The 1,056,031-nt window shown below is 46.3% G+C and overlaps 8 protein-coding genes, 4 long non-coding RNA genes and 5 pseudogenes across 41 annotated transcripts in view, besides 1 other annotated feature; 8 read left to right on the top strand and 9 right to left on the bottom strand.

Moving 5' to 3' along the window:
- Dnah8 (dynein, axonemal, heavy chain 8) overlaps positions 1-38,208 on the bottom strand; it is a 248,828-nt gene extending 210,620 nt beyond the window's left edge. Inside the window, exons 1-13 of one of the 5 annotated variants that reach the window (XM_030249467.1) lie at positions 38,001-38,208; positions 29,310-29,822; positions 29,067-29,201; positions 21,803-21,887; positions 20,435-20,586; positions 16,538-16,727; positions 15,356-15,519; positions 11,734-11,910; positions 8,453-8,566; positions 8,150-8,257; positions 7,073-7,174; positions 3,011-3,157; positions 1,648-1,845 (exon numbers count right to left, since the gene is read on the bottom strand). In XM_030249467.1, coding sequence (XP_030105327.1) covers positions 1,648-1,845; positions 3,011-3,157; positions 7,073-7,174; positions 8,150-8,257; positions 8,453-8,566; positions 11,734-11,910; positions 15,356-15,519; positions 16,538-16,727; positions 20,435-20,586; positions 21,803-21,887; positions 29,067-29,201; positions 29,310-29,777 — 2,040 coding nt within the window. In that variant the 5' untranslated portion in view covers positions 29,778-29,822; positions 38,001-38,208. Of the gene's footprint in view, positions 1-603; positions 730-1,647; positions 1,846-3,010; positions 3,158-7,072; positions 7,175-8,149; positions 8,258-8,452; positions 8,567-11,733; positions 11,911-15,355; positions 15,520-16,537; positions 16,728-20,198; positions 20,218-20,434; positions 20,587-21,802; positions 21,888-29,066; positions 29,202-29,309; positions 29,823-37,917 lie in introns of those variants that run through there. The other 4 variants (NM_013811.3, XM_006523588.3, XM_006523591.2 and 1 more) reach the window with 4 other exon arrangements.
- Positions 38,209-38,237: 29 nt separating this feature from the next.
- On the top strand, positions 38,238-42,702 carry 1700097N02Rik (RIKEN cDNA 1700097N02 gene). The gene is made up of 4 exons (NR_045287.1): positions 38,238-38,361; positions 40,210-40,262; positions 40,530-40,943; positions 42,449-42,702. It is a non-coding gene; the product is annotated as an RIKEN cDNA 1700097N02 gene (long non-coding RNA).
- A 9,781-nt stretch (positions 42,703-52,483) lies between these two features.
- Positions 52,484-72,282, top strand: Glo1 (glyoxalase 1). Of its 2 annotated transcripts, NM_001113560.1 has the most exons (7): positions 52,484-52,675; positions 61,041-61,123; positions 64,964-65,104; positions 67,271-67,338; positions 68,680-68,769; positions 70,917-71,028; positions 72,069-72,282. In NM_001113560.1, the coding sequence occupies exons 1-6, from the start codon at positions 52,592-52,594 to the stop codon at positions 71,003-71,005; spliced, it is 555 nt and encodes a 184-aa protein (NP_001107032.1). In that variant the 5' UTR covers positions 52,484-52,591; the 3' UTR covers positions 71,006-71,028; positions 72,069-72,282. The 2 variants fall into 2 exon arrangements, with proteins under 2 accessions (NP_001107032.1, NP_079650.3); NM_025374.3 differs by having other exon boundaries at positions 70,917-72,282.
- On the bottom strand, positions 61,433-61,978 carry Gm8373 (annotated as a pseudogene).
- Positions 72,283-82,521: 10,239 nt separating the features above from the next.
- Btbd9 (BTB (POZ) domain containing 9) lies at positions 82,522-449,619 on the top strand. Of its 8 annotated transcripts, XM_006524094.4 has the most exons (13): positions 82,522-88,997; positions 134,778-134,989; positions 137,478-137,841; positions 140,166-140,430; positions 147,820-148,039; positions 151,468-151,587; positions 236,994-237,056; positions 330,811-330,920; positions 365,423-365,612; positions 390,182-390,289; positions 436,265-436,343; positions 444,573-444,798; positions 444,999-449,617. In XM_006524094.4, exons 2-12 carry the CDS (start codon positions 134,805-134,807, stop codon positions 444,768-444,770), a joined length of 1,902 nt encoding a protein of 633 aa, XP_006524157.1. In that variant the 5' UTR covers positions 82,522-88,997; positions 134,778-134,804; the 3' UTR covers positions 444,771-444,798; positions 444,999-449,617. The 8 variants fall into 8 exon arrangements, with proteins under 8 accessions (XP_006524157.1, XP_011244697.1, XP_030105555.1 ...); XM_011246395.3 differs by having other exon boundaries at positions 444,573-449,617; XM_030249695.1 differs by having other exon boundaries at positions 82,522-89,155; positions 444,573-449,617.
- Positions 112,593-116,603: an enhancer, noted in NCBI's record as "VISTA enhancer mm1326". NCBI's record gives its function as "enhancer in: heart[4/5]" and the evidence as "EXISTENCE:transgenic organism evidence [ECO:0001131][PMID:17130149]".
- On the top strand, positions 268,963-270,318 carry Gm6402 (predicted pseudogene 6402; annotated as a pseudogene). Its single transcript, NR_030688.1, has one exon. The product of NR_030688.1 is annotated as a predicted pseudogene 6402 (transcript).
- On the bottom strand, positions 353,992-354,115 carry Gm25049 (annotated as a pseudogene).
- A 4,700-nt stretch (positions 449,620-454,319) lies between the features above and the next one.
- On the bottom strand, positions 454,320-660,104 carry Zfand3 (zinc finger, AN1-type domain 3). 5 transcript variants are annotated; one of them, NM_001356265.1, is made up of 6 exons: positions 659,835-660,104; positions 604,293-604,333; positions 529,638-529,820; positions 511,775-511,840; positions 472,413-472,580; positions 454,320-457,125 (listed from the first exon to the last, which is right to left on the bottom strand). In NM_001356265.1, exons 1-6 carry the CDS (start codon positions 659,903-659,905, stop codon positions 456,971-456,973), a joined length of 684 nt encoding a protein of 227 aa, NP_001343194.1. In that variant the 5' UTR covers positions 659,906-660,104; the 3' UTR covers positions 454,320-456,970. The 5 variants fall into 5 exon arrangements, 3 of the variants coding, with proteins under 3 accessions (NP_001343194.1, NP_683728.1, XP_006524091.1); XM_006524028.2 differs by lacking the exon at positions 659,835-660,104 and adding an exon at positions 604,593-604,769 and having other exon boundaries at positions 455,123-457,125; NR_151443.1 differs by lacking the exon at positions 604,293-604,333.
- Positions 486,354-487,710, bottom strand: Tuba-rs1 (tubulin alpha, related sequence 1; annotated as a pseudogene).
- A 20,897-nt stretch (positions 660,105-681,001) lies between the features above and the next one.
- On the top strand, positions 681,002-681,109 carry Gm22327 (annotated as a pseudogene).
- Positions 681,110-768,071: 86,962 nt separating this feature from the next.
- Positions 768,072-775,242, bottom strand: Gm41559. 2 transcript variants are annotated; one of them, XR_003952341.1, is made up of 3 exons: positions 775,153-775,242; positions 773,278-774,166; positions 768,072-771,189 (listed from the first exon to the last, which is right to left on the bottom strand). It is a non-coding gene; the product is annotated as a predicted gene, 41559 (long non-coding RNA). The 2 variants fall into 2 exon arrangements; XR_003952342.1 differs by having other exon boundaries at positions 773,278-773,868; positions 775,153-775,239.
- Positions 775,243-776,559: 1,317 nt separating this feature from the next.
- Mdga1 (MAM domain containing glycosylphosphatidylinositol anchor 1) lies at positions 776,560-837,187 on the top strand. 10 transcript variants are annotated; one of them, XR_003952203.1, is made up of 17 exons: positions 776,560-777,696; positions 807,414-807,553; positions 812,527-812,701; positions 814,455-814,651; positions 815,371-815,503; positions 815,717-815,986; positions 818,493-818,822; positions 822,002-822,298; positions 822,737-823,024; positions 824,247-824,346; positions 825,161-825,338; positions 825,571-825,594; positions 826,554-826,706; positions 827,017-827,151; positions 831,791-831,921; positions 832,174-832,230; positions 832,744-833,088. XR_003952203.1 is itself a non-coding variant. In XM_006525041.4 (17 exons), exons 1-16 carry the CDS (start codon positions 777,630-777,632, stop codon positions 832,186-832,188), a joined length of 2,685 nt encoding a protein of 894 aa, XP_006525104.1. In that variant the 5' UTR covers positions 776,560-777,629; the 3' UTR covers positions 832,189-832,230; positions 832,744-833,088. The 10 variants fall into 10 exon arrangements, 3 of the variants coding, with proteins under 3 accessions (XP_006525104.1, NP_001355352.1, NP_001074629.1); XR_385376.4 differs by having other exon boundaries at positions 832,122-832,230; XR_003952202.1 differs by having other exon boundaries at positions 825,161-825,342; positions 832,122-832,230.
- A 110,914-nt stretch (positions 837,188-948,101) lies between these two features.
- Positions 948,102-969,166, top strand: Ccdc167 (coiled-coil domain containing 167). 3 transcript variants are annotated; one of them, XR_003952173.1, is made up of 5 exons: positions 948,102-948,209; positions 959,560-959,654; positions 959,820-959,872; positions 960,674-960,888; positions 964,891-965,294. XR_003952173.1 is itself a non-coding variant. In NM_001163741.2 (5 exons), the coding sequence occupies exons 1-5, from the start codon at positions 948,168-948,170 to the stop codon at positions 964,913-964,915; spliced, it is 315 nt and encodes a 104-aa protein (NP_001157213.1). In that variant the 5' UTR covers positions 948,126-948,167; the 3' UTR covers positions 964,916-969,166. The 3 variants fall into 3 exon arrangements, 2 of the variants coding, with proteins under 2 accessions (NP_001157213.1, NP_081058.1); NM_001163741.2 differs by having other exon boundaries at positions 948,126-948,209; positions 960,674-960,773; positions 964,891-969,166; NM_026782.2 differs by lacking the exon at positions 964,891-965,294 and having other exon boundaries at positions 948,126-948,209; positions 960,674-961,811.
- Positions 959,164-1,004,548, bottom strand: Cmtr1 (cap methyltransferase 1). Its single transcript, NM_028791.6, has 24 exons — positions 1,004,372-1,004,548; positions 1,001,837-1,001,971; positions 990,853-991,004; positions 988,854-989,012; positions 986,061-986,153; positions 984,483-984,554; positions 983,131-983,225; positions 982,949-983,021; positions 979,094-979,292; positions 977,989-978,107; positions 975,152-975,248; positions 974,703-974,835; positions 973,719-973,898; positions 970,839-970,895; positions 970,301-970,358; positions 969,649-969,717; positions 967,928-968,059; positions 967,072-967,194; positions 966,414-966,505; positions 965,855-965,923; positions 964,862-964,909; positions 964,060-964,172; positions 963,550-963,658; positions 959,164-962,989 (listed from the first exon to the last, which is right to left on the bottom strand). Exons 2-24 carry the CDS (start codon positions 1,001,964-1,001,966, stop codon positions 962,848-962,850), a joined length of 2,514 nt encoding a protein of 837 aa, NP_083067.1. The 5' UTR covers positions 1,001,967-1,001,971; positions 1,004,372-1,004,548; the 3' UTR covers positions 959,164-962,847.
- Gm28043 (predicted gene, 28043) lies at positions 959,164-1,050,354 on the bottom strand. Its single transcript, NR_132314.1, has 28 exons — positions 1,050,065-1,050,354; positions 1,043,506-1,043,634; positions 1,037,894-1,038,637; positions 1,036,121-1,036,183; positions 1,033,383-1,033,472; positions 1,030,375-1,030,482; positions 1,029,121-1,029,325; positions 990,853-991,004; positions 988,854-989,012; positions 986,061-986,153; positions 984,483-984,554; positions 983,131-983,225; positions 982,949-983,021; positions 979,094-979,234; positions 977,989-978,107; positions 975,152-975,248; positions 974,703-974,835; positions 973,719-973,898; positions 970,839-970,895; positions 970,301-970,358; positions 967,928-969,717; positions 967,072-967,194; positions 966,414-966,505; positions 965,855-965,923; positions 964,862-964,909; positions 964,060-964,172; positions 963,550-963,658; positions 959,164-962,989 (listed from the first exon to the last, which is right to left on the bottom strand). It is a non-coding gene; the product is annotated as a predicted gene, 28043 (long non-coding RNA).
- On the top strand, positions 1,006,814-1,012,912 carry Gm20161 (predicted gene, 20161). The gene is made up of 2 exons (NR_167666.2): positions 1,006,814-1,006,998; positions 1,010,604-1,012,912. It is a non-coding gene; the product is annotated as a predicted gene, 20161 (long non-coding RNA).
- On the bottom strand, positions 1,023,479-1,050,354 carry Rnf8 (ring finger protein 8). The gene is made up of 8 exons (NM_021419.2): positions 1,050,065-1,050,354; positions 1,043,506-1,043,634; positions 1,037,894-1,038,637; positions 1,036,121-1,036,183; positions 1,033,383-1,033,472; positions 1,030,375-1,030,482; positions 1,029,121-1,029,325; positions 1,023,479-1,023,927 (listed from the first exon to the last, which is right to left on the bottom strand). The coding sequence occupies exons 1-8, from the start codon at positions 1,050,173-1,050,175 to the stop codon at positions 1,023,911-1,023,913; spliced, it is 1,467 nt and encodes a 488-aa protein (NP_067394.1). The 5' UTR covers positions 1,050,176-1,050,354; the 3' UTR covers positions 1,023,479-1,023,910.
- Positions 1,050,355-1,056,031: the final 5,677 nt, after the last annotated feature.

Raw genomic sequence — 1,056,031 nt, 5'->3', positions numbered from 1 at the left:
CTCCATCTGGCTCTAATTGGTAAATAAAGTTGCCAGCGGCCAATGATAGGGCAAGGAGACAGAGGCGGGACTTTAGACTTTCTGGCAAGGGAACCCAGGGAAGAAGGAGAATCGCCATGCTGGGGAAGCAGGAGGATCAGGCTTGAGAGCTGCAGGAGAAAAAGCATACAGCCATGGAGGAGTCGGGGAAGAGAGGCCCAGGGACCCCTCCCCCGGCTGGTCTGGAGCAACAAAGGTAGAATATAGATGTCAGTAAGTACTAATTCAGGAGTATAGGAGGGGAGGCATTAGCAATGCGCATGTCTGGGAGTGACCCAGCTAGAGTACGTTGCCAGGTGGCCGTGGGGCAACATGAATATGAATAGCGTTAATATTTAATACAACAATGTATAAAACAGCTCTGGACGTGTGCTTATTCATGCATGCCTTTTACTGGATCTTTTTTTCATTAAAAAAAAAAAAAAAAAAAAAAAGATTAGAGGCCAGAAAAAAGGTCAATAAAGCACATAGGTTGCAAGCATGAAGACATGAGTTCAGATCCCATCGTTGGCATGAAAAGGGCCCCTACAGACTCATAGGGAATGATATGAGTGGAGAACTGACCTGGTTGTAGTAGGTGTGGTCTTGTTTGAGGGGTGTGGCCTTATTCAAGTAGATGTAGTCTTGTTTGAGTAGGTGTGGGCTTGTTGGAGTAGGCCTGGACTTGTTGGAGGAAGTATATCACTGAGGATGGACACTGAGGTTTTAGAAGCTCAAGCCAGGCCCAGTGTCAGGGTCTCTTCTTGCTGCCTGTGGATCTTGTCGAACTCTCAGCTCCTCTCCAGCACCATGCCTGCCTGGATACTGCCATGCTTCCCACCATGATGATAATGAACTAAACCTCTGAACCTGTAGCCTAGCCCCCAGTTAAATGTTTTCTTTTAAAGGAGTAGCTGTGGCCATGGTGTCTCTTCACAGCAATTGAACTAAAACAGGTCCCCAGAATCATCATAAAAAGAAAAAAAAAGGTAGTTTGTGGCTACAATTTCAGCAATGACACAAGATCGATCACTGGAAATTTGTGATTAAGTTCCAGGCCAATGACAGGCGTTAAATCAGATAAAAGGTAGAAGACACCTGAGATTGTCCCCTGGCCTTGCCACCTTGCACATAAATACCCCCCCCACACACAACTAAACACACATCCATGTGCACACGTGTGCACACACACACACACACAAAGGTAGAAAATGTTTTATAAGTTGCTTTAAAAAAGTATTAACCCTACAAATTTCTTAAAGCAACTTGGAACAGGAATAAAATAAATGGTATATACATGTGGCTGGAGAGATGGTTCAGCAGTTAAGAGCCCTGGCTTCTCCTGCAGAGGACCTACGTTCCATTCCCAGCACCCACGTGGTGGCTCACAACTGTAACTCTAGTTCCAGGACATCTGACACCCTCTTCTGGCTTCTGAGGAACCAGGTATACACACGTGGTACACACACATACATGCAGAGAAAAAAACGAACAAAATGAAATAAAAACTTATTTTAGAAAGATCAATATAGAAGCATCACTCTGCATGGATTTTTGCAATAGCAGCGCCAAGAAAAACTATCCGCGATGCTCCCATCTAGATGCATGCATGTTTGTGTAGCTACTGACCTCTAAAATATTGATTTTCCCCATAAACTCTGTGAAGTCTGTGTCAAATTCTGTTCTCCGTGGATCCAGGATGTCATATTGGTTCTTCTTAATGCCCTGGTAGATGTTTTTGAACTTTATCCCCAGGATATCGATTCCTTCGATTGTAGAGTTGCTCAAGGCTGAGTATGTCTGCACAATGGTTATCATCTCTGTAATCTTCCAAAAGAAACATTGCATGGTTAGAAATGAGTTCTCAGGCCCCTTCTCAAGACCGGGCTCCTCTGTTAAACGTTGCTGGCCAGGGGTGCTATTTTGGAATGCTGTTGATACATTAGAAGATAGGACTAGCTAGAGGAAGGAGGCCACTGAGGGTGTGCCTGGGAGGGTTACTGAAGTGGAAACTTCTAGCTTCTTTGGAAAGTCAGTTATGACAAATGAGGTTTTGCTGGGCCACACAGGTAAAAGGAGGTTTTGCTGGAGCAGACACAGGAAAAATCAAAGGGGGGACAGCCCATGGTGGGTGGTGCCATCCCTGGGCTGGTAGTCCTGGGTTCTATAATAAAGCAAGCTGAACAAGCCAGGGGAAGCAAGCCAGTAAGTAACATCCCTCCATGGCCTCTGCATCAGCTCCTGCCTCCAGGTCCTTACCCTGAGTGAGTTCTTGTCCTGACTTCCTTTGGTGATGAACAGCAGTGTGGAAGTGTAAGCTGAATAAACCCTTTCCTCCCCAACTGGCTTCTTGGTTGTGATGCTTTGTGCAGGAATAGAAACCCTGACTAAGACACTCTCCAAAGACTAATACCTAGGAACCTTTAGGGTGGCTTCCCTAAAGCCACAATACCATCCCTCCTCAGTCAGTCTTAATGACTGATGTCAGAGGTGCGGCTTTCTGCTCAGCAAAGGTTTCTCCTACACACTGTTCAGAAATACATAGAGAATGTTGGTCCTGAGAGAGAGAGAAAGAGAGAGAGAGAGAGAGAGAGAGAGAGAGAGAGAGAGAGAGAGAGGAGAGAGCGCAAATGGGCTTCAAACTTTGCCCGCTTACAGGGCTCACAAGCCGCACACGTTTTCTCAGGTTGATATTGTGGCTGAGAGCAGGAGCCTTCAAGTTCAAGATCTATCTGTGCAACAAGAATTGAGGTCTTGGGAGAGGTGAAATTCTGCAATAGCCTTGCGCCATCACAAGGCACTAGCCCTGAGAGAGAGAGGATGCCAGCTCAAACACACACAGTTGTGGTGTCTGAGTAACCTGACTGACTGAGTTGGATCAATACCGGGAGGAGGCCTGAGTTAATGATCCTCACCCACACGACCTGAACCCCCAAAATAACCAGCCCCGTGTGGTTAAGGGACAGGGGGGCTGTGGCTGCAGAACACTTACTTTCTCCAGTCTCTTACAGAAGGCTTCGAATTTTCCAAATATATACATTTCTGAAACTTCAAAAGACTTCTCCCCAGAGGATTCTAAAATCTGCTTCCTTGTTTTGTGAAAGGATGCCTGGTATTCCTTGAAGAGAAAGATGCAATCCTACAAGAGAATTAGAGAAAAAAAAAATCAGGCAGGGGGATGGGCGACAGGTTTATGATAGGCTGACCATGCCAGCCCCATCAAACAAAGGCTGGTACTGTTAGCAAATGTTCATGTCCTCTGTATATAAAGACCTATGAATGACAATATCTGTTTTTAAATGTTTATTTTAAACTTTATTATAAAAGCCACCACACAAACACTCACACACACACACACACACACACACACACACACACACACATCGTCCACTGAAATTATCCAGACTAAAAGACTATACAACTCAAGGAACTCAGATACAATGAGAGTAGTCATTCAGAAAGCATGGATTTTTGAATACACAATTCGGTTCTGTCTCACTTATCTATTTCCCTTAACTCTTCCTGAACGTATGACATCAGGTTCCATACTCCCATGGCTAACTAAACGAAACTGCTGTGCTGTTAAGTTACCTTCTAATTATTCGTGCTTGCACTCAACCTGGGTCAGAGGTGCGTTTACGGTGGGCAGCAGTCAATGGAGAGTCAGTGGGGTTTTGGTTTCTTTCAAATCCCAGTTATGTTATGGGAACATGCGCTTTAACCCAGGCATGGGGCAAGAGGCTGCTTCATAGCGGGTGATTATGATTTGCCTCAAGCACTGGCGGGGGGGGGGGGGGGGCTGATCTTTGCCAGCTGCAGAAAGTTTAATTCTGGGACTCTAGAGAAGGTGTAAATCCCAGAGCTCTAAGAGGGGCAGAAGGTGTGAAGAAGAAAGATGGAAGGAGGAGGAAGAGAGCGAGGAGGGGAAGAGGGGAGGAAGAAAGGGAGGAGAAGAAGAGGAGGGGGAGGAGGAGGAAAGGGAGGAGAAGAGCAAGGAGGAGGAGAGGGAGGAGGAGAGGGAGGAGGAGAGGGAGGAAGAGAAGGAGGAGGAGAGGGAGAAGGGAAGGGATGAGGGGAAGAGGAGAGGAAGAGGAAAAGGGGGTGGGAGGGAGGAGGGAAGAGAGGAGGAAGAAAGGGAGGAGGAGGGAATAGGAGAGGGAGGAGGGTGAGAGGGAGGAGGAAGGAGAGGAGGAGGAGGGAATAGGAGAGGGAGGAGGGTGAGAGGGAGGAGGAAGGAGAGGAGGAGGCTCTGCTCCCCTCCCCATGTTCCTGGTAGCTGTTGTCAAGTGTTCACAAGCAGAAGAAATTAGAGTTATCTTAATGACAAAGATTGTACTTGCCCCAAAGAACTCAATGACCTTAATCAGCAGGAAGTTGTCGAAGGAGGTCTAAGACCCTTTATCCTCTAACCTTCTTTCTCCCCTACCTAGTGTTGAGAAGTTGGAAGGGAGATAGAGATCTAAGAACCTCAGTAACATAGCCCCACTCCCCAAATAGTGCCTACAGATATTGGCTGGTGTACTGGCTAGGTTTGTGTGTCAACTTGACACAGGCTGGAGTTATCACAGAGAAAGGAGCTTCAGCTGGGGAAGTGCCTCCATGAGATCCAGCTGTGGGGCATTTTCTCAGATGGTAATCAAGGTGGGAGGGCCCATTGTGGGTGGTGCCATCCCTGGGCTGATAGTCTTGGGTTCTATAAGCAAGCAAACAAACCAGAAAGTAACATCCCTCCACGGCCTCTGCATCAGCTCCAGCTCCTTCGTCATGAACTGCTTGAGTTCCTGTCCTGACTTCCTTTGATGATGAACAGCAATGTAAAAGTGTAAGTTGAATAAACCCTTTCCTCCCCAACTTACTTCTTATTTATGATGTTTTGTCCAGGAATAGAAACCTTGACTAAAACAGCTGGCCAGAATGTTGAAAATGAGAGACTGGGTGCTCAGCACTCAAGGGGACAAGGGGACACCTAGCAACACCCCCTCCCCAACCAAGGATTGGGAATACTGAGGGAGGAGGAAGACGAAGAAGGATGTCAGAGCGGGAAGAGGGTTTGGAGGGCTGCGACATGTTGTTTTCTGGACATAACACAGCTGTTGTATTTATTAACTCTTGGCCGCTGCAGTTCCCTGAGTAGGACCTGCACGAGATCGAGCCAGCCAGACATCAGGCTTGGATGAGGAGGGTGAGCTCCAGGCCCCCCCTCTTATTGCTGACAGATTATGCTTGTAGGTGTGGAATGTCCTTCTTTCAGAAGGCTTTGGCTACAAGTGGGATTCTCAGCTCCTGGGGACAGTCCCATACCAGTGTATTAAATGGACTTAGTGGATCATTAAAAAAAAAAAAAAAAAACAAAAAAAAAACAAGAAGTTGGGAGAAGATACTGTTATGGTTTGTCTATGCTCAGCCCAGGGAGTGTCACTATTAGAAAGTATGGCCTTGTTGGAGTAGGTGTGTCACTGTGGATGTGGGCTTTAAGACCCTCATCCTAGCTGCCTGGAAGCCAGTCTTCCATTAGCAGCCTTCAGATGAAGCTGTAGAACTCTCAGCTCCTCCAGCATCATGCCTGCTTGGATGCTGCCATGTTCCTGCCTGGATAATGGACTGAACCTCTGAACCTGTAGGCCAGCCCCAGTTAAATGTCCTTTCCGAGACACGTGGTCACGGTGTCTCGAAGCCACAATGGAACCCTGACTAAGAGCCATTCCCTATTTCTTGGCTGTCCTTGCCCTTTGCACTGGTTCCGGGGCACTTCTAGGTTTGTTTTTTTCTGAGACTTTTTTCTTTGCTCACTCTGGCACTCTGAGCCTTCCCTGGCTCAGCTCATCTTCCCTTCGGATAAATGATCCTGTCCTGGCACGTGCAGTTTCTTTTATTTATTTATTTATTTTTATTTTATTTTTTATCTAGTTAGGTTTTTTTTGTTTTGTTTTGTTTTGTTTTTGTCTCCACTTGTTAGGTGTAGTCTCTGGACACATTTCAAAGCATCTTCCAAACGCTTGTGCTCTGCTGTCAAAGGGAGAAAGCTGTGTCCAGATGTTCATGTCTCCCTGAAGGTAGCTCCCTGTTGCTTGAGGCCCCTGAGCTCATTCCTTAAGTTACTGAGAGCTGTTTTGCTTCTCGGTGTTTGATGGTTCTTCTCTTTGTCTGTTAGTGCTCTTGATCCCAGGAAAAGAATCTGTGCTTCTCAGGACTGACAATCAAGTCCCACGTGAATGTATGCAGGAGAAGAGATAGCTACAACCTCAATGAATAACGGCAGATGAGTCCTCCTCACAACTATTTTTCCCTTTGCCCATCCATTTCTTCACCTTCTGTTGCTGTTGTTTGAGAACAGGAATCCCATGTAGCCCAGGGTGGCCTCAAGCTCCCTGTGTAGCCAAAGTTGACCTTGAATTCCCAATGTTCCCATCTCTACCAACCCCACACTAGGGCAACAGCGATGTGCCTCCAGGCCTCTTTTATGGGATGCCAGAGAGGAGGCCCAGAGGTTTATGCACGCTTAGTAAGCTTTCTACCAATCCAGCTACATCCTTAGCCCAGTTTCTCCACACTTCTAGAATAAGTGCCTCAGCTTCCTATTTTCCTTCTGTAATTTGAGCACAGGTACTTGTCTAAGGCTACTGGGGGCGGGGCAGGGGGAGGGGCATCTGCCCGGGTCTCTTCTGGGCTGGTTAGTGTTGCTGTCCAACACTGCACACCTGCCAGTCAGAGCCCACTTCAGTTAGTTTTTTCACTTCTCCTGCTACTTTAACTTGCTCTTCTCATTGTTGACTTATAAAATACTTTGTTACTTTGAGTCGTCCAGGGGAAGGGAGCATTGCGCATGCGTGCAGGCGCCTACAGAGCCAAAGGGTTCCGGATTCTCACGGCGCTCTCTACCACTGAGCCAGCTCTCTGACTCCACCAGAGTGAACTATGACAATCCTCTTTTATATTCCCACACTACTCCGTGACGGCTTCCGAGGGAGCACGGTTTCATGAATGAACAAAGGGAACAAGATTGAGCTGCCAGTTGAGAGCTTTGCTTTATGAAAAATGAAACGCTTTTACAAACCTGGATTTTTTTTAGTACAGCTGGCGTTTCCTGGTCCCACACATGGTTTGTTCCGCCGTCAGTAATGTATGCTTTGCAGGCTGTTACCATCTGATTTGTCACCTAAAATAAAGGTAGGTACAAAGTGGCTATAGGTGAATGGCGTTTAAAAGCATAATACATGCGATAAATAATTAATTTGTGGAGTACATAAGTCACAAAATTAAAAACAACAACAAACAAAACACAAATGAAATCAAAATAAAGAAAACCCAAAACATTTACCTACTGCAATTATGTCACTGTCCCTGGGGTCATGACTCCCAAAGTCAAACACATTTTCTATTTGTCTAGTACACTTCCATTTAAGTCCTGACCTAGTCCAAAGTAATGAATGACAGCCACTTAAAAAGGTTACAGGAGAGGGTTAGAGAGTTGGCTCAGCAGTTAAGAGCACTGACTGTTCTTCCAAAGGACCGGGGTTCAATTCCCAGCACCCATGTGGCAGCTCACAGCTGTCTGCAACTCCAGTTCCAGGACCCAACATCCTCACTAAGGCACGTACAAATGCAAAACACAGAATGCATATACAGGCAAAACACAGATGCACATAAAAAAATTTTTTTTTTTTTAAAAAGGGAAAAAGATGGTTGAGTGGAGGACTACAGATCAATGCTTGCCCTGCATGCTCAAAACCTTGGGTTCCATCACTTCAGACAGGTGAACCTCAGGAGATAGAGGCAGGGGCATCAGAGGTTCAAGGTCATCTGCCCTCCACAACATAAAAGAATTTGAGACCAGCCTGGGAAACATCCTGGGCAGAGGGGGAGAGGGAGCGGGAGGGAGAGAACTCGCCATGGTGGGCTGGTAAGATGGCTCAGCAAGTCAAGGCACTTGCCTCACAAGCCAGGCAACCTGGGTTCATTCCCAGGAACACAGGGAGAGGTAGAACAGAACAGACCCTACAAAGTATCCTCTGACCTCCCCGGGCTGCTGTGGCATGCCAACATCAAACACACACACCACCACACCACTGCCGCCGCAGCTGCCACTGCCGACTAAGACTAGGACTATGACTACGAAGACAAAGGCGCTCACCTTGATGAATAATGACGTCATCCTCTCTGATGTATTATAATACCTCGACACACTGTGAATCATTCTGATGGCATTGATCAGGTTCTGTATCCCGTGTGCCATGGAAACCTAAAGTCATCCAGATACAGGAAGTAAATTCTATCATACACGTGATCCCGGTTTGCTTCCAACGGCTGCGACCACACGCTGCGGCCAAATGCTTTAACAGTGCAAGTTAACTTTAGGAACCCTGATTCTTAGTCTTCTGGACTCTGAGCCACCCCTCCAGACCCTAGAAAACCCCACCATCAGGAGCGTGCTCACCAGGTCGTAGTTATAGAGGGGCTGACACACTTTCTCCAGGGTGTACAAATAGCGCACGTTATCCTTTGATTCATTAGCGGAGTCGGTGATTCGTGCGTCCAAATCCCGCCAGTTCTAAGGAATCAAAATTTGTATAAGAATCCAATTATCAACCTAAATATCTCACTGTGCTTCAATTTAGTCACGAAACTCAAGCTGTTTTCCCTGAGCAAACAGACCCTGTCCAAATCTGACTGGTATAACTTCTTTTTCTTCGTGAAAAGGATTCACTTGAGCTGGAGAGATGGCTCAGATGTTAAGAACACTGGCTGTTCTTCCAGAGGTCCTGAGTTCAATTCCCAGCAACCATGTGGCAGCTCACCACTGTCTAATTAAACTGTAGTTCCATGAAACCTGACATCCTTTTCTGGTGTGCAACTGAACATGCAGACAAGGCACCTATACACGGAAATACATCTTTTTAGAAAGAAAACAATGGGCTGCAGAGATGGCTCAGTGGTTAAGAGCACTGTCTGCTCTTCCAGAGGTCCTGAGTTCAGTTCCCAGCAACCACATGGTAGCTCACAACCATCTGTAATGGGATCAGATGCCCTCTTCTGGTGTGTATGAAGACAGCTACAGCGTACTCATAGACATAAATAAATCTTTAAAAATTAATAATAAAACGATTTACTTTGTATTTGTTTAATTGTGTGTTTGTGGGGTAGGAGAGAGGAAGTGTGTGAGTGCAGGTGCCCAAGGAGGCCAGAAAAAGGTGTCAGATCCCTGGAGCTGGAGTCAGGGGCGCTCGTGAGCTTCCTGACATGGGTTGTAAGAAGCAGACTAGGGACCTTTGGAAGAGCAGTGAAGTGCACTTAACTGCTGAGCCATTTCTCCAGCCCTGATATCTCCTTGTCTTGTAGAACTTAAGACTGGCTGTTATAAGCAGGTTAAATGCTTGACAAAAAAATAAAGTCATTCCTTTGTGATTGTTGTCCTTGTGTATAGACCTGCACTAGACCTGCTTCTGCCCAGAATGGTTTTTCCAAGATGGGTACTCGATGACATCATATAACAGTTCTGGGTCTTCCACAGTGAGTCCTGTCACTAGAACATGATTCAAAGGAAATATCCATATTGGCAAAGTGGACTCAGTTGGAAGTCAACTTTTTCAAGTTTTGTCCTTTGAATCTGAAATGTGGCCCAGAGGCTGGTGTTCCCTTGTGCTTGGTTCTCAGCTTGGACCATCATCTTGAAGGCTGGAGAGAAGCTTTGGGACGTGTGGCCTGGCAAGCAGAGGAGAGCCTCCGCAGATGCCAGCATCTTTTCCCTGTCTGCTGGCCTGCCCCATGTCAAAGGCATCTGCCACATGCCCCTGCTACCGTGAGCTCCACTGGACCCAACCACAACGATGGGTAATACCTTGGAAACCAGGAGCCAAACGGACCATTCCGCCTTTGGCCTTCCTCGTGTTTTTCTCACGGTGAGATAGATACAGAAAATTAGAACCAGAAGCAGGACATCAGTATGGCCGTCAACCTGACATTATGGTTCTTAGGCCTTCCAAACTGGCCTGTGGTAAGAAGGTAAGAAGGTGGGAGGGCTCAAAGCTGTGGGCTAGCTAAGCCTTCTCATGCTGTAAACAGAGATCAGCAGCAGGACCTTGTGGTGAGAATTTAGAAGATCAGAGGGTTGCAGTTATCTTTCAGAATCAAGAATGAAGAGCAGGATTAGGGCAGGGATATATGATTGACAGACATTTGTTTTATACCTACCGGGTAAATCTTTTACTAAAACAAAACAAAAAACATTGTTGCATGTCCATGCAAAGAAATGTAAACTTCAAGGGAAAGAAAAAGAGTAAGGAAAGGACCAAGTCAAACAGTGCCTCTAAGGAGAGGCTGGAGAGGTTGCCCAGTGGTTAGAGCACTTGCTGTTGCAAAAGACCCAGGTTCGATTCCCAGCACCCACACAGGGGGGCTCACAACCGCTTCTCACTGCAGTTCTAAGAGACCCAGTGCCTTCTCCCTTCTGTGGGCTCCAGACACTCCCAGACACTCGCATGGTGCATAGACATACATGTGCTCATGTGCATACATTAAACAAACAAATCCTTAAAAAAATAAAAACGATCCCCAGGAAGAAAGGTAAAGGAGGTGGGGGGAAGGCATACTGAGCAAAACTTTTGCCTTTTCGTCTTTCTGTGTCGCCTTTTAGTGTGATTACAATTTGTTCTTTTCTTACTTGACGTGATGCAGTGCTTGTCTGCATGTCTGTCTGTGCAGCCGCATGTGTCTGTGAAACACCCACGGAAGCGGAAGACGATGTCAGAGACCCTGGAACTAGAGTTACAGATGGTTGCTGGGTGCCCTGACCAGCCAGGCGAGCGCAGCGAGTGCTCCTGGCCACTGAGCCACCTCCCCAGCGTGGCTCCTCACCTCCACAAATCTGTATTGATTGGCAATTCCCAAAACACCTTCCAAATAAAAGTGCTCGTTTCTCTGGATGGCACACCACAGATGAACTGCCAAGACTGAGAGATGAACCTCTGTCTCGTCAGCTGGGAACTGTGGTCTCTGAGAAAGCCTGATTCAAAGCAAGTGACTGCTGTGTATCAAGAAACCATCCGACACCTTAGAACAAAATGGAAGAGTGGTCTCTGAAGACTGGGAAGGGCATCAAAATAAAGCTAGAGAGGGGGGTATTAGTTCTGGGTTCCCCCTGTAGCACAGTAGGGCTAACTATTGATTAAAACAACCTACGGTGTGTTTCATGACAACTAGGAAAGTCTGAAATTCCTAACATGCAAAAATGATGCATATTTTTGTGGGACTGGAAAGAGAGCTTAGTCAGAAAAGCTTGCTGTAAAACAAGACCTGATTGTGAGACCCAGAGCCCATGTCCAAGAAAGCTGGATACAGTGGAACACATGTCACCCCAGGACCCGAGGAGGCAGGGCCAAGCAAATATCTGGGGCTCACTGGGTAGCCAGCCTAGCCTACTTAGCGGGAGAGGCAAGGGCTGGAGAGAGAGCACAGCAGTTAATTGTGTTCACTGCTCTGAGTTTAGCTCCTGGCTCCCATGCTGTGTGGCTTACAGCTACCTCTAACTCCAGCCACTGGGGATCCAAGAGTCTGGCCTCCAGGGGGCATATAGATGTGGTATGTACTCAAAATACATCTCACATTTCTTTAAGAGGCAGTTTGATAAGGATAATTTTCTAGTAAATTGTTCTAAAGAAATCAAGTTTACAATAAAAGGCCCTTTTACAAGTTTATAATGTTAAAGAACACAGAGTTTACCTTTAACAGCTTGGAGTGTGCGACATTTAGCACATTTATGACGGCCTTACAGTTGGACCCTTTAATCTGCTCAATGATGAAGTTGAACTTGGCTGACATACGCTTCCAATGCTCCAATTCGGTGAGGGGACCGGAATCATCAGCTTCTTTTCTCATCTGCTCACTCTCAATGAGGACCTGAAATTGAGTATCATCACATCCACCAGTAGCTCCCTCTTCTGGCTGCTGTGGGTACTGCATGCATAGCCCCCTCATCTGACTATCCTGGGTACTGCAAGCATGTGATGCATATACATACGTGCAGGCAAAACAACAAAACAAAACAAAACAAAAAAACTACATAAAATGAAATAAAATGAAAGCTGTAAAAAAATTTCAGACTTTTCTATCACTAAAGGCACCCTGCCAAGTGAAAACAGGACCTAGCAGGTACAACAAAGAATTAAGATCTGGGAAACATTATGTGAAGTCCAGCAGTTCAAAGAGATAGCACCCCTCAATCGAAAAGAAAATTAAGTAAATGCTTTGAACAGGTGAGTCAGCAAAGAAGAAGCCTAAGCAACCACTAACTAGGCCTAACTTCAGTGGTAGTCAGCAGAGTGCAAAGTTGACTGCACTACCATTGTACAGTTGCTATGACAGCCACCTGATAATGCTAGTTGATAACGCTAGCTAGCTGTAACTAAGGGCTTAAAGAAATGAGAGGGTCCATACACTTCTGTAAAGTACATAAATTAATTTAACCACCATGTCGCTTGTCTTTGTCACTCGAGGCTCAACAGTGAACAGCCTAGATCATGGGGTGGCCTATAGAAATGTCTGTGAGTCATTGTCCTGAGTACCTTAACTGATGTGAGAAGACCCAGCCCAATGTGGTGGCACCATCCCCAAGGCAGGGGTCCTGGATTATATAAGGGCAGAGAGAAAGCTGAACACAAGTGAACATGCATATGTGTATGTGTACATGTGTGTGTGTGTATGTGTATATGTATGTGAGTATGTGTGTGTTATGTGTGTGTATGTGTGCATGTGTGTATGTGTGAGAGTGTGTATGTGTGAATGTGTATGTGTGATTGTGTATGTGTATATGTGTGTGAGTGTGTGTGCATTATGTGCGTGTATGTGTGCATGTGTGTATGTGTGTGTGAGTGTGTATATGTATGTGTGCATGTGTATATGTGTGCCTGTGTATATGTGTGTGAGTGTATGTGTGTATATGTGTATTGTGTGAGTGTGTGTATGTATGTGTGCATGTGTATGTGTGCATGTGTGTATGTATGTGTGTATGTGTGTGAGTGTGTGTATGTATGTATGTGTGCTTGTGTGTATGTATGTGTATATGTGTATGTGGGTGAGTATGTGTATGTATGTGTGCATGTGTATGTGTGTGTATATGTGTATGTGGGTGAGTATGTGTATGTGTGTGGGTGAGTATGTGGGGGATGAGTGTGTGTATGTGTATGTATATGTGTGTGTGTATATGTGTATGTGGGTAAGTGTGTGTATGTGTATGTGAGTGTGGGGGTGAGTGTGTGTGTATGTGTGTGTATATGTGTATGTGGGTGAGTGTGTGTATGTGTGTGTGAGTATATGTGGGGGGTGAGTGTGTGTATGTGTATATGTGTGTGAACGTGTGTGTATGTATATGTGTGTGTATATGTGTATGTGGGTGAGTGTGTGAGTGTGTGTGTGTGTGTGTGTGTGTATGATGCTGGAAACCAAGCTTAGGGTTTCATATGTATTAGGCAAGCACTCTACCACGAGATACCTTCCCAGCCCTGCTTTTTGTCAGGGTATTTTATTACAGCACTAAAAGCAAAAATACAACAATCACTGCATGGAGGCCATAAAGATATCCAACAAGAGGCCGACACTCTGAGGGATTCCACCAAGACTCCTGAGCACACGTAAAGGAAGCCCGAGAGAAGACAGCCATTGCATATGCATTACTGCCCTCTGAAATATCCAAAGGAGAAAGTCCTTGTGGAGGGAATGGAAGAACAAACCTCTCTGCTTCCTTAAATAAATGGGTATCTGATATAATCTCAATGCTGAAAAGTCTATCTAACAAAATACAATTTTTAAGGATCTTCCTGCCATCTGAGGTCACTTTTTCTTTTAAGATTCATTTTTATTTGATTTGATGTATACAAGTGTTTGCTTGCATGAATGTATATGTACCATGGAAGCCAGAGAAGGGCCTCAGGTCCCCTGGAACTGGAGTTACAGATGGTTGAACCTACTTTGTGGGTGCTGGGAACTAAACTTGTGTCCTCTGCTAGGACAGTGTGGTGGTTTGAAAGACAATGGTCACCACAGGCTGATAGGGAGTGGCTCTAGTAGGAGGTGTGGCCTTGCTGGAGTAGGCATGGCTTTGTTCGAGGAAGCTGCTGCTAGGGGGTGACCATGCTCACTGTGATAGTATTTGGAGATTAGGGCTTTGGAAGGTTATTAGATCACAAGGGTGCTGCCCTTATTACTAAGATCTGCATCTCTATTAGTTAGTGCGTACATACGTGTTACATGGGTGTTCCTGCCTTTGTATGCACATGTTATATGGGTGTTCCTGCCTTGTGCACACATGTTACATGGGTGTACCTGCCATTGTATACACATGTAACATAGGTATTCCTGCCTTTGTATGCATGTGTTACATGGGTATTCATGCCCTTGTGCACACATGTTGAAGGGAGGGCTAGATATCAACCTTAGCTGTCATTCCTCTGGCACCATCTACCCGGTTTTGAGACTGGACCTCTTACTGGGTCCTAGGGCTCACCAATTAGGCTAGACCAGCTGGCCAGTGTCAGGGATCTGGCCGTCTCTGTTCTCCCAATGCTGGCCAGTGTCAGGGATCTAGCCGTCTCTGTTCTCCCAATGCTGCCCAGTGTCAGGGATCTGGCCGTCTCTGATCTCCCAATGCTGGCCAGTGTCAGGGATCTGGCCATCTCTGTTCTCCCAATGCTGGCCAGTGTCAGGGGTCTAGCCGTCTCTGTTCTCCCAATGCTGGGGTTACAGGTGCACACCCCCACCCCTGGCTTTTAGTGTGAGTGCCGGGTATTGAAATCAAGAACTCACATGTGCATGGCAAGGACTTCAACAAATTAGCTCCCTCCACTGCCTGATGGGGTACACTGTGTAAAGTCCTGTCTCTGTCCTTCCTCACCTACCCAAGGCATTCTCTGATTGGCATTAATAAAAATCTGATGACCAGTTAGCTGGGCAGGAAGTAGAAGGCAGGACTTCCTGGGAGGGAGAAAGGAGCTCTGGGAAAAAGAAAGAGCAAGTGATTTTGCCAAGAGACGTGAGAGGAGACAGACATGACTACGGGCCTGGATGGTATAGCTAGCCACATGGCTGGATGAGCTAGGTAGACAGGTTAACTTAGATGAGCTGATGAGAGTCTGCCCAGCTAAGGCCTCAGCTCTGAAATACTAAAAAGGCCTCTCTGTGTGGTTAACTAGCTGGTTAAGGAATAATTTCCACCATATTAATTTCCAGCATTCATTAATATATACAGAATATTCATAATCGCTTTACAACTGCCCCCAACCATCAGGGACAAAATGTCATAGCTAGGACCCACAAGACTCCAGCCCAAGGGGAAAGGGAGGGGTCCCACCTGCTCGATCTGCTTGTACCACACCATCAGCACCTCCTCCAGCTGATGCACCATCTCCGAGCTGCTTGCTGCAGCTGTGACCTCTTCAAAGGTGTGCAGCTTGGAGAAGTCGATATTGTCCACCTTCTTCAACATCACTGTCCCCTCGATGCTTATGGTAGCATCTTAGAGAAGAAAATGAGACATTATGAAGAAGTGCCCAGTGTGTTCAGTGACAAGGTGTGTTTCTGGGCTGTAATGTCTACAGAAAAGAGAAAGATCCCGTGCTTTATAAAGGTATAATTCTACATGTAAATATGGAATGCAGTTGCTAGGGTGCTTGGTCCTCTAACATAAACCAGGCATAGAGGTTTCATCCTAGCACTTGTGAAGGTAGGGGCATGAAGATCAACAGTTGAAGGCTACGGGCAGTGGTGGCGCACACCCTTAATCCCAGCACTCGGGAGGCAGAGGCAGGCAGATTTCTGAGTTCGAGGCCAGCCTGGTCTACAAAGTAAGCTCCAGGACAGCCAGGGCTACACAGAGAAACCCTGTCTCTGGAAAAAAAAAAAAAAAGAGTTGAAGGCCATCCTGGGGTACAGAGGGCATTCAAAACTGACCTGGGCTACATGAGACCCTGTCTCAAAAGAAAAAAGAAAAAAAAAAGTTGTGAGTTGACTTTTGAATCAAACTGTATATTTATACTGCATTAAGTGATAAAAGCACATTTTAAAGAGTTCGTCATAAAGTACAGCTTAAAAATATTTATTTTATGTGTACGTGTATATGTGTGCCCAAGTATTGCACCACGTGTGTGCAATACCCATGGAGGCCACAAGGGGGCATTGGATCCTCTGGAACTGGAGGTTATGAGCTGCTGTATAGGAGCTGGAAACCAAGCCTGGGTCTTCTCCAAGAGCAGCAAAGCTCTTAACTGCTGAGCCATCTCTCCAACACAAGTCCAGATTTTCTTAGTGGCAAACACTGATTAAGAACAGGAAAAGATCTCTCCTGATAGAATGCCTTATACCTGCAAAGATCCCTGGTGAGAGAGGCTCTCCTGTTCTCCAGGTCTCCTGGTGACTTTCATTGCCATCTCCTTTTGGAGACCTTCCTCTATAAACCCTGTTTTCAGACACACACACCTTGCAGCTAAAGGCCTCATTTTGAGTGGTTCACTAAACTTTAAGGCTTAAAACTTACCATCTAAAGATGCAAGATATCTGTGGATGGTTTCTATGAAAATATGTTTCTCAGATTCACCCTGCTTGGACTGGTTTAAAGCTCCCCAGTTGCTAGTTGCAAGGATGGCTGGGAGAAATATGCTTTTCAACATGTGCTTGATTCCTTCTAGGAGTCCTTTTGATGCATCCAAGAAGCTAAACAGCACATCCTGAAAGGGCGGTATTCAATGGTTAGTATTAAGTCCATTAAGGAACTAGGAGGGGTGGGGGAGGAATCAAGCTATTTTTCATCTGCAGTGAACAGGTGATATGCTTTTTAAACTGTTGAGAAACACTGAATGCTTATGAACAGTAGAAGTCTAGAACCAACAGTCTTACATCTGGCCCTGTTCTGCCCATTCCTACCATCCTGGAGATGCTTTCCTCTGTACTTTGCTCTCTGCCAAGGGGGAGGAGCTATGTCCTACATCCTAGCCGAGGCACGGGAAAGGGGCAACTGAGCCGCTCACATCTGGACATTTCATGATACAGGTATAAGGTGCACTTGTGCCATGAAAACAGATTTGTTAAGGATGATGGGTAATCCTTGTTGTTGAGCTGAGAGAGTCCCAGGGGATTAGTGAAGTGTGCCTCTGGGTGTATGTCGGATGGTGTTTCCATAGAGGATTACCTCATGAAGACTCTGATCTAATACACAGACTAATTCCTTTGTAATGAGGCCATTATATAAAGAAGGGGTGTGGGGGGACAGACTGGGAAGGGGATAAAGACTGGAAGTGGTTCAAAGTAGGGGCTGGGGGCTGGTTGGAGGAAGCGGGTCATTGAGGACTTGTCTTTGGGCTGTGTCTTACCCTGGCCCCTTTTCTGTATGCCCCAAATGGAAACGCCCTTCTTCCTGCTTGCCATGGCTTTGAAAATCATTGGTATATGATCTTGCCTCCGCTAGGATTGCATGTGCATAGTTACAATATGAACCAACTGCTTATTCTAAGCAGTATGGAATATAATAATTACATCAGAAGAAGGGAGAGATAGGGGAAAGGACGAAGGGCCAGAGAGTTCTTTAAAAGATTTAAAATTTCCAGGTATGGTGGTACATGTCTTTAATGTCAGTATTTGGGAGGCAGAGGCAGAGGCAGGTGGATCTCTGAGTTTAAGGCCAGCTTGATCTACAGAATGAGTTCCAGGGCTACACTAGGTGAGACCCTGGTTTGGGGTTTTTGTTGTTGCTGTTGTTTGGTTTGGTTTGGTTTGGTTTTGAACATAATTCTTTTTTTTTTAAGATTTATTTATTTATCATATGTAAGTACACTGTAGCTGTCTTCAGACACTCCAGAAGAGGGAGTCAGATCTCATTACAGGTGGTTGTGAGCCACCATGTAGTTGCTGGGATTTGAACTCTGGACCTTCGGAAGAGCAGTCGGGTGCTCTTACCCACTGAGCCATCTCACCAGCCCCCATAATTCTTATCTATAGAGGAAAGCCTACATATGATGCATAAAAAGGTTAAAAGAAACTTATAGAGCTCAACTCAGCAATGTGGTGGTAAATTAAAGATTACTCTAACAGAGACCTTTAAATTTGTATCATGTTTTTAAACATATGCACATGTATGTAGGCCTGCCGTCACTAGGCAGCATCTGATCCCCTGAGTCTGGAGTTACAAGTGGTTATGGGCCAACCAAGGTGGGTGCTGAGAACTTAATTCAGGTCCTCTCTAAAGCCAAACCCCCATCCCCTTTTAACAGACTTAAGAACTGCTTCCGGAGAGTGGGGTAGAAAGAAGTCAGCCCTGCAGCCCAAGCCTCAAAGAACCTATTCTTTATACCATGTGCATAATTGTGATGCTTTTTAAAAAAAACCTAAAGTGTAAGCGTGGTATGGTTGCAGACAATTATAGTTGCTGGCCGCTACTCAAGAGGTTGAGGTGGGTTTACTGGAGCCCAGTGGTTCAAAGCCAGCCTGGGTAACATAAAGAGGCTCTCTCTCCAGAAACAAAGAAAAGAGAGCTGGAGATGTGGCCGAGGAGGAGAGTCCATGGCTAGCAGAGGCAAAGCCAGGGATTTGGTCCTCAGAAGGGAAGAGAAGTGGAAGGGGAGGAAGGGGGAGAGGAAGGAGAGGGGTAAGAAGAAAGGTGAAAGGGGACAGGAGGGGAGGGGAAGGGAGGGGAGGGGAGGGAGACAGAAGAGTCTAAATTATTAAACATAGCAGACTGACCCAAAGATTAACTGAAGAGAGCATTACTACAATTGATAACAGACCGAACATTTGTCCACATACAGAGATGGCCTGGTAAAGCGACAAGAGTTCGGAAAGAACAAGCCGAGCGAGGGAGGGGGAAGAGCAGATTCCTCATGAACAGAGGTCTCACCCAGCACCAGAGATGCAGGGAAGTACCCACAAGGGCCCATGGGGAACGACTCTCCACTTCTCTTCCCCGCCTCCCTTCAGGCCATCTTTCCTCACAAACAGGAAAGAAGCCAAACTACACAGGATTTGTTGCGAGTCCCACTCAAGTAAGAAGCAAGGCCCACTAAGAATGATAAAGAGAGTGGATGGATGCTTTGTGAGAATCTACGGTAAGCTGGGCGGTAGAGCAAGAATTGATCTTTCTGAGGTCTCACAGCTATCCCACAAAGAGGGTCAGGCATGCCCGTGTCTCAGAGAGGGAGAAGCCACTTGCCAAAGGGAGCAGCAATTGCCAGCAATGAGGCTTAGAGGTCAGTTCTGGTCTATGTCACACTGCCTGCTGCTTCTATTCTGCGGTCCGGCCTTTCCTGCATGAGGTTAGCAATGTCTAGACTCTAAGTCAGTTCTTTCTTCTCCTAAACTGTCTAAAACTTTAAAATACTAAACAAGAGTAGGTGTAGTAACTGTTATGAACAAAACTGAATGCATCCCTACAGACCATTCAGAAGAAATCAACGGTTTCATAAACTGTAGGGCTGGCGGCTGTTTTTGTCAAGGTGACAGAAGCCAGAGTCGCCCGAGGAGAGGGAAGCTCAGCTGAGGAACTTCATCGAGCAGATTGGCCTGTGGGCACGTGTGAGAGCCATTTTCTGGATTAATTGATGTGGGAGGGTCCAATCCACTGGGCCACCCCTAGGCAGATGGCCCTGCCTTACATGAGAGAGCAGCTGAACAAGCCTTGGGGGAGCAAGCCAGTAAGCAGCACTCACTCGCTCCGCATGGTCTCTGCTTCAAGTCCTAGCTTTACTTTGCTCAGGGCTGTACTGTGATCTGGAAGTGGGAGGGAAATAAACCCTTTCTTCCCCAGGTTGCTTTTGGGCAGTATTATATTACAGGAACAGAAAGCAGAGTGAAACAGTGATACACACCTGCTCTCCCTCTCTCCTCTCCCTCCCGCCCCTTCCCGTCTCTCTCTGTGCGTGCATGTGTATACATGTGTATGTGTGTACGTGTGTGTGTGTGTGTGTGTGTGTTGAGCTTGAGGCCAGCCTGGGCTATATGAGATCCTGTCTCCAAAACATAAACCTTCCAAATTTCCTTTCAAAACAAACTTTCAAAGTCAGTATCTCTAGGATGCTATAGTTAATACCTTAGTCTCTTTACGAATACAAATACATCATTTTCTTGGAACCCATGTCAGTCTGGTGTACAGGAAAGGTGAAAAAAGGGACTGGGGGAATGTGAAAAGCTACCTGTGTTTTAAAACGTACCTCATGGGGCTGGTGAGATGGCTCAGTGGGTTAGAGCACCCGACTGCTCTTCCGAAGGTCCAGAGTTCAAATCCCAGCAACCACATGGTGGCTAACAACCATCCGTAACAAGATCTGACTCCCTCTTCTGGAGTGTCTGAAGACAGCTACAGTGTACTTACATATAATAAATAAATAAATCTTTAAAAAAAAAAAAAAAAAAAAAAAAAAAAAAAAAAAAAAAAAAAAAAACGTACCTCATGAATGGTTTTGGAATTTATGGCAACATCATTACGACAACGGACGAAAAATAAGCACAGCCCTTTCAGCTTGTCCGGAGCTGCGTTGTCTACATAAATCCTCATCATTTTCCCCCCTTTGGGGACTCCCGTAATCGTTCGACCACATTCTGGAAACAAACATCAAGAACTGAGCATAAACTCACAGAACTGACCCAACCCAGTAAGTGACTGCTACATGACCAGCCAAACTAGCCTAATAGCAAGCTCGAAGCCAACGCAAGAACCCATTCCTAAGGAGGTGGGTAGCACTCCTTAAGATACCACCTAAGGTTGTCCCCCACCTCTATAACCCATATACATGTGTACAAATGTACCTGAATGCACACCAGCACACACACACACACACACACACACACACCAGTATTTTACAAGTAGTCTAAGACTAAATGGACAACCCAAGTATCTAGTTATTGAAACAAGGTATAGTAACCTGTTTGTGTGATAATTATCTTAGGCCTAATATAGGAAGGCCAGATGTTGCAACTAACAGCAGCAGATGCCACAAGACATTGAGCCAGGGCCACAAGGAGCAACTGCTGGGCTCCAGAGAGGCACCATGCCTACTTCTAGCCGTCTGAACACATAAAGACAAAATGGTCCACCTGTTCCAGAAAACAGCAATTAAAGTATAACAGAAAAGTATTTCCCAATAGAGACCGGTGTCTCGGCTATCTCTTCCTAAACATGACAGCAATGTCTGAAATTATTGAATCTCAAAACAGGCGGATTTTATTGCCATTTATTGAGTGTTTACCCACATAGGTGTCAAGCCATGCATCTGGAGGTCAGAAGACAACCTGCAAGGGCTGGTTCTCTCACCACGTGGGTCAACACCAGCAGGCTTAGCGGTTGGTGCCTTTGCCTGACTAAGCCATCCTGATGTCCCCGAGTGTTATTTTTTTAAAAGAATTATTTATTTATTTTATGTATATGAGTGCACTGTAGCTGTTTTCAGATACACCAGAAGAGGGCATCCAATCTCATTACAGATGGTTGTGAGCCACCATGTGGTTGCTGGGAATTGAACTCAGGACCTCCGGAAGAGCAGTCAGTGCTGTTAACAGCTGAGCCATCTCTCCAGCCCCCCCAGAGTGTTCTTAAGATAATGTTTTTAAGGATTTATTTTGTGTTAATGTCTACAAGTGTTGGAGCGGCATGTATGCCTGTTTAGGCATGCATACCATGCACAAGAAGGCTTCAACCCTCCAAAAAAAAAAATTGTTTTTAAACACAGATTTCTGGTCAAGTTTTCCTGTGAAAGTGGAAAGGAAAAAGAGGCGGCAGCTCACTTCAAGCAGAGGTCCCCTCATAAAACATCCTTACCAAAACCGGGCACTTCTCCTTCCTGGTACAAAAACTTCAGCGTCTTACAGCCACCTTTCTCAAAAAAGCTGGTGAACGGATCCAGCTGTTAAATGAACGAGAAGACAAGGATCAATAAATGAAATGAAGTGACTCCTGTGCTGCTGCTCCGTGTCACTCATCAATGTCCCCTTTCAAATAAAGTGAGACTTAAAGACCTTCCCGAAGGGTCTGAAGCATAGGTCTATAATCCTAGCTTCTCGAGAAGCCGAGGCAGGAGGATCACAGGCTCAAGGTCTGCCTGGAACACAGAGTGAATTCATGACCAGCCTAGGCAATTTTGAGAGATCCTCTCTCAAAACTAAAAAGTAAAAGCCGGGTGATGGTGGTGGCACATACCTTTAATCCCAGCACTCAGGAGGCAGAGGCGGGCAGATCTCTGAGTTTGAGGCCAGCCTGGGCTACAGAGCAAGTTCTAGGACAGCCAGGACTCCACGGAGAAACCTCTGTTTTGAAAAACAAAATCCAAAACAATGATGATGGAGAAGAGGAGGAGGAGGAGGAGGAGGAGGAAGAGGAAGAAACCTGGTGGGGCAGGCAATACTGGAAAGTAGGAACATATGAGAAAAGATTAGCAACTAAACTAACTTCATTATCCTAATGGACGGGAAATTTAAGTGAATTTCACTTCTTGGTGTCTATGATGGTTTGTATATGCTTGGCCCTAGGAGTGGCACTGTTCAGAGGTTGGGGCCTTGTTGAAGTAGGTGTGTCACTGTGAATGTGGGCTTAAGACCCTCATCCTAGTTGCCTGGAAGCAAGTATTCTGCCAGCAGCCCTTCAGATGAAGATGTAGAACTCTCAGCTCCTCCTGCACCATGCCTGCCTGGATGCTGCCATGTTCCCGCCTTGATGATAATGGACTGAACCTCTGAACCTGTAGGCCAGCCCCAATTGAATGTCATTTATAAGACTTGCCTTGGTCATAGTGTCTGTTCACAGCAGTAAAACCCTAACTATGATAGTGTCCTTGTGGGCTTTCTGTTGCCATGGTAAATACCATGATCAAAAGCAACTTGAAGTGTCCCTTCACAGGTTACAGCCCATCCCTGAGGACAGCAAGGCAGGAACTTGGAGGCCAGAATTGGAGCAGAGACCATGAAGTCATTAATACTGCTTACTGGCTTGCTTCCTGTTTGTTCAGCTACCTTTCTTGCACAGGCTGGGCCCTCCTCCATTAATCAGCCATCAAGAAAATGTCCCTCCCTCAGACATGCTCACAGGCCAACCGGATGGATGCTATTCCTCAATTGAGATTTCTTCTGTGTCTAGGTTTGGATAAAGTTGACGAAAACCATCCAGCACAGTGAGTTTGTTGGTTGACCGGTTGTTTGGGTGGGTGGTTTGGGAAGGTAGGGGTGTGTGTGTGTGTGTGTGTGTGTGTGTGTGTGTGTGTGCAGGTGCGTACACACTCAGGTGCATGCAAGTACCTAGGAGATCAAAGGTAAACCTAGGGTGTCATTTCTCTGGCATAGTCCACGTCGTTTTTGTTGAGGAGTCGTTCTTTTGGTTTGAGTCAGGCTAACCTGGATCTCATCACATAAGGCTCCAATGGCTGCCCAGCCAGCTACAGGCATCTGCCTGTTTCCACTCCACTATGCCTGGCTTTTATGTTTGTTTTTTGTTTTGGTTTTTCAAGACAGGGTTTCTCTGTACAGCCCTGGCTGTCTTGGAACTCACTCTGTAGACCAGGCTGGCCTTGAACTCAGAAATCTGCTGCCTCTGCCTACCGAGTACTGGGATTAAAGGGGTGCACCACCACTGCCCGGCCTATGCCTGGCTTTTTTTATGTGAACTCTGCAGAGTCAGCTCTGGCCTTTACACTGTAGAGAAAAAGTGTCATGGTCTCTCCAGCCACTGCCAGCTCATGAGAGAGGTAAGATTTCATGGTTAGCCATGGTGGTTCACGACCATGGCCATCCTAAGGAGGCTGAGGATAGCCATCAAGAGCTTGAGGCAAGGCTAGGCTATGTATGAAGCTCATGGCCAGTCTGGAATATGAAGGAAAACCTGTCAGGAGAGAGTGAAGAAGAAAAGGAAGGGAGAGAGGAAGGAAAGGAGGGAGAAGGCAGGGATGGAAGTCTCTCCATATTGCCCAGGCTGGAGCCTAACTCCAGGGCTTAAACGATCCTCCTGAGATGGGCTAGTGTGTCCTATTTCTGGTCTTCTATCAATGATTTACATGTACAGCTTTGCCTATTCACTTACTTGGCCCAGCACTAAATAATGCCATGTAAATAAGCATGGGGAACTGCTATTACGAAAGTTGAGTGAGCAAACAGAGAGCCGTCCGTACTAATGCCTTTGACTGACAAATTACTTAAGCGATGATATTTTCACCAGTTATAACCTGACACATAATCAAACTAATTTAAAAAAAAAAGACAAATTATCATCATGAGATTTCTTTCACACTTGTGAGCATGGAATTTGTATTCAACTGTTGAGGTGTTGGTATGATATCTTAGAAAGCAGAAAAGGAACCAGGCCTCAGAAGCAGAAGGGCTCCATCCTATGAGAGATGCCAAGTCACCCACACTCGTCCCTTAGTCCTGCTGGCTCTGTACGGAAGCCTCTCTTGGGGAAGAGTGCTTCTTTCCACTTACAACTTGGAAGATGGGGCACAAGAAAGCCAGTCCCCGTATGGGAGGAGATTCCAAACTTTGTATGTATCAGGCAATCCCGTAAAGAGGTTATGTGCGCGTGTGTGCCCAGGTGCAGGTGTTGGTGCACATGTGGATAGGTTTTTGGAGGCCAGCAGGTAAGCTCTGACGTTCCTCTGGTACTGTCCATCTATCTTATTTGAGACAAGGGCTCTCACGGGTCTGAAACTCACCAGGTGGGCTGGCAAGCTGGCGATAAGACGGACCCAAGAATCTGCTCCTTTCTGCTTCCCCAGCTGGGTTACAAAAATGTACTATTGACCGAGTTTTAGGGTTTGGTTTGGTTTGGTTTGGTTTGGTTTGGTTTAGTTTGGTTTTGTTGTTTTGTTTTGTTTTGTTTTGTTTTGTTTTAATTAACGTGGGTTCTGGGGATCAACCTCTAATTTGCAAGGCAAGTAAGTACTTTATTGAATGGCCATCTTCTCCACCTGGCTTTGGCTCCCAGGACTCCCATGTTGGTTCATGACAATCAGTATATAATAACTTCAGTCCCAAGGAAGCCCTCTTCTAACTTCCATACACATCAAACATATAGTGCACATATGTACACATAGGCAAAACACTCGTACATGTAAAAGAAATCATACACACAAATATACATGGTAGAGAGAGAGGAGGCCACCAGTATTAACCTCTGGTCTCCACATGCACACACACGTGCACACCTGCATACGTGCACGCATGGAACCCTTTGCAGGGATTCAAGGTGGGAGAGAATGTGGCCAAGCATGGGATAACCACTCAACTAGGCAGAAGCCAGAGAGCAAGGGCACCGGCATGTTCAGTGGCATAGATGCCAGCTTTTTAGGTCACAGTACAGGATAAGGCACAAGGAGAAAATTGATCTGGTATAAAAAGAGCCATCATAACAGGAACAAAACAGGAATGCCTTTAGAGAGCCCTCTAATAAGCTGACTTTCACCCTGGACTAATGTCAGGTCTCACATTAAAAGAATATTTCATATATGTGTGTGTGTGTGTATATATATACATACATATATATATATATATATATATATATATTATACCGTTTTCCCAAACTGTAGTGGTTTAAATGTACAGTGCCCCCCATGGCCTTGATCCATAACACTAGATCCCCAGTTGTTAGTGCTATCCCAGAAGGTTATGGAAACCCTCAGTAGATAGAAGATGTCAGTGGGGAGCAGGCCTTGGGGGGTGTGGGAGGGTTATAACCTGACCCCACTTTCTCTCTGTTCTGTGCTTCCAGACAGACTGCAGATGCAGTGTGACCTGCCTGCCACCTCAGGTTCCTGCCACCGTGCCTTGCCTGCAGTGGACAGACCCTTAAACTGGTGAGCACAGATGAATCCTCCCTCTCTCAATAGGAATCCAATCACAGCAGCAGTGAAGATCACTAACACACTAAATTGTAGTGGGTTGGTCTTGTGCTGCTTGCATTCTAATGCTAACGATTGGCCCCACCCACAGGAGCAGATCCTCACATACACCAAGTCCTGTTATATGAACCTTGCTTCCCAGGTTAACTGGCCAATAAAAGGCCAGAGCCTGTGATTGGGCTGTGGTGGGAAAAAGGAGGGACTTGAGGAGAGTGAGGGGGTTGTAGGTAGAGGAGGAGGAAGAAGAAGAAGAGGAGGAGGAAAGGAGAAAGATGGAGAAGGTGAAGGAGACTGCCAGGAGAGGAGATGGACCATCAACATGTGACCCGAAGAAGCAGCAAGGAACAAGGGACTTGGGGGAATATGTTTTTATAGCTCCAAGCCTGTCCATTCTAGGCTTTTGGCTTATAAATAAAATGCCTAGATTGTGTATCTTTTATACAGGCTAGCTAGGATTATTAATTCCTTCCACACCAAGTTTAGCATCTTATTCACCTGGATCTCAACTTGATGCCTGCAGGGACTCAGACTGGCTAAACACAGCTCTGGCAGGCCTTGCCCTTCTCCCCCATCCTCTAGGTCTAGCTAAAAACTACTAGATTACATTCCTAAAGCTAGCCACCAAGGTCTAGTCTCTTATTTGGCCACTTCCTCCTCCTGAGGCTGATTACCAAGGTCCAGCGAGCAAAATATTGAAGTCTAGCAATCAAAAGCTCCCTTTGTCTCATCTAATTAACATGCCCAATTAAAATTAAACACCTTGTCCTAACATGAGATTTCCCCTTTTACCTTAATAAGCTGGGTCTCTTCTCTATCTAGAGGTAGTCCTTGACCATCTGTCCCCCTACCCCAGCATAATTACCCCCCTCCCCCCTCTCCCTCCTCCTCTATCTCCTGTCTTTGTCTCATTCCCTGCCCTTTGCCCCTCTGGGGCAAACAAATCTATGAGCTGAGAACTTGCTCTCGGGGTGTCTTGAGCCAATAGCAGTCCCTTCAATGCCAGCTTTTCTCGTTGCTTTGTCCCTCCAGGCAAATGAGCACTAATCTAATCTCTTAGCCTTACTTCAGTTTCCCCAAGGTTACACTGTCTTCCCTCCACCAAGGCTTAACACAACTCGCAAGGAAGTGCCTGCTCTGGTTTGACGCTTCCGTTCATATCCACATTTCCTATTTCCTGTGCCCTAAGCAATGTCTGACTTCATTCACGGGGGTCTTAGAGGCTGCACCTAGCCATATGGACACAAATGGTGAGATACACTTCAGGAATAGCAAATAGAAGGTGACAGACTGTGATGGTTTGTATATGCTAGGCCCAGGATGTGGCACTCTTAGAAGGTTATCACCCTGTTGGAGTGGGTGTGGCCTTGTTGGAGTGGGTGTGGTCTTGTTGAAATATGTGTGGCTTTGTTGGGGTGGGTATGTCACTGTGGGCATGGGCTTTAAGGCCCTTATCCTATCTGCCTGGAATATTCTACTAGCAGCCTTCAGATGAAGATGTAAAACTCTCAGCTCCTCCTGCACCATGCCTGCCTGGATGCTGCCATGCTCCCACCTGGATGACAATGAACTGAACTTCTGAATCTGTAAGCCAGCCCCAATTAAATGTTGTCCTTATAAGAGTAGCCTCGGTCATGGTGTCTGTTCACAGCAATGAAACGCTAACTAAGACACAGGCTTTGAATGAGAACTGGCCGGAGCCTCACAACTTTGAACATTTGGTCCCCAGTTGATGATGCTATTTGGGGAGGTTAAATGAATGGAGTTTCCAGCCTGGCCATACTTCCTGTTCTGTTTGCTTCCAGTAGGTGGATAAAAATGAGACCAAGCACGTCCTGCTCCTGTCAGCATGCCTTCCCCACCAGTAACAGACTCTCTCCCTCTGGAGCTATAAACCAAGACAAAACCTTTATTCTCAACGTTGCTTTTGGTCTCATTATTTTATCCCAGCAACAGAAGAGCAGTAATACAAAAGGTCTGCGCCCACAAACGCCTGTTCTCGTGCTAGCACGACAAAGTCTCCAAACCGGGAACACAAGCTCAAAAATCCAACTGGCGATCCCTAAAGCTGGCTCTCCAACCCTGCAATCCCACCCCACGCAGCCACAGCTGTCCTTCTCCCCTGGAGGCAATGGGCAGGCCCCAATCTCTGTGGCTGCGCCTCCAGCAAAGGTACTGGGCTTCCAATCTGGAGGTTGCCAGCACAGCCTAGCAATTTCCAGGTGAAAGCAAGGTTACTCAACCCATGTGCTTTCCTCCTTCAGCAAGTACAGGGATGGTGGAGAGACCTACAGAGCAATCCCTTTTCTGAAACTGGCTTTCCTTTCATCTGATGGCCATAGGCCCCACTGGCCTCTATGTGGAGTGTAGGAAGGCATGTTACCAGAGATACCACAGGAGCCCAGCTAGGCATTAGAAAGGGAGGACATTATAACACAGCTTGAGAATGTCAAAAGAGAACTCGTTTAGTGTTAAGGTAACAATGTTGCTGATAGCCAAGACTGCCTGAAAAATCGGCATGGCTGGGGCAAAATGAACATGAAGGGCATGAGAACTTCAAGATGACTGGAGGGTGCTGGCTCAGGTATAAGGTAGTTGTCTAGCATGTGTATTTAGTCCTGGGGTAGATTCCCTCCTACCACAGGAGGAGAGAGGAGGAGGAGGAGGAGGAGGAGGAGGAAGCAAAAGACTGTCGAGGAGAAGGTATTTCTTGAAAAGGAGGAGGATGTATGAGAAGGAAGAGGAAGAGGAAGCAGAGGAGGGGGAGGAGGAGGAACTAAAAATCACAAGAGGAGGGAAAGAAGAAAAGGCACAGAGAGGAAGAAGAGAAAAAAGGAAAAGAAGAGTAGTGGGAAGAAGAATTCTATCAAGACACCTGCATTAGATCAATAAACCAAACCCAGGAGGCTGTGTGGCATCACAGCTCACCTTTATAAAGCCAGCCTTGACCACAAGGTATGTTATAGTGGGGAACTTTGGTGACCTGGTAAACCACAGTCTGTCTCCAGCTAATTGTGCACCATGGCGCCTCTGGTCTAATACACACATCTCCAGGGTGGAGGGTAGGAGAGAAAGGCACCATCAGTCCATGTGCATACATGCTCCTGTGCGCCCGCACGTGCACGCACACACACACACACACACACACACACTCGTACACACCCCAAAACAAAGGGGAAAACAAATACGGGCACGACTTCAGCTTACCGACGGGCAATCCAAAATTAGTTCTTCCACAGTTACTAAGTCCAACCCAAGCTTTTCTCCTAGAACTTCAAATATGTATTTATGCGAGGGGCCAATTTTCATTTTCCGGTTTTCCCTTGCTTCTCTAAATCTTGCCTAAAAGAAGTGAAAACATATTTTAAAAAATGGAAGTATGGAGAAATGTCTTTCCAAACAATGGAAAGTCTCGGGGGTTTCCCATGGCACGCCCTATCAGCTGCAAACCTGTTTCTCTTTGAGGGTCTCCTGGAGGTTTGGGATGCCAGTCATACTTCGGCGGAACTTAGAGGGCCGCCGGGAAGACTGCGAAATCCCGTCTGACAGCACCGACTGTGCAGGCCTAGGGGTGTGCCTCGCCCGGACCCTGGCCTGGCCAGACTCCTCATCCTCCGGCAGTGTTACCTCCTCATCTGAGGGAATCAGACTCCTATAGTCAGTCACGGAAGTAGCAGGACCCTGCTCAGACAGGAGCTTGGGATCCTCGGGGTGCGGAGCTTCTCCTTCCACAGTGAGTTGGAAGGCATCTCCTGTGGGGGGCGGGGCAGCATCCCCCTCAGGGGGCGGGGCCTGCTCCTCGGGAGGGGGAGGGGCAGTGTCTTCTGGAGGGAGAGGGGGCGGAGCTTCCTCTACAACTGGAGGAGGAGCCTCTTCACTCGGAGGGGGTGGCTCTGCGTTGCCTTCCTCAGACTCCATTTCTCAGTGTAGTTTTCTTCAGCAGAAGAGCTTCAACGTTGAAATCTAGAATTAGAAATTATTTTTCCTTAAGAAGTGTGCAAATAACTTGACCATTGGGTGTTTTTATTTCTCCCAGTGATGCCTTATCTTGGTCATTAGCTTGACACACTTTGGGTAGAGGGGATCTCAACTGAGGAGTTATCTATATCAGATTGGCCTGTGGGCATGTTTGTAGAACAGTTTCCTGGTTGTTAATTGATGGTAGAGGGCCCACTGTGGGTGCTACCATCCCTAGGCTGCTGGGCCAGGGCTGTATAGAAAAGGTGGTTCCTCCTAAGACTAGGAACAGGCAAGACTGCTGTCGGTAAGCAGCTTTCACTCATGGTCTCTACCAGCGCTGTTGTTTGAGATCCTGCCCTGACTTCCCTCAGTGGTGAACTGTGATCTGAAAATATGAAATAAACCCTTTGTTCCTCAAGTAGCTTTTGATCATGGGGTTTATCAAAGCAGCAGAGAGCACAATAGGACATTCCCCTTAAAGCTAGACAGTTAACAACAAAATCATCTACTTCTATTCCACAGGATCTGCACAAGTTAAGGTTTCAAGCCTAAAGAGGGGGATTTTTAAAGGTGACAACAGACGCATACATTTGTTTTGTTTTTCTCAAGGTGAAGGGCTCACTTGATTTTGCTTTGGTACTAGAAAACTATACCATTTTCAGAATTGGGTCATTAAAATGCTGTTGTGAGCTGGGCATGGTGGCCCACGCCTTTAATCCCAGCACTCAGGAGGCAGAGGCAGAGGCAGACGGATTTCTGAGTTCGAGGCCAGCCTGGTCTACAAAGTGAGTTCCAGGACAGCCAGGGCTATACAGAGAAACCCTGTCTCAAAAAACCAAAATAAATGAATGAATAAATAAAATGTTATGAATCCTGCTGCTTTGTATAGTGGTTTTAAAAATTAAGTGAGCCATAAGGCAGTGGTAGTGGCCTGTAATATCATTTGGGATGTAGATGAGGGTGGATTCAAAGGTCAAGGTAACCCTCAGATACATAATGAATATGAGACCAACCTGAACTATAATGAGACCCTGTTGCAGGATATTCTATCATACTTGAACCCCAAGATTGTGTCATTTGCCGAAAATACATGTCTCTAGTAGTGGTGTGGCTCCTTAGCATGCATCTTTAATCCCTCTGGCTGGAATACAGACATGCTCTTAGTACATACCTTTCATCCCAAACAATGAAGGTAAAGGTAGCTTGTAGAAGGAAGCAGCCATGGGTTGTTTGTTTGTTTTTTGAGACAGGGTTTCTCTGTATAGCCCTGGCTGTCCTGGAACTCACTTTGTAAACCAGGCTGGCCTCGAACTCAGAAATCTGCCTGCCTCTGCCTCCCGAGTGCTGGGATTAAAGGCGTGTGCCACCACGCCCGGCATGCAACCATGTTTGAAAGTGATGTCTAACTGAGTGGCAGACAAAGTGACGGATCAGAGGTAGATTTTGACAGAATAGGATAAGCCCAACTCTCATGAGAAGAGAGAGGAAAGGGCAGCTACTAGAGAGCAGTGCAGAAAGAGAAAGAGGGAGACAGTTTTCCTGGGACAGTTGTACGGAGGCAGGTTGCAGAGACAACAGGCTAGATACAGGTCAAGACAGAATGAACCTGAGAATGAGGAGCCAGAAGCTTAGAACACATTGCCAACGTTAGTTAGTATGAGGCCAAGCAGAGCAATTCAGGAGGGGCTGAGAGAAGCCAGATGGAGTCAGTCAGCAGCATGGAAAGGAGTTTGAGCCACAACAGCTGAGTTGACTACTCAACAAGAATTCATTCAGAAAGAGCTAGAAACGGTGAGCTTACTCAGCAGTAAATCTCAGAGGCTGAAAACCTTCTAGGCCTAGACAAGATTGTATGGAGGCTAGAAGCTTCCAGGACTAAGTCTAGGTTAGCCAACGGAGGCATTGAGCCTTGGAGACAACTACATCAGGTGAATGAAAGTTACTTTTACAAGACCCCCATCTCGAATATAAATAAATAGGGACTGGGGCATGGCTAAGCGGTTAGAACACTTTCTGAAAAAACCGTAGGGCTGGAGTTTGGATTCCCAGAAAGGTTCTGTCACAGGACTAGATCATGGGCTCAGTGGTTAGCAGCGTATTCAGCTCTTGCAGAGGATTTGATTCCCTTTTTATCATCCACATTGTGTGGTTTATAATGGCCTGCAATCCAGGGGAGTAACTGCTCCCTTCTGGGCTCCCTGAGCACCCACATTCGAATGCACATACACACAGATATGTCACTAAACTTAAACCAACCAGAGATGGCTCAGTGTTTCATAAGAGTGCTGGCTGCCCAGTTTCCAGCACTCGCATGGTGGCACACACTGCCGCTAGGCCCAGTCACAGCGAATCTAACGCCCTTTTCTAACCTAACCTCTACAGGTGTATGCACATGGTACACAGGCAACCATGCAGCCAAAACATTTCATACACAAACATAAAATCTTAAAATGAACCAAACAAAAGTGGCTACGACTGTTTAGGCATTTGGTCAAGTGTGATGGCACACGTTTATCATCCTAGCATTAAAGAGGTTAAGGCAACAAGATCAGAAGTTCAAAGCCAGCCTGGGTTTTATAGGGAGACTCTGTTTCAGAAGTCCCAAAAGAAAATAAAAATCACAAGCAAGAACTCTCAGACCCTGGGAACGGTGGCACATGCCTTTAATCTCAGTACTTTGAGGGAGGCAGATGGAGCTCCGTGAGTGTCAGGGCTAGCCTGATCTATATAATGAGTCCTAGGATACCCAGGGCTGTGTGGAGACCCTGTTTCAAAACAAAACAAAACAAAACAAAACAAATAAATGAAAAAGAACTCTCATACTAGGAATGTGGAGAGCTTGACTGACATGCATGAGGTCCCAGGTTAATCCCCAGTTCCACCAAAGAACAGGAGAAGCGAAAACCTACTATTCTCCAGGCCAGACACAGAGACACTCTCTCAAGCTCAGCACTCACAAGGCTGAGGACAACGACTGCTACAATTTGAGGCCAGCTTGCTCCACATAGCATATTTCAGGGCTATAAAGCAAGATTTGTGTGTGTGTGTGTGTGTGTGTGTGTGTGAGAGAGAGAGAGAGAGAGAGAGAGAGAGGAAGAAGAGAAAGAAGAGGAACAGGGAGAAAAGAACTATTATTCTCAAATGATTTGCAATTTCTTTTAATTAGCTGCTATTATTTACACTTCAAAGAAAAGCTAAAATTGAGTTGTCATACTACATGCTAAGAAATCAGTATGCAGTAAATCTCAATGAGTTTCCCATTTTCAAATGAACACTATTTTTTTAGGGGGAAGCACACATTCAATTTTTAAAATTATTGGGAAAGCATTATTGCCCAACACAGTTTATCCCCTGGTGGTTTTTGACCACTGAGACCTGTGTACATGTGCTTTCCAAGCTGGGCACGACAGGAGGCTTTCAAACATGCTGATTTCGACTGCACACTTTGGCAGTAATAAGCATTCAGAGCTGTCATGGGTCTTTCCCAGTGACTTGAGTAGAAAACAGTGATCTTTCTTTTCTAATTAATGACTTAATCTATTCTAGATTTATTTATTTTGTTATTTGTATGTGCACCCATGTTCTGGCTTACAGGTATGTTTGTTCATCACACGCATCTCTGGTGCCTGCAGACCTCAGAAGAGGACTACAGATCCCTGGGACTGGATCCCTGCCGGCAGCCATGAGCGTGAGTGCTGGAAATCAAACCTCAGTCCTCCTCAAGAGGATCCAGGGCTCTAACCACTGAGCCAACTCTCCAGTCCGTGTAGGGATCCTTCCAAACTTACATCAATCATTCCACTTTGCTACTTCAAATTCTTGTCTGGGTGTTGGAGAGATGGGTTCTTGGTTAAGAGCATTGACTGTGCTTACAGAGAATTGAGGTTAACTCTCAGCATGCACATGGTGGCTCACAACTACTTGTAACTCTGGTTGCAAGGGATCCAGAGTTGCCTTCTGGACTCCACAAGCACCTAAAGAGTCTCTCTCTTTCTCTCTCTCTCCCCCTGTCTCCCTCTTCCTCCCTCTCCCTCCCCTTCCCTCCCTCTCTCTCCCCCTCCCTCCCTCTCCCCTTCCCTCCCTTTCTCCCTCTCCCTCCCTCTCCCCCTCCCTCCCTTTCTCCCTCTCCCCCTCCCTCCCTCTCCCCCTCCCTCCCTCTCCCCCTCCCTCCCCCTCCCTCTCCCCCTCCCTCTCCTTCCCCCTCCCCCCTCTCCCCTCCCCCCTCCCCCCTCTCTCTCCCCCTCTCCTTCTTCCTCCCTCTCTCTCCCTCCCTCCCTTTCTCTCTCTCTCTCTCTCTCTCTCACACACACACACACAGACTCTCTCTCTCTCTCTCTCACACACACACACACACACACACACACACACACACATATATAAATCTTCCCAAAACTGTCCTGAAACTTTTAGTAATTAAAAGGGAAAGAAAAACCTCAGGCCGGGCGTGGTGGTGCACGCCTTTAATCCCAGCACTCAGGAGGCAGAGGCAGGTGGATCTCTGAGTTTGAGGCCAGCCTGGTCTACAAAGTGAGTTCCAGGAAAGCCAGGGCTATACAGAGAAACCCTGTCTCAAAAAACCAAAAAAAAAAAAAGAAAAAAGAAAAACCTCAGTAAATACAAATGAATTTACTATGTGCTTTATATATTTGTGTGTGAATGTATTAAATAAACAAACAAATAAGTAAAGAAATACATAAATAGGGCTGGCAAGATGGCTCAGAGTGTCAGAGCACTGACTGCTCTTCCGAAGGTCCTGAGTTTGAATCCCAGCAACCACATGGTGGGTCACAACCATCTGTAATGAGATCTGACATACTCTTCTGGAGTGTCTGAAGTCAGCTACAGGGTGCAGAACAGAGGTCGTAAATTCAATTCCCAACAACCACACGAAGGCTCACAACCATCTGTACAGCTACAGTGTACTCACATACATAAAATAAGTAAGTAAATCTTTAAAAAAAAGAAATACATAAATAAATAATGCTCTCATTAAGTTGGCCATGGTGGTAACCACCTTTAATCCCAGCACTAATGAGGCAAAGGCAGGGGGATCTCTGTACAGCCTTGTTCCAGTGCAGCCTTGTCTACAGAGTGAGTTTTAGGATAGTCAGAGCTATGTAGTGAAACCCTGTTTCAATAAATAAAAATTAAAAATTAAATTAAATTAAAAATAGATAAATGCGCCACTGGCATTTTTTTTTTCTTAGCAGCTTTTCACTGTGTGATGACACAAATGTATGTTGCATGTATAAAACTGCATAAAATTGCACTTCTGTGATGTTTGTTTAGTTTTAAAATGCAGTGATAAGCTGTTTAAAGAGGAAACAAAATTAATTACTAGCAATTGTCACTTTGAGTGAAAGAGACTATAGAGAGGCTTATTTTTCAGTATTATGACTTCCTGTGTACTTTTAAACAGTGTGTACATGCTAATACCTGTGTTATGTGTATGTTACACACAATAGAATGGAATGTGTGTTCTTATTGTTTCTCCACATCTCTTAGGACTTAAAATGTAAGGTCTAAGACTGGCAAGATAGCTCATCTGGAAAAGAAGATTTGCCAGGATGCCTGAGGACCTGAGTCTGATCTCTGGGATCTACATAGCAAAGCAAGAGAACTGAACCATGAGAGTTGTCCTCTGAGCCCTGTGCAGGTGCCGTGTCACTCACAGGCACACACCCGCGCATGCAAGCGCACACACACACACAGAGTGCAACAAAAAAATTAAAATTTATTAAAATGCTGGTGGTAATATACTTGTGATGAATTCTGTATGCAAGGCCAAAGGTTTAATGCCCTGCAGCAAATAAAATAATTAAAACTTAAATTAAAAATTTGGACCTAAGGCCTGGAGAGATTCCCAGTAACCACATGGTGGCTCACAACCACCTGTAATGGGGATCCCATGCCCTCTTCTGGTGTGTCTGAAGACAGCAACAGTGTACTCACATACAGGAAATAACTAAATAAATCGTGAAGAAAAAAAATTGGACCTAAAATTCTCTAAGAGTTTATCTCAAGCATTCACACTCTACTGACCTCAGGAATACAGCATAGCCTGGGGCAGAGGCAAGCCTTTCATCCCAGCACTCAGGAGGAAGAGGCAGGTGGATCTCTGTGAGTTCTAGGACAGCCTGGTCTATACACTGAGTCCAGGAAAAAGGTTAAGAGAGAGAGAGAAAGAGAGAGAGAGAGAGAGAGAGAGAGAGAAGAAAAAACATAACACAGCACAAATAGGGAATTGTTCACCTTTTACCACATATAATCCCATCCAATCCCCACTCTCAATTCAAATTTGGAAGTTCAGAGAACTCCTATAACATTACCTTCTGGTCATTTTCAGAAGTAATAGGAAATAGAAAGGCCCCATAATTTGGAGGAGCAGGCTGCACACAGAGTCAATAACATCCCACTGTTTTCTCTGGTACCCATTTCCGCATCCCCAACTGTGAATACATTAGTTCTTTCCCGGTGTTTGTGAGTCCTCTGCGTGTTTGGGTGCTGTGACTCTTGTTGGAGCATGACTGCTCCAAGATACAGTTGAAAATAAATTTTTTTTTAAGATTTATTTATTGGTTATATGTAAGTACACTGTAGCTGTCTTCAGACACTCCAGAAGAGGGAGTCAGATCTCGTTACAGATGGTTGTGAGCCACCATGTGGTTGCTGGGATTTGAACTCCGGACCTTCAGAAGAGCAGTCAGGTGCTCTTACCCACTGAGCCATCTCACCAGCCCGAAAATAAAATTTTTATTATAAATATGAAGGAGAGCCCTGCCAGAGGCATGTGGAAGAGTCCAGAGCTGGGGAAGAAAGTAGTAGACTAAAGATGGCCAGTAGACTGAATGGGATGGGGGGAGGGGAGGGGAGGGGGGAGGGGGGACAAGAGAGAAACAGGAAGACCTAGAGGAAGACAAAGGAGAGGGGCCCAAGAGGGGTCTGTGAGGAACATAGCTAAAATGGCAGTAAAGAGAAGCTGAGGGAAGGCAAGTCCCTTGGGGGGGAGAAGTTTAGGGTAGGGGGCGGGCATGGTGTGAAGAGCCAGTATACCAGCATGGACTCTGCAATGGGTATTTGTGATGTTGAAAGTGGGAAGTCAGGTTGAGAGTGGGAAGCTAACAGGCTACACAATTAGCCTATTTGGTATGCTAATAGGCACCTCAGTTAGCCATTAGTCCCCAGTTTCTCTTTGATCTCACAGCTACACCTCAAAGTAAGGAGCTCCTCTAAAGGAAAGCAGCTAAGATGCACTGTTAAATACAGCCAACGTGGGTTAATGTCAATAGACTGTTGGATCCAGGGGCTGGAGAGATGGCTCAGCTGTTAAGAGCACTGGTGGCTCCTCCAGAGGACCTAGATTGATTCCCAGCACCCACAGGGTGGCTCACAATCATTTATCACCCCAGTATGAAGGGATCTGATGCCCTCTTCTGGCATCTGTGGGTACCAGGCATGCAGGTAGTACACAGATATACGTGCAGACAAAGCACCCGGAGTCATAAAATAAATTAACAGAAGAAAAGGAAGGAAGAGGGGTGTGGTCTATGCAGAAGTGAAGAAGGTGGGTCCTGTTGGGGGACAAAGGCAGGGAAGCCAGAAAAGCCACAGCTAGCTCAGCAATTTAGGTGAATTCTGTGATGAGAAGTTTGAGCTGTGGGAGAATTGCCATTAAGCATAAGAATGGAAAACAAGTCTGAAAGGAAGGGTGTGTGTGTGTGTGTGTGTGTGTGTGTGTGTGTGTGTGTGTGTGTGTGTGTTCCTGCAAGCAAGGGCAAATACGTGCACGCGCCTGTGAAGGCCAGAAGAGCCTCAACGGTCTTCACATGCCTATGCTCTGAACATAGGCGCTGGGAACACCACTCTGGGCCTCAGCAAAACCAGCAAGTACTCTTAAATGGTAAGCCATGGTTTGGTTTGGTTTTGTCTTTGAATCCCTCCCTCCCTCCCTCCCTCCCTCCTTTCCTCCCTCTCTCCCAGCTTTTTTCCCTCCCTCCTGGTTTCTTTTCTTTCTCCTTCCCCATCCCTCCTTGTTTCTTTCCTTCAACTCCGTCCCCCACACCCCCACCATACATACATGTACTGCCAGGTGCCTCACCACTAACTTCTAACTTTCACTTTTTGAAAGGAGCTGGCGGGGTTGTGGAGTAAGATACTCAGACGTGGATTGACAGGTCTCACCAGCACCTGACAGGATCCCGGCACTTCCCAGGTGGTAGCTTCTACATCCGCCACTCCAAGCTTCGCATCCACCACTCACTCGCCTGCCTGTAAACTGGTGGGAGGCTGTCTTGAACCTTAGACCGCCAAAGCAGGTCCCAACAGTGGCTGCTCTGGTAGAGCTGCCCCCAGTCTCTGCTGCCACTCGGGGCGCAGCCGTTGAGAGTACAAAGGAAGTTGGGCGGTGGCTCAGCCGTTGAGAGTTCAAAGGAAGTTGGGCGAGGCGCCTCACGCGCTGGCTCCTGCAAGATGCTGCGCGCCCGCGGGTGCCTCGGGTGCCTCGGGTGCCTCGCTATGGGGGCCAGAGCTTGACCATCATCAGGTAACTCACCTATGCAGTTGATGAACTGAAACTTTGTTTAGGGTACTCTGGGCACAGCAGAGATGGGAATTGTGAGGGTGGGGCCCCTGTGAGAATTCAATCATGTTCCAGTATCTTGAGAGCATTCTAGAAATCTTTGAGGGGGAAAATGTCATAGAGCTGTGCAAACTGTTAACAATGTTTTCTGTGGACTTTGCATTTCCGGAAACTGCATAGTGTTATATTTGTATAATGGAATTACATAAATGTGTTAGTTTGCTATGAGTGACTGGGGATAGGCTGAGGAGCATGAAGGAAAAGGGATATGATAATTGGTGTTATAGACTTTGAGAGTCCTGGGATAAAAACCTCAGACTCGATCCAGTTTTAAATACAGGATCTATTGTTTGACACCCATAAAGCCAAGTCTCAGGTGTGTCCTGCTGGAAGGGTACAGAGATTTTTTTTTTAGATTTATTTATTTTGGGGAGCAGGGCGGGAGGAGGGTATAGGGGGCTTTGGGGATAGCATTTGAAATGTAAATAAAGAAAATAATAATTTAAAAAGAAAAAAGGATTTATTTATTTATTTATTTATTTATTTATTTATTTATTTATATGAGTGTTCTACCCACATGTATGCCCAAATGCCAGAAGAAGGCATAAGACCTCATTACAGATGGTTGTGAGCCACCATGTGGTTGCTGGGATTTGAACTCCGGACCTTCAGAAGAGCAGTCAGGTGCTCTTACCCACTGAGCCATCTCACCAGCCCGAAAATAAAATTTTTATTATAAATATGAAGGAGAGCCCTGCCAGAGGCATGTGGAAGAGTCCAGAGCTGGGGAAGAAAGTAGTAGACTAAAGATGGCCAGTAGACTGAATGGGATGGGGGGAGGGGAGGGGAGGGGGGAGGGGGGACAAGAGAGAAACAGGAAGACCTAGAGGAAGACAAAGGAGAGGGGCCCAAGAGGGGTCTGTGAGGAACATAGCTAAAATGGCAGTAAAGAGAAGCTGAGGGAAGGCAAGTCCCTTGGGGGGGAGAAGTTTAGGGTAGGGGGCGGGCATGGTGTGAAGAGCCAGTATACCAGCATGGACTCTGCAATGGGTATTTGTGATGTTGAAAGTGGGAAGTCAGGTTGAGAGTGGGAAGCTAACAGGCTACACAATTAGCCTATTTGGTATGCTAATAGGCACCTCAGTTAGCCATTAGTCCCCAGTTTCTCTTTGATCTCACAGCTACACCTCAAAGTAAGGAGCTCCTCTAAAGGAAAGCAGCTAAGATGCACTGTTAAATACAGCCAACGTGGGTTAATGTCAATAGACTGTTGGATCCAGGGGCTGGAGAGATGGCTCAGCTGTTAAGAGCACTGGTGGCTCCTCCAGAGGACCTAGATTGATTCCCAGCACCCACAGGGTGGCTCACAATCATTTATCACCCCAGTATGAAGGGATCTGATGCCCTCTTCTGGCATCTGTGGGTACCAGGCATGCAGGTAGTACACAGATATACGTGCAGACAAAGCACCCGGAGTCATAAAATAAATTAACAGAAGAAAAGGAAGGAAGAGGGGTGTGGTCTATGCAGAAGTGAAGAAGGTGGGTCCTGTTGGGGGACAAAGGCAGGGAAGCCAGAAAAGCCACAGCTAGCTCAGCAATTTAGGTGAATTCTGTGATGAGAAGTTTGAGCTGTGGGAGAATTGCCATTAAGCATAAGAATGGAAAACAAGTCTGAAAGGAAGGGTGTGTGTGTGTGTGTGTGTGTGTGTGTGTGTGTGTGTGTTCCTGCAAGCAAGGGCAAATACGTGCACGCGCCTGTGAAGGCCAGAAGAGCCTCAACGGTCTTCACATGCCTATGCTCTGAACATAGGCGCTGGGAACACCACTCTGGGCCTCAGCAAAACCAGCAAGTACTCTTAAATGGTAAGCCATGGTTTGGTTTGGTTTTGTCCTTTGAATCCCTCCCTCCCTCCCTCCCTTCCTCCCTTCCTTCCTCCCTCCCTCCCTCCCTCCCACCCTCCCTCCCTCCCTCCCTCTCCCAGCTTTTTTCCCTCCCTCCTGGTTTCTTTTCTTTCTCCTTCCCCATCCCTCCTTGTTTCTTTCCTTCAACTCCGTCCCCCACACCCCCACCATACATACATGTACTGCCAGGTGCCTCACCACTAACTTCTAACTTTCACTTTTTGAAAGGAGCTGGCGGGGTTGTGGAGTAAGATACTCAGACGTGGATTGACAGGTCTCACCAGCACCTGACAGGATCCCGGCACTTCCCAGGTGGTAGCTTCTACATCCGCCACTCCAAGCTTCGCATCCACCACTCACTCGCCTGCCTGTAAACTGGTGGGAGGCTGTCTTGAACCTTAGACCGCCAAAGCAGGTCCCAACAGTGGCTGCTCTGGTAGAGCTGCCCCCAGTCTCTGCTGCCACTCGGGGCGCAGCCGTTGAGAGTACAAAGGAAGTTGGGCGGTGGCTCAGCCGTTGAGAGTTCAAAGGAAGTTGGGCGAGGCGCCTCACGCGCTGGCTCCTGCAAGATGCTGCGCGCCCGCGGGTGCCTCGGGTGCCTCGGGTGCCTCGCTATGGGGGCCAGAGCTTGACCATCATCAGGTAACTCACCTATGCAGTTGATGAACTGAAACTTTGTTTAGGGTACTCTGGGCACAGCAGAGATGGGAATTGTGAGGGTGGGGCCCCTGTGAGAATTCAATCATGTTCCAGTATCTTGAGAGCATTCTAGAAATCTTTGAGGGGGAAAACGTCATAGAGCTGTGCAAACTGTTAACAATGTTTTCTGTGGACTTTGCATTTCCAGAAACTGCATAGTGTTATATTTGTATAATGGAATTACATAGATGTGTTAGTTTGCTATGAGTGACTGGGGATAGGCTGAGGAGCATGAAGGAAAAGGGATATGATAATTGATGTTATAGACTTTGAGAGTCCTGGGATAAAAACCTCAGACTCGATCCAGTTTTAAATACAGGATCTATTGTTTGACACCCATAAAGCCAAGTCTCAGGTGTGTCCTGCTGGAAGGGTACAGAGATTTTTTTTTTAGATTTATTTATTTTGGGGAGCAGGGCGGGAGGAGGGTATAGGGGGCTTTGGGGATAGCATTTGAAATGTAAATAAAGAAAATATCTAAGAATTTAAAAAGAGAAAAGGATTTATTTATTTATTTATATGAGTGTTCTACCCACATGTATGCCCAAATGCCAGAAGAAGGCATAAGACCTCATTACAGATGGTTGTGAGCCACCATGTGGTTGCTGGGAATTGAACTCAGGGCCTAAGGGAAGAGCAGCCATTGCTCTTAACCGCTGAGCCATCTCTCCATCCCCCCAGAGATGGGTTTTAAATGGGAAAACCACAAGAGGACCTTTGATATCCGTGCAAGCAAGCAGAAAATGAGTCTGATCTGCCAAGTTAAGTGGTCCAGGCAACCCAACAGAGTCCTTGGGTGTCTGTGTAAGCAAGTATCAGAAGCCAAGAAGTAAAAACAACCACAAAAACAAAACCAGGAGTTAGTCATATCCTCATGATAACAAAGCAGATGGTTATGGCTATACATTTCGTTGGGTGAGAGTCACTAAGTCAGGTTGTTTTCTGGGAACTCACCTTCCAGGGATTTGAGTCTAGGGCAAACAGTCGTTAAGTACTAAGATGGAGGCCTAGCACATAACAGAGTCAACCTGATGGGATTTAGCATCACTTAGCAGACAAGGCTCTGGGTAGTCAGCGAGGGACTGTCTAGGTAATGAGGTTTAATTGAAGTGGGAGACTCATCCACAAAAGGAGCCACCTTTCTGTGGACTGAGGTCCTGGACAAGGTGAGAAGAGACCGGAGCTGAGGATCGGCATCCATCTCTCTCTGCTTCCCAATGTCTGACATTAGCTGCTGCTTCAGCGCTCACAGACTGAAATGAACCCTGGGACTGTGAGCCAAAAGAAACCGTTCCTGCTTTACCTTGTTGGTTGGTTGGTTGTTTTTTTGTTTTTTGTTTTTGTTTTTTTTTTTTTCAGATACTTTGCATGGTGACCCGTCAACTGTCTGAGACAAGGAAACCTTATAGTAATTGACACCGTGGTTTTGGTCCATTTTTTCTTTATAGGTTTTGCTAGAGCATCCTGGGTAGAATCATCTTGGAGGATGGGTCCAGTCCTGTATGATTTGTAAAGGAAAGAGTCACCTTACCTGTGAATGTGCCATCCACCTCATAAATATCCATTTTTAAAACAAGCTACTTAAAATCCACAACAGAGGACTCCCTGTGCCGCTATCCCCCCTTGGGACAATCCACTTCAATCTGTTTGGCTGGCTTGCTTTGCTTTGCTAAATAAACTGCTTCCATGCTGTCTCTTGACCGAATTCTTTCCTCTGAGATGACAAGAGCCAAGGGAATCTTTGTAACAGATATCCATTTAAATATGCCCAGAGTGCTTGCCTGGGAAGGGCTGCCAGACAGCAATGGAGAGCATGAGATTTAGGGTGAGACTGTCTCTCCGTGGGACCCAGGACATGTCCAACTTCAGGGGGGACTGATCTTGGGAGCCCAAGGTGCTCCCTTAGCTACCGAAGCAGCAAAATAAGGCCCCAGCAAACACCACATCATGAAAACCCATGAAAGCCTGGGGGATGGAGACCAACTTGTTTTCTGTTTGCTATACAAGATGCTGAGCCCATCATCTAGATTGCTAAGCTGCCCCAAACTGCTACCTGCTTCTGGTCCATAGTGTCCACTGAGGCCGTTGGTAGCAGAGATGCTGGTGAACCCATGTGCCCATTCAGTCATTCATTAGGCTGTGAGTCATATATTCACCTCTCCTGTTGGTGGAGGGTTTGGTTGTTTTTTTTTTTTAATCCTCCTATGGCACAGATTGAGGTTTGGCTCCTCGCCATCTATCCATGCCATGTCTACATCTATATATCCTGACCTAGTTAAGAAACAAATTACTGAGTAACACTTATCCTATAGAGTTTTAAATACATTCATATATGTTAACTGATATCTAATTCCTTTGAAAGTACATAGTAAAGAAGCAGTACGAGGGGCTGGGAGGTAGGTAGTTGAGCTGTTAGGAGTTAGAGGGAGGAGGGTGGAGTTCAGATCCCAGCCTCAGATCAAGGATCATCAGTCACATAACTCCAGCTCTGGGGGATCCAACGCCCCCTTCTGGCCTCCACAGGGTCCTGCACATACCTACATTTAGCCAGACACGAATGTATCATTAATAAAAATAAATCTTTTAAAAAGAAATAATGCTAAGTAGAGGCAGAGCTTTCGTTTAGTGATACCTGTTGCTGTATTGTGTTAGTGGGCACTGTGACTCAGGCCATAGCTTCATTAGGTTTGGCAGGAAACTACATTCAATGCCAGGAGCCATCTAGGAGAGGCTAAAAAACTAGCAGGTAATCTTCCTGCGATGAGTCCGCAATGGATTTAAAAAAAAAAATCTACAACAGATTTGTTCCTTTAGACAAGGCTGAGGAGAATTTCATTTTAGGAAAGACTCCTGCTATTAATATGCTTTATCTGGTACTATTAAATATATGAGCAGCCAGGCATGGTGGTGCACACCTTTAAACCCAGCACTTGGGAGGCAGAGACAGGTGGATTTCTGAGTTCTAGGCCAGCCTGGACTACAAGTTGAGTTCTAGGACAGCCAGGGTTACATAAAGAAACCCTGTCTCGAAAAACCAATATATATATATGTGTGTGTGTGTGTGTGTGTACATATATATGTATATATGTGTGTGTAAATATATGTGTGTGTGTGTGTGTATATATATATATATCACTAGGTGTTAGCCTACCCTTCTGAGCAGATTTCTGCAGAACTATGAAGATATACTGTCTTGTAGTGATGCTATATAGACAAATGGATGATGATCCTATAAGAATTCCTAAAATTAGACTAGTAATTATTAAGTTCCTTTATACTAGGAGTGCTATTAAATCCTTTCTGACTTCAAAACTGCATTGAGAAGTCTGCCAGTCTTCAAGTGTCACGAGTTAATTGCTTCTGAGATAGCAAGCAGACATCTACAACTTAGCACACATTCCAAGAGGTTGTAAAACCATTAACCAAAGGTCATAGAAAGGAAACTATAACGATTTACTGTAGGTGCAAGGACAGAAGACAAAAAATTGACTGGGTTTATCTATACAAAATTTCACTAATAACTTAGTCACAAAAGTTATGTTTTTTATCTCTCCATGAACCTGTGGAAACTGGTGACAGATGATGGATGTTTAGTCAGATAATTATTTTCAATGGATATGCGTGTAAACATTCTCTGTTGTAAGCTTCTTATTCAATTTATGTTTGAACTTCTAGTAAAAAGGGGGGCTGGAAAACCATGTGATCTATTCTCCTAGAAAAAGTACAAAAGACTGGTAAAGATCACCTTGGAAGATATAATGTTGGAGAGAGAGCATTAGGAATATAGCATTGGAAGTGTGGCATTGGAAGTGTAGCATTGGGAGTGTGGCAGGGGGAGTGTGGCATTGGGAGCAAGGGCACTGCTACATCAGAGCAAGAGGAGAGAGCAAGACAAGAAGGAGAATGCAGAGTGGGATAACTCAGAAATTATAAGGCAATTAAAAATACTAAGAGGGCAATATGCAGAATGCAGAGCGAAAGAGGAAAAAAGAAGAAGCCACAGAGAACAGAAGGAGCAGGCAGGCCTCTCCTTACCATGGGACAGAACAGGTCTTTTCTTAATAGCAAGTCAGGTTTAGTCTTATTAAAGAGGACAATGCTTTCTTCTCTACAGACTTGGGTTTGATACATTTAGCAATAAGAGGATAAAACCTTTTTCTTTCTCTATGCAATAAAGATTGGAGCTCATTCTTTATCCAGAATGAGTGAGTTCTTTCTGCACTGGTGCTTGGTTTTTTGCTCCGTATGCATATGTAAGTATGGATGTGTGTGTGTAGTATGTAACCATGAGATAGAATGAAAGCTGGGCCCAACTGGTTTAAATGGAGATTTATGAATGTGTGTGTATGAATCTGTATATGAATTTATGTGAATTTGATCCATATTTGCTCATGTAAAAGTTTTTCCTTGTATGACTGTGATTCTCTTCTTCTGGTTCAAATAAAAGTTTATTGCTCCAAACTTCCCCCTAGCCTGACAAGCAAAAGGGGAAAGGCTCTAGCAATTAATCCTTTTCTTAATCTTTTGCTGTTTTATGATGAGGTGCGAAATGCCAGAGACTGCAGTTTCTGACCCAAAGGGAACTCAGGCAGGTCAGCCACCACAGTAAAGTGACTTAGACTCAAGATAGGAACACATTTTATTATTAAACATCCACCCTAAATATCTTGTCCCTGCAGAGGTTCTTCTCCACGGGCTTACCTTCAAGAGAGAGAGAGAACCAAGAAAGAAGAACAGCAGGGGTGTAGCCTCTAGCAGTTCATGGAACACTGCCAAATGAGAACACTCTTGAGTCCCAAGACACAGGAAAACTGCGTAAAACAGAGCTCTCTTGAGGCATAAGAAAAAGTAAACACCATGGTGTAACATGTGGAACTTTATCACACACACACACACACACACACACACACACACACACACTGAAGGGAAAGACTCTCTCTACATGTGGGAAACATCATTACATGGGCTGAGGACTAAGGGGCAAGAGAGCTGAGCGACAGCATTCCTCTCTCTCAGCTTCCCAACTTTATTCACAACGTGCCCAAGTGTGCCTCAGGCTTCTACCCCCGTGACATACGTGTATGTATAAGACCCTAGACCCTGAGATTTAAATGTCCCTTAAAATACAACAAGGGATGCATATAGAAAGCACTTAGCAGGCTAGAATGATGGCTCAGTGATTAAGAGCACTGGTTACTTTTCCAGAGGTCCTGAGTTCAATTCCCAGCAACTACATGATGGCTCACAACCATCTGTGATGTGATCCGGTGCCCTTCTGGTCTGTCTGAAGACAGCTGTTGTATACTAAAATAAATAAATCTTTAAAAAGAAAAAGGAAAACAGAAAGCTCTTAGCACACACAGTAGCACACAGCAATCACCTAACAGGCGTTAGCTATTAACAGAGGCTTAGCCTAGAATACTAATGCAGTGAACAAACTCAGAAAACCTGACATTCAGTACTGAAGTTGTCCTACTTAGCTAATAACTAACTAGTTGGCCAACCCTAATTATGAAATCACTCCTATGTGTCCTCATTAAAAACAAACAATCGAACAATAAAAGCCAAATGTTCTAAGTTCATTTGAGTTTCAAAACTCTAGAATTTCATAATGAGTTTGGTTTCAAGTCTCATCAGCAAAATCAGCAAAACAAAACACCAACAAAAAAACAGCACAAGATAAAAAGTCTAAACAAGTTACTCAAAATGCTTAGATGTCACAATGCCACACTGCAAAGGTTGTTTATATATATATATATGGATTTTCTGAGACAGGGTTTCTCTGTGTAGCCCCAGCTGTCCTGGAACTCACTCTGTAGACCAGGCTGGCCTCAAACTCAGAGATCTGCCTGCCTCTGCCTCCCAAATGCTGGGATTAAAGGCATGTGCCTGGCATGTAGTTATATTTTAAAGATTTATTTTAGTATGCATGTGTGTGGCTGTGAGTATAGGTCACATGAGTATAGGGACCCCCTAAAGCTAGAGAGAACAGGAGGTCTCCTGGAACTGGAGTTACAGGGGATTGTGAGCTGCCCAACGTGGTGCAGGTAACTGAGCTCTGGAGAAGAACAAATGTTCTTCACTGCTGAGCCATTTATATATGAAATAATCCATGTGGCTAATTCCTATTGCTGCAGTCACACACACACACACACACACACACACACACACTCTATGTTCGTTTGAATATGCTTGCCCAGGGAGTGGCACTATTAGGAGGTATGGCCTTATTGAAGGAAGTGTGTCACTTCGGGGGTTGGGCAATGAGCCCCTCCTCCTAGCTGCCTGGAAGTCAATATCCCCTGGTTGCCTTTGATTCAACGCGTAGAACTTCATCAATGGAAAGAGAGACCCTTGGTCCTGTGACGGTTCTATGCCCCAGTATAGGGGAGTGCCAGGGCCAGGAAGCTGGAGTGAGTGGGTTGGGGAGCAGGGGGAGGGGGGAAGGGATGGGAGGGATTTGGAGGGGGAACTGGAAAAGGGGATAGCATTTAAAGTATAAATGAAGAAAACATCTAAAAATAAAATAAAATAAAATAAAATATGTAGAACTGTCAGCTCCTCCTTCAGCTCCATGTCTGCCTGGATGCTGCTGTGCTTCCTGCTGTGATGATAATGGACTGAATCTCTGAACCTGTAAGCCAGCCCCAGTTAAATGTTTGCCCTATAAGAGTTGCTTTGGTTATGGTGTCTCTTCACATCAATAAAACCCTAACACACACACACACACACACACACACACACACACACACACACACACTGAACAAGAGAGACAGAGAGAGACAGAGACAGAGAGAGACAGAGACAGACAGAGAGAGAGAGAGAGAGAGAGAGAGAGAGAGAGAGAGAGAGAGAGAGAGAGAAAGAGAGAGAAGGCCAGCCTGATCTACAGAGTGAGTTCCAGGACAGACTGAGCTACACAGAGAAACCCTGTCTTAAAAAAAAAATGGTGGTAGTGAGCGTAATGCAATGTGACCAGTCACCTTGCTCATTAGCTTCCATGATTTCCCCACCATGACAGGCTGTATCACCTATTACTATACAGAGACCCTGTGGGTAAATAGCTTTATTCTTTTTATTTAGTCAGGAATCCCTGTCCCAAGATCGTGGTAGTAATGGGTCTTCTCTCATCAATTAAATCAATCAGGATAATCCCACTGGCACGCTTAGAGACCCATCTCTCTGGTAATTCTAGGTACTACAAAGCTGACAATGTTAACCATCTCAATTTTCTCTCTCCCCCCTGCCCCTCTCTCTCTCCCCTTTCTTCCTCTCTCTCGTACATGGGCGTGCATTCTCTCTCTCTCTCTTTCTCTCCTTCCTTCCTTCCTTCCTTCCTTCCTTCCTTCCTTCCTTCCTTCCTTCCTTTCTTCCTTCCTTCTTTCATCCTTTTTGGTTTTTCAAGTCAGGGTCTCTGTGTAGCCCTTGCTGTACCAGAACTCTCTCTGTAGCCCAGGCTGACCTCGAACTCACAGAGATCTTCCTGCCTCTGCCACCAGGCTGCCATCTCAATTTCTTACACTTGATTTTTCACCAATGAAAATAAAGTAACAGGTACACATCCCTGATAATGCGTTGAGTTGTGCCCCCTGAAAAATATGCCTGAGGCTTAATGAATCCCCAGTACCTGTGAGTGTGCTGTTATTTGGCAACAAAGTCTTGACAGATGCTGTTAAATTAAGGATCTCAAGGTCTTATCATGGTGGTTCAGGCTCTGAATTCTATGACTGAAGTCCTTATCAGAGAAAAGAAGTGCACTGCAGATGCAGAGGCACAGTAAAGATGTTCACCTTCAGACAGATCAGAGACTGATATTTGTGCGACTATAAATCTTCAAAGTCTGGGAGTCACCAAAACCCGGAAAAAAGAAAGGAAAGAAACATTTTTTCCTTTGAGTCTGAAAAGGAGAGCACGTGAAAGAACAGATCTGAGTTACGTTTTAAAATATTTACTTATTTTTATTTTATGTGTATAAATGTTTTGCCTGTCTGTGACTGTGTGTGTGTGTGTGTGTGTGTGTGTGTGTGTGTGTGTGTGTGCCATGTGCATGTAAATGCCAGAGGAGAGAAGAAGGCATTGGATCCCCTGGGACAGAGTTACAGACAGTTATGGGCTGCCACATGGGTACTGAGAACTTGTCTTAGTTAGGGTCTCCTTGCTGTGAAGAGACGCCATGACCACAGGAACTCTTATAAAGGACAGCATGTAACTGGGGCTGGTTGACAGGTTCAGAGGTTCAGTCCTTTATTGCTATGGTGGGAAGCAAGGCAGAATTGAGGCAGGCATGCTCTGATGGAGCTGAGAGTTCTACATCTTGTTCCAGAGGCAACCAGGAGAAGACTGACTTCCAGGCAGCTAGGATGAGGGTCTTAAAGCCCATGCCCACAGTGACACACACCTCCTCACAGTGCCACCCCCTGGGCCAAGCATGTTCAAACCCACCACAGAACTGAAGCCAGTCCTTCTGCAAGAGTAGCAAGTGCTTTTTAACCACAGAGGCATCTCTAACTCCATGGCCTAATCTTCGGGTTTGTGACGATTTATTACGTCACCCTAAGGAAAGTGGTACACCCCTTATGCCCCACATGAGAACTGTAGGGCTGGGATGTGGCTCAGCTGGTAGAGAGCTTGCACAAATCCCAGCATTTGGGAGGTGGAGGCAGGAGGATCAGATGTCTAAGGTCCTCCTTACCCATAACAAGTTCCAGATCAGTATACACAGCACCTTCTCTCAAAAAGAAGTGGGCTGGGGAATTCTGTAGAACTTACTGGAATTCATAGTTTCTTAAATGGAAACCAATTCTAAATTGCTCTTCCCCCACAATCCCTATATATTCTTCTGCTTGTATATATAGATTAACATTTTCAGTTTTAAAAAAAGGTAATAAGCCGGGCAGTGCTGGTGCACACCTTTAATCTCAGCACTTGGGATGCAGAGGCAGGTGGATTTCTGAGTTCTAGGCCACTCTGTAGAGTGCAGCCAGGACTACACAGAGAAACCCTGTCTTGAAAAACAAAAAACAAAAAACAAAAAAACCAAAAAAAACCAAAAAAAAAAAATAGTATAAAATATTTGTGCTATATATGAAGAAATAAAGAATAATACAGTGACCATGTGTTTGCCTAATGTGAGCCTTAAATTGAAGCATGGTGGACTCTTAAATTTCCTGCAGATCTCCCAGCTACCTTTTTCTTCGATGCTGCTCCTTAGAGGAAATCCTGTCCTTGAAGAACTTGTTTATTTCCAGGAGCTTCCAGACTCCACAACTAGATTGCGTTTGGCTAGATATAATCAACACCCTATATTGTTTTGCATATTTTAAGTCTTCTGGGAAAAAAGGTGTGCTGTGTGTGCTTGTTCTACCAATTAAACTAATATTGCTTCTTCTATATGTATACGATGTGTTGTGTGTGTGATACTTGTTAGTGTGGGTATCTGAACATTTGCCTGCAGATAGAAAGCACAGAGGTGCCAGGCATGGTGGCACATGCCTTTAATCCCAGCACTCGGGAGGCAGAGGCAGGTGGATTTCTGAGTTCGAGGCCAGCCTGGTCTACAGAGTGAGTTCCAGGACAGCCAGGGCTATACAGAGAAACTCTGTCTCGAAAAACCAAAAAAAAAAAAAAAAAAAAAAAAAAGAAAAAGAAAAAAAGAAAAAGAAAGCATAGAGGTGGATGTCTGGTGTCTCTCCTCAGTACTCCACCTTTTGTTGTTTTGGGAGGAATCTCTCATCATTATCCTGTTATTTCATGTTATTTCATAGGTGTGGCTAGGCTGCTTAACCAAGCTCCAGGCTTCTGCCTATCTCTCTGGGACTACAGGCATGCACCACCGAGTTTTTTCTATAGATTCTGGGGATTTGAACTCAGGACTTTATGTCTGTTCAGCAGGCCCTTTATTAATGGAGCCAGAGCCTCAGCTAACTCATTTTATTTCTATTTGTGGAATCTATCCACTTTAGAATATGAATTTCTGGCAGATTTTTTTCATTTATGTCTCATAATCCAGTCTATGAAAATAATCACCTACCTAGTTTCCTACTGTTTAACAAGTACCTTTTGCCACTCTCTGCCCTGTCCCCTCCACCCCCCCTATTCAGCTGTTTCTTTTGTTTGTCACGTGGACTATAAGTATAATAATCTTTGTCTAGCGTAAATACTTAGCAGTGAGTCCTAGGATGGGCTCCCCTCAGCTCCACCAACTGCTGTCAAATAGGTTCCCCACAGGTTTCTAGTAATTTAGATTTCTGCCAGCTGTGCCTGTTGATTCCAGTGTTCTGCCTTCCACACTAACCATGATGGTTTTTACTTTAAAAACTTAACCTGAAGGCCTCGGAAGGGACTTCCCTATGTACTAGAAAACTGAAGTCAATTTTCACACACGGTGTTCTCTGTTTTGCAATCTGCCTGTTCTCCTCTTTGCCACTTTTTATTGGTTTGTATTTTTCATTGATCTGTAATTTTTTTTTACATATTCTGCACACAGAACCTATTATATTGGCCTTACATGTATATGACCTATACCTCTTTCTCCTAAGACCAGGTTTGTCTTCTTTATGTTCTGTTACATTAGAGTTATCAGTTCCTGTCACATTTCTCTCCCTAGTGTTAATCATGTGGTCATAGATAAACAAGAAGGAGGGGAGGGGATGAGAGAGGGAGAGATTAAGGAAAGATTCACCAAGAACCAAAGCTTCTTTAATTATTTTTAAGACTGAGTCACATGAAGCCCATTGTTGGCCTTGAACTCACTATGTAGCCCACACTGGCTTTAAATTTCCTACTTCTACCTCCCAATGACTGGGATTACAGATGTGAGCCACCATACCTGTACCATTCACCACATTTTAAAAGCTAATTTTAGATAAGACATCCCATCAGTTTTGTCTACACACATACTCTGTGTGTAGAAGTGAGTCATTAGAATCCCATTCAAACTCAGGTGGTTTGTGTATACTGCATAGTCAAACCACAGTTATTCGGTTCTACACACATTTTCTACATACATTCTCTACACACATTCTCCAAGGAGGCTCTGGGAAGACCAGTAAGTACCCCATGCTCCCCGGGCAAAAATATAGTGGAAGAAATACTTAAACTTAGCTGCTTGAAAACAAAAACAAAATCCTAAATTCGAATGGTTTTCAATTATCCTGGCTTCAGGTTCTTATACAATTTTTAAAAAGATTAACACCCAGTTCAAGCTCTCATTATTCTAAAAAGCGTAATTTCCACCAGGCTGAAATTTTCTATGAGGTTGCCGCCCCGAGGAATGGGTAGTTTTCAAGTTTTGTAATTATAAGCAAAATCAGGTTCCTAACACTTTTTTTTTTTTTTTTTTTTAAGAGTTGCCACTATTGTGCACAATGGCATTCTGGAAAATGTAGTCTCGCCATGCTGAACCAGACTCACTGGAATCCAATCAGCAGACAGCCAACAGCCATGTGCACCGTGGTTGGCTGGGAGCCGCGTCCGCCCGCCCCTTGGCCTGTCACTCAGCCGACTGCAAAGGCGTCCCCCGGGCCTTGTGGAGCGTGTGGTCCGCTGGCCTGTTTGCTACTAGGGCAGGTTGGTGATTCTCCAGGGCAGCCATGGCAGAGCCACAGCCGGCGTCCAGTGGCCTCACTGATGAGACCGCTTTCAGCTGCTGCTCCGATCCAGACCCTAGCACCAAGGTGGGTGACAGGGCCTCCTTTTCGGCGGCTGGAGCGACCTGGGGCTCTGGCCCTGCCTGACGGAATCCTAACCCGGTCTGGCCGCTGCTTGCATGTCGGCCGGCTGACGGCGCAGTGGAGTGAGCTGGAAAGAGGGCGATGGGGGCAGGGGCGGGGGGACAGTGCAGAGGGATCCCCATCTTCAGAAAGTTATTTCAAAACTTGTAAACGCCCCCCAGAGTGCGTTAACTTGTTTATTTTGGGCACGGTGTCTTGAAGCCAGGGCGATTCAGGGTCAGATTCCGTGTCTGTGGGTGCAGTTATCCTGGCTTAGGCGCCATGTCCCTTTAGACGGGCAGGCACTTTCAGAACTTGTATAGCTCAAGGGGCCCCTCTGTAACTGGTCCCTCTCAGCCGTACTCTTTTTCGTAGTCGCCTTGCCGCCAGGGTTCACTCCTCCAAACTACTGCGGTTGCTCGAATTTAACTGCCTTTGCTTGCTTGGCTTTGCCATTGCTCAAGTCCACACTTCTGTCCACCAAGAGTCTCTGGAGAGATTACAGATAATAAATAGGACCTCGACTTGGAGGGAATCTTAGACACTTTTCTTCGGACCCTTTCGTTTTGTAGTTACAACCAGTAAGGAGCTTAACCGATGGCATTGAAAAACTTTCCCTTAAACACGGCTGTACTTACAGTAAAGTAGGCAAGACTCATTCAGGTGTGGTCCCTGCCTCTGCATGGCCAAAAGTTAGACGTGGTGGCTGACGGAGGAATTTATTCCTGTATAGTCATCCGTGCCAGTAAACACCTATATTCAATTAGGTGCTGCATCATTGTGAATTCCTGGATTGAATGTGGGCTTTATGCAGACCTCTAGGAGGGGCAGATAGATGGTGAAGACTTTGGTCCCTGCTTGTTCTTTGCCTTAAGGGCAAACAAGAGTCAGACATACTGTAATTGCCAAAGCTTTTGACTAGCACCAGGTGTGTACTTAGGGACACTCTTAGTCACTACAAAATTAAGGCAGGAAGGAAAGGCCGAATACAGGCACACTCACACACACTTCTCCCCATTCCTTCTATTTACCCATACATAACCTTAGTATGCATTTAATTTTTTAACATTGTGTGTGTGTGTGTGCATGCGTGTGTACGTCAGTGAACAACTTTCTCTCCATATTTGTGGGTATTGGGAAATTCAGGTCTTTGCCTTGGCAGCTGAACCATATCGTTGATCTCCTAGATATTTTATACACTATAAATTGGTTCATTCCATGTGAATTGGTTTCCTACATTACTGAAAATTTGTTCATCCATCCTTCCCTCCCCCCCACTCTCTCTCTCTCTCTCTCTCTCTCTCTCTCTCACACACACACACACACACACACACACACACACACACACATTTTCTTGTTTAGACAGGGTCTCACTATGTAGCTTTGCCTGTACTGGAACTTGCTGTATAGACCAGGCTGGCCTCAAACTTACAGAGATCCATCTGCCTGTTTCCCAAGTGCTGAGATTAAAAGATTAAAACTCTTGCTGGGCTATGTGCTATTTTCTACAAAGCACACCCGGATTCTGGGTATTGTTCTGTGTCAGTTGACTCCCTAGGTAACTGGGGATTTTAGGTAGCAGGCTGTTCAAACTGTAAGACTCTAGGGCCTGGGAATGTGGTGTGGTAGGGAGCATGCTTGACTTTGAATTCAGTGCTTAGCAGCAGCAACAACAACCAACAAACCCAATAAAACAAACAAACAAACAAACAAACAAACAAAAACTGAATGAATGAATGAATGAATGAACTAGAAATCTCAGGGAGATCCTTTTTTTTATAAAGATGAGAGTACACTGTTGCTGTCTTGCTGTCTTCAGACACACCAGAAGAGGGCATCAGATCTCATTACAGTAGTTGTGAGCCACCATGTGGTTGCTGGGACTTGAACTCAGGACCACTGGAAGAGCAGCCAGCCAGTGTTCTTAACCATTGAACCATCTCTCCAGCCTCAGGGAGATCTTTAAAAATATACGAAGTGCACTTTTATTGGATTTTGATTTATATTTCACAGTCTCCTAATTTCTCTTGATTTGGAATTCTCCTTTTGAGATTAGTCATTTTTGGCAAATGGGCACACCATTTGGAGATGTACAGCTAATTATATAATATATGGTGTGTGTTGAGTGTGCTAAGCCCTGGACGGATGTTTTAAGTTCATCTGTAGCAACTCTATGAGGAAAGGAGAATTGTCTCCATTTTACAAATAAGGAGACTTAGACCCAGGTACTTGAGTAACTTGCCCAGAGAAGAGCCCACATGCCCAGCCTCTTCCTTCTCCCCTTCTGAGATAACTCAAGCGTAATTGTACAACTTGTAGAGGGGCAGGGAAAAAGCCTGCAACCAATGAAATCTTAGCTTGATTATATGCTAACCGCAAAGAGCATGAAAGGCACTTTGGGGCGGGGCGAGGGGGGGGTTGACTTCATCCTATGCCAAACATATACCAGCTCCGATGGAATCGGAATTAAAGGCATTACAAAGCATTCTGGTGTACTGGTTGCTTTTGTGCCTGCTGAAAAGCAAGGAAAGCGTCATTTTGGCTCACAGTTTGAGGGTGCATTCCGTGGTGGTGGGAGGGCTCGGTGCAAGGGAGGCTCAGGAGCTTGAGGTAGCAGGTCACGTGTCTGCAGTCACGTATCCGTGACTGGCACATAGCTGGCTGGTTTCCTACTTTTACTCAGTCTGAAAGCCTAGCCCGTGGATGACGCCACCCACATTCAGGGTGGGTCTTCCCTCCTTAACCTACTCTAAAACTTTAGGTGATTCTAAATCTAGTTCCAAGTTGTCAGCAAAGATGATCTCTCCCGGTAGGAGCACAGAGAAGATGGGGGGTTTTCAAAGTTCACATCGGTGTTATGTTGTAGGCTTTGGAATCTGGAGTCCTGCCTTTGGATCCCCATCTGTGGGAGTGTCTGTGATCACTCCCATCTTGGCAGGGCTCCTGGGGCTCATAAAAGGAACATAAAGATGACTCAGCTGTTGTGAGGGTACAGTGAGACAAAATGCATTTCGCTGGTCTATGGAGATAGCACTCACGGTGGTATTTTAGCTGTTAGGGTCGAGGAATGCATTAGGAATGCATTGAGCAGAAGGTGGTGGTAGAACCATGTTTTCGTTGGATGGGATTTCCACACCCAGAGAGTTACGCAGGAGAGAGTTCAGGGGAAGGGGAGGAAATATCTTAGCAAAATGTAGTAGTGGGGTGGCAGAAGGTCATAGTATGGTGGAGTTCACATGAAGCAGGGGTAGAGAAAGCTAGCCTGGCAGATTGGGGACCAGTCATTGGGGACATTATCTTTATCATTGCTCCCTTAGACCGGTTACTCCAATCATTTCCTATGTCAAATGCTCATCACCGAGGAAAAAGAGTTGCCTTGGTCGTGGTGTCTATTCACAGCAGTAAAAGTCTAACTAGGACAGGGTGGGAGCATAAAACAACCTTTGGGGTACTCAAAATTTGACAACTCTTGTAATAATTATTTTTTTCTCATCCTATAAAGATTGGAGTGTGTGTGTGTGTGTGTGTGTGTGTGTGTGTGTGTGTGCGCTGAACCCAGAACTTTGGACTTGCTAAGCACATATGTGCTCTGAGACCGAGACACACCCCTAGGCTAGAGTTGTAGTAGAATATCATACATGTATGTAATGGCAATAAAGATACATTTGTTGGGAGAACATACCTCTTTTTCCTAAGTGATGAGCATTTGACATAGGAAATGATTGGAGTAACTGGTCTAAGGAAGCAATGATAAAGACAATGTTGAATAGGTAGGTGCACAGCGAACACATGTGCAGGGGGTTGGTTTGGTTTTATTAACCTAGGATTTTGATTTGAGAACGACCACTCCAGATTGTATTTGAATAAGCCTGCAAGAAGCAGAGAGCAGTCCAGGTGGAAGCGAGGAGGCCTTGAGCCCTGCAGTAGTTATTAGAAAGGTTTGAAGGAGAATTCCCAGGAAGGGTAAGCAGCCAAGGACTTGGTAGCATGCATGGCTGGGCTTGGATTAGAACCTCTTCAGTTCACTTTGGTTTGATATGATTTGAGTCGGGGGAGTCTGTTGAGGGCCAAAGCAGGAGCCTGTCTCACTTGGGCTAACAGTGATTGGCCGAGGCATGCTCCCTGGGGATTAAAGCTTGCTTGGGCTGGAGTGCTTCTGATATTCTGACTGTGAAGCCTAGGCTGGGGATGGGAGTCCAGGGCTGCGCTTACTGGGCTGGACAATTCAGATTTGGGAAGCAAAAGTAATAGTGGAATGCCTGCCACCTCTGGGTGTGTTTTATAACGGTAGCAGCAAGACAAAGGAAGCAGTTTGCTCTGGACCAGACATTCCTCTAAATTCTTTTATACATTACTGAGTGAATACTTCCGCTCAGCCGTATACTAATTGCCTTCATCCTGTGAGATGGAAACAACCGGAAAGAGAAGTTTTAGGAAAGTAATGGCTCCCTCAATTCCAAGGCTATAGAGCCGTGTCATTGCCATGCTTGAAGTAAAAAGATAGCAATTCCTCTTCCATATTTCACCCGTTTATATGCGAAGAGAAATGCCCTGTGACACCCACGAGAGGACACATGATGTTGGGTACAGCTGGGGAGATCTGAGTACAACTCCCTTGTTAAAAAACAAAACAAAACAAAAAAACAGGCTTGGTGGTGTGCATTTATGAGCTGAGAATTAAGGAGGCAGAGGTGGCTGGTTCCCTGGAGTTCTCTGGCCAGCCAGGCCTGCTCTGGAAGCCTCAGGCCAGAAGAGGGACTGTGCCTCCCAAAACAAAGTAGACAGCTTCTAACAGCGTCCGAGGTTGTCCTCTGATACAGAGGTATGTATGGACACACACGTATGTGTGCACCTGTGTATACCAGCACATGCTACACACACACAAAGAAGTGTATGACCTCAGAGCCACACCCCGGTCGGTCTCTTTGGTTTAAACAGGGTATTGGCAGAGCTTTGTTCTTCATTGGCTCTGGAGAAGCATCTGTGTTGCCTGATCGCATTTCCCTTCTGTGGCAGGGCCCACATTTGAGTTTCCCTGCTGGCTGTTGGTAGCTAAAATGGCGGCATTGATCTGTCTCTCAGCCAGCCCCCACAGCCTGCTCTGACATTGCAACCTCTCTCCTCACCGTCTCTGCCATGTCTGGTCTTCTTCTGTCTTCTGATGTTGTCTTGTGTGATTGAACTACCTCACAAACCAAGGCTGATCTAATGCAACCCCTCCTTTCTTCCCCCAAGATTGATTTTTAAATATGTTGTGAGGGTGTTGGGGGAGGGGGGGGGCTACGTGCACGTGAGCGTAGGCGCCTATGGATCCCCTAGAGCTGGGGTTATAGTTGTGAGCTAGCTACCCAGTGTTAGGTGCTGGAACTAAGAGTTTATGTTCTTCAACCCTGATCTCTGTCTTTAAGGCCATCTGGCCAGTTAATTTCAGCTTCAGAGCAGCTGATAGTAGAACCTAAGTTAATGTTTGATAAAATAATCTGCACCATGTTTAGAACTGACTCTATGTCCAATACCTACACACACACACACACACACACACACACACACACACACACACACACCCCTGTGTACTGCGTTGGCTAATAACCAAGCCCAGTGTGGGAAGCTGGCTTTCTCTGATGAGGCTTACAGGAAAGCCTTTGAAATTATCGGAAGAGCACGCATCAGCCCTGTTGTGGACTTGACCTCCCCACGCAAGCGCAGTAATTGATACGGAAGCAGCAGGCACTAGCTTTGGCCGGGAGAGGGAGATGCTTGCTATTTTCGTAGTTTTAGTATCTTGTTTTAATCTCTGCTTCGACCAGCATCTGGCATGAAAGTGGTCTCGCTGCTTCGTAAAAAGGTCTGAGACTTTTGCCTCATTTACCGTGGTCCTAGAGTGACTTTGTAAGGTGTTTTTAATACCTGTGTTCAGAGGAGAGAACCGGGCGGTCAGTGCCTCAGGGAGCCAGCCGCTTATCTCTTTCTTACCTGATTGTCAAAGGGGAGAGTATCAGCTCTGGATTTGAAAGGGCAACGTGGGTCCAGAAACATGGAACCCTGAGCCAGCTGCCTTCTGCCCGGGTGCCATACGGCTTAATGAGAGAACCAGACCACAAGAGCCGCACTGAGGCCCTGAGGCAAAGCTTTGTTCAGGGTATGAATTTCCTGGCTGCCCCTAGGAGAAGGGAACACAGCATCCCCCCAAAAGAAGTTATAGGGTGCTTTTAGTTGGGCGGAAGAGCATCTAATAGGCTAAAGGAACTGCAGTGAGCAGTGTTCTTTTCAGGGGGAGGTGTGGCCACTAGACCACTAGGTTAGCAGGAGGCTGTGGACAAGCTGTTCTGCTGTGACAAGGAGGCCAGCAGACTCCTGGGAAATCTAGAAAGGTCAGTTTCCATTTTCCTTAAGGGGCTGGGACCCACGCTGGTCATCCATCTTGATGTCTTTTTTTTTTTTTTTTAAAGATTTATCTATTACTATACATAAGTACACTGTAGCTATCTTCAGACACATGAGAAGAGGGCATCAGATCTCATTATGGGTGGTTGTGAGCCACCTTGTGGTTGCTGGGATTTGAACTCATGACCTTCAGAAGAGCAGTCAGTGCTCTTACCCGCTGAGCCATCTTACCAGCCCCATCTTGGTGTCTTAAGTGACTCCCATGTTGGGCCAAAGATCTAGCCAGTGCAGCAGTTGCCACCTCTGAACAATGAATTCAAATGCTCTTTAGATCCCTTCTTCATGACATGACAGGGTTTCTCTGTGTAGCCCTGGCTGTTCTGGAACTCATTCTGTAGACCAGGCTGGATTTGAACTCAGAGATCCTCCTGCCTGTACCTCCCAACTGCTAGGATTTAAGGCATGAACCATCACTGCCTGGCATGTGTTTGTCTGTATTTTATATGATGTGAGTTAGAGGAGGAGGAGGCTGTGTGGCCGCCGTATTACGTTCTCACAGCTGTGATAAATTACCCCGACTAAAGCTACTTGTGGGGCGGGGGGGGGGGGTGTTGGCGGCTTATTTGGGCTCTCAGTTCAAGTTATCCTCCGTTCATAGACAGGAATCACAGGGTGAGGAGTGTTTGTGTTTAGCTAGCTTGCTTCTTTCTGTGCAGTCTAGGACCTAATACCTGTGGAATGGTGCCGCCTACTTTTATCGTGGATGTCCGCTTTGATTAACCTAATCAAGATTCAGCTCTGGGTTTGGTCCTGGGGGGAGCAGGATGGGGGTGGGGACATGGGACACAGGGATGGGGTCTCAATTATGCCTTTAATCCAGGCACTCAGGAGGCAAAGGCAAGTAGATCTCTGTGAGTCCAAGGCGAGCCTGGTCTACAGAGTGAGTTCCAGGACAGAGAGAGAAACCCTGTCTTGGAAAACAGCAACAAAACAAAAAAAAGATAAAAAGGAAGAAAGAAAGTCCCTAAATCCCTCAGAGTGCCCAGAGGCTGGGCCTCATGCTGCCTCTGGACCCTGTAAAATCGGCAGTGTTAACCCTGAATTCTGTGAAGTGGGAGTGGAGGCGAGAGGGGTGGAGTGAAAGGGAGCTGAGGGGTCACCATGGTTGCTCACACCTTTAATCCCAGTACTTGGGAAGTATCGAGGTTAATCTCTGGGTTTAAGGCTAGCTCAGATTTGCTTAGTGAGTTCCAGGCTAGTTAGGCTGTATGAAGACCCTGTCAGGGGAACAGAAAATTACAGAGGTTGGATTCTTTGTTATGCCATATAAAGTTGTAGTTTACTTGAGAAGGGCTATACACTTGTTGGTAGTTCATTTAGAAGAGAGTCACCAGAAGCCCTGTGGGGTGGGGCCTCAGATAGATGATGTGGGAGTCACTTCAGAATTGTCACTGAAGCAGGTGCTGGTGGCTCATGCCCTTAACTTCAGCACTTGTGTGAAAGCTGGGCGGTCAGGGAGTTCAAGGACCAGTTGGTAATGCAGCAAGTTTGAGCCAAGCATGGGCCATATCAGATGCTGCCTTGGGAGCCCCGAACCAAACCAAACCAACCGCGAAGGCCCCGCTAAGCCTTAGTGACTAAGGAGCAGAAAGGCCAGGTTTCTCAAATGCTATTAGTTAAGGGCATTTCTGGAGCGTAACTCACTGGCTCTCAGCTGCCCCTCCACCCCAGAAGCCAGCCAGCACTGGGTGAGACCTTGGGAGTGTGAGCCATTGGTGTGGGAACCGTTTCCTGGAAGTACCATTGAGGCTGGAGATGGGCTTTCCTCTGCTTGTTTTCTGTTTGTATCGCTGCGCTGGGCTGTTCTGTTACAGAAGGCTTAGTGACGCAGCTAGGAAGTGTTGAAAGTTAAAGACACTCACCATGCGCTGCTGTTTCTCCGTAGGATTTTCTACTGCAGCAAACGATGCTAAGAATTAAGGATCCTAAGAAGTCCCTGGATTTTTATACGAGGGTTCTTGGACTGACGTAAGTAACAAGTGTTTCTTGGCGCCTTACAATTGAAAAGCACGGTGTTAGGGAAGATGGCTCAGGGGAGGAAGGAGAGACCCGACTACCTCAGCGTTGTCCCCTAAGTTCCATAGCAGCGCTGTGGCAATACTCCCTTCCTCTCAAAAATGATGTTAGGCCAGACCCTTTACTGCTCTGCTTCTGAAATCATGGCTGTCTGGACATGGCATTTAGAGAGTGCATGGATCTATTTAATTAAAATCGGCCCCTGAGATTAAAAGCATGCGCCACCACTGCCTGGCTTTCTTTTTTTTTTTTTTCCCCCATTCAAAGTGATTTTATTGCTTGTGCACACAACAGCATTTATGCCACTAGAGCAGAGGCTGTGGACGACTCACTCATATTTCCAACTGGGTGGGAGCACCCGCTTAGTCTTACAGTATCGAGCCAATCGGAGAATTCTGCTCTCTGTCAGAATCAGGTGGACTTTAGCATCCTTATCCTTTCTGTTCCTCTCAAGGTGCTTGCAGACAGCAACCGCTTTCTTAATCAAATGGGAGAGATCCCCAGGGAGGTCAGGGGCAAGGCCTTTGGACTTAAGGATTCTCAAGATTTTATTTCCAGTCACAAAACAGACCTGTGCCACACCATGTGAGTCCCTCAGGATCACCCTTAATTTGGGAGGGAGTCGGGCCTTTCTTGGCCAATTTGTAAATCTGTTCCTTTATGTCCTCAGATGTCAACTTCAGCCGACGCTAAGGTGGTAGGGCAGCGCCAACTGGGATAGGCCCTTCCCAGGAGGGTCCATGCGACCCATGATGGAGGAGGTCTGGCAACAAAGAGCACTTGGGAGGCAGAGACAGGCGGATTTCTGAGTTCCAGGACAGCCAGGGCTACACAGAGATACCGTCTCGAAAAAGAAAAAGAAAAAAGAAAAAAATTTAAAAAAAAAATCAGCCCCTGGTTCTGTCTTCACAGGCTGCATTGTCTCTTGCTAAGGAGTAGCGGTGGGGTTTGCGACCCTCTGAGCACGTGACCCTCTGAGCATGTGATGTGCTGCGTTTTCCTTCCACCAGCTTTAACTAAGGCACACTTGATAAGTTAGCTTTTCTTGGTTCGTTTCCTCAGATAGCGTGAGGCTTTTGGTAATACGCGCACATAAAAGTAATGAAGTGACCTTTAATTCTCCACCTTTCATTTACTTCCACGAACTTTAAGAGAGCAGCCCAAGTGTTATGTACGCTCAGAAAATGTGGCCAGTTCTGAAAAACACAAAGCGGAGGATGCAGAATGGCTTCCTTCTCCCCAGACGGCTTAGTTCTTGCTCTCCTCCCCGAAAAGGTGGCTTTCCATGCGTGTACAGCAGAGTGGCCGGACAGTGGTGGCACACGCTTTAATCCCAGCACTCAGGAGGCAGAGGCAGGAGGATTTCTGAGTTTGAGGCCAGCCTGGTCTACAAAGTTCCAGGACAGCCAGGGCTACCCAGAGAGACCTTGTCTCAAAAATAAACAAATAAAGAAACTAAGTTTCTGGTCTCCGGATCCCACAGTCACCCCACAGTCGGCCCTTGGCAGAGCTGAGTCCGTCTGCGCTTGACTGAACCGTCCGTTGACCTTGTGTTTGCAGAGATCCCCGCTAGAGTGCAGCTTGACCCTAACCTGGGTTCGCTACTCTACCGGAAGCGGAAGCGAGCTGCTCCCTTTCCTTCCGTTCCCATCTGATTGCTCGTTAAGGCTGGTGGTACAGTCATGTTAGTAAGGAAGAGAGTTTCCCCCGATGGTTCTGTTTAAGGTATTAGGTCTTTTATGGAGTAAATTTATTTGTGGCTAATTGATGCATAAATCAAGTAGTCCAGACATATTGATAACAGGAGTAAGTAAATAAGAGGTTGGACTGGACTCTGGAAACTCTGCCTTAGGTGCAGGGGGATGGCTCAGTTGATAAAGTGCTTGCCCCTGCATCCCTGTTGCTGGAGGGACAAAGACTTTTGCTTGTACTCAGTAGGCAGAGGCGGAAGGACCTCTGTGAGTTGAGCCCAGCTTGGCCTACTGGTCAGTCAATTCCAGGCCAGCTAGGGTTACACACTGACACTGTCTCTGAGGTCAGAGGTGAGTGAAAGACTGGGTAGCCACTAAGGGTACCCTGTTGCCAGCCTCTTACCTCTGCATGCATACTCCCTTGCCTGCACACACAACTCTACGTGCTTGGTCTTGAGTATGAACAGAGTCATCTTTGAGCATAATTAATCCTCAATGTCCTAAAAAAAGATGTTATATATATTGTTCTACTTGCGTGTGATCTTACAATCTCTAAGCTGACTGATAAGCTAACCTCACTAATTGTTTGGAAAACCTCGGGATTTTTCTTCACTTCCCGCCTGGCTTCTCTTGTCCAGGAGATTCTCTCTTGTCCTCTGACCCCTTGCTTGTGCAGAGTCACTTTCTCTGCATCAGATATGCACAGACCGTGCCGCTGAAGGTGGTTTTGCTTGCTCCCCTCCTCCCTCCTCCCTCCCCTGCTTCACCTGCTCGGCCATGTTGAAGCCGCCCCCAGAGGACCTTTCCGTGTCCCGTGACCTTTTCCGCGAGGTCTTAATCCTGTTTCACCTTTCTGTGGTGTTCTCGGCTTTAACTGCCTGTTGTTGACATTCACGTTTTTTGTGAGACCCACCTGGCCTTCTCTCCTGTCACCTACCCTGTTTGCTTTCCATGGGTTTAGTTGAAAGAATGACAGGGAGAGGCGCTGCAGTATTCACCGAGACAAAGCCTTACAATACCTTCCCTGTTTATAAACAAGCACTGAGATTCAGCTAAATTTCACTAAACTTGAATAATGAGAGCTGATTGTGCAGGGTCACCCCTGGAGTCCCAGCACTTGGAAGCCAAGGCCTGGGACAAGTTGGGAGTTCCAAGTGCTATCTAGGGAGTTTAGGCTCTCCTTGGCTACACAGTAGGATTACGTGTCACAAAACATTTAAAAACAATGAGTGACACAGACCCCTGTCCTGCACAGCTTGGTACTGGAACCCTGACCAGGTGCAGTGAGGGAGTGAGTTAAGAGCAGACTCTAGAGAACCAGATACCTGGGCACAGGAAAGCTGGGGTCGGTCAGCTGGTCTGTGAGCAGCGATGGAGTGCTAGCAGCCACAGCAGCAACCTGGAGCTTTGGTGTGTTTGTTATGTCGGTTCAGGGTGGACTAGCCTCCGGAGGAGGTGTTTGGAGGCTAGCAGTTCCAGGTGGGGAGGAAGCTGCAGTTGCTAGCTCTTGCACATATGCGCCTATAGTTTGTAAACACTCCTATGTGTAGACACTGTTAGCTTATCACTGTGGGGTGTGTCAGGGGCTCGCTCTTCCCGTGGCTCTGAGCGTTGGTCCTTCCATGACAGACACGGCCATGTCAGCAGTATACGTTCCCTCAAGACTTCATGCACTTGGCTGTCAAGGCTTCCTTGGCTCTCTACTTAGAACCTTTTATTTTATTTTAGTCAAGTGTGTGCACGCTTGGGAACTAAGCACTTCGGTTTTTGAGACAGGGTCCCTCACTGGTTTCCTTCTAAGTTTGATGGCCAGCAAACCCCAGGGCTGTGTCTGTCTCAGCCCCTCCCCAAGGCTGCTCTTGTGAGCGCACGCCATCATGTGTGGCTAGGTCATGGGTGCTAGGGCTCAGACTCAGGCCTTCACGTTTGCATGGTAAGCACTTAGAGATGGAGCCAGCCATAAAGGAGATCTTTTCCCCTGGTTTTTGCCCAGGCTATCACCTGTAGCCCTCGTTCCTAGTGGAGCTTACATGTTACTCCGAGCTCAGCCTGGGTCAGCCTGTGTTGTTGTCAATGACCCTGGCTTTTCTTCTGATTCCAGCCTCCTGCAGAAGCTTGACTTCCCTGCTATGAAGTTCTCGCTCTACTTCTTAGCTTATGAGGATAAGAACGATATCCCCAAGGACAAGTCCGAGAAGACAGCATGGACGTTTTCCAGAAAAGCCACCCTTGAGCTCACGCAGTGCGTACACGCTTTTTGTCTCTTTATGGAGCCTAGCTTTGTAAAGGTATTTTAAATAAATGTTTTTGTGCTCACCTGTCTAAATCAGTTATAATCAATTAATTTGTTTATTTAGGTTTTGGGAGACAGGGTTTCTCTGTGTAGCCCTGGCTGTCCTGGATGGAACTCACTCTGTAGACCAGGCTGGCCTCAAACTCAAAGAGATCTGCCTGCCTCTGCCTCCCGAGTGCTGGGGTTAAAGGCCTGTGCTACCACTGCCTGGTAATTTTCAATATTTTTAAGTGTGGACATTTGAGTCTTTGTGTTACTCTTATGGTATCCATAAGACAAAGAGAACATTTTTCTTTTAGAGAATAAGACTCCATGTGGCAAAATATTTGCCAGATTATAGCTTATTAATTTTATAATTTAAAGATTCTTCTAAAAACCTTCTGATATTCACATTTGTGTCCTCTTGTTATCTTGGTATCTTTCGGATACAAAAATGTTATAGAATATGTTCCTTTTAAAGAGCTAGCACATCATTTTATAATAACTAACATTCCAATTTTAAGTTATTTTTATACCCTCAGCATTCAAATGTACAGAATTAAGGATTGCCCGAATTTCTTTTGATTTCACTACATTGGCAGGTTTTGGGGTGTTTTGTTCTTGTATTTTTTTAGGGACTAACAAAAGAGCCTTTGTTGCAGTATGCCTGTGTTAGTATGTATCCCTAAGTGGACCTCTCAAATCTAAAATGGAAATACTTGATGACATATCTAGAATGTGTCAGCTGCTGTGATTTTTATTGGTGCTCTTCTTATCCAGGTGCCTGAGTTTGAGTATCTTTTTAACCTAGCTACAGTCGTCTTTGCCAGCTTGCCCTTTGTACAGGTGAAAACACATTTGAAGTAAAGTAGCGGACATACAGAATACAGCTCTGGGGATACTCCTCATAGGCTGTTCGCAGGTCAGAACTGTGAGTTACTGTCTTAAGGCAAGGATCTTTCTCTAAAAGAACAGAACCATTCAAATGTCCATATAGAATAGAAGGAGATCTATTAGATCGGCTTCCATGGAAGGGGCTCGGTAGTCCCAGCAGTGGCTGCCTGAACTCAGGAAGAAGCAGAGAGCCCAGCTCCATCCACAGAGGTGGCTGCGTAGGCAGTCCCAAGCCAGGGTCCACGGCCTGCAGTTCCCTGGAGAAGCACTGCTATTAAGTCCACCGCAGAAGGCCAGCAAGCTGGAGTCTCTTAGCAGCAATAGATGCAGTGTTGTAAGCCAGCCCGCGGCCTACATGAACCGGGTATTTCTGGAAGGCAGGCCGGGGCTGAAAGAGACTTAGACTGTAAGAAAAGATAATGAAGGAAGCCAAGACAAAAATTTCTCTGATCAAGGTTTACTAAGAGAGTGTGCTTATAAGGGGGAAGACCCATCCTCCCGCCCCCAGTCCATTCTTGATGTCTGGAGCCAGCCTGTAGGAGATATGTAGGATAGGACGTGCCTCCGGAATATCTCTGGGGCCTCTCAGCAGGTAGCAGTGTCTTGGAGGAGAGCAGAGGCAGGTGACAGAACAATAGAGCCATCTAGGTCGGAAGGCTCCACCCCAGGTAGTCTCACTCTCAGAGGCAGCAAGGTTTGCATCAGTCTGCTTCAGGCTGGGGGAGGCTACAATGCAGGACAGTTGGAAGGCATTACCCACTTTGACAGTGGGACTTCCTCTCTGGAAATTCACTCGAAAATTTAAATTAATTAATCAAATTATTATAATTCATCATTATTATTAACCAGTACAGATGGATCATTGTGGTTAATAACATATTAATCATTAGTAAAATTAATAAATTAATTAAAATTGATTTAGACTAGTGAGCACAAAAGGTTATTTAAAATACATTTAAAAAGCTGAGGTGTGTGTACTAGGTTGTCTCTAAGTCCCTCAAGCTGACCATGTCTGCCAGCCGTCACTCTAAGTCCCCCAAGCTGACTATGTCTGCCAGCCATCACCCTAAGTCCCCCAAGCTGACCATGTCGACCAGTCGTCATTCTTAATTCCCCCAAGCTAACCATGTCTGCCAGCCGTCACCCTAAGTCCTCCAAGCTGACATGTTGACCAGCCTTCACTCTAAATCCCCCAAGCTGACATGTTGACCAGCTGTCACAGTGTTCTCCTTTCCTCTGTAGCAACTGGGGCACTGAAGATGACGAGACTCAGAGTTACCACAACGGCAACTCGGACCCTCGTGGATTTGGTACGTCTGCCTCATTGTATTTGATGATTGTGTGTGCATGTGCGTGTGCGTGCGTGTGTGTGTGTGTGTGATTTTGCATGGTGTACATATTTATGGATACATAAAACTTTAGATATGAATGACCTAATTTTCTTTCTTTTTTTTTTTCCCCCTTCGAGACAGGGTTTCTCTGTGTAGTCCTGGAACTTACTCTGTAGACCAGTCTGGCCTCAAACTCAGAAACTCGCCTGCCTCTGCCTCCCAAGTGCTGGGATTAGAGGCGTGCACCACCGCCACCACCACCCGGCTGAATGATCTAATTTTCAAGTATAGCTTATTAGGGACGTGGATATTTTTATATCTTGCCAATCTTATTTAGCAGCTATGTTGGTATTAGTCTAAACATCGTGTTTACTTTCTTATAATATTATACAGTAAAACCACAGTATTATACTTCCAGTAAACCTTATTGTAGGGACAGGGTTAGAGCCCAAGGCCTTTAACATGCCGGGCAGGCTTTCTGCCACTAGACTGTACCTCCATCTCCCTCTCAGAGAGCATTTGGTTAAAAACAATGGGAACTGTGGTCAGTCATTTTTTGGTAGTGTCTTGTCAAGGGACAGAGAGACGGTGCAGTGGTTAAGAACGCTTGCTGTTCTTGTAGCAGACCCGTGCTTGGTTCCCAGCACCCACACTGTGGTTTGCAACCATCCAGGATTCTAGTTCCAGAGAATCTGATGGCCTCTTCTGACCCTGTCAGACATCAGCACACACATAGTGCATATATGTATACACAGGCAAAATACTCATTACACACAGAATACATCTAAAATATGCATCCTGTCAAGATGGCACAATAAAACTTCGATTGGGTAATGTAGTGAATGCTAACAGTTAACCCAAAACACGAATAAGTAACTTTTTTCTTATAGATTATTCTAAACAGGTTAAGCTATACATTATCCAGAACTGACTTTTTTTTTTTTTTTTTTTTTGGTTTTTCAAGACAGGGTTTCTCTGTATAGCCCTGGCTGTCCTGGAACTCACTTGTAGACCAGGCTGGCCTTGAACTCAGAAATCAGCCTGCCTCTGCCTCCCGAGTGCTGGGACTAAAGGTGTGCGCCACCACGCCCAGCCCCAGAACTGATTTATTTGAACTGACTTATTTAAAATAACAATGCAGAGCAACTATTTCACTGTAACCAGCTAGTCAGACTGTGGTTAAAGTACATAGATTTTGAACCAGTTAAATCTGTTTTCAAGGGCCTTGTGTTTTGAAGTAAGCTGTGGAAGCCATTTGAGACACTCTTGTAACATTTCTTCCCGTGCTCTGTTTCTTTTTTGGGAATGCCATCACCAAAGGTCACATTGGGATTGCCGTTCCTGATGTCTACAGTGCCTGTAAGAGATTTGAAGAACTAGGTGTCAAGTTTGTGAAGAAGCCTGATGACGGTGAGTATTTGCTAGTATTTTTATTGTGCACCACCGCACTCGGTTGAGACAGCTCAGTGTGAGACAACCCATGAGCTGGAACAGTTAAGTAGATCATTGGTAGAGCCCTTGCCTAGCATGTTCTGGGGTCTTGGGGACAGCCCCCAGCACCAAAAAAATAAACAAAAGGTCCCAGACCAACCAACCAACCACACAAAAACCCAGAGAGAAATAAATGAAACATTTTAATAAAATTGTTTCAAGTAAATCACTTGCTATGGGATCTTTTCAGTGAGGAAGCAGCTTGCCCTCCATTCAGATCAGCTGCTGGTACCTGACCTGGTTTCCTGGATTGTTGTCTTTTTCTTTGGTCTTCACATTTTTTTTCAAAGATAATATAGTGCGGTTCTTTGAGCCTCCTTTCCTCCATTTCTCCCTTGAAGCATCTTTCACATTTCCCCGTCTTAGCATCTCCACCGGGACCCTTTCCTAAAGTTTTGTGAGGATTGATTTCTGAGACTGATGAATGCAAACCAGGCACAGATAGATGCGTTCTGCTGAGGATACCAGGTTTGTTTCCCCTCACTCTTGAAAACACGGAATCCTTGATAAATCTGCCGTCAGGATGCTGATATTCCTTTGCACTTTATTTTTTTTTTTTTCTGGAGACTTTTGGCTTACCAGTTACTTACCAGTTACTTTCCCCCCTCAAATGTATCTATTCTGAGTTTTCTTTGTGTCTGTGTGTGATGCGCATGAGCAGGCCTCTTCCCTTGTATTCTCTACATTGACAGGGCGCTGTTTTCCCCTGATTTGTAGGGTCATTGCTACTGTTCTCATCCCTTGGCTCCCTAACATTTTCCTGGGCTTAGTTAACACTGTGATAGTTCATAGTGCTCATCACATCTATATATTCTAGTAGCCCTTTGCCCACTGTCCTAATATTTCATGGATAATTCAAATAATCCACTGTTTTGTTTTTGTCTTTAAATATGTGATTATGCTCAATTGTATATTTAATTATGTTCTTGGATTAGTTAGTTTTGCCTCTGAGCTATTTTTTCCAACAACTGTAAGCTGCTGTAATCCACCAGGCCACATGACTGGCAGAAGAGAATAGTCCCCAAGGATTCCCCTGATTTCAGGAAGACAGGCTGGATGAGCCCTGGGCTGGGTTTCCTGCCTACTGGAAATGACAACTCTTCTCAACAGAGGCTTTTCCCCCTCAGCGCAAAGCAGCCTTTGTAGGAGACAGGTCTGCTGTCTTCATCCCTGGCCTTGGATGTGTGGGTGGGGGAGGGGGTGGGGGTGGAGGGATACCGAAGTTAGCAGGTTTATTCCTTCTGGTTTCCTCATTAGACAAGCATTGTGTCCCCCTTGACTCTTGAGGGCGCCTGGCAGTCAGTAGCAGAGGTCCTTCCAGTGTGAGGGCTGGCTCTGATTACCTTGGGGGCGGGGCAGAAACAAACATCTTGTTTATTCTCGCTCAGCCACACGTTCAGAGCTCCTGTTCTGACTCTAAACTACCCTCTGTCTGGATCAGGTTAAATCAGCAGGCCATGCTCACCCGTTCCTCCTCAGCCGTCTTCCTGGAGATTGCTTCACTGTTTCTCTGTTTTGCCCTGATCTGTATTCCTTGACCTTGGGGTCAGGAGGCAGAAACAAGAGTCAAATGAGTTCAGCATCTTAGTCTCCAAATAAATCAATCTCTCAGGGCACATCCATACGTCTAAGTGAACAACTCCATCTTGGTTACAATCCCCAGGAGCCACAGTCTGATTGACAGGGCTTAGGTTACCCCAGGATATTGTCTAATAGGGTTTGCGTGACCCAAGCCGCCGTTGTCTCAGTTGTGCAGAGAGGCCACGTTGCCTGCTCCCTTGAGCATCTCTCTATCTTCTCTTCCTTCCTAAATCATTTCTGTGATTGGTGACATGGTGACCTCAAAGTGAGGCAAGGACTGGGTACTTAATAGAGCTGTTCCTAGGTTCTGGTAGGTCACATTCTAGGCATTGGGATAACCGTGCTACGGTGAAACAAACCTTTTAGAGTGAAAGCTATCAACAACGTATTTTATTCAAGTGCAAATTAAAATTGTAATGAAAACGTGTTTTGTTTTGTTTTGTTTTTAATGTGCCTTCTAGTAATGAAAAGTGTTCATTATACAGGGAAAATGAAAGGACTGGCGTTCATTCAAGACCCTGACGGCTACTGGATTGAGATTCTGAATCCTAACAAAATAGCAACGATTATTTAGTTTCGGGAGAATGTGCCTTTGAGGTATGGGGGACAGCGGGAACAAAGCGGCGTGGAAAAGAAACAGCGTGATTCAAGATGCTGCGGCGACCAGAAGCGTTGGGGACTGATGGGTCTCTCTGCTCCAGTTCAAATCCTCCTGAAACCCTTTTCATTGTCCTGATTCAGTGGGTTTTTAAAAATCTCCCCTCTGTTTTGCCAACCTAATTTTCAAGTAGCAATTTATCTTATGACCTTGACAAAGTTGTGTGACTTTACATTTAAGATAATAATTAGAACAGCTCCCTTTAGAGATCACAGTTGCTACTGCCTGTCTCTTAAAGACTGCTCAAGTCTGTTTCTGATTCATCATTTAGAATTTTGTTTCAAATGTTTCTTTTTGGGGTCTGTTACCTTCTGGGGTTTCAGTTCCTCAGAAATAACTTTCCATAATGGGAAGTACAGAGCAGTGAACAGAAATGAGATTTTTTTGTGTGTACTTCAAACAGCATAGTGTTTATCTTACAAAAGAGAAGGTACTCCTGAGAGCAATTCGGAATCATGCTGACAAGGACACAGATAGAAATACTAATTTTCTTTTTTTCTTTTTTCTTTTTTTTTGTATGTATAAAGTACTTTCAGAATTCAAGGACTAACTTTACTTTTCTGGGAATACGGAGGAGGAAGGGATTAGACAATGGGCCATGCTGTAGCATCCTTTATGTAAATAATGAGTACTGTGGTTACGACAGACAAAGCCACCTGATTGGTCTGAAGGCTTGGGCGGTCAGTGTTTCTAGTAGCTGGGTTATGCCTATGCCTCATGGTACCTCCTGCCCTACTGAGGAACCTGCCGGGAGTCTGGCCTATGCTCTCTGCTCACACTTGGGCTTGAATACCACAGAGAAAGAAGCACAGAGGTCAATAGTACAAGGCTGCTCTAGGGGACACCTGTGAGTGAGCCCCACATTGGAGGGAGTCTTCCCCACCCCATGGTCTTCATGATGCTTGTAATCACGTAGCATGTTATGTTCAGTGCTGAGTCAGATGTCGGGCATTAGCTCTGTGGTCTTCCCTGCTGACAGGATTAATGGATTCTCAGAGGTGATTTGAAGACTCAACAACTGGAGGACAAAACCCAATTTGAGGTCAGACTGCAGCGAAGTTTCCTGCCTGCTGCAGTGGAAGACGGGCGTGGGCAATGCCAAGCGCTACACAGCTATGGGCACTTGGTGATCTATGTGAGCAGTTTAAACACATCATAGGCTGAAATAAAGCTAACACTGTTTAGTACATAAAGGTCTGGGCAGCAAGTCCCTTTGTGTAAAAGGCTGGTCTTGAGGCCTGAAAGGATTCAAAAGAAGTTTGCGCTGAACCAGGGATACACATGAGTCTGTACAGACTAAGCCAGGTAGCTTCTATGGTTGAAAAAGCATGGGAAAGAAAATGTCAAATCAAAAGATTTGGGGGAATGAAGTACATTCAGGAGAAAGACCAGATATCAAAAGGTGGGTCACAGGAATCTAGGAGGGCCAGTTTCAAATGTCCAATGCTGGAATCACCAAATGGGATTCTAATACTGGACCTACCCAATTTAACAATGTGAACCATATTTCTAGGGGTGGGAAGTACTTGCTAGGTGAGTCTTGCCAGGACATAATCCTTATTCCTTAAGTGTGCTTCTGTATGCATTGAAAAGCATGTATGTGGCCAGGCCTTGGCAGGAGTTGGGACAGTGCACTTGCAAATACACTTACCTGGCAAGTAGCGGTGGGAAGAACAGGCTGGGGGTTGGGGACCTTGCTGCTGCTCAGGGGAGACAGTCCTCTACTGGTACAGTCGCCTGGAGGTTGCAGGAGGCTATAGACGTGTGAACATTTCCTTTTCACACTGCAGGAGGCTACGACTTCTTCTTCTTCTTTTTTTTTTTTTGGTTTTTCAAGACAGGGTTTCTCTGTATAGCCCTGGCTGTCCTGGAACTCACTTTGTAGACCAGGCTGGCCTCGAACTCAGAAATCAGCCTGCCTCTGCCTCTTGAGTGCTGGGATTAAAGGTGTGCGCCAATACCGCCCGGCAGGCTGCAACTTCTTATGAAGCAGCAGCCTTTGCAGTGTCTGGCAAGGGTCCTCTTGACTTGTGGACAGGCACTTTGCCTTGTGGACAGGTACTGTGCCTTCTCGGGGCAGAAGTTTACTGCAACATGCATCCCATTCCAGGAGGCTCCACCTAAGTAATTTGCCTTGTAGGAGCTCATTTCCAAGTACCATTTTGGGGAGTGGGCCTAGTCAGAGGAATTTCGAAGGACCCCAGAGTTGTCCCATAGCATAGTACACAGACCTTGACAACTTGGTTGTGGAGGGACCTTTGTTCTCAAGATGCTGTTAGAAGCATGGGAAGGCCCAAGGGCATGCACTGCAGAGTTGGCCTGCAAGAAGTCCTGATACCTACAGCTTGTTCATCCCGTCACTTGACACATATATGATCAAAGATGGCTAAGGCCAGTCAGTGCTGTGTGTCCACTAAAAACGGCCATTGAAAGGAAGTAACCTGGGATTCCTCACTTGTCTAAGGGCTGAAAGTGTTTTCCAAGGCTCTGCAGCCAAATTGATCTCCTTACGTTCTGGAAGACCAACAGTTTTATGTGATGTTACTTATTTACCATTTCCCAGTGGGGGGGGGGCTCTGACTTTGTGTGGTGACATGCTGAAATGAGGTTTTGTTTCTTTAAGTGGGAGTTGAAATGCAGGTGAAATGCTCTCATCCCGAGGCCACTGTATCCAGCAAGATCACTAACATAACTCATAGCCTACTGAGGTTATGCTTGTCAACTTCTCTCCTGTAAACTTAATCTCCGGCCACCTCCTTTTCTACACTGTTCTCTTCAGAGGAAAATAAACTATGTGAAACTCCAAACTGAGGAGTCATGAGGCTGGCCATGAGCACGTGGAGAGAGGGGGAAGGGGAATGAGAAGAGAGGGGAAGGGGAAGGGAGCAAGAGAGGAGGGGGTGTGAGTCAGGCACACCTGGCTGTTGCCAGGTAACTGTGGGCGGAGCCTAGACTAAATGCCAACTTGAATGACATCACACCAACCAACATCCTCCTCCACTAAATACCACTTGTCAAACCAACTGAAAACGGGCCCCCACACATTTCCAGAATGACCCCTAGGGGTCAGTACTGCTCCGCTGAAACCACTGGTCTTTCTTAAGATTTCTGATTCTAGTTTCTTCAAAGAGGAATGGGTCCTGATAGCGTTTCCAAGGGAATGAATGGGCAGAGTCTTCACTTCGATAGTTTCCGGCAACGGACAGCGGGGATTTTCCACCTCTGATCAGCAGCTACATACCTGAGCCATTTGTCTTCGGGAGCCCTTCTATACAGTGTTTTATGTAGTGTTTTGCTAAATTGCATACTTAGAATTTCGAGGCAACTAATGGAACACGTTAGTAACGGACAGTTGAGCAGTAACACCAAGGAAACAGTAACCCGGACGACACAGAATAGCCAGCTAGTGACAGTTAGCTGTGCTTAAGCAGGCTTCTCTTCAATGGTGATGACTCAGCTCAATCCAGTCAATAGTTAAGAGAAATTACAGCAAGTGCATAAATCTGAGGCCTACTGTCCAGGTGGTGGGGGTGCATGTCCTCCAATCCCGGTGCTCGGGGGTTGGGGACGGGGGACAGGGAGCAGGGAGAAGAGGCAGGCAGATGGAGGTCAGCATGGTCTACAGAGCAAGTTCCAGGACAGCCAAGGGCTACATAGATAAATCCTTTCTCAAACCGCACCCCCCAAATGAGACCTACTGATGTTAGCATATTACAGAATATTTTTTAAAAGGATTTATTTATTTACTATATGTAAGTACACTGTAGCTGTTTTCAGACATCCCAGAAGAGGGCATCAGATCTCATTATGGATGGTTGTGAGCCACCATGTGGTTGCTGGGATTTGAACTCATGACCTTTGGAAGAGCAGTCAGTGCTCTTACCCACTGAGCCATCTCTCCAGCCCCAGAATATTTTTAAAATGCTAATACCCAGGACTTTTAGAGCTGTAATAAAATAGGTACCTCATAAATGTCATCAAAATACACATTATGGCTGAAGACAGGGCTAAGAGCAGTGGCTGAGTTGAGTTTCCAGCACCCATGTTGGGTGGCTCACATCAACCTTTTTAGATTTGGCATCTTTTTCTGGGCTCTATACTCACAAACACACATACACACACAGGGTAAACATAATTCTAAAAAATATACATATATATATGTGTGTGTGTGTATTTTAAAGCACATTAGATTTACAATAGTCTTTAAGAGTTTAAAGGCTTTCAAATGCTTTATTTATTTGGCTAATGCTGTGGCTTTCTACATCCTAGAAAATATTCAGTGGTTTTAATTTCTAAATTAAATGTGGCTTGTTGCTTGCATTACTTTTTTACAGTAGGAAAAAAAAAAAGGGAAGCCGGGCGGTGGTGGCGAACGCCTTTAATCCCAGCAATTGGGAGGCAGAGGCAGGTGGATTTCTGAGTTTGAGGCCAGCCTGGTCTACAGAGTGAGTTCCAGGACAGCCAGGGCTACACAGAGAAACCCTGTCTAGACAAAACAAAACAAAACAAACAAACAAAGCTGAAACAGGTTAGGTAGAAAACAGTCATGAAAGTCAGCGCTTTCTCATCCACTGCCCACTGTTCACTCTGAAGCAGTGTTCTTTTTCTTTTCTTTTTTGGCTAATGTTCATTTTGTATTTTAAAACTATAGTCTCCTAGGCACACCCCTCCCAGCCCTAACTCCCCAAGTGTACTGCTAACTTCCTCAAGCTGTGTCCAGAAGCCAAAGACAAGCAAGCCTCTGCCCCTCCAGATCGACAGACGGCCTACATCTCAGGGCTGTGATTTCTCCCTTTTCTCGGTTAGCTACAGGAATAGAAAGTCTCTACCTAGGGACCCGTTGATCTTCAGGGCTGTCCTTCCTGACCCCCCTCCCAGGCCAAAGCTTCAAGGTTCCTGCCTGGCACTGCGGGGCCCATGGTCTAGCTGCTTGAATGGATATGGGCCGTGAGTTAACAAGACATGCAAGGAGGTGAGTTAATGTTTTCGGCATCGTGTCATGTAACAATATAAAGATTTAATGGAGTGTTCAGAGCATGATTGGGGGCACAAAATCATATTAAATGTCTGTGTAGAACAAGGCTGGGGATACAACACGGTCGCAGTGTTGAGAAAAATTATGATCTTCAGAAGAAGAACGGACAGGATGGTAGCGAGCAAAAATATCAATAGGAGTAAACTAGGTTTGAAATCAATACTAACCACCCTATGTGGGTCTATCAGTGGCAGTTTCTAGCATCAGATGGACATTTGTGGATCTGAAGAATTGGACATGTGTCAGAATCACTTGGGGTTTATTGAAACACCGGTGTCTAGACCCCATTGATGGAATAGGCCAGCAGAGGGTTCTAAAATGAATATTTGAATAAGTAGTTGCTGTGATGTGTGTGTGTGTGTATGTGTGTATGTGTGTGTGTGTGGCAGGGAGGGGGAGAAAAAAAAGAATGTGTGGAGGTCAGAGGCAGACATTGGGTTATCTTCTTCCATTGCTACACCTTCAGTTTTGTTTTGTTTTGTTTGGTTTGGTTTGGTTTTCAAGACAGGGTTTCTCTGTATAGCTCTGGATGTCCTGGAACTCACTTTGTAGACCAGGCTGACCTCAAACTCAGAAATCTGCCTGCCTCTGCCTCCCAAGTGCTGGGATTAAAGGCATGCACCACCACGCCCAGCTCATTTTTGTTTTGTTTTGTTTTTCAAAAACAGTCTATAGCTGAATCTGGACTTGACCATTTGAGCTAGACTGCTGGCCACGGAGCCCCTGGGATCCACCTCTCTCCAGCCATGCTCAGTATCAGGGTGACAGATGACATGTGCTAGCTACACACCAGGCTCTTCCACATGGGTTCCCAGCCATAGGTTCTCAAGCTTGTCCAACCCTGACCACCACAGCCTTATGATAAGCATGTCTATCAAGTTCCCAAGTGGTGGGGCTGGTGAGACGGCTCAGTGGGTCAGAGCACCTGACTGCTCTTCCGAAGGTCTGGAGTTCAAATCCCAGGAACCACATGGTGGTTCACAACCATCCGTAACGAGATCTGACGCCCTCTTATGGAGTGTCTGAAGACAGCTACAGTGACTTACATATAATAAATAAATATTTAAAAAAAAAAAACAACAAACATTCCCAGGTGATACTGATGCGGCTGCTCAGTCACTGCACTGCACTTGGAGGCTGGTAGCCCTAGTTGTCAATGTTCTCCACGAATCTGTGGGTTAGCAGCACCTAGAGTTGTTGGAACAGGAAGCACCAACTGCGGGTGGGTAGGAGCCAGAGCAGGACACTGAATGGGATCCCTGGTAAATGAGCACTGCCCCGGGAAGTCATACCAGGGGCAGTCTTTCTTCCTGGCAGACACTCAGCAGATTCTCAACCTGAAAACAAGTTCAAGGGTTGAAATCCGGTAAGCATCTCTTTTCTCTTTTTTAAAGATCTATTTATGTATATGAGTATGATGTCTTCATGCACATCAGAAAGGGCATCAGATCCCATTTACAGATGGTTGTGAGCCGCCATGTGGTTGCTGGGAATTGAACTCAGGACCTCTGGAAGAGCAGCCAGTGCTCTTAACTACTAAGCTATCTCTCCAGCCCATTGGGTAAGCATTTTTAAGTTTTGGATCAGTGGCCCTTGGTCCTTCCATCACCTATCTCTGATTTCTTTTGAGAGATTAGAGTGAGCGAGACATTGGGTGGCTGGCTATTGGCTTTCCCCTTATGGTCCATGTTCCCCCGGTTCTCTCGTGACTCTCTGTCCATCAGTGGCCCCTATGGCTTTGCAAATCATCTGTTACAGTGCGACTTTCCTTTCTACGGGGCTAAGCAGCTTAGTTATGTCATGGTGCACCCTACTTTCAGCTCCAGGGAATTCAGAGCCACTTACAGATGTCCTCATTATGAATGGATGTGTTTCATAGATTGCGCTATCGCAGTCAACGGACAGCTTTTCTGCCAGTACATAAGCTACCTCTCCCCCCATGCTAAGCTCTCTGAAGAACCAAAATTTCAAGTCAGGAGAAACAGTCATCATGGGGAAGAGGAAATGGCAGTAACTGAAAGCCAAGGGGCTTTGGGGGAGGGGTACTGCAAGGTTCCATTTTTTTCCTTTTTACTAGGGTACACTGTGAACGTCTCACATGTTGTATTTGTGTGCCTTACTGTTCTTGTTAGACTTCAATTAAAAATAACACTTTTCCCCACAAAGGAAACTACCCTAAGTGGAGGAAGAGTGAGAGGAGGAACTCTGTACTTAGAACCAAGGACAGGTGTCCTTGTGTCTGATCCCGACCTACGGTCCCTGTCACTCCTCCTCCCACCACTGCCGTCATTCATGCTGAAATCTCCTTACTACTGAGTATTGTTAGTGACTGGAGAACACACACCCTGCTCACTAGAAGAACATTGTTTTAGGAACTAGGGAGACAACTAAGGTGCTTAAAGCACTAACCATGCAAGCTGCAACCCATGTTTGAAAAAAAAAAAAAAAAAAGGAAAAATAAGGTGGATTGGCCGCACACATCCTGAATCCCAACACTCCGGTGGTGAGATGGGAGGTAGAGACAGGTGAATGGCCCGGAAGCTGGCAGGCCAGATAGCCTGGAGCACACAGTAGGGGAAGTTGCCCATTGAATGGCATTCATGCACCGGACACGTGCACATACATACTTGCCTTCCTTCACATGCCCTTCCCTTTGCATCCATGAAGGGACCTGTGATTGCTAGTTCTGACTTTCCTGGCTGTTCTGTCCCCAGGTTCTCTTCTTTTTTAATGCAGGGTGAGATTAAAAAGGAGCTGACTCCAGGTAGATCTTGACTCCATCACTGAAGGGTGGATCTGCGGCGATTCTTCCTCACAGGGGGTGGGGGCTCGGAAGCCGGGAGGGAATGTGAACTATTGTGCACCCTGCTCCTCGAATAGAAACTATTCCTTTAATACTCTGTCCTCAGCACTGCCCTTTCCACATGGGCTCTTCTTTCTTTGGCGATGTCTCCCACTTTCATGGCCTTACCCATCATCTCTTTGATACAGATCATTTAAGGAGATGAAAAGATTAAAGCCGTAACTTAGGCAGAGCAAACGAAGACGTATAATGAATGCATAGTACTATTTGGCCTCCGTGTGTCAGTCTTCCTAGACTTAGGGAACAAGACTGATAAGCTTATTTTCCCACATGGAGAACCGCCTTTCACTTTTGCCATTTGTATGCCCTTCTGGTCTCACGCCTCTTCTCTATCTCCTGATCTTCTTTTCATGTTCTCGGTCTGTCACACTCTGACTGCTCCCTTTCTATCTCTACCCCAAAGCAGCCCCTTTCAGATGCTGGCATATCATCGTAACCCTCAGAGGAAACGCTACATACACTGTATGAAAAAAAGCCAGTCACTAAGGACTGCTGGCTGTGTGATTCCATTCCTATAAAATGGCTAGAGCAGGCAATCTGCAGAGTCTGGAGGCACATTAGTTCTTGCCTGGGGCTGGAAATGAGGAGTTGGAGGGTTGGGGGGCTGACAATGGGAACAGGATTTCTTTTTGTTGCATTGAAAAGTTTTAAGTTGGACGAGATGCTTGTGAAGGTTTGTGAACACACTAAAATCCACTAAGCTGTATTCTTTAAACAGAGACTCATATCTCAGTAAAGCTATTAGAAACAACAAACAGAAAAACCATAGAGGTATAGGACTTGATCAGTATTCTGTCAGTATAAAATACACTACCAAAAAGAGATAATTTATGAGGAAGGGCTGGTTTCTGTTTATATATTGATATGTATATGTGCATGTGTGTAGGTGCCTGTGAAGGCCATAGTCAAGTGGTAGATAGCGTGTGAGCTGCCCAATGTGGGTCCTGGGAACTCAACTCTGGTTTTCTGCAAAAGCAGAAAGTGTTCTGTAACTGCTGGACCATCTCTCTAACCCCAGAGATGTTTCATAGTTTTCAGTATGTGGTCACTCAGCCTGGTTGTTCTGGGCCTGTGGTGAGGAATGCCTTGCTGGGCTATCTCTCTAACCTGTGGTCATTTGGCCTGGATGTTCTGGGCCTATGGTGAGGAAAGTGTTTTGCCTCTTGATAGCTAAGAAGCAAAGACAGACCTCAATTTTATAATAAAATCTATTCTCCAAACTCGGTAAGCTGTGTGTCTATAAATAGACCGATCCATTAGTAGGTCAGAGGTCTTCCGATCTGATCCCTTCCACGGCCTCCTCTTTACGTTGCTGCACAGGGGACGAAGCCTTTGATGCATGGGGTTTTGCAAGGCTTTCTAGATCTAAACCACAGCAGTTTGTTGAAAGAGACTTCTGGCCTTTGGCCTGAGCTGAGTAAGTAGGCTTTCTTCCATAGGTTTCGGAGGGTCTGATTTAGTTAAAACATGAATTAATAAAGAACTCCGTGTGCAGCTGCTCTTGGGCCACACACTGAGAAGCACTGTACTGAAGAAGCTGGTGCCCTGCAGCAGAGCTATGAGTCAAGCATGGTGAGCATACCTGTGAGCCCAGCGGCTCTGGAGACGGAAGGAGGGGCTCACCTTTCCCTCTGTGCTAATGTGCAAGTTGCACCTTTATGGTTTAGTCTATGTGCATGTCTCTTACTGAAGGCACTCCGTAGGATGTTTCAGACTCACTCAGCTTACTTTCCTACTGAGCAACACTTGAGAGGCTTCTACTTTTTCTTAAATGCATCTAATATCATAGTAAATATATCCTCATGTGTGTGTGTGTGCCTGCGTGTGCCGGCACACGCATGTGCATTTTACACTGGCGGTAAGCAAGTGCATTTCAACTGTAGTTAGATACTGGCAGATTATTTTCCAACGAAGCCATTGGAATTCACATTTGATTGAATATCCCTGAAGACAAGTGAGATAGAGTGCTTCTCTTCTTCATACTCTTTGGCAATCTATTTTATGCAAAGCACACTTGGTTCCATTGTTGATTTTCTTCTTTTGGAACATTTGCCTTAGCACTTTTTTTTTTCCCCTGTTAAAGGTTTTAGAAAAATCTCCTTTTCTTCAGCAAGTTCTTAATTTCACTCTATGAAATTTGGACATAACCTTTTGGACATTTTCCATTCACTTCTAAATACAACCCTACATTGATCTTCCTCAGGGTTGCAAATGTATGTCCTACATTAGGGCTATCTGTACATGTTTGTCAAACAACAAAAGGAGACTTTCTCAGAATGCTTCAAAGACAATGTCTGGTGATGGGCATCCATGAGTCCAAGCCTGTAGTGGGTTGGCCTAAAGCTGTTTGTATTCTAATGCTAATTTGAGGCCCCCAAGATTGGTTGCCCCAAAGATGAGTCAGCAAGTAAGACACCTAGAGACCCTGACCCCAGTTAATTGTGATTGTTAAATAAAAATGCTGACAGCTAATAGCTGGGCAGGAGAGACAGAGGTGGGGTTGAGGTTTCAAAGACTTAGGAAGCTGAGGAGGGAGAAGAACGTGCAGGAGAGGAGAAAGAAACCACCATGGGTTAGCTGAGCCATAAGAATGTGGCATGAGGGCTGCCTAATTGGAGTTTAGAGAAGTCCAGATGGAACATAGAAAATATTAATAACTTGGGGTTATTGATAGGAAAGTAGATTCTAACAGCATGGAGGGTAGGCAGCTGTCCAGCTATTGTGTTGCATAAAGCTTATTAAAAATATGAAGGCAGTGGGTGATTTTTATCCAGGAACTCAATAACCTCAGGGATTTTAATATTTTCTACTAAACAAGCCATTCATTTGTACATCAGCCACTCTGCCTTACCTGCCCGATTCTCATATGATTTCTAGACTGACACAATCCAACAGAACGTTCTGCAACAACCCAAACATTCCATGTGTGCACATTCTAATACAGTAGCTGGTGAGATCTTCAAATACAGCTAGAGACTGAGAATGTTTACACTCCAGACCCTGAAGCTGGAACCCTCATCTTTATCCCCGCACCTCCTATGTCTAGCTCAAAGTGACCTGCAAATGAAAAGTGGCAATAGGAAAGCTGAGCCAGTCGCTGATTTTGTAAGGTTCTTGCTATATACATAAAATTATGGTAGGCTACAATTTTTGCCTCTCATTTATAAGCTGCTTCAGTAACCTAATGATAATTTCAGGATTAAACCATTAAACCAGTGAGATAACTGCTCTCCGAGGACAGTGCCTAAGAATAGCCATCATGTCCAACCAGCCTTACCAAAGATTAAAGATATGTTAAGACAACAATGAAGCCAGGCAGCAGTGGTCACACCTTTGATCCCAGTGCTCAGGAGGCAGAGAAGAGGCAGGCAGATTTCTGAGTTTGAGGCCAACCTGGTCTACAGAATGAGTTCCAGGATAGCTAGGGTTACACAGAGAAACCCTGACTCAAAAAACCAAACTAAACCAAAAAAACACAAAAAAAAAGATTTAAAAATCTTTCATCTATTTTTTTTTGTTACAATACACAGGTGGAAACATTTACTACAGAACATAATCAGATTATATTTTAAAAAGATTTATTATTTGTAAGTACACTGTAGTTGTCTTCAGACACTCCAGAAGAGGGCGACAGATCTCATTGAGGATGGTTGTAAGCCACCATGTGGTTGCTGGGATTTGAACCCATGACCTTCGGAAGAGCAGTCAGTAATCTTAGCCGCTGAGCCATCTCTCCAGCCCCATAATCAGATTATTAATCTGTGAGGTAGAATGGAGTTATAAGACTATGGTATATAAATATTCTCTGAAATTCAAGATTACTGGAAGAGAGCATTGAGAGAGATGAGAGCAACTGAGTGGCTTGGGGAACTTGAGACTTTCCATCTCTTTCAGAAGGAAAGGCAAAAAACAGTGGCATCCTGTAGCTAAGCTACCATTGAAACTTCTCTGCAGGTAACTCAGGCCTCTTGCTCTTACTAGACCCTGGAGAAGTCATTAGACACACAGGGCCTTCCCAGCCTGAAGTGAGGGCATAGGCTACATTGTGTGTGCATTAGATAGCCATGAGGGCACAGGGCTACACTGTATGCATTAGATAGCCATCCTAAGTAAATTCACCATTGCTTTCCTCCATACAACTTGAGTGGACTGCTCCAAGTACAGAGACAAACTTTTATACATGAATCTGAACGAGCAAAACCCAAATGTTTTCCTCCCAATTTGGACCAGGGAGGAAACCAGAATGCAGATATACAGGCTCCCACTTCATCCCTGGGCACTCAATCTTAGTCTTTTTTTTTTTTTTTAATCTTTTTTTTTTTTTGTGTGTGTGTGGTCCTGGGGATTGAACCCAGGGTCTCTAATTAGCCAAAGCAAATCCTCTACCACAGAGCACCATTCTTGGCCAGACACACAGATCTGATTTAGAGTTTCAGGGCAGCTAAGATGAAAAGGGAACCACTGGGCCACACAGTTTCCTCATCCACGAAACAACGCCAGCTACTTAAGTCACTTCACGATGATGCTTAGCTTTGGAAGAGATTTGTCCTGTGGAAGATTTCATGTAGGGAATGCAAAGCCATCAAGTGCAGCATAAGTCATACAGGAAAGACACTCATAGGTTTCTGGGAAGCTGTTCCTTCTGCGGAGGCACGATGCTTGACACGTTGGTGCAACACTCGTGGAAGGTAGGTGGGGGAAGGTTGGCAAGTGTGGGCTCAGGGCAATATGGGCGAGCATGTTTTCCGTGGGACCAGCTAGCATTGTGTGCCTGGCTAGACAGGTACACACTGTTCAGAATTCAGTAATATTTTGGCAGACTGGTGGGGGTTGGCAGCTTTTTGTGAAGTGAGTCACCCCATGTGACCATTCCTGTCTCTATAGTGGTAGCTGTGGAGGGTGGCACACAGGCAATCTAGGAATTTTCATAAAACCAGCTTTCCAAAGATAAGAAAAAGTGTTCAAGATCATCAAGTTTGATCCAGCAGAGCAGAATGTCTGTAAAAGTACACATTATTTTTCCTTTTCTTTAAAGTTCACATTAGTTGTCAATACTTAGAGAATGATAGATTTTAAGCCTGATGATGCTGGGTGCTTCTATTATAGCACATGGCAGAAATCTGCTAAATGGGGTACAGAACATTATCCATCTGCCTGAGCTATTTAAGCACTGAAATGCTCTGTTGGAGAATGATGAAAGATTTGGATTACATTTTTTTCCAGAAAGTATTAGTGAACAAATTAGCACATTAGTATGTGTGTATGTGTGTGTGTGTGTCTCCATGTGGGTATGTGTGTAAAGAAGTTCTGTGTGCAGAAGAGGGCGTGGGATCCCCCAGAGCCAGTGTTTCAGGCAGTGAGTTGCTCCATGAGCATTGGGAAGCAAACTCAGATCCTCTGCAAAAGCTGATCCATCGCTCCTGCTGCCTTGCTCACTCCAGACTATAAGGAAATCTGAACAGGCTTTTATGGGATGTATGGCTATTTGCAAAGTGACTGATTATCTAGAAGTATTGCATGAAAAGTATATCCCTCAGTAAAGAAATGAGCCTTAGGCAGGGCATGATGGCACAATTCCTTTAATCTCAGAACCCAGAAGGCAGGCAGATCTCTGGGAGTTCAAGGACAGCCAGGGCTACATAGTGAGGCCCTGCCTCACAAACGAAACAAACAGGAGACTAGCCTGGTATTAGTTACTGGATTTAAGCCAATTAAACTTAAAAACATGTACTTGTAGTTTTGCAATTACATGTATTCTTACTGACAAGGCCAACTACAAATATTAAACTCCATCATAACAAAATATCAGCATATAGGAAAGCAGACTTTCTTTTTTCTAAGGCATGAGGAGTATGTGTCTAAAGAACCCATGTTATATATTTTACACACACACACACAAGACCACAACTTGGCTCTTTTATGTTAACTTGAAATGCTTTCTGGTCTATCTGGACTTCCCAAGTCATCAAACTTGGAACCAGTTCTTACCCAGAATCTGTGGGAAATAAAAGTTACAAATATTTAAAAAATTCTGTGTGTATATGTCCATGTTTGTGCCACAGCTCATGTTTGGAGGTCAGAAGAAAACTTAATTTTTTAAAGATTTATTATTTCATGTATAGGAGTACACTGTAGCTGTCTTCAGACACACCAGAAGAGGACATCAGATGCCATTGCAGATGGTTGTGAGCCACCATGTGGTTGCTGGGAATTGAATTGAACTCAGGACCTCTGGAAGAGCAGTCAGTGTTTGTTTGTTTGTTTTGTTTTTGAGTTTTTCGAGACAGGGTTTCTCTGTATAGCTCTGGCTGTCCTGGAACTCACTCTGTAGACCAGGCTGGCCTGGAACTCAGAGATCCGCCTGCCTCTGCCTCCCGAGTGCTGGGATCTAAGGCGTGCGCCACCATGCCCGGCCAGTCAGTGTTCTTAATCACTGAGCCATCTCTCCAGCCCCCCAGAGGACAACTTCTGAAACCCTATTTTTTGTGTGCTATATGCATGTTCTCAACACCATGTGGGTTCCCTGGGACAGAACTCAGCTCATCAGGCTAAAGAGCAAGTGCTTATATCTCCTGAGCCATATGGCTGGCCCCATGACATTCTTTTTAAAAATGAGGAGCATCATTCGGAGGTAGTGGAGCCTTCACGATGTGAGGCCTAGTGGGTGCACCTTAAGTCATTAAAAAGTGAGTCCTTGAAGGGGCTTGTAGGATCCTGCCTTTTTTGTTTTCATTTGGCTTCCTGGTCATGAGGTAAGTGATTTTGCTCCTACGTGCACTCTGTCACTTCACAGGCCTAAAACAAAGGAGCCAGCCGTTACCACACTGAAACCTCTAGTACCATGAGCTGGAACAAACATGGTTGTCTTAGATGTTTTTTGTTAAGATGTTGATGGGAGACTAGCAGACCAATGCAGAGAGACATGCACACCAATCCACTCAGTTCCAAACGCCAAGTGAAAACATTTCTTCAGGGCTTTAGGGTGGGGACATGAAGAGGGAAGGAAGCATGGTTATACAATTCAGTTATATAACTCACATCACAGACACAGTGGTTATCATGGGTGGTTAACAGACTTGTAACTTCCAATTCGGAAAGAATTCTCTGGTGTTCATGTAAAGAGTGGAGTGGGATCATACACAGAAGCCCTGTAACACAAACATTGCTGTGTTCTGTAAGCCATGTTTTCTAGCACCCCTCCCAGTGATCCGGGAGTACATGGTATGAATGGGTACAGTTCCAGGATTGTAGTATTGGGAACTTGGCTCTCTTACTAATTTTGTGATCTTGAGTAATTATGTAAGCTTTCTGTGATGTAGCTTTTTTATTTATATGCATTATAATTAGTACTTATAATGTAATATGTACCTGAAAGGCCATTACAAGACCTATATGAGCTAGTAATGCCTACACCATATTGAAACACAGGCAGCACAGGTATAGGAACCGTGTACCTGGCATGTGGTAATCAGCATTACTGAGTAAATGATGTAATGCATGGATAGTATATTAACAGTATGGAGAAAGAGCATTTACATCAATTCAGTACTTCTAAGTTCCTAGGAAGGTACTGCCTGTCCTGGCTCTAAACCTTGGTCTATTAGCTGTTTTACCCTTATACTGAGTGATAGTCATAATTGTCTGGACAGAGCTCGGCACATTTTATATTAGTTCTCAAGTGTTTGGTGAAATTAGTTGGATTTGTTAATGGTTGCTGTTATCAGCAGCTGAATCTAACCTAGAAGTGGAGGTTAGGTTTTTGGTTTTTTCTTCTTTGATTGATCTCATCCATGCCTAGGCTTAATGTCCTTCAAACCTCAGCTTCTCTCATCAGTCACGGACCTGGGTAATTTGATATTTTCCTCTAAACCTGGAGGACCCCTCCATCAGACCGTAGTCACAGTGCTCAGTCTGTGAGGCAGCTTGATCAATGGTCCTCTCTTTTCCTAGATAAACCGGGAAGCCAGGAATACACGGGGAAGCTGTTGTCTTTATTCTCAGCTGTACTAGTTTCTTACAGCTGTTGTGACAAGTTAGTAGAAACTGTGTGGCTTATACCAATTCTTGTTACACTTCTAGAGATCAAGCCCTAGATTCAAGAACCCAGTCGCTTGCCCTTTCTAGCTTCTATAGGCTGCCTGTAGTCCTTTGTTCCGTTTTTAAGGCTGACTGGCAGTAGCTTCAAAGCAGTCTCCCCTGCTTCTCTCATAAGCTTTTTTTCTGACTCTGTTGCTCTTGTCCCTAGCCCAGCGGGGCAGCATCAGAGCAATCTCTTCATAACTTTTACTGAACCAGGTCTGCAACTTCCTTCTGTCACTTTCCAGAACAGATCAGCAGATTATGGTGATGGGGGCATGGGTCTTGGTGGGAAACATTATTCTATAAAACACAACAAAGCTGGAATTGGGTATCACCTGTGGGCAGTTTCCTAATGTTAAACTCTAGGGTTTGCTCTGTTTCTTCAAAGATCTCCCACTTCAGTTTGCCCCCCCCCCCTTTTTATTTTTTTGGTTTTTCTGAGACAGGGTTTCTCTGTATAGCTCTGGCTGTCCTGGAACTCACTCTGTAGACCAGGCTGGCCTCAAACTCAGAAATCCACCTGCCTCTGCCTCCAGAGTGCTGGGATTAAAGGCATGCGCCACCACCGCCCGGCTCCCTTTGTTTTTTTAAATGTACCAATCCCGAAGTCAATTCTCCAAGGACAAATAAATTGGGGACACGTGTATCGGAAAGTAGATGTATTAAATTGATGGATATCGTTCCACATGGAAGATGAGAGCGGAGAATGTTTCCCCAACCAACGTATCCACATTCCATCGTTCTACCATGTCATCCGTAAGGAATGTCACTACCATTTAGTAACTGACACACAAAGGCAGCTTTCTTTCCGTCTTGCTAAATGTTACTCCCACCTGTCTCAGCAACCACGCTAGAAACCTGGCCTACCTATTCATTCCCCCGCTCAGAGCTGGCCTCCGCGTTTCCATCCCCACCGCCAGAGTCTAGGTTGTGGCTCTGATCCTTCACTGGCCCAGCCCTAACCCTTGCTGTGTCTGTTCATTTTCACTGCCCATTTAAGTCGTCTTTGCTTGGAATTAAGTCTTCCATCTTCAAACCCACACACCCAGGTAAGTAACTTTCAAGAGTGACGACTCTCCAGTTTCGGCCAGGAAAGACCTACAACCCAATTTCTACGGCTTCAAAGTTCACAGTGCCTGCTTCTTATGTGAAAGATGGAGTCTAATGGGCTTTATACGTTACACTTGGTAGTCCTGGAGTGTCGAGGACTTATGTCCGGGCTTTCTGTCAGGGTCTTGAAATAAGGAGTTCGAATGAGATCAGTTCGCCCGCAGCCTCGCATGCATTATTTCGTCCTAAGTTGACACCTTTCTAGCGCAGGCAAGTCGGGTATCCGTCTTCCCACTGACAGAAGGAGGAAACTGAGTCGTGGTATTTCAGGCCTGGCCTCGTAGCACCTTCATGCTGGTAATGCCTCTCTTGGCCCATTCTCCTCGTCCAACTTCTCGCACGTAGCTGACTGTCCATCAGGCAAGCGACTAAGTGCAGAAAGACGAGGCTTTCTCCAACCGGCGCTCCGGCTCGTCCCCTTACGCAGTGACGCGACCGATGACGCTATTCAGTGACGTGTGATGACGTGCCTCACCCTGAGCCAGGTGTCGGCAGGGCGGCCACACCCTCAGGGCCCAGTACTGGAGGGGCAGTGGCTCCGACCTGGGGAAACACGCCGCAAGACCCCCGCCTGAGGCGACCTGGGGCCCTGGCGTCCTGGGTTCTACTGGCCCACGGTTGAGCCGTTGCTAAGTGACGCCAGCGCGCAGAGCGCGTGCGCGGCCACGGCGGTGTGCGTGAAAGCGGGCGCGCGCCGCGACGGCGGCGGCGAGGAAGGCGGCGACGGCGGCGGTCGAGGGGGCGGTGGCCACGAGGCGGGGTCGCTGCTGGCGGAAGAGACGTGTGTGGCGGCTTCTAGGTCGCTGAGGGACATCGTCGGGGTGAGTCGCCCGGACCGCTCGTGAGAGTTGGGGCCTGGCCGCACCTGCTGCGCGGGCCCGGGGCGCGGGGACGCGCTCCCCCTCCCCGCCGGACCCGCGCGCGCCGCTCCACGCCCCTCGGCCGCTGGTTCCGGGGGCGGGGACGGGGGCTGAGGAGGGTCAGTTCCCGGGCCTGGCGCTCTGGGGTGGGGGTGGGGGGGGGTGAGAGGGGGGCGCTGGAGAGAGGGGTGCCGAGGGACAAGTGACTGGACTCCAGTGCGACGCTGCCGGTTTCCTTTTAGGAATTTGAAGCGGGAGAAGCCCGCGTTCCTCAGCAGCCGCGCGTCCACACTGAGACGCCGACTGTGCAAACCTGACAAACGCGGAAATGGGGACCCTCGGGGTTCGCAAAGTTTTGGGGTAAACCGCGAAGAGATCCGTCAGCTCTACCCTGGCGGGTCTGGGAGTAGGAGCGGGTTGTTAGAGAGATCGTTAGAATCTGTGCCTGCGTGAGCGTCGGGCACACCCACGACCCGGGGAAGGCGACTTGTCAGTGAAGATGCTGGTTGACTAACCTGTTGCCTGGACCTTCCAGCCTCACGTGCATGCCCACGTGCTTCTCTGAACATTATTATTATTATTATTATTATATCCTGTGTTGATCCACATTTTTGAAGCCAAGGGACCATATCCATCCAGTATTGTTACTTCCTCATAGACTCAAATCTGCCCTTGTATCTATTTCCCAGAACCGTGCTGTGCTTTGGCCATTTCAAGGGTCTTGCAGGTAGAGCAGCCCTGCCTTTTGTGTGTGTTCTTCCCAGAAGCAGTGCGGGCTGTTATTTATCTGGTGGAAATGTAGATTGTGTTTCACGCGTGGGCTGGCATGGTGAGACTGGAGTTAAATGATGCAACTGGCCATCAGCCAGTATACAGGATTCTGTTGGGTCCGTTGTATGTGGTGGTTTTTTAAGGAGGAATAATGGAGACAAATGGAAGAAATAATCTTTCCCGTTATGAGTTAAAGGCAGTGCCAAGTGAGAGTGACAAGATAGGGAGCACTGACATTTGATCATGCCTAAAAACTGAGGGACATAACTTTAGAGTTTCCACCCAGAGTCTAAAATCAGGAGATTCAGTTTTATAACGGAGTCTCTGTAAGGTATGGTCTCTGAAGTTCTCACGTCTTGGAATCAGTAAAGCTTGCTTTGAAAAACCACTCAGGAGCCACTGTTCTATTACGAGCTTTTGTGAGTGAGTTACTTATTTCCCCTTTTGCTTGTGCCTCCTAGAAAACTGCCCGCTCCCGGGTAGATAGCTATGCGGTTGATGCGGCCTCATACCCCGTGGACAGTACAAGGGGAACATTTAGTTTTATCCTTCACATAGTTAATGCAACTGCCTCCCTCTTTCCCGAGTTGTGCCTCTTAGTGAGAGGGTTATGGGGTCACAAGTGAGGTCCCTGACCAGCCTGTTTTCTTTTAAGAATGAGCTGTCTAGTCAGAAAAAGAAATCATGTATATGTCAAAGAATCCCAGAAGGAAGTGAGGTAGTAGGATTAGGTGGGGCTATAGTATAGGAGAAGTTTACACAGGAGGAGGTCAGATACAGGGCTGGCCTTTAAACAGAGAGTAAAATTGGAATTAGGAAAGAGATAAATCCTGTGGTGAAAAGTTAGTGCTAATTTGGTCATTGGATGGCGGAAGGATATTTTGAGGAGGCTTGTGTGACTGGAGCAGAGAAAGGTTCCTTGTACAGAAATAGTGGGGAGAGAGGCTTTACAGGGTGGCTGTAAAAGTGTTACAGACATCCCATTAATTTTAGTGTAGACTCCGTCCTGGTTAGTTTTTTGTCAACTTGACAAAAACTAGAATCACTGGGGAAAAGGACCGTCCGTCTGCTGAGGAAGTGCTTCCGTCAGGTTGGCCTGCACAGGATGGGTGTGTGGTGTGAGGGCATTTTCTTAATTGATAATTGATACAGGAGGTCCCACCCACTGCCCTGCAGATCTGGCTAGGCCTTGGCAGGCTGTCCTGGGTTGTAGGAGACAGGCAAGCCAGGAAACGGCATCTGGCTCCTGCCTCCAGGTTCCGGCCTTTGCTTTTCTTGATGATGGACAGTTGGCCTGTAATCAAAATAACCCCTCTCCTAAGCTGGTTTTGATCAGGGTTTTATCACAGCAACAGCAAATCAACTGGAACAGAGTATGTCTGTAGGGTGGGATCAAAATAAAATCTTAGACAAGAATAAGTTACAAGTGTTACTCTTTTAAAACATCTGTTTCTCCTCTTCCTCCCCCTCCTCTTCTTCCTTCTCCTGCTTCTTCTTCTTTTTGTTTTGTTTTTGTTTTTTTTTTTTTTGACAGGGTTTCTCTATGTCATGGTTTTTCTGGCTGTCCTGGAACTCAGAAATCTGCCTGTTTCTGCCTCCCAAGTGCTGGGATTAAAGGCGTGTGCCACCACTGCCTGACTCTTCTTTTTTTAAAAAAAATTGGTTATTTTAATCTATTTGATTTTTTTTTTTTTTGAGACAGGGTTTCTCTGTGTAGCCCTGGCTGTCCTGGAACTCACTTTGTAGACCAGGCTGGCCTCGAACTCAGAAATCCACCTGCCCATGCCTCCTGAGTGCTGGGACTAAAGGCGTGCGCCACCACGCCCGGCCAATCTATTTGATTCTTGAGATAGGGTTTTACATATATCCTTGGCTGGCCTAGAACTTATTTTGCAGAGTATTCTCCTTACTCTGCTTCTTGAGTACTGGAATTACAGGTGCTAGCTATCAAGCCCTGCCTAAAAATAAATGTTATTTTTACTTAAAGGATATCTGGCTGAGCTAGGATAAAATTTCTGTATCCTTTGATTTCATTTAGTAATTGGAATAAATGTTTCATTCCTGTGCAGTTATCCTGGGCTGTCAGTATTGCATGCCTTCAGCCACTAAAATCTACCTAATCGTCATCTGATGATATTCAGTGATATTCATGATACAGTTTCCATCATGATTATCTCTCACAATGCCCTGCCAAACAATAACTTCCGACCCTGTGACAAAGGTACAAATATGTTAGCTAGAAAGGGAGTCTATCTGAAGAAAGGTACTAATAGACACTGACAAAAGGATCTGACAGTAATTAGACTCTGCTGGAGAATATTAACTCATCTATAATGTTCTTCGTTATTAGAAAATTCTTGAGCTCTTTGTAGTGACACATTCTTGTAATCTCAGCTCTTGGAAGGGAAAAAAAGCGAGGCGCTCAGAGACTCAGCATCATCTTCTGCAGCAGTAAATTGAAGCTAGCCAGGACCATGTGAGATTCTGTCTCACCCTTGTCTCTACCCCCACCCCAAAAGACAAAATTCTGTGGAATGGTTTGCAAGCCAGAGGTTGAATTGCTGAGATGTGTAGAGTTACTTGGCAAGTGCTATATTATTTAACATCTCAGCAAATATTTATGAGGTGTTAGCTGTGACAAGATACTCATTCCATCAGGAGGACATAGATGAGTGGGTGCTGTAATACTTTTGACATGTAAGTGTCGATCAGAGGTGGGAAACCACCAGCTGTCATATGTTTTGATAAGTTAATTACTTTAAGAATTAATAAATTACTAGAGGAATTGATCACACTTGAAAAACATTGATGGCAAATGATTAGAAGAGAAGAGGATAGACCTTATTCCCACAGATTAAGTAGGTTTCTGTTGTATGTAAAGAGCAAGGCAACTTTCTAGGTAGACAGTCTTTGCTGAACATTAAAATTGAATGGTTCTTTTGGAAATGTCCTGAGTTGTTTCTTACCAGCTTAATGTGTGGCAGTAGAGATGGGATAGATATATTAGAGAGCCAAATTATGACCAGATCTAGGGGGTCTTCCATTCTATTCTTCTATTTATTTATTTTATTTTTAGACAGGGTCTCTATAGCCCTAGTTGTCCTGGGACTCATTATGTAGACCAGACTGGCCTTGAACTGACTGCCTCTGCGTAGAGCACTGGGATTAAAGGGGGTGCCACCACATCTTGCCCACTGTATTCTAAAATGTCTAGGTCCACTGTTCATTTACTTGGCAATGGAAAACCAAGGAAAGTAGGCTGAGCACATCATCAGGAAGCAACCAGGGAGACAGGGACTTGCTGGTGTCTCAGAGAGGAAAGTAGGATGGATAGAGGTCAGAAACATTGTAGTTGCTAAAAGTTGACAACTGTAAGTATGTAGAGGGAAGGGGGATACGTTAAAGATGATGACCTACTGTGAGTAGGTGAGTGATTATGATGCCATTGATTAGAAAATAGAGGAGGGTGGGCTACAGTGCACAGAGGCTGAGTGCTGGCAGTCTTATGGAGTATATGCGGAGTTTCAGTAGACAGATTTCTAGGTAAGTAGGTCGGAATTCTATAGATTTGGCGAGAAGACCAGGAACAATCTAGTGTAAATCACTAACTGCAGGACCCTTGGAGGTAAGAGGATACAAGTCCTTGTGGTACTGCTGTGCCATTTATTGGCCAAGTGCCCTTGTCTCAAATTAGTGTCTTTTATCCTTGGCTTTTTGTTGGAATTAAAGCACTCTTGTGAAGATGGAGTTAACGCACTGTGTACTTGGTGATAGCAGAATGTGCCTGGCACACAAACGTTGAACAGTAATAGCAATAGACATACATAGAAGTAGATGGTCTGACTATATAAAATCAGAGGCTGGGAGTTAGGACAAAGTGGGACTTGGGAAAGCAGGTGAGTGAATCATCGTTTGACTCAGACCGGCTCTCAATCTGCTTTCTGTTTCCCTGAAAAAATACTAGAAACTAAAGAGTTTATAAACAACAGAAATTTGTTTCCTCCGAGTTCTAGAAGTTGAGATGTCCAAGGTCAGATGTTGGCCTGTGGTAAGGGGTGGTGTCTGTCTATCCCTTTCTCCTTGTGTGGGAGCCCCAGCCCTGCAGTAGCAGCAGAGGCCTCCTGTTTTTATGACGTCACTAACACTCCATCTCAGCATAGTCACGCTGAGGATTAGGTCTCCAGTCCCTTCCAGCTGGAGAACAGTTTCCACACTTGAGCAAGCAGCTGCAGAGCATGGAGGCCTTGGTAAAACACAGAAAGCCAGGCTCTTGCCCTGTAAGTTTCCCATCAAGTACATGTAGATGGGGCTTCATGTTTTGCAGTTTGAACAAGTGTCCATGTGAGCCTATGCTGGGACCAACATTGAAAACAACTGAGGAAGGCTGTGTGTGTAGAGGAGGAGTGAGCATGGGCGGGAACGGCGATGTGAAGTGTTTGGAGGGGTCCAGAGAGAGTCAAGAATGGATCAGTTTTCAGACTGTAGGTTCATCACCTGCTTAGTTCCGTAGACTTGCATCTAGTGTTGTCTTCTCCAGAGTCTACTGAAAGCTGGGTATGTGACAGTGAGTGGATGAGTATTTTAAGCTGCTGATCACTGTGGGAGAGTGCATGGCCTTCACACTGATTTCATCTGTGCTCCTACATTGAGATGAGGATATTTCTAATCTCACACACATAAAATAACTGCAGATTTTTTTTTTTTTTTTTGCATTTGGCTTTCTGTTACATACCTCATTCCTTTTTTTTTAATTTTAGAAAAAAAAATGACAATTTGGGTTGTAAAATCTGCTGTGGTGGTTGTTTGTGTGTGTTTGTGTGAACTTGACACAAACTGGAGTCACTTGGGAAGTAATTGAGGAATTGTCTTCGTCGGGTTGGCCCGTGGCCGTGTCTGTGGGACATTGCTTTGATTAATGATTCACGTAGAGGGCCCAGCCTACTGTGCTTGTTGCCGTCATGGGCGGGGCTTCTGGGTAGTATGAGAAACTGAGAGAAGCTATGGAGTAAGCCAGTAGTATGAGGTTCCCTCATGGCCTCTGCTTCAGTGGCTGCTTGAGCTCCTGCCCTGACTTCCCTCAGAGATGGCCTATGAGCTGTAAACCGAAATAACCCTTTCCTCCCCAAGCTGGTTTTAGTCAGTATAATACCAGAGCAACAGAAAAGACACAGAGTCAGTGTGAATAGTGTGTGTCAGGATTCCAGTGTGGATTCATGCTCTAGGAAGCACATAATATGCTCCTTGTTTCTAGAGAGTTTACAGAAAGTTTGGTAAAGTGCGCAAGGCCACAGGATAGAAACAGTAAGTTTAACCATAGAAGCCCTAGATGTAATGGACTCAGGGCTCAGGGCTGTTTGAGGATAGACATTAGGTCCTCTGTGTCACCTCTACCGAGGACTTCTAACATATAACATAGATATTAGTATTTTTTTTTTCTAGTAGGAAGTTGGAAGGAGTTGTTTCTTTTCTTTGTCAAGATATTAAATGTTTGCTGGGCAATAGTGGTGAACTCTAATCCCAGCAGTTGGGAGGCAGAGGCAGGTAGACCTCTGAGTTTAAGGCCAGCCTGGTCTACAGAGATAGTTCCAGAACAGCCAGGGCTACAGAGAGACCCTGTCTTAAAGAAAAAAAAAAGATATTAGAAGTGTTAGGCAGGATTATTGTTCATTGAGCTTTGTTCTGGGCACCTAAGACTGGTTATAAATTGGCAGGATGAATGTATGCACATGTATGTTGTCAGGATGGGGGAGGATGCCTGATGTTTAAAATGTTCAGATTATACTGATAAGAAGAGTATATTGAGAACTTGAAGTTAAATTTATCAGCTTTTTGCATGCAAGGGCCATTGAAGAGTACAGACATGTTTAGCTTTTTTTCTTTGCAATCCAATTTGTAATTTGTTGGAGGAGAGAGTGCAATTAGAAAGAGAAAATAGACTGCACAGGAATATGTTAAAGCTGTATAAATATTGATTGCAGGCTAGGTAATTGTGCTTGTTGAGTGGGTAAGTGTGCAGTTTTGATTTCAATTCATAAGCCTTTGTAATCTTTCAGAATTATAACAAGTCTGGGACTGGAGTTGTAGCTTAGTTGGTAGAGAGAGGCCTTTGCAGGACATGTCAGATCGAATCTGTTGATAGTAGGGTCTAATGCTTGCCTAGAGATCAAACCCTGAGTTTGATCTCAGATACTAAATAAACTGGGCATGATGGCCACACAGACTGCCCACACCTGTAGTCCTAGCACTTGAAAGGTGAAGGTAGGAGGCTCAGAAGTTCATGGTCATTTTCAGCTACATAGTGAATGTGAAATCAACTTGGGATATGTGAGACCCTGTCAAAATTTAAAAAAAGAGCTATAAATCTGGTCATATTAACCTGGGCTACCTTTTGCATCTGAATATGAGACACAGAAATATTCCAGTGGTCTCTGTCCTTGTAGTTCATGATTTGGGAGGTCTACTTAGTATGTTAGTCAGCTTTCCTTTAGTGTATTTGAGACAATCAAACTTAGTAAGAGAAAAGGGTTATTTTGGCTTATAGTTTTGGAGCTTTATGTCCATGATTGGCAAACATATTACTTTTAGGCCTGTGATGTATATTTGTGTTGGAGAAGCACAGCATGGCTATAGAGTCCAAAGGTCCCACAGTCACCTTTGAGGGCATGGTCCCAATGACATAAACCTCCCACTAGGCTCCACCTCCTGAAGGTAGCACTTCTATCTCCTGCTAATCACAGACCAGGCACCAAGCCTTAATGCATGGACCTTGGGAGGATATTTCAAATCCAAGATGTAGCACCCATGTAAGGACAGGGCTAGTTAGAGTTGTACCCTTAAATGTCCTGTTAATGATAATGGTATTCCTGGAAGATGGAAGCACTTTTAGGAGTTGGACCTCCTAGAAGGAATTAGGCCATTGGGACATTTTAGGAGATATTTGGGATCCCGTTCCGATCCGGTTAGCCTCTCTGCTTCCTAGCCACTGCCTTCTGCAGTGATGCACTACTTCAGCCCAGGTTAGAAAAGCAGCTGGCCAGCCGCTGGTGGATGGAGACTTCTGTGAGCTCAAACCAATCTTTCCTCCTTTCAACTTCTCAGGCGTTTGTCAGTGATAGAAAGCTGACTAGTATAAGGGTCATTAACAATGAGGAGCCATGTAGTGAGTGGCAGTGTTGTGTGAGGCTCTTTCTGTGTGTTCTTTAACTCTAATGATCTTGAAAACCTGACAACTATCCCATTTGTACTAATGAGCCAAGTGAGTTCCAGGATGGGGAGCAATTTGTCTGTAGTCTGTAGCCAGTGAGGGATGGCATTGCACTTCAGCCCTAGGCTGGGACTCTTAATTCCAACTCTTTTTCTAGTTAATTTCAACTCCTGGTTTCAACATGGGGTCCTAGCATGGGAATGACCCTGATGGTCACACGCACATGCGAGCATATGAATGCATCTACACATACAGGTACTTCTGCAGATTATGCAAAAATTGCTAGAACAGGTCAGAATCTTAGAAAACACTTAAATACTTGAAGATAATTTGATAATATATTTAAGGTTAGAGAGGAAAGGAGACTGACAGTCAAAGGTCACATGCTGACTATCCTATGAGCAAGTGCTAGTTTTGTTGTTGTTGTTGCTTTTGTTTGTTTGGTTTTTTTTTTTTTTTTTTTGAGACAGGGTTTCTCTGTGTAGCCCTGGCTGTCCTGGAACTACTCTGTAGACCAGGCTGGCCTCAAACTCAGAAATCCACCTGCCCCTGCCTTCCAAGTGCTGGGATTAAAGGCATGTGCCAACGCTGCCTCGCAAGTGCTAGTATTTGAGTAATATATTTTACATAAGCATTTGGTTTTCTTTATATTCAGATACATGTTCTTGAGAAAGAACTATAATTTTTCAAGCTCATCGATAGCATTTTGAGCTCATCAATAGCATTTTCAAGCTCATCAATAGCAAGTAAATTCAGAACTTAAAACATTTTCTTTGTGGTTGTTTGAATGTGGATGGTCCCCTTAGGCTCATAGTTTAAAGGCTTGGTCCTCAGTTGGTGGAACTGTAAGGGAGTGTGTCTTTGTTGAAGGAAGTGTGCCACTGGGGCTTCTAAGTCCACACCATTACCATCTAGTACTCTGTCTGTGTCCTGCATGTGGACGTGAGATTCACTGCTGCTCTAGTACCTGCCTGCCTTCTACTATGCCCCCTGCCTGAATGGTTGTGGACTCACCTTCTGAGACTGTCACCCCAGGAAACTCTTTCTTTTATAAGTTGTCTCTTCACAGCAAGAGAACAGTGACCAAGACATCCATGAAGTCTTGTCCAAAGCAATGAAGTACTTGGGATTAAGTAGCTAATCTTCCTGCTGTCTCCATCCTTTATTCCTTCCATTGAATGTTTATTTTTAAGTCTTTTCACCAAACAAATTCATTCTAATTATGGTATAATTCAGTTATTTTGATTTGGTTCATTCCTGGCATTTTGACTGAGTCACTCTCCTTCATCCTATTTTCTACATTCCTGGAAATGCAGACTGTAATTATTTTTGTAAAAGTCATCTAACGTCACAATAAATATTTGTACAGAAATTATATTTCGCAAATGCACTAGTTACTAAATACCATACCAGTATCTAATGATGTCTAATAAAGCAAATTAAGTTGTTTCAAACAGCACACTTTTTTTCTCAGTTACTGTGGGTCAGGAACTCAAAAATAGCCTAGCTGGGTATTGTAGCACAGAGAGCCTGATGAGTTTCAGTTTGACTTTTGAAGTGCTGTGGCCTTTGTCCAAAGGCTCAGATAGGCTGGGAGATGACTGTTGGGATGAGGCCTTACACGCATGGAGGGTTGCTTGAGGCTCTGTTAGGGTCTCTTGGCTTCATCCAGAGCCACTGATGAAAGACTGAGGAAGGAGCCACACGTCTGCTCGCCCTGTTTGAATATCAGTGTAACCTCTGTTTTCTTTCAGTTACAACTGAACCACTGAGTCTAGCCCCTGCTTAAGATGGCAGTTAGGTTCCACCTAGTTTGGAAGGAGGAATTAAAGAGTTTTTGGTAGCTTTATAAAGTGGACAAATTTTATTCAATCATAGGACATTTCTCCAGAGGAAGCCATTTCATCAGCTGAAATTGTCTCTGTTAGACACATGCAGTCATTTTTCTGACTGGTGTGTTCACAGTATGAGAGAAATGACTACTGAAGCATTACAAAATTATTAAATGAATTTCTGTAACTGGAAGGTTTGTGGATTCCTTGAAGTTTTCTATCTGTCACATTAGTGTTAGGGCTAATGCGTCTAGAACACTTTCAATTAGGCATTCTTTTCATGGAAGGACAAGAAGCAAGAATGACAGGGTCTTGTTGCCCAGGGAAATGTCAAATGTATATAGCTATGTTTCTGTAAATTCACTCTGCCCGCCTCTGCCTCCTAACTGCTGTGATTAAAGGCATGCACCACCACCGTGGGCCTGGTACACTTAAAACTTTTAATCTTTAATACAGCCATATGTTTTGCTCCAGTTAGCTTTGCTGTCAACCTGACACATGTGGGAAGTGTAGACCTCGCTAGAACAACTGCCTCAATTGGATTGACTTGTGGGCATGTCTCTTGGGCTAATTCTTGCATGAGGATCCAGCCCACCATGGGCAGTGCCATTTCTTCCTGTCATGGCTTCCTTGATGATGGACTGTTAAGTGTAAGATGAAGTAAATCCTCCCCTCTACTATGTTGCTTTTGGTCAGAGTTTTATCACAGCAATGAAGAAGTAAACTAGAACATTCTAGGTAATGTCGGTGACCTTGACCTTATAAGTTTCCTGAAAAAAAAAAAAGTGCTCCCTTTGCCTCTCTGCAGACTTGCCTTACCTGTATGTCTTCAGAAATCTACTTGGCTCATCCATGGATACCACTTAAAAAAGCAAAACATACTCAGTTGATTTCTTTTGGACTGTTAGTCTGGGCCAGTTTCTCAGTCCATGCCTTCATAGCACCTCCAGGGTTCTTATTGTTTTGAATTAGCATATTTTAATTGTGCAAAACAGGGGCTCACGGTGGCATTTTTCCACGTGTAAATAAATATAGTTTGCCCTGGAGCAGTGTCTTCTAGGTTTGTCTGTTAGAGCTGTTGGCAGGAGCACCACAGTGTTCTTTCTTCATGTTTCCCTGTGACCTGTTCTTTGTCCTCTTGGGCATGCTGACTTCCGTCCCTCAGCTCCGATGGGCCTGCTGGCTCTCTGCAGTGAAGCTGTGCTGTTCTCCCACGGAACCAGTGTATTCTGCCGAGAGGCGTTGAGACTGTGCCTGTTGCTGCTCAAACTTTGTTTTGTTTTGTTTTTTGAGACAGGGTTTTTTTTTGTTTTTTGTTTTTTTTTTTGTTTTTGTTTTTGATTTTGTTTTCTTCTGTGCAGCTCTGGCTGTCCTGGAACTTACTCTGTAGACCAGGCTGGCCTCAAACTCAGAAATCCACCTGACTCTGCCTCCCAAGTGCTGGGATTAAAGGCGTGAGCCACCACTGCCCAGCACTGGTCAAACTTATACCTGCTCACTTAGCATCCTTCATAGCCTTTCCTGGGTCAGTTGTTGATGAGGTTGTTGCCAAATTAGGGTTTACTGTGTCACGTTCTTTTTATAATTTTGTTTTACCCATTATCTAATTTGTGAGTTCCTACTCTGTGCGTCTGTGGCTGGATTTGTAGATTTTTAAAAAATGAGTCATCATTTAAAATTACCCCAGATTTGGCTGATGGGAATCTTTTTAAGTTAGTGCTGTGCCTTTCTGGCTTGTTCCCATGATTCTCGGATGTCCTCTTTATTTTCTGGTTCAAGATAGGCCAGGTCTGTCTCATATTTTCCTTACTCTTGCCTTGGAATCAAAATTTTCTCAAAAGGACCCTAGCACATCCAGAAACAATATCAAGGTGTTAGGTATGGCCATAACTACCGGATGGCATTGTTTTTAGGCTCTCTTAACAAATAGCTACTAGGTTGCTGTGTGTGTGTGCGTGTGTGCTCGTGTGTGTGTGTGTGTGTGTGTGTGTGAGAGAGAGAGAGAGAGAGAGAGAGAGAGAGAGAGACAGACAGACACAGAGGGAGGGAGGGGTACTGTATACCTTTGGGTCCAACCCTATACTACTGGGTTTATTGTAGCAATTTGTTCTTCATAGATGTGACTCCTTCCTCCTTTTCCAAAGTGTTGGTCCCCTGTTCCATCATTGACAGTGTCTCACCCATTTGCCCACTGCTAAATGTACTGAGGGAAGTAGGTTTGAGATTGCTGACTTGTACCTCTGTGAAAAGAAGCTCATCTACTAGAGGGCAGCATTCTTTGTCAGCGTTAGCTTGAGGGTTGTGGTCCAGGCACCGTGTTCAAAGGTTCTGGGATTAACTCTCCTCTCACCCCTTCCTTCCGTGTGGCTGTGCTGTCCATTTGAAAGGCAGTTTGGTATTTTGGTTGCACTTCATGTTGGGCTCCACTCTTTACACCTTTGCTCATCTTAGTCTTTTTTTTTTTTTTTTTTTTTTTTTTTTGGCCTGTGCAAATCATTAACATGGTTCCACAAATCTCTGTATATAAAGAATTGTCACAGTCCTCTGACCTTTCCACGTGGTTCTTTGTCTTTGCTGGTAGATAACAAGTGATCTTGCATATGTCCCACAAACACTTTATTGTAGGGTGTGTACATTAGAACTTGCTGAGGCACGTGGTATTTGAATCTTGATTCTTAGTAGGTGGTAGCAAACTGTTTCCCATGGAAATACTTATGTTCTGAGCCTGGTACCAACAGTGTGAACTGCATTCCTGAAGCCCAGTGAGACTGATGCTGCAGTCTTTTGTACCTCGCTGACATGAGGTGAAAGGCAGTGTGGTGGAGAAATAAATCCCTTGGCAATATCTCACCTGCACCATTATTATTATTATTATTATTATTATTATTATTATTATTATTATTATTTGTTTTGAGACAGGGTTTTTCTGTGTAGCTCTAACTGTCCTGGAATTCCCTCTGCAGACCAGGCTGGCCTCGAACTCAGAGATCCGCCTGCCTCTGTTCGCTGAGTGCTGGGATTAAAGGCGTGCATCACCACCTCCCAGCTCTCATGAACTATTTTAAAATCACTTTTACAGCAGGTACTATGAGAATTTTGGTCAAGATCCAAAGGGTATACAAGTTGAGATTAAGTGTATAATTCTTACCCCATCCTACAGTCTCTATTTCTTGTAAATAGCCTGTGTTATCACTGGCTCATCAAGTCATTCAACAGAAACAAATCAAGTGCCTCTTTAATACCAGGCTCATCTCTGGTGTTTGGAGTCATAGACGTGAACAAAACAGACCAAGAGCTGTTCTGTGGAGCATCCATTCTGTCAGGGGAGAGTGTGGCTGGCAATGTGCCTCAGCAGGTAGAGGCGCTTGCTGCCAAGCTTCACAACCTGAATTTAATCTTGATACTCATATGGTGGAAGAGAATTGGCCCCCTAAAGAGATCTTCTGACATCCAAGTGCATCTCATGTCCCATTTCTAACTAAACAAAGAAAAGAGATGATAAGAGACAAAAATTAAATTTCACAGGGCTGTAGACATAGCTTAGTGGTAGAACACTTGCTTATCTATCTTTCTTTCTTTCTTTCTTTCTTTCTTTCTTTCTTTCTTTCTTTCTTTCTTGTTTTTTTGTTTTTGTTTTTTGGTTTTTCAAGACAGGGTTTCTCTGTGTAGCTCTGGCTGTCTTTGAACTCAATCTGTAGATCAGGCTGGCCTTGGACTCAGAAATTGGCCTGCCTCTGCCTCCCAAATGCCATGGATTAAAGGCGTGCGCCACCATTGCCCGACTTATTATTTCAAGACATAGGTTCCAGCCCTATCACTAAAGTAAAAAAAAAAAAAAAGACCTTATTTATCTTTAAAGAAATAGCCCATGTATTTACATGCAGTATGCTTCGATGTTTATTTAAGAAAACTCAAGATAAGAAAGGGTTCTATCGGGCTGGCGAGATGGCTCAGCGGTTAAGAGCACTGACTGTTCTCCCGAAGGTCCTGAGTTCAAATCCCAGCAACTACATGGTGGTTTACAACTACCCATAATGAGATCTGACACCCTCTTTTGGTGTCTGAAGACACCTACAGTGTACTTATGTATAATAATAAAGAAATCTTTAAAATAAAAATAAAAGGGTTCTATGGTGGGTCTCATATATGTCAGCATCGGTATTCTCTTTGCTTCCCTCTCCACTGCTCTCAGCGTGCCCCTCCCTCCTCCAGTTAGCTGCTACTTTCCCAGGTTACCCCACCTCTGTCTTCCTGTTGTGCTTTCCCCTGTGCCATTTCCCACCTCCCTTAAGAACTCTTCCTGTCCTCCCTCTACTCCATTTCCAGTTGTATGACGTATAAATGTTAGTGCACACACATATATGACATGTAATTTTACGTTTAGATTATGCATATAAGAGAAAAATGCAGTGTTTAAGAGTCTTGCTTATTTAGTTTAACATAAGGATTTCCAGTTGCATCCATTTTCCTACAAATGTCATGATTTCATTCTTGAGGGCTGCATACAATTGTATTGTGTGTATGTACCACATTTTCACCTGTTGGAGGACATGTAGACTGGCCCTGTTTCTGTGTGCTGGGAACTGCACAGCTGGGTTCATGGCTGTGCAAGTCTCTGCTGTGTGAAGACTGAGTCCTTTGAGTGCACATCTTGAGTTGCATGGCTGTTTTATTTAGCTTTAGTGGTTGAGAAGCTGCCGTACTGATTCTCATTGTGGCTCTACAAGTTGACACCAGCAGTGATGAATGGCTTCCTTCTTCCCACTCCAGATTCTCACCTGTAATTTCTGTTATTTGTTTTCTTGATGACTGGGGTAAGGTAGATGCTCAAGGTATTAACTTCCCTGATGACTAAAGATGAGGAGCACTTTAAAAAAAGTCTTCATTGATAGTATTTTTTCTCTTAAGACTGACCTGTCAGCTGGCAGTGGTGGTGCACACCTTTAATCCCAGCTCTTGGGAGGCAGAGGCAGGCGGATTTCTGAGTTCGAGGCCAGCCTGGTCTACAGAGTGAGTTTCAGGACAGCCAGGGCTACACAGAGAAACCCTGTCTCGAAAAACAAACAAACAAACAAACAAACAAACAAGACTGACCTGTTTGTTTAGTTTGTTAGCCCATTTATTGGTTGGTCAGATGATTTTTGTGTTTAAAGTTTGGAGTTCTTTCTACATCCTGAATATTAATCTTTTGTCTGATATATATTTGGCAAAGGCTTTTTTTCTCTCTTATTCTTCAGGCTTTCTCTTCATTCTGATGATTATGTCATTTGCTGTGCAGAAGCTTTTAATTTAAGGTTACCTCACTTGTCACCTGGGACCATTGCCGTGCTACTGGAGTCTCGTTTGGAAAAATCTTAGCTCACCTCTCACTGTGTGGTCCTCTACCGGCTTCAGGTCTTATATTAAGGTTTTTGATATATTTTAAATTGACTTTTGTGGCAGATGAAAGATGTATCTAGTTTCATTCTTCTACATGTGGAAATCTAGTTTTCCTTTAATAAAGAGGCCGAATGTGGTGGTTTGAATGAGGTTGGCCACCATAGGCTCATATATCTGCATGGTTAGTTCCTAGTTGGCGAGCTGTCAGGGAAGAATTAGAAGTGTGGCCTTGTTGGAGGAGGTGTGCTGGTTGGGAGGGGTTTGAGGTTTCAAAAGCTCACACCAGGTCCAGCCTGTCTGACTGTACCTGTCTGTCTCTCCGTCTGTGTCTCTCCTTGTCTGACTGCTGCAGTGTTCCCCACCGTGATGATAATGGATTAACCCTCTGAAACTGTAACCAAGCCCCCAATTAAATGCTTTCCTTTGTTAGAGTTGCTGTGACTATGGTGTCTCTTCATAGCAGTAAAACACTAAGACAGTGATCTTTCTCCAATATTTGTTTGTGAAAACTTTGACAAATTTATGTGCTGTGACTGTGTTGATTTATTTAGGTAAATGTAAAAGAAACAAAAACCAAAATGAGTAAAAGTACTTTTTAAAATGGCTGAGTGGTTAAGAGCACTGGCTGCTCTTCCAGAGGTCCTGAGTTCAATTCCCAGCAACCACATGGTGGCTCACAACCATCTTAATGGGATCTGATGCCCTCTTCTGGTGTGTCTGAAGACATTGGACAGTGTGCTCATAGACATAAAATAAATAAATAAATCTTAAAAAAAAAAAAGCCAGTACAGCAAATCAAAAAACTACTAAATGTGGAGAAAAGGGAAAGGGAAGAAACTTGGGGCAACACAGAAACTAATGAAAAGAACAGATATTGTCTAAAAATGAAAAAAGTAAACCAAGTTAGGAGAAGGGGAATAACAGAAAACTTAAAAAAAACACTTACCAAATACAATACAGTAAACATCCTGCTAAACATGAAAAAACAAAAAACAAAAAACAAATCCCACAGGGAAATGGGTGATAGAAAAGCTGCTTTCTGAGCCCTCGAAATGTGGAGGCTGTCAGTTGTTACATGCCTGTTACATGTTACAGAGTCAGCTGAACACCTGGACTCTTGGTCCTTGACTTCCTCTGCTGCTGTGTGTATTCTGTAGGTGTTGGGTGTCTCTGCGTCGTCTTCACAGTGGTTGCTTCCCTTCTTTGCACAACAGGGCCCTCTGCTGGCCACATCTAGCTTGCATCCTGTAGGCTAAGGAGCTTTCTGAGATGCCCAAGGACTGGTCCCTTGTTTGGCTACTTTAGCTGAAGGGTGTCTCCCAGGTTCATTGGGAGTAAGAAGGCAATTTCAGTACTAAGATCAGTAGGAACCCAGCAACCCCAACATGCTTCAAGGCCTCCTGGATATTAACCAGTCACCTTGTTAGAGGGATGCCACCATGGGTTTGGGATCTTCAGATTCTCAAGGCCACAGCAGCAAAAAGATAGGTGGCCACAGAATTTGATCCATCCTTTAGCCTTCGGCTCAGAGATATCAAGCTTCAGGGTAATTCTCATTTACTGAGATCCGTTCCAGGCCATCGGGGGTGGGTCCGTCTCGTCCTGTGCACTTCTTCCTTGTGCTAGAGTTTCCCACCACCTTCACTCTTTAGCTTGTCAGGGTTCAGCTCTCTGACTCTTTACAACTGCTTCTTTGGGGTCCTCAACCAGAGGCTAAGGCAAGGCAAATTGAGGCTCTGTAAGCTGGGATCTCTATTTTGGGTGTCTTGGGTAGTTCCGCGTCTCTCTCAAGTTAGTGCCTGGCTTCTGCCCTCTAAGAGAGAGGATGTAATTTCTCTTTGTTGTGGCTCACCCTTTTGGAAAAGGTTGTATAGCTCAACACCTTCTTATCCGAGTTGGTTTCCATCTTTTCCAGAATCCTTTCACTTCTGCATGGATCTAAAGCTCTGCCTCTGTTCTGTCTTTGGGAGAATTCTTTACTCTGACTCTCCTTTGCCAGCTCACACAGAGGCAGCCACCAGTCTGTCTTTCCCAGAAGTCCGAGCTTTAGTTTCTTTTCTTGTTTGTTTCTGAGCAGGATCTTAGGTGTCCCAGGCTGGCCTCAGATCCATTGTATAACGAAGGATGACTCAATCCTCCTGCTTTCTCCTCCTTCCTGGGTTTTAAGCATATACTCATTTCTCTGTTCTCCTGCATCCTGGAGGCTTTTGATAGCCACACATGAACTGTCTATAGGTTAGCATGCCAGGGTGTTGGGTTTTTCTTGTTTTAACTACAGATTCTTACAGGTTTTCTAAATAAGCTAATTTTGGTTATGAGAAAACATGTAATAGTATTATTTTAAACCCCTGATTTAGCTCACTAGCCCCTCAGTTTATCAGCCATCATTATTACTAGGTATCTCTCCATCTGCATCCAAACTACCTCCAGAAGGTGCTTTCCATTTCTGTGACTGTTGGTGTACTTGGTATTCTGGTGGAAGTACTTGTCAGAGCCCACTGAAAAAAGGCCTTGCCTGTGCAGAGGCTGAAGGAAGTGTGTGTATGAGCAGGGAGAGGGCAAGGTGAGTAACAGTATGTGACCGTAATTCTTGGTAATGGAATAGAAAGTGAGAGGAGGCTACGGGTGTGCAGCGTGTGACTGTCCTCCAAGGCAAGCAACCAAGATCTTGGGAAGTTCAGCTGTGCCTGTTTGTAAAAAGTGGCTTCTTGCCACATGACACAGGTGTAGAGGATCAAGCCTGTCCCAGGAATGGGCAGGTACCTCTGTAGACTAAGCAGGTTACCTTTCTCACCAGCAAAAGAGGATGCTGGAGGCAGAGATGCTGGAGCCACCCAGTAGCCCGGTGTGGTGGATGGAGAGGCCACAGCTAGCTATAGCCACAGTGCCCACCCAGAGAACCAGCAGGTGCAACAGGGGAGAATGGGGGAGTCCCATTCCTTCTTGACCCTGGTCGGGGCTCAGCAAAGTGACCCAGCCCCACCAAGTTCACCAGGGGTGGGAAACTCAGGGTAGGCTCTGAGGGAAGGTGTGGAAGTGGGAGGATTCAGAATGAGGGGAAAACTAAGTTAGGGCTTTGCATTCATGCTGCCGAACCAAACATGGGTCTGTGGAGGGGACAGTTGATGCTAATGGATAAAATCTTCTCATGTTGTGTTAGGCCTTACTGTATTTGAGTTTACTATTTCATGTGGACTTTTTCTTTTATCACCTGACACTTACTGGAAACATATGACAGTGAAACATATGACATATGAAAGCTCCTCACCATGGATATCTGCACAGTCTCACCAGTTCGGATCATTATTCTGACTCTCATCTGCATAAAGGGTTGTTACCTGTGGATAGCATAGCAGGGTCTTCTGAGTGTTTTGCAGATTTGGAGATCCATTAAAGAGTGCACCTGCAGAAGCAAGCATGGGAAATTAGTTTACAAAGGTTACAAAGGCCAGGTGTTGTGGTGGCATTCTTGGGAGATTTAGTTGGGTAAGGCACAAGCAACATTCATCGAGGTGATTTCGAAGAAAAATTTGCAATACCACAATAGCCTGTGACTGTGGTGGTTTGAATATGCTTGGCCTAGGGAGTGGTACTGTTAAGAGGAGTGGGTGTTGGAGTAGTTATGGCATTGCTGAAGTAGGTGTGGCCTTGTTGGAGGAAGTGTGTCACTGTAGGGGATGGGCTTGGAGACCCTCTTCCTAGCCATGTGGGAGCCAGTCTTCTCCTAGCTGCCTTTAGGACAAGAGATGGAACTCTCAGCTCCTCCAGCCCTATGCCTGCCTGTATGCTCCCTCCTTGATGATGATGGACTGAATCTCTGAACCTGTAAGCCAGCCCCAATTAAATGTTGTCCTTTATAAGAGTTGCCTTGGTCGTGGTGTCTGTTCACAGTAGTAAAACCTACCTAAGGCAAGCTCACAAAGGTAAAAGTTGCTGCTCTGAGAGGTGGGAGTCCCAGCACTGGAAGTGAAAGCTGGAACTTTCCTTAGGAGTTGAGGCCACAGAGGCCATGAAAAGCCCCTGAAACAATAAAGGCTATTGCCACTGTTGTTGGATACATTCCAGAACTGAGAGATAGACCCTATTGCTGAAGAGGTTATATGCTTTGGTTGCAGAGTTTGAAGAAACAGCTAAGTGTGGGCTACAAGTGTCTGCTCTCTGTGGGCTAGCTCCTCTAGTGAATATAGGGCTCAAAGTCCTCGTCAACTGTGGAGCCTGCATGCTTACGTGGGAAGTGCTAGGTGAGATGTGTCAGCCTATGCACCAGTGGAGTGTAGAGTTCTGGATAGAATTGGTTTTCTGTGTACTTACGTCCTGATCCATTGGGAAATTCACATTCAGTACTGGGATCTTAGAAAAACAAAAAGCACCTGTGACCAGAAAGCCATAGGCTGCAGTGGAGAGAAATGTCTATTGGCTAATGGACACACTCTCTAAGGGGCTTTTACACATGTGTTTACAATTACAGGTTGTTTCTAAAGGCCGGACCTAGTTAGATATTTATTCCTGTCCCCTTTTTAGTCCTTGCTTCACTTGGGTTTTGTAGTAGGAGATGTACCCTCTCAGTTTGCCATCATGCACTTTGTTGAGCCAGGAATGAGGAAAGGCATGAAGGTTTGGTATCTCACTGGAACTGGAGAGAATATGAGACATCTGTGTCACCCCTTCCCAGCCTCAGGAACTCTTGTAGAAGAGGGGGTGCAAAGAGGATATAAGCCAGAGGGAGGGGTAGGAGCGTTGGCTTGAGTACTGAGGAGTTGTGCCTGCTTGTAAAAGCATCATCTCAGCTGGGCTTGTTGACTCTGCATCTTCTCATGGAGGGTTAAGGTTATGACACCCTCACGCAAGCTGCTCCCTATCACCTGTCTTAATTGCTCATACCCTCTGGGAGGGGGCAAGGGTATATAGGCTGGGGACGGCTAGGGTGGGGGCTCCGTCCCAGCAGCTGTGTGGGATGCTTCATTCCTTGCTGCACAAACACGCTGTGACTTAGAGAAGAGTTTGTTGGGCTTACAGTTTCAGAGGGTGAGTCCATGATCACCATGGTGGGGAGCAGTAGTAGAGAAAGCTCAGGTCTGATCCACAGGTGAGAGTGGGGGATGGGAGAGAGGGATGAGAGAGTAGGAACATGCACAGATCTAAAAGCCAGTGACAACTTCTTCCAAGGTCACAACCCCTAATCCTCCCAAACAGTTTACCAGCATTTGGATCAAGCACTCAAATACATGCACTGTAGGGAGCCATTGGAATTCAGTACCGGGCACTGTTAGCTCTGCTTTAGTCCTGTGGGCTAATCATAGGGGAAGCAGCACAGGCTGCTCCACTCCAGAGCTTTTTAATTGGAGAATTGTTAGGGAAGTGTCAAGCAGAGGAATAACACAGTTAATCTTCATTTTACGTTGATTATTCTGCAAAGTAGAATCAGGCTTGAGAGTAAAATAGAATGCAAGAAGATAGTTGGGAAGCCATTGAAGCAGTCTCGATGAGAGATGTTTGAAATCTGACTAAATGTTATAAAGTAGATGTGTTGCTATGACTAATATTGAACAAAAAGCTATTTAAGGAGAGAAGTTGTTAATTTGGCTCATAGTTTGAGGGTGTAGTCTGGTATGGAGGCAGAGAATCCCATTTTTTATACATTCCCAGACCTTGACCATGGGATGGTACTGCCCCACATTTAGGGTTCTTCAGTCTTTGGCAATACACTTCCACAGCTAATGCAGTTAGCAATGCTCTCCACCACAGTGGCGGATGGGTGAGGACACACATATCTAGTGAGTAACTCAGAACTAATTAGGAGGTGCTGTGGGACCAGGGAGGCTAGTTATCAGAGGGTTCTTACAGGACTTACTTTGTGGTTGCACTGGGTGTTAGGAAGAAGGCCACTGCAGGCAAATGCCCTCTATTAAGAGATGAGTTTAGAGACTAGGCCGGGGCCTAGCAAACACAGAAGTTATGCTCACAGTCAGCTATTGGATGGATCACAGGGCCCCCAATGGAGGAGCTAGAGAAAGTACCCAAGGAGCTAAAGGGATCTGCAACCCTATAGGTAGAACAACATTATGAACTAACCAGTACCCGGAGCTCTTGACTCTAGCTGCATATGTATCAAAAGATGGCCTAGCCGGCCATCACTAGAAAGAGAGGCCCATTGGACTTGCAAACTTTATATGCCCCAGTACAGGGGAATGTCAGGGCCAAAAAGTGGGAGTGGGTGGGTAGGGGAGTGGGTGGGAGGGTATGGGGGACTTTTGGGATAGCATTGGAAATGTAAGTGAGGAAAATACCTAATAAAAAGTAAAAAAAAAAAAAAAGAGATGAGTTCAGTGTTGAGTAGTGATTGTGGTGCCAGGAGGGGTGTGTGCTGGGATTGTGCTGCAGCCATGTGAACGTGTACAGAGGAGTCAGATTCAGAAGGGAGGCCTGAGCTCGAGAGAGGTTGAAAGTTCTGGAGGACAGGCCACTCTGCAGAACAGAGCTCTAAGAGAGGAAATAGTGACAGGAGAGAAGAAACAAGAGGGGAGTGTCACAGAGGTCAGGAGGAGTAGAACATTTTAACAAGGTGTGATCTACAGAGTCAGTGCTGCAGAAAAATTCAGAAAAGTTGGGAAATGAGATTTCTAGAACTTCTTCCTTCCCATATTCCAGGTTTATCCTTTGAGGAGTTGTGGACTTGGACATCTCTCTCTCTATTTTTTTTTTTAAGTTGCTTAAAAATAAAAACATTTGGGCGTGGTGTCGCTTGCCTTTGATCCCAGCACTTGGGAGGCAGAGGCAGGCAGATTTCTGAGTTCGAGGCCAGCCTGGTCTACAAAGTGAGTTCCAGGACAGCCAGGGCTATACAAAGAAACCCTGTCTCGAAAAACCAAATAAAAAATAAATAGATAAATAAATAAAAACAAATACATAAATAAATAAAAACAACTGTGGGGTGTGTGTGTGTGTGTGTGTGTGTGCACGTGCACGTGAGCGCACGCACAGGCCTGCATGGAAGCCAAAGGGTGACTTCATATATTTTAGTCTATCACTCTCAGCAGTAGTTCTTGACCTTAACACTGTGTGACCCTTTAATACAGTTCCTCATGGTGTGGTGACCCCAACTATAACATTATTTTCATTGCTAGTTCAGAAGTGTAATTTTGTTACTGTTGTGAATAATAATGTAAATACTAGATATGCAACCCCAAAGGGATCACATGACCCACAGGCAGAGAGCTACTGTTTCGAACAGTCTTTGAACCTAGAGCTCACTGTTCAGTACTAAGCCAGCTCTCTAGTGAGTCTCAGGCGTCTATTCATCTGTGCGCCCCATCCCCAGTACTGGGTTTATAGGGGTGCACTGCCAAGCCTGGCTTTATGTGGGTGTAGTGAGGGATCCAGCATTTTCCAATAATCTTCTCCCTAGCACACTTTTCCCCCTAGAACCTTTGCTATGATTATTTCCCAGTTATCAGTGTGTTTTTATTTTGTTTGAATTAAATAAGAGAATTTTTCCCTTTTCAGTGAATTAATAACTTAATAGTAACATTGTCAGGTTGTGCAGACTCAATAATTTATTTTCCCATCACAGAGTGAATTTCCATTATGTATGCGGCCTTAGAAAACTAGTGTAAAATAAATCAAGTAAATAGATTTGATGACAGGTCTTTGATGAGTTGTTACTGGCCCTGTGCACATGGGCAGAGAGCCACCTGCAGGATTGTGTGTTATGTAACATTAGTGTGTTATAGGTTAAGTGCTTAGTCTTTTTATTGATTTAGGAAGTACTTTGGCATGTGGCCTTTAAAATTACATTATTATATTATCATAAATCTCAATTAGGGCAACAAAACATATTTATTGTGGCCAACTTCACAGCTGGGGTGAAATATTTTATAGCATGTGTAATGAGCCACCAGATGATGGTGACTCAGCCTCCATCTGAAGAATTTGAGCTGAAAATGAATTAGCAGCCAGTACAGGTCTATGTAATTGTGAAAATTAATTTCAAGGAATAATGCCATGTGTCCTGAGAGGACTTGCTTAATAACTGATAATTGAGGAGGATCATGAAAAAATGGAAGTTGTGAGGTTTTCCAGCCTCAAGTCCATTTTAAAAAAGGATATAGTAAAAATATAATGCTAATGTGAATCTTCAAAGATCCGCTTCCAACATGATAGAAAAAGAAATGAGATTGAGCTGGCAGGGTGGTGTGGTGTGGGGAAGCTTTGCTCATTGCCGTTGAACCCGATGAGCTTGATCCCCGAGGCCACAAGTGGAAGGAGAACCTGCTCTTGAAAATTGTCCCCGACTCCTCCCATTAATAAATATAATAATCTAAAAAGAAACGGGTAACAGATAGCAGGCATTCAACGATTATTCTCCTAAATTGGAGTCCACGAGTTCTCTGGCTGCTAATGCCTGCAGTGGTAACAGGAGACAGTGGATGGCATCTTAGAAACCCAGCAGTACCACATCCTGGCTTCCACTGTGGGTTGAACACGTGAGGAGGCTGGGCTAGGGCCAGCGAAATCAGTGCCTATGTAGGGGCATGATCGTTTCCATTCCTTGGCAGTATGCATGGTAGGAGCTGTGAACATTGATAGGTGGAATGGAGTTCAGAAGACTTCAAGTGTAGTCGCTAGGTTGCCCAGAGCCCTAGCTAATGCCCCTACACAACTGTGGACAGCAGTTGGTTCCTCTGCCCCTGTGTAGTCATGTTTTCTGAGTTATGTGGGAACACTGAGGATGGTGAATCGAAATCGAACACAGGACTTTTCCATAGAGCTTGTGTCTGTGGCTCTGATTTCAGTCTCTTTAGTTCTTTATATGCCAACATGGGCCTTTCCACTGTATCTCTTTGGCACTAATCAGAGCGTCAGCTCTGGAGTTGCCACGGTTGCTACCCTTCTTCCATCTTTCCAGCTCCTGTTAGCTCTGTCCTTTTTTTCATGTGTACTGGTGGTGGGTGGCGGTGGTCATAACTGTAGTAAATGGGTGAGGTTTCCTTGCATGCAGGACAGTAGTGTTTCTCTATTACTTACATTGTGTAGAAGACAAAAGGGAAGTTTAGGCCAGTGAGATGGTTCACAGCAGGTAAAGTGCTTGTCACCCAGGCTTGACAACCTCTGTTAGATCCCTGGAGCCCAAGGGACCCCAAAGAGTTATCTGACTTCCACTCCCATATGCTGTGACTCGTTTGCCCCTCCCCCATACACAGACATAATAATTCTTTATAAAGAATATTTAAAAAGTGTAGTTTGGGAGGATGTTAACTAATATGTCCAAAGCTACAGCCTATTAAATGGTGCTGCCAAGGCTTGAACCCAGGCAGTGTAAATTTTTTTCTTTCTTTCTTTCTTTCTTTCTTTCTTTCTTTCTTTCTGTTTGTTTTTTTCGCAGGCTGGCCTCGAACTCAGAAATCTGCCTGCCTCTGCCTCCCGAGTGCTGGGATTAAAGGCGTGCACCATCACTTTCGATATCCTCTGATGCCCTGTTCTAAAGCCCCGCTGCCTCCAGAGGTGTGATGGATGCTGCCCTGTGTGCACTTGCAAAAGCCCAGGAACCATGTGAAGGAGAAAGTACAGGGAGCCGGGGAAGTGACTGATGAGTCCTCAGATCTAGAATAGTGTTTTCCCATCTGCTGAGTGAAGTGCAGTGCTGAGTCTTTGCAATATGATGTGTATTTCCAGCTTTGACAGTGGTTTTCTTTGGACTAGCCACAGGACTAGCTCAGTAGCCATGTGTGTTGTTATAAGGCCACTGTCACTGCAGCTTCAGAGGACAGGAGTCAGACATTAGTCTGTAGAGGAGTCAGCCAGCAGAAGAGGCATTGAAAAAAAAAAGCCCCCCCCCCCAACTCCAGCTCCTCTTTTCTGACTGGGGTTTAGGTGGAGTTGGGGTACCAGTGGAGAAGTTTGCTCTCATATCATCCTGAAGTTGTGAGGTGCCTTTCCCGTTCCAAACAGGGAATTACTCAGTATGCTTTGTTTGCTCTGGCTGCATTCCATAGACACCTTCAGAGTAGAGAGGCACTTGTGGGCCACCCACCACTCCAGCAGTTTCTAGGGAAAAGACTTGACAACTCCAGGAACTGTGAATGCCTTATACTGAAATATACAGTGAAATATACAGTGGAGGGAGGTCATGGGGAAGGATAGTTACTTATCTTCTGATGTATGAGCTCTGGGTAACCTACACAGTGAAGAGAGAGGAATTCTTGGTATTCAGGAGTCACTGTCACCTCCTCTTTCAGAGTCTCCTGTGGCTGTGCTGTGCTTAGCTCAGAGTGTGGTGAGCCTTCACCAGTTCGTGAGTGCTAGTTGAGAAGCAGATATCCCTGGAACTGAGCCCTGTGAATGGCTTCCTTCTCAATTTTCATTCTTTCAGTTTCTCCCAGAGGCCTCAGCCCACTAGAAAGAAGCACACAGGCTCCTCCAAAGTAAATGGCACCGAAGGGTTAGGAAGAGGACCAGTGGTTTCTGTCCCCACGAACAGGAGAGCGGGAGTTTTGTTTGGTGGTGAGGTGCTGCAGTGCTGTGGCTGAGCTGTGTGGGCTCTGAGGGCTGCACTGCGCTCCCTGTACTGCAGTGTGTCTAGCCTGAGAACAGTGGGGAACTCTGCACAGCACAGTGCTTTGCTGTGCTTAACCCTATTTGAAAAGAAAGCTGGGAAGTAGCCACTAGTAATTGGGGCTGACTGAGACTAGAGGAAAGGAAACCATATTCCCCTTTCACTTAAAAAAATATTTGTGTGCGTGTGCCTTTGTGAATATATCTTGTGGATGTGCACAGATAAGCCACAGAGGTCAAAGGAGGGCATTGGGTTGCCTGGAGCTAGAGTTCCACGTGGTTGTGAGCTGCCCAATGAGGCCTTTGGTAGCCGGTCAGTCCTCTCCAAGAGCCAAAGTGCTCTTAACTTCCCTCCAGCCCCAAGGAAAACTTTGTAATTAAAGCATTTAGTTTAAATAATGGAGATATTTAAATTACTTATGTCTGTTTTATTCACATACACATAATCACCTACATCGTGACATACTCATATATGCATATCATATAGTTTGCATATGATATGCAACATACCCACCCCCACTTGCCCTTTCTAGTCCCGCTGCAACTCCCCAGGATCCGGCTCCCAGTATGCTTCTACCTCCTGTGGTTTTGTTTTGCAAACCAGTGAGTTTAATTAGGGTTGTTTATAGGAGTGTGGGTAACTTACCAGTGGGCCTAGCATTGAGGAAATGTCTCCTTTCCTAGGAGTCATTAGCTGCCTCTACTCATGGAGGACAGTGGCGCCTCCAGAGCCCTCCCCCTACTATTACATCCCTGCCTGTAAGTGCTTGGAAGGGTGGGCCTTCTGAGCCCTGCTCTTCTCGAGGGTGAATGTTGACAGGCTCCATCTTGTGCAGCTGAGTTGGGATTTTATATTCACGCCCTGAGACCCGACAAGGTGGGGCACCTGTTTTATACTTCATTAAATTTGCAGGAAGCAGGTTGTTCTTGCCTCCCAAGGATTGCAGTTTGGATACATGTAGCTAATTCTTAACTAAACACTGTCTTAACTAAACACTGTCAGCACCAGGGTTCTTCAAACCATGGACAGTTGGAAATATCTATTGCCAACATTCATACAGGGTGTGTGTGTGTGTGTGTGTATACATACATATAGATACGTATATGAATGCACATGCTTGAGTGCCACTGTGTGTGTGTAGATCAGGAACAACTCAGGGGAGTTGATTTTCTCCATGTGTAGGTCCCAGGATCCAACCTGAGTCATTAGGCTTAGTGACAAATGCCCTTATCTTTTGAGCCATCTCTCTGTCCCTCTGTATTCCCTTTGGGAAAACCAACCAACCCCTTTTGATAAACTTATCACCTCTTTTGTTGCCCCCCCCCCCCGTTTAAAAAGGTTTATTTATTTATTATATGTAAGTATACTGTACCTGTCTTCGGACACAGACTCGAGAAGAGGGCATCGGATCCCTTTACAGATGGTTGTGAGCCACCATGTGGTTGCTGGGAACTGAACTCAGGACCTCTGGAAGAGCATTCAGTGCTCTTAACTGCTGAGCCCCTCTCTAGTCCTTGTTGGCCCCCCACCCCCCTTTAAAAGCTCAGGCTATTATTTGAAAGAGAGACACTTCAGAACTACTTTGACTTTAAACACAGTTTCCCAGTTAAGTCACTTTCCTGTCTCTCTGAGGCCCTCCTGCCCTGATCAATGTGTTGTGTGTTGTTCAGGTCTTTCTCTTTTTTTATTTTTTATTTATTTTTTTTATTTTCCAGACAGGGTTTCTCTGTGTAGCCCTGGCTGTCCTGGAACTCACTCTGTAGACCAGGCTGGCTTCAATCTGCCCGCCTCTGCCTTGCCTCCCTAGTGCTAGGATTGAAGGTGTGCGCCTCTACTGCCTAACTATTCCGATCTCTTTTCAATGTCTAGTTAATTCACTAAGTCTGTATTTAGGTGTACATGCCAGGTATCAGAATATGGATTGGACTAATTAAGTAAACATACATAGATACATACATGGTGTCAGTGTCTTAATATGAATATATACATGCACATATATGTATGTAAAATAGATACTAATAAGCATGTCTGCTTACACAACGGGGCCTGCTCCTTACTGAGGCCTGCTCCTGTCATTTACCTGGGTGGTCAGGTCAGAATGTGCAGAGCTAGGGCTGAGTGTGGCTTGGTAGTAGAGAGCTTACCCAGCATGTCAAAGTACAAGGCCTTGGGTTTGAGCCCCAGCACTGCAAAAACAAAGTGAAAAACCTGTAGAGCTATTCTGTCCTTTTGTTTATTTTTTGACAAAGAGTCTAATTATGTAGCCATGGCTAACTTGGAACTCATTACTTAGACTAGGCTAGCCTTGAACTCCGAGAGAGATCTACCTCCCTCTGTTTCTGGAGTACTGCGATCAAAGGTGTGTGCCACCTTGTCTGGCTGGTTATTCCATTCTTGCTAGTGAGTGCGTCTCATTTTCTTCTTCTCTTACTATACTGCTGGTGTTTTAGTTTTTCCCTAGACTTTTTAAACTTAGAACTACATAGCCTTACAAATTCCTAGAAACAGTTGTCGGGCCCTAAAAATGTGTATATAAACTTTTGATAGTGTACAGAGCTCAGCTCCTAGAAGCAGTTTGTCCTTCCAGCGTTGTGCTGCTATATAATAATTTGGGTGCAGTTTTAGAACTCGAAGGATTACAGGAGCGGTATCCAGGTCTCTCCTCAAGGTAGAGACTTGGAGACTTGAGAATTTGAGAGCAGGAAAGGTGGGAGGAGGGGGAGGAGAAGGGAGAGTATATCGGGCAGGGTACAGGTGCCTACAGAGAGCCAGAGTTGTAAGTGGTGTAGGTGCTGAGAACCAGAGTCTATGCCTCGAAAGGCGCTCTAACCACTGGACCATCTCTCCTGCTCCCTGACAGATTCTGTACATGACGTTCCCTCAGTGTTGTCTGTCTGTCGTGGCTCAAATGTGTTCCCTTCCTGCCACCAGGCTCTTGACCTTGCCATGCTTTTTAAATAAAACATCTTTTACTTAATAGCCATGCAGCCCCCACCCCTATCCCCTAAGCCCTACGTTGGTCACAGCTGTGTGAGTTACTTTGGATTTACTCACCGGTATAGCCCAGGGTATTGTGTGGCTCTCATTTCTTCAGCAGCAGCCAAGAAAAACATTAGCTGCTTCATTTGTGAGCCCTGAGAAGGGAGCTGACTGCATTTCTGTGATTGTTTCATGGTTGTTACATGTGTGGTGACAGTGTGACAGCATGAGGACCAGGTTAACACAGTTAAAACATAATTACCGTTTTTCCTTAGAAATGACCTTCAGAAATACTCGGCTTGTACCCCGTGTAAGTCATTTCTGTGACAGTAGGCTTCTCTGGTGCCTGCAGTGTAGACTTCTCTTACAAAGGCACAGTCCTATTGGGATCTCCTTTGATGGACTCAGAATTAGTGTCAGGGCCAGTGAGGTGGCACGTGACCTGAGTTGGATCTCTGGGACCCACATGGTGGAAGGAGAGAACCAACTCCTGCCAGTTGCCTTGTGACTTCTGTGTGCCTCTTGTATACCCACTCTCCTCACATAAAATCAGTGTAATTAAAAATTTATGTTAGTGACATTCTGAGTTGCTACTGTAACTGAATTGGTCACATATGAAGATTATGACATTAGGTAAAAAATCAACTGGCAAAATTCTAAGAAACAGATCAACGTTGATAGAGATTTTGATCCTGACAAAAGAGAAAGAATTCAATATTAGATGTGAATTAAATTTGGTCTGTGAATGTTGTTCAGAACAAAAAATAGCAGCCTAATCATAAACTGATCAATTATTCAGTAGTGTCTTAGGGGTGTTGGTGCACAGAATACAAAATATCCTTCACTTTTTTGTTATTATTCTAAAACAGAAGACAAATACATTATTCTCATTTTTATGGTCTTTTTTTTTTAATTCTCCCACAGTGTAAGTGAAGGTTGCATGTACACAGAAGAGGATCAAAAGATAGGTTACACGCTTGTTTATTCATGGGGCCTGTGGGAATTTTGGGTAATGTACTGGCTAGTTTTGTGTCAACTTGACACAGCTGGAGTTATCACAGAGAAAGGAGCTTCAGTTGAGGAAATGCCTCCATGAGATCCAACTGTAAGGCATTTTCTCAATTAGTGATCAAGTGGGGAAAGCCCCCTTGTGGGTGGGACCATCTCTGGGCTGGTAGTCTTGGTTCTATAGGTTCTTTAAGAGATCAAGCTGAGCAAGCCAGGGGAAGCAAGCCAGTAAGGAACATCCCTCCATGGCCTCTGCATCAGCTTCTACTTCCTGACCTGCTTGAGTTCTAGTCCTGACTTCCTTGGTGATGAACAGCAGTATGGAAGTGTAAGCTGAATAAACCCTTTCCTCCCCAACTTGCTTCTTGGTCATGATGTTTGTGCAGGAATAGAAACCCTGACTAAGACAAATTGGTACCAGCAAAGTGGGGTAACCCACCATGTTTTGGGGAGGACTATGGAAGGACTTTGGAACTTTGGGCTAGAAGCTTGGTGTTAAGTGCTCTGTCAGAGGTTGTGTAGGAGCTTGGAAGATAATGTTGAGAACAGTGCAGAAGATGGAGGCCTAGCTTGTGAAATTTCAGAGGGAAGATTAAAGATTTTTCTCAGGGCCATTGTTAGTTTGATTGTGAAGATTCTGTGTTCTAGTTAGCTGGGGCTGAAGAATCCAGCTGTGATTAGCAAGATACCAGAACTACTAAAGCAAAAACTTTGCATTATTGGGACTATTGATGCTGGTTAGCTGGAGCTAAGAAATTAGTGGTGATTAAGAAGAGACCAGCATCATTGAGATGACATCTTCTGGGAAGTGTTTTTTGAGAGTACAGAGGCTGTGTTCCAGAGATAGCCAAGGTTGTACCTTGTGCTGTGGCTGGACTTGGTAATGTGTAAGAGTTACCCAGGTGGTACTGGTTTTGAAGGCATAAAGGGGTCACACAGAGCAGCTGAGGCTCGGCACTGTGAGAGGCCATGGAAGGCCATTGGTGAAGGTGCAGCCTCAGTTGCAATTGATGGCCCAGGACTGAAGGGGTCATGCAGTGTTTTAGAGATGCCAGTACCATGAGATGACCACCAAGAGCAGCAGCAGTGGAGTACAGGCATCTGGAGCCTAGAGGACGACGCGTGTGCTACAAAGGGCATGGCTGGAAAAGTGACCCAAGCCCTTGGAGGAGCCCAGAAGATCGTGAGTTGGATCCCAGACATTGGATGGTTGGAAATTGATTTTAGCTTTTGATTGTGACTGTGCCCTGATATTTTCCCCTCTTGAAGGAAGTTTTTTTAGTGAAGCCCACAGTTAAGAGACTTTTAATTGTAAAGACTTTGGATTTTAAGAGAGATTGAAACTTTAAAATTTGTAGACTGTGGGACTTTTAAAGTTATTTAGATCTTGGGGATGAATAAAAAACTAGGTTGAGGCTTACCAGTGATGTGTTTGTGTGTCAAGTTGACAAGGGGTCAATTGTACTGGCTAGTTTTGTGTCAGCTTGACACAGCTGGAGTTATCACAGAGAAAGGAACTTCAGTTGAGGAAATGCTTCCATGAGATCCAACTGTAAGGCATTTTCTCAATTAGTGATCAAGGGGGAAAGGCCTTTTGTGGGTGGGACCATCTCTGGGCTGGTAGTCTTGGGTTCTATAAGAAAGCAAGCTGAGCAAGCCAGGGGAAGCAAGCCAGTAAGGAACATCCCTCCATGGCCTCTGCATCAGCTCCTGCTTCCTGACCTGCTTGAGTTCCAGTCCTGACTTCTTTGGTGATGAACAGCAATGTGGAATTGTAAGCTGAATAAACCCTTTCCTCCCCAACTGCTTCTTGGTCATGATGTTTGTGCAGGAATAGAAACCCTGACTAAGACAGGTAAGATCAAGTTTAAAACATTAAAAGGTGACAATTTTATAGGAAAAAAAAATCCATTTTCCTAGTGGGCTATAGGAAGCTTTGGACTGAAACTTTCTTTGCCTAAGGGTTTTCTGTTTCTAGGATAAAAATTGTACCTTGAGTTAGGCCTGTCTGTTTCCATATTCTGAAGCACACACCCTTGCCTTGGGTTTGGGGAGAGTTTTGTGTTAGTTCCGTGACCCCTTTGCTGAGCCAGTGTTATCTGTGGTTTTGGTGGCATAGTTTAGACTACATTTATGGATTCTTTGCATTACAATGGAATTACAGGTTGGAGTTAGAATGAAGACAAGGTTTATAAAACTAACAAGATTAGTATGGAGGGAAAGAAGAACAGACAGACTATTGTATAGAGTCAACATTTCTTTTATTAAATTCTGTCAGAGAATAGAATACATAAACTTATAAATCAGGCTTTTAGATTAACTGAAATGTTAATCTGTTTTATAATTTTACAGAAAATAGTCATGATATTGGGGTATAACAAACTATAGCCAAATTCTGCACTGAAGGTCATTTTTCTAGTCTTGTGTAAATGAAAAGGCAATTTCCTTTCCACAGACAATCATGCGGATGTTCACAGAGACTTTGCTACAAAGCAATTAGGCTGCAGCAGTTGATGAGTCCACCGCTTTAATGGGAGTTCATGCTGTAATAACCTTTATTAATTAGAAAACCGTAGAATTCAAATATACGCAGTAATGTTATAGCCTCATAATTTGCCAGTGAAGAAATTAAATAGAAATGCCTTGTCCTGTGTTTGAAAATATTATTATAAGTGATAACCTCTATGTCACTCGTGATGGTCTCATTGTCTGTGGCTTTAGAGGCCTATCTGTGTTTCTGCTGTTTTACAGTGGTCAGTGGGCTCAGGACCAATAAGGCTAAAGTCCAGGAAAAGGTAATGATGTAAATTCCGAGACATATGAATGATAACCTCTTCTTAGAGTTTGTGACTTCACTCATCAAAGTCACCCATCTGGAGGGCAGGAGAGGAACTGTCCAATTAGAGGTCACAGGAGGAGCAAGCACAAGGGAGAGACTGAGGGAGGTTGGTGGCTGGGTGAGCAGGTATTGGGTAAATACTCAGAACTTAGGATAAAATATGATCCATTTTGTTCCTTCCCCCTTTCTACAGAGGCTGAAGAAGGTCCTTTGTAGGGAAGAGAGGAGGAGCAGGCTTTTCCACTGTGAGGGAGAGGGCACTTACAGCACGGTAGAGTGCAGCTCATCTGGCCCACTGGCGCTCACTTGGCTCAGACTGGCCTTGGTTGCTGTGTGGTTTTGGCCTTTGGATTGTTTTAATTAGAGGCTGGTGTTAAGTTATGAACTGCCCCCCCCCCTTTTTTCCCTTGAGTATCTTAGCTATCTTGTGCTGGGATAATAAAGCTGCAGCCTTGATCACTACCACAGAATTAGTTATCATTGCTAGGAGTCTGGAGCATTTGCTAGTTTAGAAGAACATTGTTCACAAGATGGGTCAAGGCCCCTCTTAGATCCTGACCAAAAAAAATATTGGCAACTCAGGAAGTGGTGCTTGCATGCCTTTAACCCCAACACTCAGGAGGCAGGTGAATGTCTGTGAGTTCAAGGCCAGCCTGGTCTGCAGAGTGAGTTCCAGGATTGCCAGAACTGTTAGAGAAATGCTGTCTTGAAAAACAAAAAATAATATAAAACAAAACAAACTCTCTCTCTCTCTCTTTCTCTCTCTCTCTCTCTCTCTCTCTCTATATATATATATATATATATATGCATATATATGTGTGTGTAAATGAAGTTGTGTGTGTGTGTGTGTGTGTATACACACACACACACACACGCATAACTAATGGGCATTGTTTAGTCCCTCGTGTGTGTGTGTCTGTGTGTTTGCAGCTTACTAGTAACAAGGCATTGAGGGGCTGTAAGTGTTGTATTCTTAAACCTATAATAGCATCCTGCTGCAGTGTGTAGAGCAGTCTGGCTACCTCTCTCGAGTCTGGCTGCTATACAGTGTTTAGCACTGTTGCCCAGCTGCTGCTCTTGAATGTGTGTGACTTGTCTACAAAGAATTCTCTAGAGGTGAAATTCTCTACAGATGTGGAAGGACATGCTCCTCAGTGGAAGCGGAGTTGACTTTCCTACTCTAATTTTTATTAGAATGTTCTCTGGGCTTAACTTTGCTATAGATGTTTTAGTTAACCCTATAGTATATGTTGGTGCAGACGTGTATTAACAGTATCTCTAGTCTAGGCTTTACATTGCAGTTCAAATATGAGTAGTCTTCTCCCATATTAGTAAGTCAGAGATATGTGTGACCCACCTAAAGATGCCATGAACATGGCTTTCTATTCTTTCTAACTAGGCAGATTTTACCTGGTCTGGATGGAGCATGTTTCTGTCACCCAGCACTGGCGCTGTGCTATAAAGAGAGCTCAGTGAGCCTTCTGTTGAGTGATGTACAGATTTAGAAACTCGTTTTTCCCTTGGGAGAGAGGTGGAGGGTCAGTGTGATAATTAGTAAGTGGAGATATGCACATGCTCAATAAATAACCTTGTCAGAGAGTTTTGTTAAGCAGTCCATTAAGGGTGACTTATGTCTGTGGGTATTCACAAACATACACAGTTGTGGAATACCATGGCTTTTGGAGGTAGCCTGGGTGTGGATTCAGTCTTTGCTCTTGTAAGGTGAGCCCCATATGCCTCATTTTGCTCTTCACTGTTCCTTGTAGACTCAGACTTCCAGACTATCAGGATGAAGGTTACACCTCTAGAGTGGCTGTCGTCTTCAGACTCAGTGACAAGAGGAGCATGTCTCAGAAGCCAGGTGCTCCTCCCGTGAGGAGGTAGAGCAGGGTCCTCGGTGAGAGTGTTTAAGATGCAGACAGGGCAGAGTTGACTTCCTGAGCGCTATTAATTTAAAGTTTAAGGGATGCTACTTCAAATTACACACCACATGGGTACCAAGAGCAGAAAGAAATTGCTAAGCCATATGCTTGTAAATGTCGTCTCCTTCCCCCAGAGAAAGATCATTTATATTTTGCAATTAGAGAGCAGAAGGTCTTTTTCCTCATAAAGTCCTTTGAGTCAGGAAATACGGAGGGCAGAGAGGGTGTCCCACGGGAGACCCACACAGGCTCAAGGACTCGGCGTCTCCACCTTGTGGAATGAAACACTTTGACTGTTTCTTCACGAAATACTGGAGAAATAGCCCTAACTATAAAAATCAGACTAGCCTTAACTTAAAGCTTGTAAACCATTGCTTGAAGTATGCTTTAAGTAAGGACATGGATATTTAGGTCAACTCCCTTTTCTTCTCTTTGAGGCATTTAGAACACTGTTGGAGCTGCATCTGGCACTCTCACTTTACTGATGGGGCTGTTTATTATTTTAGTGAGAAAAAAATGGGTGTGGGTTTCTTACTGCATATCAAACAGGCAGTAACCGTTGGTATTTAGTACTGCTGACTAACCATATTTTGATTCCTGATACTTTGGAAGCAATGAAAGTCAACACTAGGGTCCAGGACCTCATAGTATTTGAATAAGTTACCGTGGAAGGTACATTTCCCTAGTTGAGCCATTTCTGTCCGCCCACACACCAAGCCCTTGTTGTCCGGCCTTTCTACCACCCTGAGGGGAAGGAGGGAGGAAGGAGTGAATCCCTTCTTTCCAGCTCTAGGATGGTAACCAGGAGGAAGTCAGGTCCTATTGTGTCTGAGGAAGGCTGCCTTCAGCCTGGGAGCGTTTCCTGGGCTGGTCTGCAGTTGGGATATGTGAGATAGACAGTCCCCAGGGCGGAGCTGCTTCTCATCAGTGTTCCCTAGTTTCCATGTGGCTTGACCTCAGACTCTTTCTAGCTGATCTTGACCTTGGATTTCTGATCTTCTGCCTATACTAAGTGCTGGCATTAAGGGAGTGCCACCATGTATGGCTTAAATTTTATTTGTCACCAAATCAGATAGGGCTGGTTGTGGCAAATTTAATTTGCTCCATCATATATCAGCCAATTAGTTTTGTAATGTTAGCAACCAAATAATTAAAATATGTCTGCATACAAAGAAGCAGGATTGTTTTAGTTTATAAAATCCTTCTTGCATATATGTGTATGAGCATGGGGTGTGTGTCCTCAGACACTCCAGAAGAGGGCATCAGATCTCATTACAGATGGTTGTGAGCCACTGTGTGGTTGCTGGGAATTGAACTCAGAACCTCTAGAAGAGCAGTCAGTGCTCTTAACTGCTGAGCCAATCTCTCCATTCCCCAATTAAAACTTGATAATAAAAGTTTGTAACTATGGGGCTGTAGAGAAGGCTCAAGGACTAAATGTTCACTGCTCTTAAAGAGGACCTGAGTTGACTTTCCAGCACTCTCATTAGGCAGCTCATAACTTCCTATAACTCCAACTCTAGGGATCCAGAATCTCTAGCTTCCAAGGGACCCTGCAACAAGTGCACATGCGCTCAATATAAATAGAGTCAGAAATGTAAAAAGTCCGAACTGGGTGTTGTAAAACTTATTTTAGTGTTTATTATGTGAATATTTTCTGTTTTTATCTGTTGTTGTAATTCATCTACTTTGTTTTGAGTCCTTTTTCTTCATCGTTTCCAGTATCTTTTTTTTTTTTTTTTTGGGTGAGGATTTTTACATTAACCTTGATTGAATGTATAGATGCGGTAATGTCTTCGTGTCAAGGTTATATTGATTTCATAAGATAAAATTAGAAAAGGACTTTTTCTAAGGATCCTCCAGCATACCCTAAAGCGTGTGCTGCCACAACTGGCAGAAAACTGCTTTTCTCTCACACATGAGGATAGAATTCGATATCTTCAGAATGATCTGACTCTTGACATTGTGAAGAAACTTGTCCCTAATGTGTTTGGCCCTGTGTAGGGGGAGGCTGGAGGCTATACATTTGGATAGCCTTGGTGGCTGTTTTTAGTATCCATTTCTTTAACTCTAAGATTAAGTAGATTGCCTATCAGATAGTAGGTTGACTTTATTTTCAGTGACTTTGCTGAGATCATTAAGTCCTCCGTTATTTCCAAAGCTCTGCAAAGAGTGAGCAGAGCAGAACTGAACAGCTTGGGAGAATCTGCTTGCTCAGCTGGCCCTTGCCCAGCACCTGGCGGTTTAGATTGGAGTCAACTGTGTATAAACTGAACAACTGTTTCAGCTGCTCTCTTCTCAAACTCGGGAGTTTACATCGCTTCAGCCAGAGCTACCCGTGTGGATAGCTCCCACCAAGTGCTCTGGGCATCGAGTTTCTAACAAGCTTTCCTGGATGGAAACTTTTTATCTGTGTTGTCACAGCCCTGGGGGAGTTCAGCACAGTGCTCTAAAACTCCCCTGGAGCGGATCCAGGGGGCTCATGACTGCGTTTCTATAGGCTTTGCCCCATGAGACCTTTTCTCTCTGATAGTTTTTCTTTCTTTTAAAAAGGTTTATTTTTATGTGCACGAGTGTTTTGCTGGCATGTATGTGTGTACGCTGTGTGCATGCCTGATACCCATGGAGGCCAGAGGAGGCTCTCAGATCCCTTGGAACTGGAGTTATGGGTGGTGTGAGCTGCTATGTGGTGGTCCCTGGGACCACTGGAGGAGCAAGTGCTGTTTATTGAGGAGTCATCTCTCTAGCTCCTGCTGATTTTTCTTTGTGCGCTTTTACTGCAGTAGAACACAGCAGTGAATATTAACTATGGAATAAACCATGTGAGTCCTCCTAATAAATCATTGAGCCCAGGAGTGATGGTGGGGATCCCTGATACAATGCTTAAATAGTAGAATATTTACGAAAGATTTATTTAACTTTAGATCATTTGTGTATATATATATATATGTGTGTGTGTGTGTGTGTGTGTGTGTGTATGTATGTAGATATGTATATCTGTGTCTTGGGAGGGCATTGAAACACTTTTTTTTAATACTTTTTATTAGGTTTTTTTCCTCATTTACATTTCCAATGCTATCCCAAAAGTCCCCCATACCTTCCCACCCACTCCCCTACCCACCCACTCCCACTTTTTGGCCCTGGCGTTCCCCTGTACTGGGGCATATAAAGTTTGCAAGTCCAATGGGCCTCTCTTTCCAGTGATGGCCGACTAGGCCATCTTTTGATACATATGTAGCTAGAGTCAAGAGCTCCGGGTACTTGTTAGTTCATAATGTTGTTCCACCTATAGGGTTACAGATCCCTTTAGCTCCTTGGCTACTTTCTCTAGCTCCTTCATTAGGGGGCCTGTGATCCATCCCATAGCTGACTGTGACCATCCACTTCTGTGTTTGCTAGGCCCCGGGCATTGAAACTCTTGAAGCTAGAGTTCCGATTGGTTGTAAGCTGCCCAACTTGGGTTCTGGTCCTCTGCAAGAATGCTGCAATTTTTTTTTTTTGTTTTTTTGTTTTTTTAATGCTACAAGTTTTAACCATTAATCTATCTCTCCAATAGCGTTTCCAACTTGGGTAAGGTGGAGTCTCAGTATAGATTGAATTTGCATTGCCCTGATGCCTAAGATATTGAGCACTTCCAAATATTTATTGGCCATTTGTATTTCTTGTGAGAGTTGTCTGTTCATTTCATTAGCTTGTTTACTAATTGGCCGATGTGTGGTTTTTTTGTTTCTGAGTTTGGAATTATTGGTAATTTCTAGATATTTCCTCTGTTGACTATATACTGTATACTGTAAAGCTTTTCCACCATCCCATGGCTGCCTTTGTACTTTGCTCATTATTTTCTTTAATGTGCAGAAACTACATGCATTCTCATCTGTCACTTCTTGGGGTTATCGTCTTTGCTATTGGAGTCTTTTTCAAATGGTCTTTGTTTATGCTTACCCCTTGAAGTATTTCACCTCCTTCCTGCCAGCACTTTCACAGTTTCAAAGGAGGTTTAATTTGGGGAGATAGTTCATCAAGCAAGGGGGCTGTGGTGGCAGGAGAGGCAGCTAGTCACACTGTACCCATAGTCAGGCAGCAGAGAGTGAGGAATGCTGCCGCCTGCTGCCACTGGGCGCCGCGCCGCAGGGCTTTCTTCTTCCTTTTTATTCCGATTACTCCTAGTTAGTCCATTGGGACTACAGTCCAAGGAGTGGAACCACCTACATTTAGGATGTGCCTTGTCACCTCAAATAATCCAGTCTCAATAATCCTCCAAGGGCGTGCCATGGGAGCTTGCCTGCTTGTGACTTTAGATCCCGTCAGCTGACAGGGTCTCTCTCTCTCACTGTCACAGGCTCAGGCAACCATGAAAACCAAGGTTTTCTTTCCTCAGTCTAGCTTGACAATTTTATTATCAGCATATAACAAACCTATTGATTTTTATATGTTGATTTTTGTACTCTGCCGTTTTGCTTAGTGTTCATTAGAGCTAAGGAAAGACCAACTCTCATATATTGCTAGGCAACAGAGTTCTCTAAAAGGTAATGGGTTAAATAGATAGCCATTTATACATTTACTCTAATTCTGTGGGTAGGATTTAAACAGGGCTCAGCTTGTGTCTGGATCACTTGGTACCTGCTGGAGTTGGAGCATCCTTCTAATATCCAGCCTATGGATGACTGAGCAGGGAGAAACGACTCGACTGGGAATGTGTGCTTGGACCTTGACTTTCATCTCCCCTGGGTTCATTATTCATCTTGTAATCTCAGGGCCTCTTGCTTTTCATCTGGATCGTCCACACAGCCTGGGCAGCTCAGGCTCCAAAGCGCAAACGTAGATCTGTCAGACCTCCTAAAGGCTTAGGCCTAGAAGCCTGCTTTTGGTGGTTAAAGTGATTTTAACTCCAGACTTTATGGGAGGAGAAATGAATTCCATGTTCTTTTAAAGATTTGTTTAGTTTTATGTTCATTGATGTTTTGTTTCCATGTATTCCTGTGGAGATGTCAGATCCCCTGGAACTGGAGTTACAGTCGGGAAAGGCCTCGTGGGTGCTGGGAATTGAACCTGGGCCTTCTGGAAGACCAGCCAGTGCTTTCAACAGCTGAGCTGCCTCTCTAGCCCCCCACATTTCATGTTTTTAACATAAGGAAAATGATGTTTGTGTATAGGGACAGGAAAGGATCATAAGTCAGCCATCTGAAGGACTGTTCACCCTGATAATGGTGCATACTTGTACAAACGTTTCAAAACTTCCTATCTTCTCAGTCTTAATTTTCTCAGTTTGTTTTAGTTAGCATACAGTAAGAGGCTTCATTATGGCATCTTTATACTTTGCTGTGGTTGACATATGTTCTTTCTCCTGTTCCCCTGTATTGTCCTCTTTTCTTCCCAATGACTCCCTTCCATCTTTTCACAGTACACAATCTATTGTTTTATAGCTGAAGAGTCTGGACTTTATAGGGCAGGGCAAAATAAGCATTAACAGGCAGAGTGGCAGAGTTATAAAATGTTACTTGAGAAAATAATCATCTGTATGCCTGCATCTTGCACGTATACTGTCTACCCGCATCACGCGTGTGAAAATGATGTCCGATTATCAAGTTCTGAGGTTACTGCAGCTCAGTGTGGAAAGGTGAAATGTGTCAGCTCTCAGTCCCACGAGCTTTAGCTATTTCTTCTTCTAGATTTATTATTAAGTGAAAATGAGTGACTTAGAAATACTGATGTGTAATTTTTACAGTAGGCCTTTAAAAAGAAAATACATGTGGAGCACATACATGGAAATGAGTTAGCTTACTGATAACGCTTAGTGTTCTACATATACACATATGCAGTCTGATAACTTTGTTAGCATTGTTTGTCACTTTGCAATAATATCAAAGTAGAATTTGTCCTTGTTAGTTTTTTGTCAGCTTGACACAGGGGCTCCACAGGAGAGAAAATGCTCCCATTACCTGGGCCTGTAGACAAGTCTGTATGGAGGGCATTTTCTTGATTGATGATTGATATGGGATGGCCCAGTCCACTGAAGGTTGTGCTGCTCCTAGGCAGGGTCCGAGGTGGTATAATAAGAGGGAGGCCTGAGAAGCCAGTAAGCAGGGGTTCTCCAAGGCCTCTGTCTCCGCTTTGGCACTGACTTCCTTCTTATTCACTTGATGTCCATCGTACACTGTGAGGTGAGGTAAAACCGCTTCTCCTCCGCTTGCTTAGGCTCATGGTATTTTACCACGGCGATCTAAACCTAGGATGGAACCTGGTTTTCTTATGGATATAGTTTGCTTTTAAACTTGTGTGCCTAGAGAATGTGAAATGTATTAGCTTTGCATAACTATAATGAAATATCTGAAGTAAAGAGGTTTATTTAGCTTATAATATTGGAAGTTCAAGAGTAGGATCCTGCCGTTGGCTCAGGACCTCATGTGGCAAGATGCTCTTAAATGTTGGGAACACACAGAGGAGGAAGAAAAGAGATCTTGAAGCATGAAGCCTGAGAGCTTAGTGGACCCATGCTTGCTATGGCTTCCACTCTTGAGGACTGCCCAGTCTTCAGGGACCTCACGAACTTCCCATTGGGCTGACTCACCTCTTGAAGGTGACTTGCCATCTCCTGAGTCTATCATGTGTTGGTTCTGTGATCTGTTTGATCAAGCCTTCATCAGATGGACGTTTGGAAGACAAACCACATTCAAACCATAGCATGAACCCACAGCTACTCCACACTGCTCATTCGAATCACTTAATGTGGTGACTACAGTGCCTGGGCCCCATCACAGGCTAATTAAGTAAGACTCTGATGGGGGAGGGCTCAAGCATCTTATTTTCATTTTTCTGAGCTTCCTGTGTGGTTCCAGTGTATGGCAAGCTTGTTGAGAATCACTGGTCTAATTAAAATTATTTCTATATGCCAATAAAAATTGTGTTTATTCCACACTAAGTGGCTGTTTTCTGTATCTAGCACTATTCACTTTATGTTTCCACTTGGAAAAACATAATTAAAATGTAAATTTAGCAAAGTGAAATTATATGTATTGAGAAGTGAAGATCTGGAGAACCCATTAAGGCAGATATTTACATATCCAGAATTAATGCTCATGATTTGTCAGCTGATGAATTGTAAATATCCCACTGAGCTAGTTAACTGAAAATCAGTCATTGTTCAGCCAGAGTCATTTAGCAGGGGGTTGAGTCTTGGCCATGACTTAGATAAATATTAAGAGCTATTCCACCAGAGGATGTTCATGAGGCATATGCAGTGCATTCTGTCAGTGCAATAAGTCTGTTGGGTTTGGAGTAACAGAATGATGTGAACACTTCTTCTGGGAGGAGTAGGATTCGGAGTCACAAACTTTCAGGGAGTTTCTGGCCAACATAGGAAGTGACCAGGTTATTTTGGATATCAGTGGATAAACTAGGAAAAAAGAAAAGAGACCTCAAACCCTGTCTGATCCTTTGTCTAGAGTTCTTGATCATGTTAGATGTTAGTTAAGCACTTGGCACACTGGTTTATTGTTCAAAGCCATTTTTTAAAAAATGCAATGACACCATCTTATTAAAAACAAAAACAGGGGGCTGGTGAGATGGCTAAGTGGGTAAGAGCACCCGACTGCTCTTCCGAAGGTCCAGAGTTCAAATCCCAGCAACCACATGGTGGCTCACAACCATCCGTAATGAGATCTGACTCCCTCTTCTGGAGTGTCTGAAGACAGCTACAGTGTACTTACATATAATAAATAAATAAATCTTTAAAAAAACAAAAAAAAAACAAAAAACAAAAAAACAAAAACAGCTGTATTAAGCCACAGACACACTCATTTATTTACTTATTCCCTATGGCTGCTTTTCAGTTCCCACAGCAGACTTGAATATGTATGACAAAGCTGTTTAGTGCACAAAGCTGAAAGTATTTACTACGTGACCTTTATAGACAGTGCCCCAACTCCTGTGTTAAAGTGTCAGACCACATTTCCTATTGTTGCTCATGCTTCTAAGTTGGTTCTTTTAAGCTGAATTTGGTGTTTCTCATACAAATGACTGTAGATGGTTGAGTTTGACTCTTTGAAATGGAAGCTGCAGTTGAGGAAGGGGGGTTTGCCTTGTGTATTAGTAACTTATTCATTGCTGTGATAAAACTCGATGACCAAGGCAGTTTATAAAGGAAAACATGTAGTGTGACAGTGATTGCAACGGAGTAAGCCTATGGTGGTGGTGGGAAGGCACGCTGGAGGAACAGCTGAGAACTCACATCTCAAATTGTAACTTCAGGGACACCTCCTAATCCTTCCCAAACAGTTCTACCAACAGGGACAAGTATTCAAACACAGGAGCCTCTGGGGGTCATTCTCATGCAAACTACCACCCTTTGGCAATGGGGAGGTGCTCCTGCCTGCCTGCAACCCACCCTGTTCTCTTTCATCATGGCTCCTGCTGTTGGAGTGCTAATGTGATACCAAGCAACTGGCTCAGTGGTTAAGAGCACTGACTGCTCTTCCAAAGGTTGTGAGTTCAAATCCCAGCAACCACATGATGGCTCACAACCATCCGTAATGAGATCTGATGCCTCCTTCTAGGGTGTCTGATGACAGATACAGTGTATTTACATATAATAAATAAAATAAAAAAAAAAGAAGGTTTCCCCACAGGAGACAGGCTTTTGCACATCTTGCTGGTAATAGAGCTGGGTGTAGAAGTTTGAAGATGAGAGATCTTCAGCCTTTCAATTTGATTAAAGTACACTGTTGTAGACAGTGAGGTCCAGTGGAGAGGATATATCCGGCTCAAATTACTTGGGCTCAATACAGAGCCTACCTCTGAGCCACCAGCCACCTCCTACCCCAGAGGACCTGAATGCTGGCGAAAGCCCTCGTGAATTGGCTGAATTACATCTGAAAAAGGAATGCTTCCTGTGTTAGTCAGGGTTTCTATCCCTACACAAACATCATGACCAAGAAGCAGTTGGGGAGGAAAAGGTTTATTCAGCTTACACTTCCATACTGCTGTTCATAACCAAAGGAAGTCGGGACTGGAACTCAAGCAGGTCAAAAAGCAGGAGCTGATGCAGAGGCCATGAAGGGATATTACTTACTATTGGCTTGCCTCCCCTGGCTTGCTCAACCTGCTCTCTTATAGAACCCAAGGAGATGGTCCCACCCACAAGGGACCTTTCCCCCTTGATCACTAATTGAGAAAATGAATGCCCCCACAGCTGGATCTCATGGAGACATTTCCCCAACTGAAGTTCCTTTCTCTGTGATAACTCCAGCTGTGTCAAGTTGACACAAAACTAGCCAGTACAATTGACCCCTTGTCAACTTGACACACAAATATATCACTAGTAAGCCTCAACCCTTATTTTCTTATTCCTCCCCAAGATCTAAACAACTTTAAAAGTCCCACGGTCTTTACATATGAAAAGTTCAATCCTTTTAAAATACCCAATATCTTTTAAAATCGAAAGTCTTTTTACAATTAAAAGTCTCTTAACTGGGTTCCACTGAAATAGTTTCTTCTTTCAAGAGGGAAAAATATCAGGGCACAGTCACAATCAAAAGCAAAAATCAATCTTCAACCATCCAATGTCTGGGATCCAACTCATGAATTTCCTCCAAGGGCTTAGGTCACTTCTCCAGCCATGCCCTTTGTAGCACACACGTTGTCTTCTAGGCTCCAGATGCCTGTACTCCACTGTGCTGCTGTTCTTGGTGGTCATCTCATGGTGCCAGCATCTCCAAAATGCTGCTGTCTTCCACTGTAACTTGGCTTTAACAATAGCCTCTCATAGGCTCTCTTCATGGTGCTAAACCTCAACTCCTTTGCATGACCCCTTTAGTCCTGGGCCATCAATTGCTACTGAGGCTGCACCTTCACCAATGGCCTTCCATGGCCTCTCACAGTGCCGAGCCTCAGCTGCTCTGCGTGACCCCTTCATGCCTTCAAAACCAGTACCACCTGGATGACATTACCAAGTCCCTCTGCAGCACGAGGTACAACCTTGGCTATCTCTGAAACACAGCCTCTTTGTGCTCTCAAAAAACACTTCCCAGAAGATGTCATCTCAATGATGCTGGTCTCTTCTTAATCACCGCTAATTTCTTAGCTCCAGCTAACCAGCATCAATAGTCCCGGTAATGCAAAGTTTTCACTTTAGTAGTTCTGGTATCTTGTTAATCACAGCTGATTCTTAAGCCCCAGCTAACCAGAACCACAGAATCTTCAAAATCAAAATAGCAACGGCCCTGAAAAAGAATCTTTAATCTTCCCTCTGAAATTTCACAAGCTAGGCCTCCATCTTCTGCACTTGCAAATAAAAGATTATAAACAGTTCTAGCTTTCTAAGGCCTTAACTTACTTTTTGAACGTATTGAACCTTGACCTCTTGATTTTCAATTATTTTTATAGAAGTACCTCAAAATACGATATGCTAGCAATCACCATCAACCCGATCATTAGAGGCACAAGTATGAAAGAAAAGCCTTATCACATAGCTCAGGCTAGCCTCAAACTCATAATCCTGCCTTGGTCTCTTGAAAGTACTGGGATTAGAAATGTATAGCATCACCAGGCTGTGAAGTGGCAATCTAGAAACTATGCTAGATGGGCTCATTTTGGAAGACAGCTATGACATTCCTCTAAAATTTTATTAATAAAGTAAGTTACCTTTGTGACCACAGAAGATCGTTTTTGTAAATTATTTAAGGTAGCTTCAGATCAAAATCTCTTACATGAAAAGATATTAAATTTACTGTTCATAATTTATGCCTAGATCTGTACCAGAAAGATGCTGCCGGGGATGTGGGGTGGGGTATGCTGTATCCAGCTTTGCTAAACCAGTCTCTGCTGGATGCAGGTATTCTCTGCTCATTGGGTTTCGTTTCTGTGAGGTGCTGTTTGGCAAAGAGCCAATGTTTCTAAATGGTGATGGCTCCAAGCACTGCTAATTTGTGACTATCCTGGCAGTTTTTCCTTTCCTAGAGTGAGGAGGCGATGAAGGTCTTTGAGTGAGAACAGCTTAAGCTGCTGCTTAGAATGAGCAGGTTAATTAAAAATCAACCTTTGACACTTTGGGCTGAGGTGGGAGGGTCGTGAGTTCTAGGATAACCTGATATACACAGACTTTAAGGCCAGTCTAGACTACACATCAAAAACTGTTTCAAAAAGAAAATAACTGTAATCAGTACTGATGGCCTTTGGTGGAGAGTTTGGGTGGCTGATAGAATGTGTGGTTTTGTGCGCATGCTCCTCTTGCTCACTAACTCCCACTCCTTCTCTGACAGGCCAGTGACTATCATCTGTTCCACAGGATGAGTAACAGCCACCCTCTTCGCCCCTTTACTGCAGTGGGGGAAATCGATCATGTGCACATTTTGTCTGAGCATATTGGTGCCTTGTTGATTGGTGAAGAATATGGTGATGTCACGTTTGTTGTGGAAAAGAAGCACTTTCCTGCCCACAGGGTAATTTTAGCAGCGAGGTGCCAATATTTTCGGTAAGTGTATAATAATAATAATGGTTATTCTTATTATTACTTATATTTAAGTCATGTGGGAAGCAGTGGTGTTTCCTATGAAAAATATGGGACTCAAGTATACCAAGTGGAATCCAGTGTCTAGACTTGTCACTTCCTGAGAAATCCCCCTTTAGGGCTTAGAAGGCTGTCTGGGACAGACAGCACCAATTAACTCTTTGTGCGTGATGTCTGAAGGACCTTCCTCCAGCTGTGTGTGCTGCTTTTACCTTCTGCGCACAGTAGATGGAGGGAGTATGCAATGAGTTCCTGGCGGGTAGGCTTCTTGTTGTGGGTGGGCTGGCTTTCCAGACTGTAAATGAGCATGTGTGCTTCTCGGCTTTGGATTACCGCAGCCAGCACCTGTGGGTAGCCTGACAGAGCTCCCAGACATGCGGGAATCCCACTCAAGGAAACAAGGATTAACTGAGACTGTTTCAGAGTTACATTAGAACTAAAACTAACATATGTTATATAATATATATGTAATATTACACATATATAAATATACATATATATAAGTACATATATACACAAGTGCATATTTAATGAATGAAAAAAATCCCACTTACAGACAGCCATTTCTTAGATCCTTAATTTTCCAGGTTATAAAAATTAAACTGAACTCCTTTTATCTACACTTCATCTAGTGTTTGCTAAGTGGGAACCACCAGTGACTTATTACCTATATGATCATTTATCTTTGACTTGACATTACCAAGCCTTTGTCTGTTTACAATAAGAAAGTTGGTACATAGAGTCACAGTTTCACTTGGAGAAATTGGGATGCCTGTGGCTTAGGGAATGTTTCATATGTCCTCCAGGGAAAGCTGCATGTGGCCTTGAAAGGAGGGGGGACAGCAGAGCAGGCACACCTCGGTGTCACACTCCCCCTCAGTGTGTGCTCCGTAGCTAGAACTACCATAGTTCTATGAACATTTTTACAGCTTGCCTTCCTGTACAAATGAAATACTATTGGTGAAACCGGAAGCTCAGAAACCAGCCAGAGCCGGGAGCCCTCCTAAGGGCCAGTTTCTATGGCGCCTGGCCTTGGCCTGGCCATAGGTTCTGGCGCCTGTCCTCCCTCTGCCTTTCCTTTCCCTTTGCCTACTTTTTGTCCAGTTAGTACTATGAAAGTGCTTTTGAAGGTCCTTCTTTAATTAATAATAGAAATTCTCACTCACCTTTATGTTTATTGTTTCTAAGTACTGTATGTTCTCCTCTCCTTAACAAGCAATTGATAAAAGGCCTGCATGTGGATGTGATCAGTGTATTCTTTAAAAGAAACCCAGACATTTCCAGAAACATGAAGATGGTATTGAGCTACCAAAACCCATTCCCTCACTTACTGACCTTTTTGCTTCTGTGGATATTGATCCTTTAGGTATTTTCGGGCTCACTTGGCTAAACCCATTCCATCAGCAGTGCTCTTAGATTCTCATTTAGAACCCTGTTCTTGTGCAAAGGAAAGTTGACTGTCAGCAGTTGGGTTCTGACTGAGCCTTGTCCTAGAGCCTGTCCGTCCCCCGCAAGGCCATGTTAGCTGTATAGGAGGGGACCTCACAGAGCATCGAGCCCCTTTACTCATCACTGGGAAAGAGCCATGGCAGAGTTTTCCTAGAGAGCCCACTGATCTCCATTGATCTTCCCAATGATACATAGCCTACGCAGGACACAGTGTTCCAACCATGTCCATCGTGACGTTCTGATGTCCCCAAGGTTTCTGGACTCATTCCTTTATACCCCTAAGGAATTATGTTTTTCTCTAGTGGTGTCTTAAAAGAATGGTTACTGAGTCAAAGGGTTTGTGTGTTTCAGATTTGAATAGGTATATTACTCAGTTGCTTTCCAACGCAGAGGGGGCTCACTCCCGTAGTTCTTAGAGCACTGCAGGGCAGAATCCGCTTTCTCATTGTTGCGCACCTGTTAGAGCTTCCATTTGTCTGTCTCCTCATGGCCATGGTGGGGCTTACTTTGTAAACTGCTTATGCACTGGCAATAGCTTTATGTTGAGGACATTGTTCTCTCAGAAGATTCCTTCCAACTTTCTGCATGCTCTGGCATTCTCATACTGTCTCATTAGCTCAGTTGTTTGTGGTATTCATTCAAAATGGTTTTTAAAAACAACTTACCTATTTTATTTACATGAGTACACTGAAGCTGTCTTCAGACACGCTAGAAGAGAGTATCAGATCCCATTACAGATGGTTGTGAGCCACTGTGTGGTTGCTGGGAATTGAACTCAGGACCTCTAGAAGAGCAGAGCCATCTCTCCAAACCTCAAAATGGTTTTAAAATACTTTTCTTGTTTCCTTTAAAGAATCATTTAAAAGCACTTGCATATCTGGACCTGGATCTTTGTATCTTTTAGCAGATTTATATCTGTCAGTGTTGGTAACCGTTGTTTCATATATTTTGCAGCAAATCATGTTTGAGATTTTTCCAACTGTGTTTCTTGTTTGGTGTGCAGAGCATTACTGTATGGCGGGATGCGAGAGTCGCAGCCCGAAGCAGAGATCCCTCTCCAAGACACCACGGCCGAGGCTTTCACGATGCTCCTCAGATATATCTACACGGGGCGGGCGACGCTCACTGATGAGAAGGAGGAGGTGCTGCTGGACTTCCTGAGCCTGGCTCACAAATACGGATTTCCAGAGCTGGAGGACTCTACTTCTGAGTATCTCTGCACCATACTGAACATTCAGAATGTCTGTATGACCTTTGATGTTGCCAGTCTCTACTCGCTTCCCAAGTTAACTTGTATGTGCTGCATGTTCATGGACAGAAATGCTCAGGAGGTGCTGGCCAGCGACGGCTTCCTCTCCCTGTCCAAGGTGTGTTCTGCTCTACGCTCAGTTTCTCGGCATGCCTTCTTGTCCTTAAATGACCATACCACAGTGGTCCAAGAATCAAAACCCTCGCTCAAAGCAGTCATCTGGTCTAGCTTGTGTCCCTGGCTGCTGGAGCTTCAGATCTTACAGGGCTTTGGTTCCGTTTTTCTTTGTTTTCAAGGTTTCTCTGGGCTGGGCGTGGTGGTGTATACCTTTAATCCCAGCACTCGGGAGGCAGAGGCAGGCAGATTTCTGAGTTTGAGGCCAGCCTGGTCTACAAAGTGAGTTCCAGGACAGCCAGGGCTATACAGAGAGACCCTGTCTCAACCCCCCGCCCCCCCCCCCCCAAATTCTTTTTTCTCAAGGTTTCTCTGGTAAGTTTTATGTGCAGAAGAGACTGGTCTGCTCAGTTGGATTTAATATGACAGTCAAGTAAGTTTGTTGTTGTGTTGTGTACTGCCTTTTGGTTTTGTATTTATCTGGAAAATGTAACTGAGGATTCTTTTTTGGCCAAAGGAAAATTCTTTAGAGCTGGGATTATGGTCATTGTCACAGAGGGAAAACTGACAAAGGAGACCTGTTGTGCCAGTGGATGTCCTTAAGTCACTGCTGGCGCTGCTCCTGCCCCTGCTTTACCACTGTAAAAATGTGTCACTTAAATCCGCCTTGAGCCAGAGCAGCTCTCTCTCTCTCTCATTTGTGTGTGTATATTCCTTTAAAGAGATAAGCATCTTGACTTGAGTGAACTATACTTTTTAATATATATGTGTGTGTGTATAACATTACTCTGGAGGTCAGTCTGGAGATCTGAGGATTGAGACCATGACAGTGCAGTGCTACTGTAAAACAAAAGGCTTTTAATTCTAGGCTTATCTCACTGACTTACAAATGTACATGTTCCCAGAGAATACACACACGTATGCATGTGCTCACACATCTATGTACACATGTAGTTTGTCATCTTTGTTCTTGATGTTTTATAAGGGATGGCTACAAACAATACCCACTCCTGCATATATACCTAAAGGACTTTATTTAAGTCAACATAGGAGATATACTTGCACATACAGGCTTATTGCTGTGCTGTTTGCAGTAGCTAAAAAATGGAAGCAGTCTGAAGGTCTGTCAGCAGCCACATAATTGATGTGGTGCATAAACACAGTGGGGTTTGCTCAGCCAAAGAGAAGTGAAATAGTAACAGCCGCAGGAGGACAGACGAACTGGAAATCCTCACAGGAGGTGAAACAAGCCATCCTCCGAGACAAATGTCATTTGTTGCTCTTACAATGGCTATGTGCAGAAATATGCAAATGTAAGGGTGTGGCCATCTTAGTTTGTTTTCTATTGCTCTAATAAAACACCACGACAAAAAGCAACTTGGGGAGGAAAGGGTTTCTATCAGCTGACAGCTCTCAGGTTACCCTCCATCATCACTGGGGGAGTCTGGGAAGGAATGTGCAGGCAGGAATGAAGCCTAAGCCGAGGCCCTGGAGGAGTGCTGGCCCTAAGGCTTGCTCAGCTTGGCTTTTTTTGTTAAACCTAGGACCCATCTGCACAGGAGTGTGCTGCCCTCAGTGTGCTGGACCTCCTCTCACACCAGCCATTAATCAAGAAAATGCCCCCACAGAGTGTGTACAGGCCAATCTAATGGAGGTATTTCCTCAGTTGGGAGTTCCTCTTCCAGAAGACTGTATAGCTTGTGTTGACACAAGTTAACCAACACAGTAGGGGTAGGCCATGAGCTAGGAAGAGAGCTATATAAAGGGAAGAGGAGATCTTAAGAAAGGAGACCTCGAAAAAAGGTAGGTATGTATGAGTGAGTGTGTGTGTGTGTGTGTGTGTGTGTGTGTGTGTGTGTGTGTATGTATGGTAGTGGCATGTGAAGTGGAGCAAAGGAGTGTTACAAGTAAGAACAAAATGTTTGCAAACGTCACTTGCTCTGCATTGTAATTTTAAAAACTAACAAGATAAATCTGTTTAAAGCAAAAAAAAAGACAGGTATAGATGTGTGGGAAAGACCTCATTGCTTTATATAGTGGCACAGAATGCCTGAGTCTGATTGAAGGGTGCTGTTCTTTTTCTTTTTAAAATTGAATAGCCTGTGTTTCCTAGAACTCACTCTGTATGTAGCCCAGGCTGACCTCAGATCCACAGTAATTCCCCTGTTTCAGCTTTCCCAATGCTGTATTACACAGTGGAGAAGGGAAGAGCTAGGAAGACTGAAACCCAAGGAAAGGCTTGCTTTCTGTGGTCCGGTCAGGCTGACTGGCTGTGCATGTGGGCGTGCTCCACGCTGACTTTTTATGGTCCTTTTTTACCCTTTGCAGACAGCACTCCTGAATATCGTCTTAAGAGATTCGTTTGCTGCTCCTGAGAAAGATATTTTCTTAGCCTTGTTAAACTGGTGTAAGCACAATGCAAAAGAGAATCATGCTGAAATCATGCAGGCTGTGCGCTTACCTCTAATGAGCCTCACTGAGCTTCTGAACGTCGTGAGGCCATCAGGACTCTTGTCTCCGGATGCTATTCTTGATGCCATCAAAGTGCGGTCGGAGAGCCGGGATATGGACCTCAACTACAGAGGCATGCTCAGTAAGTACCTGCTCCCCTCCTCACCTAGGACTTTTGTTGGCATCATATGCTAGTTCTAGCTGCAGAGCTGTGGTGCAGGTCTGCAAAGCATATGTTGGGCCGAGAGCACAGAGCTCTGCTTCCTGTGGGTGTCTGTCTCTGCCATCTGTCCCAACAGGATGAGCTGCCACCAACCCAGCACAGCTATTTCCTGTCATTCTGGACACATTCTTTTATATGCTCCTCAGAATGTTGTAGACACTTTCCTGAAAGGTTGCTTGTCATTTCCTCCTTCCTTGACCAAGCCCTGTATCTAATTCTTTAGGTAGCACACATAGAGGTTCTAAGTAATGGGTGATGTTAATAACAGTATTTTGATTTTTCTTGCAAATGAAATAATAGTAATTGACAATTACAAAATGCTTTCTTTTTAAAAGATTTGTTTATTTTATGTACATGAGTGCTTAGTCTTCATACACCAGGAGGAGGGCATCGGATCCCATTACAGATGGACCTCTGAAAGAGCAGCCAGTGCTCTTAACCACTGAGCCATCTCTCCAGCCCTATAAAATGCTTTTTGTGTCATTGTGTTGGAAGGAGATTTGAATCACCATTCAAAGATTTCTATGATCTGGTTTAAACTGGCATGCAGACATTCTATTATGGGGCAGCATAAGCCTTCTGGGTGTACTCAGGGTCCCTCGGATACTCAGCTGTCTCTCTTAACCTCACCCATCTTCCAAACTGGTATTCACCCAATCACAGTGCCACTCCAGCTGACAGGGGTTTCTTGCCTTCTGCTCAATCATCCCATGGTGGTGCTCTCCTGGGTGATCTGGAAGAATTAAACTGGGTTCAGGAAGACGTGTGAGGAGGGAATTTAATCTGCACAACAGATACAGTGGAGTGATGGCTGAGCAGTGGGGAATAACAGAGGTATTGACTGGGTTCCAGGAAGGAAGATCTTGGTGCTAGCAGGATGTAAAACTGAGGATTACGTTTAGTGGATGTTACCACGGTTTTCTATATTAAGAAGCCAGAGATTCCAAGAGCCTATTATCTTAGGATAGTGAACAGTACCGGGTGAGCCCCAGCACCATCTACATTCTCAGAGTTAATGAGCAGAGTGCTCCTGAGAGAAGCTGAGCTTGCTTCTGTGCTGTTCTGTTGGAAGGTTTCTGATGTTTGTCAGTTCTGGTGAGGTTGACTGTTTCCTGGAGTGACTCCTCTGCTGACTGTTTCGGGACATTCCTGAAATGCTGGTGGGCCCTAAATAGATGTCCTCAGCCTGGTCTTATTTCCTGAGTTATCAGATCTAGATTTCTTTTCAAATGATAGTAGCTTTGTGGGTGCACATGCATATGTATGCACAACATGTTGGAGGCCAGAGGTGAACCTCGGTATTATTCCTTAGGAGTCATCCAACTTGATCTTGAGACAGGGTCTTTTACTGGGAGCTGGGACATGCTGAAAAGGCTGAGTGGCGACTGGACAGCAAACCCCAGGATTCGCCTGACCAGTGCTGGGATGTACAGTTGTGTGCCCTTAAAGTTGTGTGTAAACTGGGAGCAGGTTTGGGTCCTCAATGCTTGTATGGTAGCCACTTTGTAGACTGAGCTATCATCTCCCCAGTCCCTGGGCCAGGCAAGTTGGATTTTAAGGCCTGAATCAGTCAGTAGCTATGTGATCTGGCAATAAATGAATGAGTTCTAGTTTTCTATCTCAGTGTTGTTATGAGGATTAACTGAAATAGTTTATATACATATAAGCTCAGTAACAGACCATTGCTGTCAGTATTGATGTGGTTTCACCCATCTCTATGTGATTGCGTGACTCATCAGTCACCACATTCTTGTAAACAGTTGCTTCAAACTCTTGGGGTTTGAAGACAGTGTGTTTGTGGGTCATATGCATTGCTCTTCTAGCCCTGTGGGTGGACTCACTGAGCAGCATAGAGCAGTGAGTGAGTGCTGGATGGATTCTGTGGTAAAGCTCCTGGGATGTGGAAGCACATTGCTGGTATTCAGTCAAAGCTGGGCACAGGGAGGCTCAGAGCACATAGAAGGGAATATGATGTCAGGGTCCAAGCCTTGGAGACCCGGGGAAGAACTGGAGAAGCAGAGACAAAAGAACCGAGAGAGCCACGGACGCTAACCAGGAGGGAGGTGTTGGATGGAGAGGTAGTGGTGTTTCATGATGCCAACCAGGCTAGTGGGAGGAGAGCGAGAGACTTTGTGTAAACTGTGGTGAGCCTGTGAATAGTCTAGGGAGTCAAGTCATTGTGTTTGGAAGGGTAATACTCGCAGTGCATGAGCGACTCGGTTTGGGAAGTGAGGTAAAAAGGCCGTAGAGAAATGATGTAGCTCTCGAGAACACCCTGCAGGTCCAGGAAGCAATTAGAGCGCCTTGGCTAGAGTAGGAGGGAAAGGTGAGGGGACAGGATGAGTGTCCTCATTTGGCATCCTCCTATCTAAGTCCCTCCCCTTCTTTCCCATGATTGGCTGATAGGGCCCTAGAACTTGATTACTGAAGATGTAGTTGGGTCATAGATGTAGGTTATATTTGGTACTTCATACAGTTAAGGAAGGTTCTTTAGAACTGATTAGCTGGGCAGTCCATGTGTAAGCTGTGAATTCTAGTAATCTCTGAGGTTCCTTCTGAGTGGAGTGGTTGAGGCGCTCAGTTCTGGAATGATGTATTTACTGTGATCATTGCTCACAGTGTTCAATTCTTTGTTTGTTTAGGAGGAATTCAGGCAGGGATCAAGGAACAGATTATGAAAGTGTTTGGCAATCATTGAGGGATGGTTGACTAGGAGGGGGGGTCTTATGACTCTTACGGTATTTAAGTAGTAAAATTAATAATAAAAATGCTGAGGAAGCACGGTCCATTCCTAGCAGTTCCTTAAGAGACATCATCAAACATTCAGAGGATGATTTTAGTGCATGTCCCTAATTGGGAAACAGGGTCTAACACTGATGCAGAACTGTTGTTCCTAGGCTGATGGTTCTAAAGCTAGCTCTGCTTGGTTTGGATCTACTGGTAGAGTCTGTGTGATTGTTTTGTTCTTCCTGGATATATATATGTATGTGTGTGTGTGTGTGTGTGTGTGTGTGTGTGTGTGTGTGTATACATTGAGACTTACCAGGAAGCGCAAAGAGGCCTGCATTGACATGAGGGCTTCTTTGAGGTCACTAACATCAGCTTCTGGAAGACTCACCCCTCAGCTGCTTTTCCGGAAGCTTTACTAAATTGCAGATTTTTGGGGCAATCAAGATGTTTTTGCCCAGTGATTCTGGTTGGTCTCTTTGGAAGATAGATTCCATGAATTTTATGCATATACAATAAGGGGAAGCAAATTAACTTTTTAATGAAATTACTTTTTTCCTTAGAATATTTGAACTGCCTCTGTTCCATTCCTTTAACATTTAGTTTTTAATCTTACTTCTGGAGATGTTCTGTCTTGAAAGTCAGTGCTTTTCCTAATAAAGTCAAGTTATACCTTGTTTTGTTTATCTCATGTTTTAGACTTTGGGGAAGAGAACAGTAATTTCTTGTTTCTGTATGTTTATAGCAGGCCATATATCATAGATTCTAGCCTCAGAATTTTTTAGTAAAAGTCAGTATGTAAATTTGTGTGCCTGTGTGTGTTCTAATTATAGACTGGGTCTCTGCAACTGTGATGTAATTGTTGGTTACCTGTCTAGTGCTCATTGATTGAGCTCTTTAAAGATACAGTTGTGTCCTTTTTTGCCTGTGGTCTTCTAGCCTGAGTCAAGACTTAAAAAATACACATTGACTAAATGAATCTTTTTCTTGTTTCTAGACTAGAATTTTAAGTCTTTCTCATCTATCACATAAATTCAGTTATGATAATGAACATTTTAAAGCTCTGTGATTCCCTTTTATCGTTGTGTTGTCTCTGGTGTGTGTTCATTTGTGAAGGTGTTCAGTGTCTTTCCTATCGGATGCTGAACATCTGGGGCTGAGTCTAGTATAGTGAGTGGTTTTCACATAGCTTTGAACACTTGCCTCTAAAAACAAATTGGGTGGGGTCCTGTTTAGCCTCATGCTGTTTCTTGGTAACTTGCCTAAATTTGCCGAGTGAAAGAATTACCTCTGCTGGTCCCAAATTTCGGGACTTGTGCTTCATGAAGCAGGTGTTTGTCCATGATTTCTTGTGTCTCTGAGTGTGTGTTGTTGTGTCTCTGAGAATATGTATTGAGTACCAGCATTGAGAAATGTGGTGTTAGGCCTGCAAAGAGTGGGTTAACGGGGAGGTTAAAGCAAGACTAAAGCCTTGGGAAGTAGTCATAATGACAGTTAGCTGTAAGGGAGTGTTGTGTGAGCAGGAGGACAGTTAGTAAAAGGCGGAGAAGATGACATAGGTAGTAGAGCTGGGTGAAGAGATTCCAGTGGGCAGAGACCTGTATTATATCCAAATAACTCATTATAGATGGCTGAGTCAGGTCCGTGTCCCCAAATGATGGTTAGGAATATATCAGAAAACCACAGAGTAATTAGCCCCGTGCCTCAGATTGTGTCACTTTGTAACTTGGGTTTAAATTATGACTCCGTCTCTGAGCATGTTTACACAGCCTCTCCTCTTTCTTTGGAGAGTGTTGGTTCTAGGTGTCAGCACCTGTGACAAGCCTTCCTTACCTGTGAAGCCTCCTGTGTAGATGACTGTCTATGTCAGTTGTGAGATTAGTGAGGGGAGGGGTTTGAGATAACCTTCCCAACCCCGTTTCTCCCTTTCTAGTAATTGTTTTTTATCTTTGTCCTATAGGACTATAAAACTTAATTTTTTCTTAATGGCTATAAAATAGCATAAAGAAAATTATGATTGCTGTTCATGATCTTGCTCAGTCCCTGCTGCTGCTTTATAATTTTAAGAGTTTTCTTCATGCATAGAGAGATGCAGGTATTAAGAGTACTTATGAAAAAAATAACCCTTACAGTTATATTTGAACATTTTCGTAATTTAAATTTTTCCAGGAATACTTTTCCTTTTAAATTCATTATTGAACTATGGATTTTGAAGGGACAAAACCCCATGGAGCTGTATTTTATCTAGCAGAGCATCCATATTCCAGCTGCCGTGGGGGATCCTCCGCCTGTTTGGATGATCTCAGCCCGGAGTGAAGGATGCTCTCGGGGAATGAACCTGTTGAGAATGGCTGAAAGTGCTCGGGGGCTCTCAAGAGAAACTTCAAAAGAAAACCTCGACCTGTGATAAGCTTTCATGTCTATTTTAGATTTCAGCTATAATCATTTGAAACTCTTGTATCTGGTATATTATTCAGAGTCTGATAGATTTTAGTACCAAAGGAAGGTGGCTTTAGTTTCCAAGCATGGAGGCTTGTTACACGATCCCCTCTATGGTTCAGTCTTAACCTGTGGTGACAGAGCTGTGGTGACAGAGCTGTGGTGACAGAGCTGTGGTGACAGAGCTGTGGTGACAGAGCTGTGCTGTCAGAGCTGTGGTGACAGAGCTGTGGTGACAGCTGTGGTGACAGAGCTGTGCTGTCAGAGCTGTGGTGACAGAGCTGTGGTGACAGAGCTGTGGTGACAGAGCTGTGGTGACAGAGCTGTGGTGACAGAGCTTTGCTGTCAGAGCTGTGGTGACAGAGCTGTGGTGACAGAGCTGTGGTGACAGAGCTGTGGTGACAGAGCTGTGCTGTCAGAGCTGTGCTGTCAGAGCTGTGGTGACAGAGCTGAGGTGACAGAGCTGTGGTGACAGAGCTGTGGTGACAGAGCTGTGCTGTCAGAGCTGTGGTGACAGCTGTGGTGACAGAGCTGTGGTGACAGAGCTGTGGTGACAGAGCTGTGGTGACAGCCCTATCAGAATTTGCTGGTGAAGGAGAAGCGGAGCCTTACACCCTCTGGGGTCTGGCATCAGCTCTGCTGCTTGCTGGGCAGGGAGTCCATTGAGCTCTCGGGGCTTCCTCTTCTCGTCTGTGGTGGCTGCGGTATTATACTGTGCTCTGAGGACCAACTTGAAGGAATTAGAGTGCCTACACTCTAATTCCTTCAGCAGAGTCTATGCCGAGTCCTGAGAAGGTTAACAGTTGACACAGAACATGATGCTGTTCCCACCCCAGCTGCTGGGCACTACTGTGCTGGGCGGTTTGGCCGACTCACCTCACTCTGTCGCCTTTGCTCTTAGCTCCCAGTGTCCTCTTGTGGACCCACTGTCTTGTCTTCATTTGAAAACTCTGGCAAAACCTGTTCCCCACCATCTCTGCAATGCTGAATTGTTCCTGTCTGTTCCTTGTGCATCTGAAAAGTCTCATTTTCTTTTCATACTGTGTGGCCGAGTTGTATGTGCGCTGTGGGAGCTCGGGATTTAAGTACATGTTGTAAGCCAGAGTAGTTCTCTTACATGTGTGTAATATAGTAATGCCTGTTTCTTAAAGAATATACTATATGCTTTGCAAACATCACCTCAGTCTTTACATAGAACATCTAGGGGACAGGCATTGTCCTCTTAAGAAATTGAGTTGACATTAAGAAATTGACATACCCAGCGCAGAGTACAGCCTTGGTTTAACGTCAGTCTCTGAACATGTTTATGCAGCCTCCGTGGAGAGTGGCAGTTTTAGGATTCAGCACTGGAGACACCCTCCCGACCTGGGAAGCATTATGTGTAGAGTACCTCAGAGTCCCAGACATGAATCTCAATGGAGAGACGATTCTGATGGCAAACCAGCAAACACCCAAGGGATGTTTTCTTTTAAATAGAATTTTATTTTCTCAGCTTGAAAATGGATTAATCTTGTCTGCGTGTGACCAACAGTGCCTAACACTGGGGCTTCTCCTCTGTTTGAGCACCGACCTGCTTGCTCTGCCTTATGCTGCCCTCAGTTGGGATGGCAGGTATGGGCCATCCCATAGGCTAGTTTTGTTCAGCAGGTGTTAAGTTGAACCTGCTAGCAGGATGAGTTCAGCAGAGGGTACATTTGTCCCGCTGCTTGTGTTTCTAGTATTCTCTGAATTTTTTTTTTTTTTTTTTGGTTTTTCGAGACAGGGTTTCTCTGTATACCCCTGGCTGTCCTGGAACTCACTCTGTAGACCAGGCTGGCCTCGAACTCAGAAATCCGCCTGCCTCTGCCTCCCGAGTGCTGGGATTAAAGGCATGCACCACCACGCCCGGCTCTAGTATTAATTCTCAGTAATGTTTAGTGTTTGGCTCACTGTGGTAGTGACATTTAGCTGTGGTAGTGACATTCTGTTTCGAATGCTGAACGCTATCTTAATCTTAGTAGACAGTGTATATTTTCATTTCCATAGACTTGCCTATGCAGCTTAAAATCAGATACAGGTACTGGAATCAGCTAGAATGCTAGAAGCTCTCCTTTCCCTCGTTACCTAGTTACCAAACACTTGCTTTTTCTATTCCAACTGTAGTACCTGAAGAAAACATTGCAACTATGAAGTATGGGGCTCAGGTTGTGAAAGGAGAGCTGAAGTCGGCCTTGCTGGATGGTGACACTCAAAACTATGACTTGGATCATGGATTTTCCCGGCACCCCATTGATGATGACTGCCGCTCTGGCATTGAGATCAAGCTTGGCCAGCCGTCCATTATAAACCACATACGTCTACTCCTGTGGGACCGTGACAGCCGGTGAGTCCTTCCTGTCTTGGAGAAGCTCATGTTGTATTTGCTGGAGAGGACCTAACTTTTTCGTCATCTGCTTTGGTTCCTCTTCCTTTTTCTCTCTTCACTAGCAGAAGGAGGACGTTTATCAAGAGAGGTCCTCTGTCTTAGGGTTACTATTGCTATGATGAACACCATGCCAGAGCAACTTGGTGAGGAAAGGGTTCGTTTGGCTTACACTTCCACATGGCAGTTTGTAACCAGTGAATTACTAGATGGGAACTAAAGCAGGCCAGGAACCTGGAAGCAGGAGCTGGTGCAGAGGCCATGGGGGAGTGCTGCTTACTGGCTTGCTCAGCCTGCTTCTTACAGAACCCAAGACCACCAACCCAGGAATGGCCCTACCCACAGTAGACTGGGTGCTCCCCCATCAATCACTAAGAAAACACCCTACAACTGGATCTGAAGGAGACCTTTTTCTCAATTGAGGGTCCCTCTTTTCAGATGACTCTAGCTTGTGTCAAGTGATGCAAACTAGCCAGCACAAAGTTTTAGCAAGGAAATGGCCAGAGAACTGAAAAAAGCACCTTAGATGCTTAGTGATCACGTGCTTTCTTTTTTTTTAAAACAGGTTTATTTCTTTCTGTACATTCTGCTATTTTTCCTCAAAATTAGTTCTAGGGGAAGAGTTTAAAAGTTAGATTTTTTAAAAAAAAAACCAAACATTTTTGACCCTTTTAAATTAAAAAATTTTTTTTATATATTTTATTTTGTGTGTTGAGTGCCTGCATGAAGGTATATGCACCATGTACTCTCAGAGGCCAGAAGGCGGCAGTGGATTCCCTAGGACTGGCTTTTCAGACAGTTGTGGGTCACCATGTGTGTGCTGGGAATCAAACTCTGGAAGAGTAGCCTGTTCTCTTATCTCTCCAGCCCCCTTTTTTCCTCCTATACAAGCACTGAATACGTGTTCATTTTGAAAAATGCAGAAAAGCACATAGCAGAAAATATAAATGGCTAGTAAATTCATCACCACCCATGATTGAAATCTGTATGTCTCTAGCTTGTGTTTGCTGTCTATCTCATATATACAGACATAATACAGAATCTTCACATTGCCTCAAAACATATAGATTGGCTCTGCCAGAGACTTGACTTCCTGTTTACGTTGTTTTCTTTTGAGGCAGAGTCTCAATAATTTGTCTCGTCTAATCTCAAACTTGCAACCCTGCCCAAAGTTCCCAGATTCTGGAATTGCAGATATGTGTGCTCCACTGCACCTGGCTTTAATTTCATGTTTCAGTTACTACATTTCAAACATGGCACTAGTTTTGAAATGTTATCTGGCATCCTTGCATACAGGTGAACATTGTTTATTTGGTTCCTTAAAAGATATTATGGCTACCTTTAAAACGCACATCATCCTGTGGCCGAGGTCTACAGCTAAGCAGTCTCGGAATAGAGGCCCAGCTGTGAGAAGAGTGAGGTGGGCTCCAAGGCCGTGGTGCACCTTCAGCTTCCCACAGCTCCAAGAGCGAGACCTGGGCTTCCCCGGGCTTCCCCATTTGCAGTGGCAGGAGCACAGGGACAGTGATGAGTAGAACGAATATGGTCTCCAGTGTTGCTCATCCTTAGCCTAGGAGCCACCCAACCTGCTGTGCCTTTTTGGGTGTGGGCCTGTGGGTTCAGTTGTAATAGTGTTACAGCCCGTGCACATGGAGGGAAGAGAGTGTGCCTTGTTGGCACATTGGTGACCATCTTGGGTTTTTTGGCCATCTGAGCCCTGCTTGAAGGAATCTTTTTAAGGTGAACGTCAGCATTTGTCTGTGCGGTGTGTTTGAGATCCCTAGGTGATTGTTCTCTGCTCTGTTTTTATGATTTATGAAGAATATATTTCACAGGGCTGGAGGGATGCCTCAATAGTTAGATCACATACTCCCCTTGCAGAGGGCTGGAGTTTGGGTTCCAACACTTAGGTAGCTCACAATCACCTGTAACTCTGGTGCTAGCTAGGAGCTTGGATGCCCTCTTCTCACTTTTTCAGCAGATATGCATGCGCACACATGCCCGAACATACTCGCTCATACATACACTCTAAAATAAATCTTTTAAAAATGTATTTTCTGATATCTATCTTGGTGGATATTTGAAGCATAATTGACAGAGGTTGGAGTTAATTCACGTCTCATTTCCAAGAGTCCCCGGTTAACAATTTAATAATAGCATTTGTATTGTACTTTCATTGCTTGTGTATGGTAGGCATTCCAAAGGCTTTACATATTTCATTCATCTAATTAATAATGAAATTTGTATCAAAATGATAAACGGAGAGGTTAGTGTGCTTGATCCTGAAAGCGTTGCTTTTTGTTTCCGTGGTGTTAATATTTATGGCCACGCTGTTTTAGCATCTCTATTCCATTCTCAGAAGCCCCAGCATTGTCTTGTTCTTTTCTCACACACATTGCTAACATTTGAAGCAAAGGTGAGAAATTCAAAATCTTAAGCTGAAAAGATTCTGATGTGTGGTAAAATTATATCTCACATTACTGATAACCCAGAGAGGTTCAATAAAAGGTTATAACCAGTTTGAGACTGAGCGATAAAATGAATGGGAGTTGAGGGGACAGCAGAAAATGAGGGGATGACACAAAATAAGCTGACCTTTTCTGGTCACAACTGTGGGCTGCAGGCTGACATTTATGATCACCTAAATCTTCCAAGATTGTTCCTGTTGATATTACAGTACAAGTAATAACTGCATCTCAAATTTAAATTTGGCTCATGACAAGGAAATACAGATGTGTTCAGTGTGGGACCAGCATGTAATGGTCCCGGGCAGCTGACTCGGGGAGGATGATGGGCTGTTTTCATTACCAACGGTTATTAGCTGGCAAGTCTTAAGTTGCATCCAAAGGAATCAAGCCTTATCTTTTCATCCATGCTGTTGATTTTCCTGCAGCCTGCCTTTAAGAGTGCTCTGCTAGGTCACTGAGAGGTAGCTGGGGGGAAGCTGGCTTCTATGGGGAACCAGTCCGCATTCCACTTAGCTTTCCCCACTAAGAAGGGAGGGTCCTCACTCCCCTGCGTCTCTGTTCTCACCCCCACAACTCTCCTCCTGTTTTCTCGGTCTCTGCTTCCTTCTTCCTGGCTTTATCAAGCTGCTGATATGGTATGGCCATATCACCTGACAATGTAAAGAAAAGCAGTTTTGCATTTCATTTTGTTCTTAAGCAGTTCATTTTATGAGGTATACAGAGAAGCAGAGAGGAAATGTCAATACGCTGGGTAAATTCTGCAGTAGAGGCTTTGCTTTTACACAGCTTTGGTTATCACTGATTTTGATAATCATGCCTGTGAAACAGAACATATAATTAGTGAGTTGTACATGGCGGCTCCTTTTCATGGTCCCTTCCGGTTGTTGTGACTCTGGCGCGTGTTTCCTTGTTACTTCACAGGTCTTATTCCTACTTTATTGAAGTGTCCATGGACGAACTTGATTGGATCAGAGTGATCGATCACTCACATTACCTGTGTCGGTCTTGGCAAAAGTTGTATTTCCCAGCCCGTGTCTGCAGGTGAGTGCTCACCGTAACTCATTTTTGTCTTTATTTAAGGACATTTGGAGTCTGAGAAGGAGACTGCTCTCAAAACAAAACAAAACAAAAAACCCAAAATGACAATAAAAGACTAGAAAACAAGACCTAGAACAAAAACCAGTAGAGGGAGTCAGCTACTCAAGTGTGTGGCATGCACTGTGAAACTGTCCTGTTTTGTGCCATGTTTTCTTGTGGACATGTGAAGCCTGTGACGAAACAGGTAACGCTTGGGATGTAGAAGTGCCCTTTGCACTCACTGGTGTCTACACAGAGAAAGCAGTTCTGGCTGGAGAGAGGGAAGATTGCTCTGAAGGCTTCCTGGTGGTTCCCAGAGCCAGCAGGAGCCCTGGTTGCTCGGGTCCGTGTTGGCATACTTGGGCCTTTCCCGGGTAGGAGGGTGGTGATGCCTGGGCAGGGCTCGCTCGGCTGGCAGGCTTTTCGCTCACACCTTCCCAGCTCAGGACCAGCGGACCCTGCTGTTTGACAGCCTCCAGGTGAGGCTGTTTTAGAGAACATTGAAAGGTTACTCTGCTGATAGTTTATATTCTTCTTTAGGTCAAAGCATAATCTAAACATCCTCTAGTCCTGCGAGACAGGAGTGAGCCTGGGAGCTGGAAAAGGTGGCTGAGGTACCCCGAGGGTCACTCAGATTTACTTTCCCTCGGGAGAAGTGCCCTTGGGTAATTTCTAAGGCGAGAGACAGGCCAAAGGCAGAAAATGGGCTCCTTAGTGAGGTGTGGAGAGAAGAGAAATGGTGGGTGCAAACAGGGAGAATGCGGAGCTGGCCCCTGTTCATCAGCACCCACACAGCCCCCCATGCCAGATGGCATCCATCTTAACTTTTAGCTGTGACTGACATGGAGTGAGTGGGTGAGCATGTCCCCTGGTCAGGAGACACCTCTGAACTCATGGTTAACGTAGAACAAGAACTTCACAGAACCCTTTAGTCACTAGGATAGTAAAAAATATTGCCTACGTTTTTATTATGGGCGTTGACTGGACACAATATTGTTACCCAGGGATCCTCTTCTGTGAAAACGAAGAAAATCAATTTTATTTCCCCAAAGAGGAACTAAAGTGTCTCGTCTGGCAGTTGCTCTTTTACCCACAGGAGTTTTGAATGGATTAAAATAACAGGGACAAGAAATTGAGTGAAGATTCCATGTCTCAGGGCTGCTTGTGGAATGAGAGGGACCTGTTATGGGAAGAAAGAGGAGGAGGAGGAGGAGGAAGAGGAGATGATGATGGTGATAAAGTCATGACTGACTCAGGTTATAATGGTTGCAGCAGATTGAAAAATCAGCAGCGTATGAGTGTAAGCATTTGGCCTAGGTGGCAGCACAGCGCATTTGTGTGTCATTAGAGGCAATAGGAACGTGACTCCTGAGCAGATTCTCATGATTCCAGCTGTGCTTTCTCCCTCAAAACTCCAGGCAGAGGGAGAGACCTGCCTTCAGGTGGGTCTCCAGGCAGAGGGAGAGGCCTGCCTTCAGTCGGGGTCTCCAGGCAGAGGGAGAGGCCTGCCTTCAGTCGGGGTCTCCAGGCAGAGGGAGAGACCTGCCTTCAGTCGGGGTCTCCAGTTTTAGAACCAGGCTTTCCCTTGGGCACTCATCCCCTCTCCTCCCCTCCCCTTTTCCTTTTCTTTCCCCCTCCCTCCCTCCCTCCCTCCCTCCCTCCCTCCCTCCCTTTCTTCCTTTCTAAAAGTCTCCTCCGTGGACCTGACTTTGACAGGGTCATTTTGTGCTCTGCTTTTGTTTTAGTCCATGTCGTAGTTGCTGTTCAGTTGCTGTAGCAAACATTCGGCCAAATACCACTTAGAGAAGAAAGCTTCAGAGGGTAAGCCCATGAGAAGCTGCAGCCAGGCATGGTTCTAGAGGAGCAGGAGCTGAGAGCTCACCTCTTTTCCCACAAGCATGAGGCACATGCATGCATGCATGCACGAACTCAGTTCTGCATGGGAAAGCCCAAAGCCCAGCCTCGGTGTCAAGCTTCCTCCCACAAGGCCACACCCCCTAATCAAGAAGGTCTACCAACTGAGAACCAAACATTCAGATAACATGCACCCATGGAGGCCATTCTCAAGTCAGACCACCGCAGTACGTTGGCTCCAGACCAGAAAGCTGATGGAGCAAAGGTGCCCTAAGAGAGGGTGGGAATGAGAGGAGGGAGGGGCCTCAGGATCAGCATCAGTTAGAAAGCTTTAAAGACGACGAGCATTTTAGTTTTTTGAGACAGGGTTTCTCTGTATAGCCCTGGCTGTCCTGGAACTCACTTTGTAGACCAGGCTGGCCTCAAACTCAGAAATCCGCCTGCCTCTGCCTCCCAAGGGCTGGGATTAAAGGCGTGTGCCACCATGCCCGGCAATGAGGACAAGCATTTTAACATGTCTCCTGCATTGCTTCATAAATCGTTCGTCAGCTTAGGTGTTTGTTCTAACAGCAGTTTAAGATAAATCTAAGAATTAGACCTTACTTGACTATCCAAGGATGCTTTGATTCCCTTCAGAATCATTTATTGACTGCTTAAACAATGTTCTAAATGAACTTCCTGTGGGTACTTCACTCTGCAAATACTTCCTTAGTGTGTAAGGGTTTAATTTTTCTTGTGTTAGTTAATTTGTGTATTTGTACATATGTCACCTTTGTTGTTTAGTGTCTTTTGTGTTGCTTTGGTTTCCCTCAGAGTAAAATTACAAGCTTTTAGAGGCATAGAGTGTGGGTTCTAAGTCTTAGGATTGTCAGACAGCACTCAGACCGTGACACTGTGCTAGGCGGCCACTCTGTACCCAGTGCAGGTTCATGGTGTAAGGCGCTGACTGACGGTGAGAGATGAAGTCTGCATTGCCTTGAACATTCACTGTCCATCTGAGCAGAGCAGTCGTTAAGAGGGTCTGAGTGGTGGCAGACTCCCTGAGCTGGCAAACAGCTCTACTTTTTTAGGGCTTGTTTTCTGTAGGAAACTGAAATTTGAGGTTCATGTTGAAGGTTTTTAATGCTTTGTATGGATGGCAGATTTCATCTGTTAAATTGAAAAAAGTGGTATTTTATCAATCAAGGCATGGGAGATTTGACCTACACCTCTTTCTGAGACTTAGGTCAGTCAGTCGGCATTGTGGAACCTGTGCTGTGCTGCAGATGGCGCTCACCCCAACCCTGGCTTCAGTTCACACCCTTGCTGTGGTGAATCTGTGCCTCACTGAGCATGCTGCCCTCACCAAAAAGGAGCAGGAGCCGTACTCTGTGAGCTCGATAGTTACTGAACGGGAGAACCGCACCCTGTGAGCTTGATAGTTATTGAGCAGGAAGGCTGCTTGTTTTCTACAGAGCAGACTTTTTTTTTTTTAATCACCCTTTGAGAATCTGAGCTGTTGTTTGATCTTCAGAGAAGGTTGGCATCTTTGGCACATTGGCTTTTATTAAGATGCCACTGTGCCTTTTCCTAGCAGCCAAGCCTGTGAGTGCTTCCCTGTACTGTCCTGAGCCTGCCACAAACAGTATCTTAATAACTAATAACTAATGGCTTGCTCATTTTTGAATGTTTACAGCAGGTTTTGTATATTTTTGGTTCTGAGAAAACACATAACATAACACTAGGTCTGCCATGCCTCTGCCTGTGCGGGGTAACCCTGGCAGCGTCCGCCTGGCATGGTGGTGGTTGCGTCTCCTGGCAGTAAGGAAGCGCCAGCCTCACACCACAGTTATCACTTCAGTGATGATGAGTGGAAGGAAGTGACTGACCTTTCTGAACCCTTGCCAGGAGTGGTGTGTGTGTGGTGCTGTTCTATGTGCACCAAAGTTTTACTAACACCAGCTCCTCCTACCTTAACCCTCAGCTGGAGCTGAAGAAAAGCGACTTGCAGTTTATCTGTGTGCATCTTTATCCTCAGACCAAACCTCACTGTGTCACTTGTAAGAACTTTGCATTGATAACGACTTCTCTCTCTCTCTTTCTCTCTCTCTCTCTCCCCCCCGTGTGTGTTTGTGTGTGTTATGTGAATTGATACTGCAGTTAAGTGTTATATTGATGCTTTATGAAAATAAAATTTTAATTTTTAAATATCAGTCACCCCTGTCAGTGTTTTGAAATACTTTTTACTTTTATATCCTGCTCAGGAAAGTGGGCTAATGCTAAAGAATCCCAATGCTACAGAATGCTACATATGTTTCTAATCCTTTAGAAACTCTTTGAAATCAAATGTTGAATTTAGGCAGACTGTGGTGGGCTAGGTTGGGACAGTTGAATTAGTGATCGCACCCCTGATGAGACAGGTCTTGCTTCTTGTAGCAGGCACTTGATTCTCTACCAATGCTTCCCTTTGATGCCCGTTGCTTGTTTGAATAACTACTGTTTCCTTTCCCTCCTTATTCCCATTTTCTTAGAGCAAGAAATTATTATGTGTCAAGTATGTCGCAGAAAAAGGAAGGGGTGTTGCAGAACATTTGCCAGTCTGTCTTCTAGTCTCAGGGGTTACATTAGAGGCCTTCGGTGATGATAAATACCTCACTAGAGGGGCTCTGTTTTTACTCAGAACAGGGATTTAGGCATGCTTCACTAGCCCAGGAAAGAAAATTGTCTTCGTTCGTTCGTTCGATCGTTCGTTCGTTCGTTCACTGCTTACTCATTCAGCAAATTAGCACCTGCTTTGTGCTCTACACTGTACTCAGTCCCGAGCTTGTAACACTGATAGATGTCAGGGTTTCTGCACTCATCAGTTGAGAGTAGCATATACACAAATTTATAAGTACGGGTCACTGAGAGCAGGCATGTATTTTTGAGTAAGGTTGCCAGGGTGGTAGTGTTGTAAGCGGAGAGACAGGAGATGCTATGATCTCGTCTCTGCTCTGAGCATGTAGGCCTTCTTTGGTATATGGAGAATGTTGTTCATATTAGCTAGTCTTCTGTGGGAGCCTCATTAGATGTGTACTAAAACTGTAGCATTTGTTGGGGTAAAGCACTTGAATCTCTTTTATTGCCTCCATCTATTCCGTCTCCCCTCCTCCCTGCTGTCATTGGCTGTGACATCCCCCCACCCATTCTCATTAGATTATAGTACCTTCACAGGGCTGTAGATCTAGGGGACAGGTACAGCAAATGAGGAGAGAAGTGTTTCTATTTATGGGGCGTTCTCTCCTCGCCACACTAGCAGTGCATGGATGTGTGTGTCTGGTCAGCCTCCACTCCCTCTGCCCCATCTCATCCACTAACTGGGCAGACAGAACATTTGTTTGCTTTGAAAGGCAAACACTGGCATAATTGGGCAGTTCACCCCGAGGCTTTAGATCCCTAGTCAGTCACGCTGAGTCTTACTCTTCTCACAGGACCAGAAAGCTCAAACCTTTGCGAAATGCCCTATTTAGACATGGAAGAGTGGGAAGGGTCCCACTTTGAAGAAGTAGCCATTTTAGCAAACACAGTTTGAATTGTTCCTCTACTTGTAACTTTGATGTCATAATTGAACTAGCACTGAACAGCCTACTGGAGGGGAACATTTATTTTCTAAGAATGTAAAGCAAAACATAGCCACATGGTGTCACTAAATTATAACAATTTTACTTAGCGCAGAAGAGAATTTAAAATGATTTTAAAAATATAACTGTATTTAAATATAAACTATTCTGAAGTCTGTGGTTTGTGAAATAGCACGTGAAACTATTTGTACTGTTTAAGTCTCTTACTGATGGGAAGCATTAATTATGCCCAGTCTGTGGGTGCCCACTGTGTGCCAGCTAACTCAGGAGTCATGGGCTGCAGAGTAGAGGGCACGTGGGCTTCTGTAGTAGTTATTCTGGCTTCTTACAAATCAGGTTTTCAGGCATTCTTCTGGAACTTTGAAATAAGTAAAAGAGTAACAGATAGAGTCACTGAATATTTATGAGGAGTCAGAAAACCAGAAGAAAGGGGGACTGAGGATAGAGGGAGAAAGTCAGAGGGCTGGGGAGGCAGGAAAGGGAGCAGCTGAATGTATACTAAGTACTTCTTGTGGGCCAGGCATGCTTTATTCCCATGTGTGATCCTCACAGCAGCCTCATGGGAGGCTAGATTGTTGTATAGATGCAGAACTTGAGCATTGGAAAGCTGAGCTCTTAAGCAAAGGGTCTAACTCTGTGTCATACGCTGCCATTACTGGGCGGGAGATGCAGAAGCAGCTCTCGGCTGCACGTGCAGCATTGTGGGAACACCTCAGCATGCACAAGCCTTTGGGCTCAACCTCCAGAATAAAGTGAATGACTAGATGAATCCTGGCAAAGCAAAAGAACAGCTCTGCTCTGGAGCTGCAGGACACACGATCTAGAAGAAGCCCTTGCTGCCCCCTTTCGGGGCGCATTCCACCACTGAGCTAGGTCTCTTAACTCCCCGTGTGGGAAGGGCCCTTTATAGGAATACTGCAGGAGGCTCACTGTTAAAGACTGCTCTGCTCTAGTTGGTCACAGCCACCCAGTGTTAATGGTGATGAGCAATTGGGGGAAGTTTTCTTTTGAAAAATGCTCCAAAGAGCTGCTTAGCAATCCTTGTTCAAGGTATGCTTTGTGTCAGTATGTTAATAGAGCTTTCGGTTTTTCTACCCCTTGCTTCCTCTTAAGATCATTTTAGGCTTTGTTAGCATAGTGTGGGCTCTGTTTTCTTACTTCCTATTTGTTTTGCTCCAGTTCTATTTAGAAACAAACAACATATATTATGAAATCTCTCTTCTTAAGACCTCCTCTTGAGTTGCCTTTTTTAAGTTGAGAAATTATTTATTATTTTCACTTAGAATCTTATTAGGGTTAAAAAAAAAAAAAAGCCCAGAGCAAAACCAAACCAAAAAAAAAAAAAAAAAAAAAAAAAAAAACCCAAAGCACTGTGGTTTATTTTAAATAAGACCTTTGAGAAATGGCCATTTATGCATGAGTTATTCAATTGAATCTAGGCCTTTTTGTTTTATTTTGTTGGTTTAAAGGATAATAGCGTTTTGAGCTCCTTTTGTGTGTGCAGCAGCAGATCAGAACATGAGAGAATAGATTGGGCTTTTCCTTTCCCTTGCAGTTTGTTTTGTAGTTTTAGAGTGTGTCTTAATAAGCTCATTGCATGAAGATGATGCTAACGGCACTAATAACCCGTAATTACCACAAATACCAGTTGCCGATCCTCATCATGGAAGGGCAGGAGCTATACTTTATTCTGTTAGCAGTTGCTTCCCAAGCAGTTAGGTTCAAGCAGAGGTGCAGATGGCACCCCCTAGATCAGTCATCAAACCTCAATTCTCATGACTTACCTCTTTTCTTTTCTTTTTTTTTTTTTTTTAACAATGGAAGACACTTTATTTTTTTTTTAAATCTCTCAACATTTCAACTCCGTAGAAATCAAATGCAAAATATGTGCATTTTAAATTAACATATACTCAACTACCCGGATCACAGCGATCTCCTATAGTGAGACACACCTAGGAGGGGAGAGGCCTTGCCAGTCTGTACACTGTATTTCCTGGTGGAACACACTGGACTTCCTCAGGTGGCCTGTCCTCCATCTTAAGAGAGTCCCTGCAATGCTGGAGTGACTGGAATGCAGAGCTGGAGCTCTCAGGAAAGGGCCAGGCCTTGCCAGGTCTGAGGTGCTGACATCAAAGAGCTGCCCAGGAAGGCCAGTCTCAGGAATAAAACTGCCCAGAGTCTGCTGTATGTACACCTAACTACATGCGGTCTATCAGCTAGAGATAAAAAAAGAGTCATATAAGATTTGGAAAACCTAAAAATCACTCCAGTAAGTCGGAAGACCACCAGCAAATTCACAGTGGCTCAGGGTTTGGCCTGAGTCAAGCCTGCTCCAGAACTGAATGCCTGCTTTGGGAAAACTACTTGCCCATAGATCCCAAACACTGGACATCACAACTGCCTATGGCTAAACTGTATTCACACTTCACAAGGAAGTGACAGCTTCAAATTCCTGCCCTGCCCCTCTCCCCAAAAAGGAAAACCCAGAGGTGGGATTTATCCCAGGAAGTGTGGACACTGAATACTGGAGAGGCATCTAAGGAGCACATCCCACCTCTGCCCGCCCTAGTGCAAAAAGACTGAGAGCCGCGCTGACAGCCCCGGGAACCAGTGAGGAAGGCTAGATGAAGGTGGAGGCACCCACCGCCTGAACTTCCTTCTGAGATTCAAGGTTCAGGGTACAAGATTCATGCTCAGCAGGCACCAAGACCAGACAGAGCTATAGACGTGGGGGCTGAGGTCCCCATCTTGTCACTGGACTTACCTCTTTTCAATATGTATTGGTTTTATTGCTAAAGGATTGATCTGTTTAGATATTTACCTGCCATCCTCCATCAGATGTCAAGATACAGTTGTTCCTCTTGAGAGACTCATGATGTTATGGAGAGGACAGTCGACTAAAAACTGATGACGTGTGGTGAAGAGATGGCATAGAGGGTAAAGGTGATGCCTGAAGACCTGAGCTCGATCCCCAAGTCCCACATGGGAGAAGGAGAGAACCGAACTCCCACAAGTGTTCCTCTGACCTCCATACATGCACCATGATGCATGCGCATTTAGTGCCCCAAATAAGTTAATAACGATAAACATTTAAAAACTGAGAAAGTAAAATATGAAAGGCACATGACCGTTCATGTTTTATGTGACCTTTTTATGTTAGGGGATCTCCCACGGGGAGGATTTGAACTGAGTCTAAAAGACCAAGTGATCACACAAGGGAAGGATGTTGTCTGTGTGGAGGGGCTCACTGCACTCAGCCTTCTCAGCCTTGGTGTTTGAGTCTCTCTCTAGTGTGATCCCAGTGCCTACCCACATTCCTACCTTTATCTAAAGCTCAGAGGCCATGTGTGAGTGTACCAGCTTGCAATCCCACCAACAATGGAGGAGTGTTCCTCTTTCCTCACATCCTCCACAGCATCTGCTGTCACCTGAATTTTTGACCTTAGCCATTTTGGCTAGTGTGAGGTGGAATATCAGGGTTGTTTTGATTTGCATTTCCCTGATGATTAAGGATGCTGAACATTTTTTCAGGTGCTTCTCAGCCATTCCGTATTCCTCAGGTGAGAATTCTTTGTTTAGCTCGGAGCCCCATTTTTTAATGGAGTTATTTAATTTTCTGGAGTCCACCTTCTTGAGTTCTTTATATATATTGGATATTAGTCCCCTGTCTGATTTAGGATAGGTAAAGATCCTTTCCCAATCTGTTGGTGGCCTTTTTGTCTTATTGACGGTGTCTTTTGCCTTACAGAAGCTTTGCAATTTTATGAGGTCCCATTTGTCGATTCTCGATCTTACAGCACAAGCCATTGCTGTTCTATTCAGGAATTTTCCCCCTGTACCCATATCTTCGAGGCTTTTCCCCACTTTCTCCTCTATAAGTTTCAGTGTCTCTGGTTTTATGTGGAGTTCCTTGATCCACTTAGATTTGACCTTAGTACAAGGAGATAGGAATGGATCAATTTGCATTCTTCTACATGTTAACCGCCAGTTGTGCCAGCACCATTTGTTGAAAATGCTGTCTTTTTTTCCACTGGATGGTTTTAGCTCCCTTGTCAAAGATCAAGTGACCATAGGTGTGTGGGTTCATTTCTGGGTCTTCAGTTCTATTCCATTGGTCGACTTGTCTGTCGCTATACCAGCACCATGCAGTTTTTATCACTATTGCTCTGTAGTACAGCTTTAGGTCAGACATGGTGATTCCACCAGAGGTTCTTTTATCCTTGAGGAGACTTTTTGCTTTCCTAGGTTTTTTGTTATTCGAGATGAATTTGCAGATTGCCCTTTCTAATTCATTGAAGAATTGATTTGGAATTTTGATGGGGATTGCATTGAATCTGTAGATTGCTTTTGGCAAGATAGCCATTTTTACTATATTGATCCTGCCCATCCATGAGCATGGGAGATCTTTCCATCTTCTGAGATCTTCTTTAATTTCTTTCTTCAGAGACTTGAAGTTCTTATCAAACAGATCTTTCACTTCCTTAGTTAGAGTCATGCCAAGGTAATTTATATTATTTGTGACTATTGAGAAGGGTGTTGTTCTAATTTCTCTCTCAGTCTGTTTATCCTTTGTGTAGAGAAAGGCCATTGACTTGTTTGAGTTAATTTTATATCCAGCTACTTCAGTGAAGCTGTTTATCAGGTTTAGGAGTTCTCTAGTGGAATTTTTAGGGTCATTTATATATACTATCATATCATCTGCGAAAAGTGATATTTTGACTTCTTCCTTTCCAATCTGTATCCCCTTTATCTCCTTTTGTTGTCGAATTGCTCTGGCTAGGACTTCAAGTACAATGTTGAATAGGTAGGGAGAAAGTGGACAGCCTTGTCTAGTCTGTGATTTTAGTGGGATTGCTTCCAGCTTCTCATCATTTACTTTGATGTTGGCTACTGGTTTGCTGTAGATTGCTTTTATCATGTTTAGGTATGGGCCTTGAACTCCTGATCTTTCCAAGACTTTTATCATGAATGGGTGTTGGATTTTGTCAAATGCTTTCTCCTCATCTAATGAGATGATCATGTAGTTATTGTCTTTGAGTTTGTTTATATAATGGATTACGTTGATGGATTTCCGTTTATTAAACCATCCCTGCATCCCTGGAATGAAACCTACTTGGTCAGGATGGATGATTGTTTTGATGTGTTCTTGGATTTGGTTAGCAAGAATTTTATTGAGTATTTTTGCATCGATATTCATAAGGGAAATTGGTCTGAAGTTCTCTATCTTTGTTGGGTCTTTCTGTGGTTTAGGTATCAGAGTAATTGTGGCTTCATAGAATGAATTGGGTAGGGTACCTTCTGCTTCTATTTTGTGGAATAGTTTGTGAAGAACTGAAATTAGATCTTCTTTGAAGGTCTGATAGAACTCTGCACTAAACCCATCTTGCCCTGGGCTTTTTTTTTGGTTGGGAGACTATTAATGACTGCTTCTATTTTTTTAGGGGATATAGGACTGTTAAGATCACTAACCTGATCCTGATTTAACTTTGGTACCTGGTATCTGTCTAGACATTTGTCCATTTCATCCAGGTTTTCCAGTTTTGTTGAGTATAGCCTTTTGTAGAAGGATCTTATGGTATTTTGGATTTCTTCAGGATCTGTTGTTAAGTCTCTGTTTTCATTTCTGATTTTATTAATTAGGATGCTGTCCCTGTGTCCTCTAGTGAGTCTGGCTAAGGATTTAGCTATCTTGTTGATTTTCTCAAAGAGCCAGCTCCTCGTTTGGTTGATTCTTTAAATAGTTCTTGTTTCCACTTGTTTGATTTTGCCCCTGAGTTTGATTATTTCCTGCCGTCTACTCCTCTTGGGTGAATTTGCTTCCTTTTGTTCTAGAGCTTTTAGGTGTGTTGTCAAGCTGCTAGTGTGTTCTCCCTCTAGTTTCTTTTTGGAGGCACTCAGAGCTATGAGTTTTCCTCTTAGAAATGCTTTCATTGTGTCCCATAAGTTTGAGTATGTTGTGGCTTCATTTTCATTAAACTCTAAAAAGTCTTTAATTTCTTTCTTTATTCCTTCCTTGACCAGGGTATCATTGAGAAGAGTGTTCAGTTTCCACGTGAATGTTGACTTTCTATTATTTATGTTGTTATTGAAGATCAGCCTTAGTCCATGGTGATCTGATAGGATGCATGGGACAATTTCAATATTTTTGTATCTGTTGAGGCCTGTTTTGTAACCAATTATATGGTCAATTTTGGAGAAGGTACCGTGAGGTGGTGAGAAGGTATATCCTTTTGTTTTAGGATAAAATGTTTTGTAGATATCTGTTAAATCCAGTTGTTTCATAACTTCTGTTAGTTTCCCTGTGTTCCTGTTTAGTTTCTGTTTCCACAATCTGTCCATTGATGAAAGTGGTGTGTTGAAGTCTCCCGCTATTATTGTGTGAGGTGCAACGTGTGCTTTGAGCTTTACGAACGTGTCTTTAATGAATGTGGCTGCCCTTGCATTTGGAGCATAGATATTCAGAATTGAGAGTTCCTCTTGGAAGATTTTGCCTTTGATGAGTATAAAGTGCCCCTCCTTGTCTTTTTTGATAACTTTGGGTTGGAAGTCGATTTTATTCGATATTAGAATGGCTACTCCAGCTTGTTTCTTCAGACCATTTGCTTGGAAAATTGTTTTCCAGCCTTTCACTTTGAGGTAGTGTCTGTCTTTTTTCCTGAGATGGGTTTCCTGTAAGCAGCAAAATGTTGGGTCCTGTTTGTGTAGCCAGTCTGTTAGTCTATGTCTTTTCATTGGGGAATTGAGTCCATTGATATTAAGAGATATTAAGGGAAAGTAATTGTTGCTTCCTGTTATTTTTGTTGTTAGAGTTGGCATTCTGTTCTTGTGGCTGTCTTCTTTTAGGTTTGTTGAAGGATTGCTTTCTTGCTTTTTCTAGGACATGGTTTCCGTCCTTGTATTTTTTTTTTTTTTCTGTTATTATCCTTTGAAGGGCTGGATTGGTGGAAAGATAATGTGTGAATTTGGTTTTGTCGTGGAATACTTCGGTTTCTCCATCTATGGTAATTGAAAGTTTGGCTGGGTATAGTAGCCTGGGCTGGCATTTGTGTTCTCTTAGTGTCTGTATAACATCTGTCCAGGATCTTCTGACTTTCATAGCCTCTGGTGAAAAGTCTCGTGTAATTCTGATAGGCCTGCCTTTATATGTTACTTGAGCTTTTTCCCTTACTGCTTTTAATAGTCTATCTTTATTTAGTGCATTTGTTGTTCTGATTATTATGTGTTGGGAGGAATTTCTTTTCTGGTCCAGTCTATTTGGAGTTCTGTAGGCTTCTTGTATGTTCATGGTTTTCTCTTTCTTTAGGTTTGGGAAGTTTTCTTCTATAATTTTGTTAGAGATATTTGCTGGCCCTTTAAGTTGAAAATCTTCATTCTCATCTATTACTATTATCCTTAGGTTTGGTCTTCTCATCATGTCCTAGATTTCCTGGATGTTTTGAGTTAGGATCTTTTTGCATTTTCCATTTTCTTTGATTGTTGTGCCGATGTTCTCTATGAAATCTTCTACACCTGAAATTCTCTCTTCCATCTCTTGTATTCTCTTGCTGATGCTTGCATCTGTGGTTCCAGATTTCTTTCCTAGAGTTTCTATCTCCAGTGTTGCCTCACTTTGGGTTTTCTTTATTGTGTCTACTTCCCTTTTTAGGACTAGTATGCTTTTGTTCATTTCCATCACCTGTTTGGATGTGTTTTCCTGTTTTTCTTTAAGGACTTCTACCTCTTTGGTTGTGTTTTCCTGTTTTTCTTTAAGGACTTGTAACTCTTTAGCAGTGTTCTCCTGTATTTCTTTAAGTGAGTTATTAAAGTCCTTCTTGATGTCCTCCACCATCATCATGAGATATGCTTTTAAATCCGGGTCTAGCTTTTCGGGTATGTTGGGGTACCCAGGTCTGGCTGAGGTGGAAGTGCTGGGTTCTGATGATGGTGAGTCGTCTTGGTTTTTGTTAGTAAGATTCTTACATTTGCCTTTCGCCATCTGGTAATCTCTGGAGTTAGTTGTTATAGTTGTCTCTCGTTAGAGCTTGTTCCTCTCGTGATTCTGTTAGTCTCTATCAGCAGACCTTGAAGACTAGCTCTCTCCTGAGTTTCAGTGGTTAGAGCACTCTCTGCAGGCAAACTCTCCTCTTGCAGGGAAGGTGGACAAATAATCTGGCGTTTGGACCTGCCTCCTGGCAGAAGATGAAGGCCGGAAACAGGGCTTGTCCCAGAATCTGTGTAGCTTCTATAGTCCACACTCTCACCTGCGCAGAGTAGTCTTGGCGGGATCCGGGAACCAAGATGTTTCCCCCAGATGCTGTGGTAAAGCCCTCCCGGGTGGGGCGGACACCTCTCCTCTGGCAGGGAAGGTGCCCGGATGTCTGGAGCCTGAAACATGGTCTTCCCCAGAAGCTCTGTGGCTTCTGCCTGTCCCAGAAGCTGTTAGCCTCTGCAGTCCACACACTCACCTGAGCAGACCAGTCTCGGCGGAATCTGGGAACCCAACGGTATGTTATTTTTTAGAGGAAATATTATTACCTGTTGTAAACATGTTGCTGCTGTATGTACTCTGTGTGAGAACATGAACATTAATGTTCATATATGAGATGTTTTGTAATCTGCTGCCTAGAATTTATTAATGACACTCAGGAAATCTAGAACCAATAGGCAGATGCTGAGCTATTAGGCATAGGACAGTGTGTCTCTTGAGTGGACACAGGGAGTGAGAGCAAGGCTGCTCAGAGCCTGGGCTCCTGAATGGTTGCCAGAGACCTCTGACAGGCAGACAGAGATGGCAGAGATGGAGGAACTTGGAGGAGGAGCACACTGACTAGTGGAACCTCTGGGGCAGAGTCTAGTCTCCAAGCCTGTGAGCGTGTGGATGGATAAGAAAACAGCAGCAGTAAGGAACTCCACTGTGTAAGTGTGAGAGGACAAGACGCTGGAAGGACAGTGGAAGAAGCCAGAGTGGACACACCTTTGTTGTGCGTGGCAGTCACTTCCTGTCCTGCTTGCTTTGAGGACAGTATTCTGGGGGGATGTTGGTTGATGTTAGTTCAGAACTAGGCTTGTGTACCTTCAGACGTCACCCACACTGCCTGGCAGTGATTGCTTTGACCTTTAATATTTATAGCTGGAGTGGCCCAATGTACCCTATGCACTTGTCTAATTATTCCTGGGCCTGCCTTTACACTTCTGTAGGTAATACTTGTCACGTAGCAGAGTCCTCTTAACCCTCTCATCGTCCTTGAATGTAGCTGCCTGAATATTAGATTTTTCTGGAAAACTCTCTTAATATTGCTGCCCCCTCCCCCATTATTAAAGGGAGATAGGAGGAAACAAGGTTTTTAATTATTTCACCTTACAGGAATGTGTTTAAAGAGAATGATGCATACCAGTCTCATGGTTAATAAGATGATCAGTGCTTTCTTGGTGATGATTATAAATGGTACACGTCCCCAGCTCAGGGTGCTCTCTCTGGATGCAAGGTCAGCTCAGGGGAGAGTAGACCAGCAATAAAACCAGATTACTTGTCGGCTGCCAGACGTTCTGGGCAGAGTGCCAGACTTGGTTCACCTTCTGAACATTCATCTCCCAGTATGAAAATAGAGGGCTCGGTCCCTGCAAGGAATGGCAGCAATGGGACACTTGGGCTCCTTCAGTCCAGTGCTGCTGAGGACAGTGGGGAGCGGTCAGTGTGGGCTCGGTGTCTCTGACCTCATTCAAGAATGGCAGGGTTTTTCTTCATTATGCTTCAAATTATAATTTCATAAGTTAATAATTGTTCCAAATAACGTGGGTCACATGTACACATGACTACATTCTGCCTGGTGGGAAGCTATAGGTTTAATTTTGGGTAGTCATAGAAATTCTCTGCACATTATAAAGCTATTAGGACATAACAGCTGTTTTAGATCATTTCACCCTGCAAAAGAAATGCAATGCAGACTAAAATGATCAGTAATTATGTATTTTGAAAGCTAAACCTCCAGTTATAGAAAGAGCTCATTTACACATTAGATACTGATAAAAACTACAGAATTCTGTGAGTTTCAAAGTTAGTGTTATCTCCTGTCTAAGACTAGGAAAGCAAATCTGTGCCAAGGAACATCTTTCGTCCTTTGAAGTCTCCTTTGTGTTGCCCATTGTAACCGTGGAGTTGCAAATCAACAGTAGAGAAAAGCTGCTTGATATTTTTCTAAAGGAAAGCACTGAGGGACTGTTTGAGGAGTAGGACGTGGGGTTTATTTTGTGTCTGTTGATCAGCGCCTACCATCTGCCTTGCAGTTAATGTTGTAGACGCGTGCATGCGGCTCCTGGTTCTGAACAGATGACGCGCATGGCTTGTTGAGATGGCTGTGCTTTCTGTGTGTGTGTGTGTGTGTGTGTGTGTATACCTAGGGTGCTTAAAATCACACTGGAAGTGTGAAGCACATAATGAGGCTCCACTCTGGGCTCATTTGCATATTCAGCTCCCATACCCAAAACAAAGGATCAGTGGCTGGCGCTCATTTCTTTCTGCCCTCAGATCAGCTCTAACCAGCTGTCAGCAGATAGTTTGATTAAACACTTTTCTCTGTTAGAGAACTTTGGGGCACATTCTATGTGTAAACATAGATTGATTTCAAGGGACAAATTTTCAGTGCGATTCATGGATGTATCATGCCATAAGCTGCAAAACAAAAATATTTTTCTGTAAGTTTCCTTTTTACCATTGATTCTCTAGGGTGAGAGCAAGATTCCAATTCATGATTTTTGGCTGAAATCAAGGTGGTAGATGATGTATAAGCCTAGTTTAAAGAAACCAAGTAAATTTAAGGTATGGATTCATAAATTCGACTATTTCAGGAGATTTTTAAAATTTGTAATCACTTTAAAATATGACAATAGAAATTTTACTTATCTTTGACATGTTCACTAGAACATATAGTATAGTTATCTTTTTTCTAAATATAGTTATGCATAAATGTGTTATTTGTAAAAATGTTATTTAGTGGCCAAAAATATTTGGAAAGCTGTCCAAACATCAGAAATGTCAGCCATCAGAGAAATGGATCTTAAAACTGCTTTGAGATTCCATCTCACCTCAGTCAGAATTGCTTCATCAAGACATGACTGTAGGGCAGTCCTCATATACTGCTAGTGGGGGTATAAGCTGGCACAAACATGGAAGTCAGAGAAGTTTCCTTAGACAACAAAAACTAGCCCATGCTCCAGCTAAAATACTTCTAGATAGGCCCCGAAAGACTCACAGTGCACACACCACACACCTGATGTTCCTATTTGCTGCTGCATTCAAATGCAACAGCTAAGAATGGACCAACCAGCAGATGAATGGACAAGAAAATGTGGTACCTAATACAGTGGAGCTCCATTCTCTCATAAAGAGTGAAGTCATGACATCTGCAGAAAAGTGTGTGCAACCAGAAGTCATGTTAAACAAGCTAGAGTCAGACAAATATTGTCCTTCCTTATTCTCTCATACCTAATCTTACGTATGTGTGTAGGACATTGAAGTAGAGAGGGGCCATGAATGGAGGACAATCTCTTCAGGGAAAGGAGGAGGAGGAGGAGGAGGAGGAGGAGGAGGAGGAGGAGGAAGAAGAGGAAGAGATGGCTCTGGAGTACATGTAACATGAAAGCACATTTGTGGGGAAGAAGAGGACCAGCATGTAGGGACAGAGTGGACAGAGAGAAAAGGGGAGGGAATAATAGCCAAGTGTAATGTACAGGGCAGCAAAAGTACAAAGGAGATTCCATTATGAAACCCAATAGTGTGTAAGCTAATGTTGAAAATCATTTTTATAAAGAAAATAGCATTTAGTGTGTGCTATTTCACTATCTCGTCAGTGTGTTGTCAGTCTGTTAGTACATAACAATCGGATTTATCTCTTGTAACAGTACCAGAGTATATTACTGTTAGCAGTTGTCTTTAGGATGTTTCTGTGACAGGACAGAAGGCCTTCCACATTATCTAATCTGTAAGCAAGCCGTGTCAAAGGTTATGCTCTTATTAAAGACTCCACCCACAAGTATGTACTAATGGCTTCCTAGCATGGTGTAGTAGCATTTCTTCTTCCACATTCTTCTCAACAGTGGATATTATATTTAATTTTATCAAAATGATACACAAGTCATAGTCTCCTGTTGGGCATGGTGGCTGATGCCCTGCACTTAGGTGCCTGAAGCTGGAGTTGGTTCCTGGGCTGTGGAGTCAGTTCCAGGCTGGTCTGGGCTACAGAGCGAGGTCCTTGTTTGCACAGGTTACTTATACAATTAAGGCACTGTGACAGTTTGTTGATTGGTGTTATTATTAGGTTGTGGTGGCTCAATGTTTTGAAGGTTTTGTCTCCAGTGTAGCAGTATTAGAGTTGGGGCTGCCAGAAGGTGATTAATTCACGATTCATCCTGGGATGAGTTTATAGGAAGGTGCTGAAAACAGAAAGAACTGTTGGAGTGCAGGTGCCTGGGGCAGCCCTGGAAAGGTCTGTGTTGTGGTAGCTCTGCTTCTCTCTGCTTCTGACTACCATGCATTAAATAGCTTTGCTCTGCTCGCACTGGTTTATTCCTAGCAGTTCTGCTATGATGTATTGTTCCCACCACAGGCCTAGAAACAATGGATTCAGTCAGCTATGGACTGAAGTGACTGAAACCCACTAGTCAAAGGAAACTTTGCTTCCTTATGTCAACTATCCTGGTTATAGTGGAAACACTGACTAATATAACAGGGGCACATGGCACAGAGGAGGAAAATGCTGACTAATGATTTCCTCTTTTGGCTTAACTCCTTATATCATTTAAGTCTCCATGTATATACCTGCTCAGAGATCATGTTTATAACACCAGCATACACTTAGGTATACATGTACCTATAACATGGGCATACTGTCACAGAAAAAAAAAATGCTGACTATTATAACACGAACACACATTGTCATAGAGAAGAAGTCTGATTTGGCCTGGAAGGCTGTGTTGAGTTTTCCCGTGAAGAGCCCTCCTAGAACAGTAGTTCTCAACTAGGGCACCTTTGCCTCCCTGTGGGCAATTGGCTGTGTCTGGGGATTCTTCTGAAGGAGAAGGCTATTGCTAGAATTTGGTGACTAGAAAGATTGACAGATATCCTGGGGTGCCCTGCACAGATCCTCACAGCCCAATGGCCATCCCTGCCAAGGTCAAGAAATGCACTCAGGGGAACGCTGCACTAATCCTGTGTTGAGTTAGTGTCTTTGGTTAGAGTGGAGAAATCAAGGAGCCATGGAAACCGTTTCCAAGCAGAAGTCAGTGTCAGGTGATGATCAGCTGAATACAGAGAAGAATAAATCAAATAAAAGAAAGCATCACAGTTTAGGACCCAGGACACTAGAAAGGCGTTGGTGCCACTGCCAGAGCCCATTTAAGCTAGTTGTAGAATTAATAGGGAAATGGTAGTATTCTCTCTGTAGTTGGGTCTGCTTTACTTTTATGTAGTGAACTCCTTAATTCATTCTTGGTGCCAGAATTATATTGAATTTTTGGAATTAAAATCTCTAAACTAGTATCAAACACGTGGTCTGTTTCCTCTTTTTGAAACATTCATCTCTTGTCTCAATTCCTAAAATTCTGTCTGTTCGCGTAGCCGTTGTACTACTTCCTCAGAAAATGTTGGCATTTCTCAAGTAAAATCAAAGTATACTGTTCCTTATTAATACGTGTTAGGTCCTGGGCAAGATGCTAGAGCTCCAGGGAGTATTAGGTCCATAGCCCTAGCCCTAGTAGAGTGCACAGCTTAGTAGGGATGCTAGTAGACAGCTATTACAAGAGAAGAATATTTGTAAGCCATGATAAATGGAAGAAAGAAAGGACAATTGGCATAAAGTATAGCAGGAATACTATTTAAACTGGGGAGTCAGCAAGGATTTAAAGAAGAGATGTTTTCATGGAGACCTAAGTGACATCAGGAGTTAGGTCAAAAGAAGAAAGCACTTAAGCAGGCCCGGATGGAAAAGCCTTGAGGAGAACTGACTTGGCCTGTTCTGAGAGAATGAAGTTGTGTGGCAGGTCGTAGAAGGTAGAGGAACAAAGTGAGAAGCCTGTCAGGCCTGGAGTGACATCACAAACTGACTTACTGCAGTGCAGACATTGCTGAAGGTGTTACAGAAGCGCTTTGTAAAACCTTGTTGCCTCCATGGGAAGTAGATTGAGGCGGTGGCTGAGGAGGTTGGGAGAGCAGGGATAAGGTGCTTCTGGTAGCCAGGAGAGCGGTGTAAAGATGGTGGCAATGGCATTAGAAATGAGTGGCCTGGAGACACATACTGCTGTTTGTGAAGCTCCAAAGGAGCACCGTTAATGCGTAATTCAAAGCTGAAGAAAAATGCCCAGAGTGGAAACTAAAGAGTTGCTTCCAGAGGTCGGAAGCCGTGGAGCTGATTAGAACCGTAAGAGACAGAACATAGGAGAGCCAAAAAGAAGAGGAGAGGAGCTAGACCAGAGGATGAGGTGCCCAACAGGGCTGAGTCACAGGAGACCTTGTCAAAGGAAATGAGGGAAGGGTAGCCAGCCAGTGGAGAATGTGAAGGGAGGTGTGCTTCCAAGGAGGAGGGGCAGGATGCTGATGTTTGGCTTTCCTGAGAAGTCAGGTAGGAGAGGAGGGAGTCACAGGTGCTGCTAGCCATGTGTTGGTAATCAGGGCAATAGGGCACTGGGCATGGAAGCCAGGCACAATGGGTCAGTGATGTAAGGCACAACATTAAAGCGTTAAACATGTCTGAGGATGCTTTCTGCAGTAGTGTTTATAGCACTACTGAAATACACCCACTGGTAAGAAAGTCATGAAAATAATTCCATGGTATACAGCCACTTGTATGTGGTTCCAGCTTATAGGAGGCAGAGGCAATAGTTAGAGGCTAGCCTGGACTGTAGGTAAAGATCCCACCTTAAAAATGAATAATGTGGCAGGCGGTGGTGGCGCATGCCTTTAATCCTAGCACTTGGGAGGCAGAGGCAGGTGGATTTCTGAGTTCGAGGCCAGCCTGGTCTACAGAGTGAGTTCCAGGACAGCCAGGGCTATACAGAGAAACCCTGTCTCGAAAAATCAAAAAAAAAAAAAAAAAAAAAAAAAGAATAATACTTGTATCCCTATAAATTCCTGGAAAAGTTTACATAAAGATGGCTCCACAGAAGACATAGATAGTATTAATTCTGATACTTCTTTTGTAGGTAAACTTACATATGTATAAAAGTGTTTGTATGGAATTATGTGATGAAAGAATGAGAGGGATACATAGCAAACTTGAACAATGATGAGCTAAGAAAAGGGAGCATAGCAGCAGAACTCTGTCTTTTGTTATACTTGGTATATCATTTATTAGTGTGTGTGTGCGTGCGCGCATTCACGTATGTGCATTTGTACTTGCATATGCATGCTGTCTTAGTAAGTGTTCTGTTGCTGTGAAGAGACACCATGACCACACCAGCTCATACAATGGAACGCATTTAATTTAGGCTGGCTTGCAGTTGAGAGCTTTAGTCCATTATCATCATGGTGGGGAAGCGTGATGTCATGCAGGCAGACAAGGCCTTGGAGAGGAGCTGAGAGGTCTCCATCTGGATCTACAGGCAGCAGGAAGAGAAGAGACTGGGCCTGGCTTGAGTATTTTGAAACTTTTCACCCTCAGTTGACAAGACTTTCTCCAGCAAGGCCACACCTACTGTAACAAGGCCACACCCCTAATCCTTGTCACGTAGTGCCGCTCTTAATGACCAAGCGTTCAAATCTATGAGCTTATGGGGCTGTTGCTGTTGAAGCCCCACACATGCTGTTGTGGAGACTGAAGCCGGGTCCTGTGCACACTAATCTAGCACTCTACCACTGAGCTGCAACTCTAGTCCTCATTATTTTTCATTTAAAAGGGAGTTGAATTTTAAAATGTTTTGAGAGGTAAGGTGGTGGGAAAAGAAAAAAGTCAGTAACTTGAGAGTTACTGCACCGTGAAGGTGACTATGAGAAGACAGCCTGGAAGCTGGAGATGACTGTTCTTCATGGGATTGATGATCTCAGGCAAGGGAACGGATCCAAGGAGCTGAGGTTGAAACAGGGCAAAAGACAGCCAGTGGCTTGAGGCCTGCTTCCATTTTATGTAATGAGCACAGAGAAGAGGGCAAATACAGTTCTAGATGGTGCCGACCAGGAGCTGGTTTCTGGTTTCCTCTAGACTTGGAAACTGCCTTCCCTGGAAAGTACCAGAAGGTGGAGGCTCGAATGGTAAGGGAAAGGTGGGAATACTGGGCTGCAGCGAGGTTCCTGGGAGCCGTTGACTGTCAGGCTGGGTTGGCCACTGGGCTAAGGCCAGTGGGCAGATTTGTAGCACTTGACTGTTGTTGTAAGCAAGGGTGGTGTTCACAGGGTGAGTGTCCAGCACATAGATGGTGGCAAAGGGGACAAAATAGAGACCTCCGCAAAGGTTTGGAAAGCGAGTCTCGAGATGCTGCTGCTCACCGTGACAGTTGGTCCTTCCAGCCAGCTCTGCTGCTGCTGCTGACCTAGCTTATAGCTCCTGGGGCCTTAAGGAGACGCTCAGGGAAGCCTTTGTCCACTCAGCAGCTACAACGAAAGCAAAGTAACAACAGTAGGTTTAACTGAAGACCCACCCTGTGCCACGATCCTCATCCTGCACGCAAGGCTGGTAGGTTTGGAGGTTCTGAGAATTATTTTGAATATTGTTATAGGCAACTACTCATTACTAGTTTATGTTGTCATCTTAGAGAAGACACGTACATAGGACTAGTTTACTGCAGTCATGTGCTTTTAACTACACCTCCCTACAGAGTTGGGTCTGAAGCAGTGGGACTTGCACCTTGATCTTTGGAGGTTGGGGGCTTTTTTTATTTTTTCCCTGTGTTTGGAGACAGGGTCTCACAATGTAACCCAGGCTGGCCTTGAACTCATGAGCCTCATGCCTCTGTTGTGTCTGCATCGCTATCCTTGATGGTCTAAATCTGGTTTTGTTGATGGTGGTTGGTTGTATTTAAATGCGAAGCGCTGCCCTTTATGTGTGTCCTCTGTGATAATATGGTTTTTTTCTGAACTGGAAGACTGTGGAGCAGTAACTCTTCTGCAGGTAGAGTGGTGCCATTTAAGCCATTTGTGCTGTCAGAGCAAGATGCTTGTGAGGCATTGTCTGCCTCAGTCTGTGAGCACGACATGGCTGGCCGTGTAGACGGCAGAATGAACAGGGAATGCGCTTGGGTGCTGCTAGCCTCAGAAGCTGCTCCAGGTCATGGAGACGGGAGCATCTCTTTGCTGCCAGGGGCTCTCATGCATTATCTCACATACACTCCGAGGTCTCACAGGAGACGCAGTCATTGTAATGTAAGTGTTCACTAATGAACTGTCCACATGTAGAATTAATTCTCATTCAAACATTGATCCCTGAGGAGGAATGCCCTTGTCTGTCCCATCAGGCACAGTGCTTCACTGCTGGTTGGGAAGATGGAAAATCAGCACTCAATTGTAAAATTAAATGACAGGGTTTTTTTTTTTTTAATTTTTTTATAAACTTCAGGAAATAAGGATTCTGTGAAATTAAGAAAATTGAAGTTAAAGAACTATCAGGCTCACATGCAGAGCCATTGACAAAACAAACTCCAGCAGTGCTAGACCAAAAAACAGCTAAAAACGAGAAAAATTTACCAAAATATAAGGATTACGAGGATACTGATGATGTCCAGGTAGTTTTGTGAGACTACTCCTCATGTAAGCATGTAAGCATGCTGCTGGAGGACATGGCAGTAAGACTCTACAGCAGGGTCCAGCCCGGCCTCCTACTGCTGCCATTTTGGTTACATGCAGTTGGTGTTCTTAGTTTCTGTTAATGGAAGAGAAAATATACTTGAATCTTAGTTTTAACTTACCAAATCCTTTTTCACTTTCACAATTGAATTTGACCCCCGTTTGAGGAGAGGTCCCTTTTAGGGTTGTCTTCCTAGGCTGACAAGAGCTGCCCAGAAGTGGTTCCGTGCTCTCCCTCTGAGTCTGGGTCTTCTTTCTCCAGTGTTGCTGCTAACGAACAGCAGCTTAGAAGGGGGATTGACTTAACCTCAGTACAGTTGTCTTGTAATCACTGAGCCAACGGAAAAACACAGTGAGCACAGGCTCTTCCCGAAAAATGGCTAACGCTTGTCTCATGCTTTTATCTTGGAGGGAGAACTTAGGGTCACGTGTTAAATGAAAAGGCTTTGCGTGAATCAGATCCTAGTCTAGAGTGGAAGAACAGCAGCATTGTTTCTGAAGCCTTTGTTTCTCTGCCCAGAGACTCCAGGATGAATACATTTTGGAGCTTCCTAATCCATTCGAAAAGAAAAACGTGTCTGTAGCTACCCTAGCCTTCATTTGGCCACTGGTACATTGGCTGGCTCAGCCTCCATGGGGGGGGGGGGGCTGCTTGCTGATTTCAATCCAGCCAAGGCTCTGGAAGCCTGACAGGTCTTTTTAGATTTTTTCCCCCAAGTCTTAGAATTTTGGGAAATATCCTAAGATTATATTGTTGTCAGCTAATTTGGTGTTTTGGGACTTTTGAAATATGTATAAAAGAACATATATTGGTCGAAACTGTAATGCAGTTGATTATCTGGTAGCTTCCAATAATATGCAAGTTGTGTTGTAACAAAATCAGATTCTTAAAAAGATGTGAAAAGTGTGTGCCTTCAAGCTGTTCTCTAAATGGCTCTCATCATAATGACCCAGATTTACATTCATGCTTTCCTCGAACTTCGGGCAGAATATTTATCTGTGCAATTTAAGTGGCAACATGTTAGTTAAGTGCATAATTTATTTGTTTTTGTTGTTGTTGTTGTTTGTTTGTTTGTTTGTTTGTTTGAGACAGGGTTTCTCTGTATAGCCCTGGCTGTCCTGGAACTCACTTTGTAGACCAGGCTGGCCTCGAACTCAGAAATCCACCTGTCTCTGCCTCCCAAGTGCTGGGATTAAAGTCGTGCGCCACCACTGCCCGGCTAAGTGCATAATTTAAAGTTGCTGGCATTGCTGTTAATTTTTCTGTTATTGGAAAAGTCCGTCCCCCTGAGAAAGGTTGACTTAGTCATTGTGTAGTTTGGATCACTCCTTTGTGCCAACGACAAGACACTAGCAGGATTCGTAAAGCTGTCTCCAGCACCTGTGGGGTGGGCACATAATGATACTCCCCCCATCTGTGTGCTTGCTCTTCAGTGGGAGGTGTGACGAGCACCTCCATTTAATGGCACGTCATGGACTCAACTTGTCTATCAAGCTAGCTACAGGGTTTTATTTTTTGTTGTTTGTTTGTTTGTTTTTTGGTTTTTCGAGACAGGGTTTCTCTGTATAGCCCTGGCTGTCCTGGAACTTCACTTTGTAGACCAGGCTGGCCTTGAACTCAGAAATCCGCCTGCCTCTGCCTCCCAAGTGCTGGAATTAAAGGTGTGTGTTACCACCGCCTGGCAGGGTTTTTTGTTTGTTTGTTTGTTTTTTGTTTGTGTGTGTGTGTGTGTTTTGAGACAGGGTTTTTCTGTGTAGCCTTGGCTGCCCTGGAACTCACTCTGTAGATCAGGCTGGCCCAGAGCTCAGAAATCCGCCTGCCTTTGCCTCCTAAGTGCTGGGATTAAAAGCATGCATCATTCCCACTGTCTAGAAACTAACCATAGGTTTTCATTTATGTTGCTCTACGGATTTTATTCTGAAATTCACCTGCTTAGAAACAGAAGAAATTCAATACTATATAGTCTGTGTGTTTAAAAATGTATATTCATGAAAATAAACAATCTGTTTCTTGTTTTTCTTTTCCATATCAAAGAAAATCAATGTGTTGATATTTACCCCTTTTAACTTGTATCCAGTCATCTTAAAGGTATAAAGTTTTTAGACCATATTACTTAAAAAACTTTAAAATGTATAGAACGAAGCAAGAACTCAGGTATGTCACATATGTTGTAAAATTTTAGAAAATGTTGAATTGAAGTTATCTGTAATTTTGGTGTTTTATGTTAGATTGTAAAACTGCAGAACTATACTCTCAGGTTGGAACTGCATTTAGCTAATGCTATGAAAAAGAGAGTTTTGAGATCATTTCTTGGAGAGCTTTGACCTTGCTCCCAATGAAGGTAAAAGGAGATGAAGATAAAGAGGAATCATGTGACCAAGGAGGTGAGGGTAGGCGGGTGGGGGCTGAAGGAGGGAGCGGCAGAGGCATTTCCCATCTCTATTTCTGTCTCAGTGCCTGGTCTTGCTGGTCCAGTATTGCCCCCTGGGATGGCTAGATTTTCTCTTCATCAGAATGAGCAGTCCTAAACTCGTACAACATCTCCAAGTTGCTCTCAAAATTTTACCCCAGATCAAGGGGACTTTCGTAAAGTATACATCCGCAGAATTTATTATCCTCCCTCCCTCCCTCCCTCCCTTCTTCCCTCCTATCTTATCTTCCTTCCTACCTTCCTTCATTCAAAATCTGCTAAGACCTTGCTCTCTGATGCTTGCCTTCTATGGGTTAGGGATGCAACACATAAAGAATTTGTAGTCCACGGACATTTTTATGCTCAGACCTCAGAAGATAGCATAGTAAAGAACACAAACAACTTTAGAAGACAGTGTTGCTCATGAACCTAAAATCTTGTGTGACATGTGATGCGGTTACACATATGTAGTAGATATATCAGGGTCAGGTGTGCCCAAGGGTGGCATCAACCTCAACAGGCCATCGTCGTTTCTTCTGTTGTGCCTTTAAACCCTCATAGTTACATCTGTTTCAGTTTTTTTTCCATGTTGTCTGTTCACCCAGGTCATCGTTACACCCTGTGCCAGTGTCTTTTCCTTATACTTACTTCACAGTGGTCTTACCTGTTGCCTGATGGTGGCTGTGGTCCTGCATTTCTACTTAGCTCAGTCTTAAAGTCATTTCTGACATGAGGATGATTTCCTCATCCAACGTTTTCAAGTCTTTGTTTACCCTGAGTTTGTTGGTAACTTCGTTCAGAGTCAATTACATTTCTTTGTTACTACACATTTTCCTAGGGGTTCTAAAATATATTAACTATATCATTGGTGTGAAGTCCTGCCATTCTTTCTGATTATTTCTGATAGGGCTTATAGAGACCACATATTTTACATTAGCCTTTGAAGAGGCCATGTGTTTATTACCCCTCAGCTGACTTTGTGGAGGCTAATGTAAGATCTGCTAGATTTGTTGTTTCGGTGCTCAAATGTTAGACCTAAAGGCTCTAGGAGTCAAGGAACACTGGTCAAAGTTGGATCTGTTTCAGTGACCAAGTTGCCTCCTCCAAATCAAGTCAGCTTCGATAAAGAATGGTGCTTCTGCCACTGTCAGTTTCTCCTTCCATGGCGTGACCCTGCTTTTCTTCTGCCCATCATCCGTCTCATTCTTAGTGTCTGGTGGCTGTTCCTAACACATACATTGATGGCTGTTAAACAGTCATGCCGCCGTGGAATTCCTGCGTTTCTTATCCGGACTGCTGGATCTTGTTCTTCTTCCATTAGGAGGTTCTTTTATCTCATCCTCCTCCATCTGGACTTGAATGCTTCTGTAGTCCTCGGGAGTGGCTTCTACCAGAACACTTCACACAGCCCCAACATTCACCCATCATGCTGTGCGCCTTTTCTTTGCATCTGAGCCCAAGTGTGCTGGACACTGCTTTGGGCTCTGGTGTAGACACTGCTTTGGGCTCCTCTGAGATTGGCCTGGCGATGAGAAAATTGGAAAGTGAACTACATAAAAGCAAAGGTAAAGGTCCTTAATTCCATCTTCATGTAAGCCAGATGCTCGGCTTCTGACTAGAGGTCACTGCTCTGTGTTCTCTGGAGACTGACCTAGTTCATAGTACAGTGTTCCTTTGATTTGATTTGATTTGATTTGATTTGATTTGATTTGATTCAACTTTTGATATTTTAAATTCTTTTTATGTAAATACATGGAGAGAGAATAGTAAAAGGCAGAGTACACTATCAAGAATAATAATATCGCCAGGCGTGGTGGCGCACTTCTTTAATCCCAGCACTCGGGAGGCAGAGGCAGGCGGATTTCTGAGTTCAGGGCCAGCCTGGTCTACAGAGTGAGTTCCAGGACAGCCAGGGCTATACAGAGAAACCCCGTCTCGAAAAACCAAAATTAAAAAAAAAAATCTGCTTTTTGGATTTTCTCCTCAAATCTGCCCTCCCTTCTTCCGCTTGTCTTACATCTTGCTTTCAGTATGTCCAGCTTTGACCTTACTGATTTTTGCCTTTGTCTGTTTTCACATTGCTGCCCTAAATGCAAGCTTATACTGTCTCCCATAGGAAAACTTGTTAGTGGCCCTTCTTTATCTGTACCATGAAATACTAGATCCTTATCATCCAACAATATAGGATAGTGAGGAGGCCACAGTCCGTGTGAACTCACTGCTCCACCCTCGGTTTGCACAGCTTTGGAATGGAGCAGGCAGTGGTGACTTTGCTGGAGGATTAGAACAATTCCTGGCACAGAGTGATGGATGGCTTGGTAAGCATCAGATCCCTGTCTCATTGCTGTTCTAACCAGAGCAGAATGGTTAGAGAGTGCAAGATGACACTGTGAGCTCATCATTCTGTTTTAAGCATGATGAGCTTTGTTCAGAGGGAACTTCACCTTTTGGTGCTGGGCCTTGCCTTCCCGGTGAGGATTCTTCTGACTGCTCTGTCTGGACCACCTGAGTTTCATGGGAACAAAGGGTTCAGCCAAATACAGACAGCATAACAATTTTCATAGGAATTATGTTCTAGTGGAGGAAGACAGGCAGTAAAATAAAGAAGTGCACAGGGCAGAGGGCGTAGGCTATTTATGGGGGTGGAGTTGGCAGTTTCTAGTAGGTGTGGCTTCCTTTTAAAAGTGACATCCCAGTAAAGACTTAGGAAATAAGCTAGTGTGGCAGTGTTTGAGGATGACAGGATAGTGACAGTGTGAGGTGCCCCCTGACAGGACAGGTGTGCTCTTAGAGTAGAGGCCACTAGGGACAGAGCAGAGGGAGAGAGAAAAGAAATAGGTCCCAGTTTCCATAGGAGTGAGTGACTGGAGAATACTGAATGTAGCCTGTTCTTACAGGAGCACAGGATGTAATGGGCTGGGGTAGGGGTGAGTGGCACTCACAGTCCCATAACTTAGCTCTGTAGAAACAGTAATTTCCACAGAGGGATTTACCTTCTCCAGAGAGCTGTTTTCAGCTGCCTTCCTCTTTTACTGACTGTTCCAGTCAGGGCCCACTGACATCTTACCATGTTTCCTCATTTTCAGGTAAAACCCTGAGCTACTGTCAAGGACTAAGATGCTACTTCCCAGAGCAGGCTCTGGGTGTCAGTGTGCAGATGTGACCTTTCCTGAGACTTGGGAGTGTCATGTGGACCAGGCAGAACTAATACTTGTTAAGAGTGCCTCTGTGCCAGCCTATAACTGGCTGCTCCATGTCCATTATCCATCTCACCCAAGAGCCACTTGGGGACAGAGCTTTGTAAAGACATTAGAGTTGGCATCTGGGACTTGTGACAACTCTTCTAGCACCTGCTTTCTCTCACCAGCTTTGATAGCTCACTGGAATGTGCAGACATGTTTTATGATCATCCTTGTAGTGCCAGGCACATTTATGGAACTGGGCATTAAAAGAGTCCCATCGTAGCTTACTTTTTAAAGCATATCATGAACTCAGGTTAGGAATATAGCCTTCACTTTTTTAAATCACAAGACTAGAGTTTGGGGGAAAAATTCCAATTCAATGACAACCCTCTGGGGGATTTTAATCCTTAGGATTTACAGGTCCCTTTGCCTATAGGTTCTGTTGTCTTGGGCGGTTATTGATTTTCCTCATCGGTTTCTATAATATCTGCCTGGCTGTATGCACTTCCTTGGGAATTTATTGCTCATCTTTTGCCCTGCTCTCCTTAGAGGAATCCCGTGTCAAACTTTTCTGCTTTCTTTCAAGTTAGAGCAGTTTAAAGGCAGACTGTGCTCTTGGCCTGTGTTGGCAGTGACCCTTAACAGTGATGGAACACTAACATGTGTGGCACTCAGTCAGTGATGGAGCGCTAACATGCATGACACTCACTCAGTGATGGAGCGCTGACATGCATGGCGCTCATTGATGGAGCGCTGACATGCATGGCGCTCATTGATGGAGCGCTGACATGCATGGCACTCACTCAGTGATGGAGCGCTGACATGCATGGTGCTCGCTCAGTGATGGAGCGCTGACATGCATGGCGCTCGCTCAGTGATGGAGCGCTGACATGCATGGCGCTCGCTCAGTGATGGAGCGCTGACATGCATGGCGCTCATTGATGGAGCGCTGACATGCATGGCGCTCACTCAGTGATGGAGCGCTGACATGCATGGCGCTCACTCACTGATGGAGCGCTAACATGCATGGCGCTCACTCACTGATGGAGCGCTGACATGCATGGCGCTCACTCAGTGATGGAGCGCTGACATGCATGGCGCTCATTGATGGAGCGCTGACATGCATGGCGCTCACTCAGTGATGGAGCGCTAACATGCATGGCACTCGCTCAGTGATGGAGCGCTGACATGCATGGCGCTCAGTGATGGAGCGCTAACATGCATGGTGTTCAGTGATGGAGCGCTAACATGCATGGCACTCGCTCAGTGATGGAGCGCTAACATGCATGGCACTCAGGTGAATGTGTTGGTGTGTTGCTTGCCTTCTATGTGTGGACCTCATGTCTTATTTACATACCTCTAGGGAGAGACAAGAAATTCTGCTGTGAAATTGCTCTATTTTTTTTTAAGGTGACATCTAGAAATGTACTGTGTTGAAAATGTGAACTTTGTAGGCACATTTCCATTTTAAAAGAGGAAAAATGACTTTTAAAAATGTGAGGGGTAAAATTTGAAAAGAAAGCTTTTTTTTTTTTTTAAACGACTCTAACCTGACAAGAGAATAGGAAGAAATGATTACTGGTATCCAGTAAATTACAAAGCATACTTAATGGGCTTTGAAGATAGATGATTCCTACGGCACACTTCATGCTGCCTTCATAGATAAGTGTGTAAATGAGGGAAATGAATCGTTTCAGCCTGGAAAATCTATACCATTTTGGCGAGTGAAAGTGAGTGAAATTGAAATAATTCTATCACTCTTTACTGAAAATAAAACGTAAATGTTTTCGATGTGTTTCTAGAGGATAGTATACTTACAGGTTGGCTGCAGAGAAACATTTTTGAATCAGGGATAACTAAATGAATGCCAAAAATAAGAGGCTAGGCTGGAGAGATGGCTCAGTGGTTAGAGTATGGGCTGCGCTTGCTCAGGACCCAGGTTCAGTTCCCAGCACTCACAGGGCATATACAACTCTGGTTTCAGGGGATCCATTACTGCTTCTGGCTTCCATGTTCACCAGGTGCACCTTTGTGGACAGACACACATGGAAGCCAACACTTGTGAAATTAAGCAAAATCTCTCAGTGTTTCATAGAAATTATATTGCAAAATTTGAAATAGTAAAAATGGCTAAAAGTTGCCAGGCGGTGGTGGCACACACCTTTAATCCCAGCACTTGGGAGGCAGAGGCAGGCGGATTTCTGAGTTCAAGGCCAGCCTGGTCTACAGAGTAAGTTCCAGGACAGCCAGAGCTACACAGAAAAACCCTGTCTCGAAAAACCAAAAAAAAAAAAAAAAAAAAAAAAAAAAAAAGCTAAAAGTTTAAAAATACAGCCTGATTCACATATTCACTTAAAACAGATTTCTTTAAAACCTGATAGTGCTAGTGATGAGTTAAGGTCACTGAGTTATACACTTGAAGGGGCTAAATGACTAAAGCAAAAAATCTCCACGTATGGAGTTAGGAGTTAGTTTTACAGATCTGAGGGAATTTTGGGGTGGAAGTTTGGGATGCTTGCTGCTCCCAGGTTGGCGTTACGGAACTGAGCAGGCCTTTCAGAAACTGGTTGTTACACTGTCTACTCTCATAGTCATAGTGCATTGGCAGATTTCTTCTCTGCTTCAGCCATCCCCTTGTTGAAATTTTGGCAGGAAGAAGGAAGCCGAGTGGGTGGGAACAGCATCTGTATTCGGAATATCAAACTTATGGGGCCATGTCTTACATTCTCTTTTCCTTTGTACCATGTCTAACCCATTAGCAAATCTTGTGGGCCTCGCCTCCACCATGTTGGAGCACCTTGCTGGCACCCACTGCTGCTTCTCTGGTCCAGGCCACACGCTCAGATTCCTGCAGTGGTCTTGTACCTGTCTTCCTGCTTCGAATCTTGTTCCTCTGTCGTCTCCTTTTGACTTCTGAAATCTTCTGTGTGTGTGTTAAATAAAATTGTTTGATAGTTTATGTTGTTAAAATGTATAAACTTTTGTGCACCACCATCTAAGCCGGAAGGTGTTTCTTTTAAAACACAAGTCAGGGGCTGCTTAAAACCACCCTGCATGTTCCATTTCTTTCAACTGTGGAAGCCAGAGTTCTTGACTATAAGGCCCTGCAGGATCTGACCTCCTTGTCTCTCGGGCTTCATCACCTACAGCTGTGTCCCACCTCACCCTACCTAAGCCACACTGGCGGCTGTTCTGCACTAGATGGACTGCGCTGTCCAGCTCTGTCCGTCTGTCGTTCGCTGTCTCGTCACTTTTCCCAGGCCCTTCTCGGTATGCCCTGTCATGGCCACCTTGGTGATATGTATAGTAAACCCAATCACAGACGCACATTCATAATATATAGTCTTTAGTTTTTACCAAAAAAAAAAAAGTTTTTACCAGCTGATCTGTTACATAACTTATTTGTTTATTATTTGTCCTGCCTTATTAGAGTTGAAGTACTTTAAAAAAATTTTTTGGGAGGGGGCACTCTTTGAGCCTAGCACCTTGACCAAGGGCAGTATTGGAATTGTTGAATGAATAATGAACTATGTCATTCTGCATTTCAGTCTGCAGATGAGCTGGTCAGCCTCTGAGAAGTAATTGAACCTGGAGGAGATGAGTGAACTGGAGTGAGAGTGCAGGTGCCCACTCTAAGAGGTGTTAGCTTATCACTTTGCTGATTTGATATGCATTTACCATTTACTACTGAGGACTTAATCACTAGCAAATACACAAGTAAGTGGTGCCTGTTGTCATGGCGTTTACTCTGTAGAAGGTGATATACCACAGGGAAGCAGGAAAGACGAGTTGGAGAGTAATGATTACTTTGAAGAACATTAGCTAAGGTGATAGAAAGCAAAGGTAGGCATAGTCAGGAGAGGCCTGCCTGCGTTAGAGTCTGTGCTTAGGGAAGCCCTTTATGGAAGTTTCTGTTTAAGCTGACACCGGCATGACAGGGAAGAACCAGCCATTTGGATCTTGTCTTAGTTTCTTTTCCTGTCGCTGTGATAAAATAACCCTGACAAGAGCAGCCTAAGGGACAGTATTTATTCTAACTCCATCTAAGTGCAGTTTGCCATGGCAGGGAAGTCAGAGAGGCGCTTGAAGCACCTGGGCACATTTCGTTCTCAAGTCAGCGGAACCAGACGACGGTATGCACATGCTAGCCCTTACCTCCCTTTCTCTACTGAGGCCGTCCAGACTCCCCTGTCCAGAGAATGGTCCAACCCACAGTTAAGTCTTCCCACATCAATTAGCATAAAACAAGATAATCGCCCTTAGGCTTTCCAGGAGACCTGTCTTCCTGATTCTAGATTCTGTCAAGTTGGTATCTCTGCCCATCACAGATGGAAAAGCCTTCCAAACTTGGGAGGAGGGCTGAGAAAGGCCAGTGCAGAGGGAGCACAGAGTTAGGAAAGGCGGAAGAAAGAAAGCCTTTCTTCAGGCTGTAGTCAGGGTTTAGATTGGTGGAGCCTGGAAGGATGGCTCAGCCACTGAGAGTGCTTGCTGAGGGATCACGGGATCTCTCCTGAGAAATCCTACTACCCACAGAACAAGCCACGTGTTCCACAGATGCTCATAATCTCGGCTCTGAGGGGTGTCATGACATCATACACATGCATGTATGTGTTCTGTCTGTCTGTCTGACTCACTCTCTCTTTTTACAAAGAGTTTAGACATTGAAGTCATTGGGATGTCATTAGTGGGTAAACCAGGAATTCATGCAATCTGACCTGAATAAGACTTTGTAAAATAGAAACTTGCACTAGAAGGGAGCTCAGAAACTCGTGTGATTTCTGTGATTGGCTAGCATAAGGTTATGGGTCAGACTTATTTGAATAAAATACTGTTTGGATTGTGTTGATAAGTGACAACTTGATTTAGGCGAAATATTGAGGGATATTTAGGACAGTGGCAAACAAGACAGAGAACAGAACCCCTGAACTCTCTAGGTGGGTCACGTGTAATTTCATGCCCTTGTTGCCAACTCTTAATTGTCCAAGGGAAGTCAAGAATCCATTTTTTTGTTAAACTCAGTTTGAGTGTAAGCAACCGGTTGAAGCAGCATTTAAAGATGCTATGGACCAAGGAGGAATGCTCTGATGTGTGGTCAGGTCTGTAAGCAGGGGACACTGGGCAGTGTCTGGATAGGACAGCAACAGTAATGAAGCAGATGAGATTAGGATACACTGTAAAGGAGGGAACACAAACATGGTAACAGATGAATGTCAGAGAGAAATTGGGAAGAACATGCATGTCTTACCTTGATGCTGATTTCCTGGCATGAAGCCTAGCACTAGGTAACATTTACAGACACAGCAGTTTGGAGGAAAGACATGTATATGTTGGAGCCTGGAAAGTTTAAGATGCTTGGGACTGTGCAGATGGGGATTGCCAGAGACTGGGATACTAGCAAGGACTTGGGTGGGATACAGATTGGGGATCAGTGGCATGTAACGGTTGAAGCTACGGAGAAGATGAGATCCACCACTGAGGGAGAGGGTCATGTATGTATTCAGCCTCAGGGTCCAGCCTTAACTCTAGATAGTCATCTCTGCCTCTTTTCTCTTCCATTCTTTCTACATAAACTTCCACTTAAACATGAGAGTATAAGTATTTGATTTTTTTTTATTAGCAAGCATGACAATTCTAGAAACCCAGGGTTCCTACTTATATACAAGTAGAGGAAGCAGCTGGTTTTTTTAAAATGCATAGGGCTTTGGTTAGCACTCGATGGCTATTTTGGCGGGTAGTCAGTCCCAGCGTGGAGATTTTACTGTTGAGTTCTGTGTCCATGTTCCAGTTTCAGAATTTCCCTCCTGTTGTAATCCTTTCTTCTTTCTATTATTATTTTTACCTTTTCCCTCATCCCCTCAAATATTTACATATACTTTTTGTGGAGAAGGTCATTGGATAAAAATAGGTTACATAATTGTAAAGCCAGAGTAGTCCAAAAAGCTTCTGGTCTGTTTCAGTGGTAGTGCATGTTCACATATTCTGTTTGATACTCGTTCTTACAAGTTTTCATGCTTTTTCTTATGGTGGAGGGTGAGGGACCTAGACATAAAATTAGAATAAATATGAATAATAATGTGCATTTCACTGTATGAATCCTTGGTACAGTAACAGCAGGAACATTGCCATTAATTTCTGTTTACCATTCCCCTTTTGTCTGGTATTAGGCGAGCTTTGTGTTTTCTTGACTGGCAGTCCCACTGCTCTAGCTGTGAATGTATATGAAAGAGAGGGCCTTGCTCGGTGTAGTCCACAGGAAGGTGACACAGTGCTAGTGGCTGGCTGGACAGAGCTCTACAGGAGACACCGTAGCTCTGCTTTGCTTTTGAGTTAAATTCAGAGGAGCGCCTTTTTCCTTTGATTTGTACTTAAGCCTTTAGGGATCTTTAACACTCGCTTCCAGGGAGGCACCGCCACTGCTCCCCCGCCAGTTAGCTCAAGGCTTCTGTGTCCATACATAGCACGGTTTTCTGGAGATGGACTTTTCAGTTTCTAAGTCTTTACAAAGTTAGCCTTCGGGCTGACCTTCAGGTGTAAGGCACACTGCTTTTGTTTAGTGTTTTAAAAAGAACAAAAGAGAATCTAAGCAGAGCCAGGCTTTGCTTCTGCAGAGTTTTGTATGTGCTTTTATACCACGAGTGCCCAGAGGTGTCTTAAGATGACATGTTTCTGTAAGTCTTAAATAAAAAATACATGCTTTATAGGTTTGGGATTTGCGAGTTCGCCACACACTGTACATCAGTGAATCTGTTGTAACATAATAACGTTTATTGTAACATAAACCTATTTATAAAGAACACGGCTCGTGGATTACTAGCCTAATCCATAAAATGGGCCCTGCTGTGGAGCATTTCATAGCACCTTATTGAACCTCCCGCGTGGTATTACCATCTAACCCTTCCTAAGACATCAGTGGTTTACTGGAGACTGGGAAAAGTGAGAAGATGAGTCTTGGCCAGAAGGCTGTTTGTCCCAAGAATAGTCTGGATGCACTGCTGCCTCCTGTTTATCACCTGTCCCTCGGAGCATGTGCTGACTCCTGTCTCATGTCACAGTATCTATGCAAATGTTCAGGGCTCGTGTGTCCTCTTCGTTATTGGTTCTGGTGGAAAACCGTCTCTGTTTTGTTGTGCTTATCTGTGACAAGGACTGCCCTGTCTGCCTCAGACTTGCTGAAGTCTTCTCTGGAGCACGCTAGTTTCTAGGCTGCAGGTCTGCATGCCGCGCCCATCTGGAAGCCCTTAATTTCCAACCAGGAAAACCAGACTGCCAGCATCACTGCCCTTCATCTCTTGAGAAACCTGCAAGACTGATAAAGTACTCTCTTAGGGCTTTCTAGAAATATGTATTTCCCTGAGCTTGTGAACACAAAGAGAATAGAGCGTCCCTTTAGTGACCTGAGCCTGATCTCTGTAGAGTCCAACACAGGTTGTTTTCTACCTCAATTTTAGTACTTAGCGTCAGGTCTCACTACAGCTTGTTAATCCATATCCCATTATGTTTGTGGTGGGCATTAAGACACTACATGAACTGATTCTACTACTTGCCTTGATCCCTTGAATGCACATCATTTTCTTGGTTTCTCTGAGAAATCTCCATGACTATTTAAAAAGAAAACACTTTTTAAAGCCAACCAGAGGTAACCTATGAGTTGTTTAAAGCCAACCAGAGGTAATCCATGAGTTGTTTAAAGCCAACCAGAGGTAACCTATGAGTTGTTTAAAGAAACCTTGAGCCGGGTGTGGTGGTGCACGCCTTTAATCCCAGCACTTGTGCGGCAGAGGCAGGCGGATTTCTGAGTTCCAGGCCAGCCTGGTCTACAAAGTGAGTTCCAGGACAGTCAGGACTACACAGAGAAACCCTGTCTCGAAAAACCAAAAAAAAAAAAAGAAAACCAGAGGTAATCCATGAGTTGTTTAAAGCAACCAGAGGTAACCCATGAGTTGTTTAAAGCCAACCAGAGGTAACCCATGAGTTGTTTAAAGCCAACCAGAGGTAACCCATGAGTTGTTTAAAGCCAACCAGAGGTAACCCATGAGTTGTTTAAAGTCAGCCAGTGGTAATCCATGAGTTGTTTGGCTGTGGCAGTTTAATTCTTGAACAGACTCATGGTCATGTGGTTTTAAATACAACCTGTGCTAAAGAATTCAGATAGGAGAGATTCAGATTCTTTATATTCAGTCTCCCTGTCATGGTTATTAGAGTTGTCTCTGAGTTTGTTTGGTTAGAAGAATTCAGTACATACAGGTCTGAATAAATGTGGCAATAGGTTGAACCAAGTTATAAGAACGAATAATTGTTAAACTAGTTGTTGGCAGTTAAATGTAGAACAAGCAATTAAAAATAGTAAACAAAGGGCTGTCGACTTAGTAAATTTAGATTAAAAACTGCTCTAGATAACAATTTGAGGTCTCTCGAGTTAATAAGCAACATTAGAAGGAGGTTCTGTAGCTAATACCTGTCGATCCTAGATTATACTTGGATTTAGAGTTAAAATCATTTAGAGTCACAGTGAATAATTATATCATTTCTCCCACTCGCCTTTTTTCATTAATGTTGACAATGTACATGTTCCTCAGGAACCACTTAATTTCCCCAAAGTAATTTGTAGTTCTGTCTCTTGGGTTTGACACTTTGGATTCAAGCATTACTTTATTGTAGGATGCTGATGACTTTCTAGAAAGTCAGTGTGCAGGACTAAGTTCACACTCGATCAGAAGATTGTTCCTGTCCACTGGCTACCTCCACACTGTAACTTCTAACATGCACTTTGAGGTTTCATCTGCATCTGTATGGATATGGTCATGGAATAAGCAGTTATCCTGGACAGTGCAATGGCTTTGTTCACACTTGGTTGGTTCTTTCTTCCCGTCTGAGGCAGCCTTCAGGGCCCATGGCTTGGTTTTCCCTAGCTATGGCTCCCATGAGTTCTTAGCACATGCTCAGTGTATGAGACCAAGGCCTGGCAGTGGTAGCCATCACTACCACTCACACTGTAGTGGTGAGAACTTAGCTGATCAGTGTACACACTGGCCATGGAGGCTGGGAAATGTCTTAAGTTTGGTAGTTCCATAGCAGGTAAAGTCCACTAAAGGGAAAAGTGAAAACATGAAGATCTGTTTCTGTGTCATGTTATCCAGTGTTTATGTATGATAGAATTCAGTGTCGTGTTGCCAGTGTGTGAGAGCCAGTATACAAAGTGTTCTTCCTAACTCTACCCAATCCCTATCTCTCAAAAACAGAGGAAGGACTGGCTACCTTGGTATTTTATACCTTCTGAATCAGCAGAAGTAGACAGACTTGCCCTGGGCCCTGTGGATATTTACATATTCACTAGGATCCTGGCCAGGGCTCTTTGTAGAGGATGGTAAGAGGATTTCCACCTTAAGTGAGGGAGAGTACCAGGAGGCCTTTACAGGGGCTCATTTGCACTGTCAGAAGCATCACATCGGTTTCCATGAGTCACATGACCGTCTTTTAAGGAATAAAATTCATCTTGATTCTCGTACAATTCTCTATATACAGAAAATGCACCAATCATAAATCTGTAAATATTCTGATTTATGTGCAAGTTATTTCTTACAATGAAAAATAAGTGATTGGGAATTGTAGTGATCCCTAGGGGAATAATTCCTGATTGTGGTTTTGGTTTGTGTTACAATGGTTTAACTGTTGAGGATCCACTGTGCTGATGCTGTCGGCATGTGTACTGTTTTTATACCTTGTTATAAAACAACTGTAAACTAATAGATCCCTTCAGTGCCTGTGTCAGTATTAAGTGAGGACATCACCAAAGCTGTGTCACTTCTTACTGAGACTGAGCAGACACCCACATCTAGTCGCCTGACTTCCCTTTGTTTGACACTGCCAATCAGCTCAGAGATATTGAACCAGGGAGGGAGGGAAAAGACAGAAGTGATAAATGAACTGTTTTGATTCCAGTGGAGTCCTTCCCTTGGCATGAGTTTTGAAATGTTTAATTAGAGGGAAGAACTCAGCTAGTAAGGTCCCAAACACCGAGTGATTGGATCTGGCAACAGGAAGCTACAGTAATCTTGGCAGGCAGAATTTGACTAGAGTATGGGAAGCTGGTTGGAGGTCCTGGGTTTGTGAAGTGTAGATTTGTGTAGTGGTGTGTGAGTGGAAGAAAGAATCCAGGATGACTGTCTTAGAGCCAAACTTAGACTTGAAGAGGAGGCAGACAAGGCCTCAGCACGCACCACTGGGCCACGTGCTGGCACTGGCATAGTCTTCTAAACCTGATAGCAATGCATAGTTTAAAGACACTTATGTGTGTTTATTGCAGAAAACTTAGTATAAATTCCAACAAAATTCTAAGCTTGCCTTTAATCTCAGGACTTTCAAGGCAGTTGTAGGTGAACCTTTGTAAATTCCAGGCCAGCCAGGGATATATAGAGAGACCATGATTCAAACAACAACAAAACAAAAATAAAAGGCAAAGACAAAAAGAAAATAAGAAAAAAATTGATCTTGAATTCAGAGATAACCAAGCCTAAAAATTTTGTGTTTTTTCCTATAATTTTTTTCTTGGAGATAGGGTCTCATATGTACTGCAGTTGGTCCTCAAACTCACTGTGTACCTCAGGATGACCTTGAATTTATAATCCTCCTGCCTCCACTGCCCTTGTGCTAAAGTTGCAGGCCTGTGTCACTACACCTGATTTTATGTGCTGCTGGGCTCTGGACCAGCATGAATTTATGAATTGGCTTGGTAGATAAGCAGTCTTCTAACTGAGCTATATCTCCAGCCTCTTGTGTCATTTATTGTTTTTAAAAATTAGATCTACAAACAAATATGACACACACACACACACACACACACATACACACACACACACACACACACCAGTGGAGAGGTTGCATGAATTTTATTTAAGATTTTACCCAGAATATTTGCTATTTTAAGTCAGTTATATGGCAACATTTTTACGGGGTCTCTTATTGAACATATAGGCCATTTCTGTAATTTTTTGTTTGTTTTTTGAGACAGGGTTTCTCTGTGATGGAACTCACTCTGTAGATCAGGCTGGCCTTGAACTCAGAGATCCACCTGCCTCTGCCTCCCAAGTGCTGGGACTAAAGGTGTGTGCCACCACTGCCCAACTGTAATTTTTTTTAAAGAAGTGCTTGGAAATGCCAGTGGCATCTTTGTCTGCAGTTTTGATTGCCATCTTGGGTTGTGTACTAGTCTGCAGCCTGGATGTAGGCAACAGGAACGCACCCGGTGCTCACTTGGGTGAAGAAGCCGCACTTGGCTCTATAGTCGGTGAAATGGCTGAGATGCAGTATATATTTACTGAATTTCTGATGAATCTCATATTGTATAGCCCAGACTTGGAAGACTCACTTGTACTAATTTTGATAATATTTTTTGAGACCTGGGACCCACTAAGAGTAAAGGAAGCCAGGCGTGGTGGCGCACGCCTTAATCCCAGCACTTGGGAGGCAGAGGCAGGCAGATTTCTGAGTTCGAGGCCAGCCTGGTCTATAGAGTGAGTTCCAGGACAGCCAGGGCTATACAGAGAAACCCTGTCTCGAAAAACAAAAAACAAAAAACAAAAACAAAACAAAACAAAAGAGTAAAGGAAACGTCCTTTTTTCACGCTGGGATGCTGTGCTGGAAATACAGAGCTGTATTGGCTCCCAGAGAGCTTCTTTTTAGTTGAATTACGCTAATTGAATATAGTGCTCTTCAAAAAGCGTACACATTGGTCTTCATCTCCTTTGCAGCACTGCTCGAAAACGCCCCACGCTGGTTCTATTAGCCTCCTTTTCAATTGAGTGTCCTTCTTCTCAGTTTGTCTCACATGTCTTAAAAACTAGAATGTACGCTCTTATGGATAAAGAACGGTTATTTTCAAATCTAATCCCCTCCTTGCGTAATGACACATGATTATAGGTTTTCAAATGTTCCTTAACCAATTTGGTGCTTTTTGTAGTTATTGAAGATCCCTTTAGCTGCAAGTGAGAGAAAACTGACTCAAAGGTTAAAAATAACGAGGAAGTCCACGTAACAGGTATTTAGGTAAAGACCCAGAGATTGGCCTGCTTCCCAGCTGGTTCATTTGGTTACATTATAAAGGATATAGACTTCTTCGTGCTTAGATTCTGTCATCGTTATGATCTGAGCTTTGCCCCAAACAATCTTTTTGTGATCACAAGGTATCTGATACATGGGCCCAGGGATCATGAGAAGATCTTTCCCTTGATTTCTCTGAAGAGCTAAGGAGCCTTTCCCAGAAGCCCTTTGGAGATGGCTGTAGATCATTGGCTAGAACTAGTTGGAGTTACCAACCCTGTAACTAGTCCTCAGTGAACTACCATAGCAATCACTGTTCAGTTTTTATGCCTGGCCAGAGGGTGCATCCCCCAAGCCTTTTTATGGGGTGCATAAGAGTGCTATCAAGGTTTGTTAGGAAGAAAGACGGAGAACTCTATGGGCAACAGATAGCATCTCTTACATTTTGTTTGTGTTTTTAAGTTTGTGGTGCTGGGAATGAAACCCAGGGCTGTCTGCATGCTAAGCAGACGTTCCACTGTGGGCTTGAGTCCCAGCCTAGCATTATTCTGTAATGAAAATCTCTGATCTTGTTCTCTGAAGTTGTTGGTGGTGGCATGACTGCAGAGGCTCTGTATGTAATTGTCATGGCTTTCTGAGCACATTGTTGTTTGGTGACATTTTATGTGTTTATTTGCCCTGGTCCTTTTAGGTTTCTGGTACTCAGTATTCTTACTTTCTCTGAGGATTTATTATTTTGACTCTTAAATAGTTAGGCAGTGTACATTTTAATGATTTCTTATTAATTTCATCAGGGATGAATTTCGCTAAACCTAGGCTCTTATCCTGGGTTCTCTGGCAGACAGCCCGAGGCAGAGACTGAGAGCTGTTGATATTTTCCTTGAGAGGCCCAGGTCCAGGTGTATAGGAGTCACGGGCAAAAAGAAGCGAAGCTTGGAAGGCTGTGGAGAAACGAGATGAGGGTGCCGCTCTGAGCAAATTGCTAAGCAAGCGTGGGCCCTGGTCTTGCCAACTGGTCTGCTTGGAAAGGATTGTGGTGAGGAGGAGGAGAGGAGGGAGTGGAGGAAGAGGAGGGAGTGGAGGAGGAGAGGAGGGAGTGGAGGAAGAGGAGGGAGTGGAGGAGGAGAGGAGGGAGTGGAGGAAGAGGAGGGAGTGGAGGAAGAGGAGGAGGGAGTGGAGGAGGAGAGGAGGGAGTGGAGGAAGAGGAGGAGGTAAACTAGAGCTGTCCTTGGGAAAGAGAAGGAGATGAATTCATCTGCCTGATTTTTTTTTCTCCTCTTCCTAGTTGGAGAGTTGCAGGAAGCAGCCTCCTTTTACACTTCTAACCTGTCCATTTTAGGCTCTCTCTCTCAGGCTACTCAGGATGCTGGATCCTACACTTAGTGTGGGAAGCCACACAAATCCAAAGTAAGTGACCAGGCACTGAGGAAGAGGAGAGGAGAGCAGGAAGTAAGGCAGAGGGGAAGGAGGAGGAGCAGATCCAAGAGAGGACTGGGTTTGGCTTTGTCAGATTGTTTTGGTATTTAGTTAACAGGTCAGGGTTAGATTCACAGAGCAAGCTAGCCTAGTGCTTTGAGACTCAGAGCTTTATGGGTGGGAGTGCTTGCCACCCCACCTGATATGCAGGTTTACTTTGGTCTGGCCTGGGAATCTCCTGTTGGAAGGATTGGCAGCATTCCAGCGCTCACACATCAAACTGCTGGGGGATCTGGGTCAGCATCGACTCCTTGAAGTCATTCTGAAATATGACTGAGGTGGAGTACAGCGGCTCTGGCACGCTTAGGGCGTCCTCTCTCTTCAGCTTTATCACGATTGATGGCTTCTCTGGAATGCTAGACACTTGGAAGTCCCTTGAGTATCACCTTTGAATTCCGAGAGTTCTTACAAGGCCAACTTCGTTTCAAAGAGAGCAGTTTTTGCTTTTTATTCAGTGTGCAGTGAAAAAATTGTGCTGATTTGATGGCAGGTGGGGCACAGTCTGACAGGATGGAGGAGAGGGTGTCCTGGTGGCTCTGCTCTCTGCTGCTTCATATATGACTTCTGTCTTCTTTCCTTATATGTGTCTTTGTTTTCCCATTAATGTTCTTTATCCCGACCACTATGACTGCTTAATAGATTCGCAGAGTAATGGCAGCTGTTTCTGCGTGGGAGATTAGAGGATGAGCTTGTCACAGATGAATGTTAATTGGCAACATCGAGCAGGCCTGAGGAGACTTCCAGCTTCTCGGTCAGAATAGGACCTGACACAGAAGACTCGGACGATCCCAGCATGTCCCTAGCTGAATGCTTTGACTGGCCCTGAAGTGTGCACTGGACAGTACAGGTGGGGCTAGGTGGCTCCCGATCTGCTTAGGAGGTGTGGGAGTTCTTCCCTAGGCCCTGGTTTGAGCTACTCAGATTTTTTTTGTACATATTTTAAAAGGATCTGTGTTCTTCATATGACTTTGGTGACTCTGACATAGTCACCTTAAGTTTGTTGGCTTCTAAAGGCATGGCCTGGTTTTCTGAGGTTTTGTTTTGTTTTAATTTTGTGGAATGTCTGAGTGTTGTTTTATTAGAGTAACAATAACGCATGGAGATAAGGGTCCCCCTTTTTCCTTCTGTCTTCCTGGGGGTACCTTCCCCTTCCCTTGCCTCGGGCTCTTTAAGGTTTTACTTGCATGGCAGATTCAAGGGAATACTTTTTTCCTTCTTTTTGAAGCTCTGCTTATGAGCTAGAATCATAAAAATTCACAAATTGTGCCAAATTTTCTTTTGTTGATGACTGTGATTTAGCCTGTTATGTAACTGTAATGTATAATTTACACATCCTGAAGACCAGCCGTCCTTGTACTGAGCAACTATATTTAACCCTCACTTTCTTTGGGGGGAAGAGAACATTACCAATTATCTTTGAAACTGTATTGTGAGACCGTGCACACTGATCCACCCTCTGCTTCCATTTTTAATTTTTGGTACATCAAGTTGTACGTTCCGACTTATTCTGTGCTTTTCATACATCTGCACCCCAGAGGTGAGGGGCCTGGTGTCTGACGCCGGTGTTCCAGCCCTCTCTTGCCCTCCCTGTCCAAATCAGCAGTGAGATGAAATGTCTGCCACCCCAGGGTAGTGCAGGTCCAGAGAGGACGCAAGTACTGTCTTCCCATGCTTCCCCTATCGTTGTGAAGGAAAGTGAAGAAGGCGTTTCGGGAAACGTTTCTGGAAACGTTTCTAATGGTGCACAGTTCTGTGCTTAGCAGGGAAAGAGCAACTCTGCCCTTGTTTGCAACATGGCATTACTAGTTCCTCTGTGATGTGTAGACTTTCTGAAAGAAAATTGTTCATGTTAGTGTCCACATGTCTTGAACTTTAAAGTCTAGTCCAGGAATAAGTTCAAATCCCATAGTGGTGCCCTTTAAACAAATTTGTTAATTTCCTTCTCAGCATCCTGCTTCTTCCCCTGCTGCAGGCTCCGGGTGGTGCTGGGTGGTGCCTGGCAGCGAGGGGCCTTGACTGTTCCCCTTAGGAAGGGAAGGCTTGAATAAGAAAGAGTACCTTAAGGGTAGGTAGGAGGAGCTGCTGTAGAGCTATCTAATGGATGTAATAGTTCATATATAAAGTCTGAGGAATAGGAGTAATATTCTGCAGCTGAGTAACTGTAGATTAATCCATCTTCAACCAGTACTGGAAGCATCTGTAAATGGGGAAATTATCTTTTCCTTTTTTTTTCTTTTTGGCACAGCTGGACTAAATGTTTTTTCCCAAATACTTTAAAGTTAAATTACATCCACATACCAAAATCATAGGAAAGATGGAAATAAAGTGTAAAAGTGTTCTTTTCAGCTATGTTTACCATGGTGATGGTGGTCTGTTTGGGGGGATGCAGTGTGGCAGGGCACCCTGAGGTCACTATAGAAATTCTTCTTGTGTTAGAGGGGCCCGTAACAGCTTGTGGTGGTCCATTTTGGCTTGAGCTGGATGAAGTAACCCTTTTAAGGTGGGTGGTGCCGTCAGCCGGGGAAGCTTCTCCCCAGGCCCTCCCTTTGACCCTTTCAAAGCCCCTTTTAAGTCCTCCTCTGAAAGCACATCACCAGGCCTTCCTCTTCTGTCAGCAAAGGCCAGCCGGCTCTCTCCTCCCCTGCTCTGCCCTTTAATGAGTGCTTGCTTCTGTGGAGGGAGAGGGACTCCAGGACATGTAAGCATTTTAATAGGCCTGAGTGACATTCTACAGATATGTTTGGAAGACATGAAAGGGTGCAGGCTTTGCTCCTGTCTCATTCTCATCGAAATTAGAGATTCCATTCACATGCTGTGCCTACAAGGTGTTTAATTTTGGCAACATATTCTGTTTGAAGATTCTTGAGGAAATAAAAAAGTAAAAAATGCCAATTCACAATTCTGTTTATTGGAAGTGAATGAATACAGATGGAATTGGTACATTCTATAAAGACTAAACTAAAAGAGTAGAAGTAGCTTAGGAGTAGCCGCAGCATCAATGTGGCTGCAGACGTCGGCAGTTTACAGAGCACTTTGCTCACAGCCCATTGGCATTCAGCACAGCCTTCTGTGGCAGGAGCTGCTTTGGCCGAACTCCTCCGGCTTCTTTAGCTCTAAGATCTCTGAGCCTGAATCTCCACACTGGCTCTTTTAATTGGCATTCTTGCGACACCATGTTATTAGACGGGTTGACTAGTCAGAGCGTCTGCTATTGGTGGCAGCTGTTCTTCATGTTTAATCTTTCCTCCTCTGCACCTCTCATCGCTGTCACTTTCAGTCTGAAAACTGGAGCATATGTAGCCATCTTTATTTACTTTTGTTCTGTGCTAGCATTTGCCTTCCATTAAATGAGGTTGTCCTTTAGGAGACAGCTGGCGATTTGTTTCTAAAGTCAAGACTAGACTCATCTGTTGCATTCGGAACCTGGGCTATGTTAGGGAGGCTGCAAAAATAAAAATAACCATCGGTGTGAGCACTGTGCTGGAGCGGCAGACAACTGTCCCCACCAAAGAGCTGCCACTTCCGCTTGTAGTTGGTGGCTCTGATACTTTTCTCCTGGGAGTTTCCCAGCCAACAGTAGACAGTGCAAGCATCTGTGAAGGGGCTGCCTGGGCGCATGCCTGTGTGCCAATCTCCTCCTCTCCTCCAGAGGGGCCAGTCTTCAGGTTTACTCTTATGAGCAGCACTCCTAATTTGATTTTAATGTCAGCTCAAGGAAGTTTGCTTCTCTTCCTTTTGTATTGAAGTTATTGAAAGCATTGTGGTGATCTTTAACCAAGATGTGCTTTTGTGCTTTATTAAATGAACTTAAGGAAAAAAGTTTAAACACCAAGTCAGCCTAAGGGTTCTTTGAATTCTCATGATCAAGCATAGGTTAAGAGTTTTTTATATATATATATATAGTTTGTTTGTTTTTTGTTTTTTGTTTTTTTTTTTCGAGACAGGGTTTTTCTGTATAGCCCTGGCTGTCCTGGAACTCACTTTGTAGACCAGGCTGGCCTCGAACTCCGAAATCCGCCTGCCGCTGCCTCTCAAGTGCTGGGATTAAAGGCATGTGCCACCACTGCCTGGCAATTAATTAATTTTTTGAGAGCTTTTTTCACGCAGTGTATTCTGATGATGCTTTCCCCTCCCCAAGGCTTCCCAGATCCTCCCCACTGCCCAGCTCTGTGCCCTTTTTAACAAAACACATAAATAAAACCACAAATGTACAATCCCCACCCCCAAATCCCACAGAAATGGCAATATGCCACACAGACTCACACACACCACACAAAGCTTAAACAAAGTATTAGGAGGCAAAAAGCCTAGAAGAATGCCGTTGGGTTTGTCTGCATTGGCCACCTACTCCGGGGCACGGGCCTGCCCTTAAGTAGAGTTGATACCCAGTGAGACTCCACTGGAGAAAGGGAAATTTTCCTTTGCAAGCGGACATCAGTTGCAGGTAGCTTCTTGGTTAGGAGTGGGAGCCTTTGTCCACTCCACCTCTCAGTCTCCAGGGGCGTGGCATCTGACTTGAACCTGTGCAGGCCCTGTGCACGTTTCCACAGTCTGAGTTCTTATGAGCATCAGGCCTCTTGGATCCAGAGGACACTGTTTCCCTGGAGTCATCCATTATGTCAGCCTCAGTCTTCCTGCCTCCCCTTCTGCAGGGAGCCCTGAGTGGGAAGGGGTTGATGAAGAGCCCCAAAGGGTCTCACTCTGACATGTTTTACATAGAGCGGATGGCTCAACCCAGGGAAGAAGCTTTGCACCTGTTGAATTGCTTTTGACGTGGTTTTGTTCCATACATCGATGTGTATCTTTTGTAAAATTTTAGACCATAAAAATGTTAGCATCTTAGTTTGACGTTACATGTAACCTGTTAAACTTCAGCATTTAGGCTCCATGGAAGTGCTTAGCCAGCCCCAAAATTCAATCACTGTAGCAGTGAACTGAAGATACTAATATAAAGAATGGGTTATAGGAGTTTGGATTCATTTTTAAAGGCTTCCCTTTTAGAGTTAAAGAGTTAATTCTTAAACATGAAAATATTTTTGGAACTTTATTAAACTATTGATGATTGCCTGTAGCAGAATTTCTTGTGATTGAAAGTGTGCGTGCACGCCTGTGCCTGCAGACGAATGGTAGCTTGTGTGGCTAAGAGGTGGTGAAGAGTTTTCAGTGTGTTACTTTAAAGGGAGTCAGTACACCTCAGTAAACACCGACTTCTTGACATTGACAATACAGAAAGCATCCACTGCTCACTAGAACAAGTCCTATGTGGGTCATCTTGACAGTGACACCATATGGGGTCTAACATGCACATATTCACACTTAAACTCTGTAAGCGTACAGGAGATGCAAACCATTGGGATCCTCCCTTGGGAAACTTAGTTCTAGTTCCTGATTGCCCTTCTGACCAAGCTCCCAGTCCACACTCTGAGCTTTGATGAGGGTCCCGAAGTCTTTCAGTTGCCCTTGTTACTTCTGCATATCTGGAAGTAGTCCTGGGGTGTCACCTCAGGATGTTTGGAATGCTGTTCCTGCCCTCTGTCCAGTTAGATAGATTTCCACTGTGGTTTTCCACGTGCTGCTCTCATGTTCCTGAGACTAAAGCCCTGACTCTCTGATTCCCCTCTTATACTATGACTCATGTCTAATGGATATGCAGTTAGTCATGATAGCGGAAAGATTCAAGCAATGCTCAAGATACTTATAAAATACTATGGGAACCTAACACAGAGGAGGAAATGATTAATTGGTTTGGGAGGAATTCAGAAAATAGTTTATAAAGAAGTAAGCATTTATCTAAGGTCTTGAGGGATATGTAGGAGTTTTCCAGCTGGAAGTTTCCTCCTTTGGCAGAGGAGGCCTTCTGTGATGGATGATAGTGCATCAGCAGTGCAGACACCAGTCATGTGCAAAGAGTGGTGTGCATGGAATCCGGTGCCGGCCAGTAGTGGGGAAGGGTGAGGTCAGGAAGAACAAAGTGTGGAAGGAGGCGTGCTGCACTGGGGGCTGCACATACTGATTGGAGGCAGTACCACCAGCAGGATTTACACATCTCAGGAATGCGGTGATCCAGTTCCTGCATCTTGCCTAATGTATGGTAGAACAGCTAGTACCACACTAGGTGGGTTTAGTCATGTGACAGATGTTGTTGTGAGGGGACATGAAGCTCAGGGTAGCTGGCTCTTGGACTAGAGTGAGGCAGTGCAGCCGCGTTCCTAACCATCCTTCCTCATCCTGAGTCACTGCATGTGTGACAGACACCAGGAAAGGATGGCGATGTCCCCCAGGCAGCATTCCGTTTGCTCTTCTTTTCAGAAGTGTTACGTCTTTGCAGACTTAGTGCTAAAGTTCTGTGAATTCTTGCTCCCTCTCAATGGATGGTTCAGAAACACTTTAACCGTTATTTCGGGTGCTAGAATGACCGGCATAGTACTGTGGTGTTAGTGACAACATGAAGACATTCCATAGCCTCCATAGATAAGAAATGGAACTGTTACTTCAAAAGGAGCAGGGGTAGCTCATTGGTAGAGCATGTGCCTACTGTGTGCAGTCTCTGAATTCATGCCCAGGGAAAGAAGTGAGAGAAGAAACCAGAAGTGGTAGGTTACAACATGCCAAATAGACAAGGTGACATTGGAGTCAGACACTCGGAGTCCACAAGGGTGGGGCAGTTTAGAACACTGGAAGTAGACACTAGTTCCTCAAGCAGCGGCTCAGAGAGTGTCATAGGATTCCTGGGCAGTGTTGGCTTTGCAGTGAAGTCTAGTCATCTGGCTGCTCTCCAGCTGTATGCATTTGTGTGTGTGCTCAGAGATGTTCTGGTCTGACCTCAGACACTCGAGGGCATCCAGGGCTGCAGTTTGCCAGACAGGCATAATGGAGGAGGTGTGTCGGGGAGACAGGGAGTGAGAGTGCTCTACACGGGGATTATTGTGATGCACATCAGATCTGAGTTGAACAGATCAGGGAAGGGAGGCCAGAAAGGGGTGAATGGTGGGGTGAGTGGGATCCACTTAGGGAAAGAAGTTCCACAAAGGAAAGGGGTCACTGATGCTGACAGATGGGAAGAGGATGAAACGTGGCATATTGGAGGTCTGAATACTGGCATGTCTGTGATTTTTCCAGATCAAATCAAGGAAGTTGTCTGTGGATTTGGGCCACTAAAATATAATAGGAGAGGGTTCCTGGAAATGAAAATGTCAAGAATGTGAATGAGGGGCAAGATTTTATTTGCACATGCACAGTATAATTGGCACAATGGCAGGAGTTGAGAGCCAGGCATGCAGTTTTCAGTCCAGGAGAGCAAGTGCAGACTTGGGAGGTGATTGTGCCCTGAACAGGTGGGGCCTGACCTTTGAAAGGACAGGGAGGGTTGCAGGCACAAAGAGAAGAAAAATGGTTTTGAGAATAGTAAATGGGACAAAGATAATTTTCCTCCAACTTGTAGCCCCAGGTTTTATGGGGCACCGAGAAGAATATATTATCATCTCTTCAGGGCTGCTCGGGAATCGCATGTTTAAATACCAGCAATGAGAAAATCAGGAGGCTGGAGAGCAGAGGAGCCTGGGAAGGGAAAGGAGGTAGGTGGGGGTTGAGGGCTTTTGTGAAGAGGTTGATGAGCTTTGTCCTTCTGGAGGAAAGTCAGGTCAGCGAACGGTAGCCAGAGGCCAGCACCCACTCCCTGTGTTCTTTGTTGGAGGCAGTAAGAAGGTCTGCTTAGAGCAGAACTCTGGGACAGGTAAAGGTAAGACAGGAGTTAAGGAAATCAGAGTAGCAGCCCTGGAGTGTGGAAGAATGACTGTCACTCAGGTCGTTGGCAGGTGCTGAGTGTTGAACGGCAACGGCAAGTGAGGCTCACAGGTTGTTATGCACACACTTCTCCGTGTGTTGCTGTTTTCCTCGTCCCTCCAGACCCATGCCCCATTCCCTTGGGTTCCACAGAACTGAGCAGCTCTTTCACATCTACTTCACACCGAGCTGCAGAGGTGCACCTGATTTCTGAGGGCTCCCTGTTGGCATGAGCCCCTCTTGATCACCTAGACGCCTGGCTGGGACCTAATGGGCACTCAGTTAAGGTTCATTCAATTGAATCAAATCACAAGCATGCTCTATTTCTAATAGCTCTCATGGTCTGATGCTGTGTATTCCAAACAACCTTCAGGCATCTGTGGGTGCACAGTGTGCTCAGTAAGCCATCCTGTTCCCCTGCCGTGCAGGAGCAAGACCTGCAGAAGATGAAGCCATTTCAGCTCTACAAAGCTGCTGTCAGCCTATTTGCTTTGGGGATTTCTTCAGGGGGTGCTTGTTTGCCGTGCACTCACTTTGCCACCTAGCCCTGAAGGCATGCTTTGACAATGTGCTGAGGATTCCCTTCAGGCCCTCTCTCCTGCCCTTCTGTTCCATCTGGTAAATGATACTGGGCAGTTGGGAAATTTCAGAAGCCTGGTCATGAAGGAAAGGGCTTTTCTTTAAAGCAGCACTAAAAAAAGGTTAAATTAAAAATTCACCTTGCTTCCAAAATGCTAGACACAAAGACTATACAACCATGGACAAATCTTAATTTGCCCATTAATGTGCTCATATTGTTTTGTGGGTAGTAAAATGAAGGAACATTATTATTCATGGTTCATGTCAGAAGCCATGGCCCTGGAAGGAGGCATGGAAGGTTCCCTCTCTAGTGGAATTACAGAGTACCTTTTTAGGAGGAAACATGGAGACCTGCAGGTGCTGGTCCTGTTCTTGCATCCCCTCCGTCTGACCGTCCAGCTTGCTGTGTGTATCAGAGGTTCATCGTAGTTGTAGGAGACGCAGTGCGTTTCAGGCTGCAGCCTCTGACAGGCCTTCTCAAACTCTTGCTGCTTCACACTCTTACGAGCTACTTAGCATGCCAGAGAACTTGTGTGGAATCTATCTATCAAGATTTATTTATCAGTTAACTTCAAATACAGTCATGAGCCCACTGTGTGTGAAAAATGGTTGTGTTTTAAAATAAAAAAATATATTTCATCAGGAGAGTGGCCTTATAAATCTCACAGCTGCCCAGGAAGTAAAGACATCTGGATTCTTACATTGTTTCTTACCTGGCTTGCCAGCGGTCATACAGCCAGAGAAAGCTCAATCACTCATCAATTCTTCACAGTCAAGAACTCTTGATCCCATGGACCTCTTGAAGTGTTCTCTGGGACTCCCCAGATGATGCTTTGAGAACTTTGCTCTCTTTATATCAAGATGTGGGTGAACTGTAAGCTGGTGAGGACCACCATGAAAGAAGGAATAGATGCTAAGAGGCCAAGACTTCCATCCTGGCCTCTGTGGTAGCCAGTGTCTAACGCCTACTGTGCCTGCCTCTGGGCTAAGCCAGTGTCTGATGCCTCTCTGTGTACCCAAACACTAACATGTGTTAGTTGCTTTCTCAACATAAAACTCATATTGACAGCAAAAATATTTTTAGTAATATGAATTAGCTCTTTTACATACAGCATTTATTGATTGAGAAACTGCCCCAAAAGAGCTACTGTGTGTTAGTTCTGGTTTTTAATAAATTTATTAATCACAGCAGTCCCTTTGGATAGTATTGAGAGAACTCCACACCTGTTTTGTGCAGAGTGCCTTGGTCTGCAGGAAGGCTTGGTGCCAAGGCTTGCAGACCCCTTACGAGTCACAGTGCATGGTTTTGTTACTGGCTGCTTGGAGGACCTAGAGATTGGCAATTGAGATTGCTTGCCAGATTTTGATGCCAACATTAAAGGAGCTGAGGGGTGGGTTTACTTGGAAGTTACAACTTTTTGTTGCTCTTTATCAGGGTGGCTTTTTGTCATTAAGAAACTTAAGCAAAACCAAGCAAACTGGAACCCAGAGTTTTGAATGTGTGAGCTCCAAGGGCCTCTGTGGCTCTTGCCTGACCCTAATATTCTAGTGTTGGAGGATGGGACTTGCGGGTCCAGTACCAGTGTACCAGCATCGGGAGATGCTGCTGAGAGTTCAGGGAGGAGGATTGTGTTGAGGGAGTTAATACTGAGCCAGAACAAAGTAGAAGTGTGTGGATGGTGCAGGAGGAGGAGTGAGAAATTAAATGGTGTCTCTTTAGAAGGCTGCCTTATTGCAGTCTACATGGCTCCTTGGGGATTTCTCTACTGAGTACAAGAAAATCAGCAAGCACTTCTTGAAAAACCCAGATGAAATTACTGCCATAAATTTTTTTCATGGTATAAAACCCTTAATTTAGATGGGGAGGGTTTATTACCAGTGTTTTCTTGGCATGGCTAAGTTCAATTAATTTCAGATGACAAGCTTTCCCTACCCCCACCCCCAATATGTGGAAGGTACCATTTGTTACTTGTTTGCCTTTGGCTCTGGAGACCTCATTAAGGGCAGGAGAAAGGGATTCTATCTCCTGTCTTTTGACACCTTTCTCTTCTTTGGTGGATTCAGACCATTTGCATTGTCATATGGAAAGGATGGGGTTATGTGTGTGAGGAGATTTGCAGACAAAAATGATCTTGTTTATACCTTTTAAATATTGATTTCAAATGACTATTGCAAGTTTAAAAACTGTCAGCGCAGTGTTCAGCTCAGCTGTTTGGCAGACTAAAGATGAGGCCTCTGAAGATTGTGGCGACGTTTCACCAGGAAGCTTACATGGCTTCTCTGACACCTGATTGGGAACCTCCCTGGTTGTTTGATAGTAGGAACAAGATGTCAACAGAGTATCATGTTCCCTCGCACACTAAGACATAGCATGCTGCATCTTCAGGTTCTTGTTCCTATCGAAACTCTGTGAGCATATCTTGCAAACAAGAGATATAATCTATGGTGTTTTGTTTTGTTTTTCCTGCATATAATAAAGAATCTATTGTAGTGTGAATAAAAGCAGTCGCGAGCGATTCATTGCTGTGTGTGAAGTGCACTGTCCGCGTCTTTGTGCATGTGATGGTTTATTTTACTTACAGAAGCAGATAGAGAAATTAGAATTGAGCTGATAGAGAAGATATATTACATAAATAAGCAATTCCAACAAAAGTTTTGCCATAATAACAAATAAATACCCTGCTTCAGAGGTTGGAGATTAGAATTCTGTTACATTAAATGCTTGACAATTAATTAGCTATTGTCTGTAAAGGTTCCCAAGATGACAAGTTACTTAAACACTGTTATTAGGAATAGCTGGATTAGTAATAATAATGCTCAAGTGCCATTGGCAACAATGAGGAGATTTTAAAAATAAAGATAAATGCATATGATCACAGTCAAAGTGATTTGTGTGCTGAATGCAGAGCAGGCGGTCCCTGGGCACCGTGCTTCCGAGACTGCAAGACTGCCGTGACGAATGTGCTGGGCTTGGCACACTCCTCTGAAGAGCATGAGACAAGAGTACTTAATTTGTTAATAGTATTTTTTTTTCCTCTGCTCTGTTGTGTTACCTAAGTAGTGTTGGCTTAGTAAAGAGAAGAGTGCTGACAGAAGGCAGGCTTGGCAGAGGCCATCACCAAAGACCCCAGAGACTCTGCCACTTGTTACTGTGTGTGTGTCTTTAAAAATGCTATATGATTTGGTATGGTTAAAATTTAACTTCTGGCTGGTGAGATGCTCAGCGGTTAAGAGCACTGACTGCTCTTCTGAAGGTCCTGAGTTCAAATCCCAGCAACCACATGGTGGCTCACAACCATCTGTAATGAGATCTGATACCCTCTTCTGGAGTGTCTGAAGACAGCTACAGTGTACTTATATATAATAAATAAATCTTTAAAAAAATTTAACTTCATTCAGTGTACAGATTTTTGTTTTGTGGAATTTATACCCATGGACCCCATTTGTTTTGTGTGTAATTTTGCAAGAAAAATCACTGTGGAGCCTATAACTGGCCTGGTGTCAACAACAGACATGGCCAAGATCAAAGTGACACCCATGCACTTACTATGTAAAGTGAAGCTTAGGAGTGTTGCTGTTGTCTTCTTGGTCTGAGAAGAACTTTTTTATTAAATTGAATGTGTGCAGGGTCAGTAGTTGACACCCGCTCTCCCTCTGATGCCTGCTCTCTGTTACTGTTGGGTTCGGGCTGTGAGCGGAAGGGTTCAGGGTACTGCTTGGCAGAGGATTGTAAACAGAACGTTCTGTCCAGTGCTCATGGGCTGCTCCCTGCTCTGTATTTTTGTTGTTGGTTAGTACTATGGAGCAGATCAAGAGAACCATGCGGCTTTGAGAAGTATCTTTGCCTCTAAATAATGAAGCAACTTATTTATGTTCTGTTCAGCTCCTTGGTACAGTCTGCTGTTTGGAAGTATTTATAGTGTTCCTCTGCCCATGAATATGGAGTGTAGATGACAGACTGGTTCTGACGTTGTGGCTTGTCCTTGATAACCTTGTGCAAGTCTGGAGAAGACCGAGATGGCTGGGATCTGGCTATGGGTACCAAAGACAGGTGCTGCAGGCCGCCAGACTCTCACAGGAAGGTAGCTTCTGTTATAAATGATCAGACTTCTGGCCCAGGTCATTTGTTGGGAGTTACCTGATTCTTGGTCTCTCTAGAGATGTTTGTTCATAGAAAAGTGACTTGACAGTGTTCCTCTAGAGGCAACAAGTTGCAACAGGAGTGTGAGACTGAGGGCACCTTAGTCTTAAACCCATCTGTTCTCACGTGCCTGAAGCATGCCCTTACCCAACTCCTCCTCTGCAGAGCTGGCTTGCTGCACTGCCAGTTGCCTGTAGTTTACTCTAGCCAGGCTTGCCTAATTAGGTCTTGAATAATACTTCAGTGTTGCCTGGAATGGAGAAAAGAGCTGGGCCCCAGCTGTTACCCAGTAGCTAGAGTGTCTGGAATCCTCTGGCATGAGTGGCTGTGATGTGGTGCTGAGGGTTGGCCATCCTCATCGACTGTCCTTCTCTCCCTGAGTATTCTTTGCAGTTTTCTTCTCTCCGTATGGGCCCCTTTCCTGATCTTCTGCTCCTGTCTCTTAGTTTCTCTTTCCACATACTGAACGAGGGAACTTGAGGACAAGCTTTTCGTCCACACTGCTGCCCAGTGTCCCCTATGTAGGACCCAGTATGCCTGATCATTTTGATCTCAGAGTTAGCTAGCTCCAACAGCACACCTATGAGACATCTCCTGAAAGACTGGGGAGGTGGCTTAGTAGCTAAGGCCATCAGCTAGGCTTCATGAGGTACCCAGTTTGCTTTGCAGAGTCAGGGATGGCTATAGATGGCTCAAAACCCCTGCACTAATGACTTCCATGGCAACTGCACTCAGGTGCGCACACAGACACACTGCACACATAATTAATAAAAAAAAATTAAGTTAGAAAAGAAACATCTGTGGAGTATGCATCATCTTGTGTGCTGAGTGAAATGTTTCGAGAGGGAATCCATTTGAAGGGAGGGGAGAAATCCTTGAGCCCTGAGTTAGAGAGTATAAATCACAAGTCAATATGAACTTCAGATAATCCTTTATCCAGCAGCGATGTGTGACAGCACTTGGAGGTGGGAAAATTCCCTCCTTGTGTACTTTTGGAGAAATCCAGTGTTTTTATTTGGTACAGTTGCATATTCATTCCTAACAGACTGCGTTCTGAAAGAATTGGACTTTTATAGATTCTATGAATATTCAGAGAGTCACCAGAGCCGAGTCTGTCCTTTACCTTATGTGTCTAGACCCATCTGTCATTTCTTGCTAGATAGTTCTACTTCTCTTTCGCAGCGTTTGCCTTTTGGATAAAGCATTCCCCATTGTTGACCGGGGGTGGGTGGGGGTGGGGGGTTGGGGGTTGCTGGTGGCTTTGGTTCTCTGCTTGAAGGTAGGCAGTCCTCAGAGTGGATCTTTGGAGGGACACAAAGACAGATGGACACAGCCTTCTGTCTGTCAGTGTTCCCTCTGGGCTGTCTCCCATACCTTGGGTGGTGGTGTTCCCTCTGGAAAGCAGTTAGGACATTGTTTAGCATACTGGCTCAGCAAGGGGCACAGGATGGCTGTTGCCACTAACTCATCAGAGAACTTGGCAAGCAGCAGACCAGACTCTGGAAGCCTTATTCATTAGCATATTAATTGACATGACCATTAGCCTTAAGCCCAAATTTTAAAAGTTGTCCCATGAGTCCCTTCTCCTGGTACCCTCTTATTTCTCTCAAGCCTATTTACATCTTAAAAAACAAAAGCATGCTTTCAACATTTTAAAACTTAGGCTCCTTTTGATAAACTTGAAAGTCTTATAGTACCTTTACTATTATTTAAGATATTAATTAAAAGGAAAGAATCAAAGTAATGACAGTCGTGAAGGCCATTTTTCATCCTACAGTTGAGGTCATTGTGAGGTTGCTTGCCTGCCACAAGCTTGACAGAGTCCGGTGTAGGTCACTTTCACCTCATGGTGCTCATTTGCTTTATCATTGTCATACAGGGTGTGAGGCTCCTTTCCAGTGTCCTCCGTGTGCTGTGTCCTTTGAGGTTACACTCATGCCCAGCTCCCCCTGCTCAAAGGTTGGGAAGCTTGACTCCCCTACTGTCTTCTGTCATCCCGCTTTAAACCCGTAACTAGGAAGAAGCAGGTGAAGTAATTGAGATGGCTTAAGTGAGGCATTTTTATTCCTGAGCACATCCTGTTCCCTGTGAGCATCCCGTGGGGCTGCGCTACCGTTCCTCCTCTTCAGTGTCCTTACTTTCCAGATGTCCCTGCAAGGTCAGCGAGGCCCTGTCTGCCAGCCTCACTCAGACTCACTCCCATGCCAGCGGCCCTTCTGTGTACGGTGAGTGAAGTAAACAGACCGCAACCTCCCGGCTCTTCAGTGTGGGGCAGTAAAGGGCTGGACTTGTATAGAAAGCCGCTGTAAGGAGGTTCACTGGTTCCGCTGAGTGCTTCCCAGTCCACTAACTCCACCTCAAGTGCCCCTCCCTGTGCGATGGGTCTTTTGCAATTTTCAGTCGTCAGAGGGGCCAGAGAAGAGAACTGACATCTTTGAAGATGTTCTGTGCATGTTTGAGGTGGTAGGGCCAGATGTAGCTCTTATATTGTGAAATTGAACCCTCAGTGTTGGCATGAGATGGGAACCCATTGTTCCTTGTACATAGATGAAGACTTTCTGCTCGCCACAGAGCGGTCTGAGTTTGGACCTGAACTGTTGCTGTCATTGTAGCACTGCATCCTTGGTTCCTATGACAAGACTGACTATTTTCCAACATGTTCAAAGCTTTATATTTTTTGCATAAACAAAAGAGGAAAATCATTAATTTGTATTATTCTCTTGAAAACAGCCTAGTTCATTCTACTCAGTAACTGTTTGATTTATGATCTGGGGCAGTGTTTTCATGCCTTATGGCTTTTTATGAGTAGAAAACTGGGAATGTTATAACAACCTTACTCATTTTGGTTCTTATTGTGAATGAAAGTATGATCCTTTGACTATGAAAGATCAATGTTTGGGGGGCGGGATCAGAAGCATTTTGTATTAGCTTGAGGGAGCTGCTTCCTGCCACCTCAGGAAAACTATTTGGCTCTAGAAAACTGTTGACACACAGAAAGAGAGTACCGGATACTTTATGACCCTAACTTGCTGTTACAATGCTCACAGGTTGTGTAACAGAAGAGTGTCCCGTGATTTTTATGATCTTGTTTAAATTTGAACGTTTAGGAGTCAGTTGTCAGTTTCTACTGCAGAAGGCCAGCCACTGGCCTGGGACTGGAGGGATCCACTCGCTTCTCCTGAAGCCCTGAACCCGTGTGAGGCTCTGTCTGTCTCCTGTCCCTCAGAGCTTGTCTTAGAAGGAACAAATGAGATTTGAATAAAGAGGTTTAAATTTTGTGAGGGAAAAGTAACAGTGGGAAGATAGTATGACATGATAAATGTGACGAGATAAGCACTCGTGTTAAAAATAAATAAATAGGGCTGGTGAGATGGCTCAGTGGGTAAGAGCACCCGACTGCTCTTCCGAAGGTCCAGAGTTCAAATCCCAGCAACCACATGGTGGCTCACAACCATCCGTAACGAGATCTGACGCCCTCTTCTGGAGTGTCTGAAGACAGCTACAATGTACTTCCATATAATAAATAAATAAATCTTTAAAAAAAAAAAATTAAATAAATAAATGAATAAATAAATAAATAAATAAAGGCGCTCATGTTACTCCCTTTGTTCAGTGTGAAAAGAATGGAACAGTGGCCTCTGAGACTTGCATTTTGAACACTTGGCCACTGGAGGGCGCTATGCCACTGCAAACCACTTTTTTCAAGGGAGAAGTCATCAACTCTCATTTTTCTTCAAAGATAAAGGATTCATATTCTTGTAATACTGAATCCGTTCATACTTAACATTCAGCCTTTAGCTGTGGAAACTTGTTTGAATGACAGTAATGGCTTCATTTCAAGTTATTTAAATGTTTAATGCTGTGTAATTTACACAAATGTGTATAATCCTTTATTTAACTAGATGAAAATAATATACTGTTAACATTGTTTTTTAGCATTAATTAATGTGACTAATTATAACAAAAACCACTAAATCAGTTTCATTGCATGATCAGACTACAGAGAGGCTTCCGTCAAGCCCAGGCTGGCACAAGTCAATGCTGTCCTCAGCCCTGCCCCCTCCCCCCCATTCCACACTCTGTTTTTATTTTAAATTTGCATTCAGTGTAACTACGGCTACACTAGGTTAACTGGAGGTCCTTTTCTGCTAAAACTCATTCTTTCAATGAAGGAGGTTCATAGTACTGTTCTTCTTAAATGAAAATTACTCTCAGTATTTAAACAGAGAGAAGGAATGTCCCATGTGACAGCCCTTATCCTGGCACCTGCAAGACGAATGAGAACTCTCTTTTCTCAGGCATCCTGCCGGAGGACCCTGTGAGCCCAGCCCATGCCACCATTGACTCTCAGTAGTCAGCAAAGCAAATGCCCCGCTGTTCTCCAAGCTCTGACTGCTCTCAGAAATCAGATGAGTCCAAGTCAAAACCAGACGACAGGTTTGTGGCAGCTGGCTTGCACTGCTGTGATGTGTTCCACCAAAACTGCCCATTACAGCCCTCTGTCTGTAGACACAAGTCATTCTTTCTCAGTAAACACTGTTTCTGCAGGTGCTGGAGAAAGAAACTTTTGCTCTCTCAAAATAATTGTTAGCTCGAAACAAGCTATCTTACTTTCCTAAACTCTGGAGATTTTGTTCATAATTCGAAGAAATTTTAAGCGCTAAAGTACATAAATATCTCCTTATTTTTAGATAAAATTCTACATTTAAATTGTTTAGGTTTTCCAAAATCCTATAAACAAGGTTCATCAACTGTTTATCATACTTTTATATCATTGTAATTTTTATGTGCATGGCAATATTTTGGGAATGAAATTTTAAATGGAAAGCTTGAAAGGTGATTTTGTACGGAAAATGCAGTCTTTCAGCACACTGAGGGTTAACAGGTTTTTAATGAATTCATGTTTGTGTACATTGTAATTTTCCTTACCATACTATAAGTATTACGTTGTTTGTGTGCTGTGTGTTTGTGTACCTGTGCACACACAAGCTCTCCCACAAAGTATCATTGTCCGGTGTCACCGCTAATTGAACCACAGTGTGCTGGCTCTCGGGTAGAAGCTGAGGAGCTTCTGAAGGAGGCTGCTGGAGAGTGAGTGATGCAGGGTTTAGATTATGTTACCTCCCTCCTCTGCTCCTGGAGCTCTTCTCTGCATTTGATCCTTGCACACACTGTCTTAGTAGGTGGACGTGTCAGCCCCCTTTTACTGCTGGAAATGGAGGGTACAGCTCCAGTCTCCTGCTCCTGTAACTGTCAGCCCTCCCACCATCTTCCTCCTGTAAAAGGTGCCCGCCCACCGGCTGAATGGCAACAGATACTGGAGGCCTGGTGGGGTCTCTGGTGGGAAGTCTGGCCTTTGTTTCTCTCTGCCTTACACATTGCCTTAGGCTGTTCTGTGTGTGGGTTTTCCTCTAAATGAGATCTGGTTATTCTTTTCCCATGTTATCCATGACAAAGCAAGCAGTGAAGGAATTTTACTTTAGTGGGAATTTAACCCTGACCAAAAAGCTTCTTTCATGATAGTCTTACCCTCCCCATAGTTTGGAAAGTAGTCTCTCAACATGAAAGACAATAAACAGGATTGAAAATGGAACCGGACAGAGAAGAGATGAATGAGATATGTTGACTGTCATGGCGGCATGAGGGAGTGTTGGTTTGATTGTTATAGCGACAGCTGAAGAACTGAGGTTGGCATGGATTGCGTTGTCAGGCTGGGTGGAGGACCAAGGATGGCACGGATTGGGTTTCTTTTATTTTCTGTACTTTGGTTTCTTCTCACTTAAGAATGAGATTTTTTTTTTCTTGGTGTGTACAAACAGACAAGCTGATTTCCTTAAGAGATGTACTGTTGCCAGTATTTGACAGCTAAGATTGAATCATAAGGTAGGACATTTCCTAAAGACATTGTATGTTTTAATCAGTGCTAAGGTAGGGAAGATAGATAAGTACTAAGGTAGCAATGAAGTGAACACATGAACAGCTGTCACTACTAATTATGCAAGGAAAAATGATCGCTCGTTAAATACGTGTGTATACATACTCCTTACTTAGCAATGGCGGGGCAGGGCTTTGGCTGGCTGATGTGGTGTCTCAGGCCTGTGTAGCCAGGTTTAGGTCCGAGTTGGCACAGTGGCCAGAGTGTGCTGTTAGTCTGCCAACACATCACCTTTCTTGCCAGTGCAGCAGCCTCCAAAACATGTGGTGTCTGTCATGCAGCCTTGCCGTGTTTGTGGGAACTCGCTGTGAGTGAAGGGCATTACTTTTGTCTGTCCTGGAACTTTGTATCGTGTCCTTGAGATCATGTCTTCTCTGTGTTGGAGTTTGTTGTTTTGTTTTGTTTTGTTTTTTCGAGACAGGGTTTCTCTGTGTAGCCCTGGCTCTCCTGGCACTCACTTCGTAGACCAGGCTGGCCTCGAACTCAGAAATCCGCCTGCCTCTGCCTCCCAAGTGCTGGGATTAAAGGCGTGTGCCACCACCGCCCAGCTGGAGTTTGTCTTTTTGCCCCCTTTAGTGTCTCAGGCTAATTAGCACAGGAAATTACCCCCAGAGAGTCATTTCTCAATGTGAGGACCTAGAACAGCTTTTCTGTTTCACCTCAAGCTTGCACAGTCTCCCCATTGCAGTTTCAGTGTGCATCTCTTGATCTCTTATGTCCATATCTAGCCTCAGTAGTCTCCCAAGTGACTCAGGAAATCACATGATCACCTTGAGAAAGGGTTCACACTAGCTGTCTTAGTTAGGGTTTTACTGCTGTGAACAGACACCATGACCAAGGCAAGTCTTATAAAAAAACAACAGCACGCTGGCATCACTTCTCCAGCTCTGCCCTCTGTAGCACTCTAAGCTTAGGTTGATCCACTCCACTACGGCTGCTGTTCTTGGTGATCATCCCATGGTACTGACATCTCCAATACACAAGGGTGTTACACTCCAACTAGGCTTCAATGGCCTCTCATAGGTTCTCTTCATGGTGCCAAGCCTCAAATCCTTTGCATGACCCATTCAGTCCTGGGCCATCAACTACAACTGAGGCTGCACCTTCACCAATGGCCTTCCATGGTCTCTCACAGTGCCGAGCCTCAGCTGCTCTTCATAACCCCTTCATGCTTTCAAAACCAGTACCACCTTAGTGACTCTTACACATTACCAAGTCCAGCTGCAGCACGAGGTACAACCTTGGCTATCTCTGGAACACAGCTTCTTTGTGCTCCCAGAAAACAATTCCCAGAAGATTTCACCTCAGTGATGCTGGTCTCTTCTTAATCATTGCTAATGCCTTAGCTCCAGCTAACCAGCATCAATTTTCCCAGTAGTTCCTTCCATTCTTAACTCTAGAGCCAGAGCCACATGGCTGAAGCTGTGGAGTTCTGCTGCTTGCAGGAACTAGAACATGACCCCCTTGTACTATTACATTATCACTGGCTTTCTGTTTTCCAAATCCTTCACTGCCTAAGCTTGGCTATCCTGGTCTTTGCTTTGTAGATTGACCTTGAACGCAGAGATCAACATGCCTGTGTCCTGGGATTAAAGGTGTGTACCACCTTGCCTGGATCTAAATTTAGCTGGGTAGGATCTTGCCCCAAGGTCCCACTCCCTTAATCTGTTATCTCCTAGAACACAGGATTTTGCTCCATTTCACTTCGTGGTACCCGTTTAATACTCGAACCATATATTTTATATTTTTCCTTGCTAAGCTTGCTATGCTTGTTCAAACTAATCTTCATAAGACTTAACCAGAGAATAAAGTCTCTTCTGGGCTTTTTTGAAACTTTCTTTGTCAATGTAATTAATCTGAGTCTCTTTACCTTAGTCTCAGGCAGACTTTTCAGACAAGGGCAAAAAGTAGCCACATTCTTCACCAAAATACCACAAAAACAGTCTTTATGCCACATTCTGAAATTCTTCTCCTTTGAAATCTCTTGGGCCAGGTCAACACATTACTCCCAGCAACAAAGTCTTCCATATTCTTTCTAGGATGACCCATTAAGCCACATTTAAAGCATTCCACTGCATTCCAAATCCAAAGTCCCAAAATTCACATTCTTTCAAATAAAAGCATGGTCAGGCCTAACACAGCAATACCCCACTCCGGGTACCAACTTCTGTCTTAGTTATGGTTTTACTGCTGTGAACGGACACCATGGCAAGCCTTATAAAAACAAACAAACAAACAAAAAACATTTAATTGGGTCTGGCTTACAGTCTCAGAGGTTCAGTCCATTATCATCAAGGTAAGAGCATGGCAGTATCCAGGCAGGCATGGCACAGGCAGAGCTGAGAGTTCCATGTCTTCATCCAAAGGCTGCTAGTGGAAAACTGACTTCCAGGCACACAGAGTGAGAGTGAGAGCATTAAGCCCACACCCACAGTGACACACCTATTCCAACCAGGTCACACCTATTCCAACAAGGCCACACCTCCAAATGACTCCCTGGTACAAGAATATACAAACCATCACACTAGCCTTGAACTTTTTGCCAGCATTGGATCTGATTATTCTGACCTAGTCAGTGGTCTACAACTTTCCTAATGTTGTGACCCTTTAATACAGTTCCTCATGTTGTGGTAATCCTTACCCCTGAAATTATTTCACTGCTACTTTATAACTGTAGTTTTGCTAGTTAGGAAATGTAGTGTAAAATCTGATATGCAATCTCTGTGAAAGGGTTGTTCGACCCACAGAGGGGTCACGACCCACAGGCTGAGAACCGCTGTAGCAGATCAACACATCAGCTTACTTGAAGTGAATTCTGTAACTTAGGTATCAAAAGGACAAGAGACAGTCTCTCCTGTCAGATGTTCATCTCCTACCTCCATTGCTCCTTGTTGATTGTGGACTAAGTATCCTGAATGACTAGTCCTGAGTCCACTTTTGCATGTCAGGTATGAGTTAGCCTTAGAATGCATATGCCTTTGAGCAGCCACACCTTTCATTTGGTTGACAAGGTGTATGCTACTGGGGGCCTAACAGTATTCAACAAGCAAGCATGGAAGGAGGAGGCCCCTGTCTTTTGGTCTGTGTGAGAACATTTCTCCTGTACTTCTTTCCACGTGGCCTCCAAGGCTTAGCAGGCTGCAGGGACTCGGATTTGGTTTGATGGGCACTAGATCCATTAGCCAGCTCCAGTAGATCATCCCTTCTGTGGCTCTGCGTCATCACTGCCTGTTCCTGATCAGGTTATAGAGAACAAAGGGATTACAGAATATTTGACCCCACAGAAATGTTACATTTCTAAAATTAAAAGTAACAAATAAAAAAGGCTTATGGCAGAGTGGGGAAATACAACATTTACAATAGAAAATAATGAAAATCTTTGCTCTATGGGTTTTATAATAAAAAAGGAAGTAGACCTGTCAAAAGTAGGGAGAGGACTTGTAACAATGGGGCTGGGCCTGCATGAAGCAGCCTGTGAAGCACAGCCAGGCTCTGTGCCCGTAGATTCAGACAGCCATAGAGAGTAACATGTTTGAGGCTGAGCTGGGAGACGGCTCAGTGGTGAGTGCTTGTTCGGTGAGCATGGGGGCCCGTGTAAGCTAGACAAGTTCATGTGCACACCCATATTTCCAGTGCTGTGGAACAGATACCAGGATCGATGCGCTCCCTCACTGCTCACTGGCTGCCAACCTAGCCCAAGGTTGGTGAGATTACCCTGGAGAAGGGACAGGGGAGAGGGAAGAGGGGACAGGGGAGAGGGGAGAGGGGAGAAGAGGAAGAGGGAGTAGAGGAGAAGAGGGAGTAGAGAAGAGGGAGTAGAGGAGAAGAGAAGAGAAGAGAAGAGAGAAACTCATATGGTGCACACACTATATCCGTCCATAAACACACACCACAAACACTTGGATGTCTATTGAACATGTATGGTTTATTTTTCTTGTCATTATTCCCTAAACAGTACAACTGTTCACATAATGTTTATATTGTTCTGGACGTGAGAGTTGAAGTAGAGAGGCTGTGCAGTGTATGGGAAGATGTCCCCAGTTCTATGCGGATGTCATGCGGTTTTCTGTGAGGGACTGATGCAGCATTAGTTTTGTTTACTGGGGCCTTGCAGACTCAATGGCTCTGCAGAAGCCGAAGGATTGCAAATAGCTGTGTCAAGAAAGAGCCAAGCTCATTGGGAAGCACAGAAACCATTTTGTGCTCATCAAATAGAAAAACTATGTTGAATAATACAGTATTGTTTGTCAGGGCAGGGCAAAACCATCTTACTGTATGCTGGTCCTTAAAGGATTACTTAGTTATAAAAATTGCAATACAAGTATATTATAGAATTGTATGCCATTAAAAATGCTAGGAAATTTAAGTGACATAAAAATGCTGAGGTGTATGAAAGGAGTTACAGAGACAAAGTTTGGTGTTAAGACGAAAGGATGGACTATCCAGAGACTACCCCACCTCTGGATCCATCCCATAATCAGCCACCAAACTATTGCATATGCCAGCAAGATTTTGCTGAAGGGACCCTGGTATAGCTGTCTCGTATGAGGCTATGCCAGTGCCTAGCAAATACAGAAGTGGATGCTCACAGTCATCTATAGGATGGAACACAGGGCTCCCAATGGAGGAGATAGAGAAAGCACCCAAGGAGCTGAAGGGATCTGCAACCCTATAGGTGGAACAACAATATGAACTAACCAGTAACCCCAGAGTTCATATCTCTAGCTGCATGTGTAGCAGAAGATGGCTTAGTCGGCCATCATTGGGAAGAGAGGCCCCTTGGTATTGCAAACTTTACATGCCTCAGTACAGGGGAATGCCAGGGCCAAAAAGTGGGAGTGGGTGGGTAGGGGAGTCGGGGGGGGGGGGTGGTTATAGGGAACTTTTGGAATAGCATTTGAAATGTATATAAAGAAAATATCTAATTAATAAAAAAAGAAAAGTAAAAAAATGCTGAGGTGTTAGGTGAAAAAAAATACTAAAATGTGCAATATTACAGTTTTTAAAGCAACATATTTGTAAAATGCCATAAGGAAACAGGGCAGTTGTTAAAGCATTTTATCATTAAGTACAGACTGGTTAGTCTTTAAATATTTTACATTTCCTGAATTTTCTAAAATGAATATAGGCTACTTTTGAAATATAAGATGTTGTTAGAAAAGAGACTGTACTCTTTTGTCGGGAGGGAGGTGCTGGCTCTACATAGTCTTTGCAGCACTGAGGGTTTGTCTGACCTTTTAAAACTGTCTAGCAGCCTTCATTTGTCTGTCTGTCTGTCTTTCTAGCAGCCCTCTGTCTATATAACAGCCCTCTGACTGCAAAGTGTCTCTGTGATAGAGGCCACACAGCAGAGGAGTAGGCCTGGCCTAGCTGCAGAATTGTCCCGAGGCTGCTGCAGTCTCTTCAGATGTCCTGAGGAGCTGATTGGGGTGGTTCTGCCGCCCCTCCTCTTCTCTAGCTTCTGTTCTCTCCTGCCATCTGCCTTGTCCTAGGTGGGGAAGCCTGGTGGGTTTTCAGATCTCATTCTGGAAATGTTGTCTATATGTCACGATGACTGTCGACGACTGTGTGTCTTGTCTCCCTTGGATTTAGTAGAAACCCCTTTCGGAGTTACTTTCTCTAAACATGAATTTTATTCCCTGTTACAAGCTTTTCTTTTTCTTTTTCTTTTCTTTTTCTTTTCTCTTTCTTTCTTTCTTTCTTTCTTTCTTTCTTTCTTTCTTTCTTTCTTTCTTTCTTTCTTTCTTCCTTCCTTCCTTCCTTCCTTCCTCCCTCCCTCCCTCCCTCCCTCCCTCCCTCCCTCCCTCCCTCTCTCTCTCTCTCTCTTTCTTCCTTTCTTTCTTTCTTTCTTTCTTTTTTCCTTTCTTTCTTTTTTTTTTTTGAGTCAGGGTTTCTCTGTCTCTGTAGCCCCAGCTGTCCTGGAGCTCACTGTGTAGATCAGGCTGGCCTTGAATTCAGATCCACCTGGCTTGCATACATTTTTTTAAACATCTAAACTGGGGCTTAAGAAACTTGATTAAGGACCAGGCTCTAAATACTTCCAGCTTTGTGGGCTTTCTCTTCTTTCTGTTCTTTAGTTTACACGGCCTACTTATACATGCAGAAGTTGTTCTTGTACAGATCACTGATCTCAGTTCAGAAGCTTGGAGGGCAAGCATGTTGAAGCAGACCTGGGGAGACTTGGTGTTTCTTCAGACTGTCATGAGGGAGGACAGATCCAAACTTAGGTAAGGACACGTGAAAGCGTGTAGCTTTGTCCAGTCCCTCAAATGCCTTTGTTGCAAAAAGCTCAAAGGTGGGTCTGCCTCAGTTAGGATTGTGTGAAGCTGGTGTGTGTGCCCTTTGTTATTTCCAGACAGCCTTAGGTAGGCCACACCTACTAGCCTAGGTTTGGGTGAACACTCAGCATCTTCACCTTCAGGAAAGGACAGTGTCTAAGACTTTGGCACTTGCTTCTAAACACAGAGCAGAAGAACACAGACTTTTTAGACTGACATCAGACCTAACTTGGTCTCTTATCAGTGGTGTAGCCTTCATCTGCTGACTGTTTGAAACCTGAGCCTCTTTGTCTGAAGGGAGAACAGAAACTGGCTCTATCTTGCAGAGTTGGTGCAGATATTGCAGGAGATGAGGTTTGACCCAGGCAAGACCCTCCCTTGGAATTCCAAGTGATACTTGGAATGTTTTGCAGAATCTGTGGTGGGATCCGGAACCAGCAGGTGGCTCCGTTTTGTAGGGCAGGCAGGGAAGGCCTCTCTAAAGAAGTCAGCTGAGCCAAGATGTGAGTTGTTATCTCACTGTTGGCTCAGTTGTGAACCATACTCAAAGAGCATTCCAGCCATTTGGACAGCAGGCAAGGACTGGGCAGTGCGTATTTTTGGTAAAGAGGGCTCTGTGTGATGGGCACACTGTAGCCTGGGGAAATGTCTGGCTAGAAAAGAGGGCAGCAGATAAACAGGAACCCAGGGTTTCTAGGCCCTGATGGCACACAATTCCTTCTGAAGATGTAGTAGATGATGGTAGGTACAAGCGAAGACCTTAGGCAGAGATCATAGAGCTTGGTTCTTTTGAGAGGTCAATGTCTCACACCAAACGTTGATCTGATATGAGAATGGCTTAGAGAAAAGTCAGCCTTGGAAGAAAAGAGAACTGCGCCTGGGAGGGAGCCACCAAAGGTTGGAAGGAAAGGGTAGGATTTTTAGTGGCATCTGAGAAAGAGTTGCTTCATGGGACAGTAGGCTGTGGGCGGGCGCTGGAGAGCATTTGAGCATCTGGCTGGTAAAATGGGGCTTGTTGGTGATCACGATAAAAGCCATTGGAGGTGTTGTGGGAAGAGGGAGTGGACTGTGAGGAGGTAGGATGCACTAAATGTAGAGACAGGAGCATCACTGCAAAGGGAAGCAGAGGAGTGGCCATGAGGGTCAAGGAGGATGCTTGGGTGTATTTGTGTTCAGGTTGCAGTATGGCCTTGGGACAGATTTGATAATGCAGGAAATGGATCTTGGTCCCTTGATCTGGGGTGGGGACCTCCATCTTGAGCTCAGGAGGATCAGCTTTTGACAGTCGTGAGGTTACAGTCTTCTTCTGTGGCAGGAGACAAGGCCAACATGGACCTTAGGGATATGTACAGGTAGATTGAGGCAGAAATGGAAGCATCTCTCCCATGCTTATGGGCCTTGTGCTCTTGCTCCTTAGAGTGTATAATGGTCCTAGCCCTGCTGTTTCTACTTCACTGAGGTCTTTGTACACTGTAGTTTCTTTTCCCTATCCAGGAGAAGGTCTCAGGTTCTGATCTGTTTACAGATCTGTCTTTCCTACTGAACAGGTATCTCTTCAGCAAGAGCAGTCATCTTTTGTCTTAGAAGCAGCCAACACTGGTACAAAGGCCTCATGGGATAGCTACACACACGCAGTACAGGAGGAAAGGAGTTGAGAGCATGAATATATTCAAGTATTTGTTTTACTTAGCAAAATTAATATGATTTTTCATAAGTTGGATAAATTGTCACTGATCTATAGAGTTGAGGAGTAGCTAAAGGTACAAGCTGGGCCCTGTTGTGACCACTAGGGAAGAAGTGGGGATCTTGCATCCTGTCAGTAGGGTGGTCACTACCTGGCATGCTGTTATCGTGGGAGCTCATCCTGTGTGCAAGAGCAAGCAGGCCAAGCGTGTATGGAAAAGGAGACCTGTGCTCATGGAGACTGAGAATAGTAGGTGTGGTGGTTTGAATATGCTTGGCCCATGGGAAGTGGCACTGTTGGGAAGTCTGTCACTGCATAGGTTGGCTTTGCAGTCTCCTAGTGCTCAAGCTCTCCCCAGTGTGGAAGAGAGTTTCCCTCCTGGCTACCTGCAGAAGAGAGTCTTTTCCTGGCTGCCTTCGAATCAAGATAAAAAACTCTCAGCTCCTTCTCTACCACTTTGTCTACCTGGATGCTGCCGTGCTTTCCACCATGATGAAAATGGACTGAACCTCTGAAACTGTAAGCCAGCCCCAATGAAATGTTTTCCTTTATACGAGTTGCCTTGGTCATTGGTCATGGTGTCTCTTCACAGCAGTAGAACCCTATCTAAGGCAACAGGGCAGCAGAGTTTTCAAGCAAGGTAGACATTAGTGAGAGGTGGCCTGAGCAGGCTGGTGTCTGAGAGAGTGAGAACAGGTTTACATAAAGTTCCAGTTGAGATTGTACAGCGTTTTCCCAAATACTTTGTACTTAGATTGAGGAAATCACAACAAAACATTTCCTCTTCAGTATAATACAGCACATCCTAAATGAAACATGACTCTTTAGTTGCAACCTGCCCCTGGCAAAGAAGTGGGGTATAAGAGCGTAATTTGTACCCATGCTCTGAAGTTAATGTTCTGTGGGTGCTCCCGACTTGTGTGATGCACTGTAAGTTATAAGCAGCCTGCAGTAAGTATCAGGAGAGGCGTGCAGCAGCTTTTCCGCCTGTGTGACCTCAGGTTGTCACTGTTGTTATGGAAGCCTTCTTGCCCCCCCAAAACCTAGCTTTTAGTGCATGGGGGGAGGGGTGTCTCTAGACTACATGCTCCCTCTCTTGGCTGCCAGGTGCTGCAGATGGTGCCCCCACCCTCATTGGCGGGTAGAGGCAGCTATGGCCTCTCCATCACATCTCTCTCCTTCCCTGAGGTCTGTGGAGTATCAGTTGAAGAAGGTTGTAAGCCGTGCCGCCTACTCCAGAGTTCATTTTCTCCACACTCATTACAGTGATGCCTTCATTTCCCTAGGTTTTTGCTTCTCAAAACACTTTATGACATGTGGCCTCATTTTATTTTACATGAGGCTGACAACCTCACCAGGTCTCAGCTGGGAATATGTTTTTTCACGAATTGTGTTGTGTTATCTTGCCAAGTCCCATCTCTTACAGTGCTCATTCAGAAAAGAATTAATCTGAATTACATGACGCTCTGATTGTCTTTGTGAAGAGCACTGGGCTCCTGTATGGCTTGCAAATGTCTGTCTGTGCACTTGCGTCTTCCTGTTCCTGTGCCCTTCTTCACCCTCTTCACCTTCACATCACTGAGGTCTGTGCCCTCAGGTTGAAGGCAGATTTTTCTGTCTCTAGGATTTCAGGGGCCTTTTCCTCTGTCTTCTCCATTACCTGTGAGATGTTACTACAGATGGAAAGGCATTCGCATCTAAATATAGCGCTCCATGTGTAGGGAGCATTTGTACGAGAGGATTCATTGTTGAGGTGCCATTTGTTAGTGCACTTCCCAGGACACACATTCATGCCTTTACCTTGCTCTGCCGAGCCCAGCTGGTGCCATGGCTGCTTTGTATCTGACAACATAATGACCTCTTGAGAAAGGGCAGGGACTTGGGTGGGCATTGTGTCTAAAACTGTCACTGGACAGACAACTACCACACATCTGTTTGGATGGGTATCAGAGTACACTTCTCTTTCTCATAATGAGGGTGTGATGGGGTAGTGACCTGCTGTGGGCTGACTCTCTGTCCTGTCCTGTCCTGTCCTGTCCTGTCCTGTCCTGTCCTGTCCTGCCCAGAAAAGATATGGGGCCTCAGGTCTATTATTGATGGGTCTCTTAATGCAAAAACGTAAGTGATAGACTTAAGTAGAGCCTGCAAGTTGCTAGTGCCCAATGACAGGGCCTACCCACTTACCTAACTGTGCTATAGGTGAAACCTAAGACTTTGCATGGGCTAGACAAGGTGCTGTAGCAGTGAGCTGTAGCCCTGACCTTCAGCAGGACAGTGCCAGCTTCTTCCACGCCTTTGAGAGAGCTCCTAAACAGAGTGCTGTGAACACCTAAGGGCCTTATTCCATGGAGCTGCAAGAATGGTATGAACAGACCCTCCTTACTAAGCAGTGACAGAGGCAGGAGATGCCCACTGTCCCTCCCCATTCAAGTGCCCTATGAAGGAAAACTTTTCTACTTTGTTTATAAACAGGAAGATGAGTCAGCTGGTGAGGGGCTTCAGGAAGTCTGCAGTGTCACCTGCATTCTCCTTTTTCTATAGCAGTCCCCAAAAGAGAACGCTCATTTAAAGGTTTTCGTGTTCCTTATCTGAGTCTGGATTCTGAGATGAAAATGCTTGTTCTAGAATAAAATTGGACAGTAATGGCAATATCCACCAGTGTGGCTTAGTGGCTCTATCATGCAGATGTACTCCAGAATAGGAGTGTTAGTCTACACCTTTAAAATGTTGCAAAACATTGAGTTTCTCTTTAGAAAGGAAAACAAGGTGAATATCACTACCTCCTGTTGTTTGTCTAACAAAGTGATGTTTTTCCAACATCAAAACAGATTTTTGTAGTTTCTTCCTTTTCTTTGTATGCCCCCCTTTACCCTGTATGAATTATCAGATCGACTTAATAGCACGGGGGTGGTGCTCTACTAGCCAAGGTCTTAAAACTGGGTATGAATGGGAAGTCACTGGGGGCCAGAGGGTCATGTGTCTCAGCTCTTGTCACTGCTTTGCAGTGTGTCAGACCCTGTTGGCTTCCACCGACCATTCATTGTATGCCTGACAACAATCTCAGTCAGATAAGCCCAGGAAATCTACAGTCTTATGGCTTGGGTCCTGTTTATGTAGTTCCATTTGATAGCAGAATGGCTTACAGAGAAGTCTGGGAGCTTCTGAGAACCCCCGAGACACTTATTTTGTGCTCATCTGCAGCTGACGTGATTGACGGTTGTTACTGCTTCTCCAGTGTTGTTTCAAACAGAATGGCATGCTCAGATAGACTGAAGGGACATAGCGAGCTGCTCCTCCTGGAGCTGTGACTCTGTCTTGTTATGTGAGAATAGCTAGATGGAATTGTGGCTGATGGGCATACTGTGGCAACTTGGCACTTAAGTAGTAGTAGCCTGATACTTTCAAACGTCTTCCTGCATTCTCTGTCCAGTGATTTTTCAGTCCTCTATTTAAGGACAACAGAGTTCTAGGACTTTTGCTGTAGTTGATGAAATAGATTCACACCAAGTTCAAAAGAAAGGGAAATAGTCCAGAGTTCAGTCAGGCTAAGACCCCACCTTGCTCCCTACCCTTCAGTGTTAAGATGTCTGTTCCCAGCCCTTGTGAAGAGAGATGGCCTCTCAGGACAGTGTAAGAGTAGTGACTACAGGAACAGTCTAGCTCATGAAGGCAGAGGGGTAGTTGTAGAAGAATGAGTGACCACCATGAAATTCTCTAAGAGGTAGGAGACAGGCTGGAGGTGGTTAAGTGATGCTGAGAGACTGTTTCAACCTTGGGAATACCAACAGTCCTACGGCAGGTGACTCAGATGATGGAGACACTAAGCTTTATTAGTTACTTCCCTCTTTTAGTGTTTTTGTGATCTTCTAAGAATCAACTTGAGAAGAGTTTATTTGGCTCCTGGTATGAAGGAAGATACTGGCCGTGGCAAGGAAAAGCATTGCAGTGCCTCTCAGCTGTGGCAGCAGGAGTGTGAATCTACATGCTCAACCCTGGATAGACGAGAAAGCAGATACAGGGGAAGAGTGGGTGGGGCTAGCCTATAAACCTTCCTTCAGCATCCATGCCCTCTAACTAGGGTGCCATCTCCTAAAAGTTCCAGAACTCCCCAACCAGAGCCACCAGCCAGAAGACTGCATGTCTGAACAGGAGTCTGTAAGGGAACTTTTTCATCTAAATCATGATACTCTCCCCATTAACTCTGTAGGCACATAGCCATCTCATAATATAAAATGTATTCATTTTAATGTCAGAAGCCCCCCTAGTCTTACATTTCTAACCCTGATCAAAAGTCCAAAGTTCAAAATTTCTTCTAAATCTCAAGGTGTTCTGTAAACTGAGCACAATCTATAAAATAGTAAGCAAATTTCTCACTCTGTAGACCAGGCTGGCCTTGAACTCAGAAATTCGCCTACTTCTGCCTCCCAAGTGCTGGGACTAAAGGCGTGCACCACCACACCCGGCTACATTCTTTTTTAAATTAAAGATTTATTTATTTTATGTGTATGAGTACACTGTAGCTATCTTCAGACACATCAGAAGAGGGTGTCACATCTCGTTTTGTTTTGTTTTGTTTTTCGAGGCAGGGTTTCTTTGTATTGCCCTGGCTGTCCTGGAACTCACTTTGTAGACCAGGCTGGCCTGGAACTGAGAAATCTGCCTGCCTCTGCCTTCTGAGTGCTGGGATTAAAGGTGTGTGCCGCCATGCCCAGTGAGGGCGTCACATCTCATTACAGATGGTTGTAAGTCACCATGTGGTTCCTGGAATTTGAACTCATGACCTTCAGACGAGCATTCAGTGCTCTTAATCACTGAGTCATCTCTCCAGCCCCAGCAAATTACATTCTTCCAGAGTAAAATGGGATGGAAGGATTCCTAATGTAAACAGGGAGGAAAGCAAGAGTCCAGCCCAGTGGGGCCAACACTAAGTAAGGCCTTCAGTTCCATCTGGGCCATGTATTGCATCATCTGGGCTCCAGAAGACTTGAGGCTGCTTGTCCAACTCTGCTGTCTGCTTCAGTTGGGGCTTCTCTCAAGTACTGACTACATTTATGTCTGCATCTTAACGAATGCCCTAAATTCATGGCATCTCCAGTATCCTGAGGGTCCCCAGCACAACTTATGTCCTGCCTTCATAACTCTATGCATAGCCCACTCAGTAGGCCATGGAGACAGTCCAACCCTGCTACATCTTACGTAACCGCAATGTCTGTCTGGAGTTCTGGAAACTCCCATAACCCTGTAGCCCTTGGTTCCACATGTCTGTAAAACCAGCTCCATGTGGGTGATGCATGTCCTGCTGCCAAGGAAAAGCCTGGCTATGCCTATAGCAGCCTTTGGGGGTGAACTTGGAGAAATAGGTCTCCATTTTCTAGCAGGGTCTCCCAAATGCTGCCTTTTCAAGTATTCTCTTTATAATGAAAGTATGGTATAATATAATATAATATAATATAATATAATATAATATAATTAATGGCCCTTCCCCTGGGCGGGTTTTGTCCTCAGGCATACTTTGTATTTTCCCAGTTGAGAGCTTTAGATTGGCCCTTAATGGCACTGATCTCCTCAACAATCACCTCTGCTTTCTCCTCGTGTGCTTTCTGCAGAGTCATCCTTACTCACATTCCTTTCCTCACCAAACGGTGCGCTCTTCCTATCTTCCAGTGTCCGTGCTTCCGCCTTGACTTTAGCTCTTGCCTTCAGCCTTGCTGATATCCTGGACACAGGCAGAATGCAGCCACAGTCCTGGTCAGGATGTCATGGATGGCTTCTCACCCAGTTCCTGACAGAACCCCCATCCCCCTCCCAACCTCAGGAGCCACCCTTTCCTGTCTTTGCTCTGACAGCAGGCTGGCCTTCCATACTCCCCACAATGGCTGACTAATGCTTGTTGGCAGCTATCTATGATTTCTCTAGCCTGTGGTTTTAGACTCCATGTTTCTCCCACAGACCAGTCTGGAAGACCCAAGAACCATATGGTCAGGCTTATGGAAGTAGTGTTGTCAGTCTGTAGTACCAGTTCTCAGGCTACTTTTCTCGTGATTATGATCAAGTATCCATTAAGAGCAACTTAAAGAAAGGGATTTTTTCTTGACTGAATGTTGGGGAGCATGCCGCCATCGTGGTGAGGAAGGCTTGTGGAGGGCTCCATGGCAGTGGGAGCATGGTCCAGCTGCTGCCTCACGTCTCCATGCATCAGGAAGCAGAGAGGACCATCCAGGCTTTTCGTCTCAGACCTGTCTCTGCTTCCTTCAGCCAAGGTCACAGACTTGTATACAGCACACCACTGGCTAAGGACTATGGTTCAGACAAGCCAGGAATGCCATGTCACATCTAAACTATGACAACAGTAACACAGACTCCAAGTCAGTAATGTAAAGGTGGCAAAATTCATGAGAACACTGTTTTATACATATACATACATACATACATACATACATTCATACATTCATACATTCATACATTCATACATTCATACATTCATACATTCATATACATGTACTTTTTTTTTTTGGTTTTTTTGAGACAGAGTTTCTGTATAGCCCTGGCTGTCCTGGAACTCACTCTGTAGACCAGGCTGGCCTCGAACTCAGAAATCTGCCTGCCTCTGCCTCCCGAGTGCACCACCACGCCAGACCATGTCCTCTTTTTTAAAAAAAAGATATATTTATTTATTATGTTTACAGTGCCTGAATGCCAGAAGAGGCATCAGATCCCATTACAGATGGTTGTGATCCATCATGTAGTTGCTGGGAATTGAACTCAGGACCTCTGGAAGAGCAGCCAGTGCACTTAACCTCTGAGACATCTCTCCAGCCCCTATACATATCCTCTTTGCAATCTCTCCTCCAAATACTTGGTCAACTGGGTATTGGTAGCAAAACTTTCCATCCCTTCCCTCTAGTAGGTGTGTTCTCCATAGTCGGAATAGCCCAAATCGACCCTGTGCTAATAATGTCTTCTCAGAGGCTCATACGGCAGTTTCCCTGTGCAGCATTGGTATGCTGGGAAACCAGAGAGGCTGCATGGTCTACAAAGAGAGATGGCACTAGATTGAAGACATAGGGTTTTCAGGGTGCACCTGTAGTCACAGCTATGAGGAAGACTGAGGCAGTCGAAGTCCAAGGCCAGGATGGGTAAGACCTCATCTCCATGGAAATAACTGAACATAAAGCACTTTACTTTGCCCTGAAACCTTGACTTGGAGTTGCTGTCCACCACCCTAAGTGCTCCGGCCAAGAGCCATGGTTGTGTTTCCTTGACGTTCCTACCCTGAGTGTTAGGTCAGCAGCCATTAGCTAGCCAAGAAGACCTGTGGAGGCCTTCGGAGGAAGATGATCCCCATTTAGGACTGCTTTCATCCTCACGTTCTTAGCTGTCATCAGCACAGATTCCTCCTTATCCCCTGACAATGTGAGGGTGAGAGGAAATGCAGTCAGCAGATCAGATACTGGTCAGTAGATGGGGAGATGAGACAGTCGGCAGCGGTCAGTGTGTGTCTTATCTGAGGAGCGTGAGCACAAACATAAAGCAAGGCTCGGAGCACTTCAGAGAAGGAGAGCTTTGTTTGCTAAACACGCCTTTTCAGTAAAGCACAGAGCTCCCTCTGAGCAGCTCAAACGTGATCTCACAGACCTGATCTGCTCTTACAGAAAAGCAGGCGTGCTGCTTACATAGAAATTACATTTAGCACAAGGTAGGTAGTAAGCAAAAGTTAGTTGAGTTGGCCATTCTAGGCATCTGACACTTCCCCCACCCCACATACAGTTGAGAATTTCCTATAGCCCAGCCAGGCCTTAAATTTTACTGTGTACCAGGATGACCTTGAACTTTGAGTTCCTGGTCCTCCTGCTACCACTGGGATTTGAGGTGTCACAAGGCCCTCTGTCTGACAATAGGGGTGAAACCCCAGGCTTCATGCATGTTAGACAGTTCTCAGTTAGCCGAACCCTGTCCTCAGCCACGTCTTCTAAATGTAATGGTTCACTTCCTACTGTTCATATATGATATAAGCATGTTAAATGGATGTTTCCACGAAGTGATTCCCAAATTTAAATTTCATTATAGTTTATTAGTAGTATATTATTATAAGCATTTTGTTTAATAAATTTCATTTTCATTTTAAATTTTTAGTTAATTAATTTTAGAAACAAGCTCAAGTAGCGGTGGCTGTATGTCTGGTCTGAAGCTTCCTATGTGCTGTCCTGACCTGGAATTTGTGGAGCTCCTGTTCCAGTCTGTTAGTGTGCCTTCTGGATACACTAAGCTTTCCCACGGGTGCACATGAGCTGAGCTGTGTGCTGCCTAGGCTTTGGTTTACACACCTGGGGTTGCAGGTCCCGTGCTGTGTCCCCTCTTCTGTTCTCCTTTGACCTATTAGAGATAGACTGTGATGTCTGTCTCCCATGCCTCAGCGTTGGAGATAGGAAAGCTATCTGTTGTCTGCAGCCTCAGCCCTCAGCTCTTGTTAATCATCTCAGAGTCTGCACTGGTCAGGTGTCAGCCCCACCTAAGCTTGGGCGCCACCAGGGCCCCTCCTAGGGTCCTTGCTGTCCTTGTTCCCGTGCATTTGTCAATCAGTGAACAAAGCTGTCTATTTAGAAGCTCCACGGGAACATTAGGTGGAGTAATAACATTTTCATGTGATTATTTGCCATATTGGCATTGAGGCAGAGAAATCTGTTAGAGAAACTGTTTGCTCTTTTCCCATGTGTCCACAGTGAGTGTGTGTGTGAGCCGGCTCTGTTGTCTCTATTCCAAAGCTGTCATGTGTTAGAATAACTGCTTTGACACTTATTATCTTTTTAATGCAGAGGAAATTGCCAGAGTTCACAACAGTAAAATAGATCCTTTGCTATTTGTATTATTTTCATTTGAAAGACGCCTTGCCCTCCTTGTCTTGATAAGACTGAAGTTTATGTGGTAAGAGACTATGGTGTGCCGGAGACTGCAGGGATTTGGACGGAACCAGAGCAAGGCAGTATTCAAACGAATCACTAATTGTTGCTTCTTAGAAGCAGTGTTTCTAAGCAAAGCTGTCAGCCCAATCACAGCCTCGCCTCCCAGGGTCCCAGTGCTTTATCAGAACAATCATTTGCCAGTGACTTCAATACGTCTTCCTGGAGTTGTTCAAAGCATCCCTCCACCAACTGTAAGCATGTGGCGTATATCCTGCCTTCACTCAGGCCTGCATCCATTCTTCCAGAGGTGCTGGGAGGAAGGAGGTGGTATCCCGAGCACCCTGAATTATGCTTTTAATTTCCTGTTCCTTAGAGGGATTTGCAATGAGACAATTCTGCCTTTGTGCTGTGCTGGCTTGGGAACAGGTTTAAAGTGTTGACGTTAAAGACTGGAGCTGCCGCTCTGACCATCAGGCCCTGACCTTGATGGTCAACATTATACAGTGGGAAAACTGATAGAAACCTCAAATACATTTCCTCCAGCCTGCCAGATGGGCATCTAGGAAATCAGATGGATGTTTCCAGAATGGCGTGGAAGTTCACATTCTCTGAAGAGTTTGGGAGGGGTCTCTCACAGTCAGTTCTTTGATCCAGTGGTAAAGACTGTTGAGTGTAGAGTTAGACGTGTCCAGGCCTGGCCCAGCCAGTGCCGTAGCCTGTCTAAGGACCCCCAGAGAGCTGCCGGGTTAAGTTCCAGACCTCTTCTCTGCCAGGTCACCCATGCTTTGGAACAGAGAGTGATATGGAACTTGTGGCCATGGGACAGCAGCCACCCACAGAATCCCAGTTGAGCTGCCCTGGGAACTGTATTCCAGAGTGTAGCAGAATGGCTTCCTTCTACAGATAGCACATGCCACAGAGAGTGTCCTGTATTTAGTTGTGTGAGCAGGACAACGGAACAAATACTGAACTGACAGAGAAGATGCACGAGGCAGGGAAAAGGCTGTTCTGTCTGGGAAGTGCTTTGCTAGAGCTGAGGAGAACTGTTGGGTAGGGCGGCTCCAGCCTGCCACCCTGAGGGCTGGGCTAGCAGGTCTGTGGGGAACAGAGCCATGGAAGAAAGCTGAAAGTTTTGCTTTGCTTTGTGTTGCTTTTAAATGTAGTGAGTACTAGGGGCAGGAGAGATGGCTCAACAGTTAAGATCACTGGCTATTCTTCTAGAGGACCCAGGTTTGGTTCCCAGGACCCAACCATCTATAGCTCTACTTCTGGGAGTCCACCATACTCTCTGGCCTTTAGGCACTAATGTGTGTGGCATATAGACCCTGTGTACAGGCAGAAGGACTCATGCACATAGCATAAAAGTAAGGTAAAAATCCTTTAAAGGTATTAGGATAGAAATTTAGAAAATAGAAATGCATGCTGAAAAGTAAAATCAATATAATCTCATGGTTTATAGATTACTACTCCCATATTTCTGTTTTGCTTTGGTCATATATGTGTTTGTATACTTTAATTTTTTTAAATTAAACTTCAAATTGTATTATATGTATGTGATGTGTTCTTCTTTTTTCTATATTATTTCTTTTTAAAGATTTATTTATTATAAATAAGTACACTGTAGCTGTCTTCAGACACATCAGAAGAAGGTGTCAGATCTCATTACAGATGGTTGTGAGCCACCATGTGGTTACTGGGAATTGAACTCAGGACCTCCGGAAGAGCAATCAGTGCTCTTAAATGCTGAGCCATCTCTCCAGTCTCCATATTATTTCTTGAAAACACTTTTGAGGACTGTCTTGTATTTCGTTCTATTGAATGCTGCCATAATTTGATTTCTACACTGAAGCATATATAAATGTTTTCTGTTCTGCTTTTGTAAATACTGTTGTGATGAATATTCTTACAAGTTTTACCATTTTTGTTTAAAAGTTGCATTTCTGGTTTCAAATAGCACCCAAGCAAGCAGTCGAAGACTTTGCTGTAAGCATTATATATCGTGATTTTCTTTGGTCATAGTAATGCTGGCTAAGAGCTTGGGTCTTAGAAGGTCAGCGTCTTTACCTTTAAGGAAGAAACTAGAACACGCCTCTTCCTGGGACAGGCAGGACAGTCGAGTGGCTTGTGGTTTTATTCATTCGTGGAGATAGAACCTAGGAATAAGGACATCTTCTGTCACTTAGGTCTTTGCCAGGTATTTCTAGAACCATTACAACAATGCCAGTTTTATAGCTTATTTATTCCTCCTTTACTCATTTATGCACATGTGTGTGTTCATAAAATTCCATTAAGCGTGAGGCTCAGGCTAACTCTTAGGAATCTGTTCTGTCTCCCTTGGGGGTTCCAGAGATTGGCTTCAGGTTTTATAGGACTGGTGGCAAGAGCTTTTGCCTGTTGAGCTGTCTCACTGGCCTGATTGATTTATAGAATGGTTGATAGATTGGGACAGTCTCACTCTGTCTCCCCGGCCAGCTTTGCTCTTCATTCTGCTCCAAGTGCTGATGTTACAGGAGTGTGCCACCATAGCCAGGTTCTTTGCTCCACTTGCTGCACGTGATTAGGGTATTCAGTGTTTAATGTAAACTCAACCTTGTGTCTGAGTGTCCCTGGAATCGGGAGTATGAAATCAAAGCCTTGCCCTGAATAGAGCCGTTGTGACCGTGCTCGTATGTCCTGAACTGCACAGAGACCTTTCCTACTTGGGTTCTCTTACTTGCTATCACCTCACCTGGCAGCTTCATTCATACCCCTCAAACTCCGCTCAGCCCTGAGAAGAGATCAGCCATGATGACGGATAAGAACGTGAGACAGTTGGTGGATAATGATGTCACTGACAGAATCGGTCTAAGACAGTTGGGGAAGGAGCGAAATGAAGATATAGTCTCAGGACATGTGACATTTAAATTGAAAGTTGAATGACCCACTGGAAAATAGTCTAGAATGCAGTACCAGTCTTGTCTTAGCAAATGAACAATTTCTGTTGTTCATCTTATTTATAATGGAACATTGTTAATGAATCTGAGAATTTTTAAGTTTTAAGGTTCAACAAGCCATTAAAAAAGAACATTGCATTGGTCCTTCTGAATCTCAAACAAACAGAAAGGATGAAGCCACCATTTCCCTTTTGTTGAAGACATGGCATTCTGCCATCTTCATTCCTGAAGTCCTGATGTCTCCTTGTTATATTTGGAGGGGAAACACCAGGTGGAGTATTTCTTCCTCAGCCGCCCCAGCATCAAGCTTGCAGGTTTGGGTTGGGATGCAGGACTTGAAGTCTAGGCTCTTTACAGACTTGGAGAAATAAATGAATTGGAAACTGGTTTTCCCCAAGAAATAATAGGCATCTCCTCTTCTCTTTGAAGTGTGAGTAATGTAAGAATGGGCTCGATTGTGTCTGTGCAGGACTGTGATTGAGAAAACCGGGATGGTGCGGGCTCAGGCGCTCACACGGCAGCCCAGCAGGGTTAGGAAGATGACTGAAAGGCTGTGGGGAAGCCTCGGCTCTGTGGGCGGCTTTTGGCCTTATGCTAGTAGTAGTGAGAATACTTGACCTGTGGACTTGTGTGTTTCCTGATGGAGGCTACCTTTGGCTCATTAGTAAGGTGTAGTCTGAAGCTCACGCCCAGTTTCCCAGCATTCTATGGAAGCCACAGGCTTACCTCCTGCTGCCTGGGTGCCATTCTCGGACGGTGCCCTCATCTCCTTTCCGTACCAGCCAGCCCGACACAGTTGCACTCACTGCTTAACACTCTGTAAAATGTTATTTAAATATTTCTAACTTATTGTTTCATGCTGGGGTTTATGGTACATAAATTTCTATTTAGGCCACTAATTTACAGTAGAAGTTTGTTACTAATATCACTGCAGGCTCCATCCATCTAAAAATATTGCTCATAACCTATGCTAAAAATATGTTATATATTTGCACTGTATGTAAACAGCATTGTGTTTTATTGGTGTGCCGTGCTTTGTCTATGGAAATGTTGGTATTGCAGCATATATTTAGGGGGTAGGGAACACAAGTAAGGCAGAAAGACTGTAGAGAAATGAAATCCCTGCAGGATGGGATTTATGGAATGTTCAGGGCACTTTGCAGAAATCTACGTAGCATAAGTTTGCCACAAAGACGAAGTAGAGTCTTACAGAATGTTCAGGAAGCACTGTTGTTTGCCATGCTCCCCTGACTTCTAACTGCTTTGTAGAGGATTGAAACTGCAAATATATTCAGCTAAAAAAAGGCATCCTTATTGCTTTAATAACCATTGCTTCAAAACTATTTATTAAATAGGCAAGAGGTAACAAAAGTTGGATCTTCTTTTTAGTAATGTGGAAACATAATTTCAAGACATGACATTTTGGTTTCTTCCTCTGGGTGTCCATTGCTGGGGTGATAGTTTTGAGAGTGGGAGGTTCCATGTTGGGCTTGTTTTGATCAGCCTGATGGTTTAATTCACTGGCTGCCTGTGCTCACGTCTGGCTTCTGTCCCGTCTCTCAGTAGAAGTGAGTTGCTCTGGGTTCTCACAGGACAGGTTGTTCACAGCTCTCACAGCCCCGATTCTCTCAGTGAAGCAAACTCTGTGGACCTTATCTCTATGGAGAAGTACAACTGTCTACTTGTCAACCAACTGAAAAGATGATTGTACATAGGAAACAGGTCGAAGTTGCTGGCTTATCCGCCCAAGCTCTGCCATTACGCATTCATTACAAGGGTGTATTTCAATGTGCGGCCCTGGTCATGGATCGCACAGCTTGTTCAGGTCACTGAACATGAGGCATGAGGATACCAGTGTGTAATCCCCGCACTGGGAAAAATCAAGTAGGCGTGTCCAGGGCTTTCCTGGGCTACACAGTGAGTTAGACACTGTCTGAATAAGCAATGGAACATTATTTATAGGAAACTAAGGCCATCAGGTTTGCCTCTAAAACAGTGAAGTGATGGTACCTTTTGCCCTCCTGTATCCATGTGGTTCTCCAGTGCTAGAAAAGCCAGCATCTGTGAAGACTGAAAACAAAGTAGAAGCAAGAAAAACCTACCGAGAATGTTAGTGTAACACCGAGGAGTCTTGGGAGTCTGCTCGTTCTGATTTCCCACTTCCTGCAGAGCGCGCTGAGGAGGAAGAATTCTCAGTTAAGGGTGACTGGTCAGGGACTCTCCATTTGATACTCACTGGCATCTTGCTTGGCCTGAAACAGAGGCAGGAGGCTGCCAGCCTCACCTCTCAGAGGTCACAGGATTGCCATAGCTCATTCTGCTTACACTGCCCTCCCCACATACTCTTCCATCTGTTTCTTTGGTGATGGTGTCATTTAGAAACATCACACATGATCATGATAAAATGATGGAGCTCCAAGAGCTGACCTGCATGGACTGGGACAGAGGAATGGAATCTGAACACTAAGGGTCTCCAAGTGGGTGTCTCTCCTGTGTTGACAGTCAATCCGGAAGACCCTGCTCCACACTTGATACTCAGATTCAGCAGTGTATTCAGATGCAGGAACTATAACTCACCCCATCTTCAGCATGGCCTTTAATTTTCTCAGATGGGCTTCCTCTGGCCTGGATCATGGCTGTGTTCATTAGGCCTGGTCTGGTGTTACAACACTGTACTGGGCCACGATGGGTTTGAAATGGATTCTCATGCCTGGGCTACCTGCTTTATTTCCTTTCCTCATTGGTTATTTTTCCTTGTTCTTATAGAAAAGAGAACAAAGCCCATTTAATAACTGCAAAGCTTACTGTTTGCAGAGACCCTAAAGATTACTAGCAACAAAATGTATTTATGTCTTTAATAAGGATTGAAGTTTACTATTCACCAAATGTGTCTCCCGCTCTTCTTTCTGTGTTCTTTTCTGTGGGCATGTCTGGTCTTGGGCAGAAGAATGCCGGCTACAGGATAGTACCTGCCATTTGTAAAATTTTGAGGTAATTGCTAATTTTGATACACATGGGCAATTTTGTGTTAGAGAGTTTTGTGTGGCTTCCAACTATCAAGATGGGAAGAATAGATTATAATGAATGATGCCAGCTGTGAGACTTGGTTACATAGACAGAATAGGCTATGGAACAGAGGTGATATATGTGGAAATGAAAATTGACCATTTGTGCGGTCCAAATTAAAATGGTTCCATTGAAATGATAATATCGCCTGTTAGTGACCTTCCAGAAGAATCTCTCAAAGGATGATGAAGCTTTAAGGCCACAAGCCACGAAAGTCTTTTCAGAGCAGAATCCTTAAAACACACTGGCCTTCCTTCTGTGCCCTCCTCCGGATGCGTGAATAAGCAGATGCCAGAGACTCTCTGGAAACAGGAAATACCCTTGAGAGTCACTGGCAAAAATGATGGGCCATCGGCTGCTTTTGTCTCAGGACTGCTGGCCATTTGTGCATTTCTGAGTAGCCTCCACCCTCATTTCTCTTCAGCTTCTTATGAAGGAACAGCTCTGTCACCTCCCACAGTCCCCAAATCCATTCTGTTGGGATTGCTGTCCATACATGATTAGAAAAAGTTCCATGTTTTGGTTGGGAGGGCCAGCTGAAGGAAGCTTTGCTGAGAGAGAGTCAAGGGTCTCTGAGTAGTGTAGATACTGTCTTTTTACTTGTAGGTGCTCTACGTTGTATGTGTATGGGTTGTGGTTATCGCCTTGACTGACTGTTCTAGTGTCTGTGTGGAGTCAGGGGTCTACTCTCTTTTGAGTGGATAGTAAAGCACCCTGAGAGAAAGCCTGGGGCTGCAAAGGAGAACAGGACATGGTTCTTGCCTTCAGGGCGCCTCTGAAATCGACAGATGCAAAATCATCTAAGCAAAAGCTGGGTTGTGGGCACAAAAGTAGTGGATATTCCAGACTCGGAGAGGCAGGAAGCTCTTGTTTGCAGTGACGGTAAGAGGAAGCTTCCGAAAATGTATTTCCACCCTGTCTTGGAAGATGCGCTGCATACATTTAGGCAGAAGAGGCAAATAAACATGTTTTTGGCAAAAGTAATGGGTGGGAAGGAGCATCTTCAGGAAATGGGAAGCGCTTCTGTCGACTGTAACACGTTATGTATGATGTGGGCAGTAGGGAAGAAGGTTGATATCCAGATGGGCTTGGACTGTGCCATGCCAATGAGAGTAGAGCTAGCGTGACAGCTGATCGTGAGGCCTGAAAACTAGGAAATGGCCCAGGCAAGAGAGCTTCCAAAGATGTTCTGAAAGCTACGAGGAATGCAGTGTGGAGTGAGGGAGAGAATTGGAGAGCAGACTCCAGAAGTGTGTTTTAAATGATGGGTAGAAAACTAAGGTCTGCTTTACGCGTGTGCCTTAGCAAATGCCACCTGATGGTGCATCTGGGCAGTGGAAATGTAAAGGATCAGATTCCTGAGTCATCTTAGAGAAGAACCTGCCCACTGGGCAGGTATGGTCAGCCAGATGAGGGTAGAGAGGGAAAGTTAAGGGTGTCCAAGGGTAATATAGGAAAATTCTAGAGCCAGAATAAAAGTCACGATGAGAGAAAACACTTTTCTTTTTGATGAGTTGATATTTTGGGACATGCTAGGCCCAAATGCCAGCAAAAACTCCAAGTTGCCTTGTTTGGGTGGCAGTGGAGGTGACCGTAGGTGTGGTCTCCTGGACAGTAGGGTAGGCTTCTGGCTGACCACAGAAGGTGGTGCTGTAGATAAGTATGGAAACTGTGAAGAGATTTCTTGTATTGTATCTGTGGGTGGAGCGAGTTGTTGACCCAGCATATGTTCAGAAATAGATGACTAATGCTATGTTTGTTCACATGTAGGGACCTCTTGCCAGGATGCGTGTGGGAAAATCAAGGACAAGGACACAAAGCTAAAGAGATAAGGTTCTTTCTATAGCTGTCATTGTTGTCTTTCATAATGGACATAAGGGCCCTCTGTCTCCCCACCCACTCCTCCCCACGCCCTCCGTCTTCTGTTCACCCAGAGTGCCCGTTTTTCTTTGGGTATTAGCACTGTGCAACCTCTCTACTTGGTTTTACTTTGAGTTATGCTTTAAAATAGTAAGCTGGAATGTATCTTTAATCCTAGCACTCGGGAGACAGAGGCAGGCAGATCTCTATGAGTTTAAGGCCAGCCTGGTCTACATAGCAAGTTCTAAGATAGTAAAGAGACACTGTCTTTGTAAGCTATTAGTAGAGTACACTCTCGAGATATTTATCTATTTTTTTTTTGTAAATGTTTTGTACCTATAGCAATACATTTTGAAGCTCTAGTTCAAGACTATAAGTAAACAATAAGAAAAAACTTTTCTTTTTTTTTTTTTTTTTAAAGCCCATGGTTAAGGAGAAGAAGTGGAAAGCTCCAGGTACCTTTAGAGAGGTGGATATAAATAAATGTACATACATTGAAAGAAAAATAAAGCACTAAAAACAACTTCATGCCAGCCAATAATAATTGGATGGAATTTATTTCAAATTTATTGAAAGACAAAAAGTACTTAAGTCACCCAGGAAGAGATAAATAGTAGCTCTATTGGTTAGGGAAATTGAATATAAAACTAAAAGCATCCCAACATAGAAGCTCCAGGCTCTGACGGCCTCACTGCTGAGTTCTACGACTATTTCTTTCTACTAAGAAACAATGCCAACTCTATACCTGTACATACTCGTCTAGAAGAAAATGTAGAGCAGTATTTCCCTATTCTGTTTTAAAGTAGCATTACCCTCTATCGAAAGCAGAAAGTTACTATGTAGAAAGAAAAAGACAGATTGGTATCCTTCATGGGATAAAATTCAATCTGATACGTTATAAGGACAATTTATCAAGGTCACATGGGTTTCTTTCCTCCTAGGCTCCAAGAGTGATGTGACGTTAAAAATCGACACATGTATCTTAGCACATTAGCTAGCAGTATTTGTTTGTAGGGACTGCCATAACATGACATTACAGATAGATAGCTGAAGGCTAGGAGTTCCGAGTGGGCATGGACAAGTGATGTCTCCTAAGGCCTTTGTATGACTCTTCTCTGAGCAGCTGCCAGGGTCACTCACCTCCTCTTACTGAACAGGCAAATTTCTGAGTTCGAGGCCAGCCTGGTTTACAGAGTGAGTTCCAGGATAGCCAGGGCTACACAGAAAAACCCTGTCTCGAAAAAACAAAACAAAACAAAACAAAAAACAAAAACAAAAGAAAATACTTTTTAAAGATTTTAAAGGCACGTCCCAGGCTGAGGAGGTATTTACAAGCCATGTATTTGATGTTAAAAACCTTGCAGTTAGACAGCATGAGGAGTGTTCAGCAAACACTGTCTGGAAAAGCTTGGAACAGAACTTGGAACATAAAGGGATGAAAGATATATACTGTCATTAGTCAGTCAGGGAATGCAAATAAGAACAAAATTCGAATAGTAAGTTAATCTCTTGGGCTCATTCAAGTGACAAAAGGCCATAGCTTGTGAGGTCAAGAACATGCAGGACCCTGGCTCTCAGTACCATGCTGGCTGGTGAGAGGGAGAGGTGCCTCACATGCTGGGAATGTGTCCTTTAAAAATAAGCATGCATGAAGACAGAGCTGCCATACTCCTAGGGGTTTATCTGAGAGAACAAGCACACATCCTTATAAAGATTTGCACACACACTCTCAGCAGCTCCAGTGTTACTATCCCAGCTGGAAACCGATTCCTACCGCAGAGGGACACGCCATGATAGAAATCACATGCCAGGCAGGAGCACCTCCTACCTGAAAACCCACAGTCTGAAATCCAGAGCATTGTCAGCATAGGCATGACGTCTGAGAAGTGCAATTTGTATTATTTTAATTATGGATGCCTAATTGATATAGTTTCTGCACACACTCAAGAATTCCAGAACCTCTCACATCTGAAATCTTTCAGATGACAAAGACTCGACCTGTAATGTTTGCCAATAGGGAAAATGTACTATAGACATACAGCAACATGGCCAAGCCTCAAGTGAATTGTATTGGTTAAAATGCCTTGTGGTTCTTTTATCTGAAGTTTCAGAGACTCTAAAATAGGCACTGTCTAGAAAGCACTGTACATTTGAAGCAAAGGTGGGGAGTGAGAGGATGGTCAGGATTGTCCCCAGGTGACCAAGGAGATGGCTTAGCAGAGATGCTCACGATCTGGAGTGCAGCATCTTCAGCTTGTGCAGTGAAAAGCCAACAGAGCTGTAAAACCCCTGAGGACTTGGCTTTCCTTAGGGGAAAGAACTATGAAGCTCAGAGGTTAATCAGCCTAGAGGAGATTTTTTTGACGGCCTGAGGCTTTCGCCCTGGAGCCATAGAGGCTTGTGCCCGTCAAACTCTGCCATATTATTATTCCCCTCCTGTAAGGGGTGGGGATATGAGACTGAGGTCCTAATCAGCACAGGTAAGATGATTTCTGGAAGCAAAAAACTAATTATCTCGTAGTTAGGTGAAACAAATTAAAGACTGTCAATAACTAAGAAAACTAGATTTAAAAAAAATTTTTTTTAAATCTGATTGAAATGATATTTTAAAAAAATCTGGCTGAAACAAATCCTTCTGGTTGTCTGGATGTCCACGTGGTACCTGAGGATCATGTCCTTCTAGTTATTAGACACTCACTAGCTGTTTAGAATGCCCCATTGTTCTTATATTACACTAGTAAATCATTTCCTCTCCCCTCCCCTCGGAAAGGGGAAATAAATACACAACAGCAACATGCGTAGTGATGTTCAGACTAATGTTACCAACCAAAAACCAAATAGCAGTGTGCTGTCAGCCACCAGAGTAGCGGCAGAAGGGCACGCTGGCTTTATCATCTCTTGGATCCAGCTGTTTGTTGACTACTGTCATTTTTGAGAAGGAAGAACACCACAAAGCTTAAATGCATGTGGAAACTTGGGGGAAACAAGATCATTTGTGGTGTTTAATGCAGAGGGTTTAGAGGCTGGTCCATAGCAGGCTCGGGTTATGGTGGGAAGGCCGGTTAACGTGTGTGTTAGTGAATAGACAGACATGTTAACTCCTGAAAGGATTATCAGCACTGATCCCCCATTTTTTAGGCTCTTAGGATGCATCTTAAGCTTGCTTGGAATGACCAAAGATGAGCCAGTGGAACAACCACGTAACTGCACACCACTCTAGCCACAGCACATCCATTTAGCAAGTTACACTCATGTATGCAGCCCATGGCCACATGCTGACCTCTACCATAGAGAAGTTAGTCTTTGCTAATAGTCACCCTGGTAAACTAGGCACTGCTTTGTGCAGGGTCACATGGGTCCTTGAAGACAAATTAATCTTGGAATTAATTTCTTCTTTAGGCTGCTCATTCTTGTGGGCATGATTTTAAATGATAAAGACTTATGTAGAGGGTAGGCCTAAGGAATGGTTCATAACAATAAGAAAAACATCTTAGTAACATGGCATAAGAAAAGTTTATTTCCCATTGACATTAAACAGACATCTAAGATAGATCATGTACTCACTGGTCTCTATGAACCTAGGATGATGGAGTCTCCACTAGCTTAACAGCTGGCTGTACATGCAGAACATGATGGAGATACTGGATTTTGAGACTCATTTTGAAGTTTTTTTTTTTTTTTTTTTGCATAAAAGCGACATGGTTATTCACTTGCAGCCTACTGTAGAACCAGTAACATGGCTCCACCTAGTGCAGGTCAGCACCTGGGTGTGCAGTGATAGAGAGTATCTTGGCTATAAACAGAGAGCAAAGATACCTGGCATTTTGAAATAATACCTTTAATAGAAAAGTTAGTGCTATATACTTAAAATATTAAGCTCATAAGGATGCTTATAAACCAGTGTGTGTGTGTTTTCGTTTGTTAAAGAGGAACTAGAGTCAATTTATTCTTCAGTTTGCCATTATATATATAATGGTTGCTGGTTTTCATTTTCCAGATAACCAAGGTGACCTTGTTGTGACTTCCTGCAGAGTTTTATGTGTTCATATATACATATGTTGCTGTAGTTCCCAAACATGTTTTGGAAACTGCAGGGGTGATTTCAGAGGTCTTTGATAGGGACTTCTCCTCCTAGGAACATCCTAGTGCTCCTAGGCATTGCTTAGGTAGCGTCTGCTTTTCCTTTCAATAATGCTCAACGTTGAGAAAGACACTCTAGTATCCCGGTTAGATTATCTTGGGCACCTTTACATGTTCTGTTGCCAAGCCTGAGTGAATTTGTGTTGCCAAGATTTGTTAGGCATAGTTAGGAAAGAGGCATGGTGGGTGTGCTGGCAGGGTTGACAGTCCAGGGGCAGGAGGGGCGTGGGGAGACATGTGAAATGGCTCCTGGAGTGTGTCATGTTTTCCATTGTTGGTGTACAGGAACAAGCCCTTTCTTCAGCACAGACATGCTTCTAGCTCTCATGTTTATCTCTCTTTCCCAGGCTGTCCTTTGTGTTCCAACCATTGTCTAGAAATCTCTGTTGGGTGTTAGGCATTTCAAATTCAAGGTGTCCCAAGTGAGACTCTTCACTCCTCGCTCCAGTTCCTTTCCATCACAGTAAATGGCAGGATGGCTCATTCTAGTGCTTGACCTCCAATTCCAGAGGTCACTCTTAGCCCTCCCACTAAAATCAGTCCATTGTGAGTCTTTCTGATGTTAGTGACAAGACCCACCTTGGCTCCCTCTGCTTTAGTTGACAGTAACACCGTGTGTAGTTCTCTCCTGACTGGTTGGTTCATGTTTGGCTCCAGTGATTTTTTTTTTAGTCCCAGACACACTCTTCACCTTCAGACTGCTCTGGGGCAGAGCATAAGAGGCTCGGCGGGCTCTGCCTCTCTGCCTCTCTGCCTTGTTTTCTCACCGCTTTCCTGCCCCCCTCCCTGAGCCCCAGCCTGGATGTCCTGCCTGTCTTCTTGGTCTCACTTTGCTTCCCCAGCTTGGGGCTTTTGCTTACTTCCTTCTCTCTCCTTGATGCTCTTCTCTCAGGACACTTGCGGTTTGAATCTTAGTTGAAGCCTTACCCGGGCAGTCTGTCCTAAAAACCCTGTCTTTATCATAATGCCATTTTTTTTTTTTGTCTTACAGTGTGCTTATTATAATGCTATGCCTAACATTCCATAAAAAGTTATGGTAAAGCTGGGCGTGCTGGCTCACGCCTTTAATCCCAGCACTTGGGAGGCAGAGGCAGGCGAATTTCTAAGTTCGAGGCCAGTCTGGTCTACAAAGTGAGTTCCAGGACAGCCAGGGCTACACAGAGAAACCCTGCCTCGAAAACCAAAAAAAAAAAAAAAAAAAAAAAAAAAAAAAGTTATGGTAAAAGATTTGAGCCAGGGAAAAGCTCATACTTGAGAAGATATGTTAAGAAACACTATATGAAGAGAAAATATTTGCAAATCAAGTAAATGGCACAGGATTTATAGCCAGAATATACAAAGTCTCAAAACTTAACAGTGAGTAACCAGACCAGACTACCTGGCTTTGGAGAGGTGTGTGTGTGTGTGTGTGTGTGTGTGTGTGAGAGAGAGAGTGTGAGTCTGTGCCAGGGCCTCACACATATTAGGGAGGTGTTTATCCACAGAACCACACCCCTGTTCTCACGATGTTTAGTTTATAAGGCAAATATTTGAGCAGGTTCACTAGAGGCAGTATTCAGGTGGTAACTAAACACATTGGAAGATGTCCACCACTTTGTTATTGATGCAAATTGAAGTGAGACACTGAAGCTACCCAGATACTCCTATAACACAAAATAACTCTTTGAAAGCAACCCATAACTGCCCATCTGGAAGCATGGGGGAGGAAACACTAAAGTTCTCCCTATACTGTTGGTAGGAATACAAAAAGAAACAGCCACTTTGGAAAACAGTTTGACAGTTTCTTGTAAAATAAACATGCATTTCTGTCAGACCCTGTTATTTTGTGTTATAGACAAATGTAAACTTTGCTCACTCAGAAACCTCAGAAGGATGCTTAGAGGAATATAATTTAAAAGTTGACAAAAGAGGGCTGTAGTCCTTTACCACCGTCCATTTGCTGGCTCAGTTGTGGTCCATCAGCATCATGGAGTACCACTGTGCAGTGCTGCCCATCACTGCAGAGGACCAGAACTGCACGGGTCCTCAGAGGGGTCATATGAGCAAGGTGAAGGAAACAAACTTGGAAAGGCTACACTCAGAGTGGTGTCTTATGTATACATTTTTTGTGACAAAGAGGCTTCACCAATGGAAGATACATCATTGTTTGGCAGGGACAGAGGTGGGGGGAGACTTTCACTCCCAAAAGATAATTTAGGGGTGTGCTTGGGGTTATGAAATTATTTTGTGGTTGCTGGGGGGGGGGATTAATGTAGTCAGTCTTTGCTTCTTTAATCTCAAAATGATCCATCAAAGGACTAATCTTATTGCCCATATGTTAACACAGACTTAGACATGGGCAGCCCTGTGACTTAAATATAGACAGCACTCAGTGACTCAAACATGGGCAATCCTGGGAGTTAGACATGGGCTGCCCTGGGAGTTCTGGGTCAGCATTTATGTCATTGTTAAGTATTTCCATTCATGATTGTTGTTTTACTGAAAGGCTGAAAAAAATTAGTTTTTATTCCTCTTCTCAGAGCAGAGGTTTTTGGCTGCAGGCCGAGTTGGTCTCTCCTGGGCAGCTCAGATGGTGTGGCAGTCTTTAAACTAATAATACTGTACTGATTCTTTTTGTTTTTAAAATGAGTTTTTGCTAAATGAATGAGGCTTCATTGTGTTATGAATATGCAGCATTTTTCAATATTTAATTTCATAGTCATGATACTTTTATAAAGCCACTGTGGAAAAATTAGAATTTTCCAAAGACAGAGGTGATTTTCAGTACTTCGTGTCTAACATTCTGTACATGAGTTTAAGTTCTTTAGTCTCAAAAATCTTAGACTACTGCATATAGTCTTATAGTAAGAATGTAATAGTTCCCCATTTTTAATACTTGGTGCTCATTTTCAGTGAAATGGGTCTAGCAGTGTAGGCATTGTCTCCCACACTAACTAGTGCCTGGTGGGAGTGCTAGCTTAGTTACTCAGAACCCAAGCCTACTCATTTGAGGTTTCCATTTTGCAGTACGCCCAACTTTCTCTGCCCCTGCCTTTTAATTACCTTTCAAAACCAGCCCAAGCACTTACTTTGTTGTTATTTCCAACAACAGAGGAGCCATGCTAGCCCGACTGAGGCGTCCTGTCATTATCCCGGATAGAGGGTTGGATTGCAAATGTGTCAGCTTTGCCCCACCACTTGGCACTTACTATGTTCTGAGTGCCCTTTTACTAAAAGCAGCCTCATTGGTTTGCTCAGCAGTCATTGGGGCTGAGCGAGTAAATCTCCAGCCCTGTTTCTCTGCACTGAGGTGAAACAAAGTAGGGAGTAGGGAGGAGCCAAGTAGGGAGCCGCCCTCACCCAAGTCCTGGCCAGAGGTTGGTCAGGCTGTCCTGCAGCAGTGGGCCAGGACGAACTGAGCGATGTCCTCATCCACCTCATTGTCTTCTAGAAGGTCCCCTTAATTGTAAAACTGTCTAAGAGCATTCTTGGTATGTGCGTTGCCGAGGTGTAATGATTTTGTACTTCTATGGAATGTTGTAGTGGAGTCCGTTATTAATCCCGTCCTAATCCTATAAAATATGTAACAGGCTGCCGAACAGAATGATGGCTGCAGATAGAGGATGGGCCTTCATATGAATTCATGCAAATGTGGAGGTTTCCCAGAAAGCCATTTTCAAAGTATGAGCCACATTTTGAAAATAAAACAAAGAATAATGCCTTGGAGTAGAAATCTGTAATGAAACCCATAATAGCCGAAAGAGTACAATAAATTCTGCAGGGAGAGCTCTCCGTTTTTTGTTCCTTTTCAAATTCTAATACTAAACTCTATTAGTAGTCTGTATAAAATGATGAGACACGAAGCCCTGCTGGTGTAAAACTATCACTAATCTGTTACTTTGCATAAATTTTCACTCAGACAATTGTCTGTGGTCTTCTCATGAAGGACCTGCTACATGCTTTCCAACTAAACAGATGAGACCTCTTAACCATCTCCTTCAGACTGAATGGGGCTCTGGAAGAGAGAGAGGCTGCATGCATGCAGGAGCCACTGGGGCATTTACCTCGGGCGCGGGCTTGCCTTCTTGAGTGAGCTGACATCCTTTTCATCGATATTATTGTCACCTTCACGAGTAACACAGGCACGTTTTTTTATCCTTGTTTTGAAAACAGGTGAATTCAAAAGTAGTTCCCTCTCTTTATCTGGGTCACACTGTGGTTTTATTGCAGCAGTTGTGACAGATTTATCATTTCTTCCCCATCAACTTTGTCTTCTCTATTTTCAGCTCATGGCACCCTTTGCTTTGTGGTCACACAGACATATAATTTAAATCAGCTTGGATCCCTTTCACTTCCTGCAGATGTTTCAACCATTGCCAGGTTACTTCAATTCATCTTTCATAATGTCTGTTATCCTTGTCTCTCCCATCCCCTTTGCCCAAACCCGGTGCGGACCATTATGGCTGCATGCCTAAATTATTACATCTTTAATTGCCTTCCCAACCTCCAGTTAATTCCCTTTCAATACACCCAGAACACTAGTGGTGAATTTATTATGCTAAGCCATGGCGTAGGTATACTTTTCAGTTTGAAAGTTTGGAGCTGTGAGTGTTGTTCAGGGGCATCATAGTGTAGGGAGTGGTATGCTGGCATCAGAACCAAATAAACATGGGCTGTTCACTACATGAATCTCTTTATAATGCTCTGACCTTAGAAAATGAGCTACGTGGCCTTTTGGGCTTGGGGTCCTTGTTTGACCATAGGGGGGAACCCATAATCACAAGGCAGCCTGTGGAGTACATAGGTTGGTGGGCTGGGTTAATGGCCACTGTTAGAAGTGTTGTGGGGAGAGTGGGCAGAGGGTGACACGGTGCTGCCTCCAGCTCCACATTCTGGGCAGGAGCCTTTCCAGAGCCATGAGTGCTTCTAAAGGAGGGAAGATTGCAAGTCTTTGTGTTTCTAACTATGTTTACAATTTAAAGCACAGCAAGGTCTTTTCAAATATACAGTATTTAAAGACATATAAACTGAGACTTCTTTCAAGTATAATGACCAGAGACCACTGGCTTTTATTATTAGGGACACGGTGCTGACCTTCCAGATTATAGCTTCACACAGAGCAGTCAGTGTCTGCTGGAAATGGAAAAGAAAGGGTCAAGTGGGGATCAAGAGTGCTTGGTGACACATGCCACACACGGGTAGAGGAAATTGTGGTTGACGATGCTGAGGCTGAAGCTTTGACTGTGTTTTATCCAGTGAGCTTGGGTGAGTGGATTGATGAGATAGGATAGTGGTTATATGGGGTGACCCAGGGAAAGGGGGGGCCTTACCTCAGGCTAGAGGTGAGCAAAATGGAAGAGAGGACGGAGCTCCACAGGTCACTCAGCCTAGTCTCCTTCTCTGTCAAGTACATGAGAACTACCTCAAGAGCCCGGTAACTAAGTAGACCCTAGTCAGGGTATTGCTGTCCTTGGTTATTTTACACCATTCTGTGTATGTGTGCATGTATGTGTGCGTGTGTGTGGGGGGTATGTATGTATGTATGTTTGCTCATTTGATTTTCAAGACAGGATTTCTCTGTGTAGCCCTGGCTATCATGGAACTTAAAGACTGAGCTAGCCTGACAGGCACGGATATGCCTGCCTATGCCTTCCAAGAGCTGGGCTGCACCAGCATGCCCAGTCTGAACATTTATTTTTGTAATGAAAACTCAGGTAATTCTGCTTCAGTTTGTTTTGGGCCTCATTCTAAACATTTAGTCAGTGTTGAGTCTCATAAAGCATCTCTGCTACATTGCTGTCTACCATTTGCAAAAACTGGCACTGCTTTCTGAGATGGCCTGTTCTGTGCTTAATAGATCTGTTGGGTATAAACTCAGAAATTTCAGTCTATTTTATCTTCCCTCCTACTTCCGCACACAATAATAGGTCTTAACTATGTGAGCGCTCTTGAGGTATGAGTAGGCTTCTCTCCTCTATAAACTGAATGTATCTAGGCCCTTAACTTGTTTTGGTTTTGAGTTATTCCCCTATCCTCGACACATGCTTCTGAGTGTAAGCCAGCGTTTCTGTGACCTTTGAAAGCTGTGGCACCAAGAACCAACTCCTATTCCTGCATGGTCTGTGCATGTGAGTAAAGAGTACCCAGATGGGCCGTGTGGTTCTAGCAATTATTTTCTCCTATGGTCCTCATAAATATTGTAATAGAAACTTGGGAACAAAGAATTTATTAGAATGCCCTTTATTAATAGAGTATGTGCCAGCACAAAGAGAAGGGATGTGAGCTGGCTTGTCTGCTTGGTAATCGCCAGTCATTGATTTGGGATGGAATGAATTGGAATGTGTCCTTAATCTCTCACTTTTTTCCTTCTGCCATGGTTTAATTTATCTAGAGGCATACACAGGGTTTGACTTTAAGACTTTGCAATGTGTGTTGGAGCAGCTGATCTCCCTGCTTAGTCGCTTAGTATGGTGTGAGCATGGGCTATGGGGCCTGTTGGGCCAAAGTTCAACTGTACGTTCCTTTCTGATATACTTATCAAAGCCTCAGCTCTTTACCTCCAAGATATGGCCAGTGTTAGACCCAGTCCCTTGTGGCACATATTTAAAGGCATGTGATAACCCTCCGTGGACTTGGCACCCAGGGCATGGCAGATGCAGTTGGTAAACAAGACTGTTTCGTGGATATGGAGTCCAGCCACCTGTTGGGCTGCTGGTAGACAGACACTATACAAATCTGAGTGAAAACAGCTGTTGAATTAGGCACATGTGGGGCAGCTGCATTTCTAGGTCTCCTGTGATGGCTCACACAGAAAGAGCCCTGACTTCAGCTAGTACTTCTCTGTTGAAAAGGAGGAAGACCAGTTGTCTGAACCAGTGAGTTATTTTGGGTTCTGTTTGGCTCTGTTTTTTACCTTTTGGATCTGTTTGTTCTAGTTAGGATTTCTTTTTTTTTTTTTTTTTTCGAGACAGGGTTTCTCTGTATAGTCCTGGCTGTCCTGGAACTCACTTTGTAGACCTGGCTGGCCTCAAACTCAGAAATCCGCCTGTCTCTGCCTCCCGAGTGCTGGGATTAAAGGCATGTGCCACCACACCCAGCTAGTTAGGATTTCTGTTGCTGTGATGAAACATCAGGGCCAAAGCAACTCAGGGATGAAAGGGTTTATTTTAGCATACAGCTTATAGTCCATCATCCAGGGAAGTCAAGGCAGGAGCCTGGAGGCAGGAGCTGATGAAGGGCCGCGAAGGAGTGCTGCTTTACTGACTTGCTCATCATGGCTTACTCAGTTTTCTTTCTCATAGCATCAGACCCACATACATGTGCACAGTAGCACCTGCCTACAGTGAGCTGGGCCTCCCACGTCAGTCACTGATCAAGACCATGTACTACGCATGCCCACAGGCTAATATGGTGGGGGCATCTTCTCAATCAAGTTTTTTTCCTCCCAGGTAGCTTATATTACTAGCCACCACAGAGTCAGTGGAACCTTTCTTTAGGAGACCTGGCAAGTTCTCTGTGGTGGGGAACAGGAATTACAAATGCAGACCTTTGACCTAAACAGGTATCTGGACTATTTCTTTACAGCAGAGTACTCGTACCTCTTTACCATTGCTTGTCTCCTAGTGATTTAATGTTAACCACGAGATTGGCTTGAGATTTTTGTCCTCTGACTCACCCTGCCAGATTATATAGTGACAGATCGATGCAAATATCTTCTGGAATTACAGCAACCATGAATTCAGTCCAGGATGTACTTGATGGTACATTTTAATGTAGACTAATTTGAACATTTTTCTTGTTCTATTCATATGTCTGCATAATGAAAAAAATGTATGCTGAGATAGCCTTAAATTTCTATCTTGAGATTTTTTTTTTTCATAACTGAATAGACTCTCAGTATTCTTTGAATGTGTAGCAAGTCAGAATAATGAAACTGTAATGCCAAAGAGTGGCATGGATCAAGTCCTGTGGACTCTTTGCACTATCTGGCCACACACTTGCATTATGTTCACCCCTTCTGGTTGGTTGTTATCTTCACTGATAGACTTTGACCTCTGCTGGTCTCTCATTAGGCTCTGCAGCGTCGTACTGGTCAGATTGGATGGCTGTCAGCAGTTAGTACCAGAATCCCATGGGCTTCTCTCCCATGTTCCACAGAAGAATGAAATGGGCTGGAGATGTGGTGAGTTCAGAGTAGTTAGGGTTATAGCGTCCTCACAACTGGAGGATTTCAGTGGCTTGCTTCTCACTCACATGACAGAGTCAGTGAATTATCAGGGGGTTTTGCTCAGTGTTGTTGTTCAGGGCCCCTTGGATGCCAGAGACTTGTATTTCAACATGGGCTTCCAGGATCACAGAAACTGAGCGGAGAGTTCTAGAGGATCTTACTCTAGCAATTGTATTGTGGCTGAGACATGACTCTGGGCCACTTCTGTTCACTGTGCACACAGCCATTCCACCAAGTGAGCAGGAAAGTGAGCCTGGCTGCAGATATCAGTGAAAGTAATGGTTGTAATTAGATGGCCTGTATAAAACAGGAGATGGCCTAGGACGTGGATGTGTGGGCAGAACATGAAAGATTTTCTGCTTCCGGTTCCCTATGTGGAGCATGAGCATAAAATGCCATGGAGGGTGCTGTGGGTGCCCTCAGAGGTGAGAAGCAATTGTGGAAACGACAAGATATATGGGAGTGTGTGACGAGGACAGGTGCATGCTGTGAATGAGCTGAGCATGCCTGACAAGAGAAGTGAGCAGGTGAGGTGGTGACATCTCTCAGGATTGAGGTGCAGAGCGAGGGAGAAATGCATTCTGTCCCTCTCCCAGAGGCAGGATTGAACTAAACTAATCTAAAATGTGTTATGTATTTGCCTTTCTGTTCCTAGAGGACATTTGTCTATAATGTCAGGGGTGCGATCCCTGTTGATGTCCTTAGCAGCAGTCTGGACGCATTTCTCTTTGATTATGTTACTATCTTATATAGGAAATTGTTTCTGTGGCCCTTTGTGTCACAAGGTCAAGCTACCACAATCCATTTACTTGCTAAGTAAATGTTTGCTCGACAAGCAAACAGAAATCAAAATTATTCTGTCCAGAGTTCCTTATAGTTCTTAGAAACAAAGCCTTGATTTTGTTATATTCTACATCACAAAGGAGATGATGACATATGGCTTCCTCTAACTGTCTTCAAAGGACAAGCATCTACTACAGAGGGGAGTAGGTAGAGCCCAACTTTGACAGCCACTGTGAGGTCTTTGATATGTTCTGCCTCCCCGGGACATCAGGACTTTATTACTTGGAATGTAAATGTAGCTGGAGTCTGTGAGAATATGGGTGCTGACATGATGCTGATTTCCCACTCCCATCATGGTGAAAGCGAAGGAAAGCCAGCTCGCCAACATCAGCACCATCAGGGTACCACCATTGTCTCATGTATTTCCCTGCACTTTCTTATTCTATGTGGCTCTGCTCCCCAGCTTGGTTTCCCTGTTTCTCAAATTGGGACTGTAGTCTTTGTTTTTTTTTAACTCTATTTTTAATAATGGTTTTTAAACATTTTAACCTTCCCTCTAGACCACCACTTACCAGAGATAGTAGAAAATAAAGGTCACTAGGATTCAGGGATGTGGACCTGTTTAGAAGTAGGTTTTTGGAGTAAATATATAGTAGTAGTCTAGTTTAGTAGCGTCAGGATCTACTTGCAAACACCATCAGTCTAGTTTAGTAGTGTTAAAATAGTAAACATGAATTAGCAGTAGTGGCAAGACCCAACAGAAATAGCCAGCCCTCAGCAGGAGTGACCAAGTCCACCAGGGACACCAGGAATAGTTCTCGGCTGTGTCTCTGTCAGTGAAGTCATGGGACCACAAACATTATAAAGCTGAATAGGTAAGCTTGCCCCTTTCATAGTCCATTGACTAGAGGCTCCCGCTAAGCATCACACATTTTCCACGGGCCTTGCCTCATCATGTGTCTTGTTAGCACATGAGTCTTAGTAAAACTCTCTAAGTCTGTATCAGCTAACATCACGTAGTCAATTGGCCCATGTCCACAAAGTGACAAGAAGCCGCCAGAACCCCACTAGAAGTGTTTTTCTTTATAGAGTCCTGACAAATGGAGCTCAATAACATAAGGCAAACCAAATATATATATGTTGTTATTGAAGAATCCTTTATCACCAAGTAAAACATGTCTGCTTTATCGAAATTTCTTCTAGAATCTGTTTTAGCAAAATATACTTTGACCTGTGTCCACTTAAAAAACAAAACAAAACAAAAAAACTCCTTCCCGTGTTTGTCCCAACAAAACACCATTTGACACAACTGACTTTCCAAAACAACCAAAAGTTTCTACTTCATGGGACCTTCTGTCTGGTGAGAAGTTTCAGAGAGGGAAGGCTTTGTGCTTGCAAGAGTGTACTTGTGTGTGTGTGTGTGTGTTGCTCCCACCCTGATATTTAGTTATATGTGTGTGTGTGTATGGCTGTGACCTTTGTGCCATATGTAGCACTGGGCTGTTGTTCACATCTGTCTTTAGGGGAATAGTGAGGTAGTTCATGGAAAAGCATTTAGAATCCTATCTAGTACATAGTAAACACTCAGTAACTGTGAGCTACAGTTGCTCCTCTGTGTCTCCCAGGGTGCGGCCATAGGGGTTCTGCTTTGTAACTCTGTATTGCATCATCTAACCCTTATGATACAGACATGGAGAGAAGCCTTCTGTGACTGCCCCTACAGCTGTAGGCAAATTTTCAGGTAAACCGAGAAGACCAAAGGCCTGTCAGAGGAGCTACTTCCACTGTGAAAACCCAGCTCTATACTGCCCTTTTGAGTTATGCTGTGACCTGGCTGTGACCTCATGACCTCAGGCTATCTCTTCAGCTGTGAAGAAGTGTGGTATTTACCTTCCAGGGCATGGCTGTCAATGCCTTCATAGGTAGATCGATAGCATCCTCTTTATCCTGTGGGATGTTTCTGGGATGTGCATGGTAAAGTGGATCATATAAGTGTAAATTACTTTGTTAATTTAGAAACACAAGAATATTAGAGAACCCAGGCCTACTGGTCCCTTGGCTAGTGTTTGACCCAATTGTCATTGTTTCTTCTTTATCAGTTGAGTAAAATATGTATCAAGTTTTAATTAGTGTATGGTAGAAGATCTTAATATTCAGTCAACATGTTAAACTACTTCTCTTGTGCCATACTTTGACATACCTGAAAGTAATACGGCAGCTCTGATACACTGAGCAGGTCCTGTTGATTGTCCTATTCCATTTTGAAAGACGCTTCATGGAAGAATGCAGTAAGCTATTTGGGAATGCTTGGTGTTTTCTAGAAATCGTCTTCTTTCTTAAACCTATCCTGGCATATCCTCACTTAGCCTCACACTCCCCTTGTCAAGGTGACCAGCTCTTGCCATGGTGCTGGGTCCAGTGGTCTGTGCTGAATGCCTGTCCTGTTACAGCTGCTGTCCACTTATGATCTCCTTGATCCCTGCTTCTTGAAACAAGTCATCTTCATCTGTCGCCTCAGCACATCACCCTCCCAGCCTTTGCATCCCAGTTGGCTGCGACTGCTTGGAGAATGTTTCCAGTGTCTGCTTTCCTACCTGTAAACCAGAAGTGCTGTGCCTGTTCAAGGCCTCCCATCTCTATTTGGGTACAGTCTCTAGGGCTTTAGGTCATTTCTGTGATGAAGATTCTTCACTCTCTATGTCCTGCGTGGACCTCTTCCTTGGATTGCAGAGGGAAAATTACGGCTGCTTGATGCTCTGACTTCCATGTCTGGCCAGCATCTGAGCCTTGTAATACAGGTTTGCTCTGGAGCAGGCATCCCTGCCCCTCTCCTGGCTGCTGTAAAGTGATTGAGCAAAGAGCACCTTCATCTTCACAGCGAACAAACATCCTCCTGACACTTCCTGTCCCATCTATCAGGTCCTGCTAATTCTGCCTCCAAAATGTTCCCAGAGCAGGACCTTGTTCATTTTAACAGCCCTGTCCCTGGCCATCCCGTATGGTATCTCCTGCTCGGACCTGGACCATCACAACAGACTGGTGATCCAGCATGAGCTTCTGTCCCTCTCCCCTGGAGACTTAAAAAACAAACATCAGACCCTGACCACATGCCTAACATTTTGTATAGGGAGCTTCTACTCTGTGCAAATGAAGGCATGCTCTTTCCAGTAGCCCACAGGCCCTACCCAATGCCCCGTGCCTCCGGAACTTAATTTCTAAGTACTGTCTGTGTTGTTTTCTTTACTTCAGTACATACAGGGCATGCTCTTTGGGACCTTGATCGTGGTCTTCCCTCTTTTGAAGCGTCAGGTCCTCACTTGTCTGTCATTTTCTCTGTAAGACTGAATCATTTTAGTTTTTATCCAGTCTTGATTGTCATGCATCAGATACACTCAGCTGATTTATGTCATCTGACTTAATGTTTTTTCCTCTTTACCCTTTAAAATGAAACTCCACAGCATCTAGAATTATCAGTTTATAGCTGGTGCTCAGTAAGTGTGCTTCCATGATCCAAAGGAAAACTGTTGATCCAGGTAAGGTATCTTAGGCATGTTTGAGTTTGAGAACACGTCTCATTGGCAGAGTGCTGGCTTTTTAGATAGCCCTTTTCTTCTGCTCGGTACTCCTGTCTTCCCTCCTCTCTCAGTGGAGGAACTCAAGCACACCATCGTGTCTACGTATGGTCTTCCTCTGTGGATCCAGCTCACACACTCAGGATCAGGATGTGAAACCAGCTTTTATGTTCCATGCTACCACAAGCTATTGGGAAGGAGGAACATTCTTTACACTAGGTAATTTCTACACCTCTTTTCAAAAGGAGGACATGTCCTTCTCTTGTTGTCCACAGACAACACTGAGCATTGGAGCCATGTGGGCTTCTTTAAATGAGAGTGCCCATCCCAGCATCGACTCACAGTGAGACTCCAAGGATCCTTACAGTCAGATGCTGGGTCTGACTGGCCACACTTCAACACAAGCTCCCTTCTTTTCCCTATACCCCAACCAGAAATGAAGCGTGACCATGACATTCTCTAAACTGTCTTACAGAAACCCTGTTGAACACATAAACATTCTGAGTCAATCATGAACACTTCGGTGCCATTTCTTTTTTAATCGTTATTAGTGAGACAGTCTCTGTATGGACCCTAACACAGAGTAGAAGCCTAGACTCTTCACTGCACGAGCATTGCAAAGGAAGGTCTATCCTAGGTGTGAGATCACAGGGCTCCCATTAACACTGCGCTACCGTGTTCACAGGCCTTCTCTTGGTGTCCTTTTTCAAAATGATAATCAAGCAGTAAATGCAGAAACAACAGGTAACATTTTCATACTTTTCTTCAGTGAACAGAAGTATAAATGAAGGATAGTCCAGATAAACTATCTGCATCTTCCTGAAATGTCTTTTCCTTTCTCAGAATGTAAGATGACAGATCTGTAATTGATACAGCTCAGAGCTGGATAGGACAGGACAAGATAACTCTGTAGAATGCCTGTCCCAACATGGCCACCTCAGGTTGTGAGACATTTCTGTTCTTGGTGTCCTGGTCCTTCCTGTCTTGAATTTTCAACCCTAAACACACACATGCACATAATCCTATGGCTGCATGTACACATATCACACATATCCTATGGCTGCAGCTTATATTGTGCACACTTGCCATTTATAGCCCTTCCTGATCACAGATCCTGAGAGACACTTGCTTTGTGCCTGGAATAATGACAAAAGCAGCCAGCTCCTCAGCTAAAGATGCTGCCCCTCGGTCTCAGCTAGAGAGGCTGCCCCTCAGCCACAGAAGCCTCCAGACCTGCCCTCCCCTCCCCGTTTTACAGAGGACAGGAAGGGGAGGGGTTGGTAATGTTCACTTGTCCTGAAGGCAGAATTGGGGGTGAATGTTAGTGCTTTGTTTCCTTTCCAGAAGATTTGGTAGCTGTTGTTGATTTTTAGGAAATAAAGTATTTAAGGGGAAGTAGATGGAGATTTGGACTTATGTGAGGAAATTAGAGTGTCTCTTTTTGCCTTTTCTTCTTGTCACATTACCTGTGGTCAGGAATCTTTTCCTCTTAGTCTCATTTTTATACTCAATAAAATAACCCTTCCTGTTAATCTACTTAGCATATGTAGGCAATGATTCCATATAATTTTTAATTTCAGGATACTTAACATTTGTGAATTTAACGACTGTGCTCTCCATTGTTAACCTGACAGTAATAGTGTTAATACTGGAAATTGCCGTAGAACTGTGCTTTTTTTAGGGTTCTTTTGTCCTCAGTGTTTGAACAACAGTGTTAGAATGAGAGTTTTTAGGTTCTTGTATATAGGTCTTGGTTTTTTTTTTTTAGGGTATGTGCAGAGAAAGTTTAATCCTGCTTTTGTAGAGGTTAAGTGCAGTAGTCCTCAGTGTCAGAGGGAACAGAAGTGTGAGTCTGTGGAGGTGCTCTAGGCTGACAGGGAGCCAGAAGAACATAGCCCTTAGGCTGTGACAGAACAAGCCAAAGTGACAGTAGCTGTTTGTAAGCACAGTTCAGATAGAAGAAATAAAAGCATATTTTATGTTCTCTAAAAGTTTCCAGGTAGGGCAAATAGATCTAGAAGAATAACATTTCAGTTCACGTGGAAAAACTATGAATGCTATATGTATTACATACTTTCCAAATAGCCACCAACTCCATTACTGGGAGAATGTGTTGTAAGAGAAAGTAATTGGAATTTGAAATTCAGTTTTCCAAAAGTGCTAGTGAGGTAAGTGCCACTCACTGCCCCAGCGTAATCCTCCTTGTCATGGAATATGTTGTGTCGTGGAGGAAGGACATACAAAAGCAGCCAGGAGCGCATGGCAGTATGAGCAGTTCTCATGAGTGCCAGAGAAGTAAAGCACGGTGGGCAGATGAGACTCTTCGTAAGGGGAGGCTGGCAAGGGTGGAATTGAACTGACGCTTACGCATCAGGAAGGAATCAAGTAGGAATCCCAGGGATGCACCCCAGGCACAGGGATGCTCTACAGACTCGTGGAGCTTGGAAGGAGCTGGGGGTGCATTCCAGGACCTGAAGGAAGGTGTGCCAGCATGAGCTGGGGATGTCTCAAGGGGCTTGACTACAGAGAAAAAGGGCACCAGACACTAGGAACATTTTAAATACATGTGTATGCATGGCAACTTCAATACACACACACAAACGTACATGCACGCACACACATACATGGGGGCGGAGGGCTGTTGATGAGAGTAGAAGCAGAGAGGCCATGATAAGTTATATATTTCTTCAGTTATTTCTTATTGAGAGGGGCAAACTAGGCCTTGGGTTCCAGTAGAAGGAAGGACCTAAAGGCAGGCTCAAGATGTACTTAGATTGAGTGATGGAATAGATACAGCAAGAGAGAAGTGTTAGGTTTGAACACATGGATATAAAAGAACCAGTCCAAAGAATGGGAATCCAGATTTTGTGCCAAGCTCAGACAGGGGTGTTGCTCAGTTGTTAATGGCTTGCATTTGCACATGGGCGCTGAGCTCAATCCCAAAAGTTTTTTATTTCCTGTTGGTGGTGGTAGAGGGCAAGGTTAGTTTTGAATTTTATGGTTCTGTTATTTATTGCCGTGTAGACTATTAGATGTTTTCAATGACCTCATCTACAAAAGCTGTTTGGTTGATGTGAAAAGTGAATGAATTAGTAGTACTCCTGAAGCTAAAACATGATTAGCCACCTGTAATTTCTCAGGAAAGGTTAGCTGCAGCTACTGACACTATCATTGTTGTAATCTTAAGAGCTATAGTTTCGGATATATCTAAATGAAATGTTAAATAGGCACATTCACACAGTGCAGAGTATGTGAGTCTGGAGCTTAGCACTGAAGCCAGGGGTAGAGATGAACCTTGGTAGTTATTGGCTAGAGATGGGCATTTGGAAGCATGGTACTATGTAAGATTGCCTAAAATTCTAAAGATAGAATTTGACAGCATCCAATGATGCTGAGAAGTCAGAGTAAGAAGTGGACACGCCTGACCCCTTGTTTTGGCAGAGGACAAACTGATGTGTCCTTAGAAGAATCATCCCATGGAACGGTGGATATTAATGTTGTCTTAAGTGGCAGGAGAGAATGCAAGGCTAAAAAAAAGAAAGGAGCAGGAGCGGTAGCTGGGGAGGGTTGGAGCCTTGGGATGTCTTGGGAAGCTCATTTTAATGTGGATCTATAAAACAATTGTGTGCTAATTGGGATGATGAAGTAGGCAGGGAGAATTTTATGGTATGGGAAAGGAAATAATAAGAACTACTTGAGAGAGACATGGGGGACGTTTCCGAGGTTGTTCTTCCATGACCTCAGAGAGACACTGGGGGTCAGAGGTTGTTCTTCCATTGTGAAATAAGGCAGGGCACAGACTATCTGCGAGTCAGATGGGCAATTTGTTGCCAGAAGGATAATTTTTTGTTAATTCTCTACTTTTATCATCTCAACCAGGCAAGAGCGTCTGGGAGCGGATGTGAATGAGCATCTTTGCTTCGAGTTAGCACTCAACACACAATTTGCACCTGAGTTTCCAGGAGCTCAGAGAACCTTCCCATCTGAGTCTGGCTTTCCTGTCACTGTTGTTTTGAGAAGGAATGCTAATACTTCCTGTGGTTTGTTTTTTTTTTTTTTTTTCTCCCTAAGGGAGAAATTCTTTACACACACACACACACACACACACACACACACACACACACACACACACACAATAAGATTAGCTTTTATCCCTAGCAAACAAATCTAGAAGCAGTAACATGAGGGTTTAAGAGCATTAAGAGGTTCAGAGCACTAGTAACCCACTTGACATGCCTAAAGATAAGTTCTTCTCCCCAGCTTAAGGAGACTGTCCTCTAAGGGCTTTGTTGTTGGGAAATGGGAGTGTCCCAGTGGGCACAGGCTATGTTTGGTGCAGTGTTTAGTGAAGTTTTTCTCACTGTTTTGTAGATTAGAAGGGTGCATCTAAGTGCCTGTTCCTGGAAGGGATTATGAAATGATGTTTTTAGTGCTGGCACTTGAAGGGTGGTATCCATTCACTCTCCAGTAGGCTATCTCAGATGTTTGGGTTTGGCTCTTTCCTTCCAAGAATACCAGATAAAACCTTAATGGGTCAATGGGAAGATCGAACATAGGAGATAAGAGAAATGAGAGATAAGGTAGGGGTGTGTGTGTGTGTGTGTGTGTGTGTAAGGGGAAATACTCCCACCCATCAGAAATAGGCTTGTTCCGAGGAAGGTGGGAAGTCACTCAGGCCTCAGAAGCCTCCACCCCTAATCACCTCTTGAGGATTCCATTCCCAGACTTCATCTTGGTCTTGTGCTTCAGTGGAGCTCTAGGGGCCGGTCTGACCATAGTGGAGGATCCTGACTGAAGCACCTCATGATGTTCAGCTGCCAGACCTCTGAATCATGAATCTTTGCATCCTGTTCTGCCCATATCTCACCCTGTCCTTTGCAAGCAGCATTCAGGAGACCTCCAGCCTCCAGTAGCTGCTGTCTCTACCTCAGTGCCTTTGAAGGGATTTTCTTACCTCTATGCAAAGACATGATAGTACTCTCATTTATGCAAATATTGTTCATCGACGCTTCCGTAGTGTCCAGGAGAAATGTTCCCTCAAACCTTGCAGTGTTGGTGAGCAACAGACTCTGAAGGTTAAGCTGCAGGCCTGGCTTCATCCTATAATAACAAGATTCATCTGGCTAAGGCAGCACACATACCCTACCTCGCCTCCTTGTGGTGCAACTAGAGGATGCTGGCCTGAGAGGCTGCAATCAGTATTTCCTTTATGGAGTGAAGACAGGTCTTCGTTACCTGTAATTATCTTTACTGTTAAGTTTTTCGTGAGACCATTATAACTTAATCTCTCTACTATGGTCATGAACACACAAATTCTTTGCCACACAATCTAGAGAGTCGAAGCCTCAGCACATGAATCTGTGCTATCCCTTTGCTGGTGCTGGCGAGGTGGCTTTTCTGTGCTTTCTTTTCATGGCTGGATCTGTGGTATCCCTTTGCTGGTGCTGGCGAGGTGGCTTTTCTGTGCTTTCTTTTCATGGCTGGATCTGTGGTATCCCTTTGCTGGTGCTGGCGAGGTGGCTTTTCTGTGCTTTCTTTTCATGGCTGGTTTGCTTCCAGAGTGTGGACTTTTCTCCACTGCACCTGCACACTGGAATCATTTGGACCCAGTGCCTAGGACCTGCCTAAAAGTCTGAGTTATGTGTGCGCTTAAGCTTCTTTGAGGAACAGCTAAAGCTGAGCAGCATTGCCTTCAGGCAGAGACACAGGGGTTCTTGGTTCAGTTCATCGAACACCTTTACTGGTTCCTGAAACCTCCTCCGTATGATAGACTTGGAACAGCTCTTGATGGTGGCCCTCTGCCTCCTGGACGTCCGTTAGGATCCATTCTTCATAAAGATGTCACTAATGAACTGAAGTTTCTGGGGTGACAGAACATTAAATATATGAACCGACAAGGGTGACCTGGCATTCCCTCTTTATCCCCCCTTGGTATACCTTGCATATAGAATCTCAGAGCTGGAAGGATTCTGAAGTGTTGAGATACTGAAACTAGAGTTAAGTGTGCTTCTTAATGCCATATTGGTCAGGGTTTAGTTCTCTTGCCTTTTGTGCAGGGCTGGGGATGCTGGACCTCAGTGTTCATCCCCCTGAGCTGCACCCCAGCTCTGCAGTAATGCTGTAAGTATCAGAGCCACGAGGACTGCCCCCTCTACTCGCCTGTAAGGTCATTTCTTTTTCTGTCCTATAGTAGTGTCTTCTCGTATGGCTCCTGAATATTTGAAATAGAATAAAGATTTCACAGTTTGAAAAGACACTTGACTTTTGGAAGCTTCTGTAACTCATTCAGGTTCAAGCCTAGTAGGATGGGAGAGCCATCTAATATTTGTGGTCATAATTGACTGAGAATTCACATGATCTGGAGCATTGTCATCAAGCCAGTTGTGGACAATGTCACACTTTTTCAGCCTCACAGAATTTCTCAATTGCTTCAGAGTTTCTTATAAACTGAATGAACAGTGTGACCTTGCGAGATGAATTCTGAATGGACTATACCATCTGCTTGCTGAGGCTTGAAATTTCTTTAAGGGAAATAAAGCTTCTCATTCTGCAATTAGAAGAGAAAAGCCTTAAGATGCAAATGACTTGGAGACATAGCTCAATGGAACTTACTCACAAGTTGCACTAGATAAGTGAGTGTAAAAATGATCGGAATGACCATCTACCTAGTTAGTGCACTTAGACCTCCGTTCCCTGATGCTTTGATTGCTGACCATCTCTTTGCACTGGTAGAGAAAATAAAGCAGAGCTGGAGCCTGGTTACATCTAGACTGATCTAACAGAAGTGAGACTCGGGCAAAGTATAAAAATACAGCTGAGGAGACAGAAAAGGTGGTGTGCGCACAGTCCTAGTAACTGTGGACACTTGGTGTTCACACAGTCCTAGTAACTGTGGACACTTGGTGTGCACTCACAGTCCTAGTTACTGTAGATACTTGGTGTGCACCCACAGTCCTGGTTACTGTGGACACTTGGTGTGCACCCACAGTCCTGGTTACTGTAGACACTTGGTGTGCACCCACAGTCCTAGTTACTGTAGACACTTGGTGTGCACCCACAGTCCTGGTTACTGTAGACACTTGGTGTGCACCCACAGTCCTGGTTACTGTGGACACTGAAGCAGGACGATCATTTTGTGTGATCACTAATTACTCAAGAATAGGGTCTCATGTCCAAAACAAGCTAAACAAAAGCCATACACACACATGCAATACATACCCCACATATGTAATTATACACTTACATGTATACACACACACACATATACCCCAGATAGCCAGTATTACTTACACTTTGTAGATAAGGAAACCAAGCTTTTGAAAAGTCAAATAGCTTATTGAAGGATGTGCAGCCAGTAGGTAAAAGAGCTGTGCCTTGCATGGACCTTGTCATATGCTATTTAATAAAAATATAATAATTTATTCATCTAAGACCAATGAGCTTGAATTAAAATTTTAAGATTACAATGAGAGTCTTTTAATCCATTTTGTCTGTTACCATTTTTATTGTATTATTTAACAGGATCTTAATAACTTTTTTATCCTTTGACCTAGTACGTTTCAAGTATTTTTAACTGTTTGTTCTCCCGTGATCACATTGGCCCTCACATGTGTGTCCTCTGGTGGCTCTAAAAACAGTGAAGGTCTTAATGCAAAGCCCTGTGTGCACTGATTGAGTAGCCATGTTGTGGGATCTGAGAAAGGTTCCTGGCTGAAATGCTCTTAGTGGTCATCTTGAGGGAGGCTAGCTTTTCACAGAAGGTCCTCAAACATGAGGTCTATGTTCTTTGGTTGAATATTGCACATTTTTTAAAATGAGAATGGTGGTTTTTATTCTTATCTTGCTTTTTGAAAGAAATGTGCAGTGCCCCTTATTATCCTAAATAAGGTTCATAGAAAATATGGCCTTTTTCTAAATCTATCTAATGAAACTGGTTTTTGTTGTTTTGTTTTGTTTCTTTTTTAGTGGAATCTTATAGGCTAATTCTGAAATTTAAAAAGAGACATACAGGATCAAAAATAACCAAGTTGCTTAAGGAAGAGAACAGCATAGGAAGATTCAATTAATCGCCTATTGAGACTTACCAAGAAGGGGCGGGTGGACAGGAGCTTCTGGGTGCTGGTTAGAGTTCATCTCCTAGCCATTGCTAAGTTTACACAGTGTTTCACTGTTTTGTGTGCTGCTTATATCACAATAAAAGGGGATGCTGAGTAAATCAATATCGTGGTCTCGCTGTGCTGTGGATGAGAAGTGAAACAGATGAATCAGACTGCAAGACTGAAGCTACCCAGCAGCTGGCACTGTGCCTCTCAGGTGACAGCCACCTCCTTGGGATTCTCTGCTTTAGAAAACTGCTCACCATATAGACTTTAAACTGTTGAGGCCTTGTGTTTTGTTTAACTATTTGAGGAGTTATTTCTTTTTAATAATATTTAAATTTTTGTGATTTCTATGTAGTAGCAAAACTTGTTTATGGGTCTAGTAACATTTCAAGACAGTATAGTAGCCAGTAATCAGATGAGCTTGAGAACCCACTGTGGCCACAGCTACACAATCATGTCTCTGTGTGAGGACATTCAAAATCCTCCCTAGGGTTGTATTATGACCAGAGCTACCTTATTGTGCTGTAAAACCTGAAATGTGTCTCTCCATTCTATCTGCCCCCCACCCGCCTTTGCCCAACCAGCCTTTTTATACTGTGCTTTCTCATACCCTTCCCAGAATCTGATAAGCAATATTCTAGTCTGTCTCTTTGAGATCAACATTGATCTTCTACAAATGAATGAGACTATGTGACATTTGTGTCTCTGTGCCTGACTTATTTCTCTTGGTATCTTCCAGTTCCATCTGTACTGCTGCAAATGGAAGGATTCCATCTCTTTTGGGGCTGAATAACACAACATTGTGTTTATATACCACAAGAACTATTTCTTAATTAGTCATTCCGAGTCCCCTGTGCTGCAGCCTGAGCTCATTAACATGGTCCAGAGTGGAAACAGGACCGGCTGATCATTATTTCCAGCAGCAGACATTCATATTTTTGGCTAAGCCTTTGGCATTTTATATTTATAGGCGCCCTGTCCTTACTTCCTTTGCATTATTGATGTACCTTGTATTTGTCATTAATGAGCTTAATTACTTACTCCGATGACAATTTAACTTTGGTTTGAATTTCAGCCTCTGGCTAATGCCTTACTGTTTGATTTCATCGGAAAATTTAGCCAAATCGTTTGTTGGTTATAGGTAAACATGTTAAATGCACGGCATGTTCATGGCTTAATATCCTATTGCTCTGTGAACACAAGGACAGCATACAGATGTCTGGGAGAGAGGTTGTTTCCTTTATAGAACAGCCTAGGACGTGTTATGGTCATGGCTACTGTCCTAGCTCTCCATGATCACAAGGACAGTGCACAGCTGTCTTGATGGTAGATCGCTTCAGATGTTCTATATAAAGGAGGACTGAAATTAGGTTTAAACATTATAAACCTATTCGTAAATAAGAATAAAATTTAAAATTATACAACTCAGCTTAGAGTGTAGCTTAGTGATAGTTTCTGCCTAGCATGTGCAAGGCCCTAAATCTTATTTCCAGCAATGCAAAGCATAAAGAAAACAAAAATCCACATAAGGATATATTGAGATGTAAACAAATGTGTTTTCTACTCATTCTAGGATTTGTAAATTTGTATTAAGATATCCACAGTCCTAAACGCTTGCCCAGTCTTAGCCCTGTGACTTTGGGGTATGGGGAAGTAGGCCAGCTTTGATAGCTGCCGGTTAGTCCTTCCTTCTGAGGAAATGGGATGTGAGAAGCATTCATAGATGGTCACAGCACAGGGCAGCTCTCAGTTACTGCCCATGCATTGGGTACTTGGCTAGAACCAGCTCGAGTGAGGAAGAACATTTGGCTCACAGTTTGAGGGGATACTGTTCAGCACGGTTGGGGGGGAAATGTGGCAGACAGAAGGATCAGGAGGTGGCTTATCATGTGACTCTGCAATCAGGAAGCAGAAAGTGGACAGGAAGTCAGGTGGACTATAAAACCCCAAGACTCATCTCTAGTGACCTACTTCCTACAACTTTCCCAGCAGCTCTGCCATCTGGAGCCAGTGCTCAGATACATGAGTCTATAGGACCTGTTTCCCATCTCAGCACATCACTAAAGGGTTTCATAACCTGTGAGTGGCACTATCACTGGCCAGTACAAATGGTTCCGTCTACTTCATTCTCTGTTGGCTCTTGCATGCTGCTGCTTAGAAAGCATTAAAGACAAAAGCCCTAGAGAGAGCTGTGTGAGTTCTGGATGTCAATCATCATCGTCATGGCACAGAATTGAGTCCGTTTTAGTGCAAGTCTTGCTTTCTTATTTCTTAGTTTTACAGATTGTTGAAGTCTTCTACTTAAAGAAAAATTTAAAGCTTAAAAGGATTTTTTTCAGGGAAATGAGATATTGTCAGTGGCTTTCCAGAATTTATAGATGTATAGGTTACTTGGGATAAACCTGCTATAAATATCTCAGGTCTAGTGTAATTGATTCATATCCTCTCATTGTTTGGCATTTAGTTTGTTGAAAAGATTGCTCTGAGGACCATGGAAATGTTCAAATATTTTAAACCACTATTTTTAAGTATTTCAAAATTAGTAATTTTAGTCTTTCTGGACATAGGTCATACTCTATGATGTGTCTGTGCTGGTGTGAGGCCAGGCCTCACTGAATGCCCTGTGGGTGCTCTGCTCTTGAGCCAGCCCCAGCCCTCAGAGCCTTCCAGTCACAATGAGTTTGTTTCAAGAAGGTCAAAAAGACTGACAAGGTCTCATCAGTGGGATGTGCAAGCATTTTCAGGATTTTTGTTGTAGCTTCTTTTAGATATAATTTATATACCATATAATCTATCTGTTTAAACTACACAGTGCATTGGTTTTTAGTATTTTGACCCTTTGCTTGTCTTGTTTTGTGTGTGAGTGTGTGTGTGACCATGTGCTCAGTAGATGATAGTAAAGAGAAAGGGTCACACCTAAGGCGCTTATTGGACACCACATTAAGAGGTGTGTTGCCAGTACTCCTATACAAAGACAAATCCATATACAGCTATCCCCTGGAAATAGGTCCAGTGATCTGTGGCCCTCCAGGCTGAGAGCAATTATTACTCTCACGTGTTCTGGACCACATGCCCTCATTCGGGGCAGCACTGGGAAAGGCAAGGATTTTGTAGGCTGGAAGAACTTGCTCCTCCCTGTTTTCTTTAGCCCTGGGGTAGACTCCTGGGCCTTTCTGCTAAGTGCTCCCTCCCTCACTGAGCTGCTCTCCCTAGCTACGGCCTAGAACTCACTGTTTGTATTATATGAAGCACAGAAATACATATAAGCCTGAATGGAAAAGTAGCTTGAAAAATATCTGTAGGTTAGTTAATTCTCGTGTAATGGCTCGTGTAATTCTCAGGAGCAGAGGTGAGAGTGTTGCCTCTCACACTGTATCAAATCCTGTATGATATAGAACAAAGCAGCCTTCTTAGGGAGCCATAATGGAGAAGAGACTGGGAAGTCCTGCCAGAAGGAGGGCAGTCATTACTTTGAGGGACCTAAGAAATGTCCCCATTGGGGGATGTTCTGGGATCACTCTGTAGCAGGCAGGAGCTCAGGTGCTCTCACTCATCGCCATGCTCCTTTCTGCTCTGCATCTCACCACGCCCGTGCTAGCCCCTTCTTTCTCTTTGCTTGGTGGGAGGGAGAGAGTCAGGTGACAGTGGAAGAAGAGAGGAGAAATGGACCAGAATACATTTGAAAAGATGAGTCTGGACTGTCTGACTTGTAAATGGATGGCCTCATATACAATTAGGCCCATTTCTACGTCTGAGCCTCCACACATTTACATGGTAGCTGCGCACCTCTCCACATATTTCTGCCTATACTTAGAGTCAGAAAGAGTGATTCTGGGTAATTTATTTCCCTTGGAAGGCTCATCTCATACCAACACTTTTGTTTCATCAAGATCCTTTATATTTTCCCCTTAAATTTCCAATGCAGTTAAATCTGACTCTTTATGGGCCATAAGCAAAGACATAAATGATAATAGAAAAAAACATTCTTCAGTTATAGGAGGCAAGAGTGCCCGTGTGCATTGCTCAGCTGCCTGCCTTCCCCTGGTGAAAGCTGGTAAGGGATGGCTTAAAGGTTTGCGCTCTCCCCCCCCCCCCCCATCCTGTTTGTGCACATGGGTGTGGAGCATCCATTGACCTAGGGCTAACCAAGTCACTAGGCTAGTTGGCAAGTGAGCTCCAGGGATCTATTGTCTCCAACCCTCTGAGCACAGGCTACCATGTCAGCATTTTCACATGGGCTCTGGACTTAGGCTCTCGTGTGCCTGAGACAAGCACATTGCCAACTGAGCTGCCTCCCCAGCTTCCTGGTGATTTGGTTTTAACCTTTAGTGGAGCAAGCGAACTGGGATGATGAGTTACTGAGATGGTGCTTCGTGTTGTAAAAGTCAGCTAAGTGAGAAATGAGCAAAGCCCATCCTCCTGTGCTTATACACTCCATCGGTACCAGCCGCCGTCACTGTCTGCTGGAGCACAGAGATGAAGCCTCAAAGCCTCACCCGCTAGGCACTACAGTCTAGGCAAAGGAGATAAAGGCAAACAAGCAGACCCTTCGGTCAGATAGGTACAAGCAGGATGCCCAGACAGGTCTGTGGAATACAGATGAAAGGCCAGTGATACTCCTCAGTAGTACCTGAGTTTAAGGAACAGACTAAAGGAAGAGAATCCTATACAAAAAGAAAGACCCCGAGGAAGAGGCAGGGAAAAGGGAGAAGAGAATGTGAAGAGAAGGGGGCTGTAAGATGAGTAAGTCACAACAGTCAGCAGGTGTGAGCCGTGTGCTGCATATCCCGTGGGCTGGAGAGGGCTGGGAGAGGGGACCAGCAGCAGCTATAGAAAACACTGGAAGGACGGATGTGAAGGAAGGAAAAGAGAAAGTTCAGTGGCCAGAGAGAGGACATGGGTGTTTCTTTTTCTTTTCTTTCTTTCTTTCTCTCTTTTTTTTTTTTGCCCCCTCCCCTCTTTCTCTCTCTCTTTTTTTTTTTTTTTTTTTTTTTGTGCTTGCCTAGTGGAGGATACTGGACTCCCATCAGCAGGGCCCTATGACTAGCATCCTCCATTATTCAAAGAATTAGTAAAATTTATTGGTAGGGCCTCTGTTAGCTGTTATTTTTGAGATGTGAACAAAAGAGAGCTGTAAAAACTATAGAATAGCTGCAAGATGACCCCCTAATTATGGATGTCTTCCTGTTGGAGACAGCAGGGGAGGGTATTACAGCTTGCCATCAAACAATCCATGTTAAATCGGCACCTTGACAAGTGCTAGGCACCAAGCCGCTACGGCTGTGTTCTTGCAAACGGTAAATTTTATCAATTATCTTTCTCAGTGATAGACAGCCCATACCTATAGAGTAGTAGTCAACAGAACATCCAAACTTTATGAAATGTTTGTGGGTGCCCTGAGGAGTGCAGATGCCTATCTTGCCTGTAGCATGCTAGCAACAGACCACTCGTAGTCGAGTGATCTGGTAGGAGCTATATGCATTCCAGGTCGGTCACTCAGCCTGCAGATCAGTAGCAGCAGGCGTGTGTATTGTATGCTCTCCATTGTACAGATGGGAAAATTGCTGAAGGTTAGGTATGGGTCAGTGACTTAATGAACCCAGTGTCAAAACTTTGTTTAAAAACAAAACAAACAGAAAAGAATCAATGTGACTCTCAAGCTCCAGTATAGGGCAGTCTGCACTCCTTTAGGATGGAGAGGCAGTGGGTAACTGAGGGGAACCAGATAGATAGGCAGTGGGGTGAGTAGAAACTAGAATGATGTCGAACCATGCGGATGTGTGAAATGCCACAATAAGACCCATTACTTTGCTTATAACTTAAAAATACATTTAAAATATTTAAAAGCAATGGGATAATGTGAAAGTATGGAGTAAGATAAATTAAGTGATAAAAGAAAAAAAGAGAATGTAGTCTATGAATGCTTACAGTCAGAAATGACACATAAGGCTAAAATATCAGATTATCAGTCACAGCACATTTTCAGAAAGTTATTTCCATTTATCATCTCTGGATTTTCAAAGTTGGTCTCAAGCCAGTAGCCCATGCAATGTGTCGATTTAAAACTGGGTGCTCTGAGAAGAAACTTAAAACAAGCTTTACAAAGTAGAGATCTGAGCCAGGCAGTGGTGGCGCACGCCTTTAATCCCAGCACTCAGGAGGCAGAGGCAGGCGGATTTCTGAGTTCGAGGCTAGCCTGGTCTACAAAGTGAGTTCCAGGACAGCCAGGGCTACACAGAGAAACCCTGTCTCGAACCCCCCCCCCCAACACACACACAAAAACCAAACAAACAAACAATAACAAAAACAAAAAACAAAAAAAAAAAAACAAAGTAGAGATCTGAACAGTGCCATTTTTGTTTGTCCAGAAATATGATTTGGATGCCAGCTCTTTAAAGCTGGGAGATTTCCTTTACATATATCTAAATCACCAGGTGCTCTTGAAAAATTGGAGACTTTACCTTTATCACATCTCCATGACCTTCCTTCTTCCACCTTCCATGAGCACATGCTGTGCAGTGTCCCCTCTTACCCATGCTACCCATGTGGACATTGTGCCTCACTGGGACCTTTGTCCCAGCTGTGTGGCTAGGACAGAAGGAAAAAGGTGGAGAGGGAAGGAGGGAGGGAAAGGGAGAGAGGGAGTCAGCAAAGGGACACAGTGGCAAGCATGGCATGTAGTGCATGCCAAAAGCAGGTAGAGAGGGAAGAAACAAATAGTATGACATTGGTGGGGTTTCCTAAGGGTTGGGCAGGGTTGTACATATGTAAGAGTGGGTACCACCTTATAGGCTAGTGAAAGTCTCCCACGGAGTGAACCTGCACACCTGACCCTATAAGGTAGTTCTAGAGTGAAACTGAAAGTTTTAAAATAGCCAAATGGTGGCCAGCTGACCAGGCTCCCCACTCAGACCCTGGTCTTGGTTCTTGCAAGGTATAAGAGGGCTATTCTTCACGGCCCCGTCAACAAAACCTTGTTTTCAGGCTCTGAGAAAAACAGCTGTGGGGAAAGCTCTAGTCTCTGATCAGGAACAAGGTTGAGTGTTTGTATTTAGGGGATGCTCAAGAGTTCCTTTCTAAGTGGTGTGTGTGTTTCTGTCTGCATGCACATGTGTGTGTATGCACGTGGAGACCAGTAGACAGCATCTGGTGTTAAGCTCCTGTGTCATTTACTTTATATTGTTTTAAAAGACAAGCTCCCTCTTTTACCGAGACCCGCCAACATGGGCCGCGTTCGCACCAAGACCGTGAAGAAGGCTGCCCGGGTCATCATCGAGAAGTACTACACGCGTCTGGGTAATGACTTCCACACCAACAAGCGCGTGTGCAAGGAGATCGCCATTATCCCCAGCAAGAAGCTTCGGAACAAAATAGCCGGCTATGTCACGCATCTGATGAAGCGGATTCAGAGAGGTCCTGTGAGAGGCATCTCTATCAAGTTGCAGGAAGACGAGAGAGAGAGAGAGAGGAGAGATAATTACGTTCCTGAGGTCTCAGCCCTAGATCAGGAGATCATTGAGGTGGATCCTGACACCAAGGAGATGCTGAAGCTTCTGGACTTTGGCAGTCTCTCTAACCTTCAGGTCACTCAGCCTACAGTTGGCATGAATTTCACAACACCACGTGGAGCTGTTTAATCTGTTATGCCATATTTTCAATAAACCTGAAAACAAGAAAAGAAAAGAAAAGAAAAAAAAAAAAAAAAGACGAGCTCCTCCACTGCCTGAGCTTGCTGGCCTGCAGTTCAGGGCCAGGCCGCTCCTCCCCAGGACTAGGATTACACATACTCACCACCACGCCTGTCTTTTCTAAATGTAGGCTGTGGGATGGAACCCAAGTGTTCATGCTTGCAAGGCAGTTCCTTTGCCTCAGAGCTGACTACAGTCCTCAGGGGACTGTTTTCCTCTTCAGTGTCACAGGCTTTAGTCCTTTATATTCAGGAACTCATCATAGACTAGAAATGCTGACTTTGTTTGTTAAAAGTTGTAGATATGGTTGGAGGCGTAGCTCAGTGGGACAGCACCTGCTCAGCATGCATAGAGTCAGTCCCAATGACCACCAAAAAGCTTTTTCTTAATTAAATTCAAAAGCAGCCCAGCTGAGACTGAGCTAAGCCTAGCATGTAGAGTGTGTGTGTGTGTGTGTGTGTATGTGTGTGTGTGTGTTGAGCGTTTAGCTAGAAGGATTGTGAGCTCAGGGCAGCCTGATTTATATAGTGAATTCAAGACTAGGCTATATAACAGGATTCTGCCTCAAACAAGACAAAATGAAAATGAAAGGAGGAGGAGATGGAAGAGATAAAGGAAAAAAAAGAAGAAATTATAGATAAGTTTTTCTGTTTGCTGTTTGTACTTTTCCTTATTTATTTCAGGAGCTTCTGTTATTGTATGCTATATAGAAGTTTCTGTTTAGACAGGACCAGACTGTGTGGCCATACTGACCTGGTATTCCCTGTGTAAGATCAGGCTGGCCTCTGGCTCACAGATTCACTGCTGGGTTCTGTGATTAAAGTCTTCCCCTCAAATGCCCGCTTTGTTTTTTTATCTAGTTACATTGACTATATTTGTTTCTGTTGTTCTGTTGTTTTCTTCAGGATTTTGAATCAATTTTAGATTATTTTTCTATCCTAGTATAAAAGAGTTTACTCTATATATTAATTTAAATTTTTCTTATGTTATAATCTCTAATTCATTTAGAAATTTACCCTCATGTGTGTCCTTTGAAGCATAGATGTTTCTGTGGTTGCTTAGTTACCCAAACAGCACTTGCTAAGAAGTTCATTTCTGGTTGGAGATTGTCTTTCCACATAAGTCTGACTCTGTATCTTTTCTCTCCAGGGTCCATCTGCCATGTGTTAACACGCGGGTTCTAGGCTGTTGTATTTACAGCTTTACAGTGTGCTCCCACGTTTGCTCTTCTTACTCTATATCCTTGACTGTTGCTGCCTGATTGGTCAGAACTGGCCTCCTCGCATTGTGGGATTGTTGCTGCTGGGGAGTATGGCTTTTCTCCTTCTTATTGACCTTTTCTGTTAGAATGAGGGACTAGTCACATCCTTTAGTTTTGTAAGAACATAAGTCTTTGTTTGCTCAAGTCTACCATGTCTCAGGCATGTTTCCTCTCAGTTTGGGCCAACTTGAATTTGCTGAATAGGCTAGGGAATCCCAGTTAGAACAGCAGTTCTCAACCTGTGGGTCAAGACCCTTTGGAGATGGAGCAACACTGTCACCAGGGTCTCCTAAGTCTATCTGAAGATAGATGTTTATATTACAATTAATAAATAGCACAATTACAGTTATGAAGTAATAATGAAAATAATTTTATGATTGGGAGTCACCACAACAGGAGGAACTGTGTTAAAGGGTCTCAGCATGAGGAAGGTTAGAACTTCTTAGCCAGTATTGACAGTGTGAAGTTGAAGCTCAGGAGAACAAGGTCTGGCCAGAGGCAAACAGTGGAACCACACTCATTACTAAGGTAGAAGTCTGTGAGGTGGCATGTTGCTGTCATGCCTGCAGGTATGATTTGGTAGCAATCTCCCTGATAACCTCACCAAAGGCTTTTCATTCACAGGAGAATGTGGTCAGGCAACATTTTCATATTTTTACCAGAGCTAGACGTTTAAAGAATGTTACATGCCTTAATTACGGTTTCATAAATGAAAGAGTGTTCATTGTTTGAGATTCTTTTCCTGCATCTTTGTTTTGCATTACATCAGCTATGTAACATTTAAAGTATAATTTAAGTCATTGCTTTCTTAGGGTAAATAATGTACTGATGTGCTGTAGCCCCCAGATATAACATCTTAGCTTTAGAACATGACTGCAGAGGCAGATGTGCTGTGGAGGATGACTTGGACGAGGGACACCTTGCTTTTAGTTTTCTCTTTAGGAAATCACGTGCATATGAGGTTACCCATGAAGTTGTATGTTCTAGGGCAGGTTCCCAGGCTTCTTAATGCTGTAACCCTTTAATACAGTTCCTCATTTGTGGTGACCTCCGAACCATAATGTCCACTTTATAACTATAATTTTGCTACTGTTGTGAATTGTGACATAAATACCTAATATGCCATCCCCTGCCCAAAGGGTTACAGCCCATAGGGTGAGAACCACTGTTTGAAAGGTAGCCTGTGAGTGAGATTCTCAACCAGAAGTACAAATAGGAGTTTATGAGCATGGTTTTGCCTACATTTTAGAAGTATCTTATCCATTAGAATTAAGAGTTTTCAAATGGGTGCTGTCTGCTACCCTGTCCTTGTGCATTATCTTCCATATCAGACCAGGTCACATTGGTTAAAGCCTTGCAGACCGTCTCGGGGATGATGGGATGATGCTGTGCTGTGCCAGATGAAGGATGATGCTAAGGAGTACAGTATCTCAGTGATGTCACCACTGAATGGTTGCTTAGTTATCAGTTTTTTCCATAGCACTGATATTTCCAGTGGGCCCGAAGCAAGGCAGCCTTGTAGAACTTCCCCCTTGGCTACTATGTAGGGTCTGCTCGTACTGAGAGCACCCTGGATAGACACCCCTTACCACTGTGTAGTCTGTGCATGCAGAGAGCACTTGGGGATGACACTGGAAACACTGCCTTCAGCCTTGCTGGTTAGAAGCCTGTTTGACTGCAAGACATAGGGAGTAATAAAAATTGTTGCCTGTTGTTAGTGGACATCTCTCTTTTTTCTGTCTAGTCCATGAAGCAACTGTTTTCTCTGGAGTATTTATAGCTTGTGTTTTGGATGTTTTTTTCAGGGATTTATTAGGCCAATATGCAAACACAATGGCCCCCACAACTGTATCTCTTGATGCAGGGCCAAGGTGTCAGTGTTTGAATTGGACATGTTGTAACCTAGGTGAGAGGAAAACGGATTCCGGTGTGTTCTTTGCCCTGCCCACACAGCAGTGCTGTGGGGAAAGGAAACAACAGAATGTAAAAATATGTTTAGAAAGGAAAATGTAGGTCAACTGCAATGCCACTCCGTGTACATCTTCCAACTCAGCACGCAGTGGCACAGGCTGCCTTGGTAGAGGAAATCCTCAAGTGGCAGTGGCAGAAGCTGCCTGCAATAAGTGTTGCCTGGGGCCACCAGATTCATCCTTAGAGGCTGTGGCTTTAAGTTACCCTTGCATACTTGTTTTTAGGTTATATACATTAGTGAGTTGTTCTTCTTTTCTTTTACTCCATCTCTGGGAGAAAAAAATAATCAGGTAATCTCCAGAGAACAAACAGGGAACAGCTTTCTTTTCTTTTGATCATACATCTGATTCTCCGTCATCTGGGCCCCTGAATTCAGAGATTCTTAAATCAGCCAGGCCAGGCAAACAAGCACCGTGCACTTTCGCTGGTCTGCTGACCGAGTCCAGTTGCATAGTTCTTTCAGGGCTTCCTATTGATTTTCGTTGTGGACGCCAGCATAGGAAAGCACTGTTAAAATGAAACACTTTTGCTTTCTTCTGAAAACAGTCACTTAACTGATTCGTCCTGTGTGTTGCTTTGCATTTAGCCTTTACTTACCCAGCCTACCTTCCATTTTTTCCTTGGTTCAAACAGAGCAAATCTAGACTGTTGGGAAAATAACTTCAGGGACATACAAGAATTTTAAACCCTAGCCGGAATCTGCAAGAGGCTGCTGCAGGTCGCACCCAGGAGGAGCTGGCTAATACACTCATCAAAACAGTAAACATACCTCAAAATCCTTGGTCTTAGATATAAAAATTCAGTGAGCCAGAATTGAAAATGAACACACAACAAAAGATCCTCTTTTGTTGTTCCAAAAATGGCCCTCTAGGCTCATTCTGAAAGCTGCCATTTGAGTTAGATTGGGAACAAATGTTGGAACTTACCCAGAATGACTCATGCTTTAATCCCTGGTAATTTCTCTTTATTATGTTATCAGCAGATGTGTTGCAAGTTGATTCAAAAGGAATATAAAAGTTGAAACAGTAAACAGTGGGGTTATCAGATAGTTTCCCAGATTTGATGAAAAATAAAATTAAAATCTTTTGTGAAATGCTCACCTGCAGAGTTCCTTACTGAAGGGAGCAAGGACATTGCCAGTGTGAATGAGGACCAGACCACAACGTGCCTCTGCAGCACACGCATGTAAAGTGTGTGTGTGTGATGTGTACACACGAGTGCCTGTGAGCACTTGTGCCACTGTGAATGCCATAAGATGATATGAAGTGCCTTCTGCTATCACTGACTGCCTTACTGTCTTGAGACAGGCTCTCTCGGTGGACTGGAACCCTGTAATTTCAGCTGAGTTGGCTGGGCAGGAATGTCCTGAGATCTGTCTCTGACTTCCCTCCCAAGGCTAGGTTTCAGGTCATCAAGCGTACACAGCAAGTGTTTTCTTACCCACTGAGGGAATCACCCCAACACTTACCTTTCGTCAGTTTTCTCCCATGTGTTTCTGTTTGTGTCCTCTGCCTCTGTGGGTGTGTTCATTAACAAAAGTGCTCAGAAGAGGGATGCGCTTTCAATGAAAACTTCCATTTTGGACCTAACTCTACCTCTTATTAATGGTGTGACTACTTTGGGGATGAGTCACTTAATGAGGTGGTACACTGTCAGTCCTATCGGATATTGATAAGGCATCAGGGCAGACACTGGCTCTGGATGCTGTAATACACATAGAACTTCCTTAGAGCACTCTCTCATTTGACATTGAGCAGTCTGTCCATTCCTAACCCTATGTGAGGGTATCAGAGTGATGGCTCAGTCCTTCGCTGCCATGAACTCTCTGTGACTGGGAGTGCCAATTCCCTATCATGGTGAAAACAAAATCCACTAGTTAATAACTCTTCCTGAGCATCAATCCTGACAGGAAACACAAGAGGATGGTACTGTGTGTTCTGTATACTGTGGTTGTGTGCCTTGCTGAAACTTTGGTGATGGTGGTACAATTCAGAGATTTTTTTTTTTTTTTAAAGCTTGGCTGCTGCTCTTCATGGTTAACTGAGAGCATGTAGTCTCGCTTTTTGAGACAAGGTGCTAGGTACCCCTCCCTCACTGGCCCTGTCCTTCACAGGCGCCTGTGGACCAGCTTGCTTGGCTGAGGTTTCAGTTTGGAGGCCCACTTGGTGTGAGCAGCTTTCTAGCACATGCCTCTTGAGATCCTCTAACAGTGGGGCAGGGGTGGTGCATGCCTGGATCCTAACACCCAGGGCAATTGAATCTACAGTGACTTCCAGGACAGTCAGGGCTACACAGAGAAACTCTGTTGCAAACAAACAAAAATGATCCTCTTACAGAGACAGTCTACAGGCTTCTGTTGATTCCCAATTCCCTCCCACCTTCATAAAGCTTACTCTCTCAAAGTGTTCAGAGTGTAATGTCTCAGCTCACTGGGCATTTGGGGAACTGTCCTAGGTGCTGAATTGAACTTTGCTTTCTTGGCCTCTGCTTTCATAGTCTTGGGGTTAGAGGTGAGTGCTACCACACCCAATTTGTTTAGTTCTTTAATGTGGAAACATATGGGGGCTATGGCTACTTTCTGCCTGTATTGGCTTGGGTTTGTTTCTTTTGCTTTTCAACATTACAGAATAAACTTGGACAGAATAACTTGAGGTCTTTGCGTTGCCCTTGAAGCACGTGTTATCTATCCATGGTCTGCACCGCAAAGGCCATATGATAATTATTCTTTGCCAGGAACTTCGCATTGGTTTGTTGGTTTGTTTGCTTGCTTATTACTCTGAGAGGTGAACTTAGGGCCTCACACACTCTAGGCAACATTCTACCATCGAGCTCTGTTCCCAGCCTGGAACTCCTTTGCAGAAGCAAAAATTAAGTTCCTGAATTTGAATCTGATTTGCAGAGCCCCAGCTCCCTACAAGTTGCTATGTGCTGATGCAGGGTTACTGGGTTTTTTTTTTTTTTTTTTTCATCAAAACTTGGCTTTTCTAGAAGCTATTCTTTTCCTAGTGACTGGCAGGAATCATTACTCTCTGTGGCAAGGAACCAAAAGTTGGCAGGAGCCTTACAATAATTGTCCAATTGGATTTATTTTTTTTAAATTCTCATGCCAATTTCCAAATTATCTTCAGTTACAGAGCTTCTGTTTTCTGTAAAAGGTTGAAAGTGAGAGAGATGCATGCAGCTTCGGTCCTGCCCAGGTTAGCTGTGGAGGCACCAGAGGTCCTTCCTCAGCACACTCTGGACAGAAGCCAGCATCACAGTATATCCTAGAACTGAGCCAGGAGCAGAAGGCAGTTTCTGTCTGGTTTGGAGATGCGTACATTGTGACTGACTCCTTCAGTGTGTGGAAGAGCCAAGGATCCCTTTGTATCCCTGGGCAGGAAGCACTGAGGGTCCAAGCAGTCGCAGCTGAGCTTCTTGCCTCATTCTTGCAGCATGAATTGACAAACACTAGAAGGTCTGACCTCTATCCGTGAAGTAATTTCTGAATATCCCTGAAATAGAGGTGTGAGCTGAACCCCATCATTTCATGCCCCCCCCCCAGTGCTCTTCCTGTGTCCCTGCCTTCCAGCCTGTGCCAATTTGATAATAACAAGCCCAGAACAAAACACATCTGTTTATTTTCTCTCATCTGCATTAACAACTAGAAATGATTTTGCTTGTTTGAGCTTCCCTCTGTCTAGATTCCTGATATTTATTTTGAATTTGCGTTTGGCAGAGTAAGATCTCAATGCATGCCAGGCTGACAGGTCTGTGTATTTGGTAGCCTGGGATGGGTTTTTCCTCACTCGCTCTGCTCTGCGGCTTTCTGTCTTTACAGTCTGACTTTTATTGTCCTGGATCAGCTGTCAGCAGTGAATGCACCTTTATTTCAGACTGAGCTGGATAAGATCACATCCATGTGTTCTGTTCCTTCACCTGCTCAGTTTACACACTTTGGTGTAACGGTGTACTAAGATATTAAAGACCCAGGATTGAGGGGGCTGGGAGAAAATGGGTCAGTAATCTAAATGAATGGCTTTATTTTGTTACTAATTTTCTAGATACACTTTTAAAAATGAGATATGCTTTACACACCAAAGGTCTTTTCTTATTTTACTTTTTGAAATGTTCTCGAGCTTTGGCTGTGCTGTGATGAGTAGCAGCACTTCCCTCTCGCCTGTGACATAACGGTGTACCGCAGGGTCAGCAGTGGTAGGAGGAGGCCTGTCAGCCGGTTAGGTGGTTCTTGGAATGGAATCTTTGAGCTTTTCTGAAATAGCTGCAGGAACCACCCATGTCCAGTGTCTGTGTAGATGCATGTGTAGAGCTTTCTAGGTTACTGTCGTGGCTGTAGCTGTAGCAGCTCAGTGCTGACCTCTCTGAGGAGCGGCTATAATGTTTTTCATGGGGAGCCTCGGAGCCGCCTGCTGTAACACACTGTCAGTGGTTGTCCTCATGCTCATGGACACTCCGTGCTCTTGATTGGCTCCTCCTGGAGAGCAGTGCTGTGTGTGGCGTACCTCTTCCTGCTGATGTTGAAAGTGTACGTCATCTCTGGGAAGATGTCTTACTCAGCTCCTTTGTTTATTTTTAAATGGAGTCATTTTTGTTTACTTGGCCAACATATGATTATGCTGTTTTGTTTTTTTTTTTATTTTAGCCATTGGGTTTTAAACCTCTATATAATATGGGTTCTAGATCCTTATTTCTGTCATTTAAAAAGATTTTTCTCGCATTGTGTGGAGTGTCTCTTTATGTTCCTAACACACTTGCTCTGGTGTGTGTGGGGGAGGGGGCTTGTGTATGCTAAGCATCTACTTCACTGCAGTATCCATTCTCCCTCAAACATTCTCGTTTTGATGAAGCCTAGTTCATCCCCTTTTCATATCGGAGTAGCTCTTGCCTGAGCCAAGCTCATGAAAGCAGACACTTACGTTTTCTGAGAGGTTAGACCTTAGACCTAATATCTCCTCCATTTTGAGATAATTTTGCAAATGTGTGAAGCAGGAGTTTGAATGCATCCATTCTGTATGACCGTGGTTAGTTGTCCTTCCACCAGTGGTGGAGAAGTCTCTCCTAAGCCCCCCTCAGTGATCTCTGTTGCTGTCATGTCTCCTGCTTTTGTGGACTATATTCCTACGTGGTTTACCTTGTCTGTTGTGCTGGTGATGGAACTCAGAGCTGCACACAAGCTAGGCACGTGCTTTACACCAAACTGCATCCTCAGACCACTGTTCTTTCCTCTGTTATAAGTGGAATTGATTTCCTTAGCTTACTTGTCATATCACTTATTGCTTATTCATAGAAATTAAACTTTTTTGTTTACTGAGTATATTACCCACAAGAAAGAACATTGTCCTAGGCCTGGCACTAAGATTGAAGGAATGGAGATTGGAAGTTCAGGGTCATCCTTGGTTAAATAGCAATTTCAAGACCAGCCTGAGTTACAAGAGATGCTGGCTCAAAACAACCACAATCACAAGAAATAGCTCACACACACAAGCACACACACACACACAGCACCAACAACAACTACAAAAATTCTCATTACAATTTCCAATATATTGAGTCAATTTACAAAGCAGATCTTCCTTGGGATTCTCTTGAAGAGATTATATAAAGTTAATGTTTTGAACACTTCCTCTGTGCCATATACTGAGGTACTTATAGTCTATCAGTCACTTTTGATTTCACCATGAAACCCTGGAACAGTATTGTAGCTTCAACTGAGCCGTGGGGCTTCATGGTCTCTGCACTCTGTATTGGTCTATGCTCAGCCACACACTGGACACGTGGGCAGCAGCAGACTCCAGCCTCCTGTGCAGATTGCTCCCACTCATACTGCTCACACTCAGCGTTTACACTTGGAATCTCTTCTGTAAAGACCGTTCTTTGTCCATCCAGGGTGTTTCTGTGATCCCCTCCTACTTACCCTGTATTTACACAGCCCCAACGCCGATGTTCCTTAGGTTCCGAGGATGCCGCCTTTGGGGAGTGATCTCTAGCACTGCTCACCTGGAGCCCAGGCAGTAGATGAGGCAGCGTGAACTATGCTGTAGGCTTCTAACTCTTGCCTCTCTATCAGGGTTGATCCCTTCTCCTTATACAGTGATGATTCCCTTCCTCTTGCAGAGATGGCTCAGTAGCATGTGTGGTACATTGTAGAGTGGGAGTTAGGGAGGTTCTTACAGTAGGCAAGGGGTGATTAAAGGACAGTAGAAATGTGACATGGGGCATGGCTTTAGAATGTAGAAGCCTATTGTAGAGCTGGGCCTGGTGGCACATGCTGTGATCCCAGGCCCTAGGAGATAGAAGCAGGAAGATGAGGTGTTCAGAGTTACCCTTGACTGCGTGGGAAGCTCGAGGCCAAGCTGCCTTATATGAGGTGCTGTTTCATAAGAAAACAAGCCCAAAACCCAAACAAACAAGCCTCCCCCCCCCCCCTTTAAAAAACAGGGAATGAAAAAGAAATGAAAGTTGCCTGAGGATTGTAGCTGTAACCCTGACTACATGGTGGTGGCCCTGGCTGAGACATCCATGACATGGGAGAGGAAGATGGACCTCGGGACAGTAGTAGAGAGATGTTGGTGCTGTTAGGATTAAAACATTCTAGAAGAAAAAACTTCCTTTTTTTTTTTCTTTCAAATTACTTAATTTCTGTAAACATATTTCTGACATGTCATGATACCAGAATAAATGCCCCTGTCTTCATGAATGTCCACTGAAGGAGGCAGATATAGTGAAAGGCTGAGGTACATAAAAACCAGTTGAGATATATGTCATGGAAGGAAAGGGACTGAGGAGATTTTGTGAAAGGAGAGTATAACAGCCTGATCTGGGAAGGGACTGAGCAGATGCTGTGCTTGGAGCTGTGGCTGTACTGACGTCTGGTAGTCCTGTGTCATGGGGCATTGTAGGGCAAGTGAATTGGTGTTTATGTCATAGGGCTGCAGGGAGGCGTAAGTAGACAATCCATGTGTGGGGCTGGCCTGACTGGGCACAGAGCAGTCTTAAAGAATAATTTATTAGATGTTGTGTTTACATCACCACGAGCTGTAACAAATCTGAATCTACCTTTCTGTTGATGTTGGAGCTGAACCAGCCCTAATGGCCTTGCTGAGACAAGAGTGGACGTGGGATGAATGCTAGAGGATGACCACTGGGCAAATGAAGGAAGAGAAGGTCACAAAGGACCTGAGGTGGAGTGGGCAGCCAGACTGCAGAAGAACCTCCAAAGGCTGACAGCATGGCTCAGTGCAGACCCCCGTCTGACAGACATGCAGGAAGTGGCAGAGGAAAGGGCTGGTCTTGAGGATGGGTGGATAGTGAAGCTAGCTGCCTCCCAGGTCACCAGGTTGAATAAAGATGGAAGAGAGGCCAGGGAGCCTTCAGGGACACAGTAGTGTACTTTTTGGCTCAGTTTCAGAAGAGTGGAGGATAAAGGACATCCTGAGAAGCTGAGCCTTCAACGAGGAAATAGACATTGTATGAATGTTGAGTTTAAGAAGCTTGATGCTAAAGGGAAGGAAAGGAGAGAGTAGTTGCTGAGAAGGATCTTGGCTGAGGACCTAGCAGAGAGAGCCATTGCAGGTAGTGGAGGATGGCCTTGGGCATGTAGTTCACTGGTGGAATATAGACCTAGCATGTACAAGACTTTCACTTAAATCATTATCACTGCAAGAATAACGGAAAGAATAGATTGCAAAGGAGGAGTAACAAGGTGGGGGAAATCGTAAACCAAGCAGGTGTCAGTCAGAAGGCTACCTGCAAGGGAGTTTGGGAAGTAGAGTTTTTATTCTGGGTCAGCCTAGGCAACTTATGGTCTCTGCCATAGGTAATCTAACTCAGCTAGAGTGGATGGTGAGTATATACAGAGGTTAAATGGGTTACTGCTTTCTAGTAATCTTATCTCTCTGACAGGTAAACTGGTAACCAGAGGGTTAAGTAAAAAGGCCACAGGTGACAGGGGCTGGGTAGCCCAACAGAGAAGTGAGCGGTCACACTCGCAAACCAGACATCAATTCTGTTCCACTGGGGCCTTTTTTGTGATAGGTCTCATATTTTTAGTTCATCCAGTAGACAATGTGAAAGTTTGGTGCTTTACCTCCATTTAATCTTAGTATTCTAAATATAGGTAGTGTTAGCTACATTACATTAACGTCTAGAAAGATTAATATGCTAGTAGGATTTAGATGTGGCCCATTCAATAACACTTTACATTGGGTTTAATTTCATTTTTGTGCAGAAACTCATTTGGCTTTTGAGACCCAGTCGTTTCTCAGTATATTTCAAAATGTTTTTGTTATCTTTCCACCATAGAACCTGATAGGGGAACATTGGTGAAAGGGGTTCCTGACTGTTCTGTTCATTTAAAGGCAAATGCTCTGATTTGTAGAATAAGCAAGCGTTACTTTGTTCTAATGTTGGAGAACGCTTCTCATCTTAGAAGACCCATGAGAGCAGAACAGTAATGGAGTGGCTGAAGCCCCGAGCCAGTGAGCAGGGAGTGTGGGAGTCCTCCCAGCCCCTGCATGCTCTTTAAAAATAGACATGAGAACAAATTTTAAGAAAACCGTGTTTAGTTTTCTAAGGTTGAAAGGAGCCGAGTATATTGAGCTCTGTTTCACCAGAGCTTGTCTTCTTCGTTATTTTATTTGATGGTTTGGGAGTTTCTTTAAGTTGTAGACCTTTATGCCCAGAAGAGGGATGGTGAGTGGGCCTGAGAGTCACTGAGAGCTATAGAGCAAGTAGCTAGACCAGGAGGGGCTTGGGGGCCTGGCTGAATAATCAGGCTGTGGCTTTTGTTGTCTTTGTAGCTTGCTTAGTCCAGTAGAAGCCCTCCAAGGGGGTATTTCCTTTTTTTCTTCATAGTTACCTTGCCTCTGTGTCTGAGAAACAAAGTGAAGCAGTTGTTTATTGCTAGAGTGGCTTCCTGTTCAAGCTCTGAGCGTGGTGGGAGGTGGAGAAGCCAAGACGAGAAGCTGGTGTGCCTGTGTGCTCTAATCAACCCTCCATCCACTGGTTGCTTTGGCTTGAAGGGCTGGAGGAATGATGAGTCCATCAGCTCTGAGTGGTGTCCTCTGGCACACAGTGGTATGGAGGACCGAGTGGGTGGCTGTGCTTTGAGGTTAGGATAGACCACATGCTTCTAAGAAAGCTGGAAAGATCCAGTGATGTCACTTCTCACTGAAGACCTCCCAGGGCTCCTCACTGACTGAGACCTTTACCTTAAGATACATGGCCCACCCACCTTTCTGGTTGTCTTATCGTTTCCACCAGTATCACTATCCTACCTTGTTGGCGGCTCACCGTACAGAATTGAGCTTTCTCTGTTTGCCCAGCAGATTTCTTGCTCTGGCCTACGTTGCCATCTGACTTACATGGCTACCTACCTAACTTTCCTGTGCTTAACATCACACCTTAGAACCACATCTGTTGCAGATTTGGGTCCTCTGCTCTTCTCCTTTGTATAGTCTTCCTCACTCCCTGCCCACCCACCCCCATTCAATTTCACGGGCTCTGTGAGATTGGTTAATCACAGATATTCGTGTCCTGCCTGGATTCTTGCCCTGCACCACCAGCCACAGATACTGAAGTGTGGCATTGCAGAACTTTGTGCAGCTCCATGACAGCTCTTTAATGCTGTGTGCCATTTGGTCCAAGGCTATGAGTGGAAGAAAGGGTATAGTCTACAGAGAGGGAGGAGGCAATCCCGGAGACCTTTAGGTTGCTCCCAGTAAAATGGTGGCAAGATGGTCTGAGACCTGAGGGTCCCACCTTGCCCCTTGCCGTTGTTTGTACTGTAGCCAGGTGTCTTTGTTAAATGCATGTCTACTCTCATTTCTTATTTCAGAACATCCAAAGTACTTTCCCTTTCCCAGAGAAACTCCACCACCCTACTTTGTGTGCTCTTTGCTGATATCCTTACCTCTCTAGCTTGTTCAGAGACCTCCTGTGGTCTTCAGGTCTGTGCTTATTAGTTATCCGTTGTGTGTGGCAGCAGGCCCCAAGTGTGACAGTGTCAGGTACTTGTTACCCCTCATGTCGGTGGGTTTGCACTTCATACAGGAGCCTAACTGAATGGCTGTTACTTGAGGTGTCTGTTCAAGCTGCTAGAAAAACTATGGAAAACTAGACAGCATAGAGGCAGCAACTGCTTCTTCCACTTCTGGAAGCTGAGAACAAGGTCCCAGCTTCAAGCTGATCCATAGTTAGCACTGGTCTCAAATGATGGCCCCTAAGTCCCCATGCCATCAAAGGGGTGAGATTTTAACACAGGAATTGGGAGGCAGGGAATGAACTTTTAATCCGTAGCAGTCTGTTAGAGAATTGTAGTCGCGTGCTTGGCAAACAGACATGCTCTTGTCATGGGATGTAGTGCCTAGCTGTATTGTCCTTTAGGTTTTGCTGTTTTCTGAGAATAGGATCTTGTCGTGTATATCAGGATGGCTGTGAACTCAGTGCCTTCCAATCCCTTCCTACCTCAGAGTACTGTGCTTACAGGTATATGGCATCGTACCTAGCCGTTCTATAGACAAACAAAACTGCATTCATGTGTGGTTAAGGGCATTTGTTAGAATTACTTACAACTGATAGGGTTGAATAGTCTAGCGGAGGTGATCTCCATGCTACAGAGGTTGAAAACTTAGTAGCTGTTCAACCTGTAAAGCTGGATCTTGATTGGTTCTATTCTGTAAGTAAAGTCTGGAAGATTCCTGGAGTGTCACTGGTCTTCATTCACATTAGAAGGCCAGGAAGCTGTATATTCTGTCACCAGTAAAGGTGGCAGCAATGACAGCAGCAAGAGGATAAACAGATAAGCACATGTGAGCACACACGCACATGCACACACACACACACAGACACATACCCTATCCCTCCCCTGGACTCATCTCTTAGCTGATTGTTGATCTAATCAAGGTTAACTTCATTGTGCCCAGCCCCATGGTGCCTTCTCTAAAATGCTGATGTCATGTCCATACAGCATTGTGACTGTCCCCAGTAAAACATATTCCGAGAGAACAGGGCAGGACCCACATGCTTGTTAGTTTCTCCTTGCCTAGCCTCAGTCACATTGGGTCATTCACAGGATCAGGCTGAGGAGGAGGGTTCACACAACGTTGTGAATGACACAGACAAGCCGTGGGGCCGTGTTGGAGGCTGTGGGCTAGGATGAGGTGCAGCTATGGAATCTGTGTAAACTCTTAACTTGGGACACTCTTACTTTGTCCTTCAACATCCCTGTGTGTGACTTGTCTTGCTTCTCTTCTTGTCTTCCTCTGTGTTTACCACTGAGATTTGATGTGGGCATTTCCTGACACAAGCCTTCTTACCAGCAGCATCTCTCCCGTGACCACTGTCCCTTAGAGCACCACTACATTTCATTACACTTGCCTGTTGGATGCCGTGTCTTTCTGTTGCACTCCAGGCTCACGAGAGGAGGGACCACCTTCCTGGTTCAGTGCCCAGCATAACACTTGGCAGCACCTTACAGGGTATCAGTAAGCAGTTGGAAAGATGAAGGAAGGGATGGTGAAGAGGTGGATGATGGGCGAATCATTGGCCAGTTGTCAGTGCCCTGTTCTTTTCATTTCTGTATCCCCAGTGTTCCCTAGTGCCCTGCATGTAATTAAAGGCTTCTGAGATGACAGCTTCTCTTTCCTGTGCTTTCTAATGAGATAAAGACTTTGAGTCAGCTATTGGATGAGTCACAGGGCCCCCAATGGAGGAGCTAGAGAAAGTAACCAAGGAGCTAAAGAGATCTGCAACCCTGTAGATGCAACAACATTATGAACTAACCAGTACCCCGGAGCTCTTGACTCTAGCTGCATATGTATCAAAAGATGGCCTAGTCAGCCATCACTGGAAAGAGAGGCCCATTGGACTTGCAAACTTTATATGCCCTAGTACAGGGGAACGCCAGGGCCAAAAAGTGGGAATGGGTGGGTAGGGGAGTGGGGTGGAGGGTATGGGGGATTTTTGGGATAGCATTGGAAATGTAATTGAGGAAAATACGTAATAAAAAATATTTAAATAATAAAAAAAAAGATTAAAAAAAGACTGAGAGGTCCAATGTCGGTATGAATTGAGTGATAACTCTAGTGGTAGAAATTAAGGTCAGCAATTTGTTATGAAGTATTGTTGAAATTTTCATTTAAGTCAACATCGCAATAAGATTTTAAGTAATTTAGTTTTGTGTTATTATTTTTATCATCATTCAGGATTAAGCAAGTACCTTGAACATGGAAGGTATTTCATGAATATTGACAAGTGTTTTTTACAAGTTTCAGATACATAGGAAAAGAATAATATCTTTTTAATTTTGTTTTTTTGTTAAAAATAACAAAATGCCATATAAAAATACTTGATATGGTGTTTGCAAATGTTCAGCCGGGGCTGACTGATAGATAGTACCTTCCCTGTCTGTTAACCTGATTTAAACAGGAATTTTCTGTGCCTATGGCAGTGAGAAGTGTGCGGCCTGTCCATCCTGCCAGGGAAGTCATCCCAAGCCAAGCTCCTTAGCTGTGCTCCCCTGCTTCAGTTCTCAGTCAGCCACAGCACTAGTCCCACACATGCTGCTCTGCTGGGATCTGGTTTTTCTAGTCCTCATGGACTCATTTGTCCTAACTCTTTCCTTGATGATGTTGATATATCCCTTTAAAATTTTTATTGAAAAAATGTTATACAATATGTTTTGATCATGTTTTCCCTCCCTCGAGTCCTTAGATCCTTCCCCCATGCAGCTTTGAGTGTTTCTCTCTCTCTCTCTCTCTCTCTCTCTCTCTCTCTCTCTCTCTCTCATACACACACACAAAAATACAAACAGCAACAAAAATAATATACAGCACAATAAACCCTGAAACCAAAATATACAAACAAAAGACTAATAACGCCCCCCCCCCCCAAAAAGCCCAAATAAAGCAATTGGAGACAAAAAGTCTACAAAATACCATTGAGATCATTTTGTGTTGGCCAGTTGGAGTGTGGTTAAAATACTCAGTGAGACTCCACCAGCGAAAACCAATTTTCCCTTTGCCTACAGATGTCAGTTGCAGATAGTTTCTTAGTTAGGGTTGGGAGGCCATGTCCAGTTCACATTCTCATTGCTGGGATCCTATCTGGCATGAACCTGTGCATGCTCTGTGCCTGCTGCCACAGTCTGTAGTTCATATGTACATCAGTCCTGCTGTTTCTTGTAGACACTGTTTTCTTGGTGTCATCTATCACTTCTGGCTCAGAGTCTCTTCTTCGTCCTCTTGTGTATAGATCCCTCAGCCTTGGTTGAGGGGGAGGATTTGATGAAGACATCCCATTTAGGACTGAACGTTGTGAAGTCTCCATCACTTACTGCTCATTGTCCAGCTGTAGGTTTCTATGTTAGTTCCCATCTACTGCAAGAAGCAGCCTCTCTAATGAGGGCTGAGTGAGGCATTGATAGATTGCTGCTTGCTTCCTCAGCCTGGCTTCACTGAAGTTCTGTGCCCTAACCACACTTTTGCCTTGCCAGGGTTTTATATGCTGTGGAAATAGCTTGCTTCTAGGAAGGGTTGCTTTAAGAGCTCCTTTTAGGATTTGCCGTGCTGGGTTTTACTTGAAACCTTGCCAGAAGTGCTGGTTTAGATGATGTGTCCTCTTTTCTTTTCATATGATCTTCGGAGTGATCTGCCTGGGAAGAATGTGATGTGTCCCACAAATAGACTGTCTCAGGTATCCAAATCTTGAGTTGAGTGGCCTGTTAAACAGGCCTGTGTCAAAAGTGATGAATAGTTTTTGTGGATTTTGAGTGAGTTGCCAATCGATCGACTCCTGTTTAATGAGAGAGGCTCTGTAAGGAGCAGAAGCCCAGCTGCCTGTGTGGGAGCCACCTGCCTTTTCTCTTTACTTCATTTTCTTGCTAATGAAGGAACCAATTGGTTTAGAGCGATCAATGCTGACCTATTAGGATCAGACATTGTTTTGGTGTTGCCAAGGCAATTAAATTCAGCAGGGCAAGGATTAGTGAGAGAAAGGCTGTTGGGGGTGTGGGGGAGAAACAAGGGACTTTTTATTCTGAAACAACCTTTCTTGGTGTTAGAGGTATTAAAAGGATTAGTTAAAAGAGGACTAATCATTACAGCATTTTCCTTCTTGGTAAAATAATCAGAAGATTTGTTGACTCGGGTTTTTACCCGTGGGGAGATAGGAAGTACTGCCCAGATGAGCCAACTCAAGAAACATACTTTTGTTACTTCCCTCTCCCCTGTTTAAGGCTGTGACTTCTCTAAGGGGCCTTCTTTCAGATTCTGTGCATCTAGTGTTAGGTACTTTGACCCTGTGACCCACATATGCCTGATTGTCTGAAGCAGCAGTGATTTAATGTAGCATGGCCTGAGTCAGCCCATCAGCAGATGCTGGGATCCAGAAGCTGTTAACTATGCGGTACTGAAGACTTGATAGCAGAATTCATAAGCTAATCAGCTCTGCACACATTCTTCCTCTAATCTCTAGCACCCCCACCCCACCCCACTGATGCCTTCCACTGAGGTCTGCAGTTGACATTTATATAAATAAGCTGTCAGTCACCAAATCCATCCAGGGACTAGAGTTTATGTCTTCAAAAAGGATTAGGAGTTTAAGAATTGGCTTTTTAGGGTTAGGGAAAGAATAGAAACAAACGCAAAACAGAGACAATAAAGTAACTTAAGCCGGGTGTGGTGGCTCACTCCTTTAATCCCAGCACTTGGGAGGCAGAGGCAGGTGGATTTCTGAGTTTGAGGTCAGCCTGGTCTACAAAATGAGTTCCAGGACACCCAAGGTTACACAGAGAAACCCTGTCTCGAAGAACCAGAGAGAGAGAGAGAGATAGAGAGAGAGAGAGAAAGGAGAGAGAGAGAGACTACTTAAAACAGAGTGTCTTGGATTTCATAGAATTTAGAAGTAATTTTGTTACATAAAGATATTGGTAATCATTGCTATTCCGTAACCAGTGTAGAGTGGATATAATCTTGACAAAGGTTGACTTATATTTTGCAGTCCTGCAGTTCTTTCTGCTGTCCACAGGGACATAAGTACTCTCCACATGGCTTGTTCCATATAGGATGCCCCCACAGACTATGTCCATAAAGTTGCCTTTCCCTGATTGCCAACGAAGTGACATAGAAATCACGGCTGGTCTTGTCATAAGAGCAGAGAAGTGAGTCCATTTAAGCAGTGGCAACAGTTTAAACGATCCTGGGTGTGTCTCAGAATGGACGGACATCTTTGATTTGGAGGTCATATCTAGATATCTGTGTCTGATTGAATTTTGTTCCTACATCGGTTTCCTGTTCTTTATTTCTTGATTTGTATGTCACCCATGGCTGTTCTGTTTTTTTCCTCTCCATGAAATTTAAGTATCGATAACAGGGGCTATGGACTTTGTTCTTTCTGTATTAGTGGTCTTAACAGCTGTGTACCTAAAATGATAGTTGACCTCATCAGAGAAGGGCAGATAACAACAACCACTTAATGCTGAGTGGGATGCTCATAATAACCAATTCTGACCAAAGGTGTTCAAGAGACCCACAAAACAACGCAAATTGTTGATGTTGATCTTTGTTTCCTTCCAGAACTTGAGGGTAAGTCACTTGCTGAAGGCACCATACACTGTGATCATGGGGGCTTGGAGAAATCAAGCTGGAAACCTCCTTGGTAGAAGGCATTTATAGTGTTAGAAGGTGCTATGTAGGTTGCCAGGAGTGCCAAGTTTTTGGCAGTCCTACCTAGCTGCAAACTATTGCAGAATATTTAATCACACTGAGAACCCTGAGATTGTGTTTTTTACTGAAAAACAAAACAAAAAAACAATCCTGTGTCTAGTTGTGGTGTGGCTCAGCCCTAGCACACACCTTTAATTCCAAATAATGAAGGTAAACTTAGTTTGTGGAAGGAAGCACCCATGTTTGAAAGTAATGTCTAATTGAGTGGCAGACAAAATGGCAGACTAGGATATGCCCAACTCTCATGAGAACAGAGAAGGAAGGAAATCTACTTGAGGGGTAGTAGAGAGAGAGAGAGAGAGAGAGAGAGAGAGAGAGAGAGAGAGAGAGAGGAAGGAGGCAGTTTTACTAGGAGAGTTTTACAGAGACAAGTTGAAGAGAGAACAAGCTAGACCCCGGTGAAGACAGAAGAGCCAGAGAATGGAGAAGGAGACAGAAGATTAGAACAGATTGCCAAAGTTAGTATGAGGCCAAGCAGAGCAATTCAGGAGAAGCTGAGAGAGAGAAGCCAGATTGAATCAGTCAGCTTGGAGAGGAGTTTCAGCCAGAACATCTGAGTTGACAGCCATCCAGAGCTCAGGAAAAACTAGGAAGGGGAGAGCTTATTCAACAGCAAATCTTAGAGGCTGAAAACATTCTAAGTCTAGATTAGATTGCACAGAGGCTAGGAGCTTCCAGGACTGGGCCTGGGTTAGCAGGCGGAGGCAGTAAGCCTCAGAGATGACAAATGACTCTGGAGAATAAAAGTTACTTTTACAGAGAGCTTGGATACCAAGCAGATCAGCAAGGTCCACCCAATGGTACAGCATTGGCACAGATGTCTTGAGAGAGACCCCAGTTGTCTGGTTGGTTAAGGCTCACTGTTGGAAGAAACTCATGACTGGCACTATAGACTTGCCTTCGAACACAGTGGGAGAGGACAGAGACCCCAGGGGATGACCTACTGCCATTTTAAATTGATAGTGATTTTAACCACCTTCTTTTTTTTTTTTTCCTGTCAACTACCTTCTTAATACCCACGGATAAGTATAGCTATCACCTCTCATCAGAGAAACTATCTATACATATACATATACACATGCACATGCACATACACACACATGCTGTTTTTAAAATGCTGTATGTTGCTGTTTTTTAAAAAAGAATGTTAACAAGTTTTGGCAAGGATACTGAGAAATTGAAACCTTCAAAAGCTTCTGGTATGAATGAAAAAAGGTGTGTAACTACTTAACTGCTCTTCAGAAAGGTAAAACATATTTACCATTTGACCCAGAAATTCCACTTCTTAATGCTTCCAAGAAATGATGACTGGGCAAACATGATGTGCTCCATCCAGGCACTGAAATTGCTGAGTCATGAAAGGACTGGCTTGCTAAAGCTGCTTCAGTATGCTTAACCATCATTGTTTGAAGGGAGAGCAAGCAGTCACAAGTGTGACTGTCCATGAGAAACTGCAGAACAGGCAAGTCCATGGATGGGCACGTGGATTTGGGCAAGTTCTCACTGGTAGAACCGGTGGTTATTTAGAGGCCCGGGTTCCTTTTGAGGGAATGGCTATGTTAGAAGTGCAGTGAGTTTTGTGGGCCCACAAATACACCACCAACCCTGTGTTGTTCAAGTGTGTGAATGGCATGAACCCCCTGGGATATAGGCACTTCACTTTGAAAATCAGTTTCTGACTATGCTGTAAAGACGAACACCGGAGTCAGGCCTGCATAGGAAAGCTAGGTCTGCCTCATTCAAAGACTCTGGTGCACGACTGTCCTTTGTAGACTTCTGGAGCTGTCTGAGTTTCAAGAAGAAAAGCTGTTGGGAGCCAGTAGCTCCTCACACTGCTTAGGGGATGGCACCAGCAGAAGGCTCTTTCCAATTACTCCACTGTACCATCACAGAGAGGTTTGAGTGGCATATGATGACAATCACTGATGGCCCTCTAACCTCATATTTCATAATTACTACTGGAATCTATTCAATATGTATGCAGCACTCTCCAGAGAAAGGGAAAAAAATCCTATTCCCAGCTGCATGGCAGAAAGCTGTATTTTTATTAAGATCTTTGACTGACAATATAAATCATAAATCACCAGCATGATGCTTGAGGCACCAGAATATCCAGAGCAGAAATATAACCTGCAAAGTGTGCCGTGCTGGTGTACTTTAAAATGCATGGTGCCCAAGATTTGAAAGCAATTATATGCCAAATCACGGGATGCAATTTTTTAGGCAGTTCTTTGCCTTGTGAGTCTCCCTGATCTTGTGTTCCATCTTTATCATATCAGCTGATGGTAACCAGCTTGATATTTGTGTGTCTGAGTGATTAGCTCTTGTAAAAGGTGGTGAATAATTATCGCACATTCATAAGACATTCATGTCGCACAGAGAATGCTCGTGTGGTGCAACGCTGCTGTCTGCAGTGCAGGTACTCAGACGTGTGTTGGTATGATATTGCAGTTGTAGAGGAAAGGGGAGTCATCTGAAGTTCCTGGCTCTGTTTGAAATGCACGAAGAGTATTCCATTTGCTTGCTTTTGGGGTAGCACCTGTGTCCTTAACAATTTATTGTGGCATATTAAGCCATGAAACAGGCCACATCCTGAGAATAGTTCTTTGGCAGACAAAGGTGCAGATTTTATGTATTGAGTTAAAGGAAATGAAACTTTCCCTGCAAGGATAAGTAGAAAGGAATTTGGCTGTGGAGGTAATAAATATCTTTAAAATGTGATGAAAACACGTTTAAAAGGTTCTTTATTAAATTCTACTTCTATTAATTAATTTCTATACTATAAATTACCCAAGATGTCCTGCTAGTGAAAGACAGCTCAAAGATCATGTGGAGCCTTGGTACATTGCATAGCCCTAAAAGGAAATTATGTGGAGTCTCCTGACACCTCTTTCGCCTTTGTTTAAAGAGCTCGTTTGCTCATGTGAAGCCTGCGCTCTAACATACCTCAGAAAAGATAATATATTATGAGACAATTTATTAACCCTTTTAGAAATGTTGCTTTGATTGTAAGATTTTAGTATTTCAGAAGTTGTGAAGTTTTAACTTGAATTTAGTTGAAATGACCCACAGCTTTGGGCTGTTGATATTTATTAGGAACAGTCATTTTAAGGTTAAAGCTTTGAAGGGAGTATAGGTGCCTTATATACTGCTCACCTCCCAGCTGAAGGATTGATGGCCACTGCTCCTTTTAGAACACTGTATTAGAAAGGGACCATGTTGAATCCATATAAACACAGTAAATTTCATTTGATGTTTCCATTCAGCCAGTTTGAATTCTGCCTGTTCAGGGGGAGATAGGAAAAGCTATTACCTCCTGCGCTGAACATACACAGGTAACACAGTATCCAGAGCTATTACCCCCTGTGCTGGACATACACAGGTAACACAGTATCCAGAGCTATTACCCCCTGTGCTGGACATACACAGGTAACACAGTATCCAGAGCTATTACCCCCTGTGCTGGACATACACAGGTAACACAGTATCCAGAGCAAGGTGCAGAGCATCAAACAAAAATTATCGAGGAAATCTTAAGTCGTCTGCACTCCCAAAGTGTGCAGGGTCCCTCCCTGCCTCCCTCCTGCCTAGCTTCTTCCTTCCCTATCTTTTTCCCCCATAAAAACAAAAACCAAACATACCAGAAGAGCCTCTAATGTTGGGAAATCACCACCACTGTCACAGAAGTCAAATAGCAGAGAGGCCCTAACTGCATTGTGAGACTGCATTGGGTTAACCCAGGCACCTCAGATCAAGTTCACCACAGCAGACTTTCTGTCATGGACAATTTTATTGAAGTGTTCTCCTGGCTCGAAGTGCACATCTGAACATTTAAACCCAGATATGCTAACAGATGTCTCTTGAGCAACAGCATCATCAAACCAGACTTCACCTGAGTGAGGAAAATCCTTTTCCCATCATTTTTTATTTTCACTTGGAGATTACATTTCACCGTAGACGACAGGCCCAGGGACTGTGATGAGAACCTGAGGAGGTGGAAGTGTCTCGTCTGATCAGTGTGAGGGGAGCACATGCATCCCCAATGAGCGCTACCACCCAGTTCTAAGCCTGCAGAATGCTAATGAAAGGGTCGTTATTTTCCTGCCTTGGTCTTTGGGCCTCTTTTCTTACAGATGTCTTGACACGCTGTGAATTCGCTGTTCTCCATTCTGATTCTGTGTGTATGTGTTTGGCATCTGGGCAAGTCCTGTTCTCAAGAATTTGAGGGAACAGTTTATCTGTTGGCTGATTTCTCTTTTGGGCACAGATGGAACAAAAGGAGCGGTACAGTTTTAGATGGTTTCTTTCAGATCCATTCGTTGTATCTTAAGTTATTCTTCATAACCTCTGTCACACTGCCCAGATTCCAACCATTGGATGATGCGGGTGACATACTTGAGCCTGTCATATGGTGTTTTTCTTATTTCTAGATTAAATACGGCCTTCTGTTTTGAGTCAGCCTGTAAAGGTTCTCATTAAAGAAACATGATAGTAGTTGGGGCCAAAAAACAAGATGTGATTGTTTAATGGAACTTTTTTGTTTTTGTTTTTCAAGACAGGGTTTCTCTGTGTAGCCCTGGCTGTCCTGGAACTCACTTTGTAGACCAGGCTGGCCTTGAACTCAGAAATCCTCCTGCCTCTGTCTCCCGAGTGCTTGGATCAAAGGTGTGCGCCACCACGCCTGGCTTAATGGGAGCTTCTAAGGAAGGCGAATGTCCAGAAGGAAATTCTCAAATGTTTCTGTTCGTTGCATCTGAAGGATCCTGCCTTGCATCACACAAGGTCACTGTAAAAGGATCTCTCACACTTCTGTCTTCACATCTTTGAGGGGTTGGCTCAGGAACTCCATGTATACCCAAACCCAAAACACCAATATCGTGTTCTCTGGTGTCTAATGACATAGTGTCTGCATGTAACCCACACACCTTCTCCTGTATATGGTGTAGCACCTGCAGATAACCTTTAATACTTAATCAGGTACGGGTGTCAGGAACATAGTTGTCATCCTTAATGGTTAGCATGGGTGTTTAAAGAAAATCATTTGTTTCAGAATAGATGCAGCTGTTTTCTTCCAGTTTCGTTTTGAGGTTGATTGAATTCATGGTCATGGAACACATGGGTATGGGCAGCTTACTAAGCATATACTGACCACGTGAGAACTAAGGTCAGAAATAACCACCTACATAGGACAGACGTTTGGTGGGGACATGCATCTGAAGTTAAAGCGTCTTTATATCGGTCAGAATTTTGAAATTCGACTTCTAACGCGGGACCTATTGTACTCACCAAATAGAGCAGTGGTTCAGTCATGAATCGTTGGGGGTCAAATGACCTTTAACAGGGGTTGCCTATGATAACTGGAAAGCACACAGATATTAACATCATGATTCATAACAGTAGCAAAACTATAGTTATATAGGAACAATAAGAATAATTTGATGATTGGGGTCACCACAGTGTAAGGAACTATATGTTAAAGGGTCACAGCATTAGGAAGGTTGAGAACCAGGGCTTTCAAGCATCATACTGTACCCTTGAAATAGCAAACTTTCACTTGCTGCTAGTGTTGAGGGGAGTACTGCACTCTGCTAAGCAAGTGTTTGGACCCCTAACATAAAATTTTGAAGTGGCCCATTTGATATTCTATCTTAATTTATCCTCATATGAGATCAGTATTCCTCAAGTAGAGTTAGGTATTATAACTTGTAGGATAAATGAAGTAAAATAAATAAAAATAAATACTATAGTTTTATTGTTTACACAGATGAATAATAGTTTACAAAACAATACCACAGCCAGGCAATTGTGGTGGCACACGACTTTAACCCCAGCACTTGGGAGGCAGAGGCAAGTGGATCTCTGTATGTTCAAGACCAACCAGCTCTACAGAGTGAATTTCAGGACAGCCAAGGCTACACAGAGAAACTGTGTCTTGAAAACAAACAAACAAAAACAAGCAAACAGTGCCATGAAGATTAGAATTGTCTAATCTCAAATAAAATGCCTATATTTTCATTTTTAAGCACATACCAATTAAAAAAAATGTAACGTTCTTCATAAACACAGGAAATTTATTATTTAACTTGTCCTAGTAACCTGTTCATCTGTTCAACAGCTACAGTTTTTAATGATTAATTTTGTATGTGAAACTGACAATTTTCTGCAGGTATCATTAGTTTAACAATTTACTCTTACAATAATGCTCACCTTGAGTTTACTGTTAAGATTTCTCATAAAAAAAGAATATGGTAAAGGTTCTGTGAAGTCTGACAGCCTGAACTCCATCCCTAAGCCCACTGGAGAGGAGAGAACTGCCGCTGGCTTGTCATCTGCCTTCCCCACGCCTACTGTGTCACACACACCCTGCAGTGCACTCACATGCATACCCTCCAGGGCAGACACACGCACGCACGCACGCACGCACGCACGCACGCACGCACGCACCCTCCAGCTCACACACAGACACACAGACGGAACATTTACATGAGAAATGTAATGAATATTTTAAGGACTTGAAATTATCATACCCAGTTTCACCTGTGTTGCTCACCTCTGCTTGAAAGTGAATAATCAGATATTAACACTAAATACACATGTGTATACTGTTCTGATGGCTGGTTTTGCTAGTTAAAATGATAGAGCTTTTGTGATCGTGTCATTACAGATCATGAGTAGTGCATTCAGAGTGTGGAAGTTGACCTTAAGCTCTGCACACTTAACCAAAGACTGAGGCTAAAGCCTAATTTCAGATAGTTGAGATCAACGCAAACGTGATGCAGTTTCTATACTGATATAGAACATTAGTTTCCCGAAGGGCCTGGTCGCACAAACCTGTAATCCCAGTATTTGGGAGTTCAAGGTAGGAAGAATCAAGGCTACCTGGTCTACGTAGTTAGAGCTGTCCCCCAAAATAAAAAAATAAATAAAATATAAAAAAAAGAAAAAGGAAAGGAAAGAGCTTTGTGTTGCTGTTTATACATGCTTAGCTCTGATGGAGAGCAGGACGTTTCTGCCAGTATATTCCATGCAAGATAAGACAAATTCCCCGGTAGCCTCAAAGTTCTTTTATCCCAGGAATGTTTTCTGTTGAATTGGCTGCTTCAATCAGGTATTGTCATGTGAAGTTTCAGCTCATTCCAGAGTTACCATATATTAGTCTACTCAGACGGTTTCCTGGTCCTCTCCAGCCTGAACACTCTGATTTTCCTTCCCAGTTTGTGACTGTTTATGAAGACCTTCTACTTCATATCTTACAGAGATGGATTATGATAGTTTTAAATGCTAACTCATCTAGCTTCTGTATGAGCTAAGCAGGCTTTTGTTGGCAGGGTACATTTTGCATATTAAAAAAGAACCATTTGTGGAGGCCTGGACTCAGAGGAAAGATAAAAAGGGATTTATATCTGACAGCAATCTTTGTCTCTTTTAATTCCATTTTATTGAATTCTTCATAAGGCGAAAACTACTCAGAGAGTATAAAGATATACAAATTAGGCCGACAGAATCAAGCACATCTGATGGTACAGCAGAGATGCAGTAAAACTTTATATAATGCAGTATGCTTTATTTTTATATAGTCTAATTCACAGTATCACAAGGCATTTTATAGAAAGAATCAATTGCAAGCTTAAAAGAATAAGGAATACTTTTAAGGTGAGATTTAAGGACAGAATATGTGCTAATTGCACACTTATCTTGTAACTGAGTCAGAACCACCGTGCCTCACATACTCCCATTGCTAAGGGAAGGTTAGAGCTTCCCTGTGCTGCCAGCCTGCAGGAAGAGTGCTGTGTTCCTGTGTATGCTCAGCTCTTGTGAGGAAAAACAGCAAGGCGCCACCAAGAAATTAGAGCATCCCACACTAAACATCCAAGCTTGCCAGGCTGATAGGCCAACAAAGGCACTGCTTCTGCCCAGCCATTCATTCATCCTCAGACATGGGAGAATAAATCCCCTCCCCCACTTCCCACATTCCTAGTTATTTCCTTAGTTTGTCAGCACAGGCCTGCAGTAAGAGACTAAATTCTGTGCTATGGGCCTTCTCATCTCAGTCTCTATCTCTGGATCGTGTGTGTGTGTATGTGTGTGTGTGTGTGTGTGTGTATTCACAATGGGAGGAAATCTCATTATCTAATCACTTCTTAAAGGACCCACCTTTTACTTCAGTCCCATTGGCTATTTGGCTTTAAGCTCTGAATTTTGGAATGAACACATTTAAAACATAGGGTAAAATACCTGAAGTACTTTACATTTATATATTTTATGTATACATGTATGTATGGAGGTGCATGAAGAAGTCAGAGAACAGCTTGCAGAAATTGGCTCTCTCCAGCATGTGGGTTTCAAGGTTCAAATTCAGGTTCTCAGACATTGAGGGGAACACCTTTACTCACTGAACCATTTGCTAATTAAAAAAATTTAGAAGCCCTTTTAAGGATATTCTTTTATATTTTTCTTCAAAGCAGTATTACTTTAAAGAAGACAGTCTTATTTTTTATTTAAAATAATGAGCATATTAATTTATTCAGATTGTGTAAATACAACATCATAAATGAGTCTTTATAGACAAGACGAAGTTAGAACTGAAACATCCAAGATGCAGGCACCACATATTTGGCACATGGGGGCCTGCCATCTGGTTCTTGTCATTTTGTCTCTGGAGGAACGCTGGGACCCCATAGCAGAGTCTCTGAAAGTGCTAATTCCCCCCTTAAGGTCTCCTCCTTCATGACCCAGTAACCTTCAATGTCCCAGCTTCTAATAGCTGTCACTTTGGGGATTAGGATTTCAACATACAGATTTTAGGAAGACTAGAGCATGCAGTCAATTCCATGAGACATGGTAAAATGGAGATTCGTTTCCACTCAGTTTAAAAGGTCAACAGTCCAGCTTTTGGGGACAGAGAGAGTGGTGGTCATCTTTCCCACACCGGTCCTTCTAGCCAGTAACATGATGCACCTTTCCATTTATTTGGTCTTCTTTACTGCAGATCTTTCCATTACATCATATTTTATTAAGCCTACTCTTAGATGTATTATACTTTGACATTAGAGCACAGTGCCTTTTATTTCAGTGTACTCTGCTCAGTTCTTTCAGAATGCACAAAGGCCACCGAGCAGAAGGAGCCGTGATAGTCATCCTTCTGTTGGCTTCTTTACGTTTTTAAGTGAGTGCTTCTTTCCACTAAAGAACATTTGCTATAAGGTTTTGATAAATGCCACTCCACAGATTAAAGAATTTGCCGTAAATGCCTGGGCTGATAAGTGTTTCCTAATTTTTTAAAAAGTTGGAAGATTTAGTAACATTCCTTTTCTAGAAATAAAGAAGAAAATTGTGAGTGTGTGTGTGTGAGTGTGTGTGTGAGTGTGTGTGTGTGAGAGAGAGAGAGAGAGAGAAGAGAGAGAGAGAGAGTGTGTGTGTGTGTTTCTCCCTCAGTTAAAGTTAATGTAGTAAATTACATCAATGTAGGAGATGCTTGGCATTTGTGGGATTAACCTAATTTGGTCACAATTAATTATTCATTCATACATTATTGAATTCATTTTGTGTTTGCAGTTGTACTCATGAGTGAGTTCACCTAGAATGTTCCTGGACACCCTAGTCTGAGTTTCAGTTTGTATGATTTAATAGAATGTGTTTTTCCTTCCAAATGGAGGAATTTATATAGTGTTTTAAAATTGACTATTTGCTATTCCATGCCTGTAAAATTTTCTGAGCTATGTTAGAAAATTATTAGCTAATGGTTAAATAGCTAATGTTTGGGGGATGGAAAAGATGGCTCAGTTGTTGAAGAACGCGTGCTGCTCTTGTATGTAACCCAGGTTTCAGTCCTGAGCACTCGTATGACAGCTCACTGCCATTAGTTACAGTTCCAGGGACCTGACAACATCTTGGCCTCTCCAAGTACCTGCATACATGTAGTGTACTTAGATGGACTCAGGCCCACACATATACATAAAAGAAATTTTAAAATAATATTTAATGTTTATAGTATTCTCTGTTTTTATTGAATCAGTTTTGATATGTAATATTTTCTAGAAATATTCAACTTTGCTGATTATAGTTATGATTAAATGTGTGATATGTACAATTAGTGCTTTAAGTGGATTCAGTTATAAACAATCTTGATTTCAAGGTTTCCGTGGTAAATACCCTTCTTCTGTAAGTAAGAGGATGGTTTCATTCTTAGTTATTTCTGGTGCGCACCCTGGCCCCAGCTCCTGCATGGTTTCTTCTGAGGAAGTGTTCTCTGCAGCCATGTACAGTTGCTGCTGACATGCAGCTTCTCATGTGCAGGGTTTGCCTGTCATCTGCCCACATGTCCAAATTCACAGGTAACATGTTCAGCCAAGTAGATGGACGTTTTGGCAGAATAGGTAGGTTCTAAAAGAAATATGGTAGGTTTAAGGAAATGAGTCAGTTGAGGTGCTAGAGACTCTAGCCATCACCTCGAGAGTGGCTGTGATAAGCCTGATGCTTCCTTCAGGAACTTAGCTAGGCCTGAGAGCAGCCAGCATCCTGCAGGAAGGAGCCGTGTGTGTGTGTGTGTGTGTGTGTGTGTGTGTAAGGTAATGCACTTAAAGGAGATGATGACATGCAGTATATTCACATGGATGTCATTGTGACTCTAATTATCCAGTCCACTCAAGGTACTGCATAGCTTTTATGATTATATCCACTCCAAGAAGGGCAAATACAGGATAATAAGCACCAGAGCCGTTGGGTCCTCAGAGTGCCTGGCCGAGGCAAAATGAACAATGCCAGCATGCATCAGTTCAGCTCCAGTTTTCTTTGTACACAAGTGCAATAAAATTTGATATGTATTGCAGAATGTTAGGAGATTTTTCAGTGGCTAATGATTATGTAGTGATTCCCTTTTATCGTAGAGTTAACACAGCTCATTTCTGGGTTTACAATAACCTTGGTATAGCTTTCATTTTGTTTAACTGCACGTACACACACACACACACATCATTATTTGTGATGTGTGTGCTTTATTTGTGAACCCCCAAATACAGTATTTCTTTTACTCAGATTGTAAAAAATATTATCAACTTTAGGATATATTTTCTTCCCTTATTTTTTTTTTAATTTCCTGCTTTCTAGAACACTAATAAATATTTAAATGCAAATACCACTAAAACCTCTCTCCATCTTTGGTATACCCTTCAATATTATGTTTACAATGTAGCTTCGTGTTTAGCAGTCCTTAGCCAAATGATATATGGTTTCCTTTCTGCAATCTTTCTTCTTAAATCAAAGTGTGAGCCTTTCCCAAATGTTTTCCCTTCCTGAGCCCTTGTTCACTGTGTATAATGCGCACATTGAGGGGCAGGGATGAGCCACACAGGGATGCTTTCTTACATGGCCTCTGTTGCTCATTAAACAGCAGTTCATAATGTGAAATATGCTCCTTGCTTTACACCTAGGGCTGCAGGCACCAGTGCTTTTCTGGTCACAATTACCCTGTCTGTCTGTCTGTTTGCTTGCTTGTGCTGGCTCAGGGTTGATTGCTTTGGGAAAGTTTCAACAAATCAGTTCCATAATAAACTATGTCCACTTGAGACCTGGAGCTGCAGAGGCTGCCCTGTCTGTCTTCACCTTGCAAGCCAACCATGGTGGATTTGGTTTTCCGCCTGCCCTTTCCCACAGACCTTGTCTTCCTTGAGGAAGTCTGTTCAATAATTCAGATAGTTAACTTCCTTTGAGCAAGAATGGGTCTGAAATTGGTACCAGAGTTCAAATATCTGGTGACCTCTCCTGCTGTGGTTCTCAGGGAGGGACACTTGTCCAGAAGATGCTTTTCCAGCTGCAGCCACTTGGCTATGCTGCTGTGGACCTTGAATCCTGCAATGCTCCTTGGGTTTCCATTTGAACCTGCCCAGAAGATGGTAAGCACCCTGAGGGCACACACAAGCTTTGTAACTTAGCATGGAATCAGTCCTCTTCATGCCAAGGTCTGCCCCACATTGTGCCTCCTGTGATCCTCCAGGATGTAGCTGATACTAATGGACAGCAGGACATACAATTTACTTGTTTAATAAACAACTTCACAGTTTCCACTGAGCATAACTTTGACCAAATTTATGTTTCATTGTGGCATTGGCAACCATGCTTTACATAGGAAGAACCCCTGCAGACCACATCAGACCTCCACGGATGACGTGGCTTGCTTCTCCTTCAGTGCTGGTTTTGTCTGAGCACTCAGCATTTTGTCCCAGAGAGGAGTACTGATGATGGACTGAATCTGAACTCTTGCCCCTCATCTCTCTGGAGTGCTGGCTATCGTACTACAGCTGCAGCGAGAAGCTGCCTTGTGGTTTCCGACATTGTGTTCTAAAGATCGCTAAAATGTCTCTTGCCACTACAGGCAGACTAGAAAAGCTAGTGACAGTTTTCTGAGATGCAGTGGGTGCATCCCTGGATCCATCAGTGCTTTTGAGCCACATAAAAGGTATTGATCTCATGCCGACCTCTGTGCAGGCCTCCCCTTCTCCCTCAGGGCTCTATTGTGTGCGCACACCGTGGGGGAGGAAGATGGAACTTTCTTTTTCAAATAATTTGTTTTAAACTGAAAGCATTTTCATTAATTACTTCTTGATTCTGTTGATTATGCCAAAATGAGACATTTCAGGGAGATATAGATAATTCTTTTCTTAGGTTATCATAAGTTAAAATGCTGCTTGGTTTTAAACGGCACGATTATCCAGAAATTTCTGAGTATTCATAAGCCTGGCTCTGAAGTTACAGACTGTAACTTTCCTGTGTCTTCTACATTTATGCTGTTGGATGCTTAATAAGCTTTTTTTTTAAAAAAAAAAAAAAAAAAGAAAAGGTATGAAGTCACAGGTAGATTGAGAGGTAGGAGGAGTGGGTATGGATCTGGGAGTGAGGGGTGAGTATGAGCAGAATATCTTATTTATAAAAATGCCTAAAAGAGAAAGAAAAAGAAAGGCTGCAGCTAAGCCTGGGGGGGGGGGGGGGAGAGGAAGGGTGAGAACAATATGAGTGAGTACAGGTTCCTTCAGAAACGTGTGACCGCAAGACGGAAGACAAATACCGGGAGTGTTTACACCCTTGAACTTTGGCACATTTAGCCCTTCAAAGGTTTAAAAACAGTGCACATTATTTCAACAGTACATGAAAGATTAGGTTTAGCAGATAAAAACAATGTGTAAAACAGGAGTTCGAACAAAAACTAACAAGCTTATTTTTCAGATAGATTCTAGGCATGGAAGTGTTAAATGCTGCTTACTGTAACGTCTTTGCAGCATCCTTTTATCTTTGATTTTTAATGATATTAGCTGTAGCTCTGAATTTTAACCTAGTGTTACGCTTCTCCCTGTCTTCTAGCATTAAGAGTAGAAAGAATGCTTTTCTGAAGTCAGATTTCACACTTTTCATAAAAAGGCAGTGGTGGTGCACGCCTTTAATCCCAGCACTCGGGAGGCAGAGGCAGGCGGATTTCTGAGTTCGAGGCCAGCCTGGTCTACAAAGTGAGTTCCAGGACAGCCAAGGCTACACAAAGAAACCCTGTCTCGAACAAAAAGAAGAAGAAAGAAAGAAAGAAAATAGAAAAAAAGAAGATGAAAAGGAAACTGCTGTGTGTGTGGGTGCACCCCTTTAATCTCAGCACTCAGTAGGCAGAAGCAGGTGGATCTCTGTGAGTTTGAGTCTAGCCTGGTCTACAGTTCAGGATAACCAGGGCTACTTAGAGAAACCCTGTCTCAAATGCCCCTCCTAAAAAAGGAACTATCATAATACATCCCTGCCCACCCTATGTGTGGTGTGTGTGTGTGTTGTGTATTTAAGTAATGTACTAATAATGTGAAAATACAGGGATGACTGGTCATGATTTCTGTATTCAGTGAACGTAATATCTTATTAATTCTGGTCCAATTCAGAGAAATAAATCAGTGCACAAAATACTACTACCCCAGAGCAGAAAGACTGCAGGTCTGAGTAATTATGTGAGGTGGGATCTGTTTACTGATCACTCTGTGAGCTCCCTGAATCCTAGGTCACTCTCAGGGGTGTCCAGGGGATCTGGAAAGAACAAACCAGTGCATTTTACTTTTGACTTCATGAGGCTATGTAGCCTCCTGAAGAGAGGAGCGCTGTCCTCAGCAAGTGCTGCTTACTGTGTCTGGTGCTGGTGAGCACATAAACAGTCCTTAAGCTGCGGAAGAGCTGACTGAGCCTCCCTCTCCCTTCCCTGTGGAGGAAGGAAAGCAGACAGGTTCAGCAGGGAAGCCGGGGTGGGGTGGGATGGAGGAACCCAAGGCTCTGTGCATGCTAAACCCCCGGGCCTGATTAGCATTTCCATAAACTCTGGCAGCCGGTGTTATATTTGTGTCCTGGCAAGTATAAGAGTCTGCTGGCTGCAGAGGAGCTGTGAATGCATCAGTGGTAGTGAGACACACACCTGTGTCAGGTTGGGAGGTTCTTGGGAGGACGAGCACACATAGGGTGCTAAGTGCTTCAGTGGCTCAGCTTGAGGGTACTAAGCACTTAGCACCCCATGTGTGATTTTGGTGTCAGTGCTGAAGAAGTCAAGAACATACTCTCTTTCAAAAAGAAAATAAACACAAAGAATGATTTGTTGCTCTTGAAAATATGGATGGACATGGTCTTACAGTTTCATACTTTAAAGCATATGTGAGCCTTTTTTTTTTTTTTTTCTTGGAGGATCTGTAGATTGATGGAGCAAGATTTTCTTCCAACTGGATAGCAATACGTTTGACTTTTAGAAAATGAGTTATGTCAGTCCACGCCAAGCCAGTGAAACCCCACCTCACAGCTGCAGAAATAGCCCGGGGAAGTGACAAATTAGTGTTCCTCATCAGCCTGTGATTAGGCTTAGCATCTTTTAATAACGAATGTGACTCTGCATTGGAAGAGGATAAACTGGCAGTTTTTACAAAGATAGAGTCTCCCAGGAATTTTGGTGATATTTAAATTTTAATTACTTTAGATGTGGGGCTATGAGAATGCTGAAGGTATGGCTAAAAATCCTGTCACTCAGGGCTCCAGAGATGCTTTTTCCTTGATGGCATGTGTGACTGCTGATCTAGGAGAGAGCCATGTGTACACTGTGATGCCCGTGGGATTTGCAAGGTGGGGAGCAGCTCATTGAAACTACTTACTAACGTTGAGCCATTGCGACTTCTTTTTCTTTTTGTGTTATTACTCTGTGCATAAAACCATCCCTCTTGGTCTTATATTTGTTGTCTAAAACTTATATTAGTCTTTCCCTTCATTTTTATGAAAATTAAATTAGCCATTGAGACAAAAAGGGGCATAAGGAATAAGGACATTCAAATGTTTCTTATCACAGTTAGGTGCAGGGAAGAACGGTCTGGAGGCATTAAAGAATGGCCATGGCTGCTTACAGGAGTCACTGTGGTGCATTTCTGAGCTAGCCTTGTCTACATTATTTTGAGTATGCTGACATGCAGAGTACAGATAGTAGAGTCTATGGCTTCAGGAAGACACACAGGCGAGAGCAGCAGCCTGTCCTTCAGTAATGGATCATGGCTATCAAAGTGACCTTGAGAAGTGCCCATCTCATACACCCCATGTTCCTGCACATGACTGTGTATCACCCTGGGCAGAGCAGGCCTGTCTTGTCTGCTGCTGGATGAGCTCTGGGAGTCCTCCAGGTGTTCTGTGCCCACCACACCAGGCTGCTTCTCCTCACTGCTGCTTCACTGCTGGATACTTGCAGAGTGAATTTCTGTTCTTTAGGAAGAGAGCCAAAGTTCAACTCTTGCACAATAAAGGGTGTCATCTGTGCACAGTCCACAGAATGGTAAATTGTCCTGGGCTGTACAGATCCTCTTTCAGTAAACTAATACTGCTGAGATCCATTAGAGCCACGGGGGCTGCCAACTCCTTACATCCAGACTCATCAACTTGGTTTTTGCTGACCACACAGTCAGCAAGAGCAATGTGATAAGCCTTGGATGATAAACATGGTTCTGTTACAGAGACACAATGGATCACAGCCGAGAAGAGAAAATGTTTTAGATGAGGAAAATAAATGCCAGGAGCAAGGTCCTTCTGGATGAGAGCAAGGCCTTCTGGTTCTAAGAGTCCTGTTTCCTGTGTGAAATCTGGAAAGGAGGAGGAAACAAACAAACAAACAAACAATGGCAAAAGTGTCCTTAATGTTTCACATCAACCTTCAGCCTCAGGCTCCTGCAAGTTTGCAAACAATACCAGGGAAACCTTTGACTCCAAAGCATTAAAGGCAGACTTCAGTGCTTGCTTAATAGAGTAGAGGCATTTGTTGCAATGAAATGCAGATCTTCTGCTAGTGGGGATTTATTGTGCTGCTATAGCGTCTTTATTATTTCCTATAAAATACAATCTGATGTAAAAATAACTGGTCCTGTGACACTTACAAGGTTGAATCTGATGGGATGTCCATTGCAGATGAATGGCCCTGTGAATAATTTATGTGTATTGTCACTTCTGTGTGGATTCTCTTAGACCCACGGTAATTAGCAATAAGTTCTAAGGTAAACCAGGGAGTAGAAGTACCAGAAAGTCATGTAGGTTAGTGAGCTCTATTGATCCTTTAAAATAACTCCATAGTAGCGACCATGGGAAAAGAGCCAGTGTTTTTCCAAGTCTGATTAATAGCTGATTTAATTCATAAGCCTTAAGCCCAAAGCAAAGATTCATTTGTTTTCAATTCTGTTTTATGATTTTTGGAGCATTGGAGCTTGGGTAGTTTATTTAAATGAGGTACATTTATGACTTTTAATATGATTGTCCTCCCATTTACACAGAAAGTAATATATTATATTCAAGGAGGCAGGTCTAATGAGTAATAGTGGTCATGAAATAAAAGAAAGTGATATGGATTCCATACTGGATGTCACTTTGCCATCGCAGACACACTTAAGTCTTTTATATTACAAGGAGCTAAAAGTTACCCAGATGAAAGCAAAGTGGAATTTATAATCAGGGAGCAGGGAGGGCTGATGGAACCAAGGCAGGAAATGAGCACAAGCCTCATTAGAGAGCAGGCGAGGGCTGGCCCGCCCGCGCTCCTGGGCTGTTGTGACTGAACACCCATTTCTCAACACAGCTTTCACTCAGACTGGCTTTCCCTTTTCTAGTGATGATTTGTAGCCAGTTTTCCTCATTTCAGAGTAAGACTCCTTCTTAAAGAATCACCAAAAGCCTTGATTCCTGGTCAAGTGTCCAGAGTGCTGTCAGCAAGTGCGGGGGCCAACACCAAGACCACACTAGGGCTTCCAGCTCTGCCCAGGGCATCTCTCCTTCCTTCCTTCTCTTCTGTACCTTGCCTTCTGCATGGTTGTAGGCACTGCAAGTTGTTGCTTTACAGAGCACAGAAGAAAGGAGGTGCTGAAGATGTTTCAGGAGCTTGAACCTGTCAGTGTGCAGAGGGAACTGCAGTCTGATGGGCACCAAGGCAGCCTAGAAAGGAGACTGGAGGGCAGGTGTGGTTCTAGGTCTGTATGTGCAAGGCCAGCTTAGATGGTGTCTTAGTCAGGGTTTCTATTCCTGCACAAACATTATGACCAAGAAGCAAGTTGGAGAGGAAAGGGTTTATTCAGCTTACACTTCCATACTGCTGTTTATCACCAAGGAAGTCAGGACTGGAACTCAAACAGGTCAGGGAGCAGGAGCTGATGCAGAGGCCACGGAGGGATGTTCATTACTGGCTTGCTCAGCCTGCTCTCTTATAGAACCCAAGACTACCAGCCCAGAGATGGTCCCACCCAGAAGCGGCCTTTCCCCCTTGATCACTAATTGAGAAAATGCCTTACAGCTGGATCTCATGCAGGCATTTCCTCAACTGAAGCTCCTTTCTCTGTGATAACTCCAGCTGTGTCAAGTTGACACAAAACTAGCCTGTACAGATGGTTTGGTTGGTGGTTTTCCCAGCGAGTTGGTAACTGAACTGGCAGATTTATAGTTTCCAAAGTATGAAGGGTAAGGAGGAAGAGGGTGTGAGCAGAGCAGATGCACTGTTGGAGTGACTTAGGGGTTCTGAAATAGAAGGAAAAGGCTGTGAGGAGTGGGGAGGAGCTCAAGGGCTGTTATTACGTTGGGATTGTGAGAAGAGTTCATCCCAACTTTGTTTTTGAAGCCGGGGAGGCAACAGTGGTGGGCGCTATGGTAGAGGCCAGAGCAGCTTTGAGTGGAAGGTGAGTCCAGAGGTGGCAGCCGAGTAGAGGCATGTGTCTCGAAGCACACGTTTACCCTGCAGGGTTCACTAGGGCAGGGCATGCTCAGCCTCCAGTCCAGCAGGGGCTCGATAACACTGAGGAAGGTACTGTGTCTGAGTTGTGTATGCATGGTGTCTTGAGAGGATTGGCACAGAGTGCAGAACTTAACTCACATGGAGTCGGTGAGTCAAAGGTATAAAGAGATCTCTTTCCTACTGTGCAGTCTCCAAGGGTGGAAGTAGTGTCCATCAAGGGGATAAAGTGAAAGTGGGTCACAAAATCTCACTTTTGAGGGGCTGAGCATGCAATTTCACTGTAGCACCCAGGCTGGTTAATGAAACATGGCATAGACCCCAGGCTGACCTCAAAATCACAAACTTTCAGCCTGGACTTCCCAAGTACTTGGATACAGGCAGGAATCGTCACACCTGGCTTTGTTATCAGTCATGTGTGTAAGCCTCACAGCACCTAAGCAGACTCGTGGTGGATCTGACAGTAGAACATCAGGATGGGCCTCCTGAGCTGAGCAGAGCCAGAGTCAGAGCTCTGTTTTGCTTTGGGGGCTAGAATTCAGTTCAGTGTCTGAGATGTGAAGCTATGCTAGTGACCTATGTCCTGTGTTAAGCATACTCTCTTGAGATACACTGTTGATACTCTGCATATAGAAAGGCCGTGTGGTCCATATCTTTGGTAAGAACAGTGAAGGCTTCCATATGAAGCAAGGTAGCTTGACCAGTGGGCATTGTCTGCTTGCTACTGAGTAAGAGCCATGTCTGAACTCAGGGGAGCTAAAGAAAGACCATGTCCATCTGCTCAGAGTGGATTGTGGATGCTGGGCTGAGCATCCTGAGCTTGACTGTTGGTTAGAAGACTGAAGGTAAAAGCAAGACCGTATACCCTGTTTGTGGGCAGATACTTGGATACCACAGTGCCCTGTCACCTGGGACCTGGGGCACCCAAGAACTAGCAGAATCTAGAAGTCTGTCAGTCTCTGAAGAAGGTGGCATCTGCTACAGGAATGCCTTTAATGGAAGAAGGAAGTAATGCAGGAGTGCAGCTTTCAGGGTTCAGCACTCTTTCACTGCAGGGCCTGAAGCCCAGAGCAACAGGCTGGGAGCCTCAGGCTTCCAAGTACTCCTCTGGGCCGCTTGTCCCTCATCTTCTGAGACTTTCTACACTGAGCCCATATGTGTAAGACAGGAGATCTAAACGGAGAACAGCAGTGTAGCATTCAAAGAGGAGCTGGCCCTGCCCTTGAGCTTCCATTCACAGCAGTAACCGAGCTGCCATTGCAGAGGGAGCTGCTGCTGCAGACTCTGTCAAAGGACATGAGGCGGCCACCTCAGAAAGGCCAAAGAGGCCATCACCTCAGCCCAAGATGTGTTGTGTATATTCCTGATCTGAACTCCCTCGTGAGTCACTTACAAGAAATGATGGACAAACTAACCAAATTTTACTAATCTTTGCATTATTTTTTCATAATGTAAGTTATTGGCCATCTTTGGGGCCAGAGCTGAGAGCAGCAAGTTTTGGAGGGGAGCAAGATCAGCAGGTTTCTGGCCACCAGGCTTCATTAAATCAGGACCCATTTATCTGCATTAACTCTTGTTCTCAAGTGTTCATATTTTTAACATGTAGGTGAGACTTTCCATAGCGGGTAAGGGTCTACTTTGTGCACTTCTAAGGAAAACTAGTTGGCCCTTTGAACCTATATTCATCTCGAAGCCTTGTTACCTTGTTAAATGGGGGCTATTATCAGACCGCCATAGTCAGGACTCTGAGAGCGTGCTTCATGTGCTAACCTTAACTACCAAAGACCAAAGGCAGCAAAATTGCCATAGCAAAAAAATGCAGAAATGCTAGAGGAAACAGCATAGATCATTTCAAGGAAAGATCATTCTTTTACTTCTTGTCAGTGGCCATAAAGCTGAGACTTGCTGGGTTTTGGTCTTCTAAGAGGGCCCGTAAGACAGATCACCATTACACTTATTCTCTTCTGCTTCCCTTCATAGGCTCAATCACAGTTGCATGCTTAGCTTAAGAGCAGTTCATTGGTGTAAGAATTCCCAGAGTACTTGTGTGTGAGAATGCCTTTAGGTCTTACCCCATAACGCAGCGGTTCTCTCGTGAATGGGGGACCAAGATGGCTGGTGCTTTATGTGCTTCTCAGCTCAGTCCTGTAATCAAAGGAAAGGGCGTGTGTGTGTGTGTGTGTGTGTGTGTGTGTGTGTGTGTGCTGTCTGTGCCATGGTTGACAGCGGTTTTGTTCTTCAGACCTGCCTCTGGTGTCAGCCGACTTGTCCTGTTAGCCCCGGGAGATACAGTGATCCTTGTGGTTTGAACAGTGGTCAGAATTTATCTGCACACAGAAATGGGCCTTGGTTGAAAGGAAGCAGATGGGAGCTATGGAGAATGCCTGGTGTCCTTGTAAGAAGCTGGGACTAAGAGGGACGCAAGGAAGGGGATGCTTATTGCAAACAGTGACTGTTTTTATGCAAGCAAAAGTCAAATTCAGTAGGTTAAAGATATTTAACTTGTACATTCATTACATTTTGATGAAGCAGGTCACATCCCTGCTTTTAATTGTGAAAAAGGAAGCAAGTATTTTCTCACCCTAAAGCTCTAGGTACCCCAGTAACTTAGCAAGGCAAAGATGGGTGTGTGGGCCGAGTGTGTGCTCCTGTTGAGTGAAGTGTCTGGGCAGGGTGTAAATGAGGAGCTGATTTCTGTTGGGTTTTCTTGACCCTTGACTCTGAAAGTAAATTATTATCTAGTGTATGCACATTCTTTCCTTCCATGTGATTGATTGATTGAGATGCTGGAAATTAAACCCAAGATTTGGTCTGGAGACAGCTCAGCAATTGGGAATACTAGCTGCTCTCCCAGAGGCCATGGTCTCAGTTCCCAGCACATGGTGGCCCCTCTCCCAGAGGGTGTGGTCTCAGTTCTCAGCACTCATTTGGTGGCTCACTATCTTCTTTAAGTCTAGCCCCAGGTGATTCAATACCCCCTCTGGTCTCTGAGCATGGCAGGAATGTGGTGCATAGACATACATGCAGGTAAAACACCCATTCACATAAAATACAACAATAAAGTGCAAAAGAAAAAACAATAGCTTCAACATTGTGCCTGCTAGGCTAGTGGTCTGCTTCAGAACTCTACTCAGAGCCCCCCACACCCCATTTGTTTTGAAAATACAGAAGTTATATCTCCATTACCTAACTCAGTTATTCATAGTGGACCATACAGCTGGGTGCTCACTGGATATGGATGGCATAGCTGTATCAGATTTTCGCGTCGCTTCTCATAACTGCATATTAATATAGAGATTCATGGTCAGCAGTTTACAATCAGATTCAAGTTTAAGCTACAAAACAAAAACAAACAAAAAAACCAAACCAACCAACCAAACAAACAAAAAAACCCAGGATAGGCATGGTGGTCTGTGCTTGTAACCTGAGCTTTTCTACAGACCAAGACAGGAGTGTTACTTGAGCTCCTGGGGCTGCCTGCTTCAAGAGGAGGGCAAAACACTGTAGCTCACTAGCACTTGCTGTTACTGTGATGAGACAATTGCTGTTCTGCTGAGCATACAATGTAGCTTTCTACTCGCAAGCCTGTGACTGAGCTGAGACAAGTTAGACCTCATGGTTTGCCCATCTAAAACAGAGAATGGTGATAGGAACTGCCTGTGAGTTGAGAGGGTAAGGAAACATAAGGCTGGTATAGAATAATGTTCAGTAGATGTTAGCTATGCTTTTTAAACTCGCGGTGACTATCAAGTGTTTAAGAGCCATTCAGCATGAGCTTTGGCGTTGAACTCGTTACAGTTTAGCCAAGTCCTGGACACAGCTTGGGTTACCTGGTTATTAATAGTCTCCGGTAGTGCTTTGAAATTGCCTGTCCTCACATTCCTGAATTCTAGGCTGTGATTCATTTATGGAAATCAGTAATTGGCTGAAAGGTTTTAGCAGGATATTACTATATTCATCAATCTATTTGCTTTAGATTTTCTTTATCCATGCTATGTCAGCATCTTTTCATTTTATCCTATTGGACAGATTAAAAAAGAAATAAGGTTAAAGAAAGCATTTCCTGTACCATGCGTGACCACTAGTCCATAGGCGCATGAGGGCTCTGGGTAGGTACCAGCTTGACATCTTCATGTGCAGTGAGTTGTGTCGTCTTAACAGTAGGACCTTGCTGTCAGTGTGTGGACTAGTTCCATCCATTTACCTGCAAACTTCTTGAATGTATTTTTTTAACAGCTGAGTTATATTCCATTGTGTAAATACACCATGTTTTTTTCATTCATTGATGGACATCAGATTTGTTTGCAATTTTTGGCTTTTCCAGCTAGAGCAGCAGTGACCATGTTGAATAGTGCCTTTGTAGTAGATTGAAGCATCTTTTGGGTATATGCTCAAGAGTGATTTAGCTGAATCTAGGAGTAGATTGGTTCCTGTCTTTCTGAGGAACCACCACACTGATTTGCATAGTGGCTGTGCAAGTGTGCAGTCCCACCAGCAATGGAGGGGGAGTGTCCCTTACTCAGCATGAGCTGTCACTTGTGTTGTTGATTTTAGCCATTCTGACCCCTGTAAGATGAAATCTCAGAATTTTGATTTGCATTTCCTAATAACTAAGGATGTTGACCATTTAAGCACTTCTTGGTCATTTGATTTTACTCTTGAGAATTCTCTGTTTAGATCTGTACCTCATGTTCTTGATAACCCCCTTTTGAGTGTGTTATGTATTTTGGATATTACCCCTCTTGGACCCACTACCAAATGAGAAAGGTAAACAGCCACCCATCCACAAACCCCTTGATCTACATACGTGGTGACCTGCCTGTAAGATACGCTGGTGTGATAGTGGCACAAAATAACCAACCACTGTCTGACTTATGCCTTTGCCGTGAGATAGAACCCATATGAAGCACTGCTTGGGTGACCAGAAGCCTGAGCCTAGATAGGCAGTTACTAGGGGTACACTAGTTAACTACTATTCTGCAAAAAAAAAACAAAAACAAAAACAAACAAAAAAAAAACACCAGACAAAACAAAAACTCAACATTCTGCTCTGCTCATAGATCCATGCCTTGCTCAGCCATCATCAGAGAAGCCTCCTCCTGCAGCAGATGGGAACAAATAGAGACCAACAGCCAGACTGTATTCAGAGTGAGAGACCTTGGAACACTAAGCCCTAATGATGTGGCCATTAAATCCCTCCCCTCGGGGCTCAGGGAACTCTGTAGAAGAAAAGGCAGAAAGAGTGTAAGAGCCAGAGGGGATGGAAGAAACTAAGAAAACAAGGCCTTCTAGACACAGCAGGGCTGGTGACATGAACTCAGGGACTGTGCAGCACGCACAGATGGTCCTAGAACTGAAAGGAGGAGTGGACACATGCTCCCATCCCTAACTCAGATGCTATCCCTGGTTGATAGACGAAATGAAAAGTTAGTTTCCTCCAAGGGAATATCACTGGGGAAACAAACTACTAAGGGTAGGCTCCATGGCCAGCAGTAGACGGCCAACACAAAACAAGCTCAGCAGCCTCTTTGGAGGTTCTTTATCTCATAAGGGTAGCCAAGTAGTGTCTTGTTGTGTTTTATTATTACTCCTTAGAAGCCCATTTGTTTTTTTAAGGAGAGACAGAAAGAATGAGGACATGGGTTGGAAGGGAGGTGCAGAGCAACAGGGAGGTATACAGGTAGACGAAACCATAATCAACACGTTAGAAGACATTTGTTTTCAATAAAAGAAAGTATTTTCCCAGGATTAGCTAAGTTTGATAGCAGAACTAGGCAAAAATCCATTTGACTGTTATTTGGGGGTGTGATTTATCTTGTAGGTAACATGTGCCATAGAACATTAGTTGCCAAGGTCAGCACGGGAGTATGGCAGGTTTGTTTGGTTTTTTATCTTGTGGATTGAATTGCTTAAGTGTTAATTCTAAATACTTTTATCATAAATATTTAAAGCAAATAACCCATTTCCACTTAATCATAAACCATAACTCTTATTAGTCTGAGAGCACTGCATGGAAAATTACATATCACTTTAATGTATTTTCTGTCTGTTTTTATGTCCATATAAAATGACAGCCCACAGATGCATGATGACATCATCATCCGTGAGCTGAAGGGAGCCATTTGTGAGCTGACCATTTGAGCAGCCCCTGTCAGCTCGGTCAGCTGAAGATCCAGAACAGTTGACACTCAAAGGAGATCCAGATTTAAATACAATGTCCTCCAAATGTCCCTTGGCACCAATGAATGTGATTTTTTTAAATGCTACATTAGTTTCTCTAGTTCATCTCACTCGGGTCCATTGCCTTTCCCCTAATGTTGTGTCCAATTTTAAATGACTTGAATGATGGGCCTTCCATCTTTACCTGGCCCATGGAACCCCTGAGTGCCCACCACTTCTGGGCCTCATTTGCTGTGATCGCTGTACTGTGGCAGACCTGAGGAAGGGGTGGCAGAGCGCAGGAGACTTTAATTGCTGCCTAATAGGCTATAAGCAACCTGAACATTTTATTAAGAGGGCATTTAAAATTAGCATTATTATTCCAGAAGATGCTTCCATGCCGCAGTAAAAATCATGCTGAGAGAGTGTCTGATATGTAACCTAATTTCACCACTTTCTTAATTTCTTCCCATTACTCCTAGTAATATACCTCTCAAGCCATTTTATATTCTTTTCTTTGTACCTGTCTGTCTGCATGTGTGCAAACATGCAGAATCACACTTGTGTAGGTGTAAGTGTGCTTGTTATTCTTACTCCTGCTGGGGAGAGGTATGAAGGGGGGTTGCTTGTTTATTATATGTGTGGAGGCCAGACTTTGACTCTGGATACCTTCTTTTATTGCCCGCCCCCCTTTTGCATTGTATCTCTCACTGACACTGGAACTTGCCACCTCCACTAGACTGACTTAACTAGTGAGATCCCAGGAATCCTCCTGCTCCAGCACCCTGCACTAGGTTTATAGCAGTATGATACCATGTCTGGGTTTTATACGGATCCTAAGGATGTAAACCTCCTCATGCTGGCACAACAGACACTTTACCCATGAGGCCATCGTTCCAGCCCGTGACGTTAGTATCTTTTCAAAAGTTGATGCTGAAGGACCCAATGGGAATAGATGATACATTTCTTCTCGTCATAATAGTCAGGACAGTGGGGATTTAAAATTACTTCAAAATCTGAGTGTATAGGTCGGTGGTAAAGTATTTGCTTCGCCTACCACATGTAAAGCTCTGGGCCCGATCTCTAGCACCATAAAGCTGAACAAGAAATCCTTTATTTTCTTTTGTGGTCATTGAAATCTGTCATTTCTGGAACACTCTATTTCTAAGACCATCATGAAAGCCAGATTTCAATAATATCCTCTGAGGAAGGGACTTCTCTGTGTTTGGTGATGATATTTGAGAAGGCCTGCCATCATCATTCCATGGCTGCTTGATGCTATTGGATTTTAAGTAATCTCCAGCCTGCTGACAGTTGTCACTTAGAAACCTTGCTAGTGTCTTTTCTTCTGCTACATCATCAGATTCTTCAGCCTCCATCCTGCACCTCTGTATCATGATTGCTCTCCCACCATCAAACACACGGCTGCTTTACAGAAGCATTTGGGTTTGCTGTTATTTTGAGAAAGGTCTCACTGTGTAGCTTCGTCTAGCCTAGAACTCTCTATAGCGTAGACCAGGTTGGCCTTGAACTCATAGAAATTCACTTGCCTTGGCTGAGATTAAAGGCATCACTACCACACCCAGCCCACAAAAAGGACTTTTGACAAAGAAAACGCTGCTTAATTGTGATTGGTTTGAGCCAGATCTTAAATAGCAAGTTTCAAACTCTATACCAGTTGGACAGTTCCTGTCCTTGATTCTTTAGGGATAATCTATATTATTTTAAGAAAAAAGTTTCAAGTAAATATTGTTTGAATTTTAACAATTTTTAAATGTTTTTAAATTCCTTTGTACAGATCTTATAACAATCACCTTTTGTCTCCTCACAGTTTTTTCTTCAGTTTGCAAATACTTTCATACATTCAGGGCACCATCCTGGGCATTGTGCTGGGTGCTCTGAAAGGGACCCCGAGTTGCACACGGGCTCTGCCTTAGGAGACCTGAGTGTTGAGTAGAGGTGAACATGTAGCCCTTGCATGGCACGCTGCAGTAGATGGGAGACTTACATCGACAGGGGAGAAACTAAGCCTTCTTGGAACAAGTGGCCGTGGACATGGTGCATAAAGTAGATGCTTGTCTTTAATAAGTAGGCATAGATAGTAATAGTGCCAAAACTAAACAAAGACACTGAAAATGTGGTCCAGCAGTCCAGTATTCCAAAGGAATGTTAACCCCAAATACTTAGTCTTTGCTTCTGTAGTGTGTGCTTTTATGTGTGGCTGTGCTGTGCTCATTATAATTTAGGCCATTGGCTCTCAATCCTAAGGCTGCAGCCATGTGGTTATTTTGGTTGTCACTTCATACTTGTCAATTTGCTGCTGTTATAAATCATAACATAAACATCTGTGTTTTCCAATGCTCTTAGTTGACCCCTGTAAAAGGGTCGTTTGACCACCAAAGAGGTCGAAACCCATAGGTTGAGAACTACTGATTTAGACTAATGGTTTCCGAGCTGAGACATATATTAGACAATCTGCCTCACTTCAGTTAAATCACACTGTAAGAGTAGCATGCATGCATTTCTAAAATTCCTCAAACGAGTCTGACACTGATCTGATTAAGGAACCACTCATCTACACCCTGTACACTTAGGTAGGTTCATGGGGCATGCAAGGAGCCCTTCACTAAACCAAGAAAGGGGTGTGATTATGTCTGAGCCTGTTCCCACTACACAGCAGGAAGCAGCAACCTCCACCTCTCTGTCCCCACCCCTCCTCCCACAGCATTTACAGTTCCTAAAGTCACCTCTGTGTGCTAGTCACTGAAACATTCTCTTGTGTTCTCTGCCCTCGCCTGCCCTCCATCCTGCTGCCCTTGCAGTCACTGTTTGCACCGTGGCTGCTCCAGGCCAGACCAGTCCAGCCTCAGCTCTGTTGCTCTGCCCAGTCTTTCTGGCTCTCTCCTCCCTAGACATGCTGTTCTCCTGCCTTGACTTTTCCGTTCCCGGTTCCTTTCACCTCTTCCTTGTCATGTCCTGGTCCTGAGCAGTCACATCTAGGAAGCTTCTCTGCCGGTCATCCCTGTCTGGGTGAGGCAGCATGGCCACGAGCCACCATGCTGCTAGGGTAGAGTTCACACGCTCTTTATTAATTGGTATTGAAGTTTCGTCTACATTAAAATAGTAGCCCTTTTAGGAATTGACTTGTTCACATTTGTTTCCTTATCTCGTGTCTAAAAGGGTTCAGCATATGAGAGTTACCCAATAAAAATGCTAAGCAAACTGAGAAATGTGCCCACCCACATTTTTGAGTACTTACAATATGCCTCCCCTCTTAACTGAACATTTACTCTGTGCCTGGTTCCTGTAAATTCCCTTAAATTAGATACCATTACTCTCCCCTCTACAGATAAGGAAGCAGGCTTCCAAATAGCCAATGAAGAAGCAAAATCTGAGTTGTTCATTCAGGTGTCTTTATGAACGTGATAGTTCACACTCAGTCTGAATTAATGGTCTCTCTGATTGAGGCTATAAGAATATTAAAGAATCATATATAAACGTACAAGTTTTTGTTTATTGTTAATTGCTAATATTACCATTGCCTGTGATGGCTGTTAAAATAATTCTTTAAAAGCTGGGATCTTGTATAGTTTAGCCATTGGTTTTCTTGTCTGATGCTTACAGTTTTCCTAGTCTTCCAGTGCAAATGGACTCAGCAGTTTTCTCAGTTTGAGAGTTAGAAGGAGTCAAATTATTAACAGATTTTACCCCAGCTTCCACACCCATCCTCCCTTCCTACTTATGAGCCCAGAGCTTGAGCATTCTTCCTGAGAAATCTGCCTTCAAGTGGAGAAGTTGCCTTCCATCTACCTCCCTGATAGTAAGCAGTGAAGTGGCCTGATGCTGGCCAGAGCAGGGGAGGGCAAAGCAAGCCAGAGTGATGTTCACACAGAATTATCCAGCCCTGGGCCAGGGAGTGTTCTCTGGCTTTGTCCTTCTAAGCTTTAGCAGTGAAGTTATTCAGGGAGGCGCTGTTTCCCTGTACACTGAGACAAGCTTGATTTTCAGTCTCTGCCATGGTTGTTTTGATTCAGCTCTGTGGGCTCCATGCCTTGCACTTCTGACAGGGTCTCTAGAAAAGAAACTGGGTGAGCTGAGTCAACATAGCCTTGGCTTCTGGGGCAGGTCAGGCACAAGCAGGCCTTGACCGTTGCCACCCTTGTTTGTAACTGTGTGGTACAGGCCAAGGAGTGGCTGTGGGGTGGGAGTGAGTGGGCCCGAAAGATGGAGGTGCTGAGTGAGATGTATGTGAATCAACTCGGCTTCAGTGCCTCCAGAGTGGAAGTGGCTGCTGGTGGCCTGGATGAACTCGGTTTCCTGAGACTGAGCAGTGTCCTGAGATGTGAGACTTGTCCTGACATACAAGGATGGTGGCCGTTATGTTTAACTGGACTGTACTGAGATGGACAGAGGCAACAGAGATTGAAAACATTGTGTCTGGCCTTACTCCTGTGTGACTCACTCCAGCCCAGGAGAACAGCCCGTCTAATGCTTTCCTTGGGCTTCCTGATCAAGTAGTTAAGGCAGTGGGTCCTGATGTACTCTCCCTGGGTTTTGCTCTCCCAGTATCCCACTCGGCATCCCACTTGGCATCCCAGAAGGTATCCTTGGCAGGCCAGGAGCTATTAGATCTTTGCATCCCTGCCCCGGGCCTCTGCCTCCTGCTGCTACAGCTGCTGCAGTAGGTATAATGATTAAAGAGGGTGTGACTGTGCGCTTCCGCCTCCTTTCGTGCTTACTTCCCACGGCTCTGCTTTGATGCAGCTGGCTGAGCTGGGGTATTTGGGAGCATCCAGAGGACCCACAGCTGAGTCTATCAGGTACCCTGCAGCAGCTGTTATCTGAGGCGGCAGCAACAAAGGAAGGGTGCATGGCAGATATGCAGGAAGAACACCAGACAGGTCTCTGCTCCAGAGGGTTGCAATCAGCCGGTGTACATGTGGAGCTGGTGATTGTGCTGGAGAGAGGCAAGGGGAGGAGATGGTGTTTTCCACAGTTATCAAGATAAACAGAGCGGCCGGGGCCATCTGTGCAGCTGTGGCAGTGTGCCGATGAGCTGAATTACTTTATCTTTACCCAGTGGGAATTAACACATCCCCCTTTCTACCCAGGGGAGAAAGACTGCGGCTAACAAAACTAGTCAGTCGTTTGAATCTTCCCGCAGAATGGTGATAATTTATAGGACTGTCTGGATGTCTCCTTGTTCGGACATTTAATTAGTGAAAATAACAGCCTAGAAGATGAAATGGCTCTGTTGGCTAAGACAAATATTTGAGGACCTGGTAGGAGGACTGGGGCTAAGAGGCTGGAGAGGCAGTTGGAAGGGAATGGATAAGGAATAGAATTGTAGCCCGAAGGCTGAAGTGGAGATGGAAATGGTCCTGCCTACCAGTTTTCAAGTGGCCACAGAAACTTGAAGGCTACAGGTCTCAGACTGCAAAAGGCCCTACAGGTCCTTGCTGGAACTCTGAATATCCAAAGAGATGGGCATTCCCTTATGACAGGTAGTGAAGGCTTTAGTGGTGGTCACACCGTGAACATACCTCAGTTCTCACACCCTTCAGAACAGAACCCTAGCAAAACACAAGCAAGGCTGTGTAGACATAAACCCTGATCATATGGAAAAGAGCAAACTGTGAAGCCCATGAACAAGTGCACCCTCAGAAAGGCACGAGGCACCTGCACAGCACCAACAGTGCACCGGGCAGGAAAGGGCTGAAGGGAGGAGGACCAGTGCCCACTTCCCCACTGCATACAACCTGACCGTTCTCCCCAGCCAGAGTGCAAAACTGGGAACTTAACTGATGAGGGCAAAATAAGAGCATGCTAAGCCAGGGGTGCACAGTTAAGAAGGGCCATACTTCAGGGGTGAACTCATCACTTGTAGAGACAGAACCCTGCATTGTTAATACCCTAACACACTCGCGCGCACACACACACACACCCATATGCACAGAGATGGGCAGTTTTGGGTCCAGCTTTATGACTTGCTTCCAGAACACTAGCATCTCGGTCCTTATCCTTCTTCCTTGCAGCGAGTTAGAGATCTCTCCCTAGTTAATCTGGCCAGCCCATGAGAAGGTAAGCTGAAGGACCTAAAAGGGGGCTTTTGCCCACAGTTGCCTGTTTCTGTTGTTTGTTTGCTTGTATATAGGGAAATGAAAACTTCAAAAAGCCATTGCCATCTTTAGAGAGATTAACAAACAACAGCAGTTTTATACCAAGAATGCCATGAGAAGGAAGAGTTAGAGAATAGGAAGTATTGTTAGAGAGTTGCTGTATTAAAGCGGAATCAGAATATCAGTAAGCAGCCTAGACACTGAGGTTGAACTCTCCAAGAAAGGAGATGAAACCAATGAAAAGACTTATGCTGAAGGGAAGGCATAAAAGTGCAGGTCAGGGTTCACAGGGTCTCATAAGGTTCTGGTAATCCAAACGTCAAGTGTCATTGAGAAAAGGCCCTGGGGAAGAAGTCAAGACTAACAATTGAAATTTTGTGCAATGTGTGGGTTTCTAGATGGCAAAACCCACCCCAGGCTCATCTTCATGTAATTTCTGAGAATGGGGCATCTAGACGTAATCCATGCGCTTCTAGAGCAGGCTGTGGTCAGATAGTACAATGGTCTTTCAGTACCAAAGCAGTTGACTGACAAAATGATACTCTTCTCAGAGCTCCCGAGGAAAACAGTTGGTAGTTTAAAGGCCCATACCACATACAATGGCAGCCAAACAGGAAGGCGTACTAGAAGGTGGCTCAAAGTCTGTAACTATTCATCTTCCAGAAACCATTTCTCAGGAAGCTTTTGGTAAGCGTGTGCTCCACCAAAGTCACAGAACAAAACTGCAGAGAGGAGGAGAGACATAAAAACGGCTGTGGGGTGGGGTGGGAGCTAGAGGGGGCCAGGCTTGGCTGTGCCTGGCCAGGAGACCTAGGAAGATAGCTTGAAAAGAAAGCAATTACTACATCTCCTTGATGCCTCAGGATGTTGAGAGCAGCACATCAGCTGAGCGAGAGCTACTGGAAGAAAGGGTTTATGTGGAGTTCCTAGAAAATTAAGCAAAGCAAAAATCCCTTGAGCCATGGTCCTTTGGTGGCACATGCCTGTCACCCTAGCTTTTGGTGAGATCAGGCACACAGATTCCTTCACAGTTGAGGCCAGCCTGAGATATGTGAGACCCTGTTCCAAACAAAGAAAAACAAAACAACCTAATCTCATTGCTAACTAGGAAGACCCTGTGCAGGAATTAGATGTGAATAACATTTACATAATCATAATGTAAACAGTAAGTATTGATCCAGCTGAAGGTACAATCTACATTGGGGGATGGGAATGGTACAGTTGGAGAGGGAAAGCTAAATCCTTGTCTGCTGCAGTAACATTGGTCGATAAAGCCTAAAACCAGAAGATCAAGAAATAGCATCAGAAGCCCGTTGATTATAGATGCAAGATAAATCCTAAAATAATGAATTAAAGCAGATAACAGCGCTTCCTCTGGGAAGGGGAGGAAATGGAGCATGGGACATTTGTCATAGCAAGCCTTACAGGCAATTTGACTTTTAACTATGTGCACATAGAATGTTACTTTTAAAATTAAAGAGAAACTAACAGTAAAGGCAGCTTTGACTTGAGAGCAGAGGCCAAGCACTAGAGGGGCAGCAGTGGCTCCTGGAGACAGGAGAGAACCTTCCCCCTAGTGAGAGCAAGTGCCCCTTCCCATTGTGAAACAGTGTAGGGCTTGGTGCTCTCTCTGCCCACTGTCCTAGCACTAATGCTATACCAGGAGAGCCCAAGGCAGGAGTCTTCAGGCTTGGACTCTAAAGACATTTTGGGGAGGAAGAAAATCATTGCTAAACTGTCCCACCTCTCAAACAGTTTGTGAATCCACAGGAGATGTGGATGGTAGACAGACATCCGTTGAACTTCAGCACCATGGGTGTGGACCAGCAAAGAAAGGCCTCAGCTCCTGCTATAGGCAGCTCTACAGTGCCACATGGAGCATCTTCCCGTCCCTGCTTTACTTGTGCTCAAGATCTAAAGACCTGACTAAGTCTTTCATAGGAATCACATTGAAATTAGTGTAGAAATGTGCCTTGTTGTTGGGAAACTGGAGGACAAGCTTCTGTGGCAAAATCTGTCACCCACTAGACTTGGGCAGCCCTGAGGGTGCACCACTGTCTGTGTCCGTGCTCATTGTGGTTTGCCCTTGTGTGTGCTTCCTGTAATTGTTTGCATTTCCTGTCTGTGGGCGGTGAATGTTCTCATTTTCTCCAGTATTGTTTTTATTTACTTTCCTATTCTGCGGCTTGTTGAGAGCTGTGCATAATTAGAACGCTACTTGAATTGCGTGCCAACCAAATGGCTGGCTCGCTTCCCTGTTGCTCCTCCACCTTCCTTTTCCATTCTGAGTCCCGTATAGAATTTCTCAAGGGCAAAAGGAAGTTCCCTGGAGTATTCTGTGACCATTGATGACCCCAGGGATATTAGGTGGCATATGTGGGGCTTTGGGAGTCAAGCTTGTTTTCGAAATACATTTTGGTTACTGTTCTGAGGATCTGTTGCCCAAACACAGGTTTCTCTAGGTAAGTGTAGAGAACACAAAGCTGTGGGAGTTACAGGTTATCAAGTCTCCAGTCTGAAGATAAGACTGTTGGCATGATATTAAACTGTGTTTACATGTGAAATACACATATGATAACATGTTTGAACATGTTACAGGTAGCAGTATGTCTGTATGGACTGTGAATGGCTGTATGTGTGGTGTGTTTGGAGTTGTTAGCTTAAATTTAAATCCCAGTGCTGGCTTCTCAGCAGAGTGGAGTAGAGGCTGGTATCCTCGGTCCCTGCATTCTGTGGCACTCTAATTTCTGACACTCTGAGACTACCGTGGTCAATCACCATGGTGTTTCTTCAGGCAGCCAGTGTTTGCCTTCTTAGGAATCATAAATGTTTCTTTGGAGAGCCAGACCTTTCCCATTTAAACTTTTCACAGCTAGGATATATAGCCATACAAACTAATGATCCTGTGAAGTTTCTCTTGTTTCTGAGACATGGTGTCACTTGGCAGCCCAGGCTAGCCTTGAACTGTAGCAGACATGACCCCTCTGTCCCCAGGTGCTGGGATGACAGCCATGAGCCACTCTACCTAAGCATTGTGACTTACTCATGCATGCATGCATAGAACACATTTCAAGCAGACCATGACCAAATTCTTTCTCTTTCTGTAGACCCCTTTCCTTCCTTTTTTTAAATCCACCTGTTCTAAAAGAAGAAAGGGGGAAAGGCTTCTGTCTTTAGAGTGTTGCTGCAGTGAATGGCCCATGCCATCCTAGATACGGGAAAAAGAAATAGTTTGCCCACCATGATCCATGACCCCCAAAAAGCAGATGTTTTATAGGTCACAGTCACGAAATGAGTTTTTACGGATGCATAAGGAATCTAACAGATTTAATTTCCTTTTTCTTCTTCCTCCAGTGTAAGCTTCCATTAGAGCCATTTGTCTGCCTTGGAGGAAGGGCCTGTTGGGTGAACTTGGATACATAATGCAACTGTGGCCAAGATAAAGCTAGGCTGTTTCTTCCCCACCCCCAGCATCTTAGCAGCTAGGGGAAAAGTTAATGAAAAAATGCAAATGTTGAACTTGGGTAATTTCAACCTATTTGTTGAGATATACTTTGTGTTGGTTTCAAATGTTTTATTGAGTAATAAAATTGGTGATTTGTTCCCATTAGCAGCCCACTGAGAGCAAGGTTGGCTCACTCATGCTTGCTGCTGACCTCTCTGCACCTTGCTGTGTCCCTCCGAACCATACCTTCCTCTGTGTCCTTCTGCACTGCACCTTCCTCTCTGACCCTCCTCTTTTCCTTTTGTTTTTGTTTGTTTCTTAGACTTAATTTTCACTTTATATATCCCACTTCCTCCTCGTAATCCTTGAAATATTACAATCTGAAGAAAAGAAAACTTAACATGTTTATTCCAATAACATTCAAATTGGTTCCTCTGTGTGGCTGTAAGAAGCCTGTGTGATTGAGTTTCCTACTTTGTCCTGCTGAGGATCTGTAACACGTGTTCTAGACCCCTAGCTCACATGCCTTTGTGTGGGGCAGAGCTGACCATGCCCTCCCTTTTGACCCAGCTTGTAATCTAGCGGACAGTGGTTTTGTAACTGACTTTCTAGGTAAGCACGTTTGTCTGTAAGGTTCTATGGTGTGTACTTTATTTTCTAAACAATGGATAATTACTTGATTTTTTTTTTTATTTGTTATCTGTTTCTTCTCTTAAAATGTAAGTTCCATGGGGAGGGATTTATTTGTATTACCCAACCTAGGAGTAGCAGGCACGTGACAAGTGCTCAGTAATACCGTTTGCATAGGCTATTGATCTCTCTCTGGGGGTAGGGCCAAGAAGGGACTCATGTATACTTGGAAGTAAGTGTAGTGGGCTCTCAGTAGGACTTTGCAAGCCCAAGCTCTGAGCGTCCCTGTGTGAAAAGGAAGCATTCATATATGAAAACGCTGGTAGTGAGTGCTCTACCCTCTCTACCATGCTCCTCCACTGTGGAGCCCAAGACAACTGAAGACCTGACAGCTCCTCCCTGGGTCCATCCCCTCAGAGCTGCACAGTGCTTCCTTTCTTGCTGTGGCTTCGCGTAAATGTCTTCTGATCAAGGTTTAGGTCCTGCCTCTTTGCTCCTTCCTCACAGGGTTTAGTATAATTCCTTGTACCTGGTGGGTGGATCTTAATTAATGACAGATTTATTCAAGACACCTTTAAGAGCTTAAATGCAGAAGCAGAAATTTGAAATGAACTAAATAAACTTTACACCTTATATAATTTTATATGATTTATATAAACAGCACAATTAGTTCAGGGGGTAGTAATTCCAAGTACAATTTTATAAGTTGAAGGCACATGGCAGTGTTTGGCTCTGAATATTTGGGAGACAGGACATTCACTGTGACCTCTTTTGTAGAAACCATCAGATGCTTCCCTCTGTGTGGGGTGCCTTTCCGCTTAGGGAGCTCTGGGTTATGACGTAATTGTCTTTGCTCCTTGCTCTCGGTGGCATCAATTGTTCCAGGAACAAGATGGCTACTTGTTTTGTTTGCCCTTCAGGTTGAGTATCTGAGAATCGGGTGCATGATTGCTCCCTCTGCAGGGCCCACGGCCAGATAGCAAGGGGCCTGGTTGCTCTCAGAGCTGTAGCCTGTGCTTAGGCTAACTGCACACAGTGTTTAACCTTTCCATAATTCTCCCTCTTTGAGTGTGCAGCGCTGCAGGGGCTTCGCCAGTGTCTGCAGAGGAGAATCTATAGCCGCACAGAGCAGCCAGCGGGAAGGCTTTCTAACCCTTACAAATCTTCTCTGTGGCAACATGCTTTTTCTAGAAGCTTTTTGTCATTCTGGCAGCAAACTGTTTTCCACTAGCTGCCTTAGCAACAAGACCCAAAGTCAGTCCCCTTCTCACTTGCGGTCCGATGGTGTATCCCATAATAGACCTTATGCCCAGCATTGGAGGAAGAAACCGTAGGTGACCGCAGACTTGAGCTGTCCTTGAGCTTGGAGGACCATGTGCTTTGTCAGGCGGTAGAAGGGAAAGGTTGGGAGTGACCAAACACCAGGTCACCCCGGGGCCTCTAGTGAGAGTAGCAATTCGTTCTTGTCAGGGGTCTGTCCCTATTCACAGCAAAGAATAGGACTTCTCCTCAGAGTTCTCCAAGGCCACTTGGAAGAAAACAGAAACCATTACAGATTCCTTCTTTAAAGTGCACATGGCTTCAACCATAGTATCTGTTTATGCCAATAGTGTAAAGTCCAATTTGAAAATACTTTATCAAAGATTAAAATTCTATTGAACTCTAGATTCACTTGATTCCTTGAGAGCTTACTTAAATAGTCCTAACAGATAAAATTGTATCCCGTAATAGAACATGCTCAGTACAGAGCCCCATGTAACTGAGACAGTGGTAAGGGTTAGCTCTATTTCAGAGTCAGCTTGGAGTCCAATGGAACTAGAGACTAGGCAGTTAAGGGAGGAATGTACAGTCCACTGATTTTCTCTTTTCTTTGGTATATTAAGATGCTTGACTTTCAGTGTTAGCTGTGAGAAATTAGCTCTGGAAGCATTCTGACAGAAATGATGGACAGATGAAGGGTGAGAGTGTGCGTCCTTCCATAACAGCAGATAATGCCATGAAACCACCCAAGGCCTCTGTAAGGAAATGGCATGTTCCTAATGAGTTAATCTGAGCCTTCAGCTGCGCCCAGTGGTGTATCACACCACCATGATGAGTCTGCCCAGGTTCTGTTCTCTCTCTTTACCAGAGAGGGGAGCTTGGAAAGCAGGCGGAGGCTTGCAGCTCATAGCAGGCCAGTGACTACTCCTCTCTCACTTCCACAAGCACTGAGGCAGGCCCAGAAAAGGGTTGTTGTTAAAGTCTGGGTGATCAAGATAGGAAATGCCGTAGAGTCAGTCAGACATACTTTTTTTTTTTCTTTTTTTCTCGAGACAGGGTTTCCTCTGTGTAGCCCTGGCTGTCCTGGAACTCACTCTGTAGTGAGTTCGAGGCTGGCCTCGAACTCAGAAATCCACCTGCCTCTGCCTCCCAAGTGCTAGGATTAAAGGTATGCATGCCACCACCGCCCTGCTTAGACGTACATTCTTAATAGAGCCTGCTTCCTTTGCCCTATGGTGCCCTCTGCTGTGGTGCCTGAGGGGGTGGCCAAGACCCATCTGCATAAGCCTAGTCTGCCCTGTGGCCATCAGGAGTACTCTTCAAGGTAGCCCTCAGTATTCTACCCTCAGTATTCAAAGTCCAAACCACAAAATAATGTTCCCAGCAGTCTACTCTTAAGTTACCTACTCTGCCAAGCCTTGCCTTTGGTACTTTAAAATATTTAATTCATTTAAATACTCTGTAAAAGGTTTTTGTTGTTGTTGTTGTTGTTGTTGTTTTGGTTTTTCGAGACAGGGTTTCTCTGTGTAGCCCTGGCTGTCCTGGAACTCACTCTGTAGACCAGGCTGGCCTCGAACTCAGAAATTCACCTGCCTCTGCCTTCCAAGTGTTAGGATTAAAGGTGTGTGCCACCACACCTGGCCTCTGTAAAGGTTTTTTTTTTTTTTAATTACATATTTTCCTCAATTACATTTCCAATGCTATCCCAAAAGTCCCCCATACTCTCCCCCCCACTTCCCTACCCACTCATTCCCATTTTTTTTTCTTTTTTTTTGGCCCTGGCGTTCCCCTGTACTGGGGCATATACAGTTTGTGTGTCCAATGGGCCTCTCTTTCCAGTGATGGCCGACTAGGCCATCTTTTGATACATATGCAGCTAGAGTCAAGAGCTCCGGGGTACTGGTTAGTTCATAATGTTGTTCCACCTATAGGGTTGCAGATCCCTTTAGCTCCTTGGGTACTTTCTCTAGCTCCTCCATTGGGAGCCCTGTGATCCATCCAATAGCTGACTGTGAGCATCCACTTCTGTGTTTGCTAGGCCCCGGCATAGTCTCACAAGAGACAGCTACATCTGGGTCCTTACAGCAAAATCTTGCTAGTGTGTGCAATGGTGTCAGCGTTTGGAAGCTGATTATGGGGTGGATCCCTGGATATGGCAGTCTCTAGATGGTCCATCTTTTCGTCTCAGCTCCAAACTTTGTCTCTGTAACTCCTTCCATGGGTGTTTTGTTCCCAATTCTAAGGAGGGGCATAGTGTCCACACTTCAGTCTTCATTCTTCTTGAGTGTAAAGGTTTTATTGTTGACCTTTTGTGGCTAATTTTCACTGTTAATTATTTTTACAAGTTGACAACATTCTACTTTGTATACAGTGTACTGATACATGTGTTCACACCCGCACTCTCTTATCCTCCTCCCACCTCCCGCCTCCCAGATCTCTTCCCTCACTTCTTCCTGGGGGGTGGGACAGGGGCACACAGGCAGTCACAGCTTCTGCGTCTTCACAGTTGCAGCATCCACGTGCTGTTAAGTTAGTGCCCCAGTGCTTCTCCCTACCCTCTGCCTCCCACAGTCCTTTGACATCCATGACGTTCTGGGACTTGATGGAGGTGACATCGGTGTCCCGTTTAGAACCAAGCGCTCACCAGTCACTTACTGTCACCACTTTGGCCATCACCCCTCACCATGACAGGCTTTTCCATTCAAAGTGGAGTGCTGCACTGGTGGCAGTGTAAATGCTGGGATGGCAATTCTACTACATATCCTTTTGGTGACACGTAAGTGGGTGCACTCCTGTATGTTGTGGGTTCTTTTCCTGCCCTTTATCCCTCCCACCCGGGATTCACCCCTATCACTAGATAGGAGAGAAAGTAGAGGGGAGAGAGAAACCTGGGCAGTTCACTATTGTAGCACTAAGGGTCTACAGCCAGATGTGGTTGTTGAAGGCTTTTCTTGTCCAGTGGCCTGCATAGCACCTTCCATGACGTCAGATGCCAGCTGAGTTCTAGCTTTGTTTCTCTATGGTTTGTATCCAGAGCGTGTGATAGCTTCAGCAGTAACTAGTTCTGGTGGGCAGTCTAGAGCAAAGGTAATGACCTTCATTGCTTTGATAGCCTCTGGGGTTTGGTTACCTGGCAACAGGATTCGGCTTTGTAGACCTGTGACTTGGGGCTGTATTGTTGACATTTCTTAAAAGAGGAGGAAACAAAGGTTAAATTTTTTTTGTTTTTTTTTTTTTTTGTTTGTTTGTTTTTTGAGACAGGGTTTCTCTGTATAGCCCTGGCTGTCCTGGAACTCACTTTGTAGACCAGGCTGGCCTTGAACTCAGAAATCCACCTGCCTCTCCCTCCCGAGTGCTGGGATTAAAGGCGTGCACCACTACGCCCTGCAGGTTAAAATTTTTAATCGCTAGTTTTTCTCTCAAGCGACTCATCTAGTCCCATAGTGGGCCACATTGCTCTGAAGCCTACATTGTTCTGAAACTCTTCAGTGCTTTCTAGTTTTAGTAGGCTGTCCTGAACATTTTAACTTTATCTTATTAAAGAAGACAGGATTCCTTTCACCCACAGTCTCTCAGCACTGAAGAACTTCATTACTGAAACATCTTGTTCTGAACTGTGTTCAAGGCCCAGGTTTTGTCAGCCACTTGAAGACAGTGAACACAGAGAGAGCAGGGAAGTGTCAGAGAGAGACCAGTTCACTGGGACCCATGTGTGTGGCACTTATCTTCTTCAGAACCAGCCATTCTGCCGCCCTGTGCCTTCTACCGCACCGGTTAAGTTTTAATTACCTTCAGACAGAGCTGCTGCGTTGAGGACCTCTGAGAGAACAGAGTGGGGCTCTCCAGTTCCTGGTGCTGCTCCTCGATGCACACTGATGAAGCCCTTGTGGCCCCTGCCCTTGTTACTAGGTGACGTGAGTGACTGCACCACAGCAACAACGCTGAAGGGGAAAGAGCAAATCTGAAGCTCTGCCCGTGTGTTCTCCAGTGATCCTTGTGACAGAAGAGTGATGTCCACTTGCCTTTCTTAAACATTAGAATCATTTTGTTTCACTTTTCAAAGAAAGTTGAAAAACAAAACAAAACAAAACAAAAATGGACTCTGTCCCAACCCTTTCTCTTGGGTTTTCAGTCTGCTTCTTACCCGCCCTGGGGTCCTCCATTCTCAGTTCAGGAAGGAAATGAGCCTGTGATCAAAGAAGGGGCTTGCCTGCATCCTCAGGCATTGCTCAAGGGTCTCTAAGTAAGACAGGCTTCTGAATGTGAGTGTAGGGCTCCGGGCTACACTCGGACAGGGCTCAGGGGCATGCTGTGTGCTCAGCAAGTGATGTACAGTGATGGCTGGCTTGATCTCAGGACCGTGGGCAGAGATAATGCTGTCTTCATTTATGCAAGGCTTTGACCTGGAAACGTTTCTCTGTGTTCTTCTTATCTATTATTTTGTTTATTGTCACAAACCCTGTCATTAAAGTTGTAAAATGTATTCCACTACAACTCTTTGTCTTCAGTTGCTTCTAACTGTGGGGCAAGGGAAGGAAAACTTGTATAATTTTGTCTATTTCTGCCTGGTAAAATTTGGGAAATGGCTGTAATCTAAACTTGAAAGCTTGGTTTCCTGTTTAAAAAGGACAGGCAAGACTTGCCCAGCATCTGCTCAGGCACCAGCTAGGTGCCTGATCTCCACCCGGGCTTTTAGCCTGCACAGTGGGAGGGCTAGTGTTTCTCTGGGAACTTGACCTTAAGAGTGCGATCTGTTCACATTGCACCAAACTGCCTGCTCTAAGGTTGCAGACCGCAGCACTCGGGCCACCTAGGGTGTATGCGGTTGAATGTGCTATGCTGGTTGAGTTCCTGTGGTTACAGGAAATGACCGAAATTAGGTTCAGGCCAAGGCTCCAGGTTCAGTACACCCCTTCCCTTCCAGAAAGCACCCAGGAGACCGTCACTGACAACAGTAAAAGACAAACCCAAATCTACTACTCAGAACATTACGACCTTACTTTAAATGAACTCTCTGCTAAAACCAAAACCTAATCAACTCTGCCCTCTTTGTCTCCACTGAGGCTGGGGAAAGCCAGCAAACCTTCCTTGTGCCTGCGGGGTCCTGGTAGGAGGAGCTGCTGGGTCTCTGCAAGGGAAGGATGACATCTCTAGCACTCTGAGTAGCTAGCCCAGGAAGTGTCATTAGAATGGGTCCTGAAGATGAGTGACCGGTTCGTGTCAGGGAGCAGATGGAGCTACACAGGGAATGCCGTGAGGCACAGGCTGGAAGAATAATGCAAAACCCCTAAATATAGTCCCCTTAATTGAACGTTTCAAATAGTCTTCTACATTCTCCAGTTAATTCAGAGTTATGAGAACGAGATTACGGAATTAGTGAACAACGATTAACTCAGAAGTCAAATTATATCATCTAAATCGAAGGTTGTTCTACATGCAGAGAAGAGGGTATTACTAAAACCTTGCCTGGACTGTCATTTCCTAATTGAAATGTGTTCTCTCATATGCCCCTGTCCCTCAGAGTGCATAGTTCATAATTTGGAAGAGCATCCGTAGTTAATCTAGTTATTTTTCATGGTCTTCCCTCTTGAATTCTAGTAAGATAGTGTAGGGCACATTCCCTTTGGAAATTGTGCGACTCAGAAGCGTGAGTTTGTGTCTTCATTAACCTGTGAACTATCAGTCCTTTCAGAGCTAAGGGAGCAAGTCACTCCAAGGTTTAATGCTTGTTTGTGGCAGATGAAGTCTCTAGGGAAATGGACAGGGTGAACAGGCCAAAACACTCCAGACCTGCCTGGTGAAACTGCACACCGAGTGCAGATGGCAGAGCCGTGGGGCCCAGAAGGAGGCTGCAGAGTGGGCCTCTTCTTCTTCCTACAGGGATGGCTCCCCAAGAGTCAGGTCAGGCGGGTTTGGGGGGGGGGGCGACTAGTGTAAGTATGTAGGCTTAACTTTCTAGTTGGGACTAGGAATAATACTAAAAGAAAAGATACCCACAGTGCTTTTCATTCGTTTCTGTGCATGTTTCCTTTGGACAGGGAAGCAGTATTGATTGTGTGCATTTGTCTGCAATGGATGGAAGGTCTTAGAGCTGAGAGCATTTGATTTTGCCTGTAGTTTTGCACATGTACCCAGATAGATTCCTAGCCATGAGTCAAGGGGGAAGCTGGTTGTTAATCTCCAGGGTAAATGTCTCTGGGATTTACATTTGTTCTGACATCCAAGGGATGAACTGAATAGTCCCTAGAGTGATTCCTAGGTCCGTCACATCCGCGGTTTGCTTAATTCCTGAAACAGCATGGCCGTGAGCCGGCCTAGGAGGTTGACTTGAGAGTTTTGTAGGTCCAGTTTACTGTGTCTGGTCCATGTGCCTGCCTCCCCTGGCTGTGCCAGAGCTCCTTCCAACAGCTGTGCTCTCTTCTCACCCTCAGGTATATCCGAATAGTTGGGACTCACAACACAGTGAACAAGATTTTCCACATTGTGGCTTTTGAATGCATGTTTACAAACAAAGCCTTCACCCTGGAGAAGGGCCTGATAGGTAAGTATTACAATGACCTTTTTGCATATTTATTTAGATACTTTGCCTTCCAGTATTTTCACATTCTAATAGTTCCTATTAAGCAGCTCTGACTAAGGACTTTGGCTGAGTTTTGAACGCCCTATGGCTGAGTGACAGAATACTGGTTGTAGAAGATGTCAAAATAATAAGCTCAGTAAACTTAAGGAAACAAATGTGAATATTAGCTCTAGCTAAGCATTGGAATCATTTTGGGAATTGCTCCGATCTGCAGATAGGCAGATCTCTTGCTAGGCAGACGAAGGCTTTCACATCTGAGGCTTGTCTATATTTACCGGTAGGTAGGGCTGGGGAGGACATCTGTCTGATATTGATCAGATAGCCTTCTAAGGCTTTGATTTGATAGGAGTAAGATGTGTAGCTTCGGGAATGTTTTCATGGACCTGTCAGGCCAGAGTTCACTCTGCTTAGTCGAATTATCCTCCAGAAAGTTCCAGTCTACAGTCTGAGTGAGACTGGAAGGCTGAGCTGCCGTTTAGGAAGTGAAGTTCCTGAGAGGCAGCTACCTGCCTGTTTCCCCAAGGGTGCTTTCAGTTCTAGGTCCATTTGCTTGGTTCCTCTTGTGTTGGACTTTGGCTTTGTTTTAGGCACTGTGTAGTCAGTCCATTGTGTTCCATCCATCCCTGGTCTTGGCCTTGGCAATACCAAGAGTGACTTCTCCTTCCCAGGCAGTGAACTCCTCTGTCTTCCTCATGCCTTTGGTTTTCTCCTCCCCTCCTGTGTAGCTTGGCTCATGAGACCCTTGAAGCTGTTCTTTTGCTGTAGCTTTCCTTGAAAAATAACTCACTGTATGTGGGAGTGTGCTTTTGCCTAGCCTTAGCTAAAATAGAATTCTGTGTCTCTGAAGGAGGAGTTTATTCTCCTGTCTGTGTTGGGACACGTGTCCACATTGACACTGGTCTATACAGCGTGGTAGTGACTCACAATGTTGTGTGGACAGCAGGAGCCTGCAGGACCTGTGCTGCTGCATTTCCCTCGTCCCCTGCAGAGGCAGCCAGGCTGGAAAGCTTTCCACTGAGGAGAGCACTTTTAGGACTCAACCCGAAAAATTGTTGTAGTGTTTACTTTGGTGTTGATATAATTTTAAAAAATGAATACTATTGCTATTTTTGTGACTTTCAAGTAATTTGAAGATTAACAGATATGAAGTACTGTGTGGTACCATTGTCTAATTCTGTGTGTTGTGTAGATTTTTGGAGACTTGAGGCCTCACTGCATGCAGCGGGAGAGGCCTTGCTGAGAAGCAGCTGAAGAACCCAGAGCCTGCAGACTCACAACCTGTGTGGCATGATTTCAGCCCCGAGGACTGCATTGTTTTTACACTTGTTGCATCCATGTAAATGGTTCCCTTTCCAACTACAGAAAGAATACGTTTGTTGATGCTGTAATTAACTAAGAAACAGATCCATCTGGTAGAGAAGCCACTAGAAAAACAAAACTTGACGTCCATTGTGACAAGACACGCATTCTTGGTCTGCGTGTTAGTCAGCATTAGCCAGCGCTCTGCTAGACTCGGCATATCAGATGAAGGGCAAAGGTTACAAATGCAGGAAGGTGCCTTGGTGTCCGATCAGACACTCTGGGCCCTCTTCTATGAGGTTAACAGTGTTTACAAGTGTGACTGTAAGGAGCACTACAGTCCCCTGCCTCTCATTGTCCCTCAACCAAATAGCAGCAGCAGTGCAGGGCCACAGCTAGGGGTGTGCACTAACCAGTGCCACTCTGGACCTCCTGGGGATGTCTTTAGAGTTCAGAGCTGCCCTGACTGGGAGCTGGGAGGAAGGTATCTGTGTGAAGGAGCTCTGAGATCTCATTACCCTGAGTCTGACATTGCAGCTTTGCTTAGCTTACAGAGGTGTTAGAAGTAGCAATGGACACAATTCCATGTTGATTATGTCAGGTGTGTGCTAGCAGCATACAGGCCTTAGCCAGCCATCATACTGAGGATGCCCAAGAAAGGAGTGGACACTGCTGGGGCCCAGGTGGCGACTCAGATGTACCCAAAGGCAAATTCTTTTAGATGATACCTCCTTGAGAGCCACTCAGTCAACCTGAGATTGTTATGGCTGGAATGAATTAGGAGAGGAACCAAATAACTGTGAATAGCTAATAGAATGGCAATGTCTCCTATTGTAGATCCACAGACTCTTTCTCAGTCCTCTGTCTTTAACAGGTATGAGTCTTCTATTTTTTCTATAGACCTTCACAATGACTTTAAAATGTCTGTGTGTTTTAAGATCAGATCTTAATGTTAAAAGTTATGATGCCAAGAAGCAATGGAGCAAAGGGGATGCCGAGAACTCTGTGCATTTTATCTTTTCCCATCAAGAGTTTCTTTCCTTTCTGTGTTTTGTTTTGTTTGAGGGGTTGTTTAGGTTTTGTTTGGTTTTATAGACACCCCCCCCAAACTCATAATCCCCTTGTCTGTGCGTCTCATGCTGAGATTGTCCGTGTGTGGCATTGCAGCCTGACTTCTGATGGCAGGGTTCCTCCTCATGCTGCTTCACGTGCACAGCTTAGCAGGAAAGCTGTCAGCTTGGTCAGGTTCCCCTGGCCCTGGGTTGACCCTTGCTAGATCATACCAGCTTGCTGCTGCTGCTGCTGCTGCTGCTGCTCTGTCTTGGTGGCTGCTTGTGGGTCCTGCTCAGATTTCTTCTCTCCTGGCAGAATGGGTCTATGGTGACTGTCACCTCCATGTTAGGAAGAGTTGCAGGAAATCCTAACTTGGCTTACCAGCGAGGCCGAGAAGCAATAGTTAGAGCAGAAGCGACTACTGCTTCACAAGTCCCTGGCCTCCCTCCTGAGCATGGTGCTCTTAAGTGCTCCACTTTGTGTTTTTGAGCAAGTTTGCCAAGGGCTCATTTTCCCTAGTCAGATTCCACATTCACAATCACTCTGAACATCTCAGTAGTTACTCACTCAAAGACTGGAGTCTCTACCAGTTTTCAGTGAACGATTCACAGCCAGCTTTATTTATCTACAGCTTCCTCTCCTCCAGGTTGTTATTTGTATTGGATGCATACTTTGTCTGCATATATGTCTATGTACCATCTGTTTACCTGGTCCCATAAGAGGCCAGTAAAGGGAGTTATAGATGGTTGTGAGCCACCATGAGGGTGCTGGCAACTGCCAGTTCTTTTATCACTGAGCCCATCTCTCCAGTCCCATCACCAGCTTGTTTTGAAGTCAGTCCCATTTTTGTATCATTTCATCTGTAAATATTTTATTGTACTAAGTTAGTATTCATATTATAATGCCATTATAATTCCTTACATTTGAATAGTAATTTCTTAAGATATTAAGTGGTCGGCCAGTATTAAAATGTCTCCTAATAGTTTTGTTGTCTTTAATGAGGAAATCTGTATTTTATAAGTTACTCAAATCAGAATTCAAGGGGGAGAAAACAGGCCTGGGGTGTCATTTCATGCCACCATGCTTGCTCAGCTCAGCATGCATAAGGCCCTGAGTTCCATGCCCAGGACCCATCCCAGAATACTTGAGATAAAAGTTCCATGCCTCTCTCCCCTTAAGGACCACCTTCTTCTCTGGGAATGGTTCATTGAGGGAAGAGGCTTTTGTCAACAGAGTAACTGACAAGCCTGGATTTTGGTCACTGAACCCATGCTAATCCATTGCATTTCTTGTGATAAGGGAAGTTAGAAGCCTAGTCAGATTTTACTGTTAATTTTAGATAATTCTGCTCCACAGGTACCATTGTGTGTTCTCTGCCATTATGAAACACACAGAAGTTAAGGTTCTCTCTCTCTTGGATATTTCCATCCATTGATGTTTTTTTTTTTTTTAAATCTGTTACTTCATAATTTGGGAGGTCAGAATACTGTTCCAAGTCTTATCTTTTTTGGTAGCTAGAAAGTGATGGAGATCCAGCGTTTCTCTAGGGTTTGCTAATCCTGAGCTGTACTTTTCCTGGGAAAGTAGGGTCAATGTCACGTCATGTTTCCTTTCTGTGACAGTTTTCAAACTGACCAAGTAGCTCCCTAGCATCCTCCAAGTGTGACAGAGACATAGACTCCTGGGGTTTCTTAGGGGAAGTGCTACACAGCGTTGCACACAGGTAACTTTTTCATTGTTCTATCTGTGTTATGTGTGTGATTGTGGTATATAGGCCAGAGGTCAACTGCTCTGTGTCTTCCTCTATTCCTCGCCACCTTGGTTTTTTAGGTAGGTCTCTCACTTAAGCTGGGGCTCATTGACTGGCTTGGCTGGTTGTGCAGCAAGGGCTGGGGGCCCACTTGTGTCTGCTTCCGTAGGTGGATTACAGGAGTGCATTGTTCTGGCCAGTTTCTTACATAGGGATCTAATCTCAGCTCCTCATAATAGCCTACAGGTGCTTTAGCTGCAGAGCCATCTCCCTAGCCATGTAACTTTAGAAAACAAACCAACCAACCAAAAAACCACTTACCATTGGACTTCAGACACTCTCATCTTAGACTGGACCTTGGGACTTGCTGATGAAACTCAGCATTTCTGAATAGCTCTTAGATTTGCAGCTTGGCACACTACACCTGGGTCATCTTGTACCATTCATGCCCTGGGTCTGAAACCAGCCATTTCTTTAAGAAACCCTCACTTTGTTTAGATAGAAGTGAGATTTGAAAACGTAGTGTATACACAATAGATAGTGCTTGCTACTGTCTTTATTTCTGTTTGCAGAAGTAAGAAATGAATGCTCATAGCCTTGTTATATATCCTATCTATAACAGGTAAATGTATCAATATGCCCTGAAACTTCTAATTCAAATTCACTTTGCCCCTTTTTTCTATCTTCCACCTCCTTTTCTCCATATTCAGCCTTAGTTACCACTGATACAGCACAATAATTCACCCACTCTATTCCTTTTAATATAAAACAGTCTAAGAATAACAGTACCAGTGCTGTCATGGGCCATGTCATTACTGAAAATGGTGTGAGATTTTTTACAATCATTTATGGTGTTCTAGGGTATATATCAAACTGTATAAGAAAATGTATCTTGAAGCTAATTGACACTGCTCCATGCAGCTCGGCACTTCAGCTTACAGTTGGTCCATCTGTCATTCTGCTTTCAGTGCGGAGGCCTCTGCCAGTAAGGGCGGCTGCTGGGAGTTCACGATTGCAGTGGCATTTTGCAGCCCCTCTCCCTGTCTCCTGGTTCTTAGATTCTTTCTTCTCCCTCTTCTGTGATGTTCCCTGGACTTAACGTAGTATAAACATCTTGTTTAGAACTGAGCCCTCAGCATCCTTTATTCTCAGTGTCTTGCAGAGTCATGGGTTTTTGCATTCATCTCTTCTCTCTGCAGAGACTGGCTTCTCTGATTAAAGCTGATAAGTAACGCTTGTTTCCAGAGATGTATAAACACAGGTGTTCAGATGACAGTTCGATGTTATATCAGTTTAGCCAAACAGTGGTCGGAGGTTCCTCCCTGAAGCTTAAGATTACCTTAGTCATGGGCTTTTGACAGGGCTTATGGTTCTAGGGATGGATCTCCTCTCACTGAAGGAATGGGCCTCAGATCTGATCAGTGCTGGCGAGTGGCTAATGCCCGTAACGTCATGTTCCTATTGCACCAATGCATACCTGTCTCCATGCCAGGCTGGCCTTACAGATTCAGAGTTCCCCTCTACATGAGATCGCTGATGCCTTTGTTCCCCAGCAGCCCACATAGCACCATCAGGCACATGAAACCTACCCACCCTGCAAGGATGCTTCCAGCTCTCTGCATGTTCCTAGAAGGAACAGGTCACTAAATAGAAGCCCTAATGTCAGGTATCCATACTGCCAGAAGGGCCTAGAAGCCCCCCAAACAATACGGTCTCTTGTCGCTTCTTTTGGTTGTCCACCAGAACTACTAAGTACGATTGTGTTGCTGCCGATACCTTAACAGTGCTAGTGTCAGTGGCAGCAAAGCAATCCAGTCGGCTGTGCCCACTTAAGATGTTGTATTTGAGTTTAAGACAGATACCTCAAAAATGGAGCTATGGTGTAAGATTTAAAATCACCCAATCTAAAATCCCGCCCCCCACATTACACTTATACTGAGGGATTCTTTTTGAAGTTAGTGAAAAGTTTGAACTTTTAATATTATGTTTCAAAGTAAGAAGTCTTGGGGACATGCAAACAGTCATAACAAAAACTTGATTAATAAGAGGCCATAATATCATCTCATCCTCAGTTTCACAGAAAAATATCAGCACTGTTTTGTGTATTTAGGAAAACATACCCATAGAGATTCCAAATAACTCATACAATTGTTTAAAAATTCCTAAATATAAAAAGACTTAAGGAATGTGATGCAAAAGAGACAGGGTTCATTGAAATGCTGTCAAAGGGATTTCTGAGATGTATTTATATTAGTCTGTGTGAGTGTGTGCACACATGTTAGTGTCACAGAGGCAAGGAAAGGCTGTTAGCTCCCTCGAACCTGAAGTCACACAGGCTTTACATGTTATGCACGTACTAAGATCTGAACTCAGTCTCTGCAGTCACTCTGTGAGTGCTCTTAACTGCAAGCCACTACCACCTGCAGCCCTCCCAGAGGTGTGAGTTTAGTTACTTGAAGCTCTCAGCTGTAGATGTAGTGGAAGGTGAAATCCCTGTGGAAGGGTTCTCAGAAGTTGGCTTGTTGGTAAGAAACAATCCAGTTCTGTAGCATAGCAGGTGTCGCGCTTTGAATGAGAATTGGCCCATAGACTCATGTATTTGCATTCTTGATCCCCAATTTTTGAAGCTGTTTGGGAAAGATTAGGAAGTGTCACCTTTTTGGAGGGGGTATGCCAACCATTCCCAGTTAGCGCTCTCTACCTTGTGCTTGTGGATAAGAATGTAAGCTCTCAGCTGCTGCTGTAGAGCCTGCCTGCCTGCCTGCCTGCCTGCCTGCCTGCCTGCCTGCCTGCCTGCTTGCTGCCAATGCCCTGTCATGATGATCACATACTCTAACCCTTTGGAACCATGAACTCTACTCCATGCCCAATGCTTTCTGTGGTGGTTTGAATATGCTTGGCCTAGGGAGTGGCACTATTAGGAAGTGTGGCCTGGTTGGAGTAGGTGTGGCCGTGTTGGAGGAAGTGTGTCACTGTGGGCTAGATCCATGTGAGCTAGTCTTCTCCTAGTGGCCTTCAGATGAAGATATAGAACTCTGAGCTCTTCCTGTACCATGTCTGCCTTGATGATAATGGACTGAACCTCACAACCAGTGAGCCAGTCCCAATTAAATGTTGTCCTTTATAAGAGTTGCCTCAGAGGGGAGGGGGGATTTGTGGAGGGAAAACTGGGAAGGGGGGTAACATTTGAAATGTAAATAAATAAAATGAAATTTTATTTATCTCTTGGGAGCTCCCTATAGACTTTGTAATCAATTTTCTACCTTTTTGTATGTGTTTTTGCATATTTTATTTCACTTCATTTTTATTTTTTTGTTTGAGACACTGTGTAAGCTCTCTGAAGCTGACTTGAAATTCACTTTGTGGCTAAGAATGACCTTGAACTCCTGATTGCCCTGCCTCCAGCCCTCTAGGGCTTGAGTTACTGTGTGCACTGCCCTGCTGACTCAGTTACCATGTCTGAAAGTCCTTTGTAGTAGTGTGTTATGTCTCCCTTTAGCAGAGGGAGACTACATGGTGCTTTGTCTATTTTTGGAGGATGCTTAGTAATTATTTTATTAGGAGATAATTGGTGTTTTTCAAAAGAGAGATCTTAGATTTAGTGCAACTAATGGGAGTGTCTTTGCCTGAGACAGTCAACGCTTCAGTCAGTTTGACAGGCACTTTTTGTAGGGCCTTTGTTCATTACGCCAGCATGGCCAGAATTTACAAATGCACTTTAATATTTGTCTATTAGAGTAAGCAGCACAACCATGCTATGCTTTAGCAGGAATGCCCCAAGTAGGAATACTTTTTTTTAACAGAATTTTTCCTACTGCCTTTCTCATAAGAGGAGACTTCAAGCCCAATGTCAAAACATACAAGCTTGGTGTTGCCTTCTGTCTTGGTCAGGGTTTCTATTCCTGCACAAACATCATGACCAAGAAGCAGTTGGGGAAGAAAGGGTTTATTCAGCTTATACTTTCATACTGCTGTTGATCACCAAAGGAAGTCAGGACTGGAATTCAAGCAGGTCAGGAAGCAGGAGCTGATGCAGAGGCCATGGAGGGATGTTCCTTACTGGCTTGCTCAGCCTGCTCTCTTATAGAACCAAGATTACCAGCCCAGAGATGGCACCACCCAGAAGGGGACCTCTCCCCTTGATCACTAATTGAGAAAATGCCTTACAGCTGGATCTCATGGAGGCATTTCCCCAACTGAAGCTCCTTTCTCTGTGATAACTCCAAATGTGTCAAGTTGACACAAAACTAGCCAGTACACCTTCCCTATGCCCCAGCCCTGCAGGGGCAACGCAGAGTCCTTGTTCTCTATGCCTCTTCGTTGCTATTCTGCTGATGCGAAGGGTACGATTGTGAACAGAAAATCAGATCTTTCTTTTATATCACTTTATTTAACTTGGACCCTTCGGATTTTTAATAACTTTTAATAATTAATTCTGACTATGGAATTTAAAAAGAATTTTACTTAATAAAATTACTCTTTATAAGTGAAAACCAAGAAGCAGCATCAGAAAATGTGAAGAGCCCCAGTGAAACGTCTGCTTTTTTTTTTTTTTTTTTACCTTGATAAAGATTTAACAGGCACTTAGAACTGTCTCCTTTGGGTCACAAGGTAAAAGGAGGGTAAATGTCCGAAATCTCTGCCCTCATTCTGTGTGTGTGTCCTGCTCTGGGGTCAGATCCCACTGACTGTGTTTAAGCCTGTTAATCACTCAAAGTGGCTGTCCGTCTATCCATTTCATACCCTCTCACCCACACACAGAGGCAAGTGATTGTCCTAATCTTCAGTCACTCCAGATTCTAGAATAAAAAAGCCACCCAAGCCGGGCATGGTGGCACACGCCTTTTTAATCTCATCACTTGGGAGGCAGAGGCAGGTGGATTTCTGAGTCTACAAAGGGAGTTCCAGGACAGCCAGAGCTATACAGAGAAACCCTATATCGAAAAAACAAAACAAACAAACAAACAAACAAACAAAAAAGCCACCCAAGACAAATAGTCCTCCAGATGAGGGCAGCAGCAGCCGTCTCCCAAAGACCTTGTTCCCTCAAACAATAAAGGACTTAAGTCTATGAGGCCAGCTAGAGCTACACAGGAAGACCCTGCCTCTCAACCCATCCTCCATAAACCCCCAAAAGAATACTCCAAATCTCTGAGACAATTAGGTGGCTCAGCAGGTAAAGCCTGATGGCTGGAGTTCTGTCCCAGGAGCCACGTGGTGAAAGGAGAGAACTGACTCCCATGTCCTCTGATCTCCACAGGTGCTCTAGGGCTCACGTGCACATGCTCACATGTTCTCATGCATGGCACATATGTAAAATAAATGAACTTTTTAATAAAAATAAAAAGTTTAATCAGGATTGTTTATGTCTCTCAGACCCCTTGTCTGATGATTTTTGTTTTATTTTATTTACATTTTGTTTGTTTGTTTTCGTTTATTGAGATAGCATCTCACCATGCATCCCCAGCTATCCTAGAATTCACTTTGTAGACCAGGCTGGCCTGAAACTCAGAAATCCCTCTGCTTCTACGTCCCAGGTGCTGGGAATAAAGGCGTGCACCACCATGCCCAGCTTCTTTTTAAACTGAAAGATAATGTCAGTGGCCTAAGGATGGACTTGGGGTTGCTTGGTCCTTGCAGTCATTTCATCAGTGAGCACTGATGGTTCTCTCTGTCTCTGCCCTGCAGCATCATTTCTTAGTCATTAGTGTCTGGGACAACTGACCTAGGCTAGCATTTTAGCACTGCCTTAGCTGGGGGAGGGGCACACTTGAAATTCCTGTTAACTGTATGATCTGAAAGGCTTATGGAACATGTTTACATGAGTGCTTGCTTAACTACACTCTTTCTTGGCAGGAATTTTATCATGAAAATATATCCCACAACATCTATCTACAGATAGCCATTTGAAACATCATACTGATAGACCAAGGTGCTACACACATTATATTAAAGCAGAAGGTGATATAAACTTCATATTAACTGTCAAAACAAACTTAGCAATTTAAAAAGAAGAGATGATTCAAATAGTTAAAAGGGCAAAAAATTAAAGACCTATAAAATTTCTTTTAGTTGTAAGTCTTAAGACATTATGAATTATATTTTCCCACAACAATATCTAGTAGTAAACACAGGTTAACAGGTCAGCAGTTAACATTACACCCCAAAGCATTAGTAAACTCACCAGCCATCATGAGTACAATGTAGTCATCACACAGATACGTTAGCTCAGAGCCCAGTACATGCCTCATGAGAACAAGGAGGCAGCCTCAGTGTCTGCCTTTGAGTTGTCAGAGACCCAGAGGAAGGTCTGCAGAGTGAAGCCTGTCATGCAGACTTAGCCAGATGTTTTTCCATTTTAAGAGCTAATTGGTAGAGCAGGATATGCCCTTAAAATGGACATTTTTAGTAAAAGTCAGAAGAGGCTGCTTTATAGATCGGTGAGGTTATGGAAACTGGTTAGCAAGTCCTAGAGACTCCTGCCATGGCTCAGGCCACCATGTGCAGTGGTTTAGCCAGGCTCTGTCCAGGGTGCATCCTGACCTTGGCCAGAAGAGCCTTTCCCTCTGATACAGAATTTGTTACACTTGGGGATTCCTAGAGAAGGGAGTGGGGGGGAGGGTCACAGACAATAGGAGGCAAGGAACAACTGTGGATGAGCAGCGACCAGAAATATTATATTCTTGAAAATCCATCAGTTTTGACACAGCTTCTAAAAGTTTATTAACTTCTTGTTTTTAAACATCTTTTTCTTGTCTTAGTTTCCAAAATTCTCTTTCATATTTTGTAAATTAGCTGTTTCATCATTTCTCAAATGTTTTTAAATTCCTTAGTGTGCCCATTTATAATCTTTAGTTCTATTTCCTAGGACTTTTAGTCTCGTGTACACATTTGTTTTCATAGATACCAATTGTTCACTATTAAAAAATACATAGGTTAGTGTGATGGTTTATATATGATTGGTCCAGGGAGTGGAACTATTAGAAGCTGTGATCTTGTTGGAGTGGGTGTAGCTTTGTTGGAGTATGTCTGTCACTGTGGGTGTGGGCTTTGAGACCCTCACCTAGCTGCCTGGAAGCCTGTATTCTGCTAGCAGCCTTCAGATAAAGATGTAGAACTCTCAGCTCCTCCTGCACCATGTCTGCTTGGATGCTGTCATGCTCCCACCTTAATGATAATAGACTGAACCTCTGAACCTGTAAGCCAGCCCCAGTTAAATGTTGTCTTCAAGTGTTGGCTTGGTCATGGTGTCTATTCACAGCAGTAAAACCCTAAGACAGTTAGATTTCCAGAACTGTCAAACACAAGACTAACTTGACTACCAAACACTTTCTCCTTCTTGAATTTCAATTTCCCATTTTTAGTGTCTTTTTTTTCTTTCTCAAAAAAAAAAAAAAAAAAAAAGAACCTTCTATAATAGCTGGGGTAGGATATGTGTTTTGGATCAAACTTATGTTGCATTAATGGGAATAGTCTCACCCCAAGGTCGGCCCCTCTCAGCATGTCTCAAGTTTATCTTGTATATTCATAGGAATGTGCAGGGCTCACACAGTAGGAGGACACCCTTCATGTGAGTCTTCATGGGAAGCCTATGACAACATATTGCTCTTTGGAGTTGAAAGCAGTGGGATATGTTATAGATTTTCGGTGAAGCTGAGGTGTTTCCCCTGACTCCTCCACCCTATTGGAGTCTTTATGTTCAGGCAGCCATGGGATTTCTAAACTAAAAAAAAAGTGCCAGGTTGCGTAAGAAGCCATGGTCCTGGACACTTGTAGAAACCAGCAAAGGGACGATGCTAGTGATGGAATGTTCTGATCAAATGCTGTGAACACAGTAAGAGAATGGCCAGCAACCAGCTCAGACTCTACCAGCAGACCACGGCCTGGAAAAGGGGTCTGAGCCCAGGAAGAACTTATAGCACCCACTGAAGAAGGCACTATAGACAGGTGGGACAAGGGGCAAGGTGGCATTTTGAGTGAGACAGGATCTTCCTTTGGCCCATATTTCAGCTCTCAGCTAAAATGGAGGAGGGCAGTTTATTCTGGGCCTGATGTGAGTGGCTGTGCCCCTGGGGAAGTGTTCCAACATATGCATGCTTGCATGAACTTCTTACAACCACGGGACGAAAGGAAGTCATGGCGTGTTTGCCATCTGCATTGGGGAGAACAGTGGGAACAGCAGAGCCTAAGACCTCTGCAGTAGTTCTGGAATCTCCCTGATTTCGTGCTTAGCCTGTGTCGGTGAAAGCTGGTGAGTGCTAACATATTCAAAGGCTCACCTACCTGATAGTGGCTAGGATGCTACGTTAGACACAGAGACAGGCGATGGATGACTGGAAAGGGAGCAGAGATTGCCCAAGGTAAATTTTGCTCTGGACCTTCATTTCAACTCTCCATAATTAGGAAGTTCTGATCAGCCAGTCAGCCTTGTAGAATCTTTAATATGTGTGTAGGTTTTGATTCTGAGAACTTCAGTTCATGGCACTTAACACATACGCAAGAGCTAAGATGTAGAAGCATACTGTTCATTTCTTTTTATAGCTCCATCGCACTCTGTGTAGATGAATGGTGTTCGTAGCGGGTTCTCTGTGGATGACCCTTTGTATTGTTTTCAGTCTTGCTGCTGTACATGGTTTGAATTGACTTGCACAGTAATCTTTTCCCATTTTTGCCAATATACTTTTGGGACAGATTTGTACAAGAGGGCTTTCACAATCCAATACCATGGAGTTTTGCTAAATACATTGGCGTTCACCTTTATAGAGGAGATACTCTGCAGACTTTCACGGTTTACAGTGAACCACGCTCCCACGGCTGTGCCAATGGGGCGCGCTGTCACACTTGTGGGGTTTCATATTTTAGCGAAGAGATAGACCTCAGTGCAGTTTAGCTGTAGCTCTCTGAGGAGGGAAATCAAGCTTCTTTTTATATGCTTAAGGACCATTTGCATTTCTTTTTTAGTTTTTAAATAGCTTTCTCTTATGAGTCTTCTAGATGAATAGACTAGCTCTTAGAAGACCTGGGAGAGCAGTAAACGCTAGCTAGTGTTTGGGCGGTTTAAGAATCTAGTCTCTTTTCTTAAGGTCTTTAGGAGCTTTGAATGATGAATGCTGTCATAAGGCCACTTCCTTCCTCGACCTTCACGCTCTTCATGCTCCATGAGCGATGCTAACTAGAGCATGGAGCCAGGTTCGAAATACAGGCTTCTTTAAACTGTTTAAATCATGGAAGGACAGAAGATCTCATCATGAGACCAGGATGTTCCTCTGTGTCTGCCTGCACAGGGCCAGGGAGACCAATGGCTTTCTGTTGTGGTTCCTAGTAGCAGTTGCCCCAAGTAAGCCAAAAGCATAAGCCTCCCACAGAAGCCTGGGATGCTCGTGCCTACCCTGCTGCTGCCCTGGGCTGTTATCTCTAAACAGGGGCACTGACTCGGCTGCTCTCAGCATCACTGAGAAACAAACCTCCTCCCTCAGTCTATCACCAGCTTCTTCTGTTGGCAGAACAAGAAGCCAGGCTGGTAAAGGGCATTCAAGAGCTTCAAGGCTTCTACAAGAAACATGCCATCTGTGTCAGAGTTGGTAGGCACCTTGGCAAAGTGGAAATCCACAGCTTAGAGAACAGAGTGTGGGAAAGGGTGGGTGTTCAGTGGTAATGGGAGGGGCCCTCAACATATTGTCTTTGCTGAGTGCTTTGTGAAGAATGGTGTTTAGGTTAGATCTTGAACTGAATACATGTAACAAAGCATAACAAGCATGCTAATTTATCTAGTAACAAAAATAGGCTATATGTATTTCTTTCCAAGGGGCAGAATGCAGGAGGGAGAGTAGGTGGCTACGATTGTGATGCCCACCTAACGGTAGTTTGGGATTGTGATAGTATGTTTGAAATGCTTCAAGAAAGGCAGAAAGTTAGAAATCAGGCCACAAGGGGTCTTTGTGCCCATTAAACTATGATGTATCATAACTTGTATGCTTTGTAATTTTGCTTAGAAAAATAAGTCCCCTGCCACAGAAACATAGATTTGGGCTTAGGGGAGTTCATTAGCATATGAAGATGAGAGTGTAACTAGAAGGAACAGACTTGGCAAGGGGCCTTGAGGGCTTTAGTGCAGAGGGTTTCTTAGGATGGTGCCAGTGAGTTTCCACTGTGGTCCTTCTCAGACCCAGTTCATCAAACTAGATATGAAGGCTAGTTCTGTCAGTGAAACTTAACCAGTTGAGCTACTGTAAATTACTTGGCTTTAAGCAGACATTTGTTATGAGTCTGTCACCGTGTAGTTTCTCTCTGGAAGGATCACTTGTGCTCATCGAGGAGAATGACTAAAGCAGAGGAGAGCAACAACACTGAAGCAGTTGTGTATGGGGAGGGGTCAGCAGGTGAGTTGCACAGCCCAGCCTAGGCTTAGGGGATGGGGTAGAGGAGTTCCTGGTGCTGGGCATGACCAGGCTAGACCTTATGGAGTAGAAAGGAGGTAAAAAGCTCAGGTGACTCACCAGTCCTCAGCACATCATTCATTTCTCAGCAGAACTGCTCCCAGTGGGCCACTCTGTGCCCTAGTAATGTGTTTCTGTGTGGGAGTGGTTATGTGCCATAGAACAAAAGAAAGTCATAAATCAGAGTGTTGGCCAGATCTGCTGCCGAGAGCATGAGCGGGGTGGGTTACAGCAAAGGAGGGAAACTGCCGTAGATTGTAGGTGTAATCCTTAGCTTTGGGGATACTGACCACTCATGGCCCCCTAAGTAAACACATGCCAAAGGTTTTATATGAAGTTAAAAGGTTGTTAGATCTGACACTGGAGGAAGAAAAGAAAGTGAATGAATGAGGACTGTTAGCATCGTATATGAAAGTTAACACTGCGCACTAAAGGATATGTGCTGTTGATGCTGGAGCAGACTTGTAGATACATGAGGCAGTCAGGAAAGAAACATACTCACGTATAGAGAATAAAGGACCTGGAGAGGAACCCACGCATGTACAGACAGTTGGCACTTGACCTCTGTGCCAATCGTACTCTTCAGAGAAAACACACACACAGATCAACTTAAGAGGAATTAAGGTTTAAGCATAAGATCAGAGACTATAAAATCAATAACGAAAACATCTGGGGTAGCAGAGCATAGGAAGAGAAACTATGGATTGGTTTGGACAATGTTGGGATTGTTCTTTTTTTTTTTTTTTCCTTAACCCCTAAAACAAATATAAGAGAAGCAAAGGCGACAAATGAAGCTATCTGGAACTAAAGAGCTTCTGTCCACCAGAGTCAACAACTAACAAGTGTAGAGTTGATCTTTAGATGGAAAGAAAGTATTTATAGACCATACACCTGATAGGGCTTATGCCCAGAATGTATGAAGAGGAGATAAAGCAACTCAAAAGCAAGAAAAAAGAAAATCCAAGCAGTTAAAAAGTGTATGCCATGAACCCAAATGGACAGTTCATTGCAGAAATACAAAAGGCCAATAGAAGAAGGTGCTTTCAGTCCCTATTCACTGGGGAAATGCAGATTCAAAGCCAGTGAACTCTGTCTCACCCCTGTCACGATAGCTGCTATCAAATATAGAAGAATGACTATTGATAAGGATGTGGAGAGAGGGACCCCACACCTGTTACCAGTAGGAAGGTGAGTAAGCAGTACTGAAAACCACAGACATCCTACCAAAACCAAGTCACCATGAAAACCATAGACATCCTACCAAAACCAAGTCACCATGAAAACCATGGACATCCTACCAAAACCAGGTCACCATGAAAACCACAGACATCCTACCAAAACCAGGTCACCATGAAAACCACAGACATCCTACCAAAACCAAGTCACCATGAAAACCATGGACATCCTACCAAAACCAAGTCACCATGAAAACCATAGACATCCTACCAAAACCAGGTCACCATGAAAACCATGGACATCCTACCAAAACCAAGTCACCATGAAAACCACGGACATCCTACCAAAACCAAGTCACCATGAAAACCACAGACATCCTACCAAAACCAAGTCACCATGAAAACCATAGACATCCCACCAAAACCAGGTCACCATGAAAACCATAGACATCCTACCAAAACCAGGTCACCATGAAAACCATGGACATCCTACCAACACCAGGTCACCATGAAAACCACAGAGGTCTATCAAAACCAAGTCACCTTCCAATGCAACCTCCCTTCTGAGGATTTACTCAAAAGATTTTAAGTCAGTTTCAGAGACACCTGCAGTGCTGGATTAGAGTCAGATGTTGAGGGAAGCAAATCCTGTCATGTGGCAGCATGGATGGAACTGGAGGTCATGTTGGGCAGAGCAAGGTGTGCATAGAGAAGGCAGACATGTGTCACTCACCTGTGGATCCACAGAGGCAGAGTAGAACAGTGGACACAGAGGCTGGGTGGGAGAGCATGGACGTGATTGCCGAGTGGTAGAAAGTCTCAGACAGAAAGAGCAAGTTTCTCTATTGCCCAACATGGTAAGTATAGTTATTATAAACTCCAAATTGCAAAGAGGAAATTTCAAACTTGTTCACTACAAAAAAGTTAAAATATTTGAAATAAAAGAAACAATAACTGATTTAATTATTTTATTTGTATTGGTAAACCATAGCACTACTTGGTACTACTTAAACTCATATAATTATAAATTATTAATTTACAGTTTAAAAAGTACAGCAGTATGGGGGTACATTCAGTAAAATACAATATTTCTGTTTTAACTTTGGTTTATTCTAGTGATTGGACTGAATATCCTTTGTGCTTCCTATCCCCTTAAATATTTAAATTTTAATAGTTATATATAAATGTTGTGTGTGAATGTGGGTTTGTATACTTGAGTATATGGTGCCCATGGATATCAGAAGAGGGCATCAGATCACCTGGAACTTGAGTCACAGGTAGCTGTGATTTGCCAGATGTGGGTTCTCTGGCTCAAACCCACATCCTCTGCAAGAGCATCAAGTACTCTTAACCACTGCGCTATCTCTCCAGCCCCTATTTCTCTTTTTAAATGAATTTCCTTTTCATATGCTCTTTGACTGCTCAACTTTTCTAGTAATTTATGCATTATGGACACTTATTCTGTGCTTTTGAAATTTTTTACAAATATCTTCTAGACTTTGAATTAGCTCTTTATGCTATCTTTGTTGTACAGAAGGTTTGGATTTTGTATCAATCCTATCTGTCAGTCATTTGCTTTCTTGCTTCTAGATTTTGTAATTCACTTAATAACACACAGCCCTCCTCCACCCAACTCACAATATAAAAACACATGTCCTGCTAAAGTAGAGGCCAGAGGTCAACTGTAGTGCTGCCGTTCTTGGGTGTATGTGAATTTCGTATTTCCATCTTAATCCACTTAACGTTTCGTTACATTTGGTTTCAGGAAAAGATTTAACCTTAATTCTAAAACATATGACTAGTTATCTTGAAATTCTTTATAAATTATTTAGTCTTTCCTTTCATTGAAAGAAGAGCATATACCATGGCTTTACATATCTATTGTAGCTTTTCTGTATTATGAACTTTTTTTTATGTCATATTGAGCATCTACGCCCATGGTTACTCATTTCCCTAAAAAAAAAAAAAAAAAAAAAAAAAAAAAAAATCTTAGGCTATTCTTTCAAATTTTCATTTCCAATGAGCTTGAAAATCAGCTTGTCAAGGATGACTCCGAAATCTTGTCAGAGGCGTTCTAGGTGAAACACTTGGAAGACTCTGAGAGGAGTCTTTCCTCCAGGCTGGCTCATCCACAACGTCTCCTCCAGGGGCAGCTCTACTCTGCTGCTCAGGCAGCTTGCTTGCTTATTCCATCCAGGATCACCTGTCTCAAGATGGCACTGCCCACAGTGAGCTGAGTCTCTACACCAATCATTAGTCAAGAAAATGCCCTGCAGACTTGCCTACAGCCAATCCTATAGAGATATTTTCTAAATTAAGATACCTTCTTCTGGGCTGGAGAGATGGCTCAGTGGTTAAGAGCACTGACTGCTCTTCTAGAGGTCCTGAGTTCAAATTCCAGCAACCACCTGGTGACTCTCAACCATCTGTAATGAGATTGGATGCCGTCTTCTGGTGTATCTGAAGACAGCTACAGTGTACTCATATACATAAGATAAATAAATCTTTAAAAAAAAAAAATCCCTTCTTCTAAGATGGCACTGCCTTATGTTAGTTCGACATAAAAACTAACTAGCCACAATTAACCCCTTGTCAACTTGGCACACAAACACATCACTTACTAAGCCATAACCTTTCCTTTCTTATTATCCCCAAGATGTTATAGTAATATTACAATATAAAATGTTTTAACTTTTAAAAGCTCCATAGTCTTTCAAAATCCATACATTTTATAAAAGTTTAATATTTTTAAAATATCCAAAGTCTTTCTAAAATTTCAAAATCTCTATAAAATTCCAAAATCTCTTAGCTGTGACTTTTTTTAAAATCAAAACACAAGTTAAATATGTTCTTCTTCTTCAGGGAAGAACTAGGGCACAGTTATAATTAAATCAAAGCACAACCAAAGGTCAACAGTGTAAAAGGCTCAGTGCTTGACATCTGGGAGCCACTCACATCCTCTGGGCTCTAAGAAGCCATGAAGCAGCTCCATTTTCCCAACTCTTCACTCCCATGGCACCCACAGCTTGCCTATAGCTCAAGCTAGCTGCAGCCCACAGCTGTTGCTGTCCTTGTCCCAAGGTACTAAAATCTCCAAAATCTTGGCATCTTCTGCTGCAACTGGGCCATACCTTTGTTAAGAGCCTTTCCTGGGCTCTCTCCAGGGATTCTGACCCTGCTGCGAGGTGCCAAACCTAAGCCGCTCTCCATGACCCCGTCAATCCTGGGCTGTCTCCTATAAGATACTGGGGCCTAGCTATTTTCTCCATGACCCCTTCATGCCTTTAAAACCAGGACCTTCTGGGTGACTCTTACAAATTACCAAGTTTGGCTGCCAAGTGGCCTAAGCTCTCTCTGAACTACAGCTTCTATGTGCTGACTCTGAAGAGAAATTCTTTCAGATATGTGATCCTTAGTAGTGCTGCTCTCTTCTTTACCACTGCTAATTTCTCTGCTCTGGTCAAACATCACCAACTGTCCTAATAAAGCAAAGGGTTTACCTTAGTGGATCTGGATTCTTAATCACAGGCAGTTCTTCACCTCTAGCGGACCAGAACCATGGATTCTTAATTCAGAATCTCAAATGGCCCTGATGAAGTCTTTAAGGACTCTCAGATGTCTCTGAAGTCTCACAAGCCAGGCCTCCCTCAGCTGCACAGCTCTTAGCAGTATCTTCCCAAGATAGCTCAGTACGTTCTGAGCACTCAGTGGATTTCCCAGTCCAACACTGTAAACACCGCCTCAGCCCTCCCCTGAAACAGCATGGCTGGCTCTGTCACAGCAGTACTCCATGACCTAGTCGCCAATTTCTGCCTTGTTAGGGTTTCTCACTGGGATGAAACACTATGACCAAAAGCAACTTGGGGAGGTATGGATTAATTTTGGCTTATAGTTCTCTATCACAGGCTATCATTGAAGGAAGTCAGAGCAGGAACTCACACAGGGCAGGAATCTGGAGGCAGGAGCTGATGCAGAAGCCATGGAGGAATGCTGCTTACTGGCTTGCTTCTCATGGCTTGCTCTGCCTGTGCTCTTATAGATCCCAGGACCACCAGTCCCAGGATGGCACCACCACCAACAGGCTGGGCCCACTGTTACTAACAAAGAAAATGTACTGCAGAGTTGCCTATAGACCGATCTTATGCAGGCATTTTCTCAATTGAGAGTTTCTTTTCCCAAACGACTCTTGGTTGTGTCAAATTGACAGAAACTTAGCCAGTATAACCCTGACCTAATATTTCCACTTCTAGTAATTTATCCCAAGGAAGTACTTAGGAACATTTCCTCTGTAAAAATTTTCAGTGTCTGTTACTTATGGTAATACAGTAAGGGAAAGGGCTACATACTAGCCCACAGTAAGGACACAATGGAATGGATTATGACACACTCACATGTCAGAATTTCTGTAGAGTCACCTACAGTGTAAGAACATGCCCACAGTATAATATAAAATAGAGGGAAGATACACCCTTTATAGCCAGAATGATGCTGGTATTTTAAAATTAAAGGTAATAATATATTCCTCATTACATATGCACCTATTCATTTGTTAAGACAGCCATTAAAAACAAAAACAAAAAACATGGAGTGGGAGGGTGCTACAGGACCGGACCCACAGTTCCTCACAGTTCTGCAGGCTGGAAGCTCCTGTTGGAGTTTTGGCACACTCCCTTTCTCTGGACAGCTCTCTTCTTAGCGTGGAGTTGGCCATCTTTCCCTCTGTCCTTTCTTGGCCTTTCACCTGTCTGGTCACCTCTCTAGCATCTCTTCCTTTCTTATAAGGGCACTGGTCATGTGTGATAAGGCCCTTCAGTTTACCTTAGTTCTGTCGTTAACGGCCAGTGTGAGAGCTCCAGCATATGACTTCTAGGGCATGCAAGGTCACCAATTGAAGAGCTTGCAGATGTAAGCATGTTTCTAGATGGTGGGCTCCTCTGTAATTTTTTAAATTGTTTTTCTTCTTTGACGTGTTTTCAGTGACTATGTGAAACATTGTATATAAAAGGGTGGAGATGACTGGGTCTGTGTGTTTGTGTGTGGGCTTGAATTGGGGTGATATTGGGCAGCTGCATATGCAGTAGGCCATCTGCCAGTGTGGGTGTCTCAGATTGCTTCCTCACCTTATTGTGTGAGACAGGATCTCTCAATGAACCTTGAGCTCTTCAGTTTGGTCTGGTTGGCTACCCAGTAAGCTCCGGGGATCTACCTCTCTCCGCCCTAGCACATCAGTACACACGGCTTTTGTGCGGATGCTGGAGATCCTGCTGAGCTCCTCATAATTGCATCTGACTCTTTACCAAGTGAATCCTCTTCCCAGCCCTTAATGAAGTGATGTCCCTGTCACCTTCTGTAGAAGAGAGTCAAGGCTTGAGTGACTGACAGGGCTAGTTTCTCAGAACTCTTAGACTTGTCCTCTTTGTGAGTCACCTGCAGTGGGCGACTCACCCTATGGCCCTTAGAATGAACCGACTACTGAAGAACCTGGTTGAATCTGTGGGATACAGGAGAACAGCTACTGTGTGCTTGCATCTGTGCACAAGTCTAGACTGTGAGAGGCTGGGTGAGGAAAGACAGTGTGGGCATGGCCAGCAGGGAGCTTTCCTAGCTTGTTGGTGCTGATCTCAAGGGCTGCTTCAGCACATTCCAGAGCCCTTAAATTGTGTATTGTCAGTCCGGGCCATTTAGTGTTTGCTGGTGCTGTCTGTGTGTTAGGGAACATGCTGGAAATGGGAGAGGGGACTGGCAAGAAAATTCCTGGAGCCGTGGGCTTCACTGATCACATGTTCACTAACATGCGCGGCAGGCTGTGCTTTTGTGAGTCACAGGAAGCTTCAGGACTTGGCCACCTTGGAAGCAGATTGCTTGCTGCAGTAAGTTTTTGGGAGGGGTCTCCACATCAGTGGGCCCTTACTGCTGCACAGTCCTGCGCCACGGGGTGAGGTTGGGTCACTGGCTTGTGTAAAATGAAGCAGTGACATGAAAATGGGAACCTGTTAGGTGAGGCAGGCAGGGACGCAGCCATCTCTTTGAATTTATTGGCTCATTAATATTGTGGAGATGGGTATGTTTCTTTTATAGCTGCATTAGATACTTACCTTTCTAAGGACAGGAATCGGTACAGTGCTACAAGAGAGAATGTACTTAAAAATCACAACATTACCTGTGGTAAAATTATCATAAAAACTGCCTAGTGCTCATGCGGGCCGTGACTGCAGCCCTGCCCCGTAATGACAGGAGCTGGTCCGCAGTGAAGTTGTTTCCATGAAATTGTGATGAAATCAACTAAAATGGTAATAAAGCAGAGTAAAAGGGAGAGGACTCAGGCGAGATATAAAAATGCAGAGGGTGTTAGGATGTGCGCATCGGCATCTTCCAGAAATGGATCTGTGAAATAGCAAATACGAATTGATTGAGATTTTCATTCAGAAATGTTATCCTTGCAGAGGGGCCACATGCCTGTCCCCTAACCACAGCCCTGACAGGATAGCTATAGTGATAGGCTTTGGTGTCAAGCAATAGTTACAAAAGCTTGGTGCCCCTTCCCTCCCTTCTGACGAGAGTCACTTGCCCTGGGAGCCTCTTCAGACTTCCCCAGCTGCTGCTCCGATGAATTAATGTTCAGTAGATGCCTGTTATAAAGAACAGGAAGTGCCTCTCAGTGAATCCTCAGTGAGCTGTGGAGACACAATAAAATATCTGTGATCAGAGATGTCTTATATTATAGGAATAACTTTCATATTGATACTATATTCAAAATGACAGATCTGTACCCTTGTCACGTTGCTGCCCCCAAAAGGCAAGATGCCACCTCCTCTCCTCCACAGTGTCAAATGTGTTTGGCCTTCCCCGTGTCCTCTCTCTAGTTCGTCTCAGTGAGTTAGTCTATCAGGCATCTTGACTCAAGATCTAGCCTTTCATTGCCCATGGGATGCTTAGAATCCTCTCCAAGGTCTGCACTGACTGATGCCAGCTTATTTGCCTAGGCTGGTACAGCTCCTCTGCTGGCTGGCTGGCTCTGCCCATCCCAGCAGTTCTTCCCATGGAGAGACTATGGGGCCTTTGCTCTTGCCATCCTCCCAGGAACCTTCTTTATGCTCCCTCCTTCTTAGCCCCCTCATCCTGCCTGGCCCCTTCACTCAGGCAGTCTCTTATTAACTTGAATTTTCTATCTATATGTCCCTTCTCTAGAAAAGCCTTCCCTGCCTCTCTTCTCTTGGTCTGTATTCTGCTTCCTTGATTTCTTTCTTTTTTAAAAAATTAATCTTTTAGTTATATATAGTACTTAGTAAAAATTAAAACCAAATGTAACTTGGACAGAAAAAAATATGGGACCGTTGATGAATTTGCATGGCATCCTTGTGCAGTGGCCATGATGATCTCTGTATTGTGTGCAGTGGCCATGTATTGTTCCAATGTCGGTGTATGTGCTGCTGAGGTAAGCACTGGTCAGGTAGTTTCTTTGTTTGATGTTCAGAGATCCATAATGTTCCTTTTAGAATACTTATTTTTGTCTGTAACTATTTATTTCTTCATATTGTTTTTAATAGAAGGGAATGTGGGGGTGTGGGGTTGTGTGTGAGCATGTGCGCTCATGTGTATATGTGTACTACTCTAATAGTGCCTGGATTCTTGATAAATAGACAAAAGAAAGGGAGGGAGGGAGGAGGAGGGAGAGATGGGGGGACAGAATGATGTGTTTCCTTCTGAGGACGATGAACCAAATCCCATTCCACTCTGTTGTTGACTTTTTATATAATAGGCAAGGCATATCTTGAATTTAATGAATTTGTAACTAATGAGAACTGACTGCATCAATAAAGTCATCTCATAAAACAGATGCTCTCTGAGCCTTAAGCTTCTGATCTAGAACACAGTGGGAAAGCCGCACCTTGCCACTTTGGGGAGGGTTGTTCTGTTCCTGGTAAGAATTTTTAGGTCAGAGCTTCATTGACTACGGACCTCAGATCATGTGTATGCCCCTAGTCTGGGCAAGGCCTTCTCATTATTTTTTTTTAAAGATTTATTTATTATTATAGCTAAGTACACTGTAGCTGTCTTTAGACACACCAGAAGAGGGCGTCAGATCTCATTACGGATGGTTGTGAGTCACCATGCAGTTGCTGGGATTTGAACTCAGGACCTCTGGAAGAGCAGTCAGTGCTCTTAACCGCTGAGCCATCTCTCCAGCCCCAAGGCCTTCTTTTTTGACAGTTCCTCCCTGATCTCTACTCTTGGACCCTCCTCTTTATAACAATAGCTCTAGTGTGGTTAACTATACCCTTAATGTGGGCCTGTTTTTTTGTTTTTGTTTTTGTTTTTTTTTCACAATAATAAGGCTAACAGTTGTAGGGTATTTTTTTTTAAAGAGCTATTCTGGGCTGTGAATCATCTAGTTTGCATTTCTCTTATCCTGTATGTTAAGATCTGCCCATCACTGAGGCCCAGTATTCCTACGACTGGGATCTTGTATTAGTGACTTTGCATAGTCCCACTGAGAGCTAGACAGCTGATACCTTATGTAGCATCTTTTCACTGTCCTGACAGTCCTACAGGTCAGAGCACCGAGTTGATCCTGGTGGCAATTAAGTGACTATGGGCACAAAATGGTGTGATAGTGCATTTTCCTTCTGTGCCACAACAGCTGTACAGCAGCTGCATAGCGAGTCAGTGCCTGTTGTCTCCAGTCATCCTAGCCACAAAAGGTCTGATGGATACAGTGTGTCTAATGGGACAGTGAGGAGCCCTCCTGTCCCCTGGACAGGCCTCCATAGAAGTATGCTTCTGAGTTTGCTCCTCCCACATCCTTTCTCTCTAGATTCTTCCCTACTCCCGTATTTCTGATTTTTATAGCTCCTGAGGGAAACAGAGCCCTTTGTGCTTAAACATAACAAGATTGCCAGAGGGTGAGTTTGGCAAGATTGGAATAGTGGGCAGTCCAGGAAGCCAGTTTTGGGCTGTGTACATTTGCCAGGTACTCAGACTTAACTCCTGAAGGTAGGTGACTCTACCACTCAGAGGTCAGGGGTGATACATGACATTGCATCACCCAGAGCAGCCGAGAAAGCTGGACAGTGTAGTCACAGTCTGCTTAGCTTAGCCACTTCAGTCCTCATTGCATCATTAGTCTTTGGACTCAATCTTGGCCATAACATGATCAGAATTCATGACTTTGCTCTTCCAGCATCTCCCATTCTTCTGAGGACATATTACTTTAAACCATAATAGTAATTTTCATATCATGTTATTTTTATTTTTCAACTAGCTGAAGACACAGCGCATGCAGAGAATATTATTCTTTATACAGTAACTGCCTGGCACACACAGCCTACATAATGGCAATTAAACTGAGCTCCAGACTGACAAACAAGCTGTGGAGCTGAAAGGCAGGGTTTCTGTAGAAGATCAGTTCTAATAATTTTTGTATCGGAGTGTTTTACATATGTGACATTTTGTATAATAAACAATTAACTGCCTGCTTCTGACATTTCAAAGTTAATGTGGGAAAGTTATACAACAGTCACAGTGAGCGTCACCTCCCCAAGTGAAGTGGCAAATGGCTATCAGCCTCTAGTTCCGAGGCCCTGTTATTCCTCTCTGCACACCCTGAACCTCTTTGCTGGCAGCCGGCAGGCCATTGTCTTTGATAAACAAGATAATTGATATAAATGGAGGTGTTCTTCTCTGAAATGGTTCTGCAATTGCAGGTTTTTCAGGCTGGAGGTATAATTTTCCTTGTGTCCCATTACTGTTAATCTCTAAATAGATAGATTAGTTAATCTGCCTGCCTTCCATGGGAAGACACTGGGTGAGTCACCCCTCAGCAAAGCCCACAAAACATCAGGTGAAACTAGGGCACAGGAGAAATGATGAGCAGTCGCAGTGACGATCAGGAACATGTGCGTTTTGAGCAGGAGGCTTAGAGCTTCGAGCTAAGAAGAGGTGCATCCTCCTCAGGAAGAGGACGGCTGGCTCTGCCGTGTGGACACTGGGCGCACAGCGAGGAGAGCTGCAGCGCCGGCGTGTGCTTGCTTGCTGCTGCTTTGTTCGAATGGACTAGGCTTTGCAAAGCCTACTTCGTATCATAAGTTAATGCTCAGCCTTCTCAGCCCTCCATTGGGTGGCTTTCTTTATGAAATGTCAAGGATCTAGACTACAGAAGAGCGATGCAAGTTTGCACCCAGTTGTGAAGTCTGCTCTGAAAAACCGCATACATGCACACGTATGTCTGTGTGTGTTTGGTGTACACATACATACATATATGCACAAATGTGTGTATATGTGAAGTGTGACAAGGAAGAATGAATGGGAAGGCATGTGGGCATGAGTCTGGGGGAGAGGCATATGGTCTATCCATGACTCCCCAGAGGAATGCTGTGCATCTTATCACTTAGGGACATGACGGTTTGAAACCATAATAAGCAGCCTTTGGACTGCCTTGGACATTATAATATTTAGGTTAAAGACCAGTTTGCACTCTGAGTAAGGCAAGTCATAGTAAGATGAGCTGTCTCCCAGGCCAGTCCTCTGTGGCAGGGTTATCACACCACCTTTCCGATCCAGCACGCCAAGGGTGCTTTACTGGCCAGTTTAATGTCATCTCTTCGCTGAGCGGTGGGCTTCCCCCGCCTCCTTCCACTTTTGAAAGGTTAGCCTTTCTTCAGAACAGTGCAGGTTTCCTGCAACATCTGTCAGCTTGGCAACGAGCACACCCCAAGGAAATGATGAACATTTGAAGACCATCTAAATACTTGAGGGACCTTTCCTCTTCTCCCCTCTCTCTTTCTGATCCTCTCTTCTCCTGTTTCTCCTAAGAATAGTGGGACAGCCACCTGGCATTTGTCGCTCGCTCACAGTCGCTTACTGCTGATAAAGTGTAAGCCCACTTACAGCTGTGACTTGTTTTTTAAATGAGTTTTGATTTACTCCTTGCGTTGTGATAGCCCTTGGAACCTTGAAGCAGAACCAGCCCGGAAGGCAGCTATGGGCAGAAGCTTTTGTTTAAGGAAAAGAGACTGCTCGGCCCTGGACCGTGAGCACAAAGACGTCTCTGCTCTAATGACTCAGATGATCTTGATCTGATTCAGTAGGTCAGAAATTGCTGTCCCCAGCAAATATCGACCAGAGGGAACTGCTTTCTCGGTTATTCTGAAACTGCCGGCTGCATATTACACTAGCAGGTGCTAATAGTTTTTTGCAGGTCAGTAGAATTGTTATTGGCTCTTCCTTCCTTTCCCCAATCCTTTTACAATCGCAAGGTGGTGTCTCCTGAGCACACAGATCTCCTTGTATGACTCGGATTTGAAATCCCAGGCCTACCCACCATTCCTTAGGGAAGACCTGGCTCTTGGTTACTAGGGAAGGACGACATGAAGAGCTCATTTGAAACTGAAACTCAAACCTCACCGAACTGAGCAGCTAGTGTCACAGAAGGTGGAGAGAAAGAGGGGGCAGCTCTCCTTGTCACACAATAGAGAATTGAAGTCGAGGATGGTTAAATGGCTTCCTTAAGATTGCCTAGAAAGCTGGACTCACAGTCACAATTAGTTTGGGGGGGTCTCTGCTCTCTAGCCTTTGCCTGTTGTAGCAGAAGATAGGGCAGGTGGAGTGGGTGGGGAATTGCCATTTCTCCCTGAAGTATGGAGACCTGAGCTGGGGAGGGCTAGAATGCAGAACCAAGATCTTCCTAACAGATGTAAAAGGATTAGAATGTCATTTTAAAATGCTGTGTTTATTTTGTATACTCCCAAGCACTGACTATAGGCTACTAAAGAGCAGTGGAAGATAAGTTTTATTCTATTTCAGACAAACCTTTTTAAAACCACACTCTAAATTTACAAAAGCCATAGCATCATTTATTTCCTCCGTGTAGATTAACCTTGGCTCCAGAATGCCATGTGAACTGTGGGTTCGGCATGGCATTTTCTGGTACCTCCAACCCTTGTGCTGAGAGAGTGTTAGGCTAGCCTGGGAGCTGGGCAGCCATGTTCCCCACGTTCCCAGTAGTGCACACCCGCCCCCCCCCCCAACCCAGTGTACCATCACCTCAGCTCCATGGCTCTGATAGTGCCTGAGTTGAACACTGAGAGGCTTGAGAGACAAGCTGTTCCCTTGGCCATGCCCTGGGGCTTGGTGAAAGAGCCCTGTGGTCAGAAGCTGTCCTACCCTGACCCACTCCTCTCTCCTCGGGCCAGTTGTGTTCTCCCAAGATCCCTCTCTGCTAGGCCATCCAGGGCAACAGGGGGCCACAGCCTCTGAGAACCCACTGTTCCTGTGAGCCTTCTCTCTAGGCCTCAAGAGGCTATGCAGGAAGCAGATACAGAGTGGCTTCTCTGTAATGTCTGGAGCCCATGTGACATTTGAATTCTTCACTATTGCTTCAACTTTTAGTGAAAGCTTAAATATTATAGTCAGTGATGCATTCTCACATTTTAAGAAACATTCTCACAAGCCAGGCATGGTGGCGCTTACCTTTAATCCCAACACTCGTGAGGCAGAGGCAGGCTGATCTCTGAGTTGGAGGCCAGCCTGGTCTACAGAGTGAGTTCCAGGACAGCCAGGGCTACATAGAGAAACCCTGTCTCGTAAAACCACACACACACACACACACACACACACACACACACACAAAGAAAGAAAAAAGAGAAACATTCTCACATTTTAAGACTTGAGGGCTATTTGTAATCCTAGAACCAATCTAACTTAAACTTGTTGAATTCAGAACCAGATGCAGTCTCCAGCTTAGAGACAAGCTACCAGGTTATTAAAGGGTAGTTAGACATAATAATAACTTCCTAACAAGAGCATTAAACTTCTGCATCTGTGGGGCTTTTCTGAGGCTTTTGCACATTCTTGTTCCCTGAGCAGGGTAAAAAGCTACTCCCCAATAGGACATCTCTACTCTCTGGTCACAAGATTGTGATCTGACAAGCTACTTAATCCAGTAACGTGGAACAAGGACATTCGTTGGTTTCAGTATCTTCCAAGACATAAGGAAAAATAATCCCTGCAAATCTTACAGCACATGCACAGCACGACACCCTCCTGTGCAGTTCCAGTGACTGTTGTGTGCTGGGTATTTTTCCAGGCTAGCAGTACGGAAAACCTCTCGGAGCAGAGGTTGTCTCTCTCTGGCAGATTGTGTCACTGCATTGAAAAATTGCCTGAGTTCAGACACAGGGCTGGATGCCTGGCTGTCTCTTCTTACAGCTGGAAATACCTTTGCCCAGGCTTTCAAAGGCCAGTGTGAACACAGAGTGAATTTGATGGCCTCTGTCAGCGTGCATACGTGAGGTCCATTGTCCTTAGCCCCCCTCTCTGCAGCTCCTGAGGATACCTGTCTCTGAGTTATCTTCCAGAGCTGCAGTATTCAGAGCTAGGACTTCAGAGGTGACAGTTTGAGGCATGGAGCTGGGGCACATTCGAAGGCTGGAGAGCTCTTGGCTCTCTTGTGCTGGGCAGGATGGAGGCCAGCATGATTGAGAAAGCACAATGTGTGTGTATGGGGAGGTGTGGACAGATGTGGTGAGAAGTGGCAGTGTGAGGATGGGAGCTGGCACAGGAGATCAGATGTGGGATGGCACTCACCGAAAGAGAGGAAAACCAAGAAGAAAGTAGAACAGAGGGCTGGGTAGGGGCCAGGGCTCCTCTGCAGGGACTGAGCACTCAGTGCTACTCCCTGGATTTTTCTGGGCTGGGTTTGGGTTTGGGAAGGTGGGATCCTTCTCCCTGAGAAGCCTGGGAGAAGCTTTGGCAATTGATCACACACTGCTTATGATCAATGACTTTTTCCTCACATGTGATGTAACACATGGTTGGTAGTGACTTCTCTTCTCATAGATAAAACCAGGAGTCAGTGTAATTTGGCGCATACTTTGAGAAACACATTTGTGCTGTGTTTTGATAGCTTTCAAGAAAGATGGCCTTGTTCTCTAATTAGCTATTGTTCGTTTACAGCTGTTCCGCTGTTAAAGACAAAGCAGCTGTGGAGACTTTTTCCTTTGAAGAATGCAGCAGAAGGCCCTGTTGCAGTTGCCTTGGAAGCTTGTCTAGTCAGCAGCAAGTTCAGTGCAGGCCTGGGGATGGGCCCTGGTGTTATTAGCCTCCTTAAAATCAAACAGCAGTGAAGCTGGGAGATCTATAGGTAGGACCTTAAGCTGAAAATAACCTTCCTTGTGTTTTAAATCAGGAAATACTTTATGTCTAAATTTTGGCACTCTGCTTAGAAAACCTTCTAAGAAAAATCTATTGTTTGCTGAGTAAGTGGTAGGCCTGTTAGAAAGCAGTTGTGTGATCTAATAACCAGCAAAACAGCAAGGAAAGCCCACCACAAGCTCAGGGCCTGGGGATAACAGTCTGTTGGTAAGAGCCATGAGCTATTTCATTTGGAAAAAGAAAAATCAGCTTCAGGAAGGCCTTTTTTTTTTTTTTTTTTTTTTAAGGGCTGGAGAGATGTCTCATAGGTTAAGGGCACCAGCTGTTCTTCCACAGGTCCCGAGTTCAATTCCCAGAACCTACAGCCGTCTATAATGGGATCTGATATCCTCTTCTGGTGTGCATAAGTACATGCAGACAAAGCACCCATGTACATAAAATAAATAAATAAATAAATAAATAAATCTTTAAAAAATGAAAAAAAGGGGCTGGAGAGATGGCTCAGTAGTTAAGAGTGCCGACTGCTTTTCCGGAGGTCCTGAGTTCAAATCCCAGCAACCACATGGTGGCTCACAACCATCCGTAGTGAGATCTGACACTCTTCTGGTGTAGATGAAGACAGCTATAGTGTACTTACATACAGTAATAAATAAATGTTTTTTAAAAATGTATTTAAAAAAATGAGAAAAAAGTTTTCTTCCATATCTGGAGCCTATCTGGGGCAACAGCCATAACAGGTTGCCATTCTTACAGTTAAGTAAAGCTGGTGTAGGTGTCCCTCATGCCATGTCCTAGTGAGCTAACACTACCTTTTAAAAAATATATTGCTACTGAATTAACTTTACTGGCAAGCAGGGAGGTAGTGGAACACGCCTTTAATCCTAGCACTTAGAAGACAGAGGCAGGTGGATCTCTGAGTTCAAGACCAGCCTGGTTTACAGAGCATGTTTCAGAACAGCCAGGGCTACACAGAGAAACCCTGTCTTGAGAAGCCTAAATAAATATAAATAAATAGTGACTGGCAGGCTGTTGGTCACTCTGGTGCTGTGTGAGAGCTGGGAGCTGTGGATTGTGTTCAGATGGCTTTTCCTGCCACCCCCCCCCCCCAACAGCCCAGGAACTCTGTTCTTCATACACTGAGAGCGTGTACACCTTGTTAACATACACTGAGAGCATGTACACCTTGTTAACATACACTGAGTGCGTGTACACCTTGTTAATATACACTAAGAGCCTGTACACCTTGTTAACATACACTGAGAGCCTGTACACTTTGTTAATATACACTGAGATCCTGTACACTTTGTTAACATACACTGAGAGCCTTTACACCTTGTTAACATACACTGAGAGCCTTTATACCTTGTTAACATATACTGAGATCCTGTACAGTTTAACATACACTGAGAGCCTTTACACTTTGTTAACATACACTGAGAGCCTGTACACTTTGTTAACATACACTGAGAGCCTTTACACCTTGTTAACATACACTGAGAGCCTTTACACCTTGTTAACATATACTGAGAGCCTGTACACTTTGTTAACATACACTGAGAGCCTTTACACCTTGTTAACATATACTGAGAGCCTGTACACCTTGTTAACATACACTGAGAGCCTTTACACCTTGTTAACATACACTGAGAGCCTGTACACCTTGTTAACATATACTGAGAGCCTGTACACCTTGTTAACATATACTGAGAGCCTGTACACCTTGTTAACATACACTGAGAGCCTGTACACCTTGTTAACATACACTGAGAGCCTGTACACCTTGTTAACATATACTGAGAGCATGTACACCTTGTTAACATATACTGAGAGCCTGTACACCTTGTTAACATACACTGAGAGCGTGTACACCTTGTTAACATACACTGAGAGCCTGTACACCTTGTTAACATACACTGAGAGCGTGTACACCTTGTTAACATACACTGAGAGCCTGTACACTTTGTTAACATACACTGAGAGCCTGTACACTTTGTTAACATACACTGAGAGCCTGTACACTTTGTTAACATACACTGAGAGCCTTTACACTTTGTTAACATACACTGAGAGCCTGTACACTTTGTTAACATATACTGAGAGCCTTTACACTTTGTTAACATACACTGAGAGCCTGTACACTTTGTTAACATACACTGAGAGCCTTTACACTTTGTTAACATACACTGAGAGCCTGTACACTTTGTTAACATACACTGAGAGCCTTTACACTTTGTTAACATACACTGAGAGCCTGTACAGTTTGTTAACATATACAGAGAGCCTTTACACTTTGTTAACATACACTGAGAGCGTGTACACCTTGTTAACATACACTGAGAGCGTGTACACCTTGTTAACATACACTGAGAGTGTGTACACTTTGTTAACATACACTGAGAGCCTGTACACTTTGTTAACATACACTGAGAGCGTGTACACCTTGTTAACATACACTGAGAACGTGTACACCTTGTTAACATACACTGAGAGCGTGTACACCTTGTTAACATACACTGAGAGCGTGTACACTTTGTTAACATACACTGAGAGCCTGTACACTTTGTTAACATACACTGAGAGCCTGTACACTTTGTTAACATACAACTCTTGCATTCAGAAGCAGCAAATTAAATTTGTCTGAGCAGAATTGCTGTGTGCATGGAGGGGAAAAGTAATTTCTTCCCAAGCAGTTCCTCATGTCTCCTGCTCCTAGCACAGGCTGCTGTAATAGAAATGGAGCTGAGGATGGCAGTGGAGACCCAGGCAGAGACACAGGCAAGATGATGGCTTCTGGCAGCTTGGGTTTGTAAACAAAATGACGCAAATTGGGACAGAAATTCCAGTGGGATCAGGCAAGGGACTGGAAGACTGGATATGCAGCACAAAGCCGAATCCTGTCCAGATGGTGTTTTTAATAAATGTATCAGGCTCAAATGAAAGACAGTAATGAATGTTCTAAATGGGGAGTGGCCCATTCCCAGGGCGAGCAGTTGTGCACTGTCCATGTGTCGCAGCCAGGTAGGGGCGCTCGCCAGCTCTTCCCAGAAGGATGCATTTTGATCCTATGTGTTAGTCAGGCCAGGTAGACAAGCTGGGGCTTGCATTTCTAGGAGAATTAATAATCCAAGAACTTTCTACTGAAATGTAGGAAGTCACCTCTAAATGTTGATGTACTCAGTGGTGACATTCTGAACAAACCTTTCCTGTCACAGCCCTGTAATGTGATTAACTTGGGAGAAGAGAAAGAACACAACTAAAATATATTGTATGAAAAAATTTCAATATGGTTTTAAAACAATAAAAATAATCTGAAAAAATGAAAAACAGATAAAAGATCTTTTATGTCTATTGGAGCCTCATTGTAATCTGTCTGCCATGGGTGGCCAGACTTTCTGTACATGGGTCAGATTTCAAGACGTTCCGAGGACAGAAGATGGTGTTTACATAGCTCTCCTGCTAACCCCAAGGGTCCCCTTCTCTGTCTAGAACCAGGAAGTGGTGGTGCACGCCTTTAATCCCAGCACTTGGGAGGCAGAGGCAGGGGGATTTCTGAGTTTGATGCCAGCCTGGTCTACAGAGTAATTTCCAGGACAGCCAGGGCTACACAGAGAAACCCTGTCTGGAAAAAAAAAAAAAAAAAAAAAAGACCCAGAGACTGATTGTGCTTTGCTTTCTTAAAGAAATGACTTGAGATCTGTGTTCTGTGGATAAGGAACTAGGTTAACAAGGTAACGTTCTGCAGCATCACAGAGCAGCTGGAACAGGGCTACATACAACTTGGTATTCCTAGTTGTCTCCTGAGGATGTGACCATTTAAAGTAATCATGGGGAGGGGAGTGCCCAAGCCTCAGGGCCGGGCTTCCCATGCCCTTGTCTTTTATCAATGTATCTTACTGTTTCCGAGAGCCTCTATCCTATTGAACAGCCAGCATTTTGTGGGAGCTCTTGACTTTTATAAATGAGCAGGTTGATGCGGACTTGAAGTATAGAGAGAGACTTGGAGTCAGGCTGCTGGGTTTTTTCAAGATCTAGCAGCTCCTGAACAAAAGAAGGAGCCCCTGTATGGCTATGCACAGAGCAGCAAACAGTGGAGCCAATTATGTGTTTAGAAAAGGCACCTTCTGGACCCCTGTCCTGGCCCCTGTCCTGCTGGATGGCTGTGTTTTCCACTGCACATGTATGAAGCTGTAGCTCATTGGTCCTGGGCGCTGGCCAGGGCACAGCTCAGTGATAGAATACCTGCGTGGAATGTGCAAAGCCCCAGAAACACATAGGGAAATCCATCTGACCTGCTAGATAGTTTCTCACAGAAACTATTCGGCTTTACGGTGTATCTCTACATTCTGTTATCATGTTCTTCATAACGAAATACTTAAGAATGGATTGCTACATATGGCTCGGATATTTCAGCCTGAAGTTCAGTTTTTGTTTGTTTAATTATTTAGCATGGAAACTCTTATCTGAAGATAATAGATAGGTTATAGTTCCCCTTTATTGTTGACTTGAGATGCTAATTAATTAATTTTGTTCCAAGCACGCTATAGGGATGTGTTTGGCTCGTCTTATCCTAATGCCAGCTCTTGTGCTTTGGCTTCACAGTTCCCCTGGAGAATGTGGCAACGATCGCAGATTGTGCCAGTGTGATTGAAGGAGTCAGTCGGAGCCGGAATGCCTTGCTGAATGGGGACACTAAGAATTATGACTGGGACTCTGGCTACACGTGCCACCAGCTGGGCAGTGGTGCCATTGTGGTTCAGCTGGCACAGCCATACATAATTGGCTCAATACGGTAAGATTTCTGTGCATTTGTTAGTTAAAAAGTAAAAATTCACATAATCCCTGACAGCTTTGGGGAAGGAGGCAGGGCAATGGTACTCGCTGTCCACTTGGACTTTTAGTATGGAGATACACTAAAAGTAGACCTGAAATCAGCAGTCGGGGAGGACTGGATGAGGAGGGGAGGACTAGGTGAGGGGGAAGGACTGGGTGGGGGGACTGGATGAGATGGGGGAGGACTGGATGAGAGGCCTCCGATTATCTTACTCCTTCTGCAGTCTTAGTGTGCGTAGATGAGAGACTTACAGGGTGATGTTGAGAGGTGATATGGATAAAAAGCTATTTTCAGCTTCAGTAAACAACTGTGTATGTGAACCAAAGAGACCCAAGTATGAACCTGGTTCTAGACAGTCTTCTTAGTGTCCTTGGGCTTGAGTTCCCTCTTGATCCATTTTATTTTACAAAAGGAGCTTTACCTTTGCTTGATTTATGGGATTTTTATTAGTTTTAAGTCTGATACTGGCAGCATCCATCAGAGAGTCCCCTCTCTGCCCATCTTCTACCCCCCCCCCCCCGTCCTCCATCTTCTTGTCCTCTTCTCTCATGCTCTCTCCCTCCCATCCTGTCCCCTCCTCTCCCCTACCATCCTCTATCGTTCCCCCCCCCCCCATCCATGCTCACCCTTGTTTCTAAGGGCGCCTCTGAAGAACTCACATGGGAAACAGTACGTGCCTGTCTACCTCAGTCTGCCGAGGGTGGAGCACTGGCAGTCATGACTGCCCCTCGCCTGGTGCTTCTCTACGCTTGCTTTCTCTTCCCTGTTCTTGTCTTAGTCTGTAGGAAGAAGGAGCCAGCACAGGAGAGCAGTGTCAGGCAGTGCAGCAGAAGCAGGCCTCCTGCCGCTTGGGACAACCACCACAGCTAAATGCTGCACACGTGCTAAGGACCCGGGGTTGGATGTGTTGAATGGAGACCGTTAGATTTCTTCATGTCAGCTAACTCCATTTCATCAAGGGCCGCATCACAGGCTGAGTACCATAGGAAATGAAGTGGGGCAGGGGTGAGCTCTCGGGCTGGATGAGCGCACGGCCATCCTCTTGACGCTTCCTGAGCTGTGTGCACTCACTACTGTGGTCCTGCCGTCTACCTAGCATCTTTAGGACCTTAGTCATGGATGATGTAAGCTGTCTGCATCTCCCATTACAGTTTGTCCCTCCTCACAAATGTGCCAACAGTTAGTTGTCCCTCTTCTGTCTTCTGCCACTGTCTTCCCGACAGTTTCTTGAAGATTACCAATCGTGTCTCTGAGATTACATCTGCAATTTCTTGCAGCAGGCTTGGGGTGTAACTCGTCTGAGCCAGAAGACTTGAAATCATTTAAATTGACTAGACACTCTCTCTCACTTCACCTATTTGGGACTTCAATTTTCTCTTTATTATGTTTGTTCTGCCATTTCTAATTTGAGGGCCAGTCTCCTTACCAATGAAGATGGAAGCAAACAGGCAACTTAGTACCTCTGTCCACTCTCCTTTAATGGCTTCTGAATCTCATTTGCTCACCTAGTACCGGACACCCTTCCTCTGCACCCCAGTGTCTGTGTCCATGTGTCTTAGACCAAGGCAGCTAAAATGAAATTCCATTGTCCTTTCTTCCCGCCCCACTTACCTCGCCTCAGCTCTCTCCCAGGATTCGCAGTCAGGGCAGTGGCTCCACACAGCTTTGCAGCAAGCCAAAGCCACAAGGCCTTCCCTGGCTTTGCTGCCCTCTCTTATTGCCCCCACTGCCCTGAAGTTCCAGCAGTGCTGCCTCCTAAGAACTCCCAGAGCTCTCTGTCTCCTGTGTCCCATGGTGGTGTCCGAGTGAAACCTCTGCAGTGTCACTTCTCTACCCGCTTCGCCACGTGACCCTCTCTTCCCACCACACCACTCCTGACTCCACTTCCCTAAGCAGGGGTGGCAAGCCCCAGGGACTGCCCTGTTAGAGACTCTTACAGCCTGGCCTCTGGTGTCTCGTCCTCAGGCCGCCCGAGCTGCTATGGTCAGGCTGTGCCTTTGCTATCCCATCATGTTGATCTCATCACGTACAATCTTACTCCCTTTGTACTCCCTCTTGGCTATTCCAGAATCCATTGTGGGAATAGTGGTCCAGCCTCCCATCATCCTCTGCGCCTCACTTAGTGAGGTTTCTATTGATCTGATAAAATACCATGGCTGAGAGCAACTGGGGATTAAAGGATTAATATCAGCTTCCAACTCTTGGGTCACACTGCATCACCCAGGGAAGTCTGGGCAGGAACCTTGAGGCAGGAACTGGAGAAGAGTCCACAGAGAGATGCTGTCTATGACTTGCTCCTCATGGCTTGCTCAGCTGCTTTTTTATACAACTTAGATCACTGGCCCAAGGGTAGTACTGCCCACAATGGGATGGCCTTCCCACGTCATTTGGTTATTAAGAAAATGTCCCACTGGGCAGTGATGGCGCATGCCTTTGATCCCAGCACTTGGGAGGCAGAGGCAGGCAGATTTCTGAGTTCGAGGCCAGCCTGGTCTACAGAGTGAGTTCCAGGACAGCCAGGGTTACACAGAGAAACCCTGTCTCGGAGAAAACAAAAAACAAAAAAAGAAAAGAAAATGTCCCAAAGGCACATCCACAGGCACCCATGTCCCCATCAGGCACCCCCACCAGCTGCAGAGCTCCTGTGTTGATTGTTACCTTGTTGACTCCCCCAGCCTTGCCTGCTTGCTGCATGAGGCCTGAGACAGCTCAGAGTTAAGTTTTGCTCTTAACAGGGTGAGTGTGCCCTGAGGTAGTCTTCCAGACAGAAGGGGATTACAGCAGGTTTAGGAGGAACTTTACAATTTTAGATCCAGCAGATCCCTAGGAGGTGGTTGCCATGGTGATAGCTCAAAGGAACAAGGGCTTGTCCTGGGGCATGACCACCCTGGCCTCCAGTGCTACCAAAGACGTGAATTCTGACTTTCTCAAGAAAAGTGTGTTACTAGGGCTCTGGGCAGGCAGAATGGGCCCACCTGGTCTCATCTAAGTGTGGGATGAAAATGGTTCCTGCAAACAATTTCATTTTTCCTGACTCAGAGGAGAGATGATGAGCAGGCACACAACCAGAGGCAGAATTGTATATCTCAGCACAGTGTGGCGCCTCTAACTTCCTGAAGGCCAGCTATTGTTTCTCCAGTAAGAAAATCCATTCAACCGGAGTGCTGTCTAACTAGCCAAGCATTCAGAGAGACACGTCTCGGTGAAGCTAACATTATGTTGTCAGGGACTGCATTTGCCTCTTCTGTGACATTATTAAGAGGAAAGGGAGGAGGTTTCCTGGCCACCAATGCCCGTGGACAACACTGGGTATCTTGGCAGGCTGCAGTTACGGCGGATGATGTACCCAGATAGACGTTTATTGATGTGAAACTAGATCAGTGGCCCCTTTCCCTGGGGATGGGTAATGGACCAGCTGTGGGTTGATTAGTCAGTAGCACTTGACCCACAGCTTCCACTGCTCATGATAACAAACTGGCTTTCCTAGTCACTGTGTCTGTAGCCACCCACAGTGCAAGTGCTACCAAGCCCAGAGTCGTGCTCCACAGAGAGGAGATTGCAGAGCTGGGAGCCTAGAAACCCACCTCCCTCTATCACATAAGCTTTGAAAACACATCTCTTTTCAGTTGGGGACTTCTCAGGCAAAGGTCTTCATTGTTGATGTTCATAATTCTTCTTGTGGTATGTAGTGTGCTATGGATAAGATCGTTCATTCTTTCCTTGCCCTTTGGCTGGGCAGGCAGGCAGGCAGAGCCAGGTTTCCTGGCAGAGAGAGTGCTTGGTCCTGTTAGTGTGCCTGACATGGGTAAGTGCCTGTGACACATCGTGGGAGGGCAGCTGGAGAGATGATCTCCACTCCCCCGTCCCTTCATTTTCTTTCATTCATTCAACAAACATCTTTTTTTCTTTGGATCATATCCTGTGGTAGATGCTAAGGAGTACTGCATTGAGTGGAGAAGCCAAGCACTGCATGCTCTTGGAGCTGGCACTGAGGACAGACAGACACAAGCAGGAAACAAGCATGCTTACAGTATGCTAAGCTCTTGGAAGTCAGGAGGAGGGGAGGAAGAGGAGGAGACAGAAGGGAGAGACAGTTGCGTTTCAGACTGGGTGGTCAGAGAAGGTTCTCTGAGAAGGAATGTTCGCAGAGCTGAAGGATGGTAAAGGAAGCACCATGGAGACTCAAGGAAGGTACTGAAGACAAGGTGCCAGGGACTGGAGAGGGGAGAGAACAGGAGGCAAGGCCTGGGAGATTGGGGGTGACAGCCAAGAGGAGCTCTGTTGCAGTCTCTGCACTCAGCACCCGGACCCCCTCCTCCCCATCACAGACTCCCATCACAGGCCTGTCATGGGAGAAGAAGAGCTGGGAGCCTGGCAGCAGGGCCGGCCCTGAGGTGCCTTCTCTGCTCTGCCTCCTGCTTCAGCTTCCAGGGGTTACCTTTGGTAGGACACGCCCCCAAGGCTGTGTGACAGCAAATGAAGCATCTGGTCCTTGTTGCCTGGCTCTCAGGCAGCCAGAACTTACTCACTTTTAGGGGAAAGAGAAATTACCTGGAATGTGCCCTAGAAGTAGGTAATTGAGCAGTAATTATATCATTTCCATGCCATTTTAAAAACATTAAAATTTAAATAACAGGAAATCTTCAGAGGCCTGACCACATAAAAAGCCCAGGCTAGAGTCATAATAACTAACCAGATCTGTTGTGTCTTAGTTTATAGTCCCTCTTCACCTTAGTGTAAGACTGATCATCTGCCTGCTTGCTGATGGAGATACTGTGTAAAGAGTCCTCAGGTCTGGGAGGGAGACCAAGTACACTCTGCACCCAACTCACTGAACGCCCCCTGCCTCTCCAGCTAATGGATGGCAGGCTTCACTGAAACCTGAAATGTAAGATAATCAGCTAAATTAACAATGTTTATATTAGCTTGGAAAGAAAGGTTTTGTAATTGACGCATACATGGGGTAGTGTAAGTAAAGTGCACGCACGTTGTTCTAAATAACAAACTTAATTGTAAGTAAATAGGCTGCCCAAGGAGGCCCAGTGTCAATAGATGGACCTAAATAAACCCAGATTAAGGAGTAAATGACCCAAGAACACTGTCCTCAGTTGGAATATATACATGTATACAGCAAGGTTAAGACTGAAGGGGCTAGCCCAGAGGAGCTATAGCTGTCTTCAGCCACACCAGAAGAGAGCATCAGATTCCATTACAGATGGTTGTGAGCCGTCATGTGGCTGCTGGAAATTGAACTCAGGGCCTCCTAACTGCTGAGCCGTCTCTCCAGCCCCCCAGAGGATATTCTTGATGGGTCTATGATGAAGCTCTTTTTGTTTTTTAATAGCGAAAAAAACCCACAGACCTGCCCCCCGTACAAGATAATGCCGCACAGAATGACTGAAACACCGCTGTGCCCTGCGGTGATTACACACAGGTGAAAATACTAGCAAAGGAAAGGGAAGCGTGTAAAGAAAGGCTCACACGTGTGGTGTGGCCTTAGAGCCTGTTTGCCTTTTTCCCTGAACAGTTAGGTCCACACCGGGTTCAGCTGCCCTTCCGTTACAGAACAGTTCTGCGTACGTAGGTCGCCTATTTGGGCTATGGTTCCTAAGACCCCCTTTGCTGTTTCCCTTCTTTCTACTGCTTACCACTCTGCCATAGTAGCCTTCATCTTCTTGTCCTAAGGGAGAGGCACAGAAAAGAAAAAGAGAAATTGGAGGCCATTCCACTTTGTCTCCTATTTAATGCCTCTAGATGAAGGTTTTATTTGATAAGGGTGGGTAGAGAAATTGACGTTTATGGTTCAAATAGTCGTTTATAATATTTAAACATTTTCTCTGTGTGTGGGCCCATTGTTTCATAGAGGACCACAGAAAATCTCAAATTGAAGATAGGGATTTTTCTAATACACATTTTTTTCAATATCGTGATGGGCTTGGTCTCTAGAAGATTCCTAGTGCCTGGTACTTGGTAACTCTCATTGACGGCACTGACAACGCTCTTGTGATACTGCAACTAAAGGGAGTTCTATCTGTCACCTAAATTGGACATCATATTTGTTCAGTGTGGCTGATCTAAGTGTATGTGAGGAAACTGCTAAAGACCGGGTCCTGCAGATGACTGAGCTCAGGAGGCAGGCACCGGTACTGGCATCGGCACCAGGAAGGCCGCCTGCAGCCTCATCCTGCTTCCATTTCATCCTGTCTGAGCTCCGCTGGGGCAGCAGCACATCCATTTACATTAAGACAGCCTTCTTTGCAACCTCGAGAACTAGAAATTTCCTTTTTATAGTCTGAAGAATACAGCAAGCATCTAAATATATGACTCCTCTGCTTCAAATTAAGATTGCCTATAATTCTAGTTGAAATTGGAAAGATATTTTACAAAATTTGCTTCCTATCAGTCATGCTGAGTCGTCTGTCTCAGCCCCGAACTAAGGAATTCTTCCTTGTCATGCTGGTCTCTGATTTATTTCCTAAGTGTTGTTCCTCCCTGAGCCCATCTGCATCATGTCGACGTCTCCTCAACACCCTCAGACCTCGGCACTGTGATTTCCAGAAAAATCAGAGAGGAAAGAATTATATCTGGGGTTCCCAACAGATGCTGGAGTGTGAACTGTATGAACACACAAAGGCCAGGAATCCTGGAACCTCGCAGCAGAGTGAGTCAGGGCACAGTAAACAGACAGTAGCGGTCTTCCATGGCAGAGAAACTTCAAGATGAAAGTGAATTACTATGGCAACTAAGTTGCATGTGAAAAATACAACAATTCAGATGTTTTTTGGAAAGGCAAGAAAGGTTACATGCCAAAAAAAAAAAAAAAAAGTGTTTCTGTGTGTGATTTACCTCTCATGTCAGCCATTTATCTCTCTTGAGTCACTGGGGAACCTGACAACCAGTCATCACATCCACAGCTAGATAATATAGAGAGTCTTTTAGTTGTCAAAGATTAGCCCATCAAGAAGACATTTTTACAGAGGACTTAACCCCTTTCTAACCCTCCCCCAAATTTCATGTACAAACACATGCTTTGTTAATTATCTCGAATTGTCTGTCGGTTAAAACGCTTCTAAACGTCCGTTTGCTCAGTCGCGTGCTTGAGAAGACTGGGTGAGTATCACGCATTGGCTCTGGTTTCCAGGACCATGTCCTGGTCGGCTTGATGGCTACTGCTCTCACCACAGAGCCGGCCACTCAGTGTCCTAGCGATGCCGCTGCCCCTGCCAGGGCTGCCAGAAGAACTTTGAGGAAAAGGATAGACATTCCTGCAGCTTCAGTTGATGAGATTGCTTCAGTGTGACTTCTGAGTCCTGAGTGACTGCAGCTGCTCTGAAAGTCATGAAGAGCCATAGCTACTTCAACTCAGCCCTCGCGGCCCAGATCAGTTAGTCTGCCCTTGGAAGCCTTCACGTTTCTCAGGTACCTTTAGTCAGAAACGGTTTCCCTCTGGGAGCTCCAGTGTTTCACGTTTTTAATGTTTTGGTGTCTTGGCCGCTCTCAGCATCACTGTGTGGGCTCACAGGCCTCTCCCGCCCTTGCTGCCGTGTGTGTGTGTGTGTGTGTGTGTGTGTGTGTGTATGTGTGTGTGTGTGTGTTAAGCTTAGCCCCTGTAAAAGCATAGCTGCAGAGGCACCTGCTCAAAGCATTCTCATGACTAGGTAAGAAAGAGTTCCTGAGACCACGAAAGCCCTGGGCCTGCTCCTCTTGCCTGGCCTCTCTGCCTGCCTGCACACACCATTCAGGTGGATTAGCAGTGGCTAGGAGGGCTGCCTGGCGCCTCGGCATCTCCTTCCATCTGCCCCCCACCCCACCCAGAACACCTGGGGCTTCATTCCTGCTGAGGAGACTTTCTGCTTTGCTGCCTCTTTCATGATGGATCAGGTTCAGTGTGACAGGGATCAGTTACTAGATAAATGCACAATATGTGCTTACCTCTCCAGGACCTTCTTTCCTAGCTTGCCCTTGAATCCTCATGGGAAGGATTGTCTTTCTCCCTTCTGAACCCACGTCCCTCAGTGGTGACATTGACAGTCCTGTATCAGGACTCCTTTCCTGTGACCCAGCACCTCTCAGGATGGCCTGTTTCCTCCGTTTATTGTTCAGAAATGCCTGTTTCTTCTCTTCCTGTGCCTCCCAGTAGTTCTTTTTATTTCTATTTAATGTGTGGGTGTTTCACCTGCATACATGTCTGTATACCACATGTGTGCCTGGTACCTGCAGAGCCCAGAAGAAGGTGTTGGGTCTTCTGGAACTGGAGTGAGAGCTGCTGTGAGCCACCATGCAGGTGTTGGGAACAGAACCCAGATCCTCAGGGAGAATGCCGATGCTCTTAACTGCTGAGCCATCTTCCCTCTCCCCCCTCCAAGAAGTCTTGGTGCAAGCTGTGCTCACTGTCATTGGGAGGTGTTTATATTAATTGCCAGCACACTCATTTACTCCAAGAAGCTTATATTTGAGTTTTGTTTGGCTGAAAATAACAGAGAAAGATTTAATTTCTCTTTCAATTTACTTTTGTTTTGATTCTGTTTGCATCTTTTTTTTTCTTAATATGCAGGGATAAGGTCCTACAATTCAGTGACCTAAGCAACATCTTTTTTTCTTTTCCACTTGTATTTTTGTCCCAAAGAAACAAGGCAATTGTTTCATCTTTAATTACAAGTCTGTGTTTAGGCAGGAATAAGGAAAAGGGCAAAGAAATAAAAAGATCTGGTACCTCCCACGCAAGCCTGCCTCTTCTCATAAGGAAGAGCTTTAACCCTGCTCAGAGCCCTTATAGCCCCTGCCCTGGGATGTGTGCACAGGGTGATCAGCTTAACCCTAGCTATGCTGGCTAAGAAACTGAGGGCCATGATGATGGACTGGCTCACTCAGCCATAGCACTGCCTCAGAGCCCTGCCTTGTGCTGCGTTAAGCATACTGTGGGATTTCTACAACCCCCATGTTCCATGTACTCTGTTGCTATCTAATGTTTAAAAGGAGCTTTGAGATGTAGTTTGCCTGTTTAAAATACATAAAGTAGCACAGGGCTCTTTTTTGAAGCTGAGAATTGAACCAAGGACCTTGAACACCTTAAGTGAGCATCCTGCCACTGAGCTATGCTCCAGCCTTCCATCTGGTTTCATTTATTCACTTTTCAGTGGATAGCCCAGGCTGGCCCCCAACTCACCATCTTCTTGCCTCTACCTCCAAAGCACTAGATTATAGGCATAGGACACCATACCTAGCTACATACATTTTTAAAAGCTGTCCTTTGAGACCACAGCTTCTGGATGTATCTAAACCAGCAATACAATAATTGTGTTTTATATTAGTCTCAGTTTCAAAACTGTTCTATAAATTTAAAGAGCTGTCTGCTTACTGCACTATTCTGATCCAGAATGAGAGGCATTGCTGATTGTATATGTTTGATTTCTTATTCATGAAATTTACTTCTTAAGAAAAACTGTGTTTCTGTTTCAAATATTTAATCAGATTTTCTGTAACTGGTCCCTGTGTTTTGCCAGCATAGTGATAAATCATGCACATAATAAAGTTTGGGAGGCAGGCAGGATCCCTAATAACTTCCAGTTGATGAAAAGAGAATGGGAGCTGAGGGCACGGCTCGGTGGTAGAGTTTCTGTCCGTCATGCACAGGTTCCAGGTTCAAACCCAGAACCAAACAGAAAACAAGTGGTAAATAGATATCCTCTTCAGTGTTAAACCTGAGGCTTAACATCTATGCCCACATGGGTGTGGTAGTGCACACCTGCAATCCCAGCGCTAAGGAGGCAGAGGCAGGAGGATGGCTGGAAGGTCGAAGCCTGAGCTACATAGTAAGTTCCAGGCTAGTCAAAGTTACATCTTGTCTGAAAAATAAGGCATGGCCACTTACCCTGGAATGAAACAGAAAATAAGAGTAAGTAAATGAGTAATAAGACCTTCAAAGAAGGTCTGGACAGACCGTCATACTATCTCTAGCCTGTTTCTCTAGCTCCGTGGTGATGCATGCTGTGTGAGATTGTAGTGGCTGTTTCTGACTTTGGGAATTTGGAAGTAACCTGTACAGCCATCAGAAAGGTACTAGAGCTCAGCATTCAGATTCCCTCTGGTTCTCCTCCTGAAATGTCTTAGTGCTGATCCCACAACCGCATTCAGTCTATAGTGAAGGATGGTTATGGTCAGTTTGAGGTGAAGGACGGCTGTGGTCAGTCCACGGTGAAGGACAGCTATGGTCAGGCCCCTCGGTTCATGTCCAAGGATGAGGCTGACCAGACTGCAGATGGGGAGACTCAGAGTGGCTGCGGCTGAGTAGAACCACTTTTGGGATCTGACCTTCCACCTACATATGAAGGTTCTGCTTTCCTCTTTCTGCTACCTTCTCCTGCCTCTCTGTCCACACAAAATGGTAATGGCAGAGCCATATTACCATGTAGGTAACAAAGTATTTAAGGGTAAGACTGGGCTCAGGAACAGCTAGGCCATGGGGCAGCATCCTCTCACAGCCATCCTGCTTCTGTAGTTTGAGACTGTATTGGACTAAGAATCAATTTGGGGGCTGACAAAGGGTAACAGCCTGCCTCTCCCAGGAACAGAGACCATGCTGTGTTCTATGTCTTTTGCTTGAGGGTTTGCAGACAAACATTCTATTGGTAAACAGTATTACTTTGCTTCTCATTTTCTGGAATTTTCCTTGACATACACTTAGCTCAGGACCTTTGTATTAGTTATTCTCATGTTACTGTGATAGAACACCAGGACCAAGGCAACTTACCAAAGGCAGAGTTCCAGGACTAGAGAGATGGGCCAGCAGTTAAGAGCACTGGCTGCTCTTCCAGAGGTCCTGAGTTCAATTCCCTGCAACCACTTGGTGGCTTACAACCATCTATAATGAGTTCTGATGCCCTCTTCTGGCATGCAGGTATACATGGATATACAGAAATGTGTCTTTAATAATAATAATGTCTAAAAACAACACAAAAGGCAGAGTTTCTTTGACTTTCCGTCCCAGGGTCAAGTCAGTTATGTCAGGACACGGTGTGGCAGGAGGCAGGAATTTGGCAAGACTACTACCTTCAAAGCCCGTCTCCCTGAAGGACTTCCTCCAGCAAGGCAATACCTTCTAACCCTCCCCAAACAGCACTGCCAGCTAGGGACCAAGTGCTCAAACACCTGGGCCTGTAGGGGCATCGCTCATCCACACAGCACAGCCCTTGGGTGGTTGGGACCTAGGACCTTGTTCCCAAGTCCCTTAAGCGATACCGTTTGAGCCACTGAAATCTCCTGCAAACCCTTGTCAGTTTTCTTCCTGATACTGACCTTTCTGTGTTCATTTCTGTGTGGTTTAAAAAAAAAAAAAAAGACAAATGCAATCAAATACTGTTTATTGGAAAGTCCATTGCAACCTTGTTAAGAAACAGATAAGGCATTATCTATAGATAATTAGCAGTAGCCAGGTAAATAATATCTTACTGGTAATAACCTTCCTAGAAAGATAGGGAAATGGCTTTGCCATGATTAGGTTACTTTAATGACATTTTAGCTGTCCACGTGGGACTCAGAAGCAGGTAGAGTTCTGTTTAGAAACAACATGCCCAAGACTTGCCCGCATTTAGATTGTCTTCATTGCAGAGACGCCAGACTGAGAAGTTGAGTTAAAATGCCAAGCGCTATCAGTTCTTGTTGATCTCTGGCCCTGCACTACCCTGGCCAACTATTTTGCAAATTGTGTTTTATAATCAAGGAGGCAGCGCTGGAGAGATGGTGAGGGGAGATGTCTGCACACCCATTCTCTCCTGGACACCAACCCGCAGCTGCACGCTCCGCTTAGCTCGGAGGGGGTCTGCTCTGTGGGTCATCACAAAGCTGCTGGCACACTCATTGCCCTGTAAATCACTGTATAAGTGCTTGGGGCATGTTTATTCGGGAACTAAAGTTTCACTGTAACTTGCTCACCTGCCCGCCCACCCGCACTGGTTTCTTCTCCTTCTGTCTCTTTGGGACATGGAGGGTGGTGGCTGATGGCTGTTGTTTTTGTGTGTGTCCCACCTGAGGATGCTCATCGTGGCCACATACAGTCAGTTCAGGGAGTAAGTAGGACTTGGGAATGGTCTCTCTCCCTCCCTCTCCCTGTTCCTCCCTCTCCCTGTTCCTCTCTGCCTTTCTAACTCTGTAACATTGGGGTAAGAATAGTAGAAATTTGGTAAGAAAGGGAAGGCAAGGAATGTCACTGCAGCTGTCTCAGTAACAAAGATGGAATTGTGACTGAAGCAAAGCTTAACTCCGTGTGGATTTTGCCACATTAAAAAACATATTTTGAAACATTCAGTGAAAGAGGATTTAGACATTTTTAGGTTAGGCTCAACCTTTTTTTAAACCATTCCCGTATTCCTCTGCTCTGTGCTATTCAGTGAAACTGGTTTCAGTCCTCGGGCTTGGCCAGGTTGTCTGCAAAAAGATATGCAGTACACATGTCATACTTGCTTCCTCTTAGGGGCATTGCTATGCTCCAGGAAACCCGCCTTACCAGACATGTGCAGATTGCCCTCGAGGAATCTAGCCAGACACTGCTCACTGGCATCTGTGGCCCACATGGGGAAAGCCTGGTCAGGGGACTCATAGGCCTTTCACACTTCCAAAAGGTGAAGCTAATACTTGTAAGCCCACTATTAGAAGCAACACTGAACATCAGCGTCTAGTTTGGGAACCAAACATGTGCCATGGCTCAGAGGCTTTTGTGAGGAACAAGCTTTGGGGCTGCCACAAGGAGAGGAGCCTATGGAAGCGCTAGCGTACGAGGCTTTAGGTCTGGGGCATGAGGTGGAGCCCAGGGCTTTGCACATGCTCACATGCTTGCAGACTGCCTCTTTCCCTGAGCCCTGGTTTATTCTCCTTTAGAAACTGAGAATCTTCAACTTCTCAAGAATACTTTTTTTTTTTTTTTTTTTTTTTTTTTTTTTGGTTTTTCAAGACAGGGTTACTCTGTATAGCTCTGGCTGTCCTGGAACTCACTCTGTAGACCAGGGTGGCCTCGAACTCAGAAATCCACCTGCCTCTGCCTCCCAAGTGCTGGGATTAAACTCCAACCCCGCCCAGCTCAAGAATACTTCTTAAAACATTGGTTTCCTTTTGTTTTTTTTTGTTTTGTTTTGTTTTTGTTTTTTTTTAATTCTGACTAGATGTATCTTGTGGATATTTTAGAAGAATATCAAAAGATGTGTCATCATTTTGTATTAAAAGGAAAAAATAGATTAAAAATAAGACCACAAATTATTCTAAATTCTATCTACCCCATTCTTTCCTCCCTCCCCACAGCTACCACCTTCCATTTAACAGATTAAGTGAGGCTGTTGTAGAGAAAGACAGAGGTGGAATTGGGCCTGTTGCCTCCCATGGCAAGTCTAGACACCCTGTTGTCACATTGAGAAGTGCTGTGTTCCTCAGAGGCTTAAGCTGAGACGGGAGCCCGTTTTGGTCCATCTGGGCTGAGGAGATGACTCCTGCCCCCTCCCATCTCCTGAGTGTCGAAGCCCATTAGAATGGCTACTCTTTAGATGTTGACTCAAGATGATGTCCCCAGCGATGATCCTATGATCTCTCTGTGACTCACCCTGGGTCCTCTAGCCAGAGCCTCTTCTGCCCTCAGCATCAATTCAGTGTGGACTCTTGGGGCTCAGTGCTGAAGAGGGAGAACCCCAAGTAAGGTGAGATCTCACCTCTGGACCCACATCCTTTTTGGGTACCAAGTCTTTTCTTCTGTTTTCTGCAAGTGCAGACTGACAGGGTGGTGTTTCCAGCAAGTCCCTGTGGGCCCTATTGGCCCAGATAGGAACCTTAAAGGGACAGAGGGGACATAAATGTTTGCTCTTCTTGATGAGGAAGGGTGAAGCAAATGAATGGAAGAGACAACGTTTAATTCCCAGAGTGCAGTGTTCTAGTGGTGCCTCCTGCAGCTCTAGTCAGTGTGGCCGGGTCTTGCTGCCTGCAGAGCCTCCAGAGGGGTGATTTATTCATCTGCCTCCTTCCCTGTGATTTCCTTCATTCAGCCTTCCAATATCCATCACTGAAAAGCCTGCTTTCTATAAGGGAGTTTACCCTGGTGGCTTGCCTGGAATACATTTTGAAGGATTAGTGTACAGGGCTTGGAGACTGGCCCCTATGCCCAGCACACGCTAGTGAATATTCATGCCGACACCTGCAAGGGCTATTTCTAAAATGGTAGCTCCTGTAGAATACATTCCAAAGATGGGGGTTTCCTCTCGTCTTAGGATCCCTCCTCCAAGCAAATGTGGGAGGAATGATGGGGCAGGAGTCAGAGACCGTGAGAAGGACCAGACTCTCCCTTGCCAGCCCTCGCCTGCACTCCAGCTCTGCATAGATCAGTGTAGGCGACTTGAGAGGGGAAAGGCAACTGTTCATTTAGCCTTTGGTCCTGTAACTCATACCAGTATGGTTTAATTATGGCTGTTGAGTAGTTAGAAAAGGTAAAGTTGTAAGTGTTCATCTGAAAAGGTTTGTATTAAAACTTGTGATCCCAGCTGTGAAGATGTGGATCAAGAGAACTGTTCTGAGTGGCCAGTGATCAAAAGAATCCAATTGAAAAGCTTAATTAGCCATTTTTTCCTCTAGCCATTGCAAGAAAGAAATCACATAAAATGTTGCTTATTTTCTGGCTTCTTGCCATTCTTCAAAAGATTAATCACACAGCAACATATTAAATTGATTAATTATCTTTTGTTTATAAGAACTTACAGTTAGTTCGGATTTTCACCTTTGTGTGCTGTGGGGAAGATGTTGCTATTATTGTTCTCATTAATGTCTTCATTTTAATGGTAAGCCGGGTACCACACGGGGAGTGGTGATTTATCACATCTCAGCCTTGGAACAGAACAAGCTACCTTTTCTTTAAGACCTTACATTGTATATAAGTGCTCTTATGACTTACTGCTTTGGTCTTGTGTTTCTGAGGGTGGTTTTCTTGTGGACTTCACAAAAGAAATCCAGAAAACAGATATGTGGGGAGGAAATTTTTAAGACAAGTAGATATGAGAGCCAGCCAGACTTTGCATATACAGGGTCTAGGAGAATAGGCGAGGGCAGGAAGGTTCAGCCGGCACGGGTGGTAGTGAGAGATATTAAAGTCATCTCAGCGAGTGCCCAGGACTTTGTAGATGGTGCCTGTAGGGGAAAGAGGATGCTTCACAGCTGGGGCAGAGGTGGGAACTCAGATCTGACTCAGGTGAAGAGGTCAAGCTGGTAAGAAAGACAAAGAGACATGGGAAATAGTACTGACTGAGTTAAGAGACCAGAAACGACATTTGCTGAGGGCAAAAGTAGAGGAAGAACAGGATTGTGTAGGAAGAGTTTTGCCTTGTACTTCATCTCTGCTGGAGTGTGCTCTTGCCTGTGATGTTGAGTCAAGCCTTTGTTTGGCCCTTCCATTCTCCCTTGCACCAGGTTGAGAGAAGACTCAGATCTGCCTATAGCTAAATCGTGAGTTCTCCTGCCAGACACAGTTCTGTGAACGCTTGACCCAAGGGAGTGGAAAGGAGCTGTGGAGTTTATTAAATTCCTCTTTGGCTCTGTTTCTAGGTGTTTTGTGTAGGCTATGTGTGTGTGCTAGCATGTAGTGGCAGGAGGAACAGAAGGAAGAGAAGAAGCAGCAGCGAGTGGGCTTGGCTGCAGCTCAGATGGAGCACTTGCATAGTGAGTGGAAGGCAGTCCAGTTCAGCGTTGACAGAAAAGAGGGGAGGGATGGAGGGAGGAGGATGGACTAGTTAGTGAGGTTTTGTGAGAAATGCACTTCATCTGTAATCCATTCTCTCCCCCTACCCTCTGTAGTCTTAAGTATAAGCCAGTTGATGAGGTGGTGGGGACTCTTGACCCCTCCTTAGGGTGCATCCCTTGGCTGTTTTTATGTAGGAATGTGGAGCCAGGAGTCTGTTCCTCCCCACACCTGTTGGATGGAGGCCATGGTGGATCATTTTACCTTGTAGGACTCATGAAGACTGAAGAAGTCAAACACTTAGCTTATAAACTAAGTCCCTAACACTTAGCTTATAACCCAGTGAGTCCTGAGCTCTTTGTCAGATCTGTTGGTCTTACCCTCCCAATAATTTCATAGGCTCCAGGGGAGGGAGGCAGATAACACAAATGCATATTGCCTTTAGCTCTTAGAAGATAGTGACTCTGGCCTTTTAAAGTCACAGTGGCACCTGATGCTCTCCCCAACAAATGAATCTTTAAGTGAGCTGTCTGAAAGTCTAGGAAGCCCTTGGCCTCCTGCTGATCCTTGTCTGTGCCTGCCAGGAGCCCATGGCACTGAGTGTTTCTGTGTTCCTCCACATTGTGACAAAGCTACTGAGATCTGGCCAGATGGTCTTGCTGTAGGATGGGGACTTGATAATGCCAAATTTAAATATCAGGAAAGATCTGTAAAAGCTGCCTACCTGCATAATGTGCCTGTGCCCTAAAGGTCTTTAGCAGCATGACACTTGAACTTGTCAACCAGTCCCAATACCTTGATGCCACCTACTTGCTTAAGGAAGGGTCTGTATTGTAAAAGAGTCACCTTCAAAATAAGAAAAAGAGCTTTTCTTCTGAGGGTCGTTGGCCTAGACATAGTTTTATCATATTTACATGGAAGCTTAAAAATGAAAGAAATTTCTTCAAAAATGACTGTGTAGTATGAAATCTAGATCATAAGACTGGGCCAAAACTTACATGTGAAATAAAAAATAAAGGCTTACCAAGTGAATGAATAAAGGTAGCTGGGACAGTGTTTAGCCCATGCCAGAAAATTAACCAATGACTTAGACAAAAAGTTCTGTGTTGAGAAGTAGGAAGTGCTCTGGTTTTCCCTTTGTGTGATAATGTATGCACAGATAGCTTGAAGTGGGTGTAGTCACTCACTGCTATCCCACCATCCAAATGGGTAGATGCAGAGGTCCCAGGAGTAAACCGTCTGCTCCTCATTACCATCTGACCTTGAACTAAAGCTTACTATCTCCAAGCAGGAGAACCATGGTCCTGTCTTGACTCCCCCATAGGCCTGTTCTCCACTTGCAGTGCCCTGGATTATGCTATGACTCTCTTGATGGCAGTTGTCCTTATACAGTGGCCTCCACGAGTGTCTATTTGGACACCTCCCTTTATTTTTTTTTCCTCTTGGGGCACCAGTGCATACACACAGAAACTACAAGCAGCCGACCATCAAGATCCTGAGCAAGACTTAGCCCTGACTAAGACCACTGTGTCTAACTTTCTTAGAGAACCTGTGTTCTGTGTCTGCTGTTGTCTGAATAGGAAACACCCTTAAAGACTAGCCCAAAAAAGGCTTGGTGCCCGTGATGCCCAGGATGTTTTCAGTGATGGAGGAACCTTTTAGAAGTGAGGCCTAGTGGAAGAGTCAGGTCATCTGAGAATGCCTTAGAAGGAAGTCTGGACCCTGCCCTTCCCAGCTCTCCTGTCGGCATCCTGGCTGTAAGTAGTTTCATTCACTGCACTCTGTCTCACCAGAGACCCAGAAGTAATGGGCTGAACCATCAAAAACTGCTGTGGCCAGGTATAGTGGCTCACACCTTTAATCCTAACACTTGGGAGCAGAGGCACACAGATCTCTGTGAGTTAGAGGCCAGCCTGGTCTGCATGGAGAGATCAAGGTGAAAGCAAAAACGGCAAAAACCTGTGTGCCAAAAGAAAGCTGACCCTCTTTAAAGCTTATGACCTCAAGTATTTTGTCACAGAGATGTTTTCATCGATGGAGGAACCTTTTAGAAGTAAGGCCTAGTGGAAGAGTCAGGTCATCTGAGAATGCCTTAGAAGGAAGGCTGGACCCTGCCCTTCCCAGCTCTCCCTGTCAGCCGCCTGGCTGTAAGTGTAACAGAAGGTGCCCTAGCTTTGAGAGATTAAGCAGCGTCCCACAGTACGTGGAGGCCTTGATGGGTTCTGCCTAGTGTACTTGCCAAGAACACCTTCCTTCTGGTGAGCGGCTTGCAGTTCCCTCCTGATTCTAGAAGTCCAGTGTTCCTTCTGCCCTAGGAGGCTGTGTCCTTGGAGGCCTGGCCACTGTGGCCACAGCTCCTTCAGTCTTCTCATTTCTGGGATCTTCAGGGCAGCGTTTGTCCTCTTCAGACTCTGCTGAGGATCTCATTTTGGACTTGGGTCCTCCAGCAGCTCTGCTCAGTTGGACCCTGCTCCTAACCGGAGGAGAGGCACACTATCAGATGCCATGGCAGACAACAAGAAACCCTCTCATTTGTGGGAAACTCCATTTATCACTAGTCAGTCTGGAGCAACATCAGATAGCTGCACTGGCTGTCTGCCCCTGTTGACCATAGGAGTCAGAGAAGGGCTCTCACATTGTGTCTGTCTTCTTTGCACCAGAACAGTGAGAACTATATTCTTCAATGAGGCTCAAGTGCCTTAGATCCCCACTTGGTTGCAGCATCTGATCTGTTTCCAGATCTCTGTTCTGGCTTCAGTCTACCCCTCAGCCCAGTAGTACACAGTACTTCCCTGCCCCTTGGATCCTTGGACCTGCACTGTGGCCTCCTTTTCCCTCTGGTCAAGCTCCCCAACCCCCCTGCTTGGTGGTTTTGAAGTGTGCTTGGTAATTAGTCAGTGCACAGTCCAGTCCCTGCAGAGCTCCCTCACTGAGCCAGTCCTCACCCCTCGCCTTGTCATCCCACACCTCAGTCCAGCCTCTCTCAACCTCTACAGAAACCACCTCTCCTGCAGCAGGAAGACCTTGCTCAAGTGTGCTCTTAGCTTGATTGGTTCCAAGTGACAGAAGCCAAGTAAAGATGGTTTAAGCCATAAAGGGAGCTTCCTTGTGATTGGGTAATTTCTCATGAACCCTGGTGGCACATGGTGGGCCTGCCTGTGTCAGCAGCAGCCCCACTAGGTGTCCACGGCTCCTTCCCTCCTGGTGCCGCCCAGGAGTGTCTGCCTCCTCGCCTCCTCATTATCTCATGTAAGGGGCAGGGCCAATTGAGGCCACACCCTCTGGTTTTGAGGCAGGAAGTGTGATTAGCTCAGCAAGCGTCTGCTTCCTAGGCTGCAACCAGGATTGCAGGACACACTGGGCCCAGGAACTCCCACACCGTTTTGAAATGGGACTGCAGGCAGTTTTCAGAGAGAATGCCATGTGGCGCACAGTCATCCAAGCCCTCCAGTACATATGCAGAGGGCTATCAGCTTGAGACTGAAAGAACCCCAGGTACCCAGCCAAGGCACACATTGAAGGTCATGGGGTGAGCTTAAGTAGATTCGAAGATTTACCTAATGGTGCTTCGTGCCTGGTAAAGAATTTTTGGAAATGTTTAGTGAAAGACAATATTTCTGAGGAACTTAAAGGTTGGTTGTCTAAGAATGTTATTTATACTTTTTTGAGGTTATGAATGTCTTTGACTGACCATTTATAAGTGAATTCAATAATGTATAACGTCACTAATAGCCTGGTTGTTGATCTTGCTTTGGTTGGCTGTTTTCCCCGAATGAGGAAGTTCTTAGCAACAGCAACAGTGTGTTGTGTCTCCATGTCTTCCAGGGAGGCTACCACAGACACTAGGCAATTAGAAACAGGCCAGTAGGCCCTTGCTCCTGGTCTAAAGGCCCCAATTCAGTGGAGAAGCTGTTGATCTCTCCTGTTAGGCTTCAGCCATTGTTCACGGTCTGCTATGGAATTAATCCTTTAAGAAAGGGATAAAAAAAACTGCCATTCAGCACAACGCAGTTTGTCATCGCATGCATAATGCAGGCTTTCCAATTAGAATGCTACAATTTGGAAACTTTCTTCACAGACTGATGAGAGAGCAATTATTTTAAGAAGGGAAAACTGAGTCCACTGGGTTTGCCTCCAGTCACTTCTGACTCAGGCCACAAAGACAAGAGTTTTGAAATCATATTCAGTATCGAATTTTGTATCAAAACAGCAGCAAGGAGAGCAATTAGTTGCTGTAAACTGAGCCCCGGGTAATCAATGGTATGCAACCAGCCAGAGCATTTATGGAAGATGTAAGCAGAATCACATCTGTTAATCAATTTTATAAAAAGCCAGCACCTCGCTGTTTTTAGGGAGACTCCACTGTAAGAATAAGGGGAGATGGAGGAGCCAACCGGTAATGTCACCAGGCGTTTATTCGGTGCTCATTAGGTAATGAGGTCTGTGGCAGTCATTCACAGACCTGATCTGCGGCTGTGAATCTCTCTGGTAGGATAAAGTCTGCCTCTTTGAAAATGGCTTCTGATAGTGGGGTGGAGGGGGAGGGGTATGCTTAAGGAGCTCATCTTCTTTAAGGTCACAAGGAGTGTCTTTGCTGAGAGATCACACTCTGCAAACATTCCCGGCCAGGTTACAAGCCAGAAACGTCTCTATGCTGTCGGTGCAAATACCTAAGAACAGACTTTGCAGGCAGACAGACGCGCGGGTGGTGTGGGCGGTACACTGTGCCTAACAAGAGCCCAGTTCCAACCTGAAGAGGGGAGCCTGGTTCAGGTTTGCTTGTAGGGTTAAAACTGAACCTGCTTTTTCAGTAGAATCAACAAAAGGACTGATTCATGATGAAGCCTAAATCCCAAACAAGTATGCATCCTGGCACATGAATTTGGATCTTATAAAACTCCCCGGGTAGAAGTCAGAGCCCTGCACTTGATAACCCGATATCCATCAGTGTCCCTTTCCACTCGAGTCACCGTGACCCTGCATTCCCCAGGGACTCTTAATAGAAGAATAGAAAGGCGATGTCTCAACCAGTGTGTGCTCTTGGCTGCAATTCAGGACAGAAAAAATTTAGGCTAGGAAAAATTACTAAGGTAAAGATCGATGGACTAGGCTAATAAAAATTAATATCTTTAGCATGCCAACTGTGATAGGCAGTGAATTAATATCCTTCAGATGTAGAGGGCATTTTGTAAGTTATTAGCTATAGGATAAATATAGAAAATACACAAAATGTTCAAGTTCGATGATAAGTTTTTTTTAAAAAATGTGCAAATTAATGAAATGTGTTTTGTCCCTAACACCAGGGTGTTTCTAAGTGTGGGTGTCTGTAAGATCTACAGACAATGGTGCTGGCTAGAAGCCGCTGGCAGTTTAACCTATTACAGGTTTTTTTTTTTTTTTTTGGTTGAAGGTGAGAGGAGAGGTCTACAGCTATTCTATAATACACACCACAACCTCAAAAGGAGAATTTGTTTTTTACAAACTTTCAAGGGAAGTAGTGGATTTTAAAAGAAAAAGTAGATCCCAGAGATTTTCATATATAAATGTTTAAGAAAAGTAGTGGGTTTAGCTAATGTTTATTGAAGAATTTTCCTGACAGTGAAATATTACTAAGTACCTAATTGTTGAGCACTAAGAGACTGTTTAAATTGTTAGACATTGGTAGAATGAAATGCTATAAAGTCATTACCTATGATATAGAAGATTCGAGCCATGGAACTCGGTCTGTAGCCCAGGCTGTCCCCAAACTCAGATCCTCCTGCCTCTGCCTCCCTTTGTTGGAATTAAAGGTGCGTGCCACCACTAATTAGTTTCTGATTCTTCAGTCACTCCAAGAATCTCTGGGGACATTCACAGCACTTGTAATTGCTCGACACTCTGCATCTTCTCCTTATCGTGTATCCTCAAGGCGGTCTCTTATGAAACATCTGGTTAGGTGCTGTCCCACAGGGACCAAGTGTTTTCATTTGGGTTTCTGTAAGACATTTACTCATGTTTGTCTGGAAGGACAGGAGGTTGTGACACTCTGGTTCTCCACTGATAATCCAGAATCCCAACGAGAGAAGGAAGTGGTGGCGCACGCCTTTAGTCCCAGCACTCGGGAGGCAGAGGCAGGCGGATCTCTGAGTTCAAGCCCAGCCTGATCTACAGAGTGAGTTCCAGGACAGCCAGGGCTACACAGAGACTCTGTCTCCAAACAAACGGAAATAAAGCAATACAAACAGAAGAATAGCCTCCTACTGAGGATTGTCTTTAGAGAATCCTGTTACTAGAACTATTAATGAAGAATTAATTTGCTTGATATTTCTCATATCTGTATTAGCAAATGACTATTACTTGATAGCAAGCAGAACTTAGAACTGAAGCTGAGAATTGAAAGGAAAAGAGCTAGGCCATGGGCACAGTCCTGTCATCCAAGCTGCTCTGAGGCCTGAAAGGCAGGAGACCAAACAATTTAAGGTCTACCTAGGGTATGGAGTGGAAGTTCAAGGCCAGCTTTGGCAACATAGTCTCTGCCTCAGAAGGAAAACTATGAGGGCTGTGATCGTCCCTTAGTGGTGGGACGCTTGCCTACCCCAGGTGAAAGACTGAGAAACAACCACAACAGCATTAATTCTCCACATTAGTAGCCTTACACAAAAACAAGGAATTCCATTGACTACAATAGCAAGATTCAAAGAAGGCCCAGGATTGGCTGTTACAGAGTGATGGCTTACAGTAGAAATACAGTTCAGATGCATAAACTAGGAATAGCAGACAGGGGGATTACAGAACTGGGTTTAGATTGGGATACCCGGCTGCAATCTCGCATTACCCATACACTGACAATGAGCTTAGATAAGGTACTCACAGCTGCAAGGCTCGAGTCTACCGTTTATATAACTCGAGGAGAGCCGTTGTGCTTGCTGAGAGGGTAGTTAGGTGTATGACAGATCAGACAGTGCAGAGCACTTGATTGTGGACCACATGCACATTAAAGCCATGTTGGCTGTCATGATCATCACTGCTGCTGCTGTGTCTGCCCAGCTGACATCTCCAGAGCGCTGGCCTGAGTGAGATGCTGGGCTGAGCTCTGGGTAGAGAGAAACCACTGAGGCCAGGTGGTGCTGGTGCGCACCATTAGTCCCACACTCAGGAGGCAGAGGCAGGCAGTCTGGTCTGTATAGAGGAGGACAGTCAGAGCTACACAGAGAAACCTCATTTGGGGGGTAGGCAGGAAAGAAAGAAAACCCATTTAGACATGGGCACTGCCTTTCGTGTGCTCACTGTTGTGGCTGATTGGAAGCACATGCATGTGACTTCCTGTTAGACGGTGTGACGTTGCACATACTCTGTTTAGGCAAAGATGGCAGAGAGTGGAGAGGAGTGATCTGTTTTCTCTGAGGCATAGTCAGCTCAGATTCTGTTTTTAATTGGAGAGCCACACATGGAGCATACACACATCTTTTGTGCATGGATTGATGAATATGTCCAGGCTCCCATAGCCATGTGACTACCATTGAGATAAAACTCGCATGTCTCTGGCCTTCTAGAGGCTACCCTCATCCTGCTCCCCAATCATACCTATTCTGCTGCTATTCTGAAACTGGTAGGTGAGTGTATTCTGCTTTGAACTTGGAGTAAATGGACTCACATAGGCCATTAAAGTTCTCACCTGAGCAGAAAAAGGGCTCAGAACAAGACCAAGATAGTAAGTTCCCAGATAATGAGTGTGTTTTCCAGTACAGTTGGCCTTCACACACTTAGGGTTCACATAGTTGGACATTTACCTAAAAGGACACAGAATATTTTTCGTCAATTCCTTTAAAAATACAGAACAGCCGGGCGTGGTGGCGCACACCTTTCATCCCAGCACTTGGGAGGTAGAGGCAGGCGGATTTCTGAGTTCGAGGCCAGCCTGGTCTACAAAGTGAGTTCCAGGACAGCCAGAGCTATACAGAGAAATCCTGTCTCGAAAAACCAAAATAAATAAATAAATAAATAAATAAATAAATATAAAAATACAGAACAAAACTATTCGAATGACATTTACTTTTATTGGGTGTTATGAGGCATGTAAGGATAATTGAAATTTTTGTAGGCCAGGTGAGACATTTAACAATCCTGCAGCCACTCAAGTCAAGAGGCTCAAGCAGGAGGATTGTGGGCTCACTGACCTAGCCTTCACCACAAGACCTTGTCTGGAGAATGTGCATGCATACACATATGCACATCTCTGTGTATATGTGTATTTGTCTACACTTATGAGTTTGTACTCACATGTCAGGGATATATGAGCATATGGATATATATTCCTATATATATATGACTGTGCATAGATTTTGTAATATATAAAATATATATATATGAGGACTTGAGTAGCCACAGACTAGTCTCTTACAAATGCTAAGGGATAGCTGTATCTCCACGGCAGGTTATCTTACCAGAGTCATGTGGAAAAAACACGGTAAGTACACATTAGCATCCGTTGGCGGTACCGATCCCCTGAGCAGGTGTTTCTGGGATCTTATCCTCAGCTAGCTCAGATGCTACAATGAAAGCTGGAGAGCCTGAAAAGATGGCTCAGGACAAACATACTCCCTCCTAAGCCAGTCTGAACTTGGCTGCTAAGGGGACAGAGGCTCCCTGGGACTGGGTGGTTAGTGAAGCAGACTTCCAAAGATGGGACCCACAGCCTGGCCCAGCCCTTCCTTCTCTTCATGTCCTCATGGGGATTCTCTCTCCCTCTGCAGTCCTGGATGCAAGGTGGGGCACAGGGGGTAGGGGAGGAGTGACACAGGCCCCATGACAGGATATGAAGACAACGCCATGTTCTCTCTCTCCTCAGGTTATTACTCTGGGACTGCGATGATCGAAGCTACAGCTACTATGTTGAGGTTTCCACCAATCAGCAGCAGTGGACCATGGTGGCCGACAGAACGAAAGTGTCCTGCAAGTAAGTAGTGCCTTTCACTGTTAGGGCAGCCTCTGTGAGCTCAGGCCCTGGAGAAGATCCCTGCAGGGAGGTGAAGCGCATTCCCATGAGCCTTTGTTTCAGTTTGACTACCAAGCATTTAAATGAGCATTTCTGTGATGTGCACAAATAGGTTTTACCTGTGACCTGAACTTGAAAATGACTGACATACTCTTATGGAAGTAAGAGACTCCCTGTGCAGTCCTCCCTCTGAGCTCCAGTCCTCACTGCCTTCTTAGGAACTTGAACTTCCTCAGAGAGTTTTACAGGAGCAGTTACTGTGGGGCTCTGTCCTCTCATCTCATGCCTGTCCTCATAGCAGAAACCTTTCCTCATGCAGAACCTAACCCCAGGAAAGCCATGATGCGCTGTAGGCTCTCAGCTGCCTAAGCACTGGGTCTGTGTGGGCTCACCTGCATGTGGGGACACCCGGGAAGAAGAGTCCCGGGGTTCTGACCAGTCTTGAACCATGATGCCTGGGAAGAGCTCAGTGCCTGTCAGGGGAGTTTCTTCTGGGAGACAAAGCAGAGCAAAGCTGAGACTTGGTCTTTAAAATTCAAATTCGGATTCTGTTAGTCAGACTCCATCCCTGTGACACAGAACTGAGAAACAGCTTACACAGAAGAAGGCTTTAGGGCTCGTTTCCGAGGTTGCTGTCCATGATCATGATCTTTCCAAGTGACTCTGGGGAGCCAGAACAGAGGAGCTGCAGCAGCCCTAGTGTCGGCTTCCAGGTCATGCCTCTGATTCATGACGTCACTAGGTCCTGCCTCCACCTCCATCGCCAGCACAGGCTGGTGACCAGACAGGCCTTCACACATGGGCTTCGGAGGGCATTTACACCCAAACTCTAATATCTTCCTGTACTCTAAGTTCACCCTTAGGAAGTGTGCAATCGTGCATTTTAGTACATCCACAGAACTGGGCAGCCATCATTCTCTGATGTCCAGCAACATTTGTCTTAGCCCTCCTGAAAACAAACCCATTTCCCTTCATCCGCTCCAGCATCTAGTCATTTACTTTGTCTCTGTATCTGCAGATGATAAGAAGCCTATGTAAATGGAATCATAACACGCACGACCTTCTGTTCTCAGTGTCTTCTCCGTAGCATGTGCTCCAGTTCATTCTGGTTGTATCTGGCATACGTGAGGATTTTCTTTCTGTCTGGGTAAATAATATTCCGGTGTGTGACCTCATTTTCTTTCATTGTTCATCCTGACAGATATTTGAACTGTTTCTTCTCTTTAGCTTTAGTGATTAAGGCTGCTTTGTATGTTTCTGTGCAGGAGAGTGTGCGAACATACTGTTTAAGTGTTCTTGGGTGGATCTCTAGGGGTAAAATTGCCACATCATATTTCTTTTCTTTTTTTTTTTAAGGTTTATTCATTTTATTATTTGAGTACACTGTCACTCTTTTCAGGAAAACCAGAAGCGGTCACCAGTTCCTATTACAGATGGTTATGAGCCACCATGTGGTTTCTGGGATTTGAACTCAGGACCTCTGGAGAGCAGTCTATGCTCTTAACTGCTGAGCCATCTCTCCTGGCCCATGCATCATATTTCTTAATGGCATTGATGACTGTATGCTTGACTCTGTTCAACACCATCAACTACTAGAGTAACTGTGTTGAACTTGTTGAAGGCCAGCTGAGCTGCTCTGCATGGCCCTGAGCAGTTTGTGAGAGACCAGTTTCTTGTCCTTGCTGGCCTTGTTATCATTGTCCCTGGGCCATAGTCATCAAAGTGCATACCACTGAGGCTTTGATTGGCCTGTGGCTCGTACGCTAAGTATCTCCTAGTGTGCTTGCTCCACTGTAATTTCTATTCTAATGTCTGTTCTTTGGTTGGTTGGGTGCCAGGATTCCCCATCTGCTAGGGAGTTGCTCTCACTGAGCGATGCTCCCGGTCCTTGATTTCTTAATGGCATTGACAATGTGTTTGAGTCAGTGTTCAGTACCATCAGCCCTACTGTTGGTCATCACACAGCATGTTTATGGTGCTGTTCACACTCGGCTGTAACATAGAAGCTTTGGTGTTTAACTGGCTTCATGTAACAGTGTAACGGTCCACGTGGCTGCTCCTGCTTGTGAAGTGGACCCTTCTTATGGGTTCATCATGGTTTGGGGGCTCGTTGGCATCTACTGCATCTAGCAGATACAGGTCATAGAGGCAGAATGAGAAGTTATAGCTCATTCTAAGAAGCCCTGGCTTGTATAGTGTGGCTTCCTCCCACTCACATGCCACTGGGGACGAAACAGCCTGTCCACAGGAGTGTGACTAGAACACCACTAGTCAGGGAATATGAGTCCTGTGAGCACCTTGGCTATAAGGTAGGGAAACAAGCTATTATCAGCTAACTAGTACTCCAGAGCTTTCATACATTGTATCTCCTTGTCTGGAGACAAAGTGCCTTTTGGGATATTGCCCTTGTTCATTTGGTTTTAAGATTTATTTATTTTATGTATATGAGAACACCATTGCTCTCTTCAGACACACACTTCGTCCCCAGTGGCATGTGAGTGGGAGGAAGCCACACTATACAAGCCAGGGCTTCTTAGAATGAGCTATAACTTCTCATTCTGCCTCTATGACCTGTATCTGCTAGATGCAGTAGATGCCAACGAGCCCCCAAACCATGATGAACACCAGAAGAGGGCATCAGATGCCATTACAGATGGTTATGAGCCACCATGTGGTTGCTGGGAATTGAACTCAGGACCTCTGGAAGAGCAGTTGGTGCTCTTAACCACTGCCATCTCTCCAGCCCATCCCCTTGTTTTATAAAAGAGGAAGTAGTTTGAGAGAAGAGGCATCTTTCCCATGGAGCAGAGGCCAAGTTTTCATTCAGACTCTGAGACAGAGCACACGCTTTACAGATCACAGTATTACTGAAGAACACCAAACTCCCTGTGTGGAAAGTCATGGGAACAGGGTGGTTACTTTGTTCTAGTCTGCTGGGACCCTTTACAAACAATGGCATGCCTCTAGCCCAGTGAGCCACCTGCCCCAGTCCTCTCTCCAGAGCTAGACTGGATCCCCCACAGCTCACCGTCTTTGGCATTAAAAAAAAAAAGATTTATTTTTATTTACTTTATGTATATGAGTGTTTTATCTGCATATGTACCTGCATGCCAAAAGAGGGCATTAGACTCCATTACAGATGGTTGTGAGCCACCATGTGGCTGCTGGGATTTGAACTCAGGACCTTTGAAAGAGTAGCCAGTGCTCTTAACCACTGAGCCATCTCTCCGGCCCCATCCTTGGCATTCTTGAAGCCTTCGCTGTCATTTGTATGTTTCTTTATAAGCCTCCATCCAGGGAGCACCACAAGCCTTCACAAGAGCACGCTTGCCATACACAGAATCTCCTCTGTGCAGATTCTCTAAGTGCTTTTGCTTGGCCATCAGCATCTTATTGGTTTGTTTCCATTCATTGATGGACTTAAATAATTAACAAGCTCTCAACTTCGATTGTGACACACAGGCTCTCTGGTAGTGGTTTACATATTAATAAGCTGAGAACTTTTGATGTATCAGAACTAACAAGAAGGAAAAGGAAGGCAAGATTCTGTTGACTCCATTAGAATCAGTGGGAACCACAGTTAGGATTTTACATGTATAGATGTAATCAGCTCGCTGTACCTCTACCATCTGTGTGGTCCCTTGGGTCTTTCAGCAGATGTTAAGAGAAGATCCTTTTAGCATGGAGAACTGCAGTCTCCTGTTCCTGAGAGGTAGCACGCACGGTAAGAGTGGTTGGGTGCACAGAGCTCTGGTTGGCCTGCTCTGGTTTGCTTCCGAGGTGAAGATGCTCTTTCCTATTGGGAAAGTCTGGCTTTAGTATTGGCAGTTTTGTTTTTTTAAACTTTTTTGTAGCTCTTGTTCTTCTCATATTCTCTTACCCTGAACCTTCAGACCTTATAGTCAAGTTATTCTCCTCTCTCTTCTAAATTGTTGGAACCTAATCGTTTTTAACAGTTTGCAAACAGCACACGGAACATTAAACAATTCAGGGGACCTGGGCAGAGAGCACAACTGACCTTCCCATCTTCCTGTGCAGTCCTCAGAGGTGCTGCCTCTGACTGTATGTAGGCTTTCTGGTTTGTTTCCTGTTAACCTCTGTACTATCAACAGCATTTATTCTCTGTTTATTCACCAGCTTTATTCGTTCCCAGGTATAAAAGAGGAAGGAATTTTAAACCACTCATTTCTGGGTTACTTTTTTTTTTTTTCTTTTTAGTACTACTGCAGTTTGTCTTTTTAAAACAGTGTACCTGCCCTCTACTTTCTGGCCCATCCTTTAAGGACAGAAGCTCTTGCCTTTCCACTGTGTTGATAAGGAAGTGGATTCTGTGTGTTTTGCTCTGTCTCTCTGAACTTCTCACTTTTGTCTGTCTTTTCTTTCCCCTCCTTCTGTCAGCTGGCTATATTAATATTGTAAAGGTCTGTGATACTTAGTTATAACTCAGAGTTAAACTTTCTGTTGGCGCCGGGCGGTGGTGGCGCACGCCTTTAATCCCAGCACTTGGGAGGCAGAGACAGGTGGATTTCTGAGTTCGAGGCCAGCCTGGTCTACAAAGTGAGTTCCAGGACAGCCAGGGCTATACAGAGACCCTGTCTCAAAAAACCAAAAAAAAAAAAAAAAAAACCAGCAACTTTCTGTTGGCCATAAAGACCCTGAAAGGAAACCACTCAGAAGTCACTGTGATGTTCTGATTATATAAACATTGTCTAAAACATGTCTGGTAATTGGTCAGTGAGGGAGCCTCTGAGCACCCACCCTCCTGAGCAGAGCTTCGCGGCTCTGAGCAGGTGGGTGAGGCTTTCTGTGAGTGCTCAGAAGGAGCAGAGCCACCGCCAAGTAGCTGCCATTTAGCCAGCTTTCTCTTGCCCGAGCTTCCTTACTGCTTGGTTTCCTCCTCAGCAGAGCTCCAGGAACTTGCTGTTCGTCCACTGATTGGTTCTGGGCAGACTGCTTCCTACACCTCCTCTGCAGCTGTGATGGAAATGCCTTGTCTTTCCTACGTAGGCTGGCATGTCCTCCATTCCTTTTCTTGTACAGCATGGTGAAGGGTTAACAATACCCTTTCTCTGTGAGTGAGATACTGACCATGGAGCCAGTTCCCTTGCTTGGCCCATTAGACACCTCCCAGAGGTGTGCTGTTAGGGCAGTGCTTTATATAAAACTATCCCTGGTCCATAAATAGCCTCCTGCCTGGGAGGCTGCACAGGCGTGGTTAGAAGCTTGCAGCTGGGCCTCCCCCAGAGTGATGGCTTCATAACTGTCCCTGCTGTCCTGGGACAGAGCCCATGGGCTGCGGCAAGGGAAATTGCTTTGTGTTTGGAGTGTGAGGTTTACCCTTAAGGGTCTCCACCTGCCTGTTACTGAGTCACACTCACTACTTATCATGTGCAGGACACACACTTGTGTAAATTGCTACAAGGAAGAACCCCCTAGTGCTATCCTGGTGGTTGGTTCCTTTTCCATTCTCTCTCATGGGTTACCCTGAAGCTCAGTATAGATCGCTTGGTCCTTTGAGGCAGAACATTTAGTCAATCATTGATAGACACTATTGTAGGGTAGATCCGTAGATTTTTTTTCAGAAAAGGAATGTCAAAAGCAGATAATAGGAATTTTTACGTGTCTGAATCACAGTTTGACATGGATTGAGTTCCTCCAGGAGTTCATTCCTGTGTAAAATTCATCCTTGGAGAACCTCAGACTTCCTGCCATCTACTGTCTAACGTTGCTGAGGACAAGTCTGCTGCTGGCCCAATTCTTGTTTCTGTAGAGGCTTCTAGGCATGTCCCATCATCCTTGCAGGCCTGACGACTCTCAGTGCCATGGCTTAACACATGCTGCTGGCTAGCCGCCGTACACAGGTGGCTTCAGGTTGAAGATCCATCTAGTTGACAGTGTAGACAGCAGAGTGTTGCGCCTGTGCATTTTGTAAAATCTCATTAAGGCCTTCATTCGACCGAGTCTGTCGTCCGGTCAGCATCATCCGGTTATTGCACTGTCTGTTGCTCTTGCATCATTTACACTTTTTATCACGACTAATTTTGAGGTTGTGTATCCTGTGAAAGTCAGTGGACAGCTTGCAGAAGGGAGTCCGTGGGGCGTGGGGCCAGTCTCTTGCTCAGGTCCCTGAGCTTGCAGCTTGCAGGAGGGAGTCCGTGGGGCGTGGGGCCAGGCTCTGGCTCAAGTCCCTGAGCTTGCTGACAGGTGCCTGTGCCTGCTGAGGACACCTAACTGGCCTTGTTTACCATGGGTGGGCTTTGCTGCACAGCTCCAGCTAGATTGAAACTTATTGTGAAGACCAGGGTCTCCTCAAATTTGTGGAATCCTCCTGCCTCTTGAGTTGCTAGTATGACAGATGTGAACCACCATACCTGGCTTCCCTCTGTGTTTCTTTGAAGCCATATTCGAGGCTTCCAGAAATAGTGAAAAGTAAAAATGTCTGCACTGGGAGCCACCTTTGTCTAAAGCCCCCCAATGTTGCCTTGGGGTCCCCTGGGGCCAGCCATTGATAATCCAAGGCTTTGAATTGTTCTCTGTCTTTTTCTCTGCCTAACTCACCTCTGCCTGTCAAGCTACTGTCTTTCTTACTGTCTGAGTGTTTCTCAAGTACTCATTCCAGGACTGAGGACTTAAGGACAGAGTTCAGAATTGTGGACATATCATCAAAAGAAGAGAAAGATGATAGACGAAAACCCAAAGGATTCACACCACCCTGTTGATAGTGATCACCTTGGTGCAGTTGAGTTATAGAAAATATTTCTAATTTTCTACATTTTTGACCAATTTACACCTATTTCATAGAAAATGTTTTTAGAAAAACAGCTGCATTTGAGGAAACCTTTTTCTTGCTGCAGATATAAACACTTTGTAGCTGTGAGTCCTTGCCTGCATTTGCAAAGCCTGGGCAGGTAGAGCAGCCTGTTTTCTTCCCTGTCAGCACTAAATGAAGGAATTGTGTTGCATGGTGCTCTCTCCCAGCAGCTTCTAGGATACTGGACACCAGGGGTCCAAGCAGCACCTCCTCCCAGCCCTCCTGGAGGCTGGCCAGCCTCTCCGATCAAGCCAGGCTTGAGATGACAGCATTTCTACAGCATTCTCATGTGAAATCTTCTCTGTGATTTCCCCAGTGAGCGCCTCACAGTCCCTGTGTCTGTCCCCTGCTCCCCACATGATGGCAGGCACATCTGAGGAGTCCTGTGCCCCTGACTGCTTACGAGACACTCAGACCCCAGGAAGCACAGGTCTGTCCTGGCCTCTGTTTCTGCGACTGCTGTCTGATGACTGGGAATTGTAGGGAGGACAGGAAATTGTGTTCCTCTTCCAAGCACTTCCCTGGTTGGGAGGATGTCAGCACATTTTAGGGTGGGGAGTTACAGCCTCGGACCTCTGAAATTGTTCTGAGATTGGAAAACAGCACATTTAAACCTAGTGACTGACTTTGCCTTCATTTTTCTATATCATCTTTCCCATTGTTGGTGACAAAGTCTAGAAAGCAATTTTCCCACCTATTTTATTCCTTAGCCAGAAGTCAACATAACAAAGTCTTTGAGCAATTGCTAGGAAGTCATGGCTAGCAGTGCAATTTACCATTATATGTAACAAACATGTCAGCATGCCAAAAGGCAAGTAGGGTATTGTTTTATAGAATTTTATGTGTTTGAAAGTCTTGCCTATGTATTATATATGCCATGTATGCGCCCAGTATCCTCAGAGGTCAGAAAAGGGCATCAGATCCCCGAAACTGGAGTTAGGGTGGTTGTGAGCCACCATGTGGGTGCTAGGAACTCAACACAGGTCCTCTGCAAGAGCAAAACATGCTCTCTACCACTAGCCATTTTGTCAGCTCTAGCAAGCAGATTTTGAAGAGGGGAACATCATCTTCACCATTGCTGCCACTGGGAGAACTTCCCCATCAGCATCAGGGTTAGTGTCCTGGAAAGGGCTGTCCCAGAGACCTCACTGAGATCCCAGGCACCTCCCCTTCTCACTCCTGCAGGGCTCAGGCTCCTCCCCATCCTGGATCCCAGGCTCCTCCCTCTTCTCACTCCTGCAGGGCTCGAAGAGTATGTTTACTTGTTCCTTCTGGAAGTGTGAGCCAATTAATGAGTGCTGGTTGTGTAATTGTCACTTTCAAACAGCTGGATGAAGATTTTATTTTTCTCTCTTCATACTTAATTCCATTTTTTTTCACACTTTGACAATAATGAAAAAGCCAGCCATGTTCTTTCCTTTATTTTTTAAAGGGCAAACTCAGATGTTAATTCTTGTCAAGACTTTTAGAATTTGAACAATAAAGAAACACATCCTCATAAGAGGATACCCTCCCCCAGCAGAAGTCAGGTAAAATGCACAGATCCAGTTCTAAAGGGCATATTCCTGAGTACCAGAGCTTGTCTGTGGAGGGGTCTGTGTGCACCCATCATTTCTGAGCGATCAAAGTGGTGAATATTTAGAGAAGGAAACATCAACAGATGTCATTCGTTGGCCAGACCTATGCTTTTAAAGAGGACATTTTTATTTCACATAGTTTTGTGTAGAACTTTCTCCATCCAGTGGAAGACATGGGAGAGAGGGTGATCCAGGAGGCAGAGCATGTTGGCGCTGTCTGTAGGTTGTGGGTGAGAATCCTCCCTACCCAGAACCCTCACAGCTGAAGGAACTGGAAGGAAATGGTCTCCTGCAGTCGTCCCTCCAGCTCTTACTGCCATCTCCCTTGCTTAACCACAGAGCTATGCTGTTCTGTAAGGGTAACAGCTTTCCTATTTAGAAAACGATGTAGCATTTCTTAGTGAAAACTCCTTAGCCAGCTGTGTGAGCATAAAGTGTGCATGATCAGGCAGATTCTTCTTTGTCATCTCTCACTGCCCCTCAGTCTGTGACGTGGATCCCCAGGAACAGTGTGTCTGTCACTTGAGGTTGGTTATGGTCTGGGCGTCCATTTCCTTTCTCTACAGCTGCTGTTAGGCAAGGAAAGTTCTTTATGGAAGGCCGAGAGCTTTTAGATCCTGTGCCAGCTGTGCCCCTTTCACTTCAGAAATGGATTTGATTTAAAACCCTAACTCTGTCGGGTTAATAGGTTTCAGTGGCTTCTCTGAATTTTCAAAGTAAAGATAGTTAAAAAAAAAAGTTAAAATAATTTTTTAAAAGAATACTGCCCTTGGACTCTAGAGTGGACTCATGGAGCATTTGTGCCCCTCTCCCTGCTAGGAGAATCTGACTGCTGCAGAGGACCTGCTCTGGAGTCCTGGAGCTCAGGCCCCACTCCTGGCCTTGGGCAGCAGAGCATTAATGGGCTGGGTGGGCTCTATCACCTTGGCCTTCTGCTGTAGACTCTGCTAGGTGTAGGACCTGCCCCTTGACCCTAGAGCAAGCTGAGCACTGTGTGCTAAAGCAGCAATCATCGCAGTGTGCCTTCTAGAAACCCACAGCCAGGATGGTATCTCTGAAACACTGAGGGACTGTTCATGGCGAATGCACAGAAAGGGAGAGCTTGTCTTTTAGTGTGATCTGCCTCAGTTTCCAGACTCGATCCCAGAAGTCAGGAGCCAGCTTCTAAGTCCCGGGGAGGGTTTTTCCTAGTCCTCACCCATTAATACTGGCTCAGGCCCATCGCAGAGTGTCATGGATTCTTCCTGGATTTAAGAGAAAGTGTGTGTGTGTGTGTGTGACTTCAACAGTCCCAGTGTACAGAGTTAGCGCTTGTGGCTAAGGGGTTTGCTTTCTTAACTATCTTAGTCTCTTGGCTTTGCCTCTTCCCATCATCATTTCCATTGCTCGGTTTCTAACTCAGTCCATGCTCCTCATCTCCTTTGCCCTGCTCTGTAGCTCCTCCCCCTGTGCCCTTTCATGGGCATCTCACCTTTTGTCTTTCCTGTGCTCTCCACACTTAGCGTTTGATTTTTCCTTAGTGTCTGCCCTTCCTCTGACACTCTCTCCCTGTTGTCTCTCTCCCCATGGCTTCTGTTCAGTTTGTTGCAGTTCTAGAGTCTGTAACCCTGGGGCTGGGTTGTTGTTGTTGCTTGTAATCCCTTTGTCACCTGGAGAGCAGCTTCAGCCATCTGCTGAAGACAGCCAGACTGAACCTAAGCACATCCTTCGACGCCACATGAGCAGCTCTTGTCTGGTTTTCATATGTTCTGCTGATGCTAACGCACCGTGGTCAGACACCACATGTATCCCTTCCGTATTGCTCCGGTCCTCCCAGGCTTCCTAACCTTCCTGCTGCAGTGCTCTCTGCACAGGCGAGGTCCTGCCTGCCTTTCACTGCAGACCAGTGACGGAGCCTGTGACAGCTCAGTCACCTTTATCTCCTCCAGCTCACCCTCAAGTTCCAGTCCTCCTAAGATCCTACCAGGTGATCAGTTTTTTCTGACCTCATCCTTGGATCCCTTTTCATACCATTTGATAAGGGAACAAGGAGATCGGTTGGGAGGAAATGACACTTTAAAATAATTTTTCAAGCTGGGTGTGGTGGCACACGCCTTTAATCTCAGCACTCGGGAGGCAGAGGCAGGCAGATTTCTGAGTTCGAGGCCAACCTTATCTACAAAGTGAGTTCCAGGACAGCCAGGGCTACACAGAGAAACCCTGTCTCGAAAAACCAAAAAAGAAAAAAGAGCCTTAAGAGTCTCAGCTCAGGCATCCATTGCCTTGCGAATGTGAAGCTGAGGTGGAGGACACAGTACTTTCCCAAGACCATGTCTAATGGTGGGGCACAGATCAGAACCCTGGTTTCCTGGTCCTAAGTCCTGGTCTCAACACTTTGTATAGGTAGTCATACCATGGTTTTGTTGTTGTTTGGTTTATTTTTTGTTTTGGATTGTTTGTTTCAGAGATAGGATTTCCCTGTATAGACCAGGCTGGCCCTAAACTCAGAGATCCACCTGCCTTCCAAGTGCTGGGATTAAAGGCATGTGGCACCACCTCCCACCTAACACCAGGGTTTAAAAAAAAAAAAAAAAAAAAAAAGGCTGCAGTAGTGCTGTGAGAATATGGGCAGACCAGAGCAGAGCATGAGTTAGAATTTTCTTCTGGAAATATGCATTCGCAGTTTGACCCCTGCCCTGGTCCATATCACACCTGGGGGAGCCAGTGATTTCACAACCAATAGTCCTGAGAACTCGGATTTTACAACATAGGGAGGTATGAGTCAGAAAGAGACTTACTTCCAGAGTTGCCACAAAGACCAGAGACTGCAGAGAGACTCACCTGCATTTTTATAGGCTTTTCTATCTACAGTCACTATTGCTTCTTCCACAGAATGTTAATTTGTACAGCCTATTAGCCGTATCATAATTCATAGGTTTGAAATTGGTTTTTTAAAGTACAGTTCTTATGCCAGTACTCGAGCCAGGATCACCCAGGGGTTCATTATCCAGGCTGTACAGCGTATTAGCCTCTGTTCTGTTTTCCTGCCGTCTCCTTCCTGCTACCGACTTTTAAAACATCATTACACTGTTCATTAGGCCATTTATTAAACTATTTCCCTCCACTGAGAGGGACTCGCATGTGTGTTTTTCCTTTTGTTTTAAGCCAAGACCCATAAAGTGTATTTCCCCCACAGTTGACATTTTCTTTTCACGATCCCTTGAAATGGAGTGTAAGTGGATTTCAGCACAGTGTTGTAAATTATGCACTGAGTATCAGTGGTAAACATTTCTTACAGAGTTTTAGAGCGTGGTTCAGGGCGGTGGGCATCTGGCATTGCATGCATTTGCCAGCTGCTGGGGAGAAAGGGAGGGGGGAGGCTGTCTCTTCACAGACCTTGATTTTTCTTCTTTTATTCGAAGTCATACAATAATTCGGAGCCCAAGTTGCAATCACAAACAGCAAAAGAATGTCTGTGCCCTTAGTGACCTAGTTTGGCACTGTGGACCTGCTTGGTTTTCCTTCTCCTTCCCTGTAGCATTGCACATTAAATTTGTCCCAGAGAACCCATGATTTTGCCTTGCTACAGACGCCATCTTGATAGCCGTTGCTTGCTCGTCTCTGGTGCCCAGAGCCTCAGCCTGTATTTCTGCTTCAGGGCAGGGCCTCAGGCAGGCAGGGAGCAGAACTACACAGTTGTACCAGGCCTGAGTAGCTAGTTGTGTCTTCCAGGGAGCTGCTGAGCCTTCCAACTTTGTGGCCTCTCCTCTGGGTTACTCTGAGTGTTCTAAGGGAGTCTCCCAGAAGCCTGCTTATTTATATTTCAGTTCTAACTGAAGATCTAGTTCTGTGCCAACCTGCTGTCCAAGTCACAGATTTAAACCAAAGGACAAAGTTCATGTGCTCACAGCGCCATTAGCTCCTGGGACTGAAGCCTCTGCCTATTACCAGCAGCTGCTACTGGCGAACTAATTGGGAGCCCACTGACCAGGGAACCCCGTAACATCAAGTAGTACTCAGGTTTTTACTAAAACAAAGCAGCTACAATTACAGAGGCATTTGTGGACTTGTAATCTGATTTCAAATTTATAACTTCATATCACAGTGGAATGATCTTCCACCATTAATATTAATTAACTATAAATGTCTGAGGAGATGGGGAAGGAATGGAAGACACAGCCCTCCTAAGCCTTTCACATTTGGGATGAGAACTGCTGATGCTTTCAGGCTCTGTTGTCTCCTGTTGCCACTTCCTAATTAACATCATAATTCAACCGATACTGAATCATTTAACTGGGTAGGAATCCCAGTCTGTGAGGCCTGGGTCCAGGTTAGCTCAGAAATCTGACACGATTCACCAGCTTGGCAGACATGTTCTAAGCCACTGCTTTAGGCCAGGCAGTGAGCTGGGACGCTACCTTGTGGGCTCCCAGCTTAAGCCCATTCCAGGGGTTCAGGACCCTGCCAGAGTAAGATGCAGGTACAGTCGGAGGTGTCTGTGAATTCTGATGCCCTCAGGTGATCCACAGATTCCCCAGTTGAGTCTTAGGTTAAGCAGGATGCCTAACCAGGAAACATGCTACCTAGACAGCTGGCCTTGGCCTTGGTGGATAAACACAAGCCACAGAGTTTCCTGCAGCCTGCTAGAAGGAAGTTCAAGCATGCTTTCTAAGGTCCACTGTCCCGGTGATGGCAGGATTGCAGCCTGCATGTTGCTGTTTGGCTTTTTGTTTGGTTTTGTAATGAAACTGTGTTCAGCCATGGGGAGGCTCAGCAGTGGGCGGTGTTGGCTCCACTCCTGTCCACCGTTCTTCTGCCCTCTCTGATGATAAGTACGATAGTTCATCTGTAATGAGCACTTGTACTCTATATAAACTGCAATCCTGAATCGTGTAAGCGGTCATTTTCCACTCTGCTTGGAAACAGAGGCTTTCTGCTTGGCTTAGTTACAGCCAGAATTCGGGGGTTTCCCTTCTCAACAACATGATAGTTTCAGAGGCATATTTTTTCCACAAAATAGATAAGTTAGCTTTCCAAGCTTGTCCAAAATGTGTAATGGTTACTCTTGTCCTCAAGTGTCAAAGGCAAATAAACAGTTCTAAGATAGCCGTGTACAAGTAAATGATGCTGTGCGTTCTTGAGCTGCCTTCCACTGTGTCCTGGCTTTTTCTCAAGGGATTAGTGCATCTTGAAGCTAGCTCAATAGCTTGGATCATAAAACTGCCAAGTCTCAAGTTATTGTTTTAAATTTCCTACGGGAGATTGCATCTTAAGTATAAAGGGGACTTACCCCATGACTCGGTGCCCTTACTGATGGGGGGAGGGGCGTGTCTCGTCATGCTGTTTGCTTTTCTCACCCAAGTCACAGGCTTTCAAGATTTGATGGAGTGCTTGCATTGATTTTTAATTTTCTTAGTCACCAGAAAATACATTTAAAATATAAATAGGCAAAAGCTTTACACTGTAACCTCCCTTGCCTCTGTGTCAACATTTTTGCCTTTCCTTGCTGATCCCAGGTCCGTAAGACTGCACATCCTTCTCTAACAATCTAAGCTTGCTTGTCATGCTGCCCCTCCTCTTGTCTCCTGGAATCACTTAGTCATGCATTTCCTTCTGTAGGTCTCTCAATGGTTCTACCATGAACAAGACCAACAGCTATTGATTTGGGGATGTCACAGAGGCCTCGTGGATCCCTGTGACATGAGCCCTGGTGCTTCTGTGGTCACTAGGCACTGTTTTCTGACTGAATCCTCCTGAAGATGTCTGTCCTGACTCTTACCTTCTTTTGTGACTTGCTAAAGTCAGAGAAGAGGCAGAAGTTGTAAGATGACATCTCATTTAAAAGGTGACCTTGCCGGCCGGGTGTGGTGGTGCACGCTTTTAATCCCAGCCCTTGGGAGGCAGAGGCAGGCGGATTTCTGAGTTCGAGGCCAGCCTGGTCTACAGAGTGAGTTCCAGGACAGTCAGGGCTACACAGAGAAACCCTGTCTCGAAAAACAAAAAACAAACAAACAAAAAAGCAAAAGGTGACCTTGCCATCTTGCCTTTTTGGCACGGAAGATCATATTTGTTCAATGGAAAAGCAGGTTGATAAGCTCTGTGTGCTGGAGGAGTCAGGAGGGAAAGAGCAGACCACTCCCTGATGTGCTGCGTTCTCGTCGCTGTGATAATGCACAGAAACAACCTACAGAAGAAAGGGTTTATTTTGCTTTATGTTCCCAGAGGAATAGAATCCTTCATGGCCAGGACAGCATGGCCTGGCAGCAGAACAGAAAGCTGGCTGGCAACCTCTCAGCCGTATACAGGGAACTGAGAAACAGCAGGAAGCGGGGGAGGTATAAACCCTGAAAAGGCCTGCCCTGGTGACATACTTCTTCTAGCAATGCTGCACCTCCTAAAGGGTCCATGGCCTCCCCAAACAGCCCTACCAACTGAGGACTAAGCACTCAAGTGTGTGAGCCTATGGCGACTCCCACACTCTAGACAGTGTGTACATCACATACATACATACATACGTACGTACATACATACATACATACATACATACATACATACATACATCACAGAGGACTCCTGTCCACTGCCCCCTTCTCAAGTAAAAGCAACCTGGAGTTGAAGAGCTTGCTTCGAGTGTCCACTGAAGTTACAAGGAAGAGGAAGGAGGGAGGTAAAGCCAGGGTGGGGACCAAGAGAGACTAAGAGGGGACAAGAGAGGTTTCATGTTTCCTCTCATAATGGATTGAGAACATGAAGGCATAAAGGAAACAGGAGGAGGAAGAGGATTTGCATCATTGGGGGAGGGGAAGAGGGCTAGCAGAGGGTGGATATAAGCAAACTACAACAATCTGTGTATAAAAATGTCACAATGAATACGCTTCATTTTGTATGCTAACTAAAAATAATTAGAAATTTAAAACAATCAGTTAGAAAAAAGTGTTCAAATCCCAGGACAAATGGATAGATCACAAGGACTGTTATTAGAAATGAAAATAGTAAGCATCTTTCCAGGGCTCAGCTGCTGAGCAGAGAGGTGGGGCAGGTGCCCATGGAGCCCTTGATTGCACCCCACATTTGCAGGGCTGCTCAGGGCTGTGCTTGTCGTCCTCCTGGCCAGCCATCTCTGAAGCCCCTTGTTTCCCAGATCCGAGTCTGGACATCCCGTCTCCTTCCTCCTGCCGTGTCTCCAATTGAAATGGTCCCTCTGCATGTAAGGCTGAGTCTGTGCCTGAAGTGCACTGGCCCAGGTGGAAGCACAATTTTAATCAAACGTGCATAGAACAACTCAATTGCTACCAAAATCCCAAGAGTCCTAGTGCTATTGGTAGCCAGATTTTCACTTGTTTCCTGGGTTTTGGTTTCTAGCCCAGCCTGTTGTCATGGGGGTTTGTGTAGATCATTTGAATAGCATTAGGATTTCCAGTTCTCTTAAGAGTCATTTTTATTTTTTATTTGTATGTATGGAATGTTTTACTCGCACCATTTGAGCCTGGTGCCCATTGAGGCCAGAAGAGAGGGTCAAACCGAAGCTCACCTATGCAAAGCCTATGCTAAAGCAGCAAGCATTGGCTCTGGGTACCTGTGGCTATCGTTCCTTGCCTGATTTCTCCTGTGACGTTTTCCAGATATGTGGGTATCTGAGGCCTGGGTCTTTGCTGACAAGATGAGCATGCCAGTCTTTCTTCTGTCACTGGCCTTCTGAGGTGATCTCAGTGGTTAACTTTAGCAGTGCATGAGAACCATGGTGTCACAGGGAGGCAGCCTTCCCACATGTCTGTCTGGCTTCAGTCTGTTTGCAGCACAGTCCTCTGGCAGAGCAGGGCTGTGGTTACAGTAAGCCTGCTTTTGCTTTCAGCTGCTCTCCGACCCCCAGGCTACTGACCTTTTAGGATACTCTCTTTTTCTTTCTTTTTTTCAGTGCCTACCAGCAGACATAGCTTATACGGGCCTCTAACTATTCATCCAGTTCACTTAACAGGGAACTCACTGTGACATCAGCTGTGTCAGACAGAAATCCTGAGCACCAAACTAAAGAGCCTATGGAAGGGAGTTGAGGTTTGCAGCTGGCTTTTGACAATAATATGAAGTCCAGGCTTCCCTGAGGAACAGAGCTGTTCAGTCCCTGTGTTGTGGTGGAGTTTACTGAATGTCTCCTGGATGTTGGATACCTGCAAGAGCGCTTGGCGTCTGCCCAGGGGTGGCGCAGTCACTTGCTAAAGCACAGCACGTGAATGTGAAGTACATGTGAGTGTCACACTTGTGCTGACTGTACAACAAGCTTGTTACGCTGCTGACTATGCTCTTGGGATGGGATGGAGATGCATCACCAGCCACAAAGGATGAAGCCAGCCTTGCTGTGCCATGAACTGGCTCCGTGTCTCTGGACAGGTCACCCGCTATCCCCGTGAGTCTGTCTCCACATCTATAAAATGCCACTCCTAAAACAGAGCTTGATGCTGGGCTCTGGGGAGCTGTGCTTATTAAAAGAATGTATTGTTATGCTCACATAAACATGTACAATAGTCACATAGGGCAGAAGACAGGATAGATTTACCTCTGACATTTCTTTTAATGTTTGCATGCATGGCTGAAAAGCCCTGGCATACCATGGCTGCATAGATGTAGAGATACCCACAGACATGTGTGCTGCAAGTGTGTGTGTTTTATGTGTGTGTGTGTGTTAAGGAGGGGGAGAGACCTCTTGTCCCTTCCTCTCCTGAGCCCAAGCGGCAGAAGGGTCACAGCTCCACTCCCAGAGCAAAGCCACAACCTCAGAACAAAAGGACAGCCTGAGAAATACTAAACAGCTCTCCTCCTGGAAGTGATGGCTAAAACTGAGAGTCAGCTGGAACAGACACAGGTGCCAGAAGCACAAGGTCAGGAAAGCTGGCTCTGCAGAAGGGTCGTAGGCCCACCTTGTCCTTCTCTGCAGAAGGGTCGTAGGTCCACCTTGTCCTTCTCTGCAGAAGGGTCGTAGGCCCACCTTGTCCTTCTCTGCAGAAGGGTCGTAGGTCCACCTTGTTCTTCTCTGCAGAAGGGTCGTAGGTCCACCTTGTCCTTCTCTGCAGAAGGGTCGTAGGTCCACCTTGTCCTTCTCTGCAGAAGGGTCGTAGGTCCACCTTGTCCTTCTCTGCAGAAGGGTCGTAGGCCCACCTTGTCCTTCTCTGCAGAAAGGTCGTAGGTCCACCTTGTTCTTCTCTGCAGAAGGGTCGTAGGCCCACCTTGTCCTTCTCTGCAGAAGGGTCGTAGGCCCACCTTGTCCTTCTCTGCAGAAGGGTCGTAGGCCCACCTTGTCCTTCTCTGCAGAAGGGTCGTAGGCCCACCTTGTCCTTCTGAATCACAGGCACACCCTCAGGCCTGGCTGCTATCTCCTAATGAAATATTAACACCCAGTAGGTGTTGGATGTGCGTTAAAGACATCCTAGCATGTATATTTTTAGCCAGGACACAGTGGTATCAGTTAAAATAATTAGCCCGAGCCTGTAATCTCAAAGCCTTATCTCTCCACTCTTGCTTTTTTAGAAGGCAGATGTTTTAAAACTGATTTGAAAATCAAATTTGCCCTTCAGTGATTTCATTTGGAAGCAACAGAGAAGTAAACACTGTAAAGAAGGCTTCTGGGCACATTATGCATGCAAATGTGGCAGCCAGTCCTCCTGGAGAGGTGGGTGATGCTGGGGATGAATACAAAGGTCACCGACCCCTAGATTATGCTCCTCTGTCACTGGGTAGCAGCTCACACTTCATGCCTGCCAAAAGGAAGCAGAGAAAGGCTCCGGCCAGCGAAGATGATGCTGAGGCTGCTGAAAGTTCAGCCTTCCTTGAGCCCTGTCTTCACCCAGCCCTGTGTGCAGTACAGCAGGGACACTGTTCCTGTCAGGAAGTAAATACGTGCTAAGAAGTCTCTCTGATAGACTTGGAGGTCTGTCTGATCTCTCTTCAGGTTCAGCCCAGAAACACAGTGCTTCTCAACAGAGGCAGGCATGATTAGGAGCTGAAAGATACTATCATGAAAGTAAATGGACAGATACACTGAGGGTGTGTTGAGTAATTAGACTGCGGGTGCTGTGCTGTCTTTTTATGACATTGCAACATAGACTTTGTCACACTAATCGTAATTAGATACAGGTTATTGCTGTGGACGAGTACAAGGTGAGATTTACCCTGGCGCAAACTACATTCTTGCTCACTGTCCTCAAGAGTGAAAATCAGAGTCATCCTTCAGATCTGGAGAGATGAGATCTGTCACTAAGGAGACATTGACTACCCTGCCTAAAACTAGGATTACAAACTCAGTGGGCCAACCTCCTGGTTGGGCGGCTTCCAGAAGGTCATGAGCTTTCCCAGGCTGAGCCACAGTGGCCTCAGGGCAGGGTTGCTGAATAGGGCCAGCCAGCTGGGGCTTTGAGGGGAGGTCTGGCCTCTTTATGCGGTGTTAACCCATGTTCTAGAGAGGCTTGTTTCAGAAGGCCATGATAAATGAGCTGCACGTAGGAACCTCCAGGGAAGCCCTCTGTGTAGCTACAGTTCTCACCAGTGCTTTACCTCTTTCCTGGTTGAGAATCTTCATCACACACTTCTTGAGGAACGTGATAGGACCCTCTGTGGGCTCTTTCGGGTTCTCCCTTCCTTCCCAGCCTGAAGACACAGCTCTTCTGGGTGGAACATGTATCCGAGCCCATGTACACGAGCTAGCTCTCACTCCTGGTTAGAGCCATCGCTGAGGGCTCTGTCTAGGTGCCTGTAGTCATTCCCATTGACTGGAACACGGCCTTCTTCCCGAAAGCGGCTGAGCACCTGCCAGAAGTGAAGCAGTCGGATGCCACGGTCATGCTTGCTGCTGTGTTCAGGCTCAAGTTCTCAACTGGAATTCTGGAAAGTGGATTCTCTGTGCTGCTGGCCTCCCTAGGAAGTCTGTGGAAGTAACCTTCTCAGCAGCCATTCAAGGGGAAAATGGAATTTAACCAAAATCATATGTGATCTCTGGCTTTAAGAATCTAGCTGTTTAGCTTCACGGAAGACATGTTGGAAAGAATATAAAGACCTGGAGGCTGAGAGGGAGGGAGGCCTGGGCAGCACTGTCTTCAGGACTTGCACAGGAGCAGTGACTTCCCCCGCATAAGACCATCAGCACATACATGAGCCAGTGTGTGTGTGTGTGTGTGTGTGTGTGTGTGTGTGTGTGTGTGTGTGTTGGGGGGGCTTGTAAGGCAGCTGTGGTTGCACAGTCGTTACCTCAGTGGTGTAACCTCTGCTCGTGGGGGCAGCAGCCACTGTGCTCAGCAGACAACCTTAGTTAAATCCATTCGGCTAAGAGGGAAAGTCACGAAATAGCAAGGACCTTGTTGGGAAGGAGGACCCAGTGGCAGGGGATAAAGAGGTAATGACAGGCATATGTGCAAAGGACATTATATGTGGCATATAATGACAACTTTAAAAAAAAATACAACTCTTCAGGAAAGTAAGGCAGAGGGAGCTGAGGTTCACCGGCCTCCCATGTGGAAGACAGGTCTGCCTCCTCGTACATACTCATGGCCTTCGTCATCACGGCCTTACCCAGAGTGGAAACAGTTCAGAGATCCTGGATAAGTATGGCACACAAAGCATGCTATGCTGAGCACATATTACCTGCCAAGTAAATGGAATAAAGCACCCGTGTGTGCAGCACTACGGAGCTACAAAAGACCACCAGCTGCGTGACTTCCTGAACACAGAGCAAGCACCCAGAGTAAACCAGTAGAAGCACTGAGCTGAAACTCCAGTCCCACCCCCATCCCCCCCCACCCCACTCCCACCCCGTGTGGGCTTGTGAGGAACGCCCACCCGGTGACCGTCCTCAGGGTCCAGATTGCTTTCTGCAAGTATAAAGGTTAAGCTTCTGAAATTGATTGTGGGGATACTGACAACTAAGCCAAAACAAAGCCAGTATGTCTTTAAAGAGTGGGTGCCATTGTATGTGAGTCACATTGAAATGAGGTTCTTCCTCAGAGTGGAACGTGGCCCAGGGCTGTGGCTGCCCTGCAGACACCCTGTGCCAGGATGGCTCCATCAGTGGCAAGGCCAGCATCTCCTCCGTTCTGCTGTGAGGGCTGGATTGCAGCAGAGACCTGGGGCAGGAAGCATTGGCTCTTCCCTTCCTCCTGCTTTCTGCTCCTGCCTTTACTTCCTGTGATTTTCCCCTCCACGGTGTGGAGCAAAGGCTCCTCCTTAAACACCCCTCGCTGTCCACATTCAGATCCAGCACGCTCGCTGGGCTGCTTTAGAAAGGCAGGAAGGCAGAGCACCGGCCCCTGTGCCCTCCTGTCATGGAGCTGGCCCACTGCAGTCCCCTGGGAGAGTCTTCTCAGTGACACTTGGCACACGCACCACTGGGCTCCTGATGGGTATTCCAGCCCCCTTTTACAGCCCACTTTATGTGTTGGCCTGGAGGTCAGTGGTGTGAGCACCAACTGTAAAGAGACTCGTGGGCTGACAATGTAATGGTATTCTAAGTCAATAAAACTCAGATTTTAAAAGTCAGGGTGAGCCGCCCTTGATGTTACATTGGGCATAAATGTATATGAATGCAGGAGTTGAAGGCATTTGCATGACTTGGTTTGAGCAGCTGCTCTCTTAAGTGGTTCTTTTGATATGAAAGCTGCACCAGCAATGTCGGGGTCCCTCAAAGCGTGTGGTTATAAATAGCATGTCTGTGGAGCCCACATAATGCAGCTTTACTGCCAATTATTGTCTGACCTAACTCAGTGCAGGTTAATTCAATTTGATTCCTTGATGGCATCATAAAATATTGATAAAAAGTAGATAATAATGGTGTAATAGTGGATCCAAGAACCATTTTTATGAATACCATTGAAGTCACAGAAGATAGATTTGAATTTTCCCATTTCTCTATCTCTTATCCCCATGTGCTCATTCTCCAAATAATCAACACCTACTAAGTGTTAGGCAACAGAAGGACACACAGTAGTGCCACTTTCTTACATCGTAATGGCAGAAATGCCAGGTAATTATAAAATTATGACTGTTGATACATTCTGTGAAGCAAGAGAACCAGTAGATAGTGACTGGCCAGTCAGGGATGGGTGTTGAAAAGGCTTCACTGAGACCTTAGAGCCAAGATGAGTGTTGTAGTCAGGTTGCAATCATTGTGATAAAACACCATGACCCAAAGCAGCTTGGGGAGAAGAGGATTGATTTCACTCAGTTCCACATGACAGGTCATCTTCAAAGGAAGGCAGGACAGGGCCTCAGGCAGGCCTGCAACCTGAGGCAGAGGCCGTGCAGAGGCCGTGCAGGGTGCTGCTTACTGGCCCGCTTCGTATGGCCCTTTCTTTTTCTTTTGCTTTTTTTTTTTTTTTTTTTTTTTTGGTTTTTTCGAGACTGGGTTTCTCTGTGTAGCCCTGGCTGTCCTTAGACCAGGCTGTCCTCGAACTCAGAAATCCACCTGCCTCTGCCTCCCAAGTGCTGGGATTAAAGGCGTGCGTCACCATGCCCATCTTGCTTTCCTATAGCACTCTGGACTACCAGCCCAAGGATAGCCCCACCCACAATAACGCCCCTGCCCCCATCAGTCACTAAAAAAGAAATGCCTTACAGCCCAATCTTAATGGTGGCATTTTCTCAGTTGAGGCTCCTTCTTTCCTGATGCCTCCAGCTTGTATCAAGGTGACACAGTACTCTCCGTGACAGACACCAGCCTTGCAGGGCTGACGAAAGACCTTTAGGAAGGGTTAAAGTCCTGAAGCAAGAAAGTATACAGGGGCTGGAGAGATGGCTCAGCGGTTAAGAGCACTGACTGCTCTTTCAGAGGTCCTGAGTTCAAATCCTAGCAACTACATGGTGGCTCACAACCACCCATAATAAGATCTGATGCCCTCTTCTGGGGTGTCTGAAGACAGATATATAGTGTACTTACATAAAATAAATAAATTAATTTAGAAAAAGAAGAAGGAAAGAAAGCAGGCAAGAGTGCTGGATGCAGCTGAGGCTTGGTAAGGGAGCAGGAGTGACGGGGAGAAGGCAGGAGAATCTGATCCGAAGCAGCATGAGGTCATGGTGTGGACTGAATTGTGTTCTAAGAGCAATGGGGCATTAGTGGGGGTTATTCAAGAACAGGCTTGTTTGGTTTCAGCTTCCCTATGTGGCCCAGGCTGGTCTCTCTCAGCCTCCCCAGGCTCTTCCTCGGCCTCCCCTGTTGCCATGCCCAGCTCATTTCTGCTTTACACTTTTTGTGTTATCTGTGCTAGGGACAGAACCTAGGCCTCTGACACAGCTTAGCTCATGTGTTCTATCCCTAAGCTACATACTCCGCCCGTTTCTTCCTTTTAAAAGTTTGTTGAGGTTACATGTAGAGAACATTGGACAGGGGTAAATACAGAACTGACAGCCCACAGAGGAGTCTGCTGATAACAGGGAATGTGGGCAAGGCATCGATGGTGGAGATGGTAGCATGCACATGTGCAGTACACAGTGCAGGTAGAATGGATTGGCAGTCCAGGCAGGGGTCTAGCAAAGGCAGAAAGTTCTACATGGCTCCTGTCCCTGTCCCTGGTCCTGGACATTTTGTTTCTATGTGAGCTCAGAAAGCATGCTGCTCAGGTTTGTGCAAAGACAGAGCTTGGGGATGCGGGGAAGGCTTACTAATGTGGTAGATGACCGATGTGATTTTCAGAATGCAAGCCCTGAAGTGGGACCAAAACAACAGGATGGGACTTAATGGCATAAATGCGATGTTCTCCGTTTAGGTTCAGAAAATCAATCTCTAAGTACAGGATGGCACACTCGGGCCGGAGAGGAGGTTCATTGGAGAAGAGCTGTGGTTTTTACCCAGCCACAAATTCAATATGAACTAATGGTTGCCATGGACTGCCACAACCCTGGGTAGCATGGTGTCCACGTAACCATATGGCCTTCCTGTTGGCCCTGTGTGTTTGTTAGGACACCTGGGCACGTGTGTCCACACTTACAGAGCAACAGGGCCACAAAGGTGGCCAGGGGATGAGAGTTCAGAATAATGTAAGATCCAGGTAAATCCCCGAAAGTGCTGTGGCCATTACCTTAAGTATGCAGAAAGCCACCATGAGGGGCCAAGATCCTAATTCTGTGTGGTAATCCCGGAGGCGAGCACCAGCTTTATTCCTCACCCTGGGCTCGTTTCTGGAGCAGCACTCTTCTCTGCTGGTGATTGTCTTGTTACATGAGCTGAGCGGATGATAATAGCCCCTCCTATAATCCTACGCTTAGAAGGCAGAGACAAGAGGATCTCAACTTTCAGGTTAGCCTCAGCTACGTAGTGAGTCCAAGCCAGCCTGGACTACAGAGTAAAGCCTTGTCTTTTTAAAAAGCAAAGCAAGATCTAATGTGTTAATGCTTTTTAAAGAGACTTTTCAAAATGGTTTTAGGCTAACAGCAAAACCAAAGGTGCAGAGATTTCCTGTAGACTCTGCCCTGAAACAAAAAAAGTACCTTCAGAGCCAAGTCCCATACTCCCTCTGCAAATGCCCACTGCGAGCGAGCGAGCCCACTGTTCTGTTGTGTGTCTGCTGATAAAGAACACAAGGTGCCACAGCTCTCAGTGTGGAAAGGCTACACACCCCACATCCCACACTGCCTTCTCTGTTCACCCTCGCAGAGCTGTATCAGCAGTAGGAGTTGCAAACACAAAGGAAACTGATATCTAGTCTGTCCCTAGACCTGGAGCCTCGACCTTCAGCGGGTGTCACAGTCATAATGCTCTGTGCGGGCCACAGCCCCAGCTGGGTTTGAAAGACTCATGGTACAAGGCCTTCGAATCCCTTTAGGAGGAGCCTGAGGAACACGAAGCTAAGATGCAGCAGCAGAGGGTAAGCACGTACGTGTCCCTAAACAGCACCAAGTGGCAGTGCTGCTGCCTGCTGCTGCTAGGACTTTAAAGTGCAAAGCCCTGGAGTGGGCTCATTTGGAGAGAAATCCAAATCCCAGAATGCTCGGTAAACTTGAAAGGAGTTTCTCGCCATCTCCTTGTAGTGAAGCGCCTCTTCTCCCAGTTAAGGGGATTTTTTACCAGGGATACGTAGGCACAGGTTGGACAAGATCCACTCTGGGGCACACTTGTTAAGTGGGAACCCTCACCTTGGCCCAACCTCTGTCTGAGCTGTAAAATCCTGGGTCAAACTGTGGTTACCAAGTCGATTGCTTCCCAAGCCAGCCTGCTGTCTTTGGCTCTTTGTTTTAGTTGGGGCTGCTCTGTCAGCTGCAGGCTTGCCTTTGATAGGCCACAGCAGTGTGTTTCATGTCTTACTAGGTTTTTAATGTTTGTGAAGGACTGTGGTTAATTGGATCCCCATGGTACCACAAGTGGCTTTAGAAGCCTTTGGAACCAGCAGAGAGGATGCTGTGCTGTGCTGTTCTGTGTTTGTGTGTGTGTGTGTGTGTGTGTGTGTGTGTGTCCCTGTGTGTGTGTATACCCTATATCGGAGCAAGCAATACAAACAAGGTTTTAAGTCTTCTTCAACCCAGATTGAGATATGAGGGGAACTTGTTGTTTTAAGAGGGGCTCATAGCCGGACGTGGTGGCACACGCCTTTAATCCCAGCACTTGGGAGGCAGAGGCAGGCAGATTTCTGAGTTCGAGGCCAGCCTGGTCTACAGAGTGAGTTCCAGGACAGCCAGGGCTATACAGAGAAACCCTGTCTCGAAAAACCAAAAAAAAAAAAAAAAAAAGAGGGGCTCATTTTTGGCTCACAGTTTGAGAGATTTCAGTTTGTGGTCAGAAACGGCCACTGTTTTGGGGCCAAAGGTAAGAAAAAAAGAACATCATGACAGAATATACAATAGAGCCAAGCCGCTCACCTCCTGGTGGCCAGGAAGCACAGTGAGTTGTTTTTTAACGGTTATGATTGTGTGGTATTCCTAATGCAGATATGTTATAAAGTGATCAAATTTGGTTATTTAGCATGCTTATACCACATGCACTTATCATTTGATACTGGGAGTATGAAAAATGTTTTTTCTTCTAGTTACTTGGAGACAGTCAAAGCAATAGTATTAACTATAGTCACCCCACAGCACCCTAGAATCCAGAACATAGCCCCCATCAAGCCTGTCACTCAGTCCTCTCTCCTCCTCTCTGCCTCCGTGAGATCAGTCTCTTCTGGTCCCATACGGAAGTGACATCATGCAGCGTTTGTCTTTCTGTGCCTGAAGTGTCCACTTTCACAGTGCCCCATAGGTTCATCCATGTCCCTATGATTTTTGTCCCTTTGGTTGCTTACTCAAGTAGATTACGGTCTGCATACCACCCACATACTTGTTTTTCCAAGGTTAAGGCCTTGACATTGCCCTTGACCTTGTCTAGTTCACTCTGGGCCGGTAGAACTCAGCCATATTTTTTGGTCTGTGCATGCTTCACACAGCACATCTGTCAGGATCCTCTGTTGCCCTGATGACTGTGGTGTTGTGACTCCTCCCTCAGAGCATCAGTGCATACTTTCATCTGTGATGGGAAGGCCTGCACACACCCCTCACTCCCTGTCCCACCTTAAAGTGGTGCGGTAATTAGTTATTGTACCCATTTGCCATGCTTTAACTGTACGCACATTTGTGCCTTCTTGGAAATGAGTGACATCCTTTTCCTAGGAACTCAAAAGAGCCTATGGCTGGAGCAGAAATTCAGAGAAGGCAAAGTTGGACAGCTTCTTTTTAAGGAACGAGGTAGCATATGCTATGCGCTGGACCAGAACACACTGAGGGCATCTGAGGCTCTGGACCCTGTGAAAGAGAGATGCTGGGGTCCATGGTAGACCGCTCACTCAGCACAGACGTTGTTAGTCTTCTCTCTAGACTTGTGCCGGTCATAACAGGAAGGTGAAATGGTGAACGTGGTTCTGCATCTTAAATTCTCTGCCACACTTCAAGTCCAGTTTTGCCTCAGGTTCTCAACGGAAATCCCCAGCATCCCTGGGAGTGACTCTTTCCAGCCAAATAGCTGGTCTCTGTTGTTCTCATGCTGTGCTCTCGGCCTTCGCTGCAGCTCTCTGTATCCGTAAGGCTATAAACTGTTATAACTAACACACTTCTTTCCCACTAGGCTTGAAGTCCTATGAAAGTGGAGGTCACAGTTTGTTTATATTTACCTTCTTAGCTCCTCCATAATGTCTGGTCGATAGGAATATCATCCAGTTACTAAGGGAATGGCCCCCGAGAAGGACATCTGTAAAGTGTAAGGCCAGAGCATCTTATTCTCATGGCTTTTTACCAGGCGCCCAAGCCTTCACCCTTAGGTTCTGTGCCTGGCTTTCTTGCTGTCACCTGGCCATTCCATTCTGCCTCTTCAGGGGAACCTCAGAGACCCTAGGACATGGTATCCAGCAGGAGGTGGCAGCACCTGCCGATACCTCCCCCCTTCACTTACTCATGGTGTGGTAGAAGAAGGGACAGGTGGGGTCAGAGACCGGCATGTGACACAACAGATCACCTCTGCCATTAAAAATGCTGCTGTAAAGAGAAAGGCTGCCCCACCCGGGAAAGTCACTTCTGCTGGTGATAATGTTCTTCTCTCACAAGAGAGCATCATCCACTGTGAGCAGCGGCAGTTCCACTGGAGAGTGACTCCTTGACACTCCAGGTGCCTTTCCAACCTGCATCTGTGAGTTTGCCCAGTTAGATCGTAGAATTGCAGTTGTGTTCTGAGGATCAAGTCCTGTGAACAGTGCGGGGCGCACTGACACACTGACACTCGGACTTAAGCTTGCACTTTGCGGAGAGTAGTGTTTGGATAAACGATTGAGTGCATGAGCATGGAAAGCCAAAGTGGGGCCCTAGGTCTCTGCTTAAAACATCTCCCTGCTGCTCTTTGGTGCACTGTGGGCCTGGTCTGTCTCTTGAAGCTCTTGGGCTTAGGCTAGCTGTTCCCTTTACACTTCACCTTTCAAGTTCTGCATTACCTTGTCCTGAATGACTTTCCAGAAGACAGCATCTTCATTGCTCTGTTTACACATGGAGTGTGTGTGGCTGGTAATCTTTAGAAAGCCTTTGTGGGCAGCTTTAGAGCATCTTCATTCAAGGTTGGTTTTACCCCGAGAATCCTCTTCCCCCAGGCAGTGGTGTGGATTTGGAGGGTCCTGCTCTTTCTCTTCATAATGAGATCGCCCTCATCCAGAAGTGTGCCGTGCCCCAGCTGAGATCTGGCATGTTGCTCACGGGGCCGGGGGCTTATCAGCTGAGCCAGCAGACAGCTGATCCAAGAAGACATAACACCACAGAGAAGTAGAGTGCACAGGCCATGAGACTTCAGGCTCACCGTGGGCGGAACCAGGCCTGGGCCTTTAACAAAGCTCCCCTTACTTCAGTGCCGTGGGCAGCAGTAGCCTGGTCAGTATTTCCAAAGGCAGATGAGAACGGGGTAAGGCTTGGGGCAGTCGTTGGAGCCAAATGTGACCACGTTTTTCTTTAAAGGAGAAGGGAAAAAACAAAGGGAGTCCCAGAAGACATCTGGCAGAAGAGTTGAAACTGAGCATGTGGGGAATGAGGGGAGAGCACGGCTGACCTGTGCCGAGTTTCCAGCTCCTGTGGAGGGCTCATCCCTCACTGGGCTCAGGCTCATGATCCTCTTTTCTCTGCCTTCCAAGTGCTAGGACTCTAGACGTGTGTGCTCTCAGCTGGTCTGGTGTTTAAGGGAGGTCATTGGTGCTGTCCTGGGGTTGACCTGAGGGTGATGTTCAGTTGTTTGTGGTGCAGACCTTAAAGTCAAGACTAGAAGTTCATTTCTGTGAACTTGCCCAACTTTTGGTGATTTTTCAAAAGAAGAATTAGTTTAAACAATAGCAAGAGGGAGACTGGAGTCTTGTGCCAGAGAGAACCACTGTGCTCACAGCTGCCATGTAGAGGGAGGTTTGCCATAAATGCCTGTTTTCCAGGTCTGTCTGATTACCTTTGCAGCTGACTTGTGGGTGTTTCTGTTTCTTGCCTGTACTCCACAACCTATAGTCCAACTCCTGCTCTGTTATCTTTGTTGATGGGTGAGTGAGTTATCAGTGTGGTTGGTCTCTCCTGAGGCTTCAGTGTGCATCTGAAGCCTTTCTATTAGGATGCCTTATCTGAGTGGCTGAAAGGCCTGTTGTCTAAGGCACATGCTGCATTTCAGTGTCAGATGGATCTGATTCTTGCTAAGTGCTCAGGCCCGTCTGTTCCTTCTCTGACTTCATTTCTTCTGAGTGTCCTCCCCTCTCTGTAGGGACGTTTGGAAGGCATATGAGACTGCAGCTCTGCTGACAACATGGCTAGCTTGAGAAAAGCCATCATGTTCTGACAGGTTCATTGCTCTTGTCTGCCGTACACTGCACCCCACATAATGCCTGTGGCACCTCCAGCCTGGCCAGGCAAAAGGATTTGGATCCATGTCCATGTCCTGGCTGTGCTCAGGGCTCATTGCGATGTTGAGCAGGAAGGAAAGATGGTGGTGATGGCTTCCTGAGGGGAGACCTTTGGACGGAAGTGACTGAGTCACGGCAGGCAGACGGGTGCTGATTTACCTGTCTGCTAGTTTATTTTCTTTTGGGAGTCAGTGTTCCAATTTACTGCATTCCTTGGAGGTTTGACATATCAATTAGATATTATCGACAGTAATAGAGGGGCAGTTGCTGTAAATGTGAAGTTTTTACTGGTAGGCCATGAAATGACACCCCAAGGGACTGTAACAGAGAGGCATGATAAATATCATGTTACCTAAACACCGGCAGAAGGCCTGATTAATAGGGGAGAGTGACTCTGTCTCCAACCGTAAAGTGGTATTTATTCATGTGCTGTCAATCAGACCTTCTGTTCTAATTGGCTAAAAGGCTAAATCAACAAGATCTGTTCATAAACCAGGCTAAGGTAGGAAGAAAAGCAAAGGTAAATCATAATCAGAGGCTTGTTTACTGACTGCGCCCGCCCACCAGCCTGCAGATCTGGCTGACCTTGAGAGCCGCCTTCTACCCTCTGGACACAGCCTGGAGCACGGGTAGGGAGGGGCAGAGATGCTGCCATGCCCAGGGGCACAAGTGGAAGCCCTTGAGCTCAGTTTGGGGTGGCAAAGCTGAGTCTCGGTGTAATGAGACCTCCGTGGCTCTCGCTGCTGCGGTTTTAATGTATGGCTCTTGTTTTGCTCGACACTTGTAAAAGGAAGAATTACTTTCAGAAAGACAAATATATTTCCACACTAACAGTTTTATAAAGATGTCAGCGAATAAGTACGAGCACCATTAAATCACATTTTAAAGGCAGACACCTCATAATAAATCTGCATTATCAAGACTCCTTTCTGAATGAGTCATACACTGTAAAGCTTTATGAGGGGTGAGGGGAAGATCCCTGCTGGCCAGAACAGTGTATATTGTCAAACCCTACAGAAAGGATAGCTGCCAACCCCACGAGAACGTGAGCGGGGACACCATTCCTTAGCTAGCTCAGGAGGAAGCCAGTAAATCCCAGCACAAAAATTTTCTACCCTGCTTGTAATGGAGCTGGCAAGGATCAGACTCAGGAAAGCACAGTGAGGGAGGAGGCGTATCCTGGGAGGCCCACAGCCCCTCCAGAACGGCTGCTCACCTCACATCAGCTGCCAAACGCCGTGCAGTTGACCTGCCAGAGGCTCATCCTAGACTGTGAGGCGCTGTAGCTGTAGCTGTGTGTAGTTACCCTGATGGCCAGCGAGCTCATAGCCATAGATATCAGGCTATTTTAGGCACAGACCGCCATTTCAACTCATGCATCTGATATTCCACATTACCATGTTAAACAGCACAGGAAGCCATCATATATGTCGTACCGAAAATGCACTAGCAAAGAGGACCTGTCAGCCCCTGGAGAGGAACTCAGAAAAGAGGGGCAGGAGATGGTGGGGAGACACGCCCTTCTCCAAAGAGTGTGTGAAATTTGGGTCATTGGGGTGCAGAAAGGCAAAGTAAAAGTTTAGCTGGTGGTTTGGGTAGCAGGCCCCGCTGCTTTCGTCTGCCCTTTGTGTGAATGCTGAGCTCACAGAGGAGCAGAGCCCTCTCACCCCAGCTGCCTTTCCGTATTCCTGATGAAGTCTGAAGCGTGCTGTGGTGGGTTGTGCAGTAAGATGACAAGTGAGGGCTGGGATTGCGCAATGGAAGAATTGGGGATTGGAAGGATGGAGTTCAGAGGGCTAACTTGGTGGAGAGAGTGATTAGCCTAAGAAGACTAAGCGTCAAAGCAACAATAAAATACCATCTCCCCCACTCTGCCTGGGAAGCAGCCTCGCTGTTCTTGACAAACCAGACATCATCTCAGATGCCATACAAAGGGCCACTCAGCCTAGAGACTGATGTCAGTACAGAGCAAGAGCAGACAGCCTATCTACAGCCCTGCTCAGTGAGCGGGTGGCTTTCCCAAACCTGATAAACAATGCCCTTTACCATTAGAAACTATCACTAAGTTCTTGTGCTAAGAAGCACAGTTTATTGATCAATTGAGATTTCAAATTAAGGAACATTAGATGAAGACAACCAGTGCTGTGTTTCTGAAATTGCCCTAGAGTATCTTCTGTTTTTGCCAAAGTCTGGTCCCGCCACCCACTCTTCTGCTGAAGGCCCCTGGTAGCCAGCAGTCCAGACCAGGACCGTAGAGACATAATATGGGCCTCTCTACTGGGACGGTCTCTGTATCTCAGGGGCAAAAGTCAAGATAAGCTGTCTTTGGCAGGGAAGCCTGCCAAGGTCAGGGGGCTGTTCAGAGAGAGTTCTAGCACAGCCTAGAGGCTGGCGCTCAGAGAGAGTTCTGGCTGGCTCATGTGTTAGGAACACGAGCTTAAGTCAGAATGAAGTAACAGACTGCACGGTACATTCCTGTATCCCAGCACTCCATCATCTGAGACAGGAGCATCATGAATCTCAGGTCAGCTTGTATTACACAGCAAGACCCGGTCTCAGACACACACACCAAACAGAAACCCAGCTACAGCCCGGGAGAGGCTGGAAAAGTCACCTTCACTGCTGTATGGAGTTGGGTAGAGCCAGGGCCAAAGTTGCCACTGCCTCCTTTGTATAGTCCCCAGGCTAGGATGATTTTTATGTTCTTACAGAATTGTGTAAATAAATAAATAAATAAATGCCATGTGACACAGACCTTTGTGGCCTTCAGAACTTAAAATGCTGGCCTGTTGGTAAATAGTTTGTTGACCTGGCGTAGACTCAGTCGGCAGTACAGAAGGATTACTGCAGCTATAAGATGGTGATGCCAAGAACAAATGAGAGCCAGACACTCCAGGTCCCAGGACCCAGCCACCCACCAGAGCAGGACCCAGGCCCAGGTGGCTTCCTAACCATGTCCCTGCCTACACTCTATTCTCAGAAAAGAGAGACTGGAGGCAGAAGAGAGTAAGGCAGAATTGACAGGGAGTGGAGGGTCAGCTGGGGCCAGCAGAAGTAGGGTGTCCTTCAAGACCACACGTGGGTAGCAGCAGAGACATGCCTTATACCTGTAGTAGGAGCCACAGCCATTAGCTGTAGCACCTCCTGTCACTGGTGATGCTCTGCAGGAGTGGGCCCAGCTTTGACAGCAGAGTCTAGTGACAGCCTGTGCCGCAGGTGAGGGGCAGATCTGGGCCCAAACCCAGGAAGACTGAATCTGTCCTCTTTCCCTCCGCCGCTTCCCAGCCCATGCTCCCTGGGTAGGCTGACTGCCACCCTCAGCCAGTTCTGCCTCTGTGCCAACCACCCAGCTTCACTGCCACTGAAGTCATCTTCCTAAGGCCTTTGGTTCTCTGATGCCAACACCTCTGTGATTTCCTTAGCTTGCAGCCTGTGGACCTTCTTTCTGTTGTGAACTAGAACAATTACCTAAAGTGTGGTCATCATCTCCAGCTAAGGACATGCTGGAAATATGCCTGCGTGACCCCTTTGCTAGCCTCCAATCACCTCTGTTCTTTCCTGCTGAAGCACTTTTCTCCTTCACCTGTGAGAACCACGGGGATTTGGATAAGGGGGATCAAATGCAGCTAGACAGGAGGAAGTTAAAAGGAGAAAGTGTAGGATTCGAGGCTGTGTCCACACTTGTGTCTGAGGGTGGGGTCCATCCATGAACAGCGCAGCCTTCACATTGAACCCCTCAAGCTTGGCCCCGGGGCAGCGTCTGAACATACACGATGCACAGGTCGTCTCCCCCAGGGCAGTGGGAATCCCAGGCCGCAGCAGCACAGGGTCCCTCTGGAAGCATCCATTGTGAACCAGTGGCGATTTGACTGCCTCGGTCTGCTTGTGTGCTGATAGTGTAAAGACTCAGAGCTACAGCAGCCCACAGATGCTGCTGACTTGGGGGACGAGCAGAGCAGTTTGGCTGCAGAGCAGATGGCATCCGGCCCCGCACGACCCCACCAATCCTGATGGCACACAGCCATCACAGAGGGAGAGCCCCCAAAATAATCTGGCAGCTTCAGGAAAGTCGACTTTGTGCTTTCTCACACTTGGTTGAACTTTTCAGAAATATTGACTAAACAACTTGCCAGCTGTGATTACCAACAGCTCTATTTGACAGTCTTTGACAGAAAGCCAATGGGCACATTCGACGTCATCCCGTACTAACAGGGCCTTCATTAGCAGCTTTTGAGGAGACGTGTGCTCGCCTGGCCCCACAAGAGTGATTGCTGTTCCCCGATGCTGTTCACTCAAGCATTGGCAAGCGGTTTGCTTAGCGAGCCCAGAGGCAGACATGCTGCTTGCTGTATGTCTCCATCACTCTGAGGGTTTTTTATGTTCTGATCTCCAGGAACACAAATAATATTCTTTCTAAGCTGCTCCCAAATACAAGAGATAGAAAATATCATGGAAAAGGTGAGTTGCCAGACAGTAAGCCCTCATGACTGAGCGCTTATTCATAAACTGTTGACAAATTTATCGCACACACTCACTGCCAGCTTTCTGAGATTAATAGCTGATCTCAATCTGATTTTAGAGCCTGACAATAGAATCAGAAAGAGTTAGTGGTCAGTTTTTTCACCTACCCCTTCACCCAGCAACCTTCCTCTCCAAGAAATAATACGGAAAAATAAGCTGATTTAGCTCCAGCAACAGCCTTGCAGTGTTTTACTGCAGGAGATCTCCGTGTGCCAAGGCTGACTTTTAACTTTGTTTAATGCAAGTTGGCTTCTTGGCACCTGCCTTCAACTATGTAGACCCTCAGGGCAGGAGACTGGTGCCGTGCAGAACAGGGGCAGATTGGAGCACACCCGGAGAGGAAGCCATAGCTCTGTGTGTCTCGTGGCCATCTGTTTACTGTGAAGCATTAAAAGAACCCATTTTTTGATGTCTTGGTTGAGGGCATCAGTAGATTCAAAGCAGGTGTTGAGAAATACATCGCATCTTATCTTGGTACACACACACACAAATGCAGGCACACACACATGTATACATGAGTGAAGCCTTAGTTTGCAGATTCATGGGGAGGGAGTCTCTGAGGTTGACAGGCAGCCTGAGGGACAGGAACAGTGCGTCCTGTGTAACCTACCCTGACCTATTTAGTCAGTTTCTCGAAGTGCCTAGCTAAATCCATAACAGCATCGGCTTCTGGCCACAGGTTATTTCAATCATGTAACTTCACTCTCTAGCAGCATGCCATTGGCACCCATCCCCACTGTCTGTCCTCGGTGTCTAGATGTGTTGTGAACTCATAGGGAGCCAGCAGACTTCCCAGGTGCTTCTGCAAGCTGGCATTGAGATCAGCAAGCAGGTCAGGGTTGGGGAAGCCAGTTCTTGCCTGTGATCAGGCCAGTGCCAGTAGGAGCCAGGGAAGGAGTAGCAGACTGATTCTGAGCCAGATGCTGGCCAGCAGGGCACTCGGAGGCCAAACTTTGCACTCATCCACAAGAGATCTGGCAACAAAGGGAGGGTCCAGAAACCCAGCTGCACCAAGCAGAGAGGTGGACATGTTTTTCGTTTGTTTTCAATAAGGTGTTTGAAAAGAAGGAGACATTGAGGTGAGATCATAACTTAGTGGAGACTGGGGGTGTATCTTAGGGATAGAGGTCGCGATTGGCATAAGCTTGGACCTGCCTCCCGTTTCATGAAGCAAAGAAAGGAGAAAGTCTCTCTCAGAATCAGGCCAGGCTACCTCCCCCAGTTTGTAGATGAACCTCTGTGTGCCTGTTCACATTCCAGGCCCTTCCTTAACTGTGCAGAATCTCTGGCAGGGGCGCTAACGGGACCTGTATGGAAGACCTGTCACCTTTGCATTACAGGAGCCATATTCTGAGAGGCAGCCCCACTGAATGGCTCCAGGCAGATCCTGGGAGGTTTTGTGCTAAGACAGATAGTTTCCTCATCACAGAGAAATGTTCCTTGCGCTCTGTGAACTTTTTTTTTCTCTCCCTAGTGCCCCCAATTTCTTGTTAGTTTAACTGCAAACTCCTGGGCCCTTCATGGCTGAGAGGGGAGTCTATTTTTAAGTTTTTACTGACTATCTGTCATATTAGGTACTGAACACCACATGTCATCAGATCTGGAATACCCACAGGGCCTTTGTGTAATTTTTAGGTATAAAATTGATCCGTTTTGATTGTGAAAAGGCCTGGTAAAACTTTTTAAGAAGGCTTCTTACTTGCTTAGTGGGGTGTGTCGTGGGAGACTCCTGAGCTCCGGCAGGATTTTGTTTGGCATGGGCTGTAGAACATGTATTTCCATAAGAGCGGCTCTGTACTTTAAAACCTAAAACTCGAGGCACTTGGTCTTCCCTGTGCTCTAAATTTCTTTGGTATTTAAAACACTAGGAAGTGAAACAGTCACATTCGTAACATTTGAAAACTGGCTTCTGCCCAGGCTCTTACAGTGCCAGCCTGAGTCTGGGAGGGTGTGTGCTCTGGGACAGCCATGTGTGGTGCACAGGCCAAGGAGGGGGGGGGGGGCTTACAGTAGAGACAGCAGGCTCTTTAAAGGAGGCACAGCTTCACTTTAGACAATCAGTACCTGGGTTGAACATTGTTTGCCAAGGACAGCAACCTCGCTGGGCAGCAACACACTGAATTTTCTCTCTCCCTTTTCCAACCTCAGGAAAGGCCTGCTGGCAGAAGTGTGGACCACTGCCTGTTCTGCTGTTGCCAGTCAGTGGAGACCAAGACACTGGCTGCTACTAGATATCAGGCATAGTTCAGCTCTTTTCTGTTAGTTTTTCTTTTTTGTTTTTAAGACAGGGTTACTCAGACCTGCATATTCTTAAACTAGGCACAGAGGGAGCAAACCTGGGCCTTTCCCTATTGAGCAATGTGAAGCAAGAGAGAGGTATGTGGAGCCTGTGCAGAGCTAGGCCCAGAGATCCTGCCTCATCCCTCTCCAACCATGGATGCTGGGCGGGTGTGTGCTCTCAGTAGGGACTTGCACATAGGAAAGAAAGATAGCCCCACTAGGGCCCTTTGAGTGGACATAGGTCTTACTAGGTCCTGATCATCTTACCTATCTGTCATGGCTAAGGAAGGCATATGTTCACCTATGTGTTGGGGGAGAGCCTTGGTCTGAGGGCTCTTTCTGGACTCTGCTTTGCTTGGAGAGCCATACTAGAAACAAGTGGCCTCTCCTAGTCACCACCAAGAGTGGGTTCTCATTTCTCCAGGGGCAGAAGTTACCACTCATGCTGCACAGCACTGATTTGCCTTCTGCCTGTCAATCACCTGTAGGGTGGTCCTGTGAGAAAACTCAGGTCTGGTGGTCCACACCTATAATCCAAGGCCCCAAGCTAGATAGCCACACCTTGTCTTAGACCAAGCATTTGAGAGCCTCCTGGGTTAACTATGTCAACACACAGCAGCAGAAAGGCCAGACTAACATTGTTGGTGGCACCATGTTGTCTTCTATGTTGACTGATTCCTGGGGTTTACTCTGAGTATTTATTTCCAGGAACAAGTAGGATTTGGGGCTCCCAAAGGTCTCCTTAGTTTTTAATGTCACATACATGTCCTGTCCAGCTCCTAATGTCCCCACAGTGCAAGATCTACTTGATAATATTCTTTAGAGACAAAAGAAGGAATTTTAGCTTCTGTGGACATAGAACAGTGGTTCTCAACCTTGGGGTGGAATGACCCTTCCACAGGGGTCACCTAAAACCATGGGACAACATGGATACTTACATTATGATTTATAACAGTAGCAAATTACAGTTATGAAGTAGCAACAAAAATAATGTTATGATTGGGGGTCACCCCAACATGAGGAACTGCACTAAAGGGTCCCAGTGGGTGGGAACCAGCAAATGGTTAATCCTTCAATATCAGGCAAAGCTGAGCCAAAGAGAATTCTTTAAGTACAAGATCCCGATTTACTGGAGTCTTCTTGAACTTCAAAGAGATGACACAAGCTGGAGAGTGTGGGAGTATTAACTCGCCCTCCATCACTGTGCCTTGGAAACCATTCCTTGAGGTTTTTTTCCACCCTTGAACCCTGAAGAAGGCTAGTTTAGATGGTACCTTTTCCTTTGTATGGGTGTGTATGTATGGGAGGCACATGTGTGCTTGCGTGTAGAAGTCAGACACCTCAGGTATTGGTCCTGAAGTTCCCTCTACTGTTAGTTTGAAACAGTCTTTCACTGGTCTGAAATTTTGCCAAATAGGCCAGACTGACTGGCCAGAGAGTTCAAGACTTTACCTGTGTCGCCACACTAGTGCTGGAATTACAAGTGCAGGGCACACCTAGTGCTTTATGTGGGCTCTAACCCAAACTGAGGCCCTCAGACACGTGAGGCAAGTGCTTTGCCTCCAAGTCTCCCAGCCCCAGAGTAGCGATTTCTGAATTCTTTTCCCTCGTGTGCTCAGAGTCGTCTTAGCTGAACTTTACAACTTAAGAACCTGAGAGAACTTCGCTGTGACTTAGTTTTTCTAGAAGGCTGAGGACCGAGGCTCCTGCGATCTCCTTCTCAGCTCCTGGGTCTGGGAGTGAAAGAAAGGCCGGGCTTAGAGGGAACTTGGATGTCTTGTGATGTGATGGAGCCCTGGGACTTACGTGTGCACTGCTGTGTGGACGGCACAAGGGCCACGGGAGAATCCCTGGTCTCTGCCTCTTACCTGGTGGTCACTGGCAAGGACACAGAGCGATTGTCATGTGACCAACGTGTGACAGAAACCCTGTTCAGAACAATGCCTCTCTTCACAAGTCTTCCCAGACACTTAGGACTGTTTCAGCAGAACTGAAAGATGTAAGAAAGAAATACCAGACCAAGAAGGTGCTGTGCAGACACCCCATCTGTGTGTGTGTGTCACATAGAAGCTTCTGCCTAGGCATGTGCACACATACGTCCACACATGCACACTTACCAGTCTTGCACAGGCACGAGTGTGCAGACAGAAACAGGACTTTGCTCCCCACTGCGAGACCCTTCAGCTCACTGCACACTCACTTGGCTGTGGCTGCAGAGAGGAGAGCCCTTGGCCCGAGTCTGTTTGTGTGTTTGAGCCCAGAAAGTGATTTCTGTAGCAGAGAGCTCTAAGTGAGACAGAGTCAGAGAATAAGAGAGAGAGAGATAATTATCTAAATTATGTTCGTGCTATTATCGAAGACGAATATAGTTAAAATGTAATTAAATATGACGGGCTAGCAGGATGTAAGCCAAGCTTTGGAATGCTAATCATCTGTTAGCACATCCCCGTAGGGGAATCAATGGGTGCTCCATGGCAGAGTGAGAGTGGGGAGCTCAGTGAAGTGTACAGAGTGAAAACAGACACACACACACACACACACACACACACACACACACACACACACCCTGCATGCTCATTCAGACACTCCACCAATGTCCCTGGACACTGCCTTCCTGCAACTGCCACAGGCATTAGAAGCCTTCAGCGTTGTTGGTAGGATGAGCTGGCAGGAGGGTCCTGACCTTTCCTTTGAGAGGAAACTCCTCTAAAAGGGAAAATTATGATCTGAGCAGAGAAGGTAAAACCCCAGACCAGACTACATTAGGGTATTAAATGTGTGTGTGTCTGCCAGACAGAAGGCTTCGGGTAGCCACCCAAGGCTAGGACTCCCTGGAGGGATGTCATGAAGGAGGACCACATCGCCACAGATGCCCCTTGCCCTGGGCAAGGGTCCCTCCTGGAGCCCTACACCCTGTCCACACATTGAAATCCCCTGAGGAGGGAAAAAGATACAACACACACACACACACACACACAGCCCACACACCTGGGATTTCGTTGGCCTGGTGTAGGTGCAGGATTGGCTTTTGATATGTGAGAAGGATGACAACTGGCTGGCCTGGCAGAACCTGGCTTCAAAGCAGGCCTCAAGATTGAAGACCAGGCCAGTCGCAGGTTCTAACCAGTCTTACTGCATGTGAGCAGGGGTGGGGAGAACACGCATGTGTGGACTCACATGCACACACTCTCTCTCTCTCTCTCTCCCTCTCTCTCTCTCTCTCTACTAAGATGTGCTAAGTCTTGGTGCTTGCTGTCAGATGTTTCCATCTGAACCTACTGAGGTGACTGTGACCAGGAGAGAGAAGTAGCCAGGCTCCAAGGTGAAGGACGTCAGAAGCCAGGCCTGGGTCCATTGTACCATTCTCAGTTGCCATGCTGTGGATCTCCTGAATTTAAGAGAAACCAAAAACTGTATGTTAATGTGACGTCTCCTGATTTACAAATGGATGCTAACTCAACTTCTAAAGTACCCAGAAAATGAGCAAAATAGCTCTGTGCCTTCTCCAGTGGGCAGTGTAGGTCCTGGTGAGTGCAGTTTCCTGTTGCCTTGGGTTTGGAATTCCACAGATGCATCCCAGTTTTCCCAAGCCTGGCAGGTACAAGGCCCTTTACAAACAGCTGTTGAACATGCAAACAAGAACAGACAGAGGCCAGGATGGCTAGGTAGTCTGGACAGTGACATAGCTGTTACATTTGGTCAAGTGCCAAACGAAACAGAAGTACTTGTGGTTAGACCCAGACCTGTCCATGAGGCCTATGTTATATGGTGTCAGTCGTGCCGGGCCTGGAGCTCTCCAGATTGAGAGATGTGGGCTGCTCTTGCTGAGGAGGCTGGACTCGCAAGCATTACCTCTGGAGAGCCAGCAGGCACAGATCAGTGAAGAGCTATTGAGGCAAGCAGATTCCTGCTTCATCCAGTGTGTGCAAGTGCTCTCTCCCTCACATCGCTGGTCCATAGATCATCTTTAGATATGATTAAAGAGATGAATGTGGTCCTTGGCCCATCACACAGCCAGACGACAGTAAGAGCCTTGTGTGTAGAGGGCTGTCAGGAAGCGTGTGGGGTCAGCACAAGAGGCACACTCATAAAGAACTGTCACAGTCACCTCCCCATGAGTCCCCATGCTGCCTCTCAGCCTTAATACCCATCACATCTCAGTGCCATCCGACTTGGAGAGGGCACCACTGTCACTGTCTAAAGCTCAGTTGACAGGGGACAGACTTTATTATTTCCCCCCTTTTGAAGAATCTTTTCCAGAGGTTCATGTTCGCCTTCCACCCTGCCCTCCAAGGCTGTAAATAAATGTGCCAGCCCTTCCTGGTCCCTGACACTGCTGCCTGCGCTGCCGCTCTTGGCTCTGCCTACTGTGTTTTGTTTTTAAATTTTTCAAAGGTATTCATGTCCACATTATGGCATTCAGTTAGAACCCCAGAAAGACAGTCCTTACTTACCCCCTTCACCCCAGGCTCTCCCCAGGGCCAGTGTTTTTCTTCTCCTAGTCTTATTTTGAAAAGATGATGTATTTAAAGAGAGGGTGCATTTTAAAATAGCTTTAAAATAAAAAAAAACTTTGTCTTCCAGAGACTTAGAAATAAATGTGTACCCGCCCCGCCCCCCGCCTCCCTGGGTCCCGCTTCCAGCTGCCTCGTCTACCCTTATGGGGAACAAGGAGGGGGTGCCAGCACCTTAGCCAGGTGCTTCCAACAGCTCTCAGAGTGGCAGCCCAGCCTCCACCAAGCAAGGCAGAGCTGCTAGCTTGAGGCCCAGCATTAACTAGCTGGGCCTGCTCCAAGTCACACTTCTCCTCCCTGTCCCTAAAGCCTTGTCACCCTTGGTCAGTGACAATTAGTGAACACATGCATTCCTTCTAACCCTTACTTTTGGTCTGCACTTTCACATTTCTGAAGTATTGATTCAGACTAGAGACACGGTTCAGAAGTTAGGAGCAGTGGCTGCTCAGACAGAGGACCAGATTCTGTTCCGTCACCCTATAGTGGCTCAGACCATCTGAACTCCACTTCCAATGGCTCTGACACCCTCTTTTGGCTACTGCAGACACCAGGTACACATGCACACAGATAGTAAATGTAGCAAAAATCTCATGTGTAGAAATATTAACTATTATTTTTTTTAAAGTCCTGATAGTGTTCTGGTCTTTCTTAATTCCATTGTCAAGATGATCAACCGTCTTCCTGCTTTGGAACATGCAGACTTACTCTGTCGCCCTTCCTCCCTTCACCTTAGGCCATGGCTTCACTGTGTCTGGAGCCTGGGTTAATGTGTGGGGGGCACACTGGTCACCTTCCCTCCTGTCCTTTTCCCAGAGTAGTAGACGCTACCTACTTTCTTATGTCCGTTGTCCACGTATTTTCAACGTACTTTTGTAGGAACAGCACGAAATTGTCTTACTAGGCGTCCAGGGAACCTTTCCACTGCAGCCTGAGACACAGCACTCCTGGGCATCTCCTGCCCATCATTTCATCTTCCCTTCCTGCCATGCTGTGTGACCTGTGCTCTGGATCCCCTAACTCAGTGCTGTTGGAGCTGAGTCCTTTAGTAGAACATCCCAGGGAAGGGCGCTCTGCTAACGTCTTACTAATGCCATGGAGGTACCTTGTTTAAGATGTTAATGCAAGTGACTGTCTTCTGTCATACTCGCCGGGCAGTTTGGCTGGGAACTGGCTACTCCGTGAGCATGGGAAGGAAGGGCCCCCCATCTTATGACGCAGGATGTCTGATTCCATCTGCAGCTGACCTGCTGTCACCCTCTCTAGCGACACTGGCGAGCTTTGGTGTGAATGTTCCTTACTACGTGCCTACGGGGAACAACTCCATCCTGTGTGCCAGGGAGGGCCCTGCCTGCCTGCCTGCCTGCCTGCCTGCCTGCCTGCCTGCCGTGCCTCCCCAGCTGGACTCTCCTCTTCTCTCACAGGAGCGTCTGACTGTATTGTGGCTTTCCTGTTCTGCTTCCTTCTGCTCTTCCTTTGCCTCTGTTATTCCCGAGAAATTTCCTCCACTTAAGTCTTCTAACCTCTTCGTTTAATTATTTATTTCAGCTGGTGTTCTTAATTTGCAGAAATATTTTCTTGTTTCAAAACAGCTCTCTTCATATCATTTTATTATTTCAGGGGAATCATGCTTTATTTTCTGTGAGGATAGCGGTTTTGTTGTACGGATTAAGTCATATCTATACCCACTGAGTCATTTTCTTCTCTGTTTGCCTCCAGCCTTTATGTACAGTCTTTTCTTGCTGGTGCTTGACAGATTGTTCACCTTTAAACAGCTTACATTGAGAAAGCTAGCTGGAAGTGTTCTGTCTGCAGATGGTCCTGTGGACACGTTCACAGTTACCAGGCAGGGCCTACTGTGTCCCTGGGAGACCCCTGCCACGCAGCCCGGACAGCACATCACTGCCTCCTGGTGGCTTTTTACTGGGATGCTTTTTGACCTGGGTATGACCAACTCCATTACATATACAGGGTGGGAGCTCAGCTGCCTCTACAGGGAGTCCCTAGTCATCTGTATCATCTGGGCAGCACCCCTTGGTTTCTCACACTGCTGGATTTTGCCAATGGTTCGCCTTTAACTGGGATCAGCTGGTGTCTGTTGCACCATAAGAATACAAGCTCCTAGAGAATGGGGGACCAGGAAATCCCACAGCTTGCTTATCCTGTCCTGCCTCAGCTCTCTATGGGGTTCACAGCACTGCCTTACTCCCAGACAAGTGTGGGTCCCAGAGCCAGGTGACAGAGTGGCTGTGACCCACACTTGTCACTCCTGTTGATGGGCTCTCATTGGGCCCTATTTTAGATCTCCGACTTGATATCCGTGATGGTTTGTAATCCTCACTCCTCAGCAGGGGCTTTAGAAAGATTGTCTTAAGCTCTTGTTTTCTGACTTGTTTAATCAGTACTGTGGAAACATCGCTTTCCTTTCTGAAGCTTGTGTGTGTGTGTGTGTGTGTGTGTGTGTGTGTGTGTGTGTGCACGCACGCGAGCACCCGTGCATTCGTGTGCGTGCATATGCATGTGTTGCTTACACCCTTGTGCATGTAGAAATCAAAAGAGAGCTTATAGGAGTCCTTTCTCCCCTTCCTGAGTTGCAGACTTAGCGTCATTACCCACTGAACCATCACTGCTCCAATAGAGCAGCAGAGAATCGTTCTCTCTCTCTGGTTTTTTGTTTTTTTTTTTTTTTTTTTTTTTTTTTTTTTTGGTGTTTTGAGACAGAGTTTCTCTGTGTAGCCCTGGCTGTCCTGGAACTCACTTTGTAGACCAGGCTGGCTTCGAACTCAGAAATCCGCCTGCCTCTGCCTCCCAATTGCCGGGATTAAAGGCGTGCGCCACCACTGCCTGGCTGGGATTTTTGATAGGTCATAAATCTCAAGTGAAGACCACATCTGTTTTCTGGCCCATTGCTCCTGTTCAGATCCTTCATCCAAGCCTAGATAATGCAGTCACAAATGTGTCCTCACCCAGGACAGGGAACCACCAAAGCCAGCATGGTGAACCAATGAGTTTTATTGGGGTTACTGCAGGAGCAGAAATGACTCAAAGACAGCTGCATCACCAGCTCCAGAGTAGTTGCCAGCTCACAGAGCTGGGAACCTGGAGTTCACTGCACAGCCAGTGGGCAGCTCAACAGGCTGGAGAATGTCTTTTCCAGACAGCTGAGGCAATCTGAGCCTCTTCTAGGCAGCTGAGTCTTCCAGTCAGTGTCTCTGATCAGTCCTTTCTGATTTATACACTCAGAGAGGGAAGGACCCTTTGAATCTGGTCAGTTTCAGGGATTTCCTGAAGCCTTTGAGTCGGTTACTTCCTGAACTTGAGCTTCCCTGAGGATGGAACTTAGAACTTCCCTCCAAGATGGAGGTTTGAAAGAATCGCTGCCCATCAACCTAGTTCTGGTTAGGGGAGCCATCGTGTCCCTTCCTGAGATGTGCTGCCCAGGCAGTGTGTCATCATGGCCATGAAGCCTATGGGAATGGCCCAGCCTCGGCTGGTCTGGCATCACGGTGCTGGGGTTTTTGCTTCTATGAGATCTTACTCCAAGCAGTGTTCTCTGAGGTCACACCGCAGTTATAAACAAGGCTCGAGTAACATTCCAAACCCCCCGTTTCCTCTCGGGGATTCACTGGAAGTTATTTTGACAAAGTCTAGGGAACACTCTGGAAGCTGGTGCAGGGCGGGGGTGGGGTGCTCATCTCTGAGTGCCCTGAGTGGGCTTCTTCCCACTTTGCTCTCTGGATCGGTGTCTGGTTCTGGTGGCAATGAGATCATATATTCAACTCTCAGGCCGTGTTAGTGGAAATGAAGTCTAATGTGATTAGATACTAATGCAATGTAATGGAGGATTGGTATTAAATTGAGACCTTCTGATCTTATTACTCCACAAACTCTGGCTCCCTCCTGATCAGCCGTTGCCCTGCCCAGAGCCCCAGGCCAGGCAGAAGCTGAAATGAAGAGAAGAGGGCACCTGTCTGCCAAGGACACTTAACAGGCTTTCGCTCAGGAGCTCCAGCAGAGGCACAGGTCTGACACTGGGCCTGCCTACAAGCCTGGAATCCTGGGCTCTGTGGGGCCTGGGAGGGCTCACATGCAGTCTTTACTTTAAGTCCAAAGTCTCTGGAGCAATGAGGCGCAGGGCTAGAAATACCCCTCCCACCCTGTCCTCCAAATGAGACCCAATGAAGGCTACAGCTGTTGTGTGTCCCAATCCCGGCCAGCTGGAACGTGTACCCAACCAACCTCCTTTAGGGCTGAGGCCAGAGTTCTGATGCCTCACACAGTCCCTAAATGCTAGGCTCAGAGCCACACTTGTGGGACCCCACAGCCATGCAGACTTCTCCTCACATGCAGTGTCCCATAGGAAAGTGAGAACTCACACCCACACCCACACGTGCACACACTGGGAAGCAGGGCAGAGAGGCGTGGGGGGGGGGAGGGCAGGTGAGTTGTCTTTATGTGTGAGTAATAGTGTTTTTACAGAGAGAGTAATTTTTCTTACTCTGTTTTCAAAAACCTGCTTCCAGAGGCAGAGGCTCTGTGCACAGGATGGTAATGACTTTTTAATGACCTTAAGAGGACTGGTGTCCGGGCAGCAGTGAATCCGGCTCAGTGGGAGGCGCATGGGGAGAAGGAAGATGGAGCACCTGAAACCAAGTGGGGAAGACCAACTGCAGATACATATATTTCCTTTGCTAGTATTGCTTGGTAATTAGACAATTACAGGAAACAGCTTCACAGCAGCTGGCATTTCCACAGTGGGAGGAGGGACGGCAGCAACCGTGGGCTCCTCACATGGATGATAGAAGACAGGACGGGAGCTTGCAGGCACAGTACATCCCATGAGGGCAGGAGCAGGGCTCCACCTGCGTGCCTAGTGGCTTCTAGGGAGCTAGTTCAGCCCAGACAGAGGAGGAGGACTTGTCTTTAGACTGTCTGTCTGGGTTGCAGCTGGGATGATGGTGACAGTCAATGGGTGATGTGCTTGCTGTGTGACCCTGAGGAGCCAAGCTTGGATCCTAGCACCCACTTAAAAGCCAGGCATAGCAGTGCATGCCTGAACTCCATGCTGCTGTGCAGGGAGGCAGGCAAGAGTCTGGAGCTCACTAGCTAGCTGGTCTCACTGAAAGGCAAGTTCTAGGTTCAGCGAAAGACATCTCCAACAGTAGGGTGGACTGGACGGCAATAGAGGCCTTAGACCCCTGACCTCCCTGTGCACATGAGCACTACACACTCATGGGAAGAGAAAATAAACACTGGAGGCTGCCAGAGCTGGGCAGTTCTGAAGGACTGTGGGGCTGTATCTGCAAGCTGCAAAGGTTGGAGCCTTGCTGTGCACCTGCCTGCCTGGGGACCAGCTCTGGCGTGGAAGTGAGCCCTGCAGCTCCAAGCTCAAGCATAGAACCTGCCTCACCCTGTTCCACCCAGCCACTGCCCCCTACCCTGCTTCAAAACGTCCTCTCCAGCTACCAGGACAGACACTCTACCCCTGACTCAAGTTTGCTGTATGTACTGAATTACCTACCGATGCCAGCAGCAGCCCAGTGAGGCAGGCCCGCCCAGCCCTGCCCACACGTAGACGAGAACATCTCTTCTATAAACTCCTACCACCCTTGATTATGTACATTCAGACATCCTCTTGTCACCAGGCAAGCATGGTCTACAGTCTTGCTTTGTTTCCTGATAACTATGCACCCTCAGTCAGAGTCACAGACAGTAACAGTGCCTGTTCTGGGAGATGGCAGATGCCCAAATAGGACACTGTCTTTCCTGCTTCCTTCAGTGACATCGTAGGGGAAGCCCTGCCCCATCTCCAACCCCATCCCTCTGCAGATTGGGTCTCCTGGTACAGGAGCTGCCGTCAGCAGGGCCAGCTGTACCAGCTAACCAGGCAAACTGTTGCTTCCTCTCAGGTCCTGGCAGTCAGTCACTTTTGAAAGACAGCCTGCATCCTTCATCCGAATCGTCGGGACACACAACACAGCAAATGAGGTAAGGCTCTCCTGAGAACTACAGTGGCATTTCCTGACAACCAGGTAACCAGCGCATCCCAAGTGGGCTGTTGGCCCTGCCTGCCAGTGGCACTTAGTTACCACAGCTCCATATAAAGGAAGTGACTGAGCTATTGTCCCTGTGTGCTGTGTGGGTGGCTAAGCTGTGGCCCCTGTGGTCTGTGTGGGTGACTCTTGTCCTTATGCACTCTCTCTCTTGCTCTGTTGACGTTCCTCATTAGCTACACCTCTGAGAAGCCTAAAGTAATGGCCATGCTTGCACTGTGTCACTGTCATGTCTGCTTCGCCCAGAGCTACCAGAGCCCTCCGGGGCCTCTGTACTTGGTATGTAGCTAGTGTGTGCTTGGCGTGTAGCTAGCACGCGCTGGGATCTGGTCAGAAGTGCTGGTGTTCCCATGGGTGGGTGATACCATAGAAGGGAAGCCTGTGGCATAAGCACCCACACCAGGGACCCACTTGCTGGCCTCCTGCCCTGGCGTCTCGGAGGGTGGGGACTCCTGTTGAGTCCTGCAAGAGTACCCCAACCAGAGTACCCCAATGTGTGAAGGGAAAACATGTTAGCTATTGAACGGAAGGACAAGACAGACGAGAGGAATGCTGGGAGGGGCTCCTCCTGCCTTTGGGGAAGAGGGCTCCATATTGTCATTTGAACATCCTGACCCCACTAGAGCCAGCCCAGATGTGACAGTTGTTTTCATGATGTCCCTTCTTCCAGAAAGTATCTAGGTGTGTTGAGCGCTTCAAATAACACTTTCAAAAGTGGAAATATTGTTGCAATTTAGTTCTGTTTTTGCCTTTTTACTTATTTAGGATAGTAATGATCCACACCCACAATGATTTCTTACACAGAACAGCTTGTAAATAGAACCCCAAATGTTTTCTGCAAAACTAACCTGAAAATTTCAAAAGAGTGAGTCCACTGACACCTTTACAGATGTCTGAACCTTCTGTCCTAAGCAGGTATGGTAAGCAACTGGAAAACATCTTAAATCATAGAATATATGACAAACAGGACTTCAAGGGAGAATCCTTAAACTGTCATCCTGGAAGCCTGCATCTTCCTGGAGACATGAGGGTGTAGTTCACTCCCAGACAGAATGTTCCTGAGTTTGGGGTACCCTCTGGGGGTACCAGTGTCCCCTGTCAGGGCAGAGTGAAAGGAGAAGGGAGGAGGATGCTTGGAGCTGGAGAGCAGAACTCCTGGGGTCAGCCCAGAGGGACAGCTGACGATGGGGCACAGCCAGGGCATGGAACCTAGGGATGAATGTCCGGGAAGGCACCGTCTGTCAGCCCAGGGAGCCTGTTGCATGCCACCAGAACAGATAGATACATGTGTGCTTCACCTCAGGAAGTTAGCCTTTCAGGGCCAAGGTGCAGTGCACGCAGTCTTCCTGGTAGAGAAGATGGCTCATCTCTCTTCCCTTGAGTGGCCTTTTTTGGGACATATCCCTGGAAGTGGAATTACCATGAGCTCTGGTTCCCCCCTTTCTGTGAGGACACTAACCACAGGGCTCTAGCCCCATGATCCCTTCTAAACCTAGTGGCCCTCAAAGGCCCTGCCTTCTGGTGCTGTTCCTCAGGGGTGGAGTCAGTCACACTGTATGAATCTGGGGGGATATGGATGTGGAGTTCTTATAGGACTTGTTTCCTTCAGCTGAGTTCTTGTACCCCAGGCATGTACTGATGCTGCTGTTGTCATGGTACACAGGAGGACCTGGGTCTTGTTCTTTAATTGGCCATGAAATAGCCACTGTGTTCATAAAAGGAAGGAGACCATGAGCACCCTGATGCTTTGCCAGAGTGGGGTTGTGAGCAGCCAGGATGGGGACAGGGTGTCCTAGTCAGTATGGATGTGGCTGAGACGCTCCTTGTAGGGACTTCTCTGTAGTCTCTACAGCCTAGAGCCCATGAGATAACAAGGTCTCAGCCTCCATGGTAGATTCTGCCTTAACCCTCGAACATCCAGCTGGCTTAGAATAACAGAGGGCAGATACTGAGGAGGGGTCTGTGCCCATGACTGGACTGTGTCCAGCCAGGCCCTCTTCATCCAGAGGCTTAGCACCTGTCTGCTGTGGTAACTCCCCCTTTACCTTAAATCTAGGCAGCTCTGGGCAATGGCAGCTGCTCCATCTGTAGAGGTTCTGGTCTCTTAGTCACCCATTTGAGCATGCTTCCCTCCAGCCTTCTGCAGTCCTTTAGGAAGCCCTGCTTCTCCTCCCTGTTGGCCCAGTTCCCACCTATCCACAGAAGAACTGGCGGTCAACACAGTGGTCCCATCCATGTTGGATGCACGTCACAGTGGGCTAAAGGACACCAAGGATCTCAGATAGTAGGATCCCCTTTCCGTACGCCACAGACTAGGAGAGATTTCATGTAAGAACCCTGCTAAGGCAAAGGTCAGGAAGGGGACAGCCACTGTCTCTAACAGCCTGGAATTCCTGGGTAGGAAGGCTTAGGTCAGGCAGGAGAGCTCTTCTCACACCTCGGTGGTGGCTAAGTGTGTATAGTTCTCATTAACTGTGATATAGATAAGTACTCTGTACCGGGAGATCCTCCCTAGACATCCTCTTGGAACTTCTGTACCATGGTCTGCCTCTTGATGATGAACAGTCACTTTCCTAAGAGTTGGGACGGGGCCAGGGACAGTGTTACATCAAGTTAGGGTGGCCCCTAACATCTGATTGCTGTGTCTCCCTAAAAATCATGAGAGATAGTGAGATGCCAAAGTGGGCACTGCTCCACCCTGGCCTATACCTCGGGTAACTGCATCATATGCTCATGGGCTTGCGTTGTGCAACAAACATGCTAGCGGAGGGGTGTTGTGGGGCTGAGCTTGAGCATGTCTAGGAACTACAGCCTCTCTGTCTAGCAGAGTGTCCCTCTTGAAGAGCCCTGTACTCGAGTAACATTTATTTCTAAGTCATGTTTCAAATGGTGGACAGGGGGACAGGGTATCTGCTGTGGTCCTGATGCGGGCATGCCTAGGGATGGCCGAAGGGTAGGGTTTCTCTGAGCATCCTGAGAGCATCTAGATGAGGGCTTGCAGGTCATCCCACTCTGTGTCCATGCCAGGAATGGTAACCAGCTATGAGCTTGCTGCAAGAGGGTCTCACTGGCCAGCAGCAGCAGGGCAGGGTCTGCATTTGGCTGCTTGAGCTGCCTTCCAGGCTGAGGGGCCTGCGAGTGCTTCTGGGATCCTAGTACCGCCTCGTTCCCATAGCAACATGTGGCTTTAGTGGAAAAATAAAGCCAGGGAGACAGACTCTGGAAAAACTAAATAAATGTTCATTGCTGGCCTGAGATAATTATTTCCCAGACCTCCTCTGGCGTGTGCCCTGATCCCCTGCAGGACTGTCCTTCAGAGTTCTCCCCAGAGACATCTGGGCCCAGAAGGCCCTCTGTGCCCTGCAGTGGCAGACATGCAGCAAACAGCAGGTAGCTGCAGACTCAGAGCAAATAGAGAAGACAGCCCCACCCTGCACAAAATAGCCCTGCCCTGCACAAGATAGCCCTGCCCTGCAATGGACAGCTCCAGCCTGCAGCCCCTATTCCTCCAGAGAGACTGTACTCCTGGAGGGTACAGCATGAACCGACCCTGGCACACACAGGCTCATGTGCTACCATGGACAGGGTACTGTGTGCAGTGTGAGGGCAGCAGCAGCCTGGGTGCACAGACAGCTGGACTTGGGGAGTGGTCCCAGAGGAGTAGGCCTATGCCCTGCACTGCAGCTCCTGAGAGTGGAGACCATGGCATGGCACACACAGTCCTCCACAGGGTGAGTGGGGACAGAGTGTCTGTGCAGGAGTCCAAGAGTCAGCTCTCAGGGATCACTAGTGAGAAGAGGAGGGAGGAGGGAGAGCTGGAGTCTTGCTCAAGGTTGTGTCCTCTTGTCCTGGGAGGAGAGGGCAATGTGGCACTTGTGAGAAGATGGAGGGAGGAGGAGAAGTGCAGAGTGGGATCTGGGAAGGTAGCAGACCTCAGCAGCGAGGCACTCAGTGGGGGTTAAGTGCCTGTGGAAAGGCTGAGGGGACCACAGGAGAACCAGCTGGCATGTGGCAGGGAGGCAAGAAAAGACAGGCCACACTGTGCCACCTTCCCCCACCACTTCGTGACCCCAAGTCACTTTACTGTTGACCTTTGTAGGAGTAAGCCCTGGCCAGGTCACATCTGCCAGGACTGGGGACTCAGGCATCCCAGAAACCCTGGGGCCACGGATTCTCCCCACTCTTTTCTGTGCGTTTGCTTTGCTTTTAAATGACTTGGAAGTTTCCCCACAGACTAACAAGAGGCCCTTCCCTCACCTTGCTTAGGCTCTGTGTCCTCTGACCGGAGGGCTAAGAATGGCTCCCAGAAGGAACAGTTGAGCTGCAGTCGCTGGGCCACGTGCACTCAGGTGCGGTGCCAGGGTGGCGCTTACTGTCAGGGTGCAGCGTCACTCAGTCAGGCATTTCCTTCTGGAAATGCCTCCACAGGACACCCGTCTCCTAGGTGACTCTCAGCCCAGTCAGAAGGCGACTCAGAAACACATTAAACAGAAGGAGGAAGAAGAGGAGGAAAACGATTGTAGCTCTACCTAAGGAAAGGTTACTTTTTTTCCAGAACTTTCCAAACAGTAGGGTTGTAGCTCTCTGTGGTTAGGAGGGAGCGGTGCCAGGCCTAAGCATTGTCAGCAGAATCTTAATTCCATACCCAGGGATAAATTAATACTCATAGAAAATAATACGTGCGCCTTCATACCGAGGTGCACGCCTTTAACCCAGCACTTGGAAGGTAGAGGCAGAAAGATCAGGAGTTTTGGGCCACCCTCAGCTGTGTATAAATTTCAGGCCATTCTGGGCTTCATGAAACCCTGTCCCCACTCTTCTCCCCCAGATGTCTCCCTGTTAAGTCGTCCCTTGTTTGAAAATAGCATTGTGGTGACCTGAATAAGAATGGCCTCGAAAGACTTGTGTTTGAATGCTTAGTCACTGGAAAGCTATAGTATTTGAAAAGATTGGAAAGATTAGGAGGTGCGGCCTAGTTGGAGGAAGTATGTCACTGGAGGTGGGCTTTCGGGTCTCCGAGGTGAGCAGAAGAGGTCACTGGCTGCTATAATGGGGCTGGCTCATGGCTGACATGGTGATGGGTGCGGTCCTGGGATGGAGGGACAGTCCTTAAGCCTTCATCTACCTGTGGGCAGCTAGTGAGAGGAAGGCTGGGTTTTATAAAGACATGTACCTAGGACAGAAGTGTGGATCGGAAATGCTGTCTGTCCTGCTTGGCAGGAACGTGCTCTGTGCAAATCCCTCAGCTGAGAAACAAAGTCATTGATCAGTATTTATTCCCTTTTCTCAGTTTCTGCTGCAGTTCACAGTGGGCTCTCCTCCCCTCTCCTTCCCCTTCCACTCCTTCCTTCCCCTCCCCCTTCGCCTTCTCCTGTAAAAACATTGAAAAAGTTAGCGTGTGGTTTAACTGAAAGATGGAGGAATCCTCAGAATTTCAGAAGGTGCCAGGCCAGCCCACGTACAGGCTCCCAGAAGGGGCCTGCCAGAGCATTTCAGACACCAGGATTACAGCTCCCAGAGAGGCTGCCATTGTGCTAATAAACAGCCACAAGAAAGGACACCGGGTGTGAGGGAGGCTGGGTCCGATCCATATACATGACTACATTGCAAATTGGCGGCTCCTCTCTGGGGAGAGATCTGGGCCTCTGAAGATGGTTCAGCGAAGGTGCCCCTTCCTGAGCAGAGCAATCAAACAGGCTAATGGGATACACGATTGCCGAAAAGTTGAAGGGAAAATGACGCGGAGACCATGGTAATGGCTTTGCATAAATCACAAGCATGGCTCTGCCCGGTACGCCTCATTCACTTTTGGTCACATCCTTCCCGAGGAGTATTGTGGTCTGGGGAAGCTTCCGAGGAAAGAAATTGAATGGCACCAGCTCCAAAGCAAAGAGAAGGCAGGACTTACCCATTTCACCTTGTGCAAGGCCCACAAGTGCCTGGCGGGAGGGGGTGGGGGCGGAGGACGTGGGTCAGGAACATTTCCAAGGCCCTTTGTGGGGTCACACTTGCTCGAGCCAATAGCTCCCCCCACCATTTCCATATAAGTTGCAGAAACAGGAGGCCACCTCCCCAAAGTCAGGCCCAGCACGGCTGCCCTCAAATGTAAGGGCTGCAGCTTCATTTTGAGACCAGAGCCCTTCAACTACAGGCCCTCTAGAGGCCCTTGGACAAACTGGAAGGTGTTTGGCATCAAAGGGACGGCTGCCGGTGTGTGGTGAAGCCCGGGAGCTGCACACATGGGGACATTTCACACGCGTTCATAAGCATCCTGGGTATCCAGGGATGGCTGCATATGACTGCCCTGACCTGGGAACACCGCTGATCGAGCCAGGCACAGTGTTCACAGAGAGGTAACCGGAGCCCGTGGAAGGCAGGTGCCACAGTGAAATCCTAGGGCCAGACCCCGGCCTAGATGTCCTCCAGTGGTCCCCTCTGTCTGTCTGAAGGCCACACTCATCCTGTCTGCCTTGAGCTCTTTAGGGCCTGGTACGTGCAGCCTTCTCTGTAGTATGAGGACCAGTTCTCCGGAGCGTTCCCTAAGGCTCACTCTAGGCATCTGTGCTCCTGACCATGGATGCAGACACTGTTCCACTGTCAAAACCCCGTACATGGCAGGCGTCCCAGTAAGCGAGGCAGCTCTGCTCACTGTGGTGAGTGCTCTCCCCAGCCCTAAACTGCTGGGCTCTACCCTAGGACCAAATTGGTCAGAACTGGGGCTCAGCAGTTGCTGTACATTGAGAAAAACAGCATCTCCTAGAGGACCCATGAGCCTCTGTGGGCACCCGTGTGTGAGGGCCAGGCGACAGCTGCTTGGAGCCCACGACTTCCTCGGCCTGCCAGAGGTGGAGGGTCACTGCAGGACCGTGCTCTCCGCAGGACCGTGCTCTCCGCAGCACCTGTCACTGCGTCCATCCGCGGCTGCAGCTGCTTTTCTTCCGTTTTCTTTAAAACCGATTCCTTCCGACTGACTGTAAACTGCTGCTTCACCTTGTGGTGCCCAAAGGTTTAAAGGTTTGTCACCAGCTTTCTCTAAACAGCATTTGAGTTTGTCACACATACTTGTGTTTCTTCTTTTTCTAGCAGTTTGGTTTTCAGGAGTCGGCTGTGTCTGGAAGTCTCTGACCTCCTGTGCGTGCGTTTCTCTCTCTCTCTCTCTCTCTCTCTCTCTCTCTCTCTCTCTCTCTCTCTCTCTCTCTCTCCCTTTAGTTCCCAAAGCTAAGCAACAGCACGGCCTCCCTCCCAGCCCCACGCCAGCTTGCAGCTCCCAGCATGCTGGAGCCCAGCTGTGTGTCCCACCCACCGTGGGTTTCCCTGGGATCCAGGTGCACTGTGCCCCGCTGGTCCTGCACTGCCTGGAGCTCACTGCTGCCCTTAGCAGAAAGGCAGGCTTTGTCTGGAGGAGGCAATATTCCCTCAGCCAGGTGACTCGTGCTTCAGGCTGGCTCAGACCCGGGCTGAATAAGCTTAGTCCCTGGCTCAGATGCTAGTAGAGCCCTCTTGTCCGTGCAGGGTCTTGTTGGATATGGGTGTGGGGTGATGCCCTGTGGCTGTACCTCTACCTCCCTTTTCTTGGTATTTCGAGTCGGGGCTGGTGTAGACCTCAGTGATGCTCCTGCCTCTGCTTATCAGGTGCCAGGATTATAGGCAAGCACCATCCCTCTTGCCTTTACCTGGTATTTAGAATCCTTTGTTGAGCTGGACTTCCCACAGCATCCATTCGCCCCACTTCGTGTGACTGCTTTGGCCTGTGGAGGGTTGTATTTAGGTGATGGAGCCAGTACCTCTGCATTCCTCCTACCCAACTACCGTGTGCAAGAGTGGGCCAGGGGACTAGGGAGATGGCTCAGCAGGCCAGGGCTTTCACAGAGAACCCGTTAGGTTTCCAGTACCCTGTTTTTGCCAGAGGAGAATAGCCAGGCTGCATGTTCCAGCCAGAGCAGTGCTGATGCACCTGTGCTGGACACCAATAATTCTGGGACCATCCATCTCTTTTTATGTATCGGACCTGATACATCCTCCTTGCTGCTTTCTGGTGTCAGAAGCAGGCAAGGAGCAAGCTAGGCGGCTGGGAGTTACCCCGAGCTGACACCAGATAGGCCTGGCTCCCAGCTCTGGGCCCCAGGCCGAGCCACCTCTCACTGGCTTCTCCTTTCTCTCCCAGGTGTTCCACTGTGTCCACTTTGAGTGTCCGGAGCAGCAGAGCAACCAGAAGGAGGACAGCAGTGAGGAGCCAGGGACAGGGGACCCCAGCACCCCCAATCAGCAGCTCGACCCTCATGCACCACGGGCACCCAGCGCCAGCTCACTACCACCGAGTCCAGGCCCTAACTCACGCTCACCCAACCAACAGAACCAATAAAGCAGGCAGAGGATGTAGTGTTACTCAGGTGGGCCTGGATGGAGCTGTGTCCTCTCCCGCCCCTGGGAGGAACAGGTCTGGCTGCAGAACTCACCCCAACCAGGTTTTTTCCATCCGGGGACAGAAAGGTGCCTGTGTTCCCCCCACTCCTCAAGCAGTCTCCAGGGGGAGGAAGAGGGTCTTGATTCTTCAAGCCTACCATCAATCCCTACCTCTAATCTAACCCAGGTACCAGCGCTGAAGGAATCTACAAACAGGCCCAAGCTGGCATGATTTAAAAAAAAAAAAAAGAAGAAGAAGAAGAAGAAGAAGAAGAAAGTACCCCAGGCCTTGACAAAACCAGAAGAGAGCCCAGCCCCTCCAGCCTGGAGGCCCCAGCCCCGGGTGTCCCTGCTGCAGCTCGCTACTTAGGGTTTGTAGTTCTGCAGGTTTTCTACACCAGCTAAATCGGGGTGGTTGAAGGCTTGTGGATTGCACTGGCCCTCTACAAAGGTCTTCCTCAGTCTCCAGTGCTTGCCCGTGGGCAGAGCAAAAGCTTGCCCCTCCTAAAAGAGACCAGATGTAGCCCATCGTGGCACCGGCCTGCCAAGGAAAATCCTTGAGTTCAGCGAGACACACACTGTGCAGATCAATCTGTGGACACGGGAATTACTACCGACCAGAGTGCCGGCCACTCTGTTAGCCTCTTCCTGACGGTTACCTGGGAGGCAGCGTGTAAGCAGTTACCACGCCAGCTGCTGAGAACGACCCCAAAGCCCATGTCAACAGATACTTGCCCAGGCCAAGGCTGACGCTTCTGGGCCTCGTGGTTCAGCTGCCCTTGAACTTGGATCAGCCAACGGATGGTGTGTCAGGAGCACAGGCCTGGGACGAACTGCAAGTCTCCCACCTGGCATAGCTCAGAGCAGGTCTTGGGCACTTCCAGTTTTGACCACTGCAGCTCCACTCAGTTCCTCTGTCCCTCCTGTGGCTTCCATGAACAGCTCCAGCCTCTGCACCTCTAAGCACCATCCCAAGGCCCCATGTCCTGTTAGCATGCTCAGAGGAGGACAAGGCTAGTCGGTCAGCCAGCTTTCTGAGTTCTCATTGGAATGGCTGGTCCACATGGAAGAGGCCTCCGCTGCAGTGGAAGCCATCTTCCTGTGAGTTCAGGCTTAGGGTGGCAGAGCTGGTGCCCAGGGAGACTAGTCAGCAGTCTGAACCTCTGGCTTCATTTTGCTGTGTGGTGTGGCTGCCTTTGGTAGGGAGGTTTCCATGGATGTAGCCAGCGTGTAGCTATTGTGTGTGGGGCAGCATCCAGCCTGGAGTTGCCAGTGTCTCTAGCAAGCAATACTCCCTGCCAGCGCATTAGGAACCCCAGTCCTGTGGATGATGGAGTTTGTCGCTTTTGGAAGATAAGTGTGAGAGCTTGTTAGTTTTGTTGGTCATTTGCTTAAGGTAGATCCTCCTCCTATAGCCCAGGTTAGTCACACTCATGGCAGTCCTCCTATGTTACCACCCCGAGTTCTGAGCTTATGGGTATGAGATAGCACACGCTGCCACAAAACATTTTTGTAAAGACAGAAGACAAGATGCAGGCCCAGGTCTGGAGTCCAGCAGCTTCCTGGGGCAGTGGGTCTGAGTTGGCAAGAAGTCCCTGGTGTCTACCCCAAAACGTCACCACACACGTGTCATGCTAGGTGCTGGGCACTCAGTCCTCTCTGCAGTCTCATTTCCCATCTGGCTAGCCCAGACCATCATCAGAGACCCACACCTTGTGGCTTCCTTTCTGCCTTCAGACCCCCAGTGACTGTGCATTCAGGTTGTAAGACGTTAGAGCTGGTTACCTTCAATGTGCATGCTGCCATGGTGCCCTCAGATACTTGGGAGGGGAGATGTGACAGCAAAGTCACCGTGGCCGGAAGTGGGGAATGGGGGTCCATTCAGAGAAGCATGGCAAGCCCTTGGTCACCTGGGCTGATTCCAAGGCTATCCTTGGGACAAAGCCTTTCTTGGATTGACACCTGCTCAGGATGCAGGAGGACGCTTATCTCCCACTAGACACAGGAGTGTACCTTCCGTTGGCTGCTGGGCATGGGATGTGCCTAGATGTCACAGCCAAGGGTGTCCTTGCAACATCTAAGGTGAGGTCCATGTTTCCAGGGGACAGCGATGAGCTAGAGCCTGCCTTGTCCCCTGCAGGATTATCCTGAGCCAACAGACTGCAAGTGACTCTTGAGTGCTGAGCTGAGCAGAAGCGCTAACAGTCATGCAGGGTTGAACTGGGGGACCCCATGCACCATACAGGGTGATTTTGACTCTAAGGACCCTTTGGGTGCCAGGAAGGGCCACAGTCAAACTATGGGAGGCTGAAGCAGTGTGAACTGTTGTTCCCCCAGCCCTGCCCTTGCTCCTAAAGGCAACTGTGGATGTGACCATTGTGGGCTCAGCTTGGAGAGTGTGGCTCCCACCTGAAGCCTCATGCCACCTGTGGAATGGTACCTGCTTCTAGGTACAGAGCCTCCTGCCCTTTGATCATGTTCTCTAGGATGGCAGATGTCATCACTGGGGCTTTGAGAAGTGTTCGGTCTCACCCATAAGGACTCCCTGGGAACAACTGGGATGCTGGACAGGTTGGGCTGTGGGGTAGGTGGGTTGGAGGGTAGCTGCTCTCTGCACAGCAGCTTTAAGCAGCCACAGAGGTAGTCTTGCGCTTAGGCTCAGAGTTTCCTAAGCCCTTGGTACTACTTCTGATCTTGGAGGGGCTGCAAGCCCATGGTAGATGTGGGTCCTTCTCAATGGCTCTTCCAGCTGTCACTTTTCCAGTCTTATTAAATGAAGTGTTGATTCCTGACAAATACAAGTGTTTCATTCCTAGAAGCATTGGGAAAAGAAATTCTTTTCTGCAGGAGATGGACGTGTTTGTTAGACTGATTTCTTGCCTCCCCACCAATGAGTTTTGAATTGTGCAAGGAAAAAAATTGCTTAGTAGTTAAGCCGTCTCCAGCAATTGTCAGAGCTCTGAGCACACAGCTGACCAGTCAATCTCCTGCCCTAACTCAGAAGTAACAGAATCGCAATCACAGCCTCTGCAGACCACGGGGGGATGGGGTGAAATCTGTGTCAAAAGTGGGGCCTGGCGTGCAGAGGCTCCTTGGCAGTGACCTGGCTCTGTCCTGCCCAGGACTGCAGGCCTCCCCCTGCATAGAAACACGGGTCAGAGCAGGTCTGTGCCTCCTAGGAGGTCCCCCATTAAGCACCTTGCCTCCTGTGTGGCGCATGGTGTTTTGGAGCAGTGCTGAGGTGCTGGCACCGTGGGCACTGGGCAAGCTCTGGTTATTTTGCAGCATGGTCATTGGCTTCATCCTGACAACAGCCTCAGGAAGAGGTGGGTGCTCATTAGGCACTACAATACCCTATGCCACCAGGTGGGACGCCCCATACTCAGGGTTCTGGGGTCTCCAGAAGAGGAAAGTGGCTGAGGTAGCCATGGGCTGCTGGAGGGCACCCAACTCTCCCCCGGATGAGGGCCTGGGCATCCCTGGCACTGGGTGAGTGAGAGGCCTTTGAGTCTGTGTGGGCAGCACTTTGCTTCCGTAGGGCAGGGAAGGAGCCCATCCCCCAACCCCTCCAGTGTCTGTTCCTCTCTGTCCCATCTCTCATCCTTCACGTTGAAAGATGCACAGGACTACTTGTTCCAGAGTAAGCTTTCGGTCTAGCAGAGGCTGCGTGTCGCCTCTCTGGCACACCACTCCTGACCTGGGTCTGGGGCACTGGTCCTCTGTTGTCCCCACCCAAACCCTATTTCCAGTCTCTGGGGCTAGAAGCCAAACTGAGTGGGGCTTCTGGAAAGACAGGTCCACCCTCAGCCCCCAGCCAAGGCCACAATGTCCCCTGTAATTTACGATGAATGTCCTCTCAGGACTTGCCATGTGGAGTATTTACAGCCCTAGGCAGTTAGGTGGAGTGGTGGCCTAGGGCCACACAGCTTATCCCTGCCATTTATCTCCAGCCTCTCAGTCTTCCCAAGGGCTAAGGATGTCATCTCTGAAAGCCAGTGGCAGTGGAGGTGCAAAGCGGGGGGTCCCAGCCCATTGTGGGAAATCCCAGTGCAGGGCCTCTAAGTGGGTTCCATCTCTGAGCCCCAGGGGTCAGAGCTGCCCTGGAGATATATCTGAGGCTTCCCCTACAAGCTCCGAGGACTGCTTCAGGCCTATGTTCCACCCTCCTATTGTAGCTTGACATGGTGACAGTACTGGTGTTGACAGTCACAGAAATAATCCCTCTAAAAGCAGCTTCAGGCCATAGTTGTGCGAGAATGGAGGGACTCTCAGCCAGGATTACTGGGGATTGGGAACCCAGGCTCGGGCAGCTCTGGGTTTCAGGATGGCCTTCTAAAAGTGACCTTCTAGGACACCACGTGAGCCCGAGAGAGAGCCAGGAAGTTCCTTGTCAGACTGGCTTGGGGCTGATGTCCTCAAGTGGCATTTCCACACCCATCCCCAGCACCCAGAATGGTAACTGTCCTGGGGTGCCTTTGCAGTGAAAGCAGGTGATGGCTCCCCATGGGTGGTGATGCACAGTGCCTGTGAGCTGCTCTGACCAAACCTGTGTAGACTGGATCTTCCAGAGATAAGTAGTCAGTTCCCCTCCATTTGTGGGCCTCTGAAGATTGTGAGTGCCCTCCCCCATGGTGTGGGTCATGCTCACCCTGGATATGGCTCCCTAAGGAAGCGTCCAGGGCAGTGTTTGCAATGTGTTCCTGAGGTGGTGTGGCATCTTTGTTTAGCAAGCTGTGTTGTGACCCTTAGTTCATGTGTGTACAAGGTCATGACGGGCTCACCATAGAAATAAAGCAGTGTCTTCGATACCCGAGTTTGTGCCTTCTGTTCTCCAAGCCTAGCCCCTGCAGGTTCCCCCCAGGGTTCCCAACCCTGTTTGCCATGGGGACTCTGTGGGCTCGATCCCCCACCATCAGCACACCAGCTGCCTGTGCAGAACTCATTTCCTGTATCATGAGGTCGGGGTGGCACCGGGGCCACACAGCCTGGCCCAGCAGCCCTTCTCTAGCCATCCCGTGGCTTGATACCATGTTGCCTGTCACTCTGAACATAGTAGGTTCACTTCCTTGTCATTCTGAGTGGACTCTATATCTTTGTGACAAGCTAGGAGCTGGCAACTGTGTGTCTTGCCTCCTCTCTCTACACTGCCACCACTCCGGGCACTGCCCCTGGGTCTTTTCTCCAGTCTGTGTGCTGGTGCCAAGGGTCACCTAGAATGCTTGCTGAACTGTGGATGAACACGGTCACAGCGCACCTCAATGTGAGTCAGGTGGATGTGTCCCCAGTCAGTGCATCCCTCAGGAGCCTGTGCTCAGGTATCATACTTCCTGTTCACCTCTCGGAAGATTGGCCTACAGCGAGTGCTAGGTGCACTCAGGTCCAGGCAGACTCCCACAGCAAAGCTCTGATTCCCCAAAGTGGGAGCCAGGGTCAGATCTGAGAAGAGACCAGCTGCATGATCAGACCTCCAGATGTCACTCTAGGGGACAAGAAGGGACCACCAGAAGGCTCTGAGTTCAATGGGGGATGCACCCTGCATCAGGATTTGTTGCTTGTAGCTCAGAGCAAAGACTGCCCAGGGGCCCCTGGATGAGCCAGAGGAAGGCCCCAGCAGATGCTATCACAAAGTGGTCCAGTTCCCATGGAGGGAAGAGAAAACTTTCCCCGGTTACTCATGCTCAGATGAGGACACTGCCCGCCTCCATATCAGCAGATGGAGTGTTCCAGTGTGCAGGAAATGATCAGTGCGTCTTGACAAGTTTCCGCCCAGACCCAGTTATCTGTAGGAGTGCAAGCTGCAGCTGCAGTCAGGCAAGGCATCCGTTTTGTTTCTGAAAGGTCACATCAACCTGAAAGCTCATCTACAGCAGAGGCCAAGAGCAGGTGAGTTGGTGTCCCCATGTCCCCACAGATTATAACCTCACGACCTGAGGAGAGTCGACCCTAGGCAGGCCAGGTTTCAGATGCCCAGAAAGGATGAAGCAGCAAGAGAGCTAAGCCCTGCACCAGATCAGCTGGAGCCAGGGCATTATGCTTACCTTAAACATCACATGCTATGGGAACGTTCAAATGCAGGGTTTGAAATGGCACCCTTGGTTGATTACTGTCTACCACATGTTGGGACATAGAACTCACCTGTGGTTGAGTTGGCTCGCCCCACCCTCATAGGCTCATATTTGAGGGTTAGGAAATCTGGCCTTGTTGGTGTATCACTGGGGGTGCACTTTGAGATTCCAAAAGCCCTTCCCAGTCCCAGACTCTACCTCTGACCGATGGATCAGGATGTAAGCTCTCAGCTACTTCTCTAGCACCATGCCTGTCTGACACCATGGCTGGACCTCTGAAACTATAAACAAGCCCCCAATTAAATGCTCTCTTTTAATTGCCTTAATCATGGTGTCTCTTTGAGCACAACCATGAGAAGCTGGTGTCAGGTTCTAGAGTATTGCTGTGACAGACTTGACCATGCTGAGCAGTGTGGATGGTCGCATCCCGATGGAGAGGACAGTTAGCAGCAAATGTCCACAGGCCATTATGTTTTGGCAGAATGCGGTGCTTATCCTGAAAATCTGCTTGAGACTATGTTGAAGAATTTTGGACTAATGTCACTAGCCTAGTACTGTCTGTCATGGTTATCAGAACTTAGGAAGCCCTCCAATGGAGAGAGTAAGCGGGACAGCCTATCACCCACCCACAGCCTGTCCTCAGCTCTCCGTCATACTCCACTGCCAAATCCGTGAGAGGAAGTTATCCATCTCTTATAGCTTCATGAGGTCACGAGGTATTTATCTCTATGCCTGGCTCATCTCACTTGGCCTTATATCCCCCAAGTACATCGATGTTGCCACAGGGACATGACTTAAGCCTTTTAGTGATAGTTACCATGCCACTATGGAGACATAAACTCTGCACATTCACCTGTAGAGGGACACCAGTTGGTGTCTGGGCTGTTGGGAACAGATGTGCCACAAGTGTCTCTCGGATTCAGTTTCAGTTCTGGATTGCTGGTGGCAGGTCTGTCTTCAGGGTTTTCCTTCACAGTGGCTGCTGGTGCTCCCTCCGAGTGGTTGAGGTTTGGCTGTTAAACAGCGGTCTAACAGGTGAGCTAGGGCATCGCTGTGGCTTTGGTTTCTATTCCATATCATCTCACCTGCTGGCCCTTTTCCATCAGGGACATCTCAGCATCCTGCCCCACCCTAGCTCACCTTAGTGGCTGCCCTTTACCACACATGCCCACTTGTGGGCTCTGGTTTTTGTTAGCCACAGTCCTGAAAAGAGCCCTTTTCTTCCCATTTCAGTTCTTAAGCGAGGGGTTAAACGCAGTCTTGGTCTCTGTGTGGACAGCTGCTTTTCTGTCCACTGGAGACAGGCCTTTCTCTGGTGGCAGATTTATTTGAAAGCCTGAGCTGGGGCCCGCATTGTGGTCAGGCAGGACAGCTTGTCTCAGCTACACTCGCTGGTGCTGGGTTAACCTGGAGGTGGGCCAGAGCTCGCTCCCCGCCTGTCTGAGGCATGTTCTGAGACCTCTGAGCCACGGTGTCTCCAGCATGCTGGCTTCAAAGTGGCCAGATTTGAAATTCTCAGAACATGAATTTCAATGTTGAAAGAGGTAATCTGAAGGCTGGCTGTGCCTCACGCGGTGAGCGCGCCCTGGCTCTGCACGTAGGATGCCTGGACTCCATTCCCAATCCCTCATTTTCACACTTAGCCACTCTTCTTGTGTGGACACAGGACAGGAGTGGGGCTGGAGCTACTGGGCCACATGGGAAACATTGTTCTTCCTGCGTAAGTGCACTTTCCACCCTCACAGGATTCTAGCTGTACACGGGGAGCAGTTACCCTCACTGGTCCCTCTCCCTCCGTCTCTGCTGCTACCCCTCTGTTCTGTGTCACCCCAGCAAGCCACCTGCCTCAGTGCCCTCCTCCAGCAGCCAGTGGCCCACACCAACTATGAAGCATTGCTCCTGCCCCGGGCAAGCTGGCTCCAATCCACAGCCTGGGGCTCCATTCCCTGATGTGACCCAAGAAAGGGTGTAGAGGAGGGACGTGTTCTAAAAGTGGGCCATCCTCATACTGATTCCCAGACACCCACAACAGTGACATCCGTGTACCTGCTGGAGTCATCCCACTGGTTCCTGTGTGGGCTACAATGCTAAGGGAGTTATCTGCCCTTTACAGCAACCATCACCCTACCCCCACCTTGACAAGTACTGTCACCAAGACCACCTGGGTCCAGTAGCTCTCTTCCAGTTATCATGGCCCGAGGTTCATAAAACTAGGGCCCCTTCCAGAGAAGTTAAGGGGGCTCCAAGGCCCAGTGTGTACAGAGACCTGGGTTCAATCACCAGAATGAAATGAAAGGAGAAAGATAGGAGTATAAAACTAAGTGACTTCCAAACTAAGTGAATACAAGGAATGAAAATAATTCACGGGGGCTGGTGAGATGGCTCAGTTGGTAAGAGCACCCGACTGCTCTTCCGAAGGTCCGAAGTTCAAATCCCAGCAACCACATGGTGGCTCACAACCACCCGTAATGAGATCTGATGCCCTCTTCTGGTGTGTCTGAAGACAGCTACAGTGTACTTACATATAATAAATAAATAAATCTTTAAAAAAAAATCTTCAAAAAAAAGATTAGACTAATTTAAAAAAAAAATAATAATTCACAAGTTACAGTTTTTAAAACCTAACAAATACTTAGACAGAAAAAACCCTGCAGAAAGGTACACGGCATTTTCCAGACATGTGTAACGCTGCTGCATCCTCCCGTGACGCTAACTTGTGGCATGGCTGGCAGCCTGCTAGCCCCATGTGTTCAAACTGCTATCTGGAGTGGGCCCCATCCCCTTGTCCCTGACCCCTTTTCCAGTGGGACTGTGGTAAGGCTCTCCCTGGGCAGCAGCGTCCCGACCAGAGTGGACTTTATGCTGAGTACACTTCAGCCCAGCCCTTCCTGAGGGGCCCCAGGTCGTTCCTCTGGTTTTGGTCAGAGCCCTTTTGTGAGCATCACAACACACGCTACCATGTAAAAACTCCAGGGGCAGTGGCCACACCAATACCAAGTCTCTGCAAAGAGCCTGCTCACACTCAAATGTCCTACCATGGGTAGCAGCCACTCATCTGGAACTTTCTCTGTGCCCAAATAGGTGGAAAGGTAAGGGTTGGCCCCGGTGTGTGCCAGGAGGGACCTCTGGCTCTTGGCCACAGTGGCTCTGGCCAAGAAGGCAGGTAAGTGCTGGCAGACGGCAGAGAGCATGACAGCCTCCGCACTCCCATGAACCCTGGATCCATCTCTGGGGTTTCCGTGGGCTGCAAACACTTGGGTGTCTGGCTCAGATGGCATGCTGAGCCTCCCGCAGTTCTCTTCTGGGCATCTCCTGCCTTGCAGAGCACCAGTGCTTGCCCTCTACGTTGGGATGGGAGCTGCTGGCTCTGGGCAGAGGCCCCGATCTCAGCAGAGCTACTGCGTTAGCATCTGCCCACAGCAAAGTCACTGCAAGTGGTGGGAGAGGGTATAACACATTTATTTCCTGTTTTTCTTAATATTCTACATACACTTCAGGATCTGAGACGTTCTCCAGACCCCTGGATTAGAAGGTAAGTAAGGCGCCCCCCTTTCCAGTGCAAGGAAAGAACCTCAGACAGAGGTTCCTCCTCCCTCGCTCGCTTGGACAGGCGCTGTGATGGCTGCAGAGGACAGGGCCTTCCTGCGCTACATTCTGTGCTCATAGGGGGTGGAGGTGGCGGGGAGGGGTGCTTCTCAGAGTTCCCCAGGGCCTTTTCTCTCTGTGGCCATCAGAGAGCCTCTGACCTGGCTTGGCCACACTCCAGCCATCAGACTAGCCCGCTGGCTTTCTCCTGCCCTGTGCCAAGCACTCTGAACTTCCTGGCCATTCTCCATCACCCTCTGGCAACTGTGGGGTGGTGTAGGTGCCATTCCTCTGCCTGAGGTAGAACTTTCAAAAAAGAGTTGTCTCCTGACCGTCAAGTCACGTGCTCATCCCTGCAGCCACCCAAGAGAGAGCAGCATTCATCCCGCCTGCCCTCACCCGTGTTAGACTCAAGTCCCCAGACACCCAACCCACCCATACCTGGGGTCCTCAAGAGATGGTCCCAGAGACACGGCACCCCTGCCATGCCTGCACTAGGACCTTCTGGCATCCACACAGGGATGCGGCTGCTGGGCCTGGGCACGCACTGGGCAAGTCACCCCAGGTACTATGGAGCCCTGCTGCAAGCAGGGAGGCGCTGCCCTCCCTTCCTGGACATCCTGGGGCACTAGGTGAGCGGCCAACACAGACAATCCAAATGTCCATATGATTGGTTTAATTTGTTTCAGCAGGAGAAAAAAAAGAATAAAGTTACAAGATTCTTTTAATATTTTCACAATGTTAAACTAAAACTGAGCTCTAGGCTATGTGTGTAAGTCAATCTAGGACACAAAGGGTTAAATAAGATTTCCTCTTTAAAGATACAAGAACTTCAGCTTCCCTTACACGTAACAAACTTCACAGAACAGACACTGTAGGGAACAAGCCCTTCCCCCCAGCCAGCTCTCCCAGCAGAGTGAACCTGGCTGCAGTCCCTGGGCACATGGTCCCCAGCGCCCCCTCCCAGTGCTATGGGGACCTGAGGGCCTAAGAAGGGTTCATGGCGCCTCACTGAGGATGGCCATGTGGTGGCCAAGGGCTGTGGCTTAACAACAGTGGTAAACGCTAGGCAGACCTGGCACCTGCGCCCTGGGCTACCCTAGAGTGAGGCGCTGGTTTGGGTCCTGAAGCAAGAATTAAGGCTGGAGATTCTGCACTGGGTCCCTGTGGGGGTGCAGATGGGGTGCAGGGTGGGAAGAACATGATTTCCTATTTGCTGTTTTGGATCAAGACATTGTACTTGCAGATGTGTTCAATGCAGATGTGTTCCTCTGGAGAGCAGACCTTGCTCAGCTACACAGAGGGAAGTCACTGGGCTAAACCGTTCATCAGCAGCCAGACGTGGGCAGCTCCATGCCAAGCCACAATCTGGGACAGGTGGCACCTGTGTGGCACTTTGACCTGATCCAGGCTTTCAAGGGACTCCTAGAATCTCCCCCGCCCCGCCCAGCCCACCTGACTGTTAATGTTTTCTACCCAGCCCCACTCAGGCCCAGACTGAGAGCGATCTCTCACCCACAGCCCCACCACTCACACCACCACACACACCAGGTCCCGTACAGTCCACTGTCTTCCCTTCCTGAACTTGTCCTGAGGTGGGTGCCTGGCTGTCCTCAAACTATGGCTGCATAGAAACACATGGAGGCAAGGGATGGCAGCAGCGGCTCCCCTGTGCGCTCACCCCATGCGGCCAGGAGACAGCTTTTCAAACTCCAAAGAAAGAAATCTGGTTGCCAAGGCCCAGGTGCAGGCCTCAGCCCCAGGGCTGTCACAAGCAACGCCAGTGCCCTTGGCAAGCTACAGCCAGAGCCAGTGGGGTCACGACCACGGATCCTGTGCAGAAGAGGTGGGGATCATTCGTGGACTAATCTTGAGTGGATCTAATGTTCAAAGTGAAGTTGTCTCTTCTTGTGTGATGAGTTTCCCGTAACAGGCAAAAAACTTCTTCCACAGAACCTGCCCCACCCCGACTTCCAGCGCTGAGGGAGAGGGAGGGCACAGCCTAGCCCAGCCACATGGCCAGTCTCGGCAGCTTCCTGTGGCCAAGGCACGCGTGGCCATCAGGTCCTGCTGGGACCAAGCGAAAGTGAAGAGGTGAAAGGCCGACCACGGAAGAGTTTCTGTCAAAGCTGCCAGCGTGGGCGTCGAGGCCCGCGCCTCCTTTACTGACTCAGCCTGGTCTGGACACTTTCCGCTTAAGGCTTTTGTAAGTCTGACTCCAGCAGTGACAGGCATGTGTTGTTGTAAATCCACTAGCCATGCTCAAAACAAATATTCTTCATGTTTTAATTTTATACAATGGCTAGCAGGCACCTTAGTAACCAGCCAGAAATCAATTTCATCCACCATCAACCCCTAAGCTACAGTACCAGGACGGCTGGCTAAAGAAAGGAAACGGCCGGCTGTGGTCTGACGCGTGCCCAGTACAAGGTGTCTGGCTGACTTTGTCCTAAATAAGGCTAACATTAGTGAACTAAGAACAGCGTCGTGTGGTGGCCGTGCCTGGCCTTCAGGAGCACCCCTCCCCGATGCGCTGGCAGGAGCGCCCCACTTTCCGGTCCAGTTTCACCATTTTCATGATGGCTTCCTCGCGGCCACGGCCCATGTGGTCGAACGTACAGTCGTGCTGCTCTGGGAGGCGATGTAACATACAGAACACGTAGCCTGCAAGGAGCGAAGCAGAGGAGACAAACCGTTAGGGGCCTCACTGGCATCCACAACAAGAGGGCCCATGGAAGAGACACAGGATCAGTACAAGGTTTCATGTTGCACCCCACCCCCAGCTTCCTGGTATAGTGGGATCTGCAGTACGTCCGCTGGGAAATCTGTTGGCACTGGCCTTGCTCAATGCAGCAAATGAAGAGGGACTCAAGGATCACAGATGCGGCTCTGCACCCACGCCAGTTCAGGAACCCTGGCAAGCTCCAGCAGGGATCAAGTCCCACTTACAAGTGAATAGGCCTCCTATCAGAAAATGGGTGCGGGGAGAGGGTATGGGGGACTTTTGGGATAGCATTGGAAATGTAAATGAGGAAAATACCTAATAAAAAAAACAAAACAAAACAAAACAAAACAAAAACAAACAAAAAAGAAATGACTTAAGTAGGACAATAAGGTTCAAACAAAACAAGAAACAACAACAAAAAAGGAAATGGGTGCTTTGCAACCCTGGAAACTGTGACACACAGGAGGGCCGAGTGTGATGTCACCTGGTCTAACGCCCCAAGAGGGCAGAGGCCAGGGTCCTCTCAGGGCTCCCACCTGGGCTGCCCTCCAGGCTGCGGAGGCGGCTGTAGGTCTAAGGGGGGCACGGGTCTGGCACGTAAGAGAAGAAACAACAGAGGAGAGGTCTCAGAGCAAGATGTCCAGCCGGACAAGGGTGCACTGGGGAAAGGAGGAAGAGGCGAGGCCACGGGGCGCCAAGACCCCAGCTCATGGAATAAAGGAGAATTCAGCATATAGAGGTCGCCTGTCTCCTCCCAAGGAGACTCTCGCAAGAGGACCAACAGCCAGAGCCCATCACTGCCCGGTCCTCATCCCCACCTCTCAGACCTGAGGGCCTGGGCAGAGATGGCAGGCCTTGGTGGATGCAAATCCGCTCCTAACCTGCTTCCTATGTGCAGCAGCTCATGGCCTGAGCAGGCCATGCACTGCCTTCCTTTAAGCTCAGGTCCAGAAACCAACAAGGTGGCCGCCCTCAGCCTCTGCATCTGTACAGAACCTGGCTACCAACTGGCCGGAGAGGATGAGGCCCTGGAGGCGGAGGATTCACTCAAGACTCACTGGCCCTAGGTTTTCCGACTAACTTCACTCAGAAGATGCTGGAGGCAGACAGTGTGAAGGGGGCAGGCGGGGTCTTAGAAGACAGACCCGCCATTCACCCTGCGTGGCAGCTGCTTGCTTAGGCTGTGTTAAAGGGCACACGCGTGCAGCCGAGGGCTGGAGGGCTACAGCCTGAGCCATCCACTGTTGGAGAAACACATTATTAACCGCTTCCCAGGGAGAGCAGGGCAATGTTTGACTTTAAATTGGGACCGGGTCTGAGGAAAGGAATAGAGATGAAATTTTTGTCTCTTGAGAAGCTAAGCTCCCACTTGGTGGAGAAGCAAAGTTAAGATTAATGAGCTTGTGTGTTACACTTACTGATAAGTTCATTACTCCAGATATTGGATACCAGTTGTCTTCTCCTGAAGGGTTCCATGGCAGAGACCTGCGGTGCTCAGTACACGCCCCACCCAACAAGCTAAATCATCTTTCAGGAACAAAGCCCTCACCTGGGGGGCGGGGTGCTGCCAGGCTGGGGTGCCAAGCCCTGACATAGTCCTCCTTCCTTCAGAAGGGTGGGGGTGGTCTCGCCTGAGGTGCAAGCTGCTCAGTTTATCTCAGATCAGAGTCAAAGCAGATGCAGAAGGCAGCCCTGCCCACTAAGAATCTGGGAACCAAGGACATCCACTTGAGGCCCATTTTCCATGGCCATAGGATGCAGCCAGGGTCTGCTCTGGGCTCTGCAAGCTGGAAGCTTGCTAAGCAGCAGCTGTACTGCACGAGTGCAGGCTTCCATGGCCCCACGGCCACAGCCACAGCCACAGGGAGGCTGGGTATTAGCTGTAGATTACACTCCAGTCCTGGCGTGCTCACTCACCAGCTACCGGGCAGACCTCTGTTGCCGTGAGGGAGCCCTGCACTGTGGTAAGTGCTCACTGAGAGGTGAGTAGGATTTCATTTTTTTTTAAAGATTTATTATTATATGTAAGTACACTGTAGCTGTCTTTAGACACACCGGAGGAGTGCGTCAGATCTCATTATGGGTGGTTGTGAGCCACCATGTGGTTGCTGGGATTTGAACTCAGGACCTTCAGAAGAGCAGTCAGTGTTCCTACCCGCTGAGCCATCTCTCCAGCCCAGGATTTCATTTTTAAAACAAAAGAAAATGGGAAGTTTCTTACAAAAAAGAACTAGAGATGACACACAGGCTGAGCAGATGGAGTAGGCAATCTAAACTGTTTCCAGAAGCTACTGCAGGGATCCGGAACTTTCCATCACTCTGGAGATGGACGGTCTTGAGTCACAGACAAAAGGACTTGAGGTTACTGCCTGCTTTTGGCTGGGCTGGCCTTGGCATTTGAAACTACATGGCAAGGCCTTCAAGGCTTGCAAGGCCTGCGAGTTCTAGGAGTCTCAGAATCAGATGGGACAAAAACAGTCTTGGGTCCTTTCTTGAAAAGGCTAAAGAAAGTGGCCCCGGATGGGATGGAGACGCACGCGTCAGAGCTGTGATGCCATCACTATTACTCCCAGGGCCTCTCACAGTTCAGGTGAGCTCACTCCTGTGACACACCGAGTGCTCATTACACGGGCCCCGACCCCTTCTCAGCAGCATGCAGTTTTGAAAGCAACTCCAATGTACTGGCTCGGCCGGCCAGCCGCCCTCACTATGGTGTAAGTGCTTTACAGGGACTGGAATGGTTGGCCTGCCAAGTGCAATCGGACCCACACAACCCCAGCATGCAACACTGTCCCCGTATGCTCCACAGAGCCCAGGAAGGTGAGCTCCTTGGACAATAGCTTAAAGCTGGACCCCTCCGAGGTGTCTCAGCCATTTTCAGTAAAACTCTACAAAGTGCTCAGGAAGGAGGGCGATAGAGAACACACCCTCCATTAGAAAGGAGGACAAAGCAGCAGCCGGCTCCCCTCACCCGGGGCTGTGCCTGCCTTGCCCCTCTAGACTGAACCCTTTTCTCTATATGGACCAGCCACTGTCCCAATTCTGACAGACCACTCTGGACATGGATAGAAGAGTGAGAGAAGCCAAGCACATCTCTGTCGCTGAGCAGAGATGACCACTCCGAGGATCTGAGCAGGGGTCAGGGCTGCCTTTTTCTGTGAGCTATTGAGAGCAACAAGACGACAGCAGAATCCACACTCCTGGTGTTTGCACCTAACCCACACCCGGCAGAAGGCTGCTTCATCATGGAGTAGAGCACACCATTACAGCTGGCTGACCCAAGCAGCTCTGGACTCTCGGGGTTTTAATTAATTAGCACTTGCTTTCCTGCACATCTCCCACTTGAAAGCCCCAACATGCTGTTTTATTAAAGACAGGGGTGGGACAAAGCTCAGGGTTTCTACCTAACCTTTACACTCCCCCGGCTCATCTGAATCTCACACTGTTAAAGGTTCAAGTAGATCCTAAAAGTACTGACAAGCCTGAAGACCAGGACATGTGAAAGGCTCTGCTGGGGTGCAGTGTGAGACAGCAGCACGGGGCTGCCAGGAGAGTACATGGCACTAGCCCCAACCCTTCCAGGTCAGTCCTGAATTAAGTCAGCTTTACAAAGGCAAGCAGAACCTATCAAGACCTTGACACCTCATGAGGGCCATCTCCAAATCACAGCACTGCAGGGACCAAATACCATTATCTAAAGAGTCATTTTAAAGAGACAGAACAGGGTGTAGCAACCCCTCCCCCAATCACCCACAGCATAAAACCAAGCATGGTGGCATATGCCTGTAACTCCTGCAACCAAGAAGGTTCAAGATCACCCTTAGCTACAGAGAAAGTACAGAGCCAGCATTGGCCACACCCTGACTGTATCTAAATGACCAGATTGCTCCTTGGGAAAACAAATCCCGTTTTTTCCAGCAAGGAAGTTTCTTAAGCCTCAGGACAGCTCGCTCACACACACACACACACACACACACACCCCGCTCAGTTACAGGGCATGTTGGGATACTCGGTGGTGCACCTCGCTCTGGGAAAGCATTAGCCACTTACACTGCATCAGCAGAAACCCTCAGCTTATACCCCACCCACTGACTCAATGCCCAAGGCAGAATCTGAAGCTGAATGCATTAGATCTCAGTGCCTTCATTTCATCAGCCCCAGCACGTGGACGGACAGATGCACGGACAGACGGCGGCTGCAGTGTGCGGGAATGGAAGACCTGCTTTACATTCTCCTCCAGCCCTGGCTTCACATGGTAGAGGAAAGCCATTATCCAAGAACCAGAACCGGAGTCCAGCTCCACGAGCCCAGCCTGTGCTCCGCTGCAGAAGAAAAGCATCGGCCGGGTGGTCAGGTCACCTGCCAGGGCCACAGTGGATCACCAAGCAGGCCGCCTCGGTCTCTCTTCCGAGCGAGGAAAAGGAGGAGTTGCCCTTTGGAAAAGCCCACAGCTCCTTAGAAGTCACCCAGCACGCGGAGGTCCTAACGTAAAAGCACACACCTGCTGTTTCCCCAATCAAACCCTGAACACACAAATGTTACGTGGGCCAACGAGAAGCAGAGAACAAGGGCCTCCCCAGCAGATTCACCTCAGGTTTGAGAGCACCCAGCAGTGACAGTGAACTTGTCACATACCAGCTGGGTGAGCATGCATTTCAAAACAAGCAGCCCCACCCTGCTGGTGGCCTTCTCCTCTGCTTCTCCACGACCTCAGTCTGCAGTGCTTGAGACAAGTACCTTCCCCGCTCCTCACAGGCCGTCTCTAAGTCCCAGGATCCTCTTCCAATAGTGAGCGCACGTTTCCCAGAGCTATGCCATGGGGAGGCAGTTCCCAGAATCCTCTGTCATGCACTGTCTTCCTAGGTGGACAAAGCCTCCTCACAGAAGTCAAAGGTAGATGCTTCCAACCTAGCGCGATCTCTGGATCCTGCTGACTGCACTGCCCTCCAGGGCAGTCCCCAATGGCTGCCTCTCACACAGCCTTTGCTGCATCGAGAGGAGCCCCTCGACTCCCATGGCAGCTTAGATGTCTTCAGCTGCTTATTCCAGCTCTAAAGCTACTTGCACAGCTTTGCATTGGCTATTCCACTTCCTGAAGCCAAAAAACCACGCTTCTATAGTTTCCCATGCACTCCTGCTGCTGCAGGTAGAACCAGTTTCGTTCAAAGTAATGAGGAGAGGTCACAGCCACTGTGTTCTCTCAACCTAAGGGACAACCATGAGTGTGAGAGGATGGTTGGTCCTCACTCTCCTCTCAGCAGCTGCCACCAGCCCGACTTCTGGCATCTGTGCTTGCCCATGCTTGGTGATGTCACCTTTCTGCTTTCCTCCTCACTGGCTGCTACTTGAAAAGCAAGGACCCTGCATCAAGTCCCACAGGCACCCAATGCTGAGCCACGTTGCAGAAGAGCTCCAATCTCAAACTGCAGATCCCACAGACTCTGCAGTCCCGTGCTCAGAGCAGAACCTCAGTCCTCCTGAGCCTCCAGAGACTGACCCAATCTTTCCTGCCTCATAACTGGCAACTACCCACCCAGCTGTGATTCACGTAAGATCCTGGAGTCCTCTCCTCCTCTGCTTCTCACAGTGGTTTCTGCAGACAACCCTTAAATCAGGCCCAAGCTTGCCCTGTTCTCCACTGCATGCGAAGGCTGCACCGCAGGAACCAGGGCACTGTGCTGAAGGAACAGGCACAGGGGGCTGAAGGCCAGAGGCCCCTCTCGCACAGCATCCAGAAGGACTTTGGGACATATGGGACATATGGGTTACCATTTAGGATGCACTTATTTCATATGTGTTCATTCCTCTTTGAATACAATAATGGAATATATGAATATAATAAACTTCAAATTGTATAAATAGCAATCACCAAAAGTCTCTCATCTCACTTTCTGTTACACTTCCTGGAGACCAAGCCACCACGGCCACCAGCCTCTGAGGATTCTTGAGGGCCTCCACACCAGCATTTCTGCTTCTCTACCACAGGGGGATTTTTACAATGTGAATCAGATGATGTCACTCCAGTGCTTAAAAAACCCTTCAGTGCTAGAAATAATAAACTTACTAAGGCCAACAAGCCCCTGGCTTGGCGCTGCGGTCCCCACTCTCCTGCCACACCACGGGACCCCAGGCACTGGCTGTCCACACAGGCTCATACCACGGGACCCCATGACACTGGATGTTCATACAGGCCCACACCACAGGACCCCACGGCACTGGCTGTCCACACAGGCCCACACTGTCGTCTTGGTCCAGGACACCTCCTCCCAGGCAGCCTGCTGTGAGTTCTCTGCGCCTTGGTGATACTTCTATCTGAAGTGTCTGAGTGCTCTGTGTGCCCATGTGCTGCACACCTCCCCCAAAGAGAACAGCACGGAGGCAGAGATTCTCATTCCATTCTTATAGGATTCAATGAAGACAGACAATAAATAACTTTATCTAACAGACAACTCACTAAAAACAAGAGAATGACTTCTAGCATAAAGGGACACAATGCTAACAAAGCCCCCCCCCCCCAATCACTGACTGAAATGGACATGTGTGTGAGCCAACAGATTTATTTTTCTACTGCTGTGATCAATCCAAGCATCTGCTCACAGATTCCCACAGAGCCACATAAGGACAGCATGTGAGGCTGTGGGGTCACAGATGACCTGGGTGGATGGACAGTGGAGAAGTCACTTCAACACAGCCTCCACTCCTGCCCGCTTCCCATCACCACACTAGTATGTTGGTCAGTTACTCAAAATTCAACAGAAAATTAACCCTGGTACAACAGCTCGGCTCTAGGGAAGAACGATTTAATCGAAGCAAGAGCATTAACATAAATCTGGCCCCTTAACTTGTAAATCTAGATAGAGCCTCCCTCTCTTCCTGGATTAATCTGTAGCTTGGCAGGGCAAGTACAGAGAAGCATGTCGCCCCATGTATTAATGACAAGGACTCACAAGCCGTCCTGTGTTAACTCAGCTCCCCCTCTCGAGGGCCAGGACTGACCCAGACCAAGAGGACGCTGGCCTGAGTGGAGGGAGCACCCAGGAGGAAGAGGCTTGTTGGGCCTTGCAAAACTCCAAGGGCAGCTGTCAGAAGTCGGGGGTCAGTCCATATGACTTGTCTGCCACCCCCACACAGCCCAGATCCAGCCTGTCAGACAGTAGGGGAGTCTGAGAACCCAAGCTCCAAGGAAACCAAGACTGGGAGGAGAGGATGAGAAGAATGCCTCACTCACAGGTGTGGAGGGGGCTGTTGGGAGCCAGCGCCTGGGTCTTCTGAGTGCTCCAGTGACCCACTAACACAATCACCTTTTTTGTTTCTGTCTCTGAACTCTGCTGTGTGAAGTCCATCTCAGCAGAGCTGAGGTGTGCTAAGTCAGTCAGCAAGGGGTGCAGCTTCTCAGCTAACCCAGCCCAGCCCTCTCAAGGCCCTCCTGGTCCTGTCCCAGGGACTTGGCTCCCCCGCAGCCTGGCTCTGAGTCTCACAGACTGAAGAGCTGCAGTGCCAACAACACCCAGCACCGTGAGAGCCAACAACCCAAGACCATAGCAAACAGACAGGCTGAGGCTGGGAGGTGGTGCACACCTTTAATCCCAGCACTGGAGAGGCATCGGCAAGTGGATCTCTGAGTTTGAGGCTACACTGGTCAACAGAACTAGTTCCAAAGCTATGCGAGAGAAATCCTGTCTTGTGCCCCATCCCCAAAAGATGCTCAGAGAAACCAGTTTCCACTGCTGTTATCGCAGGGTGGTGTTCTGTCTCCTGCTGGCAAACAAGACGAGAAGCTGAAGTGGCTGCCTTGTTGGAATCTGTCTCCAGGACCTGTGTTGTGTGACCTCATCCAGACTTTGGCCTGCTTAAGTAACGGTACTTTCCAGAATTAGACACAAACTTCACTGATACTCATCTAGGAGAAAAGATGGCACTGAAATCTCAGCTAACAAGGAATTATGTTCCAGGGTTGGGCCATCGTCCAGCAAAAGCAGCGACAGGCTCAAGGGGTGAACAGTGTTTACTGCTCGTCTGCTTGGTATTTGTGGTCTAGAAATTCTGGGGCTGAGCAGAGGAGGAAAGAAACTACTACATCCTGTGGCTGAAGAGCACCAAGACGCATGGAGGGGAAAACAGCTTCAGGTCACAGGAAGCAAAGAAGAAACCTGCTGCACATAACTCAATACACTCAGGCCATGTGTCCTAAACCAGGGGCACCCAGGGCACCGAAACACACAAAGAATTCACGAAGACAGGCTGGGTCCTAGGTGGACAGCAGGGCAGGACAGGGTGGCAGGGAGGTGCACTGATGCTGAAGTCTCCAGCTGAGGGCAGGAAAGGACACTGCACAGGCAGTCAACAGACACAGTAAGCACTACAGTCCACAGGGAAATCCAGGCGGTGACGCTGTGGTATGGAAAACCTACCTACAAGCCACACACAGCTTCCCTGCTGAGCCCTGTGCACATCTCCCACACTCTCTTGGACACACTCCTTAAACACAAGCACTAGCTCTTGCCAGGGTGAAGGCAGCGGTGGGAAATTAACCCTTAAATTGTACTTAATGCTGAAAAGACAATTTCAGCCGAAGACTGAAGAAAAGCCTGGGTGCAGGAGGTGCAGTAGGTGGACCAAGGGCAAGTGTGTGCTCAGCATTTAACCTACGGCCCTCTCTGTGCATCTACCCGACAAGAGGAGAAAAGAATGGAAGGAAGGCCCACAGCCCCAGGAAGCGTGACTGTGTTCACAGGTGACATGCCACGCGTGTGCAGCATCTTAGGAAGGTGGCACTAACAGGAGCTAGAGAGGCTGCAAAAAAAAAACTACTGTGCTTCCCGAGGGAACAACAATCTAACAAGAGGTACTGGGGATTCTAAGCACAGTACCATCAGAAATTCAAAGTACTTTGGGACAGCTGCACAGAAGACACACTCTGAGAACTATAAAACAGGGCTGAGTAAGTGTAAGACCTAAGTGAACAGAGAGAGGCTTGTGCTTGACGTCTGGAAACGCTTAGGGCAGCAACTCCAAGCCTTCACTATCAGGCTCAAAAGCAGGAGCTGCTGCAGGGTGGGAGTGTGCAGCCTCAGGTCTGTGTGTGTGTGTCTGTGTGTGTGTGTACATGTGCGTGCGTAAAGTGAGTGATGTTTGAAAGGTGAAGCGACAGTTCACCAGGATATCTGCAGAGTGAAGGCCCATGGAGAAAATGCTCAGTGTGTGCAAGAAGAAGAGAGTTACCACTGGGTGGACAGGCACTCGCTAGGACAGCTGGAGAGGAGCAGCCCAGTGCTGAAGGTTGCCAAGAGCACGGAGAAGCAGTGCCGGCGACCTGTGACCTGGCACAGCCGGGAAAGCTGCTGGTGCTGGCTAGTGTCAGACGCTCACTTACCACTCAACACTCCACCTAAAGATTTCTAGGTAGCACTCACTGCAGCTGGTAAACACGGCCTACCCTCTCAATGTGGCATTCTCAGAGGAAGACTGACTGATAGCAACACAGACGACTCGCAGAGCCTGCCATGTGGCACAGACCTAAGACTACACACTATGAATCCACGAACTCTAAAATTCTAGAAAAATCAAAACTGCCAAAGAAAGCAGGTCCGTGGTTGGCTAGCCCTGGGCAGGGGGTGAATGTGCTGGAGGGGCTGAGTCCTTCTAGAAGGGCGGACTAAAAAGCCACCGGTAAAGACTACACAACCTCAATGAATTTACCTCAACTTTCTGAACTGCAAAACGGAGAATTTTATGGAATGGAAAATGTTATTGTATATTCATTTTTAAATTTTTTAAATTCTGGACAAAGAATTAACCAAAATTGTTTATTACTAGATCAAATCTATAAAATATCAGTAATGTATATGTCAGAATATCGCCATTTGTCTATAAACAGTCTGGGCTCTGGTAGGAGCTAAGGCGGCGGCAGCTACACACAGTCACTGAGGTGAGATCAGGTGTCTGGTATATGATGAATGCAGCCTCTGCCACGGGCTGTTTGGCTTGGGCAGGGCAGCACCCACACCTGTGCTGTGCCCACATGGCCCTGGCCAGGCACCCAGGCAGGCTGGACCTCTGGAGGGGAGCAGGTCTGACACTTCGTTAGCTGTGACAGACAAGCAGCACAGGGACTCGGCAGCTGTTTGGTTTTAGCCCAGAGCTCTTCTTGCACAGGAAGGGGAAGTGGCCATTTTGTATGAGCCGGCACAGTGAGGGGGGAGTGCGACTTCTCTCACCTAAGCTAATTCCCACCAGAGGATAGTTTTTCCCTTTTGGGAGTGTGGACAAGACTCACCTTCCTCTTGAGCCATGGGTAGCACACATCCTAGTGTTACCTCAGGAGTAGGGGAAACGTGGGCCTTCATTACCAGACTCAAAAGCAGGAGGCCTGCAGAGTGGGTCTCTCCATTGCCATCAGCCAGTTAGTTCCGGCTGTGTGCTTGACTTAAAAAAAGAAGTCAGATCATGTTGCCCACTGACGGTGCTTGCCCTGAGCTAACATCCGACCTCCTCAACCGAGAACGGGCAGCCTCTTCTTTCTACTAGACCTGATGCCAGTTCTACCCAGCTGCAACCCCCCCCCCACAACAAACACTGCCCAAGTGTTCACCTTTCCTCCATCTAAGCCATACCCATCCTTAAGGCCTGAAGGGCAGAAGCCAGTCCAGCCTTCCAGGTGGGATGAAGCCCTCCCGCCCATCCTCTCAAGGCATCTTGTAACTTGCTAACGACTCCAGTGCTGGCTTGTCTGGCGACAGGCTGTTCCGTGTGTGCGTGCCTTCCTGTCAGGCCCAGCATAGGACCCCTCCTACAACCCTTGCAGAAGTAGCTGGTTTTGGAGTGGGGGGAGGAAGGGAAACACAGGGACACATCCTGTTATGCTCCCACTCCTCCCTCAACTCCTCAATGGAGACAGGAGCGGGGCTGAAAGAACTTCAATTGGCCAAATGTGGAACAATGTGAGTAATGGAAAACATTATCTATAGCACTGACTCATGAGTCAGGGGAGGGAGGGAGGGAGGGAGGGAGGGAGGGAGGGAGGGAGGGAGGGATCCATGGCAACTACAGGTTTAAAAAAAAAAAAGGTGTCTCTACTCAAAGAATGCCAGTGCCAAACAGAAACTGTGGAATCAAATCATTCTGAACTGTCACATGAGACTGGTTCAGGCAAGAGTCATAACTAGATGCCAAACCTCAAGGACATCATTTGCTTTTTTGGGACAGGGTCTCCCTATGTAGCCTTGGCTGTCCTGGAATTCTCTGTATAGACCAGATTAGCAAACTCCAAGATCTCCTGCCTCTGTCTCCAAAGTGCAGGGATTAACAGCATAAGCCACGGTGCCCAGCCTCTCGGGAGGCTTTGATGAAAGCATGGACAATACTGCCAAAGTATGCCGCACGCACAACCGCGTGCACTAGCGGAGGTGGAGAGTCGAGTGTGCACACGAATCAAACCGCATCAACAGCGAGAGACTGGAGAGCACTGAGCCTTCCAGAGTGAAGCTCCAGGACAGCTCATAGCACAACGGACAGCAGCTGAGAGAGAGTGCACAAGTGAACAGATCCCAGATGAAGGGCGCTTGGACCTTAAAACCCATGACATTTGTGTGCGTATATGTGTGTGTGCATGTCCAACAGAGAGGGCCTTATTTTAAAATATTGAAATTGTAAAACAGAAAGTTGGTAAGAATGTTCTGGATTAAACCACACTGAAGATAATAAGCACAACACCTGATCAAGGACAAGAGCTTGCAGCGAAGGGGAGAGCAACTCTGGAAGTTTAGCATTGCTAAATCAGCGCGCGCGCACGCGCGCGCACACACACACACACACACACACACACACACACACACACACACACACACACACACACGAACCATGGGCGGAGGACCCAGGGCAGCAGCACTGGAGTGAGCTCCCTAAAGCTGGAGTGTGCTGCAGGGACTGGCTTTACACAACAGTGTCTGTCTGTGGCCCCAGGGAACACTTCAGAGGACGACAAAGCCGAGGTGAACACAAGCAGCTCTCAGATAATGGCCTGAGACAAAATGTTATTTCCAAATAGAGCTGAAAACAAGACCAGGCCTGCTGTTCAACTGCTTGCATGAAAAGTCCTAAAGGCTGAAGGGTGTGCAGAGTGGTAGTAACGGTCACGCGGGACTCGCTTCACTGAATCTCTGGGGGCAAGCGTGTCCCAACATACTGCCCAGGAACTTCTCACGGCACCACACTTAGCCTTTGGTCTGTGAGCTCGCACATCCCACATCTCTTGCTCCTCATAGAACTTAACAAAATCCTTGAAAGGTCATCTCAGAACAGCTGTTAGTGACAGTGAATGACAGACCCAGAGCGGCCACAGCAGCCCACGAAGACAACACACCACAGAGTCCCACGCACCCCATGCAGAGCCCAGCCCCAGCACCATGGGCCCTGACACGAACAGAAAACTTACTCTGAAAACAGTCAAGAACGTGAGATTACCATGAGGTCATAAAAGTGCCTCTGGTCCTGTGTGAAGCCCACTAAGTTGCCACACACTAAAAACATACAAACATGTACACAAGACCTTACACTAGTCCTTGACAGGCAATTCTGTGCTCTTGAGAAGCAATGCTATGCAGAGGGCACAGCATTAGGTGCTGTGCATGGCCCAGACTCAGAACATCCTCTAGATGGCCTTAGGAGACAAGACTTGCAATGACCAATTCTGCCACCCTGTCAAGCAGAAACTCAACAAGCAAGCCTGCTCTGTGTGGCTGTCTTCTGTCCCGAGACCTGGACTTTGGAAGACGCTCTAGGTCAGAGGACCAGCCTACCCACACCACATGTCCTACATGCCTTGTCTAACTGGTACCTGGGAAGACTGCGCAGGAGAAGGGGGTTCTTTTGGGACTGTTGACAAAAGGTTATCTCAGTCACCGTGAGACAAAAGAAATCATCTTCAAACCCACCTACTTATTGCAAAAGCCCAGGGAACGTCATCCTGGCAATTAACAATTCCTATCAGCACAGCTGTCCTGTGTGAGAAGGCTCGGAACTCGCCTTACAAATTGCTCTTCTGAAGATCAAAGGGAAGCTGAATGTCTGTGTGCTCTCGATGAGACTGTAATTTAATGGAATTTTTAGAGAAGGCTTTGCTGGCAGTGCTTGGATGACAGCCCCGGGGCGGAGGATTCTGGGGAGCTTGGCCACTCTTCCCTTTGGAACGTCTTCTCTGCCTTTAATTGGCACCTCATTAGAAATTAATGAAAATGACATCCTCTCTTCTTCCTGCTCTAGGCACTGAATGCTACAAAAAGGCCCATCACAATTCATAACACATTCAATTTATATAGCAATGGCTCTTAAGCATTATTTATGAGATGTGAATTTCTTGTCAGCAGTTAATAACCTGTACAGAATGGAAGGGGAATGGAAGAAAAGATCGGGAATATATACAGAGAATGATTATTCTGCAGTGGAGAAGTATTCTGTTTTAAGTTCAACTATGTTGAGTCCTCCCTTTCAGTAGTAAATATGTTTCCCTCTAACACCTTCCAGGGCAGTTCATATCTTCAAAACACTCCATGTATCCTCAAGGAAATCGCCACACAGCACAGCCCACCCTCTCCTAGAGGAATCCAAGCAGGCAGCCAGGAGAGCAGCACAAAGCAGTTAGTCAGAGCCGGCCCCAGAGCACATGTGCTCCTGAGGCCCTTCATCTTTAAACAGTGGCAGGTCACATAGTCGCCTTTCTGAGCTCATGGTCAAAGGCTCTCCTTGACCAGAGTGAACTCCAGCTCTCTAGGAAGGACCCACCTAAAGGGACTTTTATCTTAGAATTGGTCAAGGAACTACATGTTGTTACCTAACTGAGAAAGAACTCAGGTCTATAGTGAACTCTACATAGAGACCCAGCCTCCTGGTCAGGGGTGAGGATAACTGAGACACTTTGATGGTGCAGCTGACCACAGAGAGAGGCACAGGGCCATCTGATAACTACTACCTGACGTTTTTCAGCTGGGTGCTAAGACCTGTGGAAACTGAGTGGTTTGCATCAAAGCGTCAGGGTAAATGTGGAGACCTGGGTCTTCTAAACTACTCTGTAAACTCCCTTGCCTGCCTGAAGAGGAAATTCTGGGAGCATTAGCCACTGCCAGAGGCAAAGCAGCAAGCCAACTGCTTCATCTCCCTCAGCAAATCCTACAGGCTGCCACACACCTAGTCACTGCTGAGGAGGAAACAAGCATATTTCTACCTCTCTAGTCAAGAGACAAGCAGTCTGTATAATAAGGGCAAGGAGAGCTAACAGAATGCAGAGCTGAAGACCAGCACAGCTCATCTCAATACAGAGCAAGAACCTGCAACCTCAGGGACCATACGGACCTGTCAGTATGGAACAAAGCCACCAGACCCCAAAATGTCCTCAGCTTGCCACAGAACTACCCTGCCTCACTGGGCCACACCACGGGTTTTAGGGTAAGCCGAGTCTAAAACCCTGCAGTGTCTGCTCCCGCTACCCAACTCTCTTCTTTACTCACAATTCACAGCAGAAATGAATGCCACACCCCACCTTCCCTGTCCCCACAGGGAGGGACAGTGACAAACATAGACCGGTCATGCCAGGAACAGCATTTCGACAAGCCAGGCCACCCCATGCTCCCCTAGTTACACAGCTCAGACAGCTGAGGCACAGAGCAGAAAAGGTTCTCTCTTTAGAAGTCACTCAATGCCCCAAATTGAACTTGCCAGCTCCCAGTACCCTTAATGTAGGACAGCTACAGCTCAACAGAGCGCAGAGGTAAAGCCCACCTCTTAGAATGGAAGGTGGAGAATTCTCAGAGGCTGCCAGATGACAACTCTATTCCACAGACCATGGGACAGGAAAACTGTGAGCTATCATTTCATCTTTGTGCCATGATATAGGAAGAAAAGCAGAATTTGCCTGTTTTGTTTCACTGTGTGCAGGACAGAGTTTAGAAATCACATCTGCGTGCCGAGTCCTAAGAGGCAGGCGGCCCACGCTGAGCAACGGAGGCTCCACAAGGAAAGCATCTAATCAAGCCATAGCTGACAGGGGTGCGGGGAGGAGTATATTAAAAGCTCTTCCAAGTGAACGTATCTGCAGTCTCACGGCGCACCTCACAGACTCCTGTTTGTTTGTTTGTTCCTTTCTAGAGTCTTGACTGGAGAGCAGTCAAGCGCAAGTGTGTGTGAGACAGGACAGACCAGGATGGTGCCTTGGGGGTGTGGGTGGGGGGCTCACCACAGCGACAGGATCCCAGTTCCTGCTGCACCAGCTCCAGCTTGGTCTGGCACTGGAAGCAGCGGCGCCGGCTCTTCTGCTTCGACCGGCCGCTCTCCTCAGGCCGCTCGGGGTTCTCTACTAGTCGCGGTCGCTTCACGGGTGAGGCCTCGTTCTCGGACTGTGAATCTGACCAAAACAAGACATGCAGGAATCAGGATTGTTACCTGGCTGGGTAGACACAAGTCTCTCCAATTAGTTCCTCACACTGCAACCAAGTGACCCCCAAGTTGTCCTGCCTCCAACCACTGACATCCTCAAAGAAGCACCTATCGAGAGCCTGCACGACCACCTGCACCCTCTCTTCCCTCTGAGTCTTGCCCCATCCACATCTGTCTCCCGACTGCCTTGACCTCTACTCTCTGAACTGCCATGTTCTTTCCCCACAGCATTGCTCACCCAGGGCCACATGGAACCTTTCTAAGTCTTTGCTCCAGTCAAATGTTCAACTAAGTCTTATTCCCGGACTGACCCGTGTGGACGGAGCACCTGTCCCTGTCCTCTCTTCTGCCTTAGTCATCCCCCTGTGGGGAGGCATGCCCCATGAGGGCTAGTCCTGTACCCCGACTAGACAGCAGACACTAGGAAATTAGCACAGCACACGCTGGCTGTGTCTGTGAGGGAGCTGAGACTCTGTGAGCACTGCATCAGTGTAGTCAAGCTATAGAGACTGGGTGGGAAGTGGTCCAACTATGCAAGGCAGGGTCTGGCTAGGGAGAGAGGTCACTGGGGTGTGTCACTTGGAGGACTCTTGCCCTGGACTCTCCCCGTCTACCAGGATGTGGGCACGCTGAAGAGGGGGAGCCCTGCAGTATTCAATGGCCCCAAGAAGGCGATGTAAAGAAAACACCCTCCCTTCTGCAGAAACTGGAACTTCTGGAACCACACGCAAACCAACCCTAAGACCCTTGCCTGCTGGGTGTCTGTCACAGGAATGAAAACCAAATGTCCTTAGCTCTCCTGGTGGGGGGAGCTACGGGGGGTCTTCACCTGCTTAGTGATTACTGTGCCTCCTGGGCTACAAGCGGGCACTAGAAGGATGAGCGAACCCTCTACCAGTCCTTGCTCTCTACTTGAAGGGACTTTTGGGGAAGCTGGAGCATGCTGGGACACGTTGGCACAGGCTATCTCTGTACCTTCCCCAGCCTGTCCGGTGTGGAATAGACAGCGTGTCCACCGCTCTGGCCCCTGCCACCTGAGATGGACGCCCCGCACCATTCTTCAGAGGCACAGGTTCTGCTGCCAGCTCACGCTGCTCTCAGCCCTGTGTGACATTTCCCCAACACAAACCAACTGAGCAAGCCCTCCATGAGAGCAACTGAGAGAGCAAGTTGAGCCTATTCCCCAGCTCTGCTGAACCAAGCTGCCCAGACCGTTAGTGCAGTGACTAAGGCCACCACACAGGCCAGACACCCCCCCTCCTGCCTCGGCAAAAGCAAAAACAACAATCTAAATGTAAATCATTACAAAACAGCCCGACAAAAGGAATTCACCTCGAGTGAGCCACACTGCTCTCCTGGGGGTTCTTTTCAACAAAAATGGTGCTATTTGTGATAATAACCCTATTTAGATACCTAACAAAAACCCTCTACTGCATGTCCTAGTTGAAGAATATCTTTTTAAAGTAATGTCCCTTAACCTGAGATAAGAGGTGTGGTCCATACACAATGAAGACAAGTGGAAAACCTCTTTTAAATTATTTTGAGGAGGGTGCGGAGAGGAGAGGAGAGAAAAAGAGAGGAGAGGAGAGGAGAAAGGAAGAAGAGAGAGTGGCGAGGAAAGAGAGGAGAGGAGTGTGTGTTGCCCACACCACATGTATGTGGAAGGCCTCTGAGGCCAGGAGAGTTATAGTAGTTACAAACCAGCTGTGTAGGTTCTGGGAACTCAGCCCCAGTCCTCTGGAAGAGAAGGAAGAGCTCTTCTACCTCTGAGCCTTCTCTCCAGACTGAAAACTTTAACTTGGGAAGTAAAAGCAGCCAGATCTCTGGAAGCTCAAGGCCATCTGGGTCTACATAGCAACTTGCAGGTCAGCTGGGCTACAAAGTGAGACCCTGCCAATTGAATGAATGAACAAGCAAGCTAAACATAAGAGGCTACACATGGTGCTAATGTATTTATAATGTAAAAAGAGAAAAAAAGACCCTTCAGACCATGGGCCTCTCTCACCTCCACCCCTCTGTAAAATCACAGAGCTGGACTTCACAGCTTCTCTGAGGACTCTGGCCCAAATGGCCAAGTGTGCCTCCTACTGGGGAACACACACTTCTGGTTTCAGGCGTCAATAATGCTGGAGGGGAGCCCTGCAGCACTCAATGGCATCAAGAAGGTGCTGTGAAGAAAAGTATTCACATTGCATGTCGAAGTGGCTGCGACCAAAGTTCGTGTCTGCATGGTCTTATTACCAAGGTATCTATCTTCACCAAACCTGCTTTGGTGGAGCCCCTCCAAGTCAGGAGGGCCCAGGCTGGATCTCTTTTCTTACTTTCATCTAATCAGATCATGTGTCAAACAGTGCCAACAAGAATGCTAGGGAACAAATGTGCGTGGTCCAATGCTGAGATTCCCTTTAGCCGTTTAGACACCAAGATTGCATGTGTTCTTGTAGAAAACACAAAGGAGGTATTCTCAAACAGCAGCGCCTATGGAAGGCTTCTGATTCTACCAACAGTTTCTGCCTACAAAGGACTGGCCATCCTACACGACCATTGGGCCCTAGTCGTTTCTCCAAGAGCCGTGCCCTCACTTCTGTGTAAGTGGACAACCAAACCATTTATGCACAGCTGTGCTGTGAGCATCAGTCTTACAGGACTACAGCAGTAGTCCCAACCTTTCTCATGCTGTGACCCCCCAATAATAAAATTACCCTGTGGCCAACTCATAACTGTAATTTTGCTGCCATTGTGAATCATATTATAAATATCTAATATACAGAATATCTGACATGTGACCCTGAGGAAGGGTCATTTGACTTCCAAAGGGGTAGAAAGACCCACGGCTGAGAACCACTGCTCTCCACTAAGATGACCCACTCAGCAGACTGCACTCTTAGAACTAAGGCACTCTTCCCAGACACTAAGACCCTCAGCAGCAAGGCTCTGGGATACACTGACTTCCTCGGCCCTCACTGATGGCCTTACATTAAATGGGAAGAGACCCTAGCGCCCTCTAAGGCTCCCTGGTGTGAGGAGGTGAGGATTGAAACTTCCCACTGTCTGCTGCATTGCCGCCAAGGCTGATTGCACTGCATGTCACTTCTCCGTGAAGTAAGTCACTCTCCAACATTTTTCTCACAGGTCAACTTGGTGTTTTAATTAGAAGCTAATGAAATAAACAGAAGTCTACAGGCTCAGCATCATGGCTATGGAAGAATTTTATATCTCCTCTGCTAATTATTTAATGAAACCTTGTGCCGTGGGGTAAATTACCTAAATAAGAGAAACAGATGTCTATTGTACAGATTCTAATTACATAATAATGACCTAAATAATTCAACTATTCAATTATAAATTTTAAGTCAGTTTAAAAAAAAAAAGCTCTCAGAAAAGACCTAAAAATGAGTTAACAGTAAAAAGGAAAAAACAAAAAATCAAACCTTGATTATCTGCCTTCTGCTTCTGAGATTCAGCCCCTCTAACTTGTAGCATTCTCAGCTTGGGGATCAATGGCAGAGACCATCTAACTAATCTATTTGCATATGCTGAACTTGAGCAGTAAGGGTTAAATGCGGAGAGCAAGGTGAACAGAAATAACTCTCACACTCAGCTGTAACTGTCAGAAGAAAGCGCCTCAGAGGGGAGCACGCTCATTAGCAGCAGGAGGAGTGGCAGTGCCAAGGCTGATACAGTTCCCACCCCAGGAGTTCCGAGTGACTTCTAATTAAGGTCCTTCATAAAGAGCCAACAAAGCACATTTTCCCAGTGAGCTCCCCCCAGAGAACTACTCCAGGCTGGGTATGCCCACGCTGGCTGCACACCCCATGCCAGGCCCTCAACGCTGTAGACCCCTCTTCTCGGCCAGTGTTTAGCAATGACAAAGACACCACGTGAGACCTTATAGAAAACTTTCACCTATTTAACTGGTGTCCAATTGCTTGGTCTGAAGACAGCCACTGCTCATCATGTGACAGAGGAAACAAGTGCAGTGTTTTTAAAAAACAAATGTCTACAGAGAGAAATTCCTCTAATTGGACTCTGCTAGCCAAGAGCAGACAGTAACTAGCACTGAGTCTTTCAAGTAAGGCATACATTTACAACGGCAGCCTGACGGCAACAAACAGGGCTGCTCCTTTTCAAACTGTTTGTCTCTGACAGAGATCCACGTTTGCTCCATTCTGTCACTGTTCCTGTCTTTATTACTCATGTTCTCTCCTGAAGTTTTCCAAATGAATTCTGTCAGGCCTGTCAAAGCCCGCATCCCGTCTCTCTTACTCTCCTGGCGCTGTACGGCTGGCAGCCCACGCCCACTCCAGGCTGCTAACAGTGGCTGTGGCCTGCTGACAACTCAGGGGCCTCACACCCTCTGCTCCAGGCAGCCCACAGCACAGAACCCCAAAGCTAGAGACAACGAACGACAAAGAAGCAGCCCCCTTCATCCACACCTTGCACACAGGCGAGAAACAGAGGAGCCTGTCTGTCTGTCTCCGCTCCATGGCAGCTTTGAGGTACTCAATCAGTTTTTTCAGACCTATCACAGTCTCTTGACAGATTGACATTTATGATCCCAACAGCCTGTGCAGCCATCAGTAAGAGCAATAATTAATGAACCCTCACACATCACTGCTGTCTCTCCCTCCACCATTTACAGGAGCTTAAGCCGCTAAAAACCTCTGTCCGCGAAACCCACCAGCCTCTCCCTGGAAAAACTGATAAAAGAGACTTGAAAAGGGCCTGTTTCACAGGCTCCTTCCTACGCGTTGCTTTTGGAGCATGTGGAGGGATTAGATCTGGCATTTTATTCTGTGTACCCAAAAAAGAAAGACAGACAGAAGGGGGGGGGGACCAAAACCTTCAAGACAGTGAGCTCCCTCATTATCCACTAAAAACTTATTTTTGTACTTAATTCAAATGGGATTTTCCCTTTCTTATAAATGTATTATATTCTAGGGTCTAATGACCCTAGAATAGCAAACTTAAAAAACAAAACACTGCATGGACAGACCTAGATTCTAGAGGCATTCTAGACTAAGATTCTCCTGTGAAGAATGCTAGATGCCAATCCTAGATCCTAACCACCTAACACTCACCTGTTCGCAGCCCGCTGGGCAGCACAAGGCTAGCCACTAACCCCGCCCACCTTCCAAGCTATTTTCTGGGGTGGCTTCCCATGCTCTTAGGTACACGAGGGCGGGGTTCATCCTTCCACAGACCCTATAAACTCAACACAGACATCTGGCTCTTCTCTGTGCTGGTAAAGAAGATGGGGAAATTGGGTGGGGTAGCACCAAGCTTTTGAGGGGCTCTTGCCCTTGGGATACTCAAAAACCAAAACACAGCAGAATCTTCTAGAGGGTAAATGCTCTCATCTGACTGTGGTCACGGAAGCACTGGAGAAGGTGCCTTGTCCATCCCGCTGAACCCAGGGCCCAGGGCTCTCTCTAGGCTGACCCCAGCACGGTAAAGGCATCTCTTGACTAGAAGACATTATTACGAGTAGCAGCACATACGACTTTTTAGATATCTTTTTGAGTTTTCCTATGGAATGTGACACATTCCAATTCATTCTACTTATGAATATATATGTATACACACACAATCATGAACTTTTAAGAAAGGAGATTTTAAATTGCATACTACTTCTCTAATGCATATTCAAAACCAAAACCATAAAAATTTCTCTAGGCACCCAACAAACCCATATACAGCACAGAAAGGGTAGGTGTCCTGTGATCACCCCAGGTCCTCTGGAGTTTGGAGGGAAGAGTCCTCTACCTCCACAGTACCTACACACACTGGACATCTGGATAAGGTCGCCCAGACTGCAAGGTGACCTAACTAATACTACTTCCTCATCCTCTCCTTCAGCCTGACTGTGTTCCAGTGACTCATGTCCAACAGAGTCATGCAAATCAATGTATTCATTGAGTATTCATTGTTGACTAGGTCAAGTTGCTGTTTTTTTAAACTAAGGAAACTCTTATATTAATAACATAAATGAAAAGTAACAAAGTTCATTCTCATTATTAGATATTTATTTACATTTCAAATGTTATCCCCCTTTCCTGGTTTCCCCTCTAACCCCCCCCCCCCCCCAAATCCCTTCCTCCTTCCCCTGCTCACCAACCTACTCACTCCAACTTCCTGGCTCTGGCAGTCCCCTACACTGGGGTATAGAACTTCACAAGACCAAGGGCCTCTCCTCCCACTGATGACCGACAAGGCCATCCTCTGCTACATATGCAGCTGGAGCCATGGGTCACTCCATGTGTATGTACTCTTTGGTTGGTGGTTTAGTCCCTGGGAGGTCTGGGGGTGCTGGTTGGTTCCATATTGTTGTTCCTTCTATGGGACTGTACCCCTTCAGCTGCTTGGGTCCTTCCTTTACTTGCTCCATTGGGGACCCTGAGCTCAGTCCAATGGTTGGCTGAGAGCATCCACCTCTGTATTTGTCAGGCACTGGTAGAGCCCCTCAGGAGACAGCTATATCAGGCTCCTGTCAGCAAGCTCTTGATGGCATCCACAATAGTGTCTGGGTTTGCTGACTGTATATGGGATGGATCCCCAGGTGGGACAGCCTCCGGATGGCCTTTCCTTCAGTTTCTGCTCTATACTTTATCTCTGCATTTGCTCCCATGAGTATTTTGTTCCCCCTTTTAAGAAAGACCGAAGCACCCACACTTTGGTCTTCCTTCTTGAGCTTCATGTGGTCTATAAATTGTATCTTGGGTATTCCTAGCTTTTCGGCTAATACCCCCTTATCAGTGAGTGCATAACATGTGTGTTCTTTTGTGACTAGGTTACCTCTCTCAGGATATTTTCTAGTTCCATCCATTTGCCTAACAATTTCATTAATTCATTGTTTTCTCAGAATCACATCTCATTTAGTAACATCCCCAGTTTATTTGAATTGTATAACTAATGACCATCTGTGCAGGGCCATGACAAATGTCAACCAACATTAAGCATCTATCCTATGTACAATCTACAGCCTAGTAAATGGATGATGAGTAGAGTGTGAACAACACACAAAGGAGAAAACCCACCCTTAAGAGTGAACAGAATTGCCGGGCACACTCCTTTAAACCCAGCACTTGGGAGGCAGAGGCAGGCGGATTTCTGAGTTCGAGACCAGCCTGGTCTACAGAGTGAGTTCCAGGACAGCCAGGACTACACAGACAAACCCTGTCTCAAAAACAAAACAAAACAAAACCAAAAACAACAACAACAAGAGTGAAGGGAGTTGACTGGGGGAAAGATCAGGAAAAGGCATCTCCTGAGCTACCCTTCAATGTGATCAGGAGGCAGGTGGCTGTGGTCCCATGTGTCACCCACCCTGCTGTCTTCTGTTGTGCCCACTTCCTGCAAGGCACCAAGCGAGCAGTCACTCATCTATCTTCTCTTTACCCTAAGACCCTAGTGGACTGTTCTGCACCGTGAAGGTACGTAGAGAACACATCTCTGGTAGGTCGTGTCACCGCTGTTGCTATCCTGACTACCAAACTGGACTGCTGATGTATCTGTGAAGTGTTTGGAGCTGCTGCTGCTGACCTGTGAACTGAACTGCCGACTTCCAGACAACACAGATGGGAGTCACTCCAAAGAACCTTCCTAAACAGGTCCACTTTCCCCTCCACCTCCATATCCTTTCTTTCCTACTACCTCTTGTAGGTGGTAGGCTAAAAGGGAAGTTAAAGCACTTAAAAACCATTATTAAATATGTTTTGAAAAAATTAAAGTCTGGGCTGGAGAGATGGCTCAGCAGTTAAGAGCAGTGACTGCTTTTCTGGAGGTCCTGAGTTCAAATCCCAGCAACCACATGGTGGCTCACAACCATCTATAACAAGACCTGATTCCCTCTTCTGGTGTCTGAAGACAGCTACAGTGTACCTACATATAATAAATCAAAATAAATCTTTAAAAAAAGAAAAAAATTAAAGTCCTTTTTACACACAGTTATAAGAAATAGTATTTCATGTACTCTTCACCCACTGTCCCCACACCAGGCAACTTATGTCGGATGGGTATGTTTCAAGCCATGAAACACCTCCATCACCACAAGAATCCTTACACTGCATGTCTGTTGTTTTTCTTACAGAATTTCTCTGTCTAAAATGAGCACAGGCTCAGGTGCTGGAGCACAGGCATCATTACTCCAGCTGGCGTATCTGCTCTTTTAGGGCCATGCCGCCTTCCTCCAAGCCCTTGTTTCATCTGCCATAGTCACTCTCTGTCCTCAACGTCTACACCTCGGCTATCTCTAGAATACTTCCAGCAGATACACATGTACAGGGACATAGGAATAGAATCACACAACATGCAACCTTCTGCCAATGCAGTATTTTTGTTTTGTTTGGAGACAGGGTCTTACTGTGTAGTTCTAGCTGGCCTGAAACTTGCTATATAGGTCAGTCTGGCCCAAACTTACAGAGATTCTTCCATTCCTACCTCCTTAGTAATGTTGAAACTGAAGGTGTGCGTCACCACGCATGGCTTTTCCAACATAATTTTTAAAACCATTCATCAAAGTAGGCAGATATATGACTAGAGAGGCTTCCTTTGTATGTTTCTACAATAACAGCAACTGAATGATAACAAAGTACATACTATCAACATATACCTTCTAAACATTTCATGTATGTTAACTCAATTTCTGCAAGGCCACAACAGAGGGATTATTATTTCCTGAATCTCACAGATGGGAAAACCAACACAGAACTTCCCCTTCTCAGCTGGAACTCTGTAGTGCTGGGTTGTGAGCCAGGAAAACCTGCCTGCGATCCTAACGCTATCCCCATGGCGGCTGTCACGTGTGAAGACTATTGCTGCTCTTCCAAAGAGCACCTTATTACCAGGAGGACGCGTTTCTCCTGCTCTTCCAAATGCAGGCACAGTGGTCCTACAACAAGGGAGGGAAGCAGCTCTGGCTCACAAGCTGACATGAAGGCAAGGCTCCTCTCATTGCTGCAGACCCTGACCACAACCATCACCAGCGTCTCTGAGGAAGATGTCTGTCAAGCAACTTCATTCACTGCTCTTGGAATATGATTTATATGATGTTTGACTGTGTTCCTCTCATACCTGCTCACAATACTCTGGATTTCTGTAATCATAGCAATTTAATTCATATAAAATCATCTTTATTCTACCACATCTACATGATGTGGTAACTGGTGCTGTCATAGTTTGGGCTTAATACTGGATTTCGATCACTATCCTGTTACTGTGGGAATATCCATAATCAGTCTGTACTGATTCCTTGTACAATACAAACAGCTCAGGACAAGTTAGGTAACTCCATTTGAAATTCTATTTTAATAATCAAGAAAGGTAAAACAGGCCACCTAAGCTTTCCACGGACCTCACACATCTAGTCAAAGGTACTTCTCAACTCTCTGACAGCCTCTTCCAGCTTATATACCAAATGGCCTATAAAAGCAAACACAAAGGCCAGCAGCCTACACACCCAGGAACTTCTGGAAACCTACGCAACAGCATCCTGGTTTGTTAAGTGTCACTTCTACTTACAAAGAGGGCATCACCAAGAGCTACATCCCAAGAAAGGCAAGCTGGTCAGCAGTCTAACAGGTTAGCAATAAATATACCAGTTCTCTTCTGAGGCCTTACTCAGCCTAGTGTGACTTCCTGATTTTGGTGTCTTCATTAGCAAAACCTGTCCCTGTCAGCCTTGCTGATTGAGCTATATCCGCAGACTGCCCAGATTTCATTCAGACTGAATATATAATCTCCTCTTTTTATGACCTACTAAGGTACCTTAAGAGTTCAATGTTACAATGCACTGATTTTCACCCCCTTCCCTTCTTCCTCTTGCTCCAGCCCCCGCTCACTCCAGCCCTGCTTGCTCTGGCCCATAGGTTTTTATTTGTTTCTCATTACACATGGTTGTGAGCCACCATTTGGCTGCTGGGATTGGAACTCATGACCTCTGGAAGAGCAGTCAGTGCTCTTAACCGTTAAGTCATCTCACCAGCCCAATGCACTGATTTTTAACAACTATCAAAAAAGCAGAACACACCATAGACTAAGGGTACATTCCTGAGAAGACAAGAGAGGGAAAAGAAAAACTGAAACTCAAGAAGCTGGGGCAATTATTCAGTTGAATATTTGTCTAGCACAAACAAAGCTATGGGTTTGATCCCCAGTACTGCATAAACCAAATATGGTGAATATATCTGTAATCTTAACACTCAGTTCGGCCTCAGCTATGTAGTGAGCCTGAGACAAGCCTGGGTCACATGACATCCTGCTTATATGGGGGTGGGGGTGGCTGGAGAGATGGCTCAGCAGTTATGAGCACTGGGTGCTCTTGCAGAAAATCCAGTGTCAATTCCTGGCACCCAATGGTGGCTTACAACTGTCTGTAACTCCAGTTCCTGAAGCTCCCAACACCATTTTCCAGTTTCCTCAGGCACCAGGCATGCATGTGACACACAGACGTACATGCAAACAAGACACTCATAGATGTCAAATATTTTTTTCTTAAAAAAAAAATAAAGATACACTCAAGAAAGCTGGGCATGGTGGCCCAAGTTTAGAATCCCAGCACTCCGGAAGTAGAGGGAGAAGGGGAAAGAAGGAGGAGGAGGAGGAGGAGGAGGAGGAGGAGGAGGAGGAGGAGGAAGAAAACCCCAAGAGAAATGTCACTACTTATCAGCTGCATGCCCTCTAGTCCTCAACTACAAATCAACGATGAGGATGAAAACCACAAAGCTGGATTCACAAGAACAGACTCGCATGTCTCATCTGCTCTCTCCTTCAGTGCTACCAAAGAGGAAGACTTCAGTCTTCTTATCTTCAGGGGACACGTCCACATGTTCATTTTCATGTCACTGTATACAGGATGGATGACACTGTTTGCATTTAGTTTCATAAAACGCAAATTTAAGGGTTAAACTTCCTAAAAATGTGGAGTAAATGTATGCCCCAATTCTATTAAGTCTATAGGTTTTCCTAAGTTTTCTTCCTGTTTCAGACAGAGGGTAACACTGGTAACTACAGTGACTTTTCCTTATTGCTGTCTAATATTTGGAAAGAGTTAAGAGGAGAAAGACAGAAGTCTTAAAGGGTTATCCTCTAGTATCCTGGTCTCCAGAGCACCAATGACTTAGCCAGCAGAGAACCTAAGCTTTGTTTTTGTTTTTAAATCAAGAAGACTGACACACTGTCTTTTATGTAGAAATACAACTGTAGGAGTGGGGGAGGGAAATAGATGAAGATAAATGGAATATTATTTAGGTTTCCTAACTTATTTTAAAATCATAAATAACACTAAAGGTCAAGTACTTACTTACATTCACGCTCTCCTTTCTTGGAGTACTTTTTTAAAAAAAAGATTTATTTATTATTATTATTATTATTATTATTATTATTATACATAAGTACACTGTAGCTGACTTCAAACGCGCCAGAAGAGGGTGCCAGATCTCATTACGGATGGTTGTGAACCACCGTGGGATTGCTGGGATTTGAACTCAGGACCTATGGAAGAGCAGTCAGTGCTCTTACCCAGCCATCGCCCCAGCCCCCCCTTGGAGTACTTTTTCAATCTTCAATTGTTTTACCTATTTGACTGGCAATGCCAGCTTCCAGGCAAGGTACAACATTAGCTACATTGCTAGCTACACTGATGCTCAACAAGCAACAATGAAGGAAGAGAGGACAGGGAGGGAGGGACGGAGGGAAGCAGGCACTCACTTCCTCATGATGGCAATCTTGCCATGAGATGCTGGCATCCATGGGATGAGTGCTACAGGTTTAATGAAAAGGAAAATGTTTGAACATTTGTATTTTGCTGTTTAAAGAAAATCAGTTTGAATGCATGACTGAGTGGATGCTAAAATCAAACTGCTGATTTGTTTTTAAACTATTTTGGTTTCTAATTTAGCACTGAGCTTACTACAGTCCCTCTTCTGAACTATCACTTAGCTGCTTCTACCTCAAATCTCGTCTTCGGCTCATTACTGTCGGGGTAAATCCTCAAGCCTATAAGTAATACCCAAGGGGCCACAGAAAAAATAGCATCTGATGTGAGTCTCCAGTGACCCTAACTGCAAATTTCTCCCCTGTGCCCAGAAAGAACACGGTACCCGCATCCATCCTTGGGGTTGCAACCATGACGAACACTGCAAGGGTGCAGGGTTTAGGAGAGCTGGAGAAAGCCACCTCAGGACACAGCCAAAACACAGTTATAGGGAGCAAGAAGCAACCTGGGGATCTGTAAAGGAAGCTGCTGCACAGTGAAGGGGAGGAGCTAATGCATACCTGAAACATAAGCAGACCAAGGGCCTAACATTTTAACCTCAACTTTTGACAAATGATTCATCAAGATGTCCACACTTTAACCAACACACTAAAAATACTATGTACTACATTAAAGTTAAATTTTAAGTTCTGAAAATTGTACCCTAACCATATAACACTGAGTCTTGGCTTTAAGAATTAGACATTTAAGAGTCTGTATAAAAGACTACTGTCTGTAACGTACTCACATAGCAAGAGATATAAATATATATGAGGAGAGAAACGTGCAGAAGTAGAGTCCATGTGTTAAAACGTTAACTCTATAGAATTGTATGAGAGATACCTGGGAATTGTCTACAATCTCCTAACCTTTCTGGTAAGGCTGAAATTATGTTCAGGAAGAAAAATCTCACATGTAGTTATATTCCAGAGTAGCTGAGCTTGCCAATGACTGGCAGGAGAGCCTTCTGACTACTTCCCAGAAACACTGACCCCACTCAAGGTCTGATGGGAAAACTTGTGAGCGCCGGCTGGAACTGATACTCAGCAGGGAGGTTGGAGCTCACACCTTTCCAGGCTTGTGAAGCCAACTTGTACTTCTAAGTTTTCCTTATGATTTGTCTCAGACTTTGACGTGTCACTCCTAGTCAGTATCCCTCCAAACTCAGTAGGATCTGTTCTTAATTGTGTCAATTACTATAACTGCTATTCTAGGAATGAGGAAGGCCAAGATTTTAAATGTGATTTTATTCCTCTACAAATGCATTTATCTATTAGATACTGAAAAAGCTTTTGACACAATCCAATACCCCTTCATGTTAAAAGTCTTGGAGAGATCAGGGATACACGGTGCATAACTAAATACAGTAAAGGAAACATACAGCAAGCCAATGGCCAGCATCAAATTAAATGGAGAGAAACTTAAAGCAATTCCACTAAAATCAAAGACAAGACAAGGCTGCTCTCTGCAGCTATCCAATATAGTGTTGGAAGTTCTAGCCAGAGTACTAAGACAGGTAAAAGAGATCAAGGGTATACAATCTGGAAAGGAAGATGCCAAGGTATCTCTATTTGAAGATGATATGATAGCATACATAAATGATCCTAACAATTCTATCAAGGAACTCCTACTGCTGAAAAACACCTTCAGCAAAGTGGCTAGATAACAAAAGTAACGAAAGAGAGAGAGAGAGTGAGAAGAAAAGAACAGAACAGAACAGAAAAGAAAAGAAAAGAAAAGAAAAGAAAAGAAAAGAAAAGAAAAGAAAAGAAAAGAAAAGAAAAGAAAAGAGGGGGGGAGGGGAGAAAAAAAAAGAGAAAAAGAAAACCAAATTATAAATAGGGAGATTTTTTTCCCCCTTAAAGCTTTTACTTTGAGACATCATGGAAAAAAATCTTAGAGTACACATGCAGAAGTGATCACAGAACAAAATGACACACTAGCATGGATGCCTGTTACCAATGCTGGAACTGAACATGATGCAGCAACTAGTATCCCTGTCCTCCTCCTCACCCTCAGCTTCAACAGAACCCATACCAACCTCCTCATAACCCTTCTCTAGGGCAGCCATGTCCTCACCCACACACCAGTGCACAAAGGCACGCTTGGCATGCAACAGATCAAACTTGTGGTCTACAGGAGCCCAGGCCTCAGCAATGGCTGTGGTGTTGCTCAGCATGCACACAGCTCTCTGGACCTTGGCCAGGTTGCTCCAGGGACCACAGTGAGGCTGGTAATTAATGCCAACCTTGAAGCCAGTGGGGTACCAGTCCACAAGCTGGATGCTGCACCTGGTCTTGGTGGTGGCAATAGCAGCATGGATATCTTTGGGAATCATACCACTGTGGTACAATAGGCAGCAAGCCATGTATTTACCATGACAAGAATCACATTTCACCTTCTGGTTGGCTGGCTCAAAGCAGGCACTAGTAATCTTTTCTATAGAAAGCTGCTCCTGGTAGGCTTTCTCAGCAGAGATGACAGGAGCATAAGTGGCGAGAGGGAAGTGGATGTGAGGGTAGAGCACCAGGCTGGTCTGGAATTCTGTCAGATCAACATTCAGGGCTCCATCAAAGCTGAGGGAAGCAGTGTTGGAAGACACTAATCAGGCTAATAATGCGATAAAGGTTAGTCTAAGTCGGGCACTCAGTATTGAGGTTTCTAGACGTGTTATAGATGACTTCACTGTCTATCATGAAGGCACAATCAGAGAACTCCAAGGTGGTGTGGGTGATGAGCATGGAGGTGTAGAGCTCAATCATAGCAGTGGAAACCTAGGGGACAGGTTAATGGAGAGCTCCAGCTCGGATTTCTTTTGGTAATCAACAGAGACCCTCTCCATTCCAGAGCCAGTTCCCTTGCCAAAGCTGTAGGAAACCAAGAAGCCCCAAAGACCTATGCAATGATTAGCCAGTTTGCAAATTCTGTCCAAGACAAGGCCAATGAGCTCCTTGCAGTGGTGTAGTGGCCGCGGGCATATTTACTGGCAGCATCCTCTTGGCCTGTGATGAGCTGCTTAGGGTGGAAGAGCTGGTGGTAGAGACTAGTGTGAACTTCATCAATAACTGTGGCTTCCAGGGCAACAAAAACTGCCCAAGGCACATGCTTGCCAGTGCCCGTCTCACTGAGGAAGGTGATGAAGGAGTCCTCTCTTCGTCCAATGGTCTTGTCTTGTCACTTGGCCTCTGGCCATCAGGCTGGATGCCAACTTTCAGGCAGATCAGGCTGGATGCCAAGTTTCAGGCAGGGCATTGCCAATCTGGATACCAGCCTAGCCAACATGGATGGAGATGCACATATGCATGGTAGTTAGAAGTCAAAAGTGACAGAAGCAGACACCAAGTCTGGTTACTGTTTCTTACAGCTAAGAGTCGAGCTAAGTACCGCATTGAAATTGCAGATGCTTTAATTATGGTAAGCTAGGTCATTTGAAAAGGAATTATGGGCAAACCATTCCTAGAAACAATGGTTTTTCTAGAGATGATCAATCCAAAAAGATGGTCCCAGATTTCTGGATGGAGTATGCAGAAGAGGTGGCAAAGGCGGGTATTGGACAAATGAATGCAGGTTAACAAGGCACAGGCAAAATAACCCTATCAGGATCAGAGAAACTCATCCACAGACCAATTAAAAGATTTAATGCCTACTAATATAATCAAGGACAGAGCAGCTTCAATTGGTACAACAAAAAATTCAGAAGAGACCAGAAAACAAGTATTTTGGCAAAATGCTGTAAATGATCAGAGATCAAAGCTAAAAATACAAATAAATGGCATTGAAACTAAAGGTTTAGTAGACACAGAAGCAGATGTAACAATCATCTCACCAGAATGTTGGGATCCAGATTGGCCTCTTCAGGAGATAAATACTATAATTACATATTTACTAGTAGTTACGGCTATTATTAAGATACCTGTACAAATTAAAACTGACAATGCTCCAGGATATGTTTCTTGCATATTACAACATAAAGCATATTACAGACATACCACACAATTCTATAGGACAAGAAGTTATAGAAAGATCTAATCACACTTTAAAAGATATGCTTAATAAACAGACAGGGGTAATAAAGACCCCCAGAGACAGATTACATAGTCCTTTATTAACTTTAAATGTTTAAATGCTAATAAGAAAGAACCAGCAGCTATGGAGAGACACTGGATAACAGAAACCACTGCTGAATTAAATCATCCTGTATATTTTAAGGTATGTTGACCTCAGAATGGAACCCAGGATATGTGCTACACTGGGGAAGAGGTTTTGTCTTTGTTTCTACAGAAGAAGAAAGTTATGGGTACCATCAAGACTGATAAAGATTAGATTTAAGCAGGAGAGACCTCCTAAGGACAGCCAATAGTTCATCAGACAGCTTGGTCAATCAGTCCAAACTAACTTATAAAGACATAACAAATGCCTTTCATTTGATCAGGCATGAAAAAATAAAACCAAAAAATACTAATTATCTTCAAATGATAATTTACCAAAAGTACATTTGCCTTACTGGCATGAAATGAAAACTGGGTATTTTTAGACCATGTGTCTTAATTTCATGTTAGAATATTAGACCATAAATGGCCACATGGCCCACTCCATCTTTGACATTACCTTTTAAGTTTTCTTCTTAGATAAAAAGGACATTTAAGACCGTGGTCCCTGGCCCGGGGGAGTCTGCGGACACCCGCAAGGACCCACACAGGATCCGCCACGGGATCCTAAGACCTCTGGTGAGTGGAACACAGCGCCTGCTCCAATCCAATTGCGCAGGACCAGAGACTGCAGTAATTAAGGAAGCAGGTAACCCGGCCTGATACAGGGCTCAAGTCCCTTCCGGCTGGCCCACTGCAGCACCGTGGTCCCTGGCCTGGGGGAGTCTCCGGACACCCGCAAGGACCCACACAGGATCCTAAGTCCTCTGGTGAGTTGAACACAACTTCTGCCAGGAGGCAGGTTCAAACACCAGATATCTGGGCACCATCCCTGCAAGAGGAGAGCTTGCATGCAGAGAGTACTCTGACCACTGAAACTAAGGATAGAGCTAGTCTCCCAGGTCTGCTGATAGAGGCTAACATAATCACCTGAGGAACAAGCTCTAACCAGAGACAACTATAACAACTAGCTCCAGAGAATACAAGATGGCAAAAGGCAAATGTAAGAATCCTACTAACAGAAATCAAGACCGCTCACCATCATCAGAACGCAGCACTCCCACGCCACCTAGTCCTGGGCAGCCCAACACAACCGGAAAGCTAGACCTGGATTTAAAAGCATATCTCACGATGATGGTAGAGGACAACAAGAAGGACTTTAATAACTCACTTAAAGAAATACAGGAGAACACTGCTAAAGAGTTACAAGTCCTTAAAGAAAAACAGGAAAACACAACCAAACAGGCAGAAGTCCTTATAGAAAAACAGGAATACACATCCAAACAGGTGATGGAAATGAACAAAACCATACTAGACCTAAAAAGGGAAGTAGACACAATAAAGAAAACCCAAATCGAGGCAACGCTGGAGATAGAAACCCTAGGAAAGAAATCTGGAACCATAGACGCGAGTATCAGCAACAGAATACAAGAGATGGAAGAGAGAATCTCAGGTGCAGAAGATTCCATAGAGAACATCGGCACAACAATCAAAGATAATACAAAACGCAAAAAGATCCTAACTCAAAACATCCAGGAAATCCAGGACACAAGGAGAAGACCAAACCTACGGATAATAGGAGTTGATGAGAATGAAGATTCTCAACTTAAAGGGCCGGATAATATCTTCAACAAAATTATAGAAGAAAACTTCCCAAACCTAAAGAATGACATGTCCATGAACATACAAGAAGCCTACAGAACTCCAAATAGACTGAACCAGAAAAGAAATTCCTCCCGACACATAATAATCAGAACAACAAATGCACTAAATAAAGAGAGAATATTAAAAGCAGTAAGGGAGAAAGGTCAAGCAACATATAAAGGCAGACCTATCAGAATTACACCAGACTTTTCACCAGAGAATATGACAGCCAGAAGAGCCTGGACAGATGTTATACAGACACTAAGAGAACACAAATGCCAGCCCAGGCTACTATACCCGACCAAACTCTCAATTACCATAGATAGAGAAACCAAAGTATTCCACGACAAAACCAAATTCACACATTATCTTTCCACGAATCCAGCCCTTCAAAGGATAGTAATAGAAAAGAAGCAATACAAGGACGGAAATCACGCCCTAGAACAAGCAAGAAAGTAATCCCTCAACAAACCAAAAAGAAGACAGCCACAAGAACAGAATGCCAACTCTAACAACAAAAATAAAAGGAAGCAACAATTACTTTTCCTTAATATCTCTTAATATCAATGGACTCAATTCCCCAATAAAAAGACATATAGACTAACAAATAGGCTACACAAACAGGACCCAACATTCTGCTGCTTACAGGAAACCCATCTCAGGGAAAAAGACAGACACTACCTCAGAGTGAAAGGCTGGAAAACAATTTTCCAAGCAAATGGTCTGAAGAAACAAGCTGGAGTAGCCATTCTAATATTGGATAAAATCGACTTCCAACCAAAAGTTATCAAAAAAGACAAGGAGGGACATTTCATACTCATCAAAGGTAAAATCCTCCAAGAGGAACTCTCAATTCTGAATATCTACGCTCCAAATGCAAGGGCAGCCACATTCATTAAAGACACTTTAGTAAAGTTCAAAGCACACATTGCACCTCACACAATAATAGTGGGAGACTTCAACACACCACTTTCATCAATGGACAGATCATGGAAACAGAAACTAAACAGGGACACAGTGAAACTAACAGAAGTTATGAAACAAATGGATCTGACAAATATCTACAGAACATTTTATCCTAAAACAAAAGGATATACCTTCTTCTCAGCACCTCACGGGACCTTCTCCAAAATTTACCATATAATTGGTCACAAAACAGGCCTCAACAGATACAAAAATATTGAAATTGTCCCATGTATCCTATCAGACCACCATGGCCTAAGGCTGATCTTGAATAACAACATAAATAATGGAAAGCCAACATTCATGTGGAAACTGAACAACACTCTTCACAATGATACCTTGGTCAAGGAAGGAATAAAGAAAGAAATTAAAGACTTTTTAGAGTTTAATGAAAATGAAGCCACAACATACCCAAACCTATGGGACACAATGAAAGCATTTCTAAGAGGGAAACTCACAGCTCTGAGTGCCTCCAAGAAGAAACGCGAGAGAGCACATACTAGCCGCTTGACAACACATCTAAAAGCTCTAGAAAAAAAGGAAGCAAATTCACCCAAGAGGAGTAGACAGCAGGAAATAATCAAACTCAGGGGTGAAATCAACCAAGTGAAAACAAGAAGAACTATTCAAAGAATTAACCAAAGGAGGACTTGGTTACTTTGAGAAAATCAACAAGATAGGTAAACCCTTAGCTAGACTCACTAGAGGGCACAGGGACAACATCCTAATTAACAAAATCAGAAATGAAAAGGGAGACATAACAGATCCTGAAGAAATCCAAAACACTATCAGATCCTTCTACAAAATGCTATACTCAACAAAACTGGAAGACCTGGACGAAATGGACAAATTTCTAGACAGATACCAGGTACCAAAGTTAAATCAGGATCAAGTTGACGAACTAAACAGTCCCATATCCCCTAAAGAAATAGAAGCAGTCATTAATAGTCTCCCAGCCAAAAAAAGCCCAGGACCAGATGGGTTTAGTGCAGAGTTCTACCAGACCTTCAAAGAAGATCTAATCCTAGTTCTGCACAAACTATTCCACAAAATAGAAGTAGAGGGAACTCTACCCAACTCATTCTATGAAGGCACAATTACTCTGATACCTAAACCACAAAAAGATCCAACAAAGATAGAGAACTTCAGACCAATTTCCCTTATGAATATCGATGCAAAAATCCTCAATAAAATTTTCGCGAACCGAATCCAAGAACACATTAAAGCAATCATCCATCCTGACCAAGTAGGTTTTATTCCAGGGATGCAGGGATGGTTTAATATACGAAAATCCATCAATGTAATCCATTATATAAACAAACTCAAAGACAAAAACCACATGATCATCTCGTTAGATGCGGAAAAAGCATTCAACAAGATCCAACACCCATTCATGATAAAATTCTTGGAAAGATCAGGAATTCAAGGCCCATACCTAAACATGATAAAAGCAATCTACAGCAAACCAGTAGCCAACATCAAAGTAGATGGTGAGAAGCTTGAAGCAATCCCACTAAAATCAGGGATTTAATCTTCGACAAGGGAGCTAAAACCATCCAGTGGAAGAAAGACAGCATTTTCAACAAGGCTGCTCACTTTCTCCCTACCTCTTCAACATAGTACTTGAAGTCCTAGCCAGAGCAATTCGACAACAAAAGGAGATCAAGGGGATACAAATTGGAAAAGATGAAGTCAAAATATCACTTTTTGCAGATGATATGATAGTATATATAAGTGACCCTAAAAAATCCACCAGAGAAGTCCTAAACCTGATAAACAGCTTCGGTGAAGTAGCTGGATATAAAATTAACTCAAACAAGTCAATGGCCTTTCTCTACACAAAGAGTAAACAGGCTGAGAAAGAAATTAGGGAAACAACACCCTTCTCAATAGTCACAAACAATATAAAATATCTTGGCAAGACTCTAACTAAGGAAGTGAAAGATCTGTATGATAAAAACTTCAAGTCCCTGAAGAAAGAAATTAAAGAAGATCTCAGAAGATGGAAAGATCTCCCATGCTCATGGATTGGCAGGATCAACATTGTAAAAATGGCTATCTTGCCAAAAGCAATCTACAGATTCAATGCAATCCCCATCAAAATTCCAACTCAATTCTTCAACGAATTAGAAAGAGCAATCTGCAAATTCATCTGGAATAACAAAAAACCTAGGATAGCAAAAGCTCTTCTCAAGGATAAAAGTACCTCTGGTGGAATCACCATGCCTGACCTAAAGCTTTATTACAGAGCATTTGTTATAAAAACTGCATGGTACTGGTATAGTGACAGACAAGTAGACCAATGGAATAGAATTGAAGACCCAGAAATGAACCCACACACCTATGGTCACTTGATCTTCGAAAAGGGAGCTAAAACCATCCAGTGGAAGAAAGACAGCATTTTCAACAAATGGTGCTGGCATAACTGGTTGTTATCATGTAGAAGAATGCGAATCAACCCATTCCTCTCTCCTTGTACTAAGGTCAAATCTAAGTGGATCAAGGAACTTCACATAAAACCAGAGACACTGAAACTTATAGAGGAGAAAGTGGGGAAAAGTCTCGAAGATATGGGCATAGGGAAAAAATTCCTGAATAGAACAGCAATGGCTTATGCTGTAAGATCGAGGATTGACAAATGGGACCTCATGAAACTGCAAATCTTCTACAAGGCAAAAGACACCGTCAATAAGACAAAAAGACCACCAACAGATTGGGAAAGGATCTTTACCTATCTTAAATCAGATAGGGGACTAATATCCAATATATATAAAGAACTCAAGAGGGTGGACTCCAGAAAATCAAATAACCCCCTTAAAAGATGGGGCTCAGAGCTGAACAAAGAATTCTCACCCGAGGAATACCGAAAGGCTGAGAAACACCTGAAAAAATGTTCAACATCCTTAATCATCAGAGAAATGCAAATCAAAACAACCCTGAGATTCCATCTCACATCAGTCAGAATGGCTAAGATCAAAAATTCAGGTGACAGCAGATGCTGGCGAGGATGTGGAGAAAGAGGAACACTCCTCCATTGTTGGTGGGATTGCAAGCTTGTACAACCACTCTGGAAATCAGTCTGGCAGTTCCTCAGAAAATTGGACATAGTACTACCGGAGGATCCTGCATTACCTCTCCTGGGCATATATCCAGAAGATGTCCCAACCGGTAAGAAGGACACATGCTCCACTATGTTCATAGCAGCCTTATTTATAATAGCCAGAAGCTGGAAAGAACCCAGATGCCCCTCAACAGAGGAATGGATACAAAAAATGTAGTACAATTACACAATGGAGTACTATTCAGCTATTAAAAAAATGAATTTACGAAATTCCTAGGCAAATGGTTGGACCTGGAGGGCATCATCCTGAGTGAGGTAACCCAATCACAAAAGAACTCAAATGAAATGTACTCACTGATAAGTGGATATTAGCCCAGAAACTTAGTATAGTGAGATATAAGGTACAAGATGCAAAACACATGAAACTGAAGAAGAACGAAGACCAAAGTGTGGACACTTTGCTCCTTCTTAGAATTGGAAACAATCACCCATGGAAGGAATTACAGAGACAAAGTTTGGAGCTGAGACAAAAGGATGGACCATCTAGAGACTGCCATATCCAGGGATCCATCCCATAATTAGCCTCCAAACGATGACACCATTGCATACACTAGCAAGCCTTTGTTGCAAGGACCGTGATATAGCTGTCCCTTGTGAGACTAGGCCGGGGCCTAGCAAACACAGAAGTGGATGCTCACAGTCAACTATTGGATGGATCACAGGGCCCCCAATGGAGGAGCTAGAGAAAGTATCCAAGGAGCTAAAGAGATCTGCAACCCTATCGGTGGAACAACATTATGAACTAACCAGTACCCCAGAGCTCTTGACTCTAGCTGCATATGTATCAAAAGATGGCCTAGTCGGCCATCACTGGAAAGAGAGGCCCATTGGTCTGGCAAACTTTATATGCCCCAGTACAGGGGAACGTCAGGGCCAAAAAAAGGGAATGGGTGGGTAGGGGAGTGGGGGGAGGGTGTGGGGGACTTTTGGGATAGCATTGGAAATGTAATTGAGGAAAATACGTAATAAAAAAATTTTTTTTAAAAAAGGACATTTTAATTGTTTGGTATTAATTGATAGGTTTACATACTAGAAAAATTACAAAACATTTAGATTATTATACAAAAAAAAAAAAAAAAAAAACCCAAATCCACCTTCTACAGGGTTACTAGAAAGGCAACTAATGTCCAAAGGGAATCGCTTTGCAAATGCCAGTGAACTCATCTGTGCACGCAACCCTGACCAATTCTGAGCCAAACGATGCCCCTGTGGTGGGTTTGGCCTAATGCTGCTTGTACTGGATTACTTTCGGTCCCTAAAACTGTTTACACAAGAATCACGTGTGAGACACTGAGGGATCCTACCCACAGTTGGTTCTGATTGGTAAATGAAGCCGCTGGACGCCAGTGGCTGGGTAAGGCAGATGGAGATGGGACTTGGAGGATTCCTGTTCATGAGACAGGGAGGAAGGAGAGGAAGGAGGAGGTCCACCATGCCAGGAGGAGGAAGAGAGCCACTGTGCCTGAGAAGGTGTGGGGCAGAGAGCATAGCCGCCACATACTTAAGTAGATTTAATTGGGAACCGCTACATACCCTAGTTACGGATATCATATTTATTGGTGAACTTATGCTCATCTCATATCCTGGTAACTGGGGACTCGTCAGAAAGCAAGGAAGCTACCAGCATTGGCTTTGTGGCTTCTATCGCAAACGCACTTCATGTAGAGAATAAATACTGTCTCTTTGCAAAACAAATCTGGATATTTTACAAGGCACACAGAACTTTATACTTGGTCACTGCCAACCACCCTATGGTCAGAAGGGCACCCCTTACAATAATGGATTGGATCCATTCAAAGGCAGGCTTAGCCATGAAAGGAAAGGTATTACAGTAGAATTGGTTCCTATCTGAATTCTCTCATGACCAGGGTGTGGTAACAAAGGGGTCTGTGCCTTTTGCACTGAGGAAATATCTCAAACTGTCTAACTGCTCACCCGTCCCATAAAAGATGCACCTATTGAACTGTGGGGACCAATGGAATGGTCACAGAATTTGGCTAATGCATGGTTTTCACCCCAGCATGTGACTCATAAGCATGGTAAAACTGAATGATTAAGATTTAGTTAAAAAACAAAATTTGGCACCCAACATGGAGCATGACCACATGAACAAAGAAATCATACAAGCTGTGGACAAATTAATAAGTCATCAGATTTGGAAAAGTACTTGGGAAATCCTCAGAGTTAAATAATATTAAAAGGGAGAATCTTTCCCATGTGAAAATGGGAAATATAATATTGGGCATTAGGACTCCATTTAATGCTACTTTAGATGGCTTGAAAATAAAAGCACAAAATGAAAAGATAAATGACTTAATTGAGATTTGACATAGTACTGATTATAATTACTATCAGTCTGGTAGTTCATATTTTATCCTTAATAGCCATAGTGGTTTTTTTGTGCCAAATAAGAAAAGTGGACTGATAAGAGACAAGCCTCAGAAAGACTTATAGATGAAAACAAGAAAAATACTCAGACACAGGTGGAAGAATTTAGACCAAGAATAAGGAAACTGAAGAGGGGTGACCCACGGCTGTTAAAAAGTCCACCTCAGTTTACCCAGTTACTATGCAAGGTCTACCCGTACACAATAAGCACCCCCAAGGTTATGAAGATGTTAAATCCTATAGAAATATTAGATGTGAAGTGATTTAAGGAAACAGTCATTTCATATGGCATGCATTCACCCTATGTGAAACAGATATTAAATTCATAGGAAACTCAGAAGACTTTGCAACACCAGTATTAGAAGCTGATCCTCAGTTACAATGGCCATCATGGTGACATAGACTAATGAACTAGGGCTGGCGGTATTAATCCTGCCTAGGATCAGCAGCTCGGTGAAGGCCAACACACAATGTAATGGTCACACCTTGGCACTGTGTCGTTTAGTGGCTTTACATGCTTGGGACAGGGCTGGCGATCAAGACGAGGGCTGAAATCATTTACTAAGATTATACATGGCCGCAAAGGAGCCTTTGTGATGTTTTGTTTTGGGTTTTTATTTCCCTTCAAAGCAAGACTTGAGCTGTAAATAGAACAGTATCAGATTCAGAAGTCAGACAAATGTTAATCAAATCTTTAGCTTTTGAAAATGCTAATTCGAATGCAAAGGGATGCTAAGGCCTTTAAAGGCAAGATCTGCACCGATACATGAATAAATGAGAAATACAGCTAACACTGGATCTTATGTTTTTGAGGCTACTCTGATAGAAGTAATTTGTAAACGTTTTAAGAAAAATCAAAATGTCCAATTTTTATGTTGTTTTTTCTTGTCGATTCATTCATTCATTCATTCATTCATTCATTCATTCACTTTATATCCTGATCACAGCCCCTCTTCCCCCATCAAGAGGAAGTGAGGAGATCTTGTTAGTTACAGAACTACCAGTTTGTGCCAGGCTAGAAGCAAGTGCTAACACTTATCATTTAGCTGCCACTGCATACATCTCCCCCAACCATCCATCTTTTAAAAGCCACCCTGTATGTCAGACATGTAATTGAAACTACGATGTGATAGCATTATGTGTGGAGAAGAGTTCAACAGTTTTCTAGGATCAAAAAAAAAAAAAAAAAACCAACCAGCAGCCACCAGGACACTTTCTGTTAAGTGAACACACACCCACATTCAAAGTAAAAGCCATTAGTTGGGCAGTGGTGGTGCACACCTTTAATCAACACTCAGGAGGCAGAGGCAGGCAGATTTCTGAGTTCGAGGCCAGCCTGGTCTACAGAGTGAGTTCCAGGACAGCCAGGCGATACAGAGAAACCCTGTCTCAAAAAACAAACAAACAAACAAACAAACACCACCAATATCATGTTACAGCTCTGCCCTCACTGAAGTAACAGGAAGTGGACACCCTGAGCTCAATGTTCTCCTAGCTTATTATGCATGGATACATTTTTAATAAGTTCTGAAAGGGCAGATGAATGTGGGAAATGCATAACAGGTAACTAATTCCCTAGCCTGTAGAACTAATAGAGATGTGGTTTATTTAAAATTCTGAGTTGTGGTTCTGCTATTTGGGAATGGCTTTTTGAAACTCTGTGGGTGGATACTGGTAATGAAACAGAATTCAGAACGGCAGGGAGCATAAGGGCAAATAAGCTTTTTATATCAGATGTGCATGTATACCAAAAATAATTATACATATAGCGTGGGCGGCTGGTTAACGGAGTCCATAGAGGCACTCGGCTGTTCAGATAACTAAGCACAAGATGAGGTCCCCATGACAAAAATGCCTCCAAGGTTAAACAAAAACAAGTAACACTCTATGGGCCCTAGACTGTGATGAAATCCATAATAAGAGAAATATGCAATTATAAAATTAAAAAACAGAAGAATTTGAGAAATAAGGCATAATTTTAAAGGCAAACTTGTAAAATCTCTGAAAAGATTGCTTTATACACACACACATACACAGTAAAAATAACTTAAAACAAGAACTAGAACAAAAGCAGAATAGAACAAAGTCAAAAAAGAGTTAGGGATATGGGTCAGTGGGAGAGTCCTTGAGGGGTGGAATGACGTCCTAGGGTGTCCTAGGGATGACAATGAGACAGCCGAGCTATCTTTCTGGTTCCTTCTCAGATGGAACTTAAAAATGAATTTTAAAAAAACCCACGAAGAATGAACCTATTTCAATAAAACAACTGTATGTGTTTAACATATTTAAAAGGCAAGGGACCTGTAAAAATCTGTATGTGCAAGCTTGCTCCCTGTGTATCCATGCCCACAGAAACCAGAAAGAGGAGCAGTGGGCAGATGTGAGCTCCTGGAGATGGTCCTCTGTGAGAGAAGCAAGTTGCTCTTAACCACTGACCCATCTCCTCAGCCTCAGCAAAAAATGTTAAAGATGTTCTCAGTAGATTATAGAGGAAATTAAGCTGACCCTGGTGGCTACAAGCCACTGTGACCAAAGAAGATCCCAAAGCTGGACTCAGAAAAAGCAGGAACAGTAGAACCTGGGCAGACAGAATGCCAGGGACCCACATGAAGTACTGTGAAAGGTTGCAAGCTTTGTGCTGCAGCCAGCCCACTGCCTTATGAAAACACTGGCCAGGCCTTCTCTAAAGACATAAACAGGCTGAACAGACAATCATGTCCACAGTCTCTCAGCCTCAGTTTCTACCATAATGTGAACACCTGACAAACAGTTCTCAACTGGCTTAAAGGCCATTCTGCTAGTCAACATACCTATCCTACTCCGACCCATGGTCAGGCTCGACTAAAAGTCCTATTAAAAGAGGCATGGTAGAAGGAGGGGACCAATGCACTAAGAATGGAGTTGAGTGACATCTACATTATGAGTACCAGAATGAGAGGAGCAGGAGGACCATCAAAACCTTTCTAGTGTGGGCGGGTAACTCACACTGGGCTCAAGGTGCCTAGCAAGCTCTCAACGTCTTGAATGAAAAAACCAAGGACAGCCACTAGGCAGTTCATTATAAATCCTATGACACCAAAGATTGAAAACATGATTCTAAGGATTCGAAAGGTGACAGATTTCTAGAGACATTACTTATAAAAGTTAAAACCAGTGATATCTTACTTCTCAGTAATAACATAAAATGCCAGAAAAAAAGGAAGCAATGTGTTCATGGGGGAATTCTTACCAAACTCCCTGCAGTGGCCACAATAGTGAGGGTATCTGGTCTCTCTGCTGCTAACCCATGGGGGGTGTCCTCAGGCAAAGGAGGGGAGGGAAGAGGGCAAGAGCAAAGAAAGCAGCTCTGGGGCAACACGCTCCGCTCGGCTCAACAATAGCTCGACCAGATAAGAATTCCAAGACAGGGAGCCAAATCCAGGGCTTTGAGTGGGGCCACCCCAACATCTAGCCCATCTGTGAACTGTCGAGCAACAGGCTGGCCCTGCCAAAGCTCCGTGCCATAGAGTATCACAGGCTATCTGAGGAGTCCTGGAGAGGACTCAGTACCGATAGAGCAGCAGAAGTCAGAGGCCTGCACGCAGAGCAATGACTCACTGCAAAGGGCATTTGCAGGAAAACTGTGTGGACAAAAGGGTGCACAGTGGGACACACTGGGACACACCGCAGCTTCAATGATGACATGTTTATTTTTTATTTTATTTTTTTCTTTTTCTTTTTTTGGTTGTCCTTTTTTTATTTTACTTTTTGGGAAGGAGATTGCAAGGATGGATGGTACATATGGAATGATGGGAATTGGAGTGCACAATGTCAAATTCACAAAGAATCAATAAAAAGAGTTTAAGGAAGATAACCATTTAAGGTTTTGACAAAAGGTATGAGCAGGTTTGAGAGCAACTGAGGAACAGCCAATGCGGAGTTAGGGAAAACGTCCTCTTTCAAATGTACAGGCACTATGACATCAGACTACAGAAAATGAAACCTATTCCTAGTACATAAGCTGGTGGCTTGGCAGGGAGCATCAGAGTCACATGCATGCATGTTTTCTATTTATTGGATTCTTTTGTTTTATAGAGAACCCATGATAAGTAATATGGAAATCTTGCTTGTGGGTTTGTGGTCTGGAGCTGGACACACAATACACACATGCACACACACGAGAATAATAAACAGTTAATTACAGGGAACAGGGTTTCTCTAATCAGAAGTAGAAATAAATGGGCTAAAGAAGATGGTGCTGCACTTGACAGGTGACTGGGTTCCTCAACGGGGACGGAGAGGACAGGAGTGACACACTGCACTGAGGAGAGGAGAGGACAGGACTGCACTACAAGCACCAAGACAAGGAACTGCGAGCTGAGCACTCATTCAAGCAGGGATGGTCGAGGCTCTTCTCCCATGCTGTAAGGACCTCTACGTATAAAGTACTAAAACACATGTGTCCAGGAGAGGCTGGCTGTTCCTGTGGACTGCTGCTCACTCTCCTAAGTCACCTGAGGGCATGACATGCCACCTACTGTGTCCAACACTGTCAACATGAATGTTTCTGATTAGAGACCCCAGGCGTGCACCCACATTCCTCTCTCTGCTCTTTCCTCTGGGAAAGTACTGTGTGGTTTACACATACTCTCGCCACAGCATTAGTCTGGACTAGCTACTACTTGGAGATGATTTTTCCCCCGGTCCAACAGCATTTCCTGTAGCTACTTTGGGCTGATAGTCCTGCCTACGTCTTTAGTCAGAATAGAATGTCTTTGGACAAGCTTTGGCTTCCCACCACATCATGGACTTCTTTCTGTCAGTCCATCCAGCGGTCTGTGAGCCGTAACACCAGCTTCCCCTAGTTTCCCACCTCCTGACTGTTCTTGTGCACCTTTCGCAACCCTGAAGGGAGCCTGTTCCTCCCTCTGTCTTCCTTAACCCACTGACACCGTGTGCTTAGCTCCTTGTTCCTCTGTATTCATTCCCTTAATAATTAGAGTAGCTTTAACTGCGGTTCTAGACTGGCAATTTCTCAAACAGGCCGATATTTCTAATTTTCTTTAAGACTACCTACAACACTGGTTCTCTACTTTCCTAACGCTGGGCCCCTAATGAAGTTCCTCATATTGTGGTGACACCCAACCATAAAATTATTTTGCTGCCACTTAATAACTGTAATGTAGCTACTGTTATGACATTATAGTGTAAGTATCTGCTATGCGGGATATCTGATATGTAACTCTCATAGGGGTCACAGCCCACAGGATGAAAGCCGTGGACCGACAAGGGTGGAAATTGTAGTTCTCAGAAACTGGAACCCCACACCAGCCACTTGCTTCCCTCTGCACGCTGGCTGCCAGCAGCCCAGTCTCTCCTGGGTTCCTGCTTTACATTCTTTATTCAACCAATCCTTATCAACTCTGTCAACTACTCACTTAAACACCGCTCTCAGATCAAACTCTCTTTACTCTACTTGTTGATACTCACAAAATATCTAATAAATTAGTATCAACTGATGTGAGGGGTTTTGTATTGTTTTGAGAGACAGGGTTTCTCTGTGTAGCCCTGGCTGTCCTGGAACTTGCTCTGTAGACCAGGCTGGCCTTGAATTCACAGAAATCCACCTGCCTCTGTCTCCCAAGTGCTGGGATTAAAGGTGTGCACTACCACAACCAGCTTCAAATCTTACTTTGTATAGAAAAGATATCTACATTTGTCCAACGGCAAAGTATTTACAGACTAAAGGACCCACCTATAGTATTGCTTAGTTTGTCTGGCTTCTAACAATAGGATTATCATATATCAGGTTCTTTAAAATAAACTACCTACTCCATGGGTTATAGAATCAAAGAAAAATGATTAATGACAATGTCTCCCTTCAGCCTCCATTTTATTTAACAAGACTAGAAATTCGCCACCAGCAAGAAGATTCCTGATTATGACAAAGAGCTGAACAAGCAGAACACTTGTTCTCTGGATGAAACTGAAGAGTTGCTGTGAGCTCTGCTCTGTCCAGCTTCTGTCACTAGGATCTCATAGCTGTGGCTGGAGAGCGCTCAGAGCTGAGCAGTGCTACACTGTCTCAATTTCCCAAGCATTGGCTGCTCACAAGGCACTCAGAAGCCATGTAGTTCTCCTCAGGTTTTCTATTCACACAAAACACAATCCTGCTGCAGACGCCCGCCCGCCCGCCCGCCGACTCCACATCCCAGTATCCCTCTGTCGTGCCTAGTGAGTCCGAGGTTCTGAATTCTAGGAAGTTCCCAGGAAGGAGTCATCTCTTTAAAAGATCACCTTATGCTCTTGTGGCTGGCACAACCTCTATCCTCACTTAAAAACTATCTTATGTGTGTGTGTGCTTACACACGACACCTGAATATATGTAGTACACCACATTTGTGCAGGAGGCAAAAAAGGAGTTAAAGGATTGTAAACTACCCAAAGAGGGTGCTGGAAACCAAACCCAGGTCTTCTGCAAAACCAGCCAGAGCGCTTAATCACTGAGCCATCTCTCTAGCCTTGGCCTTTACTTTTTGAAATAAACCTAAATTACGTCTGCTGCTCTCTAAAGCTGGAATTGGTTGTATTTGTTTCTGAATTTAACCTGTTTCTTTGTGGTTGAATTCCTAGGGGCAAGCAATGTATTCACTTCTTTTGAAGGTTGTAGACTGAACTACAGGACTCCGTCATGGTGGTGGTTTAATACAGTGCTAGACTGGCTGACCCAGCTAGTCTATCTGATCCTACATTCCACAGAGACCCCCCCCCCCACTTCTGGTTTTTTTTTTCCTCTCCCCAAGACAGGGTTTCTCTGTATAGCTCTGGCTGTCCTGGAACTCACTTTGTAGACCAGGCTGGCCTCGAACTCAGAAATCTGCCTGCCTCTGCCTCCCGAGTGCTGGGATTAAAGGCGTGCGCCACCACGCCCAGCGAGACCCCCCACTTCTGAAGATGTCCTCTACAACCATCACAGTAAGCGATGCAGTAAGATTACAGTGTTACTCGCCCAGGATCACGAAGTGTTTCCAAAGGCATTTATCTCATGAAAGTGACGCTTTAGAAGCAAATGCAGGCATGAGGAGCATGAGCCAGCCCACCTGCTAGTAAGAGAGGCATCGGACGGTCTCTCTTCAGATAGATGAGCAAGCAGGAAAACAGATAACACAACTTGTCTTGAAAGCAAGCAGCAAGATGAGGCAGTAAAACCCCATCACCATCCATCATCCTCTCATGGGCCAGTGACATCCCAGCCTCTATTAGCCGCCGCAGCACCAGCGCAAGTCCCACACACTTTATCCTGTTTATAATTGCTGATGAGCAGTAATAAGGCCTCCATGCCTCCGCTCTGTCCGTTCCACTCCGGCACCCACCTATTAGGTAATAACTTTTATTTACAGCCTTGCTTGATATGCTGTTCTATTAGTATAGCCAGGAACCAAGTAGGGAAAAAAAAAGTCTCCTTAATGGGCAGTATCATTGCCAGGTGCTGGAGATTTATCCCCAGCGCTGTGCTGTGCTCTGCTGCTCGCTCTGGTGAGTCTGCTCTGGGCGCAAGGCTCCATTCCCACCCCAGTGACTTCTAGCTCAACTCACACCCTAAGGAGCAGCACTGCCTAGACGCTGCCACTGAGAAACACAAAAGCACCCAGGAGCAACACGGAGTAAATTTCTCTACACCATTCGGGAATACTGTAGGCTCAGACATACTGCCCCAGTGGAGCAATAGAACAGCTAAATTAATGGGTGTGTTTGGGCCTCTTTCTCCTTGGTAAGAGTGCAAGCTACGATAAATGACCATAAAAGTAAAAACTAAAATGTTCTACATGTATTCACGAACGTAAGCAAACTAAATTTGCTCAAAGCACACAGAAAGAAAAGGTTCAAATCCAAGGGCCACCCTGCACCCCACACTGTTCTAAAACAGCAACAAGCCAGTTCACACGCTCTGGCACAGCACAGACACAAGTGACTGGTGGCAAGGGGACACTGCTCTCATTTAGGGGCACTGTTACAAACCAGGAAGCATTCCCCTGCTTTTCCCAAAATCTATGCACCAGATGTGGTGTTTCAGACTGAAGCGCCCGGCACCCAGTCATCCACGTATCTAGTGCCTTAGTGAGTCCTTGTTTCATTATCTAACACAAACACGTGAGACACACTAATTACTAAAACCCAGTACCAGCCAACACAGAACAAAGCACGGGCCATCTCCCTTTACCTCCTCAACGGTCAAGCCCACATCCTCTAGGACACATCATAGACTACAGTGGGAAAGACTTTATTTAATTGGGCAAAACATGGGATGGTGGTACCTTTTCAATTAAAACATTTGCAGCTTTGTCAAATATTTTATATTCATTTTGCACCCCCCCCCCCAACTCCAGGATCAAATGAACCTCTTAAGACCTAAAATGATGAATGAACAAGGTAAAGGATTTTTAATACTTTTTCCTTGCCGTGGCAGATTTACTGTTTTGATCTTTCTTCAATGGTTACATTAAATGCAAATAAAAAAGAAAGGTTTATATCTTCCCTAATATTCTACTGATAGAAACTACATAAGTAGGTCAAATTTCTCATTTTCTGCCTCAAATGCTGAGACTGCAGACCTGAGGACGAACTCTGTCTGGAAGACCAACAAGGAAGAAACGTGAGTTACAGGTGCCCTCCCAGGAAGAAGAAGGGGAGGGGAAGAGAGGCGAGAAACGAGGGGAAGGGAAGAAGGAGAAGATACAGGAGAGATGACTCGTTTTTAGGAGAGCCACTCATGGTGAGTAACACTGACCACTACGGCTCGATCCACTTTAGAATGCAATGTTCAACATTTCAGATTAAAATGTTTTCATGAATACCAACAACCACACAACTGCAGGTGCAAGCTACATCTGACCTTTTAGGTTCTGAATCAGCTGGAAAGATTTTATAGAACCTCTTAGTTGCCCACAGGAAGGAAGCCTTCCTTTAACTGGTTCTGAATACTGCTGTGGAGGGCGGTTAGCATGTCAGCTGTCGTCTGTAGGGTATTCTCTTGACTAATGACTGATAGAGATAGATAGGTCCGCTCACCAGAGGACAAAGCCAGTCAACAGCGCTCCTTCCCAGCCTCTGCTCTAACTCCTGCCCTGACTTTCTTCAGAGGTGGAGTGTGACCAGAAAGTTTAAGATGAAATAAATCCCCTTTCCTCCCCAAGTAACTCTTACCACAGTGATAAAAAAAAAAAAAACAACAACAACAACAACAAAAAAAAAAAAAAACACCCACTACAACTGCAATTTTGAAATAACAAGCCCCAGGAAAAGCCTCAACAGCAAATAATCTTTAAGAAAGCCTAACAAAAAGCCAACCCCACTCCCACCCCTGCTTCCCACAAAATATTTTAAGCACAAAAATAAGAAACGATTTTTTCTATATAAGTAATACTGTGTAAGAATGCTGACCGAAGCCCCAACCACCATGCTTATGCATGTGGTATCATGTGGTGATCAGAAAAGATGAAGGACAAAAGCAATTCTTCTGGCGGCGTGTTGCCAAGGAAGCAGATTCTCCCTTGTAGCATATCTGATCTTGGCAGAAAGGTTCCAAGAATTAACAAGGGAACATGTGAAAAACACTGCAAGCCCTGAAGAACTTTGAGCTCTGCCGTCACCTGCAGGTGTGGCGCGCTTTAGCCAAGGCAGCCCGCAACACACACCCAGCGTTTTTTTTTTTCAGCCCTTCACTGACAGACATCTCAGCTTTCAACAAAGACTGAACGGGGGTGAAGAAGGGGGATACCCACCCAACTTTTCATTTGTTTTCCTGATTAAATACCCAAATTATTGTGATGATGCTTATTTTTACCAACAAAGAATGCAGTGAAGTTACCTCACAGGGGATCTGGGTGTGGTCCCAGCACTCACACAAAGGCTCACAACCCTCCCTGACCAGTTTCAGACGACAGGCTATCTTCTTCTGGGCTCCTTGGGCACTAGGCAAACATGTGGTGCATATGTATACAGGCAACAAACTCACACAGAAAATTATAAATCTTAAAAAAAAAAAATCCCCATGTCTAAAGCCCAGCATCAGAAAGCCTTTCAACCCAGCTCACCAGCAGAGCTAATCCTCCTTTTGCTCCTAGGGCTCCTATTTGCAATCTGTGTCTTAGAGCTACTACAGAGCACTACGTTATGGCTCCTTCTCTTCCTTGCTGCCCACCCCCACTTCTCATAGTAATGGCTGCAAGGCAAGCCACTTCGACACCACCACCACCACCACCACACCTACTAGCGACCCAAGTTATGACATTATCCTCTAGCAGATGCTAACAAGGACACCTGAAATACAAGCTGAGGTGTCAACCATTCACGTCTTTACTAAGACAAACAGCAACAGATCTAAAGCTGACCTCTAGATCCAAACAAAAAGAAACACACCTTTTCACAGTACGTTCTTATCTAAAAAATGTTCATACTCTTTAATATGTTATTTATGTGTATATAGATATATCTGGCTTATAAATTATATGTATGGATGTGTATGTGTGTAAGAGACAGAGAGAGAAGTCCTTTACTAGTTTCCCTCACATCTCACAGACTACATGTGTACCCTTATTCAGACACCACTGACTTACACAATTGTATTCCAGCTGAAGCATCCTTTTTAAAGGGTCTCAATTATAGCCCAGACTGACATCAAACTTCAAGAGAGCCGTGTGACCCACATGCTAAGTGTTTTACAGGGGTGAGCACCACACCCAGCAGAGGAGTCTTTTCTAAGGTCATTACAAATTCAACCCTGAGGCTAGCCTAGCTGTATCTGCTGGTTCTCAGGTCTCAAGCTACAGCTCTGAAGAAACAGCAGCACGTGTGCGTGCTTACTCCCCTCGTGTACAAGCATGATCTGTCTGGGAGATCCTCAGGAGACACAGCACAGAGTGTATGCTAGAAGCATGAACCCTTAAGAATACTTAAGGACCTAAATATAAAGATTAAAAGGATAGTCCAATCATGTAGCAATAACATGATTCAGAAGCAAAATTATCAGAACATGCTGATAATAAGAGAAAGAAAAAAGATGGCAGCATCAACTGCAGTTTTCAGAGCAAATCCTTAACTTACTTCTCAAAGTCCAGAAGCCTTGTCCTCCAGTGGCTCTGTGGGAGAGTCTGGCCACAGCTGCCCGTTCTCCAGTCGGGCTCCGTGGGAGAGTCTGGCCAGCCACAGCTGCCCGCTGCTGCACAGACCCCACTGACTTAAAGCCTTCCATGCCCACGCTGAGAAGCCTCAACTTCTACTTCAGCTTCTCAGGAGATGCTCGGAACAATGCACTAACCTCTCTTCTATCCTAGAAAGTTGCAATCATTTCCTAGCCAAGTCATCCATTCACCTACACAGAGGCATAGAAATGTCTGAGAACTCAACTGTCTTGTACCATTCACATACCTGAAAACAGAATATTCAGTTCCTAGTATGATAACTGCCATGAAGGAAAAAAAGGTGGCCAGCACATGCAGTTACTGAAGCTGAGCATGACACTGAGCACGGACAGTTCTCGTTAACTACAGCTTATTAAAATATAAAGACTGGGTGTCACAGTACACATAACAAATTATGTTACAGTTTCAATATGAAGACCCTCGGTGCTCATGCTCTGATGGTTTGTTCCCAGCTGGAAGCCATTCTGGAGTCTATGGAGTCTTCAGCATGTGGGGCCTGACTGATGCAGGCAGGTCACTCAGGTGAGCTCTGAAGGCTACACCTCCAGGCTCCTGATTCTGCCTTAAACTCTGCTTCCGGATCCAGCACATGGGAACAGCAGCCACGGTCCTCTCCCCCAGCCTCCCACCATGGGAGACTGACACTTATAAAAACAGTGCGACAAAATGAGCCTTCCCTCCCTTATCTTTTTCTCATGGGCATTTGGTCGGTGGTGAGAAAGTAATGCAGAGCAAGAGACTGTGGGCTGCTCTGAAAAGGAGTAGGGAGGAATTTAGAATGGGCCAACAGAGTTTTAGCGGCCATTCTGATGGAAGTCTAAGACCAATGGAGAGATGTAAAGACTGAGCTCTCAGGATTTCAGATGGGACTCTGCAGGGAACTGGACCACAAACATTATGTCAAACAATCTAACTACATCTTGCTTGAGTCCTGAATATTCGAAAGAAGCTGATTTTAAAAAGAGCAAACAAACCAACAGATTAATTTATCTGGCACAGGCAACTTTTCAAGAGAGTGTAACACACTGTGGTGTGGCCACTGCTCACTACATTCAGTGGGTTTAGAGTGAAAAATCAGAGACAGACAAAACAAAGCAAAAGGCAGGAGGATGTGATAAAGGCACAGCCTGGCAAAAAGAACATGACACTGTTTAGAACTGGGGACCAACTGAGCTATGGAGGTGATTAACACCATCACCTGGTGGTGCTGGTTCACGCCTTTAGTCCCAGCACTTAGAAGGCAGAGGTGGACAGTTCTCTGAGTTCAAGGCCAGCCTGGTCTACAGAGGTCCACAGCAGCCAAGACTAAAGAAACCTTGTCTCAACAAAACAAAACAAAAAAAGGGAGGAGGGGGAGGGGTTAAAATCATTAAAAAAAAAAAACCCTCACAACTTTAAATGAGACAATAGAAAGGATGCTTTGAGGGCAAGGCTCCATTCATCAAAGATTCCAAAGTGAAAAAGGCAAATTCACACTCTTTAGAGACTGACATTAAAATCTGAGTGCCTGAAGACTGAGCCAGGTAGGTAGGGTTCAGCCACCCAGCACAGACTACAGCCACCCAGCACAGACTCAGCTGTGGTAAGAGGGGGACCTGGCGACTTCCCAAGCTGGCAGAACCTGGCACCATCCACTGGTGTTGGTTTTTTATAGGCACACAGAACTCAAGAATTACAGAGCTATGGTTAAAGAAAAGTCACTCACAGCCCCTCTGAGCTCAGGTGATCAGCAGCAGGGGCAGCTGGCAAGCAGGGAACGCCGGGCAGTTACAGTAGGGATGCCAGGAGCAGGAGCCGGCAACAAAGCTGGAGCCACTGACCGGAGCTTGTCTGAGGAAAAGGCTACAAGGGATTGCAAACGGCAGAGCTGCCCATGTCTGCCGGGGCTCAGATGCTACCACAGCCCTGCATGGTGGCTACAAAGCCAACAGGGTGGAGGTTTCCCTGCTGATTTCTGGCCTTGCCATTCTTTCCTTACTATAGCCACTTACCTCCCTTTAGGAAGAAAAATATTTACTCTGCTTAACTTGATATCGGAAATGTGTACTTTTTTGAGGAACATCTTATTTTACAGGTGCCACAGTTACAAGTCTGCCTTCTGTCTCAGATAAGATTTGAGGGTTTTCAATTGTATTGAGGCTGCTAAGACTGGGGACTTTTAAAGTTGGACTGAATCCATGTTTGACTGTAGGTTGGTCATTTGTCTTTAGGGACTGGAAACAGAACACTCTGGCTTCCATCCCCCACAGGCTCATGTTCTCAGCCCTCTCCAGCATTTGTGTATCTGAGCTGAGGTGGCTGCTGAATTCAGAGCATGGAACCCTGTGTGCGTCTGGTGCTGCTGTGACTATGGCAGAAGGCTCTGCCCCACACCTTACAGCCTCCTTGCTGGACTGGACTTAAATCTTTCTTTCCTATCTTATTCTGGCAAGGTATTTTGATAACATTAAAAAAAAAAACTACTACAGTTATAAATAACAACAATGAACTATTCAATATCTACTGTGAGCTACAAATAATCCTCTTGTTACACTGACCTTGTGAGAAATTCTTATCATTCCACTTTATAGATGATAAACAAATTTAAAATGTCATCTTACTTTAAAACACACACACATACACATTTTGTAAGAAGCAAAATTAAAAAAAGAAACTGACCTAGTTTTAGAAATAGCATTTATAAAGTACATTACTAAACACTATTACCAAATCTGTGTTTTTGTTTTTTCCAAATTTTAATCAATGACAAGCTTTCTTACTGTAAGTTAGAAAGAAAGAAAAAAACAAAAAAGCATACAATGGAAACGTAAAGTGTAATGTAATACAACACAGACTTGAGCATCTGCAAGACTGACATTCAAGTCCTGCGGGACTGACTACTCATCAGTCATCTTACTCAGGAAAGCCACAGTGTCCTGAGCACCCACCATCCTTTTCATAATGAGAACCACCTGCAGAGCTGGTCTCCCAACACTCCAGGCAACTGTTCTGTGCCTCCATCAGGCAGAGAAACCCCTCTCCTGGCAGAGCTTGCTCACTGTGCACAGGAGTAATGACGGCATGCCAGGACAATCACACACACCTCTGCCTCAAAGATGGCCATTTGGAAGAAAACAGTAAATCACATTCTTTAAGCATCCACAGCTGTATGCTACTGAGTCAGTGTGCGGCAGTCAAGCACTCATCAACTGTATGCACAGGAGCTGAGGCTTGAAGCTGCACATGCAAACAGTTTATGCTGCTTCTGTTTGAGAGTTTAAAAGGACTGAATTAAGTTATGAAGAACATCTCAACTGTGACCTTTGGAAAACAATATAATATGAATACAAACCTTGAGATATTTTAAACAGCAGGTAGTGTTACAAGAAAGGCAAACCATTTAAAATAAATTAAGCTATAGGCTAAGGGAGCCATGGGCATTAGGTCCGCTTTTTAAAGGTCTACAAGATTCATGACTTCGTGTTTAATAAAAATGTCACATATGACTGAGCCGTGTAGGTAGGGTTCAGTTGTCCCTCCGAAAAGACTGCATTCGGGAGAGCCCAAGCTTTGGTGCCAACAACTTTTACAAGCTCCTGAGATACTGTAGCAAGTCGCTATCTTCTTCCTTATAAAGCTTCTTTACGCTTTCATCACCTAGCATTTAAACATTGTTTTTACGAAATCTAGAACTTAGACAAACTGAGCAATACTCTGTATTTCATACCTGTTTAACATCCTTGGGGTCTTAACAAGTTGGTAAATTTTGATACCCACTTTGTTGGACCTAGCTGACAGCACTATGCAGGAGGTATGTGTCTTAGCAACATCACTCTCACTTCTAGCCAAATTCTACCCAATCTCAAGTACAAAATACATCATTTTGCAATTGATGCAAAGAATTAGACAGTCTCCTGGGGTATACATGCCAAGCTAGAACCAGTGGCTAATTTCTAGGTAGAATTCAGGTAAGAATGGTGTACATACCTGCACCACAGGATCTTTTGGTTGGTGTAATTAATGAGACATGAGCTGTGTCTGTGCATGGCCCACCTAAAAACAAGAAAGTAGGCACATCAGTCAGGTACCCTCCACATGCCCATGGCTGCCACGATGAACAAGAGAAGCCTACAAAGGACAGGCTCCCCCTGCAGACATGCTGGCAGTCGTAGCAGAAAGGAGATGACTATGCATACAGTCTTCTAAAGTGCTGATATTGTAGCTTAGCAATCAGCTCTAGTCTTTCTACAGAGTGTAATGTGCCTTTCATAAAACATTCTTAAGTCTCGAATAATGCTGAAAAGTTAAAGAAAAATTTAACTAGAATTCAGATCTAGGAGAGAAGAAATTACCCAAATGTGGGGGAGCTGAGCTCTTCCACAAAGCAACCAGTGAGGCATATGGCCTTTTTAAATCTCAGTGGTTACTGTACTTGGAATCCACTGTAAAACTGGCCTCACAGAAGGGCACTTACTCCCTAAGGAATAGCAAAGACCTCAGAAGAAATAAGGAGTGTTTCAGTATATAAAGGAAACACTGCTGATCAGGGGAGAACACTTAGTTTTCTTCTAAGAAGTGTGACTGATGCATCTTCATGGGGTCTTGGTGGGCGCAGATCTGACACGGTGTAGACGAGAGCTTAGTCAGCAGAGGCAGCTTGCAAAGTGTTCTGTAGAAGGCCTAGCAACACAGCACCAAGCTGGGACTGATTACCCTCCAACACCTCTCAATGATGGCGTCCCAACTTGGAAGACAAGAAGCTGCTGTACAAATATGAAGGTCAGTAACTGTCAGCTTGCCCTGGGAAAGCAACACAGGTGACAGCAAACGAAGAGAATAGAAGAGGACAGACAGGCAGTGCTACCTGATATTCTGAAAAGGCTTGTCGGGTAACTGACACAGACAGCTTTATCACTCACTGAAGAGGAGGAAAGACGAAAGAGCTCCACAACCCGTTGCTGGAAGCAGTGTCCGCAAGGTCATGGGGAAAGGGATTTGAGGGTCCAAACTGGGAAGTGTGCCATCACCCTGCCTTTCTTTCCTTACCAAGGCCATAATGCCAACAGCCCTCACAAGGCGTAAGACAAGAAGGAATAACCTTCAAGGGAACAAAGAACCAAGAAAGTGTGCTGTTCACTTCCAAAAGCACTCACACCCCGACAGTGTAAGCACAGATTAGGTCAGCAGCTTACTCGGGAAGGCAGAACTCATGAACTCAGTAAGTGGCTGCATGGAAAAGAATCAAGTGCCAGAGCATAGAACAGGTAATGAAGGTCCCATGCAGTCAAGGGGAAGGGCATGCATTACTGACCAACATTACCTGGAAAATGCAAGAATTTGAAAATGAGGCAAGAAAAATTAGGAAAATTCCAAAGACCTCTCAGAGGGCAGGGGAGGGTATTTCAACTGAATGTTTATTCCTGCAAATGTCACCTTCACCGAAGAAATAATAGTGAAATATACTAAATAAAATACAGTAAACTCCGAGGTGCTCAGAAGGGCTCCTGGGTTTTGAAAGTGAGCCACCCACATGGGTCCATCTTCTCCAGACTGCTCTACACTCTGACTTAGGACCCCGAAACATTGTGGCCCATGCCTGTGGATTCTGCTGTATGTTGTCAATGGCAACATCCCAATTTCTCTCACAATAAAAAGGAACAAAAAAGTTGTCAAAAGCCAGGGAGCTCATGGCGAACTATCTCTGCAATAAGGCTTTCTGCTGGGTCTCATCACCGTGGACATTTAACAACACTCATGGAGTTAAAATATGAGCTGGTGGATTAAATTAAGGAAGCAAATAGATTTTTAAAACCTTTTAATGGAGGTATAATATAAAGGGACCTCAAAGAATGGAACAGGTTAAGAATCCTTTATACAAAATACTTAGGATAAAAAATGTTTTGTATTTGGGTTGTTTGTCTGTTTGTTTGTCTGGCTGGTTTGTTGGTTGTTTTAGTGGGTTTTGGAATATTACCTAAAGTTATCTTGAGGACAGGTGGTCCCAAGACTGAACATCATATTCCATTATGCTTCACCCAAACTCTGTACACACACCCTGAGCTAACTGAACACAGTGTTTTAGTGGCCCAGGCATGAGGTCAAATATAGATTTATCTCTTCTGTCTCCCAAGTCTGACTTTGGAACATTTTGGGTGTTTGGATGAGGGGCACTGTCTTATGTGGTTTTATGTCAACTTGACACAACTTAGAGTCATTAAGTAAGAAGAAACCTCAATTGAGAAAATGCCTCCACCATAACAGTCAGCAGGCAAGCTTGAGGTCCATTTTATTGATGACTGACTGATGTGGAAGGTCCCAAGCCCACTGTGTAGGTGGCACTAACCCTAGGCAGGTGGTTCTGGAGGGTGTAAGCAAGCGGGGTGAGCAACCCACGATGAGCAAGTCAGTAAACACCATTCCCTCACGGCCTCTGCAACCTGCCCTGACTTCCTGTCCTGACTTCCCTGGATAGCAAGGGCCTCAAGCTATAAGATGAAAGATAGATGTTCAAGCTGTATTAGAATGAATTATATAACAACTATCTGATTATAATATTAGAACATATTCTGAGACCCTGTAAAAACAGACTCCTGGGGCTGGGGATGGCTCAGGGTTTGACAATACCTGCTGCTTTTTCAGAAGATCCAGGTTTGATTCCCAACCAGGGAATCTAATCCCCTCTTTCTGGCCTCTGCAGGCACATGTACTGTGCTTATACATATACATATACATATACATATACATATACATATACATATACATATACGTATATGTACACTTGAAGGAAAAACATACAGACATAAAATAACATTTTGAGACACAGGCTCCTAAGCGCTAACTCTGGAGTAAGTCAGGTGAGCAGGAGACTTGTGTACACTTCTAGGTTGGATACATGGTGGAGACGTCAGTGAGAGTGTATCAGAACGCTTTCTTAAAGGACATCAAATAAGCCATCCAGGAAAACTAGGAGGAGGGACAAGTACTGGAACCAGAACAATAAAAAGTGTCTGGAACTCATGAATGAACAAACACCCAATGCCTGCAAATGCCCAGGTAATTATCACATGAAAGAAATTTTACCTCACCTGAAGGTTAAGAGTTTATCTCTTAAAAAATATTCCTAGTCAATAAATCTCAGTAGGTTCTGGCAAAAAATGCAAATCACCTTATAGCTCCAGAGCACAGCTCAGCATGCAGCGCCGCACAGTGCTCTCCAGGGAGCTTGTTAACCCCGCAGCCCAGTCCAATGCATTCATGCCATTAGAGTAAAGCACAAGCACACTAGCACAGCTGAGCCACCAGACACTGACAAGAGTGACTGGCGATGATAATATGGCCCAGCTTTGATAATTGGGCAACATTATAAATGGCGAACTTCTTCTGACAGACAGTAACCTATGAAACACTTTAAAACGCAGATCAAAAAGCCTGAGAGCATCCCATGTGTCCTATATGAACTATGTCACCTAAACCACATACACTGTTTGTTTGTTTGTTTGTTTGTTTGTTTGTTTGAGACGGGGTTTCTCTGTGTAGCCTTGAACCATCCTAGAGCTTGCTCTGTAGACCAAGCTGTCCTGGAACTCACAGGGATCTGCCTGCCTGCACCTCCCAAGTGGTGGGCTTAAAGGTATGTGCCACCACCCAGCCAAACCACACAGCCTTGAAGGGATAGGGAAGGACAACTAGCCAGTAAAGAGGATAATATTTGCTCTTATGCAATTAATTACAAACCAACTGTTAAATATACATAATTATGGGGAGAGTTTCTATCAACAAGAAAAATATTGTATGTGATCCCAGTAAACAAGATGGTACTGAGAGCTGATGGCAAGGGTCAAAATAAAGGTGTCCACTCCACCATAGCACCTGTGCCGACCCCACTGTCCACTCAGCTGACTCCAGCCATCTCTGTTCTACGCAGGATGAAATACTCAGTACAGAGTGAGGTGAGGGAGCACTGTGTGACTCTGGGGGACACCAGGGAAGACCAGAAACAAAGTAAATACATTCATAAGCAGGTCGATTAAAATCATGACCTCAGGACCCACAGAGGCTCATGGCAACTAGTGATGCCAAAAAGGCATTAATTTTAGTGCTCAGAATTCCAAGATGGGAGCCCAGACGCTGGCACAGACCAGAGTGTGTCCCACTGAAAAGCCCAGAGGATCCTCTTATAAAGGAGGAAGTTCCGCGCTGGACACAGAGCACCTCAGTTCTAAGAACATGCTGCTCTTTGGGAAACCAGGAGGCTCAGAAGTGATGGCCACAGCACAAACTACAATCACTGCCATTGGCTCTGTGTCACATCTGTAGACTGCACAGTAGCAGCTTCAGAAAGTTGACTTTTGAGTGTTTATATGTTAAAGTCACAAGGTCTCTTGTTTAATATGTTGGGCTCTGTGGTGGCTGGTCTTATTTCAACTTGACACACTAACTAGTTATCTGAAAAGAGGGGACTTCAAATGACAAAATGCCCCCATAAGATCCAGCTATAGGGCATTTTCTTAATTAGTGACTGATGGGGGAGGGCCCAGCCCATTTTGGGTGGTGCTTTCTCGGGGCTGGTGGCCCTGGGTTCTATAAAGAAGCAGGCAGAGCAAACCAGGTCAAGCCAGCCAGTGAGCAGCATCCTCCATGGCCTCTGCATCAGCTCCTGCCTCTAGGACCCTGCCCTGCGTGTGCTCCTGTCCTGGTTTTCTTCCGTGATGAACCCCGACACCGTGAGGCACACAAACCCTCTCCTCCCCAGCTTGCTTCTGGTCATGGCACTTCTCCCAGCAACAGAACCCTAAGTCAGGCTTTCAGGGACACAAATGATTCCCGAGCTTAACTGCTAGGCAGCACATGGCCACAATCTCTGCCCTTGGGAAGCTGACAAAGGAGTATTTCAAGTTGAAGATCAGCCTAGGCTACACAGCAAGGACCTGTCTCACAAAAGCAACCTCAACTGCCAGGCAAACCAACCGATATGTATGCTTTTTTATTTCCTTTGTTAAAGTGAATAACCAACTTTTCCAAGATTCTTCATTATCTAGAGGAGTTTACTAACAGACTAGTATATTGCATTTGATGTTATACTCAGAGGACTCCTTTCTAAAATGCCAACATTCTCCACTTTGTAATTTACAATTGAATAATGCTTGGGGCAGCCTGCCTGAGCTTTGTAATCAGGAAGTCTGCATATTTTTCCTTTTCTTCCAGGGCTATTTCTAGGCTGACATTGACATGTGACATGTCAAGAACACTATGAAATGGTAACTTCAGCTGTGTTCCCAACAAGCAGAGATATTTCACAGTATACCCAACACAGCAGTGGTTCTTCCGGGAAAACTACTGATTTCAGTTCTGTGGGGTTGAAGACATGGAGCTAATCCAGTCACTCACTGTGCCATGGAAGTTCCTAATACTGCAACTCTTTAATACAATTCCTCATGTGGTGGTGACCCCAAATTATTTTCGTTGCTAATCTGTAACTACAATTTTGCCACTGTTATGAATTGTAATATAAATATCTGTGTTTTCTGATGGTCTTAGGCAATTCCAGTGAAAGGGTCATTCGACCCTCAAAGGAGTCTTGACCCAGGTTGACAGCCACTGCTGTAACCTGTAAAAATCAGGACTACAAAAAAGGTATGCCATTAACTGTCAACACTCACATTCCAAAGTGAAGTAGCAAAATTCTGAAAACTTTCAGTCTCCTAGAGTTGTTGAGTGTGTAAAAAAGCCATGCTCAGGATACCTCATAGTGCAGTCAGCTGCACAGCCGACGCGGAGAGCAGAAAGCACGGGCGGAGTGGACAGCTACTCTTGATGAGCAACGCTCTTCAGCACTCAAAACCCAAGGCAAAACAAATATGAAAAAGAGCATTTCTCCTTTATCGCCAAGTAGAGACCAACAACGTACTCTAAATGGTTTTGTTAAAACAGCCACCACGGCTGGTTATTTCTGGCTCCTGGTTCCACCAGAGCTCATCGCCTGTAGTTAAACCATGTGCTAAAGCACATCAATTAGGAAAAATGGACTGTCAAGGAGTCAGTCAGCTAAAATTGCCAGAAGCCCAATAATCAAATGTTCCACTATCAGCCCTTCCAAGGTAACTGCAAAACATTAATACACAAAAATATCCACTCTTTGAGCAGATTTATAACACTTCAATTTTCTTGCTTAATTAACATGACATTTACATAACAGTGTCTAATTAATTCCCAACGAAAGGCACTGTGGGCTTATTAGAAACGTATCCTCCATTTCTAAGCAGCTGGTCAATCTCACTCCCTCATGATCCACACGCTGTCCATGGTCCAGCAGCCCACTTCTCCATTCTAAAGGTGACCTCAGACAGATCCAACAGCCACAACGTTCTCCCCTCTCTAGAGATTCCGAATTCAGTTTGCTGATGAAGCTTTTCAAAGGAGGAGGCTGAGCAATGCAAACATAAACTTCTACATCGCTATGGTCATGTTAAAAACAAAAACTTATAAAAATATTCAAATCTATTTCTCGAGTAATAAAGTAGTCCCTCTCTGAAAGCCTTCATTCAACACATATGCGGTGGTTCTGAAATAGCACAGCACTGACAGTGATAACAAGCAGGGGCAGACTAGGCTGCGGAAGAAACAACGCCCTTCAGAAAAGATGCCCCCACCCCACCCCCCAGTCACCATCACCCTACAGCTGCAATTCACAAGTCACTATAGTCTGCAGGAATGTGCCTGATCTATCTGCATAACTGGATCTGAACAGCGCTACTGACAAAAAAAAAACAAGTGACCATGAAGATGTAATGAGCGACTGGACATCTCCACAAACAAAGTGAATATGTGTGCAGTTACAACTGCTCACTAGAAATGACATTTTCCCACAACACCTTCCCATGAAGCAAACCTAAATCAGGAATGCTCTCCACACGAAGACCCCTGGATCCTTCCATGGAGCAGTGGAGGCAAATGCACTAGGATCAGAGGCCATGCTCTCTCCTGGCCGGAAGAGCACCAAAAGGGTCTAAACCGCCTCGCACACAAGTGTTCAAACACTTTTCTACTTGAGATGAAAACAATTCAAGCCAAAAACCATCAAATAGATACAACTGTCACAGTAGTTTAAACAGTTGTTGTTGTTGTTGTTGTTGTTTTTAAACCACACTTACATGTTGATCTAACATGAAAGTCCCTAAACCCTGTCTTCAAGTAACCTGTTTACAGTTAAAGTGATTGAACTTTTGTTTACACTTACTCTAATGACTGAGAACTTATCTAAAATTTAAACACACAAAGACATTAATGTTTTTCGCTTAAATAAAAAAGTTATATCTCAATACAAAACTACTTTTATGAAACACGAGTATTTTGATAACCTAGAGTGCTGGGCTTAAAGGGTAGCATCCAAGTTCTGCAGGACACTTGGTGGCACTCTGACACCACGCCACAGGTCCTCAGACCACAGATTACAACTTCTGGACGGAAGACAATAGTGAATTCAAGTTGCTAGACTTTCAAATCCTCCCTCCCTCCTTTCAAGGCAGCCCTCTCATGTTACTCTTGGCAGAGACTAATCAAGAATGCTAACACGCAAAGAGACCAAGCTGAGTGACAGGGATGCAGTCACCAATCTCAACCTAGTCACTCAGGCTCCGCCATTACCTAGAATGACCACAGTGCTTCACAGTGCCACTCATTGCAGGTAAGCAACGCAATGTGTGCAGCATCAGTTCTTCCGGATGAGAACGTGACAAAGCCTCCGAACAAGAAGCAATGAATGTCATCTTGGGGGTCAAAACCAAAGCCCCTTTGAGGAAAGTTTATTTTTTTTCTAATTTTAGACACTGCTTTTGTTGCCTCATAACAAAGTACATTTAATATGGATATGAAATCAGGGGCTGTCATCTGTCTAATTTAGGCTCTGATTCTGATTCTACAGGCTTAACTAAGGCCCAAATGGGATTTGATTATTTGCATTTCTACCATCAATACAAGCATGATTTTCGTAACACTGATGGAGACACTCAGCATTGAGCGGGTTTTTTTTTTTTAATTGTTTTGTTTCATTTTCTTTAAAAAAAATCTAACAGGCTGGAAGAATTTCACAGAGGTTAAGAGCACTTACTGCTCTTGCAAAGGACCTGGGTTTGGTTTTCAGCACCTACACAGTGGCAGCTCACAACCATTAACTGGAGTACTGGGGGTATCTGATGCCTGCTTTGGCCTCTAAGAACACTTCATGCATATGGTGCACATGCATACATGCAGGCAAAACACTTATAAACATAGAAAAACAAAACAAAAGTGCTAAGAGCATTCTCATAAATCTTATCTGCAATGGGAACTGCAAAGAGCTGCCCTCCTCGGAAAAGGAAGTGACCTGTGTTACTTGTGTTAATGAGAGGCTTCAGAAAGAATGAAAGGACATCTATCCAGACCACAGGTGCTGTCTTGGTGCAATTTAAAAAGGAACCAAGAACAGGGCCTTCTCTACCTCACTGCTCAGTCCCTCCACTGCACTAGTACTGGCAGTGTGTCCGAGTGTCTCTGTATGAAAGGCCCTGCTGCACACAGGCCACACCGCCAGGTCTTAGGGAATTCTCTTTGCCATTAGTGACTGGGAATGTCACAATTTGAATTATGTAGTCAAAGGGCTGCACTGATATTCTGAAATCTTAAAAGCCCTTCACTAAAGTGATGTCCATCACCCTAGTGATGAAAACATGGAGCAGCTTATGGAGCAATGGAGGAGATGACTGTAAAGCAGAAAACTATATGGTTGGTTGATTGGTTCGGTTTTGGTTTTGATCCTGGCAGCTGTTTTCAGAGAACTGAATAAACACAAAATATATTTCTGCCTAGTTAAAATGTGACTTCTAGCACATCAAGTAGATGCCTCTCTCATGACTTTTCAGCCAAACATTTTGTCATAAATAAAGCATGGGATTACCTTAAGGTCATCAGTGCCAGCCGTTTCCTGTACCTACACCAAACAAAAACACAGCAGCTGCAGAGGCTGTGTTGATGTGACATGACGTGCTTGCTCACTGTGGCCTTTACCTTCAGACAAGTACAGAGCGCTTGATAAGGCAACTCTGAACCCCTCTCTGTGTTTGCAAAGCACTACAGTGACAAGATCGCTTCGAACCCAAGCCAGATCAGCAGTGAGTGGACAGTCTTACAGCTGTCAGGGACGACTACAGAAACAAGGCCTTAGAGACCCTGGACAGTAAATATCAGAAGTTCTCTAGTCTTCTCTCTTGCAGAAAAGAAACTTAAAAGGAGAAATTCAGAAGATAAAATTAAGACCATGGATACAAACTTCCTTGACAAGAAGCAGATGGCTACCTACCCAGAGTGAGACAGGCACGGAGAGACAGATGTCACTTCAAAATGATGAATACACACAAAGACACACACAAACTTCAAAATTCTTATGCCTTGAGATTACTAAATTCTACCATTAAGCATTAAATGTATTACTATATATTTTTAATAAGTTAAATAGGAGCTATTGAGAATTCAAGCAATAGGTAGTTCTTTTTTTGCTTTTTGTTTTGTTTTGTTTGGGGTGGGGGGAACGGGCAAGGTTTCTCTGAGTAGCCTTAGATGTCCTGGAACTCTCCATAGACCAGGCTGGCCTCAAACTCAAGAGACCTGTCTGCCCTTGCTTCTGAATGCTGGGATTAAAGTTGTGTACCACCACTGCCCAAGCATATAAAGTAGTTCTAAAGAGTATAAAAATTGGCAATAAAGCAATATATATTTAAAGTAAAAACTGGCTGAAGCCTGCCCAGACAAGCACCATGCTAGGCGCTCTGAAGGTGAGGGGAACAGTATAAAACATAGCCTGGTCTCAAAGCTGCTAGAGAGAGATGAGAAGCCAAGTCTAAAGGTAACAATAAAAGACAATTTGAGAATAAGTGTCACAGGTAAGTAGTCCAGGAGTTCTGTAATGGAAACAGTCAGCATAAATGAAATGATTCTGAGCTGGCCACAGGGAGCATGAATGGAATGGCTCTGTGAGGCAAAGCAAAGCTGCGGTTTGGGTTCAGAAGCAGGCGGACTGCCACACTAGGGGCTGGCTTGGGAGAAAATCTGACACAAGGTTAAGGATCTGAGAGGACATAAAAGTAGGAGGGCGATGTGCTGGGAAGGAAGGGGGGAGGGGGAGAAATAGATACGGCACAATACACTGCATGTGTGCATGTCATTTTCAAAGAATAGAGTATTACTTAAAAAAAAACAACCTGGATGCCCGCACTGCAAGTGGTGAGTCAGCGAGAGAATCCCATCTCAGACCTCACTAGCACTGGCACTCATCTGGCAGGTTGTTTTGTACTGGGAGAATAGCAGAAGCGAGAAGAGGTTATGGATACAGTCCTATAAAAACAGAGTTGGCAACAGCATCTCCCCAGATTTAAATTTTTTCCAGTTAACTACATATAGGATCATAGAGGCAAATTAGGAACTATAAACACTACTACAGGTAACTTAAAATTAAAACTTGGGAGGAGTGGGAGGGAGGAACTCTTTGAGGGAGAGACTGGTAGGGGGAACAGCATTTGGGATGTCAATAAACAAACAAATGAAATGAATAAATAAAAAAATAAAGTGGTTAAAAAATTAAATTGATTGTTTAAAAACTTACGGGCAAACATGAGTTGAGATCCCCAGTGCCCAGTTCTAATTTGGGGTGCTGTTAAGCGCCTGCCTATAAGGCCCTCTCTGTGGGGAGCCGCCCTCACATTCACCTTTGCAAGATGGCGCTGACATCCTGTGTTCTAAGTGGTAAACAAATAATCTGCGCATGTGCCAAGGGTAGTTCTCCACCCCATGTGCTCTACCTTCCCCGTGACGACAACTCGGCCGATGGGCTGCAGCCAATCAGGGAGTAATACATCCTAGGCGGAGAATAATTCTCCTTAAAAAGGGACGGGGTTTCGCCATTCGCTCTCTTGCTCTTGCGCTCTTGCGCTCTGGCTCCTAAAGATGTAAGCAATAGAGCTCTTGCTCTCTTGCACTCTTGCTCCTGAAGATGTAAGCAATAAAGCTTTGCCGCAGAAGATTCCGGTTTGTTGCGTCTTTCCTGGCCGGTCGCGAACGCGTGTAAGACCTCTCTTTCACAGAAGGCAGAGACAGAAACCTGGATTAAGCTGCCTAGCTGGACTAGCTAACAGGTGAGCTCTGGACCCATGACTCTCAAGTAACAAAACTCTCCACAAACAAAGACAGAGAGCAACTGGAAAAGACACCCCATGTCCATCTGGGGCTTCCACATGCACCCCACCCCCCACCGTGTGCTCACATATACATGTTAGCCTCTAAGTCATGCAAACACACCACCCATGTGAACATACACACACACACACAGAGAGACACACACACACAAGTCAATTTTAGTTTATATGCTTGTAATAATATACTTTAAAATTTAAAATACCATTAGTGGAAGAAATTTTTTTTAACATTACCAATAATGTGCATTTTTTCCCTAAATAATTAAGAAACCTAGATAAAATGGACAGTGTTCTAATAGTCCTTCTAATTTTAAGGGGCTATCCTTTAAGGCTCCCCAAAAGATACCTGATACTGCAGGCAGTATCAAATTCTGTATCCTATCCATATTTACAATAAAGTTTAATTCATAAATTATGCCCAGTAAAAGAGTAACATAGGGCTGGAGAGATGGCTCAGTGACAGCTCTTCTGAAGGTCCTGAGTTCAAATGCCAGCAACCACATGGTAGCTCACAACCATCCATAATAGATCTGGTGCCCTATTCTGGTGTGTCTGAAGACAGCTACAGTGTATAGCAATAAATAAATCTTTGGGCCGGAGAGAGCGGGGTTGGAGAGAGCATGGCCCATGGCTGGAGCAAGCATATGTCCTGAGTTCAATTCCCAGCAACCACATGATGGCTCACAACCATCTGTACAGTTATAGTGTACTCATATATGTAAAATAAATAAGTAAATCTTTTTTTAAAAAAGAGTAACATAAATAATAGTGGCATAGAAAGTTAAAGCTGCCAGGCGGTGGTGGCACACACATTTAATCCTAGCACTTGGGAGGCAGAGGCAGGTGGATTTCTGAGTTCTGAGGTCAGCCTGGTCTACAGAGTGAGTTTCAGGACAGCCAGGGCTACACAGAGAAACCCTGTCTTGGGGGGGGGGGGGGGGAGAAAGAGAAGAGAAGAGAAGTCAAGTCTTAAAGCTGCAGTAGAACTGTCAATAGAACTGTTTTAGAGTTGCATGGCTGTTGATATAGACACTAATGTCTATTTTGGCATAAACACTGTAAACCGTAGCAGCCAACCTGATGATCAAGACTATGGTGTGAGCCCACAGGCAGCACACACAGAGACTATGATGTGAGCCCACAGGCAAAACACACAGAGACTATGATGTGAGCCCACAGGCAAAACACGCACAGAGACTATGGTATGAGCCCACAGGCAGCACACAGAGACTATGGTGTGAGCCCACAGGCAGCACACACAGAGACTATGGTGTGAGCCCACAGGCAGCACACAGAGACTATGGTGTGAGCCCACAGGCAGCACACACAGAGACTATGGTGTGAGCCCACAGGCAGCACACACAGAGACTATGGTGTGAGCTCACAGGCAAAACACGCACAGAGACTATGGTATGAGCCCACAGGCAGCACACAGAGACTATGGTGTGAGCCCACAGGCAGCACACACAGAGACTATGGTGTGAGCCCACAGGCAGCACACACAGAGACTATGGTGTGAGCCCACAGGCAGCACACAGAGACTATGGTGTGAGCCCACAGGCAGCACACACAGAGACTATGGTGTGAGCCCACAGGCAGCACACACAGAGACTATGGTGTGAGCCCACAGGCAGCACACACAGAGACTATGGTGTGAGCCCACAGGCAGCACACACAGAGACTATGGTGTGAGCCCACAGGCAGCACACACAGAGACTATGGTGTGAGCCCACAGGCAGCACACAGAGACTATGGTGTGAGCCCACAGGCAGCACACACAGAGACTATGGTGTGAGCCCACAGGCAGCACACACAGAGACTATGGTGTGAGCCCACAGGCAGCACACACAGAGACTATGGTGTGAGCCCACAGGCAGCACACACAGAGACTATGGTGTGAGCCCACAGGCAGCACACACAGAGACTATGGTGTGAGCCCACAGGCAGCACACAGAGACTATGGTGTGAGCAGGCAGGCAGCACAGTCAAGTGGAAAAGGAAGGACTCCCGGGCAGGAGAAAGTAGGACAACACAAAATATAAAATTTGAGAATTCCCTTCTACAATTTTCTATGTTTGTATTTAACAAAGACATTATCAGAGTGCTTGAGCCTAAAGGCTAAACAGGAAAAGAGCATCAACAGGCACATATGTCATTCTGTTAACCCAAAACTGAAACTGCAGTCATAGTCCCTGCGACTGCCTGAAGGCAGGATTTGGAGCTGAGGCAGCAGGTAAGGCTCTAGCAAATGGTGCTTGCGCTTTGATTGGCTCTTATTTTTGACAGGTTAAAGGTCAACTGACACTGCAGGAACTTCAACAAGGTAGAGCAGAAATAGTCTGTATACGCAAACACTCAAGTCCTGCATACAGACAAGAACTGACTTAAAGATGATCCACAATGACTCCTGAATGACAGCTATTTGATTCAATAAAGCACATTAACGGGCATCCCGACTGCACTGCAGAGTATCAATCTATGAGAACAAGGCCCTAGTGAAAGCAGCAAGCTCTGTAGAACCAGCCTTAGAACTAATAAATAAATGTACTAGAGGAAAAAAACCTTAAATTAAAATCAAGAGACATTTAAAGTTTGGGCATTCTTTATTACGGGAGAGAATCTTCCACTTTGAGACTATTATATATCAGAAAAGCTCCATCTGTTGTATAATTATCTCTGATAAACGGCTTGATGCCTCAAGCTTCATTAGAGAAAAGAGAAGAAAAAGGCACATACAGAGAGAGCTGTAAATAAATCGCCCTTCCATATTTCACTTAAAACCAGCCCAGCAGGAAACCATAAAATATTTTTAATAGGTAATATTTTCCAAACACTTTACTGGAAGCTGCTGGCCTGTTCTGTCCAATAACTGCCCTACGACAGAAGCCAATCTGAAAAGGGCCAAACTGGCTCCCCTTACAGATTACTAGAAATTTAATTGGAAAATCAAATAAAAAGCTTATCTACTTGGTAGCAGTGATATTCACTTTGCAGAGAGCAGCTCAGACTTTGCCAGAGCCAACAATAGGCCATAAAGGACATGTTGAGAGGCATTAGAACCTAGAAATTGTGACTTTCTTCTTCAGTTCTAACACTCAGGAGATAGAGACAGAAGACCACAAATATGAGATAAGTCCAGGCTCACTGTGAGATTTACCTTTAACACCCCACCCCAAACCTCCATTTTTTAATCTCTGGTGCAAAGGACATCTCAGCCAAAATTTAGGAACAACTCAACAATGTTCTCATAGCATCAAGTGGGGAATAATGTCATATATTAAAGGAAAAGTCAAGAGTTTGATGTCAGCTTGAGCAACTTGTCTCATTTAGGGTTACTACTGAAATAAACAAAACTCCACGATTAAAAGCAAATTGGATAGAAAGGGGTTTATTTGGCTCACACTTCCACATTGTAGTCCTTTATTAAAGGAAACCAGGAGAGGTACTCAAGCAGGGCAAGAACCTTCAGGCAGCAGCTGATGCAGGGGGTCATGGAGGAGTGCTGCTCTCCATGGCTTGCTCAGCCTGCTCAAGCCCAGGAGCTTGCTACACTATTAGGAAAATGCCCTGCAGCCAGATCTTCTCAGTTGAGGCTCCCTTCTTTCAGATGACTCAAGCATGTGTCAATTTGACACAAAACTAAGCAGGACAACAATAGAATGAGAGCTAAACCAAAACCCAGGTGAGAGAAGATCTGATTCTAACAAAAGACTTAAAAGGATAGTTTAAGGAGCTGGAAAAAAAAATCAAACAAACAAACAAAAAACCTATCAGGAAATTAAGGAAAGGAGGAACCAAAGCAGAAACAAACAAAATTAAGACCTGTAGGTTGGGGGTGGGAGAAGTACAAGAAAGTTTAAAAAAAAAAAAAATCAACAATAGTAAAAATAAGGAGTCAAATAAATAAAATCAGAAACAATAAAAAGATGGCACAGAAATACAAAGGATCACCGGGAACTATTACAAATAGTTCAAATAGTTACAAATATCTACTCACCCACAATCTGGAAACCCAAAGAAGATGATCAAATTCTACATTAAACCATGAAAAATAGAACATCTAAACTGACCTACTGTAAGCCAGCGAAACTTAGTAACAAAAAAAGAACTGGACGGAATCATCACATAGTCTATCAAACCTCTGAAAGAAGACAACAACAAACATTTGTAATCCACCTCAAAAACTTAAAGGGGAAGGATTCTCTCAAACTCATGTATAAGATCATATTACCTCAACACCAAAGCAGACAAGGACAGGTACACAAAAAGGAAAATTACTATCTCTGATAAAAAACAACCCATACATTTTCTTAATACAAGCGACCTCAACCCCACAGCACATGGAAATGGTTACAAACTATGAACAAGACCCAGCTCCTGGACACAGGATGGTTCACGATTGGCAAGTCAGTGAGTGAGTCTGTGTATCACACCAGCAGAAAAGGGACAGTAGACAAAGACAAGACAGTAACATTCAGCATCCTATCCAGGCACTGCGGCTCTCCCCGGGACCTCAGCTCTCGGGGGCGGCTCATACAGGAGCACTGTTATGAGCTTGAGACCAACTGGGTTAGTGAATGAGACTCCCAAAGTACAGGAGAAATAAACACTTTCCACAATAAGAGCTCTGATGAACGGGGCATATAGAAAAGATAATACAATAACACAATTAAGGCCATATGTGCCAAACACACAGCAAACAGCATAACCAATGAGGAAGTCGAATCCATTTCCCTAGGATCTGAAAGAAGACAAGAAGGCTCTCTACTCTACTCTACTCTACGCTACCTCTATACAGCACTCTACATAAGTCCTAGCGAAAGCAATTATGTAAGGGAAGGAAAGGCCATCCAAACTAGAAAGGAGGAAGCAAAATTATCTACTTCCTTGACACACTGTTAACATCCTTCTTCTCTTCTGAAATGATTTTCACACCCTTCCTAGTTCCATTAAACAAGTTATAATATTAAAATCTCCTTTTCTGGAATGCTATAATCTATCCCTGTTCACAATACTGTCAGATTGCTCCTTCAAAAGGACAGTGACACTATCACTGTCTCTTCATTAGAACCACAGCTATTGTTCAAAGTCCCAGTAGCTTGACTGGACATTCATTCAAGCTTGGTAATCATTAACTTTCCAACTTCATTCTCCATGAATGAAGTCACTACCCAAGAGAAACTCCAGGCAGCTTTCCTCCACAGCTCACACTACATGTGTGAAGTGTCTCTTCACAGCATTCTGTCTTCAATACCATTTCTGAGTAAGCCAGTGCCTTTCAATAACACTTACTACAAACGCTGACCTACTAACATTAAGTATACACAGAATGTGTCCGGCTTCTAACCCCAGCATCCGGACAGAACTGGGCTGGATCACTTCCAGTGTAGAGTTGTCCTGTGCAATATAAGATGTTAGCAGTCCTCTCGTCTCTCAGCATTGCGTTGCTTTGAGAGGAAAAAGGGGAATAATCACTCCTCTTTGCCATCTTCTGATTTAAATTGAATGTCCCTGCTAAACAATAAACTCTCTAAAGATCTTCTGTTTTATATTCTCAATATAACTGAATATAATAACATGTGAAAGTATTAAACAAATTATTTTTTTCCCTGCTAACCTTCCCCAAATTAGTAGACTTGATAACCTAAACTATTACATTTCTAAATACCCATTAAGCTTGAAACATAAATTCCAACCTTAAGGAAAGCATAAGAGGCAAATACTATGAGTTACATTGTGTCCCACAAGAAATCATTGTAGCATTATAACGACTATGTATCACATACAAGGGTAACAAGAGGACCAGTGGTATGGCTAGGCACTTATACACAGGATTGGCTAACTGGGTTCAATCCCCAGGCCCCTTAGCCTAACAGGAGAGAACGATACATACCTACTCGCTTACATCCTCATATTCAAAACACACACATTCGCAAATGCACGCAGTAAAATATTAAACAAGAATAAAAGTATCTCCTACTTTCTTCACACAGCCTGTGCTTTTATTACCTAAGTGTAAACTTAGTCAAGGCCAGTTAGCAGAGGCAAGAGTCCAATCTAAGTCTAGGTCAGGCTGACGTTCCCAAGACTGGTGATTCTAAATGCTTGCTGTACAGCAGAATTCTCCATAGACTTTAAAGGCTGAATCTTTGAGCTTCCTTCTCTTTGAAGAGTTAAATTAGGCTCAAGGATGATAATAAAAAACTAAAATTGTTTGTTAAATCCTCGGTGGAGAGCTGATGAAATATGTCCATGTTGTCATGCAGCCCTGATGACCCGAGTTCCAATCCTGGTGGAAGCAGAGAACTGACTCCAGCACACTGTCCTCTGCCCTCTATGATAACCATGCAAGTGCACTACATGCACAAGTCTTTCAAAAATGCAATAAAAAAGATTGCTTTAAATTTCCCCAGTGAGTTCTAATGTGAAGGCAGAGCTGATAACCGCTGGAAGGCTAGTCCTAAGAAGACCTCACCTTCTCTGGAGTGGCTGCACTTACTGACTTGCACAGCACAGCATTCCACACCCACACATTTGTCTTAAACAGAATCTGAGTTAAGCCTTCCTGAGCAAGGCTCTCACGCTGATGCTCCTGGGCTGCTCTAAGGCTCTCACAGATAGAGACTTACATTCCTCTGTACTCGGTGAAGTTACATTCAGTTCTGTCGGGAGCGACTGCTGGCTGGGACTAAGAGTTGGCGTGGTTACAGAGGTATTGTTGTTGTCACTGGTGGTCTCTTCGGAAAACAAATCTGATTGGCTGTTACTTGTACTTGGGGTGGAATCATCATCTGGTTGTTTCTTTTGAAAATCTACAGAAAAAAGGGTAAGAAAACTGGTTAATTACGGCCCTTACATCAGAGCAACCACTAGAAAACATTAATGTTAGGGTCAGAGTCACATGAAACATGGAGGAAGGCCACTGTGGTAACTAAAAGCAAAGTGCAGAAGTGAATGGCTGATGAAAAAGCAAACATAAAACCACGGGCATGATTTAAACTTTCAAGTTATATATTAACACCCTCTGTGGTTCAGATAAGGATAGACATTGATTTTAATACTGAACTTTGAATACACAAAGATGTTCTTAAGAGTAATCAGTAGAAAGGGGAGGGGGAGATTGAGACCTATCGGTGAGAGGTCAGAAGGAAAATAGCAGCACAAAAAAATAGCTCCCTAAACAAAAAACACATTAAAAATGGCAGAAATCAGTGGGTGCACATATATTATCAGTAATGAGGATAGATGTAAAAGAAATGACCACAACAGCGAAAAGAAATGGGCTGCATTTAGTTTACAACAGACATAAAAACACAAGGAGGTTGGTTTTCTAATTAGTGTTCAATTCAAGCTGACAACACAGCTCCTGCCCTCAGGCACAGAGCAGGCATGGATAGGAAGAGCCCCCACCCCAGGACTCAGGGAGGGGCCAGCAGGTCAAGCCCACCCAGTCCTGTGCTGTTTCTTTCCTGTATATATCTCCTAGACAATTTTTTTTCTTTTTTTTTCCCCCCACTTTTTGCAAACCCTTGTGTTGAGGGCTGACTTTTAATAGATCACAGTGAGGGAGCTGCTCTGCTATGTATGAAACCTCGACCCAGAAGAAGGTCCTCTACGAATGGTTTAGCACCAAGTTCTACACGAACGTGTGTTCAGTATGATGGAGACACTTTCTTATTCAGTGTTTTGACAAATTAAAAATGATTTATTTCAGTATTATTATTTGTCAATTATCAAGAAAATGCTATATAAATACGATAAAATAATGCCCTTTGCATGTTATAAGATAAAATATAAAACTTTGCCAGGCGTGGTGGTGCACGCCTTTAATCCCAGCACTCGGGAGGCAGAGGCAAGTGGATTTCTGAGTTCGAGGCCAACCTGGTCTACAGAGTGAGTTTCAGGACAGCCAGGGCCGTACAAAGAAACTCTGTCTTGAAAAACCCAATATATATAAAAACTTTTATACCATCTTATTAGTACACCTATATCAAAGGTTAGTGTCTTCCCACAACCATATTCCACACAAAAGGAAATGTTACGAGGCCAAAACGACATGAAATAGAATCTAGTACACATTGAAATGGAACCTAGTAGAGTCCTCAACTCCTTGAGACAGACAGATACCAACTTTACTCAGGCACAAGAAACTGGAAATGCTTGTGCCCCTGGGTCAGCGTACCTTCCCTGCTGCCCCCTGCCCGCCTGCTTCAGAGCATGGCTCGGCGCATTCATTTCACGAAGCACCTGCTTCCTGACCCACACCCAGAGAGGACTAAAGCAGGAAGACTCAAGAACTCCCCGCCCCCCAGAAGGTGACGGGGCGTCCTAGCGTTGCCCCGGAAGGCAGTGATAACCAAGGGTCCACAGACAGCTGCTGCTTCTTGCTTCTGGTCAGGGCCTAACGTTTGCAAAACTTGTTTTTCTATAATTCTAAAATAAACAGGAAAGCTAGACTCCGTTACCACACATGAGGAAATCAGGACCAGCACTCCTTGCTTTTTACCAGTGCTGTTAATGGTATACTCAAAAGTATAAATCTATCAGCTAATCCACTTCATTGTTGCTACTCACTTTCAGAAATTCTCACCATCTAAGCATGAGTTTCTGAAAGGAGATCAATCAATTGGGAAGAAAGGAAGCTTGTTTTTAAAGACATAACATACAATGTCAAGTTCTCACTGCAAAGCAGCCTGCGAGGTCCAGGCCCACCACACCAGTGAATAAGAACCCTGGTACTGTTTTTACCAGTTAGCAACAAGATGGAAACACTCTGCTGAGCCATCACTGAGAAAATCCAAAGTTCAAAATAAAATAAAATAAAATAAAATAAAATAAAATAAAATAAAATGCTAGACCTGTGCATAATGCATGTTCTCTATAGGCCAAGATAGGAGGATGGGGGAGGGAACCTGAACAACCCTGACACACGGATACGAGGGAAGTCTCAGCAAAACTGTACCCCTTCCTCCATTTTATGCCTAGACCAAAATATTATTAGAATTCTTTTTAAAAGAATCTCTTTAATTATTTTAAAAGTTTTTTATTAGATGAGTAACTAATAAACTCAGTTAAATAAAATAGCTATAAGGCACTGCCTCAGAAAAAGATAGCTGTGAGTTTATAACCATGCAAGTATAACAAAAAACAAAGTGAGAGTCACGGTTACACCCGTCTGTCTTTTACAGCTTACCAGTCCCAAAACAAAATGGGCCTCATGAAATGTCTGAGACTCCCTCCCTCCCTCCATCCCTTCCTCCTTCCTTACCACTACCCTCTACCTCTCTCTAAAACTAAAAAGCTAGGGCTGAAGAAGTGACTGAACAATTCCAAAGGAATAAGTTCAGTTCCTACACCTACACGGTGTAGGAATTGAGCTCACAGACATCTGTAACTCCGATCCCGTGGGATCAACCTCTTCTGGCCTCAGCAGGTACCCTAGGCACACATGTGGCATGCAGATAAACATGCAGGTCAAAGACCCATACACAATAAATAAATCTAAAGCAAAATGCTGCCATTCAATCACACATAAAATACCTACCAATTACTCTTCTGAACCGTTAACAATTCAGTGTCTTTATAAGGACTCTGAGTCCCTTATGGGTTAACATTTATATCCACGAGTGAGTAAAATCCATGCATTTCTATTCCATCATCACTAGAGATGAGAAACTCACGGCATTGCTCCAACTTACTCAGTAGTGACCTGTCTTGCTGTACAAGGCTTCTCCATCACCACTGCAGACATGAGAGATCAGTGAATGGCAGCAAGCATGGCTCCTCATCTCCACTCATCCCATACCGAGTGGGACATGGTGGGGTTAGGTAGCTGAAAGTTTGTACTGAAGCTGGGTCTTGGGCTGCAAGTTATTCTGAAACACAGCTGGGCTCACCCTCTGCAGCAGTGCCAAAGGACCCAGAAATGTCAAGCTTATATACAGGAGGGGTTCTCGACATTTCCACATCTCCTCTCCAGTCTTCAAACCCTAACTGCCCTTAGCACACATTTCAACTCTCCGTTGCCACAGGAAGCTTTTCTTTGGTATCCATACCAAAAAGTACTTCATGTTTCAAGCAGTCAGCTACAGGAAAAAACAATGTTGCCAAGAGTTTTATCTCAACCCACTTATAAATAAAAATTCATTTCCTGTACCTCAAAAGTTTGTTCATTCAAAGCACTGCATAAAGACTTCCTTTGACAGAAGCGAGTTCTCAGCTCCCTCCCTCCCCGTCTTCCCAGCTTACGGGTATCAGACACTAGAACCCTACCAACCCAGGGATCATACTTTAAAAAGCTGTAAAACAATGTGCAGTAGCAGGCCAAATCATAAACTAAACTTCAGCCTTCTGATTAAAATCTTAATAAAATTCTAGGTGTTGGATGTTACCTTGAGCAAATGGTCTAAGAAAGAACTGGCTTAAGCAAGAGTTAAGAGCCAACAGACTTAGTTACAAAACCCTGCAATATAGTCACCATGTACCCTGCTTAAAGGGAAAACACATTTCAATGCAGCTGGGTTTATTTAAACTCCTTTTATGAATAGTCTCTTCTGGCTTTGTTAACAGCTGAAATGGGAAATTCTGGACCGGATTATTATTTTCTCATGGTGATCAAGATAACTCTCACTCTCACACACTCTCTCTCTCTCTCTCACACACACAGAGAGAGAGAGAGAGAGAGAGAGAGAGAGAGAGAGACAGAGACAGAGACAGAGACAGAGACAGAGACAGACAGAGAGACAGAGACTAACTCTGATGTGGATAGATGACTCCTGTGGTACTGGGTGAATATGTATTGTTGACATGGGCGCAACAATGTCAAAAAAAAAAAAAAACATTGCCTCAGACCCATGGAAAAATAACAAAATCTTCCCCTGGATAGGTTCAGAGGCTTCCTTTGGTCCAAATAGGTTGGCAAATCAATATGTGCGAGAACTGCAACTGCAGAAGTGAGTGCCTAGGGTGTGTAGTAGGGACCCTCTACAGGAGGAGGCACAGCCCACTAAAGCCCAGCTACTGCCATTCTTCATTCCCACATTGCCCCAGTCAGGTTTCCAGGTCTAAGCCACATAGGACAGAGAAGGTTTCACATATGCACTTCCTAAGGAACTAAAACAAACCCCGTTTTCTGCCCTTCCACTGTCTCGTGGAACTGTCAACAGCATGCACCTAGAAGCTGAACACAGAAGCCTGGGGGTCATGTCTCCATATTCTCCTTCCCTTACCACTCCATGTCAAATCCATCAGCCTCATCGCTCACAGCAGCTGACCCTCTCTGGCCGACACACTTCTTTCTCTAGGACACACTTCTCTGTGCTAACGTCTTACCTGCAGATCATATCAGCTGCAACTTATCAGAAACCTTGTGTCCTTTCTCGGGTCACTGTAATCCACTCCCCACATAGCAATTAGAATCGTTGTGAGAAACAAAGAAATAAAACTCCCTTTAAAACCCAAATTTTGATGTCAGTTCTGTACCTAAACCCTCAAGGCTCCTCTGTTGCATCTACAAAACTTTACATGGCTAAAAAGCTGGAAGTCCCCCAAGAAAGACTTCTGAGGAAAGGGTGAGATGCTCAGCAGGGAACAGTGTTGCCATGGAAATTTGGTGATCAGATTCTGAGCTCCAGAATTCACAGCAAAAGGAGAGAACTAACTCCTAAAACTTGTCCTCCAACCTACATACACGTACCATGGCATACAATTTAGTGGCCCAGGCACGCTCCATTAACACACCTCACGCCACATGAACAGTATAAATTTTAAGGGAAGGGCTTCTGCTGCCTTTGCATCTTAAGCCACTAACCTTCCTCACTTGTACTGCCGGAAGCCATTCTCGGCCTTTGCTGCTTTTCCAAACACTGCTTTCTCCACTCAGAAAACTCTGACATCCCATGATGGAAACCTAAGCTGGCATCCACACTGGTACCCACCACTCACCTTTCAAGACTGCACACAAGCACCACTTCTTTAGGGAAGTCTTCCGGCCACCCGTGGAGGGTACAGGTCTTGTTTGGCCTTCCCAAGCCCTGGGTATAAAGGCTTACTTACCCTTATGCAGAAGGTACTTGCCAGATAAATGAAAATCTCAAGTACTGCAGACCCAGCCTAACACAATGTCTGCCATATAATAAACTACCTAGATTTGTTGAGTTTAACTTGCTGGATCCTGGTGAACATACAAAGTTTAAAGGTATTAATTTCTTTAGACACTAATGGAGTTTAAATTGTTATAAAATTTATTTATAAGAAGCAAGAATGCTTCTATCCACAGTATAAACATTAAGCATCCCTGTCAAAAAGCAAATGCCTGGTTTTTACAACTTATTCCTGTACTTAAAAGACAGACAGACAAACAGAAAACAGAAAAACCTGGGAGGGGGGGGGTCTTTTCAAACATTCAATATGGGTAAAACCAGTCCTGACAGGACTCAGAAAGTCTCTAAAGTTGCCTCCTGATGTGCATAGATTCCAACACAAAGCTGCCAACTTGTCCTGGAGAACAGAGACTGTCTTAGACTGGCTCTTAAGCCAAACACTGTTTTCGAAACACAGTCAACAATGCACGAAGCTGACAAGGTTTGTTATGATTAGCAATTAAATGTATTTTATAATCTGGTTTCTCACTGAAATTATACAGGACAGAAATTCTTCACACCCAGGCAGAAGACTGCTCAGAGTGTGAACCCGCACAGGTGTCTGCAGGGAAGCTGTCCCTATACGGCACTCATTGTGCAGACTACACCGTTTCTGATTTACAAGGCATAAATTAACATCTAACAGTCCGTTAGTATTATTGTAACATGCACCAGAGACACACTTGCCGCTTGGATTAAAGCACAATATGCACCAATTTCAAAAAATGGAAAATACAAATTTTGACTGTTAGGACCTTAATTTAGTCACAAAAATGTATACTTGATAATATATGAATACATATATACAGCTCAACAAGAGTCCTACACATGTACAGTGGAAAAATTAGTAAAGCAACACAGTCAAGTTAAAATCTTGTGCTATGTTTTAAGTCTTCTGTTTGTTACTAAGGGTGTGGCTCAGTGTCAGCTCAAGCCCAAGGCTTCAAATGCACCATAAAAGACATCCCATAAAGAACTAAGAAAGCATTTGGAAGTCAGTTAGAAAGGAAAGGTTATCCCTCTTTCTATAGCATAGTTTTATAGCTGTATCCAGTTCTTATGGCACTAACCATTTGTTCTGAACGCAGGCTGGCTCAAAACCCAACATGCAGGCTTGAACTCAAGAGCAATTTTCTTTCTTTGGCCTCCCAAATGCTGGATTCACAGACACATGCCACCACATTTAGCATAACCCTTCATTTGGCCATGTAGAAGTGACAGGAGAAATGACAAAGAAATTCCCAGGGGGGCTTCCCCCTCTAGGGAGAGGGAGGATGGTGGTAGCAGGCAACAGAGACAGCACCCGCCCACCAGCATCTCCTCTTTATTTGAGCTTCCATTTGTGACAGGTCTCAGCATCCTCACCCACATCCTCACTCATCGCCATCTCGTGGAGTGCCTGTCACTGACGAGGCGTGCACGTCACATCAAGTGGGATGGGTTAAGTGCACTTTCACTTAAACTTGTGAAATGTTCAGCACAAATTACTATTCATCTATTCAAACATGACCAAGCATGGTAAACTTAAGAAGAATAAGCTTTTTCCCAGAAATAAATAGGCCAACTAATGACTTAACCAAAAGAAATTGTTTTAAAGAATGAAATAATATGTTTGCTAACAGTTCTTTTTTAAAAAATGAGTGATGGGTTTTTTAATTAATTATTTTTTGCTGTATATATATAGATGTACTGGGTTTTGTTTAGAAAAGGCTACAATGATTTTCACAATATCAAGGCTGTTTGTGTGGCAGAATTTACAGTCTATGAAATTCATGATCTAATAAAGAGTTCCATGGTACTTACAAAGAGGCACAAGAAAAAGAAAAGCCCGTGTTTTCTCAGCTGAATAGTCTACACTTATAGTAGTGAAGAAAACTGTTACACAGCTATTCTGCATCCTGCCTTGAAATGGTCTTCAGGGGCATGCATGCTAAGTTCAAAGCCTGGCTCTTCCTCTCTCCTCTCGATAGTTATATGACCTCAGGCAAACCACTGAGCTCCTGTTTCAGTATCCTTTTTCTAGGAGAAAGACTATCTTATCTACTGAGCAAATCACTGTGAGGCTGAGTCGGGCCAGGCTGGAAGTCTGAAAAGCCTTCTGGTTAAAGTAGGAGTGTTTATGACAGCCAGTCAGTGCTTGTCAGCCTGTGATTGCTCTCTACAGAGACCTCCTACAGACATCAGCTCACCTCTCCCCCTGTGCTTGGACCTAATAAACCACATCACGTTCCAGAGATGGCAAGAGCAGGGACCCTTGGTTAGAGGTGGCACCCAGCTTTCCCGTGTTTCTCATTCCCTCAGCACTCATACTCAGTGTTCAGGACCCAAACTGCAGTATGGAATCATGAACACACTTTAATGACCAACTACAAATACATACATACATACATATCCTCTAGGTTTTGAGTATCTAAGAACTTCAAGGATCTTATTGCAGTCACTCTAAGCTAAACTAACAAATGACCCTAAAATATAGAGGTTTCATGGTCTGTCAGTTACGTTCATTTCATAGATCTACTGAGAGTAGACAGAGCTCTACAATCTGTAGTCCAGACCAGGTGAATGATTGGTCCTGATCAGAGTGCTCTGGTGTTAAGAGAATGGGAGAGACATAGGACCACACCTTGGCTCTTAATATTTCTGGCCTTAAATGGCATGAGCTCCTCATTCACATTTTATTGGTTAAAAAAGTCAGTGCTAGTGAAATCCTGATTATTGGAGGAGAATCTACAACCACTAATTTACTAAACCAGCATAATTCTAACTACAACAACAAATACCTGTCCTTGTATCCCCAGGTAATTCACCCCTCATCAAGGAAACTTCTCTTTGCAACAGACAAAGGCCACTACAGAGAACTACAGCTAACCAATGTGCAGAGTTGTGGAGGCCGGTCCCATGGCCATCGACAACACATTCTCATACCTAAGCCCCGTGAATGCTAGAGAAGAAAGAGAGGGCAGGAAGCCTGGAAGAGTCAAAGGATCAAGGAATTAGCTGTGAGACTGTGTCTCTTAGGAACAAAAGAAACTATACCCATAAAGTCTCACCAACATGACTGTTCAAATGGTTCCATCAAATGGTTCAAATGAGGACAACCATCAACTTGCCTAGTGAGGACAGTCCTCACCAGGGAGGAGCACACCAAACTGCCCTGTGCCAAATGGTCAGCCCTGAAAATATACATAGAAGTAGCATTACACTGACTAAACAGGTTATATTTGCGAATATAGATGTATATACAAATACATACATGCATATAGTGACAACCAGTGGAAAAAGAAGCAATGAATATACAGAAGAGTAGGGATGGGTTTAAGGGAATGTCTCAAAGGAGAAAAGGGAAGAGAGATGCTGTCATCAATGGCAATCTCAAAACTGAACCAACAGCAGCAGAAAGCCAGATGACTATGTCCTGGAAGCAGCACAGTGCTGAGAAGAGCAGCAGACACCCAGGAGCTCCAGCAGCACGGGGCCTGTGCACAGGAGCTCTGCACAGAATCTTAGGAACTCTTGTACACAGGACTGTTCATGAGTACAGGCACATTTTCATCTCAAAGAAAAGAATATAGCTGTTTTATTTTCAAGAGTATCATAGACAAAAGGAGCCTAAAGGAAATCAGATGGGGTTTAGAGTAAGCCAAGTCTCAAATCGGGCCGTTGCAAGTGATTCTGATCGTGACTTTGATGTGTGAAGAGGAAATAATCTAAAGTTTCTATCAGGATCATTACATTCTATTAGGACCTTACGCATCTGAGTGAGAGAATGAGTGAGTGAGTGTAGCAACCAACACTTGCTTACTGACAAGAAATCTCCTTTCTAACAACCATGGTTTCCAGGCAACAGAGAGCTTATAAATTCTACAACTGATTGTCTGAACTGGAATTGTAAACTTTGTGTTTTAGTTTTAGTCATACTATATTGACCTTACTTTGGTTATGTCTGTCTGCAACTCAAGCTACTAAATGAATGCATTAAAACATGTAAAGTTTACTATAAAGCGAAAACAAGATGTCTTTAGATACTAGTAAGTACCTTATACCTAATCCAATCTAGTTTATATAAATTTCACTTAAAACAAGTAAAACTGGTTAAACTAAAGTACTGGTGCTATACTTTATTTGCGAATGTGAATAAGGCATACTGAGTGGGAGAGGTAGACATTATCCACCTGAAATCATCTTTAAAGCAAATTCCGTTTGCTGTCAGTAGTATACAGAGTGAGTGTGTCCTATGAGGTTAAACTCTCAGGATTGCTCACGGCTACTCAATGCAGTCCAATAGCTTAACTCTTGCATCAGAGATAAGGGGCTTATGGTAATGTTGGCTAATGGAGAAGGTAAGAGACACTCAAGTCCTCGCCATCGGTCCTCAGCTTTCACAGATAAGGTCCTTGGTATAAGCAGCTACTGAAACACACCATTTGTTGGCTGTTTCTAAAGCAAAGCAAAGCAAAACAAAACAAAACAAACAAAAACCTATATGCTACTTATCCTCTTACATTAAGAGCCCATTTGATGGTCGCACTATTAAACTCTGATTCTGCTTTGAATCATGGGAAGTTCAGTAGACAGCCAACTAACCCTGAACTATAGACAGACATCAAGGCTATGCATTTCTGAGTAAGAATCTCTTAATCTTGTTAAGCCTGTGACTTTTCCCTCTGTGCAGATTTCTTTATTTCAAAAGAGAAAGTCAAACAGGGTGTGGTGGTGCACACCTTTAATCCCAGCACTTGGGAGGCAGAGGCAGGCAGATCTCTATTGAGTTCGAGGCCAGCCTGGTCTACAAATGGAGTCCAGGACAGCCAGCCCAGAGAAACCCTGTCTTGAAAATAAAAAGGAAAAAGCTATTGTTCTCACTAGAGCGCCTGTAAATCACATGCATAACAAGCTTAACATTGTTTACTTTTGCTTTAGAAACAGGTCATGAAAATCAAAAGGATCAAAAATCTCACTTTTTATTGTGGGTGATCTGTGAGAAAGGCATCTAAAATGGCCCCCATTAACACCGGGAACTGTACGTAAGTGGGGAATACAATGACCATGGGAATGGCCTGGCTCCACGAGGGGCCAGGGCTACACATCCCATTGTCTCTTTCAGAGCAGACAACAACACACAGAATTATCAGACAGGATATTAGAATTTCTAATGAGAGATCATAGTTATGGAGGACTACCCCCCAACACACACACACACACACACACACACACACACACACACACTTACTTTACATGTCCAGCCAGCCAAAGAACACAGGCAGAAGAAGCATCAGCTAAATAGAACTGAATAGGTTTTAAGTCAAGATGTGTCAGGTTTAAGTAATAGATCCAAAAATGTTCTGAAAGTACTAGACAGACACAATGACCAGAGGCAGCTGAGGAGTGTAATTCTCTGCATAGTCCATCCTTCAACTGTCTCAGTACAAATCATATATATCTAAAACAGTAAGCCCAGAAAACAAAGAGTAATTACCGTTGCATCTTCAAATGCCATCAAGGGGGGCGGGGGGGGGGGGAAGCTCCCAAATACAAGCAGCCCCAAGGCTCCCATCCAGGTTCACTTGGCTGTGTGTGTGTGTGTGTGTGTGTGTGTGTGTGTGTGTGTGTGATGCTGTGGTACAAACTCAGATGAAAGGCCGAGCACAGCAGGAAGGTGGAACACATCCCCAGCTTCCTCTCTAACCTGAATTTATCAACCTGACAAAGTCTACTCATCTTTCTTCTTGACAAGGAAAATCACACTCTTCAGCAAAGTCCTTGCTCGGTCGTTACAGTCAGGAGTGAACTGAGGCTGGAGCACTCTTGCGCTCAAGTTCTGCAGGACAGCCAGAGGCCAATGCCGCTCAGTTCCGACAGGAGGCATGCCACCCCAGAACACTAATGTAAAGTGTTCATCAGTCCTGTGTCACACGAATTAAAATTGCAGCAGAAATGCTTAATGTAAGCAATTACCCCCATCGAGACTCATGGAGTAACTATCACACACAGGAGTATAGTGTTCAGTGGGCCAGGTCGGTTTGGATAGAACAGTTCGTGGTGAGCTTACAACAGTGTCCTTAGCTAGCCTGTGAAGCCCTGCAGCCCACTGCCTGCACCACAGAAGAACTCAGGAAGAGGAGCAAATCTGGCTTATGAGTTGTAATGAGAAGGGCCAGTTAAAGACTTTGGAATGGGTTTTTACTGTACTAGCTTTTGTTAAGATGCCCATAACCAGGTACAAAGAAAAGCTATTCTGCCTAGCTGTTTGACAAGACTAAATAATTTCACAAAATATGTTTTTTTTATATTTGATTCCGGAGCAAATAACTTATAGAATTATCTACAGCAGAGTCTTAAGTCTTGGCTTGGGGTTTATTTTTAATCCTAAAAGCATTATCAAAGGCAGCATCCACCTTTAAAGAAGAAAGCAGAGGGAGGCTGGAGCGGTATCTCACTGGTTAAGGTACTGGTCCCTTCTGCAGAGGACTCAAGTCCACATGGTAGCCCACGACTATCTACAAGGCCAGGTCGGGGGCTGGGGGGGGGGGCACATGTGCAAGTGCACATACACACAGAATGATGAAACAGTAAAATAACTGCTCAGCCTACAGGAAGGAAATGTAGGAAGCACCTTGATAGGTTTTGCTCTTTTGTGTTGCATGGAAGCAACTAGAACATCTACTGAGATAAAATAAAGATTGCTACCTGAATACAATGGGATGTTGAACAGCAGCCCTAAAAAAGCTATATGACTGAACATATGGACATATGTTAAATGAAATAAGCATCCCCCTTTCTCTAACACACACACACACACACACAACGAATCGTGGTGAATGGTTCTGTTTACATGTGGTACTTAGAGTAGAGAAGCTCAGAGGCAGATGCAGGAATGGTAGCTGTCAGGATCTTGGAGAAGAGAGCGGGGAACTGTTTGATGGGATGGGATTTCAGAATTGCATGGTGAAGTGTTCTGAAGTCAAGTCATAACATCATCTGCTAAAATGATAAACTCATCTTAAAACTTTCCAGAATTAAAAATGTTAAAGCACATATAAGTTTCTGATTCTTTTTAAAGATGAGTCTGACAAGAACGGTCACATCAACACTCTCTGTAGCGCTCGCTGACAACCATGATTTTCTGTAGAAGAGGCCAAGGTGCATGTGTAGACATGGCAACAGCAGGAAAGGTGGGCTCACAAACCACTCTCTTTGGTGTACTACCTCTGCATAGAAATAAGTGATCTTAGGTTTTCCTTCTAGAATCTGCATGTTCATTTTCTCACATCTCAAAATGAAACGCAGACAGAACTGCTCGCATGCAAGCGAGCGGATGAAGAAGGATGGTGCTCTCTCTAAAGTCGCATCAGGGTTTTGTTGTTACTCTTGTTTTTACATATGCATGGTCTTCAATACTATTTAAAATAAAACAAAGAATATGACAAATGCCATCGGTCCATAACCCAGACCAGAGTCTGAGATCTGCATATCTGCTCTGCACACATGTGTTATCAGAAAGTTTGTTCTAACAGTCATCACCATGATGCTGGAGAGCATCCCTGAAGGCCACACATTTACATCTGCATTATCTGTGCACTCGAGGTCTGAGTTCACATTTTATAGAAGTGGTATTCTATTGCATGTTGTACACTAAAACTAGCTTTTCTTTGATGCTGGGTTTTACATATCTGTGCTAAAATATACATGTTTAATATACTCAAACTTCTGAGAATAATTCTACTTTATGAATATCATATTCTTCTTGCACCTTGTGAAGCAAATCATTAAGCTAAAAAAAAATCCTCAACAAAGGAATAATAAAAAATGGGTATGAAGACAGATGTGGTGGCACACACCTTTAATCCTTCACTCAGAAGGCAGAGGCAAGCGAATCTCTGTTAGTTGAGAACAGCCTGGTTTACACAGCAAGTTCCAGGATAGCCAGGGCAACACAGAAAAACCCTACCTTGGAAAACAAAACAAATGAAAAATGACAATCTGTAAAGAGTAAAGTCACTGAAGTCACTGCACGGCATGTGTATATTTTGAAGCTGGTTCTAGACTGCTTCAACCTTCAACATGCTGCGAACCACTATCAGACACAATTCTCCAAACTGTGGTATCATGGAATACTTTCCAAATAATCCCTATATGCTTCTAGACTGTCCTTTCATAAGGAAGTGAATTTCAAAGAAACCATATACTTATAAAGGCAGACCTCATATTCTCTTTTAAAAACGTATTGTTTAGTAATATACAAAGAAACAGAGGGGAATACGTGATTTGAAATTCTTTGTAAAATTCAGAGACCTAAGCATAGAGCCTGTTGATCCCAGACTAAGAAACCTGATACATGTCTGATCCCAGCCTACTCCAGACCTGCCCCTGTAAGTCTGTGGTTTTACTTTTACTGTTTCACTCTGGCTAACCCAGCCAGACCCCAATGGGCCTGAGCTTCAAACCTGAGTTTAACCCGGGGTGTGACCTGACAGCTTCAAGAGACAAAGACTGCATCCAGCCTGTCTGTGGTCAGCCTTGCTTTCAAGACTTCTGCATCTAGAATGACATCCAAAACATGAAAGACTAAGTTTATCTGGCACAGACAAATGGCTATGAAGGTCTACTGGTATCAGAGGAACCACTGACAGTTCTACATCACATAAATCATGCCAGAAATGATGAAAGCAAACCATCAAATAGAGAAACGACTTGCAATTGACCTCTCAGATGAATGTCCATCTGACATACTCAATGGTCCTCTCTCAGAAGACCGTCCATCCTAGGAGCCTCGGTTCAACTCGACCATTGGAAAATATCACAGCTGTTACCATTGCTGGGAGTATTCTCTCCAATCCTAATTAAAATGGTACATTTGCTTAAGTCTCCCTTGGAAAGGCTCTTTCAAGTGGCCCTGCTTCTCCACTTTGATTGCAATCAAATGACTGCAGTGTTATCACCTCAGCCTTTCTCTCTAACAAAAAGCAGAATGAGCCATCAACAGGGGAAGAGAGAAACAGAGTCTCCTCTGGGAGTCTTTACACATCTTTAAAATGGCAGTGGGAGAAAGGGACAGAATGGCGTGTAAAAGCCCAAAGCACTTGGAAGCAGGAACCCAGTGTTCTGCCACTGAGCTGCTCCAGAAATGCCACTCTCCTATGTGGACTCTGCCTTTATGCTCCACCCAACCTTTCTGCTATCCTGCACTTACAGTGTATCCTGCCCTCCCTAGTGGCTAGTACAATCTAGATCCTATGAAGAAAAAGCCACTCCCTGTCAGAAAGGATTAAAGTTATATATGTACCTTATTTCTGATTCACACGATGTTTGCAATAAACATTTAAAAACTGAGTTACAGGCTCTTGTCACTTACACACATATTGATTTGGTTGTGATTTGAGACATGATCTAGCCCTGGCTGACCTGAAACTCTATGTAAACCAGGCTGGCCCGAGAGTGCTGGAATTAAAGACAATATGCTACCACACCTTGTGCATTTGCACAGCATCTGGCTAGTCTCCAGAACAACTGGCACAAGCTGCACATCTACCCTAAGGAAACCTGACAAGGAAAGGGCTCACAGAGCCCTCTTTCTAGTTAACAAGTGTCGTCAGCAGTAGCGTGTGGGAACCCTATCTGGGTCCATCCTAATGACAGTCCCACAATAGTCTGGATATGGGTGTTTCCTTTGTCAATACTAAAATTAAATATCTTTTATCTGTCTACTCTGGTTTTTCAATTGTGTTATCAGTATCACCTAAGTTCATTATCATGGAGAAAACATATCAAAAGTTGCTTATTCCAAGGGGCTGGAGAGATGGCTAAGTGGTTAAGAGTGCTGGTCACTCTTCCAAAGGACCTGGGTTGGATTCCCAGCACCTGCCTGGCAGCTCACAGCTGTCTGTATCTTCAGTTCTAGGGTATCTGACACCTTACATAGCCTACATGCACATAGACACACATGCAGACTAAACATCTAAACACATAAAAAAGTTTAAAATGTTAAGAGCTTACCCAAGTACCCACCTTTAAAATAGTATTGGTGATGACTATGATGCTTGTTAAACAAGAACAACACACTTATCTTAAAACAAAAAAGATAAAATTATACAACTGTGTAGATGTAGCTATGTATGATATGCTCTACATGCCTCAGGTCAAATGAGTACCGCACCAGGTTAAAGAAGCGGGTCTGTTTGCTGTTGGTATTTTGAGGATGAATATGTTTAGTACAAATTGTACACCAGACAGTGGTGGGAGCTGGCCTTTTAGGTTATGTTCATGGTTTATTTCTGCACTGTGGGTATGTTTATCCTCTTTAATTGGCCAGAATATACCAACTGCACAAACCCTGCTCAGAATGATACATACTGCAGTTTGAAAAACCCAAGATGAGGGCATACGCCAGGAAGTTCATAAGTCCACGAGGCTTGGTTATCACTCAAACACTAAAAATACTTTCTCTTCACCTCTGATAGTTTGTATTTTCTTACGAATTAAACCTGATAAACCTGTAGGAAAGAAACAGTCATGGGCTACCTATGTTTTCTATTCACTAAAAGAGCAGCAAAGAGGGAGAGAGAGAGAGAGAGAGAGAGAGAGAGAGAGAGAGAGAGAGAGAGAGAGAGAGAGAGAGAGAGAGAGAGAGAAAGAAAGAGAAAGAGAAAGAGAAAGAGAAAGAAAGAGAAGGCATCGAGACAGCAGAACACACTATACTCCGAGTGTGGAGCCTTCTCCCAGGTTTAGAATATTCTCTTAGTCGGTCATACAATACATACAGCTAAATGAAATGTCTGTCCAAGACAGAAAAGGTTGTAATATATTACAAAGAAGATCAATACTGATCTTACATCTTCTTCCTTATGAGATGGCTTAAGTCCGTCCAGAATAGGGCATATATGGAGCAGAGTTAATGATAAGAAGTGCTTGTTATCTGTCCTCCTGGGGCCAGTGGTATTCCTAGACTCGGAGTTGACCAGAACAAACGGTCCAGTGAGCCCATGAACTCACCTGAACAGCTGGTAAAAGAAGGTGGCCATTCAAATGCCCAAACTCATGCTGTTCTCATCAAGATCAGTAGACCTTCCCGGTTCTCATCATTTTTTTTTAAGGTTTATTATTATTATACATAAGTACACTGTAGCTGACTTCAGACAAACCAGAAGAGGGTGTCAGATCTCATTACAGGTGGTTGTGAGCCACCATGTGGTTGCTGGGATTTGAACTCAGGACGTTTGGAAGAGCAGTCAGTGCTCTTAACCTCTGAGCCATCTCTCCAGCCCTCCTGGTTCTCATCTTAAGTAAGAATTTTTCCATTTACTGCCTAGCCTTAGGATAATTGGCAGAGACTTTGTCCGGTTTTTGGTAATTTTTAATGAATATTTTCGATAGGGAGAAGATCTACACACAGCAAATCAACATTTTCACACTGAATTCTCTACTTCAAGAAAAGTAAAGCATGGGTCTGTGATGATACAACCTGTGTCTTTTATAGACTTGTATTACCAGTTTATTTCCTTGAACCATTTACACTGCTAAAAACAAACAAACAACAACAACAAACCTGTATAATTCTACCACCTACTAGTTAGGAGCAACGTAAACTTAAAACGTATCTAAAACATTATCTAAGCACAGATATTGACAACAATGTGGACATCGCCCTGCCCTTTTATAAAGATGATTACTAGGGGTTTCAAAGCCAAGCTATGCAATCACTGAAATGCTATATATACACATGCCTAGCCATATATCATCTTGGTTGCTTAGAAACCAAGCCTGAATAAACAGAATTAGAACAGCAGAAGGAAGGAATCCTTGTTAAAGAGGTTCAAAAAAAAAAAGCAGAGATGGTGATTATCTGTTTTGAAAATGAGGCTGTAAACAAACGTAATGAAGATGTCATATTTGGAGATGCCCTTCAGAGCTGCAGCACTTTAGTTCTTACTGCCTTGCAGCTGCACGCTGTAATTCAAAGAAAAAGAATCTTAATGCATGCACATAATCCTACACATCAGTGTTCAAAAACAACCAAGAAATGCTGGCCTGTATTTATGACCCCCAGGGTTAATGTGAGACAAACAAATTCAATCTCCATGCTACTGTACTGATCAGATGGAAAGCAACCATCAAATGTGAATATTTAACAGAAATTTTAAACCTGAGTAAAAAATGTTTTTTGGGGGGGGCACAAATACTGTAACGCCGTTTGTCACACATAAAAGGATGCCTAGGACTGACTCTAATCTATATAATCCATGAATATACTGGATTACATCTAAGCAAAATGTGACCTTTAGCAATGACAAAAATTCAAATACCCATTTTTTGACCGTCTGAATCAAGACTCTCAGAACATACATGTACTCTTGGTCTAAGTGCTCAAATGGCTAAGAAAACCAAAATAAATTTTTAAAGTAGTAACCTGTAAGAATGAATACAGAAAGACAGAATTTCTCACTATTTCTGGCTTTATGCCCTTTTTAAAAGAGGGAGGTAAAGTGACTTTTTTTTTTTTTAAGGCTGACAATGGCTATAATTCCTGTAGGGAACATACTTTAGAAACCAATAAAAAGGTATCATGTAGAACTCACAATTTTCTAGCATGGTCTCCCTCTGAGACTCTTACGGTTCATCCGTTTGTGGGCCGTGCCCTCGTGAGACATGTACAGTTGTGAGCAGTCACCATTTCTCTAGGTGTCCACAGCAAGCACAGTGCTCCCCGAGGGCCGTGTGTCCGTGGGGCCTTTCTTGATGCTAGTGCTTTTACCACCCAAGTGCTTCATGTTCTCTCAAGCCACTGTGAACAGTTAAAAATCCCTAAGAAAATCAACTGCTTCCTTGAAAACAGCCTCTCTACTAAGACAATTCTAGAACAGGTAAAGTTTATTAGGGTCTCGTCTGACGTTCTGTCACTTCCCAGCAAGCTCACGTCTGGGAGCTGCTCTCCTCCTGTCCGCCCTGCACATGACCTCCCCGACACTGACATCATCGGATGCCTTCGCCTCATTTCTAATGACATTTATCCTTATTCCACTTCAGCTAACAATTCCGAAGGCAATAACCGATCCCTCAGAAAGCTCACTAACTCTGCTCTAGCAATACCCTACTTTCCTTCCGGAGATCAGAGTTCTTTCCTTTACTTATTCTCAGCCTTTCCTTCCCAGAATCCCCAGTGGTTTATTTTGCTGGTCTTACGATCTTTATGTACGTGAGCCCAAAAGTGTGGGCCACTATTTGGATCACTGTCATCAGTTTCCACTCTAAAAAATCCTCTCAAACCTAGATCAATTCTAACCGGTGATCTGCTACTCGTCTTGACCTGTAAAATCTGTTACAAACCCCTGAATGAGTGGAGCAGGGTCAACCCACGCCAAGCAGCTCCCCTTCCATCTCCCCATGCCGAGTCTTTACCCTCAGTACATGAGTACATAAGGTTTGCCCATGGTGCATGTGGGGCACTTCCTCGGCCCTGCCCCCAGCCATCACTCTCGTCTTTTCAGTCAAGGTTCTGAAGACAAGGCCTTGCTTGATTTAGGCTGAAAAAGAGGTACACTGTGTACTAACTGAGAAAGCAATTACACAGCCAGCATTAGCAACACAAAGTAGCCAGCAGCAGCTGGTCAAATAGAAACACCCCCAGTTTGTGGTCTGAATATGCTTGGCCCATGGGAAGTGGCACTATTAGAAGTGTGGTCTTAGTGGAGAAGTGCAGCCTTGTTAGAGAAAGTGTGTCACTGTGGAGGCGGGGTTTTGGGGTCTCAAATATCTACGCTCAAGTCTGGCCAGTGTGATCCAGAGCCTCCTCCTGGCTGCCTTCGGGTCAACATGTAGACGACCTCTCAGCTCCTCCAGCACCGAGTCTGCTGCATGCAGACATGCATCCCACCAGATGACAATGGCCTAAACTTCTGAAACTGTGAGCTAGCTTGATTTAATGTTGCCCTTTTATAAGGATTGCTATGGTCATGGTATCTCTTCACAACAACGAAAACCCTAAGACACCCAGAAAGCAAGCACTTCTGGGTTGAAATAAGCATTAATGGGGTTTTTTAACGCTTTTATAAGGTTAAAAGAGGGTTAAATTTCTCTATGCCAGAAACTCTTCCCCCGCTCTGGAGAAGACAGGTTAAGAAAGACTCAGTGGGGGTTAAGGGCAGATCTGCTTGAACAGTGTAACAAGCCCCACCACTGCACTTGGTTCCCTTTAACAGCACAAGATCCATGGGCATCACAAGCACAGGATGCTGAGTCCAATCCTAGAACCAGAAATCCACAGGGAACGGCAGCTGGGAGGCCACACCCTGTAACCCCAGCACTGGGAGACAGAGACAGTGAGGCCCAGGCCAGAGAGAGATCTTGTCTCAGGGGAAGTAGGTCAAAGCTCCTAAAATGACACCTGAGCCAACACACAACACATAAAGGGGAAAAAAAATTTAAAAAGAGAATAAGATTCAGAATTGTAACTTTGTTCCCTATACCGTTTGAACTTCAAATTCATAACATGAACTAAAGCACAGTCATTACTATAATTTAATTTAAAATGGTTAAAAGCAGTTACCCTTCTTTAATTAAATGTCATAAATATAAAATAAATACCACTTGAATAAGCCACAATTTTTGTTCAATTTCACTCTTTCTTTAAAAATGTCTAGATCACAGACCTGGAGTGGTAGTGCACATTTTTAATCTTAGCACTAGGGAGGCAGAGGCAGGTGGATATCTATGAGTTTGAAGTCAAGACTGGTTTACATAACAAATTCCAGGCTAGCCAGGGCTACCCAGTAAGATGCTTGTCTCTAAATTGATGTTCTCCAACTTAGGGAGAAAACCAACTGTCAGATTTGACAACAAATCCTTTAAAACATTTTTTCATCTGATTTTATTTCACAATGGTTTTTTTAAATCACAATTTAAAAAAAAAAAAAGAATGTTGAGGGAAGGGAGGAGCTTTGATGAAGAACCCTTAAAAATACACTCAGTCCTGTTTTCAAGTTGCTTCAAAAAAATTCACTCAGTCCTGTTTTCAAGTACAAGAGCATCAGATATGCGCCCTCTGCTGGCTTCACAAAAACTCCCTTGATGTTCCTCTGGGCCCAGGAAGAAATACAAAAATACAAAGGGCTACAAAAGGGCTGGGTGCACATTTCACAGTAAGATCCAACCTTCAGGAAAGCAATTTAGCAAAAATCTCTTAGGTCAGTCACACTGGATACCTCCCTCCCCTACGCGCTGGGTTATTCTTACCCTCAAACATCTCTAGCTTGCACAGAGAAAAGGTAACACTTCTCTACTGAATAAAAACACTGTAGAGTAATTGCAACATTTGTGTTCCATCAAAAGTAACAACATACAAAACTACACAGGTAAATGCAAGCCTGCCCAAAAACAAGAACTTAAGAGGAAATTCTTGTCATTTTCCCACAAGTTCAACTTTGTATTAATGGTCTTTCAGATCCAAGAGGACAAAAGGTCAGAAAACTGATCCACAAAGCAATGTATCAATATCCTTCCATTTGAAGCTATTCTTTTAAATTTTAAGTTATTTACCAAATAATATTCATTTTTAAATAATAGAGTTTCTTTCCAGACGACAGTTTTAACTCTGTAATAAAAAAAATATTGTTTCAATAGCCAAGCAATATATTTTAATTATTGTGCTAGGTACCACAAGTAAAATGTCACAAAAATTGTGCCCTGTGATTAACTAAACCTTCTCTGAAGGCTTCTAGAGAGAACAGAAAACAAAGACAGTCCACTCACAGCACAGTCTAAACGTGAGCAGAGTTTGATCCGCTATGAATACTGCCATAGAAAACAAAATGTGCCATAACTCATTGTACAAATACATATTTATAATTTTATTGAACTTTTCTCATCTAGGCTGACAGCACTCCCTCCAAAAGTTCAAGACCACCTACCAAAATTCCCAGGACCAACCATGAGAAGCCCTCTTTTGAGTTGTTGGCCAGAGCTGTCTAGCACACGGCCCCCTGCTATTGATTGCCCTAGGTTACCCTCAGCCAGGGGTGAAAGTTAAGTCCCTATTGCTGAAGATACCACGCAATTCAGAAATAAGGCCCAGAAGCCCCGAGCTAAAAGTGACACACACATACTTAGTCACGTATCCTACTTAGGGTTCAATTCTTTTGGGTACACATTCGCTTTAGCAGAACTACCAGGTTGAGCAATGAATTTTTGGAAAAGGCATATTATTATAACGATGTCTTCAACTGGTGAATATCATGAAAACTCTAAAAAGTTTTTCTTTTGCTGTATTGATGGAGACGCTTACTAGTGAGAACACATACTAGAGACCAAAGCCTGGGCAGAGAGCAAGTGCAGCTACCACTTACTTAAAACACTGAAGCTATATTTTGTCCTGACCTAATTCTTATTTTTCACAAGCAATGACATTTTTCCTATAAGTATATGAAACAGATCTTACTCTTTGGTTATTTTTTTTTCTTGCCAAAGTGCTTCCTTGTTGCCTAGTATACACTGTAAAACTTTTCAATTTTTTTCTGAATATTTTAAATTGAGAAAGTTACGTATTTTATCATACACAATGTTATTCTAAAATAGGTACTATGCTATGGCTAAATCAAGCTCATTAACATATGTGTCACTTCGTGTACCTCTGTTTTCATGACTTTTTAAAGTACTAAACTGTAACTGACAACAGTGACTGATGCGTCAATCAGATCCACTATTCCCAACAAAGAGAGGGATGTCTGCCTTAAAATACGCCTCACACACAAGCACAGGTCCCTCGCCAGTCAAGTTTTCTGAATAAAAACAATGAAGAATCCCCCAACCTCTGCTCAGCATCTGACTGTCTCATCTGTAAAGCCTCCTTGCTTTACAGACTCATGCTGAGTGTTTGGTGGTACAGATAACATGTCCTGCAAATCATACTCTGTGGAAGGAGACACACCTATCTGCAGGGCAACCAAGGGCAAGAGACACCAGACAGTCAGGGGCAGAGCTACACCAGAACGCTCATCTCCTATTATCAAAACATGCTTTGTCCAATAGGACCAAAGCACCAAGCGGTCCTAAAGTTGCTCAGTCCAAGTCAATGAAAAGTGTGCACTCTGTGCTTGCCAGTAGAAACAGGCTGAGGGAAAGAAATGCAAGCTACTTAGTCTTTACATTCAAACAAACCACTCTGCATTTCATTAAGATTTAGGAGCTAAGTGAACTAACAAAGTTCCTTTAAGTTCTCTGGGTCTACTTCCTCATTTTTAAAAAAAAAAGAGAGGGGGGGAAAGCTCAATTGAGGAAAAGCTCAATTGGTAAAGTGAAGACCTGAGTTCAATCCGCAGAAACCACATTAAAAAATGCTAGATGTGGTGGTACGTGTTTGTGATTGCCACACTTTTAAGGCCAATACTACAGAAGCAGAGAGGGGAGGGCCCTTGAAGTTTGCCCGAAATCCAGTGTAGCCTATTGGTAAACTCTAGGCCAAAGACAGATGATGTCTCCAATGAGGTAGGTGGTAGTCTTTACAGGAAAAGATGGACATCCATCACTATCATCACCATCAGGTAAGGTAAATTACTTTATAAATTTAGTATAGTGTCTGGAACACAATAAAACACTTAATAGATAGTAGCTGTTGTTTCTTAAATGCCTGCAAAGAGCTGGCCTGTGTGTGCTGTAGGCGTAGGGAGAAGTAACTGCATCTATAAGCAGCATCTCCATGAAGGAGGAGACGCAGTCCCGAGCAGCACAGAGCTGCACTGACACTAAACTCACAATCAGAAGCTTCTCCTTCTGTTTTCTTAACAGCCTTCTTGTTTGCTTTGGACAAAAAGAAAAATACATTGATGCTTATTTCAAAAAAGCAAGTGTGGCTCACCACAGAGCTTCTCAAACTCTGACCTGCAGTAATTCTATGGTCTCGGCTAAATGCTGGTTCTCCTTGACTTATGTCACAGGTCAGTGACCGGGTCTGACCTGCATTTCTCTAACAAGATCCTGGGGGGGGAGGGTGCTGCTGATACAGAAAACTTTGAATAAGAGCTTACAGGATGTCATACTTTAAGAAATCTAACATAAATTAATTAATTAATTAATTAATTTAGTGTTGTTAAGGAGATACTTAACTTCCAAATGCCAAGGTCAGGAAGGTGGGGACACTGTCCTAAGTCCACTATGCTGTACAGGTGCTGAGGGCTCACCAAATGCCAAAACCACCCTGCTCTGCCAGGGCACACTGCACTCAACAGTGTGGACGCTACTCTCCTTGCTTCAACAGATGGTCTCAGAGAACAGAGTGCTTGTAACTGGACGGAGGAATCAAGGGCCGCCCTTGGCAGCTCTGTGGAGTGAAATCTTAGGTGGTGCCGGCATCCCCATCACCTCCAATGTGGTGTGTGTCATGGGTGAGGAAGTGAGACGTTCCCTCTGCTGCTGCTCATGTTTACCCATGATCCTCAGGTGTCTGTTCCTGAGAGAGATCACAGACCACCACCTACCTGAGGAGAAGAAGGGAAGTATATCCGCGGACAGGACAGAAGCACAGCTTTTCAATTCCACTGACAGAGCCAGGTCCTACCAGGGTCTACCTTATCCTTGTGGGAATAACTGAAACTTAAAGCTGCCTTGGTGTTATCAAGGGGAAGGGGCTGTGGAATCACCATCCTCCTTTCTTCTGATTCCTCTCTCACCCCAACCTTTTCAAACAGGGCACTGAAGCAGCAGGCTCAATGCTCACTGGCTTCACAGACAAACCATTAATCTTTTCCACATTACTTATCACCACAGCTAGGATAATATTTGCTCTAATCTAACAGATTTTCATTTCAAAACCAATTGTAAAGCTCAGCAGGGTGCTATATACAACTTTAATGAGAGCTTCTAACCCGAGACTCCTCCAATATGTGCTGCTCAGAACTGTTAAATATTACTGGCTGCAAGTTCTGGAATGAAGCAAGGAAAGGTTCACCAAGGCCCAGCATTCGAACAATTCAATTCCTTCCCTATCTTTTCTAGTTATGTAACTATGAAGCTCTAATAAATCTGATCCACCAGATGACAGATTTGCATTTCCCTTCCGAGCACTGACGACAACCTGACCAACTCCTCCACAGGTCAGCTTACACTGTACCCTATGATTCCCTACAATTAATGCAGAGCAAGGGGGCAGATCTGCAAATCTGTGACAGCTGTTTAATGGGAGCGGTGGAAAGGAGTGGACATATCCTGGCAGTGTGCTTAATGGCTACGCAAACACCGGTCATCAGCCTCAAGTGATTCTGGCAGAAAATTAACTTAGAGATACAAAACTCATTTGGTGAGAAGACCTGCAGCAATCTGCACAGTACGAGACTGTGTAATGAGCAAAGAGGCGAAATGAGAAGAGATTCTAAGTTTCCCTTTAAGAACCCTGGACCCCCGCATGATCACTTTGGAAAGCGGGTGCTTCTACTCTACTGTAAACGCCATTCACGATGCTGTGCGGCTTTCCTTGCCATGACCAAAATGTCACATAAGCACCACACTTTATGAGATAACTGCCAACGTGCTTTTATCATCAAGCTGATCGGTGCTGGATCACAAATTATTATGCCCTAGCTCTAAGAAGGCAGCCAACACACACATCACCTTGCAGCTACCACAGTCCTGGAGGCAGTACAATTATCATCATTCTACAAGCAGGAAAACAAGAAGCCTACATACAGCCACATTTCAACCCCATGCAACAGTTCACTAGAAAACTACGACCTGACGATTATTTCTGGTTTTATCTAAGGCCTGAGCCACATGGGCCAGTCCACAGCTAAAAAGCACAGCTTAGGAAGCTTTGTGTTTCACTCTTAAATGTACAGAAGGTAGAAATATGAAAACCAGAGGAGAATGAAATTCAGGAGTCTGCTCAAAGATCTGACCTCTCTCATCCTGAAAGTCACATTTAACTTGCTAAGATTCATGTAGTATTAACAAAACAGCTTACTGGATGGTAAAAGTACAGTGTCTTAGTTCCCCCAACAAATATAGACCCCCAAAGTCTGCAAAGAAGAGAATCTACACACATCTTCCAGAAAAAAAAAATACACTTTAAGGGGAAAACAGGATTAAGTATTTGGGAAAAAAAAAAAAAGAAGAACAAAATTCAAAACTAAAGATCCAAAAATGTGCCAGGCAGTGGTGGTGCTTGCAAGGGACAGGCGGATTTCTGTGTTTGAGGCCAGCCTGGTCTACAGAGTGAGTTCTAGGACAGTGAGGGCTACACAGAGAAACCCTGTCTCAAATAAATAAATAAATAAATAAATAAATAAATAAATAAATAAATAAATAAATAAATGCTGGCATGGAAATTATTTTCTATAATTTGAAAAAATATAGTTAATAATATTTATATAAAACAAACAGGTCCATATCTTTGGCTGAAAGGTAAAACATAAGAAGATTATTAACCCCTAGAAAAGAAAAAAGAAAAAAAAAAGAAATGTCTGCCTAGAAAAGGACTGGGTTTCCCTGTTTAAATGAGTGCAGATCTCTCCCCAGCAGAACACAAACATCAGGTCTCCCACCAACCACTCAGACATCAAATACGGACATTCTGAAGACGTGTGTTCTCAGAGCACTGTTTACAGTCTACTACTCACACAACGAAAAGACAGCTTCAACTAAACTGCCACTAACTATATGTGAGTGGTAGTGAGCAGTAGTGAAGTGAAACTGAGCAAATCATGCTTTCAGACTTCATTTTAAAAACACTGAGCTGGCTCACTGGGCACACTAATAACTAGCCTCAAATACCAGCTGATGTCACTGTGGGACGGAAAGGTGATGTTTCTAGCTGAATGCCAAACACCCATGTAAAGACCTGCTTCATCTGGTTCTTCTTCTTATGTATAGAAAAATCCCCTCTATGCCTCTACCCACCCACCTAGCACTCACCCCTGCCTGCCCCTTAGTCTCAAGTTCCGAGTTACCTTAGGGACAGCTGTCTCAGTCAGCCCAGTGAAGGGGATTGATTGATGAGGACTCTGCTGCACACAGCAGAACTCAGAATCTTATTCACCCTCAGCTGTGGGCACCTGTCAAACACCTTAGCTTTAAAAGACCTACAATTCCGCCTCTGGGGAGAACTTTCCAATGCAAGTCCAGTGTGAGGGAGATGATGCTCAGGAGTTAAGAGCCTGTACTGCTCTTCTAGAGGACCGGACTCAGTTCCCAGCACCCACATCAGGAGGCTCACAGCCTCCTGTAACTTCAGATGCCCTCTTCTGGCCTCTGTGGCCCCATATTCACAAGGTAAAGGATGAGCAGGGTCGGAGAAGAGAAGCTCAAGACACTGAGAGGAGGAACAGCAGCAGGAACGCCTGCCCTCCTCACTCGTCGAGACTCAAGCTGACAAGGCTCAGGATCACTAAAATGCCATCTCGCAATTTACCCCCACCTCCACCAAACACCATTTCATTTCTTGCACCTACATCAGCTTTATTTCTTAATTCATAATCTTCATTGAAGTCGCACTTAGGATTTCTATTCCTGTGATAAAACACTGACCAAAATCAACTTGGAGAAAAAAGGAATTGTTTCCATTTACAACATGTAGTCCATTATGCAGAGTCAGGACAAAGCAGGGGCTGGAGAAATGGCTCAGAGGGTAAGAGCACTGATTGCTCTTCCAGAGGCCCCGAGTTCAATTCCCAGCAACCACATGGTGGCTCACAACCATTTATAATGGGGCCAGACGCCCTCTTCTGGTGTGTCTGAAGACATCGATAGTGTACTCACATACATGAAATAAATAAATCTTTAAAAAAAAAAAAGAAAAAAAAAAAAAAAAGAAGTCAAAGCAGGGACCTGGAAGAAGAAACTGACACAGAAGCCATAAAGGAACACTGCTTGCTGGCTGGCTCAGACTCCCTTCTTATAGCACCCAGGACCACCAGCTCAGGAGGAATACCACCCACACAAAGCTGAGCCTCCCACATCAATCATCAGTCAAGAAAATACAGCACAGGCCTTTCCCAAGTGACTCTAGCTTATGTCAAGTTGACATACACCCGCCTGCATACTGGACCAGCCCACTAAAGACAGAGACTTTAGCTGATGAGGACTGTAAGTAGGTGATTTATTTTGAAGGGAGTCTTTCCTTCGGGGGTTGGGGAGGATGCACAGGAACTTCAGTTAACTTCTATGCTGTCTTCTAAGATTTTAGCTGTAATGAAATCTGAGGCAGATCTGAGTTCCCAACACAACTGTAGTGTGTTCTCTAGCGGGCAGTTTCTGTATTTAGATTTTTGTTGTTGGTGCCTTTGTTTTTTGAAACACAGTTTCTCTGTTTATCCTTAAGTCATTATGTAGACCAGGCTGGCCTCAAACTCAAGAGATCCACCTGCCTCTGCCTCCTAGACCTGGGATTAAAGGTCTGCACCACCAACGGCCTGGCTAGAAATCTTATATGCTCAGACATAAAACAAATTGTGTGTGTGTGTGAACACACTACTATTAGCATAGCGATTAACACCATTATTTAGTGCTGTCAGCTACAGTGGTGGGTACCTTGAGTACTCACCACTTTTAGCATGCCTTTTTCCCTTCTCACATCTCCTGACACATCCCTAGGTTACTATTACTATTTCAAGGATAAGCTCACTAAGGCTCAAAGCCAGTAGCTAGGAAGTGCACAGCTAGGATTTGAGTGTAAAGCCTAAGTTTTAAAGCACTGCCTTTGGCTTTCCAGTTACCACTCTCTGTTCTGTACATTGCCAATGGCCACCTTTATGGCTAGCTTTGTCACAACACACACCCAGTCACTCCATTGGGTACTCTTTAAAAGGTGTACAGTGGATAGCACTGCATCTGCACCTACCACCCAGCTGTGTGTCAGTCTCAGTGCCTCACTCTATCTGCTTCTGAGTTTATATATAAGCAGTCAGCCTGCAGGTCAGCCTAAGGCTCTGTGTCCGCTCCTTCAGGCCAACCCCCTTCTTATCTCAGCATAACTACTATTCTGAAATCCTGCTTCAAGACCTGCATTTTAATGTCTGCTCATACCTATCTCTTATATTAAGCATCCATGGATGGGCAGCCACAAATAGCATGATTTTACATGTTTCTAAACTATGACACATTACATACCCATCATTCAGATACGTTTCAGCCATGTTTCTGAAATGGAGTTCATTTATTCCCAACTTTTTCATTAATAAAAGTCCTACTTCCATGAATACTCTTACACTGGTCTTATGTGTGTGAGCATTTCTGAGGTATGCAGTTAGAAACACTAGGCCAAACAAAACCAGTGTTCCCTTACCAAACCCTATCACACTGCTCATGGGAGGACTCATCAATTCTCACCCTAGCAGCAGAGCCCACTCAGTTCTGCTACTACCAGACAGTTTAACTTCTGTCAATATAACAGTGTGACATTATCAAAGTTCTGTTTCAGCTCACATTTCCGTGATTAGTAATGAGGCTAGGCACGTTTTCATAAGTGTTTAATTAATAGGTGCTTCGTTTAAAACAGAAACTATACAGCTAACTAAGCATCTAAGGTACCAAAGTAATATTAAATGGATTAGGATGGACTTCTCCACATTCCTACAGACATCAAAGTTAAGTTCATATTGTCAGTCTTGGTCTAGTCACTATATTGATAAAAAGAAGATTAAATCAAATAATGTATGGTACTTGCCAACTAAGCAATGCAATTTTAAAAATATCCAAGCTCTTCTACCGAAGTCATTCATGTTAATATATGAACAAGTCAAAGAAACAAAGAAATAACATCAGCCAGACGATAAACAACCGCCCCCGAGGCAGGCAGAGCTCCTAATACACTGTTTCAAGAAAGTGCTTAGATGCTTTCTGTAAACACTGAAACAGCAAAGGCAGGAAGGAGGCAACACTATATAGTAGAGAGCATTAAGTACTGTATTTAAGAAGGTTTGAAATAGAAACGCAGAATCCGTTTACACTAAGGCTCACTGGGCGATGAGCAGTCCACCAGAAGGTTATGTCTGAGACATTCATTAAAGGAGAAGAGCGTCAGTGAGCCAGACAGAGGAAAAGCGTGTTAATACATGGAAAATGGCAGGCCACAGAAATGTAGAGAATAACTACTACTCTCTGAAAACACCAGCGGGGTTGGATGAACGTAATGCACATAGGTCCATGCAATCCAAAGTATGTAATCCATACTTTAAGGATTATGTGTAATGTGTTTAACAGTGCCCAATACATACTGGCAAACACTATATGAGCTTGCTTGCACCTTATTTTTCTGTCTCAAGAAATACAAAGTTTAATTGAATAAAATTTTAAAATCTGCGAAAGTAGAAGTGAAATAACCATCAACCAAGGTAAGAGAAGCAGACATTCTAGGACTCTCACTCTGCCTCCATCCCTGCCACTCTAGGGTCTGGACTCTAGTACAGAGTAACTTCATCTCCCTCCCCAGTGACAGGTGACGTGGAATATGGCCCCATGGCCACTAGAGGGTGGCCAAGTCTCTTGCATCCATCACACCCCTTACTTTGTTTCAAGGGTCTTTAACTTTCAGGTTAAAGATTTTTGGATCCTAAAATTCATTATGTAAAGATTAAAAATCACTATTAAAACAAAATGAGAGATTTCTTCGGAGCAAAAAGCATATCAGAATATTAAATCTGGCTGTTTTAGTGTTTTACCAAATTCTTCCATCCAAGTCTTGAAAGATGAACTTTCGATAGGGATGGGCATGCTTGGGCTGCAAGCAGCAACACCAAGCCCTAAGCTCCACTGCCCAAATACAGTGCAGGTGGAAGTTAAGGCTGCTGGATGCGGACTACTACAGAATGTACCTCCAAGTGCTAGACACAAATGTCAAACTTTATGATCTTGTCTTCCACATTTTAAAATCTTATACTTTCACCAAAAATCGGAATGACTTATGATATACAACTATGTATTTTTTTAACTGAGAAAAATTGGTTAAATTTACTTTTGAACAAGAGTGACATGAAGGTCTATTCCACATAATCCCAAACCATTATTTACAGTACTGTGGTGCTTTGAATAGGTATGGCCCCCATAAGTGGATGTATTGAATTCTTGGCCCAATAGTAGCACTATTAGGAGGTGTGGCCTTGTTGGAGGAAGTGCGTCACTGAGGAGGCTTTGAGGTCTCCTATTCTCAAGCTGTGCCTAGTGTGGCGCACAGTCTCCTTCTGCTGCCTGTGGATTGAGACGTAGAACTCTCAGCTCCTCCTGCACCATGCCTGCCTGGATGCTGCCATGTTCCTGCCAAGAAGATAATGGACTGAACTTCTGAACCTATAAGGCAGCCCCAATTAAATGTTTTCCTGTTAGAGTTGCCTTGGTCATGGTGTCTCTTCACATCAATAAAACCCTAAAACAAGTATCTACTTACATTTTAATTACATATTTATGGACATGAAAAAGATTATTGATATAAAAATGATTGTTTTACTGACTGTGAAAAAGAAAATAATGTTCAGATTATTTTTAATTCATAAAACAAAATTGGAGAAAAGCAAAAATTTTCTACCAGTTTTTTATTTTTTTTTCTTTTTTCTTTTTTTTTTTTTCCTTGTTTCTTTTTTAGACAAGGTCTCTCACTGTCTAGACCAGGCTGACCATGAACTCAGAGATCTATCCGCTTCTGTCTCCAAGCTGCTGAAATTAAAGGCAAGGATCACCATGCCTGGCTCCTATTGTTACTCTAAACAAAAATGCCCTACTCACAAATCCACACCTGTTAAAAAACAAATACCTTAAAAATGTAGTCAAGGGGACAATCGTTGGCTTAGCAATTAAAAGTACTTTCTACTCTTGCAGAAAACCCACAGAAAATGTCTGTGTGTTCACACAGGAGGTGAGATAATCATGCAAAGCATTTTTAAAGGTCTTAGAAAAAAAAAAAAAAACAACTTACTGTTCACATATGAAGAAGTGTGAAACAAATTTTACTTTCTGTGTATTTGGGCTAGCAACCAAACCTCAGAAACAAGTTCAGGTAGTCCCCTCCCCACTGAGTCCTGATCACAAAAGGGGACACTCCAGTCAAACACACCCCACCCCCACAGCCCCACCCGCCTCGATCTGCCCTGGTTACTGAGTTGAGCAGCAAAGCTCGGGGAACACTGGCCACACTCCTCTATCCTCTTACTATGTATGGTGCTCACACTTCCGCCATCAGTTACTAATTACCTTGTGCAGACAAGTGGCTAGGGCTCCACACTGACTGTGACTTAACATACAATGTGTATCATCCATGGCCACCCACATGGATGTGGGAGTCTTCTGAGCTAAGATGCTGGTGATAGGGGTGAATTCATTTTAAGGAATGTGGATTCTCTCTCAACAAAGCTCTTAGTAAAACATCAACCTAATTTACCACAGTTGTTTAGCATTGAATGATGGAACAAGAAACGTGTTGGGGTAAAATGAAGGCACAAAAATGTGGTTAGGGCAGGGAAAAATAAGCTGTTGGGGTCAGAATGAACACAAAAGTAGCAATACCAAGGTCAGAGGTCAGAGTAGACAACATGCACTGCCTCACAGCTGGAAGGGCAAACCTCAGAAAGTAAGGTCTTACACATGCTTTAAGAAAGGGGTGGGTGCCAGCTCTGACAGTCATGACCATCTCTTATCCCAATTGTAAACCAATGTTAACATGATTGTGGTTTTCCTGATCCACTCTCTGACTTGCTGCTTTTCTTCAATTTTATTTTTTCAATTTCATTCTTTCAACTTCTACTAAAGTATCACAGTCTATCAGCTTCTTGATCTATGAAAGAACCATTCTATGACGATGACAGTCACACACTACTAAGATATCTCAGGCAGCAATGTGGGCGACTTCCCCTTTTTTTAATGCAGAGAACTGACCTGACCAAGGCTATAAGGTAAAAGCCACATAAAAATAAAAACAGGTTTCTGGTTGGGCAGTGGTGGCGCACGCCTTTAATCCCAGCACTTGGGAGGCAGAGGCAGGCAGACTTCTGCGTTGGAGGCCAGCCTGGTCTACAGAGTGAGTTCCAGGACAGTCAAAAACCAAAAAGGAAAAAAAAAAAAAAAAAGAACAGGTTTCTGATCTTATGCTGTTGTTACAGCCTCCATTGATCACTTAGAACTTCAAAGTGGAATTACCTCTTAAAAGTCACATAGCAATGTACCAATCCTTATGGTTCTTATATATAACGTATACATATACAGACAGCACACAGATAATGATATTTAAGTCTATCCCCCAAATAACCATAAAACAGCCAAATCTTATTGTAAGCAAGACAGCAGCGCTCTCACTCCCAATTCCAGTAGCAAAAGGTAACTAGCTGTTAAGTTGCAGATTTTATCTGAGGATAGCGTAACTTCTAGGTCCACACTCTTTTCAGGGGTCTGAGATAATAATCATAAGCTGTTGGGTGTAAAGTGGAGCTGGTCAGAACCTCTGTGGTAACATGTGACCTTGCAGTTATCTTTTACCTAATGAATACCAACTGTTTTAGACAAATGTATGCCGAAATTAACAGCCTAAAACAGAAAGTCGGAACTTTTTACCGTCTTTCTTTTATTCCTACAGCCCCACTGTAGCCCAACACAGGTATGAGAACCAACAGCCACAGACAGAAGCTAAAAGTGCACCAGCTCACAGGCTCAGCTGCATTCACAGGGCTTCCTCCTTGTGTTCGTCACCTGACAGAAATGGCAAGCTCACTCCTCAGCGGCCTTAATAGGCCTTAATTCAACAAGAATATCAAAGAAGTAAGAAAACATAAGCTTTGTGTCTCAGGAAAGGTCACACTCTCCTGCTTACATGCTGTCCTTTAAAGTCAGACCATCTGCTTTCCTACAATGTATCCAGACAGAAGCAAAGACAAGTCAAACACCTAATGTGGCACCAGAGTTTTCTGAGAAAGCCACAACAGAAACTAACCACATTCATTTCCAAAACTAAATGTGGATATTGGTAACACATGCAGGACTATGGCAGGTTCCAGCAAGAGTTCAGAATGCAGTTTTGGCAAGCTCTTGCAGTTTAACAGATGCATGAGAGGAATTCAGAAGATCATTTTGTCTCTCCTGATATAAGGATTTTCAAATATTTAACTGTGGGTGGAGGGTGGGAGGTAAACACTGGCTCTATTATAACCTGATATCCAGCAGTTTGGATGTTATTTGCTGCTGAGAGAGGGAAAGAAGAAATCAGATGTCAGTGGGAAATGGGGCCAAAAGCATTTATCCCCTTGTTAAGATGCCACCTAAACTTAGTATTTTTCTCCCCTTCCATACAACAGCACCAGGCAACAGAGACCACACACTCAGAGTGAAAGAAGTTAGGTTTCTTTCTTTTAAATTATCTGCTAGCTATTCATTAAACTTTTAATTTATAGGGCTCAAAATTCAAGTCTCTCTCAGTCTCTCTCTCTCTCTCACACACACACACACACACACACACACACACACACACACACACACACACACAAAGCAATGAGGGCTCCCTTCCCTTAGGTCCTTCCATAAGGCAGTGCAGAAAGATACAAATCTGGCCTATGAACACAATGCCTGTAGGCAAGTATCATCAGGATTCTTAATTAGTTACCAAGAGACCAAAACCTCTGAATCCTGGATACACACATCCAAGAATGACTATATATTTAAATTCCTATTAGCAGGAAGCCCACTGTGGTTTTGACAAACCATGTACTACATATACCTAACAAGGACAAATCCGGGTCCTTCTCACAGCCTTAAAATTGAGTTTTAAAACTGAACACTTAAAAGTACTGCCAAAGTCTGTAACAGCTTAGAACTGGGACCCCTGAGACACCTAGTTAGTGGTAAATGATGTGGGCTGCAGAGAGAGAGGGGAGAGGGAAGAGGGGAGGGGGGGAGGGGAGGGGGAAGAGGGAGAGAGAGAGAGAGAGAGAGAGAGAGAAGGGGGGAGCAGAATGAGGAAGACAAGATCTCAGCTCACAGCAGGGTTCTCATGCTCAGAAACCTCTCACAAACTATCTTAGTCATTTTGGACATGCACACCCCAGACATGACCAACTTTCCTGCTTTAAGAAATGTTCCTACATTTGAAATTTTACCTGGGGTTTATAAGTATAAAACCAAGTAAAAAAAAAAAAAAATACACTTTTTCCAAGCCTTAGGGAGTCACCAGTTTGTCTAGCAATAAAATATCAGTTCATGAATTGTATTCTCCATAATGAAGGTCGGACCTCCCTCGTACAGTATCCTTAGATCAGTGTAAATTGCCATTGTAAATACTCAGTTTCCTCCAATAATCCCAGTTTGGGGATTTTTTTTTTTTTTTAATTACATGTAATTGAAGACCCTGCTTTCCAAAAGGTCCCTAAGCCTCTCTATCTCAAACCTGAAAGGTACAAGAATTCTCTGCAGTGTGGCAGGCAAGCAGGTTTTGATTCAACTGGGTTGGAGCAGCATCTCCGTCTCTCCCTCTCCAACAGCCCACCTGATCCTGCTGCGGCTAGAATTCAAGACATCCATTCTACGACCTCAAAAAAAACTGCACTTATAAACAAATCAATGGATGGACACTAACCACCTCTTTGAGGAAAAACTCTCCATTCAAATGGGCAGAAATCATTTTCTGGGTCATGTTTTCTGCCTGTCCCTCTAGCTGTTGAGCCTAGTACTAATTTTAAATATATAATCTTACCATTGGCCAGAATTAACTTAAAGCTAACAAGGCTCACACTTTAAAACTTTTATTCAATGATCATTTCACTGTTGATTCCTAAATCCTGAGCCAAGGACTAGATGGCATTATGCAAATAGGTAAAATTAAATAAATGGCAAGAATACGACAGACGCCGTCATCTCTCTGTTAAGTCAGTTACACGGCTACACATACTACATTTATCATATTGTACTTGTAAGTCTGTCCTGGAGATTACCCTTCTGAACGTTCAACAGAAAACGGCCTTTGCTGACCTCTCCCGCCTCTCTTCAAAATTTTTAACCACTTATTGCTATGAAAATGCAACCTAGGCCCCAAATTCAAATTGTTTCATCCCTCTGCCTTGCCTGAGAAACGCAATGTAGGGCTCTCACTAGCACTGGTCTAGCTACAAAATCTGTGAAAAAAACCTTGGACTTTGAAATCCTGCCACTCCTCAGGAGTTATGCTGGTGCAATGTGTACAACAATGAGACACAGGGGCTACAACTTGCTACAGTGTGTAAGCAATGAGACACAGGGGCTACAACTTGCTACAGTGTATAAACAATAAGACATGCTGGCTACAACCTGCTTCAGCCTCACACTCTTTACCTTAGATTTCAAGGAATCCATAGCTTCTTCCTCCCCTCACTCTGAACGATCCTCCTGATCACAGATCATCAGTTAAAACCTCAGCAGGAATCAGCATTGTGCACTTTTATGTGCTGTGCAGAAACACGTAAGAGTTTAACACCTTATAATCACAGCACTAAGAAACTGTTTTAGCAGAGTGCAGGAATGACCCTCATCAAGGACAACAGCAGAGACCCAGAAGACAGCCAAGTTTATATTTTATTTAGAAAGGACAGCTTTTTAATCAGGCAAATTTCCCATGTTCTCTGTGTGTGTATATATATAATAAATTATTTAGTGTGAAATAAAGTTGGTGTGAAACTTCTCACCATCCCACATTGTATTACATCAGAACAGACACAACAGCTGGTCGGTTTAACTTACATCTTCTGTTATTAAGCATTACCTCAAGTCTACTAAACTCACTTTCTAACATGTGCAGTGTGTATGTACTGTGTGCGTACAGAAGATGATCACTTTTCTCTGGGGCATGAGGACAGATGTTGAAGCTGTCCCTACAGAAATATACATCTCAGGGTACACCATGGAGGACAGCTGCTGCAGCTAGCTGGTTGGCCCTTGTCTGAGTTCATGCAGCACGTGCCTGGAAGACTCCTCTGAATCAGTGACATCTGGTTACAGAACAACAGCATTGCAAAGGGATTTCAAAAAACCAAAATTTCAGGTTGAATAAACTGCCTAATACATGTACATTCAGTTTAATAGATTATCACAGCATTCAAATAATCTTCTTTCCCTCATATGTGCTGAAGAACTATTTGAATCCTACTTTTAGTGTTCTTGAAAGCTAATCAAATGTTAAAAAAAAAATTAAGCTTAGCTAATATGATATTCATCTTTCACACCAACTTCAAGTTTTTCCACTCCCAAATCACAAAAAGTGCTTACGATAGTCTTTAATGGTTAAAAATCTTATATTTCTTCAATTTTAATGTATAACTTTTTTTTATTTCACATAGGAGCCCTATGGTTCAGACATATTATTCCAAAAATAAACTTTCTCTGTCAAATACTTAAATGACTTAGCTGAGTTTTGAAAGCAGAGAGAAAGATGGAGCCTTGTGGCTGCATAAGAGCTGCTCCTCCTATATAACAGGATCTGATCTGAGACCGCCAAGTGCTCTCACAGTATATTTTTGACAGGCAATTGTTAGCTATTATTGTCAATGCAATAATGAATCCCCACAGTCATTTTTATATACTGCCACTATAAAGAAATTAAGATTTGATTACAAAGAATTACCCATAGAAACATGTCAATGTCTATCAAACTTTGATAGATATTAGAGCCAAACTTTGAGACTAAAGTTCCACCTTTCAAAACATGCTTAGATGGCCTATATAGTGAAAGTAAAAACGTGTGTGTGTGTGTGTGTGTGTGTGTGTGTGTGTGTGTGTGTGTGTGTGTGCTATGCATCCATAAAAAAAAAAAGATCAAACTAAACCACCCCACATGGAACTCCTGGGCTTTGAAACACACTAAAGAAATTCTGAGCCAATCTGCTGAGCAGACTCTCACTTCTCATCCTGCTCGTATTCAAGCGCCCAAGCCATGGCACTTTCAGAGACTGATGATCTCACTGGAAGCTGCCCATCATGTCTGGAACAGGGCAAGCAGTTCACTGTCCACACATTCCTACACAGATTTGTGACGACAAGAAAATCACCAGCTTAGAGATGGAAGAGTTCACATGTGTATTTTACAGGCTTTAAGTAAGCTGTGGATAACTTCTGAGAGAAGATCCTCAAAAGAAATGCCAATCTCCTCTTATCTTTACAAGACCACGATGTGCTACTCAGTAGGCTTAACAAAGAAGCAAGCATTTTATTTGTAAATGATTAAACACAGAGGTTGTGAATTATCTCTGAACTCACTTTTCATATCCTTCCCACTCTATAGCAACGTATTTTAGGCTAAAATTCAAGTCTGGCAGTTGGTAACTTCCATTTTATTCATTCAACCATTCCAGCTGATGGAGTCTAGGTTAGAAGTATGCATGACCGCAACTGTAGCTGCTACAGTATACTGTTTGGTTCCATCTGAATGAACATTTGTTCCTGTGCTGTGTCCCACTTCCTCACCACACCAACAGACCAAGATTCTGCATTCCCAGTGTGTTGCCATTAGAGCGGAGGCGGGGAACGAACCCCTCAGAGGAGGAACACTGTTCATTCTAAGGCAGTGACACGGAGCTGGGCTGAGGCCCGGGAGCTCCCTTTCACCTCTTATAGCTCCAGTTACCCAGCCAGTTATAGAGCAAGACTGCTTAACAGAAATTCTGTAACTGTGTCCTGTTCTAAGTAGTGTGATGCGCTCACACCATCCTGCCATCATAAAGCCACAGACTTCCTGTCTGGCATGTCCAGTACAGTGCGTACATTCCTTCCTTCGTGCCAATACACTCAGAGATTCAACCAATGCATAAAAATATGTTTTAAATTGTCATCTGGGGCTGCAAAGTTGGCTCAGTTAAAAACAAAAACTGTTCTTTCAGAGAACCTTTGGTTTCAGCACCTACATGGTGTGCCTCAAAACTACCTTGTAAATGCAGCTCCGGAAGATCCAACATCGTTTTATGGCTTCTGAGGCTGGACAGACAGACAGACAGACAGACACACACACACACACACACACACACACACACACACACACTTCTTTTAAATGTAGTATATGTACTGAGTATGTACACTTTTTTGGTACTTTTCCTTAGCAATAATGCAGTAACTATTTATATAGCACTAAAAGACAATAGGCATTATAAGTAATCAAGAGAAGCTTTAAAATATGTACAAGTGCCACACCCACTCCAGTGAAGAAGTCTGTGTGGCAAGCCCAAAAGCTTGGACGCAGTCCTGAGGCAAAAAGTTTCACGGAAACATAGCCTCCAGGAGCCTTGGCATCCTATGGCATGAATGCTCCAAACTTGTCCTGCATTAGTAGGTGGATGGATCTGTGTGCTTTTTTTCAGTGTTGTTTTATTATAGGTGCCTCCAAGGAATGTTTGTCAAATACCTAGATTAGGTTGAACTTTGCTTCCTGGCCTTAACCAATGTCCTAGGCAGCCCCTAAGCTGACCTTGGGCTTGGAATTTAATGAGAATGTTACTCATTCAGATGACTTGCCTCCAGTATTGAAAGAGAGTGTGAAAGAAATCAGGCATTACTATCTACTACATAGAGTTAGAAATTTTAGGGCAAGCTTAGCAAAGTAAGTTTAGAATTCTTATTACAGTTATGTATGGCAGACTATATTACTTTATAGAAGAAAGTCCCCCACAAAAATCACTTAGAATAACAGCCGAGTCACTCCCATATACAGGAATTTACAATGGTTTAGGAAGAAGATCAGGCTGTGGTTTAAGGAGGAACTAGAGTGTTGCATTATTCATGAGAAAGTTAGCTAGAGCAGAACTCCCTAGCACATACTTTCACTAGCCCAGAGGAATAGCATAGTTAGGTATTTACTACAAGCTGACTGGTGGTGCGCTAAACAATAAATCAGAATTAGAACTATGGCTTGGGCATGAAAGCCCTTGCCCTGGGAGCATAAGGACCTCACAACTGGCTTCTAAGAATATAGCTGGCCTTAGATAGAGCTGACTTTGTCTCAGTTGTTACACTGCCTAGTTCCTGCCAGTCTTTATGTATGCATTCTTCTGTTTTGTGTAAAGAGTCATTAAGCATGCCGTAACCGCAATGTACCTTAGCTGATGTGTCACCTAACTTATTTTCTTCTGTATTATAAGTCTGATGCTCACTTTGAGAAGTTACATTCAGATACAGCACTCTGTCACTTTTTGCAGACTCCTGCATACCGGGAACCTGATTCTCCCGTGAATTGAGGGGCCGACTGAGTCCAGTCCGAGGCATACAAGTATATAAACTATAAGCAAATACCATACTGTTCTAAATAGAACACTTGAACACACCCAGATCTGAGTACCCCATGTATATTGAGGAATGGATCTATACATCACTTGCCTATTAGACATTTCACAGACGACCTGGTTATCAGAGTGACTGTAGGGCATGGTGCTTGTCTAGGAGCTAATGGTGTTAAGAGTACTCACTGCTGCAGGCTTCTCAGAAAACTGTTCCCGTTGCCCCATCTCACTACTGCTGTCCCTGCACCGTGTATACTTGCAGAGCACTGTGTCACATAATTTCACTTTCAAAGATGTTATAATCCAGCCAGTCAAATATAACTACTTCCACTTGCATACATGGGCAACTCTCATCTCTGAAATATTCTTATGTTTACTTTATTATGTCGATGATTTCAAACACAGAAAAAATAAATAACAGGTCCTAATAAAATTAAAGTGACTTCAAACAAAACTTGTCTTGAGCCCAAAACTTCCAGTGAGTTTATAAGTTTTCAACATTTCAAATAATGAAGAGTTAAAACAAATACCACTCAGAAAGGCAAAGGGGAAGACAACACATGGTTATTAACTCAGAGCTCACCTGTTTATCAGTGTTTAGCCTAAAAGGCATGACAAGAACTCTTTTATATGCTGCTAGTTTTGAATTGACTTCACTTCATTAAGTGACCTTCCATAATAGCTTGCTGCAGCCATGGAAATACAAATGCATGTGTATAAGTCTACAGTTTCCAGCAAGCCAAACCTCTCACAACACTATCAGCATCATGCAAATTTAGGGATTTTACATGTGACCACAGAATGAATTAATGTCTGATAAAGAACTAATAATAACCCCATAGTTTCACAAAGTAAAAAGTAATTTTATTCACTAAAATCTAAAGGTCTGAACCACTAGCTATTAGCTTGCTAAAAGATAAAATTCTAATATCTTTTACAGTGCTCTGATCTACAGCAATATACTTAAAGCACAGACTCTATTAGGTAAATGAGAACACTAAGGTGCAACCGTGGGACCTGGGACAAGCTCTCTGCTCAGATGCATGTGCATTCACTCCAGGCTCTCACCACAGAGCTCAGAACTCCGTCTACACGATTATGCGTATTTCTTAACTTGGAAGCTGGTACTATCCTTTGAGGTGAAGATACAGCAATTAATTTCAGAGTGAATAAAAATGAATTCAAACACTTTTCATTCTACAGCTTTGATTTCCTTTGGGACACTTGCAGACCACTTTGCAAAGGGCATAAAAGTAGTGCTGTCTTTCTCAGGTGTCTGGGTGCTCCAAGTTCCTTTCAAGTGGACAGAGCCCACTGCACAAGAGAAAGAGAAGATGCTTATGTTTTCTGCTCCTACTGATACACAGTGCGTGCATTAAACAGAAAGCACAAGGCCCACAGTGAGCACCTATGCACTTTTCATTCCTTTAGAAGCCTGTATGAAGGACGAAGAAAATCATTCCTATTTCTTAATTTCAAAATTAGAAACCTCAAAGCCCACCCTCAGTGGCATACCTTCTTCAAGAAGGCCATACCTCCTAACCCTTCCCACAGTTCTACCAACTGCAAACCAGACATTCAAATATACGAGCCTACAGAAGGCATTCTCATTCAAACTACCACATATACTAACTAATTTGCTTTCCTTAAAAATTTTTTTCGCAGCCGGGCGTGGTGGCGCACGCCTTTAATCCCAGCACTCGGGAGGCAGAGGCAGGCGGATTTCTGAGTTCGAGGCCAGCCTGGTCTACAGCGTGAGTTCCAGGACAGCCAGGGCTACACAGAGAAACCCTGTCTCAAAAAAAAAAAAAAAAGAAAAAAAAAAATTTTTTTTTTCGCTGGGCGGTGGTGGCGCGCCTTTACTCCCAGCACTTGGGAGGCAGAGGCAGGCGGATTTCTGAGTTCGAAGCCAGCCTGGCCTACAAAGTGAGTTCCAGGACAGCCAGGGCTATACAGAGAAACCCTGTCTTGAAAAGCCAGATAGATAGATAGATAGATAGATAGATAGATAGATAGATAGATAGATAGATAGATAGATAGATAGATAGATAGATAGATAATTTTTTCAAACTTTCACCTATAAACATAAGCAATTAACAGCAGTATGACAGTCTTTAAAGAAATAAGCTTTTCTTTAAAAACTAGTTGTAGGTTTGTAGAAATACCAGACTATGTCAAAGAACCCCAGTCCCCAGGGTTCCACTGCCCTGCTACCTATGGCACATGTGTCACACGGAATGAACCAATACTGATAAGAGACTAAGTCCATACTTCACACCTTTTGTTTCCTCCTTGCCCTGCACAGCATATTACATCATCCCATTTCCTGATGGGACTGACAGCCTTTAGAGTCAATAAAAGTATTTAGCCCACCACCTTGGGTTTTCTTCCTGACCAGAATGTGTTTAATAGGTGTACAGCCTACTAGGAAGAAGAAATACTCAAAGTACCATCATCACACTGCACAGAAATGACCTATGGACGCTAGTCTTCAGTCACTGCTGAGGCAGCAGCATTGGGGGGTGTGGAGGGTTGACTAAGAACAGCTCCTGCCCTCATAGTTTGGTATTTGAATGATCAGTCACTAGAGAGCAGTGCTCCCTGAAAAGGATTTGGAGGTGTGGCTTTGCTGCACAAAGTGTGTTACTGGGGGGTGAGCTCTGAGGCTCCAAAAGCCCATGCCAGGCCCAGTATTGCTGCTTCCAGCTGCCTGCAGATCTGGACGTTCTAGGGTACTGCTCGAGCACCGTGTCAGTCTGCACAGCACCATGCTCTCTGCTCTCCACCATGATGATAATCAATACATCCCTGAACCTGTAGACCAACCCCAACTGAACACTTTCCTTTCCAAGAGCTACAGTGGTTGACTAAGACAGCAGGTTTTTCCATTCTAATGGACTTCCCCACCGCTTTCCTACCCCCACTTTAGAAGGGTGTCACCATACACAAGCCACAATCAGGAACAGAGACTTTCTCTACTTAAGGTAGAGTGTCCACATAAATCATTTATAATTCTACAGGGCTAATGTTTCTCTCAACCATTACATTTCTCTGTAGAGTTGTGAATGCACTGTACACTTTAAACAACAAACTTGTTAATTTTGTTGCTCAGTCTATGAAGGCTGGGTTACTAAACGTGCTTTCAGTGATGCTACCATTGTAGAGTTTTAAAAGGCATTCGTTTACTTGTTGGCAATGTAATGCGCTTCCATCTCACATTGGATATTTCTGCCTGAATCCTACCCAAGGACCTATTACTGGAGAATGGTATCTGAAAGCCAGATCTAGGTTTCACTATGATCTGCTGCTGTGGCATTACTTGAGCCTTCTTAGCTAGTGAGACAAGAAAACGTCTGGACATAATCATCTCTGAGAAATGCTACCTTTTTTTCCCTTTCATATCAAAGGCAGCTAACCTGCCAAGGGCCAATATTCCACAAAGTTCCTCCACCTTGTGAATCTTTTAAGCAAGGGAATTTAAGTCTTTTAATTTCCCTCACAGGTAAAACTTAGGTTTAAGCAAAGCCATCCCCATCCTATTTCTAAAACTTTTTCAACCCAGTATGCTTACTAGCCCAGTTTGGGTCATAAGTCATCCTTTTTACGGGAGGGGAGGAGAGGGGAGGGGAGGGGAGGGGAGGGGAGGAGGAGGGGAGGGGAGGGGAGGGGGAGGGGAGGAGGAGGGGGTACTTTTGCTTTATTCATACTTCACTGTGCGATGGTGAGGGTATCTGTCTGCAACATCTGAGTATATTATTAACAACTGTAAGCACCTGTACAGCTATCTGTATCCATATTAAACTATGATAAATACATTTTTACTGATGTATCCTGTCTAGTGTCTTACTACAAAGACCATACCAGGCTCTCCACCTTATTCGCCTATAAACTCCCACACCAACAAAAGGAAAGACAGCTTTCCGATCCCTCTCCACTCACTAGAATTTCCAGCTCCAGGGTACATGTACAGCAAAATCAGATTCTATCTCCATGGAAAACAATGTTACCAATTACAGCCCAGTCAGTGCCTCTGTGCTTTTAGTATTACAGGATGCTCTTAGTCCTAGAGTTAGAGTTACAGCTCTTTTGTTTTTTGCCCACCCCGCCCTTCTCAGTAAGGTGGTTACATAGAGTAACCTGAGTTGTCACATGCTGCATTTTATCCTAGCATATCACAACTTCCTAAATGATTTATTAAATTTATGGACGTTAAGGCTTACTCTCTGTACTGCATGGTTTACATATTGACAACTGTCATGTACCCACCAATCAATGTCATAGGTAACACCGATACCAACCTGCAAACTGCTGTACTATGTGAACTCAGAAGTCACTGACCTCTGCACTAAGGCTTTGGGTTTCCATTTTCCACGGCTTTATCAACGACACAGCAGGAATACAGCCTTTCCAGGTGAGCTTCTTTCACTGGGAAATCTGCACTTTAGAATCATCTATTTGTATCTATTTGTGGCTTGATAATTAATATTCTATTGTTTGAATATCCTGTAGTTTCTATTATTTTCCCACATTTTAAAGGACATTTTGGGTTTCTAGGACCTGCGAGATCACAATAAATTTGATGTAAATATTCAAATGTGAATTTTAAGTAAGGATCCTACTTTTCAAAAGGTGTTTCAATGAAGCAGTTAGCACAACCTCTTCTTCCTGAACTTCCTCAGCTCTGTGAGCCATCCCTGGCGCCATGGAAGTTTCTCCCCATCCATGTCATGTGGCAGCTCAAGAAGCCTCTAGCCAGTTAGTACAATTTTCAAGGCACATTTGTCAACTACCAATTTCACCTGTTAATTCAATACAATTAATAAGCATTTAAAAAAAGCCTACTATGTACCAGGCACTGCATCAAGATCAAAGGAACAAATCAAAGTGTTATGTTTATTTCAATGAGAGAAATAAAGTACTTCCAATGGGTTTACCTGGAACACAGAGCATCTGAAGAATGCGTCCCATAGGCCCAGCTTTGCCAGCAATAAACCCCTCCCCTCCCCTCCCCCTCCCCCTCTTCCTCCCCCTCTTCCTCCCAGTAGCTGCTGTAGGACTTAGGGTTCAGAGCTGCCTGTGTGTCTTCACTTGAGACTTTTGTCTCCTTCCCAACTATGCCTCTAAGCCTGGCTTTGGCGGTGTGATGATGCTAAGCCACTATCATTTCCCTCAGCAGAGTCAGCAGGCACCCTGAATGCTCTATCAGGACAACACATTCTTTCTTCCACCCCGACTTCCCTTATGAGGGATAGACTCTTTATCAGCTACCTCCCTAAAAATAAAAACTTGAGACTGTGCCAAAGGATAGGACTGAATGCTAAAGCATTCTATTAAAGCTATAATTCCTCCTTCTCACATTGCGAACAGAAAAAACTACAAAATGCAGCTCTTTATTACTATTTATATGCCAAAGGACTAAATGATACATTTTTTCTGCCCACTTTCTTCTCCTTACCTATGCTATAAAATAAAGGCAACAAATTCCCACGACAAGCCAGAGTTTGCAGACAAACTCACAGAGAAGCCCTAGAGTAAATGTGACCTTCTCCCAGGAATTTGCCCTACAAAAGAAACTCACCAGCTGAATGTGGAGCCCCAAGGTAGAAGCATGGGGCCCTGGGTCCAAGGTCAGCCTAGGCTACATAAGACCCTTTCTCCAAACACACCAATGCAGAGAATGTTCATTTGACATCATGTATAATAAAAATTTGAAAAAAACACCAATGTTGGAAGCAAGTATAACTAAAGAAGGTCAATGGAATGATGTGTAACAATTCTGAATAATTTTAAAACAAAATATGAAACGCTCCAAGTATCTGATAAGAGAAACCCAAGGTTCACAATCACATTCATATTCTACAAGAACTGGTATCTATAGAAACAGAATATAATGAAATCAAATTTTCCTTTAAGGGCAGTGGTGGCACACACCTTTAATCCCAGCACTTGGGAGGCAGAGGGAGGCAGATTTCTGAGTTCAAGGCCAGCCTGGTCTACAAAGTGAGTTCCAGGACAGCCAGGACTACACAGAGAAACCCTGTCTAGAAAAAAAACAAAAAACAGACAAACAAAACCAATAATAATAATAATTTAAAAAAAGAGCAGCAAAATTTCCTTTAAGCTTTTTAATAAAAGTGTGTGGATTGTGGGGGTCCTTTAGTCTGACAAACCACAGATCAAAAAGGAAAAAGTAATACAGAACCTAGCATGACGGGATTAGAGGTTGAGAGTCTAGTAAGCAGAGAGAAAAGATCCCATTGCCTAGCAGAATTTACACCCTGTAATTGAGATTCAATCACCTCTGTGCACACAGGGGTCTTTATGATGAAGACACAACACTTCCAGCAAGAAAGAAGCACATATAGAACAAGCACAATCAACACTGCATCATCACCAGATGACAGTGTTCAAAGAAAAACACCAGCCGAGTGTGGTGGTGCGCACCTTTAGTCCCAGCACTCGGGACGCAGAGGCAGGCGGATTTCTGAGTTTGAGGCCAGCCTGGTCTACAGAGTGAGTTCCAGGACAGCCAGGGCTACACAGAGGAACCTTGTCTCGAAAAACAAAGAGGAAGGAAGGAAGGAAGGAAGGAAGGAAGGAAGGAAGGAAGGAAGGAAGGAAGGAAGGAAGGAAGGAGACAGACAGAGAGAGAAGAGAAAGAGAGAGAAGAGAAAGAGAGAAAGAGAGAAAGAGAGAGAGAAGAGAAAGAGAGAGAAGAGAAAGAGAGAGAGAAGAGAAAGAGAGAAAGAAAGAAAGAAAGAAAGAAAGAAAGAAAGAAAGAAAGAAAGAAAGAAAGAAAGAAAGAAAGAGAGAGACACAGAGACAGAGACACCATGAAGATAGAATACCTTCAAGTAGTGAATACATTGTCTGATATTGGCAAAACCACGACTTCTGAAAATTGGGGAAAGGATTGAGGGACCAAAAGGAGAGACACCACAGAAAGACCAACAGAGTCAACTAATTTGGACCCTTGAGTGCTCCCAGAGACTGAATCACCAACTGAAGATGGAGCACAGGCAGGACCTACGTCCCCTGCACATATGTAGCAGATGAGCAACTTGGTCTTCATGTGGGTCCCCCAACAACTGTAGCAGGGGCTGTCCCTAAGCCTGTTGTCTACATGTTTGCCTGTGGATCCCATGCCCCTAAATAGAAGCCTTGTCTGGCCTCAGTGGGAGAAGATGTGACACAGCAACTTGTTGGGGGGAAGGAGGAGGGACAGGGAGTGCAGAAGTGACATCCAGAGCCCAGAGGGGGAGTTCCCCTTCTCAAAACACAAGGGGAACGTGGGATGGAGGGAGGACTTGCGTGAGGGATGCTGGGAGCAGTGGATTTTAAACTGAATAAAAACATTTTTTTAAAAAATGAAATTTGGGGGCTGGAGAGATGGCTCAGCAGTTAACATCACTGACAGTTCTTCCAGAGGTCCTGAGTTCAAATCCCAGCAACCACATGGTGGCTCACAACCATCTGTAATGAGATCTGATGGCCTCTTCTGGTGTGTCTGAAGAGAGCAATAGTGTACTCATATACATAAAATAAATATATCTTTTTAAAAAACTCAAAATTTATCTTTTCTGTGAGTGCTGCTATGTATAAACTAGGATAATTTTTGATACTCTAACTTTTTGACATTTTAATTAGCTTTTGTTTCTCATTTTACTACCAATTACTTTATGTTTTACTCACTAAGTTTTTTATAATCAAATTTCATTCAAAGAAGACTTGCTTTATTCTTCCTTGTGTTCCCTAGCACCAGGTCCAGGACATACTATACATTCAACAAATATATATCAACTGGATTCCTTAATCATTTAATTCCCTCGCTGTTACAGCATAGAAAAATGTGACTAACAATTATCGCTGAGCACTACTAAAGACATTTTCCAAAATATAATCTTATTTTTCTTTTTTTTTCTAAGATTTATTTATTATTATACATAAGTACACTGCAGCTGTCTTCAGATGTGCCAGAAAAGGGCATCAGATCTCATTATGGGTGGTTGTGAGCCACCATGTGGTTGCTGGGATTTGAACTCAGGACCTTTGGAAGAGCGGTCAAGTGCTCCTATCCGTTGAGCAATCTCACCAGCCCCATAATCTTATTTTTCTTCTAGAACCTTTCATTAATACAAACCCAATATGGTGTGCATAAGAAATCCAGGGCCTATACGGTCTGAACAGGAGACAGGCCTAAGCCAAGGAACTTGAGACAAGTGTAGCCAATAGAGATCTCTCTCTTTTCCTCAAAAGAAAGAAAGAGGGGAGAGTGAGAAGGGGAGGGGAAAAAGAAAAGGAAAATCAAATTACATAATTATAAAAAACAAACAGCATGGGCTGCTAAGGGCAGAGCAGGCTGAAGACTTACTGGCTGAAAACAGGATGCTCTCCTAAAATACCTGTCCCTACATTATTACAGTCAGAGAGAGACTGTCAAACAAGGTACAGTTCCCTCCATATACAACAGAGGTTACTGTATTTCTACTCAGGTCACCTCAAGAGGTTGGGGACTATTGATAAAATCTGACTAGAGGGGCTGCAGAGATGACTCTATGGTTTAAGAGTTTGGCCCCCACTACTCACACAGTAGCTTACAACCATTTCTAACTCTAGTTCCAGAAGATTCTGGCACCCTCTTCTGACTTTCATAGTCGCCAGGCATGGCGCATATACATACACGCAGGCAAAGCAGTCAGGGGGTGGGGGTGGGGAGACAGAGATGGAGAGACAGACAGACAGACACACACACGGGGGGGGGGGGGGGGGGCTGACTAGAGTCAACAGCTACATGCTGCACCCACAGAACTAACCGCCTCACAAGGCATCTCCATCCTTGTGAGGACATCATCTCCCACTGGCTCTCCACTGATCCGACAGCTGTCTATCACCACTGATAAGCGGAACCAGGGGACCAACTGGAGATCAATGACATCCTAGATCTCGGACCACCCCTTCGCTGCTGAGATAACAACATCTACCAGCCATCCGAAATTTGTGAACCCTGCTTCACATTTGGCTACTAAAGATAAATATTTACTAGCCACAGAACTGCACTTGCAAAAGTCTGGCATGGCACTATAGGCTCCTGGTAAATCTTCATTGTTGAAATTACTCTAGGGAGCCACAAGGTACAACAAACTGCTTAATCCATTCTGATTTGTACCTAAGCAGCTGTGCTTTATTGATGAAAATTGTAAGGTTAGAGTTACAAATCACATATTTACTATTATAAAGGCATCTACAATGTATTTGATAAATATAGACACCCTGAAAAAGTTAAAAAAAAAAAAAAAAAGCACTCCATCCTGCCAAGCACACAACGTCAAAACAGTGAAGAATGTTAACACTCCAACTCATAATTAGTCATTCTGTTGCTGGAGGTTAGTGACAGGCAATTTCTGGGGGAAAAGTAATGTCTGAGGATAGAATAAGCAGCCCCTCTCCATCACAGAAGTGGCTACTTAACTGCTTCTGCCTGCTCATAAATATTTTCATTCACACACAAACACAAGGTGGTCTACTAACATGGTTTGAGTAGAAGCTCCTGAAGGAAAGATAAAGGAAGTTCCTTGCTCAACCACGGGAGCAGACCTCCAAACACAAAGCAGGACTTTTCCAATATCGTAAAATTCCAATGTGGGACCATAACATCCCCAGCATCACTTTCTAGGATCACAACACTGTAAAGACCATGTGGCTTTTTATCTGACAGAATGAACAAATGAACGCACACCTACACACCATGAGCTGTCAACTGAGCCACAAGCACCCAATCCTAGGAAGTACAAATAAAAAGTCAAGAAGTCAAACTGTCTTTCTGACTCAAGGATATGACTACCCTATTTCAATGGAAGTTAATAATGAATTTATCTTTACTGGTGACATTCCATCTTTTAAAAAGTATTGTCAGTTTCTTAACAAGAATAAAAATATCACAGGTCAAAAGAACACAGTTATGTGATAAGTATATAGTTAAACTAGTCATTATTTTATAAAAATTTTGATTTTTCAAGTGTGAAAATGGTTTAAATCTTTTTTAAAACAAATGCAAATGTAATTAAATGTAATTAAAAGGAAGCTAGCTCTTCAAGACCTAGGTTCAAGTCCCAGTAACCATATGGTAGCTAACAACCATCTGTGACATCAGACACCCTTTCCTGGGTAGCACCAAGCACACAGGTATTACAGCAAAAATAATTTATAAAAACATGCAGAAAAGCACAAAGTCCCAAAGAAGACTGTTTATTTATGCTCAATATGCAGGACCCAAGAGTCAATAACACAGAGCAGATACTCAATAAGTGCAGGAATAGAGAGAAGGAAGAGCTACGCATCTAAACAGAGGCCGAATCCTAAATGAGCAAGAGGAAGAACGTGTCAGAACTACAGAAACAAATCAATATTTAATATTAAATATTTGTCTATCTCTGAATGAAGGCTGGTTTCAAAAGAGACAAGGAGCTGAGGGGAAAAAATACTTAGAAGGTAGTATATTTTTATTTATTTAAAAAATACTATAAACAAATACTTTATTGAGAGAAAAAGAACAGCCTAAATTACATGAAGAAAAACAATGCAGCATGTCAGAAACAGAGACACAATGAGCATGTTTCAGAGCAGTAGCATTTCTGCAGAGGGAGGAAGATGTCAGAACTTGCAACAGATGCAACGAGAAGCCACAGGAGGGACAAAGTTGGGCAGGAATAGAAGACAAAGAAGGTCAAACTGGAGATACGCACTGAGTATGCTTCCACAGCTTCCTAGGAGAGCAGCATTCGAGTTCACACTCAGTGACAGAGAAGCCTATGTGCTCTCACAGTTAAGAGGAAAAGCATCAATCACACGGACCAATGTGGCAATGCTGCAGCTGTGTGAGGGCAAAACAATGCTACCTTGAGAACTTGGACTCTAGAGTTTCTACATTTTAGCAATATGAGTATTTTCATCTAATATGACATTAACACTTGACAGAAAATTAACTCAGTCTATTTCTCCAACCAGTAGTTTTCAAACTAACACTGTAGACTGGATAGATACCTCTTATCTTTATATTCCCTGTACCCTGAGCATGTAGTAAACTCTACAAAACAATCTTTTCATTGACACAGCTATGAGTTAGGCTTCTTAATAACAGGGTAAATATGAAGGACCTTTGTTTTAACTAAACATTATACACTGAGAGAAGCCGACCACAGCTGGAGAATGCTCTCCTCAGGAAAGGGCAGACAGCTCAACAGTGCAGTATGTCTGCTTTCTTCAGCGATTTTTCCCATTTCTCTAATAATTAATTTTGACAGAGGGTAAGAAAATAAATGATTGGAAAAAACGGCCCCACCAGCACACTATCCAAAACTCTTGAGGAGACAGAGCTCTGGTCTATATGGTTTCGTTTTACTCAGTGAGAGACACTTACTTTTACCAACTAAAATCAGGCTAAGACGCCTCCATGTATCCAAAGACAGTATTACTAGTACATGGGAGACACTGGTGATGACTAACAACTTCCTGGTGCCTATAAAAACTGCCACCCTGAGAGCTCTTCATTTTTTTCTTAGGTAGCAACTGATGGGTTTTTCTGGGGTGGGTGCCAGGCATTTACTGCCATCAGGCATACATATGCAGCACTGGACGCTGCAGACACGTGGAGGAGCTGACTTAAAAGCTACTGAAGCTGCATCAGGGGCAGCAATGCCTTATTCCAAGTGGGAGGTCACACGACTTGTGAACCCTGCCAGAAAGTACAATGGCTACAGCCTAACCTCAAACCCCAGAGGAACTCACAGGAGCAAGGACTGCTCAGATTCCAGCTGCTCTCCTGTACATTCTGGTGCAGGAGCTAAAATGGCAAACGCCGAGCCTGCCTTCTTATCCTTATTTCTGCCTCTGGTAACACCTACAGACTGTTACCCTTAGACCCTTAGACTACAGACTGTTACCCTTAGACCCTTAGACTACAGACTGTTACCCTTAGACCCTTAGACTACAGACTGTTACCCTTAGACCCTTAGACTACAGACTGTTACCCTTAGACCCTTAGACTACAGACTGTTACCCTTAGACCCTTAGACTACAGACTGTTACCCTTAGACCCTTAGACTACAGACTGTTACCCTTAGACCCTTAGACTACAGGCTGTTACCCTTAGACCCTTAGACTACAGACTGTTACCCTTAGACCCTTAGACTACAGACTGTTACCCTTAGACCCTTAGACTACAGACTGTTACCCTTAGACCCTTAGACTACAGACTGTTACCCTTAGACCCTTAGACTACAGACTGTTACCCTTAGACCCTTAGACTACAGACTGTTACCCTTAGACCCTTAGACTACAGACTGTTACCCTTAGACCCTTAGACTACAGGCTGTTACCCTTAGACCCTTAGACTACAGACTGTTACCCTTAGACCCTTAGACTACAGACTGTTACCCTTAGACCCTTAGACTACAGGCTGTTACCCTTAGACCCTTAGACTACAGACTGTTACCCTTAGACCCTTAGACTACAGGCTGTTACCCTTAGACCCTTAGACTACAGACTGTTACCCTTAGACCCTTAGACTACAGGCTGTTACCCTTAGACCCTTAGACTACAGACTGTTACCCTTAGACCCTTAGACTACAGACTGTTACCCTTAGACCCTTAGACTACAGACTGTTACCCTTAGACCCTTAGACTACAGACTGTTACCCTTAGACCCTTAGACTACAGGCTGTTACCCTTAGACCCTTAGACTACAGACTGTTACCCTTAGACCCTTAGACCCTGCTCTGGTTTTGAGTTTCTTCTACAGCAGTTCTGTACAACTGTTTTAAAAATTAAAATTGATTTTCCTTCTTTGTTAGGAGTCATTTTAAGAAACATTGTACTTTACCTTATGTGGTTGCTTGAATGAGAATGGCCTCCATAGGCTCATATATTTGAATGCTTGGTCATGAAAGACTACTACTTCAAAGAGAAGGTGTAACCTTGTTGAACAAAGTGTGTCTGGGGGAGGGCTTTGAGGTTTCAAAAGCCCAAACCAAACCCAGTGTTGCTCTATCTGATGAACAACTAACTCTTAGTTACCTCTCCAGCACCACGTCTGCCTGCATACCACTGCCATGTTTCCTGCCATGACAATGGACTAAACCTCTCAACTTGTAAGCCAGCGTCAACTAGACACTTTCTTTGTAAGACCTGCCTTCGTCTTGGTTGTCTCTTCACAGCCAAAGAACACTGACTAAGACACCTTGAGATTATCATATCAGTCAGTACACTAGATCCACTTTAAACTTCCACGCACTATAACAGTTCAGTAATCCAGATTCTCCTGTATCTTTGAAGCAGGTCATCTTTTTGTCATGCTGGCAATTACTTTACCATCAATCAATGCTCCATCAATGCTGCTGTTTAGAAGATGAGCTAAGAGTGAGAAGAGACTGATAAAACTGCTGTGTCAGACCTGCGATGGAAGCGGACAGGCCCAGCGGCTTCTGAGGCAGCGCCCACAGCATGTACATCATCTTTCAGAGTGGGGTAAGCAGCCTGCTGACACTGCCTCTGCTGCCTGCTTTTAGTGTCCAAGGAACCTAACTAGGAATACAGAATCTTTCATTGTCTGCCTGTGATGACAATAGGGAAAAAATGAACAGAGGAAGATGGTGTGTAATGGTTAGACAAGCAAGGTGAGTGCCAACACAAAGGAGTGTTCTCGCCTGGAAGATGGACTGTGGTTTGCTTAGTCAACTTCAAGGACTCCATCACACAGCATTTCTCAATATGGGAAGAGATCACTGGATTCTGGTGAAACTACACAAAGAAGTATTCTTCCATCTTTTTCTGAGATGCTTATATACAAAAATTTACCCAAAGAAAGAAAAATTCTTAAAAAAAAAAAAAAAAGAAGAGAAGAAAAAAGAAAAAAAAGGAAAAATTCTAAGAAAAAATTCCTAAAAGTTTTCATGACTATTACTCATAATACATACTACTCATAAAAAATATACATATTATTCACTAAAAACAAGAAAATACACTGTACTCCTCTGATGGAGAGCCCACCAGAAGATCTATTTCTTCTTCTCAAGTCCGAACTTTTGCTCTCGAAGGCTGCTGTGGTCTTTATGACTAAATTTTTTACTATAAAAACTAAGCTTTCTATAAAGAAAAACTTTAAACATAAATATAGTTCCTCCACCCAACGTCAAAGACTATACATTTTGTTGTCTCGCATAAAATACATACACATTTATTCATCTTACAAGAACTGAAATACAATCATTTTTCAGTTTGCTGGAATATTTTAAAGTAAATTGTAATTGTTCACGTATTTAATCTCCTTGGGAATGGTATGATTCCCCCCTGAAATGTCAATCAGCATTTTTGAGGATACACTCATGCACCTAGAAAGTGCAAAGATACAGAGACTGATGCCTGATCCTACATGGGTAAAAACAATGGTACCAAAAGGAAAACAAACAAACAAACACTACTGAGTAGCTGGGGTGAAGCTGGAGGTACAACATTCACCCCATACACAGGAGACTCTAAACTCCACAGCTTGGCCCATTATGATACGGGCCTTTATAAAGGTTGATTTCTTTTCTGATTATTAAACATCCCAAATTTCTTGGAACACAAGTTACATCTATGAACAAAATAGAAGATCCCAAGCCAGCCCCAATTTTTCCTCCTATAAACCTATCACCCACCAGCACTCTGCCATCTCCCTGCCTCAGGTACCAATGACAGTTTGCTTCCTCCCTGGGCCACTCATTTTGCTGTCAGTTACAAGAATCATGTATTTGAAATTTAATTCCTATCCCTTGCTACAATCTCCTGGTTCCTTTAGATAGATGTACCAATTGCACATATACAAACATGCAAGCAAACACTCTGTGTGTGTGTGTGTGTGTGTGTGTGTGTGTGTGTGTGTGTGTGTGTGTGTGTGTAAGAAAAAGAAGAAAGTACAAAGATAATTCCTATTCTATTTTTGAGGAAAATTCTACTTTACTAAGCGTGGTACTGCTTACCTTACAATTAATTTTAATAATGCAGCAGGGAATTTTTTCCCTTTATGTTTTAATCTGGGGACAAGAACAAATCCAGTAATAGAACGTCAACACTAATTTGAAGGAAGATGAAAAATGACTTAATAATACTGCAGCAAGATTAATATTGTACAATAGATCATGGCACCATAAAACTTGACAAATTCATTTTTGTATCACTGTATATTCTTGCTAATAGAACAGGGCATATCTGAAACACTACTAATACTTTACTGCACAAATGCCGATCATATTGCACTGCAAGGAGATTGTGTTTTGCACAAGATGTAGGAAAATACCTGTCCTCACCCATCTTCAGTCTGCACTTCAGGGCAAGATGGAGAAGGATGGGAGCCAAGTGATCTCAAGCGAAAGCAACACTTGCTAGAAATCAAGTGGTCCAATTCAGAAAATGATTGTATTTCAGTTTTTGTAAGATGAATAAATGTGTATGTATTTTATGCGAGCTCATGGGTACCACAGAATCTGCTTCCACTTCAAGACCCTTTAGTCCAGGAATTAAAATTGGAAAACAGCAAATGATATGAGACATTTTACTTCAGAGAGATCTAAGCAAGTACCAAGACAACAGGCTCAATAGGAAAAGGCATCTATACTTGGGTCCTTAAACAGACACAGACGGGAAATAAGCTCTGCTTCTGCACAAGACACACTAATGCGAACAGAACTGAGCCTCCTGCTGGAGACAACCAAAGAACTCAAACAAGAAGCCTGAGGCAGGAAGGCACAATTTCCAGGACTTTTGACATCAAGCAAAAAGAAAACAGTGAGCCCTAACAGGTGACAGAACTCTCCAGCTGCTTCCGCTAACTTCTGTGACAACAGCTTCCAGGTCAAGCACAGAGGAGGGGCTGAGGTGGGGCCAGCACCAGGCCTTCTTCACGGACAAGTGAGCTGGCCAGGTACGTGTTCCCTATAACACTCTAATGTGGCTCTTTTAAATATACAACAATTTTTGAACAAAGAGTTCTCGTTTTCATTATATACTGGACCCTGCAAATTTATGGCTGGCTCTGCCCAGCAAATGCCCTCAGCTAGAGAAACAGGCTGAGAGTCTGGTAACAACAAAGCAGAACTCATTGGACAGAGGGACAGAGAAACAGCAGGGTTATATGAACAGACACACACATGTACTCACGGACATATATCCTGGGACTGCAGATCACCTGAGAGCACAGCATGGGCCCAGAAAAGAACCTGAGCATCTCAATATCTGTCTCAGTGCTGTGCTCCCAAACGTCAGACTAAATGACCGTTATGTGGCTGTGGCCACTCTGGGACCTGCCGCAGAACGAAGGAGAGACTGAAACCAGGCCTGCAGAGTGGAACTGTCTCCACTCCCCTGTGGTTAACCTGGAGCCGAAAGACTCAAAATCTCTCGGACTTTCCCACTCACATCCGTGCTACAGACTACTGTTAAAATCATCCTGTTATTTGTTACTGTTAATCTCTTGCTGTCTTGTTTACAAATTAAACTCCAAAAAAAAAAAAAAGTTTAAAAAGTCAATACCATGACCCTGAATATGTCTGCGGTGCATTAGCAGAAACACTGGCTCTGATGCTCTTGGGAACCAGTATGTTCTCTGTGCTAAGTCAGTCCTGCCTCCTTTACTGAGGCTTCTCAAAAACAAGAAACTTGTGCCCTTTGTTTAGCCCAAGACGCAAGTGTAGGAGACCAAATAACAGACAACAGTGTTCTAAGACACCAACGGTGAACTCACCACCAAAGCATCCAAACATGCTGTGCTACAAACGCTGGAGCAAAGGCAGACTTGAAACCTTGTCCCCTAGCCCTTGGAGGGAACCCGGGACCTTGCCCAAGCTAAGGAAATAATAGACAACTGAGCTACACCCCCACCTGTAGGCTAACCTTTCTCATAAGTGAGACAGGAGGAGTAAGCAGCTGAGGATCCAGTTCTCCCCGCAGCTTCAGAAACTCATGGAAGTCTTGGGAAATGTCACCCATGACAAGAGAAAACTGCTGTAACTTACCTGTCACCCGGAATAAACCAAAGAACTGTAGGTATATATGCTAAGAAGCACCCAAGGTAAGAATAAACATCTGCACCAAACACAGCTGGTCAATACACAGAGCAGGAAAGGAAGGTCCACGGGAGACAAGCAAGCCATCAATGGCAACCAACCTAACTGACCCAGATGAGAATCAGCAGAGACAGAGGTTAAAGCAGCAGCCTCAAATTTACCTTACCATTAAAACAGCTCTAAAATGAAAACATACAGCGTTCAACATGTGCATTATAAAGCAAAATAGCAAATCAATACACCAAGCATCTACTTTAAGAAACTAGAAAATGAAGAACAAATTAAACTCAGAGTAAGCATAAGAAAAAATATAAATCCTCAAGTGAAAATCTATGAAATAGGTAACAAAACAGTGGAGTCATAGCTGGTTCTGAGACAATCAATAGCTGATAAATGTAGACTGATGGGGGAGGGCACATAGACTGATGTGAGGGAAAGCACATACAAGTTGCCAACATCAGAAAGAAGACATATCTTCATAATAGTCTTGTGGAGAGTAAGAAAGAGTACAGCTGAGATATTATGAACAACTTCATGCCATTAAAAAAAAAAAATCACGTCAAATGGATAAATTCACTGAAAAACAAAGTCAAGAAGAAGCAGATAATCGGAACACTTCATTAAAGTAATTGCATTTATAGTTTTTAAATTAAAAAAAAAACCCTTCCACAAGTAAAATACTAAATGAGATGAATTTATTAGTGAATATTATCAAACAGGAAAGAAAAAGAATTCTAAACAAACTTTCATATAAAACTAAAGAGAAAAGATATTTCCCAATTCATTTTATGAGGTCAGACGCTTTTTCTTTATAATAAAACCAAAGGTAGGATATCAAATAAACCTCCAGGATCCATGACAATGTAAATGCAAAACTTCAAAACCTAATCTTAGCAAATATGTCCAACAATGTCTGACAGGATAAGGAGTCAGCCGCTTGCACTTGCTAGTAGCACCGAATCACTCAGACTGGTGGGGGCGGGGCACTGTGCAGAAGCTGGAACCCAAACTACTGCTAGGATCTTTAGAGTGCAGCCACTGCAGAAAAGCCTACAGTTAGAGAAGCTCACCATGAGCTGGAGAGATGGCTCAGCAGTTAAGAGCACTGACTGCTCTTCCAGAGGTCCTGAGTTCAAATCCCAGCAACTACATGGTGGCTCACAAACATCTGTAATAGGATCTGATGCCCTCGTCTGGTGTGTCATAATCATTTAAAAAAAAAAAAAAAAAACTATTAAAAAAAAGAAAGCCGGGCATGGTGGCACACGCCTTTAATCCCAGCACTCGGGAGGCAGAGGCAGGCGGATTTCTGAGTTCGAGGCCAGCCTGGTCTACAAAGTGAGCTCCAGGACAGCCAGGGCTATCCAGAGAAACCCTGTCTCGAAAAAACAAAAACAAAAAAAAACAAAAAAAAAAGAAAGAAAGTACAGTTCACGGAATACTCACAGCAAGATCAACATGTCTGCTCATGGACAGAGACATAATCTCAAAGATAAGGAGGTATGTGTCCACATTAATATGTAATGAATAAGCACCTGTGCGTGGCCTAGCCACACAACAGACACTACTAAATTAGGCCATTTTCTGTTACTTCTGGTTAGAATGCCTAATGTCAGTTTTGAAGGCTTGAAGTGCAAATTTAGACAGCCACCTGTCTGGCTACACACAACGTTACAGTCCATCGTGGTGGGAAGGAATGAGGAAGACAGTATGTGCAGACAAACTATGGGGCTTACATAACAACACTCATGGGATAATAACCCACACCTCAAAAGGCAGCCATCAATCTCTTCCCAGGATACAGCGCAGCACAGTGAGCTGACTACCCTCCCACTAAGCCTATTTCCTGAGGTACTACGAACATGAACCTTTTGGGGACACATTCAAACCATATCCGAACACAGCAAATACTTAGGGTAAGAAAAACTAAGTTTTGATACACATAAAAGTATGGACACATCTCAGAAAACTTCTGTTGAATGACAGACACATTCCAGAGAAAGACAAAAGACACTGCATGGTTCTACTTATGGAAACTTACAAACTATCAGTCAGTCTATTGTAAAAGAATGCAGATGCAGTTACCAGGGATGAAGGTAAGGTAGTGGTGGCAAGGATTAATAAAAAGTTGTAGATAAAAATGATCTGCCTTGGCTGTGATTGTCTCAAAGAATATACATGCCAAATAAACTCAACAAAGCTTTTTAAAATATGTACAATATATTTTAAATATAAACCACATAAGATGATTCACACCACTACTCTGACTGCAACAATAAAACTCCCTTTTTTTCAACATAGCAGTCAAGGCAGTTCCTGAATGAGAATAATAAATGTGCTTCAAACATTCCTCATTTCAACCATAAAACAAGAGTGCTTTTAATACTTAATGAACTGGTTTTGCTGAGTCCCTCCACCAAGAGGTTCTTCCTACAAGTCTACAGCACTCGGTTCTATATGGAGAAAGGTGAAGCCCTACTTAAGAAAGGCAGCTAAGCCTTTGCTTCCTATCACCAGCTAGGAGTCTCTTCTAACTCACAGAACTGACTGAATCAAAGTTAGCTCTCCTCATTCTGTTCTGTGTATTCAAACTGACCAAAACAGGCCTCCAGTTGTCATAGTTACTCTGCCAGTCGGTCGGCAAAGTGAAGCAGCTTCCAATTAAGTAGATGGAAATGTGAGAAAAAGCTCACCCGGGATAGCTACCCAGCCAGTTTCCTGAATCAATACACCTTACTTCACCCAATATGTGAGCAAACCTCGTGTTTTACAAGGACAACCATCTATTTTTACCTTGACTAAAAGAGCTTCATTTCTAATGAACCTTACTGACTCCATGGTTGTACTAGGGGGGCTGCAGTGGTTACCCGTCCAAAAGACTTGCAGGTAACATCTGCTCTTACCCACCTAACAAATTTTTTTAAAGCACACAATACTTGCGGGCTGAAACTTTTTCGGGAAAAAAAAAGTACTAGGGTAGAGGAAGTAGTCAAAGGGAGAACTATTTGCTGGAAAAAAAAAAAAAGGTCAAAGCTGTTATTTCTCCATCAAGTCCAATTCTGAACCCAGCAGAAGTTGATTATTTTCTTATAGATAAGAGGTTATCAACTCTCAGGTCACTCAAACTGTCTCCCAGACACAAAGAAAAAGTCTCACCTCCAACAATATCCTGGCCACTATATGCACATCTAAGCATACAGTAAACGTTTTCCAAGAGGTGAAAAAGAACATTTCAGACATAAAATGAGTGAAGAGTGGAAGCACCACTGGCAAACAGCACAGTTTGCTCCACCCAGCACAGAGTTCCAGAGGACTGCAGCCTTTCAGGGGCCACAGCTACAGGCAGCTAGCTAACAATTAAGATGAAATGAAATACAAAATCCAGTTCTTCAGGCACACTAGTCACGTTTGAATGAGTGTATATATGCCTCATAGCTACCTATGCTGGTTAGCTCGGCCTACTTAACACAACTAAAGTCCCTTGGGGGGGAAAAAAAACTTCAATTTAGGAATCCCCTTTATCAGACTGGCCTAAGGCCCTGTGTGTGGTTATCATTGTGACTATTGGCTGTTGTGGGAACAGGCAGGGCAAGTGGTCCTGGTAGTTATAAGGCAGGCAGGGTTGTAAGCTGAGCACAAGGCCAGAAACCAGCCAGTAAGCAGAATGGTTCCTGCCTTTGCTTCACTCCCCAGCATCGGGATGTGTAACACAAAGAAACCTTCCCCTCATCACTTCTTGTCACTGTTGTATCACAGCAACAGAAAGTGAGCCAGGAGGCTGCCAATTGACTAGCACAGATACAAACTGTTGTCACAGGTAATTCTGGAAGGGCTACTCAGCAGTGAGGTTTAGAATAACACATCCTGCCGGGAATCCAGAGTTTTATGAGGCACCAGTGCAAAGAAGTTTCAAACACCACTGACCTACAAGGTGTGCCTGTTACTTTCATCTTGTGGAATATTCATTACTTTAGGGTTATTTAAAATGTAGCATTTAAAGTTATTCTGTTCATGTTAGAACATTTACAGACTGACAGAGAAGAAAAATAGAGTTTTGCTAAAACAGATTATCAGGACTAAATAAAAGCACTTAAACTATAAAGCACATGGGGAACAAATGACCTATGACTATGTAAGCCCAGGGCAGGAAAATGCCAACGACACTGAGTGACGACAACATTTCCAACAAAATCAACTATTCCTTTATTAATGGATTCAACTTTGGCTAAACTACATGAATTATCAAGTCCATTTTCAGTTAAGTGGGAACTTCCCTGAAGTCACATTTTACTCACGTCTTGGCCCTTGTCTGTGTCTGCTACTAGCAAAGCTACTTGACTCCCAGGTCAGTCAACAGCGGAAGCATCACACTCACATGTATCTTTCACTACGTACTTTCCATCAACAGGCAACATGTGCCCTGATGTCACATGGTGCAAAGAAGTATTTATATTCTAGTCCAAACATTGTTCATTGTTATGTGTTAGTAACACAACCTCACTCAGAACTGCTGTTCCAACTACTCTTGAGAGCTATTCCTGGACATTTCATACTATGTTCTAACTCCTACACATTCTCAAGATAAATATTCTCAGTTTCACAGACCTGCAAGGGTCCCAACATGTTCAACAGCCAAGTCTGCTATTCTAACATCATACTTAATGTGCATCAGACATTGGGCAATGTGTTTCATTAACAGAAAAATCATCAATTACTTCTGAGGGTTTGCAGAGGCAAATGATGATGTTGAGTGGCCAATAAACTAGAAAGACTAGTTTGTCAAGTTTCTGTACTATAACCCAGTTTTATGTGACCCTTTGTGTGCAGCTGGACAGAAGCTTCAGTCAGACACTGTACCTAATGAGACATACAGCAGGGTCCCATCAGACTGCTAACAGGTATGGGGGTGGCAATGAGAGCTATGTCACAGAAAGTAGGAGCTAAACCCAGAAGTACATACGCACTAGTTTGTAGTTCAAGAGAAATACAGCTATTCTCATAATAGTTTTAGAACGTTCTAGCATTTCTTGACCACTTCTTGACAATTATGAGAGACACCTGAGGCCTCTTACCATACTTTCTTCTAGGAGAACATCTTCTTCCATTTTTCCTTAAGTTGTGTGTTTCTTCTCTCATTGTTCTTCAGGTAGAAGTAACAAGGCCCTCCTCACAGAAGGCCAGATACCTTGCGTTGTCGGGGGCAGCTGTACTCTCCTGTGTGCGAGTTGTACTGAATGCATCTGCCTGTGAGCTGAAATGCCGTTGCAGAATACAAATGAATCTGTATACAGAACCACAAACAGCAGGTAGATTCTAGTAATCCAGCTGTGGTTGACAGCTGGACTTCTACAAAATGTTCAGTGTGCTGAGGCTGGGTATTAGGTGTGGAGAAATTAAGCACTGTCATTAGAGACACCGTAACTTTTAGTTTAAGAACACCAAGTACTCGCTGGCTATTATCTAGGGATAGCTTACAAACAACTAATTCTTAACATAGATTGAATCACATTATTCTCCAAGCAAACAAAGCTTAGAGAGAATGAGCAGTTTGTCTGAGAACTTATTCATATCTGGTTTTGAACCTGGGTTTGCCAGATTCCTGAGAATTGTTGAGTTTGAGGCAGGCTGAGTCACAGAGCAAAACCTGTCTCAGGTTGCTAAGTATCTCCCAGGAAGACATCAGTAGAGCTCTGCTCTGCTTCTCTTCAGCCACAGTCTTCCTGCTTCCACCTACACTGAGCCAAAGATGACCTAACCCACCTAGCTCATTTAAATTTCCCTCCATCTCTCTTACTTGTGCACTAGGAACACTGCTCACCAAATGCCACAGAGGTTATCGGCAAGGTACCTTATGAGTGAGTCAGACATCCTCCTAGTCAAGTAGCAAAGAAGGAAGAGTCATCGGACTCAAGGACTGGATGGATCTGCTGGCAACAGCCACGGGTCAGGCAGGACTGAAAGGCCAGAACTCTACTGTGTGTCCTGCTCTCCTCTAAGAAGACAATGGTGGCCTATACAGTCTGAGGAAAGACTTGGACCCAGGGGGCTTGCTTTTCAGGAGAGGTTGGGGATGGGTAAACAATAGAATAGGAAAAGGAAGATTTTACTATATAAAACACTGGCCCCAAACCAAAAATATTTGACACTTCTTTCAGAAAATCAGGTTTAGGATTATGAACTGAGCACAGGGAAGCAAAGTTCCAGAGCTACCTTCTGTGCCCTGCAGTACTGACTTGTCTTGCTGCATATGGGTCAAAGTATAGCCAAAGCAAAATCTCATAGGTCTGACACCAAGATAGGACAAGGCTGCTCAACTTTACACTAAAAGGGGAAAAAAAAAATCTGAAAATCAAGAATAGGAAATGTCAGAAGCAGGAGTTCTGCCCCATGCAGAGCTTTTAGAACTGGAGACCCTAGAAAGCCACCAGGTCCTTCAGGTGTAAAGTTAGACTGGAGCTGGAGGAAGGCTCACGGGGCAGGTGACTATCAGCAAAGCCCTCTAAGTGCCTACACCTAGAGTGAATCAACCAGAGACTGTGGCCGACTTGTCTGTAATCTGGGTAACAGAAAGGCGTGCACAGCACTGTAGCTACGAGGGTCTGCGTGTAGATGAGCAGAGCCTGCACATCACAAGATACAGAGCGGGAAACAAGCCACTGTGCAAAGGAAGGAAGCTGCCAAGCCCAGAGAACCATCACTGGCCACATCCCTGACTCCATCTGCCACAAGGGCAGAAGGTACATGTGGACGTGTGCCTTCAGCAGTCACACTCAACTTCTGTCGTTTCAAGACCTAACATTCTGATGTTTCAAGGCTCCCCACAAACAATCAATGATTTTGCTGAACTGCACAGATGTAGAGCAGCTGTGTACACCTGAGTCACTAAGCTGACCAGTGACCATCAAAAACAGTTTAGAGAGCATTTATGGCCTTTATTTAACACAGATCTCAATTAACTCTAAGAATCCTTTGGAAGTAAGACACATCTCCAGCAAATTTCCAAGGCAGTGAGCAGCCGCTCTCCCCTCCCAGTCATCAAGGTTCCATGAGTGAAGACGACAGATTGCCTCTCCCCACGCTGCTTAATGAAAGGCAAGAAACACAGCAGACATTTTGGAAAATTAACTTTGACAAACTTGAGATTTTCTTATGATACTCATTCTAAAGCTTGGAGCTCAAGTTTAAGTGTTCTCAAGAAGAAAATCACTTAAGTTCAAATTGGAGGGTTAGTCTCAATTTAATTCTGGATCTGGAAGATTAAAGTTGTCCAAATTTAGTGAAAAAACAAAAATCTTTCAAAATATGAATACAAGAAGGACACAGCAGTAGAAAGTGTTTAGGAATGTTTTTAATATATGAAGCAAAGAAACAAATGTTAGTTCTCTGATTTAATACAGCCCATGAGTATTCACATTTACTAAGTGTATTTTATAATTATATATTTGACATTCTATGAAACCATGCTTCTATCCATAATATCCATCCAAACTGTTCAAGCTGATTCAGTAACACACAGAGAAAACTCCAGCCAACAGAAACTATATGAAGTGCTAATTTTTTTAACAGCATACATAACAGAACAAGATTCTTGAACTTGGGAGCATCTATACATTTCCCATGCTAACATCCACACTTAATGAACCGGTACTGAATGCATTTCCGGGAAGTCAGCACTCTGTGAGCATCACAGAACACAAGGAGGGCTGTGCTGCACTGGGCACTGGGTATCATGTTGGCTAAAACTGTTGCACAAAAAGAAAAGGCCCATGAACAGAATTCAGACTAAACTAGTGTCAGCAGACCATACATGTCATGATTCGGTTCTAGCTACCAGTTCATTACCACATCCTTCACATGAGCAAGGAGAACTGAAACACCCCCACAGACCTGTGCAGAGCACGAGGCCGAGTGTGAGGGTGTGGGCGGGAGCTCTGTCATCACCCAACCATCTTCGGGAGCAACTGCTCATTTCCCTGGCATTTTCCAGCCTCATCCTTTTTAAAAAAAAAAAAAAAATTGTTTTCATACCTGTCACTCTTAATAGCACCACCCTAAAGAGCTCATGACCAGAGTACAAATGCCTCCATGAAATTCATGAAACCCTCAAAAGTGAATATAAAACTACCAAGTTTCCTGAGAAAACTCAGGCTTTCATCAATTTTCAGAAGTTTGCCTACCTCCTACCCCAGAATACACCCTGTTTTCAAAGTTTACAATAAAAATAGTATTTATTAAATTTGACAACCATTCATTCTAATCTATTTCATTTGGTATATATAATCTTCCAAGTCTGAAAAAAAATGAAACAATTTTGTCAAGTCTGTGGCTGTTACCTAGCAAACGGTCACAACTCTGTGGCTTCATCCATCTCCCTTTCTTCTCTAAAACACCGGAACACATCTTTACACGTTCCATATTTCCATCTTAAACCAACGGTCATCAAACTCTGGTCCCCTAACTACCGCATCACCTGGGAATTTGTCAGCGAGCAAATGAGTCTGACCACCCCAGCAGGAACAAAACTGGAAGCTCTGGGGAGCAGAGGCCCAGCAATGTGAATGTGTCACTTAGTGTATATGGCTACTTTGCCTGCATGTATGTCTCTGTATCACATGCACACCTGATATCCACGGAAGCCAGAAGAGTGTCAGATTCCCTGGGACCAGAGTTACAGGTGGTTGGTTGTAAGCTGGGAATGAAAGTCCAGTCCTCTGGAAGAGCAGCCAGTGCTTGTAACAACAGAGATATTTTTCTAGCCCTCCAGCAGTATGTTGTAACAAACTTTTCAAGTACATTCAAGTTCTGGGTACTTCTAGCATGTGCACAAGCTTCAATTCGGTCTCAAAGATTTAATGAACACCAGCTATGCACAAGAATCTCAGTTGTTTAACGTGACAACATTTGAAACTGAGTTCAGATCTCTTAATAGCCCCCAGAAACTACATGCAGCCTTCATAACTGAGACCAAAGCTAAATTCATTCATACCCCTTATGCCCAAACCCTGCTCCCCATCACACACTACTAATCTTCTTTGTCTTTCCAGCAGCTAACAGCCATAGTTACACTTCCTTCTTTCTCTCTGCATCTGAATTCCAACAAAAACCCAAGGAATCTTATTCCAGGGTAATTTAGATCACCCTTGTTCCCAAGGCCTATTTATTTCACTGTGATTTAGAATTTTATACTGTCTATTACATTATCTAAATCTAACTGATAACTTGCCCAGAGACAAATGAGAGAGCCATGAAAGGGCTCAGGCTGTCTTCTCACCCAGTACAGTAATCCGTACTGTCCCCTTGGAGTTATCAAAGCAACAGCCTCACTCAACTCTCCACTGAAGATCCAAATGGCTTAAAAGAGCTAGTGGGACAAATAAAATTACTATTTTGGCACTTGCAGCCAAAATAACTATTCCACTGATATACCCAGAATGCTTTTCTCATTATCCAACACACTGAGCCACCTATGCACTCTGGTACAGTGTCTTAAAAGACCAAATGTATTAATCTCTGCCTGGTTCCGTGGAAACAAATGGCATATATATCATTAGCATAGTAGCTAGTGCAAACTCACGAGACAGAATAAAGTCCTTAAAATGAAAACAATCTTATTTCACTTGAGATTTTTCTATGACTCCGAACTAAATAGTTTAAGGATGATCTAAATAAGAGGCCCTCCATGTCTAGCTAATATGGACAGAGGAACTGAGTTATCTTCCCAGTGTAATCAACTGTCAGAATATATGAAGCTTTGGGGTTAAAGTGTTCAGCGAAGACTTTGGATGTCTTTATCCATTATCCTCATTTTTTTAAGACAGTATATCTCACTTAACCAGAACTGAGCAATGTAGCTAGGCAAGTATATCTTGGCAGTTAGCCCTTGGGATCTGCCTATCCCAGTATTAGTCATGCATGGTTTCCACTGAGATCTCTGCAGCCTCCATGAAGGTATTTTCAAGACATTACATACCAGACACAAAGGATGATGCCCAATGAGGCAGGAGACTGGTATGGTAGATAAGCTGCAAGGGGATGGGGTGGGGGACCAACAGCAAACTCAGAGTTAAAAGGGCAGAGCCCTAAAGAGTGGAAGCAGATTGAGTTTGCAGACCAGAGCCCTGGAGATGATAGACTACATGAGACCAGCATGGGCTCACTTTTGCTCTTAGCCAAGCACTGACAGGGCACCTGTGGAGAGCCGTGCAGCGAGCAATTGCGTGTGTGCCGTGAGCAATCGCCATTATAAGATGGCGCTGGCTTCCACTGCGCCTAACTAGTAAATAAGCCTTATGCTTAAGTGCAAGAGTGAACTCACGCCTAGTCACTGCCCATCTCGTGGCACAGTAATGGGGTGATGGGCGAGCAACGAATCAGGAGCTGTCACGCCACATCAGGTGCTGAAACGTCACGCTGCGGGCTACATAAGCAGCGCCATTTTCCCGGTTCGGGGTCTTCCCTCCTGATAAGTAAGCAATAAAAGCTTTGCCGCAGAAGATTCCGGTTGTCCTGAGTGTGTTCTTGCCGGCGGGGACAAAAGCTCGGGATAAGTACATGAGACCAGCATGGGCTCACTTTTGCTCTTAGCCAAGCACTGACAGGACACCTGTTAGGAAAGAGCCTGAAACTAAGAAATACTTTGAAAGAATGAGAGAGACCAATGACCAAGTGCTCACAATGGTCCCAGAAGGGGCTAATGGTTCTCACAACAGAGTTGAAACCTTAGAGGCCATAAATAAGATGAGAGTGACTCAAGGGCTGCCTAACAAATCTGAAAATCAACCAGAAAAGCAAAACAAACAAACAAATTCACAATTTTATTACATCCCAGAATAAGACATGGGAAGCTTTATAGGAATACAAAAGTATCTTACACCAAACAAACCAAAACACAGTATTGATATCAAATAAAAAGTTCAGGGTCTAAGGAGAAAATTCAGCCAGTAAAGCCATAACAAATTTCAGCCATGGACAGGAAAGGCAGCCAGGAAGCCCTAAGCCTGGCCGGGGAGCCAATGGCAACTGACCCCTTCAGGGAGAGGGAAGGTCAGCTACTTTAAGGGTTGTCTGTCACTGGGAGGCTGCCCAGCACTCAGTGAAGACCACACATTTATGATACATGGGCAGTGCAAACTGAACTAATGTGTTAAGGAAAATGGCCAAAACCCACTATAAAAAATTCTCAACCAATTTAAAACAATTTCTGCTTATCTTACTTTATAGCTACATGAGTGGGATTTCCTTTCATTTTTAACATGTTCATTATTAATATATAAAAGTGTCACCAATCAATATTACATTTTTCACTAAATATAAGGCTCAAGTAAATTCTAACAATATTCTGAGTCCTATCAACAATAAGAATAATGTTGTCCCTTCTATTACTATTTACACATCTTTTAATCCCTTCCCTTTACCAACTGCTCTTCGACTTGTAAGACTTTTGGGCAGAGGTGATAAAAGAGGACAGCCTGGTATTCAGGCTGATGCTGCAAGTAAGCACACTGTAAATACAAAGCCCAAACAACACATCTGAAGTACTAACATAAAGAGGCACATAACTCATTGGTAACACACACTAGACACGTGCAAAGTTACAGATGCTATGCAAAGACAAGCAAAGCTTGCCCATGGCCAATCTTGCAGCGACATTTTCTTAATTGAGGTTCCCTCTTCCAAAATGACTCTAGCTTGTGTCAAACTGACAGGAAACTGGCCAGCATAGAGGCTCACTATGTAACCTTTGTTGTCCTGGGACTCACTAGGCCAGGCTGATCCTGAACTCAAAGAAATCTCCATCTTCTGTGTATGCTTCTCTGTCTCCCTGCCTCCTCCTGGTCTCCTCCCTGCCTCTGCCCACCCCCAGCCCTCTCTCCCCATGGCCCCAGAGAAATTTCTAACCTGATAGAATCTAAAGATTTCTAGTATCTTAAGATTACTAACACAACATACTCACACAGGAGAAATTATATTTATATATATATATATATATATATATACACACACATACATACATATATATGTGTGTGTATGTATATATATGTGTGTGTATGTATGTATACATATATATAATTTATATATATTTATATTTATAACTAAAAATAAAGTGGCTCTAACCCACAACAGAAGCTGAAATGGTCATTTTCCAGCATGGCCGCCTCAGCTCATTTTCCACCCCTTTCACTCAGCACACACCTGGGATGAGCACCAGTCGCTGCTTTACACTCAGGCTGTGACTGGCCACTGTCTGCACAGAAGGTGGATGGGGTCATCCTCCAGACTCCCTCAAACAGAAGCGGTGCTGGGCACTCTGCATAAGCAGATGGGCTGAGCAGGCAAGAACAACACGAGTTCAGTGCAGTGTAACCTGGGACCAGGGTTCATGGATCCCTGATCACGTATGAGTCATGGAAACTAACAGTTGCTGCATCCTAGGCCAGGATCAAAGGCACACCACTGTCACTTCACATAAAGCTGGCAAGGCAGCAACTTCTACAGGTGTCAAATATTTTCAAACAAAATCAGCTCCCCTGGTCTATTAAACAATTTAGCAATAGCATAATACAATGTTAATCAAAAGGGAGCAGATTTAAGACGCCCTATACATTCAATCAGAAAACCACTGTGATCATTTGTCTACACTAGTGTTAATGCTCAGAAATGAGTATGCAGCACTTACTATCCTGCTACCGTGATTCTTCAAAACAGAGCAGGATGTGCAAGACTTTCAGAGAACTAAGCTAGAAATATGGGGTTTAAGTCTAACTAACTGCAGCTCATTTTTCTAGAACCTCTTTTTAATATAATCCTATGGACTTTTTAACTGAGCCATACCAGAGATGTACTTATCTTACTCTCTCCCTGTATGGGTTTAAAAATATTTTAAATGCTGAATAAATTCATCACTGACTCTCTACTCATCTAATTTTCCTCTTGACATTATTTCAAAGCAACTAATACAATCCAATTTTTTAAAATAATTGCAATGCAAATTTTTTTATAAGTGCAACATTACCATTTAACTGGACCAATACTGATTTCTAGAGTTTATTTGATAATATCATCAAAAAATAATTCTACTGTTTTTAAGAGTATATGCTCTATGGTCTTTCTTGAGGGTGGACTGGTAAATTGTTAGCTTATGATAGTCTATCCAAAGACATCTGAACTTTTAAATATTTGGTGAAATTTAAAACTAAACTTCTACTCTTTAGTCATTGATGCCTAATATTTGCCATTGTCAGCTAAAGATAAAATAGCATCCACCAAATTATAGGACTTTAAATTAATCATCATAGTTTGAAGTATCTCTAGAGGCAGTATCTCTATCTGAGAACATCGTGCTAAAAAGAATAAAATCTAAATAGCTTCACAGACCCTCACCCTCCTAAACAGCAACAGGTACAACTCAAAAACTGCAGCAGTCGTTGGTTAAATGCCCAGGGATTTAGAGAATTCTACCAATTCTTCGTGATCATGTCTCAAATGATCACAAAGACAACAAAAGGGCAGATCTGTAAGGGCGAAGCTTTAAAGTGATGCAGTGCACGAGGAAAGTTACAGAACCACTGTGGAGTAAGTCCCAGGCCTCCTTCCCCACAAAGTACTCATCTGTCCACAGATCTTTGTGAATCAGAGCTAAAACCAAACCTTATTATTCCCAAATGACTGTCAGTCCCACTCAGAGTGCCATGCTTTATTTAAAACATCTTCTTTCTCAGTAGCCACGTTGTCCTAATTGGCAAGGCAAAGCCAGGTCTCTAAAGCACACAGCTCGTTACATTCAGTCTGGATTACAAAAGCACACGATGAAACAAACTGCATTGGAATGTACAAATTAACAGGAGTATGGGACAGGGTAGTCAAATTACACTGTAATGTGGAACGAACTCCACAGGGAAGCTGGGGAAGAAATCACTAGTGTCCTTATAAACCATACAAGATTTCCAAATGAGCAAATATACAGGCAGAGGACAGGCTTCTCCATAATTCAACCAAGCTGCTAGCTATGGATATGAGGAAGTCAGTTTCTTTAACAATTATGCACATATGTATGAGAACAGGAATACCAACAAGGCAGTTTAACAATCAAAACCTACAGTTACACTGTCTAAATATGAAATTCATCCTCGCCTTCCCACTGACAATGCACCAACAAGCCCACAATTAAAGCACAGTTCCAAACTTTTTATAATCTTTTAAAAAGCTAAACACAGGAGACTAAATTAGAAATAAAGCTTTGTTATGCAGTACAGAGAGGAAGGTTAATGAGCTAAAAGGTATATGAAAAGGAACAAGAAAGATGTTAAGAAATGAAAATCTCACTACCAAAATAGAAAATGCTTTATATAAAAAACTCCCCCCACCGCTTCATTCCCCCACCCACCCCACCCCCACACACATGCTTCCCAAATCAGCTAACCTGTGACCCTTCCAACATGCCTCTCTGATTTTCCCTGGAAATCTAGAGACAAATGACAACTGACCTCAAAGAAAAGAGCCTGGAAACAGCAGAAGGTACACACTAATATACTGACACCGTGTGCTCTGCTTCTCAGTTCTCTGTCTGTTTCACTGGGGCTTTTCTGACGGATGCTCTAAGCTCCTCATCATGCCACAGCCACCATGGAGATGAGGAGGACTGGAGCTCAGCCTCACACCAACTCCTAGCCTTCATTCTGTCATTTATTTACTCTTGGGGCTGACAACCCACGTGAGCTGCAGTTTCCTTATCTGTAAAATGCTATACAATTAACATTCTAAGGGTCATAAAAGAGCTTCAGCAATCTTAGTCATCAAGGCAATTAATTCAGACTTTCAAAACTTCTGAGAGGCACTCACAGAACTGTCCACACCCTTCCTTTATCTTTTTTTCCCAGAAATAGTTAATTCTTGTTTGTGCCCAAATTCATTCGTTCGCACATGCTCGCTCGCTCTCTTTCTCTCTCTCTCTCTCTCTCTCTCTCTCTCTCTCTCTCGTTTTGTTTTGTTTTTTGAGACAGGGTTTCTCTGTGTAGCCCTGGCTGTCCTGGAACTCACTTTGTAGACCAGGCTGGCCTCGAACTCAGAAATCCGCCTGCCTCTGCCTCCCAAGTGCTGGGATTAAAGGTGTGTACGCCACCACTGCTCGGCTCCAAGTTTTCTTCTTTAACACTGTTTGATCATGTATGGTTTATTTTTCTCCAAACAATTCTCTATTTCTACTAAACCTTTGGTCGTAAGGCCTTTTTCTTCCTTGTATCTGATATTCAATGTAAGAGAACACGAACCTTTGATAAGGGTTCAGACTGTAAATAAATAGATCTATTTTAGAATCGTAAGAGACAACAAGCACTCTGGACTTCTGATATGAAAGTTTATAGTAGTAAAAATCAAATTTTACTTATGTATTAAACCTTAAGTTAAGGTTTCTTTTTCACTCATTAGCCACTCTGCCTGGCTTTTAACAAGCATTTAAATTAAGAGTAGCTATGGTCAAAGCAGTCCTCATGTTGTTTTGTACATATCTCACCTTAATAATTTATTTGCTATGATCTCCCATCTTCTTCATAACCAAACAATACACAAATGTATTTTTTAAAGTTAGTGATATTTTACTTTTTAAAGAATGCCACTGCTGCATGCACAAGCAGAATCCAGTCATCCCACATGCTTGCTGTCAGACAGAAGGAGAAGGGGGAGGGAGGAGGGGGAGGGAGGAGGGGGAGGAGCAGCAGCAGCAGCAGTCAAGGATGACTTTGAACTTCCAGTTCTCCTGCCTCCACATCCCAGGTGCTAGTATGCACCACCATGTCCAGTTTATCTGATTTATTGGGGGTTTAACCCAGTGCTTCATGCATACTAAACAAGGCTCTATCAGCTGAGCTACACCCCGGCCCTCTCCTAATAGTTTTTAAAAGGAAACTTACATAAAGAGGATGGACATAGAAGTACAGCAACAAAAAAACTATAATCAAAATAAAACTGTAACACATTCAAACAAACATGAAGTCCACAATTGACTGCTAATAACTTTTTTAAACATTATATTCATCCAGTAACTTGAGATAGTTCTTCATAAGTATTTTATGTGATCCACCTTATTCAAAGGTTATCTGGCCTTCCAAAGGGAAGATCACTACAAACTCTAATAGAGATCACCCTGCAGACATAGCTACAATCTACTGCAAACTGTGACTGCTATATCCATCTCACCTACTCAAGTCCTCACTCATGAGAAACATTTCTTTACATGTGTAATTACAGCTATCAACAGAATACAGTGCTCCACAGATCCTGGCATAATGTGTTTAAAACTGGACAAAGCTCAAATTTAACAATGATGCATTTCTTTAATAAACCTCAAATATTTGACAAATTGCTAACTTTGGATAGATGCAAACTGACAGTTTTCCTACCCCTACATATGTGCATACACAATTTCCACCTACCCTCTAGTTTAGGTGCAAATACCAAGGTTTAAAGCCTGCAGAATGATTGTCTCTTTATCCAAATACCATAAAGAGTCCAAGATAAAATTTAACAACAGAAAATCCCTTTGATTGGACTCCTCTAAGCCCCCTTTCTGACTGTAACAGACACACCCCAATATAAAAAGACTTAGACACGGCCTTCTAAATAAAAAGTTTGCATCCTTAGAATTACCCCATACACAACCCCCAACTCTTGACTTTGCCTCCTCAAATCTAACAACTACCAAAAGCTTCACTGTCGTAGTCAACACTCAAAGGCAAGTCCTAATCACTCTCAGAGCATTTACCAAAATGAACTGAGAATTATGAATTTTTCTATGTCCCTTAGGTATATACGAATATCTCCTCTTACAATTTCCAAGAGTCTTTCTCAATAACCTGAAAACCATGTTTTTTAAGTCTAATTACCAAGTCTATCGCCCAGACTCTGTAAGGAAGCCAGAACCCTAACTCTGTTCATCACTGGCTTATACACAGAGTTGGCATATCAACATATTTTAGTTTTGTTAATTTTTAACTTTGTAATCTACTTTATTTCTACATCTCTATCTACAGAACCTCTGCTTTGTCAGAGGCCCCCCACACTCTTGACCTCTTCCTTTAAAGGTCCAACCAGCACAGTGCAAGCCGTACTTGAGTTCAGTGTTATACATGCTGCCTATTCCAACAGTGCATCGCTAGGATCTCTCTGGAACACTCTATGTAACGTCCAGCTTTGCTTACCTTTGATAAATTAAATTAAAAAGAGAAACTAAACATATGTAATCAGTAAGGTGAACTGAGTTATAGAAGGTCGCTGGCTATAACCTTGTTTTTAAACAGATGGAGGATTTAAGTTCCGGAAGGAGTCAATCGGCATGTGGGATGGTGAAAATCCTGGGCAAGCACCATGTCAACCCTGTGCTTACAAATGATGGCTCTAAAGTCCAGAAAGATGAAGTGACTTACCCCAGATGGTTCATGAGGGATCTGATTAGAAGAGACTAACTCAGCATGACTCGTTTCCTGACTCCAACATGAAAACATTCTTCCTGTGACATTCTCATTGGTAAAGCAACATTTACCATTAATCATTATATCAAGATCAGAGATTAATAAACAGGACCCTACTAAACCAGACATGTTTTTTATAATTCCTCTGTACCCCAAGAGCTTAGCAAATTGGATTTGATGCAAGTACACATGAAACTTCATTTCCCTCAGAGATGAGTTTAGCAATCTTAAGCAAATATATGAAGCGCCCAGTGAAGAGAATCTGCTTTCACGCACAAACATAACAAAGCCCCATGCAAAATCCAAAGGAGAGCTAAATAATTTAATCTTAAAATAACCAAAAAGAAAAAATAAATAAATCGTTGGGGGGGGGGGGACACAGAAAACACCCACACCCTTTTCTGCACTTACCAGCAAAGCATTTGGAACAGAGATTCATAGTCTTGCTGGACCTGGGGCAAAAAAAAAAAAAAGAAAAGAAAAGAAAAGAAAAAAGAAAGAAAAAAGAAAAGAAAGAAAAGAAAGAAAGAAGAGCTAAAAAATTCTGTATCATTCTAATCAAAACAAAAAATTAAATACAAGCAAAGAATTTGCTGGCCAGACAACTGAACTAATAAGCTAAGAACAAGTCTGGCCAGCTGTCTGTCTATCCCACCCCCAACAAAACAAAAGCAAACAAAACTAAAGTAAGCTGCATGGGTTTTCTTTTACCTTTGCATGAGCCAATGTCTTGTTTTATTTGCTGCGGTTTACAACTGGGAACAGTAAGTTCAGGAGTGCTGCCGTGGCCCAGGAGGCACACACAGTCAGTCACTCCGTGAAGAGCAGAAATGCCTGCACAGGGGTCTCTCACTTTCCCCACTGCTAGAGCTTCCATCTCCTCCTCCTTCCTCTCATTCTAGCTGCTCATAGTATGGCCTTGTTATTTAAAATACTTCCTTCAGCTGCCCTCAATCAAATTATTTTTTCATTACTTTCATCTATTAATAACAGCTGTAATTCACTGACCTGGATGGGCATTTAACATACATTCTTACTAATCATTCCAGGCTCCCTAACATGGGCATTACCATATCCCCTATTTCAATTTTTAAAATATTCATATTTTGTATCTTTATAACTAGGAAACCCTCAACGGGGCTATCTAGGAGTAAGAAAATGTTGCCCCATCTCCTCCAAGGCATTCTTAAACTGAGGGGGCCCAGCATACCCTCTCATCCCCATTTGACCTGTGAACAGCTTTCCTAAGATCCACACCTAGACAACTGCAGGTGATTCCTATCTGAGCCATCTGAGCAAACTCTAACGCCTCCTCCCTCACAGTACAGCACCTGGCAGCACACACCCAGCCAGGGGCTACAAGCCCCACTATCAGCCATATATGTGACTCTGCTTCTCAACTTACCGCGTTCCAAGCCAACTTATCCTTAAAACTCCTTCCAAAGACCCCCAAGAATGCTCTCCATTGAGCAAGTTGGCCTATCTGCAGCTTCACTCCTAGATAACTTTCCTCCCAAGATCTAAGCCTTTGGCCAAAGTTGCCCAGACAAATAGGACAAACCAATTTTCTTCAGTCCTTTTTACTAAATTTTATAATTTAGGCCTTGGATCTGAGTGTGGTGATGCATACAATCACCGCACCACTTGGGAAAAGGAGGTTGATATAGGCGAATCACAATTTTGATGACAACCTGCTACATAGCATGAGTTTGTCATATAACAACAATCACAACTTAAAAAGAAGGAAAGGGGGGAGTCTCCCACAGGAAGTATTTGCTAATATCTATGCCAAAGATTATAAAACAGTAAACAAATGATTCTCATCTAACTCCAAAGACTCATCTTTTCAGCATGAAAAATAAGGGCTCCTGTTCTCCACAGACGCTGAAGGATACACACCAATGCCAGCCCAGCACATCGACAGTTCAAAAGAATGATCCTACAACGAGAGATCCGGTCTATGAAGGTCAAGTCTGCTGTCTGATAAAGCACAGCATACTCTGGCCTCTGCCTACACAAGACTAGACTACCAGTCATGCCTGTTAACTGAGACTGAGGCATCCTTCTGTTAACCTTAACTTCTCCCAGAAAAACAGGTCCCTGTCTGGTGTTTGCTATCACCTTCACGTAGGATCCAAAGAGCCCACTGTCCCAGGTCTATGGGAGACATAGGAAGCTTGCAGAGAGCTGGCAACAACACGGCTCCATGCACACCAGTTTTTTGTTTTGTTTTGTTTTGTTTTGTTTTGTTTCACAAAACTGATGAGGAAAAATACTGGGGGGAAAGAGGGAGCCGCCTTGGACAAAATAGCACTATCCCCCTCAGTCTCCTTGATCTCTCGTCAGATGTTTTATTCAATGTGCCAAATCAGAACTCTCACTAACCCCCAGAGTTGGCTGACTCTCTTGGCCACCCTTATTAATAGCCACACTTCTTCCCAGTTGCTCAAATCCAAATCTCAGATGGCGCTTTAACTCCCTCTTCCTGCTGCCTCCTGAATGATACTCAGCAGGACCACTGGCTCCACTTGTAACTGTACTTGTTTCAAAGCTCTGTCCCTCAACCACTCTGGCCACCACTAATTCTTGCTACTGTTAAGTGACTTTGTCATTGCCTCCTGCCTCCTTACAATGACTTTCCAGCCATCCTTTTAAAACAATTAGGTTATGTTAATTTTCTTAATGCCGCCCAACCCTCTGCCATTAGTTTAAAGGTGTTTTGACAGTCTGCTGTCCTTGTGGTCTGGCTCCGCCTACCTCCTTTCTTGCTATTTTCACTTCCACTCACCATACATACTATAACCACACTGGCCTTTCATATGGTCCCAGAATGTGTCTTTCCATGCTGTTCTCTGTGTCACAAGTCACTGTGAAGTGGTCAGTCACTCTGGTCCTATCTAGTTCAGACCTCTCAGTAGTTTTGCAGTAACTACTTCAATTTCACTTCTTTTCTCTCACAACATATCAAAGTAGATCTCAGCACTTGCCCTTTCGCATTTGTTTGTTTGTTTTGAGATGGGGAGCATGAAGCCCATGCTGGCCTCTAACTTGCTATGTAACTGAAAATGACCTTAAAATCCTGATCATCCTTCTAACTTCCCAAATCTTTTAATTACAGCCTTAATGTTGCCTCATCTGGCTTGTTACTCATCCTTTACCACTAGAAGCTAGTTATAAGAGTAGCAATCCTCTTCATCGCTTTGTTCTGTATTTTATTTCATGTGTATGTATGCCACACATGCACCATGGCATGAGTGTGGAGGTCAGAAGACAAATTATTCTTAAACTTGTAAGAGGACAGGGGTTTAAAGCCAACTTAGTTAACATTGATACTGTTTTACTGTTTTGATAAAATTGTTTAATGTTCTTCACTTGTTTTACAAACACAAAATTCTTTATACAAAATTGATGAAGGGGCAAATATGTAAGTAAAACTAAAGACAGCTTATAATTCTGCCTTATATGTCATTCTGCTAACATTGAAATCGCTTGCTTCTTTTGAGGGGGGAGACAGGTATAACTCAGAATTTAGTGCATTTAACACTAAGTCATGGGATAGGCTCATACCATGGGTCCACACTTTCAAATATAACAAATACTTCATTAAAAAGTCCATCAAAATTCCTATTTTCATTCTCCACATATACTTACTCTGTCTGGCTCCCTTCTCTTGCGCTCTGTAATGCTGTCCTAGGCTAGCAACGTTCCACACCCCCAATCCACTGCATTCCCACACTAGATTTATTTGTACTATTAGTGCATGCATTATCTTTCTCCCAGTTATTTTTCTATTATAAATACTGCCACAGAGGATATTTTAGACATAAATCTCTGATAATGAATCTGTGTCCAAATGGTTTTTCTTTAAAATTGTTTCTGAGAATATACTAGATAAAAAAGTGTGAATTTGGTCCATATTGTAAAGTTAACTTTTTGGATAAGGTTTACATAATTCTTTCAATACTGAGTATTCTTATTTTTATTTTTTTTTCCATTTTTTATTAGGTATTTAGCTCATTTACATTTCCAATGCTATACCAAAAGTCCCCCATATCCACCCACCCCCACTCCCCTACCCACCCACTCCCCCTTTTTGGCCCTGGCGTTCCCCTGTACTGGGGCATATAAAGTTTGCGTGTCCAATGGGCCTCTCTTTCCAGTGATGGCCGACTAGGCCATCTTTTTATTCTTATTTTTAAATCTTTGCTTTATGGAAAAATGATTATCTTTTTAATGATATGTTTTCCTCTGGTTAAAAACAAATACAATTTTAATAATATTAACTTGAAATGGATTTTTGAGGAGATTAATTTTTTGGATATTTTTCAACAATGAAAAAAAAAATCTCAAAATGAAGGTAAAGCTGCTCTCTGGTTCTCCCAAGCCCCCGCCCAACTCCAGCCATCACCTCCACCAATACCAGAGTGGGGGAAGTGCTGTGATTCACAGGAATGCAGGCAGGTGAAGAAGTTGATTACTGGTCGTGTAAAGTTTGAAATTAGAGAAGAGGGTGTTGTTTTTATATTCGTGATGTATGTATGGAAGCAGGGTTCCATGCATGTGCATTACGTGTGTTTCCATGAGCATCCAGCACTGTGTGGTATATGTCCATGCGGTGGGTCTATGTACATGTGTGTGCATGCACATGCCAGAGGATGATGATGCCTACCGCCCTCAATCACTTGCCTGTATTTACTGAGGAGGGTTAAACCTGCTCTCTGGTTCTCAGTCACTACTAGCACACTGAACCTGGTGCTTAATGACAGTTACTCTAGCTGCTCCTGCCCCAGGGTTTCTGTAGCTCTGCCTCTGGAGAGCTAGACTTTCAGGCAAGCTGCCCAGCTTCTCTATGGTCTCTGGGGACCTAGACTCCAGTCTACACGCTTGCATGAGCAGCACTTTACCCCCGAAGCCATCTTCCCAGCCCCAAGTGATAGCTTTAAGAGAAGAGCATCCATATAGAAACAAACGGGTGATGGTACACATCTCACACATCTCTAACTCCGGCACTGAGGTTGGAGGGGAGACAGATTCTAGAGGTTCTAGCTAAAGCAATGCGCTCCAAGTTCACTAGGAGACCCTGTCTCAAAAGTTAAGGTGGAGGATTTGGAGAATTGTAGCTCTCATAGAGAACCTGAGTCCAGTTCCCAGCACCCAGTTCTAGGTATCCAACACCCTCTTCTGACCACAGGCATCAAACACATACATGGTACAAATACAGTCAAAACACTCATACATATAAAAATAAATCCTAAATAAATAAATAAAGTAGAGAATGGCAGAAGACATCCAGTCCTGACGTTAGCCTTGATGACCTCAGCCTCTGAACGTCGTGCACAGGTGCAGTCACCCTAATAGACACCATCCAGGAGCTTTGGTCTTGGAGTTTGTAGGTGGACACACAATCTACACTCAATCACACCACTAGGTGCAGTGGAACCAAAGAGCACTGTTTCTAGAGAAGATTCTGTGACACTTGGTGGCCACCTAACAATGAGAGGCTACTTTGAGTAGTCTCTAACAAGACTGGAAAACAAAGTGAAAAAAGGAAGAAAATGAAAGGGTTCACTTTCACAATTTCTGATGATCACCTTCCGCTGAAAAGGTTTCATTTAGAAATAACACACTATTTTTGTAGTTGTTTATTCAAAACAGGATTTCTTATGTAGCCCTGGGTCTCCTGGAACTCCCTCTGTAGACCAGACTAAAAGATCCTCCCGCATCTGCCTCCCAAGTGCTGGGATCAAAGGCGTGGGCCACCACACACAACTTAGAAATACCGAAGTATTTGTTAGCAGGTCTAACTCGAGTGAGAAACCCTTCTCAACAAGATGTGCAGCCCACCAGACCACAAAGAGCCTACAGGACAGGTATGGCAACATTTGGAGCTATGACAGAAATTTAGAGGTTGAGGAAGTTTGGCCATGGCAGAAACTATGATAACAGGGGGATTGTCATGGAGGTGGTGGGCTAGAGGCAGTTAAGGAGAAGGTGGTGATGACACCTACAGCTGTAGTCCTGGTTAAAACAGGACTGGAGGCCAATGTGGAGACCATGGCATGAATAACAAGGTAGAGGACAGGATATGGAAGGCCAGGAGAAAATGTCTATAATGAAGCAGGAAATGGTGCTATTATGGTACTTACTAGTGGATATATGATTTTAGAAACCAAATGAGCAACAGCAACAAAACTATGAAGTAGGGGAGGGACAGTTTGGTTGAAACTGATGGCTCTTGTGGTGGGGACAGTAGGAAAGCACTCTGGTTCTCAGGACAGGACACGGAGAGCTGTCAGCAAAGCAGCAGCTACTTTAAGACACTATCTGTGGAGCCTTACAGAAATGATGACTAGGAGTGCAGCTCCTGCGGCTCCCAAAGGAACCCTCCTGGTTGAGTACTGCCGCACTCTGCAAACACACAGGTAGAGATTACTGCAGGGAAGTGTCCACTTGATGGACACTCTTCACAGTTTCTGTCTGTTGTAGCTTTGTCTTTTACTTTGTCCTTTAGCTACAATGATTATACATCCCTGTAAACTGTGGTGTTGATAGCAGTATTCAAACACTAATGCTTAAAGAAGACTTCAAAGGCCGGGTGGTGGCACACACCTTTAACCTCAGCCCTCGGAAGGCAGAAGCAGGTGGATCTCTGAGTTTAAGGCCAGCCTGATCTATAGAGAGTTCCAGGGTAGCCAGGGCTACAAGGCAAAAACAAAACAAACAAAAAAAGATAATTTATTGTTGGGAAGTTAAAATAACACCTTCTAATTAGTCTGAATTCTAGAAATCTCTAATTTATGTTTTTTATGAAGACCAAAATGCACACACATGTCAATGCTAAGCCCTCCCCAGCAATGTTAGTGTGATTACAGTGATCAGTAACACGCCCCCGTGCATCTCCTCAGCAGCTGCTCTGCATGGGCAACCCCAGGAAAATGGAAGAATCTACATGCCAAGCTCTTCCAGTATTCTAGTACTAACTTTTCCAGGCTAGAAATGGGTCTAAAACCAAAAATATCCAGGTTCTACTAAGAGACTTATTTCTGGTTTTGTTTTTGTTTGATCTGGTTCAGTTTCAGTTTGATTTCTTGAGACAAAACTTACTGTGTAGTGCAAGCTGACCTCAAATTTGTGGCATTCCTCCTGCCTCAGCCTCAGAAGTGCTGCCAACTGCCTGCTGGGGTTTCTTTGTTACAGGGCAGGGCAGGCACTGACTAATCACAGCTCTTGGTTCAATCCTTTAACACCCGGAGATGAAAACAGAGAGAAAAGGAGGAGGAAGGGAGAAGAGGAGGCGCAGTGGAATGGGCTCACTCTAAATATAATTTCAGTTACCTCAGACATAAGGTTATATGACTAAAGACTAAATTAAAAAAAAAAAATTAAGCTTGTTACTAACCTGCCTGCCACCTAGAACAGCAGTTACTGTCAGACTAAATTCCTACTACAACAGACAGGAAGCAGGGAACAAACAACTACTAACTCACCAGTCCAGCTCACTCAGGCAAACAAGAAAAAAACCAGTTAAAATACACAGCCTGCTAGCTAGGAGTGACAGAGGAGGCTCTCGACAGTTGGCCAGCGCTGGAACTGCTGCGCACCACGCTAAGTCATGCAGACCACGGTTGCTAAGTTTTTTTTTTAAAGGAACATCGCAAAGGAAATGACATTTTTTAACGCGGGGGATTAGTTCTAAAATGCAGCAATGCTAATCCTGCTCAGTTGAAAAACTAATTCAAATTAAGCATAGTAGAATGACTACGGGATAAATCATTAAAATTCTAGAAAGATAGCTGGGCGGTGGTGTCGAACGCCTTTAATCCCAGTACTTAAGAGGCAGAGGCAGGCGGATTTCTGAGTTCGAGACTAGCCTGGTCTACAAAGTGAGTTCCAGGACAACCAGGGCTACACAGAGAAACCCTGTCTTGAAAAACAAACAAAAAATTCTAGAAAGATTATGCACAGCAAAGTAAACGATCAAGAGTGACAGACAAAGAAATGGGTAGAAACATTTTCTAGTCCCATCTACTATGAAGCTGACATCCTAAACATTTAAAGAGCATAAACAGCAAAAGAAACATGACAGAAAACTGGAGAAAGGACTGGAAGAAATTTCTCAATATGGCCAGCCATCAGACAGCAAGGCATGGAGGCACACACCTCTAACCCCAGCACTTGGAAAGCAGGCCCAGAAGGCTCTCTAGCTTAGAGGCCAGCCGGGTCTATATAGCCTTGTCCCCAAAAAATAAAAATTTTAAAATGGCCAGCAGGTACATTTAAAGAAAAATTAAGTAGCAAGCTAACAGAAATCCATTTCCTCACACCTCATGATGGGAATGCCAATTAGTGTAGCCAACGGTAGAAACAACGGACACGTGTGAAGGAATACAACTGTTAATAATCTTGCTGTGGCCACACTACAATGTATTATCAAAACATCAAGTCATAAATTTGTCAAATTAATCCACTTTTAATCACTTAAAATTTTATTTTTAAAATCAAGAAAGACTATCTTCAGAATGCTTCACAAATTCTCTTTGGTCTCCTCTCCTAACAGGAGACAAAACTGAACGTAATCCACAAGCACGGGTGTGTGTCAACAGCGTGACTAAATGAGATGACTATTTTAAGCTAGAGTGTGTTTAAGGCATCCACAGTTACTGACTCTTATACTATAATCCTCATCTAAAGGGGCGAGGGTGCTCAAGGCTCTCAGAGGGTGAGTCATTTGTGGAGGTTTAACTGCAAGTAAAAGGGACAGTTAAGGTTTTGCTATGGGTTGAAGCCCAACCACAACAACCATGTTCCTTCTATGCTAACTACACAATAAGTGATGAGGTATGTACATGTCCTATGTAAAACTAAGTATGTGGCTCTAAAGTCGGGTGACAGACAGGTCCAAGAAAGGTCTGAAGCTTCACTGAAAGACACAAAGATCACATACATTCACATTTACCCTAAGGCAGCCAAGTGTACTTAGGATTCCATGTGTTAACACATTTTTTTCAATTACCTATCAGTCTTATCATGAATTCGAACAAGAGACTTCTGTCATGCCTTTCCCATACTGGCGCACACCAATCCACTATAAACCACAAGGGCAAAGTGAATAATTCCATGTTAATTACAAACATTATTGACATAACACATTCTCACTTTCTAGGCTTAGGTGTAACATTCCAAGATTCTATGCATAATTAATCAGCACTCGCTGTGCAGTTTCAGAGATGCAGAGAAAAAGGGCAACTTTATCACAGCATTCAAAAACAAACCACAAACCAAAAAGGGGAAGCCAATTTGGTTTGTCATTAATTGGTCATTAAATAAGAGATTATTTACTATCAAGAAATTTGGATTTTTTTTTCCCATTTTGCTGGATGTGATACTGTACTCAAAAGCAACCTATGAAACAAATCCCCTTCTACACTTACGTGGTGGCCACAGTAACTCCTCCCTGAACACAAGTGACAGAGAGCAAGTGTATGAGCTATCTGAGCAGGAGTCAGCACTGTGGCTGACATTCTTGCTTTCAGAACTATATCCCTGCCAGGTCTGTGTTCTCTCACAGTGACCTCAGCATTCCAGAGAGGAGACAAAGGGGAGAGGCCACTTGTCCAACCATCTTCCCTTTCTCCTACCCTCTTTTTCTCTATGACCTGAAGAGGCTTCTAATGGTGCAGAGAACTCCTTCTCTAATTTTTATTCCCGAGTCCCTAACAACTGGCCACATTCCCCACACCACCTATCTTCCTCTGAAACATAGCCTTTGTCAACTGACTTCTATTCCAAATATCTGCATATTTCTAAATTTCTGCGTGAGCTCTCAACTGCTTTATAAACGTCCAGCAGTTTATTTCCCAATATTTCCCTAACTGTCATGGCTCTGGCCCTAAGTTTCAAATTAGCTTCATACACAACTGCACTCATGGAGCATATTTATCAAGAAATCTAAGGGAGGGGGCTGAAAAGATGGCTCTGCGGGTAAGAGCACTGACTGTTCTTTCGAAGGTCCAGAGTTCAAATCCCAGCAACCACATGGTGGCTCACAACCATCTGTAATGAGATCTGACACCCTCTACTGGTGTCTGAAGACAGCTACAGTGTACTTACATATAAATAATAAATAAATCTTAAAAAAAAAAAAAAGAAAGAAATCTAAGGGAAAGAATTCAGTATCCTTTCAAGTATGCAGTTTAGGAAAGAAACTTGAGTTTACATTTATTTAGTAGTGAGGCCAACCTGCAGGCATGGCTTCTCTCCTTCCACTATGTGGGTTCCAGCGATCAGTCAGGTTGGCATGCTTTTCAGCTGAGCCACCTCACTGGTCCAGGAAGCTTCTTTAAGGTATTCTATACTGCCCCAGTGCAAAATTATTTTAAGCAATGGATACAATTAGGTAAGACATCACAGAAATAAGATACCAAATGGTCAGAAGTTTTATCATATACATTACGTACCAAACAAATACAAAGCAAAATTTATACCGTCTTAATGCAGCCTTGAACACTTTATTTGCTCAAACGCTGCTACACAAATAAGGAAATGGCCTGGCCCTCATTCAAACTACAAATGTACTAATGTACAAATGCACTAAAATAATATTTTTCAAAATACATTATTTTTATGTCATATTTCACTTGTTTTCATTCAACCAAAGCTTTTTTAAATTAAGTTTATTATTAAAAACTTGAGAATCACACAACAACCCCAAGTTTACACATCTCAATGAACTTTTAAACAGTTAGAATAGACATTCTGAAGCTGTGAATCTTCTCACCGGATTTTACATTTTTACTATGGAATGTAAGTGCATCTATCCACAATCAAGAACAAAAAAATCCAGGACAGTCAAAAATTAGAACTGACATTATATCCCCGTTCATGACTCGTGCTCATTACCTACATTCAGGCCCTCCTCATCCCCTAATATTTAGGGGTAATGCTTGCTTTCTTTTTAACATGTTACATTGTACCCACATGTACATTGCTTACATATATACTAGCTGGGTTCCAAATATGAAGGAAAATATGCAGTTTTCTTTTTCTGAGATTGTGTGACCTTGCTTATTATTATATATTCTAACCCATTTTCATGCATTTATCTTTCGAGCTGAATAGTATTTCATTAAATACGCACACAAGCACACAAATATTCACCTGCCTCAACTGTTCACTAGCCACTCATCTGTTGGCGAACATCTAGGTTGATCCTAGTTCTTTACTACAGAGAATAAAACAGTAAGCATGGCTTTAAATGAACTACTTTAAATAGTATGTATGCATAGCTTTAAATACTATATAACATCACCTTAATACTAAGTATCTTACAAGAAAAGAAGAAAGAAACTGCTTGAAGAGATCCAGAAAAAGCAAGGGAGCCAAGTCCAGAGTGAGTGCTAACTAGGCAGCCTCCCTACTGAGAACTCAGATTAAGGGAATGGCTACAAGGGAAGGACTGTGGTGCGGGAAGTTAGCACACCAAGTGTAAAGCCACCAGCTGACTTTAGGACCCTGACTTGCAGAGAGGTTAGGAAGGGGCTAGAAAAGGACTTTCCTGCAGGACAACTGGGCAATCTCAATACAGACTAACCAACAGTCAGCACTATGAAATCCCGACTCACTTCCCAAATGTGACAAGACTGTGGTTATGTGTCTTAGTGCTTAGGATATTCACACCAGTGGAAATTTATCTAGAGAGCTATAAAGAGGCAAATTTACTTTAATAGACAAGTGTGGATGGTAAATGTTAATCAGTGGGCCATGAAAAGTCAAAGTCCACAGAAGTTCCCCTGTGGTCCTTCAAAAAACTACAAAATAAAAAAGTCCATAACTCACATTATACAACAGCCTGTCCATCACTGGTAAGTGGACAGAGTATGTCACATTACCCAGAGAATAAAGCACTACTCACCAATAAGCAGCAGGGGGGGGGGGGCGGCTGTGAAGTGGATCAACCTCAAAACAAAATCATTCTGCTCAGGGCAGCCAGTCTATGCTATCCAGACTATGCTGTGTTACAACCCTATGTGGAACGTTCCTTAAAGGCAACCAACACACCAAATCAAGTAAGAGGCCATGGGGTGTGGGTCACAGAGACTCGGGAATTGTTAGTCAACAGGCCTGAAGGAATTTTCCAGAGTAATAGAAATGTCCTGCAATGTATCTAAAATCATGGGCATGAACTTTGTAAATTAGTAAAATTCACTCAACTGTACAGCAACAAGTAGCTTTTATGGCATGTATTTTACATTCAATAAAGCTGTTAAAATGGAACTAGAACAAATCTATGGTCTCAACAGAGAGGCCATGATCCAAAAAGTGAGTGCATTCAATTATCTTCTAGGACTGACTAGAAAGACAAGTCAGGGGGCTAACCTATAAAACTAAGGTGAGTTACACTTCTACAAAAATAGGTAAAAGTGAACATTTCAATATAATTATATTTGAAAAGCATAAACCACAATCACTTCCACATTTCAAAATCTAATTTTATATTCCTAAATAGGCCTTCAAAGAACATCTAATTTTCATTATTAAAAGACAAACAAAAAGGTAAACAACTCAGTTAAATACTGGACAAAGGACACTGACAAACATTTCTCAAAAAAAAGACATGTGCACAACCAAAAGGCAAAGAGCACATAAAAGATGCTAGATGTTGCTGGGCAGCGTGCAGCGGGACGGTACACCTTTAATACCAGCCCTGAGGAGGCAGAGGCAGGCAGATCTCTTGAGTTCATGACCAGCCTGGTCTAGAGTGTGAATTTCAGAGTAGTCTAGGCTACAAGGAGAAACCCTGTCCCAGAAAGGGGGGGGGGGGTGCAAGGGGGGGGGTGCCAGATGTCATTAGCAAGCCAGAAGCAAAATACAAACCCAAGCAACAATGAAACAAACTGCACACCCATAATAACAAGTAAAAAGCTGACACTCCAAACATAAAGTCAGTGTTGGCCGGCTGTGGAGACCCACTGAGAGCCCTGTACACTGTTAGTGAACTCAAACGTTGCGGCTACTGTGAGAAATATGATAGTTCCCTGAGAACTCAAAGTGGGGGTCACCACAAAGCCCAGCAACTGTTCTCCTATGTCTAATAAATGGAACTGCCCACATGTGTTCACATTAATGCTGGTATGCACATGTTACCAGCAGCCCTATGACATAGCCAAACAGCAAAAAGCCAAAATATCCAACCACTGAGAAATAAGCAAAAAGATCAGTATCTAGACAAAACCTGGAGAAATGACTCTCAGCTTAAGCCCATGGGATGCAAAGAGCCCAGGTTCAAACCCAGCATTCATATGGCAGCACACAACTCACTATCATCCCAGCTCCCGGGGATCTGAAGCCCTTTTTGAACCTCTGTGGGCACCAGGCACCCATGTGGTGCACTGACATACATGCAGGCAAACCACTCAGAAAACAGCTTAAAATCTATAGCCATATGGGTTTTATTTAAGATACACACAAGAAAATTATGTTATAGAGCAATGAAGCATATTAAAACATACTAAACCTTAAACATTGAGCGAAGTAAAAATCATGAGCTGGTTCATAGTTTGGAAAAAGAGCACTTGGCCTAACAGTGATCCAGCAATGCACAGACAGTAAGATTTCACCTCCTGTAACTGACTTCATACAACTCACACATATACACAGAAGGCAGACGGGTGGGCCTGAGAGAAAAAGGGAGGAGCCAAAGAGGGGAAGGTCCTTCTTTATAAAGTGATAAAAATGTAGAACATGGCAAGGGAAAAACCCTATGTCCTAAACAACACTGCATTGTTTTTAAATGGTTAGAAGGATGTATTTTACACTATTATACCACAAGTTTAAACCTCATCATTATTTCAATTTCCTTTTAAAAAATTATTTACATAATTTTTTGGAAGAATGCCATAGTATATATGTGGAAGGGTGAGGTCAGAAGATAACTTCAAAAAGTCAGCTGTCCCTTCTACCAAATGGGTTCCTGGGATCAAACTCAGGTTGCCAGGCTTGGTGGCAAGCACCTTTAATCTAGAGACCAGTTCTATGACTTTCATCTATGCCACAGAACACACTTAACGTTTACTGAGCGCTTGCGACTTTGTTACAAGGAAAGATGCTCTGCAAGTTCTGCTTAGTCTTCAAGTCTGCAGTGGGTAGGGACAAAGCCAGAGCCACAAACCAATGAAGTAATCAGAGGTAGAGCTGGGATTCAAATCCTAGTATTTTCAAGATTAACTCAAACATTAAAAAAGGAATAAAACCGCTTCTATTAATACCTTTACAGAAATACAACTCTATGAACAAGCTACCTAAAAAGAAAATACATCAGGAAATGACAGAGCATTACTTCCTTTCACAAAAGCACTAACTTACTGCTCTTGTTACCACTTCAGAGAACCAAAAGATCCAAAATAACTGGCACCACTCACTTTTAAGCCAATCAAGAAAGTGGGAGTAAGAGAGATCTACCGCACAGAAGCACCCTAAGAAAGGAGTCATCTGTTGTTTAAATTACAAACCATCGGTCCACAAGACACAATGAGAACTATGACTGGTATTCAAGAAATAAAAACAAGAGGCTGGCGAGATGGCTCAGTGAGTGGTTAAGAGCGCCAACTGTTCTTCCCAAGGCCCCGAGTTCAAATCCCAAGCAACCACATGGTGGCTCACAACCATCCGTAACAAAATCTGATGCCCTCTTCTGGAGTATTACATATAATAAATAAATAAATCTTTTAAAAAAAGAAGAAAGAAAAACAAAAGAACAAGTAAGCCCAATGCAATTAGCATCTGAAGCATAGACTGTGGTATCTACAATAGATAAGTCAAAGGATGGACCTTCCCGAGCACAACAGAAACCACAATGTGATTGAGTATTTGCACTAACTCATGATATCCAGTATCATACGGCACCTACTCTGCATTTCAACAGTTTTCTACGAATCAAGACCAGCTAGGCTATGTGTGTAACTAACACACACACACACACACACACACACACACACACACACACACACACACGTCATGAGCTCCACAAAACATGGATGATGATGCCTGACAAACCAGAATGAAATAGCTTCCAATCAACAAACCTAAGTAAACCCCAAAATTGCTAAGACTTGAACTATGTGGCGGGCTCTGTGAAGCCAGTGAGGAGACCCAAAGACCTTTAGCCACGACAGCAGCCACTCAGTGGGCTGCTACGGAAGGATTCAGCTCTTCAACCCTTATCTTATTTTACTTTTACATAGGAAGACTGCCTCATCCTTCCCTGGGGCATTATAGGACTCTTACTTTTTCATACCAATCCCTTTAAATTCCAGTTTCACTTCACATGGAGGAAAATGTACATCCAGGCAGCCTCTATTATTATTTCAAAGCAATTGGAAAATCCCAGAATCCCCATTTCCACTGGGCTGAGACTTTCCAATATGCCTAATAATGATACTTTATGACCTAGAAGTTCCAATGAATTGGTAGTAAGAAAACATTGATCTGCTTCAGTGGCACTGTAATTGGAATGGTGATTAAATGCATCATGTTAAATTTACCCTGGGCCCTTTCCAATGTGGCAAATATAAAATGAGCTCTCGATATCAGCAGAGCCTAAACTACTCTCTTCCTTTCTAAACTGATATTCCTCCTGCATGTCAAAGGTGATCTGTTTGAGTGTCCCCATTAATAATTAGGTGGCATACATAACATGACAAACTATACAGACCCACAGAGGCTTCCACAGAATGGACACTGCCCAACATACTGTGCTGTATTTAGCAACTTGGGACAGGCCTGTATGTGTCAGAGCAGCGCATTTGCACCACTATAGTTAATGGTCTGTCAGCATTTCCATTATAAAGCAATTTTCAAGGGTTTATTGCTCTGCTGAAGAATTTGCTCTGAGCTAAAATCTGGCATTCCAGAAAAGCAGAAACTGTAGCCTGTAGCTGTTTACTCCCTTCCAAGTAGGCCAAGTAGGTAGGTAGGTTTCGTGTTTTTTCTTTTCTTTCTTTAAAAGTTAATCTAGTTCTTTATTTTAGAATTTCCTCATAAAGCCCTATGGGAATATCTACAAAACAAAACTGCACACCTCACAAAGGGGCTATTGTTTGGTAATAGCTTAGAGCATAGATCCCAATTCATGTATAGAAAGCAAATTTTTAAAGTAAGTCTATTTCTGATGAGCTGCAAATTTTAAAAAGCTTTTATCCAGCCTATTTAGTTAGATTTAATCATTATTCATACTATGACAGTATCTGAACAGAGATTTTTAAAATCAACAAAAAGTCAACAGATGACTTAAATATCTCAATTATAAAGCTTCCTTTATCCTTCCCACTCAAGAACCACACTACACTTGGCGTAGGGTGTAAGACGCCATCTTGCTCAACTCCATCTTTGGCTACTAGTTAAAGGTATTAAAGGCTCTGGTAAAATTGAGAAAGCAAGAAAGAGTAGTAAAACAGAAAGGGGGGCTATTAAAAAAAAAAAAAAACTAGAATATTTGGAAACTAGATGATAAGCCCCTGGATGACAAAGTTCACAGAGAAAAACTGTGGTATCTAAAAATCTGATCTGTGTGATAAGCTACGAGTTTTATTCTTTGGAAAAGTCTGAAAGCTTGCCAAACTATATCTTATGATCAAAGGGGGAAAAAAATCACCTATTCCAGTACTTTAGTTTCCAGCTATGAACCTAACAGGAAAGCATAAATATTTATATATTTCAGATTATAGTGTTTCTCAGTTACACAGCCAGTCCTAATACCTCACTACCTACTGCATACAAGACTTGGTAAGCTAAGCAGTTTTCGACAGAGCTAGGGATTTGCCAGGTCTTAGTGCTTGTCCAGCGAGCTCAAGGCTCCAGATTTATTCTTCAGCATCTAAAAGAAAACTTTCTAAGCTTTATACACTTTCATATACAAATATCCTCTAAATTTAGGAATTGATGACCAAAGCAACCTTTCAAAAGCAAACACATTTATTGGGCATGGTGGCTCATGGCTATAATTCCAGCTCTCAGACCAGGACTGAGGCAGAAAAATCACTTGAGGTTCAAGACCAGTTTGGGTTACAAAGTGAGGTCCAGGATAGCCTGACCTACAATGTCTTTTTAAAAAGTTAAACACAGGCAAAATACAAACACAGAAAACAAACCCATTTTGTGGAGCCCAATAAAGATTTATCCTTGATGAAGCAAATATAGTTTGCTATGCTTTGCCAATTTCCCAACTTGTCACTAGCTGGAATTATTCAAACATGTCAAACTATTTTCAAAGTAACAAAAATAAATAAGAGGACTGGAGAAGTGGCTCAGCAGTTAAGAGCACTGACTGCTCTTCCAGAGATCCTGAGTTCGATTCCCAGAAATTACATGGTGGCTCACAGCCATCTGTAATGGGGAACCGATGCCCTCTTCTGAAACATTGGTGTTCAGAACATTGTGGTACTCTGAAGACAACCACATTGTATTCACATACAAAAAAATCTTAAAAAACAAACAAAAAGTAAATAATTCAGAACATGTCTATACAAATTAAAATATGAACTATTCCTGATTACATATACCAAAAAGACAGCCATGAACATACCAGACAGAGAAAAGGAGCTAATAACAAAACAGTCACTGGATAGGGCTGGAAATTGTGTGGGGTGGGGGAGAGTGTTTGGAAGGTTCTTGCCCAAGGTCCTGTGTTCAATCACCAAACAGCAACAAACATAAACAGACAAATGGAAACATTCTTTATAGTCTTTCTTCATATGTGTTTAGCTATCTTTTTTTCTAATAAATGCTTTAAATTGAATGCCAAATTAAGCCCATTTTTACCTTTGATAAGCGTTAACGACGCTCCAAACTTATAAATACAAATGCTCAAGTCAAAGCGTCTGTGCTCAGGCTGGAGAGTGGCTCAGCAGTGAGCACTGACTGCTCTTCCAGAGCAAGAGCAAGGAAGCCAAGTTTGATTTCCAGCACCCACACAAGCGGCTCACAACCAAAACTGTACCTTCAACCCCAGGGGTCCACTGTGGGCACCAAACACGCCTGCTGCATAGACATATATGGAAGCCACGCACCCATACACATGGAAAAACAGGTACTTTTTTTAAAGCTGTTAAAGAGAACAGCAAACAAACTAGAAAAATAACCAAGCGTAGCCCTCAACCACTGTAAGCACTTGTCGGCTGGTTTGATTCGTGGACTCAGGTGCAGGTAAAGCAGTAAGTTACTTTAAATTCTGTCAAAGGCCCCAGAGTCACAGGTCTCCCAGGACTAAGCGGACACCTGTGAATCCTTGTGGCCGACAGAAACCTTCAGTTAGGCTGAACTAGCTGTTCAGAAAGACTTGACTACTTCAACCAGCCTCACTACTTACATTCAAAAGGCTGAGTTTCTCTAAAAGGCTTAACTGAAACACACAGGAAGTTAGTTATTGATTGTTTCATCTCTATGTTCAAGAGACAAACAGCCTCATCAATGATTAAAATAACAGCAAAGGTTTTGGAACAGCCTTTCATGTCTCAGCCATTTGCCAATCAAATTTCCTTTACTTTCTCAGGAGCACTTTTCCAGTAAGTCACTGGTGAGACCCCATTTAATATCTGCTGCTAGTAAAGAAGGCCCTTGCCACAACGAAAGAAAACAGAATAAATCACAGAAAGTGGGGTGGCTCCCAGTTCTCAACTTCAACCTCTAGGGAAGACCACAGTAGAATATCTTGCAATAAAACGTATGCTTTAAAAGTGTATATAAAGGATATAAATAAAATTTATGACTCATCCCAATACTGGCTGCTACATACCCAGACTCTGTCTGATAAAAGAAACCATTTCTAGTAGCTCCTTCCATGGGACGCATTCTATTCTAAAATGAAGCTCTAGCTTGACAATGCTTACTGTAATGTTTATGACTGGACAACTATTCTATTCCTACTACAGCCTCTCCTGCAACCAAATTAAAAGCTTTACAAACAGTTTTAGAATACTACACTCGTAGAGCATGAAACACTGCCTGGAACGGAATCCACCTTTGACAAGCACTGGCCAGATGAGGTAACAATCTGGCTAGTACAAGTGCCAATAAGGCTGTGTGCAAATTACCTGTTCTTGACAAAACACTAGTACTTTTCCATAAATAGGAAGAGACTATAGAAACATCATATTCTGCTTACAGAGCTAAATAAATTTAAAAAGCAACTAAATTGAAACCATTCAATATTACCTATTATGTGAAATTATAAATTTTACATTTAATTTCAACATAAAAGGAAGTCTGCTCAACTATCAATTTTAACATTACATTCCCCCAGGCTTTCTTGAAAATGGAATTTCTTCTGCAACTTGACCCAAAACAATAGTTTATAAATGGTAATTTACAATCTCAGGAATAAAAGTAAAAAGGTAGTTTTCCAGATCAAGGTACAGACCACATAAATCAAAATATTAAATACAAGTATGGTAGCCAGGTATGGTGCACACTGTAACATCATCACTCAGGAAAGTAGATGAAGGAGCTATACAAATCCGAGGCCAGCATAGGCGAGGTACCCAAAACTCAGTCTCTTAGAAAGGGAAAGTACAGTAATAAATCCCCACACACACACACACAGATGCACTTTCTGTTTCAATGTTGTATGACTAACAATGAACTGCTAAGTGGTGAATTAGTGTCTCTTTTGGTAGAATTCTTGATTGCAAGAATGGGGTTCTGATGCCGAGACCTAAACAGAACAAAGCATGTGTAATCCCAGCCAGAAACTCAAGATCATCCTTAGCTATGCACTGAGTTTGAGGCCAGCCTGAGGTACATGAGACCCATCTCAAATATCAGTAATAAAAATAAATAGCCGTAAAAGAAGATCGGCAACCACATCAATATCCATGAAAAGACAAAAATGAATTGAATCCACAAAATATTAACGGAAACTATCTAATTCTACTTGCAATTATATAACTGCATATATGCTAGCATAGATTAGCTTTAAAATGTACCACAAGATGTTCAAGAATGCTTATAGCACATATCAAAGCACAGATCAGCTCATTTTATAATCATTCACTGCAGTGTGATACAGTATCACAGAACAGTGGTTGAGTCAATTTGGCACACTGCTTTTAAAAAGCAAACTTTAATCATCAGTCAATATCTAATATAAATATATACAGCAGATATAAATGGAAATAAGACAAAAAGAATAAAATTGTGTATTTTTAATTCTGAAAAAAGCAGCTCAAGTTAACACTAACCACATAAAACATTGGTAAATTATATTTTGTTTAAGTTAGAGACTAAATAAACCAAATTCAGGAAAAAGTTGCAGTGTGTATATGATGTGTGTGAAATATATTCTTTTTTGGGGGGGGGGGGGAGGGTTGAGACAGGGTTTCTCTGTGTAGCCCTGGCTGTCCTGGAACTCACTCTGTAGACCAGGCTGGCCTCGAACTCAGAAATCCACCTGCCTCTGCCTCCCAAGTGCTGGGATTAAAGGCGTGCACCACCATGCCCAGTGAAATATATTCTTACATTGCTATAAATCTGTAAGAAGACTTTAATCTCACTTTAAAGTACACAAAAAACATGACCAGGTTATTCACAATGGTGGTCGTGGAAACCAGGTCTACATCACCAGACATTAGAGAATGTCAGTTAAAAATCACTGTCAGATTGGGTGGGTAGCTTTACTGCAGAGCACTTGTCTAATATGAGCAAAGCCCTGTGTTCACTCCCTATCACTACGTAAAGCAAGAGTCACATCTTCATACTGGGACGGAAAACAAGTGTTGGCAAAGGAATACACCAGAGTATCAATATACCTGTTCTATGAGTGACATGATGCCACCACCATGAAGAAGCTAAATACACACCCTGTAGTAGCTCATTAACTCCTTCACAAAAACCAACGAACCAAGAGGCATACAGACCAACATCCACGGCAGCATTATCCCTAACAAAGGCTGAAAAGTCAATGCTCAGCCACAAGAGAACATATAAGCTGCCATAGTCACAACATGCAATTACTAGTACAACAAAGAACAATAAAGACAAACTTTACTGAGATAATGCTGAACAAAAGAAAGCAAACAGAAACAATGAGGACTCAGGCATGTGTTTGCAGTATGTAATCCTAAATATGTGGTGAAGATCAGAAGGGTGGTTACTTATGGAGAGGGTTTGAGTACAAAAGGGCAAAAGACTACCTGAGTGACAGAAATATTCTTTACACTGACTTTATAAATAGATGGCTGTACTGACACAGATACAAAACAAAGTCATGAAGTTGCAAATTTAACATAGTATACTTTAGAAATCATATATAAACTTAGGAGGATGATCTTATCAGCACTATGCAAACAAATATAAAATATAAGCTTATAAGATTATAAATAAAAGCTAAAATTAAGACTAGAAAATCTATCAATCTTATAATGAAAAAGGAAAAAACATAATTTAAAGCTTCCATGGAAATGAAGAAAAATTCAAATGACTTCAGGGGACTTTATTGGCAATTTCTAAATAATATAGTAATTCTATCACCTACAAAACAAAGAACAGGTAAACTCATTTGAGAAGACCAGAATAACCTTGATGCCAAAACCCCACCGGGTGGGGTGGCATTACAAGTATAAAAAGGAGATTTACAGACGAGTTTCACCCATGGACATGGATGAAAAAAAAACTGAAAAGTAAATGAAAAAGACAACAGCCAATGTTGCAGGGTTTATTCTGATAATCCAAAATTTGACTCACCTTCAAGCACTAATTTAACAGACCATATATTAACTTAGTAAAAGAATAAAAGTTGTAAGAAATCAGCTAAGCGTTACTATGCATCCATGATCTTCAAAACCACCAGGCACAAGAAATTCCATTATGCATTTAAAAAGGCAGACATCAAACTTATTAACAAAAAGCTGAGAACTACTTCCAAAAAAAAAAAAAAATGACCATTATTATGAGCCCTGTATAGTTTTCAACACTTCCAAGGCAGCAGAGTCAACGAAAAGAAAGAACGCAGTAGAAATCACAAGAAGGAAAGACAAACTGATTCAAAAATTATATGAATATGCAAACGGAAAACAAAACAAAAACTTGTATAAACAGCATGAACAGTGAACTGAGGGGCCTCGGGCTGACGGCTCGGCCGTCAAGAGCACTGCCTGCTCTCCCAGAGGACTCTGGTTCAAGTCCCAGCACCTATATATGGTAGCTCAGGCCCAGGGGATATGACACCTACTTTTGACCTCCAAGGGCACAGACTCACATCCAGGCAAAATATCCTTACTCATAAAATCATTGTTTTCTGAATTTTGAAGTAAACTGAGCAATGCTGTTAATGACAGCATGCAGAGCTGCACTGCACTACAACGTTAAAAGCCCTTGCTAACTTTAAAGCATCACTGGTAATCACTGTAAGTGTGATAACAATAATGAAACAGTGGGCTAGCAAAATCCGTCCGTTTAAAAAAAAAAAAGATGTGGCTAGGATTCACTGCAATGTAATTTGTTAGGTTCAAATGAAAGTGAATCTAAACAGCGGGAGCTCCATCTGGATAGAGGGGTAATCAAAGAGCTGTTTTAAATCTCTGTGCATGGTTCTATAACAAAGGGTTAAAATATCAATAGATAAGAAAATACTTAGAAAAATACTTGCAAGAGATGTTTCTCTGAAGAATTTATTGAAAATATACAAAACAACAAAATAAAAGCTGATTAAGAGATGAACAAAAGAACTAAACAAATATCAAAGAATCAAATAGCGCTGCCTAGTGTGTATAAGGCTCTGGGTTCAATCCCCAACACTGGATGGTTTCACACTGCACATAAGCATGTAAAAAGATGCTCAATGTCTTATTCTGTTAACTAAAACAATGAGACACCTCCACACTTTATTAACATGACTAAAATCCAAAGCTCTGAAACACAACAAGATGCAGGTAAGGATGTGGGGCAACAGTCTCACTCCTGTGCTCTGGGAAACTGCCCTGACATTGTCTCAAAACACTGAACACTACCATACACGCCAACAAACAGGCTCCTTGCTAAATAGCATGTTACCAAATGAACTGAAAAGATTATGCCAAAACCAGTATCTGGCACACCAATACTTAGAGCAGTTTTATTCCTAGCTGACAAGACATGGGCCAGAATAAAATGACCAGCAGCAACAACGGATGAACAGAACTATAGCAATGGACTACCAGCCACTGCTACAGATAGATACGGAGATGGATAGGCAGGCAGGCAGGCAAGCACATGACTAAAGTTATGAAAAGACATGGGAAAGCCTTAAATGTATGCTATGAGTAGAAGAAGCCATGTGAAGAGACTACACCGAGACCATTCCAACGAACCCTAAGGAGACAATACAAAGATCAGTCACTGCCAGGGCTTAAGTGAGAAGGAAGATGATTAGTCTACACGGGCCTTGTAGAGCAGTGAACTACTTTGTACAGTTTAAGACACATGTCACCGAACATCTGTTAAACCCAAAGATCATTCACACCAACGAGTGTGTAAACTCAGCGGCAATACTCTATGAATACACAACAATCTTACAGGCAGGCACCATGGCGGGTACTGGCAGGAGGGAGATGGGCTGTGAGGACAGAAGCTCTGAGCTTCTGCTGTTCATACTGTGTTTTGTTGTGAACATAAACAGCCTTAATAATGCTTTATGAAAACATAGTAAAAACTTATAAATATGTATCTCATTTATACAACACCCCATAAAATGCTACCTAGAAAATATCTGAAATACCAGGAAGATCTCTATTCTAAACAGCATGAAATTTAAGAGATAAAATTCAAGAAAACCTAAATATATGGAGTGAAATATAATTTAAAAATATGATGGGCCGGGTGTGGTGGTGCGCGCCTTTAATCCCAGCACTCGAGAGGCAGAGGCAGAGGCAGAGGCAGGTGGATTTCTGAGTTCGAGGCCAGCCTGGTCTACAAAGTGAGTTCCAGGACAGCCAGAGCTACACAGAGAAACCCTGTCTCGAAAAAAAAAGAAAAGAAAAGAAAAAAAAATATGATGGAAGACGTTCTATTAAAAAATTAGTGCCATCCCAGTCAAAAGGCTAATAGGTTTTTCTTAGAAAGCTGATAGGCAGCCGGGCAGTGGTGGCACAGGCCTTTAATCCCAGCACTTGGGAGGCAGAGGCAGGCAGATTTCTGAGTTCGAGGCCAGCCTGGTCTACAGAGTGAGTTCTAGGACAGCCAAGGCTACACAGAGAAACCCTGTCTCAAAAAGAAAGAAAAAAAAAAAGAAATCACACTCGACTTTATCAAGCTTGTCATCTTTAAATATTATCATATGACTGTTGTTTTTCATTCTGTTGATAAGATGCACTGTAGTAATTTACTTCTGGATGTAACCAACCTAATACTCCTGAAATCATCCCATTTGATCAAAGCATGTGACTATTTCTTTTCTATTTCACCTCCCAGCATTTTGTTAAGGCTTTCTGAATCCATATCCCTAAGAGACAATGGTATGACAGCACTGCCTAGCAACGCATGCTCTCTCCCTCCCTGCCTCTCTCCATTCCTCTGCCTCCTTCTCTGCCCCCTCCCTCCCTCCTTCTCCACTGACTTTCTCTCACTCAAGTTTGACCATGCTCTCTCTTTGTGTATCTAAAGAAGGAATATTACCAGGCCGCGTGATGCACACTTTTAATCACAGCAACTGGGAGGCAGAGGCAGGTGGATCTCTGAGTTCAAGGGCAACCTGGTCTACAGAGCAAGTTTTAGGACAGCCAGGGCTACACAGAGAAACCTTGTCACAAGAAAAAGAAAAAGAGAAAGAGGAAGAGGAAGAGGAAGAGGAAGAGGAAGAGGAAGAGGAAGAGAATCGGAAACAAAAGGGGGTATTAAAGGACTGGTAGAGTTCCTTAGGATTCCATCTAGCAGCGCTCTGTGGGTAGTTTTGATTAACCAGTTCACCTCTTCACTTGCTATAGGCCTACGAGTCCATATTAGCAGTCTAAGAATGCATATTCTCCCTTGTTACTTGTTACTGTGCAATTTGATTATAATAATTTTTCACTGTCCCTTTGAATTCTGTAAAGCTGGCACTAACATCCTCTCTTTCACTCTAAGCCTACTAATTCAAATCTTACTCTGTAGCTCATTCGACCCAGGAAGCATTTGCTAATTTGGTGATATCTTAAAAGAAAAAGCTTCTACATTCACTGATTTTGATTTTCCACTGCTATTTCCTTAATTCTTTTCTAATCTTTATTGTTCTCTTTGTTCACTCTTCTTTTTCTAATGCCTTAAGGGGAAGGGCAGAAGGTGGATCTAATATTCTCACTATTAACACACACACTTCCCCTCCTGGCATTACTTTAGACATACCCACACATTTTGATGCATTGTGCTATCTTCATTCTCCTCAAAGAGTTCCTTGCTCTACTTCTATAGACCAAGTTGGCCTCAAACTCACAGATGCACCGCCCTCTCTGCCTCCCGAGCTGAGATCAAAGGCACGCACCCTGCACTCACCCCAGCCTGGCACTAATTTCTTCTCTAACTTAACTGGTTGTTCAGGAGTAGAGTGCCTTGTTTAATTTCCAGGCTGATTTTCCCAAATCTCTTCCCATTACTTCCTCACTTTATATGGTCAAGGATCAATGTCTGTTATTTCTACCCCTTTTAATATCTTAAGGCTTGCTGCAAGAAATAGCCTGCCCTGGGAAATGTGCCCATGTTGTGAGTGAGTGCTTGTGTGTAGTAGTGCTTGTGGTAGTCATGTTTTCTTCCCTATTTTTTCTATCTGGTGGCTTTTCTCCATTACATGCAGCAAACTATGGTCTCTATTACTGCTGATTCACTGATTTTTATCAGTTTTGCTTAAAGTATCTTGATACTATATTATGTAAAAACAAATGAAATAACTCACTAGTTAGTAAGTAGATAAAGTGGTCTATTCATACAAGAGAATGACTGTTGGCCCTAGAACAGGAAGTATTCAAATGGTGTACACGACAGATGATGTTTTAGCTGCAGTGATGAAAAGGTTCTGACAACCAGTAACTATAACAGTTTCTTGTTTTGTTTCTGTGGAAAAATCTGTTTGGGGCTTGCTGGCTCTGCCATTTGACCCAAGTCACTCCTGGACTGGTGTTTAAAGTAATGGATGTATTATCAGAACCTCAACTTTAGTTTCACTGGATTTCAAAAGAAATTATAACACAGAGTAGTAAAGAAAAAGTAGATTTATTTATAGTTGGCCACTACAAAGAAAGAAAAAGAGGCAGAGAAAGAGAAGGAAGAGAAAGAGTTCCACTTCTCTCCACTGTGACTGCTGCCATTCTACAACTTATAGGAAATGTAGCACAAAACCAGAAGATACAGAGTTTGCTGTGAGACAGCTCATTTCATTCTGTCCTGGGGTGGGAACAACTCTGCACCAGGTTAATAAGCCCATTACCTTCATTCTCAGCATAGTCTGCTGTATTTCTATAAATTACGCTATTACAGAAACTAAAATAAACCATTCAAATATTTAATTGAATTTAGAATAATTTCTGATATATGTTAATACTCAAATTCCCAGAACTTTCACAATATCAGAGCAATGCTCAACTAAAATGAAACTGGTGGATAAAACATTTAGTAAGGGGCAGTGGTGGCGCACGCCTTTAATCCCAGCACTTGGGAGGCAGAGGCAGGTGGATTTTTGAGTTCGAGGCTAGCCTGATCTAGAAACCCTGTCTCAATAAAACCAAAAAACCCAAAAAACAAACAAAAAAAAAAAAAAAACATTTAGTAAGTTAGCAAAGTCACACCAAACCTGATGGTGGTGTCTAGCCATGCTTCTGAGGTTTTAGGTACATCAGAATGTGTTTACTTCATGAATGTTACTATTGATGACAAAAATTTATAAAATCTTTGATTCTACCCAAACAGCCCATGGCATAGAATGGTAAGGTCAAGGGCTGTAGAAAAGCCTGTATCTCAAAGAGGAACAGGCCTTCTTCATAGCCATTCGTTCAAGAAACCGGCAACAGAGGAAGACAACAATGGGCTGCTTCCTGGCTCTCACAGGCTTTGGCCCTTCTATTCAAATGCAATCCCACTCCACAGACAGCAAAAGTTCAAATGTGAGCAACCAAAGATCATCTGTCTAAGTAGCTCTAAAGTAGTAGCACTGCAGAATTCAAACCAAGGTGCAAAAAAAACAAAAAATAGCCAAAAACAAAGGGGCCTGGAAAGATGGTTAAGAGCACATCCTGCTCTTCCCAGAGGAACCAATGTCGGGTCTTAGCAGGTCTTAGCACCGTATCAGACAGCTCACAACAGCCTGTCCTCTAGCTCCAGAGGATCCAATGCTTCTTTTCTAGACTCCACAGGCACATGCACACACTCAGCATATAGTCACAGACACACAGAGAAACATAAGAAATAAAGCTAAAGCTAAAGGAAGCTCAGGAGTTAAGAGCCCTCACTGCTCCTACAGAGGCCTGGGTTTGACTCAAGGAATGCACATGGTGATGGTGCCTAACCATCCACAGCTCCAGTTCCCAGGGTTCAAATACCCTCTTCTGACATGGTATGCATAGATACTTAACAGGCACACTCACAAATAAAATAAAATGTGTAAAACAAACTTGTTAAAGAAAAACAAGTTACACTCACTAAGTATAAATTGGGAACGGATTTACAAATGTGTATAGATAAAGTTCTCACTCAGAATTATCAATCACAGAATGTTCAGGACAAAGCAGTGCTTGTGAAGTTTTTGGATGACATTTGAACACAGAAGAGACTAAAGTGATTCTTGTATCATAAATAATTTGATCTACTCTTCCTGTGCAAAAGAAAGAATGAAGGCTAAATGCAAGCTGTAGCAGCAAACTTCGGGGCCAACCGTTCAAGCTTATGAGCCTATGGGGACATGTGGCACATGAACATGACGCGGCCTAGGCACAGCAGCATGGAGAAGCCAATACGGCAGCAGTTATTCTTTGCTAATAATTCATGGAAATATGACTGTAGCACCAGTGGGGGTAAATTTTCTCTCTTTTTAAGATTTATTTTTATTATTTTTAAGTTGGGAGCAGTGAGGGCTGGCCTCTCCCTCCTAACACTATTAGTGTCATCAGCACAGTTAAGGCAAGGTCACCTGGTCACCTCCACTTGAGAGAGGTTCAACTGTCTAGACAGCATACAAAGAGCAGTGCTTAGGTAACAATGCACAGGCCAGGCAGTAAGGTGCCGCCATCTCCCACTCAGCAGCCTGGCCATACACCTGGCCTAGTGCTGAGAAGCTCCTCAATGCCCCAGTCATCTTGGCACCAGGAACGCTGTACAGAAGGTGGGAATCCAACCCTGACCACTCTGTTCTAAGTAATTCAAGTAGCTACTGTCCTAGGAAAGAGCCAACTCCCGATACAAACCACTTGCTAAGCCCACAACCTAGTCATCTGTGGTCCCCACATGAGTACAGGGAGAGCGTTCTGAACTCATAGCTTCTATCCTAATAGCAGTCTGCAAGAGAACAACTTAAAGAAAAAATGCAATTGATAAAATGAGAAATAAAGTCTTCAATTCTATCTGTATCCCAAGCCCCATCTTTGCTTTCCTTGTTTTCTCAAAATCAAAACATTTTTTCAATCAGCATGAAGCCAGGAACAAAAATCTCTATGGATGCCCCAAAGCTGCAAAGGCTTGTTTTTAGCCTATACCTACCGTGGGTGCCCTCTGGCTACAGAGAGGTCTAAAAGCTGTAAAGCCCCAGCAGCCCAGCTACTTTACTTTCTAATTAGAGAAGAGAGACCTAGGAAGGATTCACAATTCAGCTTTGCCCAAAGTGAACAGCCTCTCTCTCCAGCAGCAAGCCTGCCTGTCACTGGCCTAAGCAGACAGACGGAAGGACGGGCAGACGGGGTCACATGCAGCCCTCCCAGCATTAGCTATGACTGGCAGTTACACAGCCATGCCTCTCAGCCTTCCTTCCCTGTCTGCCTATCTTTCATGAGGTACCAACACACAACAGCCAGAGACCTAATACTTATCGAAGCACAAACGATATGACAACCGTTTATGATCTAGAACTATGTGTGGCTTTAAAAAACACAATTACTAAGAATATCTTTCATTTAAAAAAATATACAATGTACAGAACATCCCGGAAATAAGTCCTGAATAAATTAATTCCAGCAATGTTTTTTCATTTAAGTTTAAATCCAGAGCAGTTGTAGAGGATGTATTCCACTCAATCTTCCGGTTCGAAGAGGCTCTGTGTGATCCACTCTGGAGCAATTCACAATCTCCCCTGAACTTCCTAGCAAGTGGTCCAGCTCCCTAAGATTAGGATATTCTTCTTTTTCAGTTCCAGGACTAAGTCTTTTAGGATCAAAAACAACTGTTGCAGCATCCTTGCCAACACAACAGGTGAAGAAGCAGAGCAAAGCCTGGGCGCCTTCCACTGCTGCAGGGTGGTCCACTGGGGCCTCGGGATACAGTTCTGAGATAGGAAACCTAAGTAACTGACAGCTACAGAGTGTTTGTTGCTGTATTTCTTAAAATAAACCTTTTAATGATTTTTCTCGTGGGTTTTACTGGTTTTTGGGTTTTTTCCATTTACTATCCTTTGAAAACTAAGAACGAAGAAAGCATTTCAATTTAGTAAATGCTTTATTGACCTAGCTCATTTAAACAAAAATAATCCATATCTCACAACCTCTAAAAACTTGTAAACTTTTTAAAGCTAAGTACACAAAACATTACACAGAAAGATTTTGATTTCAATCTTAGGATACAGAGAGGTGGTCAGCCTAATGGCCTGCCTTCATATACAGCTAGCTCCCTCAAAAGCTTCAAACCAACATCTCCACACCTTCTTGACAGTAACAGAATATTTTGTTCAAAAGAATCAAATGTCAAATACATCTGGTTCCAGGTGTTGTTAAGTATTTCATCCCAAACACATGTTCTGAAGGACCTGAAACAGCAAGATGTTTTACCAGTAATAAACTGTCATCCATACTGAAAAAAACAGTGATCCAATTATTTAATATAATGTTAAAATATTTACTAATAGCAAGTAAAACCAAAGATTTGGGCGCATACATCTATGCCTTTGCAACCATTAATTCATTTTGTTTGGCTCTGGAACATGTTGCTACAAAATATACATAAGAATATTACACCATATAGTAATAATCTACCAGGCTAGGGCTAAGCCTCAGTGACAGAGCACTTCTCTAATATGCATAATGCAGAAGGTCAGTGGCCAATATATGTACGGATGCATCCAGATACACACACAACACTGAAGAATTCTCCCCAGGAAACAACGCTCCCCAAAAAAAAGTGGCATCACCTGTCAACTGTCAGGGTAAACAATAAAACCATCCCTGAGGACATAAATTTTCAAAACACTCTTTAAAATGTGCATTTGTGTATGTCTGCATTGTCGTGTGTACAGAATTCTCCAGCATTCCATGTATATGCATGATGTATTGGCATAAATTTGTAAAATGTTAATATCTAAAAATTTTTTCGAGAAGTTCCCAAAATACTGCTAGCAATTTGAAACCAGGTGTTCAGAATGAGCTATGAAGACATTTTAGCCTCAAAGAACAAGAGTTACTATCACTTTCTTTCCCACCTTTCAGATGCTTTCCAGCATCCTCCCTTTCTTCCAATAACTAGGTCCACAACAGCTACAATAAATTTATTTTCAAACCGCCTGTGTGTAGAGTGATACGGTAAGTACAAAGCCTTCATTAAGCCATATGATGGAAACTGTACAATTTCACCCCAAACCAGGGCAAATAGAATGCAACAAGCTACTCTGTTTGCAGTAGACCACCTACCCTGACCCATAAGGACACAACCAGGGTACTGGCAGAACAAGCCTCCCTGTGAAGGATATAAACTGCCTCCTACAACTGTCAGCTACAAACCTGAAGGTACAACCACAAACAAGCCCATTTACAGTGACTATGTATGAATTAAGGCTGTTTGCATTCTATTATCAAAATACCAATTTATTGACCAAACACTAAAGGCTAGCACGTGGACAGAATGGTAAACTGTATTTGCACTAACTGCTCAGTTCCAATTTACTGAAGCTAAAATTCCTAGAGCTTACTAGTTTAAAAAAAAAAGAAAAGAAAAAAAAAAACACGTAAGTGCTACCATTTGGTCAACTATATGGAAGTGTAAAAAAACAAGTATGTTAAACTGTGTGTGTGTGTGTGTGTGTGTGTGTGTGTGTGTTTTCAATAAGCTCCAATCTGGAAATAACCCAGAAGCCCTTTGACAGCCAAAGAGTGAACCATCTGTAGTAAACTCAGGCAATAAAAACCTTCCAGCAGTGAGGAGAAACTAGTCACATGCGCACAACTTAAGACTAACCACCAAGACAGAAGCCAGACAAAATAGAAAGCATGGGAGTTTATGTAGCATTCAACAGCAAACACACGTCGTCCATGCACTAGACTAAGTGAGATAACGGCTGTTCTGTTCTGGAGACACATGAGAACAGTGGCTGGAGAGATATCAAATGACTCTGAGGACTATATGTAATAGTCTCTGTCCCTAAGTCAACTTCGGTCACACCAAACAACTAGTTATAACAATGTGCTCTAGGTACCTGCACACCCACGACACCCCACTAGTCAGAAAAAAGGTTAACAGAAACAACTCCCACATCTAGATGCTAAGTCCTAAGATTACCAAAAGCTGAACTTAAACATGCTCCTTTTGGACCAACTGTCCCATAGAGAACAAGAAAATTATGGATAGATATAGGAAGTAACTGCCTAAAGGAACTGAACAGCAGCCAAAAACAGAGGTAAACTATAGAGGAAACTCCCCCAAGAACATAAAGGAGCATCAAGGAGGGAGGGAGGTCTGCATCTGTGCAGATCCTCATGCCAACACATAAGTACTTTATCAACTGAGCCACCTCCCCAGCTCACAATTCCGTGTTTTGTAACATCTGACTGATGGCAAGCTCAATTCAGCCATCTGAACAGAAATGAATCCACTGACTAGAATCATCAAGGGCAAACTTCAGAGTGATGTCATCAGATAGAAATGGAGAGGGTCGAGAGGTACATCAGGAAGACAGAGAGACACAAAGAAGAGTCCAAAATCTGCATACAAAGTTAACAAAATGAAACTACGAGTAGCTAGGGTTAAAATGGAGATGCCAGAGGGCTGAGGGTAGAGCTCAAAGGTAGAATGCATGTTTCATATGGGTGACCCGCTCAACTCAAAAAAAGGGCTATTATGATGGTTGTACAACATAGGATGTGGATACACAATCCTATGTCACTTAAGGACATCCTGATAAGGCATCATTAGGCAATTTCATCATTGTGTGAACATCGCAGAGTGCACACACACTTGTATACACACACACACACAAATTGATCTCCACTAGGGGAGCTGTTTTGGGAAGCTATGGAGCCTTAATGGAGGAGATGAATTACTGAGTGTCTTTAAAATTAATGACTTACACTACTGTTTAGCTCAGCTTTGCTTCCAAATTCTCACTCTGCTCCACACTTAAACCATGTGGGTAAATGCACTAACAGAGATGGCATCTTTGAAAGTACCCCAGATTGCACAATTTTGCACAGATTGCACAGATTTGCACAAGTCCAAACATTTCATAGTGGCATAGTACCACTTACTGACAAGTTCCTAAAAGTCTTGGTGAATTCTGACTTGACCTCAAAGGCATTTCTTACTAACATTTACAATGACTGAAAAAAAAAAAAATGAACCTTTTTCTCTGATGCAGAAATTTCAAAAATCACTGATAGTCCACTACTAAGTGCACTGTCCTAGTACTCAGCTCTGTCTGCACACAAAACAATGCTCTGACAATGGAGATGGCCACAAAAATCAGACATCTGTACAGGAACTAAAATTTAATTTCAAGCTTCTTTTTTATTCCAAAAAAAATTAATAAATATTCTTTGTTGTGTTTATTTCAAGACACAGTCTCACTACATGTAACCTCAATTAGCCTAAAGCTCACTACACAGACCATGCTGGCTTCAAGATTGGGGCAATTCTCCTGCACCTGCTCCCAAAGGCTGATATTAATGACCTCACTACCGTTTGGCTTTCTAAAAATGTCTAAAATAAAAAGGCCATCTTTTGATTTAAATCTTTTCTTACCAATCATCTATGAAAAACTGGGAGCCTATCAAGATAATCTGAATCTTCTCAAGCTCCTATCAAATTAGAATAATTAGTTGAGCAAACACAGACACACCCTATCTAATTTCACAATACCACTCAAACATAATTCCAGGAAGAAACTTTTTAGTGGGGGAAGGGAAGGACAAGGAATCTTGCTATGAAACCCACACTGAACTCAAATCTGAGCTGGAATCTCCCTGTTCTGTTCCACTAGCAGGAGGCTTGCCTTCTAAACACTTCTGTTACTGAGTCCTCCAATGAACTCTCTCTGCTTAAGGTTAAGGCAGAAGTTTCCATCAGAGACAGCTCTGGGCACTAAGCCAAGTAGAGCAGCCAGAGATAACATGGGGGGAGGGGTCCACTGCAAGTTTCACTGTTGCAGCAAACTAGTTTCTGTGCCAACCATCAGACCCCAAACTGCCTACAGACCACATCATCTATGACCCCTTTCTAGTTAACCTGCCCTCCACTGCCAGAGGCACCTCCTCTCTCCTTCTTTCTTAGCACCAGGAAGGTCTAAACAAGGCCATCAGATAAAATCAGAATAGAAACTGTCTGCATGTGTGAATACAGAAAAAAAAAATAGTAATTTAAGCCTCAAAAACAAAAGGCTCTTTTTGACTTAATTTTTAAATTCAGTAACACAATGTTTAAGTTGCTACTTACTGACCGTTGCATCAACTTTGTAAACCTGGCAAACATTTACCTTTAAATGACTTAGTAGAAAAGAGTAAAGTGTCTGCCTTAGTTCTCAGCAATGCAGAAACATTAAAAACAAAGTATTTCACGGTTAGTACTATCAGATGTCCTTGATTTCCAACTGTTCTGCACAAAGAAACTTTATTTTCATGACAATGAACTACTAGAAGCTAATATTAAATATGAATTCTGAAGATGCAAACCTAACCACTCACATTTAAACCTAACATTTTAAAAGGGAAAAAAATACCATTATCAATTTAGTGAACAGTTTTATGGCCAAGAGGCCTGTGAAAAAGATTAAAGTGTTTATATCTATAGAGCTGAGTTACAATTACCCCACTGCAAAGAAGTGAGCCAACAGACTGTTTGTTTGTGTCCATGTTTATTGTCTCAGGAATACTCTCTGCGGGCGAATAGTTCTTTTCCATAAATACATTTTTGCATACCCATTATGTTTCAAACATTGGTAAAAACAGTGTCTGAAAACCAAGTCAAACAGCCCCTGCCCCGATGGAACTTCCTGCCTGTTATCAAGCCAACCCACCCTCATACCTCAGACAGAAGTGATGTGACAGGAGGATTTGGCAAATGGCCCAAACACTGCTTGTCCCCTGCTGTTTAGTCTGTTTGCTTCCTCCAAACAGATGACTGCCTGCCTGGCCCTGGTTACACAGTTGTTATAATCAAAACCGTGACTCCCTGCCTATTTGAAAATACGTTTACTAAATCTTTTTTGGTTAAGGCAGAACGAGAAAAACAGTGAAGGTCCAAACTTTTCAACAGTAATACTAAAATAACACCCAAAACAAGTCATTAAAATTTTTTTAAGGGGCTGGTGAGATGGCTCAGTGGGTAAGAGCACCCGACTGCTCTTCCGAAGGTCCAGAGTTCAAATCCCAGCAACCACATGGTGGCTCACAACCATCTGACAACAAGATCTGACTCCCTCTTTGGTGTGCCTGAAGAGAGCTACAGTGTACTTACATATAATAATAAATAAATCTTTAAAAAAAATTTTTTTTTAAATCAAAGCATAACTTAAACCAAGAACAAAACATAAATCACACAAAACCCCTTGCCTATTTATGTGTATTTTATGTGTATATGTGTGTATCTGTGATGTTTGTGGGTGCTTGTGGGTGCCTAGAGAGGCAAGAAAAAAGCCTGGGATGCCCTGGAGGTGCAGTTGCAAGCAGTTGGAAGCCATGTGATATGGGTGCTGGGAACTCAACTCAGATCCTCCAGAGCACAGCACCATCTCTGCAGCCCCACAGACTGCCTGTGCCATTCTTTCCTTAACTGCATTTTCTAAAAAACTCCAGGGACTAACAGGTATAGCTCACAAGAGCACTTGCCCAGTGGGTACCACTCTATCCCTAGTGCACATCTCGTGTACACTGAAATCTGAAGATTCCGTTCCTATTAGTAACTGTGATGCAAGGAAACAAAGAGAAACAGAAAATACACAACATATTTCTAGTTAAGAAGCTTTGAAAACATTGAAATGCTAGAATAACACCCTAGTTACCACACTTAATGCTCAGAGTCACACTTCTAAATATATACTGAGCAAGAAATCCACACATCTAGTACATATATGCCACTGGCCTTTCCCACAGTGTACTTAGAGCCAGAAAGGACAGTCTTCCCTCACCTGCAGCCAGATCCATGCAGAATGAACTCTGCAGGTTTCTCATCTGCAAATACAAAAGCTTTACAGCCCCAGGTCTTCCTCTCTCTCTGTGGGGCGGGGTCACAGCCAGAGCTGATGTGATGATTAGTAATCAATGCGTACAGTTCCTGAACAGTGCTTCTCCCAGCTCACGTTCCCTGCAGCCTGGAATCCCTGTCCTCACTCTCTAAACCCAGCTACTGCGTGTGACTGGTGGGAGTCTCAGCAGCTGAATGGTCCCACAGCTTCATCAAGTGTCACTTCTTCCACATTCACCCCTACAGCTACCAACATTGTACAGAAACTGAACTACACTCTGTAAGTAACGCCCTATTAATGAATGATTTTTTAAAAGGCATAAAAATTACAGAATATTCTCCTTAAGAAAAAAAAAAAAAAGCCAGGTAGAAAAGGTGGCCAAGATGGCCCGCCCCTTGAGTAAGAAAAGTTTCTGACGTATGCTATAACTAAAATCTAAATTAATATTAAAAGAAGTCGATGAACATCCTCCTGACTGCTGCAAACAAAACAGGGTACAATCATCCCTTCTGCAAAATGGCGTCCCATATATATATATATATATATATATATATATATATATATGTATATATATATTCTTTTTTTTTTTAAAGATGTATTTATTTTTATTATATGTAAGTACACTGTAGCTGTCTTCAGACACTCCAGAAGAGGAAGTCAAGATCTCATTACAGATTGGCTATGAGCCACCATGTGGTTGCTGGGATTCGAACTCCGGACCTTCGGAAGAGCAGTTTTTTTTTTTTTACAAACGAACAAAGAATATGAAATTTGACAAATACTCAAGACTGCATTAGACCTTTGTTCTCTTCCTCATGCAGACTTCTAGAGTCCGCCAGCAGGGGGAGTGCAAGTGCACTGACACTACAGCCTCAAGGAATCTGTGCCTAACAATCTCCTGAAAAGTTAGGTGGGAAAAAACTAACTTCTGAATACTGGTCCTGAAAAACAGTGGCTCACCAGTCTAATTATGGCATTACATTATCATTCTTCTACTTTGTGCTGACACTTTATAAAGCTACTACCTCAAGTCCTTTTGACAGATGTAGGCATATTCAAATAAAATATAAACACATGCCTTCTTTAACAAGAGAAAGTAATATTAATCAAAATTCAATTAACAATGTAAAAATGTTATTTCTAAAATATCCAACCCAGCTGAGCTCAAGGCAGCCACACTGTTCCCACGGACACTGTTAGTTCCCCCTCCTCTGTCACAGCAGCCCTACCTGCCAATCTCTAGGCGTTCAGAATTAATGTATGATTTACAAGGTAGCTAACATGTTTCCACGGACACAGATTTGGAAAAACAAAACAACCCAGATAGCATGCCTTTAATCCCAGCACTCGGGAAGCAGAGACAGGTTGATTTCTGAGTTCGAGGCCAGCCTGGTCTACAGAGTGAGTTCAAGGACAGCCAGGGCTATAGAGAAACCCTGTCTCGAAAACCCAAAAAAAAAAAAAAAAACCAGACTAGAGAATAAAGGGTAACACACCCTATACTGACCATAATTGCAAATTCATTCTATCTCACTTTCCATGCCAAAGAAAAAATTATGCAGTTACTGGATAAGAATATAGTTTGCCCCCTCCTAAACTCATGTAGAGTTAAATCACTATTGTGAGAATTTACAGTGGTGGGAAATGCTCACAGCTAAGCCCTCTGAGAGACGGTAAGGTTTAGAGAAAGTCATTAGGGTGTGACTGCCATAACTAAAAATATGTGCCTTTAGAGACAGAGAAGCCAGAAGCTATCCACACCACATCTTGCCATATTATCATCTCTACCGCTCCCACATGCTCCCAACACTGTGATGGCATCTAAGAGGTCCTCGCCAGGACCAAACCCATGCCAGTGGCCACTGTTGCCCTTACTCCACCAAACTGTGAACTAAAGTCTTTTTTGTTTGTTTGTTTTGTTTTGTTTTGTTTTGTTTTGTTTTATTTGAGACAGGGTTTCTCTGTGTAGCCCTGGCTGTCCTGGAACTCACTCTGTAGACCAGGCTGGCCTCGAACTCAAAAATCCACCTGCTTCTGCCTCCCGAGTGCTGGGATTAAAAGCTTGTACTACCACTGCCAGGCGGCCTCAAACATTTTTGACAGTAAAAGAAAACAAACACACTAGCCAAAGCAGAAACTGTGATTACAAACAGCTAAGAAGGGAGCTGGAGAAAGCTGGCTCAATGGTCAGTGTGTGCTGATGTGCAGATGAGGGCTGTGCACCACTGCTGCAGGGTCCTGAGCTGGGTTCCCAGCACCCTCGTCCATGCAGTCCCTGTAACTCTGGCTCCAAGATCTGACTCCTCTGGCCTCCAAGGGCCTTCTCATACATGCATTAAATGAGCTTTTTATTTGTGCTCATTATGTCTTAAGAGCATTAATACCTCATCTCAAGGAATAAGCACATGGTCTTTAAAACACTACACGAAACACGGTTTTAAAAATCTTAAGAGGTTCAAGATGGCTCAGCAGGTAAAGGCACTTATCATCAAGACTGGCAATCGAAGCCCAATCTAAGAATACACATGACAGAACCAACCAACTGCCCCCAAGTTGTTCCCTTGACCTGCCCAGACTGGTATCCTGGACACATAATGTACTCTTGCTCACTCTTGCCCACTAAGCAGTGACAACCAAATGCCTTGCCACACAGTCACATGCCTCCTAGGAGATAAATTCAACATCCTCCACACCCCCAAGGAGAACCACTTAGCAAAATGGAGCTCCAGAAGGAATCCAAGCAGAACTGCAGTGCAGAACTTACACAGCTGGTTAGAGAGCCCTGTGTGCCTGAGTGTTTTTAAAAGCTAGGCGAAAAGCCGTTCCTTAGGTAGTGTGTATTTTTTAAGCTATCTTAACTCTCCTTGACAGAAACCTTTACACATTGCACTGCCCTCTTGAATGAGGATATCAAATCATAACCTACATGAACACTCAGAGTCATTATGAAAGTCACTCATAATTCTGCAGGATATTTCTAATAGAGAACAATAACCAGCTCTGCAGAGCTCACGTAGAGTTTGTGGGGGAACAGATGGTGAAGCAGGCCGAACAGGATCATCTAAAGGTAGATGAGTGTGGATTCTAACTCAGAGTAAGAACACTGATCTGTTTTCCAAGAAGCACAATGGATAAAAGAGAGGAAAAAAAGATCAGGATACAGCAAGCAGCCTCAGTAAGAAACAAGGGATAAACAGAAAACAGAGGCTCCCTGAGCAAGGAAAACAGGGAGAGACACACATAGAAGACCAAGTTCATGAACGTGAAGATAGAAATGGAAGAGCTGTAAACAATCCCAGACACTGACTTCTGGCTGAGTACATGCAACCAGGAATGAAAACTGAGAAGCCTTCCTGTGGGGAGAGGGAAAAGAGGGGAAGGGACGGAGAAGGAACTTTTAAAGGCCTAGTCTCAAAATACTAGTAAATTGCCAGGCAGTGGTGGCACACGCCTTTAATCCCAGCGCTTGGGAGGCAGAGGCGGCCGGATTTCTGAGTTCAAAGCCAGCCTGGTCTACAAAGTGTGTTCCAGGACAGCCAGGGCTACACAGACAAACCCTGTCTCCAAAAAACAAAACCAAAAAAAAAAATCAAAACTCTAGTAAAGTCAACTTTACCTCCTCAAATCCTTAAGTCTGTGTTAAATTCCATCCTCAGCAAAATGGGGAAAATAACGTTCAAACCAACTTATGCAGACTATCCCATACCTGACAGCAGCGGCAGCCTGGAGAGAAGGGAGGAATGCTTCGTCCCCACTCCTAACCAAATGGCCTGGAAGTACAGTCTTCACTGGGTACCCTCACTTCCCTACCAGAATCCCCACCCTAAGCTTTCACAGCAAAGCCACCAATGGCTTTTTCCTGGCTGCTTCCTTGGCTTCCACGGCCACCATGTTTACACATCCACCTTGATGCTCTTTTAGGAAACTTACACTTGAACGCACACATGTTCCTCACTTCCGCATGCTTCCTTTATTCTGCCTCTACTCTTTTCTACTGTCCCAGCTCCAACTCAACTTTACACGTCTCCACTAATCTCACATCTGCCAACAGTTTAAGAAAGGCAGCTCTTTGTGGCTATGAGGCAATGCATGTGTTCAGTAGCATGGAAAAGACAAGAGCTGTGGACCACCATCCACTCACTTCTTTCTCCAGTCCAACCCCCACTAGGGAGGCAACCTCCAAATCCAATTAGTTTTTGTAAAGAAACTAAGTTTCACACACACACAGAGAGAGAGAGAGAGAGAGAGACACACAAAGAATAAGAGAAAAGGGGAGAGGAGGAGAAGAAAGAGGAGGAGTCGGCAGCACCATTACCAAAATACAGAAAGAGAGGTATCCACACCACACAACCAACAAAAAACAAACCACAGTTTTACAGGTTCTATTTACTAAGCCTCGTTTCATAACCAGTACATACTTTGATGCCTTTTCTAGAGTAACTCCCCTGAGAAAACTTCCAGATCAAATCAGGAATAGATATGACATCCCTTATGGCAGGAACAGTATTAGAAAACAAACCTGCATACAAAATGAATCAATGAGGGGGGAAAAATTCTCTCAAAGAAACTGAGGGTGGCCCTGGTTCTCCAAGTGTGGTTCCCTAAGCCCATCTGCCCCACAAGGGAGGCTTGTCCTTTGTAGGAAGGATGCTATCAGCAATCGGTTTCAACAAGTGCACTCTGAAGCTTGGGAATCAACCAGAGACACCTGCCTATTACTAAGGTCCTCAGAGTCTTCCTGAGTGCAGGCCTCCCTGGCAGACTCAAGCTCCAGTGTAAGGAGCTGACTCACAAGGTATGTGATGACTCCTGCTCCTCAGCTAGTGTCCCCCTGCCTCATAGTCTTAGGATACCTAGAATCTCACATGCTGTATCTTCACTCCAATTCCTAGATCAAAGCCTGCTCCTGCTGCTAAGTCCCAGAAGTGTGGAACCTGAGCTGATTCTTTTCAGCCCAAAGACAATTGAATTACTCAAACAGCAAAACACTACTGAGTAATAAGCCTCAAGACTACTTCTATCAAAGTTTTTGTTTTGTTGTTTTGTTTTGTTTTTTGAGACAAGGTTTCTCTGTGTATCCCTGGCTGTACTGGAACCGGCTCTGTGGACCAGACTGGCATTGAACTCTGAGATCCACCTGCCTCTGCCTCCCAAGTGCCAGGATTTTTTTTATTTAAATTTCTCTCCTACAGAAAACAAGGTGATGAACCTTACTTGTCAGAAATATACCATAGTTATAAAAGTTCTATTAAAACTAGAACTTTAAAGCTGTCAAATCTCCTGATATTCTTCTCCCTTACCTACAATGATCTTCAAGCACTCTTCAGAGTCTAACACACCAACTGCCATCTTTAAAACAGCAAACACCTCATTCTTTAACATGTTTCTTTAGCTCTCCAGTCTTGTGTCTCGTTTATGACAACTCAAGCACTTCTACTTCTGAATTTCCTAGTGAAACACACATATGTGCACGCACAGGCACACACAAGACCAGCAAAGAGTGATTTATGAGGCTACAGATAAAAAGCGAATACGCCATGTAAGGAGAATAACCAGTTTCTCCATTCAGTCTGCAGCTCCAGGAATCTATGAAAACCATAATAAAGCTCCCTGTGTTGACAGCAGGTGATTTTAACTTCACCCTGACTGACAAGCACCCACCGGCTTTACTTGGCCTCAATCTGTCCATGTTGGAAGTGCCAATTAGTAGCTTCTCAAAAGCAAATCCCAACGTAAGCCATCAAAAAAAGTGCTTTCAAAATAGCAAATACAACGAGCTAGTCAAGCTCACCAGGCAAGAGCAAAAGCTTGATGTCCAGCCTGGGCTGCGGCTCTAAAAGCCAACCGACAAGCAAGGGAAGACTCACATTCTCAAACCAGGTCTGATGTCTGGTCTCTTAAATACACAGACTGCTGCGTCAGCCCGACACGTGCCTCCACTCCTAACCTCAACCATTCTCTGCTGAGGTTACAGAGAAAGGACCAACATAGGATGATTTGAGTCTTGTGTAATTTTCATGGAAACATTTCCTTTTCTCAACTGGTAAAGATATTCTTTTATTAATTCTTTTAATCCTTAATTTACCTGCCAGACTTGACCCTGAAAAGAAACTGTAAGGTGTTTCTGCGGAAACGCTGCTTGCTGAGGAACAGACTGCTTCTCTCCTACCCACCCAAGTCTGAACTACGCTCCACAGAACAGGAAAATGAGAAAAGAATCGCTCACACCACTTCACCTCCCGCGCTGATTATCTACCATTCTGCCCTTAACTGACAGACGAGATCCTCTTAGCATATAACCTGAACAAATAGTTTTACAAGTTAAATTTTAACTCTCAAAGTATGAGTATATTAATATGCTACCAGGATCTCCGGAACTATGTCGACAGAACTTTTCACAAACACCATTGTCTATGGAAAATATACATCAAAATGCTGCAAATTAAATCTCAGCTAACATATCATGAAAAAAAAAAAAGTGAGAATGAGTGGCTGGCCCTGAAAGTATATACATACTCGTGACAGTTTATGGACTGAGCAGGGGGGAGGGAGGGGGAGGGAGGGAAGGAGGGAGGGAGGGAGGGTGAGTGTGTGTGAGTGTATGTGTGTGTGAGTGTGTATGTGTGTGTAGGCTTGAAGGGAAAAAAGGAAAGGGGGAAATTATGTAACTTTATTTTAACTTCTAAAGATAAAAAACATTACTTTAAAAAGGACTTATTATCCAAGAACAACACAGCACACGTTACAGCCAGTGCACTCCGTGGGCAGGTGATCTGAAGGCCATCAGGTGTGTGACCACTTGCAGTGTGCTGAGACCACTCTTAGCTCCTTTCTGCAGCTTCTTCTCCCACCAACTCTTCTCCCACCAACCCTCCTAAGTAGTTGGCACACAGCACACGAGTCAGTTCTCTCATCTGCAAAACTGAGGTAACTGAACAGCTTGGACATACTTAAGAAGATAAAAGACAGACAACAATATACTTGAAAATAATAAAAATTCTAAATGAGTTTAATGTGTAATTATGTTTCTATAAGATTACTAATGGTTTCTCAAAACTAATCATTAGAAAAATAAGAAGAAAAAAACAAGTTATTACTATAAAGGAATTAAGACCATTTAAGAAAGCTTGATGGCACAAAGGTTTGGATAACAATGGCTAACACTGACCCTAAAGAATTACTATGATGGGGGCGGGGGGAGATAGGGCACTTTCAGGATAGCATTTGAAATGTAAATGAAGAAAATGTCTAAAAAATTAAAAAAAAAAAAGAATTATTATGCAGCCTTTAGTCCCAGTACTCAGGAGGCAGAAGCAGGTAGATCTCTGAGTTCAAGGCCAGCCTGGTTTACAGAGCTAGTTCCAGGACAGCCAGGGCTACACAAAGAAAGACTGTGTCAAAAAAAAAAAAAATTAAAAAAAAACTGTAGGGCTGGAGAGATGGCTCAGAGATTAAGAGCATTGACTGCTTTTCCAAAGGTCCTGAGTTCAATTCCCAGCAACCACATGGTGGCTCACAACCATCTGTAATGAGATCTGACTCCCTTTTCTGGGGTGTCTGAAGACAGCTTACATATAATAAATCTTAAAAAAACTTACCCTACAAATCTTTTTGCTTCACCCATATTCAAGCACCCAAAGTAACAGGAGGACAGAAATTCCTGGTGCAATGGCTTAGGGCACCCTGTAGATATACTACACCAAACCCTCTTACAAATCAAGGTTTCCAACACTATTAAGCAATGGTCTACCTAAGCCCTGACTTAAGTAGGCATCAGTAAGTTATCTAGTAGATTGCATATTTCCAGGAAGATCACTTCACACCTGAAGGCTTGCATCAAGACTTTGTTCTGGTTTCAAAAGTAAGTTTCTCAGCTGGGTGTGGTGGCGCACGCCTTTAATCCCAGCACTCAGGAGGCAGAGGCAGGCGGATTTCTGAGTTCGAGACCAGCCTGGTCTACAAAGTGAGTTCCAGGGCAGCCAGGGCTATACAGAGAAACCCTGTCTCGAAAACCAAAAAAAAAAAAAAAAAAAAAAAGTAAGTTTCTCCCTAACCCCTGTGGCTACTCAGCAGACACATGACTTTAAAGTTACCCATTCAAGTGAGAAATAGCATCAGTTGATGAAACGACACCTTAGAACATTGAAGCAACACTTCTGAGGGCTCCAAAAATCTTCCTCCCCATCCCCACCCCAGCCATGGAAGGGTTTCAAATAAAATGTAAACTTACATCCTGGAACTTTTTACACATTGTCAACAGGAAAAGAAAAAACACGAAAAATAGACCAAATAGAAATCATGGCCTTCATTCATTCATGGTTTATTGCTTAAGTACAAACTGCTTGGTGCTGTTAGAAAATAATGCTATGACAAAATTTCACCATATAAAAAGTAACAGAAAACTAGAACAAAGCATGAAGCGCATGTTAAATCCTTTAGCTGACTCTCAATAGGTCAACAGAAGCTCTTCTTTCATGGCCCCATAGGCAATTTCAACAACACAGGAAAAAAGCATAAAAATATTTAAATATGTCTTCTTCAATTATGTTTCGTACCCTGTAATCCCAGGATTACAGCTAAGGCTAAGGCTGGGCTCTGCTTCATTCTTACATCTTCCAATTCAGCCTTCTCACTGCTACCAGAATACATCTTTGAAACACAAATATCACTCACCCATACTTAGAACTGTTAAATGGTTCCCAAACTGCTTCCCAATACCATTCCGATTCCAGGCCCTCAGCTCTCAGGCTTCTTCCTGCCACACTCTGCAGCTGACAAACTGGGGCTGCACTGGTAATGCTCTGGATCTTCAGCAGCTAACTCCTGCTCACATCTAGCTCAAGAACATCTCCCTCTCAGAGAAGCCTTCCTGGCTGCCCCAGCTCTAGAAAGGGCGGGCGGGTTACAGTCAGTGTTCTCACAATCCTTTACATCATCTTTCCCCCAACACTGTGTACTGCTCTGCCTCCCATCCTAGACTGTGTGTGAAGTCTGAACCAGGCATCTGATGCCTAAGTGACTTTAAGATACAGAAGCAGGAGCCGGGTGGTAAACAATCCCAGACACTGACTTCTGGCTGAGTACACGCAACCAGGAATGAAAACTGAGAAGCCTTCCTGTGGGGAGGGGGAAAGGGGGGAAGGGACGGAGAAGGAACTTTTAAAGGCCTAGCCTCAAAACACTAGTAAATTGCCAGGCAGTGGTGGTGCATGCTTTTAATCCCAGCACTTGGGAGGCAGAGACAGGCAGATTTCTGAGTTCAAAGCCAGCCTGGTCTACAGACCTGGCTGTCCTTTTCCAGACAACAGCCAATACTGGTCAGAAATCTCATCAACTAACTACGTGGTCTGAAAACCACTGTCAATACAAGTTATCCAATGAGATGCAGACAATTCTGCATCTATTAATCTATCACCAATACCCATCTATTCATGGTTGCAAATTCAGCCCTCAGTAAACATAACTACCACAGCTAGGCAGTGTGGCATAGGCTTGACAGATATGAGCTCACTAAACCTCAGATACTTTTTTGCAAAGATAAAATGGCCAAGTAGTAAACCCATCTTTGGATCAGAAATCTACAAGTAAACCCTGAGCTAAGCAGATTTTCCAAAGATGAGAGATTAACGCATCCTTCATTGCTGGGGAAGTGCTGGAAGGGCTTTGATTTAAAAGGGCTCTTCATTGGCCTCTTAGGTAAGTAAGAAAGGTCTTTTAAGATTTAGTCATCTTTCTCCACACCTATTCACTGGGAAACCTTTTTAAATAAAAATTAATACATCCACACAAGCTGTTTTTCCCAAAACAGCAAAAGATAGGCAATAAATTATGGGAAGAGGGGGGAATCAAGGGGAGAAATCTACATCATGGAGAGGGATTAATTGGATAATACCAATAGAAGAGGGCAAAGCTGGCTGAGGCTCTCCAGTGGCCTCAGACACACCTCAAAAGCCACTCCAGTGAGTGGAAAGGCTCGGCTCAGCTGAGTCCTAGGTTTCTAACAGATCAAACACCAACCCCACTCAAGGAAGCTGATACTTCCACTAAACTTGTCTGTGCAACCTGCACCTCAGCTTCAGTTCACACTCCATGATCCAACAAGACACTGGCTGGGTTTTTTCATCTCAAATACAACCTGTTCACGTTTGTTTACAGGTAAGCTAGTGCATATCTGCCTAGAAAGCATGGCCATGGCCTGGAAGCATCGCACTGCACTTCCCTCGACATGCCCCACTCTCTCTTTGCCCTGCACAGCTCCAGCATCTCCTTAACCACCTTCATGTAAAAGCCTCAAACTTTGTGCAAACATGCCCAATGACTTCTCTGTACCACGAATTTATATTTAAAAAGAAAAAACAAACCAAAACAAAATCCATTCCCCCGTCCCTAACTCCAACCAAAAACACACACAATTGAAAATTTATATCTATAAAACTAGGTCAGTTTAGGAAGCATTCTACAATGAGATAAATATAGGCAATTCTAGATACCAAAGATAAGGAGTCTGAAATAAACACACACACACACATACACATACACATACACATACACACACACACACACACACACACACACACACACACAAAACCTCTAATCCCAGAACTTGACTACTGAAGCAAAAGAAATTGGAGTTCAAGGTCAGCCTTGATGAGTTTGAGGCTACTATGTACTATGAAACCTTGTCTCCAAAAAACTAAGAATAAGGGCTGAGAAGTGGCTCAATAGTTAAGGACACTGGCTGTTCCTCCAGAGGACCCAGTTCAACACTTAGCACCCATACGGCATCTAACAAAGGTATCTCCAGTTCCAAGAAATATGCTGCCCTCCTCTGGCCTCCATGAGCAGTGCACACACTATACACAGACACACCTAGAGGCAAAAACCCCCATACACATAAAATTTTAAAACGTTTTCCGTATTTGTGCTCCCCAGGAGAACAGCCACTGAATGCTGAAAACTCAGGAGAGTGCTGAGACTAAGGAGCTAACCCTTTGCTTATCTGCACTTACACTGCTTCATGTCGTTGGTGCCTACCATACTGTACAGTTACTTTAAAATATAGTTTGTTAAAAAACTTTCAAGTTCTTTACCCTCCTTGGGCATATAATACACATATGTGAAATTCATATTGCGAATAAATATCATTCAGCAATGCAATTTTGCCTTACAGGGTCCAAGGGTGGACAAGGCTTGCTGTTCCTCAAGGCCCTAATAGAAGTGACACAAGCATCATGCACACGGTTAGGCTGAAGGCCCCCTTACAAATAAATCACCGTGACATAACCTGCTTCAGCACCCAACAATCCCAAGCTAGATTTTCTTGTAAGCATTTTATTAAAATTCTAATGTTAGATCACTTCTACCATGTGGCTTTGCTAAGATATCAAATTTAACCTTTCTTCAAAAAAAAAGAGAAGCATGGTATGTGGGTGTTGGCTCCCATTTGCAAAGCTTGGGAAAGCTGAGGCAGGAGGACTGACTCTGGTCCAAGGATAGCCTGGGTTACAAACTGAGTTCCATGCCATGAGCCATGATAGCCTCACCTGTTACAGCATAAGGTGCTGGGGGTGGGGGGGGGCTAAATACTGGATGGGACGGGAAATAGGGGTGTGGAAACATGGGAAGTCTGGTTGCCAATCTTACCCGCAAAAGTTCCACCCTTGGCCCAGGTTAGAAAAATCATTTCAATCTTGATCTGTGTCCCAAATACAACAGAAAAAGGAGTAGGGAGGTAAGTGTTTTTAGTGTAAGCACTTCGGTTGGCCGGTCACACTGTAGCCTCAGCTGTTTTTTTATTTAGGAGAATATTTAAGGAGGTTTTATGATCAACGGATAATTAGTGACATCACTGACATCAACATGCCGGTTACCCCATGATTCATACTATGTCCACGTGAATGGGAAAGCCCAGGTTAAGACTGAGGAGGCAGGAGTCTAGCTCACCCACCCACCTACCCACTCACACAGCTGCTGGCAGATGAGGCCAGAACACCAGTGACGGGAGACTGTGAAATGACACTGTATGTGAACTGACAAAGACTGGGGTCCAGGGCAGGGGGAACATACACACACATCCTATTTTCTTCTCTTTTTTTTTTTTTTTTTTTTTTTTTTTTTTCTTTTTTTGGTTTTTCAAGACAGGGTTTCTCTGTATTGCCCTGGCTGTCCTGGAACTCACTCTGTAGACCAGGCTGGCCTCGAACTCAGAAATCCGCCTGCCTCTGCCTCCCTAGTGCTGGGATTAAGGGCGTGCGCCACCACGCCCGGCTCACATCCTATTTTCTATTTAAGCTAACAGTATCTTTGATTAGTAAAGATAAAAATCCGTTTTCAACCAACTTTCAACTGGTAACCATTTCAAAAAACAGATTTTTGGCTGGACATGGTAGCACACACAGCGTTAAAGCCAGCATTCTCAAAGAGGCAAAGGCAGACAGACCTTTGTGAGTTTGAGACTAGACAGAGCTATATAGTAAAACTCTGTGTCAAAAAAATAAGTAGGGACTAGAGAGATGGCTCAGTGGTTAAGAGCAGTCAACTGACTGCTCTTCCAGAGGACCTGAGTTCAATTCCCAGCAACCACATGGTGGCTCATAACCATCTGTAACAGAATCAGATGCCCTCTTCTGGTGTGTCTGAAGAGAGCTATAGTGTACTCATATGCATAAAATAAATCTTTAAAAAAAAAAGTTTCTGAGATGATTTCACCCTGAATATTTACCTCACTTCACTTCCAACACGTCCACAACCTATCACATCTACTTCACACACAAGACTTCAACAGAGATCATCACAAAAATGAGACTCAAATTCTACTTCCTTCTAAAGTGCTCTATGGAGAGGACAGCAGAGCCTGCAAAAGAAATGCTGTTTCTCACATACACAAGACCTGGAGGACCACAGGACGACCAGGGAAGGACCAAGGATCACCCAAACACCAGACCCCCAAGAACAAAGAGGCCTAGGTGAGCTCCAGCTCCCAAGCCTACCCTTAGCCACAGGGCACCGCATGACATCTACTAAGGCCAGAGGGCATCAAGATGTCACCTTTTAGAGGTGGCGCAACAGTGCCAGCAACTGACTCTGTAGCATTCTTCTTACTTCCTACTCTCCATCACTCACTCTCCACTCTGGGTCTCGAGATGTCTTTGCGCCTGTTTCTAGGCTGCTCAGGTTTTAGGACTTTTGTATGTGCCTCGGGGACCAGTTTGTTCTCTTCAGCCACGCCCCTAATGCCCCTCTCCCTCCTCCATCTTTTCTTCTTGCTTTCATCCTTCTTCTCTTTGCTTAATTATAAATTCCAGACCTCTAACCAATCTGTGAATTCTGTAAAAGTAGACAATCTTTTCTTCCTAACTCCTCCATCTTGATTTTTTTTCTGTTCAAAGATCATCTACTACTTAACCCTTACCTTACCTTACTCACCTTGCCTCCCTCCCTCCCATTCCTAATCGTATTAACTAAAATCCATGGTTGGCTATCCTCCAACAGTTACTGAAGTGAAATGAGTCACTGTCATTAACTGGACAGTAGCTATCTACATAATGTTAGTATCAAGTAGTCATGGGATAGCGTGGAGTTCATATCGGGCATCTGTAGTTCCTAACTATCTTCTGAACTATATATCTATAGATATATATAGATAGATAGATCTATAGATCTATAGATATATATACTCAACTCTACCGCATCCTAATTCTGCAGGAACACTTCAAAATAAAAGGACATTGTTGCTAAATAACAATAATAATTAATCATGTAAAGAAATAACACCAGATGTGAAATAACACAGGAACATAATCACAAAAATCCAAAACAACATAACTCCTTAAAACTAATTTCACTGTAATGGCATCTAGTTGGAGGGAATTGAATCTCAGACAGAGAATTCCAAAGAATGATTGTAAATATGCTCCAGGAAAATAAACACTGAGAACATGAACAACTAAATAAAATAAAAAAGGAGATGCAATATATGACAGAAGAATTCAACAGAGATAGAAACAAAAACAACAACAACAAAAAAAAAAAAACTAAAAATCTGGAAATTAAATAAATAAAAAAGTTCTGGGCTGCCAGGCGTGGTGGTGCACACCTTTAATCCCAGCACTTGGGAAGCAGGAGGCAGGAGGATTTCTGAGTTTGAGCCCAGCCTGGTCTATAGAGTGAGTTCCAGGACAGCCAGGGCTACACAGAGAAACCCTGTCTAAAAAAAAAAAAAGAATCATAACAGAATATTTCCCCTAGTTTAGAAAGATATGAGACATTAGGGCACTAAACAGACAAAGCCAGAAAAGAAGCACCCCTCAGACTATAATTAAAACACGAAATCTAAGACAAAGGAAATATCAGGAGAGAAACACCAAGTGACAAATAAGGTGGTGCCATTCATAACAGCGGTCAACTGAAACCTGAAAGCAACGACAACAAATACCAACCCTGATTGTATACCCAGCAACACTATCTGTAAAACTGAAAGAAAAATAAAAATGCCCCATAATTACTAACTCAGTTCTAAAAGAAAAAGAAAAAAAAAAAAAAAAAACAAAAAAAAACAAAAAAAAACTTGAAGAAATCTTTCAGAAAGAGAAAAAAAATATACCCATCCAGGAAAGAAAAAACCACACTAGAATTAACAGATACAGAGGGCAGAAAACCAAACAGTATAAAAATCAACAAAATGAACAACAGTAGTCATAGTCAATATACACTTTCCAGTAACTCTGAACATTGCCAATTGTGCTGGTACACACCTTTAATCGTAACAGAGGTCTCTCTATGAACTCAAGGCCACCATGGTCTACATCTGCTGTTCTCAAACTTCCTAGTAGTCCTGTGACCCTTTGATACAGTTCCTCATGTTGTGGTGACTGGCAACCATAAAATTATTTCCATTGCTACTTTGTAACTGTAACTTTACTGTTATAAATTGTAATATAAATATCTGTGTTTTCTGTTTTAGGCAACCCCTGTGAAAGGTTGTTCCACCACAAAGAGGGTCGACCCAGAGGTCAAGAACCATTCATTGTCTACATAATAGGTTCCAGGCCAAACAGGACTTACACAAGACCCTGACAAGAAAATGTAAACAAAAATAAAAGGAAGGAGGGACTGTCTCAATTTCTTTCCCAATAAAAACACACAGACCAGCTGATTAAATCAAAGAGCAGAAACCAGGAGGGATGGTTCAATGGCTAAGAGCACTGGCTGCTCTTCCAAAAACCCTGGGTTTGATCTCCAGCACCCAAATGACCGTCCCAGCCATCTGTAATTCAATCCCTCCAAGAACACTGCACGCATATGGTACACAGATACACACTCATATACAGAAAATAAGAATAGTATTTTTTAAGAGCAGATACCATCAAAATGCTGCCTCCAAGAGACAGGACTCATCATAAGGCAAACATTCCCTGAGGGTGAAAGGATGGAGAAAGGACACTCCACCAGACCTAGGTCACATGCAGGTGCCACCACCTTACTATCTGACATGGTGTCAAGCTACCTTCTGAATAGCATGTTTACACCCATGGACTTCAGAGGCTTCCTCCTGCAGTGGGCAGCAGTTAACACAAAGACTCATAACTAAAGTAATAAGAATGACTGTTAGCACTCAAGTCATAAATGAGACAGCTGAACCAACACACACACACACAGGCTCGCTCGTGAGCTCAGGGGATCATGACAGAAGAGGGGGACAGAGAGACAGAGTGTAAGAGCTGGAGGGTAGGGAGGAGTCCTGTGCAATGCCATGCCGTGGCCACTCAATTCAGGAACTCTCTGCAACTGTGGGTATATGCACAAGATCCACACGAGACAAAGCCAACAAGACAGTCAACATTCCAGTAGGCAGCAATGACTGAATGCAGAGGATTACAAAAAAAAAAAAGATACTATGATACTATGGTGGGGAGACAGCCTGGAGGAAGTGAGGGGTGTTCTAGGGGGAGTAGAGGGGAGAACTGGACATATAATAAAAAATACATGTAAGAAATACATGTATATGAAACTGTTCTTCTAAAAATGTAACCACATTTCATGGTTTAAGTTACATTTGTCTGTAAGACATGCATGCCATGAAACATATGTGTCAGCTGGTTCTCTCCTTCCATTGTAGGAGTCTCAGGAACTGAACTTAAACACCAAGTGCTTTTATACACTAAGCCATCTCATCAACCTGCGAGTATACACGGTATATTCTTGGGTGGGTGGGTGGGTGGGGTGTGTGTGTGTGTGTGTGTGTGTGTGTTTGCGCACTCTCGAGTTTGAGAAGTTCTGGCTGGTCTTTAACTCACTATATAGACCAGGCTGACCTTGAATTCACAGAAATCTGTCTACCGATCTTGCCTCCCAAGTGCTGGGATTAATGGCATGTGCTAGTCCATCAAACTGTTCAACAGCTTCCTAAAATATTTATGAAAAAAATTGTGCCTCAGTCAACTTTTAAGTGCATGAGCAATTTTAAATAAATTAATACTACTTATATATCTAGACAGTGTGAAAGTACTTTCAAGCTAAGCATAGTGTTAAGTACCTACAATCATAGCACATAAGGAATGTAAGCCATCTAGACCAGCCTGAGCTACAGTGAGTTCAAAGCTAGCCTGAACTATATAATAAAACTCTTGTCTCCAAAGAAAAGGAGGGGATAGGAGAAAAAGAGGTAAGTGTATTCATATTAAAGAAATGTACTGACAACTTTATTTCAAATATGGCAATTATCAATAAGTGCTTTTTTTTGCCTGATTTCAAAATGTCTAAAATGAACCAAGACACTGATCATATTTCACTAAAACTTTTAAGTCCAAGTCACAAGGAACAGACTGTTTTAATCCTAGAAGGTACAGTCTCTACCACATAAAGAACTTCCAAGTTCTATAAACAGAGCAGTCTTCAACAATCTCCAAGGCAGCAGGTTTCCCAATAAGGAGACAGTCTCTATAAATTACTTCAATTACCCACCCCAGTGACACAATATAAACCAGAGACAGTGCTAGAAACTGTGTTTGAACTGCATGCTACCCTTGGCATTCTCCTTTCTATTGTGCACCCACAAGAAAGAGCTCAAAGCTCTCCTATTTGCCAAGCCCTTGTGATTGCTGTCCTGACCAGACAATGCTCAGCAGCAAATACTAAAGCCTGAGTCACTGGAGAAAGCAGCAATTCTGAAGGAACTCCCTTTACTCTCACAATGCCAGAAAAATTCTGTAGAGAGGATCCTCAGCAAAGGCCTGGGTGTGGGCCCTGGCTAGCTCACATTAAAGACCTGCAGCTTCCAGAGTGCTGTGCCTGCCACACAACAGTTCTTGGGAGCCTCCTTTTTGTTTTTACGGAAGGAAAAGACGAGGGATATCTTACATCCCTTGATGTCCATCCACATCTGTATTCTTCCCAGCCATGACATGTTCATGCCACTGTGGGGGCTAGCCCCGATTACTACTTCTGACAGGTGTTCTCTATCTCCAGATCTGCCAGCACTCCATAAACACATATACCACCACATCCATCCAAACATACAATCACGCCCACACACCTAGCCACTCTCAAGATAACCAGTAACCTTCCATATCAAAGGTCATCCTGGCAGCCAAGCTTGGCGTTCTTTATTAACTCGCCATGTCCTCGGGATGAAGGTCCAAAGGCCTCAGCACTGCCCACGCAGCCACAATCTCCACTTCCTCACCTCATTCCCAGCTGACTCCTCTCTACAATCTATCCATGGCCACCCTGTTGCTCACCCTCTCCCTCACTTCCTGGCCTCCATCCACTCCATTCCCTCTGCCTCAAACACTCCTCCTCCTCCTCTCTACCATGTACCCTTCTTACACCATGTCCTTGCTGAAGAGTCACTTCCTCCAGGATCCCCTCTTCCACCTCCACCTTCCCAGGGCAACTGCTTCTCTCAGCACAAGGACCACCTACTCAACTCCCAAGCTACTTCTCTCCCGCCTCACACACCTGAGGATGTGCCAAGACTCTCACCCACCATTACTCACAGAGGCACTCAAGTATCTGTGTTGAACATATTCTAAGTGCCCCTGATCGACATGGTATAATTATGCCCTGTGCAACACAAGAAAATGATTAAAATCAGCTATGACATAACAAAGACAATAATTTGGTTACTCTTTGGCATGAAATACAAACTACACACGTGTCTACAATCACCCTTAGGAAAGGTTTTAAAAGGGTGTGTTACAACGTGTTACCAGGTAATTACTAGCTTCGTGCTCACTACTTCTGTTAGGCAAACCCAAGCTCGTAAGGGGGACAGACTGAAAGTAGAAATGAAGGAAGCCTGGGTGCTGTGGGTCAAGACTTCCGCTGTCTGCTCCCACCAAAGTCTCGTAGCCTGACTCAAAATCTGCTGGCTGAAAGCAGGGGCTTCCTTCATCCACTTCTCCAGCTTCTAAGCCTTGGTGAAAGCAGGGATTGCCTTCACTCTATTCACTAATGGTCCCAAGGACATAAGAGCAGGTTGCCAGGAAGCAGACCTCTCCACACTGCGCAATCACTGAGGTGGGCACTGGGAGCTACTTTCTAAGGCCACATGTCCCACAGTAAGTTACAATTTAGGGCTTGTGACACTACATTTTTCCAAAGTGATGTCATAAATGTGATGACACTAGGCTCTCTGGAGCACTCGCCCACCACACCCTGCACTCCCTACAAGGAGGAGCAAGTTAGCCATCCCATCATCTGCATGCCTCCCATCCAGTACTAGCTAACCCTGTCAGATCCCTAGGAGAATTGGACTATCCATCCAACACTTCAGCACTTCACAGACAAGCCAATAACTCCAACAACTCTCACTGTAAAGTCTTTGGAGCTGGTTAATTTTGATGTGTGGTTTTTTTCCAACTTTTTTTTTCATAATAAAGTTCAAAATAAACTTTTAAAATGTTTTAAATCAAATTAAAATTCAAAGAAGACTCTACGGCTAAAACACTGTTACATCTTTGGAATTTCTGCTAAGGCTACAACTTGTCCTAGATCCCTATCCTCCTCTGAAGAATTTTTTGAAAGGATACACTTGAAACCTTCCAGAGATCTGCATTACACTGCACTTTCTACTCTTCTTCACTCCTAAGCATGTCTTTAATTTCTTTATCAACCATTCCTGGAGTATAAAATAGCTACTTCCCAGGGTATCTTCACTAGAAACAGCCAATTTCGTTCATATACATCCCAACACAATCTTTAAAAAGGATAAAAAGCCTGACTCTCAAAAGCTGCTGTAACTCTCCAGTAACCTTACACAGAACTAGTCATGAGCTGTGACCATTGCTTGTTAGGTGACAATCTAGAAAACCCAAAGTGTTCCAAGGACCAACTATAACTGCTGGTAGGAGTGGGGGGGTCCCATCTATCTATCTAATCTATTTGTAACTTCCCCCAACTCACCCTAATGAGGCATGGAATTCTATACTCTGTGTAGTGAACATTTAAAAAGAAAATTTTTAATAGGGAAAGAGAATTTGAGAGCCAAGGAAGGAAGGCAACTCTCACATTCCACAAGCTAGGCTGGCTGGAGGTTCTGTTGAGAAGTTTCTGTTTTCGGTTCGGTTTAGTTGGGTAGGGGTGTTTATCTGTTTGGGGGATTCCTTGTTGTTGTTTGTTGTTGCTGGTGGTTATGATGATGGTGGTGATGATGGTGATAGTGGTGGTGGTGGTGGTAGTGGTGGTGGTGGTGGTGGAGGAGGGGTTTTTTTGGACAGAGTAATTTTACAGACTCCCTGAAACATGTTTTAGATTAAAAAGTAAGACCCTCAACAATGCCTTTTAACTTTACACCCCAAGCCCAAATTCTGGACCCTGGATCTGTTCAAACGTATGACGTGTGAACAGCTTCCTAAAAGCAAATGGGGACTGAGATATAATTTAGGAAGTGATGATGCAAATCTCCCGGGGAGCAGCAGGGAGGAGGGGAGGTGAAAAAGTCAGAGGAAATACCCTCCTGATGGCTGGGCACCAACTCATACCAAGATGAGGGGGAGGCGGACTGGCCTCCACAGGCCAAGGGAAAAGGAAAAGGGGCAACCCTGCCCCGTCAGAAGTGCCAGCGCCGCCACCTCGTCCCTCCGGCTCACCCGTGGCCCCTCACCCCAAGCCGGCCTCGGGCCAGCGAGTCCCACAGAGGGTAGCGCGGCCCGAGCGGTCCTGGTCCTCCTGCTCCTCTTATTCCTATTCCTCCTCTTCTTCCTCCTCCCCCCCCCCCCACCAGCGTCCCCTTCCCGCAGCCCTCCTCAGGCCGAGGCCGCGGTCCCCGCCCGCTCCCCCGAGGCCCGGCTTCCGCGGCCCAGCTTCCCGGGGCTCTGGCCTCCCTCGGGTCCCCACCGCCACCCCGAGGCCCGAGCCCGCGCCCCTGCCCCCACACTTACCCCCAGAAGCCGCAGGGACAGCGAGGCGGCAGGCTGGGCGCTTTGCTGCGCTCGCTCCCGGCGTCTCCCATGGTGCTCGGCGGCGGCGGCGGCGGAGCTCGGAGGCGACGGCGGCTGGGCCTGAGCCCCCCTCGGAGGAAGCGGAGGCGGCGGCGGCAGCGGCGGGGGGCGCGGGGCGGGGGGAGGGGGAGGGAGCGGGCGCGCAGGCGGGCGCGAGTCCGGAGCTCCGAGCCGGGATTCCAGGCGGGTCAGCTGGAGGCGGGCCGCACCACTCGGCCTGCGGAGGGGGGGGGCGCGGCGAGGAGAGGGAGGGGAGCTGCGGAGGAGGGGCTGGGCCGTGCGAGCCGGGGAGATCTGGCGGCCTTGGCGGCTCTCTCCGCCGCCCCCCAGCCACGGCGCTGTCCCGTGCGGCGGCGCTGGCGGGTCCGGGGCTGGGTGGGGAGGAACCCGTAGCCCCCGCCGGCAGTGGAGTCGCAGCGGCCGGCTGTGACGCCCCGGGCCCCCGCTCGCTCCGTAATCCCCTCCCCCGCCCCGTAGACTGCGCTGACCGGACAATGGCCGCTCCGCCCCCTCCCCGAGGCGGACACCCCTCCCGAGGCGGCGCGATGGTCTCGCCCGGGGGAGCCACCGCCGCCGCCGGAGCCCGACGGATCAGCTGGGATCCGGGCGTGCCACTTTGTTCAGAGCCTCGGAGGCTGGGCGGTGCGTGCTCCTCCCGAGTTCCTCGTGCGAGCCGCCTCTCAGCCCTCCATCTTCCCAGGACTTTTACGAGAGCTAGCCTGCGCTCCTGGCTGAGGAAGGAGAGCGGGTTTCAGAGTCCTGTGGGGGAGCTTTGCCTCCACCCCCCAGCTGAGACAAATGGTACGCCCCAAGCGGGCCGGGGGCCCAATTAGTTGTTTGGGGTGACTTGGGTCGGTCCCAGAGCGGCGGCGCATGCGCCTGGAGACCTGGTAGTCTGTCCAGAGCTGGGTGGAGCGTTTCCAAACCCGGAAGTTGCCTAGGTGTCCTGCGTTCACCGCTGGCCGTCTGGGTCTTCAAGGCCACTGTTCTCGCGCCCCTGATGAGTGCCGCGAAGCGTTCCTCCCCAAACTGCCAGCCGCCGGAGAATCTCGCTTCCCATTTCCCCTACTCCCAACCCACTCAGACAGTTCCCCCGGAAAAGTGGCCTCCGTCCTGCCATAAATGAATTTCAGGAACATCTCTAGATAGCAAGTCGTGGGGCAGAAGGAACTTGCCCAAGTGTTTCACCCCTCTGATGTCCTCAGTTGGAGTACCCCAGGTCCACTCCCACTATCTTGATTTGGAAAACCTCCCTGGGGTAAATATGGTTGGTTTGGGGGAGAAGATTTAACTTGATCCCTACTGGACATTAATAAGTGGCCAAACTTGAGCCGTTGAAAGAATTCTTTAATATTCCTTACCACAGTCCTAAATTCTTTCTGTTCTCCAGTCAGCGGTGACCAGAATAGTCCACTAGCGATCACTAATTTGAACACAAAAGAAACGTCCACCAGAACTCTTGGAGAAGTGACCTGACCTTAAGGGGTTTGGAGCCAACTTAAAAGTCCAGAACTTACGGGAAGGCTACCATGTACCCTCTCAACTCCAAGGGAACCCAGCCCCAGAGAATATTACTTAGACTAACTTTATTACCAAATAGTACTTTTCCTTTCCTTTATATCAGTTTGGGCATTCTCTGAGTTTGTTTCCGCTGACATCCATTCTCATGGCCTCTAAATACCTAAAAACCAGGAATTACACTGAGTTTAGAATCCTTGCAACAGTACAACTGAGGGAAGACAATGATCACAAAACTTTAACGCCACAGTGTTTAATTCTGATTTTGTGAACATTCACGCGCCTTCAATAGAACAACTGTCAAAAGTGCATAGGAGCTGGGTGGGCATAATGGTACGTGCCTTTAGTCACAGCCATCCTGAGGCAGAGGCTGGCAGGTTTTTGTGAATTTGAGGACAACGTGCTCTACATCATGAGCTCCAAAATAGCCAGGACTCCATAGACATACCAAGACTGGGGGGGGGGGGAGGAATGAATAAACATATACAGCATTCCTCATTCTCATGCTACCCTCAAATCTTCTCTCCAACTCATGGAATTGCCACATAAAAAGAGGCAGCCTTTAAATCTAACAGGAAGATGAAGTCCCCTGCCCCACTCGCATCTCTCTGTATTGGCTTCTTGATGATTGTCTTTTCTGTAGAAGAGAAAACCCAAAGGAAAGCTGGGTGTGAGTGTACTTGTTGCCCAACAAACAAACCACTCACCTGTCTGCCTGCCACTAATTCAGCAAGCATTTCTTGAATACCCAAGATGTCTAATCCCTCTAGAGACAAGAATGGTTCATACAAAGAGGCTTCCCAGCAAGTTCAAGCTCCCTGTATCCAGGAAGTAAGATCCTTAGCCTTCTATCTTCCTCCAAGACTCTACCCACCATTCTCCATCATGTCCCCTACAAGTCAGCCCCCTGTCGTTCTTTCCTAAATGCACCTTGCTTGTTCTCGCATCATTTCCCCTGACTGCCCATCCTCTTTGCCTCAACAGCCCTTCCTCCCTCTGGCCCAGCATGTTCCTACTGTTTCAGTGGCATGTTTCAATGCCCTCCACCTCTACCACAGGAGAGTTGGGTCCTTCCTGTGCCCATTATCGGACAATCCAGCAATTCTCTATATGTATCTCTTCTTACACAACTGTCTTCAAAAGGACTAAGATCGGAGAGAAGTTAACCCATATTCGCTGAATGGAAAAACTAATCTGACAAAAATTCAGTCCTTGCCTAGAGCCTTGTCTTTGCAAGTGCCAAAATCACACATATGTCTTCATGCAAAATCAATCTCTTTTCCCTCTCCCTCTCTCTCTGTGTGTCTGTGTATGCAGTGTGTGTATGTTGTGTGTGTGTGTCTGTGTAGTGTGTGTGTGCAGTGTGTGTGTCTTTGTATATGTGTGTGTATGGTGTATTTGTGTGTGGTATGTGTATCTATGTGTGTGTGTGTCTATGTAGTGTGTGAATCGGTGTGTGTCTGTGTGTCTGTTCAGCTGCCAACAAAACTGATGACCCATGTTCAATGCCAGGATCCACATGGCGAAAGGAGAAAAACAACTCCTGGAAATTGTTCTCTGCCCTCTGTCTGTAGCCACAGCACAGGTGCACCCATTCACATACACATGGACACAAAATAAATGTATCAAGGAAAAAAAAAATCCCAAAATACAAAAAATTCCCACCATCTTGCAAAGCAACCGGGCATGCATAGCAGCACAAACCTCTAATTCCAACACTCAGGAAGCTGGAGCCAGAAGATCACAAGTTCAAAGCCAGCCAGGGCCACACAGCAAAACACTATCTACAATCTGAAAATACTAATAGGAATGTCACAATGGGCCAATCTCACACAAGGACATTAAATATCAACTGGAAGCCATGTCCCTCAAGTCCCTTCTCTCTGGTCACATGGACTTTTGTCTCTGCTTTCCCCCCCCCCCCTTCTTCTTCCTGTAAAACTTCTTCATTCTCTTTGGACCTGCTCCTATGAGAACATTTGCCAAGCTTACTGACCCTCATGTCAAGAGCAAGCTAACTCATTAATATTGGTGGATTCTACCTGTGCAGTCTTTGTGCACACCAGCTTTTAGAAAGCAGGGGCAGGCAGCTCTCCAAGTTCAAGGCCAGCCTGGTCTACAGAGCTAGTTCTAGAACACCCAAGGATACACAAGGAAAAGAAAAAAAAGAAAAAAGTGTTCCAATTTCCAAGGGAAAGAAACTAGTCAGTCTAGTTTATATCAAGTTGTCAGACTTTGGTCTTATACCCTATATAATGGTATAGTCAGGGTTCTCACAAGGCAAGTGTGACTGCCAAAGACCCATCCTTGGAGGCTGCAGTTCTCAAGAGGATCAGCTCAGCCGGTCTCCAGGCTTGTGCCTTTAATTCCAGTACTTCAGAGGTAGATGCAAGAGAAGCTCTGAGTTTAGGGCCAGCCTGGTTTGTATAGGGAGTCTTACCCAGCCTGCATAGTGAGACCCTGTCTACAATTTACATAAAAAAAAAAAAAAAAAAAAAAAAAAAAAAAAAAAAAACCTCATTGCAGGGCTGGAAAGATGGCTCGGCAGTTAAGAGCACCAGCTGTTCTTCCACAGGACCCTGGTTCAATTCCTAGCACCCACATGGCAGCTCATGGACTCTGATACCCTCACACTGATAAACCTATGTAAAACACCAATACACATAAAAAAAATTTTTTTAAAGCTGTACAAAAAATATCACAAAAAGAAAATGATCAGTTTTCTTCTTCTTTTTTTTTTTTTTTTTTTTTTTTTTTTTGGTTTTTTCAAGACAGGGTTTCTCTGTGTAGCCCTGGCTGTCCTGGAACTCACTTTTTAGACCAGGCTGGCCTCGAACTCAGAAATCCGCCTGCCTCTGCCTCCCGAGTGCTGGGATTAAAGGTGTGAGCCACCACGCCCAGCCCAGTTTTCTTCTTGAGAGAGGTTCCAAAAGGTGACCATAACACAGGACAGGGGTTGGGGATTTAGCTCAGTGGTAGAGCATTTGCCTAGCAAGCACAAGGCCCTGGGTTTGGTCCTCAGCCCTGAAAGGGAAAAAAAGAAAAAGAAAAACAAGATTACTAGAACACAGCACAAAAGAGCAAACTACAGCTTGACGCAAGAAAGTGTAAAAGACAATAAGGATCTAGACTTTTCCAAGAACTAGCTCCAATTTAAACCACCCCAGGCCTTTGTCTCTCCAAGAGAACATTATTGACACACCCTTATGTTACTTCATCTTAGGCAACATTCATTGCCCTGTAACACCTGTCACAGTTCACAGGACAACATTCATTACTCTTCTCTGCAAATACCCTGTTTGTCTTGCCGGAATGGTTTACTTAACTGAGGCCAATTTGGCTTTACATTCAGTATATCTGTTGAGGGCCTTCTACATGGCTTGTTGGGAAAGGGCTGCCAAGCCAGGCCATGTGAGTTCAATCCCTGAGACCCACATGTTAAAAGGAAGAGAACTGATTCCCATAAGCTATCCTCTGACAACCACGTGCATGGTGTGCCACACATACACACACACACACACACACACACACACACACACACACACACACACCGGGCCTGATGTTGCACAGCTATAGGTCCAGCTGCTCTGGAAGCTGAGCAGGATCACAAGGCCCAAAGACAACCTGAGCTGAAAGTGAGTCAAGACATGGCGAGGCTATTTAGTGAGACCTCGGCTTAAAAAAAGAAAAGGGGCTGAAGAGATAGCTCAGCGTTAAAAATGCTCTTGTAGAGAAGTACCCACAACCACCTGTAACTCCAGCTCCCTGTATCCCATGCCTTCGTCTGGTTTCTGGCACACCTGTGTTCATGTATACAAATATACACAAGCACGCACACACACACACACACACACACACACACCAATTTAGATCTGAGGTTTGTTTGGTTTTAGTTTGGTTCCGTTTGGTTTTTTGGTCTTTTGAGGCAGGGTTTCTCTGTGTGGTCCTGACTGTCCTGGAACTTGCCCTGTAGACCAGGCTGTCCTTGAACTCACAGAGCTCTGCCTGCCTCTGCCTCCGGAGCACTGGGATTAAAGGTGCGTGCCACCCCTGCTAGGCTAGTCGGGTTGTTTCCTCAACCAAAAGTAAAAAGGGGCAGAGAGGTTGTGCCTCAAGGCTACACAGTTGTCTAGAATCCACCAATGAGGATGTGGGATGTGGCTCAGAGGTAAGTCACCTGTCTAGCGTGCACCAATGAGGGATAAGAGCTGTGGGTGCTCAATGGTATTGTTCAAGGCCATGCAAAATATGGCCTCCATGTTCTAGGACTGCAAAATAAATACATCAACCAAAACCCAAGACCCACATACAGATTGGCATCTTAATGGTTCTACGATGAAGGCCTGAATCACATCTGACTCTTCCCCTAGAAGGTGGTGAAAGTGCTAGTTTTGGTTGGCCACACTGGAGTTCAATGAAGAAAGCCAGCCTAACTCTTCAAACTTGGTGCCCTCGGGCTGGATCTGAAGAGCCTTGATCCATCTCCCACGGATTGCCCCCATAACTGGATGGAAGGTCAGGGAAACCATAACGTATCAGGGTATCATCAAGTTAGGGGCCAAAATGTGAGATAATTGGAAGAAATGCCTCTGTCGTCGTTGCCCTAATCGTTTTCTCCTTTGCGCTGCATTCCAGATGAGCCTAGGCTATGTCTCTTGGGAGAGCTTCGCCTTCACTGCTGGCCCAATAGGAGTGAGCCATCAAATATGCTCAGTACGAACTGGAAGAGCAGCACTGCCTGCGCAGCCAGGGCTCCTGACAGCAGTGGCTGAGGTGGAGCCACACAAGAAACCTTACTTAACCCCGAACCGAGACCGTGAAGGGGCTTCAGGGGCCTGAGAGAAAGCAGATGATCCTCCCCGCCCCCCCGCCCCCGCGCCCTGCCCCCGGTTCTAATCCTAACCCTACAAGTCTCTAACCCGGCTTTAAAGCCTTTCACGGCTGTCATCCATTGTAACCTGGTATTAGCCCCAGTATCCAAACCCTGGCCTGGACCTTAATCCTAATCCTCATATTATCTGCCAAAAGAAATCCCCAGATTTCAGACCCCACGGCAACCCTGATTCCGCGAATTTGAGAGACTGTGCCAAAGTGCCCCCAGTTCCTCTTTCCTGTAACCCCGACTCACAGGAACAGGGAACCTCAAAATATCCTAGATATTTGAGGATATGAGAAGTTTTGGTCATCAGTGAAAAGCCTTTGACTTGCCAGGAAAAAGGACATGGGACCTCTTCCTCCTGGGGTAAGACCCAGCAACCATATGCCAGGTGTGCTCTTTCCGGGGCTACAGAGCCCCTTCAAATCCAGGAAAGACACTACCCAAGTAACTACCCAAGGCCCCTTATGTGTTGGGTCGCAGGAGTACAGCTGGCCGGGGGGCAGCTCCGAGACTCTTCTGTAAAACAGTGGGATATGCAGAGGTTTGAGGGCAGCCTGATCTATCTAGGGAATTTCAGGCCAGGTCAGCCAGGGAAGCACACGAGGATGTCATGAGACACTTTTTGCCAAACACATCTGAGAACGCAGTGGCTTCTGCTCTCTCCCTGAATTTGGTTTGCCTGGTTGGGGATTTAACACCCCCCCCCCCCCCCATTGAACAAAAGCCTGTGTTAGATTCCTCCTGGCTCTCAAGTTTTCTGATGCACAGTTGGTTCTCTGAATCCCTTTCCGTCCAGTTGGCGTGGAGAAACTCTCGGAACCAAGGGAGAAGAAGGGCAGCCAAGCATGCTCTGGCCCTTCTTGGGAAACTAAAAATAAATGAACTAAAATGAAAAACTTGGATGGAAAAGAGGGTGGGGGTGGGGGGGCAGGAGGGACTGCCATTTCACATTCTGTGCTCCGTATGGTGGTGACGTCATCACTGAGTTCCCTGCTGCTCACACCCAGTCGCGGTGTGAAATTTGATTTTTACTGACTTTTCTATCTCTTGACAAGAACAGAAATAATCACTTCTTTCAGAAATTCTTGACCTTTGTAGAAAGAAAAGGCCTCCCTAAATCCACTGCCCCCCCCCCACCAATAGATACCCTGTGCTAACAGCCTGGTGTATAGCCTGCAGGCTAGGTTTGTACACAGTCATATAAATTAGATCATACAGGATGTAGTGTGTCCTCAAATGGATGTCTTGACATCTTCGATATCTCTGCGCATAGGCTTACAGATAATTTTTTTTAATGGCTTTTCAAGACAGGGTTTCTCTGCATAGCCCTGGCTGTCCTGGAACTCTCTCTCTCTCTCTCTCTCTCTCTCTCTCTCTCTCTCTCTCTCTCTCTCTCTCTCTGTAGACCAGGCTGGCCTTGAGCTCAGAAATCCAGGTGCCTCTGCCTCCTGAGTGCTGTGGTTAAAGGCTTGTCCCACCACCTCTGGCTAGTCTTTTCATTTTTAGTTATGTGTATTGTATAGGTATGTATATGTGTATGTGTGTGGGTATGTGTATGTATGCGGGTATGTGTGTGGGTATGTGTATGTATGCAGGTATGTGTGTGGGTATGTGTACATGAGTGCAGGTGACATGGCAGGCCAGAGGAAGGTGTTGTCAGATGTTCTTCAAACTGGTGGTGGAAAGCTGCCCATCATGGATGCTGAGAACTGAACTTGGGCCCTCTGTAAGAGTGGTGCATGCCCTTGACCACTGAGCCTTCTTCCCAGTTCTATGCTATAGTCTTAAGGCTAAAGGCATTAATGCTGGTGTTCCAGAAGGATGATTGGGGCTGACAGGATGAGAAGGAGGAAGGGGCACAGGGAGGGGAGACCAAAGAGCCTCAAAACCTATCATCCAAAGGCCTACAACCAGCAGAATCCATGGTGTAAAATTGTAATCTGGGTCTGAAGGCAACCAAAAGAACCACGTCCAGACTCACACAGATCATCAATCAGAATTGTGTCTTATTTCTTTGTTTTGTTCCATTTAGGCCTTTAATGGATTAGAGGAGGCCTGACCGCCTGGGGAGGATAATTCAGTCTTTATTTGTTTCAGAATATTTAGGCTACTGTAACAAAATACCACAGACTGGGTAACATATAAACAATAGAAATGTATCCCTTACAATTCTCCCTTCATGAGTATGTGTGCACATGTGTGTATACATGTGCATGCATGTACATGTGTGTTGTATATGTGTGCATTCATGTGTGTGCATGTGCATGTACGTCCATGTGTGTGTGCATGTGTGTGTAGACGTATGTGAGCGTGTGTGTGTGTGTGTGTGTGTGTGTGCATGCATCCTGCATACCAAGTGTTATTTTCTATTGCTCTGCACCTCATGTTTTGAGACAGGATCTCTCACTGAACCTGGAAGGCACCCAATTGGCTAGGCTGGCTGGCCAATGAACTCCCAGAGCCCCCTGTCTCTGCTTCCCCAGTGCTGCCAGCTGTATTACATGGGTGCTGGGGACCTGAACTCAGGTCCTCATGCTTGCACGGTGAGCGCTTTCCCCACTGAGCCACCTTCCCAGCTCCTATTCCTCACAGCTCTAAAGACAAAGCATGCCACCAGCAGATTTAACATGACAAGGACTCACTGTAGTTCATGGATGGAGCCCTGACTGTGTCTGCAAGTGCCAGAAAGGGTGGGTGCGGTCCCTCAGCACTGTTTGATTAAACAATCCATTCCTTTCTATTATTGTTGATGTGTGTGGGGGACTGTTGATGTTGCTGTTTTTGCCTTACTAGAGAAGCTCAGAGCTTCGTGTGTGCCAGGCAATCACTGACCCTCTAAACCAGACCACCTTATGTTTCTTGCGAGTCTTACTAAGTTATCCAGACTGGTCTTGATCCTTCTGCCTCACCTTCTAAGTAGCTGAGATTTGAGATATGTGCCACCATGCCTAGTAAGATTGTGTGTGTGTGTGTGTGTGTGTGTGTGTGTGAACACACATGTACCTCTGGAATCCATCATCAGCCCCCCTAGACCTGCTGTTACAAGCAGATTTGAGCCATCAAATGTGGATGCGGGGAACTGAACTCAGGTCCCCAGACCAGTATCTGAACTCCTGAGCCTTCCAGCCATACTCCTCTGCCAAGGTTTTCAGATGGGGGGGGGGTTGGGGGGCTTGTTATGTAACCCAATCACACAATTCTTTCATGTGTAACCCAGGATGGTTTTGAACTCTCACAGTGGTGTTCCTTCCTCTCAGCTTCCTGCCTACTGTGATTATAGGCATGCACCAACAAGCCTAGCTTCTTCCTTCCTTTCTTCCTTCTTTCCTTCCTTCCTTCCTTGTTTCCTTCCTTCCTTCTTTTCTTTTTGTTTGTTTGTTTGTTTGTTTGTTTTGTTTGTTTGTTTTTTGAGACAGGGTTTGTCTGTATAGCCCTGGCTGTCCTGGAACTCAGAAATCTGCCTGCCTCTGCCTCCCAAGTGCTGGGATTAAAGGTGTGCGCCACCACGCCCGGCCCTTCTTTTCTTTAAAAGATCGTGTCTTTCACCATGCTGCTTAGGCTGGAATCAAACCCTTGGCACAAGTAATTTCCTGACTCCATCTCCCAAGTAGTGGGAACTGCCAATATACACACACTTCTGTGCCAACTTTTGGACATACTTCTTAGGAAAGTAATTGCAGTGCTGCTTTGTGCTCACTTTAGGTGGCCAAACATCCCACAGAAAGCGCGTTCCAATTGACAGTCCTTCCAACATCAAAAGGGGCTAGGTCTCTTTAGGATCTTTGCGATATCATCAGTGTTAACTGTTACCAATGTTCCGATAAAAGACGGCACTTAATGGCTGTCATGATTTGCTTTGGGGGCTGTGTATGTGTAGTTAGTGGGTGTTTATCTCATTCTGTAGAGAAGTTGCCCATTCAGGTTCCTTTGTCCACTTTTCTCCAGGGGTGGATTTTTTTTTCCCTTAAAGTTTCAATGTTGACATGAGGAATAGTAGCCCTTTTCCATACACATTGTGAGCTATTTCTCTGAGGTTCCCCTCTCCCACACTTCTCATTGTATCCTGGGATTTGAATCCAGAGCTGCATATATTCTACACAAGTACCCTACCAATGAATTACATCCCCCCCATCACTTTTGTCTGTTATAGAATCTCACTGAGTGAAACTGATCCTCTTATCTCGGCCTTATGAGTCACTGTGACTCTACAAACCTGGGCCACTGAGCCTGGCTTTCTTTGTCAGTTGTCTCTTTTTTTTTTTTTTTTTTTTTTTGGTTTTTCGAGACAGGGTTTCTCTGTATAGCTCTGGCTATCCTGGAACTCACTTTGTAGACCAGGCTGGCCTCGAAATCCGAAATCCACCTGCCTCTGCCTCCTGAGTGCTGGGATTAAAGGCGTTCGCCACCATACCCGGCATCAATTGTCTCTTAACTGTATCCAGGCATTGGATTTTCAAGAGTCTAGAATAGGTATGTGTTGGGGTGGGAGCTGGGGGCTAACCTTGGATAATTTAGAGTTGCCGATGTACACACTTTTTGGAATTTTCCCCCTTAGGCTATCCTTCTTCCCTGACTCATATCTAGCAGTCTGAGGCAAATGACTAAGTCATGTGTGGGTCAAGTGAGTCCCTTGGGCTTGGTGCCCAAGCTCACTGGGGGCAGGTTGTTCAGGACCTGTGCCCCGGCCTTTCTGATTTCCTGTCTAGAGGTTTTCAGAAGCAAGGAAAAGCCGTGCCCAAAAAGCATGTGAGTCCCTAGGGACCTAAAGTTTCCCTATCAAGTAAGTCCCTTATTCAAACTAGCATAGATCATTTCCAGGGCCAGACAGCATGCTGGGGTGGGGTCTGTTTGGTACCCAGCCAAATAGAATAAGGGTTCAGGAAAATGGTAGGGACGACCTCCACTTACCCAGAGGCCAGGTCTGTGTAACACTCCAAGTTAGACTAAAAAGACAGAGATCAGGATGGCCCTGTGCAGGATCCCTCCTGCCAATGACTTCTTCCCACCAGCCAGGGAGCCCAGCTAGGCAGAGGCTGCACAGCTGCCGTCTGCTCTTTCTTGGCTCCACTGCCTGGCAGCTACCTGCCTGTGTCTGCTCTCTGCTCTGGAGAGGGAGGCAGCATTCCTCCATGGACCATCAGGCGGGCGAGGCCTCGCCAGAGCCTGTCCTCATGATGGATTCACTGAGTATGACTTTCTGATGTGGGGGGCTGCTCAATCCTGTGGCAGATTCCATACCATCTGGTGTGAGCTTCTTGAAAGAGCTGAGAGAAGGAAAAACTCCACATGCTGGCTGCTCGTGCTGGGGGAAGGGTGTCTCTGTGCAGGCAGGTGCGGGCGGGTGTGCATGCACTGGTCTGATCGTATACACGGGTAGGAATCTCTGCATGTGCCATGATCACATGCGTTCACAAAGGTGTGGACTTAAACATTAGGAGTTCAACACCACAGTGATCCCAGTTCCTTCCCAGGGACCACTCAGCAAATAGAGTATTAATAAATAATAATGCTACCATCTTTTTATGCTGTCTGCAAACAGCAATAACTGCTTTGCATACACTGGTTTTGGTTTTGTTATGTTTTTTGAGGTAGGGTCTCATAACCCAAGCTAGCCTCACAGTGGTTTGTGTAGCCAAGGATCATCCTGCCTGATCATCCTGCCTCCCTTTCCATGTGTTGGAATGACAGCTGTCACTCGCTTTGGCTACTGCAGTCTGCAGGAGAAATCTAACCTTCTCCACCCTACAGATGGGCCCACTGAAATCCTGGGAGCCAAATGAACTGCCCAAAGATCCAATTTGTAAGCAACACAGTCAGCATCCGAGATGGGGTTTTCATTACACGATGCCTGAGAGTTCATTCCCAACCCCTTCCTGAATCTCATCGAGAAAAAGAATAAACAGCAAACCACGCTGTACACACCAGGAATAATTCACGGGAAATGAATGCCAAGCAAAAGGAGCCGGACCCCAAGCAAAATAGCTACCGAATTGTTCCGTTTTCGGGAAGGACAGAAATGGACAGGACTCGGATATGAAGTCAAAAATTAGGAGAATGAGCCAGGGTGTGATAGCTGTAAACCCAGGACCCAGTAGGTGGAAGAGGAGGGGGGCGGGGGGGTGTTCAAGGTCATCCTTATCTGCTTAGGAGTTTGGAGCCAGCCTGGGCTTCATGAAGCTCTATCTCAAACAAACAAACAAGTAGGCGAAAATGGTGGGCTGGAGCTGCAGCTCAGTGGTGAAGGGTTGCCTGGTCTGGCCTGAGAAAAGGAAAGGGCCGAAGGGAACACGAATGGCGTTCTTAGGGGGCAGTCACTGGCTTATAGATCTGGCTTATAGTTATTACTTATAGATCTGGCTACTGACTACATGAAGGCATGTTGTAGTAAATGTTTAATCTCAGTGTGGGGGTTTCTACCCCACCTTAAAGCATTCCCAGATGAAAGACACAACACTTTCACCTTTCTAATAAGCCCTAGATAGCACTAGAGCTGGGCAGACATCAACCCTCTGAGCTAGTTTGTCTACTTCTCCATCAATAACCCTGAGATATGACTTGCTATGTTCCACCAGGGCCGCTCCTACTTTGACTGGCCAGCCCTCATGGCCAGTCCTCACCATCCCTTGGCCTACAGTGTCTTCTCCTCTCTCCACCTTCCCTCTCTTTCCCTCTTGGTCCAGCCCCAGCCCCGAAGCCCCAGGAACCAAAACCCCACCTACATCTCTTCTGCCCAGCTATAGGCTATAGACATCTTCATTCAATCAACAGTTTTAAATTAAAGAGGAAGGTTTCATAGCATCACTTGGTATACATGAGGATTTCTTCATCCCTGGGGGCAACCAGACCATGGGAGGCAGTGTCTGGCATTCCAATATCAAACCTTGACAATTCGCCTATGTGGTTTATGCATTTTTATATGAATTATTTCCCTTAATAAAGAGTTGGAAATAAAGTTAAAATATCTTGCCAGATTCTGTGAGAAATACAAGGACAAGCACTACATGGCCTGCATTTAGGGGCTTTGGGAAGATTCCACGCTTTGAGATGGGAAGAAACCTTGGGGTTAGTAGACTTCACACTGAGTGTTCTGGGTGAGCTACAAGGAGTGATGAGGTCAGTCTAAAGACTCCAGTAGAGTGCTCATGTGGCACGCTTGGGTTCCTTGGTTCATGCCCAGCACTGCATAGGCTAAGTATGGTGGCACCTCCCTGTAACCTAGATCTGGGAGATGAAAACAGGAAGATCAGAAGTTCAAGGGCACCCATAGCTGCATAGGTAATTTAGTGCCAGCTCTACTTTGTGAGGCCTGCCTCAACATTAAATAAAGAGGCAAGATATGGCAGTACACACTTTTAATCCCAGCACTCAGAGGTCAGTGGACCGTGGCCAAGAGACAGTCATGCCTTTTGAAGTCCAGCAGGCCTGGTTGACTCCCTAGGTCCATCCCCAGCTAGCTGAGGGATACTGAGAGAGGTATTTAACACCTCAAAACCTTAGCTACCATTGCAATGCAATGGGGAGCCACGTGGTGGGAGGAGAGAACCGACCCCCACCAAGTCTGATCTCCACACGAGTGCATGCACACACATGACTAGAAACTTAAATGTAATTTGTATGTATGTATGTATGTATGTATGTATGTATGTGTGTGTATGTATATGTATGTGTGTATGTATGTGTGTAGTATGTATGTATGTATGTGTATGTATGTGTGTATGTATGTATGTATGTATGTATGTGTGTGTGTATGTATGTATCTATGTATCTATGTGAGCTGATGAATGAATGGCTGAAGACCTTGAGTCATCTAATCAGAGACCAACCACTGACCTGCTTCCTTCCTTTAAGGACCTATTTAGAGTTCCCACTTCCTCTTTCATGCTCTTCCAGGCCCCTGGGAAGCAGTGCAGGGAACCAGACAGTCTTTCATGGGTTATTTATTTGTGTTGCGTGCAACACAAACACACTTTCCCTCCCCCCAAATAAAACAACGCCTTAAACACAACAGCTATTTATTTTGGTTTCCTTGGAAGAAGTCCATTAAAATATGTGTTTCGGGGCTGGAGAGATGGCCCAGGGGTTAAGACCACTTGATGCTCTTCCAGAGGACCCGGGTTCAGTTCCCAGAGCGCATGTTGTAACTCTAGCTACAGGGGATGTGTCGCTCTCTTCTGGCTTCAGCAGGCATCAGCATAAATGTGGGTATACACACAGGTAGGGAGAGACATACACATAAAAATATTTAAATCTTAAATAAAAATATTTAAAAATCTGAAAATGTGTGTTACAGAAAAAAGCCAAGACAGGACACAGTGTGGGGGTGGGGGTAAGAATGTGTGCATCCTGTGTCTGATAAAGAGTTGGTTTCCAAAAATATATAAAGAGCTGATGAAATTCAATAACAAAAGACATACAGTTGAAAAGAGACATTTGAACAGCCATGTGCCCAAAGATGTAGGAATAACTACGAAGCAAGTGAATGGAGCCAACATCATTAGTCAGCAGGGAAATGCGGATAAAAACCACAGGGGATATTACCTCACAGCCACCAGAAGGAGCATCATCAGAAACACACACAAACAAGCCTTCCTGAAGATGTAGAAATACCCAAACCCTTATTTGGGACTTAAGGGGGGGGGGGGCGGTGTAGCCACTTTGGAAAAACAGTCTGGCAATTTAAAAAGATACTTTTGATATGATTTTACTGTACAATCCAGCGGGGCTACTCATCAAGAGAGATGAGCAAAGTCTACACAACTTGTATGCAAACGCCAATAGCAGCGCTATTCCTAACAGCCATGAAGGGAGAACAACCTATTCACTTCCTAGTGGGTGGTGGAACTGTATATTGGAATACTACACACCAATAAAAAAGGGGGTGGAGTCCTGATGTGTGCTGCATGAGTGGAAACAAGTGTCCAGAACACTGTGCTCAGTGCCTGATGGGAAATGCCACACCTATAATTCTGTAGACTGGGGACATCTAGGGAAATCTAATCTATAGAGAGAGACAGGAAGTAAGATTGTGCTCAGCAGGGCGGAGGTGAGAGCAGGGGTGGAGAAGGAAACGCCTAATAGCATAAGAATTGTGAGTATTGTAGCTACTCTTGTTCCTTACTTATGTTCTTTCACCAACGTGCAACATAGTACAAGCCATGTACAGGAACCTTAAATGGACAGCTCGATTTATACAAACGTACATAATGCGCGCGCGCGCGCGCGCGCGCGCACACACACAGACTCACTCACACCCCTGAATAATCAGGAGAGCTCCCACCATCTAAGAAAACACTCCAGGCCAGCCCCACTCCCCACAGAGCAGATCTGATTTCTGTCCCCACAGAACATGCTCGCAGTGGGCGCCACTAGCACAGTCTAGTCTCACAGGGTGCTTCATTTCCCTGGTTCCTTGGACGTGTTTCCTTAAGCTGCCATTCCACCTCTCCTCCACCAGATACTGCCTCTCTCCCCTGATGCTCACTGAGGAACTCCAGCTCTGGGCAGGAAGGAAACAAGCTCTCTGGTAGGCACACTTATCCTAGGACCACAGGGGCCTTCTGCTGTGTCACTGGGTGGATCCTTCGGTCAACACCCCTCTCTCCAGGAACGATTACAAATTCTGACTCTTTCACAAGGCAGGGAGTAGCAGGTTTAGGTTGAGAGGGATGCCCCAGCCCAGCATCCCTAAAGCTGCAGGGCTGAGGTCTCAGCTCTCATCTTTTCTGGGTCTCGACTCCCCACTCTGGCAATTTCTCAGGCAATCTTTGAGCTCAGGGCTCCTCTCACACGCCGGGCTCTCTAGCCTCCTTTCCTAGCCAACCAAACCTTCTCCCTCTCAACTCAACAAGCCGTTAGCTTACCCTGCTTTACTTTAAAGACTGAGAAATTGAGAGAACCCTAGGTGAGGGTAGTTCCTTCATCAAATTCACTAACTCCACCCCCTTTCTTTTGTGAGGTTTCTCCCTCAGTCAATCACCACCTTAGTTTTGGAGACAGGGTCTCTCTGAATCTAGGGCTCACAGATTTAGCTTGGCTTGGCCAGCAAGCCTAGAAGACCACCCTGTCTCTGCCTCCTATGCTGGGATTGGCTTGCTCTTCTTCAAGATGGGTGCTAGATCCGAACTCGGGTCTTCATCCTTTCAGGACAAGCGCTCTACTGATGGAGCCTCATGGTCTCCGAACTCTTAACTGTAGACACTGAAACCCAGTTGCGTTCCAAGGCCCACCAAGGGTAGTTTGTTTATCCCTGTATGGCCCAGACTCCTGCGAAGCCTTCCGAACACGTGGCCAACACTCAACTAGTACACGATGTATTCAAATCTAATTAAAAGATGGCTTTGGGTAAGTGGAGGCTTCCTGGGGCTAGTAGGAGACCTGAAACAGAAAGAGGAGTTATTTAAGGAGGCAGAAGAGAGCTGCAAGGTGACTGCAGCTGGCCCCGTGGGCTGTGTCCTTAGACTGAGCCAAGCTTTGGGCTTCCCCTCTCCCTGCCTCAGGGAGGCCAGTGGGGCAGGCAAAGGCTGGTATCACCATCCATCACAGCGTGACAGCCCGAGGGAGCACAGGGCCCATTCCGGAGGACACTTTCAATCAACTTTGGTTCAGCTTATTCCCTCTGAATGACTCTGGGATGTAAATAAAATTAAGTCAATGCTACTGCGTTTGTCTCTAGCTGGGGTGATAATGGGCTGGAGAGATGCTGCTGCCACTGAGGACCGCAGTTTAAACAAACAGCAGCCTGGTGGGCTTTTCGACTATTGGCACTGGGGGAAACAGCCAAGTACTGTCTGGTACCTGCAGCCACATGTGCCTCAGGGTGACTAGGAATAGAGAACCAACACACAATAAGCTTCCTCCTCCTCTTCTATCTCCTCCTCCTCTTCTTCCTCTTCCTCCTCCTTTGTCTTCTCCTTCTTTTCTTCCTCTTCCTCTTCCTCTTCCTCCTCCTCCTCCTTCTTTTGGGTTTTCAAGGCAGGGTCTCTGTGTAGCCCTGGTTGTTCTGAAACTCAGGATGCTGCCTGCTTCTGCCTCCTGGGTGCTAAGATTAAAATGTGCATACTACCACCACCATTCAGGTTTCAACACAGAATCTTAAACTTAACTTTAAAACACCATCAGAAGCCGGGCGTGGTGGCGCACGCCTTTAATCCCAGCACTCGGGAGGCAGAGGCAGGCGGATTTCTGAGTTCGAGGCCAGCCTGGTCTACAAAGTGAGCTCCAGGACAGCCAGGGCTATACAGAGAAACCCTGTCTCGAAAAACCAAAAAAAAACCCAAAAAAAAAAAAAAAAAAAAACACCATCAGAGTTTTAAATGATTTTTATATATTTTGTAACTCAGTTGCATGATTGTGTGTGTGTGTGTGTGTGTGTGTGTGTTTGATTGGTTAGTTGTTGTTGTTGGCTGGTTGGTTGGTTTGATTTTTTTTTTTTTTTTTTTTTTTTTTTGGTTTTTCGAGACAGGGTTTTTCTGTGTAGCCCTGGCTGTCCTGGAAACTCACTCTGTAGACCAGGCTGGCCTCGAACTCAGAAATCCCCCTGCCTCTGCCTCCCGAGTGCTGGGAAAGGCATGCACCACCACTGCCCAGCTGGTTTGATTTTTTTTGGGTTGGGTTTCCATCTCTACAACAGCTATGCCTGTTCTGAAACTCACTATGTAGACGATGGTGGCCTTGAACTCAGAGATCCACCTGCCTCTGCCTCACTCCCGAGTGCTGGGATTATTTTGCATGAGTGGATCTTGAATGAGTGTCTACTTGGAGCTGACGCTGTCTGCCACATTGTCAAACGGATGGACATGCCCTGTAGCCATCAGTTGTGGGGGCTGGGAGCTTATATCACTACCGGTCTCCCTCTGTGTCAGACTTACTCTATATGGGTGGCCTCTCTACTCTCCACGGATACCCCATGTCCCTGGAGGCAGGGCCCACTCGGAAGAACTGGGTTACATAATTGATGGTCATGGCACAAGGCTTTGGGCCTCGGTCTTTGCTTCCTGGTCCACAGAGACGTACACAAGCTCAAGTTCTCTCTGCCACAAGTGCTGGAGGCTCACACACCAGACTCTCCCCACCCCGACAGACTGTGCCCTCTAAACCCAGAGCGAAAAATTAGCTCTTCCTCTCTTAAAGTGCTTCCTTTTTTTTGTTGTTGTTGTTTGTTTTTTGTTTTGTTTTGTTTTCGAGGCAGGGTTTCTCTGTGTAGCCCTGGCTGTCCTGGAACTCACTCTGTTAGACCAGACTGGCCTTGAACTCAGAAATGCACTTGCCTCTGCCTCCCAAGTGCTAGGATTAAAGGCATATGCCACCACTGCCAGGCTAAATTGCTTCTTTTAGTTTCTTAAGACTTATTTTTATTTTTCTGCCTCTCTCCACGTGTACCATGTGTATAGGTGTCCATAGAGGCCAGAAGAAGGACTCAGATCCCTGGTGCTGGAGTTACAGGTAGTCTGTGAGCCACCCTCATCCCCTCCCCTCCCTACCCCCCCCCCCATGTCAGTGCTGGGATTTGAACTCAGGACACACACACATACACACACACACACACACACACACACACACATGGCAGGGGAGGGAGGAGACACAGACACAGACACACAGACACAGACACAGACACAGACACAGACACAGACACAGACACAGACACAGACACAGACACAGACACAGACACAGACACAGACACAGACACAGAGAGATCTCCTAACCCTGTTCTGATGGGATTACATCAAGTCTCAATAGACTGTGATTCTCTCTGCCCACAGGACACTGCCCTCTGACTCTGTCTTTCCAAAACTAAGGTCCAGAGACAGAAGGAAGAAAGAAAAGAAGGGAATAAGGAAAAAAGGAAGTAAGGAAGGGAGGGAGGGAGAGAGGGAGGGAGGGAGGGAGGGAGGGAGGGAGGGAGGGAGGAAGGGAGGGATGAAGGCAGTCCTCAGGATTTCTTCCCAGACAGAGCTGCCTCAGTTAGAGGCCTCAATAGATTATGATTCCCCAGATAGGAAGACAATTCAGTCAGTCCAAGGAGAGAGTCCATTAACAAAGACATTCCGGAGCAGAGGCAATTTTCCAATAGAAACATCCTCCACTCCTGGAATTTGCCCTGATGAGAGGACAGGGCCAAGGCCCCACCCCCATGCCCTCTCACCTCTCCCTTCAGCCATCTCCGTTTACAGAAGGAACTGTGGGAAAATAATCCTGTGATTTTTAACTCTATTTATAAATCTCTTCAAGCTTTCATGTGGCTCAGAAGAAAGCCTGGCCAGAACATTCCAGATCACAGAGGAAATCAAAGGACATGCTTATATTCACGGGACAAAGCCTGAGGACAGAAGTCTCCCGGGACCCTGGGGTGAGGTCGTGGATTCGAAATCACACACACAAAAAATTAAATTAAATTAAAGTCACACCTTACCTCCTGTCCTGGAAGTCCCACCAATCTGATTGGTGTGCATGCCTAAGTCTGTCCCTGGCAGGATTTCTGACTTTTGGGGCCAGTTGAAAAAACATGATCTTAAAGTACATTTGCAACCTGAAGAATGCCCATTGGCAGCGTCCTGCCATCTGCCAATGTCTGGGGCATCGTCATCCGTGGGCTGTGGAAGTGATACCTGGCTGCTGGGTTCTCTAGCTTAGTAGATGTGATCTGACTGCTCTAATGCTCTGAGACCCTGGACTCAGTCCTCCCCTGCCCACACCGCCCCGGCGAATTCTGCTATACTAGAGCATCTTTGGGCAGAAACTGACAGGCACAGATGGGTGAGGGCTGCCTGCACTTACTCACGGTTCTTCACTTCATCTGTCAGTGATGTTTCCCAGCACAGCCTGCCCCAACCAGGTATTGGAGGGTGGTAGTATTCTGTCTAAACTCCACCCCACAGTTACCTGGCAACAGCCAGGTAGGCTTGACCCACTATAAGAGAGGCTGCTTGACCTCTCCTCCCTCTTTTTGCGTCTCTCTTGTTCTCTTGCTCTCCTGCTCTCTTGGTCTTCCTCTTTCTTTCCCCCTCTCCATGCTCATAGCCGACCTCTACTTCTCTACTCTCTCCCTCTCTTCCTTTCTCTGCCTCTACTACTCTCTTAACTCCCCTCCCCGTGCCCTGAATATCTATTCTATACCACAGCATCGAGTGGCTGGTTCCTCAGGAAGGGATGCCTTGGCATGAGCCCACTGAGACACTCCCTTCCCCCACACCTCACCACACTTCCATAGAACATAACACATACAAACCACTTTTTAAAAAAGATTTATTTTTATTTATATGAGTACACTGTAGCTGTCTTCAGACACACCAGAAGAGGGAATCAGATCTCATTACAGATGGTTATGAGTCTCCATGTGGTTGCTGGGAATTGAGCTCAGGACCTTTGGAAGAGCAGTCAGTGCTCTTAACCACTGAGCCATCTCTCCAGCACGCTCTTTATCTTTTTTATAAACACATCAGAGGGGGGACTTGTCTAGCCCACTCTGTGTGTCACCAGGCTGTCAATGGACGCCCCAGAGATCTATCCCCTTCTCTGTGAATCTCTATGTGCAAGATTCACAGCAGAAGCCCCAGCAGATGCCTGCCTGTCCTTCTTGCCGCAGCCCTCAGCTCAGGGCTCTGCTTGGCACACAGAGAAGCTTCCTGGGCTTCCCCCACACAGTCCAGGAGTTCTGGAAGTGGCTGGGATGAGAGCTGGAAAGAAAGAGCCCTAGAAGGCTTTCTAGAGCCTTCTGTAGAGCTACATCTTTGGTGTGCAATGGCTGCAAACAGCAGCCTCCTTGGTAGTGTATGTAGCCTGTTGTCAATATGGGTTGCCTCAAGGAACCTTGGAGACAATTTTCTGGCAGTTGATAATCAAGTCTCTGATCACAGTGCGTCCCTGATCAGGTATGTGTGGTGCCTTTGGGAAGCCCCAGGGCACAGTGTTCAGGGTTCACATTGGCCAGGTCATCCTGTCCATCCCTACCAAGTTGCAGAACAAGGAACATGTGATTGAGGCTCTGCGCAGAGCCAAGTTCAAGATCTCTGGCTGCCAGAAGATCCACATCTCAAAGTAGTAGGGCTTCACCAAGTTTAATGCAGATGAGTTTGAAGACTTGGTTGCTGCAAATCAGCTCATTCCTGATGGCTGTAGTGTCAAATATGTCCCCAGTCGTGGTCCTCTGGACAAGTGAAGAGCCCTGAATTCCTGAAGGCTTTCACAGTGCTCTCCTATACCCTACCAAATCATGTTCAATAAAAAAAAAATCTCTCATCAAGTCCGCTTTAAAAAAAAAGGTCATTCAGGACAAACAGGATAAAATAAGTCTCCCTCTGTCCATGGCACTAATCTCTCACCCTGTCTCTCCAAACTCAAGGGTGAAGGGCCTTCCCTCCAACATGCAGCGTTACCACCACACAGATAGTGCTGAGCCTGGCTGCTGAGCCAGCATCTCTTCTTTAGCTCTGATGGACGATAAATGATTGGACAGGTGTGTGTGTGTGTGTGTGTGTGTGTGTGTGTGTGTGCACGAATGTGTGCACATGAATGCACACACTAAACAGATGGGAGAGATGAAGCAGACATAAACAGGATGGAACAGGAGGCAGAGCGAAAGAAAGACAGATAGGAAAACTCGATAAGGGAGCTGGAGAGAAGGCTCAAAAATTGAGATCACTGGCTGCTCTTCCAGAAGATTCCCTGTACGCACATGAAGGTCCACAACTGATGCCTTCCTCTGGCCTGAGGGCACGAGGACCACAAGCAGTGCACAGATATGCATGCAGGCAAAACACCCACCCATACACGTAAAAAAAAAAACAAAAACAAAAACAAACAAACAAACAAACAAAAAAACAAGAAAACCAAAGGTCCACTGAGACAGGAAGACAGAAGAGGTTAGGAGGTGATCTGAATAAAATGAGATTCTCACCAAGACCTGGGAGAGCCAGAAGAGCCAGGTTGGGGCTTATCCCCTCTCCATGCCTTGGTTCCCTCACCTGTAACATAGGGACAAAGCTGGGACTTAACCTTACAGGGGTGTTGTAGTAGCTTGATCTGGTGCTGCTGTGGGTTCAAATGCTAAATTCTGTATGCCAAGATCTTGTTGCTCCAAGACAAGGAGATTCTCATATCTAACAGATTTTGTTGCACAAACCTTGCCTACCCCCCAACTTATCCCTGATTGGCTAATAAAGATGCCTACAGGCTAGGCTGGGCAGAAGGGAAGGGGCAGAGTGATGTTCCTCGGAGACTCAGGCAGGGACCACGCACGAGGAGGGGAGAAAGTCCATAGGAGAAGAAGGCAGCCATTGTGGGCTAGGTGGGTCGTAAGTAATTGCATGACCACCAGGATCGGCTTGTTGGAATGGGAGGGGCCCAGGTAGAACTCAGCAAGTGATATTTCCTGGTTATTGACCCGGAAGTAGATAAAATAGCGCAGAGGGTTGATATCTGCCCAGCTCAAGTGCTTTTAAGGAGTATTATAAACATAAAGGTTTTTGTGTCTTTTATTTAGAAACTAAATGATCATTAGAAACCCCAAAATAATATTGATCACAACAGCATTTTATGTGGTTCAAACAAGTTAATATACCTCCAAGTATTTAAAGCTATGCCTGGCTATCTTAGTTCACTGAACATAAGTATTATTATTAACGCAATATATTTGTGTGTGCTCATGTGTTGTGTACACAGGAATGTGTAGTTGCGTGTACTTTTTTGAGAAAAGGTCTAGCTAGCGTTGGACATATCTGACTAGACTGGCTAGCCAGCAAGCCCCAGGAATCCTCCAGTCTCCACGTCCCTGGCTCTGGAGTTCCAGGTCCACGCTGCTGAGCCAGCTTTGTACCTAAACGTTAGACATCTGAACTCGCTTGCCAGTGCTTACCGCTGAAAATAAAACAGCTTCTCGCAGGAAAGATTCTCCTTAGCTCATGGTTTCAGATAGATTTCAACCCATGGCCACAGGGAAAGCAGGGCAGACTGTTTCAGTCTGGGGCCACCGAAATCGGCAGCTGGTAATATTGGCTTGGCAGAAAATCAGGAAACAGAGAACATGACTGGAATTGGGACAGGATGTAACCTTCCAAGTCCCGCCCCTTGGGACCCACTTCCTGCAGCTTGGCTCCGCCTCCAAATGCTTCACAGACTGCAGAGCCGGTCTTCACAATAGGAGCTCATGGAGGGTGCTGTAGATTGAAAACAGGAACACGAGCCTTTGAGGGACGTGACACAGTGGGAAGAAAGACAAGCTTCATTTGCTCCCACTGTCCCATCTTTCTGGGGCCCCCCAAGTCCTCTTTGTTAACCACACCCGCTGCTAACACTTCTCAGAACCTCTCTCTCCGTCTGGAGACACTTCATTCCTAAATACTCCCATAGTCCCTCTGCCCTCCATTACGTCATCCTGCTAGACGACTGGTTCTGAAAGACATGTCTAAAGTAACTAATGGGCCCGGAGGTGTGTGGAGCGAGAGATAAGGTTGGAGAGAGTTTGAATTTAGTGATAGGGGGTCTTGAATTAAGACTCAGGGATGTTATATGGGCTTTGTTCTGAAATAAATGGGGAGCCAAGGGTGGTTTTAGAGAAAGAGAACGGTGTGGTCTGAGCTAAGCATGCATAAATTGGCTCTCTGGGACTAGTAAGTGCAGAATCGCATTTTAAGCTCTACTCGGTCATTCACAGAGTAAATGCTGGTGAGAACAGGTCTCAAGCGCTTTCCCAGGAGCAGGTTTGATGGAGGAGGTAAGTCATGCGGCTTGGAAGGCTTTGGCCTGAGGATGTCTGGTTTTGATGTGAGGGTGACTTAGGCCCTCTAGCAGTTGACCAGGCTTTTCACATTGTCAGGCATTTTTCTGCAATTTAACCCCAGGCTTAGAACAATACACACCCAAGCTATACCGAGTGTGTGTGTAAATGTGTGTGATTGATGTGTCATATGAGTTGGGGCCAAGACTGAGATATGTGACAGAGGTATGGGCAGAAATGAACACCAAAGGAGTCTGACATACCAAGGCCTGAATTCAAATCCTGGCTTCTAAACCCACAACCTAAGTCACGAGGCATTCCTTGGATGCAATGTGAATAGAATGCTGGGAAGACAAGATGAGATGATACGGGCTGGAAAGATAGCTCAGCGGCTAAGAGCACTGACTGCTCTTCCAGAGGTCCTGAGTTCAAATCCCAGCAACCACTTGGTGGCTCACAACCATCTGTAATGGGATATGATGCCCTCTTCTGGTGTGTCTGAAGACAGCAACAGTATATATAGATATGATATATATATCATATCTATATCTATGATAGAGAGAGGGAGGATACATTACAGCTTGGAAGAGCAGCCAGCAGCAGCAGCCTGAATCCTTAGCACCAGCAACATGGGTCTTCCCATCACGGCATCAATCCAGTAGGACAGTGGACTAAAGGGGAAGAGCTTGGCTGGTCCCTCCTGGTGACTGAGTAGCTCTCTTCCTATTGCCCACATGCCTAGAGGCAGGTAAGCTTCAGTTGTCTCCAAGCCTTCTCCAAGACTCACTTTTTGTTCCACTGTAGTGGGGATTGTATTAGGGGTGGCAGCTGCCTGGAGCTAAGACAATAAAGGTTTTAGCCAGGAGTTTGATATTGGGAGAGATGGGAAGGGAAGGGAGGGGAGTGGAGGATGGGAAGGGAGAAGAGGAAGAACACAAGACTATAAGGAGTTTGAGTCAGACTTAATGGAGGCCGGTCTTATCTGTAATCTAAATTCATTGAGGCAAAGATCTTATCGGTTGGGGCCCAGCTGCATTGGCAGCTGTACAAACCACAAGCCAAAATGTGTCTCTGTCTTAAGTATAATAAAGTTCTTGCGGTGGGTGTGGTTCAGGGGCGTGGGCCTTTCCCAACACGTGCAGCCACAGGCTGCTATCCTCTCCCTGGGGGGAAGGCGTGAACAAAGGACTAACTAATAGTAGCCAGGTGTGGTGGTACACACCTTTAATCTGGCACCTGAGAGGCAGAGACCAGAGGAGTTCTGAGTCTGAGGCCAGCCTGGTTCACGCAGCAAGTTCCAAGCCAGCCCGGCTACATAGTGAAACTTTGTCTCAAATGGATACATACAACTGTTTCTTTCTAGAGTTAGTTCCTATTGTTTGCATGCAGGTATTTACACACACACACACACACACACACACACACACACACACACACACACACTGTTTGTTCTGCATGCATGTGGTCTGATTCATATCCCACCCCAACAATCCCACAGACATAGACACCCACACATACGGAGACACACAGAGCTAGATATACACTGCGACACATACATAGACACACATGCTTCTTGCTTTAGACGCCCACCATTCATCAAGGTCTGGCAGGGACACCAGCAGCAAGCTAAGCCTACACCTCTGCAATGCAATTCTCCTACTTAGGCCTCAGCCTTGTTGGCCTCCTGAGGTTCTGAGGGGAAAGCCATGCCTGAGGGCCTTACCTTGGGGGGGAGGGGTTCCTCACTGCCTTTCCTCTGTGCTGACTCCATCTGCAGTCCCCAGACTCAGCTCCCGTGTCCCCTGCACCATCGGGCTTCACTGGGTCCTCCCTCTCCACCTAAGTCTGAATGGGAGCCTCTCCTCTGTGCTTTGCTGACACCTCCTTCTCATTGTCACCCCACCCAGTTGGCCCTCAGGGCATCGGGTAGCAGTCAGTCTGGACACAGTCCAGGAACAGGAGAGCAGTGGAGCTGGTAGCTCTACATGTGCTTACGGAGCTGAACTCTTCAGTGTCTCTCTTGGTTATCTGTCTGTCTGTCTCTCTCTTGTACATTATATATAAATACATATGTAAAATTTTGCAGTAGACATTATTATCTATATCCACTTATATGAAAGGCCAGAGATGAGCCATCTGGACTGGTATGACAGATCTGAAATATTAAGTCCTCGGGATTCACTGCTCCGCTAGCCCTATAGTATGTCCTTGTTCTGTGTCCAAAATAATGGCTAAGGCTCCACCCATCATACATGTAGACCAGGTGGCTGAATAAAAGAGGCACAAGGTTGGGGATTCGGCTCAGGGGCTGAAATGATGCTGTGGCAAGCACGGAGAGCTGAGTCTGGATCCCTAGCATCCACGTAAAAGCCAGGCATGTCGACAAGCCTGTAATCCCAGGGCCAGCCACCAGCCATTCAGGCAGATCCAGTAAAAACTGTACCTTAAAACTAACAGGGGCCTGGTGAGATGGCTCAGTGGGTAAGCGCACCTGACTGCTCTTCCAAAGGTCTGGAGTTCAAATGCCAGCAACCACATGGTGGCTCACAACCATCTGTAACGAGAACTGACTCCCTCTTCTGGAGTGTCTGAAGACAGCTACAGTGTACTTACATATAATAAATAAATAAATCTTTAAAAAAAAAACTAACAGGGTGATGATGGTAATGGTGAAGAGATGGCTCAGTGATTAAGAGCACTGGCTGCTCTTCCAGAGGTCCTGAGTTGAAATTCCAGCACCCACATGGTGGCTCAAAACTATTTGGAACTCCATTTCTAGGAAGATCTGACACCCTCACACAGATACACATGTAGACAAAACACCAGTGCACGTGAAATAAAAAATAAATTAAGAAGCTAATGTGGAGCCCAAGGTGGTGACACATGCCTTTATTGCCAGCATTTGAGAAGCAAAGAAAGGCAGAGCTTTGTGAGTTCAAGGCCAACCTGGTCTACAGAGTGAGTTTCAAGGCAGCCAGAACTACACAGAGCAGCACTGTCTCAAAATAAACCAACAAGAACGTATCCCCACAAAAGGTGTGGAAACCAATAGCGATACCAGAGGTAGAGCTCTGGTCTCCAGACATGCATGTACTGGAAAACATAGGTAGACATGTACACATATGTATACAACACACACACATTCTACATGGCCATGTGCAGAGATGAGCATCAGAGAATCATAGATTCGGTTGTTGCAGAAGAGCTGCCACAGATGAGATACAGTAACCCATACTTGCAACCCAAGCCAGGATTGGAATGCTGAGTCAGGAGGATTGACACAAGTTGGAGCTCAGCCTGGGCTACATAGTCATTCTGTCTCAAAAATAAATAAAAGTAAAAAGAAGACAGGCAACAGGAGCAGCCTTCGCCATAGAGAATACCAGGGAGCCGCTTGAGGTGTCTCTGCAGAGTGGGCACCAGAGCCCAGAGCATCAGCAAAACTCCCTTCTGAGAACCCCAAATCAGAAGGACAAGGATCTATCAGGTAAGTTAGAACACCGTTGGAGCTGCAGATAAAGGGAACCCTGAGGTCAAGCGCAACACAGTCTGAGCCAGGCCCTAAGTGATGGAGACTCCTGAGAGAGTTTGAGAGGCCGTCAAATCCCAAGGTGTCAGCCGTGACATCTGGACTGGTGTTCCTTCTTTCGAGACAGTCTTTTTTTTTTTTTTTTTTTTAAATTTTGGATTTTTTTTTTTTTTTTTTTAAAGATTTATTTATTTATTATATGTAAGTACATTGTAGCTGTCTTCAGACACTCCAGAAGAGGGAGTCAGATCTCGTTACGGATGGTTGTGAGCCACCATGTGGTTGCTGGGATTTGAACTCTGGACCTTCGGAAGAGCAGTCGGGTGCTCTAACCCACTGAGCCATCTCACCAGCCCTCGAGACAGTCTTGGTGAACACATATTGCAGTCCCAGAAAGGGACTGGGCTTGGGGGTGGGAGTGCAGAGGTCAAGGAGGAGAGGAGCTGGGGGTGGGGGGACGGACATGTTCACACATAGCCTTGGGTATCACTCCAGGTAGCACTCTCTAGGCCAGGCAGAGGGATTAACAGATACTCAGAGTAAATCGTGCTGGACTTGGTTCCTGGAGTTAAGCCTCAATCACTTTCAAGCAAAGGCTTGTACGCTTAAGCCTTTGCAATTAGGCAAGACTCTGTTCTCCCTGGGAAGTCCCCCAGTCTGAAGGAGGGGTGGGGGACAGAGGTCAAGTTGCTTGCTGCAAGCAGATGGCTGTGATGGGAGGTGGGAGCGGGGGTCTTACTGGGTGTGGGAAATGGAGGGGCTATGTTCTCTGGAGCACACACCACACTCTTCTAGCTGTGTGGCTTTGGATTCTTCGATCGATATCTCTGAGGCTCAGTATCATCTACTTTGAGGTGTGATGGAGATTATTGACAAGTCAAGGCGAAGCACCAAAGGCTGTGGAGAGCCTGTGTCGACCTCTGACCTCACATGGGGACAGCTCTGATATGACCGTGGGCTATGATCCAGGTGAGGGACAGACACAAGCAAGGTTAGCAAGCCTGCCTAGCACATTTCAGCATCCCTTAAATCAGGTATGGTGGCACACACCTGTAACCCCAGCACTGAGGAAGTCAAAGTAGGAGGATGAGAAGTTCAAAGCCACCCCCAGGCACAAAGCCCATGGAGGCCAGCCTGGGCTATTTGAATCCATCTAAACAAACAAACAAACAAGAAAGCAAAACAAAGTCCGAGTAATCAAATAAATAAATAAATAAATAAAAAAGATACCCCTGCCTCAAATATATGTACATATAAAATGCAGGTTGTGAGCATATCCAAGCATGTGTACTAACCGCACCCAGCTTAGCTAGTGCTTGGGCTGGAACCCTGGGCTTCGTGCATGCTAGGCAAAGCCTTAATCACCGTAGCTACAGTCTTCAGTCCCTGACTGACCTGATGATAAGGGAAGAAGCTGACTTAAGGCTTTCAGGAGATCAATAGTAGATAGATCGAGCAAGTACGCTCCCCTGATTTAGGAATCTCTCTGTAAATGAGAGATTCTAGTCCTGATTTTAGGCAGAGTTTATTTCAGATTTAGTGGAGGCCCAGAGCTCCTGGGAGGCCCAAGAAGCATCAGCACCGCCTCCGCAGGCTTAGTCCAGGGCTCTTCCCAGCTTAGGAACATCCAGATGGCCGGGCCGCTGGGCCTGGCTCCCTCTCGCCCCCCTGTGGTCACAATTGAAACAGCCCAGAGGCCTTACTGCCAGCACTGGCTGTTCAGCAGATGGATATGCCCCGGGCGGCCCCTCTTCTCTGGAACCCTCTTCTGCTATGGAGGACACCACAACTGATGAGTCACCCCCAGACAGGAGAGAGCTGCAGAAGAAACCCCGTCTCCAGGAGGCAGGAAGAAACTCCAGACTGTTTCCTGGCCTGGTTTCAAGGCAGTCCCCACAAACTTGGGCTTTCCTGGCAACAGAGGAAGGGAGGTGGCAGGGGCCTGAGGTGTACATTCTGGCAACAGCTCCTGTCTGTTATTCCACATCCACCCCAGATCTCCTTTAGGCACAAGTCACTAGGACCAGCTTGTACTCAAGGTGGCCAGTTACCTTCTCCCTGCTCCCTGATGCCAATCTGTGACCTGTTTCATCAGATATGAGGCAGATAACACCTTTTCCATCCCAGAAAATAACACCCACTGGGGGGTTATTGGCAAGCTTCTCCATCCCAGGGAATTATACCTGGATGTCAGCCTGAAATAAGTTTGGGGTCTTGCTTGTTTGTCCAGTTGTTTTGCATTTGTGTGTGTGTGTGTGTGTGTGTGTGTATGTGTGTATGTGTGTGTAGGTTAGAGAACATATGAGAATTGGTTCTCTCCTTCCACCATGTGGACCCTGAGAATTGGTTCTCTCCTTCCACCATGTGGACCCTGAGTATTGAACTCCGGTCATGAGGGTTGGCAGCAAGCCCCTTTAACCACTAGAGTCTCTGATCCACTGAGTCTTCTGAAACAAGGTTCCTAAAGGCAGTTTTGGGTGGGAGCCCTTCTGCGTGTCTGTTCCTTCTTGTACTCACTCATTGAACACACATTGATTGTTGTCCAGCTGTATGTTAAGTACGAGGATGTGGCACGGGTATAGAGACGCAAAGTCATTGTCACAGACCCTAATCTGGCACTGAGTAATGTGGTTTGTATTTTCCCCCTGAACCCCTCCTTTCAAAAGCTGTTTCCAGAGTGTCTCTGCTTGCTAGCTGTGCGACCTTGGGCAGAAAACAAACAAGGAAAAACCAACACGGTTGCAGGTGTGGCATGCTATGCTGTGTGATTTATGTCTGTTAGGCTATTCTGACAGTGCCCCCGAGGTAAGCTGTACTCTTCCCAGATTCCGAGGTAAGGAAATGTAGCCTCAGAGAGCTTCAACTGCTGAAGCCCAAAGAACGGGCAGGCAGAGGAACCACAGTTTGGACTCAGAGCCACCAGCCTTCCCAAGGCCGAGTCTTCAATCTGCAGGATAAACGGTTTCACATCTAAAATGCCAGCTTCTTCATTTCTTCTCCTGTTCCAGTGATAGGGAGCTCACCCTTCCTGGTCACAGCCCATCATGGTGGGCAAGTCTGGACATCAAGAGCCTGAAGCATCTTGACCACAAAGCATCAGCAGCTAGAAGCAAGTGCCGGATGCATGTGTGCTCAGCTCTTCCGAATCCCTAATGTCACAGTCCAAGACTCCCTACCCAGGGAAGGGTCCCTCTCGAAATGAAGATAGCTCTTTCTATATCGATTCATAAAACCAAGATAATTCCCTACAGGTGTGCCCAGGGGCCCAACTCATAGCTGATCCCAATTCTGTCAGGATAATCAGTTCTAACCCTCGAAATAGCCTAGCAGTATTTAAAAAAAAAAAAAAAAAAAAAAGACAAAACCCAAACCTCTCTGTATCCTCTGCTGCAGCTTCCAGACAGGGACCTCAACATGGAGACGCAAGGCTGTGGTTGGGGACGCCGAGGATCAGCAGGGGGCCAGAGGCGAGGCCTGAGGCTGCTCTCTTCTCCCACAAGCTATGGAGTAATCTCAGCCCAGCATGGAGCAGTCCACAGGAAGAGGTGGAAAGTGCTCTGCTGTTGCGTTTAAAAGTCAAGTATGTGTCTGAAAATAATGTTAATGGATTCCTCAGACAACAGATACATGGGTATTTTCAGCGGCTTTGCTAATAATGGCCAACCCTGGATGTGATGCTGCAGGCCCTCAGCACTTGAGATCTGGAGGACGGATAGCCTGAGCTAAGGGAGACCCTATCCTCCAAAACAAAATGGAGGAGGGGTTTGTGGATGTAGCTCAGTGGCAGGGCCCTTAGCGCAATTCTCAACACTGAGGGAAAAAAAATAGCAACAACTCTAAGCAACACAATGTCCAATAAGACATGGAGCAATTAACTCGTGATATACACAGTCGGTTCTATTTCTTTCTTTTCTCTTTTCTTTGTTTTTGTTGTTGTTGTTGTTTGGTTTTGGTTTTGGTGAGGCTAGAGGTTGAACATGCTAAGCAAGTCATTTACTGTTCTGCTACACCCCCAACTCCCAATGCACACTTTTATTTCTACACTGAAATTCTATGCAGTAATGAAAAAGAATTGCTCTAAGTGTCTACAACAGGACGGATGCATCTCACAGGTACGAGGCTGAGTCAAGGCATCGGGCAAAAACAGAAACCACATCCTGTACAATTCCATTTACGTGAAGTTCAAGGGCAGATAATAGCACTTTGTAAGAACTACGAATCGCTGTGGCTACTTTTGACTCTGTGTGTGTGTGTGTGTGTGTCTGTGTGTGTGTGTCTGTGTGTGTCCGTGTGTGTCTGTGTGTGTCTGTGTTGGTGATGGTAGAGCTGTGGTGTGGGAGAGGACATTCCTGTTTTGAGGCACTGGGATGTGCAACTATTTTATATTCTGTTGTTGTTGTTATTTGAGACAGGTTCTCACTATGTAGTCCTCTTTCTCTGTAGACCAGGCTGGCCTCATACTCAGAGATCTGCCTGGCTCTGCCTCCCGAGTGCTGGGTTTAAAGGCACCCATCACCACACCGGGTGAATACTTTGTATTTTGATCTGGGTGGTGGCTGTGTGACTGTTCGCCATGAGAGAATTCCCTGGGCTGGACACTTGAGCTTAGGCACATTAAATCATAGATACATAGATAGATTAATACATAGGTATGTAGAGCTAATACATAGATATTGGATGTTAATAGAAGCATAATGAGAATGGACCCAGGGTGTCACAAACATTTTACCATTTCCCCAATTGTCTTAAGCATTTCCCAAGCCATGGGCTTTTCCTAAGGGAAAGCCTGGTCTACCCAGTGAGTTCCAGGCCAGCCAGAGCTTCATAATGAGACTCTGTCTCAAAAATAAAGCAAAATGAATAAATCTAAAGAGCAGGTTTTTGGAAGATTTTGTTTTGAAGTGTGTGTATTTGGATATACGAATTCAGTGCCCATGGAGGCCATAAGGCATTGGATCCCCTAGAGCTGGAGTTACAGACAGCTTGCAAATCACTCTAAGGGGGCACCGAGGACAGAGCTAGGGCCCTCCTAACCACTGAGCCATATGCCCAGATGTAAGAAGTTATTTTTTATGTGTTTTTTTGTTTTTTTTGTTTTTTGAGACAGGGACTCTTGTAGCTCAGAATATATACATGTATGTATGTATGTATGTATATCTCAGAGGCTGGCCTGATCTTTCTGGTCCCCCTGCCTCCACCTCCTGGATGCGGAGATTATAGGCATGGACCACTGCACCCATCTTGGAAGGGAAGTATTTTGAGAGAAGGGACGAGCTTGCATCAGAGACCAGTAGCAGACCTTCCGAGTACTTGGTAATTCAGTGTGGGGGCCTGGTGGGGAGCCAAAGGGGCTGGCCCTGTCAACCGTGAAGGACTTTCTCGGTGATCTGTACAGTGGGGAACATCCAAGAGGCTCAAGCGTGACTGACAGGATCGGGCTTCTGTTTTGCAAAGATCCATGTGGCTGCTATGCTGAGGAAGATGGATGGGATGAGGGGCCACAGGAGCAGCGGGGAGGTAAGCTAGGTGCTCCTCCGTCTGTCCGCCAAGCTCTGTGCTCGCTAGCTCGGCAGCCCCACCGTCCCCAGGCTAATCACAGCCTTTTCCTTTGTACACCAAGCGGGGGAGTCTTAGGCATCAGAAGATCCTGGGAATAGCACTGCAGCCTCTTGCCAGTCATTGACCCGGGACCTCTCCTCCCCTAAGTCTCTCCCTCTGGCTCCTCTTCCCACCCAGGTTTGTTGCTGAAGACTCAGCTAGTTCTCCCTCCTCCTCTCTTTCCACACCAAGCCACTCACTCAGCAATGCTTGGCTATCCAGTTACATCTCTCAGTTCCAGTCAGGAGTTTTTCTGACAGCCAGATACAAGTACCCCCATTTGGTACACCCCCCCCCCCAGGAAAGAAATTTTCTCCATCAGACAGAAATTCAGTTCCAAGAGTGGGGTTCTCTCTTCCCTCCAAAGCTCCCAGAGTCTCGGACCCACTTGACCAACCTTCCGCAAAGCACCTTGGCAGAACTTCACTCTGTGCTAATTAACCTCCTCTGTTTTTTTCAACCACTTCCGACCTCCTCCTTTTTGCTTCGTGTCCCCAGAGGACACCTGGTCTCTGCTATGGCCTTGGATGTACTTGCTTGATGGTTTGGGTTTGCCTCTGGGAGGCATAGACAGGCGAGAGGGCAAGTGACTCACAGCCTTTCCCTCCTACTGCAGCCTCTGCCTTTGGCACTCCACTCTTGCCAGGCTCTGGGGCTGGTGCCTTCCTTTCTCTTTACACTTACCATGGATGGAACCCCAGGCACACCATCCCTCACCTCTGGCTCTTATTTCTTCAGTCACACTCCTTCCATTAAGCCAGGGAATGAGCCCTGAGTTTCCTGTGGTGACAGACACTCCTCAGCTGAGCTCTGTCTGCCTCAGTCACCTATGGTTCCCCACCCCCACTTTAGCCTTAGGTTGCTGACAGGATACACTCAATTACCCGGGATTTGCTGGACGACTTGATTCCAACCTGGTTGCCATTATCAAAGGCGTACACCCGAGTTAGAGCCCAGTATAGTGCCTGACAGATTGCAGAGCTAAAGTCAGTGTGAAATACTTTCTTCCCTGTTTAGGATGTGGGGTGGTAACCTGGTCTTGGTCCCTGTGACATCTCCTCTTAGGCTGGGGAACAGTACTCCTTGCATCCAATTTAAGGATAGGAGCCATATATTTAGTGACAAATTCTGTCTCAAAATGTACCTGTCTGTGACTATCTTAACTCAGAGAGTGGCTCTCCATGCCCTTTAATCAGATTTCAGGGGGCAGATGTGTGTGTGTGTGTGTGTGTGTGTGTGTGTGTGTGTGTGTGTGTGTGTATGTGTGAGTGTGTGTATGTGTTAGTGTGTGTATGTGAGTGTGTGTATGTGTTAGTGTGTGTATGTGAATGTGTGTATGTATGTGTATGTCTATGTATGTATGTGTGTATGTGTATATGTGTGTGAGTCTGTGTATGTCTGTGTATGTGTGTGTATGTGTGTGAGTGTGTGTGTATGTGTGTATGCGTGTATGTGTGTGAATGTGTATGTGTGTGTGAGTGTGTATGTGTGTATGAGTGAGTGTGTATGTGTGTGAGTGTGTTGTGAGTGTGTGTGCACGTGCATGTGAGTTCTGCACACTACCGGAAGTGTCCACTTGTCCTCCCTAAGCCACCGCCATCAGCTCAGTCTGGTCAAAGGTTGCCTTCACTCCATTAGCCTCCAGGAATCAAAAGAATGATTTCCTCAGTCAAGAATAATTATTTCAACCAGCTTTTTGCCTTTGCTCACTGCTGCACTGGCTGCGCCACGTGTGCCAGCTGACAAATTAATTTCTATTATTTATATTGGGCTAGCCCAGGGAATGGGGGGTGGAGAGTGGGGAGGGGGAGGAGAGAGGCAGCTGGAGAAGCGATGGGAAATGGAGATGAAGAAATAGCAATGAGGGAAATGGAGAGAGGAAAGTGCAGGGGGAGAGGATCATAAACACAAACAGAAGAAACCCAAAATGGTTCTGGACGGAGAGGAGCCAGGGAGGAAGACAGAGCTAAAGGGAGGGATGCAGGATAATCTCCAGGTGTGGGAGGACCAAAGCCTGGTAACTGTAGGGTGGCTGGACCTGGATGCCCAGGCCAGCAGTTTGCATCCCGGTGAAGATGCTCTGGTGAGCCGGCCTCTGGGTCTTCTGCATCCGAGACATGCCTTGGCATCTCATTGAGCTCTCAAGGCAGCCTCTCTCATGATCCATCAAAATGCATAGAAATGACTCTGTCTCCCCCAGCTTCCCAGGCGCCTGTCAGTCCAGTGCTGCCTCCCCATGGGCCTAGGAAGTTCTCATTAAATGTAGCCGATCCAATTCAGGACCACTGGAGCCTTGGAGCAGATGAGCTCCTGCCCACCCACTGCTGGCCCTTTCCCCTCCTTGGACAGCACTCTCACTTGGGGAGAGGCACTGGGCACACAGGGTGCTGACCTAGCTACAGAGAGTGCAGACTCAGGGACACATATTTCCAAGGAAGAACAGGGAAAGCCCCACACTGCAAAGTCCACTAACTAGCTGGGTGCCATCTTGACTGTGCATCTTTAAACTCTGTGTGTGTGTGTGCCTGTGTGTGTATGTGTATATATGTGTGTATGTTTCTATGTGTGTTTATGTGTGTATGTGTATGCATGTGTATATGTGTGAGTATATGTGTATATTTCTATGTGTGTGTGTATATCTATGTGTGTATGTGCATACATGTATCTATGTGTGTGTATATTTCTATATGTGTATATATGTGTATATGTATATGTGTGAGTATGCGTATATGTGGTCTGTTTGTTTCTATGTATCTGTGTGCATATGTGTGTGCACACGCATATGTGTGTGAGAGAATGTGTGTGAGAGAGATGGATGCCAGAAGACAGTTTTTCTCTCCTTCCACTATGTGGGTTCCTTTGACTGAACTCGGGCACCTGCTGAGCCACCTCACCGGTCTAGGCTGTGCATCTTTTGAAGTTGACATATATCACAATTATGTTCTTTACCTTAATTTTTTTTTAATATGTGTGTGTGTGTAGTTTCAGAGGGCAACTTACAAGGGCAGGTTTTCTCTTACCCTGCGGGTCCCAGGAAGCAAAGTTGTCAACCTTGGCAGCAGGCCCTTTACCCAGGGAATCATCTCACCAGGCCTCTTTGCCTTGGCTTTTTGAGAGGGAGCTCTTGTGGCTGCAGTTGGATGGCATTTTGCACATGTACACACACATACATATAGAACCATGGAACCCTAAGGTGAAAGTAGAAAGCGTCCCAGGAGCTTCCTTCACATAGGAATGATGGCCCCTTGCTACCCCAGAGCCCACGTGCCACGAGGGACCCAGAGACTACTTGTTACGAGACTTCACTTCGTAAAAACCACCAGACATTGTGCTGCCTGGCTTCTCCCCTCGCTGTGATGTCTGCTTGCTGTCTGTGCTGCTGTTTGTAGCTGCCACCGCCTTCCTTTGTTCCTAAATTCTCCCTTAAGCTCCAGTTCATTAAAGAGCTCTCCTGGTGAGGGATAGCTGGGGTTTTTTTTTTTTCCCCCTTTTGGCTTCTACGAATAAAGCATCATGAACATTCCTGTACCTGTTGGCGCTTGGCGCATCAGGGGCAGTGTGACCTTAGACAGAACACTTAGCTTCTCTGAGCTCCAATTTCATCATTCATAAAGTAGGGAAGAGGGAAGACATAAATAACTATTGTGTCTGCTAACCACGAGGAGGAAATGAACTGACACGGGAGAATTGTCTAGAGCTGGCAAACAGTAGGTGCTTAATAAATGCTGCTCCCAGTAGGGAGCCAGGGAAGGGGGTGACTGTATATTATTTACAGGCTGGTACCCTAGGTCAGCAGGTCACCTCAATAGCAGAATTTCACCCTCATTTCTGCCATCACTCACAGCTGTTTTCTGAGGCCCAATTCTCTGTCACCGTTCAAGTTTCTTAGAGTGCCAGGTCAGATAGCCATGGTATAGACGGGAAAATGAGTCTCAGAATGATTTATGAGGTTTTTTTCCCTCTGGGCTGGAAAGACAACAAGAAATAAGAGTACTTGCTGTGGACTCCTGAAGATCTGTGTTCAGGTTCTCAGTAGCACATAAGAAGCTTGATTTAGCCATATGCCTGTAACCCAGTGCTAGGAATAGGGCAGAGGCAGGAGGATTGCTGGGGCTATGAGTACTGGACTTCTAGCCAAAATACAGTGAGTTCCAGGTAGAGTGTGAGACCTTGTCCCAAGAGAATAAGGCAGAGAGCAATATAGGAAGGTTGCCAACCTCACACATGTGTGTGTAACAGAGGGAGAGAGAAAGGGAGAGAGAGAGAGAGAGAGAGAGAGAGAGAGAGAGAGAGGACAGGCTTTCCTTAAGTCATCCATATTCATATACATATATACCTACATACATATACACATATATACATATATATACACATATATACATATATATACATATACACACATACACATATTCATATTCATATACACATCATACATATACATCAGGTGAGGCATGATTTCACTATGTAGTCTGGCTTAGAACTATAGACCCTGACTTGAATGTCTCTGAACTGATAGCACTATGAGCCTGTGCCACCACACCTAGCCTATTTATTTATTTATTTATTTATTTATGTTTTTCGAGTCAAGATTTCTCTGAGTAGCCTTGGCTGTTCTGGAACTCCCTCTGTAGACCAGGCTGACCTCGAACTCACAGAGATCCGCCTCCCTCTGCCTCCTGAGTGGTGCTGGAATTAAAGGCGTGAGCCACCATACCTGGCCCACACTCATGCTTTATTTTTTTTTTTAAGATTTTTATTTATTTTTATTTTATGTGTATGAGTGTTTGCCTAAAGGTATGTCTGTACCTCATGTGTATATATAGTGTCTGAGGGAGCCAGAAGGGAGCCAGAAGAGGGCATCAGGCCCAATAGAACTGGAGTTAAAGATGGTTGTGAGCTGTTGGGAATTGAACCTGGGTCTTCTGGAAGAGCAGCCAGTGCCCCTAAGTGCTGAGCCATCTCCCCAGCCCACGTAGGCATTTTTGATGTGTCATTACTGAGAACAAGATATGTTTCTTATATCTTTTTTTTTTTCGAGACAAAGTTTGTGTATCCCTGGCTGTCCTGGAACTCACTCTGTAGACCAGGCTGTCATCGAACTCAGAAATCTGCCTGCCTCTGCCTCCCAAGTGCTGGGATTAAAGGCGTGTGCCACCACCGCCTGGCTCTTATATCTTTGTGCCTTTGGGTGGCTTGCAGAGGATCTGGCTCCCAGCTCAAGCTTCTGTTTGTGGAACAGAAACCAACCACAGTCCTCTCTGTACCCAGTCCTCCCCTGGGACAGCCATATGCCCACCCTCCCCAGCCATTCTCCCCCCCCCCCCCAGCCCCTCCTCACATCAAGTCTCTCCAGAAAGGGATTCTTCTTTGCCTTAAACTCCCAGGCAACAGTAATGGTGAGTATTATAGCCAGTCCTGAAGTCGGTGGGTCTGGCCCAGGACACTAAAGGCTCCAGCATCCTGGCTTGATGGGGAACTCCCAGAGGGCTGTCACATATGACCTATGGCCTTAGGGGTCACATATGACCTATGGCCTTAGGGGGTGTCAGTCCTTGCTAGGTCTGCACACTTAAAAGTTTCAGAGAGACGACTGGCTTCCCTTGTGCTTCATGGACACAGAGAGGAGACCTGAGGCTGCCATCTAGATGAGGTTCAACCTGGGTGGCCTCCTCCAAGTCCTGGTGCGGGCCATGCTCTCCTACTGCACCCAGACTCTCTCCAGCTGAAACACACAACACTTGGGAAGAATGGCAGCCATGGCTTCATTTCATACCTTCAGCACGGGTTTGGGGTGGGCAGGTTCAGGCTGCAGGAGTTCTGCTCAGAGCCTCCGGGCCTTACCCTCCCTCCACCTTGTCTCCCCCCCCCCCCGCCCCCTTGCCATTTAGAGAGGCCCCTAATTGCAAGGTAGAAGACCACTAATGAGTCTGTTAAGGACCTCAGAGACAGCGCTGATGGCCCTAAAGGGCTTCCCTGAGTTTCCGTAAAAGCCCTGGTGGCAGGAGAAGCCTCCATTAGCAGAAGGATTAATCGCCAGGCAGATCTCAGCCACCTCCTTGGAAGGTGGCCCCAGCTCCCTCAGCTGCCCTGCTCAGCCCTCAAATCAGAGAGGATGAGGTCTGGGGTTTAGGAACACCTCACTCATGACCTTCCCACCTAAGCCCAGGTAAAAGCTCAAAGCAGGGAGACCGGGGTTCTGTGCACAGGAGGATTAGGGATACTCAGAGCTGAGGGACAGAGCCCGAAGAGACAAGGGAGGGGCCTCTAGGGAGTGATTGCAGAGCGCCTCAGGGGAATGCAAATGATATGCAAAATATGCAAACCATTAGTGATTAGTTGTGGGTCAACAGCTCCAGGGCCCTCTGAGTAATAAGTTGGCAGCTCGGAGTGTAAAGCTTCCGATTGGGCCCAGGGGAAGGAGCAAGGGCTGGCCTTGGTGGGCCTGGACTAGGACCTCTGACCCTTCAGGCCACCAGCCCTCCTGGCTCCTTTCCTCATCAGCAAGGGTTTCAGGCAGCTAGAGGCTCAGAGAAATCCGCGTTCGTGCTGCAAACTGCCCCTCTCTGTTTCTGCAGAGCGAGGCTGGCCCTCAGACCTGAGGTACCCAGCTGGATTGCGCGGCAGGGGGTGGATGGGGCTACTTCTCATTTTCTCTCTTTTCTCATCACCATGGGAATTTCTTTTCCCCCTTCTCCCTCCCTCCCTCAGCTCCCCCCCCCCCCCGCCCCGCCTCTCACACCTTGCCGAGCATTTTAGCCCTGTCCTTCCTATCTCCCTCCCAACCTGTTAGCTAGACCTGGTGTTAGTGCCCTTGTGACTGACCAGCCAGCTTTAGAGTGTGGGGAGAAAGGACCTGCTCTATCATTTCACATTGGGAAGCTGCTGATGGAGCTGCCAATCGTGCTGGTCTCTGACGACAGGGATGCTCCCAGGAGCACCTTTGTAGCCCCTGCATCTTATTGGGTCTTATTCCTCAAGTGGCAAGTTCTTCGATACAGGCTGAGCCCAAGAAGTGGTTGCCTTCTGAATGCCTGGGCTTGCTCCCAGGACTTCTGTGGAAGACATTTTTTTTTTTCCCCTTGGGGCTCTGCCACAGCAGGGGCAAGAGAAGTAAATCCAATCAATATCTGCCAAGTCCCTGCCTTGTGCCCCGCAGCGTTGGAAGGTACCTTAGATTGCAGGCAGGTGGGGGTGGGGAGTCGGTATGAGCAAAATGGATTCCCAGAAGCCAGCTGGGCTGAAACCCCTCCCTCAAACCAGTTCTCCACTACCTGTGGGAATCAGTCCTCTCCAGAACAGTCCCTCAGAGGTGACAGGTTCTTCTCTAGGAGGGAGACCTAAGGGTGGGGTGGTCAGGAGGACACTGCTTCCGCCTTTAGTGTGTGTGGGTGGGGTGGGTGGGTGGTGGTGGAGGCTTTAGGGACGGACCTTAAATCAGTGACCGGAGGTATGATCTGAACTTCGGTCATGGTGACGTGGGTAACAGGAGGACTGAGCTATTCGGAGGGAGGTTCCTGCTGGTTTCTTCCCTAGACTCCAACCAGCGTTCTGGCTAGCCCTGGGAGAAGAGCTGGTCTTGGTCTATCCTCCGCGCCACCCCCACCCCCAGTAAACACTTGCAGTCCGCAGTCTGGATGCTTCCTCCCAAGTCTTCATCCTTCTCCTGTGCCTTCCTGAGAGGGATACCAAGAGGGGGAATGGGGTGCCAGGAGACTGGCCCAGATGGTAATCAGAAACCCCTCACCCGTAAAATGGGAACTACCCCCACTTGCCTCCTGGGACTGAGGCTGATGAGGGAGGTTTAGAACAGGGGAAGGTCTTCAGTGCACAGGCTCCGAGAATGGCCCCCCGCAGACTCATGAAGGTATAGAAGCTCTTCAGCCTGCCCAGCTCCATCTGACTCCCTTTCTGAGAACTCTGGCTGCACCCTGCCTCCACCTTAAACTGTATCAGCCCTCCCCTCCCCCAGCCTCTGGGTGGGAGATCCTCCTTTGCCACTCCCTCCCCCAACAGTCTCCTTGGTGACATTGCCAGTGTGGCTCGAATCAGGCCCCTGCCTCCTGGGGGCCTCGCTGAGGAGAGCGGCTTCTTTCTCTGTCCCTCCCTCCTCCCCGCGGAGGTTCAGACACCCGCTGGCTGCCTGTGACCTTCAAGCTGTACTAGGTTCCCTTTCAGTTTCTCAGGCTTCCCGGGTGCCATCCGTCTTTAAGGCTGCTACCTCTGCAGCCACCAGGGGAGGATCAGGTGTACATGTGAGGCGGGCTGGCTCCTCTCTGGGTGCCTGAGAAACAGAATCAAATCCGAACAACTTTTCTTCGGATCGTTGGTTCAGTAGCCTGAGCCCCCAGCCTCTCAAACTGGAGCAGAATGTGTGAGGGGCTAGGAAAAGGCCTGCAGGACCGGGCTGGATTCTGGATAGAATGATCCCCACCCCCACCCCTACTCGGAGTGCTTGAGTGAGCTGGGATTAAAGGGGTGGGAGAGGACCAAGGAGGAGATCCAGGCAGGGCCTACATCAGGGTTGCCTTACTGTCATGGCTAGTTTTACATCTACTTGACACAAACTAGAGTCATCTGAGAGTAAGGAGCCTCCACTGAGGGAATGCCTCCCTAAGATCTGGCTGTAAGGCATTTTCTTAATTAGTGTTGGGGGAGGGCCTAGCTTACTGTGAGCAGTGCCATCCCTGGGCTGGTGGTCCTGGGTTCTATAAGAAAGCAGCCACGAAGAGCAAGCCAGTAAGCAGCACTCCTCCATGGCCTATGCATCAGCTCCTGCTTCCAGGTTCCCGTCTGGTTTGAGGGTTTAGCTTCCTTCATTGGACATAGCATAAAGCCTTTCCTCCCCAAGTTGCTTTTGGTCACAGTGTCTCATCACAGCAATAGAGACTCTAACTAAGACACTCGCTAACCCCAGGAATAAAATCCTAGAGTACGGGTGCTTGTGGGTGGGTGGGGGCAGGGAAAGAATCTTCCAGTAATTAAGACAAATATATTATTTTTAAATCCAATACTTTAAAAAAAATCAAAATTAGGGGCTCAGTCACTAAAACGCTTGTCACATAAGCACAGGATCTGACTTTGATCTCCAGCTCCTGTATTAAATGTCTAGGGCACAGTGGAATGCACCAGTGATCCCAGTGACACAGAAGGGCGATTCCTGGGGCTCACCGGCAAGCCAGCCTAGTCTATGCCTAGTCTATGCTGTGACTCCTGAACCAATGGGTGACCTGTCTCAAAAGAAACAAAGGACCTTTACACATGTATATACACATGCACACGTGCACATGAATACAGAGAGAGAGAGAGAGAGAGAGAGAGAGAGAACAAACTTTTTTTTTTTGAGACAGGGTTTCTCTACAGTCCTGGCTGTCCTGGAACTCACTCTGTAGACCAGGCTGGCCTCGAACTCAGGAATCTGCCTGCCTCTGCCTCCCAAGTGCTGGGACTAAAGGTGTGCGCCACCACGCCCGGCTTAGAGTGCAAGCTCTTAGTACTAAACAAAACCTGTAATTGTGGTAGGCAGAGGGAAGCAGTCTTTCCTAAGAGGTTTCTAACCTGACTCCTGTTCCGGTGAATATGCACAGTGACATTGGAGCTTCAGTCAGAATAAGGAAGGGTTCATCAGCTGGTCTTGACGGGGGTGCAGCCGGCATCATCTAAGTGGAACTAGCCTCATCTCACAAGCCCCTAAAGGAGAGGCTGGAGAGATGGCTTCCATCCTTAAGTCCGTTCTCGCAGAGAACCTGGATTCAGTTCCCACAGGCAGTGGCTCATAACTAACTGACTTGCAAGCCCAGTTTCTAGCAATCTGTGACCCTCTGACCCCCATGACACCTGCATTTACATGCACACATAACTCATACATATAATTTTAAAATAAAGATTTTAAGTCCTTAAAGGGGAAAAGGGAGATGGAAGAGCCAGGACCAAAGAATAGTAATGCAATATTGTTCTGACGCAGACTCAGAACAATGGGATGCGTTCTGGGTGCTAAGGTGGTGCGGGGCTGCTTCCTCAGGAATACCAGCAGCTTCTAGAAGCTGCAAAAGGCTCCCCTGGGCCTCCAGAAAGCAATGAAGTCCTGCTAGCACCTCGGTTTCTGCTCAGTCGGATTCTGACTTACAGAACTGTAAAATAATAAATTTGTGCTGCTTCGAGGCACTAAGCTAGCGATCATGTGTAACTGCAGCAAAGAGAACTGAACAATGGTGAACGTGCATTCCCTCTCCGTGCCCATGAGGGACTGGTTCCGAGACCCCGTGCAGACAACAAAATCCGAAGATGCTCACGGCACTTACTTAGAACGCCCTAGAGTTTGCGTATTGGTTATGCGCACTGACCAGTATGTGCTAATCTTCTGCAAATAGCAGTTTTACTGTATCGTTTAGGGAATAATAGAGAATAATAATAGAGAGAAAGGGTCTGTGTCTGTTTATTTTCATTCCGAGTGTTTTGCGGATGCCTAAGTCTGCGGGTGCAGAAACTGAGGTTACGGAAGACTAACAAATAGAGATGGAACCGGAGAGACTAGGCTTTTGGCAGACTCCACCTTGGCTCTGCTGCTCACTCAGCCTGAACTTCAGGGGAAAAGGGAGAAGGGTAAGGCGACAGGGCAGAACTGCCGAGGCCTGGGGGCACCATGGCACTCCTGACATTCACTGGATGTCAGACAGTTGGCCTCAGAGTTGGTTGCTGGAAGAATAGGGACCAAGAAAGGCATAAAGGGCATTAAGGTGCCAGGACCCTACCTAGAAAAGAGACCACAGGGGTTGGGCAGGTAACAGAAGTCTAAGGTTAGAGGTATCACACGTTTCTGTCTGCTTAATATGTTAGTATGATATTATATTATTGAGACAAGGTCTCATGTAACCCAGGCTAGCTTTGAACATGCTTCGTAGCTGGGGATAACTTTGAACTTCTGATTCTCCTAGTTCCCCTCCCAAGCGCTGGGATTACTGGGGCGTGTGCTGGGCTCTGCAGTACAGAAGACAGAACAGCGCCCCGTGCCTGCTCAGTAAACCGCAACCCTAAACGTTATGAACGAATGCTTCTGAATTAAAAGTGTTCATAGTTACAAAGTTAAGTATCACAGGACTTATAATGAACCAGGCATTTCCATTCCAGCCTTTCCCACCCCGTACCCCAGTCCCCCGAGGCAGCTACTTTTAAACTGTTTTTGTTTTTCTAGGATTTATTTCAGATTTTTTTAAAAAAAAACAACAACCAAATATACTAAAGGTTTTTTATATTTTTCAGTTTAAGTCTTGAATATTGGTCTTGTACAACGGGAGATAAAATGTTATGTTGAGGGGCTGGTGAGATGGCTCAGTGGGTAAGAGCACCCGACTGCTCTTCCGAAGGTCTAGAGTTCAAATCCCAGCAACCACATGGTGGCTCACAACCATCTGTAATGAGATCTGACTCCCTCTTCTGGTGTGTCTGAAGACAGCTACAGTGTACTTACATATAATAAATAAATAAAATAAAAAAAAAATGTTATGTTGATTATCCTGCCCTCCACTTTTCTTCAATTATGCCTTTAAATTGTCAATTTAAAATTACATATATTCTCTCTCTCTCTCTCTCTCTCTGTTTTGTGTGTGTGTGTGTGTGTGTGTGTGTGTGTGTGTGTGTGTGCGTGTGTGTGTGTGTGACAAGAACTTATAGGACTGTTTCAAGTTGGTTATCTTATTCCACCCTGTGCGTCCTGGGCATAAAACTCAGGTGGTTAAGCTAGGTAGCAAGTATCTTTACATGGTGAGCCATCTCAGCAGCCCAATTTTACCAAGTTTACATCAATACTTGATGTTTATTATAGCTTTATAAATATTTAAGACTGAGCAAAATAATGTGTCCTGGTTGTATTTCTAACTGCATTACTTCTCCTATTGAGTTAATTATTACTTCTATTTTTAAAATAATCTAATTTATTTTTGAAGTATTTATCAGGATTTCCATTCCAAAGTTTGTTTAAAAAAGTGTGGGGGGGGGGGCATGAATGTTTTGCCTGCTTGTAGGTTTGTGGTTTCAGAGGGCATAGGATCCCTGAGACCTGGAACTGCAGATGGTTGTGAGCCACTGTGTGGGTTCTGGGAATGGAACCTGGATCCTCTTGCAAGAGCAGCCAGTGCTCTTAACCACTGAGCTTTCTCTCCGGGCCTTCAACCCACATTTTTGGTCTGTAAAATAACCTGGCAATCTTGTCATTTGTTTCCACTTATTGGAAGCTCTAATTTTCTGGGAGATGGGTTGTATCCTGTTGCCCAGACCACCCTGGAATTCCTTAATTCAAATCACTCTCCCACCTCAGCCTCCCACAGATCTAGGAGAATTTGTGCATACCACTTTACCAGGCCCTTTGAGTGGTCTTTCCCAAAAGCTTCTGTCCTTCTGCATTTTGGGCAGATGCCTCTCTGGGACTAAACAGCCCTTCTGCATCCAGATCCTGAGACTGCATCATGTTTCTTCTCTGTTGGAATACTTCTTTGAAGTATAAAAATTTCCATCTTGATTTGTTCCCTCCTTTTGGTATATTTTCCATAGATATTTGAGGTACATGATATAGAAGACACGTACCTCAAGAACTTGTGTATTTGAAAATGCCTTTATTTGACCCCTGGTTGATAGTTTTGCTGGGTATAAAACTCTACTTTGGAAACTGTTTCAAACTCTAGAATTTGATCTATTGTCTTCAGGTTTACACTTTTAAGACTTAAACAATTCTGAGTCTGTTTTGATTCTCTTTTTTTTTTTCTTTGTAAATAACCTATTTTGACTTTGTGAAAGCTTTTAGACTTCTTTTATCATTGTTATTACATTTATTTGTGTTCATGTGCATATGAATGAATGCATGTCATATTGTATGTGAAGGTCAGAGGACAGTTTGTGGGAGTCAGCTCTTTCCAACCACTATGTGGGTCCTGGGATCCAGACTTAGGTCGTTGGGTTTGGCAACAAGTACCTTTGCCCATTGAGCCAACTTCTTAACCCTCTTTTAAATTTTTTATCTTTTCAATTTCACATTGTAGAGCGTTGTAAAAGCACTTTCCTGGTCCTTGTTTTGGTTGATTTGAAGGATGACTTTTAGAGCTAGGAAATTTTCTTGTTTTTTGTTTGTTTGTTTTTGTTTTTCTGATTATTTTTCATCTCCATAGTTCCTTCCTTCCTTCTTTCTCTTTTTCTGCCTTTCTCTCTTTCTTTCTATAGTTCTTATTTTCTTTCTTTCTTTTTTCTTCCTCCTCCTTTCTTCCTCTTCAGCCTCCTCCTCTTCTTCTTCCCTCCCTCTCCCTTTTCTTCTCCCTCTTTATGACACAGAATCTTACTCTGTAATGCAGGCTAGCCTCAAACTCCTCTAGCCTTAGCCTCCTGTATATAATACTAGTATGCCTGACTCTTCTGCTTTATGACTCTCCTATAGGTCATCTGTTGGACTTTCTCAGAGGATCATTGACCTATTTTCCCCCCCTCCTTTCCCTCTCTATTGTTTTCTGTTTGTTGATGTTTTTATTTTTGTTTTGCTTAAAGGGAAGTTTCCACAAATTTGCATTCTATCTCTCATATTGAATATAAGCTATCTTTTTGTATATTAATTAATTGATTAATTAATTAGGTTTCTATGTGTAGCACTGGCTATCCTGGAACTCACCCTGTTTTTATAAACACTGTTTTTCAGAATGCCTCTATAGTTTTTATTTTGTTTTGTTTTTGTTTTTTGAAACAGGATCTTACTGTGTGTGCCAGGCTGGCCTATAAATCAAGATTCTCCTACCACTATCTCCCAAGTGCTGGGTTTACAGGCTTGTGATGTCCAATCTAGCTCCTTATTTTAACTCTATTTCATAAATATAACACTGATGGATCTCTCTAGAAATAATGTTTAAGGATTTACATATTTTATCTTGTATGAGTGCTTGCATGTCTGTATGTATATGGTGTGTGTGTGTCTGTGTGTTGCCTATGGAGGCTAGAATACAACTTGGTATTCTCTAGAACTGAAGTTACAGATGCTTATTAACTGACAAGTAGGTGCTGGGAACCAAACCTGAATCCTGTGCCAGAGCAGGACGTACTCTTTACTACTGAGCCATCTCCCCAGCTTCTTCTTACAGTATATTTGATCATACTGTGAACCCCAAGACTGTGCTATTTACTATAAATAAATAAGTAAGTAAATAAATAAAAGCTGTTTCTAGTTGTGGTGTGGCTCAGCCTTAGTGTGCATCTTTAATCCCTCTGGTTGGAATACAGAAATGTGCTTAGTACACACCTTTAATCCCAAACAATAAAGGTAAAGCTAGTTTGTAGAAGGAAGCAGCCATGTTTGAAAGTGATGTCTAATTGAATGGCAGACAAAGTGATGAACTAGAGAAAGATTTGACAGAACAGGATATGCTCAACTCTCACAAGAAGAGAAAGGAAAGAGAAGTTACTTAAGGGTCTGTACAAAGAGAGAGGAAACAGTTTTATCAGGAGAGATTTACAGAGACAGGTTGAAGAGAAAACAAGCTAGATGCAGGTAAAGACAGAATAAGCCAGAGAACGAGAAAGAGCCACAAGAATAGAACATATTGCCAGAGTTAGTTTGAGGCCAAGCAGAGCAATTTAAGAAACTGAAAGAAGCCAGATTTGAATCAGTCAGCTTGCAGTTTGAGCTAGAACAGCTGAGTTGAACCAGCCAGCAGAACTCAGAACTGGAAAGGGTGATCCCATTCAGCGGCAAGTCTCAGAGGATAAAAACTTTCTGGACCTAGATTAGGCTTCTAACCAGGACTAGGCCTAGGTTAGCTGACTGAGATGAGCATTGACTGTTCTTCCAGAGGTCCTGGAAGAACATGGTGGCTCACAACCATCTGTAATGGGACCTGATGCCCTCTTCTGGTGTGTCTGAAGACAGCTACAATATACTCATATACATAAAATAAGTAAGTAAGTCTAAATAAATAAATTCAAGTTACTTTTACAACCACTATTTCTTTGTTTAGTGTAAGTGTGTGTGCACACACACGCACACTGGAGCATACATGTACACAAGTGCATGTGTGTTTGCCACAGTACACACATAGAAGTCAATGGACAAGTCAGAGGTCAACCTGTGGGACCCCTCTCTCCTTCCACTATGTGGGTCTCCAGCACAGTCCATGGGGCTTGTCTGAACACACCTTCACCTACTTTTAAGTTTCTTTTTTTCCTGTCTGTCTGTCTGTCTGTCTGTCTGTCTTTCTGTCTTTCTTTCTTTCCTGCTCTGGCCTCTGGCCTGCTTGCTCAGGGCATCAGATCTCATTCTAGATGGTTGTGAGCTGCCATGTAGTTGCTGGGAATTGAACTCAGGACCTCTGGAAGAGCAGTCAGTGTTCTTAACCTCTGAGCCATATCACCAGCCCTATGTTTCTTTCTAAACTCTGTATGTTTATTTTCTCTGCTTCCTTAGGAAGAGAGAGCTCTTGGAGGGGATTTCTGTCTCCTCCTGTTCCTCTCCACCTCCTGCTGTGGTCTCTGTCTGTTGGGCTGGAGACTTCCCATACACTTGTGACAATACTTGCTGTCTGTTTCTATTTGCCAGGAGACACCTGACAGCTCCACAGGACACTGTCTGCTCCTCTGGTAGAAACCCCATGCTAGTATATAGAGATTTCTGCCTAGGCTAGCAGTCTCTAGAAATGAGTCTCCCATCTCCCACCCGGTAGTACAAACCTGCCCATGTGGGATGCTGGGTCGTGGGGGAGGGGGAGAGAGCTGCAGACCCACAGTTCGGAGTAACGAACTACCACATTATTCCCTTTTCCCAGCAAAGTGGGCTGAGCAGCGACTCTATGACAAATGTGCCCGTGTTGTCTAGCTGGAGCTCAGGAGTGCCCCAGAGTAAGCCTCTTCAGGCAAAGGGATCTTCACAGATAGAATGGATGAGGTCATCCTGGATTCCCCAGATGTCACAGCCAGTGACAGGTGTCTTGTAAGTAGCTTACAGAAAAGATGAGATAATGGGACGACACAGCCAGAGGCTGGAGTTATGCAGCCACAAGCCAAGGGACATCGAAACCACTGAAAACCAGAAGGGGCGAGGAAGGACACTTCGAGTTCAGGCTTCTGTTTTGATTGTGTTCAGCTACCCTGTCTGTGCCAGCTTGCTTAATCATCTAGCAAAGTTATTTAGCCCTCCTTCTCCTCTTCCTCCTCCTCCTCTTGCAGCTCTCTGTCTGTTCTGATGGCAGAGGCCCTTTCATTCAGTCTCTCCCTGAGAAAACCTCCTTTTGCTGGGATAGGAGAAGGATGTTGACTACCCCGTGGTGTGAGGGATGTGAGGAGCTGTCTGCTACTAGTAATTTTTAAATTTTAATTACATTAAATTAAGTATTTACTTTCTGGTTTTCCAAGACAGGGTTTCTCTGTGTAGCCCTGACTGTCCTGGAACTAGCTCTGTAGACCAGGCTGGCCTTAAACTCAGAGAACCACCTGCCTCTGCCTCCTGAGTGCCAGGATTAAAGGTGTGCCCTATCAAAGCCTGGCTTAATTTTAATTTTTAAAAATTTATTTATGCAGTTATTGAGAGGGAGGGAGGGAGAGAGAGAGAGAGAGAGAGAGAGAGAGAGAGAGATGAATTTCAGAACTGGGGATGGGGTAGAGACAAGTAGGTCCCTTGGGTTTGCTTGCCAGCCATCTTAGCAAAATCTACAAAACCCCCAGTTCCAATGAGAGATCCTGTCTCAAAAATTACAATGATGGCTCTTTGAGGAACAACACCTGAGATTGACCTCCAGTCTCCTCGACCATATACATGTACACATGTGTGATCGTATGCTTGTGCACACATGAGAGAGAATGCACACACCCTTACATACTCCAAGAGAAGGAGAATATAATCAGAGTTTGGAGAATTCGTACAGCAAAGATAAAGAGTATTAGAGATAGTTCAGTTAACTTAGTTGATATTCTGATTTGTTAAAAAAAAAAAAAAAGATTTATTAGGTAGATCTCTGAGTTTGAGGCCAGCCTGGTCTACAGAGCAAGTTCTAGGACAGCCAGGGCCACCCAGAAAAACTCTGTCTTGAAAAACAAAGCAGAGCCAGGCGTGGTGGTGCATGCCTTTAATCCCAGCACTCAGGAGGCAGAGGCAGGTGGATCTCTGAGTTCGAGGCCAGTCTGGTGGTCTACAGAGTGAGTTCCCTGAGAGAAACCCTGTCTCGAAAAAACAAAAAAAAAAACAAAAAAACAACGCAAAAAAATATTTATTTTATATATATGTTTGCCTGAATGTCTGTGTGCCACAGTATCTGTGCCTGGTGCCTCTGGAGGCCAGAAAGGGTGTTGGGTAACCTGGAGCTAGAGCTACAGGCTGTTGTGAGCCTCCATGGAGTGCTGGGAACTGAACTCCATTCTTTTGCAAGGGCAGCAAGAGCTCTTAACTGCTGAGCTATCTTCCTGGTTCCTGTTCTGATTTCTTTGTGGTATAACTGATGGGCTCATGTTCTCCCCACCCCCGACTCTCAGCCAGTAGACACAGTCGTCCACGCCCAGTGAGGTGAGCTTGGCCTGACTCCAGGAACAGAAGCTGGGCACTTGGCTGTTGCAGGACATTGGGGCAGCAGGAGGCCTGTGATTGGACATGGAAAGGAAAGGCAGAGCTAAGTGTTGCAGGGAGGGGGGGAGGGGGGAGGGGGGAGGGGAGAAAGGAAGATGGTGGTGAACGTGAACCAGCGTGGCTTTAACCAGCTACAGGTAGTTATGATATCATAAGGTTAGAATAATTGGGATAAAGCTTTATCATTATCAGTTGGGTTTGATGCCCATTTCCACACATGTGCTGGCAACTCTCGGCCCCGCTGGCTCTGTCTCTACCCATCAACTCTTGAGCGGGTGCAGAGTTCTCAAGTTCTCTTCACCAGCCCACACAATGACCGTCTATCCCACAGTCAGCCACCACAACACCCATTTACCGGTAGAATGAAAACTCTTAAAGCTTATAATTAACCAATCAGATTTATATATCAATAAATTCTCAATTTACACGATGCTAATACAATAATTTCAGAAACAATTGATAATGATAAAAGCTTTATCCCAATTATTCTAAACTTATGATATCATAACTACCTGTGGCTGGTTAAAGCCATTGCTGGTTCACGTCTGCTTCTATCTTGGCCTATTTCCTTCTTCCCCTCTCCTGGAGATGCTCTCTGTCTCTACAACAGCCCGCCTCCCTTTTCCCTGTCCAATCACAGGCCTCCTGCTGCCCTAACGTAATTGGACAGGGAAAATCATGACACTTGACTATCTTAGTTGTGGTTATGTTGCTAAAAATCCCTCCCTTGGAGGAGTTGTAAACATCTACCCCTTTTGCTAAAGTCCCAATGAGAAACCAAGTTGAGTCCATCCAAGTTCAAACAATAAGTTTACTAGGCTAACTTCCAGGGCACTGGGTTGTGAGGTTATGGGAGGGTGTGTAGACGACCTTAAAACACTCACACTGGAGGATCTGCACCAGCAAGGGGCGACAGCTCCCCCATAGTGGTGTTATAGGGAGTCCCATTCCCTCCACCTTCCTCACCCTATAAACTCCCTCCCCTCTTAGAGATCCTGAGGCCGCATGCAGTTAGGGCAGAATTGCAAACATCTGGATTTGGGAGCTACTCAGGTGAGCGTCTCATGATCCTCCCCACCCTCTCCAAGAGCAACCTAGGTTCTAGTAGCCCAGCTGTGATAATCTTTGTTGGGCAGGAACAGCTGGATTCCTGAATGTCGTGGCAGTTCATCTTGGATGTCCCATTCCCATACAGGAGGTAGTTTCCATTGTTTTGATTGGCATAGAATTCCCCTGCTCAGGTATACTTGTTTCTCCCTGCTGGGTGGGCCAGCCAGCTTGACTCTACGAGTTTGGAACGTTATGGGAGGTTAGATCTTGATATCAAGCAATGGTATTTTAGGACTCCTGCTATTGGGATTGATCCATGACAGCTGGGAGACCTGACTACTTCCCTCTGAACTCAGAATTCTAACCCACCTTCCTCTAGCATCAAGGGCCTCGCGTGTGTGCGCGCGTGTGTGTCGGGGATAAAGGGTGTTCAGCTATGGAAGAAACAAGGAGAATCGAGAGGGATTCTAGGAGGAGCTAAAGATATAGAAGTAGTTGAGCTAGTAAACAAGATGACAGAAGATGATGGGGAGGGGGAGTGGGGTGGTGGTGGTGAACACCTATAACAGGCCCCAGTGGATTTGGCCAAACCAAAATAGAGTCATCCATTCTCAATGCCATAAAACCAAACAGACATTTTAACAGACAGATCCCCCAAAAGATATGTTTCCCCTGAAAACAGGAGGGTCTAGCGCACCTGAGTTAGTAAGATAAGGAAAGGCTCTCTGAGTTTTGAAAAATTACATTTATTTATCTTATGGATGGGGCACACGCATGTCACAGCAAGGATCTGGAATCCAGAGAATAACTTGTGAAAGTTTGTTCTTTCTGCCTTGTGCATTCAGAAGATAGAATTCAAGTGGCGAGCAGACATTTTGCCAGCCCCAAACCCTCTGTTTGTTTGGTTTTTTTAAATTTTATTTATTATTTTGATTTATGTGTACTTGTGTGGGTCTGATCTCCCTGGAGCTAGAGGTAGAGATGGTTGTGAGCTAACCACCTATGTGGTGCTGGGACTCAAACTCCAAAGGAAGAGCAATCTCTCTCTCTCTTTCTCTCTCTCTCTCTCTCTCTCTCTCTCTCTCTCTCCTACATGGACTCTTAACTGCTGAGCCATCTCTTAAGTCCCAAGACCCCCTACTTAAACCACTACAAAAAAGTGACTTGAATTTATTTGATGTCAATCATTGGGCAAATTTTCCCTTTGCTCTCATTCCCTCTCTTGATCCCATCTTACAAGCCCACTATGCTGGTTGGTGTTGCATGTGGTGTTGCATGCTCGCTCTGTCTGCAGAGTAGAGGCTGCCCTGGTTCACCAATCACAAAGAAAAGCCAAGCAGATCCAGAATGAAATTGCTTGTAATGCTATGTTTCAACAACCCAAGGTCTTAGCTCATTGCTCTTTGGCAGAGAGTTTCAAAGGGGGCTTCCAGGGCGCTGAACTTGGTGATTATGTGTGGGAGGGACAAGGGACTGGAAGTGGCTACAGTTCCTCAGAAGGAATAAATTAAGAACTGGGCCAACTGGGGTACCTCTCCTTCTGCCCCATAAAGTCTCAGGACACCAGCCAGCTCTGTCTTCATAAGAGAGCTGGGATTAGTTGTTAGATCCGATTGAATGGCAGCATCAGGTATTTGAGTCCTCACTGTTCTTGACAAGACCAGTAAGGGGTTCGCCATATACTCACTACCTACCAAGACTAGTAAGCAAGAAAGGGGGAGTTCAAGAAAGGCCAGCTACTTCTTCTTTTCACCTGCTCCCCCTGCCCTTAGCTCTGCCTTTCCCTAGGACACAGCAGATACAATCAGCAACTTGTTTTTTTTTTTTTTTTTTTTTTTAATAAAAAGGCACTTTAGGGCTTTTATGCAGGAGGCTGAGGCCCATTAAGACACAAATTAAATCTTTGTGGCAACAGCCAGAGTGTGGAGGCTCTGTATGAGGAGGGCCCCCTCACTGGTGTGGCAACTCCCAGCTCTGACTTCCACTGGCCTTGAGTCCCACCCCGCTCCCTGCTCTCCCTCCAGGATTAAAGTGCATCTTAGAGACTGGAAGGAAATTAATCAGTGTTTGCATGAAGGAGGTTAGAGAGCAGGCCCCGAGTGAGTCAGAAGAGAAGGAAGCAGGTGAGGGGGGTGGGCTGGAGGAGGGAGACAGGAAGCAGCTCACTGCCTGTACTCTACTCTCTGCCTCAACCCGCCACCACGCGAGGAGGGAAGGACTGTGCTCTCGGCCATTGCACATTGCACATTCTGGGACCACTCACACAATTTCTTTTCTGTGTCCCTCCTCCCCACAAGCATCTCTCTGCAACTGCTTCAGGAACCTGAAAATCCTAATCTCCCTTCCCTGGAGTCACGGTTAAGGGTCCCAAAGAAGTGTGTTTAGCCGAGGCTAGGAGACCCCAGAACTTGCGTGTGTAGAAGAGACTATTGGCTCATACCCCAAAAAAACCTGTGGTAACACCTACTGGACTTGGGGTCTGGACAATGCGGGGAGGGGGGGTGGGCGTGGGGAGGCTGAAAAGTCAGAGTTGGGTCCACAGTGGAGGGGGCAGAGCTGTTGCCAGGGGGCGTGGCTGTTGCCAGGGTGCCAGCTCCTTATGTCTCTACACTTGTGCAGTGGCCCACCTGTCATTCATTCATTTCTTCAACAAATGTTTATTCTGCGCCTGCCGCGCAGCTGGCAGGAGGCTAAGTACTTCAGTTAGGGCGCAATGAGAACGGAATAGAGAGTAATTTTGTATTTCTTTTTTCCAAGAAGCACATCCCCCACCCCCTTCCCAGCAATTTGAATATTTTTTGAAATCAGGATTCATTTTTCACAAGCCCTGAATGTTAGAGTTGGTTGTCTGCGGTGTGTTTGGTCTTCTTGGACTGTTCACACCACGGCAGCTTAGAGGTTGTCTTAGAGTTTTACTGCTGTGAACAGACACCATGACCAAGGTAACTCTTCTAAGGACAACATTTAATTGGGGCTGGCTTACAGGTTCAGAGGTTCAGTCCATAATCATCAAGGTGGGAGCATGGCAGCATCCAGGCAGTCATGGTGCAGGAGGAATTGAGAATTCTATATCTTCATCTGAAGGCCACTAGGAGAAAACTGGCTTCCAGGCAGCTAGGACAAGGGTCTCATTGTCCACCCCACAGTGACACACTTCCTCCAACAAGACCACAACTACTCCAACAAGGCCAGACTTTCTAATAGTGCCACTCCCTGGGCACTAAGCATATTAAAACCACCACAGAGATCCGTGGGCTGGAGAGATGGCTCAGCAGTTAAGAGAACTGACTGCTCTTTCAGAGGTCCTGAGTTCAATTCCCAGCAACCACATGGTGACTCACAACCATCTGTAATGGGGATCCGATGCCCTCTTCTGGTGTGTCTGAAGACAGTGACAGTGTACTCACATACAATAAATAAGGCTTTAAAAATAAAAAAAGATTCAGATCCACGTACTGTTAAGGCTCTTAACAAGGTGGCAGGCCCTGCTCTAAATTCTTTTTTTAAATTCTTTTTAAGTTGTGTGGTGGTGGTACATGTCTTTAATCCCAGCGCCCAGGAGGCAAATGCAGGGGGATCGCTGTTAGTTCGCAGCCAACATGGTCTACAGAGTGAGTTCCAAGTCTGCCAGGGCTACACAGAGAAACCTTGTTTCAGAGAAAAAACAAAAAACAAAAACAAAAACCAAAAAACCAAACAAACAAAAACCTAAACATATGTATAAACAAAAAAACTTTTAAAAAATTAGTTAATTAATTAATTAAGGAGATGTCCAGGACAACTTTCAGGACTTGGTTCTCTCCTCCTGAGATGTGGAACCTGGAGATCCAACTCAGGTTATCAGACTTGGGGGCAAGTGCCTTTGCCTGCTGAGCCATCTCAATGACCCCCAGAGGCCCTGTTTTAAATGCTTGTCATGTGACTTTTCCTAGGGTGATGTAAAGAAAAGTCCATTCACCCCAAACAGAAAGTCTGGGACAGACTAAAGAGTTTTCCATTCAAGCCAGTCTTCGAAAACCACCGAGTAGGTGATTCCGAAGGCAGCCTCACTGCCAGAAAGTACCTCAGCTGTGCCTCAGAGCTGCGGGTGTAGTTTAGCACGTATAATTGCCAGCACCAAATAACCCAGGGGAGGTGGTACGGGCACCAGGATTCAAAAGGCTGAGGTAGGGAGAGCTGGAGTTCAAGGTCATCCTTGGCTACATAATGAGTCTGAGGCCAGCCTGGGCTACATGAGAGCCTATATTAAAACAACAATAACCAGAGTTCTAATGTCTAGTTGACTTTCCATCTCCTATCTAGCCTTTGAGAGGGGTGGGAGGGGCCTTGTGTGCCTCTATCTTCTCCCATGAAAGAGTGCTCTAGGCCTGGCTTGTCAGGCTCTCCTGCCAGCTCCTCAGAGATGCTCTGATTTCACGATAGCAGTGGCCATGTCTAAACCAGGGGAAGCGACTACATAAAAATGTTCATCAGGTCTCATGAAGCCCAGGTTACGTGAGCTCAGGTAATGAGGTCCAATCTCTCAGCTAGGCAGGAGCAATTCCAAACCCAGAATCCAAGCCACCACTGCATCTTGAGCTATCTGAGAGACAGGTCTCCTGTAGCCCAGGTTGGCTTTGAACTCACTATGTTGCCATTGGCAGCTTTAGCCTTTTCATTCTTATGTCTTTGTTCCAAAAGCTGGGATTATACTGTGTACCATCATTCCTGGGTTTAGCACATTTGTTGTTGTTGTTGTTGTTGTTGCTTGTTTTTGGAGACAGGGGGTCATGTATCTCCGGGTGGCCTCCAACTCACTATGTAGCTGAGGGCAAACTGGAACAGATCCTCCTGCCTCTACCTCCGGAATGCTGGGATTTCAAATGTGAGTCACCGTCCCAGCGTTATATAGTGTTGGAGATGCTAAGTGAGCTCCCTACCAACTGAGCCACATGCCCAGCTCCATTCCCCAACCATTTCTGGATTGAAATTAATATTGTCCCCATTTAAAAGATGAAGAGATTGGTGCTGCGGAGATGAATTTTCATCTGTTCCTCAAACAACATGGAACTGCCTAAGCTGCCTTGCAAACATCAGTTTTCAGCCTAGTGACCAGAGTCGGGGCGGGGGGGGGGGGGAAAGAGGAAGGTGGAGGAGGGACTCTGGACATGGCCATGCAGAAAGGCTTTGGGGCCTGTGGACCTTTCCCTCTCTCAGAAGAGCCCCATTTCACATCCCTTTCTCTGGGTGAACCCAGATGTGGTTAGTCATAGAGACACCTGCCTGCTAGCCATTCTTCCCAGACTATGAAGGGTACAGGGTGGGGTGGAGAGGGACTTGGGAGATGATGGAAGATCAGGGAAGAGCCAGCAAAGCAGCCTGGTCCTTCCCAGCCCCTCCCGGAGCAGATGCCTTGAAGCTCTCCTGGTCTGTTTCTGGCTGGGATGCTCAGGCTAGTGAAGATGTCTTACAAGAAGGAGACAAGAAGTTACTAGAAACCCCTCCTCTCCTTACTAATTGCCGTCTAATGCAGGCTGAAAGCCAACTTGGGAAGTAAAGAGCCTAGGGTGTTACCCTTCTCTCCTCTATACCGTGACCCTACAGGCAAATCTCCAGTTTTTTAGTCGGGATGATGGAATGGATTCTCTGCAAGGAGGCCCTGGGCAGGAGTTCTCTGTTCTTCTCCCTGTGTCCCCTCTCTCCCCGCCTCCCTCCCCTCTCCATTAGTTACCACCTTTCCCCAGCCCAACTCTGCCAAGGGCTGGGAAATGAAGACCTCACCTGCCAAGAGGAGCCAGGAGGGGCGCCTAGGGCCCTGCCAGCAGCCTGGAGCTGTCAGGCTGGCGCTAATTAATTAATCAATCCATCCGGGAGGCTCTAAGAGCCAACAACAGCTTCTCCAGAACACTGCACAGTGGGCAGGGATGGCAGCTACTCCAAGGAGGCTGAGGTCACAGAGGCCCCCACCAACCTTGGGCCTTGGTCCTGTGACCTGAGAGAGGGCTGAGGGAACAGAAAGGAGGGGCTTACCCACTCAAGCCTGGTGTGTCTCTGGTTCATTGATTCCACAAACACTGTGCACCGACTGCTGTGTGTCTTAGACTTGCTGGTAACAGACTGAGACAGGGTTCACAGGATTCAGAGCTCGAGCGTGTGTGTGTGTGTGTGTGTGTGTGTGTGTGTGTGTGTGTGTAAACCCAGCAGCTGGAATCCCTTAGCAGTAGACCTTCCAGCAGCTGAGGGATAGCTGTACCTGTGTGGGTACTTGCACCTAAGGAAAGTGTCAGTTTTAGTCACTACAAGTTCTGTGAGCATCATGACCCCTGGACCAGGATTCATCAACACAGTATCATCTGGGAGATAGCCTGTTGTCAGCCCCATCCCACATATTTTGAATCCCAACCCTGCCACAGAGGCCACCAGAGGTTTTAACAAGCTTTCCTGGTGGCTCTGCTATCTGCTCCCCTATGACACTGGATTCCTTGGAATGAGGGGAACAGTCCATCTGTTTAGGGGTCAGGGGTTTAGTGTGGCTGACAGATGGGATGTGTGGGAGTATGTTCTTCCCATCCACGCTTAGAGGAATGGCTGCTAACATGAATGCCCAGAAGATGCTGAGGGAGCATGGAGAATATTTGTACCTTTTGTACAGAATGTCTATGGTCGCATATGACCCACATGCGGTTGGTTCTTTGATTTCTTTTTCTGGCTTTAGGAGCATGGAACATGAATAGTAACTTGCTTGGGACCAATTTACTGAGGTTTGTTGTGTGCGTGCATGCATATGTGTGTGTTTTGTTTGTTTTGTGGCTCCATATATTTGAGATGCCATTTCTTCTCCAGTGACTACATACTTCCAGTCCTAACCTCCACCCTGTACCTCTGTGTCCTCTTTCTGAAGATGTCAGCCTCATGGGGAATAAGAATATTCCTTCTTAATTAAAAAATCATTTTTTAAAAGAATTACCTATTTTATGTATGTGAGTACACTATTACTATCTTCAGACACACCAGAAGAAGGCATCAGATCCCATTACAGATGGTTGTGAGCCACCATGTGGTTGCTGGGAATTGAACTCAGGTCCTCTGGAAAAGCAAGTCAGTGCTCTTAACCGCTGAGCCAAGCCATCTCTAACCCTTGGTTATATTTTTTATCATACTTCTTTTTATTTAATTTGTGTGCAGGTGTATGTGAGTGGGGCATACATGTGCCATAGTGTGTACCTGGAGATCAAAGGACAATTTGTAAGAGTTGGACCCCACCAAAGTCCTCAGGGGCCCTCACCCAATAAGTTATCTCTGCAACCTAGAAGTATTCCTAAATGTCATTATCACCCTAGGATGGCCGGTGACAACTGATGCGCAAGAGACTGAGAATCAAATGTACACATCCATTAGTCTCAGCCGGCATGGATCTCTAATCAATTTTCCCTGAGCTGGGTCTCTTCAATGCCCATGACCATTCCAGCACCTCCAGGGAAGGCCAAGCGTGATGAGGAGGAGGAGAAATCTGAACTGGCTCTGGTCAGACTGCACAAGGTCCCTGTGTGAGGATCTATTTGTTAAAGCCCCTCTGAGCATCTCAGAAAGGAAGTCTTCAAGCAAGTGACTTGGAAACAGAAGCCACATCAGACGCATGGTGAATCCATTGGGTCTGCCTCTGAGTACTGGTTTGGGATGGGGGACATAGGAAGTTGCAGATTCTTGGGGTCACTTGCCCATTCTAGCCTTGGTCCTGTCTCCAGGCTTCCCTTTCGCTGGCTATGTGACTACTGCGTACCCTAAAGCAAGTTCTCTGGACCAGGGAGGTGGCACCTGCTGAGCAATCCTGGTGACCTGAGTTTGATCCTCCAAGATGGAAGGAGAGAAAACACACACACACACAGGCACAGGCACACACACACAGGCACAGGCACACACACACACACACACAGGCACACATACACATAGGCACAGGCACTCACACACAGGCACACATACACCCAGACACAGGCACACACAGACACACATACAGAGGCACACATATACACACAGGCACACACAGACAGAGTGAGATAGACAGAGACAGAGAGACAGAGTCACAGAGGGACACAGTGACAGTGATAGAGACAGTGATAGAGACAGAGAGACAGAGACAGAATAATAAATATTAAAACAAAGTGATCTGGTTTTGCCTGACTTAGTGACAACCCATTCATATTCCTATATTTATTCTGGGGGCAGGGTTTCCATGTAGCCCAGGCTGGACTCAAACTCACTACATAGCGGAGGATTACCTTGGGTTTCTGATCCTCCTGCTCCCACCTCCCACTCTGTTTATACAATGCTAGGAATTTAACCCAGTCTTGTGTGTGCCAGAGAAGCACCCTCCTAACACAGCACATCCCTATTTATATCTTTAGGTGGCTTCAGGACTGAGTGACAGCCTGCTGGTCCCCCACCAGAGCAGGACATACAACGTCACACCCTGACTTTTATCAAATGGCCCCAAGGCTAAGGTGTCTGTCATCCTTCATTTTAAGATTATTTTGGCAATGCATTCTGGGTGTCTTCTCAGAGCCAGGCCTTGAGGTAGGCCTGGGGGAGCCACACACTGGGCCAGCAAGAGGGTCTGTGTTTTCTCTGTTCAGAGACACCGTCTTCACTTCATCACCACCACACGGACTTGTTCCTACAAGATACTCTTTTAGCCTCAATCTGGGGCCAGCCGGTTCCCACGTCCTCCACCCAATTTCACCTCATTACACTCGCTGCTCCTGACCATCCTGCCAAAATCACTTTGGATCTTGCTTCTTCATGCCCGGTCCTCCCTCTCCCTCCTGGCTCTGTGTCAACAGTGAATGAATGTGATAAGCCTATTATGTCTTCATCGCTGTCCCTGATAACAGCCTTCCCTTGCCCAGGCTGAGGACGCAGCCCCGAGGCACTAGAAGTTTCCCTGCGGATGGACATGGCTCCCTTAATCAGCACCCTTTGGGGACAGTGGATCAATCCACCTCATTACATGGCTACCCGGCAGCCATGTTGGGCTATTTCTTCTCAAGGACGTTGTAAGAGGTCTTGCCGCCTTCCTCAGTGGAGACCTGACACTTGTGACGCTGTTTCCTTCTCTCAGACTGGTGACCATGTCTAAGAGAGAGAGGGGTGATTTGTTCTCCAACCATTGATATTCATCCTTTCTCTCCCTGTTTCTCTCCCTATCTTTCTTCTTTGAGATAGGGTCTTACTATGTAGCCCTGACTGGCTTGGAACTCACTCTGTAGACCAGGCTGGCCTTGAACTCACAAAGATCCACCTGCCTCTATCTACTGAGTGCTGGGATTAAAGGTGAGCATTGACATGCCCAACTTTTATTTATTAAAAAAAAAACACAGCTATTTTATTGAGACATACATTTAGGTCAGGAGCTCTCACATCACAAGCGTACACCTTGTGACTTTCCAGAGTGACATACCATATAACATTACCACCCAGAGCAAAAAATAAAACAGTACCCTGCTAGGGTCATGCCATTGATAAGAGCCCCTAGGGCTTCTAACATCACAGATTAGCTTCTCTTGTTTTTGAAATGTATTTATTTGAAACACATATATATTCTATTTGTGTTTGCTTTTTCTTTATTGCTATAACTTTATTTTTTGCTGTGTATGTTCTTTTTTTGAGATTATAATTTTATTACATTTCTCCCACCCTGCTGTTCCTCTAAGCTCATCCCATATACTCCCCCCACTCTCATTTAAATTCATAGCCTTTTTCCCACTAATTGCTATCGTGCACATATTTGTACATGCATGTGCATATGTATGTACACATATATTCCTAAATATAACCTGCTCAGTCTGTATAATGCTACCTGTATGCATGCTTTCAGGGCTGACTATTTACCTCTGGACAACCAATTGGTGTGCTTTGCCCTGAGGAAGACCATGTCTCCCATTTCCATATTTCCTTGGTTGCCCATAGCTCTTAAGGGTTGAGGCCTTGTTGGCTTCTCCCTGTCCAGTTTAGCTTGACCATTAGTGTTGTCCTTGTATCTGACCCTCATCTGTATTGGAAACCACTGTAGATGTCCATTCTAATGGATGCATAATATTCCACAATACAAATATTGCATATATCCATCCATCTCGCCGGGGCTGGTCAGTACTGCTTAACTGTCACAGCTATGATTCAGGCACTGCGCCGATGGGACCTTCTGGTGCTATCATATGGCACACATACACATAACTTCCCATGCAGAGTCAGTTCCCTGGGAGTCAGTCTCTGGGTCATGATTATGTGATTGGTAGTTTTATCAAATCGTTTCCCCAAATACCCCCAATACTGTGTATTCCCATGAGTATCCTCACCAGCAGTCAAGGGACTGAAGTGGGATTCTTCCGGCATCTGTGTCTCCCAGGTGATAAAGTGGAGTGCTTTCTCACAGGCTCACAGCCAATCTGATGGTTTCTTTTGGGAGTTATCTGTGCAGAGCCTTTGTTAGTTCTTCTATTGGCTTGGCGGCCTCTTTGCTTGTTACTTTGTAGCAGTTTCTTTTTTATATTCCTGGCATACACCAACACTTGTTTAACCCCCACCAATTATTTTTGCAAATGAGTCTACCAGGTCCCAGGAGGCAGCTAGGAAGGGGTGAGTTCCTCTTAGTGGAAAGCTGAATAGGAAGGAGCCTGTAAGTCAGCTGTCATAGCTTGGGTTCACACCACCATGTTTTTTTTGAAGGGTGATGAGGAAGAGGTCTAATCGAGGCCAACATTCATGCCTGGGTGGGGCAGGATGGCAGGGAAGGCCATTAGAATGTCATTGAGCAACCCTGGGTGAGAGCACTCACCTTACCTGTTCTGGGTATGTCATCTCAGGCCAACAAGCCTTTCTAAGCATCTGTTCTCTCTTTCAGGAATCAGAGGTGACTACCCAAGCTGGCGAGACGGATCTGTGGCTAAAGCGGCTTGCTGCTAAACCAGAAGATGAGGACCAACGTGATGGAAGGAGAGAGCTGCTGACTCTCTCGTGCTCACTATGGCATGGGGACACAGCTACAAATGCATGCGCAAACACAAATAAATACATGTAATTATATCTTTGAAAATGATGAATCTTGGCAGGCAGGCTCAAGACATCCAGAGGGCTCCTCTCTGACCCCCCCACCGGCTGCTGAGTGGCCCACCCGTGGAGGGAGGCACTACAGTGTGCAAGTATGTGGCAGAGAGAGGGAAGAGAAGGAGAATAATTTGAGCACTATGAAGACAGGGGGAACTGGAGATGCCTGGGAGGGTGGTGAGGATTAGCCGGATGTGAGTAGCCTGCCCTGCCACCACGGGCCATGGAGAAAGGGGCTCACATTTCTGGGTTACAGTATATTATTGTGGGGTACTCAAGGAACTTCAAACAGCTAGTCTTACGGTGGTCAGGGGCACAGAGAAACAAATACAGACATGTTCACATGTTGCTTGGGCTCAGCTCCATTTTCCCAGTCGTATACAGTTCAGGGGCTCCTGCTTTGGGAATGGTGCTGCCCACAGTGGGCTGGGTCTTCCCATATCAACTAAGCCAATCTCTCACTGACATGCTCAGAGGCCAACAATGTACATAATCCCTCATTGAGATTTCTCAGTGATTCTCAGTTGTATTAAATTGACAATTAAATCTACATAAAAATGGCCCCATGCTAGTCTCAAGGAAGGGACACACATATTAACTAACGTATTATCAGGAGGACACACACACACGCATACGCAATTTCACCTTACATTTTCTTTTTTTTTTTTAAAGATTTATTTATTTATTGTATGTAAGGACACTGTCCCTGTCTTCAGACACACCAGAAGAGGGCATCAGATCTCATTATGGATGGTTGTGAGCCACCATGTGGTTGCTGGGAATTGAACTCAGGACCTCCAGAAGAGCAGTCAGTGCTCTTAACCACTGAGCCATCTCTCCAGCTCCTCACCTTACATTTTCAATCTTGTAAGGTGATATGAATGTGGTCTCCATTTCCAAGATAAGGAGACAGGTTATGCATATTGCCAAGGCCACGTGACCATACTATCAGTAGAGTCAAATTTGAACTCAGACCTTTGTGGATATGTTGCAATCTAGCATAGCGAATCCAACTGCCACCAGGTTCATACAGGTCTAGACTGTTTTTAAGAACCCTTATCAGATGCCTTCCTAGCTTTCTCGGGAGTTAAGAGGGTCAAAAGAGGCATGCGTCTCTAGATCCTGAGACAGATAGAATGGGAATATGTGGTCTGGCATAAAGGATGGAGGTTGCTAAAGGTGAGGACACCGAGTCCTCAGCACTAAACTACAGACCCATCAGGAGCCCCCACACCGGAGGCTCTCTGGAGTCCCGGGGCCGGAAGCCTGGGATGGCCCTGGGGCTTTCTGTAATGAGCCTGCCATACAGTTGGACAGAGACTTATGACTTCTGGCATCTGGGCCACCTCCTCCCGCTTGTCCTCCCTGGTTATTTATCACATTTGTCCCTCTAGAGAGGCAGGGTCATCGCTTACACTGTCCAGATCGTGGAATGTAATAAAACCGGTTCTATGGGAAGCCCCAAGTCCCGGCCTCCCTTCACCCATGGTTCCTTTGCTGGGGGTAGGGCAAGGCCCCACAGCAATGGTGACCCCTGTTCAGCTCCCCTGGAGGTCTCTAGAAGTATTGCCACATCACAGTGACAAATGTCACTCACCTTGCCAGCTACCATAGCACAAAAAGGGTCACATACAGCATCCCAAGATCCACTCATTTAATTATCCCTTGTCCCACTCCCAAGTCATCAAACGGAACCAGCCTTAGCCGTGGGAAGGTGATGTCAGGCTGAATGAATATTCCCTAATCAGAAAACCCCAAACTCAAGATGCCTTGAGATCTAAAACGCTTTGAATGATGACATAATGGCGTTAAGTGGAAAACTCTAAACCTGACCTCATGTGACAGGTTCGAGTCAAAACACAGGTGCTGGAAAGACAGTGAGTAAAATTACATCTTCAGCCTGGATGCTTAAGACGTACATGAAGCACAAGTGAGTTACATGTTTAGACTCGAGTCTCATTCCCAAGATATCTCATGAATCCTTAAAAAATTATATATATATATATATATATATATATATATTTTTTTTTTTTTTTTGGTTTTTCAAGACAGGGTTTCTCTGTGTAGCCTTGGCTATCCTGGAACTCACTCTGTAGACCAGGCTGGCCTCGAACTCAGAAATCCGCCTGCCTCTGCCTCCCAAGTGCTGGGATTAAAGGTGTGCACCACCACGCCCGGCAGATTTATTATTTTTACTTGCATGAGTATTTTGCTTGCACGTGTGTCTGTGTACTATGTGCATACCTGATGCTCTCATGAAGGTCAGAAGAGGGCCTCAGACCCTCTGGAACTGGAGATATGGATTGTTGTGAGCCACCATGTGGATGCTGGAATTCAGAACCACGTCCTCTGCAAGAGCAACCATTGCTCTTAGCCACCGAGCCATCTCTCCGATCCCCGTATTGTCTCTTTTAATTTGGCTTGCAGAAACCAGAAAAGGAGAATTGTCACAGCTCGTCTGTTTCTGCACTGGGCTTGTGTCATCTCTCAGAGGCTCCTGGAGGAACTGGTGACCTTTCTCCATGAGTCCCCTGGTCCCCTGGCTGAGGAAATCATCAGAAGAGCTTGGCTCCGGTCACCTCACCTTGGACTTGTCTGTACCACTGACCACATGGGAAACACAAAGCCACTCATCTATTTCCAGCGTCTTCATGGTTTATCTGTTACAGGAGGGAAATGCATTGTGTCTTGTATGCAGTAGATGCTTAATAAGCACCACATAGAACAATCCTGTTATTCTCCAGCCTCCTTCCATCCCGGTCCCCTAGCTCAGGACAGTAGCTTTTCTATCTCCCCCTGCCTGACCCAGTTTCTGTGAAAACCTGAGCTTCTCACAGGGAGGAGATGACAGTCACATCTACAGGTCCCATCGTCCTATTAGGACAACATCAGTGTAAACATTAGTTATTCACAAACCCAATTACATTTTGATTGCTCTGACCCAAGTGAGATTGGGGTTACTCTCAATCCACATTTATTTTTTGGCACAGGCTTCCTAAGGTTCAGAGAGATACAAACAGCCCTCCTCCCCTGCGCTATGGCCTGGCAGGAATCTTTTTCCCAGGGCCATTACTACTTCTCCTTCCCAGTTTCCAGATGCAGTCATTCCTGGGCACTCCGCCATTCAAGAGGCAAGGATCTTGGTTAGAGTGAACCAAGAATTTCCACCAGGAAACCAGAAAGGAGGGGACTGAAGGAAGAGTTTAGTGTTTTTACCCAATTAAGGAGACTCCGAGCTGATCCCTGCCCTTGGAGCGCAGGTAAGGGCTAGCCTGCCTACACCCGAGACTCAGTTCTAGTCTGTGCCTCTAACAATTTCAACTTCAATCCTACATCACCCCCCACCCCCACCCCCAGATGCTGCTCTCCGCAAACCTTTCCCAGTATATTTTTGCAGTTGCTCGAGTGAGAAACTTTGAAGCCTCCCACAATTCCTTTGTCTTTTTTCACTGTAATCTATCAATAGGTTTGCCCTTGCTTCTATCACCAATGCATTCGTCTCTTCTCTCGATGCTGTAACCAAGTAGCTGACAAGAAGCAATTTGGGCTGGTGAGATGGCTCAGCGGTTAAGATTGCCAACTGCTCTTCCAAAAGTCCTGAGTTCAAATCCCAGCAACCACATGGTGGCTCACAACCATCTGTAACGAAATCTGATGCTCTCTTCTGGAGTGTCTGAAGACAGCTACAGTGTACTTACATATAATAAATAAATAATTATTTCTTTTAAAAAAGAAGCAATTTAAGGGGGAGAGCATAAATTGGGCAAAGTGAAGCACACCTTTAATCCCAGCACCCGGGAGGCAGAGGCAGGCAGATCTCACAGAGCAGCAGAGTTCCAGGACAGCCACAGAGAAACTTTAAAGGAAGAGGAAGAGGGGGAGGAGCGGGAAGGGAGAGGGAAGAGAAGGAGGGGAAGACTCTTGTAGACCTGAGTCCAGTTACCAGCATCTTTATTTGGCAGTCACACTGCATGTAACCCCAACTCTCAGTCCCACACCCTCTTCTGGCCTCCAAGAACACTTCACTTATCTGTACATACCCATACCTAGACACACATGGTTATACATTATTGAAAATACATCTTTAAAAAAATTAAATAAATAAAATGGGGAGATGCTATGTTGAAAGGGCAACCCAGGGGCTGAGAACTTTGAGAACAGGTTGCAACCAGCCTTGTCTCTGCTCTTTCTGAGGACCCCAACTCACAGAAGCCAGAGGTCAGGGGGTTCAGGCAGTGCTTTGCCTGCAAAGCAGCATCCTAGGGCGCAGATCTCAGGGAAGCGGGGTGAAGAGTGCGGGGTGGGAGGTGGAGGCAGTAGAGAGTGTCCTTGTTACCCTTTGCTCCTAAGCACACTATTGAAACATTATCATCACCACCTGACTCTGCAGCCAGCTGCTTTTCCTGCCTGTTTTGCTATTTAACGCTTCCCATCTTTTAAAAGCACCCGGCATTTTTATTTTTTTCTCATCTTCTACTGGATAGTGAGTTCTACAAGGACAAGCATTTTGTCTCTTTAGTCTGCACATGTGTCCTTGGTGCCCAGCCCTGTGCTTGTGTTCTGTAATAAATACGTGATAAAGCCGGTGTGCCAATCCAAAGTGGGCAGTGGGGGAGGGGCAGGAGCTGGACATGGGCCTCAGGCCGCCTCCTTACAGCTCAGGTCTCTGGGTTTGGCCCTGGAAATTGCCATCTGTAATGGAGAAAGAATGCATTCGTTGTTCGGGTAATTGGTAGTAACTGATGGCAATTTCGAGTAATTAAACACTAATTAATTCAATGAGTCAGTAATGTACTTATTTATGGTATCCGTGTTTGTTCCCTTATAAATATTGGTATTACTTTTGTCAGGCAATTAAAATCCACTGGTGGGGACTGGCGGAGGTCCCAGGAGATTCTGGAAGCTCAGCCTGGACTGTGCGAAGAATGAATTGTAAAAGGGCTGGAGAGATGGCTGAGCAGTCAACCGCTCTCACAGAGAGCCTGGGTTTGGTTCCCAGCACTCACAGCTACGCACAACTTCCTGTAACTCTATTATAGGAAATTTGACACCTTCTTCTGGCATCTGTGGGCACCTACAAGCTTGCAGTAATCAAACACACACACACACACACACACACACACACACACACACACACACACACAGAGTCACGCATGCCCAAACTCTCTTAAAGGGAAAAGAATGAGTGGGAGGACCCAGGTGGCATGGAAGTGGGTGGCGCTACGTATACTGTGTTCTGTGTGTTACACTGGTGCAGGTTTGAGGCTGGGGTTTAAGATGCTCATTCACCAAATCCTTCCAACCCCTCTATGTCCTCGTTCATGGCCCTCCCCAATTAAAAAACATCTTTTTGTTTTTGTTTTTGTTTTTTTGTGTTTTGTTTTGTTTTGTTTTGTTTTGTTTTTGAGGCAGGATTTCTCTATATAGCCCTGGCTGTCCTGGAATTCACTTTGTAGACCAGGCTGGCCTCAAACTCAGAAATCTACCTGCCTCTGCCTCCCGAGTGCTGGGATTAAAGGCATACGCCACCACGTCCGGTAAAAACATCATTTTTTAAAGGATGATATTCAGGAAACCTGTTAGAGACACGAGGGATGTAGAGGCTCTTTAACTTCTCTCCGAGACCTCTATTTGAGGTCTGTTCCCTTTGGCACGTGACCAGACAAACCCAGATGGATCTCAGATGGAGAAAAAGCAGGGAGAGGTTCCTGGGGGCTGGAGCAGGACCTGAGGTGCTGAGCACATAGGAAAAGAAAGACGCAGGCTCTGGAGTCTTGATGCTTTGGGTTAGGGAGGTACAAGTCTCCAGGTCCTGTGATAGGCTGACAGGAAAGGGCAGACCCGACCCACCCGTAGGAGATCTCACCTTCTTCTGTCTAGGTTCTCAGTTCAGTACCATCAAGACTTAGGATTTCTAAGGAGCTTGAATGGGCAGGTTGCCTCTGTCTGCAGGGCTCTCCCTGAGCTGCCGTTCCTCTTGCTCTGGGTCATAGCTGCTCTTCTGATGTATGGTGAGACACCCCAGCCAGTGCAGCTTAGGGGATCTCATGCTGCTGGGGATAAAACCCATCCTGTCGGGGAAGTCGAGACAGCAGGAGCACGAGGCAGCTCATGGCATCGAATCCATAGTCAGGAAGCAAAAAACAATGCCTGCCTGTGCTTGGCTCATGTTCTCTCTTAACATTTTTTTCCGTTTTTTGAGACTAGAAATATTGATAAGTGGTTAAGAGTGCTTGTTGCTCTTTTAGAGGACCTGAGTTTAGTTCCCAGAACCCACACCAGGCAGCTCATAACTGCCTGTAAGTCCAGGTTCAGGAGCTCCAACACCTCTGGTCTTTAAGGGAACCTGCATACCCATATATAGACACACACACATATACAGGATTAAAAATAAAAAAATCTTTTAAAATATTTAAAATAATTCTTTGAACATTTTTTTTCTTTTTTAAAGATTCATTTATTTATTATATGTAAGTACACTGTAGCTGTCTTCAGACAATCCAGAAGAGGGAGTCAGATCTCGTTTCCGATGGTTGTGAGCCACCATGTGGTTGCTGGGACTTGAACTCCGAACCTTCAGAAGAGCAGTCGGGTGCTCTTACCCACTGAGCCATCTCACCAGCCCACTCTTTGAACATTTCATGTAATATATTTTGACAACTCATCCCCATTTTTCTCCCTGACTCCTTCCAGATTCATCCCCACCGCCTTTCCCTCCCCCAAACTTTATGTCATTTATTTATTTATTTATTTATTTATTTATTTAATCTAAGCACACTGTAGCTGTCTTCAGACACCCCAGAAGAGGGCATGAGATCTCATTACAGATGGTTGTGAGCCACCATGTGGTTGCTGGGATTTGAACTCAGGAAATCTGGAAGAGCAGCTATCAGTGCTGAGCCATCTCTCCAGTCCTATTTCCTCTTTTTAAAATGACACATTGCCGGGCATGGTGGTGCACGCCTTTAATCCCAGCACTCGGGAGGCAGAGACAGGTGGATTTCTGAATTTGAGGCCAGGCTGGTCTACAGAGTGAGTTCCAGGACAGCCAGAGCTATACAGAGAAACCCTGTCTCAAAAAAACAAAACAAACAAACAAACAAACAAACAAAAAAATATATATATATAATAAAATGACACATTAACCCCAACTTGTACTGCCTACATAACATACTCCTGGATATGGGGACATCTGGAGGGAACATAGCTTACCAGGAGTCACACCCCTAAAGAAAAATGACTCTGTGGCCTTCACCCCTGTAGTAGCCATCGACTCTCCACAGCTCCTCGCTTAAGGGTGAGAGCCTGAGAATCCCTTCCCACGCCATGGTAGAATGTTGACAGGCTTGATTTTTATATAGTTCTTGTGCAGGTAACGGCAGGAGCTTCGAGTTCTTTGCATGTAGTGGTCCTGCCATGCTCAGCAGACACTGTTTAGCTCTGGTTCTCCCTGATGTCTGGCTCTTACAACCTCCCCACCTCTTCCTCTGAGATGATCCTTCAGCCTTTGGGATGGGGGTGTGACACAGGTGTCCCTTTGCACCTGAGCACTCAATTATTGTTTATTTTCTGCACTTAGAACACTTACTTCTTTCTATATAGAGTCCAGGGTCTCAGCCTAGGGAATGGTGCCACCCACAGTGGGCAGATCTTCCCACATTGGTTAACTTGGACAAGATAGCCCCTCCCTCACAGCTACGGCCAGAAGCCCATCTCCTAGGTGATTCTTGATGCCACCAAATTGACAATAAAGGGGAGGGCTTATGACTAATGTTCTCCATAACTGTTACTACCTTTCCCCATGTGGCTTTTCCACAGGGACACAGAGGGCATGGGGTCTGGGATCAGATGACACCGGTGTGACAAGCTGGGAAATTTCCTCTGCTCCTCTGAGCCTTGTTCTCTTATACTTGCCCGCTCTATAGAGTTGCCACAGCCCTGAAACATACCCAGCCACATGAAGCCCTTGATCTGTGTGACTAAATGACTAATGCAGGTGCCTGATCGACCCGTGACTCACTTCCTCTCGCCAGTTTCCTTGTCTTTTTAAAAGGAAGATGTATTTATCTTATTTTACACGTGTATGTGTTTTGTTTGCGTGTTGTGTATGTGCACTGTGTCGGAAGGGATGTCAGAAGACGGCGTGAGAAGGACTTCTGGTACCGGAGCTACAGATGATTGTGAGTTGCCATGTGGTAGCATTTGGAACTGAACCTGGGTCCTCTGCAAGAGTAGCCACTGGTTTTAACCATTGAGCCATCTCCCCAGTCCTCCAGCCTCACTTGCTTCAACTTCAGAGATCCCTCCCCTCCCCGTACACACACACACAGGTCCGGATCAGCCATAGGGATTTCCCCTCCATCCACAGACTCCATAAGTGTCTTTGCCTCTCTCCTTCTGCAGAAGGAATGTTCACTTCTGGGTGTCCAATTGTTGGCAGGGAATTCTCCTCCATCTACACTGCCTTCCCCTGTTTCCCAGAGCCTGCTGGGACCATCACACTGCGGTCTCCTCTTGCCATACCCCAGTGGCCCCACAGCCTCCTGTAGCCTCTCTGCATCTCCTTGTCTGTCTTGCTGCCCTTCATCCTTGTTCAGCGTCTCTCATTTCTCCTCCTCTCTCCCCCTTTGTTCTCTCTGTCCCCCTTAATTAGCGATACTGTGGGACTGAGGTGTTTTTATTATGTTTTATTTATTGAATGGCTTTCCTGTTTCCTGTTCTTAATTTAAAAGGCAGATCGATGAAATGCTTTATATTCCCTGCAAAACAAAGCTAAGCCAAGTTGTTTTTTCCTCCCACTGCTCTTCCTCACCTCTCTCTTTCTCCCCGGGAAGAAAAGATCTACATCCTTGTAATTGACAAGAACATTTAATTTGTTCGCTTCATTCATCCCATTAATTATTCAGTAAGTAGTGATTGTGTGCCAGGCACTGTGCTGGACTCGGGGATCCCAGAGATAATTCAAAGCAATCTCCCTGTCCTCCAGAGGCTCCTATCTAGCAGGGAAAGCTGGACACCAATATGTGAGAGACAAAGCTCACGGTGCTGGTGCCAAGTCAATGTCGGTAGTGTCGCCTGCAGCCCAGGGAGGGAGAGGGAAGGCTACTGGGTGGAGAGCAAGTCGAGCTGAGAATCAAAGATGAACTGATGTCTTGATGCAATGCAGTCTCACACAGAGACAGACCAAACCCTAAGATAAGAAGATGGGGGTACGTGCTTGACTTAGGAGGGTCCCAGAGACTGTGGCAGCACGTGTCAGTTCCTGTCTCTCGGTTGTGACAAGAGACCGGAGACCAACCCCTTAGAGGAGGAAAGATGTATCACGCTCAGCTTCAGAGTGTCCATCCCCAGTTGGCTGACTCAGCATTCCTGGGCTTGTGCTGAGGCAGAATATCAAGTGTGAAGCAGAGGGATTCCTTTCATGGTCATCAGAGGGACAAACAGGAAGGATGTACCCCTCAAAGGCACACCCTCAGGGATACCCCACCTCCCACAGCCACACCCCTCCCGATAGCCTTTTCAATTTAAAGATTTTTTGGTTTTGGTTTGTTTTGGTTTTTTTTGGTTTTTTGAGACCGGGGTTTCTTTGTATAGCTCTGGCTGTCTTGGAACTCACTTTGTAGACCAGGCTGGCCTCAAACTCAGAAATCCACCTGCCTCTGCCTCCCAAGTGCTGGGATTAAAGGCGTGTGCCACCACTGCCCAGCTTAAGGAATGTTTTAATTAATTAATCTATTTATTGTGTGTGTGAACAGTGCGTACAAGCCATAGCGTATGTGTGGTGGTCGGAGGACATCTTCTTGGAGTTGGCTCTCTCCTTCCATCCTGTGGATCCTGGGGGATCAAACTCAGGTTGCCAGGCTTTGCAGCAAGCTCCCTTACCTGCCTAGCCATCTCAGTGGCCCAGTCTAGTAAACTTCAAATAGGCCAGTGGCTTAAATTACTGGTTAGCAGGTTGGAGAGATGGCTCAGTAGTTAAGAGCACTGACTAGTCTTCCAGAGGTCCTGAGTTCAATTCCCAGCAACCACATGGTGGCTCACAACCATCTGTAATGGGATCTGATGCCCTCTTCTGGTGTGTCTGAGGACAGTGACAGTGTATTCACATACATAAAATTAAAAATTAAAAAAAAATTACTGGTTAGCACAGAGCCCTCACAGGCACCCAGTGGTGTACTGTGGTAATTTCCTGCATGTCTCTCAAGTTAGTCTCAGTAATCTCATGACTAATCATCATGGGAGAAGGCAGGGGAGGAAAAACAATAGGAAGAAAGTTAGCAGTAGCAGGTAGGTATTTGGGCTTTATCTCCTAGGGAGGTTTGAAGGGAGACTACAGAATATGCATCAATGATGCCCTAGGTGGTCAGGGAGGTAGCTAAGTTCTTCATCCTCTGGTCGGTCAACTGACACCCATCATTGGTGGTGCTGCCCAAGAGATAGGCTTTCTCCACAGGGCTGGCCTAGCACACGGATGGATGGCCGGAGAGCCTTCATGGAGAGAACGGAGGGTTCTGCTACCATAGGCGTTGGGGGAAGAGAGGAATGTTCCAGATAGACAGAATTCTAGAGAGCGCCCCCTGCAGTTTCAGGAGGTCTCAAAAAATTCAAGCTCAGGAGAACTCACTCATTTATAGAAGGCTGATAAAACACTTTCCCCACTCAGCAGAGATGATTTGCAGGGAGCCCCGTCTCGCCCAGGCCCCTGCAGAACAGATCCCCATTCAGCCCTTTCTTTGAATCCCTCAACCGCACCTCCTGCCAGCCTATGCGAGGCTATTTATGAAGTCCTGTCGATATCTGTCTTGGCGCGGGAGCGTGGAGGGGACGGATGGAGCCTGGGGTCCTATCCATCAGTCACTTGGCCGCAATCTCTAAAGAGATTTTAATTGTGAGCTCAGATTTACTCCCGCCATCAGCTGCGCCCGCCCGCCTACTTTACCAGCGAGAGCAGGGCCTGTAGGCCCGCTGCGCTTTGCCAAATGCACATCTTGTAGCAACGCCGAGGAAATATTTGCTGCAGTGAAACCGTGTGCCCTGCGGAAAGCAATCGCCCTAAATCGCCCCCTGACAGCCGTCCCGGTTCTTTGCTGCTACACAGATCTGCTTTCCTGTCTGCCTTCCACCCTGCTACCAGGGACAGTGGCTTCTAACCTGAAATGGGGAGATGCTAGGCCATACACTATGTCCTCTCCCAGGCCATGGGGTAGAGGACTGCAGGTGATGGATGGGTTGGAAGACTGATCGAGGCAGGCCTGTAAAGGGTGGGTCAAATAGCCAATGCTCTATGGCCCACTTAGAGCTGGAGACAGGTCCCAGGGTAAAGGACATCCTCCCGGGGCCAAAAGGCTGGTTAGGGTTTGATGATCTGGGAATTGGCAGAAGGCTGGATCTTTGGTGCCTTCAGCATCCTATGTTCGAGGAACCAAGACCCGCTTCACTGTGCACACTGTGTGCGCCTCTTCTGCTAGCAGCCATGGAGATCTCTCTGTGTAGGCAGAAGGGAGCGTGAGAACATGCTTAAGATACGTTATGTGGCATTCTCAGAGAATGAATAAAAACGTTGTTTTAAACAATGCTTATCTTTGTAAAGAGAAAGAGGAGGGGAGGAAGGGGAAGACTGGAAGAAGAGAGAAGAGAGGGAGGGCGAAAAGGAGGAAGAAGAGAAGGAGAAGAGATAGGAAGAGGATGAGGGAGGGGAGAATGAAAGGAAGAAGAGGGGGAAAGGAGGAAAGAGAGGAAGAAGAGGGAAGGAAGGAAGGAAAGAAAGAGGAGTGGGAGGGGAGATGGGAGAGGAGCATAAAAGGACAAAGAGGAGGAAGGGTAGGAGGATGGAAGAGAGGGAGGAAGGAGGGGAAGGAGAAAGAGAAGAAGAGCTAGGAGGGGGAAGAGGGAGAGAAAGAGGAAAGGAAAGAGAGGAGGAAGGGAAGAAAGAGGAAGAAGAGGGAAGGAAGGAAGGAAGGAGGGAAGGAAGGAAGGAAGGAAGGAAGGAAGGAAGGAAGGAAAGAGGAGGAGGGGGAAGAATGGAAGGAGAGGAGGATGGGAGAAAGGGAGGAAGGAGAGAAGGAGGAAGGGGAGGAGGAGGAGGGGGTGAGGAACGGAAGGCCTTTTCCAATCTGCAAAATCATTCAAATAGGAGCAGCCCATCCTGCCTTCGAGGCTTACAGCTCGCCCAGACCCAAAGGTCCCATTTGGTCAAAGAGCTCACTCCTTTGGCCCCCAGCAGGCTTACTTCCTGGAATTCAGCCTGCTGCTGTATCTACCTGGCCACAAGAACAGGGAGCTGGTGACTGCCAAACACCGGAAAAGTGAATACCTTTTATTAGGGGCACCATTCCCAGAGCTGGACAGCCCTCCCCGCACCAAAGAGCAGGGGAGCATGCTTAGGAGTGTTACTGGAGGAGGGAGATTCACACCTGAGCGTGGGGACCCTGTACAACCCACTGTGAAGAGCAGTACCAGGTCTCGTCCTACCCTCCTGAGGAGTCAGAGAGCAACCTCACCTCACCCCCCATAGCTCTCCCAAATTAGGCCACTGGAAGTGCCCCTAGGCTTCTGTAGTGCCCAGCCTCTCTCATTCAGGGGCATAGGAATGGGCTGAGTGGGCAGTCAGAATGCTGTTGAGCAGGCTCTAGCCGGAGACATGCCTGCCCCTCTCCCCCCATCACACAGATGAGCCATCTGGAAGCAGGAGGGCAGGAGGTTAACACCAAAGGTTGTGGAGCACCCACTAGGCCTCACCTCAACACTGGGATTGTGAGGTTGCGGGGAGGGGGGAGACGGCTGAGCTCCTTCTCTTGGGTCCCTCCATGTAGGGTGGGGAGGGAGCCAGTGAAGAGAGGTCTTCACAGCGTGCAGCCTCTTCTATAGATGGGCTGGTGCTCGCGCCTCTTCACCCCAAACCTTCCTCCATCAGACATGGCCTCCTGAAGGCCAGAGCCTATAGAACACACATTCTATGGGAGATGGAGACACACCCATGGAAAACATAACTTCTCCTTCATGGGCCTGGCTTCCTTCACTGAACTAGTCACCCAGCTTCTGCCTCAGGGACTACCTGGCGGGAGTACTAGGGTAGTAGTTGAAGGAGAAGAGGTGGCTTGTCCCTGTCCTGTCTCCAGCCCAGGGAGAGCCTGCCTCACCTTTCCGGGTTGTTTACCTTGGCCCGCTCCCTCTGCCCTGCTCTCCCAGCCGATCTGATTGCCGTAATTAGTTAATCAGTAACTGGCATAATTTCCCCCTGATTAATGCAGGAATAATCACCCGCCAGGGCTGCCAGCAATTTGCTTATCAGAGTCACTTTGAAACAGCTTTGAAAATGAGCGATTGGCACCTTCCTCGGGGTTAAAATTAGAGCCGGGGAGGCCGCCCTCTGCCGTGGGCGGCTGGGAGTGGCAGGCGGGACTGGCAGGGGAGCCTCCGCCCCAGTGTCTGGGGCAAGTGGTGTAGGTGACTGGCACAGTTCTGTGTCTGGCTGATCCAGACGGAGTGCTTACTGTAGGGAGGCGGATATTTGTGCTGGGGTGGCTCCCCGGTACAGGTGAGACAGGTTGGGGTGCCTCTGGAATGGAGCTGGCCCATGGGGGCGGGGCGGGGGGATCTGAACAGAGAGACCTTGGGGTGCCAGTCCAGGACAGACATGCTTTACACGGTAGTAGTAATAATAATAACAACAGCATCAACAATAGCGAACCAGTCACTTTCAGTTTGTTTATTTGTTTATGTCTTTGTTGTTTTGTTTTATTGACACAGTTTCTGTGTGTAGCCCTAACTATCCTGGAACTCACTCTCTAGACCAGGCTGGCCTTGAACTCAGAGATCCGATTGCCTCTGCTTCCCAAGTGCTGGGGCTAAAGGTGTGCACCATTATGCCCAGTTTATGTTTTTATGGTTCCAGGGATGAAACCCAGGGCTCTGCATAATCCAGGCAAGCACTGAACCCCTAAGCCATACACACATCCCCAGCAGAGAAATTGCTCCATTCTTTACATAAATTACCTCATTTAATCCTAGAGAGATGAAACTATCCTCCAAGTGAGCGCATCCACTGGACCAGAATCTGACTCTTTATTTATTTATTTTCACAAATTTACCTTTAATTAAGAAAAATTTCCCACGTGGGCAGAAACCATTGGGATAATGAGCTCTTATGAGCTCGCCGCCCACTTTCTACACGTCACCCGATGTCTCCCCAATTCTCTGTAACCACTCTTGTTAGTACTGGTATCTCTTTAAAACAGCTCCTGAAACAGTAGCGATCTCCCTGTAAAATGAGGCATGGGTAATCAGAGTCTCTGCCTCTTGGGGCTGTCCGGAAGTTTAATGAGCTCCTTTGTGGAGGTCTGAGGTAGATATCGAGCATCATTATTTTCAGAATGGAGGGTAGTTTGGCTGGGTGTTGAAATCTGTAGGGTCCAGAGGAGAAGAATCAGACAGAGATGGGGAATAAAGGCGGCCATAGCATGCTGGTATGTGCTCAGTCAGCTGGGACAAATGCTCACATGCTCACACTCGCAGGAAGTTACATGAAGTAGGTTTGTTACTCACAGACAGGTAGCAGAGGGTTAAAGAGGCGTGGCTTTGTGGAGAGCTGGGGGGGGGGGGGATAGGGTCTCTTCTATGCAAGGCCTACCTGCAGCATAACAGGAAGACCCTGGGAAACAGACAGCAGGGGTAATAATACACAAGAGACTAAAGCCCTGATGGACATCTGCTCTTGGGAGGGTCTGGAGAACTCATACGGTGCTGGAAGATCACACTTTGCCCAGACCACAGGGGCCCACAGCTGCTGAATCTGGGCAGGTTATACAACTATCTATAACAAATAAGCATCACTATTAAAGTAGTGTGTGGCCTGATCCTCGGCACCTACATGTCTATGTATATACAGGTATGTGCCCCCCCCCACCCCACTTGACCTCACTCCTGACTTGCAAATGAGCTGTTTTGTACACCCTGGCCATTGCTCTTGTCAGCAGGATGCAGACACAACATATCCTGCGTGTGTGCATTCTTGAGAGTCACGTGGAAGAAAGTGGGCATGGGTGGATCTAAGGCCACTTGGGGCACTGTCCTGCACAGAGGTGAATGAAGATTTCTGGGTGTTGGTTCCAGGTTTGCACACCTATGTCTTGCAGGAATGGAGAGGCAAGGCTGCTGTGACTGCTTTGTTTTATGTGGATGGACCTCTGGGCGTCATACATCCACCATTGCTGACTGTTGCATTGACTTTCCCAAGGGAGGTGGGAACAAATGTCTGCTGACCGCAGATTGTGGCGACCAAACCCAACACACAAAAGGAACAATTGCGTCAGCATGGTGGGACAACATATCACTGGGCTTACAGGTCACAGGTGACCTCCAAACAGCTACACCATCAGGAAGTCCCACCCTAGCATGGATGACCACCTCCCCATAGCTGCATGGGTGAAATGGGCCCTTGCTGCAATTAACCTCCCAGGATATAGTCTCCTTCACATCCCAAGATCCCAGACCACATGCAGCTAGGGCTGACTTACAGCTGGGAAGGTGTAGGCACAAGGTATAGGAAGGTGTCATTGAACTCGGAGAAGGGTCTAATGACAGGCCCTCCCTAGCCCTCCTTCTGAGGGAATGCAGCAGACCAGAGCTTGAGCATCTCAATGGTTGCTACACTCAGAAGATAAGTAAGCTATACCCAGAGCCCCTAGGGGGCTTTCCCCTTTATGCGATTCACCTGGGGACCTGCAAGTGGGGTCTAAAGGGATGATCAAAAGGGCTGCTGTATCCGGAAACTGAACCACGGCTCTACAGTTGCTATTTGGTTCGTGGAGTACAGGCTTCTTTCTCCAGTTTTCTTCCTTAAAGACCCGGGGCAAAACACAGGCACCCCACACCGGGAGTGCTGGGGTGTCTCCATTCTCAGATTTGCTGCAGGGGGCGCTGTTGAGTCAGGAGGTGAGAAAAGTGATGGAGACTTTGCCCCGCCCTCCTCCGTCCCCTCATCCCCACCCCCACCCCCACCCAAGGTTCTCACCACCTGGTGGGAACAGGACCAGTTAAACAAGACAAGCATTTGCCTGGAAGTAATGCATTTGCCTCGAAGTAATGTGCTCAGGAACAAATCAGAGCCCTGACCTGGCCTGCTAGGGCCTGGATCCTTGGCGCAGGCACACTGATGGATGCACGTGTGCGTGGGCACGTGTGCACATGCGTGGCCTCGCGCTCCTGACTTGCAAATGAGCAGTCCTGTGCACACGTTGTCAAGGAACACCTGTCATCGAGAAGCCTTTGTTAGGGCGAGAAATAATGAGACGTTAATTTAGAAAGATTTCTCTGTCAAAGAGGTGAGACTGTGCGACTAGAGGCATTAAAAATAAATCATTTAAACACCACAAAAGAATTTAAAAACGGACTTTATATTAAAAGAATCAAGCTGCTCTCATTGGCCAATCTGCAGGGAATAGATGGGGTGCCCCACCCCCACTGTGGGTAGCCGGCAACTTGGCAACTTCGGTGCAGGGTGCTGAGCTGGCCCTGCTCCATTTTTGTGCAACCGTCTCCTGCCTTCCTGAAGCTCTGTTTTCTCCACTTGGCAGGGGCTGGACTCAACCTTGTGTCATTTGGGCTCCTCCTTCATCTCCTCCACCAGCTGCCTTTTCTTGTCTTCTCTTAGCCACAGGGGCCCCTGGGACTGAACTCTCGGTTCACACTTTGGTGATCTCCTCTGTTCTCTTTGCTTGGTTTTGTTTTTATTTTTGCTTTGTTTTTGTTTTTCAGACAGTCTCTTGTAGCCCAGGCTGGTACCAAACTCACTAAGTAACTGAAGCTGACCTTGAACTTCCTGTCCATGAAGCGCCTCCACCTCCCAAGTGCTGGGATCACAGGGATGCACCATCACCATGCCTGGCTTGCTTTCTAGGCTTTATCCACCAGAAGACATCTTCCAAACAGTTCCTAACTCCGATTCGTTCTTCCCGAAAGTACTCCGGGCTGTAGTTCTCCTTGGGTCCCGGACACCTTCCTCAAGGTTCCCTTGCTGGAAATTCCAACTCAATTTGTCCTTTTCAATTTGTCAGACTCTTATTCTGAGGATTAAATTATCCTTCTCTGATCTCTACACTTTCAACGGGCACCACCATTATCTAAGACCTTCAATCAAAAAGTGTGGCTATCACATCTGCCCCCAACACACCCTGCCAATCCAAGGACTTCCAGCTAGCGGCTGGCTCTGCCTCCCACACATCCCACCACTGAATACACCGCGGATCTTGCAGGATGCTCATTCCCTGCAGGATCTCTGTCTCTGACTGGGTCTCCCTCCCATCTACCCTCCCAATCCTGACTGGGGGGATATGAAGTCCTGGCAACTTGAGAAGTAACCGGAGCACTCAATGGTGGGTTTTAGCCGGCGTCCTCTTCCTCTTTACCTCTCTTCCTGAGCCATCTGATTAACTGTTGCTGGGAAAACTGAGGGACAGGTGGGTGCAGATGCTTTGCTCCTCAACTCTTGGGACGCATTCCTCTGCCACCCTCCTTCCTACCTACTTTCTGTCTTTTTCACAAGAGCTTTACTTCCGAGCCACACCCCTGCCCTACCCAGTTTTATTAAGCTAGGTTTTAGGTTGAGCTTCAATAGCTCCAGGACAGCCAGGGCTATACATAGAAACCGGTCTCGAAAAACCAAATAAATAAATAAATAAATAAATAAATAAATAAATAATAGAGATTCCACATCGTGGTAACTTAACGTAGATGTTGTTTCTCATCCATGTGGAGCTGTCATGCTTAAAGTTCTTAGGACCCTGGACCAATCTAGCTTTACTCCCTTGTCTACTGATGCCTGTGGTCCAAGATGGTGGCCAGAGCTCCAGCCATTACCTCTGTGTTCTAAGTATTAAAGAGGATAGACATGGACAGCCTTTTGAGGACACCTGTCTGGAATCCCTTGGTGTGTTTCCACCTGCATGCTGTTGGCGCCCAATGAGGGGAAGGGGTGTGACATTTAATCTCTGTTCTGAATTGTGCACCTGGTTGAAAACCCAGCTTGTATTATTATTCCAAAGGGTGGAGGGTTTTGTGGGAGATATCTTTATCTGACGCCATCTGACAGAGCTATTACACTGACTGATACCTTTAAACCTGATGATGGGGAGACAAAGGAAGGTGGTTCTCTATGAGTTCCAGGTCAGTCTGGTCTACCTAGCAAGACCTTGTCTCAAACAAAAACAAAAACAAAAATAAAAACAAAAGCCCACAAAAAATGATACGTAAATTATACTTCAGTATGGTGCTGTTAAGTTAAACCAAGGAGTCAGACAAGTAGTTAAGGCAACTCCTTATGTGGTAGCAGCCACAGACTAAGGGTTTCACTGTGCTCTTACACATAGCCACATATCTTTTTGAGGCAAGGTATCATTCATTATACAGCCTTGGCTGGCCTTGAACTCACTATGTAATTTAGGCTTGCCTTGAATTTGCGGTAATCCTCCTGACTCACCCTCCCAAGTATTGGGATTCCAGCTATGAGCCACCATACCCAACTCTTACTAGGCTTAGCTCTTATTTACATATTGGCGTGCACGTGTGTGTGTGTGTGTGTGTGTGTGTGTGTGTGTGTGAGAGAGAGAGAGAGAGAGAGAGAGAGAGAGAGATCTCATGTAGCCCAAGCCCCTTGTATACCTGAGGATGACCTTGAACTTTTTACCCTCCCCATCTCCACTAGTCTAGGACTGAACCACCAAACCCAGTTTATGCCATGCCGGGGATTGAACCCCAGGCTCCAGCACACCAGGCACAACTTACATACCTTAAGTTTTGCTGACCATGTCTAAGCTCCGTGGCTTTTTTTTTGGTTGTTTGTTTTTTGTTTTTTTCAAGATAGGGTTTCTCTGTATCCCTGGCTGTCCTGGAACTCACTCTGTAGACCAGGCTGGCCTTGAACTCAGAAATCCACCTGCTTCTGCTTCCCAAGTACTGGGATTAAAGGCGTGCGCCACCACTGCCGGCTCAGTGGCTTTTTAATAAGTTAAATAACTCCGTCTGTCCTTACCTTTAGGCTTGGAGCATCTTAAGGGAGATTCCTCTTCTTCGTTTTCTGGTTGCTTTGAAACAGGGTCTCCTGTAGCCCAGGCTGGCCTGAGATTCCCTAGTTAGCCATAAGTGACCTTGAACTCCTGATATTTCTGAATCTAACTTCCAAGAGCTAGGATTACAGGCATGCCCCACCATATCCAGCTTTATTTCATTTTTTAATTATTAACTAATTAATTAGTGTGTGCATGAACACAGCTGCCTTTGTGCAGGTATGATGTTTAGAGGACAACTTGCAGGAGCTGGTTCTCCCTCTCTAATATCTGGGTCCAATGGATCAAACCCAGGTCATTTAGCTTGGCAGCAGACCCCTTTACCCCCTGTGCCATCTTGCTGGCCCTTTATGTTCTAAGACTTTCAGCAGATGCCTGAAACTGAAGGTAGGGCCAAAAAATCTATGCACTGTGTGTTTTTTTCTCTGCATACATAATTATGATAAAGTGTAATCCATAAATTGAGACTAGTAAGAGATTAATAATAACTAAAAATACAAGTTGTAGCAATATAATAAAAATTACTTAAAAGGGCACTGGTTTTAGAATTTTCTGCTCAATATCTTTTTAAAAAGCTTTATGTGTTGTGTGTGCTTGAGTGAGCATGTATGTATCATGTGTATGGAGGAATCCACAGAGGCCAGCAGAGTGCATCAGACCCCAGAACAGGACTTCTAAGTAGTATGTAGGTGCTGCAATCCAAACCTTGATCCTCTGTGAGAGCAGTAAGTGCTCTTAACCACCGAGATGCCTCTTCATCCCCACACTTACTAGCTTTGGACACTGTCACAGAAATTGAAATCACACACAAGGGACAAAGGTCATGCATGGTTTGTCAAGCCCTAGTGTTAGATCAACCACTCCATGACTGTTCTCCTTTTCTGTTCCACAAGGATGTTTGAGATGACACAGTTTTGGTTTTCTTTCCCCCTTTCCTTCTCTCTCTTGCTCTGGCCCCGCTCCCTCCAGCCTATAGGCCTTTTAAATTTGTTTCTCATTACAGATGATTGTGAGCCATCATGTGGTTGCTGGGATTTGAACTCATGACTTCCGGAAGAGCAGTCAGGGCTCTTAACCACTGAGCCATCTCACCAGCCTGACACAGTTCTTAACAGTATATACTATAAAAGCTATAAATATGTAAGAAGGAGGAGAAGGAGAAGGAGGTGGAGGAGGAGAAGGAAAGGAAGGAGAAGGAGGAAGGAGAAGAAGGAGAAGAAAGAAAAGAAGAAAGAGAAGGAGAAGGAGGAGGAGGAGAAGAAGGAGGAGGAGGAGGGAAGGAAGGAAAGAAGGAAGGAAGAAAGAAAAAAGGAAGGAAGGAAGGAAAGGAAGAAAGAAAAGAAAGAAAGAGGGAGAGAGAGAGAGAGAAAGAAAGAAAGAAAGAAAGGAAGGAAGGAAGGAAGGAAGGAAGGAAGGAAGGAAGGAAGGTCAGGCCAGATTCCATCTACTTAGGGTCTATAGGCACCTGCCAATTAGAGTCTTATTTATTTTATTTTTATATGTGAACATGTATGTGTGTATGTACCTGTGTGTGTTGTATGTAACGATAACCCCCTCAACTTGAAAGCCTTCTTAGGTCACTTCCCCCTCAGTATTTGATCACAGAAACAAGAAAAGTAGTTAATGAGGGCTGCTCTCGGAAGAGTAGACAGGGTTAGAAAACTTTCCCATAGACTCCTAGGTCTAAAGAACACAATTGTGAGCTCCAGACACCAGGCTGTCAGCACGGGTCAGCCTTCATTCCTTTGCACCGCATGTTTTTTCCCTTCCCCTTAAGGGATAAGACACTTTTACTAAGCCAGAACGATTAACACAGGCAAACAGAGGGTAGCTTTGGCTCTGTGTGACCTTGGGATAGTGGTTGCCCCTCTCTGTTCTGTAGAAAAGGCAAGGTCATGGCCCCAGCCCTAATAACCTCACATAAGATACTGACCACGGATATCCTCTAGGTGAGAGAGTAGGTGGGCGGGGCGGTGTGTGGTATGGAGCTGGCCAGTGTTAAGTGATGGAGGTCTCATGGAGTGCGAGGTGCGTGGTGATCCAGTGTGAAACTGGCAATCTGATCTGCTTCCCCTGTGTCTCCTCCCCACAGGCTGCCCACATTTCATACATACCAAGTCCTTACCACATCAAGAATTCATAATCATCCCAAAATATTCAATAGGGATATGAAATATTTACACACGAGGCACCAGACGATGAAACGAGTATGTCCCCGGCTCTGACAGAAACCTCTCTCTCTTGGGGGCGTGTGTGTGGCTAGCAGGACGGCACCGAGGGGGAGGGGGAGGGGGAGGGGGAGGGGCCATGCACTCTCCATGGGTCCTCTTTCATCCCCCCAGAGCTCTGGGCTCACAGAGGATATTTTGGGTTTGAGGTGTGGGGAGAACATTAGTTCTCAGACTCCTCCCTGCTCCCCATATGGGAGCCTGAGTGTGGGTGAGCCTCAGAGTGACAGGGACATCTAAGTGACAGGAACCCAGGGGCTTCTTCTCCATCACTGGAACTTCAAATCCACTCCCCCCTGCCAACCTCAAGTGTTTCAGGGGAACTTATCTGTCTGCTTGCTTATACCCCAATCACGAGGACCTCACTACCCTCATTTAGCAACTTACAGTTCAAAGCTCTTCCTTGCAAGGTAGGCATGGTAGTGCAGGCCCACAAGTTCAACACACGAGAGGCTCAGGTATGAGGAGCCCACGTTGAAGCCAGCTGTCTGTTCTGAGTTCAAGACCAGTGTAGGCTACATAGAGAGATTCGGCCTGCCAGCGTCCTTCTCTCCCCGGAAAGAGAGAGAGAGAGAGAGAGAGAGAGAGAGAGAGAGAGAGAGAGAGAGAGAGAGAGAGAAAGGAGAGAGAGGTGTGATAAAGTAGGCTATCTCTGGCTTTGAAATGGCTCCACATTCCACCGCCAAGCCCTGCTCAGCCTGGCATCCCTGCAGCTTGCTCAGAGGTCACCTTGCCCATCCCCCTGGTAGCCTGGGTCTCTAGTGTCAGCCGACCCCAGCTCTGACAGCACACTAGGACGCACCAGAACACAGATGGGCCCCCAAGCAGCCCTAATGGGCTCGTCTGTCTAATTAGCATGCAATTAGCCTAATGCATATTTTAACATCACATCAGAGTTGCTCATCAATCATCCCCTAGGCAGGCCTAGACAGACAGACAGACAGACAGACAGACAGACAGACAGTTGGCCTGCAGAAGTAGGAGGAAAAAGATCTTGCTAGTGACTTTTGGGGGACCTGTCCCCATTCCCAGGGAGCTACGGGGCTGCCTGAGAGCTGTGCCAAGTCAAAAGACCAAAAGTCTTTCCTTCCAGCTCCCATGGCAGGAAAGAGAGACCCAGGCCTCGGTTTCCTCACAGTAGCTAAACTGCCACTTGGGCCAGCAGAATCGGCTGCATCTTTATGCTAATAACATCAGCTCCCCTCCCCAGGACAGTCCCTCCACTCCCACCCCCAAATCAGGCTGGGAATCCTTTGAAGACAGACTCCAGTCCTGCTCCACCTTTCCCAGAATTCCCAGCTCAGGACTATGATACAGGACAGAAGGAACACTGGTCTACGAGTCACCAAATACAAGTGTCACACAGAGTAGAAGAGATGGAGGCTCAAAAGCTCAAGGTTTGATCCAGTGCAGGTCCACTGTGGGCTACCTGGAAAAGATGCCTCAACTTCCCTGGGCCTCTATTCTCTCAGGCGCAAAGGGGTCCTCATCCTGCTTCCCTTGTGGGGTCCGTTGGTAGAGAATTCGCTAGTTGGCATTATCCTTGTTCACTCGGCCTTCAGTTCACAGGCCCCCTTCTTGGACTCCGGCCACTTGGCTGCTGGTGGCAGGCAGGGAGGCCCAAGTCAGGGGAGGGGGGCGGGGAGAAGGTCTTTGTGTGGAGAGGTAGGGTGAAGTCGTGAGTGGGAGAGGGAGAGCCTTCCTCCTCCATGGGGATGAAGTGGAATGTGACATTGTTCCCACCAGACCCCGAGCGGCAGAACACAGAGGCGCCTAAATATTTCATGGTCAAATTCATCAATAATGGAGACGGAGACTAAATTACATAACTGTCACCTTTCTGTTAAATAATATTTTCTGCAGGGGGCTGGGAGGGGGCCAGGGAGGTCTTTATTGCAAGTCATGAATGATTTAAGACAGCAAATAAAGGGGATCTGGAAGAGAGAAGATAGGGACTTCTAGAATCATCTAACACATTGCCCTGCCATGGGGGACAGCTGGACAGACTCGGAGTACAGGCAGAGAGGGTCTGGCATCTCTACAGAGTGTGACAGACAGATTTCTGTGACTATAACAAAACACTGGCAATAAATTAATGTGGAAAGAGGAAAGCAAGCGGGGACCCAGAGATGCAGCTTGGTGGGTAGAATGGCTGCCTAAGCCAAGCCCCCCACTGCAGAAACAGGGTGTGCTGGCACATGTCTGATCTCAGCACTTGAGAGGATCAGACTTAATCCTCTATCACGGAGAGTTTGGGAGCCATCCTGGGCTATGTAAAAATCTTGTTTCAAACAGAACACAACAAACCAAAAGTAAACAAAGAGGGCGGGTGGGATAGTTCAGCAGCAAAAGGGTTCCTTGTGCAGAGGTGATGAGCTGAGTTAAACCTGGGGGTTGTGGGAGTGGGGGGCAGATAAAGGAGAAGAAGAATAGCAAGTCCACAAAGCTGTCCTCTGGCTTCTACACACTGCTTCAGCACATGCTTGCCTCACCTTCAACAGCATTTACACACACACACACACACACACACACACACACACACACACACCATACTAATGGGGTAGGGTGGGGGCGGGGTTCTTCCTTTGAGAAAGAAAACCTATAGGATGGTACAGGTTTATAATCCCAGCACTTGAGAGGCTGAGGCAGGAGAATTATTGCAACAGTGTGACCAACCCTTGTAGCTGGCCTTTGGCTACTTTGTGAGTTCTTTCTTCTGCCCTTCTCCACCCCTTTTCTTCCACCCTTTGAACCCCTGACACTAGATAAGAGAAAAAAAGGGACAGAGAGGAAAGGAAAGAGATCCCTGACTAGAGTCAGGGGTTGGAAGAGGGGCAATGTTATCCTAAGACTACTTTCTGCTGCTGATTACAGGTGTCAAGTTTCTTGGGGCAAGTTTGGTTTTCACTGCTAGCACATTGACTTTCTTCTTCCTCTTCCTCTTCCTCTTCCTCTTCCTCTTCCTCCTCCTCCTCCTCCTCCTCCTCCTCCTCCTCCTCCTCCTCTTCTTCTTCTTCTTCTTCTTCTTCTTCTTCTTCTTCTTCTTCTTCCTTCTCCTCCTCCTCCACCACACAGGGCTAACTTAACAAACTGCAGCCAACAACAGCCCACAACCCACACCTCAGGGCCCTAGCATTTATCTAGCCTCTGAAAAGTTCCCAGAATCCCAAATGTCACACATTTGCAGAAAGCATTTGCAACTGGCAAAACCACACTGCTGCTAGAGCCCAAGGCAAATCATAGTCAGCTGCTGTGGACAGTCTGAAACAGCCTCACGTCCCCACACTTGGGGTTAAAACAAAAGCACATTCCTATTTCCGTGGTTGTTTGTTTGTTTGTTTGTTTTGTTTTTGTTTTTGTTTTTTTAATGAAACAACACTTCTCATGACAACCCTGAGCTAAATACTGAGGTTTAGCTATTGAGTAAGGCTTTGCATCAAAAGTAAGAAAAAGGACTGGGAAGTTGGCTCAGTGGTTAAGAGCACTGGCTGCCCTCCCAGAGCCCCCAGGTTTGATTCCCAGCACCCACATGGTGGCTCATAACCATCTGTAATTCCAGTTCCAGGGAATCTGATGCCCTCTTCTGACCTCAGGAATCACGCATCCATTTGGTGCATGTCTATACATATATGTGTACAATAGCAAAATAAGTAAACCTCAAAGAATAAAATAAAAAGAGAAGAACTCTGGGCTGACACCTGGTGACTTGCAGTTGGCCCTAGTGCTTTGGGGCTGCAGCCTGAGTCTACACGGTACAAGAAGCTGTTAATTTCACAGGAGCCAGGAAGCAGCCCCAGGAGGGGATGGGGTTTAATTACTTTCTTCTGTTTTCCTGTGGGCCTCCAGCAACTGGAGGCCAATAGGCCCCACCTCCTGAAGGCTCCACTTCCTTCACAGAGTCCAGAGCCTTTAGCTTACCGGCTTTAAGAATGGTTCAAAGTCAAACCACAGCAGGTGGACTTTGGGAATGTCTGTGGTTTGAGGGTCAAATGTCCTCCAGAGGTCTGTGTGTTTGAACAATCAGTCCCCAGATGGTGACGCTGTTTGCAGAGGCTGTGGAACTTTTGGGAGGCATAGCCTGGCTGGAGGAAGTGGGTCAGTGTGGGTGAGCCTTGAAGTTTTATAGAAGAATCCGCATCTGTTCTCTCCCTGCTTCCTGATGGTAGATGTCGTGTAAACAGTGGTCTCTCTCACAGCTGCTGCCTAGCCTTGTCTGCCACAATGTCCCTTTGCACCAAAGAAAACCTCTTCTGGTAAGCTGCCTTTTGTCCCATATTTTATCACAGCCAGGAGAAAAGTCACCAATATAGGGACATACCTACCAGAACAGGTTTGAATGAATAGCACATCAACCTTCAGCTTGCGTGATTAAGTTGTTCATTTTACATGGAGAGAAAGATACCCAGAGACAGTCAGAGAGCCGGGGCACCAGCTTCTTGTCCAACAGGGGGGTGCTGTACGTGGGGAGGCTCTACCCAGTGGGCACCTTGAACCTGCTTATCTCCCGTGTCAGAGCTGGAGTCCCTGTAGCCAGGGACTGTCTTCCCTCGCTGAGCCTGGGACCATCAAGGCAAGGAACTGCACCTTTTTCATCAGTGAACACCCCCAGGATCCAGCACTCCTTCGCCATCAGAACCACACAACTCCGGGAGTCCGAAATAATGTGGTATGATCAGATTAGGGGCTCCTGAAAGGCTGGTGTCTGTTCCCCCAATCACAGTGGGGTCCCAATAGGCCAGAACCGCATCTCCTGGGGGGCTCCTTTTCCTTCATCCTTGAAGTCCATGTTACCTGAGGGAGGCGCCCAAGACTTACAGCACCTCTATTTCCTTTTTTAAGGGAAGATGATGGAACAGTTGACAAGAGTGTGTCTGGGCTCTGCTGTGGCTCCTGGCTTCACTGCAGGCGAGCCCTCCCCTCCTGGGAAGGGAGCCTCCGTGGGTGTGTGTGCAAACTCACCCTGCACCGTCAGCCCATGTGGGAAGGGTGAGGGCTGGGAACGCTGTGCCCGCTAAGTGTATAATTACACGGTACTTGGGGTAATTTCCCTGTTCCTCAAGAAGCGCACGTTGGCCCTGATTTTCCTATCTGCAGATTGTAAGCTCGTAATTAGTAGCAAATTACCCACACAAGTGACAAATTTTTGTGCTTTCAAGTAAACAGACAAAATACCCACAGTTCATAAATTGCCTCTCGGTGCAGTAGGCACCTGGCTCCCGGCGATGCCCAGCCTGCCCACACAATGACAGGGAAAGGGGAAAGAGTCCGTGAGAGGGATGTGGCTGCAGACAGAGAGAAGAAGAGGCTTGGCTTATCTTTACACTTGACCCTTCCAGCTTGCAGACCAAGCGACACCAGCAGGACACAGCGTTGGGGAGGCTTCATGGCTGTTGGCAAGGGCTGGAAACACCAGGGTGTCAGTCTTACCTTCAGAGCTAAATGGATGCCTCTAACCCATCTGTCAGTCAAAATGTCATTGTTCTCCCAGCTAATACCACCTCTCTGAGTACTACATGCTGAGAACACTGACCCTCTGTGATGGTTTGTACATGCTTAGCCCAGGAAGTGGCACTGTTTGGAGGCGTGGCCTTGTTGGAGTGGGTGTGTTAGAGGAAGTGTATCACTGTGGGCGTGGGTTTTAAGACCCTCATCCTAGCTGTCTGGAAGCCAGTATTCTGTTAGCAGCTTTCAGATGAAGATGTAGAACTCTCAGCTCCTCCTGCACCATGCCATGCCTGGAGGCTGCCATGTGTCTGCTTTGATGATAATTGACTGAACCTCTGAACCTGTAAGCCAGCCCCAATTAAATGTTGTCTTTATAAGACTTGCCTTGGTCATGGTGTCTGTTCACAGCAGTAAACCCTAACTAAGACACCCTCTTACAGGCCTTTGCTTACAGGGTTTCATGTAGCCCAGGCTGGCCTCAAGCTTGCTGTGTAGTCGAGGCTGGCTTTGAGTTCTAAATAGTCTTTGCCTTCACCTCCCATGTTGGGATTACAGGTGTACACTACCACACCCACGTTGTTGCATATTTTTGAATAATATTCTTAACCCATCTGAGTCATGGACCATTGGCAGTCTCAGAGCTTCTTGGTTGAAATTTAGTTGGTAGAGATCTTATCTGGCATGCACAAAGCTCTGAGTTCTGGCTAGAGAGATGGCTCTTGTCTCTACTCTGTATTAGTTGTGTGAACCTGAGAGTCTGGTAACTTCTCTGTGACTGGTTCTTTATGGAAGCACTTCTCAACCTCTGGGTCGCAACCCTTTGGGGGGGGTGTCAAAAAACTCTTTCACAGGGGTTGCCTATTAGATATCCTGCATATCAGGTATTTACGCCATAATTCATAACAGTAGAAAAATCACTGTTATGAAGTAGCAACAAAATAATATTATGGTAGTTGGGTCACCACACCACGAGGAACTGTATGAAGCTGGGCGTGGTGGCGCACGCCTTTAATCCCAGCACTTGGGAGGCAGAGGCAGGCGGATTTCTGAGTTCAAGGCCAGCCTGGTCTACAGAGTGAGTTCCAGGACAGCCAGGGCTATACAGAGAAACCCTGTCTCGAAAAACCAAAAAAAAAAAAAAAAAAAAAAAAACCAAAACCAAAAACAAAAAAGAATCAGATGGTATGATGTGTGTAAAGTTTTTATCAGTCTCTTGCACACAGCAAGTGTTCAACCAACCTTATGTTACATTTATCACCGCTAAGCCTCAGTGAGAGTCAGTTCTTAATCCCCACGCTCGGCTCCTGCTGCACTGGATGTTTGTGCCTCCCACAGCCCATGTTTGACAAGCATTGATGTTCCTTATTCCCCGTGAGTTCCCCGGCGCCATCTGATATGTATGATGTCCTTCCTCCCTGGCTCACAAGCTCTGCCACCCTGCCTGACCCCAGGGTCATTATTTTTAAAATGGCAGTTCTCACCCTGTCTTAGTTTGGGTAATACTTCTGTGAACAGACACCATGACCAAGGCAACTCTTATAAGGACAACATTTAACTGGGGCTGGCTTACAGGTTCAGAGGTTCAGTCCATTATCATCTAGGCAGGAACATGGCAGCATCCAGTCAGGCATGGCTCTGGAGGAGCTGAGAGTTCTACCGCTTGTTCTGAAGGCAGCTAGGAGAAGAATGGCTTCCACACAGCTAGGATGAGGGTATTAAAGCCCATACCTACAGTGACACAACTACTACAACAAGACCACAGGCTCTCCAACAAGACCACGCCCACACCCACAAAGCCACACCCACTCCAACATGGCCACTCCTGCTCTAACAAGGCCACACCTATTCTAACAAGGTCGCACTTCCTAATAGTGCCTTTCACTGGGCTAACCATATTCAAACCATCATACACTCCATCACACTCTCAAGGAGTCATATTGCAAAATGCCTGGCAAAAGTACGTCACCGCCCCTGACGCTAGATCTCTTATGGGTGGAACTCTGCCACACTGATGGTTTTATAACGAAGCCCACCTACTCACAGCTCTACATGCTTCCGTCTCACGTGACTCTGGGTTGGCCCCTGTGTCCTGCCATAACCAATAGACTGGAGCCCGAGCGAGTCGTGTGCCAGTTCCTGCTTGGGCCTTAGGAAGATCCGGAAGCTGGTGAGCTAGAGCTCTTGGGCTAGTACCAGTGGTCCAGAGCTGACGGGTAAATCCGAGGGAATTTTATGAGCTGTCTGATAATGAGTTGACAGCTCACGGTCTTTTGTTGTTTTTGAGACAGGGTCTTTAGGTAGCCTAGGCTTGTCTCAAACTGTGTAACCAAGGCTGGCCTTGAACTCCTGATCCTCCAGATTTCTGCTTTTGGAATGAGTATGCATTGGTATTTATAGCACATGCTGACTTCAAATTCACAGAGATTTCCCTCTCTCAGCCTCCTAAGTGCTGGCATTAGGAGAATGAGCTATCATATCTGACCCTTCTTTTTTGTCGTGGAGGGCCCATTTCCAGTCCACCCCTATCTAACGGAGCTCCAGTGAGGCCCGCCCTCTGCTAGCTTCCTTTCCTCCAGTGCTGTGTTAGCAAAGACCCTGCCCCCATACCCTGTGGAGAGCCCAGGGCATAGAGAGAGACCCCAAGATTCACAAGGTGACAGCTAGAAATCCAGATGTCTGACTTGAGCCGATCCAGCTGGCTGCAACCCAATGCTCCTCCTACCAAGGCTATCACTAGGGAAGGAAGCAGCCACAGACACTGCACCCCAGGAGACAGCTCATCCTTGCTGTAATAAAACACGCTTGTGTTTTAAACCAGGAAGTTTGGGGTATGTTGAATCACTGCAATCGATAGCTGGACCAAACATCACGTGTCCCCAAGACAAAGAAAACCAGATAGCCTGGTTTCTTCATTATATGGCCTCATGTAACTTTCTGTAGTTGCTGGGGTGTCCAGGAAGCCCAAGAGAAGGATGCTCTGAACAGCACAGTGCCGCTTGCCCCCGGAGCCATGCCTGTCTTGCAGAGATCGCGGGCAGCATACAGCCCACCCTCCTCCTCAGGACGTACAAGGTGAAGGAATCTGGAACGTGGGCTTCCACTGGGGATCCGAGACAGGCACAGTGTCCCCTCCCTTCCCTGTTGACATTTGCAAAGGACTAAATTAGGAGACAGGTAAATGCTAGACTTTTCTCCTCCTGGGGACCAGGGAAGAGGGAGGCAGACTCTCGGGATTCTGACTGCTCCAAGATTACTAAGTGTGGCAGGGTCCAGCATGAGGCCAGGGTGTTGGGTTGTTGCCCTCAGCAAATGTTATTGGGGCTGGTGTAGGGCAAGCCACCCCCAGCTTGACCCAGCCTCCAAATACTGCGTAAAGCCAAGGGTCCCTACGTCAGGTGTTGCCCCTCAGTGACAAAAGCCTAATTTGGGAGATTTGGGCATGGGGATTCCTGAGAATCCTTGGGAATTTCTTATATCACACACTATTGTGTATTTTTCCCCCCATGGCACTATTTTTAAAATAATGAAGAATATCTCTAAATAACAAACAGTCCATCAGCTTCCAAAGTAATGTTCAAAATCTCTGAGGTAATTTTTAAAAAGGATATAATATAAAATGCATGGACTGTTATTACTAAAGCCACTCTAAGTTTATAAGATGGTATATTTTAATACAATGTAAAATAGTTCCCCACCTGGTATAGATGCTGGACAAGCAAGCCCATCAAAATAAGGAAATGTAAAAACCAGCCACTATATCATCAGCATCTGAAAGCTAACACAATTAGCTAAGATTCAAATTTTCACTTGTTTTGCTCTTTCCAGACAAGGCCCTTCTGTGTAGCTCTGGCTATCCTGAAACTCTCTTTGTAGACCAGGCTGGCCTCTAACTCTGCCTCCCTCTGCCTCTTGAGTGCAGAAATTGAAGGTGCACACCGTCACACCAGGTTAATTATAACTTCTTTTATTTTTAAAACAAAAATCTTCAAACCCACAGAGCCTGACTTATTAGCCAGCCTGACAGTTGTGATTTCTGTTTTGAAACAGAGATAGAAAGCGTTATGCCCAGGTTTAACAAACGTAGAAGGGGTTGGAGTGGGGTGGGGGGCTGGGTAGTGGGGTTGATATTTCTGAATTGACCGAGCCTGTGGCTATCTGCACCTTTAACGTGGGGATTCAGCTACTCAAGACTCTTCACAAACAATGAAGTTCAGTGTTTGCTAGCCTTGGCTTCATTTCTGCCCCTAAAATCAATGCTGTCTTTACTCGTTCACAATTGAATCCGCTTCTGAGTTTGCAGCTGAGAATTCCACAACATCCCGAGGTTTTTCCTTTTTTTCTTTTTGCATTTCCTCCGAAGTTCATATTCAATCACTGGAAAAAGGCAGCGCCCGTGACAGGATGGTATTTGAAGAATGGTAACATTTGGGTCTCCCTGCAAGGTTAGTGGTACTATGCATACAAAAAATTGCCAATTTAGGGGCTTATTCTGCTTCTAAAAGTTATGTTTTGAGATATTGCCCACAGGATCTGCATAATGTATACTATGCAAATAAACTTATTAATATTTATTTTATTTGGAAGATTGACTTGCCGTCGGCAGCAGACAGGGCAACAAACACACACTGATATAACAGCAAGCGTGGTAAGGAGGGCCTTCTAATGAGAAAGCCACTTCCTCCCTGAGCCCGCCCCCCATGGATGCCTGTCCCCCCACTTCAAGGATCACTGATGTCAACCTTCAACTCCACACAGTCAGGATCCTGACTCCCACCTTCAACTTCAAAAAAGTTGAAGAAAAGGTTTCCTTTGAATTGTAAACGTCCCCGTGTGGACTATGAGGCTCCAGTTCTCAAGGAGAGGGCTTTTGATACCTTTCCCCACTTTTCAGAATTTGGGGGATTTAAGACCTGGGAACAGGTCATTTCCCGAGAAGCGCTAGGGGAGAGGCTGTTGTACTGTGGCTTCGGGATATTTCAGATGGTACATAGGAAGAGCCATGGGGGCAGGAAATGTTCAGGGCCCCTCCTGTTAGTCTGTAGCATGGCTTCAGGATGTGGGCTTTCTCTTGGCAAAGTGAATTCGGTGTGCCTGTCTCTGGACAGAAAGCATGGCTGTGACCCAGGTCTGGGAAAGGAAGTAAAGAGAGGGTTGTACTCAAGAAAGACCCCTGACTTGGCTGATATCCCTGTTCCCATCTAGACTGCGGGGTTCGCTGAAAATGGCACTGTTACTCAAGGACCTATTTCAGCGTTTCACCTTTACCTTCATTTCCGTGACCTCTGGGGCATCGGTGATCTTGGTTTCACTGTCCTGGAGAACCCCAAGGTCAAGTTTCAGTCTAGACCTGGGATAGTCAATCTTCATTGTCCAGTTGACTGGATTTAGAGACACACCTTGGGTAGGCCTTGTGATGTTATATCCAGAGAGTTTTAATGAAGTTGGGAAGACCCACCCTAAGTGTCTGCGGGCAGCCTCTCATGGGCTGGGGTCCCACACTGAATAAAAATAGGGGAAAGGAGGAACCCAGCTAGGCACCTACACGAAGGTCTGCTTCCAGTCACCTGACACTTCCGACTACCATGATTGACTGTATCCCTTCAAACTGTGATCCGAAACAAACCCCTTCCTTCAGCAGTTGGCTTCTGTGAAATATTTCATCACAACAACGAGGAAAAATGCTAACACTCCTGATAAAGGTTAGTGGGAGACCTTAGCAAACCCCAAACAGCCAACACCGTCAGAGGCTCTGCCTTCCCCAGACAAAAGGTTAAAATTACCCTGCTGGAGGAAGAACTGACTCACTGAGGTACTTATGAAGATAAATGGAGCAGAAGATGAAATAACAAATAAATGCCAATTACCGACGTGCAGTCCGCTGCGGAAATGAGCACTATTGTATGCGGCCACATTGCACTCCTGGCTTTCTTAAGGATATTTATCTATTTTAATGAAGTTTCCTTTGCTTTCTAGACCTCACTGCCCATTGTACTCACCCAGGATTTTTAAATGGTGATATTTAGAACTTACTACATGATGATAGAAAGAAAGATAGAATCATGATGCAGTAAGAGTAAGCTTCCTTTGTTATCCTGGGGCAGGAATTTAAATGGTTCCTTTAGTTGGGGAAGGAATGTTTCACTGGAAGGAAAATTGTGTTGTCGGGTAGAAGCAGGCGTTGATGGTGGTGGTCATGACAAGCGAGTCTAAGAATATAGGAGCTGGAGAGGTTGCTCAGTGGTTAGAAACACTTGCTTAGAGGTTCAATTCCCACTTGACGCTCTCTTAGAGGACCTGGGTTCAGTTCCCACTTCCCACACGGCAGCTCATTCCAGTTCCAAGGAACCCAGTGCCCTCTTCTGGCTTCCATGGAGTACTACAGACATGTGGTACACACCCATACACTCAGGCACGCACACACACACACACACACACACACACACACACACACACGACATCACTAAATACATCTTTAGTGCATGACTTCAATCCCAGCACTCTGGAGACAAAGGCAGGCAGAACTTTGTGAGTTCAAGGCCAGCCTGGTCTACCACCAGGGCTGCGTAGTGAGACTCTGTTTTCAAAAACAAAAACAAAAGAAAAAGAGTGCACTGTCATGGACATTTGTCATTCATGGTTGCCTAGGAGTGTGTGTGTCTATGTGTGTCTGTGTGTCTATGTGTGACAGACATACACACACACAGAGAGAGAGAGAGAGAGAGAGAGAGAGAGAGAGAGAGAGAGATTATGCATATCATATACAGTGTGAGTGATAGGGTCTCACTGTATAGCCTAGGCTAACCTCAAACTTGTGGTACTCCTTTCTCTGTTTCTTGATTGTTGAAGTTACAGGTATGAGCTACTCTGACTCACTTCTGTCTAAAGCTTCTAAAAATATCTATTTTTGTTTTATGAACATAAATGTCTTGTCTGCATATATGTCTTTGTACCAAGTATATGCCTGGTATCCTTAGAGGCTGGAATTGGGCATCAGATGCCCTGGAACTGGAGTTACAGACAGTTGTGAGCTGCTGTGTGGGTACTGGGAACTAAACCAAGATCCTCTGGAAGAGCAGCCGTGGAACTTAAAGCCTGATCCATCTCTCAAGCCCCTCTGCATAGAGCTTTAAGACATATGGAACCCCCACATGCTTTATTTGGCTGCTTGGACACCATGTTCCCTGTCCAAGTGGTCACACATCCTCTTTCAGGATGGAGATAAACCGTATTCCTGGGCTTGTCTTCCAAGGGGAGCCATCCTACTGATGGGAGGAAAGGCCCATGTTGGCTCAGGTTTCAGTTCATGCTCAGCTTGCTCCATTGTTTCTGACGCTATGATGAAGCTGCACACCTTGAAAGGGACCAAGTGGTAAGCACAGCAGCTTACCTCATGACAGACAGGAAGCCAGGAGACAAATATAGGAAAAGACCCGGGCAAGATAGAGTCCCCAAGGAGCACTGCCCAATGACCTACTTCCTATAAGTAGGCCCTGCCTCCTAAAGCTTCTAGTACCATCCAAATCAATGCCACCAGCTGAGAACTAACACGTGCCAATAGCTGAGCTTGTGGGGTGTTATATATTCAAACCCCAGCACAGTAAAAGCTCCTGTCTACTTCAGCATGCAAAATAGATTTAGCTTATCTCCCATCTCCAATAGGCCCCCAAATATTAACAGTTTCAACATCACTCAGAAGGTCAAGCCCAAAGTCTCCCTTGAGGTTCAAGGCAAACTCTTTGCAGGGAGCCGCTGTTAGGAACGAAAGAACCAGAGGCAGGCTGGAGAGACGGTGCCATGGTTAAAAGCGCTGGCTGCTTTTGCAGAGGACTTGGACTTTGGCTTCCAGCACTCACACCAGGCAGCTCACAACTGTCTGCAACTCCAGTTCCAGGACATCTGGGACCCTCTTCTGGTCCCTGTGAGCACTTCATGCTGCTAAGGGCACAAACACATGTGGACAAAACACTCATACACATAAAATATAAGTAAATAAATAAATATTTGAAAACAAGTTCTGCCCTTCTATGAACAAAGGCACAGAGTAAAGAATCCCATTAATTGATTGATTGATTGATTAATTAATTAATTAATTATAGATAGGGGCTTGCTGTCTTAGTTAGGGCTTTACTACTGTGAAAAGGCATCATATCATTTAACTGGGGCTGGCTTACAGGTTCAGAGGTTCAGTCCATTATCACCAAGGTGGGAGCACGGCAGCATCCAGGCAGGCATGGTGCAGGAGGAGCTGAGCGTTCTATATCTTCATCTGAAGGCTGCTAGCAGGATACTGGCTTCCAGGAAGCTAGGATGAGGGTCTTAAAGCCCACATCCACAGTGACACACCTACTCCAACAAGGCCACACCTTCTAATAGTGCCACTCCCTGGGCTGAGCATATACAAACCATCACATTTGCTGTGTAGCCCTGGCTGGCCTGGAACTCCCTCTGTAGACCAGACTGCCCTTGAACTCAGAGATCTACCTGCCTCTGCCTCCTGAGTTCTAGAATTAAAGTTCTGGAATTAATATTACCTCATACCTGGTTATGTTCTCAATAACTCTCCAAACAGCACCCCAGCTGGAGACCAAGGCAGGCCAGGAGACATAGCCTGTGAGGGACAGTTCATTAAAACCTGAACAGTCAAACCTATTCATTAAAACACTGACAATAAATCTACAATGAGATTATAATTCCAGAAGTTTCTCTGTGAAGACCATGTTTATCTTGTGCTGCTAAGTTCTGTCTTAGACTTGCTATCCAAGCATAGTCATTAGAACAGATGTCAATGTATTTTATTTAATAGATTGCTGGCTCTAGAACCATTAGCTGGGTATTTCTAGCATGTGAGATTCCATTGGTCCTGCAAATGTCAGGGACTAGTCCCAATGAGTGGGACCCAGTGCCGTTGAAACCTGTCTAGTGACAGGTATAAAAGGCTGGCTGACCTAGTTCTTATTTGGAAACAGCTCCTACCTGGTAAGTTTTCGGGTTTTATCCTCTGATTTCCCCAGAGATTCTATGAGTCACCTCATCTTGTCTGTGTATTTCTCTATTGTGTCTGTGTGTTTGTTAGCAGGTAGTGGTATGTATGTGGATGTATATATAATACATGTTCATGTGGGGGTATGCACATAGTTATATGTGGAAGCCAGAAGTCAATGTCTGGTATCTTACTCAAATAGTTCTTCTATCTTATTTTAAGAAGCAGTCTCTCTCAGAACCTGGGGCTCAGCAGAGCTTGGCTAGACTGACTAGCCTGGGTGGCCAGTGAGCCCCAGGCATCTCTCTATCTGTGCCTCAACAGAACTGGGAACACAGGCTCACGTTGTTATACCTGAAGTTTTAGATGGCTGCTGGGGATTCGAACTCAGGTCCGAGTGTTTGTGTGGCAAGTACTTTTACCAACTGAACCATCTCCCCACGAGTCCCTCTTCAGCCAAGAGTGGCAGCAGCAGTGATCTCTGTTGCTTGCAGCTTAGAAAAAGCAACTGGCTCCAGGTTCCTTCGTTTGACTCAGTTCACCGCACTCTGAGTACTTGCCCCTTGGCTGGCTCGATTACAGGCAGCAGTGAGACAAAGATGCATGAGATAGATTCATATTGTCAGATAATAATAGCTGGCACCCCTGGGCACAGTGGACCATGCCTGTCATCCCAGCACTTGGGAAGTGGAGGCAAGAAGATCAGGAGTTCATGGGTGTTCTTGGTTACACAGAGAGTTGGAGACCAGCCTGGCTTGCATGAGATTCTGTTTCAAGGCAACACAGAACAAACTGATAGGACTAGAGAGACCTTTCAGCAGTTAAAAGATTTGCCCCACAGGCGTGCGGACCAGAATTCAGAATGGTAGGACCCATGTAAACACCACGTGGTCATGGTAGCTTACCTGAGACTCCAGCCTCTGAAGATGAAGATGGGACCTAAGAGCAAGCAGATGAAGAACATTTGCTGTGTGGACTAGCTCTGGGTTTGATTGAGAGACCCTGATTCAGTGAATGAAGTGGAAGTGTGGCCAGGAATGATGGTCAGTCAATATTAGCCTTGGGCATCTACACACACATGTACCTACATGACACATGAATATACATGTACCCACACACACATATGTGCCCACACACATGCAAGCGCACACATACACACACACATGCATTCCATAGATACAGGAAAAATTAAAAAGACATAATCCAGGGACGGGAGAGGTGTCTCAGGGGTTAAAAGCCCTTTTCGCTCTTGCTGAGAACCTTGGTTCCGGTCCCGACCCGTACATGGTGGCTCACAGCCATCTGTAACTCCAAATCCAGGAAACTTCTGGCATCATCAGGCACAAGGTGTACGCACGGTGCATGTGCTTAAGTCTAGGCAAAATACACAAATAAAGTAAATGATTAAATCTCTTTTAAAAAAAATCCAATAGAGTTAAAAAGAGAAAACCATTGGCTGACATTTAGTGACCACATGTACTGAGACAGACACTACTCGGGGGCATCATTTCCCACCCCCACCCCCTCAGCAGTTTCTCACGACCATTTCCTGGGGTAACTGCTGTCATTGACTTCTTGTTGGAGACAAGGAACTTGAGACTCAGAGAGGTCAAGTAACTTGACTGAGACACACAGCTGGCATCTGACTACAGTGAACCTGCTCTTAGCCTTCTGTTTCCAGGTGACTTGTCAACCAGAAAGGGCGTGACCTGAGCACCATAACTCTGTGCACGATGACCTTGCACACTATGACCCTGTTCACTATGGAACTGGTTGGCCAGAGGCAGATGGGCAGGGGGCACTCCTGACTGTGTAAAGTATGTTTGCAAAGAACCGGTGACACTAGGTTACATGGCTGAAGTGGTCCGTGGCAGTGTGGGGGCATGAAGGTGGGGCTCAGCCCTCCACCCCCTCCCAATTGCCAAGCACTAAGCTCTTTGTGCTGAGCCTACAGAGCCTAACTTGATCCTGGAGGCTGTAGAGCCATGAAAGGATTTTCGGTGGATTTACAATTTGGAAAAATCTCTTGCAGGTTTGCAGGGTGTGTGGGCTGGAGGGAGGAAGCTATGGGGAGGCCTTTATGTAATCCAGGTGAGAAATGAGCCAGGCTGAGATGAAGCCCTGTTGATGGGAAGAGGGAACGGACAGAGGGGTAACCGATGAGAGAGGGAGGCAGGGAGCTGGAAGCCTGGACCCTGCATACTAAGAGGGAAGGAAGCACTCAGGGTGAGGTCCCCCGAGTCTGCCTGGGAGATGGGGGGTGCCGCTGAGCCTACCCTGAGATGAGAGTTAGGAGAGGAAGAACAGGGCTGTGTTCTAAGCAGAGAGGTGGCAGCCCAGGGGAGCTGGGCTGGAGGTACAGCTAATGATGGCGGACAATTACGAAGGCATGCAGCAGAAAAGGGCGACCTCCCAGGGATGCAGGAAGATTAAATGAATTAATACACACAGTGGGCTGAGAATCGTGCTTCTCGCAAAGCAAGCAGGCTAAGAGAATTTGCTATTAATTTTACTATCATTAGCCCTGTTTCATAGGCCAGGAAACTGGGGCACAGTGTGCTCACAGAGCTGGCCCGGGGTCACACGGGCCACAGGGCAGCTGCTGTCTGACTCAGGGCGCGGTCCTGGCCCCACACCCTGCTACCTGCAGCAAACAGTGTGGAGGGTGACCAGAGGTTGGAGCAGGTAGCTCACACAGGAGGAACAGGAAAGAGATTAAGGAATAAGTCAAGGGAGACCCTTCTTAGGCTAAACTGTGTCCCAGGCTACATACGCTGCTCATCACTGGAGATCCTTTAAATATATACTCACCATCTTCTTGTCTCCTAACCGAAGATCCTCTGCATCAGTCGTTCTGGAAGGGCCAAGGTCCTGGCCCAAGTTTGAGAAACCTTGGATGCAGGAAGGAGACTGAATGCCCAGGACTGTGGTGTAAGGATAGAAATGGTTCCTGTGTGTTTGTTATTTCTCTTGGGACAGAGGCTCATGCATCCCAGGTTGGCCTCCAACTCAATATACAGAAGAAAAAAAAAGTTACCTTCAACTTCTGATCTTCCTGCATTCACCTCCTGGCATGTACCACCATGCCCAGTTTATTCAGTGCTGGGCATGGAAACAAGAGCTCTGTGAACTCTAGGCAGATGCTCTACAAACCAGTTACATCACCTGTTATCATTGTCCCTGTTAAAGGTTAGAATGAAGATTTAGCGAGACAACACTGGCAGGATGTAGGGGTAGGGTAGAGGGGTGGGAGTGGGGTTAACCCCATGTGGCAGGCCTTGGCAAATCCCTGTGGTGTGGGTGGCCAAAGTAGAACACCTCTGTTTGGGTTCTGCTCCCACTCCACCCCCATCCCTGCCTGAGAAGTCCCTTAAACTCTGTTTCTTCATTGTTAAGACTGGACACCTGAATCTCTGCTGGTGGAGGGTTCCTGTAATTAATTGGCAGGATGTCTGATTACTTTGAGGGCTGTAGGGAGCGTATGAGTGTCTACAAACAGGAGTGCACTGTCACATTCCTGTTGCTTCCACCCCTGCAGGTGGCTGGCTGGTGACAGACAGGGAAAAGAGCGTGGGAAGCTGTCTGGGACTCTATGGGCAGCTCTAAGGCTTGGCAGACAAATAGGTCAAGGTCAGTGGGCCTAGGCCGAAGAGGAGCAGTCGTGGGCTGACTCATCAGACCCAGGAGGGGACTATCAAGGCTGATAGGCTGTGACCTCCTCCATGTTTATCCTGGAGTATGCCTGATTGTTTGCTCAAACGTGTTGCATGGGAAAGGAGCATGCCTGAGTGCAAGTATGTGCGCATGTGCACGCGTTCGGTCCCACGCTCAAAAGGACATCCCAGAGAGGTGATGGGTAAGATGTCTTATCTGAGAAACAAGCCTCTCCAGTGGGTGACTCTTCAGCTGACCTCCTCTTCCAAGCAGTGGGGATAATTGGAGCGCTTGCAGTGTTCAGTTTGTTTGGGTGGCAATGTGCCAGCTGTAATCCAAGCATACACACACGCGTCTGGTGGCAGGCAGTCGCCCACGAGCAAACCCGAGTTAGTGGAAAGGGCCATTGTTTTCCAAGGTGCACCCTGGTGGCATTCAGAGTGTCTGGGTGGTGGCCTCTTGGCTGCCCTATGGTAGCTCTTCCTTGCCAGAGGTCAGAACTTTCTTTGAGGAGAGGTGATGGGTGAGGGACTGGGGAAAGGAGGAAGGAGGGGAGAGTCATCATGTTGTCTCAGTGCCCTGGCTCAATAAACAATCCCCTGAGAGACCCCCTCTTGTCATATCAATGCCATCTTCCAAAAACCAGCTTCCCGTTGCAGCCGTGACTGGAGAGCTGTGCACGATGACCCTGCTGGGTGAGCACATATTGTGTGTGAGGAAAGCAGGGCGAGTCCAATTCTACCTGTTTGCCAAAGACCTTCCCAGATGGGCTTATTGACTGTTTATATCCCCTCCTGGAGGGTGGGAGGGTCCTGAGGCCCTGGCCTGTGGGTTTTGTGTTCCCATAACACCTGGTGTATGCAGCTCTGCCTAACTGCACAGGGCCTGGGGAGAAGCATCTAGACCAGGGAGGATTAGGGGACTCGAGTTCAATTCCCCATTCTTGGTGTACTTCTAGTCGCAGACACTCACAGGGCATCCATCCTGTTGACATTTGATATGATGTGAACATGAAGTCATGCACAGAGTTTATACTTGAGAACTGTTATTCAACGCCTGTACGTGTGCGTGTGTGCGTGCATACCCCCTACCTCCCCGCCCCCCCCCCTAATTTCAATAAGTTTATAATTTCATGTTGAGTCACATTTGCATCTATCCCACAGGCCACGGGATTGGATGGGTCTGGTAGAAGTCTGTTGGGGCTCTGGATGGGTCAAAGATAGGATAAATATGATCTCGATTTACAATGGGTTCCTGTGCTGGCTGGTTTTGTGTGTCAACTTGACACAAGTTGAAGTTATCACAGAGAAAGGAGCCTCTATGAGATCCAGCTGTAGGGCATTTTCTCAGTTAGTGATCAAGTGGGAAGGGCCCATAGTGGGCGGTGCCATCCCTGGGCTGGTAGTCCTGGGTTCTATAAGAAAGCAAGCTGAGCAAGCCAGGGGAAGAAAGCCAGTAAGTAACATCCTTCCATGGCCTCTGCATCAGCTCCTACCTCTAAGTTCCTACCCTGTGTGAGTTCCAGTCCTGACTTCCTTTGCTGATGAACAGCAATGTGGAAGTGTAAGCTGTATAAACCCTTTCCTCCCCAACTTGTTTCTTGGTCATGATGTTTGTGTAGGAATACAAACCCTGACTAAGACAGTTCCTCTAGTAGGGCTAGCACCCCAGGATCCATGCAGAAATGTTGTGATAAGTCTGACAACAGGCTCTCTGGGGGAAGGGCCCCTCTGATGCCCTGGGGTTAGGGCTGTGCCAAGAAGCCCACCAGTCTGGGAATGGAATATCGGATATGCTGGTTTGCAGACACAAGTGGGGATAGTATCTCCTTAAGCTGTAAAAGCTGGTGCCTGATAGTACCTGGTACATAGTCAGCCTTCAATCAATACCTATTTTAATGAATAAGCAAATGGACAAATGAATGAATGAATGAATGAAGAGCTGGCTGGCTGGGAGCTGAGCTGTTGTAGGTTGGGCTGCTTTTGTTGAGAAAGTGGATAGAGGCCTCAGGAATCAGGACCCTGATGACCCAAGGGATGCCCCAACCCCTGCCTATCCCACCCCAAGCTTCCCCCGCTCTGGTCACTGCTTAGCATTCTCTCATAAATAACCCGGGTGCTGTTGTTGGGCCTTTTGTTTCCTCAGTCGTGACAAAAGCCATGTTAATGAGTTATTGGAAAAACCGAGCTCTGCTCCAGGCCAGAGACTTGGCAAACACAGAGCGGATGGTGTCAGGAGGCAGAGGGGTTCTACATGTTCCCATCGCTCTTGTCTGTTGGAGCATCGCAGTTCACACAGACTGGCTGAGGGAAACCCTCATAGCTTGAATCAGTTGGGGTCTAATAGTCTATGGCGATTAGGGCAGCTACCTCAGGACCTTTGCTCTTGCCTGGTCCTTCATATATACACCCCTGCCGCACCCTTACTTGACTTGAGTGAACCCCACTTCCTCTTTCCCTGGCAACATGCCTAATGTGACATCACCTCCTGTCCACTCCCACCCGCCTACCCTTACTCTAATCTTAATTTGGTTTCATGGTATACAGCAATTTCTAGATTTTTTCTAGAAGCAGACCCAGATGAAGATTCTAGAGTAAACAGTATTTGGTGGCTCTAGGAGACAGTTATAGAGTTGCTATGGTTGGTAACTCTAGGAAACAGTAATAAAGTTGCTAAGGAACTTCAAGACAATTTTCCAAGGCGCCTCCCAAAGTGGTGAGGGGGCTGGGTTAAGGCCCTAGGTCCTGTGAGACAAAGGGTAGGCACCATGGCTGAGCACATTTTCCTGATGAAAGCCGTGTGGCTTGGGCTGGTGGGAAAGCCCAATGGGTAAACTTGCATGCCACTAAGCCTGATGGGAAAGCCTAGTGGGTAAAGTTGCATGCCGCTAAGCCTGGTGAATCAAGTTTGATCCCCATGACTACAGGGTGGGAAAAGAGAACTGACTCCTGAAGGTTGTCTTCTGACTTCCACATGCACATTTTGTGGCAGGTGACCCTAAACATGAGTGCACAAGTACGTGTGCATGCTAAGATGGTTGGTATATGCTCAGTCCAGGGAGTGGCACTATTGGTAGGCATGGTCTTGTTGAAGTGGGTGTGGCCTTGTTGGAGTAGTTGTGTAATGGTGGGCATGGGCTTTAAGACCCTCATCCTAGCTGCCTGGAAGCCAGCATTCTGCTAGCAGCCTTCAGATGAAGATGTAGAACTCTCAATTCCTTCTGCACCACGCCTGCCTAGATGCTGCCATGTTCCTGCCTTGATGATAATGAACTGAACCTCTGAACCTGTAAGCCAGCTCCAATTAAATGTTGTCCTTATAAGAGTTACCTTGGTCATGATGTCTGTTCAAAGCAGTAAAACCCTAACTATCACATGGGCACACACAAAGTCAAAATAAAATATAATAAATTATAAAGAATGGTATAGTTGGGGGCTGGAGAGATGGCTCAGCAGTTAAGAGCACTGACTGCTCTACTAGAGGACCAGAGTTCAACTCCCAGCGACCAAATGGTGGCTCACAACCATCTGTAGTGGGATCCGATGCACTCTTCTTGGTTTGTCTGAAGACAGCTACAGTGTACTCATATACACAAAATAAATAAATCTTTTTAAAAAAAATAGAGTTGAGACCCAGTCATACAGGAGGTAGACCTACTTTGGGCCACTTCTAGTTTCTCTGCCCCCAGCCCTCCCCAGGGTTCCTTCTGATCACTATTCTTGTTTTGTTTTTTGTTGTTTTTGATTTTTTGCTGAGGCAGGGTTTCTCTGTGTAGCCCTGGCTGTCCTGGAACTCACTTTGTAGACCAGGCTGGCCTCGAACTCAGAAGTCTGCCTGCCTCTGCCTCCCAAGTGCTGGGATTAAAGGTATGCACCACTACTTCCTGGCCCAATCACTATTCTGAGCTAGGGCATTCTATATCCTAAAGTCTGGCTTGTGCTGGTCTGGCCTAGCCCACAGGGGCCCATGAAGCCTCCTTTAGGGATGAGCCATTCTCCCAGGACCCGTGTTGGGGCCTGCACTTTCCTTCCTCAGCTGGAACAACCAGAGCTTTAGATGTTATTGTCTGAGCAACAAAATGCCCCACAGGTAGGGGTGACTGCGGGTCTTTCTGATGGGAGGTGAAGAGGAGGGTGGACGCGCTGATCTGAGGAGTGCAAGTTAACCTCAGCTCATCTGCGGTGTTTGGTCAGGACGTGTACAGAGGCAGGAGTTCGGCACCCAGACCCTCTGAGGGTCCGCAGGCTACTTGGGGTTATGGAGATGCTCTGGTGGGTGCCCCTCAGAGTGCGTCCTGGGCAGTGCAGCCTGACACAATCTCCAGGAGCCACCATGACAAGAGTCAGGCACTTGGCAACACAAGATCTCTTTTCCTGGACCCTGAAGAATCAAACATAACGAAGGCTGGTTTCTCAGCACTGCGGCAATTGGAGACTTGGGATCCGAATTTATTTGACTTGGAAAAATAAAGCAGGGTGACATTTATTGCAGGAGGATGTGGCAGTGTAAATTCAAGCCCACTCCAGTTCAGGAGGCCCTTGGGGCCTCTAGGCAGAAGGGTCTGGGTTGAAAGGCCTGCTCTAGCCAAGTGGGAGGTGAGAGGCAAGGGGGGTGGGACAAGAAGGCCAGAAGGGACACAGCAGAGGGATGGTTTGGGGTTTTTTTTCCTTTAAATGTACTTGAAAAATAACATTTCTTTATTTCTGATTGTAAAAATAACACAGACTGCTTGTGGAAAATTGGGGAGAAACCGTAATATATAAAGTCAGAGATGCAAATCACCCCAAATTCTTATCACCCACAATAGTCATTAAAATAGAATTACCCAACCTTCTCATCTTTATTCCATGCCCGGCTCTTTAGTAATTGAGGCCATATTAATATTATTTATATAATTTATATTCTATCTATAGAGGACAGCAGATCCCATAGCTCTGCACAGTAAACAAATGAGAAATTTGCACACACAGTCCCTTGCCCATCTACCTCACGTCTTAATTTACAGGGCTGTGGAGCACAGAGAGAAAAAGGACGGGCGGGCGCTATCAAACAGTATGGCGACCCTGAAGGAGCCACCTCACACTTTCCGTACCTCAGTTTCACTGCCTGTACCTCACAGCATTCTTGAGGAGAGTCATATAGAAATGTCCTTTAGTTGCTGTCATGGTGTCACCCAGCCATGGTGGAGGAACAACCTGCAGAGCTTTGGTGTTCAATTTCCTATGTGGCTTTGAGGGCTCTTCCCCCACCTCCTCCTCCTCACCTTCCCCCTCCCCTCTCCCTCCTCTTCCCCCTCCTTCTCCCCCTCCTCCTCATCTTCCTCCTCCCCTCTCCCTCCTCTTCCCCCTCCTTCTTCCCCTCCCCTCTCCCTCCTCTTCCCCCTCCTCCTCCCCCTCCCCTCTCCCTCATCTTCCCCTCTCCTCCTCCCCCTCCCCTCTCCCTCCTCTTTCCCCTCCTCCTCTCCCTCACCTTCCTCCTCCCCCTTCTCCTCACCTTCCTCCTCCCCTTCTCCTCACCTTCCTCCTCTTCCTCCTTCTCCTCCTCCTTCTCCCCCTCCTGCTCTTCCTCCTCCCTTCCTCCTCTTCTTCCTCCTCCTCCTGTTCTTCCTCCTCCTCTTTCTCCTCCTCCCCCTCCTGTTCTTCCTCCTCCTCTATCCCCTCCTACTTCTCTTTTTCCTTCCTGTTCTCCCTCCTCCTTCCTATCCTGTTCTCCCTCTCCCCTCCCTCCTCCCCTCCCCCTTCCTCCCTTTCCTTTCTTTTAAAGATTTCAGTAAGAGCACTGGCTGCTCTTCCAGAAAACCTGGGTTCAGTTTCCAGTGTCTCATAACCTTCTTCTGTAACTGCAGTTCCAGGGAATCAAATGTCTTGCATCAGCTATATACGGCACCAAGTGTGCATGTAGTACATTTATTTACACACACATAACACAAAAACAAATACAGCTTTTAAAAAAAGAACAAACTTCACTGAAACAAAAGGCTTTCAATAGTCAGTCTCTGGCTTGGCTGCCAGTGTTGCTACATGGTAACTAGCTGTGTTGTATTAAGGCTGTGGCTAAGCCTCTCTATTCTTTAGTACCCTGCAGCCTCCAAAGAGATGATGGAGGGGGGTCTATGAAGGCAAGTGGTTTTTAGTCTGGGCTGCGGCATTTTAACCCACTGGTGCCCCAGAAAGCCCTTAAGTAGGGGTAGAGAAAGAGTATGCAATAAACAGGCTGGATTATCTTCAAAGGGCTGAGCTGTTGGTCCCTTCCATCCCTGCAGCCATGCCTGAATCTTAATGTTCCATATCCCCTCTGGTAGGCACTGGGGGATTCCCTGTAAGAACCGGAGCCAAACAATGAGACTAGTTAATTAAAAGAACAGTAAGTCCCCTGGGCTCTGAGCTTTCTGAACTGCTTGGCCTGTGGCAGGGGACTCCAGCATTTCCAACCCTCCCTGGACACTAGCAGACCCAGCACATCTTGTGGAGTCAGGCAGGAGACAGGCCAGGGGGACCGGAGGGGGAGGGGCACAGGCCCACGTGTCCCTAGGGTTGAATTGTATTGTAGAGAGAAGCAGGTGATGAGGCTCTGGCTAGGGTGATGCTGGCCTAGGTCACACCAAAGCAGAGGGAGTGGCCCCATACTTTCAATGCTTGGTGGGGCTAGGGACCGCTCTGGTCCTGTGGAATCTGTGTGAATGGCGCCCCCTGCAGGAAATGCCATGCCTTTTCCGTGTGTGTGTGTGTGTGTGTGTGTGTGTGTGTGTGTGTGTGTGTGTGTGTATACAGCTGTATGTCCATACAAGCTGCCCCTCCATATCTGCTGCAAATTTCCATGTCCCCCAAACCCATCATTCTCAGATCACAAATGAGTCATGGTCTGCCTGGGCTACAGAGATAGTTCAAGGCTAGCTTGGACCACTTTGTAAGAGGAAAGAGCCTGGGTATAGCTTAGTAGGCGAGTGCTTGCCTAGTGTGAGCCTGGGGTTCAGTCTCCAAGGGAGGGATGACTGGGGACAGAAAGAAGACAGTTAGGTAGAAGGTTAAACAGAAAGAGGCAAGGGAAACTCAGGGCCTGTCCTTGAGCCCCCAGACTGTGACCCCAGTATCACCAGTCCCCTTTCTGGGACATCTCTTTAAGCTGGGGAACATTTGATCCTGCTTCTGGCAGAGCCTGCTGGGAGGCTGAGAAAAGCTAGCTCAGCGGAACAGGATACTTCCACTGGGGCCCCAGAAGCCAGAGGACAGACACCCCCTCTCAGTCTGCTCATGCAGGAAGAGATGCCTGGCCTGACCTCTTCTTGCCCAGCCACATCCCAAAAGCAGGAAGCAATGGGGGCGCCTACCGTCTCTGCAACCTGCATATCCCAGAGCTTCCGATGGACGCCTGCCCCTCATCTAGTTGATTCCTTTCTCCAAGAATCAGCTTCACCAGGCTGCATAAGACTCAGACACATCTTCTTAAAAGACGGGCATTTGCATTAGCCCCTAATCCAAACTTCAACTGGGTGATTCAGGCCTCGTCCAAAGCCGATTTTTGTTGGTTGCTGTGGTTGGCTTGGCTCACAAGTATACAGGTGACTGCTGTGTATTCTGCCCTGCTCTGGGCGCTGTGAGCAGCCTCACGTGACCAGGACACATAGAAATGTCTATATACTTCAGCTCAAGACATTGATGACTATTCTAGGCCTGGGACATGGGTGACATCCAAGACCAAGTGGCAGCTGGGGTTCCAGAAAGTAGCAGATCTGCAGATGCCAGGCAGTCCTACGGTCTGAGATGGCTTCGCTGGAAGGCTATCGGAGTGGGTGGGGACAGGCTTCTTGCCTGAATGGAGTCTGGTACTGCAAAGAGAGCAGATTCTCCTCCCTGTGCCTGTTGCCAGCTGCCAGTGTCAGACACTGGCCATCAAGCAGGCCCAGTCCCCAGGAGCCCAGAGAGACATTTGCATTGAGAGAGAGTGTACCCAAATGATACACCAGGCTGCTTCCCTGGGGTGGTAAAACAGAGGAGCTGCAGGCAGCCAGGCAGAAGGGGCAAGAAGTTATCTTCCAGTAAGAGAACAGAGTTATTCACCAGGCCAGGCCTTTCCTCTTTAGGTTATGGTCCATTTCTAAGTCTGTGTTTTCATCTATTTCTTCACCAGGGTGGGAAACGGTCTCCCCTCTTAGGCTGGAGCCCAGGTCCAGGGTTGTGCCTCTTCCCTCCCTGTGGACAGTCTGTGTCCCCTCAAATGGGGCTCCCTGTGGACAGTCTGTGTCCCCTCAGATGGGGCTCCCTGTGGACAGTCTGTGTCCCCTCAGATGGGGCTCCCTGTGGACAAACTTTACTTCCCTTAGACTGGTACTCTCTGGTGACCGGCCAGGTCTTCACTCACTGGCACCTTCTACACAATGGGATGTCTAAGACGATGCTATGTAAAAGACTTGAGTAAATAAATTATGAAATTCTCCTGCCTCTTGTCTTCCCTCACCCATTCAGTAGAGACATGGGGTCTCGTATTCCGCTGTCCCTTATGCCTGCTCAGAGAATGAGACCATCTACTTTGTTGTTGTTGTTGTTGTTGTTGTTGAGTCAGGGTTTCTCTGTGTAGCCCTGGCTGTCCTGGAACTCACTCATATACCAGGCTGGCCTTGAACTCAGAAATCTGCCTGCCTCTGCCTCCCATGTGCTGGGATTAAAGGTGTGTGCCACCACTGCCCGGCTCTTTAAAGTTGGCTCCCCTTAGCTACATTACTGTCCAGCAAGAGTGTGGGCGGGGGCGGGGGGGAGGTTGGGACAGTGCAAGTTGCGACTCTCAGATGAGAAATGGTGTGTTGTACATGTCCTGCCTCAGTCACAGCTCACAGGCCTTGGAGTCTGACGATGTGAGGAATTTCAGGAGGTAGCCCACCAATGTTGATATCTAGCAGACTATTCTGGAGCCCAGAGACAGGAAGGTCACACAGTGAGGCAGGGTATGACCATGGCCCAGTGGCAAGCCAGTCAGGGAGTAGCCTCATTATTCACATCTGTAAAATGGACAGACCAGTTGTCTTACCTCACAAGAACAAGATAAGAAGAAAATAGTATGGTCTCTGTAAAACTCACTAGAAAGTTCAAATGTGAGGGCACTGTCTGTTATTTTAGTGCTGAGAGAAAACACCATGATCAAAAGCAACTTGTGGAGGAGAGGGTTTATTTCATCTAACATTTCTATATCATAGTCCATCACTGAAGGAAGTTGGACAGGAACTCAAGGCAGGAACCTGGAGGCAGGAACTGAAGCCCAGGTCATGGAGGTGTGCTGCTTACTAGCATATACTCCATGGATTGCTCAGCCTGCTTTCTTATGCCACAGTGAGTTGCCCACTCCCACATCATCATTAATCAAGAAAAGAAAAATGCCCCACAGACTTGCCCACAGACCAATCTGATGGAGTATTTTCTCAATTAAGATCCCCTTTAGGGGCTGGAGAGATGACTCAGAGTTAAGAACACTGGTTGCTCTTCTAGAGGTCCTGAGTTCAATCCCCGGCAACCACATGGTGGCTCACAGCCATCTGTAATGGGATCTGATGCCCTCTTCTGGTGTGGTTGAAGACAGCAACAGTGGACTCATACATAACATAAATAAATTAATTTTTTAAAAAATCCCTCTTTCCAGTTATATCTAAGTTTGTGTCAAGATGATAAAACCCAACCAGTCCAGGAACCTATGGCAATGGCTGATAAGTGGTTGCCAGAGATTCCAAATCAACCAATCGTCCAAGCCGAGCAGGCTCCCAGCCGAGCCCCACCCATTGCCACTCACCAGGTTATGTGATGTTTGTTGGACACCTACTAAGTGCCAGGAACTGTGCCAGGTGCTGGAGAAACGGCCCCTTCCTTTCCCTTCCCTTCCCTGCTCAAAGCTATCACAGTTCTCATATCACGTGAGCAAAACCTGCATCCGTTCCAGGCTACAAAGGGCTTGCTCTTTGGCAAGCACTGTTATGGCTCTGGAGTGAGCTGATGTGGGCTCATGGGTCCATCATGGCCGAGCCACAGGGCAGCAAGCAGCAGACTTGGTAATGGTGGCCAGAGCCTAGGGCCGAGAGCTCTGAGTGAACAGGAAGTGGCTGAAGCTTGGAATCTCAAAGCCTGCCTTCACTGAGACACCCCCTTTAGCCTTCCCAAACAGTGCCACCCACTGGGGACCAAGCACTCGAATACAAGGGTCCACAGGGGACACTCTCGTTCAAACTAGAACTCTCTTTGATCTCAGCCATTCCCACTTGCTCCTCACCTGCAGTCAGATCTTCCTTACTACCGCAGGGCCTTTGCACGTGCTGCCTCATCCCGGAAGTGTCCACCTCCCCAGATCATAGTGCGATCAGTCCCTCTACTCTTTAGTATCATGGCTCCAGTGTTAGTGGGAGCCTACAAAGTCCAACCCTCCTGCTTTCTACTGCCTCCCCTTAGCTACATTACTGTCTAAACACCAGATAGTTTCTGTATTTGCTTGGCCCTAGTGTGTGTCTCTTCATACCTCCATAAAGAAGGTGTTTTGTCTTAAATTTTTTTGTTTTTGTTTTTGTTTTTGTTTTTGTTTTTATTTTTATTTTTGTTTTTACACCAGTGCTTGGTAGCTTCAGGCTTGATAGGTAGAAAGCACCTTTGCCTGATGAGACATCTCACCACCTCCAGAAGGGATTTTGTCTCTCTTGTTTGTGCTGAGTCCACAGCGCCTAGGGTACTCAATGAATGGCACTCATAAAGAAGAGTGGGCTCATATAAAGCCTGCATTTTATCAGCAGGGCCTAACTGAGTGTGGTGGGGATAGAGGGTGGGGGTGGGATACAGCTCTGGTGACAAAATTCCATAGGCAGCCCCCACCCCCACCCCATCCAGGGTGTCATGGAAAGATTGCATTATCCTTAGTCTTGAGCTATACAATTTATAACACAAGTTAACTGCTTACTAATTAGCAGCTGGGGCCATTAATTGGCTATTTGTTAGGGCTCGAATTAATAAACTGGTCTTTCAGCGGGGTCATAACTCTCACCGTTCCTCATCCTTTCCCAGCTTCCCTCCTCCCCTTGACCAGAACTCAGCCTGCTGTGCGATCCAATCAATACCTGCCACCGTATGATTTTCAGACGCAATCTACTTCTCCAGGAGGCGACGGCACCATTGGGGCCAGGCCGAGTCTCTTCGAACTTGCACTCTTCCTTGCTTCCCTTGCAGGCTCTGACTCACAAGAGGAGAGCAGAAGAGACCAGAGAGCTGTTTAGGAATTGTGGTGTCATTAGAGACCTCAGCTACCCACCCATGCCGGACCCTGTCCCAGGACCCTGCTTCCCTAGCTCATCTCAGACACAACCAGAGTTGGCTAGTTCTGGGAACTTACTGGGGTCCAAGTGCTGAGGCTTCTCTGAGAAGGAAGGCTTTCTTCAGTGAGGAAGTGATGGTGGTCCCCAGATCCCCTGCTGCAGACTGATCCCATGCCTTGTGATTCCTTATGGTCCCCCCCCCCCCAGGGACATTCCTGCAGGTCTTGGGGTCTAGCTCTCATGCTCCCACATTCTTACCAGACTCATGTGTGGTCCAGAGCACTGTTCTAGTGCTTGTAGAAACTAGGAGATGCTGGCTCTTATGCTAGTTTCACAGCAAGAATTATGGAAGTGTGGCTAGTCGCCTCTGGGCTTGCATACCTGCAGCTTGGGAACCTTAGGAGGAAGGCACAAAGCTGTTCAGCCTGGCTACTTAGGATCCTTAGCATCTCTGTGAACAAGAGTAAGTCCTTAAGATGCCTGACAGTGCCCGACACAAAACCTCTGTCCCTGTAGCAGGTACCCAGTTCTCTCAACCACTGCTAGGTAGAAGTCCCACCTGCTTGATATCTGGGTGACAGTGAGGCCCAGACAGCTTAGGGCTGGACCACAAGCCTGGTGGTCCTCTGCATTCTCTGAGGTTGGCTGCCACTGTCAATTCTGAGGTTCAGTCCCAGGCAGCAGGCCTGGAATACTGTGGGGAGGAAATGACTGAGTTGACAGGCACACATGAACAGGCTGTCGAGGTGTTTACACTACACACAGCGAGTATTCACAAGTGGATTAGCACAGCAAATGTTCAATCCCAGCCTGCCAGGCTCTGGACTTCTGCTCTCCTCCTCCCTAGCCCTCCACCACAAGGCCTCGTTCTTTTCCAGGCCAATATGTGTTCAGACAGTATACCCATCCTCTCTGCTAGGCCAGAGAAAAGCAATTTGATGCTGTTTGGGGTTGGGAAAGGAATACAACAGTTTCCCAGAATAGGCAAAGCCAGAGAGAGCCTGACTCATCAAGGATGACTCCCTGGGAGCTTCCTGGGGGATTCTGGAAGCTTCCCAATAATGGCAACAGGACAATAAACCAAGCTACTCACCATCACCCCCTCATCTGATACCACTTCCCTTTCAGACTGAGTGGGAGAGGTAGGTGGGAAGACATTGGACGTCTGTGGATCATATCATGCATTTCCCTTCGAGTTAACGGAAGGCTGAGCACGTGGAAGGTAGCTTTGGACTGGGGGATCTGGCCCACGATGGACATCATTCATTCATTCATTCATTCATTCAATAAATCTCTAGTTGGCATCTGCTGAGTTGAGTTTGGACACCCTTAACTGAGCATTGGACTCCCACCCCTAGTAAGAGTAGGAAAGAAACAAAGGAGCCAGGAACAAGGGCGGGTAGCCTGGATGAACCATAAGCAAACTGAGAAGAGTCAGGCTGATGGCGCCCCTCCCCATCTACCAGGCAACACCTTGTGCTTTCCACTCCTCCTTAACAGGTTATGTTTGCCCAGGAGGGTCAGAGGAGAAACATCCCGGTGGGAGTGGGCTTGGAGAGGGAGGGATTTATAATTAATATTTTTAATTCATGCGCTGATTTACATGCAAGAGAATCAACTCTTTGGGTGATCAGAAACAGGTCTTTGAGTTTGGACAGATGCCTGAGGTCATGGACCCACCATTGCAGCAGATCCTGAACAGGATCTAACCTCCGAGCTTGTTAGCTGCTGCGGCTGTGCTGTCCGCGCTCCCACGGGCCGCTCTAGTACAATCCCTGCGCTCACGCCGAGATAAATAACGGCGACAGGTGGAGCAGGTAAGATTAGCAGGACCGGGTTGGAGGGAGGACGCTATCGGAGGCGCCAGGGAGGTCGTGCGCCTCTCTGCCCAGCCCACGCCCCTCCCCAAGGGCGTCTGGAAGGAACTACATCTTGGTCACAGCTTCGGGGAGGGCCGGGTTAAGGTGACGGAGTCTCGAAGTGGGGGGAGACAGGCTTCCCGGCTTGGCTGCAGGAAGCGCGAGCACCCCTAGGGCACTTGGCCACGCCTGAGGTCTCACGGGTAGGCAGGATTTGAGAGAAGCGGGCTGAAGGGGACCCTGGGTGTCCCTGTGGAGCTCTGGCACTGGGGTCTTGCTGGCAAACCTGTTGGCAACCTGTGGGCCTCAGCTAGGACACTGCAAGCTGCAAGCGCGTCCTCCTCCTCAGTGCCTCTGGCAGCGTCCCCGGCGCCCGACCCGGGGAGAGGCCGAGGCAGCTTGGAAAGGGGCTGGGGCTCTGCCAGGGGCGGGTAGTGGTGGTGGAGGTGGCGGGATTCCCAAGCCGAGCCAACATCCCTGCAGAGCGACAGCAGGCAACCGCCTCTCGCGCCAGCTCTGGTCTAGGAGAAGCAGACGCCTTGGCCTTTCCCTCCGATCCTAGGCTCCAGTATCACCTTCTCCAAAGTGCAAAACATTCATTAAGTGTCCAGTGCCCTGCAGGCTTGCGTCCCAGCAACCAGCCGCCGGTGCTTGCCCGGCGAGCGTGCGGCGAGCGTTTGCACCCGGCCAGGGCTTTGCCAGCCTGGGCTGTGCAAGGGAGGGCGGAGAGCGTGTGCGAGTGCGCGGCTGCAGAGCCCGCGCCGAACCCACGTTCCCGCTACTGTCCTCGGGATAGATGGATCCATTGCTGCTTTCTGACATTTTTCTGCCAGGGGGCTGGTGGGGGAGGCGGAGATAGGGAGAGAGAGATGGGGGGGGCGGGGAAAGAGAGAGAGAGAGAGAGAGAGAGAGAGAGAGAGAGAGAGAGAGAGAGAGAGAGAGACTGCTTCCCCCAGCCCTGTTTTGTTTTCTCTAATTGGTCCTGGGGGAAGCAAGGAAATTGGACAGAGGCTGGGCCGGGCGAGCTGGGCTGCCTTTAATTGGCTCCCCTTTTTTTAACTGGAGGGGAATCAAACAGGAGAGCGAGCGAGCGACAAAGGGTGGGAGAGCGAGAGACCGATCGCGGAGATGGGAGGAGGGAAGAAGGGAGGAGGGAGAGCGGGAGGCGGGGTGGTGGTGATGGGGAGGTGGAGGAAGCGCGGAATGAAAAGCTCGGAGGGACCAGAAAGCAGCACAGCGAAGCCCAAGTTAGGGAGCGAGCGGAGCGCTCCCGCGGCCCCGGAGCCGGAGTGGCCGCGGTGCCCCGGAGCCCGCCCGGCCCCGCCCGCTGGGGCCCTCTCGGGCCCAGGCCGCCGGGAGGGGGGCGGGGACGCCCAACTTGGGGCGCGGCGCAGCCCCGCTCTCCCGAGATCGCGGAGCCCGGGAATGCCACGGCGGCGGCCAGACGGCGGGAGAGGAGCGGGGAGAGAGGAGGCGGCCAGCAGCTCCTGAGCCCGGGCCTCCGCAAGAGCGCGAATTATTTTCAAAGGACTCAAACTTTCCTCTTTCCCTTGCTGGCTGCGGTCCCTCTTGCTTTGGAACCGTTCTCTGGATTCCCGCGGGGGCGCCGGGACGCGATCGCCTCCCCCGGATTCCTCGGCGGCGGCTCGGCTAACTTCGCGGACTCGGGGACCCGGAGCGCTCGCCCCGCTGCCGAACCTAGTCCTCGCTGCTCCAGCGCTCCAGAGGACCGGGACCCGGCGCCCTCGCCTCCGGGAAGGGCGCCCAGCCCGGCTCCCTTGGGTCGGGCTGCGGAGCCCTCCACACCTACTGCAGGACTGGAGCCAGCGGATTAACCAAAGCAGAGTCCGGGCCTCCTGGCCTGGCTCCGCGGAGGGGCGTCCCCTGGGCGGGGAAAAGACAAGTTTGTCAGGCATCGGTGGCCTGTTGGATCGGAGCGCGGCCGCCGCAGCAGAGAGGTCCCCCCGCGTTCAGCACCCTCGGTGGACAGCCCTGGGGACCTAGGACTGCTCGGTGGCCGAGCTTTCTGGGCCAGGGAGCTGGCTGCTGCGCCCGGTGCGCAGAGGCTTCAAGGTCTGGGGCAGCGCCCCCTGCGTCTCCACCCGGGCAGCCGCCCTGTGGGAAGAGGACAGAGCCGAGTCGCGGCTTGCTCAGACTCCTAGTCTCGGTCGCCGCCCTCTCCGTCGCGACTCAGGGAAAAGGAGGGAACGCAGAGGGCAAAGCGGTGCCCCGGCGGATGCGCCCCCCGCCGCCTCTCAGGCTGCGCCGCCTCGCGGGGATGAAGCACTGGCCGTGAAGATGGAGGTGACCTGTCTTCTACTTCTGGCGCTTATCCCCTTCCACTGTCGGGGACAAGGAGTCTATGGTAAGAGCCAGCGTCCCGCTCTACCCTGGCGGAGCCGCCCGGAAACTTTACAAGATCTTGCTCAAAGTGCGCGCTGCCGGGGCTTGGTGGATGCACTGATGGCCGCGTCTCCGCCCTCGCCTGGGCGCCGGGAGACCGAGCAGGCTGCTCCCGAGCCCAAGAAGCGGTCCTAGGCTATTGGTGTGAGGCTGGGGATGCCGGGGTAAGGTCTCGGCTTTCCGAAATCTTTCCAGGGGTTAGAGAGATCCGGAAGTCTTGGGAGAATAATACAGTGAGCTCAGGAGACCCGGGAAGAGCCCAAGCTCTGGGCTGGGGCAGCTGTTCCCACGGAATCCTTTTCCTCCCTCGGCTCAGCCTCCCGAGTGGAAGCGGGCGATGAGCGATCCGGAGTTGTGCGCGGCTGGCGGGCGAGAAGCTCTCCAGCACCGCGGCCCTGAGGCTGGCTCGCCTTCCGGGCAGTGGCCGCGGCTCGATCGCCTCTTCTAGCTTCTTGGCGGTCTGAGCTGTTGGGCATCCCTTAGCCCAGGCGCCGACTGTTCTCGGCATCCCTTTTCAGACCTCTCCTGAGCCAGCTCTTCCTGTCGCTGGTTCCCAACCACAGAACCCCAGCCCCAGCTTCCTTCTGCCTGCTCGCACACACAGACACATTCAGCCACAGTCCTCAGGAAACGCACACACGGCTCGCACCCATCCGGCTACGTGTCTAAACCCTGCCTCCCGCCACGCAGCTCTGCTCTTGGATGCCCAAGACAAGCTCAGTCGCGCCATGGAGTATTCTGATCACCTTTTCTCCACTCCATGCCGCGGGTTTCCTCACCGAAGACTCCTTGGTTCAATACTACCCAGGGTCATCCTCCCGACGTGCACAGCACAGAAAGTCAGTCAGTCCCCAGAGCCCATGGCCCTGACTTTGCGTTCTGCTCACCGCAGGGTGGGCTTTGTAGTTACTTTCTAATGATGTGTGGCTGGGGTGGGCAGGATTCTCCTGCTTTCTCTGGGGCTAAGAATCTAATTATTCTCTTTGAGAGTGGAGGGTGTTGGACCCAGACAGTGTGGGTGACAGAAGCCATATCCCCTGGCTACTAGCTTCAGGTCTTGGGTCTCTCACTGTGCCAGGCAGAAGGAAGGAGCGTCCCGGGGAGGGGGTATCTGGAAAGTATACGCTCCTGGGCTCTAACAGCTTGGGCTTAATTCCCTGGTGAGGCCAGCCCAGGCATCCAGCCAAACTCTGCTTCTTAATTAGTTTGTGTGTCTCTTACTGCCTGGCCCCTGGCATAGGCCAGAAAAGGCAGGCGGGAGGGATGCTGCAAGAGGCTGAGCTTTATGTATTGGGGGTGGGGGGCTATAAAACAAGGCAGGGGAAGACACCAGAGGCCTCAGAGTTCCTGTTCTCCGGAATCACTAAAGATATCAGCAGCTCAGTCACTGCCACCTTCAAGTGGCTACTGTAACTTGCTCACACACCCTCCTGAGGTGCGGGTCTGTCAACGGCACCTTTCTCCTGCGTCCTTGGGCTGGTCTGATGACACTATCTCATGCTCTCTGGCTTGGGTTTCTCCATCTTCATCTGGGTGGCCTGATGTACATTTAAAGAGTCCTCTCTGGGTTTACTTAGGAGCCCCAACAACGAGGACAGAGGTTAGGGAACAAGAACTATGGTCTATGTAGACCCTCATTTTCAAGCTTCTCTGTCCCATCTCTCATATGCTGGGGTCCCTGATGCTCTTGTTACAAGTCAGGAAGGGTAGATATACTGGGTCTGCTCGCCCCTCGTTCTTCAGGGGCACTCTTTGCTCCTGAACTTAGATAGCTTGGCTCCAGGCAAAGCTGGGTTGTAGAGGGGATTGCTGAGTGGGACATCTTTTTTAGAGGTGAATGGGAATCGGGAGAAACAGGAGCTAGGGTGGGTGGACAGTGTCCCTTGCAAGGTTACAAAAGCTTGGTGACACCTCAGCAGGATTGGAACTAAGGAGTGTGGTAAAGAGCCAGGATGTGTTCTACCCCACCCATTTCTCTGAACCCCAAAGCAGATGAAGCAGATGAGTGGGAGTGTGGAAGTATACAGGGATGGAGATGTCCACCCTGGCCATCCACCACAGCATCCAGCCCCAGTCTGGTACCCGGCACCCTGTAGGAATGCCAATGAGATCGTTTGAGTATGTGAAGAGCTAGGGTTAGGGCAGGCTGACAATGCTTCGCGAGATTCTCAGGTGTATCCTAAGCTTGGTATTCACCAAGACAGAGGGCTTTAGTTAAGGTTCCTACTCAGAGAGCATGAGGCCCTAGGCTTGCAGCCCCAAGAGAGGGAAGAGTCTGAAGTGCTGGGGTTCACTAGCACGGAGGAGGGAGAGGTAGGATGTTAGTGTGTGCTGGGGATAGACTTCAGCTGCTACCACCTTTCTATCCTGGGCCTGTGCTGCTGCTGCTGCTGCTGCTGCTGCTGCTGCTGCTGCTGCTGCTGCTGCTGCTGCTGCTGCTGCTGAGGATTGTTCCATAAGGAGGGCAAGACCAGTCCTAGTGAGAGACAGCTGCTTAGAGCCCTAGGCTCTGCTTCCCGCTGGGTCCATGCTCAACTCTAAAGCTGGCCAGCAGCAGCAGGATTGGGGAGGCCCTCACAGTCTGGCCTAGGCTCTGCATCCCACTGGGTGGCTTTGCTTTTCTTTGGGGCCACAGATGCTACAGTGGCCGGGTGTGGGACCAGATGGTCCATTTGGAGGGGGGCCTGCTCCTTCCCTGCTTCTCAATCTCTAGCCTAGTTTGTTGTTTTCAGGGCGGATCCTATAATCTGCCGGGCGGGTGTGTGTGTGTGTGTGTGTGTGTGTGTGTGTGTGTGTGTGTGTTTGTGTAGCGCTGAGGTGGGCCCCAGAGAGGTCTAGTTCTGTGACAAAGACAGTAGGCTGGTGAAGGAGAGGTAACAGGCTCTATGAAGGCTGAGTCAGAGACTTCCTATTCTCTCAAAGCAGTTAGGGGCTTCCAGGCAGGGGCCAGTGAGCAGGATTCAGCTTAGTGCAAAAACACAACAAACCCCTGGATTATTTAATATGCAGGAGTGGGAAGTGACATTCTCCTTAAGACAGGTTGTTTGCAACTTACTGGGGGAAGTCAAAATATTTCACCAAAGGTGTCATCAGAAACTACTATCCTATGCTAATTTTTGTGGGAACATGAAGACAGATGTTGAATAATTTGACAAGAGCAACATCGCTTACAGAATTATCACCAAGTCAGGTTCTCCCCATCTCTGAGGAATGGGGGTGGGGAGGGGAGAGGAATTTCGGGAACTGAATTTCCCAGTGTGGGGTTTCTAGTATTGAGGTGGGTGGAGACACTTGGGACCTTTCCCTCTGAGTTCCACACCCCTGCCTTGAAAGCGGCTGTATAAGCTCTTACCCTGAGAAGCAGGTTCTGGAAGCAGGTAGCTCCGTGGGTCAGCAGCAGGCTTAGGTTTTCCTAACTCCCCAAGGAAGGTCCCGCCTACTTTTGTCCCCTTTCCAGTTTCATTCTTTGTTGTAGACACTGCCCGAGGCAAAGATTGTTTTGTGTCCATAAATCCAGGCTATTTTGCCTGTGCTGCCTTTGGCAGCTCCCCCAAGGCTGCCTGGGGGCTCCCCACAGGGTCATTCTATACAGCTCCTGGTTTGCATCTGCCCCTTCCTACTCTGTAGACTGGGTATCCAAGTATCACACATGGGTGAGGGTCTGGGGTCTGGAAGCTAGATTGGAAGGGATTGTGAGAATAAGGAAAGTACCCTTAAGGGGCAGTCTGGGACTATCGGAGGGGCCTGCGTGTAATTGGCCAGGTCTAGCTCTGAGCTGCTGAGGCCGGGTGGCAAAGCCTCATTTAGAGCCCTGTATTAGCTCTGCTTTGCTGGAACATGAAGGGATGGGCGGGGGGCTCCATAGGGAGGTGGAGGGAGCTAATCACAGCCGCCAAGGCCTGGCAAATGAATGATGCAGGAGATCGATACCTGGGGTGGGAGTGGAAATCAGGCTGTGGTAGCAGGGCTAGCTTCTCCTGGTTGCCCGGGAGGCACGGAGGGGCCCTGGAGTATTAAGGCCCAGGGGGAATGTGTAGGATCCCTTCCTCTCAACCCGTTCCCCACAGGAACCCCGATGACTCTTTCTGTGACTGGGTTCAGGAACATTAGACCAGAAGGTACCTCACCCACAAAAGTTGGGGAGACTTGGGATGGAATTTCAGCTCTCTCAGTCTAGAAAAGGCTCCACTTCACCTTCTCCCTGCCACACCTCAGTTTGAGTAAGTCCCTGATGCCTGTGAGCCAGAGAGGTGGGGTGTTATTCCCTACCGACCCCTCGTTGTAAAGCTGGTGCTGTTCTTCCAGATATCGCCAGCAGGGGGCAGGCTTGGCCACCATATCGCCGCTGCTTCCCTTTCTTTGCTGGCCTCCTCACCCCATTACAGAAGGAGACACATAGTCCCCTTTGTCACCCCTGCCTAGGGTGAAAGGGGGCTCTCTCCAACTCCCACATACCTGATTCAGAATCCAAGGGCACCCACCATGGATAAAGCCACACTTCCTGCATTTTCAAGATGACTCAGTTCTTCTCTGGGCCATCGAGAACTTTGTGGGACTCTGCTGAGCTTGTGGGGCTCTGGCTATAGTAGGCGGTGTGTGGGGAGGGATCTAATACCTCTGCACAATTGCCTCTATACAAACCTAGGTACGGTCCCTGGCCGGCATCTCCTTTTCTGCTGTCAGAAGACTAGGGGCCCACGTGGCATTTAATAACTGATGCAGGAGGCAGGCGAATGCTGTGCTTAGCTCAAAGGAATGGATTTTATTTATTTTTAAACAATGGAATCTTCCTTCTTCCTAAGACTGGATATCACATGTGCTCTGCAGAACAATCAAGGAATACACAAAAGTCTAAGAAAATAAAACTCGCCAGGCGGTGGTGGTGCACACCTTTAATCCCAGAACTTGAGAGGCAGAGGCAGGCGAATTTCTGGGTTTGAGGCCAGCCTGGTCTACAGAGTGAGTTCCAGGACAGCCAGGGCTACACAGAGAAACCCTGTCTCGAAAAAAACAAACAAACAAACAAAAAACAAAACAAAAAACAAAAAAACAAAACAAAGTCAGAAAATAAAACTCAGCCCCCCCATGCACTGGGTATGGCTCTCCCTAGCATCTTTTAGTATAAAGGAGAGTGACCCATTTTAGGGAGTATCCTTGGTGAAGGTGATGGCCAATCACAGCCATGGTGGTAGCCCCGTGCCCTGCCAAGGCTTGATCTGACTGTGGTCTTCATTTCCAAGATACTCTGAGAGCTCACAGGACGCCTGGCATTGTCCTTGAACTGAGGTCCAAAGTCATAGGTAACCTACTCAGGGTGGCACAGTTGGTAAGAGGGGGGTCCCGGTGTTGGTCCCATGGACCTTCTGGGTAGGGAGAAGGAAAATGAGGAGCTATGTTTTGGGGAGGTAGGGGTATCTACTGAGTCTCCACCTCTGGTAAAGCTGGTTCTGGGCTTGACATGAGTCATGGAAGGAGGGAATAGTGCCACAAAGATCCCATAAACCCTTCATGGCAAAGACAACATGGAGACCCTGGACAGAGAGAGGGTCACCCTGTTGGCCAAGCATTGATTGAAAGGAAATCAGGGCTGTGACGATCAGAAGGCCAAGGGATGATGATGGTGGTGGTGATGGTGATGGTGGTGATGGTGGTGGTGGTGATGGTGATGATGGTGGTGGTGGTGATGGTGATGATGGTGGTGGTGGTGATGATGATGGAGATCATGAATATGCATACTGTCTCCAGCTTGCACCAAGCCTCCAGGAGAGATAGACTCCTAAGCCCATATCACCCCTGAAAAAGACAAGAGGTTCAGATAGATGGAGTTGCAGCCCCTGCATGGGGCCCAGAGTTGTGGACTGCAAAACCCGTGTTGGTGGGTGGCCTGGGAAGACCGGCAGGAGGGACTTGGCAGGAAGGGAAATTGTGATGTGGGGCAGTGTGAAGAGATTTTCTGGGGTCCCTGTAGGGTGCAGAGTTCTCTTGAAGCTTTCTTTGGTCTGGCTGAGCATCTGGGTGAAGGAACTAAAAGAGCTGAATCTAAGCGGATTTGGGGAGGTGGGGTGAAAACCAGCTCTTGTTTCTGCCGGAGTTTGCATGGGTATGGAGAGAGACTGACCATAGCACAAGACCATGCATGTAATTCATCTTACTGAGTGGAGTGTGGTACAGACCAGAGGACCGAGGAGAGAAATGGGGGGCCAAGTTCATACACGGTGGCTGAGGATAGGGGCCACCCCTGGGGAACTGTCTCCAAAGCAGAGATCTTTGCCTAGGGAGGAAACAGCACAGATAGCTACAGAAGCCTTCCAGCTTGGGAAACAGCCAGTGCAAAGGCCCTGGGGCACGGACAAAAGCTGGCTGGTTAGGACAAAATTCAGGAGTCTGTTGTGAGGAAGAGAAAGAGCAGGAGGAGGAAGGAGGGGAGTGGATAGGGTCAATCAAAGGAGAACCTCAGTTTCTCTGTCTGGAAGGTGGGTTTGCCACTCCTGGGGTTCACAGGGAAGCCTCCCTGGGATGCCAATACTTTGGCAGCTTTGAGGTGAACTATGGGGACTAATTCTCAGGAATTAGTCAGGTCAGATGTCTGGGACATTGAAGATTGTGTAAGAGTTTAAGTGGGATGGGACACGGTGGAGGGGTTTGGGGCCTAAGAGGAGAGCAAGGGGGAAGTTTTCAACTGAGTTCCTTGAAGAAGGGGAAGGGGGTGAAGTGGAGACCCTGCAGAACACGGTCACAAGACCAGAGCGAGGCAGGGAAAGAGATCCCATGGGGACAGGAGCTGACAATGGCCCGTGGTTTGCAGTTGGGGAGCGGGCTCACAGTGGGAAAAGGCAGAATAAAAAGCTGTTGATTAGACAGATTTGGGGCAGGGGAGTGAAAAGGGCGGGGGCTGGACTTCTGAATTGCTGCTTGATCCTGTCCCAGCGTGAAACCCCAGAAGAGAAGCTGCCCAGGCCAGACTTCTGTCAGTGGGCAGACAAAGACCTAGGCAAATAGCTTTAATGGTTGGGGTTTTGTTTTGAGGTGGGCTGGCTCGGTTGTCAAGAGTGACCTTGAACTTCTGTCCTTCCTGCCTTTGCGTTAGAAGAGCTGGGAGCCTTGAGGACTGAACTCGGGGCTTTGTGCATGCGAGGCGAGGACGCTGCCTACTGAGCCACGATCCTAGCGCTGAGTGTGGATTTGAAGGGGAGCTTTGTGCATAGGTTGCGTGGCAGGGAGGCTGGTGTGTGAGGAGAATGCAGATCAGAAGAGGTTACTATGTGCCTGGACTTATGTCCACAAAGCAATATGGACATCACCAGAGAAGGGATGTGTCCATGAGGCTAGTGGCTGAGGCCAGGGTCCTGAAATGTACCCATGTCTAGGGAGAAGAGAGGGAAGAGATAAAGTCGATCTTGTTTGGGAGGCATGTCAGGCTTGAGAAGGGATGGGGGACCTGGAAGGCAGGGGCAGATTTGAGGGGTACTGGGTGAGGTAGAGGAGGAGGTGTTTCAGGCTCCACTGAGGGCTGGAGGTCCCCCAACTTTCCTCAGGAGGGCCTTGGTAAAACTCAGATCTAGGCTGTTCCTAGCAGAGACACTGGCTGGTACCAGTGGATTGCTCTTTGCCTCACAAGGGCAATAGGCAGGCAGTCAGGGCCCAATGGGTACCTGGCTGCCTCTTCAAGGAGAACCTCAGTTTCTCCGTCTGGAAGGTGGGTTTGCCACTCCTGGGGTTCACAGGGAAGCCTCCCTGGGATGCCAGTACTTTGGCAGCTTTGAGGTGAACTATGGGGACTGTCTCGGGAGCAGAGGCGGTGGCCGCAGACAAGGAACGTCCCCGAGTGGGTGCAGCATGGAAGCAGAGTGTTGAGGTAGGAAATAGTGGCTGCACATTTGAGAAGTATGGAGGACCACGGGGGCCTGAAGTGAATCTAACCTGAGTCCTGCTCCTCTAACCCTGGTAGAAGGTGGTGGCTTCGGTGTGCGTGGTGCCTTGATGGCTTGGGAGAAGCTACCCCAAGCTCTTTTTGGTTCCCTTCTGGCCCCAGAGCCAGCCAGGATGCTAGGATTATCTGGTGGGTTCGAAATGGTGAGGTGGCTTGTTTAAGTCTTCAGGAAGTTATCCACAGTGCAGGCTGGACCCCCCGCCGCAGGAGCTCTGCAGACAGGAAGCCCTGAAATTGGTGCTTTGCTATAGAGGCTTCGTGGATCGACACGGTTACATCAGAACAAGTCAGGCCCAGCTGCATCTTCTCCCTGGGATGTCGCCAGGGCATGTCTGGACTTCCAGGCCACTGCCCAAGCTGAGGGTCAGGCAAGCTCCACCCCACTCTGGAGCGTTAATGCAGTCCCCTTATTATTCCCAAAGTCACCAGCTGCAGCCTTTTGGCTTGGATGGTTCTCATAGAAGATTCGGGCAGGGAGATCGGGATACCACTTTATTCCTGCCTTTAACCACAGAGTATCCTCATCCCAAACCAGCTAAGGGCTGAAAGTAACGTGTGTGTGTGTGTGTGTGTGTGTGTGTCCCTAAGGTGCTCCCCACAGCCCTCATTTTCCAAGTGGAAAGGTTGAGGGTCAGGCTGAGTGATATATCGAGGTCCTACAGTCAGCAGGTAGGTGGTAGAATCGGGATTTTAACTCAAAGCTGCCCAATGACAGACTTCATGCCTGCCTGTACTACAACTGTGAGGCTCCTGTGGTTTGTTCCCTAGACTTTCTTGGGGGGATGGGTTGATTCCTGAAGCGGCATGAGGAGCCCTGGTGTCCTTCAGGGATCATGTTTACCTGCGAAACCCTGAGGCTTCATTCTCTGGCTCCTCGGGTCCAGGGGTTGCTCCGGGCCCTTTCCACCTCGGGGTCTCTGCTTAGACAACAGCCCCCGGCTTGGCTGCACATAAGATAACCCAGGACAGCCCAACAAATATCAGTGCCCCCGAGTTGTCATGCACACTGAAATCAGCATGTCTGACATTTTGGCCAGTCTTTTTTTTTTTTTTTTTTTTTTTTTTTTTTTTTTTTTTAAGAAACAGACAGGGTTTCTCTGTGTAGCCCCGGCTGTCCCGGAACTCGATCTATAGACCAGGCTGGCCTTGAACGCAGAAGTCTGCCAGTTTCTCCCTCCTGTGTGATGGGATTAAAGTCGTGTGCCAGCATCATCCAGGAAGCCTCCTTCCTCTCAAGAAGCTCTCTCAGCAGCCCCCGGGTGGCTTCTGTTTACATTGAGCAGCCTCGGGTTCCTTGGCCGTTTTAAATGTAAGGGAGGCTATAATAAAAATGAAAAGGAGACAGATATGGAGGTAGATGGGTGGAGAGCGAGACACCAGCCTCCAGTCCGCTGCTGTCCTAGTTGGAAGTTTGTAAATGTCCATGTCAGGGGTCCGTCTCAATTGCTCATCCCCTTGACCTGTGGCTCTCTGATTGGCTGGACCGGCAAGCCCCAAGGAGCTGCCTGGTGGCGCATGCTCAGAACGTGAATACAGCCCTGTCTCCCTTTATCTTTTTTTTTTTTTTAAGATTTATTTTATTTTTAGTTATGTGTCTCCGTGTGCCTTTGGAAGCTAGAACAGGTCATTAGGTCCCCTGGGGCTGGAGTTATAGGTGACTGTGGGTGCCCAATGTGGGTGTCCGGCCCTCTGAACTTGGGTCCTCTGCTTAGGGCAGCAAATGCTCTTAACTACTGATCATCTTCCCAGCCCAAGCCTGGCTGTTTCAAGCAGTGCTGGGGGTAGGGGTGGGGTCCCAACAGGGTGTGGCAGACTTAGCCATCCTTCTGTGGCCTCAGGTCACCCAGATGTGGATCTCTGAAATTGAGTGTGGAAGGAGACTTGAGACCAGAGATAGCGGCAAGGCCTTCCAGCTGTGCAGCAAGCACCCTGCTCACCACTGAACCATCTTCCTTTCCCACTTGACTGAAAAGGTCTGAGTGGTGAGAATGGCCATACTTCACCTGCTCCCTCTGCAGCCCTCTCTCAGGTGAGACAAGGCCTTGGAGAAGACCCAAAACAAAGCAGGCAAGTGACTTGTCTACAGTCACTCAGAATTTCCTGTAAGAGTCTTGCCTGGAGTCCTACCTGCTTGTGGCTCTGTCCCTTTTCCCAAGTGCTCCCTGCCCTCCGAACCCCTCTGTCCTGGCTCAGAGGCTCTCCATGGAGTCTCTCTCCACTAGCAGGTGTCTCATTTCAGCCTGAACTTTGTGGCCTGGGGAGTGGAAGCTTCCTGGCTTGTAGGGCCAGACCCTGAAGGGCTGGGAAGTCCTTCTGAGGTGACCAAGTTCATTTGCTAACTTCTAGGGAGCCCACTCTCTCATGAGAGCATGAAGATCCACTACAATTTCCTTTGCCTTTCTTTGGGCCTTTATTTTGGGAAGTTCTTGCCACTGTCTGACCTTATTTCAACTTGCTAGAACATAACCTGATGTCAGAAAGACCCGGATAACCCGAGTGTGCCCGAATCTGTCCTTGGCTCCAGCCTTTTTTTGTCTTGACATCTTGACGGAGGCTCATTTCTCCAACTCTGAGTGGAATCCTGGGAGGGCTGAGCTGGAAGGGAACTGAATTCCAGTGGCCTGATCCCTTGGGTCCGGTTCTAATGCTCCAGTAAGATGCAGGAGACCGTGGGGAAGGTCGGGTTATCAACCTGCATCAGTGAAAGACCTGTGCAGTGAGGCTGGCTCCCCATAGAGCAACGGCAGAAGCACTAGAGGGTGTGGCAAACATCACTATAGCCTCATGCAGGCATCAGGGCTCAGCCACACCACTGTAGCCTCGTGCAACCCAGCACATCTGGATCTCTGTAGGAAAAGAGCTAAGATCAGAGAAGAAAAGTGTGTGAAGACCACACAGCCATCATGTGACCAGGCTGACATCTATAGCCATGTAGAGGGACTCTCTCGAATCTCTTTCAGTATCCTGCATCACCTCTTTGGTATGTCACTATGGTATTAATGAATTCCTGCCTCTCCTTGCCCCTGAACTCCATTCCAAATCTCCCACTGCCTCATTGCCCCCCGCCCCAAGATGGGGTGATGTGCTTGCTTTGAGTCGGGTGGGATGGATGTTGGAAGCCTTAATGGAATGCTTCCTTGTGAGTGGGGTGGGACAGGAGCTTGCTGATACACTTCCCACAAGATCCACCATGCAGTCAACAGCCAGCCGGCAGGGTACAGCACCATCTCCAGCTGGGGAGGCCTAGAAGCTATACCTTCTGCTTGAAGTCCAGGCCCAGTCCTAATGAGTAGGTAGTTCAGGTACAGGGGTATCCAGAGGTTGCCAGTGTTTGGGGTAAGGGAAGGGGTTGATTAGACACAGTGCGAACATGGTTATAGCCATGATGCTTCAGCGGGGGACACCATAGGCCATCATAGCTCCCTTGGAGCTGAAGTTTTAGGTAGCATGGGTTGAAGCAGGGAAGTGAACTCTGGAAATGAGGGCTACCCCCTCCCTTGAGGAGCCTGATTAAACCAGTTTCCCCTGTGTCCTTCTGGAGAGCTCTGGTTTGTAGCCGCCTCTCCTCCTGGGGTGGGTACACACCCACCTCTGCTTCCTCCATTGGCCAAGCATTCTTCCCTTCTGTAGGACTGTTGGTAAGGCTGACCTCTGAGTCCACCGAGCACAAAGGAACATTAGCTGTAGTGGCCGGGGTGGTGCCAAGCTCCACGCAGTGAATGGCTAGAGGGACACGGGGCACTGACAGCAGGTACCACCCCTCAGCCTGGTCTTTGTCGATGGAGCGCCGCCCTGATTTGATGAGCTGGAGGCCCTAGGCTCAAGCCTCTTTCTGGAGCTGCTCACCCCAGGGCGTGGGTTTCTCCTGTCAGTGGTCTTCAACCTTCCTAATGCTGTGACCTAACTTTAACAGTTCCTTGTGTTGTGGTGAGGACTTACCGCTGTGGCTACTTCAGAACTGTAGTTTTGCAACTGTTATGAACCGTAATGTAAATATCGGATATGCAGCTGGTCTTAGGTGACCCCTGGAAAAGGGTCATTCAACAACCTCAAAGGGGTCGCGACCCACAGGTTGAGAACCATTGCAGAGCCCCTTTCCCCTTTATTTGAGGATAAGGGTGAACCTGTCTTTGGAGGGGACGGGGTTAGGATTAGTGAGGACAAGCAGGGGCCCCCAGGGTACTTTGGATAGTGCTGCAAGTGGATTCCAGCTCTGAAGAATTCAAAGTCAGGTCAAAATGGGCGCAGCACCTGGCCCAACAGGCTGAGTTTTGAGGTCTACAGAATTCTGTCTATATCTTTCAGGAGTTTGCTGTCCTGCAGCCCTGAATAGCTGCAGTTTTCGTAGGGACCACAGAGGAACACCTCTGGCCTTTGGGGGTGCTTCCAACTGGGACCCCAGATGAATTCAGCACTTAGTGAGTACCTGCCGTATGTCACACATAAATGCTACACACAGCTCAGATCTGCTTCATTATATGAACTCTGTCTTTCAGCCGCAGAAACTGGTGGCCAGGTGAAGAAAGCTGGTGGCCTTGTTCTGTCTCCTCAGTGGGACCTGGGCTCACTTCGACTGAGATGTGATGGGTGTGTGTGTGCGTGTGTGTTTGACATGGCAGGATAGCCAGCAGATGTGAGTGCCTTTTCAAACTACCTCACTCCTGATACATTCAGAGGCTACAGCAAGCTCCACCCTACCTTGCCTTAGCTTTTCCAGACAATGTAGGCCGGTAGGTGCTGGCTCCTGAGTCCCAGAGTCAGAATACCCCTGTGTGGCTCCTTCTTTTTACTTTGGGAGGGGAGGAGGAAACAGGTGATGAGCTTGCCTTCTCCCCGCCCCCGGCCCCCCCGCTCCGCCCCGCCCCGCCCCACCCGCCCCGCCCCGCCCCACCCCGCCCTCCAGTTCTGTTGAAGGCAAACCTGAGACTGGCAAGTGTTTCTCACCATGGACCCTGACAGCTCTTGCCGCCTCACGCAGAGCCTCTTATCTCTCTCTCATACATGGAAATCTGGCGGGCACGTGTGAGTGTGTGCGTGGACGCGTACTGGTGCTGCATACAGATGGACGGATGTGTGCCCTGGGGACCTCCCCGGGGATTCTGATCAGCCACCTTTGTCCCCAGCCCTCCAACAGATTGTAGTTCCTGGTAGCCACCAGGCTCAGCCCCAGCACCCCAGGTTCAACCTGTCTCTTCCGGGCTCTGGTCCCTGCTGGGCAGAGGCCCTCTCCTCTCCCCCACCAGGAGGCCTGGGGTGGGGGGCAGGGGCAGGCCGAGGCTGGCCCGGAGCTCATGGCTAATTTTCCCGGCCGCAATCGATCCAGCAGCTTCTCCTGAGTCTATTAGCAGTCGGCAAGTGAAAATATCCCCCATCGAGAGCCCTGACCTGAGACAGTGAGGGATCCATAGCAATTTGTTCAAACAGAGGAGAGCGATTCCTTCTCATTTCTATTCCAATTTAGTCCAGGGAGAAGGGGGTCAGGCTGGGAGGCCAGAGCTGGACCCAGGCCTTGTCCACCGGGTCTCCAGTGCCAGCCAGGGTGGCAGCTGGTGCTACCCATAGTTCCTGGGGGAGCCTGGGAAGGAGGCCTGCCAGCCTTCCCGGCAGGCTTTGCTTGGCTGCCTGGGCCTGGTTGTGGGTTTGGTTTTCACAAAACACAAAGCCACCCGCCAGAGCATCATTCCCAGGCACCAGGCCCTGTGCCAGGCGTGCGCTCACCCAGGGCACTCTTGCCAGGAAAGAGTCTGGGCTGGTGCAGGACCACAGTGTCCCCAGCTGGGCCCAGCAGTAGCCTGGGGGAGGGGTCTGCCTTCTGAAGTGCCATGGCCAACCGGTTGTGGACAGCCATGCCTCAAAGGGCAGCCAGCACGTTAGGGCTCCTGTGAACCCAGGCTCCTACTTTGGGCTTGCTCAAAGCCAATGTTTTGCTGGTGGCCTCGTCAGGGAGTCTCTTTTAAGCTCCTTCAATAATACCTGCGTCCAGGGCTGGGGATGTAGAGCCGTTGGTAGAGGCTTGCCTAGCATGCATGAGTTGCTGGTTAGATCCCTGACAGGACATAGACTGGGTGGATGAGCACTGTGATCCCACCACTTGGGACATGAAGCATGTGGTCCAGGAGTTCAGTGTCATCCTTGGCTATGTAGTGAGTTCAAGGGCAGCCTGGGCTACCTGAGACCCCCTATCCTGAGAGAGAGAGAGAGAGAGAGAGAGAGAGAGAGAGAGAGAGAGGAAAAAAATACCTCCTTCCCCCTACGGGTAAACACCTAATGTACTCTGGTCACCGGGCTAAAGAAACCCCCCTTTCCCCATCTACCTCAGTTTCTCCTGGTTGTTCCTTTTGCTCTTAGGCATATCTTGTCCCCTCAGTCATCTGCCTGGCCCTCCTCACATCCCCCATGACCCCAAAGAGCAGCTCCTTTCTTATGACTGGGGAGACCCTAATGACTGAAGCTTCTGGATTGGGGCTACTGCGGTCCCTTTCCAGGCTCTTCGCATACAGGCCTCCCTCAGGTCCAGGCTTCTCAGAAAGTGGTGCCATGGCAACCAGAGAGGAAGGCTTCTAGGAAGGGTTGGCCAAATGGCCCCACATGCATGGCGGCCCCCTCCCTCCTTCACAGCTTCCTTCCCTCCTTTAGAGCCCCAGGAAGGGCAAGAGGGGAGAAGATCTTCACACTGCGGCCTCAGCGGCTGGCAGCTCTGAGGTCAGCTGCTGCACGTGACTTGCCAGGCTCAGGTGATACCACCAGCATTTAATTTCAGCATCACGCAACTAAATATACCACATCGGGTGAATAATATCTCTCTTGCTCGAGGGGTGTGTGCGTGTGTGTGTGTGTGTGTGTGTGTGTGTGTGCGCGCGTGCGTGCGTGCGTGCGTGCGTGTGTGTGTGTGCGTGCAGTGTGTGTGTGTGTGTGTGTGTGCGTGTGCGTGCGTGTGTGTGTGTGTGTGTGTGTGTGTGTGTGTGTGTGCGTGCAGTGTGTGTGTGTGCGTGCAGTGTGTGTGTGTGTGTGTGTGTGCGTGTGCGTGTGTGTGTGTGTGTGGTGGGGCAGTATGGGCTGAAGGGAAGCCGCAGAATCTTCTAGGTTGGCTCCTGGGTTCCGGTCCTGGCTCAGCCGTTGTGAAAACTTGGACAGGGTTTCATTTCACCTCGTGCCTCGATTTCTTTACCTATGAGAAGAATTGTTGTGTGCTAAGCTGTTCCTAATCCAGTGGCTGGTCCAGGGAGGGCTTAATGGCAGAGAGGTTGAGAGAGAACCCAGAGAGCAATCACAGTCCCTGCTGCATCGTGCACAGTGCCACTGGAAGAGAGGCATGGCATGCTCCGTGTACAGGCAGGTGACACAGTACTGGGGATAGAGAGCAAGAGGCTAAGGCTGTGGGTCTGGAAAGGAGAAAGGTGAAAGGTGCCCTCACCATCCCTGATACCTGTAACCTTCCCGTGTGTCTGCCTCGTGCAGATCCACCGGCCACCTGGGTCTTGTGCGAATGCCACACTTCTTCCCTTCCTGAGAGCCAGCCCCATCACATGTCCTACCCACAGCTGCCTCCTATGGAGTCCTCAGCCCCAGGAGCAAGCCCTCCACCCATCGCCCACCTGGTCATTTACAGCTGGCTTGTGGGCATTGTGAGCATTATAATCAGATCCTACGGTTTGTGCCATTCACAGCCCCCAAACAGGGAAGAGAAACCTTTCAGTAATGGGAGGGGGAAAAAAAAAACAACTAATAGGCGCGTGCTGGAAGAGGAAGGCAGGCATTCTATTTCCTGGTTTATAAACATACTGGATGCTAAAGAGAATAGATTCCCAGACATCATGCGTTTTGTTTTTAAACTGGCTCTCAGAAGAAAATAGCATGTTCTTTTAGAGATTTAACATGTCCCCTCTTCAGGAATGTTTGCTTTGAAGGGACCCAGAGAGAGAACAGAAAATGGCTGGATGCGGATGGGCTTTCTTCTCCTCCTCCTCCTCCTCCTCCTCCTCCTTCTTCTTCTTCCTCAAAGATTTATTTATTTTATGTATGTGAGTACCCTGTAGCTGTCTTCAGACACACCAGAAGAGGGCATTGAATTCCATTACAGATGGTTGTGAGCCACCATGTAGTTGCTGGGAATTGAACTCAGGACCTCTGGAAGAGCAGTCTGTGCTCTTAACTGCTGAGCCATCTCTCCAGCCTGAGTTATATTTCTTTTAAAAATAGTGTGTGTGTATGTGTGTGTGTGTGTGTGTGTGTGTGTGTGTGTGTGCGCGTGCGTGCGTGCGCGTGCATGTGAGTGCAGCTGTCCACAGAGGCCAGAAGGGGGCGTCAAATCCCCTGGAGCTGGAGTTCCAGGCAATTGTGAGCTACCTGATGTGGGTGCTGGGAATTAGACTTGGGGTCCTTTGCAAGATCATCAAGTGTGCTTAGCTGCTGAGCCATTTCTCCAGCCCCCCACCCCAGTGAGTTTTATTAAATAACCCACAAAGTAGGGGGACGGAGGGTGGCTGTAAGTGAGGTGCCCGGGAAGGTCTCTTGAACGGAACTGCTTGAGAGAGTGTTGGAGAGTTGGGAATACTTAACCAAGCAGGGCAATGGCACCTCGGCGGTTATGAGGTAAGAGTGGGCTTGACCTGCCTTAAGGAAATGGGGAGAAGGGCAGTAGAATGTGAGGTGACAGGTGACAGAAAGGCAGGATGGTGGCTGATCCTCACTGTCTGCTGTCATTGAATCATCTTGGAGACACACCTCTGGAAGTGTCAATAAAGCTAATTCCAGAAAGGTTTGACTGGGATAGGAAGACCCAACCTGAAGACAGGCAGCTCTAACGGCATGGGCTGGATGAAGGAGCCGGAGAAAGTGTGAGCTGTTCTGAGTTCTGACTGTGGGTTCAGCGTGGCCTCATGATCCCACCGCCACAAGGACCTGGAGCCCGAATAACCCCACCCCAAGCCCTGTAACGTGTCAGGTGATTGGCCTTTCCTCTTGTAACGTGTCAGGTGATTGGCCCTTCCTCTTGTAACGTGTCAGGTGATTGGTCACAGTTGGGAGGAAACAAACTAATGCAGCGGTGCTGAACTTACTTTGACTGCCTAGGTTTAAGTGAGTTGGGAACAGGGGTGAATGAAGGAATCGCGGCTGCTGTTAAAGGTCGCTGCTGCTTCTGCTGTGTGGTGAGGGAGGCAGGCTAGTGGGTGAGGGAGGAGGCCTCGCAGACCTGTCAGGAGGCCGCTTTAACTGTCCAGGCAGGAGCTGGTGATAGGGGCGTAGAGGAGGCAAAGACTGATCAGGTGAGGGTCACAAGGGGGTTGCATATGGGACACAGGAGAAGGGGAGTTGGGAGCTTCCTGACTGACAGGTACAGCAGGACATCCGACAGTGTGTCCCGCTCCTGTGGGAGTGCTGGCTCTAGAGGCCAGTTTCTAGAGAGGTGGCAAAAAGTTAGCGTAACCTTGGAGCGAACCTTCCCATGGCCCCAGGTGGCTAGGGTGACATTCTGGCCTATAGGAACACACTGGTGACTCCACATGCAGGCGGTCTTGGGAAGGTTCTGGAAGTATGGCTGTGGTTCCTCCCTGAAGTTGGCTCAGAGCATCCCAAGGGGGAGAGCCCCACTGGGGACCCAAAGCATCCGGAGGAGAGGGAAAGGGTCCTCCAGACTTTAATCCTCTCTTCTTTGCCTCTCCTCTTTCTTCTTCCATCCCAGGAGTTGGGGCCTTGCCAGCTCTCGAGCTGCAAGATTGATTTTGCTTTCAGTGTTGTTATTGTTATTATGAACCACTTAAACAACTTCACAGGAAGCAGCCGGCCCCTGTGCCCATCAAACATTAACCATTCATTCGAGTTCGCTGCCCATACCTGTCGATACATTTTTACATAGCTGTAAACAGTCGTCCCTTCTGCTCTTTCTGCTGACTTTATCTCCCGCACACGTCTCACGCTATTGACAGAGCCCTCAGCCCTGCTACTTTAATGGGCAGGTAGCACCCTCTGCATTGATGGGCCAGGCTTGGGTCACTGTTTCTACGCAGCTAGCTCCCGAGCAGGTACCAATTTGCTTTTCTCTTCAATAACACCACCATGAATATCCTCATGCGAGTGATTTTTCCATTTGAAATAATTTCTTCAGAGGTCTCCTCCCCAAATGTCTAGCTTCCAGCACTGAGACAGTTGGATAGGCGCATGCACAGCCTGGCTACACGACTCTGATCGTCTTCGTGTGTTTGTCTGACCTGGTATGCTCTTGTGCTTTTTAATTTCGTACTTTTCATATCCTGGGGCCACGTTTGGACCTCTCAGCACCTAACGATCATAACAAGACTAGGTCTGCACGGGGCTTTGCAGTTTACACAGCACTTTGTTAGATGTCTCTTTTAACCAGATGCCATGAGCCTAATGTTATTTTTGTGGGGGGTTAGCTGAGTGAAAAGCTGGCACAGAGCCTCCCCCTAACCCTGAGTTCCAGAAAATTCAGTAGAAAGGATTCCCACCCAACCATCGCTGCCCCATTTTGTCTAAGGGCTCAAGGTCCCAGGTACCTTCCAAAAATCCAACAAGCCCTGTGCTCTGGGGTTGGGTGACTTCCTGAGCTTTGGGGTCAGGAGTCTTCAGGGCTCCCTGGCTTCAGCACAGCCCTGTTTTGCTTGCTTCTTGTCAGGGCCTGAACCAGGCTTTGCCTTCTAAGATGGGAATTTGGATTTGGTACAACAGGAGATACCTGATCCCCAGGACCTGTGTCCAAGGTTTAAAGGGATAGCAGCCACTCAGGCAGCTAAGAGGGTCCACACTGGAATAGACAGGCTGTAGTGTGAGTCTGGTTCATTCTGCACCCTCCTATCTGTCCTTCTAGAGTGTCTGTCAGACGTCCTATGCTGTGCCCAGGATATCCCATACTAAAATGTTTAACACTCACTGTTTACATCTTGCCCATTTTATAGTCAGAAAACTGAGGCTCCAAATTAGACTATTATGGTTTGCTTCAAGTCACACAGCAATCATGGTCACAGTTGGGACAGGAAACCACATTCAGGCTTGTGTCTCCTCCCAGCCTGTATCTCCACTGGGAAGATCTGTATAGTTATAAGGAATGAGAACTGGGTTATAATCAGATTCTAAGGTCCTGGCTTAGACCAGGGCTGAGAGAAACATGAAAATGGCAGAGTATGTTGGGGCTAGGTAATGGGGAACCAGTCAGGATGTTGAATGAATAAACCAGTGAGCTTGGCCCCAAATCCCGGAGCCAGGCCACTAGGCAGCAGCCTTAGTCCCCCAACATCAATGGGTGCTCTTTCACTGGTGACCAGGCTCAGCTTCCCTTGCTGCTATGGTTTTAGTATCCTGCTAAAATAGCGCCCCATTCAGTTCTACTGACTCCTCTTGTGGAACTTCGAGACTGGCTCTCAGAGGGCCCTGGGCTCTGTTGCCAACTGGAAATAGAGCAGAAATGAGTGCCTACCAGGCACCAATCCCTGTGCTTAGTGCCCAGCATTCCATCCTCAAAGGGATGTCGTTCCTGGTGGAATGTGAGGAACAATGTTGCCCATCTTGCAGTTAAAGAAACTGAGGCTCAGAGGTTTATTAACTTGCCCAGGGTCATGTGGCTGTGAAGTCCAAAAGTTCTGCCTTTGTTCCTCAGACCCACCTTAGGCAGCCCAGGACTCACAGTCTCAATCTAGCAGGCTTCTGCCTGAGGTTGGGGCCTTCCTGCTTTCTCTTCTCTTAGTTGCTGCCCTGTGCTGTCTACCACTGCACTTTGTCCTTGAGCTTGGACTGGTGTCCCTGCATGCATAGGAACCTAAAGGTTCTCATTCAGAAGTCTTCCCTGGTGGCCGAGGGAGTTGTCCCGGATGGCTGCTGACTGGTAGTTGACAAATGGCCCACCTCCTGCTTTCCAGCTTCACCTGGCCCACCTCCTGCTGGTTTGCGTGTGTTCCAGTGAGGCGCAGAAAGTACAGAACATTCCCAGGGACTGTGGCACAGACAAGCTGTCCACTGCTTTCAGAGAGATGGTTGGTAAGCTGACCTGCCTCTTCCAGGAGCTTCTCGCTCTGCCAACGGGCAGTGTAAGTGCATCTGTCGATATAAAACCAGCTTGTTTGGGGGATCAGTGGTGGTGATGGCGGGCCGCTCATCCTTAGGTGTGCCTTGCTCAGAGGTGAGGGGGAGCTTGGTTGGACATGTGATTGGCCCACTGATTTGGCAAGGCCAGCTGGTCCGCAAGTCCCCAGGGGCCTGCTTGTCTCTCCCCACTCCTCAGCACTCACTACCAGCACCATGCTCTATGTCTTAGTCAGGGTTTGTATTCCTGCACAAACATCGTGACCAAGAAGCAAGCTGGAGAGGAAAGGGTTTATTCAGCTTACACTTCCACATTGCTGTTCATTACCAAAGGAAGTCAGAACAGGAACTCACACAGGGCAGGAACCTGGAGGCAGGAGTTGATGCAGAGGCCATGGAGGGATGCTGTTTACTGGATTGCTCCCCCTGGCTTGCTCAGCCTGCTTTCTTACAGAAACCAGGACCACCAGCCTAGGGATGGCACCACTCACAATGGGCTGGGCCCTCCCTCCTTGGTCACTAATTGAGAAAATAACTTACAGCTGGATCTCATGGAGGCTTTTCCTCAAGGGAGGCTCCTTTTTCTGTGATAACTCTAGCTTGTGTCAAGTTGACACACAAGACCAGCCAGTGTACTCTGGCTTTTGACGTTACTACCAGGGGTCACTGTGCTTTGCAAGGCAAGGGCTTCACTGGCTCGCTGAGCTATTCCTTCTGTCCGGTGGACGTGGCTTTGATCAGCACAGTAGGCCTTGAGGTAGGGAGCAGATTTTTACCATGGTCTGAGCTGAAGAGCTCCAAGGATCCTAACCAAGGAGGTGTTCTCTCTATGAGATTCCAAGGATTCAGGTAGTTAGTTCATCATGGAGGCTCAAGAAATGTTACAGAACCAATTGACCCATAAGTGGAAAAGTCAAAGGTGATTGGGCCATAGGAAGGCTTGGGAGCACAGGAAGGAGGGGAAAGATGAAGATCAATGAATGTGACCATGGGGTGCTTGGCTTGGAAGACAATGACTAGGGGTTGGTGGGGCCAAAAGTCTGTAGGAGTGTCTGTCTCTGCAGAGGGCTCGCCCAGAGTGAGGGTAGAGGAGATAGGCAGAGAGAGAGAGATGGGATTGCTTCAAACCAGTCTTCCCAGCATGGACCTAGAGGTACCTCTAGCCTCAGCAGGCTTTCTGGAAGTGTCCTGGGTTACCCGTGGCTGACAGTCAGAGAAGCCAGGCTTCTGGCAGCTGTGTAATGCTGGGTCACATGAAGGTTAGACCAAACCCATTTCTGAGAGCATGGAGGACAAGGCTCACTTCCCTGAGAGGCCCACAGGCCACAGGAAGGGCGTCACAGGATCACCGCGGCAACCCTACTGTTGCCTGCCCCAGGAAGCTGTCTCCCACGTCCAACACCATTCTCTGAGCAGCTAATTAAGGGAGAAAGGCTTGTTAATATTTCAGCACTGTTAACTCCACTAAGTTACTGAGTGTCCGTTTACATTAGGTGCATAAAAGGATCAATAAACATGTTCCTTCCCAGAGATGGAAGGGCAAGAGGGGTCTCAATGAGGGAGGGTGATGAAGGATCCTGCCCATGTGACCTGACCAGAGCCGGTGTCCTGGGTGTCCTGAGCCAAGTCCTTAGCACTGCGTTGGATCCCCAACGAATGAAACCCAGGAAGTGTGGTGGCTTCCAGACAACCTTGTAACCTTGCTGAGTGAGCCTCATCCTTCTTACCTGAAAAAATGGGAACAGCAATAGGCTCATTAAGGCAACAAACAGGTCTGGAGAGATGGCTCAGCAGTTAAGAGCACTGGCTGCTCTTCCAGAGGTCCTGGGTTCAAATCCCAGCAACCACATGGTGGCTAACAACCATCTGTAATGGGATCCCATGCCCTCTTCTGGTGTGTCTGAAGATAGCGACAGTGAACTCATACACATATAATAATTTTTTTTAAAAGGCAACACATAAGGACACTTCTGAGATGACACCCTCTGTAGAACACTGCAGAATAAATGTGCTTCCTGAGTATGCTACTGTGGTGAGGGTGCTGTTGTGGGGTGACCTGAGGTCTGACTCACGTCACAAGCTCACCCAAGTCCCTCACTGACTGACTTTAGTCACAGCGCGGAACTAAGTGGTGGGAATTCCACAGGACAGTGAACAGAGTTGCAAGGCAGCTTGGAGAATGCTAGGATCTGTGTTCCGGCCACTGTGGTCTCAGTGAGTGACCTGGTCAAGGTGTTTTTCTTCCCTGTGCCTCAGTTTCCCTTTTTGCAAAGGAGGCTAAACATTGACTTGCTCCCCCCTCCACACACACCTTTTTTTTTTTTTTGTCTTGGAACAGAGATAAAGAGCTGAAATCTATGCAGGGCACGGCAGGACCATGCTTCCACTGAGCATGTGCAGAGCGGGTGGTAGGGTCTTTATACCACCTCGTAGAGAGGCAGAGTGCCCAGGAGCTCACGTCTTTCTTAGTGGAGGCTGATGGTTCAGGTAGCTTGCTCGCTATGTGCCAGATATCACTTTATTTTATTTATTCAACGAGTGCATGCCTATTTACACACACGTGTAAGCATAAAACATATGCCCACGTATTTGTTCCTGTGCGCATGCTTGTGGAAGCCAGAGGAGAGTGTTAGGTGTCCCGTTGTTACTTTCTGCCTTATTGGCTGAAAAAATGGTCTCTGAGCTAGCAAGACCCAGCAATCGTCTTTTCCTGTCCCCTTCCCCAGCCCCCAATAGTGAGATCAAGCCCTAGGTTTTTACATGGGTGCTGGGGAATTGAACTCAGGCTCCAAAGGAGCGCCCCCTATCTTCAAAGGAGCACAAGAGCGCCCCCTACCTTCAGTCCCTGCATAACCCACGGGATGACTTTCTAGCGTATTCACAAGACATATCCCTTCCAGTTTGATATCTGCAAGAGGGCCATAGTAGGTGGTTTCTGTCCCTCTTCTTGCCCCTGTTTCATACTCTTGGGGGGCTGTCACTCAAGAGGAGCTTACGTTATTTGGGCCAGTGCATACATACATTGCTTGGAACATTCACGGTGGTTTTGAGGGACAGCCAAGAGACCAAGGCTCAGAAAGGTTAAGAAACTTGAGCTGTGTCACCCAGCAGGGGATAGCAGACCTGGCTGCCAGTTCTAGACTTCAGAAGTCTGCTCCTCTCTCTAGTCTGTCACTCCGGTTCTTTGTCACATCCCCCTACATTCCCCGAAACCACCTTGGTCCTCTTTGCTTCCCTGCTTGATCATGCCCTTTGAGAGAGAGCCCTGCTTACTTTTAGAGCCGGTCTCTTCAGCACCCAGCAGGCGCCAACCCTGACCGTTTGTTCTTGGGCAGATGGAGGAAAAGATTATGACAGGCCCTGACTACTGGCCTTTTGAAGCGGACACTGCTGCTCCTGGAGGCTTCCCAGGATGTGTGGAGCTGGGGGGCAGAGAGCATAGTCTGTGGTCACGACCTGTGGAAGACAGTGAGTTACACAGCAACATGTCAGAGAGAGGGGTAAAGCTGGAACCATTTTTTCAGAGAGAGGGGGCACCAGGGATGTTATACCAGGAGGAAAATGTAAAGCTGGAACCATTTTTTTTCCAAGACAGGGTTTCTCTGTGTAGCCCTGGCTGTCCTGGAATTCACTCTGTAGACCAGGCTGGCCTTGATATCAGAGATCTACCTGCCTCTGCCTCTTGAGTGCTGGGATTAAGGTTGTGTGCCAGGCTGGCGAGATAGCTCAGCAGGTAAGAGCACAGACCGTTCTTCCATAGGTCCTGAGTTCAAATCCCAGCAACCACATAGTGTCTCATAACCACATGTAATGAGATCTCACGCCCTCTACTGGTGCATCTAAAATCAGCTACAGTGTACTTATGTATAATAATAAATCTTGACCAGAGCAAGCAGAGGTCCTAAAAATCAGTTCCCAACAACCACAGGAAGGCTCACAACCACCTGTACAGCTACAGTGAACTCATATACATAAAAAAATAAAATAAATCTTTAAAGTTGTGTGCCACCACTGCTCCTTCCAAATCAGCTATTAACATGTGGGTTTTCCTGGGGAGGCGTGAATGAATCTCTGTTTGCCCACAAGGCACTTAGTGAAACTGAGTTTATAGCTGTTACAGGAGACTGGGCAGCTCAGAGGCAGTTACATCCAGGGAGATCCCCGCACAACTTGTACCACCTCCACCTCCACTCCACCTCCACCTCCACCTCCACCTCCACCTCCACTCCACCTCCACCTCCACCTCCACCTCCACCTCCACCTCCACCTCCACCTCCACTCCACCTCCACCTCCACCTCCACCTCCACTCCACCTCCACTCCACCTCCACCTCCACCTCCACCTCCACCTCCACCTCCACCTCCACCTCCACCTCCACTCCACCTCCACCTCCACCTCCACTCCACCTCCACCTCCACCTCCACCTCCACTCCACCTCCACCTCCACTCCACCTCCACATCCACCTCCACCTCCACATCCACCTCCACCTCCACCTCCACCTCCACCTCCACCTCCACCTCCACCTCCACTCCACCTCCACTCCACCTCCACCTCCACCTCCACCTCCACCTCCACCTCCACCTCCACCTCCACCTCCACTCCACCTCCACCTCCACCTCCACTCCACCTCCACCTCCACCTCCACCTCCACTCCACCTCCACCTCCACTCCACCTCCACCTCCACCTCCACCTCCACCTCCACCTCCACCTCCACCTCCACCTCCACCTCCACCTCCACCTCCACCTCCACCTCCACCTCCACCTCCACCTCCACCTGAGTCTTCTCTCCAGCAACTCTTCCTGCCTGAGTAACTTTGCCCAGGGGCCTTGTGAACCCCAAAGCCCTCTGAGTTGCCTGGCGATCTGCTGGAGTCTCTCTTCTCCCTCAGGGAGGGATTGTTTCTGTTCCCAGGAAATGGCTACACAACTGTTCTTCATGCGGAGGTTGTAGATAGTTCTAGATTCTCTAATTACAATGATTAATGCCAGACAGCTAAATAGATGGTTTTCTATAGTTTCTCATTTTATCTTATGTATGTGAGTACACTGTTGCTCTTTCAGACACACCAGAAGAGGGCATCAGATCTCATTACAGATGGTTGTGAGCCACCATGTGGTTGCTGGGAACTGAACTCAGGACCTCTGGAAGAGCAGTCAGTGCTCTTAACCTGAGCCAGCTCTCCAGCCCATTTTTATTGTTTCTTACGTTGAAGTAGAACTTAGTGTGTTAGTCACTGTGACACAATACCTGAGACATTCAACTTAAGAGTTGAGAAAGGTTTGCTCTGGCTCATGGTTATTACAAATGCATACCACCACGAGCAGCTTTTTTTTTGTTGTTTTGTCTAAAACAAACAAACAAACAACCCCATGAGTTATGGGGATTAAACTCAAATCCAAATCCTCACAAGTACAAGACAGGCACTTAAATGACTGATGTGTGAACTCAACCATGCCCAGCTCTGCTTTGAGACAGGATCTCGAATAGCCCCAGGCTAGCCTCAAACTCTACGTACCCAAGAATGACCTTGAAGCGGTTCAATCTCCTGCTTCTGCCTCCTAAGTGTGGGGTTCATGCCTGGTTTTATGTAGTGCCTGGGAACAAATTCAGGGTTACACGAGTGATAAGCAGGTCCATACAAATCAAGCCACAGCCTGAGTCCCTTTATCAAAGGCCTTCCATTAAGTTCCATTAAGTTAGTATCCTTATGATCCGGTCACCTCTTGCCATAGCTGGGGACCAAGCTTCCAACACACGAGCCTGTCTGAGAGAAGCACGTCCTATCCAAACCTGAACAGACAGGGTGAACGTCCAAACAGATACCTTGCCACCACGGAACCGGTATTCAGACCCAGCTAGCTTGTATCCCACCTTCCCCGGGACATTCTGGTATTCCCTTCCCAGTGAATAATACCTTGTCTACCCAAGGCAGTCACCGCCAAACCTCTGTCGCTACAAGGTTAGCTTTCGCAGTTCTGAATTTTGAACAAATGAAACCATGCGTTATAGACACGTCTGTGCCTGGGTTCTGTCAAGTCATGCCTGGGAGGATTGGCAGGGATGGCCTGGCCATTGTTCCTTTCTTTCACATTTGCTGAGGATGCGTTGTGTAAAAATACCAGCGTGAGCTGAGGAGATGGCTTAGGGGTGGGGATGGGGTAAAACCCAAGCCATGCATGGCTGAGTGCTCCAGTTGAATCCTTAGAACAATAGTGGACAATAGTGGACAATTTGGACACAATAGTGGGAGAGCATCATCCCAAGGTGCCCTTACTGGGAGAGGGGAGCAAAGACAGGAGAATTGCCACAAGTTCTATGTCCAACAGCCTGCAGTATATAGCTGATAGACACTGCCTGCTGTTCTGTTTGTTTGTTTATTTTTTTTAAAGATTTATTTATTTTATGTATGTGAGTACACTGTTGCTGTCTTCAGACACATCAGAAGAGGGCATGGGATCCCATTACAAATGGTTGTGAGCCACCATGTGGTTGCTGGGATTTGAACTCAGGACCTCGGAAGAGCAGTCGGTGCTCTTAACCTCTGAGCCATCTCTCCAGTCCCCCCTTTTTTGGTTGTTTTTGTTTTTGTTTTCAGACAGGGTCTCTTTGTATAGCCCTTGACTGACATAGAACTTACTATGTAGAGCAGGCTGGCCTCGAACTCACAAGGCTCTGCCTGCCTCTGCCTCCCCATTGCTCTATACAAGCACACACCATCACACTGGGTCCCCCTTTACCACTCTTGACAGCCTCACGACTTGATTATGAGGGGTTTTTGTTGTTGTTGTTGTTGTTGTTATAAGAAGAAAAGTCACTTAGATGATTTTGTTTTAAAGAAATGGTTTATTTGTAATTATGGGTATGTGTGGTGGTGGTGGGGCAAGTATATGCATGTGGATTCTGGGAACTGGACTCAGGCCCTCTGAAAAAGTAGTGCATGCTTTTAACCACGAAATATCTCCAGCCCCTTGGGAGATGCTTGGACCTGCTGTGTGATTGCCTTGAGAGCTCATTCTTGTTACATCCATCCCCAAGAGAACTATGGGACCGTGGGCCACACAGCTGTTTAGCATTCATAAGTGTGGCTCAGATCTCTTGCAGTGTACTCTACCATATGAGACTCAGATCTTCTTAGTAGCTAATGTTGGCCAAGGGAGATGGGCCATCCTAATGATGTCATCGGTGATGGCTGCTCCCTGCCCGCCTTCAGTGAGGAAGCTACAGGCTCTGCTTGTGACTGCTGGCCGGGGCCCCACACCTGGCCCAGGCTGGCTGTGCCCTGAGCGTGTGCAGCTTTGTAACTCTTTTCCGTCGTTCCTTATCAGCCACCAAAACCCCTGTCATTACAACACCGCTTTGCTGTGGGCAAGCCACAGCGTCCAAGATTATAGCTTATCTTCCATTGAAGCCTGTTCAACCGATGTCTTCCTTGTCAAGAGGCACCCCGGGCTTCCTGCAGACATCCATGCAGCCTCCTGGTCTTATCAGCAACCAGCATGCATGACATCTCTTGGTAGCTTGTTGCTTGATGAGGTTTCCTGGGGACCTGGGCCAAAGATATCTATCTCTTATGTGTACAGTTGACGGTTGCACATTTTTATGGCATGGTGACAGCGACAGGCCCGTTCCCTGGAGGACAGTGTGTGTTTTACACAGGCACCGCGCACACGCTGATTACAAAATCAATAGCAAGTTGAAAAGACCTCCGAGATCATCCATCCATTTTCCTCCTCTAGGTGGGGAAACAGGCTCAGAGAGGTGACTCCAATTGCCCAAAGACACACAGCTTATCTTTTAAATGTTGATCCTTGCTACAGAGACGTCAGCCTGGGCTGAATGAGATCCTCTTTCAAGTTCTTGACCTGCTGACTGATGGCCTCTGGGAATAGTGCTCTGGTTAGATCTGTCCCATCTGTGTTGATGGCGGGCACATCTTTTGAACCTGTGGCAATCCTGTTTTTCATTCATCATGTTCATACTCCCCACCATGTAAGTTCTAGGAGCTGGCTGCATCTCCATTTCAGAGACAGGTAAACTAAGGCCCAGACATCACCACCGTTCTTCTTGGATGACACTCAATGTGGGATTCACCTCTGGCCACTAGAATGGGTCTTCTTTGTGCTTTGAAGTCTGAGGCAAATGCAGCTCTTCCACAGAGCCTCCCAGGAGCCCCCGCAGCAGCTAATGCTTTCTGTTCCCAGGAATCCTTGTGAAATCACTCCTTCTCAACATGGGGTCTGGTGTAGGGGCCAAGATGAGGCCTATGTACCACCATCCTGTACACTCTGGATCCACACGCATGCGTGCACACACCTTCACATATGTACTCAAACACAGACACATCACATACACACACATATGCAAATTAAATTGAAAAAGCAGAGGCTGAGAGGGTAGAAGTGAGTATAGGCATGTGATCTGCTCATCTGATAGGTATGTGGCCTCAAGAGAAATTGAGGTAGGCAGCCAAGCAAAAATGGGGTTTAGGAAGTTTAGGCTTAGCCTGTCCCTAGGGGGAGCCCAAGAGCTAGAACAGCCATGGCCAGTCCTCCCTCTGTGTGTGTGTGTGTGTGTGTGTGTGTGTGTGTGTGTGTGTGTGTGAGAGAGAGAGAGAGAGAGAGAGAGAGAGAGAGAGAGAGAGAGAGAGAGAGAGAGATAGGAAATGGGTTACCCGAGCTCCTCCATGAGCCATTAGTAACAAAGGAGGATGGGCACAGTCGCCATATTGTGGAGCTGGGTGTAGCACCAGGAACACCCAAGACTTGGAGCTACCAAGACAGAGAAGCCAAGCTAACAGAGCAACTGGCTACCACCCAGCATTCAGTGTCATTGTGTAATTGTGGCCCAAGTCATGTCTGGCCACTGTCCTCAATAAGCCAATTAAAAAACAACGTAGGGCCGGGCATGGTGGCGCACACCTTTAATCCCAGCACTTGGGAGGCAGAGGCAGACGGATTTCTGAGTTCAAGGCCAGCTTGGTCTACAAAGTGAGTTCCAGGACAGCCAGGGCTATACAGAGAAACCCTGTCTCAAAAACAAAAACAAAAACAAAAACAAAAACAAAACGACGTAGGATGCAGAAAAGGGTTTACTCAATGTAGCCACATTGGGAAGAGGGACAGAGACCCAGTGAAACCCCAAGGTCATCTTTGGGGGTCCTGAATTGAGATCAAAGTCTAAACAGAGACCAAGGATGTACACACTAAGCAGTCCCTATCAAGGTGTGGTCCCATCTACTGTTGACCAATCATTGCCTGGGCATGGGTCTTTTCCTGTGAGGTGGTCTCTGATACATTGTAGGAACAGTGTGAAATATCTTCCCAGGAGACAAGTTCCTCTTCTTGTTGGTCCCTTTCCTCCTGCTGCAGGATTCCTGGGGGAGATTTCCATTCTTTAGGGTTCTTTGTTTTAATAGTCTGATCGTTTAGATTTAAGACACAGCGTCTTTTTAGAATCTCCTCCCTTCGGCTACATCTATCACAGAGTAGGTGGGACACCCTTGTCCTCGCCCCTTGTATTTGTCGCTCACTGAAGAACACATATGGTACACAGAGAACACATAGTCCCTAAATTCAGAGGTCTCCTGATTCTGGCCTGGGACTCAGAAAGAGTCAGTCCCAGCCCAATGCTGGTGAAGTCTGGACTCACCCCAGACACATTCAGAGCTCCTGAAATCGCTCAGTCCTCCCTCTCCTCCTCTGTCCTCTCTGAAGCTCCAGCCCAGGCCCAGATTGTGCATGCGGGGCAGGCCTGTGTGGTGAAGGAGGATAACATCAGCGAGCGGGTCTACACCATCCGGGAGAGCGACACCCTGGTGCTGCAGTGCCTGGTCACGGGACACCCTCGGCCCCAGGTAAGATGGACCCTGGCCTTGCTAGGCTCCTATTCTCACCACGCTGCACACTGCTGCACTCTGCCTGGGATCAGAGTTTGAGAGGAAGTGGGAGCTGGAGACTACAATCCACAGAGCAAGCAATGTAACAGGACAGGAAAGACTGGGACGAGATGACTAGCCTAGAAATGAACTCTTCAGGGAAGTGTTGGATGCTGCTGTGGGTACCATCACCTGAGAACATTGCTAGCCAAGAGAAAAAACAAAAAACAAAACAGAATACCAGTTGCTCTGTTTCACTCCACCCCTCAACTGTGTGGAACAGATACATCTTTACACACACCCTCAAGAAATGCTAGAGGGCCGGGCGTGGTGACGAATGCCTTTAATCCCAGCACTCAGGAGGCAGAGGCAGGCGGATTTCTGAGTTCGAGGCCAGCCTGGTCTAAAAAGTGAGTTCGAGGACAGCCAGAGCTATACAAAGAAACCCTGTCTCAAAAAAAAAAAAAAAAAAAAAAAAGAAAAGAAAAAAGAAAGAAAGGAAGAAAGAAATGCTAGAGGACAGACTGTATGCAAAGGAGGCCCCTTGCCCATTGCACTCTTTCTCTCTCTCTCTCTGACTTCTCCAAAGGCCCCATTTTACAGCTAAGAGAAAGTGAGGCCCTGGGGTGCTGGGCAAACTCCTGAGGTCCCACAGCACTTAAGGAAGCGGAAGCAGAGTTTGAGTTTAGAAGCTGTGCCCTCTGTAGCTTGGCATGCTGCCCTCCTCTTTGGGTCAGAAGCTACAAGGATAATACAGGCGGTACTTGGGTCTTTTGGCAGGCCAGAGCAAACTTTGACGGTTCAAAGACGCAAGGCAATTAGAAGAGGACAGAAGACAAGTGTCTGGAAATGCCAGATGAGTTTTTGTCATAGATCAAGTGCTCAGTTCAGGCAGGAGGTGGTAGCTGGCTGGCTATTGCTGATGGAGGAGGCAGGTAGGGGGGAGGGCTGGAGGAACCCACTGCCTGGCGAGCCGCTGTGACCTTTAATACTTGAATAGCAGCAACAGAGGTGGCAATTGGATTCTAGGAAGGACATTGAAATACAGAATCTTTTTCTTCCCCCCCTGATAATTTGGGGGAACGGAGACAGCTTTCATAGCTTTGGCTTTGAGATAAGCAGATGCGCCAGGAAACCCCTGAAGATTCCTTCCACCTAAAGCCTCCCTCCGTGACGGCTCGATCACGCTCAAAGGTTTCTTTGGCATTGAAGACTGTGCAGCTGCCATTTCTGTGAATCTGTGTGTCACACGGGATGGCAGGGAGGTGGCTGGTGAGTCTAGTGAGGAGGTTGCCAGGCTATACCCACCATCTGTGCACGAATCCCGTATGTCCCCACTGGTGGTCATGGCTGGGTGACGGGGCCCCATGTAACCCAAACAGAGCCTCAAATTGCTGCCTAGCTAAGGATAACTTTGAACTTTGACCTTCCTGCTTGGACTTGCATACTGCTGACACTCCAGATGCAAGCTTTGCGTAACGCACGTCTGGTTTATGCAGTGCCAGGGATGGATCCCAGGTCTGGTTCATGCTAGGCGTGTTGGGTAAGCACCCTCTGTCTTCCTGTTTCCATCACTGGCTTCATCGTTCACCCTGTCAAACAAGCTTACATTTTTGGCTCTGCCCCCATTTCCCCCATAGCTGGCTGGCCAGACTCTGGCTTTCTGTGTGGTCTCCTCTCCATAGGCCCACCTAGCTCAGAGCCTCAGCCCTTTCCCTGGTCCTGATACCACTGAGGGAGATGGAATTGATCTCCCAGGCTCTTTGCTTGCCCATTCCCTTCATCCCGTTGGAATGAACACCCTCGAGTCTGCTCTGTTACCTCCTCCCGTCCCCCTTAGCACCAGCCAGTGGCTCCCCATTGTTTATCAGCTTTGCTTAAGCCCCTGGGGGTGCGACTGCAGACTTTCTGTATCCTGGCCCCACTTACCCCTACACACTGCCTCCCTCGGACTTCAGCCCTACTGCTCTGTGTACTGGCCATAGGGGTCTCTCTCATCATTCCCAGTATGTCCCATTAATCCCACTTCTGATATTGAGATAACTTCTCCCCAGATGCCTCCTTTCCTGCTTGCTTCCTTATCGTGACAGCGAGCATCTGTCATGTTCCAAACACAGCACTGGGCGTCAAGGATGCAGCTAGGAACCTATCCATCAGGGGAGCAAGGGTGGGGCCTACAAACCAGGCCAAGGTCAGGATGGAGAACTGAGTGGACACAGATCCCATCAGTCCAAACAAGAAGCAAGGGTGTGGGCATGCCATGGCCTGAGATACCATGGAAATCTATGCAGAATGGGGGGAAGCCATTATCCCAAGTTCTTTGCTGCCATTCAAGTAACCTAGTGACTTTAGGTCAAATTATTGGTCAGGGAGAAGGAGTGATCTAGAGCTAGCAAGCTGGAAAAGGCAGAGGGCTAGGGGTGTGCCCCAGCAGCAGGAGCAGCTGTCTGGTATGCACTCTACATTGTTGCAAAATAAGGTGTCGTGATGCACACCTGTTGTCCCAGCACTTTGGAGATGGAGTCAGACCGGTCTGGAGTTCAAAGTAAGGCCAGCCTGGGCCATTGGAAACCCTGTTTGGAAAATAAAAAGGAGGATGTCCACCAGGTAGGTGGTGAATGCTTATGTAGGGAGTGGCAGGGGTGGGGCAGAATGGACAGACAGATGGAAGCCAAGTAGTCCTCAGGGTAGTCACAGACTTTGTGTTCCGAATTTCTGATGCGAAGGTGTTGTTCTCTTTGGGCCCCCGGAGTGTTCTGGTCTCTTTAGGTCTAAGGAAAAGTTATGGATAAGAAAGACGATTAGTCCCAAAGTTAATTACAAGGACATAAAAGGCCCCTCTGAGAATGAGAAGAGAGTTAAAAGTCACCTTTCCCTGGAGTATGGGAGAGACAGAGAAAAGCAACTGTTCTTTGCTGGACAGGGGAAGAGAACATTTGCTGGGGGTTGGGTGGGACAGTTTTAAAACTGTCAGGTGACAGTCTGTGATAAAACTAGCGGGAGACACCGCTGACAGCCCAGCCATGTGACGTCTCAAGTTAGTGGGATTTTAAGTCAACTAATAGCAAATTAATTGAGAGGGTTTAAGGATTCCCCCCCCCCCCCGCCTGGGTGACAACAGCAGTGATCATAAGCTGAGGAGTCTGAGGCTGTGCACAGCTCAGCAGGAGGTAGAGCCGGCTACATACACAGAGCAGTAAGGCTGAAGTCCGAGAGAGGCAGTGTTCCCATTGCTGTGGGGACAAAATGCCAGAGAAGGTTGACGACTTTTACCTCAGCATCTCACAACTCTCCCAAAGCATGCCCCTACTGTGACAAACTTCTTCAAACCAGTTCCCACTTTCCGGTTTTCACAATCTCCATGCCAGCACATCGGAACCCATCAGTGGTCCATCTCCTCAAAGCCTTGAACACAGGAACCTTTCGGGGATACCGTGATCCAAACCACAGCAGGGCTACAGGTCAGTTCAGGACTAAACTGAAGTGGATGCCCAAGAGCTCCTGCCTGCGAAGCCTGTCCCCAGGGTCACAGCAGGGTACCAACTCCCAGGAGAAAGCAGGACCTTGCCTTAGGTCTTGATCAGTTTGGTACAGGGAAAAAGCAAACAGAAATCATAGAAATAAAAGCAGTAGTGTCTTTTTTTTTAAAGATGGTTTTAATACCTCAGAGACAGCCAAAGAGAAAATTAGTGAATTGGGTACTAGAGCAAAGATATTAACCACAAGTCTGGAGAAGCAATGGAAATCACGAAAAGGGTTCTGAGGATGTAGCTCACTTAGGAGAACTGAGTGAGCACGAACCCCTGGGTTTGACCCCACAGCTGTATTAACAGACCCGGTGCTGCACTCATAGAATATCAGCCACTGTGGAGGTGAAGGCAGAAGAATACAGGATTCAGTGCTACCTGTCAGCTTCATAGCATTGAAAAACAATCTGGGGAAGGAAAAAAAAAAACAGAAAACCAACACAAAACCCAAGTTTTGAATAGCATGTTAAAATCCACATAGACAAATTAAGGTGACTCCTCAGAGCATGGTCACTTACCGAGATCACTATTAATAATAGAAACTGTTGACTGACTAATGCGTTTGAGGCACCACATTTAAGTGCTTCGCTCCCTAAGCCTCATAACTTGCAAAGTAGGCATTATGCTATATTAGTTATTGTTGACTGGCAAATACTTCAAAATGCAGGGGCTGAGTCCCGGAACACTTCTTGTCTCCCAGTGCCAGTGGCAGGAATCCAGCAGCCGGCAGACTCTCATGCAGGCTCTCTCAAAAGGCTGCAGTTGGGTGTCAGTCATCCCAGGAGGAGGAGTGCTGGAGAACTCTTCAGAGAGACGTGGTTGCTGATGGCCTGAGGCTGCAGCCTCTCCTAGGCTCCTCTCCACAGGAGTGCTTAGGGCAGGGGAGCAGGGCTTTCTCCTCTTCAAGGCTGTGATGGAAATCAGTTTCCTATCCTAGTCTAGGCTCTCCCCTGCTGAAGTCTATTGGCCACACAGAACCTCGGTAGAACAGAGGGCAGGACCTACAGAAGAGAGTGAAGCCCATAAAGCCATCTTTGAGACTGGCTGCCAGCAGAGCTCTTTCACATGCAGGAGTGTGAGACTGAGGGCTGAGATCACGAAGCTAACAAGCAGGTCAACACATGCTCAGTTAGCAGTCTTCCCAGCACTAATATATGCTCGTCCAGCCCTCCATTAACCCTAGGCAACTTAGCTAGGAAAGAGGCACAAGAGGCTCACTCAAATCCCATACATGTCCTGACAAGACCCACAGCCTTGCCTGAGAGCCTTCTCTCTCTGCCCCTCAGTTCTTCTCACTGTGGCATCCTAAGGGTCATGAAGGTCAGGCCTGGGTCCACCCTCTCCGGTACCCTGGAGAGCATGGGGCAGGGAGGGGACGCCTGCACAGCAGGGCCTTCAGTCTCAGTGTGGTGACTGCCCATCCAGGTGCGGTGGACCAAAACTGCCGGCAGCGCATCGGACAAGTTCCAGGAGACGTCGGTCTTCAATGAGACTCTGCGGATCGAGCGCATCGCACGCACGCAGGGAGGTCGCTACTACTGCAAGGCGGAGAACGGAGTGGGCGTGCCGGCCATCAAGTCTATCCGCGTGGACGTGCAGTGTGAGTTATGGTCTCTCGAGGTTCTGGACCCTGACGGGACGGGCCCTTCCAGGGCTCCGGACCCCTCAGGGATGAGAAAGGGAGATAGGATGGAGCAGTGGCAAGGTAGTGAAGGGCTGGAAAGACCTCTCTGGAAATGGTCAGCTGTGTGTTGCCCTTCCGCCCTGTATCTCCCTAAACCATTTCTGCATTTCCATGTCCTCTCGTGGACCTTGATGTAACCCTTTAAACAGCATATTGAATTGTACTTCTTTCTCAGACGAAGAAAAAGCAAAGTAACCCAGTCTTGGCTCCGGCCACACCCCAGAGTGGGGACAGCCTTCTGTGAGAGTTAAGGATACAGGATCAGCTCTGAGATTCTGCTCCTTGCTACCCTGTGAAACTGTAGACACCCCCCCCCCAATGCAGCCTGGGCTGTATGCTAGATCCTCTGAGGAAAGTTTAAATTTTTATTTATTTCTGTAGTGTGTGTAGGGGGTGGAGTCACAGGACAAGTTGAAGGAGCTCTCTCCTTCTGCGTCCTGGGTCTTGGGGATCAAACTTCTGCCATCAGGCTTGGTGGCGGGTGCTTTAAAAGGCTGAGCCATCTCTCCTATCCTCATCTTGGGCTCTGCTCCCAGAAGTTCTTAGGTGAGTGACAGGGAATGCACCAGGCATCAAGGATGCCCTAGGCCATCCGTTCAACAGTTGTTTACATTTGCATGCGTGTGTAAGCACCACTGGTTTTTAGATGTAGTGGGTGTTTCAAGGAGCTAGGCTAGGGTGGGAGCCACCCGTGGTCAGGAGGCAGCGTGCACCCTAAGAAGGCTGCCTGGCACAAAACAGGAAGCTCACTGAAAACATTAAGATCCACTTGGTTTTTTTTTTTTTTTTTTTTTGCTTGTTTGGTTGGTTTTTTGGAATTTGATCATGCAGTTCTCAATCATGAACTTTATACATTAGAGCATCCTGTCCCTCTGTCAAAATGTCAGACACGCCTGCTGGGTAATTCCCTGATACACTCTTCCAGCAAACAACACCCCAGAGACGACCACCACCCAGGAAGAGATCTAGGCATCAGCGTTACACAGAAATTCCAGTTCCAATGTGGCTTGGTTGGTAGCATGTTTGCTCAGCATGCAAAAGGCCCTGGGTTCGATCCCCGGCCCTGCACAAACTGAGTGTGGTGGTGTATGCCTGTAAAAACCAAGCTTGGGTGGTAGAGGCTGGAGGATCAAAAGTTCAGCCTCTGCTGTGTAGTGAGTTCAAGGCCAGCCTGGGATATGTGAGACCCTGTCTCAAAATCAAAAACAAAACAAAACAAACAAAACACCAAAACAAAACAAAAAATAACAACAAACAAAAAAATCTCCGTATCGTTTAAACAGAGCTGAAGGCTACCCATTTTCTAGTCTGGTTGGTCAATGAGAAAACTGAGGCCCAAAGCAAAAAGGAACTTAGGCAGGTTAGCCAATGAGGGAGCTTAAACCTGACTTGTTTCCAGTCTATAGCTTCCTGTTCCATCCTATACACCCCGTGTAGAGGTAGAGGCCCCATACAGGTCCTTGGGGAGGCCAGCTGATAGGGAGCCTGGAAGTCATCGGATCCAGTTCCCTACCTCTAACAGCTTAGTCAAAATTGCAGATCCTACAGCAGGCATCTGCTTCCTGTGTCCTTTGAAAGTAGCTCTGCTCTCCGAGCCAAGGGCTTCGTGAGGCCCGAGCCCCCTGCTCTATGGTCACTTCGTCTTGACTTAGGGCTGGTGTCCTTGCAGACTTGGATGAGCCTGTGCTAACGGTGCATCAGACAGTGAGCGATGTCCGAGGCAACTTCTACCAGGAGAAGACCGTGTTTCTACGCTGTACCGTCAGCTCCAACCCGCCCGCCCGCTTTATCTGGAAGCGGGGCTCCGACACCCTGTCCCACAGCCAGGATAATGGGGTTGACATCTACGAGCCTCTCTATACTCAGGTCAGGCTGGGCCGCTGGCTTCACCCACACACTCTTGTGCCCCAGGAGAGACCGGGGTGTGGGGTGTTTGGTGGGAGGGTGGGGGCGGGGCTGAGGTTTGGAGACTGGTCTGACATCATCAATTCCATGCCTGGGTGAGAGGCTGGAGTTCACACAGCTTGGGGTAAATTCAGAGCAGAGAGGTCAGAGTGAGCCCCAGACAGGGCCTCCCAAAGACGACATGTTCCCTGGAATACGGCTGGATAGGAAAAAAAAAAAAAATCCGAAGGACAAGCAAGCCATCCGTGCCTGCTACTGCGGCTGAGATGGGGACCCATGAACAGATATAATAGGAGTTAGGATGGAAAGGCCCCTCTCAGTTACAGGAGATGGTGACAAAGCCATTCTGCCAGGAAGGCTTTTTAGAAGTTCCTCCCAGCCTTATGGGGCCTGTAAGCCCGTCCCGTGTTGTGTGGGTTACAAGCCACAAGGGTATTCCCTTCCCACTCCTTCTCTTCCCAGAGGGAGAGACTAGGCCTGACCCTGGCATCTGCGCACCAGGGCAGAGCCTCTGCCATAGAGAAGCCGGTGGAAGCTCAGAAAGAGGGGGCAGGGGCTTAGGGAGATATGAACTAGCCTAGGAATTGCCTGTTGTCTGTGGCGTGGGATAGATGAATGAATGTGGGGGACCCCAGGAGACCCAAGCAGGTCCCTGACTCCAGTGATCCACCGCCACCCAGGGGGAGACGAAGGTCCTGAAGCTGAAGAACCTGCGGCCCCAAGACTATGCCAGCTACACCTGCCAGGTGTCCGTGCGCAATGTGTGCGGCATCCCAGACAAGGCTATCACCTTCCAGCTCACCAACACCACGGGTACAGGCGCCTCCCCATCCACGCCCACGTGAACCCACACCCTACCCCATGCCAAGTCCTCCCCCACCCACACACACATACATCCACTTCTGGGTTCCCCTTATCCCTGCCAGAGCTTCCCTGACCCACCCCGCCCAGGTTTCTCTGTTCCCTCGTCTCCCTCTCATTTAGCCCTGGAAGTCTCCTGAGACCCCCACCGCCTTGTCCTCTTAGCACCTCCAGCCTTGAAGCTGTCTGTGAACGAAACTCTGGTGGTGAACCCTGGGGAGAACGTGACAGTGCAGTGTCTGCTGACGGGCGGCGATCCCCTCCCCCAGCTGCACTGGTCCCACGGACCTGGCCCACTGCCCCTGGGTGCTCTGGCTCAGGGTGGTACCCTCAGCATCCCTTCAGTGCAGGCCCGGGATTCTGGCTACTACAACTGCACAGCCACCAACAATGTAGGCAACCCAGCTAAGAAGACCGTCAACCTGCTGGTGCGATGTACGTGATCTGGAGGGGTAGGCGGGTACTGGGACAAACAGGATCCCTGCCATTCAGGGACTGCAGGCCAACCGGGAGAGGGAACCATCTCTTTGCCCCAGAGGGTGAGGTGTATCAGGGAGCCACGCCCAGGCACTCCGATTTCCCTGCAATTCAGCAATCTACCACCAGGGGCAGAACGGCAATTTGCAATTTACAGGAAGGTCTGGTATTGCTGACATGTTTCTTTTAGACTGATTTAAAACAAAACAAAACAAAACAAAACAACAACAACAAAAAAGCCGGAAGCTACAGAAAGCTAAACGTGGGTACTGTAGGCTTCAGGAGACATTCCATGGCCTTCTTCCTAGCTGCAGACTGACCAAGTTTAAGTGACATTAACATTTCTATAGACCATATATACATTTTTTATTTTTATTTATTTGAGACAGGGTCTTACTATGTAGCTCTGGCCAGCCTGAAATTCACTCTATAGACCAGACTTTCCTCCAACTCAGAGATCTGCCTGCTTCTGCTTCCCAAGTGCTGGGATTAAAGGTGCTCTGTGTATGTGCAAACCTCTAGTAGCATAGAATGGTAAAGACTCTGAAGTTAATTACCAAGTGTAAAACAGTATCAGACTTGCACAAGATCTAAAGAAGTATAGACTTGCTCCTAACTAACCCTCCGCCTTGGTCACTTTCATTAGTGGCTTGTTGTAAATTGGAGCTTCTTTTTTGTTTGTTTATTGGTTTTTGTTTTTGTTGTTTTTATTATTGTTTTTGTGTGGGTGGGGCATCTTTATTTTAAGGCCAACACTTTTAGAGTTTTGATAATGCAAACCTGTCTTCCCAGCAATGGAACAATGGAAGGTGGAAACAGAAAATTCAGGAGTCAAGGCTATCCTTGGCTATATAACAAGTTGAAGGCTAGCCTGGACTACCAGAGATCCAGTCCAAAAAAAAAAAAAAAAAAAAAAAAAAAAAACCAAAAATACAGGCTGAAAAGATGGCTCAGCAGTTAAGAGCACTTGCTGCTCCTGCAGTGGCGCCAAATTCAGTTCCAAGAGCCCACATGGTGGCTCACAACTACCTGTAATTCCAGTTCCAAGGATGAGACCCCTCTTCTGGCCTCCACAGGCAGCATGCACACACATGGTGCACACATATACAAGTAGGGAAAGGCCCATACACTTTTTTTTTCAATACAGGCTTTCTCTGTGTAGCCCCGGCTGTCCTGGAACTCACTTTGTAGACCAGGTTGGCTTTGAACTCAGAGAGATCCGCCTGCCTCTGCCTCCCGATTGTTTAAAACATCAAACAAGTAAGGTTTTTTTTTTTTTTTTTTAAAGACCCAGGTTTCTTCCAACTCTTTAGTCCTGGATGTGAAGTAGAGATGCTGACAAGTATAACTGAGCCTCTGCTGGTTAGGACTGGCTTCTGTGTCCTTCTCTTGATGACCAGTCAGTCTCTTCCTGGGTCTGCACTCAGCCAGACGCTAACTCTATTCAACTTAACTTGAACTAAGAAACAAAGAAACGAGACTAGAGCTCTCTAGACACAGCTTTACACAGAGAAAGCTTCACATTTCCCATCAAAGACGAGCTGTCTCCATCTGACCCCACTTGACCTTTACAACATGGGCTGGCGAAATCTTTCTGGACTTAAGTAGTGGCAGTCACCTCCCAGGATGACTCTGCAGCTTGTCTCGTCCAGCTCAGTCCTGACCTCCACGCCACCATACGTGTCCTGTCAAGTTAGTGCCTCGCTTATTAAGTAAGGGCTCTGACTTCAAACAAGACCCACATTTTTAAAAGCATCCAGAACCTTGGCTTTCCAAACCCTGTGATGTCATGCAATTGCATGCAGGGTCATCATGTTGGCTTTTTATCCTTAAAAAAAAAAATCACACAGGCGTGTTGTAAAGAGTCGGACAGTACCAAGGGGACGGGGGATGGGAGTGCAATCAATTGCTCTTCAGTTTCCTTAGAATCTGTGCTACCTAGAGCCACTATCAAGACTCCTGTCTCCTCCTAAATCAGTACTGTGCATACACAAGGTTTAAAACACAAATAAAAAACAAATCAGTATTGTGGCCAAGAAGGCTCTGAGAATGTAAGTTAGACTGGCTGAATTCCAGTTCCCTACATCCTAAGGAATACATAGTAACAGCCTCCCTCAGAGACAGCTGGACAGGTTAGGTGCCCTGATCCATGGACACTGCCTGGGCCAGCACATCTCACTGATGAAGTGTGCTCATTACTAACGCCTGTAGTCAGCACCAAACTCACTTCTCTGCATTGAGCTCTTTAAAGCTATGAAAACATCTCTGAGCTATTGGAACCATTTCTAGGCTGAGAGATATTTGTGTGTGTGTGTGTGTGTGTGTGTGTGTGTGTGTGTGTGTGCGCGCGCGCGCGCGCGCGCAGAATTGGCGTGCAACCAGTTTGAGGGGAGAAGCTGGGGTGGAACATGGATACCTGTCCTTGGGTCAGCTCCAGCCTTCTTCGAACCCCATCTCCTTGCAGCCCTGAAGAACGCCACATTCCAGATCACCCCCGACATGATCAAAGAAAGCGAGAACATTCAACTCGGTCAGGACCTGAAGCTGTCATGCCATGTGGATGCGGTGCCCCAGGAGAAGGTGAACTATCAGTGGTTTAAAAACGGCAAGCCGGCACGCACATCCAAGCGGCTGCTGGTGACCCGAAATGACCCCGAGTTGCCCGCTGTCACCAGCAGCCTGGAGCTCATTGACCTGCACTTCAGTGACTACGGCACTTATCTGTGCATGGCTTCCTTCCCAGGGTCACCAGTGCCTGACCTCAGCATAGAGGTCAACATTTCCTCAGAGACAGGTGGGAGCATCGGGAACTGTGGGGAAGCTGGAGAAATTGGTGGGGTGGGTGATGGGCGGGGGGATAGGATTTGGGGGCGTGGGATGGGCAGACAGCAATTTGCAAATGGGCGTCTAGAGGGAGGAGGACACCATTTGTTTATCACACACACACACACACACACACACACACACACACACACACACACACGTTGGGTCTCTGTCATAGCCAAGTCCTACAACCTGGGGTAGCATAATGGGAAAATAGCTGCTGTGTTCATTGAACTTGGTAGGAAGCTGAACCTATTTCAGATGGTTTACAAAGAGAGAGAGAGGACACAGAATCAGCATATGCAAAGTCCCTGAGGTAGGTGAGCACACTGGCTGTTTGGAAAATGGAAAGAGACACAGTGGCTAGGATTGTGGAATGGTATCAGCTTAGAAAGGCCACTGTGGGGACCTCTCAGCATGGAGCCTGAAGGTCTGAGGTCAGGGTGCCAGCAGGGTTGGGCTCCCTGGCTGGCTGCCTCTTCTCCCAGTGTCTTGTCTGTGTCCTAGATGGGATCAGGGGAGGTCCCATTGACTTCAGCCTTCAAAGGCCTTTCTCCAATATGGCCATTTTTCAGACAATGGCATTAGGATGCCAACATATGGATTCAGAGAGGACAGAACGCATCCTATGACAGGCCATGGTGAAGATTCAAGTCTTTATTCTGATAATAATTATTATAATAATACAATGAGCTGATAATAGGATGTTGAGTGTTCACTATGCATTATTGCGAGCATTTATTTTCTCCATTCACTCTGCAGTTCGTTTTCTGCTCATTTCTCTTGTGTGGGTGTGCATGTGTGCAAGCCAGAGAACGACTTGCCAGAGTTGGGTCTCTCCTTCTACCATGTGGGTCTCAGGGATCAAACCCAGGTTGATAGGTTGGGCAGCAAGTGCCTTTACTGTGGCGTTACCTAACCAGCCAGGGGTGGCAGTTTATCTTACTGATGAATAAGCATGCCTTAGAAATCCACACTTGAGAAACTTAGCATGCGTCGGAGCTGGGGTGAGCGCCCAGGCAGGGCTTCTGGCGTCTGTGCTCAGCCACCCACTATAGGAGGATGGCAGCAGATGACCAGAGGGTGATCTTTTGGAAGCGGGTCTCCTGACCGTGTAGAAGCCAGCTGACCTTGGCTGGTGAGTCACATGACCAGGCTGTACTATAATGAGTACCAAGAGTACTAAATACTCTAATAGTTATGAGTACTTCTTCCTCTGGCCCTTAATCAGTTTCTCTTGGTGGGCAACTCAACCCAGAGACCTTGGCAGGCCCCTCCCACCTTTGACATCTGCACACAGGGAAACCCAGGGAGACCAGAGAGAGCAGAAGGGATTTCTTAAAGGAGATAGACTTGATTCAGGGGGATCTGGAAAGGAGACTCTAGGGAAGAGAAGCTAGGCTGCCTGAGGAACCAGAGGAGGAGGTGGGCTCCTTTTGGGTCTTGGGGGGAGGAGGAGCAATGCTGTAGGCTCTGCCAGGTGAGGAACTAAACCCAGGGAAAAGTACAGCAAGCAGAAAAAACACAGAAGCCCCACAGTGCAGGAGACTAGGTGTCTCTCCCACAGTAGGTAAGAGGATTTCTCATGCTGGGGCAGTGATGGCGCACGCCTTTAATCCCAGCACTTGGGAGGCAGAGGCAGGCAGATTTCTGAGTTCGAGGCCAGCCTGGTCTACAGAGTGAGTTCCAGGACAGCCAGGGCTACACAGAGAATCCCTTTCTTGGAAAGACAAAACAAACAAACAAAAGGAGGCTTTCTCACAAGATCATCCTGACTCTAGGAAGGTCCAGGTTTGAGCTGAGGCCGGGGTCTGAGGGCCTCCTCCCCAAGGCCCAAGTCTAAAAAAAAGAGGGAATCTCTTCATCTTTGGGGGTGGGGAGAAGGCTGGAGGGCTTGGAAGCCTGGAAGTTTCTGATTGAGGGAAGGGGCCTGGGTCTGTTTCTGAATTTGGCTCATGGGTATGATGTCTGGAGCATGGAAGCCTTGTAAAAGCCTCTAGAGACAATTTAGACCTGGAGGGGGTGGGGGAAGAACCAACTGGCTCCAAAATAGGAAGAGCAAGGCGTGAAATGCAAGCCAAGAGCTGCACAAATGTTGGCAGGATACAAATCATAAACGAGATAACCGGACCTTCGCCTGGGTTGTATAGTTATTCCGGACCTTCGCCTGGGTTGTATAGTTATTTACAAATAGTCATTTTGTATTTAATTATAGTTAATGCTCAATACTTGACATTTAATGATAAAATGTTTGATGTGGGCAGAGACCCAAGGAGGTCTTCTAAAAACCCCTCCTTTTGGCAGTGTGTTGGGGCAGAGTGGGTTCAGCTGTGAATAATGGAACTCTAATTAATAGTGATTTAGCCACTGGGGTGTGGCTCACCAGCAGAGCCTCTGGCTTAGCATGTATAAGGCCCGGAGCTCCATCCTGAGCCTGCACACAAACTAAATGTGTGTTGTTTTGTCGTGTAGAAGTTGGCTGTGGAGCAGACTGGCTTAGGATGGCGGCTGGCCTCCACAAATTCCTCAGGATTCTAGGTGCCACCAGTTTGTTGTCACCTCTGCAATGGTGGCTCCACCAGAGGCCAGTGATCTGCATCCTGACCTGCAGGAAGACCTGAATTTTCTTAATATTACATTGGTCAGCGTTTATTCAGATGCATGCTGGGAAATGTAGTTTCTATTCTGAGTGGTGTGGGTCTTACTGAAACCAAGTATCCTTATTACTTTGGAAGAAGGGCTACAAGATGTTAGGAGATAGACAAACATTTCTTGCTGATTCTGTAGGCAAGAAAAGCTAAAGGGATGCTGGAGAGATGGCTCAAGGCTCCCAGCATCCAGGTTAGAAATCCAGGGTGGCTCACTATGCCCTCTAACGAAAGTTCCGGGATCCGGTGCCCTCTTTTGGCCTCCTTGGGCCATGCATGCATATGTGGATACACATGCATATACACATAAATAAATATAAAAATACTTCTGTAAGAAAAGCTGAGGGGCTGGGAAGGAGAAATTAAAAGCACTTGAGAGTCTGAAACAGAACAAATTCAAAGCTAGCCTCTGCTACATAGCAAGTTCAAGGCCAGCCTGGATGGGCAACAGGTCAGAGACCACGGACCCTAACTCGGTCCACCCCTCTCCACCCTCCTCCAGTACCACCCACCATCAGTGTGCCCAAGGGCCGAGCAGTGGTGACAGTGAGGGAGGGCTCTCCTGCTGAGCTCCAGTGCGAAGTTCGTGGCAAGCCCCGGCCTCCAGTGCTATGGTCTCGGGTGGACAAGGAGGCCGCCCTTCTGCCCTCGGGGCTGGCCCTGGAGGAGACTCCGGATGGGAAGCTGCGGCTGGAGAGTGTGAGCCGCGACATGAGCGGCACCTACCGCTGCCAGACAGCTCGCTACAATGGCTTCAACGTACGACCCCGGGAGGCTCAGGTGCAGCTGACAGTGCACTGTGAGTCCCCTCCCCAGACATTCAACCTATGCCAACCCCACCCCTCCTCCTACTGTGTGCACACCACCTAAAAACTCCTTGACATCCTTTCCACCAAAGCACAGGGAAGTAATTTGCTTCAGTTTGCACAGCAAGGCTGGGATTTGAACCAGTTTTCTAGTCAATGCTCCAAGCTCACAGGCTTTGCGGTCTTTCATTATGTGTTGGTCAAGGGGACCCACTGATGCACGACCAGAGGCCCAGAGGCCCAGAGGCCTATTGGCCCAGTCTAGGAAGGATGGCTGGAGTGAATGGCCCGCAGTCTGAGTGTGGGGGTGTTGTATGAGTGAGTTTCAAGTAGGCACCGACCCTGAGCTCCTCCCAGGCCAAGGTCACGGGACAGGGGGACAAATGAGCTGCTTCCTCCATGGTCCTACTGACGGTAGTCCCGGTCCCCAGTTCCTCCAGAGGTGGAGCCCAGTTCCCAGGACGTGCGCCAGGCGCTGGGCCGGCCTGTGCTCCTGCGCTGCTCGCTTCTGCGTGGCAGTCCTCAGCGCATCGCCTCGGCCGTGTGGCGCTTCAAAGGACAGCTGCTGCCCCCACCGCCTGTTCTCCCCGCCGCTGCTGTGGAGACCCCCGATCACGCCGAGCTGCGCCTGGACGCCCTGACCCGTGACAGCAGCGGCAACTACGAGTGCAGCGTCTCCAACGACGTGGGCTCAGCCACCTGCCTCTTCCAGGTCTCCGGTGAGCGTCCGGTCAGCTCCACCCCCGCCTGCTCGCCCATACCCTCCTGGGACCAGGCTCCGTCATCCACCCCAACCTCTCCCCGTACCCCTCCCCCTGCCTGGGCTGCTCTTTCCTTCTAGCTCCTGCAGTCTTTAGGCATTTGTCTTTTCTAAGACTTTTTTCCTCCTCTTGAAGGCCCGCCCCCTTAAGACCACGCCCTTCTACCCCAGTTCCTGGTTTCTCCCTACCATTGACTGTTCAGTTCCTTTCTTTGGCCTCTTACGGCCACGCCCCCTTTCAAATGCACCAGGGTAGGTTTGGCCGGCTCTGTGCTTCTGTCCCTTCAGCCCCGCCCATAATCAAAATCTGGGCCCAGTCCCATCTCAGCCAGAACTCAAAGTCTTTCCTCCATGGTCCTTGGCCTCAGAGGGTGCGAATGGGTAAAACCATTGGGTACCCAGCTTGTAGCTTGGAGGGAAGAAGATGCCCCTGAACAGCTGATTGAGGCTGGACTAGGCAGAACATAATCTCCTCCTCACTCATCCCTCCACCCCCAACCTTTCCCCAGTTGCCACCCTAGAGGTAGCAGTGCACCCTCAGGGACCTGACTCCCTGATGCCTGAAACCCCCGGCTTTCACAGCAGCCCCCAAAAAGCACGGGGTGAATCCTTCAATTCTTGCATTCCTCCACCTCCTCAATAGCAGGAGAGAAGGCTGCAGGTCACTGGCCCCCTTCCAGGCCTCTCCCCACCCACTCAGCTTTGCCAGCCAGAGGCCCCTGTGACATTTCCCACCTCCCCCGTCCTCCCTCCCTGTTCCCCCATTTTTCCTATCTCCCAACCTTTTGACCTCCACCTATCATTTCTTTCTTCCCTCTCTATATGCCCGGCCCTCGTCTTTACCAATCTTTCTGTTTTCTTCCTTGGCCTTTCCTCTTTCTATCCTCACCAACATCCCCCCTTTTGGGACTTACAATCTGCCCCCTCCATCTCCGCCCCCTCCCCCACCCCCACCCACCTTCATCATCCCCTCTCCTTCCAACACCAACTCTCCTCACGACACCCCTTTCTCTTTGTTGCCTCCACCTCTGTTCCTCTTTCCCACGGCTCCTCTCTCTGTGTCTCTCCCACCCCACCCTACCCCATCCCCACCTTCCATGGCCCCATGCCCCCCTCCCTGCCCTCTCAGCCAAAGCCTACAGCCCGGAGTTTTACTTCGACACCCCCAACCCCACCCGCAGCCACAAGCTGTCCAAGAATTACTCCTATGTGCTACAGTGGACACAGAGAGAGCCCGATGCTGTGGACCCCGTGCTCAACTACAGACTCAGCATCCGACAGGTGTGCCTGGCATGACACGTGCACAATGGAGCATGGAATGTGCGGGGGCAATGGGGGTGGAATAGGGACAGGGAGGAGTTCCCAGACACCGGCCGGCCCCTTCTGTCTTGACAATTTTTCTGAGTCCAGATATAGTGGCCAGAGCTACGAGCCTCTGAACACCTGTATCCTCCTTACTGGACACAGCTGAGAAGCAGACATAAGACAGCTGGGCTCAGGGCAAGGCCAGTTTGATTCACAGAATGGACATCGACTCTGGTGTCCAGGGCTGAGGTGGGGGACTCTGTGATACAAAACCTCAGTCTGTGAGCCACCCTCATGCCTGCCTCATCGATGAGGTCCTGATCTGGCCAAGAGGCAGTAGTGGGGGTCAGGAAGGGGGAGACTGTGGCCCTTGAGAACAGGGCTTAGGTGGGGGCAGAGCCAGCTGCTAAAGCAACTGAGAAAGTTAACAGCTCTTTTGACCCTCATTTGCTTATCAGTGAAGTGGGACAATGTTATTATTTCAAGATGAGGGTTGTTTTTGAATATTAGATGAATTGATGCTGCCTAAGCACTTTATAGTGCCCAGGACACACTAATTGTCCCATGCCTGTTCCTATAGTATGCTATTATATATTATTGTTAGCATAGAGACAGGCCTGGGACAGGGCCTGGGACAGCAAAGTATTGTGTCTCAAAGATGGGGAAACCAAAGGCCTGCTGTCCCAGACCTTTGCTCCTTCCACTCTCCTGAAGCATTCCAGGGCCTGGGCTCCCCCTCCAGTGGAGGCTGTGGCCTTTTGGGCATCTGGGAACACCCCTGTATCCACAGTTGAACCAGCACAATGCCATGGTCAAGGCCATCCCCGTTCGTCGTGTGGAGAAGGGACAGCTGCTGGAGTATATCTTGACTGACCTCCGAGTACCCCACAGCTATGAGATCCGCCTCACACCCTACACCACCTTTGGGGCTGGTGACATGGCTTCCCGCATCATCCACTACACAGAGCGTAGGTGATGGCGGTGGCAGGGGGAGTGGGCCCATCCCATAAACCCTTTCTACACAGCCTTCGAACTGGGAGCACCCCACTGTTCACACTTACCTGTCCCTGTGGGCCAGGCCCACTGGTCCCCAGTCCTGGCCCCAAAGATCCCCTCCCCCTCCTCCTCCCACACCCCCACCCTCTGCTCCCCAGCCTGGGCACTCTTTGTTCTGACTTGGTTCCCTTGCTTGCTTTTCAGCTATCAACTTGCCCAGCCTGTCAGGTGAGACCCCAGTCCTTAACTTCCCTTCCTCTTTAGGGACACAGAGCCTAAAGTGGGACTTAGGAACCTGAAGAGATACCCAGAGAGAAACATTATTTCTTCCTGTGTTTCCATAGAAAATGCCAGCAACAGAGGATGGCCTAGAGACACTTGCAACCATAGTTTATTCCAGGGCTTAAAGACTACACGTTGGTGGGGGCACTGTCCGTCAAAGTAATGGAAAAGTCCAGGCTGTCCTAAGGTCCTCTGTTTCTGCAATGGAATTCCCTAAACAGAAAGCAGCTTGGGGGAGAAAGGGAGTAGGGTTGTAATCTGTGATGCTGGGCAGGCGGGCGCCTGCAAGGGTCCTCTGGATAGAAGGCAAGGGGTGTCTGAATCTGAAGAGGCACGCCATTATTTCTGACAGAGATTTAACATGTTCTCTAATGATGAACGCAGACAACAAACCACGCTAGAATAATCATCAGTACCTGTTACCCTGTCATCCGCACATAGCCCGCATTTCCCCGTCGCCTTATAGCTGTTGCAGACATCTGCAAATGTCACTTTTATTCATTAGCATTTCAGAACCACGGTGGTTATTAGACCTCATGCTAGATGTTGCGATTTAATTACATAATAAAGGAGCCCCTGTTATTATATAACAGATTACAAGACTATTTTGACAACTGTATTTCAATTTAATTGATTTCCTTTGAAGCTCCTGTGCATTTTATTGTATATGCCTAGAACCATTACTCTGGAAGGAAGTCTTAAATAGGCAGAGTCCTGTTCTGGAATAAATTTGTCCTGGACGCCACCGCCTGGTCTTCCTGGCCCTGAAGCCCAGGACCTGTTTGTTTAGAGTATTTAAAGTTGGCTTAGGGATGTTAAGGGGGAGGGAGGGTAAGGATAGACCAGAAAGGCTGAAGCTGAACCTCATTGTGTCACCCACCCCACCCCCTGTGTCCTCCACGCAGACAACACCTGTCACTTTGAGGATGAGAAAATCTGCGGCTACACCCAGGATCTGACAGACAACTTTGACTGGACGCGGCAGAATGCTCTTACCCAGAACCCCAAGCGCTCTCCTAATACTGGGCCCCCTACTGACATCAGTGGCACCCCTGAAGGTGAGGGGGTGGCCTATTGTTAAGAATAGCCGGTGGCCTCTGGGAGGAGTTTTGGTCTGTAGACCCCTAGTCTGAGAGAGGTGGGAGAGACACAGGCAATCCCCAGGAGACAGAGCTTTGGCCTGATTGGACAAATTATAGAGCAGCTGAACTCTGAATTAAGCCCTGCAAGGCTCTTTGATTTGCCTCAGGGAGGTTGGGCTTCACCAGCTAAGCTAGGTCTGAAGGGAGGAAATGAGCTGTGCAGAGGCTGGGGCAGAGGAGGATGGCTCCTAGTGTAACACACACCCCACCCCCACCTCCTCTGCAGGCTATTACATGTTCATTGAGACATCCAGACCCAGGGAGCTGGGGGACCGTGCAAGGCTGGTGAGTCCCCTGTACAACGCCAGTGCCAAGTTCTACTGTGTCTCTTTCTTCTACCACATGTATGGGAAACACATCGGTGAGTTTGAAACCGTGAGATCTGACTGTCTACTAAGCCTAAACATCTCAAGTTGGCTAACCTGTGCGTAGGGATGGGGAACAGTGGGAGAGCCGTGCTGGGACTGGAGAACACCACTGTTTTGGTTGTGTGTAGACAACTTGCCAGGAACTGGGGTCCACATAATTCAGAGAGGTTAAGCCAAGACCGAGAAACACAGCACTCCATCCAGGGTCTGAGCTCCCTGAATCCTAAACACAGCATTGGAGGGGTGTGTCTACCTCCCTGAGCCTCAAGAGGAAGAGCTGTTCCCTAAGTGTGAGAGGGAAGTGAAACCGCAGAATGGGGAGACAGTGCGTGTAGGCTGCCAGGCTCCTGCATGAGTCGCTTTGATGCAGGAGACGGACAAGTCCCTGTCCTACAGCGAGCCTGACAGCTAACAGCAGCTGATAGGAGTTAGTAGTGACCATTGTGGTAGCCTCGGTCAGTATCAGGACAGCAGATGACAAGAAACACGGAGCCCATGTGGGGGTTGGTCTGGGGAGCCTGCTGAGAACACAAAAATTGTTTAATGTGGGGCTTATGCTGGGTATGGTGGTGAGTGCCTTTGATCCCAGCATTCAGGAGGTAGAGGCAGGGCTCAGTTTGAGGCCAGCCTGGTCTACGTAGCCAGTTCCAAGCCAGCCAGGACTGCATAGTGAGACCCCGTTTTATTAAACAAAAAAATTGTTTTTGTTTTTGTGTTGTTTTGTTTTGGGTTTTTTGTTTTGTTTTGTTTTGTTTTGTTTTGTTTTGTTTTTCGAGACAGGGTTTCTCTGTATAGCCCTGGCTGTCCTGGAACTCACTCTGTAGACCAGGTTGGCCTCAAACTCAGAAATCTGCCTGCCCCTGCCTCCCAAGTGCTGGGATTAAAGGCGTGCGCCACCACCGCCCGGCTTGTTTGTTTGTTTTTTAACCTACAGGAGAAAGCTAATGTGTTTTACAGGGACTGAAAGTTATAAAAGAGAAGGCAGTAAAGGCAGAGCGCAGGCATCCTCTCTCCTCACCGTTTTATACTCTGTTTTTATGCTCACCTTTTCCCTCTGGACCATCCATCATCTTGGCAATCCTTCCTTATCAGTCGACTGAGGCTTCTCCATTGTCCTTGCCTGCCCCTCCCCATCCCCATCCCACAGCAACTTCAAGATGCCCACAGTCTCGCTGGCTCACCCAGGAGAAGTTTCCAGATTGAGGAAGGAGGGCCATGCTGGCCAGATGACCCAGCATGGGGGTGGGACAGGACCTGTGGCCCCAAATCATTTAAGCAGACCAGTACTGTGCCTGGGTCTGGACTCTGAGAAGTTCCCCCTCCCCTGGGGGGGGTGGTGGTGGTGAGAAAGGTGGGTGGCCCCGAATGTCTGACCTCGTTTCTATTTAGTTCCAGGGCAGTCACCCCAACAACACCAGGCAAATATGGAGATGGTGGGTCACTGTCAGCTTAGAGTGGCCCTGGGCATCCAGGTGTCCGGAGGGACACAGAGGTTGTTGTAAGAGCCTGGAATTAGGGGGACAGAAAGCCTGAGGGGACCATGTCTGTGACTTGCAGTCCTTGCTCTGAGCTTCACAGGGGTGGGGTGAATGCTAGGCAGTAAAGCTATTGGGAGGCAGCTTTGAGGCCACCTAAGGGGGACTCTCACTGACAAACCTATGGGACAGGAATGGTCTGTTCCAGAGGCGAAAGGCATCCTGCCCACTGACAGAATCCTCCAGCTGTGGAGAGACTCCATCCCAGGTCACACTACTTCTTGGCTCAGGACCCTCTGACCCTTTCTGTCACCATCCTCAGGTCTCCCATGCCAGGCACAGTTCTACCCATCTCTGACCTTAATTGTTACCACCTGACGCTGGCACCCCAGTGCCTGGCTTGAATAAGGGCACATCCCTGCTTCTGTGGGCTTTGCTCAGAGTGGTCCCTGGCCTGGACAATTATTAATTCCTTCACTTGGGTCTCCTGGGGGAATCCCTCACTACCCCACTGAAGGTAGCTGTCCTTTATTGCTTTTTCATTTTTTAAAAAATATTTATTTAGGGGCATCGGTTCCCATTACAGATGGTCATGAGCCACCCTGGGGTTGCTGGGAATTGAACTCAGGACCTCTGGAAGAGCAGTCAGTGCTCCTAACCGCTGAGCCATCTCGCCAGACCCTTATTTTTTCATTTTTATGTGCACACATGGGAGGGGGGCTCTGCGAATTTTCTAGTCTGTATATGTGCCCCTGCCTGTGGAGTTCAGAGGTCAACCTCAGACATTGTTCCTCGGTCAGACTCCACCTTATTTACGTTTTGTTTTGTTTTGCTTTGAGGGTCTTTCGATCTGCCTGCCTTTGCCTTCTGTGTGCTAGGATTATAGACATGCAATACCATATCTGGCCAATGTTAAGTTTCTGAGAAAGTGTCTTTCACTGAACCTGGAGCTCATTGATTTCACTAAAGAGACAGCCTGGCAGTCAAAACAATAGTTGCTGTTCTTGAAGGGGACCTGGGTTCAATTCCTAGTGCCCACATGACATCTCAAAATGGTTTGTAATCCTGTTTGGGGGCATCTGATGCCCTTGTCTGATCTCCTTTGACACCAGACACTCTTGTATACACACTTATATACATGCAGACCAACACTCATACACATAAAATAAAAATGAATAAATCTTTTTTTAAAAATTGTTTCTGAAACAGGGTCTCAGCACGAGCTAAAACTCATATTTGTTTTGCAGTTGGGGGCTTGTAAGGCCTCTGAAAAGCATTGGGTCTGGGCCACGCTGAAGCCAGAGTGGCCATTTCCTGCTTGGCTAGGACAAGTAGCTACCCTCTTAGGTACCCATCCTTGACTGTTGAGGTCCCGCTGGCTTTGAGCTGTTAGCGTGTCCCCCAGTGTCCCCCAGGCCTGGTGCTGCTATATAACCCCCCCTCCCCACGGTGCCTGGCAGCTCTGGACACCAGCTGTCCCTAAACTTTGTGTCTCGTCAGCTCTCCTTGGTCCCAGCCAACTCCCTTTCATCCAAGGCAGGTAACATTTGGTGACTCGCCCCACAACAGGGGGGAGGGGGCAGCTGTCTGTCTATCTGGCATCACAGATGGTGCAGCTTTGTCTGTGGGCAACGCCATGGAAATGCCAGCCACCGGGAGCCTCTGAAGATGGATTTCCTTTCCTGCAGAGCCAGGTCTCTTGTGCCACAAGATGGGCTGAAAGAGACAGCCAGTGGACAATGACCGCAACTGGGTGCCTTACACTAAAGCTGCAATCCGCTCTTCTCCCCGTGCCCCTCAGAGCTCCTGGGGTTCCAGATCCCCCAAGGCTGCACAGATGGGTTCACCGCCCCTAGGCTAGTGCCCCCAACTCTTACTCTAATTCTATTCGCCATAGCCAAGTAGCTCCCCCACCCACCCACCCACATCGATGTCTTTTAACTAAATCGTTCTGTGTCCCAGTGTTGATTTATTTAGCTGTGCCTAGCATCAGTGTTAGGGAAAATCTGGCTGGGATGGTTGGCTTTACCCAGTGCACAAGACATCCAGATAAAGGAGCCGGAGAGCTGGCTCAGAGGGTGAAGTGTTTACTGCTCAAGCGTGAGGCCCTGAATTCAGATCCTCAGGGCCCAAGGGAAAGCTGAGTGGCAGATCACACCTGTAACCTGACGGGGCTGGGGAGATGGGGACCAAGACAGGAAAAACCTAGGGATCTACTGGCAAGCCAGCTGTCTATCCCTGAGCTACACACACAATAATAATAATAATAATAATAATAATAATAATAATAATAATAAATATAATTTAAAGCCACACATGCATGAGCCTTCAGGATGGCCCAGTAATAGTTTCTGATAGCAAGTTCAGTCCCCAGAATCCACATGGTAGAAGAAGAAGCTGACTCCCACCTACTCGTTATCCTGTGACCACACACACACTATGGCATGTGCCCACCTCTCTCCTAAAATCAATGAATGAATAAATGAATATATAGATAAATAAACAAAGCTACAAGAGATGGCTCAGAGGTCAAGGGCACTTGCTGTTCTCAGAGATCCCTGCGTTTGGTTCCTGGCACCGTGTCAGGCAGTTTATAGTGACCTGTCACCCTGGTTCTAGTGGCTCCTGTGCTCTGTTGTGGCCTCCACAGATGTGTGTGTGCATACATGCACATAAATAAAAAGGAATATCTCTCTCTTTCCCTCCCTCGCTCTCCCTCTCTCTCTTTCTACATACATACATATATACATATATATGTATATGTATGTGTGTGTGTATATATGTGTGTGTATATAATATATATTAAAACTATACAAATAAAGATGGCCAGTCCCTCTCTGCAGCCCACTTACAATGTACATATGCTCTAAGAACCCTGTCAGAGCTGAGGCAGGAGGCCGCCTCTGGAATGGCGATTTCACTCCTGGGTGGGGATGGTGGTGTGTGTTTGTGCCAGGCCTGATTCACTGATTTCATGGGAATGAAAGGGAAAAAAAGGGAGGAACTAACTCTGCAAGCTGGTCTGGGGACAGGACCAGGTCCCATCCAGCAGGGCTGTACTAAAGATGGGGTGAAGGAGGGAGGGGGCAGCTTGGAAAAGACTGGAAGGCAGAGGTGTCCTCCCCAACCTCACTGCTCGCTCTCCCTTCTGCCACAGGCTCCCTCAACCTTCTGGTGCGGTCCAGGAACAAAGGCACTCTAGACACGCATGCCTGGTCCCTCAGTGGCAATAAGGGTAACGTGTGGCAGCAGGCCCATGTACCCATTAACCCCAGTGGGCCCTTCCAGGTAAGAAGATGGCTGAAGGCTGCTCTGAAGGCAGGTGGCTGCCCTGGCCAGAGGTCTTAGGGAGGTCCCCTGCAGGCTCCTGGGGGTGATTAAGGCAGGGGATGGGGTTTTCCAGGTAGCCCGCGGTGAAGGGGTGGGGAGGCTCTGGTGCCAGGCCCAACGTCCCCAACCCCTCCCCCTGCTCTCTGACCCCACCCCAGATTATTTTTGAGGGGGTTCGAGGCTCGGGCTACCTGGGGGATATTGCCATAGATGATGTCACACTGAAGAAGGGAGAGTGTCCCCGGAGGCAGATGGATCCCAACAAAGGTATGAGTCTGGACATGGGTTGGGGAAAAGGGGGGGGGAAGGGAAGAGGACAGGGAGGGGGCTGGGATGGAGGGCTTAGGATGTCTGGATGACAAGAACTGTGTGTCTGACTGTAAGTGAGTGTCCACCCCCAGTCAGGCTGTGAGGAATATGGAAGACCCAAAGAGGCCACAGGCCCTTGCCTCCACTTACCTGTCTAAGCTTACTGAGGTATCTTTAGTGTATACCTATGGCCCAGGTATTTCCTGTGTGGACTGTGTGGACTGTGTGAGCTGTGTGGACTGTGTGGACTGTGTGGACTGTGTGAGCTGTGTGGACTGTGTGGACTGTGTGAACTGTGTGGACTGTGTGGACTGTGTGGACTGTGTGAACACCCACCTTCAGGCTTCCTTCATTCCCTGAAGAGTAGAAACTGAGTCACGGGGCCTCTCATGACCTACCTGTCTGTTCCTCCCTGTCAAAGATGGAGCTAACCAGAACCCTGGCCTGTTTCTTCTCTATCTTGTGTCACAGTGGTTGTGATGCCAGGCAGCGGAGCCCCACGCCTGTCCAGCCTGCAACTTTGGGGATCCATGGCCATCTTCCTCTTGGCGTTGCAAAGATGATGAGAGCTGTGTGGCCCCCACCCCGCCCTGCCCCCGGCACACCAAAGTGTCCACATCGTACCAAAGACTGACCCCTGCCAGCCGGGGTGCCTAGGGGCGGGGCCAGCCCACCAGGGAGGGGGCCTTCATTGGCTACATTGATGAGCAGAGAACTCGGACAGAGGCCAAGCCAGGCTCTGGTGGTTGTTCAACACACGCACACACTCACACTCACTCTCACCACAGATATATTAAAGCACAAGTTTTTATTCGACCTGCCAGCACCTTCTTTACTGTGGAGATGGGACTTATGTGAATGGCGTCCACCACCTCCAGGGACCTTGGTGCGACACGGGACTCATCTTGTCTGCACACTGCGCTGTGTCTGTCTGACCTTGCCTTGTCCCCTGACTCAAGGCCGAACTCCAGCCCAGAGGCTTGCCAGAAGGGAGCCGGATGTGGGCAGAATATCAGACTTGGGCTGCCTGGATGGAGGTCACAGGGTGCAGAGGCAGGCCAGTCGGGACTCCGTGAGCTCTCCGACTGCCCCTTGATCAGAGGCTGACAAGGAAGGGGCACCTGCTGCAGAGTGGACACATTGCTCAACTCAGATCCCCCGACCTGTTCCTAGGACTCCCTCTTGCCCTCCCCACTGTACCCACTTGGGAGGGCCCGCAGCACAGGGCTTAGGGTATGTGCAGTATGAGGACTCTCTCCCACCTTCTACCTGACTCTGATCAGCCACTAGATGCCACTCCAGAGAGTCCCAGCTTGGGACTTCCAGGAACAGGGGTCGCTGATGTGTGAGGAGTGGTGTCCATATTATATCCCCAGGTGAGCGTTGGCATTGGGGAGCACAGAGCCTGGCCTCTGTGACCCCATGTCCCCACAGAGAACATGAAGTCACAGTGGAGTGGATCCCCTGTTTCTTAGGTATTTGATCAGAGAGTTCTGGAAGAGTGGACTGGGGAGGATAAGACACTGTCTAGTCAGCCCTGTGGAGTACAGGGGTGAAGGAGGGAGATGGATGGAGGTGGTTGCGTCTCTTTGTTCCCTGGGAGCTGAGAAGAGGTTCTTGTCCTTGGAACTGTTAGGATAGGGTCTAGAACTTTCCTCTTTGGGTCCCTTTACCCACTACCTAGCTTCCACAGGAGAGCAGAATCCTAATCTCTGTGTGTCCATGTTTGAGTGTGTCTGTATGTGCATCTCTGCAGGTGTGAGAGCATGTGTGCCCATCTGTGTCCATGTACCACTGTGCGCATCATTGGATGGGAGCGTGCAGGAACACGAGGTAGGGCATAGTAAACCCTGTCTCTGTGGGTGAGTGGCAGCGGGCAATCTTCACCTCAATGACATGTTTGTGGGGTGCTGGCCCTGTCTGCAGTCTCAGATTGCCTGCTACGGCCTTTCAACCCCCTTTGGATGACAAAGAGCTTACAGATGACCCTATTGAAGGCTAGCTCCTTGGCTGGAGGTGTGGCACAGGGCTCTTCCCTGTGCATCGTGGGGGTCAGCCTCAGGGAAGAGGCTGGAACCCCAGCTTCATCGCAGCACCCGGAGGCTCACTGAGGATCGAGACCCTTGCTGCTTAGCCCTCAACCCCACCTGGCTTGTATCATCATCACCACCACCACCATCACCATCTTCCTCATCCTCATCATCACCACCATCATCACTGGCTGCTAGAAGGTCAGGCCAGGCTACAGCAGGGCATCCTGGTACCCAATCAGTGTGGCCGCCTTCCTGGCCCTTCAAGCCCTTTGTCCGAAGTGAGTTGCTCTGTTTGCAGAATAAGATTCTGTGACATCTGCAGGGTATTGCTCCTTAATTATCCCATCTGTGCCGAGTCTACTAGCCCAACTAGACTGTGAGTCCCTCCCACTCTGAGCCCCTCCTTCATTCTTGCTCACGAGGGACACTAGAGTAGAAACCTTGTAGAACGGATTCTATAAGCCAGTAGTCCCTGGCCCTGGCTAAAGAATCAACTGATCAGGGGTCAGCCTGAGTGTAGGGTGTGATTTAACATCATGGGAACACAGCCTGGTATTAGAAACATTAAGAAACCTCTTAGGACAACCCAAGAGGGGAAGCCAGGGTCGTCTCAACTCCAGGGCCTCTGAGTCAGTGCTATGTTGGACAAACAGCTCCCTCCGCTCCTCCTGGGGTTCCTGCTTCACCCTAAGCCTGCTCCCCCATATTGGCCCACTGTCCTGACTGCTTTATTGTGGGGACTCCTCCTTCTGTATCTTAGAGCTGGACACAGGAAAGGTTCATAGTATGTGTAGGCCCCATGTTCCAGAACCTTCTTTGTGGTGAGAGCAGCCATGCCTGAGGGTGTGTGGCCTGAGATTACAAAGCTTGTTTAAGAAGCCCACCCTCGTGAGCAAGTGAGTGAGGCTGGGGTGTGCTAGTCTGTGAGAGCCCACTGTGTGCTGGGGCTGTGTGGTCCTTACGTGTGTGCATGTACCAGAAGCATTTGGTCGTGTGCAGGGTTGAGAGTAAGTGTAACTGTAGGGCAGGAGCCTTTTGCACATGGACGCCTGTGAGCCTACATTCCTGTATGTTTGAGTGTGGGGTCCATGTTGGGGTAGGTAGCCTGTGAACACCCCGGTTCCAGGAGACCAGGCTAAAGGGATTGAGCGGATCTCTACAGTGGCAGCCTCACTCTCTTTGCTGGGGAAACTGAGGGAATTTGTGGCCTTAAAGCAGGGATCCCAGAGTAAAGCTCTCAGGGTTCTGGGTCCTTTTACTCCTGGCCCCTACAAGTTAGTGTCTGGGAAGAGGAAGGCATTCTTGGGACCAGGCAGTAAAGAACAGCTGATGGGTGGTAGCCTCAGCTCGGCTGTCCTGCCCCTTGGGACCACAGTTAGTTAACCTACATGCCTCATTCATCCATGAAGACAAAGCCTGCTGCTCCTGGCACACTCCTCCCATAATTCCCTCTTTCCCACTCACCATCCTTCTCCTGTTCTCTGGAAACACCTGTTCAGACTAGCGGGGCCAGAATGAGCCTCGGAAATGCAGGCTTTCCACTGCCCAAACGCAGAAGCTGGAACAGAGATGGGCGGGCCTGGCTCAATTCTTGGAAGCCTAGTGCTACAGCCCTGGGGATGTCGTAGCACCGATCACTGCTCCTGGGAACCTCTTACCAGAATAGCTACAGACAGCTGAGTGGAACTGACCCTTCTCTGGGTGCTCTCCATGTTGCCGAGGCCGGTTACATGTGTGACAGGTGTTACTCGAATATTTTGAGAGAGAAACCATCTTCCTGTCCTACTCTGGCCTCTTCTCCCAGACTGCGGACACCTCGCCCATGGACAGTACGGTTGCCACATGGAGACTGTTACTCTCACCACTACTGTCTGCATAGGCTGGGCCGGGAACGGAGGCTGGCGGAGGCTGGTGTCTCATCATCGGGATCCCCTCCCCAGGACCAGGAGGGCTGCAGAAGACATGAAGTGCTCTTGGGTTTTCCTCTGATTGGACAGCTCCATGGGACTGGGGAGGGTTGTTTCCAGGGAATGTCCTAGGAGTATGGTGAATGAACCTCCCTGTATGGGAGAGTTCCTGCAGGCCACTGGCTGAGCTCAGATTCTGGGTTCATTCCGTTCTGTCAGTACTGGGCATATGGGTGTGTGTGTGTGTGTGTGTGTGTGTGTGTGTGTGTGTGTGTGTGTGTGTGTGTGTATGCAGGAGGGCCACTCTTTTCTGGAGATCTCTTCACCCTTAGCACTGGAATGGACCTTAAAGGACATCGAATCTGGTGTGCCCACTGTACAGGTGTTAAAACTGAGGTTCAGAGAGAAGGCATCTGCCTGTCCCCATCCCTCTCCCTTCCATGTTTGGCCTGCATTCATTGTCCAGGGGTCCTGATAAAAATTCTCTCCCTCCTAGCAACTTCCTGCCCTCCACCCACCCAGACATCCCATTTCCCCCCTACCCCCAATCTCAGCCCAGTTCTGCAGGAAGGGGCCTGCTCCAGGGCATCCCCAACCATTACCACCCCCTACCCCAGGGAAGTCTGATCATCAAATGCTTATCCCCAGCCCATAAGGGACAGGAAAGTAGGGACTATTCCTGCCCTGGCGCCTCACAGACAGAGGAAAGCCAATCCTCCCCCCACATGCCCAGGCCCACTCGTCTGCCCTACCCACCCTGCCACCAAGCTAAAAGCACAACAGGAGACCCCCCACACACACTCATGGGTGACACGGGGGTCTCTCACGACCCTGACGCACCCTTTTGCCTTGCTCTCTGTCTCCACCCAGCCTCTGTTTTCCACCACCCATCTTTCGCTCTTCCACAAACCCCAAAATGTAACCTCTAGTTGCGGACGCGGTTGTTCCAATCAATAAAGATGCAGTGTTCTAGAACTCAGGGCCATCTTGCGTGTGTTGGGCTTCTAGGAGGGCAAGCAAGGGGCGGGGCTGGGAGGGGCTGGGCTGGGCTGGGCTGGGCTGAGCTGAGCTGAGCTGGGCTGGGCTGGGCTGGGCTGGGCTGAGCTGGGCAGGGCTGGGCAAGGGCAAGGACAGGGCAGGGCAGGGGCAGCCTTTCTTCCCTGCCACCTGTCAGGGCAGCCTGGACAGAGGACACTTATGTCCTGTCTGCCCACAATGAACTTCTGTTCTCATTCACACAGATACCAGCCAAATGCCTGCTGTCAGGCCTGGGATCTCCTATCTAGTGGGAGAGATAAACATGAAACTAAGACCCATACCAAAAAGCATATCGTGAAAACAGAGGGCTGTCAAGGCTTTGGGGAAGATGTTTTCTTTTTAAAAGAGATGTTTAGGGCTGGCAAGATGGCTCAGTGGGTAACAGCACTGACTGCTTAGTTCTGAGTTCAAATCCCAGCAACCACATTGTGGCTCACAATCATGCATAATGAGATCCAATGCCATCTTCTGGTGCATCTGAAGTCAGCTACAATATACTTATGTATAATAATAAGAAAATCTTTGGGCCAGAGCAAGCAGGGACTGAGCGAGTGGTATTGACCCGAGCGAGCAGGGCCAACCAGAGCAAGCAGAGGTCCTAAAAATTTGATTCCCAACAACCACATAAAGGCTCACAACTATCTGTACAGCTACATAAATAAATAAATCTTTAGCCGGGCAGTGTGGCGCATGCCTTTAATCCCAGCACTTGGGAGGCAGAGGCAGGCAGATTCCTGAGTTTGAGGCCAGCCTGGTCTACAGAGTGAGTTCCAGGACAGCCAGGACTACACAGAGAAACCCTGTCTCGAAAAACCGAAAAACCGAGAAAGAGAGAGAGAGAGAGAGAGAGAGAGAGAGAGAGAGAAGTTAGCTAAGTGTGTGGTATATGCTTATAATCCCAGGACATGGGAAGCTGAAAGCTGAGGCAGGAGGATCTTGAGTTTGAGGCCAGCCTGGGCTACAGCAGAGTAAGTGTCTTGACAATGTAGTGAGACACTGTCTTAATATAAAAGGTTAAAAATATGTAAATTGTGTGTGTGTGGGGGGGGTGCCATTCTGGATGCAAGGTCTTGCCCCTTGTCCAGGACCCATGTTTGGCTCTGGAACATGTGATGGTTGATAAGCACCTGTAAGTAAGCCCAGCTCCAGGGAATGTGATGCCCTCTTCTGGTCTCTGCAAGTCCACGTTCTCACATGTGCACAACTCCGCAGATAAACACACATACACATAATTAAAAACATTTAAAAAATTTTTACCTTTGACTGCACGTCTGTATGTCTGTATGTCTGTTGGATCCCCTGGTTTAGGAGTCATAGTTGTGAGCTGCTGTATGGGTGCTGGGAATTGTACCCGGACCCTCTGAAAGAGCAGTTAATGCTCCCGACCACTGAGCTATCCCTCCAGATCCTAAAAATACTTTTTACCCCTGGGCCATAGCTCCTGCAGAGCACCTGCCCCAGATTATCACCAGCTTTTCCCACTGTCCAGGTGCCTCAGATTTCATGACTGCAGAGCTTTGAGGTCTGTCACGGTCAGTTAGTTACCTGCACCTCTTCCTCCGTTCTCAGATGAAGTGGGCTTGCTGAGTTCACAGGACAGGCTGTGGTGAGGGAAACCCATGTTCCTGTGAGTATCTGGGGGGCAGCAGCCACAGCAGAATGGGTGTCAGGGTGGGGACTGGAGGGACATCAGGCACGTGGCAGGAAGATTCTGTCCTGTTACATGTCTGCTGTGACTGAAGTGGGCGGAGTCACCAGGCCCATGTTTCACACAGGGAAACTGAGGCTTCAAAAGGCAGCAGGCTGAGGGCTCCCCTGTTCTCTGGAGCTTTATTGGTGCTTGTCATAGACACAGTGCAGACATACTGGGCTGGAGACTCAGAGCTTGGGTAGACCAGATAGCTCACAAGAAACTAGAAGATTCAAAATCCCTAGAGTCTCAGACTCTCTCTCTCTCTCTCTCTCTCTCTCTCTCTCTCTCTCTCTCTCTCTCTCTCTCTCTCTCTCCCTCTCTCTCTCTCTCTCTCTCTGTGTGTGTGTGTGTGTGTATGTATGTGTGTGCTATCTGTCTGTCTCTCTCTCTCTTTCTCTCTCTGTATGTGTGTGTGTCTGTCTGTCTCTCATTCACATACACACACAGATGCCCCAAGAGGGACAGACTCTGAAATGCCCCAACAGGCATTGAGTTGTAACAAAGATGGTTTCCTGGGCTTGATGGGGATTCTGGATTCAAGGTAAAACTGAAAGCTGAGACCATCAGCTATAGAAACTTCTAGCTCTTGGTCTGAGGTAAAGATGGCCAGAAATCCCTCCTTATACCTCCTGTGGAGAGGCAGAGACTGACTCCCATCCCCTCCAATCTGGTCTTAGTGATTTGTTTGTACAACTGAATCTGACTTTCTAAGCTGCTCAGGGGTCTTGGGATGTCCTGTAGGGAGCCCTGAGCCATCATCCACTCTCCTGTGACAACCAGAAGGCAGCTATCCCAGCTGGGCCAGGCCTTCTAAACATTTTCACCAAAGCACCAGAAGATTTGGGAATAGGGCCATTTTGGACTCTGAATCAGCCCGTCCTCCACCAGATAAAGCCCTGAACACATCTGCCTGAGTGTCTGACCATCAAGGGACATGGTGAGTACTGGTCCCTGAGGTTGGAGCTACCTCATCGCCTGTAACAAGCTCAGCAGTTAGTAACGTGGCCTGCATGATTCTTCATTGCTATCCCCCACTGTGCATATGCCACCCACACAACTCCTCTCCTGACTCACGTCGCTTCCTGCTCCCTCAAAACTTTAGCCCAACCAGGAATCAGGACCTCAGCCTGTCTCTCCCTCACAAGCTTCCTATGACAATAGCTGGCATCCACTGCCCAGTCTCTCTAGAGAATTGGCTTCTGGGCCTGACTGCTGTTGCTTCGTCCAGCCACACCACACAGTCAAGCAACCTGTTGGTTAGTTGCCCAGTGTCATGTATGCCACCTCTGATCTAGCCAGCTGGCCTGAAGGAAGGGGTCATGGGTATCCAACATGACCCACATGGGGGCTACCATTTTTAGAGAGCCCCACTTAAAGAGGCTGGAGGCAGGCAGGTCTCATTAAGTCCTTGCTTTTTCACCCTTTTTAAAGTGACTGTCCATTCCAGGGTCACCTCTGTGTTGTGTGTACCGTGAATGTCCTCCAGTTGACTTTGGCCAAGGGCCAGTGGGTCTCAATACCAGTATCCTGGTAGGTGAGGTCGCTCTTCAGAAGCAGAGACCTGTTTGCTTGTGTTAACTGTTGTGTGAGGGGCAACATACACATGTCTATTGCAGAAAGGGAACACATGACAGGCTGAAGAAACAATTGTGCTGAAGTCCGATTTGATGTACTAATGTGTCTGTCTGTCTGTCTGTCTGTTTGTTTGTTTGTTTGTGGTTACTAACAGTAGTATGGGCAGAGGATTACTTATGGTAGCACACACGTATAAAAGCAGTGACATTACCCAAAGATCCCTGCAAACTGGGAGCTCTTGGCACAGCTTACAGACAGCTCCACAGTCCACGAAAATCTCCCCGCCCTCTGTACCAGCTGGCCCTGAGATAGTGTACTGTTTCCCTAAAGCTGGGGAAAGCCCTTGAGAAGCTTGCAAGTTTCAGCTCTCCCAGACGTGAGCCCTTTCTCTCTGCCTGAGTCTTGTGTCCCTCCCCGCCCCTCCTGAAGCAAATGTGCTAGTTCTGAGAAATGTGTGCCAAGTTGACTTGGTTATTTTAGTTCTATACTGCCAGGTGAGGACGCCCAGGTTCGGAAAGGTGAGGTAGTCGCCGAAGTCCAGGAGATTCAGGAGGAGAAAGGGTCTGGAGACACCCAGAAGTTTGGCTTTCAGAATGGCAGTTCTTTCCCAGCTGGAAGCTCCTCTCCGTGTCCCTCCTGGGGATTGTCATATCTTGCTCGCCAGCTCATCCCAGGGGCAGGGATAAGCTGAGCCCTTCCTGTGGGGTTTGGGCTCCAGCCTTCTGCCTCTGATGGAATTGTTCCCTGGTCCTGCTTTTCTTTTTCTAGTATCTTGACCTTTCTGCATATGTCCTTTGTTGAAAGCTCCACCAACACCTTTTCAGAGCGAGGCTGGGTAAAAATAAATCCAAGGAAAAAGCCGACATGCTTCTCCTTGAAGTCACCCCAAACCCAGGCAGAGGCCCTCCCTCCAGCCTGCTTCTCACAGCTCTGGCTTCCAGAGCTATCTTTCCTGGGCAAGCAGCCTGTCAGCACCCAGCATGGCTTCCTGCTCTGAGGTCAACTTGGCAGCTCCCCCAGACACACGTCCCCGAATCCATCATCACCCGACTCTTCAGCTGTTCAGGTCTTCTCTAAAGATGGCGGGGGACGGGGGCTTCCTGCTCCTCTCAGGTGCACTGTGGCCAGCCAGAGCTGCATGGATTCAGTACAGGGGATCTGCACTTAGGTGCGACCCCCAGTTATGACAGCTGCATTGGACAGGGTTCTATTCTCAGATCCCCTCTTATCCCCACAGCCATCTGCCTAGTCACTGTCACTTGAGAGACGGGAAGAGTAGAGTTGACCATGACGAAGTGGCTGTCTTCTGTGCTGGTCAGAAGCATCCACAGTGCATGTGAGAGGACGGCCAATGGGAAAATGGCACGCTGATTACTATTTCATTCACGTGTGTAAATATGTTTATGCGTATGCAGTTGCGTCTGTGAGTCGTTCCTCATTCACTGTTCACCTTTTCATTTTTTAAAGATAGTCTCTCCCTGGCCTGGAGCCTGCCCAGAAGGCTGGCTGGATGTCCAGAGAGCTCCTGGAGCCTCTTGTCTCAGCCTCCCCAGAGAGAGGATGGCAGAGTCTTGTCACTCACTACACCAGGTTGTTCTTACATGGGTTCTGGGGAGTGAACCCCGGTCCCCATGGTTGCGGAACAGGTACTTTACTCAGCCATTGCTCCAGCCCACCACGTCATTTTGTTTTTAAAGATTTATTTACTTATTATATGTAAGTACACTGTAGCTGTCTTCAGACACACCAGAAGAGGGCATCAGATCTCATTAAGGATGGTTGTGAGCCACCATGTGGTTGCTGGGATTTGAACTCAGGACCTTTGGAAGAGCAGTCAGTGCTCTTAACCACTGAGCCAGCTCACCAGCCACCACCATATCATTTTTATATAAAAATATCGGTGGATTTACGTGTGTGCATGACCTGCTTCCCCAGTCCTAAGATTCTTCACCGGGATGCGAATACCGGTGATCACAATAGAGAAATTTCAAAGGCTCACTTCTGGGCCTTCTGCTTTAGCCAAAGAACGTTACATAAACATGTATGATTTCTTAAGAACCAAGAAGAAAGCCTGATTTTCTTGAGAGAAGAAAAGGCAGAAGTCATCGAGGACTATAGATTAAAAGTAAACCTATTCGCATCATTTAGATGTCTCAGAGCTTGGGAAGGGGCTTTGAATGTGAGATCTCTCCTTGCTGATTTATTCAGAGTAAAAATCCTCATACAGTTAGGGGGGAGACAGAAAGTATAGGGGGAGCTAACCAGGCAGAAGCAGTAGGGATACTGAGCCACACTTTTAATTAATTAATTTTACAATTAATTATACAATTGATTAATTATATAATTAATTAGTTATACATTTAATTGATTAGTTAATTTACATTTAATTAACTAGCTAATTGCCTGTGTGTGCACATATGGGCACATGTGTGTGTGCCACAACATACATGTGGAGGTCAGAGGACACCTCTCCAGAGTCAGCCTCTCATTCATGTAGGACCTGGGGACTGAACTCAGGACATCATGCTTGGTAGCACGTGCCTTCACCCTCTGAGCCAACTACCTTGAGCCAAGTAAGAGAAGTCTCAAAGAGAATTCACAGTTTCCAGAGAGAAATACTAACCTGCAGTGTTATGTCCAAAGTGGTGTGCTTATGTGCATGAGGGGCAGAGGGAATGCAAAAGTGTACACATGTGAATGCATGCATGTGTATGAGGGTATTGCATGGCCACCTATGTGTGCCTGCAGCCACCTTTCCCCTCCAATTAATTGTAGGGCAAGTGGGTAATTTCATTGCTATTCTAGATTGGCAGTTGCTACCATCCAAGGAGAAGAGCCCCTGCACTTTTCCTGGTCTTCATCTTCTCATCAGGCTCTCACATCCTCATTCACACTTGAGGACCCAGAAGTCTGGGGTCTGGGTTGGGGGAAGATGCTGTGATCAGCCAGGGCTCCAGTGTCCCGTCATTTCCTCTAAGCCTCCTGTATCCTCTCTCTTTTGGCTTAAGGGTACCAAATTCCTTAGCTCCAAAATAAGCAGGAACAAGAGGCAAGGATTAGTCAGCTCTTACTCTGGACCATGAACCAGAATGCCTGGAAATTGAAGAACAATCCTACTATTATGCTTCCCCAGAGAGGAGAGGGTGCGTTGCGTCCACTCTACAGACAGAACTCTCAGTGCGAAGGGTGCTTTGTGGGGAGGTTGCACGACTGTAGAGACTAGTGCTCGGATCCTGAGTCAGACTCCTAATCCCACCACCCGTGTATCCACCCTTCCCCGGATCCCTTTATGCCCCAGGCAACAAGCTTTGAATGTAATAGATGCAGATGTCAAGAGCTCCCGATGGGAGAGCAGTGAAAAATCACATGCTTGCTGATGAAACATTGATGGGGTGCTTAGAGAGTTTGGGGGTTCAGGGAGGAATGGAGAGTTCTTTAGGAACCTGTTTTCAGTCCAAGGAGAGGCAATAGAAGGAAGAGGAAGGGTCTGGGACAGGAGGTCCTGTAAGTTATCTCTGCCAGACTGAAACAGTAAGGGAGTGGGTTCATGAAGCTCATGGGAAAGTGGGAAGACCTCAGGGGAAAAGCAACGATGTGTGTGAAGTCACATCATGCCCAGTACTGGGGAAAGAAGACTCTTCGGTAGAGCTGCTTACAAGTTGGACAGGGAGCTCTAGGAATGCAGCTTTTGTGAGCTGGTACCCATGCTGGGACGAGCATACCCATCTACCTTCAACTCACCCATGGTCCAGGTAACTCACTGGCTCACCATGTTAGATTGGGGGTGGGGGGAGGGAATAATTTCTTTGGTCTGTCAGCTGTGCCCTAACTGCAGTGAGCAGGTATTTGTTTACCTGTCCCTAGGGACAGTCAAGCAACAGCAGGTCTTGGGAGGAAATGGAGAAATTTCAGAACCTTCAGGTTTCCACATGCCTTTGCTTTGGCGTTGTTGCTTGTTTTAAAGGTTTCTGTTGTTGCTTGTTGTTGTTGTTATTTTAAAGGTTTTTCAAGTCAGGGTTTCTCTGAGTAGCCCTGACTATCTTGAAACTCACTCTGTAGACCTAGTTAGCCTTGAACTCAGAGATCTGCCCTCCTCTGCCTCCTGAGTGCTGGAAGGACCGAGCTACCACCGCCAATTTTTATTTTTAATACTGATATCATTGAATAGCTTGGCCAGATATTATGTTAGGTCCCACTGTGCTCCCACTGTGCTCCCACTGTGCTTAGGAAGAAAGGCTGCTGGCCTTTCAACTCCCCTCCCCAACCTCTACCCTGTACATAGCAGGTTCAATGCCTGCCACTGACAGAGTTCTTGCTGGCCACCACTAGCCTCTACCTCAGGATAGTCAGAGAGGGTTTGTGGACTTTCTGGAGGGAGACAGAAGAGAGGATTCCTAGACAAAGGTTGAACCCAGAATGAATGATGTGGGCTAAAGGATTTTGTATGAAGATGTCTTGAGCTGGCCTCTCGAGGCCCAGTTTTCTGTGAACTAGGAAAGCATTGGGGAGGTTTGAACTTAAAATATCTTCCTGCTCAGGTGATCCATGAGAGGAGAGAATTGGGTGTTCCTAAGGAATGCTAAAGAGAAGGAACACCCACAAAAGGTCAAGGAGAACCCCAACAAGCATAACTGTTCCTATCGGTACCACTGAGCATGTTGTCTCCACCCTCACTATCCAGGCCGAGGTGGGATGGAGTGGACCTCCTCCTCCTCCTTCCCACCTCCATCCCCTGAACTGGAACCCACCCTTACTGGGAGGAAGGCAGTTGACAGGAGCTATGAGACCAGGACCCAGGGCTTCAGCTGGCTTGGCTTGGTGCCCAAGGCTAGGGGCCAGAGCAGTCAGCAGAATGGAACACTACACGGAGCAGGCTTGAGCTCTGGGCTCTGGGTCCAGAGGTGGGCATCTGAATCACACCAGCAGCATCAGGCTAGAAAGCAGCAACAGGCAGAGACCTGGCTGGGGCCTAGGCAGTAGGTCTTGGTGGAAATGGATTGCAGCAGTTCTAGATGGGGGAGATCTGCCCTTATAATATCCCTGGGGCAGCAGACCTTCTGTCCTGGATGTGGGGAGGCACAGTAATGCAGAGGTCATTGAGCTGACCCTGGACACCTGTGCCTAGGGAAGGAAATGGGATGGAGCTGGGGAGAGGTCCTGGGACCCAGAGATATGCACATGCTCCCTGCTGTGCCAGGAGGCCTCCAAACTGTTGGCCAGCCAGACTCTCTTCAATCTTCTGCATCCTGCATCCAGGTTAGGGTCTAGACTAGAAAACAGAGTCAGGAGTTCTGCCCTACCCTCTCTGTGTGCCAGCAGACTCTGGGGAACCCCAGACTGTGGCTTCTGACTCACTCTGTGGAGACTACTATTCTTCCCTGAGATCAAACTCCGATCCAGTTTTGGAAACACAGCAGGACAGATGGCAAGGATCAAAAGACGCTTGCTGATGGGTGAGTCAGAGGAGGAGCGATGTCCTCAAAGTACTCAGGACTCACTACAGCTGAGGGGGGGACTCCAAATCCAGTATGGGAGATTACGGAGGTGTGTCTTCACCCCACAGACCAGGGTGTGCTGAGGTCGAACCGTGTCTCCCTCAGCCTCCAGCTCCCTGAAGATTGGCCGTGTCTCCCTGATGCCCCCTGAGGACAGGCCATGTTACCCTAGGTCTGGGTTTCTCTGAGGACAATCTGTGTTCCACTTAGACTGGAGCTCCCTGGGGTAAGGTTGTGTCCCCTTAGACTTGGCTCCCTAATAGGTTATATCTCCTCAGCCTGCCCCTTCCCTCCATGCCAGGCTATATCTCCACCAGGCTGAGGGTGTGTCTCCCTCAGACTGGGGTCCCCAGAGGATGGGCCATGTCCTTCCTAGAATGAGTTATGTCTCCCTGGGGCCTCCTGAAGATAGGCCATGTTCCGCTCCAACTGGAGACCTCTGAGGAAAACCCGTGTCCTCCTCAGACGGGGCCCTGCATGAAACATCTCTGGCATGCATTTCAGACTCGGACTATTCTCTTGGGCTTCTGAATGCAATGCTGGGCAACCCCTGTTCTCACCCCTCCCACCCTGTCTCCAGAGCTGTGGTGGTGGCTCGAGGGCTGCAGATGACATCCCGTAATGCTCATGGGTGTTTGAATACCCTGGGAGTAAAGCGTAGCCTCATTACAGCTTGTTTGAGAGAAGAGCCAATTAGAGAGGCAATTTTCCTTGAGCAGTCTGAAGAATGTGTTGCTATGCTAGCCAGTCGGAGGGGGAAGCTGGCAACCTTCTTCATCTCTGCAGGCCTCGCGGTGGTCCTGACTGGCCCTTAAACCTCTGGGAGTCTCCCAGCCACTGGATTTGGGCCAATGGTCGGAGAGGATCCTTAGACCTCAGTCCTCCTGAGGCCTCGGGTCTCGGTTAACTTCACCGCCAGTTTCTTTCATCCCATTGTGTCTCTTGCTGTGGGGAAACTTCATCACTAATTGCCTTCTTTGAGGCTAAATTTCTTTTTATTAGATTCTTTGTGGTGAAGGAAATGGGACTCACCCTTAGAAGAAAGTCAGTGCTCCCTCCCCCTCCCCCCTTGCTGCTGCTCCCCTCCCCCTCCCCCACCTTCTGCATCAGCAGATAGGAGGAAAGAGTCTGTTCTAAAGTTCGGTGGTGGCCAGGGTACGATGGGAATCAAATGACAGAAATCCGACTAAAGCCACTAAAGTAACACAAAAAGGACCCGGGTCTCTCAGAATCAAAGCAAGGGCAGAGCTGGACCTCAGTGACTGCGCAAGCCAGAAGTCCTTTCTCTGGCCTTTGAGTTAGTGAGATCTCTAGGTACCTTTCCCTCACAGGGCATCCACATCTCCTCTGCCTCTCCCTTCACTCAAAGCCCTTCAGTGAGAAAAACGGCAACAACTCTTCCAGAGATTTGCAGGGAAGACTTTGAGTCCATGATCACATCTCAGTGGGCAGGGGTCCCTGAGAAAGGCCCCCTGCTGGACTCAGAGCCGGCCTGGTGAGCCCAGGCCAGAGGACGACAGAGACTGGAAGGGCTCCAGGGTGGCCATCCATCATGGGGACAGGTGCCTCGTTTCCTCACTAAGCCTGCCATCCTGTTACACAGCGTCTCTTGAAACAGGCACTAAAAACTCCTCATCATTAGCGCCATGATTTATAGAAGAGGAAGCCAGGGCTCCAAGAGCTGAAGGGTTTCACCCAAGTGAGAGAGTTAGGACGTGAACAGAAGTTGGGATAACAGAAGTTGGGGGGAGAGGAAAGCATACTCCATTTGACGAGATAGAGCTCAGGAAGAGGACAGGGAACTCCCAGACTCAGGCAATCTGTGCCCGGGATCTGAGTGCACAGAACTCAGGGGGCAGTTAGAGCTGAGTGGGGCTCCTCGAGGCACGTTTAAATGTGAAGTGTTTCCCCATAATCTAGTGGTTTTAACTCTTGCTCCTCAGCTAGTGGCTCTGTCTGGGAAGGTTCTGGAACCGTTAGAAGCCGGAGTATGGCTGAAGGAAGTGGAACACTGGGGCCCGGCCTCTGCTTTCGGTTTGCTCTTGGCTTGCTGACTACAGCCGAGTGTGGCTAGCTACCTTGTCCATCCTTCCACTGCCTTGAAGGACTATATTCTTTCCCCAGCCTTGAAGCAAAGGAAGTCTGCCTCCCTCCACCTTCATGATTTATTCTATAGGTATGAGTGCTTTGCCTGCATGTATGTCTGTGTACCACATGCATGCCTGGGGCCTAAGGAAGTGGTGAGCCCCCATCATGTGGGTGCTGGGAATAGAACCTTTTCTTTTTGTTTTTGTTTTGTTTTTTTGAGACAGGGTTTCTCTGTGTAGCCCTGGCTGTCCTGGAACTCACTCTGTAGACCAGGCTGGCCTCGAACTCAGAAATCCACCTGCCTCTGCCTCCCGAATGCTGCCACCACTGCCCGGCTGGGAATAGAACCTTGATCCTTTGTAAGAACAACAAGTGCTCTTAACCGCAGAGCCAACTCTCCAGCCCAAGCCAGACCTTCTTTAAGGCCCCTTGGTTATAGCAATGTAAAAGCAATGAATAATGGTGGTGGCAGGCTTTCTAGAGGAGGCAGTGTCTCCAAACAGCAGGTTCTCAATGCACTGAAGAACGCTTAGTTGGAAGTTGGGCTGGTACACCACAAGGATAAATGAGAAGAATGAGCTTTGTCTTAGTTTGGGTTTACTGCTGTGAACAGACACCATGACCAAGGCAACTCTTATAAGGACATTTCATTGGAGCTGGCTTACAGGTTCAGAGGTTCAGTCCATTTTCATCAAGGTGGGAACATAGCAGCATCCAGGCAGGCATGGTGTACGAGGACCTGAGAGTTCTACATCTCCATGTGAAGGCTGCTAGCAGAATACTGGCTTCCAGGCAGCTAGGATGAGGAGTTATTTTGGGTTCTGTTTGGCTCTGTTGTTTTACCTTTTGGATCTGTTTGTTCTAGTTAGGATTTCTTTTTTTTTTTTTTTTTTTTCAAGACAGGGTTTCTCTGTATAGCCCTGGCTGTCCTGGAACTCACTTTGTAGACCAGGCTGGCCTCAAACTCAGAAATCTGCCTGCCTCTGCCTCCCAAGTGCTGGGATTAAAGGCGTGCACCACCACCGCCCGGCTAGACAAGTTTGAAGAATGAGCACCTACTCTGTGCCAGACAGTGTCATAAAAATGCAATGCTGTCTGGGTATCAGTACATAGTGTGGCTTTCTACATTTCTGACAAATATGCAAATGAGGGAACCAAGACTCTAAGAATTAAAGAGCCACGTCCAAGATCTACAGCTAGAAGGTGAGAGAATTCAACAGGCATAGTGGCACACACCTTTAGTCCCAGCACTTGGGAGTCAGAGAAAGGTGGATCTACATGAAGAATGAGTTCCAGGATGGCCAGAAATTTTGTCTCAGAAAACCAAAAGAAGAAGAGGAGGAGGAAGAGGAACTAGGTGAGGAAGAGAAGGAGGAAGAGGAAGTGGACGAGGAAGAGGAAGTGGGTGAGGAAGAGGAGGAAGTGGATGAAGAAGAGGAAGTGGGTAAGGAAGAGGAGGAAGGAGAAGAGGAGGAGGAAAAGAAGAAGGAAGGAAGAAAAAAAAAGAATACTAAGGAGGCAGAGGCAGGTATATCTATATGAGTTCGAGACCAGCCTGGTCTAAAGAATGAGTTCCAGGATGGCAAGAAACTCATTTCTTGCCTCAGAAACTCAGAAAACCAAAAGAGGAGGAGGAGAAAGAGGAAGTTAATGAGGAAGAGGAGGAAGTGAATGAGGAAGAGGAGGAAGAAGAAGTGGAGGAGGAAAAGGAAGTATATGAGGAAGAGGAAGTGGATGAGGAAGAGGAGGAAGAAGTGGATGCGGAGGAAGAGAAAGAAAGAAAAAAAAAAGAAAACAAGAGAACTTAATTCTACTTATTTCAAGGCCAATATCTTCAACCCTCAACCCCTGGGACACCCCCCCCAACCCCCCTGCACAGGTGGCTCCCCCTCCCCAGGCAGAGGGTGTGATGAGGAATTGTGCCTCTGCCATCAGACTCACTGATATGTCATTTCTCCCTCTGCTTTTAGGGGGGCTTTGTTCAGGATTTGCATCTGTCAGCTAGAGGCCCTGCATAAGCCTTGGGGACCTGGGTTCACCCTAGGCATCAGCAGCTCCCTGGGCGTCTCTGAGAGGCAACACCACAGCAGCGGACAGCCTGCTAATTAGGACACACTCTTTAAGACTTTGTATTCCGAGATGTCATTTACTAGGCTCGGGGCTGGGGGGTGGGAGTGGAGAAGGACATACACAGTTGTTTTTAATTACATTTGGTTTGCTAATTTCTGATAGAAAATAAATATTTACTGAGAGCCGTATTTCTTCATTTCACGCCAGCTGACTCTCGGAGTTTATCGGATGCCCAAACAGGCCCTCCTTCCCCTCCCCCGCTCACATCCTCCCCTCAAGTCCCCACCCTCTTACTGGAGTCACACTCTGGAGCCTGGAGAAGGAGATGGGAAGGGAGAGATGGGGAAGATGGGAAGGCGGAAGGGGGTCAAGTTCAAGTGCGGACAGTACCAAGAGAGTCTGAGGACACAGAGATGATCCTCCTTCCTCAGTCTTAAGCATGATAGCTGTAGCAGAGGCCAGAAGGCACGATGGCTTTAGCCCTGATGTGTCTGTCCTGGGTCTGTCCCTACTTATGGGCCACTTCTAAGGATGCTCAGTCTACCCTGTGCTAGGATGCAATCACTCTGGCTTTGAGACGGACTCTCTGAGGACCAGTATCTGAAGTGTTTTGGATGATGAGTGGACAGGTTTTAAAAGGCCGCCCTGTTGACTCTTCTCTCTCCGACCAGCCTTCTGGAGATAATAGGAGATGGAGGAGAAAGTGTGGGAGGAGAGGGGGAAGGCCTAGGGGTGTGGTAGGGTGAGCCCCTTGAGGGAGGTGGCGTGCATCATAGGATGTGGCTACAAGACCAGAAGTGCCACTTCTGTTGCTGTGTGCGCAAAGGTTCATGGGTACAGAAGCAAATATACACACTTGGGCTTGTGCAGTGTGCGTGCGCGGGCACACACACGTGTGTGCACACACACACACACACACACACACACACACACACACACACACACGTTTTTTTACATACACTACAGAGCCTGGAAGAGGTCACTGGATCCCCTAGAGGAGGAGTTACAGGCAGTTGTGATTCACCTTGTAGGTGTTGGGAAGTGAGCTAGGGTCTTCCTCAAGAGCAGTCAAGTAATGCCTGCCCCTCTTCCAAGGTCCCAGTGACAAACTGAGACACGATTCAGAGTGAACCAACGTTCACTCCAAAGAATCAACGAATTGATTGGGCTTCCTTACAGAGCCTAGGTGAGGGCTTATTCACAGCAGTGGGGGCACACCTTACCCAACTGGCTACACCTGGAAAGCTGTGCCCATCAGACACGAGAGCCATTTCCTGTAACTGCATGAATGGAGCCCTGTCTCAGGATTTCTGTATAAGATGGCCCCTCCCCCAGGCTATTTGCTAGGTTGCCTGGCAGGGAGCAACCAACTACTCTACTCTACTCGCAGAGAACCTCTAGTGCTATTTCACCGTGGGGGTGGGGGCAAACCACCACCCAGCCCAGCCCAGCCTAGCCCAGCCCAGCCCAGCCCAGCCCAGCCCAGCCCAGCCCAGCCCAGCCCAGCTGAGAGGATTCCTTTGCATGAGGCACAGCTGAACTTCCTGAGGTGTTGGATTCTTGGCTCTGAGAAGTCTCAGGACACAACCGCTGAATGGTCTCCCCAGGATCCCATCCCTGTGCTTTGAGACAGGATCTCTCACTGGCACCTGGGACTTCTTGGTCCCCAGGGAGCCTGTCACCAGATTCTCAGCACTGGGGATCCATCCAAGCATCACTATACCTGGCTTTTTCTGTGGCTTCTGGGACTAGAACAAAAGTCCTTGCATAATTTACAAATTGAGCCACGCCCCCTCCCCCCTCCCCCCCCCGCAGCCCTACACACTTCTCGATGCAGATCACAGTGGTCTTGGCCTTGATGCCTTCTTGGTGCTGATCAGAGGGATTACAGCCTCTAACTAGTTGAGGATACGGGCAAACAGGGTCTGAGTCTCCGCAGGTCTTATAGGGCTTTCCTTGATACATAAGGCGCCCTGGCTTCTTCAACCCCACTCATGATAGCCAAAGTTGCCTGTGGGCAGAGTCAGATGTGATAAACCCAGGTGTGCACAGATGGCCCTCACTGAGAAGCTTTGCTGAGTAGCTAGACAGAGAGCAGAAGGGAGGAGCCTGGGAGCCAGAGCGGGGAGGGGGAGGAGTCTTAATGGTGCCCCCAAAGGAACCCCACAACTTAAGAAGATCTGAGGGCAGGAGAGTGGATAGGTCCCTGCCCCCAGCCTGATTTTGAAAGCCATGGTAAGCCAAGACTTTTTTTTTTTTCCAATTACATTTCAATTTAGCTCAATTACTTTTCCATTATTGTTCAAGCGACTCGGTTTTAATTGAAGCTGGTGGTTCTTATCTTCCTCATCCCCCACATACAAGGTGGGGGGGGGTAGGAGGTGGAAGAAGAGAGTTGGGAGTGAGGCCTAGGAGCGGTGGCACCTTCAGGTGAAAGGTCAAGGCTCACCTGGAGCTTTGGGACACCCCCTGAGTGGCCAAAATTAATCTGCACGGTGACAGAGAGAGACATGAAGAAGCAAAGTTGTTGAACAACTCTGACCAATACAGTGATCCATTTCTATGCCTGGTTTCAATCCCTGCAGTTTCAGATAGCTATGGTCCAAAACTATTCACCTGGACTCCTTGAGGAGGGAGCCACTGTGCTTGCAGGACTTTTTTTTGTGATGCGCTGTTACAATTGTTTTGTTTACAATGGCACATCCTTTTTGGGCTTCTTCATAAACCCAACTTTATGGTGGTAGGCATGCGCATATGGGGATACCTGCCCCGGGTTTCAGTGGCCTGAAATGGATCCTGGATGATCTCAGGAGACTTTTGGACCAGACAAGCCGAGATTCATTTCACCATTAGTACAGGCTCTCAAGGTGTTTCACAGAGAAGAAAACGGAGCCTGGAGAAGTGAAGGGATTGGTCCCGAGTCTTACAAAGGAGAAATTGCAGAGGTAGGGCTAACTCAGCGTGTAGCTCACAGGTTCTCTGACACTCCACTTCCTCCCAAGTTCTGAGGTTTGTATTATTAAGCTCTCCGCCTCCTCCTCCTCCTCCTCCTCCTCCTCCTCCATCGCTCCTTCCCTACAAGGAGACAAAGATCTGGGGTTGAGCAGATACGAACGAAATCGCCCACAAGCTCCAAGGGTCTCCAGGTCCTTCTTAACTAGATACAAAAAAAAAAAAAATCCCCTTCCTGGGGAGCAGGGCTCTGAGAACAATTAAATAAGATGAAGGACATTAAGAACCCGGGCAAGACAGATGGCTCAGTGGTTAAGAGCACTGGCTGCTCTTCCAGAGGTCCTAAGTTCAATTCCCAGCAACCACATGGTGACTCACAGCCATCCGTAATGGGATCCGATGCCCTCTTCTGGTGTGTCTGAAGACAGCTACAGTGTACTCATATACATTAAAAAAAAATAAATAGAATAAGAAGAAGAAGAAGAAGAAGAAGAAGAAGAAGAAGAAGAAGAAGAAGAAGAAGAAGAAGAAGAAGAACCCTCCCACTCATTACATCAACCTGCACAGCCAACCACAGGAGAGTTACTTTCCCCACTTGTCAAATCAAACCAGCGAATTCCGAAATGTTCTCAAACTGCAGGGAGGAGGTGCAGAGGCTGCACCTGGAATCCGCTTCTGTCTTAATTACTTTTCTTTTCTTTCTTTCTTTCTTTTTTTTTTTTTTTTTTTTTTTTTCTCGAGACAAGGTTTCTCTGTATAGCCCTGGCTGTCCTGGAACTCACTTTGTAGACCAGGCTGGCCTCAAACTCAGAAATAGGCCTGCCTCTGCCTCCCTAGTGCTGGGATTAAAGGTGTGTGCCACCACGCCTGGCAATTACTTTTCTGTTGCTGCGATAAGACGCCATGACAAAGGGAACTTACGGAAGACTTTGCTGGGGGCTTACAGCTTCAGAGTGTGACTCCACCATCATCCTGTGGGGAGCACGGCAGCAGGCAGGCCGACATGGTGCTGTAGCAGTAGCTGAGAATTTCATCCTATCCCCAAGTAAGAGGCAAAGAGAACTAACTGGAACTGACTCTGAGTTTTGAAACCTCAAAGCCCATCCCTCGGAGACAGACCTCTTCCAACAAGGCCACGCCTCTTAATCCTTCTCAAATCGTTTCACTAGCTGGACACCAAGCGTTCAAATTTCTAAACCTATGGGAGCCATTCTCATTTGAACCGCCACAACTCCTAACCTTAAAACGCCTTCAGCACTGCTGCAGAGCAGCTGAGGGAGGGACAGTGTGACTGTCAACTTTATGAGCCCTCTTTGGGTAAGCATGTGCCTGTGTTTCCTGTTCCCACATCTCCCTTGTTCAGCCCAAAAGTCCAGTGGAACTAGAGAGGATGCTATGGCTCTGAGGTGGGTGAACAGTCAAGAAGCCTTTGGCCTTGTAGTTACGGTACATATGTAGGTTGCTCAAATGAAAAATGCCTTGCACTAGAAACACTGGAATATTAGGCCAAAGGGGCTTTAGATGTTTTCTTCAAGTAGCAAATCCTGGAGGTGGGTGGAAGTGGTGGTTTGAAAGAATGGTCCCTATAGGTATGCTTATTGCTTTTATAGAGGACCTGGGTTGCAGACATGGCAACTAACTATCTATTACCTGTGAATCTAATCTGTATAATAAGTTTAAAGCTAGCTGGAATACATAAGAGTATCTCAAAATAAAAGCACAGGCAGGTGTGGGGATACACACATTTAACCCTAGTAATTGTGAGGGAGAGACAGGCTGATCTTTCTGAATCTCCATGATATATAGCCTCAGCTACAAATCAAGTTCCTGTTGACTACCCAGTGAGACCATGTCTCAATCAATCAATCAATCAATCATCAATCAATTCACTAATTACCAAAATATGTACCAAAAATGAGCAGCACAATGATGTATCTATTAAGTAAATTAAGATTCTTTTAAGAACTGCAAAACCAGGCTGGAGAGATGGCTCGGCAGTTAAGAGCACTGACTGCTCTTCCAGAGGTCCTGAGTTCAATTCCCAGTAACCACATGGTGGCTCATGACCACCTGTAATGGAATCTGATGTCCTCTTCTGGTGTGTCTGAAGACAGTGACAGTATACCCACATATATGAAATAAATATGGCCAGAGGGAGTGAGGCTGAAGCAAGCAGGGCCAGAAGAAAAAAAAAAGAGAACTACAAAATCTAGGCCATTCAGTTTCTCAGGTGAATCCTACCAAACATTAAAAGAATATGTCATGCTTATCCTACAATCTTCCTAAGAACAGGAGAGACAGGAATACATCTCCAACTGCTCTGTGACACTGAGATTACCTTCATTTTTAAACGGGAGAGAGACAGGAGTAGAAACCTGCCGACTGCCATTCCTCACGAAGCTAACAACTAAAATATTATGCAAAATGCGAGGCAGGTGACTGCATCAATACAGAAAAAGAATTACACACACCTCGGCAGAATGGGGCTCATCCCGGGAATGTCAGGCTGGTTCAATATTCAAAAGTCAATCAATGTAATCCATCACATTAACAGCCCACATTCCCCTCTCAAACGGAGATAATAAGCACGTGCTGCCGTTAGCTGCTGGACTGTGTGACAGTTTGATACTCAGCGATGGATTAGGAGCTCAGTACGGCTGATGTCTTCCTCGGCTCCCTCTCGATTCATTCTATACTCCCCAGGGGTAATCACTAGCCTAAACATGGGGATTGGACCCAGGACCTTGTGTCGCTGAGCATACACTCCAGCCCATAGTTTACAAGGGTTTTAAGACTTACATAAATGTTATCCACACCACAGACAATTAATTGTTCTGTTGGTATTGTGCCCGGGAGCTGGAGCTATAGCATGCAGGAAGCCCTGGAGTCCATCTTTAATACTATACTTAGCTACACAGCGAGTGGAGGCCAGCCTGGGGTATTGACATGTGAATTGTCAATAATAACAACGACAGTTGTGTGTTCTGAAACTCACCAGTGTCAGGCTGTGCTGTCACTGCTGTGTAACCCTCCACTGCTGTGGGTCATTGGTCTTCCATGGTGGAAAAGGTGTTTATCCAAAGTTTGTCATTTGTCACAAAGTCTTGACCAGCACCTTGAGTGTCTCTGGGTGTCAATGTGTTGGAGTTTCTCTGAGGAGAGAGAAAGCTGCCCCATCCTTCCCTGATCAAAAACTTCTCTCCCAGGGTCCATAGGAAAGGGCACATGTGTCTGTGTGTATTTCAGAAGGTAGGGAGGAAGAGTTGGTCATCAGATGAGATGACTGCAAGGCCTGACTGCAAAGCTAAGCGAGTGGAGCCCTCCCACCATCAATGAATGTGTCCATTGCAAGGATATAGGGTGTTACTCTTGCCCCGCCCCTGCCCCTCCCCTTGGTCTCTGCCTGGCCAGTGAAACTCCATTCTTCCTCCACACACTTACCCATTCCCAGAAACTTGTCAAGGTCTCAGTAGGAGGTGTTGAGGGTGCATGAGAAGGGACAACAGAAACCCCATGGCATGCCTCAGTCTGAGTGAGGGACTAGGGGGTGGGGGTGGGGGGCTGCTGTTGAATGGGAAGTAGGAGAGACAGAAAAATGGAGAAGAGGCAGAAGTGAGGGAGGGGGAGGCACTGGAGCAAGTAAAGGTGCCCTTGCCTCAGAGCGCTCACGAGCATCCCTGCCTGAAACAATGTTACCTGAAGTGTAACATTGGAGCATCAGAGGTCCCCTGAGACCTTACAACCTGTGGGTGTTCTCAATGGCGCATGCACACCTGGGTAAGCAGTGCACACCTCACACAACATGTATACACACAGCACTGCACACACACACACCCCACGTGCACACCCCCCACACGTGTACACCCCCCACGTGCACACACACCCCCACGTGTACACACACATACACACACACACACTCATTGTTCCTGCACCTTCTTGGCCCTGGAGGAGACCTGGAAATGATTTATGTCCAATTTCCTCGCTTGTACACTCTCAGGGACCACCCAAGGCATTAGGAAGTTTTGGCCTTAAACAAGGTCATTTCCAGCTGAGTGGGGTGGCTCATGCCTGTGGTGACAGTACCCAGGAAATAAAGGCAGAAGTTTCTAGAGTTCAAGAGCAGCCTAGACTACACAGCGAGAGCCTCCCAGAATTACTTTTTAAATGGGGGGTGGGGGGTGGGTCTGGCAATGCACACCTATAATCCCACTCCTAGACAGAAGAATTATTTTAAATTCCAGAGGCCACAGGCTGGAGAGATGGCTCAGTGGTTAAGAGCACTGACTGATCTTCCAGAGATCCTGAGTTCAATTCACAGCAACCACATGGTGACTCACAACCATCTGTAATGGATTCTGATGTCCTCTTCTGGTGTGTCTGAAGAGAGCAACAGTGCACTCACATACGTTAAATAAATACATCTTTAAAAAAAAAAATTCCAGAGGCCAGCCTGGGCTACATAGTGAGTTCCAGGTCAGCCTGACTTCAAAGCGAAACCCTGTGTCAAAAGATCCCTGGCAGGCTTGTCCGGAGGGAAATCATGACACTATCCTGGACTGAGTGCATTTTCCCCTTATGAACTGTCACTCCCCTTTGCCTTCTTCCAAACCCTCCTCTATACTCCTCCTCCTTGCTCTCTTCAAATTCATGGCCTCTTACCCCATTAATTACTATTTCATCAATATGTATATAAATATAGATTCCTAAATGCATGAGTACTGGTTTACTAAAGTGGTGGTTGTAGGTTCTCCTCCAAAATCCACTAGTTGCTAGCTGTGGATAGTTGGTTGGGTTTCCAGTACTGATGCTCACTAATGATAATCGCAATGACCCTGGTTCCATATATTCTCTCTCTCCTCCTCCTCTTTCTCCTCCTCCTACTCCTTCTTCTGCTCCTCCTCCTCTTTCTCCTCTTCCTGCTCTCCCTCCTGCTCTTCCTCTTCTTCCTCCTCATACTCTTCCCACTCTTCCTCCTGCTCTTCCTCCTTCTGCTCTTCCTCCTCTTCCTGCTCCTCCTCTTCCTTGTCTTCCTCCTCCTGCTCCTCCTTCTGCTCCTTCTCTTGCTTCTCCTTCTTTTCTAACGTGCCCTAAGCACCAAACAGCTTCGGCCATCAAGCCAGCCATCAAGCTAGGATAAGCAAAGAGAGGGTTTCCCTCTCGTTGAGCTTGTCCTAAGTTGAATTAGAGAACCATTGGTTACTGTCAAGGTGTGTGCACCACTACTATACCCTTATTGTTATGGAGCCAGTCCCTGTTGCCATAGTCTTTATACCTGGGTAAGACTCTTGGTTTCTCCTTTCTTCGGAGGCTTACCTGGCACCTTCTGGTGCTATGGAAGCCAGTCATCAGGGAGAAAGCAGTTCCAGCTCAGGGGCATCTGGGCCATGTATCTGAAGTGCATGGTGTCTTCTGCAATGGGGACTTATCTTCCACCTCTTCAGGACAACCAAGGGCAACAGCGATAGCCTCATCCTGTGGACACCCAACTCGCCAGCAAGAAAGACACCACAACAGGATTCTTCTGCACACGTTTATTGGGAGAGCTTGATAACGAAAGCGAAAGACCCCGAGCCCCAAAACTGGCGCTGCTTATATACTCTCAGCCCCCATCCACTCACGGCAGGCCATGCCACCTCACCAGGCACGCAGCTTCAGCCAATCAGGGCGTCAGGGGCACGTCTCCACCAAATATGGACTTGTTTACACCGCCAGCATCATGGTGCACCTGCGCAGCTCTCACGATGGCCGTGGCTATTTTCAGGTGTATGAGGAAGTCAGGTGCAAGTCATAAGACTTAGATGCAGTCCCAGGGCGCCATCTTGGGACTGCTGCCACACCCGCTCCTCACATCATCCCATACATTTTTAATTGCTTTTTTCCAAGACATAGAATAGCTTGAGCCACCAAGCCATGAACAAAGGACTGCCATCAGCTCTGACACTTCATTATAGAAGAACATCAGTACCAACAAGGTGTCTCTTTACCTATTGCCAGGGGTAGGGTGGTCCCTCAACCCACAGGGTACCAGGGTTTCAATTTTCAGGTAGGCAAGGAGTTGGGGGGAAAAATGACAAACAGACACTGACACACAGAGAGTGCTGTATCGGAATGTAATACAGAAGAAAATAAGGAAGTTAGGTGACACATCAGCCAAGGTACATTGAGGTTACCCTATCCTTAATGACTCTACACAAAACAGAAGAATGCATACATAAAGACTGACAGGAACTAGGCAATGTAACAACTGAGATAAGATCAGCCCTATCTAAAGTCAGCTATTCACAGTAGCCAGGTGAAAGGGCTAATATGCCCAGGTGCAATACTAGTCTATTGTTAAACCCACCACCAGGGGTCCCTTAGTAAATACCTAATTATGCTATTTCTCTGGGCCTAGTGAAAAACATGCACCAGCGAAGTTCCGTTCTGCTAACCTTTTCATGAATAATACAATACTCTAGTTCCTCCTTAAACCACAGCCCCATCTTCTTCCTAAACCATTGTAAATTCCTGTATATGGGAGTGACTCAGCTGTTATTGTAAGTGATTTTGTGGGGGACTTTCTTCTATTAAGTAATGTAGTCTGCCATACATAACTATAATAAGAATTCTAAACTTACTTTGCTAAGCTTGCCCTGAAATTTCTAACTCTATGTAGTAGATAGTAATGCCTGATTTCTTTCACTATCTCTCTTTCAATACTGGAGGCAATTAGTCTGAATAGGTAACATTCTTACTGAATTCCAAGCCCAGAGTTGGCTCAAGGGCTGCCTAGGACGTTGGTGGAGGTCAGGAAGCAAAGTTCAACCTAATTTAGGTATTTGACAAATCATTCCTTGGAGGCATCTATAATAAAACAATGCTGAAAGAAAGCACACAGATCCATTCACCAACTATTGCAAGGACGAATTTGGAGCATTTGTGCTATGGGATGCCAAGGCTTCAGGAGACTAAGTTTCCATGAAACTTTTAGCCTCAGGACTACGGCCAAACTTTTGGACTTTCAGACTTCACTGGAGTGGGTGTGGCAGGGTCCCATGCATTCTTAACAAGGGAGAAGAGAGACCAAGGGGGTTAGGTTGCAGATGCTAAGGATAAGGACTTAGACCCCTTTGAGATCTTCAGGGAGCCTACTGTCTTCATCTCTTCAGAACTGGGGCTATAGATCCATATATATTTTTTAATAGAGTTGTGGGGACTTTTTTGAGAGAGAGAGAGGGGAACAACCACTCAGCATACATACATACATACATACATACATACATACATACATACATACATAAATGAGATCAAACTCAGGTTCTCTTGTAACACCCCAGATGCTGGGCCTCCACTCAAGTCCCGGGATGAGCTGGTCAACACCCCAACATCTCGAGAGAAAACCACACCTGATGCAAACTGCAAGAGGTTTTATTATCAGCTAGCTGAGGACGAAGTCCCTCAGCCGTGCAGGGCAGGGGAGTTCGACCCCAAGCGAGCGGTGACAGTAGGGGGCTTTTAACAGCTAGCTGAGGAGTTGGGAGGAGTTGGGAGGAGAGTTGGGGTGAAATTTACAAGGCAGGAGTGGGGAGTGAGTTCTTTCTGAATTTTTATCTCCGTGTCCTCGGCACAGGAAGGCAGGCATCTCTGGTTGTACAGTATAGAACAAAAAGGCTTTTTGCTGGCTGTAGAGAACAAAGAGCTTCTTTCTAGCTATATTTTTTTAAAGATCAGGGAAAACAAGCTTGGGGAACATCCAGGGACTTTACCTTCCAGGGAGAAACGCTCTAAGTCGGGGTCTCACACACTTGCTTGTGCAACAAGCATTTGCTTGGCTCACAACCATCTCCCCAGACCTCCTGAAGACATGCACAACTCTTAGCAGTTGAAGGTTCATCTTTGGGAAGCCCATTAGGACCTTCTGGGCCTAGACCCACAAAACGTGGGTGGTCTCAGCAGTGGATGGTGGGGCCTGTGGAGATGTGCCTGTCTTCTGCCCAGTCTTTGCCCCAGGCCCAGAGTTGACAGCCCAGAAAGCTGAGTGGTTGATAGCCCCTATTCCCCCCTCTCTCTCTTAAAAAAATCCCCCTAACTCTATTAAAATAACAGCATGATATGGTTAATTATTCCCCCTAGTAAGTGAAAAACTGCAGGGGCATGACTCCCCAGCTTCCCGCTGCCTCATCCTGTTTGCAGAAACTGCTCTCAGCAGTTTGTTATTATGTCTGCCCCACAAGTTCTAAGTGAGTCCAAAGACTGCCCAGGACGAAGTCCAAAGTCCTGCTTGAGATTTTTGAGACTTCCACCATCTGGACCACCCCCACACCCCTGCCTCACTTCCATGGCAGGATTCTGCATTCTCTACCCCGTGTTGTCTATGTCATATCTTTGTCTCCTCCCCCCCTTATGCTCTTTCAAGACTCTGATCAAACTCTGCTTCCTCCATGAAGGCAGCTTTGATTGCTGCAGCCCAGGGTTTCTTAAAGTGACTCATGCCATCGGCATCAGCATCACATAGTAAGTGTGAGGAACATGGGGGAACAGGGTATGGTGCTGAAGCCCAGACATCATGTGGCAATCCCAGGAGTCTCCCATCATGTGGCATTGTCCCTTTGTAACTATAATTAGGTTTGCCTATGTGTATCTGTGCAGATTGTCTTGATTACTAATGTTAATTGATGTGCCAAAGCCCAGTCCACTATGAACAGCACCATTCCCTAGGCAGGAGGCCTTGGACTGTGTAAGAGTGGAGAAATTGGGTTGAGTGGGTACGTATTCAATTCTCCCTGCTCTTGACTGTGGATGTGATGTGACCAGCTGTTTTTGAAGTTCCTGCCTTGACTTGCCTGCAATGATATAACCTGGAATTGTAAACTGCCCTTGAGCCCTTTCTTTCCAACCCAAAGTTACTTTGTGTCAGAGTATTTAATCACAACAACAGAAATGCAACTAGAAGGGTAACCAGCAGTCCTTCTCTGATACCCTAGAGCACCTGGGCTGGATCTCTCTGATGCTAGAACATGACAGACCGGTCACTCCAAAGAGCCTTCTTTCTACAAAACACCCCGATCATCAGCCAGCCATGCGTAATGCTCTGGGGTTTGGAAGCAGATAGGGAACTCTTTGAGATGCCACAAAGGCACACACAAGCATCAATGGGCTTGTGTGGGGAAAGCAGGCAGAGACCCCCACCTGAGAGCCCCCAAGGACTGAGGTGCCTGGGATCCCTCACCTTCCAAGAAGTTACTACAAATTCTCTCTAGAGGAAAAGGTTCCCCCTTAGTCTCCTAGGAGCCTCACAGGCTCAGGTCAAACACAAACCAATAAGCATGGGACTGGAGAGGTGGCTCAGTGGACAAGAGAGCAAGAATACTGCTGTTACAAAGGGCCTGAATTTGTGTCCCAGCACCCATATTAGGTGGCTCACAACTGCCTGTAACTCCAGCTCTAGGGAATCCAACAACCTCTTCTGGCCTCTTGGGGCAACTGTTTGTGCACCTACTAACAAATATTCATACATACACAGAATTTTAAAAATTAAAAATCATTTTTAATTAATTTTTAATTTAATTTTAACAAAAACAAAAAAAAAAGTTTAAAATCCTCATCATTGAAGTTGAAAAAAAAAAAACACTTAAGAAAGTTAAGCACACCGAATTAGAGCCAGCAGAGACCATCAATGACAGGGACAATTGCCCAAAGGATTCCTGGGTTATCAGATGCTGATTATAAAATAATCATGCACAAAGCAATATATATTCGAGACAGAATCTCATGTAGCCTAGGCTGGCCTCATATCTACTGTGTGGCTAAAGCTGGCCTTGAACTCTTTAATTTTTTTACATTTATTTTTATTGTATGTATGTGCATGATGGAGTGGGCATAAGTGCCACAGTCTGCATATGTAGGTTGGAGGATATCTTGCAGCGGTTCATTCTCTTCTACCATGTGGGTCCTGGGGACCAAACTCATGTCATGAGCCTTGTCAACAAGTGTCTTTACCTGTTGAGCTACCTCAGTAGCCTGAGGACATGTTTGAATATTCAGAATATTTGAGGACACATCACTGTCTCCTCCAGCACTCAGATACTCACTTCCCAATCGGAAATCAACCATCGACGCCAAACACTTGTGAATACTACCAAAAGAAATTAATTCACACACAGAAACACGATGTTCTCAGCACCGCCCACTTTTAACATTCTGAACATGGTTTCATGTAGTACAGGCTAGCCTCAAACTTGCAATGTAGCAGCTGAAGATGACCTTAAATCCTCCTGCCTCCAGACGTTCTTGGGTTATAGGTATCTATATAGGCAAGTATAACTCCATGCCTAGTTTATGCAGTAATGGGGATCTAACCAGGGCTTTATGCGTGCTAGGCAAACTCTGTACCCACTGGGCTACATCACCAGCCCCCTGGTCCTCTTTAGTGCAAGCTACCTGCTCTTCAGGCCACTCCCCTTTACTCTGTCCCTTGTGGCCAGTCTTGGGATTGCACCCATGGACGCTTGCCCAGTTCCCTCCCTGCATACAGAATTCCATCGAGATGATTGTGCTAACATCTTACAGCCAGGTCTCTGATGATCAATATTAGATTGCTTGAACTTTTCCTTTGAGAGTGCTCTGATAAAATCTTTAGATGTGGGTCCTTTCTCCTGGGGGGTGAGAGAGTGGATATGAGGATTGTCAGCCCCCTTGTTTGACTGGGGAGTCCCCTGCAGACTTCTTCAGGGAACTGCCTTGCCCTGAGACCCAGCCAAAGCCACCTCCTTCCTTGGAGCATAAGGCTCCACAGACGCTCCCTGGCTTCGCTCTGGGATATCCTTCCCTCCCCTCCAGCAGGAATCTAGCCGGCCCAACAGTCCCAATAAACCTCCCAAGTGCACAGGTCTGGCTCGGAGGATCCGGGGAACCTGATCAGAAAGAGGAAAAGCCTCACAGGAACCAAAGGACTTGTGTTTCCGTGCGCTGAGGTGGGGGTAGATGGGCAGTATTTTCAACGGAAAGTACCAAAGCGCATACATACAGTAGGCATGCAGTAAGTGCTGGAGAGATCTCTTCCACCTAACGCAGAAGAGAAAGGGCTCTCTGCACAAGGTCATAAGCCTCTCTGGTAGTGCCACAGGGTGGTCAGATGTAGTCTTACTACATTGCCAGGGGAGGGAGAAGTATCTAGGTGGGTAGTGGGCTGCCTGCCTAAGAGCCACGGGGCAGGCAGGGAACTGGAGCACCCTGATATCTTACATTAGACATGGGGAAAGCTGGGGCTGGGGCTGGGATGGGGAAAGAGTACTATAGAGAGACAGCACAGGCTAGAGAGTGAGGCCCGGGGTTCACTTCTTGTGAGTCTGTCACAAGGGAAGGGACCCAAAAGTGGCCACAGTTTTACCTCTGCCCCAGACCCTTGGGCCCTCTTTAGTTTTTGGTTGTTTGGTTTGTTTTTTGGTTTTTGTGGCTTTTTTTTTTCCCAGTAGAGAGGAAATTACAGAAGTGATGAAGAAGTGGACCAGAGAGGTGGGTTGGTGGTGGTAAGCATAGCTTCTGTCCCTCCCTCCTGCCTGCAGAGGGATTCTGCCTCAGCCCTAACCAGTCACCCCCTCGAAGGCAAATCCAGTCTCCGAAATCCAGTGAAAGAGGGCTCAACATTTCCAGCATTGTAATTCCCGAGACACGGTGCCACCAGGTTTCCCCATTCCCACCTTGAATATGAGCAAAGCTCTGTGGATTGAGACCCAAGAAGGGGAGGGGCAGGTGGGCGGGGCCAACTTCCCAGCCCCTCAACCCAGAGGTCAAGATCACTGCTACTTAGGAAAGGCCAGCCCATTCCACACCCTCTCACCTCTAGCCCCAGACCCAGGCTGACAGCCCCTCTCTGGCCCAGCAGTCACCTACAGCGACTTCACACAGGCCCTTTGCACAGATGTCCCAGTTTGGGGCCCTGCAGGTGAGGAGTAGGGTATGGGGGCTGGGCAAGGTTTGCAGCATCCCATTGCAGATCTCTGATATGCACCTCAGTCTACCCTTTCGGACTCCTTCGGCTTTCTCTCTCCTGAGCTCTCTGGAGGCCCTCAGGGCCACGGCAAGCCGCCACACTCGATTCCGTGGGGAAGGAATTCAGATAGGTGTGGGGCTCGCCAGCTCTCGCCAGCCTTCTCAAATGTCCACCGGCTTTTTACACTGCACAAAAATAACCGGGCGCTAAAAGAAACTTTAATAACAGCCTGACTTATCTGAACCCAGCTAGATTCTGTCAGGGGCATAAGGCTACGTGCACCCCTGGGATGGACAGTTTCCTAACTGTCACTTCATCCTCCACCTGAGCACCCGTTACTTAGGAGGCCTCTTCAGCTTTCCAAAGGGAGGTGTGGCCCCTCCCCAGGCTGACTTCCCGGCCCTTCCGTTGACAATCTAGATACTGCTCCCAGCACCCCGGCCTTCTTGGAAACAGGATGTTTACAGTTTATGCAGTGAGTTAGGTCATCCAGGAGTGGGCGGGGCGTCGTCCAGTCCTCCCGGGACCTTTCAAAACCTTGGCTGTGGGAAGAGGAGGACTTCCAAGATAGTGGCAAAGCAGACACTGGGGGTGAGGCTGTCATCTCAGGCCTCAAAAGCCCCACACTGACACCCCGTCCTCCAACCCACCTGAACCACAGGAAGTTTGCTGTCAAGGCAGTCATGTGTTTTTTCTGTTAGCACCGTGCAGTCCACCTGTGCAGGCTGGGGAATCACTTCTCACAAAGATGCCACGAGCTCCCGCCTACCACTTTTACACTAGGGGAAACTGAGTCCCAGAGCTGCCACAGGGCAGGAGATTCCTGCCTCCTCTTGAGCCTCCCCACCCCCTGTTTTGTTTTTGTTTTTGTTTATTCCAAGACAGGCTCACATGTAGTTCATGCTGGCCTTGAACTTGGTATGAGAGAGGAAACTCTCACCATCCCTAGGGACTGGCCCAGCTCCTAAGAGGCAGGGCCAGGGCTCAGTGTGAGGCCTCCTGCCCCAGAGACACCTCATTCCAGTTCCAGACAGACTCATCATGGCCTGACAGAGCTCTAGCCAGTCACCCGTACTCCATGCCCAACGGGGTGCCAGCTCGTCAGAGGGGGCTTCATAAGAGCCCGTGGAAAGAGAGCCCCCACGTGTGCCTGGATGTGACGCAGCCATCTCCACGGCTCTCATAACCACGTTTCATCTCCTGCTCGCCGGTATCGACAAAACCCTCATCTCAGCCTGCTAAATGCCTGCCTCATTTTCCACTCTATCGACAGACTCCATTTGACTTAACTGGCCCCCATCGTGCGGCAATTGGAAGGCTTCTTGTTGCTTTAAATGAGGGGGAGGAGCAGGCGCCAGGCCTGGGTTTCTGCAGGCACAGCCCAGGAACAGGGTTTTCCATCACCACTAGCACCTGGACAGCTGGGAGAGGGGTCGGGGACAGGCCTGGGGCCCAGTAGGCGGCACTCTGTCCTCAGCCATCCTCCTGTCCTGCCAAGATGAGCATGCCTTTCTTTGCTGAGGAGACAAGGGATACAGCTCTCCGGCGACTGACCCTACCCTGCTCTGGCCCGCTTCCTTCTTTGTGACCTCTTTCAATCCTTCCCCAAGGCAGAGGCTGCAACTCTGTCTGAATATTCACTCAGCACCACCCACCTCACCCAACCTGCCCCCACTGACCTTATATTTGGACCTCACCCACGCCGCCCCACCCCCTCCCTTTACTCGCCCTGCGCATCTCCAGACCACGCCCACTTCATCCTTCACAGCCGGGTCTTACCCTCCTAAAGCTTCCAGGGCTGGGAAGAAATTTGGGGGATCATATTCTGGGGATAGAACCACAAACAAAGGAGCCAATGTTCCAATGTGGACAGATGGGTGGACACATAGACGAGAGGCGTCTGCCCCACAGGTGGAGGGGCGCTGCGGTCGCTGGGGAGGAGTGTGGATGACTTCAGTGATGTGATTCAGGGATGCCCGGCTGGGAGGGGAACCTGCACAAAGGGAAAGATGTGGGCAGTGTGGACAGAGCTCCCCAGGTCGAGAGACTAGTGAGTGTAAAGGGCCTGAAGCAGGAGAGGCAGGCACTTTCCAGCAATGGCAGGGAGTCGGGATAACCAGAGTGGGCAAGATGGCAGGGCCTGCTTTGGCTCTTAGGTTGGACCACGTAAATGAGTTCATAGAGCAGGGCACAAACTGGTTTCCTGTTGAAGAGCCCTCTGGCTGCTGTGAGAATATACTGGGGAGGGAAGCAGGAGACACAAGGGACACAGGGGAAATGGGGACAGAAGCAGAAACAGATGTGATAATTCAGGCAAGGGACAGCGTAGTTTGGAACAGATGGTGACAATGGAGCCTGTGTGAGCACACATGAGTGCGTACACACACATGCACACACATTCACACACATATACATATATTTGCACACACACATGCACACATATGCACATACACACATACACATGTGCACACACATAGATACACATTCACACACGTACTGGAATCTAAGGCTCCATCTTGTTTGTTTGTTTGTTTGTTTGTTTGTTTGTTTCAAGACAGGGTTTCTCTGAGTAGCCCTGGCTGTCCTAGAACTCACTCCGTAGACCTGTAGACCAGGCTGGCCTCAAACTCAGAAATCTGCCTGCCTCTGCCTCCCAACTGCTGGGATTAAAGGTGTGCACCACCACTGCAGGGCTTAAGGCTCCATCTTGAAGTTAGGAGCAACAGCATTATCAGTTGTACAAAGAACTCTGGAGACCATTTACAGGAGCACAAACTGGCCCAGAGAAGGGAAGGGACCCATCTCAACAACACAGAACTTCAGGTCATCTACCCCAAATCCAGCTTGGTCTCCCTACAACTGGTTTTGATCCCAACACCCCTTTCTGTGACCCTCTTTGTCATCTCTGTCCCCAGAGCCCCCTCCCCCGTTTCTCTCTTTCTCCTGGCCCCCACCCTGCAGATACCTTGGGATCAATTTCCTCCTTTCTCAAGACTCAATTTGGAACACAGTTACTGAGGAATCAGCACCGTGAATCCCAGCAGTGGCCACCAGGTGTCCGTGGGCTCCTTGCAATCTGGGCGCCACACCTCTCACCTCCTCTCAAAACCGCGACCCTCACTTCTCATTTTTCCTGCAGAGGATCTGGCTGCCCCACTCCCACCCGCCACCACCCCCAGCACAGCTCTGGACAAGTTCATCTTTGTCAACTAATTATTGAACGGTTTATTTCACACCAGGAAGTGATAGCCGCCTGTTAAGTTAGCACCTTAATTACACACACGCATTCACACGCACCACAGAGGTTGGTATCACATGCCCTCCCCCCCCCCAAGGGTGGCATCACGCCCCTGCTGTCCCCCCTTCCCCGCGTGGCATCACGCGCCCCGTCCCCTCCCCCAAGGGTGGGAAGAAGGAGCAAGGTTGAGACCTGACTATGTGGCCCTGGGTCGGGTCCCTCTGGATTGTGCTTCATGGACATACTCAAATGGAGTTCTCAGAGTCCGTCTACGAACAGAAAAGGGGACCCAGAGAACTAAATGAGGTCATAGAACAGGCAGGCTTCTACTTTCGTCCAGGGTAGTCTGAGTATACAGGAGACACTTGGAACATCTGTCCCACCACCCACGTGCCCACTATCTTATATCTCATGCCTGCTGGTCTCCTGGCTACCCCTTTACAATATTGGGCAACCCCTACCCTCAGGGCCTTTGCTTTTCTGTGCAGCCCGGGCTCTGTTCTAATCAGTTCCCTCCATCGCCCCCTGCTGGCCTGCCAGTAGAGATTGTCTTTCCAGAAGGAACTCGGAAGAGCCTTTTAAAAATTGTTAACTGTCACCAGTTTCTCTGTTTCTTATTTTCCCCCTTCAAATATTTCGTTATACTCAAAACTGTGTTTTCCTTACTTGTTATCCTGTGTCTCTAACCAAAGTACGAGATATATAAGGTTTGGGAATTTTTGTGAGTCTCACTACCACCCACTTCTTCCTCCAAACCTGTCTGTGTCATCAGCAAGGAGGCCTGTGCCTGGCATAAAATAAACACAGTTAATCACTGTCAGATGAATGAATGGATGACAGAGAAGATGGAAGAATGAATGAATGAATGAATGAATGAGGAGCTATTAGTGTGCAATCCTATGAATGTGGTAAGATCAAGGATGATCCGTTCCCCCAGAACCAGGAATTTGGGGGAGATTCTTGGTAGAAATCGGGTTCCCCCGTCCAAAGAGGAAACTGCAGGAAAAGTCATTTTAAAAGGCGAGAGCTCCTGTTGATTTCATGTCTGCGCATGCCTCAGGGCTAGCAGGTCTGGCTTGCCCCTCCATCAGTCTCTGGCAGATCGGTCCCCACCACCCCTCCCGACTCTCCCCAGGGAGGGGACAGGAACAGGAGAAGTTGCAGACACTTTGATTAACTCCCCAGCAAGAGTCCCCACGCCTGTGTCTCCTTCTCATCCCCGCCCCCCTTCCCCCCAGGCAGTAAGCGGGGACAGTGTGTGGAGGACTGGAGGATGGGCAGGGGCGCTGCGGGGGGAGGGGCACGGGGACCGCGGCTCTGAGTGGGTGGAGAGAAAGGTCCTCATCTCTTCGAGCTGAGATTCTGTTGCCCTTATTCCAGGCCTGAGGGGTTGGAGGCCCTGACAGCCAGAGTGGGCCTGCAAAGCTCCAACCTGCTGTCCCCTCCTCGGCCCCTCACCCTCTCTCTCCTTCAAGCTGGGCTGTCCCTCCCCACCCCGAAACGAAGATGGTGATTTTTTTTCTTCTTTAGAGCCAGTTTTCCCCCAAATCTCTGGAGATGCTGGGAGCTGCTGTTTCCATGGAAACCTACCCGCCAACCTCACGGAGGTGGAGTTGGGCGGCCGCCCCCTCCCCTCCGCCTGCACAGCCTGGCTCTAGCACGCAGGGGGCCCAAGTTGCGAATCATCCCCTCCCCCTTGTCCCCCGATGGGGCTCTCAGACTGAGCAAGGCAGTGTGTTTGGCTTTGACCTGGCCTGGGACCAGTACCAACCAGGCCAGGCAGACATGGGGCGGCTATGGGGCAGGCGGCAGGTTTGCATAGCATCTTCCACTCCCAAACAACTGACAAGGGACCACCTCCGCCACCTCAGCCAGGGACCGGCCCTGAGGCTGGATTTTTTGTTTTGTTTTATTTTGTTTTGTTTTGTTTTTTTCCTAAGAAATTCTTCAAAGCTCCCACTTATCTCTGATCTGGGGGTTCCCCTCATTTCTCAAGCCACTCCATCCGAATTCCTCAGGGCCCAGGCATTCAGAATGTAAATGATAAAAATCCACAAAACAATAGATAAATAAAATAAGCAAAATTCTATGCAACTCAGGTGAGGAAGAAATTGATCCCAAGGTACAAAGAGAAGCTTCTAAAACCTGGCCCCTTGGGCCTGGAGCGGGGAGGGTGTTGAAGAAGCCAGCTTGTCCAAAAGACTGGATGAAGAAGTGGAAGGGAGACTTCCCTCCGCCCCAGCAAGGGACCACTGTCCCCTCAGGAGGCCACACAGGAACTTCTGCACAAATATATCATTATAAAAGTGCCATTGCACACGTGGCTCCCTCCAGGTCCCCATCCCAGGCAAGGAGGTGTCACCCAAGGGGTTTTCCTGGGTGACAGAATGTCTTTCTGGCTGTCATTGTGGTGACACGAATCGATAAATGTTAAAATTCATAAAACCACACAAAAATGAGATCGATTTTACTGTATGTTAATTTAAAAAATAAGGTCCAGCTGCACCATACCCCCTCCCCAAATCCTCCAGTGTCCAAGATGAATCATGTACCAGCAGACCAATGAGCAGGTAAAGTACAGAGGATTCTCTGCCACCTATCCCCATCCCCCATTCCCAATGGGCTGTGGCTTTAGTTTCCAGCCATATTCACTGAGGCAGGAGCATTTCCAGTTTGAGACTAGAGCCAGGCGTGGTGGCGCATGCCTTTAATCCCAGGCAGAGGCAGGAGGATTTCTGAGTTCAAGGCCAGCCTGGTCTATAGAGTGAGTTCCAGGACAGCCAGAGCTACACAGAGAAACCCTGCCTCAAAAAAAAAGAAAGAAAAGAACAGACTAGGCTATGAGAAAGCTGTGTTCTGAGTACAAGTCCAAGCAGAGAGATGTCTGCTTTGTGGGAAGAGCATTTCGGGGCTTCTGAGGGAAAGCTCTCTCACAGTAAAGACCCCGCTGAAGCCAGACCATGGGCTCCAAAGGCCATAGAGACAGTTTTGTCCTGTGAACCTGATGGTGGGGCTGCCCATAAGCTGCTTGGGTACGCACTCATACACGCGTACACATAATGCCTAGTCTAATCCCAGGTAGGATGCATGCTTTGGGGGTGACATGCGCCCTCTGAGGGATGGAGGGATGCTTTTGGAAAGGACTGTAGGGAAGGGCTCTGTAACAAGGGACCTGGGTCACTCATGTCCCTGCCCTTCCCTTTTATCTCTTTCTCCAGTCAGTCCCTGTACTTCTCTAGGCTGGCTACTCTGGCAATGTGTTTCCTGCCCTGCCTTCATTAGCTCATCTTTCTCCCTCCCTTCCCGATTTCTAGACTGGAGCAGTAACCAGTCCAGGAGCGGGGGTGGGGGTGGGGGTGGGGGTGTTAGGGAGCCAAATTTGTCACAAGAGGAAAGTGTTAAGATCCTTTTATATACTTTAATGCATGTGCATACTACACACACACACACACACACACACACACACACACACACACACTCGTAACAATGAAGACCAGAAATCAGTATTGAATCTTCGTTGATCACTTTCTTTTTTTTTTTTTTTTTTTTCCATTTTTTATTAGGTATTTAGCTCATTTACATTTCCAATGCTATACCAAAAGTCCCCCTTACCCACCCACCCCGTTGATCACTTTCTACCTATACTTTTTTGTTTGTTTGTTTGTTTCTCAGGAAACCCAAAACTCACCATTTCAGGTAGACTGGCTAGCCAGTCAGCTCCCAGAATCCCCGTGCCTCTGCCCGCATCTCCCAGCTTTAGAGTTACAGACAAGTGCCACAACGCCAGGCTTTTATGCGGGTGGATGCTAGGAATCAAACCCAAGTCCTTATGGGTTTACAGCGGGCACTTTACCCCTTGAAGCATTTCCCCAGACTCTGTGACAAGATCTTAGTGTCCCTTTGTGATGGTTTGTATATGCTTGGCCCAAGGAGTAGCACTATTAGAAGGCGTGTCCTTGTTGGAGTGGGCGTGGCTTTGGTGAAGTGGGCATATCCTTGCCTGAGTAAGCGTGGCACTGTGGGCATACGTTTTAAGACCCTCATCCTAGCTGCCTGGAAGTGAGTATTCTGATAGCAGCCTTCAGATGAAGATGTAGAACTCTCAGCTCCTCCTGCACCATGCCTGCCTGGATGCTGCCATGTACCCACCTTGATGATAATGGACTGGACCTCTGAACCTGTAAGCCAGCCCCAATTAAATGTTGTCCTTTATAAGATTTGCCTAGGTCATGGTGTCTGTTCATGGAAGTAAAACCCTAACTAAGACATCTTTCATCCATGCTCAGAAGAAGTGCTCTATCAGCAGGCAGTGAAAATGAACGGAAACCATTTGGGGTAAGATACCTGCCCTCCCAGAACTATGAAACTCATCAGGTCCCAGGCTAACCAGTTCTCTTTATTTTTCCTTGTTTTCTTGGGCTCTATCTTAAGTAGACCTGGTGGTTGGGTGGGGGCTGAAGCAAGGAGGCTTAGGTCTTTCTGCTACCCAAGGATCTCAGAAGAGAAAGGAGGAGAAGAGAAGGGGTAGGGGGAATTCTCCTACTGCTACCCCTACAAACTGATATAAAAGTGTAAATCGATCTCTTGGTCTGTGCAATGCGTGCAGCAGAAGTGACCTCAATGGCTTGTTTGTGATGAGCAAATGAGTCAGTAAACACCAGGTGGGACCCTGCATGCTGGGGGCGGGGGTGTTAGGATGCTCAGAGCCTGGCCCACGTGAGCAAGTCAACATGTCACATGATTCCTGTGGTCATGCAGACCAGAGTCCAGCTCAGGGAGAGACACACCAGCATTCCCAGAGCCTCAAGGACCTCTGCCTATCCCAGCCCCATGGAGGAGCAGACTGTAACGGCAGAAACACAGAACGTTCTTTTCCGTCTGAAAGGGAAATTTTCTAAATATTCACTCACAAGTGTTTACGCTAGTAAATGACACCACACATCTGTGATCATCATTAGCACAATTCAAGCTCAGGTTCTGCCATCTGGGCATGCAATGTCATCCCACCTGCTCTCCTCCTGTGTGGGGTCTTGGCGCTGGTTCTGGCCTTGGAGCTGTGAGCAGAAGAGAGGTATCTTGTCTGGGCTCACCGTTACCATTCCTGGCGTGGGTCTGCCTGGCAGAGAAGAGATGGCTGTCTGTTAGCCAGTGTCCCGAGGGACTCCTCTCCTGGCCACCCATAAGAAACACTAAGAACTCACATGGTAGGGGCTGGAGAGATGCTCAGCGGTTAGGAGCAAGTACTGCTCTGGCAGAGGCACCTTGGTCAGTTTTTAGCACCTATCTAGGTGTTCGCAACTGCCTAGAGCTCCAGCTCCAGGGGCTGCATCACCCTCTGCTGGCCTCTGCAGATGCTGCATACAGGTACCCAATCCACACACAGACACATGAAAAGAGAACACATTGTATATGGATATGATGGCTATGATAGATATGTATGTGTAGATGATGTATGTGTATATGATTTATATGATGATATGATGTATGTATATATGATGTATGAGTATATGATGTATGTATATATGATTTATATGATGTATGTATATATAATGTATGTGTATGAGTATATGATGTATGTTTATGTGTATATGATTATGTGTATATGACATATGTGTAAGTATATGTGTATATGTATATGATGCATGTGTATGTGATGTATGTGTATGTATATGATGTAAATGTATATGATATATATATGTGTGTATACTATGTATGTTGATGTATATGACGTATATGTATATGATGTATATATGTGTATACTATGTATGTTGATGCATATATGTGTGTATACTATGTATGTATATGTATATGATGTATATATGTGTGTATACTATGTATGTATATGATGTGTATATGTGTGTGTATACTATGTATGTATATGTATATGATGTATATGTATATGGTGTATGTGTATATGATGTATGTGTATGTATATATATGATGTATATGTATATATGTATGTATATGTAATTTTTTCCCCTATGTGATTGTACCAGTTAGGATCTGGTGTGGCTACAAATGTCAGATAGCCCAAATTCACAATGACAACAGCCAAGTAGCCTCAGTCTGGAGCAAATGCAGTGATCACATCTTCCAGAACTCAGCCTCCTTCTTGTGGGTGACTGCCATTATCAACAGATGCCTTCATCCCAATGGTTCAAGATGGCTGCCAAGACTCAAACTGTGACGCCTGCATTCCAGCCAGCTTGGAAGAGGAAAGCCTCAGGAAGGGCATGCTTCGTCTCTGTTGCAGACACAGGTCACATATAAACAGTGCCGTCCCCTAAGACTATCCTATGTCCCGTTCATCGGCCAGGACTTCGTCACAAGGCCACACTTAGTTGCAAGGGAGGCTGGGAAATGGAATGTGTATTTTGGGAAACAGTGTACCCTGCTGATGTTTTTGCCAAGGCAGGAGAGAGATAACTCCAGGGAGGCAGCTGGTGGCTGCCGCTGGCAGGGCACGACTTGCCTCGCATGTAGGTTCTGTGGTGTGACGACTAGTTTGGACCTTTTCCAATTTATTTCACATTCCGGGTAACCATATTAGTGAGAATTGCTTTTCTCCGTTTGTGCTATTTCGTTGGGATTTATTTCCAAATGTGTGACAACCTGCCAGGTTGAAGGGTGTGACTCGTTCTCTCTGGCAGGAGCTGCGGACTGGTCTCTGGAGCGCTCGAGCCCCAGAGATTTGCTGAGCCTGTATTCTTATTGTATACTCCATCCTCCCTCCTTCTGCCTCTCCTCTTTTTTCCTTCCCGGTACTCTCTTGCCTTTCTTTCTTCCTTCATTTCTTCCTCCCTTCCTTTCTTTAAAATTATTTTTATTTATGCGCGCAGGCATTTTACCTGCCTACTTGTCTACGCACCATGAGCATGCAGTACCTACAAAGGCCAGAAGAGGGCGGTGGAGTTAAGGGATGGTGTGAGGGGCCATGTTGACCCTGGGAACTGAGCCCAGGTCCTCGGCAAGAGCAGCAAGCGCTCTGCGAAGTTATCTTTCCAATCACCCCCGCCCCCTTTCTTTTTTGAAGCAAGGTCTCACCTTGGAGGTTGGGCAGGCCTCTGCCAGTCCCCCTCAGAGACCCAGGTCACAGGCGTGAGCCTTCAATGCCTGGCTGTTTGTAATTATCTTGTTCACTCAGGTTTCTGTTTGTTCTATTTTGTTTGTCTTTGGGAGTCTCATGTAGCTCAGGCTGGACTGGACCTTTCTATGTAGTCAAGGATAACTTTGAATTCCTGATTCTCCTGACTTAACCTCAAAAATATGTCCCAGATACGTTACCACCATTCCTGTTTTCACTTGTATCCCTTCTTTACCAATTTAACAGTTGTGTAAAGGACTGTTTAGGTGGGGTTTTTTTAAGTTTAAAATTACATTTATTTATTCGTGTGTGCACTGTGCATTTGTGAGTGTGTGCATGCCTGTGTGTGCACACATTTGTGTATATACCATAGAGTATACATGGAGGTCAGTGGACAGCTTTGGGGAGTTGGTTCGCTTCTTTCACTATGTGGGTCCCAGGGATTTGAATAGCTAGCTGAGATTTTGACCTGGGCTCATTTACAATCTATATATACTCAAAGAATAGCTAATTCTGTTTCCAATTAGAAGGAAAACTCAAATCTTGGAAAACTAAGGTCTGGAAGACGGAGTCACAGGGCAGTTGGGTCAGACCCCATACTGGACGTGACTGACCCCTAAACCAGTATTCCCATACACGGGGCTAGTTTAAGTGATGAAGTAGGGTGCCAGCCAGAAGGGAAATTGAGGTTCTTGATCCCTATGTGTGCTCCCCCATTGCTGACAAGACAAACAGACAAGATGGGTAAGAGAGGAGAGGAAGCCCAGCAGGCCTGAGTCCAAGCCACCTTCCCATCCCCCAGAGTCTGAGTGGCATAATAGTGCCAAGAGGGAGTAGCGGTGTGCGGAGAGGCCTGAGGCCCATCTGCCCTCCCTCCCACGGTCAGCTCCCTCTGCTAACCTGTGTCCATCCCCCAACCTACCCCACGTTGGCTGGGGACGCACAGGGGCTCAGCCGGACTCTGCTTTGTTTCTCTCAGAGAAGAGCTTCATGGACTCTATTTTAGAGCTAAAAATATGTCCCTCGTGACATCCACTGTCTCGAGTGCTTTATCAGTGTGAGCACAGAAGCCGCGTGGTGGCTGTTCCTGGTTGTCACCTTGACTACATCTGGAATGAGCTACCATCCAGAAATGGAGGGCTCACCTGTGATCCAGATCTTGAGGCTGGAAGATGCAGGCTTCTGACCCGGATCTTGGCCTGGAGATCTTGAGGCATAGTGGCTGTGAAAAGCTTAGACTCAGACAAGGTAGTATACGCCTTTAATCCCAGACGACTAAAGCAGGCAGATCCCCAAGTTCAAGGTCAGCCTGGGATAAAACCAGTCCCAGATCCAAGGGTCACACCTTCTGCTGGAGACCTACATAGGAACATTGGAAGAAGGAAGATTCGCTCTTCTTTACCTGCTTGCATTTACGTGCCAGCACATCTGTTGTAACCACTTCTACAGAATTCCAGCTTTTGTAGACCAGCTGAAAGAACTAGCCTCGTGGGACTGAGCAACCACTAAATTCTTGGACTTCCCATCCACAGCTGCCCATTGTTGGGTTAGTTGGACTACAGCCTATAAGTCATCACAATAAATTCCCTTAATATAGAGAAACATTCCATAAGTTCTATGACTCTAGAAAACCCTAACTAATACAAGCACAGAGGGAGGTCACTTTCCAGGGGTCCCCTGTGCCTAGTGGCAGAGCCACAACAGAGTCCTTACTGCAGTTCTCTTTTGCTTTATATTGTTTGGTTGGGTTGGTTTGGTTTTGAGGAAGGGTTCCACGTATCCCAGAATGTCCTCAACTTGGTATCTAACTTGAGGCTGAGGGTGACCTTGAACTCCTGACCCCTCCACCTCCACTTTTTGAGTACTGTAATTTATAAAACATACACCACCACCACCCCCATGCCTAGGATGCAATTCTACCTTATTAGGCTCTCATTGCAGTGTTGGTTGTTAGCTGGAGAGACATGCCTCCTTGGGCATCCTATCTGCCCAGCTCCTGAACCTGAGTAGGTGTGGGGAACATGGGCCATGCAGGGTTGCCTTGGAGACTCTCCTCCTCTATGTGTGTCTGAAGGGAAGCTGGGGAACTAGGAGGGAGCCCTCAGTGGCCTGCCGTGGGTGTCCGTGTACATGAGCTATTATAACAAAGGCACCAACTGAGTCCTTAACCCCCAGCAAAGGTGAACTTCCATAGGCTTGCATCTGGAATTCTCCATGAGAACGTGCGCGAGCCAGTTTGAGAACTCAGGGCACCCTCCACAAAGCCAAGGAGATATAAGGAAGGAAAAGTAGCTGAGAGGGCCAAGGCAGGGAGAAACTGCTCTAGAGAGAGCTGTAGGCTCTCCTGTAGACCCCAACTTCTACCTGTAAGTAGCACCATGACAGAAGAGATATTGTAGCATGGGTGGGTGAGAATGCAAGCCTTCAGCTATCCTGACACACACAACATACACATGTCATCTTAGCACCCAGGAGGAGGCAGGAGGGTCAGGAGTTCAAAGCCAGCCTTTGAACTATATATATATATAGTTTAAGGTCGGTCTGGGCTCTCCATGAGACCCCATCTGTATCAGTTACTTTCCCTGTTGCTGTGATAAGATCCTTGGACAAGAGCAACTTAAGGGAGAAAGGGTATGTTGTGGCTCACTGTTCTAGGATGCAGTCCATCCTGGTGGAGAAACCATGACAGCAGAGATCTGAGATTCCCGGTCACATGGCAGGCACAGTCAGGAACCAGAGAGGAATGAGTGGTGGTGCTCACTTTGTCCTTTTATACAGTATAGTCCGGTAGGCGTGGAGAGACGGCTTAGCGCTTAAGAGCACTGACTGCTCTTCCAAAGGTCCTGAGTTCAAATCCCAGCACCCACATGGTGACTCACAACCATCTGTAATGGGATTTGGTGCCCCCTTCTGGTGTGTCTGACGACAGTTACAGTGCACCCATAAGTACAGTACAGTCCGGTAGTCTAGCCCAGGGAGTGGTGCCCCCCACAGTGGGCAGGTCTCCCACTTCAATTAAGCTGATCAGTGTAGTCCTCCACAGACATGTTGAGAGGCCTATTTTCTGGGTAACAGAGGGATTCTCTTCTGAAGGGTAAGAAAGGGTGAACTGTGTCTCCATGAGAACCACAACAGGACTGCACATGCAGGCTCTGCTCTCAACACCCAAAAGTGGAAACAGCCCACATAACCATTCCTGGTGGAAAGGTATCTTACGCAGAGAAGGCAGCAGTGCCATTGGCCGTCCCACAGGCAAACCTTCAGAACACCAGGTGCCACGAGCCAATCATCAAGGCAATAATCTAGCCACTAAATTTAGCAATTTAGGGGGCAGAGTGGGCAGGTCTGTAAGGCAGGTCAGAGATTAACAGCCCCTGGGACTAGGGAGTGGGCGGGCGGGGTGGGTAAGGGAATGGAGATTTGTAGGTGCAGACTTTCTTTGGGGGAAGTAATGGAAATGCTCTAAAATTAATAGTGGTGGTGTTTGCACTGCTCTGAATATAGTTTGAATAACAATTGAACTGTTCACTTTAGGGTGGTGACATTTATGGTATGTAGAGTGTGAAGCTGTTGCTTTTGTTCAGAGGCCACAGAAGCAGCGTTCATCTGAGAGAGCAAGAGACAGTTACAGCCTGCTGGTGCTGCTGGGTCAGGGGAAGGCGCTGTCTTGGTGTCCTCCTGTGGCTGAGATAGAATTCCTGGACAAGAGAAGCTTAAGTGAGGAAGGGTTCATTTTAGCTTGAGGTTCAAGGTACAGTCCATCATGTCAGCAGGAGCTAGAAGTGGTTGGTCACGTCACATCCGCAATCAGGAAATAGAGGGCGATGAGTGGGTACCGCTCAGGGCCTTTACTCAACTCACAGTTCAGAATCCCAGGCAAGCCCCGTACACCTCAGGTGAGTCCTCTGACCTCAATTTACGTAATCCAGGTAAATACACACACAGAGACAGAGAAACAAAGACAGAGAGACACAGAGGCAGAGAGACAAAGAGACAGAGAGACAAAGAGACAGAGAGACAAAGAAACAGGGACAGAGAGACAGAGAGAGACACAGAGAGACAAGGAGACAGAGAGAGACAGAGACAGAGAGACAGGGAGACAGAGACAGAGAAACAGAGACAAAGAGGGTGGGGCAGAGGCCCTTCTCATACCTCATTTAAAAGTCCTCATCTAATCTTGCCCGCCCTGCTGGTGACTCAGAGCTGACAGAAATCAGTTTTGAAAGGACATTGAGGGCTGGAGAGATGGCTCAGTCGTTAAGAGCACTGACTGCTCTTCCAGAGGTCCTGAGTTCAAATTCCAGCAACCACATGGTGGCTCACAACCATCCGTAGTGGGAGGCCCTCTTCTGGTGTGCCTGAAGACAGCTACAATGTACTCACATAAATAAAATAAATATATTAAAAAAAAAAGAAGAAAGGACCTTGACAGCTCCAAGACTAGAACCCTAAAAAGACTTGGAAGTAATCTCTTACTTACCATCTGCATACATCCAGAAGATGGTGTGGGTGTGAAGAGGAAGAGAAAGTTTCTGGAGAAAAACCTGGTTTAGGCATCAACATGGATTCGACTTTAGATAATATTAAAAGAAGTGGAGCGTGGCTGGAGAGACGCTAAGCAGCTGTGAACCGCTGTTTCAGAGAACCCAGGTTAAGTTTGCTCACAACCACCTGTAACTTCAACTCCAGGCCATCGGGCGCCCTCTGTTGGCCTCCAAAGACACTGCACCCATGTACATAAACCTACACAGTGGCACAAAGCTATACATATAATTAAAAAAAAAAAAAAAGAAAGAAAGAAAGCCGGGCAGTGGTGGCGCACACCTTTAATCCCAGCATTTGGGAGGCAGAGACAGACAGATTTCTGAGTTCGAGGCCAGCCTGGTCTACAAAGTGAGTTCCAGGACAGCCAGGGCTATACAGACAAACCCTGTCTCGAAAAACAAAACAAAGCAAACCAATAAAAAAAAAAAAAAGAAAGAAAGAAAAACTGTCCTAAAAAGTAGATTCCCTGCATGAAAGGAGGTGACAGTCCCCATGGGTGAGGAGTTAATTCCTTACTGTGTTCTCTTCTTGGCAGCATGAAGACACCATCTCAGGAGAAATTGGCAAGAAATGTTAACAGCCCGAGAACCCTGTCAGACGAGAACAACAGAAGTCGCTGAGGCCATTATAGTTGTGACATGGAAAGCTAAATGGATGTGCTCTTTGCCATCCTTCAGGGACAAGCCAGGACCAGGCATGTAAGTTACGGGGGATGCTAGGGGTGGAGGGGTGGGGGCAGTGAGGGTGGGGGAATCCGCTCAGCTTTTACCTGAAGAATTTAACCAGAGCTGACTGTTGTCAAAATAGAAGGCCTTGGAAAGAAATCACACCAGCTAACATTTATTGAAAAACAAATGAAAGGCCCTGAATTTTATTTGCTTATTTTGATTCTGCAATCCATTCCCATGGTCTTAAATGCAAAACATTACAGAAACTTATATGGAGATGTGCTGTGTCTCCATGCTCAAGAATCTCTTCCATGTCTGATTACCGCATGCGAGGATGCTTTTAAAAAGTACTTCCAGAGCCAGGCATGGTGGCACACGCCTTTAATCCCAGCACTCGAGAGGCAGAGGCAGGTGAATTTCTGAGTTCGAGGCCAGTCTGGTCTACAGAGTGAGTTCCAAGACAGCCAGGGCAAACCCTGTCTCGAAAAACAAAAACAAAAACAAAAACAAAAACAAAAACAAAAACAAAAACAAAAACAAAACAGTACTTCCAAAGCCCCTAGAGGCGAGTACAAACACACTTCTACGCCCTTCCTTTTTAAAGATTTATTTCTATTATTTTAAATGCGTGTGTCTGCCTGTCTGTCTTCTGTCTGCCTGTCGGTCTGTCTGTCAGCTTGCCTGTCTGTCTGTATGTCTGTCTGTCTGTCTGTCTGTCAGCCTGCCTACCTGCCTGCCTGTCTCAGTACGTGCACACAAATGCAGGAGCCTGTAGACCAGGAAAGTCACCTCTCCCTGGATCTGGAGTTTCAGGCTGTTGAAATCCCCTGATGTAGGTGCCAGGAATTGAACTCAGGGCCTTTTGCAAGAACAGAACATGTCTTCCCGGTCCCCCTTCCCTTTTTTGATATCAAAGACAATATAAGATGCAGCGTCTTTGCTTCAAGTTGGATATTGTCTTGTACTTAGCATGATCCTCTTCTGTTGACCTGATTCTCTGTTAAACCCATATAGTTAGCTAGTTAACTAGTAGCCCAGGCTAGCTTTGTTGAGTTTGTTGAATTCCCCGCCCCCTTTAAGACAAAAGCTTATGTCGCCTAAGCTGGTCGCCAACTGCTAAGTAGCAGAAGATGACCTTTTAACCCCTGACCCTGCTGCCTCCACCTGCCACCACCTGGGATTATATGTGTGCATACATCAATGGAGACAGAAGCCAGGGCCTCTGGCTGACAGCCAAGGCATGCGGCTTACCAACCAAGCCACACCCCCAGCCCAGGTTCTTAATTTCATTATTTTCAATCTCAGCTTTACAATTTCACCTCATTCCTTTTGAAGATTCTAATTCTCTGATAGAAGACTACACATCTTTTCACCCAATTGATTTTTAGAATATAAATTATAATTTAGAATATAAATTATAATTAAAAGCCTTAAAAATCTAGATCACCGTGGGTCTGTTTCTGTTGTCTACTTTCTAAAAATATCTTTACTTACTAAATGCTAGACATTTTACACCTCACAATATATCTAGGTTCTGGGGACTGAACTCAGGTCTTCTGGCCCATGCAGCAAACACCTGTACCCACTAAGCCATATTGGCCAGCCCTATCCGAAAGCCTTATAAACTTATAAAATTGAAACATAATGATAACTGAAAAATCTTTTCTTTTTCACTAGATGGACATTATTATAAGTAATTCATAACATGTATATAGTTTTCTTTTTCTGCGTCTATTTCATTTGGCTTATTTTATCTTTAAAAGAATATACCTGTTTGTTTGTTTGTTTATTTATTTATTTATTATTTATTACTAGTGTGTATGAATTGGCAGTGGGGGTGGGACTGAACACTTGACATAGCACATCTGTGGAAGTATTGCTAAAATTCCTTCCCAGGAGATATAAACTATGTCTACCCCTCCTCCCAAGGACCCAATAGTCAACGACCATGGTCCCGCCAAAGTTCATAAACCAATGATTTTATTGGGCTCCCTTACAGGACAGAGGTGAGGGCTTCCCAAGATTTGCAGTAGATGGAGCCCCCTGCCCCAGCCTTCCCCAGCCGAGGTATGTGAAACCCTCCCTGAGGCCACGTGCAGTTAAGGCAGAGTTGCCTATCAGGGGGCAGGGAGCCTCAGGTGAGGGTCTCTTGCCCCTCGCACTGTTCCATGAGGAGTGTAAACAGCCAGCCCAGATGATCCTTTAAAGGGGGGCACAGCTGAGTCCCCCGTGTGGTGGTTGTTTGACTCAGAGGACAGTCATGCACAACAGGAGGTCAGAGGGAGGCTCTGCAGGCTTGGTTCTCTCCTTCTTTCTGTCTTTATGAGGTTGCGGATCAAACTCAGGTGGTCTGTCAGGGTGGGCACTTCTTAGGCACTGAGCCATCCTGCTGGCCCTAATTTGAATTCTTTCTTTCTTTCTTTCTTTCTTTCTTTCTTTCTTTCTTTCTTTCTTTCTTCCTTCCTTCCTTCCTTCCTTCCTTCCTTCCTTCCTTCCTTCCTTCCTTTCCCTCTTTTTTCTTTCTAAAGATTTTTTTTTATTTTATATATATGATGAGTACTGTATATATTTTATATATATGATGAGTAGCTATCTTCAGACACACCAGAAGAGGGCATCAGATCCCATCACAGATAGTTGTGAGCCACCATGTGGTTGCTAGGATTTGAACTCAGGACCTCTGGAAGAGCAGTCAGTGCTCTTAACCTCTGAGCCATCTCTCCAGCCCCGTTTGATTTCTTGATACAGGGGTCTGTGACAGCTATTTTTGGTTGTCAACTTGACTACACAGATCTGGAGTTAACCAAAACCAAAACCAAAACCAAAACAAAACAAAACCGAAGGGGCACACCTGTGAGGGAATTTTTTTTTTCTTAGTTTGCTTAATTTGCTTAATTTTGTTTAATTGGAAGATCCACTTCTAATTCAGATCTTTGAGGCGGGAAGACACAGGTTTTTGTTTTGTTTGTTTGTTTGGTTGGTTTGGTTTGGTTTTTTTGGTTTTTCGAGACAGGGTTTCTCTGTATAGCCCTGGCTGTCCTGGAACTCACTTTGTAGACCAGGCTGGCCTTGAACTCAGAAATCCGCCTGCCTCTGCCTCCCAAGTGCTGGGATTAACGGTGTGTGCCACCACACCCGGCGGGAAGACACAGTTTTAACCCAGATCTTTTGAGCTGGGAAAATGTTCCTCTAATCTGGGCCACACCTTCTGCTGGAAACTCACATAAGGACATAGAAGAAGGAAGCTTTGGTCTTGGCTTGCTCTCGCTGGTCCACTTCTTCGCTGGCATTAGAGCAACTTCTTCAGGCCTCCAGTGTAGACAGAAGGCCAGCGGAGACAGCCAGCATCATAGACTGAACAACTACGGGATCCTTGGACTTTCTGTTCTCAGCCAGCCATTGTTGGATTCGCTGGACCACAGCCTGTAAATCATCCCAGTGAATCCCCTTTCTATGGATATAGAGAGATTCGTTTTATACCCTCTTTTTACTCTGGAACATTGACTACTAATACAAGGTTTCCTGTAGCTCAGATGGGCCTTGAACTTCTGCTGCTGCTTCATCTCAACGTTAGGATTACAGGCGTACGCGTACACCACCATAATGCCATGCAGATGTGTGTTCTGCATCTGTTTCACAAGAATGAGGACGGGATCCAGAGCATCTCGAGGAAACCCCAGCAGGCATGAGGTTAATTTCTAAGTCCACCTAGCTCCAATGCAGGAGTGTCCCCTCAACCCCATAGCCATCCATCCAGGGGCTTCGGGGGAAGGACCACCACTGAAGAGTTCAAGCCGGCTGGTTCTGCTAAGACAAGGCTTGCTCATACCTGAGCTGTCACGTAGGCAATGGATATAGACAGGGACTGTCTAGGCTCGTTTTCTGTTGCTGTAAGTGACTAGGTTATAAAGAACAGAGCCTCCCATTGCATTCTGGGGGCTCTAGTGACTCGGTCCTCTGGGTGATGTGCTTTTTAATCTTCAGCCACGTTGCCTTCTGGTCACAAGATAACGCCATAGCTCCAGGCGATTCACCTGCGTGTAGCTGTATTCCAGACAGAAAGAAGGAGCAGGCTTTGATCCCGGGGTGCACTCTCAAGTCTCAGTGGCTTTCTCTGCAGCTCTTTGGCCTGAAGTGGGTCACATGCCTACTGATGGACCAATTACTAGTCAAGCTAGGCAGCGTTTCCCAGGCACGTTTCATTTCCTGTGAATCTACCCACGTCCCTTAGCCCATGGTTTCTTCCCCAGCAGAGCCCATGGAAGGGGGTACTGCCATCAGGGTCCTGACAGGTCATGACTGCAGCAGGCTTGACACCTTTCCAGGAGGCCAGGCATTGAGATACCCAGCTGAGGTGGCTCCAGACCAGCCTCCTCCAGGGTCCTCCAACTTCTCCAAACTTCCTGTCTCCTAGGCCTGGCAACCTATCTCAGGGCAAGGGCTCGTACCTCAAGCCCTCTGCTGGGCCCCCTTGTTCAAGCTCAGAAGAATTCCCACAGGCCTGTCTCTGTCGAGCTCTCTGCCAGCCTAGGTGCTGTCTTGAGGTAAGGAGGAGCTCTTCTTCCAGTGTGGAGGCCACTGGGGGATGCTGGGGGAGAATGTGCAAGGGCAGTTACGGGAGGGCAAGGGAAATCAGAGAATGAGTGTCCAGATGAGATAAACATGCCATGAACCAAGTTGCTGTGCTTCAAGGGTCTGGGTCTCCCAAGGTTCCTCAGTTGCAACCTAGTCCCTGATGGTATAAGATGAAGCCTTTAGGCCCTGGCTGGGTAGTGAGGGCTCCACCTGTGAATTCTGTCTATGCCCTTAGAAGAGACACTCTGGTTGGACAGGGGATCATGTCTGTGGTCCCAGCACCAGAAGGCTAAGGCAGGAAGACCAAGAGTTAAGGCTCTTCTCACCAGACCCCAGATGTGCTGGTAGCTTGCCCATGCTCTTCCTTGCCTCCAGGGTGGTGGGTGATACATTCCTCCTGGGTATCTATCTACTTGAGGGGTTTCTACTTTAGGATCCCGAAGAGACTAAGACACTGCGTGTGTTCACATTAGAATGGTCATCCTTCAACTCAGGATTAAGATGAAAACTCTCACCAACCATGCATGCCTCCACTTTCTTCATTCCTAAGGTAGACCCAGAAGCCATACCTAGTATGAAGAGAACCCTGGAGGCTAGGGGTTCACTAGAGGCTCTTGGGAGGGGAGGTGCTGTCCTTATCCAGGAACTCAGGCCCACCCGTCTGTTCCCCGCCCCGCCCCCCCCCCCCTGCAAAGGTCCACAGCTGCCTCTGTTTTAGAGAGCTCCCTCAGCCCGCTTGTCCCATGGCCCAATCCTGAGCTCCTGGCAGCCAGTGACAGCCTGATGGGAGGGGTAGAAAGGCCAGTCTCCTGGCCCCGAGGGTCAGTGTCATGTGATGGTCATACTCTCATGTCCTACCTCCTATGGGTCAAGTCTCAGACCTTCCTGGGGACTACCCTGTCTCCTCTTTGACTCCACCTGAAGTCAGTCACCAGCAGTGGCGCCCCACATCAGACTCTGCTGGCAGGGCAATGTGTCAGGATATCACCTAGGGCTTGTCCATGATGAGATCCTGAGGCAGGACCTGGGCATCCCTTCTACCTCCCGGGGCTCCCTGGGCAGCTCTATCACCTTTTGCTGAGCAGACCACGGGGGTCTGTAGAGGCATGAAGCAAGGTCACTGGACCAGTGGAGGATTTCCCCTTTGCTTAATGTGTGTGTGTGTGTGTGTGTGTGTGTGTGTGTGTGTGTGCCTACAGATGGCCAGAAGAAGGCATTGGATCCCCTGGAGCCAGTGTGGGTGCTTGGAGCCAAACTCTGGTCCTTACATGCTCCTTAACCATTGGGCTATCTCAATAGTCCCAATAGTCCTTGAGTTCCTTTCTGTCAGAGGAGGCAGGCTGGTAAACGGAACGACTCCGCACACTCTTAGAAGGATGAGTAGTGGGGGAAGCAGCCAGAGATGAGCCAGAGACAGGAAAGACGAAGTGAGGGCTGGGATGAAGATTTGGAGGCAGAGTGACCACAGGACAGGCACAGAGTAAAAACCTATTTGTCCTGTTCATTTCCCATCTCACCTCCTTCCTGGAAGTCCCGTGCAGTGTGCCACACACAGTAAATGCGTTGCATTTGGGGAGCAAGAGTCTTGCCTGTAGAAGTCCTCAGCACCCCTTCCTCCCATCCAGTCTCCAGTGAGCATGAGCACTAATCACAGAGAGGAGGGGTGGAGCCTTCCAAGGCTGTGCTACCCAGTCTCCAGAGCCTCAGAACAGAGCTTTCCTCTCTCTCCAGTGGGGATTTAATTAGGTGCACTAATTAGACGCTGAGTGTGAGAGACGGAGATGCAGGCGCCTCTGCGCTTGCAAGCTCAGGATGGCTTTGGGGTGGTCATGCATAGGGAGAGCCGCCAAGGGAGGCTTGGCTGTGCTTGGAAGAACAGAACTAGGAACTAGACCTCTACGGTGCTGTTCCTAGCCCTGTCAACGAGGGAGCACACTGTGGAGCACACTCAGACACATTCACACACATACACAATCACACATTTGTCTATGACCAAACGGTCATTCTATTGTCACACACATGTCTATATGTGTACACACGTGCTCTTACATGCGCTCACACCCGATGCGGGATAAGCAGCAGAGTTTCCTAATTTGTGGGGTTTTGTTTGTTTAGTTGCTTTTCCTTGCTTTGGTTTTAAGACAAGATCTCCTGTAGCGAGGCTGACCTCGAACTTGCTGCATAGCCAAGGATGCCCTTTTTTTTGTTTTTGTTTTGTTTTTCTCTGTATAGCCCTGGCTGTCCTGGAACTCACTTTGTAGACCAGGCTGGCCTCGAACTCAGAAATCCACCTGCCTCTGCCTTTATTATGTGCTGGGATTAAAGGCGTGTGCCACCACGCCCGGCCAAGGATGCCCTTAAACTCTGTATCCCTCTTACTCCTCTTCCCAAGGGCTGAGATTACGGGCATGCAGGGCAGCATGACTGTCACGGCTCCATACGTCAGCCCATCTGAACTGTTCTAGAGTCTTCTTTTCAGCTAAATTCAAGGGTCATGCAAAGAGCCCCCAACTCACCCGATACAAACACCAGCCCTTCGCCTCACACAGATCTCTTAGCAACATCTTCTCTAACCTTTTGGCTTTTCCAAAGGGAAAAATCCTCAGAGTAGAGGCCCCAGTCCCCTGCTGTGTGGCCAGAGTGCCAAGGGATAGAAGTATTGGCTAGTGCCACTCTCAGGGGACAAGAAGAGAGAGAGAGAGAGAGAGAGAGAGAGAGAGAGAGAGAGAGACTTGTAAGCCACATACCAGAGTCAGTGTGTAAAATCAACATGAGCTTGGGGGAAATTAAAATAGCTCTCTGAGCGCTGAGTATGGAGGTACACCTTTAATCCTAGCATTCAGGAAGGGGGATGGGTGGCAGATCTCTGTGAGTTCGAGGCTAGCCTGCTCTCCATAGTGAGTTCCAGAACAGCCAGAGCTACCTTGTGAGACTCTGTCTCAAAGGAACAAAGAAGAAAGACCTCTGAGCCTCCATCTGTGTAACAAGTTCAGGCTATGTGGGATACAAGTAAAATCTCACGTTACATTACCATGCAACCTGCTGAGCTCAGGGTCTGGCATGCAGTCCGTGCTCAGTAAGGTTAATCCCACCACAGCCCAGGCAAAGCCAGCTTCCAGAACAGGGTCCTGTCTGGCCTTCGGGCCTGGCTGCCTCTTGCCTGCCTTCCCTGTCTCAGAAGACAACAGGTCATTAGGACAAATTTGATCGAAACGACGCATGGATTAGCATGTGCGAGGCAAAGTCTAATTCTGTTTACTGTTCTGGGGTAGCACACAATTATTACAGGAGCTGGGACAGAGTGTTTTTAATAACATTCCTTGTTAAGATTTAATTACAGGAAATTGCATTTTCTTAATCACTGAAAACTCAACTGGCTAGGAAAAGAATCGTGATAATTTTGTGTGTGGCTTATTAAGTTCTTAGGATATTCTTTCTCTTACATTTTTCTTTTATTATGTGCTGCTGCTAAGTGCTCTTTAACCCTTGGAGTTCCGGATACCCCTGTCTCTCCTACCCCAGGCCCTAAACTCATTTGCAAGCTGGGTGTCAGAATCCAGGAATCAAAGAGAGAGCACACAATATCAGAATCCAGCAGCTGGGGCCGAGAGACCGCCCTCCACTCTTGTACAGAACTAAAGGTTTTTGGGGTTTTTTTTCAAAGATTGATTGATTGATTGATTGATTATTCATATGAGTACACTGCAGCTGTCTTCAGACACACCAGAAGTGGGCATCAGATCCCATCACAGATGGTTGTGAGCCACCATGCTGGGAATTGAACTCAGGACCTTCAGAAGAGCAACCAGTAGTCTTGACTGCTGAGCCATTGATACACGGTATGGTGCACCCGTATCAGACACCTTACAACCGCCTCTAACTCCAGCTCCGAGGGGTCTGATGCCACCTTCTGGCCTTTGCAGGCACGCACGCACGCACGCACGCACGCACGCAGGCACACACAATTTTTTTTTTTAATCCATCTGATCTCAGGCACTAATCCCGGCAGCCCTTCCCCTTTAACAGCTACCAACATTGTCCGTGAGTTTCTGGCTAACAGACTTCCAAGTGTCAGGGTTTCTTACCCGGGGAAGGGAGTTTGCACCAGAGGGGGGGTTGGTGGCCACATGTCCTGCTCTCCTTGGTCTCTGCTTCCTCCCTGCGAGTCAGAAAGTCTGGCTAGGCTTGAACTGTGAAACCTCCCCCATCCTCCGAAATCTATGAAACCCCCCCCACTTCCATCACATGGGCCCTAATATCCTCTCTTTAGCACCCCAAATGCTGTCATCAATCTGCCTGAATGTCCACCGTGTTAATAATTCATCTAATGAATCTGTCTCAGTGTTCTCTTGAGCCCTCATCCCAGTCCTCTCCTGACCCAAGGAAGCACGTTTGGGACAGCAGTAGCATGCTCACTCAGCCTGTAGTATATGGACCTCGCTCTGGCCTTTCTGGGAACCTTGTTCCTTGGCAGGTCCTCCTGCCAGAAGTCTTCGGGAACCCACAGAAATGAGTTTTACATTCATGGGCACGACTTGGAAATCTGGAGCCTACACTGTGTGTCCTGAGACTGAGAGCCCACCTTTGGAACTCTCTGTCCCTTGCCTGCCCTGTCTCTCTGGGGCAGACAGAACCTTGGGGCATTTCCTACTAATTGGCAAGCTAGGAGATTTCCCTCCTGCTTGATTGTGCTCCAGGTGTGGGATTCTGAAATCGGCACAAAGAGAGCTCTATCCCGGGTGCAAGGGCTCTTTCTGCTCCTCTTTCTGCTGCCTCTGTGAGTGTGAGGGACACAGGAAGGGCAGCAGTCAAGAGGAAGCAGGGAGACTAAAGGCATCAAGAACCATAGCCCACTGGTTCCTTCAGGAAACCATGCAGGAGGGATGCTGGCAAGCTAGCCACTGCCTCAGCATCACGAGGAGCAAAGCTTACAAAATCAGTGTGAGACCAAGAGAGACTGGTGATGCCTAAGCAAGAATTCTTTAGCTAAAAGGACTCCTGGCTCTAAATATCTGGATTCCTGTCACTCTGGGTGAGTACGAGCAAGAGTGCGCACACACGTGATGTGAAGGGACCTTTGGCCCCCGTCACAGCTCCATCCCTGTCTCTTGGCCCCATGACCGTCAGATGCATGGGCTACAGCCCCACGCAGCCTGTCTTAGGGTTTTACTGCTGTGACAGACACCATGACCAAGGCAACTCTTTGGAAGACATTTAATTGGGGCTGGCTTACAGGTTCAGAAGTTCAGTCCATTTTCATCAAGGTGGGAGGATGGCAGCATCCAGGTAGGCATGGTGTAAGAGGAGCTGAGAGTTCTACATCTTCATCTGAAGCAGCTAGTGGAAGACTGACTTTCAGGTAGCTAGGATGAGGGTCTTAAGCCCATATGCACAGTGGCACACCCACTCTAACAAGGCCACACCTCCTAATAGTTCCATGCCCTGGGCCAAGCATATACAAACCATCACACAGCCTTCCCTTCAGAAATCATCACCCCTTTGGCAAATAAGCCCCACTTGTATACAGCATAAGGCTCCCTGGCAGCAAATGGCACCTAGTCCTCTTGGGTCTCTGTGTAAGAGAGAAAGAAGAGTCATGAGTCACGGAGACACAGACTAAAGTTCTGAGTGGAAGGGTCTGATCTGACACATCTCTGAGTCTTTCTACTCTCCTCTAAACTTGAACCCCCAGCTGTCTTAATCCTGCCCTCCCTTCAGCCCCCCAGTGGCTGCTCTGTTCCCTCTAAGTCGCTTTGGTGTCTTTGTTCTCCTGGCTGGGGAAAGCAGTCTTGACAGCCTTAACCCGGTGGCAAAGTGCGGGACTTCAAAAGAGGCTTCAAGGAGCTGATGGATAATAGATGGCTGGAAGCATGAATGATACATATGTAGATAAATGATGGATAATAGGGTCTGCATGATGTACGGGCTGCTGCTAGGTAATAGGTGTGTGGATACACATGGAGAGAGGGAAGGAGGAGGGGAGGGAGGAGAGAGGGAGACAACAGACATAGACTGAGTCCATACCATGACAAATGCCTGGAGACTAGATAGGCAAGGAGGCCAGATGGGAGAATCTCAAAGGGAACTTCCTGGACTCAGGCCCAGAGGAAAGAGCCATCAAGTGGGCAGAGACACCCAGAGCCTTCAGTGACAGTTAGGAACTATCCAGGCATCCATGACAGATAGCAGGATGGGACTGATCAGAAAGGCCACCATCTCACGGACTGATGATGATAATGATGGATGTGCCTGGAGATAATGAATGGCTCGACCTGCTGATAGATCAAGTTGCCTCCCGCCACCTTGCTCACCCTGTGCTCACCCTGTGTGACTGGGCATGGCAGCGGTGGTTGCTGCTCTTCTGCTACCCACAAGGGGGAGCTCGCGTTCGGGACCCGGTCAGAGATGGTTTCCGTGACGGTAGGACCACGTGATCCTCCTCTCCTCCCTCCCATTCCTCAGGTTCATAAATGGTCCTGATTGAAAACTGCTCCCCATGGAAGGGCAAGAGAAAGGCTTCACGGTAAGTTGCTTGGCCTAGGTATCTGAGCCATTCCCTGTCGCTCCCCTGCGATGTCCCATGTCTTCTGGCCATGCTTTAAATCCTTCCCTTTTCTCTACCTTCCTCTTCCTACTCCCTAGACGCCAGTTCCTCCCTCAAATAGCCAGTCAAGTTATTGTTCTTGGAAATGCAGAGTCTGATTCCAAGAAGAGTGGGGCTGAAGTTGGGTGAGCTGATGAGCTCTTCCTTCGAGCTGAGCCCAGCATGAAGGTTCAAGCCTGCTCCAGCAGCCCCAACACCAGCGGGTAGAGAGAGCAGGATCTGTGATGGACAGCCTTGTGAGGAACCTTTCCTGGGATTCAACTATGGTACAAGGGATAAGACAGGAGAGGACCTGGGAGTGGGGTTAAAGAGAATACTGGGATTCTGTGAGAAGAGTTGTCAAGAGTTGAAGCCCAAGTTTCTTGGTAGCTCCTGGAAGGGCCAACAGTCATGCAGAGGAGACAAAGTCACTGACTGAAAGAAATGCATTCCCAGGGACCTGCAGAACATTCTGCAGGGAAAGCCCAGAAAAGTTCAGCGGCTAGTTGAGCAACCTACTGCCTGGCAGCGACAGCTCTGTGGCTACCATCAAACTCAGGGAGGAAGGTTATAAGAGAAGACTCTTAGCAGGGGTAGCTAGCAGTGGGGAGGGATTTCCCTTCCTCTATGTCACAGCCCTCTTATATGTCTTGAGAGCGAAGCAAACCAACTGGCACACCTGCTCCTACCTGAAGGAAATGCCAGCAAAGTAGCTTTAAGCCACAAGCAAGACACCAGGCATGGTGGCACCTGCCAATCTCTATGAGCTTGAAGCCAGCCTGGTCTACATAGTGAAAGCCTGTCTAAAGAAAGAGAGAAAGACAGAAAGAGGGAGAGAGAGAGAGAAAGAAAGAAAGAAAGAAAGAAAGAAAGAAAGAAAGAAAGAAAGAAAGAAGATAGGAAGGAAGGAAGGAAGGAAGGAAGGAAGGAAGGAAGGAAAGAAGGAAGGAAGAGAAAGCAACAGGAAAACAAGCACAGAGGGGGAGGGGAAAAGGGAGGGATAGTCGGACAGACAGACTGACCAAAGTTGACCAGGATGGGCCAAAGTTCAGAAAGGCTGGGTCAGCCAAGGCAGAGTGATGCGGAGTGGGGCATTGGAGGCAGCTCCATGCTCCCAGGGTGAGAGCCCTGGAGGAGTCAGCATGAGAGAGGGACACTGGGGCAGATCACAGCAGGTCCAGTTTGTCTTGGGATGGTTTTGAGCAGGGGAGTCTCAGGCTCAGATGTGGAATGAGGAGGGTGGTTTCAGAGAGTGTGAGAGCCTGGGAGTCACTCAAGGAGCCTTGCATGGTGAAGGTGGATGGCAGAGAGCCATGACAGTATGCTGAGGCTGGACAGGACCCGGGAGGAAGGAAACAGATGGCAAAATGGACGTCCAGACAGCATTCTGTGCGGGGGCAAATGGCTATTTCACACTCTGAAAGGTCACATGGAGGGAGAGTGGGCTTAGGGAAGGAGTTTCAACTTGGAATGTGCTATGTTTGAGGCGTTCAAGACTACCCAGCCTCGGGGGCTGGAGAGATGGCTCTGCAGCTAAGAGCACTGACTGCTCTTCCAAATGTTCAAATCCCAGCAACCACATGGTGGCTCACAACCATCCATAATGAGATTTGATGCCCTCTTCTGGGGTGTCTGAAGACAGATATAGTGTACTCACATATAATAAATAAATAAATCTTTAAAGAAAAATAAAAACAAAAAAACAAAAAGAATACCCAGTCTCGATGGGCAGTGGTGGCTCACGCCTTTAATCCCAGAACTTGGGAGGCAGAGGCAGGTGGATTTCTGAGTTGGAGGCCAGCCTGGTCTACAGAGTCAGCTCAGGACAGCCAGGGCGACACAGAGTAACCCTGTCTCAAAAAAAAATTACAAACAAACAAACAAACAAAACAAAACAAAAAAACAAGAATACCCAACCTCGCTTCCAGGAGCAGTTGGAAATTCTGACCAGAGTCTATGGGCCAAGGCTGGACTCCCAGCCTCCACTGTGGCTAAAGACCCTGTGGGGACCAGAGCTGACTGGCCAGGAGAAAGAACTGGGCCTGGATCAGAAGAGGCAGTGGGAAGAACCTGATAGGGTGGCTATGTCCCTGGGAGAAGTACCGCAGTGGGAGTGGGGAGTGTGAGGTCACAGACAGGACACAGGAGGCAGCAGAGGCAGATGTGGAGCAGCTGAGAGCATCTATGAGAAGCGCTGAAGGTGCCTGTGAAGTTGGCAACAGTACGTCATGCCTACTAGACATCTTATTAATGATCCAGTTTGGCAGGAAGCAGGGGTCGTTCCATCTGAGTCATTCAAGGACAGTTTAATGAGGGTGTGGGCTGGGAGGAGAGAAACCGGCGAGGGATGCTAACTGTCCAGCTAAAGTTTAAAGAGGGGTGCCCCCTCCCCGGCATGCAATCCGTTGGAGTAGTAGCGTCCCTTAAAACTAGAAAAGATGTGGATAGACTCTGAAGGGGATCTAACAATGTGTTTATTACATTTGTGTGTGTGTGTGTGTGTGTGTGTGTGTGTGTGTGTGTGTCTGCCTCTCTGTCTGTGCCTGCCTGCCTGCCTGCCTGCCTGCTAAGACATGGGCTTGGAGGAACAAAGACAACTTTGTAGGAGTTGGTTCTGCCCTTCCATTATGTGGTTCCTGGGACTTGACTTAGGCTGTCAGGCTTGGCGACAGGTGCCTTTACCCACAAAGTTATCTCTCTGGCCCCTTGAGAGGGACTTCTGGTTTTTCAGATCCAAGAAAAATGGAGGGGAGGAATCTTTTCCTCTTAGTCTGTGTCAGGCAGGGAAGAGGGACTTACTTCAATGGTCAGGGCCAGCCACAAAGATGCAACTTGTGCTGGTTCAGGACATGGTCCTGGCAGATGCCAGCTCTCCCCAGCACATCCACCCCAGACCGGCTCTGAACCCAGTTGGTAGGGGACCAGCATTCACAAGGCTTGGGTTCAATCTGCCATACTGCACAAACTACCGGCGTGGGATTACATCTGTAGTCCCAGCATTTAGGAACTCGAGGCAAGTGAATCAGAAGTTCAAGGTCATCTTCAGCCACCTAGTGAGTTCCAGGCCTGCTTGAGACACGTGATACCCTGTCCCAATCAAGCAATCAATATCAATCAATCAAACAGTAAGATCCTAGCCCAGGTAGGATCTTACAGTGACCACAGGCAGCATCATTAGTAAGATCGGGCATCGCCAAGGCCAACACCCTGTGGTCTCTTCCTCTCAGCATCCATCTACCTGACTGCGCACCCCTCCCTGGTAAGACCTGCCCCCTCTCATCCCAAAGGGAAGACCTGTGCTTCCCTGATGGTCCCAACAGCAAAGTTCTAAGTGGCCCCAGTTCAGGTCGCCATCCCCACCCCAGAGTGAATCATTCTGCCAGCAATATGGGGATCAGAAATGGAACCGGAAGTCGGTGAAAAAGCCACCTTAGGCTCCCTCGGGGAAGTGAGAGCAGCTGCAGAGGCAAGGCTGCTGGAGTTAGAGCCACACGCACCCCCATGTTTCACTGTGAAGAGAGGTGTGAGGGGGTGGGAGGAGGGGATGTCTTCGGTTTGCTCAAGGCTGGGTGTGTGTGTCAGAAACACAGCAGAGGGAAAGGTGGTTTATCAGATAAAGATTTAAAGATACATGCCGCCAAGTCCTGAACCGGCATGACTTGAGTTCAATCTCCAGGACCTACCCGGTGGAGGGAAAGGTGACTCCCAACAGCACAGACGCACACACAAACATGAAATTTTAAATAAAATCTAAAGGACACAGAGATTTGTACTCTTCCTCATACACGTTGGGTACACGTACATGATTAAGTAAACATATGAGATCTTGTATCAGACAGGGTAGGCCAAGTTACACTGCAGTAAGGAGTCAGATCAAACCGCCAAGTTCAGTTCTGGCTCACGCTTCAGGCCCTCCTGGGCTTGGCTCATCATAAACAGCCCCAGGACCCAGGCAGGCTGTCGGAAATGCTACAGCTCACACCTGCGGGGCCGGGGCGGGAAGTGGGGGGGGAGGAGACATGATCTTGCATGCCTCTGAGACACAAAAGTAAATTCTACTGGCTAAGAATGCTGATTGGCCAGAACTGGTCACATGGCCCTTCCAACCACAGGGGTAGTCAGGAAGTGCTACCTAGAGGCTGGGAGCCCCAGCGAGTTCTCAGCAAATTGTATCAATGACTGTCATGCCTACATATAATTGGCTTATGTATGTGTACTTACATGCATGCATGCATGCACACACAGGCTCTCTCTTTTCTCTCATACACACATACACATGCACACACACAGACTCGCGCACTCACACACACACATCCCATGGTCATAGACTTATGTCAACTCCCTTTGCCCAGCCATCAATGTCGAAAGTCCCTAGCGAGGTGCCTGCTGTCATGGACACCTGCACCCACATTTTGTCCTGACTGCTGCCTTCAGCTCTTCTGCCTGGTTCTCGGGGCCCCACCATTCATCTCTGCTCTGGGTTCATTCTTCCAGTCTCCCTTCCCTGGTGGTCCTCCCCTGTGGTCCTCCCCTTCTGCCAGGAGGAGGTAAAGGGGACAGCTGTGTGTTTATGCAGTGATACTGCACCACCGACACTTGCTTCAGGTTTCTGGCTGGGGTGTTAGAATCCCCTCCCTTTCTCTTCACTTGCCTTGTGAGCTCTCTAAGCACGAGCTGGTGACAAACAGAGGGGCTGTCTCAGCTAGAAGGGCAAGGGGGTGAGACCCAGAAGATGTGGGGGTGCAAACAGAGCAGGCAGGGACAAAGAGAGCCAAGACGCAGAGTGCAGAGGCAGGGGAGACATCTCAGTGGGTAAAGTGTCTGCCGCACAGGCAGGAAGGCCCGAGCCCGAATCCCCAGCGAGCATGAACATCTCCAATCCCAGCGTTGGGCAGGGCCAGAGGCATGAGGACCAGGCTGGCCAAACTGGTGAACTTCCCAGAGAGCCAGAGAGCTTCTCTCCCAAAACCAAGTGGGGAGCAATGGGGTAACTCACCGAATACCTGGGCCCCATGCACGTGTGCACGCAAACACGACGAAGGCTGGAGAGATGGCTCAGCGGTTAAGAGCACCAACTGCTCTTCTGAAGGTTGTGAGTTCAAATCCCAGCAACCACATGATGGCTCACAACCATCCGTAATGAGATCTGACGCCCTCTTCTGGGTTGTCTGAAGACAGCTACAGTATACTTACACATAATAAATAAATAAATCTTTAAAAATAATAATAAATCATATAGTGCAGCAGAAAGACTCGGTAACGCAGACAGACAGCATGTGGGGGCCAGAGGACAACTCGAGGGAGCCAGTTTTCACGGGTTCTGCAGGCTGAACTCAAATTGTGATGCTTGCCTGCAAGCTCCTGTACCCACTGAGCCATCTCGTCAGCCCTAGGATGAACTGAAAAGTAGAGAGGAGGTGTGGCCCTTTCCAAGCAAGCAGCAGAGATTTGAGGCTGGGGGTCTGCTTGAGGCACAAGCAGGGGTTTCCTTGGAGATCTTTCTGTTGGAGGAGTCGGCTGGGGTCTGAGCTGTGTGGTACCCCAACTGCTTATGCCTCAACTCTAGGGCCTGCTTGTGTGTGACTGTCCTCTGAGCCAATCACTCACCATCTTGAGGAGTTCAGCTATACCTGCTTATAAAGGCTCATCCCAGCTGGATTTGCTGTTTGTGCCCCCCACAGGGGTTGGGGAGGGTCATGAGACCCTCGCCTGAGTATTTGGCCCGTTGTACGTAATTCTGTTCTAACTGTATGTGGCCTTGGGACAGAGCTAGAGTGTACACAGGCTAGGGAAGACTAGGGAAGTGGAACTTGAACAATTAGTGCTGCTGTGGGAAGTCGGCCCGCAGTTCCTGATGGGTAAAGACTTTCTGGTGTGGCATCTTAGGGAGGGGAGGTCCCTGTTAGTAACCCCTCAAGTATGCTCTGGAAGGAACCTAGTAAACTCCTTGGCTTTCCCGGAGTGAACTTTGGGGGAACTGTGCCTCAGCTTGTTATTAGACCTTCAGAGGAGTGGCGATCTCCCTGTGGGAAGGAATTTTAATAGTGCTCTAGCCAGATGGTTGTAGGGAGAAGTAAGACAGACAGGAAGCAGACCCTATTCTGTATGGGAGCAAAGGAATGCCAGGCTGGAAAGGGAAGCAAATCTCTGCCTCTCCAGAACCCAGGCCTAAGCAAAAACCCAAGCTGTTCCTGCAATACTCTTCCGCCATTCCCACCCCCCAGCCGTCCATGCACCTGCAGATCTGCTGCAGACAGACAGCTGCAACTCCCAGCTACAGAATGACAATCCAGACCAACAGCTACAAAGGAGCAACTCCCAGTTACAGAATGACAAACTGACAAACCCAAGAGTTAGAGAGGACAAGAGCCCCATACTCTAGCAGTGGGGAGCTCCTTAAACCACCTGTTCTTCCAGACCACAGTCAAAACCCTCCCAGGTCAGCAAGAAAAAAGTGGGTGTGGCACCAGGTGGGTGTGGGAAAGGGGCCCTAATTTGTGTGGGGGGGTGAGCCCTCAACAAATCCATACAGCAGCCCCATGTTCAGTCACTACCTCAAGATCCAAGGAAACGCAGAACATACTTTGGGGGCCATGGTGAGGGGAGACCAGTGAGGTGGTCTTAACTCTGGGATATACTGGGCACCCTGGTGTGTTGGCCCTAATCTAGGCTCTCCCTGCTAAATTCGAGGATAAAAGAGAGTCCCGGGGAAGAGTTGGCCAACATATGTGGAGAAGTCCACCCCTGGATTGGCTTCTGTTAGATCTCATGCTCTTGGGGATACAGCAAGGCCTCTTTGGCAGAAGCAGCCAAGCTTCCCTGGTCCCTGCTCCTCCCGACATACGCTTAGAATCTGCAACATCCCTCTGGCTTGGCAGAGGTCAGCACATGTGTGTCACTGTTGAGAAGTAGTGGATCTTTTAGGGGGACATAGGCCCTCCTGGATGGTCCCTACCTTTGAAGAGACATTAGGTCCCCTCATGTGTTTCTTTCCTCTCTGCTTCTCAGCTGCCACAGGACAAGTAGACCTTCTCAGCCACACACTTGTGCCATAACGTCCTGAGCTGCCACAGGCCCAAAGCAACAGGGGACCGAGTGACCATGGACAGAAACTTCTAGAACCATCAGTCAAAGCAAACTTCTCGTCTTTATTAATTGGTTTATCGGAGGTATTTGTTATAGCAATGGAAAGCTGACTGACACTTCTGGTCTCTTCTGCTGCTGCCATGCCTCAGCCTCTGCATAAACTGTACCCTCTGTCTGTGGCACCTTCCCACTGCCCAGCTATTAAACATCCTAGGAGATCAGTCTAGTCTGGAAGGATATTGGTCCACTTTCCACTCGGCAACATCTCAGTGATGACTGCTTCCTCAGCTGAAAGGGAAGGGACCAGAGTCTGTGAGATTGAAAATGGTCTCAGAGTGAAAGACATGCTGGTCCAAGTTCAGCAGAAAGGGCTGGGTCAGGCTTTAGTAGCCGGGGTTCACAGACTTTAAGTGGAAAAAGCAGGCGGACTGAGGAGCAGAGGGCGCGCTGGGGATGCTGGATAATTGAGACCAGACTGGAAGGAAGGTCAGGGGAGGGAAGATGCTGCAGACACTGATGACAGGTGCCCGGGTGGGAATGACCACTCAGGGCAGAGACCATCTGGGGGTGGGGCAAGCAGTGCCAAACCCCAGCAAAGTGAAATCTCCACGTATGATTTTATCCAGTTTGCCATCGTCCGCCTCCATGGGCTTTATACACTACCAACACAGAGGCAAGGAAAATCCTAGTCTCTCGGGAGTTAGCCTCTCTTAGACCTACTATGCGCTTCTGTTCTGAGGGAGACAAAAGCATCCTCTTGGGAGGACCTGGGTGGAGAGGCGCAGGTGCAGGCGAGGCTGAGGGAGCCTAAGGGAAAGTACGCAATCATGAAATGTGGGAATGTGGGTGTCAGACCCTCTGGGAGGAATGAAGAGGAACCACAAAGGGCCACCCTAAGACCGGAAGCTGGCTGAGGAGACCAAAACTCGCATACAAATCAGTGCCTTTCTTCCTGATTTCAGCAGGGTGTGAGGAGACATCTGAAGTCCCTTGTGCAACATGATTTGGGTTCACAGAGAGCCATGACTGAGGCGGGAATCTCTGGCTCACATGACAACCCTGTCAGCGCTCCCTGAGATGTTCTTGACCTCTAGAGAGAAGGTCAGACTGTCCTGGGCCCGATGGCCACCTACGCCATTCCTCAGACACTGGGCCTTATAGACCCCAGCCCCAGGAACAGGACCCAAAACCTGTTTTTACACATGAGAAGCCAAAGCTTGGTGCTATGAAGATGTTTGTCAAGGGGTAGTGAGGTTCAGATTTGAACTTGCGATGCCAGGAGCTCACATCAAGAGAAATGGCACCCACTCTTCCCTAACTTCCAGGTGAAGATGGGAAAGGAGTGGGGTGTGGTGAGAGAGGGAGCGGGGGTTCTCTTGGAGGGGCAAACAAGCAGAGCAGCCCAAGATCCAAAGAGCCAGAAACCCGCTGGCCCAGGCAACAGGCCAGGCCAGTCCATACCCCTCCTCCTCCTCCTCCTCCTCCTCCTCCTCCTGCAGAAACTCCTGTTCCACAAAGCATGGGGCCTCCTGATATTGACAGCCTTGCTGGATAGGGGCCAGGCCAGGTCACCCTCTGAGTCTGTAGCTGTGCTCTCGAGGAAGTGACTAACTTATTTCTGAAGCATCACATCTTTACTTAATGCCCAGGTTAGCTTCAAACTCAGTCCTCATGGGGTAGCTTCTAAACGTAGCGATCACAGGCTTACACAGGATCTGGCTGTAAATGTGCCCCACCACCCTGAGTTCAAAGAGTGTCCCACACAAGGGCTCAGAGACATGCAGTACTTGGATGAACCAGAGAGCAGAGGTCCCAGGAGGAAGCTGGGGACTTTCCCCACCCCTGGATCAGCTGGGACTGCCACCAGAAGCCCCCTGGCTTCCTGACCTGTATTATGTCTAGGGACAGAAGCTGCTCAGAAAGCAGTCAATGGCCTCCCAGACATCCTCGTGAGGGGTTACTGTTTTCCCAACAAAGCAGTGGTTCTCAACCTATGGGCTGTAGGGTAGCGTATCAGCTAGTCTACCTATCAGATTTTACATCACAATTCATTTTTTAAAAGCTTTATTTATTTATTTTATGTATATGAGTACACTGTAGCTGTACAGATGGATGTGAGCCTTCATGTGGTTGCTAGGAATTGAATTTTAGGACCTTCTGCTTACTCAGGTCAACTCTACTCACTCAATCCCTGCTCGCTCCAGCCCAAAGATTTATTTATTATATCTAAGTATACTGTAGCTGTCTTCAAACGCGCCAGAAGAGGGCATCAGATCTCATTACAGATGGTTGTGAGCCACCATGTGGTTGCTGGGATTTGAACTCAGGACCTTCAGAAGAGCAGTCAGTGCTCCTATCTGCTGAGCCATCTCGCCAGCCCTACATCATGATTCATAACAGTAGCAAAGTTACAGTTACAAAGTAGCAATGAAATAATTTTATGGTGTGTGTGGGGGGGTGGGGTTCACCACAACACGAAGAGCCATATTAAAGGGTCTCAGCATTAGGAAGGTTGAGAACCCACAGAGACAGAGAGGGGCTTAGAAGATATAAAGCAAACGGCTTACCAAAATGTTCTAGAAACACTATCTCGAAAAACAAAACAAAACAAAACAAAAATGCTCTACTTCTCTATGCAGTCGGCAGGACTGTAATGAGGGGCTACAAACCGTTTGGCCCTACATATGGTAAAGGGAGCAATTGCTCCCTTCCTCCATGGCCCCTTGACAGGCCTTTACTTCACGGCTTATAGATTGTGATGCCCAATGAAAAGCCAGCCCTTAAATATCACTAAATGAGAAAATTAAGGTGAGGCGGGGGAGGGTGTGCGGTGAGTTAGGCGGACAAGCATTGGCATAGCATAGTCTGAGGTACGCACCGTGGGATGGGGTGTGAGGGTCAGACTCCGGAGCAGGGCAGTGGGGTGTGAGGTCTCGGGTTAATGGGAAATGCACCCTGGCCGTTGAGTGATCGTTATCTCCGGTAATGATGCCTGCTTCTACCGCAAGGCGGCTAAGAGTGTGGGCGTGCTGCCGCCTGGGCACCAACCCCAACTCAGTCTGTGTTCCTCTGGATCCTTTCTCCCCAAGTTGCCTGTACAGCAGTTAGAAGTTGATAGCAATAAAGAGCATGACCCAAGTGCCCTATGCTCCAGCCTGGCTTTCTAGTGTCGCAGGCTAAGTCGCAGGGAAAGTGAGGTTAGCTTCCCCTGTTCCTGAAGAGCTCTCAGGTAAAGATAGGAAGGCAAGAGTGGTGGTGGTACACACTTGTAATCCCAGCACTCAAAAGGTAGAAACAGGAGGATCGCAAGTTCAAGGTTAACCTTGGTCACATAGAGAGTTCCGAGGATGACCAGGGATACAGGATACCCTGTTCCCCAAAAGTAAAACAAAAGCAGAAATGGAAAGATGGATCCGAGGTTAAGAGACCTTGCTGCTCTTGCAGGGGGGACCTGAACTCTGACCCAGCACCCATTCGGTAGCTTACAGCTGCCTGTAACTCCAATTCCAAAGGATCTGTTGCCCTCTTCTGGCCACTACGGGTACTGCATACGCATATACGTATGGTATGCAGACATGAGTGAGGCCATATGCATAAAATAGCTTTCTCACAAGAAGGAAAAAGTGGATGAGAGATTTCAGGTTCCTCTGGGAAGAGAATGAACCTGGGGCCTCCTCAGTGCCACGCTTCCTGCCTCCGCCCACTCTATAATCTTATTGCTTTGTGCAATAAACAAAGCTCTACTTTTATTTTTAAGTCACACCCACCTAGAATCTCAGCGTGTAATCACCTCAGAAAACTTTTATTACATTTTTAGTTATTTAGCAGGGGTATGTGTGTGTATGCGTGTGAGCACAACAGTTCACATGTGGAGGTCTGGGCGGAAAGTTCAGAAGTCGGCTCTCTCCTTCCACCGTGTGGGTTCCAGAGACCCAGCTCATGTTATTTGGCTTGGTGGCAAGTGCTTTGACCTACTGAGCCATCCAGATGTCCCAATACATTGTTTTAAAGCAAAACTCAGGGCGTTTTCACCTCCGCTGGGGCTAGACTGTGGTCAGCACCCTTTTTCTGCCCATCTCATTGCCAGGATGACTCCGCCCATCCACAAGACTCCACCCCCTAATCTCCGCCCATCCACACAAGACTCCACCCCTAGTCGGTATTCGCCTAGGAACCTCCCTCCCAGGCTAGCCCTCCTTCCTCTCCCTGCCCATCGCCAGGCTTTAGATAAATAAAATCATATGTTTCTTTTTCCAGCTGGCATCCTTTAGCCAAGCTGGCCCTCTTTGTGTCACTAACCTCGCCCCACCCGATTGGTACTGTCACCATTCCTTTATCCTTGGAGTCCTGGAGGGCTTGTAACTGTGTGCCTTGCCATCCGGCTCAACATCCTAAGCATCCATGATCACACCTTAGAGCATCCGGCTCCGGACCAACTACAGATATGGTCAGTTCTTCCTGTTAGGGTCCCTTAGAGTCTCCCTCCCCTGAGCAGACTGCTGTTCCTTTGTCTCTGAAGTTGGTGGGAAAAGAAAGAGATAGTCAAAAAAAATAAGGGCTGGGGCAGCTCAGTGGGTAAAAGTGCTTGCTACCCAAGCGTGAGGATCTGAATTAAAATCCCCAGCATCTGTGTAACAAGCTAACCATGGCCAATCCAAGCCTCTAACTCCAGCGGTGTGAGCGGCAGAGACAGGAGGATTGCTGGGACTTGCTGGCTGCCAGCATAGCTCTAAGTTCAAGGAGACCGTGTCTCAAGAGAATAGGTCAGACTGATAGAGCAAGAGACTGTTCCTCTCCTCTGGCCACCACTTGCTCCCCACCCCACTACTCTCTCTCTCTCTCTCTCTCTCTCTCTCTCTCTCTCTCTCTCTCTCTCTCTCTCACACACACACACACAGAATAAATATAAAAGTGTTTTAAAAGAGATACCAAAAATAACATCAACAATGCCTCCACTGCTGTGGCATGCTCTCCAGTCCTCTGAGCCAGGTGCTTATTATCACCCCGTCTGTGATTCAAATTTTTAACTACTTCAGTGCCCACTGCCACCTTGGAAGGAGGGTCTGGTGTCACACACACACACACACACACACACACACACACACCCCTACTTGGCAGTTGAGAAGTTAAGGAACTTATCCAAAGCCCCGCTGCCAGATAAAACAGAATGAGCAGTCAGATTCGAATTTTGGATAAGCAAGGACTTATTTTAAAACTGTGTATGCAATATCCCACATTGCATACATATTTTAATTTAAATAGGCACTTTGTAAATCTTCCGGTGCCTGGAAATCGGTCCAAGGTCACGGGCTAGTGACAGTGTGCTGAGGACGGGAACCCGGGCTCCCTCCTCAGCCCTGCGTGTCCAGCTGATACAGTGGGACCTGCTCCAAGGCCCTGGTGGCCAGGGAGGCAAGCAGATGGCTCCGGTCTGTTGAGTAAATCAAACCAAAGAGGCTAGGGAACAACTTGGACGGAAGACTCGGTTCCTTTTCATGCAGAACAGAGTCACCTATGGCTGATGATTCGATTTGCTTTGGGGTCACTTGCCTGATCAAGTATTTAAACCAATTCCTTTCTACCCTGCCCAGCCCCGCCCAACTCCAGCCTGGCCCCGCCTAGCCCTAGATGTCCCCGCCTATCCACACATAACTCCGCCCCTAATCGGTATTCACCTAGGAACCTGACCTATTCCCAACTCCTGCTGTGATTGGCCTGGCCAAAATATCTCTATTCTTTTTTTTTTTTTTTTTTTTTTTGGTTTTTCGAGACAGGGTTTCTCTGTGTAGCCCTGGCTATCCTGGAACTCACTCTGTAGACCAGGTTGGCCTCGAACTCAGAAATCCGCCTGCCTCTGCCTCCTAAATGCTGGGATTAAAGGCGTGCGCCACCACGCCCAGCCCCCATATCTGTATTCTTATATCTCTCCTGTGAGCTCCTGTCTGCAGCCTCAAACCCCAAAGCAAACTACCCCGTGCAGCCTCTAGGAGCTTCAAGGCCTTCCCTCTTACCCGACTGAGCCCTGAGAGTCAATCCCAAGCCTTCCCCACTGGAAACTCGGCAGCCTCGCGTCCCAGGCTGCCACACAGATGCATGCTCTCGTTGTGCATGGAATAATGCGTTTAATTACTTCTTCGAAGGCCGGGCTAATAATAGCGCTTTGCACGGAGGGCCTCGGTCACAGAGGAAAAGCCATGAAAGCGCTCGGCACTGTTCCCAGTGATTTAAAAGCTCCCGTGAATACAGCGTCGCTTTCCTCAAGAGGCAGAGGGAACTGTGCCGAAAAAGCTGTACGGTTTCACTTTTAACTCGCCCGTTTTGATCCACTGAGGTTCTCAGGATGTGGGACGCCCCAAGACTGGAGTAGTGGGGCCAATTCCAATATATGGCGGAAAGAGCTCCTCCCCACTCAAAGAGTGGGATCAAAGGAGCTCCCCGTGAAATCTGGCCTCAGTAATAATATGGAGAATAATAGCTGAAGGTTGGCCCCACAGTGGCCTGACTTTGGTCAGACTTGGGCTGTGGTTTTTTTGGTTGGTTGGTTGGTTGGTTGGTTGGTTGGTTGGTTGGTTTGGGGGGGTGTTATTGTTGCATTGTGTTTTTTTTAAGACAGTCTTTTATATGGACCAGGCTGGCTTCACAGTTTCTATGTATCGGAGGATGCCCTTGAACTTCTGATCCTCCTGCCTCCACCTCCTGAGTGCTGGGATTACAGGCATGTGCCACCAGACCCAAATCACTAGGTGCTGATGATCAAACTCTGGGTCTCCTGCTTGCTAGGCAAACCCTCAACCAACTGAGCCACATCCCAGCCCTCTGGTCAGTTTTACACAGAGCCAGAAACCTCAGGTCTCCACTGACCTGAATGTGAATCCAGAGACTGCTTTGCCCATCTGAGTAGGAGCATTTGGTCTCTGGGCCTCTGTTAGATGAGTGGGCCCAGCTACTTTATGCTTGACTCTCCCCTTCCTCCTCCTCCTCAGCAGTTCGAGCACAGGCAGCATGTTTATATGAGCGCCTCAAAACTGCTGGACACACCCGAGGGGCTCCGTAGGTTTCACAGGAGGTGCACAAATATCAATTGTGATTAGCTTCGGAAAGCTCGGGCTTTTGAAACAGACCAAGGACCCACAGAGATGAGTCCGCATAAGGAGACACGGGTGACCCCGGCGATTGGAGCAGCTGTCCAGAGCAGCCCGTACAGACCAGTTCAAATGGAAAAGAAAAACCCAACAGTCTGCAAGCTCGACATATCCCTGTAATCCCAGCATTCAGGAGGCCGAGGCAAGAGCATGGAAGGTTCAAATCCAGCCTGGGCCACATAGCAAGACCCTGACTCAATCAAAACAGAATAAAGAAAACTGTTCTTAAAAAAAAAAGGGGGGGGGGGTCTGTGACCCACACACAGCTCTGGGATCCATGTACACCTAAGATTTTGTTCTTCAGTAAGCCTTCCACCCTTCCCTTGAAGCAGGGTCCTCACGATGGCCCAGAGAACCACTCTCAGCCACCAGTTCAGTTGGCTGAGACTTGTGGTCCTGTCTGGTGTTCAACACTTTTGTAACTTAAACCCCAGCTTTCCCAGTCAAACATGGAACCCATGCTTCCTGGAAGCCACTACAAGTCCATAAAGCATCTTCCCCAGTTTTCTATATGTGGAAACTGAGGCTAGGGACCATCTCATGATTTGTTCCTGTGCTGGCTGTCGCTGCTCAAGGCCTTCACAGGGGGCACTGTCCTGCTTGCTCTTGGGCAGTCCCTCTCCCTCTCCAGATTGGGTCTTGCCTCCCCTGAAGAATGAATAAAGGGCATAGGTTGGATGGTAACCTAGCAAAAGTTGGGTGCCAGAGAGCCCAACTATGTGACCTGGGTCACCCCAGCCCCTGGGCCTTTTCCAGCATTTCCTGTTTGTCACCGATTTCAGGAATGGGTGGTTAAAGTGGTTGCCAAGCAACCATAAAAATGGAAAGTTGGAGCTCAGATACCCAGAAGCCCATGTAAATGCTGGGTGGACCTTAGGGGTCTGCCTACCCATAATTCCATCCTCAGAAAGTGGAGACAGGGGGTCCCCAGAGCAAGCTGAATAGGGAAACTAGCCAAATCATTTAGCTCTGGGTTTGACTGAGAAAGCCTGCCTCAGTGGGTAGCATGGAAAAGCAGCAGAGGTGACTCCTGACATCGACCTGGAGCCAGCACAAGGGCACATACATGTGCCCACACACATGCAAACACGCATCCACACAAGGAAATGGAAAAAGAAGATGGTCAGGGCAATTCTACCTTCCTCTGGCAACCTCTTTACCATAAAGAAAACTTTGGGGCTGGTGAGATGGCTCAGTGGGTAAGAGCACCCGACTGCTCTTCCAAAGGTCCGGAGTTCAAATCCCAGCAACCACATGGTGGCTCACAACCATCTGTAACAAGATCTGACGCCCTCTTCTGGAGTGTCTGAAGACAGCTACAGTGTACTTACATATAATAAATAAATAAATCTTAAAAAAAAGAAGAGAAAAGAAAACTTTGCACAACCCCAGAAATATAGGTAAATAAAACAGATCTACAAATCCAATACTTACTGGAGCTAAAGCATAAAGATTCTTTTAAAAACAATTCTTTGATATACATATTAGCTTATCATTTATTAAAGATGAAAGCCAATTTGCATGCTAATAAGAAAGACGTGTTCGTTTATTATGAAATGAAGCATTAATTCTCAGCTGACTATTTGAGGCTAACCTAGTTTGCTTCTTGTTGCTATGATAAAACACTGTGACCAAAACCAGCTGAAGGAAGGAAAGGGCTTATTCAGCTTACACTTCCAGGTCGTTGTTCATTCAGGGGAGTCGGGGTAGGAACTCAAAGAAGGAAGTGGAAGCAGAAGCCATGGAAGAATGCTGTTTGCTGATTTGTTCACAGGCTCATGCTCAGATAGCCTTCATATAACCGAGGCCCACCTGCCTAGGGATGGTGCCACCCACAGTGGGATGGCTCCTCCCACACCAATCGTCAGTGAAGACAGTCTCTCATAGCTATGACTGTAGGTCAATCTGATACAGGCAAGTCTTCAGTTATTTCTTCCTGGGTAACTCTAACTGTGTCAAACTGACACTGGAAACAGTAATACCCAGGAGACCAGGCCTTGAGTGCTTTTCAGGGTTGACAGATAGTTTGGTTTCATAATCATCAATACTGAGAATGTGCCTCATATTAACAGATAGAACAAAGTGACAGAAGTATGCTCGGAGCCACTGCAGAAATGGTTGGAAATTCAGTCCTACTCCTGAGACAAAATTCATTTAGTGACTTTTTTTTGTGTGAAATACCAGTTAGCAACTCTAAAAGAAAAAAAAAATTAAATCAAACGTTCTAGCACAATACAAACTCATTTGATATTTACCTGCTGAGGGGTGACAGTAAGCAAATATCATGTCTTTGTTTCCCATAATTAAACCATCATGTTACTATAAGAACAAAAAACTTTGTAGGTACGGTCAAAACACGGTGGTTCATAGCAGACGGTGGCCTGGAATCTGAACAGGGGATATGCAGGCAGCAATAGTTGCTGCAGTGTATGTAAGTGCAGGTTCAGAGTGCACGGGTTGTGTGTTCAGACCCAAGGCTGTAATGAAGTCACAAGACCCAGAATGAGGGAGCAGAGCCAGAAACATCCAAGATTTATGGCGTGTTTGATTTTAAAAGGATCTCTGCCTGTTGTGTATACTAAGGCCCCCAGGGATGGCCTGACTTGCCAGGACCTTGAACTTCACTGGGAGGATTCAGCGCTAATACCCCAAGGAACTGATGCAGAAGGCGCAGTCTCGGATCGTCACACCGACAACTCACCAAATAGAATCTGTCCCTTCTAGGATCGTCACACCAACAGCTCACCAAATAGAATCTGTCCCTTCTACGATCGTGTGGCAGCCAGCAGCACTGCCGGGCACCAAGAGACCTTTTACATACCATATGGCTATAGAATTAATAACGTGCTGTAAGCAAAGATTGGAAAGGAGATTAGGGGACCCAGTTCCTGTAGTGGAGCTATTAAGAAGGAAGGTAGCCTAGTGGCACATCAGAGACAATGGGGCCCAGGCCTCCTCTTAGATGCTGGGCAAACATCAGGCAGGGGAGTATCCCTGACCAGCTCAATGCGTCTGCTGTCGGCCATAAAGATGCAGCTTATTGGAGGGACAACAGCTAAGAATAACAAAATGACCTCTTCAGAGGGGACAGGGAGGCAGTTAATTACCCTCAACAAAGAAGCGTGTGGCAGAGCCACAGCCAACCTCAGATGCAAGGAGACAGTCACCTCCACGGGGCTCCCAGGGCTCAGGCAGGAAGAAGGATGGAGCCCAGCAGGCCTTGGCTCCCCACCCCTCTGAGACAGGGCTGACACATCTCTCTCTTACCTCCGTGGCACAGCCCGGCACATGCGTCTTGACCTGTGATGGTCTCCATTTTTTGCATGACCAGGCCAAGCTGTCTCCATTCCCATTTTCCCTGACTGCTGAAGGTCAAAGCACAACCGTACCTTGGGTGGGTTGTCTATTTTCTGGATCTATGCTATCTGTAAAATGGGTCCATAATAGAAGCCACCTCATGAGGGTGGTGTTGGGATGCAGAAGGCTTGCAGAACATGTAGTCCAGGGTGACACTGAGTAGGCCCATGGTGCAAATCTACCAGTCACAGGATGCCGAGGTTCGATCTCCCTGTAGGCCTATGGCTCTGCGCTCCACATGCCCACTGACAAGCCCATGATGTAGTTACTCTTGTCCTCACAATAAGATGGCGTTCCCTGGCACCAGCTGGCACCAGATAGTAGGTGACCCTCATAGGTGATTCTGTGGCCCATCCACCCTGTTCCTGGTGACCTCCGGGGATGGTGGGTGAGCTGCCTCAGCCTGTGTACTGTGCTGGCCTCTGTTGATGCTCCTCCAGACTTAGCCCAGGCATAGTGAGGAAAAAGCAACATCAGGACCCGGAGGGCTCAGCAGCCAGGCCTAGGCCTGGAGACCCCTGGAGGCTGGGGTATCAGAGTTGGGAGCTGACATCTTGCGGGCACTCTAGATACATGTAGACAACCACACAGAGGAGAGGAGACACAAAGGCACATTAAGAGTCAGGCACACAGAGCAACATGCACGCAAACACACTTCCCTCCATATGAGAGCAACAGGAGGCTGCTGGGGCCTGCAGAGTTCCTGACTCTGGAGTTCATTAAATGGATTTCCACAGACACATGCTAATTACTCCCCCACCCCCACTCTTGGATCCCTCCGTCTGCCAGTGTCCCCTCTTTCCAGCTCCTCCAGACCTGCTGAGGCCTCTCAACCTTCTCTGGTCCCCTGCTGACCTCAGATAAAGCCTCAGCCACAGCCTGGGTCCTTTTAGATTCTCTGGGAGGAGGGTAGATACTCAGCAGGACTGTCCAGCTCTGCCCCCCAGAGAACCTGGTTGAACTGGCCAAAGCAAAAGGAGGTTGACGTTCCTGATCTGTGCAGATGATGATCTGTAGCAGAGCTGTGCAACAGGCTTGGTTTCTTCCACAGGGGGGCGCGAGCTACTTTTCTGAGTCCCACTGGCTGGCTCACAGTAGGTGACATGTGGGCCTCTGCACCCCCCACAATCCCCTGACACCCTCCTCCTCCACAAGTGTTCCTGTCAGGTCCTGGAGTGAACAAGCTGAACTGGCCTTCCTCTCTGGCAAGTAAAGGAACCTTGGTCAGGTGTTGATAGCAGGCTGGGCTCAGACTCGGCCTCTTCCAGGGCCTTGAGAAAGATGGGCCTCAGTTTCCTAGTCTGTAAACTACTCCCTACTCCCTCTGTGGTCGGCAATGTGAACACCGAGGACAGCCACCCTGATCCACCTACCTCCGTTCCTCCCATCTCCTACTGATGCCTGCAAAAGGGCTCAGTGCTTGGAGTGCCGGATTTCCTAGAGCCCAGCACAGTGTGGAGGCTGGCAGAGAGTGGGTTTCATGGGACACATGGAAGATTCCCAGTGTCCTGACATATGGTCAGGGCTGATTCAATAATGCCACCATTGTAAGTGTCCATTTGGCTGCTTGGGTCATCTTGTGATGTCTGGTTTGATATTTAAGGATATCATTGGCTGACAATGACATGGTGGATGGTACAGAGCTAGGGCCAGGTCCTTGACCCCTCTGCCCACCCCTGGCAAGTTTCACACACGCACGCCAGAGGAAGGAACGACGGTGACTTTAAATGATAGTTCCATGTTCTGCCATAGTGCTTAGCGCGTCTGACAAGCCGTCAAAATGACTTTGCTGTGGCAAGCTTCATTAAAACGGGAGCATGGAGCTCTAGTATGCAGACGGGGCCACTTTATTACTTTTTAATTTGTTTATAGAAAGCCCTTGTTTGGTGTGTGCCATCTTTACAAATAGAGACAAACGGGCCTGTCGCCTCCAAGCTCTGATATCCCTGGATGTACAGGCTGGACCCGTGCTGGGCTCCACACTTGGTTACCTTTAATAAAAGCTGACATGGCCTGGGATGAGGAGACAGCTCAGTCAGTAGAGTTTGCCACATGGGCACTAGGACCTGAGTTTAAAGGCCAGGTGTGGGCAGGCCTGGGGAAAGAGACAGAGACAGGCCAATCCCTGGGGCTCCCTGGGATCCCAGCTAGCCTTGTGAAGCAGTGAGCCCCGGTTTCAGTGAGAGACTGTATCAGAAGAAAGTAAGGCGGGGAGCAATAGCAGACATTGTATAAGAGACATTGACCTTCAGCTACACGCACACACATGTGCACACATATACATGTACACACATATGTATGCACACAAGAGCGCATGTACATATACAGACACACATACATGTATATACCTGAATGCACACATGCAATTACCCAAACACATGTACACACATGCACACATGCATGTGCACACATGCATGCACATGTACACATACAAACACATTTAAATGAATGCCCATGTGCGCACACATCCATACACAGACAACATGCACACATGCATGCACATGTACACATACAAACACTTGAATGGATGCACATGTGAGAACACATACATGCTCACATAAAACATGCACACATGCATACACATACACACATGTATGTATATGAAAATGTATGTATATACACACATGTGCATACATATACATGTACACATGTACACACACAAACACACATACATGTACAAACCTGAATGCATATATCCACATACCCTAACACATGTACACATACACTTGAATGAATGCACATGCATGCACATATACATGCACACATATAACATGCCCACACGTGTACACGTACACACAAATACATGCATGCATGCATGCACATGAACATAAATACTTGCACACACACAAAGAATATGACATATTTTTCAAACTATATAGAAGGCTGGGGGAGGGGACAGAGAGTGTGTGACTGAGTGACTTTAGGAGACACTTGCAGTCACTGGACTTCCCTCTTTGTCCTCGAGGTCCGTGACCTAGGCTAGTGGACACTCAGCCTCTGCAGCTCTGATGCTCTATGACTTTGTGCTTCCTGTGATTTTCCCACTTTGAAAGCCACAAACTAGCTGGGCGCGTAGGCGCACGCCTTTAATCCCAGCACTTGGGAGGCAGAGGCAGGCAGATTTCTGAGTTCAAGGCCAGTCTGGTCTACAGAGTGAGTTCCAGGACAGCCAGAGATACACAGAGAAACCCTGTCTCAAAAAACCAAAAAAAAAAAAAGAAAAAAAAAAAGAAAAAGAAAAAGAAAAAAAAAAAAAAAGAAAGCCACAAACTTCCATGAACCCCCATTTTCTCGGCTCCCCAAGGCAACCCTCTTCATTAGAATAAAACAAAATCCTCAAATCACCATGTGAATTTTGAAAATGGGTCAGATTAAGGGAGGAAGACCAGAGATGTGTCAGACCCTGACCCAAAGCCCCAACAGTGAATCAGAAAAGTGACCCTCTGTCTCAGCACCCACCCAGCTCTCTAGCTGCAACTGTCATGTATGACAGTGGGGATTGTGTGTGTGCACACATGTGTGCATGCACATGTGTGTGAACATGCAAGTGCTGGAGCCTGACACTCGGAGGTTAGCGTCAGACACTGATTCTCAGGAGTGTCCACCCTGTTTTTTTGAGACCTGAAACTCATCAAGAGCTATGCTGTCTGGCCAGCAAATGCCAAGGGTTCACAGCTCCCTAGCGCTGGGGCTACAAGCACACACCATGGCAGGCTTTCTGGTGACCTGGAAACAAAGCTGCCATGGCTCTGGTGGAAACTGAGATACTCACACCGCGTGTGCCAGGCACTGCCCTCATCCTTGCAGGTTAGGATTACCTCCTGGTATGTTATTCCCCCACTTTATGGATGAGGAAACTGAGGCACAGAGAGATGAAGGAAGGTGCCCACGGTTGCACTGCTACTGAATGGAAGAAGCCAGAAAACAACGTGGGCGTCAGACCCCTCCTTTCTGCTCTCTTGGCAGGGGAAAAATCACCTCTGGCAGCTTAAAGTAAAGGTCTCTGCAAGGCGACAGGAATTCATTGTTGAGTTTTTAAGTTACAAAGACTATTGTGAAGGGCGAAAGATCAGAACTGTCCTGCTGAATGTCGTGACACCTGCTTTGACAGAATTCTCAGTGACACAGGCTGGTGGGAGACAGCGTTTCACTTTGGCTAGAGGACATAAGGAGAAGGATGTTGGAGTCACAGTTCTAAGACACTGGGTCCCAGCAAAAGTCCTCCTGACTTCTCTGCCTCTTCTCCTATTACTTAAAAAAATGCCTGAAACCCAAAGACCTCTGGATGACTTTCTAGGGGTCACACAAACATTCTCGGGAATGCAAGCCCACTCCGTTCAAAGGCCGTTCAATAGGACAATGCCATTATAGTCTCAAGGAGACTAGAAGCCAAAAAGGAAGCTCAAAGGCTAGCTCCCTCCACAGGCTCAGTCACAGCCAGGGGATATATTGTGGCTAAATGTAGCTGCCACAGTGGGACCCTCACTTAAAGGTTTAAACTGGTTTTCCTCAAGAAAGAGAGAGAGAGAGAGAGAGAGAGAGAGAGAGAGAGAGAGAAGAAAGGCCAAACACCCACCGGTCTTTTGTTTGGAGTTTGTGTGGGGGTTAGGGGGAGGAATCCTCTAACCTCTCAGAAACTCCTTAACTCGAGGAAAATGAAAATGGCGACCCCCTACCTGCCTCTCCTACTACCTTTTAAGCTAATGGCACAGGAGGAGGGGCAGGGGCAGCTTATTTGTATGTCTGCCCATCCTCCACCTCACTGTGCAGAACACAGGTGCCCCGCCCACCCACCCAGGGCATCACAGGACCAGATGGGAAGAACGCCACTGTCCTGCAGGGGACTGTCCTGGAAACGAGTTTCCTAGCAGGTGGCCAGGGAAGGGTGGAGCTGGAGGCAGGGCAGGAGCTCCTCCTAGGGTCTGCGTTGGAGGCTTTCTACCAAGGGACAGCAGCATATTACAGCGATTGCCCCTCCCCTTGCTACAACTGAAAACCCACAGGGCTTTAGCAGCATATTTGTGTATCTGGCACTTTCTGCTCTCCTCCCCGTGGGGACCATAAGAGACTCAGAGAAAAGAAGCAACGTGGTCTCCCATAAATTTCAAAGTCAGTTCCAGAGTTAATAATAAATTAGCTGGGGCAGCGGGGAGGACTAGGTGGGGTGCACCCATCAGAGTGGAGGGGGCCCCTCTAGAAGCCGTTTCTGGGGGTCAGGAAGAGGAATAGAAGCTCTGGGGACTGAGGGTGGACACACACAGCAGTTCTGGGAGCCCTCCCCCAGGATGGGAAGAGATATCGCCGTTCTTATACCTCTCTGACTCCTTCTCAGGGGAGGAAGGCCAGCCTGGGTCCCTACTTCCTGAGGAAGGACAGGATGCTGTTTTCTGAAACAACCAAGTTCCTTGTCTTTCTGGAAGATTCTGCCAAACCCATTCACCTCCCAGGAAGACCACAGCAGCCACACCAGGTGGAAGTCAACAGTCCCAACACCCGTGAGATTCTTTTATTTCTCCCAGACTTGGAGCATCCTGAAGACCAGAGGCTCTGCTCTTAGGCAGGAAGCTCAATCGATTCCTATCAAAGTGATGATCACTGAGGGACACGGAGACTGTTGCAGGGACATTGGATAAGATTAGTCTCCCAAGATGCTCCAGTATGAACAAGATGGCAGGATATAGAGGAGATGGCCATCATCACGAGGGTACAGTGTGAGGACACTGTAGAGGCTTAACCTGTGACAGTGGGATATGGGCAAGATGGCTGCCACCATAAGGACTCAAAGTGGCAGTGTGAGAACACTGGGTAGGGTTAGCCCCAAGACCCTGGGATGTGGCTGCCCTGAAGTACAGGCAAGCTGCTATGCACTACGTCCAAGAAGACCTAAGATTACAACGAGAGGTGATGTAGAGGATTTGAGTTTCCTTTCTGAGCAGGTCGGTGGGAGGCAGTTTTCCTCCTATATCAAGAAGTGAAGCTCAAACTGGGCAGTGGTGGCACATGCTTTTAATCCCAGCACTTGGGAGGCAGAGGCAGGCAGATTTCTGAGTTCGAGGCCAGCCTGGTCTACAGAGTGAGTTCCAGGACAGCCAGGCCTACACAGAGAAACCCTGTCTCAAAAACCAAAAAAGAAGAAGAAGAAGAAGGAGGAGGAGGAGGAGGAGGAGGAGGAGGAGGAGGAGAGAAGCTCCCATGGACAGGCAAAGCTCCAGCTGACCCAGGGGGTCACTAGTTGCTTCTCAGCCACTGATGGATTGGTGGTCCAGCTTATCTAGCCCCAACCTAACAAACCTCAAGGAGGGACCAGCCAGGGAGTCTGCACAAACCAATCAGGTGTGCCGCTCCAAGCAAGAGACAAGCAGAGCCTAGGCAGCTATAGCCGCCTCCCCTCCTCCTCCTCCTCTTCCTCCTCTTCCTCTTCCTCCTCCTCTTCCTCCTTCAGGAAGATGGACAGACTGGAGAGGAGCTCTCATTTGCTGGTTAGGATAAAGTCTGACCTCACCACACCAGGAGAGGCAGGACTCACTACCCTGGGCAGTATGAGGACCTGTTCATCCTTCATGAGGGAAACGGGGGCACAGCAGAAGGGCGCGGGGGGGGGGATCTGTCCACAGTCACCAACTGGCAAGCCACTGCCCTTTCTCCCTGCCCTTGACACACACACACACACACACACACACACACACACACACACCGCACACAAGCACCATCTGCTCTTTCAGCACTGGGGTTTCCTTTAAAAATTATTTGTCTCAGGTGAGGTCTGATGTGGGCCGAGGGATGATATACTTGTACTGTGCTGGTCTGGAAAGAGCGGGGAGGGTGAGCTCCTGACACTTCTGGGATGCTAGGGACAGGGCCTCCTTCCGTGTCTGAGTTTCCTCCCAAGAAATATTCCTCTCTGGGCCTGTGGCTTCCTCTCAGGGCCTCTCTGCACTGTGAACCCAAGTCTTAGTCCCAGGACCTAGACTGCTCCTGAAAGCCAGCAGACTTGATGGGGCATGGGAGAGGGGGGCTCGGGCTCGTGCAAAACTCAAGTCTGGGGTGAGGCTCTGCTGGAAAAGAGTCTTTATATAGAACCCCAGTCCCCCACATGGAGGTCTTTGGGGATGCTAGGGACCCTGGAGGAGCTGTTGAGACTTTTCCATAGTAAAAAAGGCTGGGGGTGGGATGGGAGAGGACACAGGGTGGGGGTAGGGGTGGGGAGAAGCAAAAAAGGAAACTGAACCCTCTGTACAGACAGCTGAGGGGTCTGAGCTGAACACAGACAGTGCTGGGCCTGGGACCTTGTCAAAAAACCTGAAGAACAGAAACTCTAAAACCAGCCAGGCATCTTTAATCCCAACAGTGGGAAGGCAGATGGAACTCAGTGAGTTCAAGGCCAGCCTGGTCTACAGAGTGAGCTCCAGAACAGCCAGGGCTACACAGAGAAACCCTGTCTTGTAAAAAAAACAAAACAAAAAACCAAAACCAAAGAAAAGGAAAGGAAAGGAAAGGAAAGGAAAGGAAAGGAAAGGAAAGGAAAGGAAAGGAAAGGAAAGGAAAGGAAAGGAAAGGAAAGGAAAGAGAGAGAGAGAGAGAGAGAGAGAGAGAGAGAAAGAAAGAAAGAAAGAAAGAAAGAAAGAAAGAAAGAAAGAAAGAAATGGCCTCTATAACCAAGTCAATTGTAATCAGACCACGTGAGACGGTCACTTTTTCTACCTACCAAGACAAACAGCCCACCATGACACTAAAGGTTCCCTCCTCTGGGTTGGGTGACCCTACAACTCCCTGGATGCAAGAAGCCTCTAGACATCTCTTGCCTTCTTGGTTTTTTTTGTTTGTTTGTTTTTCTGGTTTTGCGAGACAGGGTTTCTCTGTGCAGCCCTGGCTGTCCTGGAACTCACTTTGTAGACCAGGCTGGCCTCGAACTCAGAAATCCACCTGCCTCTGCCTCCCAAGTGCTGGGATTAAAGGCGTGCGCCACCACTGCCTGGCATCTCCTGCCTTCCTTTGTGGCTCTCTTTGTCCTAAGGAGCTGAAGGCTGGGGAGTGGGGGGAGAGGATTCCCCATGAGGACTCATTTGGGGATGTCCGCAGCAGGAATTTCCGGCCACTGGTATTCCTGCTTGGATTTCCTCCCCCACAGCCCCTCCTCCCAGCCCCAGAGCCATTTCCCCTGAAGTGTATTCATGCTGGGCGCTGAAGCCTCAGAGGCAATTGACTAGATTTCAATCAGAAATCCATCTCCCTTAAGGACAGCTTTGGATGAAAGGCACAAGTAACCTGCAATCTAGATGCTGATGCTGAGCCTGAAGGGGGAGCTGAGATGGCCTAGCCGGCCCAGCCCCCAGGTAGGGCAAAAACCCACTCAGCCTCCAGGTAACATGGGACAGCTAGGAGCTAGCCTGCTCTGCCACAGACCCAGTCCTGAGCTTGGTGGGAAGGTTTGTTAACCAGCTGTGAGTGGGAACCCACACCACTGAGGATCCCAGAGACGTAGCTAAAGAGTCACAAGTGTCCTTAAAGTCAGGGGAGGACTACAGGGTCAGACTTTGTCCCATCCACCCGTCTCCACCCTCTTGACCAGTTGCCACCATGCCTCCTGGTCCTTCTCTGAGGCTGGACGGTGGTCAGGAAAGGGTCACTCCAAGAAAGAAGAGCTGCTTCCTGATTCTCTTTCTTGGAGACCCCGCAGGGCGGGCAGAGGAGGGGCCGAAGGGACATGAGGGACCCCACAGAGCATCGCTGGTAAATAATGCACGCCTCCCAGTCCTGGTTGCCGCAGGTAGCATGTCAAAGTAATACCGCGAGACGGATTGCGGTGTAATCGCCATAATTTAGGGCCCCGTGGGTGAGGCCGTTTCAGAAAAGCTGCACACCCGGGTGGGCCAAGGTGACTGGAGCGCCTGCACCGGCTTTGACCTCTGGATTTCCTCCAAGCTAAGTGAGACCATAAAAAATTCAGAAGCCCAGGCTGTCTCCCAGCAAATGGGGTGTGGGTAGAGAGATTGTCCCATCCATCTAGGCCTGGGCAGGATGGATGCTCTCGGGCCGGCAAGGAGAGAGATGCGCAGAGCCAAAGCTACCTCTTCCAGGTGTCTCAGAAGCACCGAACACGTGACCCAGGTGCCCGGCCACCTAATTATATTTTCATTAGAGTTCAGATGGTCCCTGTAAGGACTAGGTCCTAGGTGGCTGGCCCCTCCCCATCTGCACTAGGGAACAGAGACATTTCATGTTTTCACCCGGGTTTTCCCAAGGGATCTCTGCAGGGCTCCTCTTCCTCAGCCCACCCCCACCCCCCACCCCCACCCCCGCCACCCAGGGAGAGTAGTTTGGGAGTATAGAGCTAGCAAGGGCCGGTATTTGAGTGAAACTTCACGATGCAAGCCATCTGGAAGCAAATGAGCAGGCCATGTCCCCCTACTCTCTGCTCCTGGTGACCTAGAGAGTGATATTCATGAGTTTCTCTCAAGGAAAGACAAAAATAGAAAAACTTATCAGACTCTGCAGCCCTGTCAAGTAGCATTAGCGGCCCAGCCACCCCACCTTGCTGCTGGGGATGGGTGGGAGGGGGCTATTTCGTGAATCCTTAGAGGTGCCCTCATCCATTCATTATGTGGGCCCGGAGGCTTCTATTCCCTCCGCACCTGCCTCTAAATCATTTTATGTTTTGCAATAAAGAGATACCTCAGGTTTCAAGCTTTCCTGGGTCGGCAATCTGCTGATCTGCACCCTCCCTCAGCTCTGTGCCCCCCCCACCCCCCCCACCCGGGCTCCCGGGTGCTTTGATGTGGCCTGGGTATGGGTTGGAGAACCAGCAGCCACCTCAGACGAGGTTTCTGATTAAGCAAGTTAGAGAGCGTTCTTATGACGGAGCATTCTACCGCACCAGGAGAAAGCGAGATTTATGCGCGTGTGGACACGAGAGATGTCCAGGATATATTGTTAAGCAGAAAAGGTAAGTCACGGAATAGCGCGTGAGGTACTATCTCATTTGCGTTCCGTTTTAAATAGAGGCTGTACATATTCACAAGCTTGCCTGTGCCTAGGAAATGTCTGGAGGGGAAAACAGAACTGTTGAGAAGATTGTCCCCAGGGGGAAGAGGGGAGGATTTTAACCTCTCGTTCCCCAATTTTTTTTAACTGTTAATTTTTTCTGACAAATGATTGTATTAGTTCCATAGCATAAATATAAATATCTTTCAGAGAAAATGAGAAAGAAATCTGGCCTGACTCCTTCATACGCTAGGAAGGTCCAAAGAGGGAGAGAGAGACTTTCCCAGGCCACACAACACTCTCAGCCTATCCTGAGTTTCTCTTGGACTCTCTTACCAGACATACATCCCTACCAACCCAGACTACACCCTGTCAGATGTGTGACCTGACTGGATGGAGTCCACCTCTGGAACCCAGATAAGCAGGAGTCCAAAGGCAAGAGTGAAGAGGCCATGGTCCTAAAGGTGGCAGCTATGGCAACACCCACAGGCTTCAGGAACATGGAGGAAGAGGGGGCAGAGAGAAGGTAAGAGCCAGAAGTTGTTGGGGGAGCTGTGAAATGGCACATGCACACTCACTGCAGCTATGGTCACCTGTGCAAGTGGAGCTAACAAGACGAGTTACTATCCAAGCACACAGTGCTAAGTGGATTCAAGGAATTACATTGGGGAGATCATGAAGGTGGGACAGGATGTGCTGGGGGTGGGGTGGGAGTGGGAGGGACAGGATGTGCTGAGGAGGACTAGGAAGGGCAACTGGGGTTGGCATGATCAAGACACATTGTATCCTTGTATGAAACTGTCCGAGAATACAAGATTAAAAAGAAAGGAAGCAGAGACAGTTGTGGAAGTCCAGCCCAGTGGCCTACATTTGTCTATAGCCTTCACCTCGCTTCTCCCAGGCCTCTCTTGCCCCGCTGGCAACTGAAGGCCGCGCCTAGATGGATAGCCATCTTGATTTGTCCAGGAGTGGATTCCCAGGATGTGGGATTTTCAGGGTTAAAACTAGGGCAGTGGGGGGCAAATGGGGACAAGGGAGACCCACAGAAAGGTTTGGCAAAGAAAGCTCTTAATAACTTAAGGGTGAAGCTTCTAGAAGGTGGAATCCCCACTGAGCCAGCCAGCCTCTGCTCTGGCTCTCCTGAGGAGGGTTAATTTGTTAATTCATGGCCTGTCTGTTGCTTGCGCTGGCTCTCTCTCTCTCTCTCTCTCTCTCTCTCTCTCTCTCTCTCTCTCTCTCTCTCTCTCTCTCTCTCTCTCTCTCTCTTGCACACAGCCCCTAGCATTTCTCAGTCCACCTAGAAGCACCTTGGCCCAGGCCCATCTGTCCCATCCAGAGCCCACTGTCACTTTTGAGCAACATAATCCTCAAGAAATTCCGAAGCCTTTAATTACACACAGGGTGCCCGACAATCTCTCATCTCTCCCTCCCCACCCCGGGAGACAGAAAGGAAATTTCACACCCTACTGAACCCAGCTCTCTCTGATGTCAGCCTGGGGTTAAAAAGCAGGGACAGGCGCCACTTGCCTCCTCCAGGTCCCGGTTTCTTCCTCCATGTTGAGATTCAAAGCATGCGTCTTAAAGATGATAATCAGGATGTTCTACGCTGTACTCCATGCCCAGCAGTGTCCCCACCTCCCTACCTCCCGCCCCCTGGTTTCCCCTGCACTGCAGCATCCTGTCTCTACAGCCAGCCACCTCCCTCACCCTGCCACACCTGAGACTGGCCACTCTCGGGAGACTGGGGACACACTGGACCTTGGAACTGGGAAGGGCCAACACTGAGAAAAAGTCAGGTCAATCCTAGGCCTGTCCTTTGATAGCTGTGTGGCTTGAGATCTCTTGCTTTCCCTCTCTGGTTATACCCATCATAAGCAAAGGAACCTTGGCACATGGGGGCCTATGACAGGGATCCCAGAACTTGGGAGGTGGAGGCAAGGAGATACCCCGGCCAACTGACTGTCTCTTGGGGTCCTCTGACTCCCCGTCACCCCAGCCTTCCTCGCTCCAGTTCCAGGCAGGCTGGGAACAGAGTTAGGGAGGAAGGCAGATGATCCTTGTTACTGTATGAAGCTGGCATGCGATGCCCCAGCTGTCCCTCCATTCAGATGACTTTGAAACTTGTTCTGTGTGGTCCCTGGATGGGTGACATGTTGCAGAATTGGGCCTGAGGCTCAGGAAGGGACTGGTTTGTCAGTACAGCCTTCATAGCCTCCGTCCCCATCCCTCCTCTTTCCCCAAGCCTCTGCTGTAGTTGGTATTATTTTGTAGCATTAGGGTCAAGCCCAGGGCCAAGTTCTTGCTAAGGAAATGCCTTGACACTATGCCTCACCTCTCAGCCCCTTGCCACAAGGTACTTTGTAAGCATCATCTTCCCTCTTCATAACAGCCTTCCATTACCTGTTCTTAGCCAAGGCTAAATGCCATGGAATCCTGGAGTGACCCAGACAGCAGGTCTTGATGGAGGCATCTTCCTCTCCCCCTGCCTCCTCCTTCTCGCCTGGAAGCGGCTGCTCTGCTAGATGCCTTCCTGCGAGCGAGTGGTGGGAGCAGCACTTGACTCCAGGCAGGGACAAGGGCCATGGAGCTGGGCCATCTGGGAAATATCCTCTTCCCCAGTCACTTAGAGCCTTCCAGAACCCTTGTGGGGCACACCTCGGGGCTAGAGCAATCAGACAGTGCCAGTCGAATTCGGTTTAAGTGCCAATATGTGGAGAGCACTGGGGGGAAGAGGCCTCCCTAGGTGCTGGAGATGGACTGAGCCTCTGCTTGTTCCCAAAGGGTGCAGTGCCTTCCTGGGGCCCCAGCTGAGCCTTCCCTCGACTCCTGGAAGTGTCGGCTGATGCCGAATGAGATGGACCATCTGCCTAAGCCTGGGGGAGCCATGCTTCCTTCCAGCATGGGGCCGAGTGCAGGTCTCAGAAGCTCTGTGCTTACCCATAGCTTTTATATATGCAGGGTTCCGAACCCACAGAAGCCTTCCTCTCTCTGTTTCCTGTCTCCCCTGCCGCCTCCCTGAAGACACCTGCTGCTGGTGCTGATTGAAGGAATCCTATTGCATGGGGTGTTGATCAGTGGTAGAGCACTGTCTGCCATGGATGCGTCTAGAGATATCCCACACAACCGTGAGCACAGACTGCCACACAGACTCCATCTTCCTTCTCTCTGGACTAATATATCCTGGATGCCTTTCTATCTGAATGTATATGGAAACTCCTTCATCCCTCTTTATAGCACTCCACTCTGTCTCTGCTCCATGTGTGATGTAAGAATCCACAGTGGGCAGAGAATTTTGAGTTACTCCCAATCTTTACTTATACAAAACCTGCACCCTTAGAAATGTATCTATAGAAAGATACATTTCCTAACTATGTGTCTATGGTTAGAATGGCTGAGGCAAAGAGTATACGCAGTTGTGACTCATACACACTTGTAGGTCATTGTGAGGCCAACCCAGTTTCATGTAGGAAGGAATATAGCTAGTTGGTCTCACAACCCCCAAGAAGGGTAGAATTATTGTTCTTAATCCATGAGAACCAGAGGTTCAATTTTGCCCAGATAGCCCTTCCACTGAGCATTTCATCCCATGTCAGGTGGGGGGCTACATGCCTTACACTCTTCAAATCTGCCCACCACACTAACACGCCAAGGTAGGAATCTGTTCACGTGGCCTTGTCACGTGGCCTCGATTCACAGACGAGCTGGCCATTGGCATTCTGAGAGGTCAAGCAGTATCCTCGGCATCACACAGCCAAGTGTGTGATTCCCCAGTGTGTCTGCAGAGCCCAGGCTGCCCCGACTACCTGCGACTTATGCTTTGCCTTCTGTGTGCCCCAAACTCCTCTGGGGATGAAGCAAAGTCCTCTCACTGTATTAGGCCCACGAGGTCAGAGATTAGCAGAAAGTTAGAACTGGGAAGGACTGTAAAAGGTTTTTGAAAGGATATTTTCTGAAGCTGGTGAGATGGCTCAGCGGGTAAAGGTGATTGCTGCCAACCCTGATGATCTGAGTTCAATCCCTGGGACCCACATGGTGGAAGGGGAGACCTGACTCTTGCAATTTGTTCTCTGACTTCCACATGTGTGCGAGACACACACACACACTTTTAAAACCTTTTCAAGGAGAAATTTCCTGTCCTGGGGCATGGACAGAGAGGATGGGAAGGTGGCGAGAGCCATGATTCTCTCTGCCCTGTGCTTGCTAGAGGGAGGAAGGTGGATACTCAGCTTTCCTACCTCTCATGGGAAGGTCTCATACAACAAAGAATGATTCTTCCCCAAAGGCCCATGCTGCCTCCTACCGCATGAACCATTTCACTGTGCTATTAGGAGAGATCAGGAGGGACCCTGAAGAAGGGACCAGCAGAGAGCTATTCTAGGCCAATGCAGGGCTTAACATGGGCCTAGTGGCCCTGGCTGGACCAGAGGCTGAACCTAACCTACTGCTGCCTCTTGTGCACGTGTGAAACAAAGAGAATCAGACCCACTGATATATTGTGGGTTGTCCTGATGCTGTTTGAATTCTGATGCTAATTCTACTTCCTCAAGAGTGGTGGCCCGCGTAGTTGAGGTGATCTCAGGTGATCTCATGTGAACCTTCTCCCTATTCACTGGTCAATAAAGGATAGAGCGTGTGATTGGGCAGTGGAGGGAAAAGGTGGGACTGGAGGTCTTTGAGGGTGGGGGCTGTGTGGCATTGGGCTATACACAGACAGTCTGGTCTCCAGTCAAGTTGAGGTGTGGAACCCCAGGACCCGGTGGTGATAATTCACTTATATGGGAGGGTAGGTGTTCCCTCATGTCTCCTGGAACCCTGGTTCCTGTTGAAGTTACCGCCCCCACAGTCCTCAAAGGGGGAAGCTATGGCTAGTAGTCTCGTAGACAATGTCCCAAGCTTCTGACCTTCAGGCTAAACTCCTCCCAGTTACCTAGCAACACCAAGATAACAATCCACCATGAGAGGGGCTGCTTGGCCCCACCTCACTCTCTCCTCTCCTTGTTCTCTCTTACTCTCTCTCCTCTCACTCTCTTACTCTCTCCCTCTTTCTCTCTTGCTCTCTCCCTCTTCCTCTCTAGCCTTTCTTCTCTCTCTCCTTTCCCCCTTCTCTCCTCTTGGCCATGGCCGGTCTCTCTCTCTTTCTACCTTATCTCCTTTCCCCCTGCCTTTCTACAATAAAGATCTAAAACCATAGACAGTCTCTGTTCATCAAGGCCTGCTGTGGTTGGACAATGGGATAGGCTTTCCTCTAATGAGCCGTTTCTAATTTCCAGATGGAAGACCTTCCTGTGCTCCAGCCACGGACCAGACTAAGGACTCTCGCCTGCGTGGGAACCTCTCTTCCTCTGCCCTCTCTCTTGTAACTCTGGGGCCGAGGGTGTCGCCCTGGGGCCCCTGGTATCGAGGGCTGCCCCTTGTTCACCCCCCATTGAGTGGGGTCCAGTGGCTTGATACAGCCAGATGCCCACCCGGGGCCGAGTGGAAAGCGTCTGGCAGCCCTCCAGAGTTTGCCTGCCCAGAGCACAGGAGGCACTCTGATCAGACATGGGCTCTTTCCCTCCCTGCTCTTTCCCCTACTTCCATAGCCCACAGGGAGCAGGTAGGGGGAGAGTTATGAGAAGGGAGAAAAGCTACAAATAGCAAAGGGTCTCATAGCTGGGGGGTGCGTTATAGAGTACCAGTTCTGCCCAATCTAGGCTTATCACTTATAAATAGAATAATTAGATTGTGTGGTATTTTCGTAAGGGATTATTGGAGTTGGAAATCACTACAACACCAATGTGTGTTAGTGGAGGAGGAGGAGGAGAAGGAGGGAGAAGAGGAGGAGGAGGAGGAGGAGGAGGAGGAGGAGGAGAAAAGGGTTCTTTGTATATACTTATGATCAGCTAAGTTCTGTGATAATGTAATTCTGACATAAAGGAGACAAACTCCAAGCCTCTAGTTAGAGAGGGGGATTTGGAGAGATGGGGTTAAGTGGGGCAGATCTGGGGAGAAGGCTAGCACCCCAGCAGGGAGCAGGGAGCTTCTCCAGGAAGCTGCTAGGTCTATTACAGGTTCTCAGGAGAAGTGCAGTCTACCTGACTGACCACTTGTGTATTTTAGGACCTAAGTGCGTGCACAATACTTTACCCAGGCTGTTCCCTGCCCACAGTGACTTTCTAGGGCTGTGGAGACCCCAAGTACTGAATGCAGCTCAAAGCTCCCTGTGAGGTTTTCTCTGCCCCCGGTATTACACCCCCAGTTATGCAGGGGCGAGGTCATATCTGTGTATCCCCATGAGTTCTATGCCAGTGTCAGACAATTGGATAGATGGATGCATAATAGGATGAAAGAAGGAATAATAAATGGATGAATAGATAGGTGGGTGTGGGTAAGTAGGTGAATGGATGGGATGGACAGACAGATGATGGGTGGATGGATGGATGGATGGATGGATAGATAGATAGATGAGTTGGTGGATAGAAGGATGGGATGAGATGGATGGAGGAACCAGGGGGAGGGATAGCTGCATGAATGGGTAGGAAGATGGATGGAGTGAGTGAATTAATCAACGATGGATGGATAGGTGGATGGATAGAGTATGATGAGTGGATGGATGGATGGATGGATGGATGGATGGATGGGTGGGTGGAGTGATGGGATGATGGATTAAGACCTGTCTGAGCAAGCTGAAGAAAGAGAGCATAACCTCTTAGCTCCCTGGATGTGGTCCCATAAGGATGAATAAGTAATAGTGCTCTTTTTGCCCCCACTTGGGCTCAGAGAAACAATGTATCTACTTAGTTCTTCTCATTCCGGCAAAGCGGCAGAGCCAAGTCTTGAACCTAGACAGTCTAGGTCTGGATCCAAGGTATCCATTGTACATGATTTACAAAGACTCAAGCTGAGAATAAAAGTCCAAGCCTGGGAAACAGGATCAGGACACTGGAACTGCTATCTCTTGACCTCTGGTCTGTTGCTGCAGCCCCGCCCACTCACTACCCTCCACCACAACCACCACCACAGTCTGCTTCAACCCAAACAAAATGTACAGCCAGATGGAGGGACAGCGTTCTCTTCTGGAGACATGCCGAAGTGCGGGCTGACAGTAGACGTTACCCCTCTGACTCCCGGCCTGTCCCAGCTGAGTGGACTCTGGGCAGGAAGCCAGCTGTGGCTTGCAGTGCCCCTCTCTCTGCTGCGCCTCCTCCCTCTCCCGAGTCACACTCCACATGCTCAGATTCCTTTGTGGTGGGTGTTTTGATTAATTTTATTCTAATTAATTCAGTAATCTCAAGCTGTTTGCAAAATCTGCACCAAGCTCCTGCTCTGTGATGGATCTGCAGAAGCGGCTGCAGACAAGCTCGTTCAACTCTTAGTTCACTCTGTGTGTGTGTGTGTGTGTGTGTGTGTGTGTGTGTGTGTGTGTGTATCGCAGCTGGAAAAGTGGGCTGCGGGGGCTGGAGACATTGTCCCTGGCTTCTTACTGTCACTTCCTACGTGCCCTTGTGTGCATGCGTTGGGACTTGATGGTTGTGTTTGGAGAACAGAGACCAGTGTGCGTGTGCGTGTGCGTGTGTGTGTGTGTGTGTGTGTGAACAAATTAAGGAAGTCCGTTCTTTCCTTTCATCTCCTCTCCTCACTGGGAGAGGCATCTTCAAACTCCACCCACAGCTAAAATACCTCGCGCCCCCTAGTTGCCCTTAGTGTTACCTGCCAGCATGCAGAGACTTTTATGATTCCCATCAATTTATTCCTTCCCCAAAATTGTGCCAAAGCCTGGGGGAGGGGCACGGGATCTCCAGCCCTGATACCACAAGCCCAATGCAATCATGGCCACGTGGTCAGATGTCTGCCCACCTGGATTTCTCTGCCTGTGCTTGACACCCCACACACCCACCCACACCCCCACACCCCCACACCCACCCCCTACACCCATCCCCGCCATTCTGAGTCCTGAGTTCCCTTCTCTTATTCCCTGTTCCTCCACCCACTTTTACCCATCTCATGTAAACCGTATTTGATACATTTTTTCCCTTGAAAACCTATATTATTCAGTTTCTTGATAACCTTGCCCATTGGTCTCTCTCAGATGCGGGGCTGCAGAGCTGGGACCCTGGCTGGGCAGCTCCCATTGCTAAGGGCACAGATGCAAGTCTAGATGACCTCCAACATCAGTCAGAACATGAACTTCAAAACTCAGTTTTAAAAGTTCACCAGTTTGAGCTGGGTGTGGTGGTGACTCCTGAAATCTCAGCACTTGGAAGGTAGAGGCCGGAGGGTCAGGAGTTCAAGGTCACCCTCTGATACATTGGGAGTTCGAGACCAGCCTGGGCTACTTGATACCAATGAGTGTGTGTGTCCATAGTGGCACACTTCTACAGTCATAGGACTCAGAAGACTGAGGCAGGTGGGTCACTTTGATTCAACTTCCAAGCCAGACAAGACTAACTATATTGTGAGACCCTGCCCTAAAATCACAGAAGTATATAAATATATAACAACAAAACCAAAAATGGACAAGTAAGCTCTCGAGTTTCTGGTTTTCCTGACTATCTCTCCAGACCAGACTCTCTTTGAACCTGAACCCCTTTCTTTTTTTTCTTTTTTTTCTTTTTTTTCTTTTTTGGTTTTTGAGACAGAGTTTCTCTGTGTAACCCTGTCTGTCCTGGAACTCACTTTGTAGACCAGGCTGGCCTCAAACTCAGAAATCCACCTGCCTCTGCCTCCCGAGTGCTGGGATTGAAGGCGTGCGCCACCACGCCCGGCTCTGAACCCCTTTCTTTACCAGACAGCTATCCAGCTCCTGGGGACAGGGTACAGCACTTTGTCCAGTATCCAGCTCAAGTCAAGTGCTCAGTAAATATACAAGTTAGCAGCTGTGTCCAGCGAGGACCGAAGCTGTGCAGGGTTACTGATAACTCAGATCTTACTGTGACCTCAGCTGGCATAGAGTAGGGTCCCATGGGGAGTCATCTAAGCACACTGGTGACAGCTTACACACTTGTCACCCTCACCTCCTTGGCCCCGCCATCCCCTGCTTCATTAGCTTGCTACAGCCTCCCCCTCGTTTCTCTTTCTTAACGGCTGCTGCGTTCTGAACCGGAGCATCGGAAAGAGCTTTGTGCAATTACCGCCAACCCCCACCAGCCCAGATCACTGAGCCTGGGGGATTAGTGTCAGGAGATTGGCTGGGTAATGGGTTCTGGGCAGTAGGACACAGGCCCTCGACTGAGACGTGATTATGCAGGTTACACTTCCTGGGCCCAGACACAGCCACAGACCTTGGCAAGCAGGTGTCTACCCGTGTGGGGCCCGGAGGCCCTGTTCTATGGAATCGTCTTCGCTTGCTGTAAATATATATGACAGGAGATGGTTTCTTTCCCCTTTCCCTTCTTTTTCTTGTAGTTAGCAAACACCGCAGACCCTCGTGAGTCACAAAAGCTTTGTGATATTACACGGGAATATAGGAGGGAAACTCCATATTTCCGCCTGTCAAAGGTTTGGTTTTCTTATTTATTTACTAGCGTGCCACTGGGTAAATTGAACCCTGAACAATATTAAAAGGAAATAAACATATCTCTCAGTTGCTCACGGACCCAGCACTCACCAGGGAGCTGGGCTAGCTACAAGCCTTCCAGGCTGGGGACAAAGTCACATCTGGGAGGGGGTGGAGGGGAGGGCTCTTAACTGTAACTCCTCACTGCCAGCAGCCTGCAAGATCTACTGCTGACACACATGGCCACACAGCGTCCTCTTCAGTTCTCAGGTGGCAGGACAGTTCTGGTCTGACCCTCATCCTCCCATCAGTTACAAAACACACACCACACACACACCACTCACACATATACACACTATATACACCACACATACACAGCATATACACACCACACATACACACCATACACCACACATACACACACACACCACACTCACACATATACACACTATATACACCACACATACATAACATACACACATACACACACCACACTTACACCACATATACACACATACATCACATAACACACACACACACACCACATACATATACACATACCACACATGCACACACACATACACACACCACACATATATACATGAACAAATACATACACACACACCACAGACACACATATATACACATACATACATACACCACACATATACCATGCACACATACACACACACACACACACACACACACACACACACACACACACACATACAAACAAACACACAGCGAGCAGGAATAAAGGAGAGAGTCCCCCTCCCACCAGGTCTCTTCTACTCTGAAAACCTTGATAGATGAGCTTTGTTGGAGCCTCTATATATTTGAAAGGTGTGTTTAAACTTGCTTAATTTGGGCCACTGGATTTTGACTCAGTGGGCAAAGGTGCTTGCTGCTAAGCCTGACACCCCAGGTCCAAGCACTGATCCCCACATAGTGGAAGGAGAGAAACGGTTTCTGAAAGCTGTCCTCTGGCCTCCACACCAATGTCATGGTGTGGTCACACACACTGGGTAAATAAATATTTAATAAATTCAAATAAATGCACTGAATTCCAGCTGGCTCCAGGGATGTCAGGACCAGCAGGGCTTGCCTTATCTCCTCCTGCAGAGGGGCCCTGTGGGAAACTCAGTCTCACCTGAGTAGTGTGACCGCCCCGCTCCCCTCCCCCATCAGTGCCTGGTTCCTGGGCAAATAGCAGAGGTATGGGCCCAAGTCTCCTCTGTGGGACTAATGTCTCTTCTCCTCTCTCCTCAGAGCTAAGGAGGAGTAGAAGGATATATAGCTCCCCAGGGGCCCCAGGGCATCTTCAGCCCCCAGTGACTGCAGGGGTCTGAAACCCTGGGATTCTCCTAGAAAAGGTAGGGAGGCCCACTGGGCAATCTAGGCAGGGTCCAGGACCCAGCTTGGGGATTGGAGGGCAGAGAGAACACAGCCCCCAAGCCAGCAAGGCCTTCCCCCACATCTAAGTCCACAGCTACCTCACAGTGAGCCCACCTGTTCCCGGACAGTGTTCTGCCCCCCCCCCCCATCATGACCACAGCAGGTGGTGGTTACAGGAATGCCAGCGAAGCCTGGGGGCTAAGAAATTGGAATATGGCTCAGCCACATCACCACAGGAACCAGGGGTACGGGCTGGTGAGATGACTCAGGGGTATGAGCACTGACTACTCTTCTGAAGGTCCTGAGTTCAATTCCCAGCAACCACATGGTGGCTCACAATCACCGGTAATGAGATCTGACGCCCTCTTCTGGTGCATCTGAAGACAGCTACAGTGTACTTATGTATAATAATAAATAAACCTTTGGGCTGGAGCGAGCAGGGGCTAAGTGAGTGGGGGCTGACCGGAGCAAGTGGCCGGGGACAACCAGAGCGAGTGGGTCTGAGCAGGGGCGGGGGTAGGTGGGGACGCACAACTGGAGTGAGCAGAGGTCCTAAAAATTCAATTCCCAACAACCACATGAAAGTTCACAACCATCTGTACAGCTACAGTGTACTCAAATACATAAAATTAATAAATAAATCTTTGGAAAAAAAAAAAAGGACCAGGGGCACACAGTGGCAAGGCTGGTAAGGGCGGGCTCTGGAGCCGTCCTGCCTAGATGTCAGTCACAGAACTATCTCGAAGAAGCTGAGAGGCCCATCAGTGTCTGGATTTCCTTATTTGCCAAACAGAGGCATCAAATGCCAGGTGTGGTGGTGCACACCTTTGATCCCAGCACTTGGGAAGCAGAGGCAGGAGGATCTCTGTAAGTTCAAGTCCTGCCAGTCTTTGTTAGGGTTTTACTGCTGTGCACAGCACCATAACCAAGGCAAGTCTTATAAAGCCAACATTTAATCGGGGCTGGCTTACAGGTTCAGAGGGTCTGTCCATTATCATTAAGGTGGGAGCATGACAGCATCCAGGCAGACATGGTGCAGGAGGAGCTGAGAGTTCTATATCTTTATCTGAAGGCTGCTAGGAGAAGACTGGCTTCCAAGCAGCTAGGATGAGAGTCTTAAAGCCCACGGTCACAGTGACACACCTACTCCAACAAGGCCACACCCACTCCAACAAGCACACACCCACTCCAACAAGGCCACACCTCCTAATAATGCCATTTCCCTGGGCCAAGCATATTCAACCATGACAATCAGCATAGTGAGTTCCAGGCCAGCCAGAACTATATAATGAGGCCCTGTCTCAAATAAACCAAACAAACAAAAAGCCCAGAGGTTCTGGGAGTTTGGAGCACAGCATCTGGTTGTCATGGAAGCCCACAGAGTGTGCCCCCATGGTCTTGGCTCCCCTCTTTGTGAGGACCGCTGTGTTCTGTATGAAGAACAGCACCAAGTGGCACAGTAGGAAGCACAGGCCTCTGAAGGGACTGAGGGACCAGATGTCAGGAAGGCAGACACTCACCACTGGACATTTCTGTGTGGCCAGCCTTAACTGATGGGGTTTCAGAGGCCCTAGATCAGCACAGCCTCTTTCCACTGTCTTCTCTGGTCATGTAACTTCTCAGTCAGCGACATGACCACACAGAGCCACAACTATATTTCCTGGCTTCCCTTGCAGCTATACAGAGCCGTGTTAATAAATTCTGAGCAGCATGGTACTATGGGAGAGAGTAGTGGCGGAGGGGGACCACACCCTGCCTGGGAGGGGCTTCCGGAATGAGTGCTATCTACATCAGATCCCCGGAGGGGCTACAAGATGGCAGGGGTGGGGATGGGCTGGCAAGAAGGGTGACAGGCTGTAACAGACAAATGCTGCATGTCAGGATGCTCCAGAGAGGGAGAGAGAAAAACTGACGCTCCAGAGGCTGAAGGTTTTGCTGAGGGGGAGGAGCAAGGCTCTGAGTGACTGCGAACTCTCTGTGAGTTCAAGGCCAGCCTGGTCTACACACACACACACACACACCACTAGTGTTCTGACTAGGCAGCAGGTTGGTAAGGCTCCAGTGTGGCATCAGGGTTGGGTTAGACCTCATGGGGAGCCCCAGAGCTTGTGTGCTGGATGCTTGGTATCCTATGTGGCACATCTTAACTCCAATGTCATTGCCACGAGCTGAGCTGGGCATATGGTCAACCTTCCCAGGGGGCAGAGAGCAGGCTAGGGGACTAAACCATTTGCTGACAGCAGTGGGTGGTGGCAGGGCCAAACTGGAACCTAAACATTGGCACTTCAGCCTGTGTGTCTACCTTGTCTCCCCGGGGCCACAGGTGTCATGGGGACACCTCATGACCTTAAGCCTTCCAGCTTAAGCAATGCAGGGATTATACTCCTGAGGGGGAGGGCATGGGATGGGACTCCCCAAAGAGGCAGAGACCAGAAAAAATGCTAAAAAAGAAGTCCCTGAATTTCCTCAGAGCCCCTCTTAAGTTTCTAGGGTCCTATACCACCAGGCTATTTTGATACCAGTATCATTTTTACAGGATTATTTGTAAGCTGATTCGTAGTCCTGTTACAGATAAGGCCCAGAGAAGGTAAGCAACTCACCTGAGGTTGCCCAGCTCATGAACTATAGAGTTTTGTACCTACCCAGTTCTGCACCGACCTTAGTCCACTTAAAGCTGCCTCGAACTGATAGTCACTCCCCCGGGGGATCTTCCCAGATCTGTGACAGAATGACAGAATTCTGTTCAGCTGTGGCTGCCTCCCCTACCCCCCTCTTTCCCTCCCTCCCCTCTCAGTCCCAGCCTGCTGCCACAATCTGTAGCCAACATATGCCTTCCAAAGGCTCCAGAGAAGCCGTTCTGTAAGGTTTTAAAATACGTAGTCGTAGTCTGGAAGGCTGGGGAGTCAGCTATTGGATGCCTCTCTCAATTTACTTAATCCCAGCACTTGGAAAACCATCTTCAACTAGAATCTGAAAGCCTTTGGACCCCAGAGACCTGGGTGAGCCATATCCCTGTGTCTTGTCAACGAGGCTTTCCCATGCCTATAAACTCAGCACTCTTACACCACAAAGCAGCTCCAAGGCCGTCCTTTGGGAGCCCCGGGTTGCTGGCCCTGGTCCTATCGGATCTAGCCAGCAGCATCTTCAGGCCAGGCTAAAGTGTTCCTCAGGGCTCAATGCTAAGGCGCTGGGTCCCAAGGTCTTTCCCAGGAAAAGCCCCGAATGTAGGCCAGCAAACAGATAAACAGATCCACTGCAGGGCTGAGCTGGGCAGGGCTTCCAGATGCAGGCATACAGATTTAAAACCAACACCCGTGAGCCACTGGGTGGACTGGAAGCCATGACACTGTTTATGGACGGAAATTTCAAAACCTGTGACTTTTAGGAACAGAAACGAGGTTGGCGGCGGGGGGGGGGGGGTGGAGAGGTGGGGGGTGGGGGGAGGATAGTGGTCTCCAGATGCTGAGGCCCGATCATCCAGGGACAAAGGCTGCAGTCCTGGAGTGTCCATCATTCATACCCTCTCTCTCTGGTCTGCTGCCTCCTGCCAAAATCCTGGCTCACCAATGGCTGGGGCAGGGGGAAGGCTTTTGATCCTCACCCCACAAATGTGAATGGCTAATGACAAAGGAGTCCCAAGGGACCTGGGCCTTTGTCCCAGGCACCTAACCACAGGGCAGCAGACCCTTCGTATTTCTCAGTGCAGCTGCCAAGACAGGGAGGAAGGCCGCAGGCATCAGGTGCCTGGGGTGGTAGCTGGCTGAATTCTGTGGATGTCACTCAGCAGGGAGGCCTGGCAGACCCTGCCTCTCCACCCAACTCTACCCTCCCCTCTCCAGCCTGTTTAGCAGCCAGCTCAATCCCCAGGAAGGCAGAACTCCATCCCATGGAGCCCAGGAAGCCAGGGTGAGGACCGTGACCACTACCAAGATGGAAATGCCTGCATGCCGAAAATAGACAAGCCGAGAGACTCTCCAGCGGGGAAGCCTGAGGCGCCCTTTCCTGAATGGCACCATCTTCCCTTTTGTGCTCTCAAATGCCACCCAATTGAGCAAGGCCACCAAAGCCAGAAGGCGAAGGCAGAGAGGGACAGCCTGGGGCGCTGGCCTCTGGGCTGCCTGCCAGGGCTGACAAGGCCGCCCAGACATCAATACCAGCAAGTGAAGAGACAAGAAAATAGCTCCCAGAAAAGGGCCCGTGTGTGTGTGTGTGTGTACAGGACGTGACCTGTCTTGTGCAGAGACAGCAGTTCATCCACGTAGGGCTGTCTGCCCACAGGCTCACCCCCACCTGGTGGCCACTAATGAGGCCTGGCAGCCAGTAGAGCCTTGTATTGCATGCTGGCCCAGCTGGTGGCCTAAGTCCCCTGTCACTAATGAGCCAGAGCCCACCCCTTCCTCTGTGACCAGTGGGGACCCTTTTGTCAGGCTGCATCTCTGCCACTTCCTGGGTCTTCAGAACAAGGAGCACAAAACTCCTGCGGTCATTTCAGCTTCCCCAAGAATGCTGTGTCCCAAAGCATATTTGGAAAGATGTCCCTAAGTCACATTAATTACTTTTTGTTATTTATTCCCTTTAAACGTCTCATTTTGGGGCTGGAGAAAGGGCTCAGTAGCTAAGAGCACTTGCTGCTCTGTCAGAGGACCTGGGTTGGGTTCCCAACATACCACATCAGGTGGCTTGCAATGTCCGATAGCTCCAGTCCTAAGGGCTCTGATAATCTTTTCTTGTCTTCAAGGGCTCATGCATGAATATGATACACATAGAGCATGCATACGCACGTGCGCGCACACACACACGCACACACACTACTTTTTAAAAAAAATAAAAGCGTGGGCTAGAGAGATGGCTCAGTGGTTAAGAGAACTGGTTGCTCTTCCAAAGGTCCTGAGTTCAATTCCCAGCAACCACATGGTGGCTCACAACCATCTGAAATGGGATCTGACGCCCTCTTCTGGTGTGTCTGAGGACAGCTATACTGTACTCAAATAAATAAAATAAATCTTAAAAAATAAAATAAAAAATAAAATCTTTATCATTTATGCATACATCCATGTGTTTATATGCCTGTATCGTGTGTGTTCAGGTGGTTATGGGGGCCAGAGGAAGGCTTTAAATCCCTTGTAGCTGAAGTTACAGGTGGTTTATAAACTTCCTGATTTAGGTGGGAGGAACCAAATTTGGGTCCCCAGAAAGAGCAGCAAGCACTCTGAACCCCAGAGTCACCTCTCTGGCCTTCGTTTGTTATCTACTAACTTAGTTATATATTTATGGGCATGTCCGTGTTCGTGTATGCAGGTGTATGCTGCCCACGTGTGTGGAGCCAGGAGAGAGCGTAGGGTGTTCTCCATCACTTTCTGCCTGTTTCTCAAGCAACAGCTCTCCCTGATCAGCTCATGTTTCCTCAGCGAGGCTAGAGGCTAGGCTAGAAGGCCCAGCAATCCTCCTGTCTCCACTCACCCTTGAAGCTGGGGTTACAGATACATGTGAGATGCCTGCCTTGCTGGGATCTGAACTCTGGTCCCCATAATTTTACAGCAAGCACCTTAACCCCTAGGACTTCCCTCAGTCCGCCAAATACTAAGAGTGAGGCTGAATCACCGCTTTGCTTCTTTTCCTTTCTTTTCTCTTCTTTTCTTTTCTTTTCTTTTCTTTTCTTTTCTTTTCTTTTCTTTTCCTTTCCTTTCCTTTCTTTTCTTTTCCTTTCTTTCCTTTTCTCTTCTCTTCTTTCTTTCTTTCTTTCTTTTTTCTTTTCTTTTCTCCTTTTCTTTTTTTTCCTTTTTCTTTTCTTTTTTTTGCTTTGTTTTGTTTGATACAAGATCTCGATATATAGCCCCGGGTGATAGCAACTTTATAGTAATCCTCCTGTTTCTGCCTCCCTAGTTCTAGGCTGAGTGGTGGATGCATTATGTCCAATATGCCAGATTCTTTTCTCCAAATGTGCACGAAGATACTCCTGGGGGTGGGGGGGTCAGTAGGGCTTCTGCACGGAATTCTATATATCCATAAAGAATAATGAAGTTGTGACACAGGAACACACTGGTCCCAGGATACACATCTTAGTTGCTTTTCTTTCTTTTTCTTTTTTTGTTTTTGTTTTTGTTTTTTTTTCGAGACAGGGTTTCTCTGTATAGCCCTGGATGTCCTGGAACTCACTTTGTAGACCAGGCTGGCCTTGAACTCAGAAATCCACCTGCCTCTGCCTCCCAAGTGCTGGGATTAAAGGCGTGCACCACCACCGCCCTGGCCTTAGTTGCTTTTCTATCGCTGGGAGGAGACACCATGACCAGGACAATTTACAAGAGAGTTTATTTGGATTTAGGATTCCAGAGGGATAAGAGTCTGGATTGGGGCTTTGGAGGACAGAGGCATGGTAACAGGAGCAGGACGCTGGGGGCTCACATCTGGAACCACAGGGAGCAGAGAAAGGAACTCAGGAACAGGGTCCCCTCTAGCAAGGCTACATCTCCTCAACCTTCCCAAATAGCACCATCAATGCCAAAACCTATGGAGGCCAATCTCAAACCACCACTGTTCAAGTCTAGAATGTGTTAACTAACGTGTCCCCGCCCCCCCCCCCACTGAGTAGCTCCACCCACTTCCTCCGCCTTCTCAGCGTGCCACACCCAGCTCAGCTCAGCAGCGACCCCTGGGATCTACCAGGATGACACTCAAAGAGGAACTGGCAGGGGGCAGAGGGCACCCCAGGAGACCCTCCTCTTTCCCTCTTGCTTCCCTGAGCGGAGGCACCCCAGTTCACTTACGAAGCAGCGAGTAAATAAGTAAATGTGGGGTTTTTTTTTTTGTAAGCTACTTAGGCCTTCAGGGTTGTTGTCTATACATCACAACGGGTACTGACTAATATAATGGACATTTTACTTGTACTTTGTTGTGACAGCAAAGAATTGGGAGCATGCTTACATATGTCAACAAATAAAAGGAGTGGCATCTTCAAGTCTGTTTTGCATGTGTGTGTTTGTGTGTTTACGGATACATGTGGGGTGATAGTTAAGGTAGGGGTAGGGGTGTGTGTGTGTGTGTGTGTGTGTGTGTGTGCACATGAGCCCATCTATTAATCTTTTTAAAAAAAACATGCCGGGCGTGGTGGCACACGTCTTTAATCCCAGCACTCGGGAGGCAGAGGCAGGCAGATTTCTCAGTTTGAGGCCAGCCTGGTCTACAAAGTGAGTTCCAGGACAGCCAGGGCTATACAGAGAAACCCTGTCTCGAAAAAACAAACAAACAAACAAACAAACAAAAATATTTATTTATTTGTTTGTTTATTTATTTATTTTATGCATAAGCCCACTGTAGCTGTCTTCAGACACACCAGAAGAGGGCATCAGATTCCATTTGTGAGCTAACATGTGGTGTCTGGGAATTGAACTCAGGACCTCTGGAAGAGCAGCCAGTGCTCTCAACCACTGAGCCATCTGTCCAACCTCCATCTATCAATCTTGACTGGCTGGCCAGCAAGCCCTAGGGATCTGTCTGTCTCTGCCTCCCCAGCATACCTGGCTCTTTATGTGGATGCTGGGAGTCAGACTTAGACCCTTGCATTTCCATGACGAACATTTTACCAGTGGAGCCGTGTGCCAGGCCCTTGCACCTTCAACATTTTAGTGCTGATTTGTTTCCCACGGTTTTGTACCAATTTGCACTCCACCGCCCATGTCACAGGGTTTCCATGGCCCCACATCCTTGTCAACACTTGAATTTGTCAGATGTCTGTGAGCTGATGGGTGTGAAATTACATTGCCCGTCCAACTCCTTGTGTTTCCTACCTCTGGTCCTCCATCCTTGATGCCTGCCTCCACCAGGCTCACAGACTCAGTGCAAGCGCAGGCTGCATGCCCTCGAATACCTGTGTTGCATCGTGTCTGTCTGATGCTCTGCAGACTGTCTCTTTGTCCTGCCCCACTACAGAGCTTAGCACACAGTAGGTGCTTAGGTGACAACTAGAAAGGAATGTATGATGAGAATTTGAATCAGCTGGTCGGCTCCTGCCCCGGGGGAACATAGGAGCAGACATGACGCCTCCTCAAAGGTTCAACACACACATCAAGGCTTGTCCGAAGGCAGAGGCAGCTTTTTATGTGGCTGGCCCATAAAGGCTTTGAATACAACTTGTTTTTATTCGAGGGGGAAAAAAAATATGTGATCAGTCCAAGGTGGATCTCAGGGGAATGGAAGTGGCTAGAGAGATGTGAGGAAAAGCTCACCTCTGAGGTCCTGGCAAAGATCTGCTGGCAAATTCTAACTAAAAAGAAAAGATGTTATCCACACAGAAAAAAAAAAAGGGGGCTTTGTTTCATGCTCTTCTGAGTGCTTTATGCATATATTGGAGGCTGTGAAAAACTGGAGAAGATCAGACACCAGTGATCAGCAGCGGAGGAAGGGACTGAAGGTGATATCCCATCAGGACACAGGGCTGGTGAGAGGCCCTGGACTGGACTGGCTGGCACAACGGCTCGTGGGTTCTGCTAGTCTGCTGTGCCACACCCTGGAGCCTATCACTTACACACTTCAGGCCATGGTGTTAGAGGTTAGGGAACTTGGCATAGCCCAGTGATCCCATTTCTGAAGTGATAAGAACCCCTTTGGATCATGGGAATATGTTTGGCATCTCAAAATCCATATGTAGGGGGCTAGGTTCTGAGATGTCAGTGTGGAGCCCAGTCTTCCCTCCCAGTTAGCATGATGGGAAAGCATGGGGTTCAGCCGGGTATCCCCTGTTGAACCCAAGCTGGACCTGAGTCTTGTTTCTTTAATTATGCTTGTTCTTTTAATTAATTTACGTGTGTGTGTGTGTGTGTGTGTGTGTGTGTGTGTGTGTGTGTTTGCGCCACGTGTGCCCACACACATGCACAGGATCAGAGGACAACTTCCAGAGATGGTCCTCTCCATCTACCGTGTGAGGCTCAGGAGTCGAACCATGGTCATCAGGCGTATCAGCCAGTTCCTTTCCCTACTGCGTCATCTTGTCAGTGGATGGTCCACAGTCTTATTTGCATTATTCTGATGGCAGGTGTGACGCTATCCACCTGCAATCCCAGTACTTGGGAGGCTGAAGCAGGAGGCTTGTGAATTGGAGGACAGCCTGGGCTACACAGAGACACTGTCAAAAATTAGTAATTAGACTAGGCAGTGATGGTGCACGCCTTTAATCCCAGCACTCCAGAGGCAGAGGCAGGCAGATCTCTGAGTTTGAAGTCAGCCTGGTCTACATAGTGAGTTCCAGGACAACCGGGGCTATACAGAGAAACCTTGTCTTGAAAAACCAAATATAACAACAACAACAGATAGATAGATAGATAGATAGATAGATAGATAGATAGATAGCTCAGGGCTGAAGAGATGACTCAGCACTTGAGTCCACACTTCTCTTCCATGGAACTTAAGTTTGGTTCACAGAACCCTGTCAGGCACCTTGTAACATCTTGTAAAGCCCCTCCAGTTCCACTCAGTGAAGACAGAGGATGGGCTCTGGAGTGATGCCCAGAGTAAAGCCTGCTTAAGCTGGCATGCCCAAGGCACCTCCAGTCAGCGTCTACCCACCCTCTTCTCTTCCCTCCTGCAGGTTCCTAGCACCCACGTCTTACATACAGGGAGATTTAACCATTTCTCCTTCCTGAGTCTGACTCCTGGAAGGTAAAATCTGATTGGCCCAGCTCAGTCAGCTATTATCTTCTGGTCCAATCAGCTGTGACCAGGAAGCACATCAGCCTCAGGAGAGCAAGACCATCGTGAGGGATACAGACCTTTCTAGAAGATTCCTTAAGACGACTAATTCTCTGTCGTCTCTAGGGAAGCAGTCATCCCTCTGGGGACCTGCCTTTCTATTCTGTACAATGAGAGATGTGATTCGGGTCTATTGAGCCATTACATTGGCTATGCCAGGCATACCATAGGTGGTTAATAAATGTGTGTTCAGCTGATGAGTAAGAGAGTTCTATTAGCCCTGGGTCTGACAGTCTGGGTTCCATAAACTTGTGTATGTAAGACGTGGGTGCTGGGAACCTGCGGGAGGGAAGAGAAGAGGGTGGGTAGACACTGTCTGGAGGTGCCTGGGCATGCCAGCTTAAGCAGGCTTTACTCTGGGCATCATTCCAGAGCCCATCCTCTGTCTTCACTGAGCAGCCTTCGGAAAGGATTTGGCTTCTCTAATGGACTCTGTGCCTCCAGGGACAGTGCCCTTTATAAGCTACTAAACTGGCGTCCTGACAGCAGCCAGCACTGCTGTCATTTGGGAAGTGCGACCCAAAGGAGATGGCTCTGGGTTCGACTCCAACAGTCCAGACTGCTGTCTAGCCTGGGCGGGGCCATCACCCCTGCAGAACACCGGCTTTCTTTTGCCAGACACATATATTCTGTCTCATTCATGGGGTTGTTTGGGTGACTGTAAAATTATGCAAAATAAATGAGCTATGTTTGTGGTGTGATAGCTATCAGCAACCAGGAGTATCTGACCTTTGACATCATGACACAGTGCTGGTTATAAAGTTCTTCCTCCAGAGCCATGCAATGCAAGCTTTTTCGTTTGCTTGGTTGGCTAGCTGATTGGTTGTTTTTTTTCAAGACAAAGTTTCTCTGTGTAGCCCCGGTTGTCTTGGAACTCGCTCTGTAGACCAGGCTGGCCTTGAACTCAGAAATCCACCTGCCTCTGCCTCCCAAGTGGTGCTGGAATTAAAGGCTTGCGCCACCACTCCCTGGCTTTTTTTTTTTTTTTTTAAAAATCTCCATGTCTTGACATTTTGTGTCAGTTTGTATTCCAAGCTATTTTAGGTTCCAGGGTGCTCGTGAACACTCCTGAACCTTAATAAGAACCTTATTAAGGCCAGACATGATGATGTGGCCTGTAATCCCAGCACTAGAGAGGCCAAAGGAGAAGGATTACTGCAAGCCTAAAAGTAGCCCAGGCTACACAGTGAGACCCTGTCTAAAAGGGTCAAATAGAGAAGCCTTGTGATATAGGTCAGTGTCAAAGCTTTTGACTGATGTGTGAAACCCTGGCTTTCATCACAAATGTACCTTATTAAGTAGCTCTTCTCCTCTTGATGTCCCCATTTCACAGATGAAGGGACTGAGGCTCAGGAGTTAAATAACCTACCCAGCATCACACAGCTGATGAACAGCAGGGTTGGATGTCTCCCCCTGGATCACCAAGTGTGAATGGTTGTATCATGACTACTTCCCCAAAGTCTAAGATACAGAAAAACTGAACTCAGGGGTCTGACTTGTGGGTCTGGGAGACCAAAGCCTGAACTTCAGGACACATCATTTAAAAAAAAAAAAAGCATTTAGTTGTGTTATTTTTAGGTTATGTGTAGTTGTGTAAATCTACATTAGGGTGTGTGTGTGTGTGCATGTGAGTACAGGTACCTGCCAGAGACATCTGATCCCCTGGAGGTGAAACTATAGACAGTGGATGCTGGGATTCAAACTCAGGTCCTCTGGGGGAGCTCCTAATGGTTGAACCATCTCTCCAGCCCGAGGAGCATCGCTTATGGGAGAGAAAAGGGAAGGAAGGAAAGAAGGAAGGAAGGAAGGAAGGAAGGAAGGAAGGAAGGAAGGAAGGAAGGAAGGAAGGAAGGAAGGAAACGAAAAAGACAAGAACCTCAGTCCAAACAAAACAAAACCCCTACATGATTCAGAAAATCTCTGGTTTCAGAAAGGGCAGGAGAGATGGCTCAGCCAGTGAAGAGCACTTTCTGCTCTTGCAGATGACCAGAGCTCAGTTCCTAGCACACAGCAGCTCACAACCATCCATAACTCCAGTTCTAGCTGATGCGATGCGCTCTTCCGGCATCCTTAGGCACCAGGCACACTCATGGCGCATGTATGTACATAGAAGCCAAATACACATATAAAATAAAAATAAGTAAATCTGAAAATAAAAAGCTGGGGCTGGAGAGATGGCTCAGCGGTTAAGAGCACTGATTGCTCTTCCAGAGATTCTGAGTTCAAATCCCAGCAACCACATGGTGGCTCACAACCATCTGTAATGGGATCTGATGCCCTCTGCTGGGTGTCTGAAAACAGCTACAGTGTACTCCTTTACATAAATAAATCTTTAAAAAGAAAAAAAAAGAAAAAGAAAAGAAAAGAAAAGGCTTAGTTAGTTTTTCTAAAAGAGAAGAAGAAGGAGGAAGAAGAGGGAAAGGAGGAAGAGGAGGAAGAGGAAGAACATCTGCTGGGGTGGGTGAGGTGGCTAAGTGGGCAAAGTCACCCACTGCCAAGTCTGACGTCCTGTGTTCGATCCCCAACACCCACTGGAGGGAAATTTGACTCCTGCAAGTTGTCTTCTGACCTCCGCATATACGCCCAAACACATATTTGAATACATACTAAAAAAATACATTTTAAAAGATTTTTTTAAACCACCTAATTAGCTGCTAGCTTCATCCTCTTGTCTTCTTCAAAGGAGGCATTTGGTCCTCTGCACAGGAGGAACGGCCCTGCCCTTTTCTGTGGGCCACCTTACTTACAGATGGATGCTATTCCTTTTTCTGGGAAATGGGGGTGTCTAAGCCAGCTCTCCTTTCCTTAGCCACAGAGCTAATGGATACAGAAACTGTTTTAGGAAGAATAAAGTGTCACAAACACAAACACGGAATGCATTTATTGATGTATTCATGTTCCTTTGTGTTCCCAAAAAAGGATCCCAGGTATCTTAGTGAAATGCTCGTCATCCTGTGAGCTAAAAAATAGACACTGTACGGCCACAGAGATGGCTCAGCAGGAAAGAGCACTGGCTGCTCTTCCAGAGGACCAGAATCTAGTTCCCAGCACCCACAGTGCAGATCACAACCTTCAGTAACTCCAGTTCCAAGGGATCCAAAGCCCTCTGCTGGCCTCCAAGAGCACCAGGCCCATACATGGTGCACAGCCATCCATGCAGGCAAAACACCTGCATGCATCAAATAAAAATGCACATCTTTAAGTGGAAAGAAATAGACACTGTGACTGAGCTGAGAGAAGTCAGTGAGAGCGTGAGCAGAGCCAGGGAAGACCTACAACGAGGAAACTCAAGATCCCCAAACAGGTCTGTGGAGAATGGCAATCTCTGTCAATCACAGAAAGGGAGGGCACCCCAAGACCGGACCCCAGGGCTGACATTCTCAAGAGGCCAGTGAGAATGCTTGCCTAGTAGGCATGAAGCCCTGGGTTTGATGCATACAATTGGGCATGATGCTACATGCCTGTAATCTAATCCCAGCACTTAGGAGGTAGAGGCAGGAAGATCGTGAGTTCAAGGTCATCCCCCATCTACCTAGTAAATTCAAGACCGTGTCTTAGAAAGCTTCAAGAACAGATACTGAGGGATCAAATAATCTGGATTTCTATGCCTTCAACAATCCCCCATCCTGTTGTTTTCAAAATCTCTAGATTATCTACTTATTATTCGATTTCACTTGACTAAGAACTGGTCACCAAATAAATGAGCAAAAAAAAAAAAATCTAGTTTTTATAATATAGTCAAAATGAATCTGGAGCTAAGCCATGGTATATACAAAGTTCCCCCAGCAAAGTAAAAAAAAAAAAAAAAAAAAGAAAAGAAAAAGAAAAAAAAAAAGATGTTTCAGCATCTTGGCTTAGCTGAAACATATAAAACCCACAAAGATATGAAACCCATCCGAGCAGCCCATAAAGACACCGCTGCCTTTGCCTCGGAACTTTGGGCTATGATCTGCTGCCCTGGAACAAAATTCAAACATAAATCAGCTCCCACTGTATTTTTAAACCACCTACGAAACTCTTCATTTCCTGCCTGAAGTGCTTCTGACGATGCAGCTCTTGCTTGCCCCTGCTCTGAAAAGTCTCCCTCGGGGCACTGCTGGGGACGGGAGCCTGGGTCCCACAGTTCAGGCAAGGCCAGGCAGAGGAGAAGGACGGAAGGAACCATCTGGAGGTTGGGCTGTTACCCAAAGTTGGAGAGGGTTCTTTCTGGCGTTCACTGCCAACTGGGATCCCCTCTCATCAACACCCAGTGCAGTCTCATCTGTGCCCTCTGACCTAGAGCCCCTGCCAAACCACCCCAGATGCCCACGGCACTCTTCTATGGCTTCTATTGGAGCCACTAATGCAGCAAAAGTAAGTACCAGGCAGCTGGCATTTAATTCTACCATGCCTGGGCATTTGCTACTTCGTGCTGTCAGTCTGTCTCTCTAACTGGATTAAAGATACCATGAGGGTAACAACGAGTTTGTTCTTACGGCATATGTCTACCTTCCAGTTAATCACAGCGCCTTATGTCTGGGCATCTTTCGAACAACAAGGTCATGAAAGCAGAATGGAGGGTGTCGAAGCTGGCGAGCAATCCCTGCTCCGTCCTTTTTGCAGAGAAAGAAAACCGCGGCCAAAGGGGAGGCTTGACCAACCCGAGGTTGTGCCATGAGAACCTTCCAGAAGTCACCCAGGTTTCCCACCCACCAACACACATGCTCTATTTGCCTTAGCCACTCCAAAAACCTTCAAAAAAGACAGCTCAGGCCCACAGCTCGCTGGGGAACAAAGATGCACAAGCCCGCCACCCCCCAGGACTCCCATCTGTTCCCGGGCAGGGCTGCCAGGCCAGGCTGCAGATATCTCAGTGAAGAGTCCTCAGAGGAATAGCAGGCAGGTCTCTGTACTTGCCAGGGTCACGTGGGGTGGGCTAAGACCTGAGTGGATTACTGGGTGCCCGGGCATCCTCTACCCACAGCACACCATCAGCACAATTTTGTGTTGCCCTGACACATCAAACTGTGACTGATGTCCCAGCTCAAGGACAAGTGGTGAGAGAGGCGGCAGACCCCTCAGTGGAGATGCCTGTGCATGCTGTGGCTGCAGTGTACTCCACACCCCAGGTATCTGCCTCAAATGCAAATCAACACGTGTGCTATAGGCAGGTGAAGGCTCACAGAAACCAGGCTCAAGACAAGAAAACAAACGGCAGTGACTGGTGGCTCCTCGGTCCTGTGGACTCTCCTGGTCACTCATTCTGCAGATGCAACTTCTTAGCAGGTCTCATGGGGACCTTCCACACCTGGCATGATGACCCTTACCAGATGTGAAAACTGAGGCCTGGAAAATGGAAGTACCTTGCTCCACATTGCTACTTTGTACAGCTGCAAAATGATTCCGGTGCAGTTGGAGTCCAGGAGGGCTTCACCTTAAAGTTCCCCTTTCACTATAACTCACAAAGAACTTGGTTCCAGTCCATTGAGTTTTTTGTTGTTCTTTTTGTTATTGTTTTTCTTTCTTGGTTTCTCAAGACAGGGCTTCTCTGGGCAGCCTTGGCTGTTCTGGAACTCAGTCTGTAGACCAGGCTGGCCTCGAACTCAGAGATCCACCTGCCTCTGCCTCCCAAGGACTGGGGTTAAAGGCGTGCGCCACCAACAACCGGCTTTAAAAAAAGATTGATTTACTTTATTTTTGTGCTTCAGAGTTTTGTCTGTCCATCACGTGTAGGCAGCGTCCAAGGACGCCAGAGGAGAGCATTGGATGCTAATAAGCGGGAGTTACAGGCTGTCATTAAACACTGTGTAAATCGGGTGTGGTGGCGCACACCTTTAATCCCAGCACTTGGGAGGCAGAGGCAGGCGGATTTCTGAGTTCGAGGCCAGCCTGGTCTACAGAGTGAGTTCCAGGACAGCCAGGGCTACACAGAGAAACCCTGTCTCAAAACAAAAGCAAAAAAAAAAAAAAAAAAAAAAAAAAAAAACCAAAACCAAAACCAAAAACCCACTGTGTAGATGCTGGGAATTGAACCAAGAGGTCCCATGCAGGGGCCAAAATGCTCTTAACTGTGGTGCCCTCTCTCCAGCCCCTCGTCTTGAGCATTTTATTCCATCATCAGACCCAGAGGAGGAGGTCTGTTGAAAAAAAGACATGGAAGTTGAGCGCTTTGGTAACTTTGTCCTAAACTGGGAAGAGATGAGACCCACATGAGGCACACCCAGAGTTCTGTGGCTTTTTCTTGGTGCCAGAGAAACACAGAAGGAGCCACTTCTAAAAGAACACAGTGCTTCTCCTTCTCGTCTTCTCACCTCCCCTGGGCCAGCGCCTGTGATAATTGGGAAGCAGAGTCTGTTTTTTCTGGGACGGAACCAATGCTGGAAGGGTTGTTGATTGACAGCTGATAGACAATGTTCTCGAGGAAGATTTTCTTGTGCCGGGTGTTAAGCTGAGAACTGCACTAAACAACTTCAGCAGCCTGCGTCCTGTTCAGGTAGAATTTACTACCTGTTCCCTCTGCAGGTCGCAGTCAGGCAGCCAAGTGAGATGGTATCTCAGGTCCCTTCCAGCCCCATCACTCAAGGGCTCTATCATGAAGAAAACACAGATCTGAAAAAAATTTTTTTTCTCCTCCAAACACTGAGGTGGGGTTATTATTCACATAGAGAAACGGACTCGGGAGTGGAGATAAGTGGGTAGAAACAAGGAGCTTCGATTCTGGTCTCATCATCTCTGACCTAGTAATTCCACGGGGGCAAATTTATCTTTAGAAAGAGACACGGAAGGACAGAGCTGTGTGTGCACACAGGCCTGCTCTGTTCCCGAAGCAGAGAGGCCCTGCGGTGTGAGATAATATCCAGTACAAGAATGGAACGTAGGTACCTGAGGGATCTATGGCAGCTTTTTGAACCACATCCCCACTCTTTCAGACAACATCTATCTACTTTTAGTTTTTTTGCCATACCACAATTTTTTAAAAATTAATTATTATTATTATTATTATTATTATTAAGGTTTCACTGTTGTCCAGGCTGATTTCAAAACTGTGGACTCTAAATGATGCACCACCTCACTATCCTAAATAATTGAGACTACTCATATGTCCACCATGCTCAGCTAACTTTTTTCTTTTAATAAAAAAAACAAAAACAAAAAAACCATAGCACTTCACAGATGCTAAAGGTACTGACTTGTAGCTAGAGAAAGTACCCAAGATGCTGAAGGGGTCTGCAACACTATAGGTGGAACAACAATATGTACTAACCAGTACCCCCCGGAGCTTGTGTCTCTAGCTGCATATGTAGCAGAAGATGGCCTAGTCGGCCATCATTGGGAAGAGAGGCCCCTTGGTCTTGCAAACTTTATATGCCCCAGTACAGGGGAATGCCAGGGCCAAGAAGTAGGAGTGGGTGGGTAGGGGAGCAGGGCGGGGGGAGGGTATAGGGAACTTGCAGGATAGCATTTGAAATGTAAATTTTAAAAATATCTAATTAAAAAAATGAAAAAGAAAAGGTACTGACTTGTAAAACTTTGGTGGCAGCTCTATGTCTATGTCCTGTGGTAGGGTTATAGTCAAAACATCTCCAAGTCCAAGGTCTAAACACTCTAAAATCCTAAGCATGAACAAGCCTCTAAAAGAAAGCCAGAAGCCCAGGTAAGACCTAGGAATCTCAGGCTAATATGGTGTGCTGCGAGCCTTCTTCATGCCTTCCGTGATGTCTGCAGGCTGTTCTCATTTCACCAGAAAACAAGCTAATGCGAAAGAACACAGGACAGAAAGGATTAACGGTGCAAGACCATATTAGATCCCAAAGGGCAGAGCAGTTCAAGTTGGGACTGAAGGGCCAGGGCTTGCAGGCTGAGCCTTGCAGGAGCAAGAACATTTGAACGAGGATAGCCTAAAAAACGGTGCAGGGATGCCCTGAGGGATGCAAGAAGGAAGATGTTTGAAAAGAAAGAAGGAAGTTAAGATAAAAGCTCTCAAGTACGTAAAGAGGTCTCCACTCACGGGTAGACCTGAAACTGCTTCCCTGCACATCTTATACCCGGAGGCCGCCCCTCACAAACATGGCCGCTGCAGGATGGACGCGCCCCTTAACAAGATGGCGACGCAGAAGTCCCGCCTCCTTCCTCTGCACCGACCAATGAAAAAGAAGCACGAGGTCCTGCGCGTGCGTAGTGCGACTTAATGGGCTGGTCCAGCGCGGAAAAGACAGCAAGCAATATGACTAAAAAGAAGCGGGAGAATCTTGGTGTCGCTCAGGAGGTGAGGGGGAGAAGTCGGGTTCGAGTCACGTGGTTAGTCACTGTGTTCCGACGCAGGGGCGTCGATCGGCCCGGCGGCTGCGACGTCGAGGGTCAGATGGAGGAAGCGAGGGCGACGTGGCTTTGGGAGAGGCTGTGAAGGGAGGTGAAGGGTCACGATGAGGAAGGCAGGGATGGAGCTGAGAACCATCAGCTCCATCCCTGGTCAGGGGAGTCCCAAAGAAGACAGGCCATAGTGGGTATTCTAAAAGGAGAGACTCGGAGACTAAGGGAGACTTTAGCAGAAAGAGACAGGTGGGAACCAAAGGTGTTCGGGACTTGTAGGTGAGGGACCACCATGGAGCTAATAAGACTCCAGGGTGAGTGCGAGGCTATTATTCAGTATACTGCTAGTGGCTTAAACGTCTCCAGAGAGGGGAAGTTTTTCCTGTGGGGTATCAGCCTTGTAGCTTGAGGATCTTTGGAAATCTGCAGAGATTCCTAGAATTGGTGTTTGGGAAGGCCTTTAAAATAGTTTGTCATGCATGGAAAAAAAGCCGTCTGATGCATGTTTCGTTTGCATGTTCAATGAATTGTTGCATGTCTGTTATGCTCGTATAGACGAGGGAACTGAGGGTCTACGTGGAACTCAGGACATAGGTGGCACATGGTTATAGTCCCAGGGCTCAGAGATCTAAGCCAGCCTGGGATACAGAGCAACACTGCAAGGAAACGAAAAGGCGGAAGCCAGCTTAAAGTGGTGAAGGTGATAGAGCAGGGAATAATGCTCAGGTGGGCTTCCTGGAAGTGGGGACTCGTTTCCTCTCCCTTACAACGAAGGCATGTTCAGCCTGGGCCCTTGGGCCACTGGTGTTCCAGTACATCTAGGAATGTGATACAGCATGCTTGTAGATGACAGCATCAGGCTTCAATGTCAAAATATTGGACGCCCTCGAGGCATCCTCCCAGAGGTTACTTATCTCCTCAGTGATCCCTTTTTTGTTTGTTTGTTTGTTTGTTTTTTTCAGACAGGATTTCTCTGTGTAGTCCTGGCTGTCCTGGAACTCACTCTGTAGACCAGGCTGGCCTCGAACTCAGAAATTCGCCTGCCTCTGCCTCCCAAGTGCTGGGATTAAAGGCGTGTGCCACCATGCCTGGCTGCATTTTTGTTCTCTTTAGTGGTGGTTTGCTACTTTGAGGGATCCGTAAGCACCGCGCTGACGTGCTGTCTAGTGCTCCAGGACTGTGATGGGGCTTAGAGCGACAATCGGTTTGTTACATAAACCATTTTTCAGGTGTGGAACAACTCAGTATTATGTGGTCCTTTGGGCAGTGAGTTCAACGCTAATGAGAACTGTACGTTTATTAAATAAGATCTCTTTAACAGAAGTACACACCAGAGAACATTGTATGAGTTGATGATAACGTTGACCAGAGCATTATGGAAGCCCAGCCCACTTCAGTATTTGTTAATGAATGTTATCTCAGTTTTAAAGAATATAAGTACTGGGGTTGGAGAGAAGGTTCAGTAGTTAAGAGCACGGGCTGTTCTTGCCTCTCCGGACACCAGATATGTATGTGGTGCACAAACATATAAGCAAAACATTCGTAAGAACTCGTATGGCTAGTTCTGGTGACATAATGCCTGTAACCCAGCACTTGGGAATCAGGGGAAGATCACAAAACCTTCATAGCTCAACCCTTGCTACATGTGATCCTGGCTCAAATACACAAACAAAAAGTATAGCAATCACATAATCAGTCTGTCTTAATATGAAGGTGGCCGTGGGCAGTGTGACTGTAGCAGCTCCGGTGAGACCTCATTTAAAGCTAATTGTGTGCTTAGGCGGCTGAGGTAGGAAGCTCGTGAGTTTAAGGTCAGCGTAGACAATAGTGAGAAAACCAAAACCCACTTCTTCGTAAGAAGAGGAGGTGGCATATATTCTGTCCACAGCCTTTCCGCTTACCAGGGTTCTGCCATCTTATCAGCAAGATTAGGACCACCCCACTGGTATGCTCTTCGTCAAGAAGAGAATAGAGAAAGTGCCTGCTGCGTTAAGGACTCTGGGCCCAGAACTGCCCACTTTCTATTCCTACGAACCAAGGTGCACCCCCCACTACCTGCAGGGCAGCGGAGACTGGGCTGGGCTCGTCAGCTAAGAGGCCACATGCCCAGCTGCAGTCTCATCACCAGGGGAGTTGGGAGCAGATCTCCCTGCAGAGCACACCTCTCCTCACCATGTGGCTGTCAGGTGCCCGGAGCATGCCTGGCATAAGGTGGCGGAGGACAGACAGGGACTCCTTCATCACCCCAACCATTTAAATCTATCCCCTTCTTCCTGCTTTCATTTCCACATCTGTAATATGGAGGAGAAACTCCTGTCTTTTGTCAGGCTGACACAAATCAATCTTCTATCTATCTACCTATCTATCTACCTCTACCTACGCTAGGGCTAGAGCCCAGGGCTTCCTGCCTGCTAGGCAGGTGATCTACCATTGAGCTACACCATCAACTTTTGAAGTGTTTGAGTTTGACACAACGTGTATTCTCTTAGTGCTTTGTATGGGAGCAGATCTACCCATTTTGCAGCCTTATGAATGGTAGGGTGCTGGCTAGTTTTTTGTCTGGTTGACACAAACTAGGGTCATCTAAAAAGGACCTTCAAGAAATTGCCTCCATCACATTGGCCTGTGGGCAAATCTGTGGGGCATTTTCTTGAGGAATGATTTGAGGTGAGAGCAGGTGGTCCCGGGTTGTATAAGCAAGCAAGCAGGCTAGCCGGGCATGGTGGCGCACACCTTTAATCCCAGCACTTGGGAGGCAGAGGCAGGTGGATTTCTGAGTTCGAGGCCAGCCTGGTCTACAAAGTGAGTTCCAGGACAGCCAGGGCTACACAGAGAAACTCTGTCTCAGAAAATAAAAAAAAAAATAAATAAATAAATAAAAAAGGAAGCAGGCTGATATATATAAGTACTGGGTTGCCATGGTTGCAAGCCAGTAAGCAGCACCCTCCATGGTCTCCGTATCAGCTCCTGCCTCGAGTTCCCTTCATGATGAACTATAAACCTTGAGTTGAAGTGAGAACTGGAGAGATGGCTCAGCGGTTAAGAGCACTGACTGCTCTTCCAGAGGTCCTGAGTTCAATTCCCAGCAACCACATGGTGGCTCACAACCATCTGTAATGGGATCTGATGCCCTCTTCTGGTGGGTCTGAAGACAGCTATGATTTACTCATATAAATAATATAAATAAATAAATATTTAAGTTGAAATGAATCCTTTCTTCCCCAAGTTGCTTTTGGTCATATTGTTTATCACAGCAACAGAAGAGCAAACCAGAGCTGATCCTGGTACCAAGATCATGGTTACTGCAGTGACAGACCTGACCATGTTGTTTAGGGAGGATTGTGGAGGCATTTAGAACGTGGGGCTGGAAATACCATTAGTGATCAAAGCTTAATGAGCTGTTTGTGGGAGCCTGGAAAAGAACCCAGAGCAGCACAGACCTTGGAGACCTGGCTTGTAACGTTTCAGGGCAAATAGAAGACTCGCTCAGGACTGACCGTAGGCTGGTTTGTATTGAGAACATGTATGTAGCTCTGGTCAGCTGTGACTGAAGAACCTGCTGTGATTTAACAAGAGACCCGCACAGTAGGCAAGCCCTCTAGCACTGAGCTATATCCCCAGCACATTTTACCCCCTCAGTAACACTACGCTCTTACAGATGTTTGCATGGATGTTTTAAATATTGGTAAATATACAGATGTATAAAAACATATATCTTCGGTTTTGTCACTAGGATGACTTTTTGCTGGGATAGTCAAGGTTTTGAAACCTGTAATCCTGGGCCTTCGCAGAGACCTGGCATCTGGCTGTTTCTCCGCTTCCTCTTCTGTTGCCCCCAGCGGGTCTTGAGTATTGAATGTGCACTGATGCTCTGTAGCAGTAGATATTGTCCTCTTATTAAAAGTCTTGCGCTCAGAGCTAGTGAAGTGGTGATTTAATCAAAAATGTTTGTTAATCTGACGAGTGCAATAAAAGCCCACAAGTGAGATCTCAGCACCTGCAAACAGCCCTCGCTTACTTGTTGTAATGAAACAATTACCAAGCAGGTGGCCCTCACTCGAGGGTGGCCACGGGCCAGCTGTGCCAGGTGGTTACCGCTAGGGTAGCCAGACCCCCTTTTAACTCTTCAACTCTGCTTCCTGTGAGACTCAGTCAGGAACAACTGACTATGTGTTAGATTCTGAAGTCACCACCCCAAATTGGACAGGGAAAGTTCGGCCTGGTAGGAAACTTGCTTGCATTTTGAGCTGTGACAGAAGCTGGCCTGCAGCCTTCAGCCACTTGGCCTTAAGATACTAAGTATGAGTCTCGGCTGCCTCCACCTTGCGGCACTCGTGTTTGAACCCAGTGCCTTCTGCATGCTTGGAAGGTGCTCTGCTGCCGAGCTAAGTCCCCAGCCGACATCCTGAAGGAGATAACTGGGCTAGATTTGGTCCTAGTACACAATTCTTGTCCGTTTGGAGAGTTTTGTCTGTCGGGTTTCAGAAGACTGGAGTGTGTGTCTTAACGCACATGGGAATGGTGGCTAGGCTCCTGCCCTGGTTCAGAAGTTCAGTAGCTAGTACTTAATAGCAGGGCTAGTGTTTCTGCATACCCTTAACTGTGTCCATAGTCACAAGACAGCTGCCATATAGCTCAGCCGTCACATTTACCCATAAATCAAGGCTCTTAACTAGCCAAGCATAAACTCCTAGGAGTCTCCCAGATGACATCTGGAACATCTCATTGCCTGGAGCAGAGCTGTGTGTGACCCTGGCTGTCAACAGACTTTTTATCCCAACGTCTGCAGTGCAGGTGAGCTGAGCAGAAGGGCTGGGTGTTGGCCCTGGACTGGCAGCTAACAGTGTCTTCAGTGAGGGATAAAAGCACATGGGAAGCAGTTAGTGTCCCCTGGTTCTCAGCAGACAGACTGAGGACAGGGCAGGTGGAGGCTTTGGGAAAGAAATGGTTTAGCCTGCATTAACTGACCACGGTTAGTCTCGGAGTCCTAGGGTGAGCTGTGTACTAGCTGTGGGAAAGCCCCCAATCTCCTGGGACAGGGTGAGAGGCAGTGTCCTGGCTGGAAGGAAGTACTTACCCAGTTGGCCTAGGTGGCAGAAGGCAGTGTCGATTCCGGCTGGGTGTGGAGTTGGGGTCTCACACTAACTGCTGCCTTGCTGGGAGAGTCTGGCACATGGGCCGTTCAGGGCCTGTTGACCACTAAATGATCCTCACCTGCTCAGGTGGAGGCGACAGGTCGCCATCGGGCAGGTGATTCTCTCGGCAGCCTGCATCTGGCACCGCTCCACTTAACGGAGGTCAGGAGACTAAAACCTCATTACCTAACACTGCTGGATGTCAGCATGTGTGGAGTGGCTGTTTGCCAGCGTCCTAATTAATGAATTCATAAGGCACGGGGCGGATGCCAGCTCTTGAAAAATGCTTTGAGCCTTTCAGCGATGGAGCAGCTTTTGCCAGTTTATCAAAAAATAGATCTGGGGAGAAAGAAAAGAAACCAAACCCCAGATTCCATTTTGGCCTAGAGCAGCTGAAGGCTTAGGGCAAGGTCTGGCCTGCAGAGCGACTTCCAAAGCTGTATAGCTCCTCCCTGTGCTGACCTTGGCAGCTCTACTGGACCACTGCAGCCCTCATACTCACGAGCGGGGTGGGTGGGGTTGCTGTCACTAGCCACCTACGAGATATTGGGAGGCCCACTTTCTTGACCTGCTCTGCCTGGAAGAGAAAGTTTACACCAGGCCTGTTGATTTGGGGGGCTCTGGTGGTTTGCTTTCTTACCGACAGTTCGGAAAGCCTCCTCCACGGAAAAATATCGCTTAACCAATGTCATGGGGATCAGCCATTTAGGTGTGAAGCTGGCTACCTGGAAGATAAGGTACACTGTCCCCTGTGACATGGCTGTGTGACTTGGAGGCCACAGACGGAAAGCCCCAGTGGTATTGCCAGGGACCATCTGGGTAGGCGGTCTATCGCCTTTACCCATTACAGTAAACATCCCGGGGCTCCTGATGTGTGAAAATGAGTGGATTTCTTGGACCAGCTTCCCAGGCAGTGAATTAGAAGAGGAGGAAGCTTTGATGCCCTTTGGGGGATGGAGAGGGTTTACTAGCTAGCCCACACACTTCCTTATCCAAACTCCGACATGTTTTGCGTGCATTTGGGAGGTTACTTTTGACAGCGTGGCAATGTGGGGGAGGGTGTTTGTGAAGGGACAGTCAGCTTAGTATGCAGACAGACGCCAGGCTCCTGGCGCCTCGATCTCCCAGCACATGGACTGCAGGCAGGTCCTTCCAGGCAGCGCATCTGTTGTGTGAAAAGAGACCAAGCACAGCCAGGCACAAGGTCACCCCGAGGAAAGCATCTGTTGAAGCCAGACCAACAGGCTTCTACAGGTTCGGGGGCCATGCTTGACTCTTTTTCTGAATGTCACTAGTCCTTGTTGGTTGTGGTTGTTTGCCATGGTGGTGCTGGAGAAGACTGGAGGTACGTGCACGGACCGGGACCTAATCCCACCACCTTCAGCCATGTAAGCTGCTGATCATCTCTGCTGGGAGTTGGCTCTCTGCACAGTAGTGACAGCCCCTTTGCAAGGTGGATGCAAAGTCAGACTAAATGTGGACAGCTGCCCATCCTAGGGCATGGGGGTGGAATTACCTTCTAGGCTAAAAAGTCACAGCTTTCCGCTGTGGGGTGATGAGGTTAGAGGACACACCTGGATAAGCTGCTTCCTTACTTAAGTCTGCCTGTCTGTAAGACGTGGACGCTGGTTGTCTGCCATCCTCCCCTGTGTGGAGTGTCTAGAACAGAGCCTGGCACCTGGCAGTGCTGCAGATGTGTTCCAGGTGTTGTATCCACCTTTTAGACTCTTGGTTCCCAGTGCTGCTCCTTATGTCCTCATCCAGACTCATGACACCATCTAAGTCCTCAGTACCCAGCCAGCTCCTGGCCAGTCGGGTGGAGCATGCCCCCAGGCAAGTCCTTTCCCACCCTCCTGTCACTGGCTGGCCAGAAGCTCCCAGGAGCCAAGGCCCTTGAGAGGCAGAAACCTCTTCTCAACCTAGAAAACGGAGGGGGTGGGTGGTGTGGCCTTGAACCAAGCGGCAGGGGAACTTCTGCACTTTCCCAGTAGAGCCTGGCCTTCAGGTAGCTGCAGTGGCAGCGCTGCGGGCCAGGCATTGCCTTTCTGACGTCCAGGTGCTCTGTTGAGTGTTATATTCAGTTTTTCACTCTCCTACTGAAGAGCCTGTGGCTCCTGCTGACTCCTGCTTATCAAAGGAATAAAAGCTGCCCATGCTCCTGCCAGCAGCCCTAGAGCTGGCACCCTGTGGGGCCTGACCTGACCTGTGCAGGGGCAGCTGTCTGTGCAAGTGCCACGAGTTCCCGCCTCTGAGGAGCCTATTTGGGGCTTTGATTCCTGGAGGCTCCATCCTCTGAAAAGATGCCTCCTGGGGATTTCAGACAAATTTTACAGTTTCTCTTAACACAGTGGTTTTACAGTGCATAGGACCCCAGGGAGACTTGTCTAAAGCTCTGGGAGTAAGGCTATATTCCTGAGTCAGGGAAGGGCTCTTAGTCTGGCCTGGGGCTGGGCTCTACAGCCCTCACCTGGAGCAGACAGGCTCAGAGCTGTGGGCTGGAGAGGGAAGCCCTTGAGGAGGCGCTGACATCCATTCCAGCGGTTCTGCCCTCCAGCACACTAAGCTTCGCGGCTGGCTTGAGTCCTGCCCAGCTGCAGATATCCAACGGCCTCTGTTCTTACCCAGACTAAGTGCAGGCCTCACAAGAGTAACCATTCCACCCATCTTGAGAGTTGTGCCCTCCCCTCTCCACCTTATCTGCTGCTGCTTCCCTGCCTCCAGACAGGCTTAGCTACTACCTAGTCACTGCTGGGTCACCGCTGGGTCCAGGCTAGTCTCTATAAGACCAAACTGCTCCACGTGGGGGGGGCGGAAGTTCAGTGCCAGAAGTTTGCTAGCTCAGAAACTCCAGCTCCACCCTTGTGTCTCAGTATCTCTGCTCCTTCTACAAGACTGCCAGCCTACTTAGCCACTGGTTCCTCTTCTCTCTGATACCACCTTGTTCCTGGGTGTGAACATGGATGTTTCGTAGTCTACCAGGGGACACCCATTTACCAGGGCCACACTGCCCCCTTTAGTTCCAGGTTAGTCTGAGTAGCCAGCGGCCGCTCTTTCTGCCAGGCAGGTGCTCTGGGTGGTTCGATGGCCTTCCTGGTCCACTGGAATAGCTCCAATCTCTGTTTGAACCACTTTCTGCCACATCCCCATCCTACTGCAGCCTTACTAGCTGCCAGGGCCGCTATGTTGCTGCATTTCCTCAGAGGACTACTGCTTCCCTGGGCCTCGGGGCTCTGCCTGGGGCTCTGCCTGGGGCTCTGTTGGCCTCACCCTTAGGGGTTCCCCCACATCTGGCCTTTGCCACTTGAACCTATCCCAGCATCATCCCCACAAGATTACAGGGGTTGCCAATGTGCCATGTTCTGGGCCAGCTGATGGGCTGACTCAGGGTGGAGGCCCTGCTGTCCCTACTGCCCCTCCGTAGACAAAGGACCAGCCATCTCCTGCCAACAAAGCTCCCTCCCGCTGCTGCCTGCCCATAGCAGCAGGGCTTCTCATGCCACCCTCAACCCCACTGCCCTCATGGTCTTCCTCTCACCACAGAGCCAGTGAGTACCATTCTTTTAACAGCAGCTGGTACTAAACTTCACCTGTGTGACGTGCTCTTCTAAGCTCAACCTTACCCTCACAACTCTGAGATGTTTGTCACCTGAGGCACAAGCAATCTTAAGGAGCCTGTCATTCATTCACAAGTGACAAGTGACCAGTTACAGCTGGAGCCCTGTACTGGCACTTCCCATGATATCCCATTTTTAAGCTTCCAGCTTTCAGTCCAACTGCTGGCCCAGCCCTGACCCTACTCTTCTAGAATCTTCCCGAGACCTGTCTCCTTATTCTGATCCTAAAGCTCATAGCTGTTGGGCCTGGCTTCCTTTGCTTGAGGGCAGGGAGTGACCCAAGGAGAACTATCAGCAGCCATAACCCATGTGCCTGAGAGCCGGCACTCCAACTGGGGACTTTGTGTAAGGTCCATTTTCTGGTCTTTTCTTGCCTTTTTGACCTGTCTTTTGGGTTAAGTCCGTTCTGCAGCCACCTATGTGGCTCCCAGTCACATCTAAAACCAGCATCAGGACCATCCCTGCCTTCCTGCCTCCACAGCCTGCTTCCCAGACCCTCTGCCCCATTACTACAGTTTCTAACTTTGCCTTCTGTAGCTGGTGTCTAGACCCCTTCTAAGGATGAATCTACTGCTTGCTGAAAAGCCTCCTTCAGGCTCAGCACCCAGCCTCCTGCATCCCCCTCCCCCGCAGCCTACAGGCCATTATAAAGAGAACTTACTATTTAGAAGGGAATCAGAACTGTCAGCAGGACATAAATATTCATAGAGGGAGGTCAGAACTGAGTCCCTAAAACCTTGATTTGTGTTCGCCCATTTAAGCCTCATTAAAAAGTGGCAAATGAAAGTGGGGGATATTCAGTGTAACTGCAAATAAATTGGGCTTGTTCAGATAAAGGCCCCTGACTGCCAGCCCCTCAGGCCCTGTCCAGAGCATGATGGCAGAGAAGCCTGGGCATAGCCTCAGCTGTAAGACTGCTCAGCAAGAGCACCTGGCCTTGTTCCGGGGCAATTACCACTTGTTTGGGCACCTGGGCACGTTCCAGAGGCGTTCAGGGATGGAAATCCTTAACCTGATCCCTCCCAGGCCCTGCCCAAAGAGCAGCAGGAGAACTGAACCTGAACTGGACATCTGGAGCAAGCTGCATTAGCTGTGTGCAAGCACAGCTGTTTTCTTGTTTTAGTGAGCCCAAGGTTTTCAGAAGTCAGTAGTTTAAATTCCTATCAGTTTGTCCCTGTCCCCCAGCCCTTCAGTCCATCCACACTGAGGTGCCACTCACTCTAGCCACAAATAGGAAGACTGCAGACCTGGCCTTTTGGGCACAGAGGTGGCAGGTGGCCTAAGAAACTGAGGCCTCAAGCATTCTTGGGGCCAGGTATTCATGGCGGCTAGAAGTATCTATATTAGACTGTTTCCCTAAGCCTGGCTCTCCTGCGTTTACCTCCCTACAGTGCAGTTCAAAGGCGGCTGTGGCTTCTCTGGGGACCACTGGCTGAGGCTGGTATTCATCAGCAGAGAGATGGTAAAGTTAACCATGAGGTAACCTGGACGCTCTGCAGTTTGTTCCACGCAGAGAGCCCTCCTGACCCCATTGCAGGAAAGGAGCTGACCCAGGGTTGTCTGAGATGGCTGCTGGCCAGGGAAGAAGGCAGGGGCCCAGACACTTAACTTTCCTGATTCACAGCCCCAGACTAGTGGCCTCGGACATTCAGACTCTGAGCAGCCTGCTTAGAAGGTTAGAGTCTTCCAGGGGTAGCTCCAATAAGGAGCGGGGCTGAGACCGACAGAAGGGCCTGTGACTCCTCAGAAAAAAGATTTCATCTAGGGAACCCTATCCTTCCATTTGCTGTCTCTCCTGGGGGTGTGGGTGAAGTCGGAGATGGAAAAAGAGTGTTACAGGGACCTAAGGAGCCTTCAACACATCCAGCTGCCAAAAAGCAAGGTGCTAGCCAGCCAGCCTAGACCCAGCCAGAGACCACTTTAGACACTTGGAGACCAAGTGAAGGCCAGGCGCATGACATGGCACACAGGTGTGGATAGTCATTTTCCCACAGCTTGGGTATTTTCTGAGATCACAGCTCTGAACTGACCGAGAAAACGGGAGAAGATACGTCTGGCAGCTCTCCAGCTTCCAGGAGCTTGGCTACTTTGCCATTGAGTTTTGCTGACCTTGGTGATAGCAACTTTTCTGCCCAAGAGCCACATCAGAGAGAAACAGAAGTGGTTTTAAGTTGCATTGTTTCGCCAATTTTTATTGATTCTCAGAAAAATGTCTCTTGTGACAACACAAACTGCACTGTTAGGATATCTACAAGGAAGAACCCTTGACACTTAACCCCTCCCACGCCACGAGGAGTGCTCAGGACCTGGGACTGGCTCTGCAGTGCTTTTTCCCTTGAGTACACACCACAGGGGGAGTGCTACAGGGTACCAGGCTCTGGTGGAAACAACTGGTGCCCTGTTCCTACAAGACACAGCTAACCTGGGGTTCTGCTTCACCCTCAACCTGTGCCCTGTCCAGTACAGACATGGGGTGCATGGGCAGGGTGGGGGCCCTAAAGGTGAGTCCCTCTGAGGTGCCAGTGTCAGGAAAGCTCAGTGCCTCTGTCTATTTCAGATTGACGGGCTAGAGGAAAAGCTGTCCCGGTGTCGGAAGGACCTGGAGGCCGTGACCTCCCAGCTTTACAGGGCAGAGCTCAGTCCTGAGGACAGGTAATGACCCTCTAAGCCAAGGCAGAATGGTCCCTAACTTTAGAGTTTCAACTCCTGTGCCCTAAGTTTTTTACTTCCTTATTCAAACAGACAAGAATTATTACTGTTTCTCTGGTTTAGACAGAAAAAAAAAAAGGGCTTGAGCTGTAAACTCCTTCCCCACAGGAGGTCTCTGGAGAAGGAGAAACACACCCTCATGAACAAAGCCTCCAAGTATGGTAAGAAAGTTCCCTCCTGTCACCAGCCTGGTCCTGGCACCTGGGAAGAAAATGGTTCTTTTTTTTTTCTTTTGTCCAAAGGAGGAAGCAGTGAAACAGTAACAAGGGGTCTGTATTCTTTGGGGTATCTGGGCCATGTTCAGGAAAAAGGCCCACATCTACAGACACTGGTTTCTGCATCTCATGTCCCACCCCACCAGAACAACCTAGACTGGGTGTGGTAGAGGATGGTCCTTACTCGGGGCAGGAAAGGCATTCTGTGGGTGGAGCGATGCTGCCACCTTCTGGGGTGCTGGAAGCAGAGCCAGGCAGAGCCCAGCACCCTCTGCCCTGAGGCTAGAACTGTGGTCTGCAGAGAGCTCTTCAGATGTGTCCCATCCCACCTCTACTCAGCCCAAAGCCGGCTGCCAGTTCTCCTCTTAGTCCAGTGCACAGCTAGAGGTGGTGGCCAGGACATCAGTTTAGCCTTTGCAAGGTAGAACCTGTACCCAATGGAGCAGCTGAATTCAGGAGCAGTGTGAGCCCGAGGAGGCCCAGCTGTCCTGAAGGATGAGCACGGTAGAGCCTCACACATACCGTACTGTACTCACAGAGGAGTGGTTGAGCAAGTCAGGCCTGCCCTTATGTCTAAGTCTAACTTAGGATTATGAGGGTCTGGGCAGATGAAAGACAGGGCCGGGTTTTGGGATGCGACAGTGCCTGGAAGGAGACGCCTCTTTTCATCAGAATGTCCATTCTGAGAAGCAGAAGCAGCTAGGTGAGCCCCAGTGTTCTGTTTCGTTTCCATCTTTTTCCTCCCAGAGAAAGAGCTAAAGCTGCTTCGACATGAGAACCGGAAGAACACGCTCCTCTCGGTGGCCATCTTCACTGTCTTCGCCCTGCTCTATGCTTACTGGACTATGTGAGTCAGCCATCTCCAGCCACTAGAAGGACGTGGTAGTGCTTCCTTCTGCTTAGTAGAGGGGCAATAAAGAGCCCCAGGCTCTGCTGTCTGGCAACTATTTCCTGCTGACAAGGTGAGGGTGAGCAAGGGAGGCACTCTTATTTCAAAGATGAAGGGATGTTCCAAAATTCTTATGTACAATTCAGGAGGAAGGGAGATGTGCAGCTGGGAGGGCAAGCTCTGTGCCTGCCACCCGCAGCTCCAGCCTGCCCTGGCCTGTGATTATTACCACTGAAGAAAATGCAGCATGCACGGGAAAAGGTGGCCTGGGCTTGAAGTGGAGGTTCCAGGGGTATGCGGAATCATCTCCTCTTCCAGAGACAGGCAGGGCCAGGGAGGCCTGCAGGTGCCCATGGCCAGCAAGTCTGGCAATGACCAGACTGACATGGTGACAAGAGCCAGTGAGTAGGGTGGGGGTGAGAAGGAGGAGGTGGTCAGTCAGGAGCAGCCCCTAGGATTCTCCCCTAGCTCCACTCACAGTAGAGGGCCCTAAGGGAGAAAGAATGCTCACTGCTCCATTCAGGAGCCTGCCAAGTAAAGCCAGGCTGTGAAACATGAAGAATCGGCTGGAGGCAGCTCACCAACATGTGCGATGTTCAGGTGAAGGAATTCTCACCTGGGGCTCATGCAGAATGTGGCCTCTTGTGGAGGCGGCTAGCCAGAGTCAGCAGAAGATCCTTTCTCCTGTCTCGTCTAGTGACAGTAATTGGTCTGAAGCCTCTGCTATGTTAGTCACACAGACTGATCCTGGACTGCCACAGTGCTGCCATGCCATGCAGTGAGTTGTGTGGTGAGCTCATTCACCCCCAAGTTCTGCTTTATACCGGAACTGTACTTTGATAAGCCTTTGGGCTCCCTGTCTAGCAGATGGCAGTCTCAGGAGCTGGAGAAGCTTGGCTTCCACAAACACTCCCCTTCCTCAGTTACACAGCACTGTGGACAACAGCAGCCCAGCACAGAGCCACATGAGCAGTAAAAATATGTTTAATGATCCAAGATTCTGTAAGACACACTGATAGACCCAGAATTAGGTGCAAATATGGCATCCCAGCACTTGCTGCTAGGATTGGGGTTGGGGGCTGGTGGAAGGGACCTCCCATGGTGGAATCAATTCCAACCTCACAGGTGCCTCAGTGCCCTATCTCCATGGAAACCAGTCTGGCACTGGCATGGGGCCCTAGGGAGCCTGCATGAACATCTCTTGAAAGAGATTTCCCATTAGAAACAACCACAGATGCCCTCCCCAACCCAAAGCTGTTGCCATTCCTCCCTCTTACAGAGACAGGAAATGGAGTGACTGACTATAGACAAATCAAAGCAGATCGCTATGTACCTCCTAGTGGAGAGGAAGGAGCAGCTAGAGCCACTGCTAGCTCAGAACTCTGCCAAGAGCTTCAGGTGGCCTGGACTGCTAGAGTAACTTTCTGTTACTGCTGAGACAGGAAGTCAAAGGGCAGGTTTTTAGGCTGCTCTTCCCCTGGAGCTGCCCAGTGCTTACCAGAGGTGGAAACTCAAGGAGCAATTATACCCAGTACCCAAAGCGCTGATGTTTGAAAGGTACTGGGTCCACACTCCTTCCCGACCTGCCAGGACAAACTCCAGGATTGGGGTGAAGAAAAGACCACAAGAAACAACTTTGATTGGTATGACAGCTGCTCCTGGCCAGCATGTGATGGAGGGCCTTCATATTTGGGTGGCCTAGTAGAAATGGGGCAAAACAATGGCCTGATTGCTCTCGAGGGCAGTAAATGGAACTCAGAACACTGAGTCGACAAATTCCAGAGGGAATGACTCTGACAAGTCCTAAGCGCTGACCTGCCCTTGAGCAGCTGCTTTTCAGGTTGACTCCAGTTCTCAGACAGCAGAGTTTCACAGCTGTGTCCTAAGGCCCCGAAAGAGCTCCTTGGGAATGGGGAGGAGCCCATCTCCCTTACGACCAGGGAGAACAGTCCCAGTTCCTTTCCAAGAGGCAGAAGAAACCAGACACTGGGCCCTGCCTTAAGAATGACAGGACATTCATCAGGTGGAAACCCTAAGGGCCTAGAGGATTGTGACTCTGGATGAAGGAAAGGACGTCCTCCTTGGACAGCTTGTCTGGATCCTGGGGCTTCTGGGAGTCACGCATGTGGAAGCCATCTCCCCACTCCCAGAAGAGCCGGCTGTAGTAGCAGGTACTATAAAGGGGTGGAGGAAGGACCCATCAGAGTGCTGTATCTAGGTGGTGCAGGACCAAGAAACCACTAGCAGGTCCCCAGATAGGTGCTTTTATACTGGGTTCTGTCAATGACTCAAGTTGAGAGATGCCCCTCTGGCATCTAAAGGTTCCACCCAGTAGGCCCCAGATCCTCCCATGCCTCTAAGAACTAACTTTTGCTGCCACAACCTGCATCCAGCTAGACTATTGGTGTTCCTAGCTCACCTGTTCCACTAAGGTCAGTATTAGCCAGCTACAGAAACAAGTGCTCATGGCTAATTTGAGGCCCTATTGGGGCTGCGATAGAAGCTCATGTCCAGCAGCAATCTGACCAACACGTCTTAAGGAGGAATACCTGAGACCCTGAGTCATAAGGGGCAAGCTTCTTACAACATGTTCCTCCAAACTCTCTGGCAGGTTCCCCTCCACCACCTAGCCAGTCAGCTCTCTACCCAGGATCTGGATGAATCAGGTCCACACTTGGGGCAGCTTCTTTCTGCATGGCAATGATGGGTTCCAAGCCAACGGAGGGCTACTTACTGAAAGGGGGCAATGGATTCTGTAGGGAGAGCATAGACGGACTTCTGGGTTTTCTTATTGTAGAAGAACTTCCTGTTATTGCTCTTGCTAAATCCCATGGTCCATGGCTCTGAGGGAGACAAGGGCAGGCACTCAGGACAGTCCCCATGGGCGTGCCCATCCTTCCTTCCCCTGCCTAGTCCCTCCAGCTTCCAATAGCCACACCCAAATGGCAGATTATAACCTCCCCAAGGCCTAGCCTGGTCCTCAGCATTACAAGGGTGACGTCTCCAGCCTATAGGGAGGGGTACACAGTGGAGAGGCCATGCTTACCCGCTGAGAATACCTTATAGGCATCTACAATTTCATCTCTCCCTGCTCCCAGCCAAAGGCCAGAACAGGCCCAAATTGGGGGTGTTTCCAGCAGGTACCTCAGAAATTGCCAGCTGACTGCTGTCCACCTCAACAAGGAAGCCTTGAGTCAAGTCCCCCTTGCTGGCTAGGGGGCAGGGACAGTCCCTCAGTACCTACCATTTACGGTCCTGACAATGTAGACACCTGTGGGCACAAAGTGCCGGTCGTCGCGTCCTGTGTAGCTGAGCTTTGGGGTGCCACCAGAGCCCTTGATGAGCTTCATCTCTAGCCTGGTCTCCCCAAATGGACAGGCGTCCAGGAAGCATGTGCACAAGGACAGAGTTGGTATGCTAATGTCAGTCTCAGGGTAAGTCACAGTGACAGGAATCCCACTATCCTACCCTGGCTTGGCAGAAGAAACCAATACTGCTCCGAGCCGTACTAGGGAGAGCCGTGGCAGAGCTGAGGGTAGAGCACAGGCTCTGCACGCCGGCCAAGCAGCAGGTGCAGAGGTACTGCCCCTCAACCATGCCAATGGGAAATCGGAAACCAGTTCCACCACTTGGTCTTCAGATGGCTACTATGGAGCTCTCTCACAGTGGGACTCATTTGCTGAGTGCAGTAGGCACACTGAGGGCATATAAACCACATCTATGCCCACTGCCCACTCTGGGCTCAGTCTGTGAGTTAAGATTTAGGGTTCCAAGCAGCTTGCATCATCTCCTTGCAAGGACAATCTTAACTATTCCAGTATTAATTTTGACCATACTTCTGCCTGATATAAAGTCACCCTGCCTCCTTCCTGATAGGTGCTGAGCTAGCTCACAGCTGGGACTCACCAGGATATCAGTGAGAGGGAGTGTAAGTGTGTGGTAGGCAGTGCCAGGGTCAGCTCTATAACCCACCCTGCAGATAAAATGAGTCTTGGCTCAGCTATACATCCCACTACCAATCTAAAGCATATGGATAAGTTACTCACCTGACAAAAATCTTCTCCATCTCTTCTAGCCGATACACCTCCTTCACCCTGTGAGCAGAGCAGATGACAGCTTCGTGGGATATGCTCGTGAAAGGCATGATAAGGAGGGCTACACCTGCCCTTGTCCTCAGACCCTCCCTGCAACCAGCAGCCCACAAAAATGAGGCTGCTGAGCCAGTGGCATTACTATCATACAGCCTGCCTAGGTTGCAGAACTACCACATAGGCCCCTGGGACTGCACCAGTAGCTGGGATTCAGCAGGAAGTCCTGAAGACAGGGGGGTTAAAAGAGGAAAAATATTTCAGGCCATTTCTCTAACCATACCCTTATCCTTGAGTAACCTTTCCTCATACTACAGGCCACAAGTCCTGGCTACATCTACGTTGATGTTAGGTCTTCCCACAGCTTAATTAAATAGCCCTGGTAGTCCTATTCTTGTAGGCACAGACCTTATACAGGGAATAGGGCTCTAGTCTGAAGCCCAGCCCTCCACATCTGGGGGTACCAAACCTGCCTTGGGAACTGCTCCTGAGTAAGCTGCCTGTTGAAACCAGCAGGCAGGACATCATACAACACAGATTAAGCTCACTTTGAGACTGTTCTGCATCCTCAATGCTGGGTTCAATTCTAAGTTTATTGATTAGTATTACCAACACTTCTGTGCTAATGTAGGAATAAGCACTGTACCTTCCAGTGCTGTAACAGCCTCTGTTAGAAGGTAGCCTGCTCCACTTACCCTCCCTCCTCCTGCCTGGAACTTTCATCTTAATGCTTACTGTTGACAGGGCCCTCTTTATCCTCAAGCACCAAGTTTCATAGTCAAATCCCCATTCCATGCAGTCAGCTAAGGATGTTCAAATGTGAATGGGTAACTCACAGGGCAGACACGTGCATCTCAAATGAGGAAATCTTAACCCATCCTGCCACAGAGGAGAAGCAAGCAACAGAAAGCCCCAAGCCCACGGGCTCTGGGAGGAGAACGACATACTCACCTGATAGGATTCATGTCTGGCCGGCTGGGCTTAGAGACTGCTTTCACAAATTTCTCAGCAAGCTGAATTCTATAATCCAAACATAATCCTTAGAGGCAAGGCAGGGACCTTACCTGTGCTAAGGCATTTCCACCAGACAGGTGAGAGGACCCAGACCTACACAAACCATCCAAATGGCAGCATTCATGCCCCCAGAGCCCAATCTATCCTCTGGATTCTGACCTCTGATTTTCCTAAGATGTCCTTCTGCTGTGTTCAGTCATCTCCATGAGGACTTCAAGTGTTGTTACAGTACACACATGCTCTGTCACTCTAGCCCAGGAACCCTAAACTGAGACTGCCCACACTCTGGCCATGATTTTTAGAAGAAACCCTCCCTCTTCAAACAAGATTACCCTTGTTCAATCTTTACACAAAAATGACCTCAATAATCTAAGCAACTGTGGCATGATGCAATGTGCTAGAATTAAGGCCTAACTGGTCTTTCCTCCTGCCTTTGGGCCCAGCCTGTAGTGGACATGAGTAGTCCTGCCCTCCCTGCCCTAGGGCCCCGGCACACCGCTGGTTGAAGTGCTGCTCACGGACGTCACTGCCATTCAGCACCAGGACATCAAGGATGTGGATTGCACTGATCTTCCGCTGGGCCTTCCCCTACAACGACAAGCATGCTGTCTGCTGTGCAGGTGCAGGCCTTTGGCCTACTCTGCCTACCCTGTGTGCCATGCTGGTGTTCAACCACCCATAACTAAGCTGGGGGAAGGCTGCATCTAGCCTCCCTGCCCACTGGTCCTGAGCAGAGGCTAGCTTGGGCTTAAGAGCAGGCTTTAGGGATGGGAGCCCTCATGAACCTCAAATCCAGGGAGACTGCTGCCATGATTGCTCTAACCAGAGCTAGCTTCCCACTGTGGCCTGTTTACACAGAGTGTTCTGAATGTCACACCTACCCTGTAATAAGTCAAAGCTCCCCCAAAATGGCAGGTCTCTTCTTTCCTAAGGGATTCTTGGTTATGAACTAAATCGACTACTAAACACCTAGTAGAATCCAAGGACTGAAGACAGATTTTCTGAGTCTGCCCCTTCCCAGTACCTCCCACAGTACAAGGCCTTAGAGGGAATTATTCTACCACAACATGGAACCAAACTCAGGTGAAAGGCTAGTCTTCACAGGGCCCCATCCTCCTGCCTCAGGGCCGTCTGTGAACAGAAACCCTGCTGACCTCCCCTTTCAGTTCATGCACAATCTCCACACAGAGCAGTGTGTCCCGGGGCAGCTCTGTCTTTAGGTCCAGCTTCACCCAACGGTCTGACTGGCGGCCATCCCAAGTGTAGATCTGGGACTTCTGCAGGCAGAGAGAGGGAGGTTATGGAGACTAAGGAATGAAAGGCTTTGTTCTCAAAGGAGCTTTCTTGGCAGCTCCAAGCAGACAAAGACTGGCTAATTTCATGAGCAAATGTCTAGGGGAGATGAGTCTTATGACACTTCTCAACTTCCACCCAGCAAAAGACCTTCATCAAGTTCAATATCCACGTGGAGGTTAGTATGATAGGAAGAAGAGAAAGCAAAAGGAGAACAAGACGAAGCGTGGATACAAAGAAGTGACTGGGGAGAAGTCAAGTCCAGGATGCAGGGTAGGAGAGCACAGAGGCTGCCTAGCCAAGGAAGATGTGAAGCTAACAGGCTCATCATCCCTCCTTCCATTAGCCCCCAATGGCCCAGAAGAGGAAAAGAGGTGTCTTCCTGACAGTCAATGAATGGCAGGGGTGGGATTGCAGAGACCTGGCCACCCAGGATCAGCCAGATGACCTACTTACTGGCTCTGCATCTCAAGAAAAGCAACAGCCTTCCCTTCAGCCAGGCAAGATTAGGCAGTGGGAAAGAAACCAACAAATGAAGAAACAAAAGCATGAGTTGGTGCTAAGTCTGGGCAAGAAGGGAAGTAAAGTTTCGAGGAAGACCTCTTTGATGCCAATGGAACGAACACATACAGTGTGGCCAGAAGCTGTCTACATCTATACACAAAGGGCACTGCCACCACCCCAAGCCAACAGGAGGCCAGCTGCTTGCTGACTTACCCCCAAGCCCAGGAGGAATTTCTGCTCGCTGCCAGACACCATGCAACGATACTCCAACACAGGACGGATCTTCTCCAGAGTTTTGGCAGTGAGCAGTGTGGGCTTGTAGCTGAAGATATTGATGTCAGTGTCCTGCGGCATGGATCAGAGAAAGCGCGGCTGGGCCAGGCTGGCAGAGGTGAAGCACAGGAGTCATCTGCTCTCAGAAGCAGGCTCCCCTGCATCCTCTTCTCTACCTAACTCATCGCTGAATAGTATCTATTGCCATCCATTTCAAGTATTCCTTTAGGACCTACTAGGAGAAACTAAGAAAGGAAGAACACAGAATCCAAAGCACAATGGATTTACCAGGGAATGTCACTAGAATAGGAAGCCACACTCTCAGTGACACCAAACGTGAGGATTGTCCAGCAGTCGGCCTGAGAGCAGGGGAATGATCTCTCTACCCCATTCAGAAAAGTCTTGAACCTCATTCTTTAGTCTTTGACCCTCACAAAACCAATACAATGCCCACAACTAAGCCAGCCTCAAGCGATGCCCTAGAAAATGCTGGAGGCTAATAGCAGAAAAACTCAAGATTAGCTCACCAAAAACAGGATGGAGAAGATGGTTCAGGCTAGCCCAATGTGGCTCCTTTACAGTTCTCCTGCCTCAGATCATCCCACTATCCCTATCTTCCCCTACAAATCCCTTATGACCCTACATTTTAAGAACAGGTAACAAATTCAAAGCCTCGTTTTACAATACACTTAGAGCTCTCTGAAAACATAGTTTAAAGATATGGGATTATACAGATCTTAGTAAATAAGATAGATTGACTAAAATAACTTTTTCCTAATTATAGTGTGATGATGAAAGGATATAAATAAGAGGAGTTAGCCATTAGTATTTGCTATTCATAAAAAGAGCAGTTTTCTGTTTGTCTGGAGCACTTTAAAACTGCAAATGCCGAAAGCCTAAAATCAAGCTGCCATATAATTAACATGTTTGTTTTGGAGGAGACAGTCTTTAGATTCTTTAAATTGGAGCAACAGTAGTGATAATAAGAATAAAATCTAGAGCTGGGTGTGGTGGCGCACGCCTTTAATCCCAGCACTCGGGAGGCAGAGGCAGGCAGATTTCTGAGTTCGAGGCCAGCCTGGTCTACAGAGTGAGTTCCAGGACAGCCAGGGCTACACAGAGAAACCCTGTCTCAAAAAAACAAAACAAAAAAAAAGAATAAAATCTATTCTATTTGTACTTTCTAATTGTGACTGAACTTGTTACCCCAGCCATGTAGTGAAAAAAAAAAGGTCAAACACATGTCCATAGACAAAACGATACAATCTGTACTTCTTGGGTAACCATTAGTCTGCCTTGGCTCTGTGAAACCTGTATAAACAAAGAAACAACCTGATTGCTAGTCAGTCAGAGCTACAAGATTCCCCTGACCACAACACCTGACTCACTCCTCCCTTGAGACTCCTTCTCTCCTCTTGGGCCACCCTGTCAATGGTTGGGGCTGGACCCCAGCAGCCAGCACGCCCTTTGGTAGCAGAATGCTGTTGCCAGCCTGGGAAGCTCTTGGGAAAACCTACACATACCATAGCTCACTGGGGAGACTAGACCACCCTTTAGGTCCAAGGCTGACGCCTTCGCAAGCCTTACTTACAGAAGCCAGGGTGACACTGTCCACCCTAGAAAAAAGGCCGCTTATGTGTTGCCATATGAATCAGATTTACCTTGATTAGTTCAAAAAACTTGAATTTTGGGTCTGAAGAGGAAGGAGCAACTCGAGCCTGGTCTGGGATCTGGAAGGAGACAGCAAAGGGCTTTGTAAGTGTATGGGTGTGGTGCCTGCCTGTGTGTCTGTATACCACATGTGCCTGGTGCCTGCCGAGGCTAGAAGAGGGTGTCCAAGCTCCTGGACCTGGAGTTACAGGCAGTTGAGAGCTATCATGTGGGTTGCTGCAAACATGGGTCCTCTGGAAGAGCAGCCAGTGCTCTCTGCTGCTGAGCTGCCTCTCTGACTGTGGTTTCTAAGTACCTTGTGGACATATGTGTAAGGAGATGGATCCAGACTGGGGAAGAAGAAATGGCATACAAGCCTGGCAAGGGAGCTGGAGGTATAACGTTCACTCCCTGTCAAGCCACGACATCAATACAACCCACACCAAATCCTTTCCTCGCCACGCATATGGTGCCATCAGGGTAAAATGCAGCTTGCCCAGAACCTGTGTTCTTTTGACCCAGCTGCTGGCCAAGCTGTCAGAGAGCCAAAGAGGTAACTTGCAGCATGCTAAGGAGCTGGGCACCCTTTCAGGTGGGGAATAAAGGTGACAATCCCACTGTTAACTCCAGCTTCCTGGCCTGGAGGGACAATAGGCTGCTTACCTTCCACAGCTGGAGGCATTCTTTGCGGATCTCTGCCTGCCTAGGCTCACTCAGGGTCCTAGGGAACAAAAGCGGAGCCTTTTATGACCTAAAGGAGTACACCTGCGACAATGGACTAGCCTCTAGAGACAGCTCAGAACTTATAGACTGAAATCACTTCCCTTCCCACAGACTGTAGCCAGCACCACCAGGAGGCCAGCATCCCCTATACACGCCCTTCCCTCCACCCACCAGCACATTCTGATTTCTCCTTTGTTCTCAAAGAAGTGTCACTATGCTGATATTCCACAAGGCAAAAGGAACCCACAAGAGTGGCTTTAAATCACTGTTAAAGAAACAGGAGTTGACTGTCACCAGGCAGTGGTGGCACATGCCTTTAATGCCAGTGCTCAGGTGGCAGAGGCAGGCAGAGGATCTCTGAGTATGAGGACAGTCAGGGCTACACAGAAATCTGTCTCAAAAACCTGAAGGGAGGGAGGGAGAGAGGGAGGGAAGGAAGAAAGGAAAGAGAAAGAGCCGGTGGGCATGCAGCACTCACGTGTCCTGCACAAAGGCGTGGATCTTGGCCAGAGCTTTGATCTGTAGGCTGCAGTAGCTAGGAAAAAAGAAGACACACATCGACATCAGCACAGTAGCCAGAGCAGAAGCCACCGGAGTCGCGGTGAGGTAAGCGGGCCCACTCAGCAGTTCCGTGGGGCCCAAAGACAGCAGAAGAGAACTGAGTGGAACTCGGGAGACACTCAGACACAAGTCCTGCTGAGAAGGCTCTTCCCCTTCCCTTAAAGAACTGACTAAGGAACAACAAAGCCCATCCCCAGGACCTGAATAAACGCTGGACGAGCACGGGAACTCACCTGGAATCTCAGCACTCTGGAGGTGGCTGCCCACCTCCCCAAGCAAGCTGGCTTGCTAGACTAGGTGAGTTTGGTGAACTCTAGGGTCAAGTGAGAGATCCTCCCTTAATACATAAGGTGAAGAGCAACTGACAACCTGATGTCAACCTCTGGCCTCTTGAAAACAACCAGAGGAAACGACACATGATACACAAGAAGACAATGACAAGGCCAATGGTGGGAGCTGGAGTGGCTCTGTGGTTAAGGGCACCCACATCAAATGGCTCACAACCACCGGGAACTACAGCTGGTGGTGGGGGGAGGGCTTTCCAATGCCTCTGACTTCTATGGGCAATGGCACTCATGTGCACAGACACAAAACAAAAAGGAAAGAAAATAAATATTTTTAAAACCCAAGGGTGAGCTTCCCATCAGAAGAAAGGGAAGGAGGAAGTGTGGAATGGTCTAATTTAAAGTGGTCAAAGAAAAATTCCATATCCAATTCAAATGTTCCTCAAAAATAAAAGACGTGCTTTTCTGTGATATTTTATATGTTGTTTCTTGAGTTTCTTGAGTTTGGGTCTCACTATGTAGCCATGCCTGTCCGGGGAAGTACAGGAATCTCCTGCCTTGAGTGGTGGGGTTACTGGTGCACACCACGATGCCTAAAAAATGCAGTTTTAAATAAACAAAAGCCAGAGCTAGTGTCTCTAAAATGAAGTCTACAGGCTGAAACGGAATGATTGCAAATAGGAACTTGGTGCTCCAGGAAGGAAGCTAGAACTTTTGGAAGAGTCAGTGTGTCAGGAAATACCAAGGACAGAGAAGACACTGTGATCCTAGCACTCAGGATGATCACCGAGGCAGGAAGACAGCAAGTTCTAACCACCCAGAGCTACACAGAGCACGCAAACTAAGACTTTTTGGAAAGAAAATGAATCATTCACCAAAAAAAGAAGAAGAAGAAAAAAAGCCTAGTTGGATCTCATTATCAAAATTTTAAAGTTTGAGATAGCCAACCTGGAAAGGAAATAAAATTATCTCACTTCACAGATGACATGCCCCTGGAACAAGATAGAAAGCCTAGAAATAAATACTCATTTACTACTGTTTATTAGCATTGCTAATCAAGTAGCAAAAGAGTTTTGGAAAGTGTGCCAAGTCCATTTCATAAAGAAAGGACGGTCTGGAAGATCTGAAAAAAATTAATGCCATATCCAAAAAATAATTAAAAATAAAATATCTCAACACATGGGCAAAACTTATAAATTTACAAAAAAACACAGGGAGAGGCCTCATACTAGAAGTACAATAAGAAAATGAGTAAGCCAGACCACACTGATGTTACAAACTTCCGTACCAAGGACATAATACAGTGAAAAGAAAATACAGACCAGGAAACAGTATTTCACATTCAAGTCTAGTAAGAGATTAATGCCCAAAATACATGGAGAGCCTTTAATGCAGTACTTATTTAAAAGAACAAAAAAACTAAAACAAAAACAAAAAACTAACACTTAAAAAAAAAAAGTCGGGCTGGAGAGATGGCTCAGCGGTTAAGAGTACTGACTGCTCTTCCAGAGGTCCTGAGTTCAATTCCCAGCAACCACATGGTGGCTCACAACCTTCTGTAATGGGATCTGATGCCCTCTTCTGGTGGATCTGAAGACAACTATGGTGTACTCCTATACATTAAATAAATAAATAAATAAATAAATAAATAAATAAATAAATAAATAAATAAATATTAAAAAAAAAAGTCTGGCCGGGCGGTAGTGGCGCACGCCTTTAATCCCAGCACTTGGAAGGCAGAGGCAGGTGGATTTTTGAGTTCGAGGCCAGCCTGTTCTACAAAGTGAGTTCCAGGACAGCCAGGGCTATAGAGAAACCCTGTCTCGAAAAAAAACAAAACAAAACAAAAAAAGCCTGAAGAGGAGAAATGGCCAGAGAAATGGCTTACCAGTTAAGAATGTACATTGCACTAGAAAAACCAAAAAAGAAAAAAAAAAGTACATTTCAGTGGCCAAGTGGGGTGGTCCACACCTTTAATCCTAGTACTTGGGAGGCAGAAGCAAGTAACCTGGTCTACAGAACAAGTTCTAGGATAGGCAGGGCTACAAAGAAAAACCTGTTTTGTTTTGTTTTTTTGAGACAGGGTTTCTCTGTGTCTTGAAAAACCAAAAAACTCAAATTCAGCTCCTAGCACCAATGTGGGGTGTGGCTCACCCCTGCCTGTAACTCCAGTCCTGGGTGAGGGTGGAAGATTGGAAGGGGGTTATCAATTAAAGAAGGGGGAAACATAGCTTCCCAACACCCACCGAAGAACCCCTCAACTGACAAAGGTTTGGGCTCCTATAGAACATGCTCTACCCTTGCTTTTGCACGTAATCTCAAGGCACCAACCGCCACTTCTCTTCTCAGGCTCTCTTTTCCCCGTAAGTCCCAGACTCCTGTGGGCAGGACTCTGGAGCCAGGGACCCACCTGACTCCTTGGAACAGGACCAGCAGAGCAAACCCAGATAACAGAATGTTCTCTAGGTATCCTTAACACCCCAACAGTACCAGCAGACAGCCAGGTGGCTTACCTCTCATTAGAGCGTATCATGTAGTCATTAAATTCATGGTCTCCTTTGATCACCATCAAGGGAACTACCAGGTTGACATCAGACTCAGTGTTCCGAAGCTGGTTGAGTTTAATATTCACGGAGAAGAGGTATTCCCGAACATCATCTATGCCCACCTTCAGCCCTTTGCACACCACATACCTGCAGGAGATACCCTGTCACGCCAAGGAGCAAGAGCCTTCTCCCCGCCCATTCCTTCACCCTGCTGCTGGAGTCACTGAGCTAAACAGTCTTTCTAGTCAACCTTAAGCCTGAGTTCAAAGGGCAACACAAACTGTGCCTTAAAAAATGTTACCTCAAGTCCCTCCTTTTCATACAAATTGGTGGCATATGCCTTAAATCCTCCTTGGGAGGCACAGGCAATCGGATTATCTTATTTATGCTCAAGGCCAGCCTGATCTATGTAGTAGGTTCCAGGCCAGCCAGGGCTATACTGTAAAACCCTATCTCAAAATAAAATATATAAGATCTTTTCTTTATATGTGAGACTGTATGTCCATCTAAGAGGTGTTCCCCACTGTCCTGTACCAACAGACATGACTTGGAGAGGCTGTTAACAGACGTAGTGGATCAAGGTCTCCAGCGAAGGCTGCACTTTAACAGGCTACCTGATAATTCGGATCGATCAGCCTTGTTTTCTCTTAATGTTGTCTGTGGGCACCAGATGCCTGCATACTTCTGTATGACAACCCCTTTGCCTATTGCCAACCTAAACCCTCTCTTAATAGTCACATTCTTCATGGACCAACATGAGAATCCCAGATGCAAGCATGGTAAACACAGCTGTGGAGGTGGCACCATTCAAGACCAAGGACCCTGTCTTCTACTGGAGAATCACGTCTCCAAAGTCAAGGTTCCTAACAGTTTGAGAGTTCATGCCAGACAAAAGCACAGGGTTTGCGGCTGATGGCTGACTAGCCAGATATGACAGAGAGGAAGTCTTACCGCTCTGAATTGGCAGGCCTGCTGGTGATAGGCTTGAAGAGACACACGCGTTCAAAGCAGCAGTACAGGAGGTAAATGAGGCCCACACTGAACGGTGTAAAAAGGTCAAAGGTTTTGCAGACAAAGTGGCCTCCTGGATTGGAGACAAAATGCCCAGGGCAATCAGTGGCTACTGCAGGATGTGGGGGAGTTCACCTCAGACAGTAAAGACAACAAGCCCAAGGTAACTTATGCTACAGCCAGCTGTAGACAGTGCTTTTGGGGGGGGGGGGTGTCTCTTGCCTTTCCCTCCCTGTATTCCTCTTCTGGTCAGCCACCTGATTGATACAACGTTTCTTTCTCCTCTCTTTTTCTTTCTTTTTTACATTTCTTAACCAACCCCTGTACTTATCAGCTATAAGCAGGGTCTCAGTGGGTCCTTGGAGAGGATGGAGCTGGGGAAACATCACCTGTGCGGACAACAGACAGGGCCATGAGGAACTGGCACAGCAGCAGCTGCTTGCTGAGGATCTCCTGCAGGTTCTCCTGCCCCTCCACAGAGAAGCCCTGAAACAGAGCACAAGGCCAGAGACAGACACTAAGGGCTGAGAAGCACAGCCTACCTAAGCTTCATCGGGGCCACCATCCGACCACCATCCGACCGATCAGAGTAATATGGTAGCCACTGCTCAACTCAGGCCACGCACCTGCTTTGTCACTCCCAAACCACACGACCAAGTCTGCTTTTCCAAAGAATGGTCCAGAAAACATTGAATTCCACATGGGAATCCAGGGACAAGTGAGGCAGAAAAGAGACGAGGCCCTGGCTTTATCACTGGTCAACCAACAGATAGAAAGGTAAATAATGTCCTGCTGTCCTCTGAAGGTCCTGAAGAGCAAAAACTTATAATTTTGGGTCTTATAGCATTGTGGTATCTAAGTTCAAGAAATTCAGGGCTAAAGAATAGACCCAGGCGGGTCCAGGCACAGCCAAACCCACCCTGTAGCTAAGAATGTCCGGCCATAAAAGATAAAAAAGAGAATGCAGGAACTAGCCAGGGCTATCAGGACAGACCAAATGGCCATCTGGCAGGATGGCGCCTTCCGGGCGGCGCCTCCCTATAGCCCCCCATACATTGACCAGGTGTCCTGCTGACCTCGAGAAGTCCCAAGCCCTTGTGCCTCCCTACACCTTAGCCGGCACGTATTACCCTGTTAATTTGTAATCACCCCGCCAACATTTAAATAAGCCAATCATGTGTAACCGCGCAAATTCTTTCGGCTCCCCCCTTTTTGGTTTGTGGTTTTTGCCTTTATAAGCCTGTAAAAAGTTTGGGCCGGGGTCGAACTCCCCTGCCCCCTGCGCGGTGCATGAGTTTCAACCCCAGCATGCTGGCTTGAGCGCTCCTTTGTTGTTTGTGTGTTTGTGTGCCATTAAAGTCTCGTGTAGTTACAGCTAGTTCGGTCTCAGCGTCCTACTGGGTGCGCGCCTCCCCGAGGAGGGACTCCCCGAGGAGGGACTCCCCGAGGGGGTCTTTCAGTCCCAGGCCTGACAAAGATCGGACCAAGGATTTCCTTACAATAACCACTACTCTGCCTTGGCTGTGGAGCCCTTCCCTTCCAGCTGGCACTCTCTCAGACCAGGGCTTGCTCCAAAAATGCGATTCCCAGAGCATCTTCCTTCAGCAAAGAGCTGCCAGCCGTGAACCACACTTACAGCCAAGGAAAGGAGGCAGGCAATAGAAGAAGGAACTGGTCTGAATGTTACAGCTTCAGTTTACAAAATGACAAGTTCTGAAATAGTTACACAACAGACTGAGTAGACAAACTACTAAGCTTAGGACAAACCATGTTGTACATTATAATTGTACAGCAGAGAGCAAGAATGCTAGCTTTTGTTAAGCTGTCCTCATAGGCCAGATCTCACCGATGCAGTCCTATAAAAGTAATGTTAACCATTGTCTCCCAGACTTAAAGATGTTTCTCAAAATCCACATTTGTTTTAGAGCTAATTAGGTATTCAAAAACAGAGCCAGGCGTGGTGGCACATGCTGGTAGTCCCAGCACTTAGGGGGTAGAGGCTGGAGGATCAGGAGTCAAGGCCAACTTCAGCTTACAGAAAGTCTGAGGCCAGCCTGAGCTATTTTGAGACTCTGACTAAAAAAAGAAATTTTAAAGATAAGAGAAAGGAAAAGATAGAGATGGGAGGGGGAGAGTGGGAATATGTTCAATGTACAATATATATAAACTCGTATGAAAATATCCTGTGCAACACATTACCATATACAACATTTAAAATAAATAACAGAAATAAATCAAAAGGCCAGCCCAGCCCTCCTGCTTTCAAAGCAGAAAATCTTTGTGTTTGCAGCCCTGCTGTCTGCTGCAGTAAAGGCAGAAAAGGCAACTGGCAGACCCCACACATCTGCTCAACAGGCGCAGTCCCTTCCTCTTAGCCTGCCCCAACCCTGTCCACCCGCTGCCCTACTGTGTACAGGTTTCAGGGAGCCAGGGCATCCTCAGATCCCTCTAACGCTCTGCTTTCTTCCATACACAAAGAACTCCAAAGGCTCTTCTCAACCCAAGCTCTGCCATCCTGTAGGCATTCTGTCTGTCCTTGCTCCCAAAGTGACTGGCATGAGAGGGCTCCCCTGGGCTATGAGATACTGGATGAGAGGGCCTCTGCTAAACAGTGTGGTGGCAGGTTCCCTCTGCATCCCAAGGAACTGCTCGGGTAGACCCTTGGAAGCTCACGGTAGCTAAGGGCCTCCGTAGACTCTGTGCTGCTGCTGCTGCTGCTGCTGCTGCTGCTGCTGCTGCTGCTGCTACTGCTCAAGTGTCTGTCAGTGCACATGAGGCTCAGGAGCCACCTGGAGACAGCTTCCAACAGCAACAACCTGGCTGACAAGTGCCGGCAGGGTGCCTCCCATTCAGTTCTGCCTAGCTGACCCCAGCTGGGGCCCACGCTCCACCAGTCCCTCAGCAACTAGAGGCCTTTCCGTCAGCAGTGAGCTCAAGCAAATGTTTTTTACAATAGGAGAATCTTTATAAAAATTGTAGGAAAATGTATAAAATAAATAAAAATGTGCATCCCTATGATATGAACATTGAGTTACCATTTATTGGGTCAGCTCAAGAGCAAAACTAAAGCATTTTTCAAGGGCGACTGGGGTGGGGGTGGGGTCTTCAGCATAGCACTTACTCTGGATGCCCAAGGCCAAGGGTTCAACTTCAAGCACAACAAACAAAACAAACCTCTAAATTCAGAACACACCCATAAAGTATATTTCCAGAGGCAGTCACCTACCCCATCTGCCATCACAAAGTGGACGCCCTTGCGATCTGTGTTGTCCAGGACAAAATTCCGAAATGCATTGATGTTCTCTGGGCGGGTGATATCTCCATCTCCATCGACCCCACCCTCACCTGATGGGACACAAAAAACTGTGAGTTTATCTGCTTCCAGCAGCCAGGCCAGGAGCTCTGAGAAGCAGGACCCATCCTGACTATGCTGATAAGCCTGCAACAGCCAACTCCTGCTCTCAGAAGCCACAGTTCATAGGGAACTGACCAACCTAAAGTTATCAACTGAAGCAGAGGATCTTGCTTTTCAAAGCACTTATGTTTAAAACCCAGTATTAGCCAGGCATGGGGGCTCAGGCCTACAGGTATTCATGAGGCTGAAGCAGAAACACTGCCCATAAATTTAAGGCCAGTCTGGGCTACACAGGGAGTTTTACATTGGCTTAGAATGTGAGACCCCCCCCCCCCAATCTCAAAACATCAAACCCTAGCACTTGGGAGACTAAAGCAGGTGGAAGACTAAGGCCAGCCTGGTCTACACAGCTGAATTCCAGGCTAGCCAGGGTTACATAAAGACCCTGTGTCAAAGCAAGCAAACAAACAAAGAGAATAAAAACAAACCATGAGTAAACAAAACAACCACCACCACCTCCATAAGAACTGTTAGGAAAGAATTCAGGATCTGCTGACACAGCACAGTCCGTCTGTCAGGGCAGAGGGACTGCTGTAACTGCCGAGCTGCTAGTGAGTGCAGTGCATACAACACACAGGGCTGCAGCTGGGCTTATGACCCAGCTTTGTTAATAACTGCCAGTTTCCAGCTAGGAATCAGGCAGTTTCATTACCCCCGTCACCACACAAGAACCACCATCCTGCAAGGAGAACTGTACGGCTTTGATGAGTTTACCTAGGGAGTGCAGGCCTGTGGTTGAAAAAACAAAAACCAAGACAGATGCTTGATGGGAGTTAAGACCCTCACACCAGGATCTGTGAATTCTGGCTAGCAGAACAGGAAGAGCACAGGTAGCAACAGCTTGGGCCTTGAAGTCCCCACATGGGAGAGGAGCGGCCTCCTATTTCCTAGTCCCCGCCCTGCTCAGTGTCCCTACCATAGTAGGGCTCGAAGAGCTCGCTGGAGGCCGAGTAGAAGTCCTCCAGCTTGAAGTCGTTGGGGCCCTTGAGCGTCATCCCAAAGCCCTTTGCGTGCCACTTCTTCCTCCACAGCACGTACTCGGAGAAGCCTCCCGGGCCTGCACACACATCAGCAAAGTAGAGAAGGTCAATGTCCGACTCCTTCAGCAGTGGCTTCTGCAGAGAGAGGTAGAAGAAAAGGAGATCGGGAAACAGGTGGCTCAGTGAGGAAAAGAAAGGAGAACTCCAGGAAGAGGAGGCAAAAGAATAGAAGTACTTATCAGCAAGCATGATCCAGCACTCCCCACACCCAGACACCCCCTCGGTCACCACTGTCACCACTGCCCACTGGAGCTTCCTCACCCAAAACATCCTTAGCACCTTTTCCCCAGCCAGGCCGACTCAAGACTCCTCAGACAAGCACCTCTGTGGCTATCTAAGTGCTGTCTCCATGTCTCAGGGTCGTTCCCTCACCACACTGGCCCTTGCTTATACCCTGGTAAGCGGAACACTGCAGACAGAATGAAATACTGAGACACACAGCAAGTGTCCACAGCAGCTGGCACAGAGCGGGGTCGGAGTCTAGGAGGCCTGAGCATAGACGGCTCTCCCTAAGCAGCCCGTCTGGTGGCTGTAGCATGACCCAAACCCCCAGCTTCAAGGGCCTGCCTTCCTACAGGGCAGCCTCAATCTTCCCTCCCTGGCTCCTCCTCCCGTGGTGTCCTTCAGTTGCCTTTATTTTGGAGTAAGTTTATACTTCGATAACCAACAGAGTGCAGAGTTCCCATGCTTCTCATGTAGCTGCAGTTTTCCTGACAGTCTGCATAAGCACGGCATGGCTGTCAGGACTACGAGAGCAGGATTAGTACAGCACTGGTCAAGTCCAGGCTTCAGATTCACTCGCTCCCTTTTGCTGCTCAAGCACACCACACCAGAGTTTCCTCATTCTACCCTCCTGTGTCCTTTTGCCTTTGTCCAGGTCATGCTGGGAGCTGCTGAGGAGGCATAGGAGACGCTAGTCTAGTGGCAGTAGTCTCTGGGGACCCTCAGAGGCCCCATGTCATGTTAGGACTGATGAGACCCCCTCCCAAAAAAAATTCACTTGCCTTTTTATTGATAGTATTTTTTTCTTTCTCCTTTTTTAGGTGTGTGGGGAGGGTGGGGGGTTAGGTAGGAGTCAGTTTGAGACAGGGTTTCTCTCTAGCCCTGGCTGTCCAGGAACTTGCTCTGTAGACCAGGCTGACCTCAGAGCCGCCTGCCTCTGCCTCCCACGTGCTAAGGTTGAAGGTATGCTCCACCAGCAGCAGCCTGGCTAGTGACAGTCTGTGTCTGCCTCATGTCACTTTACTGGTCAGGAGCAGGTGCTTCAGCTTCACGCATTGCCCTGGGCCAGCACAGTGACTTCCCAACTGTCTATGAACTGTAAGAGTGAGTGACCACAGATCCCTACAGCTAGCCTGCTCTGGGATTCCTTCCTTCCTGCCTAGGGCCACCTCAGTCTTCCTATCCTACAAGCTGGAGAAAGCCGGCAGACTATCCAGGGTTGTGTGACTGCTAGATAAGAGCAGAAATCATAACGTATTTGCAACCCTGTCACTCTTAGGTGTCAAAGGCTAGCGAGTGAGCACATCTCTGGAGAAAGCAACTTTAGCCAGAGTAAAGCTCACCAACCTTTAACAAGCCCACCCAGGAACACTGGGACCTATCAGCCCTTCCCCAACCTGCTCTCTACTCTACCCCAGTATTCTGGAATGGATTCTGGGATTATAATCATTTACATATACACCAAGAGACCTAATAGCATTTGCCAAGGCCATCATGTAGCGTTCTGCAGTCAGCAGAGTGGGTGTGAGGCAGGAATCCTAGCCTAAGTCTAAGCACTCTAACACTGCACAGAAGAAACCAATCCTCAGCATGGATGCCTTAGCCCTGGGCGCCGACCTCTCTGGCCAAAGGGAAAGCAGGAAACTCAAGGAATTCATCCTAGGATTTCAAAGCCAGTGGCTTCTAGGTGCGTGGTACTGTACATATACCATCCAGCACTTGGGAAAAAAGCTGAAGCAGGAGGATTACTGCAAAGTCAAAGATAGTCTGGGTTACATAGCAAGACCTTGTAATGAGACAAGGGGCCTGTCCAGAAGTCTGCTCAGGAAGGAATAGCTAGTTCTTAGCTCTGCCACTCCCTCACTATGCAGTCAAGGACAAGCACGTATCTGAAGCTATTAAGCTCGATAGTTCAATTATAAATTGGGTGTAGGCATTTTTCTAGGCCGCTGTAGGATTAAATAATGCAACCTGTGGCAAAAATCTTTCTAAACTATAAACTAGCCACAAATATACGGTGGCATTATATTCAACTAGATCAACTTCCTTAGAGTCAAAACTCTAGTCATTTCCGTATTCTTCTCCTCTATCTGCCAAGTGCAGTATTACTCATAAAGTGAGTAAGGGCCCTGTCGAATTCTCTATTGCTACTCACAAGACAGAAAGGGAATACCCACATTCACTGTCTTCCATCCCATGTTACAGGCAGGCTTCTCTTAGATAAATAAAATCCTGAGCACAAAATCCTCCTCTCTCCTTCTCTATACCCCAAGCTTCCAGTTTTCCAGTGCTTAGGCAATAATTTGTCTGACCTAAAACATTAGGCCCCAGTGTGCCTATGCTTCTGGCCACTCCCACGCCTGCTGTCAACAGCTCCCTAGGAACACACTAGGCTAGGCTTTTACTCTGGTCCTCAGGGAGAATGGAGATGAAAAAGAACACACAGTGCACTAGACAGAAACCACTTTTTACGTTGGGAGTGCAAAGACACACCACTGACAGGGTGATTCTCCCTGGCTAGTTATCTATCAATCAGTTCAGGTCAAGCAGCTGCCTGAAGCTGTCCAAACATGTGGCATTTCCCTACGTAACAAGCATCCACTTGGACCTGAATGGTAGTCCTGGTGCCTACACTTCATTCTCATGACAGCACCACACAATAACCAGATTCCAGCTGTGGAGGTCATCTAGATTCAAAGTCCAGATGATGCTGTGGCTTCTCATCAGCTTGAGGACCTCCCTGCTAGGCAGGGGCTTTACAGGAAATCACTGGGAGCTCAGAAAATTAAATCAACATTGTATCAACCTAACTTTCTCTAGATGCTAATTCCAAGAGCCTCTGTGCTGCTTGCTGGCCCTGGAAGATGGGAGAGAGCCCTGGGAAAGCAAATGAGTAAAGGCTGGAGGGTCTACGTGCCAGTTTTTACCAGCATGGGACAAGTAGTTAGGCAGGTAGAGCTGAAACATCAAAGAACTTGGAAATAAGTTCCTCTAGCTGGTGAGTAGTGAAGGGGGCGGAATCTAGTAAAATGGGAGTTTGTAAAGCAGAAACAGGTTTGGGGACAACGGGCTCCTGGCCCTGTCACTGGAAAGGAAACCAACTTTCTAGGAATGGGTAAAAACTCGTTGACCCCAAAGGGAATTCTAGAATGAAATTTCCCTTTTGGCTTTCTCTATCACTATGGTGGGCTGACGTTCAGAGAAATGAGATGAAACAGAGCAGAAAATCATTTTGCTCTACCGCATCTAGAGAAAGGCCAAGCCTCATAATTACGATCCCACACAGAGCTTGTTCAGAGTAGCAGAAAGAGAAAATGACCCTGCTGAAATCACAGATCTTTGGGGCCTGGCACGCAGGACCACTCCTGGGACCAGGAAGCACTGAAGGACTCTATCTGGGGAATGCAGCAAACGCATCTCTATTGCATAGCAGGAACACACTCGCACTGAACAAATGGTGATCTGCAGGCTACCCAAGCTTCAATGCACTTGACACCACAAAATCTTACCCCAGAAGAGTCCAGGGGATTTGTGAACATACGATCAAACACAAAATCCATGTTAGCCATCTTCATTGCTGCCCTGTAACAAAGCAAGATGGAAAAGCATGGGTCAACCCCAGGATATGGAAAACCAAGGCTCAAATCAAAGGCGGAGATGTGCAAACAGGAAGCAGTGAAGTCCAGCCCACCTGTTTAGGAAGAAGACGCCTCGGATCATCTCATAGGGATTGGCTCTGGTGCGCGCTCGCCGCATCTCCTCCCCATCCAGGATGTCAAACACACTCTGCCAAAAGAGAAAGACACTCTAGAGCAATCACCATCCCAGGCCCTCTGGCGTCCGACAGGGGTTTTGCTCTCTAAGGAACTGGGTTCCTATTGTATCACAGCTTTGAAATAGCCAGTTGTGTAGCCCTGACAAGTTGCTCAATCTCCCTGAACCTCAATTGCCTCACCTGTAAAGTGGTAAAAGCCCAGTGAAGCAGGTGCCTGGCTTGTGTTAAGTGATTAAAAGCACCCCTGCTACACAAAAAGCCAACTCTTGTCCAGCTAATCCTCCCAGCAAACTGTTTCCCCATAATGCCACAACCTACCAAGGGACTCAAGTCCCAGCATTCAGCTCTACTGACTGGAACTCAAAACTTAAAAACAGGCTGGGTGGTGGCACACGCCATTTATCCCAGCACCCAGAAGGCTGAGGCAGGCAGATCTCTGAGTTCAAAGCCAGCCTGGTCTACAGAGTGGGTTCTGAGACAGCCAGGGCTACACAGAGAAAACCTGTCTCAAAAAGCCAATACAAACAGACAAACAAGCACTCACACAAACACAAGCGCATGTACATGCACACCATACACACATACACACATACACACACACACACACACACACACCACACATACCTTCTGTCCTCTCCAACTTCCCCTTTAGAAACAGATATCCTCACTTCACTTGAGATATGGTTCCCTATGGATATATTCCAGACCCTGTCTGCACAAAGAAGAGCTCTGCGAGGTAGCCTTCATTTCTCTACCCCACTTCCTCCTCAGAGTGTAACTGGTGTGTGCTTCCTGCCCTGCACCAGGTCAGAGGATGCAAAGGAAGCGAACACCCAATTACTGCTACACACCCTCACTTCATTTAACACTCAACACCAACTTAACAGAGAAGACACTCAGAAACACCCAAGCTACTAGCCCAAGGTTACAAAAGCACTGTAGAAATGAGGTTTAAATACTGATTTGATACTACAAAATGATTCCCAACTTTCCCTTCACCAGGCCCCTTGGGTATTACCAGGCTTTGACACAGTGAGGTTTAGTGAGGCCTCTGCTAACTGCTCACCACATGGACAACACACCAGTCTAAGGCCAGAGAGTTACCAGAAAAGCACTGCCTTGGACACACCACCACATATACTTCCATTCCCATCTCCAGGAAAAAACTTAACCACACTCCCGCAAGCAAGCAAGCAAACAAACAAACAAACAAACAAAGGCCCCATGCCCTTACCCACAGCTTCCCGCCTGGCCCAGCCCAGCCTTACCTTACACTTGAGCATGCTGTGAAGCAGCTCTTCCCCACAGAACTCTGTTTCATCTTCAATAACCATCTTTCTCTGTGGGGAGAAGGAAATCATAAATACTGACCCAGTGTAACTATTTCCTGAAGAGTGAGAGATTAGGGAGTGCTCAGAGCAAGAGGGGACTTAAGTCCCTGCCAAGAATCAGCAATCCTTGAGGGGACAAAGAGACAATCCCAAATCCCTCTGGCTGTGCTCCAGATGGCTGTGAGATGAAGCAGGCTGTTGGGAGCTCTGGGTGGATACCATATGGTCACAGCATGCCCAAATGCTGAGGCTGGAAAGAGCATAAAGGAAGGAGATACACAAGCTGTCTGCCCCTAGAGCAAAGGCAGAAGACGGGGCTCCCCCACATGACAAGCCTGTACTTCATCTAGTAAGCCACTCACTCTGACATGAGCAGAAATGCTGGATACTAGGCACTGACTTGCGAGCTTTACAGAAGACAAGGACCCAACTAGTCCTCACCAATGTCAGGTCCAGCCCAGCCAATCCAAGCATCACTACCTCAACGACAGCATCCAAAATTCTCGGGTCCTAAAGGTCCCCCCTCCCATGGGGTATGTGTGTGTATGTGTGTATGTGAACGTATATCCAAGCAATGACATGCTCGTAGTGTTCAGAGGACAATCTCACGAGTTGGTTCTCTGCAGCCACATTTCATCAGGCAAGTGTCTTTTCCCACTGAGCCATCTCTCTGGTCTAATGTCAAACTTTACACTTCTCAAAGTCACTGAGGGAGCTGAGGGTATATATAGTTCAGAATAGAATATTTGTGTCTGGTATACACAAGTTCAATCCCTAAAACTCTAAAAACAAAAAAACAAACAAAACCTCCCAAGAGCTATTGTTTATATGAATTAGATAGTAGTTTATTAAAAGAAATCAAAACTGAGATTCTTAAATGTTCATTACTTCAAAAAAGTAATGTGCTAAATCGTTTTATTTAAAATAACATTTTCAAAACAAAGTTTACTCCTGGACATTCTTCATTGTGTGGCTTGGACAAGGAAGGGGCTGGTCCCCTGCCTTGATTTGCATCTTAATCAGCTGTTGCAGGCAGGCACTGGCCTCTGGAAAGCCCCATTAGACACATGGAGATCAGGGGGGTCATGAAGGCAGCTGGACCCCGGAGCACTCCTGGGGTCACCCTATCCTCCCCCCCCACCCCCCCGCTCCCGAGACCACACTGAGTGGTGACCACTCACCTTACTTTCAGTTTTCTAGTATGACATTAAACAAGTGCCTTTGCTGACAATGCCCTTGTCACTCTGAGGACAGAATGCTGTCCTGTCCTCCCTGAACAGGGACTAGCAGTGAGCAGAGGCTGCACAGACACAACACAGGTGACTCCTAAGGCACCCACTGAGGGGAAACAAGGGTAACTGTTTCTACTTTCCAGGTTTCATGCCACACCTCCTGGGGCACACCCATGATACCACTTCCACATTTCTCTAACTGCAGTAAGCACACATCAGACCCAAGGGAAAGAAAAGCAAAGGCAGAGAGGGGTATGTTTTCTAGAGAGCCCAGAGAGCCTACCTTTCCTACGACCATCCAGTCACTCATTTCCCGAGAGTCAGGAATTTCAGTGGTACATTCTGGAAACCACGACACTTGCTCACAGGCATTGGGCTAAAAACAAAAAAACAAGGCAGACAAGTCAGATGAGACAGGCCTTAGGATTCTGCCCAACTCACTAGGGTTTCCCCAAAACAACTCGAGGGACTCGGACAGGCTGAGAAGGACCTAAGCTGGTGATGTGAAATACAAGTGGTCAGACATGAGAAATCGAAGCTAGAACTCCGGAGCCCAGCTCAGACTCTGCTTCGAATCCTTTAGGAAGTTTCTGGATCATCAGGATTCCTCTCGTCTGTTACAGTGTTACTTGATGACTGTCTGTTGTGTGTAAACACTCAACTGCAGAATGCAGGAAGAGTCTTTGGCTTAAAGCATTGAATAAGGACTGAGGTCAGAGAAATAACTAGGCAGTGTCACATAATTACAACCGTCCTAAAGCCTCTTAGTTCTGTTCACAACATAATCCAGGAAACAGCAGACTGTGTCCCCAGCACCGACTCCAGGACAGCAGACCAGATCTAATGGCTGAGCAGGGCTCTCACCAGGCCCTGCACTGACTCCCCTTGCAGAGCACACTGTTGAGGTTGCTCAGAGGTGGGGACTGAATAGATTTCAGTCTCCAAATCACTGACCAGTGAGTCCAGGACTAGAACACTGAGGCTCCTACCCCAGTGGCTAACCTGAGTGGCAGCTTTGCAGACTGCTTCACAAGCAAGAATTATCACTGAAAACCGAGGCAATGAGATTAAAGGTAATATTACATGCTCTGAAAGGCATAAAATGGTATCACAATGCAAAGTCTTGGGGCAAGGCAACCACTATCAAGACAGAAAAGTTAAAAAGGAAAATCACCACAGCCTTTATGCATGGATCTGGTAATAAGGTATGGTTTCTTCTCCCCGTCTAATCCACACCTTTAAGCATAAATGCAAACTATACGCAGTACACGACAAGAAACCCAAACACACCCTTTGATGGGTAAAAACAAAACCAATCTCCCCACGGACGCCTGTACAATAAGACTACTCAGGGGGTAGATTTGCCTGAGACGTCAAACCTTGAAAGACAAGTGGGCTCCACGAGCCACCACTCTCCTTGTGCCCCACCTAGCCTCACTCGCATTAAGGAAGTGGCTCTCACCTGACTATGCAGCCAAGGCCTTCTTTCTTTGCTGGCAGCCTCTGCCTGAGACAAGTGAATTACGGTTGATGGTAACAGCAATAGCCTCACCACAGAAAAGGGATTTTTTTATAGCCTATCTTCTTAAAAATCGATTTTTACAATCGACTTTCATTTTTCAAATTTAACAAAGTGTATTCATGTTCTGCCCCATGAAAGGATCTGAGCCATTACTTACTTGTTCCACACAAATGAAGATGAGGAAAACACTCGGTCTTTCTAAGGCCACAGCTGCATGTAGCCACAACTATAAATCTTTACCCCATCCTACAGTGTCGCATCCACAGCTATGAGGCAACAGAGCAGGCCCACCATGCAGCTGTTAGGTCAGGGCCCGTCAGAATCAGAGAAAATCCCAGTACATTTTCTCCATACACAGCTCACTGGCCTCCTTTCCCTGAGATGTCACAGAGTCAAGTACCGCAGCGGTTTCCTGGCATTCAGAGCCACTGCTGCCTGACTACAGCCACCATGCTGTGGTCAGACAACTGTGCAGTTCCCTGACCTCAGCTCTGCAGCGCTTAGATCACTGCTGTCCTCGGGTGCTTTTATCAAACCTTGGCACCTCAAAGCCTTGAGGAATAAATGGGTAAAACCTCAACACTATCTGTGCATAACGAAGAAAAAGCTTCTCTTCCGACTGGAGCTATGGCTTGGTGGTCAGTGCTTTCCTGGAATGTGTAAGATCTAAAGTTTGATTCTCAATCCTGCAGAAGTTTCTTTGGCTCACAACAAATACAATCAAGTAATAAACAATCGAGCTGCCTGCATAGCAGGAGCAGCACTCAAGTGAGCACCTGCTCAGGACCTGGCTGACAAACCTGAGAGGACAGAAACTAAGAGGCTCCTACTCTGTCCTGCACACGAGCAGGCAGGGGTGCTCACCTGCCTGTCCAGCCCTCCTAGCAGAGAGAGCTCCCTAGCCTGTGAGGGCTGCGAGGAACATCCCACTTAGCCTCCAAAGGGCTTTGTGTAGCCAGTCTCCTCTTCCATACTCTGTCTGCTAGCCTTAGTCCTAGAAAGCAGAACACGCAGTAGCCTCTGCATGCTGCTCCAAGGGTTCTTTTCTGCCTCAGGGTTTCTACTGCTGTGATGATACACCACAACCAAGACGCCATTGAGAAGGAAAGCGACTAGGCTCACCCAGGGCAGGAACCTGGAGGCAGAGCTGATGCAGAGGTCATGGAGGGGTGGCTGCTTGATGAGTCTTTCCTTTTTGTTTGTTTGTTTTTTGAGACAGGGTTTCTCTGTGAAGTCCTGGCTGTCCTGCAACTCACACTGAAGACCAGGCTGGCCTTGGACTCATATATCGCCTGCCTCTCCTTCCCAGGGATTAAAGGCATGCGCCACCATCAATGCCCTCCCCCATCTATCGCATAGTGCACCAGAGACTTGTCCAATCTGCTGCCCAATTGAGTTCTCCCTTCTAAATGACTCAATCTGGTGTTAAGTTGACATAGGACCCTACTCAAACTGCCTCCCAAGGGTTCTAATTTGTTAAACTACGGTTTCAGAGAACCACCCACTCACTCCAGAACACCAGCAGCTCTCCTGTTTCCCACCCTCACCAGTTACCTCCGGCTCATCTCGCCAGTCCACATTCAGCTCCTGATCGAAGCCCTGCAGCGTCAGACCCAAACCACGTCGACCTTTCTGATTGGAGGTCTCCACGATGTCCTTCCGACCCTGGCTGTATTTACCCAATCCCTCGCCTTCCCTGAAGCCCATCTTGGCCTGAAAAAAAGAACAAAGCACAGTTAATTCAGTGACAAACATTTATTTAGTCTCTATCACAGGCCATCCGCAGTGATAAACCCTGAGAAGTATCGATGACTGAGGCCTACAGTCTGCCTGTTAGCCTAACAATGGCAGGAAGCATACCTAACTCACTGTGGGCCAGTGTCTGCTCTGCAGGTGAAAGTCTAGGGCAACCCCAAGTTAGATAAATCACTGTAGCACTGTAATTAAAAGCACCAAAAATACTTAATGAATCTCACTGGACGTTTGCAGCCATTTTGTCTGACTAAATGAACAGGAACTCCAGAGTAGAACCCTGCTCAGAGAGAACCTCATTCAGGACACAGCAGTGTCAAGTCAAGCAGGAGCTTGGTCTTACCCTTTGCCCAGGCATGTGGCCTTCAGGCCAGGACAGGGAGGGCTCACAGGAACCATCAGTTAGCAGAGTAATTTGAAAAGTTCACTTCATGTAAAACAGAGAGGGAGGACACGTGGAGGGCTTGGCACAGAAATGCCTTAATGGCAGTTAAAGGTATAAATATGTGCACGCTAGACCCCAGAGTTACTAGACAAAGGTAAGACCTCCATGACCAGGGACCCAAATCCCAAATCCCACGACTCTTACCCAACTGAGGAACTTCAGTGCCAAGAACTAATTCCTCCTGGGGAGAGGGGGTCTCCATTCCATTTGAAAGCTGTTGTTGAAGCTTAGGCATGGGCAGACTCTGTAGAGCCACGACCCTTTCCCAGGATCTTAGTCCTGAGCTTTCCCATGCTCCACCTACCCAAAGCTTACAAGCTTCAGGTTAGAGCCTGACCTAAGACTTCAGCAGGGCACGCCTCATTCTGAATCTAAATCCAACAAAATTACAGGAGCCCACCATGACATTGGTGAAGCTGAAGAGAGGCAAACGTGGCCATCTCTAAACTTTATACAGCCGCTACATTTTATAGAGAGTGAGCGGCTTCCCTTCTCATCTTGGTTCCTGCAAGTAGGTACGAAAGCAGAGAGAGAGCTGGGTCTTACATGGAGATAGATCATGCTGCCTACTTTTCAGCACCTCAGAATCAAAAGGCATCGAGTCTTTCCCTTTAAGAGTCTTCACTAGAGCAAAGGCAGCACAAAGCCTCCACAACCGCTGGCATGCACCCAGTCCAGCAAAGCATATTCACAAATACTTATGATGGTCACGAATTAGTGAGGACATTGAGCTGTGATCCAGTTCTGCAGGACAGCACATCCTGACACTTTTCACGGATGACGCCGATAGGACAGACATGTCTGAGGAGGCTGCTCTTTCTCTACTAAATTTCAACAGCCAAACACGGGGTGGTGGTAGCACACACCTTTAATCCCGCCCTTTAGGAGGCAGAGGCAGGCAGATCTCTGTGAGTTTGAGGCTAGCCTGGTCTACAGAGTGAGTTAGTTCCAGGATAGCAAGGGCTACACAGAGAAACCTTCTGTCTTGAAACACCAAAATAGCCCAGCATGATACCGCACACCTTTAATCCCAGTACACAGAGGCAGGCGGATTTCTGAGTTCGAGGCCAGCCTGGTCTACAGAGTGAGTTCCAGGAGAGCTAGGGCTACACAGAGAAACCCTGTCTCAAAAAAACAAAAAGAAAAAAAAAAAAAAAGAAAGAAAGAAAGAAAAAGGAAAAGAAAAAAGAAAAACCAAAATAAATAAATAAACAGCCAGAAAGAGAAAAAAATACTCAGAACCTATATCCTGTGCTAACTTGTGCCCCACCCCACTCCCCAACACCAGTACACCCTGGCCCTCTTCCTCTCCCTCTTTTGGGCAACTTTAGAAGTCCATTCTAAGCCAAGACATACCATAAGCCTCTGGGAAACACTGTTATACATGGAATATCGGGACGATGTTCCCTCCACAAGGGAATCTGCTTTGAAGGCATCTTTGAAATCATCAGAGCAGGGCTGCTTCCCCTCGGTCTCACTGTCAGATCCACTGAGGCTTGTAGCAGATGCTGGGGAAGAAGAAGAGAAGCGTTAGGTGGGTCCGGATGACAGGACTGCCTCATGCACCCACAGTCCACATGTCCCACCTATGTCTAGTGTGGGTCCTGCACTCAATGGAGGTCACAGTGACGTCTCTACTCTTGCCAGCTGTATACGTACGTATATGTCATCAACGTTCCTGATGACATGAAACAAGCCACAGAACAGGAACGCACACATAACCATTTCCTTACCTCACTTTCAGTTCTATCTACTATCAAACAGAGATGATAAAACCTGCCTCATCAGGATGCTTAAAAACTAAACAATATGGAAGAAAGCATGCTATCAACTGTAATGTGTATGGCAATGGTGCTGGTGTTTTCCAGTAATGCTCAGTAATTAACATCTATTTCTTTTAAGAATGTTTTTATCCCACTCCTCCATCTGTTTGTTTGCATGAGGACCTGGAGAGTGATTATGTGTGAAGTCCGAGAGACACTTATGGTTGGTTTCTTCTTTCTACAGAGTAGGTTCAGAGATTGGATTCATGTCTTCAGACTTGACAGGAAGCATCTTTACCTGCTGAGCCATCTTTCCCACCCAAATTTCTCAATTCTGATTGCTTAACCTCCTAGTTAGTTCCCTTTACATTCACAGTCCTTCAAACTTAGAGATGAGCGAGTAGGTCTTCATTGAGGCTGGCTACAGGAAGAGAAACAAAAGAAAGAGGAAAGGAGAAGGGGAAGGGGAGAGACATGGAAAGGAAAGCTAGGGATGAAGAGAAACTCCAGCAGGACCGCTGACTGAGCAGACGGTAGAGGAGACAGTGAGTGCTATAGGAGGGGCCACACCATCCTCTCCACTGTCCATCTTCAACCCAGTCAAAGGACTCCACATCACACCTAAGTCAGCAACAGCCAGAAAGGAGAGTAGCCACCCCTCCATCAAGGTGGGATGCTCTCCAGAGTGGGCACTCACTTGGGTGCCCACATTCCCTGTCATGTGCTTTAATAAGCCTATTTACCTGAAGGCTACTTCACCCAAAGCCGTTCTAGTCAGGAGTTCTACTGTCATAGACCAAAAACAACCCGGGAGGAAGGAATTGGTTTCCTCTTAAAGCTCTCTGTTCTTCAAGAAGCCAGAGCAGGAACCCAGGGAGAACCTGGAGGCAGGAACTGAAGCAAGATTCTGTATGGAGGGTGCTGCTTGCTGACTTGCTCTCCATGGCTTGCCCAGCAGTCTGCTTTCTTATCCAAGTAGACTACCTGCTCAGGGATGGACGGCATCACACACACTGGGCTGGATCCTCCTGCGTTAGCCACTAATTAAGAAAAATTACCTATGGGCCAATGTGACGGAGGCATTTTCTCAGTTGGGGTTCTTTCTTTCCAGATGACCCTAGATTGTCACAACTTAGCAAGCCCAACTGAGCACTGGTTAACTGGACACACGACACATCACTATTCAACTATAGTCTTTCTTTTCTCATTTGTCCCTGAAATGTAGATATTAATATTGCAATATAAAATAAAATATAACTTTAAAAGTCTCACAGTCTTAAAAATTTTTAACACTTTAAAAGTTCAGTCTTAGCCAGGCGGTGGTGGCGTACGCCTTTAGTCCCAGCACTTGGGAGGCAGAGGCAGGCGGATTTCTGAGTTCGAGGCCAGCCTGGTCTACAGAGTGAGTTCTAGGATAGCCAGGGCTATGCAGAGAAACCCTGTCTCGAAAAAAAAAAAAGTTCAGTCTTTGGGCTGGAGAGATGGTTCAGCGGTTAACAGCACCGACTACTCTTCCAAGGGTCCCGCGTTCAATTCTCAGCAACCACATGGTGGCTCACAACCATCTGTAATGCGATCTAATGCCTTTTTCTGGTGTGTCTGAAGACAGCTACAGTGTACTCATATAAAATATTTTTTTTTTTTTTTGGTTTTTTTTTTCTGAGACAGGGTTTCTCTGTGTAGCCCTGGCTATCCTGGAACTCCCTCTGTAGACCAGGCTGGCCTCAAACTCAGAAATCCGCCTGCCTCTGCCTCCCAAGTGCTGGGATTAAAGGCGTACACCACTACCGCCCGGCATAAATAATTTTTTTAAAAAATAATTTCAATTCAGGCCCAGCATGGTGGCACACGCCTCTGATCCCTGCACTCAAGAGGCTGAGGCAGGCGGCTCTATGAGTCTGAGGTCAGCTACAGAGCCGGTTCCAGGGCAGTCAGGGCTACAAAGAGAAAATCTGTCTCAAAAAAAAAAAACCCTCCACCTTTACTGTCTGGGACCCACTCATGATCTTCTGGGTTCCAAAGGCCTAGATAGCTCTATTTCTCCAGCTCTGCCATTCACAGCACATGCACCGTGCCTCAGAGGCCAGGACCAAAGCTGCTGCTGACCTTGGTGGTCATCCCATTGTACTGGTATATCCAATGGCCTCTCCTGTCCTCTCAAAAGTGCCAAGCCTCTGCTGCTGTCTATGACCCCTTCGTGTCTTTAAAACCAGGACTACGGGCTAGAGAGATGGCTCAGTGATCAAGGGCGCTAACTGCTCTTCCAGAGGACCCAGGTTCAAATCCCAGCACCCACATGGCAACTCGCAAGCAAATACCAATGCACATAAAATGGAAAAACAGCAACAGGACCACATGAAAGAAACTTACACATTATCAAAGCCAAAATGAACTATAGATTCGGTCACCTCTCAGCCACAGCCTCTGTGTGCTGACCCTGAGATAATAACTCCCAGAAGATTTCCCCTCAGTGATGCTGGTCTCCAGTTAATCACAGCTGATTCTCAGTTCCAGCTACTCAGCATCAATTGTTCCAAGTGAAGCAGTTCCACTTGAGTGGTGCTGAGCCCTTCTGAATCATAGCCAGTTATCAGTCACATCTAACCACAACTACAGATTCTTAATTCAAATTTCACAAACATAACCAATTCCCCCTAGAGTTTTTAAGGAACTGTCAAACTTCCCTCTGGAACTTCCCAAGCCGGGCCTCCACCGTTGGCACAGCTCTCAGCATCACCTTCCAAGTTCTCACACAGCTCAATAAGCTCTGAACACTCAGTAGCATTTCCTGCCCAATGTTCCAAACTCCTTCCACAATCCTCCCCCAAGACAACATGGTCAGGTCAGTTACAGCAATACCCTGTCACCCTAGCAGCAAGTTCTATTCTAATTTGCTTTTCTGCTGCTGTGATACTGTGACCAAAAGCAACTCAGGCAGACCTCTGAGCTCGAGGCCAGCCTGGTCTACAGAGTTCCTAGTACAGTCAGGGTTACAGAGAAAAGCCTTGCTCCAAAGAAAACAAACAAACAAACAAACAAACCCACATGCACATATGAGAGCAGGGCTCTCAGAGTCCAGACAAGGTGTTGGATCCCCATGAGAGAGATCTAGGCCTTTGTGAGCTGCCCAAGTAATCTGTCCTGCCCTTATCTTCTTATACCTTTTAAATGTATAAGAACCACATAAACATATATTATTTATCAAACTATAAGATACTTTTAAATTAACTTAGCAATTCCCTTGAGGAAAATGAAGGTCGCTGAGCCAAAGCTAGGCACAGTGGCATGTGCCCATGGTCCTAACACCCTGGAGCCTAAGGCAAGAATATCTTCACTTCAGGCTGTGGGGGGTGGGGGGGGCCTGGTGCTGTGGAAATCCAAAGACAGAGCAAAGGCTCCATTACACAGCTCTGTACTGAACCAAGGTGGTCACTGTTCAGTCTACAATGTGAAACTTACATGATTCTCAAGCTTACCAACGTCACCCTCTGTAGCAGAGACTCACACTTGCGTCTCTCCCTCACACACCTTCGTCTCCCCGCACCCCCCCATGCCTACCCAGCTCTCCTGTCCACTGGGTCCAGTAATAAGTCATCCTACCATCAGCAGGGCATCCAGTGTGTGAGTTAAAGCCACTTCTTGCCACATGTTACACAAAGGTCAGGATTACTCATAAAGAGCAGGAACTCTGCCACAGCCAACACTGTATCTCTAACACTCAGGGTGAGGCTTCATTTAGTAGAAATGACTTAAATCAGCCAGCTGTTGCCTTATCTGAGGCCCTACTAAGTATATGCTGTGATGCTTTGTATATGCCTGGGCCAGGGAGTGGCACTATTAGGAGGTGTGGCCTTGTTGGAGTGGGTGTGGGTGTGTCACTCACCCTAGCTGCTTGGAAGCCAGAATTCTACTAGCAGCCTTCAGATGAAGATGGAGAACTCTCAGGTCCTCCTGCACCACGTCTGCCTGGATGCTGCCATGGTGATAATGAACTGAACCTTTGAAGCTTTGAACAATTAAATGTTGTCCTTATGAGAGTTGCCTTAGCCATAGTGTCTGTGCACAGCAGGAAACCCTGACGATGACAATATGCCTCAAGTTATTTCCTGGTACAAGAAGTGCCAGCTGTTCAAACCTCAAAAGACGAGGACAGAATACATCGCACAAATAACCTGGCCTTCCTCAAACCATGCCTAACCCCAATTTCACCACCAGTCTGAAATACAATAGATACATCAGAGGCCAATAAGATGGCTCAGCAAGTAGAGGTGTTTGCCATCAAGCCTAAGGGTCTGAGTCCTAACACTGAAACCCCAGCAAGAGGGGAGGATCAATGCCCACTGACTGTCCTTTGTCCTCCACATGCCATTATACAAGCCCCCAACTAATACACCCCCCCACAACAACAACAACAACAACAACAACAACAACAAAAATGTAAAAAATAAGTACAAAGAAATGTAATTTAAAAAACTAGGCCACCATGCCTTTAATTCCAGCACTCAGGAGGCAGAGGCAAGCAGGTCTCTTGAGTTTGAGGCCAGTCTGGTCTACAGATCAAGTTCAAGGACAGCCAGGAGTACACAGAGAAACCCTGTCTGAGGGGTGGAGGGGAGCCTAGAGGAAATGAGATATGAGAGCTCACAGCGCTGATCTTATTTACTGTATCAGACAACTGGGGCTGCTAATATAGCGCAGTGTTAGAGCAGTGCTTGCCACATACACGGGCCTGAATTGGATCCTTAGTGCTTACATAAAAAAACAAGATGCTGCTTGTCTAGATCATACAACTCCGTAGTTTCAGAACCTGTTCTATGAGAGGTCTAAAGAATATTAACATTTTGCAAAAGAAAAAGGCCAGTAAACGCATGGACAAAAAATAAAAAATAAAAACCCACAACATTCAAAATACACCCAAAATATACTCAAAACTGTGTTTTCTATACCAATCCTATAGTAAGGAGAAATTTCAAAGAGGCATGAAATCTGCCCTTTCCCATTAAGATGGCTGCCTAATTTTCTTAATAAGGAAGTATCTTGCTTAAATCCACCAATGTAGCACAAGGCACAGTGGCAGAGTGCTACTCTGGAGAACCAGAACATTAACAACACGTAACCATGGAAACAGAGAGATGAGGTGATATTTATTTTCCATTTTATACTGTCCTGCAAAAATTAAGGTGAAAAAAGCCTACATGGCTCTAAAGGATTACCACTCCAATCTCTGAGGAGAGATTGGTTCCTTTCCAGAGGACTCATCACGAGGCTGCTCTGAGAGAGAGCGAGGCTCCCTGGGCTGCAATCCATCCCTGCCATATGGCTGAGAGCTCCGCAGCAGAGCTCCCGATGCTGAGGAGGGCTGTGTCAAGGGGCAGGTTCCCTTCTCAGCTACCACCATTCCTCTACCAGGGCACCGCTCAGTACCAAAGGCAGGGTAGAGAGCATGCCTCCCTCACTTCTGGGAAGTAGACTGCTACAGGGCTCCTTAGAATTGGCAATGTTGACGCAGCTCTTAATCCTTTTACTAGCCTTGTGGACACGCACAGGCCTACCCTGAAAACATCAGAAGCCTAGATAAAATCCCATGTCCTTCAGTACAGCTCAAGGGCGGCATCCAGCTGTTAGTAGTCATCCAGCTGTTAGCCTTCCTGAGGATCCAACAGTGACAATGCTGTGGCACACACCCCACTGCCACGTGCAGTGTCTCACCAGCCTTAGTTCCCTAAGAGAAAGTCATCTCTTCTTTCCTTTCATAACAACATCTTTGGGCAAAAAAATTACAGGAAAAGTCAAATTTGGGTGGAAAACTTTCTAGGCAAGTGCTGGACTAGGTACAGAGAGCCTGCATGAGACTGGCCCAGAGATCTTTCCACTGCAGCCTCCTGCCATGCTCTGACTGCGGCATGGACACAGAGCGAGGGCCCTGGCAGCTCAAAGGCCTGTAATTCCTTGGGAGGCAGAGAGCGATGAAAGGCTACTAAGCCTCATCGCTCTCTTATTCATGCGCATAAAGCCAGTTCCTCACCTGACATGACTTAGGAGAGCGCTCCCTAGACTGCTTCTAATGTCCAAAGACCGAAACAGTCATTTTTATACCCTGGCCTCTGGGACCACTCTTTTCAGAGGAGTTGGAGAATTATCATGGCTGCAGGAGACCTGAAGGGTGGACTTTGTTTCCTAAGAGCAGTAAGAATGTAGCAAACACTGAGAATTTAGTAAGGAGGATCTACATCAACAGAACCAATAGAGTCAGTCTATTAAAACCATTAGTTTCATTAAGAACTTGCCAAAGCTGGGTGACATCCCTTTTTACATCCCAAGGAACGTACCTTCTGAAATTTATCAGAAAGCCTCAAACGTTACTTAGGATTTTCATTTAGGATTTCTGCCCTACCTGATAGAAATCATTCCTAATTCATTTTAAAGGCTGACTTTATAAAGGAACAGGTTTCCAAGCTATTGGCAAAATAGTGCACAAGGCAATAGAACCATAGGACAAGCCTGCCAAAGTTAAAAATTAAAGTGATACCGCAGGAGAGCTTTCCAACCAATGGTGGCCAAGGTGAGCACAGCACACACACAGAATAAATTATGAATTTTAATAAACATCACATCCTACCTAACAATTACTGGGGAATATACTCTTTCTTGCTTAAAGATGCCATTTCTCCTTCATGCCATACAAACAGTAACTCATTAGAGCAATTGAAACAGATACCAAAGGGAGTTTTTGATTAAGGTCATGAATCTGGACTGACAGGAAAGCGATGGTATCTCAGGGCAAAAGTCTATTTAGGGAAGAATTAAACCTGGTAGCGGGGAAGGTGCTTTCAATGCAGTGAAGGTACTTTGCAACTTCTGAACCAACCTGCTACAAGAGGGTCATGAGGCTCACTACAACGCACAGCTAGAAAGAAAGGAAATTGTCTTAGGATATAGACCAGTTTTCCTGTAAGAAACAACTAATAAGAACAAAATATCCTCATCTATCTCTTTTTACTTCAAAAAGGGTTATTTGACTCTAAGTTCCCAAGAGTTTATATACACACAAAATGCTTTAAAACTCCCCTGAGGTCCCTGGAAGAGCATGAATGATGCCAAGGTGGCCAGGGTTAACATCCCCTCCTTCTTTTCTCCCGGATAAAGGTCAGGCTGCTGACCTAGCAATGTATCTACCTTGTGAATAATGTCAAACAAACAAACTGATTGAATCGTTCGGCTAAACAACCATCGCATCAATCAAGACACAAGGTCCAGACAGGAAGTCACTAAAACTCTTCTCTCTTCTGATTGTTCCCAAAGGGCATTTCTCAGCCATCTAGCTGAACAGTGTGTGCAGGTAGAGGCAGCTAGAGCAAGTGGAATCACCCTGCTGGAATTCAACAACCAGGAGAGGAAAGCTGCACGTTCAACTCCTGTGACAAGATGGCATACTTGTCCAAGCACACTGTCCAGGAAAACCTAAGAGGAACACGGTCAACAAGATGGAGGAGGAGGGGCAAAGTAAAGACATCAGGCATGGTAAGGCTCTTAGGAAACTGACACTATGATCTTTTCTCAATCCTGTCCAATCATTATGCTTTAAGCATTTGCTCCACTGCCAGTCATGGAAGAGCGAACAGGAACCACTGAGTGGTCAGGTTGCCTCCTGTCCTGACTCGGGTCCCTATGAGGCTGCCCTCTTTCTATAGTAAACTGACCTGGAAGTGTGTACCTCTGAGGGTTTGCCTCTGCCTCCTGCCTCGATTTCTGCAACTGAAAGAAACCACCTGGTATATTGTCAGACACATGAGAAACTGGCCAGCTCCAAATCTCCACTCCTTACATCAACAGCCACTGTCAATCCTAACTGAGTCATGAAGCTACTTCCAGAAAAGGTTAAAGCTATTTTGTAAAATGAAGGGAATGTGCCAGGCTGGTAATCACACTTCACAGTCACATTTTTTTTTTAATGTTTCTTTTCTTTTTTCTTTTTTCCACAGTCACATTTTTAAAACTTTAAAATGTCAGCCAGGCATGACACCTTTGATCCCAGCATTTGAGAGGCAGAGGCAAGCAGATCTCTGAGAGATGGAGGCTAGCCTGGTCTACGTGTGAGTTCTAGGACAGCCAGGGGTACACAGAGAAACCCTGTTTTGAAAAAAAAAAAAAACACAGTGCTGGAGAGATGGCTCAGTGGTTAAGAGCACTGACTGCTCTTCCAGAGGTCCTGAGTTCAATTCTCAGCAGCCACATGGTGGCTCACAACCATCTGTAATGGGATCTGAAGACAGCTACAGTATACTTATATATAATAATAAATCTTTAAAAAAAATTTTTAAAAAAGGAGGAGGAGGTGGTTAATCAGAGTACATTCCTTAAAGGAGCCCCAACTCTATATGCTCACCTTACTGCTCTGGGACCTGTCCTCTCTTCTTTTCAACAATGTCACTGGCAGAACATGTTCAAGGATACACTTAGCACTAAGCACTTACTCCCTAGACACACTCGCCCTTGTCCCTCCCTCACAGGCCTCTCCACAACCAAGAGGACCTGTGCACCAGCATGGGTTTTTTGTTGGTTGTGGGGTTTTGTTTTTTTTTGTTTTTTTTTTTGCTTTCCATTTAGTGACCCTGGTCACATACAGACTTTCTTTTCTACCCTGAAATCCACTCAGACATTTTCACAATTGTTTTTGACGAGTCCCACTACATTGCTCAGGCTTGTCTCAAGCTCACCAGCTCAAGTAATCTCTCCAGTGTCAGCCTCCCATCCAATCAGGAAGCAGAAGATGTGACAGTGCCCATCATTACTGAGACCTTGAAGACCCATACCTCCACACGAAAGGTCATGAGACTGAGTCCATCCTAGATCACAGCTGCCCATCTTCACTGGGTCAGCTAATGTCTAACTGTCCTCCCATGAGCCTACCACTAGAAAGTGAACTTCATTTCCTCACACTGACCAAGGAAACATCACATCCTTCCAGTCAACAATCTGTTACAGTTTCATTCCAGTCAACCACTGATCTCACAGGGCATACAAAAGGCAAGTCTGCTAGTGTACTGGGATGAAAACAGCATCCTCCTCCAAAATTCCTGTCACCTATAAACTGGGGAGGACTTGTATTTGGAAACAAGTCTTTGCAGATATAATCAAGTTCAAATAAGATAACTAAAGAGGCATAAGTCCTAATCCAATGACTGACATCCTCCTAATAGGGAAATGTTGATGCAGACGCAGGAAGGCAGAGGCAGAAACTAGAGAGACACACTACCACCAGAGGCATGCAGTACCAAGTGAGCCATCAGAGAATTACAGAAGAGAGGGAAGGGGAGTCCTTCCCAAGAGCCTTCCTAGAGAGCATGCAGCCCTGCTGACAACCTGGGTGAGCCCACTGCTCTCCAGACCTATGGCTCTACTGTAAGCAGTGCAGCATGTGAGAGTCTGTTCCATAGAGCAGCTCTCAGGGATGAGTGGAAGCCGAATAGAGTGGTGTACATGTTTAACCCCAGCACTCCGGAGGCCAAGGCAGGTGGGTTTCTGTGAGTTCAAGGCCAATCTTGTCTACATAGTGAGTTCCAGAACAACCAGAGACACAGAGTAAGACCCCTCTCAAAACAAACAAACAAACAACAAAAAGAAGGAAGGAAGGAAGGAAGGAAGGAAGGAAGGAAGGAAGGAAAAAAGGAAGGAAGCCAGCTTGTCAGAGTTAATATGAACAGAGTACTTCTAATTGTCTGGCGAAATTATGGGGTGAAATTCATATATTGTAAATGTCCACAATGTTAAAACAGATAAAGCATAGTATATTTCTACCAAATCTTTGAGCTGGAGGCAGAGAGACACTCCACCACAGCTGAGTATTTCTGATTCCAACTGCTAAAGGAACTGAGAAAACTGTACACAAGGACCCAAGACTGCCAAGGCAGCTCCATTCCACCTCTACAGAGGGGCTTCTCAATTATTAATATCTATTTAAAACACCACATTCAATGCTCAACACTTCTACCTGATTTTTTTGTTTTGTTTTGTTTTTCGAGACAGGGTTTCTCTGTGTAGCCCTGGCTGTCCTGGAACTCACTTTGTAGACCAGGCTGGCCTCGAACTCAGAAATCCGCCTGCCTCTGCCTCCCAAGTGCTGGGATTAGAGGCGTGGGCCACCACGCCCGGCATTTCTACCTGATTTAAGGCAGTGAGGAGGTCACCTGCTGAAGGACCAGGAACAGATCAAAGGCACTTTCTGGAACGGCTCCACCTTTTAGAATTTAAAACACGTTTCCCTACTCTTAGTAGGAGAATAGCAGCAAAATGGAAGAGTCTGGGTCAGTTCTCCTCTTCATTGTTACTGCAACCATAAATCCCAGGCCAGCCTGGTCTACAAAGTGAGTTCCAGGACAGCCAGGGCTACACAGAGAAACCCTGTCTCAAAAAACAAAACAAAACAAAACAAAATCAGGTAGAAGTGTAGCTTCCATCTTTCTGCCAAATGTGCTGATTTTGCTCAAGGGCCAGCGAACTACACTCTGCTCAGTCCAGGCACTAAGGATTCCAACCACCAGACGGCCAGCGGCCTCGGATCACACAGGCCAGTGTACCTTTTGCTGCATGATTGACAGAGGAGAGAGGTTCATCGTCAGATGTGGAGCTGAGGTGCCGGGCAAGCTCCCCAATTCGCTTCTGTTTCTTGAGGGGGGCAGTGCATTCTGGGTCAGTTCTCCTCTTCATTGTTACTGCAACCACAAATCCCGTCAGTCAGCTCTGAGGTTAGAACTACTGGGAAAGAGGCAAGGATCCCAAAGGTAACAACCATCATCAGCCGGATGAGATGTGGCCACTGCACGCATCTCCTAATGCTAACACTTGAGCAGCCTCTTCCTCCAAGAAAGGTCCAGGAGGGAGGCTAGCTAAGCTCTGTTTCTCAGTAACGATGGTTAGTTTCCCTAGGAAATGAGGTGCTCTCAGAATCAGAGCCCTCAGTGCTATTAGCATCAGATACCAAAAAGTTAGATTAACTCAGCAAGGCACAGGAGGAAGAGGCCTTTGAGTGCCTGCTATTCTATAACTTTAGAGACAATACTGGCCATTTATAACAATGTGCACTGGAAACAAATAATGAACCCTACTAAGTAACAGTTACAAATATTTCCAAGGACAGTCAGAGAATGATTTTTTTTTTCATCATCTTTACCAGAACAATGAAGATCTTATTATGTATGGGGAAAATGATGGGATTTGGCCTGTTTCCTGTTTTGAAAAAAGAAAGAGCACAGCGTAAGGCATGGAAGTACAAGCTGAGTGACAGCCAAGAGGGGTAAAAGAGACAACAGATGACTTAGTAATGGGATACAAATGACTTTTTTTTCTATAAAAAAAATTTTGACATTAATTTTTAAGAATACAAGTACAACTCCACAATAAGGAATGGAGAGCTGGGTGCACTTGGCACCTGCCTCTGTCTTAATACTCAGGAGTCTGAGGAAACCTGTAGAGAACCTGCAGCAAACTCCAAGGGCTCGAGGATGTCGCTCTCCCACAGAGCCTTGCCCTGCACATGCAAGGCCCTGGATCCCAGCCCAGCGCTGCACAGGGAAAAATGGAAGAACAGAAAGCTTCCCTCGATGGCCAGGAGCTGGTTTATGAGAAGCATAAAGTTTAAAAAAAGAAAAAAAAAAAAAAAAAAAAAAAAAGGACGAGGAGCTGGAGACATGTGTATGTCTTAAATTCAATTCCCAGCACCCACACCAGACAACTCGCAACTGCCTAGAACTCTAGCTCCAGGGAAACAGACACCTCTGGCCTATGCAGGTACCCACATGCCTATTTAAAACAGTCGAAAAAAATCTTTAAAAAAAAAAAAAAGAATTACAGGCCGGGCGTGGTTGTGCACACCTCTAATTCCAGCACTTGGGAGGCAGAGGCAGGCGAATTTCTGAGTTGGAGGCCAGCCTGGTCTACAGAGTTCCAGGACAGCCAGGGCTACACAGAGAAACCCTGTCTCAAAAAGTCAAAAAAAAATTACAAAATCTTCAGGAAAAGTAGTGTATTCAAAGAACTCAGAAAAGAGAAAAGACTTAAAAGTTGGAGGTACACTGGTATCTTTGGGGAACAGGGACGCTGGGATACAAGAACAGACTTCTCTGGCGTTTGAGTCAGACATATAGTTTTAAGACCATGTGTTGTTTTGACTATGAACTGATACTCAATATTGTCTATGAAAATCAGAGCCAGTTCAACTTATTTCAAAATATTTGCTGGGGTGGAGGGAGAATGAGCATCAGCAGTCGAGGTAAGAAAGTAATGGAATTTGAAGGGATATAGCAATCCCTCCCCTTGAAACCTAGCAAAAGGTTTCCGTATTTCCAGCCCGAGGATGAACCTGTGGACCCAATGTACGATCATCCCAATCTCAGGTGGCAATTTCCTAAGTGACAGTAGCAGTGCCTATTAGAGGAAAGCAGGAAAGCCAGGCGACTGAGCCAACAGAAAGCCAGGCCCGAGGAGCCACATTTTTACTTGACATCACAGATAGGTGAGCCTACTGGAAAGCTCATCGCTGAGGCTTCACAGCACATAAAATGGGTCTCATTTAACTCTTAAGTCGTCCCGGTGGGTGTGGGTGAAGCGGGGGTGGGGGGTGCCACTGGGAACTCAGTGTGGTCTGCGATGGGGCAAGTGAGAGAACAGGAAACAGCTTTGTAGAAGGGCAAGGCGGCAGATACGAACGTCCCCCTCCACCACAGCACCTTCGACTGGGGCCTCGCAGGGAATCCAAGCCAATCCTCTCATTTCCTCGGCCAGGGGAAGGCCAAAGGGCTATCGAGTGACCTACAATGGCAGACGCGCTGTGACCAGGCACTTCTAAGCGCTGCTAACCCCCGTATGCAGAGGGGAAAGAAGGGAACGCCATCTCCCCGACGGAGCTTCTCCTTTGGAAACGTCAGGTGTGATACTGTGTGCGCGGCGACCAGCAGCAGCGGCAACCTCGGCTCCGAGAGGTTGCTGGGGACAAGACAGGGGGCAGGAGCAGAGAGAGGCTACCCGAAAGCGGGCAAAGCGGCCGCCGCAGGGGAAGGATGCTGTGCCCGTGCGCCCGCCCGCTCGCACCCCCGGGGCCGCGCGCCTGCACTCACGCTGAGGGGATGGGGCGAGTAGCCGGCGAGCGGAGACGAGGGACCAGGCCGCCACTGTCGCCGCCCAGGCTGGCCCTGCAACCTCCTCCTCCCTCACTTTCGTTTTCCTCGCAGGGCCGGCTAGCTGCGCGGTCGCGCTCGGAACCCGCCCCGCGGGCGGCGCCGCTTGATAACGTCACGAGCCCGCCAGCCCCGCCCCCGCTGGGCTCAGGCTTGGCCCTGGGGAACTGCCCAGGTCGCACAGCGCGCAGGACCCGAGGCGCCTGCGCGGAAGGGGGACCGCGAAAGAATGGGGGGGCAGAGAAAAGCCACTAGGAAAATAACCCTTGTCTACTCTCGCCCTAAAGAAGGGAAATCAATACTTCACCTCAGTTTATTCATCTTGTTATGGATTACCTGAAGAAGGAAAACTCCCAAGATGTCTTAATAAATCATGTGGAGTCTTTATTATTTATTACCACCGGTGGGGCTGTCTCAGGCAGAGGAGCGGGAAGCACCCTCGGACCTCCAGTTTGTTCGACATTTTAAAGACAAGGACTGCAACTGTGATGTATACAGAAAGGCAGCTCCAAACATGTGCAACAAGCAAACATTGCTTTTTTTTTCTTTTCAGAAGCAGAGTGATAACAATTAAATGGTCAGGCAGTTAACCTTTAGGTCAGAATCACAATCACATGGTATAGAAATTTATGGCTGATCAAGAGACCAGTTTAGCATAAGATTTAATGACTGGTCGAAGTGACCGGAGACGAATTTTTGCCCAAAATAGTTTTAGCAATGAAAGTATTCTTAGGAGCTAGGTGGTAGTGTCGAACACCTTTAATGCCAGCACTCAGAAAGCAGAGACAGGCATATCTCTGTGAGTTCGAAGCCAGCCTAGTCTACATAGCTACTTCCAGGACAGCCAGGGATATATTGTAAGACCCTGACTTGGAAAGTGGGAAAAAAAAATCCTAGAAAGTGTTTCACAACATGGCGTAACTAGTTTGGTAGCTTACTACAGTATCGTCATTATATAGATTTAAGAATACAGTCAGAGGAGCCGGGCGTGGTGGCACACGCCTTTAATCCCAGCACTCGGGAGGCAGAGGCAGGCCTATTTCTGAGTTCGAGGCCAGCCTGGTCTACAAAGTGAGTTCCAGGACAGCCAGGGCTACACAGAGAAACCCTGTCTCGAAAAACAAAACAAACAACAACAACAACAAAAAAGAATACAGTCAGAGACACAAACTGGCCAAGGTCAAAGACCTGTTCCTGTTCCATAGGACATATTTAACATTGGACTAGGCATAGCTCAGTGTCAAGACTGTTCGTCCGGTACACACCAGATCCTAGATCTGATTCTCAATGCCTCAGACTAAAAGAAATAATGGCATCTGTGGCATTTGACCATATGCACTGAGATGGGCTGTAACTCTAACTCCTCTTCCCATTTTCAGACCAATATAACTTTGTTGGACATTCTCAGCTGCGTTTGTCTCTTAAACCCCGAGACTTCAAATGTCAACATATGTTCTCCCATAATGCTGCTTTTTTTAAAAAAAAAAAGGATTTTATTTTTATTTTATGTGTATGCGTGTCCTTCATGCACGTATGTATGTATGCCACATGCATATAGTACCCTTGTAAGCCAGAAGACAGCATCGGATCCCCTGGAACTTGAATTACAGATAGTTGTGGGTGCTGTGCTGAACCCAGGTCTGGAAGAGCGGTAAGTGCTCTTAACCCCTGAACCATCTCTGCAGCCCCTTTCCCAGGTGGCTGGCGCTATATGATTCAGTCTGTTTATTTGTCCAGAGATCTGATGAGTTTACCTTTTCTTCATTTCCCTGAAGCCAACAATGCACTTGAGACTTGAGTTCAAGTTTGCCTTCTACTTGTCAGGTAAACATCTCCTACCCTATCATACCTCATCCTCCCCCTCCCCTCCCCTCTCCCCCTTTCCAACCCTCCTTCTCCCTCTCTTACCCACCCCTAAAGCTTTTGCAGTAATCTCCAACTTATGATGCCTGTCTCCAAACACCTCTGTTTGAAGCTTTGTTTGTATTATCATGTGTGAGCCTATGGCAACCCATCAGTGACTCGACCCTGCCAGTGACTTCCCACTGCTCTTAGGATGACACCAATGTTCTCTAGGTGGCCTCAAAGCCCTTCAGCCTTGTCCTACTAGCCCATCACTTCTCACCCTCCTGGTGCCGTCTTTCTCAAACACCTTGTCCCTAGGGTTTCTCTCCCTGCTTTCTCTCAATGGACCATCATTTCCCTTCATGATGCTAATGACCACTTACCCCTCCAGTTTGAATGTAGTGATGATAGTAAAATATGCATTTTAGATAAGTAAAAATAGCTTAGTCAGGATCCCTTCTACACCCAAGGCTGTCCCAGATAAGCAGAACCCAGTGACATCACTCACTTAAGATAACCATACAGTCCTAGAACTCCATGACATCTACTGGACAGTATGCAAGCAGAGACCGAAAGTAATGCTCTGTCCTGCACATCTGGAGAGCATGATCTTCCCTTTAGCTGAAGAGTCTCCCCCACCCCCGCCCCCAGGATCCTGACCATCGAATCAGAGACTTCTGTTAGAGACTGGAACTGACCCTCAGCAAGGATATGTCCAACAGGTGAGCAGCCCTGGGGAGATAAGCTTGGGACCATAGTTAGGAATTTAGAGTGTGAATCTTGTGTGATGACCCTCAGCATAATAAAATAGAATTCTTGTTATACTGTGTGTACCTACCACGCATCCCTATGGTCTCGCTTGAAACAATGGGTTTAGCACTTTCCCCTCTGGAAAACCTTTCCAGAGTTCACAAGAGCATTTACCATCACCTCCATTAGGAAAACTAGCAGGCACTGCATCCTGCCTCCCACCACACCATACCCATCGGAAAAGATTCTCAGGTTATGAGGCTTGGCGACAAGAGGATTAAACTCTGAGCCATCCCATCGAGCCCTGAAGAATCTTTTTTGTTTGTTTGTTTGTTTGTTTGTTTGGAGACAGGGTTTCTCTGTATAGCCCTGGCTGTCCTGGAACTCACTTTGTAGACCAGGCTGGTCTAGAACTCAGAAATCTACCTGCCTCTGCCTCTGAGTGCTGGGATTAAAGGCGTGCGCCACCATGCCCAGCAGGAAGAATCTTTTTGTTTGTTTGTTTGTTTGTTTTTGTTTTTTCGAGACAGGGTTTCTCTGTGTAGCCCTGGCTGTCCTGGAGCTCACTTTGTAGACCAGGCTGGCCTCGAACTCAGAAATCTGCCTGCCTCTGCCTCCCGAGTGCTGGGATTAAAGGCCTGTGCCACCACGCCCGGCTAGGAAGAATCTTAAAATATAGAAAGTCACTGTCAGTAGAGAGACAGAAGATGAAAAAAAAAATAACTGACTGAGAAATTAATCAATGGAAAACAACAGCAAGCAGATCTCTGAGTTTGAGTCCAGCCTGCTCTACACAGCTGAATTCCAGGCAAACCAGGGAGACCCTGTCTCAAAAACAACGGAAGAAAGGGAGGGAGGGAGGGAGGGAGGGAGGGAGGGAGGGAGGGAGGGAGAGAGAGAGAGAGAGAGAGGTAATAGGGAGTGGGAGAGGAATGGGGCAGGGAAACAGTATCAACAACTATTTCATAAGGTGGGCTCAGGCGGTTAAGAGCACTGGCTGCTCTTCCAGAGGTCCTGAGTTTAATTCCCAGCAACCACATGGCTCACAACCATCTGTAATGAGATCCGATGCCCTTTTCTGGTGTGTTTGAAGACAGCAATAGTATATTCATATACATAAAATAAATAAATAAATCTTGCCAAGCAGTGGTGGCACACTCCTTTGATCCCAGCACTCGGGAGGCAGAGGCAGTTGGATTTCTGAGTTCGAGGCCAGCCTGGTCTACAAAGTGAGCTCCAGGACAGCCAGGGCTACACAGAGAAACCCTGTCTCGAAAAACCAAAACCAAAACCAAACAAACAAAAAAAAACATAAATAAATAAATAAATAAATAAATAAATAAATCTTTAAAAAGAAAAAAAAAACATTTGATACAGAAAAAATTATTTTTAACTCAGGGTCTTGTAGTCTTGGGCTGCCACAAGTCTAAGGCAGCACTATGCTACATATTGATATATTGAGTTCTGGGCCAGCCTGGGCTACAGAATGAAAATCTACCTAAAGAAAGAGGAGTGGCACACACCCTTAATCCCAGACCTCAGCAAGCAGAGGCAGAAGAATCTCTGTGAGTTCAAGGCCAGACAGAGTTATATTGTGAAACTCATAATAATAATAATAATAATAATAATAATAATAATAATAATGTATTATATTATTTAACAATTTTATAATGTTGTTTATTATATTACATTTATCATGTTTGTTATGTTATTTAACATTTTTATAATTATTTAATAATAATTTTAAACCATAAATACCCCCAACTAGGTAAACATAATGTGGATCATTTTTCATACTTTCAAATTCTTTTTTTTTTTATTTATTTATTATATGTAAGTACACTGTAGTTGTCTTCAGATACACCAGAAGAGGGCATCAGATCTCATTACATGTGGTTGCTGGGATTTGAACTTCGGACCTTCGGAAGAGCAGTCGGGTGCCCTTACCCACTGAGCCATCTCACCAGCCCTACTTTCAAATTCTTAAATATATACATAATAGCTGAAAGCAAATATAATGTTGTTTGGTGGAGGTTTCAATGAATATAGATGTAATAATTCTCAGAAAGATTCTAAAAGGAACTGAGAGGTAAGCTCTCTATATTCCACTGGAAGAGGGAAAATAGTGATTTTTAAATTCAATGTAAAGTTAATATCTATATGGCAATCCCCCATTTAAAAAAAAAAAACTTTTGCCGGGCGTGGCGGCACACGCCTTTAATCCCAGCACTGGAGAGGCAGAGGCAGGCAGATTTCTGAGTTGGAGGCCAGCCTGGGCTACAGAGTGAGTTCCAGGACAGCCAGGGCTACACAGAGAAACCTTGTCTCAAAAAAAAAAAAAAAAAAAACGTTTAAAATTTTATTTAAAGGGGCTGGAGAGATGGCTCAGTGGTTAAGAGCCTTGACTGCTCTTCCAGAGGTCCTGAGTTCAATTCCCAGCAACCACATGGTGGTTCACAACCGTCTGTAATGGGATTTAATCCCCTCTTCTGGTGTGTCTGAGGGCAGTGACAGTGGATTCATAGAAATAAAATAAATAAATCTTTAAATATTATTTAAAAATAAATGTTTAGTCATCCCAAGCACACAGCTGCAATCCACATGCTTGGGAGACAGAAGAAGAAGGATGGAGATTTCAAACACATCTCAGCAACAAGTTTTAGACCACTTAGGCTACTTGAAACCCTGCTTAACAGCAAAAAGCTGGGGTGGGGGGTTGACAAAAATTAGTAAATTTGCTGCATTTCTTTCCAGATTATCAGACAGCAACAAAAGGTTACAAAATTACCAATGCCAGGCTGAAACAGGGGACATCTTACAGATGTTAAATAGTTTTGCAAATGTTAAGACTTTCATAAAGACATTCTGAGACCTTCTATAGGCTGACTGATTTCGGACGATTCCTTAACAACTACAAATTACTGGAATTTACCCAAGACAAATTAGGCAATATCTACTAAAGAAATTGCTTTCATAGTTGTTTTCTTTTTAAGCATCCTTTAAAAGCTTGAAATCCAGCTGGGCATGGTGGCGCACGCCTTTAATCCCAGCACTCAGGAGGCAGAGGCAAGTGGATTTCTGAGTAGGCCAGCCTGGTCTACAAAGTGAGCTCCAGGACAGCCAGGGCTATACAGAGAAACCCTGTCTCCAAAAACCAAAAACCAAAAAAAAAAAAAAAAAAGCTTGAAATCCAAATGACCCTTTAGTTTCATTTCTGTTACTGAGATAAAACACCCTAGCAAAAACAAAACAAAACAAAACTAACTAACAAAATCTAGGGGAGCAAGGTAAATAGCTACAATGGTTGCAGTCCATCATCAAAGGAGAGTCAAGGCATTAGGAACATGAAGCAGCTGGTCAAATCACACCCACTGTCAAGTTTACGCAGGCTTGTTATGCTCAGCTCACCCCCTCCCTACACTTAATAGCTCAGGACCATCAGCCTAGGGAATGGTGCTGCCCACAGTGGGCTGGGTCTCCCCACTTGAATGAACAGTCAAGACAATCCCTCAAAGTCACATTCACAAGGCAGTCTGGCATTCCCTCATGGAGCCTCTCTCTTTCCACATAATTCTAGGTCATGCAAACTGGCAACAGGAACTAAGCATCAAAGCCGGCTTCACTGGTGACAACCACAAACATATAAAGAAGTAACACCAACTCTGTACCATCTCTTCTGGAGAATAATTTATAAGAGGAACACTTTCTAGAATATTCTACAAAGCCAGCATGACCCTGCTATCAAGACCAGATTCAGACAACAGAAGAACTTGTAGAACAATGTCCTTCATGAGTATAGAAACAAAATATGAGCAGACTGAGCCAGGCAGTGGTGGCGCACACCTTTAATCCCAGCACTTGGGAGGCAAGTTTTTGAGTTCGAGGCCAGCCTGGTCTACAGAGTCAATTCCAGGACAGCCAGGGCTTTACAGAGAAACTCTATCTCAAAAAACAAAAAAAACAAAAACAAAAACAAAACAAAACCCAGCAGAACAAGTCTGGGGGTTCACTTTTCCGTATCTACAAGTACAGTACTCATTAGGAGTGGGTGTGAAAAGACCTGGCAAATGCATACCCCTAGTTTTGTTTATGTCACATCAGAGATGTAAGACTGCATGAAAGAAGTCGGGCACAGAAGAGTTGTTAATGCTCAGCTCACTCTCCACACTTAATAGCCCAGGACCACTATCCTAGAGAATGGCGCCACCCACAGTGGGCTGGGTCTCCCCACATCAACGAACAATCAAGGCAATCCCTCAAAGCCATATGTATAGTTCACATAAAGCTCAAGAGCAATGCAAAGGACTCTTGATGCCAGGGCAGTGGTTGGTTCTGAGCCAAAGAAAAATGTACTGGCCACAAGTGTGAGGAAACCCAGGAACTGGGAACATGTCATATATTGATTGTCGCAGTGATGGTGGATGTAAATTCGCAGTCAAAACTCACTCAACTGTTATTCCCTGAAGACTGGTGATTCCACTCCTGTAACTTTACCTCAGCAAAGCAAAGTTGACATGTAGGTGAATGAAGGCACTGAGCAGGCTGTGGCTGGGACCAGAGAGAGGGACCAGCCTGGCAACACTGAGGTCCACCCCCAGGAACCCAGAGGATGGAAAGGCAGAACTGAATTCTCTAAGTTGTCCTCTGGCCTCCATGTGTGAACTGTGACATGTGTACATGTGCATGCACACACGCACACACATACATATACAGACATAATATATCTAAAATGTAAAACAGAGAAGGCTGCTACTTGGTTTACATAAGAAATTTCAATTGTAAGATTGTCTTCGACATGCATGTTTTGTAGACATCAAATTATTTTAAAAAGATTATTTTCTTTTACGGGTGTTTTTGACTGCATGCATGTCTGTGTACCTTGCGCTTGTGTGGTATACAAAGAAACCAGAAAAATGCACAGGATCTGAAAAAGCAGTCACTACTTTTAACCATTAAGCCACCTCCTACCCATTTATTTATTCATTTGTTTATCTTATTTTGAGACAGGGTCTTACTATGTCCTGGAACTCACTCTGTAGAGCACGTTGGCCTTGAACTCAGAGATCCACCTGGCCTCTGCCTCCCAGGTTCTAGTGCTGGGATCAAAGGTGTATACTACCACTGTCTGGTAATGTGTTTAGTTTTAAAAAATATTCTATTTTTATTTGTGTATGTGTGTCTAAGCATGGGCACATGTGAGCACAGGTATTCACAATGGCCAGAAGGGGATGTCAGATCCACTGAAGTTGAAGCCACAGGCATCGTGAGCAGCCCAAGGTGGGTGGAAGAGAACCAAACGTTAGTGCTCTGCAAGAGCAGCCAGTGCCCTTAAATACTGGGCCATCTCTCTAACCCTGACATTTAATGCTTAACTTGTTTCAGTGGCCAACGATAGGGATATTTTCATGGCTAAATTTGAAAAGAGCATTGCAAAGGTAAAACTAAAGCTTCCAGACTTTCCTTTTTAAAAATAAAAGCAAGAATAATCTGCTCTGTAGGTCGGTTGTATTCCTTTTCGCTGAAGATTAAGAATTCATCATTCCTTAAGTCAATATTTTTAAGAATTCTGAATCACTTTATGTAAGAAAGAAACGGACTGTGTAACTATGACTCAACCTAGAAGTCATCAAGGTGGAAATAGCTTTGAAAGAATTCTGAAGTATTCCAGAATTTTCTTTTAAAAGAAAATACTAGGATTGTACATTAAGAAGGCAGGTCCTCCACCTCCTTCCGTATCCACCACTTGGCTGAGAATGTTCCAATATTTTTTAGTAGCGCCCATAATCTTCACTTCCTAACCCTGAATTGAAAGGTTATACTCATTCTCGTGGTTAAAAGAATCCTCCAGGCAAGCCAATACATCAATAAAATTCCTTTTTAATAATGTCCATGGAGTGAGTTTTCTCTTTTTTTCATTCTTTTTTATTTCAGTTAAAGTAAATATTTCTGCTTTTTGCTCAGAAAAGCACTTCAAGACATATTTTCATGATAGGGTGGCTGCAGACTTCTGTGAGACACAAAAGGAATTCGTGCTTTCCCCTAGTATCTTTCAAAAAGCTGTTTAAATGTGTTTTCTTGACTCAGAAGCCTGCTTTGTTGATGACATTTAAGGCTGTTGATAAAACTTCTTTCACAGGCTTGTAAGAAGAATCTTTGTGGTCTTCGTCCATGAAAAAATATATTACATATATGTGTAAATAAATTATACACATATAGATATATAGATTGATATAGATATAGATATAGATAGATACATAGATAATAATGCCATCGTGAAGGCCACTCTCATTAAATCAGTCTGGCTAGATACATTACTAGGCACGCTGGCTGCCCTCTGTGCATAGTGGCAAGGGTTTATTTCCAAAATTTATCTGGCAGGAAGAAAAAAAAGTCCTTTTTTCTGTTTTCAAACTGTTCAAAGCCTTCTTCATAGTTTGCAAAAGGATGCATAACATGGGAATTCTTTGATGGGTTCAGTGTGCACACAAGAGAGAGCTAACTACATAAAGAGATGCCTGTTGGATGCACAGCTTACTGAGATAGCCTTTTGTCTTAGTTAGGGTTTTACTGCTGTGAACAGACACCATGACCAAGGCAAGTCTTATAAAAAACAACATTTAATTGGGGCTGGCTTACAGGTTCAGAGGTTCAGTCCATTATCATCAAGGTGGAAGCATAGCAGCATCCAGACTGTCATGGCACAGGCAGAGCTGAGAGTTCTACATCTTCATCCAAAGGCTGCTAGTGGAAGACTGACTTCCAGGCAACTGGGGTGAGAGTCTTAAGCTGACATACACAGTGACACACCTATTCCAACCTGGCCACACCTCCAGATGATGCCACTCCCTGGTCCAAGAATATACAAACCATCACACCTTTCAAGGTGGGGAGATGCGATGTGCACATTCAATTTTGCTGGTATCAAACCTCAATTAAAATTAATTCTCGGGGAGGGGAGGCCAAAGCGGGGGGCTGGGGGGGGGAAATAATTCTCGGGGCTGGAGAGATGGCTCAGCAGTTAAGAGCACTGACTGCTCTTCCAGAGCTCCTGAGTTCAAATCCCAGCAACCACATGGTGGCTCACAGCCATCTGTAATGAGATCTGATGCTCTCTTTTGGTGTATCTGAAGACAGCTACAGTGTACTTACATATAATAAATAAATAATAAAAAAAATAATTCTCGCGCACACACACACACACAAACAACCACACAACCTCCCTCTCTCTCTCTCTCTCTCTCTGTTTTTTGTTTTTGTTTTTTGTTTTTTTGTTTTGAGACAGGGTTTCTCTGTGTAGCTCTGGCTGTCCTGGAAACTACTATGTAGACCAGGTTGGCCTCGAACTCAGAACTCTACCTGCCTCTGAAAGATCCTGACAGAATGTAAAAGGTCACAGAAGCCCTGAAATTGGCAAAATACATTTCATTGTTAGCAGAACTAGCTTCACTGATTTAGAAAAATAGAGATACACAATGCTCTGGCCGCTCCTTGAACCCGTGTGTACCCCCACTGATGAAGCCCAATATTTTGTTTGTGATATTGGTTGCTGGGGAAGAGTCGGAAAATCTCCACAGCAACCACAGCCGGGGGGCCAATCCGAAGTTGCTGCACCTGCACCAGACTCTTTCCTTGTACCCCTCCCATACCCATTTTTGGAGAACTCATTTTAGAATAGATATTGTTTAGATCTGGAAATCCCCTACTCCCTCCTTCTCCTTCCCCCCGAGGGCCTATAAAAACTGGGACCCCTTTCCCCTCGGGGTCAACTCCTCTACCCCTGCGTGGGATAAGAGTCGTCCCCAGAGCTCTGGCTTTTCCGAATAAAGCCTCGTGTGGTTTGCATCAAGCTTGGTCTCTCGTGGGTTCTTGGGGGTCTGCTATTATCCCGAGACTTGAGTGAGGGTCTCCCTTCGGGGGTCTTTCACCTCTACTTCCATAGTGCTGGGACCAAAGGCTTCCACCACCAAACCTGGCTGGGACGCTTTTCTCTCAAGTCAAAAATAGAAATGAAACAATGTAATACATGATTTTTATCATTCTGCTTTTCATTGATTCTGTTTTTTTTTTTTAAATTGAGGTCATAAAAACAAAACAAAAGGCTACACAGAGAAACCCTGTCTCAGAAAACCAAAAATCAAAACCAAACCAAAATAAACCAATAAAATAAAAATTCACCAAAAAAATATAAAACATTAAGTGCCACAAGCCTTAAATCCCAGGACTCAGGAGACTTGAGAGAGGTAGATCCCTGAGTTTGAGGATAGCCTGATCTACATAGAGTTCAAGGTCAGGACTTGAGATCTTGTCTCAAAAAAGCAAAATAAGAGCTGGTAAGATTGTTCAGCAGTTAGGAACACTGGCTGCTTTTCAGAGGTTTTACCTTGGATTCCCAGCAACCATATGGTGGCTCAGGGCTATAAAGGGATCTGATCTCCTCTTCTGGCCATGTAGGTGTACATGAAGACAGAGCACTCCTACATTAAAAAAATACATAAATAAACAAATTTAAAAGTTTAAACCAGCCGGGCGTAGTGGCGCACGTGGTGGGTGGATCCCAGCACTTGGGAGGCAGAGGCAGGCAGATTTCTTGAGTTCGAGGCCAGCCTGGTCTACTAAGTGAGTTCCAGGACAGCCAGGGTACACAGAGAAACCCTGTCTGGAAAAACCAAAAACCAAAAAACAAAAAAAGTTTATACCATGGGCTGAAGATATGCCTCAGAGGTTAAGAGCACTGACTGCTCTTTCAGGGGTTCTGAGTTCAATTCCTAACACCCACATGATGGCTCATAACCATCTCTAATGAGATCTGGTGCCTTCTTCTGGCCTGCAGGCATACATGCAGGCAGAATGTTGTATTCATAATAAAAAGGGCACTGACTGCTCTTCCAGAGGTCCTGAGCTCAGTTTCCAGCAACCACATGGTGGCTCACAACCATCTGTAATGGGATCTGATGCCTTCTTCTTGTGTGTCTGAAGAGAGCTACAGTGTACTCACATATATAAAATAAATAAAATTTTTAAAAAGTTTAAATCATACAGAAGTATACACCTTAAGGAGAGGGTAGGGGAGAGGGCAGGAGACAGAGTCACAACATACAATAGAGGCAGCGTGAATTCCAGGCCAGCCAGAGCGATCCTTTCAACAAGTAAACAATACACACAGGATGAAGGCAAGATAGAGTCAGTTCAACTCATTTAAAATTTTTCATTTTGAAATTATCTCAGTTAAGAGAAAAGGTTAGGAGTAATACAGATTATTTCCACATACATACCCTTTTATTGTTATTGTTTTGTTTTATTTGACAGTGTTTCACTGTGTAGGCCTGGTGGCCTAGAACTTAGTCTGTAGATCAGGCTGGCCTTGAACTCACAGAGACCTACCTGCTTCTCCTTCCCAAGTGCTGGGATCAAAGGGATGTGCTATCATGCCTGGTTACTCTTTTCTTTCTACATATAATCATACCAATCTCTTATAGTTTTCTTTATTATTATATGTTCATTTTGCTATATGAGCATATAGATTAGTTTTTATAAATAATGAGATTGTGGGCAAAATGCTTTCTTATGCCAAAATACTACAGTGTTCATATCATAAAAACAAGGATAGTCCCTTACTTACCCTTAATTATCAAAACAAGCAAGTTAACATTATTAATATGACTCAGTAACCCATAAACATTATTTATGCCTTACCAGTTGTCTCATAATGTCCTTTGAAGAAAATAATCTTTTTCCCCCATCCCTGGGACCAATACATGTGCTACCTAATACAAATAGGTCTCAGATGCAAACTAAAAGCAAATGGTTACATAGAATAAATAGCCTAGTGCATAGAACTGAGGCAAGACTGGACCAGGCCCTGTATGTACTGGAAATGAATTCTGAGTATATTAAATAAAAAAAGACTATATCATCACAGGGATTAAAATGATGTAGAGATGAGAGATGGGGGGGGGGAAGAGGAAGAAGAGGAAGAGGGAGAAGAGAAAGGAGAGGGAACAGGAGAAAAAGAAAGAAAAAGAAAAAAAAAGAAAAAAATTGGCTTGGCATCTATGCACGTGGAAACAATTCTCCAAACGAAATAGACTAGATCTGAAGTCACCACCTCTGGCACCAGGGTACCTTCATCAAAGTTTGAATAGCAAATATCCTTGACTGTGGGCAATACTATGAGTAGCATGGCTATGGATGTCTCTAGAAACTAGACAATCAGCCCCCATCCTCACCTAACCCTGTTGTGTACCAATTTCCTCCCATATAATACTGGCCAGTTGGAAGGGATCTTGTTAAGAATCAGGTTGCTCTAAGGAGAGGTTGAGACAGTCCATTCTCAGGGAAGCTCCTTAATCTCAGGAAGTTAACTCAAAGGTCTCAGGAAGTCCATGAAACTGAGCAGATTTAATAGCTCTTGCCGGCCAGCCTTTTCCCCAACCATTACATACTCCTGGACAAGCCCAACTGCCCAAAAGGCTCAGACTCACTGAGCTACCTGGAAATGACACTCTCTAACCTGTTGATCTGCTTCTAAGTTGTGAAGTTTGCTCCAGGTTTCCGGTTTTTGAGACCTGTCACCATATTAGGGTGGGCTTTGAGTCATTTCCTGCTTCTGTATGTAACCCTTTACCTACATTCCTGTAATTAGTCCTGATACAATCATTGATTCACCAAGTTGGGCTTTGGTGACTTGAATAAGTAGGCATTAGTTCACACTCACACACACCCAGGAACTATCACACAATGGACCCTGGCTTCTGTGCATCACAAGTGTCCACTGCAGCACTTGAGGGTCACTAATTTAAAAGATCATTATCAGGTAAACAGTCTAGCTTCCAGCATGCTGGGGAAGTACCTGGCTTCTTAGGTTGTAGGATGAGGGTAATTTTTGTTCCACAGAGGATGAGACAAGTGTTTAGAGGATGAGACAAGTGTTTAGGATTTCCAGAAAGAACAAGAACATGTTGGATAGTTTCTGGGCCTAGCCTTCATGTGGAGAGCCCAAACTCATCCCAGCTATGGAATTGGGAACAGGCCAGTGAGCTCTGAGGTGGTGGTTCCTACACCTCTTGACCTAGCCAAGTGTGAGATACTACCTGTGAGTATGGGGAGGATGCAGTGTGGCATGCAGGCCCCATCTGCCTGGATTCTGAGAAATGTGAAGAACCTTGTAAGTTAGTTCTGTAGGAAGCCTGTGGAATGATCATGCCTCTGAGAGACTTGCCTTTGACCTACGAACCCGGTGCTAGGATGTCTTATCAGCCTACCATTACCATAACAAATATTAAGGTTTGTGCACCCAAGTGTTTTTAGGAATTCAGTAATTAGCCTGGGTGGTGTCAGCACACACCTTTAATCCCAGCACTCTGGAGGCAGAGGCAGGCGGATCTCTTGTGAGTTTGAGGCCAGCCTGGTCTACAGAGGAACTCTGGTCTGGAAAAACAAAACGAAGAATTAAGTAACTATGGGGGAATGGCTTTCAGCTCTTACAGATTAAGTTCTCAACACCCACAGGGCAGTTAACAACTGCCTGTAACTCCAGTTACAGGGAGCTGACCCTCTTCTGACCTTCTTAGGCTCCTGCAAGCAGGTGGAACACATAAACTTTCAAAATCATGTGCATACAACTTAAAATAAGAATTAAGTAACTATGACTTAATTGTATTTATTGAAAGATCATTGTATTAACAACAACAAAAACAAAAGACCAGTTTTGAGTATTCTCAACACTCAGAGTGAGTTAAGCAGCAGGGAAACTGGGCTGAACTTTATGGAGACTCCTTGAGCTCAGATTAGCCCATCATGGAGGGGATAGCCTGTGGGCATCTGAGTGTTTGCTAAGAATCTATCAGATGCCCAGCCTGTTGCTACACTGCAGTTAAAGGGCTGAATAGGACTCTATTCTATCTCAGCACCTCCCCCACGGATGTGTATAACATGTCTAAGGCCACATGGTTATAATCGGTGGGACTGGGACTCAACCCTAGCAGCCTAGCCTTAAGTTTGTTTTCAATAACTCTTTGATGCATCCTGTAGCTTGCTCTGGAAGCCTGAGGTGGGAGGAGGCAGTGGCATGAGAATGAAGACTCCACCTCCACCACCACCACCACCACCACCACCCACCCACCTAGACACACACACACACACACACACACACACACACACACACACACACACACGCAGCTGGGATCAGGCCAGCTGAGCTCTTTGTGATGGAGATTTCACCTACTATAAAACCAAAAACTCAACAGCTTATTATGTATAGCACAGTGGTTAGCTAGTTTGCTTAGCTGGTCTCCACAGGAGGTTAGTGAAAGGCCTTAGTCTCAGCTGCCATTTCCCAAGCTTGCCAGGGGAAGATGTGACCATTCCCATGGGTCCCTGACCTGCTGTGCTCACAGTGACGGCACACATGCATTCTGAGCTTCCTCTGTTTCACAACGGTTCTCTTCTCCAGCTGTGGCATGATAAGGGATGTGGTGTTCAGAAGGGACAAAGTATAATTAATAGTGAGTGGTCAATCTCTGTAGACGGAATTCCAGCTCGAGCCTGTTGGGGGATAGTTTTGCGCACTGTGTATTCAGGGGTGGATTTCTATGCTCACACATCTGTTTGCAGTGCAGATGTTTGCTTATGCATCTCTGGTCTGTCTCAATGTTGTGTAAAAATTGTTCTCCATCACTTCTGATTAGTTAATAAAGTGCTGGTCAGTCAATAGCTGGGCAGAAGAGAATAGAGCAGGACTTCCAATCCCAGTCTGGGGGTTGGGGAGGGGGGCTGAGAAAAAGAAGTAAAGGGGAGAGACCACGTGGACGGACCAGAAGGATCTGCCATCTGGACTCTGAGGAAGCCAGCCATGTGGCTCAACTTAGGTTAAAATAAATGGGATAAGAAGTTGAGAGTCGGGCTGGAGAGATGGCCCAGTGGTTAAGAGCACTGACTGCTCTTCCAAAGGTCCTGAGTTCAAATCCCAGCAACCACATGGTAGCTCACAGCCACCCGTAATGAGATCTGATGCCTTCTTCTGGAGTGTCTGAGGACAGCTATAGTGTACTTACATATAATAAATAAATAAATCTTAAAAAACAAACAAAAAAAAAAAGAAGTTGAGAGTCAGGGAGCCAGCCAGTGTACAGTCTAGGCATTTATTCACAAATAAGCCTCAGCGTCGTTATTTGGGAACTGGGATCCAGGGAGACAAGCCCGCAGTTACAAAGCCAAGGTGTTGAAGCATTTTGCCTCTGATGATACACGTGCAGAAGTGTTGGCTGGTTTAAGAGGTTTGGGGCCGGAGAGAGGGCTCAGTGGTTCAGAGCACTCTCTTGGTTCCTTCAGGACCAGGGCATTATCATCATGCATGGCTGCTCACAACCACCTATAAACTGTCCCAGGGCAGCTGGTGCCTTCTCTTGCTTCTGTGGGGCCCTGCATATAGTATACATGGCTACGTACACACACTCAGGCACACACACATACCCACAAATACTTATTTAAAAAGTTTGAAAAAAAAAAAAAAAAAGGCTGGAGAGATGGCTCAGCGGTTAAGAGCACTAACTGTTCTTCCAGAGGTCCTGAGTTCAATTCCCAGCAACCACATGGTAGCTCACAGCCATTTGTAATGGGATCTGATGCCTTCTTCTGGTGTCTCTGAATACAGCTACAGTGTACTCGTCATATATATAAAAAATAAATAAAATCTTTAAAAAAAAAGTTTGAGGCAACCTGGATTTCTATCAAGAGCAGCTAGAAGCTGAGTCTGGTGTCACACTCCATAAAACTATCTGTATTCTCAAAAGATGTGTTGTGAGCTTTAAAAATATAAGCGACAGGGGCTGGAGAGATGGCTCAGTGATTAAGGGCTATGCTGCTCTTGCAGAGGACCCAGGTTCAGGTCCCAGTACTGACATGGTAGCTCACAATTGTCTGTAACTCTAGTTCCAGAGGATCCAGAGGCTCCTGTGAGCCCTTGGAACACAGACAAGCAGACACGAACACACACACTTGAAAAGATAGACTGTATGCAAACATACATCCCCATGCAACCATGTAAGACACATGCATGGGTAAGGAGCAGGAAGCTGTTACACAGGAATAATACGGCAGTGAGAGCTTCTGTTTTCCACTTTCCCAGAAATGTTACAATGTAGCTCCTTGCAAGTCTTTACTACTGTTGTTCTTCCATAGTTCCCAAACATTGGCAGGGTATACAGAACTAAAAATAGAAGGGTTGAGATCAGAGCTCAGCCCACCCAATAGTTGCCATGCAAACTTGAAGGCCCAAGTCCGATCCTCAGAAACAATCTGATTCCCGCATGGTGCCTAACTAAAACCCTGGGAGGCACTGGGAGGCAGAGGAAGGAAAACCTCTGGGACTCACTGGCAGCCAGGCCTACTTGGCAAGCTCCAGGCTAATGAGACCCGATCTCAAAACACAGCGTGGAGGCTGGGGGTGGGGGTGGAGTGGGAGTGGGGCACGCCTTTAATCTCTGCACTCAGGTAACTAGGCAGGTGGATCTCTGAATTCAAGGTCAGCCTGGGCTACATAGTTGGTTCCAAGACAGCCAGTATTAAAAACCTCTCTCAAAACAAAAAACCAAGGGGGACACCTGGAAACAATTTAGGTTGACACTTTAACACGCTAACAAGCATGTGCTGGGGACAGAGGGGATTGGATGCTCGATGTGTGATGGGAAGGCTTTGCATCACCACTACAGGAACAGGTTCCTCTTGTTCTCATCAGTTAACACTGGTGACACACAAACTGGCACAGTTGTGAGCCCAGCACCCAGAAGACAGAGGTGGGAGGAGACAAAGGGCAAAGTCTCCCTCAGTTACACAGTTTGGGGCCAGCCTGGGCTACTTTAAATGGTCTCAAGGGTGTTTTTTTTTTTTTTAAAGTGGAAAAAGATGGCAGGCCAAAAAAAAAAAAAAAAAAAGCTTTTAAGGGCTGGAGAGATGGCTGAGTGATTAAGAGCACTGCCTGCTCTTCCAGAGGTCCTTGTTGGAGTTCGTCAAGAGACCCTCACTCACAAAGACCACAGAGACTGCCATCACTGCAACCGTACGAGTTTTATTATCCCAACATACTGGGGACTCCCCCTCTCAGGACACAGGCCAGAGAAGAGCCCAGAAGAAAGAAAGAACACACTTTTTATACCTTTGTAAGAGGCAGATATGAGCAACAGGGTAGCTGTCTTATTTTTTTTTTCGAGACAGGGTTTCTCTGTATAGCCCTGGCTGTCCTGGAACTCTGTAGACCAGGCTGGCCTCGAACTCAGAAATCTGCCTGCCTCTGCCTCCCAAGTGCTGGGATCAAAGGCATGCGCCACCACTGCCTGGCTGAGCTGTCTTATTCTAATTGGTGTATCAAGTAACCTTTTCAGGCATTGGTTTGTATAGTGACTACCTCTGGCCTAGTGACTCACTTTGCTTGCCCCCAAGGTGGGTTATTTTGATTTGGTCAGCAAAGCAATAGTACATTTTGAACTTATGGGTCAGCTGTTGATGTGCCAGAAAACTTTGTCAGCAAGGTTAAGGCAGTTATGTGGTTTATCTCAGATTTCAAACTGAGGCAGGGTTTCCAAGGACTGTGAGCTGTGTTATAGCTAATTTTTGAGAACAGCTAACCTTGCTCCAGCAGCTATGGTCATCGTGACCTCTTAGTCCTCTCAGATGGGGAAGGGGCCGGTTGCTACTGAACTATTGACCTTGCTTACATGGGGGGGGGGGGGGGAAATTCCTCAAGCAGCAGGGGGGAGGGAAAAGCTTCTGCAAGCAGTGTTGGTGCACTTGAGCCAAACTAAGAACAGTATTTCTTCAGTCCTAAGTTCAATTCCCAGCAACCACATGGTGGCTCACAAGCAGCTGTAATGGGATCCGATGCCCTCTTCTGGTGTGTCTGAAGTCAGCTACAGTGTACTCACCTAAATAAAAAAAATTAAAAAAAAATAGTTTTTAAATAAAGAGGAGGGGTGTGTCAGGTTCTCATTAATCATTGCTTGCCCATGAGACTGAGGGAAAGAGCACGGAAAACATCCCCCCCAATGGCAGACAAAAGAAAAAACTCCCCAAACAGGGAAAGCAGTGACACCCCACACTCCCCAGAATGAAAACAACACCAAGAGCCCACCAGGTGCGGCCCTGAACTTGAGCTCTCAGGCTGAGGGCTGCTGGCAGTCTATCAGGGACAGTGACTCTCCTGACGGCAGGCTCTGAGCTGCCAGTGTTTTTTGTTTTGTTTTGTTTTGTTTTTTTTGAGACAGGGTTTCTCTGTATAGCCCTGGCTGTCCTGGAACTCACTTTGTAGACCAGGCTAGCCTCGAACTCAGAAATCGGCCTGCCTCTGCCTCCCGAGTGCTGGGATTAAAGGCGTGCGCCACCATGCCCGGCTGAGCTGCCAGTGTTTACCTGGGAGACTGTGAGGGAGTGGGAGACAAAGGAAAGTAAACACACCGAAGCCCAGCTGAGCAACTGAGAGTTTTATACATTTTATTCCCAAGAAATGACATCATGTTTTCATAAAAAGGTAAACCAGGCTCTCAAAATGCAGGCCACCTTCCACACAGCCACAGGACTCACACCCAGCTGTCCACAATGATGTCAAGAGGGTGCATGAGGTATCAAAAACAATCAACAAATTAAGAAACACAGAACTCAACTCATTTAATGCACAGTCAGGCAGTCCGAGCAGGGTCCCAGCACACGTTGGGGGGTGGTAGCAGCAGGGCCTGCATGACGGAAGGCCAGTGGCACAGACTTCCTAACTCAGTCTCTGCAGCGCATGGCTTCCAGAAGACGTCCAGAGCAGCCTCAGGGAATCCAGGGAATCCTCTAGAACAAGCCAAGCCGCCATCGCCCTAGAGTCTCTCACATGTCCTTGCAGCGTGACCTTCATGACAGTCTCTTTGCTTTGAAGAGAAAGAGAAATGTGAAGGAGGAGCCCGTGTTCCACTGGCTCACAGCCCCGTCCATCTCTGCCTTCTTTGCCTGTTCTCCACAGCCACTAGTGTAAAGGGAGAAAGGACGCTTGCCCCTGGTGGCTGCGCTGCACTGTGGGCTGCGGGCTAATGATGATGCTCAGGCAGCCTCCAGCAACAAGAGGATCCCGCTTGAGCCAGCAGGTCTTCCCCTTCACACAGGAGGGCTCAGGAGCCCCCACTCTCCACACTAGACCATGCACCAGGCATATTTAAATGTGAGGTGGGCCTACATTCAAGGTCATCCCACTGCCTGTTCTTGAACACCCGGTTCTCTCTTTGGACAGAAGAGGACTGACATCACTTGGGAAGGCCAGTCTTCTCAGCTGGGAAAGCTCTCCTGGGTGCTTCCAAACAGATGGCAGCTTCTGATGACATGGCAAAGAGCTCTCACTACAGGTCACTAAGTCAGCTCTCATACCTGTTTGCGATCACAGGGACTACAGACTGGCAAGAAGCCGGAGGTGCCGGTACTTTCTGGGTCACTAGTTCATGCAGTCCACACAGCCCCAGAGCTGACCGCCACAGCACAGTGCTTTCTCTACCAGTTCCTGTGATGCTACCACTATATACACCCTGGACGCAGACACTCCCACCGGTGTGTAAGCCTGAGGGGAGACATGTGTCTGTGCATGAGAGGGGAGGCTGGTCAACTCTCTCAGTGCCTAAGTGTCTCTCCTCAGCTGTCCACCTGGTTCTTTGAGACAGTCTTTCTTACACCATGGCCTGAGGCCGACTGAGGAAGCTCCCAGCAAGACTCAAGGACATGCCCATCTCCACTACCCAACGCTGGGATTTTAAGTTCCACTATGCCCAGCTTAATTGACTCTGGGAGTCAGACTTGAGTTCTCATCTTGTGAGGACTCTGCCATCCCCCAGCCTTCCTGTCATCTCTAACTGTATTTGAGCTCTCAATAAGGAGGAAAAGAGAAAGGAATTCAAGAAGACAACTCTTACTTTAATGAAGAAACCAGACAAATACGTCTAGTAACGTCTGTTAACTCTTACCTAGCAATAATTTTGCAAAGTATAAATTTTTTAAAAAGTCAAAAACAAGCCGGGCAGTGGTGGTGCACACCTTTAATCCCAGCACTTGGGAGGCAGAGGCAGGCAGACTTCTTAGTTCAAGGACAGCCTGGTCTACAAAGTGAGTTCTAGGACAGCCAAGGCTGTACAGAGAAACCCTGTCTCGAAAAACAAACAAAACAAAACAAAACAAAAAAATTAAAAAAAAAAAAAATCAAAACCGTCCATCTGGGCATGGTGGCACTAGGGGAGGCTGAGACAGGTAGATCTCTTTGAGTTAGAGGTTAGCTTGGTCTACACAGCAGACCCTACCTCCATAAACAATCCCAGTCCTTGAGTGCAAGTTTGCTGAGCCGTTTCCTTGGGCACACAGTCCATACCCTACACGTTGATTTTGGGTAAACAGCAGTCTCAGGACAGGGCTCAGAGTCTGCAATCTAACACTCTCTCCGGTGAGTTCTTCATCAGTCTGAAGGCTGCTGACCCACCAAGCAATCCTGTCAAGGCTGGCTTCTAAGAAAGGAGCTGGGCAACATCAGATACACTTCCAGGGGAGCGGATAGACCTGTCTGGAGTCTGGGACCCTTGCTGGTTCTCTGTTCTCTACACCACCTTCCTTTAGCTAAACAGGGGTGGCTGAAGTCACAGGCAAGGTGGATCTTCCTAGGAGCCTTCAACTCAGAACAGCCCAACTCACAGATTCACGGTGCCTTCTCTCCACATACATTCATCAAGAGCTTCAACTTAGTGTTACAATAGCAAGGGAACAGGGGTGGGGGAGGAGGGTTGGGAGGATGCAGTCTGTAGGAGCCAGAGCTGAGAAAGAAAGAACAATTCACCTGCAGATCGTTTGGGTTCCTATGCCTCTCCTCCCATGCAGGGTGAAGACCCCAACCCTCCAGCTGTCTCCAGCCCCGCTTCCTTCATTTTCGAAACTCAGGGGAGTTGAGCACAGCACCTCAAGCCTAAGACCCCAACACTTGGGAAGTCCAGAGGGAGGAGGGCTCTGAGTTTCAGGCTGGCCTCTCAAACCCACCCTACAACCACCACAAAACCTGGAGGAAAAGGGGAGGAGACACGGCTGGGGAAACTGTGTGAACATAGTTAATCTAAGGGGAGCAGAGAAAACAGGGGAGGGAGAATCTGACAAGAATGGCCCTCCCCTTACCATCTCCCCACGGGGAATTTCAACCCTTTCCTTCAGAAGGTGCCTGCCACAGTGACCCCTTACACAGCCAGCCACAGTGACCCTGGTACAAATGTGGCATTTGAATGTGCTATTTACCCCACCTGCAAGGCATGCTTCTTTAATCCTGCTTTAATCCAGCCTCCTACTATCCCCCACCCCCAACAGCTAACCAGTCAGGAGGTGCTGCTCCCACTGGGACCTAAACCTACAGTCAGGGAAGCTGAGGAAGGCCCTGCTTTTGGAGAGCACAGGACATCTGCGTGAGAATCAACCAAACCCTTGCCCAAACACAGAGCCTGCGTTCTTTGTGTATTCGCTTGGTTTGTTGTATTTATATGTAAGGGTGTTTTACCTACACATATATGCACACCATGTGCATTCTTGGTGCCTAAAACAGCCAAAACATGTCAGATCCCTTTGGAGTTACAGGCAGTTGTAAGCCAGCATGTGGGTGCTAGGAATTGAACACAGTCCTCTGGAAGAGCAGAAAGTACTCTTGACCACTGAACACTCTTCCATTCCAGATCCTAAGTTCTTTTTAGAAATTCCCACGCACTAAGGAATAAACCAGCCTTCAAATGGCACCAGAACACTCACAGAGAGCTGGCCCCCACACTGCAGCCAGAACACTCACAGAGAGCTGAACACTCACAGAGAGCTGGCCCCCAGACTGCAGCCCAACAACGCTGCTGGTGGCTCTGGTACATCTTTTCCTAAATCAAGGCACAGAACCTTCTGCCTGTCTAAAGAACGGGTCGCAAAGCTGCACTTGCGGTGAGAACTGGCTGCCAGACATGCTGCGATCAGGGTGTGCAACAGGGCGTGGTTTCCTGAACAGTCACTCCTCTTTCCAGAGGCGCCCAGGGATAGCCTGCTTAGCCTCTGCAGAGAAGGGAGGAGGGACTGTGGTCCTTAGTCTATGCAAGTGACTCTCCATAAGAGGACAGAGACGGACTTGGGCTCTTCCAGTCATCAGCTGAACAACAACATAGGCTGGGCAAAGAAATTCTCCTGGGGGGGGGGGGGGGGCTGGAGAGATGGCTCAGTGGTTAAGAGCACTGACTGCTCTTCAGAGGTCCTGAGTTCAAATCCCAGCACATAGTGGCTTACAACCATTCTTAATGAGATCTGATACCCTCTTCTGGTGTGTCTGAAGACAGCTACAGTTTACTTACATAAATAAATAAATAAATAAATAAATAAATAAATCTTAAAAAAAAAAGAAAAAGAAAAAAGAAACTCTCATAGGCATCCCACCCTGACCCAGACAACACACTTCCGCTCAAAAGTCATAGCCTGCTCCTTATCTAATCTGACTCCCAGGAAGACAGAAGCAAGCCATTGGCAGGCCCCTCCCAGTTTTGGCTGTTCTGCAAACTGTGTCATGTTCTTGGCTTGGAAAGCAAGCAACCAGAAAGCTGTAAGGCTTGGCATAAACATGGCTTCCTCTACAGGATCCTCTCTCATCTCCACCTGCCCAGACCCACGTAAGCGGTCCTTCCTCTGAAGCCACACAACACCTTCAGGTAAGCGTGAGAGGAAGTGAGATGCTCTCTCTCTTCCCAGGGCTAGTGTCATGTTCCTATGGAAATACAGGTGGAAATGAAGAGCAATGGGCTTCTGCCAGAACCAAGGGCAGAGGTAAAACTTATAGAGACTCTAAACTGAGCAAAATACTCTAGCAGGTATCAGGAAAGCAGCAAGCACACACGTCAAGGGTCAGCTCACACTCCTAGCCAGGAACCCTTCCCACTCGGCATCCACAGCACCCAGCCCAGTCTCACACTATGGATGCACATGTGTCAGCAACAGATCCCTGTCCCTACCTGGAAAAGCTGGTTCCTGTAGGGCCACTCGACTGCTATGACCAGCATCTGGCCTCTATGCTGCCCAGCATCTCTCAGCTCAGGAGTATAACCAGGCCACCCCACCCCCACCCAACCCCCACACACCGGTCATGTGACAGCATCACAGACAGGAGCTGAGTTAATTTCCAATTCCCAGAAGGTAGCAACAGAACACGACGGCCATGGACACCCCGCCTCTTGTGCCATGGCTCTCTATGCAATACCCAGCAGCTTCCTTGTTCTGCACCAAGAATCTTCTGCTGCAACATGAAGGAGTGGCTTTCTGCGGCATTAACACAGCAAGCCCCTAGTGTGGCAGCATCACTTAAACCAGCGGTTCTCAACCTGTGGGCACGACCCCCAAAGACCACCAGAAACAGATATTTACATTGTGATTCATAACAGTAGCAAACGTACAGATGGTTATGGAGTGGTAACCAAATTAATTTTATGGTTGTCAGTCACAACAAGAGGGACTACTTTAAAGGGTTGCAGCATTAGGGATGTTGAGAACCACTGACTTAAATGGACAGATATTCACTAGGAGGGACAGTTCAGGAACACTTGCCATCCCTTCCCCAATCTTCTCACCCCAAGTCCCCTGACTGGAGATGTGTTATCAAACCCACCAGGACGCAATAATGTGTGTGTGTGAATAGTGGTGCTAGGGACTGAACCCAGGGCTTTGTGGCTGACTACACCCCAGCCCTAAGCCCTTACAGAGCTTATGTATGTATTTCCATCTCTAACTGGCCGGCTGCCTTCAGCAACAGCACCACCTGGTGTGCAGACAGCAAACCATTTGACTGTTTTCTGGCCCAGCTTTTTGCTCCAGAGCAAGCGGGAACACACCTACCAGGTGGAGCTCAAACAACAGAGACTAACTCTAATTCGGTTCTTTCCTATGCGGGCTACCTGAACTCTGCAGATACTCCCATTTCTCCTGCCTGTACTCCAAAAACATTTACTAAACTCTATTGTCCAACTTCACCCTGTAAAAACGCCTGCTGTAGCTAAGTAAGGAAGCCCTTTGTCAGGGAGTAGGAGTTCAGAGCCACTCACCTCTCCGTTCCCTAATAAGGACACTTCTTCTTTCCTTCACGTCTGAGCTTAGGTTATCCACCATCTTACTAATGCAGTTGTCCAGAACCAGGGAGTTGGTTCTGGACTCAATGTCCTTTCGACAAATGGGACACTCTACTTTCCGTTTCATCCATTCATTGATACAGAAGGAGCAGAAACTGTGGGCACAGTTCAGGGTGACAGCCTGCAATGTGAAAGGGACACTCTTACTTTCTCAAGCACAACAGAGCGAATCTCCCAGGCCCACAGGCAGACTCACCACAGCCCCGCCTCACAGAGGCTCCGCTCTGCTCCGGCTGGCTCAGCACCCGGTTCTGCCTCCCTTTCCTCCCACTCCCCTCCAGTTCCCACAGTCCTAAGCAACCCATCAGACTGGAGACTACGCTGGGAATGACTTGCAGCCAAAGTGGCAGCCAAAGTGACTCCAGTCACAGACCTGGTCTTTCCGCAGGAGGCAGACACACCCAATCTTCCTAGGGGCTGCTTGGGAACAGCAGTCTCTCTGCACACCCATCTTCCTTTCCAAAGGTGTAAAAAAGACTAAAACTCACCTGCTACTCAACTGTATAAGCGTAACACTTAGCATAAAATGAATTGGTTACAAATGGTACGAAAATGTATGAAAATTAAAATAGCTGGTGTGATAACATGGCGAAGTAACAAACGGTAGCCTAGGAGACAGGTGTTTGCTTATCTTTTTTTTTTTTTTTTTTTTTTTTTTGGTTTGGTTCTTTCCAGACAGGGTTTCTCTGTGTAGCCCTGGCTGTCCTGGCACTCACCTTGTAGACCAGGCTGGCCTCGAACTCAGAAATCGGCCTGCCTCTGCTTCCCGAGTGCTGGGATTAAAGGCGTGGGCCATCATGCCTGGCTGGGTGTTTGCTTTTCAAAAGGACCCACAAAGCCATGAAATAAATTCATTCTGGTGCCTGATACCCACAGTGACCACACAATCAATGGCACTCACTACTCTGCTTCAAAGCCAAACCACAAGTCCACACAGCGCGCCGTGCCCACCCAGAGGAAAGGAACAGCAGCAGCAGTGGGCAGTTATATTCCCAACACTTCAAACCCTCAGGCTCAGTGGCCCCCGGAGTTTCACTGCAGTTAAACGGTAACTGTGCATGTAAGTGTCTAAGGAGGGGCAGCACAGTGAGGACCGAGTCTTGTCTAAAGAATGATCCCCTGGTGCCAGAGGCCGGTGCACCAGGGTGGGGGTGAGCACCGCACACTTACCTCAATAAAGTACTCCGAGCAGATAATGCACTGGAGCTCGTTCTCCAGCAAGTCGTTCATGTGGCTGAGAACCTCCTCCTTCTGCGCTTGCACCTTGTCCTTTTCTTCCTGCAAAGACAACACCACAGTCACAGGGAAACCGCAGAATGCAGGACAGGCCGGGAGCAAGGCTGGCGGAGCGCGGTGTGATCAGGCGCCTGTGCAAGGATGGAACTCTCCCTGTGAGCACCCTTTCCCAAGAGTTGCCTCCTGACACAGAAGCTGGCTCCCTGCCTACCCCATCCCCGTGTGCTCAATGCTAACCTGCTGACAGTTAGGAGAAGCCTTGAGGTTGCTAGGAGGATGGGCAGGACAGGATGAGTGGTTCAGAACCAAGGCTGCAGAGGCTGGTTCTGCTCTTCTCCGTGTGAAGAAATAGCAGCTGAGGACCAAAATTATGTCCTTGCCAGACTCCAGCCTCATCTGCCAGTGCCTTCCAGGACTCCTAGGCCTGCAGAACTTTGGAAGATACATTGCTGTTGCTCATTAGCTGCCCGATTCACAGTGTTTTAGCTGCAGCGGCCTGGAGGAACTAAACCCTACTTTCTCGGTATGTGCTCTATATGCAATTTGTTCCTTTCCACGAATAGCCAAGGTGGGGGCTTGGTACTAGCAAGTCACAACCTGAGTGCTAAAAACTTTTCCCCAAAACTATAGTTTCACAGGACGAGAGAGGTAGATCACTCTAGAGGCAGGGGCCTGAGTGAGTGTACAGTCCCTGGTGTAGTTAGCAGCTGTCTCTGAGGACAGAAGAATACCCATCTCTCCTATCCCCCCAACCCCCACCCCCAGCCATGGCTGGAAACAAGTCCAACCCTCCGACGCTTGCCACCTCCTGCTTCTGTTCCCCTCTATCCCCAAGGTCAGGACACCGTGAGGTCAGGACACCCGTGGGCTTACTGTTAGGTGAGGACACCCGTGGGCTTGCTGTTAGGAAGGACCCTACCTATGCTCTTTACGTTGAAAATTAGTTATGTCTTCACCCCCCAAACAGGAAGCAACAGGAGTTCAAGACAAAGAGGAAAAGCCACTCAAATTACATCTGAGCAGTTGGCTCTTTTTGTCTTTTTCTCTTCTAATCAAAACTACTAAGTCACACAGAGGAGGAAGATCCAGGCTAAAGCCATGATCTCTGAGATGCTCTTTCTTTTTAAGATTTGTTTTATGTATATGGGTGTTTTGTATGTATGACTGTGCACATGTATGTGCACTGGTGGAGAGGTTGGATCCCCAGATTTTCTAAAACTAGAGTTATAGATAGCTGTGAGCCACCATATGGGGTGCTGGGACTTGAGCAACAAGTATTCCTAACCACTGAGCCATCTCTTCAGACCACCGTAAAAAAAAATTTAAGTTCCTCAGTTTTAATATATGTGGTAAAGCAAAATGATAGCAACTTGGGAGTTGGAAACAGGATTAAGAGTTTAAAGCAGAGGTGGAACTGGGCTGGAGAGATGGCTCAGTGGGTAACAGCATTGGATGCCCTTCCAGAGGACCCGAGTTCAATTCTTTTTTTTTTTTTTTCGAGATAGGGTTTCTCTGTGTAGCCCTGGCTGTCCTGGAACTCACTTTGTAGACCAGGCTGGCCTCAAACTCAGAAATCATTGGCCTGCCTCTGCCTCCCGAGTGCTGGGATTAAAGGCGTGCGCCACCACGCCCGGCCCGAGTTCAATTCTTATTACCCACATGGAAGCTTACAATGTCTGTAACTCCAGTTCCAGGGAATCCAACACCTTCTTCTGGCCTCTTCAGGTACTACATACATATGTGTACATATGCAAGCAAAATTATATATAATCACAATATATTTTTAAGAGAAAAAATGAGTTCACAATATATTTTAAGAGAAAATGAGTTCAATGTCATTATTAGCTACAGAGTAAAAGATTGAAGCCAGCCAGCCTGGACTATGAGATCCCACCTCAAAAAAAATACCTGTTAGAATGCTGGAGCCAGGTGTGGGTGGTGTACAACAGTGACCCTAATAGGTTACTGGCCGGCCAGGGTTATACAGTAAAATCCTGTCTCGGAAAACTGAGAGCTTGCCCAGGATGCCTGAGGCCCTGGACCATCCCTAGCAAACACACACCCCTACCCCAAAATAAAAGGTACTGATTTCACCAGGAACAGGGACATCAAATCTGCCAGAAGGTGTCTTCCTTTCTGTCCTCAGCTCCAGCTCTGACCCCAGTAGGGCGAGATACAGTCTGACTTAAGACGCATTCCAGAGCTGGGCGGCGGTGGCGCACGCCCTTAATCCCAGCACTCGGGAGGCAGAGGCAGGTGGATTTCTGAGTTTGAGGCCAGCCTGGTCTACAAAGTGAGTTCCAGGGCAGCCAGGTCTACACAGAGAAACCCAGTCCGAAAAACCAAAAAAAAAAAAAAAAAAAAAAAAAAAAAAGACGGATTCGAGGTTAGAAACTGTGACTCGGGGCCCTGAACTTGTACGTACATTCAAACATCCCGATTCCGCCTAAGTATATATTTTATGGTTACACAAGCTTAAAGAAAAACATTTCACTTACATATCTGGGTTTCTGCCTCCTATGAAAGAACTGGATCTGAGAAGACTGGACTTGCTGTGCTGGGTGGCTTCTGACTGAGGAGAGAAGAGCTGCCCTCTGGGAAGGAGGCGGAAGCACCCCGGCCTCCCAGCCCCCAGTGTTCTGACGCTCAGGCTGCTTCCCTTACTTTTATTACTGGTCTGGCCCTGGGAGGCACTGATGTTTGCAACATATAACTTAAGAATTCTACTGATCTGATGGGGAGACAGACAGCTTCGAATGGAGACTCCGCCCTAGACAAAGGCTAGCATGCAGGGTCCAAAGAAGGACAGGGATGCTGCCTCACAGTGAGTAACTATAGATTATCTCCCAGAGGTAAGGAACACCGTCTGCATTCACCACAGCAACCACGCACTCTACAGAATGCTGGGCCACAGGCACTGCACTCTGTCCTCCATCCCGTACCTTGGTCTGCTCCAATTCTTTGTTCTTGGCTTGAATGATTTTCTCAAAGTCCTTCTTGCTGCAATTTAGTTCTTCCATTAGAGCCTGATGCTACAGAAAGAGCAGGTAAGCCATCAGGATGAGCTGCGTCCCAACCCTCTTGTTAGCCATACACCTTTGCTTCCTCCCTCTGCTCGGTCGCTTTACTTTAGGGACCAGTGATGACAATTTCAAAACCAGCCTTCTTTTATTCAGGATGGACGGCTCAGGACAGGGGAGAGGGGACAGCAGATCGATTAGACCAGCCACTGTCGTCTACGAGCTGGCACGCCCAAGAGCCAGCAGTGGTGTCACTGTGACTATGGGTTCTACAGTTCTAGCAGTCTGAAAAAGAGAGTATCTTCAGAGGGGTCATCCACACCAGCACAAGCACGATGTCAGACAAGGTCAGAAAGTATGCCCGATACCACTTCAGACTGATGCGTGACTGCATGACCAAGCCTCGAGACAGGTGCGGTGTGCTACAAGGGAGCACAAAACCCCAGGCCTTCCTCACAGAGGGGCAAAGCCTGACTTTCTGGCCAGTTTCAAAGCATCTAAGCAGTAGTTTAAAAACACTAGAAAGCGCTGGGCAGTGTTGGCACATGCCTTTAATCCCAGCACTTGAGAGGCAGAGACAGGCGGATTTCTGAGTTCGAGGTCAGCCTGGTCTACAAAGTGAGTTCCAGGATAGCCAGGGCTCCACAGAGAAACCCTGTCTAGAAAAAAACAAAACAAAAAAAACCCACTAGGAAGCCAGTGTGCTGGCTCATTGGGTAAAGGTGTTTGCAGTGCAGCCTGCAGACCTGAGTTTGACTTCTGGAGTCCATATGGAGAAGGGGGAAACCCACTCCCCAAAGCTCCCGTCACACATACTGTGGTACACAAGCACCCGTGGTCACACACAATGTCTTTATTTACTGTGTGTGTATGAGTATAAGCCATCTGTGTTCACACGACCTGGGAGGAAGAAAACCGTATCCAGTCTCCGGAAGCTGGAGTTAAAGGGGCTGTAAGCTGTCTGAGTGCTGGCAACCAAGTCTCCAGTGCCATGTGAATGCTTGTACACACACACACACACACACACACACAGACAGTAAAATAAACATATATTTAAATACTCAAATGGGAACAATGCCTATCCTTTCAACCCATGAAGTAGATAAGTTTAAAAAATAAAATCCAGGGCTGGTGAGATGGCTCAGTGGGTAAGAGCACCCGACTGCTCTTCCAAAGGTCAGGAGTTCAAATCCCAGCAACCACATGGTGGCTCACAACCATCTCGTAACGAGATCTGACTCCCTCTTCAGGAGTGTCTGAGGACAGCTACAGTGTACTTGCATATAATAAATAAATAAATAAATAAATAAATAAAATCCAAATAGAATTTTCACCTAATTATTTCTGAAGCCATTTATGCATCTGCCCACAAGCAAATCTAGGCAGGTTCCCTCTCACATAACTGTTAGTACCGATAAGGCTGACAGGTCTGTAATGAGCAAACAGAGAGAACCCTGAACAAATTATATGTAAGCCGCTCACTGTGCTCAATGAGACTTTAACCATCTCACTAACCTTTCGGCCGAAAATCCACCAAATTACTGATCACAAAGCTCAGAGATGAAGCAAGTTTTTGTTGTTTTTTGAGTCAGGGTCTCACTATGTAGACCTGGCTGGCCTTGAACTCAAGAGATGTACCTGCCTCTGCCTCCGAGTACTGAGGTTAAAGGTGTGTGCTTCCATAACCAGCTGAAGGAAGATTTAAAGGTATAAGGAGCACATAAAAGGCTGTCAAGCCCTAGGATGTAGCCTCCCATAAACCTGAAGCAGGCTGAGCCAGAACCTGACCTTGCAGCCATTAGGGAGATTATCTAGGGTGGAGCCTTCCTCCCTAGATCACTCGACTGTTGAGCCACAGTCGCTGTTCCTCTTCAAGATACTGCTACCAGCTGAGAGGCCCCGCAGCTATTAGACTACGCCCTATCCCTCACATCATCACCTGCAGCTGGTTCCAGGCTCCAAGGATGAATTGGCGGGAATGGACTTTCCCCAGTCTTTTATAAAGCTTGTCCACCATTAAAAATTTGAACCTAGTTCAAATTTGAGCAGAATAGTTGTCTTGGTTCCATTATTTCTCAATCCGCCTAGGCTCCCTCTTTTCTTCCAGATTCCAAGATGCCTTTCAGGCTCGAACCCGGACACGTGAGCTGCTGGCCGGCCCCAACACTAGGGTTCAGTGAAATAAACCACTGGCAGTCTGCTGGAGAGCTTCACACCAGAAGGAGCAAGCACTATTCTGTTAATGGGTTTTTTTTTTTTAAGAGGAGAATCCTCTTGAATGATTTCTGGATGCCACAGTGTAGGAATGGTGAGGTACACAGGCTCTCTCGGGCCCTAAGGCCCAGGCATGGCTAACTGCTGCCCTCACTAATCTGGAAGTAGAGTCCCCATCCCAGAGAGCGTCTACAGGCTCTTCTGTCATCACCAGGTGGTGCCTTGATGAAGCCGTAAGCTTCCACGCTGAGATCTGCTGTGTATCTGTGAAGCTCCAAATCTCCAGCCTGATGGTGTGAGCACCTGGCACCTGTTCTGTCTGCAGCCTGGCGGTAACACAGATGAGTGGCTCAGAGGCAGAGGCAGCTAGTGGCCATGTGGTGCCTAGCTGCTCCCCACTCACAACCACCACAGCCTCTGGAAGGAAAGGGTAGAGATTATGTTACCTCCTGCAGGGCCTGCACCAGCTGTTGCTTCAGGTCGCACTCTCCTTGCTCTTTCTCCAAACCCTGAAAAGCCAAAACGAAATGGAAGGTTTCTGCAGTCAAGGGTGTAAGATAACAAAACCTAGGAGCCGGCACCACAAGGAACATGGGGCAGGAAGCGGGCAGGAAGATCCCAGTTTACTTCAAACTGCTCTCAGCAAGGGATGCGAGCAGTTATCTGCTCCACTACCATCACCCGCCTCAGGAGTGGGCTTCCGGCAGCTCTGAAGCACCACGGGGTGACAGTCTAAGTTGCTTTTATTGCCATAATACTCAAATAAATGGAGTCTGAGAACAGAGCCACAAACACCCAAACTCAGATACATCCCCAAGGCTGGCCCCACACTCCTTCCCTGTCTTGTCCCTCTGCACCACCCACCCTCTCCAAGCACTCTCTGCCCAGGCCTGAGCCTCCGCTGCCTTTCCGCCAGCTTCTTTCAGGCAGTCTCTGTTCTTAGGGATTACCTACAGGGTGGGGGATTTCAACTCATTTGGAATTTGATGTGCCAGCCAACCATTCTTCCAATGTGCTAATAGGGAGCACAAATTACTTAATGATTAAAAAAAGTTGGGTTTTTAATACCAAGCAGAATTCCAAACCCAATGTCAGGCCAGGCTACCGTGAGGGCAGAGGGAGCTGAGCTCCCACGCAGCGTCAGGCATGCATCTCAACCAGTCTCTTCTGCCTTTAACCTTGAGTCCCAGGAAAGACTTCGCAGTTGTCCCTTCAGCACAGAGTAGCCATGGATATTAATCCCAGTCACTCTCCTCTCTGAACCCACTATCCTTTAAAGAGAATTCTGCTCAGTGATGGTGTGACACCCTAAACAGAGAGTCCCACCCTCTGTTAATTTACAGTGGTCTGGGCTGAACAAGGGGAGCAGGAGCTATGCACAGCCGCCAAGCATGCCCTTAGGCACCTATATCATCCATGGCTTTTGCTAACCCTACCAGCTCGAGGAGATAGCAGAGGTTAGAAAGAAAAGTATAAACTCTTCAGAAACAAGTCAGTACCACGGCAGGCTGTTCTTTGCCCAGAGCGCCAAGCAAGATAAACCACCACCTTTGCACTTCAGCTGTGACTGGTCCTTTTTGGTTTTAAGTCAACAATAGGGTATTCCTGACATTCGCTATTACCTGAGCAGCTGGGCTGTGACCCGCACGGTTCCTGCCACATGGGAACTGACATTTTAAGCAGGAACAGGATCAACTCCAGCCTGAAGCTTTATGCAAGAGCTTTGGTCCACTCAGGTACTTCTTTCTTTTACCTTCCAGGAGGGTGACAGCGGCTTGTCACTCAGCCAGCCGTGCCTCCGTGGCACTCTGATTGGTCAGGACAGGAACAAAACCATTCTCTGCTGCTGCCACCCACTCTCCAGGGGAGCTAGAGCCAATCGCAGTGCCAAAGCGTTGCCATGTACAGACAGGGGACCTGGCTGACCTGCACCTGCTCTGATAGCAAAGAGCAAAGCCCCAGGGACACGGTCTGCTGGCATCCTAGCCGTTATCCAACCTCTCCCTGACGCAGAGCCCAGCTGTCCCCAGGCTGCCTGCTCAGTCACCTTGCTCACCCGGGCAGCCCGCCTGGCTCCTGACCTCACCAGTGTGCTGAAACCCCAATCTTTCCCAAGCTCCACCCTCACTCTGTCTCCTGCACTTAGCATTCAGTCCCTGTGTCACAGAAAACTCTAGGCAGGAGCTCCCGGGGCGCCCCGCCTCCTGCCTCTGAGGTACCTGGAGGTAATGTGCCTCCTCCTGGAAAGTCTTCTCCAGCTGCTCCACTCTGGCTTGCTGCTGAGCCTGCTCTGCATACAGCTGAGACTGTAAGTTTCGCAGCTCCTTCTCCATCCTCACGATCTTCTTTGAGCTCCCCTTCCGAGTCTGTCTCTTGACGTTTAGGACAGCTATCTGCTTCTCCTGCATCTGTGTTTTCAGCTTCAGCATCCTGGACATGGTCACCTTAAACAGTTCTAAGCTGTTCTGAGATGCTGATGGTCTGCAGGCCTTCTGCTTCTTAGGACAACTGAGTTCCAGGACCTTTGGAAGAGCAGAGCAAGCATGAGGCCCGGCGGCCCTCTCACTCGCCTTCAGAGAAGTCAGCCCAGGACACAAGCATCCCAAGGACTGACTCGATGCGTCACCTTTGCCATGCAACTTCTCTGGCTCAATGGGTTTACTGGCGACATTAGCCAGTGGGCATCTGAGATCTGAGGAGCCCTCGGCTGGAAGATTCTCTAACCCAGGCGAACTGAATTTCCTCTTAGTTCTCGAGCCTTTATGTTTTTCCATTCTCTGGTCATTCTTCGGGGCAAGGCAGGGAGCCAGACTCTCCCAGTCTTCTTCAATGACTTCGTATTCATACTCCGCCGTCTCCCTGCTTTCCAGCGGCACACCGAGCTGGATATGGTCTCCCTTACGGATGCAATAACCCTGTAATGGTGCCAGACGTTCTCTGTTCAGCCAAACACCATTCAGACTCTGGGGAAAAAGAAAGAAAAACAAAAATAAGCTCACGATTTCCCTCCTCTTAATGGAATCTCTCTCTTGCTGCTGCAAAACCTTCTGCCTTTTCAGAAGGAAAACCCTTGAGAACAAACAGAAATGAAAGGGTCGTAAAGCACCATCTCTGGAAAGAGCACTGCGCACACAGTGCTCGCTCTGCCTTCCTACCTATGTCACCTTCATGCCTCCACAGAGAACGCCTGTCTAACAGGCCAAACTCTCCTTTCTAAAACCCAGCGACACACTCAACACTCAAACTCAATCCCTCCTATTGACCTAAACTCCGGCAATGCGTCAAGACTGGAGAAAACGCTCCTAGGGAGGGAAGCAGTGGCACAGCCAACCATGGCCAGGCTCAGGCAGGAGCCACCCACGCTCTGCACGCTGGCCCTTGACAGTGTACAAATGCTAAGAGGACAGTGCAGGACTCTGTACTGGGGAGTCTGATCCAAGGAACACCAGTAGCCGTGTACCTGAGCTATAGTGTAGCAAGCAGAGCTGGGGCTCTCCCTTGGGCTCACAGACCAAATTCAATACTTGGCTCTATTAGCTACATACTTTTAGCAACTCCTCTGTGTCTCAGTTTTGTCTATACAATGAGAAGCCTTGTAAAATGCACAGCACAGCACTCTAATACCGTAAGTCTCAGCTCCCAAACCTCTTGTCTCAGTGAAATGACATTGTTGAGAGCATGGATGGGGAGAGGCTGAGCTCTGGGGTAGCATAGGAAGACTCGGTTCAATCCCAACACTGGAGTCTTGGATTAGACTGCCTGCGTTGGCAATGTGTCCACCATTTAAGAGCTGAATGACACTGGGCAGACTTCCTGTTTGCTTTTTGGGTTGGGTCCCGTGTCTATCAGATGATAATCCTTCTGGTGACCCCTGAGTGAAGTCAGCATGTGGTGCCTTAGAAAACCACCTGGCATAACTGATCTATCACTTTACCTCTGTGCTCACCAGCCTACCAGCTATGAACAGGAATGGCCGCCATAGACTCATTGTGTGTTTGTATGCTTGGATACGGAGTGGAACTATTAGGAGGTGTGGCCCTGTTGTTGGAAGTGTCACTAGGAAGGTGGGCTTTGAGGTCTCCTACACTACAGCTGCATTCAGTGTGACAAGTATCTCCCTACTGCCTGTGGATCAAGATGTAGACCTCTTGGCTCCTGCCTGCCCCCATGCTCCCCACCACAATGACAATAGACTGTAAGCCAGTCCCAATTAAGTATTTTCCTTTATAAGAGTCGCTGTGGCCAGGCGTGGGCATCTAACCACTGTTTAAGCCGGGCGTGGTGACACACGCCTTTAATCCCAGCACTCGGAAGGTAGAGGCAGGCGGATTTCTGAGTTCAAGGCCAGCCTGGTCTACAGAGTGAGTTTCCAGGACAGCCAGGGCTACACAGAGAAACCCTGTCTCGAAAAAAAAAAAAAAAAGAGTCGTTGTGGTCATGGTGTCTGTTCACAGCAATGAAAACCCCAAGTAAGACAGCAAGTAAAGACACCAAGGACAAAATAGATATAAAAACAGCTTTTAGCAGCTATTTGTGAAAAACACAGGACAAGGACACAGCTAAGAATGGAATCCAACAGCACAGCAAAGGGTGCCATGTGGAGGCAGGTTAGCTAAATGGAGTGACAAGCCCTGAGACAGACTGTAGAGCTAACCAGATATTGGGAGGACTCTAACTCTGGGAAGGGCTAGAGATTAAACTCACTGCTGAGCTCACACGAGACTGACATTTACAGTGTACTTTTAGGCTAGCAATCTGTTAAAAGTATCAAGTCAATATTTTAAATACCTTGAACAAAGCACAGTACGCAATGTTAATGGATAAATCATAAATGTACAGCTAGATGAAGAATCCCAAAGTGTGCACCTCAGCCCTGTCTCCAACATGGCTTTAAAAGCACATCACAGCATCCAATGACCCCGTCCCTCCTTCCCTCACAAGGAGACTAGGATCCTGGCACAATGGACACCATATAAATCATACTCTGTTGTCAGGCGTGTGTGTGTGAGTGTGTGGGAGGCCAGTGCAGCACTGAGGGTTTTCCTCAGGTGCTCTTCACTCTGCGTGTGTATGTTCTGTGTATACCTGGTGTCCATGGCGGTCAGAAGAGAGTATCAGACTCCTGAGACCCAGAGCTGCAGACAGTGGTGAGCCACCGCAGTACATGCTCAGAACTGAGTCCACTGAGCAGTGGGCGTTCTTAACCAGAGCCATCGCTGCAGCACTCTAACCCTTACAATTGTTATTTTGCCGTTTGCTTTTGTTTTCCAAGTCATGGTTTCTCTGTGGAGCCCTGGCTATCCTGGAACTCACTCTGTAGACCAGGCTGGTCTTGAACTCAGAAATCAGCCTGCCTCTGCCTCCCAAGTGCTGGGATTAAAGGTGTGAACCTCTGCTTGCTGCCTGGCTTTCTTTTGCTTTTATTTTTATTTTTACTTTTATTTTTATTTTTTTTGAAACAGGATCTTACTCTGTAGCTCTGGCTGGCCTAAAAAATTGCTTTGTAGACCAGGCTGGCCTGAAATTCACAAAAATCTGCCTGCTTCTGCCTCCCCAGCGCTAAAAAGGGCACCTTTGAGTGCAAATGCCTACAGAGGTGGGAGGATCCCCAGCACTGGAGTAATAGGTGACGCACCTGAGGTGGTGCTGGGCACTGAACCCAGGCCTTCTGAGGGCAAGAACATGGTCTCTCACCGCTAGAGCTCAGCAATCAGGCTGACTGATGAGACAGTGAGTTCTAGAACTCCCTCTCTACCCGCCCGCCTCCACAGCTCTGGATTTAGACACACAGATTTCTACACGGAGATCTGAAGTCAGGTCTGCATGCCTGTCTTGCAATCTCCCTAACCCCTTACTTTGTTTCTTTGAGACAGCGCCTGGCTATATAACCCAGGTTAGTTAGTGTGGGAGTCAGAATCTCTTGCCCCATCGCCCAGTTCTGGGGCTACCGGCAAATATTAGCATGTGTGGCAACTTGCTGCGAAGCCTTTTCACTCAATGTCACGATTCTAAGACTCATCCATGGTCAGCACAGCAGTGTGCACTGTTGAACTACACCGTAGAAATAAATATTTATACATTCTACTGTGGGTGGGCACCACAAATGTTTCCGACACACACACACACACACACACACACACGGTCACACGAGCACACACACAACGGGATGAGTCAGACTGTCACAGTACCTCTGCCTACTGGCCTTCCCTCTGAAGGAGAAAGTGTCCTTGTCCCTCATCCTAGCTGGTACCCAGTGTCACCAGTCTTTCTTTTAACCACTTTAGAATGTGTGGTGGCATTCCCTTGTGGTTTGGATTTGAATTTCCCTGAGCACTGAATTAAACAACTTCTTGTGGATGGTGGGAATTCAGTACACTCTTGTGTGATGTCCCTGTTTTCATTATTTTAGAAACTGGGTTATATCTGTCTTTTGGAAAAACCCAATTTGGAATTCTGTACACACATGCCCAGGTGTCATCAATTGTGAATATGCAGCAATCACTTCCACCTTGGGCTCATCTTTTTCTCAATGGTGTCTTTTGAGGAACAGAAATATCTTAATTTTATTATACTACATCCAATATTTTTAGGTCTCTTCTCCCTGGTATGGGACAGGGTCTCACAGCTGCTGCTCTGGGGATTCGTCTCTGCCTCTCATCTTGTGATAGGAGCACAGGGATTATAGACATGAGATAGGTAGCTCACAGCCTTAACATGGGTCCTGGGGAGCCAAACTCAGGTCTTCATGCTCATGTGGCAAGTGCTTTACCTGCTGAGCCATGCCCTCGGCCCATCATCTGACTTCTTCAGAGGTATGCCAGATGGGAGAGGTGGCTCAGTAGTTAAAAGCAGAGGACCCAGGTTCAATTCCCAGCCCATAAGGTGGCTGACAACCATCTGTGACTGCAATTCCAGGGAATCTGTTTCCCTCTTCTGGCTTCCACAAGCACTGCATGAATGTAGTTCACAGACACACATGCAGACAAAGCACCCGTACACGTAAAATAAAACATGTCTGTCTGATAAAGGCCACGAGTTGCTGTTGACGCTAGCAGACCTGAAGCTTAACTATCCAAGCAGCAAGACTCAGCCACAGAACACACACTCACAGGCCCTGAGAAGCCAGATTCTATCACACAAAGGTAGAAATCACCAAGCAGCAGATGATCTGTGGCTAACCTGGTCTACATAACAAGACCTCCCCCACTCCCATCTATAAAAAAAGGCCCCTATCCATGGCCCATTTCATCATCCCTCAGGGTGCTTGCGTATGCTGGGGCACCTTACCTGCTTCCTCGGTCCAGGGTTCTGTAAGTGTCCTACCAAACCAGTGACTGTAAGTTCTATTTAAAGGGAACTGAAGCGATGGCTTGCTCCTTTTCCAGAGAACCCTAGATCCTCTGGAAACTTCCAATGCCTACACGGGGCATCTCCCAACTGCCTGAAACTCCAGCTCTGGTGAACCCAAACCTGTCTTCTAGCCTCAAGCCTCTGCATACAAATGTACATAAAAGACACGTGCAAATAATACAAAAATAAAAAAATAAATAAAAAATCAAAAAAAGATGTTTAAAGCAGAAAATCCTGGGCTGGAGAGATGGCTCAGTGGTTAAGAGCATCACATGTCTCCTGCTCAGTTCCCAGAATGCACAGAGTGGCCCACGGCTTCAACTCCAGTTCCAGAGGAATCTGGCAACGCTGGGCTGGGCTGGCACATGCACGGACATTCACATACTGTCCCTCCCCAAAGCACACATAAGTTAAAATAATATACAATTGTTAAAAATCCATACAACTCAAGAGAAGCCTTAGGCTGTATGAGCTCTTATACCTTATTGTCCATAATGGTCCACTGTCCCTCAGGATTCTGCTTCAGAACACAGTGGCTTCGGGAAATCATCAGAGGGCAAACCTTTGATATCAGCTGGTATGTGACACTAAGTCCCCGTCCTATGGTCACCTGAAAGACAAAGACAGTTAAGACACAATCCGTCACTATGCTAACAGGGGAGGTTCTTTGCAGGCTTACCAACCAGCTGCAAACACAAGTCCTGACTTAGGAAACCAGACATCTGTGGACCCTAAACTGTTCATCTGCTCTCCTCTTCCTCCTCCTCCTCTCCTCCGCCGCCGCAGCCACATAGAAAAAAGCTAGATGTTGTGATAAGAGACCACTTAAGAGTTAACAGTAGCTGGGCATGGTGGCGCACGCCTTTAATCCCAGCACTTGGGAGGCAGAGGCAGGCAGATTTCTGAGTTCAAGGCCAGCCTGGTCTACAGAGTGAGTTCTAGGACAGCCAGAGCTATACAGAGAAACCCTGTCTCGAAAAACAAAACAAAACAAAAGAGTTAACAGTAACCAAAAGGGGGGAAAAGCCAGGCAGTAGTGGTGGCACACACCTTTAGTTCCAGCAGAGGCAGGCAGAACTCCAATGAGTTCAAGGCCAGCCTGGTCTACATAGCGAGTTCCAGGACAGCCATGGCTACACAGAGAAACCCTGTCTCAAAAAACCAAACACAAACAACAACAATAACAGAGTTAACCATGGAGGGCTGGAGAGACAGCTGGCTAGTCACTGGCTGTTCTCCCACAAGACCAAATTTGTTTTCCCAACAGCCACACGGTGGCTTATAGCCATCAGTAATTCTAGTTGCAGCAGATCTGATGCCTTCTGCCCATACCTCAACCCCAGGCACCAGACCTGTGTGTGTACAACACACACACAGCCAAAATAATCATACACATAAAGAAATAATCAAAAAAAAAAAAAAAAAAGTGGAGCACGCCTTTAATCCCAGCACTTGGGAGGCAGAGGCAGGCGGATTTCTGAGTTCGAGGCCAGCCTGGTCTACAAAGTGAGTTCCAGGACAGCCAGGGCTACACAGAGAAACCCTGTGTGTGTGTGGGGGGGAATCAAAAATAAATAAAAGCTAATATCAACGCATCTAAGCACTGCCCCCCCCCCTTTTTTTTTGGTTTTTCGAGACAGGGTTTCTCTGTATAGCCCTGGCTGTCCTGGAACTCACTTCGTAGACCAGGCTGGCCTCGAACTCAGAACAGGCCTTGGGGTTTTCTCAGTAAATCTTTTCAGTTGGCTCTGGTTCTGCCCTAGGTTCATCAAGAAATCTCCGATGCCCTTCTACAGTTGTCAGGTGTCTCTGAAGTCACCGTTCCTGGCCCGCACTCCCAGCCTGAGTCTGAGTGTGTCATCTCAATAGGTCTGAGAGGGCTCCTGGTTTATTGTCAATAGCTGTTGTATTAAGAGAAACATATTTAAGTTCTTAGGGATATTTGAAAGTAAAGCAACTCCAAGTCAAATTGTGGGTTACAAGCTGGAGGCTTTCCACACTGCTCTGTTCTGCTCTACAGAGTTCTCCAAGCAGTTCTCTCTTGCTTCTACAAGGGCATGTACCAGCTTCCCAGTCCTAGGCATGGCTACCAGTATATGTGTGGCACCAGCTGTCACAGTGCTCCAGTATACAGCCATGTTATCCTTGGCCTGAGAATGGCATTCTTTTTTTTTAAACAATTAAAAAATTTTTATTACCTTTATTTTATGTGCATTGGTGTTTTGCATGTATATATGTCTACGTGAAAGAGTCATATCTTGGAGTTACAGTTGTGAGCTGCCATGCAGGTGCTGGGATTTGAACCCCAGTCCTCTGGGAGAACAGTCCAAGTGTCCGTATTCACTGAGCCATCTCTCCAGCCCCATGACTATATTTCTTGACCCTCCTCTCCCAAGACTACTATGCTGTGTCTCTATACCTGACTGGCTGGCAAATGTGCATTCAAATGCAGGACGTAAAGCTGGCTTCGTTCACTGCCATCTTGTTAGTTCAGCTTGTCACCCTGCCTTGGTAAGGCTTCTTTTACCTTTTTGATCTGCCACCAGACAGACAGACAGACATGTTCCTTCCAGCTGTAGATTCCCAGGAAACTGATATGGCAGTTGATATTGTGCCTTCAGTCAATATGTACACAAAATAAAGTGGGGACTGGAGAGGTACTCAGTGGCCAAGAGCTCATGACTCCAAATCCAGACTCAGTGACCTCTTCTGACCTCTGCAGCCCGTCACAGTGGAGTATACACTCTTCAGAGTCTAGCTTGTAGTCTACAACTAAAGTCTTTGAGTCCTGAGTCCGAGCTTCCCCACAAGAATAGCTTGAGTTTCTGTAGAAAATAGAAACGAAGCTCAGATTCCCAACTGCCACACTTCCTGGTATACCTGTCTAATCACAACCACGTGAGGGAAGGAAATAAATAAGGTTCTTCTGAGATCCAGGTCTTACTTCCTTCTTTTCTGTGCTTAAGCCATCTTTTTTTGTTTGTTTCTTTGTTTGTTTCATCTTGTTTTTTTGAGACAGGGTTTCTCTGTGTAGCCCTGGCTGTCCTGGAACTCCCTCTGTAGACCAGGCTGGCCTCGAACTGACTGACCTTAGCAGAAAACAGTCAAGGTTATGTTTGCTCTTTTCCTGTTTGAGACAGGGTCTCACTATATATCGTTCACTGGTCTGAACTCTCTCTGTAGACCAGGCTGGCCTGGAACTCAGAGAACCTCCCACCTCTGCCTCCTGAGTTCTGGGATTAAAGGCGTGGATAGTCTGTGGTTTTCTACAAGCCTTCATTCCTCCTTTTGTAAATCCTTCAGAATGATATCCTCCGGGCTCCTTAGAGACCAGAGACAGCTCTGGCCTAGTTTATCAGTTGCTTTTAAACGCTTCGTAATAGACTCGATCACCGAGTTAGACCTCGGCTGAGAACACAGAAGCCACCTTCGACTCCATGTCCTTCCTTCCCGAGTCCTACAGTACCTAGTCCTAGTCTTGCGGTCATTTCTGCCCTGGGTCTCTCCACTGCCCTCTCTCAGTCCACCCAGCCAGGGTTTTCAGCACCTGAGTCTTTCTCTTCCCATAGCAGCTGAAGAGGGAAAACGAAAAAAGGTTAGATCACCTCTCTTCTTCAACACCCGCCTTAACCCAAAGCTGTCCACACTCCAGTCGACCACAGGGCCTTTTCATATATACTCTCTGCTTAAAATGCTCTTTCCTTAGAACTGAAAGCTCCTATTCCCAGTCTCACCCACTCAGGGCCTACACTAACTACACTTACCTAAGAGTGGCAAGGCACAGTTCATGTTACTCGCATACGCTTAGTACAGCCCTGAAGTACCTCATTGTACCATCCATCCCGCCCTCACTGCTTCCTAGAGTATGAACCACATCTGGCACTGCTTTCCAACACACTGTGCAGCAGATATTTGAGAACACAGGGGTGTTGCCCAAACCCTGTGTGGTGAGAAACCCCTAGAGCCCTAGCACTTAGCAAGTGGAGACAGGGAGAGGATGCCCGCCTGTCTATAGAATTGGCCAGATTCCAAAATGGGTGATGTTTGAGTCTTATTTTATATCAGAAGCCACCAAGATAGCTCAGTGGGTAAAGGCACTTGCTACCAAGCCTGACAACCTGAGTTCAACATCTTGGCCCACATGGTAGGAGAGAATGGACTCCTGGAAGCTGTCCTCTGACCAGTATGCATATACACTGTATACACCACAACATGCAGACCACCACACCCACACATTTTTTTCAAATGGAGAACGTCCAGGGTTGAGGACTAGCGTGGTGATGGGGGAGGGAGTGTTTGGGGACCATCTACCGTTCCTGTCCACTAACAACTGCTATCTCTGGTAGCAAGTGTAATTAATTAGCATAGGCCCTGAGGGGGTGAGACTGGGAAGAGGAGCTTACAGTTCTGAGCAACTGTAGAGAAAATATTCCATATTCCATTTGACAGGATGGGAGACAGCCTGTCTGCCATCAGAGGGGGAAAGCACCTTGTTCTGAGAGGACTTTAGAATTCAGAGAGAGGAAATGCCCTCCGTCCTTCTCGCCTTCCCTGTCCTGGCCTTCACACTGCTTCCATTTCAGCACTGCTCCCCATGGTAACTGCTCCCCTTCCAGCCTTTAGCACAGACAAGGATCTAGACACGTCCTTGCTCTTGACCACCTCCTTGCTCTTGACCACCATCTCCAGCCCTGTCCTCCTCTGCAGGGCCCTGATGCCGAGAGAACCAGGACGTACTCGGGAGCCATCCCACCTCTTCCCCTCCCCCACTCACTCAGAGTCATGGAAACCAAACACAAGAGAAGCAGGTAGGCAGGTGGCAGGTAGTAGGCAGCAGGAATCCCGTACAGCTGTTCCCTGCAGGCCTGCAAGTGGCTCACTCACCTGCAATCAACCCCTGTTCATTTGTGCTTACACCAAACTCTCCAGATTGGTTCAGGAAGCTTAAAGACAAATAATTAACTAAAGGATTCCCTTCAGTGTGATATTTAGATCCGTCCATGTTCTTAGAGGTTTCTATCTGCATAATGAAGCTTTGAGGGGAAGAACTGGGAAGGCAGGAGCCAACCTGCTTTAGCTGTTATGATTGGCTGATACCAGGCACACCTCTCAAAACCTTTTGCAAACCCACCTGGGCTATATCACCTGAGATCCACAGTCAGATCTCATCCTGGCTTTGAGTCAAACTCTTTATACACCCTGCAGGCTATGCTCCAAACGCTGCCTGCAACCTGACTTTGCAGGTCACCAGGCAGGCTTGCTTCCCTTACACACAGGCCCCCAAGGCCCTCAGTCTTCAGCTTTCTCTTGGTTTGTCTGAGTCTTGCCCCATAGATGTAATTCCACACAGATCAAAGGAACAGTACTGAGTATGTTCAATAGTGCTTTACGGTCGGTCCTCTTGCCCTCGTTACTCCAGGAGTGCCCAACTAGCCAGGAGTAATAGATTAGTCCACAGAACTGAGTCTCAGTGAACAAGTCAACACTTAAGTTTCCCTCTAGGGTTGTGAGAGACTAGTAAATGCTCAGGGATCAGATTAATGAAGATGAAAAATAGTAAGACCTCATAGGTAAAAATAAACAGCCCTCTAATGCCTAATTTAAAGCAGGACCTGCTCTAGAATATCACTAAATAAGCCACACCTTGGCCCACCCAGACGTTCTCAGGCTCCTTCACTGTGTAAATTCTCTTCCCCTGGTTCAAACCATAAATCCCTACATTCGCCTCTCAATTGAGAATATGCAGCTTATCAGAAAAACCGAACTTACCAATTCACTGAATTTATCTTATATGATGTTTCAGGGTTATTATTCTTGCAAGGAAACACCATGACCAAAAAGCAAGTTGGGGAAGAAAGGGTTTGGGTTTTTTTTTTTTTTTTCAGCTTACACTTCTGAAGTGCAGTCCCTCATCAATGGAAGTCAGGACAAAAACTCACACAGGGCAGGAACCTGGAGGCGGGAGCTGATGCAGAGGCCATGGAGGGGTGCTGCTGACTGGTTTGTTCAGCCTGCTTTCTTATAGAACACAGGTGCACCAGCCAAGGGACAACCCCACTCACAATGGGCTGGGCCCTCCCCTATCAATCACTAATTAAGAAAATGCCTTACAGCTGGATCTTATGGAGACATTTGCTCAATTAAGTTTCCCTCTTTTCAGAGGACTCTGGTTTGTGTGCCAAGTTGACAAAAGACCAGCCAGTACACATGACCAACATTCAGTACTGTACAGGCTTTCCAAAACCTCAAGGATTCTACATTGCAAGCGCATCCCTGACCCAGTTCTGCTTCCAGAGCAGACTGCAAGGATTGAAAGCCCACAACAGCACCCAGCACCTCTCCCCCACTTAGAACTGTTCCTCCCACTTTGTCTTTGTTTCTAATTTTGCGTTTGTGGAGCTGCAGATACAGCTCATTTGGTAGAGTCCTTGCCTTCCAAGTTCTGTGACCCTGCGTTCAATCCCCAGCACCGGCCTTTTAAGTCAGCTTTACATTGTGAGCAGTTTCTGGAGAGAAGGCTGACCCACTTCAGGAGTGGCCCACCCCGACGCTCCAGTTCCCCTCGGAGATGGAATGGAAGACTTTTATTTTCAGTATTACAGTTCGAGGGGTTTAGGCATGCTACCCTTAAACTCCTGATCACACTTAAAATCAACTCCAGAGAGTCCACGCCCTCCGCAGCCTTCCAGGCGTCCATCTTCAGACTCCCTAGACAGGTTCGCCACTCCTAGGAATCAGTGGGGACGCCTCTGCCTCAGTTTCTCCGTCTCTGATAGACCCTTAACTGGGACAGTGCCTGTTCTCGACCCCATCCTTCTCCTCGCTGGGAGGCCCGCGTCCGTTACAGCGGCTCCGGCACGGGTCCCGCTCCCGCGCAGCCGCCCTCCAGCTCGGGCCTCAAGCCGCGGACTCGCCTGGCCTCGCGGCCCGGTCCCTCCGGGCCCTGAGGTGGCCGGAGCCCGCTGCCTCGGCGCCTCCCCGCCGACCGGTGTGCGCGGCCTTCCCCCGCTCCCGCAGCTCGCCAGGCCTCTCGCCCTCACCTCAGTCCCAGCCTCCAGCTGCAGCCACTCGCAGTCCATCCCCAGCCGCCGCAAGCACCAGCTCCGGCGGGCCGCGAGCTGCCCCGAGACCAAGGGGTCGGGCTCGCCCATGGCCCGACCGGCACTGGGGCAGCGTTCAGCAACCAGCCAACCTCTAGCCTGAGCTCCGGCCGCCTCCGAGGTTCCTCTCGCGCAACTTAATCTACACACAAGACAGAAGCAATCGCCCGGGGATCGACCGCGTTGAGAGCGCGGGCCCGCCCCAGGCCTGGGAAGGCGGGCAGTGCGCGTGCGCAGCGGGAGGCGGGCGGGAAGTGCGCAGGTGTGAGCCTGAAGAAGGACGAGCGTAACGTCTGCTGCGGACAAAATCCTAAACTAAAGCATAGATTTTAGGACTTGGAGGATGGCTCAACGAGTAAAGCTACTTGCTGGCAAGCGTGGAGACGATGCTCAGGCTTCACCTATATGGTGGCTGGGGAAAACTGACTTTTCAAATTGGCCTCTGACTTCCAAATGCGCACCCTAGCGGGTGGGTGTGGGTGTGCGCGCGCGCCTGTGTGCGCGCAGAGTAATAAACACTTAAAAGTTATAGATTAAAAATTATAGTAAACAACAGAAACACTCTCTTTCCTTGGGTTCGTGAGTATAATAATGACTTTCCCAATACCTTCTTTCCTCTCTGCGCTCTCCAAAGCCAGTACCCCAGATCCAGCAGCAATGAACCTGAACCTTTATTTGTATCCCACCCCTTTTTCCTTTGGCAGAGTGTGGTGGAGGATGAGGAGTTCAAGGGCATCTACCGCTATGCAGTGAGTTAGAGGCCAGCCTGGGATATGAGACCGTGTCTACAAAACAAACAAAAATTGCTTTATAACACGGTGATGACGGCCATAACCATTTTATTGAGAACTATAGCCTACTTTGGGTTGGGAGTAGGAGATTCTGAACATTGAACACACAGCCAAGGATGTACTCTGTAGCTAAATTATACCTCCACCCCATTATAACCCACTTTTGAGTGATTTAGAAAAGTCTGATCATTTTAAGGTTGATTCAGTCTATTCCTATTTAGCATCTATTTGTTTTTCATGACCTCATTTTGTTTCTGAATCTTTAAAAATTATACCAGGCAAATCTGTAGAGATGGATCGCATTACCTGGGGCTCATACAGGGTACAGAAGGAATGGAAATGGGCTTGAAGGGGCTAGGGAGATGAAACTCTCCCTTCTCTCTCCACGCTGAAGTTTGGGTGTTTAAGATATGTGTGTATGGGCTGGAGAGATGGCTCAGCGGTTAAGAGCACGGACTGCTCTTCTGAAGATCCTGAGTTCAAATCCCAGCAACCACATGGTGGCTCACAACCACCCGAAAGGAGATCATGAGATCTGGTGCCCTCTTCTGGTGTGTCTGAAAACAGCAACAGTGTACTTACATATAATAAATAAATCTTAAAAAAAATAAAAAAAAGATATATGTGTACATGTTTTGCCTGCATGTATGTCTCTGAGCCAAGTGCATGCCCAATGGCTGCAGAAACCAGAAGAGGTTGTTGGATCCCCTGGAACTGGAGTTTATTATTTTTATGGATTGTTTTGGTTCGGTTTATTTTTATGTATGTGTCTTGCCAACATGTATGTATGTACCACGCGTGTGCCTAGTGCCTGTGATGTCCAGAAGAGGATATCAGATCCCCTGGAGCTGAGGTAACAGATAGTGAGCCATCATGTGGGTGCTGGGCACCAAAGCCATGTCCTCTGGATGAGCAGCTCATCTTGATGTGCCATTTCTCGTACCTGATGTTGTTTTTTGTTGTTGTTGTTGTTTCGAGACAGAGTTTCTCTGTATAGCCCTGGCTGTCCTGGAACTCACTTTGTAGACCAGGCTGGCCTCGAACTCAGAAATCTGTCTGCCTCTGCCTCCCAAGTGCTGGGATTTAAAGGCATGCACCACCACTACTCGGCTGTTTTTTGTTTTGTTTTGTTTTTTTGATTTATTTATTATTATGTGTAAGAACACTGTTGCTGTCTTCAGATGCGCCAGAAGAGGGCATCAAATCTCATTTAAGGATGGTTGTGAGCCACCATGTGGTTGCTGGGATTTGAACTCAGGACCTTCTGAAGAACAGTCAGTGCTCTTAACTGCTGGGCCATCTCTCCAGCCCCTTGGTTTTTTGTTTGTTTGTTTTGTCTTGTTTTTTAAAGAAACCAAATCTACAAAATTGTTACTACAGAGAGCAATGTTAATGACAGCACTCACTTATGGAGCTCTTGGGAGGCTAAATTCCTTGGTAAATACTGATCACTGTTGGCTACCATTGGAGGACACTGTAGTCTCAGCTTTTGCAGTAGCCACCCCTAACCCTATGCTGTATCTTCACTTTTATTTATTATTTTTTTTATTATTATTATTATTAGTGGTTGTGGTGCTGAGGATGAACCCGGAGCTTTGTGCATTCTAGCCAGGACTTAGGCACTGAGCCACACCCCCAAGGCCTCACCTGTGACATTCTACCCTCAGTTATCCAAGAGACATATAAAAATAAGGTTTTTCCTCTCTTTAAGCTGGTAATATTATAAAGAGATTCCTTCAGCTTTAGACTTTTACCTATAAGCCACATCCAAGCAAGTCATGTCTTTGAAAAACCTAAACCAAACAGTTTCCCTTTGTGAGTCCGGGTGGGTCGCTGGGCTGCAGCTTAGCTAATGATGTGAATCGGGTTTCCCTGCATGGGGTTCGGGGGAGGTGAGATGGAGGCTTTTTTCATTACATCTTGAAAGACTGAGCTGGGTAAAAAAGGAGTCTTGACGTGCGTGTCTGAGTCCTGCCTTCTCTGTTCCCTCCTCTGTGCTCACGAGTCAGCTGTATAAGGGAAGCCTGCATTTACCTATCCTAGAGCTAGGGTGAGGGAGGATACAGGCAGACACCTGAGGTTTGTGGATACTGGAGTGTGACTTCAGAGTGAGGTCCTCCTCCCTCCCCCAGGATGAGCCAACCTATGTGTGTCTGGTGGGAGCAGGGAGCTAGAACTGAGGGCTCTACATTCTAGTTGGATCTACTTTATCTGACTCCTTTATTTTACACTCCTCTGTACCCCACCCCCAAATATGAGATTCAAACTGAAATGTAAGAAATGCAATCTGAAGGTTCCCTTCAAAGCTGCCCCTGCCAGCCTAGGGCCAGCTACCATCGAATAGGAAACACTAGACCCCTGCTAACGCCTGCTACTGTAGCTATTCCACTATCTAAACTCTGCTAAGCTCTACACTCCCAGTCCACCCAAACTGGAAGCGTGGAGTGGAAAATTACTAACAGCCAAACTCGCCCTTGGGGTCATGTTTCCGACAAGCTTGAAAATGAACAGGAGACGGGACACAGAGTGGAACCCACTCACGATTACAAATGTAAGTGATGGAAAGCCAGGCCCCAGATAGCACAAAGGAGGGAGTGACTGTCAGTTATGAGGAAAGGGAGGGAGGGGCTCTGCACAGTCTGTGAGCTGCTCGCTCTCAGCATTCCACCAGTGCACCTTTTACTGTGATGACACCCTGCAAAGTCACCAACTAGACTAACTGCTCTGTCTATGCTCGGTGCTCTGTCTATACTCAGTGTTCCTACTCTGGGGTGAGGATCCATGCTTCTGGCAAAGGGAAGGAAGGAAGGAAGCCTTTGGTTTCAAAAGGGAACGGTTTTATTTACTGACTGACTTACAGACCAAGATCATCAGAGTCTCACGTGACTCAGGCTTGCCTTCAATTTCCATATGTAGCTGGGGATAGCCTTGAACCTCTGACCCTCCAGTCTCCTCCTCTAAGTGCTAGGATTACAGAGGTGCACCGCCACCTCTGGTTTATACAGTGTTGGGGATCAACAACCTACTCTTCACACATGGTAGGAAGGCATTCTACTAACTGAGCCTTGGGAAGAAAATGTCTTAGAAAACCAGAGGGGTGTGTGTGTGTGTGTTCTCGGGGCTGGGTGTAGAATCTGCTTCAGACACCTTTTGTACTAAATGCTGTCATAAGTACACTGTAGCTGACTTCAGATGCACCAGAAGAGGGCATCAGATTAGGGGTGGTTGTGAGCCACCATGTGGTTGCTGGGATTTGAACTCAGGACCTCTGGAAGAGCAGTCTGTGCTCTTAACTGCTGAGCCATCTCTCCAGCCCCTAAATGCTGTTTAATGTCAACAAAGCTGTCTAATATGTTTGACTCCTTGCATCGTGCTCAGAAGTGCTTATAATAAGCCATCAAGTATCTTCCATCCTGGTCGTATCTGTAATTGCTGTAATTGATAATTAGGGTGGCTATTTTAGAACAAACTCAGGTCAGTGTATAATTACCCTACTCCTTTTCTGCCTGCACCGGCCCAAACATCCATCAGCTTGTCCAGGATAAGCTTCAAGTTCAAATATTTATTGCACGTCAGATTTTACTAAGGTGGGGGGCAGTGGGACCTCAAAGTCAATGATGACAGCCTTGTTTGCCTCTCCATCAGTGTGAGCTTTTGGGCTGTTTATTTTGCAGGTGATACAGCTATCAATGTCAGTGTCAAATGTAGGCAGGAGGTGATTTATAGCTGGACTAGATCACTGCGAGTTGACTATCCGGAGACTACAGAAGTCACTTTGGGTGTAGCTCAAGGTGTACATGCAAAACCTTAGGTTTGCTCCCTGGTACTGGGGGGGGGGTACGGGACAGAGATGAGGAAAGAAGGAGAAAATAGAGGAGAGGGGAAGAGGAGAGGAAGGGAGAGGGGAGGGAGGGAGGAGGGAAGCATGCTTGAGTTATGGTTTATGGCTGTCTCAAGGAAAGACAGAAGCTAGAAAGTGGTCTGGCAACTCCTGCCCAAGAGTGGAAGAAAGAAGAGAGGCAGAAAGAGCTGATACAGGATCAGGGCACAGAACCTGCAGACCTTGGCAGGTTCCAGAACCTTCAGTCTTCAAGGCCAAGGGTCCCAGAGTCCAGGGCATGAGTGTGACCCTGGCTGTTGCTATCCCAATACCTGGGACTTACAAAGGACTATAACATTAGAAGGTGCTCTTATTGACTTAAAAAGGATGCCAGATCCCCTGGAGCTGAAATTGCAAGCAGTCATGAGCCACCATGTAGGTGCTGGGAACTAAACCCAGGCCTTCTGCAAGAGCAGGAACTGCTCGTTCATAACTGGACCAGCTCTCCAGCCCAGTTTCAACCAATTTCCTAGTCAGAGTCAAAGATATTTCATTCTCTCCATAAATGAAAACTAGACATTTGTTTGAATACACACTAGTTAAAAATTAGTTATTTTAGGCCGGGTGTGGTGGCACATGCCTTTAATCCCAGCACTCAGGAGGCAGAGGCAGGTGGATTTCTGAGTTCGAGGCCAGCCTGGTCTACAAAGTGAGTTCCAGGACAGCCAGGGCTATACAGAGAAACCCTGTTTTAAAAAATTTTTTTAGTTATTTTAAATCTCTGGATCACTTAGTTAAATTATATCAAGCAGAGAAAATGTCCACTGTGTATAATAAAAGTCAAACTCTAAATTTAATTTTGAGGTCAATTGAATCTTGATGTTAAATTATCTTCATGTGCCGGGCAGTGGTGGCACATGCCTTTAATTTCAGCACTTGGGAGGCAGAGGCAGGTGGATCTCGGAGTTTGACACCAGCCTGGTCTACAGGGTAAGTTCCAGGACAGCCAGGGCTATACAGAGAAACCCTGTCTCGAACCCCTCCCCACCCCCCCAAAATTACCTTCATGTGGTTTTGATAAAGTCTTATTTGTAAACATTCATTTTGCTGTTGTTTGGGGTGTTTTTCTGTTTGGTGGTTTTGTTTTGTTTTTCGAGACAGAAACAGGGTTTTTCTATGTAGCTTTGGCCATCCTGGAACTCACTCTGTAGACCAGGTAGGTGGAACTCAGAGATCCAAGGTGTGTGCCATCATTGCACAGCACAAACACTCCTATTGAACCCTAAAAAATTTTTT

This window comes from Mus musculus, chromosome 17 (assembly GCF_000001635.26).
Source record: "Mus musculus strain C57BL/6J chromosome 17, GRCm38.p6 C57BL/6J".
Classification (NCBI taxonomy): Eukaryota; Metazoa; Chordata; class Mammalia; order Rodentia; family Muridae; genus Mus; species Mus musculus.
The sequence above is the reverse complement of the archived record's forward strand: the minus strand, read 5'-3'. Positions and strand labels throughout refer to the sequence as shown.

Coding starts and splice junctions, on each gene's coding strand:
- Glo1 (NM_001113560.1), top strand. CDS start 52,592: ATGGCAGAGCCACAGCCGGCGTCCAGTGGCCTCACTGATGAGACCGCT. Junction 61,124..64,963: donor ACGAGGGTTCTTGGACTGAC/GTAAGTAACAAG, acceptor TTCTGATTCCAG/CCTCCTGCAGAAGCTTGACT. Junction 67,339..68,679: donor CTCGGACCCTCGTGGATTTG/GTACGTCTGCCT, acceptor CCATCACCAAAG/GTCACATTGGGATTGCCGTT.
- Btbd9 (XM_006524094.4), top strand. CDS start 134,805: ATGAGTAACAGCCACCCTCTTCGCCCCTTTACTGCAGTGGGGGAAATC. Junction 365,613..390,181: donor TACATAATTGGCTCAATACG/GTAAGATTTCTG, acceptor CTCTCTCCTCAG/GTTATTACTCTGGGACTGCG. Junction 436,344..444,572: donor CACACAACACAGCAAATGAG/GTAAGGCTCTCC, acceptor TTTCTCTCCCAG/GTGTTCCACTGTGTCCACTT.
- Zfand3 (NM_001356265.1), bottom strand. CDS start 659,905: ATGGGAGACGCCGGGAGCGAGCGCAGCAAAGCGCCCAGCCTGCCGCCT. Junction 511,841..529,637: donor TTCACCGAGTACAGAGGAAT/GTAAGTCTCTAT, acceptor TCTTGTTTTTAG/GTGGGCCATGCACAGACACA. Junction 472,581..511,774: donor CAAAAGATCCTGTGGTGCAG/GTATGTACACCA, acceptor TGTTTTGGTCAG/ATTCACAGTCCGAGAACGAG.
- Mdga1 (NM_001368423.1), top strand. CDS start 777,630: ATGGAGGTGACCTGTCTTCTACTTCTGGCGCTTATCCCCTTCCACTGT. Junction 823,025..824,194: donor CTGCCTCTTCCAGGTCTCCG/GTGAGCGTCCGG, acceptor CTGCCCTCTCAG/CCAAAGCCTACAGCCCGGAG. Junction 827,152..831,790: donor CATGTATGGGAAACACATCG/GTGAGTTTGAAA, acceptor CTTCTGCCACAG/GCTCCCTCAACCTTCTGGTG.
- Ccdc167 (NM_001163741.2), top strand. CDS start 948,168: ATGACTAAAAAGAAGCGGGAGAATCTTGGTGTCGCTCAGGAG. Junction 959,655..959,819: donor GAGCTCAGTCCTGAGGACAG/GTAATGACCCTC, acceptor CCTTCCCCACAG/GAGGTCTCTGGAGAAGGAGA. Junction 960,774..964,890: donor CTCTATGCTTACTGGACTAT/GTGAGTCAGCCA, acceptor CATCTCTTCTAG/CCGATACACCTCCTTCACCC.
- Cmtr1 (NM_028791.6), bottom strand. CDS start 1,001,966: ATGAAGAGGAGAACTGACCCAGAATGCACTGCCCCCCTCAAGAAACAG. Junction 983,022..983,130: donor GGCGTCTTCTTCCTAAACAG/GTGGGCTGGACT, acceptor GCTTTGTTACAG/GGCAGCAATGAAGATGGCTA. Junction 965,924..966,413: donor GAGCAGCACTTCAACCAGCG/GTGTGCCGGGGC, acceptor TTTGGATTATAG/AATTCAGCTTGCTGAGAAAT.
- Rnf8 (NM_021419.2), bottom strand. CDS start 1,050,175: ATGGGCGAGCCCGACCCCTTGGTCTCGGGGCAGCTCGCGGCCCGCCGG. Junction 1,038,638..1,043,505: donor GGACCATTATGGACAATAAG/GTATAAGAGCTC, acceptor CTTTTTCCCCAG/AGTCTGAATGGTGTTTGGCT. Junction 1,033,473..1,036,120: donor TGGTGCAGGCCCTGCAGGAG/GTAACATAATCT, acceptor CTCTTTCTGTAG/CATCAGGCTCTAATGGAAGA.